The sequence below is a fragment of the Schistocerca piceifrons genome, chromosome 7, assembly GCF_021461385.2.
Source record: "Schistocerca piceifrons isolate TAMUIC-IGC-003096 chromosome 7, iqSchPice1.1, whole genome shotgun sequence".
NCBI lineage: Eukaryota > Metazoa > Arthropoda > Insecta > Orthoptera > Acrididae > Schistocerca > Schistocerca piceifrons.
In genome coordinates this window covers 48,100,038-49,253,470 of record NC_060144.1, presented here as the reverse complement: position 1 = coordinate 49,253,470, position 1,153,433 = coordinate 48,100,038, and the positions used below count along the sequence as shown (strand labels likewise).

At 40.1% G+C, this 1,153,433-nt stretch overlaps 1 non-coding gene and 1 pseudogene across 1 annotated transcript; one reads left to right on the top strand and one right to left on the bottom strand.

The window, feature by feature from the left end:
- The first annotated feature begins 1,023,968 nt into the window (after window positions 1-1,023,968).
- On the top strand, window positions 1,023,969-1,024,086 carry LOC124709456 (annotated as a pseudogene).
- A 23,277-nt stretch (window positions 1,024,087-1,047,363) lies between these two features.
- Window positions 1,047,364-1,047,438, bottom strand: Trnas-cga. Its single transcript has one exon. It is a non-coding gene; the product is annotated as a tRNA-Ser (tRNA).
- Window positions 1,047,439-1,153,433: the final 105,995 nt, after the last annotated feature.

Sequence of the window (1,153,433 nt, the reverse complement as noted above, 5' to 3'; positions counted from 1 at the left end):
CCCCAACAGCAGAAAGGGCAGCAAAAAGCTTGGCGACCTGTTCCAATAGGCTGTTGCGCGACGCTGTCCTTTAATGGACTCAAGAGAGCGGAGCGCAAAAGCCTTTGCCAGTTCTTGGTGTAGGAACCGGGTGTCCTTGAGTGTAAGTCCTGCCTCAGAGTGGGCCAGGCGTAGATGCTCTTCACCAGATCACCTGGCCTTCGTCATCTCAGTGGTCACCTTTGCGTTGGCTGCGACAGGATGTGGCTTGACCCGGGCTGGCGGCGTCGGATGCTGACCCAAAAACTGGCGCGGCGCCTCCTGTGGGAGTACCGCTACATGGTTCCTTCTTTTTGTTGGGGCCAGCTGAATCAGGGGCAGGAGGGGCGTCAACCCCCAAGCACCGAAAGGTTCACCCCACTCTGTCGGTCGAGGAACATTGGAAGAGCTAAACTCAGTCATAACCTTCCTAAGAATCTCTTATGACCCCTGCCACAAGAAGGGCAGAGCTAGGATTTCCCACCGAGAGGCTAAGCGAACCATCATCCACTAGACATCACTAGGATGCTGAGGAGCCGATTCAGAGGATCCATATATGATGCATCATGTGAGCATTAAGAGAGTCATTAAGGGAGTCATACTTACACCTGCCATTTGCTCCCCCTTTTTGTCCAACTTCAGATTCTGAATCCTTAACTTCCCAATCTGCCAGACGCGATACGCAACTATATGCCTAGAATCTTAGTTACTCCCTCCAGTTGCACCTCGCTTTTCCTTGAATTTCTAGTCTGGTGATGAGGCATTTGGCTACCTTAAAGGAGTTAGGGTTACTCCTTATAAATGCTTTCCCTTCTTGGCCATCTTAACTCTTTTATTCTTACTGTTGCCAATCTGTTAAAAGCCATATGCAACTATATGCCTAGAGTCTTAGTTACTCCCACCAGCTGCTCTTCACGTTTGCTGAGATTTTTTTCGGGTGACGAGACATTTGGCTACCTTAAGAAAGTCATAGTAACTCCAGGCAGATGTCCTCCCCCTACCGCTATTCCGCCACCGTTGATTTCTCTTTGTTACTGTTGACAGTATGCCATACGCGATACGCAAGTATATGCATATATTGCTAGTTACTCCCTCAAGTTGAACATTGTGTTTGCTGATTTCTTGGTCGGGTGACTAGGAATTTGGCTACCTGCAGAGTCCCATAGTTAGTCCTATCAGTTGCTCCTACTTTTATGGCACCTTTACATTCGCTTTCTTACTGTTACCAGACAGCCATAACCGAACGCAACTAAATGCTTGGAGTCTTAGTTACTTATTCCAGTTGCTCGTCAGATTTTGCAGAAACTCGTGGCAGGTGATGAGGCATTTGGCTACCTTAATTGTGTCATAGTTACACATGCCATTTGCCCAAATTTAGATTCTCATTCCTTAACTTACCAGTCTGCCAGAAGCGATATGCAACTATATGCCAAGAATCTTAGTAACTCCCTCTAGTTGCACCTCACTTTTGCTGAAATTTCTAGTCGGATGATAAGGCATTTGGCTACCTTAAGAGAATCATAGTTACTCAAGGCAGATGCCTCCCCCCCACCGCTATTCCGCCACCATTGATTTCTCTTTGTTACTGTTGCCAATATGCCATGTGCAATATGCAACTATATGCATAGATTGTTAGTTACCCCCTCCAGTTGCTCGCTGCGTTTGCTGATATTTTTGGTCGGGTGACTAGGAATTTGGCTACCTTAAGAGACACATAGTTAGTCCTATCCGCTGCTCCCCCTTTTATGCCACCTTTACATTCTCTTTCTTACTGTTACCAGTCTGCCAGAAGCGATACGCAACTATATGCCCAGAATCTTAGTTACTCCCTCCAGCTGCACCTTGCTTTTCCTTGAATTTCTGGTCTGGTGATGAGGCATTTGGCTACCTTAAAAGAGTCAAGGATTTTCCTTCCTGTTGCTTTCCCTTTTTGGCCAACTTCACCCTTCCATTTTTACTGTTGCCAATCCGCTAAAAGCCATATGTAACTATATGCCTAGAGTCTTAGTTACTCCCACCAGTTGCTCTTTGCGTGTGCTGAAATTTTTTACGGGTGACGAGGAATTTGATTACCTTCAGAGATGACAGATGGTCCCCCTATTCCGCCAACATTGATTTCTCTTTCTTACTGTTGCCAGTACGCCATAAGTGATACGCAAGTAAATGCATAGATTTTAGTTATTCCCTCAAGTTGCTAGTCGTGTTTGCTGATATTTTTGGTCGGGTGACTAGGAATTTGACTACTTCAAGAGATGCATAGCTAGTCCTTTCAGTTGCTCCTCCTATTTGCCACCTTTACATTCTCTTTCTTACTGTTACCAGTCAGCCATAAGCGATACGCAACTAAATGCTTGGAGCCTTAGTTACGCCCTCCAGTTGCCCGTCGGGTTTGTTGCTATTTTTGGTTGGACAGGAGGCATTTGACTACCTTAAGGGAGTCATAGTTACACCTGCCATTTGCTCCCCCTTTTTGCCCAACTTTAGATTCCCATTCCTTAACTTTCCACTTTGCAAGAAGCGATACGTGACTATAAGCCTGGAATCAGAGTTACTCCCTCCACTTGCTACTCGCTTTTGCTGAAATTTCTAGATAGATGATGAGGCATTTGGTTACCTTATGAGTGTCATAGTTACTCCTTCTTGTTGATAACCCTTTTTTGCCACCTTTTCATTCTCATCCTTAGTCTTGCCTGTCCGACAGCTGCGATACACAACTGTGTGCCTAGAGGCTTACTTACTCCCTCCAGGAGCTCCTCGCATTTGCTGAAACTTTTGTACGGGTTACGAGGCATTTGGCTTCCTTAAGGGAGTCATAGTTAGACCTGCGATATGTTCCCCCTTTTTGTCCAACTTTAGATTCTCATTCCTGAACTTACCAGTCTGAAAGAAGCGATACGCGACTATATGCCTAGAATCTTATTTACTCCATCTAGTGGCACCTCCATGTTGGTTGAATTTCTAGTCTGGTGATGAGGCATTTGGCTACCTTAAAGGAGTCAGGGTTACTATTTCCAGTCGCTTTCCCCTTTTGGCCTACTTCACACTTTCACTCTTACTGTTGCCAATCTGTTAAAAGCCATATGCAACTAAATGCCTAGAGTCTTTGTTCCTGCCACCAGCTGCTCTTCATGTTTGCTGAATTTTTTTTCTGGAAGACGAGGCATTTGACTACCTTAAGAGAGTTATAGTTATTCCGGTAAATGGCCCCCTATTCCGCCTCCATTGATTTCTCTTTCTTTCTGTCGCCAGTACGCCATAAGCGATACCCAATTAATGCCTAGGTTTGGTGTTTCGCTCTCCAGTTGCATGTTGGGTTTCCTGATGTATTTGGTCAGGTGACTAAGCATTTGGGTACCTTAAGAAACCCATAGTTAGTCCTATCAGTTGCTGCTCCTTTTTGCCACCTTAACATTCTCTTTCTTACTGTTACCAGTCAGCAATAAGCGATACGCAACTAAATGATCAGAGTCTTAGTTACTTCCTTCAGTTGCTCGTCGGGTTTGCTGATAATTTTGGTCGGTTGACGAGGCATTTGGCTGCCTTAAGAGAGTCATAGTTACACCTGCCATTAGCTCCCCCTTTTTGCCCAACTTTAGATTCTCATTCCTGAAATTACCAGTCTGCCAGAAGCGATACGCAACTGTATGGCTAGAATTTTAAATACCCCCTCCAGTTGCACCTCGCTTTTCCTTGAATTTCTAGTCTGGTGATGGGGCATTTGGCTACCTTAAAGGAGTTAGGTTTACTCCTTCCAGATGCTTGCCCTTTTTGGCCATCTTCACACTTTCGTTCTTACTGTCGCCAATCTGTTAAAAGAAATATGCAACTATATGCCCAGAGTCTTAGTTACTCCCACCAGTTGCTCTTCGCATTTGCTGAAATTTTTTTCGGTTGACGAGGCATTTGGCTACCTTAAGAGAGTCATAGTTACCCTAGGTAGATGCTTCCCCCCCCCTCCCCCGCTATTCCGTCACCATTGATTTCTCTTTGTTACTGTTGCCAGTATGCCATACGCGATACGCAACTATATGCGTAGATTGTTAGTTACTTCCTGAAGTTGCTCGTCGCGTTTGCAGTTATTTTTGGTCGGGTGACTACGAATTTGGCTACCTTATGAGACACATAGTTAGTCCTATCCGCTGTTCCCCCTTTTATGCCACCTTTACATTCTCTTTTTTACTGTCACCAGTCAGCCATAAGCGATACGCAACTAAATGCTTGGAGTCTTAGTTACTTATTCCAGTTTCTCGTCGGATTTTGCTGAAACTCTTGGTTGAGTGACGAGGCATTTGGCTACCTTAATTGTGTCATAGTTACACCTGCCATTTTCACAACTTTAGATTCTCATTCCTTAACGTACCAGTCTGCCAGAAGCGATACTCAACTATATGCCTAGAATCTTAGTTACTCCCCCCCAGTTGCACCTCACTTTTGCTGAAATTTCTAGTCGGATGATGAGGCATTTCTCTACCTTAAGGGAGTCATAGTTACACCTTCCATTTGCTCCCCCTTTTTTCCCAACTTTAGATTCTCATTCCTGAATTTACCAGTCTGCCGGACGCGATACGCAACTATATGCCTAGAATCTTAGTTACTCCCTCCAGTTGCACCTTGCTTTTCCTTGAATTTCTGGTCTGGTGATGAGGCATTTGGCTACCTTAAAGGAGTCAAGAATTTTCCTTCCAGTTGCTTTCCCTTTTTGGCCAACTTCACACTTCCATTTTTACTGTTGCCAATCCGCTAGAAGCCACATGTAACTACATGCCTAGAGTCTTAGTTACTGCCACCAGTTGCTCTTCGCGTTTGCTGTAATTTTTTTCGCGTGACGAGGCATTTAGATAGCTTATGAGAGTCATAGTTACTCCAGTAGATGCCCCCCCCCCCCCCCTATTCTGCCACCATTGAATTCTCTTTCTTACTGTTGCCAGTACGCCATAAGCGATACTCAAAGGAATGCATAGATTGTTGGTTACTCTTTCAAGTTGCTAGTCGTGTTTGCAGTTATTTTTGGTCGAGTGACCCATAGTTAGTCCTATCACTTGCTCCTCCTATTTGCCACCTTTACAATCTCTTTCATACTGTTGCCAGCCCGCCAGTAGCGATACACAACTAAATGCCTCGAGTCTTAGTTACTTATTCGAGTTGCTCATCGGATTTTACTGAAACTCTTGGTTGCGTAACGAAGCATTTCGCTACCTTAACTGTATCATAGTTATACCTCCCATTTGGTCCCCCTTTTTGCCCATCTTCAGATTCTCATTCCTTAACTTACCAGTCTGCCAGAGGCGATACGCAACTATATGCCTAGTATCTTAATTACTCCCTCCAGATGCACCTCACTTTTGTTGAAATTTCTAGTCGGATGACGAGGCATTTGCCTATTTCAGCCGTCTTTATTCATAAGATATGAATAACACATACATATTACATAAGCATGGCTTAATGTTAAGCAGGTGTTAGTAACTCGCCAATGTCCACCACTGGAGTGGGGACTTACAGGGCGACACCATGTGAAACATATGTATATATAAGAAAGGAAAAGAAGGAAACACAAATGAAAAGACAAGAAAAGACAAGAACAAAGACGGTTATTCCTCCTGTTGACAGGCCCCAGGAGTCAAGGCGAAGAGATAACCAGCAGCCTATCCGACGCCGGCTCGTTCCATCAGCCTTGGCGCCGGCATATGTTCGAAGATGTGATAGCTCGTGCAGCAGCTCTGCAGAACCCTCGTGCTTAGTACCGCCAGTTCTCGGGGTCGAAATCCATGTGCAGAAAGGTCCCTCGCCGACGCTGGAGACCATACACACCTCCAATTCAATGTTGCGGTGGACACAGTAACCTCCTCGACGTCTCGGTGCAGGTTGGAGATGGCACGCCGAATGGACGGCGTGTCGTAGTAGGCCGCCTTCTGGGAGTGACACCAGTCGAGCCGGAGATGGTCTCCGACTACCTGGGCGTCGATCACGCGGGCGATGCCGTCTTTAACCGCCACCACGTCAGGCTTGCGGATTCCCTCAGGTGTTCGGAGGTGGGGCTCCACGGAGAGATTGAAGCCCCTCTGCATGAGTCCGCGAGTGACATAACGCACGATCGCGTCGTGTCGTTTAACTCGGGACCCGTGCGTCCTGAAGCAAGCCTGTAGTACGTGGTTGGTGGTCTCCATGGCTTGGCAGCCGCGCGACATCTAGTGTCCACCTCACGCCCCCGGCTGCGCCGTGCCCTCGTCGGGAAGGCGTTGATACGGGCGCGGAGGGCGTCGATGTAGTTACGCCCAGATAGCAGGCGACTGGTGTCGGCGACCCATTGGTGTTGCCCCTTGACGGCAGCGGAAGATGACAGCACCGCACCGTCAATGGCAACATGCAGGCGCGCGGCCCACATCTCTCCAACCTGCGTCGACGATTTGAGGAGGTGGCCCTCCCACGTACGGTGCCGCTCCAGCACCTCAATCTCACGCTGCACCTCGTCCAGGCCTGCACTGTCGAAGGCTGGCCCTATCTTCTTTAACGCCAGGAGACGGGACCGGCGAAGGGTTGGCCCCATCCATCGGCATGATGGGATGCTGAGGCCCCCCTGGGCAACAGGAGCATGGAAGTAGCCCAGGGGAGTGTCCGCCGGAAGGCAGAACCATCTCCTGACGGCGGCCCTGATGGTCACGTCCGCAGCTTTCAGGGCACCCACTCGGGTGCAGCTGAGGGCCAGCCCATAGTACAGGCCAGGCAGAAGTACATTGGTGAGAGCGTGGAGGCGCTGTTGCGGCTTGAGTGGAGCTCAGGAGATGACGTCAAGCTGCTCCCCCAGGGGCGTCGGGGGTTGAAGACGCAGCGACCCGCGGTGGAAAATTGCAGCCCCAGGTACCGGAAGGTTTCACTCACACTTAGAGCATGCACGGTGGTGTTGCCTGCATTGAAGGTAACGTCTCCGTCTACCTTCATCTTCTTGTCACGTCCAGACGCGACCAAGGCGAGGGTGAAACACTTCCGGGCGTTGATCTGCAGCCCCAGGCGACAGCTGCGTCGATGAGGGACTGCAAGCCCCTCGCGGTCGATGCGAACAGCAAGATGTCATCTGCAAAGGCCGCAGCGTTGACTCTGCGACCAAGTATCCGAGCTCCGATGTGAGAGGGAAGTTGGCCTAAAACATAGTCCACCGCAAAATTGAAAAGGAGGGGGGAGAGGGGATCGCCCTGGCGGACGCCCCTTGATGGCTGCACAGACACACCCACGCCAGCGCTGCCCGCTATCACTGTCGTGCTGCTCTCGTAGCACCTCTCGACGTACTCGATAAAGCAATCCGGTAGGCGACGGGCCCTCAGCACAGGGCGAAGGGCCGCATGATCCACCGAATTGAATGCTTTAGAGATGTCGATCGATGCCACAAAGACAGAGCGGCAGGAGCAGACTGCATCAGTGAGAGCTGTGTCAAGTATGAAAGTGTTCTCCAACGTCACATCACGGAGGATGAATGCCCGCTGACGTTCGTCCACAGCACAGGCACGCATCAGGCGTGACGCGAGTACCTTACGGAAGGTCTGCGCCAGCACCGAGCAGACCGTAATGGGGCGAAAGTCAGCGGGGGATGTTGGTGCAGCCGTTTTGGGGAGAAGAGAGTCATAGTTACTCCAGTAGATGGCCCCCCTATTCCGCCACCGTTGATGTCTCTTTCTTACTTTTGCCAGTACGCCATAAGCATTACGCAATTAATGCCTAGATTTATTGTTTCGCTCTCCAGTTGCTCGTACTGTTTGCTGATATTTTTGGTCGGGTGACTAGGAATTTGGCTACCTTAAGAGACCGATAGTTAGTCCTATCAGTTGCTCCTCCTTTTTGCCACCTTTACATTCTCTTTCTTACTGTTACCAGTCAGCAATAAGCGATACGCAACTAAATGCTCGGAGTCTTAGTTACTCCCTCCAGTTTCTCGTCGGGTTTGCTGATATTTCTGGTCTGACGACGGGGCATTTGGCTACCTTAAGAGAGTCATAGTTACACCTGCCATTTGCTCCCCCTTTTTGCCCAACTTTAGATTATCATTCCTGAACTTACCAGTCTGCCAGAAGTGATACGCGTCTATATGCCTAGAATCTTATTTTCTCCCTCCAGTTGCACCTCCATTTCGCTTCAAATTCTAGTCATGTGAAGAGTCATTTGGCTACCTTAAAGGAGTCAGGCTTACTCTTTCTGTGGTGTCACCGCCAGACACCACACTTGCATGGTGGTAGCCTTTAAATCGGCCGCGGTCCGTTAGTATACGTCGGACCCATGTGTCGCCACTATCAGTGACTGCAGACAGAGCGCCGCCAAACCGCAGGTCTAGAGAGACTTCCTAGCACTCGCCCCAGTTGTACAGCCGACTTTGCTAGCGATGGTTCACTGACAAAATACGCTCATTTGCCGAGATGATAGTTTAAGATAGCCTTCAGCCACGTCATTTGCTACGACCTAGCAAGGCACCATAACCAGTTACTATTGATACTGCAAATCATGTACCGTCAAGAGCGACGTTCACCATTAAGGGATTAAAGTTAAGTATTCCACCAGCTACGTCCGTTTTTTTCTAAATTCTAATTTCCTTGTCCTGTTCCAGACCTCACGCCAGCCTGCGTGAGCTAAAACGCGTGCCTTTCGGCTCCTCTAATAACACGGTGTTGGCTCTCCTGCCAACCACAACATTGGCGACTAGGCAATACCGCGTTCTTAACTATACTGCCCTGATTTACTTTTGTAATGGCTTCGCCACAGTCTCCAGATGTACTGTCCGAATTTTATCGCTTACAGAATCGGCAGACGCAGGCCTTATTGGATGCCCTTGGACAGCTCATCCAGTGTCAACGGCCAATGCTCCACCGCTAACGCAGCCACAGCACGCTGTTGCTGCGACTTTTCGACCTTTTGATGCTGCACTGGAAAGCTGGACGGAGTGGTCACGCCAATTTGGATTCCATCTCGCCGCCTACAGAATTCAAGGTAACGAGCGGCAGCCGTTTTTGTTGTCTTTTGTCGGCGTACAAACGTACCGTGTGATAGTCAAATTGTTTCCCCGACGCGACGTAGCAACTGTGTCCTACGACGAAATTTTGTCTGCATTAGATGCATATTTCAAAGACTCAGTCAATGTAGTTGCCAAACGGTATAGCTTCTTTCGTACAAAACGTATGGCAGGTCAGACTAATCGGGAGTGGGTTGCAACCTTGCAAGGCCTTACTAGGGATTGTGCTTTTGAGTGTCAATGTGGACTCCCTTATTCAGATACTATGGTACGTGATGCAATTCCACAGTACGTTTCTGATGTACGTATAAGGGAACAGATTTTGAAACTAGTCAATCCCTCCTTTCAACAAGTGATGGACATATTGGATCGGCAGGACACACTTGACTTTGCTCAGGAATCATTTGCAACTTCGCCACCCGTGTGTCAGGTTAACCGGCCCATCAGCGAGCTGCACGGAACAGTAAACAGTCCTCGCGCCCGCCAGGCTCTCAGCCATGTGTACCGCGCCAGCTAGCAAATGCCCGCGGTGTGCTACTAGACATTCACGTGAGAATTGCCCGTCATGCCAGGCTATTTGCTTTTTCTGTAATAAAAAAGGACATGTTCAGAGTGTTTGCCAGGAAAAGCTCACATCAGACACTCACAACCATTCCAGGCCCTTTGCTTCGCGCCGAATACTCAGGCTCGTGAAACTTTGCCCATGGAAATTCATGTAGTTCATTCTGTTGTGGCTTGGCAAGACAGCCAAGCCACTAGGAGGAAGCCGAAAGTCACGCGTTTAAGCTCACGCAGGCTGGCGTGAGGTCTGGAACAGTTAAACGAGTTGAGTCTAGTAAAAAAAGTACGGAGCTTCTGGAATACTTAACTTAAATTCATAACTGGTGAACATCGCTCATGACGGTACATGTTTTACAGCATCAATAGTGACTGGTAATGGCGCCTTGCTAGGTCGTAGCAAATGACTTAGCTGAAGGCTATGCTAACTATCGTCTCGGCAAATGAGAGCGTAATTTGTCAGTGAACCATCACTAGCAAAGTCGGCTGAACAACTGGGGCGAGTGCTAGGAAGTCTCTCTAGACCTGCCGTGTAGCTGGGCTCGGTCTGCAATCACTGACAGTGGTGACACGCGGGTCCGACGTATACTAACAGACCGCGGCCGATTTAAAGGCTACAACCTAGCAAGTGTGGTGTCTGGCGGTGACACCACACATTCCACTCCGCCCAGTGCCACTCTCTCTAACAGTGACTGTGTTCGTCCCACAAATAGTGTGCGTCGACATCGCCGGAAATCCCGTCAAGTCGCAAGTGATTTTGTACCAGTGTCAGTTCACGTTGCACGAGACAGTCGCTCTTGTCGTCAGCAGGGCAATAAACTTTTTGTAGACTTGGACATTAACGGCAAAGTGATACCATTCCAGCTAGATACCGGAGCTGCAGTTTCACTGATCAATCAAGACACGTACAAACAGCTGGGCACACCTCCGTTGCGTGCCGCAAATGTTAATTTAACTAGTTATTCAGGTCAAAATATCCCTGTGTTAGGACAGTGCAGCCTTCTTGCAACATACAAAGGACAAACAAAACTTGTGTCATTTTACGTCCTTCATTCTTCTTCTGCAGTGAACTTGTTTGGTTTCGATTTATTTCAGTTGTTTAACTTGTCTATAGTAAATCAGGTCCTATCAGTGAACCAGACTGTGCCTTCAGACAGTGTTTCTCGTCTATGTGAAGAGTTTGCAGACTTTTTGTACCGGGCCTTGGTTGTGCTAAGAACTATAAAGCACATTTGGAACTGAAAGCAAACGCGCAACTGAAATTTTTCAGAGCGCACAATGTTCCCCACGCATTGCGTGGGTTCCAATTTCTCTGAGCACTATGTGACTTAACTTCTAAGGTCATCAGTCGCCTAGAACTTAGAACTAATTAAACCTAACTAACCTAAGGACATCACACACATCCATGCCCGAGGCAGGATTCGAATCTGCGACCGTAGCAGTCGCTCGGTTCCAGACTGCAGCGCCTAGAACCGCACGGCCACTCCTATCAGCTACGCATTGCGTGGTGAGGTCGCAAAAACATTACACGATTTGGAATCACAAGGTGTAATTGAACGTGCGCAGGCTTCTCTCTGGGCATCACCCTTAGTAATTTTGCCAAAACCTTCCGGAAAATTGAGACTTTGTGCGGACTTCAAGGCAACAGTGAATCCACAACTAGTGACTGCAACTTTTCCTTTACCCCGCCCAGAAGATCTTTTTGACAAACTGTGCCCGGGTAAATATTTTTCGAAGTTGGACCTAGCGGATGCGTACTTGCAAATACCAGTGGACGAAGAATCCCAGCGCGTTTTGGTGGTTAACACGCATCTTGGTTTGTATCGATTCAAATGACTGCCATTCGGGTGTGCATCTGCCCCTGCATTGTTTCAGCAATATCTCCAAACTGTTTGTGCGTCGGTCCATATTGCAGCAAACTATCTGGACGATATTGTGATCTCTGGAAAGACGGAAGAAGAACATTTAGCCAATCTCAGAACATTATTTCAGGTCTTGCGACAAAATGGTCTTCGCTTGCAGAAGGACAAATGTGTGTTTTTTGCTCGTGACTTGCCCTACCTGGGACATGTCCTCAATGCCCAAGGCATACATACTAGTCCCGAGCACCTCCGTGCCATACAAGACTTGCCTTCACCGCAGAATGTGAAGCAGCTACAGAGTGTGCTGGGAAAAAGAAATTACTATCATAAATATATCCCACACGCCTCTTCCATTTCAGCTCCGCTTCATTGCTTACGCCATAAAGGTGTTCCGTTCGTCTGGGCAATGGAATGCGAACGCGCCTTTCGCCAGTTGAAATCGGCGTTGCTTTCCAATACTTGCCTTACGCCATTCGATCCTCGGAAGCCCCTTTTGTTGATGGTAGATGCATCGGATTTCGTGATCGGTGCTGTGCTTGCGCACAAAGATGGGTCGCACGATTGCCCTATTGCCTTTGCGTCCAAATTGCTCTCGTCTGCGCAAAGAAATTATTCACAGATCCAGAAAGAAGCATTGGCTCTCGTATTTGGTGTTACAAAGTTTCGTAATTTCTTGTATTGTCGTCACTTTACCATCATCACAGACCACAAACCTTTGACATCGCTTTTTCATCCGAACAAACCTGTACCTCCACGTACAGCACAGAAATTCATTCGCTGGTCTATTTTCCTCTCGCAGTACCGCTACGATATCTTGTATCGGTCCACTGCTAAGCATGGAAACGCCGATGCGTTGTCCCGTTTGCCTGTTGCTGAGGATAGAGCATTCGATTCCTCCGAACTTGCTTGCATGTTCATTGATTCAGAAACCGATGATGTGGTCGAATCGTTTCCGATTGATTTTCGTCGTGTAGCTACAGCCACAGCTGCCGACCCTGTCCTTGCTACCGTTCTGCGTTTTGTTGCTATGCAATGGCCCTTGCCAAAGTCACAGATCGGGGACCCGTTGGTTCGCCGATTTTTTGCTCACAAGGAGAGACTTTTTGTTCGACGTGGTGTTTTGCTGTTGCTTTCCGATAATGATCAGTCCAGGGTCGTGGTCCTACGTTCGTTACAGTCCTCTGTCTTACAGCTTCTCCACCAAGGACATTGGGGTATAGTGAGAACGAAACAACTTGCTTGTCAGCACTGTACTTGGTTTGGAATCGATGCCGCGATTACAAATATGTGCTCTTCTTGCCTGGTGTGTGCCAAACAACAATCAGCCCCACCGCGGAAATTCTTTGCATGGCCAAAAGCCACTTCCCCTTGGCAACGTTTACACATTGATTTTGCTGGTCCATTCTGGAATGCTGGATGGTTGGTTGTGGTAGATTCATTCAGTAATTTTCCTTTTGTTATGCGAATGTCTTCCACGACGTCATCTGCCGCCATCCAAGTTTTATCTGCTATCTTTTGCATTGAAGGTCTTCCACAGACTATTGTTTCCGACAATGGCCCACAATTCATGTCCGCAGAATTTCAGTCATTCTGCAAGGCCAATGGTATTCAACATCAGACGTCCGCGCCGTTTTCGCCACAGTCAAACGGTGCTGCTGAACGATTGGTCAGGACTTTCAAGTCACAGATGTTGAAGTTAATAGAGTCGCATTCTCGGGAGGACGCGTTATTGCTCTTTTTGTCCTCGTATCGCTCTCAGCCCCGAGATGGTCGCTCGCCGGCTGAGTTGCTTCACGGTCGTCATCATCGAACCTTGATGTCTTTGCTAGATCTGCCGCATCAGGTTCCTGTGCAGCGGCAGACACGTGCTTTTGCTCCAGGCGACGTTGTCTACTATCGTCACTACCGAGGGTCACGGCGTTGGCTCGAAGGGCGCATTCTTCGCTGCCTCGGACGCGCTATGTATCTGGTTTTGGGGCCCTCTGGTGAGGTGCGCCGGCATCTCAACCAGCTGCGCCTCTGTCGTCGCACGGGATCTGCCGCTCGCCGTCTGCTTTCAGCGACGGTGCCGTCCGGTCAGTGCCCTGGGGTGCCCATCTACTGGCTCGCCTCAGCTCCAGGTGTTAACGATGTTGCCTTCCATTTTGACCCATGGCGACGCGCCGCCGCCACCGCCGCCGCCGCCTGTTCTCCCGCCGGCGACGCCCGCAGTGGACGCGTCGCTGCAACCGCCAGGCGCCTCTCTGGGTCACGCGCCGCCGATCGCTTCCCGTGACCAGTTTTCCTCCGATGTGGAACTCTTGCCCAGTCCGGACCATATGTCGTCTTCGCCCGTCAGGTGCCCCGAGCCGATGGAGGTCGACCCTTCGGCCCCTCCTGTCTCTCTGCGGGCGCATACACCACATGTTGGCGTGCCCCCTGGAGCAGGTTTTCAGGCGTGTCCTAGCTCACCGCGGTCCGACTGGCAGGGTGCGGGTGGCACAGCCTCGCCTGTTGTTAGGCTCCCCACCTCGTCGCATACGTCAACATGGGGTCCTCCCCATGGCGGGCGGAAGCCTTATGCCACAACCGTACGCCGATTTGCGGGGGAGGAATGTGGTGTCACCGCCAGACACCACACTTGCATGGTGGTAGCCTTTAAATCGGCCGCGGTCCGTTAGTATACGTCGGACCCGCGTGTCGCCACTGTCAGTGATTGCAGACCGAGCGCCGCGAAACCGCAGGTCTAGAGAGACTTCCTAGCACTCGGCCCAGTTGTACAACCGACTTTGCTAGCGATGGTTCACTGACAAAATACGCTCATTTGCCGAGACGATAGTTTAACATAGCCTTCAGCTACGTCATTTGCTACGACCTAGCAAGGCGCCATAACCAGTTACTATTGATACTGTAAATCATGTACCGTCAAGAGCGACGTTCACCATTAAGGGATTAAAGTTAAGTATTCCACCAGCTACGTCCGTTTTTTCTAAATTCTAATTTCCTTGTCCTGTTCCAGACCTCACGCCAGCCTGCGTGAGCTAAAACGCGTGCCTTTCGGCTCCTCCAGTAACACGGTGTTGGCTCTCCTGCCAACCAAAACACTTTCCAGTTGATTTCCCTTTTTGGCTAAATTCACACTTTCATTCTTACTGTTGCCAATTCGCTAAAAGCCATATGCAATTATATGCCTTGAGGCTTAGTTACTCCCTCCAGTTGCTCTTCGCGTTTGCTGTAGCTTTTTTTTGGGTGACGAGGAATTTGGCTACCTTAAGAGAATCATAGTCACTCCAAGCACATGGCCCCCCTATTCCGCAACCTGATTCCTCTTTCTTTCTGTTGCCAGTACGCCATAAGCGATACGCAACTAATTACATAGATTGTTAGTTACTCCCTCAAGCTGCTAGTCGTATTTGCTGATATTTTTTGTCGGACGACGAGGCATTTGGCTACGTTAAGAGAGTCATAGTTACACCTGCCATTTTCTCCCCCTTTTTGCCCAACTTTAGATTCCTATTCATGAACTTACCAGTCTGCCAGAAGCGATACGCATCTATATGCCTAGAATCTTATATACTCCCTCCAGTTGCACCTCCATTTTGCTTGAATTTCTAGTCGGGTGAAGAGGCATTTGGCTACCTTAAAGGAGTCAGGGTTACTACTTCCAGTTGCTTTCCCTTTTTGGCCAACTTCAGACTTTCATTCTTACTATTGCCAATCCGCTAAAGGCCATATGCAACTATATGCCTAGAGTCTTAGGTACTCCCACCAGTTGCTCTTCGCGTTAGTTGAAATTTTTTTCTGGTGACGAGTCATTTGGCTACCTTATGAATATCATAGTTACTCCAGGCAGATGGCCCCCTTATACCGGCACCATTGATTTCTCTTTCTTACTGTTGCCAATACGCCATAAGCGATACGCAATTAATGCCTAGACTTATAGTTTCGCTCTACAGTTTCTTGTCGCTTTTCCTGATGTTTTTGATCGGGTGACTAGGCATTTGTGTACCTTAAGAGACCCATAGTTAGCCTATCAGTTTCTCCTCCTTTTTGCCACCTTTACATTTTCTTTCTTACTGTTACAAGTCGGCCATAAGCGATACGCGACTAAAAGCTTGGAGTCTTAGTTACTTCTTTCTGTTGTGTGGTGTCACCGCCAGACACCACACTTGCTAGGTGGTAGCCTTTAAATCGGCCGCGGTCCGTTAGTATACGTCGGACCCGCGTGTCGCCACTATGTGATTGCAGACCGAGCGCCGCCACACGGCAGGTCTAGAAAGACTTCATAGCACTCGCCCCAGTTGTACAGCCGGCTTTGCTAGCGATGGTTCACTGCCTACTAACGTTCTTATTTGCCGAGACGATAGCTTAGCATAGCCTTCAGCTACATCATTTGCTATGACCTAGCAAGGCGCCTTTATCAGTTACTATTGATATTGTGAATCATGTGTCAAAACCGATGTTCATCATTAATGGATTAAATTTAAGTATTCCCCCAGCTACGCCAGTTTTTCTAAATTGTAATTTCCTTGTCATGTTCCAGACCTCATGCCAGATTGCGTGAGCTAAAACGCTTGCATTTCGGCCTCCTTTAGTAAAATGGTGTTGGCTCTCTTGCCAACCACAACAAGTTGCTTATCGGGTTTGCCGATAGTTTTGGTCAGGTGACTAGGAATTTGGCTACCTTAAGTGACCCATAGTTAGTCCTATCAGCTGCTCATCCTTTTTGCCGCCTTTACATTCTCATACTTAGTCTTGCCTGTCCGACAGAACCGATACACAACTATATGCATAGAGTCTTACTTACTTCCTCCAGGATTTGCTGAAATTTTTTTCGGGTGACGAGGAATTTGACTACCTTAAGAGAATCATAGTTACTCCAGGCAGATGGCCCCCCTATTCCGCAACCATTGATTTCTGTTTCTTACTGTTGCCAGTACGCCATAAGCGATACGCAACTAATTGTATGGATTGTTAGTTCCTCCCTCAAGTTGCTAGTCATGTTTGATGATATTTTTGGTTGGGTGAATAGGAATTTAGCTACCTTAAGAGATCCATAGTTAGTCGTATCAGTTGCTCCTCCTTTTTGCTACCTTTTTTATTCTCTTTCTTACGGTTACCAGTCAGCCATAAGCGATATGCAACTAAATGATTGGAGTCTTAGTTACTCCCTCCAGTTGCTCGTCGGGTTTGCTGATATTTTTGGTGGGACAACGAGGCGTTTGGCTACCTTCAGAGAGTCATAGTTACACCTGCCATTTGCTCCCCGTTTTTGCCCAACTTTAGATTCTCACAGCTGAACTTACCAGTCTGCCAGAAGCGATACGCATCTATATGCCTAGAAACTTATTTACTCCCTCTAGTTGCACCTCTATTTTGCTTGAATTTCTAGTCGGGTGATGAGGCATTTGGCTGCCTTAAAGGAGTCAGGGTTACTACTTCCAGTTGCTTTCCCTTTTTGACCAAATTCACACTTTCATTCTTACTGTTGCCAATCCGCTAAAAGCCATATGCAACTATATGCCTAGAGTTTTAGTTACTCCCACCAGTTGCTCGTCGCGTGTGTTGAAATTTTTTCGGGTGACAAGGCGTTTGGCTACTTTAACAGAGTCATAGTTACTAAAGGGAAGGTGCTCCACCTATTTCGCACCATTGACTTCTCTTTCTTACTGTTGCCAGTACGCCATAAGCGATACGCAATTAATACCTAGATTTTTAGTTTCGGTCTCCAGATGCTCGTCGCGTTTCCTGATAGTTTTGGTCGGGTGCTAGGCATTTCGGTACCTTAAGAGACCCAAAGTAAGTCCTATCAACTGCTCCTCCATTTTGCCACCTTTTCATTCTCTTTCTTACTGTTACAAGTCAGCCATAAGCGATACGCAACTAAATGCTTGGAGTCTTAGTTACTCTCTAAAGTTTCTCGTCGGGTTTGCTGATATTTATGGTCGGACGACGAGGAATTTGGCTACAATAAGAGAGTTATAGTTACTATTGCCAGTTGCTCCCCGTTTTACCACATTCACATCTTCAAGCTTCCTCTGGCCAGTTCACCAGGAGCGATACGCCATGATTTGTCGACCTTAAGACTTTCACAGTTACTCCTGCCAGGTGCTCCCCGAGTATGCCAAAGTATTACGCCTGTTGACGAGGCATTTCGCTACCTTAAGATAGTCATAGTTACTCCTGCCAGTTGCTCCCCGTTTTACCACAGTCACATCTTCAAGCTTCCTCTGGCCAGTCCACGAGATGTGTTACGCCATTATTTGTCGACCTTAAGACTGACACAGTTACTCCCGCCAGGTGCTCCTCGAGTTTGCCGATGTATTTCGTCTGGTGACGGGCCATTTGCCGACCTTGAGAGAGTCAAAGTTACTCCTTCCATTTGCTCACCATTATACCACAGTCATATCTGCAAGCTTCTGCTGGACAGTTCGCCAGAAGCTAAACGCCATGATTTGTCGACCTTAAGATTTTCACAGTTACTCTTGTCAAGTGCTCCTCTAGTTTGTCGATGTAGTTCGCCTGTTGACGAGGCATTTGACTACCTTCAGAGAGTCATAGTTACTCTTGCCAGTTGCTCCCCGTTTTACCACATACACGTCCTCAAGCTTCCTCTGGAGTGTCCACGAGAAGTGATATGCCATTATTTGTCTACCTTAAGACTTTCACAGATACTCCTGCCAGGAGCTCCTCGAGTGTGTCGATGTATTTCGCCTGTTGACGAGGCATTTCGCTACCTTCAAAGAGTCATAGTTACTCCTGCCAGTTGCTCCCCGTTTTACGACAGTCACATCTTCAAGCTTCCTCTGGAGTGTCCACGAGAAGTGACACGCCATTATTTGTCTACCTAAAGACGTTCACAGTTACTCCTACCAGGTACTCCCCGAGTTTGATGATGTATTTCGCCTGTTGACGATGCATTTGGCTACCTTAAGAGTGTCATAATAACCCCTGCCAGTTGCTGCCCATTTTACAACAGTCACATTTTCAAGCCTCCTCCGGTCACTGCACAAGAATCGATACGCCTTAATTTATCGACCTAAAGGCAATTACAGTACTCCTGCCAAGAGCTCCTCGAGTTTTCCGATGTATTACGCCTGTTGACGAGGCATTTGGTTACCTTAAGAGAGTCATAGCTACTCCTACCAGTTGCTCCCCGTTTTACCACAGACACATCTTCAAGCTTCTTTTCACAAGAAGCGATACGCCATTATATGTCGACCTAAAGACTTTCACATTACTCTTTGAGTTTGCCGATGTATTTCGTCTGTTGAAGAGGAATTTCGTTACCTTAAGAAAGTCATAGTTACTCCTGCCAGTTGTTAACCTTTTACCACAGTCACATCTTCAAGCTTCCTCTAGTGTGTCAACGAGAAGTGATACGCCATTTTTTGTCTACCTTAAAACTTTCACAGTTACTCCTGCCAGGTGCTCCCCGAGTTTGCCGATGTATTTCGCCCGTTGACGAGGCATTTCGCTACCTTAAGAGAGTCATAGTTACTACTGCCAGTTGCTCCCCGTTTTACTACCTTCACACCTTTAAGCTTCCTCTGGCCAGTTAACGAGAAGTCTTACGCCATTATTTGTCGACCATATGACTTTCACAGTTACTCCCGCCAGGTGCTCCCCGAGTGACGGGGCATTTGGCGACGTTAAGAGAGTCATAGTTACTCCTGCCATTTGCTCACCATTACATCACAGTCACATCATGAAGCTTTTACTGGACAGTTCACCAAAAGCGATACGCCATGATTTGTCGACCTTAAGAATTTTACAGTTACTCTTGCCAAGTGCTCCTCCAGTTTGCCGATGTATTTCGTTTGTTCACGAGGCATTTGGCTACCTTAAGAGAGTCATAATAACTCCTGCCAGTTGCTCCCCATTTTACAATAGTCACAATTTCAACCTTCCTCTGGCCATTTCACAAGAATCGATACGCCATTATTTGTCGACCTCAAGACTTTCACAGTACTCCTGCAAGGAACCCCTCGAGTTTGCCGTTGTATTTCGCCTTTTGACGAAGCATTTGACTACCTTAAGAGAGTCATAGTTACTCGTGCCAGTTGCTCCCCGTTTTACCACAGTTATATCTTCAAGCTTCATCTGGCCAGTCCACGAGAAGTGTTACGCCATTATTTCTCGACCTTAAGGCTTTCACAGTTACTCCTGCCAAGTGCTCCTCGAGTTTGCCGATGTATTTAGTTTGGTGACGGGGCATTTAACGACCTTAAGCGAGTCATAGTTAATCCTGCCAGTTGCTCACCATTTTACCAGTCACACTTGAGGCGTATTCTGGACAGCTTACCATAATCGATACGTCATGATTTGTCGACTTTAAAACTTTCACACTTTCTCTTGGCAAGTGCTCCACTAGTTTGCCTCTTAACGAGGCATTTGGCTACCTAAGGGAATATAATAACTCCCGCTAGTTGCTCCCCATTTTACAACAGTCACATACAAGCTTCCTCTGGCCATATCACTAGAATCCATACGCCATTATTGGTCGACCTAAAGACTTTCACAGTACTCTTGCCAGGAGCTCCTCGAGTTTGCCGATGTATTTCGCCTTTTGACGAGGCATTTGATAACCTTAAGAGAGTCATAGTTACTCCTGCCAGCTGCTCACCATTTTACCACAGTCACACCTTCAAGCTTTTTCTGGACAGTTCACCAGAAGCGATACGCCATTATTAGTCGACTTTAAGACTTTGACAGTACTCCTGCCAGGAGCTCCTCGAGGTTGCCGATGTATATCGCCTGTTGACGAGGCATTTGGCTATAAAGCCGTCTTTATTCACAAATACAGTGAATAACACAAGGTAATAACACACTCTTAAACTATTGCGCCTTGCTCCCCGAGAGGAGCTCACAAGGGCGCCGGTTACCGATGTTGTGTAACCGCTTATACCTTAATATTAAACACAGTATAAACAATTAAACATACAAGAAATGAATAAAGAACGGAATTGCTCCCGATATTGAAGCCCCGGGAGTCGGGGCAAACTAACCTAAATCTAACCGACTAACTAGCCTACGCCCTCCCTGTACTTCGGCCTGTTCGACGTCATATTTTCGAACAGGCCGAAGATCCATGTCGTTCCACAGAGCACCCGTGTGCTGATGGTGCTTAACTCCCGCCTGCGGAAGCCAAGTTGTAGGAGCTGGCGGGCTGATGTAGGTGCCCAAGTCCCCCTCCAGTTCAGGGTCACTGTTCTAAACTGTATGCTGCTGGCTGCAGGTCGGAGAGCGCCGACGGCTTGCCGCACCGACGGGACGTCGTATTTCGCCGCCTTCTGCCGGTGACACCAGTCGGTGTCAAGATGGTCGCCGACGATTTGTGCGTCGATGACATGCACCACGCCGTCCTTAGACGCCACAACGTCGGGCTTGCGGACTCCCTCTGGTGTTCGAAGGTGTGGCTCGACAGACACGTCGAACCCTCGTTGAGCCAGCCCGCGCGCGACGTATTTCACAACCGCGTCGTGTCGTCGCACCCGGGCTCGGCTGGTCAGCCCGCAGCCCTGGACGACGTGGTTCGCGGTCTCGACGGCGTTGCATTTATTAAGAGAGTCATAGTTACTCCTTCCAGTTCCTCGCCGTTTTACAACAGTCACAACATCAAGCTTCCTCTGGAGTGTCCACAAGAAGTGATACGCCACTACTTGTCTACCTTAAGGGTTTCAGTTACTCGTGCCAGGTGCTCCTTGTGTTTGTCGATGTAATTCACCTGTTGGCGAGACATTTCTCTACCTTAAGGGAACATTGTTACTCCTGCCAGTAGCTCCCCGCTTTACCACAGTCACATCTTCAAGCTTTCTCTTGGCAGTCCACGAAGAGTTATACGCCATTATTTGTCGACCTTAAGGCTTTCACAATTACTCCCGCCAACTGCTCCTCGAGTTTGCAGATGTATTTCGTCTGGTGACGGGGCATTAGGCTGCCTTAAGAGGATCATAGTTACTCCGGCCATTTGCTCTCCGTTTTACCACAGTCACATCTTCAAGCTTCCTCTGGACAGTTCACCAGAAGCGATCATCCACGATTTGTCGATCTTAAGACCATCACAGTTCCTCTTGCCAAGTGCTCGTATAGTTTGCCGATTTATTTCGCCCTGTGTCGAGTCATTTGGCTACCTTGAGTGAGTAATAATAACTCCAGCCAGTTGCTTGACATTTTAGAACAGTCACCATTTCAAGCTTCCTCTGGCCAGTTCACCAGAAGTGATACTCAATTATTTGTCGACCTTAAGACTTTCACAGTACTCCTGCCAGGAGCTCCTCGAGTTTGCGGATGTATTTCGCCTGTTGACGAGGCATTTGGTTACCTTAAGAGAGTCATAGTTACTCCTGCCAGTTGGTCCCCGTTTTACAACAGTCACACCTACAAGTTTACTCTGGCCTGTTCACCAGAAGCGATACGCCGTTATTTGACGACATAAAGACTTACACAGTACTCCTGCCAGGACCTCCTCGAATTTGCCGATGTATTTCGCCTGTTGACGAGGCATTTGGCTACCTTAAGAACGTCATAGTTACTCTTGGCACTTGCTCCCCATTTTATCACAGTCACATCTTCAAGCATTCTCTGCCCAGTTCACCAGAAGCCATACGCCATTATTTGTCGACCGTAAGTCTTTAACATTAATCCTGCCAGGAGCTCCTTGAGTTTGCAGATGTATTTCGCCTGTAGACGAGGCATTTGTCTACCTTAAGAGAGTCATATTTACTCCTGCCAGCTGCTCCCCGTTTTACCACAGTCATATCTTCAAGCATCCACTGGTCAGTTCACCAGAAGCAATACGCCATTATTTGCGGGCCTAGAGACTTTCACAGTACGCCTGCCGGGAGCTCCTCGAGTTTGCGGATGAATTTCGCCTGTTGACGAGGCATTTAAAGGGACATCTGTTGCACCACAGGGCAGGGAGGAGGGTGCAGAGCACGATACATTTTCTTTCTTTGGTAAGAATTTTTCTCTGTTTTATACTTTTGGAATTTTGGTTTTTCATGTTGATTTTAAAATGACCTTTTATATGTTTTAAATGTACTAACTCGTTTTTTCCTTACAGCAGGTCAATTTGTGTGTGTGGTTGCAACATTATGATCCCGATGAGTACATTTTTGGAGAAAGGGACATCTGTTGCACCACAGGGCACGGAGGAGGGTGCGGAGCATGATACATTTTTTTTCTTTGGTAAGCATTTTTTGTGTTTAATACGTTTGGAATTTTGGTTTTTCATGTTGATTTTAAAATGATCTTTTTCATGTTTGAAATGTATTAACTCGTTTTTTCCTCACAGCAGGTCAACTTGGGTATGTGGTTGCAACTTTACGCTCCTATTGAGTACATTTTTGGAGAAAGTTACATCTGTTTCACCACAGGTTAGTGAGGCAGCTGTGAAGCATGATACATTTTCTTTCTTTGGTAAGCATTATTTTGTTTTATACTTTTGGAATTTTGGTTTTTATGTAGATTTTAAAATGACTTTTTCAGGTTTGAAACGTACTAACTCAATTTTTCATCACAGCAGATCAACATGTGTGTGTGTGGTTGCAACATTACACTCCCATAGAGTACATTTTTGGAGAAAGGGACATCTGTTGCACCACAGGTCAGAGAGGCAGTTGCGGAGCATGATACATTTTCTTTCTTTGTTAGGCATTTTTGTGTTTTATACTTTTGGATTTTGGTTTTTCATGTTGCGTTTAAAATGACCTTTTTTATGTTAGAAATGTACTAACTTGTTTTTTCCTCAGAGTAGGTCAACTTGTGTGTGTGGTTGCAACATTACGTTCACATTGAGTACATTTTATGAGAATGGGACATCTCTTGCAGCACAGCGTAGTGAGGCAGCTGCAGAGCACGATACATATAGCTTCTTTGGTAAGCATTTTTTGTTTTTCATACTTTTGGAATTTTGGTTTTTCATGTTGATTTTAAAAAGATCTTTTTCATGTTTCAAATGTACTAACTCTTTTTTCCTCACAGCAGGACAACTTGTGTGTGTGGTTGCAGCATTACCCTCACATTGAGTAAATTGTTGGAGAAAGGGACATCTGTTGCACCACAGGGCAGGGAGGAGGGTGCGGAGCACGATACATTTACTTTCTTTGGTAAGCATTTTTTGTGTTTTATACATTTGGAATTTCAGTTTTTCATGTTGATTTTAAAATTACCTTTTTCATGTTTGAAATGTACTAACTCGTTTTGTCCTCACAGCAGGTCAACTTGTGTGTGTGGTTGCAACATTACGCTCCCATTGAGTACATATTTGGCGAAAGGGACATCTGTTGCACCACAGGGCAGTGAGGCATCTGTGGAGCATGATACATTTTCTTTCTCTGGTAAGCATTTTTTGTGTTTTATTGTTTTGTAATTTTGGTTTTTTATGTTGATTTAAAAATTATCGTTATCATGTTTGATATGTACTAACTCGTTTTTTCCTCACAGCAGTTCAACTTGTGTGTGTGGTTGCAACATTACGCTGAGTGATATTAAATGTGTTCTATCTCGGAAACCATTTGGAATAGGCATACATACACACAGCTTTTGTTCAGAATCACTAATATTATCACCCCTCAAAGCATGTACCTTTCCTCCTGACTCACCCTATATTTGCTCAGCAAGGGTGACAGGATACAAATTTCAGAATATCTCAGCAGTTAACATCAAATGTTTGGTGATGAGGACAAAGATGTGAGGAACAAGTGGAAAAAATTCAAAGGCATCGTTCAATATGTCCGAGACAAGTATGTTCCGAGTAAGGTTTTAAGGGATGGGAAAGATCCACCATGGGTTTTAATAGCCGTGTTACAAAGGTGCTACATAAACAAAGAGCATTTCATTTCAGATTCAAGAGGAGTAAAAACCTAGCTGACAAACAAAAGCTGAATGAAGCAAAAATGAGCCTAAGGAGAGCAATGAGAGAAGCGTTCAATGATTTTGAAAGTAAGATGTTGTCAACTGACCTGAATAAAAACCCTACGAGATTTTGTTCATATGTGAAATCAGTGAGTGGGTCAAAATCATCTATTGATTCTCTCAGTGACCACACTGGCACCAAAATCGTAACACTGTCCCTCCTTTCAATCATTGTACGAATGTTGAAATGGCAGATATTGAGATAACCAATTGCAGAATTGAAAAGCAGCTACAATTGCTTAGTAGCGGAATGGTGTCAGGACCAGATGAAATACCTATAAGATTCTATAAAGATTATGTGAAAGAACTCGCTCCCCTTCTAATGGTAACTTATCGTAGATAAAGCAAGGAAAGGTACCTAACAATTACAGAAAAGTGCAGGACATATTGTTTTTAATAAATGCCGTAAGGCAAATCCACCCAATGATAGATCTATATTGTTGACATCAATCTGTTGTAGAATTATGGAACATGTTTTATGCTCAAAAATTATGACGTTTTTGGAACATGAACGTCTTCTGTACAAAAATCAACATGGATTCCACAAACAGAGATCCTGTGAAACTCCACTTGCTCTGTTGCTCCATGAGATCCATAGCGCAGTGGACAATGGTGCTCAGGCTGATACAGTGTTCCCTGATTTCAGTAAGGCATTCGAAACCGCCCCACATTGCCGTTTAATGAAAAAAATACAAACTTATGGAGTATCAGAGCAGACATTTGACTGGATTCGAGACTTTCTTGCAGATAGCACTTAGCACGTCGGTCTTAATGGAACAAAATTGACAGATATAAAGCTAATATCTGGAGTATCACAGGCAAGTGCAAAAGGACCATTGCTGTTTACCAAATATATAAATGATCTAGTGGAAAGTGTTGGTTGCTTTTTAAGGCTATTCGCAGATGACGCAATTGTCTATAGCAAAGTAACAATGCCACAAGATAATAAGAATTTTCAGAACGACCTGCAGAGAACTGGTGAATTGTGCAGGCTCTGGCAGTTGATCCTGAACATAAATAAATATAACATATTGTGCATACATGGGAAAAAACCCGCTACTGTACAGCTAAACTATTGATGACAAACAGCTGCAGACAGCGACTGCCATAAAATATCCGTGCGTAACTATCCAGAGTGATCTTAAGTGGATTGGCCACATAAAACAGATAGTGGGAGAAACAGAGACCAGGCTCAGATTCATCAGAAGAATCTTAAGGAAATGTAACTCATTCATGAAAAAAGTGGCTTATAAGGCACTTGTTTGCTCGATTCTTGAATATTGTTCATCTATCCGTGATTCCTATCATATTGGACTGGTAGAGGAGATAGAGAAGATCAAACGAGGAGAGGTGCGTTTCATCACGGGATTGTTTAGCTGGTGAGAAAACTAAACAAACTCCACTGGCAGATATTAAAAGAGAGGCATTGTGCATCATGGAGAGATTTACAATAGAAATTTCAGGACAGCACTTTTCAGGAGGAGTCAGGCAACAAATTACTTGCCTCGCCCCCCCCCCCCCCCCCCCCCCCCCTCCCCACCCATACATCTCACGTATTGACCACAAGGAGAAAATTCAAGAAATTGTACTCGGCTACACACAAATTTTCTTACTTACTGTATATAACTTATTATTCTGAACCATGGCCCATATCACAATGCTTCATGTGCTGTTGGTGTGTTTAACATCTGCTACTGCATGTTGAGCTACTGGTTAACATCCATCCCCACTGTAATGTTACACATTCAGTGACACTATTCATCTGTCTAGGGTTGGCAATGAGGAGATGTGAGTAAGCTTATTTGGCTGAGTGCAAGTCAGCAGTGTGAGGAGGCCACTCAGCTGCTCCAGGTGAGCTCAGGTAAAAAGGCAGTCAGTGAGTGCTCAGATATGGAAAATTTGGACAGTGATTGCTCGTATTGCCGGAGTGCAGGAGATGTACCAGTAACGGTAGTGTTTAAGGCAGTCAGAAATATGGCTACTTACAACTCACAGAAATTCAATAATAAATCACAGTTCCATAGTCAGGCACATCTGAATACACATGCAGTCTCAGAAAAGTGAAGCACATCCAATGAAACAATAACATATTTTAAAACCTACAAAAGTGAATAATTTAAAGTTACCAAATATCTACACAATGAAACTCAAAACTAACCACGTTTAAATGATTTGTGTGATTTCAACAGTGTCTCTGATCGTAGCATAGCACTTTAGCTATTGTGGTGTGCGTACTGTAAAACCTTCGGTACACACACCATCAGATTATTTGACTTGTCGCTCTATGCGAGTGTCAGCAATATATCTCGTGGTCTTATCGTGGCGTGTTTATCTTCTGCCGTTAGGTCAGATGATAGAAATGCCACTTGCACGCTTAGAGTAGCAGACTGACGGTGACCAACTTTAAACAGAACTTGATTAATTTTCACACACATTTATTAAAATAATAAAAAGCATAGATATTATGTAACTTGATTCTGGATGCTGTTTGCAATTGACAATCTGAAGTTCCTTTGGTCTTGGTACGTTAATCTTATTCTCACATATCTCTGATACTTGACAAAGTGTCTATTCATTTATCTTCATGGCTATGTACAGGAATATGATAATCTTATTAGGCACAGACTGAAACTTGATTATAGACTAATGCAAACTGACTAATCAGAGGTCTGTACACTCGTTATAATACCTCGAGCGTTCAGGTATCACTGCACGAGTGTGATCCGCGAGGAGAAAAGGTTCTACGTTAGCAGCAATCTCATTGGCTGCGTTACGTGTTAATATGCAGATCGGCGGAAGCAGAATTTGGTCTGTCTCTAAGACAGTGCCATCTCATGGTGTGGAGATGGACAAGTGCTGCATATTACATATTAATACGCGGATTGGTGGAAGCAGAATTTGGTCCGTCTCGAAGACAGTGCCATCTCATAGTGTCGAGATGGACGAGCGCTGCGCCTGCGTTGTTGTGCTTAGCGGGGCGCACTCTATTGGGAAAATTCTGTGTGCGCTGACTACACTGAACTATGTGCACAACAGCTATCATCCCTGAAAGCTTAACATTTGTATCTATTTTATTTATTGATGTATTATGTTTTTATATCTTTTTCATTGTGAAAACGTCTGTCAGAACATTGTGTTCTGCACAATAACACAGCAATTGAATGCAGCATGAATGGCAAATGTTTTGTCATATTTGTGTAGTTATTTAATAAGTATTTTACTACTTTTGCCAGTAACTTAATTTAAATTTTGATGATAGTTGATACTAAAAACCACTGTAACTTAAAAGTGATCACTTGCATGTATTGGCTGACACCATACTTGAAAAGAGTGCCAGAAGATGCTTCTGTCAAATTGGCCTAAGGAACTGTTTAATGTGAACACACATGTGCAAGAATTCCACCTTGTTCATTTATGAATGAACTATTATTTGTACTTATTTTAAATGGTCAGATTGTGGCCAAATATTTGTGACATTCTTGTTATTAAAAATTGTTACAATTTATTATTTTAAAGCTGAAAGTAGTCAAGTTTGGTCACGCCTAGAGAACACAAGAATAATGTATTTTTGGTGAATGTGGCTTTCAGCCAATGAGAATTAGCTAGTGGCGGTACAGTACTGGAATCAAGTGAAGATGGGCACTTTTGGAGTGGTGCTCTCAAGGGAGTGATTAAGAACTTTTACATTGAGATGTGGAAGAAGGCTCACCTGCCTCAGGTACCATAAGATACTTTTGTGTAGTTGATAAATTCTGGGCTATAAATGTCTGCTACACTGCTTTAACTTGCAATGGGACTTTAACTTTCATAAAGTCAGAAGAGGCCCCAGTTCAGAACTCTGACTTTTTCTCCCTGCAGTAACACGATTCACATTTTCCGTCACACTTCACATAGTGTAGACCGGGAACTGTCTGCTAGGCATGCCCGTGTGAACTGACTGGGCACGGCTGGTGCTGCCTGAGTTGTTGTTGTTCCGCCGGCAGAGGGCGCGGCCGAATTCTCGCGTGCCCTCTGGTGAAATGGGAGATAAGATACTGCGTGAAGAGTTTGATAGAGCAATGAAAGATCTGAGTCGAAACAAGGCCCCGGGAGTAGACAATATTCCATTAGAACTACTGATGGCCTTGGGAGAGCCAGTCATGACAAAACTCTACCATCTGGTGAGCAAGATGTATGAGACAGGCGAAATACCCTCAGACTTAAAGAAGAATATAATAATTCCAATCCCAAAGAAAGCAGGTGTTGACAGATGTGAAAATTACCGAACTATCAGTTTAATAAGTCACAGCTGCAAAATACTAACGCGAATTCTTTATAGACGAATGGAAAAACTGGTAGAAGCGGACCTCGGGGAAGATCAGTTTGGATTCCGTAGAAATGTTGGAACACGTGAGGCAATACTAACCTTACGACTTATCTTAGAAGAAAGATTAAGAAAAGGCAAACCTACGTTTCTAGCATTTGTGGACTTAGAGAAAGCTTTTGACAATGTTAACTGGAATACTCTCTTTCAAATTCTGAAGGTGGCAGGGGTAAAATACAGGGAGTGAAAGGCTATTTACAATTTGTACAGAAACCAGATGGCAGTTATAAGAGTCGAGGGGCATGAAAGGGAAGCAGTGGTTGGGAAAGGAGTGAGACAGGGTTGCAGCCTCTCCCCGATGTTATTCAATCTGTATATTGAGCAAACAGTAAAGGAAACAAAAGAAAAATTCGGAGTAGGTATTAAAATTCATGGAGAAGAAGTAAAAACTTTGAGGTTCGCCGATGACATTGTAATTCTGTCAGAGACAGCAAAGGACTTGGAAGAGCAGTTGAACGGAATGGATGGTGTCTTGAAAGGAGGATATAAGAAGAACATCTACAAACGCAAAACGAGGATAATGGAATGTAGTCAAATTAAGTCGGGTGATGCTGAGGGAATTAGATTAGGAAATGAGACACTTAAAGTAGTAGTTTTGCTATTTGGGGAGTAAAATAACTGATGATGGTCGAAGTAGAGAGGATATAAAATGTAGACTGGCAATGGCAAGGAAATCGTTTCTGAACAAGAGAAATTTGTTAACATCGAGTATAGATTTAAGTGTCAGGAAGTCATTTCTGAAAGTATTTGTATGGAGTGTAGCCATGTATGGAAGTGAAACATGGACAATAACTAGTTTGGACAAGAAGAGAATAGAAGCTTTCGAAATGTGGTGCTACAGAAGAATGCTGAAGATAAGGTGGGTAGATCACGTAACTAATGAGGAGGTATTGAATAGGATTGGGGAGAAGAGAAGTTTGTGGCACATCTCGACTAGAAGAAGGGATCGGTTGGTAGGACATTTTTTGAGGCATCAAGGGATCACAAATTTAGCACTGGAGGGCAGCGTGGAGGGTAAAAATCGTAGAGGGAGACCAAGAGATGAATACACTAAGCAGATTCAGAAGGATGTAGGTTGCAGTAGGCACTGGGAGATGAAGAAGCTTGCACAGGATAGAGTAGCATGGAGAGCTGCATCAAATCAGTCTCAGGACTGAAGACCACAACAACAACAACTCTGGTGGACGGGACTTTACTTGCAGCAACTACTGTCCGTGATGCGCCGTGCCGATGTGCACCTCCCGCAATCTTTCTGGGGACTACTGCACTCCTCCGACGCCACTGTGATGGAAAGTGGAGCGTCGTGCAGTAGCGATGACCTTCACGTCCATCGGAAGGCTGGAGTCGGTGGGATCTGCCAACCCTCGAGCGGAACCTTCGAATATGGTTGGAAGTGACCCACACGAAGAGGCCCCCGTCATCCCACCGCCAGAGCCCGGGACAGAACGGGCGATAAGCTATCGAACTCCAGATCCCGGACCACCTCGGGAGGGGCGAGACCCAGTGGCGGGGACGATGGTGAAGGACAATCACAGGTGAACCAGCCTCCTGACAAACCGGGCCTGCGAGGGGGGCCGGCTCTCGCCGGGGCATCTCTAACGCTGGCGATGGCCTTGCTGGAGCTACTGGAGGCCACCGAGACTGAGAACCACTGAAGTGTGGGAGTCACAGGGGGGAGGTGCGGTAGCATACCCTGAGAAAACAACACAGTGCCGGCAAAGGGGAAGCCGGCGCCTGAGGGATCGGAGGGTGGGTGCCCAAACGTGGACGTAGCTGATTTTGGTGACGATGCACCTCCCGGTCCCCTGCCTGCAAGGTATAGAGCCGGCGGTCATTGCGGCGCAGGACCATCACCAGTATCCGGCGTGGATTGCGACCAAACCCACGTGCCTGGACTGACATACCCGGTGGAAAGCCAGGTACCCCATTTTGCGAAGACTATTGAAGACCGGGCAGGAGGGGGTGCGGCAGAGTCCTAGTTTGGTGCCCGTGGAGGAGCTCTGCGGGGCTGTGTTCTCCCATCGGTGTGGTCCACTATGCCATCAGGAAAAATGTCAACGCCTCCTCTGCAGGAAATTCATGCACATACTTTTTCATCTGTGTCTTAAATGTGTGCACTATGAGCTCGGCTTCCCCATTCGATTGTGGATGAAAGGGGGGAAAGCAAACGTGCCGAATACCGAAGCACCTACAAAAATCCTGGAAGGTCTGCGAAATAAACTGAGGTCCATTGTCCGATACCAGGGTGACTGGCAGACCTTCCACAGAAAAGATTTTTGCTTGTGCCTGGATTGCAACTTCTGAAGTGGTTGAGGAGCAGCGAACCACATATGGGACTGGGGAATAAGCATCAATGACAATGAGCCAAAAGCCATTGAGAAATGGGTCCGCAAAATCTATGTGAACACGTTCCCATGCCTGGGTTACAGGTGGCCATGACGAGAACACTGACCTGGGAGACGCCTGTTGGCTCACACACTGGGAACAGGCGGCCACCAAGTGCTCAATTTCTCTGTCAATACCAGGCCAGTACACATGTATGCCAGCCAAGGTTTTAGTATGGGAAACACCCCAGTGCCCCTCATGTAATAACGTGAGGACCTCCCTTCGCAAACTTGCAGGAACAACCATATGAGGAGCTGTATCATTGGTAGCCAGAAGGAGAACTCCTTCCAAGACTGAGGCGGTCTCGTAGAACAAAATAATTACGAAAAGGGTCCGAGTCCTGGCCTGGAGGTCGGTACGACCACCCCTGCTGAATGAGGCGAACTACTTGCCGGAGCGGGTCAGCTGCCATTTCCCTGGCGACTCTAGAACTAGTGATCAGGAAGCCATCAACCACTTGGCGGGATGCCACATCCAAAAGAAAACACATAATCTCCTCCCGATCGAACTTAGGATCTGGGTCCACCCGAAGATGGGAAAGAGCATCGATGTTGGCATGCTGTCCGGTAGGGCGAAAATGAATGTCATAATGGTACTTAGAGAGGAACAAGGCCCAGCGCTGCAGTCTGTGAGCCGCTCTATCTGGAATCTGAGAGGCAGGGCCAAATAACGATATTAATGGCTTAGGGTCGGTGATTAACTGAAACTTCGTGCCATACAAGAAAGGGTGAAACTTGGTAACAGTGTAGACAATTGCCGAAGCCTCTTTTCCACCTGGGAGTAATGGACCTGCACGGGACTAAGAGTTTTAGACGCAAACGCCAGTGGTTGCTCAGAGCCATCCGCATTGCGATGGGCCAGGACCGCCCCCACCCCATACTGCGAAGCATCTGTAGCCAGGACCAACAGCTTATTGGGGTCAAAAGTAGCCAAACAAGGTGCTGACGTGAGGAGGCCCTTCAATGAGGTGAACGCTCACTAGCATGCAGGCGACCAATCAAAAGGAACAGAAGGCAGTAAAGGGGGCGGGCTATGGTGGAAGCCCTGGGAATAAACCGGTGGTAATAAGCAATCTTGCCTAAAAAAGCTTGTAACTCCTTCAGCGAATCGGGCCGCAGAAGGCTGATGATACCTTGGATCAAACTTCCTAGCGGCTGGACACTGTGCCGAGAGATGGTGTAGCCCACATACTCAATGGACAGTTGGAAGAAATTCGATTTACGCAGTTTGCAACGCAGGCCCACGGACCTGAATTTGAGAAAGAGGGTTCGAAGGCTGTGCAAGTGTTCCTTGTGCTGCGGCCTGTGACAATTATGTCGTCCAGGTAATTAATACAATGAGGGATTGTCGACGTGACGTGCTCAAGATAATGCTGGAATATCGCCGGGGCACTGGATATTCTGAAGGCCAAATGCTGGTATTGGTAAAGGCCAAACGGGGTGTTGACGACCACCAGCCATTTGGAGTCCTCAAGTGGTATCTGATGATAAGCCTCTGAAAGATCGATTTTAGAAAAATATTGGCCTCCCGCCACGGTGGAGAACAATTCATCAGAACGAGGCAAGGGACAGGTGTCCACCACCAATTGGGAATTAATGGTGGCCTTGAAATTGACACAAATACGTAATTTTCCCGAGGGTTTCCTGACAATAACGAGGGGCGAAGCCCACTCACGATCCCCAGGGCTGTCAACCTGTCTAGCTCTGCTTTTACCTGAGGGCGGAGTGCCAAGGGGATCTGCCTCACGCGTAGAAAACGCGCGCGAGCCGACGCCTTCAACTTTAAGTGAGCTTCAAAATCTGAAACACGCCCCAGGCCCTCCTCAAAGATATCCTTAAAGTCAGAGATCAAAAATTTCAATGATTGATAGGGAACGTCTTCGGAGACCCACTGTATGGTGTCTGTGATAGAAAAACCGAAAACTTGAAAGGCATCCAATCCAAAAAGGTTAGCGGAGCTCACATCACTGACAACAATAAAAGTAAGAGGCTGAGTGACTGATTTGTAAGTAACGTCAGTAGTGAATTGCCCCAGTAGGAGAATGAACTGTTTACCATTACCGTGTAGACACCGGTAAACTGGCGCCAACGGGGGCGACCCAAGGTCAGAGTAAGTTTTTCTTGCTAGTCTTCCCGCCAGCTGCGAACACAAGACGGGCATTGTTTACACACTAGCATCCCGTTTTCCTAGCACTGACACCTTCTTCACGCCTGTATCTACTTGCAGTTGTAATCGGCGCAACCGAACCGACACCTCGATAAAAAGTTTGTGTGCCAATGCGTCGGGATCCCGGCCCGAAGAAACTTCCTGAAAGTCAACGTCCATGTCCTCTGTACCTGCTTCCTTCCATTCTTTTGAGGCTGAGGGGCAAACTTTAGCAATGTGTCCCTTTTTATTACATTTGCGACAAACGGCCCAATGCTGGGGGCACTCTGACCGATCATGATGTATATAGCACGACGCACAGGAAGGTAACAGGGGCCGGTGGCCGGAACTCTGTTAACGCGCCGTTCGGGAGCGGCTGTAATGGCCGGATTGTACCGCTCGCACGTCGTCCACCCAGACGTAGTGGACACGGCCACGCTTCCCTCAACTGCTCCGACGTCGCACCACGCTTCCAACTGTTGACCTGCGGTGAGAGAGACTTCATACAATTGAGCAATGGGCATGAGTTCCTCAAGGGAAGGGTCTTCCAACTGCAGGGCCCAATGCCGGACCTCCCTATCAGGGGCCAAACGAACAATGGCATCGCGCACCATAACGTGGGCATATGACTCTTGCGACTGCTCCGTGACAAAATGACACTTGCAACTAAGACCGTGCAGGGTAGCGGCCCATGCCCGGTAAGACTGATGGGGCTGTTTCTTGCATTGATAGAACTCGAGCCTAGCCACCACAACATGCGTGCGGCAGTGATAATATGAAGACAGCAAGGAACAGAATGCGTCAAAAGACAAGGCCGAGGGTTCCTGCAACGGCACTAGCTACTGAAAACTTGAGATATCCAAGACAAGAAAAGAGCACGACATACCTCCGCATCGGCAACATGAAACGCCTGGAAATGCTGCCGAAGGTGATGGTCATACACATCCCAATCCTCCGCCGTCTCATCATACGGGGGAAAGGGAGGAGGTAACGGCACTGGTGCAGACTGCGTGGAGAGCAACGCCGGAAGCACTTGTTTCATGGTTGCCAAGAGCTCCGTCTGCTGCTCAACCAAAACCCGCACTAAAACCTCCATGCCGTGGATAAGCTGTGAAACTGGAACAATGACGCAACATGTGAAAGAACTACCCTATTCATTGCCAATTGTGTAGTAACCCGATTCACGTTTTCCGTCACACTTCACATAGCGTAGACCGGGAACTGTTGCTAGGCATGCCCGTGTGAATTGACTGGGCATGGCCCCTGCTGCCTGAGTTGTTGTTGTTCTGCCAGCAGAGGGCGCGGCCAAATTCTCACGTGCCCTCTGGTGGACGGGACTTTACTTGCAGCAACTACTGTCCGTGACGCGCCATGCCGATGTGCACCTCCCGCAATCTTTCTGGTGTCTACTGCACTCCCTGTATTATGGAATTAAAACTAGACACAGTATGAGTATCTATTCCTTACCTCTTGTGTGTTTATGCATAAACCGTCATGCAGAATCATGAATTATTTTGAGCTAATGACTATTTCATTTACTGCGATTACAAAACGAACTGAAGTTTTATTCATTTCTTGGATGACTATTTACCTTGAGGATTCTGATACCATTCTTGTAACACAATTACCTTCATTGCATTTTAATAAGGTTATCTTTCTGACTGTTGTATAACTTGTAATTGTAGGACCACTTACCGTTTATTTGAGATTAGTTACTGGAATAAACATTATTTAATGTAATTCTCTGGTGTCATCTTCAAAAATTTCAGACATTAGAATAAAACCATTTTACTAATTATTTATTATCTTTTATTTAATATTTATGATTATTTTATTAGTTCATACTTCTAACTGATGCATTCACAATTTGACAGCAAGATCACAGGTACATGTTATTATTTGTAGCGAGTTTAGGTGCAGGGCATGACAGAAGGTCTAAACGGTCGCCCCCGCAAATTTATTGAGCCATTCTTTTTAAACAGAGCTATGCATAGCCCAGTTTTCTAAATATCTCATTACCGATCCTTTTTTTTTTGTTTTTCAAAATTAAAAAAAAAAATTTCATGTGACAATGTCAGTACTGTAAGTGTTGCAAGTAGCAGTTACGGCTGAAGAATAGCAGGTGTTGGGGTATGCCTATACCTGCACATGTCAACAGCTTGTGCTTCACAAACAATAAAGTCACTTCTAAATACTCACAGTCATGCTGGAGGATTGTTGTTTGGCCTCTTTGTACTCCAAACCCACTAACCGACCATGCTGAAGGATATATCAAGTTATCTGATGCACATATTCTACTTCTTTTTTCTTCACTTTTCAAATAAGTGTGTCATGTTGCAGAGATTAACAATTGAGGGCAGTTTATAAGAGATGTGAGCACACTTGATCCCTCATGAGAGATGTAAATGTTATAAAAAGTGTATGCCAAATGATACTTTTTCACGGGTGGGCAAACATTCGTTTCTTATTATGTCATGATGAAAGTATTCGTCAATGAGTGTCCACTGTTTGCCAAGTGGACAGGAATTATGTGGGCTACCCATATCAAGACATGACATTTGCATACTGCAAAACTATTCATCAGGCAAGGTGATTAGAAGATTTCAATTTAGTGCATTCCAAGTTTACTAATGTTTTCTCTTGTCTCAACAAATGAACAATTTTATCAAAGCTTACTTAGTGTGAGCTATTTTAAAGTGTGCCTTCTCCCCAACTTTGTGGAAAAGAAATATTAATTCTATTGAAGCTGGAAAATGTTGTCATATCATAAACTTTGTACAGCTGGGGTACAAACGGAAAGAAAAATAAATGTAGACATTACTCAATTGCAGGAATGCTTGCTGTTGGTTGAATAGGAGCCTATGGCTGAGTGTGTCACAGCAGAAAAGCACGTGGAAATCACAAATACTGAACAACAGTATTCATCAAATCGTGTGCATATGTGCGTATTGCCATATTTTCAGCTGTGCTGTTTATAATGTTAAGCTGCAAACACAGTACACAAAATCAAAAATTTACGATACAAAAAAACTGTACAATACCTTTCTGCTGCACTGTGATTATGTGTCAACTTAGCTTCATCCTTGAGCTCCTGAAAGAAGGATAACATCTGTAATAATAATAAATAATAATAATAACATGGACCTTGCCGTTGGTGGGGAGGCTTGCGTGCCTCAGCGATACAGTTAGCCGTACCGTAGGTACAACCACAAGGAGGGGTATCTGTTGAGAGGCCAGACAAACGTGTGGTTCCTGAATAGGGGCAGCAGCCTTTTCAGTAGTTGCAAGGGCAACAGTCTGGATGATTGACTGATCTGGCCTTGTAACAATAACCAAAACGGCCTTGCTGTGCTGGTACTGCGAACGGCTGAAAGCAAGGGGAAACTACGGACGTAATTTTTCCCGAGGGCATGCAGCTTTACTGTATAATTAAATGATGATGGCGTCCTCTTGGGTAAAATATTCCGGAGGTAAAATAGTCCCCCATTCGGATCTCCGGGCGGGGACTACTCAAGAGGATGTCGTTATCAGGAGAATGAAAACTGACGTTCTACGGATCGGAGCGTGGAATGTCAGATCCCTTAATCGGGCAGGTAGGTTAGAAAATTTGAAAAGGGAAATGGGTAGGTTAAAGTTAGATATAGTGGGAATTAGTGAAGTTCGGTGGCAGGAGGAACAAGACTTCTGGTCAGGTGAATACAGGGTTATAAACACAAAGTCAAATAGGGGTAATGCAGGAGTAGGTTTAATAATGAATAGGAAAATAGGAACGCGGGTAAGCTACCACAAACAGCATAGTGAACGCATTATTGTGGCCAAGATAGATACGAAGCCCACACCTACCACAGTAGTACAAGTTTATATGCCAACTAGCTCCACAGATGACGAAGAAATTGAAGAAATGTATGATGAAATAAAAGAAATTATTCAGATAGTGAAGGGAGACGAAAATTTAATAGTCATGGGTGACTGGAATTCGAGTGTAGGAAAAGGGAGAGAAGAAAACGTAGTAGGTGAATATGGATTAGGGCTAAGAAATGAAAGAGGAAGCCGCCTGGTAGAGTTTTGCACAGAGCACAACTTAATCATAGCTAACACTTGGTTTAAGAATCATGATAGAAGGTTGTATACATGGAAGAACCCAGGAGATACTAAAAGGTATCAGATAGATTATATAATAGTAAGACAGAGATTTAGGAACCAGGTTTTAAATTGTAAGACATTTCCAGGGGCAGATGTGGACTCTGATCACAATCTGTTGGCTATGACCTGTAGATTAAAACTGAAGAAACTGCAAAAAGGTGGGAATTTAAGGAGATGGGACCTGGATAAACTGAAAGAACCAGAGGTTCTACAGAGTTTCAGGGAGAGCATCAGGGAACAATTGACAAGAATGGGGGAAAGAAATACAGTAGAAGAAGAATGGGTAGCTTTGAGGGATGAAGTAGTGAAGGCAGCAGAGGATCAAGTAGGTAAAAAGAAGAGGGCTATTAGAAATCCTTGGGTAACAGAAGAAATATTGAATTTAATTGATGAAAGGAGAAAATATAAAAATGCAGTAAATGTAGCAGGCAAAAAGGAATACAAACGTCTCAAAAATGAGATCGACAGGAAGTGCAAAATGGCTAAGTAGGGATGGCTCGAGGACAAATGTAAGGATGTAGAGGCTTATCTCACTAGGGGTAAGATAGATACCGCCTACAGGAAAATTAAAGACACCTTTGGAGAAAAGAGAACCACTTGCATGAACATCAAGAGCTCAGATGGAAACCCAGTTCTAAGCAAAGAAGGGAAAGCAGAAAGGTGGAAGGAGTATATAGAGGGTCTATACAAGGGCGATGTACTTGAGGACAATATTATGGAAATGGAAGAGGATGTAGAGGAAGATGAAATGGGAGATGCGATACTGCGTGAAGAGTTTGACAGAGCACTGAAAGACCTGAGTCGAAACAAGGCCCCCGGAGTAGACAACATTCCATTGGAACTACTGACGGCCTTGGGAGAGCCAGTCCTGACAAAACTCTACCATCTGGTGAGCAAGATGTATGAAACAGGCGAAATACCCTCAGACTTCAAGAAGAATATAATAATTCCAATCCCAAAGAAAGCAGGTGTTGACAGATGTGAGAATTACCGAACAATCAGTTTAATAAGCCAGAGCTGCAAAATACTAACACGAATTCTTTACAGACGAATGGAAAAACTAGTAGAAGCCGACCTCGGGGAAGATCAGTTTGGATTCCGTAGAAATACTGGAACACGTGAGGCAATACTGACCTTACGACTTATCTTAGAAGAAAGATTAAGGAAAAGCAAACCTACGTTTCTAGCATTTGTAGACTTAGAGAAAGCTTTTGACAATGTTGACTGGAATACTCTCTTTCAAATTCTAAAGGTGGCAGGGGTAAAATACAGGGAGCGAAAGGCTATTTACAATTTGTACAGAAACCAGATGGCAGTTATAAGAGTCGAGGGACATGAAAGGGAAGCAGTGGTTGGGAAGGGAGTAAGACAGGGTTGTAGCCTCTCCCCGATGTTATTCAATCTGTATATTGAGCAAGCAGTAAAGGAAACAAAAGATAAATTCGGAGTAGGTATTAAAATCCATGGCGAAGAAATAAAAACTTTGAGGTTCGCCGATGACATTGTAATTCTGTCGGAGACAGCAAAGGACTTGGAAGAGCAGTTGAATGGAATGGATGGTGTCTTGAAGGGAGGATATAAGATGAACATCAACAAAAGCAAAACGAGGATAATGGATTGTAGTCGAATTAAGTCGGGTGATGCTGAGGGAATTAGATTAGGAAATGAGACACTTAAATTAGTAAAGGAGTTTTGCTATTTGGAGAGCAAAATAACTGATGATGGTCGAAGTAGAGAGGATATAAAATGTAGACTGGCAATGGCAAGGAAAGCGTTTCTGAAGAAGAGAAATTTGTTAACATCGAATATAGATTTAAGTGTCAGGAAGTCATTTCTGAAAGTATTTGTATGGAGTGTAGCTATGTATGGAAGTGAAACATGGACGGTAAATAGTTTGGACAAGAAGAGAATAGAAGCTTTCGAAATGTGGTGCTACAGAAGAATGCTGAAGATTAGATGGGTAGATCACATAACTAATGAGGAGGTACTGAATAGGATTGGGGAGAAGAGGAGTTTGTGGCACAACTTGACCAGAAGAAGGGATCGGTTGGTAGGACATATTCTGAGGCATCAAGGGATCACCAATTTAGTATTGGAGGGCAGCGTGGAGGGTAAAAATCATAGGGGGAGACCAAGAGATGAATACACTAAGCAGATTCAGAAGGATGTAGGTTGCAGTAGGTACTGGGAGATGATGAAGCTTGCACAGGATAGAGTAGCATGGAGAGCTGCATCAAACCAGTCTCAGGACTGAAGACCACAACAACAACAATAATAATAACAATAATCACAACAACACCTGTGTGGAGTTGCCATTCTGCCATCAGGAACGTCCCCAGATATAAGATGGAGAAATATTGATCAGGTATGGAGGGTATCAGAGAAAAAAAAATATCTTGGGTGGACCAAAACTGCCATCCATAGATCACGTCTCTATGAAATGTTGGTGTCAGTGTTCAGCAGCACCTGCACCAAGTTATAGATGCAGCTGAGTAGTCAACTTCGGAGCCCACAACCTAAGAAGTTATTTCAGTATCATCACAGCAAAGTGTTCCTAAAGCAATTAAGCATGCTGACAAAATTAAAACCCAAAATAAGCTATCGGCTTGGAACATTAAGAGCTGACTGTACAAAGCAGTTGATTCTAGACATGCACAAAAAAGAACTTTGATCTAGCTTGCCTTGGAAACCTGCATCGCATAAACATTACTCTGTGATTGCTTCACTGCAAACTAGGATCAACAGTAACTAGCAACATTTTGCAAACTGAATCAAGTTCAGTTGCAGTAATTATGTAACAATCTAGTGAAGCTATAAAAGAATAGATTTTGTTTAACTCAAGTACAAGCTGAAGGTAAATATAAAATAAAGTGCTGTTAACACTCCCACACTGATGATGTAAGAAATGATTTTTTGGATTTATAAAGTTATGTCCAAGAGAATAATGGTGATGTAGATAATGACTACAGTTAATTGATCCAATAACAATTCTTAATGGAAAGCATGACTGGGAAATTCGAACTATTTGCAGCAAACAGTTAAGTTTATGGAGATCGACTACATTCAATAATGACTCAACATCTGTAACAAAAATTACTCTAGGCTTGAACAGCAGTAACTACACATGTCGTATTAACTTTTAACCTATCGAACAAGTGCTTAATCTGCTGTGGCAACTGCACATCAATTAATGAACATAAATAGTATGAACGTGTAAGACAATTATTAAGGTCATGTTTAGAGGCCAATTACGGAATGAAGCTGTCTTGGAAGTTTAGTGATTACATGCTGAACTAAAGTGCCAATGGTACAGCAGTGAGTGAATGTAGGGCAGACCAAGGATCCCCCCCCCCACACACACACACCTCTGACAATGCTGGTTAATCTGCAAAACAGCAAGCTGCAATGCACTGCATCATTGTACATATTAAACTGTTGGTCCCCAAATAGCTGGATATCAGATGTCTGAGAAAGGCAATTATCATATCAATGAACCACTGTAGTTGTAAGACCAACCTTTTAGTAGGCAGCAAACAACATAAATGTGCTCTCTGTGTTAATTATTTCTTTAGCAATGAGTAATAATGGCTTTAATACCTCCTAAGTATTAAAAAGCACATTCAGCAAATGCTGAAAGTATAACACGATGCCACAGTCATCTACAGTTTGTGTTCACAGTGCAGCTGGATGTGCCTCCTAATGGAAAATGGTAGGCGGCCAAAAGTTATCAACTGTGAAACGATATATTCTCTAGAATATTGGTTACAAAGATAACAATGACAACTCTATGTTTTGAAACCATACCACCGGATAATGAAACATGCTTTTTCCTAGCATTAAGGGCCACTGTGATGGACAGCACTCTATGTCCAAGAACCTTAGTGCTGAGAATTATACAGTTTCTGCAGTATTGATTGGCATCTTCATTGACCACACCTGGTGTACGATGAGCTGCTCTCAGCTATGCAAGAGAGAGAGAGCACTTTTAAACCTGCCGTCAGTGCAAGCTCACTATCCGTCACTTGCTGTTCTCCATTGGGTGGCGCCAAGCGTACTGCCACCAGAGCTGATGTGATCTAACTGCATGCAACAGTGATTGGCCATCTTTTTAAGCAACCACGCTCAGTGTTTCACATTGAGGTTTAGTGCACTGACAGACTTATCAACATTAGTACAAAAGACTGCAGTGAGGACAATATGTCAACTTAGCATGACACTACTAAACATTACTGTGTGTCAGAGACTTAAGTAAGTGTATCAGCATTCAAGAATATTTGTTACAATCAAGAACTTTATTCTCTCTGTATGTAGCTCAGCACCACAGAAGAACCTACAACAATTCAAGTTACATATATCTCAACTCCTAATGTACACAGTGAAAATGAACATATTACAGAGTTATCTTCTTGTACACGCCTAACTGTGTTTGTTGGCTGCCTCCTTTACCAGTACAACTGTTTCTTTTCATTCGTTTTGCAGATATCTACTTCTACATTATTTAGCTGTGGAGAAGTTTCTTTAAGAAGCTTGAAAGGCTTCATCTACTTAATTTACTCCATCTTTACAAAATGAAACATACAATAATAAATATTCTGTATCTATGATGTAAGATTAATTCCTGCAGTCAAAAAGCAATAATCATGTCAATGGTTGATTTAGAGGTGTTGCCAAGCATGTCTCATTCAGTTGGTCTATGTCCAGTGTTACACAACATCATTCATGAGCTGCATTCATTTTCTGAATACAAAGGGGAACTCACATGCTGGACCTCAACAGTTTCCTTCATACTTACAGGTTCTGGAGATCAGTGGCCAGACACCAGTTCACAATAGCAGTATGACACAATTCTCAAAAATATTTGAAAAAATTGACTTTGGAGATTTACTCGTGCTGTTAAGTACAAAACATTTCATGTAATGTAACAGAACTGGTAGTAAATGAGTGCACAGCACCGAAATCTAGTAATTGCAAAGTTACTGGTTTCAATCCCGCTTAAAGGAATTCTCTTTTTTTATTTTTATTTTTTTATTTATTTATTAATTCAATATTTATTAGCAAATGGTAATTTTAATTAATAAATACAGGATTAAAAAATAACATTTCACCATTTTTTATTACAAATGACATGAAATGCAAGTATTCACAACAAAGTAAAACTCTGCACAAAAATGCAAAACATCACATTTATTTCTAATCACTGAACAATATTATTGACATACAGGTTCAATCTAAAAGTTGCATACAGACTTAAGGAGCTGACTGACAAGTCAAAATACAACAACTTTAGAATAGGAGCTTATGGTCTTGGAAGTAATCCTCAACCAGTGAAAGCTTACGAATGTCAAGAACGCCAAGGATAATCAATGCACATACACCGCAACTTCAGCACAGATAATGTACCGTTCATGCATACATACAACTTCTTGTCATTCAAACAAATTCCATCTGTTGTCACGCTGTTAAGGTCTCATGTATAAGTTGATGTGTACATATATTTGATTACCATTTGTCATTGGAAATAATTTATTTCTGAAAGTAAATGTAACTGTATATCTAAAAACAAAGAAGCTGTAACTTACCAAACGAAACATTGGTATGCTGATAGAGACAATAACAAACACAAACACACACACAAATTTCAAGCTTTCGCAACCCATGGTTGCTTCATCAGGAAAGAGGGAAGGAAAGAGAAAGACGAAAGGATGTGGGTTTTAAGGGAGAGGGTAAGGAGTCATTTCAATCCCAGGAGCGGAAAGTTACAGCATCTTTGTTTTTAGATATATTTTTCCCACGTGGAATGTTTCCCTCTGTTATATTCAGATCAGTAAATGTAACTGGATAGATGAAAAATCTATTCACCAAGAGGTAGCAGGAGACCACACACATAAAAATGCACTGAAATTTACATGCTTTCGGAGCCAGTGCCTCCTTCTGGCAGAAGGGTTGAAGGGAAATGAAGAGGGGTGCAGCAAAAGGACTACTGAAATTTAGGAAATGGTGAGAGTTCAGAACAGTTGCCCAGAACCCCAGGTCACGAGAGACTTCCTAGATGGGATGAGAAGGAATCTGTGCTCTTTGAGACAAGTGGGTTGTTATTGCAGTACTTCTATGGACTGGTAATGTGCACTGCAGCATTCCCAAAGACAAATGCAATGTTTGGGGCATGTACAGTACTTTGCAAAATGTAATAGTACACTTACAGTGTCTGACGATGTTTGTGGTTGCCTTATATGCTTGGTAGTGTGTGTCAGAATTCTGTGTGATGTCGTTACGGGTGTATTGAACATGGTGGTCACAGCTGAGTAAACAGAACATCATCTTTTCTAAACTTAAGGTAAATGCGCACCGTTTGTCCTTGTTGTTCCAACATTCCAAAGCATTCACAGAACTACTTCCAATATCATAAATTCCTACTCCAATATTGTTGTATGTTAAATCCTTCAATTTGTGCATGACCTTCTGAATACTGACTTACATACTTTTAACAGTAACACATTTCACATTTCTTTATCAAATTTTTATTACTTTCTTATGGCTGGTAACGAAAAATAAATGTATATTATTCACAAAAATCATAATTCAGTATTTGCTTGTGTGGTAATTAATATATCCATTTGATAAAAAAAATTGAAATAATTTTTTTTTAAAAGGTTGCTAAAATCAGATTCGTACCACCAACTTTGCTATTACAAGACTTTTACACTATACTCTCAGCTACCGATGACTCTTTTACGGTTTTTGAAATGTTTTGTACTCATCAGTTCTTGGAAATCATCAAATCTTGAGCAACTTGTACTGTCTCCCTGTAAGATCAACATTGATCTCCAGAGAGTGCCATTTATACAGTAGCCTCTAAATATTCTAGCACTAATAAAAGATAATAAACCCAAAGAACTGGCAAATATGCTCAATTCACTACAAAGTAAAATATCATCATTACAACAAACCAGATTTACACATGAAGAAACACCAGATTCAGATAATTATAGTATGTGCAAAGAGAAACCATAATTATAGTATGTGCAAAGAGAAACCAGAAAAAACCTCACTAGGTACGACATTCATAATTAACAAATCATTAACAGATTCAGTGCTAAATTTTTCACTACCTTCAGGAAGATTCTCTCTTCTCACAGTACAGTATGGGAATAAGAGGTACACATCAATTAATGCATATGCATCAACCAATAATGACAAGAAAAAAATAACCCAGAGAAACTACAGGAGTTCTGGGAACAATGGTACAAAGTTAGATAAAGTGCCATGTAAAAATGTAAACATTTTATTAGGAGATTTTAATGCTCAGACTGGTTAAGAAAATGTATTTGGAAAAATTATTTGCAATGATTCTGTTTGCACATAAATGAATATAAATAGAAAAGACTCATACATCTGTGTGAAAATTTTCACATGAAAATAGCACTAACAAAATTCATAAAGTTACCTAAAAACATGATCAACCAATAACATGATTAGAGAATTTCAGGTAGATCATGTTGCAAAAACTGAGTGGAATTCCAAAGGGATAATGAAAGTGAAAAATAAAAAAAAAAGATTCAATACAGAAACTGATCATTTTTTGCAACAAAAGTAAGCAAACACTCCTATAATTAGGGTATCTACAGCTAAAATAATTATGCATAATGAAAGGAACACTCAAACAAATTAAAATATATTGAGATGTTGAAATGCTGCTTAAAACTGACTGAGAGTCAAATTTGCTGCATTAGTTGTTTTATTGCAGTTGCTCAGAGACTGGCACCATGCACTTACATCCTCAGGTGTTCTTAAGGTCTAATTGTCCCGTATTATTTAAAATGCATTAAAAAATTTAGTTGACATGGGACATTAAAGTGTTCCTTTCAATATATACAGGGTGATTCATGGAGATATGTTATTCTACAAGCAAAACTAAAGACAAAAGTTCATATAGACATAGGTCCGCAAATGTTTAGTTATGGCTGATAAGAGATTTTGCCTGAAATTCAGCAACTTTGCTGATATAAAACACTCACAAAACTGTACAAGGATAAAGTATAGCACGATTTCCATTTATTTTATTGTTATTAATCTGGTGAATCTAATAAAACATGTCCCAGGCATGTACCTGCAGTAGTTTTCCAGAATATCCACAGAAAGAAAGAAGTAATTTTGTAAAATTTTTAATTTATTAACTACTTGGCCCAAGTTGTTTTTTTAAATTCTAGACATCTGCACAAAGTTTTCAACAGAAGTTGTAGAGAATTTAATTTTGGAAAAATTCCTCTGCAGTAAATTTGAAAGGTATCCCTATTTCATAAATAATCTGCAAACTACAGCAGTTACTATGTGGTTTCACTTAAATACACTGTTATGTTATGTTCTTTCTCTGAAAAATACAGAAAACTCACTCGTTTCAAGGTTTGGAAATGACCGAAACAACTCACTATCGGTTACCAACAATGACATAAAAGTTCCTACATTCTTAACGGAAAGTAAACAAATTTATTTGTATAATAATCTCTCTTCCTCTGGATGTTCTGTAAAACTGCTGCAGATACATGTCTGAGACATGTTTTAGTAGATTCACTAGTCCAGTAACAACAAACAAATGTAAATCAAGCTTTACTTTAACCCTGTACATGTTTGCAATGGCTTCATATTAGTGAAGTCACTAAATTTCAGGCAAAATCTTTTACTAGCCATAACTAAACATTTGCACACCTATGTTTATATGAACTTTTTGCTTTAGTTTTACTTGTAGAATAACATATTAAAATATTTACATATCTCCATGAATCACCCGCATAACAAAAGTAAGACTTCTGGTCCACAATATGCAATAATCAAATTCTCAAAAGATTTTTAAATTTACAAATTAAAACTTAAAGAAGATAATATATAGTCAAACAGAAGCATGAGAAAATTAGATTCGGGGAAGGGGGAAGAAGTAGAAGAGAAATTACATCATGAAGCAAAACAAAAAATCCCAGAGAAAAGAACACAAAACACCTGTGGTGGACAATGGAGTGTGACAAGGGAATAACAGAAAAACTAAAGGCCTGAAAAATATGGCATGCTAATAAAAATGAAGAAGAATTGAAGAATACAACAGCATAAAAAGAAAATAAAATTATTAGGAACATTGAGACAATGTACAAGGAAGAGCAATTACATTTGACAGATCACAACTTCATGAAAAACCATAGCACAGGCTTTTATAAACCATTTTAGAAGAAATTAAAGAAATTTCAGCCATGTTTAGGGCTATGAACAATAGAGACAGGTGCAAAAACTCAGCCAAGTATAAAACTGTTGAGGCTTTTATGGCCACATGTTGGTTTATTGCCTGTTGGCTTTTGTCTCAGAAATAACAAAAGAAAAAGGCATCACAAGCTTCAGAAACAGATAAGCAATGTGGGAGCAAGTTAGGAAACCATTCTAATACACACAGCTCAATCCATACAAACAGTGCATGCTGATTTGCACCATGGTGCACCACATTACGATGTTAATTATGATTACAGTCTTCATCTGAGTACGTTTTTTGGAAAATGGGTACATTATTTGTGTATTCCAGTGCCCCAATATTTAATAATGATACACCAAGAATGTGCTGCGCAGGTGGAAAGCAAAATTTGCCAGAATTATGCTAATTATCTGAACCATTATCAACACTGGTGTCAGGTGACATGAGCCAATCAAAATATTTCTTGGCAAATATAATGCAACTACAGTTCATGATTCCTTATAAGACTGTTCAGTGCAGTAAATATCATACGCAAGAATTAAATGATAGCAGTCAAAACACAAGAACAAATTTATAATCATGCAGGGTCACTACCACCACTACCAAACACACTCACAATTTTTTTTTAAATTTATTTCATGGGAAAAATTGATAAACAAATCAATTGTCACTGTGTTACAAACTGTAGTCAATCAACATTATCATCAGATCATCATGATATTTCTGTGCCTACATTCAAACAAAAACTAAAATCTTTAAAGGATTTCAAAGACCCGTGGTCAAGGGGTAGCGTCTTTGATTCATAATCAAAAACGTCTTTGGTCCCGGGTTCGATCCCCGCCACTGCCTAAATTTTGATAAATAATCAGCATTGGCGGCTGAAGACTTCCGGCATAAGAAGTCAGCCTCATTCTGCCAACGGCCTTGTCAAAGAGTGCGGAGGAGCGAATAGAGGTTCAGGGCACTCTCTTGTCCTAGGGGTGGGAAATTGCCCCTAAAGGCGGAAGAATCAGCAATGATCAATGACATGAGGATGCAGAAGGCAATGGAAACCACTGCATTAAAGTAACGTAATGTGTATCCACAGGACAAGTGGCCCGTAATTGAAGAAGTGTCATGATGATCTCTCCATTGGCAAAAGATTCCGGAATAGTCCCCCATTCGGATCTCCGGGAGGGGACTGCCAAGGGGGAGGTTACCATGAAAAAAAGATTGAATAATCAACGAAAGGATAACATTCTATGAGTCGGGGTGTGGAATGTCAGAAGCTTGAACGTGGTAGGGAAACTAGAAAATCTGAAAAGGGAAATGCAAAGGCTCAATCTAGATACAGTAGGGGTCAGTGAAGTGAAGTGGAAGAAGACAAGGATTTCTGGTCAGATGAGTATTGGGTAATATCAACAGCAGCAGAAAATGGTGTAACAGGTGTAAGATTCGTTATGAATAGGAAGGTAGGGCAGAGGGTGTGTTACTTTGAACAGTTCAGTGACCGGGTTGTTCTAATCAGAATCGACAGCAGACCAACACCGACAACGATAGTTCAGGTATACATGCCGATGTTGCAAGCTGAAGATGAACAGATAGAGAAAGTGTATGAGGATATTGAAAGGGTAATGCAGTATGTAAAGGGGGACGAAAATCTAATAGTCATGGGCGACTGGAATGCAGTTGTAGGGGAAGGAGTAGAAGAAAAGATTACAGGAGAATATGGGCTTGGGACGAAGAATGAAAGAGGAGAGACTAATTGAGTTCTGTAACAAGTTTCAGCTAGTAATAGCGAATACCCTGTTCAAGAATCACAAGAGGAGGAGGTATACTTGGAAAAGGCCGGGAGATACGGGAAGATTTCAATTAGATTACATCATGATCAGACAGAGATTCCGAAATCAGATACTGGATTGTAAGGCGTACCCAGGAGCAGATATAGACTCTGATCACAATATAGTAGTGATGAAGAGTAGGCTTAAGTTCAAGACATTAGTCAGGAAGAATCAATATGCAAAGAAGTGGGATACGGAAGTACTAAGGAATGACAAAATATGTTTGAAGTTCTCTAACACTATAGATACAACAATAAGGAATAGCGCAGTAGGCAGTACAGTTGAAGAGGAATGGACATCTCTAAAAAGGGCCATCACAGAAGTTGGGAAGGAAAACATAGGTACAAAGAAGGTAACTGTTAAGAAACCATGGGTAACAGAAGAAATACTTCAGCTGATTGATGAAAGGAGGAAGTACAAACATGTTCAGGAATACAGAAATACAAGTCGCTGAGGAATGAAATAAATAGGAAGTGCAGGGAAGCTAAGACAAAATGGCTGCAGGAAAAATGTGAAAACATCAAAAAAGATATGATTGTTGGAAGGACAGACTCAGCATACAGGAAAGTCAAAACAACCTTTGGTGACATTAAAAGCAACGGTGGTAACATTAAGAGTGCAATGGGAATTCCACTGTTAAATGCAGAGGAGAGAGCAGATAGGTGGAAAGAATACATTGAAAGCCTCTATGATGGTGAAGATTTGTCTGATGTGATAGAAGAAGAAACAGGGGTCGATTTAGAAGAGATAGGGGATCCAGTATTAGAATCGGAATTTAAAAGAGCTTCGGAGGACTTATGGTCATATAAGGCAGAAGGGATAGATAACATACCACCAGAATTTCTAAAATCATTGGGAGAAGTGGCAACAAAACGACTATTCACGTTGGTGTGTAGAACATATGAGTCTGGCGACATACCATCTGACTTTCGGAAAAGCATCATCCACACAATTCGGAAGACGGCAAGAGCTGACAAGTGCGAGAATTATCGCACAATCAGCTTAACAGCTCATGCATCGAAGCTGCTTACAAGAATAATATACAGAAGAATAGAAAAGAAAATTGAGAATGCGCTAGGTGACGATCAGTTTGGCTTTAGGAAAAGTAAAGGGACGAGAGAGGCAATAATGACGTTACGGCTAATAATGGAAACAAGGCTAAAGAAAAATCAAGACACTTTCATAGGATTTGTCAACCTGGAAAAAGCGTTCGACAATATAAAATGGTGCAAGCTGTTCGAGATTCTGAAAAAAGTAGGGGTAAGCTATAGGGAGAGACGTGTCATATACAATATGTACAGCAACCAAGAGGGAATAATAAGAGTGGACGATCAAGAACGAAGCGCTCGTATTAAGAAGGGTGTAAGACAAGGCTGTAGCCTTTCGCCCCTACTCTTCAATCTGTACATTGAGGAAGCAATGATGGAAATAAAAGAAAAGTTCAGGAGTGGAATTAAAATACAAGGTGAAAGGATATCAATGATACGATTCGCTGATGACATTGCTATCCTGAGTGAAAGTGAAGAAGAATTAAATGATCTGCTGAACAGAATGAACAGTCTAATGAGTACACAGTATGGTTTGAGAGTAAATCGGAGAAAGACGAAGGTAATGAGAAGTAGTAGAAATGAGAACAGCGAGAAACTTAACATCAGGATTGATGGTCACGAAGCCAATGAAGTTAAGGAATTCTGCTACCTAGGCAGTAAAATAACCAATGACGGATGGAGCAAGGAGGACATCAAAAGCAGACTCGCTATGGGGAAAAAAGGCATTTCTGGCCAAGAGAAGTCTACTAATATCAAATACCAGCCTTAATTTGAGGAAGAAATTTCTGAGGATGTACGTCTGGAGTACAGCATTGTATGGTAGTGAAACATGGACTGTGGGAAAACCGGAACAGAAGAGAATCGAAGCATTTGAGATGTGGTGCTATAGACGAATGTTGAAAATTAGGTGTACTGATAAGGTAAGGAATGAGGAGGTTCTACGCAGAATCGGAGAGGAAAGGAATATGTGGAAAACACTGATAATGAGAAGGGACAGGATGATAGGACATCTGCTAAGACATGAGGGAATGACTTCCATGGTACTAGAGGGAGCTGTAGAAGGCAAAAACTGTAGAGGAAGACAGAGATTGGAATACGTCAAGCAAATAATTGAAGACGTAGGTTGCAAGTGCTACTCTGAGATGAAGAGGTTAGCACAGGAAAGGAGTTCGTGGCGGGCCGCATCAAACCAGTCAGTAGACTGATGACCAAAAGAAAAAAAAAAAAAAAAAAATCAAGCAACATGTTTTTGAACAGACACACTATTGGATGTATTCCACTGAATGGCAAAATAGAGAACTGCACATGCACACATTTTTATTTGGTTGATCAAAAACGTCACATCACATCAAATTGATCAAGTCATCTTAGCAGAAATACCAGATGCTGATACCATTTTGCACTTATTTGAAGTCATCACCAAAAACACGGTCCGCAGCTCGTGGTCATGCGGTAGCGTTCTCGCTTCCCACACCCGGGTTCCCGGGTTCGATTCCCGACGGGGTCAGGGATTTTCTCTGCCTCATGATGACTGGGTGTTGTGTGCTGTCCTTAGGTTAGTTAGGTTTAAGTAGTTCTAAGTTCTAGGGGACTGATGACCATAGATGTTAAGTCCCATAGTGCTCAGAGCCATTTGAACCAAAAACACGATTCATAGTCCATGTGATTTACTAAACAATAATCTGCCATGCACGTTCGGTATGAAATACACGGAACAATACACAAGAGACTTCTTTATTGAGACTATTGCTGGACATCCACTCTACTGTCAATGATCAACCAAAGACAACAGCAAATTCATCAGATAAAAAAAAAAAAAAAAAAAAAAAAAAAAAAAAAAAAAAAAAAAAAAAAAAAGTGAAACAATGGCACTGAAGTCGATACTTGTTGGGTTGTATCATATTCACCATTACTCTAAAAAAATATACAAAGAACACATCAAAATTCAGTATTACCAGTTTGATGAAATTGATCAAGTACATTAACTGCAATTTTCTCATTGTGCACAGATGATATGCTTACTAGGGAGTTACTTCATTCTGAAGTGCCAACATACTAAGCATGGAATGCAACAGCTGACAATTTCCAATATCGTAAGTGAGGTAAAATAGCTGCAGAATATCCCAATTTATATTTGACCAATGTGTTAGTCCATGTGTACACTATTCACTCAAACAATGAATAATGTTTTAACTTGCATTTACTATTAATTAATGTACATGGACCAATATCCCTCCAAGAACTGAGAACAGCAGACAGTCAAGAATGTGGCACTTATCGTGAAGCCTGCAAGAGTTAAATCTTGAGACTGATGCACATTTGGACAGTTCGCATGCTGATGCATCAAATACTGCTCAACCACAGCAAATACATATGTTATTTGCAATTGTATCAACAATATGCTTCTGAGCCAATCCAAAGGGTCTTTGGGAATAACACAAGCTACAAATCAAAATATAGATATTCAATTTATACTGATTGTTTATGATGAGGCATTTCCTTCAATTGAAGACATGTTTGGCACTGGTAAAATTGGGAATGGCTGTGCCTCCTCGCATGTGATTTGCAAAGACAAACACACTCTGATGTCGACAGATTAGGCACGTTTGTTCAAAAGAATCTTCCAAAATTGGTTCCAAAAGAACACTTAGCTTATGACAGAATTATGAATGCAATTACAAGCAAAGGAGTGAACTGAATTTACTTGATGCACTCAGAGGCACAGGCATAACTTTTCTTGAATGAGATTTTCACTCTGCAGTGGAGTGTGCACTGATATGAAGCTTCCTGGCAGATTAAAACTGTGTGCTGGACCGAGACTTGAACTCGGGACCTTTGCCTTTCGCGGGCAAGTACTCTACCAACTGAGCTACCCAAGCACAACGGGCTTTAATAAAACTAATTGGTTACACATGTATCATTCAAAATATTTTCCATCGCTGGCCATTACTTTCTCCCACCTTTCGGGCAGTGTACAAATCCTGCATCGAAAAAATTGTTCATCTTTTGAAGCGATCCATGAATTGATCCAATTTGTGACTTCTTCATGAGATTGGAAGTGTTGGTCAGCCAGGCCATGTGCTATTGATCTAAACAGGTGATAGTCAGAGGGAGCAATCTCCACATGTAGGAGGTAGGGTGGGGTAAGACTTCCCATTTTAACATTTCCAAGTATGTTTTGACCTCTTTTGCAACGTGGGGTCGAACATTGTCATGCTGCAAAATCACTTTATGGTGTCTCTTGCTGTACTGCGGACATTTGTCTTTTAATGCTCTGCTCAAATGCATTAATTGCTTTCAATAATGAGCACCTGTGATTGTGTCACTTGGTTTTAACACCTCATAGTACACAACACCAAGCTGGTCCCACCAAATGCAGAGCATGACCTTGGAGCCATGAATATTCGGTTTGGCCGTCGATGTGGAAGCACGGCCGGGATATCCCCATGATTTTTTTGCATATAGGGTTATTGCAATGAACCCTTTTTTTGACCCCGGTCACAATACGATGCATAAATCCCTTCCGTTTTTGCCTCTGAAGCAACTGTACACAAACACACAAACGCCATTCAACATCTCTTGGTTTCAGCTCACGTGGAGCCCAAGTTTCTTCTTTCTGAATCATGCTCATAGCCTTGAGACATTTTGAAATGGCTTGCTGTGTCACTCCCACTAATGATGCCAATTCTTCTTGAGTTTGACGCAATGTCTCCAATTCTGCATCTTTGAAAACATTCTCTCTTCCACCACTATGCCGGTCTACGACGTTAAAACCACTATTCTTGAAGTGTTGAAACCACTTATGATGCAGACACAAATCGACTAATGTTTGAATGAGGTTATGTTGACTGAGGTCCAAGCTAACTGCCTGATGTCTGCGATCTATTTCATTCGACCGCTATTTACCTTTGTCACCACCTATCGGCAAACAGTGGAAGCAAAGTTGTACACCTTGTACATTTTCACTTTTCATTCAGTAAAACAGCAACATGAGGCACAACATTTTAATTTATTACTTCTTTACTTCAAAATGTATTGGTGACACACTTTGCAGACAGTATTAACATATACCACTGATTGTACTCGCAAAATTATATCATTCTATGACAGATAATTCAAGTGATATTAGGTCATAAACACTGAAATGTGTGAAAAACTGTTGCATTTATTTCTTTTTGCAACTAATGCTATTCACAGCACATTTCACAGACAGTATTGAATTACATTACTGAAAGTACCTACAAAATTATGTCGACGTATGACACACAGTTCAGGGAATATGACACTGGGCTGCATGGAAATGAAGCTGCAGAGCAAAGTCTGCTAGAGATACAGGTAAAATATGTGTACAGATATGTGTGAAATATGTTAGACATATGTGCAATATATGTGATATAGGTTTGTGGGGAAAGTCATGAGTAAAAATCTACTCCCAAAACCTCTGGACTGATTTCAATCAAACTTGGTACACACCTCCTATGCAGGGGAGGATGGGAGGGAGAAGGAATAGGGTTGATACATGGACAGAGAATGAGGGGAGGAAGAGATTGACAGACGGAGAGGGCATGGACAATGCGGATACAGATTTGGGGGAGGGAGGAGATGGATACAGAGAGGGTGGAGGATGAGATGGAGAGGGAGCTGGGGAGAGGAATTGGACAGAGAAAAGAGATAGAAAATGGGCTGTGAGAGGGGGAGGGGGAGATGGGTAAGAGTGTGAGGGTGAAAGAGGGGAATAGAGAGGAGGAGAAAGGGATGGAAGGAAAGGGGTGGAGGAGACAGGCAGAGAGATGGGAAAGGAGGAGATGGACTAACAGAATTAGAATAAATGCATATCTGGGCACTACCAGGTATGCAGCTAATTATTTAATAAACAGGAGAGTGCAACTGCTGTGCACAATTTTTTATGTGTATTTGTACGTGGCAAGTAATCTGGAGTGGTGACGCATGTCTTCAAGCTGGAACAACAATGGCATTAACTATGCAAGTAGCAGTATCTGCAGGGGCACCTGTGCCCACTTGATGTATCATTAACTATGCAAGTGGCAGTGCCAATGGGGACATTTGCGCACAATCCATTTATCACCACCCCATGTTGTACTAGTGCGTAAGCACTGGCCACAGATGACAATAGGAAAATATCTATACACGCAAACAAAAGGTCAATTTTGAAATATGTATTAATTCTATTGTAAATTTTCAAGTTGCCAAAACGACAGACACAGTCTTATTATCTACATTGTAAAGTTGTTGATAAAAGAAGTGTCTGTATTTTGTGAAACAATGTAAGAAATCATTGCTGAAGGATTCTTCATGTCTATTTCTGAGAGCTGAAACATTTAATTTCTAGCACACTTAAGAGTGCAATGGTGACAAAGTTTGAAGACCAGCAGCATAATTGTCTCACATAAACATATTTCAGGTGCATAGATTGATAACTGCGAGTCAACAAACTCAAAAATCGTTCTCACATACATACGGGAACATTGGATTCTGACACCCTGGTGAAAGTCCCCATAAAAATTAATGCTGTAACTGGATCAAACTGATAAAGAATGTTAATACTAACTAAAACATGGGAATTAATCAAGAAGAAATAAAAATTTTAATCGTACAATATTATGATAAGGAAAGCAGCTACTCACCATATAGCGGAGATGCTGAGTCACAAATGAGCACAACGAAAAGACCCTCACAATTTAAGCTTTCCGTCATTGGTTTTCATCAACAATAGACACACACACACACACACACACACACACACACACACACACACACACACACACACACATACGACTGCAGTCATGTGTTTGAGTTGTGTTTGCATGAGAGTGTGTGACTGCAGTCGTATGCTTGAGTTGTGTGTGTGTGTGTGTGTGTGTGTGTGTGTGTGTGTGTGTGTGTGTGGGTGGGTGGGTGCACGCGTGCATGTGCGTGTTGACAAAAGCCAATGGCCAAAAGCTTTAATTGTGAGAGTATTTTTGTTGTGGCTATCTGCAACTCAACATCTGCGCTATATGGTGAGTAGCAAGTTAGCTTCTCATAATATTGTTACATTCTATCCTGGATTTTCCATTGTTTAAATTTTAATCTGAGATCAAGTGGAAAGTTATTGCTGTTGTCCTTGACAACTGACAAAATTCAAGGAGAAATGCATAGCTAACAACATGTTCACTGAACATTAAACATTAAAAAGGAATAATTTTGCCAGTAAGTAATGGTCACAGTAACCGGCAAAAGTCACATCGTGAGATGGAAGAGTGGTAATCAACAACTATTGAGTGCAACAACAGTATTCATCGACTATGCAGTAGCCACTTAACAGCTGAACATATTCTCAGTTCAGATTACTAAATTTTCTTGAGACTGAGAAGCTTATGTCTACAAATCAGCATGGTTTTAGAAAGCATCATTCATGTGAAACTCAGCTCGCCATTTTCTCACAACATACTGTGAACTTTAGATTAAGGGCAACAGGCAGATTCCATATTTCTAGATTGCCACAAAGCGTCTGACACAGTGCTCCACTGCAAGCACAAGCATATGGAATAGGTTCACAGATACATGAGTGGCTCAAACACTTCTTATGTTATAGAACCCAGTATGTTGTCATTGACGGCGAATGTTCATCAGAGGCAAGGGTATCATCGTGAGTGCCTTAGGGAAATGTGATAGGACCACTAATACTCTTTATATACATAAATGATTTGGCAGAAAGGGCGGGAAGCAATCTGTGGTTGTTTGCTGACGGCACTGTGATGTACGGTAAGGTGTCAAAGTTGTGTGATGGTAGGAGGACACAAGATGACTTAGACAAAATTTTTAGTTGGTGTAGTGAATAGCAGTTGGCCCTAAATGAATGTATGTTAATAGAGATGAATAGGAAAAACCAAACCCACAATGTTTGGATATAGCATTAGTAGTGTACTGCTTGACACGGTCACATCATTTAAATATCTGGATGTAACACTGCAAAGTGATATGAAATAGAATGAGCATGTGAATATTGCGACAGGAAAGGTGAGTGGTTGACTTCAGTTTATTAGGAGAGTTCTAGGAGAGTGTGGTTCATCTGTAAAGAAGACTGCATAATGGACATTGGTGTGAGCTACTTTTGAATACTGCTCAAGTGTTTGGAATCCGTACCAGGCTGGATTAAAAGAACACATCAAGGAAATTCAGATGTGGGCTGCTAGATATGTTACTGGTAGGTTCAATCAACACACAAGTGTTACGGAGATGCCTTGGGAATTCAAATAGAAATCCCTGGACAGAAGGCGACATTCTTTTCATGGGTCACTAGTGAGAAAATTTATAGAACCAGTGTTTGAAGCTGATTGCCGAACCATTCCATTGCCTCCACCATACACTGTGCATAAGAACTACGTAAACAAGCTACAAGAAACTAGGGCTCATACGAAGGCATATAGACAGTCATTTTTCCCTCACTCTATTTGCAAGCAGAATAGGAAAGGAAATTACTAGTATTGGTACAGGGTAGCCTCTGGTATTTGCCATAAGGTAGACTGGGGAGTAGCGCTGTACATATAGACAACCTATGAACATTTCATTTTGTGATGGTGTGTGTTTTGCACAGATGAAATTGATTTTGTTATTCAAAAAAGTCTGTAACAAAGTCACCCACTCTTTAAACAGTTACTGGCGGGAGAAGATTACTTATAAACATATCATGTTAAATACTGTACACCAGTGGTCACTCAACAAAAAGCACAAAGGAGAAATTAAAGGATTTGTTTGCTTCCTTAGTGTGTAAATAACTGCAGACTTAAAGGTGGGTATGAAGGTTCATGGTGAGAAGTTAAATTCTGAATGAAAAGCAGATTTACAGGCAGATTTAAAGGCTCTGTGTGACGAATTAAAAACTTATCTTAAGGTTCAATTTGACAGCAGTAATGCTAACCTATTAGAACAATTAAAGGCTCAATGTGATGGCTTAGGGACATTTGTCTTCAACAGTTTGCAGTTTCCATTAAGACTCATTTGTAATGACTGTCAACAAAGCACAGGGACAACTGCTAGAAGTGTGTGGACCAAATCTGGCAAATGCATGTTTCTCATATGGACAGCTGAATGTGACCTGCCGACACATTGGTAAAAATTTTGATTTATTTGTGTATGCAACAGATGGAAAAACAAAGAATACCATGTCCCCAAAAGCACTAGAATAGCAGAATTTAGGCACAAACACTTTCTTCCTGTGAGTGGCACTGGAACATATACTGGATGCTTGCTATTAATCAAATAAAATATTATTTCTACTTGTACTGAGTTCAGACTCACATAATACATTTTTTAGGGCAACACTTTTGTCTCTGAATGTCTGCTTAATGTGAATCTCTCCATGAATATTTATAAATGTGATGTTGCTGTTGTGGTCTTCAGTCCAGAGACTGGTTTGATGCAGCTCTCCATGCTACTCTATCCTGTGCAAGCTTCTTCATCTCCCAGTACATACTGCAACCTACATCCTTCTGAATCTGTTTAGTGTATTCATCTCTTGGTCTCCCTCTACGATTTTTACCCTCCACTCTGCCCTCCAATACTAAATTGGCGATCCCTTGATGCCTCAGAATATGTCCTACCAACCAATCTCTTCTTCTAATCAAGTTGTGCCACAAATTTCTCTTCTCCCCAATTCTATTCACTACCTCTTCATTAGTTATGTGGTCTACCCATCTAATCTTCAGCATTCCTCTGTAGCATCACATTTCGAAAGCTTCTATTCTCTTCTTGTCTAAACTATTTATCGTCCATGTTTCACTTCCATACATGGCTACACTCCATACAAATACTTTCAGAAATGACTTCTTGACACTTAAGTATATACTCGATGTTAACAAATTCCTCTTCTTCAGAAACGCTTTCCTTGCCATTGCCAGTCTACATTTTATATCCTCTCTACATTGATCGTCGTAGCAAAACTCAGTTACTACTTTAAGTGTCTTATTTCTAAATCTAATTCTCTCAGCATCACCCAATTTAATTCGACTACATTCCATTATCCTCATTTTGCTTTTGTTGATGTTCATCTTATATCCTCCTATCAAGACACTGTCCATTCCATTCAGCTGCTCTGCCAGGTCCTTTGCTGTCTCAAAGTTTTTATTTCTTCTCCATGGATTTTAATTCCTACTCCAAATTTTTCTTTTGTTTCCTTTACTGCTTGCTCAATATACAGATTGAATAACATCAGGGAGAGGCTACAACCCTGTCTCACTCCCTTCCCAACCACTGCTTCCCTTTCATGCCCCTCGACTATTATAACTGCCATTTGGTTTCTGTACAAATTGTAAATAGCCTTTCGCTCCCTTATTTACCCTTGCCACCTTCAGAATTGAAAGAGATTATTGCAGTCAACACTGTCAAAAGCTTTCTCTAAGTCTACAAATGCTAGAAACGTAGGTTTGTCTTTCCCCAATATATCTTCTAAGATACGTCGTAGGGTCAGTATTGCCTCATGTGTTCCAATATTTCTACGGAATCCAAACTGATCTTCCCCAAGGTCGGCTTCTACCAGTTTTTCCATTTGTCTGTACAGAATTCGTGTTAGTATTTTGCAGCGGTGACTTATTAAACTGATAGTTCGGTAATTTTCACACCTGCTTTCTTTGGGATTGGAATTATTACATTCTTCTTGAAGTCTGAGGGTATTTCACCAGTCTCATAAATCTTGTTCACCAGATGGTAGAGTTGCGTAAGGGCTGACTCCCAAGGCTGTCAGTAGTTCTAATGGAATGTTGTCTACTCCCGGGGCCTTGTTTCGATTTAGGTCTTTCAGTGCTCTGTCAAACTCTTTACGCAGTTCCATATCTCCCATTCCATCTTCATCTACATCCTCTTCCATTTACATAATATTGTCCTCAAGAACATCTCTCTTGTGTAGACCCTCTATATACTCCTTCCACCTTTCTGCTTTCTCTTCTTTGCCTAGAACTGGGTTTCCATCTGAGCTCTTGATGTTCATGGAAGTGGTTCTCTTTTCTCCAAAAGTCTCTCTAATTTCCTTGTAGGCAAAATCTATCTTACCCCTAGTGATATATGCCTCTATATCATTACATTTGTCCTCTAGCCATCCCTGCTTAGCCATTTTGCACTTCCTGTCGATCTCATTTTTTAGACGTTTGTATTCCTTTTTGCCTGCTTCATTTACTGCATTTTTGTATTTTCTCCTTTCATCACTGAAATTCAATGTCTCTTCTGTTACTCAAGGATTTCTATTAGCCCTCGTCTTTTTTACCTACTTAATCCTCTGCTGCCTTCACTATTTCTTCTCACAAAGCTATCCATTCTTCTTCTACTGTATTTCTTTCCCCCATTCTTGTCAATTGTTCCCTAATGCTCTCCCTGAAACTCTCTACAACCTCTGGTTCTGTCAGTTTATCCAGGTCCCATCTCCTTAAATTCCCACCTTTTTGCAGTTTCTTCAGTTTTAATCTACAGTTCATAACCAATAGATTGTCATCAGAGTCCACATCTGCTCCTGGAAATGTCTTACAATTTAAAACCTGGTTCCTAAATCTCTGCCTTACCATTATATAATCGATCTGAGACCTTCCAGTATCTCCAGGCTTCTTCCATGTATACAACCTTCTTTCATGATTCTTGAACCAAGTGTTAGCTATGATTAAGTTATGCTCTGTGCAAAATTCTACCAGGCAGCTTCCTCTTTCATTTCTTACCCCCATTCCATATTCACCTACTACGTTTCCTTCTCCTCCTTTTCCTACTATCAAATTCCAGGCACCCATGACTATTAAATTTTTGTCTCCCTTCACTATCTGAATAATTTCTCTTATCTCATCATACATTTGATCAATCTCTTCATCATCTTGTGGAGCTAGTTGGCATATAAACTTGTACTACTGTGGTAGGTGTGGGTTTTGTATCTATCTTGGCCACAATAATGCATTCATGTTTGTAGTAGCTCACCCGCATTCCTATTTTTTTATTCATTATTAAACCTATTCCTGCATTACCCCTATTTGATATTGTATTTATAACCCTGTATTCACCTGACCAGATGTATTGTTCCACCTGCCACCAAACTTCACTAATTCCCACTATATCTAACTTTGACCCATCCATTTCCCTTTTTAAATGTTCTAACCTACCTACCTGATTAAGGGATCTGACATTCCACGCTACGACCCGTAGAACATCAGTTTTCTTTCTCCTGATAACAACGTCCTCCTGAGTAGTCCCTCCCCAGAGATCTGAATGGGGGACTATTTTATCTCCGGAATATTTTACCCAAGAGGAAGCCATCATCATTTAACCATACAGTAAAGCTGCATGCCCTCAGGAAAAATTACAACTGTAGTATCCCCTTGATTTCAGCCATTCGCAGTACCAGCACAGCAAGGCCGTTTTGGTTAGTGTTACAAGGCCAGATCAGTCAATCATCCAGACTGATGACCCTGCAATTACTGAAAAGGCTGCTGCCCCGCTTCAGGAACTACACGTTTGTCTGACCTCTCAACAGATACCCCTCCATTGTGGTTGCACCTACGGTACAGCTATCAGTATCACTGAGGCACCCAAGCCTCCCCACCAACAGTAAGGTCCATGGTTCATATATGTGATAGAATGGTTAATTTTTTTGGCACATAGTTACACAAAAATCTTCCATTTTGAAATAACCCTGTCATTGTTGGTACAGTCATAGTGAGTGATTGGAAATAAAGCTAACAGTGAATGCTGAAAACTACGACCTTCAAATGAAATATATTTCATCATAATTAGAAATTCTGAAATAAAAACATTAATCAAACAACATAAATTTATGTTGTCATCAGGAAGCATCTGAACTGTCACTTGTATGTCGAGTGTAAATTTCAGCAGGCAATTTTTCAATAACAGAAAGAGAAACAAATAGATGTCAAACACAAGGGAATAAAAAATCAAATTTTGGGCACAAATCTTGGGCATTATTAGTGTTCAGGAATACTATATTGCCAGCAACAGTTCGATATAGACATTTCCACTGCTTTTCCAGTCTTTGGAAATATTATTTTGCTTGTACAAAACTAGCAAAGTAAGTCTATTTGTTTGCTATCAAGAACTAAATTGTATACATCCTTCAATTTCACACATTATAAAATATCTGGTATTAACATTACAGTTAAATGACATGAATACAACAATGGAGGAAATTATTTATTAGATAAAAGAAGCATTATCAGATTGTGAAATAAAATAATCCCAGATGGCACAACTCATCATCCATTATCTATATTACTACAATTAATTTACTGTTCTGCATACACCAGGAAGAGAAAAGAAGGAACATCACTGAATACATACCACATAAGAGTCCTTACCACAAGTTCATTCAAATGCAATGAGTTTGCTGACTGTGCAAGTCAGTGGGAAGATTTAATACTATATTCTCCCATGTTCCATGAAATTGTGAAATTTTAAACAGAGCAATAGCCTGTTGCTGTGGGTGCTTGTTGACTTGCCATCCATCGTATATACTCATTCAGTAAGTCAAATTTCATGTTACTGCTCACGCTGTGCTCAATACCATATTGAGGCCTGTGGTGTGCAGGTGCTGTTAAACCACAGGTATTTTATGCCTATCTGTAGCTGCAGCAGCAAGGTTAAATGCAGTCAACAGCACAGTTGTGAAATGCAATTGCTTTAAAACTTATCAATCAGATGCAAGTCAAGAAGTTCTAATACAACAGCAAATGGATGAAGATAATAGGAGAGACAAAAGTAGGCAATAAATTGTGTTAAATAAGTACCGCTTTTATATGTTTGTAAATCACTGAAAGTGCCTGCTACAACTAGGTGACGTGTTTGGTTGGAAAAATAATCAAAACTCAGTCATAAAAGAGAAATAGTTATTCTTATCTACAGGATAAATAACATTCTCCAATAGTATGGGTATTTGGCACACACAAATTGGTGATAGACAGCACCTGTTAATTTGTAATATGTCTGGTAAAGTTTATGGTGCTATGAATCTGTCACCTACAATTCCTGACAACATATTGACACTAAAGTGAACTTGATCCCTTGCTTCCACGATTGCTTGATAATTTTCTTCTATTCACATGTGGTTATTGTGCTTATTTATTATCTCAGTGTGAATCTTGTCTCAACCTTAAATAAAGTGCAAGTTGCACTTGCACAGCACTGACTACGTGAAAGTGTGATTTATGTGTTCAGTAGCGCCAATTTTTGCATACTTATCCTACAAAAATCAGCCATTGCAATTCTCCATAAAGGGTATGCAAACTGCATGAGGTCTACTACAGTCCCTCATTCTTATTGTGAATGCACCCATTTCTGGAAGTCTGCTGAACATTTTCTAAACAGAATAGGGCACCAAGTATGATGTTCACTCTATGTAACAATTGCTTGTCAATTAATGCCACTGGTTAAACTGCAGCAGAATATCATGTCTGCCATGCAATAATATCTTTATCTTGTTCACACTTCACAGGATCAGTAATACTGTTCTGATGCCAGCATAACATCAAACTGACTAATATAGAACAGATTGTCTGACAACAGCATTATGTATAGAGACAAACACAACCAATACAGAATGAGCACTGTACGTCAACTGGACGATTTCCTACACCACTAAGTACTGGCTTTCTCAGCAGGAGTGAGATGGCCCATACCTACACAAGTTTCTGCTTTTTCACACCTGTTAAGAGAACTGTTTTTATAGTTATGCCCAGCACTACCTCCTGTGAGAAAAGTTGTCCTTTCTAGACACTCTGTACACATCAATATAAGAACTAAACAGCATTGGCTGTAAAATCTTTTCCTCCCCATCAAATCACTTTTGTCCATAACATTCACAAGCAAATCCAACATTCCACAGGCAGCAATTTGACCTTACTGGTCTCACATGGCTGCCACCAACACACCAACAGTGGACAGGTCACACGGAACATAACTCACCTTACCATCACCCTCGCTCATTGCATCCTCCATATCCTCCTCACATTCCTCATCCTCCATTTTCCCACTATCCTGAGTGCTAGGCCCTGGAAAATCATCTGAAGGTGAATATTCCTGAAACAATCAGAAAATGCTACATAAGCCGAGGGACAGGAAATAACAAACTTTCCAGCAAAAGCACAAAGAAATGATCAGCTCACTTCCTTTTGTTTTCTTTTAATAAATGTGTTTGTGGAAGTGATCATAGCTATGAATGTGGTACCACACAATTATCACGCACAAAATTTATACTGTGTCGTAAGTACAATACAATCTGATAACACAGCTGTTCAAACACATTAAAGATAAGCCATTAACATTGGATTATCACCAAATCGCATGGATGTCAATGGCAAATCGCCTGGACGTCAATGGAATGTCAAATGGTGGTATACCCACACTAGAAAGAATGTGAATGTGCACCCCATCATTCAGCATGACACTCAACAGGGAAACTGAGTATACAATGGGTAGCCTGTCTTATAAATAGTTGGAACGTAGTATCAACATTTAGGAACTGGCAATGCTGACACAGTTTAATGGTCAAGGAAAACTGTTTTGAGAATAAACTCGTTTAGATCGCTTATCATATTTCATTATTTTAATTTCATTTTGGTTACTGCTCTCATCAGGTCAAAACTTTGAAATTTGAAAAACAATGTTCAATGCCACATTCAATAACATCCCACTTATGCAGATGTTTAACTGGAATGGATACTGGACATTGTTTTACAATTTCCAAGTTTTGACCATATCATGGCATCAGTCAATACAGCATTATAAGTAAAGAAATACGTTAAACAATCTAGATGGCTTTTTCACAAAGTCCCCACAGTAACACAGTTTTCTTACAGCTGTGCCAGTATCATTATAGTCTGATTTAAAGTAGTTGTCACTTGACAGGCAACGGGATGCAGGGCTCCCGCCACTAATAAACCAATGGCAGCCGGCGTTGTCGGCAGCCACTGCGTTGCCACTTCGCTCTGCTGAGCTGACTAAGGCAAGGCATTGTGCCAGCCAGCCAGTCCTCAGTGAGCCGTTGTATATGTGCGGTAGAGAGATTTGAGTGACTTGTAGCTTCGCATGTTTACGATGTCTGATGGAAGCAGTCGCAAGAGGGGGAGACTGAGGCTGCACACTCCTCGGAAACCTCCAAAAAGTGGCGGACATGGCGTCGTTATACGCAGTCAGGTGCGTGAATACGTGTGTTCCTTAAGGGAGTATCTTGAGAGAGAGAGAGAGAGGGATACAGGACGGCCTCTCATTCCTTTGGATAAGGTGGTGGAGCGAACTGCAGCTGCTCTGCAAGTTAGTGAACGATCAGTAGTAAGAATCTGCAAGGAGAAATTCATGAAAGAAGGCTCAAGTGAATCATCTAAATTGGAGACACCTGAAAAAAGAGGCGACTAGAGAAGAGGGTCACAAAATTTGACTCTTTTCAGGAAGATGCCATTCGTCATCAAATATACGCATTTTATTCGAGGAAGGAGTATCCAACACTCAAAAAACTACATGCTACCCTTACAGCGGCTGATCTGTTTCAGGGTAGTAAATCGTCTTTGTTACGAGTTGTGAAAATGTTAGGATTCCGATATAAATCCATCTCTGGCAGAAAGTTATTAATGGAATGCAAAGATATTGCAGCCTGGCGATGCCGCTTTCTTAGAAAATTAGTGGGGACAAATTTTGGTGATATCGTTTGGCTTGATGAAACATGGGTGAATGCAGGACACAGTTTAAAAACAGACGGTACCATCAGCGGTAGTATGGCAGCTCCGATCGGCAGAGGAAAAAGGATAATTGTAGCACATGCCGGAAATTCAAAAGGTTTCATTCCAAATTGTCTGCTGCTATTCAGTTCAAATAAGACCTCCGACTTCCACGAAGAGATGAACCACAATACTTTTGTGAAATGGTTTGAAGACTGTGTCTTCCAGAACTTAACCAAAAACCTCTATCATTATTATGGATACCGCTCCTTATCACTCAGTAATACAAAATAAATCGCCCACAATGGCAACGAAGAAAAACGACATTGTTAGCTGGTTACAGAAACATAAGGTACAGTTCGACAGTAATTTGACAAGGGCAGAATTATTAGAACTTGTATCCCAACCCAAGCCAAAGAACCCGACTTACGTTGTGGATGAAGTAGCAAAAAAATACGGGCATAAAGTGCTCAGATTGCCTCCTTACCATTGCCATTTCAACGCAATAGAGCTGATTTGGGCTCAGGTTAAACGGCGTATTGCTGCAGAAAATAAGAAATTCACATTAACAGCAGTGGAACGCGAAATTGTGACATTGGAAGACTGGCATCACGTGAAAGGAGTGATACAGGACGCATGGAACAATGAAGGTATCTTACAACAAAGTGTCGAAGACTTGATTATATCTGTCAATACGAGCAGTGATACGGATAGTTCCACTGACTCTGACTCTGAATTAAGCGTGTTTTTGCATTGTCTGATTAGTGTGTAGTGTACTTACTGCCATCAAATATTGTGTTTGTGAATTTATTTCGATTAATTCTTATTCTTGTTGTGAGAATAAGAAATACTGTTTGGCCAGCTATCGTCATCTCGTTACAGTAAGTTAGACTGAATTTTAATTCTATTTCATTTTGTATACACACCAAGATGTTATTCAGTGTGTTATTATCCACAGCTATGTAGAGAAGCCATTGAAATACATAAACATTGGCAAAATTGTAATAGGAAAGCAGAGACCATGAAACTTGGCGACATTTGGACAGTAACTCTGCACAATCGCCAAACAGTTTTTGTCTTTGACAAAATGACAATTCCAGAATGAGATTTTCACTCTGCAGCAGAGCATGCGCTGATATGAAACTGCCTGGCAGGTTAAACTGTGTGCCAGATCGAGACTCGAACTCGGGACCTTTGCCTTTCGCAGGCAAGTGCCCTACCCAACTGAGCAACCCAAGCATGACTCACGCCTGCCCTCACAGCTTTACTTCTGCCAGTACCTCATCTCCTACCTTCCAAACTTTGCAGAAGCTCTCCTGCGAACCTTGCAGAACTAGCACTCCTGAAAGAAAGGATATTGTGGAGACATGGCTTAGCCACAGCCTGGGGGATGTTTCCAGAAAGAGATTTTCACTCTGCAGTGGAGTGTGCACTGCCTGGCAGATTAAAACTGTGTGCCGGACCGAGACTCAAACTCGGGACCTTTGCCTTTCGCGGGCAAGTGCTCTACCAACTGTCTTCGAAATATCCATTCTTTCAGGAGTGCTGGTTCTGCAAGGTTTGCAGGAGAGCTTCTGCAAAGTTTGGAAGGTAGGAGACGAGGTACTGGCAGAAGTAAAGCTGTGAGGACGGGTGTGAGTCGTGCTGGGGTAGCCCAGTTGGTAGAGCACTTGCCCGCGAAAGGCAAAGATCCCGAATTCGAGTCTCGGTCCAGCACATTGTTTTACTCTGCCAGGCAGTTTCAAGATGACAATTAATAAATAAGTTTTATCTTTGACAAGGGCCATCAGTGATTATCACATGTAACTCCAGCCACATCCCTTATTCTGCAGTATATATCGAGACAAGACAGCAGACTGATGGTGCCTTAATTTTTTTGGTAATTTACCTAATTTTTCAATTGGGTTGTTACAAGTGTAGAAAATTGTCAGTCAACACTTTAGGCCAAATTCAGCACCTATTGTGGTCGCTAGATGAGTTACAGGAACAAGATGAAAACTGTGGATTGACAGGACAACACTTTTATAAGTTGCTATATCCAAAGCATGCAGGGCAGTTAATGTTTTCTGATAATACAGCTAGAATAGCACAGAGTAGCCTTAGTGAATTTTGGGACCATTTGTGTATGAAACTGATACCTTCTCTGTAGATGCTGTAGGAATTAGTGCAAAGGGACTACTGGTGGGTAAAAGAAAACAGGGAGCTGTTAGCACGGTACATGTGGGATATTAGGCACGTAGTAAAGGCATTATATTTACCACAGAGTGAAGCAGAGGTTGAAGGGGTAAGTCCAGAGGATAGGAGTAGGTTATTGTTTGTGGAAAGGCCAACTCATTCGTGGATTTACAACACAGACACGTGTGTTCCCGATCCATTACACAGATATGAATCTGAAAGATATCATGTGAGACAAAAAGGAAACTCCATCTGATACGTAGGGACACCTTTGATACTAGCATTACAGCTCATTACAAAAATTACTGCAAAATACTGAAGAAGGTTATCCGGAAATCTAAACACCTACATTATGAGAAGAAGTTAAATACATCCAGCAATAAAATAAAAACAATATGGGATATAGTTAAGTCAGAGACAGGTAGGACCAGAAATAAGGAGGAACAAATAGCTCTAAAAATAAATGAAACCCTGTTAACAAACGCATGTTGTGTTGCAAACCATTTAAACAAGTATTTTGTCTCCGTTACTGATAGCATGGGGTTGTCAGGTTCAGTAAATAATGCAATGGAATATCTGAGACCATTGCACACAAGCAATCTCAGTAAAATGGAATTGACACTTACTTCACCCAAAGAAATAGAATCCATCATAAAGTCCTTGAAATCAAATCATTCTAGTGGTTATGATAACATATCAACAAGGTTAATAAAAGAGTGTTCATGTGAGCTTAGTCATATCTTAAGTTATTTGTGTAATCAATCACTTGTCACAGGAACATTCCCGGACTGGCTTAAATATGCTGAAGTTATACCTCTCCACAAGAAAGGGGACAAAGAAATGATGTCAAATTACCAACCGATCTCACTTTTGCCAACTTTTTCAAAAACCTTTGAAAAGGTTATTTTCAAGCATCTACTTAAGCACCTTAGTGAAAATAACATACTGTCAAAGTCACAATTTGGGTTTCTTAAGGGTTCTGATATTGAGAAAGCTATTTACACTTACAGCGAAAATGTCCTTAATTCATTGGATGAAAAATTAGAGGCAACTGGCATATTCAGTGACCTGTCAAAGGCATTTTGACTGTGTGAATCACAGCATTCTTTTAAGTAAATTAAAATATTATGTCATCACTGGTAGTAATGCAAAGTGGTTTCAGCCATATCTTACTAATAGAAAACAAAAGGTGTCATTACGTAACACTTCAGCAGTAGAAAATCAGACATCAACTGACTGGGAAGAAATTACATGTGGTGTTCCCCAAGGTCCCGTACAAGGTCCACTACTGTTTATTGTGTATATTAATGACCTGTCATCTATTACATTATCAGATGCCAAGTTTGCCATATTTGCAGATGATACAAACATTGCAATAAATAGTAAATCAAATATAAATTTAGAAAGGGCAGCTAATCAAATTTTTACTGACATTAATAAGTGGTTCATAGCCAATTCACTGTCATTAAACTTTGAAAAGACCCACTATATGCAGTTCAGAACTTCCAACAGATTTCCTTCTGGTGTGTGTATAAAATATGATGACATGGAAATAGGAGAAGTTGAGAGTGTAAAATTCTTGGGATTACAACTTGATAAAAAATTCAGTTGGGAGCAACATACTAACGAACTGCTAAAGTGCCTAAACAAGTCTGTGTTTGCAATGTGAATGATTTCAGACATAGGAGATATAAATATAAAAAAGAACTGGCATATTTTGCTTATTTTCGCTCCATTATGTCATATGGTATCATATTTTGGAGTAACTCCACAAACAGAGAAAAAATTTTTAGAGTACAGAAGCGTATAGTAAGAGTAATGAGTAGTGTAAATCCAAGAACATCATGTCGAAACCTATTCAAAGAATTGGGCATATTAACCACAGCTTCTCAGTATATTTATTCCTTAATGAAGTTTTTTGTAAATAATACATCTCTTTTTTCAACTAACTGCTTAGTACACAGTATCAATACTAGGAATAAGAACAATATACATAAATATTTAAAGTCATATATAAAAACAAAGATGAGGTGACTTATCGAACGAAAGCGCTGGCAGGTCGATAGACACACAAACAAACACAAACATACACACAAAATTCAAGCTTTTGCAACAAACTGTTGCCTCATCAGGAAAGAGGGAAGGAGAGGGGAAGACGAAAGGAGTGGGTTTTAAGGGAGAGGGTAAGGAGTCATTCCAATCCCGGGAGCGGAAAGACTTACCTTAGGGGGAAAAAAGGACAGGTATACACTCGCACACACGCACATATCCATCCACACATACAGACACAAGCTTGTGTCTGTATGTCCTGTTTACCTTGTTTGGTACCCTTGGGCAATTTCAATATGTAGTCTCTGATAATGCTGCATCATTCAAGACAAGACTGTTTCAGGGTTCCTGTTTCGAAAGGTGGACTGCACGTACTGCTACAATGCCTTACTGTCCTATCCCATCATTTGAGGAATGAGTCAACCGCAATTTGTGTTCTGCCCACATAGCACACCAATATCAAGACCTTTCCTGATGGGTCTATTCACTTCAATGGTTAGCTTTTGCTTTCAACATGATGGTACATGAGTCTCAGAAACAGATCCCGCTAGCCTTATGTTCACATGTAAGCCCAACATGCCACTAGAAAATTTGTGATAAATCAACCCACTGTTAACTGAGAAAAGTGATACAATGCAGATCTGAGACTACTGGAAGAGGACAAGAGCTAATTTGAAGAGCAAGAAGCCCAGAATTATAACAAGGGGAGATGTCCTACTCACCTCAAACAGGGTGACAGAGTCTGAGTGCAGAGCTTTCAGGCAGTCAGTAAAGCGAAAGATAAAATAATGATGAAGTTGTTGCCCAGATTGAAGGTGATGGTACAACTCTTCCTGGTTGCAACTCCAGTCACCCTTCGCATCAAAAACCTACATTGTAATTGAATTTTTTTTTGGGTATATTTATCTGAAGTTAAACTGAATACTAATGATGTAAGAAAGTGTAATAAGTGATGTGTATGAATTTAAGCCTGTATAAAGAAGGGGAGCAACTGTTTTGATAACCAATGTTCAGTAATAGTGTTCAATGAACTGGTGCAACTGTGAGCAAATCATCATCTCCTATGTATATTAAGTATGTACATTACAAACTGTACTTTTAAGCAAGGCATGGGTAAATCTTCACTACCTCTACTCCTGCTATCTTCCAATTTATCCTTAATTGGAGATGTAACAACACTAAAGGAAAGGACCTTTAGTAATTTAATTTAACTGTAGTATCCCGTGCAGTGGTGGCACTAATATTGTCTTCTCGAGTTCCCTCACTAGGAAGCTCCTATCTCATCTAGACATTTTGGGGATGGGAGTATGTGCTGTGATGGACACAAGAACCATTCTGTAGCTGCCAGCTGCGCAAGTTTTTAATTTTGCAGTGGCCACACGGAGTGACATCCGGCCATGAGAGTACTTGACTGGCAGACAGAATGATTGCTGTGGCTGAACTGATGGGACACTGACACTGGACAAGCAACCAAGCTGCTGATATAGAGCAAGAGCTTTATCCTGGATGATTTTGGAAGTCTTGCCGAATGTGATGGGACCAATCTATGTGGCCATGTCAACAGTCATCCTAATGTAACTCAAGACGATATCTGAAGAGTTTCTGTGGAATAAGGTGGTGAAGGCAATCTCTCAATTTGCATATCTGTAAAATGACTGATCAAATTTGAATGTTAAATCATTTCTCTGTTTTATATTGTTGCTGACGGCAGTTTTAATGTAAGTTTTTAATTTCAGGATTGTTGTGCCAAATTCTTAAAGATTCTTGTTATAATTTTGGTAGTTGGGGACAACTGCTATTTTTCCTGTTTTCTTAAGAAGCCATAGCTCCTAAACTATCTTCAATGTGTTTTTTAATTGAACCCATGGGGATGATTAAGTTTAGTTCTAATTTATTTGTTTTAATAAAGGTTGTTAAGTATAAACCACTTAATCAACTAGCCCTTCCACTCTCCTGTCACAGTCTTACTCACATTCTTTATTATTTCAACTGCACTGTCCACTGCATTATAATGTCAAACATGTGATACTACACTAGGGTGCAGATGTACACCAAATCAGTCAGCACTGAGCCACAGTGGTTGGTAAACTGAAAGGGTCACAGCTCCCGAACATTCTCCAAAGACCGGAAAATACATTCCACCTCAACATAATAGATGAGATAATTTTATAAATGAAACATTTGCAGTCGTGAAAACTTATTGATTAATCCCTGTTGGGTCCTACATAAAATCCACAAGTGAATTACTAATAACCATTATTTGTTGAACATAGTTCACACCAATTTTAATAAATGAATAAATAAATAAATAAACAGTAGAAATCCACAGAATTACTACAAGTGACCTTCTCTACAGCAATGAGTTTGGGTTCCCTAAACAGTGAGTGATGTGAAACCTATCCTGTACTCTTAATACGTGATACTCCTACAATGGAACCACAGTAGCTTGAATGACTAACACTGAATAAAAATTAGTTTAAAATAAGGAGATATGTATGGTCTACCACCCATCAAGGTTATTTATCCATAAACCTTAATATTTTAACACTACCAATGTTCAAAGGTTAACGAATCAATGACTACACAAGCATACGTTTCATAAATTAGATATCATATCAAAAAAGCTAAATGTTTGCTTGAAAAAACATACAGTACTTGAATACTCATATTCCCCAAAATAGATGCAGCTGGGTTTCTGTACAATCTTCCCCTATTAGTAACTGAAATGTGACTGTGGAGATTCAAGGTGGTGATTGAAATACCCCAAAATGGAAGTTCTATTTTGAGAAATATAATACTAAATATTGCATGTGTTAATTTTTTTGCCAAATCACTTATGATTCTTATGAACCTTCTGTGACTGTTGCTTCTGCAGTATTCAAATTTGTTAACCTTTGATCATTGATTGTGCACAAATGCACAGTTTCACAGATAAATGACGCTGATGAGTGGCAGAGAAGACATTTCTCCAAACTTAAAAACTATTTTTATTTGGGTTAAGCCACGTCAGCTGGATTACTTTCCTTGTGAGAGTTATGGATATGACTTGGATTTGGTATTACAACACTTTTCAAAAGTTTTTGACTCAGTATGTTTTTTTGGAGACCTAGTCATGAATGTGACAGTCATAATATGTCATGAATGGATAAAGAAGCATCTACAGTTACTGAATTTCACACCTGGTATCCTCATGGATGTGTAATAGGATCATTACTGTTCATGTTATACATTAATTGCTTAGCAGATAGTATTAGTTGCAGGCTCAGCTTTTAGCAAATGATGTATCTATGACAAACAGTCATTCAATAAAGAATTGTAGAAATGTCCAGCTGGTTTTCAACAAAATATCAGTCTCATACAAACAAATGCAGTAATGTTGCACTACGGGGTTAATAAGTCACAGCAAAAGTCAGACCTGTCCTACCAGTGTCTGAGCATAAACAAATTGTAGAGATATGAAGTTGAACTACTAAATAATCTTAGTCTCAGGTAAAACAAATGGCAAGATTTAATCCATCGATTGGCCACCAGGAATTTTCAGTTTGGCTGTGAAGGAGACTTCTTATGCCATACATTAGAGTACTGCTTAATTGTGTGGGATCCAAAACTGGTTGGACTAACAGGGACCATTAAACTTGTGCAAAAGAAAGGGATAGCAGAAATGGTTGCAAACCTGGCTGTTCTGTGAAAGATAATAATGGAAATTACGGGTAAAGTATACTGATAAGATAACAAAATCCCATGAAATATATTTACAAAAATATAAGTCTCAGTTATCAGGACAAAATCTTCACACACCTTTTGAACACCATATATATCTGCTGAAGAGACTGCAGAAATAAAAACTTACAGCAGGGCATGGAGAAAGGCATGCAAGTAATCATTCTTGTCAAGCTTAATCTATGAGTGGAACTGTTAAAGAACTGCCTACAAAATACCTTGCCATCTTAGTATATAGATATACAAGGGACATTCCAAAAGCAACTTTTGTCATTGTTTTTGAAAGAGAACGTAGTACACCAGGTGACACAACAAGTGCCATACGAGTCGACATCCATTGCTAGTTTAGAAAGAGAAGGGGTGCCAGTGGAGGAAGAATGATGTATGCACAGAGCACCACAAAAGAGATAATAGCAGTAAACTGGCGTAACTGAGGTTATTAGAGCACCTATCACGATGGCAGACAGATGTGCACAGACAATGTGGTCACCAATGGAAACGTGTGCTGTTATCTGGTGCGAATAGAATATGGAACTAGTGTGTGAATGCCTACAGACTATCCCCATCTAGTCTCGGGATGTTACTTCCAAACCAATGCTGGAGTGCAGCAGGCTGTGCAAAATTTTCTTGCATCCTGAGGTGCCAAGTTTTATCAGAGTGGTTTCTTCAAACTGATTGCACGCTATGACAAATGTCTTAATATTGGTGGTGACTATGTCGAAAAATAATGCAAGATGTATAGTTTTTGATGCCATGGTGTATTTGATTTTGGCAGTCAAGTTTCATCATTGTTTTTCAAACAGAAACGTGTTTTCAGAACATCTTTTGTAGTTTACTTTACTTTTTGCGTGTTCACAACAACTCAACTGTGATCTGGAACACATCAATAGTTTCCAAATAAGATACATTTTCTCTGTTGAAACACTGCTACATTATGACCATTTATGTAACCAGATTTTTTATCTTAATATACAACAAAATTTGACAAATGTAACCCAAGCACATTCAGAAATTCATAGTTGTCAAATAGAAAGGCTTTCAATTGGTTTTTAAAACTTACACTATTTACCGGCAACTTTAATTCATAAAGGTGATCAAATATTTTTGTTGTAGCATACTTTGCAACTTTCTGTGCAAGAGTTAAGGTAATATTGGAGATAGTGGAGTACATTTTTGTGCCTATTTAAGGGTGCTGCTATTTTCAAATAATGTGACTAACTCTTCACAACAAAAGGTCATAATACCAAACATACGTGAGGCTGTTGTTACAATGCATAATTTTTTAAACATCTGTGTACATGAAGTTTGAGGGTGGGCACCAGATTTACTCTCACAGTTCTTTTCTGTATGATGGATACTTTATGTGTACATCCAGAAATGACCCAGAATGTCAGTCCATTTGACATCAATGGGTGGAAGCATATAAAGTAAGCTAATTTTGCAATGCTTTCCAGTACCAAATGTCATGTACAGTGGACAACACTGAACCCAAGGGTTTGAGAAGATATATGATATTCAATAAAAATTCTGATGCACATTGCTACCCAGGAACACTGAACAGTCAGTTTTCATCTTTCCTTTCTCCTGTGATGTACTTATATTGATAGCAACCTATTTGCCTTGCACTGTACAGGATGAACTGTGATTCATAAAGAGTACATCAAGCAATATACCATTTACTGACAAATCAATCAATAATCAATCATACATCTGAATATTTGATTTATAGTTCCTTTTATGTTAGCATGACAGACTGAAGGAGATCGAGGGAAGGAAGCGAGACAGATTAGGGCTCAACATCTCGCAGGTGTCAAGATCTTTACAGGGAAAGGATGGGAAAGAAAATCAGATGCAACCTTTTCAAAGGAACTGTCCTGCATTTGGCCTATCCAAATCAGGGAAACTCCACAAAATTTAAATATGGGTGGTCATACAGGACTCTCAACTCCTGTCCTCCAGTGTCTTAACCAGTGTTCTACATCACTCAATCCAGTTCAGAAACCAGCAGTTCAGATAGACTGAAACCCAATTCCTGTATCTCTATCACACAAGGCACACCAGAAGCTTGCAAATAAGGTACAAGGCTAGGATGCTTGTGGGGGCCGGTAACATTCCTTGCGGATCACCTATGAGTGAAATAACAAGACGAGGAGTTAATATCCACACAAGTCACCTTCCGTCATGCTGTGCACATTGGTTTGCAGACAATGTAAAGACAGATGAATTTTGATACTTACCAGAGTTTCTTCCTTAATAAATATGTCTTCAATCTCATGATTTGGAGATGTGGATGGGTCAGTTTCAACTTGAATGAAAATAAATGAGAGGTACAGGTGCAACACAGGCTACAAAAATACAGAAAAAATGGGTCTAAACAACATAAATGAATATGTCATGACAACTGAAAGTCTGTGACAGACTGGGACTTGAACCTAGACAAAATTGCCACAATAGTCAGATTGTCTGACAAACCACCCTAGCCTGATTCAAACTTTCATTTGTCACTGATGTTCCATCATACAATTTCACAATCCTGTATCCTGAGGTTCTGCAACCATGACATGTGTGGTACAGAACACAACAGCAGCTCTAGGGAAACAGAGTCAGTGAACCACTGTGGCTTAGCCTTACACAAAGGATGTACATGAAGTTAGTTAAATGCTGCGATATTAAATAACTGGGTCATTACGGATGAAATCAATGCATCATATTTCAAACACTCCTACTTTGAGGGAATCAATGAGATTGTATATACGCTGAATTTAGCTGTACATGCAGTTTACTCAACAAAAACTTTACAACAAATTTAAAATTATTCAAGAGCAGAAAGCATATCCTTTGCTTTACTCATCTTTATGAATCAATGTTCTCATCTATTGTTGATTGTAGTCATTCCATTATATACTTAAAGAACTGGAATTTGCTATTTTGTATGCATCAAATGTGGAATTGGTGATTTCTGAGTTAAAGCCAATATGCAATTTTACTCATTCTTGGGTTTGTTTATATTTTCTTGAAGACATACCATTCAGAATGTGTTTCCACTCTACTCAAGTTACCACTTCACATACTGCTGGCCATACTATTACCATCATGCCTGCTACCCAATGAACAACAACCATAATGTAACAACATCTCATTCCAAAACACAGAGTAAAAACCATATGTAACAGTATAAATTCTTACGTAAGTTAACAAGTAGTCATTGTGCTAATCTTGACAATAATTTAAGGCTCTGAAAGCTAATTCTGTGAAGTGAAACTATTATTTTGGAATTTTTTTTGATTCTATACTGTAATTAGAAAAGGCAAATATAATTTTGCTATAACTGCTTTTTGGATGTGATGCGATCACCCACATAGCTATTATTTCCATAATGCATACAATAAAAGTAAATCTGTAATGGTTTTGTCTGAATTTTTTAGTACAAAAATGACAAATTAAACTTATCAATACCGTACAGTGACATAAACTGAAGAGACTGTTACCCATCAAAACAAACTCACATACCTTCAACATATTTCACATTGTAGGTTCAGCATATCCTGAAAGTTTTCACTGGCATAATTCATGTTACTCTGTCTACACCAATTTCATCCATACTGATCTCTCCACTCATTTCCGCTCTTTTAACTCATTTCAGTTACATAAAATACACACAGGTCCTGCAACACAAGCATGAGAAGTGTTCAGTACCCGCTGTATTAGGCACCTCACTGTGCAGCTGCAGGTTGAATGTCTGGAATCAGGTTGTACGCAGGTTGCAGGGAGTTGGCTTACAGAGATACTGTACGGCTCTACAACAAAAGAAGAGTAGACCATTCACACCGGGGCACCACTGGGGTCTGTCTCCCATTTACTCAAACCATACTGAGGCGACCTTTGTGACTAGGAGAATACTTGTGCTCAATCTGGAGCCAATCCCAGACTTTGCGTGTCTGAACACAACACCCAACTTCAACTTGGCAGTTGCTTCCAGTTTTCCAAGACTGTGTACAGGTTCTCCTCTAACCCTCTATTGAGTTAGCACTCCTAGGTGAAACAATATTACGGGGATTAGCTCATCCATCTCAGTGCCTTATAGGTGTACAAGTTTCACCACAAAGGACCACAGTTTTATAGCATTAATGGAGGGAACTTGTCTCAACTAAAACATATGAAACCATATGTAACAGTACTTTACAGTACAACTATATTATTTTTAAAGTCCAATAATACCCATTGAAAATATTCAAACTAATAATTCCATCCTTTTATTATCACCATTGCCAATCACAAGATGGGCAATTATTTTCTGGGGACTACACTCACTACGGATGTAATGGAGTTGGTTTTCTCAGAACTCAAGTTGAAGGTGGTATTCACTTCATTATCATTTCTGAAATGGCCTAAGACTGTTAATTTACTCATTTACCTGGTAAAATTGGTTTTATTGTAAATTACTTATGTAATTAATGATGGCAATTTGTATACCGCAGTATTCCTCTGTGGAGGGCCAAGCCCACAATGACGCTCAACCATCCACAGTACAGAGCTGATAATATGCAAGCTCCATTACATCCTGGTTCAGGAATTAATGTGTGAATATCAGAAAGGTTTTATGTACAGGACTATTTTTCCACCTTATCACATTCTGGACACTGAGGTACCTGTCTTAACAGTGTACATGCTTTGGGGATGTCCATTTACTAGCTGAACTCAAAACCTCAGCAAATCTCATTTAATGGTGGAGGGGAGGGCAATGAAAACCTCACATCAGTTTGTTAATGGAAAGAATATACATTATTATAGTGGATAACATTTTCATTTACAAAATTACTGTCCTGTATAACAATATTAAAGTGTCCATCAACCTTTACGGCCCATCTGAACTCAATGCTATCATGCCAGCAAGACGTTAAGCATTCATGGGCGGATGCTAAGATTAAGTGCACCAACGTGACCTCTCTAGTGGTCATACAAATGAAGAGAGAGAAAAGCTAAGTAATCGCACAGTTCAAAGGAAAGTAAAAACAATGTCGTCTTTCATTCGCAAAGTAAGTAAAGGTTCAACGAGATTTAATGTGTTGTATAAAATAAAGCAATACAAGACTAGCTTTTTACCTATCCATCAAAACTATGAATATTATATTTGCAGAGCCTTTTCATCTGTCTGACTCTTGTCTGTCCATCTGTATACTCCTCAGAGCTGTAATGTTTAAAATAAGTGTTTTAAAATGTTTTTAATCAGGAGTTAAAAATACTATTTAATACACTTTCTAAATGTATGTACTACATTTTTTCTGCAAAATTAGCTGTCAAATGACAGCTACATTTACAATGGAAAACAACAATTTTAATTGATTTAACTTTCTTGAAAGCTGTCAAATGGTGGAGAATATTCAGAGAATATCTGTTATAATACATGACATTAAGTTTTATAAAAATAATTCTGAACATTGCATTAGGTATTTTTAGTGGTATAAAGCAAAAACATGAACATATCAAATAAATTTAATTATTTAAAAATTATAGGGTAAACTTCAAGTGAGGGGAAGGGAGGGGGTTTCACCACATCTCATCTAGGGAGGAAGGTGGGTTCAAATTTTCTTAAAAAACCCTCACACAATTAATGGACGTACCCTTTCCTATATCATCCACAGACAGGCCTTTTTATCGAGATGCCACTCTCTACATCCACATTCCTGTTCCTTGTTTCCTTATTTTACATACTTCTTATGATAATACTGCATCATCTCCACTGATAGTCATGTGTGACAACATTTATTTCAATCAAAGGACATAAATGAAGAATGAAGTTGTAGATACCACACCTTGTCAAGTTTATAACTAATATTTCTGGTATGATTGCTGTACCTTTTGGCATTTGTATCCTGTGTATTGATGTTTACAGTTTATTACAAACGAAGTGCCAAATAGATTAAGAAGTGGTGTTAGTCATCAAAACAAGTCCAATTAACATGTGCCAAGAGAGGCATACTTTCTGAAATCTGCATGAGGGGCTGAAAGATTATTGGTTGTTGATGTGAGCACAGTCACCACTTGGTGCTTCATAAAGTGTGTCAACAGTACGCATCACTCTGATGTGGTCAGTAATCGGTTATGGGACTAGAGTTGTGTTGTAGCATAGCTTGTTTTGTTAGTCTATGTAATTGTACAGTAAATTACTCAAAACCCTTGGTGTTTATTGTGGCATCTTATCTACTTATACAGATTACTTTCATACTGTTTTTAAGTATAATTGGTCCAGTGCATTTTCTTTTCTCTCCAACAATGGAAACCTACTACTCCACAAATGATATGGCAAATACGATTTTATGTTGCAGTTTAGCAAATGTAAATAACTTTCAAGTATGTGAACTTCATGCTGAAAACTATCTGCACCTCAGAGTAGCACCTAATAAACTGTTTGCCAAACATTTCCACAGTCCTAGTTACACAGGTTCTTTGGCAACCCAAAGGGTAAACAGTCGATACCCTTGTCCACTCCATACACCTGATATGGATGGAACATGCCATCCTTAACAGACAAAAATTCTATAAAATGTGTGACGATTAGTGGGCTGTGTGGTTCCTACCATTTTATAGACAGTACTTCATACACAATTTCTGTATCCATACCAGCACAACCAGACATCAAGGCAACAAGATCACAACTGGCAACTTGCAGTTCTATCAATGGTGCAAGTAAGTGTGTAGTGCAGATCCTTTGTTTTTATCTAATATTTCACTTACAGATAAGGTGCGCAGCTTACATCAATTTGTGTCATAAACTTCCAATATGAGCATGTGTGGGCTGATGAAAACCTCATCCACCTGCACTAAGACAGGATAAGCACTGTTTCTCAAACAACAAAAAGGCAGGTGTTTTTGGGCAAAGATTAATAGGGCCACAGAGATTAAATGGTGCTCATTATCAGTATTTTCTCATTAATACTGATCAAGGACGAGTCGTGTCAGTGAAGACTACAGATAAGGTTGATGCACAATGGCACACCAGCACATTCTTGCTGCAGTGTGGTAGAACATCTAGCACTGACATTTCAGGACCACCACCGGTTTGATTGGGAAGGCCCCACTCTCCTGGTACCCCACAACTCAATCATAAATACTTTCACTTATGGCAGCAACTGAAGAAATAATGGATTTAATTTCAAAGGAGTGTGATTCCTAATCCTGGAGAACAAAGGGACACACTGTTGTGGTTAGTAATAACACTAAGCCCCACCTGTAAACAAGAATTGAGATCTAAGAAAGTATGTGATTCCAAAAGCTCCTTTATAGGATCTGTTTTCTTGTTTTGATGATCACTACCACTTCTTAAATTATTATGCACCTTAAAAAAGAAAAAACCTGTTTATTTTGTGTAATTTTGTGTACTGTCTTGTTCTAGATGTAACCAGAACATCTGAGTAACATCAACAGCTCTGACACTTCTACGTGTCAAAGATTTCTGGGTGTGTGAAATAATAAAAAAAAGAAACGTGTTGACTGGGAGAACCAGTCTGCTGATTTGTTGTTGCAATCATACAAAATAAGATTGCAGGGATGCTGCAAAAAATAAAGTAAATACATTCTCTAAATAAGAAGACATCATAAGGCAAAAAATATTACAAGCTGACAGCCCATAAATGTACAATGTGCCAAATAGTTGAATCTGAGTCATAAGTAATGCGATATCACTTCAAAGATTGATGCACTTATTACGGTTTTAGAGATAAAAATAACAATACAGAAAACCTGCCAAACTTGTACTAAATTTCCAGAAAAGCAAGACCCACAGAAGGATGCTCACAGCTGTGAAAACAATTGGGTAACAAAAGATCTGAACTTAGTCAATGATTGCAGAAACCAGTAATTTCCCTTTGAAATATTGTGTGATTGTGCTGGACAATAACCCATTTTAAAAAGGCTTATTTGTTTCCCTATCTTTGGTTTTATTTTTGAGATACTGCTACAATCTTAAAAAACAAAAAACAAACACATAATTGCTCATATTAACATTACTTACTGACTCTTGTTTGATGGTAGTCACACCACAAACAAAGCTTTGATGTTCTGCTTCCATCTTCTGGGAGAAAAAAATTTAAAAAAAAGTAACACAAAACAAACAACAAATAACTAACAGCAGGTAAACCATGCACTACAAAAAAGTGGGTGACTAGTTCCAAATATTTTATTTTGTTTGACTGGAGCTTCAAAACATGCACAGCTATTGCATGGGAGTTGACAATTAAACCAATTGTTGAAACCTTGTTTCACATACACATACAGATTCAATCCGTACTTGACGAAGTTTAAGTTTATTCAAATCATTTTTCTGGTTACATATTTTTTTATAATATGTAGATTTTTTATAAGTTACCCTTATATGTAGAGCTAGATAATCAGAGCTCAAAGTGGTGTTAAGATTGGCAACTTGTTTTCAGTGTTTGGAACTGTAAAATTGTGCATTTCACTAAACAAACCACAAAAGGGATATTCTATGACCACAACATCAGTGACTCAGAGTTGGAAGCAGAGATCTTAGGCAAACACCAGGGTGTAAGAATTTCTAAGGGTATGAAATTGAATGATCACATGGGTTCTGTCATAGGTAAAGCATTTGGCAGACATCTGTTCACTGGTAGAATATTGGTGAAAGATGCAACATGTGTATAAATGAGATTTCTCACAAAACTCTAACATGACCCATCCCGGAATATCGCTCAAGTACAAAATAAGGCTAAAAGGGGATCCTGAATGTATACAGATAAGGGCAGCATAAAATGTCACAGGTTTTTGTCTCAAAGTAGCATGCCACAAAAATGTTAAAAAATCTGAATTGGCAGACTCTTGAAGATAGATGCCATATTTACTGAGAAACTGAGCTGTGATGTTTCCAGAAACAGTATTATGTGAAGAATCTATAGAGACAATGTTCAGCTCTCTGTGTATCACTCCCACAGAAACCGTGAAGACAAGATTAAACTAAGTACAGAAGGCTCAGAGATATTTAAACAGTAATTTTTCTCATGCCCCAGGTGTAATTGGAACACCCCCCCTTGAACCATGGATCTAACAATTGGTGAGGAGGCTTGTGTGCCTCAGCGAAACAGATAGCCGTACCGTAGGTGCAACCACAATGGAGGGGTATCTGTTGAGAGGTCAGACAAATGTGTGGTTCCTGAAGAGGGGAGGCAACTTTTCAGTAGTTGCAGGGGCAACAGTCTGGATGATTGACTAATCTGGCCTTGTAACATTAACCAAAATGGCCTTGCTATGCTGCTACTGCGAGTGGCTGGAAGCAAGGGGAACTACAGCCGTAATTATTCCCGAGGGCATGCAGCTTTACTGTGTGATTAAATCATGATTGTGTCCTCTTGGGTAAAATATTCCAGAAGTAAAATAGTCCCCCACTCGGCTCTCTGGATGGGGGACTACCCAGGAGAAACAAAAGTGGCATTCTACGGATCAGAGCATGGAATGTCAGATCCCTTAATAGGGCAGGTAGGTTAGAAAATTTTAAAAGGGAAATGGATAGGTTAAAGTTAGATATAGTAGTGGGAATTAGTGAAGTTCGGTGGCAGGTGGAACAAGACTTCTGGTCACGTGAATACAGGGTTATAAATACAAAGTTGTAGGGGTAATGCAGAAGTAGGTTTAATAATGAGTAAAAAGATAGGAGCACGGTTAAGCTACTACGAACAGCATAGTGAATGCATTATTGTAGCCAAAATAGACACAAAGCCCATGCCTGCCACATTAGTACAAGTTTATATGCCAACTAGCCCAACAAGATGACGAAGAGATTGATGAAATGTATGATGAGATAAGAGAAATTATTCAAATAGTGAATGGAGATGAAAATTTAATAGTCATGGGTGCCTGGAATTCGATACTAGCAAAAGGAAGAGAAGGGAATGTAGTAGGTGAATATGGAATGAGGGTAAGAAATGAAAGAGGAAGCCGCCTGGTAGAATTTTGCACAGAGCATAACTTAATCATAGCTAACACTTGGTTCAAGAATCATAAAAGAAGATTGTATACATGGAAGAATCCTGGAGATACTAGAAGGTATCAGATAGATTATATAATGGTAAGACAGAGATTTAGGAACCAGGTTTTAAATTGTAAGACATTTCCAGGAGCAGATGTGGACTCTGACCACAATCTATTGGTTATGAACTGTAGATTAAAACTGAAGAAACTGCAAAATGGTGGGAATTTAAGGAGATGGGACCTGGATAAACTGACAGAACCAGAGGTTGTAGAGAGTTTCAGGGAGAGCATTAGGGAACAACTGACAAGAATGGGAGAAAGAAATACAGTAGAAGAAGAATGGGTAGCTTTGTGAGATGAAATAGTGAAGGCAGCAGAGGATCAAGTAGGGAAAAAGACGAGGGCTAATAGAAATCCTTGAGTAACAGAAGAGAAACTGAATTTAATCGATGAAAGGAGAAAATACAAAAATGCAGCAAGTGAAGCAGGCAAAAAGGAATACAAACATCTTAAAAATGAGATCGACAGGAAGTGCAAAACGGCTAAGCAGGGATGGCTAGAGGACAAATGTAACAATGTAGAGGCGTATATCACTATTGGTAAGATAGATACTGCCTACAGGAAAATTAGAGAGACCTTTGGAGAAAAGAGAACCACTTCCATGAATATCAAGAGCTCAGATGAAAACCCAGTTCTAACCAAAGAAGGGAAAGCAGAAAGGTGGAAGGAGTATGTACAGGATCTATACAAGGGCAATGTTCTTGAGGATAATATTATGGAAGTGGAAGAGGATGTAGATGAAGATGGAATGGGAGATATGATACTGCGTGAAGAGTTTGACAGAGCACTGAAAGACCTGAGTCGAAACAAGGTCCCGGGAGTAGACAACATTCCATTAGAACTACTGATAGCCTTGGGAGAGCCAGCTCTTAAACAGCTCTACCATCTGGTGATCAAGATGTATGAGACAGGCGAAATACCCTCAGACTTCAAGAATAATGTAATAATTCAAATCCCAAAGAAAGCAGGTGTTGACATATATGAAAATTACCGAACTACCAGTTTAATAACCCACGGCTACAAAATACTAACACAAATTCTTTACAGATGAATGGAAAAACTGGTAGAAGCCAACCTCGGGGAAGATCGGTTTGGATTCCATAGAAATGTTGGAACACGTGAGGCAATACTGACCCTACGACTTATCTTAGAAGATATATTTGGGAAAGGCAAACCTACGTTTCTAGCATTTGTAGACATTGAAAAAGCTTTTGACAATGTTGACCGTAATACTCTCTTTCAAATTCTGAAGGTGGCAGGGGTAAAATACAGGGAGAGAAAGGCTATTTACAAGTTGTACAGAAACCAGATGACAGTTATAAGAGTCGAGGGGCATGAAAGGGAAGCAGTGGTTGGGAAGGGAGTGAGAAAAGTAAAATAAGAGCCCTGTTCCTTTAAATGGCTGTCGGTTCATCAAATAAAATAAATTTTTTTAATATAAGTGAGTTTACTGGCGACAGTATTTTCGTTTACCATGACTTCCGTCTACGTCATTTCACAGCGTAAACCGGCTCTGCCCAATTGGTAATGAAGGAACGTGATGTTTAATGCGGATTCTGAATTATAACGTCTTTTTCTTGAGGTTACCAGAGGTAAAGTAAATCTGTTTGTGCCTTTTAAAAGTAAATGCCTGAACCCACGCATTTCACCTGTGATAGTGCGTTCCACCAGACCATTGTGGTCACATTTCCCAGCCCCAGGAGTGTGCTGTAACGGATCATATGCTTAGCTTACAACATTAAGTGACGGTGGAAAATATGCGAGAATATTAAATGGTTAAGTAGAAGCAAGCTTCTGACAAGGAGATTATGCTATTCTCATGTCAGCAGGATGTGAAGACTCTTCTAGGCATCACAGCCTCGATGGGAAGCATTTTGAAATTTTAACTAATTCGGCAAATTTTTTAGTTAGAGAAAATCCACTTTGAAGTGTGAAGTTACCGGATAATTCGATTATTACCATCATTATTATTATCATTTTCTTCATAACGCTGCTGGAACACATGTGTTTGAACATCATTTAATGCTTTTTGGTCATTATAGAAGTAGTTGCCCAAGAACAGTTTCTTTCCCTGTCTACGGAATTCCTTTCATGTTAATATCAAACATCAGCAATAACACGTAGATTACATTAAAACTGAAGTACCTGATGAAGACATCACTTGATAACAAAAACGCGCTGTCTTTCTTAATTTACTTGCGCCTAGAAATGGCTGTCGAATACTGCCAAACCAAAAGTCAGTGGATCTTACTGCCTTCCGATATGTGTCACTGTCATTTCTTCCATATGATTTGGTCGACGTGGCCGGTTTCAAGTTGTGTATGACAGAGAGTGTTTTAGAAAATAAATTGTTTTCCTTTGCAATAAACAGAAAGATTTTCATTCTAAGCTATCCAAGTTCAAAATTTTCGCAACATCAGTTCAAATTTAATATTCGCTACTGTAATGTGGGAAAGTATTTCACAGTTGCAAAACCCGCATCCGACCCATTGACCTTACATTTAATCGCTGACCATAAATTCTAGCTCACAGTGACATCGGTTTAAGTAACCTAATGTAGCGAAGACTATTTGCCAGTGCTCTTTCTCACCGGAAAATACGCAATTAACCCACTGGGCTCCATAAGTAAACTGTAACAGTAATTTCTGTGTGTATGCAATGCATACGGATTGTAGAATTTAGTAGTGCTCTCTCTTCCAATTCTGTCTACAATACGCCTGATCAAACGGGCCCTATATCATTACAGGCAACATCATAGTGACAACAGTAATGTGCTTTTACTGACAACCTCACTGTTCGTTTTACCTGATTTTGTAATCATTTAAATAAACAACATGAGCTTCCAGTGTACGTTTTTTCTCATAAGACGCATAATGGCAATGAAAGTTGAGGCATCAAAGAGAGACCATTTATGTTGTTTAATTTTTCTCCTTTTCTGTTTATGCCAACTTGAAGGCACTACATTCAATTCAGTTCTCTTTATTTTGGTGCAGGGACGCGCAAGTGCCAACGCAGACACAAACAAGAGATCCTTAATTTTAATGCCAAGCAGAAGCTACAGAGGTGGCTACATGGCGGAAAAGTGATAAATAGCAAGACTACGATTATGAAGGACTCGGTTTCGATCCCTGGTCAGTCCCACGAATTTTGTCTCCCGTTTTACACTTATTTCCCTTTGGGCAGTGTTTGTTGATGTGAAAAATGCCGAGTTGCACTGTGGTCCGAAAGCCACGTTAAACTGTAGGTTCCCCTATTAACTGCCTAGGCACGTCAACTCAAAGGGCGGAGGAAAGCAACGACATAGCACCTCCAACAGGACCGTGCCTATTAAAGCACTATGGTGTTCAAACCAATCTTGTGACTGATGACTGCTTTACTTTACTATGGGTTCCCAAGTTAATGATCTTCAGGTTATTAACATTTTTGTGTTTTCATGGTGTAGCTTTGATATCAGTAAACGTAAGTAACCGGCCGAGCACTGTCACCGTTCGAGTTGTCAAGGTGGGAGACGACGATGCTGTCGACCCCAGCTACAATCTTGTTCGTGGCTATGTTTCAGTCGACTACCACTTTGTGCCTTTTCTGTGTATTTCAAGATATACTTTTATACACTTGGTATGCATCCACATTGACATCTGATAGAGCTGTATTTAGCAACACGAATCAGATACGTTTTCCGAGCAATATATCAGAAAATATGTCAGTGCAGCGAGGTTTCGTTTGTGTGTTGCGCGTGGTGCAAGAAATATTTGTGTTTTGCTTGCTTCTGTGATAGGTTTCGCCCTACTGAATGTGCGCAAGCTCACGAATAGACTATCAACAATTGGAATTACGCAATAATACACTTAAAAGGTGTATTTTTGCATTATATAACCCGATGAAAATAACAGTAAATAGATTATATGCCTACTTGCTTATTACTCGCGCTTCTTGATACTTTTCTCAAAAAATTGAAAGAAAAATAAAAAGAGAGAAAACAGAAATGTATTTCAAATATCAGCTCGGCGATGCCATGTTCGTCTCGTGATGTAAAGCAAGGATAGTTGATAGGTAATATCTCGTTGTACAAGCCATACGTATGGCTACAGGGTTCTTTCTTTTCCCTCTGCAAACAACCAGAACACAATTCAGTAACAAACTGGTAAGAACACATATGCACGGTGCCAATTAAACACTCAGCCTTTCTTGGTTATTTTGTTAATCTTTAACACTTGTCTGTAATGCAGTAAACATCCTTGATTACTGATTTGTTACTACTACCTTTGTTATTGTTATTCGTCACCTCACAACACCTTTCCTATCACTCATTGCTGCCGATGCACGTAACGAATGGATAAGGATGAAAGGAATGTGGGATGTTTCGTCACGGAGAATATACACATTTTTCTCGGCGTCTTGTGTTCAGGGTAATATGAAAATCTCAGTAAGAGAAGACAACAATAGGATGCTGGTGATGCAACTATTTCTGTCGACTTCACACCATGACGACAGACAAATTGGCGTCTCAATGTATCTTGATAATACTTCGTTAGCCTTGTTGCGACCTCGTTCTAATACCTCGTGGAAGCAGGCATAGCATTTTGGTTTTGAACACCGAGCAATAACACAGAAAGATAGTAGATGGAAGGATACAAAGAAACAATCAGACTCATGGGTGTGGATGCAGTTCATCATTAGAAAACTAAAAAAGATCAATGTATACGCTGGTTAGTATACATTATTCGTATAGATCTGAAGATGCAAAAGCGCAGATCTGCACAGTGCCCGCATCTGCACTTTAGTTACTGTCTTAATGTGCATAATTTTTAGTTCCTTCTCTTCTGAATTTTCAAATGTGTTGATTATTACGTTGCACAGAATAATTAGTTAACTGTGTTTCTTATAGCTTCCATTCCCACCAACATTTTTCTACATTCTCGTGCAATTCATGAAATGGTACTAGTATGATCACAAGACTGCACATACATGCAACCGACTTCAAGGTGCAAAGTGTTTATCTTACTTTTCGTGATAGGTGGAAAAAGTTGATTTCCAAAGACTTTTTATTGTACTGAAATAATCTTTTGTCACAAAGTAACAGGGTAAGTGTTTTATTCGTATATATTTTGTGGGAAACTGTAATCGTGATGGAAGTTTATACACCTGAATGTTTAACACAACAGGTAGGAGAAAACGCGCCTCTTCTCCATATCCTCCAATGATACGAGCACGGGACTCTCCTCGCATTCCGCTACAGAGCTGTTCCTAGCACAACTGAGAATTAGCAACACAGTCGACAGTGCAGTCACTTCCACGTATGGTACTGAATTGACTCGCTAAATTCACTTGATATTCCCTTTCCATCTGAATGCCACTTGCTATATAACCCCTAGACACTGACACAGAAGATTCAATTTTTGGCTAAAGAAATACTATTCTTCACGTAAGTGACAACTTCTATAATCGTTCACGATTCGTTATAAGGCTGAGCGACTAATACCATGATGAGAGTGGCGTGCTGGCAGCAGTGTGTCCGTAGCCCTGTGCCCCAGCCCGTATCTCGTGTCGCAACGGCTAAATGAGTCGTCAATTCTGACCATGGCAGGGATCAGCTTGTGCAAGCTTTTTTTCTGATTTATTTTATGGAGCTGCGAATTTCCAGAAAAAAATCAGTAAAGAAATTGGAAGAAAACTTTTACACATCAAGTCCTCTTGGTAGCTCGACACAGCAAGTTGTGTTATTATTCATAGATCTCGATTTCTGACCGCCAAACTGCTTCACAATACAAGCGACTCTGAAGAAATTCGAGTCGAGCGTCAATGATACGAGTTTCAGTATTGTTCTTCACTTAAGACTCACATGCCAGGGTGATAAGTATAAAGGAAATGAACCTCTTGATTACTATAGGGCATCTATGATAAATTTCCACAGTAGCAATTAGGAACTCTCTGCAGACATTTGCTAACAGTGGCTCTAGCAACTTACTTTTTCTCTGGGTAGCTTCAAATATGGGCAATTTTGCCGGCTTCAATCCAATTGAATATTTTAAATATCACTTTTGAACAGCGTTCACTTCTCCATTAATTAATGTATGGACCTCAAAACAAGCAAATGTTGTGCTCGACTATCGCCCAGGCACGAAAACGTCCATGAATGAGTTTCTTAGTTTTGAGTACACTTACGATAGAAATATAAAAACAACCATGAGAGTTACTGATTTATGATGCTTAGTTAACAATCATTTCTGAGTATTATTAGTAGCTACGCTCCAGTCCCTAAACTTAGTTACAGAAATGTGAATCAGACGCATTACGTATTCCAGGCCGTGCCAGCCGCGTCTTTGAGATGCCGGCTATGGTCACTTCCCAGCCCTCTGTAGGAACACATCGGTTCGTCTTCTTCCTGCTGGTTCTGTAACTGAGATTTGGCAACAAGGCAACGTATATTTGGCAACTCTGTGATCGACGAGTTACTTCCTGGTGTGCATGGAATTAAGCCTCAAAGTTCACTTGATTTTTCCTGTCAATTCCATTGAATAATCTGAGTTGTTATCGCTTGAGGTGTAACAAAAGATTGTAAATTTACCGTTTTCAGCCCAGGAAAGTCGTTGCACGTGGAAATCGCAACTAATCTTGTCCTTTAAATAGCGATTCACGAGTTCAAGTCACTATTGGCCTCGTAATAGGAATCGTGGATACATACTTATTCGCTAGCTGTGTGGTAATATGCAGACATGTAAAAAGCGCCTGTTCTGGTTCGCGGTTCCAGTCTCGCTAGATCTGACGTTTTTATCCCTTCTGTGAAAGAGCTACAAGCAATCAGATCAAACATCGATAAAGAAAACGCAAGAAAATACTTTCGGTTCATAGTGCAATGGTGAAAATCTTAAATGATGCACAACAGGTAATGCCTCTTTCCGTTGCTGAGAAGCAAATTTTGGGTTTCTAGGAATACATAACTTTATTTATGAAATGCTACATTTGCATACCTCTTGAGTATGACACAGCGTACCAATTAAACACAGACCCAATCTAAATCTAAGTGAGTAGTATTTTACTAATTCGGTTTGATAGAGGCACGCTTGTGTACAGATACTCACCTTTATTAAAACAGACTTTCGTTGTAACGTTATCGTGGGTAGTTTTGTTTCATTTCTTATAATACAGTGTACAATTTTCGTAGGGTTTCTTTTAGTGTTGTTTGAAAAATAGTAAACATGAAAGAGAAATTAATCATCAACGATAAATGCGAATTCTCTAATGTTATCTATAACAGTCTGACAATGCACATGCAGTTTGTTGATTACATGCATGTTGAAAACTTGTTCTGAGTTAATGCTGTCAAACAAGGTTTGAAGAAGAATAATATGCCACTACCACACGACAGCTAATTCAGAAAATACTTTTCTGACGTATTTTGGCACGATGTCCTCTCCCCATACATAATACAAAAGTTTCGAGGTGCATCTGCTGCCTGGCCGTCTATTAAACCTGAAAAGAACAAAATGTCGCAGTAGCTGGCCCTTTTTCCACATGCGACTATTTTGGGTTGAGAAGTGAAGGGAATTATGTTCAAAGTTCCATTAGATTGATAACTTCAGCAGACAGCACAATTGCGTTTTAAAAAAGGTATTTGAACTCGCGACGTTTCGTCTACAGTGCATTACACTTACCGTTACAATACCAGCTGAACTGTAGCTACAGCACCTCAAGAACTTCCGCATTCCACAGTGTTGTGAGACAATGCATATGGCCGGATGTAGACTTCTGAGAGACAGACAGTTACAGCTTTTCTTTTGCAAATGGCTCAAATGGCTCTGAGCACTATGGGACTCAACTGCTGAGGTCATTAGTCCCCTAGAACTTAGAACTAGTTAAACCTAACGACATCACAAACATCCATGCCCGAGGCAGGATTCGAACCTGCGACCGTAGCGGTCTCGCGGTTCCAGACTGCAGCGCCTTTAACCGCACGGCCACTTCGGCCGGCTTTCTTTTGCACTGCATGACGTTTTCAACAAACAGATAGCGCAATAGATTAGCTCAAGTGCAAAGGAACACTTCCTATTTAAATTTCTGCATCCTACACTGTTGGCAGTTCCGTGTAGGTGGCAGTTACGTGATTTTATTTCGGTGATTACAAAACAGAGTCGAATGTTTGCACTGGGTAGCCGAGGCAGCTAGTTCATGGCGATTCGGTCAACCAAGTAAATGAATGTACTGAACATGCTGCAAACCACTACAGGGAGCCTGTGTTCAGGATTCTCATCCAGTGTGGCGCATCGACGTTACAATAGAAAAATGAGTAACAGAGAAGAGGATTTGGTGGTCTGTTGGATTGCTGATAGATTCATATACGTGTTGTTGGCGCTCGATTCCAACTTCTGCCAATGATTTTTGATAGGGAGATACAGATTCTATTCTCTTCTGGCTACGCCAGGTGAAGAAGGTATAACGACATTGTGGTCTGAAATTCACATTAAAAATGATATTCCTTCGCTACCAAGTAGACATTAGGTTGAATCACAATAAAGTCAGGAGTGGCGACATGTAGAAACTCTATCACTAGTAACCTTCCTTATAGTAGTTATTTATTTCTAGTGACGAAACAAACGCTATGTAGGGTAACAGGACACTTATTCCATCTTTTATTTGAGCTTCAGTATGTCGATAAAATTGGTTCTGAACTGGGAATGCAACTCAGACCGCCCTTAACGCGGAATTTGATCCCTTCGAGACAATACAGCTCGACTACAATTTGTTGTTCGTTCAAAACTGCAGATTCCTCAACATCTCCACATATTGGGCGTGAATGGGTTCCAATCCCGGCCCGGCACTAAAGTTTTCATTATGTGTTATCGAGCTCTAGCGTGAGAACACCTATCTGCTGGTGGAGAATAATTTTTATTTTTAATGTATTTTCATTCGTTGTCAACACTAACGATACCTGACGTTTTTGACTCCCAGTGAGACACAGAACTATTTGCGAGATCACTGTAAGTTCAAGGATGTTATTCCGAGCTGCTAGTGGAGAAAAATTCGGTAGCTGACGTCTCTTTGTGTGTAGTCAACAACGATATGTGTGCGGTTCGATTACCAGTCAGCACTGAACTCTTCGTCATATTATTTCTAGTTCAAACATGCTGGCATGTCGCTGCTGGTGTAACAAACCCATATTTAACGTTAGTTTTCTCTAGAATATAACAACGATAGGTGCCAGGTTGGAGTTCTGGGAAGGAAAACGCTAATGTTTCGTCTCTACATTTCAGTTAAAACATCTTGCTACTGCCGAGAAAATGCGATATGTCACAGTTGATTGTGCTTCGGTAACAATCCGATTAGGTTCTGGGTTCGAATCCCTGTCCAACACAAAGCTTTACCTCACGGCATTTCAAGTAAGTTACTTGTGAAGAAGCAATATTTAATATGTCTCGTAGTTCGTTGACAGGGACAATAGATGCTGGGTAGGAATTCGCGTCCGTTAAAAATGTTTACGTTATGTAAATGTTATGTTCCTAACTGATACTACCTAAAATCGAGGTATATCACTCTCTGTATGCCTAGTCAGGAATGACTGCTAGTTTCCGTCAGTCACGAAATCCTTGCTTAGTCTGCATGACCTGGGTTTTAATCCATATGCATAACGAGACAGTTCGTCTTGTCATTTGAACTTCATACGTATTCTCAACTAGCAGCTCAAGAAAAACGTTAAATTTTAATGTCATTTTGTGTTAAATAATAAGTACAGTATGTTTCTTTTAAGAGGAAATCATGAATACGACGAACTTACTACGTGCATTACCTATCTGACGTAATAATGAGAGTGGTAACATTTCAGGTATGTCATTTATTGTAATAAATGTCAACTTACAAGCCTTAAGGACAGTCTCACCTGTGATAAGGTGTTCCCTGATATTTGTAATATCGTGGTATTACTTTACATCTTGAGTTATTGCGATACAGAGCAGTGTTTTCTAGTGGTGATTTGTTGGAACCATTTTCAATAGTCAAACGACTGCATCGAGGAGCGATTAGAGGACCTGCTAGACAGCTGCGTTATGAGGGTTGTATGCGAATCAGGCGGAATGCAATTCAGGTCGTTCGGATACTTTTGAGCACGACTGTACATCGTGTCTACCGATTTCCGTCCCATTCAGATAATTCCTTTGTGGTGCGTCTTTTGTCTTTTGCCGTAGAACGTATTCTCTACAGACTTCTCTTTCCAATCCACAAGTCTGCGCAATTGCAACATGCCAATGGAAAAGTCTCTGCTAAATGCAACCAATGTAATTTTTTTTAAGAACACAACTATCCCCCCGCATAGCAAAAGGTTTTACAATGTAAACCAATCGTTTCAGTATCAATTGCTCAGTTCTTACACAATTCCAACTCTTCACCTAAGTTTTCCACCTCAGCCGATACGCTAGTGTCCACGTTCACATTTCGCGGAAATTGGCGTCCTGATTTCCCCTTCTCTACTGTTTTGTTAAGATTAACCAGAGAGGAGCTCTCTTAAAACTTTATAGACAGGAGTGTGCTCACATGTTAACCGGCGCCGAAAATTTGGCCTAACAGTTCCCAAAGGAAAAAGAATTCCTGAACACAATGCAGCTAAGTCGCTTTTCAAGGAACACAGAAATCTCCGACTGTTACTGACTTCGCCCTGCGCAGCATTATCAGAAGGTGAACCGTCGGCAGAAATCACAGTTCTTTTGAAATGTGTTTTGCCCGGATGGCACTGCTTGTAAAATCAAGACTGCACGAACAAAGGAGCTCATCACGCTGCTATATACGACTCTTGTGAATCTAGGCCTGGTCCCCATAGTGTGCAGTGTATGTTATGTGTATCAATGCCAGAAAGCAATGCGCAGGCACCTGGACCGAACAAGGCTTGGGCTGTGGTGTTTACCTGTGATGAGCACATACTCTGCCCATCACACTTGTTTTCTTCTCTGAAAACTAAATTTTGAAGTGTTTATATGACCAGCCTGAAATGGAATTGTGAAATTGGTCTACGAAATCCGGATTTGAGAGCCTCATGTAAACATAGTGAGTGAGCTGCTTATAAATGTTGATTCAGACATTGTTGGTATATCAGGGCACTACAATTGGCTCTGAGCTCTATGGGACTTGACATCTGAAGTCATCAGTCCCCTAGACTTAGAACTACTTAAACCTGACTAACCTAAGGACAGCACACTCATCCATGCCCGAGGCAGGATTCGAACCTGCGACCGTAGCAGCAGCGCGGTTCCGGACAGCTCTTTTCGGAGTAGGGGGTGGCTATGTACATGAAAAACGATATTCCATTTTAATCTACTGACGTAGCAAAGCACTGCACTGTATAGGTCTTCGACTGTTGTGCAGGAGTCGCTGAATTTATTGAAACTTAACGTTAAACTTTAATTATTTATAGGTCCCCTAATTCGGATTTCAGGAAATTTCCGTTCAAGCTCACTTTATAGAAAGTACCAAAAATTAGTTTATGTGGTGACTTTAAATTAATTTTACGTCACTGTGCAATAAAAACAACGTTGAAAGATCTGCTAAATTCATGTCATCTGACGGTGATTATGTTCTTTCTGACCAGAGTGCAGGGTACGGTAGCACAACCACAGATCATATTTGTGCATACACAAATGTTAAATATAATCGCTAAGCATTTAGATAAGTTAATCAAGCGGCAACAGAGACTTTTTCTAACTTCATTAAAGAACAAAAGTGGCAGGACGTTTATAGAGCTGATAACATCGGCAACAAGTAAATATAATACTTTCCTCAACATATTTCTCATGGTGTTTGAAAGTTGCTTTCCATTAGAGCACTCTATACTGGATACTAACACTAACAGGCATTCGAGGTAGCTGATTAGTGAGATAAGGATAGATATCTTGTAGAACACAGTGGGAATTATATAATGTTAGAAATAGTCACAATAGAATTGCAGTAGCCCATTACAAACAGTACTGTAAAGTACTTAAAAATGTTATTGGGAAGGCAAAAAGCATGTGATATGCTAATAGAATAGTTAATTTCCGGGATAAAATTAAAACCGTACGGTCTGTATTGAAGGTAGTGTCTGGTCGGCAGCACAATGCCAAGGACATAAAATCAGTATTTAATACAGATTCCGTTACTGATAAGTCAGATTTAGCTACAATATTTCACAATCACTTTCCCAATATAGAAGGCGAGCTAAATAATACCTTAGTTTCCAAGGAGACTCACATAACTCTCTTAGAAAATGACTTTCCAAGACTATTCTCTGAAATATGCTTCCGTGATACTGACAAGGGGGAGGCTGAGTCAATAATTAAATCGTTGGAGACTTAGGGCTCTCAGGGATATGATGGGTTACGTGGAGAATACTAAAGCACTGTGCTGCATATATTAACTCAGTACTTAGCCACATTTAGAACTTTTCCTTTAAGAATGGTCAGTTTCTTGAACGATTAAAGTACTCAGTAGTGAGACCGGTATATAAAATGGAGAAAGGGATAACGTAGACAGTTTCAGACGTAATCCTATACCATTGGTGTTAGCTAAAGTTATGGAAAAAGCTGTATACATAACGATAATTAATCATTTCAGTTCACATAATTTGCTGTCAAAAGATCAGCTTGGGTTTAGAAGTGGTTTAATAACGGAAAATAATGTATTCTTTTTTTCTCTGTGAGTCACTTGGATTAAACAAAAACTCGTGGACACTAGGTGTTTTCTTTGATTCAACTAAGGTGTTCGATTGTGTTGGTCACAAAATATTACTGGAGAAGTTGGAATAAGACCAGTAACACGCAATTGGTTCCACTCATACTTTCAGAATATACAGCGGAAGGTCATACATCCACAGTAATGAGAACGGCTAAGACGTGGAGCCCGACTGAGAGACGGTTATGGAGGGAGTCTCAGGTTTCGGTGACGGGACCGTTCCCGCTTCTTATATGTATAAATGTTATACTTTTTAATGTGTCAGGTGATTCTGAAACATTTCTGTTAACTCGGTAGTGAAGGGTATCGAGTGCAGCATAGGCAAAGTACCAAACAGTACAGTTCGTGGCTTGTAGAAAGAAAATTGTTGCTAAGTCACAATAAGACCCAGATTTCACTGTTTCCAACGCAGAATTCAACTAAAATTGCTATTTTGATTATACAGGATGAGCATATGATTTATGAATTTGAACAGTCCAAATTCCTAGATATTCGTATAGTTGGTAAACTGTCATGGAATTCTTTTCAAGATCTTGTTCAAAAACTTAATGCTGCTATATTTACCACCATTAGAACAGTATCTGAGCTAAGTGATAGACCAACACAGGAATTAGTCTACTTTGTTTAGTTTCATTCGCTTATGCATATCGTATTATACTCTTGGATAACTCTTTCCATTCTCAAAGTGTATTTTTGGTTCAGAAATGGGGAGTTCGAGCAAAATGTGATATACCTTCGCGAACCTCTTCTCGGCCCCCGTTCAAGAGTCTTGGAATTCTGACACAGGCCTCTCAGTATACGTTTTCTTTAATTTCGTTCGCTGTTAACAACATGAGCTTATTCTCTAGAAGTAGCAGCTTTCCCTCAGTTAATACTAGGCAGAAATCCAGCCTGCATTTTACTCACACCTCCTTTCCTCTTTGTGAAGAAAGGCGTGCAGTATTATAGTGCATTCATTTTCAATAAGCTACCATGAAGAATTTTGTCATAGCTCACTCCTTCTAGTGTGACGGGAATTCATGTGTTATATTGTTGATTATGCCAGTTTTTACTCATCAGTTTGTCAGTTGCATACGCTTCGTGTAAACGTTAACTGTTATTTACGTTTCTGATGTTAATTTCATGTACTGGCACGTTCCATAACCACGGAGATTTGCTCCTCAGTTTTGTCCTGATGAACCAAAAGTGTAAAATAACATAAAAATAAATAAATCACTTTCCAGAACGAAATTTTCACTTTGCGGCGGAGCGTGCATGGGTATGAAACTTCCTGGCAGACTAAAACTGCGTGGCAGACCGAGAATCAAACTCGGGACCTTTACCTTCTGCGGGCATTTTTTTTTTTTTTTTCACCAACGATATCATAGAGCTTGACCATTAAGAAGGGGAGTTAGAACGGAAAACAATTTTTTCGCATTGTCGGATTTTTATCTCATTATAAAATTTGCAATTTTCCGAATAAAATTATAAACTCACATGGGAAGTCTTTTATTTTATTTTTTGAAATATAATCTACACTGGTTGAAAATGTTAAAATTTTTACATGCATTACTTCAAGATTTAATAAAATCGCTAATTTTTTATATACAAGGCTTCAATGTGTTGGTCATGTCCAGAACAGGATGGGTTGAGGAAGTTGGAACAAAGTTTGAGAGACAAGAACCTTTCTGATCGTAAAACCATAAGAAACAGGCTAACAGACAAAATGATTGACGAACTACAGCAATATTATGGGATGACCATTAGAAATAATACTGAGGATTTGTTGAAAATGAATCAGGCAGTATGGGCTACCGTCTTCCACAGACTGTCAACTGATGAAAAACCCTTCAGGACCTAATTCATGTTGCTATTACCGCAATTCCCAGTACATAAAAAGGTCATAGAGCCGTAAACATTCCATCCCAACAGCAGTCATGGATATCATAAAAGCTATTTACAGAGAGCTAGCAAATCCTGAATTGCTGAAGAAGTGTCTGCATTGTCAGACTCAAAATCCCAATGAGTCGTTCAATAATCTTACATGGACTCGCTTACCAAAATATGTTTTTGTTGGAATGAAGACACTAACGTTGGGGTCACAGATGCTGTTATTGCTTTTAACGATGGCAACATTGGTAGGGTGAAAGTGCTATAGCATATGGGAATTAATCCTGGAGCAAACTGTATCAGAGAACTTGAACGGATGGACAAGGCTCGCATTGATAAAGCAGAGTATGCAGCACAGTTGGCCACTGAGGAGCCCAGAAAGAAGAAAAAACTTGGAAAAAGATCAATATGATGATATACAGTATGGTGTAGGGTGCTTCTGAGTGACTAAAAATAAAAATTAAGCATATATTAAGTGAGTTACAGTCTTTTGAAACTTTAGAAGCCGTTCGTGAAAATTTACATTTTCTGTTGCATTTTCCCTAAATATCAGATACCACTTCGAGTAGAGTATTCAAATTTTCAGGGAGTAATAAGATACATATCCTGAGTCCACTGAACTAAAAGAAGAACATAATGTTATGTATAATTAAAATTATTTAGGATAACGTACAAAAAAGAACACAAAATTCTAACCATGTAATTAAAAAATTGTATTTCCGAAAGCAGTTGCTGAAATGCAATTATTGTAGATCAGTAGACACAGAACATACAGTTTAATGCCCTGTAAAAGCTTCATGTCAATGGCTACAGTATTTCCTTAAATACAGGGAAACCAAGTCAATAAATTTAACATTATCGGGATAGGGCGTTCCAACTCCCCTGGAAGTGAAAGTCGTTCAAGAGTGGCCAACAGCAGACTGACTACACTTTTAAAGACGTACATGACATTCAGTATTCATTTCATTATTTCATTGTAAGATCGCAATCGCTGCAGGAGACGTACAGCTTCAGGCTTCTTCTTACCAAGGACAGCCGTCGACCAGGTGGGTGTTAAATAAATGTCGTGTGACTAGGGTCTCCCGTCTTTCGAGTTGACGCCACTTCGGTGGCTTGCGCGTCGATGAGGATGAAATTATTATAATTGGGACAACATAACACCCAGTCCCTGACCGGAGAAAATCACCGACCCACCCGGGAATCGAACTCGGGCCCTTAGGATTGACATTGTGTCGCGCTGACCACTTTTTTTTCCTTTGTTGATCCCATTTCGTTCTGTTTTGTTCGTTGTATACGTTCGGGGCGGACTTCTCGTGACACCCGTTCAGGTTGTTCGTTGATCCGTTCACTCAGTTTTTTTTAGTTTTTTATTACAGAGGGTAGCTACCCCTCTGACCGAACACGCTGAGCCACCGTGCCGGTGTACCACTCAGCTACCGGTGGCGGACAGGTGAATGTTGTATCCGCGTGAAGTGTAGCCGCAGCCGTCTACGCCCGCCTCCGCTGCACGAGAAATCCCAGCTCAGTGAGTGCTCCAAGTTGGTCTTCTCGAAGGGTAGTTTCTTGGTTTTCCATTTCGTGGCACGTATGTATCCACACTCTGGTTTCCCGAGTTTGGATTTCTCTGTTTATATTCTCTGAACTCTCAGCGTCACACTCTAAAAGATCCTTTCACCCAGCTTGGGCGCATCAGAATATGAGGAGGGTATCACGTTCATGTAATGGGTTTCTTCTCTTAATATCCAAATGAATGTTGTGGATGAATGCTATTCACAACAAATAAACTTAAAGAAACGGAAGGAAAGTTGCTTCTCCTGTGGTGGTAGCTTCTCACCATTTGGAAATGAAATTTACTTTGCAGCAATATATAAGCGTCAGTATAAAATAAAGAAAAAAAAAGCAAAAAAAAAAAAAATTTCTCCAACAAATTACATAACATTTCTCGTTTGAGTATTTACAGTTTTCTCGACTGGCGTATGTACATGTGACTTTGTTGTGCTTGCACTCGTCAGCTATGTGTAAGATGCTTTTCCGAACATGAAGTAATACAGGGTGTCCGAAAAGACATTCCCTGATTGCATAAATTGATAACTCAGGCTAGAAGTAAGATACAAATATGAAACGTGTGTCGGATTGTTTACAACTATCAAAGTTTTTTTTCTGTTTTAGGTTCGCAGTACGTAAGTAGTGGATGAGGTGCAGTGCCCAAGAAGCCATGTTAACCAATCAGGAGAAGGCACAGTGTGTCCTGTGGCACCAAGAGACACGATCACCAACCACAGTGCAGAGACACTTCCAGACAACATTTGGAAGGAATCCACCTGATGTCAAGAGCATTAAAGCCTGGTATGAGAAGTTCAAGAACACAGGGTCGGTTGCTGACCTTCCGAGGTGTGGTCGACCAAGAACCTCAGCAGACAGGGTGGAAGCTGTAAGGCAGTCTTTTCTGCCAAGTCCGAAGAAATCGGTACGCTGGGCCTCACGTGAATTACAGATGCCAGAAAGCTCTCTCCATGACATTTTACACAAACGTTTATTGTTTCGTGCATTGTTGTTGTTGTGGTCTTCAGTCCTGAGACTGGTTTGATGCAGCTCTCCATGCTACTCTATCCTGTGCAAGCTTTTTCATCTCCCAGTACCTACTGCATCCTACATCCTTCTGAATCTGCTTAGTGTATTCATCTCTTGGTCTCCCTCTACGATTTTTACCCTCCACGCTGCCCTCCAATACTAAATTGGTGATCCCTTGATGCCTCAGAACATGTCCTACCAACCGATCCCTTCTTCTGGTCAAGTTGTGCCACAAACTTCTCTTCTCCCCAACCCTATTCAATACTTCCTCATTAGTTATGTGATCTACCCATCTAATCTTCAGCATTCTTCTATAGCACCACATTTCGAAAGCTTCTATTCTCTTCTTGTCCAAACTATTTATCGTCCATGTTTCACTTCCATACATGGCTACACTCCATACGAATACTTTCAGAAATGACTTCCTGACACTTAAATCAATACTGGATGTTAACAAATTTCTCTTCTTCAGGAACGCTTTCCTTGCCATTGCCAGCCTACATTTTATATCCTCTCTACTTCGACCATCATCAGTTATTTTGCTCCCCAAATAGCAAAACTCCTTTACTACTTTAAGTGCCTCATTTCCTAATCTAATTCCCTCAGCATCACCCGACTTAATTAGACTACATTCCATTATCCTTGTTTTGCTTTTGTTGACGTTCATCTTATATCCTCCTTTCAAGACACTGTCCATTCCATTCAACTGCTCTTCCAAGTCCTTTGCTGTCTCTGACAGAATTACAATGTCATCGGCGAACCTCAAAGTTTTTATTTCTTCTCCATGAATTTTAATACCTACTCCGAATTTTTCTTTTGTTTCCTTTACTGCTTGCTCAATATACAGATTGAACAACATCGGGGAGAGGCTACAACCCTGTCTCACTCCCTTCCCAACCACTGCTTCTCTTTCATGTCCCTCGACTCTTATAACTGCCATCTGGTTTCTGTACAAATTGTAAATAGCCTTTCGCTCCCTGTATTTTACCCCTGCCACCTTTAGAATTTGAAAGAGAGTATTCCAGTCAACATTGTCAAAAGCTTTCTCTAAGTCTACAAATGCTAGAAACGTAGGTTTGCCTTTCCTTAATCTTTCTTCTAAGATAAGTCGTAAGGTCAGTATTGCCTCACGTGTTCCAGTGTTTCTACGGAATCCAAACTGATCTTCCCCGAGGTTAGCTTCTACTAGTTTTTCCATTCGTCTGTAAAGAATTCGTGTTAGTATTTTGCAGCTGTGACTTATTAAGCTGATAGTTCGGTAATTTTCACATCTGTCAACACCTGCTTTCTTTGGGATTGGAAATATTATATTCTTCTTGAAGTCTGAGGGTATTTCGCCTGTTTCATACATCTTGCTCACCAGCTGGTAGAGTTTTGTCAGGACTGGCTCTCCCACGGCCGTCAGTAGTTCCAATGGAATATTGTCTACTCCGGGGGCCTTGTTTCGACTCAGGTCTTTCAGTGCTCTGTCAAACTCTTCACGCAGTATCGTATCTCCCATTTCATCTTCATCTACATCCTCTTCCATTTCCATAATATTGTCCTCAAGTACATCGCCCTTGTATAGACCCTCTATATACTCCTTCCACCTTTCTGCTTTCCCTTCTTTGCTTAGAACTGGGTTTCCATCTGAGCTCTTGATATTCATACAAGTCGTTCTCTTATCTCCAAAGGTCTCTTTAATTTTCCTGTAGGCAGTATCTATCTTACCCCTAGTGAGACAAGCCTCTACATCCTTACATTTGTCCTCTAGCCATCCCTGCTTAGCCATTTTGCACTTCCTGTCGATCTCATTTTTGAGACGTTTGTATTCCTTTTTGCCTGTTTCACTTACTGCATTTTTATATTTTCTCCTTTCATCAATTAAATTCAATATTTCTTCTGTTACCCAAGGATTTCTACTAGCCCTCGTCTTTTTACCTACTTGATCCTCTGCTGCCTTCACTACTTCATCCCTCAAAGCTACCCATCCTTCTTCTACTGTATTTATTTCCCCCATTCCTGTCAATTGCTCCCTTATGCTCTCCCTGAATCTCTGTACAACCTCTGGTTCTTTTAGTTTATCCGGGTCCCATCTCCTTAAATTCCCACCTTTTTGCAGTTTCTTCAGTTTTAATCTACAGGTCATAACCAATAGATTGTGGTCAGAGTCCACATCTGCCCCTGGAAATGTCTTACAATTTAAAACCTGGTTCCTAAATCTCTGTCTTACCATTATATAATCTATCTGATACCTTTTAGTATCTCCAGGGTTCTTCCATGTATACAACCTTCTTTCATGATTCTTAAACCAAGTGTTAGTTATGATTATGTTGTGCTCTGTGCAAAATTCTACCAGGCGGCTTCCTCTTTCATTTCTGTCCCCCAATCCATATTCACCTACTATGTTTCCTTCTCTCCCTTTTCCTACACTCGAATTCCAGTCACCCATGACTATTAAATTTTCGTCTCCCTTCACAATCTGAATAATTTCTTTTATTTCATCATACATTTCTTCAATTTCTTCGTCATCTGCAGAGCTAGTTGGCATATAAACTTGTACTACTGTAGTAGGTGTGGGCTTCGTATCTATCTTGGCCACAATAATGCGTTCACTATGCTGTTTGTAGTAGCTTACCCGCATTCCTATTTTCCTATTCATTATTAAACCTACTCCTGCATTACCCCTATTTGATTTTGTGTTTATAACCCTGTAGTCACCTGACCAGAAGTCTTGTTCCTCCTGCCACCGAACTTCACTAATTCCCACTATATCTAACTTCAACCTATCCATTTCCCTTTTTAAATTTTCTAACCTACCTGCCCGATTAAGGGATCTGACATTCCACGCTCCGATCCGTAGAACGCCAGTTTTCTTTCTCCTGATAACGACATCCTCTTGAGTAGTCCCCGCCCGGAGATCCGAATGGGGGACTATTTTACCTCCGGAATATTTTACCCAAGAGGACGCCATCATCATGTAATCATACAGTAAAGCTGCATGCCCTCGGGAAAAATTACGGCTGTAGTTTCCCCTTGCTTTCAGCCGTTCGCAGTACCAGCACAGCAAGGCCGTTTTGGTTATTGTTACAAGGCCAGATCAGTCAATCATCCAGACTGTTGCCCTTGCAACTACTGAAAAGGCTGCTGCCCCTCTTCAGGAACCACACGTTTGTCTGGCCTCTCAACAGATACCCCTCCGTTGTGGTTGCACCTACAGTACGGCTATCTGTATCGCTGAGGCACGCAAGCCTCCCCACCAACGGCAAGGTCCATGGTTCATGGGGGGGGTTTCGTGCATACAAAGTGCAAATCGTTCAGGCCTTGTTGCCCATTGACAGTACACGTCGATATGACTTTGCAGTCGAAATGCTATTACATATTGAGGACGATGATGGTTATCTCAGACGAATTGCCTTTTCTGACGAAGCAACGTTTTTTGTCAGTGGAGTAGTGAATCGCCAGAATGTGCGCATTTGGGGTTCACAACCCCCTGGCGACGTCATGGAGTGCACCAGAGGCAGTGCAAAGGTGAATGTTTGGTGCGCGCTATTGCACGATCGAATTATCGTGCCATTCTTCTTCTCTGGGGCTACCATCACATCTGCAGTGTATCTGGACATGTTGCAACTGTATGCTGTTCCTCAGCTGCTTCAGTATCACCCCGATGTCTTGTTTGAGCAAGACGGTGCATCGCCTCATCGAGGTTTGGACGTCCGTGCCTATCTCGATATGACCTTTCCTGGGCGATGGATTGGTCATGATGGGCCAACGGTTTGGCCTCCACGCTCTCCTGACATAACACCATTAGACTTCTGTTTATGGGGTTATGTCAAGGACGAGGTCTACCGAACACGTGTACCAGATCTTGAAACCCTGCGGCAACGGATAACCACAGTCGTTGAATCGATCCCTCCAGTGATGTTGGCTAATGTGTGGACGGAAATTAAATATCGCCTAGATGTGCTACGTGCTACCAAGGGTGCTCATGTGGAAGTTTACTGATGTGTGAAAAAACTTTGATAGTTTGTAAACAATTAGACACAAGTTTCATATGTGTATCTTACTTCTAGCCTGAGTTACCAATTTTTGTAATCAGGGAAAGAGTTTTCGGACACCCTGTACGATGTGCAATGACTCTCAGTTTTGAGGTAAAACGCAAATAAAAAAGTTTTGGAACAACTGTTTATACTTAGGATGTTTTTTCAAATTACGGTGTTGCTCCTGAACATACAAAATGAATGCTTTGAGGCGTGCATGCTGTTGGGTGACAATGTAGTACGCACGTTGTCCGAGGGCCAGGTATAACTATTGTTCTTCGCGGCAGGGAACAAGTGCTAGTCCGGGTGTAACACATCGTCCACAGTGATCGCATTCTCTGTCGTCCTGTTAACAATCGATAACTTTTTCCTCGTCCATTTCCATATCACGATGTTCTCTCCACAACGAAGGTGTGAGCCATTGTGTCTATAAAGTGACATTGGTTACAGTATGGTGTAGGGCGTAGTTTAATTTTATGCATCTTTCCGCCTGTAGAGATCTTTTTATTTACCATACAGCAGCTATGACCGACATAAGAACGGGGTTGGTGATGTTCGCCTATATACGTTTCCGTGTTTTACCCGGGTTTTTCTTTTCGATCGGATTTCGTTGTTGTCTCTTTGTCAGTTCAAAGTAAAGTGTAGAGGTACTAAAATGAAGAGGTGACAGGTGCAGGCAGTTGGTTTTCGTGAAGTAGACGCTGACGTATCCGAGCCTTTGGTTGGTGTGCCCAACGTTGATTGGCGGCGTCACATCCAGAGGTATTAAGGAAGTGAATAGTCTCTCGTATATCCCAGTCTGGTTGCTGCCGATTATTTTGGATGTTCTATGTATTAAGACAGCAAGACGCTGAGTGCGTACATCCTTATACACTACTGGCCATTAAAATTGCTATACCACGAAGACGACGTGCTACAGACGCGAAATTTAACCGACAGGAAGAAGATGCTGTGATATGCAAATGATTAGCTTTTCAGAGCATTCACACAAGGTTGGCGCCGGTGGCGACACCTACAACGTGCTGACATGAGGAAAGTTTCCAACAGATTTCTCATACACAAACAGCAGTTGACCGGCGTTGCCTGGTGAAACGTGGTAGTGATGCCTCGTCTAAGGAGGAGAAATGCGTTTCCCACTTTGATAAAGAACGGATTGTAGCCTATCACGATTGCGTTTTATCGTATCGCGACATTGCTGCTCGCGTTGGTCGAGATCCAATGACTGTTAGCAGAATATAAATTCGGTGGGTTCGGGAGGGTAATACGGAACGCCGTGCTGTATCCCAACGGCCTTGTATCACTAGCATTCCAGATGACAGGCATCTTATCCGCATGACTGTAACGGATCGTGCAGCCACGTCTCGATCCCTGAGTCAACAGATGGGGACATTTGCAAGACAACAACCATCTGCACGAACAGTGCGACGACGTTTGCAGCAGCATGGACTATCAGTTCGGAGACCATGGCTGTGGTTACCCCTGACGCTGCATCATAGACAGGAGCGCCTGCGATGGTGTACTCAACGACGAACCTGAGTGCACAAGTGGCAAAACGTCATTTTTTCGAATGAATCCAGGTTCTGTTTACAGCATCATGATGGTCGCATCAGTGTTTGGCGACATCGCGGTGAACACGCATTGGAAGCGTGTTTTCGTCATCGCCATACTGGCGTATCACCCGGTGTGATGGTATAGGGTGCCATTGGTTACACGTCTTGGTCACCTCTTGTTCGCATTGTCGGCACTTTGAACAGTGGACGTTACATTTCAGAAGTGTTACGACCCGTGGCTCTACCCTTCATTCGATCCCTGCGAAACCCTATATTTCAGCAGGATAATGCATGACCGCATGTTGCAGGTCCTGTACGGGCCTTTCTGGATACAGAAAATGTTCGACTGCTGTCCTGGCCAGCACATTCTCCAGATCTCTCACCAATTGCAAACGTCTGGTCAATGGTGGCCGAGCAACTGGCTCGTCACAATACGCCAGTCACTACTCTTGATGAACTGTGGTATCGTGTTGAAACTGCATGGGCAGCTGCACCTGTACACGCCATCCAAGCTCTGTTTGACTCAATGCCCAGGCGTAGCAAGGCCGTTATTACGGCCAGAGGTGGTTGTTCTGGGTACTGATTTCTCAGGATCTATGCACCCAAATTGCGTAAAAATGGAATCACATGTCAGTTCTAGTATAATATATTTGTCCAATGAATACCCGTTTATCATCTGCATTTCTTCTTGGTGTAGCAATTGTAATGGCCAGTAGTGTACCTAACCTGCCTGCATGGCGAGCCAGTGTTATCTGAACTGGAGTTTTGAAGATATTTTTTCTCCAAAAAAAAAAAAAAAAAAAAAGATATATATATATAGCAACAAGAAGGTTGTGAGCAGTGTCAGTGGGTTTCGGTAACACTTTCTACTAAGAATATACATATTTATAAACGGCGCTCTTTGGAAGCAGTTGAGGGATCTAGTCTTGTTTTCTTGGAGTTGAGCTACCCAAGCACGACTCACGACCCCTTCTCACAGCTTTGCTTGCGGAGATACCTCATTTCCTACTTTCCAAAGTTCATAGAAGATCTGCTGCGAAACATGAATGACTAGCATCGTGGAAAAAAGAATACTGCGGAGTTATGGCTTAACCACAGCGTGTAGGATGTTTCCAAGATGAAATTTTCATACAGCATCGGAGTGTACCCTGATATGAAACTTCTTGGCAGGTTAAAACTGTATGCCAGACTGATAATCGAATCTGAACCGTGGCCTTTTGCAGGCATGCGCTCTACCGACTTTTGTCTCCTTTGGATTCAGAGTGCTAACCATTATACCATACTTTATACGCACACACAAGCACACACAGACTCACACACACACACACACACACACACACACACACACACACCTGGCTTCAATGACCTTGTTTTCAAGTACAATTAATTGACATGCGTGAAGGACTATTCTTTCTTTGTTTACTAATTCCACTTCTCATATCTTGGAGCGCGCCACTCGCCAGGAGGTGCACATTTCCATCTTCGTTGGCGCTGATAATGACGAACGTCTCTGCTAGAACTTTTTTCTTTTTTATCATATGTCGTCTTCAACAGAGAAATAAACTCAGATGATACTACACCAATCAAACAGAAATGGTGGTTTCAGGTATCTCTGTTGCCTGAGAGCTGAAATGGATTCTTACATTCCTCGAAAAATAAAACACTGTCTAAGTACACTTACAGTGAGTTATGCACCCATAAATGAACAGACTTCCTGAAAATTTAAACATATTCCTTGTTGTTGTTGTGGTCTTCAGTCCTGAGACTGGTTTGATGCAGCTCTCCATGCTACTCTATCCTGTGCAAGCTTCTTCATCTCCCAGTACCTACTGCAACCTACATCCTTCTGAATCTGCCTGGTGTATTCATCTCTTGGTCTCCCTCTACGATTTTTACCCTCCACGCTGCCCTCTAATGCTAAATTGGTGATCCCTTGATGCCTCAGAACATGTCCTACCAATCGATCCCTTCTTCTAGTCAAGTTGTGCCACAAACGTCTCTTCTCCCCAATCCTATTCAATACCTCCTCATTAGTTATGTGATCTACCCATATTCCTTATGTGTATATAAAAGAATGCTGAGGATGCCCGCCCAGTTAGCCGTGCATCGTTAGACCTCACGGCTTTCCAGACTGGGAAGGAGTGCCTGGTCCCCGGCACAAATCCGCCCGGCAGACTTGTGTCGAGGTCCGGTGAGCCGACCAGTCTGTGGATGGTTTTTAGGCGGATTCCCATCTGCCTCGGCGAATGCAGGCTGGTTCCCCTTATTCCACCTGAGCTACACTATGTCTGCGATCGCTGTGGAAACAAGTTCTCCACATACGCATACTCCACCACTATTCTACCACGCAAACACAGGGGTTACACACTCGTCTGATGTAAGACATTCAATGAGGGGAGGGGGGGTCCACTGGGGGCCGAATCGCACAGTAACCCTGAAAGAGTGGTTCGGTGTGTGGCGGCGGAGGGGTGAAGTGGACTGCGGTGGTCGTTGTGGGGTTGTGGACCACTGCGGCTGCGGCGTGGACGGAGCCCCTCCGTCGTTTCTAGACCCCCAGTTAACATACAATACAATATTAAGGATACATATCTTTCTTTTAAGATAAGAATGCTCGTATTAAATCAATTTTCTTCTGCAGTGCTAGAGGGAGATACAACTGGGAATAGTTTTTGTATTAACCTGAACAATGGGGACCCCTCAATCAGAAGAAAGCATTGTAGCTATACAGTACCTTCTACACTATGAACTTGATAATGTGCTGGGAACTCTATCAGGTATTCGAGCCATTCCTCTTCCGTGTCGTTAAATTTCCGGAACGCTGGTATGCTGGTCAGCGGCACTTGTTGAGCTAGTCAATCGGTCGGTTGCTGTTGTGTGGCCGACGTGGCTTGTGCAGCCACAAGTTGTTGTGCTGTCGTCATCAAAGCAGCAATTTGTTGGTTCTGAAACTGAAAAGCTTGTGTTAGATCCATCAAATTGGCCGTCTGCGGCTGAGGTGCTGGGGCCGGGGTAGAAGGGGTGGGGTAGCCATGGCTTACACAAATATGTTATACCAAAAAAGCAATCAAAGCCTCTGAAAAGAGAAATTTGATTAGTTCTGCGGCTCCCCTCCTGGAATACATGTAAGAATACAATAAGAGATTAGCAACACTTGAATACGAGCACCCCTACGAGTAAAAACACAAGAAAACCAAGTAAATCTGCACTGAATTGTACTCGTCGCCAGTTTTTGTGTCGTCTCGTTGTCACTGTAGGCTTGTACCCTGGGAAGCAAGGAGACAATGTTGTTTGGTGGCCGGCATCTTCTTCTATAACACAAACTGCACGCTCGTATTAACAAGGTTCTTTATTCATGAGAACAAGAAGTTACTTAAGACAGTCCAGGTGTTGTGGTACCAGTTCTTCTGTAATAGTCCACGTTAGCCTCACTGCTAGTGAAGTACACGTCCCGCTATGCACACTACCCTGGTCGCAAGGTACTGACTGACTCCGAGTTAGAGGCTGAGCTAACTGCGACTGAAATTCCTTTTGGGGCTGAAACTGATGACTCGACTCGTTGACTCACTGGATGACTGCCCAGGATCGACCAGGCCCTCTGGTCTACAGCGGCTATCTAAATACTGGCGGCCGAGAGGTCATTGGCGGCGCGTCCCCTGCGAGTTTGTTTTTGGCCTCTCTCTTCATAGGTGCATTGCTTGTGCCTACTATCGATCTTCTCGCAACCTCTTTGCCACTTGGTGCGCTAGCGACAGCTTAAGCCAGCACATATATTATTGTCAGTCGTACAGATCATGATGGCAAGTTTATGTCATGTCCATTTCCATATCTCGTTCGCAGCGTTGCAAATAAAACGGTGGAGGAGTGTATCAGTGTTCTGACAGTCCAGTATTGGACAAGCCGATCCTGAATAGACGCTCATTTGTGCTTGTGGTGTCGTATAAAGCGCAATACCATGTAGCTGCCGGCCACTGTGGTCGAGCGGTTCTGGGCACTTCAGCCTGGAACCACACTGCTGCTATGCTTGTAGGTTCGAATCATGCCTCGGGCATGGATGTGTGTGATGGTTTAAGTAGTTCTAAGTCTATGGGACTGATGACTTCAGATGTTAAGTCCCATAGTGCTTAGAACCATTTGAATCACGTAGCTCATACATGCGACAGTAAGGTTGTAACATGAATATTTTGCCAAACTTTACTCCAAGTGATTGTGGGGAAGTTCTTTGCTAATTTGCTTACACACTTATCTTCTGCCAGCAGGTTATAGACTTCCTTGCTTGTTCAGTTCCTTACCCTTTATCTGACGTACCTATTGTCTATAATATGTGTTTTAATATGCAACAACCTATAACTAATATGGCCGACCATGGCTGGAAACCTGCTATCTGGAGGAGACGCAACATTCACAACGTCTGCTGTGGGATTTCCGTCACCTGTTGCTAGGACATTTGCTGTCCTAAATATCAACAGAGCTCTGCATTTATCTCTAACGTTGGTTAGCCTTAAGCCACCATTTGTTTCAGGTAGATTCATGGTTTGGTAATTAACCATAAGGACACACCATGTCCATATGAAACACGCTGGAACAGATTCATTGCGTTTCTGTATTGTTGGAGGCAAGGGGAAAATACTTGCGAGGGAGTACACCCTAGGTAGCATAGCATGATTTATCAGCGTGATTTTTTTCTGTTATTACTAGAAGACGAGTGGAATTCTTTCTTAATATCGCTCAGCTGTTACTGAGCTTCATTTTAAAATTCAAGGCTGTTGTCTTGGTAGGAAATTGGAAATTTGTGGTAAGGTCTTATGGGACCAAATTGCTGAGGTCATCGGTCCCTAAGCTTACGCACTACTTAATCTAACTTACACTAAGGACGACACACACACCCATGCCTGAGGGAGGACTCGAACCTCCGACGGGGAGAGCCTCGCAGACCGTGACAAGACGCCGTAGATCGTGCGCCTACTGGATGCGGATATTGGTAGGGCATTCGCTGAACCACATCCCTAGAAGTTTGATGCTATCTGCTTTTCTACTGGTCCAGTTTCAATGAATCATATCCCTCGACCTAACTGCAAAATGCTGGATTTCCTTACATTGACTTTAGCTCCAGAATAGTAACTACATATTTGAATCACGTCTTGTATCTTCATAACATCGGTTGGATCAGACATGTACACGGCCAGGTCATCACGGCAACATCTACAAACATATTTCTTGCCTCCAGTTTCATTTCCATTAAGCTTCCCAGATAGTGGTCGTAGAGCTTGCTCGATTGATATTGAGAACAGTAGCATCGAGAGGCGGCAGCCTTGTCGTATCGACGCTAGAATGGGAATTCTTTATGTTAATTGTCCATTTACAAGAATTCTTGAAGTTAAATGAATGTATAATCTCCTGATGATATTTACAAAAAATGGCTTCAATCTCATTTTCGACATGACACGTAGCAGGTAGTTGTGATGGACCCTGTCAAACGCTTTGTCTATGTCTAACAACACGATGGTCACTCTGCAGTTGGATGCCGAAGCGACAGCCGTTAGATCACGGTATTCCTACAGCGCTTGCTGTATTGTCCTCCTAGGGACGGCACGCGTCTGATACTGACCTATGAGGAGACCAACAATGGTGTTCAGTCGATGAAGCAATACGATAACAGCTAGTTTAGTAGTCAGCGTTTAGAATCGATTTAGGGCGAGTGTTTTGCAAATCATTAGCGCAGTTCTCTTTAGGGATCAACATTATGAGCTCTTCTAAAAGCTCACAAGGAATTGTGGCAGACGTACAAAATGGCTCTGAGTACTATGGGACTTAACTTCTGAGGTCATCAGTCTCCTAGAACTTAGAACTAATTAAACCCAACTAACTTAAGGACATCACACACATACATGCCCGAGGCAGGATTCGAACCTGCGACCGTAGCGGTCGCGCGGTTCCAGACTGTAGCGCCTAGAACCGCTCGGCCACCCCGGCCGGCGGCAGACGTACATATTTCGTTGAGCACTGCGGTCAACATACTGCCGATCAAAATCCAGTACTTTAAGTAAAACCCTACCTGTAACGCATCAGGTTCAGCGTGTTTGTTTCCTGGGGTACCTTTCAACGGTTCGTACAGTTCTCTTCAGTAATCTGAGAGTCCAGATCTGCATTTTCTGCTTCCGTCATAGTCGGTTCATAACAGTTTGAAAAACCCTCAAAATTGTCGTTGTCGTCAGTGTCTTCTGGAGAATGTAGTCTCGTTGGACAAAATTTTTCGTGTACTGTAGGTGGATAAGTTGTCATCAATCACCATTTCATGCTCGACGCCGCATTTGTCTCTCGATCTTATTTTAACTCCCTATATTTGTTGACGTTTCACAGCGTTATTTTGGCTTTGATCCGTTTTATTTTCATGATGTGATGTGGCATATTTGCAGTATCTCCATGTAATTCTCTTAGCCACCGGAAGTAGAATTCCATTGTGTGTGTTTCCCACCATTTCTTTTAAAAAGCATAACTTTTTAGTAAATTTCGTATATTCCAGCTTAGTTCTGCAGCGCCGTATGTTCCTTAAGCACATTTACCAACCTCAATTTAACTCGTGCTCAAATTGTGCCCATCAGGTGTGAGATATTGAATTTCCACACACTCCTACCGCTAAATGTCCTCTGCCTTGGCATGTTAATATTAGACACAACTGCCAAAAGAGCAGAAAAACTGACAGGACAAGTTTCTGCGATGAATACGCTTTCAGGGTGCTAGAGGCGTAGATTTGGTCTATTCTGCTCATAGAGTGGCTAGCAATATAGGTGAACCCTGGGTTCCCTCTTGGCTAGCTGTGCAAGATGTCAGCGAGGTGCAATCCCTTCACTAAGCCCCCCAGATCTGATCCTATGTTGGGATCGGGTGATTGGTCGGTGGCGGAAAGAACACGGTTGAAATCACCAGCAAGGTTGGAGTTTTGTTTCGCGGGATTGATTAATTCAACTATGCTTTCCTGAAAGAAGATAGTTTTAGCCAGTATGGCTTTCGAACCGAGCTGTGTCTGTTTCGGCAGAAATTACTCGTCCACTTCCTAACTTTTTAACACGTCTAGGTACAGTTCCATCCTTGAATAAGGTGGGGGTACCGCTTTTAGGTCCTCTATTGAGGATAGCATTGTATATCGCGATATGTTCCACCCTGTTTACGCACACTTCGTGCAACATGACTGTCGTACCGAAAGTATATATAAAATCTCGTATGCACTCTATTTTAGTCAGATTAGAGATTCTGTTAATGTTAACGGTAGCTGTTCTATATTTCAAATAACTTCCGGGAATTCAACCAGGTAACACTTTCAGCGACCACCGATATTTCGGCGGGAGAACACCGCGCCATTTTCAAGGCAAACTGCAACGGACAGGCGACGTACATGCAAATTAACCTCGGTTCTCGCACTGATGCAGGAAAGATAACACACACACTGAACACTGGTGCCACCAAAGATGATCAAAGTCAGAGCTGTCGATAGTGAGACTACGAACTCGCATGTGAGGTAGGATTGACTCTGTCCCTCTGTTTTTTGACAAGGGAGCCGGATTCCAAACAGAGTTTAAACAAAAACCTCCATCCCTGTTACCGAGGTTGCTCGCTAATTTAATCTCAACTGCCTCCTTAATAACACTGTCGCAATAGCTGGACGTGCATATCAATATCTCTGTGTTATTATATAACATAATTTACATGTACGTCGCCTGTCCGTTGCAGTTTGCCTTGAAAATGGCGGGGTGTTCTCCCGCCGAAATATCGGCGGTCGCTGAAAGTGTTACCTGCATAAATTCCCGGAAGTTATTTGAAAGTTGTATACGCCAGGAGAAAAAATGGTTCAAATGGCTCTGAGCACTATGGGACTTAACTTCTGAGGTCATCAGTCCCCTAGAACTTAGAACTACTTAAACCTAACTAACCTAAGGACATCACACACATCCGTGCCCGAGGCAGGATTCGAACCTGCGACCGTAACGGTCGCGCGGCTCCAGACTGTAGCGCCTAGAAGCGCTCGGCCACCTCGGCCGGCGCCAGGAGAAACTCAGGTCTCACAAGCTGTTCTATATGATTGTAAATCAGTGCCAGTACTCATTTCGGTCAGTCCTCGATTCACAGCTGAGCGTTAATAGAAGTTGTCTTCCATGTCTACACCCATGCCGCCGAGCGTCCCTGTATCGCGTCCGCCACCGTGTGTTGCTGGCAGATTACACTCTTCCATTTCTTCATGCCTAGGTGTGTTTTCGTGTAATGTTGCAGACACGTCCTTGCTGTACGGAGTGAGATTTTCAATACGTCCCTGCGTTCTACGCCAGCCATCTGGCATTCTTTGCTTTGGGATTTCTTACGAATCGTTTCTCCAGAAATTTTTTCCGATTCTTCGAGCGTCGTCTTCTAGAGTCGCCGCCATTGCTTAGTTTTGAACACCTTCTTCCTTATCGTCTTCCGATGCCTGTGGATGGTTGGCTTTCCGTGTTCCTTTTTTCTCATTTCGTGTCTCCGTAGGTTGGTTGTTCATATTTGCTGATCGTTTTTTTTTAAATTATTATGGTGTTTTTTTATTCCTCTAATTTTCCTATTTCACGGTCTGACAGTTCTGCCACCCATGATTTCTTCGCCATTTATTGGTGATCTTATTGGCTTTCCGATGGTGTGTCATGTAGTTTCTGTAATGCTTGCTTCGCTTTTCCTCTCAGGTGGGCACACTTTTTTCAATTCCGTGATGGGTAGTCCTCCATTTTTTGTTTTCGTTATCTGTGATACAGTCTCATGTGCGGACTTCAGTTGAGTATTTGGAGCTGCAGTCATGTCATCGTCGTTTGCGCTGTTGTGCGCAATATCTGCACCACTACCTCGTTGATTGTCATGGGGCCGCATCTCTGCATTTTCTGCTTTGGTCTTTTCCATTCGTGCTTCCTCTTCGACTTGGCCCGTAGGGTCATCAGTAACATCCTCTGACGTCTTAGCTAGGGTTCCACGAACTGCTGGGACGTACGTTATCAGTAGTCGGTAGTTGTGACATGGTGGGTGGGACAGCTGCTTCCCTCGCCCGTAGTTGTGTCACTCCCGGCGCTGCGGACACTGAGAGAGTACACACCCCGTGGAACCACATCCCTCGTACGTTCTAGACTGACCCTCATAAATAACAATAGCCCTATATCCACAGATGATTATATGTGAGCGAACATTCCAAGTCCTGTTTTCATAACACTAACATCACCGACATTGACGTCAGAATGTTTGAACTTTAAGTTGTTTCAATATAATTCCACAATTAGGTCACATTTTTCGGGATTCTTTAACTTAAAATAGACGGACTACTACTGGTCGACGGACGAATTTCAGCTACACTATGTGATCAAAAGTATCCTGACACCCCAGAAAACATACGTTTTTCATGTTAGATGCATTGTGCTCCCACCAACTGCCAGGTACTCCATATCAGTGACCTCAGTAGTCATTAGACATCGTGAGAGACGAGAATGGGCCGCTCCGCTCAACTCACAGACTTCGAACGTGGTCGGGTGATTGGCTGTCACTTACGTCATACGCCTGTACGCGAGATTTCCACACTCCTAAACATCCCTAGGTCCACTGTTTCCAATGTGATAGCAATATGGAAACGTGAAGGGGCACGCACAGCACAAAAGCGTACAGGCCGACCTCGTCTGTTGACTGACAGAGACCACCGACAGTTGAAGAGGGTCGTAATGTGTAATAGGCAGACATCTATCCACAGTAATCCCAAACTGCATCAGGATCCACTGCAAGCACTATAACAGTTAGGCGGGAGGTGAGAAAACATGAATTTCATGGTCGAGCGGCTGCTCATAAGACACACATCACGCCAGTAAATGCCAAACGACGCCTCCCTTGGTCTAAGGAGCGTAAACATTGGACGATTGAACAGTGGAAAAACGTTGTGTGGAGTGCTGTATCAGAGTAAACAATGTGGCGATCCGATGGCAGGCTGTGGTTATGGCGAATGCCCGGTGACCGTCATCTGCCAACGTGTGTAGTGCCATCAGTAAAATTCAGAGGCGGTAGTGTTATGGTATGGTCGTATTTTTCATGGAGAGGTCTAGTACCTCTTGTTGTTTTGCGTGGCTCTATCACAGTACAGGCCTACATTGTTGTTTTAAGCAACTTCTTGCTTCTCACTATTGAAGAGCAATTCGGGGATGGCGATTGCATCTTTCAACACGATCGAGCACCTGTTCATAATGCACGGCCTGTGGCGGAGTGGTTACACGACAATAATACCCCTGTAATGGACTGGCCTGCACAGAGTCCTCACCTGAAACCTATAGAACACCTTTGGGATGTTTTGGAACACCGACTTCGTGCCAAGCCTCACCGACCGACGTCGATACCTCTCCTCAGTGCAGCACTCTGTGAAGAATGGGCTGCCATTCCTCAAGAAACCTTTCAGCACTTGACTGAACGTATACCTGCGAGAGTGGAAGCTGTCATCAGGGCTAAGGGTGAGCCATCACCATACTAAATTCCAGCATTACCGATGATGGGCGCCACGAACGTGTAGGTCATTTTCAGCCAGGTGTCCGGATACTTTTGATCACTTGGTGTATAATTCCACAATTAGGTCACATTATTCGGTCGACGGAAGAATTCCAGTTGTATCCTCAGCTGTTAACTGCTTCTTCCATAAAGTCCTCTACCACAAACGCCTTAGGTCGTGCATACTTACTGTCAAACATAAACTTCAAAGTGTCCTTCCTTACAGGTTCTGCCATCAAAAATGCAGTCTGATCTGTGGAAATAAGTTACGAAAGTTCAACGGCGTTAAACTCACCGACAATACCACACGGCCGGCCAGTGTGGCCGAGCGGTTCTAGGCGCTTCAGTCTGGAACCGCGCGACCGCTACGGTCGCAGGTTCGAATCCTGCCTCCGGCATGGATATGTGTGATGTCCTTAGGTTAGTTAGGTTTAAGTAGTTCTAAGTTCTAGGGGAGTGATGACCTCAGATGTTAAGTCCCATAGAGCTCAGAGCCATTTGAACCGTTTTTGAACACCACACGGCTACCAGCAGCGGAGACGTAAGCACAACCCGCTTCTCTCGCCACAGCCGCCGGGGCCAAACGCGCTAGTCAGCTATCCCAAGCACGTCCTCGCAGCTTCACTCCCTTCAGTGCCTCATTAGGCAAGATTAGCACTCCTGGGATAAAGGATATTGCGGTGGCACGGATTAGCCATAGCCTGGGGCTAAGCTGTGTCTCCGCAATATTCTTGCTTCCAGGCGTGTGAGTGTTGTATGTTTCGCAGGAGAGCTTCTGTGAAAGGGAAGTATTAGGTGAGACACTGGCAGCCGGCCGTAGTGGCTGAGCGGTTCTAGGAGCTACAGTCTGGCACTGCGCGACCGCTACGGTCGCAGGTTCCAATCGTGCCTCGGGCATGGATGTGTGTGATGTCCTTAGTTAGGTTTAAGTAGTTCTAAGTTCTAGAGGACTGATGATCTCAGAAGTTAAGTCCCATAGTGCCCAGAGCCATTTTTTTTAGATACTCGCGGAAGTACAGCTGTGAGAAGCGGCTAAGTCGCGCTTGGGTAGCTCTGGTGGTAGTGCACTTGTCAGTGAAATGCAAAGGCTCCGATTTCGGTTTTCGATCCCGACAACAATTTTTAATCTGCTGAGAAGTTTCAATAAATTATTTTGATTACGTTAACGTAGCGAAAAATTTGTTTTGGCTGATTCGTTTTACCATTTTTATCCATCTTTCCCTCCTGTTTTAATGTTTCATTATATGTTGTCTTTCTTTCCTTCGTTCGGGCACCAGGCAGACCTCATTCTCGGCGGCATTGCCCCAGACGCCACAACTATTCGTGCCCCTGTCATTATCGCTTGCAGTTTCTTTAATTGTACGGTGATAACTGTCCGCATACCCTCTTAGAGTAAACAACACAAATAGCGATGTGACGCAGTTTTCAACAATACTGCGGTCTCTTCAACGCCCCGTGCCGTATCTTAGCAACAGTCTGAGACGATTCGAATGGCGAGCAACACGAGTGTTCCTGCCCGCATTCAGCAAAACCTTCAAAATTCGTGAAATGCAGTAGGGGCACGGGCAACAATGGCGGTGTATGGTAAGTCATGAACCAAAACTTACTTCTGCGAATCCTTAGCAGCCAAAACTAGACGCGTCGAATCAATTGTACCTTTCTGCGGACGCCTAGCACAAATTCTCACGTCATATACGTTTAATGAATATGGAGACCTTCGACACAGCAATTATATTCAGGGTGATTTAATTCTGCAAACCAATCGTCCAGACTGTTTATCGCGGTTCGTCTAAAGCAGTTTGCATTGGAGACAAATTAATTTTATAAATCTTGTAATTAGAGTGAGATCGGAATACTACAAATTATAAATGCTCATATGGAGCTGCCCGTGCCAAGTGCTTGTCGTACTCGCTCGTTTAAATAACGTTCGACAAATTTGGTACATTGCCAAGCTGTCTTGAAACACACGTTTTCTAGGGTCCTATCGTAAGAAATAATATACTTTTAAAAGAATTTATAACGGGTTGTAGGTGAATTTCAGGTATTAAGTGATATTTGTGATTCCAACTGTCAGCTTTTACCTGTCACATCCTGTGTGACGCCGTGAGTTCACGATGTGAAGAATGTACTGCATGATGCACTGCCGTTGTTATTAAATGTTATCTGTGGTTCTCTTAGTAACTGACGTAAAATATACTGTTTTTTGCAAATATGTCGTTATTTTGGAGGGTGTGGCTAGGCAGGAACCCAAGTGAACAGCTCGAATTGCTGTGAGTGAATCAAGTAGCAATCGTATTTATAATCTTGGTTCTCCTAAATATATATGGCTACTTTTTTCCGAATATGGCAAGATTTCCGAAGGTGACTAAGTAAGAACCTAAGAGCAAAGCTTAAATTGCTACATGTGAAACGATTTGGAGCTATATTTATAATCTTGGTTCTCACAAAAATTTGTCTGTTTTTCTTTTATTTAGAATGTCGCACGATCGCAGAGCGTGTGGTTAGGCAGCAACCTAAGAAATGGCTCTGAGCACTATGGGACTCAACTGCTGAGGTCATTAGTCCCCTAGAACTTAGAACTACTTAAACCTAACTAACCTAAGGACATCACAAACATCCATGCCCGAGGCAGGATTCGAACCTGCGACCGGAGCGGCCTTGCGGTTCTAGACTGCAGCGCCTTTAACCGCACGGCCACTTCGGCCGGCAGCAACCTAAGACTGCTACATAGCTTAATTTCAGTTCTCCATTTCACGGTTCCTTATTTTTCGTGATTTTTCATAGTGTTTATGTTTATTTCTGCTACGTCATTTTTTGTGTCTCTATACGAGTCAAGTCGCGATTTTTCATAGAGTGTTTGTGTTTATTTACGCTGCGACTTTTTTTGTGTCTCTATACGAGTCTAGTCGTCGATTCCAACATTTGTTATTTTTAGCGTTTTACCAGTAGCTTAGTGAGCGATATGAACAAGTCAAATCCTTAACGAAATAATTAACAGCCAGTAAAAATGAAGAATAACGGAATGTGGAATCAACAATTAGAGTGATAGCATGGATGACAATTCTCAAAGAATGCACAATACACGCCTACTGTAACAACAGCAGTACAGAAAGCAACACCAAGATAGCACAATCTACAGTGCATTCTTTTAGAGTTTTCGTATGTGGTACCGCTCTAATGGCCGATTCTACGTTCCTTTATTATGTCATTTTCTTTACGTGAGGTTTGCTAATTCCTTTAGGATTCAACTTATGATATTGCTTCCTGTACTACTACAAAAACGCTACAAATAGCAAACCATAGAATCGACGACTGGAACTGACCTGTGTAGGTCAAATATAGTTACTGGTTCCTGGATATTTTATTTATCACGGTAGTACAGAAAGCGACACCAGAAACAGAAATCCTTTAGCAAAGAAATGCACACACCTACTACGAAAACAACGCTGAAAATAATGAATGTTGGAATCGATAAGTAGAACTGTCCTATATAGTTCCATTCTAGTTATCGATTCCAAGATTTGTTTGTGTATCTTCGTTACCTGTGTAGTGACCTTACTCTGTGGAATTCAGTATTTTTTCTCCTTATTTCCTGCTTATGTCCTTGTTACGTTTTCTGTATATTTTCTGTTGCAAGTGTTGTGTTAGATGTTAGTTGCCCCCGCCCAAAACCCCCACCTTCCCACGTTAATCCCGTTAGATTCAATACCTATTACTGAGAAGTACCAGTATTCCATAACATTACGTGTTTACTATGCGTAATATTGTAGTGAACTGTAAATATCGTATATGGTTATTTCACGACTACTCACGTAAACTCGGACCATAATTGAGGCATTGAGAACCATAAGGGCCCAAATAACATACACAAAGTTTTGAGAAAAGTAGATGTTTGTGAAAATCAAATTTATAGGGAAACCACCAGTTTCATAGCTTTGACTTTCCGGTTGGAAACCGTAACACATCAACTAAGATAGTGTTCAGATTTAAATTATCTGATCCTCTTCTTCTTTTTCCTAACCTGTATCCCGTATCTTCACGGGGCCAGTATGTTAATTTGTCAGTGGTACAGGGAGCACGATGCCCCCTCCTGTTGCCAACTCTTCCCCCCCTCCCCCCCACCCCACCTCCTGCAACCTGTTTTGGGCACAGTTCTGGCAGATCTATCAAGGGCGCAGGATTACCTCGGTACTGCTTATATCAACTTTTATGCTGTGCTACATTTTTGTCAGTTAATCTTTCTCAAAATTGCCCTGGGAACGAAGTACTCAAGACAAATCCAACGTATTAGTGCAAAATACGTGTTTTGGCAAACTCATACGCATTTTTAAGTCGTGATATCTAGAAACACGCAAGGAATAAAAGAATTGTACACACAACTTTGTCGTAAGTTTTATCATCTACAAAATTTATTCAGGTTATTTTAAACGAAATTCCATTGGACGGAAGATATGTGGGGGAAAAGGATTTCGCCATGATTTCGGCTGGTTTGCTCAAACATGGCCGAATGCACACATGCGCTCCAATGACGAGATTTGGATTTTATAACAGGAGGCCAGTGCATGCAACACACTAAAAAACTGGAACTACAGGGATGATTACGATCACGGATCATTAATTTCACTCGACTGCACACCTGTGTATGTCAGATATATTCTGGTGTAAAGTTCTAACGTAAACAACAGCCTGACGGAATCAGTTCACGCTGTGGAAATACTGTACGGTATTATTGCACCAAGTGGGCGTCACCAACACGACTTTCAAAGTAGTTATTTTGTTTACCATAGCGTTTTCGAATCCAGATCATTAACATGTCACACAATGTACCATAAGATGAACATAAAATTGTCGTCTTTGTCAAAATAGACGTCATAAGATTCGTGCCGTGTATTTCCTGATTCTCACATCGGAAGAACGGAAAGGACAAGAAATATTCGAAATGACTGTAACGGAATGCTGTTAAGTCATTAATAACAACACATCTAACTTTCTTAGCTGTTCCGACGCACGATAAATAAATATAAAAGCAATTTCACTTACTGTATAGGTTTTGCCCATGAGTTAACGTGATGGATAACGACTGCCGTGAAAGAGCGAGAACTCTTGAAATGTCAGCATTTCGAATATATGTGTGACGCATACATGTTGCACAGACTACATGTGAACATTTCATCACATATCGTAGCTCATCTGAATGGAAGTAACACACATCTCAAAGACCTGCAGTTCTTACTGGGCACAATCACAGCTGTCCACACTCTCTTACTGGTAATACGAGGGCTATCCACAAAGTACATTACGTTTTGGAATTAAAAATAAATAAAGTATTGGAAACTTTTTTTATTATATACAGATGAAAGCCACACTTAAATACTACTTTTCTACATAGTTGCCATTTAAATTAAGGCACTTATCGTAGCGATGGACGAGCTTGGAAATCCCTTCGTCGTAAAATTCGCCCGCCTGCGCCTTCAACCACGTGGTTAATCAGTAACCCGGTAGAAATACGACTTTGTGGATTTCCTGGAAAGAGGCACTACAACAAACTCTCAAAGGTATTGCCAGACTCTGCACAACCTCAGAAGAGCAATACAAAACAAGTGCAGGGGAAAGTTGGGCTCAAAGATCTTGCTGATTCACGACAACGCCCGGGCTCACACGGCAAATGCCACTTGTGAAGTTCTCGAATCTTTTAAGTGGGAGTTGTTTCCTCATCTGCCGTACAGTCCCGACCTGGCACCGAGCGACTTCCACTTATTCCCAGCAATGAAGAAGTGGTTGGCTATGCAGCGTTTTGATGACGACGCACAGCTTCAAGAAGAGGTAACCATGTGGTTGAAGGCGCAAGCGGCCGAATTTTACGACGAAGGAATTTCCAAGCTCGTCCATCGCTACGATAAGTGCCTTAATTTAAATGGCAACTATGTAGAAAAGTAGTACTGAAGTGTGGCTTTCGTCTGTATATAATTAAAAAATTTCCAATTCTTTATTTATTTTTAATTCCAAAACGTAATGTACTTTGTGGATAGCCCTGGTATATTCTAACCTTTGTGCCAAGGAAACTTCCTCGTCCAGACTGAAATACGAAATTCAAATTTTGTGTTGCTGATCTCCTTACAACAAAACTAGTTACTTGCGATTCGGCTTTTCTATTGCTGTCAACTGGTGCATCGTAGGATAGATCATTTACAATTCTCTTGTAACACTCACTTAGCAGCTTGTGAGTAGTGGAACAAAGCAGCCACCAGCGCATTTTGCTAGTGCCAGTTGCCTACGTAAGGGGCAAGTATGCACTCGGAGGCAAATTTACTGTTCCCCTTTGATTGACAGGTCATTAACCTCTTGTTCTCCTTTGATTGACAGACCCTTAACTTATTGTTCTGCTAAAAGGATCCTTCCTTTTTATTGACAGGTCCTTAACTTATTGTTCCTCGCCTCCTTCCCCTCCCCCCCCCCCACCTCTCAGGAAAGCTCCCCCCTCGCTGCTACAGGTATACTTTCAGGTCTGAGTTATTGTAATAGCCCCTCTCACTCTTATCAATTCGATTAACTACTTAATTAAATTGATCAATTAATTAACCTCTCCCCCTCTTGTAAACCCCCCCCCCCCATCCCACCCTCAGACTCAGTTGGTCTGTCATTTGGGAGGAATTGGATTGTAGTGGATGGAATATTGTTTAAGCAATTTAAACTCTCTATAGAATATTGTTTAGTTATTTATAGCAGTGTATGGAATATAGTTTATTTATTCAGTTAAAGAATTTGTCTGGAAATAGATTGCTGTGTATGGAATATTGTTTAAACAAACTAGACAGTGTGTGGAATATTTTTATTTAAACGATTTAGGGGATTCAAGGCAATGTATGGAATATAGTTTATTTATTTATTTAAAGAATTTTTCAGGAAAATGATCACCACCACTGCCACCCCATCCTGACCTCATTCGGCCCCTCCCCTCTCCCCTTCCCCTCCTCTACCTGGAAACTGGCGGCTCTGCAGTAGAGAGGAAGGATCTCACGAAGGGAAATTCAAGGGTACATTGTTCTTTTTATAAAAAAATCAGTTTGCCGGGCTTGGATTTCACTTTCTCATCATTCTCTGCTGTTTGAAAAGGTGCAGGTCTTGTGAGAAGTAATTACATCGATCACATTTCTTTTTTTATTCCGATTGCGTGAGGAATACCGCCATGAAACACATATCACACTGAATTACACATCGTTAAAAATCTTTCTATCCTGAAGCGTGCACCGCCCACCATGTCCTGTCCACTGGACTGCACAGGACGCTACCGCACATGCTCCCCGGAGTTGGGATGCATCGGTGGCCTCCACAAAGTGACAACATGGCCGTCAGCAGCCAAACCGAGTGCAGGTGTCAGTTCAGATCCTGCAAGGATGAGGTGGTAGCATCCCTGTGATACATGACACCTGAGAAATACGTGTCAAAATACATGTTCACCTAGGCACCGTTGCTGGCGCGATGATGCAAAGCTGCAGGTCTAGTGCTTTAGAAATCTGTTCCAATGCTTACCAGAATTGCTCAGGGTGCAGTGTTCCTAGTGATCCTAATGGGAAATGCAAGCTGTGTCTAGCTGTGCAAGCGTGTTTACCTGCCCAACGTGGCTGATGCATCGCTGCAAAATGTTAGCATAGTGACTCACCATCTAAAAGTTCTCAATGTTGTACTGACATCACATGGCTATGTAAATAACCTCTCGGAAATTGTAAAGTGTTGCAGAAATAATTAATGGTCGCTTTTGTAGGAGCTTTCGTGATTTCTCAGCTTGTGCGCATGGAAGTTCCTGTCCTGACAGAACCTGTTTATGACAATAGCCTGGAATAACGCTGAATATATTCCTCCTGACGCTCCTAACGTGGCACCCTTCCTGGAAAACGTTAAGTCATGTTTTCAACAAACATCTCTGAAACACAAATGTTCTCACTGCTATACAGGGTGGTCCATTGATCGTGACCGGGCCAAATATCTCACGAAATAAGCGTCAAACGAAAAAACTACAAAGAACGAAATTCGTCTAGCTTGAAGGAGGAAACCAGATGGCGCTATGGTTGGCCCGCTAGATGACGCTGCCATAGGTCAAATGGACATCAACAGCAATAATCCATTAAATTTCGGGCATGCAGCCGCGCAAATAAAATTTCTTCTACTGATATTTCGGCCGCGTATCGTCCGGCCATCTTCAGAGCGAGTTCCAAGACTGACGGCAAGGTGCCAAGCGCGGCCTTATATGCTCCACCGCGGCGGTACTGCGCATGCGGGTCACAGATGCTGCGCCGCCTGTGGCGAAGGCGTACGGACATTCGATGTGCTTATCGATATTTGATCGGCGGCGGTGACACGGTGACGACTTCTCTGCAATTTAATAACTCCAAGAGCCGCATTCCATGCTTTGTCCAAATTAAAACCATTGTCTCTGTTTATTAAATTGTTGGCTAATCGAATTTCTATGGCTTCTTTGAATACAGATTCCCAAAAAGAAGAGATGGATGTTAAAATCTTCACATCACTGTAATTCACGGAATGACCCGTATCAATGCAATGTTCCGCCACAGCTGACTTGTCTGGTTGTAATAAGCGTGTGTATCTTCGGTGCTCAACACACCTCTCATGAACGGTGCGTGTTGTTTGACCTATGTATGACTGCTCACAATTTCCGCAAGGAATCTGGTACACACCCGCCTTACGAAGCAGTAAATCGTCCTTCACAGAGCCGAGTAAAGCCGCAATCTTCATGGGGGGCTGGAAGATCACCTTAACACAGTGTTTCTCAAGAATACGGCCTATCTTTGAAGGAAGAGCACCCACATAAGGCAGAAACGCCCTCGATCTGAAGAAATTATTATCTTCTTCCCCATCGCATACCTTCTTTTTAGGTTTTGCATCGAATGCTCTACGAATTTGTTGCGGAGAATATCCATTCGATTTAAAAATACTCTTGAGGTATGTTAGCTCTCCTTGTAAATTGTCTTCATCGGATATACAGTGTGCCCGATGCACTAAGGTCTTAAGGACACCCATGCTCTGAGAAGGGTGATGGCAGCTACTGGCATGAAGGTATAAATTTGTGTGCGTTGGTTTCCGATATACGGCATGGCCTAATGTACCATCACTTTTACGGTGAACGACAACATCCAGAAAGGGGAGGCAGCCGTCTTTTTCTATTTCCATAGTAAATTTAATGTTAGCATGGACGGAATTCAAATGCTCAAGAAATCGATGTAATTCATCCATACCATGGGGCCATACCACGAATGTGTCGTCCACGTACCTCCAGAAGACCGTAGGTTTAAAACATGCTGAGTCCAATGCCTTGTCCTCGAAGTCTTCCATGAATAAATTAGCTACCAGAGGGGAGAGGGGGCTTCCCATGGCAACACCGTCAATTTGCTCATAAAATTCACCATCAAACTGAAAATAAGATGATAAAAGCACATGTTCAAATAAGGCCGTAATGCTCTTATCAAAATGTTGGCTGATAAGAGCTAAAGAGTCCTTTAGAGGTACCTTGGTGTATAATGATACTACGTCAAAACTAACAAGAACATCCATACTATTTAGCCTGACATTGCTAAGTCTCTGAATAAAATCCATAGAATTACGAATGTGGTGACTACATTTTCCTACCAATGGTTTTAATAAGGAAGCTAAATATTTGGCAGAAAAATATGTTGGTGAACCAATAGTGCTCGTTATAGGTCTCATAGACAAGTCCTCTAGACGCTCATCCTTACCCATCTTGTGAACTTTAGGAAGACCATAAAATCTTGGTGGTACTGCACCTCGTACTTTTAAACTTCTTATGACTTCCTTCGGTAGTGATGAAGCGTTCAGCAAGGCAGCAGTCTTTATTGTCACCTTGTTAGTAGGATCTTTGTTAATCTTCTGGTATGCACCAGAACTAAGTAGACCACATATTTTTTCCTTGTAGACATCCTGAGGCAAAAGGACGGTAGCATTACCTTTATCAGCACGCAGGACGACTGTATCAGTATCCTCACGCAGCTTTCGTATCGCACATCTTTCTTCCTTGGAAACATTGCTTCTTTGTGGACGATGCTTCGTGATTGCTTTAAAAAAACGCAGTTGATATCCGTTTGACCTATGGCAGCACCATCTAGCGGGCCAACCATAGCGCCATCTGGTTTCCCCCTTCAAGCTAGATGAGTTTCGTTCTTTGTAATTTTTTCGTTTGATGCTTATTTCGTGATATAGTTAGCCCGGTCACTATCAATGGACCACCCTGTATAGAGGCTCCTATGTACTGGTGCACAGAATGTCTTGTGAATGAATGGAGCATTATGATCAGCACTTACTGAATTTACTGAATTTACCTGCCAAATTACTGATGCTGTCAGTATAGAAGCACTGTCTGCCTTTTTCTTTCTGCAGACAAGGGTTTGAGTCCCAAAACTATTTTGTACAGATCGATATATTGCACTGATAGTTCAACCCTGCAAAAGTGACCTACAGATCGTTAAATACAGAAAGACTCTTACTCAATTACACTGCTCTATCAGTGAGGACGGAAGCTTCAACATGAGAACATAAAACCGATCTCCAATCCAAAAATATGTCACCGCGTACTGTGTCGATGTAGTAAAAATACAATTCGTACCCTGCGCCATACAAAATCGCCCCTTTCGCATCATTCATACAGGTATCAACCACCAGACACTCGTACATATACCATGAAGAATCGTTGTACAAAGGCCGTGTTGGTTCCCCTTGGCACAAAGGCGTCACTGTTCATGGTCCCGACCTGCTTGCTTTGCTTGTTTTCTACACCAGTCTCCAGACTCTGGGATTACAAGATCATATGTAATTTCACATGGCTTGCCAGAATATCATACCATTTTCGTGATTCTTCTCGATATATAGTACATAGCAATAATGTGTGCTTAGCAGTATTGCTTGTGCAGTATAATTTCGAAGATATAGGCCGGAAATTATTCCTCTAGAAACTCGAAACCTTAATGAGGTTGAGCTTGCTGTAAACCACCGAGTAACTAGAAAATGATCTCGCAGATAGATCATTGGAACAGATTTCTAAAGCACTAGACCCACAGCTCTGCATCATTGCGGCAGCAATGGTGCCTAGGTGAGCACATATTGTGACAAGTATTTCTCAGCTATCATGCATCAAAGGGATGCCACCATCTCATCCTTACGGGACCCGAACTGACACCTGCGTGTGGTACAGCAGCTGATGGCCGCATCGACACTTTGCGGTGCATCCCGACTCCTAGGAGCATGTGCAGTAGCGTCCTGTGCGGTCCAGTGGATAGGGTACGGTGGGCGGTGTGTGCTTTGCGATTGAAGGATTTTTAACTGTGTATAATCACGTGTGATGGGTGTTTCATGACGGTATTCCTCGCGCAATCGGAAGAAAAAAAGAAATGAAATCGATATAATTACTTCTCACAAGACATGCATCTTTCCAAACAGCAGAGAATGATGAGCAAGTGAAATCCAGGCCCCAAAAACTCTTTTATTTTATGAAAAACAATATACCCTTGAATTTCCCTTCGTGAGATCCTTCCTCTCCACTGCAGAGCTGCTAATTTCCAGGTCGCAGATGGAAGGGAGAGAGTGAAGGGGGCGAGGGGGCCAGTGATGGGGTGGCAGGGGTGGTGATCGATTTCCTGAAAAACTCTTTAAATAAATAAATAAACTTTTTAATAATAATAAAAAATAAATTAACTTGAGGACACTATTGGCAAGATCCCAGAGAGGAATACAGTCATATTATTGCATGATTTTAACGCCCAGTTAGGCAAAGAGCGGAAGTATAAGTGTATAGTGAGGGAATACCCAGCTCACATGTGCACTAACAGAAATGGAGAATGGCTTGTGGGACTCTGTAAACCATTTAACCTAGTAATGAAATCAACAGCCCTTAAGCATGTACCAAGAAAGCAGAAGACATGGACTTCACCCAATAAAATTCTAGGAGAGTTCCAAATAGATCATGTGGCCTTTCAAGAAAGTCCTGTAGAGAAGTCCAGAATGTGGGAGTGTTGAGAAAGGCTAACTTGGACTCACACCACTACCTCTCGGAGTTCTATCTAGGAATACAAGAAAGTCTCAAACTCCCAAACTCACCAAGTTTGACTTTGAAAAACTGAAAATCTGCAATATGGTTACAGAGAGAATGCAAACGCTAGATAATGAATGCAACAACTGGGACCAATTAAGGGACCAATTACCTACTACCAAGCGATCGCAAAGAGATAAGCAGCTTGGCTAAGATGGAGCTCACAGAAGTCCGAAACAAATAAGGAGAAGTTCATAGAACAGCCCTGGCTAGCTGCCAAAACCATCAGGCAGGTTAAACATCAGTACACTCAGGACCAATTCACACAATTAGGTGAAGATATCAAAGAGAATAACACTAGAAACATTTACCAAACTTTCAAGCGAAACATCAGAAGCTATGCCTCACCCAGATTACACTTCAGAGGACCAGATGGAAACGTAGCCTATAATGACAAAGACAACTGCCACATATTGGTCAAATATTTTGTCAAATATTTTGAGAATCTCCTCAGCTGTGAGTCCCCTAAAACCTCCTTTATCTATTGAGACAGTCCCAGACCACCAAACTCTCGCCCTCCAACAGAAGAAGAAGCGAAAAACGTCATTCAGTCCCTGAAGAATAACGAAGCACCAGGAGAAGACGCTATAGTTGACAAAGCAATTAGCAAGTTGACCAAGATTCTATGGAACATAGAGTGGCAAAAAGAAGTGGAAGAACAAAATATAGCGAGCGGTATTTACCTGGACACGAACGAAAGGGACTGGTAGTAGAATTTTAGCTTTCGCAGATGATCTGGGACTTATAGCAAGCTGAGTGGAAGTAGCAGTAAAGCAGATCAATATGCCCAAACTCCAAGCTGCCAAGGTAGGACTTCAATTGTCACTAGAAAAGAAAAAATTCCTCACCAACATCAATGATACTCCCAGTGTTCTACAGTTGGAACAAGGTCAAATTGAGAAAGTTGACAGATTCAGGCATCTAGGAGAATGGTTGGAACATGATCTATCAGAAGGAACAGTTCTAACAACTCGGATTAATAAGTTACATTTAGCATATCGATTAACCAAGAACATCTATAATAAGAAATGCCTATCTTACAATAACTCAGACCTGAAAGTGTACCGGTAGCAGCAAGTGGGGAGGTTTCCTGAGGGGGAGGGAGGGGAGGGGGGAGGGGGGAAACAATAAGTTAAGGACCTGTCAATCAAAAGACAGGGTCCTTTTAGCAGAACAGTAGGTTAAGGACCTGTCAATCAAAGGAGAATACCAGCTTAATGACCTTTCAATCACAGGAGAACAATAGGTTTGCCCCTGAGTGCATACCTGCCCCTGCTGTAGGCAACCAGCACTAACAAAATGCACTGGTGGTGGCTTTGGTCCACTACTCTCGTGGTCTTGTGATGTTCCCTAAGGACACATATCGCATCCTTGAAGTGAGAAGAAATTCCATCAAATGGTTCAAATGGTTCTGAGCACTATGGGACTTAACATCTGAGGTCATCAGTCCCCTAGAACTCAGAACTACTTAAACCTAACTAACCTAAGGACATCACACACATCCATACCCGAGGCAGGATTCGAACCTTGGACTGTAGCAGTTGCGCGGTTCCAGACTGCAGCACCTAGAAACGCTCGGCCACCGCGACCGGCAAAAATTCCCTCACAAAACTTTTTCACTTTGCACTGTGTTTCATCCCAACATGATTCAGTTGTTTCTTTAAGGGGATTGGCCACTGGTTCTTTTAGAAACGTTTTCTTTTCAGTGTCTTCAGGACTAATTTGACATAATGTCTCTTATTCCCATAATGAAATTACTTAATTTTCCTAGAGCAGATTTGTTTATTTTTCTTTCAATGAAGAGGTTATTTTATTCATGTACATGAAGAAGTTATTTCGAAGTTCTTCGTGAAGAAGCTCATCTTCTACTACGATGAGTAACTTAAAAGAGTCTGGAAGACACCTCAGGACAATTTCTCCGCTCGGGACTGGTCGTGTGTGTTGTCCTCATCATCATTTCGTCATCATCAGTGCGCAAGTCACCGAAGTGGCGTCAACTAAGAAGATCTGCAACAGGCAGCGGAAAATCCACAATCCCAGCCAGTACTTCCTTACGCACTTTAATTTTTTTTTTTTTTTTGTAACTTGCAAATATTTGCTGAAGAATGTCGCTTTCCTTTAAGAACAAAAAGTGACTAGTAAACAGCAAGAGACCTGACCTTTTGCAGAAGGATCTCGTGAAACTACCCAACAACGTGAAGTTTTATTAGTCACACTTCCAGCCATATAAGTGAACGCAGAACATAGGAAAGTTATATGGAATGCAATATCTGCCCTATTTAAAGTACCAAACAAGCCAACACAGACGTGATAATAAAACGTCAAAAGCTATAAAACAGTTTCCTGACACAGAAGAAACGAATGCTGCAGTTTTTGCTAAAAAAAAAAGCAATAATCTTCAGCACACTCGTCTTTTGAAGAAAAATTAATTACATTTACGTAATGTCCGTGTATTAGAAAGTCGAGTGACCTGTACGAAAGTGCTAATCATTAGACATGTCAAGAAAAGTGGCAATCATAATAAGAACAGGCAGCAGCATAAGTATCTACATGCGTCTTATGCATGAAACACTGTTTACGTTATACTGCTTTCAGCGGAGTAAGCTACAGTTATACCGTATACGAAAGTATTTCTTCACTGAATAAGCTGTTCACTGGGTCAGCGAGATTTGTGATATTTGGCTCTTTTTACATTTATTTCACGATCATTCATGTCTTAGTTAAGCAGAAATACAACCAAAAGCAAACATTAATTTCTCGAAGTTAGGGGGTGTTCATATTGTTCAGACTGTGGAGCTAATGTGTTGCAACAAAACAATCAGAGAATAGTAAATAACTCGTGGCGGAAAAAATAATCATGCAGCGAAGGCCATTAAATGTTTGCTGTCAGTCGTCTACATCGATTATATATATTTTTTAAATTCTTATGATTATATCATAATCAGAAATAAGACAGACAATAAATAAGTGGACTACCGATTTGAAAACAACTATTCTTTATCCAGTATATTTAGAGAAATGGTCCTCCAGTTTTATCCAGTTACTGTCGTTTCGCCACTTATGTGGAAAAAAGTTCGATAATCGAAACTGAATTTTTAACATGGCTTCATTCTTACAAACACAAAGTTATGTACACGTATGTTATCATGTTTTCTTAGTTTGCTGTGGGTGACGTTAATGAGATTTATATGAAGTTTCTCACCTTCATCAGTCTTTCACCCTGCATTCAACACGAAACATTTTCTCGGAGACAGTTACTGTCGTTCCGCCACTTATGAAGAAAAAAGTTCGATAATCGAAACTGTATTTGAACATGGTTTCATTCTTACTAACACATAGTTACGTATGCGTATGTTACCATGTTTTGTTAGTTTGCTATGGGTGACGTTAACCCGATTTATATGAAATTTCTCACCCTCGTCAATCTTTCACCCTGCATTCAGCACGAAACATTTTCTCGGAGACGTACTGATATTGCGTTGTACTTATCGTTCCACGCCCTGCGCGTCTCTACATATTTGGAATAGCCACAACTGAGACAAAGTATCCCATGTTTCGGAATAACGTATTCTTTATGCATAAATAGAAATGCCGACGAGGTGGATTACGAATGGAACTCTATATCAAATGCGCAGTAGTGAATCAACAGCTATTTCGACGGTGTTTGCTTATACGACGTAGGTCCCACAACTCTCTTGCCTGACTACATTCAATGGTACTATTTTTCAACGTAACCACTCTTTATGTCAATATACTTTTCACACCGCTATGCCTTTCAAAAAATAATCTTATACTGTGTCGGCAAAATGTCCCATTACAGCAGCTTTCACTTTATCATCATCAAATTTCTTCTTCGAAGAAATGGCTCTGAGCACTATGGGACTTAATATCTGAGGCCATCAGTCCGCTAGAACGTAGAACTACTTAAACCTAACTAACGTAAAGACATCACACACATCCATGCCAGAGACAGGATTTTAACCTACGACCGTAGCGGTCGCGCGATTCCAGACTGAAGAGCCTAGAACCGCTCGGCCACAACAGATGGCCTTCTTCGAAAAACTTTCTTTAGTTTGGAGAAGAGGAGTAGTTATTGTTGGCTAGATCTGGACTACAGGTGGGTGGTCAGTCTCGTAGAAGCCACATTCCTTTACTGCAGCCTTCGCAACTGCCCCTGTGCGCACTGGCGCAGTGCCGTGGAGAAGACGAATACCATGTCACGACCATCATCACCCCTGTAGTATGACGGACTCGCGTTATTTGTGCAGAAGTGAAGCATAGTACTGTGCGTTCACAGCGGTATCCCTTTCTTTGAAATGAACTAAAAGAATTCCTGTGGAATCACAGAAGATTGTTCCTTGACCTTCTTTGTGGACTGAGTAGCCTTCACCTTTCTTTGAGGAGCATCATCAGGTTTATGCCATTCAAGAGATTCTCTTTTGGACAGAGGATCGTAATAAAGAACCACAGATTCATCCCCTGTAACATACATTCCAGAACTTCTTTCTGGTTACCACGGCACAGCTCCAAAAACTCGGTGCACGAGTCACGCACTGTTCCTTCTGCACTGCAGATAGTAGTCTGGGCACCTGTCTTGCACTAACCTTTTTCATGTGCAAATGACCATGCACGACCCGGGAAACGCTTGTTTTAGATAACTCTAACCTTGCTGCAATTTTCTTAACTTTCAACCGCCTGTCGCTCAGAACTTCACTTTCAGAAATAGCTATAGTTTTCTCAGTCACCATCTCAGCTGGCCGACCAACAGGTGGTCATCAGCAACCTTTTTTTTTTTAATTATATGTCGACTCCCCCCCCCCCCCCCCCATGGCAGCAGTGTAATACGCCTCTCTGCAGCCTACAGATAGAGTTAAAAACATAATGAGGAGACATAACAATAAAAAGAGGTGATAAAACGGTGACTGTTTAAAACTGGTACCATACATGGTGAAAAAGTTGTGAAGAAAACAAAAAACAAAGAGGTCAGTGATGCTGATTAAAAACACTTAGGAAATAAACTGCCTATTGGCTTCTGTCTCGGGTTCTTCGGCCGACGTTCATCTAATGATTTTTCTGACGTTTCCCCAGCACGAGTGGCTGGCATTGTCAAAGCTTCACCCTCCATTGCCGGGGGTGAACTGGAGCCGAGCTCGCGGGCGCAGGCTATATGTACCTGGCGCGCCAACGTCCGAGGGCTTCTCCGCGGTCATTTCCGGTGCGGTTCTCCTCTTGCTACGTGCGACGGTCGTTCGCTGCAGTACGGGAAGCCAGGATCTGTTTACCTTAAGGCTTTCCTCTTTCTTGTTCAAGCGTGTTTTTGTATTTCTACAGCTTCTCTGAACAAGCGCGTGTGATAGTGCTTCTCTACAGCAAAGAACTTCCGTGTCGGCGAGTTTTATTACATGGTCGGTCTCATTCAGTGCGTGCTCTGCCACGGCCGATTTCTCCACCTGCCCCAACCTGCAATGTCGCTTATGCTCTTTGATCCTGGTGTTAATGGATCGTCCAGTCATTCCGACATAAACTTTTCCGCATGTGCATGGTATGCGGTATATTCCCGACATTGCAAGTGGGTCTCTTTTCTCCTTCGCCGATCTAAGACACTCTTTGATCTTCCTTGTCGGTTTGAAAATCGTCTTTACGCCATGTTTGCGCAATATACGGCCGATTCTGTCCGTCACTCTGGGAATGTATGGCAGAAAGGCCGTACCCGACAAGACCCACTTGCAATGTCGGGAATATACCGCATACCATGCACATGCGGAAAAGTTTATGTCGGAATGACTGGACGATCCATTAACACCAGGATCAAAGAGCATAAGCGACATTGCAGGTTGGGGCAGGTGGAGAAATCGGCCGTGGCAGAGCACGCACTGAATGAGACCGACCATGTAATAAAACTCGCCGACACGGAAGTTCTGGCTGTAGAGAAGCACTATCACACGCGCTTGTTCAGAGAAGCTGTAGAAATACAAAAACACGCTTGAACAAGAAAGAGGAAAGCCTTAAGGTAAACGGATCCTGGCTTCCCGTACTGCAGCGAACGACCGTCGCAGGTAGCAAGAGGAGAACCGCACCGGAAATGACCGCGGAGAAGCCCTCGGACGTTGGCGCGCCAGGTACATATAGCCTGCGCCCGCGAGCTCGGCTCCAGTTCACCCCCGGCAATGGAGGGTGAAGCTTTGACAATGCCAGCCACTCGTGCTGGCGAAACGTCAGAAAAATCATTAGATGAACGTCGGCCGAAGAACCCGAGACAGAAGCCAATAGGCAGTTTGTCAACAAGTGGCCACGAAAGCCTCAACAATTTTGTACTTAGGAAATAGACAGGCACAATTAAAAAACACGGCGACGGTCTGGTTCTGTTCGCAGCACTTTCAAAACGGTACGCACAACACTGAACACTCACGAAAAACACTATAGAGTACAAAGGCATATGTGCATGGGAGGGGGGGGGGGGGAGGGGCGGACCTGGACAGATGGGGTCAGCAACGCTCTCTCTGCCTAGACGAAACTGTTTAGACCATTCCTTCACTGTGAAGTATGAAGGGGAAGCATCGCCGTAACACCATCCAAGTGGACTCTGATTTCAGCCAGTGGAAACTCGAGGAACTTTATCCCTGCACGGTACTCGCTTTTATCCATTGCACCACCGCAGCAAGCAACGCCTTACTGAAAGGAGTGTCACCATACGACTGAGGCTAGCAGTGGGCTTAAGTTTTGTGCGAGCATCTACTGGCAGATGTCGCTAGGTCCCCTTCGCGCTCGTATTCAAGGCCAGGCCGGAAACTAATGGAACCTAATTCTAGGTGGCCTTCGATACTTGTATTATCTCTAACTGCCAACGGAGTACACTATTACATACACGTAAGACGGTTCTTCTTTAAAATACTTTGAGCAGCACATGAGCCCATTATAACCCTGAAAATTAATTTTAAATGTGCATGGCAAATACAAGGTGTACAACTTTGCTTCCGCCATTTTTCCCCAATATTTGAGGCTTTAATGAAACAAATTGGTTACACATGTACCATTCAAAGTATTTTCCATCGATGACCACTACTTTCTCCCATCTTTTGCGCAGTGTACGAATCCCGCATCGAAAAAATTGTGCATATTTTGAAGCGATCCACGAATCGATCCAACTTGTGATTTCTTCATGAGATCGGAAGTGTTGGTCAGCCAGGCCATGCACCATTGATCTAAACAGGTGATAGTCAGAGAGAGCAATGTCTGACGAACACGGCAGGTGGGGTAGGACTTCCCATTTTAACGTTTCCAAGTACGTTTTGACCTCTTTTGCAACGTGGGGTCGATCGGTGTCGTGCTGCAAAATCACTTTATCGTGCCTCTCGCTGTATTGCGGCCGTCTGTCTTTTAATGCTCTGCTCAAACGCATTAACTGCGTTTGATAACGAGCACCTGTGATTGTTTCACTTGGTTCTAACACCTCATAGTACACGACGCCGAGCTGGTACCACCAAATGCAGAGCATGGTCTTCGAGCCGTGAATATTCGGTTTGGCCGTTGACGTGGAAGCATTGCCGGGATATCCCATTGATTTGCGTTTAGGGTTATCATAATGAACCCATTTTTCGTCTCCGGTCACAATACGATGCAGAAATTCCTTCCGTTTTTGCCTCTGAAGCAACTGTTCACAGACACACAAACGCCATTCAACGTCTCTCGGTTTCAGCTCACACGGGACCCACGTTCCTTCTTTCTGAATCATACTCATAGCCTTGAGACGTTTTGAAATGGCTTACTGTGTTACTCCCACTAATCGTGCCAATTCTTCTTGAGTTTGACGCGAGTCTTCACTCAGCAATGTCTCCAATTCTGCATCCTCGAAAACATTCTCTCTTCCACCACTATGCCGGTCTACGACATTAAAACCCACCGTTCTTGAAGCGTTGAAACCACTCACAACACGTTCTTTCGCTAATACCGTCCTTACCATAAGTACTCGAGAGCATTCGATGATACTCAACCGCTGTTTTCTTCATACTGAAACAAAACAGTAACACCTCCGCAAATGACGAGAATTAGGCTCGTAAACTGACATTTTCAATCAAGAACGACTTTATGATGCAGACACAAATCGACTAATGTTTGAATGAGGTTATGTTGACCGTGGTCCAAGCCAACTGCCTGGCGTCTGCGATCGCTAAGCTTAGCAGACGTTACTCAGTCCAACTCTGCATAAAACCGTAGGAGTGACAGGTCTGACTCAGACGCCGTCTTTCAGTTTCCCAGTTCCGAACGCATCGAGACTGGGATGACAGGGACGCTGTTGCATGGACCCGGATGGTGAAGGAAATGGTGGAGCAAGAGCGGTTGATCTTGACCATCCAAAGTAGACGGTGATGACATTAAAAAGAAAGGAAACAGAAATAAATACTGAAACACTATCTAATTCAACACGCATAAATGATTTTGGTGATTGGCCGAGTGTTGGGCATTTAAAAGGTATTAAATGATCCTTGCCCGACTTGGTCCTGACGATAGCCCACAGATATTCACACGTGTAAGGCAGGCATGACCCCAGGGAGAAACAAGCACTTTCCTTCTCGTGGTGTATACGTTCATCACAAATAGTGCTGCCCTGTTTGGGTTAAAATTGTACACTTTGATTTGAAACTTTGAGTCGGATAATGTAATAATTACTTAAACGGAATATTGGATGTCCATTATTTTCTGCCAACCACTGCGAAAACTTTCCGAGGCAAATTATCTCATTCAAAGTGCTTTATCAGTATTACTGGATATTACAAAATCGATATCTCATCCGCACGGTTTGTCATATGAGCGATTCGATATATTGTATTATCAGTGAACGACGCCAGTATTCGGTGTCATTTTCTGGATTGCTTCTGAATTTTTGCTTGCATCCAGAATATAGAACATTAATTTCTGTTTTCAATTCCTCTACAGTATTCACTTAAAACTTCCGGGCTGATAGGCCGTGGTCGAAGTATAAAACTCTCCCCTGACGTTTCGTTTTCGACTGCGGGAGACATCCTCCGAGATACAGCGGCGAACTGCTAAGAGAACTCGAGAAAGCGCTGATTATATAGGCAGTACAGAGGGCGCCACTGTCGATCACGTGGCGTCGGCTATGAGATTGTCTCTGGTAATGCCAACATTCTCGATTGAAAGTAATCGATCGTCACGCTTGCGGTGCAACGCTGACATCCAAGCTGTACCTCCGAGGATGTCTCCCGTAGTCGGAGACGAAACGTCAGGGGAGAGTTTTATACTTCCACCACGACCTATCAGCCCGGAAGTTTTAAGTGAAGACAATACTGGCCGTGAAAGCTTACATTGTATGATCCCCTACAGTAGTTCGTGTTTTTCCAAGTAATTATGTAATTATTCTATCTGCTTCCTTCCGGTCGTTACTGAGAACGTCAAGGATTCCTGTGATGTTTTCCCTCGCCAAGGTCATATCTATAGACTTGTTAGATAGTTGGACACGAACTACTGGTTCCAAAACTGCTGAGCACTTGGTTATTGTTTGTAAAGCTAAGATGAACACTGGTTTGGCTGAATGTAATTGATACACAGATACTCTCGTTGCATAATATCCGTCTGCAGAAATTTTTTTTCCAGCTTCCAGGATGTTGAGAAAATAGTCTGGTGGTTTCATATTTCTCAGGCCATCTCATCTTATACATTCGTGATAAATTCGAAGCATATATCCAGCGTGTAGCTGATTCTCTAAAAATATTTATAGTGTCTTTTACAATGGCAACAATATTCCTAATTTTCGGCACTGTGTTTGTATCGTAACCCATTTTGTAAACCCTCGTCGCCAATTTTGTAAAGGCCTCGTCGCTACTGCTGTGGAGGTCGAGCTTGTGAGTTGGTAAAACGGCTTCTGGTGCAGTACACCGCTAAGACAATTTTTCCCTGCCACTATTACACAGCTATGTGCCAGGGTCAGGTAGCAGGATACGTTCTAAAACACCCTAACAAATTAGTAACGAAGTGACACAAATAAGTTGAAAAGGTTGATTTATCTTTGTGACTTGTTGAACAATGAAGACTGCAACACTGCTTGTAAATATAACACAAAAAAGACTCCTAATGGCTAAATGCAGATAATTGTAGGTAAACTTCACAGTACATAGCAAATCCAATTACAACAACGGTCTTGGTTCAAATGGCTCTGAGCACTATGGGACTTAACATCTGAGGTCATCAGTCCCCTAGAACTTAGAACTACTTAAACCTAAGGATTCGAACCTGCGACCATAGCAGTCGCGCGGTTCCGGACTGAAGCGCCTAGAACCGCATGGCCACCGCGGCCGGCAACAACACTCTGTTCGCTAAGAGTTCACTAAACGACGTTCCCTGACTAAGTCAGCACTGGACGATCATCTATAACCAACTGGGCGAGAGCTGCTCGGCTCGCATCTTTGCGCCTGTGGTGATTTTGCCCTGACTGTGTCTTGTTCAGACGACACAGCAAGCCACAGGATTGAGTTTGTGGCTTGACCGAAGAAAGTGTGAGGATCGATAATGTTCTGTCTTAAAATGGCTTGTACACCGCTCTCTCTGCCCGCCATTGTAGAACATCCATCGAAGCAAAATCCTACACAGTCTCCAGCGCCACAGGTTCCTTGAAATGAGGCTGGATTCCCAGTTCGAAGTGTGCCTCGTGTCGAATCGCGACCAGCACAAAAAGTCTTGCACCATTCCACAACGGCACATTCTCCGTTCTCTGGTGGATGTCTACTGGTGTTCGTCCTTCAGCAGTCACGAACAGAATAACAAAAGGTTGGTTCTTTTGGACACATTTGGTAATAACGTCGTCGTATTTCAGGTTTCCTCATTTACAACACGAGTGTCGGGAAGACACGAATGTCACAACATGTTGGTGCTTGTATACTCTCATCCGAGTCGCGCGATGTTGCATATACGCTGCAGCAGCTCCTCAAACGGAAACTTTTTAAGCGACCCTTACACTACATGACTATCCGGACATCTGGCTGCAAATGACTTACAAGTTTGTGGCGCCCTCCATCGGTAATGCTGGAATTCAGTATGGTGTTGGCTCACCCTTAGCCTTGATGACAGCTTCCACTCTCACAGGCATACGTTCAATCAGGTGCTGGAAGGCTTCTTGGGGAATGGCAACCCATTTTTCACGGAGTGCTGCACTGAGGAAAGGTATCGATGTTGGTCGGTAAGACCTGGTACGAAGTTGGCGTTCCAAAACATCCCAAAGCTGTTCTATAGAATTCAGGTGAGGATTCTGTGCAGGCCGGTCCATTACAGGGATGTTATTGTCGTGTAACCACTCCGCCACATGCCATGCATTATGAACAGGTGCTCGATGGTGTTGAAAGATGCAATCGCCATTCCCAAATTGCTCTTCAACAGTGGGAAGCAAGAAGCTGCTTAAAACATCAATGTAGGCCTGTGCTGTGGTAGTGCCACGTAAAACAACAAAGGGTGTTAGCCCCCTCCATGAAACACACGACCATACCATAACACCACCACATTCAAATTTTAACGTTGCACTACACACGCTGCCAGATCAAGTTCACTGGGCATTCGCCATACCCACACCCTGTCTTCGGATCGCCACATTGTGTAGTGTGATTCGTCACTCCACACAACGTTTTTCCACTGTTCAATCGTCCAATGTTTACGCTCCTTACACCAAGCGAGACTACGTTTGGCATTTACCGGCGTGATGTGTGACTTATGAGCAGCCGCTCGACCACGAAATGCAAGTTTTCTCACCTCTCACCTAACTGTCATAGTACTTGCAGTGAATCCTGATGCAGTTTAAAATTTCTGTGTAACGGTCTGGATAGATGTCTGCCTATAACACATTACGACCCTCTTCAACTGTCGGCGGTCTCTGTTAGTCAACAGACGAGGTCGGCCTGTACGATTGTGCTATACTTGTCCCTCCACGTTTCCACTTCACTATCACATCGGAAACAGTGGATCTGTGGATGATTAGTATTGTGGAAATCTCACATACAGACGTATGACACATGTTACACCCATACATCTGACTGCAATCAAAGTCCGTGAGTTCCGCTTTTTGTTCTCTCACAGTGTCTAATGACTACTGAGGTCGCTGATGTGGAGTACCTGGCAGTAGGTGGCAGCACAATGCCCCTAACATGAAAAAGTATGTTTTTGGGGGTGTCAGGATACTATTAAAAACATTCGTGGTAAGGTCTTATCGCACCAAACTACTTAGGTCATCGGTCCCTAAGCCTACATACTACTTAAACTAACTTACGCTATGGACAACACACATACCAATGCCCGAGTGCGGACTCGAACCACCGACGGGGGTAGCCGCACGGACCGTGACAATGCGCGCAGACAACGCGCAGGATTCTTTTGATCACATAGCGTGTATAATAATTTTCCGCGCAATAACAATGGCTGTGCCACTGATGACAGTGCCTCTAAATCAGAGTTATTAAACACGGTTTTCAGAAACTCGTTCACCAAATGGGGCGAAGTAAATCTTCGAGAATTCGAATCCAGAACACCTACCAACTTGAGTTTCTTAGAAGTAGATATCATCAGTGTAGTGAAGCATCTTAAATCACTTAATAAGGGCAAGGTATCCGGTCCAAATTGCATACCAGTCGGATTCCTTTCAGCAACAGTTCCGCATCTAACAATGATACACAAACGCTCGCTCATTGAAAAATCTGTACCTAAAGACAGGAAAGTCGTACAATTCGCATCGAGAAAGGAAACATGAGTAATTCGTTGAATAACAGACCCCTATCACTAACGTCCATTTGCAGTAGGTTTTTGGAACGTACTCTGTATTCAAACATAATGAATTATGTCGAAGAAAACGATTTACTGACTAATAGCACGGATTCAGGAAACATCGTTCTTGTGAAACACAACTAGCTCTCTGTTCTCATGAAGTAATGAGTGCTGTCTACAGCGGTTGTTAAACTGATTCCGTACTTTTATATTTCCAGAAGGCTTTCGGCACCGTTCCTCACAAGTGTCTTCTAATCAACTCGCGTGCCTATGAAGTATCGTGTCAGTTGTGCGGCTGGATTCGTGTGTTCCTGTTGGGCAAGTCACAGTTCATAGTAACTGATGTAAAATCATCTAGTAAAATAGAAGTAATGTATGGTGTTTCCCAAGGAAGTGTTTAGGCCCTCCTAGATTGTTTGCAGAAAATACTGACATTTACCGTCTTGTAAGCCAAAAGATGACCAAAAGGAATTCGATAAAATATCTGTATGGTGCAAAAAGTGGCAGATGACCCTGAATAAAGAGAAGTGTGAAGTTATTCACATGAGTACTAAAAGAAATCCGCTAAATTTCGGTAACACTATGAATCACACGAATCTAAAGGCTGTAAACTCAACTAAATTCTTGGGGATTACAGTTACGAATAACTTCAGTTGGACTGGTCATATAGATAATGCTGTGGGTAAAGCAAACTGAAGACTGCGATTTATTGGTAGAGAATGTAGAAAATGCAACTGATCGACTAAAGAGACTGCGTATACCTTGCTTGTGCGCCCTCTTCTGGAGTATTGATGTGCGGTGTGTGATCCGCATCAGGTGGGACTGACGCAGGACATCGAAAACGTTCAAAGAAGGGCAGCTCGTTTTTTATTGTTGCGAAATAGGGGAGAGAGTGCAGCGCTAATGATGGCCGAATTAGGGTGACAGTCATTAAAAGGCGCTTTCCGTTGCGGTAGAATCTTCTCATGAAATTTCGATCACCAACATTCTCCTCCGAATGCGAAAATATTTTGTTGGCACCCACCCACATAGCGAGAAATCATAATCATGATCAGAGCTCGCACAGTGCTCGTTTTTCCTGTGCGCTGTTAGAGAGTGGAACCGTACAGAAATAGCCCGAAGGTGGTTTGATAAACCCTCTGCCACGAACTTAATTGTGAAGTGCGGAGTAATCATGTAGATGTAGATGTAGACAAGTGGGATGTTTATCGTTCTTGTTGATGTCGGCTAACCACAATAGAGCACATACTCTGAGACAAGAAATCAATGTGAGCTCGTAGCAGACCGTTCACTATGTTATCATTAAAACTTGTTGAGGTACGACTGGGCAAACAAATGTCGGTTATGAATAATGTGGTATGCTGAGTTTTCTATTTTGTCTTTGACACATATCCTAGTTCCTGGTAACACCTCTTTCCGTGAGACTACTTTTAAAATCCACATACTCAATAGGAATAAATCATTAATAATCCAGAACCACATGAATCATGTGTAAAGGTTGCTTTTTATGAAAATAAACAAAGGGTTTTGCAAAAGTTTATTTCTTTACTACACAAGTCTGTAACAAACAAAGGAAAAGTAAAATTTGACAGCTCTTTTGCGTACATGTTTAGCTATCGGTGTAACGAACTGTCAGCTAAAAATTTAAAGTTACGGCACTGAGTCAAGCAAAAACGAATTTCGAATCTTTGGTCTTTATAAATGGATGGAAGAATTTGGCCATAATTTCTGTAAACATATAGGTCGACAGTGGGCTACTGCAATCGATGTTGCTATTGACAAAACAGTACATTACTCGAATTCATATATTATATTTTGAGCTCATGTCAAAAATCTGTACGACTGATACGTAGCTATTAGTCATGTTCACTACGAGATTGTTTTTCCCGCCACATATATTTACTCTTTGATTGTTTTCCCGCCACGTATTAATTACTCTCTGTTTTCCCGCAAGGAATAACTGCTCTTTGAATGATGTATGTATACAAGTAGCTGCACTTCGCAAGACTTGTCTTTTTGCTCCGCCTTCGACAGTTACATACAAGGCGAATTCGAAACTTCCAGTATTCTATTAAGGACATCTGTAACAGAAGATTTTATTTTCTGTTTTCACCGTCCAGCAGAAATCTACTCGGCATGAAGGTAAGAGATACTCGTCTTTTGTAGCCCAGGATGAGACTGACGTATTATCATTAGCGGCTGTGCTTACAGGTACTTGCAAAAATTTGTCATGTTTCTGTTCTTCGAGGGTGTTAAGTTTGATAGATTTGTATTACACATTTTTTACATGAAAAAATTATGCGGGCGCATTCTATGCATTGTCGATTGAAAGTAATCGATCGTCACGCTTGCGGTCCAACGCTGACATCCAAACTGTACCTCCGAGGATGTCTCCTGTAGTCGGAGACGAAACGTCAGCGGAGAGTTTTATACTTCGACCACTGTTTCACCACAGGCCAGGGAGGAGGGTGCAGAGCACGATACATTGTCTTTCTTTGGTAAGCAATATCGTGTTTTTAACTTTTGGAATTTTGGTTTTTCATGTTGATTTTAAAATGACCTTTTTCATGTTTGAACTGTACAAACTCGTTTCCTCCTCACAGCAGGTCAATTTGTGTGTGGCTGCAACATTACGATCCCATTGAGTACATTTTTAGAGAAAGGGGCATCTGTTGCACCACAGGGCGGAAGGAGGGAGCGTAGCACGATACATTTTCTTCCTTGGTAAGGATTTTTTTGTTTTTTATGCTTTTGGAATTATGGTTCATCATGTTGATTTTAAAATGACCTTTTTCATGTTTGAAACGATCTAACTCGTTTCCTCCCCACAGCAGGTCAACTTGTGTGTGGCTGCAACATTACGATCCCATTGAGTACATTTTTGGAGAAAGGGACATCTGTTGCACCAAAGTCCGGAAAAGGGAACCTAGCACGATACTTTTTCTTTCTTTGGTAAGGATTTTTTTGTGTTTACCCTTTTGGAATTATGGTTTTTCATGTTGATTTTAAAATGACCTTTTTCATGTTTGAAACGTACTAACCCGTTTCTTCCTCACAGCAGGTCAGCTTGTGTGTGGCTGCAACATTACGATCCCATTGAGTACATTTTTGGAGAAAGGGACATCTGTTGCACCACAGGGCAGAAGGAGGGAGCGTAGCACGATACATTTTCTTACTTTGGTATGGATTTTTTAGTGTTTTATACTTTTGGAATTATGGTTTTTCATGTTGCTTATAGAATGACCTTTTTCATGTATGAAACATACTAAATCGTTTACTCCTCACAGCAGAACAACTTGTGAGTGGCTGCAACATTACGATCCCATTGAGTACATTTTTAGAGAAAGGGACATCTGTTGCACCACAGTGCGGGAGGAGGGAGCGTAGCACGATACATTTTCTTCCTTGGTAAGGATTTTTTTGTGTATTATACTTTTGGAATTATGGTTCATCATGTTGATTTTAAAATGACCTTTTTCATGTTTGAAACGTACTAACTCGTTTCCTCCTCACAGCAGGTCAACTTCTGTGTGGTTGCAACATTACGACCCCATTGAGTACATTTTTGGAGAAAAAGGGACATCTGTTACACCACAGGGCGGGAGGAGGGCGCGAGCACGTTACATTTTCTTTCTTTGGAAAGCATTTTTGTGTTTTATACTTTTGGAATTTTGGATTTTCATGTTGATTTTAAAATGACCTTTTTCATGTTTGAAATGTACTAACTCGTTTTTTCCTCACAGCAGGTCAACTTGTGTGTGTGGTTGCAAAATTACGATCCCATTGAGTACATTTTTGGAGAATGAACATCTGCTGCACAACAGGGCGGGAGGAGGGCGCGGAGCACGATACATTTTTTTCTTTGGTAAGGATTTTTTTGTGTTTTATACTTTTGGAATTTTTGTTTTTCATTTTGATTTTAAAATGACTTTTTTCATGTTTGAAATGAACCAACTCGTTTTTTCCTCACAGCAGGTCAACTTGTGTGTGGTTGCAACATTAGGATCCCATTGAGTACATTTTTGGAGAAACGGACATCTGTTGCACCACAGGGTGGGAGGAGGGTGCGGAGCAGGATACATTTTCTTTGTTTGGTAAGCATATTTTTGTGTTTTATACTTTTGGAATTTTGGTTTTTCATGTTGATTTTAAAATGACCTTTTTCATGTTTGAAATGTACCAACTCCTTTTTTTCCTCACAGCAGGTCAACTTGTGTGTGGTTGCAACGTTACGATCCCATTGAGTACATTTTTAGAGAAAGGGACATCTGTTGCACCACAGGGCGGGAGGAGGGAGCGTAGCACGATACATTTTCTTCCTTGGTAAGGATTTTTTTGTGTTTCATACTTTTGGAATTATGGTTTTCCATGTTGATTCAAAAAGACCTTTATCATGTTTGAAACGTACCAACTCGTTTCCTCCTCACAGCAGGTCAACTTGTGTGTGGCTGCAACATTAAGATCCCATTGAGTACATTTTTGGAGAAAGGGACATCTGTTGCACCACAGGGCGGAAGGAGGGAGTGTAGCACGATACATTTTCTATCTTTGGTAAGCATTTTTTTGTGTTTTATACTTTTGGAGTTATGGTTTTTCATGTTGATTTTAAAATGACCTTTTTCATGTTTGAAACGTACTAACTCGTTTCTTCCTCTCAGCAGGTCAACTTGTGTGTGGCTGCAACATTACGATCCCATTGAGTACATTTTTAGAGAAAGGGGCATCTGTTGCATCACAGGGCGGAAGGAGGGAGCGTAGCACGATACATTTTCTTCCTTGGTAAGGATTTTTTTGTGTTTTATACTTTTGGAATTATGGTTCATCATGTTGATTTTAAAATGACCTTTTTCATGTTTGAAACGTACTAACTCGTTTCCTCCTCACAGCAGGTCAACTTGTGTGTGGATGCAACATTACGATCCCATTGAGTACATTTTTAGAGAAAGGGACATCTGTTGCACCACAGTGCGGGAGGAGGGAGCGTAGCACGATACATTTTCTATCTTTGGTAAGCATTTTTTTGTGTTTTATACTTTTGGAGTTATGGTTTTTCATGTTGATTTTAAAATGACCTTTTTCATGTTTGAAACGTACTAACTCGTTTCTTCCTCTCAGCAGGTCAACTTGTGTGTGGCTGCAACATTACGATCCCATTGAGTACATTTTTGGAGAAAGGGACATCTGTTGCACCACAGGGCGGAAGGAGGGAGCGTAGCACGATACATTTTCTTCCTTGGTAAGAATTTTTTGTGTTTTATACTTTTGGAATTATGGTTCATCATGTTGATTTTAAAATGACCTTTTTCATGTTTGAAACGTACTAACTCGTTTCCTCCCCACAGCAAGGCAACTTGTGTGTGGATGCAACATTACGATCCCATTGAGTACATTTTTGGAGAAAGGGACATCTGTTGCACCACAGGGCGGAAGGAGGGAGTGTAGCACGATACATTTTCTTCCTTGGTGTGGATTTTTTAGTGTTTTATACTTTTGGAATTTTTGTTTTTCATTTTGATTTTAAAATGTCTTTTTTCATGTTTGAAATGTACCAACTCGTTTCCTCCTCACAGCAGGTCAACTTGTGTGTGGCTGCAGCATTACGATCCCGTTGAGTACATTTTTAGAGAAAGGGACATCTGTTGCACCACAGTGCGGGAGGAGGGAGCGTAGCACGATACATTTTCTATCTTTGGTAAGCATTTTTTTGTGTTTCATACTTTTGGAATTATGGTTTTTCATGTTGATTATAAAATGACCTTTTTCATGTTTGAAACATACTAACTCGGTTCCTCCTCACAGCAAGTCAACTTGTGTGTGGCTGCGACATTACGATCCCATTGAGTACATTTTTAGAGAAAGGGGCATCTGTTGCACCACAGGGCGGAAGGAGGGAGCGTAGCACGATACATTTTCTTCCTTGGTAAGGATTTTTTTGTGTTTTATACTTTTGGAATTATGGTTCATCATGTTGATTTTAAAATGACCTTTTTCATGTTTGAAACGTACTAACTCGTTTCCTCCTCACAGCAGGTCAACTTGTGTGTGGATGCAACATTACGATCCCATTGAGTACATTTTTGGAGAAAGGGACATCTGTTGCACCACAGGGCGGATGGAGGGAGCGTAGCACGATACATTTTCTTACTTTGGTATGGATTTTTTAGTGTTTTATACTTTTGGAATTTTTGTTTTTCATTTTGATTTTAAAATGTCTTTTTTCATGTTTGAAATGTACCAACTCGTTTCCTCCTCACAGCAGGTCAACTTGTGTGTGGCTGCAGCATTACGATCCCATTGAGTACATTTTTAGAGAATGGGACATCTGTTGCACCACAGTGCGGGAGGAGGGAGCGTAGCACGATACATTTTCTATCATTGGTAAGCATTTTTTTGTGTTTTATACTTATGGAGTTATGGTTTTTCATGTTGATTTTAAAATGACCTTTTTCATGTTTGAAACATACTAACTCGTTTCTTCCTCTCAGCAGGTCAACTTGTGTGTGGCTGCAACATACGATCCCATTGAGTACATTTTTGGAGAAAGGGACATCTGTTGCACCACAGGGCGGAAGGAGGGAGCGTAGCACGATACATTTTCTTACTTTGGTATGAATTTTTTGTGTTTTATACTTTTGGAATTATGGTTTTTCATGTTGATTATAAAATGACCTTTTTCATGTTTGAAACATACTAACTCGTTTCCTCCTCACAGCAGGTCAACTTGTGTGTGGCTCCAACATTACGATCCCATTGAGTACATTTTTAGAGAAAGGGGCATCTGTTGCACCACAGGGCGGAAGGAGGGAGCGTAGCACAATACATTTTCTTCCTTGGTAAGGATTTTTTTGTGTTTTATACTTTTGGAATTATGGTTCATCATGTTGATTTTAAAATGACCTTTTTCATGTTTGAAACGTACTAACTCGTTTCCTCCTCACAGCAGGTCAACTTGTGTGTGGATGCAACATTACGATCCCATTGAGTACATTTTTGGAGAAAGGGACATCTGTTGCACCACAGGGCGGAAGGAGGGAGCGTAGCACGATACATTTTCTTACTTTGGTATGGATTTTTTAGTGTTTTATACTTTTGGAATTTTTGTTTTTCATTTTGATTTTAAAATGTCTTTTTTCATGTTTGAAATGTACCAACTCGTTTCCTCCTCACAGCAGGTCAACTTGTGTGTGGCTGCAACATTACGATCCCATTGAGTACATTTTTGGAGAAAGGGACATCTGTTGCACCACAGGGCGGAAGGAGGGAGCGTAGCACGATACATTTTCTTACTTTGGTATGGATTTTTTAGTGTTTTATACTTTTGGAATTATGGTTTTTCATGTTGCTTATAGAATGACCTTTTTCATGTATGAAACATACTAAATCGTTTACTCCTCACAGCAGAACAACTTGTGAGTGGCTGCAACATTACGATCCCATTGAGTACATTTTTAGAGAAAGGGACATCTGTTGCACCACAGTGCGGGAGGAGGGAGCGTAGCACGATACATTTTCTTCCTTGGTAAGGATTTTTTTGTGTATTATACTTTTGGAATTATGGTTCATCATGTTGATTTTAAAATGACCTTTTTCATGTTTGAAACGTACTAACTCGTTTCCTCCTCACAGCAGGTCAACTTCTGTGTGGTTGCAACATTACGACCCCATTGAGTACATTTTTGGAGAAAAAGGGACATCTGTTACACCACAGGGCGGGAGGAGGGCGCGAGCACGTTACATTTTCTTTCTTTGGAAAGCATTTTTGTGTTTTATACTTTTGGAATTTTGGATTTTCATGTTGATTTTAAAATGACCTTTTTCATGTTTGAAATGTACTAACTCGTTTTTTCCTCACAGCAGGTCAACTTGTGTGTGTGGTTGCAAAATTACGATCCCATTGAGTACATTTTTGGAGAATGAACATCTGCTGCACAACAGGGCGGGAGGAGGGCGCGGAGCACGATACATTTTTTTCTTTGGTAAGGATTTTTTTGTGTTTTATACTTTTGGAATTTTTGTTTTTCATTTTGATTTTAAAATGACTTTTTTCATGTTTGAAATGAACCAACTCGTTTTTTCCTCACAGCAGGTCAACTTGTGTGTGGTTGCAACATTAGGATCCCATTGAGTACATTTTTGGAGAAACGGACATCTGTTGCACCACAGGGTGGGAGGAGGGTGCGGAGCAGGATACATTTTCTTTGTTTGGTAAGCATATTTTTGTGTTTTATACTTTTGGAATTTTGGTTTTTCATGTTGATTTTAAAATGACCTTTTTCATGTTTGAAATGTACCAACTCCTTTTTTTCCTCACAGCAGGTCAACTTGTGTGTGGTTGCAACGTTACGATCCCATTGAGTACATTTTTAGAGAAAGGGACATCTGTTGCACCACAGGGCGGGAGGAGGGAGCGTAGCACGATACATTTTCTTCCTTGGTAAGGATTTTTTTGTGTTTCATACTTTTGGAATTATGGTTTTCCATGTTGATTCAAAAAGACCTTTATCATGTTTGAAACGTACCAACTCGTTTCCTCCTCACAGCAGGTCAACTTGTGTGTGGCTGCAACATTAAGATCCCATTGAGTACATTTTTGGAGAAAGGGACATCTGTTGCACCACAGGGCGGAAGGAGGGAGTGTAGCACGATACATTTTCTATCTTTGGTAAGCATTTTTTTGTGTTTTATACTTTTGGAGTTATGGTTTTTCATGTTGATTTTAAAATGACCTTTTTCATGTTTGAAACGTACTAACTCGTTTCTTCCTCTCAGCAGGTCAACTTGTGTGTGGCTGCAACATTACGATCCCATTGAGTACATTTTTAGAGAAAGGGGCATCTGTTGCATCACAGGGCGGAAGGAGGGAGCGTAGCACGATACATTTTCTTCCTTGGTAAGGATTTTTTTGTGTTTTATACTTTTGGAATTATGGTTCATCATGTTGATTTTAAAATGACCTTTTTCATGTTTGAAACGTACTAACTCGTTTCCTCCTCACAGCAGGTCAACTTGTGTGTGGATGCAACATTACGATCCCATTGAGTACATTTTTAGAGAAAGGGACATCTGTTGCACCACAGTGCGGGAGGAGGGAGCGTAGCACGATACATTTTCTATCTTTGGTAAGCATTTTTTTGTGTTTTATACTTTTGGAGTTATGGTTTTTCATGTTGATTTTAAAATGACCTTTTTCATGTTTGAAACGTACTAACTCGTTTCTTCCTCTCAGCAGGTCAACTTGTGTGTGGCTGCAACATTACGATCCCATTGAGTACATTTTTGGAGAAAGGGACATCTGTTGCACCACAGGGCGGAAGGAGGGAGCGTAGCACGATACATTTTCTTCCTTGGTAAGAATTTTTTGTGTTTTATACTTTTGGAATTATGGTTCATCATGTTGATTTTAAAATGACCTTTTTCATGTTTGAAACGTACTAACTCGTTTCCTCCCCACAGCAAGTCAACTTGTGTGTGGATGCAACATTACGATCCCATTGAGTACATTTTTGGAGAAAGGGACATCTGTTGCACCACAGGGCGGAAGGAGGGAGTGTAGCACGATACATTTTCTTCCTTGGTGTGGATTTTTTAGTGTTTTATACTTTTGGAATTTTTGTTTTTCATTTTGATTTTAAAATGTCTTTTTTCATGTTTGAAATGTACCAACTCGTTTCCTCCTCACAGCAGGTCAACTTGTGTGTGGCTGCAGCATTACGATCCCGTTGAGTACATTTTTATAGAAAGGGACATCTGTTGCACCACAGTGCGGGAGGAGGGAGCGTAGCACGATACATTTTCTATCTTTGGTAAGCATTTTTTTGTGTTTCATACTTTTGGAATTATGGTTTTTCATGTTGATTATAAAATGACCTTTTTCATGTTTGAAACATACTAACTCGGTTCCTCCTCACAGCAAGTCAACTTGTGTGTGGCTGCGACATTACGATCCCATTGAGTACATTTTTAGAGAAAGGGGCATCTGTTGCACCACAGGGCGGAAGGAGGGAGCGTAGCACGATACATTTTCTTCCTTGGTAAGGATTTTTTTGTGTTTTATACTTTTGGAATTATGGTTCATCATGTTGATTTTAAAATGACCTTTTTCATGTTTGAAACGTACTAACTCGTTTCCTCCTCACAGCAGGTCAACTTGTGTGTGGATGCAACATTACGATCCCATTGAGTACATTTTTGGAGAAAGGGACATCTGTTGCACCACAGGGCGGATGGAGGGAGCGTAGCACGATACATTTTCTTACTTTGGTATGGATTTTTTAGTGTTTTATACTTTTGGAATTTTTGTTTTTCATTTTGATTTTAAAATGTCTTTTTTCATGTTTGAAATGTACCAACTCGTTTCCTCCTCACAGCAGGTCAACTTGTGTGTGGCTGCAGCATTACGATCCCATTGAGTACATTTTTAGAGAATGGGACATTTGTTGCACCACAGTGCGGGAGGAGGGAGCGTAGCACGATACATTTTCTATCATTGGTAAGCATTTTTTTGTGTTTTATACTTATGGAGTTATGGTTTTTCATGTTGATTTTAAAATGACCTTTTTCATGTTTGAAACATACTAACTAGTTTCTTCCTCTCAGCAGGTCAACTTGTGTGTGGCTGCAACATACGATCCCATTGAGTACATTTTTGGAGAAAGGGACATCTGTTGCACCACAGGGCGGAAGGAGGGAGCGTAGCACGATACATTTTCTTACTTTGGTATGAATTTTTTAGTGTTTTATACTTTTGGAATTATGGTTTTTCATGTTGATTATAAAATGACCTTTTTCATGTTTGAAACATACTAACTCGTTTCCTCCTCACAGCAGGTCAACTTGTGTGTGGCTCCAACATTACGATCCCATTGAGTACATTTTTAGAGAAAGGGGCATCTGTTGCACCACAGGGCGGAAGGAGGGAGCGTAGCACGATACATTTTCTTCCTTGGTAAGGATTTTTTTGTGTTTTATACTTTTGGAATTATGGTTCATCATGTTGATTTTAAAATGACCTTTTTCATGTTTGAAACGTACTAACTCGTTTCCTCCTCACAGCAGGTCAACTTGTGTGTGGATGCAACATTACGATCCCATTGAGTACATTTTTGGAGAAAGGGACATCTGTTGCACCACAGGGCGGAAGGAGGGAGCGTAGCACGATACATTTTCTTACTTTGGTATGGATTTTTTAGTGTTTTATACTTTTGGAATTTTTGTTTTTCATTTTGATTTTAAAATGTCTTTTTTCATGTTTGAAATGTACCAACTCGTTTCCTCCTCACAGCAGGTCAACTTGTGTGTGGCTGCAGCATTACGATCCCATTGAGTACATTTTTAGAGAAAGGGACATCTGTTGCACCACAGTGCGGGAGGAGGGAGCGTAGCACGATACATTTTCTATCTTTGGTAAGCATTTTTTTGTGTTTTATACTTATGGAGTTATGGTTTTTCATGTTGATTTTAAAATGACCTTTTTCATGTTTGAAACATACTAACTCGTTTCTTCCTCTCAGCAGGTCAACTTGTGTGTGGCTGCAACATACGATCCCATTGAGTACATTTTTGGAGAAAGGGACATCTGTTGCACCACAGGGCGGAAGGAGGGAGCGTAGCACGATACACTTTCTGTCTTTGGTAAGAATTTTTTTGTGTTTTATACTTTTGGAGTTATGGTTTTTCATGTTGATTTTAAAATGACCTTTTTCATGATTGAAACGTACTAACTCGTTTCCTCCTCACAGCAGGTCAGTTTGTGTGTGGCTGCAACATTACGATCCCATTGAGTACATTTTTAGAGAAAGGGGCATCTGTTGCACCACAGGGCGGAAGGAGGGAGCGTAGCACGATACATTTTCTTCCTTGGTAAGGATTTTTTTGTTTTTTATGCTTTTGGAATTATGGTTTTTCATGTTGATTTTAAAATGACCTTTTTCATGTTTGAAACGTACTAACCCGTTTCTTCCTCACAGCAGGTCAGCTTGTGTGTGGCTGCAACATTACGATCCCATTGAGTACATTTTTGGAGAAAGGGACATCTGTTGCACCACAGGGCGGAAGGAGGGAGCGTAGCACGATACATTTTCTTTCTTTGGTAAGGATTTTTTTGTGTTTACCCTTTTGGAATTATGGTTTTTCATGTTGATTTTAAAATGAACTTTTTCATGTTTGAAACGTACTAACCCGTTTCTTCCTCACAGCAGGTCAGCTTGTGTGTGGCTGCAACATTATGATCCCATTGAGTACATTTTTGGAGAAAGGGACATCTGTTGCAGCACAGGGCGGGAGGAGGGAGCGTAGCACGAGCCAATTTCTTTCTTTGGTAAGGATTTTTTTGTGTTTTATACTTTTGGAATTATGGTTTTTCATGTTGATTTTAAAATGACCTTTTTCATGTTTGATTCGTACTAACTCGTTTCCTCCTCACAGCAGGTAAACTTGTGTGTGGCTGCAACATTACGATCCCACTGATTACATTTTTGGAGAAAGGGACATCTGTTGCACCACAGGGCGGGAAAAGGGAACCTAGCACGATACATTTTGTTTCTTTGGTAAGGATTTTTTTGTGTTTTATACTTTTGGAATTATGGTTTTTCATGTTGATTTTAAAATGACCTTTTTCGTGTTTGAAACATACTAACTCGTTTCTTCCTCACTGCAGGTCAACTTGTGAGTGGTTGCAACATTATGATCCCATTGAGTTCATTTTTCGAGAAAGGGACATCTGTTGCAGCACAGGGCGGGAAAAGGGAACCTAGCACGATACATTTTTTTTCTTTGGTAAGGATTTTTTTGTGTTTTATACTTTTGGAATTATGGTATTTCATGATGATATTAAAATGACCTTTTTCATGTTTGAAATGTACTAACTCGTTTCTTCCTCACAGCAGGTCAACTTGTGTGTGGTTGCAACATTACGATCCCATTGAATACAATTTTGGACAAAGGGAAATCTGTTGCAGCACAGGGCGGGAGGAGGGAACGTAGCATGAGCCAATTTCTTTCTTTGGTAAGGATTTCTTTGTGTTTTATACGTTTGGAATATTGTTTTTTCATGTTGATTTTAAAATGACCTTTTTCGTGTTTGAAACATACTAACTCGTTTCTTCCTCACAGGAGGTCAACTTGTGAGTGGTTGCAACATTATGATCCCATTGAGTACATTTTTGGAGAAAGGGACATCTGTTGCACCACAGGGCGGGAGGAGGGAGCGTAGCACGATACGTTTTCTTCCTTGCTAAGGATTTTATTGTGTTTTATACTTTTGGAATTATGGTTTTTCATGTTGATTTTAAAATGACGTTTTTCGTGTTTGAACCGTACTAACTCATTTCTTCTTCACAGCAGGTCAACTTGTGAGTGGTTGCAACGTTACGATCCCATTGAGTACATTTTTGGATAAAGGGACATCTGTTGCACCACAGGGGGGAGGAGGGAGCGTAGCACGATACATTTTCTTCCTTGGTAAGGATTTTTTTGTGATTTATACTTTTGGAATTATGGTTTTTCATGTTGATTTTAAAACGACCTTTTTCGTGTTTGAAATGTACTAACTCGTTTCTTCCTCACAGCAGGTCAACTTGTAAGTGGTTGCAACATTATGATCCCATTGAGTACATTTTTGGAGAAAGGGACATCTGTTGCACCACAGGGCGGGAAAAGGGAACTTAGCACGATACATTTTGTTTCTGTGGTAAGGATTTTTTTGTGTTTTATACTTTTGGAATTATGGTTCTTCATGTTGATTTTAAAATGACCTATTTCATGTTTGAAACGTACTAACTCGTTTCTTCCTCACAGCAGGTCAACTTGTGTGTGGTTGCAACATTGCGATCCCATTGAGTACAATTTTGGACAAAGGGACATCTGTTGCACCACAGGGCGGGAGGAGGGAGCGTAGCACAAGCCAATTTCTTTCTTTGGTAAGGATTTTTTTGTGTTTTATGCTTTTGGAATTATGGTTTTTCATGTTGATTTTAAAATGACGTATTTCATGTTTGATTCATACTAACTCGTTTCCTCCTCACAGCAGGTAAACTTGTGTGTGGCTGCAACATTACGATCCCATTGAGTACATTTTTGGAGAAAGGGACATCTGTTGCACCACAGGGCGGGAGGAGGGAGCGTAGCACGTTACATTTTCTTCCTTGGTAAGGATTTTTTTGTGTTTTATACTTTTGGAATTATGGTTTTTCATGTTGATTTTAAAATGACCTTTTTCGTGTTTGAAACGTACTGTCTCGTTTCTTCCTCACAGCAGGTCAACTTGTGTGTGGCTGCAGCATTACGATCCCATTGAGTACATTTTTGGAGAAAGGGACATCTGTTGCACCACAGGGCGGGAAAAGGGAACCTAGCACGATACATTTTGTTTCTTTGGTAAGGATTTTTTTTTGTTTTTTACTTTTGGAAATATTGTTTTTCATGTTGATTTTAAAATGACCTATTTCATGTTTGAAACGTACTAACTCGTTTCTTCCTCACACCAGGTCAACATGTGTGTGGCTGCAACATTACGATCCCATTGAGTACATTTTTGGAGAAAGGGACATCTGTTGCACCACAGGGCGGGAAAAGTGAACCTAGCACGATACATTTTGTTTCTTTGGTAAGGATTTTTTTGTGTTTTATACTTTTGGAATTATGGTTTTTCATGTTGATTTTAAAATGACCTTTTCATGTTTGAAACGTACTAACTCGTTTCTTCCTCACAGCAGGTCAACTTGTGAGTGGTTGCAACATTATGATCCCATTGAGTACATTTTCGGAGAAAGGGACATCTTTTGCACCACAGGGCGGGAGGAGGGAGCATAGCACGATACATTTTCTTCCTTGGTAAGGATTTTTTTGTGTTTTATACTTTTGGAATTATGGTTTTTCATGTTGATTTTAAAATGACCTTTTTCGTGTTTGAAATGTACTAACTCGTTTCTTCCTCACAGCAGGTCAACTTGTGAGTGGTTGCAACATTACGATCCCATTGAGTACTTTTTTGGAGAAAGGGACATCTGTTGCACCACAGGGGGGGGGGGGGAGGAGGGATCGTAGCACGATACATTTTCTTCCTTGGTAAGAATTTTTTTGTGTTTTTTACTTTTGGAATTATGGTTTTTCATGTTGATTTTAAAATGACCTTTTTCGTGTTTGAAACGTACTAACTCGTTTCTTCCTCACAGCAGGTCAACTTGTGTGTGGCTGCAGCATTACGATCCCATTGAGTACATTTTTGGAGAAAGGGACATCTGTTGCACCACAGGGCGGGAAAAGGGAACCTAGCACGATACATTTTGTTTCTTTGGCAAGGATTTTTTTGTGTTTTATACTTTTGGAATTATGGTTTTTCATGGTGATTTTAAAATGACCTATTTCATGTTTGAAACGTACTAACTCGTTTCTTCCTCACAGCAGGTCAACTTGTGTGTGGCTGCAACATTACGATCCCATTGAGTACATTTTTGGAGAAAGGGACATCTGTTGCACCACAGGGCGGGAAAAGGGAACCTAGCACAATACATTTTGTTTCTTTGGTAAGGATTTTTTTGTGTTTTATACTTTTGGAATTATGGTTTTTCATGTTGATTTTAAAATGACCTTTTCATGTTTGAAACGTACTAACCCGTTTCTTCCTCACAGCAGGTCAACTTGTGAGTGGTTGCAACATTACGATCCCATTGAGTACTTTTTTGGAGAAAGGGACATCTGTTGCACCACAGGGGGGGGGGGGGGGGGGAGGAGGGATCGTAGCACGATACATTTTCTTCCTTGGTAAGAATTATTTTGTGTTTTATACTTTTGGAATTATGGTTTTTCATGTTCATTTTAAAATGACCTTTTTCGTGTTTGAAACGTACTAACTCGTTTCTTCCTCACAGGAGGTCAACTTGTGAGTGGTTGCAACATTACGATCCCATTGAGTACAATTTTGGACAAAGGGACATCTGTTGCAGCACAGGGCGGGAGGAGGGAACGTAGCACGAGCCAATTTCTTTCTTTGGTAAGGATTTTTTTGTGTTTTATACGTTTGGAATATTGTTTTATCATGTTGATTTTAAAATGACCTTTTTCGTGTTTGAAACATACTAACTCGTTTCTTCCACACAGGAGGTCAACTTGTGAGTGGTGGCAACATTACGATCCCATTGAGTACTTTTTTGGAGAAATGGACATCTGTTGCACCACAGGGGGGGGAGGAGGAATCGTAGCACGATACATTTTCTTCCTTGGTAAGGATTTTTTTGTGTTTTATACTTTTGGAATTATGGTTTTTCATGTTGATTTTAAAATGACCTTTTTCGTGTTTGAAACGTACTAACTCGTTTCTTCCTCACAGCAGGTCAACTTGTGAGTGGTTGGAACATTATGAGCCCATTGAGTACATTTTTGGAGAAAGGGACATCTGTTGCACCACAGGGCGGGAAAAGGGAACCTAGCACGATACATTTTGTTTCTTTGGTAAGGATTTTTTTGTGTTTTATACTTTTGGAATTATGGTTTCTCATGTTGATTTTAAAATGACCTATTTCATGTTTGAAACGTACTAACTCGTTTCTTCCTCACAGCAGGTCAACTTGTCTGTGGCTGCAACATTATGATCCCATTGAGTACATTTTTGGAGAAAGGGACATCTGTTGCACCACAGGGCGGGAAAAGGGAACCTAGCACGATACATTTTGTTTCTTTGGTAACGATTTTTTTGTGTTTTATACTTTTGGAATTATGGTTTTTCATGTTGATTTTAAAATGACCTTTCATGTTTGAATCGTAGTAACTCGTTTCTTCCTCACAGCAGGTCAACTTGTGAGTGGTTGCAACATTACAATCCCATTGAAAACACTTTTGGAGAAAGGGACATCTGTTGCACAAAAGGGCGGGAGGAGGGTGCGTAGCATGATATATTTTCTACCTTGGTAAGAATTTTTTTGTGTTTTATACTTTTGGTATTATGGTTTTTCATGTTGATTTTAAAGTGACCTTTTTCGTATTTGAATCGTACTAACTCGTTTCTTCCACACAGCAGCTCAACTTGTGAGTGGTTGCAACATTACGCTCCCATTGAGTACATTTTTGGAGAAAGGGACATCTGTTGCACCACAGAGCGGGAGGAGGAAGCATAGCACGATACATTTTCTTCCTTGGTAAGAATTTTTTTGTGTTTTATACTTTTGGAATTATGGTTTTTCATGTTGATTTTAAAATTACCTTTTTCGTGTTTGAAACGTACTAACTCGTTTCTTCCTCACAGCAGGTCAACTTGTGAGTGGTTGCAACATTATGATCCCATTGAGTACATTTTCGGAGAAAGGGACATCTTTTGCACCACAGTGCGGGAGGAGGGAGCGTAGCACGATACATTTTCTTCCTTGGTAAGGATTTTGTTGTGTTTTATACTTTTGGAATTATGGTTTTTCATGTTGATTTTAAAATGACTTTTTTCGTGTTTGAAACGTACTAACTCGTTTCTTCCTCACAGCAGGTCAACTTGTGAGTGGTTGCAACATTACGATCCCAATGAGTACTTTTTTGGAGAAAGGGACATCTGTTGCACCACAGGGGGGGAGGAGGGATCGTAGCACGATACATTTTCTTCCTTGGTAAGAATTTTTTTGTGTTTTATACTTTTGGAATTATGGTTTTTCATGTTGATTTTAAAATGACCTTTTTCGTGTTTGAAACGTACTAACTCGTTTCCTCCTCTCAGCAGGTCAACTTGTGAGTGGTTGCAATATTATGATCCCATTGAGTTCATTTTTGGAGAAAGGGACATCTGTTGCACCACAAGGCGGGAAAAGGGAACCTAGCACGATACATTTTTTTTCTTTGGTAAGGATTTTTTTGTGTTTTATACTTTTGGAATTATGGTATTTCGTGATGATATTAAAATGACGTTTTTCATGTTTGAAATGTACTAACTCGTTTCTTCCTCACAGCAGGTCAACTTGTGTGTGGTTGCAACATTACGATTCCATTGAGTACAATTTTGGACAAAGGGACATCTGTTGCAGCACAGGGCGGGAGGAGGGAACGTAGCATGAGCCAATTTCTTTCTTTGGTAAGGATTTCTTTGTGTTTTATACGTTTGGAATATTGTTTTTTCATGTTGAGTTTAAAATGACCTTTTTCGTGTTTGAAACATACTAACTCGTTTCTTCCTCACAGGAGGTCAACTTGTGAGTGGTTGCAACATTATGATCCCATTGAGTACATTTTTGGAGAAATGGACATCTGTTGCACCACAGGGCGGGAGGAGGGAGCGTAGCACGATGCGTTTTCTTCCTTGCTAAGGATTTTTTTGTGTTTTATACTTTTGGAATTATGGTTTTTCATGTTGATTTTAAAATGACCTTTTTCGTGTTTGAAACGTACTAACTCGTTTCTTCTTCACAGCAGGTCAACTTGTGAGTGGTTGCAACGTTACGATCCCATTGAGTACATTTTTGGATAAAGGGACATCTGTTGCACCACAGGGGGGGAGGAGGGAGCGTAGCACGATACATGTTCTTCCTTGGTAAGGATTTTTTTGTGTTTTATACTTTTGGAATTATGGTTTTTCATGTTGATTTTAAAATGACCTTTTTCGTGTTTGAAATATACTAACTCGTTTCTTCCTCACAGCAGGTCAACTTGTAAGTGGTTGCAACATTATGATCCCATTGAGTACATTTTTGGAGAAAGGGACATCTGTTGCACCACAGGGCGGGAAAAGGGAACCTAGCACGATACATTTTCTTTCTGTGGTAAGGATTTTTTTGTGTTTTATACTTTTGGAATTATGGTTTTTCATGTTGATTTTAAAATGACCTATTTCATGTTTAAAACGTACTAACTCGTTTCTTCCTCACAGCAGGTCAACTTGTGTGTGGTTGCAACATTGCGATCCCATTGAGTACAATTTTGGACAAAGGGACATCTGTTGCAGCACAGGGCGGGAGGAGGGAGCGTAGCACAAGCCAATTTCTTTCTTTGGTAAGGATTTTTTTGTGTTTTATGCTTTTGGAATTATGGCTTTTCATGTTGATTTTAAAATGACGTATTTCATGTTTGATTCGTACTAACTCGTTTCCTCCTCACAGCAGGTAAACTTGTGTGTGGCTGCAACATTACGATCCCATTGAGTACATTTTTGGAGAAAGGGACGTCTGTTGCACCACAGTTCGGGAGGAGGGAGCGTAGCATGTTACATTTTCTTCTTGGTAAGGATTTTTTTGTGTTTTATACTTTTGGAATTATGGTTTTTCATGTTGATATTAAAATCACCTTTTTCGTGTTTGAAACGTACTAACTCGTTTCTTCCTCACAGCAGGTCAACTTGTGTGTGGCTGCAGCATTACGATCCCATTGAGTACATTTTTGGAGAAAGGGACATCTGTTGCACCACAGGGCGGGAAAAGGGAACCTAGCATGATACATTTTGTTTCTTTGGTAAGGATTTTCTTGTGTTTTTTACTTTTGGAATTATGGTTTTTTATGTTGATTTTAAAATGTCCTATTTCATGTTTGAAACGTACTAACTCGTTTCTTCCTCACAGCAGGTCAACTTGTGTGTGGCTGCAACATTACGATCCCGTTGAGTACATTTTTGGAGAAAGGGACATCTGTTGCACCACAGGGCGGGAGGAGGGAGCGTAGCACGATACATTTTCTTCCTTGGTAAGGATTTTTTTGTGTTTTATACTTTTGGAATTATGGTTTTTCATGTTGATTTTAAAATGACCTTTTTCGTGTTTGAAACGTACTAACTCGTTTCTTCCTCACAGCAGGTCAACTTGTGAGTGGTTGCAACATTACGATCCCATTGAGTACTTTTTTGGAGAAAGGGACATCTGTTGCACCACAGGGGGGGGAGGAGGGATCGTAGCACGATACATTATCTTCCTTGGTAAGAATTTTTTTGTGTTTTATACTTTTGGAATTATGGTTTTTCATGTTGATTTTAAAATGACCTTTTTCGTGTTTGAAACGTACTAACTCGTTTCTTCCTCACAGGAGGTCAACTTGTGAGTGGTTGCAACATTACGATCCCATTGAGTACAATTTTGGACAAAGGGACATCTGTTGCAGCACAGGGCGGGAGGAGGGAACGTAGCACGAGCCAATTTCTTTCTTTGGTAAGGATTTTTTTGTGTTTTATACGTGTGGAATATTGTTTTATCATGTTGATTTTAAAATGACCTTTTTCGTGTTTGAAACATACTAACTCGTATCTTCCTCACACGAGGTCAACTTGTGAGTCGTTGCAACATTACAATCCCATTGAGTACATTTTTGGAGAAAGGGTCATCTGTTGCACCACAGGGCGGGAGGAGGGAGCGTAGCACGATACATTTTCTTCCTTGGCAAGGATTTTTTTGTGTTTTATACTTTTGGAATTATGGTTTTTCATGTTGATTTTAAAATGACCTTTTTCGTGTTTGAAACACACTAACACGTTTCTTCTTCACAGCAGGTCAACTTGTGAGTGGTTGCAACATTACGATCCCATTGAGTACTTTTATGGAGAAAGGGACATCTGTTGCACCACAGGGGGGGGAGGAGGGATCGTAGCATGATACATTTTCTTCCTTGGTAAGAATTTTTTTGTTTTTTATACTTTTGGAATTATGGTATTTCATGTTGATATTAAAATGACCTTTTTCATGTTTGAAATGTACTAAATCGTTTCTTCCTCACAGCAGGACAACTTGTGTGTGGTTGCAACATTACGATCCCATTGAGTACAATTTTGTACAAAGGGACATCTGTTGCAGCACAGGGCGGGAGGAGGGAACGTAGCACGAGCCAATTTCTTTCTTTGGTAAGGATTTTTTTGTGTTTTATACGTTTGGAATATTGTTTTTTAATGTTGATTTTAAAATGACCTTTTTTGTGTTTGAAACGTACTAACTCGTTTCTTCCTCACAGGAAGCCAACTTGTGAGTGGTTGCAACATTATGATCCCATTGTGTACATTTTTGGAGAAAGGGACATCTGTTGCACCACAGGGCGGGAGGAGGGAGCGTAGCGCGATACATTTTCTTCCTTGGTAAGAATTTTTTTGTGTTTTATAGTTTTGGAATTATGGTTTTTCATGTTGATTTTAAAATTACCTTTTTCGTGTTTGAAACGTACTAACTCGTTTCTTCCTCACAGCAGGTCAACTTGTGAGTGGTTGCAACATTATTATCCCATTGAGTACATTTTCGGAGAAAGGGACATCTTTTGCACCACAGGGCGGGAGGAGGGAGCATAGCACGATACATTTTCTTCCTTGGTAAGGATTTTTTTGTGTTTTATACTTTTGGAATTATGGTTTTTCATGTTGATTTTAAAATGACCTTTTTCGTGTTTGAAACGTACTAACTCGTTTCTTCCTCACAGGAGGTCAACTTGTGAGTGGTTGCAACATTACGATCCCATTGAGTACAATTTTGGACAAAGGGACATCTGTTGCAGCACAGGGCGGGAGGAGGGAACGTAGCACGAGCCAATTTCTTTCTTTGGTAAGGATTTTTTTGTGTTTTATACGTTTGGAATATTGTTTTATCATGTTGATTTTAAAATGACCTTTTTCGTGTTTGAAACATACTAACTCGTTTCTTCCACACAGGAGGTCAACTTGTGAGTGGTGGCAACATTACGATCCCATTGAGTACTTTTTTGGAGAAATGGACATCTGTTGCACCACAGGGGGGGGAGGAGGAATCGTAGCACGATACATTTTCTTCCTTGGTAAGGATTTTTTTGTGTTTTATACTTTTGGAATTATGGTTTTTCATGTTGATTTTAAAATGACCTTTTTCGTGTTTGAAACGTACTAACTCGTTTCTTCCTCACAGCAGGTCAACTTGTGAGTGGTTGGAACATTATGAGCCCATTGAGTACATTTTTGGAGAAAGGGACATCTGTTGCACCACAGGGCGGGAAAAGGGAACCTAGCACGATACATTTTGTTTCTTTGGTAAGGATTTTTTTGTGTTTTATACTTTTGGAATTATGGTTTCTCATGTTGATTTTAAAATGACCTATTTCATGTTTGAAACGTACTAACTCGTTTCTTCCTCACAGCAGGTCAACTTGTCTGTGGCTGCAACATTACAATCCCATTGAAAACACTTTTGGAGAAAGGGACATCTGTTGCACAAAAGGGCGGGAGGAGGGTGCGTAGCATGATATATTTTCTACCTTGGTAAGAATTTTTTTGTGTTTTATACTTTTGGTATTATGGTTTTTCATGTTGATTTTAAAGTGACCTTTTTCGTATTTGAATCGTACTAACTCGTTTCTTCCACACAGCAGCTCAACTTGTGAGTGGTTGCAACATTACGCTCCCATTGAGTACATTTTTGGAGAAAGGGACATCTGTTGCACCACAGAGCGGGAGGAGGAAGCATAGCACGATACATTTTCTTCCTTGGTAAGAATTTTTTTGTGTTTTATACTTTTGGAATTATGGTTTTTCATGTTGATTTTAAAATTACCTTTTTCGTGTTTGAAACGTACTAACTCGTTTCTTCCTCACAGCAGGTCAACTTGTGAGTGGTTGCAACATTATGATCCCATTGAGTACATTTTCGGAGAAAGGGACATCTTTTGCACCACAGTGCGGGAGGAGGGAGCGTAGCACGATACATTTTCTTCCTTGGTAAGGATTTTGTTGTGTTTTATACTTTTGGAATTATGGTTTTTCATGTTGATTTTAAAATGACTTTTTTCGTGTTTGAAACGTACTAACTCGTTTCTTCCTCACAGCAGGTCAACTTGTGAGTGGTTGCAACATTACGATCCCAATGAGTACTTTTTTGGAGAAAGGGACATCTGTTGCACCACAGGGGGGGGAGGAGGGATCGTAGCACGATACATTTTCTTCCTTGGTAAGAATTTTTTTGTGTTTTATACTTTTGGAATTATGGTTTTTCATGTTTATTTTAAAATGACCTTTTTCGTGTTTGAAACGTACTAACTCGTTTCCTCCTCTCAGCAGGTCAACTTGTGAGTGGTTGCAATATTATGATCCCATTGAGTTCATTTTTGGAGAAAGGGACATCTGTTGCACCACAAGGCGGGAAAAGGGAACCTAGCACGATACATTTTTTTTCTTTGGTAAGGATTTTTTTGTGTTTTATACTTTTGGAATTATGGTATTTCGTGATGATATTAAAATGACATTTTTCATGTTTGAAATGTACTAACTCGTTTCTTCCTCACAGCAGGTCAACTTGTGTGTGGTTGCAACATTACGATCCCATTGAGTACAATTTTGGACAAAGGGACATCTGTTGCAGCACAGGGCGGGAGGAGGGAACGTAGCATGAGCCAATTTCTTTCTTTGGTAAGGATTTCTTTGTGTTTTATACGTTTGGAATATTGTTTTTTCATGTTGAGTTTAAAATGACCTTTTTCGTGTTTGAAACATACTAACTCGTTTCTTCCTCACAGGAGGTCAACTTGTGAGTGGTTGCAACATTATGATCCCATTGAGTACATTTTTGGAGAAATGGACATCTGTTGCACCACAGGGCGGGAGGAGGGAGCGTAGCACGATGCGTTTTCTTCCTTGCTAAGGATTTTTTTGTGTTTTATACTTTTGGAATTATGGTTTTTCATGTTGATTTTAAAATGACCTTTTTCGTGTTTGAAACGTACTAACTCGTTTCTTCTTCACAGCAGGTCAACTTGTGAGTGGTTGCAACGTTACGATCCCATTGAGTACATTTTTGGATAAAGGGACATCTGTTGCACCACAGGGGGGGAGGAGGGAGCGTAGCACGATACATGTTCTTCCTTGGTAAGGATTTTTTTGTGTTTTATACTTTTGGAATTATGGTTTTTCATGTTGATTTTAAAATGACCTTTTTCGTGTTTGAAATATACTAACTCGTTTCTTCCTCACAGCAGGTCAACTTGTAAGTGGTTGCAACATTATGATCCCATTGAGTACATTTTTGGAGAAAGGGACATCTGTTGCACCACAGGGCGGGAAAAGGGAACCTAGCACGATACATTTTCTTTCTGTGGTAAGGATTTTTTTGTGTTTTATACTTTTGGAATTATGGTTTTTCATGTTGATTTTAAAATGACCTATTTCATGTTTAAAACGTACTAACTCGTTTCTTCCTCACAGCAGGTCAACTTGTGTGTGGTTGCAACATTGCGATCCCATTGAGTACAATTTTGGACAAAGGGACATCTGTTGCAGCACAGGGCGGGAGGAGGGAGCGTAGCACAAGCCAATTTCTTTCTTTGGTAAGGATTTTTTTGTGTTTTATGCTTTTGGAATTATGGCTTTTCATGTTGATTTTAAAATGACGTATTTCATGTTTGATTCGTACTAACTCGTTTCCTCCTCACAGCAGGTAAACTTGTGTGTGGCTGCAACATTACGATCCCATTGAGTACATTTTTGGAGAAAGGGACGTCTGTTGCACCACAGTTCGGGAGGAGGGAGGGTAGCACGTTACATTTTCTTCTTGGTAAGGATTTTTTTGTGTTTTATACTTTTGGAATTATGGTTTTTCATGTTGATATTAAAATCACCTTTTTCGTGTTTGAAACGTACTAACTCGTTTCTTCCTCACAGCAGGTCAACTTGTGTGTGGCTGCAGCATTACGATCCCATTGAGTACATTTTTGGAGAAAGGGACATCTGTTGCACCACAGGGCGGGAAAAGGGAACCTAGCATGATACATTTTGTTTCTTTGGTAAGGATTTTCTTGTGTTTTTTACTTTTGGAATTATGGTTTTTTATGTTGATTTTAAAATGTCCTATTTCATGTTTGAAACGTACTAACTCGTTTCTTCCTCACAGCAGGTCAACTTGTGTGTGGCTGCAACATTACGATCCCGTTGAGTACATTTTTGGAGAAAGGGACATCTGTTGCACCACAGGGCGGGAGGAGGGAGCGTAGCACGATACATTTTCTTCCTTGGTAAGGATTTTTTTGTGTTTTATACTTTTGGAATTATGGTTTTTCATGTTGATTTTAAAATGACCTTTTTCGTTTTTGAAACGTACTAACTCGTTTCTTCCTCACAGCAGGTCAACTTGTGAGTGGTTGCAACATTACGATCCCATTGAGTACTTTTTTGGAGAAAGGGACATCTGTTGCACCACAGGGGGGGGAGGAGGGATCGTAGCACGATACATTATCTTCCTTGGTAAGAATTTTTTTGTGTTTTATACTTTTGGAATTATGGTTTTTCATGTTGATTTTAAAATGACCTTTTTCGTGTTTGAAACGTACTAACTCGTTTCTTCCTCACAGGAGGTCAAATTGTGAGTGGTTGCAACATTACGATCCCATTGAGTACAATTTTGGACAAAGGGACATCTGTTGCAGCACAGGGCGGGAGGAGGGAACGTAGCACGAGCCAATTTCTTTCTTTGGTAAGGATTTTTTTGTGTTTTATACGTGTGGAATATTGTTTTATCATGTTGATTTTAAAATGACCTTTTTCGTGTTTGAAACATACTAACTCGTATCTTCCTCACACGAGGTCAACTTGTGAGTCGTTGCAACATTACAATCCCATTGAGTACAATTTTGTACAAAGGGACATCTGTTGCAGCACAGGGCGGGAGGAGGGAACGTAGCACGAGCCAATTTCTTTCTTTGGTAAGGATTTTTTTGTGTTTTATACGTTTGGAATATTGTTTTTTAATGTTGATTTTAAAATGACCTTTTTTGTGTTTGAAATGTACTAACTCGTTTCTTCCTCACAGGAAGCCAACTTGTGAGTGGTTGCAACATTATGATCCCATTGTGTACATTTTTGGAGAAAGGGACATCTGTTGCACCACAGGGCGGGAGGAGGGAGCGTAGCGCGATACATTTTCTTCCTTGGTAAGAATTTTTTTGTGTTTTATAGTTTTGGAATTATGGTTTTTCATGTTGATTTTAAAATTACCTTTTTCGTGTTTGAAACGTACTAACTCGTTTCTTCCTCACAGCAGGTCAACTTGTGAGTGGTTGCAACATTATTATCCCATTGAGTACATTTTCGGAGAAAGGGACATCTTTTGCACCACAGGGCGGGAGGAGGGAGCATAGCACGATACATTTTCTTCCTTGGTAAGGATTTTTTTGTGTTTTATACTTTTGGAATTATGGTTTTTCATGTTGATTTTAAAATGACCTTTTTCGTGTTTGAAACGTACTAACTCGTTTCTTCCTCACAGCAGGTCAACTTGTGAGTGGTTGCAACATTACGATCCCATTGAGTACTTTTTTGGAGAAAGGGACATCTGTTGCACCACAGGGGGGGAGGAGGAATCGTAGCACGATACATTTTCTTCCTTGGTAAGAATTATTTAGTGTTTTATACTTTTGGAATTATGGTATTTCATGTCGATATTAAAATGACCTTTTTCATGTTTGAAATGTACTAACTCGTTTCTTTCTCACAGCAGGTCAACTTGTGTGTGGTTGCAACATTACGATCCCATTGAGTACAATTTTGGACAAAGGGACATCTGTTGCAGCACAGGGCGGGAGGAGGGAACGTAGCACGAGCCAATTTCTTTCTTTGGTAATGATTTATTTGTGTTTTATACGTTTGGAAAATTGTTTTTTCATGTTGATTTTAAAATGACCTTTTTCGTGTTTGAAACATACTAACTCGTTTCTTCCTCACAGGAGGTCAACTTGTGAGTGGTTGCAACATTATGATCCCATTGAGTACATTTTTGGAGAAAGGGACATCTGATGCACCACAGCGTGGGAGGAGGGAGTGTAGCACGATACATTTTCTTCCTTGGTAAGGATTTTTTTGTGTTTTATACTTTTGGAATTATGGTTTTTCAAGTTGATTTTAAAATGACCTTTTTCATGTTTGAAACGTACTAACTCGTTTCTTCTACACAGCAGGTCAACTTGTGAGTGGTTGCAACGTTACGATCCCATTGAGTACATTTTTGGATAAAGGGACATCTGTTGCACCACAGGGGGGGGGGGAGGGAGCGTAGCACGATATATTTTCTTCCTTGGTAAGAATGTTTTTGTGTTTTATACTTTTGGTATTATGGTTTTTCATGTTGATTTTAAAATGACCTTTTTTGTATTTGAAATGTACTAACTCGTTTCTTCCACACAGGAGGTCAACTTGTGAGTGGTTGCAACATTATGATCCCATTGAGTACATTTTCGGAGAAAGGGACATCTTTTGCACCACAGGGCGGGAGGAGGGAGCGTAGCACGATACATTTTCTTCCTTGGTAAGGATTTTTTTGTGTTTTATACTTTTGGAATTATGGTTTTCATGTTGATTTTAAAATGACCTTTTTCGTGTTTGCAACGTACTAACTCGTTTCTTCCTCACAGCAGGTCAACTTGTGAGTGGTTGCAACATTACGATCCCATTGAGTACAATTTTGGACAAAGGGTCATCTGTTGCACCACAGGGCGGGAGGAGGGAACGTAGCACGAGCCAATTTCTTTCTTTGGTAAGGATTTTTTTGTGTTTTATACGTTTGGAATATTGTTTTATCATGTTGATTTTTAAATGACCTTTTTCGTGTTTGAAACATACTAACTCGTTTCTTCCTCACAGGAGGTCAACTTGTGAGTGGTTGCAACTTTACGATCCCATTGAGTACATTTTTGGAGAAAGGGTCATCTGTTGCACCACAGGGCGGGAGGAGGGAGCGTAGCACGATACATTTTCTTCCTTGGTAAGGATTTTTTTGTGTTTTATACTTTTGGAATTATGGTTTTTCATGTTGATTTTAAAATGACCTTTTTCGTGTTTGAAACGTACTAACTCGTTTCTTCTTCACAGCAGGTCAACTTGTGAGTGGTTGCAACATTACAATCCCATTGAGTACTTTTTTGGATAAAGGGACATCTGTTGCACCACAGGGGGGGGGGGAGGAGGGATCGTAGCACGATACATTTTCTTCCTTGGTAAGAATTTTTTTGTGTTTCATACTTTTGGAATTATGGTATTTCATGTTGATATTAAAATGAGCTTTTACATGTTTGAAATGTACTAACTCGTTTCTTCCTCACAGCAGGACAACTTGTGTGTGGTTGCAACATTACGATCCCATTGAGTACAATTTTGGACAAAGGGACATCTGTTGCAGCACAGGGCGGGAGGAGGGAACGTAGCACGAGCCAATTTCTTTCTTTGGTAAGGATTTTTTTGTGTTTTATACGTTTGGAATATTGTTTTTTCATGTTGATTTTAAAATGACCTTTTTCGTGTTTGAAACGTACTAACTCGTTTCTTCCTCACAGGAAGCCAACTTGTGAGTGGTTGCAACATTACGATCCCATTGAGTACATTTTTGGAGAAAGGGACATCTGTTGCACCACAGGGCGGGAGGAGGGAGCGTAGCACGATACATTTTCTTCCTTGGTAAGGATTTTTTTGTGTTTTATAGTTTTGGAATTATGGTTTTTCATGTTGATTTTAAAATTACCTTTTTCGTGTTTGAAACGTACTAACTCGTTTCTTCCTCACAGCAGGTCAACTTGTGAGTGGTTGCAACATTATGATCCCATTGAGTACATTTTCGGAGAAAGGGACATCTTTTGCACCACAGGGCGGGAGGAGGGAGCGTAGCACGATACATTTTCTTCCTTGGTAAGGATTTTTTTGTGTTTTATACTTTTGGAATTATGGTTTTTCATGTTGATTTTAAAATGACCTTTTTCGTGTTTGAAACGTACTAACTCGTTTCTTCCTCACAGCAGGTCAACTTGTGAGTGGTTGCAACATTACGATCCCATTGAGTACTTTTTTGGAGAAATGGACATCTGTTGCACCACGGGGGGGGGAGGAGGAATCGTAGCACAATACATTTTCTTCCTTGGTAAGAATTTTTTAGTGTTTTATACTTTTGGAATTATGGTATTTCATGTTGATATTAAAATGACCTTTTTCATGTTTGAAATGTACTAACTCGTTTCTTCCTCACAGCAGGTCAACTTGTGTGTGGTTGCAACATTACGATCCCATTGAGTACAATTTTGGACAAAGGGACATCTGTTGCAGCACAGGGCGGGAGGAGGGAACGTAGCACGAGCCAATTTCTTTCTTTGGTAAGGATTTTTTTGTGTTTTATACGTTTGGAATATTGTTTTTTCATGTTGATTTTAAAATGACCTTTTTCGTGTTTGAAACATACTAACTCGTTTCTTCCTCACAGGAGGTCAACTTGTGAGTGGTTGCAACATTATGATCCCATTGAGTACATTTTTGGAGAAAGGGACATCTGTTGCACCACAGGGTGGGAGGAGGGAGTGTAGCACGATACATTTTCTCCCTTGGTAAGGATTTTTTTGTGTTTTATACTTTTGGAATTATGGTTTTTCATGTTGATTTTAAAATGCCCTTTTTCATGTTTGAAACGTACTAACTCGTTTCTTCTACACAGCAGGACAACTTGTGAGTGGTTGCAACGTTACGATCCCATTGAGTACATTTTTGGATAAAGGGACATCTGTTGCACCACAGGGGGGGAGGAGGGAGCGTAGCACGATACATTTTCTTCCTTGGTAAGGCTTTTTTTGTGTGTTATACTTTTGGAATCATGGTTTTTCATGTTGATTTTAAAATGAACTTTTTCGTGTTTGAAACGTACTAACTCGTTTCTTCCTCACAGCAGGTCAACTTGTGAGTGGTTGCAACATTACAATCCCATTGAGTACATTTTTGGATAAAGGGACATCTGTTGCACCACAGGGGGGGAGGAGGGAGCGTAGCACGATACATTTTCTTCCTTGGTAAGGATTTTTTTGTGTTTTATACTTTTGGAATTATGGTTTCTCATGTTGATTTTAAAATGACCTTTTTCGTGTTTGAAATGTACTAACTCGTTTCTTCCTCACAGCAGGTCAACTTGTGAGTGGTTGCAACATTATGATCCCATTGAGTACATTTTTGGAGAAAGGGACATCTGTTGCACCACAGGGCGGGAAAAGGGAACCAAGCACGATACATTTTGTTTCTTTGGTAAGGATTTTTTTGTGTTTTATACTTTTGGAATTATGGTTTTTCATGTTGATTTTAAAATGACCTTCTCATGTTTGAAACGTACTAACCCGTTTCTTCCTCACAGCAGGTCAGCTTGTGTGTGGCTGCAACATTACGATCCCATTGAGTACAATTTTGGAGAAAGGGACATCTGTTGCACCACAGGGCGGGAGGAGGGAGCGTAGCACGATACATTTTCTTCCTTGGTAAGACTTTTTTGTGTTTTATACTTTTGGAATTATGGTTTTTCATGTTGATTTTAAAATGACCTTTTTCGTGTTTGCAACGTACTAACTCGTTTCTTCCTCACAGCAGGTCAACTTGTGAGTGGTTGCAACATTACGATCCCTTTGAGTACTTTTTTGGAGAAAGGGACATCTGTTGCACCACAGGGGGGGGGGGGGGGGGAGGAGGGATCCTAGCACGATACATTTTCTTCCTTGGTAAGAATTTTTTTGTGTTTTATACTTTTGGAATTATGGTATTTCATGTTGATATTAAAATGACCTTTTTCATGTTTGAAATGTACTAACTCGTTTCTTCCTCACAGCAGGACAACTTGTGTGTGGTTGCAACATTACGATCCCATTGAGTACAATTTTGGACAAAGGGACATCTGTTGCAGCACAGGGCAGGAGGAGGGAACGTAGCACGAGCCAATTTCTTTCTTTGGTAAGGATTTTTTTGTGTTTTATACGTTTGGAATATTGTTTTTTCATGTTGATTTTAAAATGACCTTTTTCGTGTTTGAAACGTACTAACTCGTTTCTTCCTCACAGGAAGCCAACTTGTGAGTGGTTGCAACATTACGATCCCATTGAGTACATTTTTGGAGAAAGGGACATCTGTTGCACCACAGGGCGGGAGGAGGGAGCGTAGCACGATACATTTTCTTCCTTGGTAAGGATTTTTTTGTGTTTTATACTTTTGGAATTATGGTTTTTCATGTTGATTTTAAAATGACCTTTTTCGTGTTTGAAACGTACTAACTCGTTTCTTCCTCACAGCAGGTCAACTTGTGAGTGGTTGCAACATTATGATCCCATTGAGTACATTTTCGGAGAAAGGGACATCTTTTGCAGCACAGGGCGGGAGGAGGGAGCGTAGCACGATACATTTTCTTCCTTGGTAAGGATTTTTTTGTGTTTTATACTTTTGGAATTATGGTTTTTCATGTTGATTTTAAAATGACCTTTTTCGTGTTTGAAACGTACTAACTCGTTTCTTCCTCTCAGCAGGTCAACTTGTGAGTGGTTGCAACATTACGATCCCATTGAGTACTTTTTTGGAGAAATGGACATCTGTTGCACCACAGGGGGGGGAGGAGGAATCGTAGCACGATACATTTTCTTCCTTGGTAAGAATTTTTTAGTGTTTTATACTTTTGGAATTATGGTATTTCATGTTGATATTAAAATGACCTTTTTCATGTTTGAAATGTACTAACTCGTTTCTTCCTCACAGCAGGTCAACTTGTGTGTGGTTGCAACATTACGATCCCATTGAGTACAATTTTGGACAAAGGGACATCTGTTGCAGCACAGGGCGGGAGGAGGGAACGTAGCACGAGCCAATTTCTTTCTTTGATAAGGATTTTTTTGTGTTTTATATGTTTGGAATATTGTTTTTTCATGTTGATTTTAAAATGACCTTTTTCGTGTTTGAAACATACTAATTCGTTTCTTCCTCACAGGAGGACAACTTGTGAGTGGTTGCAACATTATGATCCCATTGAGTACATTTTTGGAGAAAGGGACATCTGTTGCACCACAGGGCGGGAGGAGGGAGCGTAGCACGATACATTTTCCTCCTTGGTAAGGATTTTTTTGTGTTTTATACTTTTGGAATTATGGTTTTTCAAGTTGATTTTAAAATGACCTTTTTCGTGTTTGAAACGTACTAACTCGTTTCTTCCTCACAGCAGGTCAACTTGTGAGTGGTTGCAACATTATGATCCCATTGAGTACATTTTTGGAGAAAGGGACATCTGTTGCACCACAGGGCGGGAGAAGGGAACCTAGCACGATACATTTTGTTTCTTTGGTAAGGATTTTTTTGTGATTTATACTTTTGGAATTATGGTTTTTCATGTTGATTTTAAAATGACCTTTTCATGTTTGAAACGTACTAACTCGTTTCTTCCTCACAGCAGGTCAACTTGTGAGTGGTTGCAACATTACGATCCCATTGAAAACACTTTTCGAGAAAGGGACATCTGTTGCACAAAAGGGCGGGAGGAGGGAGCGTAGCACGATATATTTTCTTCCTTGGTAAGAATTTTTTTGTGTTTTATACTTTTGGTATTATGGTTTTTCATGTTGATTTTAAAATGACCTTTTTCGTATTTGAATCGTACTAACTCGTTTCTTCCACACAGCAGGTCAACTTGTGAGTGGTTGCAACATTACGATCCCATTGAGTACATTTTTGGAGAAAGGGACATCTGTTGCACCACAGAGCGGGAGGAGGAAGCGTAGCACGATACATTTTCTTCCTTGGTAAGAATTTTTTTGTGTTTTATACTTTTGGAATTAAGGTTTTTCATGTTGATTTTAAAATTACCTTTTTCGTGTTTGAAACGTACTAACTCGTTTCTTCCTCACAGCAGGTCAACTTGTGAGTGGTTTCAACATTATGATCCCATTGAGTACATTTTTGGAGAAAGGGACATCTTTTGCACCACAGTGCGGGAGGAGGGAGCGTAGCACGATACATTTTCTTCCTTGGTAAGGATTTTTTTGTGTTTTATACTTTTGGATTATGGTTTTTCATGTTGATTTTAAAATGACCTTTTTCGTGTTTGAAACGTACTAACTCGTTTCTTCCTCACAGCAGGTCAACTTGTGAGTGGTTGCAACATTACGATCCCATTGAGTACTTTTTTGGAGAAAGGGACATCTGTTGCACCACAGGGGGGGGAGGAGGGATCGTAGCACGATACATTTTCTTCCTTGGTAAGAATTTTTTTGTGTTTTATACTTTTGGAATTATGGTTTTTCATGTTGATTTTGAAATGACCTTTTTCGTGTTTGAAACGTACTAACTCGTTTCTTCCTCACAGCAGGTCAACTTGTGTGTGGTTGCAACATTACGATCCCATTGAGTACAATTTTGGACAAAGGGACATCTGTTGCAGCACAGGGCAGGAGGAGGGAACGTAGCACGAGCCAATTTCTTTCTTTGGTAAGGATTTTTTTGTGTTTTATACGTTTGGAATATTGTTTTTTCATGTTGATTTTAAAATGACCTTTTTCGTGTTTGAAACATACTAACTCGTTTCTTCCTCACAGGAGGTCAACTTGTGAGTGGTTGCAACATTATGATCCCATTGAGTACATTTTTGGAGAAAGGGACATCTGTTGCACCACAGGGTGGTAGGAGGGAGTGTAGCACGATACATTTTCTCCCTTGGTAAGGATTTTTTTGTGTTTTATACTTTTGGAATTATGGTTTTTCATGTTGATTTTAAAATGCCCTTTTTCATGTTTGAAACGTACTAACTCGTTTCTTCTACACAGCAGGACAACTTGTGAGTGGTTGCAACGTTACGATCCCATTGAGTACATTTTTGGATAAAGGGACATCTGTTGCACCACAGGGGGGGAGGAGGGAGCGTAGCACGATACATTTTCTTCCTTGGTAAGGCTTTTTTTGTGTGTTATACTTTTGGAATCATGGTTTTTCATGTTGATTTTAAAATGAACTTTTTCGTGTTTGAAACGTACTAACTCGTTTCTTCCTCACAGCAGGTCAACTTGTGAGTGGTTGCAACATTACAATCCCATTGAGTACATATTTGGATAAAGGGACATCTGTTGCACCACAGGGGGGGAGGAGGGAGCGTAGCACGATACATTTTCTTCCTTGGTAAGGATTTTTTTGTGTTTTATACTTTTGGAATTATGGTTTCTCATGTTGATTTTAAAATGACCTTTTTCGTGTTTGAAATGTACTAACTCGTTTCTTCCTCACAGCAGGTCAACTTGTGAGTGGTTGCAACATTATGATCCCATTGAGTACATTTTTGGAGAAAGGGACATCTGTTGCACCACAGGGCGGGAAAAGGGAACCAAGCACGATACATTTTGTTTCTTTGGTAAGGATTTTTTTGTGTTTTATACTTTTGGAATTATGGTTTTTCATGTTGATTTTAAAATGACCTTCTCATGTTTGAAACGTACTAACCCGTTTCTTCCTCACAGCAGGTCAGCTTGTGTGTGGCTGCAACATTACGATCCCATTGAGTACAATTTTGGAGAAAGGGACATCTGTTGCACCACAGGGCGGGAGGAGGGAGCGTGGCACGATACATTTTCTTCCTTGGTAAGACTTTTTTGTGTTTTATACTTTTGGAATTATGGTTTTTCATGTTGATTTTAAAATGACCTTTTTCGTGTTTGCAACGTACTAACTCGTTTCTTCCTCACAGCAGGTCAACTTGTGAGTGGTTGCAACATTACGATCCCTTTGAGTACAATTTTGGACAAAGGGACATCTGTTGCAGCACAGGGCGGGAGGAGGGAACGTAGCACGAGCCAATTTCTTTCTTTGATAAGGATTTTTTTGTGTTTTATATGTTTGGAATATTGTTTTTTCATGTTGATTTTAAAATGACCTTTTTCGTGTTTGAAACATACTAACTCGTTTCTTCCTCACAGGAGGACAACTTGTGAGTGGTTGCAACATTATGATCCCATTGAGTACATTTTTGGAGAAAGGGACATCTGTTGCACCACAGGGCGGGAGGAGGGAGCGTAGCACGATACATTTTCCTCCTTGGTAAGGATTTTTTTGTGTTTTATACTTTTGGAATTATGGTTTTTCAAGTTGATTTTAAAATGACCTTTTTCGTGTTTGAAACGTACTAACTCGTTTCTTCCTCACAGCAGGTCAACTTGTGAGTGGTTGCAACATTATGATCCCATTGAGTACATTTTTGGAGAAAGGGACATCTGTTGCACCACAGGGCGGGAGAAGGGAACCTAGCACGATACATTTTGTTTCTTTGGTAAGGATTTTTTTGTGATTTATACTTTTGGAATTATGGTTTTTCATGTTGATTTTAAAATGACCTTTTCATGTTTGAAACGTACTAACTCGTTTCTTCCTCACAGCAGGTCAACTTGTGAGTGGTTGCAACATTACGATCCCATTGAAAACACTTTTGGAGAAAGGGACATCTGTCGCACAAAAGGGCGGGAGGAGGGAGCGTAGCACGATATATTTTCTTCCTTGGTAAGAATTTTTTTGTGTTTTATACTTTTGGTATTATGGTTTTTCATGTTGATTTTAAAATGACCTTTTTCGTATTTGAATCGTACTAACTCGTTTCTTCCACACAGCAGGTCAACTTGTGAGTGGTTGCAACATTACGATCCCATTGAGTACATTTTTGGAGAAAGGGACATCTGTTGCACCACAGAGCGGGAGGAGGAAGCGTAGCACGATACATTTTCTTCCTTGGTAAGAATTTTTTTGTGTTTTATACTTTTGGAATTAAGGTTTTTCATGTTGATTTTAAAATTACCTTTTTCGTGTTTGAAACGTACTAACTCGTTTCTTCCTCACAGCAGGTCAACTTGTGAGTGGTTTCAACATTATGATCCCATTGAGTACATTTTTGGAGAAAGGGACATCTTTTGCACCACAGTGCGGGAGGAGGGAGCGTAGCACGATACATTTTCTTCCTTGGTAAGGATTTTTTTGTGTTTTATACTTTTGGATTATGGTTTTTCATGTTGATTTTAAAATGACCTTTTTCGTGTTTGAAACGTACTAACTCGTTTCTTCCTCACAGCAGGTCAACTTGTGAGTGGTTGCAACATTACGATCCCATTGAGTACTTTTTTGGAGAAAGGGACATCTGTTGCACCACAGGGGGGGGAGGAGGGTTCGTAGCACGATACATTTTCTTCCTTGGTAAGAATTTTTTTGTGTTTTATACTTTTGGAATTATGGTTTTTCATGTTGATTTTGAAATGACCTTTTTCGTGTTTGAAACGTACTAACTCGTTTCCTCCTCTCAGCAGGTCAACTTGTGATTGGTTGCAACATTACGATCCCATTGAGTACATTTTTGGAGAAAGGGACATCTGTTGCACCACAGGGCGGGAAAAGGGAACCTAGCACGATACAGTTTGTTTCTTTATTAAGGATTTTTTTGTGTTTTATACTTTTGGAATTATGGTATTTCATGTTGATATTAAAATGACCTTTTTCATGTTTGAAATGTACTAACTCGTTTCTTCCTCACAGCAGGTCAACTTGTGTGTGGTTGCAACATTACGATCCCATTGAGTACAATTTTGGACAAAGGGACATCTGTTGCTGCACAGGGCGGGAGGAGGGAACGTAGCACGAGCGTATTTCTTTCTTTGGTTAGGATTTTTTTGTGTTTTATACTTTTGGAATTATGGTTTTTCATGTTGATTTTAAAATGACCTTTTTCGTGTTTGAAACATACTAACTCGTTTCTTCCTCACAGGAGGTCAACTTGTGAGTGGTTTCAACATTATGATCCCATTGAGTACATTTTTGGAGAAAGGGACATCTGTTGCACCACAGGGCGGGAGGAGGGAGTGTAGCACGATACATTTTCTTCCTTGGTAAGGATTTTTTCGTGTTTTATACTTTTGGAATTATGGTTTTTCATGTTGATTTTAAAATGACCTTTTTCGTGTTTGAAACGTACTAACTCGTTTCTTCTTCACAGCAGGTCAACTTGTGAGTGGTTGCAACATTACGATCCCATTGATTACATTTTTGGATAAAGGGACATCTGTTGCACCACAGGGGGGGAGTAGGGAGCGTAGCACGATACATTTTCTTCCTTGGTAAGGATTTTTTTGTGTTTTATACTTTTGGAATTATGGTTTTTCATGTTGATTTTAAAATGACCATTTTCGTGTTTGAAACGTACTAACTCGTTTCTTCCTCACAGCAAGTCAACTTGTGAGTGGTTGCAACATTATGATCCCATTGAGTACATTTTTGGAGAAAGGGACATCGGTTGCACCACAGGGCGGGAAAAGGGAACCTAGCACGATACATTTTGTTTCTTTGGTAAGGATTTTTTTGTGTTTTATACTTTTGGAATTATGGTTTTTCATGTTGATTTTAAAATGACCTTTTTCATGTTTGAAACGTACTAACTCGTTTCTTCCTCACAGCAGGTCAACTTGAGTGTGGTTGCAACATTACGATCCCATTGAGTACAATTTTGGACAAAGGGACATCTGTTGCAGCACAGGGCGGGAGGAGGGAGCGTAGCACAAGCCAATTTCTTTCTTCGGTAAGGATTTTTTTGTGTTTTATACTTTTGGAATTATCGTTTATCATGTTGATTTTAAAATGACCTTTTTCGTGTTTGAAACGTACTAACTCGTTTCTTCTACACAGCAGGTCAACTTGTGAGCGGTTGCAACGTTACGATCCCATTGAAAACATTTTTGGAGAAAGGGACATCTGTTGCACCACAGGGCGGGAAAAGGGAACCTAGGACGATACATTTTGTTTCTTTGGTAAGGATATTTTTGTGTTTTATACTTTTGGAATTATGGTATTTCATGTTGATATTAAAATAACCTTTTTCATGTTTGAAACGTACTAACTCGTTTCTTGCACACAGCAGGTCAACTTGTGTGTGGTTGCAACATTACGATCCCATTGAGTACAATTTTGGACAAAGGGACATCTGTTGCTGTACAGGGCGGGAGGAGGGAACGTAGCACGAGCCAATTTCTTTCTTTGGTAAGGATTTTTTTGTGTTTTATACGTTTGGAATATTGTTTTTTCATGTTGATTTTAAAATGACCTTTTTCGTGTTTGAAACATACTAACTCGTTTCTTCCTCACAGGAGGTCAACTTGTGAGTGGTTGCAACATTATGATCCCAATGAGTACATTTTTGGAGAAAGGGACATCTGTTGCACCACAGGGCGGGAGGAGGGAGCGTAGCACGATACATTTTCCTCCTTGGTAAGGATTTTTTTGTGTTTTATACTTTTGGAATTATAGTTTTTCATGTTGATTTTAAAATGACCTTTTTCGTGCTTGAAACGTACTAATTCGTTTCTTCCTCACAGCAGGTCAACTAGTGAGTGGTTGCAACATTATGATCCCATTGAGTACATTTTTGGAGAAAGGGACATCTGTTGCACCAGAGGGCGGGAAAAGGGAACCTAGCACGATACATTTTGTTTCTTTGGTAAGGATTTCTTTGTGTTTTATACTTTTGGAATTATGGTTTTTCATGTTGATTTTAAAATTACCTTTTTTGTATTTGAAATGTACTAACTCGTTTCTTCCACACAGCAGGTCAACTTGTGAGTGGTTGCAACGTTACGATCCCATTGAGTACATTTTTGGAGAAATTGACATCTGTTGCACCACAGAGCGGGAGGAGGAAGCGTAGCACGATACATATTCTTCCTTGGTAAGAATTTTTTTGTGTTTTATACTTTTGGAATTATGGTTTTTCATGTTGATTTTAAAATTACCTTTTTCGTGTTTGAAACGTACTAACTCGTTTCTTCCTCACAGCAGGTCAACTTGTGAGTGGTTGCAACATTATGATCCCATTGAGTACATTTTCGGAGAAAGGGACACCTTTTCACCACAGGGCGGGAAGAGGGAGCGTAGCACGATACATTTTCTTCCTTGGTAAGGATTTTTTGTGTTTTATACTTTTGGAATTATGGTTTTTCATGTTGATTTTAAAATGACCTTTTTCGTGTTAGAAACGTACTAACTGGTTTCTTCCTCACAGCAGGTCAACTTGTGAGTGTTTGCAACATTATGATCCCATTGAGTACTTTTTTGGAGAAAGGGACATTTGTTGCACCACAGGGGGGGGGGAGGAGGGATCGTAGCACGATACATTTTCTTCCTTGGTAAGAATTTTTTTGTGTTTTATACTTTTGGAATTATGGTTTTTCATGTTGATTTTAAAATGACCTTTTTCGTGTTTGAAACGTACTAACTGATTTCTTCCTCACAGCAGGTCAACTTGTGAGTGGTTGCAACATTATGATCCCATTGAGTACATTTTTGGAGAAAGGGACATCTGTTGCACCACAGGGCGGGAAAAGGGAACCTAGCACGATGCATTTTGTTTCTTTGGTAAGGATTTTTTGTGTTTTATACTTTTGGAATTATGGTATTTCATGTTGATATTAAAATGACCTTTTTCATGTTTGAAACGTACTAACTCTTTTCTTGCTCACAGCAGGTCAACTTGTGTGTGGTTGCAACATTACGATCCCATTGAGTACAATTTTGGACAAAGGGACATCTGTTGCTGCACAGGGCGGGAGGAGGGAACGTAGCACGAGCCAGTTTCTTTCTTTGGTAAGGATTTTTTTGTGTTTTATACGTTTGGAATATTGTTTTTTCATGTTGATTTTAAAATGACCTTTTTCGTTTTTGAAACATACTAACTCGTTTCTTCCTCACAGGAGGTCAACTTGTGAGTGGTTGCAACATTATGATCCCATTGAGTACATTTTTGGAGAAAGGGACATCTGTTGCACCACAGGGCGGGAAGAGGGAGCGTATCACGATACATTTTCCTCCTTGGTAAGGATTTTTTTGTGTTTTATACTTTTGGAATTATGGTTTTTCATGTTGATTTTAAAATGACCTTTTTCGTGTTTGAAACATACTAACTCGTTTCTTCCTCACAGCAGGTCAACTTGTGAGTGGTTGCAACATTATGATCCCATTGAGTACATTTTTGGAGAAAGGGACATCTGTTGCACCACAGGGCGGGAAAAGGAAACCTAGCACGATACATTTTGTTTCTTTGGTAAGGATTTTTTTGTGTTTTATACTTTTGGAATTATGGTTTTTCATGTTGATTTTAAAATGACCTATTTCATGTTTGAAACGTACTAACTCGTTTCTTCCTCACAGCAGGTCAACTTGTGTGTGGCTGCAACATTACGATCCCATTGAGTACATTTTTGGAGAAAGGGACATCTGTTGCACCACAGGGCGGGAAAAGGGAACCTAGCACGATACATTTTGTTTCTTTGGTAAGGATTTTTTTGTGTTTTATACTTTTGGAATTATGGTTTTTCATGTTGATTTTAAAATGACCTTTTTCGTGTTTGAAACGTACTAACTCGTTTCTTCTACGCAGCAGGTCAACTTGTGAGTGGTTGCAACATTACGATCCCATTGAGTACATTTTTGGATAAAGGGACATCTGTTGCACCACAGGGGGGGAGGAGGGAGCGTAGCACGATACATTTTCTTCCTTGGTAAGGATTTTTGTGTGTTTTATACTTTTGGAATTATGGTTTTTCATGTTGATTTTAAAATGACCTTTTTCGTGTTTGAAACGTACTAACTCGTTTCTTCCTCACAGCAAGTCAACTTGTGAGTGGTTGCAACATTATGATCCCATTGAGTACATTTTTGGAGAAAGGGACATCTGTTGCACCACAGGGCGGGAAAAGGGAACCTAGCACGATACATTTTGTTTCTTTGGTAAGGATTTTTTTGTGTTTTATACTTTTGGAATTATGGTTTTTCATGTTGATTTTAAAATGACATTTTCGTGTTTGAAACGTACTAACTCGTTTCTTCCTCACAGCAGGTCAACTTGTGAGTGGTTTCAACATTATGATCCCATTGAGTACATTTTTGGAGAAAGGGACATCTTTTGCACCACAGTGCGGGAGGAGGGAGCGTAGCACGATACATTTTCTTCCTTGGTAAGGATTTTTTTGTGTTTTATACTTTTGGATTATGGTTTTTCATGTTGATTTTAAAATGACCTTTTTCGTGTTTGAAACGTACTAACTCGTTTCTTCCTCACAGCAGGTCAACTTGTGAGTGGTTGCAACATTACGATCCCATTGAGTACTTTTTTGGAGAAAGGGACATCTGTTGCACCACAGGGGGGGGAGGAGGGTTCGTAGCACGATACATTTTCTTCCTTGGTAAGAATTTTTTTGTGTTTTATACTTTTGGAATTATGGTTTTTCATGTTGATTTTGAAATGACCTTTTTCGTGTTTGAAACGTACTAACTCGTTTCCTCCTCTCAGCAGGTCAACTTGTGATTGGTTGCAACATTACGATCCCATTGAGTACATTTTTGGAGAAAGGGACATCTGTTGCACCACAGGGCGGGAAAAGGGAACCTAGCACGATACAGTTTGTTTCTTTATTAAGGATTTTTTTGTGTTTTATACTTTTGGAATTATGGTATTTCATGTTGATATTAAAATGACCTTTTTCATGTTTGAAATGTACTAACTCGTTTCTTCCTCACAGCAGGTCAACTTGTGTGTGGTTGCAACATTACGATCCCATTGAGTACAATTTTGGACAAAGGGACATCTGTTGCTGCACAGGGCGGGAGGAGGGAACGTAGCACGAGCGTATTTCTTTCTTTGGTTAGGATTTTTTTGTGTTTTATACTTTTGGAATTATGGTTTTTCATGTTGATTTTAAAATGACCTTTTTCGTGTTTGAAACATACTAACTCGTTTCTTCCTCACAGGAGGTCAACTTGTGAGTGGTTTCAACATTATGATCCCATTGAGTACATTTTTGGAGAAAGGGACATCTGTTGCACCACAGGGCGGGAGGAGGGAGTGTAGCACGATACATTTTCTTCCTTGGTAAGGATTTTTTCGTGTTTTATACTTTTGGAATTATGGTTTTTCATGTTGATTTTAAAATGACCTTTTTCGTGTTTGAAACGTACTAACTCGTTTCTTCTTCACAGCAGGTCAACTTGTGAGTGGTTGCAACATTACGATCCCATTGATTACATTTTTGGATAAAGGGACATCTGTTGCACCACAGGGGGGGAGTAGGGAGCGTAGCACGATACATTTTCTTCCTTGGTAAGGATTTTTTTGTGTTTTATACTTTTGGAATTATGGTTTTTCATGTTGATTTTAAAATGACCATTTTCGTGTTTGAAACGTACTAACTCGTTTCTTCCTCACAGCAAGTCAACTTGTGAGTGGTTGCAACATTATGATCCCATTGAGTACATTTTTGGAGAAAGGGACATCGGTTGCACCACAGGGCGGGAAAAGGGAACCTAGCACGATACATTTTGTTTCTTTGGTAAGGATTTTTTTGTGTTTTATACTTTTGGAATTATGGTTTTTCATGTTGATTTTAAAATGACCTTTTTCATGTTTGAAACGTACTAACTCGTTTCTTCCTCACAGCAGGTCAACTTGAGTGTGGTTGCAACATTACGATCCCATTGAGTACAATTTTGGACAAAGGGACATCTGTTGCAGCACAGGGCGGGAGGAGGGAGCGTAGCACAAGCCAATTTCTTTCTTCGGTAAGGATTTTTTTGTGTTTTATACTTTTGGAATTATCGTTTATCATGTTGATTTTAAAATGACCTTTTTCGTGTTTGAAACGTACTAACTCGTTTCTTCTACACAGCAGGTCAACTTGTGAGCGGTTGCAACGTTACGATCCCATTGAAAACATTTTTGGAGAAAGGGACATCTGTTGCACCACAGGGCGGGAAAAGGGAACCTAGGACGATACATTTTGTTTCTTTGGTAAGGATATTTTTGTGTTTTATACTTTTGGAATTATGGTATTTCATGTTGATATTAAAATAACCTTTTTCATGTTTGAAACGTACTAACTCGTTTCTTGCACACAGCAGGTCAACTTGTGTGTGGTTGCAACATTACGATCCCATTGAGTACAATTTTGGACAAAGGGACATCTGTTGCTGTACAGGGCGGGAGGAGGGAACGTAGCACGAGCCAATTTCTTTCTTTGGTAAGGATTTTTTTGTGTTTTATACGTTTGGAATATTGTTTTTTCATGTTGATTTTAAAATGACCTTTTTCGTGTTTGAAACATACTAACTCGTTTCTTCCTCACAGGAGGTCAACTTGTGAGTGGTTGCAACATTATGATCCCAATGAGTACATTTTTGGAGAAAGGGACATCTGTTGCACCACAGGGCGGGAGGAGGGAGCGTAGCACGATACATTTTCCTCCTTGGTAAGGATTTTTTTGTGTTTTATACTTTTGGAATTATAGTTTTTCATGTTGATTTTAAAATGACCTTTTTCGTGCTTGAAACGTACTAATTCGTTTCTTCCTCACAGCAGGTCAACTAGTGAGTGGTTGCAACATTATGATCCCATTGAGTACATTTTTGGAGAAAGGGACATCTGTTGCACCAGAGGGCGGGAAAAGGGAACCTAGCACGATACATTTTGTTTCTTTGGTAAGGATTTCTTTGTGTTTTATACTTTTGGAATTATGGTTTTTCATGTTGATTTTAAAATTACCTTTTTTGTATTTGAAATGTACTAACTCGTTTCTTCCACACAGCAGGTCAACTTGTGAGTGGTTGCAAAGTTACGATCCCATTGAGTACATTTTTGGAGAAATTGACATCTGTTGCACCACAGAGCGGGAGGAGGAAGCGTAGCACGATACATATTCTTCCTTGGTAAGAATTTTTTTGTGTTTTATACTTTTGGAATTATGGTTTTTCATGTTGATTTTAAAATTACCTTTTTCGTGTTTGAAACGTACTAACTCGTTTCTTCCTCACAGCAGGTCAACTTGTGAGTGGTTGCAACATTATGATCCCATTGAGTACATTTTCGGAGAAAGGGACACCTTTTCACCACAGGGCGGGAAGAGGGAGCGTAGCACGATACATTTTCTTCCTTGGTAAGGATTTTTTTGTGTTTTATACTTTTGGAATTATGGTTTTTCATGTTGATTTTAAAATGACCTTTTTCGTGTTTGAAACGTACTAACTGGTTTCTTCCTCACAGCAGGTCAACTTGTGAGTGTTTGCAACATTATGATCCCATTGAGTACTTTTTTGGAGAAAGGGACATTTGTTGCACCACAGGGGGGGGGGAGGAGGGATCGTAGCACGATACATTTTCTTCCTTGGTAAGAATTTTTTTGTGTTTTATACTTTTGGAATTATGGTTTTTCATGTTGATTTTAAAATGACCTTTTTCGTGTTTGAAACGTACTAACTGATTTCTTCCTCACAGCAGGTCAACTTGTGAGTGGTTGCAACATTATGATCCCATTGAGTACATTTTTGGAGAAAGGGACATCTGTTGCACCACAGGGCGGGAAAAGGGAACCTAGCACGATGCATTTTGTTTCTTTGGTAAGGATTTTTTGTGTTTTATACTTTTGGAATTATGGTATTTCATGTTGATATTAAAATGACCTTTTTCATGTTTGAAACGTACTAACTCTTTTCTTGCTCACAGCAGGTCAACTTGTGTGTGGTTGCAACATTACGATCCCATTGAGTACAATTTTGGACAAAGGGACATCTGTTGCTGCACAGGGCGGGAGGAGGGAACGTAGCACGAGCCAGTTTCTTTCTTTGGTAAGGATTTTTTTGTGTTTTATACGTTTGGAATATTGTTTTTTCATGTTGATATTAAAATGACCTTTTTCGTTTTTGAAACATACTAACTCGTTTCTTCCTCACAGGAGGTCAACTTGTGAGTGGTTGCAACATTATGATCCCATTGAGTACATTTTTGGAGAAAGGGACATCTGTTGCACCACAGGGCGGGAAGAGGGAGCGTATCACGATACATTTTCCTCCTTGGTAAGGATTTTTTTGTGTTTTATACTTTTGGAATTATGGTTTTTCATGTTGATTTTGAAATGACCTTTTTCGTGTTTGAAACATACTAACTCGTTTCTTCCTCACTGCAGGTCAACTTGTGAGTGGTTGCAACATTATGATCCCATTGAGTACATTTTTGGAGAAAGGGACATCTGTTGCACCACAGGGCGGGAAAAGGGAACCTAGCACGATACATTTTGTTTCTTTGGTAAGGATTTTTTTGTGTTTTATACTTTTGGAATTATGGTTTTTCATGTTGATTTTAAAATGACCTATTTCATGTTTGAAACGTACTAACTCGTTTCTTCCTCACAGCAGGTCAACTTGTGTGTGGCTGCAACATTACGATCCCATTGAGTACATTTTTGGAGAAAGGGACATCTGTTGCACCACAGGGCGGGAAAAGGGAACCTAGCACGATACATTTTGTTTCTTTGGTAAGGATTTTTTTGTGTTTTATACTTTTGGAATTATGGTTTTTCATGTTGATTTTAAAATGACCTTTTTCGTGTTTGAAACGTACTAACTCGTTTCTTCTTCGCAGCAGGTCAACTTGTGAGTGGTTGCAACATTACGATCCCATTGAGTACATTTTTGGATAAAGGGACATCTGTTGCACCACAGGGGGGGAGGAGGGAGCGTAGCACGATACATTTTCTTCCTTGGTAAGGATTTTTTTGTGTTTTATACTTTTGGAATTATGGTTTTTCATGTTGATTTTAAAATGACCTTTTTCGTGTTTGAAACGTACTAACTCGTTTCTTCCTCACAGCAAGTCAACTTGTGAGTGGTTGCAACATTATGATCCCATTGAGTACATTTTTGGAGAAAGGGACATCTGTTGCACCACAGGGCGGGAAAAGGGAACCTAGCACGATGCATTTTGTTTCTTTGGTAAGGATTTTTTGTGTTTTATACTTTTGGAATTATGGTATTTCATGTTGATATTAAAATGACCTTTTTCATGTTTGAAACGTACTAACTCTTTTCTTGCTCACAGCAGGTCAACTTGTGTGTGGTTGCAACATTACGATCCCATTGAGTACAATTTTGGACAAAGGGACATCTGTTGCTGCACAGGGCGGGAGGAGGGAACGTAGCACGAGCCAGTTTCTTTCTTTGGTAAGGATTTTTTTGTGTTTTATACGTTTGGAATATTGTTTTTTCATGTTGATTTTAAAATGACCTTTTTCGTTTTTGAAACATACTAACTCGTTTCTTCCTCACAGGAGGTCAACTTGTGAGTGGTTGCAACATTATGATCCCATTGAGTACATTTTTGGAGAAAGGGACATCTGTTGCACCACAGGGCGGGAAGAGGGAGCGTATCACGATACATTTTCCTCCTTGGTAAGGATTTTTATGTGTTTTATACTTTTGGAATTATGGTTTTTCATGTTGATTTTAAAATGACCTTTTTCGTGTTTGAAACATACTAACTCGTTTCTTCCTCACAGCAGGTCAACTTGTGAGTGGTTGCAACATTATGATCCCATTGAGTACATTTTTGGAGAAAGGGACATCTGTTGCACCACAGGGCGGGAAAAGGAAACCTAGCACGATACATTTTGTTTCTTTGGTAAGGATTTTTTTGTGTTTTATACTTTTGGAATTATGGTTTTTCATGTTGATTTTAAAATGACCTATTTCATGTTTGAAACGTACTAACTCGTTTCTTCCTCACAGCAGGTCAACTTGTGTGTGGCTGCAACATTACGATCCCATTGAGTACATTTTTGGAGAAAGGGACATCTGTTGCACCACAGGGCGGGAAAAGGGAACCTAGCACGATACATTTTGTTTCTTTGGTAAGGATTTTTTTGTGTTTTATACTTTTGGAATTATGGTTTTTCATGTTGATTTTAAAATGACCTTTTTCGTGTTTGAAACGTACTAACTCGTTTCTTCTACGCAGCAGGTCAACTTGTGAGTGGTTGCAACATTACGATCCCATTGAGTACATTTTTGGATAAAGGGACATCTGTTGCACCACAGGGGGGGAGGAGGGAGCGTAGCACGATACATTTTCTTCCTTGGTAAGGATTTTTGTGTGTTTTATACTTTTGGAATTATGGTTTTTCATGTTGATTTTAAAATGACCTTTTTCGTGTTTGAAACGTACTAACTCGTTTCTTCCTCACAGCAAGTCAACTTGTGAGTGGTTGCAACATTATGATCCCATTGAGTACATTTTTGGAGAAAGGGACATCTGTTGCACCACAGGGCGGGAAAAGGGAACCTAGCACGATACATTTTGTTTCTTTGGTAAGGATTTTTTTGTGTTTTATACTTTTGGAATTATGGTTTTTCATGTTGATTTTAAAATGACATTTTCGTGTTTGAAACGTACTAACTCGTTTCTTCCTCACAGCAGGTCAACTTGTGAGTGGTTGCAACATTACGATCCCATTGAGTACATTTTTGGAGAAAGGGACATCTGTTGCACCACAGGGCGGGAAAAGGGAACCTAGCACGATACAGTTTGTTTCTTTGGTAAGGATTTTTTTGTGTTTTATACTTTTGGAATTATGGTATTTCATGTTGATATTAAAATGACCTTTTTCATGTTTGAAACGTACTAACTCGTTTCTTCCTCACAGCAGGTCAACTTGTGTGTGGTTGCAACATTACGATCCCATTGAGTACAATTTTGGACAAAGGGACATCTGTTGCTGCACAGGGCGGGAGGAGGGAACGTAGCACGAGCCAATTTTTTTCTTTGGTAAGGATTTTTTTGTGTTTTATACGTTTGGAATTATGGTTTTTCATGTTGATTTTAAAATGACCTTTTTCGTGTTTGAAACATACTAACTCGTTTCTTCCTCAGAGGAGGTCAACTTGTGAGTGGTTTCAACATTATGATCCCATTGAGTACATTTTTGGAGAAAGGGACATCTGTTGCACCACAGGGCGGGAGGAGGGAGCGTAGCACGATTCATTTTCTTCCTTGGTAAGGATTTTTTTGTGTTTTATACTTTTGGAATTATGGTTTTTCATGTTGATTTTAAAATGACCTTTTTCGTGTTCGAAACGTACTAACTCGTTTCTTCTTCACAGCAGGTCAACTTGTGAGTGGTTGCAACATTACGATCCCATTGAGTACATTTTTGGATAAAGGGACATCTGTTGCATCACAGGGGGGGAGGAGGGAGCGTAGCACGATACATTTTCTTCCTTAGTAAGGATTTTTTTGTGTTTTATACTTTTGGAATTATGGTTTTTCATGTTGATTTTAAAATGACCTTTTTCGTGTTTGAAACGTACTAACTCGTTTCTTCCTCACAGCAAGTCAACTTGTGAGTGGTTGCAACATTATGATCCCATTGAGTACATTTTTGGAGAAAGGGACATCTGTTGCACCACAGGGCGGGAAAAGGGAACCTAGCACGATACATTTTGTTTCTTTGGTAAGTATTTTTTTGTGTTTTATACTTTTGGAATTATGGTTTTTCATGTTAATTTTAAAATGACCTTTTTCATGTTTGAAACGTACTAACTCGTTTCTTCCTCACAGCAGGTCAACTTGTGTGTGGTTGCAACATTACGATCCCATTGAGTACAATTTTGGACAAAGGGACATCTGTTGCAGCACAGGGCGGGAGGAGGGAGCGTAGCACAAACCAATTTCTTTCTTCGGTAAGGATTTTTTTGTGTTTTATACTTTTGGAATTATGGTTTTTCACGTTGATTTTAAAATGACCTTTTTCGTGTTTGAAACGTACTAACTCGTTTCTTCTACACAGCAGGTCAACTTGTGAGCGGTTGCAACGTTACGATCCCATTGAGTACATTTTTGGATAAAGGGACATCTGTTGCACCACAGGGGGGGGAGGCGGGAGCGTAGCACGATACATTTTCTTCCTTGGTAAGGATTTTTTTGTGTTTTATACTTTTGGAATTATGGTTTTTCATGTTGATTTTAAAATGACCTTTTTCGTGTTTGAAACGTACTAACTCGTTTCTTCCTCACAGAAGGTCAACTTGTGAGTGGTTGCAACATTATGATCCCATTGAGTACATTTTTGGATAAAGGGACATCTGTTGCACCACAGGGGGGGGAGGAGGGAGCGTAGCACAATACATTTTCTTCCTTGGTAAGGAGTCTTTTGTGTTTTAAACTTTTGGAATTATGGTTTTTCATGTTGATTTTAAAATGACCTTTTCGTGTTTGAAACGTACTAACTCGTTTCTTCCTCACAGCAGCTCAACTTGTGAGTGGTTGCAACATTACGATCCCATTGAGTACATTTTTGGAGAAAGGGACATCTGTTGCACCACAGGGCGGGAAAAGGGAACCTAGCACGATACATTTTGTTTCTTTGGTAAGGATTTTTTTGTGTTTTATACTTTTGGAATTATGGTTTTTCATGTTGATTGTAAAATGACCTTCTCATGTTTGAAACGTACTAACTCGTTTCTTCCTCACAGCGGGTCAACTTGTGAGTGGTTGCAACATTACGATCCCATTGAAAACATTTTTGGAGAAAGGGGCATCTGTTGCACCACAGGGCAGGAGGAGGGAGCGTAGCAAGATATATTTTCTTCCTTGGTAAGAATTTTTTTTTGTTTTATGCTTTTGGTATTATGGTTTTTCATGTTGAATTTAAAATGACCTTTTTTGTATTTGAAATGTACTAACTCGTTTCTTCCACACAGCAGGTCAACTTGTGAGTGGTTGCAACATTACGATCCCATTGAGTACATTTTTGGAGAAAGGGACATCTGTTGCACCACAGGGCGGGAAAAGGGAACCTAGCACGATACATTTTGTTTCTTTGGTAAGGATTTTTTTGTGTTTTATACTTTTGGAATTATGGTTTTTCATGTTGATTTTAAAATGACCTTTTCGTGTTTGAAACGTACTAACTCGTTTCTTCCTCACAGCAGGTCAACTTGTGAGTGGTTGCAACATTACGATCCCATTGAGTACATTTTTGGAGAAAGGGACATCTGTTGCACCACAGGGGGGGGGAGGAGGGATCGTAGCACGATACTTTTTCTTCCTTGGTAAGAATTTTTTTGTGTTTTATACTTTTGGAATTATGGTTTTTCTTGTTGATTTTAAAATGACCTATTTCGTGTTTGAAACGTACTAACTCGTTTCTTCCTCACAGCAGGTCAACTTGTGAGTGGTTGCAACATTACGATCCCATTGAGTACAATTTTGGACAAAGGGACATCTGTTGCTGCACAGGGCGGGAGGAGGGAACGTAGCACGAGCCAATTTCTTTCTTTGGTAAGGATTTTTTTGTGTTTTATACGTTTGGAATATTGTTTTTTCATGTTGATTTTAAAATGACCTTTTTCGTGTTTGAAACATACTAACTCGTTTCTTCCTCACAGGAGGTCAACTTGTGAGTGGTTGCAACATTGTGATCCCATTGAGTACATTTTTGGAGAAAGGGACATCTTTTGCACCACAGTGCGGGAGGAGGGAGCGTAGCACGATACATTTTCTTCCTTGGTAAGAATTTTTTTGTGTTTTATACTTTTGGAATTATGGTTTTTCATGTTGATTTTAAAATGACCTTTTTCGTGTTTGAAACGTACTAACTCGTTTCCTCCTCACAGCAGGTCAACTTGTGAGTGGTTGCAACATTACGATCCCATTGAGTACATTTTTGGAGAAAGGCACATCTGTTGCACCACAGGGCGGGAAAAGGGAACCTAGCACGATACATTTTGTTTCTTTGGTAAGGATTTTTTTGTGTTTTATACTTTTGGAATTATGGTATTTCATGTTGATATTAAAATGACCTTTTTCATGTTTGAAACGTACTAACTCCTTTCTTCCTCACAGCAGGTCAACTTGTGTGTGGTTGCAACATTACGATCCCCTTGAGTACAATTTTGGACAAAGGGACATCTGTTGCTGCACAGGGCGGGATGAGGGAACGTAGCACGAGCCAATTTCTTTCTTTGGTAAGGATTTTTTTGTGTTTTATACGTTTGGATTTATGGTTTTTCATGTTGATTTTAAAATGACCTTTTTCGTGTTTGAAACATACTAACTCGTTTCTTCCTCACAGGAGGTCAACTTGTGAGTGGTTGCAACATTATTTTCCCATTGAGTACATTTTTGGAGAAAGGGACATCTTTTGCACCACAGTGCGGGAGGAGGGAGCGTAGCACGATACATTTTCTTCCTTGGTAAGGATTTTTTTGTGTTTTATACTTTTGGAATTATGGTTTTTCATGTTGATTTTAAAATGACCTTTTTTGTGTTTGAAACGTACTAACTCGTTTCTTCCTCACAGCAGGTCAACTTGTGAGTGGTTGCAACATTACAATCCCATTGAGTACTTTTTTGGAGAAAGGGACATCTGTTGCACCACAGGGGCGGGAGGAGGGATCGTAGCACGATACATTTTCTTCCTTGGTAAGAATTTTTTTGTGTTTTATACTTTTGGAATTATGGTTTTTCATGTTGATTTTAAAATGACCTTTTTCGTGTTTGAAACGTACTAACTCGTTTCCTCCTCACAGCAGGTCAACTTGTGAGTGGTTGCAACATTACGATCCCATTGAGTACATTTTTGGAGAAAGGCACATCTGTTGCACCACAGGGCGGGAAAAGGGAACCTAGCACGGTACGTTTTGTTTCTTTGGTAAGGATTTTTTTGTGTTTTATACTTTTGGAATTATGGTATTTCATGTTGATATTAAAATGACCTTTTTCATGTTTGAAACGTACTAACTCGTTTCTTCCTCACAGCAGGTCAACTTGTGTATGGTTGCAACATTACGATCCCATTGAGTACAATTTTGGACAAAGGGACATCTGTTGCTGCACAGGGCGGGAGGAGGGAACGTAGCACGAGCCAATTTCTTTCTTTGGTAAGGATTTTTTTGTGTTTTATTCGTTTGGATTTATGGTTTTTCATGTTGATTTTAAAATGACCTTTTTCGTGTTTGAAACATACTAACTCGTTTCTTCCTCACAGGAGGTCAACTTGTGAGTGGTTGCAACATTATTTTCCCATTGAGTACATTTTTGGAGAAAGGGACATCTGTTGCACCACGGGGCGGGAGGAGGGAGCGTAGCACGATACATTTTCTTCGTTGGTAAGGATTTTTTTGTGTTTTATACTTTTGGAATTATGGTTTTTCATGTTGATTTTAAAATTACCTTTTTCGTGTTTGAATCGTACTAACTCGTTTCTTCCTCACAGCAGGTCAACTTGTGAGTGGTTGCAACATTACGATCCCATTGAGTACTTTTTTGGAGAAAGGGACATCTGTTGCACCACAGGGGGGGGAGGAGGGATCGTAGCACGATACTTTTTCTTCCTGGTAAGAATTTTTTTGTGTTTTATACTTTTGGAATTATGGTTTTTCATGTTGATTTTAAAATGACCTTTTTCGTGTTTGAAACGTACTAACTCGTTTCTTCCTCACAGCAGCTCAACTTGTGAGTGGTTGCAACATTACGATCCCATTGAGTACATTTTTGGAGAAAGGGACATCTGTTGCACCACAGGGCGGGAAAAGGGAACCTAGCACGATACATTTTGTTTCTTTGGTAAGGATTTTTTTGTGTTTTATACTTTTGGAATTATGGTTTTTCATGTTGATTGTAAAATGACCTTCTCATGTTTGAAACGTACTAACTCGTTTCTTCCTCACAGCGGGTCAACTTGTGAGTGGTTGCAACATTACGATCCCATTGAAAACATTTTTGGAGAAAGGGGCATCTGTTGCACCACAGGGCAGGAGGAGGGAGCGTAGCAAGATATATTTTCTTCCTTGGTAAGAATTTTTTTTTGTTTTATGCTTTTGGTATTATGGTTTTTCATGTTGAATTTAAAATGACCTTTTTTGTATTTGAAATGTACTAACTCGTTTCTTCCACACAGCAGGTCAACTTGTGAGTGGTTGCAACATTACGATCCCATTGAGTACATTTTTGGAGAAAGGGACATCTGTTGCACCACAGGGCGGGAAAAGGGAACCTAGCACGATACAGTTTGTTTCTTTGGTAAGGATTTTTTTGTGTTTTATACTTTTGGAATTATGGTATTTCATGTTGATATTAAAATGACCTTTTTCATGTTTGAAACGTACTAACTCGTTTCTTCCTCACAGCAGGTCAACTTGTGTGTGGTTGCAACATTACGATCCCATTGAGTACAATTTTGGACAAAGGGACATCTGTTGCTGCACAGGGCGGGAGGAGGGAACGTAGCACGAGCCAATTTTTTTCTTTGGTAAGGATTTTTTTGTGTTTTATACGTTTGGAATTATGGTTTTTCATGTTGATTTTAAAATGACCTTTTTCGTGTTTGAAACATACTAACTCGTTTCTTCCTCAGAGGAGGTCAACTTGTGAGTGGTTTCAACATTATGATCCCATTGAGTACATTTTTGGAGAAAGGGACATCTGTTGCACCACAGGGCGGGAGGAGGGAGCGTAGCACGATTCATTTTCTTCCTTGGTAAGGATTTTTTTGTGTTTTATACTTTTGGAATTATGGTTTTTCATGTTGATTTTAAAATGACCTTTTTCGTGTTCGAAACGTACTAACTCGTTTCTTCTTCACAGCAGGTCAACTTGTGAGTGGTTGCAACATTACGATCCCATTGAGTACATTTTTGGATAAAGGGACATCTGTTGCATCACAGGGGGGGAGAAGGGAGCGTAGCACGATACATTTTCTTCCTTAGTAAGGATTTTTTTGTGTTTTATACTTTTGGAATTATGGTTTTTCATGTTGATTTTAAAATGACCTTTTTCGTGTTTGAAACGTACTAACTCGTTTCTTCCTCACAGCAAGTCAACTTGTGAGTGGTTGCAACATTATGATCCCATTGAGTACATTTTTGGAGAAAGGGACATCTGTTGCACCACAGGGCGGGAAAAGGGAACCTAGCACGATACATTTTGTTTCTTTGGTAAGTATTTTTTTGTGTTTTATACTTTTGGAATTATGGTTTTTCATGTTAATTTTAAAATGACCTTTTTCATGTTTGAAACGTACTAACTCGTTTCTTCCTCACAGCAGGTCAACTTGTGTGTGGTTGCAACATTACGATCCCATTGAGTACAATTTTGGACAAAGGGACATCTGTTGCAGCACAGGGCGGGAGGAGGGAGCGTAGCACAAACCAATTTCTTTCTTCGGTAAGGATTTTTTTGTGTTTTATACTTTTGGAATTATGGTTTTTCACGTTGATTTTAAAATGACCTTTTTCGTGTTTGAAACGTACTAACTCGTTTCTTCTACACAGCAGGTCAACTTGTGAGCGGTTGCAACGTTACGATCCCATTGAGTACATTTTTGGATAAAGGGACATCTGTTGCACCACAGGGGGGGGGGCGGGAGCGTAGCACGATACATTTTCTTCCTTGGTAAGGATTTTTTTGTGTTTTATACTTTTGGAATTATGGTTTTTCATGTTGATTTTAAAATGACCTTTTTCGTGTTTGAAACGTACTAACTCGTTTCTTCCTCACAGAAGGTCAACTTGTGAGTGGTTGCAACATTATGATCCCATTGAGTACACTTTTGGATAAAGGGACATCTGTTGCACCACAGGGGGGGGAGGAGGGAGCGTAGCACAATACATTTTCTTCCTTGGTAAGGAGTCTTTTGTGTTTTAAACTTTTGGAATTATGGTTTTTCATGTTGATTTTAAAATGACCTTTTCGTGTTTGAAACGTACTAACTCGTTTCTTCCTCACAGCAGCTCAACTTGTGAGTGGTTGCAACATTACGATCCCATTGAGTACATTTTTGGAGAAAGGGACATCTGTTGCACCACAGGGCGGGAAAAGGGAACCTAGCACGATACATTTTGTTTCTTTGGTAAGGATTGTTTTGTGTTTTATACTTTTGGAATTATGGTTTTTCATGTTGATTGTAAAATGACCTTCTCATGTTTGAAACGTACTAACTCGTTTCTTCCTCACAGCGGGTCAACTTGTGAGTGGTTGCAACATTACGATCCCATTGAAAACATTTTTGGAGAAAGGGGCATCTGTTGCACCACAGGGCAGGAGGAGGGAGCGTAGCAAGATATATTTTCTTCCTTGGTAAGAATTTTTTTTTGTTTTATGCTTTTGGTATTATGGTTTTTCATGTTGAATTTAAAATGACCTTTTTTGTATTTGAAATGTACTAACTCGTTTCTTCCACACAGCAGGTCAACTTGTGAGTGGTTGCAACATTACGATCTCATTGAGTACATTTTTGGAGAAAGGGACATCTGTTGCACCACAGGGCGGGAAAAGGGAACCTAGCACGATACATTTTGTTTCTTTGGTAAGGATTTTTTTGTGTTTTATACTTTTGGAATTATGGTTTTTCATGTTGATTTTAAAATGACCTTTTCGTGTTTGAAACGTACTAACTCGTTTCTTCCTCACAGCAGGTCAACTTGTGAGTGGTTGCAACATTACGATCCCATTGAGTACATTTTTGGAGAAAGGGACATCTGTTGCACCACAGGGGGGGGAGGAGGGATCGTAGCACGATACTTTTTCTTCCTTGGTAAGAATTTTTTTGTGTTTTATACTTTTGGAATTATGGTTTTTCTTGTTGATTTTAAAATGACCTTTTTTGTGTTTGAAACGTACTAACTCGTTTCTTCCTCACAGCAGGTCAACTTGTGAGTGGTTGCAACATTACGATCCCATTGAGTACAATTTTGGACAAAGGGACATCTGTTGCTGCACAGGGCGGGAGGAGGTAACGTAGCACGAGCCAATTTCTTTCTTTGGTAAGGATTTTTTTGTGTTTTATACGTTTGGAATATTGTTTTTTCATGTTGATTTTAAAATGACCTTTTTCGTGTTTGAAACATACTAACTCGTTTCTTCCTCACAGGAGGTCAACTTGTGAGTGGTTGCAACATTGTGATCCCATTGAGTACATTTTTGGAGAAAGGGACATCTGTTGCACCACAGGGCGGGAGGAGGGAGCGTAGCACGATACATTTTCCTCCTTGGTAAGGATTTTTTTGTGTTTTATACTTTTGGAATTATGGTTTTTCATGTTGATTTTAAAATGACCTTTTTCGTGTTTGAAACGTACTAATTCGTTTCTTCCTCACAGCAGGTCAACTAGTGAGTGGTTGCAACATTATGATCCCATTGAGTACATTTTTGGAGAAAGTGACATCTGTTGCACCACAGGGCGGGAAAAGGTAACCTAGCACGATACATTTTGTTTCTTTGGTAAGGATTTCTTTGTGTTTTATACTTTTGGAATTATGGTTTTTCATGTTGATTTTAAAATTACCTTTTTCGTGTTAGAAACGTACTAACTCGTTTCTTCCCCACAGCAGGTCAACTTGTGAGTGGTTGCAACATTATGATCCCATTGAGTACGTTTTCGGAGAAAGGGACATCTTTTGCACCACAGTGCGGGAGGAGGGAGCGTAGCACGATACATTTTCTTCCTTGGTAAGAATTTTTTTGTGTTTTATTCTTTTGGAATTATGGTTTTTCATGTTGATTTTAAAATGACCTTTTTCGTGTTTGAAACGTACTAACTCGTTTCCTCCTCACAGCAGGTCAACTTGTGAGTGGTTGCAACATTACGATCCCATTGAGTACATTTTTGGAGAAAGGCACATCTGTTGCACCACAGGGCGGGAAAAGGGAACCTAGCACGATACATTTTGTTTCTTTGGTAAGGATTTTTTTGTGTTTTATACTTTTGGAATTATGGTATTTCATGTTGATATTAAAATGACCTTTTTCATGTTTGAAACGTACTAACTCCTTTCTTCCTCACAGCAGGTCAACTTGTGTGTGGTTGCAACATTACGATCCCCTTGAGTACAATTTTGGACAAAGGGACATCTGTTGCTGCACAGGGCGGGATGAGGGAACGTAGCACGAGCCAATTTCTTTCTTTGGTAAGGATTTTTTTGTGTTTTATACGTTTGGATTTATGGTTTTTCATGTTGATTTTAAAATGACCTTTTTCGTGTTTGAAACATACTAACTCGTTTCTTCCTCACAGGAGGTCAACTTGTGAGTGGTTGCAACATTATTTTCCCATTGAGTACATTTTTGGAGAAAGGGACATCTTTTGCACCACAGTGCGGGAGGAGGGAGCGTAGCACGATACATTTTCTTCCTTGGTAAGGATTTTTTTGTGTTTTATACTTTTGGAATTATGGTTTTTCATGTTGATTTTAAAATGACCTTTTTTGTGTTTGAAACGTACTAACTCGTTTCTTCCTCACAGCAGGTCAACTTGTGAGTGGTTGCAACATTACAATCCCATTGAGTACTTTTTTGGAGAAAGGGACATCTGTTGCACCACAGGGGCGGGAGGAGGGATCGTAGCACGATACATTTTCTTCCTTGGTAAGAATTTTTTTGTGTTTTATACTTTTGGAATTATGGTTTTTCATGTTGATTTTAAAATGACCTTTTTCGTGTTTGAAACGTACTAACTCGTTTCCTCCTCACAGCAGGTCAACTTGTGAGTGGTTGCAACATTACGATCCCATTGAGTACATTTTTGGAGAAAGGCACATCTGTTGCACCACAGGGCGGGAAAAGGGAACCTAGCACGGTACGTTTTGTTTCTTTGGTAAGGATTTTTTTGTGTTTTATACTTTTGGAATTATGGTATTTCATGTTGATATTAAAATGACCTTTTTCATGTTTGAAACGTACTAACTCGTTTCTTCCTCACAGCAGGTCAACTTGTGTATGGTTGCAACATTACGATCCCATTGAGTACAATTTTGGACAAAGGGACATCTGTTGCTGCACAGGGCGGGAGGAGGGAACGTAGCACGAGCCAATTTCTTTCTTTGGTAAGGATTTTTTTGTGTTTTATTCGTTTGGATTTATGGTTTTTCATGTTGATTTTAAAATTACCTTTTTCGTGTTAGAAACATACTAACTCGTTTCTTCCCCACAGCAGGTCAACTTGTGAGTGGTTGCAACATTATGATCCCATTGAGTACGTTTTCGGAGAAAGGGACATCTTTTGCACCACAGTGCGGGAGGAGGGAGCGTAGCACGATACATTTTCTTCCTTGGTAAGAATTTTTTTGTGTTTTATACTTTTGGAATTATGGTCAACTTGTGAGTGGTTGCAACATTGTGATCCCATTGAGTACATTTTTGGAGAAAGGGACATCTGTTGCACCACAGGGCGGGAGGAGGGAGCGTAGCACGATACATTTTCCTCCTTGGTAAGGATTTTTTTGTGTTTTATACTTTTGGAATTATGGTTTTTCATGTTGATTTTAAAATGACCTTTTTCGTGTTTGAAACGTACTAATTCGTTTCTTCCTCACAGCAGGTCAACTAGTGAGTGGTTGCAACATTATGATCCCATTGAGTACATTTTTGGAGAAAGTGACATCTGTTGCACCACAGGGCGGGAAAAGGGAACCTAGCACGATACATTTTGTTTCTTTAGTAAGGATTTCTTTGTGTTTTATACTTTTGGAATTATGGTTTTTCATGTTGATTTTAAAATTACCTTTTTCGTGTTAGAAACATACTAACTCGTTTCTTCCCCACAGCAGGTCAACTTGTGAGTGGTTGCAACATTATGATCCCATTGAGTACGTTTTCGGAGAAAGGGACATCTTTTGCACCACAGTGCGGGAGGAGGGAGCGTAGCACGATACATTTTCTTCCTTGGTAAGAATTTTTTTGTGTTTTATACTTTTGGAATTATGGTTTTTCATGTTGATTTTAAAATGACCTTTTTCGTGTTTGAAACGTACTAACTCGTTTCCTCCTCACAGCAGGTCAACTTGTGAGTGGTTGCAACATTACGATCCCATTGAGTACATTTTTGGAGAAAGGCACATCTGTTGCACCACAGGGCGGGAAAAGGGAACCTAGCACGATACATTTTGTTTCTTTGGTAAGGATTTTTTTGTGTTTTATACTTTTGGAATTATGGTATTTCATGTTGATATTAAAATGACCTTTTTCATGTTTGAAACGTACTAACTCCTTTCTTCCTCACAGCAGGTCAACTTGTGTGTGGTTGCAACATTACTATCCCATTGAGTACAATTTTGGACAAAGGGACATCTGTTGCTGCACAGGGCGGGAGGAGGGAACGTAGCGCGAGCCAATTTCTTTCTTTGGTAAGGATTTTTTTGTGTTTTATTCGTTTGGATTTATGGTTTTTCATGTTGATTTTAAAATGACCTTTTTCGTGTTTGAAACATACTAACTCGTTTCTTCCTCACAGGAGGTCAACTTGTGAGTGGTTGCAACATTATTTTCCCATTGAGTATATTTTTGGAGAAAGGGACATCTGTTGCACCACGGGGCGGGAGGAGGGAGCGTAGCACGATACATTTTCTTCGTTGGTAAGGATTTTTTTGTGTTTTATACTTTTGGAATTATGGTTTTTCATGTTGATTTTAAAATGACCTTTTTCGTGTTTGAAACGTACTAACTCGTTTCTTCTTCACAGCAGGTAGGCTTGTGAGTGGTTGCAACATTACTATCCCATTGAGTACATTTTTGGATAAAGGGACATCTGTTGCACCAGAGGGGGGGGAGGAGGGAGCGTAGCACGATACATTTTCTTCCTTGGTAAGGATTTTTTTGTGTTTTATATTTTTGGAATTATGGTTTTTCATGTTGATTTTAAAATGACCTTTTTCGTGTTTGAAACCTACTAACTCGTTTCCTCCTCACAGCAGGTCAACTTGTGAGTGGTTGCAACGTTATGATCCCATTGAGTACATTTTTGGAGTAAGGGACATCTGTTGCCCCACAGGGCGGGAAAAGGGAACCTAGCACGATACATTTTGTTTCTTTGGTAAGGATTTTTTTTGTGTTTTATACTTTTGGAATTATGGTTTTTCATGTTGATTTTAAATTGACCTTTTTCATGTTTGAAACGTACTAACTCGTTTCTTCCTCACAGCAGGTCAACTTGTGTGTGGTTGCAACGTTACGATCCCATTGAGTACAATTTTGGACAAAAGGACATCTGTTGCAGCACAGGGCGGGAGGAGGGAGCGTAGCAGAAGCCAATTTCTTTCTTCGGTAAGGATTTTTTTGTGTTTTATACTTTTGGATTTTGGTTTTTCATGTTGATTTTAAAATGACCTATTTCATGTTTGATTCGTACTAACTCGTTTCCTCCTCACAGCAGGCAAACTAGTGTGTTGCTGCAACATTACGATCCCATTGAGTACATTTTTGGAGAAAGGGACATCTGTTGCACCACAGGGCGGGAAAAGGGAACCTAGCACGATACATTTTGATTCTTTGGTAAGGATTTTTTTGTGTTTTATACTTTTGGAATTTCGGTTTTTCATGTTAATTTTAAAATGACCCTTTCATGTTTGGAAAGTACTAACTCGTTTCTTCCTCACAGCAGGTCAACTTGTGAGTGGTTGCAACATTACGATCCCATTGAGTACATTTTTGGAGAAAGGGACATCTGTTGCACCACAGGGCGCGAAAAGGGAACCTAACACAATACATTTTGTTTCTTTGGTAAGGATTTTTTTGTGTTTTATACTTTTGGAATTATGGTATTTCATGTTGATATTGAAATGACCTTTTTCATATTTGAAACGTACTAACACGTTTCTTCCTCACAGCAGGTCAACTTGTGTGTGGTTGCAACATTACGATCCCATTGAGTACAATTTTGGACAAAGGGACATCTGTCGCAGCACAGGGCGGGAGGAGAGAACGTAGCACGAGCCAATTTCTTTCTTTGGTAAGGATTTTTTTGTGTTTTATACGTTTGGAATTATGGCTTTTCATGTTGATTTTAAAATGACCTTTTTCGTGTTTGAAACGTACTAACTCGTTTCTTCTTCACAGCAGGTCAACTTGTGAGTGGTTGCAACGTTACGATTCCATTGAGTACATTTTTGGATAAAGGGACATCTGTTGCACCACAGGGGGGGAGGAGGGAGCGTAGCATGATACATTTTCTTCCTTGGTAATGATTTTTTTGTGTTTTATACTTTTGGAATTATGGTTTTTCATGTTGATTTTAAAATGACCTTTTTCGTGTTTGAAACGTACTAACTCGTTTCTTCTTCACAGCAGATCAACTTGTGAGTGGTTGCAACATTACGATCCCATTGAGTAGAATTTTGGACAAAGGGACATCTGTTGCAGCACGGGGCGGGAGGAGGGAGCGTAGCACAAGCCAATTTCTTTCTTTGGAAAGGATTTTTTTGTGTTTTATACTTTTGGAATTATGGTTTTTCATGTTGATTTTAAAATGACCTATTTCATGTTTGATTCGTACTAACTCGTTTCCTCCTCACAGCAGGTCAACTTGTGAGTGGTTGCAACATTACGAACCCATTGAGTACATTTTTGGAGAAAGGCACATCTGTTGCACCACAGGGCGGGAAAAGGGAACCTAGCACGGTACGTTTTGTTTCTTTGGTAAGGATTTTTTTGTGTTTTATACTTTTGGAATTATGGTATTTCATGTTGATATTAAAATGACCTTTTTCATGTTTGAAACGTACTAACTCGTTTCTTCCTCACAGCAGGTCAACTTGTGTATGGTTGCAACATTACGATCCCATTGAGTACAATTTTGGACAAAGGGACATCTGTTGCTGCACAGGGCGGGAGGAGGGAACGTAGCACGAGCCAATTTCTTTCTTTGGTAAGGATTTTTTTGTGTTTTATTCGTTTGGATTTATGGTTTTTCATGTTGATTTTAAAATTACCTTTTTCGTGTTAGAAACATACTAACTCGTTTCTTCCCCACAGCAGGTCAACTTGTGAGTGGTTGCAACATTATGATCCCATTGAGTACGTTTTCGGAGAAAGGGACATCTTTTGCACCACAGTGCGGGAGGAGGGAGCGTAGCACGATACATTTTCTTCCTTGGTAAGAATTTTTTTGTGTTTTATACTTTTGGAATTATGGTCAACTTGTGAGTGGTTGCAACATTGTGATCCCATTGAGTACATTTTTGGAGAAAGGGACATCTGTTGCACCACAGGGCGGGAGGAGGGAGCGTAGCACGATACATTTTCCTCCTTGGTAAGGATTTTTTTGTGTTTTATACTTTTGGAATTATGGTTTTTCATGTTGATTTTAAAATGACCTTTTTCGTGTTTGAAACGTACTAATTCGTTTCTTCCTCACAGCAGGTCAACTAGTGAGTGGTTGCAACATTATGATCCCATTGAGTACATTTTTGGAGAAAGTGACATCTGTTGCACCACAGGGCGGGAAAAGGGAACCTAGCACGATACATTTTGTTTCTTTAGTAAGGATTTCTTTGTGTTTTATACTTTTGGAATTATGGTTTTTCATGTTGATTTTAAAATTACCTTTTTCGTGTTAGAAACATACTAACTCGTTTCTTCCCCACAGCAGGTCAACTTGTGAGTGGTTGCAACATTATGATCCCATTGAGTACGTTTTCGGAGAAAGGGACATCTTTTGCACCACAGTGCGGGAGGAGGGAGCGTAGCACGATACATTTTCTTCCTTGGTAAGAATTTTTTTGTGTTTTATACTTTTGGAATTATGGTTTTTCATGTTGATTTTAAAATGACCTTTTTCGTGTTTGAAACGTACTAACTCGTTTCCTCCTCACAGCAGGTCAACTTGTGAGTGGTTGCAACATTACGATCCCATTGAGTACATTTTTGGAGAAAGGCACATCTGTTGCACCACAGGGCGGGAAAAGGGAACCTAGCACGATACATTTTGTTTCTTTGGTAAGGATTTTTTTGTGTTTTATACTTTTGGAATTATGGTATTTCATGTTGATATTAAAATGACCTTTTTCATGTTTGAAACGTACTAACTCCTTTCTTCCTCACAGCAGGTCAACTTGTGTGTGGTTGCAACATTACTATCCCATTGAGTACAATTTTGGACAAAGGGACATCTGTTGCTGCACAGGGCGGGAGGAGGGAACGTAGCGCGAGCCAATTTCTTTCTTTGGTAAGGATTTTTTTGTGTTTTATTCGTTTGGATTTATGGTTTTTCATGTTGATTTTAAAATGACCTTTTTCGTGTTTGAAACATACTAACTCGTTTCTTCCTCACAGGAGGTCAACTTGTGAGTGGTTGCAACATTATTTTCCCATTGAGTATATTTTTGGAGAAAGGGACATCTGTTGCACCACGGGGCGGGAGGAGGGAGCGTAGCACGATACATTTTCTTCGTTGGTAAGGATTTTTTTGTGTTTTATACTTTTGGAATTATGGTTTTTCATGTTGATTTTAAAATGACCTTTTTCGTGTTTGAAACGTACTAACTCGTTTCTTCTTCACAGCAGGTAGGCTTGTGAGTGGTTGCAACATTACTATCCCATTGAGTACATTTTTGGATAAAGGGACATCTGTTGCACCAGAGGGGGGGGAGGAGGGAGCGTAGCACGATACATTTTCTTCCTTGGTAAGGATTTTTTTGTGTTTTATATTTTTGGAATTATGGTTTTTCATGTTGATTTTAAAATGACCTTTTTCGTGTTTGAAACCTACTAACTCGTTTCCTCCTCACAGCAGGTCAACTTGTGAGTGGTTGCAACGTTATGATCCCATTGAGTACATTTTTGGAGTAAGGGACATCTGTTGCCCCACAGGGCGGGAAAAGGGAACCTAGCACGATACATTTTGTTTCTTTGGTAAGGATTTTTTTTGTGTTTTATACTTTTGGAATTATGGTTTTTCATGTTGATTTTAAATTGACCTTTTTCATGTTTGAAACGTACTAACTCGTTTCTTCCTCACAGCAGGTCAACTTGTGTGTGGTTGCAACGTTACGATCCCATTGAGTACAATTTTGGACAAAAGGACATCTGTTGCAGCACAGGGCGGGAGGAGGGAGCGTAGCAGAAGCCAATTTCTTTCTTCGGTAAGGATTTTTTTGTGTTTTATACTTTTGGATTTTGGTTTTTCATGTTGATTTTAAAATGACCTATTTCATGTTTGATTCGTACTAACTCGTTTCCTCCTCACAGCAGGCAAACTAGTGTGTTGCTGCAACATTACGATCCCATTGAGTACATTTTTGGAGAAAGGGACATCTGTTGCACCACAGGGCGGGAAAAGGGAACCTAGCACGATACATTTTGATTCTTTGGTAAGGATTTTTTTGTGTTTTATACTTTTGGAATTTCGGTTTTTCATGTTAATTTTAAAATGACCCTTTCATGTTTGGAAAGTACTAACTCGTTTCTTCCTCACAGCAGGTCAACTTGTGAGTGGTTGCAACATTACGATCCCATTGAGTACATTTTTGGAGAAAGGGACATCTGTTGCACCACAGGGCGCGAAAAGGGAACCTAACACAATACATTTTGTTTCTTTGGTAAGGATTTTTTTGTGTTTTATACTTTTGGAATTATGGTATTTCATGTTGATATTGAAATGACCTTTTTCATATTTGAAACGTACTAACACGTTTCTTCCTCACAGCAGGTCAACTTGTGTGTGGTTGCAACATTACGATCCCATTGAGTACAATTTTGGACAAAGGGACATCTGTCGCAGCACAGGGCGGGAGGAGAGAACGTAGCACGAGCCAATTTCTTTCTTTGGTAAGGATTTTTTTGTGTTTTATACGTTTGGAATTATGGCTTTTCATGTTGATTTTAAAATGACCTTTTTCGTGTTTGAAACGTACTAACTCGTTTCTTCTTCACAGCAGGTCAACTTGTGAGTGGTTGCAACGTTACGATTCCATTGAGTACATTTTTGGATAAAGGGACATCTGTTGCACCACAGGGGGGGAGGAGGGAGCGTAGCATGATACATTTTCTTCCTTGGTAATGATTTTTTTGTGTTTTATACTTTTGGAATTATGGTTTTTCATGTTGATTTTAAAATGACCTTTTTCGTGTTTGAAACGTACTAACTCGTTTCTTCTTCACAGCAGATCAACTTGTGAGTGGTTGCAACATTACGATCCCATTGAGTAGAATTTTGGACAAAGGGACATCTGTTGCAGCACGGGGCGGGAGGAGGGAGCGTAGCACAAGCCAATTTCTTTCTTTGGAAAGGATTTTTTTGTGTTTTATACTTTTGGAATTATGGTTTTTCATGTTGATTTTAAAATGACCTATTTCATGTTTGATTCGTACTAACTCGTTTCCTCCTCACAGCAGGTCAACTTGTGAGTGGTTGCAACATTACGAACCCATTGAGTACATTTTTGGAGAAAGGCACATCTGTTGCACCACAGGGCGGGAAAAGGGAACCTAGCACGGTACGTTTTGTTTCTTTGGTAAGGATTTTTTTGTGTTTTATACTTTTGGAATTATGGTATTTCATGTTGATATTAAAATGACCTTTTTCATGTTTGAAACGTACTAACTCGTTTCTTCCTCACAGCAGGTCAACTTGTGTATGGTTGCAACATTACGATCCCATTGAGTACAATTTTGGACAAAGGGACATCTGTTGCTGCACAGGGCGGGAGGAGGGAACGTAGCACGAGCCAATTTCTTTCTTTGGTAAGGATTTTTTTGTGTTTTATTCGTTTGGATTTATGGTTTTTCATGTTGATTTTAAAATTACCTTTTTCGTGTTAGAAACATACTAACTCGTTTCTTCCCCACAGCAGGTCAACTTGTGAGTGGTTGCAACATTATGATCCCATTGAGTACGTTTTCGGAGAAAGGGACATCTTTTGCACCACAGTGCGGGAGGAGGGAGCGTAGCACGATACATTTTCTTCCTTGGTAAGAATTTTTTTGTGTTTTATACTTTTGGAATTATGGTCAACTTGTGAGTGGTTGCAACATTGTGATCCCATTGAGTACATTTTTGGAGAAAGGGACATCTGTTGCACCACAGGGCGGGAGGAGGGAGCGTAGCACGATACATTTTCCTCCTTGGTAAGGATTTTTTTGTGTTTTATACTTTTGGAATTATGGTTTTTCATGTTGATTTTAAAATGACCTTTTTCGTGTTTGAAACGTACTAATTCGTTTCTTCCTCACAGCAGGTCATCTAGTGAGTGGTTGCAACATTATGATCCCATTGAGTACATTTTTGGAGAAAGTGACATCTGTTGCACCACAGGGCGGGAAAAGGGAACCTAGCACGATACATTTTGTTTCTTTAGTAAGGATTTCTTTGTGTTTTATACTTTTGGAATTATGGTTTTTCATGTTGATTTTAAAATTACCTTTTTCGTGTTAGAAACATACTAACTCGTTTCTTCCCCACAGCAGGTCAACTTGTGAGTGGTTGCAACATTATGATCCCATTGAGTACGTTTTCGGAGAAAGGGACATCTTTTGCACCACAGTGCGGGAGGAGGGAGCGTAGCACGATACATTTTCTTCCTTGGTAAGAATTTTTTTGTGTTTTATACTTTTGGAATTATGGTTTTTCATGTTGATTTTAAAATGACCTTTTTCGTGTTTGAAACGTACTAACTCGTTTCCTCCTCACAGCAGGTCAACTTGTGAGTGGTTGCAACATTACGATCCCATTGAGTACATTTTTGGAGAAAGGCACATCTGTTGCACCACAGGGCGGGAAAAGGGAACCTAGCACGATACATTTTGTTTCTTTGGTAAGGATTTTTTTGTGTTTTATACTTTTGGAATTATGGTATTTCATGTTGATATTAAAATGACCTTTTTCATGTTTGAAACGTACTAACTCCTTTCTTCCTCACAGCAGGTCAACTTGTGTGTGGTTGCAACATTACTATCCCATTGAGTACAATTTTGGACAAAGGGACATCTGTTGCTGCACAGGGCGGGAGGAGGGAACGTAGCGCGAGCCAATTTCTTTCTTTGGTAAGGATTTTTTTGTGTTTTATTCGTTTGGATTTATGGTTTTTCATGTTGATTTTAAAATGACCTTTTTCGTGTTTGAAACATACTAACTCGTTTCTTCCTCACAGGAGGTCAACTTGTGAGTGGTTGCAACATTATTTTCCCATTGAGTATATTTTTGGAGAAAGGGACATCTGTTGCACCACGGGGCGGGAGGAGGGAGCGTAGCACGATACATTTTCTTCGTTGGTAAGGATTTTTTTGTGTTTTATACTTTTGGAATTATGGTTTTTCATGTTGATTTTAAAATGACCTTTTTCGTGTTTGAAACGTACTAACTCGTTTCTTCTTCACAGCAGGTAGGCTTGTGAGTGGTTGCAACATTACTATCCCATTGAGTACATTTTTGGATAAAGGGACATCTGTTGCACCAGAGGGGGGGGAGGAGGGAGCGTAGCACGATACATTTTCTTCCTTGGTAAGGATTTTTTTGTGTTTTATATTTTTGGAATTATGGTTTTTCATGTTGATTTTAAAATGACCTTTTTCGTGTTTGAAACCTACTAACTCGTTTCCTCCTCACAGCAGGTCAACTTGTGAGTGGTTGCAACGTTATGATCCCATTGAGTACATTTTTGGAGTAAGGGACATCTGTTGCCCCACAGGGCGGGAAAAGGGAACCTAGCACGATACATTTTGTTTCTTTGGTAAGGATTTTTTTTGTGTTTTATACTTTTGGAATTATGGTTTTTCATGTTGATTTTAAATTGACCTTTTTCATGTTTGAAACGTACTAACTCGTTTCTTCCTCACAGCAGGTCAACTTGTGTGTGGTTGCAACGTTACGATCCCATTGAGTACAATTTTGGACAAAAGGACATCTGTTGCAGCACAGGGCGGGAGGAGGGAGCGTAGCAGAAGCCAATTTCTTTCTTCGGTAAGGATTTTTTTGTGTTTTATACTTTTGGATTTTGGTTTTTCATGTTGATTTTAAAATGACCTATTTCATGTTTGATTCGTACTAACTCGTTTCCTCCTCACAGCAGGCAAACTAGTGTGTTGCTGCAACATTACGATCCCATTGAGTACATTTTTGGAGAAAGGGACATCTGTTGCACCACAGGGCGGGAAAAGGGAACCTAGCACGATACATTTTGATTCTTTGGTAAGGATTTTTTTGTGTTTTATACTTTTGGAATTTCGGTTTTTCATGTTAATTTTAAAATGACCCTTTCATGTTTGGAAAGTACTAACTCGTTTCTTCCTCACAGCAGGTCAACTTGTGAGTGGTTGCAACATTACGATCCCATTGAGTACATTTTTGGAGAAAGGGACATCTGTTGCACCACAGGGCGCGAAAAGGGAACCTAACACAATACATTTTGTTTCTTTGGTAAGGATTTTTTTGTGTTTTATACTTTTGGAATTATGGTATTTCATGTTGATATTGAAATGACCTTTTTCATATTTGAAACGTACTAACACGTTTCTTCCTCACAGCAGGTCAACTTGTGTGTGGTTGCAACATTACGATCCCATTGAGTACAATTTTGGACAAAGGGACATCTGTCGCAGCACAGGGCGGGAGGAGAGAACGTAGCACGAGCCAATTTCTTTCTTTGGTAAGGATTTTTTTGTGTTTTATACGTTTGGAATTATGGCTTTTCATGTTGATTTTAAAATGACCTTTTTCGTGTTTGAAACGTACTAACTCGTTTCTTCTTCACAGCAGGTCAACTTGTGAGTGGTTGCAACGTTACGATTCCATTGAGTACATTTTTGGATAAAGGGACATCTGTTGCACCACAGGGGGGGAGGAGGGAGCGTAGCATGATACATTTTCTTCCTTGGTAATGATTTTTTTGTGTTTTATACTTTTGGAATTATGGTTTTTCATGTTGATTTTAAAATGACCTTTTTCGTGTTTGAAACGTACTAACTCGTTTCTTCTTCACAGCAGATCAACTTGTGAGTGGTTGCAACATTACGATCCCATTGAGTAGAATTTTGGACAAAGGGACATCTGTTGCAGCACGGGGCGGGAGGAGGGAGCGTAGCACAAGCCAATTTCTTTCTTTGGAAAGGATTTTTTTGTGTTTTATACTTTTGGAATTATGGTTTTTCATGTTGATTTTAAAATGACCTATTTCATGTTTGATTCGTACTAACTCGTTTCCTCCTCACAGCAGGTAAACTTGTGTGTGGCTGCAACATTACGATCCCATTGAGTAAATTTTTGGAGAAAGGGGCATCTGTTTCACCACAGGGCGGGAAAAGGGAACCTAGCACGATACATTTTGTTTCTTTGGTAAGGATTTTTTTGTGTTTTATACTTTTGGAATTGTGGTTTTTTATGTTAATTTTAAAATGACCTTTTCATGCTTGAAACGTACTAACTCGTTTCTTCCTCACAGCAGGTCAACTTGTGAGTGGTTGCAACATTACGATCCCATTGAAAACATTTTTGGAGAAAGGGACATCTGTTGCACAAAAGGGCGGGAGGAGGGAGCGTAGCACGATACATTTTCTTCCTTGGTAAGAATTTTTTTGGTGTTTTATACTTTTTGAATTATGGTATTTCATGTTGATATTAAAATGACCTTTTTCATGTTTGAAATGTACTAACTCGTTTCTTCCTCACAGCAAGTCAACTTGTGTTTGGTTGCAACATTACGATCCCATTGAGTACAATTTTGGACAAAGGGACATCTGTTGCAGCACAGGGCGGGAGGAGGGAACGTAGCACGAGCCAATTTCTGTCTTTGGTAAGGTTTTTTTTGTGTTTTATACGTTTGGAATATTGTTTTTTCATGTTGATTTTAAAATGACCTTTTTCGTGTTTGAAACATACTAACTCGTTTCTTCCTCACAGGAGGTCGACTTGTGAGTGGTTGCAACATTATGATCCCTTTGAGAACAGTTTTGGAGAAAGGGACATCTGTTGCACCACAGGGCGGGAGGAGGGAGCGTAGCACGATACCTTTTCTTCCTTGGTAAGAATTTTTTTGTGTTTTATACCTTTGGAATTATGGTTTCTCATGTTGATTTTAAAATGACCTTTTTCGTGTTTGAAACGTACTAACTCGTTTCTTCTTCACAGCAGGTCAACTTGTGTGTGGTTGCAACATTACGATCCCATTGAGTACAATTTTGGACAAAGGGACGTCTGTTGCAGCACAGGGCGGGAGGAGGGAACGTAGCACGAGCCAATTTCTTTCATTGGTAAGGATTTTTTTGTGTTTCATACGTTTGGAATTATGGTTTTTCATGTTGATTTTAAAATGACCTTTTTCGTGTTTGAAACGTACTAACTCGTTTCTTCTTCACAGCAGGTCAACTTGTGAGTGGTTGCAACGTTACGATTCCATTGAGTACATTTTTGGATAAAGGGACATCTGTTGCACCACAGGGGGGGAGGAGGGAGCGTAGCACGATACATTTTCTTCCTTCATAAGGATTTTTTTGTGTTTTATACTTTTGGAATTATGGTTTTTCATGTTGATTTTAAAATGACCTTTTTCGTGTTTGAAACGTACTAACTCGTTTCTTCCTCACAGCAGGTCAACTTGTGAGTGGTTGCAACATTATGATCCTATTGAGTACATTTTCGGAGAAAGGGACATCTTTTGCACCACAGGGCGGGAGGAGGGAGCGTAGCACGATACATTTTCTTCCTTTGTAAGGATTTTTTTGTGTTTTATACTTTTGGAATTATGGTTTTTCATGTTGATTTTAAAATGACCCTTTTCGTGTTTGAAACGTACTAACTCGTTTCTTCCTCACAGGAGGTCAACTTGTGAGTGGTTGCCACATTACGATCCCATTGAGTACTTTTTTGGAGAAAGGGACATCTGTTGCACCACAGGGGGGGGGGGAGGAGGGATCGTAGCACGATACATTTTCTTCTTTGGTAAGAATTTTTTTGTGTTTTATACTTTTGGAATTATGGTTTTTCATGTTGATTTTAAAATGACCTTTTTCGTGTTTGAAACGTACTAACTCGTTTCTTCCTCACAGCAGGTCAACTTGTGAGTGGTTGCAACATTACGGTCCCATTGAGTACATTTTTGGAGAAAGTTACATCTGTTGCACCACAGGGGGGGGAGGAGGGATCTTAGCACGATACATTTTCTTCCTTGGTAAGAATTTTTTTGTGTTTTATACTTTTGGAATTATGGTTTCTCATGTTGATTTTAAAATGACCTTTTTCGTGTTTGAAACGTACTAACTCGTTTCTTCTTCACAGCAGGTCAACTTGTGTGTGGTTGCAACATTACGATCCCATTGAGTACAATTTTGCACAAAGGGACGTCTGTTGCAGCACAGGGCGGGAGGAGGGATCGTAGCAAGAGCCAATTTCTTTCTTTGGTAAGGATTTTTTTGTGTTTTATACGTTTGGAATTATGGTTTTTCATGTTGATTTTAAAATGACCTTTTTCGTGTTTGAAACGTACTAACTCGTTTCTTCTTCACAGCAGGTCAACTTGTGAGTGGTTGCAACGTTACGATTCCATTGAGTACATTTTTGGATAAAGGGACATCTGTTGCACCACAGGGGGGGAGGAGAGAGCGTAGCACGATACATTTTCTTCCTTCATAAGGATTTTTTTGTGTTTTATACTTTTGGAATTATGGTTTTTCATGTTGATTTTAAAATGACCTTTTTCGTGTTTGAAACGTACTAACTCATTTCTTCCTCACAGCAGGTCAACTTGTAAATGGTTGCAACATTATGATCCCATTGAGTTCATTTTTGGAGAAAGGGACATCTGTTGCACCACAGGGCGGGAAAAGGGAACCTAGCACGATACAATTTGTTTCTTTGGTAAGGATTTTTTTGTGTTTTATACTTTTGGAATTATGGTTATTCATGTTGATTTTAAAATGACCTATTTCATGTTTGAAACGTACTAACTCAATTCTTCCTCACAGCAGGTCAACTTGTGTGTAGTTGCAACATTACGATCCCATTGAGTACAATTTTGGACAAAGGGACATCTGTTGCAGCACAGGGCGGGAGGAGGGAACGTAGCACAAGCCAATTTCTTTCTTTGGTAAGGATTTTTTTGTGTTTTATACTTTCGGAATTATGGTTTTTCATGTTGATTTTAAAATGACCTATTTCATGTTTGATTCGTACTAACTCGTTTCCTCCTCACAGCAGGTAAACTTGTGTGTAGCTGCACCATTACGATCCCATTGAGTACATTTTTGGATAAAGGGACATCTGTTGCACCACAGGGGGGGGGGGGGGGGGGGGAGGAGGGAGCATAGCACGATATATTTTCTTCCTTGGTAAGAATTTTTTTGTGTTTTATACTTTTGGTATTATGGGTTTTCATGTTGATTTTAAAATGACCTTATTCGTATTTGAAACGTACTAACTCGTTTCTTCCACACAGCAGGTCAACTTGTGAGTGGTTGCAACATTACGATCCCATTGAGTACATTTTTGGAGAAAGGAACATCTGTTGCACCACAGAGCGGGAGGAGGAAGCGTAGCACGATACATTTTCTTCCTTGGTAAGAATTTTTTTGTGTTTTATTCTTTTGGAATTATGGTTTTTCATGTTGATTTTAAAATGACCTTTTTCGTGTTTGAAACGTACTAACTCGTTTCTTCCTCACATCAGGTCAACTTGTGAATGGTTGCGACATTATGATCCCATTGAGCACATTTTTGGAGAAAGGGACATCTGTTGCACCACAGGGGGGGGAGGAGGGATCGTAGCACGATACATTTTCTTCCTTGGTAAGAATGTTTTTGTGTTTTATACTTTTGGAATTATGGTTTTTTATGTTGATTTTAAAATTACCTTTTTCATGTTTGAAACGTACTAACTCGTTTCTTCCTCACAGCAGGTCAACTTGTGAGTGGTTGCAACATTATAATCCCATTGAGTACATTTTTGGAGAAAGGGACATCTGTTGCACCACAGGGCGGGAAAAGGGAACCTAGCACGATACATTTTGTTTCTTTGGTAAGGATTTTTTTGTGTTTTATACTTTTGGGATTATGGTATTTCATGTTAATATTAAAATGACCTTTTTCATGTTTGAAGCGTACTAACTCGTTTCTTCCTCGCAGCAGGTCAACTTGTGTGTGGTTGCAACATTACGATCCGATTGAGTACAATTTCGGACAAAGGGACATCTGTTGCAGCACACGGCGGGAGGAGGGAACGTAGCACGAGCCAATTTCTTTCTTTGGTAAGTATTTTTTTGTGTTTTATACGTTTGGTATTATGGTTTTTCATGTTGATTTTAAAATGAACTTTTTCGTGTTTGAAACATACTAACTCGTTTCTTCCTCACAGCAGGTCACCTTGTGAGTGGTTGCAACATTATGATCCCATTGAGTACATTTTTGGAGAAAGGGACATCTGTTGCACCACAGGGCGGGAGGAGGGAGCGTAGCACGATACATTTTCTTCCTTGTTAAGGATTTTTTTGTGTTTTATACTTTTGGAATTATGGTTTTTCATGTTGATTTTAAAATGACCTTTTTCGTGTTTGAAACGTACTAACTCGTTTCTTCCTCACAGCAGGTCAACTTGTGAGTGGTTGACACATTATGATCCCATTGAGTACATTTTTGGAGAAAGGGACTTCTGTTGCACCACAGGGCGGGAAAAGGGAACCTAGCACGATACATTTTGTTTCTTTGGTAAGGATTTTTTTGTGTTTTATACTTTTGGAATTATGGTTTTTCATGTTGATTTTAAAATGACCTATTTCATGTTTGAAACGTACTAACTCGTTTCTTCCTCACAGCAGGTCAACTTGTGTGTGGTTGCAACATTACGATCCCATTGAGTACAATTTTGGACAAAGGGACATCTGTTGCACCACAGGGCGGGAGGAGGGAGTGTAGCACGATACATTTTCTTCCTTGGTAAGGATTTTTTTGTGTTTTATACTTTTGGAATTATGGTTTTTCATGTTGATTTTAAAATGACCTTTTTCGTGTTTGAAACGTACTAACTCGTTTCTTCCTCACAGCAGGTCAATTTGTGAGTGGTTGACACATTATGATCCCATTGAGTACATTTTTGGAGAAAGGGACACCTGTTGCACCACAGGGCGGGAGGAAAATGCGGAGCACGATACATTTTCTTTCCTTGGTAAGCATTTTTTGGTGTTTTATACTTTTGGAATTTTGGTTTTTCATGTTGATTTTAAAATGACCTTTTTCGTGTTTGAAACGTACTAACTCGTTTCTTCCTCACAGCAGGTCAACTTGTGAGTGGTTGCAACATTACGATCCCATTGAGTACATTTACGGAGAAAGAACATCTTTTGCACTACAGGGCAGGAGGAGGGTGTGGAGCACGATACATTATTTTCTTTGGAAAGGATTTTTTTGTGTTTTATACTTTTGGAAATTTTGTTTTTCATTTTGATTTTAAAATGACTTTTTTCATGTTGAAATGTACCAACTCGTTTTTTCCTCACAGCAGGTCAACTTGTGTGTGGTTGCAACATTACGATCCCATTGAGTACATTTTTGGAGAAAGGGACACCTGTTGCACCACAGGGCGGGAGGAAAATGCGGAGCACGATACATTTTCTTTCCTTGGTAAGCATTTTATTGGTGTTTTATACTTTTGGAATTTTGGTTTTTCATGTTGATTTTAAAATGACCTTTTTCGTGTTTGAAACGTACTAACTCGTTTCTTCCTACAAGCAGGTCAACTTGTGTGTGGCTGCAACATTACGATCCCATTGAGTACATTTTTGGAGAAAGGGACATCTGTTGCACCACAGGGCGGGAAAAGGCAACCTAGCACGATACATTTTGTTTCTTTGGTAAGGATTTTTTTGTGTTTTATACTTTTGGAATTATGGTTTTTCATGTTGATTTTAAAATGACCTTTTCATGTTTGAAACGTACTAACTCGTTTCTTCCTCACAGCAGGTCAACTTGTGAGTGGTTGCAACATTACGATCCCATTGAAAACATTTTTGGAGAAAGGGACATCTGTTGCACAAAAGGGCGGGAAGAGGGAGCGTAGCACGATATATTTTCTTCCTTGGTAAGAATTTTTTTGTGTTTTATACTTTTGGTATTATGGTTTTTCATGTTGATTTTAAAATGACCTTTTTCGTATTTGAAACGTACTAACCCGTTTCTTCCACACAGCAGGTCAACTTGTGAGTGGTTGCAACATTACAATCCCATTGAGTACATTTATGGAGAAAGGGACCTCTGTTGCACCACAGAGCGGGAGGAGGAAGCGTAGCACGATACATTTTCTTCCTCGGTAAGAATTTTTTTGTGTTTTATACATTTGGAATTATGGTTTTTCATGTTGATTTTAAAATGACCTTTTTCGTGTTTGAAACGTACCAACTCGTTTCTTCCTCACAGCAGGTCAACTTGTGAGTGGTTGCAACATTATGATCCCATTGAGTACATTTTCGGAGAAAGGGACATCTTTTGCACCACAGTGCAGGAGGAGGAAGCGTAGCACGATACATTTTCTTCCTTGGTAAGGATTTTTTTGTGTTTTATAGTTTTGGAATTATGGTTTTTCATGTTGATTTTAAAATGACCTTTTTCGTGTTTGAAACGTACTAACTCGTTTCTTCCTCACAGCAGGTCAACTTGTGAGTGGTTGCAACATTATGATCCCATTGAGTACTTTTTTGGAGAAAGGGACATCTGTTGCACCACAGGGGGGGGAGGAGGGATCGTAGCACGATACATTTTCTTCCTTGGTAAGAATTTTTTTGTGTTTTATACTTTTGGAATTATGGTTTTTCATGTTGATTTTAAAATGACCTTTTTCGTGTTTGAAACGTACTAACTCGTTTCCTCCTCACAGCAGGTCAACTTGTGAGTGGTTGCAATATTACGATCCCATTGAGTACATTTTTGGAGAAAGGGACATCTGTTGCACCACAGGGCAGGAAAGGGAACCTAGCACGATACATTTTGTTTCTTTGGTATGGATTTTTTTGTGTTTTATACTTTTGGAATTATGGTACTTCATGTTGATATTAAAATGACCTTTTTCATGTTTGAAACGTACTAACTCGTTTCTACCTCACAGCAGGTAAACTTGTGTGTGGTTGCAACATTACGATCCCATTGAGTACAATTTTGGACAAAGGGACATCTGTTGCTGCACAGGGCGGGAGGAGGGAACGTAGCACGAGCCAATTTCTTTCTTTGGTAAGGATTTTTTTGTGTTTTATACGTTTGGATTTATGGTTTTTCATGTTGATTTTAAAATGACCTTTTTCATGTTTGAAACATACTAACTCATTTCTTCCTCACAGGAGGTCAACTTGTGAGTGGTTGGAACATTCTGATCCCATTCAGTACATTTTTGGAGAAAGGAACATCTGTTGCACCACAGGGCGGGAGGAGGGAGCGTAGTACGATACATTTTCTTCCTTGGTAAGGATTTTTTTGTGTTTTATACTTTTGGAATTATGGTTTTTCATGTTGATTTTAAAATGACCTTTTTCGTGTTTGAAACGTACTAACTCGTTTCTTCTTCACAGCAGGTCAACTTGTGAGTGGTTGCAACATTACGATCCCATTGAGTACATTTTTGGATAAAGGGACATCTGTTGCACCACAGGGGGGGAGGAGGGAGCGTAGCACGATCCATTTTCTTCCTTGGTAAGAATTTTTTTGTGTTTTATACTTTTGGAATTATGGTTTTTCATGTTGATTTTAAAATGACCTTTTTCGTGTTTGAAACGTACTAACTCGTTTCTTCCTCACAGCAGGTCAACTTGTGTGTGGTTGCAACATTATGATCCCATTGAGTACATTTTTGGAGAAAGGGACATCTGTTGCATCACAGGGCGGGAAAAGGGAACCCAGCACGATACATTTTGTTTATTTGGTAAGGATTTTTTTGTGTTTTATACTTTTGGAATTATGGTTTTTCATGTTGATTTTAAAATGACCTGTTTCATGTTTGAAACGTACTAACTCGTTTCTTCCTCACAGCAGGTCAACTTGTGTGTGGTTGCAACATTACGATCCCATTGAGTACAATTTTGGACAAAGGGACATCTGTTGCTGCACAGGGCGGGAGGAGGGAGCATAGCACGAGCCAATTTCTTCCTTGGTAAGAATTTTTTTGTGTTTTATACTTTTGGAATTATGGTTTTTCATGTTGATTTTAAAATGACCTTTTTCGTGTTTGAAACGTACTAACTCGTTTCCTCCTCACAGCAGGTCAACTTGTGAGTGGTTGCAATATTACGATCCCATTGAGTACATTTTTGGAGAAAGGGACATCTGTTGCACCACAGGGCAGGAAAGGGAACCTAGCACGATACAATTTGTTTCTTTGGTATGGATTTTTTTGTGTTTTATACTTTTGGAATTATGGTTTTTCATGTTGATTTTAAAATGACCTTTTTCGTGTTTGAAACATACTAACTCATTTCTTCCTCACAGGAGGTCAACTTGTGAGTGGTTGGAACATTCTGATCCCATTCAGTACATTTTTGGAGAAAGGGACATCTGTTGCACCACAGGGCGGGAGGAGGGAGCGTAGCACGATACATTTTCTTCCTTGGTAAGGATTTTTTTGTGTTTTATACTTTTGGAATTATGGTTTTTCATGTTGATTTTAAAATGACCTTTTTCGTGTTTGAAACGTACTAACTCGTTTCTTCTTCACAGCAGGTCAACTTGTGAGTGGTTGCAACATTACGATCCCATTGAGTACATTTTTGGATAAAGGGACATCTGTTGCTCCACAGGGGGGGAGGAGGGAGCGTAGCACGATCCATTTTCTTCCTTGGTAAGAATTTTTTTGTGTTTTTTACTTTTGGAATTATGGTTTTTCATGTTGATTTTAAAATGACCTTTTTCGTGTTTGAAACGTACTAACTCGTTTCTTCCTCACAGCAGGTCAACTTGTGTGTGGTTGCAACATTATGATCCCATTGAGTACATTTTTGGAGAAAGGGACATCTGTTGCATCACAGGGCGGGAAAAGGGAACCCAGCACGATACATTTTGTTTATTTGGTAAGGATTTTTTTGTGTTTTATACTTTTGGAATTATGGTTTTTCATGTTGATTTTAAAATGACCTATTTCATGTTTGAAACGTACTAACTCGTTTCTTCCTCACAGCAGGTCAACTTGTGTGTGGTTGCTACATTACGATCCCATTGAGTACAATTTTGGACAAAGGGACATCTGTTGCTGCACAGGGCGGGAGGAGGGAGCATAGCACGAGCCAATTTCTTTCTTTGGTAAGGATTTTTTTGTGTTTTATACGTTTGGATTTATGATTTTTGATGTTGATTTTAAAATGACCTTTTTCGTGTTTGAAACATACTAACTCGTTTCTTCCTCACAGGAGGTCAACTTGTGAGTGGTTGCAACATTACGATCCCATTGAGTACATTTTTGGAGAAAGGGACATCTGTTGCACCACAGGGCGGGAAGAGAGAACCTAGCACGATACATTTTGTTTCTTTGGTAAGGATTTTTTTGTGTTTTATACTTTTGGAATTATGGTTTTTCATGTTGATTTTAAAATGACCTATTTCATGTTTGAAACGTACTAACTCGTTTCTTCCTCACAGCAGGTCAACTTGTGAGTGGTTGCAACATTACGATCCCATTGAAAACATTTTTGGAGAAAGGGACATCTGTTGCACAAAAGGGCGGGAGGAGGGAGCGTAGCACGATATATTTTCTTCCTTGGTAAGGATTTTTTTGTGTTTTATACTTTTGGAATTATGGTTTTTCATGTTGATTTTAAAATGACCTTTTTCGTGTTTGGAACGTACTAACTCGTTTCCTCCTCACAGCAGGTCAACTTGTGAGTGGTTGCAACATTACGATCCCATTGAGTACATTTTTGGAGAAAGGGACATCTGTTGCACCACAGGGCGGGAAAGGGAACCTAGGACGATACATTTTGTTTCTTTGGTAAGGATTTTTTTGTGTTTTATAGTTTTGGAATTATGGTATTTCATGTTGATATTAAAATGACCTTTTTCATGTTTGAAAGGAACTAACTTGATTCTTCCTCACAGCAGGTCAACTTGTGTGTGGTTGCAACATTACGATCCCATTGAGTACAATTTTGGACAAAGGGACATCTGTTGCTGCACAGGGCGGGAGGAGGGAACGTAGCACGAGCCAATTTCTTTCTTTGGTAAGGATTTTTTTGTGTTTTATACATTTCAATTTATGGTTTTTCATGTTGATTTTAAAATGACCTTTTTCGTGTTTGAAACGTACTAACTCGTTTCTTCTTCACAGCAGGTCAACTTGTGAGTGGTTGCAACATTATGATCCCATTGAGTACATTTTTGGATAAAGGGATATGTTGCACCAACGGGGGGGGGGGGGGGGGGGGGGGGGGGGGGGGGGGGGAGGAGAGAGCGTAGCACGATACATTTTCTTCCTTGGTAAGAATTTTTTTGTGTTTTATACTTTTGGAATTATGGTTTTTCATGTTGATTTTAATATGACCTTTTTCATGTTTGAAACGTACTAACTCGTTTCTTCCTCACAGCAGGTCAACTAGTGAGTGGTTGCAACATATGATCCCATTGAGTACATTTTTGGAGAAAGGGACATCTGTTGCACCACAGGGCGGGAAAAGGGAACCCAGCACGATACATTTTGTTTCTTTGGTAAGGATTTTTTTGTGTTTTATACTTTTGGAATTATGGTTTTTCATGTTGATTTTAAAATGACCTATTTCATGTTTGAAACGTACTAACTCGTTTCTTCCTCACAGCAGGTCAACTTGTGTGTCGTTGCAACATTACGATCCCATTGAGTAGAATTTTGGACAAAGGGACATTTGTTGCAGCACAGGGCGGGAGGAGGGAGCGTAGCACAAGCCAATTTCTTTCTTTGGTAAGGATTTTTTTGTGCTTTATACTTTTGGAATTATGGTTTTTCATGTTGATTTTAAAATGACCTATTTCATGTTTGATTTGTACTAACTCGTTTCCTCCTCACGGCAGGTAAACTTGTGTGTGGCTGCAACATTACGATCCCATTGAGTACATTTTTGGAGAAAGGGACATCTGTTGCACCACCGGGCGGGAAAAGGGAACATAGCACGATACATTTTGTTTCTTTGGTAAGGATTTTTTTGTGTTTTATACTTTTGGAATTATGGTATTTCATGTTAATTTTAAAATGACCTTTTCATGTTTGAAACGTACTAACTCGTTTCTTCCTTACAGCAGGTCAACTTGTGAGTGGTTGCAACATTACGATCCCATTGAAAACATTTTTGGTGAAAGGGACATCTGTTGCACAAAAGGGCAGGAGGAGGGAGCGTAGCACGATATATTTTCTTCCTTGGTAAGAATTTTTTTGTGTTTTATACTTTTGGTATTATGGTTTTTCATGTTGATTTTAAAATGACCTTTTTCGTATTTGAAACGTACTAACTCGTTTCTTCCACACAGCAGGTCAACTTGTGAGTGGTTGCAACATTACGATCCCATTGAGTACATTTTTGGAGAAAGGGACATCTGTTGCACCACAGAGCGGGAGGAGGAAGCGTAGCACGATACATTTTCTTCCTTGGTAAGAATTTTTTTGTGTTTTATACTTTTAGAATTATGGTATTTCATGTTGATATTAAAATGACCTACTTCATGTTTGAAACGTACTAACTCGTTTCTTCCTCACAGCAGGTCAACTTGTGAGTGGTTGCAACATTATTATCCCATTGAGTACATTTTTGGAGAAAGGGACATCTGTTGCACCACAGGGCGGGAGGAGGGAGCGTAGCACGATACATTTTCTTCCTTGGTAAGGATTTTTTTGTGTTTTATACTTTTGGAATTATGGTTTTTCATGTTGATTTTAAAATGACCTTTTTCGTGTTTGAAACGTATTAACTCGTTTCTTCCTCACAGCAGGTCAGCTTGTGAGTGGTTGCAACATTATGATCCCATTGAGTACATTTTTGGAGAAAGGGACATCTGTTGCACCACAGGGCGGGAAAAGGGAACTTAGCACGATACATTTTGTTTCTTTGGTAAGGATTTTTTTGTGTTTTATTCTTTTGGAATTATGGTTTTTCATGTTGATTTTAAAATGACCTATTTCATGTTTGAAACGTACTAACTCGTTTCTTCCTCACAGCAGGTCAACTTGTGTGTGGTTGCAACATTACGATCCCATTGAGTACAATTTTGGACAAAGGGACATCTGTTGCAGCACAGGGCGGGAGGAGGGAGCGTAGCACGTTACATTTCCTTTCTTTGGAAAGCATTTTTGTGTTTTATACTTTTGGAATTTTGGATTTTCATGTTGATATTAAAAAGACCTTTTTCATGTTTGAAATGTACTAACTCGTTTTTTCCTCACAGCAGGTCAACTTGTGTGTGTGGTTGAAAAATTACGCTCCCATTGAGTACATTTTTGGAGAAAGAACATCTGTTGCACTACAGGGCAGGAGGAGGGTGCAGAGCACGATACATTATTTTCTTTGGTAAGGATTGTTTTGTGTTTTATACTTTTGGAAATTTTGTTTTTCATTTTGATTTTAAAATGACTTTTTTCATGTTTGAAATGTACCAACTCGTTTTTTCCTCACAGCAGGTCAACTTGTGTGTGGTTGCAACATTACGATCCCATTGAGTACATTTTTGGAGAAAGGGACACCTGTTGCACCACAGGGTGGGAGGAAAATGCGGAGCACGATACATTTTCTTTCTTTGGTAAGCATTTTTTGGTGTTTTATACTTTTGGAATTTTGGTTTTTCGTGTTGACTTTAAAATGAACTTTTTCGTGTTTGAAATTTACTAACTCGTTTCTTCCTCACAGCAAGTCAACTTGTGAGTGGTTGCAACATTATGATCCCATTGAGTACATTTTTGGAGAAAGGGACACCTGTTGCACCACAGGGCGGGAGGAAAATGCGGAGCACAATACATTTTCTTTCTTTTATAAGCATTTTTTGGTGTTTTATACTTTTGGAATTTTGGTTTTTCATGTTGATTTTAAAATGACCTTTTTCGTGTTTGAAAGGTACTAACTCGTTTCTTCCTCACAGCAAGTCAACTTGTGAGTGGTTGCAACATTATGATCCCATTGAGTACATTTTTGGAGAAAGGGACATCTGTTGCACCACAGGGGGGGGAAGAGGGATCATAGCACGATACATTTTCTTTCTTGGTAAGAATTTTTTTGTGTGTTATACTTTTGGAATTATGGTTTTTTATGTTGATTTTAAAATGACCTCTTTCGTGTTTGAAACGTACTAACTCGTTTCTTCCTCACAGCACTTCAACTTGTGAGTGGTTGCAACATTATGATCCTATTGAGTACATTTTTGGAGAAAGGGACATCTGTTGCACCACAGGGCGGGAAAAGGGAACCTAGCACGATACATTTTGTTTCTTTGGTAAGGATTTTTTTGTGTTTTATACTTTTGGAATTATGGTTTTTCATGTTGATTTTAAAATGACCTATTTCATGTTTGAAACATACTAACTCGTTTCCTCCTCACAGCAGGTCAACTTGTGTGTGGTTGTAACATTACGATCCCATTGAGTACAATTTTGGACAAAGGGACATCTGTTGCAGCACAGGGCGGGAGGAGGGAGCGTAGCACGTTACATTTCCTTTCTTTGGAAAGCATTTTTGTGTTTTATATTTTTGGAATTTTGGATTTTCATGTTGATTTTAAAATGACCTTTTTCATGTTTGAAATGTACTAACTCGTTTTTTCCTCACAGCAGGTCAACTTGTGTGTGTGGTTGAAAAATTACGCTCGCATTGAGTACATTTTTGGAGAAAGAACATCTGTTGCACTACAGGGCAGGAGGAGGGTGCGGAGCACGATAGATTATTTTCTTTGGTAAGGATTTTTTTGTGTTTTATACTTTTGGAAATTTTGTTTTTCATTATGATTTTAAGATGACTTTTTTCATGTTTGAAATGTACCAACTCGTTTTTTCCTCACAGCAGGTCAACTTGTGGGTGGTTGCAACATTACGATCCCATTGAGTACATTTTTGGAGAAAGGGACACCTGTTGCACCACAGCGCGGGAGGAAAATGCGGAGCACGATACATTTTCTTTCTTTTGTAAGCATTTTTTGGTGTTTTATACTTTTGGAATTTTGGTTTTTCATGTTGATTTTAAAATGACCTTTTTCGTGTTTGAAGCGTATTAACTCGTTTCTTCCTCACAGCAAGTCAACTTTTGAGTGGTTGCAACATTATGATCCCATTGAGTACATTTTTGGAGAAAGGGACATCTGTTCCACCACAGGGCGGGAAAAGGGAACCTAGGACGATACATTTTTTTTCTTCGGTAAGGATTTTTTTGTGTTTTATACTTTTGGAATTATGGTTTTTCATGTTGATTTTAAAATGACCTATTTCATGTTTGAAACGTACTAACTCGTTTCTTCCTCACAGCAGGTCAACTTGTGTGTGGTTGCAACATTACGATCCCATTGAGTACAATTTTGGACAAAGGGACATCTGTTGCAGCACAGGGCGGGAGGAGGGAGCGTAGCACGAGCCAATTTCTTTCTTTGGTAAGGATTTTTTTGTGTTTTATACTTTTGGAATTATGGTTTTTCATGTTGATTTTAAAATGACCTTTTTCGTGTTTGAATCATACCAATTCGTTTCTTCCTCACAGCAGGTCAACTTGTGAGTGGTTGCAACATTACGATCCCATTGAGTACAATTTTGGAGAAAGGGACATCTGTTGCACCACAGGGAGGGAAAAGGGAACCTAGCACGATACATTTTGTTTCTTTGGTAAGGATCTTTTAGTGTTTTATACTTTTGGAATTATGGTTTTTCATGTTGATTTTAAAATGACATTTTTCATGTTTGAAACATACTAACTCGTTTCTTCCTCACAGCATTTCAACTTGTGTGTGGTTGCAACATTACGATACCATTGAGTACAATTTTGGACAAAGGGACATCTGTTGCAGCACAGGGCGGGGGGAGGGAGCGTAGCACGAGCCAATTTCTTTCTTTTTAAGGATTTTTTTGTGTTTTATACGTTTGGAATTATGGTTTTTCATGTTGATTTTAAAATGACCTTTCTCATGTTTGATTCGTACTAACTCGTTTGCTCCTCACAGCAGGTAAACTTATGTGTGGCTCCAACATTACGATCCCATTGAGTGCATTTTTGGAGAAAGGGACATCTGTTGCACCACAGGGCGGGAAAAGGGAACCTAGCACGATACATTTTGTTTCTTTGGTAAGGATTTTTTTGTGTTTTATACTTTTGGAATTATGGTTTTTCATGTTGATTTTAAAATGACCTTTTCATGATTGGAACGTACTAACTTGTTTCTTCCTCACAGCAGGTCAACTTGTGAGTGGTTGCAACATTACGATCCCATTGAAAACATTTTTGGAGAAATGGACATCTGTTGCACCACAGGGCGGGAAATGGGAACCTAGCACGATACATTTTGTTTCTTTGGTAAGGATTTTTTGTGTTTTACACTTTTGGAATTATGGTTTTTCATGTTGATTTTAAAATGACCTTTTTCATGTTTGAAACATACTAACTCGTTTCTACCTCACAGCAGGTCAACTTGTGTGTGGTTGCAACATTACGATCCCATTGAGTACAATTTTGGACAAAGGGACATCTGTTGGAGCACAGGGCGGGGGGAGGGAACATAGCACGAGCCAATTACTTTCTTTGGTAAGGATTTTTTTGTGTTTTATACTTTTGGAATTATGGTATTTCATGTTGATTTTAAAATGACCTTTTTCATGTTTGATTCGTACTAACTCGTATCCTCCTCACAGCAGGTCAACTTGTGTGTGGCTGCAACATTATGATCCCATTGAGTGCATTTTTGGAGAAAGTGACATCTGTTGCACCACAGGGCAGGAAAAGGGAACCTAGCACGATACACTTTGTTTCTTTGGTAAGGATCATTTTGTGTTTTATACTTTTGGAATTATGGTTTCTCATGTTGATTTTAAAATGACCTTTTTCATGTTTGAAACATATTAACTCGTTTCTTCCTGACAGCAGGTCAACTTGTGTGTGGTTGCAACATTACGATCCCATTGAGTACAATTTTGGACAAAGGGACATCTGTTGCAGCACAGGGCGGGAGGAGGGAGCGTGGCACGAGCCAATTTCATTTTTTTGGTAAGGATTTTTTTGTGTTTTATACTTTTGGAATTATGGTTTTTCATGTTGATTTTAAAAGGACCTTTTTCGTGTTTGAAACATACTAACTCGTTTCTTCCTCACAGCATTTCAACTTGTGAGTGGTTGCAACATTACGATCCCATTGAGTACAATTTTGGAGAAAGGGACATCTGTTGCATCACAGGGCGGGAAAAGGGAACCTAGCACGATACATTTTGTTTCTTTGGTAAGGATCTTTTTGTGTTTTATACTTTTGGAATTATGGTTTATCATGTTGATTTTAAAATGACCTTTTTCATGTTTGAAACATACTAACTCGTTTCTTCCTCACAGCAGGTCAACTTGTGTGTGGTTGCAACATTACAATCCCATTGAGTACAATTGTGGACAAAGGGACATCTGTTGCAGCAGAGGGCGGGGGGAGGGAGCGTAGCACGAGCCAATTACATTCTTTGGTAAGGATTTTTTTGTGTTTTATACTTTTTGAATTATGGTTTTTCATGTTGATTTTACAATGACCTTTTTCATTTTTGATTCGTACTAACTCGTTTCCTCCTCACAGCAGGTGAACTTGTGTGTGGCTGCGACATTACGATCCCATTGAGTGCATTTTTGGAGAAAGGGACATCTGTTGCACCACAGGGCGGGAAAAGGGAACCTAGCACGATACATTTTGTTTCTTTGGTAAGGATTTTTTTGTGTTTTATACGTTTGGAATTATGGTTTTTCATGTTGATTTTAAAATGACCTTTTCATGTTTGAAACGTACTAACTTGTTTCTTCCTCACAGCAGGTCAACTTGTGAGTGGTTGCAACATTACGATCCCATTGAAAACATTTTTGGAGAAAGGGACATCTGTTGCACAAAAGGGCGGGAGGAGGGAGCATAGCACGATATATTTGTATCCTTCGTAAGAATTTTTTTTGTTTTATACTTTTGGTATTATGGTTTTTCATGTTGATTTTAAAATGACCTTTTTCGTATTTGAAACGTACTAACTCGTTTCTTCCACACAGCAGGTCAACTTGTGAGTGGTTGCAACATTATGATCCCATTGAGTACATTTTCGGAGAAAGGGATATCTTTTGCACCACAGGGCGGGAGGAGGGAGCGTAGCACGATACATTTTCTTCCTTGGTAAGGATTTTTTTGTGTTTTATACTTTTGGAATTATGGTTTTTCATGTTGTTTTTAAAATGACCTTTTTCGTGTTTGAAACGTACTAACTCGTTTCTTCCTCACAGCAGGTCAACTTGTGTGTGGTTGCAACATTACGATCCCATTGAGTACAATATTGGACAAAGGGACATCTGTTGCAGCACAGGGCGGGAGGAGGGAACGTAGCACGAGCCAATTTCTTTCTTTGGTAAGGATTTTTTTGTGTTTTATACGTTTGGAATTATGGTTTTTCATGTTGATTTTAAAATGACCTCTTTCGTGTTTGAAACATACTAACTCGTTCCTTCCTGACAGGAGGACAACTTGTGAGTGGTTGCAACATTATGATCCCATTGAGTACATTTTTGGAGAAAGGGATATCTGTTGCACCACAGGGCGGGAGGAGGGAGCGTAGCACGATACTTTTTCTTCCTTGGTGTGGATTTTTTTGTGTTTTATACTTTTGGAATTCTGGTTTTTCATGTTGATTTTAAAACGACCTTTTTCGTGTTTGAAACGTACTAACTCGTTTCTTCCTCACAGCAGGTCAACTTGTGAGTGGTTGCAACATTATGATCCCATTGAGTACATTTTTGGAGAAAGGGACATCTGTTGCACCACAGGGCGGGAGTAGGGTACGGAGCACGATACATTTTCTTTGTTTGGTAAGCATATTTTTGTGTTTTATACTTTTGGAATTTTGGTATTTCATGTTGATTTTAAAATGACCTTTTTCATGTTTGAAATGTAGCAACTCCTTTTTTTCCTCACAGCAGGTCAACTTGTGTGTGGTTGCAACATTACGATCCCATTGAGTACATTTTTAGAGAAAGAGACATCTGTTGTACCACAGGGCGGGAGGAGGGTGCGGAGAACGATACATTTTCTTTGTTTGGTAAGCATATTTTTGTGTTTTATACTTTTGGAATTTTGGTTATTGATGTTGATTTCAAAATGACCTTTTTCATGTTTGAAATGTACCAACTCGTTTTTTCCTCACAGCATTTCAACTTGTGTGTGGTTGCAACATTACGAACCCATTGAGTACATTTTTGGAGAAAGGGACATCTGCTGCCCCACAGGGTGGGAGGAGGGAGCGTAGCATGATACATTTTCTTCCTTGGTAAGGATTTTTTTTTGTTTCATACTTTTGGAATTATGGTTTTCCATGTTGATTTAAAATGACCTTATTCATGTTTGAAACGTACTAACTCGTTTCTTCCTCTCAGCAGGTCAACTTGTGTGTGGCTGCAACATTACGAACCCCTTGAGTACATTTTTGGAGAAAGGGACATCTGTTGCACCACAGGGCGGAACGAGGGAGCGTAGTACGGTACATTTTCTTATTTTGGTAAGGATTTTTTAGTGCTTTATACTTTTGGAATTATGATTTTTCATGTTGATTTTAAAATGACTTTTTCATGTTTGAAACTTACTAACTCGTTTCCTCCTCACAGCAGGTCAACTTGTATGTGGCTGCAACATTACGATACCATTGAGTACATTTTTGGAGAAAGGGACATCTGTTGCACCACAGGGCGGAAGGAGGGAGCGTAGCACGATACATTTTGTTCCTTGGTAAGAATTTTTTTGGTTTTACCCTACTGGAATTATGGTTTTTCATGTTGATTTTAAAATGATCTTTTTCATGTTTGAAACGTACTAACTAGTTTCTTCCTCACAGCAGGTCAACTTGTGTGTGGTTGCAACATTACGAACCCATTGAGTACATTTTTGGAGAAAGGGACATCTGCTGCCCCACAGGGTGGGAGGAGGGAGCGTAGCATGATACATTTTCTTCCTTGGTGAGGATTTTTTTGTGTTTCGTACTTTTGGAATTATGGTTTTCCATGTTGATTTAAAATGACCTTTTTCATGTTTGAAACGTACTAACTCGTTTCTTCCTCTCAGCAGGTCAACTTGTGTGTGGCTGCAACATTACGAACCCCTTGAGTACATTTTTGGAGAGAGGGACATCTGTTGCACCACAGGGCGGAACGAGGGAGCGTAGTACGGTACATTTTCTTATTTTGGTAAGGATTTTTTAGTGTTTTATAGTTTTGGAATTATGGTTTTTCATGTTGATTTTAAAATGACCGTTTTCATGTTTGAAACTTACTAACCCGTTTCCTCCTCACAGCAGGTCAACTTGTGTGTGGCTCCAACATTACGATCCCATTGAGTACATTTTTGGAGAAAGGGACATATGTTGCACCACAGGGCGGAAGGAGGGAGCGTAGCACGATACATTTTCTTCCTTGGTAAGAATGTTTTTGGTTTTACCCCTCTGGAATTATGGTTTTTCATGTTGATTTTAAATGATCTTTTTCATGTTTGAAACGTACTAACCCGTTTCTTCCTCACAGCAGGTCAACTTGTGTGCGATTGCAACATTACGATCCCATTGAGTGCATTTTTGGAGAAAGTGACATCTGTTGCACCACAGGGCAGGAAAAGGGAACCTAGCACGATACATTTTGTTTCTTTGGTAAGGATCATTTTGTGTTTTATACTTTTGGAATTATTGTTTTTCATGTTGATTTTAAAATGACCTTTTTCATGTTTGAAACATACTAACTCGTTTCTTCCTGACAGCAGGTCAACTTGTGTGTGGTTGCAACATTACGATCCCATTGAGTACAATTTTGGACAAAGGGACATCTGTTGCAGCACAGGGCGGGAGGAGGGAGCGTGGCACGAACCAATTTCATTTTTTTGGTAAGGATTTTTTTGTGTTTTATACTTTTGGAATTATGGTTTTTCATGTTGATTTTAAAATGACTTTTTTCGTGTTTGAAACATACTAACTCGTTTCTTCCTCACAGCAGGTCAACTTGTGAGTGGTTGCAACATTACGATCCCATTGAGTACAATTTTGGAGAAAGGGACATCTGTTGCATCACAGGGCGGGAAAAGGGAACCTAGCACGATACATTTTGTTTCTTTGGTAAGGATCTTTATGTGTTTTATACTTTTGGAATTATGGTTTATCATGTTGATTTTAAAATGACCTTTTTCATGTTTGAAACATACTAACTCGTTTCTTCCTCACAGCAGGTCAACTTGTGTGTGGTTGCAACATTACGATCCCATTGAGTACAATTGTGGACAAAGGGACATCTGTTGCAGCAGAGGGCGGGGGGAGGGAGCGTAGCACGAGCCAATTACTTTCTTTGGTAAGGATTTTTTTGTGTTTTATACTTATGGAATTATGGTTTTTCATGTTGATTTTAAAATGACCTTTTTTTTCATTTTTGATTCGTACTAACTCGTTTCCTCCTCACAGCAGGTGAACTTGTGTGTGGCTGCAACATTACGATCCCATTGAGTGCATTTTTGGAGAAAGGGACATCTGTTGCACCACAGGGCGGGAAAAGGGAACCTAGCACGATACATTTTGTTTATTTGGTAAGGATTTTTTTGTGTTTTATACTTTTGGAATTATGGTTTTTCATGTTGATTTTAAAATGACATTTTCATGTTTGAAACGTACTAACTTGTTTCTTCCTCACAGCAGGTCAACTTGTGAGTGGTTGCAACATTACGATCCCATTGAAAACATTTTTGGAGAAAGGGACATCTGTTGCACAAAAGTGCGGGAGGAGGGAGCATAGCACGATATATTTATATCCTTCGTAAGAATTTTTTTGTGTTTTATACTTTTGGTATTATTGTTTTTCATGTTGATTTTAAAATGACCTTTTTTGTATTTGAAACGTACTAACTCGTTTCTTCCACACTTCAGGTCAACTTGTGAGTGGTTGCAACATTACGATCCCATTGAGTACATTTTTGGAGAAAGGGACATCTGTTGCACCACAGAGCGGGAGGAGGAAGCGTAGCACGATACATTTTCTTCCTTGGTAAGAATTTTTTTGTGTTTTATACTTTTGGAATTATGGTTATTCATGTTGATTTTAAAATGACCTTTTTCGTGTTTGAAACGTACTAACTCGTTTCTTCCTCACAGCAGGTCAACTTGTGAGTGGTTGCAACATTATGATCCCATTGAGTACATTTTCGGAGAAAGGGATATCTTTTGCACCACAGGGCGGGAGGAGGGAGCGTAGCACGATACATTTTCTTCCTTGGTAAGGATTTTTTTGTGTTTTATACTTTTGGAGTTATGGTTTTTCATGTTGATTTTAAAATGACCTTTTTCGTGTTTGAAACGTACTAACTCGTTTCTTCCTCACAGCAGGTCAACTTGTGTGTGGTTGCAACATTACGATCCCATTGAGTACAATTTTGGACAAAGGGACATCTGTTGCAGCACATGGCGGGAGGAGGGAACGTAGCACGAGCCAATTTCTTTCTTTGGTAAGGATTTTTTTGTGTTTTATACGTTTGGAATTATGGTTTTTCATGTTGATTTTAAAATGACCCTTTTCGTGTTTGAAACATACTAACTCGTTCCTTCCTGACAGGAGGTCAACTTTTGTGTGGTTGCAACATTACGAACCCATTGAGTACATTTTTGGAGAAAGGGACATCTGCTGCCCCACAGGGTGGGAGGAGGGAGCGTAGCATGATACATTTTCTTCTTTGGTAAGGATTTTTTTGTGTTTCGTACTTTTGGAATTATGGTTTTCCATGTTGATTTAAAATGACCTTTTTCATGTTTGAAACGTACTAACTCGTTTCTTCCTCTCAGCAGGTCAACATGTGTGTGGCTGCAACATTACGAACCCCTTGAGTACATTTTTGGAGAGAGGGACATCTGTTGCACCACAGGGCGGAACGAGGGAGCGTAGTACGGTACATTTTCTTATTTTGGTAAGGATTTTTTAGTGTTTTATACTTTTATAATTATGATTTTTCATGTTGATTTTAAAATGACCTTTTTCATGTTTGAAACTTACTAACTCGTTTTCTCCTCACAGCAGGTCAACTTGTGTGTGGCTGCAACATTAAGATACCATTGAGTATATTTTTGGAGAAAGGGACATCTGTTGCACCACAGGGCGGAAGGAGGGAGCGTAGCACGATACACTTTCTGTCTTTGGTAAGAATTTTTTTGTGTTTTATACTTTTGGAGTTATGGTTTTTCATGTTGATTTTAAAATGACCTTTTACATGTTTGAAAAGTACTAACTCGTTTCGTCCTCTCAGCAGGTCAACTTGTGTGTGGTTGCAACATTACGATCCCATTGAGTACATTTTTGGAGGAAGGGACATCTGTTGCACCACAGGGTTTAAGGAGGGAGCGTAGCACGATACATATTCTTCCTTGGTAAGAATTTTTTTGGTTTTACCCCTCTGGAATTATGGTTTTTCATGTTGATTTTAAAATGATCTTTTTCATGTTTGAAACGTACTAACCCGTTTCTTCCTCACAGCAGGTCAACTTGTGTGTGATTGCAACATTACGATCCCATTGAGTACATTTTTGGAGAAAGGGACATCTGTTGCACCACAGGGCGGGAGGAGGGTGCGTAGCACGATACATTTTCTTCCTTGGTATGAATTTTTTTGGTTTTACCCTTCTGGAATTTTGGTATTTCATGTTGATTTTAAAATGACCTTTTTCATGTTTGAAATGTACCAACTCCTTTTTTTCCTCACAGCAGGTCAACTTGTGTGTGGTTGCAACATTACGAACCCATTGAGTACATTTTTGGAGAAAGGGACATCAGCTGCCCCACAGGGTGGGAGGAGGGAGCGTAGCATGATACATTTTCTTCCTTGGTAAGGATTTTTTTGTGTTTCATACTTTTGGAATTATGGTTTTCCATGTTGATTTAAAATGACCTTTTTCATGTTTGAAACGTGCTAACTCGTTTCTTCCTCTCAGCAGGTCAACTTGTGTGTGGCTGCAACATTACAAATCCCTTGAGTACATTTTTGGAGAAAGGGACATTTGTTGCACCACAGGGTGGAACGAGGGAGCGTAGTACAGTACATTTTCTTATTTTGTTAAGGATATTTTAGTGTTTTATACTTTTGGAATTATGGTTTTTCATGTTGATTTAAAATGACCTTTTTCATGTTTGAAACGTACTAACTCGTTTCTTCCTCTCAGCAGGTCAACTTGTGTGTGGTTGCAACATTACGATCCCATTGAGTACATTTGTGGAGAAAGGGACATCTGTTGCACCACAGGGCGGGAGGAGGGAGCGTAGCACGATACATTTTCTTCCTTGGTAAGAATTTTTTTGGTTTTACACTTCTGAAATTATGGTCTTTCATGTTGATTTTAAAATGATCTTTTTCATGTTTGAAACGTACTAACTCGTTTCTTCCTCACAGCAGGTCAACTTGTGTGTGGCTGCAGCATTACGATCCCATTGAGTACATTTTTGGAGAAAGGGACATCTGTTGCACTACAGGGCGGAAGGAGGGAGCGTAGCACGACATATTTTCTATCTTTGGTAAGGATTTTTTTGTGTTTTATACTTTTGGAGTTATGGTTTTTCATGTTGATTTTAAAATGACCTTTTTCATGTTTGAAACGTACTAACTCTTTTTTTCCTCTCAGCAGGTCAACTTGTGTGTGGATGCAACATTACGATCCCATTGAGTACATTTTTGGAGAAAGGGACATCTGTTGCACCACAGGGCGGAAGGAGGGAGCTTAGCACGATACATTTTCTATCTTTGGTAAGGATTTTTTTGTGTTTTATACTTTTGGAGTTATGGTTTTTCATGTTGATTTTAAAATGATCTTTTTCATGTTTGCAACGTACTAATTTGTTTCTTCCTCACAGCAGGTCAACTTGTGTGTGGCTGCAACATTACGATCCCATTGAGTACATTTTTGGAGAAAGGGACATCCGTGGCACCACAGGGCGGAAGGAGGGAGCGTAGCACGATACATTTTCTTCCTTGGTAAAATTTTTTTGGGTTTACCCTTCTGGAATTATGGATTTTCATGTAGATTTTAAAATGATCTTTTTCATGTTTGAAACGTACTAACTCGTTTCTTTCTCAGAGCAGGTCAACTTGTGTGTGGTTGCAACATTACGATCCCATTGAGTACAATTTTGGAGAAAGGGACATCTGTTGCACCACAGGGCGGAAGGAGGGAGCTTAGCACGATACATTTTCTATCTTTGGTAAGGATTTTTTTGTGTTTTATACTTTTATAATTATGATTTTTCATGTTGATTTTAAAATGGCCTTTTTCATGTTTGAAACTTACTAACTCGTTTCCTCCTCACAGCAGGTCAACTTGTGTGTGGCTGCAACATTAAGATACCATTGAGTATATTTTTGGAGAAAGGGACATCTGTTGCACCACAGGGCCGAAGGAGGGAGCTTAGCACGATACACTTTCTGTCTTTCGTAAGAATTTTTTTGTGTTTGATACTTTTGGAGTTATGGTTTTTCATGTTGATTTTAAAATGACCTTTTTCATGTTTGAAAGGTACTAACTCGTTTTGTCCTCTCAGCAGGTCAACTTGTGTGTGGTTGCAACATTACGATCCCATTGAGTACATTTTTGGAGAAAGGGACATCTGTTGCACCACAGGGTGGAAGGAGGGAGCGTAGCACGATACATTTTCTTCCTTGGTAAGAATTTTTTTGGTTTTACCCTTCTGGAATTATGGTTTTTCATGTTGATTTTAAAATGATCTTTTTCATGTTTGAAACGTACTAACTAGTTTCTTCCTCACAGCAGGTCAACTTGTGTGTGGCTGCAACATTACGAACCCCTTGAGTTCATTTTTGGAGAAAGGGACATCTGTTGCACCACAGGGCGGAACGAGGGAGCGTAGTACGGTACATTTTCTTATTTTGGTAAGGATTTTTTAGTGTTGTATACTTTTGGAATTCTGGTTTTTCATGTTGATTTTAAAATGACCTTTTTCATGTTTGAAACTTACTAACCCGTTTCCTCCTCACAGCAGGTCAACTTGTGTGTGGCTGCAACATTACGATCCCATTGAGTAAATTTTTGGAGAAATGGACATCTGTTGCACCACAGGGCGGAAGGAGGGAGCGTAGCACGATACATATTCTTTCTTGGTAAGAATTTTTTTGGTTTTACCCCTCTGGAATTATGGTTTTTCATGTTGATTTTAAAATGATCTTTTTCATGTTTGAAACGTACTAACCCGTTTCTTCCTCACAGCAGGTCAACTTGTGTGTGATTGCAACATTACGATCCCATTGAGTACATTTTTGGAGAAAGGGACATCTGTTGCACCACAGGGCGGGAGGAGGGAGCGTAGCACGATACATTTTCTTCCTTGGTATGAATTTTTTTGGTTTTACCCTTCTGGAATTTTGGTATTTCATGTTGATTTTAAAATGACCTTTTTCATGTTTGAAATGTACCAACTCCTTTTTTTCCTCACAGCAGGTCAACTTGTGTGTGGTTGCAACATTACGAACCCATTGAGTACATTTTTGGAGAAAGGGACATCTGCTGCCCCACAGGGTGGGAGGAGGGAGCGTAGCATGATACATTTTCTTCCATGGTAAGGATTTTTTTGTGTTTCATACTTTTGGAATTATGGTTTTCCATGTTGATTTAAAATGACCTTTTTCATGTTTGAAACGTGCTAACTCGTTTCTTCCTCTCAGCAGGTCAACTTGTGTGTGGCTGCAACATTACGAACCCCTTGAGTACATTTTTGGAGAAAGGGACATTTGTTGCACCACAGGGCGGAACGAGGGAGCGTAGTACAGTATATTTTCTTATTTTGTTAAGGATATTTTAGTGTTTTATACTTTTGGAATTATGGTTTTTCATGCTGATTTAAAATGACCTTTTTCATGTTTGAAACGTACTAACTCGTTTCTTCCTCTCAGCAGGTCAACTTGTGTGTGGTTGCAACATTACGATCCCATTGAGTACATTTTTGGAGAAAGGGACATCTGTTGCACCACAGGGCGGGAGGAGGGAGCGTAGCACGATACATTTTCTTCCTTGGTAAGAATTTTTTTGGTTTTACCCTTCTGAAATTATGGTTTTTCATGTTGATTTTAAAATGATCTTTTTCATGTTTGAAACGTACTAACTCGTTTCTTCCTCACAGCAGGTCAACTTGTGTGTGGCTGCAGCATTACGATCCCATTGAGTACATTTTTGGAGAAAGGGACATCTGTTGCACTACAGGGCGGAAGGAGGGAGCGTAGCACGACATATTTTCTATCTTTGGTAAGGATTTTTTTGTGTTTTATACTTTTGGAGTTATGGTTTTTCATGTTGATTTTAAAATGACCTTTTTCATGTTTGAAACGTACTAACTCTTTTTTTCCTCTCAGCAGGTCAACTTGTGTGTGGATGCAACATTACGATCCCATTGAGTACATTTTTGGAGAAAGGGACATCTGTTGCACCACAGGGCGGAAGGAGGGAGCTCAGCACGATACATTTTCTATCTTTGGTAAGGATTTTTTTGTGTTTTATACTTTTGGAGTTATGGTTTTTCATGTTGATTTTAAAATGATCTTTTTCATGTTTGCAACGTACTAACTTGTTTCTTCCTCACAGCAGGTCAACTTGTGTGTGGCTGCAACATTACGATCCCATTGAGTACATTTTTGGAGAAAGGGACATCCGTGGCACCACAGGGCGGAAGGAGGGAGCGTAGCACGATACATTTTCTTCCTTGGTAAAATTTTTTTGGGTTTACCCTTCTGGAATTATGGATTTTTATGTAGATTTTAATATGATCTTTTTCATGTTGAAACGTACTAACTCGTTTCTTCCTCAGAGCAGGTCAACTTGTGTGTGGTTCCAACATTACGATCCCATTGAGTACATTTTTGGAGAAAGGGACATCTGTTGCACCACAGGGCGGAAGGAGGGAGCTTAGCACGATACATTTTCTATCTTTGGTAAGGATTTTTTTGTGTTTTATACTTTTGGAGTTATGGTTTTTCATGTTGATTTTAAAATGATCTTTTTCATGTTTGCAACGTACTAACTTGTTTCTTCCTCACAGCAGGTCAACTTGTGTGTGGCTGCAACATTACGATCCCATTGAGTACATTTTTGGAGAAAGGGACATCCGTGGCACCACAGGGCGGAAGGAGGGAGCGTAGCACGATACATTTTCTTCCTTGGTAAAATTTTTTTGGGTTTACCCTTCTGGAATTATGGATTTTCATGTAGATTTTAAAATGATCTTTTTCATGTTTGAAACGTACTAACTCGTTTCTTCCTCAGAGCAGGTCAACTTGTGTGTGGTTGCAACATTACGATCCCATTGAGTACATTTTTGGAGAAATGGACATCTGTTGCACCACAGGGCGGAAGGAGGGAGCTTAGCACGATACATTTTCTGTCTTTGGTAAGGATTTTTTTGTGTTTTATACTTTTATAATTATGATTTTTCATGTTGATTTTAGAATGACCTTTTTCATGTTTGAAACTTACTAACTCGTTTCCTCCTCACAGCAGGTCAACTTGTGTGTGGCTGCAACATTAAGATACCATTGAGTACATTTTTGGAGAAAGGGACATTTGTTGCACCACAGGGCGGGAGGAAGGAGCGTAGCACGATACATTTTCTTCCTTGGTATGAATTTTTTTGGTTTTACCCTTCTGGAATTTTGGTATTTCATGTTGATTTTAAAATGGCCTTTTTCATGTTTGAAATGTACCAACTCCTTTTTTTCCTCACAGCAGGTCAACTTGTGTGTGGTTGCAACATTACGAACCCATTGAGTACATTTTTGGAGAAAGGGACATCTGCTGCCCCACAGGGTGGGAGGAGGGAGCGTAGCATGATACATTTTCTTCCTTGGTAAGGATTTTTTTGTGTTTCATACTTTTGGAATTATGGTTTTCCATGTTGATTTAAAATGACCTTTTTCATGTTTGAAACGTGCTAACTCGTTTCTTCCTCTCAGCAGGTGAACTTGTGTGTGGCTGCAACATTACGAACCCCTTGAGTACATTTTTGGAGAAAGGGACATTTGTTGCACCACAGGGCGGAACGAGGGAGCGTAGTACAGTACATTTTCTTATTTTGTTAAGGATATTTTAGTGTTTTATACTTTTGGAATTATGGTTTTTCATGTTGATTTAAAATGACCTTTTTCATGTTTGAAACGTACTAACTCGTTTCTTCCTCTCAGCAGGTCAACTTGTGTGTGGTTGCAACATTACGATCCCATTGAGTACATTTTTGGAGAAAGGGACATCTGTTGCACCACAGGGCGGGAGGAGGGAGCGTAGCACGATACATTTTCTTCCTTGGTAAGAATTTTTTTGGTTTTACCCTTCTGAAATTATGGTTTTTCATGTTGATTTTAAAATGATCTTTTTCATGTTTGAAACGTACTAACTCGTTTCTTCCTCACAGCAGGTCAACTTGTGTGTGGCTGCAGCATTACGATCCCATTGAGTACATTTCTGGAGAAAGGGACATCTGTTGCACTACAGGGCGGAAGGAGGGAGCGTAGCACGACATATTTTCTATCTTCGGTAAGGATTTTTTTGTGTTTTATACTTTTGGAGTTATGGTTTTTCATGTTGATTTTAAAATGACCTTTTTCATGTTTGAAACGTACTAACTCTTTTTTTCCTCTCAGCAGGTCAACTTGTGTGTGGATGCAACATTACGATCCCATTGAGTACATTTTTGGAGAAAGGGACATCTGTTGCACCACAGGGCGGAAGGAGGGAGCATAGCACGATACATTTTCTATCTTTGGTAAGGATTTTTTTGTGTTTTATACTTTTGGAGTTATGGTTTTTCATGTTGATTTTAAAATGATCTTTTTCATGTTTGCAACGTACTAACTTGTTTCTTCCTCACAGCAGGTCAACTTGTGTGTGGCTGCAACATTACGATCCCATTGAGTACATTTTTGGAGAAAGGGACATCTGTGGCACCACAGGGCGGAAGGAGGGAGCGTAGCACGATACATTTTCTTCCTTGGTAAAATTTTTTTGGGTTTACCCTTCTGGAATTATGGATTTTCATGTAGATTTTAAAATGATCTTTTTCATGTTTGAAACGTACTAACTCGTTTCTTCCTCAGAGCAGGTCAACTTGTGTGTGGTTGCAACATTACGATCCCATTGAGTACATTTTTGGAGAAACGGACATCTGTTGCACCACAGGGCGGAAGGAGGGAGCTTAGCACGATACATTTTCTATCTTTGGTAAGGATTTTTTTGTGTTTTATACTTTTATAATTATGATTTTTCATGTTGATTTTAAAATGACCTTTTTCATGTTTGAAACTTACTAACTCATTTCCTCCTCACAGCAGGTCAACTTGTGTGTGGCTGCAACATTAAGATACCATTGAGTACATTTTTGGAGAAAGGGACATCTGTTGCACCACAGGGTGGAAGGATGGAGCGTAGCACGATACATTTTCTTCCTTGGTAAGAATTTTTTTGGTTTTACCCCTCTGGAATTATGGTTTTTCATGTTGATTTTAAAATGATCTTTTTCATGTTTGAAACGTACTAACTCGTTTCTTCCTCAGAGCAGGTCAACTTCTGTGTGGTTGCAACATTACGATCCCATTGAGTACATTTCTGGAGAAAGGGACATCTGTTGCACCACAGGGCGGAAGGAGGGAGCTTAGCACGATACACTTTCTGTCTTTGGTAAGAATTTTTTTGTGTTTTATACTTTTGGAGTTATGGTTTATCATGTTGATTTTAAAATGACCTTCTTCATGTTTGAAAGGTACTAACTCGTTTTGTCCTCTCAGCAGGTCAACTTGTGTGTGGTTGCAACATTACGATCCCATTGAGTACATTTTTGGAGAAAGGGACATCTGTTGCACCACAGGGTGGAAGGATGGAGCGTAGCACGATACATTTTCTTCCTTGGTAAGAATTTTTTTGGTTTTACCCTTCTGGAATTATGGTTTTTCATGTTGATTTTAAAATGATCTTTTTCATGTTTGAAACGTACTAACTAGTTTCTTCCTCACAGCAGGTCAACTTGTGTGTGGCTGCAACATTACGAACCCCTTGAGTACATTTTTGGAGAAAGGGACATCTGTTGCACCACAGGGCGGAACGAGGGAGCGTAGTACGGTACATTTTCTTATTTTGGTAAGGATTTTTTAGTGTTGATTTTAAAATGACCTTTTTCATGTTTGAAACTTACTAACCCGTTTCCTCCTCACAGCAGGTCAACTTGTGTGTGGCTGCAACATTACGATCCCATTGAGTAAATTTTTGGAGAAATGGACATCTGTTGCACCACAGGGCGGAAGGAGGGAGCGTAGCACGATACATTTTCTTCCTTGGTAAGAATTTTTTTGGTTTTACCCCTCTGGAATTATGGTTTTTCATGTTGATTTTAAAATGATCTTTTTCATGTTTGAAACGTACTAACCCGTTTCTTCCTCACAGCAGGTCAACTTGTGTGTGATTGCAACATTACGATCCCATTGAGTACATTTTTGGAGAAAGGGACATCTGTTGCACCACAGGGCGGGAGGAGGGAGCGTAGCACGATACATTTTCTTCCTTGGTATGAATTTTTTTGGTTTTACCCTTCTGGAATTTTGGTATTTCATGTTGATTTTAAAATGACCTTTTTCATGTTTGAAATGTACCAACTCCTTTTTTTCCTCACAGCAGGTCAACTTGTGTGTGGTTGCAACATTACGAACCCATTGAGTACATTTTTGGAGAAAGGGACATCTGCTGCCCCACAGGGTGGGAGGAGGGAGCGTAGCATGATACATTTTCTTCCTTGGTAAGGATTTTTTTGTGTTTCATACTTTTGGAATTATGGTTTTCCATGTTGATTTAAAATGACCTTTTTCATGTTTGAAACGTGCTAACTCGTTTCTTCCTCTCAGCAGGTCAACTTGTGTGTGGCTGCAACATTACGAACCCCTTGAGTACATTTTTGGAGAAAGGGACATTTGTTGCACCACAGGGCGGAACGAGGGAGCGTAGTACAGTACATTTTCTTATTTTGTTAAGGATATTTTAGTGTTTTATACTTTTGGAATTATGGTTTTTCATGTTGATTTAAAATGACCTTTTTCATGTTTGAAACGTACTAACTCGTTTCTTCCTCTCAGCAGGTCAACTTGTGTGTGGTTGCAACATTACGATCCCATTGAGTACATTTTTGGAGAAAGGGACATCTGTTGCACCACAGGGCGGGAGGAGGGAGCGTAGCACGATACATTTTCTTCCTTGGTAAGAATTTTTTTGGTTTTACCCTTCTGAAATTATGGTTTTTCATGTTGATTTTAAAATGATATTTTTCATGTTTGAAACGTACTAACTCGTTTCTTCCTCACAGCAGGTCAACTAGTGTGTGGCTGCAGCATTACGATCCCATTGAGTACATTTTTGGAGAAAGGGACATCTGTTGCACTACAGGGCGGAAGGAGGGAGCGTAGCACGACATATTTTCTATCTTTGGTAAGGATTTTTTTGTGTTTTATACTTTTGGAGTTATGGTTTTTCATGTTGATTTTAAAATGATCTTTTTCATGTTTGCAACGTACTAACTTGTTTCTTCCTCACTGCAGGTCAACTTGTGTGTGGCTGCAACATTACGATCCCATTGAGTACATTTTTGGAGAAAGGGACATCTGTTGCACCACAGGGCGGAAGGAGGGAGCGTAGCACGATACATTTTCTTCCTTGGTAAAATTTTTTTGGGTTTACCCTTCTGGAATTATGAATTTTCATGTAGATTTTAAAATGATCTTTTTCATGTTTGAAACGTACTAACTCGTTTCTTCCTCAGAGCAGGTCAACTTCTGTGTGGTTGCAACATTACGATCCCATTGAGTACATTTTTGGAGAAAGGGACATCTGTTGCACCACAGGGCGGAAGGAGGGGGCTTAGCACGATACATTTTCTATCTTTGGTAAGGATTTTTTTGTGTTTTATACTTTTATAATTATGATTTTTCATGTTGATTTTAAAATGACCTTTTTCATGTTTGAAACTTACTAACTCGTTTCCTCCTCACAGCAGGTCAACTTGTGTGTGGCTGCAACATTAAGATACCATTGAGTATACTTTTGGAGAAAGGGACATCTGTTGCACCACAGGGCGGTAGGAGGGAGCGTAGCACGATACACTTTCTGTCTTTGGTAAGAATTTTTTTGTGTTTTATACTTTTGGAGTTATGGTTTTTCATGTTGATTTTAAAATGACCTTTTTCATGTTTGAAAAGTACTAACTCGTTTCGTCCTCTCAGCAGGTCAACTTGTGTATGGTTGCAACATTACGATCCCATTGAGTACATTTTTGGAGAAAGGGACATCTGTTGCACCACAGGGTGGAAGGAGGGAGCGTAGCACGATACATTTTCTTCCTTTTAAGAATCTTTTTGGTTTTACCCTTCTGGAATTATGGTTTTTCATGTTGATTTTAAAATGATCTTTTTCATGTTTGAAACGTACTAACTAGTTTCTTCCTCACAGCAGGTCAACTTGTGTGTGGCTGCAACATTACGAACCCCTTGAGTACATTTTTGGAGAAAGGGACATCTGTTGCACCACAGGGCGGAACGAGGGAGCGTAGTACGGTACATTTTCTTATTTTGGTAAGGATTTTTTAGTGTTGTATACTTTTGGAATTATGGTTTTTCATGTTGATTTTAAAATGACCTTTTTCATGTTTGAAACTTACTAACCCGTTTCCTCCTCACAGCAGGTCAACTTGTGTGTGGCTGCAACATTACGATCCCATTGAGTACATTTTTGGAGAAAGGGACATCTGTTGCACCACAGGGCGGAAGGAGGGAGCGTAGCACGATACATTTTCTTCCTTGGTAAGAATTTTTTTGGTTTTACCCCTCTGGAATTATGGTTTTTCATGTTGATTTTAAAATGATCTTTTTCATGTTTGAAACGTACTAACCCGTTTCTTCCTCACAGCAGGTCAACTTGTGTGTGATTGCAACATTACGATCCCATTGAGTACATTTTTGGAGAAAGGGACATCTGTTGCACCACAGGGCGGGAGGAGGGAGCGTAGCACGATACATTTTCTTCCTTGGTATGAATATTTTTGGTTTTACCCTTCTGGAATTTTGGTATTTCATGTTGATTTTAAAATGACCTTTTTCATGTTTGAAATGTACCAACTCCTTTTTTTCCTCACAGCAGGTCAACTTGTGTGTGGTTGCAACATTACGAACCCATTGAGTACATTTTTGGAGAAAGGGACATCTGCTGCCCCACAGGGTGAGAGGAGGGAGCGTAGCATGACACATTTTCTTCCTTGGTAAGGATTTTTTTGTGTTTCATACTTTTGGAATTATGGTTTTCCATGTTGATTTAAAATGACCTTTTTCATGTTTGAAACGTGCTAACTCGTTTCTTCCTCTCAGCAGGTCAACTTGTGTGTGGCTGCAACATTACGAACCCCTTGAGTACATTTTTGGAGAAAGGGACATTTGTTGCACCACAGGGCGGAACGAGGGAGCGTAGTACAGTACATTTTCTTATTTTGTTAAGGATATTTTAGGGTTTTATACTTTTGGAATTATGGTTTTTCATGTTGATTTAAAATGACCTTTTTCATGTTTGAAACGTACTAACTCGTTTCTTCCTCTCAGCAGGTCAACTTGTGTGTGGTTGCAACATTACGATCCCATTGAGTACATTTTTGGAGAAAGGGACATCTGTTGCACCACAGGGCGGGAGGAGGGAGCGTAGCACGATACATTTTCTTCCTTGGTAAGAATTTTTTTGGTTTTACCCTTCTGAAATTATGGTTTTTCATGTTGATTTTAAAATGATCTTTTTCATGTTTGAAACGTACTAACTCGTTTCTTCCTCACAGCAGGTCAACTTGTGTGTGGCTGCAGCATTACAATCCCATTGAGTACATTTTTGGAGAAAGGGACATCTGTTGCACTACAGGGCGGTAGGAGGGAGCGTAGCACGACACATTTTCTATCTTTGGTAAGGATTTTTTTGTGTTTTATACTTTTGGAGTTATGGTTTTTCATGTTGATTTTAAAATGACCTTTTTCATGTTTGAAACGTACTAACTCTTTTTTTCCTCTCAGCAGGTCAACTTGTGTGTGGATGCAACATTACGATCCCATTGAGTACATTTTTGGAGAAAGGGACATCTGTTGCACCACAGGGCGGAAGGAGGGAGCGTAGCACGATACATTTTCTTCCTTGGTAAGAATTTTTTTGGTTTTACCCTTCTGGAATTTTGGTTTTTCATGTTGATTTTAAAATGATCTTTTTCATGTTTGAAACGTACTAACTCGTTTCTTCCTCACAGCAGGTCAACTTGTGTGTGGTTGCAACATTACGATCCCATTGAGTACATTTTTGGAGAAAGGGACATCTGTTGCACCACAGGGCGGAAGGAGGGAGCGTAGCACGATACATTTTCTATCTTTGGTAAGGATTTTTATGTGTTTTATACTTTTGGAGTTATGGTTTTTCATGTTGATTTTAAAATGATCTTTTTCATGTTTGAAACGTACTAACCCGTTTCTTCCTCACAGCAGGTCAACTTGTGTGTGGTTGCAACATTACAATCCCATTGAGTACATTTTTGGAGAAAGGGACATCTGTTGCACCACAGGGCGGGAGGAGGGAGCGTAGCACGATACATTTTCTTCCTTGGTAAGAATTTTTTTGGTTTTACCCTTCTGAAATTATGGTTTTTCATGTTGATTTTAAAATGATCTTTTTCTTGTTTGAAACGTACTAACTCGTTTCTTCCTCACAGCAGGTCAACTTGTGTGTGGCTGCAGCATTACGATCCCATTGAGTACATTTTTGGAGAAAGGGACATCTGTTGCACCACAGGGCGGAAGGAGGGAGCGTAGCACGATACATTTTCTATCTTTGGTAAGGATTTTTATGTGTTTTATACTTTTGGAGTGATGGTTTTTCATGTTGATTTTAAAATGATCTTTTTCATGTTTGAAACGTACTAACCCATTTCTTCCTCACAGCAGGTCAACTTGTGTGTGGTTGCAACATTACGATCCCATTGAGTACATTTTTGGAGAAAGGGACATCTGTTGCACCACAGGGCGGAAGGAGGGAGCGTAGCACGATACATTTTCTATCTTTGGTAAGGATTTTTATGTGTTTTATACTTTTGGAGTTATGGTTTTTCATGTTGATTTTAAAATGATCTTTTTCATGTTTGAAACGTACTAACCCGTTTCTTCCTCACAGCAGGTCAACTTGTGTGTGGTTGCAACATTACGATCCCATTGAGTACATTTTTGGAGAAAGGGACATCTGTTGCACCACAGGGCGGAAGGAGGGAGCGTAGCACGACATATTTTCTATCTTTGGTAAGGATTTTTTTGTGTTTTATACTTTTGGAGTTATGGTTTTTCATGTTGATTTTAAAATGACCTTTTTCATGTTTGAAACGTACTAACTCTTTTTTTCCTCTCAGCAGGTCAACTTGTGTGTGGATGCAACATTATGATCCAATTGAGTACATTTTTGGAGAAAGGGACATCTGTTGCACCACAGGGCAGAAGGAGGGAGCTTAGCACGATACATTTTCTATCTTTGGTAAGGATTTTTTTGTGTTTTATACTTTTGGAGTTATGGTTTTTCATGTTGATTTTAAAATGATCTTTTTCATGTTTGCAACGTACTAACTTGTTTCTTCCTCACAGCAGGTCAACTTGTGTGTGGCTGCAACATTACGATCCCATTGAGTACATTTTTGGAGAAAGGGACATCCGTGGCACCACAGGGCGGAAGGAGGGAGCGTAGCACGATACATTTTCTTCCTTGGTAAAATTTTTTTGGGTTTACCCTTCTGGAATTATGGATTTTCATGTAGATTTTAAAATGATCTTTTTCATGTTTGAAACGTACTAACTCGTTTCTTCCTCAGAGCAGGTCAACTTGTGTGTGGTTGCAACATTACGATCCCATTGAGTACATTTTTGGAGAAATGGACATCTGTTGCACCACAGGGCGGAAGGAGGGAGCTTAGCACGATACATTTTCTATCTTTGGTAAGGATTTTTTTGTGTTTTATAGTTTTGGAGTTATGGTTTTTCATGTTGATTTTAAAATGACCTTTTTCATGTTTGAAACGTACTAACTCTTTTTTTCCTCTCAGCAGGTCAACTTGTGTGTGGATGCAACATTACGATCCCATTGAGTACATTTTTGGAGAAAGGGACATCTGTTGCACCACAGGGCGGAAGGAGGGAGCTTAGCACGATACATTTTCTATCTTTGGTAAGGATTTTTTTGTGTTTTATACTTTTGGAGTTATGGTTTTTCATGTTGATTTTAAAATGATCTTTTTCATGTTTGCAACGTACTAACTTGTTTCTTCCTCACAGCAGGTCAACTTGTGTGTGGCTGCAACATTACGATCCCATTGAGTACATTTTTGGAGAAAGGGACATCCGTGGCACCACAGGGCGGAAGGAGGGAGCGTAGCACGATACATTTTCTTCCTTGGTAAAATTTTTTTGGGTTTACCCTTCTGGAATTATGGATTTTCATGTAGATTTTAAAATGATCTTTTTCATGTTTGAAACGTACTAACTCGTTTCTTCCTCAGAGCAGGTCAACTTGTGTGTGGTTGCAACATTACGATCCCATTGAGTACATTTTTGGAGAAATGGACATCTGTTGCACCACAGGGCGTAAGGAGGGAGCTTAGCACGATACATTTTCTATCTTTGGTAAGGATTTTTTTGTGTAATATACTTTTATAATTATGATTTTTCATGTTGATTTTAAAATGACCTTTTTCATGTTTGAAACTTACTAACTCGTTTCCTCCTCACAGCAGGTCAACTTGTGTGTGGCTGCAACATTAAGATACCATTGAGTACATTTTTGGAGAAAGGGACATCTGTTGCACCACAGGGCGGGAGGAGGGAGCGTAGCACGATACATTTTCTTCCTTGGTATGAATTTTTTTGGTTTTACCCTTCTGGAATTTTGGTATTTCATGTTGATTTTAAAATGACCTTTTTCATGTTTGAAATGTACCAACTCCTTTTTTTCCTCACAGCAGGTCAACTTGTGTGTGGTTGCAACATTACGAACCCATTGAGTACATTTTTGGAGAAAGGGACATCTGCTGCCCCACAGGGTGGGAGGAGGGAGCGTAGCATGATACATTTTCTTCCTTGGTAAGGATTTTTTTGTGTTTCATACTTTTGGAATTATGGTTTTCCATGTTGATTTAAAATGACCTTTTTCATGTTTGAAACGTGCTAACTCGTTTCTTCCTCTCAGCAGGTCAACTTGTGTGTGGCTGCAACATTACGAACCCCTTGAGTACATTTTTGGAGAAAGGGACATTTGTTGCACCACAGGGCGGAACGAGGGAGCGTAGTACAGTACATTTTCTTATTTTGTTAAGGATATTTTAGTGTTTTATACTTTTGGAATTATGGTTTTTCATGTTGATTTAAAATGACCTTTTTCATGTTTGAAACGTACTAACTCGTTTCTTCCTCTCAGCAGGTCAACTTGTGTGTGGTTGCAACATTACGATCCCATTGAGTACATTTTTGGAGAAAGGGACATCTGTTGCACCACAGGGCGGGAGGAGGGAGCGTAGCACGATACATTTTCTTCCTTGGTAAGAATTTTTTTGGTTTTACCCTTCTGAAATTATGGTTTTTCATGTTGATTTTAAAATGATCTTTTTCATGTTTGAAACGTACTAACTCGTTTCTTCCTCACAGCAGGTCAACTTGTGTGTGGCTGCAGCATTACGATCCCATTGAGTACATTTTTGGAGAAAGGGACATCTGTTGCACCACAGGGCGGAAGGAGGGAGCGTAGCACGACATATTTTCTATCTTTGGTAAGGATTTTTTTGTGTTTTATACTTTTGGAGTTATGGTTTTTCATGTTGATTTTAAAATGACCTTTTTCATGTTTGAAACGTACTAACTCTTTTTTTCCTCTCAGCAGGTCAACTTGTGTGTGGATGCAACATTACGATCCCATTGAGTACATTTTTGGAGAAAGGGACATCTGTTGCACCACAGGGCGGAAGGAGGGAGCATAGCACGACACATTTTCTATCTTTGGTAAGGATTTTTTTGTGTTTTATACTTTTGGAGTTATGGTTTTTCATGTTGATTTTAAAATGATCCTTTTCATGTTTGCAACGTACTAACTTGTTTCTTCCTCACAGCAGGTCAACTTGTGTGTGGCTGCAACATTACGATCCCATTGAGTACATTTTTGGAGAAAGGGACATCCGTGGCACCACAGGGCGGAAGGAGGGAGCGTAGCACGATACATTTTCTTCCTTGGTAAAATTTTTTTGGGTTTACCCTTCTGGAATTATGGATTTTCATGTAGATTTTAAAATGATCTTTTTCATGTTTGAAACGTACTAACTCGTTTCTTCCTCAGAGCAGGTCAACTTGTGTGTGGTTGCAACATTACGATCCCATTGAGTACATTTTTGGAGAAACGGACATCTGTTGCACCACAGGGCGGAAGGAGGGAGCTTAGCACGATACATTTTCTATCTTTGGTAAGGATTTTTTTGTGTTTTATACTTTTATAATTATGATTTTTCATGTTGATTTTAAAATGACCTTTTTCATGTTTGAAACTTACTAACTCGTTTCCTCCTCACAGCAGGTCAACTTGTGTGTGGCTGCAACATTAAGATACCATTGAGTATATTTTTGGAGAAAGGGACATCTGTTGCACCACAGGGCGGAAGGAGGGAGCTTAGCACGATACACTTTCTGTCTTTGGTAAGAATTTTTTTGTGTTTTATACTTTTGGAGTTATGGTTTTTCATGTTGATTTTAAAATGACCTTTTTCATGTTTGAAAGGTACTAACTCGTTTTGTCCTCTCAGCAGGTCAACTTGTGTGTGGTTGCAACATTACGATCCCATTGAGTACATTTTTGGAGAAAGGGACATCTGTTGCACCACAGGGTGGAAGGAGGGAGCGTAGCACGATACATTTTCTTCCTTGGTAAGAATTTTTTTGGTTTTACCCTTCTGGAATTATGGTTTTTCATGTTGATTTTAAAATGATCTTTTTCATGTTTGAAACGTACTAACTAGTTTCTTCCTCACAGCAGGTCAACTTGTGGGTGGCTGCAACATTACGAACCCCTTGAGTACATTTTTGGAGAAAGGGACATCTGTTGCACCACAGGGCGGAACGAGGGAGCGTAGTACGGTACATTTTCTTATTTTGGTAAGGATTTTTTAGTGTTGTATACTTTTGGAATTATGGTTTTTCATGTTGATTTTAAAATGACCTTTTTCATGTTTGAAACTTACTAACCCGTTTCCTCCTCACAGCAGGTCAACTTGTGTGTGGCTGCAACATTACGATCCCATTGAGTAAATTTTTGGAGAAATGGACATCTGTTGCACCACAGGGCGGAAGGAGGGAGCGTAGCACGATACACTTTCTGTCTTTGGTAAGAATTTTTTTGTGTTTTATACTTTTGGAGTTATGGTTTTTCATGTTGATTTTAAAATGACCTTTTTCATGTTTGAAAAGTACTAACTCGTTTCGTCCTCTCAGCAGGTCAACTTGTGTATGGTTGCAACATTACGATCCCATTGAGTACATTTTTGGAGAAAGGGACATCTGTTGCACCACAGGGTGGAAGGAGGGAGCGTAGCACGATACATTTTCTTCCTTTTAAGAATCTTTTTGGTTTTACCCTTCTGGAATTATGGTTTTTCATGTTGATTTTAAAATGATCTTTTTCATGTTTGAAACGTACTAACTAGTTTCTTCCTCACAGCAGGTCAACTTGTGTGTGGCTGCAACATTACGAACCCCTTGAGTACATTTTTGGAGAAAGGGACATCTGTTGCACCACAGGGCGGAACGAGGGAGCGTAGTACGGTACATTTTCTTATTTTGGTAAGGATTTTTTAGTGTTGTATACTTTTGGAATTATGGTTTTTCATGTTGATTTTAAAATGACCTTTTTCATGTTTGAAACTTACTAACCCGTTTCCTCCTCACAGCAGGTCAACTTGTGTGTGGCTGCAACATTACGATCCCATTGAGTACATTTTTGGAGAAAGGGACATCTGTTGCACCACAGGGCGGAAGGAGGGAGCGTAGCACGATACATTTTCTTCCTTGGTAAGAATTTTTTTGGTTTTACCCCTCTGGAATTATGGTTTTTCATGTTGATTTTAAAATGATCTTTTTCATGTTTGAAACGTACTAACCCGTTTCTTCCTCACAGCAGGTCAACTTGTGTGTGATTGCAACATTACGATCCCATTGAGTACATTTTTGGAGAAAGGGACATCAGTTGCACCACAGGGCGGGAGGAGGGAGCGTAGCACGATACATTTTCTTCCTTGGTATGAATTTTTTTGGTTTTACCCTTCTGGAATTTTGGTATTTCATGTTGATTTTAAAATGACCTTTTTCATGTTTGAAATGTACCAACTCCTTTTTTTCCTCACAGCAGGTCAACTTGTGTGTGGTTGCAACATTACGAACCCATTGAGTACATTTTTGGAGAAAGGGACATCTGCTGCCCCACAGGGTGAGAGGAGGGAGCGTAGCATGACACATTTTCTTCCTTGGTAAGGATTATTTTGTGTTTCATACTTTTGGAACTATGGTTTTCCATGTTGATTTATAATGACCTTTTTCATGTTTGAAACGTGCTAACTCGTTTCTTCCTCTCAGCAGGTCAACTTGTGTGTGGTTGCAACATTACGATCCCATTGAGTACATTTTTGGAGAAAGGGACATCTGTTGCACCACAGGGTGGAAGGAGGGAGCGTAGCACGATACATTTTCTTCCTTGGTAAGAATTTTTTTGGTTTTACCCTTCTGGAATTATGGTTTTTCATGTTGATTTTAAAATGATCTTTTTCATGTTTGAAACGTACTAACTAGTTTCTTCCTCACAGCAGGTCAACTTGTGGGTGGCTGCAACATTACGAACCCCTTGAGTACATTTTTGGAGAAAGGGACATCTGTTGCACCACAGGGCGGAACGAGGGAGCGTAGTACGGTACATTTTCTTATTTTGGTAAGGATTTTTTAGTGTTGTATACTTTTGGAATTATGGTTTTTCATGTTGATTTTAAAATGACCTTTTTCATGTTTGAAACTTACTAACCCGTTTCCTCCTCACAGCAGGTCAACTTGTGTGTGGCTGCAACATTACGATCCCATTGAGTAAATTTTTGGAGAAATGGACATCTGTTGCACCACAGGGCGGAAGGAGGGAGCGTAGCACGATACACTTTCTGTCTTTGGTAAGAATTTTTTTGTGTTTTATACTTTTGGAGTTATGGTTTTTCATGTTGATTTTAAAATGACCTTTTTCATGTTTGAAAAGTACTAACTCGTTTCGTCCTCTCAGCAGGTCAACTTGTGTATGGTTGCAACATTACGATCCCATTGAGTACATTTTTGGAGAAAGGGACATCTGTTGCACCACAGGGTGGAAGGAGGGAGCGTAGCACGATACATTTTCTTCCTTTTAAGAATCTTTTTGGTTTTACCCTTCTGGAATTATGGTTTTTCATGTTGATTTTAAAATGATCTTTTTCATGTTTGAAACGTACTAACTAGTTTCTTCCTCACAGCAGGTCAACTTGTGTGTGGCTGCAACATTACGAACCCCTTGAGTACATTTTTGGAGAAAGGGACATCTGTTGCACCACAGGGCGGAACGAGGGAGCGTAGTACGGTACATTTTCTTATTTTGGTAAGGATTTTTTAGTGTTGTATACTTTTGGAATTATGGTTTTTCATGTTGATTTTAAAATGACCTTTTTCATGTTTGAAACTTACTAACCCGTTTCCTCCTCACAGCAGGTCAACTTGTGTGTGGCTGCAACATTACGATCCCATTGAGTACATTTTTGGAGAAAGGGACATCTGTTGCACCACAGGGCGGAAGGAGGGAGCGTAGCACGATACATTTTCTTCCTTGGTAAGAATTTTTTTGGTTTTACCCCTCTGGAATTATGGTTTTTCATGTTGATTTTAAAATGATCTTTTTCATGTTTGAAACGTACTAACCCGTTTCTTCCTCACAGCAGGTCAACTTGTGTGTGATTGCAACATTACGATCCCATTGAGTACATTTTTGGAGAAAGGGACATCAGTTGCACCACAGGGCGGGAGGAGGGAGCGTAGCACGATACATTTTCTTCCTTGGTATGAATTTTTTTGGTTTTACCCTTCTGGAATTTTGGTATTTCATGTTGATTTTAAAATGACCTTTTTCATGTTTGAAATGTACCAACTCCTTTTTTTCCTCACAGCAGGTCAACTTGTGTGTGGTTGCAACATTACGAACCCATTGAGTACATTTTTGGAGAAAGGGACATCTGCTGCCCCACAGGGTGAGAGGAGGGAGCGTAGCATGACACATTTTCTTCCTTGGTAAGGATTTTTTTGTGTTTCATACTTTTGGAACTATGGTTTTCCATGTTGATTTATAATGACCTTTTTCATGTTTGAAACGTGCTAACTCGTTTCTTCCTCTCAGCAGGTCAACTTGTGTGTGGTTGCAACATTACGATCCCATTGAGTACATTTTTGGAGAAAGGGACATCTGTTGCACCACAGGGCGGGAGGAGGGAGCGTAGCACGATAGATTTTCTTCCTTGGTAAGAATTTTTTTGGTTTTACCCTTCTGAAATTATGGTTTTTCATGTTGATTTTAAAATGATCTTTTTCATGTTTGAAACGTACTAACTCGTTTCTTCCTCACAGCAGGTCAAATTGTGTGTTTCTGCAGCATTACGATCCCATTGAGTACATTTTTGGAGAAAGGGACATCTGTTGCACTACAGGGCGGTAGGAGGGAGCGTAGCACGACACATTTTCTATCTTTGGTAAGGATTTTTTTGTGTTTTATACTTTTGGAGTTATGGTTTTTCATGTTGATTTTAAAATGACCTTTTTCATGTTTGAAACGTACTAACTCTTTTTTTCCTCTCAGCAGGTCAACTTGTGTGTGGATGCAACATTACGATCCCATTGAGTACATTTTTGGAGAAAGGGACATCTGTTGCACCACAGGGCGGAAGGAGGGAGCTTAGCACGATACATTTTCTATCTTTGGTAAGGATTTTTTTGTGTTTTATACTTTTGGAGTTATGGTTTTTCATGTTGATTTTAAAATGATCTTTTTCATGTTTGCAACGTACTAACTTGTTTCTTCCTCACAGCAGGTCAACTTGTGTGTGGCTGCAACATTACGATCCCATTGAGTACATTTTTGGAGAAAGGGACATCTGTTGCACCACAGGTCGGGAGGAGGGAGTGTAGCACGATACATTTTCTTCCTTGGTAAGAATTTTTTTGGTTTTACCCTTCCGGAATTATGGTTTTTCATGTTGATTTTAAAATGATCTTTTTCATGTTTGAAACGTACTAACTCGTTTCTTCCTCACAGCAGGTCAACTTGTGTGTGGTTGCAACATTACGATCCCATTGAGTACATTTTTGGAGAAAGGGACATCTGTTGCACCACAGGGCGGAAGGAGGGAGCGTAGCACGATACATTTTCTATCTTTGGTAAGGATTTGTATGTGTTTTATACTTTTGGAGTTATGGTTTTTCATGTTGATTTTAAAATGATCTTTTTCATGTTTGAAACGTACTAACCCGTTTCTTCCTCACAGCAGGTCAACTTGTGTGTGGTTGCAACATTACGATCCCATTGAGTACATTTTTGGAGAAAGGGACATCTGTTGCACCACAGGGCGGGAGGAGGGAGCGTAGCACGATACATTTTCTTCCTTGGTAAGAATTTTTTTGGTTTTACCCTTCTGAAATTATGGTTTTTCATGTTGATTTTAAAATGATCTTTTTCATGTTTGAAACGTACTAACTCGTTTCTTCCTCACAGCAGGTCAACTTGTGTGTGGCTGCAGCATTACGATCCCATTGAGTACATTTTTGGAGAAAGGGACATCTGTTGCACTACAGGGCGGAAGGAGGGAGCGTAGCACGACATATTTTCTATCTTTGGTAAGGATTTTTTTGTGTTTTATACTTTTGGAGTTATGGTTTTTCATGTTGATTTTAAAATGACCTTTTTCATGTTTGAAACGTACTAACTCTTTTTTTCCTCTCAGCAGGTCAACTTGTGTGTGGATGCAACATTACGATCCCATTGAGTACATTTTTGGAGAAAGGGACATCTGTTGCACCACAGGGCGGAAGGAGGGAGCTTAGCACGATACATTTTCTATCTTTGGTAAGGATTTTTTTGTGTTTTATACTTTTGGAGTTATGGTTTTTCATGTTGATTTTAAAATGATCTTTTTCATGTTTGCAACGTACTAACTTGTTTCTTCCTCACAGCAGGTCAACTTGTGTGTGGCTGCAACATTACGATCCCATTGAGTACATTTTTGGAGAAAGGGACATCCGTGGCACCACAGGGAGGAAGGAGGGAGCGTAGCACGATACATTTTCTTCCTTGGTAAAATTTTTTTGGGTTTACCCTTCTGGAATTATGGATTTTCATGTAGATTTTAAAATGATCTTTTTCATGTTTGAAACGTACTAACTCGTTTCTTCCTCAGAGCAGGTCAACTTGTGTGTGGTTGCAACATTACGATCCCATTGAGTACATTTTTGGAGAAATGGACATCTGTTGCACCACAGGGCGGAAGGAGGGAGCTTAGCACGATACATTTTCTATCTTTGGTAAGGATTTTTTTGTGTTTTATACTTTTATAATTATGATTTTTCATGTTGATTTTAAAATGACCTTTTTCATGTTTGAAACTTACTAACTCGTTTCCTCCTCACAGCAGGTCAACTTGTGTGTGGCTGCAACATTAAGATACCATTGAGTACATTTTTGGAGAAAGGGACATCTGTTGCACCACAGGGCGGGAGGAGGGAGCGTAGCACGATACATTTTCTTCCTTGGTATGAATTTTTTTGGTTTTACCCTTCTGGAATTTTGGTATTTCATGTTGATTTTAAAATGACCTTTTTCATGTTTGAAATGTACCAACTCCTTTTTTTCCTCACAGCAGGTCAACTTGTGTGTGGTTGCAACATTACGAACCCATTGAGTACATTTTTGGAGAAAGGGACATCTGCTGCCCCACAGGGTGGGAGGAGGGAGCGTAGCATGATACATTTTCTTCCTTGGTAAGGATTTTTTTGTGTTTCATACTTTTGGAATTATGGTTTTCCATGTTGATTTAAAATGACCTTTTTCATGTTTGAAACGTGCTAACTCGTTTCTTCCTCTCAGCAGGTCAACTTGTGTGTGGCTGCAACATTACGAACCCCTTGAGTACATTTTTGGAGAAAGGGACATTTGTTGCACCACAGGGCGGAACGAGGGAGCGTAGTACAGTACATTTTCTTATTTTGTTAAGGATATTTTAGTGTTTTATACTTTTGGAATTATGGTTTTTCATGTTGATTTAAAATGACCTTTTTCATGTTTGAAACGTACTAACTCATTTCTTCCTCTCAGCAGGTCAACTTGTGTGTGGTTGCAACATTACGATCCCATTGAGTACATTTTTGGAGAAAGGGACATCTGTTGCACCACAGGGCGGGAGGAGGGAGCGTAGCACGATACATTTTCTTCCTTGGTAAAATTTTTTTGGGTTTACCCTTCTGGAATTATGGATTTTCATGTAGATTTTAAAATGATCTTTTTCATGTTTGAAACGTACTAACACGTTTCTTCCTCAGAGCAGGTCAACTTGTGTGTGGTTGCAACATTACGATCCCATTGAGTACATTTTTGGAGAAACGGACATCTGTTGCACCACAGGGCGGAAGGAGGGAGCTTAGCACGATACATTTTCTATCTTTGATAAGGATTTTTTTGTGTTTTATACTTTTATAATTATGATTTTTCATGTTGATTTTAAAATGACCTTTTTCATGTTTGAAACTTACTAACTCGTTTCCTCCTCACAGCAGGTCAACTTGTGTGTGGCTGCAACATTAAGATACCATTGAGTATATTTTTGGAGAAAGGGACATCTGTTGCACCACAGGGCGGAAGGAGGGAGCTTAGCACGATACACTTTCTGTCTTTGGTAAGAATTTTTTTGTGTTTTATACTTTTGGAGTTATGGTTTTTCATGTTGATTTTAAAATGACCTTTTTCATGTTTGAAAGGTACTAACTCGTTTTGTACTCTCAGCAGGTCAACTTGTGTGTGGTTGCAACATTACGATCCCATTGAGTACATTTTTGGAGAAAGGGACATCTGTTGCACCACAGGGTGGAAGGAGGGAGCGTAGCACGATACATTTACTTCCTTGGTAAGAATTTTTTTGGTTTTACCCTTCTGGAATTATGGTTTTTCATGTTGATTTTAAAATGATCTTTTTCATGTTTGAAACGTACTAACTAGTTTCTTCCTCACAGCAGGTCAACCTGTGTGTGGCTGCAACATTACGAACCCCTTGAGTACATTTTTGGAGAAAGGGACATCTGTTGCACCACAGGGCGGAACGAGGGAGCGTAGTACGGTACATTTTCTTATTTTGGTAAGGATTTTTTAGTGTTGTATACTTTTGGAATTATGGTTTTTCATGTTGATTTTAAAATGACCTTTTTCATGTTTGAAACTTACTAACCCGTTTCCTCCTCACAGCAGGTCAACTTGTGTGTGGCTGCAACATTACGATCCCATTGAGTAAATTTTTGGAGAAATGGACATCTGTTGCACCACAGGGCGGAAGGAGGGAGCGTAGCACGATACATTTTCTTCCTTGGTAAGAATTTTTTTGGTTTTACCCCTCTGGAATTATGGTTTTTCATGTTGATTTTAAAATGATCTTTTTCATGTTTGAAACGTACTAACCCGTTTCTTCCTCACAGCAGGTCAACTTGTGTGTGATTGCAACATTACGATCCCATTGAGTACATTTTTGGAGAAAGGGACATCTGTTGCACCACAGGGCGGGAGGAGGGAGCGTAGCACGATACATTTTCTTCCTTGGTATGAATTTTTTTGGTTTTACCCTTCTGGAATTTTGGTATTTCATGTTGATTTTAAAATGACCTTTTTCATGTTTGAAATGTACCAACTCCTTTTTTTCCTCACAGCAGGTCAACTTGTGTGTGGTTGCAACATTACGAACCCATTGAGTACATTTTTGGAGAAAGGGACATCTGCTGCCCCACAGGGTGGGAGGAGGGAGCGTAGCATGATACATTTTCTTCCTTGGTAAGGATTTTTTTGTGTTTCATACTTTTGGAATTATGGTTTTCCATGTTGATTTAAAATGACCTTTTTCATGTTTGAAACGTGCTAACTCGTTTCTTCCTCTCAGCAGGTGAACTTGTGTGTGGCTGCAACATTACGAACCCCTTGAGTACATTTTTGGAGAAAGGGACATTTGTTGCACCACAGGGCGGAACGAGGGAGCGTAGTACAGTACATTTTCGTATTTTGTTAAGGATATTTTAGTGTTTTATACTTTTGGAATTATGGTTTTTCATGTTGATTTAAAATGACCTTTTTCATGTTTGAAACGTACTAACTCGTTTCTTCCTCTCAGCAGGTCAACTTGTGTGTGGTTGCAACATTACGATCCCATTGAGTACATTTTTGGAGAAAGGGACATCTGTTGCACCACAGGGCGGGAGGAGGGAGCGTAGCACGATACATTTTCTTCCTTGGTAAGAATTTTTTTGGTTTTACCCTTCTGAAATTATGGTTTTTCATGTTGATTTTAAAATGATCTTTTTCATGTTTGAAACGTACTAACTCGTTTCTTCCTCACAGCAGGTCAACTTGCGTGTGGCTGCAGCATTACGATCCCATTGAGTACATTTTTGGAGAAAGGGACATCTGTTGCACTACAGGGCGGAAGGAGGGAGCGTGGCACGACATATTTTCTATCTTTGGTAAGGATTTTTTTGTGTTTTATACTTTTGGAGTTATGGTTTTTCATGTTGATTTTAAAATGACCTTTTTCATGTTTGAAATGTACTAACTCTTTTTTTCCTCTCAGCAGGTCAACTTGTGTGTGGATGCAACATTACGATACCATTGAGTACATTTTTGGAGAAAGGGACATCTGTTGCACCACAGGGCGGAAGGAGGGAGCTTAGCACGATACATTTTCTATCTTTGGTAAGGATTTTTTTGTGTTTTATACTTTTGGAGTTATGGTTTTTCATGTTGATTTTAAAATGATCTTTTTCATGTTTGCAACGTACTAACTTGTTTCTTCCTCACAGCAGGTCAACTTGTGTGTGGCTGCAACATTACGATCCCATTGAGTACATTTTTGGAGAAAGGGACATCCGTGGCACCACAGGGCGGAAGGAGGGAGCGTAGCACGATACATTTTCTTCCTTGGTAAAATTTTTTTGGGTTTACCCTTCTGGAATTATGGATTTTCATGTAGATTTTAAAATGATCTTTTTCATGTTTGAAACGTACTAACTCGTTTCTTCCTCAGAGCAGGTCAACTTGTGTGTGGTTGCAACATTACGATCCCATTGAGTACATTTTTGGAGAAAGGGACATCTGTTGCACCACAGGGTGGAAGGAGGGAGCGTAGCACGATACATTTTCTTCCTTGGTAAGAATTTTTTTGGTTTTACCCTTCTGGAATTATGGTTTTTCATGTTGATTTTAAAATGATCTTTTTCATGTTTGAAACGTACTAACTAGTGTCTTCCTCACAGCAGGTCAACTTGTGTGTGGCTGCAACATTACGAACCTCTTGAGTACATTTTTGGAGAAAGGGACATCTGTTGCACCACAGGGCGGAACGAGGGAGCGTAGTACGGTACATTTTCTTATTTTGGTAAGGATTTTTTAGTGTTGTATCCTTTTGGAATTATGGTTTTTCATGTTGATTTTAAAATGACCTTTTTCATGTTTGAAACTTACTAACCCGTTTCCTTCTCACAGCAGGTCAACTTGTGTGTGGCTGCAACATTACGATCCCATTGAGTAAATTTTTGGAGAAATGGACATCTGTTGCACCACAGGGCGGAAGGAGGGAGCGTAGCACGATACATTTTCTTCCTTGGTAAGAATTTTTTTGGTTTTACCCCTCTGGAATTATGGTTTTTCATGTTGATTTTAAAATGATCTTTTTCATGTTTGAAACGTACTAACCCGTTTCTTCCTCACAGCAGGTCAACTTGTGTGTGATTGCAACATTACGATCCCATTGAGTACATTTTTGGAGAAAGGGACATCTGTTGCACCACAGGGCGGGAGGAGGGAGCGTAGCACGATACATTTTCTTCCTTGGTATGAATTTTTTTGGTTTTACCCTTCTGGAATTTTGGTATTTCATGTTGATTTTAAAATGACCTTTTTCATGTTTGAAATGTACCAACTCCTTTTTTTCCTCACAGCAGGTCAACTTGTGTGTGCTTGCAACATTACGAACCCATTGAGTACATTTTTGGAGAAAGGGACATCTGCTGCCCCACAGGGTGGGAGGAGGGAGCGTAGCATGATACATTTTCTTCCTTGGTAAGGATTTTTTTGTGTTTCATACTTTTGGAATTATGGTTTTCCAAGTTGATTTAAAATGACCTTTTTCATGTTTCAAACGTGCTAACTCGTTTCTTCCTCTCAGCAGGTCAACTTGTGTGTGGCTGCAACATTACGAACCCCTTGAGTACATTTTTGGAGAAAGGGACATTTGTTGCACCACAGGGCGGAACGAGGGAGCGTAGTACAGTACATTTTCTTATTTTGTTAAGGATATTTTAGTGTTTTATACTTTTGGAATTATGGTTTTTCATGTTGATTTAAAATGACCTTCTTCATGTTTGAAACGTACTAACTCGTTTCTTCCTCTCAGCAGGTCAACTTGTGTGTGGTTGCAACATTACGATCCCATTGAGTACATTTTTGGAGAAAGGGACATCTGTTGCACCACAGGGCGGGAGGAGGAAGCGTAGCACGATACATTTTCTTCCTTGGTAAGAATTTTTTTGGTTTTACCCTTCTGAAATTATGGTTTTTCATGTTGATTTTAAAATGATATTTTTCATGTTTGAAACGTACTAACTCGTTTCTTCCTCACAGCAGGTCAACTAGTGTGTGGCTGCAGCATTACGATCCCATTGAGTACATTTTTGGACAAAGGGACATCTGTTGCACTACAGGGCGGAAGGAGGGAGCGTAGCACGACATATTTTCTATCTTTGGTAAGGATTTTTTTGTGTTTTATACTTTTATAATTATGATTTTTCATGTTGGTTTTAAAATGACCTTTTACATGTTTGAAACTTACTAACTCGTTTCCTCCTCACAGCAGGTCAACTTGTGTGTGGCTGCAACATTAAGATACCATTGAGTATATTTTTGGAGAAAGGGACATCTGTTGCACCACAGGGCGGAAGGAGGGAGCGTAGCACGATACACTTTCTGTCTTTGGTAAGAATTTTTTTGTGTTTTATACTTTTGGAGTTATGGTTTTTCATGTTGATTTTAAAATGACCTTTTTCATGTTTGAAAAGTACTAACTCGTTTCGTCCTCTCCGCAGGTCAACTTGTGTATGGTTGCAACATTACGATCCCATTGAGTACATTTTTGGAGAAAGGGACATCTGTTGCACCACAGGGTGGAAGGAGGGAGCGTAGCACGATACATTTTCTTCCTTTTAAGAATCTTTTTGGTTTTACCCTTCTGGAATTATGGTTTTTCATGTTGATTTTAAAATGATCTTTTTCATGTTTGAAACGTACTAACTAGTTTCTTCCTCACAGCAGGTCAACTTGTGTGTGGCTGCAACATTACGAACCCCTTGAGTACATTTTTGGAGAAAGGGACATCTGTTGCACCACAGGGCGGAACGAGGGAGCGTAGTACGGTACATTTTCTTATTTTGGTATGGATTTTTTAGTGTTGTATACTTTTGGAATTATGGTTTTTCATGTTGATTTTAAAATGACCTTTTTCATGTTTGAAACTTACTAACCCGTTTCCTCCTCACAGCAGGTCAACTTGTGTGTGGCTGCAACATTACGATCCCATTGAGTACATTTTTGGAGAAAGGGACATCTGTTGCACCACAGGGCGGAAGGAGGGAGCGTAGCACGATACATTTTCTTCCTTGGTAAGAATTTTTTTGGTTTTACCCCTCTGGAATTATGGTTTTTCATGTTGATTTTAAAATAATCTTTTTCATGTTTGAAACGTACTAACCCGTTTCTTCCTCACAGCAGGTCAACTCGTGTGTGATTGCAACATTACGATCCCATTGAGTACATTTTTGGAGAAAGGGACATCTGTTGCACCACAGGGCGGGAGGAGGGAGCGTAGCACGATACATTTTCTTCCTTGGTATGAATTTTTTTGGTTTTACCCTTCTGGAATTTTGGTATTTCATGTTGATTTTAAAATGACCTTTTTCATGTTTGAAATGTACCAACTCCTTTTTTTCCTCACAGCAGGTCAACTTGTGTGTGGTTGCAACATTACGAACCCATTGAGTACATTTTTGGAGAAAGGGACATCTGCTGCACCACAGGGTGAGAGGAGGGAGCGTAGCACGATACATTTTCTTCCTTGGTAAGAATTTTTTTGGTTTTACCCTTCTGAAATTATGGTTTTTCATGTTGATTTTAAAATGATCTTTTTCATGTTTGAAACGTACTAACTCGTTTCTTCCTCACAGCAGGTCAACTTGTGTGTGGCTGCAGCATTACGATCCCATTGAGTACATTTTTGGAGAAAGGGACATCTGTTGCACTACAGGGCAGTAGGAGGGAGCGTAGCACGACATATTTTCTATCTTTGATAAGGATTTTTTTGTGTTTTATACTTTTGGAGTTATGGTTTTTCATGTTGATTTTAAAATGACCTTTTTCATGTTTGAAACGTACTAACTCTTTTTTTCCTCTCAGCAGGTCAACTTGTGTGTGGATGCAACATTACGATCCCATTGAGTACATTTTTGGAGAAAGGGACATCTGTTGCACCACAGGGCGGAAGGAGGGAGCGTAGCACGATACATTTTCTTCCTTGGTAAGAATTTTTTTGGTTTTACCCTTCTGGAATTATGGTTTTTCATGTTGATTTTAAAATGATCTTTTTCATGTTTGAAACGTACTAAGCCGTTTCTTCCTCACAGCAGGTCAACTTGTGTGTGGTTGCAACATTACGATCCCATTGAGTACATTTTTGGAGAAAGGGACATCTGTTGCACCACAGGTCGGGAGGAGGGAGTGTAGCACGATACATTTTCTTCCTTGGTAAGAATTTTTTTGGTTTTACCCTTCCCGAATTATGGTTTTTCATGTTGATTTTAAATGATCTTTTTCATGTTTGAAACGTACTAACTCGTTTCTTCCTCACAGCAGGTCAACTTGTGTGTGGTTGCAACATTACGATCCCATTGAGTACATTTTTGGAGAAAGGGACATCTGTTGCACCACAGGGCGGAAGGAGGGAGCGTAGCACGATACATTTCCTATCTTTGGTAAGGATTTTTATGTGTTTTATACTTTTCTAGTTATGGTTTTTCATGTTGATTTTAAAATGATCTTTTTCATGTTTGAAACGTACTAACTCGTTTCTTCCTCTCAGCAGGTCAACTTGTGTGTGGATGCAACATTACGATCCCATTGAGTACATTTTTGGTGAAAGGAACATCTGTTGCACCACAGGGCGGGAGGAGGGAGCGTAGCACGATACATTTTCTTCCTTGGTAAGAATTTTTTTGGTTTTACCCTTCTGGAATTATGGTTTTTCATGTTGACTTTAAAATGATCTTTTTCATGTTTGAAACGTACTAACTCGTTTCTTCCTCACAGCAGGTCAACTTGTGTGTGGTTGGAACATTACGATCCCATTGAGTACATTTTTGGAGAAAGGGACATCTGTTGCACCACAGGGCGGAAGGAGGGAGCGTAGCACGATACATTTTCTATCTTTGGTAAGGATTTTTATGTGTTTTATACTTTTGGAGTTATGGTTTTTCATGTTGATTTTAAAATGATCTTTTTCATGTTCGAAACGTACTAACCCGTTTCTTCCTCACAGCAGGTCAACTTGTGTGTGGTTGCAACATTACGATCCCATTGAGTACATTTTTGGAGAAAGGGACATCTGTTGCACCACAGGGCGGGAGGAGGGAGCGTAGCACGATACATTTTCTTCCTTGGTAAGAATTTTTTTGGTTTTACCCTTCTGGAATTATGGTTCTTCATGTTGATTTTAAAATGATCTTTTTCATGTTTGAAACATACTAACTCGTTTCTTCCTCACAGCAGGTCAACTTGTGTGTGGTTGCAACATTACGATCCCATTGAGTACATTTTTGGAGAATGGGACATCTGTTGCACCACAGGGCGGGAGGAGGGAGTGTAGCACGATACATTTTCTTCCTTGGTAAGATTTTTTTTGGTTTTACCCTTCTGGAATTATGGTTTTTCATGTTGATTTTAAAATGACCTTTTTCATGTTTGAAACGTACTAACTCGTTTCTTCCTCACAGCAGGTCAACTTCTGTGTTGTTGCAACATTACGATCCCATTGAGTACATTTTTGGAGAATGGGATATCTGTTGGACCACAGGGCGGGAGGAGGGATCATAGCACGGTACATTTTCTTCCTTTGTAAGAATGTTTTTGTGTTTTATACTTTTGGAATTATGGTTTTTCATGTTGATTTTAAAATGACTTTTTTCATGTTTGAAACGTACTAAATCGTTTCTTCCTCACAGCAGGTCAACTTGTGTGTGGCGGCAACATTACGATCTCATTGAGTACATTTTTGGAGAAAGGGACATCTGTTGTACCACAGGGCGGGAGGAGAGAGCGTAGCACGATACATTTTCTTCCTTGGTAAGAGTTTTTTTGTGTTTTATATTTTTTGAATTATGGTTTTTCATGTTGATTTTAAAATGACCTTTTTCATGTTTGAAACGTACTAATTCGTTTCCTCCTCACAGCAGGTAAACTTGTGTGTGGCTGCAACATTACGATCCCATTGAGTACAGTTTTGGAAAAAGGGACGTCTGTTGCAGCACAGGGCGGGAGGAGTGAGCGTAGCACGAGCCAATTTCTTTCTTTGGTAAGGATTTTTTTGTGTTTTATACTTTTGGAATTATGGTTTTTAATGTTGATTTTAAAATGACCTTTTTCATCGTTGAAACGTACTAACTCGTTTCTTCCACACGGCAGGTCACCTTGTGTGTGGTTGCAAGATTACGATCCCATTGAGTACATTTTTGGAGTAAGGGACATCTGTTGCACCACAAGGCGGGAGGAGGGATCGTAGCACGATATATTTTCTTCCTTGGTAAGTATTTTTTTGTGATTTATACTTTTGGAGTTATGGTTTTTCATGTTGATTTTAAAATGACCTTTTTCGTGTTTGAAACATACTAACTCATTTCTTCCTCACAGGTGGTCTACTTGTGAGTGGTTGCAACATTATAATCCCATTGAGTACATTTTTGGAGAAAGGGACATCTGTTGCACCACAGGGCGGGAGGAGGGAGCGTAGCACGATACATTTTCTTCCTTGGTAAGGATTTTTTGTGTTTTATACTTTTGGAATTATAATTTTTCATGTTGATTTTAAAATGATCTTTTTCGTGTTTGAAACGTACTAACTCGTTTCTTCTTCACACCAGGTCAACTTGTGAGTGGTTGCAACTTTACGATCCCATTGAGTACATTTTGGGATAAAGGGACATCTGTTGCACCACAGGGGGGGAGGAGGGTGCGTAACACGATACATTTTCTTCCTTGGTAAGGATTTTTTTGTGTTTTATACTTTTGGAATTATGGTTTTTCATGTTGATTTTAAAATGACCTTTTTCATGTTAGAAACGTACTAACTCGTTTCCTCCTCACAGCAGGTAAACTTGTATGTGGCTGCAACATTACGATCCCATTGAGTACATTTTTGGACAAAGGGACATCTGTTGCACCACAGGGCGGGAAAAGGGAACCGAGCACGATACTTTTTGTTTCTTTAGTAAGGATTTTTTTGTGTTTTATACTTTTGGAATTATGGTTTTTGATGTTGATTTTAAAATGACCTTTTTCATGTTTGAAACATACTAACTCATTTCCTCCTCACAGCAGGTCAACTTGTGTGTGGCTGCAACATTACGATCCCATTGAGTACAATTTTGGAAAAAGGGACATCTGTTGCAGCACAGGGCGGGAGGAGTGTGCGTAGCACGAGCCAATTTCTTTCTTTGTTAAGGATTTTTTTGTGTTTTATACTTTTGGAATTATGGTTTTTAATGTTGATTTTAAAATGACCTTTTTCATGGTTGAAACGTACTAACTCGTTTCTTTTTCACAGCAGGTCAACTTGTGTGTGGTTGCAACATTACGATCCCATTGAGTACATTATTGGAGAAAGGGACATCTGTTGCACCACAGGGCGGGAGGAGGGATCGTAGCACGATATATTTTCTTCCTTGGTAAGGATTTTTTTGTGTTTTATACTTTTGGAATTATGGTTTTTCATGTTGATTTTAAAATGACCTTTTTCGTGTTTGAAACATACTAACTCATTTTACCCTCACAGGAGGTCTACTTGTGAGTGGTTGCAACATTATGATCCCATTGAGTACATTTATGGAGAGAGGGACATCTGTTGCACCACAGGGCGGGAGGAGGGAGCGTAGCACGATACATTTTCTTCCCTGGTAAGGATTTTTTTGTGTTTTATACTTTTGGAATTATGGTTTTTCATGTTGATTTTAAAATGACCTTATTCGTGTTTGAAACGTACTAACTCGTTTCTTCTTCACACCAGGTCAACTTGTGAGTGGTTGCAACTTTACGATCCCAATGAGTACATTTTTGGATAAAGGGACATCTGTTGCACCACAGGGTGGGAAAAGGGAACCTAGCACGATACATTTTGTTTGTTTGGTAAGGATTTTTTTGTGTTTTATACTTTTGGAATTATAGTTTTTCATGTTGATTTTAAAATGACCTTTTCATGTTTGGAACGTACTAACTCGTTTCTTCCTCACAGCAGGTCAACTTGTGAGTGGTTGCAACATAACGTTCCCATTGAAAACATTTTTGGAGAAAGGGACATCTGTTGCACCACAGGGCGGGAGGAGGGATCGTTGCACGATATATTTTCTTCCTTGGTAAGGATTTTTTTGTGTTTTATACTTTTGGAATTATGCTTTTTCATGTTGATTTTAAAATGACCTTTTTCGTGTTTGAAACATACTAACTCATTTCTTGCTCACAGGAGGTCAACTTGTGAGTGGTTGCAACATTATGATCCCATTGAGTACATTTTTGGAGAAAGGGACATCTGTTGCACCACAGGGCGGGAGGAGGGAGCGTAGCACGATACATTTTCTTCCTTGGTAAGGATTTTTTTGTTTTTTATACTTTTGGAATTATGGTTGTTCATGTTGATTTTAAAATGACCATTTTCGTATTTGAGACGTACTAACTTGTTTCTTCTTCACACCAGGTCATCTTGTGAGTGGTTGCAACTTTACGATCCCATTGAGTACATTTTTGGATAAAGGGACATTTGTTGCACCACACGGGGGGAGGAGGGAGCGTAGCACGATACATTTTCTTCCTTGGTAAGGATTTTTTTGTGTTTTATACTTTTGGAATTATGGTTTTTCTTGTCGATTTTAAAATGATCTTTTTCGTGTTTCAAACGTACTAACTCGTTTCTTCCTCACAGCAGGTCAACTTGTGAGTGGTTGCAACATTATGATCCCACTGAGTACATTTTTGGAGAAAGGGAGATCTGTTGCACCACAGGGCGGGAAAAGGGAAACTAGCACGATACATTTTGTTCTTTTGGTAAGGATTTTTTTGTGTTTTATACTTTTGGAATTATGGTTTTTCATGTTGATTTTAAAATAACCTTTTTCATGTTTGAAACGTACTAACTCTCTTCTTCCTCACAGCAGGTCAACTTGTGTGTGGTTGGAACATTACGATCCCATTGAGTACAATTTTGGACAAAGGGACATCTGTTGCAGCACAGGGCGGGAGGAGGGAGCATAGCATGATACATTTTCTTCCTGGGTAGGGATTTTTTTGTGTTTTATTCTTTTGGAATTATGGTTTTCCATGTTGATTTAAAATGACCTTTTTCATGTTTGAAACGTACTAACTCTTTCTTCCCCACAGCAGGTCAACTTGTGTGTGGTTGCAACATTACGATCCCATTGAGTACATTTTTGGAGAAAGGGACATCTGTTGCAGCACAGGGCGGGAGGAGGGAGCATAGGACGAGCCAATTTCTTTCTTTGGTAAGGATTTTTTAGTGTTTTATACTTTTGGAATTATGATTTTTCATGTCGATTTTAAAATGACCTTTTTCATGTTTGAAACATACTAACTCGTTTCCTCCTCACAGCAGGTCAACTTGTGTGTGGCTGCAACATTACGATCCCATTGAGTACATTTTTGGAGAAAGGGACATCTGTTGCACCACAGGGCGGAAGGAGGGAGCGTAGCACAATAATTTTCTATCTTTGGTAAGGATTTTTTTGTGTTTTATACTTTTGGAGTTATGGTTCTTCATGTTGACTTTAAAATGACCTTTTTCATGTTTGAAACGTACTAACTCGTTTCTTCCTCTCAGCAGGTCAACTTGTGTGTGGATGCAACATTACGATCCCATTGAGTACATATATGGAGAAAGGGACATCTGTTGCACCAAAGTGCGGGAAAAGGGAAACTAGCACGACACATTTTGTTTCTTTGGTAAGGATTTTTTTGTGTTTTATACTTTTGGAATTATGGTTTTTAATGTTGATTTTAAAATGACCTTTTTCATGTTTCAAACGTACTAACTCGTTTTTTCCTCACAGCAGGTCAACTTGTGTGTGGTTGCAACATTACGATCCCATTGAGTACATTTTTGGAGAAAGGGACATCTGTTGCACCACAGGGAGGGAGGAGGGAGCGTAGCACTATACATTTTCTTCCTTGGTAAGGATTTTTTTGTGTTTTATTCTTTTGGAATTATGGTTCTTCATGTTGATTTTAAAATGATTTTTTTTGTGTTTGAGACGTACTAACTCGTTTCCTCCTCACAGCAGGTAACTTGTGTGTGGCTGCAACATTACGATCCCATTGAGTACATTTTTGGATAAAGGGACATCTGTTGCACCACAGGGCGGGAGGAGGGAGCGTAGCACGATTCATTTTCTTCCTTGGTAAGGATTTTTTTGTGTTTTATACTTTTGGAATTATGATTTTTCATGTTGATTTTAAAATGACCTTTTTCGTGTTTGAAACGTACTAACTCGTTTCCTCCTCACAGCAGGTAAACTTGTGTGTGGCTGCAACATTACGATCCCATTGAGTACATTTTTGGAGAAAGGGACATCTGTTGCACCACAGTGCGGGAAAAGGGCACCTAGCACGATACATTTTGTTTCTTTGGTAAGGATTTTTTTGTGTTTTATACTTTTGGAATTATGGTTTTTCATGTTGATTTTAAAATGACATTTTCATGTTTGAAACATACTAACTCGTTTCTTCCTCACAGCAGGTCAACTTGTGAGTGGTTGCAACATTACGATCCCATTGAAAACATTTTTGGAGAAAGGGACATGTGTTGCACAAAAGGGCGGGAGGAGGGAGCGTAGCACGATATATTTTCTTCCTTGGTCAGAATTTTTTTGTGTTTTATACTTTTGGTATTATGGTTATTCATGTTGATTTTAAAATGACCTATTTCATGTTTGAAACGTACTAACTCGTTTCTTCCTCACAGCAAGTCAACTTGTGAGTGGTTGCAACATTACGATCCCATTGAGTACAATTTTGGACAAAAGGACATCTGTTGCAGCACAGGGCGGGAGGAAAGAGCGTAGCACGAGCCAATTTCTTTCTTTGGTATCGATTTTTTTGTGTTTTATAATTTTGGAATTATGGTTTTTCATGTTGATTTTAAAATGACCTTTTTCATGTTTGAAACGTACTAACTCGTTTCCTCCTCACAGCAGGTAAACTTGTGTGTGGCTGCAACATTACGATCCCATTCAGTACATTTTTGGAGAAATGGACATATGTTGCACCACAGGGCGGGAAAAGGCAACCTAGCACGATACATTTTGTTTCTTTGGTAAGGATTTTTTTTGTGTTTTATACTTTTGGTATTATGATATTTCGTGTTGATTTTAAAATGACCTTTTTTCGCGTTTGAAACACACTAACCCGTTTCTTCCTCACAACAGGTCAACTTGTGAGTGGTTGCAACATTATGATCCCATTGAGTACATTTTTGGAGAAAGGGACATCTGTTGCCCCACAGGGCGGGAGGAGGGAGCGTAGCACGATACATTTTCTTCCTTTGCAAGGAATATTTTCTGGTTTATACTTTTGGAATTATGGTTCTTCATGTTGATTTTAAAATGACCTTTTTCGTGTTTCAAACGTACTATCTCGTTTCTTCCTCACAGCAGGTCAACTTGTGAGTGGTTGCAACATTACGATCCCATTGAGTACATTTTTGGAGAAAGGGAGATCTGTTGCACCACGGGGCGGGAAAAGGGAACCTAGCACGATACATTTTGTTTTTTTGGTAAGGATTTTTTTGTGTTTTATACTTTTGGAATTATGGTTTTTCATGTTGATTTTAAAATGACCTTTAGCATGTTTGAAACGTACTAACTAGTTTCTTCCTCACAGCAGGTCAACTTGTGTGTGGTTGCAACATTACGATCCCATTGAGTACAATTTTGGACAAAGGGACATCTGTTGCAGCACAGGGCGGGAGGAGGGAGCGTAGCACGAGCCAATTTCTTTCTTTGGTAAGGATTTCTTTGTTTTTTATACTTTTGGAAGTATGGTTTTTCATGTTGATTTTAAAATAACCTTTTTCATGTTTGAAACGTACTAACTCTTTTCTTCCTCACAGCAGGTCAACTTGTGTGTGGTTGCAACATTACGATCCCATTGAGTACAATTTTGGACAAACGGGACATCTGTTGCAGCACACTGCGGGAGGAGGGAGCGAAACACGATATATTTTCTTCCTTGGTCAGAATTTTTGTGTGTTTTATACTTTTGGTATTATGGTTTATCATGTTGATTTTAAAATGACCTTTTTCATGTTTGAAACGTACTAACTCGTTTCTTTCTCACAGCAGGTCAACTTGTGTGTCGTTGCAACATTACGATCCCATTGAGTACATTTTTGGAGAAATGGACATCTGTTGCACAACAGGGCGGGAAAAGGGAACCTAGCACGATACATTTTGTTTCTTTGGTAAAGATTTTTTTGTGTTATATACTTTTGGAATTACAGTTTTTCATGTTGATTTTAAAATGTCCTTTTCATGTTTGGAACGTACTAACTCGTTTCCTCCTCACAGCAGGTAAACTTGTGTGTGGCTGCAACATTACGATCCCATTGAGTACATTTTTGGAGAAAGGGACTTCTTTTGCAGCACAGGGCGGGACGATTGAGCGTAGCACGATATATTTTCTTCCTTGGTCAGAATTTTTTTGTGTTTTATACTTTTGGTATTATGGTTTTTCATGTTGATTTTAAAATGACTTTTTTCATGTTTGAAACGTACTAACTCGTTTCTTCCTCACAGCAGATAAACTTGTGTGTCGTTGCAACATTATGATCCCATTGAGTACATTTTTGGAGAAAGGGACATCTGTTGCACCACAGGGAGGGAGGAGGGAGCGTAGCACGATACATTTTCTTCCTTGGTAAGGATTTCTTTGTGTTTTATACTTTTGGAATTATGGTTCTTCATGTTGATTTTAAAATGACCTTTTTTGTGTTTGAAACGTACCTACTCGTTTCCTCCTCACAGCAGGTAAACTTGTGTGTGGCTGCAACATTACGATCCCATTGAGTACATTTTTGGAGAAAGGGACATCTGTTGCACCACAGGGCGGGAGGAGGGACCGTAGCACGATACATTTTCTTCCTTGGTAAGGATTTTTTTGTGTTTTATACTTTTGGAATTATGGTTTTTCATGTTGATTTTAAAATGACCTTTTTCGTGTTTGAAACGTACTAACTCGTTTCCTCCTCACAGCAGGTAAACTTGTGTGTGGCTGCAACATTACGATCCCATTGAGTACATTTTTGGAGAAAGGGACATCTTTTGCACCACAGGGCGGGAAAAGGGAACCTAGCACGATACATTTTGTTTCTTTGGTAAGGATTTTTTTGTGTTTTATACTTTTGGAATTATGGTTTTTCATGTTGATTTTAAAATGACCTTTTCATGTTTGAAACGTACTAACTTGTTTCTTCCTCACAGCAGGTCAACTTGTGAGTGGTTGCAACATTACGATCCCATTGAGTACTTTTTTGGAGAAAGGGACATCTGTTGCACCACAGGGCGGGAGGAGGGAGTGTAGCACGATATATTTTCTTCCTTGGTAACAATTTTTATGTGTTTTATACTTTTGGAATTATGGTTTTTCATGTTGATTTTAGAATGACCTTTTTCGTGTTTGAAACGTACTAACTCGCTTTTTTCTCACAGCATGTCAACTTGTGAGAGGTTGCAACACTACGATCCCATTGAGTACATTTTTGGAGAAAGGGACATCTGTTGCACCACAGGGCGGGAAAAGGGAACCTAGCACGATACATTTTGTTTCTTTGGTAAGGATTTTTTTGTGTTTTACCCTTTTGGAATTATGGTTTTTCATGTTGATTTTAAAATGATCTTTTTCATGTTTGGAACGTACTAACTCGTTTCTTCCTCACAGCAAGTCAACTTGTGTGTGGTTACAACATTACGATACCATTGAGTACAATTTTGGAAAACGGGACATCTGTTGCAACACAGGGCGGGAGGAGGGAGCGTAGCAAGAGCCAATTTCTTTCTTTGGTAAGGATTTTTTTGTGTTTTTTACTTTTGGAATTATGGTTTTTCATGTTGATTTTAAAATGACATTTTTCATGTTTGAAACGTACTAATTCGTTTCTTCCTCACTACTTGTCAACTTGTGTGTGGTTGCAACATTACGATTTCATTGAGTTCAATTTTGGACAAAGGGACATCTGTTGCAGCACAGGGCGGGAGGAGGGGGCGTAGCACGAGCCAATTTCTTTCTTTGGCAACGATTTTTTTGTGTTTTATACTTTTGGAAGTATGGATTTTCATGTTGATTTTAAAATGACCTTTTTTATGTTTGAAACGTACTAACACCTTTCTTCCGCACAACAGGTCAACTTGTGTGTAGTTGCAACATTACGATGCCACTGAGTACATTTGTGGAGAATGGGACATCTGTTGCACCACAGGGCGGGAGGAGGGTTCATACCATGATACATTTTCTTCCTTGGTAAGAATGTTTTTGTGTTTTATACTTTTGGAATTATGGTTTTTCATGTTCATTTTAAAATGACTTTTTTCATGTTTGAAAGGTAGTAAATCATTTCTTCCTCACAGCAGGTCAACTTGCGTGTTGCGGCAACATTACGATCCCATTGAGTACATTTTTGGAGAAAGGGACATCTGTTGCACCACAGGGCGGGAGGAGAGAGCGTAGCACGATACATTTTCTTCCTTGGTAAAGATTTTTTTGTGTTTTATACTTTTCGAATTATGGTTTTTCATGTTGATTTTAAAATGACCTTTTTCATGTTTGAAACGTACTAATTCGTTTCTTCCACACAGCAGGTCAACTTGTGTGTGGCTGCAACATTACGATCCCATTGAGTTCATTTATGGAGAAAGGGACATCTGTTGCACCAATGGGCGGGAAAAGGGAACCTAGCACGATTCATTTTGTTTCTTTGGTAAGGATTTTTTTGTGTTTTATACTTTTGGAATTATGGTTTTTGATGTTGATTTTAAAATGTCCTTTTTCATGTTTGAAACATACTAACTCGTTTCTTCCTCACAGCAGGTCAACTTGTGTGTGGCTGCAACATTACGATCCCATTGAGTACAATTTTGGAAAAAGGGACATCTGTTGCAGCACAGGGCGGGAGGAGTGAGCGAAGCACGAGCCAATTTCTTTCTTTGGTAAGGATTTTTTTGTGTTTTATACTTTTAGAATTATGGTTTTTAATGTTGATTTTAAAATGACCTTTTTCATGTTTCAAACGTACTAACTCGTTTCTTCCTCACAGCAGGTCAACTTGTGTGTGGTTGCAACATTACGATCCCATTGAGTACATTTTTGGAGAAAAGGACATCTGTTGCACCACAGGGCGGGAGGAGGGATCGTAGCACGATATATTTTCTTCCTAGGTAAGGATTTTTTTGTGTTTTATACTTTTGGAATTATGGTTTTTCATGTTGATTTTAAGGTGACCTTTTTCGTGTTTGAAACATACTAACTCGTTTCTTCTTCACACCAGGTCAACTTGTGAGTGGTTGCAACTTCACGATCCCATTGAGTACATTTTTGGATAAAGGGACATCTGTTGCACCACAGGGGGGGAGGAGGGAGCGTAGCACGATTCATTTTCTTCCTTTTTAAGGATTTTTTTGTGTTTTATACTTTTGGAATTATGGGTTTTCATGTTGATTTTAAAATGACCTTTTTCATCTTAGAAACGTACTAACTCGTTTCCTCCTCACAGCAGGTAAACTTGTGTGTGGCTGCAACATTACGATCCCATTGAGTACATTTTTGAAGATAGGGACATCTGTTGCACAACAGGGCGGGAAAAGGGAACCTAGCACGATACATTTTGTTTCTTTGTTAAAGATTTTTTTGTGTTTTATACTTTTGGAATTACAGTTTTTCATGTTGATTTTAAAATGACCTTTTCATGTTTGGAACGTACTAACTCGTTTCCTCCTCACAGCAGGTAAACTTGTGTGTGGCTGCAACATTACGATCCCATTGAGTACATTTTTGGAGAAAGGGACATCTTTTGCACCACAGGGCGGGAGGAGGGAGCGTAGCACGATATTTTTTTTTTCCTTGGTCAGAATTTTTTTGTGTTTTATACTTTTGGTATTATGGTTTTTCATGTTGATTTTAAAATGGCCTTTTTCGTGTTCGAAACGTACTAGCTCGTTTCTTCCTCACAGCAGGTCTACTTGTGAGTGGTTACAACATTACAATCCCATGGAGTACATTTTTGGAGAAAGGGACATCTGTTGCACCACAGGGCGGGAGGAGGGAGAGTAGAACGATACATTTTCTTCCTTGGTAAGGTTTTTTTTTATGTTTTATACTTTTGGAATTATGGTTTTTCATGTTGATTTTAAAATGACCTTTTTCGTGTTTGAAATGTACTAACTCGTTTCTTCCTCACAGCAGGTCAACTTGTGAGTGGTTGCAAATTGCAATCCCATTGAGTACATTTTTGGAGAAAGGGACATCTGTTGCACCACAGGGCGGGAGGAGGGAGCGTATCACTATACATTTTCTTCCTTGGTAAGAATTTTTTTGTGTTTTATACTTTTGGAATTATGTTTTTTCATGTTGATTTAAATATGACCTTTTTCGTGTTTGGAACGTTCTAACTCGTTTACTCCTCACAGCAGGTCAACTTGTGAGTGGTTGCAACATTACGATCCCATTGAGTACATTTTTGGAGAAAGGGACATCTGTTGCACCACAGGGCGTGAGGAGGGAACGTAGCACGATATATTCTCTTCCTTGGTGAGGTTTTTTTTGTGTTTTATACTTTTGGAATTATTGTGTTTCATGTTGATTCTAAAATGACCTTTTTCGTGTTTGAAATGTACTAACTCGTTTCTTCCTCACAGCAGGTCAACTTGTGAGTGGTTGCAACATTACGATCCCATTGAGTACATTTTTGGAGAAAGGGACATCTGTTGCACCACAGGGCGGGAGGAGGGAGCGTAGCACGATACATTTTCTTCCTTGGTAAGGATTTTTTTGTGTTTTATACTTTTGGAATGATGGTTCTTCATGTTGATTTTAAAATGACCTTTTTCGTGTTTGAAATGTACTAACTCGTTTCTTCCTCACAGCAGGTCAAATTGTGAGTGGTTGCAGCATTATGATACAGATGAGTACGTTTTTGGAGTAAGGGACATCTGTTGCACCACAGTGCGGGAGGAGGGAGCGTAGCACGATACATTTTCTTCCTTGGTAAGGTTTTTTTTGTGTTTTATAGTTTTGGAATTATGGTTTTTCATGTTGTTTTTAAAATGACCTTTTTCGTGTTTGAAACGTACTAACTCGTTTCCTCCTCACAGCAGGTAAACTTGTATGTGGCTGCAACATTACGATCCCATTGAGTACATTTTTGGAGAAACGGACATCTTTTGCACCACAGGGCGGGAAAAGGGAACCTAGCACGATACATTTTGTTTCTTTGGTAAGGATTTTTTTGTGTTTTATACTTTTGGAATTATGGTTTTTCATGTTGATTTTAAAATGACCTTTTCATGTTTGAAACGTACTAACACGTTTCTTCCTCACAGCAGGTCAACTTGTGAGTGGTTGCAACATTTCGATCCCATTGAAAACATTTTTGTAGAAAGGGACATCTGTTGCACAAAAGGGCGGGAGGAGGGAGCGTAGCACGATATATTTTCTTCCTTGGTCAGAATTTTTTTGTGTTTTATACTTTAGGTATTATGGTTTTTCATGTTGATTTTAAAATGACCTTTTTCATGTTTGAAACGTACTAACTCGTTTCTTCCTCACAGCAGGTCTACTTGTGTGTGGCTGCAACATTACGATCCCATTGAGTACAATTTTGGAAAAAGGGACATCTGTTGCAGCACAGGGCGGGAGGAGTGAGCGTAGCACGAGCCAATTTCTTTCTTTGGTAAGAATTTTTTTGTGTTTTATACTTTTAGAATTATGGTTTTTAATGTTGATTTTAAAATGACCTTTTTCATGTTTCAAACGTACTAACTCGTTTCTTCCTCACAGCAGGTAAACTTGTGTGTGGCTGCAACTTTACGATCCCATTGAGTACATTTTTGGAGAAAGGGACATCTGTTGCACCACAGGGCGGGAGGAGGGATCGTAGCACGATATATTTTCTTCCTTGGTAAGGATTTTTTTGTGTTTTATACTTTTGGAATTATGGTTTTTCATGTTGATTTTAAGATGACCTTTTTCGTGTTTGAAACATACTAACTCGTTTCTTCTTCACACCAGGTCAACTTGTGATTGGTTGCAACTTTACGATCCCATTGAGGACATTTTTGGATAAAGGGACATCTGTTGCACCACAGGGGGTTAGGAGGGAGCGTAGCACGATACATTTTCTTCCTTGGTAAGGATTTTTTTGTGTTTTATACTTTTGGAATTATGGGTTTTCATGTTGATTTTAAAATGACGTTTTTCATGTTAGAAACGTACTAACTCATGTCCTCCTCACAGCAGGTAAACTTGGGTGTGGCTGCATCATTACGATCCCATTGAGTACATTTTTGGAGATAGGGACATCTGTTGCACAAGAGGGCGGGAAAAGGGAGCCTAGCACGATACATTTTGTTTCTTTGGTAAAGATTTTTTTGTGTTTTATACTTTTGGAATTACAGTTTTTCATGTTGATTTTAAAATGACCTTTTCATGTTTGGAACGTACTAACTCGTTTCCTCCTCACAGCAGGTAAACTTGTGTGTGGCTGCAACATTACGATCCCATTGAGTACATTTTTGGAGAAAGGGACATCTTTTGCACCACAGGGTGGGAGGAGGGAGCGTAGCACGATATTTTTTTTTTCCTTGGTCAGAATTTTTTTGTGTTTTATACTTTTGGTATTATGGTTTTTCATGTTGATTTTAAAATGACCTTTTTCGTGTTCAAAATGTACTAGTTCGTTTCTTCCTCACAGCAGGTCAACTTCGGAGTGGTTACAACATTACAATCCCATGGAGTACATTTTTGGAGAAAGGGACATCTGTTGCACCACAGGGCGGGAGGAGGGAGAGTAGCACGATACATTTTCTTCCTTGGTAAGGTTTTCTTTTGTGTTTTATACTTTTGGAATTATGGTTTTTCATGTTGATTTTAAAATGACCTTTTTCGTGTTTGAAATGTACTAACTCGTTTCTTCCTCACAGCAGGTCAACTTGTGAGTGGTTGCAGCATTACAATCCCATTGAGTACATTTTTGGAGAAAGGGACATCTGTTGCACCACAGGGCGGGAGGAGGGAGCGTAGCATGATATATTTTCTTCCATGGTCAGAATTTTTTTGTGGTTTTACGTTAGGTATTATGGTTTTTCATGTTGATTTTAAAATGACCTTTTTCATGTTTGAAACGTACTAACTCGTTTCTTCCTCACAGCAGGTCAACTTGTGTGTCGTTGCAACATTACGATCCCATTGAGTACAATTTTGGACAAAGGGACATCTGTTGCAGCACAGGGCGGGAGGAAAGAGCGTAGCACGAGCCAATTTCTTTCTTTGGTAAGGATTTTTTTGTGTTTTATACTTTTGGAATTATTGTTTTTCATGTTGATTTTAAAATGACCTTTTTCATGTTTGAAACGTACTAACTCGTTTCCTCCTCACAGCAGGTAAACTTGTGTGTGGCTGCAACATTACGATCCCATTGAGTACATTTTTGGAGAAATGGACATCTGTTGTACCACAGGGCGGGAAAAGGGAACCTAGCACGATACATTTTGTTTCTTTGATAAGGATTTTTTTGTGTTTTATACTTTTGGTATTATGGTTTTTCATGTTGGTTTTAAAATGACCTTTTTCGCGTTTGAAACACACTAACCCGTTTCTTCCTCACAACAAGTCAACTTGTGAGTGGTTGCAGCATTATGATCAAATTGAGTACATTTTTGGAGAAAGGGACATCTGTTGCACCACAGGGCGGGAGGAGGGAGCGAAGCACGATACATTTTCTTCCTTTGTAAGGAATATTTTCTGGTTTATACTTTTGGAATTATGGTTCTTCATGTTGATTTTAAAATGACCTTCTTCGTGTTTGAAACGTACTAACTCGTTTCTTCTTCACAGCAGGTCAACTAGTGAGTGGTTGCAACATTACGATCCCATTGAGTACATTTTTGGAGAAAGGGACATCTGTTGCACCGCAGGGCGGGAGGAGGGAGTGTAGCACGATATATTTTCTTCCTTGGTAAGAATTTTTATGTGTTTTATACTTTTGGAATTATGGTTTTTCATGTTGATTTTAAAATGACCTTTTTCGTGTTTGAAACATACTATCTCGTTTATTCCACACAGCAGGTCAACTTGTGAGTGGTTGCAACATTACGATTCCTTTGAGTACATTTTTGGAGAAAGGGACATCTGTTGCACCACAGGGCGGGAGGAGGGAGCGTAGCACGATACATTTTCTTCCTTGGTAAGAATTTTTTTGTGTTTTATACTTTTGGAATTATGGTTTTTCATGTTGATTTTGGAATGACCTTTTTCGTGTTTGAAATGTAGTAACTTGTTTCTTCCTCACAGCAGGTCAACTTGTGAGTGGTTGCAACATTACGATCCCATTGAGTACATTTTTGGAGAAAGGGACATCAGTTGCATCACAGGGCGACAGGAGGGAGCGTAGCACAATACATTTTCTTCCTTGTTAAGGATTTTATTGTGTTTTATACTTTTGGAATTATGGTTTTTCATGTTGATTTTAAAATGACCTTTTTCGTGTTTGAAACATACTAACTCGTTTATTCCTCACAGCAGGACAACTTGTGAGTGGTTGCAACATTATGATCCCATTGAGTACATTTTTAGAGAAAGGGACATCTGTTGCACCACAGGGCGGGAGGAGGGAGCGTAGCAGGTTACATTTTCTTCCTTGGTAAGAATTTTTTTGTGTTTTATACTTTTGCAATTATGGTTTTTCATGTTGATTTTAAAATGAACTTTTTCATGTTTGAAACGAACTAACTCGTTTATTCCTCACAGCAGGTCAACTTGTGAGTGGTTGCAACATTACGATCCAATTGAGTACATTTTTGGAGAAAGGGACATCTGTTGCACCACAGGGCGGGAGGAGGGAGCGTAGCACGATACATTTTCTTCCTTGGTAAGAATTTTTTTGTGTTTTATACTTTTGGAATTATGGTTTTTCATGTCGATTTTAAAATGACCTTTTTCGTGTTTGAACCGTACTACCTCGTATATTCCTCACAGCAGGTCAACTTGTGAGTAGTTGCAACATTACGATCCCTTTGAGGACATTTTTAGAGAAAGGGAGATCTGTTGCACCACAGGGCGGGAGGAGGGAGAGTAGCACGATACATTTTCTTCCTTGGTAAGGTTTTTTTTTGTGTTTTATACTTTTGGAATTATGGTTTTTCATGTCGATTTTAAAATTACCTTTTTCGTGTTTGAAATGTACTAACTCGTCTATTCCTCACAGCAGGTCAACTTGTGAGTGGTTGCAACATTATGATCCCATTGAGTACATTTTTAGAGAAAGGGACATCTGTTGCACTACAGGGCGGGATTAGGGAGCGTAGCATGATACATTTTCTTCCTTGGTAAGAATTTTTTTGTGTTTTATACTTTTGGAATTTTGGTTTTTCATGCCGATTTTAAAATGACCTTTTCCTTGTTTGAACCGTACTACCTCGTATATTCCTCACAGCAGGTCAACTTGTGAGTGGTTGCAACATTACGATCCCTTTGAGGACATTTTTAGAGAGAGGGACATCTGTTGCACCACAGGGCGGGAGGAGGGAGCGTAGCACGATATATTTTCTTCCTTGGTAAGAATTTTTTTGTGTTTTATACTTTTGGACTTATGTTTTTTCTTGTTGATTTCCAAATGACCTTTTTCGTGTTTGAAACGTACTAACTCGTTTCTTCCTCACAGCAGTTCAACTTGTGAGTGGTTGCAACATTACGATCCCGCTGAGTACATTTTTGGAGAAAGGGACATCTGGTGCACCACGGGGCGGGAGGAGGGAGTGTAGCACGATATATTTTCTTCCTTGGTAAAAATTTTTTTGTGTTTTATACTTTTGGAATTATGGTTTATCATGTTGATTTTGAAATGACCTTTTTCGTGTTCGAAACGTACTAGTTCGTTTATTCCTCACAGCAGGTCAACTTGTGAGTGGTTGCAACATTACAATCCCATTGAGTACATTTTTGGAGAAAGGGACATCTGTTGCACCACAGGGCGGGAGGAGGGAGCGTAGCACGATACATTTTCTTCCTTGTTAAGAATTTTTTTGTGTTTTATACTTTTGGAATTATGTTTTTTCATGTTGATTTAAATATGACCTTTTTCGCGTTTGAAACGTACTAACTCTTTTACTCCTCACAGCAGGTCAACTTGTGAGTGGTTGCAACATTACGATCCCATTGAGTACATTTTTGGAGAAAGGGACATCTGTTGCAACACAGGGCGTGAGCAGGGAACGTAGCACGATACATTTTCTTCCTTGGTGAGGTTTTTTTTGTGTTTTATACTTTTGGAATTATGGTGTTTCATGTTGTTTTTAAAATGACCTTTTTCGTGTTTGAAATGTACTAACTCGTTTCTTCCTCACAGCAGGTCAACTTGTGAGTGGTTGCAACATTACGATCCCATTGAGTACATTTTTGGAGAAAGGGACATCTGTTGCACCACAGGGCGGGAGGAGGGAGCGTAGCACGATACATTTTCTTCCTTGGTAAGAATTTTTTTGTGTTTTATACTTTTGGAATTATGTTTTTTCATGTTGATTTAAATATGACCTTTTTCGTGTTTGAAACGTACTAACTCGTTTACTCCTCACAGCAGGTCAACTTGTGAGTGGTTGCAACATTACGATCCCATTGAGTACATTTTTGGAGAAAGGGACATCTGTTGCACCACAGGGCGGGAGGAGGGAGCGTAGCACGATACATTTTCTTCCTTGGTAAGAATTTTTTTGTGTTTTATACTTTTGGAATTATGTTTTTTCATGTTGATTTAAATATGACCTTTTTCGTGTTTGAAACGTACTAACTCGTTTACTCCTCACAGCAGGTCAACTTGTGAGTGGTTGCAACATTACGATCCCATTGAGTACATTTTTGGATAAAGAGACATCTGTTGCACCACAGGGCGGGAGGAGGGAGCGTAGCACGATACATTTTCTTCCTTGGTAAGAATTTATTTGTGTTTTATACTTTTGGAATTATGTTTTTTCAAGTTGATTTAAATATGACCTTTTTCGTGTTTGAAACGTACTAACTCGTTTATTCCTCACAGCAGGTCAACTTGTGAGTGGTTCCAACATTACGCTCCCATTGAGTACATTTTTGGTGAAAGGGACATCTGTTGCACCACAGGGCGGGAGGAGGGAGCGTAGCACGATACATTTTCTTCCTTGGTAAGAATTTTTTTGTGTTTTATACTTTTGGAATTATGTTCTTTCATGTTGATTTAAATATGACCTTTTTCGTGTTTGAAACGTACTAACTCGTTTACTCCTCACAGCAGGTCAAATTGTGAGTGGTTGCAACATTACGATCCCATTGAGTACATTTTTGGAGAAAAGGACATCTGTTGCACCACAGGGCGGGAGGAGGGAGCGTAGCACGATACATTTTCTTCTTTGGTAAAAATTTTTTTGTGTTTTATACTTTTGGAATTATGTTTTTTCATGTTGATTTAAATATGACCTTTTTCGTGTTTGAAACGTACTAACTCGTTTACTCCTCACAGCAGGTCAACTTGTGAGTGGTTGCAACGTTACGATCCCATTGAGTACATTTTTGGAGAAAGGGACATCTGTTGCACCACAGGGCGTGAGGAGGGAACGTAGCACGATACATTTTCTTCCTTGGTGAGGTTTTTTTTGTGTTTTATACTTTTGGAATTATGGTTTTTCATGTTGATTTTAAAATGACCTTTTTCGTGTTTGAAATGTACTAACTCGTTTCTTCCTCACAGCAGGTCAACTTGTGAGTGGTTGCAGCATAATGATACAGATGAGTACGTTTTTGGAGTAAGGGACATCTGTTGCACCACAGTGCGGGAGGAGGGAGCGTAGCACGATACATTTTCTTCCTTGGTAAGGTTTTTTTTGTGTTTTATAGTTTTGGAATTATGGTGTTTCATGTTGATTTTAAAATGACCTTTTTCGTGTTTGAAATGTACTAACTCGTTTCTTCATCACAGCAGGTTAACTTGTGAGTGGTTGCAACTATACGATCCCATTGAGTACATTTTTGGAGAAAGGGATATCAGTTGCACCACAGGGCGGGAGGAGGGAGCGTAGCACGATACATTTTCTTCCTTGGTAAGAATTTTTTTGTGTTTTATACTTTTGGATTTATGGTTTTTCATGTTGATTTTAAAATGACCTTTTTCGTGTTTGAAACGTACTAACTCATTTATCCTCAAAGCAGGTCAACTTGTGAGTGGTTGCAACATTACGATTCCATTGAGTACACTTTTAGAGAAAGGGACACCTGTTGCACCACAGGGCGGGAGGAGGGAGCGTAGCACGATACATTTTCTTCCCTGGTAAGAATTTTTTTGTGTTTTATACTTTTGGAATTATGTTTTTTCATGTTGATTAACAAATGGCCTTTTTCGTGTTTGAAACGTACTAACTCGTTTCTTCGTCACAGCAGGTCAACTTGTGAGTGGTTGCAACATTACGATCCCATTGAGTACATTTGTGGAGAAAGGGACATCTGTTGCACCACAGGGCGGGAGGAGGGAGCGTAGCACGATATATTTTCTTCCTTGGTATGAATTTTTTAGTGTTTTATACTTTTGGAATTGTGGTTTTTCATGTTGATTTTAAAATGACCTTTTTCGTGTTTGAAACGTACTAGCTCGTTTATTCCTCACAGCAGGTCAACTTGTGAGTGGTTGCAACATTACGATCCCTTTGAGGACATTTTTAGAAAAAGGGACATCTGTTGCACCGCAGTGCGGGAGGAGGGAGCGTAGCACGATATATTTTCTTCCTTGGTAAAATTTTTTTGTGTTTTATACTTTTGGACTTATGTTTTTTCATGTTGATTTCCAAATGACCTTTTTCGTGTTTGAAACGTACTAACTCGTTTCTTCCTCACAGCAGGTCAACTTGTGAGTGGTTGCAACATTACGATCCCGTTGAGTACATTTTTGGAGAAAGGGACATCTGTTGCACCACAGTGCGGGAGGAGGGAGTGTAGCACGATATATTTTCTTCCTTGGTAAAAATTTTTTTGTGTTTTATACTTTTGGAATTATGGTTTATCATGTTGATTTTAAAATGACCTTTTTCGTGTTTGAAACGTACTTGCTCGTTTATTCCTCACAGCAGGTCAACTTGTGTGTAGTTGCAACATTACGATCCCATTGAGTACATTTTTGGAGAATGGGACATCTGTTGCACCACAGGGCGGGAGGAGGGTTCATACCATGATACATTTTCTTCCTTGGTAAGAATGTTTTTGTGTTTTATACTTTTGGAATTATGGTTTTTCATGTTGATTTTAAAATGACTTTTTTCATGTTTGAAACGTACTAAATCGTTTCTTCCTCACAGCAGGTCAACTTGTGTGTGGCGGCAACATTACCATCCCATTGAGTACATTTTTGGAGAAAGGGACATCTGTTGCACCACAGGGCGGGAGGAGAGAGCGTAGCACGATACATTTTCTTCCTTGGTAAAGATTTTTTTGTGTTTTATACTTTTGGAATTATGATTTTTCATGTTGATTTTAAAATGACCTTTTTCGTGTTTAAAATGTACTAACTCGTTTCTTCCTCAAAGCAGGTCAACTTGTGAGTGGTTGCTACATTACGATCCCATTGAGTACATTTTTGGAGAAAGGGACATCTGTTGCATCACAGGGCGGGAGGAGGGAGCGTAGCACGATACATTTTCTTCCTTGGTAAGAATTTTTTTGTGTTATATACTTTTGGAATTATGTTTTTTCATGTTGATTTAAATATGACCTTTTTCGTGTTTGAAACGTACTAACTCGTTTACTCCTCACAGCAGGTCAACTTGTGAGTGGTTGCAACGTTACGATCCCATTGAGTACATTTTTGGAGAAAGGGACATCTGTTGCACCACAGGGCGTGAGGATGGAACGTAGCACGATACATTTTCTTCCTTGGTGAGGTTTTTTTTGTGTTTTATACTTTTGGAATTATGGTTTTTCATGTTGATTTTAAAATGACTTTTTTCATGTTTGAAACGTACTAAATCGTTTCTTCCTCACAGCAGGTCAACTTGTGTGTGGCGGCAACATTACGACCCCCTTGAGTACATTTTTGGAGAAAGGGACATCTGTTGCACCACAGGGCGGGAGGAGAGAGCGTAGCACGATACATTTTCTTCCTTGGTAAAGATTTTTTTGTGTTTTATACTTTTGGAATTATGGTTTTTCATGTTGATTTTAAAATGACCTTTTTCGTGTTTGAAATGTACTAACTCGTTTCTTCCTCACAGCAGGTCAACCTGTGAGTGGTTGCAACATTACGATCCCATTGGGTACATTTTTGGAGAAAGGGACATCTGTTGCACCACAGGGCGTGAGGAGGGAGCGTAGTACGATACATTTTCTTCCTTGGTGAGGTTTTTTTTGTGTTTTATACTTTTGGAATAATGGTGTTTCATGTTGATTTTAAAATGACCTTATTCGTGTTTGAAATGTACTAATTCATTTCTTCGTCACAGCAGGTCAACTTGTGAGTGGTTGCAACATTACGATACAATTGAGTACATTTTTGAAGAAAGGGACATCAGTTGCACCACAGGGCGGGAGGAGGGAGCGTAGCACGATACATTTTCTTCCTTGGTGAGGTTTTTTTTGTGTTTTATACTTTTGGGTTATGGTGTTTCATGTTGATTTTAAAATGACCTTTTTCGTGTTTGAAATGTACTAACTCGTTTATTCCTCACAGGAGGTCAACTTGTGAGTGGTTGCAACATTACGATCCCATTGAGTACATTTTTGGACAAAGGGACATCTGTTGCAGCACAGGGCGGGAGGAGGGAGTGTAGCACGAGCCAATTTCTTTCTTTGGTAAGGATTTTTTTGTGTTTTATACGTTCGGAATTATGGTTTTTCATGTTGATTTTAAAATGTCCTTTTTCATGTTTGAAACGTACTAACTCATTTCCTTCTCACAGCAGGTAAACTTGTGTGTGGCTGCAACATTACGATCCCATTGAGTACATTTTTGGAGAAAGGGACATCTGTTGCACCACAGGGCGGGAAAATGGAACCTAGCACGATACATTTTGTTTCTTTGGTGAGGATTTTTTTGTGTTTTATACTTTTGGAATTATGGTTCTTCATGTTGATTTTAAAATGACCTTTTTCGTGTTTGAAACGTACTAACTCGTTTCATCTTCACAGCAGGTCAACTTGTGAGTGGTTGCAACATTACGATCCCATTGAGTACATTTTTGGAGAAAGGGACATCTGTTGCACTACAGAGGGGGAGGAGGGAGCGTAGCACGATACATTTTCTTCCTTGGTAAGAATTTTTTTGTTTTTTAAACTTTTGGAATTATGGTTTTTCATGTTGATTTTAAAATGACCTTTTTCGTGTTTGAAACGTACTAACTCGTTTATTCCTCACAGGAGGTCAACTTGTGAGTGGTTGCAACATTACGATCCCATTGAGTACATTTTTGGAGAAAGGGACATCTGTTGCAGCACAGGGCGGGAGGAGGGAGCATAGGACGAGCCAATTTCTTTCTTTGGTAAGGATTTTTTAGTGTTTTATACTTTTGGAATTATGATTTTTCATGTCGATTTTAAAATGACCTTTTTCATGTTTGAAACATACTAACTCGTTTCCTCCTCACAGCAGGTCAACTTGTGTGTGGCTGCAACATTACGATCCGATTGAGTACATTTTTGGAGAAAGGGACATCTGTTGCACCACAGGGCGGAAGGAGGGAGCGTAGCACAATAATTTTCTATCTTTGGTAAGGATTTTTTTGTGTTTTATACTTTTGGGGTTATGGTTTTTCATGTTGACTTTAAAATGACCTTTTTCATGTTTGAAACGTACTAACTCGTTTCTTCCTCTGAGCAGGTCAACTTGTGTGTGGATGCAACATTACAATCCCATTGAGTACATTTTTGGGGAAAGGGACATCTGTTGCACCAAAGTGCGGGAAAAGGGAAACTAGCACGATACATTTTGTTTCTTTGGTAAGGATTTTTTTGTGTTTTATACTTTTGGAATTATGGTTTTTGATGTTGATTTTAAAATGACCTTTTTCATGTTTGAAACATACTAACTCGTTTCTTCCTCACAGCAGGTCAACTTGTGTGTGGCTGCAACATTACGATCCCATTGTGTACAATTTTGGAAAAAGGGACATCTGTTGCAGCACAGGGCGGGAGGAGTGAGCGTAGCACGAGCCAATTTCTTTCTTTGGTAAGGATTTTTTTGTGTTTTATACTTTTGGAATTATGGTTTTTCATGTTGATTTTAAAATGACCTTTTTCGTGTTTGAAACGTACTAACTCGTTTCCTCCTCACAGCAGGTAAACTTGTGTGTGGCTGCAACATTACGATCCCATTGAGTACATTTTTGGATAAAGGGACATCTGTTGCACCACAGGGCGGGAGGAGGGAGCGTAGAACGATACATTTTCTTCCTTGGTAATGATTTTTTTGTGTTTTATACTTTTGGAATTATGGTTTTTCATGTTGATTTTAAAATGACCTTTTTCGTGTTTGAAATGTACTAACTTGTTTCTTCCTCACAGCAAGTCAACTTGTGTGTCGTTGCAACATTACGATCCCATTGAGTACAAATTTGGACAAAGGGACATCTGTTGCAGCACAGGGCGGGAGGAAAGAGAGTAGCACGAGCCAATTTCTTTCTTTGGTAACGATTTTTTTGTGTTTTATACTTTTGGAATTATGGTTTTTCATGTTGATTTTAAAATGACCTTTTTCGCGTTTGAAACACACTAACCCGTTTCTTCCTCACAACAGGTGAACTTGTGTGTGGTTGCAACATTATGATCCCATTGAGTACATTTTTGGAGGAAGGGACATCTGTTGCCCCACAGGGCGGGAGGAGGGAGCGTAGCACGATACATTTTCTTCCTTTGCAAGGAATATTTTCTGGTTTATACTTTTGGAATTATGGTTCTTCATGTTGATTTTAAAATGACCTTTTTCGTGTTTCAAACGTACTATCTCGTTTCTTCCTCACAGCACGTCAACTTGTGAGTGGTTGCAACATTACGATCCCATTGAGTACTTTTTTGGAGAAAGGGAGGTCTGTTGCACCACAGGGCGGGAAAAGGGAACCTAGCACGATACATTTTGTTTTTTTGGTAAGGATTTTTTTGTGTTTTATACTTTTGGAATTATGGTTTTTCATGTTGATTTTAAAATGACCTTTAGCATGTTTGAAACGTACTAACTAGTTTCTTCCTCACAGCAGGTCAACTTGTGTGTGGTTGCAACATTACGATCCCATTGAGTACAATTTTGGACAAAGGGACATCTGTTGCAGCACAGGGCGGGAGGAGGGAGCGTAGCAGGAGCCAATTTCTTTCTTTGGTAAGGATTTCTTTGTTTTTTATACTTTGGGAATTATGGTTTTTCATGTTGATTTTAAAATAACCTTTTTCATGTTTGAAACGTACTAACTCTTTTCTCCCTCACAGCAGGTCAACTTGTGTGTGGTTGCAACATTACGATCCCATTGAGTACAATTTTGGACAAAGGGACATCTGTTGCAGCACAGTGCGGGTGGAGGGAGCGTAGCACGATATATTTTCTTCCTTGGTCAGAATTTTTTTGTGTTTTATACTTTTGGTATTTTGGTTTTTCATGTTGATTTTAAAATGACCTTTTTCATGTTTGAAACATACTAACTCGTTTCTTCCTCACAGCAGGTCAACTTGTGTGTCGTTGCAACATTACGATCCCATTGAGTACAATTTTGGACAAAGGGACATCAGTTGCAGCACAGGGCGGGAGGAGGGAGCGTAGCACGAGCCAATTTCTTTCTTTGGTAAGGATTTCTTTGTGTTTTATTCTTTTGGAATTATGGTTTTTCATGTTGATTTTAAAATGACCTTTGTACTGTTAGAAACGTACTAACTCGTTTCCTCCTCACAGCAGGTAACTTGTGTGTGGCTGCAACATTACGATCCCATTGAGTACATTTTTGGAGAAAGGGACATCTGTTGCACAACAGGGCGGGAAAAGGGAACCTAGCACGATACATTTTGTTTCTTTGGTAAAGATTTTTTTGTGTTATATACTTTTGGAATTACAGTTTTTCATGTTGATTTTAAAATGACCTTTTCATGTTTGGAACGTACTAACTCGTTTCCTCCTCACAGCAGGTAAACTTGTGTGTGGCTGCAACATTACGATCCCATTGAGTACATTTTTGGAGAAAGGGACATCTTTTGCACCACAGGGCGGGAGGATTGAGCGTAGCTCGATATATTTTCTTCCTTGGTCAGAATTTTTTTGTCTTTTATACTTTTGGTATTATGGTTTTTCATGTTGATTTTAAAATGACTTTTTTCATGTTTGAAACGTACCAACTCGTTTCTTCCTCACAGCAGGTCAACTTGTGTGTCGTTGCAACATTATGATCCCATTGAGTACATTTTTGGAGAAAGGGACATCTGTTGCACCACAGGGAGGGAGGAGGGAGCGTAGCAAGATACATTTTCTTCCTTGGTAAGGATTTCTTTGTGTTTTATACTTTTGGAATTATGGTTCTTCATGTTGATTTTAAAATGACCTTTTTTGTGTTTGAAACGTACTAACTCGTTTCCTCCTCACAGCAGGTAAACTTGTGTGTGGCTGCAACATTACGATCCCATTGAGTACATTTTTGGAGAAAGGGACATCTGTTGCACCACAGGGCGGGAGGAGGGACCGTAGCACGATACATTTTCTTCCTTGGTAAGGATTTTTTTGTGTTTTATACTTTTGGAATTATGGTTTTTCATGTTGATTTTAAAATGAGCTTTTCATGTTTGAAACGTACTAACTTGTTTCTTCCTCACAGCAGGTCAACTTGTGAGTGGTTGCAACATTACGATCCCATTGAAAACATTTTTGGAGAAAGGGATATCTGTTGCACAAAAGGGCGGGAGGAGGGAGCGTAGCACGATATATTTTCTTCCTTGGTCAGAATTTTTTTGTGTTTTATTCTTTAGGTATTATGGTTTTTCATGTTGATTTTAAAATGACCTTTTTCATGTTTGAAACATACTAACTCGTTTCTTCCTCACAGCAGGTCAACTTGTGTGTCGTTGCAACATTACGATCCCATTGAGTACAATTTTGGACAAAGGGACATCTGTTGCAGCACAGGGCGGGAGGAAAGAGCGTAGCACGAGCCAATTTCTTTCTTTGGTAAAGATTTTTTTGTGTTATATACTTTTGGAATTACAGTTTTTCATGTTGATTTTAAAATGACCTTTTCATGTTTGGAACGTACTAACTCGTTTCCTCCTCACAGCAGGTAAACTTGTGTGTGGCTGCAACATTACGATCCCATTGAGTACATTTTTGGAGAAAGGGACATCTTTTGCACCACAGGGCGGGAGGATTGAGCGTAGCACGATATATTTTCTTCCTTGGTCAGAATTTTTTTGTGTTTTATACTTTTGGTATTATGGTTTTTCATGTTGATTTTAAAATGACTTTTTTCATGTTTGAAACGTACTAACTCGTTTCTTCCTCACAGCAGGTCAACTTGTGTGTCGTTGCAACATTATGATCCCATTGAGTACATTTTTGGAGAAAGGGACATCTGTTGCACCACAGGGAGGGAGAAGGGAGCGTAGCACGATACATTTTCTTCCGTGTTAAGGATTTCTTTGTGTTTTATACTTTTGGAATTATGGTTCTTCATGTTGATTTTAAAATGACCTTTTTTGTGTTTGAAACGTACTAACTCGTTTCCTCCTCACAGCAGGTAAACTTGTGTGTGGCTGCAACATTACGATCCCATTGAGTACATTTTTGGAGAAAGGGACATCTATTGCACAACAGGGCGGGAGGAGGGACCGTAGCACGATACATTTTCTCCTTGGTAAGGATTTTTTTGTGTTTTATACTTTTGGTATTATGGTTTTTCCTGTTGATTTTAAAATGACCTTTTTCATGTTTGAAACGTACTAGCTCGTTTCCTCCTCACAGCAGGTAAACTTGTGTGTGGCTGCAACATTACGATCCCATTGAGTACATTTTTGGAAAAATGGACATCTGTTGCACTACAGGGCGGGAAAGGGAACCTAGCACGATACATTTTGTTTCTTTGGTAAGGATTTTTTTGTGTTTTATACTTTTGGAATTATGGTTTTTCATGTTGATTTTAGAATGACCTTTTTCGTGTTTGAAACGTACTAACTCACTTTTTTCTCACAGCAGGTCAACTTGTGAGTGGTTGCAACATTACGATCCCATTGAGTACATTTTTGGAGAAAGGGACATCTGTTGCACCACAGGGGGGGAGGAGGGAGCGTAGCACGATACATTTTCTTCCTTTTTAAGGATTTTTTTGTGTTTTATACTTTTGGAATTATGGGTTTTCATGTTGAATTTGAAATGACCTTTTTCATGTTAGAAACGTACTAACTCGTTTCCTCCTCACAGCAGGTAAACTTGTGTGTGGCTGCAACATTACGATCCCATTGAGTACATTTTTGGAGATAGGGACAACTGTTGCACAACAGGGCGGGAAAAGGGAACCTAGCACGATACATTTTGTTTCTTTGGTAAAGATTTTTTTGTGTTTTATACTTTTGGAATTACAGTTTTTCATGTTGATTTTAAAATGACCTTTTAATGTTTGGAACGTACCAACTCGTTTCCTCCTCACAGCAGGTAAACTTGTGTGTGGCTGCAACATTACGATCCCATTGAGTACAATTTTGGAAAACGGGACATCTGTTGCAACACAAGGCGGGAGGAGGGAGCGTAGCAAGAGCCAATTTCTTTCTTTGGTAAGGATTTTTTTGTGTTTTTTAGTTTTGGAATTATGGTTTTTCATGTTGATTTTAAAATGACATTTTTCATGTTTGAAACGTACTAATTCGTTTCTTCCTCACTGCTTGTCAACTTGTGTGTGTTTGCAACATTACGATCCCATTGAGTTCAATTTTGGACAAAGGGACATCTGTTGCAGCACAGGGCAGCAGGAGGGAGCGTAGCACGAGCCAATTTCTTTCTTTAGTAACGATTTTTTTGTGTTTTATACTTTTGGAAGTATGGTTTTTCATGTTGATTTTAAAATGACCTTTTTTATGTTTGAAATGTACTAACTCGTTTCCTCCTCACAACAGGTCAACTTGTGTGTAGTTGCAACAATACGATGCCATTGAGTACATTTTTGGAGAATGGGACATCTGTTGCACCACAGGGCGGGAGGAGGATTCATACCATGATACATTTTCTTCCTTGGTAAGAATGTTTTTGTGTTTTATACTTTTGGAATTATGGTTTTTCATGTTGATTTTAGAATGACTTTTTTCATGTTTGAAACGTACTAAATCGTTTCTTCCTCACAGCAGGTCAACTTGTGTGTGGCGGCAACATTACGATCCCATTGAGTACATTTTTGGAGAAAGGGACATATGTTGCACCACAGGGCGGGAGGAGAGAGCGTAGCACGATACATTTTCTTCCTTGGTAAAGATTTCTTTGTGTTTTATACTTTTCGAATTATGGTTTTTCATGTTGATTTTAAAATGACCTTTTTCATGTTTGAAACGTACTAATTCGGTTCTTCCACACAGCAGGTCAACTTGTGTGTGGCTTCAACATTACGATCCCATTGAGTTCATTTATGGGGAAAGGGACATCTGTTGCATCAATGGGCGGGAAAAGGGAACCTAGCACGATTCATTTTGTTTCTTTGGTAAGGATTTTTTTGTGTTTTATACTTTTGGAATTATGGTTTTTGATGTTGATTTTAAAATGACCTTTTCCATGTTTGAAACATACTAACTCGTTTCTTCCTCACAGCAGGTCAACTTGTGTGTGGCTGCAACATTACGATCCCATTGAGTACAATTTTGGAAAAAGGGACATCTGTTGCAGCACAGGGCGGGAGGAGGGAGCGTAACACGAGCCAATTTCTTTCTTTGGTAAGGATTTTTTTGTGTTTTATACTTTTAGAATTATGGTTTTTAATGTTGATTTTAAAATGACCTTCTTCATGTTTCAAACGTACTAACTCGTTTCTTCCTCACAGCATGTCAACTTGTGTGTGGTTGCAACATTACGATCCCATTGAGTACATTTTTGGAGAAAGGGACATCTGTTGCACCACAGGGCGGGAGGAGGGATCGTAGCACGATATATTTTCTTCCTTGGTAAGGATTTTTTTGTGTTTTATACTTTTGGAATTATGGTTTTTCATGTTGATTTTAAGATGACCTTTTTCGTGTTTGAAACATACTAACTCGTTTCTTCTTCACACCAGGTCAACTTGTGAGTGGTTGCAACTTTACGATCCCATTGAGTACATTTTTGGATAAAGGGACATCTGTTGCACCACAGGGGGGGAGGAGGGAGCGTAGCACGATACATTTTCTTCCTTTTTAAGGATTTTTTTGTGTTTTATACCTTTGGAATTATGGTTTTTCATGTTGATTTTAAAATGACCTTTTTTATGTTTGAAACGTACTAACTCGTTTCCTCCTCACAACAGGTCAACTTGTGTGTAGTTGCAACATTACGATGCCATTGAGTACATTTTTGGAGAATGGGACATCTGTTGCACCACAGGGCGGGAGGAGGGTTCATACCATGATACATTTTCTTCCTTGGTAAGAATGTTTTTGTGTTTTATACTTTTGGAATTATGGTTTTTCATGTTGATTTTAAAATGACTTTTTTCATGTTTGAAACGTACTAAATCGTTTCCTCCTCACAGCAGGTAAACTTGTGTGTGGCTGCAACATTACGATCCCATTGAGTACATTTTTGGAGATAGGGACATCTGTTGCACAACAGGGTGGGAAAAGGGAACCTAGCACGATACATTTTGTTTCTTTGGTAAAGATTTTTTTGTGTTTTATACTTTTGGAATTACAGTTTTTCATGTTGATTTTAAAATGACCTTTTCATGTTTGGAACGTACTAACTCGTTTCCTCCTCACAGCAGGTAAACTTGTGTGTGGCTGCAACATTACGATCCCATTGAGTACATTTTTGGAGAAAGGGACATCTTTTGCACCACAGGGCGGGAGGAGGGAGCGTAGCACGATTTTTTTTTTTTCCTTGGTCAGAATTTTTTTGTGTTTTATACTTTTGGTATTATTGTTTTTCATGTTGATTTTTAGATGACCTTTTTCGTGTTCGAAACGTACTAGCTCGTTTCTTCCTCACAGCAGGTCAACTTGTGAGTGGTTACAACATTACAATCCCATGGAGTACATTTTTGGAGAAAGGGACATCTGTTGCACCACAGGGCGGGAGGAGGGAGAGTAGCACGATACATTTTCTTCCTTGGTAAGGTTTTTTTTGTGTTTTATACTTTTGGAATTATGGTTTTTCATGTTGATTTTAAAATGACCTTTTTCGTGTTTGAAATGTACTAACTCGTTTCTTCCTCACAGCAGGTCAACTTGTGAGTGGTTGCAACATTACAATCCCATTGAGTACATTTTTGGAGAAAGGGACATCTGTTGCACGACAGGGCGGGAGGAGGGAGAGTAGCACGAAACATTTTCTTCCTTGGTAAGGTTTTTTTTGTGTTTTATACTTTTGGAATTATGGTTTTTCATGTTGATTTTAAAATGACCTTTTTCGTGTTTGAAATGTACTAACTCGTTTCTTCCTCACAGCAGGTCAACTTGTGAGTGGTTGCAACATTACGATCCCATTGAGTACATTTTTGGAGAAAGGGACATCTGTTGCACCACAGGGCAGGAGGAGGGAGCGTAGCACGATACATTTTCTTCCTTGGTAAGGATTTTTTTGTGTTTTATACTTTTGGAATGATGGTTCTTCATGTTGATTTTAAAATGACCTTTTTTGTGTTTGAAACGTACTAACTCGTTTCCTCCTCACAGCGGGTAAACTTGTGTGTGGCTGCAACATTACGATCCCATTGAGTACATTTTTGGATAAAGGGACATCTGTTGCACCACAGGGCGGGAGGAGGGAGCGTAGCATGATACTTTTTCTTCCTTGGTATGGATTTTTTTGTGTTTTATACTTTTGGAATTATGGTTTTTCATGTTGTTTTTAAAATGTCCTTTTTCGTGTTTGAAACGTACTAACTCGTTTCCTCCTCACAGCAGGTAAACTTGTATGTGGCTGCAACATTACGATCCCATTGAGTACATTTTTGGAGAAAGGGACATCTTTTGCACCACAGGGCGGGAAAAGGGAACCTAGCACGATACATTTTGTTTCTTTGGTAAGGATTTTATTGTGTTTTATACTTTTGGAATTATGGTTTTTCATGTTGATTTTAAAATGACCTTTTCATGTTTGAAACGTACTAACTCGTTTCTTCCTCACAGCAGGTCAACTTGTGAGTGGTTGCAACATTACGATCCCATTGAAAACATTTTTGGAGAAAGGGACATCTGTTGCACAAAAGGGCGGGAGGAGGGAGCGTAGCACGATATATTTTCTTCCTTGGTCAGAATTTTTTTGTGTTTTATACTTTAGGTATTATGGTTTTTCATGTTGATTTTAAAATGACCTTTTTCATGTTTGAAACGTACTAACTCGTTTCTTCCTCACAGCAGGTCAACTTGTGTGTGGCTGCAACATTACGATCCCATTGAGTACAATTTTGGAAAAAGGGACATCTGTTGCAGCACAGGGCGGGAGGAGTGAGCGTAGCACGAGCCAATTTCTTTCTTTGGTAAGGATTTTTTTGTGTTTTATACTTTTAGAATTATGGTTTTTAATGTTGATTTTAAAATGACCTTTTTCATGTTTCAAACGTACTAACTCGTTTCTTCCTCACAGCAGGTAAACTTGTGTGTGGCTGCAACATTACGATCCCATTGAGTACATTTTTGGAGAAAGGGACATCTGTTGCACCACAGGGCGGGAGGAGGGATCGTAGCACGATATATTTTCTTCCTTGGTAAGGATTTTTTTGTGTTTTATACTTTTCGAATTATGGTTTTTCATGTTGATTTTAAGATGACCTTTTTCGTGTTTGAAACATACTAACTCGTTTCTTCTTCACACCAGGTCGACTTGTGATTGGTTGCAACTTTACGATCCCATTGAGGACATTTTTGGATAAAGGGACATCTGTTGCACCACAGGGGGTTAGGAGGGAGCGTAGCACGATACATTTTCTTCCTTGGTAAGGATTTTTTTGTGTTTTATACTTTTGGAATTATGGGTTTTCATGTTGATTTTAAAATGACCTTTTTCATGTTAGAAACGTACTAACTCGTTTCCTTCTCACAGCAGGTAAACTTGTGTGTGGCTGCAACATTACGATCCCATTGAGTACATTTTTGGAGATAGGGACATCTGTTGCACAACAGGGCGGGAAAAGGGAACCTAGCACGATACATTTTGTTTCTTTGGTAAAGATTTTTTTGTGTTTTATACTTTTGGAATTACAGTTTTTCATGTTGATTTTAAAATGACCTTTTCATGTTTGGAACGTACTAACTCGTTTCCTCCTCACAGCAGGTAAACTTGTGTGTGGCTGCAACATTACGATCCCATTGAGTACATTTTTGGATAAAGGGACATCTGTTGCACCACAGGGCGGGAGGAGGGAGCGTAGCATGATACTTTTTCTTCCTTGGTAAGGATTTTTTGTGTTTTATACTTTTGGAATTATGGTTTTTCATGTTGTTTTTAAAATGACCTTTTTCGTGTTTGAAACGTACTAAATCGTTTCCTCCTCACAGCAGGTAAACTTGTGTGTGGCTGCAACATTACGATCCCATTGAGTGCATTTTTGGAGAAAGGGACGTCTTTTGCACCACAGGGCGGGAAAAGGGTACCTAGCACGATACATTTTGCTTCTTTGGTAAGGATTTTTTTGTGTTTTATACTTTTGGAATTATGGTTTTTCATGTTGATTTTAAAATGACCTTTTCATGTTTGAAACGTACTAACTCGTTTCTTCCTCACAGCAGGTCAACTTGTGAGTGGTTGCAACATTACGATCCCATTGAAAACATTTTTGGAGAAAGGGACATCTGTTGCACAAAAGGGCGGGTGGAGGGAGCGTAGCACGATATATTTTCTTCCTTGGTCAGAATTTTTTTGTGTTTTATACTTTAGGTATTATGGTTTTTCATGTTGATTTTAAAATGACCTTTTTCATGTTTGAAACGTACTAACTCGTTTCTTCCTCACAGCAGTTCAACTTGTGTGTCGTTGCAACATTACGATCCCATTGAGTACAATTTTGGACACAGGGACATCTGTTGCAGCACAGGGCGGGAGGAAAGAGCGTAGCACGAGCCAATTTCTTTCTTTGGTAAGGATTTTTTTGTGTTTTATACTTTTGGAATTATGGTTTTTCATGTTGATTTTAAAATGAACTTTTTCATGTTTGAAACGTACTAGCTCGTTTCCTCCTCACAGCAGGTAAACTTGTGTGTGGCTGCAACATTACGATCCCATTGAGTACATTTTTGATGAAATGGACATCTGTTGCACCACAGGGCGGGAAAAGGGAACCTAGCACGATACATTTTGTTTCTTTGTTAAGGATTTTTTTGTGTTTTATACTTTTGGTATTATGGTTTTTCATGTTGATTTTAAAATGACCTTTTTCGCGTTTGAAACACACTAACCCGTTTCTTCCTCACAACAAGTCAACTTGTGAGTGGTTGCAACATTATGATCCCATTGAGTACATTTTTGGAGAAAGGGACATCTGTTGCACCACAGGGCGGGAGGAGGGAGCGAAGCACGATACATTTTCTTCCTTTGTAAGGAATATTTTCTGGTTTATACTTTTGGAATTATGGTTCTTCATGTTGATTTTAAAATGACCTTCTTCGTGTTTGAAACGTACTAACTCGTTTCTTCTTCACAGCAGGTCAACTTGTGAGTGGTTGCAACATTACGATCCCATTGAGTACATTTTTGGAGAAAGGGACATCTGTTGCACCGAAGTGCGGGAGGAGGGAGTGTAGCACGATATATTTTCTTCCTTGGTAAGAATTTTTATGTGTTTTATACTTTTGGAATTATGGTTTTTCATGTTGATTTTAAAATGACCTTTTTCGTGTTTGAAACGTACTAACTCGCTTTTTTCTCACAGCAGGTCAACTTGTGAGTGCTTGCAACATTACGATCCCATTGAGTACATTTTTGGAGAAAGGGACATCTGTTGCACCACAGGGCACGAGGAGGGAGCGTAGCACGATATATTTTCTTCCTTGGTGAGAATTTTTTTGTGTTTTATACTTTTGGAATTATGGTTTTTCATGTTGATTTTAAAATGACCTTTTTCGTGTTTGAAACATACTATCTCGTTTATTCCACACAGCAGGTCAACTTGTGAGTGGTTGCAACATTACGATTCCTTTGAGTACATTTTTGGAGAAAGGGACATCTGTTGCACCACAGGGCGGGAGGAGGGAGCGTAGCACGATACATTTTCTTCCTTGGTAAGAATTTTTTTGTGTTTTATACTTTTGGAAATATGGTTTTTCATGTTGATTTTGGAATGACCTTTTTCGTGTTTGAAACGTAGTAACCTGTTTCTACCTCACAGCAGGTCAACTTGTGAGTGGTTGCAACATTACGATCCCATTGAGTACATTTTGGGAGAAAGGGACATCAGTTGCATCACAGGGCGGGAGGAGATTGCGTAGCACGATACATTTTCTTCCTTGTTAAGGATTTTATTGTGTTTTATACTTTTGGAATTATGGTTTTTCATGTTGATTTTAAAATGACCTTTTTCGTGTTTGAAACGTACTAACTCGTTTATTCCTCACAGCAGGACAACTTGTGAGTGGTTGCAACATTATGATCCCACTGAGTACATTTTTAGAGAAAGGGACATCTGTTGCACCACAGGGCGGGAGGAGGGAGCGTAGCAGGTTACATTTTCTTCCTTGGTAAGAATTTTTTTGTGTTTTATACTTTTGCAATTATGGTTTTTCATGTTGATTTTAAAATGAACTTTTTCATGTTTGAAACGAACTAACTCGTTTATTCCTCACAGCAGGTCAACTTGTGAGTGGTTGCAACATTACGATCCCATTGAGTACATTTTTGTAGAAAGGGACATCTGTTGCACCACAGGGCGGGAAGAGGGAGCGTAGCACGATACATTTTCTTCCTTGGTAAGAATTTTTTTGTGTTTTATACGTTTGGAATTATGGTTTTTCATGTCGATTTTAAAATGACCTTTTTCGTGTTTGAACCGTACTACCTCGTATATTCCTCACAGCAGGTCAACTTGTGAGTAGTTGCAACATTACGATCCCTTTGAGGACATTTTTAGAGAAAGGGATATCTGTTGCACCAGAGGGCGGGAGGAGGGAGCGTAGCATGATATATTTTCTTCCTTGGTAAGAATTTTTTTGTGTTTTATACTTTTGGACTTATGTTTTTTCATGTTGATTTCTAAATGGCCTTTTTCGTGTTTGAAACGTACTAACTCATTCTTCCTCACAGCAGGTCAACTTGTGAGTGGTTACAACATTACAATCCCATTGAGTACATTTTTGGAGAAAGGGACATCTGTTGCACCACTGGGCGGGAGGAGGGAGAGTAGCACGATACATTTTCTTCCTTGGTAAGGTTTTTTTTGTGTTTTATACTTTTGGAATTATGGTTTTTCATGTTGATTTTAAAATGACCTTTTTCGTGTTTGAAATGTACTAACTCGTTTCTTCCTCACAGCAGGTCAACTTGTGAGTGGTTGCAACATTACGATCCCATTGAGTACATTTTTGGAGAAAGGGACATCTGTTGCACCACAGGGCGGGAGGAGGGAGCGTAGCACGATACATTTTCTTCCTTGGTAAGAATTTTTTTGTGTTTTATACTTTTGGAATTATGGTTTTTCATGTCGATTTTAAAATTACCTTTTTCGTGTTTGAAATGTACTAACTCGTTTATTCCTCACAGCAGGTCAACTTGTGAGTGGTTGCAACATTATGATCCCATTGAGTACATTTTTAGAGAAAGGGACATCTGTTGCACTACAGGGCGGGATTAGGGAGCGTAGCATGATACATTTTCTTCCTTGGTAAGAATTTTTTTGTGTTTTATACTTTTGGAATTATGGTTTTTCATGTCGATTTTAAATTGACCTTTTCGGTGTTTGAACCGTACTACCTCGTATATTCCTCACAGCAGGTCAACTTGTGAGTGGTTGCAACATTACGATCCCTTTGAGGACATTTTTAGAGAGAGGGACATCTGTTGCACCACAGGGCGGGAGGCGGGAGCGTAGCACGATATATTTTCTTCCTTGGTAAGAATTTTTTTGTGTTTTATACTTTTGGACTTATGTTTTTTCTTGTTGATTTCCAAATGACCTTTTTCGTGTTTGAAACGTACTAACTCGTTTCTTCCTCACAGCAGTTCAACTTGTGAGTGGTTGCAACATTACGAACCCACTGAGTACATTTTTGGAGAAAGGGACATCTGTTGCACCACAGGGCTGGAGGAGGGAGTGTAGCACGATATATTTTCTTCCTTGGTAAAAATTTTTTTGTGTTTTATACTTTTGGAAATCCCCCCCATGAACCATGGACCTTGCCGTTGGTGGGGAGGCTTGCGTGCCTCAGCGATACAGATAGCCGTACCGTAGGTGCAACCACAACGGAGGGGTATCTGTTGAGAGGCCAGACAAACGTGTGGTTCCTGAAGAGGGGCAGCAGCCTTTTCAGTAGTTGCAAGGGCAACAGTCTGGATGATTGACTGATCTGGCCTTGTAACAATAATCAAAACGGCCTTGCTGTGCTGGTACTGCGAACGGCTGAAAGCAAGGGGAAACTACAGCCGTAATTTTTCCCGAGGGCATGCAGCTTTACTGTATGATTACATGATGATGGCGTCCTCTTGGGTAAAATATTCCGGAGGTAAAATAGTCCCCCATTCGCATCTCCGGGCGGGGACTACTCAGGAGGATGTCGTTACCAGGAGAAAGAAAACTGGCGTTCTACGGATCGGAGCGTGGAATGTCAGATCCCTTAATCGGGCAGGTAGGTTAGAAAATTTAAAAAGGGAAATGGATTGGTTGAAGTTAGATATAGTGGGAATTAGTGAAGTTCGGTGGCAGGAGGAACAAGACTTCTGGTCAGGTGACTACAGGGTTATAGACACAAAATCAAATAGGGGTAATGCCGGAGTAGGTTTAATAATGAATAGGAAAATAGGAATGCGGGTAAGCTACTACAAACAGCATAGTGAATGCATTATTGTGGCCAAGATAGATACGAAGCCCACACCTACTACAGTAGTACAAGTTTATATGCCAACTAGCTCTGCAGATGACGAAGAAATTGAAGAAATGTATGATCAAATAAAAGAAATTATTCAGATTGTGAAGGGAGACGAAAATTTAATAGTCATGGGTGACTGGAATTCGAGTGTAGGAAAAGGGAGAGAAGGAAACATAGTAGGTGAATATGGATTGGGGGACAGAAATGAAAGAGGAAGCCGCCTGGTAGAATTTTGCACAGAGCACAACATAATCATAACTAACACTTGGTTTAAGAATCATGAAAGAAGGTTGTATACATGGAAGAACCCTGGAGATACTAAAAGGTATCAGATAGATTATATAGCCCGCATCTCGTGGTCGTGCGGTAGCATTCTCGCTTCCCACGCACGGGTTCCCGGGTTCGATTCCCGGCGGGGTCAGGGGTTTTCTCTGCCTCGTGATGGCTGGGTGTTGTGTGCTGTCCTTAGGTTACTTAGGTTTAATTAGTTCTAAGTTCTAGGGGACTGATGACCATAGATGTTAAGTCCCATAGTGCTCAGAGCCACATAGATTATATAATGGTAAGACAGAGATTTAGGAACCAGGTTTTAAATTGTAAGACATTTCCAGGGGCAGATGTGGACTCTGACCACAATCTATTGGTTATGACCTGTAGATTAAAACTGAAGAAACTGCAAAAAGGTGGGAATTTAAGGAGATGGGACCTGGATAAACTAAAAGAACCAGAGGTTGTACAGAGATTCAGGGAGAGCATAAGGGAGCAATTGACAGGAATGCGGGAAATAAATACAGTAGAAGAAGAATGGGTAGCTTTGAGGGATGAAGTAGTGAAGGCAGCAGAGGATCAGGTAGGTATAAAGACGAGGGCTAGTAGAAATCCTTGGGTAACAGAAGAAATATTGAATTTAATTGATGAAAGGAGAAAATATAAAAATGCAGTAAGTGAAACAGGCAAAAAGGAATACAAACGTCTCAGAAATGAGATCGACAGGAAGTGCAAAATGGCTAAGCAGGAATGGCTAGAGGACAAATGTAAGGATGTAGAGGCCTATCTCACTAGGGGTAAGATAGATACCGCCTACAGGAAAATTAAAGAGACTTTTGGAGATAAGAGAACGACTTGTATGAATATCAAGAGTTCAGATGGAAACCCAGTTCTAAGCAAAGAAGGGAAAGCAGAAAGGTGGAAGGAGTATATAGAGGGTCTATACAAGGGCGATGTACTTGAGGACAATATTATGGAAATGGAAAAGGATGTAGATGAAGATGAAATTGGAGATACGATACTGCGTGAAGAGTTTGACAGAGCACTGAAAGACCTGAGTCGAAACAAGGCCCCCGGAGTAGACAATATTCCATTGGAACTACTGACGTCCGTGGGAGAGCCAGTCCTGACAAAACTCTACCATCTGGTGAGCAAGATGTATGAAACAGGCGAAATACCCTCAGACTTCAAGAAGAATATAATAATTCCAATCCCAAAGAAAGCAGGTGTTGACAGATGTGAAAATTACCGAACTATCAGCTTAATAAGTCACAGCTGCAAAATACTAACACGAATTCTTTACAGACGAATGGAAAAACTAGTAGAAGCCAACCTCGGGGAAGATCAGTTTGGATTCCGTAGAAACACTGGAACACGTGAGGCAATACTGACCTTACGACTTATCTTAGAAGAAAGATTAAGGAAAGGCAAACCTACGTTTCTAGCATTTGTAGACTTAGAGAAAGCTTTTGACAATGTTGACTGGAATACTCTCTTTCAAATTCTAAAGGTGGCAGGGGTAAAATACAGGGAGCGAAAAGCTATTTACAATTTGTACAGAAACCAGATGGCAGTTATAAGAGTCGAAGGACATGAAAGGGAAGCAGTGGTTGGGAAGGGAGTAAGACAGGGTTGTAGCCTGTCCCTGATGTTGTTCAATCTGTATATTGAGCAAGCAGTAAAGGAAACAAAAGAAAAATTCGGAGTAGGTATTAAAATTCATGGAGAAGAAATAAAAACTTTGAGGTTCGCCGATGACATTGTAATTCTGTCAGAGACAGCAAAGGACTTGGAAGAGCAGTTGAATGGAATGGACAGTGTCTTGAAAGGAGGATATAAGATGAACATCAACAAAAGCAAAACAAGGATAATGGAATGTAGTCTAATTAAGTTGGGTGATGCTGAGGGAATTAGATTCGGAAATGAGGCACTTAAAGTAGTAAAGGAGTTTTGCTATTTGGGGAGCAAAATAACTGATGATGGTCGAAGTAGAGAGGATATAAAATGTAGGCTGGCAATGGCAAGGAAAGCGTTTCTGAAGAAGAGAAATTTGTTAACATCCAGTATTGATTTAAGTGTCAGGAAGTCATTTCCGAAAGTATTCGTATGGAGTGTAGCCATGTATGGAAGTGAAACATGGACGATAAATAGTTTGGACAAGAAGAGAATAGAAGCTTTCGAAATGTGGTGCTACAGAAGAATGCTGAAGATTAGATGGGTAGATCACATAACTAATGAGGAAGCAATGAGTAGGATAGGGGAGAAGAGAAGTTTGTGGCACAACTTGACCAGAAGAAGGGATCGGTTGGTAGGACATGTTCTGAGGCATCAAGGGATCACCAATTTAGTATTGGAGGGCAGCGTGGAGGGTAAAAATCGTAGAGGGAGACCAAGAGATGAATACACTAAGCAGATTCAGAAGGATGTAGGTTGCAGTAGGTACTGGGAGATGAAAAAGCTTGCACAGGATAGAGTAGCATGGAGAGCTGCATCAAACCAGTCTCAGGACTGAAGACCACAACAACAACAACAACAACAACAACTTTTGGAATTATGGTTTATCATGTTGATTTTGAAATGACCTTTTTCGTGTTCGAAACGTACTAGCTCGTTTATTCCTCACAGCAGGTCAACTTGTGAGTGGTTACAACATTACAATCCTATGGAGTACATTTTTGGAGAAAGGGACATCTGTTGCACCACAGGGCGGGAGGAGGGAGAGTAGCACGATACATTTTCTTCCTTGGTAATGTTTTTTTTTGTGTTTTATACTTTTGGAATTATGGTTTTTCATGTTGATTTTAAAATGACCTTTTTCGTGTTTGAAATGTACTAACTCGTTTCTTCCACACAGCAGGTCAACTTGTGAGTGGTTGCAACATTACAATCCCATTGAATACATTTTTGGAGAAAGGGACATCTGTTGCACCACAGGGCGGGAGGAGGGAGCGTAGCACGATACATTTTCTTCCTTGGTAAGAATTTTTTTGTGTTTTATACTTTTGGAATTATGTTTTTTCATGTTGATTTAAATATGACCTTTTTCGTATTTGAAACGTACTAACTCGTTTACTCCTCACAGCAGGTCAACTTATGAGTGGTTGCAACATTACGATCCCATTGAGTACATTTTTGGAGAAAGGGACAACTGTTGCAACACAGGGCGTGAGGAGGGAACGTAGCACGATACATTTTCTTCCTTGGTGAGGTTTTTTTTGTGTTTTATACTTTTGGAATTATGGTGTTTCATGTTGATTTTAAAATGACCTTTTTCGTGTTTGAAATGTACTAACTCGTTTCTTCCTCACAGCAAGTCAACTTGTGAGTGGTTGCAACATTACGATCCCATTGAGTACATTTTTGGAGAAAGGGACATCTGTTGCACCACAGGGCGGGAGGAGGGAGCGTAGCACGATACATTTTCTTCCTTAGTAAGAATTTTTTTGTGTTTTATACTTTTGGAATTATGTTTTTTCATGTTGATTTAAATATGACCTTTTTCGTGTTTGAAACGTACTAACTCGTTTACTCCTCACAGCAGGTAAACTTGTGAGTGGTTGCAACATTACGATCCCATTGAGTACATTTTTGGAGAAAGGGACATCAGTTGCACCACAGGGCGGGAGGAGGGAGCGTAGCACGATACATTTTCTTCCTTGGTAAGAATTTTTTTGTGTTTTATACTTTTGGAATTATGTTTTTTCATGTTGATTTAAATATGACCTTTTTCGTGTTTGAAACGTACTAACTCGTTTACTCCTCACAGCAGGTCAACTTGTGAGTGGTTGCAACATTACGATCCCATTGAGTACATTTTTGGAGAAAGGGACATCTGTTGCACCACAGGGCGGGAGGAGGGAGCGTAGCATGATACATTTTCTTCCTTGGTAAGAATTTTTTTGTGTTTTATACTTTTGGAATTATGTTTTTTCATGTTGATTAACAAATGGCCTTTTTCGTGTTTGAAACGTACTAACTCGTTTCTTCGTCACAGCAGGTCAACTTGTGAGTGGTTGCAACATTACGATCCCGTTGAGTACATTTGTGGAGAAAGGGACATCTGTTGCACCACAGGGCGGGAGGAGGGAGCGTAGCACGATATATTTTCTTCCGTGGTATGAATTTTTTAGTGTTTTATACTTTTGGAATTATGGTTTTTCATGTTGATTTTAAAATGACCTTTTTCGTGTTTGAAACGTACTAGCTCGTTTATTCCTCACAGCAGGTCAACTTGTGAGTGGTTGCAACATTACGATCCCTTTGAGGACATTTTTAGAGAAAGGGACATCTGTTGCACCGCAGGGCGGGAGGAGGGAGCGTAGCACGATATATTTTCTTCCTTGGTAAAATTTTTTTGTGTTTTATACTTTTGGACTTATGTTTTTTCATGTTGATTTCCAAATGACCATTTTCGTGTTTGAAACGTACTAACTCGTTTCTTCCTCACAGCAGGTCAACTTGTGAGTGGTTGCAACATTACGATCCCGTTGAGTACATTTTTGGAGAAAGGGACATCTGTTGCACCACAGTGCGGGAGGAGGGAGTGTAACACGATATATTTTCTTCCTTGGTAAAAATTTTTTTGTGTTTTATACTTTTGGAATTATGGTTTATCATGTTGATTTTAAAATGACCTTTTTCGTGTTTGAAACGTACTAGCTCGTTTATTCCTCACAGCAGGTCAACTTGTGTGTAGTTGCAACATTACGATCCCATTGAGTACATTTTTGGAGAATTGGACATCTGTTGCACCACAGGGCGGGAGGAGGGTTCATACCATGATACATTTTCTTCCTTGGTAAGAATGTTTTTGTGTTTTATACTTTTGGAATTATGGTTTTTCATGTTGATTTTAAAATGACTTTTTTCATGTTTGAAACGTACTAAATCGTTTCTTCCTCACAGCAGGTCAACTTGTGTGTGGCGGCAACATTACGATCCCATTGAGTACATTTTTGGAGAAAGGGACATCTGTTGCACCACAGGGCGGGAGGAGAGAGCGTAGCACGATATATTTTCTTCCTTGGTAAAGATTTTTTTGTGTTTTATACTTTTGGAATTATGATTTTTCATGTTGATTTTAAAATGACCTTTTTCGTGTTTGAAATGTACTAACTCGTTTCTTCCTCACAGCAGGTCAACTTGTGAGTGGTTGCAACATTACGATCCCATTGAGTACATTTTTGGAGAAAGGGACATCCGTTGCACCACAGGGCGGGAGGAGGGAGCGTAGCACGATACATTTTCTTCCTTGGTAAGAATTTTTTTGTGTTTTATACTTTTGGAATTATGTTTTTTCATGTTGATTTAAATATGACCTTTCGCAACAAATTGTTGCCTCATCAGGAAAGAGGGAAGGAGAGGGGAAGACGAAAGGAAGTGGGTTTTAAAGGAGAGGGTAAGGAGTCATTCCAATCCCGGGAGCGGAAAGACTTACCTTAGGGGGCTCGTGCTACACTCCCTCCTCCCGCCCTGTGCTGCAACAGATGTCCCTTTGTCCAAAAATGTACTCAATGGGATCGTAATGTTGCAACCACTCACAAGTTGACCTCCTGTGAGGAATAAACGAGTTAGTACATTTCAAACACGAAAAAGGTCATTTTAAAATCAACATGAAACACCATAATCCAAAAGTATAAAACACAAAAAGAACCTCACCAAGGAAGAAAATGTATCGTGCTACGCTCCCTCCTCCCACCCTGTGGTGCAACTGATGTCCCTTTCTTCAAAAATGTACTCAATTGTATCGTAATGTTGCAACCACTCACAAGTTGACCTGCTGTGACGAAGAAATGAGTTAGTACATATCAAACACGAAAAAGGTCATTTTAAAATCAACATGAAACACCATTATTCCAAAAGTATAAAACACAAAAAAAACCTCACCAAGGAAGAAAATGTATCGTGCTACGCTCCCTCCTCACGCCCTGTGGTGCAACAGATGTCCCTTTCTCCAAAAATGTACTCAATGGGATCGTAATGTTGCAACCACTCACAAGTTGACCTGCTGTGAGGAAGAAACGAGTTAGTACATTTCAAACGCGAAAAAGGTTATTTTAAAATCAACATGAAAACCATAATTCCAAAAGTATAAAACACAAAAAAATCTTTACCAAGGAAGAAAATGTATCGTGCTACGCTCTCTCCTCCCGCCCTGTGGTGCAACAGATGTCCCTTTCTCCAAAAATGTACTCAATGGGATCGTAATGTTGCCGCCACACACAAGTTGAACTGCTGTGAGGAAGAAACGATTTAGTACGTTTCAAACATGAAAAAAGTCATTTTAAAATCAACATGAAAAACCATAATTCCAAAAGTATAAAACACAAAAACATTCTCACCAAGGAAGAAAATGTATCATGGTATGAACCCTCCTCCCGCCCTGTGGTGCAACAGATGTCCCTTTCTCCAAAAATGTACTCAATGGGATCGTAATGTTGCAACCACTCACAAGTTGACCTGCTGTGAGGAGTAAACGAGTTAGTACGTTTCAAACACGAAAAAGGTCATATTTATATAATGGAAGGAAACATTCCACGTGGGAAAAATTATATATAAATACAAAGATGAGGTGACTTACCGAACAAAAACGCTGGCAGGTCGATAGACACACAAACAAACACAAACATACACACAAAATTCAAGCTTTCGCAACAAATTGTTGCCTCATCAGGAAAGAGGGAAGGAGAGGGGAAGACGAAAGGAAGTGGGTTTTAAAGGAGAGGGTAAGGAGTCATTCCAATCCCGGGAGCGGAAAGACTTACCTTAGGGGGAAAAAAGGACAGGTATACACTCGCACACACGCACATATCCATCCACACATACAGACACAAGCAGACATATTTAAAGACAAAGAGTTTGGGCAGAGATGTCAGTCGAGGCAGAAGTGTAGAGGCAAAGAAGTTGTTGAAAGACAGGTGAGGTATGAGTGGCGGCAACTTGAAATTAGCGGAGATTGAGGCCTGGCGGATGACGAGAAGAGAGGATATACTGAAGGGCAAGTTCCCATCTCCGGAGTTCGGATAGGTTGGTGTTGGTGGGAAGTATCCAGATAACCCGGACGGTGTAACACTGTGCCAAGATGTGCTGGCCGTGCACCAAGGCATGTTGAGCCACAGGGTGATCCTCATTACCAACAAACACTGTCTGCCTGTGTCCATTCATGCGAATGGACAGTTTGTTGCTGGTCATTCCCACATAGAATGCGTCACAGTGTAGACAGGTCAGTTGGTAAATCACGTGGGTGCTTTCACACGTGGCTCTGCCTTTGATCGTGTACACCTTCCGGGTTACAGGACTGGAGTAGGTAGTGGTGGGAGGGTGCATGGGACAGGTTTTGCATCGGGGGCGGTTACAAGGATAGGAGCCAGAGGGTAGGGAAGGTGGTTTGGGGATTTCATAGGGATGAACTAACAGGTTACGAAGGTTAGGTGGACGGCGGAAAGACACTCTTGGCGGAGTGGGGAGGATTTCATGAAGGATGGATCTCATTTCAGGGCAGGATTTGAGGAAGTCGTATCCCTGCTGGAGAGCCACATTCAGAGTCTGGTCCAGTCCCGGAAAGTATCCTGTCACAAGTGGGGCACTTTTGTGGTTCTTCTGTTTGGGATTCTGGGTTTGAGGGGACGAGGAAGTGGCTCTGGTTATTTGCTTCTGTACCAGGTCGGGAGGGTAGTTGCGGGATGCGAAAGCTGTTTTCAGGTTGTTGGTGTAATGATTCAGGGATTCCGGACTGGAGCAGATTCGTTTGCCACGAAGACCTAGGCTGTAGGGAAGGGACCGTTTGATGTGGAATGGGTGGCAGCTGTCATAATGGAGGTACTGTTGCTTGTTGGTGGGTTTGATGTGGACAGACGTGTGAAGTTGGCCATTGGACAGGTGGAGGTCAACGTCAAGGAAAGTGGCATGGGATTTGGAGTAGGACCAGGTGAAACTGATGGAACCAAAGGAGTTGAGGTTGGAGAGGAAATTCTGGAGTTCTTCTTCACTGTGAGTCCAGATCATGAAGATGTCATCAATAAATCTGTACCAAACTTTGGGTTGGCAGACTTGGGTAACCAAGAAGGCTTCCTCTAAGCGACCCATGAATAGGTTGGCGTACGAGGGGGCCATCCTGGTACCCATGGCTGTTCCCTTTAATTGTTGGTACGTCTGGCCTTCAAAAGTGAAGAAGTTGTGGGTCAGGATGAAGCTGGCTAAGGTGATGAGGAAAGAGGTTTTAGGTAGGGTGGCAGGTGATCGGCGTGAAAGGAAATGCTCCATCGCAGCGAGGCCCTGGACGTGCGGAATATTTGTGTATAAGGACGTGGCATCAATGGTTACAAGGATGGTTTCCGGGGGTAACAGATTGGGTAAGGATTCCAGGCGTTCAAGGAAGTGGTTGGTGTCCTTGATGAAGGATGGGAGACTGCATGAAATGGGTTGAAGGTGTTGATCAACACCTTCAACCCATTTCATGCAGTCTCCCATCCTTCATCAAGGACACCAACCACTTCCTTGAACGCCTGGAATCCTTACCCAATCTGTTACCCCCGGAAACCATCCTTGTAACCATTGATGCCACGTCCTTATACACAAATATTCCGCACGTCCAGGGCCTCGCTGTGATGGAGCATTTCCTTTCACGCCGATCACCTGCCACCCTACCTAAAACCTCTTTCCTCATCACCTTAGCCAGCTTCATCCTGACCCACAACTTCTTCACTTTTGAAGGCCAGACGTACCAACAATTAAAGGGAACAGCCATGGGTACCAGGATGGCCCCCTCGTACGCCAACCTATTCATGGGTCGCTTAGAGGAAGCCTTCTTGGTTACCCAAGTCTGCCAACCCAAAGTTTGGTACAGATTTATTGATGACATCTTCATGATCTGGACTCACAGTGAAGAAGAACTCCAGAATTTCCTCTCCAACCTCAACTCCTTTGGTTCCATCAGTTTCACCTGGTCCTACTCCAAATCCCATGCCACTTTCCTTGACGTTGACCTCCACCTGTCCAATGGCCAACTTCACACGTCTGTCCACATCAAACCCACCAACAAGCAACAGTACCTCCATTATGACAGCTGCCACCCATTCCACATCAAACGGTCCCTTCCCTACAGCCTAGGTCTTCGTGGCAAACGAATCTGCTCCAGTCCGGAATCCCTGAATCATTACACCAACAACCTGAAAACAGCTTTCGCATCCCGCAACTACCCTCCCGACCTGGTACAGAAGCAAATAACCAGAGCCACTTCCTCGTCCCCTCAAACCCAGAATCCCCCACAGAAGAACCACAAAAGTGCCCCACTTGTGACAGGATACTTTCCGGGACTGGACCAGACTCTGAATGTGGCTCTCCAGCAGGGATACGACTTCCTCAAATCCTGCCCTGAAATGAGATCCATCCTTCATGAAATCCTCCCCACTCCGCCAAGAGTGTCTTTCCGCCGTCCACCTAACCTTCGTAACCTGTTAGTTCATCCCTATGAAATCCCCAAACCACCTTCCCTACCCTCTGGCTCCTATCCTTGTAACCGCCCCCGATGCAAAACCTGTCCCATGCACCCTCCCACCACTACCTACTCCAGTCCTGTAACCCGGAAGGTGTACACGATCAAAGGCAGAGCCACGTGTGAAAGCACCCACGTGATTTACCAACTGACCTGTCTACACTGTGACGCATTCTATGTGGGAATGACCAGCAACAAACTGTCCATTCGCATGAATGGACACAGGCAGACAGTGTTTGTTGGTAATGAGGATCACCCTGTGGCTCAACATGCCTTGGTGCACGGCCAGCACATCTTGGCACAGTGTTACACCGTCCGGGTTATCTGGATACTTCCCACCAACACCAACCTATCCGAACTCCGGAGATGGGAACTTGCCCTTCAGTATATCCTCTCTTCTCGTCATCCGCCAGGCCTCAATCTCCGCTAATTTCAAGTTGCCGCCACTCATACCTCACCTGTCTTTCAACAACTTCTTTGCCTCTACACTTCTGCCTCGACTGACATCTCTGCCCAAACTCTTTGTCTTTAAATATGTCTGCTTGTGTCTGTATGTGTGGATGGATATGTGCGTGTGTGCGAGTGTATACCTGTCCTTTTTTCCCCCTAAGGTAAGTCTTTCCGCTCCCGGGATTGGAATGACTCCTTACCCTCTCCTTTAAAATCCACTTCCTTTCGTCTTCCCCTCTCCTTCCCTCTTTCCTGATGAGGCAACAATTTGTTGCGAAAGCTTGAATTTTGTGTGTATGTTTGTGTTTGTTTGTGTGTCTATCGACCTGCCAGCGTTTTTGTTCGGTAAGTCACCTCATCTTTGTATTTATATATAATTTTTCCCACGTGGAATGTTTCCTTCCATTATATAAATATGACCTTTTTCGTGTTTGAAACGTACTAACTCGTTTACTCCTCACAGCAGGTCAACTTGTGAGTGGTTGCAACATTATGATCCCATTGAGTACATTTTTGGAGAAAGGGACATCTGTTGCACCACAGGGCGGGAGGAGGGTTCATACCATGATACATTTTCTTCCTTGGTGAGAATGTTTTTGTGTTTTATACTTTTGGAATTATGGTTTTTCATGTTGATTTTAAAATGACTTTTTTCATGTTTGAAACGTACTAAATCGTTTCTTCCTCACAGCAGTTCAACTTGTGTGTGGCGGCAACATTACGATCCCATTGAGTACATTTTTGGAGAAAGGGACATCTGTTGCACCACAGGGCGGGAGGAGAGAGCGTAGAACGATACATTTTCTTCCTTGGTAAAGATTTTTTTGTGTTTTATACTTTTGGAATTATGGTTTTTCATGTTGATTTTAAAATGACCTTTTTCGTGTTTGAAATGTACTAACTCGTTTCTTCCTCACAGCAGGTCAACTTGTGAGTGGTTGCAACATTACGATCCCATTGAGTACATTTTTGGAGAAAGGGACATCTGTTGCACCACAGGGCGTGAGGAGGGAGCGTAGCACGATACATTTTCTTCCTTGGTGAGGTTTTTTTTGTGTTTTATACTTTTGGAATAATGGTGTTTCATGTTGATTTTAAAATGACCTTTTTCGTGTTTGATATGTACTAACTCATTTCTTCGTCACAGCAGGTCAACTTGTGAGTGGTTGCAACATTACGATACAATTGAGTACATTTTTGAAGAAAGGGACATCAGTTGCACCACAGGGTGGGAGGAGGGAGCGTAGCACGATACATTTTCTTCCTTGGTGAGGTTCTTTTTGTGTTTTATACTTTTGGATTATGGTGTTTCATGTTGATTTTAAAATGACCTTTTTCGTGTTTGAAATGTACTAACTCGTTTATTCCTCACAGGAGGTCAACTTGTGAGTGGTTGCAACATTACGATCCCATTGAGTACATTTTTGGACAAAGGGACATCTGTTGCAGCACAGGGCGGGAGGAGGGAGTGTAGCACGAGCCAATTTCTTTCTTTGGTAAGGATTTTTTTGTGTTTTATACGTTTGGAATTATGGTTTTTCATGTTGATTTTAAAATGTCCTTTTTCATGTTTGAAACGTACTAACTCATTTCCTTCTCACAGCAGGTAAACTTGTGTGTGGCTGCAACATTACGATCCCATTGAGTACATTTTTGGAGAAAGGGACATCTGTTGCACCACAGGGCAGGAAAAGGGAACCTAGCACGATACATTTTGTTTCTTTGGTGAGGATTTTTTTGTGTTTTATACTTTTGGAATTATGGTTTTTCATGTTGATTTTAAAATGATCTTTTCATGTTTGAAACGTACTAACTTGTTTCTTCCTCACAGCAGGTCAACTTGTGAGTGGTTGCAACATTACGACCCCATTGAAAACATTTTTGGAGAAAGGGACATCTGTTGCACAAAAGGGCGGGGGGAGGGAGCGTAGCACGATATATTTTCTTCCTTGGTAAGAATTTTTTTGTGTTTTATACTTTTGGTATTATGGTTTTCCGTGTTGATTTTAAAACGACCTTTTTCGCGTTTGAAACACACTAACTCGTTTCTTCCTTACAACAGGTCAACTTGTGAGTGGTTGCAAGATTATGATCCCATTGAGTACATTTTTGGAGAAAGGGACATCTGTTGCACCACAGGGCGGGAGGAGGGAGCGTAGCACGATATATTTTCTTCCTTGGTAAGAATTTTTATGTGTTTTATACTTTTGGAATTATGGTTTTTCATGGTGATTTTAAAATGACCTTTTTCGTGTTTGAAATGTACTAACTCGTTTCTTCCTCACAGCAGGTCAACTTGTGAGTGTTTGCAACATTACGATCCCATTGAGTACATTTTTAGAGAAAGGGAAATTTGTTGCACCACAGGGCGGGAGGAGGGAGCGTAGCACGACATATTTTCTTCCTTGGTAAGAATTGTTTTGTGTTTTATACTTTTGGAATTATGTTTTTTCATGTTGATTTACAAATGACCTTTTTCGTGTTTGAAACGTACTAACTCGTTTCTTACTCACAGCAGGTCAACTTGTGAGTGGTTGCAACATTATGATACCGTTGAGTACATTTTTGGAGAAAGGGACATCTGTTGCACCACCGTGCGGGAGGAGAGGGCGTAGCCCGATACGTTTTCTTCCTTGGTAAGGTTTTTTTTGTGTTTTATACTTTTATAATTATGGTTTTTCATGTTGATTTTAAAATGACCATTTTCGTGTTTGAAACGTACTAACTCGTTTATTCCTCACAGCAGGTCAACTTGTGAGTGGTTGCATCATTACGATCCCATTGAGTACATTTTTGGAGAAAGGGACATCAGTTGCACCACAGGGCGGGAGAAGCGAGCGTAGCACGATACATTTTCTTCCTTGGTAAGGTTTTTTTTGTGTTTTATACTTTTGGAATTATGGTTTTTCATGTTGATTTTAAAATGACCTTTTTCGTGTTTGAAACGTACTAGCTCGTTTATTCCTCACAGCAGGTCAACTTGTGAGTGGTTACAACATTACAATCCTATTGAGTACATTTTTGGAGAAAGGGACATCTGTTGCACCACAGGGCGGGAGGAGGGAGCGGAGCACGATACATTTTCTTCCTTGGTAAGAATTTTTTTGTGTTTTATACTTTTGGAATTATGGTTTTTCATGTTGATTTTAAAATGACCTTTTTCGTGTTTGAAATGTACTAACTCGTTTCTTCCTCACAGCAGGTCAACTTGTGAGTGGTTGCAACATTACGATCCCATTAAGTACATTTTTGGAGAAAGGGACATCTGTTGCACCACAGGGCGGGAGGAGGGAGCGTAGCACGATACATTTTCTTCCTTGGTAAGAGTCTTTTTGTGTTTTATACTTTTGGAATTATGTTTTTTCATGTTGATTTAAAAATGACCTTTTTCATGTTTGAAACGAACTAACTCGTTTCTTCCTCACAGCAGGTCAACTTGTGATTAGTTGCAACATTACTATCCCATTGAGTACATTTTTGGAGAAAGGGACATCTGTTGCACCACAGGGCAGGAAAAGGGAACCTAGCACGATACATTTTGTTTCTTTGGTGAGGATTTTTTTGTGTTTTATACTTTTGGAATTATGGTTTTTCATGTTGATTTTAAAATGATCTTTTCATGTTTGAAACGTACTAACTTGTTTCTTCCTCACAGCAGGTCAACTTGTGAGTGGTTGCAACATTACGACCCCATTGAAAACATTTTTGGAGAAAGGGACATCTGTTGCACAAAAGGGCGGGGTGAGGGAGCGTAGCACGATATATTTTCTTCCTTGGTAAGAATTTTTTTGTGTTTTATACTTTTGGTATTATGGTTTTCCGTGTTGATTTTAAAATGACCTTTTTCGCGTTTGAAACACACTAACTCGTTTCTTCCTTACAACAGGTCAACTTGTGAGTGGTTGCAACATTATGATCCCATTGAGTACATTTTTGGAGAAAGGGACATCTGTTGCACCACAGGGCTGGAGGAGGGAGCGTAGCACGATACGTTTTCTTCCTTTGTAAGGATTATTTTGTGGTTTATACTTTTGGAATTATGGTGCTTCATGTTGATTTTAAAATGACCTTTTTCGTGTTTGAAACGTACTAACTCGTTTCATCTTCACAGCAGGTCAACTTGTGAGTGGTTGCAACATTACGATCCCATTGAGTACATTTTTGGAGAAAGGGACATCTGTTGCACTACAGAGGGGGAGGAGGGAGCGTAGCACGATACATTTTCTTCCTTGGTAAGGATTTTTTTGTTTTTTATACTTTTGGAATTATGGTTTTTCATGTTGATTTTAATATGACCTTTTTCGTGTGTGACACGTACTAACTCGTTTATTCCTCACAGCAGGTCAACTTGTGAGTGGTTGCAACATTACGATCCCATTGAGTACATTTTTGGAGAAAGGGACATCTGTTGCACCACAGGGCAGGAGGAGGGAGCGTAGCACGATATATTTTCTTCCTTGGTAAGAATTTTTATGTGTTTTATACTTTTGGAATTATGGTTTTTCATGGTGATTTTAAAATGACCTTTTTCGTGTTTGAAATGTACTAACTCGTTTATTCCTCACAGCAGGTCAACTTGTGAGTGTTTGCAACATTACGATCCCATTGAGTACATTTTTAGAGAAAGGGAAATTTGTTGCACCACAGGGCGGGAGGAGGGAGCGTAGCATGACATATTTTCTTCCTTGGTAAGAATTGTTTTGTGTTTTATACTTTTGGAATTATGTTTTTTCATGTTGATTTACAAATGACCTTTTTGGTGTTTGAAACGTACTAACTCGTTTCTTACTCACAGCAGGTCAACTTGTGAGTGGTTGCAACATTATGATACCGTTGAGTACATTTTTGGAGAAAGGGACATCTGTTGCACCACCGTGCGGGAGGAGAGGGCGTAGCCCGATACATTTTCTTCTTGGTAAGGTTTTTTTTGTGTTTTATACTTTTGGAATTATGGTTTTTCATGTTGATTTTAAAATGACCATTTTCGTGTTTGAAACGTACTAACTCGTTTATTCCTCACAGCAGGTCAACTTGTGAGTGGTTACAACATTACAATCCTATCGAGTACATTTTTGGAGAAAGGGACATCTGTTGCACCACAGGGCGGGAGGAGGGAGCGTAGCACGATACATTTTCTTCCTTGGTAAGAATTTTTTTGTGTTTTATACTTTTGGAATTATGGTTTTTCATGTTGATTTTAAAATGGCCTTTTTCGTGTTTGAAATGTACTAACTCATTTCTTCCTCACAGCAGGTCAACTTGTGAGTGGTTGCAACATTATGATCCCATTAAGTACATTTTTGGAGAAAGGGACATCTGTTGCACCACAGGGCGGGAGGAGGGAGCGTAGCACGATACATTTTCTTCCTTGGTAAGAGTCTTTTTGTGTTTTATACTTTTGGAATTATGTTTTTTCATGTTGATTTAAAAATGACCTTTTTCATGTTTGAAACGAACTAACTCGTTTCTTCCTCACAGCAGGTCAACTTGTGATTAGTTGCAACATTACGATCCCATTGAGTACATTTTTGGAGAAAGGGACATCTGTTGCACCACAGGGCGGGAGGAGGGATCGTAGCACGATACATTTTCTTCCTTGGTAAGGATGTTTTTGTGTTTTATACTTTTGGAATTATGGTTTTTCATGTTGATTATAAAATGACTTTTTTCATGTTTAAAACATAGTAAATCGTTTCTTCCTCACAGCAGGTCAACTTGTGTGTGGCGGAAACTTTACGATCCCATTGAGTACATTTTTGGAGAAAGGGACATCTCCTGCACCACAGGGCGCGAGGAGAGAGCGTAGCACGATACATTTTCTTCCTTGGTAAGGATTTTTTTGTGTTTTATACTTTTGGAATTATGGTTTTTCATGTTGATTTTAAAATGACCTTTTTCATGTTTGAAACGTACTAACTCGTTTCTTCTTCACACCAGGTCAACTTGTGATTGGTTGCAACTTTACGATGCCAATGAGTACATTTTTGGATAAAGGGACATCTGTTGCACCACAGGGGGGGAGGAGGGAGCGTAGCACGATACATTTTCCTCCTTGGTAAGGATTTTTTTGTGTTTTATACTTTTGGAATTATGGTTTTTCATGTTGATTTTAAAATGACCTTTTTCGTGTTTGAAACGTACTAACTCGTTGCTTCCTCACAGCAGGTCAAATAGTGAGTGGTTGCAACATTATGATCCCATTGAGTACATTTTTGGAGAAAGGTACATCTGTTGCACCACAGGGCGGGAAAAGGGAACCTAGCTCGATACATTTTGTTTCTTTGGTAAGGATTTTTTTGTGTTTTATACTTTTGGAATTATGGTTTTTCATGTTGATTTTAAGATGACCTTTTGATGTTTGAAACGTACTAACTCGTTTCTTCCTCACAGCAGGTCAACTTGTGAGTGGTTGCAACATTTCAATCCCATTGAAAACATTTTTGGAGAAAGGGGCATCTGTTGCACAAAAGGGCGGGAGGAGGGAACTTAGCACGATACATTTTCTTCCTTGGTAAGAATTTTTTTGTGTTTTATACTTTTGGAATTATGGTTTTTCATGTTGATTTTAAAATGACCTTTTTCGTGTTTGAAATGTACTAACTCGTTTCTTCCTCACAGCAGGTCAACTTGTAAGTGGTTGCAACATTACGATCCCATTAAGTACATTTTCGGAGAAAGGGACACCTATTGCACCACAGGGCGGGAGGAGGGAGCGTAGCACGATACATTTTCTTCCTTGGTAAGAGTTTTTTTGTGTTTTATACTTTTGGAAATATGTTTTTTCATGCTGATTTAAAAATGACCTTTTTCGTGTTTGAAACGTACTAACTCGTTTCTTCCTCACAGCAGGTCAACTTGTGAGTGGTTGCAACATTACGATCCCATTGTGTACATTTTTGGAGAAAGGGACATCTGTTGCACCACAGGGCGGGTGGAGGGAGCGTAGCACGATACATTTTCTTCCTTGGTAAGAATTTTTTTGTGTTTTATACTTTTGGAATTATGTTTTTTCACGTTGATTTAAAAAAGACCTTTTTTGTGTTTGAAACGTACTAACTCGTTTCTTCCCCACAGCAGGTCAACTTGTGAGTGGTTGCAACATTACGATCCCATTGAGTACATTTTTGGAGAAAGGGACATCTGTTGCACCACAGGGCAGGAGCAGGGAGCGTAACACGATACATTTTCTTCCTTGGTAAGGATTATATTGTGTTTTATACATTTGGAATTATGTTTTTTCATGTTGATTTAAAAATGACCTTTTTTGTGTTTGAAACGTACTAACTCGTTTCTTCCTCACAGCAGGTCAACTTGTGAGTGGTTGCAACATTACGATCCCATTGAGTACATTTTTGGAGAAAGGGACATCTGTTGCACCACAGGGCGGGAGGAGGGAGCGTAGCACGATACATTTTCTTCCTTGGTAAGAATTTTTTTGTGTTTTATACTTTTGGGATTATGGTTTTTCATGCTGATTAAAAAAATGACCTTTTTCGTGTTTGAAATGTACTACCTCGTTTATTCCTCACAGCAGGTCAACTTGTGAGTGGTTGCAACATTACGATCCCATTGAAGACATTTTTGGAGAAAGGGATATCTGTTGAACCACAGGGCGGGAGGAAGGAGCGTAGCACGATACATTTTCATCCTTGGTAAGAATTTTTTTGCGGTTTTTACTTTTGGAATTATGTTCTTTCATGTTGATTTTAAATTGACCTTTTTCGTGTTTGAAACGTACTAACTCGTTTATTCCTCACAGCAGGTCAACTTGTGAGTTGTTGCAACATTACGATCCCATTGAGTACATTTTTAGAGAAAGGGACATCTGTTGCACCACAGGGCGGGAGGAGGGAGCGTAGCACGATATATTTTCTTCCTTGGTAAGAATTTTTTTCTGTTTTATACTTTTGGAATTATGTTTTTTCATGTTGATTTTCAAATGACCTTTTTCGTGTTTGAAACGTACTAACTCGTTTCTTCGTCACAGCAGGTCAACTTGTGTGTAGTTGCAACATTATGATCCCATTGAGTACATTTTTAGAGAAAGGGACATCTGTTGCACCACAGGGCGGGAAAAGGGAACCCAGCACGATACATTTTCTTTCTTTGGTAAGGATTTTTTTGGTTTTACCCTTTTGGAATTATGGTTTTTCATGTTGATTTTAAAATGATCATTTTCATGTTTGAAACGTACTTACTCGTTTCTTCCTCACAGCAGGTCAACTTGTGTGTGGTTGCAACATTACGATCCCATTGAGTACAATTTTGGACAAAGGGACATCAGTTGCAGCACAGGGCGGGAGGAGGGAGCGTAGCACGAGCCAATTTCTTTGTTTGGTAAGTTTTTTTCGTGTTTTATACTTTTGGAATTATGGTTCTCCATGTTGATTTTAGAATGACCTTTTTCATGTTTGAAACGTTCTAATTCGTTTCTTCCTCACAGCAGGTCAACTTGTGTGTGATTGCAACATTACGATCCCATTGAGTTCAATTTTGGACAAAGGGACATGTGTTGCAGCACAGGGCGGGAGGAGGGAGCGTAGCACAATATATTTTCTTCCTTGGTAAGAATTTTTTTGTGTTCTATACTTTTGGAATTATGGTTCTTCATGTTGATTTTAAAATGACCTTTTTCATGTTTGAAACGAACTAACTCGTTTCTTCCTCACAGCAGGTCAACTTGTGAGTAGTTGCAACATTACGATCCCATTGAGTAAATTTTTGGAGAAACGGACATCTGTTGCACCACAGGGCGGGAGGAGGGATCGTAGCACGATACATTTTCTTCCTTGGTAAGGATGTTTTTGTGTTTTATACTTTTGGAATTATGGTTTTTCATGTTGATTATAAAATGACTTTTTTCATGTTTAAAACATAGTAAATCGTTTCTTCCTCACAGCAGGTCAACTTGTGTGTGGCGGAAACTTTACTATCCCATTGAGTACATTTTTGGAGAAAGGGACATCTCTTGCACCACAGGACGCGAGGAGAGAGCGTAGCACGATACATTTTCTTCCTTGGTAAGGATTTTTTTGTGTTTTATACTTTTGGAATTATGGTTTTTCATGTTGATTTTAAAATGACCTTTTTCATGTTTGAAACGTACTAACTCGTTTCTTCTTCACACCAGGTCAACTTGTGATTGGTTGCAACTTTACGATCCCATTGAGTACATTTTTGGATAAAGGGACATCTGTTGCACCACAGGGGGGGGGAGGAGGGAGCGTAGCACGATACATTTTCCTCCTTGGTAAGGATTTTTTTGTGTTTTATACTTTTGGAATTATGGTTTTTCATGTTGATTTTAAAATGACCTTTTTCGTGTTTGAAACGTACTAACTCGTTGCTTCCTCACAGCAAGTCAACTTGTGAGTGGTTGCAACTTTATGATACCATTGAGTACATTTTTGGAGAAAGGGACATCTGTTGCACCACAGGGCGGGAAAAGGGAACTTAGCTCGATACATTTTGTTTCTTTGGTAAGGATTTTTTTGTGTTTTATACTTTTGGAATTATGGTTTTTCATGTTGATTTTAAAATGACCTTTTCATGTTTGAAACGTACTAACTCGTTTCTTCCTCACAGGCAGGTCAACTTGTGTGTGGTTGCAACATTATGATCCCATTGAGTACATTTTTAGAGAAAGGGACATCTGTTGCACCACAGGGCGGGAAAAGGGAACCCAGCATGACACATTTTCTTTCTTTGGTAAGGATTTTTTTGGTTTTACCCTTATGGAATTATGGTTTTTCATGTTGATTTTAAAATGATCATTTTCATGTTTGAAACGTACTAACTCGTTTCTTCCTCGCAGCAGGTCAACTTGTGTGTGGTTGCAATATTACGATCCCATTGAGTACAATTTTGGACAATGGGACATCTGTTGCAGCACAGGGCGGGAGGAGGGAGCGTAGCACGAGCCAATTTCTTTCTTTGGTAAGGATTTTTTTGTGTTTTATACTTTTGGAATTATGGTTTTCCATAATGATTTTGAAGTGACCTTTTTCATGTTTGAAACGTACTAATTCGTTTCTTCCTCACAGCAGGTCAACTTGTGTGTGGTTGCAACATTACGATCCCATTGAGTACATTTTTGGAGAAAGGGACATCTGTTGCACCACAGGGCGGGAGGAGGGATTGTAGCACGATACATTTTCTTCCTTGGTGAGAATGTTTTTGTGTTTTATACTTTTGGAATTATGGTTTTTCATGTTGATTTTAAAATGACTTTTTTCATGTTTGAAACGTACTAAATCGTTTCTTCCTCACAGCAGGTCAACTTGTGTGTGGCGGCAACATTACGATCCCATTGAGTACATTTTTGGATAAAGGGACATCTGTTGCACCACAGGGGGGGTGGAGGGAGCGTAGCACGATACATTTTCTTCCTTGGTAAGGATTTTTTTGTGTTTTATACTTTTGGAATTATGGTTTTTCATGTTGATTCTAAAATGACCTTTTTCGTGTTTGAAACGTACTAACTCGTTGCTTCCTCACAGCAGGTCAACTTGTGAGTGGTTGGAACATTATGATCCCATTGAGTACATTTTTGGAGAAAGGGACATCTGTTGCACCACAGGGCGGGAAAAGGGAACCTAGCTCGATTCCTTTTTTTTTCTTTGGTAAGGATTTTTTTGTGTTTTATATTTTGGAATTGTGGTTTTTCATGTTGATTTTAAAATGACCTTTTATTGTTTGAAACGTACTAACTTGTTTCTTCCTCGCAGCAGGTCAACTTGTGTGTGGTTGCAACATTACGATCCCATTGAGTTTAATTTTGGACAAAGGGACATCTGTTGCAGCACAGGGCGGGAGGAGGGAGCATAGCACGAGCTAATTTCTTTCTTTGGTAAGGATTTTTTTGTGTTTTATACTTTTGGAATTATGGTTTTTCATGTTGATTTTGAAATGACCCTTTTCATGTTTGATTCGTACTAACTCATTTCCTCCTGACAGGAGGTAAACTTGTGTGTGGCTGCAACATTAAGATCCCATTGAGTACATTTTGGAGAAAGGGACATCTGTTGCACCACAGGGCGGGAAAAGGGAACCTAGCACGATACATTTTGTTTCTTTGGTAAGGAATTTTTTGTGTTTTATACTTTCGGAATTATGGTTTTTCATGTTGATTTTAAAATGACCTTTTCATGTTTGAAACGTACTAACTCATTTCTTCCTCACAGCAGGTCAACTTGTGAGTGGTTGCAACATTACGTCCCATTGAAAACATTTTTGGAGAAAGGGGCATCTGTTGCACAAAAGGGCGGGAGGAGGGAGCGTAGCACGATATATTTTCTTTCTTGGTAAGAATTTTTTTGTGTTTTATACTTTTGGTATTATGGTTTTTCATGTTGATTTTAAAATGACCTTTTTCGTATTTGAAACGTACTAACTCGTTTCTTCCTCACAGCAGCTCAACTTGTAAGTTGTTGCAACATTACGATCCCATTGAGTACATGTTTGGAGAAAGGGACATCTGTTGCACCACAGAGCGGTAGGAGGAAGCATAGCACGATACATTTTCTTCCTTGGTAAGAATTTTTTTGTGTTTTATACTTTTGGAATTATGGTTTTTCATGTTGAGTTTAAAATGACCTTTTTCGTGTTTGAAGCGTACTTACTCGTTTCTTCCTCACAGCAGGTCAACTTGTAAGTGGTTGCAATATTATGATCCCATTGAGCACATTTTCGGAGAAAGGGAGATCTGTTGCAACACAGGGCGGGAGGAGGGAGCGTAGCACGATACATTTTCTTCCTTGGTAAGGATATTTTTGTGTTTTATACTTTTGGAATTTTGGTTTTTGATGTTGATTTCAAAATGACCTTTTTCATGTTTGAAATGTACCAACTCGTTTTTTTCTCACAGCAGGTCAACTTGTGAGTGGTTGCAACATTACGATCCCATTGAGTACTTTTTTGGAGAAAGGTACATCTGTTGCACCACAGGGGGGGGGGGGGGGGGGGGAGGAGAGATCGTAGCACGATACATTTTCTTCCTTGGTAAGAATTTTTTTGTGTTTTATACTTTTGGAATTATGGTTTTTCATGTTGATTTTAAAATGACCCTTTTCGTGTTTGAAACGTACTAACTCGTTTCTTCCTCACTGCAGGTCAACTTGTGTGTGGTTGCAACATTACGATCCCATTGAGTACAATTTTGGACAAAGGGACATCTGTTGCAGCACAGGGCGGGAGGAGGGAACGTAGCACGAGCCAATTTCTTTCTTTGGTAAGGATTTTTTTGTGTTTTATACGTTTGGAATTATGGTTTTTCATGTTGACTTTAAAATGACCTATTTCATGTTTGAAATGTACTAACTCGTTTCTTCCTCACAGCAGGTCAACTTCTGTGTTGTTGTAACATTACGACCCCATTGAGTACATTTTTGGAGAAAAAGGGACATCTGTTACACCACAGGGCGGGAGGAGGGGGGCGTGCACGTTACATTTTCCTTCTTTGGTAAGCATTTTTTGGTGTTTTATACTTTTGGAATTTTGGTTTTTCATGTTGATTCTAAAATGACCTTTTTCGTGTTTGAAATGTACTAACTCGTTTTTTCCTCACAGGAGGTCAACTTCTGTGTGGTTGCAACATTACGACCCCATTGAGTACATTTTTGGAGAAAAAGCGACATCTGATACACCACAGGGCGGGAGGAGGGGGGCGTGCACGTTACATTTTCTTTCTTTGGAAAGCATTTTAGTGTTTTATACTTTTGGAATTTTGGATTTTCATGTTGATTTTAAAATGACCTTTTTCATGTTTGAAATGTACTAACTCGTTTTTGCCTCACAGCAGGTCAACTTGTGTGTGTGGTTGCAAAATTACACTCCCATTGAGTACATTTTTGGAGAAAGAACATCTGTTGCACTACAGGACGGGAGGAGGGTGCGGAGCACGATATATTTTCTTCCTTGGAAAGGATTTTTTTGTGTTTTATACTTTTGGAATTTTTGTTTTTCATTTTGATTTTAAAATGACTTTTTTCATGTTTGAAATGAACCAACTCGTTATTTCCTCACAGCATGTCAACTTGTGTGTGGTTGCAACATTACGATCCCATTGAGTACATTTTTGGAGAAAGGGACATCTGTTGCACCACAGGACGGGAGGAGGGTTCGGAGCACGATACATTTTCTTCCTTGGTAAGAATTTTTTTGTGTTTTATACTTTTGGAATTTTGGTTTTTCATGTTGATTTTAAAATGACCTTTTTCATGTTTGAAATGTACCAACTCCTTTTTTTCGTCACAGCAGGTCAACTTGTGTGTGGTTGCAACATTACGATCCCATTGAGTACATTTTTGGAGAAAGGGACATCTGTTGCACCACAGGGCGGAAGAAGGGAGCGTAGAACGATACATTTTCTTACTTTGGTAAGGATTTTTTAGTGTTTTATACTTTTGGAATTATGGTTTTTCATGTTGATTTTAAAATGACCTTTTTCGTGTTTGAAACGTACTAACTCGATTATCCTCACAGCAGGTCAACTTGTGAGTGGTTGCAACATTACGATTCCATTGAGTACATTTTTAGAGAAAGGGACACCTGTTGCACCACTTGGCGGGAGGAGGGAGCGTAGCACGATATATTTTCTTCCCTGGTAAGAATTTTTTTGTGTTTTATACTTTTGGAATTATGTTTTTTCATGTTGATTAACAAATGGCCTTTTTCGTGTTTGAAACGTACTAACTCGTTTCTTCGTCACAGCAGGTCAACTTGTGAGTGGTTGCAACATTACGATCCCGTTGAGTACATTTGTGGAGAAAGGGACATCTGTTGCACCACAGGGCGGGAGGAGGGAGCGTAGCACGATATATTTTCTTCCTTGGTATGAATTTTTTAGTGTTTTATACTTTTGGAATTACGGTTTTTCATGTTGATTTTAAAATGACCTTTTTCGTGTTTGAAACGTACTAGCTCGTTTGTTCCTCACAGCAGGTCAACTTGTGAGTGGTTGGAACATTACGATCCCTTTGAGGACATTTTTGGAGAAAGGGACATCTGTTGCACCACAGGGCGGGAGGAGGGAGCGTAGCACGATACATTTTCTTCCTTGGTAAGAATTTTTTTGTGTTTTATACTTTTGGGATTATGGTTTTTCATGCTGATTAAAAAAATGACCTTTTTCGTGTTTGAAATGTACTACCTCGTTTATTCCTCACAGCAGGTCAACTTGTGAGTGGTTGCAACATTACGATCCCATTGAAGACATTTTTGGAGAAAGGGATATCTGTTGAACCACAGGGCGGGAGGAAGGAGCGTAGCACGATACATTTTCATCCTTGGTAAGAATTTTTTTGCGGTTTTTACTTTTGGAATTATGTTCTTTCATGTTGATTTTAAATTGACCTTTTTCGTGTTTGAAACGTACTAACTCGTTTATTCCTCACAGCAGGTCAACTTGTGAGTTGTTGCAACATTACGATCCCATTGAGTACATTTTTAGAGAAAGGGACATCTGTTGCACCACAGGGCGGGAGGAGGGAGCGTAGCACGATATATTTTCTTCCTTGGTAAGAATTTTTTTCTGTTTTATACTTTTGGAATTATGTTTTTTCATGTTGATTTTCAAATGACCTTTTTCGTGTTTGAAACGTACTAACTCGTTTCTTCGTCACAGCAGGTCAACTTGTGTGTAGTTGCAACATTATGATCCCATTGAGTACATTTTTAGAGAAAGGGACATCTGTTGCACCACAGGGCGGGAAAAGGGAACCCAGCACGATACATTTTCTTTCTTTGGTAAGGATTTTTTTGGTTTTACCCTTTTGGAATTATGGTTTTTCATGTTGATTTTAAAATGATCATTTTCATGTTTGAAACGTACTTACTCGTTTCTTCCTCACAGCAGGTCAACTTGTGTGTGGTTGCAACATTACGATCCCATTGAGTACAATTTTGGACAAAGGGACATCAGTTGCAGCACAGGGCGGGAGGAGGGAGCGTAGCACGAGCCAATTTCTTTGTTTGGTAAGTTTTTTTCGTGTTTTATACTTTTGGAATTATGGTTCTCCATGTTGATTTTAGAATGACCTTTTTCATGTTTGAAACGTTCTAATTCGTTTCTTCCTCACAGCAGGTCAACTTGTGTGTGATTGCAACATTACGATCCCATTGAGTTCAATTTTGGACAAAGGGACATGTGTTGCAGCACAGGGCGGGAGGAGGGAGCGTAGCACAATATATTTTCTTCCTTGGTAAGAATTTTTTTGTGTTCTATACTTTTGGAATTATGGTTCTTCATGTTGATTTTAAAATGACCTTTTTCATGTTTGAAACGAACTAACTCGTTTCTTCCTCACAGCAGGTCAACTTGTGAGTAGTTGCAACATTACGATCCCATTGAGTAAATTTTTGGAGAAACGGACATCTGTTGCACCACAGGGCGGGAGGAGGGATCGTAGCACGATACATTTTCTTCCTTGGTAAGGATGTTTTTGTGTTTTATACTTTTGGAATTATGGTTTTTCATGTTGATTATAAAATGACTTTTTTCATGTTTAAAACATAGTAAATCGTTTCTTCCTCACAGCAGGTCAACTTGTGTGTGGCGGAAACTTTACTGTCCCATTGAGTACATTTTTGGAGAAAGGGACATCTCTTGCACCACAGGACGCGAGGAGAGAGCGTAGCACGATACATTTTCTTCCTTGGTAAGGATTTTTTTGTGTTTTATACTTTTGGAATTATGGTTTTTCATGTTGATTTTAAAATGACCTTTTTCATGTTTGAAACGTACTAACTCGTTTCTTCTTCACACCAGGTCAACTTGTGATTGGTTGCAACTTTACGATCCCATTGAGTACATTTTTGGATAAAGGGACATCTGTTGCACCACAGGGGGGGGGGAGGAGGGAGCGTAGCACGATACATTTTCCTCCTTGGTAAGGATTTTTTTGTGTTTTATACTTTTGGAATTATGGTTTTTCATGTTGATTTTAAAATGACCTTTTTCGTGTTTGAAACGTACTAACTCGTTGCTTCCTCACAGCAAGTCAACTTGTGAGTGGTTGCAACTTTATGATACCATTGAGTACATTTTTGGAGAAAGGGACATCTGTTGCACCACAGGGCGGGAAAAGGGAACTTAGCTCGATACATTTTGTTTCTTTGGTAAGGATTTTTTTGTGTTTTATACTTTTGGAATTATGGTTTTTCATGTTGATTTTAAAATGACCTTTTCATGTTTGAAACGTACTAACTCGTTTCTTCCTCACAGGCAGGTCAACTTGTGTGTGGTTGCAACATTATGATCCCATTGAGTACATTTTTAGAGAAAGGGACATCTGTTGCACCACAGGGCGGGAAAAGGGAACCCAGCATGACACATTTTCTTTCTTTGGTAAGGATTTTTTTGGTTTTACCCTTATGGAATTATGGTTTTTCATGTTGATTTTAAAATGATCATTTTCATGTTTGAAACGTACTAACTCGTTTCTTCCTCGCAGCAGGTCAACTTGTGTGTGGTTGCAATATTACGATCCCATTGAGTACAATTTTGGACAATGGGACATCTGTTGCAGCACAGGGCGGGAGGAGGGAGCGTAGCACGAGCCAATTTCTTTCTTTGGTAAGGATTTTTTTGTGTTTTATACTTTTGGAATTATGGTTTTCCATAATGATTTTGAAGTGACCTTTTTCATGTTTGAAACGTACTAATTCGTTTCTTCCTCACAGCAGGTCAACTTGTGTGTGGTTGCAACATTACGATCCCATTGAGTACATTTTTGGAGAAAGGGACATCTGTTGCACCACAGGGCGGGAGGAGGGATTGTAGCACGATACATTTTCTTCCTTGGTGAGAATGTTTTTGTGTTTTATACTTTTGGAATTATGGTTTTTCATGTTGATTTTAAAATGACTTTTTTCATGTTTGAAACGTACTAAATCGTTTCTTCCTCACAGCAGGTCAACTTGTGTGTGGCGGCAACATTACGATCCCATTGAGTACATTTTTGGATAAAGGGACATCTGTTGCACCACAGGGGGGGTGGAGGGAGCGTAGCACGATACATTTTCTTCCTTGGTAAGGATTTTTTTGTGTTTTATACTTTTGGAATTATGGTTTTTCATGTTGATTCTAAAATGACCTTTTTCGTGTTTGAAACGTACTAACTCGTTGCTTCCTCACAGCAGGTCAACTTGTGAGTGGTTGGAACATTATGATCCCATTGAGTACATTTTTGGAGAAAGGGACATCTGTTGCACCACAGGGCGGGAAAAGGGAACCTAGCTCGATACATTTTGTTTCTTTGGTAAGGATTTTTTTGTGTTTTATATTTTGGAATTGTGGTTTTTCATGTTGATTTTAAAATGACCTTTTATTGTTTGAAACGTACTAACTTGTTTCTTCCTCGCAGCAGGTCAACTTGTGTGTGGTTGCAACATTACGATCCCATTGAGTTTAATTTTGGACAAAGGGACATCTGTTGCAGCACAGGGCGGGAGGAGGGAGCATAGCACGAGCTAATTTCTTTCTTTGGTAAGGATTTTTTTGTGTTTTATACTTTTGGAATTATGGTTTTTCATGTTGATTTTGAAATGACCCTTTTCATGTTTGATTCGTACTAACTCATTTCCTCCTGACAGGAGGTAAACTTGTGTGTGGCTGCAACATTAAGATCCCATTGAGTACATTTTGGAGAAAGGGACATCTGTTGCACCACAGGGCGGGAAAAGGGAACCTAGCACGATACATTTTGTTTCTTTGGTAAGGAATTTTTTGTGTTTTATACTTTCGGAATTATGGTTTTTCATGTTGATTTTAAAATGACCTTTTCATGTTTGAAACGTACTAACTCATTTCTTCCTCACAGCAGGTCAACTTGTGAGTGGTTGCAACATTACGTCCCATTGAAAACATTTTTGGAGAAAGGGGCATCTGTTGCACAAAAGGGCGGGAGGAGGGAGCGTAGCACGATATATTTTCTTTCTTGGTAAGAATTTTTTTGTGTTTTATACTTTTGGTATTATGGTTTTTCATGTTGATTTTAAAATGACCTTTTTCGTATTTGAAACGTACTAACTCGTTTCTTCCTCACAGCAGCTCAACTTGTAAGTTGTTGCAACATTACGATCCCATTGAGTACATGTTTGGAGAAAGGGACATCTGTTGCACCACAGAGCGGTAGGAGGAAGCATAGCACGATACATTTTCTTCCTTGGTAAGAATTTTTTTGTGTTTTATACTTTTGGAATTATGGTTTTTCATGTTGAGTTTAAAATGACCTTTTTCGTGTTTGAAGCGTACTTACTCGTTTCTTCCTCACAGCAGGTCAACTTGTAAGTGGTTGCAATATTATGATCCCATTGAGCACATTTTCGGAGAAAGGGAGATCTGTTGCAACACAGGGCGGGAGGAGGGAGCGTAGCACGATACATTTTCTTCCTTGGTAAGGATATTTTTGTGTTTTATACTTTTGGAATTTTGGTTTTTGATGTTGATTTCAAAATGACCTTTTTCATGTTTGAAATGTACCAACTCGTTTTTTTCTCACAGCAGGTCAACTTGTGAGTGGTTGCAACATTACGATCCCATTGAGTACTTTTTTGGAGAAAGGTACATCTGTTGCACCACAGGGGGGGGGGGGGGGGGGGGGGAGGAGAGATCGTAGCACGATACATTTTCTTCCTTGGTAAGAATTTTTTTGTGTTTTATACTTTTGGAATTATGGTTTTTCATGTTGATTTTAAAATGACCCTTTTCGTGTTTGAAACGTACTAACTCGTTTCTTCCTCACTGCAGGTCAACTTGTGTGTGGTTGCAACATTACGATCCCATTGAGTACAATTTTGGACAAAGGGACATCTGTTGCAGCACAGGGCGGGAGGAGGGAACGTAGCACGAGCCAATTTCTTTCTTTGGTAAGGATTTTTTTGTGTTTTATACGTTTGGAATTATGGTTTTTCATGTTGACTTTAAAATGACCTATTTCATGTTTGAAATGTACTAACTCGTTTCTTCCTCACAGCAGGTCAACTTCTGTGTTGTTGTAACATTACGACCCCATTGAGTACATTTTTGGAGAAAAAGGGACATCTGTTACACCACAGGGCGGGAGGAGGGGGGCGTGCACGTTACATTTTCCTTCTTTGGTAAGCATTTTTTGGTGTTTTATACTTTTGGAATTTTGGTTTTTCATGTTGATTCTAAAATGACCTTTTTCGTGTTTGAAATGTACTAACTCGTTTTTTCCTCACAGGAGGTCAACTTCTGTGTGGTTGCAACATTACGACCCCATTGAGTACATTTTTGGAGAAAAAGCGACATCTGATACACCACAGGGCGGGAGGAGGGGGGCGTGCACGTTACATTTTCTTTCTTTGGAAAGCATTTTAGTGTTTTATACTTTTGGAATTTTGGATTTTCATGTTGATTTTAAAATGACCTTTTTCATGTTTGAAATGTACTAACTCGTTTTTGCCTCACAGCAGGTCAACTTGTGTGTGTGGTTGCAAAATTACGCTCCCATTGAGTACATTTTTGGAGAAAGAACATCTGTTGCACTACAGGACGGGAGGAGGGTGCGGAGCACGATATATTTTCTTCCTTGGAAAGGATTTTTTTGTGTTTTATACTTTTGGAATTTTTGTTTTTCATTTTGATTTTAAAATGACTTTTTTCATGTTTGAAATGAACCAACTCGTTATTTCCTCACAGCATGTCAACTTGTGTGTGGTTGCAACATTACGATCCCATTGAGTACATTTTTGGAGAAAGGGACATCTGTTGCACCACAGGACGGGAGGAGGGTTCGGAGCACGATACATTTTCTTCCTTGGTAAGAATTTTTTTGTGTTTTATACTTTTGGAATTTTGGTTTTTCATGTTGATTTTAAAATGACCTTTTTCATGTTTGAAATGTACCAACTCCTTTTTTTCGTCACAGCAGGTCAACTTGTGTGTGGTTGCAACATTACGATCCCATTGAGTACATTTTTGGAGAAAGGGACATCTGTTGCACCACAGGGCGGAAGAAGGGAGCGTAGAACGATACATTTTCTTACTTTGGTAAGGATTTTTTAGTGTTTTATACTTTTGGAATTATGGTTTTTCATGTTGATTTTAAAATGACCTTTTTCGTGTTTGAAACGTACTAACTCGATTATCCTCACAGCAGGTCAACTTGTGAGTGGTTGCAACATTACGATTCCATTGAGTACATTTTTAGAGAAAGGGACACCTGTTGCACCACTTGGCGGGAGGAGGGAGCGTAGCACGATATATTTTCTTCCCTGGTAAGAATTTTTTTGTGTTTTATACTTTTGGAATTATGTTTTTTCATGTTGATTAACAAATGGCCTTTTTCGTGTTTGAAACGTACTAACTCGTTTCTTCGTCACAGCAGGTCAACTTGTGAGTGGTTGCAACATTACGATCCCGTTGAGTACATTTGTGGAGAAAGGGACATCTGTTGCACCACAGGGCGGGAGGAGGGAGCGTAGCACGATATATTTTCTTCCTTGGTATGAATTTTTTAGTGTTTTATACTTTTGGAATTATGGTTTTTCATGTTGATTTTAAAATGACCTTTTTCGTGTTTGAAACGTACTAGCTCGTTTGTTCCTCACAGCAGGTCAACTTGTGAGTGGTTGGAACATTACGATCCCTTTGAGGACATTTTTAGAGAAAGGGACATCTGTTGCACCGCAGGGCGGGAGGAGGGAGCATAGCACGATATATTTTCTTCCTTGGTAAGAATGTTTTTGTGTTTTATACTTTTGGAATTATGGTTTTTCATGTTGATTTTAAAATGACTTTTTTCATGTTTGAAACGTACTAAATCGTTGCTTCCTCACAGCAGGTCAACTTGTGTGTGGCGGCAACATTACGATCCCATTGAGTACATTTTTGGAGAAAGGGACATCTGTTGCACCACAGGGCGGGAGGAGAGAGCGTAGCACGATACATTTTCTTCCTTGGTAAAGATTTTTTTGTGTTTTATACTTTTGGAATTATGGTTTTTCATGTTGATTTTAAAATGACCTTTTTCGTGTTTGAAATGTACTAACTCGTTTCTTCCTCACAGCAGGTCGACTTGTGAGTGGTTGCAACATTACGATCCCATTGAGTACATTTTTGGAGAAAGGGACATCTGTTGCACCACAGGGCGGGAGGAGGGAGCGTAGCACGATACATTTTCTTCCTTGGTAAGAATTTTTTTGTGTTTTATACTTTTGGAATTATGTTTTTTCATGTTGATTTAAATATGACCTTTTTCGTGTTTGAAACGTACTTACACGTTTACTCCTCACAGCAGGTCAACTTGTGAGTGGTTGCAACATTACAATCCCATTGAGTACATTTTTGGAGAGAGGGATATCTGTTGCACCACAGGGCGTGAGGAGGGAGCGTAGCACGATACATTTTCTTCCTTGGTGAGGTTTTTTTTGTGTTTTATACTTTTGGAATAATGGTGTTTCATGTTGATTTTAAAATGACCTTTTTCGTGTTTGAAATGTACTAACTCATTTCTTCGTCACAGCAGGTCAACTTGTGAGTGGTTGCCACATTACGATACAATTGAGTACATTTTTGAAGAAAGGGACATCAGTTGCACCACAGGGCGGGAGGAGGGAGCATAGCACGATACATTTTCTTCCTTGGTGAGGTTTTTTTTGTGTTTTATACTTTTGGATTATGGTGTTTCATGTTTATTTTAAAATGACCTTTTTCGTGTTTGAAATGTACTAACTCGTTTATTCCTCACAGCAGGTCAACTTGTGAGTGGTTGCAACATTACGATCCCATTGAGTACATTTTTGGACAAAGGGACATCTGTTGCAGCACAGGGCGGGAGGAGGGAGTGTAGCACGAGCCAATTTCTTTCTTTGGTAAGGATTTTTTTGTGTTTTATACGTTTGGAATTATGGTTTTTCATGTTGATTTTAAAATGTCCTTTTTCATGTTTGAAACGTACTAACTCGTTTCCTTCTCACAGCAGGTAAACTTGTGTGTGGCTGCAACATTACGATCCCATTGAGTACATTTTTGGAGAAAGGGACATCTGTTGCACCACAGGGCGGGAAAAGGGAACCTAGCACGATACATTTTGTTTCTTTGGTGAGGATTTTTTTGTGTTTTATACTTTTGGAATTATGGTTTTTCATGTTGATTTTAAAATGATCTTTTCATGTTTAAACGTACTAACTTGTTTCTTCCTCACAGCAGGTCAACTTGTGAGTGGTGGCAACATTACGACCCCATTGAAAACATTTTTGGAGAAAGGGACATCTGTTGCACAAAAGGGCGGGGGGAGGGAGCGTAGCACGATATATTTTCTTCCTTGGTAAGAATTTTTTTGTGTTTTATACTTTTGGTATTATGGTTTTCCGTGTTGATTTTAAAATGACCTTTTTCGCGTTTGAAACACACTAACTCGTTTCTTCCTTACAACAGGTCAACTTGTGAGTGGTTGCAACATTATGATTCCATTGAGTACATTTTGGGAGAAAGGGACATCTGTTGCACCACAGGGCTGGAGGAGGGAGCGTAGCACGATACATTTTCTTCTTTTGTAAGGATTATTTTGTGGTTTATACATTTGGAATTATGGTTCTTCATGTTGATTTTAAAATGACCTTTTTCGTGTTTGAAACGTACTAACTCGTTTATTCCTCACAGCAGGTCAACTTGTGAGTGGTTGCAACATTACGATCCCATTGAGTACATTTTTGGAGAAAGGGACATCTGTTGCACCACAGGGCGGGAGGAGGGAGCGTAGCACGATATATTTTCTTCCTTGGTAAGAATTTTTATGTGTTTTATACTTTTGGAATTATGTTTTTTCATGTTGATTTACAAATGACCTTTTTCGTGTTTGAAACGTACTAACTCGTTTCTTACTCACAGCAGGTCAACTTGTGAGTGATTGCAACATTATGATACCGTTGAGTACATTTTTGGAGAAAGGGACATCTGTTGCACCACCGTGCGGGAGGATAGGGCGTAGCCCGATACATTTTCTTCCTTGGTAAGGTTTTTTTTGTGATTTATACTTTTGGAATTATGGTTTTTCATGTTGATTTTAAAATGACCATTTTCGTGTTTGAAACGTACTAACTCATTTATTCCTCACAGCATGTCAACTTGTGAGTGGTTGCATCATTACGATCCCATTGAGTACATTTTTGGAGAAAGGGACATCTGTTGCACCACAGGGCGGGAGGAGGGAGCGTAGCACGATACATTTTCTTCCTTGGTAAGAATTTTTTTGTGTTTTATACTTTTGGAATTATGGTTTTTCATGTTGATTAAAGAAATGACCTTTTTCGTGTTTGAAATGTACTACCTCGTTTATTCCTCACAGCAGGTCAACTTGTGAGTGGTTGCAACATTACGATCCCATTGAAGACATTTTTGGAGAAAGGGATATCTGTTGAACCACAGGGCGGGAGGAAGGAGCGTAGCACGATACATTTTCATCCTTGGTAAGAATTTTTTTGCGGTTTTTACTTTTGGAATTATGTTTTTTCATGTTGATTTTAAAATGACCTTTTTCGTGTTTGAAACGTACTAACTCGTTTATTCTTCACAGCAGGTCAACTTGTGAGTTGTTGCAACATTACGATCCCATTGAGTACATTTTTAGAGAAAGGGACTTCTGTTGCACCACAGGGCGGGAGGAAGGAGCGTAGCACGATATATTTTCTTCCTTGGTAAGAATTTTTTTGTGTTTTATAGTTTTGGAATTATGTTTTTTCATGTTGATTTTCAAATGACCTTTTTCGTGTTTGAAACGTACTAACTCGTTTCTTCGTCACAGCAGGTCAACTTGTGTGTAGTTGCAACATTATGATCCCATTGAGTACATTTTTAGAGAAAAGGACATCTGTTGCACCACAGGGCGGGAAAAGGGAACCCAGCACGATACATTTTCTTTCTTTGGTAAGGATTTTTTTGGTTTTACCCTTTTGGAATTATGGTTTTTCATGTTGATTTTAAAATGATCATTTTCATGTTTGAAACGTACTGACTCGTTTCTTCCTCACAGCGGGTCAACTTGTGTGTGGTTGCAACATTACGATCCCATTGAGTACAATTTTGGACAAAGGGACATCTGTTGCACCACAGGGCGCGAGGAGGGAGCGTAGCACGATATATTTTCTTCCTTGGTAAGAATTGTTTTGTTTTTTATACTTTTGGAATTATGTTTTTTCATGTTGATTTACAAAAGACCTTTTTCGTGTTTGAAACGTACTAACTCGTTTCTTACTCACAGCAGGTCAACTTGTGAGTGGTTGCAACATTATGATACCGTTGAGTACATTTTTGGAGAAAGGGACATCTGTTGCACCACAGGGCGGTAGGAGGGATCGTAGCACGATACATTTTCTTCCTTGGTAAGGATGTTTTTGTGTTTTATATTTTTGGAATTATGGTTTTTCATGTTGATTATAAAATGACTTTTTTCATGTTTAAAACATAGTAAATCGTTTCTTCCTCACAGCAGGTCAACTTGTGTGTGGCGGAAACTTTACGATCCCATTGAGTACATTTTTGGAGAAAGGGACATCTCTTGCACCACAGGGCGCGAGGAGAGAGCGTAGCACGATACATTTTCTTCCTTGGTAAGAATTTTTTTGCGGTTTTTACTTTTGGAATTATGTTTTTTCATGTTGATTTTAAAATGACCTTTTTCATGTCTGAGACGTACTAACTCGTTTGTTCCTCACAGCAGGTCAACTTGTGTGTGGCTGCAACATTACGATCCCATTGAGTACATATTTGGAGAAAGGGACATCTGCTGAACCACAGGGCGGGAGGAGGGAGCATAGCACGATACATTTTCTTCCTTGGTAAGACTTTTTTGTGTTTTATACTTTTGGAATTATGGTTTTTCATGTTGATTTTAAAATGACCTTACTCATGTTTGAAACGTACTAACTCGTTTATTCCTCACAGGCAGGTCAACTTGTGTGTGGTTGCAACATTACGATCCCATTGAGTACAGTTTTGGACAATGGGACATCTGTTGCAGCACAGGGCGGGAGGAGGGAGCGTAGCACGAGCCAATTTCTTTCTTTGGTAAGGATTTTTTTGTGTTTTATACTTTTGGAATTATGGTTTTTCATGTTGATTTTAAAATGACTTTTTTCATGTTTGAAACGTACTAAACCGTTTCTTCCTCACAGCAGGTCAACTTGTGTGTGGCGGCCACATTACGATCCCATTGAGTACATTTTTGGAGAAAGGCACATCTGTTGCACCACAGGGTGGGAGGAGAGAGCGTAGCACGATACATTTTCTTCCTTGGTAAGGATTTTTTTGTGTTTTATACTTTTGGAATTATGGTTTTTCATGTTGATTTTAAAATGACCTTTTTCATGTTTGAAACGTACTAACTCGTTTCTTCTTCACACCAGATCAACTTGTGATTGGTGCAACTTTACGATCCCATTGAGTACATTTTTGGATAAAGGGACATCTGTTGCACCACAGGGGGGGAGGAGGGAGCGTAGCACGATACATTTTGTTTGTTTGGTAAGGAATTTTTTGTGTTTTATACTTTCGGAATTATGGTTTTTCATGTTGATTTTAAAATGACCTTATTCATGTTTGAAACGTACTAACTTCTTTCTTCCTCGCAGCAGGTCAACTTGTGTGTGGTTGCAACATTACGATCCCATTGAGTTTAATTTTGGACAAAGGGACATCTGTTGCAGCACGGGGCGGGAGGAGGGAGCGTAGCACGAGCCAATTTCTTTCTTTGGTAAGGATTTTTTTGTGTTTTATACTTTTGGAATTATGGTTTTTCATGTTGATTTTAAAATGACCTTTTTCATGTTTGATTCGTACTAACTCATTTCCTCCTGACAGGAGGTAAACTTGTGTGTGGCTGCAACATTAAGATCCCATTGAGTACATTTTGGAGAAAGGGACATCTGTTGCACCACAGGGCGGGAAAAGGGAACCTAGCACGATACATTTTGTTTGTTTGGTAAGGAATTTTTTGTGTTTTATACTTTCGGAATTATGGTTTTTCATGTTGATTTTAAAATGACCTTTTTATGTTTGAAACGTACTAACTCGTTTATTCCTCACAGCAGGTCAACTTGTGAGTGGTTGCAACATTACGCCCCATTGAAAACATTTTTGGAGAAAGGGGCATCTGTTGCACAAAAGGGCGGGAGGAGGGAGCGTAGCACGATATATTTTCTTTCTTGGTAAGAATTTTTTTGTGTTTTATACTTTTGGTATTATGGGTTTTCATGTTGATTTTAAAATGACCTTTTTCGTATTTGAAACATACTAACTCGTTTCTTCCTCACAGCAGCTCAACTTGTAAGTGGTTGTAACATTACGATCCCATTGAGTACATGTTTGGAGAAAGGGACATCTGTTGCACCACAGAGCGGTAGGAGGAAGCATAGCACGATACATTTTCTAACTTGGTAAGAATTTTTTTGTGTTTTATACTTTTGGAATTATGGTTTTTCATGTTGAGTTTAAAATGACCTTTTTCGTGTTTGAAACGTACTTACTCGTTTCTTCCTCACAGCAGGTCAACTTGTAAGTGGTTGCAATATTATGATCCCATTGAGTACATTTTCGGAGAAAGGGACATCTGTTGCAACACAGGGCGGGAGGAGGGAGCGTAGCACGATACATTTTCTTCCTTGGTAAGGATATTTTTGTGTTTTATACTTTTGAAATTATGGTTTTTCATGTTGACGTTAAAATGCCCTTTTTCGTGTTTGAAACGTACTAACTCGTTTCTTCCTCACAGCAGGTCAACTTGTGAGTGGTTGCAACATTACGATCCCATTGAGTGCTTTTTTGGAGAAAGGTACATCTGTTGCACCACAGGGGGGGGGAGGAGGGATCGTAGCACGATACATTTTCTTCCTTGGTAAGAATTTTTTTGTGTTTTATACTTTTGGAATTATGGTTTTTCATGTTGATTTTAAAATGACCCTTTTCGTGTTTGAAACGTACTAACTCGTTTCTTCCTCACTGCAGGTCAACTTGTGTGTGGTTGCAACATTACGATCCCATTGAGTACAATTTTGGACAAAGGGACATCTGTTGCAGCACAGGGCGGGAGGAGGGAACGTAGCACGAGCCAATTTCTTTCTTTGGTAAGGATTTTTTTGTGTTTTATACGTTTGGAATTATGGTTTTTCATGTTGATTTTAAAATGACCTATTTCATGTTTGAAATGTACTAACTCGTTTCTTCCTCACAGCAGGTCAACTTCTGTGTTGTTGTAACATTACGACCCCATTGAGTACATTTTTGGAGAAAAAGGGACATCTGTTACATCACAGGGCGGGAGGAGGGGGGCGTGCACGTTACATTTTCCTTCTTTGGTAAGCATTTTTTTGTGTTTTATACTTTTGGAATTTTGGTTTTTCATGTTGATTCTAAAATGACCTTTTTCGTGTTTGAAATGTACTAACTCGTTATTTCCTCACAGCAGGTCAACTACTGTGTGGTTGCAACATTACGACCCCATTGAGTACATTTTTGGAGAAAAAGCGACATCTGTTACTCCATAGGTCGGGAGTAGGGGGGCGTGCACGTTACATTTTCTTTCTTTGGAAAGCATTTTTGTGTTTTATACTTTTGTAATTTTGGATTTTCATGTTGATTTTAAAATGACCTTTTTCATGTTTGAAATGTACTAACTCGTTTTTTCCTCACAGCAGGTCAACTTGTGTGTGTGGTTGCAAAATTACGCTCCCATTGAGTACATTTTTGGAGAAAGAACATCTGTTGCACTGCAGGACGGGAGGAGGGTGCGGAGCACGATATATTCTCTTCCTTGGAAAGGATTTTTTTGTGTTTTATACTTTTGGAATTTTTGTTTTTCATTTTGATTTTAAAATGACTTATTTCATGTTTGAAATGAACCAACTCGTTATTTCCTCACAGCATGTCAACTTGTGTGTGGTTGCAACATTACGATCCCATTGAGTACATTTTTGGAGAAAGGGACATCTGTTGCACCACAGGACGGGAGGAGGGTTCGGAGCACGATACATTTTCTTCCTTGGTAAGAATTTTTTTGTGTTTTATACTTTTGGAATTTTGGTTTTTCATGTTGATTTTAAAATGACCTTTTTCATGTTTGAAATGTACCAACTCCTTTTTTTCGTCACAGCAGGTCAACTTGTGTGTGGTTGCAACATTACGATCCCATTGAGTACATTTTTAGAGAAAGGGATATCTGTTGCACCACAGGGCGGGAGGAGGGTGCGGAGCACGATACATTTTCTTTGTTTGGTAAGCATATTTTTGTGTTTTATACTTTTGGAATTTTGGTTTTTGATGTTGATTTCAAAATGACCTTTTTCATGTTTGAAATGTACCAACACGTTTTTTTCTCACAGCATTTCAACTTGTGTGTGGTTGCAACATTACGATCCCATTGAGTACATTTTTGGAGAAAGGGACATCTGTTGCACCACAGGGCGGAAGAAGGGAGCGTAGAACGATACATTTTCTTACTTTGGTAAGGATTTTTTAGTGTTTTATACTTTTGGAATTATGGTTTTTCAAGTTGATTTCAAAATGACCTTTTTCGTGTTTGAAACGTACTAACTCGATTATCCTCACAGCAGGTCAACTTGTGAGTGGTTGCAACATTACGATTCCATTGAGTACATTTTTAGAGAAAGGGACACCTGTTGCACCACAGGGCGGGAGGAGGGAGCGTAGCACGATATATTTTCTTCCCTGGTAAGAATTTTTTTGTGTTTTATACTTTTGGAATTATGTTTTTTCATGTTGATTAACAAATGGCCTTTTTCGTGTTTGAAACGTACTAACTCGTTTCTTCCTCACAGCAGGTCAACTTGTGAGTGGTTGCAACATTACGATCCCGTTGAGTACATTTTTGGAGAAAGGGACATCTGCTGCACCACAGTGCGGGAGGAGGGAGTGTAGCACGATATATTTTCTTCCTTGGTAAAAATTTTTTTGTGTTTTATACTTTTGGAATTATGGTTTACCATGTTGATTTTAAAATGACCTTTTTCGTGTTTGAAACGTACTAGCTCGTTTATTCCTCACAGCAGGTCAACTTGTGTGTAGTTGCAACATTGCGATCCCATTGAGTACATTTTTGGAGAATGGGACATCTGTTGCACCACAGGGCGGGAGGAGGGTTCATACCATGATACATTTTCTTCCTTGGTAAGAATGTTTTTGAGTTTTATACTTTTGGAATTATGGCTTTTCATGTTGATTTTAAAATGACTTTTTTCATGTTTGAAACGTACTAAATCGTTTCTTCCTCACAGCAGGTCAACTTGTGTGTGGCGGCAACATTACGATCCCATTGAGTACATTTTTGGAGAAAGGGACATCTGTTGCACCACAGGGCGGGAGGAGAGAGCGTAGCACGATACATTTTCTTCCTTGGTGAAGATTTTTTTGTGTTTTATACTTTTGGAATTATGGTTTTTCATGTTGATTTTAAAATGACCTTTTTCGTGTTTGAAATGTACTAACTCGTTTCTTCCTCACAGCAGGTCAATTTGTGAGTGGTTGCAACATTACGATCCCATTGAGTACATTTTTGGAGAAAGGGACATCTGTTGCACCACAGGGCGGGAGGAGGGAGCGTAGCACGATACATTTTCTTCCTTGGTAAGAATTTTTTTGTGTTTTATACTTTTGGAATTATGTTTTTTCATGTTGATTTAAAAATGACCTTTTTCGTGTTTGAAACATACTAACTCGTTTACTCCTCACAGCAGGTCAACTTGTGATTGGTTGCAACATTACGATCCCATTGAGTACATTTTTGGAGAAAGGGACATCTGTTGCACCACAGATTAGATTAGATTAGATGTACTTTCATTCCAATTGATCCGTAGTGAGGAGGTCCTCCTGGATGTGGAACATGTCAGAAAAACAACAATACATGACAAATATTTACAACTAAAACAAATAAACTAATGTACCATTCCACAGGTCCCAAGTGGAATGATCGTCATTTTTAATGAACACTTAAAGTCATTTTACAAATACTAATGCACTGAATTTAAAATAAAAAACGTTTTTTATTTATTTATAAGGTAATAAACATGTAATACAACTACTGTAATACTTATTTACAATGAACACATTACTGCACTGAAATGGTGCAGAAGTTAGATTATACTTACACACACACACACACACACACACACACACACACACACACACACACACAAATTTTCAGTGAACACATTACTGCACTGAAATTGTGCAGAAGTTATGTTGTACTTATATACAAATCAGTTGGTTTTACTAAGAAATTCATCAATGGAGTAGAAGGAGTTGGCCACCAATAAATCTTTTAGGCTTCTCTTAAACTGAATTTCATTGGTTGTTAAGCTTTTTATGGCTGCTGGCAAGTTATTGAAAATGTGTGTTCCTGAATAATGCACACCTTTTTGTACAAGACTAAGTGACTTTAAATTCTTGTGAAGATTATTCTTATTTCTAGTATTGATTCCATGAATTGAGCTGTTGGTTTGAAAAAGTGATATATTTTTAATGACAAATTTCATTAAGGAATAAATATACTGGGAAGCTGTAGTTAGTATCCCTAGTTCCCTAAACAGGCTTCTGCAGGATGTTCTTGAGTTCACACCACATATAATTCTTACTGCACGTTTTTGTGCCCGGAAAACTTTAGCTTGGCTTGATGAATTACCCCAAAAAATAATCCCATGTGACATTATGGAATGAAAGTAAGCATAGTATGCCAGCTTTTTCATTTTTATATCCCCTACGCCTGACAAAATTCGCATTGCAAACAGAGATTTGTTAAGACGCTTCAGCAGTTCTGTGGTGTGCTCCTCCCAATTGAATTTATTATCAAGCTGTAATCCCAAGAATTTAACACTGTCCACTTCTTCTATCTTCTTGTCATCATATGTTAGACATATACTCTTGGGACACCCCTTACAAGTTCTGAACTGCATGTAGTGTGTTTTTTCAAAGTTTAGTGACAAAGAATTGGCTAGGAACCAGTGATTAATGTCCACAAATATGTTATTGGCTGATCTTTCTTAGCCTACACTTGATTTGCTATTTATTGCAATGTTTGTATCATCGGCAAACAAAACAAACTTGGCATCTGGTAATGTTACGGATGAAAGGTCATTGATATACACAAGAAAAAGTAAGGGCCCCAAAATGGAACCTTGTGGGACCCCACATGTAATTAGTTCCCAGTTGGATGATGCCTGATAGACATGTATCAAGCTCTTTCCTAATAACAACCTTTGTTTCCTGCCAGAGATATAAGATTTGAACCATTTTGCAGCATTTCCTGTTACACTATAATATTCTAGGTTACTTAAAAGGATATTGTGATTTACACAGTCAAATGCCTTTGATAGATCACAAAATATACCAGTTGCCTGCAATTTTTTGTCTAATGAATTAAGCACATTTTCACTGTAAGTGAAGATAGCCTTCTCAATATCAGAACCTTTTAGAAATCCAAACTGTGACTTTGACAGTATGTTATTTGAGATAAGATGGTTATAAAGACGACAGTACATTACTTTTTCGAAAATTTTTGAGAATGCTGGTAACAGTGAAATTGGACGGAAATTTGATGCTATTTCTTTATCTCCCTTCTTAAACAGTGGCTTAACTTCAGCATATTTCAGCCATTCAGGAAATATTCCACTGATAAACGACTGGTTACACAGATAGCTTAATATGTTACTTAGCTCAGAATCACATTCTTTAATTAACTTTGTTGATATTTCATCATACCCACTAGATGTTTTTGATTTTAAAGATTTTATGATGGACATTATTTCTGTTGGGGTAGTGAGGGTCAAATTCATATTATGGAAATTACTTGAAATGTCTGGTCTAAGGTAATCCATAGCAGCATCTACCGAACCTGACAACCCCATCTTTTCAGTAACAGTTATAAAATGTTTGTTAAAAAGTTCTGCAACACTATACACATCTGTCACCAATGTATCATTTACTCTTAATGCTATTTGTTCCTCTTCAGGTCTGGTCCTACCGGTCTCCTCCTTCACTATATCCCATATTGTCTTTATTTTGTTATCTGATATGACTATCTTTTCCTTGTAATATATTTGCTTTGACATCCATATTACAGTCTTTAATATTTGGCAGTATTTCTTATAATGTGCTATAGCATCAACATTGGAAATGTTTCGGATTGACAGATACAGTTTTCTTTTTGTTTTACAAGATACCCTTATTCCTCGAGTAATCCATGGCTTCTTTGTAGATTTTCCTCTAACCTTGGTAAGTTTTGGGGGAAAGCAGTGTTCAAATAAGGTAAGCACTTTATTAGCAAAAATGTTATATTTTTCATTCATGCCATGAGCACTGTAAACATCAGTCCAGTGAATGTCTCTGAGGAGTGTCCTAAAATAATCAATTTTTGGCTTACTGAGCTCAGATTTAACAGATTTTATATCCTGTTCAGTATTAACATTTAACAGAAGGAACTGCATGTCATGGTCTGAGAGGCCATTGGCTATTGGTTTTGTAATATAATTTTGTTCATTGGACTTTTCTATAAAGATATTATCAATGGCTGTTTGTGAGCAAGTGGCTATCCTAGTGGGGAACTTTACTGTGGGAATTAAGTTGAATGATAGTGTTACTAACTCAAATAAGTTCTTATTCGGAGAGTCTTTAAGGAAATCTACATTGAAATCACCAGCAACCACTATTTCTTTGTTTTTGGTTATTAAATGGGCCAGTACAGCTTCAAGGTGGTTTACAAACAGATTAAAGTTACCTGCAGGTGCTCGATATACACTTAATATTATGAAAGATTTTTTGTGAAAATCTAATTCTGTTGCACATGCTTCCATATGCTGTTCTAGGCAAAATTTATGAATGTCTATGTTCTTAAATTTATAACAGTTCCTGATGAATGTGGCAACTCCTCCTTTCTCCATTTCTGATCTACAAAAGTGAGATGCTAACCTAAACCCTGTAACACTTAAAAGTGTGAGCGTGAGGAGGGAGCGTAGCACGATACATTTTCTTCCTTGGTGAGGTTTTTTTTGTGTTTTATACTTTTGGAATAATGGTGTTTCATGTTGATTTTAAAATGACCTTTTTCGTGTTTGAAATGTACTAACTCATTTCTTCGTCACAGCAGGTCAACTTGTGAGTGGTTGCAACATTACGATACAATTGAGTACATTTTTGAAGAAAGGGACATCAGTTGCACCACAGGGCGGGAGGAGGGAGCATAGCACGATTCATTTTCTTCCTTGGTGAGGTTTTTTTTGTGTTTTATACTTTTGGATTATGGTGTTTCATGTTGATTTTAAAATGACCTTTTTCGTGTTTGAAATGTACTAACTCGTTTATTCCTCACAGCAGGTCAACTTGTGAGTGGTTGCAACATTACGATCCCATTGAGTACATTTTTGGACAAAGGGACATCTGTTGCAGCACAGGGCGGGAGGAGGGAGTGTAGCACGAGCCAATTTCTTTCTTTGTAAGGATTTTTTTGTGTTTTTTACGTTTGGAATTATGGTTTTTCATGTTGATTTTAAAATGTCCTTTTTCATGTTTGAAACGTACTAACTCGTTTCCTTCTCACAGCAGGTAAACTTGTGTGTGGCTGCAACATTACGATCCCATTGAGTACATTCTTGGAGAAAGGGACATCTGTTGCACCACAGGGCGGGAAAAGGGAACCTAGCACGATACATTTTGTTTCTTTGGTGAGGATTTTTTTGTGTTTTATACTTTTGGAATTATGGTTTTTCATGTTGATTTTAAAATGATCTTTTCATGTTTGAAACGTACTAACTTGTTTCTTCCTCACAGCAGGTCAACTTGTGAGTGGTTGCAACATTACGACCCCATTGAAAACATTTTTGGAGAAAGGGACATCTGTTGCACAAAAGGGCGGGGGGAGGGAGCGTAGCACGATATATTTTCTTCCTTGGTAAGAATTCTTTGGGTTTTATACTTTTGGTATTATGGTTTTCCGTGTTGATTTTAAAATGACCTTTTTCGCGTTTGAAACACACTAACTCGTTTCTTCCTTACAACAGGTCAACTTGTGAGTGGTTGCAACATTATGATCCCATTGAGTACATTTTTGGAGAAAGGGACATCTGTTGCACCACAGGGCTGGAGGAGGGAGCGTAGCACGATACATTTTCTTCCTTTGTAAGGATTATTTTGTGGTTTATACTTTTGGAATTATGGTTCTTCATGTTGATTTTAAAATGACCTTTTTCGTGTTTGAAACGTACTAACTCGTTTCATCTTCACAGCAGGTCAACTTGTGAGTGGTTGCAACATTACGATCCCATTGAGTACATTTTTCGAGAAAGGGACATCTGTTGCACTACAGAGGGGGAGGAGGGAGCGTAGCACGATACATTTTCTTCCTTGGTAAGGATTTTTTTGTTTTTTATACTTTTGGAATTATGGTTTTTCATGTTGATTTTAAAATGACCTTTTTCGTGTTTGAAACGTACTAACTCGTTTATTCCTCACAGCAGGTCAACTTGTGAGTGGTTGCAACATTACGATCCCATTGAGTACATTTTTGGAGAAAGGGACATCTGTTGCACCACAGGGCGGGAGGAGGGAGCGTAGCACGATATATTTTCTTCCTTGGTAAGAATTTTTATGTGTTTTATACTTTTGGAATTATGGTTTTTCATGGTGATTTTAAAATGACCTTTTTCGTGTTTGAAATGTACTAACTCGTTTATTCCTCACAGCAGGTCAACTTGTGAGTGGTTGCAACATTACGATCCCATTGAGTACATTTTTAGAGAAAGGGAAATTTGTTGCACCACAGGGCGGGAGGAGGGAGCGTAGCACGATATATTTTCTTCCTTGGAAAGAATTGTTCTGTGTTTTATACTTTTGGAATTATGTTTTTTCATGTTGATTTACAAATGACCTTTTTCGTGTTTGAAACGTACTAACTCGTTTCTTACTCACAGCAGGTCAACTTGTGAGTGGTTGCAACATTATGATACCGTTGAGTACATTTTTGGAGAAAGGGACATCTGTTGCACCACCGTGCGGGAGGAGAGGGCATAGCCCGATACATTTTCTTCCTTGGTAAGGTTTTTTTTGTGTTTTATACTTTTGGAATTATGGTTTTTCACGTTGATTTTAAAATGACCATTTTCGTGTTTGAAACGTACTAACTCGTTTATTCCTCACAGCAGGTCAACTTGTGAGTGGTTGCATCATTACGATCCCATTGAGTACATTTTTGGAGAAAGGGACATCTGTTGCACCACAGGGCGGGAGGAGGGAGCGTAGCACGATACATTTTCTTCCTTGGTAAGAATTTTTTGTGTTTTATACTTTTGGAATTATGGTTTTTCATGTTGATTAAAAAAATGACCTTTTTCGTGTTTGAAATGTACTACCTCGTTTATTCCTCACAGCAGGTCAACTTGTGAGTGGTTGCAACATTACGATCCCATTGAAGACATTTTTGGAGAAAGGGATATCTGTTGAACCACAGGGCGGGAGGAAGGAGCGTAGCACGATATATTTTCTTCCTTGGTAAGAACTTTTTTGTGTTTTATACTTTTGGAATTATGTTTTTTCATGTTGATTTTCAAATGACCTTTTTCGTGTTTGAAACGTACTAACTCGTTTCTTCGTCACAGCAGGTCAACTTGTGTGTAGTTGCAACATTATGATCCCATTGAGTACATTTTTAGAGAAAGGGACATCTGTTGCACCACAGGGCGGGAAAAGGGAACCCAGCACGATACATTTTCTTTCTTTGGTAAGGATTTTTTGGTTTTACCCTTTTGGAATTATGGTTTTTCATGTTGATTTTAAAATGATCATTTTCATGTTTGAAATGTACTAACTCGTTTCTTCCTCACAGCAGGTCAACTTGTGTGTGGTTGCAACATTACGATCCCATTGAGTACATTTTTGGAGAAAGGGACATCTGTTGCACCACAGGGCGCGAGGAGGGAGCGTAGCACGATATATTTTCTTCCTTGGTAAGAATTGTTTTGTGTTTTATACTTTTGGAATTATGTTTTTTCATGTTGATTTACAAATGACCTTTTTCATCTCTGAAACGTACTAACTCGTTTCTTACTCACAGGAGGTCAACTTGTGAGTGGTTGCAACATTATGATACCGTTGAGTACATTTTTGGAGAAAGGGACATCTGTTGCACCACAGGGCGGTAGGAGGGATCGTAGCACGATACATTTTCTTCCTTGGTAAGGATGTTTTTGTGTTTTATATTTTTGGTATTATGGTTTTTCATGTTGATTATAAAATGACTTTTTTCATGTTTAAAACATAGTAAATCGTTTCTTCCTCACAGCAGGTCAACTTGTGTGTGGCGGAAACTTTACGATCCCATTGAGTACATTTTTGGAGAAAGGGACATCTCTTGCACCACAGGGCGCGAGGAGAGAGCGTAGCACGATACATTTTCTTCCTTGGTAAGAATTTTTTTGCGGTTTTTACTTTTGGAATTATGTTTTTTCATGTTGATTTTAAAATGACCTTTTTCATCTCTGAAACGTACTAACTCGTTTGTTCCTCACAGCAGGTCAACTTGTGTGTGGCTGCAACATTACGATCCCATTGAGTACATATTTGGAGAAAAGGACATCTGCTGCACCACAGAGCGGGAGGAGGGAGCGTAGCACCATACATTTTCTTCCTTGGTAAGACTTTTTTGTGTTTTATACTTTTGGAATTATGGTTTTTCATGTTGATTTTAAAATGACCTTTTTCATGTTTGAAACGTACTAACGCGTTTCTTCCTCACAGGCAGGTCAACTTGCGTGTGGTTGCAACATTATGATCCCATTGAGTACATTTTTAGAGAAAGGGACATCTGTTGCACCACAGGGCGGGAAAAGGGAACCCAGCATGATACATTTTCTTTCTTTGGTAAGGATTTTTTTGGTTTTACCCTTATGGAATTATGGTTTTTCATGTTGATTTTAAAATGATCATTTTCATGATTGAAACGTACTAACTCGTTTCTTCCTCACAGCAGGTCAACTTGTGTGTGGTTGCAACATTACGATCCCATTGAGTACAATTTTGGACAATGGGACATCTGTTGCAGCACAGGGCGGGAGGAGGGAGCGTAGCACGAGCCAATTTCTTTCTTTGGTAAGGATTTTTTTGTGTTTTATACTTTTGGAATTATGGTTTTCCATAATGATTTTGAAGTGACCTTTTTCATGTTTGAAACGTACTAATTCGTTTCTTCCTCACAGGAGGTCAACTTGTGTGTGGTTGCAACATTACGATCCCATTGAGTACATTTTTGGAGAAAGGGACACCTGTTGCACCACAGGGCGGGAGGAGGGATTGTAGCACGATAGATTTTCTTCCTTGGTAAGAATGTTTTTGTGTTTTATACTTTTGGAATTATGGTTTTTCATGTTGATTTTAAAATGACTTTTTTCATGTTTGAAACGTACTAAATCGTTTCTTCCTCACAGCAGGTCAACTTGTGTGTGGCGGCCACATTACGATCCCATTGAGTACATTTTTGGAGAAAGGGACATCTGTTGCACCACAGGGTGGGAGGAGAGAGCGTAGCACGATACATTTTCTTCCTTGGTAAGGATTTTTTTGTGTTTTATACTTTTGGAATTATGGTTTTTCATGTTGATTTTAAAATGACCTTTTTCATGTTTGAAACGTACTAACTCGTTTCTTCTTCACACCAGGTCAACTTGTGATTGGTGCAACTTTACGATCCCATTGAGTACATTTTTGGATAAAGGGACATCTGTTGCACCACAGGGGGGGAGGAGGGAGCGTAGCACGATACATTTTCTTCCTTGGTAAGGATTTTTTTGTGTTTTATACTTTTGGAATTATGGTTTTTCATGTTGATTCTAAAATGACCTTTTTCGTGTTTGAAACGTACTAACTCGTTGCTTCCTCACAGCAGGTCAACTTGTGAGTGGTTGCAACATTATGATCCCATTGAGTACATTTTTGGAGAAAGGGACATCTGTTGCACCACAGGGCGGGAAAAGGGAACCTAGCTCGATACATTTTGTTTCTTTGGTAAGGATTTTTTTGTGTTTTATATTTTGGAATTGTGGTTTTTCATGTTGACTTTAAAATGACCTTTTTCATGTTTGAAACGTACTAACTTGTTTCTTCCTCGCAGCAGGTCAACTTGTGTGTGGTTGCAACATTACGATCCCATTGAGTTTAATTTTGGACAAAGGGACATCTGTTGCAGCACAGGGCGGGAGGAGGGAGCGTAGCACGAGCCAATTTCTTTCTTTGGTAAGGATTTTTTTTTGTTGTATACTTTTGGAATTATGGTTTTTCATGTTGATTTTAAAATGACCCTTTTCATGTTTGATTCGTACTAACTCATTTCCTCCTGACAGGAGGTAAACTTGTGTGTGGCTGCAACATTAAGATCCCATTGAGTACATTTTGGAGAAAGGGACATCTGTTGCACCACAGGGCAGGAAAAGGGAACCTCGCACGATACATTTTGTTTCTTTGGTAAGGAATTTTTTGTGTTTTATACTTTCAGAATTATGGTTTTTCATGTTGATTTTAAAATGACCTTTTCATGTTTGAAACGTACTAACTCGTTTCTTCCTCACAGCAGGTCAACTTGTGAGTGGTTGCAACATTACGTCCCATTGAAAACATTTTTGGAGAAAGGGGCATCTGTTGCACAAAAGGGGGGGGGGGGGGGGAGGGAGCGTAGCACGATATATTTTCTTTCTTGGTAAGAATTTTTTTGTGTTTTATACGTTTGGTATTATGGTTTTTCATGTTGATTTTAAAATGACCTTTTTCGTATTTGAAACGTACTAACTCATTTCTTCCTCACAGCAGCTCAACTTGTAACTGGTTGCAACATTACGATCCCATTGAGTACATGTTTGGAGAAAGGGACATCTGTTGCACCACAGAGCGGTAGGAGGAAGCATAGCACGATACATTTTCTTCCTTGGTTAGAATTTTTTTGTGTTTTATACTTTTGGAATTATGGTTTTTCATGTTGAGTTTAAAATGACCTTTTTCGTGTTTGAAACGTACTAACTCGTTTCTTCCTCACAGCAGGTCAACTTGTAAGTGGTTGCAATATTATGATCCCATTGAGTACATTTTCGGAGAAAGGGACATCTGTTGCAACACAGGGCGGGAGGAGGGAGCGTAGCACGATACATTTTCTTCCTTGGTAAGGATATTTTTGTGTTTCACACTTTTGGAATTATGGTTTTTCATGTTGACGTTAAAATGCCCTTTTTCGTGTTTGAAACGTACTAACTCGTTTATTCCTCACAGCAGGTCAACTTGTGAGTGGTTGCAACATTACGATCCCATTGAGTACTTTTTTGGAGAAAGGTACATCTGTTGCACCACAGGGGGGGGGGGGGGGGGGGGGAGGAGGGATCGTAGCACGATACATTTTCTTCCTTGGTAAGAATTTTTTTGTGTTTTATACTTTTGGAATTATGGTTTTTCATGTTGATTTTAAAATGACCCTTTTCGTGTTTGAAACGTACTAACTCGTTTCTTTTTCACTGCAGGTCAACTTGTGTGTGGTTGCAACATTACGATCCCATTGAGTACAATTTTGGACAAAGGGACATCTGTTGCAGCACAGGGCGGGAGGAGGGAACGTAGCACGAGCCAATTTCTTTCTTTGGTAAGGATTTTTTTGTGTTTTATACGTTTGGAATTATGGTTTTTCATGTTGAATTTAAAATGACCTATTTCATGTTTGAAACGTACTAACTCGTTTCTTCCTCACAGCAGGTCAACTTCTGTGTGGTTGTAACATTACGACCCCATTGAGTACATTTTTGGAGAAAAAGGGACATCTGTTACACCACAGGGCGGGAGGAGGGGGGCGTGCACGTTACATTTTCTTTCTTTGGTAAGCATTTTTTGGTGTTTTATACTTTTGGAATTTTGGTTTTTCATGTTGATTTTAAAATGACCTTTTTCATGTTTGAAACTTACTAACTCGTTTCTTCCTCACAGCAGCTCAACTTGTAAGTGGTTGCAACATTACGATCCCATTCAGTACATGTTTGGAGAAAGGGACATCTGTTGCACCACAGAGCGGTAGGAGGAAGCATAGCACGATACATTTTCTTCCTTGGTAAGAATTTTTTTGTGTTTTATACTTTTGGAAATATGGTTTTTCATGTTGAGTTTAAAATGACCTTTTTCGTGTTTCAAAGGTACTAACTCGTTTCTTCCTCACAGCAGGTCAACTTGTAAGTGGTTGCAATATTATGATCCCATTGAGTACATTTTCGGAGAAAGGGACATCTGTTGCAACACAGGGCGGGAGGAGGGAGCGTAGCACGATACATTTTCTTCCTTGGTAAGGATATTTTTGTGTTTTATACTTTTGGAATTATGGTTTTTCATGTTGACGTTAAAATGCCCTTTTTCGTGTTTGAAACGTACTAACTCGTTTATTCCTCACAGCAGGTCAACTTGTGAGTGGTTGCAACATTACGATCCCATTGAGTACTTTTTTGGAGAAAGGTACATCTGTTGCACCACAGGGGGGGGGGGGGGGGGGGGGGAGGAGGGATCGTAGCACGATACATTTTCTTCCTTGGTAAGAATTTTTTTGTGTTTTATACTTTTGGAATTATGGTTTTTCATGTTGATTATAAAATGACCCTTTTCGTGTTTGAAACGTACTAACTCGTTTCTTTTTCACTGCAGGTCAACTTGTGTGTGGTTGCAACATTACAATCCCATTGAGTACAATTTTGGACAAAGGGACATCTGTTGCAGCACAGGGCGGGAGGAGGGAACGTAGCACGAGCCAATTTCTTTCTTTGGTAAGGATTTTTTTGTGTTTTATACGTTTGGAATTATGGTTTTTCATGTTGATTTTAAAATGACCTATTTCATGTTTGAAACATACTAACTCGTTTCTTCCTCACAGCAGGTCAACTTCTGTGTGGTTGTAACATTACGACCCCATTGAGTACATTTTTGGAGAAAAAGGGACATCTGTTACACCACAGGGCGGGAGGAGGTGGGCGTGCACAATACATTTTCTTTCTTTGGTAAGCATTTTTTGGTGTTTTATACTTTTGGAATTTTGGTTTTTCATGTTGATTCTAAAATGACCTTTTTCGTGTTTGAAATGTACTAACTCGTTTTTTCCTCACAGCAGGTCAACTTCTGTGTGGTTGCAACATTACGACCCCATTGAGTACATTTTTGGAGAAAAAGCGACATCTGTTACACCACAGGGCGGGAGGAGGGGGGCGTGCACGTTACATTTTCTTTCTTTGGAAAGCATTTTTGTGTTTTATACTTTTAGAATTTTGGATTTTCATGTTGATTTTAAATTGACCTTTTTCATGTTTGAAATGTACTAACTCGTTTTTTCGTCACAGCAGGTCAACTTGTGTGTGGTTGCAACATTACGATCCCATTGAGTACATTTTTAGAGAAAGGGATATCTGTTGCACCACAGGGCGGGAGGAGGGTGCGGAGCACGATACATTTTCTTTGTTTGGTAAGCATATTTTTGTGTTTTATACTTTTGGAATTTTGGTTTTTGATGTTGATTTCAAAATGACCTTTTTCATGTTTGAAATGTACCAACTCCTTTTTTTCGTCACAGCAGGTCAACTTGTGTGTGGTTGCAACATTACGATCCCATTGAGTACATTTTTAGAGAAAGGGATATCTGTTGCACCACAGGGCGGGAGGAGGGTGCGGAGCACGATACATTTTCTTTGTTTGGTAAGCATATTTTTGTGTTTTATACTTTTGGAATTTTGGTTTTTGATGTTGATTTCAAAATGACCTTTTTCATGTTTGAAATGTACCAACTCGTTTTTTTCTCACAGCATTTCAACTTGTGTGTGGTTGCAACATTACGATCCCATTGAGTACATTTTTGGAGAAAGGGACATCTGTTGCACCACAGGGCGGGAGGAAAGTGCGGAACACGATACATTTTGTTTCCTTGGTAAACATTTTTTGGTGTTTTATACATTTGGAAATTTTTGTTTTTTGTGTTGACTTTAAAATGACCTGTTTCGAGTTTATACGTAGCAACTCGTTTCTTCCTCACAGCAGGTCAACTTGTGAGTGGTTGCAAAATTACGATCCCATTGAGTACATTTTTGGAGGAAGGGACATCTGTTGCACCACAGGGCGGAAGAAGGGAGCGTAGAACGATACATTTTCTTACTTTGGTAAGGATTTTTTAGTGTTTTATACTTTTGGAATTATGGTTTTTCATGTTGATTTTAAAATGACCTTTTTCATGTTTGAAACTTACTAACTCGTTTCCTCCTCACAGCAGGTCAACTTGTGTGTGGCTGGAACATTACGATCCCATTGAGTACAATTTTGGAGAAAGGGACATCTGTTGCACCACAGGGCGGAAGGAAGGAGCGTAGCACGATACATTTTCCATCTTTGGTAAGGATTTTTTTGTGTTTTATACTTTTGGAGTTATGGTTTTTCATGTTGATTTTAAAATGACCTTTTTCGTGTTTGAAACGTACTAGCTCGTTTCTTCCTCTCAGCAGGTCAACTTGTGTGTGGATGCAACATTACGGTCCCATTGAGTACATTTTTGGAGAAAGGGACATCTGTTGCACCAAAGTGCGGGAAAAGGGAAACTAGCACGATACATTTCCTTTCTTTGGTAAGGATTTTTTTGTGTTTACCCTTTTGGAATTATGGTTTTTCATGTTGATTTTAAAATGACCTTTTTCGTGTTTGAAACGTACTAACTCGTTTCTTCCTCACAGCAGGTCAACTTGTGTGTAGTTGCAACATTACGATCCCATTGAGTACATTTTTGGAGAATGGGACATCTGTTGCACCACAGGGCGGGAGGAGGTATCGTAGCACGATACATTTTCTTCCTTGGTAAGGATTTTTTTGTGTTTTATACTTTTGGAATTATGGTTTTTCATGTTGATTTTAAAATCACCGTTTTCATGTTTGAAATGTACTAACTCGTTTTTTCCTCACAGCAGGTCAACTTGTGTGTGTGGTTGCAAAATTACGCTCCCATTGAGTACATTTTTGGAGAAAGAACATCTGTTGCACTAAAGGACGGGAGGAGGGTGCGGAGCACGATACATTTTTTTGTTTGGTAAGGATTTTTTTGTGTTTTATACTTTTGGAATTTTTGTTTTTCATTTTGATTTTAAAATGACTTTTTTCATGTTTCAAATGAACCAACTCGTTATTTCCTCATGCAGGTCAACTTGTGTGTGGTTGCAACATTACGATCCCATTGAGTACATTTTTGGAGAAAGGGACATCTGTTGCACCACAGGGCGGGAGGAGGGTTCAGAGCACGATACATTTTCTTTGTTTGGTAAGCATATTTTTGTTTTTTATACTTTTGGAATTTTGGTTTTTCATGTTGACTTTAAAATGACCTTTTTCATGTTTGAAATGTACCAACTCGTTTTTTTCTCACAGCATTCCAACTTGTGTGTGGTTGTAATATTACGATCCCATTGAGTACATTTTTGAAGAAAGTGACATCTGTTGCACCACAGGGCGGAAGAAGGGAGCGTAGTACGATACATTTTCTTACTTTGGTAAGGATTTTTTAGTGTTTTATACTTTTGGAATTATGGTTTTTCATGTTGATTTTAAAATGACCTTTTTCATGTTTAAAACATACTAACTTGTTTCCTCCTCACAGCAGGTCAACTTGTGTGTGGCTGCAACATTACGATCCCATTGAGTACATTTTTGAAGAAAGGGACGTCTGTTGCACCACAGGGCGGAAGAAGGGAGCGTAGTACGATACATTTTCTTACTTTGGTAATGATTTTTTAGTGTTTTATACTTTTGGAATTATGGTTTTTCATGTTGATTTTAAAATGACCTTTTTCATGTTTGTAACATACTATCTCATTTCCTCCTCACAGCAGGTCAACTTGTGTGTGGCTGCAACATTACGATCACATTGAGTACATTTTTGGAGAAAGGGACATCTGTTGCACCACAGGGCGGAAGGAGGGAGCGTAGCATGATACATTTTCTGTCTTTGGTAAGGATTTTTTTGTGTTTTATACTTTTGGAGTTATGGTTTTTCATGTTGATTTTAAAATGACCTTTTTCGTGTTTGAAACGTACTAGCTCGTTTCTTCCTCTCAGCAGGTCAACTTGTGTGTGGATGCAACATTACGATCCCAATGAGTACATTTTTGGAGAAAGGGACATCTGTTGCACCAACCTGCGGGAAAAGGGAAACTAGCACGATACATTTTCTTTCTTTGGTAAGGATTTTTTTGTGTTTACCCTTTTGGAATTATGGTTTTTCATGTTGATTTTAAAATGACCCTTTTCATGTTTGAAATGTACTAACTCGTTTCTTCCTCACAGCAGGACAACTTGTGAGTGGCTGCAACATTACGATCCCGTTGAGTACATTTTTGGAGTAAGGGACATCTGTTGCACCACAGGGCGGGAGGAGGGAGCGTAGCACGATATATTTTCTTTCTTGGTAAAAATTTTTTTGTGTTTTATACATTTGGAATTATGGTTTTTCATGTTGATTTAAAAATGACCTTTTTCGTGTTTGAAACGTACTAACTCGTTTATTCCTCACAGCAGGTCAACTTGTGAGTGGTTGCAACATTACGATCCCAGTGAGTACATTTTTGGAGAAAGGGACATTTGTTGCACCACAGGGCGGGAGGAGGGAGCGTAGCAAGGTACAATTTTTTTCTTGGTAAGAATTTTTTTGTGTTTTATACTTTTGGAATTATGGTTTTTCTTGATGATTTTAAAATGACCTTTTTCGTGTTTGAAACGTACTAACTCGTTTATTCCTCACAGCAGGTCAACTTGTGAGTGGTTGCAACATTACGATCCCATTGAGTACATTTTTGGAGAAAGGGACATCTGTTGCACCACAGGGCGGGAGGAGGGAGCGTAGCACGATACATTTTCTTCCTTGGTAAGAATTTTTTTGTGTTTTATACTTTAGGAATTATGGTTTTTCATGTTGATTTTAAAAGAACCTTTTTCCTGTTTGAAACGTACTAACTCGTTTATTCCTCACAGCAGGTCAACTTGTGAGTGGTTGCAACCGTACGATCCCATTGAGTACATTTTTGGAAAAAGGGACATCAGTTGCACCACAGGGCGGGAGGAGGGATCGTAGCACGATACATTTTCTTCCGTGGTAAGGTTTTTTTTGTGTTTTATACTTTTGGAATTATGGTTTTTCATGTTGATTTTAAAATTATCTTTTTCGTGTTTGAAATGTACTAACTCGTTTCTTCGTCACAGCAGGTCAACTTGTGAGTGGTTGCAACATTACGATCCCATTGAGTACATTTTTGGAGAAAGGGACATCTGTTGCACCACAGGGCGGGAGGAGGGAGCGTAGCACGATACATTTTTTCCTTGGTAAGAATTTTTTTGTGTTTTTTACTTTTGGAATTATTGTTTTTCATGTTGATTTTAAAAATGACCTTTTTCGTATTTGAAACGTACTACCTTGTTTATTCCTCACAGCAGGTCAACTTGTGAGTGGTTGTAACATTACGATCCCATTGAGTACATTTTTAGAGAAAGGGACATCTGTTGCACCACAGTGCGGGAGGAGGGACCGTAGCACGATATATTTTCTTCCTTGAAAAGAATTTTTTTGTGTTTTATACTTTTGGAATTATGGTTTTTCATGTTGATTTTAAAATGACCTTTTTCATGTTTGAAACGTACTAACTCTTTTCTTCCTCTCAGCAGGTGAATTTGTGTGTGGCTGCAGCATTACGATCACATTGAGTACATTTTTGGAGAAAGGGACATATGTTGCACCACAGGGCGGAAGGAGGGAGCGTAGCATGATACATTTTCTGTCTTTGGTAAGGATTTTTTTGTGTTGTATACTTTTGGAGTTATGGTTTTTCATGTTGATTTTAAAATGACCTTTTTAATGTTTGGAACGTACTAGCTCGTTTCTTCCTCTCAGCAGGTCAACTTGTGTGTGGATGCAACATTACGATCCCAATGAGTACATTTTTGGAGAAAGGGACATCTGTTGCACCAAAGTGTGGGAAAAGGGAAACTAGCACGATACATTTTCTTTCTTTGGTAAGGATTTTTTTGTGTTTACCCTTGTGGAATTATGGTTTTTCATGTTGATTTTAAACTGACCTTTTTCATGTTTGAAACGTACTAACTCGTTTCTGCCTCACAGCAGGACAACTTGTGAGTGGTTGCAACATTACGATCCCGTTGAGTACATTTTTGGAGTAAGGGACATCTGTTGCACCACAGTGCGGGAGGAGGGAGCGTAGCACGATATATTTTCTTTCTTGGTAAAAATTTTTTTGTGTTTTATACATTTGGAATTATGATTTTTCATGTTGATTTAAAAATGACCTTTTTCGTGTTTGAAACGTACTAACTCGTTTATTCCTCACAGCAGGTCAAGTTGTGAGTGGTTGCAACATTACGATCCCAGTGAGTACATTTTTGGAGAAAGGGACATTTGTTGCACCACAGGGCGGGAGGAGGGAGCGTAGCACGGTACATTTTCTTCCTTGGTAAGAATTTTTTTGTGTTTTATACTTTTGGAATTATGGTTTTTCTTGATGATTTTAAAATGACCTTTTTCGTGTTTGAAACGTACTAACTCGTTTATTCCTCACAGCAGGTCAACTTGTGAGTGGTTGCAACATTACGATCCCATTGAGTACATTTTTGGAGAAAGGGACATCTGTTGCACCACAGGGCGGGAGGAGGGAGCGTAGCACGATACATTTTCTTCCTTGGTAAGAATTTTTTTGTGTTTTATATTTTAGGAATTATGGTTTTTCATAATGATTTTAAAAGAACCTTTTTCGTGCTTGAAACATACTAACTCGTTTATTCCTCACAGCAGGTCAACTTGTGAGTGGTTGCAACCTTACGATCCCATTGAGTACATTTTTGGAAAAAGGGACATCAGTTGCACCACAGGGCGGGAGGAGGGAGCGTAGCACGATACATTTTCTTCCTTGGTAAGGTTTTTTTTGTGTTTTATACTTTTGGAATTATGGTTCTTCATGATGATTTTAAAATGACCTTTTTTGTGTTTGAAATGTACTAACTCGTTTCTTCGTCACAGCAGGTCAACTTGTGAGTGGTTGGAACATTTCGATCCCATTGAGTACATTTTTGGAGAAAGGGACATCTGTTGCACCACAGGGCGGGAGGAGGGAGCGTAGCACGATACATTTTCATCCTTGGTAAGAATTTTATTGTGTTTTATACTTTTGTAATTATGGTTTTTCATGTTGATTTTAAAATGACCTTTTTCGTGTTTGAAACGTACTAGCTCGTTTATTCCACACAGCAGGTCAACTTGTGAGTGGTTACAACATTACAATCCCATTGACTACATTTTTGGAGAAAGGGACATCTGTTGTACCACAGGGTGGGAGGAGGGGGCGTAGCCCGATACATTTTCTTCCTTGGTAAGGTTTTTTTTGTGTTTTATACTTTTGGAATTATGGTTTTTCATGTTGATTTTAAAATGACCTTTTTCGTGTTTGAAGTGTACTAACTCGTTTCTTTCTCACAGCAGGTCAACTTGTGAGTGGCTGCAACATTACGATCCCAGTGAGTACATTTTTGGAGAAAGGGACATCTGTTGCACCACAGGGCGGGAGGAGGGAGCGTAGCACGATACATTTTCTTCCTTGGTAAGAATTCTTTTGTGTTTTATACTTTTGGAATTATGTTTTTTCATGTTGATTTAAATATGACCTTTTTCATGTTTGAAACGTACTAACTCGTTTATTCCTCACAGCAGGTCAACTTGTGAGTGGTTGCAACATTACGATCCCAGTGAGTACATTTTTGGAGAAAGGGACGTTTGTTGCACCACAGGGCGGGAGGAGGGAGCGTAGCACGATACATTTTCTTCCTTGGTAAGAATTTTTTTGTGTTTTATACTTTTGGAATTATGGTTTTTCATGTTGATTTTAAAATGACCTTTTTCGTGTTTGAAACGTACTAACTCGTTTATTCCTCACAGCAGGTCAATTTGTGAGTGGTTGCAACATTACGATCCCATTGAGTACATTTTTGGAGAAAGGGACATCTGTTGCACCACAGGGCGAGAGGAGGGAGCATAGCACGATACATTTTCTTCCTTGGTAAGAATTTTTTTGTGTTTTATACTTTTGGAATTATGTTTTTTCATGTTGATTTAAATATGACCTTTTTCATGTTTGAAACGTACTAACTCGTTTATTCCTCACAGCAGGTCAACTTGTGAGTGGTTGCAACATTACGATCCCAGTGAGTACATTTTTGGAGAAAGGGACGTTTGTTGCACCACAGGGCGGGAGGAGGGAGCGTAGCACGATACATTTTCTTCCTTGGTAAGAATTTTTTTGTGTTTTATACTTTTGGAATTATGGTTTTTCATGTTGATTTCAAAATGACCTTCTTCATATTTGAAGCGTATTAACTCGTTTATTCCTGACAGCAGGTCAACTTGTAAGTGGTTGCAACATTACGATCCCATTGACTACAGTTTTGGAGAAAGGGACATCTGTTGCACCAGAGGGCGGGAGGAGGGAAGGTAGCACGATATATTTTCTTCCATGGTAAGAATTTTTTTGTGTTTTATACTTTTGGAATTATGGTTTATCATGTTGATTTTAAAATGACCTTTTTCGTGTTTGGAATGTACTAACTCGTTTATTCCTCACAGCAGGTCAACTTGTGAGTGGTTGCAACATTACGATCCCATACAGTACAGTTTTGGAGAAAGGGACGTCTGTTGCACCACAGGGCGGGAGGAGGGAGCGTAGCACGATATATTTTCTTCCTTGGTAAGAATTTTTTTGTGTTTTATACTTTTGGAATTATGTTTTTTCATGTTGATTTAAAAATGACCTTTTTCGTGTTTGAAACGTTCTAACTCGTTTCTTCCTCACAGCAGGTCAACTTGTGAGTGGTTGCAACATTACGATCCCATTGAGTACATTTTTGGAGAAAGGGACATCTGTTGCACCACAGGGCGGGAGGAGGGAGCGTAGCACGATACATTTTCTTCCTTGGTAAGAATTTTTTTGTGTTTTTTACTTTTGGTATTATTGTTTATCATGTTGATTTTAAAAATGACCCTTTTTGTATTTGAAACGTACAACCTCGTTTATTCCTCACAGCAGGTCAACTTGTGAGTGGTTGCAACATTACGATCTCATTGAGTACATTTTTGGAGAAAGGGACATCTGTTGCACCAAAGGGCGGGAGGAGGGAGCGTAGCACGATACATTTTCTTCCTTGGTAAGAATTTTTTTGTGTTTTTTACTTTTGGAATTATTGTTTTTCATGTTGATTTTAAAAATGACCTTTTTTGTATTTGAAACGTACAACCTCGTTTATTCCTCACAGCAGGTCAACTTGTGAGTGGTTGCAACATTACGATCTCATTGAGAACATTTTTGGAGAAAGGGACATCTGTTGCACCACAGGGCGGGAGGAAGGAGCGTAGCACGATACATTTTCTTCCTTGGTAAGAATTTTTTTGCGGTTTATACTTTTGGAATTATGGTTTCTCATGTTGATTTTAAAATGACCTTTTTCGTGTTTGAAACGTACTAACTCGTTTATTCCTCACAGCAGGTCAACTTGTGAGTGGTTGTAACATTACGATCCCATTGAGTACATTTTTAGAGAAAGGGACATCTGTTGCACCACAGTGCGGGAGGAGGGACCGTAGCACGATATATTTTCTTCCTTGGAAAGAATTTTTTTGTGTTTTATACTTTTGGAATTATGTTTGTTCATGTTGATTTAGAAATGACCTTTATTGTGTTTGAAACGTACTAACTCGTTTATTCCTCACAGCAGGTCAACTTGTGAGTGGTTGTAACATTACGATCCCATTGAGTACATTTTTAGAGAAAGGGACATCTGTTGCACCACAGTGCGGGAGGAGGGACCGTAGCACGATATATATTCTTCCTTGGTAAGAATTTTTTTGTGTTTTATACTTTTGGAACTATGTTTTTTCATGTTGATTTACAAATGACCTTTTTCGTGTTTGAAACGTACTCACTCGTTTCTTCCTCACAGCAGGTCAACTTGTGAGTTGTTGCAACATTACGATCTCGTTGAGTACATTTTAGGAGTAAGGGACATCTGTTGCACCACAGGGCGGGTGGAGGGAGCGTAGCACGATATGTTTTCTTCCTTGGTAAGAATTTTTTTGTGTTTTATACTTTTGGAATTATGCTTTTTCATGTTGATTTTAAAATGACCTTTTTCGTGTTTGAAACGTACTAGCTCGTTTATTCCTCACAGCAGGTCAACTTGTGAGTGGTTACAACATTACAATCCCATGGAGTACAATTTTGGAGAAAGGGACATCTGTTGCACCACAGGGCGGGAGGAGGGAGCATAGCACGATAAATTTTCTTCCTTGGTAAGAATTTTTTTGTGTTTTATACTTTTGGAATTATGGTTTTTCATGTTGATTTCAAAATGACCTTCTTCATGTTTGAAGCGTATTAACTCGTTTATTCCTGACAGCAGGTCAACTTGTGAGTGGTTGCAACATTACGATCCCATTGACTACAGTTTTGGAGAAAGGGACATCTGTTGCACCAGAGGGCGGGAGGAGGGAAAGTAGCTCGATATATTTTCTTCCTTGGTAAGAATTTTTTTGTGTTTTATACTTTTGGAATTATGGTTTATCATGTTGATTTTAAAATGACCTTTTTCGTGTTTGGAATGTACTAACTCGTTTATTCCTCACAGCAGGTCAACTTGTGAGTGGTTGCAACATTACGATCCCATACAGTACAGTTTTGGAGAAAGGGACATCTGTTGCACCACAGTGCGGGAGGAGGGAGCGTAGCACGATATATTTTCTTCCTTGGTAAGAATTTTTTTGTGTTTTATACTTTTGGAATTATATTTTTTCATGTTGATTTAAAAATGACCTTTTTCGTGTTTGAAACGTACTAACTCGTTTCTTCCTCACAGCAGGTCAACTTGTGAGTGGTTGCAACATTACGATCCCATTGAGTAAATTTTTTGAGAAAGGGACATCTGTTGCACCACTGGGCGGGTGGAGGGAGCATAGCACGATAGATTTTCTTCCTTGGTAAGAATTTTTTTGTGTTTTTTACTTTTGGAACTATTGTTTTTCATGTTGATTTTAAAAATGACCTTTTTTTGTATTTGAAACGTACTACCTCGTTTATTCCTCACAGCAGGTCAACCTGTGAGTGGTTGCAACATTACGATCTCATTGAGAACATTTTTGGAGAAAGGGACATCTGTTGCACCACAGGGCGGGAGGAGGGAGCGTAGCACAATACACTTTCTTCCTTGGTAAGGTTTTTTTTGTGTTTTATACTTTTGGAATTATGGTTTTTCATGTTGATTTTAAAATGACGTTTTTCGTGTTTGAAATGTACTAACTCGTTTCTTCGTCACAGCAGGTCAACATGTAAGTGGTTGCAACATTACGATCCCATTGAGTACATTTTTGGAGAAAGGGACATCTGTTGCACCACAGGGCGGGGGGAGGGAGCGTAGCACAATACATTTTCTTCCTTGGTAAGAATTTTTTTGTGTTTTATACTTTTGGAATTATGGTTTTTCATGTTGATTTTCAAATGATCTTTTTCGTGTTTGAAACGTACTACCTCGTTTCTTCCTCACAGCAGGTCAACTTGTGAGTGGTTGCAACATTACGATCCCATTGAGGACATTTTTGGAGAAAGGGACATCTGTTGCACCACAGGGAGGGAGGAAGGAGCGTAGCACGATACATTTTCTTCCTTGGTAAGAATTTTTTTGTGGTTTATACTTTTGGAATTATGGTTTTTCATGATGATTTTAAAATGACCTTTTTCGTGTCTGAAACGTACTAGCTAGTTTATTCCTCACAGTAGGTCAACTTGTGAGTGGTTACAACATTACAATCCCATTGAGTACATTTTTGGAGAAAGGGACATCTGTTGCACCACAGGGCGGGAGGAGGGAGCGTAGCACGATACATTTTCTTCCTTGGTATGGTTTTTTTTGTGTTTTATACCTTTGGAATTATGGTTTTTCATGTTGATTTTAAAATGACCTTTTTCGTGTTTGAAGTGTACTAACTCGTTTCTTCCTCACAGCAGGTCAACTTGTGAGTGGTTGCAACATTACGATCCCAGTGAGTACATTTTTGGAGAAAGGGACATCTGTTGCACCACAGGGCAGGAGGAGGGAGCGTAGCACGATACATTTTCTTCCTTGGTAAGAATTTTTTTGTGTTTTATACTTTTGGAATTATGTTTTTTCATGTTGATTTAAAAATGACCTTTTTCATGTTTGAAACGTACTAACTCGTTTATTCCTCACAGCAGGTCAACTTGTGAGTGGTTGCAACATTACGATCCCATTGAGTACATTTTTGGAGAAAGGGACATCTGTTGCACCACAGGGCGGGAGGAGGGATCGTAGCACGATACATTTTCTTCCGTGGTAAGGTTTTTTTTGTGTTTTATACTTTTGGAATTATGGTTTTTCATGTTGATTTTAAAATTACCTTTTTCGTGTTTGAAATGTACTAACTCGTTTCTTCGTCACAGCAGGTCAACTTGTGAGTGGTTGCAACATTACGATCCCATTGAGTACATTTTTGGAGAAAGGGACATCTGTTGCAGCACAGGGCGGGAGGAGGGAGCGTAGCACGATACATTTTCTTCCTTGGTAAGAATTTTTTTGTGTTTTTTACTTTTGGAATTATTGTTTTTCATGTTGATTTTAAAAATGACCTTTTTCGTATTTGAAACGTACTACCTTGTTTATTCCTCACAGCAGGTCAACTTGTGAGTGGTTGTAACATTACGATCCCATTGAGTACATTTTTAGAGAAAGGGACATCTGTTGCACCACAGTGCGGGAGGAGGGACCGTAGCACGATATATTTTCTTCCTTGAAAAGAATTTTTTTGTGTTTTATACTTTTGGAATTATGGTTTTTCATGTTGATTTTAAAATGACCTTTTTCATGTTTGAAACGTACTAACTCTTTTCTTCCTCTCAGCAGGTGAATTTGTGTGTGGCTGCAACATTACGATCACATTGAGTACATTTTTGGAGAAGGGGACATCTGTTGCACCACAGGGCGGAAGGAGGGAGCGTAGCATGATACATTTTCTGTCTTTGGTAAGGATTTTTTTGTGTTGTATACTTTTGGAGTTATGGTTTTTCATGTTGATTTTAAAATGACCTTTTTCATGTTTGAAACGTACTAGCTCGTTTCTTCCTCTCAGCAGGTCAACTTGTGTGTGGATGCAACATTACGATCCCAATGAGTACATTTTTGGAGAAAGGGACATCTGTTGCACCAAAGTGCGGGAAAAGGGAAACTAGCACGATACATTTTCTTTCTTTGGTAAGGATTTTTTTGTGTTTACCCTTTTGGAATTATGGTTTTTCATGTTGATTTTAAACTGACCTTTTTCATGTTTGAAACGTACTAACTCGTTTCTGCCTCACAGCAGGACAACTTGTGAGTGGTTGCAACATTACGATCCAGTTGAGTACATTTTTGGAGTAAGGGACATCTGTTGGACCACAGTGCGGGAGGAGGGAGCGTAGCACGATATATTTTCTTTCTTGGTAAAAATTTATTGTGTTTTATACATTTGGAATTATGGTTTTTCATGTTGATTTGAAAATGACCTTTTTCGTGTTTGAAACGTACTAACTCGTTTATTCCTCACAGCAGGTCAACTTGTGAGTGGTTGCAACATTACGATCCCAGTGAGTACATTTTTGGAGAAAGGGACATTTGTTGCACCACAGGGCGGGAGGAGGGAGCGTAGCACGGTACATTTTCTTCCTTGGTAAGAATTTTTTTGTGTTTTATACTTTTGGAATTATGGTTTTTCTTGATGATTTTAAAATGACCTTTTTCGTGTTTGAAACGTACTAACTCGTTTATTCCTCACAGCAGGTCAACTTGTGAGTGGTTGCAACATTACGATCCCATTGAGTACATTTTTGGAGAAAGGGACATCTGTTGCACCACAGGGCGGGAGGAGGGAGCGTAGCACGATACATTTTCTTCCTTGGTAAAAATTTTTTTGTGTTTTATACTTTAGGAATTATGGCTTTTCATAATGGTTTTAAAAGAACCTTTTTCGTGTTTGAAACGTACTAACTCGTTTATTCCTCACAGCAGGTCAACTTGTGAGTGGTTGCAACCTTACGATCCCATTGAGTACATTTTTGGAAAAAGGGACATCAGTTGCACCACAGGGCGGGAGGAGGGAGCGTAGCACGATACATTTTCTTCCTTGGTAAGGTTTTTTTTGTGTTTTATACTTTTGGAATTATGGTTCTTCATGATGATTTTAAAATGACCTTTTTTGTGTTTGAAATGTACTAACTCGTTTCTTCGTCACAGCAGGTCAACTTGTGAGTGGTTGGAACATTTCGATCCCATTGAGTACATTTTTGGAGAAAGGGACATCTGTTGCACCACAGGGCGGGAGGAGGGAGCGTAGCACGATACATTTTCATCCTTGGTAAGAATTTTTTTGTGTTTTATACTTTTGTAATTATGGTTTTTCATGTTGATTTTAAAATGACCTTTTTCGTGTTTGAAACTTACTAGCTCGTTTATTCCACACAGCAGGTCAACTTGTGAGTGGTTACAACATTACAATCCCATTGAGTACATTTTTGGAGAAAGGGACATCTGTTGTACCACAGGGTGGGAGGAGGGGGCGTAGCCCGATACATTTTCTTCCTTGGTAAGGTTTTTTTTGTGTTTTATACTTTTGGAATTATGGTTTTTCATGTTGATTTTAAAATGACCTTTTTCGTGTTTGAAGTGTACTAACTCGTTTCTTCCTCACAGCAGGTCAACTTGTGAGTGGTTGCAACATTACGATCCCAGTGAGTACATTTTTGGAGAAAGGGACATCTGTTGCACCACAGGGCAGGAGGAGGGAGCGTAGCACGATACATTTTCTTCCTTGGTAAGAATTTTTTTGTGTTTTATACTTTTGGAATTATGTTTTTTCATGTTGATTTAAAAATGACCTTTTTCATGTTTGAAACGTACTAACTCGTTTATTCCTCACAGCAGGTCAACTTGTGAGTGGTTGCAACATTACGATCCCAGTGAGTACATTTTTGGAGAAAGGGACGTTTGTTGCACCACAGGGCGGGAGGAGGGAGCGTAGCACGATACATTTTCTTCCTTGGTAAGAATTTTTTTGTGTTTTATACTTTTGGAATTATGGTTTTTCATGTTGATTTACAAATGACCTTTTTCGTGTTTGAAACGTACTAACTCGTTTATTCCTCACAGCAGGTCAACTTGTGAGTGGTTGCAACATTACGATCCCATTGAGTACATTTTTGGAGAAAGGGACATCTGTTGCACCACAAGGCGGGAGGAGGGAGCATAGCACGATAAATTTTCTTCCTTGGTAAGAATTTTTTTGTGTTTTATACTTTTGGAATTATGGTTTTTCATGTTGATTTCAAAATGACCTTCTTCATGTTTGAAGCGTATTAACTCCTTTATTCCTGACAGCAGGTCAACTTGTGAGTGGTTGCAACATTACGATCCCATTGACTACAGTTTTGGAGAAAGGGACATCTGTTGCACCAGAGGGCGGGAGGAGGGAAAGTAGCACGATATATTTTCTTCCTTGCTAAGAATTTTTTTGTGTTTTATACTTTTGGAATTATGGTTGATCATGTTGATTTTAAAATGACCTTTTTCGTGTTTGGAATGTACTAACTCGTTTATTCCTCACAGCAGGTCAACTTGTGAGTGGTTGCAACATTACGATCCCATACAGTACAGTTTTGGAGAAAGGGACGTCTGTTGCACCACAGGGCGGGAGGAGGGAGCGTAGCACGATATATTTTCTTCCTTGGTAAGAATTTTTTTGTGTTTTATACTTTTGGAATTATGTTTTTTCATGTTGATTTAAAAATGACCTTTTTCGTGTTTGAAACGTACTAACTCGTTTCTTCCTCACAGCAGGTCAACTTGTGAGTGGTTGCAACATTACGATCCCATTGAGTACATTTTTGGAGAAAGGGACATCTGTTGCACCACAGGGCGGGAGGAGGGAGCGTAGCACGATACATTTTCTTCCTTGGTAAGAATTTTTTTGTGTTTTTTACTTTTGGAATTATTGTTTATCATGTTGATTTTAAAAATGACCTTTTTTGTATTTGAAACGTACAACCTCGTTTATTCCTCACAGCAGGTCAACTTGTGAGTGGTTGCAACATTACGATCCCATTGAGTACATTTTTGGAGAAAGGGACATCTGTTGCACCACAGGGCGGGAGGAGGGAGCATAGCACGATACATTTTCTTCCTTGGTAAGAATTTTTTTGTGTTTTTTACTTTTGGAATTATTGTTTTTCATGTTGATTTTAAAAATGACCTTTTTTGTATTTGAAACGTACAACCTCGTTTATTCCTCACAGCAGGTCAACTTGTGAGTGGTTGCAACATTACGATCTCATTGAGAACATTTTTGGAGAAAGGGACATCTGTTGCACCACAGGGCGGGAGGAAGGAGCGTAGCACGATACATTTTCTTCCTTGGTAAGAATTTTTTTGCGGTTTATACTTTTGGAATTATGGTTTCTCATGTTGATTTTAAAATGACCTTTTTCGTGTTTGAAACGTACTAACTCGTTTATTCCTCACAGCGGGTCAACTTGTGAGTGGTTGTAACATTACGATCCCATTGAGTACATTTTTAGAGAAAGGGACATCTGTTGCACCACAGTGCGGGAGGAGGGACCGTAGCACGATATATCTTCTTCCTTGGAAAGAATTTTTTTGTGTTTTATACTTTTGGAATTATGTTTGTTCATGTTGATTTAGAAATGACCTTTTTTGTGTTTGAAACGTACTAACTCGTTTCTTCCTCACAGCAGGTCAACTTGTGAGTGGTTGCAACATTACGATCCCGTTGAGTACATTTTTGGAGTAAGGGACATCTGTTGCACCACAGGGCGTGAGGAGGGAGCGTAGCACGATATATTTTCTTCCTTGGTAAGAATTTTTTTGTGTTTTATACTTTTGGAATTATGGTTTTTCATGTTGATTTAAAAATGACCTTTTTCGTGTTTGAAACGTACTAACTCGTATCTTCCTCACAGCAGGTCAGCTTGTGAGTGGTTGCAACATTGCAATCCCATTGAGTACATTTTTGGAGAAAGGGACATCTGTTGCACCACAGGGCGGGAGGAGGGAGCGTAGTACGATACATTTTCTTCCTTGGTAAGAATTTTTTTGTGTTTTATACTTTTGGAACTATGTTTTTTCATGTTGATTTACAAATGACCTTTTTCGTGTTTGAAACGTACTCACTCATTTCTTCCTCACAGCAGGTCAATTTGTGAGTTGTTGCAACATTACGATCTCGTTGAGTACATTTTAGGAGTAAGGGACATCTGTTGCACCACAGGGCGGGTGGAGGGAGCGTAGCACGATATGATTTCTTCCTTGGTAAGAATTTTTTTGTGTTTTACACTTTTGGAATTATGCTTTTTCATGTTGATTTTAAAATGACCTTTTTCGTGTTTGAAACGTACTAGCTCGTTTATTCCTCACAGCAGGTCAACTTGTGAGTGGTTACAACATTACAATCCCATGGAGTACATTTTTGGAGAAAGGGACATCTGTTGCACCACAGGGCGGGAGGAGGGAGCATAGCACGATAAATTTTCTTCCTTGGTAAGAATTTTTTTGTGTTTTATACTTTTGGAATTATGGTTTTTCATGTTGATTTCAAAATGACCTTCTTCATGTTTGAAGCGTATTAACTCGTTTATTCCTGACAGCAGGTCATCTTGTGAGTGGTTGCAACATTACGATCCCATTGAGTACATTTTTGGAGAAAGGGACATCTGTTTTACCACAGGGTGGGAGGAGGGAGCGTAGCACGATACATTTTCTTCCTTGGTAAGAATTTGTTTGTGTTTTATACTTTTGGAATTATGGTTTTTCATGATGATTTTAAAATGACTTTTTTTGTGTTTGAAACGTACTACCTCGTTTATTCCTCACAGCAGGTCAACTTGTGAGTGGTTGCAACATTACGATCCCATTGAGGACATTTTTGGAGATAGGGATATCTGTTGCACCACAGGGCGGGAGGAGGGAGCGTAGCACGATACATTTTCTACCTTGGTAAGAATTTTTTTGTGTTTTATACTTTTGGAATTATGATTTTTCATGTTGATTTTAAAATGACCTTTTTTGTGTTTGAAACGTACTAACTCGTTTATTCCTCACAGCAGGTCAACTTGTGAGTGGTTGCAACATTACGATCCCATTGAGTACATTTTTGGAGAGAGGGACATCTGTTGCACCACAGGGCGGGAGGAGGGAGCGTAGCACGATATATTTTCTTCCTTGGTAAGAATTTTTTTGTGTTTTATACTTTTGGAATTATGTTTTTTCATGTTGATTTAAAAATGACATTTTTCGTGTTTGAAACGTACTAACTCGTTTCTTCCTCACAGCAAGTCAACTTGTGAGTGGTTGCAACATTACGATCCCATTGAGTACATTTTTGGAGAAAGGGACATCTGTTGCACCACAGGGCGGGAGGAGGGAGCGTAGCATGATATATTTTCTTCGTTGGTGAGAATTTTTTTGTGTTTTATACTTTTGGAATTATGGTTTTTCATGTTGATTTTAAAATGACCTTTTTCGTGTTTGAAATGTACTTGCTCGTTTATTCCTCACAGCAGGTCAACCAGTGAGTGGTTGCAACATTACGATCCCATTGAGTACATTTTTAGAGAAAGGGACATCTGTTGCACCACAGTGCGGGAGGAGGGACCGTAGCACGATATATTTTCTTCCTTGAAAAGAATTTTTTTGTGTTTTATACTTTTGGAATTATGGTTTTTCATGTTGATTTTAAAATGACCTTTTTCATGTTTGAAACGTACTAACTCTTTTCTTCCTCTCAGCAGGTGAATTTGTGTGTGGCTGCAACATTACGATCACATTGAGTACATTTTTGGAGAAGGGGACATCTGTTGCACCACAGGGCGGAAGGAGGGAGCGTAGCATGATACATTTTCTGTCTTTGGTAAGGATTTTTTTGTGTTGTATACTTTTGGAGTTATGGTTTTTCATGTTGATTTTAAAATGACCTTTTTCATGTTTGAAACGTACTAGCTCGTTTCTTCCTCTCAGCAGGTCAACTTGTGTGTGGATGCAACATTACGATCCCAATGAGTACATTTTTGGAGAAAGGGACATCTGTTGCACCAAAGTGCGGGAAAAGGGAAACTAGCACGATACATTTTCTTTCTTTGGTAAGGATTTTTTTGTGTTTACCCTTTTGGAATTATGGTTTTTCATGTTGATTTTAAACTGACCTTTTTCATGTGTGAAACGTACTAACTCGTTTCTGCCTCACAGCAGGACAACTTGTGAGTGGTTGCAACATTACGATCCAGTTGAGTACATTTTTGGAGTAAGGGACATCTGTTGGACCACAGTGCGGGAGGAGGGAGCGTAGCACGATATATTTTCTTTCTTGGTAAAAATTTTTTTGTGTTTTATACATTTGGAATTATGGTTTTTCATGTTGATTTAAAAATGACCTTTTTCGTGTTTGAAACGTACTAACTCGTTTATTCCTCACAGCAGGTCAACTTGTGAGTGGTTGCAACATTACGATCCCAGTGAGTACATTTTTGGAGAAAGGGACATTTGTTGCACCACAGGGCGGGAGGAGGGAGCGTAGCACGGTACATTTTCTTCCTTGGTAAGAATTTTTTTGTGTTTTATACTTTTGGAATTATGGTTTTTCTTGATGATTTTAAAATGACCTTTTTCGTGTTTGAAACGTACTAACTCGTTTATTCCTCACAGCAGGTCAACTTGTGAGTGGTTGCAACATTACGATCCCATTGAGTACATTTTTGGAGAAAGGGACATCTGTTGCACCACAGGGCGGGAGGAGGGAGCGTAGCACGATACATTTTCTTCCTTGGTAAGAATTTTTTTGTGTTTTATACTTTAGGAATTATGGCTTTTCATAATGGTTTTAAAAGAACCTTTTTCGTGTTTGAAACGTACTAACTCGTTTATTCCTCACAGCAGGTCAACTTGTGAGTGGTTGCAACCTTACGATCCCATTGAGTACATTTTTGGAAAAAGGGACATCAGTTGCACCACAGAGCGGGAGGAGGGAGCGTAGCACGATACATTTTCTTCCTTGATAAGGTTTTTTTTGTGTTTTATACTTTTGGAATTATGGTTCTTCATGATGATTTTAAAATGACCTTTTTTGTGTTTGAAATGTACTAACTCGTTTCTTCGTCACAGCAGGTCAACTTGTGAGTGGTTGGAACATTTCGATCCCATTGAGTACATTTTTGGAGAAAGGGACATCTGTTGCACCACAGGGCGGGAGGAGGGAGCGTAGCACGATACATTTTCATCCTTGGTAAGAATTTTTTTGTGTTTTATACTTTTGTAATTATGGTTTTTCATGTTGATTTTAAAATGACCTTTTTCGTGTTTGAAACGTACTAGCTCGTTTATTCCACACAGCAGGTCAACTTGTGTGTGGTTACAACATTACAATCCCATTGAGTACATTTTTGGAGAAAGGGACATCTGTTGTACCACAGGGTGGGAGGAGGGGGCGTAGCCCGATACATTTTCTTCCTTGGTAAGGTTTTTTTTGTGTTTTATACTTTTGGAATTATGGTTTTTCATGTTGATTTTAAAATGACCTTTTTCGTGTTTGAAGTGTACTAACTCGTTTCTTCCTCACAGCAGGTCAACTTGTGAGTGGTTGCAACATTACGATCCCAGTGAGTACATTTTTGGAGAAAGGGACATCTGTTGCACCACAGGGCAGGAGGAGGGAGCGTAGCACGATACATTTTCTTCCTTGGTAAGAATTTTTTTGTGTTTTATACTTTTGGAATTATGTTTTTTCATGTTGATTTAAAAATGACCTTTTTCATGTTTGAAACGTACTAACTCGTTTATTCCTCACAGCAGGTCAACTTGTGAGTGGTTGCAACATTACGATCCCAGTGAGTACATTTTTGGAGAAAGGGACGTTTGTTGCACCACAGGGCGGGAGGAGGGAGCGTAGCACGATACATTTTCTTCCTTGGTAAGAATTTTTTTGTGTTTTATACTTTTGGAATTATGGTTTTTCATGTTGATTTTAAAATGACCTTTTTCGTGTTTGAAACGTACTAACTCGTTTATTCCTCACAGCAGGTCAACTTGTGAGTGGTTGCAACATTACGATCCCATTGAGTACATTTTTGGAGAAAGGGACATCTGTTGCACCACAAGGCGGGAGGAGGGAGCATAGCACGATAAATTTTCTTCCTTGGTAAGAATTTTTTTGTGTTTTATACTTTTGGAATTATGGTTTTTCATGTTGATTTCAAAATGACCTTCTTCATGTTTGAAGCGTATTAACTCCTTTATTCCTGACAGCAGGTCAACTTGTGAGTGGTTGCAACATTACGATCCCATTGACTACAGTTTTGGAGAAAGGGACATCTGTTGCACCAGAGGGCGGGAGGAGGGAAAGTAGCACGATATATTTTCTTCCTTGGTAAGAATTTTTTTGTGTTTTATACTTTTGGAATTATGGTTTATCATGTTGATTTTAAAATGACCTTTTTCGTGTTTGGAATGTACTAACTCGTTTATTCCTCACAGCAGGTCAACTTGTGAGTGGTTGCAACATTACGATCCCATACAGTACAGTTTTGGAGAAAGGGACGTCTGTTGCACCACAGGGCGGGAGGAGGGAGCGTAGCACGATATATTTTCTTCCTTGGTAAGAATTTTTTTGTGTTTTATACTTTTGGAATTATGTTTTTTCATGTTGATTTAAAAATGACCTTTTTCGTGTTTGAAACGTACTAACTCGTTTCTTCCTCACAGCAGGTCAACTTGTGAGTGGTTGCAACATTACGATCCCATTGAGTACATTTTTGGAGAAAGGGACAAATGTTGCACCACAGGGCGGGAGGAGGGAGCGTAGCACGATACATTTTCTTCCTTGGTAAGAATTTTTTTGTGTTTTTTACTTTTGGAATTATTGTTTATCATGTTGATTTTAAAAATGACCTTTTTTGTATTTGAAACGTACAACCTCGTTTATTCCTCACAGCAGGTCAACTTGTGAGTGGTTGCAACATTACGATCCCATTGAGTACATTTTTGGAGAAAGGGACATCTGTTGCACCACAGGGCGGGAGGAGGGAGCATAGCACGATACATTTTCTTCGTTGGTAAGAATTTTTTTGTGTTTTTTACTTTTGGAATTATTGTCTTTCATGTTGATTTTAAAAATGACCTTTTTTGTATTTGAAACGTACAACCTCGTTTATTCCTCACAGCAGGTCAACTTGTGAGTGGTTGCAACATTACGATCTCATTGAGAACATTTTTGGAGAAAGGGACATCTGTTGCACCACAGGGCGGGAGGAAGGAGCGTAGCACGATACATTTTCTTCCTTGGTAAGAATTTTTTTGCGGTTTATACTTTTGGAATTATGGTTTCTCATGTTGATTTTAAAATGACCTTTTTCGTGTTTGAAACATACTAACTCGTTTATTCCTCACAGCAGGTCAACTTGTGAGTGGTTGTAACATTACGATCCCATTGAGTACATTTTTAGAGAAAGGTACATCTGTTGCACCACAGTGCGGGAGGAGGGACCGTAGCACGATATATCTTCTTCCTTGGAAAGAATTTTTTTGTGTTTTATACTTTTGGAATTATGTTTGTTCATGTTGATTTAGAAATGACCTTTTTTGTGTTTGATACGTACTAACTCGTTTCTTCCTCACAGCAGGTCAACTTGTGAGTGGTTGCAACATTACGATCCCGTTGAGTACATTTTTGGAGTAAGGGACATCTGTTGCACCACAGGGCGTGAGGAGGGAGCGTAGCACGATATATTTTCTTCCTTGGTAAGAATTTTTTTGTGTTTTATACTTTTGGAATTATGGTTTTTCATGTTGATTTAAAAATGACCTTTTTCGTGTTTGAAACGTACTAACTCGTATCTTCCTCACAGCAGGTCAGCTTGTGAGTGGTTGCAACATTGCAATCCCATTGAGTACATTTTTGGAGAAAGGGACATCTGTTGCACCACAGGGCGGGAGGAGGGAGCGTAGTACGATACATTTTCTTCCTTGGTAAGAATTTTTTTGTGTTTTATACTTTTGGAACTATGTTTTTTCATGTTGATTTACAAATGACCTTTTTCGTGTTTGAAACGTACTCACTCGTTTCTTCCTCACAGCAGGTCAACTTGTGAGTTGTTGCAACATTACGATCTCGTTGAGTACATTTTAGGAGTAAGGGACATCTGTTGCACCACAGGGCGGGTGGAGGGAGCGTAGCACGATATGATTTCTTCCTTGGTAAGAATTTTTTTGTGTTTTACACTTTTGGAATTATGCTTTTTCATGTTGATTTTAAAATGACCTTTTTCGTGTTTGAAACGTACTAGCTCGTTTATTCCTCACAGCAGGTCAACTTGTGAGTGGTTACAACATTACAATCCCATGGAGTACATTTTTGGAGAAAGGGACATCTGTTGCACCACAGGGCGGGAGGAGGGAGCATAGCACGATAAATTTTCTTCCTTGGTAAGAATTTTTTTGTGTTTTATACTTTTGGAATTATGGTTTTTCATGTTGATTTCAAAATGACCTTCTTCATGTTTGAAGCATATTAACTCGTTTATTCCTGACAGCAGGTCAACTTGTGAGTGGTTGCAACATTACGATCCCATTGAGTACATTTTTGGAGAAAGGGACATCTGTTTTACCACAGGGTGGGAGGAGGGAGCGTAGCACGATACATTTTCTTCCTTGGTAAGAATTTGTTTGTGTTTTATACTTTTGGAATTATGGTTTTTCATGATGATTTTAAAATGACTTTTTTTGTGTTTGAAACGTACTACCTCGTTTATTCCTCACAGCAGGTCAACTTGTGAGTGGTTGCAACATTACGATCCCATTGAGGACATTTTTGGAGATAGGGACATCTGTTGCACCACAGGGCGGGAGGAGGGAGCGTAGCACGATACATTTTCTACCTTGGTAAGAATTTTTTTGTGTTTTATACTTTTGGAATTATGGTTTTTCATGTTGATTTTAAAATGACCTTTTTTGTGTTTGAAACGTACTAACTCGTTTATTCCTCACAGCAGGTCAACTTGTGAGTGGTTGCAACATTACGATCCCATTGAGTACATTTTTGGAGAGAGGGACGTCTGTTGCACCACAGGGCGGGAGGAGGGAGCGTAGCACGATATATTTTCTTCCTTGGTAAGAATTTTTTTGTGTTTTATACTTTTGGAATTATGTTTTTTCATGTTGATTTAAAAATGACATTTTTCGTGTTTGAAACGTACTAACTCGTTTCTTCCTCACAGCAAGTCAACTTGTGAGTGGTTGCAACATTACGATCCCATTGAGTACATTTTTGGAGAAAGGGACATCTGTTGCACCACAGGGCGGGAGGAGGGAGCGTAGCATGATATATTTTCTTCGTTGGTGAGAATTTTTTTGTGTTTTATACTTTTGGAATTATGGTTTTTCATGTTGATTTTAAAATGACCTTTTTCGTGTTTGAAATGTACTTGCTCGTTTATTCCTCACAGCAGGTCAACTTGTGAGTGGTTGCAACATTACGATCCTATTGAGTACATTTTTGGAGAAAGGGACATCTGTTGTACCACAGGGCGGAAGGAGGGAGCGTAGCGCGATGTATTTTCATCCTTGGTAAGAATTTTTTTGTGTTTTATACTTTTGGAATTATAGTTTTCCATGTTGATTTTAAAATGACCTTTTTCGTGTTTGAAACGTACTTACTCGTTTGTTCCTCACAGCAGGTCAACTTGTGAGTGGTTGCAACATTACGATCCCATTGAGTACATTTTTGTAGAAAGGGACATCTGTTGCACCACAGGGCGGGAGGAGGGAGCGTAGCACGATACATTTTCTTCCTTGTTAAGGATTTTATTGTGTTTTATATTTTTGGAATTATGGTTTTTGATGTTGATTTTAAAATGACCTGTTTCGTGTTTGAAACGTACTAACTCGTTAATTCCTCACAGCAGGGCAACTTGTGAGTGGTTTCAACATTACGATCCCATTGAGTACATTTTTGGAGAAAGGGACATCTGTTGCACCACAGGGCGGGAGGAGGGAGCGTAGCACGATATATTTTCTTCCTTGGTAAGAATTTTTTTGTGTTTTATACTTTTGGAATTATGGTTTTTCATGTTGATTTTAAAATGACCTTTTTCGTGTTTGAAACGTACTAACTCGCTTCTTCCTCACAGCAGGTCAACTTGTGTGTGGCTGCAACATCACGCTCCCATTGAGTACATTTTTAGAGAAAGGGACATCTGTTGCACCACAGGGCGGGAGGAGGGAGCGTAGCACGATTTATTTTCTTCCTTGGTAAGAATTTTTTTGTGTTTTATACTTTTGGAATTATGTTTTTTCATGTTGATTTACAAATGACCTTTTTCGTGTTTGAAACGTACTCACTCGTTTGTTCCTCACAGCAGGTCAACTTGTGAGTGGTTGCAACATTACGATCTCGTTGAGTACATTTTTGGAGTAAGGGACATCTGTTGCACCACAAGGCGGGAGGAGGGAGCGTAGCACGATATGTTTTCTTCCTTGGTAAGAATTTTTTTGTGTTTTATACTTTTGGAATTATGGTTTTTCATGTTGATTTTAAAATGAACTTTTTCGTGTTTTAAACGTACTAGCTCGTTTATTCCTCACAGCAGGTCAACTTGTGACTGGTTACAACATTACAATCCTATGGAGTACATTTTTGGAGAAAGGGACATCTGTTGCACCGCAGGGCGGGAGGAGGGAGCATAGCACGATATATTTTCTTCCTTGGTAAGAATTTTTTTGTGTTTTGTACTTTTGGAATTATGGTTTTTCATGTTGATTTCAAAATGACCTTCTTCGTGTTTGAAGCATATTAACTCGTTTATTCCTGACAGCAGGTCAACTTGTGAGTGGTTGCAACAATACGATCCCATTGATTACAGTTTTGGAGAAAGGGACATCTGTTGCACCACAGGGCGGGAGGAGGGAGCGTAGCACGATATATTTTCTTCCTTGGTAGGAATTTTTTTTGTGTTTTATACTTTTGGAATTATGTTTTTTCATGTTGATTTAAAAATAACCTTTTTGTTGTTTGAAACGTACTAACTCGTTTCTTCCTCACAGCAGGTCAACTTGTGAGTGGTTGCAAAATTACGATCCCATTGAGTACATTTTTTGAGAAAGGGACATCTGTTGCACCACAGGGCGGGAGGAGGGAGCGTAGCACGATATATATTCTTCCTTGGTAAGAATTTTTTTGTGTTTTATACTTTTGGAACTATGTTTTTTCATGTTGATTTACAAATGACCTTTTTCGTGTTTGAAACGTACTCACTCGTTTCTTCCTCACAGCAGGTCAACTTGTGAGTGGTTGCAACATTACGATCCCATACAGTACAGTTTTGGAGAAAGGGACATCTGTTGCACCACAGTGCGGGAGGAGGGAGCGTAGCACGATATATTTTCTTCCTTGGTAAGAATTTTTTTGTGTTTTATACTTTTGGAATTATGTTTTTTCATGTTTATTTAAAAATGACCTTTTTCGTGTTTGAAACGTACTAACAGCAGGTCAACTTGTGAGTGGTTGCAACATTACGATCCCATTGAGTAAATTTTTTGAGAAAGGGACATCTGTTGCACCACTGGGCGGGAGGAGGGAGCGTAGCACGATACATTTTCCAACTTGGTAAGAATTTTTTTGTGTTTTATACTTTTGGAATTATGGTTTTTCATGTTGATTTCAAAATGACCTTTTTCGTGTTTGAAACGTACTAACTCGTTTATTCCTCACAGCAGGTCAACTTGTGAGTTTTTGCAACATTACGATCCCATTGAGTACATTTTTGGAGAAAGGGACATCTGTTTTACCACAGGGTGGGAGGAGGGAGCGTAGCACGATACATTTTCTTCCTTGGTAAGAATTTGTTTGTGTTTTATACTTTTGGAATTATGGTTTTTCATGATGATTTTAAAATGACTTTTTTTGTGTTTGAAACGTACTACCTCGTTTATTCCTCACAGCAGGTCAACTTGTGAGTGGTTGCAACATTACGATCCAATTGAGGACATTTTTGGAGATAGGGACATCTGTTGCACCACAGGGCGGGAGGAGGGAGCGTAGCACGATACATTTTCTACCTTGGTAAGAATTTTTTTGTGTTTTATACTTTTGGAATTATGGTTTTTCATGTTGATTTTAAAATGACCTTTTTTGTGTTTGAAACGTACTAACTCGTTTATTCCTCACAGCAGGTCAACTTGTGAGTGGTTGCAACATTACGATCCCATTGAGTACATTTTTGGAGAGAGGGACATCTGTTGCACCACAGGGCGGGAGGAGGGAGCGTAGCACAATATATTTTCTTCCTTGGTAAGAATTTTTTTGTGTTTTATACTTTTGGAATTATGTTTTTTCATGTTGATTTAAAAATGACATTTTTCGTGTTTGAAACGTACTAACTCGTTTCTTCCTCACAGCAAGTCAACTTGTGAGTGGTTGCAACATTACGATCCCATTGAGTACATTTTTGGAGAAAGGGACATCTGTTGCACCACAGGGCGGGAGGAGGGAGCGTAGCATGATATATTTTCTTCGTTGGTGAGAATTTTTTTGTGTTTTATACTTTTGGAATTATGGTTTTTCATGTTGATTTTAAAATGACCTTTTTCGTGTTTGAAATGTACTTGCTCGTTTATTCCTCACAGCAGGTCAACTTGTGAGTGGTTGCAACATTACGATCCTATTGAGTACATTTTTGGAGAAAGGGACATCTGTTGTACCACAGGGCGGAAGGAGGGAGCGTAGCGCGATGTATTTTCATCCTTGGTAAGAATTTTTTTGTGTTTTATACTTTTGGAATTATGGTTTTCCATGTTGATTTTAAAATGACCTTTTTCGTGTTTGAAACGTACTTACTCGTTTGTTCCTCACAGCAGGTCAACTTGTGAGTGGTTGCAACATTACGATCCCATTGAGTACATTTTTGTAGAAAGGGACATCTGTTGCACCACAGGGCGGGAGGAGGGAGCGTAGCACGATACATTTTCTTCCTTGTTAAGGATTTTATTGTGTTTTATATTTTTGGAATTATGGTTTTTGATGTTGATTTTAAAATGACCTGTTTCGTGTTTGAAACGTACTAACTCGTTAATTCCTCACAGCAGGGCAACTTGTGAGTGGTTTCAACATTACGATCCCATTGAGTACATTTTTGGAGAAAGGGACATCTGTTGCACCACAGGGCGGGAGGAGGGAGCGTAGCACGATATATTTTCTTCCTTGGTAAGAATTTTTTTGTGTTTTATACTTTTGGAATTATGGTTTTTCATGTTGATTTTAAAATGACCTTTTTCGTGTTTGAAACGTACTAGCTCGTTTATTCCTCACAGCAGGTCAACTTGTGAGTGGTTGCAACATTACGATCCCATTGAGTACATTTTTGGAGAGGGGGACATCTGTTGCACCACAGCGCGGGAGGAGCGAGCGTAGCACGATATATTTTCTTCCTTGGTAAGAATTTTTTTGTGTTTTATACTTTTGGAATTATGGATTTTCATGTTGATTTTAAAATGACTTTTTCGTGTTTGAAATGTATTAACTCGTTTGTTCCTCACAGCAGGGCTACTTGTGAGTGGTTGCAACATTACGATCCCATTGAGTACATTTTTGGAGAAAGGGACATCTGTTGCACCACAGGGCGGGAGGAGGGAGCGTAGCACGATACATTTTCTTCCTTGGTAAGGATTTTATTGTGTTTTGTACTTTTGGAATAATGGTTATTCATGTTGATTTTAAAATGGCCTTTTTCGTGTTTGAAACGTACTAACTCGCTTCTTCCTCACAGCAGGTCAACTTGTGTGTGGCTGCAACATTACGCTCCCATTGAGTACATTTTTAGAGAAAGGGACATCTGTTGCACCACAGGGCGGGAGGAGGGAGCGTAGCACGATATATTTTCTTCCTTGGTAAGAATTTTTTTGTGTTTTATACTTTTGAAATTATGTTTTTTCATGTTGATTTAAAAATGACCTTTTTCGTGTTTGAAACGTACTAACAGCAGGTCAACTTGTGAGTGGTTGCAACATTACGATCCCATTGAGTAAATTTTTTGAGAAAGGGACATCTGTTGCACCACTGGGCGGGAGGAGGGAGCGTAGCACGATACATTTTCCAACTTGGTAAGAATTTTTTTGTGTTTTATACTTTTGGAATTATGGTTTTTCATGTTGACTTTAAAATGATCTTTTTCGTGTTTGAAACGTACTAACTCGTTTATTCCTCACAGCAGGTCAACTTGTGAGTTTTTGCAACATTACGATCCCATTGAGTACGTTTTTGGAGAAAGGGACATCTGTTTTACCACAGGGTGGGAGGAGGGAGCGTAGCACGATACATTTTCTTCCTTGGTAAGAATTTGTTTGTGTTTTATACTTTTGGAATTATGGTTTTTCATGATGATTTTAAAATGACTTTTTTTGTGTTTGAAACGTACTACCTCGTTTATTCCTCACAGCAGGTCAACTTGTGAGTGGTTGCAACATTACGATCCCATTGAGGACATTTTTGGAGATAGGGACATCTGTTGCACCACAGGGCGGGAGGAGGGAGCGTAGCACGATACATTTTCTACCTTGGTAAGAATTTTTTTGTGTTTTATACTTTTGGAATTATGGTTTTTCATGTTGATTTTAAAATGACCTTTTTTGTGTTTGAAACGTACTAACTCGTTTATTCCTCACAGCAGGTCAACTTGTGAGTGGTTGCAACATTACGATCCCATTGAGTACATTTTTGGAGAGAGGGACATCTGTTGCACCACAGGGCGGGAGGAGGGAGCGTAGCACGATATATTTTCTTCCTTGGTAAGAATTTTTTTGTGTTTTATACTTTTGGAATTATGTTTTTTCATGTTGATTTAAAAATGACATTTTTCGTGTTTGAAACGTACTAACTCGTTTCTTCCTCACAGCAAGTCAACTTGTGAGTGGTTGCAACATTACGATCCCATTGAGTACATTTTTGGAGAAAGGGACATCTGTTGCACCACAGGGCGGGAGGAGGGAGCGTAGCATGATATATTTTCTTCGTTGGTGAGAATTTTTTTGTGTTTTATAATTTTGGAATTATGGTTTTTCATGTTGATTTTAAAATGACCTTTTTCGTGTTTGAAATGTACTTGCTCGTTTATTCCTCACAGCAGGTCAACTTGTGAGTGGTTGCAACATTACGATCCTATTGAGTACATTTTTGGAGAAAGGGACATCTGTTGTACCACAGGGCGGAAGGAGGGAGCGTAGCGCAATGTATTTTCATCCTTGGTAAGAATTTTTTTGTGTTTTATACTTTTGGAATTATGGTTTTCCATGTTGATTTTAAAATGACCTTTTTCGTGTTTGAAACGTACTTACTCGTTTGTTCCTCACAGCAGGTCAACTTGTGAGTGGTTGCAACATTACGATCCCATTGAGTACATTTTTGTAGAAAGGGACATCTGTTGCACCACAGGGCGGGAGGAGGGAGCGTAGCACGATACATTTTCTACCTTGGTAAGTGTTGTGTCGGTAGCTGGGCCGACACCGTGAAGTTGAGATGGCTGAAAAAGGCACGCTAGACTAATGCAGACGGGCGTGAAGTACTGGAACAGGATACGTAATTAATGTTAGGAAGAAAAGTACGGAGCAGGTTTAATACTTAACTTTAATTAATCCTTGTGGTACATCGATCTTGACGATACACAGAAGACTTTAAGTACAATCACTGTATGGCTATTCTGTCTCTCGGCTAATGAGAGAGAAAGGCTTCGTACAACTGGGCGGTAGCTAGGTTCTCGTACAACTGGGCGGTAGCTAGGTTCTCGTACAACTGGGGCGAGTGCTCTCTCGTATCACGAGACCTGCCTTGGTGGTGGCGCTTGGTCTGCGATTACACAGTGGCGACACGCGGGTCCGACATGTACTAAATGGACCGCGGCCGATTTAAGCTACCACCTAGCAAGTGTGGTGTCTGGCGGTGACACCACATTCCTCCCCCGCAAATCGGCGAACGGTCGTGTGATAAGGCTTCCGCCCGCCGTGGGGAGGACCACATGCTGACGTATGCGATGAGGTGGGGAGCCTAACAACAGGCGAGGCTGTGCCACCCGCACCCGGCCATCCGGTCCGAGGGGAGCTAGGAAACGCCTGAAAAACTAGTCCAGGGTGCACGTCAACATGCGGTGTATGCGCCCGTAAAGAGACAGGAGGTACCGAAGGGTCGACCTCCATTGCGTCGGGGTAGCCGACGCGCGATGACGTCATGTGGTCCGGAGTGGGCGGGAGTTCCATGGCGGAGGACAGCTGGTCACGGGAAGCGATCGGCGGCGCGTGACCCCGGGAGGCGCTTGGCGGCTGCAGCGAAGCGTCTAATGCGGGCGACGCCGGCGGGAGAACAGGCGGCGGCGGCGGCGGCTGCTGCTGCTGCGGCGGCGGCGGCGGCTGCTGCTGCTGCGGCGGCGCGTCGCCATGGGGCAAAATGGAAGGCATCGTCGGTAACACCTGGGGATGAGGCGAGCCAGTAGATGGGTCCCCAGGGCGCTGACCGGATGGCACCGTCGCTGAAAGCAGACGGGGAGCGGCAGAACCCGAGCGACGACAGAGGCGCAGCTGATTGAGATGCCGACGCACCTCACCAGAGGCCCCCAAAACCAAATACATCGCGCGGCCGAGGCAGCGAAGAATGCGCCCTGCGAGCCAACGCCGTGAACCTCGATAGTTGCGATAAAATACAACGTCGCCTGGAGCAAAAGCAGGAGTCTGCCGCTGCACAGGAACCTGATGCGGCGGATGCAGCAAAGACATCAAGGTGCGATGAGGACGACCGTGGAGCAACTCAGCCGGCGAGCGACCATCTCGGGGCTGAGAGCGATACGAAGACAAAAAGAGCAACAATGCGTCCTCCCGAGAATGCGACTCTTTCAATTTCAACATCTGTGACTTGAAAGTCCGAACCAATCTTTCAGCTGCACCGTTGGACTGAGGCGAAAATGGCGCGGATGTCAGATGTTGAATACCATTGGCCTGGCAGAATGACTGAAATTCTGCGGACATGAATTGTGGGCCATTGTCGGAAACAATAGTCTGCGGAAGACCTTCAATGCAAAAGATAGCAGACAACGCTTGGATGGTGGCGGAGGACGTCGTGGAAGACATCCGGACAACAAAAGGAAAATTACTGAAGGCGTCGACCAGAACCAACCATCGAGCATTCCAGAATGGACCAGCAAAATCAATGTGCAAGCGTTGCCAAGGGGAAGTGGCTTTTGGCCACGCAAAGACTTTCCGCGGCGGTGCGGATTGTTGTTCGGCACACGCCGGGCACGAAGAACACATATTCGTAATCGCAGCATCGATTCCGAACCAAGCACAGTGCTGACGAGCAAGTTGTTTCGTTCGCACTATACCCCAATGTCCTTGGTGAAGAAGCCGTAAAACAGAGGACTGTAACGAACGTGGGACCACGACTCTGGACTGATCATTATCAGAACGCAACAACAAAACACCACGTCGAACAAAAAGTCTCTCCTTGTGAGCAAAAAATCGGCGAACCAACGGATTCTCGATCCGAGACTTTGACAAAGGCCATTGCGTAGCAACAAAACGTAAAACAGTAGCAAGGACAGGGTCAGCAGCTGTGGCTGTAGCGACACGACGAAAATCAATCGGAAACGATTCGACCACTTCATCGGTTTCCGAATCAATGAACATGCAAGCAAGTTCGGAAGAATCGAATGCTTTATCCTCAGCAACAGGCAAACGGGACAACGCATCGGCGTTTCCGTGCTTAGCAGTGGACCGATACAAGATATCGTAGTGGTACTGCGAGAGGAAAATAGACCAGCGAATGAATTTCTGCGCTGTACGTGGAGGTACAGGCTTGGTCGGATGAAAAAGCGATGTCAAAGGTTTGTGGTCTGTGATGATGGTAAAGTGACGACCATACAAGAAATCATGGAACTTAGTAACACCAAACACGAGAGCCAAAGCTTCTTTCTCTATCTGTGAATAATTTCTTTGCGCAGACGAGAGCAATTTGGACGCAAAGGCAATAGGGCGATCATGGGAGCCAACTTTGTGCGCAAGCACAGCACCGATCCCGAAATCCGATGCATCTACCATCAACAAAAGGGGTTTCTGGGGATCGAATGGCGTAAGGCAAGTATTAGAAAGCAACGCCGATTTCAACTGGCGAAAGGCGCGTTCACATTCCGTCGTCCAGACGAACGGAACACCTTTACGGCGTAAGCGATGAAGCGGAGCTGAAATGGAAGAGGCATTGCGCACATATTTATGGTAATAATTAATTTTACCCAACACACTCTGTAGCTGTTTCACATTGTGAGGGGAAGGCAATTCTTGTATGGCACGGAGGTGCTCTGGACTCGGATGTATGCCTTGGGCATTAATGACATGTCCCAGGTATGGTAAGTCACGAGCAAAAAACACACATTTGTCCTTCCTCAAGCGAAGACCATTTTGCCGCAAGACCTGAAATAATGTTCGTAAATTCGCAAGATGATCTTCTTCTGTCTGTCCGGAGATCACTATATCGTCCAGATAGTTTGCTGCAGTAGGGACCGACGCACAAATAGTTTGTAAATATTGCTGAAACAAGGCAGGGGCGGATGCACAGCCGAATGGCAGTCTTTTGAAGCGGTACAATCCAAGATGCGTGTTAACCACCAATACGCGCTGGGATTCGTCGTCCACCGGTATTTGCAAGTACGCATCGGCTAGGTCCAACTTTGAAAAATATTTTCCCGGGCACAGTTTAGCAAAAAGATCTTCCGGGCGGGGCAAAGGAAAAGTAGCAGTCACTAGCTGTGGATTCACTGTGGCCTTGAAGTCCACGCAAAGTCTCAATTTTCCGGAAGGTTTTGGCAAAATTACTAAGGGTGAGGCCCAGAGAGAAGCTTGCACACGTTCAATTACACCCTGTGATTCGAGACCGTGTAACGTTCTTGCGACCTCATCACGCAATGCGTGGGGAACATTGCGCGCCCTGAAAAATTTCGGTTGCGCGTTTACCTTCAGTTCTAAATGTGCTTCATAGTTTTTAGCGCAACCTAAGCCCGGTGCAAAAATGTCTGCAAATTCGTCACACAGCCGAGAAACACTGTCTGTAGGCACAGTCTGATTCACTGATAGGACCTGATTTACAATAGACATGTTAAACAACTGAAATAAATCTAGACCAAACAAGTTCACTGCCGTAGAAGAACGAAGAACGTAAAATGACACCAGTTTTGTTTGTCCCTGGTATGTTGCAAGAAGGCTGCACTGTCCTAACACAGGAATTGTCTGTCCGGAATATGTAGTTAGCTTAACATTTACGGAACGCAACGGAGGTTTGCCCAGTTGTTTGTACGTGTCATGATTGAGCAATGAAACTGCAGCTCCGGTATCGAGCTGGAATGGTATCACTTTGCCTTCAAAGTCTAAGTCCACAAAAAGTTTATTGTTCTGCTGACGACAAGAGCGACTGTTTTGTGCAAGTGGAACAGACACTGCTACAGAATCACTTGCTAATTGACGTGATTTCCGGCGACGTCGACGCACAGTTTTTGTGGGACGATCACAGTCACTGTTAGAGAAAGTGTCACTGGACGAAGTGGAATTAACGACATGAATGTCCATAGGCGAAGGTCCACGAGCCTGAGTGTCCTTGGTTCGATTCCGGCGCGAAGCAAAGGGCCTGGAATGGTTGTGATTGTCTGATCTGAGCTTTTTCTGGCAAACACTTTGAACATGTCCTTTCTTATTGCAGAAAAAGCAAATAGCTCGGCGTGACGGGCAATGTTCACGCGAATGACTAGTAGCACACCGCGGGCATGATTTCACTGCATTTGTGTGCCGGCGCGGCACACCTGGCGTAGCACGCGGCGGTCGCTGTGCCGCCGTGCGCAAGGCCCGATTACAGGGCCGCGCAGCGCGTCCAGCGGGCCGGTTAATGTTACACACGGCTGGCGAAGTTTCAAAAGATTCCTGAGCACAGTCAAGTGCGTCCTGTCTATCCAATATGTCTATCACTTGTTGAAGGGAGGGATTAACTAGTTTCAAAATTTGCTCCCGTATGCGAACATCAGAAACGTTCTGTGCAATTGCATCACGCACCATTGTATCTGAATAAGAAAGACCACAGTCACATTCAAAGGCACAGTCCCTAGTAAGTCCTTGCAATGTTGCTACCCACTCCCTATTAGTTTGACCGGCCGTACGTTTTGTACGAAAGAACGTATACCGTTTTGCAACCACATTAACTGTTTCTTTGAAATAGGCATCTAATGCAGACAAAATTTCCTCGTAGGACAGAGTTGCTACGTCGCGTCGGGTAAACAATTTCACTATCACACGGTATGTGGACACACCGACACAAGAAAGCAAAAACGGCTGCCGCTCATTACCTTGAATTCTGTAGGCTGCTAGATGAAAGTTGAACTGGCGAGACCACTCGTGCCAGGTCTCATCGGCTGCCACGTATGGTCGAAAGGGAGGTGCAACAGCGTTTAGTGGCAGCGGTAGCGAAGAAGCGGCGGCGGCCGCATCGGTGTGCAGCGCACGTTGACCCTGGACGAGCTGTCCAAGGGCATCCAGTAACGCCTGCGTCTGCTGATTCTGCAAGCGATAAAATTCGGACAGTACATCTGGAGAATGTGGCGAAGCCATGACACAATTAAATGTAAGCAATCAGAAAGAACACTTTAAATCGTCGCCAATGTTGTGTCGGTAGCTGGGCCGACACCGTGAAGTTGAGATGGCTGAAAAAGGCACGCTAGACTAATGCAGACGGGCGTGAAGTACTGGAACAGGATACGTAATTAATGTTAGGAAGAAAAGTACGGAGCAGGTTTAATAGTTAACTTTAATTAATCCTTGTGGTACATCGATCTTGACGATACACAGAAGACTTTAAGTACAATCACTGTATGGCTATTCTGTCTCTTGGCTAATGAGAGAGAAAGGCTTCGTACAACTGGGCGGTAGCTAGGTTCTCGTACAACTGGGCGGTAGCTAGGTTCTCGTACAACTGGGGCGAGTGCTCTCTCGTATCACGAGACCTGCCTTGGTGGTGGCGCTAGGTCTGCGATTACACAGTGGCGACACGCGGGTCCGACATGTACTAAATGGACCGCGGCCGATTTAAGCTACCACCTAGCAAGTGTGGTGTCTGGCGGTGACAGCACAGTAAGAATTTTTTTGTGTTTTATACTTTTGGAATTATGGTTTTTCATGTTGATTTTAAAATGACCTTTTTCATGTTTGAAACGTACTAACTCGTTTATTCCTCACAGCAGGTCAACTTGTGAGTGGTTGCAACATTACGATCCCATTGAGTACATTTTTGGAGAGAGGGACATCTGTTGCACCACAGGGCGGGAGGAGGGAGCGTAGCACGATATATTTTCTTCCTTGGTAAGAATTTTTTTGTGTTTTATACTTTTGGAATTATGTTTTTTCATGTTGATTTAAAAATGACATTTTTCGTGTTTGAAACGTACTAACTCGTTTCTTCCTCACAGCAAGTCAACTTGTGAGTGGTTGCAACATTACGATCCCATTGAGTACATTTTTGGAGAAAGGGACATCTGTTGCACCACAGGGCGGGAGAAGGGAGCGTAGCACGATATATTTTCTTCGTTGGTGAGAATTTTTTTGTGTTTTATACTTTTGGAATTATGGTTTTTCATGTTGATTTTAAAATGACCTTTTTCGTGTTTGAAATGTACTAGCTCGTTTATTCCTCACAACAGGTCAACTTGTGAGTGGTTGCAACATTACGATCCCATTGAGTACATTTTTGGAGAAAGGGACATCTGTCGTACCACAGGGCGGAAGGAGGGAGCGTAGCACGATGTATTTTCATCCTTGGTAAGAATTTTTTTGTGTTTTATACTTTTGGAATTATGGTTTTCCATGTTGATTTTAAAATGACCTTTTTCGTGTTTGAAACGTACTTACTCGTTTGTTCCTCACAGCAGGTCAACTTGTGAGTGGTTGCAACATTACGATCCCATTGAGTACATTTTTGGAGAAAGGGACATCTGTTGCACCACAGGGCGGGAGGAGGGAGCGTAGCACGATACATTTTCTTCCTTGGTAAGGATTTTATTGTGTTTTAAACTTTTGGAATTATGGTTTTTCATGTTGACTTTAAAATGACCTTTTTTGTGTTTGAAACGTACTAACTCGCTTCTTCCTCACAGCAGGTCAACATGTGTGTGGCTGCAACATTACGATCCCATTGAGTACATTTTTGGAGAAAGGGACATCTGTTGCACCACAGGGCGCGAGGAGGGAGCGTAGCACGATACATTTTCTTCCTTGGTAAGAATTTTTTTGTGTTTCATACTTTTGGAATTATGGTTTTTCATGTTAATTTTAAAATGACCTTTTTCGTGTTTGAAACGTACTAACACGTTTATTCCTCACAGCAGGTCAACTTGTGAGTGGTTGCAACATTACGATCCCATTGAGTACGTTTTTGGAGAAAGGGACATCTGTTGCACCACAGGGCGGGAGGAGGGAGCGTAGCACGATACATTTTCTTCCTTGTTAAGGATTTTATTGTGTTTTATACTTTTGGAATTATGGTTTTTCATGTTGATTTTAAAATGACCTGTTTCGTGTTTGAAACGTACTAACTCGTTAATTCCTCACAGCAGGGCAACTTGTGAGTGGTTTCAACATTACGATCCCATTGAGTACATTTTTGGAGAAAGGGACATCTGTTGCACCACAGGGCGGGAGGAGGGAGCGTAGCACGATACATTTTCTTCCTTGGTAAGGATTTTATTGTGTTTTGTACTTTTGGAATTATGGTTATTCATGTTGATTTTAAAATGACCTTTTTCGTGTTTGAAACGTACTAACTCGCTTCTTCCTCACAGCAGGTCAACTTGTGTGTGGCTGCAACATTACGCTCCCATTGAGTACATTTTTGGAGAAAGGGACATCTGTTGCACCACAGGGCGGGAGGAGGGAGCGTAGCACGTGATATTTTCTTCCTTGGTAAGAATTTTTTTGTGTTTTATACTTTTGGAATTATGTTTTTTCATGTTGATTTAAAAATGACCTTTTTCTTGTTTGAAACGTACTAACTCGTTTCTTCCTCACAGCAGGTCAACTTGTGAGTGGTTGCAACATTACGATCCCATTGAGTACATTTTTTGAGAAAGGGACATCTGTTGCACCACAGGGCGGGAGGAGGGAGCGTAGCACGATACATTTTCCAACTTGGTAAGAATATTTTTGTGTTTTATACTTTTGGAATTATGGTTTTTCATGTTGACTTTAAAATGACCTTTTTCGTGTTTGAAACGTACTAACTCGTTTATTCCTCACAGCAGGTCAACTTGTGAGTTTTTGCAACATTACGATCCCATTGAGTACATTTTTGGAGAAAGGGACATCTGTTGTACCACAGGGCAGGAGGAGGGAGCGTAGCACGATACATTTTCTTCCTTGATAAGAATTTTTTTGTTTTTTATACATTTGGAATTATGGTTTTTAATGTTAATTTTAAAATGACCTTTTTCTTGTTTGAAACGTACTAACTCGTTTCTTCCTCACAGCAGGTCAACTTGTGAGTGGTTGCAACATTACGATCCCATTGAGTACATTTTTTGAGAAAGGGACATCTGTTGCACCACAGGGCGGGAGGAGGGAGCGTAGCACGATACATTTTCCAACTTGGTAAGAATTTTTTTGTGTTTTATACTTTTGGAATTATGGTTTTTCATGTTGACTTTAACATGACCTTTTTCGTGTTTGAAACGTACTAACTCGTTTATTCCTCACAGCAGGTCAACTTGTGAGTTTTTGCAACATTACGATCCCATTGAGTACATTTTTGGAGAAAGGGACATCTGTTGTACCACAGGGCAGGAGGAGGGAGCGTAGCACGATACATTTTCTTCCTTGATAAGAATTTTTTTGTTTTTTATACTTTTGGAATTATGGTTTTTAATGTTAATTTTAAAATGACCTTTTTCGTGTTTGAAACGTACTAGCTCGTTTATTCCTCACAGCAGGTCAACTTGTGAATGGTTACAACATTACAATCCCATGGAGTACATTTTTGGAGAAAGGGACATCTGTTGCACCGCAGGGCGGGAGGAGGGAGCATAGCACGATATATTTTCTTCCTTGGTAAGAATTATTTTGTGTTTTATACTTTTGGAATTATGGTTTTTCATGTTGATTTCAAAATGACCTTCTTCGTGTTTGAAGCATATTAACTCATTTATTCCTGACAGCAGGTCAAATTGTGAGTGGTTGCAACATTACGATCCCATTGATTACAGTTTTGGAGAAAGGGACATCTGTTGCACCACAGGGCGGGAGGAGGGAGCGTAGCACGATATATTTTCTTCCTTGGTAAGAATTTTTTTGTGTTTTATACTTTTGGAATTATGTTTTTTCATGTTGATTTAAAAATGACCTTTTTCTTGTTTGAAACGTACTAACTCGTTTCTTCCTCACAGCAGGTCAACTTGTGAGTGGTTGCAACATTACGATCCCATTGAGTACATTTTTTGAGAAAGGGACATCTGTTGCACCACAGGGCGGGAGGAGGGAGCGTAGCACGATACATTTTCCAACTTGGTAAGAATTTTTTTGTGTTTTATACTTTTGGAATTATGGTTTTTCATGTTGAATTTAAAATGACCTTTTTCGTATTTGAAACGTACTAACTCGTTTATTCCACACAGCAGGTCAACTTGTGAGTTTTTGCAACATTACGATCCCATTGAGTACATTTTTGGAGATAGGGACATCTGTTGCACCACAGGGCGGGAGGAGGGAGCATAGCACGATATATTTTCTTCCTTGGTAAGAATTTTTTTGTGTTTTATACTTTTGGAATTATGTTTTTTCATGTAGATTTAAAAATGACCTTTTTCGTGTTTGAAACGTACTAACTCGTTTGTTCCTCACAGCAGATCAACTTGTGAGTGGTTGCAACATTCCGATCCCATTGAGTTCATTTTTGGAGAAAGGGACATCTGTTGCACCACAGGGCGGGAGGAGGGAGCGTAGCACGATATATCTTCTTCCTTGGTGAGAATTTTTTTGTGTTTTATACTTTTGGAATTATGGTTTTTCATGTTGATTTTAAAATGACCTTTTTCGTGTTTGAAATGTACTAGCTCGTTTATTCCTCACAGCAGGTCAACTTGTGAGTGGTTGCAACATTACGATCCCATTGAGTACATTTTTGGAGAAAGGGACATCTGTTGCACCACAGGGCGGATGGAGGGAGCGTAGCACGATAAATTTTCATCCTTGGTAAGAATTTTTTTGTGTATTATACTTTTGGGATTATGGTTTTCCATGTTGATTGTAAATTGACCTTTTTCGTGTTTGAAACGTACTAACTCGTTCGTTCCTCACAGCAGGTCAACTTGTGAGTGGTTGCAACATTACGATCCCATTGAGTACATTTTTGGAGAAAGGGACATCTGTTGCACCAAAGGGCGGGAGGAGGGAGCGTAGTACGATACATTTTCTTCCTTGGTAAGGATTTTATTGTGTTTTAAACTTTTGGAATTACGGTTTTTCATGTTGACTTTAAAATGACCTTTTTTGTGTTTGAAACGTACTAACTCGCTTCTTCCTTACAGCAGGTCAACATGTGTGTGGCTGCAACATTACGATCACATTGAGTACATTTTTGGAGAAAGCGACATCTGTTGCACCACAGGGCGCGAGGAGGGAGCGTAGCACGATACATTTTCTTCCTTGGTAAGAATTTTTTTGTGTTTCGTACCTTTGGAATTATGGTTTTTCATGTTAATTTTAAAATGACCTTTTTCGTGTTTGAAACGTACTGATACGTTTATTCCAAACAGCAGGTCAACTTGTGAGTGGTTGCAATATTACGATCCCATTGAGTACATTTTTGGAGAAAGGGACATCTGTTGCACCACAGGGCGGGAGGAGGGAGCGTAGCACGATACATTTTCTTCCTTGGTAAGGATTTTATTGTGTTTTAAACTTTTGGAATTATGGTTTCTCATGTTGATTTTAAAATGACCTTTTTCGTGTTTGAAACGTACTAACTCGCTTCTTCCTCACAGCAGGTCAACATGTGTGAGGCTGCAACATTACGATCCCATTGAGTACATTTTTGGAGAAAGGGACATCTGTTGCACCACAGGGCGCGAGGAGGGAGCGTAGCACGTTATATTTTCTTACTTGGTAAGAATTTTTTTGTGATTTATACTTTTGGAACTATGTTTTTTGATGTTGATTTTAAAATGACCTTTTTCGTGATTGAAACGTACTAACTCGTCTCTTCCACACAGCAGGTCAACTTGTGAGTGGTTGCAAAATTACGATCCCATTGAGTACATTTTTGGAGAAAGGGACATCTGTTGCACCACAGGGCGCGAGGAGGGAGCGTAGCACGTTATATTTTCTTACTTGGTAAGAATTTTTTTGTGATTTATACTTTTGGAACTATGTTTTTTCATGTTGATTTTAAAATGACCTTTTTCGTGTTTGAAACGTACTAACTCGTTTCTTCCTCACAGGAGGTCAACTTGTGAGTGGTTGCAAAATTACGATCCCATTGAGTACATTATTGGAGAAAGGGACATCTGTTGCACCACAGGGCGGGAGGAGGGAGTGTAGCACGATATATTTTCTTCCTTGGTAGAATTTTTTTGTGTTTTATACTTTTGGAATTATGGTTTTTCATGTTGATTTTAAAATGACCTTTTTCATGTTTGAAACGTACTAACTCGTTTATTCCTCACAGCAGGTCAACTTGTGAGTGGTTGCAACATTACGATCCCATTGAGTACATTTTTGGAGAAAGGGACATCTGTTGCACCACAGGGCGGAAGGAGGGAGCGTAGCATGATACATTTTCATCCTTGCTAAGGATTTTATTGTGTTTTATACTTTTGGAATTATGGTTTTTCATGTTGATTTTAAAATGACCTTTTTCGTGTTTGAAACGTACTAACTCGTTTATTCCTCACGGCAGGTCAACTTGCGAGTGGTTGCAACATTACGATCCCATTAAGTACATTTTTGGAGAGAGGGACATCTGTTGCACCACAGGGCGGGAGGAGGGAGCATAGCACGATATATTTTCTTCCTTGTTAAGGATTTTATTGTGTTTTATAATTTTGGAATTATGTTTTTTCATGTTGACTTAAAAATGACCTTTTTCGTGTTTGAAACGTACTAACTCGTTTATTCCTCACAGCAGGTCAACTTGTGAGTGGTTGCAACATTACGATCCCATTGAGTATATTTTTGGAGAAAGGGACATCTGTTGCACCACAGGGCGGGAGGAGGGAGTGTAGCACGTTATATTTTCTTCCTTGGTAAGAATTTTTTTGTGTTTTATACTTTTGGAATTATGTTTTTTCACGTTGATTTTAAAATGACCTTTTTCGTGTTTGAAACGTACTAACTCGTCTCTTCCTCACAGCAGGTCAACTTGTGAGTGGTTGCAACATTACGATCCCATCGAGTACATTATTGGAGAAAGGGACTTCTGTTGCACCACAGGACGGGAGGAGGGAGCGTAGCACGATATATTTTCTTCCTTTGTAAGAATTTTTTTGTGTTTTATACTTTTGGAATTATGGTTTTTCATGTTGATTTTAAAATGACCTTTTTCGTGTTTGAAACGTACTAGCTCGTTTATTCCTCACAGCAGGTCAACTTGTGAGTGGTTGCAACATTACGATCCCATTGAGTACATTATTGGAGAAAGGTACATCTGTTGCACCACAGGGCGGGAGGAGGGAGTGTAGCACGATATATTTTCTTCCTTGGTAAGAATTTTTTTGTGTTTTATACTTTTGGAATTATGGTTTTTCATGTTGATTTTAAAATGACCTTTTTCATATTTGAAACGTACTAACTCGTTTATTCCTCACAGCAGGTCAACTTGTGAGTGGTTGCAACATTCCGATCCCATTGAGTACATTTTTGGAGAAAGGGACATCTGTTGCACCACAAGGCGGGAGGAGGGAGCGTAGCATGATACATTTTCATCCTTGCTAAGGATTTTATTGTGTTTTATACTTTTGGAATTATGGTTTTTCATGTTGATTTTAAAATGACCTTTCTCATCTTTGAAACGTACTAACTCGTTTCTTCCTCACAGCAGGTCAACTTGCGAGTGGTTGCAACATTACGATCCCATTGAGTACGTTTTTGGAGAAAGGGACATCTGTTGCACCACAGGGCGGGAGGAGGGAGCGTAGCACGATATATTTTCTTCCTTGGTAATAATTTTTTTGTGTTTTATACTTTTGGAATTATGGTTTTTCATGTTGATTTTAATATGACCTTTTTCGTGTTTGAAACATACTAACTCGTTTCTTCCTCACAGCGGGTCAACTTGTGAGTGGTTGCAACATTACGATCCCATTGAGTACATTTTTGGAGAAAGGGACATCTGTTGCACCACAGGGCGGGAGGAGGGAGCATAGTACAATATATTTTCTTCCTTGGTAAGAATTTTTTTGTGTTTCATACTTTTGGAATTATGGTTTTTCATGTTAATTTTAAAATGACCTTTTTCGTGTTTGAAACCTACTAACACGTTTATTCCGCACAGCAGGTCAACTTGTGAGTGGTTGCAACATTACAATCCCATTGAGTACATTTTTGGAGAAAGGGACATCTGTTGCACCACTGGGCGGGAGGAGGGAGCATAGCACGATATATTTTCTTCCTTGTTAAGGATTTTATTGTGTTTTACAATTTTGGAATTATGTTTTTTCATGTTGATTTAAAAATGACCTTTTTCGTGTTTGAAACGTACTAACTCGTTTATTCCTCACAGCAGGTCAACTTGTGAGTGGTTGCAACATTACGATCCCATTGAGTACATTTTTGGAGAAAGGGACATCTGTTGCACCACAGGGCGGGAGGAGGGAGTGTAGCACGTTATATTTTCTTCCTTGGTAAGAATTTTTTTGTGTTTTATACTTTTGGAATTATGTATTTTCATGTTGATTTTAAAATGACCTTTTTCGTGTTTGAAACGTACTAACTCTTCTCTTCCTCACAGCAGGTCAACTTGTGAGTGGTTGCAACATTACGATCCCATCGAGTACATTATCGGAGAAAGGGACTTCTGTTGCACCACAGGACGGGAGGAGGGAGCGTAGCACGATATATTTTCTTCCTTGGTAAGAATTTTTTTGTGTTTTATACTTTTGGAATTATGGTTTTTCATGTTGATTTTAAAATGACCTTTTTCGTGTTTGAAACGTACTAACTCATTTGTTCCTCACAGCAGGTCTACTTGTGAGTGGTTGCAACATTACGATCCCATTGAGTACATTTTTGGAGAAAGGGACATCTGTTGCACCACAGGGCGGGAGGAGGGAGCGTAGCATGATACATTTTCTTCCTTGGTAAGGATTTTATTGTGTTTTGTACTTTTGGAATAATGGTTTTTCATGTTGATTCTAAAATGACCTTTTTCTTGTTTGAAACGTACTAACACGTTTATTCCTCACAGCAGGTCAACTTGTGAGTGGTTGCAACATTACGATCCCATTGAGTACATTTTTGGAGAAAGGGACATCTGTTGCACCACAGGGCGGGAGGAGGGAGCGTAGCATGATACATTTTCATCCTTGCTAAGGATTTTATTGTGTTTTATACTTTTGGAATTATGGTTTTTCATGTTGATTTTAAAATGACCTTTTTCGTGTTTGAAACGTACTAACTCGATTATTCCTCACAGCAGGTCAACTTGCGAGTGGTTGCAACATTACGATCCCATTAAGTACATTTTTGGAGAAAGGGACATCTGTTGCACCACAGGGCGGGAGGAGGGAGCGTAGCACTTTATATTTTCTTCGTTGGTAAGAATTTTTATGTGATTTATACTTTTGGAATTATGATTTTTCATGTTGATTGTAAAATGACCTTTTTCGTGTTTGAAACGTACTAACTCGTTTCTGCCTCACAGCAGGTCAACTTGTGAGTGGTTGCAACATTACGATCCCATTGAGTACGTTTTTGGAGAAAGGGACATCTGTTGCACCACAGGGCGGGAGGAGCGAGCGTAGCACGATATATTTTCTTCCTTGGTAAGAATTTTTTGTGTTTTATACTTTTGGAATTATGGTTTTTCATGTTGATTCTAAAATGACCTTTTTCGTGTTTGAAACGTACTAACTCGTTTATTCCTCACAGCGGGTCAACTTGTGAGTGGTTGCAACATTACGATCCCATTGAGTACATTTTTGGAGAAAGGGACATCTGTTGCACCACAGGGCGGGAGGAGGGAGCGTAGAACAATATATTCTCTTCCTTGGTAAGAATTTTTTTGTGTTTTATACTTTTGGAATTATGGTTTTTCATGTTGATTCTAAAATGACCTTTTTCGTGTTTGAAACGTACTAACTCGTTTCTTCCTCACAGCGGGTCAACTTGTGAGTGGTTGCAACATTACGATCGCATTGAGTACATTTTTGGAGAAAGGGACATCTGTTGCACCACAGGTCGGGAGGAGGGAGCGTAGCACGATATATTTTCTTCCTTGGTAAGAATTTTTTTGTGTTTTATACTTTTGGAATTATGGTTTTCAATGTTGATTTTAAAATGACCTTTTTCGTGTTTGAAATGTACTAACTCGTTTATTCCTCACAGCAGGTCAACTTGTGAGTGGTTGCACCATTACGATCCCATTGTGTACATTTTTGGAGAAAGGGACATCTTTTGCACCACAGGGCGGGAGTAGGGAGCGTAGCACGATATATTTTCTACCTTGGTAAGAATTTTTTTGTGTTTTATACTTTTGGAATTATGGTTTTTCATGTTGATTTTGAAATGACCTTTTTCGTGTTTGAAACGTACTAACTCAATTGTTCCTCACAGCAGGTCAACTTGTGAGTGGTTGCAACTTTATGATCCCATTGAGTACATTTTTGGAGAAAGGGACATCTGTTGCACCACAGGGCGGGAGGAGGGAGCGTAGCACGATACATTTTCTTCCTTGGTAAGGATTTTATTGTGTTTTAAACTTTTGGAATTATGGTTTCTCATGTTGATTTTAAAATGACCTTTTTCGTGTTTGAAACGTACTAACTCGCTTCTTCCTCACAGCAGGTCAACATGTATGAGGCTGCAACATTACGATCCCATTGAGTACATTTTTGGAGAAAGGGACATCTGTTGCACCACAGGGCGCGAGGAGGGAGCGTGGCACCTTATATTTTCTTACTTGGTAAGAATTTTTTTGTGATTTATACTTTTGGAATTATGTTTTTTCATGTTGATTTTAAAATGACCTTTTTCGTGTTTGAAACGTACTAACTCGTCTCTTCCACACAGCAGGTCAACTTTTGAGTGGTTGCAAAATTACGATCCCATTGAGTACATTTTTGGAGAAAGGGACATCTGTTGCACCACAGGGCGCGAGGAGGGAGCGTAGCACGTTATATTTTCTTACTTGGTAAGAATTTTTTTGTGATTTATACTATTGGAACTATGTTTTTTCATGTTGATTTTAAAATGACCTTTTTCGTGTTTGAAACATACTAACTCGTTTCTTCCTCACAGCAGGTCAACTTGTAAGTGGTTGCAAAATTACGATCCCATTGAGTACATTATTGGAGAAAGGGACATCTGTTGCACCACAGGGCGGGAGGAGGGAGTGTAGCACGATATATTTTCTTCCTTGGTAAGAATTTTTTTGTGTTTTATACTTTTGGAATTATGGTTTTTCATGTTGATTTTAAAATGACCTTTTTCATGTTTGAAACGTACTAACTCGTTTATTCCTCACAGCTGGTCAACTTGTGAGTGGTTGCAACATTACGATCCCATTGAGTACATTTTTGGAGATAGGGACATCTGTTGCACCACAGGGCGGGAGGAGGGAGCGTAGCATGATACATTTTTCATCCTTGCTAAGGATTTTATTGTGATTTATACTTTTGGAATTATGTTTTTTCATGTTGATTTTAAAATGACCTTTTTCGTGTTTGAAACGTACTAACTCGTTTATTCCTCACAGCAGGTCAGCTTGTGAGTGGTTGCAACATTACGATCCAATTGAGTACGTTTTTGGAGAAAGGGACATCTGTTGCACCACAGGGCGGGAGGAGGGAGCGTAGCACGATATATTTTCTTCCTTGGTAAGAATTTTTTTGTGTTTTATACTTTTGGAATTATGGTTTTTCATGTTGATTTTAAAATGACCTTTCTCGTGGTTGAAACGTACTAACTCGTTTATTCCTCACAGCAGGTCAACTTGTGAGTGGTTGCAACATTACGATCCCATTGAGTACATTTTTGGAGAAAGGGACATCTGTTGCACCACAGGGCGGGAGGGGGGAGCGTAGCACGATATATTTTCTTCCTTGGTAAGAATTTTTTTGTGTTTTATACTTTTGGAATTTTGGTTTTTCATGTTAATTTTAAAATGACCTTTTTTGTGTTTGAAACATACTAACACGTTTATTCCTCACAGCAGGTCAACTTGTGAGTGGTTGCAACATTACGATCCCATTGAGTACATTTTTGGAGAAAGGGACATCTGTTGCACCACAGGGCGGGAGGAGGGAGCATAGCACGATATATTTTCTTTCTTGTTAAGGATTTTATTGTGTTTTATAATTTTGGAATTATGTTTTTTCATGTTGATTTAAAAATGACCTTTTTCGTGTTTGAAACGTACTAACTCGTTTATTCCTCACAGCAGGTCAACTTGTGAGTGGTTGCAACATTACGATCCCATTGAGTACATTTTTGGAGAAAGGGACATCTGTTGCACCACAGGGCGGGAGGAGGGAGCGTAGCACGATATATTTTCTTCCTTGGTAAGAATTTTTTTGTGTTTTATACTTTTGGAATTATGGTTTTCAATGTTGATTTTAAAATGACCTTTTTCATGTTTGAAATGTACTAACTCGTTTATTCCTCACAGCAGGTCAACTTGTGAGTGGTTGCACCATTACGATCCCATTGTGTACATTTTTGGAGAAAGGGACATCTGTTGCACCACAGGGCGGGAGTAGGGAGCGTAGCACGATATATTTTCTTCCTTGGTAAGAATTTTTTTGTGTTTTATACTTTTGGAATTATGGTTTTTCATGTTGATTTTGAAATGACCTTTTTCGTGTTTGAAACGTACTAACTCAATTGTTCCTCACAGCAGGTCAACTTGTGAGTGGTTGCAACATTACGATCCCATTGAGTACATTTTTGGAGAAAGGGACATCTGTTGCACCACAGGGCGGGAGGAGGGAGCGTAGCACGATACATTTTCTTCCTTGGTAAGGATTTTATTGTGTTTTAAACTTTTGGAATTATGGTTTCTCATGTTGATTTTAAAATGACCTTTTTCGTGTTTGAAACGTACTAACTCGCTTCTTCCTCACAGCAGGTCAACATGTGTGAGGCTGCAACAATACGATCCCATTGAGTACATTTTTGGAGAAAGGGACATCTGTTGCACCACAGGGCGCGAGGAGGGAGCGTGGCACGTTATATTTTCTTACTTGGTAAGAATTTTTTTGTGATTTATACTTTTGGAATTATGTTTTTTCATGTTGATTTTAAAATGACCTTTTTCGTGTTTGAAACGTACTAACTCGTTTATTCCTCACAGCAGGTCAACTTGTGAGTGGTTGCAACATTACGATCCCATTGAGTACGTTTTTGGAGAAAGGGACATCTGTTGCACCACAGGGCGGGAGGAGGGAGCGTAGCACGATATATTTTCTTCCTTGGTAAGAATTTTTTTGTGTTTTATACTTTTGGAATTATGGTTTTTCATGTTGATTTTAAAATGACCTTTCTCGTGGTTGAAACGTACTAACTCGTTTATTCCTCACAGCAGGTCAACTTGTGAGTGGTTGCAACATTACGATCCCATTGAGTACATTTTTGGAGAAAGGGACATCTGTTGCACCACAGGGCGGGAGGAGGGAGCGTAGCACGATATATTTTCTTCCTTGGTAAGAATTTTTTTGTGTTTTATACTTTTGGAATTATGGTTTTCAATGTTGATTTTAAAATGACCTTTTTCGTGTTTGAAATGTACTAACTCGTTTATTCCTCACAGCAGGTCAACTTGTGAGTGGTTGCACCATTACGATCCCATTGTGTACATTTTTGGAGAAAGGGACATCTGTTGCACCACAGGGCGGGAGTAGGGAGCGTAGCACGATATATTTTCTTCCTTGGTAAGAATTTTTTTGTGTTTTATACTTTTGGAATTATGGTTTTTCATGTTGATTTTGAAATGACCTTTTTCGTGTTTGAAACGTACTAACTCAATTGTTCCTCACAGCAGGTCAACTTGTGAGTGGTTGCAACTTTACGATCCCATTGAGTACATTTTTGGAGAAAGGGACATCTGTTGCACCACAGGGCGGGAGGAGGGAGTGTAGCACGATACATTTTCTTCCTTGGTAAGGATTTTATTGTGTTTTAAACTTTTGGAATTATGGTTTCTCATGTTGATTTTAAAATGACCTTTTTCGTGTTTGAAACGTACTAACTCGCTTCTTCCTCACAGCAGGTCAACATGTGTGAGGCTGCGACATTACGATCCCATTGAGTACATTTTTGGAGAAAGGGACATCTCTTGCACCACAGGGCGCGAGGAGGGAGCGTGGCACGTTATATTTTCTTACTTGGTAAGAATTTTTTTGTGATTTATACTTTTGGAATTATGTTTCTTCATGTTGATTTTAAAATGACCTTTTTCGTGTTTGAAACGTACTAACTCGTCTCTTCCACACAGCAGGTCAACTTGTGAGTGGTTGCAAAATTACGATGCCCTGAGTACATTTTTGGAGAAAGGGACATCTGTTGCACCACAGGGCGCGAGGAGGGAGCGTAGCACGTTATATTTTCTTACTTGGTAAGAATTTTTTTGTGATTTATACATTTGGAACTATGTTTTTTCATGTTGATTTTAAAATGACCTTTTTCGTGTTTGAAACATACTAACTCGTTTCTTCCTCACAGCAGGTCAACTTGTAAGTGGTTGCAAAATTACGATCCCATTGAGTACATTATTGGAGAAAGGGACATCTGTTGCACCACAGGGCGGGAGGAGGGAGTGTAGCACGATATATTTTCTTCCTTGGTAAGAATTTTTTTGTGTTTTATACTTTTGGAATTATGGTCTTTCATGTTGATTTTAAAATGACCTTTTTCATGTTTGAAACGTACTAACTCGTTTATTCCTCACAGCAGGTCAACTTGTGAGTGGTTGCAACATTACGATCCCATTGAGTACATTTTTGGAGAAAGGGACATCTGTTGCACCACAGGGCGGGAGGAGGGAGCGTAGCATGATACATTTTTCATCCTTGCTAAGGATTTTATTGTGATTTATACTTTTGGAATTATGTTTTTTCATGTTGATTTTAAAATGACCTTTTTCGTGTTTGAAACGTACTAACTCGTTTATTCCTCACAGCAGGTCAACTTGTGAGTGGTTGCAACATTACGATCCCATTGAGTACGTTTTTGGAGAAAGGGACATCTGTTGCACCACAGGGCGGGAGGAGGGAGCGTAGCACGATATATTTTCTTCCTTGGTAAGAATTTTTTTGTGTTTTATAATTTTGGAATTATGGTTTTTCATGTTGATTTTAAAATGACCTTTCTCGTGGTTGAAACGTACTAACTCGTTTATTCCTCACCGCAGGTCAACTTGTGAGTGGTTGCAACATTACGATCCCATTGAGTACATTTTTGGAGAAAGGGACATCTGTTGCACCACAGGGCGGGAGGAGGGAGCGTAGCACGATATATTTTCTTCCTTGGTAAGAATTTTTTTGTGTTTTATACTTTTGGAATTTTGGTTTTTCATGTTAATTTTAAAATGACCTTTTTTGTGTTTGAAACGTACTAACACGTTTATTCCTCACAGCAGGTCAACTTGTGAGTGGTTGCAACATTACGATCCCATTGAGTACATTTTTGGAGAAAGGGACATCTGTTGCACCACAGGGCGGGAGGAGGGAGCGTAGCACGATATATTTTCTTCCTTGGTAAGAATTTTTTTGTGTTTTATACTTTTGGAAATATGGTTTTTCATGTTGATTTTAATATGACCTTTCTCGTGGTTGAAACGTACTAACTCGTTTATTCCTCACAGCAGGTCAACTTGTGAGTGGTTGCAACAATTCGATCCCATTGAGTACATTTTTGGAGAAAGGGACATCTGTTGCACCACAGGGCGGGAGGAGGGAGCCTAGCACGATATATTTTCTTCCTTGGTAAGAATTTTTTTGTGTTTTATACTTTTGGAATTATGGTTTTCAATGTTGATTTTAAAATGACCTTTTTCATGTTTGAAATGTACTAACTCGTTTATTCCTCACAGCAGGTCAACTTGTGAGTGGTTGCACCATTACGATCCCATTGTGTACATTTTTGGAGAAAGGGACATCTGTTGCACCACAGGGCGGGAGTAGGGAGCGTAGCACGATATATTTTCTTCCTTGGTAAGAATTTTTTTGTGTTTTATACTTTTGGAATTATGGTTTTTCATGTTGATTTTGAAATGACCTTTTTCATGTTTGAAATGTACTAACTCAATTGTTCCTCACAGCAGGTCAACTTGTGAGTGGTTGCAACATTACGATCCCATTGAGTACATTTTTGGAGAAAGGGACATCTGTTGCACCACAGGGCGGGAGGAGGGAGCGTAGCACGATATATTTTCTTCCTTGGTAAGAATTTTTTTGTGTTTTATAATTTTGGAATTATGGTTTTTCATGTTGATTTTAAAATGACCTTTCTCGTGGTTGAAACGTACTAACTCGTTTATTCCTCACAGCAGGTCAACTTGTGAGTGGTTGCAACATTACGATCCCATTGAGTACATTTTTGGAGAAAGGGACATCTGTTGCACCACAGGGCGGGAGGAGGGAGCGTAGCACGATATATTTTCTTCCTTGGTAAGAATTTTTTTGTGTTTTATACTTTTGGAATTTTGGTTTTTCATGTTAATTTTAAAATGACCTTTTTTGTGTTTGAAACGTACTAACACGTTTATTCCTCACAGCAGGTCAACTTGTGAGTGGTTGCAACATTACGATCCCATTGAGTACATTTTTGGAGAAAGGGACATCTGTTGCACCACAGGGCGGGAGGAGGGAGCGTAGCACGATATATTTTCTTCCTTGGTAAGAATTTTTTTGTGCTTTATACTTTTGGAAATATGGTTTTTCATGTTGATTTTAATATGACCTTTCTCGTGGTTGAAACGTACTAACTCGTTTATTCCTCACAGCAGGTCAACTTGTGAGTGGTTGCAACATTACGATCCCATTGAGTACATTTTTGGAGAAAGGGACATCTGTTGCACCACAGGGCGGGAGGAGGGAGCCTAGCACGATATATTTTCTTCCTTGGTAAGAATTTTTTTGTGTTTTATACTTTTGGAATTATGGTTTTCAATGTTGATTTTAAAATGACCTTTTTCATGTTTGAAATGTACTAACTCGTTTATTCCTCACAGCAGGTCAACTTGTGAGTGGTTGCACCATTACGATCCCATTGTGTACATTTTTGGAGAAAGGGACATCTGTTGCACCACAGGGCGGGAGTAGGGAGCGTAGCACGATATATTTTCTTCCTTGGTAAGAATTTTTTTGTGTTTTATACTTTTGGAATTATGGTTTTTCATGTTGATTTTGAAATGACCTTTTTCATGTTTGAAACGTACTAACTCAATTGTTCCTCACAGCAGGTCAACTTGTGAGTGGTTGCAACATTACGATCCCACTGAGTACATTTTTGGAGAAAGGGACATCTGTTGCACCACAGGGCGGGAGGAGGGAGCGTAGCATGATACATTTTCTTCCTTGGTAAGGATTTTATTGTGTTTTAAACTTTTGGAATTATGGTTTCTCATGTTGATTTTAAAATGACCTTTTTCGTGTTTGAAACATACTAACTCGCTTCTTCCTCACAGCAGGTCAACATGTGTGAGGCTGCAACATTACGATCCCATTGAGTACATTTTTGGAGAAAGGGACATCTGTTGCACCACAGGGCGCGAGGAGGGAGCGTAGCACGATATATTTTCTTCCTTGGTAAGAATTTTTTTGTGTTTTATAATTTTGGAATTATGGTTTTTCATGTTGATTTTAAAATGACCTTTCTCGTGGTTGAAACGTACTAACTCGTTTATTCCTCACAGCAGGTCAACTTGTGAGTGGTTGCAACATTACGATCCCATTGAGTACATTTTTGGAGAAAGGGACATCTGTTGCACCACAGGGCGGGAGGAGGGAGCGTAGCACGATATATTTTCTTCCTTGGTAAGAATTTTTTTGTGTTTTATACTTTTGGAATTTTGGTATTTCATGTTAATTTTAAAATGACCTTTTTTGTGTTTGAAACGTACTAACACGTTTATTCCTCACAGCAGGTCAACTTGTGAGTGGTTGCAACATTACGATCCCATTGAGTACATTTTTGGAGAAAGGGACATCTGTTGCACCACAGGGCGGGGGGAGGGAGCGTAGCACGATATATTTTCTTCCTTGGTAAGAATTTTTTTGTGCTTTATACTTTTGGAAATATGGTTTTTCATGTTGATTTTAATATGACCTTTCTCGTGGTTGAAACGTACTAACTCGTTTATTCCTCACAGCAGGTCAACTTGTGAGTGGTTGCAACATTACGATCCCATTGAGTACATTTTTGGAGAAAGGGACATCTGTTGCACCACAGGGCGGGAGGAGGGAGCCTAGCACGATATATTTTCTTCCTTGGTAAGAATTTTTTTGTGTTTTATACTTTTGGAATTATGGTTTTCAATGTTGATTTTAAAATGACCTTTTTCATGTTTGAAATGTACTAACTCGTTTATTCCTCACAGCAGGTCAACTTGTGAGTGGTTGCACCATTACGATCCCATTGTGTACATTTTTGGAGAAAGGGACATCTGTTGCACCACAGGGCGGGAGTAGGGAGCGTAGCACGATATATTTTCTTCCTTGGTAAGAATTTTTTTGTGTTTTATACTTTTGGAATTATGGTTTTTCATGTTGATTTTGAAATGACCTTTTTCATGTTTGAAACGTACTAACTCAATTGTTCCTCACAGCAGGTCAACTTGTGAGTGGTTGCAACATTACGATCCCACTGAGTACATTTTTGGAGAAAGGGACATCTGTTGCACCACAGGGCGGGAGGAGGGAGCGTAGCATGATACATTTTCTTCCTTGGTAAGGATTTTATTGTGTTTTAAACTTTTGGAATTATGGTTTCTCATGTTGATTTTAAAATGACCTTTTTCGTGTTTGAAACATACTAACTCGCTTCTTCCTCACAGCAGGTCAACATGTGTGAGGCTGCAACATTACGATCCCATTGAGTACATTTTTGGAGAAAGGGACATCTGTTGCACCACAGGGCGCGAGGAGGGAGCGTGGCACGTTATATTTTCTTACTTGGTAAGAATTTTTTTGTGATTTATACTTTTGGAATTATGTTTTTTCATGTTGATTTTAAAATGACCTTTTTCGTGTTTGAAACGTACTAACTCGTTTCTTCCTCACAGCAGGTCAACTTGTGAGTGGTTGCAAATTACGATCCCATTGAGTACATTTTTGGAGAAAGGGACATCTGTTGCACCACAGGGCGGGAGGAGGGAGCGTAGCACGATATATTTTCTTCTTTGTTAAGGATTATATTGTGTTTTATACTTTTGGAATTATGGTTTTCCATGTTGATTTTAAAATGACCTTTTTCGTGTTTGAAACGTACTAACTCGTCTCTTCCTCACAGCAGGTCAACTTGTGAGTGGTTGCAAATTACGATCCCATTGAGTACATTTTTGGAGAAAGGGACATCTGTTGCACCACAGGGCGGGAGGAGGGAGCGTAGCACGATACATTTTCTTCCTTGGTAAGGATTTTATTGTGTTTTAAACTTTTGGAATTATGGTTTCTCATGTTGATTTTAAAATGACCTTTTTCGTGTTTGAAACATACTAACTCGCTTCTTCCTCACAGCAGGTCAACATGTGTGAGGCTGCAACATTACGATCCCATTGAGTACATTTTTGGAGAAAGGGATATCTTTTGCACCACAGGGCGGGAGGAGGGAGTGTAGCACGATATATTCTCTTCCTTGGTAAGAATTTTTTTGTGTTTTATACTTTTGTAATTATGGTTTTTCATGTTGATTTTAAAATGACCTTTTTCATGTTTGAAACGTACTAACTCGTTTATTCCTCACAGCAGGTCAACTTGTGAGTGGTTGCAACATTACGATCCCATTGAGTACATTTTTGGAGAAAGGGACATCTGTTGCACCACAGGGCGGGAGGAGGGAGCGTAGCACGATACATTTTCTTCTTTGTTAAGGATTTTATTGTGTTTTATACTTTTGGAATTATGGTTTTCCATGTTGATTTTAAAATCACCATTTTCGTGTTTGAAACGTACTAACTCGTTAAATTCCCCACAGCAGGACAACTTGTGAGTGGTTGCAACATTACGATCCCATTGAGTACATTCTTGGAGAAAGGGACATCTGTTGCACCACAGGGCGGGAGGAGGGAGCGTAGCACGTTATATTTTCTTCCTTGGTAAGAATTTTTTTGTGTTTTATACTTTTGGAATTATGTTTTTTCATGTTGATTTTAAAATGACCTTTTTCGTGTTTGAAACGTACTAACTCGTCTCTTCCTCACAGCAGGTCAACTTGTGAGTGGTTGCAACATTACGATCCCATTGAGTACATTATTGGAGAAAGGGACTTCTGTTGCACCACAGGACGGGAGGAGGGAGCGTAGCATGATATATTTTCTTCCTTGGTAAGAATTTTTTTGTGTTTTATACTTTTGGAATTATGGTTTTTCATGTTGATTTTAAAATGACCTTTACGTGTTTGAAACGTACTAGCTCGTTTATTCCTCACAGCAGGTCAACTTGTGAGTGGTTGCAACATTATGATCCCATTGAGTACATTTTTGGAGAGGGGGACATCTGTTGCACCACAGCGCGGGAGGAGGGAGCGTAGCACGATATATTTTCTTCCTTGGTAAGAATTTTTTTGTGTTTTATACTATTGGAATTATGGTTTTTCATGTTGATTTGAAAATGACCTTTTTCGTGATTGAAACGTACTAACTCGTTTGTTCCTCACAGCAGGTCTACTTGTGAGTGGTTGCAAAATTACGATCCCATTGAGTACATTATTGGAGAAAGGGACATCTGTTGCACCACAGGGCGGGAGGAGGGAGCGTAGCATGATACATTTTCTTCCTTGGTAAGGATTTTATTGTGTTTTGTACTTTTGGAATTATGGTTTTTCATGTTGATTTTAAATGACCTTTTTCGTGTTTGAAACATACTAACTTGCTTCTTCCTCACAGCAGGTCAACTTGTGAGTGGTTGCAACATTACGATCCCATTGAGTACATTTTTGGAGAAAGGGACATCTGTTGCACCACAGGGCGGGAGGAGGGAGCGTAGCACGATATATTTTCTTCCTTGGTAAGAATTTTTTTGTGTTTTATACTTTTGGAATTATGGTTTTTCATCTTGATTTTAAAATGACCTTTCTCGTGGTTGAAACGTACTAACTCGTTTATTCCTCACAGCAGGTCAACTTGTGAGTGGTTGCAACATTACGATCCCATTGAGTACATTTTTGGAGAAAGGGACATCTGTTGCACCACAGGGCGGGATGAGGGAGCGTAGCACGATATATTTTCTTCCTTGTTAAATATTTTATTGTGTTTTATAATTTTGGAATTATGGTTTTTCATGTTGATTTTAAAATGACCTTTTTCGTGTTTGAAACGTAATAACTCGTTTATTCCTCACAGCAGGTCAACTTGTGAGTGGTTGCAACATTACGATCCCATTGAGTACGTTTTTGGAGAAAGGGACATCTGTTGCACCACAGGGCGGGAGGAGGGAGCGTAGCACGATATATTTTCTTCCTTGGTAAGAATTTTTTTGTGTTTTATACTTTTGGAATTATGGTTTAACATGTTGATTTTAAAATGACCTTTCTCGTGGTTGAAACGTACTAACTCGTTTATTTCTCACAGCAAGTCAACTTGTGAGTGGTTGTAACAATACGATCCCATTGAGTACATTTTTGGAGAAAGGGACATCTGTTGCACCACAGGGCGAGAGGAGGGAGCGTAGCACGATATATTCTCTTCCTTGGTAAGAATTTTTATGTGATTTATACTTTTGGAATTATGGTTTTCAATGTTGATTTTAAAATGACCTTTTTCGTGTTTGAAATGTACTAACTCATTTATTCCTCACAGCAGGTCAACTTGTGAGTGGTTGCACCATTACGATCCCATTGTGTACAATTTTGGAGAAAGGGACATCTGTTGCACCACAGGGCGGGAGTAGGGAGCGTAGCACGATATATTTTCTTCCTTGGTAAGAATTTTTTTGTGTTTTATACTTTTCGAATTATGGTTTTTCATGTTGATTTTAAAATGACCTTTTTCGTGTTTGAAACGTACTAACTCAATTGTTCCTCACAGCAGGTCAACTTGTGAGTGGTTGCAACTTTACGTTCCCATTGAGTACATTTTTGGAGAAAGGGACATCTGTTGCACCACAGGGCGGGAGGAGGGAGCGTAGCACGATACATTTTCTTCCTTGGTAAGGATTTTATTGTGTTTTAAACTTTTGGAATTATGGTTTCTCAAGTTGATTTTAAAATGACCTTTTTCGTGTTTGAAACGTACTAACTCGCTTCTTCCTCACAGCAGGTCAAGATGTGTGTGGCTGCAACATTACGATCCCATGGAGTACATTTTTGGAGAAAGGGACATCTGTTGCACCACAGGGCGTGAGGAGGGAGCGTAGCACGTTATATTTTCTTACTTGGTAAGAATTTTTTTGTGATTTATACTTTCGGAATTATGTTTTTTCATGTTGATTGTAAAATGACCTTCTTCGTGTTTGAAACGTACTAACTCGTCTCTTCCACACAGCAGGTCAACTCGTGAGTGGTTGCAAAATTACGATCCCATTGAGTACATTTTTGGAGAAAGGGACTTCTGTTGCACCACAGGTCGCGAGGAGGGAGCGTAGCACGTTATATTTTCTTACTTGGTAAGAATTTTTTTGTGATTTATACATTTGGAATTATGTTTTTTCTTGTTTATTTGAAAATGACCTTTTTCGTGTTTGAAACATACTAACTCGTTTCTTCCTCACAGCATGTCAACTTGTGAGTGTTTGCAAAATTACGATACCATTGAGTACATTATTGGAGAAAGGGACATCTGTTGCACCACAGGGCGGGAGGAGGGAGTGTAGCACGATATATTTTCTTCCTTGGTAAGAATTTTTTTGTGTTTTATACTTTTGGAATTATGGTTTTTTATGTTGATTTTAAAATGACCTTTTTCATGTTTGAAACGTACTAACTCGTATATTCCTCACATCAGGTCAACTTGTGAGTGGTTGCAACATTACGATCCCATTGAGTACATTTTTGGAGATAGGGACATCTGTTGCACCACAAGGGGGAAGGAGGGAGCGTGGCACGATATATTTTCTTCATTGGTAAGAATTATTTTGTGTTTTATACTTTTGGAATTATGGTTTTTCATGTTGATTTTATAATGGCCTTTGTCGTGATTGAAACGTACTAACTCGTTTATTCCTCACAGCAGGTCAACTTGTGAGTGGTTGCAACATTACGATCCCATTGAGTACATTTTTGGAGAAATTGACATCTGTTGCACCACAGGGCTTGAGGGGGGAGCGTAGCACGATATATTTTCTTCATTGGTAAGAATTTTTTTGTGTTTTATACTTTTGGAATTATGGATATTCATGTTGATTTTAAAATGACGTTTTTCGTGTTTGAAATGTACTAACTCGTTTATTCCTCACAGCAGGTAAACTTGTGAGTGGTTGCAACATTACGATCCCATTGAGTACATTTTTGGAGAAAGAGACATCTGTTGCACCACAGGGCGGGAGGAGGGAGCGTAGCACGATACATTTTCTTCCTTGTTAAGGATTTTATTGTGTTTTATACTTTTGGAATTATGGTTTTTCATGTTGATTTTAAAATGACCTTTTTCATGTTTGAAACGTACTAACTCGTTTATTCCTCACAGCAGGTCAACTTGTGAGTGGTTGCAACATTACGATCCCATTGAGTACAGTTTTGGAGAAAGGGACATCTGTTGCACCACAGGGCGGGAGAAGGGAGCGTAGCACGATATATTTTCTTCCTTGGTAAGAATTTTTTTGTGTTTTATGCTTTTGGAATTATGGTTTTTCATGTTGATTTTAAAATGACCTTTCTCGTGGTTGAAACGTACTAACTCGTTTATTCCTCACAGCAGGTCAACTTGTGAGTGGTTGCAACATTACGATCCCATTGAGTACATTTTTGTAGAAAGGGACATCTGTTGCACCACAGGGCGGGAGGAGGGAACGCAGCACGATATATTTTCTTCCTTGGTAAGAATTTTTTTGTGTTTTGTACTTTTGGAATTATGGTTTTTCATGTTGATTTTAAAATGACCTTTTTCGTGTTTGAAATTTACTAACTCGTTTATTCCTCACAGCAGGTCAACTTGTGAGTGGTTGCACCATTACGATCCCATTGTGTACATTTTTGGAGAAAGGGACATCTGTTGCACCACATGGCGGGAGGAGGGAGCGTAGCACGATACATTTTCTTACTTGGTAAGAATTTTTTTGTGTTTTATACTTTTGGAATTATATTTTTCCTTGTTGATTTTAAAATGACCTTTTTACGTGTTTGAAACGTACTAACTCGTTTGTTCCTCACAGCAGGTCAACTTGGGAGTGGTTGCAACTTTACGATCCCATTGAGTACAATTTTGGAGAAAGGGACATCTGTTGCACCACAGGGCGGGAGGAGGGAGCGTAGCACGATACATTTTCTTCCTTGGTAAGGATTTTATTGTGTTTTAAACTTTTGGAATTATGGTTTTTCATGTTGATTTTAAAATGACCTTTTTCGTGTTTGAAACGTACTAACTCGCTTCTTCCTCACAGCAGGTCAACATGTGTGTGGCTGCAACATTACGATCCCATTGAGTACATTTTTGGAGAAAGGGACATCTGTTGCACCACAGGGCGCGAGGAGGGAGCGTAGCACGTTATATTTTCTTACTTGGTAAGAATTTTTTTGTGATTTATACTTTTGGAATTATGTTTTTTAAGTTGATTTTAAAATGACGTTTTTCGTGTTTGGAACGTACTGACTTGTTTCTTCATCACAGCAGGTCAACTTGTGAGTGGTTGCAAAATTACGATCCCATTGAGTACATTATTGGAGAAAGGGACATCTGTTGCTCCACAGGGCGGGAGGAGGGAGTGTAGCACGATATATTTTCTTCCTTGGTAAGAATTTTTTTGTGTTTTATACTTTTGGAATTATGGTTTTTCATGTTGATTTTAAAATGACCTTTTTCATGTTTGAAATGTACTAACTCGTTTATTCCTCACAGCAGGTCAACTTGTGAGTGGTTACAACATTACGATCCCATTGAGTACATTTTTGGAGAAAGGGACATCTGTTGTACCACAGGGTGGGAGGAGGGAGCGTAGCACGATATATTTTCTTCCTTGGTAAGAATTTTTTTGTGTTTTGTACTTTTGGAATTATGGTTTTTCATGTTGATTTTAAAATGACCTTTTTCGTGTTTGAAATGTACTAACTCGTTTATTCCTCACAGCAGGTCAACTTGTGAGTGGTTGCACCATTACGATCCCATTGTGTACGTTTTTGGAGAAAGGGACATCTGTTGCACCACAGGGCGCGAGGAGGGAGCGTAGCACGTTATATTTTCTTCCTTGGTAAGAATTTTTTTGTGATTTATAGTTTTGGAATTATGTTTTTTCATGTTGATTTTAAAATGACCTTTTTCGTGTTTGAAACGTACTGACTCGTTTCTTCATCACAGCAGGTCAACTTGTGAGTGGTTGCAAAATTACGATCCCATTGAGTACATTATTGGAGAAAGGGACATCTGTTGCACCACAGGGCGGGAGGAGGGAGTGTAGCACGATATATTTTCTTCCTTGGTAAGAATTTTTTTGTGTTTTATACTTTTGGAATTATGGTTTTTCATGTTGATTTTAAAATGACCTTTTTCATGTTTGAAATGTACTAACTCGTTTATTCCTCACAGCAGGTCAACTTGTGAGTGGTTGCAACATTACGATCCCATTGAGTACATTTTTGGAGAAAGGGACATCTGTTGCACCACAGGGCGGGAGGAGTGAGCGTAGCACGATATATTTTCTTCATTGGTAAGAATTTTTTTGTGTTTTATACTTTTGGAATTATGGATATTCATGTTGATTTTAAAATGACCTTTTTCGTGTTTGAAACGTACTAACTCGTTTATTCCTCCCAGCAGGTCAACTTGTGAGTGGTTGCAACATTACGATCCCATTGAGTACATTTTTGGAGAAGGGGACATCGGTTGCACCACAGGGCGGGAGGAGGGAGCGTAGCACGATACATTTTCTTCCATGGTAAGGATTTTATTGTGTTTTATACTTTTGGAATTATGTTTTTTCATGTTGATTTAAAAATGACCTTTTTCGTGTTTGAAACGTACTAACTCGTTTGTTCCTCACAGCAGGTCAACTTGTGAGTGGTTGCAACATTACGATCCCATTGAGTTCATTTTTGGAGAAAGGGACATCTGTTGCACCACAGGGCGGGAGGAGGGAGCGAAGCACGATATATTTTCTTCCTTGGTGAGAATTTTTTTGTGTTTTATACTTTTGGAATTATGGTTTTTCATGTTGATTTTATAATGGCCTTTGTCGTGATTGAAACGTACTAACTCGTTTATTCCTTACAGCAGGTCAACTTGTGAGTGGTTGCAACATTACGATCCCATTGAGTACATTTTTGGAGAAAGGGACATCTGTTGCACCACAGGGCTTGAGGGGGGAGCGTAGCACGATATATTTTCTTCATTGGTAAGAATTTTTTTGTGTTTTATACTTTTGGAATTATGGATATTCATGTTGATTTTAAAATGACGTTTTTCGTGTTTGAAATGTACTAACTCGTTTATTCCTCACAGCAGGTAAACTTGTGAGTGGTTGCAACATTACGATCCCATTGAGTACATTTTTGGAGAAAGGGACATCTGTTGCACCACAGGGCGGGAGGAGGGAGCGTAGCACGATACATTTTCTTCCTTGTTAAGGATTTTATTGTGTTTTATACTTTTGGAATTATGGTTTTTCATGTTGATTTTAAAATGACCTTTTTCATGTTTGAAACGTACTAACTCGTTTATTCCTCACAGCAGGTCAACTTGTGAGTGGTTGCAACATTACGATCCCATTGAGTACATTTTTGGAGAAAGGGACATCTGTTGCACCACAGGGCGGGAGAAGGGAGCGTAGCACGATATATTTTCTTCCTTGGTAAGAATTTTTTTGTGTTTTATGCTTTTGGAATTATGGTTTTTCATGTTGATTTTAAAATGACCTTTCTCGTGGTTGAAACGTACTAACTCGTTTATTCCTCACAGCAGGTCAACTTGTGAGTGGTTGCAACATTACGATCCCATTGAGTACATTTTTGTAGAAAGGGACATCTGTTGCACCACAGGGCGGGAGGAGGGAACGCAGCACGATATATTTTCTTCCTTGGTAAGAATTTTTTTGTGTTTTGTACTTTTGGAATTATGGTTTTTCATGTTGATTTTAAAATGACCTTTTTCGTGTTTGAAATTTACTAACTCGTTTATTCCTAACAGCAGGTCAACTTGGGAGTGGTTGCACCATTACGATCCCATTGTGTACATTTTTGGAGAAAGGGACACCTGTTGCACCACATGGCGGGAGGAGGGAGCGTAGCACGATACATTTTCTTACTTGGTAAGAATTTTTTTGTGTTTTATACTTTTGGAATTATATTTTTCCTTGTTGATTTTAAAATGACCTCTTTACGTGTTTGAAACGTACTAACTCGTTTGTTCCTCACAGCAGGTCAACTTGGGGGTGGTTGCAACTTTACGATCCCATTGAGTACAATTTTGGAGAAAGGGACATCTGTTGCACCATAGGGCGGGAGGAGGGAGCGTAGCACGATACATTTTCTTCCTTGGTAAGGATTTTATTGTGTTTTAAACTTTTGGAATTATGGTTTTTCATGTTGATTTTAAAATGACCTTTTTCGTGTTTGAAACGTACTAACTCGCTTCTTCCTCACAGCAGGTCAACATGTGTGTGGCTGCAACATTACGATCCCATTGAGTACATTTTTGGAGAAAGGGACATCTGTTGCACCACAGGGCGCGAGGAGGGAGCGTAGCACGTTATATTTTCTTACTTGGTAAGAATTTTTTTGTGATTTATACTTTTGGAATTATGTTTTTCATGTTGATTTTAAAATGACGTTTTTCGTGTTTGAAACGTACTGACTTGTTTCTTCATCACAGCAGGTCAACTTGTGAGTGGTTGCAAAATTACGATCCCATTGAGTACATTATTGGAGAAAGGGACATCTGTTGCTCCACAGGGCGGGAGGAGGGAGTGTAGCACGATATATTTTCTTCCTTGGTAAGAATTTTTTTGTGTTTTATACTTTTGGAATTATGGTTTTTCATGTTGATTTTAAAATGACCTTTTTCATGTTTGAAATGTACTAACTCGTTTATTCCTCACAGCAGGTCAACTTGTGAGTGGTTACAACATTACGATCCCATTGAGTACATTTTTGGAGAAAGGGACATCTGTTGTACCACAGGGTGGGAGGAGGGAGCGTAGCACGATATATTTTCTTCCTTGGTAAGAATTTTTTTGTGTTTTGTACTTTTGGAATTATGGTTTTTCATGTTGATTTTAAAATGACCTTTTTCGTGTTTGAAATGTACTAACTCGTTTATTCCTCACAGCAGGTCAACTTGTGAGTGGTTGCACCATTACGAACCCATTGTGTACATTTTTGGAGAAAGGGACATCTGTTGCACCACAGGGCGCGAGGAGGGAGCGTAGCACGTTATATTTTCTTCCTTGGTAAGAATTTTTTTGTGATTTATAGTTTTGGAATTATGTTTTTTCATGTTGATTTTAAAATGACCTTTTTCGTGTTTGAAACGTACTGACTCGTTTCTTCATCACAGCAGGTCAACTTGTGAGTGGTTGCAAAATTACGATCCCATTGAGTACATTATTGGAGAAAGGGACATCTGTTGCACCACAGGGCGGGAGGAGGGAGTGTAGCACGATATATTTTCTTCCTTGGTAAGAATTTTTTTGTGTTTTATACTTTTGGAATTATGGTTTTTCATGTTGATTTTAAAATGACCTTTTTCATGTTTGAAATGTACTAACTCGTTTATTCCTCACAGCAGGTCAACTTGTGAGTGGTTGCAACATTACGATCCCATTGAGTACATTTTTGGAGAAAGGGACATCTGTTGCACCACAGGGCGGGAGGAGTGAGCGTAGCACGATATATTTTCTTCATTGGTAAGAATTTTTTTGTGTTTTATACTTTTGGAATTATGGATATTCATGTTGATTTTAAAATGACCTTTTTCGTGTTTGAAACGTACTAACTCGTTTATTCCTCACAGCAGGTCAACTTGTGAGTGGTTGCAACATTACGATCCCATTGAGTACATTTTTGGAGAAGGGGACATCGGTTGCACCACAGGGTGGGAGGAGGGAGCGTAGCACGATACATTTTCTTCCATGGTAAGGATTTTATTGTGTTTTATACTTTTGGAATTATGTTTTTTCATGTTGATTTAAAAATGACCTTTTTCGTGTTTGAAACGTACTAACTCGTTTGTTCCTCACAGCAGGTCAACTTGTGAGTGGTTGCAACATTACGATCCCATTGAGTTCATTTTTGGAGAAAGGGACATCTGTTGCACCACAGGGCGGGAGGAGGGAGCGAAGCACGATATATTTTCTTCCTTGGTGAGAATTTTTTTGTGTTTTATACTTTTGGAATTATGGTTTTTCATGTTGATTTTAAAATGACCTTTTTCGTGTTTGAAATGTACTAGCTCGTTTATTCCTCACAGCAGGTCAACTTGTGAGAGTTTGCAACATTGCGATCCCATTTAGTACATTTTTGGAGAAAGGGACATCTGTTGCATCACAGGGCGGGAGGAGGGAGCGTAGCACGATATATTTTCTTCATTGGTAAGAATTTTTTTGTGTTTTATACTTTTGGAATTACGGATATTCATGTTGATTTTAAAATGACCTTTTTCGTGTTTGAAACGTACTAACTCGTTTATTCCTCACAGCAGGTCAACTTGTGAGTGGTTGCAACATTACGATCCCATTGAGTACATTTTTGGAGAAAGGGACATCTGTTGCACCACAGGGTGGGAGGAGGGAGCGCAGCACGATATATTTTCTTCCTTGGTAAGAATTTTTTTGTGTTTTGTACTTTTGGAATTATGGTTTTTCATGTTGATTTTAAAATGACCTTTTTCGTGTTTGAAATGTACTAACTCGTTTATTCCTCACAGCAGGTCAACTTGTGAGTGGTTGCACCATTACGATCCCATTGTGTACATTTTTGGAGAAAGGGACATCTGTTGCACCACATGGCGGGAGCAGGGAGCGTAGCACGATACATTTTCTTCCTTGGTAAGAATGTTTTTGTGTTTTATACTTTTGGAATTATATTTTTCCTTGTTGATTTTAAAATGACCTTTTTACATGTTTGAAACGTACTAACTCGTTTGTTCCTCTCAGCAGGTCAACTTGGGAGTGGTTGCAACTTTACGATCCCATTGAGTACAATTTTGGAGAAAGGGACATCTGTTGCACCACAGGGCGGGAGGAGGGAGCGTAGCACGATACATTTTCTTCCTTGGTAAGGATTTTATTGTGTTTTAAACTTTTGGAATTATGGTTTTTCATGTTGATTTTAAAATGACCTTTTTCGTGTTTGAAACGTACTAACTCGCTTCTTCCTCACAGCAGGTCAACATGTGTGTGGCTGCAACATTACGATCCCATTGAGTACATTTTTGGAGAAAGGGACATCTGTTGCACCACAGGGCGCGAGGAGGGAGCGTAGCACGTTATATTTTCTTACTTGGTAAGAATTTTTTTGTGATTTATACTTTTGGAATTATGTTTTTTCATGTTGATTTTAAAATGACCTTTTTCGTGTTTGAAACGTATTGACTCGTTTCTTCATCACAGCAGGTCAACTTGTGAGTGGTTGCAAAATTACGATCCCATTGAGTACATTATTGGAGAAAGGGACATCTGTTGCACCACAGGGCGGGAGGAGGGAGTGTAGCACGATATATTTTCTTCCTTGGTAAGAATGTTTTTGTGTTTTATACTTTTGGAATTATGGTTTTTCATGTTGATTTTAAAATGACCTTTTTCATGTTTGAAATGTACTAACTCGTTTATTCCTCACAGCAGGTCAACTTGTGAGTGGTTGCAACATTACGATCCCATTGAGTACATTTTTGGAGAAAGGGACATCTGTTGCACCACAGGGCGGGAGGGGTGAGCGTAGCACGATATATTTTCTTCATTGGTAAGAATTTTTTTGTGTTTTATACTTTTGGAATTATGGATATTCATGTTGATTTTAAAATGACCTTTTTCTTGTTTGAAACGTACTAACTCGTTTATTCCTCACAGCAGGTCAACTTGTGAGTGGTTGCAACATTACGATCCCATTGAGTACATTTTTGGAGAAAGGGACATCGGTTGCACCACAGGGCAGGAGGAGGGAGCGTAGCACGATACATTTTCTTCCATGGTAAGGATTTTATTGTGTTTTATACTTTTGGAATTATGTTTTTTCATGTTGATTTAAAAATGACCTTTTTCGTGTTTGAAACGTACTAACTCGTTTCTTCCTCACAGCAGGTCAACTTGTGAGTGGTTGCAAAATTACGATCCCATTGAGTACATTTTTGGAGAAAGGGACATCTGTTGCACCACAGGGCGGGAGGAGGGAGCGTAGCACGATATATTTTCTTCCTTGGAAAGAATTTTTTTGTGTTTTATACTTTTGGAATTATGGTTTTTCATGTTGATTTTAAAATGACCTTTCTTGTGGTTGAAACGTAGTAACTCGTTTATTCCTCACAGCAGGTCAACTTGTGAGTGGTTGCAACATTACGATCCCATTGAGTACATTTTTGGAGAAAGGGACATCTGTAGCACCACAGGGCGATACGAGGGAGCATAGCACGATATATTTTCTTCCTTGGTAAGAATTTTTTTGTGATTTATACTTTTGGAATTATGGTTTTCCATGTTGATTTTGAAATAACCTTTTTCGTGTTTGAAACGTACTAACTCGTTTATTCCTTACAGCAGTTCAACTTGTGAGTGGTTGCTACATTACGATCCCATTGAGTACATTTTTGGAGAAAGGGACATCTGTTGCACCACAGGGCGGGAGGAGGGAGCGTAGCACGATATACACTCCTGGAAATGGAAAAAAGAACACACTGACACCGGTGTGTCAGACCCACCATACTTGCTCCGGACACTGCGAGAGGGCTGTACAAGCAATGATCACACGCACAGCATAGTGGACACACCAGGAACCGCGGTGTTGGCCGTCGAATGGCGCTAGCTGCGCAGCATTTGTGCACCGCCGCTGTCAGTGTCAGCCAGTTTGCCGTGGCATACGGAGCTCCATCGCAGTCTTTAACACTGGTAGCATGCCGCGACAGCATGGACGTGAACCGTATGTGCAGTTGACGGACTTTGAGCGAGGGCGTATAGTGGGCATGCGGGAGGCCGGGTGGACGTACCGCCGAATTGCTCAACACGTGGGGCGTGAGGTCTCCACAGTACATCGATGTTGTCGCCAGTGGTCGGCGGAAGGTGCACGTGCCCGTCGACCTGGGACCGGACCGCAGCGACGCACGGATGCACGCCAAGACCGTAGGATCCTACGCAGTGCCGTAGGGGACCGCACCGCCACTTCCCAGCAAATTAGGGACACTGTTGCTCCTGGGGTATCAGCGAGGACCATTCGCAACCGTCTCCATGAAGCTGGGCTACGGTCCCGCACACCATTAGGCCGTCTTCCGCTCACGCCCCAACATCGTGCAGCCCGCCTCCAGTGGTGTCGTGACAGGCGTGAATGGAGGGACGAATGGAGACGTGTCGTCTTCAGCGATGAGAGTCGCTTCTGCCTTGGTGCCAATGATGGTCGTATGCGTGTTTGGCGCCGTGCAGTTGAGCGCCACAATCAGGACTGCATACGACCGAGGCACACAGGGCCAACACCCGGCATCATGGTGTGGGGAGCGATCTCCTACACTGGCCGTACACCACTGGTGATCGTCGAGGGGACACTGAATAGTGCACGGTACATCCAAACCGTCATCGAACCCATCGTTCTACCATTCCTAGACCGGCAAGGGAACTTGCTGTTCCAACAGGACAATGCACGTCCGCATGTATCCCGTGCCACCCAACGTGCTCTGGAAGGTGTAAGTCAACTACCTTGGCCAGCAAGATCTCCGGATCTGTCCCCCATTGAGCATGTTTTGGACTGGATGAAGCGTCGTCTCACGCGGTCTGCACGTCCAGCACGAACGCTGGTCCAACTGAGGCGCCAGGTGGAAATGGCATGTCAAGCCGTTCCACAGGACTGCATCCAGCATCTCTACGATCGTCTCCATGGGAGAATAGCAGCCTGCATTGCTGCGAAAGGTGGATATACACTGTACTAGTGCCGACATTGTGCATGCTCTGTTGCCTGTGTCTATGTGCCTGTGGGTCTGTCAGTGTGATCATGTGATGTATCTGACCCCAGGAATGTGTCAATAAAGTTTCCCCTTCCTGGGACAATGAATTCACGGTGTTCTTATTTCAATATCCAGGAGTGTAGTTTCTTCCTTGGTAAGAATTTTTTTGTGATTTATACTTTTGGAATTATGGTTTTTCATGTTGATTTTAAAATGACCTTTCTCGTGGTTGAAACGTACTAACTCGTTTATTCCTCACAGCAGGTTAACTTGTGAGTGGTTGCAACATTACGATCCCATTGAGTACATTTTTGGAGAAAGGGACATCTGTAGCACCACAGGGCAGGACGAGGGAGCATAGCACGATATATTTTCTTCATTGGTAAGAATTTTTTTGTGTTTTATACTTTTGGAATTATGGATATTCATGTTGATTTTAAAATGACCTTTTTCGTGTTTGAAACGTACTAACTTGTTTATTCCTCACAGCAGGTCAACTTGTGAGTGGTTGCAACATTACGATCCCATTGAGTACATTTTTGGAGAAAGGGACATCTGTTGCACCACAGGGCAGGAGGAGGGAGTGTAGCATGATACATTTGCTTCCATGGTAAGGATTTTATTGTGTTTTATACTTTAGGAATTATGGTTTTTCATGCTGATTTTAAAATGACCTTTTTTGTGTTTGAAACGAACTAACTCGTTTATTCTTCACAGCAGGTCAACTTGTGAGTGGTTGCAACATTACGATCCCACTGAGTACATTTTTGGAGAAAGGGACATATGTAGCACGACAGGGCGGGAGGAGGGAGCGTAGCATGATACATTTTCTTCCTTGGTAAGGATTTTATTGTGTTTTAAACTTTTGGAATTATATTTTTCCTTGTTGATTTTAAAATGACCTTTTTACGTGTTTGAAACGTACTAACTCGTTTGTTCCTCACAGCAGGTCAACTTGGGAGTGGTTGCAACTTTACGATCCCATTGAGTACAATTTTGGAGAAAGGGACATCTGTTGCACCACAGGGCGGGAGGAGGGAGTGTAGCACGATATATTTTCTTCCTTGGTAAGAATTTTTTTGTGTTTTATACTTTTGGAATTATGGTTTTTCATGTTGATTTTAAAATGACCTTTTTCATGTTTGAAATGTACTAACTCGTTTATTCCTCACAGCAGGTCAACTTGTGAGTGGTTGCAACATTACGATCCCATTGAGTACATTTTTGGAGAAAGGGCCATCTGTTGCACCACAGGGCGGGAGGAGTGAGCGTAGCACGATATATTTTCTTCATTGGTAAGAATTTTTTTGTGTTTTATACTTTTGGAATTATGGATATTCATGTTGATTTTAAAATGACCTTTTTCGTGTTTGAAACGTACTAACTCGTTTATTCCTCACAGCAGGTCAACTTTTGAGTGGTTGCAACATTACGATCCCATTGAGTACATTTTTGGAGAAAGGGACATCGGTTGCACCACAGGGCGGGAGGAGGGAGCGTAGCACGATATATTTTCTTCCTTGGAAAGAATTTTTTTGTGTTTTATACTTTTGGAATTATGGTTTTTCATGTTGATTTTAAAATGACCTTTTTTGTGGTTGAAACGTACTAACTCGTTTATTCCTCACAGCAGGTCAACTTGTGAGTGGTTGCAACATTACGATCCCATTGAGTACATTTTTGGAGAAAGGGACATCTGTAGCACCACAGGGCGGGACGAGGGAGCATAGCACGATATATTTTCTTCCTTGGTAAGAATTTTTTTGTGATTTATACTTTTGGAATTATGGTTTTTCATGTTGATTTTGAAATAACCTTATTCGTGTTTGAAATGTACTAACTCGTTTATTCCTTACAGCAGGTCAACTTGTGAGTGGTTGCAACATTACGATCCCTTTGAGTACATTTTTGGAGAAAGGGACATCTGTTGCACCACAGGGCGGGAGGAGGGAGCGTAGCACGATATACACTCCTGGAAATGGAAAAAAGAACACATTGACACCGGTGTGTCAGACCCACCATACTTGCTCCGGACACTGCGAGAGGGCTGTACAAGCAATGATCACACGCACGGCACAGTGGACACACCAGGAACCGCGGTGTTGGCCATCGAATGGCGCTAGCTGCGCAGCATTTGTGCACCGCCGCCGTCAGTGTCAGCCAGTTTGCCGTGGCATACGGAGCTCCATCGCAGTCTTTAACACTGGTAGCATGCCGCGACAGCATGGACGTGAACCGTATGTGCAGTTGACGGACTTTGAGCGAGGGCGTATAGTGGGCATGCGGGAGGCCGGGTGGATGTACCGCCGAATTGCTCAACACGTGGGGCGTGAGGTCTCCACAGTACATCGATGTTGTCACCAGTGGTCGGCGGAAGGTGCACGTGCCCGTCGACCTGGGACCGGACCGCAGCGACGCATGGATGCACGCCAAGACCGTAGGATCCTACGCAGTGCCGTAGGGGACTGCACCGCCACTTCCCAGCAAATTAGGGACACTGTTGCTCCTGGGGTATCAGCGAGGACCATTCGCAACCGTCTCCATGAAGCTGGGCTACGGTCCCGCACACCATTAGGCCGTCTTCCGCTCACGCCCCAACATCGTGCAGCCCGCCTCCAGTGGTGTCGTGACAGGCGTGAATGGAGGGACGAATGGAGACGTGTCGTCTTCAGCGATGAGAGTCGCTTCTGCCTTGGTGCCAATGATGGTCGTATGCGTGTTTGGCGCCGTGCAGGTGAGCGCCACAATCAGGACTGCATACGACCGAGGCACACAGGGCCAACACCCGGCATCATGGTGTGGGGAGCGATCTCCTACACTGGCCGTACACCACTGGTGATCGTCGAGGGGACACTGAATAGTGCACGGTACATCCAAACCGTCATCGAACCCATCGTTCTACCATTCCTAGACCGGCAAGGGAACTTGCTGTTCCAACAGGACAATGCACGTCCGCATGTATCCCGTGCCACCCAACGTGCTCTAGAAGGTGTAAGTCAACTACCTTGGCCAGCAAGATCTCCGGATCTGTCCCCCATTGAGCATGTTAGGGACTGGATGAAGCGTCCTCTCACGCGGTCTGCACGTCCAGCACGAACGCTGGTCCAACTGAGGCGCCAGGTGGAAATGGCATGTCAAGCCGTTCCACAGGACTGCATCCAGCATCTCTACGATCGTCTCCATGGGAGAATAGCAGCCTGCATTGCTGCGAAAGGTGGATATACACTGTACTAGTGCCGACATTGTGCATGCTCTGTTGCCTGTGTCTATGTGCCTGTGGGTCTGTCAGTGTGATCATGTGATGTATCTGACCCCAGGAATGTGTCAATAATGTTTCCCCTTCCTGGGACAATGAATTCACGGTGTTCTTATTTCAATTTCCAGGAGTGTAGTTTCTTCCTTGGTAAGAATTTTTTTGTGATTTATACTTTTGGAATTATGGTTTTTCATGTTGATTTTAAAATGACCTTTCTCGTGGTTGAAACGTACTAACTCGTTTATTCCTCACAGCAGGTCAACTTGTGAGTGGTTGCAACATTACGATCCCATTGAGTACATTTTAGGAGAAAGGGACATCTGTAGCACCACAGGGCAGGACGAGGGAGCATAGCACGATATATTTTCTTCATTGGTAAGAATTGTTTTGTGTTTTATACTTTTGGAATTATGGATATTCATGTTGATTTTAAAATGACCTTTTTCGTGTTTGAAACGTACTACCTCATTTATTCCCCACAGCAGGTCAACTTGTGAGTGGTTGCAACATTACGATCCCATTGAGTACATTTTTGGAGAAAGGGACATCTGTTGCACCACAGGGCAGGAGGAGGGAGTGTAGCACGATACATTTTCTTCCATGGTAAGGATTTTATTGTGTTTTATACTTTAGGAATTATGGTTTTTCATGCTGATTTTAAAATGACCTTTTTTGTGTTTGAAACGAACTAACTCGTTTATTCTTCACAGCAGGTCAACTTGTGAGTGGTTGCAACATTACGATCCCATTGAGTACATTTTTGGAGAAAGGGACATATGTAGCACGACAGGGCGGGAGGAGGGAGCGTAGCATGATACATTTTCTTCCTTGGTAAGAATTTTTTTGTGTTTTACACTTTTGGAATTATGTTCTTTCATGTTGATATAAAAATGACCTTTTTCGTGTTTGAAACTTACTAATTCGTTTCTTTTTCACAGCAGGTCAACTTGTGAGTGGTTGCAACATTACGATCCCATTGAGTACATTTTTGGGGAAAGGGACATCTGTTGCACCACAGGGCGGGAGGAGGGAGCGTAGCACGATATATTTTCTTCCTTGGTAAGAATTTTTTTGTGTTTTATACTTTTGGAATTATGGTTTTTCATGTTGATTTTAAAATGACCTTTCTCGTGGTTGGAACGTACTAACTCGTTTATTCCACACAGCAGGTCAAGTTGTGAGTGGTTGCAACATTACGATCCCATTGAGTACATTTTTGGAGAAAGGGACATCTGTCGCACCACAGGGCGGGACGAGGGAGCATAGCACGATATATTTTCTTCCTTGGTAAGAATTTTTTTGTATTTTATAGTTTTGGAATTATGGTTTTTCATGTTGATTTTAATATGACCTTTTTCGTGTTTGAAACATACTAACTCGTTTACTCCTCACAGCAGGTCAACTTGTGAGTGGTTGCAACATTACGATCCCATTGAATACATTTTTGGAGAAAGGGACATCTGCTGCACCACAGGGCGGGAGGAGGGAGCGTAGCACTATACATTTTCTTTCTTTGGTAAGGTTTTTGGTGTTTTATACTTTTGGAATTATGGTTTTTCATGTTGATTTTAAAATGACCTTTTTCGTGTTTGAAACGAACTAACTCGTTTATTCCTCACAGCAAGTCAACTTGTGAGTGGTTGCAACATTACGATCCCATTGAGTACATTTTTGGAGAAAGGGACATCTGTTGCACCACAGGGCGGGAGGAGGGAGCGTAGCACGATATATTTTCTTCCTTGGTAAGAATTTTTTTGTGCTTTATACTTTTGGAATTCTAGTTTTTCATGTTGATTTTAAAATGACCTTTTTCGTGTTTGAAACGTATTAACTCGTTTATTCCTCACAGCAGGTCAACTAGTAAGTGGTTGCAACATTACGATCCCATTGAGTACATTTTTGGAGAAAGGGACATCTGTTGCACCACAGGGCGGGAGGATGGAGCGTAGCACGAGGCAATTTCTTTTAATGGTAAGGATTTTTTTGTGTTTTTTTATTTTTGGTATTATGGTTTTTCATGTTGATTTTAAAAAGACCTTTTTCATGTTTGAAACGTACTAACTCCTATCTTCCTCACAGCAGGTCAACTTGTGTGTGGCAGCAATATTACGATCCCATTGAGTACATCTTTGGAGAAAGGGACATCTGTTGCACCACAGGACGGGAGGAGGGAGCGTAGCACGATATATTTTCTTCCTTGGTAAGGATTTTTTTGTGTTTTATACTTTCGGAATTATGGTTTTTCATGTTGATTTTAAAATGACCTTTTTCATGTTTGAAACGTACTAACTCATTTATTCCTCACAGCAGGTCAACTTGTGAGTGGTCTGCAACTTTACGATCCCATTGAGTACATTTTTGGAGAAAGGGACATCTGTCACACCACAGGGCGGGAGGAGGGAGCGTAGCACGAGGCAATTTCTATCCACGGTAAGAATTTTTTTGTGTTTTATACTTTTGGTATTATGGTTTTTCATGTTGATTTTAAAATGACCTTTTTCATGTTTGAAACGTATTAACTCGTTTCTGCCTCACAGCAGGTCAGCTTGTGTGTGGTTGCAATATTACGATACCATTGAGTACATTTTTGGAGAAAGGGACATCTGTTGCACCACAGGGCGGGAGGAGGGAGCGTAGCACGATACATTTTCTTCCTTGGTAAGGTTTTTATTGTGCTTTATACTTTTGGAATTAAGGTTTTTCATGTTGATTTTTAAATGGCCATTTTCGTGTTTGAAACGTACTAACTCATTTGTTCCTCACAGCAGGTCAACTTGTGTGTGGCTGCAATATTATGATCCCATTGAGTACATTTTTGGAGAAAGGGACATCTGTTGCACCACAGGGCGGGAGGAGGGAGCGTAGCACTATACATTTTCTTCCTTGGTAAGGATGTTTTTGTGTTTTTTACTTTAGGAATTATGGTTTTTCGTGTCGATTTTAAAATGACCTTTTTCGTGTTTGAAACGTACTAACTCGTTTATTCCTCACAGCAGGTCAACTTGTGAGTGGTAGCAACATTACGATCCCATTGAGTACATTTTTGGAAAAAGGGACATCTGTTGCACCACAGGGCGGGAGGAGGGAGCGTAGCACGATACATTTTCTTTCTTGGTAAGGATTTTTTTGTGCTTTATACTTTTGGAATTATGGTTTTTCATGTAGATTTTAAAATGACCTTTTTCACGTTTGAAACGTACTAACTCGGATGTTCCTCACAGTAGGTCAACTTGTGTGTGGCTGCAACAATACGATCCCATTGAGTACATATTTGGAGAAAGGGACATCTGTTGCACCACAGGGTGGGAGGGGGGAGCGTAGCACGAGGCAATTTCTTTCCATGGTAAGGATTTCTTTGTGTTTTATACTTTTGGTATTACGGTTTTTCATGTTGATTTTAAAATGACCTTTTTCGTGTTTGAAACGTACTAACTCGTTTCTTCCTCACAGCAGGTCAACTTGTGAGTGGTTGCAACATTACGATCCCATTGAGTACATTTTTGGAGAAAGGGACATCTGTTGCACCACAGGGTGGGAGGAGGGAGCGTAGCACGATATATTTTCTTCCTTGGTAAGATTTTTTTTTGTGTATTATACTTTTGGAATTATGGTTTTTCATGTTGATTTTAAATGACCTTTAACGTGTTTGAAACATACTAACTCGTTTACTCCCCACAGCAGTTCAAGTTGTGAGTGGTTGCAACAATACGATCCCATTGAGTACATTTTTGGAGAAAGGGACATCTGTTGCACCACAGGGCGGGAGGAGGGAGCGTAGCACTATACATTTTTTTTATTTGGTAAGGATCTTTTTGTGTTTTATACTTTTGGAATTATGGTTTTTTATGTTGATTTTAAAATGACCTTTTTCGTGTTTGAAACGTACTAACTCGTTTATTCCTCACAGCAGGTCAACTTGTGAGTGGTTGCAACATTACGTTCCCATTGAGTACATTTTTGGAGAAAGGGACATCTGTTGCACCACAGGGCGGGAGGAGGGAGCGTAGCACGATATATTTTCTTCCTTGGTAAGAATTTTTTTGTGCTTTATACTTTTGGAATTATGGTTTTTCATGTTGATTTTAAAATGACCTTTTTCGTGTTTGAAACGTACTAACTCGTTTCTTCCTCACAGCAGGTCAACTTGTGTGTGGCTGCAATATTACGATCCCATTGAGTACATTTTTGGAGAAAGGGACATCTGTTGCACAACAGGGCGGGAGGATGGAGCGTAGCACGATACTATTTCTTCCTTGGTAAGGATGTTTTTATGTTTTTTACTTTTAAAATTATGGTTTTTCGTGTCGATTTTAAAATGACCTTTTTCGTGTTTGAAACGTAATAATTCGTTTATTCCTCACAGCAGGTCAACTTGTGAGTGGTAGCAACATTATGATCCCATTGAGTACATTTTTGGAAAAAGGGAAATCTGTTGCACCACAGGGCGGGAGGAGGGAGCGTAGCACGGTACATTTTCTTTCTTGGTAAGGATTTTTTTGTGTTTTATACTTTTGGAATTATGGTTTTTCATGTAGATTTTAAAATGATCTTTCTCATGTTTGAAACGTACTAACTCGTTTGTTCCTCACAGCAGGTCAACTTGTGTGTGGCTGCAACATTACGATCCCATTGAGTGCATATATGGAGAAAGGGTCATCTGTTGCACCACAGGGCAGGACGATGGAGCGTAGCACGAGGCAATTTCTTTCCATGGTAAGGATTTTTTTGTGTTTTATATTTTTGGTATTATGGTTTTCATGTTGATTTTAAAATGACCTTTTTCATGTTTGAAACGTACTAACTCGTTTATTCCTCACAGCAGGTCAACTTGTGAGTGTTTGCAACTTTACGATCCCATTGAGTACATTTTTGGAGAAAGGGACATCTGTCGCACCACAGGGCGGGAGGAGGGAGCGTAGCACGAGGCAATTTCTTTCCATGGTAAGAATTTTTTTGTGTTTTATACTTTTGGTATTATGGTTTTTCATGTTGATTTTAAAATGACCTTTTTCATGTTTGAAACGTACTAACTCGTGTCTGCCTCACAGCCGGACAACTTGTGTGTGGTTGCAATATTACGATACCATTGAGTACATTTTTGGAGAAAGGGACATCTGTTGCACCACAGGGCGGGAGGAGGGAGCGTAGCACGATAGATTTTCTTCCTTGGTAAGGTTTTTATTGTGTTTTATACTTTTGGAATTATGGTTTTTCATGTTGATTTTTAAATGGCCTTTTTCGTGTTTGAAACGTACTAACTCGTTTGTTCCTCACAGCAGGTCAACTTGTGTGTGACTGCAATATTACGATCCCATTGAGTACATTTTTGGAGAAAGGGACATCTGTTGCACCACAGGGCGGGAGGAGGGAGCGTAGCACTATACATTTTCTTCCTTGGTAAGGATGTTTTTGTGTTTTTTACTTTTGGAATTATGGTTTTTCGTGTCGATTTTAAAATGACCTTTTTCGTGTTTGAAACGTACTAACTCGTTTATTCCTCACAGCAGGTCAACTTGTGAGTGTTTGCAACTTTACGATCCCATTGAGTACATTTTTGGAGAAAGGGACATCTGTCGCACCACAGGGCGGGAGGAGGGAGCGTAGCACGAGGCAATTTCTTTCCATGCTAAGAATTTTTTTGTGTTTTATACTTTTGGTATTATGGTTTTTCATGTTGATTTTAAAATGACCTTTTTCATGTTTGAAACGTACTAACTCGTGTCTGCCTCACAGCAGGACAACTTGTGTGTGGTTTCAATATTACGATACCATTGAGTACATTCTTGGAGAAAGGGACATCTGTTGCACCACAGGGCGGGAGGAGGGAGCGTAGCACGATACATTTTCTTCCTTGGTAAGGTTTTTATTGTGTTTTATACTTTTGGAATTATGGTTTTTCATGTTGATTTTTAAATGGCCTTTTTCGTGTTTGAAACGTACTAACTCGTTTGTTCCTCACAGCAGGTCAACTTGTGTGTGGCTGCAATATTACGATCCCATTGAGTACATTTTTGGAGAAAGGGACATCTGTTGCACCACAGGGCGGGAGGAGGGAGCGTAGCACTATACATTTTCTTCCTTGGTAAGGATGTTTTTGTGTTTTTTACTTTTGGAATTATGGTTTTTCGTGTCGATTTTAAAATGACCTTTTTCGTGTTTGAAACGTACTAACTCGTTTATTCCTCACAGCAGGTCAACTTGTGAGTGGTAGCAACATTACGATCCCATTGAGTACATTTTTGGAGAAAGGGACATCTGTTGCACCTTAGGGCGGGAAAAGGGAGCGTAGCACAATACATTTTCTTCCTCTGTAAGGATTTTTTTGTGGTTTATACTTTTGGAATTATGGTTTTTCATGTTGATTTTAAAATGACCTTGTTCATGTTTGACACGTACCAACTCGTTTCTTCCTCACAGCAGGTCAACTTGTGAGTGGTTGCAACATTACGTTCCCTTTGAGTACATCTTTGGAGAATGGGACATCAGTTGCACCACAGGGCAGGAGGAGGGAGCGTAGCACGATACATTTTCTTCCTTGGTAAGGATTTTTTGTGGTTTATACTTTTGGAATTATGGTTTTTCATGTTGATTTTAAAATGACCTTTTTCGTGTTTGAAGCGTAGTAACTCGCATCCTCCTCACAGCAGGTCAACTTGTGAGTGGTTGCAACATTACGATCCCATTGAGTACATTTTTGGAGAAAGGGACATCTGTTGCACCACAGGGCGGGAGAAGGGAGCCTAGCACGATACATTTTCTTCCTTGGTAAGGAATTTTTTCTGTTTTATAGTTTCGGAATTATGGTTTTTCATGTTGATTTTAAAATGACCTTTTTCATGTCTGAAACGTACTAACTCCTTTGTTCCTCTCAGAAGGTCAACTTGTGTGTGGCTACAACTTTACGATCCCATTGAGTACATTTTTGGAGAAAGGGACTCTGTTGCAGCACAGGGCGGGAGGAGGGTGCGTAGCACAAAACATTTTCTTCCTTGGTAAGAATTTTTTTGTGTTTTATACTTTTGGAATTATGGTTTTTCATGTTGATTTTAGAATGACCTTTTTCATGTTTGAAACGTACTAACTCGTTTCCTCCTCACAGCAGGTCAACTTGTGAGTGGTTGCAACATTATGATCCCATTGAGTACATTTTTGGAGAAAGGGACATCTGTTGCACCACAGGGCGGAAGGACGGAGCGTATCACGATACATTTTCTTCCTTGGTAAGGATTTTTTTGTGTTTTCTACTTTTGGAATTATGGTTTTTCATGTTGATTTGAAAATGACCTTTTTCGTGTTTGAAAAGTACTAACTCATTTCTTCCTCACAGCAGGTCAATTTGTGAGTGGTTGCAACATTACGATCCCATTGAGTACATTGTTGGAGAAAGGGACATCTGTTGCACCACAGGGCGGTAGGAGGGAGCGTAGCACTATACATTTTCTTCCTTGGTACGGATTTTTTTATGTTTTATACTTTCGGAATTATGGTTTTTCATGTTGATTTTAAAATGACCTTTTTCATGTTTGAAATGTACTAACTCGTTTCTTCCTCACAGCTGGTCAATTAGTGAGTGGTTGCAACATTACGATCCCATTGAGTACATTTTTGGGGAAAGGGACATCTGTTGCACCACAGGGCGGGAGGAGGGTGCGTAGCACGATACATTTTCTTCTTTGGTAAGCATATTATTGTGTTTTATACTTTTGGAATTATGGTATTTCATGTTGATTTTAAATTGACCTTTTTAGTGTTTGAAATGTACTAACTCGTTTCTTCTTCACTGCAGGACAACTTGTGAGTGGTTGCAACATTACGATCCCATTGAGTACATTTTTGGAGAAAGGGACATATGTTGCACCACAGGGCGGGAGGAGGGAGCGTGGCACGATACATTTTCTTCCTTGGTAAGGATTTTTTTGTGTTTTATACTTTTGGAATTATGGTTTTCCATGTTGATTTTTAAATGACCTTTTTCGTGTTTGAAATGTACTAACTCGTTTCTTCCTCACAGCAGGTCAACTTGTGAGTGGTTGCAACATTACGATCACATTGAGTACAATTTTGGAAAAAGGGACATTTGTTGCACCAAAGGGCGGGAGGAGGGATCGTAGCACGATACATTTTCTTCCTTGGTAAGAATTTTTTGTGTTTTATACTTTTGGAATTATGGTTTTTCATGTTGATTTTAAAATGACCTTTTTCGTGTTTGAAATGTACTAACTCATTTCTTCCTCACAGCAGGTCAATTTGTGAGTGGTTGCAACATTACGATCCCATTGAGTACATTGTTGGAGAAAGGGACATCTGTTGCACCACAGGGCGGGAGGAGGGAGCGTAGCATGATACATTTTCTCCTTGGTAAGGATTTTTTTGTGTTTGATACTTTTGTAATTATGGATTTTCATGTTGATTTTAAAGTGACGTTTTTCATGTGTGAAATGTACTAACACGTTTCCTCCTCACAGCAGGTCAACTTCTGAGTGGTTGCAACATTACGATTCTATTGAGTACAGATTTGGGCAAAGGGACATCTGTTGCACCACAGGGCGGGAGGAGGGAGCATAGCACGATACATTTTCTTCCTAGGTAAGGATTTTTTTGTGTTTTATACTTTTGGAATTATTGTTTTTCATGTTGATTTGAAAATGACCTTTTTCGTGTTTGAAATGTACTAACTCATTTCTTCCTCACAGCAGGTCAATTAGTGAGTGGTTGCAACATTACGATCCCATTGAGTTCATTGTTGGGGAAAGGGATATCTGTTGCACCACAGGGCTTGAGGAGGGAGCGTAGCACGATACATTTTCTTCCTTGGTGAGCATTTTTTTGTGTTTTATACTTTTGATATTATGATTTTCATGTTGATTTTAAAATGACCTTTTTCATCTTTGAAACGTACTAACTCGTTTCCTCCTCACAGTAGGTCCACTTGTGAGTGGTTGCAACATTACGATCGCATTGAGTACATTTTTGGGGAAAGGGATATCTGTTGTACCACAGGGCGGGAGGAGGGAGCGTAGCATGATACATTTTCTTCCTAGGTAAGGATTTTTTTGTGTTTTATACTTTTGGAATTATGGTTTTTCATGTTGATTGTAAAATGACCTTTTTCATGTTTGAAACGTACTAATTCGTTTCCTCCTCACAGCAGGTCAACTTGTGAGTGGTTGCAACATTACGATCCCATTGAGTACATTTTTGGAGAAAGGGACATTTGTTGCACCACAGGGCGGAAGGAGGGAGCATAGCACGATACATTTTCTTCCTTGGAAAGGATTTTTTTGTGTTTTGTACTTTTGGAATTATGGTTTTTCATGTTGATTTTAAAATGACCTTTTTCGTGTTTGAAAGGTACTAACTCATTTCTTCCTCACAGCAGGTCAATTTGTGAGTGGTTGCAACATTACGATCCCATTGAGTACATTGTTGGAGAAAGGGACATCTGTTGCACCACAGGGCGGGAGGAGGGAGCGTAGCACGATACATTTTCTTCCTTGGTAAGGATTTTTTTGTGTTTTATACTTTTGGAGTTATGGTTTTTCATGTTGATTTTAAATTGACCTTTTTAGTGCTTGAAATGTACTAACTCGTTTCTTCCTCACTGCAGTTCAACTTGTGAGTGGTTGCAACATTACGATCCCATTGAGCACATTTTTGGAGAAAGGGACATCTGTTGCACCACAGGGCGGGAGAAGGGAGCCTAGCACGATACATTTTCTTCCTTGGTAAGGATTTTTTTCTGTTTTATACTTTCGGAATTATGGTTTTTCATGTTGATTTTAAAATGACCTTTTTCATGTCTGAAACGTACTAACTCCTTTGTTCCTCTCAGCAGGTCAACTTGTGTGTGGCTACAACATTACGATCCCATTGAGTACATTTTTGGAGAAAGGGACTCTGTTGCACCACAGGGCGGGAGGAGGGTGCGTAGCACAAAACATTTTCTTCCTTGGTAAGAATTTTTTTGTGTTTTATACTTTTGGAATTATGGTTTTTCATGTTGATTTTAGAATGACCTTTTTCATGTTTGAAACGTGTTAACTCGTTTCCTCCTCACAGCAGGTCAACTTGTGAGTGGTTGCAACATTACGATCCCATTGAGTACATTTTTGGAGAAAGGGACATCTGTTGCGCCACAGGGCGGAAGGACGGAGCGTAGCACGATACATTTTCTTCCTTGGTAAGGATTTTTTTGTGTTTTGTACTTTTGGAATTATGGTTTTTCATGTTGATTTTAAAATGACCTTTTTCGTGTTTGAAAAGTACTAACTCATTTCTTCCTCACAGCAGGTCAATTTGTGAGTGGTTGCAACATTACGATCCCATTGAGTACATTGTTGGAGAAAGGGACGTCTGTTGCACCACAGGGCGGGAGGAGGGAGCGTAGCACGATACATTTTCTTCCTTGGTAAGGATTTTTTTATGTTTTATACTTTCGGAATTATGGTTTTTCATGTTGATTTTAAAATGACCTTTTTCATGTTTGAAATGTACTAACTCGTTTCTTCCTCACAGCTGGTCAATTAGTGAGTGGTTGCAACATTACGATCCCATTGAGTACATTTTTGGGGAAAGGGACATCTGTTGCACCACAGGGCGGGAGGAGGGTGCGTCGCACGATACTTTTTCTTCCTTGGTAAGCATATTATTGTGTTTTATACTTTTGGAATTATGGTATTTCATGTTGATTTTAAATTGACCTTTTTAGTGTTTGAAATGTACTAACTCGTTTCTTCCTCGCTGCAGGACAACTTGTGAGTGGTTGCAACATTACGATCCCATTGAGTTCATTGTTGGGGAAAGGGATATCTGTTGCACCACAGGGCGGGAGGAGGGAGCGTAGCACGATACATTTTCTTCCTTGGTGAGCATTTTTTTGTGTTTTATACTTTTGGTATTATGATTTTCAAGTTGATTTTAAAATGACCTTTTTCATCTTTGAAACGTACTAACTCGTTTCCTCCTCACAGTAGGTCAACTTGTGAGTGGTTGCAACATTACGATCGCATTGAGTACATTTTTGGGGAAAGGGATATCTGTTGTACCACAGGGCGGGAGAAGGGAGCGTAGCATGATACATTTTCTTCCTTGGTAAGGATTTTTTTGTGTTTTATACTTTTGGAATTATGGTTTTCCATGTTGATTTTTAAATGACCTTTTTCGTGTTTGAAATGTACTAACTCGTTTCTTCCTCACATCAGGTCCACTTGTGAGTGGTTGCAACATTACGATCCCATTGAGTACATTTTTGGAGAAAGGGACATCTGTTGCACCACAGGGCGGGAGGAGGGAGCGTATCACGAGGCAATTTCTTTCCATGGTAAGGATTTTTTTGTGTTTTATACTTTTGGTATTGTGGTTTTCATGTTGATTTTAAAATGACCTTTTTCATCTTTGAAACGTACTAACTCGTTTCCTCCTCACAGCAGGTCAATTAGTGAGTGGTTGCAACATTACGATCCCATTGAGTACATTTTTGGAGAAAGGGACATCTGTTGCACCACAGGGCGGGAGGAGGGAGCGTATCACGAGGCAATTTCTTTCCATGGTAAGGATTTTTTTGTGTTTTATACTTTTGGTATTATGGTTTTCATGTTGATTTTAAAATGACCTTTCTCATCTTTGAAACGTACTAACTCGTTTCCTCCTCACAGCAGGTCAATTAGTGAGTGGTTGCAACATTACGATCCCATTGAGTACATTTTTGGAGAAAGGGACATATGTTGCACCACAGGGCGGGAGAAGGGAGCGTAGCATGATACATTTTCTTCCTTGGTGAGCATTTTTTTGTGTTTTATACTTTTGATATTATGATTTTCAAGTTGATTTTAAAATGACCTTTTTCATCTTTGAAACGTACTAACTCGTTTCCTCCTCACAGTAGGTCAACTTGTGAGTGGTTGCAACATTACGATCGCATTGAGTACATTTTTGGGGAAAGGGATATCTGTTGTACCACAGGGCGGGAGAAGGGAGCATAGCATGATACATTTTCTTCCTTGGTAAGGATTTTTTTGTGTTTTATACTTTTGGAATTATGGTTTTTCATGTTGATTTTAAATTGACCTTTTTAGTGCTTGAAATGTACTAACTCGTTTCTTCCTCACTGCAGTTCAACTTGTGAGTGGTTGCAACATTACGATCCCATTGAGTACATTTTTGGAGAAAGGGACATCTGTCACACCACAGGGCGGGAGGAGAGAGCGTATCACGAGGCAATTTCTTTCCATGGTAAGGATTTTTTTGTGTTTTATACTTTTGGAATTATGGTTTTTCATGTTGATTTGAAAATGACCTTATTCATGTTTGAAATGTACTAACTCATTTCTTCCTCACAGCAGGTCAATTAGTGAGTGGTTGCAACATTACGATACCATTGAGTTCATTGTTGGGGAAAGGGATATCTGTTGCACCACAGGGCAGGAGAAGGGAGCATAGCATGATACATTTTCTTCCTTGGTGAGCATTTTTTTGTGTTTTATACTTTTGATATTATGATTTTCAAGTTGATTTTAAAATGACCTTTTTCATCTTTGAAACGTACTAACTCGTTTCCTCCTCACAGTAGGTCAACTTGTGAGTGGTTGCAACATTACGATCGCATTGAGTACATTTTTGGGGAAAGGGATATCTGTTGTACCACAGGGCGGGAGAAGGGAGCGTAGCATGATACATTTTCTTCCTTGGTAAGGATTTTTTTGTGTTTTATACTTTTGGAATTATGGTTTTCCATGTTGATTTTTAAATGACCTTTTTCGTGTTTGAAATGTACTAACTCGTTTCTTCCTCACATCAGTTCAACTTGTGAGTGGTTGCAACATTACGATCCCATTGAGTACATTTTTGGAGAAAGGGACATCTGTTGCACCACAGGGCGGGAGGAGGGAGCGTATCACGAGGCAATTTCTTTCCATGGTAAGGATTTTTTTGTGTTTTATACTTTTGGTATTATGGTTTTCATGTTGATTTTAAAATGACCTTTTTCATCTTTGAAACGTACTAACTCGTTTCCTCCTCACAGCAGGTCAACTTGTGAGTGGTTGCAACATTACGATCCCATTGAGTACATTTTTGGAGAAAGGGACATCTGTTGCACCACAGGGCGGGAGGAGAGAGCGTATCACGAGGCAATTTCTTTCCATGGTAAGGATTTTTTTGTGTTTTATACTTTTGGAATTATGGTTTTTCATGTTGATTTGAAAATGACCTTATTCATGTTTGAAATGTACTAACTCATTTCTTCCTCACAGCAGGTCAATTAGTGAGTGGTTGCAACATTACGATCCCATTGAGTTCATTGTTGGGGAAAGGGATATCTGTTGCACCACAGGGCGGGAGGAGGGAGCGTAGCACGATACATTTTCTTCCTTGGTGAGCATTTTTTTGTGTTTTATACTTTTGATATTATGATTTTCAAGTTGATTTTAAAATGACCTTTTTCATCTTTGAAACGTACTAACTCGTTTCCTCCTCACAGTAGGTCAACTTGTGAGTGGTTGCAACATTACGATCCCATTGAGTACATTTTTGGAGAAAGGGACATCTGTTGCACCACAGGGCGGGAGGAGGGAGCGTATCACGAGGCAATTTCTATCCATGGTAAGGATTTTTTTGTGTTTTATACTTTTGGTATTATGGTTTTCATGTTGATTTTAAAATGACCTTTTTCATCTTTGAAACGTACTAACTCGTTTCCTCCTCACAGCAGGTCAACTTGTGAGTGGTTGCAACATTACGAACCCATTGAGTACATTTTTGGAAAAAGGGGCATCTGTTGCACCAAAATGCGGAGGGAGGGAGCGTAGCACGATACATTTTCTTCCTTTCTAAGGATTTTTTTGTGTTTTATACTTTTGGATTTATTGTTTTTCATGTTGATTTTATAATGACCGTTTTCGTGTTTGAAATGTACTAACTCATTTCTTCCTCACAGCAGGTCAACTTGTGAGTAGTTGCAACATTACGATCCCATTCAGTAAAATTTTGGAAAAAGGGACATCTGTTGCATCAAAGGGCGGGAGGAGGGAGAGTAGCAGGATACATTTTCTTCCTTGGTAAGGATTTTTTTGTGTTTTATACTTTTGGCGTTATGGTTTTTCAAGTTGTTTTTAAAATGACCTTTTTCGTGTTTGAAACGTACTAACTCGTTTATTCCTCACAGCAGGTCAACTTGTGAGTGGTTGCAAAATTACGATCCCATTGAGTACATTTTTGGAGAAAGGGACATGTGTTGCACCACTGGGCGGGAGGAGGGAGCGTAGCACGATACATTTTCTTCCTTGGTAAGAATTTTTTTGTGTTTTATACTTCTGGAATTATGGTTTTTCATGTTGATTTTAAAATGACATTTTTCATGTTTGAAACGTACTAACTCGTTTCCTCCTCACAGCAGGTCAACTTGTGAGTGGTTGCAACATTACGATCCCATTGAGTACGTTTTTGGAGAAAGGGACATCTGTTGCACCACAGGGCGGGAGGAGGGAGCATAGCACGATACATTTTCTTCCTAGGTAAGGATTTTTTGTGTTTTATACTTTTGGAATTATGGTTTTTCATGTTGATTTTAAAATGACCTTTTTCGTGTTTGAAATTTACTAACTCATTTCTTCCTCACAGCAGGTCAATTTGTGAGTGGTTGCAACATTACGATCCAATTGAGTTCATTGTTGGAGAAAGGGACATCTGTTGCACCACAGGACGGGAGGAGGGAGTGTAGCATGATACATTTTCTTCCTTGGTAAGTTTTTTTTTTGTGTTAGATACTTTTGTAATTATGGTTTTTCATGTTGATTTTAATGTGACGTTTTTCATGTTTGAAATGTACTAACTCGTTTCCTCCTCACAGCAGGTCAACTTCTGAGTGGTTGCAACATTACGATCCCATTGAGGACAATTTTGGGCAAAGGGACATCTGTTACACCACAGGGCGGGAGGAGGGAGCGTAGCACGATACATTTTCTTCCTTGGTAAGCATTTTTTTGTGTTTTATACTTTTGGAATTATGGTTTTTCATGTTGATTTTAAAATGACCTTTTTCGTGTTTGAAATGTACTAACTCGTTTGTTCCTCACAGCAGGTCAACTGGTGAGTGATTGCAACATTACGATCCCATAGAGTACAATTTTGGGGAAAGGGACATCTGTTGCACCACAGGGCGGGAGGAGGGAGCGTAGCACGATACATTTTTTTCCTTGGTAAGGATTTTTATGTGTTTTTTACTTTTGGAATTATGTGTTTTCATGTTGATTTTAAAATGACCTTCTTCATAATTGAAACATACTAACTCGTTTCCTCCTCACAGCAGGTCAACTTGTGAGTGGTTGCAACATTACGATCCCATTGAGTACATTTTGGGAGAAAGGGACATCTCTTTCACCACAGGGCGGGAGGAGGGAGCGTAACACGATACATTTTCTTCCTTGGTAATGATTTTTTTGTGTTTTATACTTTTGGAATTATGGTTTCTCATGTTGATCTTAAAATGACCTTTTATGTGTTTGAAATGTAGTAACTCGTTTCTTCCTCACAGCAGGTCAACTTGTGTGTGGTTGCTACATTACGATCCCATTGAGTACATTTTTGGAGAAAGGGACATCTGTTGCACCACAGGGCAGGAGGAGGGAGCGTAGCACGATCCATTTCCTTCCTTGGTAAGGATTTTTATGTGTTTTTTACTTTTGGAATTATGTTTTTTCATGTTGATTTTAAAATGACCTTATTCATAATTGAAACATACTAACTCGTTTCCTCCTCACAGCAGGTCAACTTGTGAGTGGTTGCAACATTACGATCCCATTGAGTACATTTTGGGAGAAAGGGACATCTCTTTCACCACAGGGCGGGAGGAGGGAGCGTAACACGATACATTTTCTTCCTTGGTAAGGATTTTTTTGTGTTTTATACTTTTGGAATTATGTTTTTTCATGTTGATTTTAAAATGACCTTTTTCGTGTTTGAAATGTACTAACTCGTTTGTTCCTCACAGCAGGTCAACTGGTGAGTGATTGCAACATTACGATCCCATAGAGTACAATTTTGGGGAAAGGGACATCTGTTGCACCACAGGGCGGGAGGAGGGAGCGTAGCACGATACATTTTTTTCCTTGGTAAGAATTTTTATGTGTTTTTTACTTTTGGAATTATGTTTTTTCATGTTGATTTTAAAATGACCTTCTTCATAATTGAAACATACTAACTCGTTTCCTCCTCACAGCAGGTCAACTTGTGAGTGGTTGCAACATTACGATCCCATTGAGTACATTTTGGGAGAAAGGGACATCTCTTTCACCACAGGGCGGGAGGAGGGAGCGTAACACGATACATTTTCTTCCTTGGTAAGGATTTTTCTGTGTTTTATACTTTTGGAATTATGGTTTCTCATGTTGATCTTAAAATGAACTTTTATGTGTTTGAAATGTAGTAACTCGTTTCTTCCTCACAGCAGGTCAACTTGTGTGTGGTTGCTACATTACGATCCCATTGAGTACATTTTTGGAGAAAGGGATATACGTTGCACTACAGGGCACGAAGAGGGAGCGTAACACGAGGCAATTTCTTTCCATGGTAAGGATTTTTTTGTGTTTTATACTTTTGGTATTATGGTTTTCATGTTGATTTTAAAATGACCTTTTTCGTGTTTGAAACGTACTAACTCGTTTCCTCTTCACAGCAGGTCAACTTGTGAGTGGTTGCAACATTACGATCCCAATGAGTACATTTTTGGAGAAAGGGACATCTGTTGCACCACAGGGCGGGAGGAGGGAGCGTAACACGATACATTTTCTTCCTTGGTAAGGATTTTTTTGTGTTTTATACTTTTGGAATTATGTTTTTTCATGTTGATTTTAAAATGACCTTTTTCGTGTTTGAAATGTACTAACTCGTTTGTTCCTCACAGCAGGTCAACTGGTGAGTGGTTGCAACATTATGATCCCATTGAGTACATTTTGGGAGAAAGGGACATCTCTTTCACCACAGGGCGGGAGGAGGGAGCGTAACACGATACATTTTCTTCCTTGGTAAGGATTTTTTTGTGTTTTATACTTTTGGAATTATGGTTTCTCATGTTGATCTTAAAATGACCTTTTATGTGTTTGAAATGTAGTAACTCGTTTCTTCCTCACAGCAGGTCAACTTGTGTGTGGTTGCTACATTACGATCCCATTGAGTACATTTTTGGAGAAAGGGATATACGTTGCACCACAGGGCACGAAGAGGGAGCGTAACACGAGGCAATTTCTTTCCATGGTAAGGATTTTTTTGTGTTTTATACTTTTGGTATTATGGTTTTCATGTTGATTTTAAAATGACCTTTTTCGTGTTTGAAACGTACTAACTCGTTTCCTCTTCACAGCAGGTCAACTTGTGAGTGGTTGCAAAATTACGATCCCATTGAGTACATTTTTGGAGAAAGGGACATCTGTTGCACCACAGGGCGGGAGGAGGGAGCGTAACACGATACATTTTCTTCCATGGTAAGGATTTTTTTGTGTTTTATACTTTTGGAATTATGTTTTTTCATGTTGATTTTAAAATGACCTTTTTCGTGTTTGAAATGTACTAACTCGTTTGTTCCTCACAGCAGGTCAACTGGTGAGTGGTTGCAACATTACGATCCCATTGAGTACATTTTGGGAGAAAGGGACATCTCTTTCACCACAGGGCGGGAGGAGGGAGCGTAACACGATACATTTTCTTCCTTGGTAAGGATTTTTTTGTGTTTTATACTTTTGGAATTATGGTTTCTCATGTTGATCTTAAAATGACCTTTTATGTGTTTGAAATGTAGTAACTCGTTTCTTCCTCACAGCAGGTCAACTTGTGTGTGGTTGCTACATTACGATCCCATTGAGTACATTTTTGGAGAAAGGGATATACGTTGCACCACAGGGCACGAAGAGGGAGCGTAACACGAGGCAATTTCTTTCCATGGTAAGGATTTTTTTGTGTTTTATACTTTTGGTATTATGGTTTTCATGTTGATTTTAAAATGACCTTTTTCGTGTTTGAAACGTACTAACTCGTTTCCTCTTCACAGCAGGTCAACTTGTGAGTGGTTGCAAAATTACGATCCCATTGAGTACATTTTTGGGGAAAGGGACATCTGTTGCACCACAGGGCGGGAGGAGGGAGCGTAACACGATACATTTTCTTCCATGGTAAGGATTTTTTTGTGTTTTATACTTTTGGAATTATGTTTTTTCATGTTGATTTTAAAATGACCTTTTTCGTGTTTGAAATGTACTAACTCGTTTGTTCCTCACAGCAGGTCAACTGGTGAGTGGTTGCAACATTACGATCCCATTGAGTACATTTTTGGAGAAAGGGACATATGTTGCACCACAGGGCGGGAGAAGGGAGCGTAGCATGATACATTTTCTTCCTTGGTGAGCATTTTTTTGTGTTTTATACTTTTGATATTATGATTTTCAAGTTGATTTTAAAATGACCTTTTTCATCTTTGAAACGTACTAACTCGTTTCCTCCTCACAGTAGGTCAACTTGTGAGTGGTTGCAACATTACGATCGCATTGAGTACATTTTTGGGGAAAGGGATATCTGTTGTACCACAGGGCGGGAGAAGGGAGCATAGCATGATACATTTTCTTCCTTGGTAAGGATTTTTTTGTGTTTTATACTTTTGGAATTATGGTTTTTCATGTTGATTTTAAATTGACCTTTTTAGTGCTTGAAATGTACTAACTCGTTTCTTCCTCACTGCAGTTCAACTTGTGAGTGGTTGCAACATTACGATCCCATTGAGTACATTTTTGGAGAAAGGGACATCTGTCACACCACAGGGCGGGAGGAGAGAGCGTATCACGAGGCAATTTCTTTCCATGGTAAGGATTTTTTTGTGTTTTATACTTTTGGAATTATGGTTTTTCATGTTGATTTGAAAATGACCTTATTCATGTTTGAAATGTACTAACTCATTTCTTCCTCACAGCAGGTCAATTAGTGAGTGGTTGCAACATTACGATACCATTGAGTTCATTGTTGGGGAAAGGGATATCTGTTGCACCACAGGGCAGGAGAAGGGAGCATAGCATGATACATTTTCTTCCTTGGTGAGCATTTTTTTGTGTTTTATACTTTTGATATTATGATTTTCAAGTTGATTTTAAAATGACCTTTTTCATCTTTGAAACGTACTAACTCGTTTCCTCCTCACAGTAGGTCAACTTGTGAGTGGTTGCAACATTACGATCGCATTGAGTACATTTTTGGGGAAAGGGATATCTGTTGTACCACAGGGCGGGAGAAGGGAGCGTAGCATGATACATTTTCTTCCTTGGTAAGGATTTTTTTGTGTTTTATACTTTTGGAATTATGGTTTTCCATGTTGATTTTTAAATGACCTTTTTCGTGTTTGAAATGTACTAACTCGTTTCTTCCTCACATCAGTTCAACTTGTGAGTGGTTGCAACATTACGATCCCATTGAGTACATTTTTGGAGAAAGGGACATCTGTTGCACCACAGGGCGGGAGGAGGGAGCGTATCACGAGGCAATTTCTTTCCATGGTAAGGATTTTTTTGTGTTTTATACTTTTGGTATTATGGTTTTCATGTTGATTTTAAAATGACCTTTTTCATCTTTGAAACGTACTAACTCGTTTCCTCCTCACAGCAGGTCAACTTGTGAGTGGTTGCAACATTACGATCCCATTGAGTACATTTTTGGAGAAAGGGACATCTGTTGCACCACAGGGCGGGAGGAGAGAGCGTATCACGAGGCAATTTCTTTCCATGGTAAGGATTTTTTTGTGTTTTATACTTTTGGAATTATGGTTTTTCATGTTGATTTGAAAATGACCTTATTCATGTTTGAAATGTACTAACTCATTTCTTCCTCACAGCAGGTCAATTAGTGAGTGGTTGCAACATTACGATCCCATTGAGTTCATTGTTGGGGAAAGGGATATCTGTTGCACCACAGGGCGGGAGGAGGGAGCGTAGCACGATACATTTTCTTCCTTGGTGAGCATTTTTTTGTGTTTTATACTTTTGATATTATGATTTTCAAGTTGATTTTAAAATGACCTTTTTCATCTTTGAAACGTACTAACTCGTTTCCTCCTCACAGTAGGTCAACTTGTGAGTGGTTGCAACATTACGATCCCATTGAGTACATTTTTGGAGAAAGGGACATCTGTTGCACCACAGGGCGGGAGGAGGGAGCGTATCACGAGGCAATTTCTATCCATGGTAAGGATTTTTTTGTGTTTTATACTTTTGGTATTATGGTTTTCATGTTGATTTTAAAATGACCTTTTTCATCTTTGAAACGTACTAACTCGTTTCCTCCTCACAGCAGGTCAACTTGTGAGTGGTTGCAACATTACGAACCCATTGAGTACATTTTTGGAAAAAGGGGCATCTGTTGCACCAAAATGCGGAGGGAGGGAGCGTAGCACGATACATTTTCTTCCTTTCTAAGGATTTTTTTGTGTTTTATACTTTTGGATTTATTGTTTTTCATGTTGATTTTATAATGACCGTTTTCGTGTTTGAAATGTACTAACTCATTTCTTCCTCACAGCAGGTCAACTTGTGAGTAGTTGCAACATTACGATCCCATTCAGTAAAATTTTGGAAAAAGGGACATCTGTTGCATCAAAGGGCGGGAGGAGGGAGCGTAGCAGGATACATTTTCTTCCTTGGTAAGGATTTTTTTGTGTTTTATACTTTTGGCGTTATGGTTTTTCAAGTTGTTTTTAAAATGACCTTTTTCGTGTTTGAAACGTACTAACTCGTTTATTCCTCACAGCAGGTCAACTTGTGAGTGGTTGCAAAATTACGATCCCATTGAGTACATTTTTGGAGAAAGGGACATGTGTTGCACCACTGGGCGGGAGGAGGGAGCGTAGCACGATACATTTTCTTCCTTGGTAAGAATTTTTTTGTGTTTTATACTTCTGGAATTATGGTTTTTCATGTTGATTTTAAAATGACATTTTTCATGTTTGAAACGTACTAACTCGTTTCCTCCTCACAGCAGGTCAACTTGTGAGTGGTTGCAACATTACGATCCCATTGAGTACGTTTTTGGAGAAAGGGACATCTGTTGCACCACAGGGCGGGAGGAGGGAGCATAGCACGATACATTTTCTTCCTAGGTAAGGATTTTTTGTGTTTTATACTTTTGGAATTATGGTTTTTCATGTTGATTTTAAAATGACCTTTTTCGTGTTTGAAATTTACTAACTCATTTCTTCCTCACAGCAGGTCAATTTGTGAGTGGTTGCAACATTACGATCCAATTGAGTTCATTGTTGGAGAAAGGGACATCTGTTGCACCACAGGACGGGAGGAGGGAGTGTAGCATGATACATTTTCTTCCTTGGTAAGTTTTTTTTTTGTGTTAGATACTTTTGTAATTATGGTTTTTCATGTTGATTTTAATGTGACGTTTTTCATGTTTGAAATGTACTAACTCGTTTCCTCCTCACAGCAGGTCAACTTCTGAGTGGTTGCAACATTACGATCCCATTGAGGACAATTTTGGGCAAAGGGACATCTGTTACACCACAGGGCGGGAGGAGGGAGCGTAGCACGATACATTTTCTTCCTTGGTAAGCATTTTTTTGTGTTTTATACTTTTGGAATTATGGTTTTTCATGTTGATTTTAAAATGACCTTTTTCGTGTTTGAAATGTACTAACTCGTTTGTTCCTCACAGCAGGTCAACTGGTGAGTGATTGCAACATTACGATCCCATAGAGTACAATTTTGGGGAAAGGGACATCTGTTGCACCACAGGGCGGGAGGAGGGAGCGTAGCACGATACATTTTTTTCCTTGGTAAGGATTTTTATGTGTTTTTTACTTTTGGAATTATGTTTTTTCATGTTGATTTTAAAATGACCTTCTTCATAATTGAAACATACTAACTCGTTTCCTCCTCACAGCAGGTCAACTTGTGAGTGGTTGCAACATTACGATCCCATTGAGTACATTTTGGGAGAAAGGGACATCTCTTTCACCACAGGGCGGGAGGAGGGAGCGTAACACGATACATTTTCTTCCTTGGTAAGGATTTTTTTGTGTTTTATACTTTTGGAATTATGGTTTCTCATGTTGATCTTAAAATGACCTTTTATGTGTTTGAAATGTAGTAACTCGTTTCTTCCTCACAGCAGGTCAACTTGTGTGTGGTTGCTACATTACGATCCCATTGAGTACATTTTTGGAGAAAGGGACATCTGTTGCACCACAGGGCAGGAGGAGGGAGCGTAGCACGATCCATTTCCTTCCTTGGTAAGGATTTTTATGTGTTTTTTACTTTTGGAATTATGTTTTTTCATGTTGATTTTAAAATGACCTTCTTCATAATTGAAACATACTAACTCGTTTCCTCCTCACAGCAGGTCAACTTGTGAGTGGTTGCAACATTACGATCCCATTGAGTACATTTTGGGAGAAAGGGACATCTCTTTCACCACAGGGCGGGAGGAGGGAGCGTAACACGATACATTTTCTTCCTTGGTAAGGATTTTTTTGTGTTTTATACTTTTGGAATTATGTTTTTTCATGTTGATTTTAAAATGACCTTTTTCGTGTTTGAAATGTACTAACTCGTTTGTTCCTCACAGCAGGTCAACTGGTGAGTGATTGCAACATTACGATCCCATAGAGTACAATTTTGGGGAAAGGGACATCTGTTGCACCACAGGGCGGGAGGAGGGAGCGTAGCACGATACATTTTTTTCCTTGGTAAGAATTTTTATGTGTTTTTTACTTTTGGAATTATGTTTTTTCATGTTGATTTTAAAATGACCTTCTTCATAATTGAAACATACTAACTCGTTTCCTCCTCACAGCAGGTCAACTTGTGAGTGGTTGCAACATTACGATCCCATTGAGTACATTTTGGGAGAAAGGGACATCTCTTTCACCACAGGGCGGGAGGAGGGAGCGTAACACGATACATTTTCTTCCTTGGTAAGGATTTTTCTGTGTTTTATACTTTTGGAATTATGGTTTCTCATGTTGATCTTAAAATGAACTTTTATGTGTTTGAAATGTAGTAACTCGTTTCTTCCTCACAGCAGGTCAACTTGTGTGTGGTTGCTACATTACGATCCCATTGAGTACATTTTTGGAGAAAGGGATATACGTTGCACTACAGGGCACGAAGAGGGAGCGTAACACGAGGCAATTTCTTTCCATGGTAAGGATTTTTTTGTGTTTTATACTTTTGGTATTATGGTTTTCATGTTGATTTTAAAATGACCTTTTTCGTGTTTGAAACGTACTAACTCGTTTCCTCTTCACAGCAGGTCAACTTGTGAGTGGTTGCAACATTACGATCCCAATGAGTACATTTTTGGAGAAAGGGACATCTGTTGCACCACAGGGCGGGAGGAGGGAGCGTAACACGATACATTTTCTTCCTTGGTAAGGATTTTTTTGTGTTTTATACTTTTGGAATTATGTTTTTTCATGTTGATTTTAAAATGACCTTTTTCGTGTTTGAAATGTACTAACTCGTTTGTTCCTCACAGCAGGTCAACTGGTGAGTGGTTGCAACATTACGATCCCATTGAGTACATTTTGGGAGAAAGGGACATCTCTTTCACCACAGGGCGGGAGGAGGGAGCGTAACACGATACATTTTCTTCCTTGGTAAGGATTTTTTTGTGTTTTATACTTTTGGAATTATGGTTTCTCATGTTGATCTTAAAATGACCTTTTATGTGTTTGAAATGTAGTAACTCGTTTCTTCCTCACAGCAGGTCAACTTGTGTGTGGTTGCTACATTACGATCCCATTGAGTACATTTTTGGAGAAAGGGATATACGTTGCACCACAGGGCACGAAGAGGGAGCGTAACACGAGGCAATTTCTTTCCATGGTAAGGATTTTTTTGTGTTTTATACTTTTGGTATTATGGTTTTCATGTTGATTTTAAAATGACCTTTTTCGTGTTTGAAACGTACTAACTCGTTTCCTCTTCACAGCAGGTCAACTTGTGAGTGGTTGCAAAATTACGATCCCATTGAGTACATTTTTGGAGAAAGGGACATCTGTTGCACCACAGGGCGGGAGGAGGGAGCGTAACACGATACATTTTCTTCCATGGTAAGGATTTTTTTGTGTTTTATACTTTTGGAATTATGTTTTTTCATGTTGATTTTAAAATGACCTTTTTCGTGTTTGAAATGTACTAACTCGTTTGTTCCTCACAGCAGGTCAACTGGTGAGTGGTTGCAACATTACGATCCCATTGAGTACATTTTGGGAGAAAGGGACATCTCTTTCACCACAGGGCGGGAGGAGGGAGCGTAACACGATACATTTTCTTCCTTGGTAAGGATTTTTTTGTGTTTTATACTTTTGGAATTATGGTTTCTCATGTTGATCTTAAAATGACCTTTTATGTGTTTGAAATGTAGTAACTCGTTTCTTCCTCACAGCAGGTCAACTTGTGTGTGGTTGCTACATTACGATCCCATTGAGTACATTTTTGGAGAAAGGGATATACGTTGCACCACAGGGCACGAAGAGGGAGCGTAACACGAGGCAATTTCTTTCCATGGTAAGGATTTTTTTGTGTTTTATACTTTTGGTATTATGGTTTTCATGTTGATTTTAAAATGACCTTTTTCGTGTTTGAAACGTACTAACTCGTTTCCTCTTCACAGCAGGTCAACTTGTGAGTGGTTGCAAAATTACGATCCCATTGAGTACATTTTTGGGGAAAGGGACATCTGTTGCACCACAGGGCGGGAGGAGGGAGCGTAACACGATACATTTTCTTCCATGGTAAGGATTTTTTTGTGTTTTATACTTTTGGAATTATGTTTTTTCATGTTGATTTTAAAATGACCTTTTTCGTGTTTGAAATGTACTAACTCGTTTGTTCCTCACAGCAGGTCAACTGGTGAGTGGTTGCAACATTACGATCCCATTGAGTACATTTTGGGAGAAAGGGGCATCTCTTTCACCACAGGGCGGGAGGAGGGAGCGTAACACGATACATTTTCTTCCTTGGTAAGGATTTTTTTGTGTTTTATACTTTTGGAATTATGGTTTCTCATGTTGATCTTAAAATGACCTTTTATGTGTTTGAAATGTAGTAACTCGTTTCTACCTCACAGCAGGTCAACTTGTGTGTGGTTGCTACATTACGATCCCATTGAGTACATTTTTGGAGAAAGGGATATACGTTGCACCACAGGGCACGAAGAGGGAGCGTAACACGAGGCAATTTCTTTCCATGGTAAGGATTTTTTTGTGTTTTATACTTTTGGTATTATGGTTTTCATGTTGATTTTAAAATGACCTTTTTCGTGTTTGAAACGTACTAACTCGTTTCCTCTTCACAGCAGGTCAACTTGTGAGTGGTTGCAAAATTACGATCCCATTGAGTACATTTTTGGAGAAAGCGACATCTGTTGCACCACAGGGCGGAGGGAGGGAGCGTAGCACGATACATTTTCTTCCTTGGTAAGGATTTTTTTGTGTTTTATACTTTTGGAATTATGTTTTTTCATGTTGATTTTAAAATGACCTTTTTCGTGTTTGAGATGTACTAACTCGTTTCTTCCTCACAGCAGGTCAACTTGTGAGTGGTTGCAACATTACGATCCCATTGAGTACATTTTTGGAGAAAGGGACAATTGTTGCACCACAGGGCAGGAGGAGGGAGCGTAGCACGATACATTTTCTTCCTTGGTAAGGATTTTTATGTGTTTTTTACTTTTGGAATTATGTTTTTTCATGTTGATTTTAAAATGACCTTCTTCATAATTGAAACATACTAACTCGTTTCCTCCTCACAGCAGGTCAACTTGTGAGTGGTTGCAACATTACGATCCCATTGAGTACATTTTGGGAGAAAGGGACATCTCTTTCACCACAGGGCGGGAGGAGGGAGCGTAACACGATACATTTTCTTCCTTGGTAAGGATTTTTTTGTGTTTTATACTTTTGGAATTATGGTTTCTCATGTTGATCTTAAAATGACCTTTTTTGTGTTTGAAATGTACTAACTCGTTTCTTCCTCACAGCAGGTCAACTTGTGTGTGGTTGCTACATTACGATCCCATTGAGTACATTTTTGGAGAAAGGGATATACGTTGCACCACAGGGCACGAAGAGGGAGCGTAACACGAGGCAATTTCTTTCCATGGTAAGGATTTTTTTGTGTTTTGTACTTTTGGTATTATGGTTTTCATGTTGATTTTAAAATGACCTTTTTCGTGTTTGAAACGTACTAACTCGTTTCCTCTTCACAGCAGGTCAACTTGTGAGTGGTTGCAACATTACGATCCCATTGAGTACATTTTTGGAGAAAGGGACATCTGTTGCACCACAGGGCGGAGGGAGGGAGCGTAGCACGATACATTTTCTTCCTTGGTAAGGATTTTTTTGTGTTTTATACTTTTGGAATTATGGTTTTTCATGTTGATTTTAAAATGACCTTTTTCGTGTTTGAAATGTACTAACTCGTTTCTTCCTCACAGCAGGTCAACTTGTGAGTGGTTGCAACATTACGATCCCATTGAGTACATTTTTGGAGAAAGGGACATCTGTTGCACCACAGGGCGGGAGGAGAGAGCGTATCACGAGGCAATTTCTTTCCATGGCAAGGATTTTTTTGTGTTTTATACTTTTGGAATTATGGTTTTTCATGTTGATTTGAAAATGACCTTATTCGTGTTTGAAATGTACTAACTCATTTCTTCCTCACAGCAGGTCAATTAGTGAGTGGTTGCAACATTACGATCCCATTGAGTTCATTGTTGGGGAAAGGGGTATCTGTTGCACCACAGGGCGGGAGGAGGGAGCGTAGCACGATACATTTTCTTCCTTGGTGAGCATTTTTATGTGTTTTATACTTTTGATATTATGATTTTCAAGTTGATTTTAAAATGACCTTTTTCATCTTTGAAACGTACTAACTCGTTTCCTCCTCACAGTAGGTCAACTTGTGAGTGGTTGCAACATTACGATCGCATTGAGTACATTTTTGGGGAAAGGGATATCTGTTGTACCACAGGGCGGGAGAAGGGAGCGTAGCATGATACATTTTCTTCCTTGGTAAGGATTTTTTTGTGTTTTATACTTTTGGAATTATGTTTTTTCATGTTGATTTTAAAATGACCTTTTTCGTGTTTGAGATGTACTAACTCGTTTCTTCCTCACAGCAGGTCAACTTGTGAGTGGTTGCAACATTACGATCCCATTGAGTACATTTTTGGAGAAAGGGACAACTGTTGCACCACAGGGCAGGAGGAGGGAGCGTAGCACGATACATTTTCTTCCTTGGTAAGGATTTTTATGTGTTTTTTACTTTTGGAATTATGTTTTTTCATGTTGATTTTAAAATGACCTTCTTCATAATTGAAACATACTAACTCGTTTCCTCCTCACAGCAGGTCAACTTGTGAGTGGTTGCAACATTACGATCCCATTGAGTACATTTTGGGAGAAAGGGACATCTCTTTCACCACAGGGCGGGAGGAGGGAGCGTAACACGATACATTTTCTTCCTTGGTAAGGATTTTTTTGTGTTTTATACTTTTGGAATTATGGTTTCTCATGTTGATCTTAAAATGACCTTTTTTGTGTTTGAAATGTACTAACTCGTTTCTTCCTCACAGCAGGTCAACTTGTGTGTGGTTGCTACCTTACGATCCCATTGAGTACATTTTTGGAGAAAGGGATATACGTTGCACCACAGGGCACGAAGAGGGAGCGTAACACGAGGCAATTTCTTTCCATGGTAAGGATTTTTTTGTGTTTTGTACTTTTGGTATTATGGTTTTCATGTTGATTTTAAAATGACCTTTTTCGTGTTTGAAACGTACTAACTCGTTTCCTCTTCACAGCAGGTCAACTTGTGAGTGGTTGCAACATTACGATCCCATTGAGTACATTTTTGGAGAAAGGGACATCTGTTGCACCACAGGGCGGAGGGAGGGAGCGTAGCACGATACATTTTCTTCCTTGGTAAGGATTTTTTTGTGTTTTATACTTTTGCAATTATGGTTTTTCATGTTGATTTTAAATTGACCTTTTTAGTGCTTGAAATGGACTAACTCGTTTCTTCCTCACTGCAGTTCAACTTGTGAGTGGTTGCAACATTACGATCCCATTGAGTACATTTTTGGAGAAAGGGACATCTGTTGCACCACAGGGCGGGAGGAGAGAGCGTATCACGAGGCAGTTTCTTTCCATGGTAAGGATTTTTTTGTGTTTTATACTTTTGGAATTATGGTTTTTCATGTTGATTTGAAAATGACCTTATTCGTGTTTGAAATGTACTAACTCATTTCTTCCTCACAGCAGGTCAATTAGTGAGTGGTTGCAACATTACGATCCCATTGAGTTCATTGTTGGGGAAAGGGATATCTGTTGCACCACAGGGCGGGAGGAGGGAGCGTAGCACGATACATTTTCTTCCTTGGTGAGCATTTTTTTGTGTTTTATACTTTTGATATTATGATTTTCAAGTTGATTTTAAAATGACCTTTTTCATCTTTGAAACGTACTAACTCGTTTCCTCCTCACAGTAGGTCAACTTGTGAGTGGTTGCAACATTACGATCCCATTGAGTTCATTGTTGGGGAAAGGGATATCTGTTGCACCACAGGGCGGGAGGAGGGAGCGTAGCACGATACATTTTCTTCCTTGGTGAGCATTTTTTTGTGTTTTATACTTTTGATATTATGATTTTCAAGTTGATTTTAAAATGACCTTATCATCTTTGAAACGTACTAACTCGTTTCCTCCTCACAGTAGGTCAACTTGTGAGTGGTTGCAACATTACGATCGCATTGAGTACATTTTTGGGGAAAGGGATATCTGTTGTACCACAGGGCGGGAGAAGGGAGCGTAGCATGATACATTTTCTTCCTTGGTAAGGATTTTTTTGTGTTTTATACTTTTGGAATTATGGTTTTCCATGTTGATTTTTAAATGACCTTTTTCGTGTTTGAAATGTACCAACTCGTTTCTTCCTCACATCAGGTCAACTTGTGAGTGGTTGCAACATTAAGATCCCATTGAGTACATTTTTGGAGAAAGGGACATCTGTTGCACCACAGGGCGGGAGGAGGGAGCGTATCACGAGGCAATTTCTTTCCATGGTAATGATTTTTTTGTGTTTTATACTTTTGGTATTATGGTTTTCATGTTGACTTTAAAATGACCTTTTTCATCTTTGAAACGTACTAACTCGTTTCCTCCTCACAGCAGGTCAACTTGTGAGTGGTTGCAACATTACGATCCCATTGAGTACATTTTTGGAAAAAGGGGCATCTGTTGCACCAAAAGGCGGAGGGAGGGAGCGTAGCACGATACATTTTCTTCCTTTGTAAGGATTTTTTTGTGTTTTATACTTTTGGATTTATTGTTTTTCATGTTGATTTTATAATGACCGTTTTCGTGTTTGAAATGTACTAACTCATTTCTTCCTCACAGCAGGTCAACTTGTGAGTAGTTGCAACATTACGATCCCATTCAGTAAAATTTTGGAAAAAGGGACATCTGTTGCATCAAAGGGCGGGAGGAGGGAGCGTAGCAGGATACATTTTCTTCCTTGGTAAGGATTTTTTTGTGTTTTATACTTTTGGCGTTATGGTTTTTCAAGTTGTTTTTAAAATGACCTTTTTCGTGTTTGAAACGTACTAACTCGTTTATTCCTCACAGCAGGTCAACTTGTGAGTGGTTGCAAAATTACGATCCCATTGAGTACATTTTTGGAGAAAGGGACATGTGTTGCACCACTGGGCGGGAGGAGGGAGTGTAGCACGATACATCTTCTTCCTTGGTAAGAATTTTTTTGTGTTTTATACTTCTGGAATTATGGTTTTTCATGTTGATTTTAAAATGACATTTTTCATGTTTGAAACGTACTAACTCGTTTCCTCCTCACAGCAGGTCAACTTGTGAGTGGTTGCAACATTACGATCCCATTGAGTACGTTTTTGGAGAAAGGGACATCTGTTGCACCACAGGGCGGGAGGAGGGAGCATAGCACGATACATTTTCTTCCTAGGTAAGGATTTTTTGTGTTTTATACTTTTGGAATTATGGTTTTTCATGTTGATTTTAAAATGACCTTTTTCGTGTTTGAAATTTACTAACTCATTTCTTCCTCACAGCAGGTCAATTTGTGAGTGGTTGCAACATTACGATCCCATTGAGTTCATTGTTGGAGAAAGGGACATCTGTTGCACCACAGGACGGGAGGAGGGAGTGTAGCATGATACATTTTCTTCCTTGATAAGGTTTTTTTTTGTGTTAGATACTTTTGTAATTATGGTTTTTCATGTTGATTTTAAAGTGACGTTTTTCATGTTTGAAATGTACTAACTCGTTTCCTCCTCACAGCAGGTCAACTTCTGAGTGGTTGCAACATTACGATACCATTGAGGACAATTTTGGGCAAAGGGACATCTGTCACACCACAGGGCGGGAGGAGGGAGCGTAGCATGATACATTTTCTTCCTTGGTAAGGATTTTTTTGTGTTTTATACTTTCGGAATTATGGTTTTTCATGTTGATTTCAAAATGACCTTTTTAGTGTTTGAAATGTACTAACTCGTTTCTTCCTGACTGCAGGTCAACTTGTGAGTGGTTGCAACATTACGATCCCATTGAGTACATTTTTGGGGAAAGGGATATCTGTTGCACCACAGGGCGGGAGGAGGGAGCGTAGCACGATACATTTTCTTCCTTGGTAAGCATTTTTTTGTGTTTTATACTTTTGGAATTATGGTTTTTCATGTTGATTTTAAAATGACCTTTTTCGTGTTTGAAATGTACTAACTCGTTTCTTCCTCACAGCAGGTCAACTTGTGAGTGGTTGCAACATTACGATCCCATTGAGTACATTGTTGGAGAAAGGGACATCTGTTGCACCACAGGGCGGGAGGAGGGAGCGTAGCATGATACTTTCTCTTCCTTGGTAACGATTTTTTTGTGTTTGAATCTTTTGGAATTATGGTTTTCCGTGTTGATTTTTAAATGACCTTTTTCGTGTTTGAAATGTACTAACTCGTTTCTTCCTCACAGCAGGTCAACTTGTGAGTGGTTGCAACATTACGATCCCATTGAGTACATTCTTGGGGAAAGGGACATCTGTTGCACCACAGGGCGGGAGGAGAGAGCGTAGCACGATACATTTTCTTCCTTGGTAGGGATTTATTTGTGTTTTATACCTTTGGAATTATGGTTTTTCATGTTGATTTTAAAATGACCTTTTTCGTGTTTGAGATGTACTAACTCGTTTCTTCCTCACAGCAGGTCAACTTGTGAGTGGTTGCAACATTACGATCCCATTGAGTACATTTTTGGAGAAAGGGACATCTGTTGCACCACAGGGCAGGAGGAGGGAGCGTAGCATGATACATTTTCTTCCTTGGTAAGGATTTTTATGTGTTTTTTACTTTTGGAATTATGTTTTTTCATGTTGATTTTAAAATGACCTTCTTCATAATTGAAACATACTAACTCGTTTCCTCCTCACAGCAGGTCAACTTGTGAGTGGTTGCAACATTACGATCCCATTGAGTACATTTTGGGAGAAAGGGACATCTCTTTCACCACAGGGCGGGAGGAGGGAGCGTAACACGATACATTTTCTTCCTTGGTAAGGATTTTTTTGTGTTTTATACTTGTGGAATTATGGTTTCTCATGTTGATCTTAAAATGACCTTTTTTGTGTTTGAAATGTACTAACTCGTTTCTTCCTCACAGCAGGTCAACTTGTGAGTGGTTGCAACATTACGATCCCATTGAGTACATTTTTGGAGAAAGGGACATCTGTTGCACCACAGGGCAGGAGGAGGGAGCGTAGCACGATACATTTTCTTCCTTGGTAAGGATTTTTATGTGTTTTTTACTTTTGGAATTATGTTTTTTCATGTTGATTTTAAAATGACCTTCTTCATAATTGAAACATACTAACTCGTTTCCTCCTCACAGCAGGTCAACTTGTGAGTGGTTGCAACATTACGATCCCATTGAGTACATTTTGGGAGAAAGGGACATCTCTTTCACCACAGGGCGGGAGGAGGGAGCGTAACACGATACATTTTCTTCCTTGGTAAGGATTTTTTTGTGTTTTATACTTTTGGAATTATGGTTTCTCATGTTGATCTTAAAATGACCTTTTTTGTGTTTGAAATGTACTAACTCGTTTCTTCCTCACAGCAGGTCAACTTGTGAGTGGTTGCAACATTACGATCCCATTGAGTACATTTTTGGAGAAAGGGACATCTGTTGCACCACAGGGCAGGAGGAGGGAGCGTAGCACGATACATTTTCTTCCTTGGTAAGGATTTTTATGTGTTTTTTACTTTTGGAATTATGTTTTTTCATGTTGATTTTAAAATGACCTTCTTCATAATTGAAACATACTAACTCGTTTCCTCCTCACAGCAGGTTAACTTGTGAGTGGTTGCAACATTACGATCCCATTGAGTACATTTTGGGAGAAAGGGACATCTCTTTCACCACAGGGCGGGAGGAGGGAGCGTAACACGATACATTTTCTTCCTTGGTAAGGATTTTTTTGTGTTTTATACTTTTGGAATTATGGTTTCTCATGTTGATCTTAAAATGACCTTTTTTGTGTTTGAAATGTACTAACTCGTTTCTTCCTCACAGCAGGTCAACTTGTGAGTGGTTGCAACATTACGATCCCATTGAGTACATTTTTGGAGAAAGGGACATCTGTTGCACCACAGGGCAGGAGGAGGGAGCGTAGCACGATACATTTTCTTCCTTGGTAAGGATTTTTATGTGTTTTTTACTTTTGGAATTATGTTTTTTCATGTTGATTTTAAAATGACCTTCTTCATAATTGAAACATACTAACTCGTTTCCTCCTCACAGCAGGTCAACTTGTGAGTGGTTGCAACATTACGATCCCATTGAGTACATTTTGGGAGAAAGGGACATCTCTTTCACCACAGGGCGGGAGGAGGGAGCGTAACACGATACATTTTCTTCCTTGGTAAGGATTTTTTTGTGTTTTATACTTTTGGAATTATGGTTTCTCATGTTGATCTTAAAATGACCTTTTTTGTGTTTGAAATGTACTAACTCGTTTCTTCCTCACAGCAGGTCAACTTGTGAGTGGTTGCAACATTACGATCCCATTGAGTACATTTTTGGAGAAAGGGACATCTGTTGCACCACAGGGCAGGAGGAGGGAGCGTAGCACGATACATTTTCTTCCTTGGTAAGGATTTTTATGTGTTTTTTACTTTTGGAATTATGTTTTTTCATGTTGATTTTAAAATGACCTTCTTCATAATTGAAACATACTAACTCGTTCCTCCTCACAGCAGGTCAACTTGTGAGTGGTTGCAACATTACGATCCCATTGAGTACATTTTGGGAGAAAGGGACATCTCTTTCACCACAGGGCGGGAGGAGGGAGCGTAACACGATACATTTTCTTCCTTGGTAAGGATTTTTTTGTGTTTTATACTTTTGGAATTATGGTTTCTCATGTTGATCTTAAAATGACCTTTTTTGTGTTTGAAATGTACTAACTCGTTTCTTCCTCACAGCAGGTCAACTTGTGAGTGGTTGCAACATTACGATCCCATTGAGTACATTTTGGGAGAAAGGGACATCTCTTTCACCACAGGGCGGGAGGAGGGAGCGTAGCACGATACATTTTCTTCCTTGGTAAGGATTAATTTGTGTTTTATACCTTTGGAATTATGGTTTTTCATGTTGATTTTAAAATGACCTTTTTCGTGTTTGAGATGTACTAACTCGTTTCTTCCTCACAGCAGGTCAACTTGTGAGTGGTTGCAACATTACGATCCCATTGAGTACATTTTTGGAGAAAGGGACATCTGTTGCACCACAGGGCAGGAGGAGGGAGCGTAGCACGATACATTTTCTTCCTTGGTAAGAATTTTTATGTGTTTTTTACTTTTGGAATTATGTTTTTTCATGTTGATTTTAAAATGACCTTCTTCATAATTGAAACATACTAACTCGTTTCCTCCTCACAGCAGGTCAACTTGTGAGTGGTTGCAACATTACGATCCCATTGAGTACATTTTGGGAGAAAGGGACATCTCTTTCACCACAGGGCGGGAGGAGGGAGCGTAACACGATACATTTTCTTCCTTGGTAAGGATTTTTTTGTGTTTTATACTTTTGGAATTATGGTTTCTCATGTTGATCTTAAAATGACCTTTTTTGTGTTTGAAATGTACTAACTCGTTTCTTCCTCACAGCAGGTCAACTTGTGAGTGGTTGCAACATTACGATCCCATTGAGTACATTTTTGGAGAAAGGGACATCTGTTGCACCACAGGGCAGGAGGAGGGAGCGTAGCACGATACATTTTCTTCCTTGGTAAGGATTTTTATGTGTTTTTTACTTTTGGAATTATGTTTTTTCATGTTGATTTTAAAATGACCTTCTTCATAATTGAAACATACTAACTCGTTTCCTCCTCACAGCAGGTCAACTTGTGAGTGGTTGCAACATTACGATCCCATTGAGTACATTTTGGGAGAAAGGGACAGCTCTTTCACCACAGGGCGGGAGGAGGGAGCGTAACACGATACATTTTCTTCCTTGGTAAGGATTTTTTTGTGTTTTATACTTTTGGAATTATGGTTTCTCATGTTGATCTTAAAATGACCTTTTTTGTGTTTGAAATGTACTAACTCGTTTCTTCCTCACAGCAGGTCAACTTGTGAGTGGTTGCAACATTACGATCCCATTGAGTACATTTTTGGAGAAAGGGACATGTGTTGCACCACTGGGCGGGAGGAGGGAGCGTAGCACGATACATCTTCTTCCTTGGTAAGAATTTTTTTGTGTTTTATACTTCTGGAATTATGGTTTTTCATGTTGATTTTAAAATGACATTTTTCATGTTTGAAACGTACTAACTCGTTTCCTCCTCACAGCAGGTCAACTTGTGAGTGGTTGCAACATTACGATCCCATTGAGTACGTTTTTGGAGAAAGGGACATCTGTTGCACCACAGGGCGGGAGGAGGGAGCATAGCACGATACATTTTCTTCCTAGGTAAGGATTTTTTGTGTTTTATACTTTTGGAATTATGGTTTTTCATGTTGATTTTAAAATGACCTTTTTCGTGTTTGAAATTTACTAACTCATTTCTTCCTCACAGCAGGTCAATTTGTGAGTGGTTGCAACATTACGATCCCATTGAGTTCATTGTTGGAGAAAGGGACATCTGTTGCACCACAGGACGGGAGGAGGGAGTGTAGCATGATACATTTTCTTCCTTGATAAGGTTTTTTTTTGTGTTAGATACTTTTGTAATTATGGTTTTTCATGTTGATTTTAAAGTGACCTTTTTCATGTTTGAAATGTACTAACTCGTTTCCTCCTCACAGCAGGTCAACTTCTGAGTGGTTGCAACATTACGATACCATTGAGGACAATTTTGGGCAAAGGGACATCTGTTACACCACAGGGCGGGAGGAGGGAGCGTAGCATGATACATTTTCTTCCTTGGTAAGGATTTTTTTGTGTTTTATACTTTCGGAATTATGGTTTTTCATGTTGATTTCAAAATGACCTTTTTAGTGTTTGAAATGTACTAACTCGTTTCTTCCTGACTGCAGGTCAACTTGTGAGTGGTTGCAACATTACGATCCCATTGAGTACATTTTTGGGGAAAGGGATATCTGTTGCACCACAGGGCGGGAGGAGGGAGCGTAGCACGATACATTTTCTTCCTTGGTAAGCATTTTTTTGTGTTTTATACTTTTGGAATTATGGTTTTTCATGTTGATTTTAAAATGACCTTTTTCGTGTTTGAAATGTACTAACTCGTTTCTTCCTCACAGCAGGTCAACTTGTGAGTGGTTGCAACATTACGATCCCATTGAGTACATTGTTGGAGAAAGGGACATCTGTTGCACCACAGGGCGGGAGGAGGGAGCGTAGCATGATACTTTCTCTTCCTTGGTAACGATTTTTTTGTGTTTGAATCTTTTGGAATTATGGTTTTCCATGTTGATTTTTAAATGACCTTTTTCGTGTTTGAAATGTACTAACTCGTTTCTTCCTCACAGCAGGTCAACTTGTGAGTGGTTGCAACATTACGATCCCATTGAGTACATTCTTGGGGAAAGGGACATCTGTTGCACCACAGGGCGGGAGGAGGGAGCATAGCACGATACATTTTCTTCCTTGGTAAGGATTTATTTGTGTTTTATACCTTTGGAATTATGGTTTTTCATGTTGATTTTAAAATGACCTTTTTCGTGTTTGAGATGTACTAACTCGTTTCTTCCTCACAGCAGGTCAACTTGTGAGTGGTTGCAACATTACGATCCCATTGAGTACATTTTTGGAGAAAGGGACATCTGTTGCACCACAGGGCAGGAGGAGGGAGCATAGCACGATACATTTTCTTCCTTGGTAAGGATTTTTATGCGTTTTTTACTTTTGGAATTATGTTTTTTCATGTTGATTTTAAAATGACCTTCTTCATAATTGAAACATACTAACTCGTTTCCTCCTCACAGCAGGTTAACTTGTGAGTGGTTGCAACATTACGATCCCATTGAGTACATTTTGGGAGAAAGGGACATCTCTTTCACCACAGGGCGGGAGGAGGGAGCGTAACACGATACATTTTCTTCCTTGGTAAGGATTTTTTTGTGTTTTATACTTTTGGAATTATGGTTTCTCATGTTGATCTTAAAATGACCTTTTTTGTGTTTGAAATGTACTAACTCGTTTCTTCCTCACAGCAGGTCAACTTGTGAGTGGTTGCAACATTACGATCCCATTGAGTACATTTTTGGAGAAAGGGACATCTGTTGCACCACAGGGCAGGAGGAGGGAGCGTAGCACGATACATTTTCTTCCTTGGTAAGGATTTTTATGTGTTTTTTACTTTTGGAATTATGTTTTTTCATGTTGATTTTAAAATGACCTTCTTCATAATTGAAACATACTAACTCGTTTCCTCCTCACAGCAGGTTAACTTGTGAGTGGTTGCAACATTACGATCCCATTGAGTACATTTTGGGAGAAAGGGACATCTCTTTCACCACAGGGCGGGAGGAGGGAGCGTAACACGATACATTTTCTTCCTTGGTAAGAATTTTTTTGTGTTTTATACTTTTGGAATTATGGTTTCTCATGTTGATCTTAAAATGACCTTTTTTGTGTTTGAAATGTACTAACTCGTTTCTTCCTCACAGCAGGTCAACTTGTGAGTGGTTGCAACATTACGATCCCATTGAGTACATTTTTGGAGAAAGGGACATCTGTTGCACCACAGGGCAGGAGGAGGGAGCGTAGCACGATACATTTTCTTCCTTGGTAAGGATTTTTATGTGTTTTTTACTTTTGGAATTATGTTTTTTCATGTTGATTTTAAAATGACCTTCTTCATAATTGAAACATACTAACTCGTTTCCTCCTCACAGCAGGTCAACTTGTGAGTGGTTGCAACATTACGATCCCATTGAGTACATTTTGGGAGAAAGGGACATCTCTTTCACCACAGGGCGGGAGGAGGGAGCGTAACACGATACATTTTCTTCCTTGGTAAGGATTTTTTTGTGTTTTATACTTTTGGAATTATGGTTTCTCATGTTGATCTTAAAATGACCTTTTTTGTGTTTGAAATGTACTAACTCGTTTCTTCCTCACAGCAGGTCAACTTGTGAGTGGTTGCAACATTACGATCCCATTGAGTACATTTTTGGAGAAAGGGACATCTGTTGCACCACAGGGCAGGAGGAGGGAGCGTAGCACGATACATTTTCTTCCTTGGTAAGGATTTTTATGTGTTTTTTACTTTTGGAATTATGTTTTTTCATGTTGATTTTAAAATGACCTTCTTCATAATTGAAACATACTAACTCGTTTCCTCCTCACAGCAGGTCAACTTGTGAGTGGTTGCAACATTACGATCCCATTGAGTACATTTTGGGAGAAAGGGACATCTCTTTCACCACAGGGCGGGAGGAGGGAGCGTAACACGATACATTTTCTTCCTTGGTAAGGATTTTTTTGTGTTTTATACTTTTGGAATTATGGTTTCTCATGTTGATCTTAAAATGACCTTTTTTGTGTTTGAAATGTACTAACTCGTTTCTTCCTCACAGCAGGTCAACTTGTGAGTGGTTGCAACATTACGATCCCATTGAGTACATTTTGGGAGAAAGGGACATCTCTTTCACCACAGGGCGGGAGGAGGGAGCGTAGCACGATACATTTTCTTCCTTGGTAAGGATTTATTTGTGTTTTATACCTTTGGAATTATGGTTTTTCATGTTGATTTTAAAATGACCTTTTTCGTGTTTGAGATGTACTAACTCGTTTCTTCCTCACAGCAGGTCAACTTGTGAGTGGTTGCAACATTACGATCCCATTGAGTACATTTTTGGAGAAAGGGACATCTGTTGCACCACAGGGCAGGAGGAGGGAGCGTAGCACGATACATTTTCTTCCTTGGTAAGAATTTTTATGTGTTTTTTAATTTTGGAATTATGTTTTTTCATGTTGATTTTAAAATGACCTTCTTCATAATTGAAACATACTAACTCGTTTCCTCCTCACAGCAGGTCAACTTGTGAGTGGTTGCAACATTACGATCCCATTGAGTACATTTTGGGAGAAAGGGACATCTCTTTCACCACAGGGCGGGAGGAGGGAGCGTAACACGATACATTTTCTTCCTTGGTAAGGATTTTTTTGTGTTTTATACTTTTGGAATTATGGTTTCTCATGTTGATCTTAAAATGACCTTTTTTGTGTTTGAAATGTACTAACTCGTTTCTTCCTCACAGCAGGTCAACTTGTGAGTGGTTGCAACATTACGATCCCATTGAGTACATTTTTGGAGAAAGGGACATCTGTTGCACCACAGGGCAGGAGGAGGGAGCGTAGCACGATACATTTTCTTCCTTGGTAAGGATTTTTATGTGTTTTTTACTTTTGGAATTATGTTTTTTCATGTTGATTTTAAAATGACCTTCTTCATAATTGAAACATACTAACTCGTTTCCTCCTCACAGCAGGTCAACTTGTGAGTGGTTGCAACATTACGATCCCATTGAGTACATTTTTGGAGAAAGGGACATCTGTTGCACCACAGGGCAGGAGGAGGGAGCGTAGCATGATACATTTTCTTCCTTGGTAAGGATTTTTATGTGTTTTTTACTTTTGGAATTATGTTTTTTCATGTTGATTTTAAAATGACCTTCTTCATAATTGAAACATACTAACTCGTTTCCTCCTCACAGCAGGTCAACTTGTGAGTGGTTGCAACATTACGATCCCATTGAGTACATTTTGGGAGAAAGGGACATCTCTTTCACCACAGGGCGGGAGGAGGGAGCGTAACACGATACATTTTCTTCCTTGGTAAGGATTTTTTTGTGTTTTATACTTGTGGAATTATGGTTTCTCATGTTGATCTTAAAATGACCTTTTTTGTGTTTGAAATGTACTAACTCGTTTCTTCCTCACAGCAGGTCAACTTGTGAGTGGTTGCAACATTACGATCCCATTGAGTACATTTTTGGAGAAAGGGACATCTGTTGCACCACAGGGCAGGAGGAGGGAGCGTAGCACGATACATTTTCTTCCTTGGTAAGGATTTTTATGTGTTTTTTACTTTTGGAATTATGTTTTTTCATGTTGATTTTAAAATGAGCTTCTTCATAATTGAAACATACTAACTCGTTTCCTCCTCACAGCAGGTCAACTTGTGAGTGGTTGCAACATTACGATCCCATTGAGTACATTTTGGGAGAAAGGGACATCTCTTTCACCACAGGGCGGGAGGAGGGAGCGTAACACGATACATTTTCTTCCTTGGTAAGGATTTTTTTGTGTTTTATACTTTTGGAATTATGGTTTCTCATGTTGATCTTAAAATGACCTTTTTTGTGTTTGAAATGTACTAACTCGTTTCTTCCTCACAGCAGGTCAACTTGTGAGTGGTTGCAACATTACGATCCCATTGAGTACATTTTTGGAGAATGGGACATCTGTTGCACCACAGGGCAGGAGGAGGGAGCGTAGCACGATACATTTTCTTCCTTGGTAAGGATTTTTATGTGTTTTTTACTTTTGGAATTATGTTTTTTCATGTTGATTTTAAAATGACCTTCTTCATAATTGAAACATACTAACTCGTTTCCTCCTCACAGCAGGTCAACTTGTGAGTGGTTGCAACATTACGATCCCATTGAGTACATTTTGGGAGAAAGGGACATCTCTTTCACCACAGGGCGGGAGGAGGGAGCATAACACGATACATTTTCTTCCTTGGTAAGGATTTTTTTGTGTTTTATACTTTTGGAATTATGGTTTCTCATGTTGATCTTAAAATGACCTTTTTTGTGTTTGAAATGTACTAACTCGTTTCTTCCTCACAGCAGGTCAACTTGTGTGTGGTTGCTACATTACGATCCCATTGAGTACATTTTAGGAGAAAGGGATATACGTTGCACCACAGGGCTCGAAGAGGGAGCGTAACACGAGGCAATTTCTTTCCATGGTAAGGATTTTTTTGTGTTTTATACTTTTGGTATTATGGTTTTCATGTTGATTTTAAAATGACCTTTTTCGTGTTTGAAACGTACTAACTCGTTTCCTCTTCACAGCAGGTCAACTTGTGAGTGGTTGCAACATTACGATCCCATTGAGTACATTTTTGGAGAAAGGGACATCTGTTGCGCCACAGGGCGGAGGGAGGGAGCGTAGCACGATACATTTTCTTCCTTGGTAAGGATTTTTTTGTGTTTTATACTTTTGGAATTATGTTTTTTCATGTTGATTTTAAAATGACCTTTTTCGTGTTTGAGATGTACTAACTCGTTTCTTCCTCACAGCAGGTCAACTTGTGAGTGGTTGCAACATTACGATCCCATTGAGTACATTTTTGGAGAAAGGGACATCTGTTGCACCACAGGGCAGGAGGAGGGAGCGTAGCACGATACATTTTCTTCCTTGGTAAGGATTTTTATGTGTTTTTTACTTTTGGAATTATGTTTTTTCATGTTGATTTTAAAATGACCTTCTTCATAATTGAAACATACTAACTCGTTTCCTCCTCACAGCAGGTCAACTTGTGAGTGGTTGCAACATTACGATCCCATTGAGTACATTTTGGGAGAAAGGGACATCTCTTTCACCTCAGGGCGGGAGGTGGGAGCGTAACACGATACATTTTCTTCCTTGGTAAGGATTTTTTTGTGTTTTATACTTTTGGAATTATGGTTTCTCATGTTGATCTTAAAATGACCTTTTTTGTGTTTGAAATGTACTAACTCGTTTCTTCCTCACAGCAGGTCAACTTGTGTGTGGTTGCTACATTACGATCCCATTGAGTACATTTTTGGAGAAAGGGATATACGTTGCACCACAGGGCACGAAGAGGGAGCGTAACACGAGGCAATTTCTTTCCATGGTAAGGATTTTTTTGTGTTTTATACTTTTGGTATTATGGTTTTCATGTTGATTTTAAAATGACCTTTTTCGTGTTTGAAACGTACTAACTCGTTTCCTCTTCACAGCAGGTCAAATTGTGAGTGGTTGCAACATTACGATCCCATTGAGTACATTTTTAGAGAAAGGGACATCTGTTGCACCACAGGGCGGAGGGAGGGAGCGTAGCACGATACATTTTCTTCCTTGGTAAGGATTTTTTTGTGTTTTATACTTTTGGAATTATGGTTTTTCATGTTGATTTTAAAATGACCTTTTTCGTGTTTGAAATGTACTAACTCGTTTCTTCCTCACAGCAGGTCAACTTGTGAGTGGTTGCAACATTACGATCCCATTGAGTACATTTTTGGAGAAAGGGACATATATTGCACCACATGACGGGAGGAGGGAGCGTAGCACGATACATTTTCTTCCTTGGTAAGGATCTTTTTGTGTTTTATACTTTTTTTTATTTATTTATTTATTTATTTATTGTTCCGTGGGACCACATTTAGGAGAAGTCTCCATGGTCATGGAACGAGTCAATACATGAAATTATAACACGATTGTAGAAACAGATAAAATGAAACAAGTCGTTAGTTTAAATAAAGAAAATCAAGAATGTAACACTGGAATTTGCTTAATTTTTTATCTCTTCCAGGAGCTCCTCGACAGAATAGAAGGAGTGAGCCATGAGGAAACTCTTCAGTTTAGACTTAAAAGTGTTTGGGCTACTGCTAAGATTTTTGAGTTCTTGTGGTAGCTTATTGAAAATGGATGCGGCAGAACACTGCACTCCTTTCTGCACAAGAGTCAAGGAAGTGCATTCCACATGCAGATTTGATTTCTGCCTAGTATTAACTGAGTGAAAGCTGCTAACTCTTGGGAATAAGCTAATATTGCTAACAACAAACGACATTAAAGAAAATACATACTGTGAGGGCAATGTCAAAATTCCCAGACTATTGAATAGGGGTCGACAAGAGGTTTTCGAACTTACACCATACATAGCTCGAACAGCCCGTTTTTGAGCCAAAAATACCCTTTTTGAATCAGAAGAATTACCCCAAAAAATAATACCATATGACATAAGCGTATGAAAATATGCGAAGTATACTACTTTTCGTGTTGAAATGTCACTTATTTCAGATACTGTTCTAATGGTAAATAAAGCGGCATTTAGTTTCTGAACAAGATCCTGAACATGGGCTTTCCACAACAGCTTACTATCTATCCGTACGCCTAGGAACTTGAACTGTTCCGTCTCGCTTATAACATGCCCATTCTGTCTGATTAAAATGTCAGTTCTTGTTGAATTGTGGGTTAGAAACTGTAAAAACTGAGTCTTACTGTGATTTAGCATCAAATTATTTTCCACAAGCCATGAACTTACTTCATGAACTACATTATTTGATAATGTTTCAATATTACACACAAGACCCTTCACTACCAAGGTGGTGTCATCAGCAAACAGAAATATTTTTGAATCACCTGTAATACTAGAAGGCATATCATTTACATAAATAAGGAACAGCAGTGGCCCCAGCACCGACCCTTGGGGAACGCCCCATTTAACAGTGCCCCATTGGGACTGAACATCATTACCACTCTCAATATTGCGGAGGATTACCTTCTGCTTTCTGTTCTTAAAGTAGGAGGCGAACCAATTGTAAGCTACTCCCCTTACTCCATAATGGTCCAGCTTCTGCAGTAATATTTTGTGGTCAACACAGTCAAAAGCCTTCGTTAAATCAAAGAAAACACCTAACGTTCTCAACCTTTTATTTAATCCGTCCAAAACCTCACAGAGAAAAGAGAATATAGCATTTTCAGTTGTTAAGCCATTTCTAAAACCAAACTGTACATTTGACAGCAAATTATGTGAATTTAAATGCTGCAGTAACCTTGTATATACAAGCCTCTCAATAACCTTAGCAAACACCGATGGCATAGAAATAGGTCTATAATTGTCAACATTATCCCTGTCTCCCTTTTTATAAAGTGGCTTCACTACCGAGTACTTTAATCGGTCAGGAAACCGACCACTGCTAAAGGAAAAGTTACAGATATGGCTAAGTACTGAGCTAATATACGTGGAACAATACTTCAGTATTCTGCTAGATACCCCGTCATATCCATGAGAGTTCTTGGTCTTTAGTGATTTAATTATTAACTCAATCTCCCTCTTGTCAGTATCATGGAGGAGCATTTCAGGTAACAGTCTCGGAACACTTTTTTCTAAGAGCGCTATATGATTTCCTGTTGGGACTAGGTTTCTATTTAGTTCACCTGCTATATTCAGAAAGTGATTATTAAGTACTGTACATATATGCGACTTATCAGCAACACGGACATCCCCACTACGCACTGATTCTATATCCTCGACCTGTCTCTGCAGACCAGCCACTTCCTTTACGAGTGACCATATGGTTTTAATTTTATCCTGAGACTTAGCTATTCTATCTGCATACCACATACTTTTTGCCTTCCTAATAACTTTTTTAAGCACCTTACAATACTGTTTGTAATGGGCTGCTGCATTTAGATTTTGACTGTTTCTAACGTTTTGATATAATTGCCACTTTGTTCTACAAGATATTCTTATCCCTTTAGTCAGCCACCCAGGCTGCCTGTTTGTGCTAGTACCCTGTTTTAAACGTTCTAACGGAAAGCAACTTTCAAAGAGCACGAGAAAAGTCTTGAGGAAAGCATTATATTTATCGTCTACTGTATCAGCACTATAAACATCTTGCCAATCTTGTTCCTTGATAAGGTTTACAAAAGTCTGTACAGCAACTGGATCAGCTTTCCTAAAAAGTTGGTAACTATATTTAACATGTGTTGAAGCACAAAAATCTTTTAGACTTAAAATTTGTGCATCATGATCTGAAAGGCCATTCACCTTTTTGCTAACAGAATGCCCTTCTAATAATGACGAATGAACAAAAATATTGTCTATTGTTGTTCTACTGTTCCCTTGCACTCTCGTTGGAAAGAATACGGTTTGCATAAGATTATATGAATTAAGGAGGTCTACCAGCATCCTTTTCCTTGCACAATCACTTATACAATTAATATTGAAGTCACCACATATAACTAACTTTTTGTATTTCCTATAAAGTGAACCAAGAACCTCCTCTAGCTTTAGCAAAAATGTTGTGAAATCGGAGTCTGGGGATCTATAAATAACAACAGTAAGAAGTTTAGCTCCACTAAATTTAACCACACCTGCACAACATTCAAACACCTTTTCAGTGCAGTACTTTGAAACATCGATTGACTCAAATGGGATACCGTTTTTCACATACATGGCTACTCCCCCACACCGCAAAGAGCTCCTAGAAAAGCTGCCAGCCAACCTGTATCCTGGTAAAGGAAGCCTCTGAATTATCTCCTTATTTAAGAAGTGTTCAGATATACCAATAATTTCAGAGTCAACATCTATAAGCAGTTCACTAACTTTATCTCGAATACCTTGTATATTTTGATGAAATATACTAATTCCCTCATTAATCGGATACCCAAGCTTTGTAGAAAGTGGTTTCTTTGTTAGAGAGACTTCCCTTAAGCAGGAATACCTATCAGCTGACTTCAATCTAAAAAAGGTACAGCTCCAACACCCACAACTACCGGAATTTTCCCATGAGTGATCCCACCACCCCCACCTATGCTGTCACCTATAAGTTTTGCCAACCTCCCCTTCCCATACCTGTTGAGGTGCAGGCCATGTCTAGTGAAACCCGTCCTACTGATAGACTCCACCGACACCACTGAAATGTGACTCATGCCTTCTGTCACCAGCGCACCCCCAAGTCTCATGTTATTACGCCTGACGGCTATATTAAGATGAGGCCGATCGTGACGCTGAAACAGTTCCACGAAATGCACATTCGTGTTGCCAGTCTGAGTGGCTATCTTTTCCAGGTCACCATCTATGTCATACTTCCCATCCCTATCAATACTATTACCAGCCCCACCCACAATCACTACCTGATCCTCTTTAGTAAAATCCCTACATAACCCCCCTATGTTAAAAGTCACCTGAGCCAATCCTGCATTAGGCTTCACAATGCTGGTGACCTGGTACTCACTCCCCAAAACTTCCTGCAACTGCTGGCCTACACCTCTACCATGAGAACTACCTAACAGCAGAACCTTCTTCTTTCTCTTAGACTTTGCAACTGTCCTAGCCACCGTAACTGCTGAGGTCTGCTGCATACTTCCTACATCTACAGCTACTAGAGATTCCTCTCCACTAGACTCTGACAGTTGGTCATATCTATTACAAACACCAATAGTAAAACTATCTGAAAATCTCCTTCTCCTAGCAGATCTCTTGCCAACAGCCAGCTCCCATTCCCCAACCCCCTTCTCCCTCCTCATCCTATCTAGCTCCTCCTGTGCGTTTTTCAACTGCACCTGAAGGGCACAGATCTTACGCTCCTGCTCCTCTATCAACTTACTCTTGCTACATAACCGGCAGTTCCAGGAGAGGATCTCACCAGAATGCCCACTGGCTTCCCCACTGCATTCCCCCCAGTGAAAATACTTCGAACAAGTCTCACACCGCAATCCACTACTCACGAACCTACGGCAAAGCCCACACTTCTCACTCATGGTATTATGTTTTTTCATGTTGACTTTAAAATGACCTTTTTCATGTTTGAAACATACTAACTCGTTTCCTCCTCACAGCAGGTCAACTTGTGAGTGGTTGCAACATTACGATCCCATTGAGTACATTTTTGGTGAAAGGGACATCTGTTTCACCACAGGGCGGGTGGAGGGAGCGTAGCACGATACATTTTCTTCCTTGGGAAGGATTTTTTTGTGTTTTATACTTTTGGAATTATGGTTTTTCATGTTGATTTTAAAATGACCTTTTTTGTGTTTGAAATGTACTAACTGGTTTCTTCCACACAGCAGGTCACCTTGTGAGTGGTTGCGACATTACGATCCCATTGAGTACATTTTTGGAGAAAGGGACATCTGGTGCACCACAGGGCGGGAAGAGGGAGCGTAGCACGATACATTTTCTTCCTTGGTAAGTATTCTTTTGTGTTTTATACTTTTGGAATTATGGTCTTTCATGTTGATTTTAAAATGAACTTTTTCGTGTTTGATATGTACTAACTCGTTTCTTCCTCACAGCAGGTCAACTTGTGAGTGGTTGCAACATTACGATCCCATTGAGTACATTTTTGGAGAAAGGGACATCTGTTGCACCACAGGGTGGGAGGAGGGAGCGTAGCACGATACATTTTCTTCCTTGGTAAGCATTTTTTTGTGTTTTATACTTTTGGAATAATGGTTTTTCATGTTGATTTTAAAATGACATTTTTCGTGTTTGAAATGTACTAAATCATTTCTTCCTCACAGCAGGTCAATTAGTGAGTGGTTGCAACATTACGATCCCACTGAGTACATTGATGGAGAAAGGGACATCTGTTGCACCACAGGGCGGGAGGAGGGTGCGTAGCATGATACATTTTCTTCCTTGTTAAGGATTTTTTTGTGTTTGATACTTTTGGAATCATGGTTTTTCATGTTGATTTTAAAATGACGTTTGTCATGTTTGAAATGTACTAACTCGTATCCTCCTCACAGCAGGTCAACTTGTGAGTGGTTGCAACATTAAGATCCCATTCAGTACATTTTTGGAGAAAGGGACATCTGTTGCACCACAGGGCGGGAAGAGGGAACGTAGCACGATACATTTTCTTCCTTGGTAAGGATTTTTTTGTGTTTTATACTTTTGGAATTATGGTTTTTCATGTTGATTTTAAAATGACCTTTTTCGTGTTTGAAGTGTACTAACTCGTTTCTTCCTCACAGCAGGCCAACTTGTGAGTGGTTGCAACATTACGATCCCACTGAGTACATTTTTGGAGAAAGGGACATCTGTTGCACCACTGGGCGGGAGGAAGGAGCATAGCACGATACATTTTCTTCCTTGGTAAGAATTTTTTTGTGTTTTATACTTTTGGAATTATGGTTTTTCATGTTGATTTTAAAATGACCTTTTTCATGTTTGATACGTACTAACTCGTATCCTCCTCACAGCAGGTCAACTTGTGAGTGGTTGCAACATTACGATCCCATTCAGTACATTTTTGGAGAAAGGGACATCTGTTGCACCACAGGGCGGGAAGAGGGAGCGTAGCACGATACATTTTCTTCCTTGGTAAGGATTTTTTTGTGTTTTATACTTTTGGAATTATGGTTTTTCATGTTGATTTTGAAAAGACCTTTTTCGTGTTTGAAATGTACTAACTCATTTCATGTTGATTTTAAAATGACCTTTTTCGTGTTTGAAATGTACTAACTCATTTCTTCTTCACAGCAGGTCAATTTGTGAGTGGTTGCAACATTACGATCCTATTGAGTTCATTGTTGGAGAAAGGGACATCTGTTGCACCACAGGGCGGAGGAGGGAGCGTAGCATGATACATTTTCTTCCTTGGTAAGGATTTTTTTGTGTTTTATACTTTCGGAATTATGGTTTTTCATGTTGATTTTAAAATGACCTTTTTCATGTTTGAAACATACTAACTCGTTTCCTCCTCACAGCAGGTCAACTTGTGAGTGGTTGCAACATTACGATCCCATTGAGTACATTTTTGGTGAAAGGGACATCTGTTTCACCACAGGGCGGGAGGAGGGAACGTAGCACGATACATTTTCTTCCTTGGGAAGGATTTTTTTGTGTTTTATACTTTTGGAATTATGGTTTCTCATGTTGATTTTAAAATGACCTTTTTCGTGTTGGAAATGTACTAACTCGTTTCTTCCACACAGCAGGTCACCTTGTGAGTGGTTGCGACATTACGATCCCATTGAGTACATTTTTGGAGAAAGGGACATCTGTTGCACCACAGGGCGGGAAGAGGGAGCGTAGCACGATACATTTTCTTCCTTGGTAAGTATTCTTTTGTGTTTTATACTTTTGGAATTATGGTCTTTCATGTTGATTTTAAAATGAACTTTTTCGTGTTTGAAATGTACTAACTCGTTTCTTCCTCACAGCAGGTCAACTTGTGAGTGGTTGCAACATTACGGTCCCATTGAGTACATTTTTGGAGAAAGGGACATCTGTTGCACCACAGGGTGGGAGGAGGGAGCGTAGCACGATACATTTTCTTCCTTGGTAAGCATTTTTTTGTGTTTTATACTTTTGGAATAATGGTTTTTCATGTTGATTTTAAAATGACATTTTTCGTGTTTGAAATATACTAAATCATTTCTTCGTCACAGCAGACCAATTAGTGAGTGGTTGCAACATTACGATCCTATTGAGTACATTGATGGAGGAAGGGACATCTGTTGCACCACAGGGCGGGAGGAAGGTGCGTAGCATGATACATTTTCTTCCTTGTTAAGGATTTTTTTGTGTTTGATACTTTTGGAATCATGGTTTTTCATGTTGATTTTAAAATGACCTTTTTCATGTTTGAAACATAGTAACTCGTTTCCTCCTCACAGCAGGTCAACTTGTGAGTGGTTGCAACATTACGATCCCATTGAGTACATTTTTGGTGAAAGGGACATCTGTTTCACCACAGGGCGGGAGGAGGGAGCGTAGCACGATACATTTTCTTCCTTGGGAAGGATTTTTTTGTGTTTTATACTTTTGGAATTATGGTTTCTCATGTTGATTTTAAAATGACCGTTTTCGTGTTTGAAATGTACTAACTCGTTTCTTCCACACAGCAGGTCACCTTGTGAGTGGTTGCGACATTACGATCCCATTGAGTACATTTTTGGAGAAAGGGACATCTGTTGCACCACAGGGCGGGAAGAGGGAGCGTAGCACGATACATTTTCTTCCTTGGTAAGTATTCTTTTGTGTTTTATACTTTTGGAATTATGGTCTTTCATGTTGATTTTAAAATGAACTTTTTCGTGTTTGAATTGTACTAACTCGTTTCTTCCTCACAGCAGGTCAACTTGTGAGTGGTTGCAACATTACGATCCCATTGAGTACATTTTTGGAGAAAGGGACATCTGTTGCACCACAGGGTGGGAGGAGGGAGCGTAGCGCGATACATTTTCTTCCTTGGTAAGCATTTTTTTGTGTTTTATACTTTTGGAATAATGGTTTTTCATGTTGATTTTAAAATGACATTTTTCGTGTTTGAAATGTACTAAATCATTTCTTCCTCACAGCAGGTCAATTAGTGAGTGGTTGCAACATTACGAACCCATTGATTACATTGATGGAGGAAGGGACATCTGTTGCACCACAGGGCGGGAGGAGGGTGCGTAGCATGATACATTTTCTTCCTTGTTAAGGATTTTTTTGTGTTTTATACTTTTGGAATTATGGTTTTTCATGTTGATTTTAAAATGACCTTTTTCATGTTTGATACGTACTAACTCGTATCCTCCTCACAGCAGGTCAACTTGTGAGTGGTTGCAACATTACGATCCCATTCAGTACATTTTTGGAGAAAGGGACATCTGTTTTACCACAGGCCGGGAGGAAAGAGCGTAGCACGATACATTTTATTCCTTGGTAAGGATTTTTTTGTGTTTTATACTTTTGGAATTTTTGGTTTTTCATGTTGATTTTAAAATGACCTTTTTCGTGTTTGAAGTGTACTAACTCGTTTCTTCCTCACAGCAGGCCAACTTGTGAGTGGTTGCAACATTACGATCCCACTGAGTACATTTTTGGAGAAAGGGACATCTGTTGCACCACTGGGCGGGAGGACGGAGCATAGCACGATACATTTTCTTCCTTGGTAAGAATTCTTTTGTGTTTTATACTTTTGGAATTATGGTTTTTCATGTTGATTTTAAAATGACCTTTTTCATGTTTGATACGTACTAACTCGTATCCTCTTCACAGCAGGTCAACTTGTGAGTGGTTGCAACATTACGATCCCATTCAGTACATTTTTGGAGAAAGGGACATCTGTTGTACCACAGGCCGGGAGGAAAGAGCGTAGCACGATACATTTTATTCCTTGGTAAGGATTTTTTTGTGTTTTATACTTTTGGAATTATGGTTTTTCATGTTGATTTTAAAATGACCTTTTTCGTGTTTGAAATGTACTAACTCATTTCATGTTGATTTTAAAATGACCTTTTTCGTGTTTGAAATGTACTAACTCATTTCTTCCTCACAGCAGGTCAATTTGTGAGTGGTTGCAACATTACGATCCCATTGAGTTCATTGTTGGAGAAAGGGACATCTGTTGCACCACAGTGCGGAGGTGGGAGCGTAGCATGATACATTTTCTTCCTTGGTAAGGATTTTTTTGTGTTTTATACTTTCGGAATTATGGTTTTTCATGTTGATTTTAAAATGACCTTTTTCATGTTTGATACGTACTAACTCGTATCCTCCTCACAGCAGGTCAACTTGTGAGTGGTTGCAACATTACGATCCCATTCAGTACATTTTTGGAGAAAGGGACATCTGTTGTACCACAGGCCGGGAGGAAAGAGCGTAGCACGATACATTTTATTCCTTTTAAGGATTTTTTTGTGTTTTATACTTTTGAAATTATGGTTTCTCATGTTGATTTTAAAATGACCTTTTTCGTGTTTGAAGTGTACTAACTCGTTTCTTCCTCACAGCAGGCCAACTTGTGAGTGGTTGCAACATTACGATCCCACTGAGTACATTTTTGGAGGAAGGGACATCTGTTGCACCACTGGGCGGGAGGAAGGAGCATAGCACGATACATTTTCTTCCTTGGTAAGAATTTTTTTGTGTTTTATACTTTTGGAATTATGGTTTTTCATGTTGATTTTAAAATGACCTTTTTCATGTTTGATACGTACTAACTCGTATCCTCCTCACAGCAGGTCAACTTGTGAGTGGTTGCAACATTACGATCCCATTCAGTACATTTTTGGAGAAAGGGACATCTGTTGTACCACAGGCCGGGAGGAAAGAGCGTAGCACGATACATTTTATTCCTTGGTAAGGATTTTTTTGTGTTTTATACTTTTGGAATTATGGTTTTTCATGTTGATTTTAAAATGACCTTTTTCGTGTTTGAAATGTACTAACTCATTTCATGTTGATTTTAAAATGACCTTTTTCGTGTTTGAAATGTACTAACTCATTTCTTCCTCACAGCAGGTCAATTTGTGAGTGGTCGCAACATTACGATCCCATTGAGTTCATTGTTGGAGAAAGGGACATCTGTTGCCCCACAGGTCGGAGGAGGGAGCCTAGCATGATACATTTTCTTCCTTGGTAAGGATTTTTTTGTGTTTTATACTTTCGGAATTATGGTTTTTCATGTTGATTTTAAAATGACCTTTTTCATGTTTGAAATGTACTAACTCGTTTCTTCCTCACAGCAGGTCAATTTGTGAGTGGTTGCAACATTACGATCCCATTGAGTAAATACTTGGAAAAAGGGACATCTGTTGCACCACAGGGCGGGAGGAGGGAGCGTAGCACGATACATTTTCTTCCTTGGTAAGGATATTATTGTGTTTTATACTTTTGGAATTATGGTATTTCATGTTGATTTTAAAATGACCTTTTTAGTGTTTGAAATGTACTAACTCGTTTCTTCCTCACAGCAGGTCAACTTGTGAGTGGTTGCAACATTACGAACCCATTGAGTACATTTTTGGGGAAAGGGACATCTGTTGCACCACAGGGTGGGAGGAGGGAGCGTAGCACGATACATTTTCTTCCTTGGTAAGCATTTTTTTGTGTTTTATACTTTTGGAATTATGGTTTTTCATGTTGATTTTAAAATGACCTTCTTCGTGCTTAAAATGTACTAACTCATTTCTTCCTCACAGCAGGTCAATTAGTGAGTGGTTGCACATTACGATCCCATTGAGTACATTGATGGAGAAAGGGACATCTGTTGCACCACTGGGCGGGAGGATGGTGCGTAGCATGATACATTTTCTTCCTTGGTAAGGATTTTTTTGTGTTTGATACTTTTGGAATTATGGTTCTTCATGTTGATTTTAAAATGACGTTTTTCATGTTTGAAATGTACTAACTCGTTTCCTCCTCACAGCAGGTCAACTTCTGAGTGGTTGCAACATTACGATCCCATTGAGTACAATTTTTTACAAAGGGACTTCTGTTGCACCATAGGGCGGGAGTAGGGAGCGTAGCATGATACTTTTTCTTCCTTGGTAAGGATTTTTTTGTGTTTTATATCTTTGGAATTATGGTTTTTCACGTTGATTTTAAAATGACCTTTTTCGTGTTTGAAGTGTACTAACTCGTTTCTTCCTCACAGCAGGTCAACTTGTGAGTGGTTGCAACATTACGATCCCATTGAGTACATTTTTGGGGAAAGGGACATCTGTTGCAACACAGGGCGGGAAGAGGGAGCGTAGCACGATACATTTTCTTCCTTGGTGAGGATTTTTTTGTGTTTTACACTTTTGGAATTATGTTTTTTCATGTTGATTTTTAAATGACCTTTTTCAGGTTTGAAACGTACTAACTCCTTTCCTCCTCACAGCAGGTCAACTTGTGAGTGGTTGCAACACTACGATCCCATTGAGTACATTTATGGAGAAAGGGACATCTGTTGCACCACTGGCGGGAGGAAGGAGCATAGCATGATACATTTTCTTCCTTGGTAAGTATTCTTTTGTGTTTTATACTTTGGAATTATGGTCTTTCATGTTGATTTTAAAATGAACTTTTTCGTGTTTGAAGTGTACTAACTCGTTTCTTCCTCACAGCAGGTCAACTTGTGAGTGGTTGCAACATTACGATCCCATTGAGTACATTGATGGAGAAATGGACGTCTGTTGCACCACAGGGCGGCAGGAGGGTGCGTAGCATGATACATTTTCTTCCTTGGTAAGGATTTTTTTGTGTTTGATACTTTTGGAATTATGGTTTTTCATGTTGATTTTAAAATGACGTTTTTAATGTTTGAAATGTACTAACTCGTTTCTTCCTCACAGCAGGTCAACTTGTGAGAGGTTGCAACATTACGATCCCATTTAGTACATTTTTGGAGAAAGGGACATCTGTTGCAACACAGGGCGAGAGGAGGGAGCGTAGCACGATACATTTTCTTCCTTGGTAAGATTTTTTTTGTGTTTTTTACTTTTGAAATTATGGTTTTCTATGTTGATTTTAAAAAGGCCTTTTTCGTGTTTGAAATGTACTAACTCGTTTCTTCCTCACAGCAGGTCAACTTGTGAGTGGTTGCAACATTACGATCCCATTGAGTACATTTTTGGAGAAAGGGACATCTGTTGCACCAATGTGCGGGAGGAGGGAGCGTAGCACGGTACATTTTCTTCCTTGGTAAGGGTTTTTTTGTGTTTTTTACTTTTGAAATTATGGTTTTTCATGTTGATTTTAAAATGACCTTTTTCGTGTTTGAAGTGTATTAACTCGTTTCTTCCTCACAGCAGGTCAACTTGTGAGTGGTTGCAACACTACGATCCCATTGAGTACATTTTTGGAGAAAGGGACATCTGTTGCACCACAGGGTGGGAGGTGGGAGCGTAGCACGATACATTTTCTTCCTTAGTAAGCATTTTTTTGTGTTTGATACTTTTGGAATTATGGTTTTTCACGTTGATTTTAAAATGACCTTTTTCGTGTTTGAAATGTACTAAATCATTTCTTCTTCACAGCACGTCAATTAGTAAGTGGTTGCAACATTACGATCCCATTGAGTACATTGATGGAGAAATGGACGTCTGTTGCACCACAGGGCGGCAGGAGGGTGCGTAGCATGATACATTTTCTTCCTTGGTAAGGATTTTTTTGTGTTTGATACTTTTGGAATTATGGTTTTTCATGTTGATTTTAAAATGACGTTTTTAATGTTTGAAATGTACTAACTCGTTTCTTCCTCACAGCAGGTCAACTTGTGAGAGGTTGCAACATTACGATCCCATTTAGTACATTTTTGGAGAAAGGGACATCTGTTGCACCACAGGGCGAGGGGAGGGAGCGTAGCACGATACATTTTCTTCCTTGGTAAGATTTTTTTTGTGTTTTTTACTTTTGAAATTATGGTTTTCTATGTTGATTTTAAAAAGGCCTTTTTCGTGTTTGAAATGTACTAACTCGTTTCTTCCTCACAGCAGGTCAACTTGTGAGTGGTTGCAACATTACGATCCCATTGAGTACATTTTTGGAGAAAGGGACATCTGTTGCACCACTGTGCGGGAGGAGGGAGCGTAGCACGGTACATTTTCTTTCTTGGTAAGATTTTTTTTGTGTTTTTTACTTTTGAAATTATGGTTTTCTATGTTGATTTTAAAAAGGCCTTTTTCGTGTTTGAAATGTACTAACTCGTTTCTTCCTCACAGCAGGTCAACTTGTGAGTGGTTGGAACATTACGATCCCATTGAGTACATTTTTGGAGAAAGGGACATCTGTTGCACCACTGTGCGGGAGGAGGGAGCGTAGCACGGTGCATTTTCTTCCTTGGTAAGGGTTTTTTTGTGTTTTTTACTTTTGAAATTATGGTTTTTCATGTTGATTTTAAAATGACCTTTTTCGTGTTTGAAGTGTACTAACTCGTTTCTTCCTCACAGCAGGTCAACTTGTGAGTGGTTGCAACATTACGATCCCATTGAGTACATTGATGGAGAAATGGACGTCTGTTGCACCACAGGGCGGCAGGAGGGTGCGTAGCATGATACATTTTCTTCCTTGGTAAGGATTTTTTTGTGTTTGATACTTTTGGAATTATGGTTTTTCATGTTGATTTTAAAATGACGTTTTTAAAGTTTGAAATGTACTAACTCGTTTCTTCCTCACAGCAGGTCAACTTGTGAGAGGTTGCAACATTACGATCCCATTTAGTACATTTTTGGAGAAAGGGACATCTGTTGCACCACAGGGCGAGAGGAGGGAGCGTAGCACGATACATTTTCTTTCTTGGTAAGATTTTTTTTGTGTTTTTTACTTTTGAAATTGTGGTTTTTCATGTTGATTTTAAAATGACCTTTTTCGTGTTTGAAGTGTACTAACTCGTTTCTTCCTCACAGCAGGTCAACTTGTGAGTGGTTGCAACATTACGATCCCATTGAGTACATTTATGGAGAAAGGGACATCTGTTGCACCACAGTGCGGGAGGAGGGAGCGTAGCACGGTACATTTTCTTCTTTGGTAAGGGTTTTTTTGTGTTTTTTACTTTTGAAATTATGGTTTTTCATGTTGATTTTAAAATGACCTTTTTCGTGTTTGAAGTGTACTAACTCGTTTCTTCCTCACAGCAGGTCAACTTGTGAGAGGTTGCAACATTACGATCCCATTTAGTACATTTTTGGAGAAAGGGACATCTGTTGCACCACAGGGCGAGAGGAGGGAGCGTAGCACGATACATTTTCTTTCTTGGTAAGATTTTTTTTGTGTTTTTTACTTTTGAAATTATGGTTTTCTATGTTGATTTTAAAAAGGCCTTTTTCGTGTTTGAAATGTACTAACTCGTTTCTTCCTCACAGCAGGTCAACTTGTGAGTGGTTGCAACATTACGATCCCATTGAGTACATTTTTGGAGAAAGGGACATCTGTTGCACCACAGTGCGGGAGGAGGGAGCGTAGCACGGTACATTTTTTTCCTTGGTAAGGGTTTTTTTGTGTTTTTTACTTTTGAAATTATGGTTTTTCATGTTGATTTTAAAATGACCTTTTTCATGTTTGAAGTGTACTAACTTGTTTCTTCCTCACAGCAGGTCAACTTGTGAGTGGTTGCAACATTACGATCCCATTGAGTACATTTATGGAGAAAGGGACATCTGTTGCACCACTGGCGGGAGGAAGGAGCATAGCACGATACATTTTCTTCCTTGGTAAGTATTCTTTTGTGTTTTATACTTTGGAATTATGGTCTTTCATGTTGATTTTAAAATGAACTTTTTTGTGTTTGAAGTGTACTAACTCGTTTCTTCCTCACAGCAGGTCAACTTGTGAGTGGTTGCAACATTACGATCCCATTGAGTACATTGATGGAGAAATGGACGTCTGTTGCACCACAGGGCGGCAGGAGGGTGCGTAGCATGATACATTTTCTTCCTTGGTAAGGATTTTTTTGTGTTTGATACTTTTGGAATTATGGTTTATCATGTTGATTTTAAAATGACGTTTTTAATGTTTGAAATGTATTAACTCGTTTCTTCCTCACAGCAGGTCAACTTGTGAGAGGTTGCAACATTACGATCCCATTTAGTACATTTTTGGAGAAAGGGACATCTGTTGCACCACAGGGCGAGAGGAGGGAGCGTAGCATGATACATTTTCTTTCTTGGTAAGATTTTTTTTGTGTTTTTTACTTTTGAAATTATGGTTTTCTATGTTGATTTTAAAAAGGCCTTTTTCGTGTTTGAAATGTACTAACTCGTTTCTTCCTCACAGCAGGTCAACTTGTGAGTGGTTGCAACATTACGATCCCATTGAGTACATTTTTGGAGAAAGGGACATCTGTTGCACCACTGTGCGGGAGGAGGGAGCGTAGCACGGTACATTTTCTTCCTTGGTAAGGGTTTTTTTGTGTTTTTTACTTTTGAAATTATGGTTTTTCATGTTGATTTTAAAATGACCTTTTTCGTGTTTGAAGTGTACTAACTCGTTTCTTCCTCACAGCAGGTCAACTTGTGAGTGGTTGCAACATTACGATCCCATTGAGTACATTGATGGAGAAATGGACGTCTGTTGCACCACAGGGCAGCAGGAGGGTGCGTAGCATGATACATTTTCTTCCTTGGTAAGGATTTTTTTGTGTTTGATACTTTTGGAATTATGGTTTTTCATGTTGATTTTAAAATGACGTTTTTAATGTTTGAAATGTACTAACTCGTTTCTTCCTCACAGCAGGTCAACTTGTGAGAGGTTGCAACATTACGATCCCATTGAGTACATTGATGGAGAAATGGACGTCTGTTGCACCACAGGGCGGCAGGAGGGTGCGTAGCATGATACATTTTCTTCCTTGGTAAGGATTTTTTTGTGTTTGATACTTTTGGAATTATGGTTTTTCATGTTGATTTTAAAATGACGTTTTTAATGTTTGAAATGTACTAACTCGTTTCTTCCTCACAGCAGGTCAACTTGTGAGAGGTTGCAACATTACGATCCCATTTAGTACATTTTTGGAGAAAGGGACATCTGTTGCACCACAGGGCGAGAGGAGGGAGCGTAGCACGATACATTTTCTTTCTTGGTAAGATTTTTTTTGTGTTTTTTACTTTTGAAATTATGGTTTTCTATGTTGATTTTAAAAAGGCCTTTTTCGTGTTTGAAATGTACTAACTCGTTTCTTCCTCACAGCAGGTCAACTTGTGAGTGGTTGCAACATTACGATCCCATTGAGTACATTTTTGGAGAAAGGGACATCTGTTGCACCACTGTGCGGGAGGAGGGAGCGTAGCACGGTACATTTTCTTCCTTGGTAAGGGTTTTTTTGTGTTTTTTACTTTTGAAATTATGGTTTTTCATGTTGATTTTAAAATGACCTTTTTCGTGTTTGAAGTGTACTAACTCGTTTCTTCCTCACAGCAGGTCAACTTGTGAGTGGTTGCAACATTACGATCCCATTGAGTACATTGATGGAGAAATGGACGTCTGTTGCACCACAGGGCGGCAGGAGGGTGCGTAGCATGATACATTTTCTTCCTTGGTAAGGATTTTTTTGTGTTTGATACTTTTGGAATTATGGTTTTTCATGTTGATTTTAAAATGACGTTTTTAATGTTTGAAATGTACTAACTCGTTTCTTCCTCACAGCAGGTCAACTTGTGAGAGGTTGCAACATTACGATCCCATTTAGTACATTTTTGGAGAAAGGGACATCTGTTCCACCACAGGGCGAGAGGAGGGAGCGTAGCACGATACATTTTCTTTCTTGGTAAGATTTTTTTTGTGTTTTTTACTTTTGAAATTATGGTTTTCTATGTTGATTTTAAAAAGGCCTTTTTCGTGTTTGAAATGTACTAACTCGTTTCTTCCTCACAGCAGGTCAACTTGTGAGTGGTTGCAACATTACGATCCCATTGAGTACATTTTTGGAGAAAGGGACATCTGTTGCACCACTGTGCGGGAGGAGGGAGCGTAGCACGGTACATTTTCTTCCTTGGTAAGGGTTTTTTTGTGTTTTTTACTTTTGAAATTATGGTTTTTCATGTTGATTTTAAAATGACCTTTTTCGTGTTTGAAGTGTACTAACTCGTTTCTTCCTCACAGCAGGTCAACTTGTGAGTGGTTGCAACATTACGATCCCATTGAGTACATTGATGGAGAAATGGACGTCTGTTGCACCACAGGGCGGCAGGAGGGTGCGTAGCATGATACATTTTCTTCCTTGGTAAGGATTTTTTTGTGTTTGATACTTTTGGAATTATGGTTTTTCATGTTGATTTTAAAATGACGTTTTTAATGTTTGAAATGTACTAACTCGTTTCTTCCTCACAGCAGGTCAACTTGTGAGAGGTTGCAACATTACGATCCCATTTAGTACATTTTTGGAGAAAGGGACATCTGTTGCACCACAGGGCGAGAGGAGGGAGCGTAGCACGATACATTTTCTTTCTTGGTAAGATTTTTTTTGTGTTTTTTACTTTTGAAATTATGGTTTTCTATGTTGATTTTAAAAAGGCCTTTTTCGTGTTTGAAATGTACTAACTCGTTTCTTCCTCACAGCAGGTCAACTTGTGAGTGGTTGCAACATTACGATCCCATTGAGTACATTTTTGGAGAAAGGGACATCTGTTGCACCACTGTGCGGGAGGAGGGAGCGTAGCACGGTACATTTTCTTCCTTGGTAAGGGTTTTTTTGTGTTTTTTACTTTTGAAATTATGGTTTTTCATGTTGATTTTAAAATGACCTTTTTCGTGTTTGAAGTGTACTAACTCGTTTCTTCCTCACAGCAGGTCAACTTGTGAGTGGTTGCAACATTACGATCCCATTGAGTACATTGATGGAGAAATGGACGTCTGTTGCACCACAGGGCGGCAGGAGGGTGCGTAGCATGATACATTTTCTTCCTTGGTAAGGATTTTTTTGTGTTTGATACTTTTGAAATTATGGTTTTTCATGTTGATTTTAAAATGACGTTTTTAATGTTTGAAATGTACTAACTCGTTTCTTCCTCACAGCAGGTCAACTTGTGAGAGGTTGCAACATTACGATCCCATTTAGTACATTTTTGGAGAAAGGGACATCTGTTCCACCACAGGGCGAGAGGAGGGAGCGTAGCACGATACATTTTCTTTCTTGGTAAGATTTTTTTTGTGTTTTTTACTTTTGAAATTATGGTTTTCTATGTTGATTTTAAAAAGGCCTTTTTCGTGTTTGAAATGTACTAACTCGTTTCTTCCTCACAGCAGGTCAACTTGTGAGTGGTTGCAACATTACGATCCCATTGAGTACATTTTTGGAGAAAGGGACATCTGTTGCACCACTGTGCGGGAGGAGGGAGCGTAGCACGGTACATTTTCTTCCTTGGTAAGGGTTTTTTTGTGTTTTTTACTTTTGAAATTATGGTTTTTCATGTTGATTTTAAAATGACCTTTTTCGTGTTTGAAGTGTACTAACTCGTTTCTTCCTCACAGCAGGTCAACTTGTGAGTGGTTGCAACATTACGATCCCATTGAGTACATTGATGGAGAAATGGACGTCTGTTGCACCACAGGGCGGCAGGAGGGTGCGTAGCATGATACATTTTCTTCCTTGGTAAGGATTTTTTTGTGTTTGATACTTTTGGAATTATGGTTTTTCATGTTGATTTTAAAATGACGTTTTTAATGTTTGAAATGTACTAACTCGTTTCTTCCTCACAGCAGGTCAACTTGTGAGAGGTTGCAACATTACGATCCCATTTAGTACATTTTTGGAGAAAGGGACATCTGTTGCACCACAGGGCGAGAGGAGGGAGCGTAGCACGATACATTTTCTTTCTTGGTAAGATTTTTTTTGTGTTTTTTACTTTTGAAATTATGGTTTTCTATGTTGATTTTAAAAAGGCCTTTTTCGTGTTTGAAATGTACTAACTCGTTTCTTCCTCACAGCAGGTCAACTTGTGAGTGGTTGCAACATTACGATCCCATTGAGTACATTTTTGGAGAAAGGGACATCTGTTGCACCACTGTGCGGGAGGAGGGAGCGTAGCACGGTACGTTTTCTTCCTTGGTAAGGGTTTTTTTGTGTTTTTTACTTTTGAAATTATGGTTTTTCATGTTGATTTTAAAATGACCTTTTTCGTGTTTGAAGTGTACTAACTCGTTTCTTCCTCACAGCAGGTCAACTAGTGAGTGGTTGCAACATTACGATCCCATTGAGTACATTGATGGAGAAATGGACGTCTGTTGCACCACAGGGCGGCAGGAGGGTGCGTAGCATGATACATTTTCTTCCTTGGTAAGGATTTTTTTGTGTTTGATACTTTTGGAATTATGGTTTTTCATGTTGATTTTAAAATGACGTTTTTAATGTTTGAAATGTACTAACTCGTTTCTTCCTCACAGCAGGTCAACTTGTGAGAGGTTGCAACATTACGATCCCATTTAGTACATTTTTGGAGAAAGGGACATCTGTTGCACCACAGGGCGAGAGGAGGGAGCGTAGCACGATACATTTTCTTTCTTGGTAAGATTTTTTTTGTGTTTTTTACTTTTGAAATTATGGTTTTCTATGTTGATTTTAAAAAGGCCTTTTTCGTGTTTGAAATGTACTAACTCGTTTCTTCCTCACAGCAGGTCAACTTGTGAGTGGTTGCAACATTACGATCCCATTGAGTACATTTTTGGAGAAAGGGACATCTGTTGCACCACAGTGCGGGAGGAGGGAGCGTAGCACGGTACATTTTCTTCCTTCTTAAGGGTTTTTTTGTGTTTTTTACTTTTGAAATTATGGTTTTTCATGTTGATTTTAAAATGACCTTTTTCGTGTTTGAAGTGTACTAACTTGTTTCTTCCTCACAGCAGGTCAACTTGTGAGTGGTTGCAACATTACGATCCCATTGAGTACATTTATGGAGAAAGGGACATCTGTTGCACCACTGGCGGGAGGAAGGAGCATAGCACGATACATTTTCTTCCTTGGTAAGTATTCTTTTGTGTTTTATACTTTGGAATTATGGTCTTTCATGTTGATTTTAAAATGAACTTTTTCGTGTTTGAAGTGTACTAACTCGTTTCTTCCTCACAGCAGGTCAACTTGTGAGTGGTTGCAACATTACGATCCCATTGAGTACATTGATGGAGAAATGGACGTCTGTTGCACCACAGGGCGGCAGGAGGGTGCGTAGCATGATACATTTTCTTCCTTGGTAAGGATTTTTTTGTGTTTGATACTTTTGGAATTATGGTTTTTCATGTTGATTTTAAAATGACGTTTTTAATGTTTGAAATGTACTAACTCGTTTCTTCTTCACAGCAGGTCAACTTGTGAGAGGTTGCAACATTACGATCCCATTTAGTACATTTTTGGAGAAAGGGACATCTGTTGCACCACAGGGCGAGAGGAGGGAGCGTAGCACGATACATTTTCTTTCTTGGTAAGATTTTTTTTGTGTTTTTTACTTTTGAAATTATGGTTTTCTATGTTGATTTTAAAAAGGCCTTTTTCGTGTTTGAAATGTACTAACTCGATTCTTCCTCACAGCAGGTCAACTTGTGAGTGGTTGCAACATTACGATCACATTGAGTACATTTTTGGAGAAAGGGACATCTGTTGCACCACTGTGCGGGAGGAGGGAGCGTAGCACGGTACATTTTCTTCCTTGGTAAGGGTTTTTTTGTGTTTTTTACTTTTGAAATTATGGTTTTTCATGTTGATTTTAAAATGACCTTTTTCGTGTTTGAAGTGTACTAACTCGTTTCTTCCTCACAGCAGGTCAACTTGTGAGTGGTTGCAACATTACGATCCCATTGAGTACATTGATGGAGAAATGGACGTCTGTTGCACCACAGGGCGGCAGGAGGGTGCGTAGCATGATACATTTTCTTCCTTGGTAAGGATTTTTTTGTGTTTGATACTTTTGGAATTATGGTTTTTCATGTTGATTTTAAAATGACGTTTTTAATGTTTGAAATGTACTAACTCGTTTCTTCCTCACAGCAGGTCAACTTGTGAGAGGTTGCAACATTACGATCCCATTTAGTACATTTTTGGAGAAAGGGACATCTGTTGCACCACAGGGCGAGAGGAGGGAGCGTAGCACGATACATTTTCTTCCTTGGTAAGATTTTTTTTGTGTTTTTTACTTTTGAAATTATGGTTTTCTGTGTTGATTTTAAAAAGGCCTTTTTCGTGTTTGAAATGTACTAACTCGTTTCTTCCTCACAGCAGGTCAACTTGTGAGTGGTTGCAACATTACGATCCCATTGAGTACATTTTTGGAGAAAGGGACATCTGTTGCACCACTGTGTGGGAGGAGGGAGCGTAGCACGGTACATTTTCTTCCTTGGTAAGGGTTTTTTTGTGTTTTTTACTTTTGAAATTATGGTTTTTCATGTTGATTTTAAAATGACCTTTTTCGTGTTTGAAGTGTACTAACTCGTTTCTTCCTCACAGCAGGTCAACTTGTGAGTGGTTGCAACATTACGATCCCATTGAGTACATTGATGGAGAAATGGACGTCTGTTGCACCACAGGGCGGAAGGAGGGTGCGTAGCATGATACATTTTCTTCCTTGGTAAGGATTTTTTTGTGTTTGATACTTTTGGAATTATGGTTTTTCATGTTGATTTTAAAATGACGTTTTTAATGTTTGAAATGTACTAACTCGTTTCTTCCTCACAGCAGGTCAACTTGTGAGAGGTTGCAACATTACGATCCCATTTAGTACATTTTTGGAGAAAGGGACATCTGTTGCACCACAGGGCGAGAGGAGGGAGCGTAGCACGATACATTTTCTTCCTTGGTAAGATTTTTTTTGTGTTTTTTACTTTTGAAATTATGGTTTTCTGTGTTGATTTTAAAAAGGCCTTTTTCGTGTTTGAAATGTACTAACTCGTTTCTTCCTCACAGCAGGTCAACTTGTGAGTGGTTGCAACATTACGATCCCATTGAGTACATTTTTGGAGAAAGGGACATCTGTTGCACCACTGGCGGGAGGAAGGAGCATAGCACGATACATTTTCTTCCTTGGTAAGTATTCTTTTGTGTTTTATACTTTGAAATTATGGTTTTTCATGTTGATTTTAAAATGACCTTTTTCGTGTTTGAAGTGTACTAACTTGTTTCTTCCTCACAGCAGGTCAACTTGTGAGTGGTTGCAACATTACGATCCCATTTAGTACATTTTTGGGGAAAGGGACATCTGTTGCACCACAGGGCGAGAGGAGGGAGCGTAGCACGATACATTTTCTTCCTTGGTAAGATTTTTTTTGTGTTTTTTACTTTTGAAATTATGGTTTTCTATGTTGATTTTAAAAAGGCCTTTTTCGTGTTTGAAATGTACTAACTCGTTTCTTCCTCACAGCAGGTCAACTTGTGAGTGGTTGCAACATTACGATCCCATTGAGTACATTTTTGGAGAAAGGGACATCTGTTGCACCACTGTGCGGGAGGAGGGAGCGTAGCACGGTACATTTTCTTCCTTGGTAAGGGTTTTTTTGTGTTTTTTACTTTTGAAATTATGGTTTTTCGTGTTGATTTTAAAATGACCTTTTTCGTGTTTGAAGTGTACTAACTCGTTTCTTCCTCACAGCAGGTCAACTTGTGAGTGGTTGCAACACTACGATCCCATTGAGTACATTTATGGAGAAAGGGACATCTGTTGCACCACTGGCGGGAGGAAGGAGCATAGCACGATACATTTTCTTCCTTGGTAAGATTTTTTTTGTGTTTTTTACTTTTGAAATTATGGTTTTCTATGTTGATTTTAAAAAGGCCTTTTTCGTGTTTGAAATGTACTAACTCGTTTCTTCCGCACAGCAGGTCAACTTGTGAGTGGTTGCAACATTACGATCCCATTGAGTACATTTTTGGAGAAAGGGACATCTGTTGCACCACTGTGCGGGAGGAGGGAGCGTAGCACGGTACATTTTCTTCCTTGGTAAGGGTTTTTTTGTGTTTTTTACTTTTGAAATTATGGTTTTTCATGTTGATTTTAAAATGACCTTTTTCGTGTTTGAAGTGTACTAACTCGTTTCTTCCTCACAGCAGGTCAACTTGTGAGTGGTTGCAACACTACGATCCCATTGAGTACATTTATGGAGAAAGGGACATCTGTTGCACCACTGGCGGGAGGAAGGAGCATAGCACGATACATTTTCTTCTTTGGTAAGATTTTTTTTGTGTTTTTTACTTTTGAAATTATGGTTTTCTATGTTGATTTTAAAAAGGCCTTTTTCGTGTTTGAAATGTACTAACTCGTTTCTTCCTCACAGCAGGTCAACTTGTGAGTGGTTGCAACATTACGATCCCATTGAGTACATTTTTGGAGAAAGGGACATCTGTTGCACCACTGTGCGGGAGGAGGGAGCGTAGCACGGTACATTTTCTTCCTTGGTAAGGGTTTTTTTGTGTTTTTTACTTTTGAAATTATGGTTTTTCATGTTGATTTTAAATTGACCTTTTTCGTGTTTGAAGTGTACTAACTCGTTTCTTCCTCACAGCAGGTCAACTTGTGAGTGGTTGCAACACTACGATCCCATTGAGTACATTTATGGAGAAAGGGACATCTGTTGCACCACTGGCGGGAGGAAGGAGCATAGCACGATACATTTTCTTCCTTGGTAAGATTTTTTTTGTGTTTTTTACTTTTGAAATTATGGTTTTCTATGTTGATTTTAAAAAGGCCTTTTTCGTGTTTGAAATGTACTAACTCGTTTCTTCCTCACAGCAGGTCAACTTGTGAGTGGTTGCAACATTACGATCCCATTGAGTACATTTTTGGAGAAAGGGACATCTGTTGCACCACTGTGCGGGAGGAGGGAGCGTAGCACGGTACATTTTCTTCCTTGGTAAGGTTTTTTTTGTGTTTTTTACTTTTGAAATTATGGTTTTTCATGTTGATTTTAAAATGACCTTTTTCGTGTTTGAAGTGTACTAACTCGTTTCTTCCTCACAGCAGGTCAACTTGTGAGTGGTTGCAACACTACAATCCCATTGAGTACATTTATGGAGAAAGTACATCTGTTGCACCACTGGCGGGAGGAAGGAGCATAGCACGATACATTTTCTTCCTTGGTAAGATTTTTTTTGTGTTTTTTACTTTTGAAATTATCGTTTTCTATGTTGATTTTAAAAAGGCCTTTTTCGTGTTTGAAATGTACTAACTCGTTTCTTCCTCACAGCAGGTCAACTTGTGAGTGGTTGCAACATTACGATCCCATTGAGTACATTTTTGGAGAAAGGGACATCTGTTGCACCACTGTGCGGGAGGAGGGAGCGTAGCACGGTACATTTTCTTCCTTGGTAAGGGTTTTTTTGTGTTTTTTACTTTTGAAATTATGGTTTTTCATGTTGATTTTAAAATGACGTTTTTAATGTTTGAAATGTACTAACTCGTTTCTTCCTCACAGCAGGTCAACTTGTGAGAGGTTGCAACATTACGATCCCATTTAGTACATTTTTGGAGAAAGGGACATCTGTTGCACCACAGGGCGAGACGAGGGAGCGTAGCACGATACATTTTCTTCCTTGGTAAGATTTTTTTTGTGTTTTTTACTTTTGAAATTATGGTTTTCTATGTTGATTTTAAAAAGGCCTTTTTCGTGTTTGAAATGTACTAACTCGTTTCTTCCTCACAGCAGGTCAACTTGTGAGTGGTTGCAACATTACGATCCCATTGAGTACATTTTTGGAGAAAGGGACATCTGTTGCACCACTGTGCGGGAGGAGGGAGCGTAGCACGGTACATTTTCTTCCTTGGTAAGGATTTTTTTGTGTTTTTTACTTTTGAAATTATGGTTTTTTATGTTGATTTTAAAATGACCTTTTTCGTGTTTGAAGTGTACTAACTCGTTTCTTCCTCACAGCAGGTCAACTTGTGAGTGGTTGCAACACTACGATCCCATTGAGTACATTTTTGGAGAAAGGGACATCTGTTGCACCACAGGGTGGGAGGTGGGAGCGTAGCACGATACATTTTCTTCCTTAGTAAGCATTTTTTTGTGTTTGATACTTTTGGAATTATGGTTTTTCACGTTGATTTTAAAATGACCTTTTTCGTGTTTGAAATGTAGTAAATCATTTCTTCTTCACAGCACGTCAATTAGTAAGTGGTTGCATCATTACGATCCCATTGAGTACATTGATGGAGAAATGGACGTCTGTTGCACCACAGGGCAGCAGGAGGGTGCGTAGCATGATACATTTTCTTCCTTGGTAAGGATTTTTTTGTGTTTGATACTTTTGGAATTATGGTTTTTCATGTTGATTTTAAAATGACGTTTTTAATGTTTGAAATGTACTAACTCGTTTCTTCCTCACAGCAGGTCAACTTGTGAGAGGTTGCAACATTACGATCCCATTTAGTACATTTTTGGAGAAAGGGACATCTGTTGCACCACAGGGCGAGAGGAGGGAGCGTAGCACGATACATTTTCTTCCTTGGTAAAATTTTTTTTGTGTTTTTTACTTTTGAAATTATGGTTTTCTATGTTGATTTTAAAAAGGCCTTTTTCGTGTTTGAAATGTACTAACTCGTTTCTTCCTCACAGCAGGTCAACTTGTGAGTGGTTGCAACATTACGATCCCATTGAGTACATTTTTGGAGAAAGGGACATCTGTTGCACCACTGTGCGGGAGGAGGGAGCGTAGCACGGTACATTTTCTTCCTTGGTAAGGGTTTTTTTGTGTTTTTTACTTTTGAAATTATGGTTTTTCATGTTGATTTTAAAATGACCTTTTTCGTGTTTGAAGTGTACTAACTCGTTTCTTCCTCACAGCAGGTCAACTTGTGAGTGGTTGCAACATTACGATCCCATTGAGTACATTGATGGAGAAATGGACGTCTGTTGCACCACAGGGCGGCAGGAGGGTGCGTAGCATGATACATTTTCTTCCTTGGTAAGGATTTTTTTGTGTTTGATACTTTTGGAATTATGGTTTTTCATGTTGATTTTAAAATGACGTTTTTAATGTTTGAAATGTACTAACTCGTTTCTTCCTCACAGCAGGTCAACTTGTGAGAGGTTGCAACATTACGATCCCATTTAGTACATTTTTGGAGAAAGGGACATCTGTTGCACCACAGGGCGAGAGGAGGGAGCGTAGCACGATACATTTTCTTTCTTGGTAAGATTTTTTTTGTGTTTTTTACTTTTGAAATTATGGTTTTCTATGTTGATTTTAAAAAGGCCTTTTTCGTGTTTGAAATGTACTAACTCGTTTCTTCCTCACAGCAGGTCAACTAGTGAGTGGTTGCAACATTACGATCCCATTGAGTACATTTTTGGAGAAAGGGACATCTGTTGCACCACAGTGCGGGAGGAGGGAGCGTAGCACGGTACATTTTCTTCCTTGGTAAGGGTTTTTTTGTGTTTCTTACTTTTGAAATTATGGTTTTTCATGTTGATTTTAAAATGACCTTTTTCGTGTTTGAAGTGTACTAACTTGTTTCTTCCTCACAGCAGGTCAACTTGTGAGTGGTTGCAACATTACGATCCCATTGAGTACATTTATGGAGAAAGGGACATCTGTTGCACCACTGGCGGGAGGAAGGAGCATAGCACGATACATTTTCTTCCTTGGTAAGTATTCTTTTGTGTTTTATACTTTGGAATTATGGTCTTTCATGTTGATTTTAAAATGAACTTTTTCGTGTTTGAAGTGTACTAACTCGTTTCTTCCTCACAGCAGGTCAACTTGTGAGGGGTTGCAACATTACGATCCCATTGAGTACATTGATGGAGAAATGGACGTCTGTTGCACCACAGGGCGGCAGGAGGGTGCGTAGCATGATACATTCTCTTCCTTGGTAAGGATTTTTTTGTGTTTGATACTTTTGGAATTATGGTTTTTCATGTTGATTTTAAAATGACGTTTTTAATGTTTGAAATGTACTAACTCGTTTCTTCCTCACAGCAGGTCAACTTGTGAGAGGTTGCAACATTACGATCCCATTTAGTACATTTTTGGAGAAAGGGACATCTGTTGCACCACTGTGCGGGAGGAGGGAGCGTAGCACGGTACATTTTCTTCCTTGGTAAGGGTTTTTTTGTGTTTTTTACTTTTGAAATTATGGTTTTTCATGTTGATTTTAAATTGACCTTTTTCGTGTTTGAAGTGTACTAACTCGTTTCTTCCTCACAGCAGGTCAACTTGTGAGTGGTTGCAACACTACGATCCCATTGAGTACATTTATGGAGAAAGGGACATCTGTTGCACCACTGGCGGGAGGAAGGAGCATAGCACGATACATTTTCTTCCTTGGTAAGATTTTTTTTGTGTTTTTTACTTTTGAAATTATGGTTTTCTATGTTGATTTTAAAAAGGCCTTTTTCGTGTTTGAAATGTACTAACTCGTTTCTTCCTCACAGCAGGTCAACTTGTGAGTGGTTGCAACATTACGATCCCATTGAGTACATTTTTGGAGAAAGGGACATCTGTTGCACCACTGTGCGGGAGGAGGGAGCATAGCACGGTACATTTTCTTCCTTGGTAAGGTTTTTTTTGTGTTTTTTACTTTTGAAATTATGGTTTTTCATGTTGATTTTAAAATGACCTTTTTCGTGTTTGAAGTGTACTAACTCGTTTCTTCCTCACAGCAGGTCAACTTGTGAGTGGTTGCAACACTACAATCCCATTGAGTACATTTATGGAGAAAGTACATCTGTTGCACCACTGGCGGGAGGAAGGAGCATAGCACGATACATTTTCTTCCTTGGTAAGATTTTTTTTGTGTTTTTTACTTTTGAAATTATCGTTTTCTATGTTGATTTTAAAAAGGCCTTTTTCGTGTTTGAAATATACTAACTCGTTTCTTCCTCACAGCAGGTCAACTTGTGAGTGGTTGCAACATTACGATCCCATTGAGTACATTTTTGGAGAAAGGGACATCTGTTGCACCACTGTGCGGGAGGAGGGAGCGTAGCACGGTACATTTTCTTCCTTGGTAAGGGTTTTTTTGTGTTTTTTACTTTTGAAATTATGGTTTTTCATGTTGATTTTAAAATGACGTTTTTAATGTTTGAAATGTACTAACTCGTTTCTTCCTCACAGCAGGTCAACTTGTGAGAGGTTGCAACATTACGATCCCATTTAGTACATTTTTGGAGAAAGGGACATCTGTTGCACCACAGGGCGCGACGAGGGAGCGTAGCACGATACATTTTCTTCCTTGGTAAGATTTTTTTTGTGTTTTTTACTTTTGAAATTATGGTTTTCTATGTTGATTTTAAAAAGGCCTTTTTCGTGTTTGAAATGTACTAACTCGTTTCTTCCTCACAGCAGGTCAACATGTGAGTGGTTGCAACATTACGATCCCATTGAGTACATTTTTGGAGAAAGGGACATCTGTTGCACCACTGTGCGGGAGGAGGGAGCGTAGCACGGTACATTTTCTTCCTTGGTAAGGATTTTTTTGTGTTTTTTACTTTTGAAATTATGGTTTTTCATGTTGATTTTAAAATGACCTTTTTCGTGTTTGAAGTGTACTAACTCGTTTCTTCCTCACAGCAGGTCAACTTGTGAGTGGTTGCAACACTACGATCCCATTGAGTACATTTTTGGAGAAAGGGACATCTGTTGCACCACAGGGTGGGAGGTGGGAGCGTAGCACGATACATTTTCTTCCTTAGTAAGCATTTTTTTGTGTTTGATACTTTTGGAATTATGGTTTTTCACGTTGATTTTAAAATGACCTTTTTCGTGTTTGAAATGTAGTAAATCATTTCTTCTTCACAGCACGTCAATTAGTAAGTGGTTGCATCATTACGATCCCATTGAGTACATTGATGGAGAAATGGACGTCTGTTGCACCACAGGGCAGCAGGAGGGTGCGTAGCATGATACATTTTCTTCCTTGGTAAGGATTTTTTTGTGTTTGATACTTTTGTAATTATGGTTTTTCATGTTGATTTTAAAATGACGTTTTTAATGTTTGAAATGTACTAACTCGTTTCTTCCTCACAGCAGGTCAACTTGTGAGAGGTTGCAACATTACGATCCCATTTAGTACATTTTTGGAGAAAGGGACATCTGTTGCACCACAGGGCGAGAGGAGGGAGCGTAGCACGATACATTTTCTTCCTTGGTAAGATTTTTTTTGTGTTTTTTACTTTTGAAATTATGGTTTTCTATGTTGATTTTAAAAAGGCCTTTTTCGTGTTTGAAATGTACTAACTCGTTTCTTCCTCACAGCAGGTCAACTTGTGAGTGGTTGCAGCATTACGATCCCATTGAGTACATTTTTGGAGAAAGGGACATCTGTTGCACCACTGTGCGGGAGGAGGGAGCGTAGCACGGTACATTTTCTTCCTTGGTAAGGGTTTTTTTGTGTTTTTTACTTTTGAAATTATGGTTTTTCATGTTGATTTTAAAATGACCTTTTTCGTGTTTGAAGTGTACTAACTCGTTTCTTCCTCACAGCAGGTCAACTTGTGAGTGGTTGCAACATTACGATCCCATTGAGTACATTGATGGAGAAATGGACGTCTGTTGCACCACAGGGCGGCAGGAGGGTGCGTAGCATGATACATTTTCTTCCTTGGTAAGGATTTTTTTGTGTTTGATACTTTTGGAATTATGGTTTTTCATGTTGATTTTAAAATGACGTTTTTAATGTTTGAAATGTACTAACTCGTTTCTTCCTCACAGCAGGTCAACTTGTGAGAGGTTGCAACATTACGATCCCATTTAGTACATTTTTGGAGAAAGGGACATCTGTTGCACCACAGGGCGAGAGGAGGGAGCGTAGCACGATACATTTTCTTTCTTGGTAAGATTTTTTTTGTGTTTTTTACTTTTGAAATTATGGTTTTCTATGTTGATTTTAAAAAGGCCTTTTTCGTGTTTGAAATGTACTAACTCGTTTCTTCCTCACAGCAGGTCAACTAGTGAGTGGTTGCAACATTACGATCCCATTGAGTACATTTTTGGAGAAAGGGACATCTGTTGCACCACAGTGCGGGAGGAGGGAGCGTAGCACGGTACATTTTCTTCCTTGGTAAGGGTTTTTTTGTGTTTCTTACTTTTGAAATTATGGTTTTTCATGTTGATTTTAAAATGACCTTTTTCGTGTTTGAAGTGTACTAACTTGTTTCTTCCTCACAGCAGGTCAACTTGTGAGTGGTTGCAACATTACGATCCAATTGAGTACATTTATGGAGAAAGGGACATCTGTTGCACCACTGGCGGGAGGAAGGAGCATAGCACGATACATTTTCTTCCTTGGTAAGTATTCTTTTGTGTTTTATACTTTGGAATTATGGTCTTTCATGTTGATTTTAAAATGAACTTTTTCGTGTTTGAAGTGTACTAACTCGTTTCTTCCTCACAGCAGGTCAACTTGTGAGGGGTTGCAACATTACGATCCCATTGAGTACATTGATGGAGAAATGGACGTCTGTTGCACCACAGGGCGGCAGGAGGGTGCGTAGCATGATACATTCTCTTCCTTGGTAAGGATTTTTTTGTGTTTGATACTTTTGGAATTATGGTTTTTCATGTTGATTTTAAAATGACGTTTTTAATGTTTGAAATGTACTAACTCGTTTCTTCCTCACAGCAGGTCAACTTGTGAGAGGTTGCAACATTACGATCCCATTTAGTACATTTTTGGAGAAAGGGACATCTGTTGCACCACTGTGCGGGAGGAGGGAGCGTAGCACGGTACATTTTCTTTCTTGGTAAGATTTTTTTTGTGTTTTTTACTTTTGAAATTATGGTTTTCTATGTTGATTTTAAAAAGGCCTTTTTCGTGTTTGAAATGTACTAACTCGTTTCTTCCTCACAGCTGGTCAACTTGTGAGAGGTTGCAACATTACGATCCCATTGAGTACATTTTTGGAGAAAGGGACATCTGTTGCACCACTGTGCGGGAGGAGGGAGCGTAGCACGGTACATTTTCTTCCTTGGTAAGGGTTTTTTTGTGTTTTTTACTTTTGAAATTATGGTTTTTCATGTTGATTTTAAAATGACCTTTTTCGTGTTTGAAGTGTACTAACTCGTTTCTTCCTCACAGCAGGTCAACTTGTGAGAGGTTGCAACATTACGATCCCATTTAGTACATTTTTGGAGAAAGGGACATCTGTTGCACCACAGGGCGAGAGGAGGGAGCGTAGCACGATACATTTTCTTTCTTGGTAAGATTTTTTTTGTGTTTTTTACTTTTGAAATTATGGTTTTCTATGTTGATTTTAAAAAGGCCTTTTTCGTGTTTGAAATGTACTAACTCGTTTCTTCCTCACAGCTGGTCAACTTGTGAGTGGTTGCAACATTACGATCCCATTGAGTACATTTTTGGAGAAAGGGACATCTGTTGCACCACTGTGCGGGAGGAGGGAGCGTAGCACGGTACATTTTCTTCCTTGGTAAGGGTTTTTTTGTGTTTTTTACTTTTGAAATTATGGTTTTTCATGTTGATTTTAAAATGACCTTTTTCGTGTTTGAAGTGTACTAACTCGTTTCTTCCTCACAGCAGGTCAACTTGTGAGTGGTTGCAACATTACGATCCCATTGAGTACATTGATGGAGAAATGGACGTCTGTTGCACCACTGGCGGGAGGAAGGAGCATAGCACGATACATTTTCTTCCTTGGTAAGTATTCTTTTGTGTTTTATACTTTGGAATTATGGTCTTTCATGTTGATTTTAAAATGAACTTTTTCGTGTTTGAAGTGTACTAACTCGTTTCTTCCTCACAGCAGGTCAACTTGTGAGGGGTTGCAACATTACGATCCCATTGAGTACATTGATGGAGAAATGGACGTCTGTTGCACCACAGGGCGGCAGGAGGGTGCGTAGCATGATACATTCTCTTCCTTGGTAAGGATTTTTTTGTGTTTGATACTTTTGGAATTATGGTTTTTCATGTTGATTTTAAAATGACGTTTTTAATGTTTGAAATGTACTAACTCGTTTCTTCCTCACAGCAGGTCAACTTGTGAGAGGTTGCAACATTACGATCCCATTTAGTACATTTTTGGAGAAAGGGACATCTGTTGCACCACTGTGCGGGAGGAGGGAGCGTAGCACGGTACATTTTCTTTCTTGGTAAGATTTTTTTTGTGTTTTTTACTTTTGAAATTATGGTTTTCTATGTTGATTTTAAAAAGGCCTTTTTCGTGTTTGAAATGTACTAACTCGTTTCTTCCTCACAGCTGGTCAACTTGTGAGAGGTTGCAACATTACGATCCCATTGAGTACATTTTTGGAGAAAGGGACATCTGTTGCACCACTGTGCGGGAGGAGGGAGCGTAGCACGGTACATTTTCTTCCTTGGTAAGGGTTTCTTTGTGTTTTTTACTTTTGAAATTATGGTTTTTCATGTTGATTTTAAAATGACCTTTTTCGTGTTTGAAGTGTACTAACTCGTTTCTTCCTCACAGCAGGTCAACTTGTGAGAGGTTGCAACATTACGATCCCATTTAGTACATTTTTGGAGAAAGGGACATCTGTTGCACCACAGGGCGAGAGGAGGGAGCGTAGCACGATACATTTTCTTTCTTGGTAAGATTTTTTTTGTGTTTTTTACTTTTGAAATTATGGTTTTCTATGTTGATTTTAAAAAGGCCTTTTTCGTGTTTGAAATGTACTAACTCGTTTCTTCCTCACAGCTGGTCAACTTGTGAGTGGTTGCAACATTACGATCCCATTGAGTACATTTTTGGAGAAAGGGACATCTGTTGCACCACTGTGCGGGAGGAGGGAGCGTAGCACGGTACATTTTCTTCCTTGGTAAGGGTTTTTTTGTGTTTTTTACTTTTGAAATTATGGTTTTTCATGTTGATTTTAAAATGACCTTTTTCGTGTTTGAAGTGTACTAACTCGTTTCTTCCTCACAGCAGGTCAACTTGTGAGTGGTTGCAACATTACGATCCCATTGAGTACATTGATGGAGAAATGGACGTCTGTTGCACCACAGGGCGGCAGGAGGGTGCGTAGCATGATACATTTTCTTCCTTGGTAAGGATTTTTTTGTGTTTGATACTTTTGGAATTATGGTTTTTCATGTTGATTTTAAAATGACGTTTTTAATGTTTGAAATGTACTAACTCGTTTCTTCCTCACAGCAGGTCAACTTGTGAGAGGTTGCAACATTACGATCCCATTTAGTACATTTTTGGAGAAAGGGACATCTGTTGCACCACAGGGCGAGAGGAGGGAGCGTAGCACGATACATTTTCTTTCTTGGTAAGATTTTTTTTGTGTTTTTTACTTTTGAAATTATGGTTTTCTATGTTGATTTTAAAAAGGCCTTTTTCGTGTTTGAAATGTACTAACTCGTTTCTTCCTCACAGCTGGTCAACTTGTGAGTGGTTGCAACATTACGATCCCATTGAGTACATTTTTGGAGAAAGGGACATCTGTTGCACCACTGTGCGGGAGGAGGGAGCGTAGCACGGTACATTTTCTTCCTTGGTAAGGGTTTTTTTGTGTTTTTTACTTTTGAAATTATGGTTTTTCATGTTGATTTTAAAATGACCTTTTTCGTGTTTGAAGTGTACTAACTCGTTTCTTCCTCACAGCAGGTCAACTTGTGAGTGGTTGCAACATTACGATCCCATTGAGTACATTGATGGAGAAATGGACGTCTGTTGCACCACAGGGCGGCAGGAGGGTGCGTAGCATGATACATTTTCTTCCTTGGTAAGGATTTTTTTGTGTTTGATACTTTTGGAATTATGGTTTTTCATGTTGATTTTAAAATGACGTTTTTAATGTTTGAAATGTACTAACTCGTTTCTTCCTCACAGCAGGTCAACTTGTGAGAGGTTGCAACATTACGATCCCATTTAGTACATTTTTGGAGAAAGGGACATCTGTTGCACCACAGGGCGAGAGGAGGGAGCGTAGCACGATACATTTTCTTTCTTGGTAAGATTTTTTTTGTGTTGTTTACTTTTGAAATTATGGTTTTCTATGTTGATTTTAAAAAGGCCTTTTTCGTGTTTGAAATGTACTAACTCGTTTCTTCCTCACAGCTGGTCAACTTGTGAGTGGTTGCAACATTACGATCCCATTGAGTACATTTTTGGAGAAAGGGACATCTGTTGCACCACTGTGCGGGAGGAGGGAGCGTAGCACGGTACATTTTCTTCCTTGGTAAGGGTTTTTTTGTGTTTTTTACTTTTGAAATTATGGTTTTTCATGTTGATTTTAAAATGACCTTTTTCGTGTTTGAAGTGTACTAACTCGTTTCTTCCTCACAGCAGGTCAACTTGAGAGTGGTTGCAACATTACGATCCCATTGAGTACATTGATGGAGAAATGGACGTCTGTTGCACCACAGGGCGGCAGGAGGGTGCGTAGCATGATACATTTTCTTCCTTGGTAAGGATTTTTTTGTGTTTGATACTTTTGGAATTATGGTTTTTCATGTTGATTTTAAAATGACGTTTTTAATGTTTGAAATGTACTAACTCGTTTCTTCCTCACAGCAGGTCAACTTGTGAGAGGTTGCAACATTACGATCCCATTTAGTACATTTTTGGAGAAAGGGACATCTGTTGCACCACAGGGCGAGAGGAGGGAGCGTAGCACGATACATTTTCTTTCTTGGTAAGATTTTTTTTGTGTTTTTTACTTTTGAAATTATGGTTTTCTATGTTGATTTTAAAAAGGCCTTTTTCGTGTTTGAAATGTACTAACTCGTTTCTTCCTCACAGCTGGTCAACTTGTGAGTGGTTGCAACATTACGATCCCATTGAGTACATTTTTGGAGAAAGGGACATCTGTTGCACCACTGTGCGGGAGGAGGGAGCGTAGCACGGTACATTTTCTTCCTTGGTAAGGGTTTTTTTGTGTTTTTTACTTTTGAAATTATGGTTTTTCATGTTGATTTTAAAATGAACTTTTTCGTGTTTGAAGTGTACTAATTCGTTTCTTCCTCACAGCAGGTCAACTTGTGAGTGGTTGCAACATTACGATCCCATTGAGTACATTGATGGAGAAATGGACGTCTGTTGCACCACAGGGCGGCAGGAGGGTGCGTAGCATGATACATTTTCTTCCTTGGTAAGGATTTTTTTGTGTTTGATACTTTTGGAATTATGGTTTTTCATGTTGATTTTAAAATGACGTTTTTAATGTTTGAAATGTACTAACTCGTTTCTTCCTCACAGCAGGTCAACTTGTGAGAGGTTGCAACATTACGATCCCATTTAGTACATTTTTGGAGAAAGGGACATCTGTTGCACCACAGGGCGAGAGGAGGGAGCGTAGCACGATACATTTTCTTTCTTGGTAAGATTTTTTTTGTGTTTTTTACTTTTGAAATTATGGTTTTCTATGTTGATTTTAAAAAGGCCTTTTTCGTGTTTGAAATGTACTAACTCGTTTCTTCCTCACAGCTGGTCAACTTGTGAGTGGTTGCAACATTACGATCCCATTGAGTACATTTTTGGAGAAAGGGACATCTGTTGCACCACTGTGCGGGAGGAGGGAGCGTAGCACGGTACATTTTCTTCCTTGGTAAGGGTTTTTTTGTGTTTTTTACTTTTGAAATTATGGTTTTTCATGTTGATTTTAAAATGACCTTTTTCGTGTTTGAAGTGTACTAACTCGTTTCTTCCTCACAGCAGGTCAACTTGTGAGTGGTTGCAACATTACGATCCCATTGAGTACATTGATGGAGAAATGGACGTCTGTTGCACCACAGGGCGGCAGGAGGGTGCGTAGCATGATACATTTTCTTCCTTGGTAAGGATTTTTTTGTGTTTGATACTTTTGGAATTATGGTTTTTCATGTTGATTTTAAAATGACGTTTTTCATGTTTGAAATGTACTAACTCGTTTCTTCCTCACAGCAGGTCAACTTGTGAGAGGTTGCAACATTACGATCCCATTTAGTACATTTTTGGAGAAAGGGACATCTGTTGCACCACAGGGCGAGAGGAGGGAGCATAGCACGATACATTTTCTTCCTTGTTAAGATTTTTTTTGTGTTTTTTACTTTTGAAATTATGGTTTTCTATGTTGATTTTAAAAAGGCCTTTTTCGTGTTTGAAATGTACTAACTCGTTTCTTCCTCACAGCAGGTCAACTTGTGAGTGGTTGCAACATTACGATCCCATTGAGTACATTTTTGGAGAAAGGGACATCTGTTGCACCACAGTGCGGGAGGAGGGAGCGTAGCACGGTACATTTTCTTCCTTGGTAAGGGTTTTTTTGTGTTTTTTACTTTTGAAATTATGGTTTTTCATGTTGATTTTAAAATGACCTTTTTCGTGTTTGAAGTGTACTAACTTGTTTCTTCCTCACAGCAGGTCAACTTGTGAGTGGTTGCAACATTACGATCCCATTGAGTACATTTATGGAGAAAGGGACATCTGTTGCACCACTGGCGGGAGGAAGGAGCATAGCACGATACATTTTCTTCCTTGGTAAGTATTCTTTTGTGTTTTATACTTTGGAATTATGGTCTTTCATGTTGATTTTAAAATGAACTTCTTCGTGTTTGAAATGTACTAACTCGTTTCTTCCTCACAGCAGGTCAACTTGTGAGTGGTTGCAACACTACGATCCCATTGAGTACATTGATGGAGAAATGGACGTCTGTTGCACCACAGGGCGGCAGGAGGGTGCGTAGCATGATACATTTTCTTCCTTGGTAAGGATTTTTTTGTGTTTGATACTTTTGGAATTATGGTTTTTCATGTTGATTTTAAAATGACGTTTTTAATGTTTGAAATGTACTAACTCGTTTCTTCCTCACAGCAGGTCAACTTGTGAGAGGTGGCAACATTACGATCCCATTTAGTACATTTTTGGAGAAAGGGACATCTGTTGCACCACAGGGCGGGAGGAGGGAGCGTAGCACGGTACATTTTCTTCCTTGGTAAGGGTTTTTTTGTGTTTTTTACTTTTGAAATTATGGTTTTTCATGTTGATTTTAAAATGACCTTTCTCGTGTTTGAAGTGTACTAACTTGTTTCTTCCTCACAGCAGGTCAACTTGTGAGTGGTTGCAACATTACGATCCCATTGAGTACATTTTTGGAGAAAGGGACATCTGTTGCACCACAGGGCGGGAGGAGGGAGCGTAGCACGGTACATTTTCTTCCTTGGTAAGGGTTTTTTTGTGTTTTTTACTTTTGGAATTATGGTTTCTCATGTTGATTATAAAATGACCTTTTTCGTGTTTGAAATGTACTAACTCGTTTCTTCCTCACAGCAGGTCAACTTGTGAGAGGTTGCAACATTACGATCCCATTGAGTACATTTTTGGAGAAAGGGACATCTGTTGCACCACAGGGCGGGAGGAGGGAGCGTAGCACGGTACATTTTCTTGCTTGGTAAGATTTTTTTTGTGTTTTTTACTTTTGAAATTATGGTTTTCTATGTTGATTTTAAAAAGGCCTTTTTCGTGTTTGAAATGTACTAACTCGTTTCTTCCTCACAGCAGGTCAACTTGTGAGTGGTTGCAACATTACGATCCCATTGAGTACATTTTTGGAGAAAGGGACATCTGTTGCACCACTGTGCGGGAGGAGGGAGCGTAGCACGGTACATTTTCTTCCTTGGTAAGGGTTTTTTTGTGTTTTTTACTTTTGAAATTATGGTTTTTCATGTTGATTTTAAAATGACCTTTTTCGTGTTTGAAGTGTACTAACTCGTTTCTTCCTCACAGCAGGTCAACTTGTGAGTGGTTGCAACATTACGATCCCATTGAGTACATTGATGGAGAAATGGACATCTGTTGCACCACAGGGCGGCAGGAGGGTGCGTAGCATGATACATTTTCTTCCTTGGTAAGGATTTTTTTGTGTTTGATACTTTTGGAATTATGGTTTTTCATGTTGATTTTAAAATGACGTTTTTCATGTTTGAAATGTACTAACTCGTTTCTTCCTCACAGCAGGTCAACTTGTGAGAGGTTGCAACATTACGATCCCATTTAGTACATTTTTGGAGAAAGGGACATCTGTTGCACCACAGGGCGGGAGGAGGGAGCGTAGCACGGTACATTTTCTTCCTTGGTAAGGGTTTTTTTGTGTTTTTTACTTTTGAAATTATGGTTTTTCATGTTGATTTTAAAATGACCTTTTTCGTGTTTGAAGTGTACTAACTTGTTTCTTCCTCACAGCAGATCAACTTGTGAGTGGTTGCAACATTACGATCCCATTGAGTACATTTATGGAGAAAGAGACATCTGTTGCACCACTGGCGGGAGGAAGGAGCATAGCACGATACATTTTCTTCCTTGGTAAGATTTTTTTTGTGTTTTATACTTTTGGAATTATGGTTTCTCATGTTGATTATAAAATGACCTTTTTCATGTTTGAAATGTACTAACTCGTTTCCTCCTCACAGCAGGTCAACTTGTGAGTGGTTGCAACATTACGATCCCATTCAGTACATTTTTGGAGAAAGGGACATCTGTTGCACCACAGGGCGGGAGGAGGGAGCGTAGCACGATACATTTTCTTCCTTGTTAAGATTTTTTTTGTGTTTTTTACTTTTGAAATTATGGCTTTCTATGTTGATTTTAAAAAGGCCTATTTCGTGTTTGAAATGTACTAACTCGTTTCTTCCTCACAGCAGGTCAACTTGTGAGTGGTTGCAACATTACGATCCCATTGAGTACATTTTTGGAGAAAGAGACATCTGTTGCACCACAGGGCGGGAGGAGGGAGCGTAGCACGGTACATTTTCTTCCTTGGTAAGGGTTTTTTTGTGTTTTTTACTTTTGAAATTATGGTTTTTCATGTTGATTTTAAAATGACCTTTTTCGTGTTTGAAGTGTACTAACTTGTTTCTTCCTCACAGCAGGTCAACTTGTGAGTGGTTGCAACATTACGATCCCATTGAGTACATTTATGGAGAAAGAGACATCTGTTGCACCACTGGCGGGAGGAAGGAGCATAGCACGATACATTTTCTTCCTTGGTAAGATTTTTTTTGTGTTTTATACTTTTGGAATTATGGTTTCTCATGTTGATTATAAAATGACCTTTTTCATGTTTGAAATGTACTAACTCGTTTCCTCCTCACAGCAGGTCAACTTGTGAGTGGTTGCAACATTACGATCCCATTCAGTACATTTTTGGAGAAAGGGACATCTGTTGCACCACTGTGCGGGAGGAGGGAGCGTAGCACGGTACATTTTCTTCCTTGGTAAGGGTTTTTTTGTGTTTTTTACTTTTGAAATTATGGTTTTTCATGTTGATTTTAAAATGACCTTTTTCGTGTTTGAAGTGTACTAACTCGTTTCTTCCTCACAGCAGGTCAACTTGTGAGTGGTTGCAACATTACGATCCCATTGAGTACATTGATGGAGAAATGGACGTCTGTTGCACCACAGGGCGGCAGGAGGGTGCGTAGCATGATACATTTTCTTCCTTGGTAAGGATTTTTTTGTGTTTGATACTTTTGGAATTATGGTTTTTCATGTTGATTTTAAAATGACGTTTTTCATGTTTGAAATGTACTAACTCGTTTCTTCCTCACAGCAGGTCAACTTGTGAGAGGTTGCAACATTACGATCCCATTTAGTACATTTTTGGAGAAAGGGACATCTGTTGCACCACAGGGCGAGAGGAGGGAGCATAGCACGATACATTTTCTTCCTTGTTAAGATTTTTTTTGTGTTTTTTACTTTTGAAATTATGGTTTTCTATGTTGATTTTAAAAAGGCCTTTTTCGTGTTTGAAATGTACTAACTCGTTTCTTCCTCACAGCAGGTCAACTTGTGAGTGGTTGCAACATTACGATCCCATTGAGTACATTTTTGGAGAAAGGGACATCTGTTGCACCACAGTGCGGGAGGAGGGAGCGTAGCACGGTACATTTTCTTCCTTGGTAAGGGTTTTTTTGTGTTTTTTACTTTTGAAATTATGGTTTTTCATGTTGATTTTAAAATGACCTTTTTCGTGTTTGAAGTGTACTAACTTGTTTCTTCCTCACAGCAGGTCAACTTGTGAGTGGTTGCAACATTACGATCCCATTGAGTACATTTATGGAGAAAGGGACATCTGTTGCACCACTGGCGGGAGGAAGGAGCATAGCACGATACATTTTCTTCCTTGGTAAGTATTCTTTTGTGTTTTATACTTTGGAATTATGGTCTTTCATGTTGATTTTAAAATGAACTTCTTCGTGTTTGAAATGTACTAACTCGTTTCTTCCTCACAGCAGGTCAACTTGTGAGTGGTTGCAACACTACGATCCCATTGAGTACATTGATGGAGAAATGGACGTCTGTTGCACCACAGGGCGGCAGGAGGGTGCGTAGCATGATACATTTTCTTCCTTGGTAAGGATTTTTTTGTGTTTGATACTTTTGGAATTATGGTTTTTCATGTTGATTTTAAAATGACGTTTTTAATGTTTGAAATGTACTAACTCGTTTCTTCCTCACAGCAGGTCAACTTGTGAGAGGTGGCAACATTACGATCCCATTTAGTACATTTTTGGAGAAAGGGACATCTGTTGCACCACAGGGCGGGAGGAGGGAGCGTAGCACGGTACATTTTCTTCCTTGGTAAGGGTTTTTTTGTGTTTTTTACTTTTGAAATTATGGTTTTTCATGTTGATTTTAAAATGACCTTTCTCGTGTTTGAAGTGTACTAACTTGTTTCTTCCTCACAGCAGGTCAACTTGTGAGTGGTTGCAACATTACGATCCCATTGAGTACATTTTTGGAGAAAGGGACATCTGTTGCACCACAGGGCGGGAGGAGGGAGCGTAGCACGGTACATTTTCTTCCTTGGTAAGGGTTTTTTTGTGTTTTTTACTTTTGGAATTATGGTTTCTCATGTTGATTATAAAATGACCTTTTTCGTGTTTGAAATGTACTAACTCGTTTCTTCCTCACAGCAGGTCAACTTGTGAGAGGTTGCAACATTACGATCCCATTGAGTACATTTTTGGAGAAAGGGACATCTGTTGCACCACAGGGCGGGAGGAGGGAGCGTAGCACGGTACATTTTCTTGCTTGGTAAGATTTTTTTTGTGTTTTTTACTTTTGAAATTATGGTTTTCTATGTTGATTTTAAAAAGGCCTTTTTCGTGTTTGAAATGTACTAACTCGTTTCTTCCTCACAGCAGGTCAACTTGTGAGTGGTTGCAACATTACGATCCCATTGAGTACATTTTTGGAGAAAGGGACATCTGTTGCACCACTGTGCGGGAGGAGGGAGCGTAGCACGGTACATTTTCTTCCTTGGTAAGGGTTTTTTTGTGTTTTTTACTTTTGAAATTATGGTTTTTCATGTTGATTTTAAAATGACCTTTTTCGTGTTTGAAGTGTACTAACTCGTTTCTTCCTCACAGCAGGTCAACTTGTGAGTGGTTGCAACATTACGATCCCATTGAGTACATTGATGGAGAAATGGACATCTGTTGCACCACAGGGCGGCAGGAGGGTGCGTAGCATAATACATTTTCTTCCTTGGTAAGGATTTTTTTGTGTTTGATACTTTTGGAATTATGGTTTTTCATGTTGATTTTAAAATGACGTTTTTCATGTTTGAAATGTACTAACTCGTTTCTTCCTCACAGCAGGTCAACTTGTGAGAGGTTGCAACATTACGATCCCATTTAGTACATTTTTGGAGAAAGGGACATCTGTTGCACCACAGGGCGGGAGGAGGGAGCGTAGCACGGTACATTTTCTTCCTTGGTAAGGGTTTTTTTGTGTTTTTTACTTTTGAAATTATGGTTTTTCATGTTGATTTTAAAATGACCTTTTTCGTGTTTGAAGTGTACTAACTTGTTTCTTCCTCACAGCAGGTCAACTTGTGAGTGGTTGCAACATTACGATCCCATTGAGTACATTTATGGAGAAAGAGACATCTGTTGCACCACTGGCGGGAGGAAGGAGCATAGCACGATACATTTTCTTCCTTGGTAAGATTTTTTTTGTGTTTTATACTTTTGGAATTATGGTTTCTCATGTTGATTATAAAATGACCTTTTTCATGTTTGAAATGTACTAACTCGTTTCCTCCTCACAGCAGGTCAACTTGTGAGTGGTTGCAACATTACGATCCCATTCAGTACATTTTTGGAGAAAGGGACATCTGTTGCACCACAGGGCGGGAGGAGGGAGCGTAGCACGATACATTTTCTTCCTTGTTAAGATTTTTTTTGTGTTTTTTACTTTTGAAATTATGGTTTTCTATGTTGATTTTAAAAAGGCCTATTTCGTGTTTGAAATGTACTAACTCGTTTCTTCCTCACAGCCGGTCAACTTGTGAGTGGTTGCAACATTACGATCCCATTGAGTACATTTTTGGAGAAAGGGACATCTGTTGCACCACAGTGCGGGAGGAGGGAGCGTAGCACGGTACATTTTCTTCCTTGGTAAGGGTTTTTTTGTGTTTTTTACTTTTGAAATTATGGTTTTTCATGTTGATTTTAAAATGACCTTTTTCGTGTTTGAAGTGTACTAACTTGTTTCTTCCTCACAGCAGGTCAACTTGTGAGTGGTTGCAACATTACGATCCCATTGAGTACATTTATGGAGAAAGGGACATCTGTTGCACCACTGGCGGGAGGAAGGAGCATAGCACGATACATTTTCTTCCTTGGTAAGATTTTTTTTGTGTTTTATACTTTTGGAATTATGGTTTCTCATGTTGATTATAAAATGACCTTTATCATGTTTGAAATGTACTAACTCGTTTCCTCCTCACAGCAGGTCAACTTGTGAGTGGTTGCAACATTACGATCCCATTGAGTACATTTTTGGAGAAAGGGACATCTGTTGCACCACAGGGCGGGAGGAGGGAGCGTAGCACGATACATTATTCCTTGGTAAGGATTTTTTTGTGTTTTATACTTTTGGAATTATGGTTTTTCATGTTGATTTTAAAATGACCTTTTTCGTGTTTGAAGTGTACTAACTCATTTATTCCTCACATCAGGTCAATTTGTGAGTGGTTGCAACATTACGATCCCATTGAGTTCATTGTTGGAGAAAGGGACATCTGTTGCACCACAGGGTGGGAGGAGGGAGCTTAGCATGATACATTTTCTTCCTTGGTAAGCATTTTTTGTGATTTATACTCTCGGAATTATGGTTTTTCATGTTGATTTTAAAATGACCTTTTTCATGTTTGAAATGTACTAACTCGTTTCTTCCTCACAGCAGGTCAATTTGTGAGTGGTTGCAACATTACGATCCCATTGAGTAAATACTTGGAAAAAGGGACATCTGTTGCACCACAGGGCGGGAGGAGGGAACGTAGCACGATACATTTTCTTCCTTGGTAAGGATATTATTGTGTTCTATACTTTTGGAATTATGGTATTTCATGTTGAATTTAAAATGACCTTTTTAGTGTTTGAAATGTACTAACTCATTTCTTCCTGACTGCAGGTCAACTTGTGAGTGGTTGCAACATTACGATCCCATTGAGTACATTTTTGGAGAAAGGGACACATGTTGCACCACAGGCCGGAGGAGGGAGCGTAGCGCGATACATTTTCTTCCTTGGTAAGGATTTTTTTGTGTTTTATACTTTCGGAATTATGGTTTTTCATGTTGATTTTAAAATGACCTTTTTCGTGTTTGAAATGTACTAACTCGTTTCTTCCTGACAGCAGGTCAACTTGTGAGTGGTTGCAACATTACGATCCCATTGAGTACATTTTTGGAGAAAGGGACATCTGTTGCACCACAGGGCGGGAGGAGGGAGCGTAGCACGATACATTATCTTCCTTGGTAAGGATTTTTTTGTGTTTTATACTTTTGGAATGATGTTTTTTCATGTTGATTTTAAAATGACCTTTTTCATGCTTCAAACATACTAACTCGTTTCCTCCTCACAGGAGGTCAACTTGTGAGTTTTTGCAACATTACGATCCCATTGAGTACATTTTTGGAGAAAGGGACATCTGTTTCACCACAGGACGGGAGGAGGGAGCGTACCACGATACATTTTCTTCCTTGGTAAGCTTTTTTTTGTGTTTTATACTTTTGGAATAATGGTTTTACATGTTGATTTTAAAATGACCTTTTTCGTGTTTCAAATGTACTAACTCATTTCTTCCTCACAGCAGGTCAATTTGTGAGTGGTTGCATCATTACGATCCCATTGAGTTCATTGTTGGAGAAAGGGACATCTGTTGCACCACAGGGCGGGAGGAAGGAGCGTAGCATGATACATTTTCTTCCTTGGTAAGGATTTTTTTGTATTTTATACTTTTGGAATTATGGTTTTTCATGTTGATTTTAAAATGACCTTTTTCATGTTTGAAATGTACTAACTCGTTCCTTCCTCACAGCAGGTCAATTTATGAGCGGTTGCAACATTATGATCCCATTGAGTACATACTTGGAATAAGGGACATCTGTTGCAACACAGGGCGGGAGGAGGGAGCGTAGCATGGTACATTTTCTTCCTTGGTAAGGATATTATTGTGTTTTATACTTTTGGAATTATGGTTTTTCATGTTGATTTTAAAATGACCTTTTTAGTGTTTGAAATGTACTAACTCGTTTCTTCCTGACTGCAGGTCAACTTGTGAGTGGTTGCAACATTACGATCCCATTGAGTACATTTTTGGGGAAAGGGATTACTGTTGCACCACACGACGGGAGGAGGAAGCGTAGCATGATACATTTTCTTCCTTGGTAAGTATTTTTTTGTGTTTGATACTTTTGGAATTATGGTTTTTCATGTTGATTTTAACGTGACGTTTATCATGTTTGAAATGTACTAACTCGTTTCCTTCTCACAGCAGGTCAACTTCTGAGTGATTGCAACATTACGATCCCCTTGAGTACAATTTTGGGCAAAGGGACATATGTTGCACCACAGGGCTGGGGGAGGGAGCGTAGCACGATACATTTTCTTCCTTGGTAAGGATTTTTTTGTGTTTTATACTTTTGGAATTATGGTTTTCCATGTTGATTTTTAAATGACCTTTTTCATGTTTGAAATGTATTAACTCGTTTCTTCCTCACAGCAGGTCGACTTGTGAGTGGTTGCAACATTACGATCCCATTGAGTACGTTTTTGTGGAAAGGGACATCTGTTGCACCACAGGGCGGGAGGAGGGTGCGTAGCACGATACATTTTCTTCCTTGGTAAGGATTTTTTTGTGTTTTATACTTTTGGAATTATGGTTTTCCATGTTGATTTTTAAATGACGTTTTTCATGTTTGAAACGTACTAACTCGTTTCTTCCTCACAGCAGGTCAACTTGTGAGTGGTTGCAACATTACGATCCCATTGAGTACATTTTTGGAGAAAGGGACATCTGTTGCACCACTGGGCGGGAGGCGGGAGCGTAGCACGATACATTTTCTTCCTTGGTAAGGGTTTTTTTGGGTTTTTTACTTTTGAATTTATGGTTTTTTATGTTGATTTTAAAATGACCTTTTTCGTGTTTGAAGTGTACTAACTCGTTTCTTCCTCACAGCAGGTCAACTTGTGAGTGGTTGCAACATTACGATCCCATTGAGTACATTTATGGAGAAAGGGACATCTGTTGCACCACTGGCGGGAGGAAGGAGCATAGCACGATACATTTTCTTCCTTGGTAAGATTTTTTTTGTGTTTTATACTTTTGGAATTATGGTTTTTCATGTTGATTATAAAATGACCTTTTTCATGTTTGACAAGTACTAACTCGTTTCCTCCTCACAGCAGGTCAGCTTGTGAGTGGTTGCAACATTACGATCCCATTCAGTACATTTTTGGAGAAAGGGACATCTGTTGTACCACAGGGCGGGAGGAGGGAGCGTAGCACGATACATTATTCCTTGGTAAGGATTTTTTTGTGTTTTATACTTTTGGAATTATGGTTTTTCCTGTTGATTTTAAAATGACCTTTTTCGTGTTTGAAGTGTACTAACTCATTTATTCCTCACATCAGGTCAATTTGTGAGTGGTTGCAACATTACGATCCCATTGAGTTCATTGTTGGAGAAAGGGACATATTTTGCACCACAGGGTGGGAGGAGGGAGCTTAGCATGATACATTTTCTTCCTTGGTAAGCATTTTTTGTGATTTATACTTCCGGAATTATGGTTTTTCATGTTGATTTTAAAATGACCTTTTTCATGTTTGAAATGTACTAACTCGTTTCTTCCTCACAGCAGGTCAATTTGTGAGTGGTTGCAACATTACGATCCCATTGAGTACATTTTTGGGGAAAGGGATTACTGTTGCACCACACGGCGGGAGGAGGGAGCGTAGCATGATACATTTTCTTCCTTGGTAAGTATTTTTTTGTGTTTGATACTTTTGGAATTATGGTTTTTCATGTTGATTTTAACGTGACGTTTATCATGTTTGAAATGTACTAACTCGGTTCCTCCTCACAGCAGGTCAACTTCTGAGTGATTGCAACATTACGATCCCATTGAGTACAATTTTGGACAAAGGGACATATGTTGCACCACAGGGCTGGGGGAGGGAGCGTAACACGATACATTTTCTTCCTTGTTAAGGATTTTTTTGTGTTTTATACTTTTGGAATTATGGTTTTCCATGTTGATTTTTAAATGACCTTTTTCATGTTTGAAATGTATTAACTCGTTTCTTCCTCACAGCAGGTCGACTTGTGAGTGGTTGCAACATTACGATCCCACTGAGTACATTTTTGTGGAAAGGGACATCTGTTGCACCACAGGGCGGGAGGAGGGAGCGTAGCACGATACATTTTCTTCCTTGGTAAGGATTTTTTTGTGTTTTATACTTTTGGAATTATGGTTTTTCATGTTGATTTTAAAATGACCTTTTTCGTGTTTGAAATGTACTAACTCATTTCTTCCTCACAGCAGGTCAATTAGTGAGTGGTTGCAACATTACGATCCCATTGTGTACATTGATGGAGAAAGGGACATCTGTTGCACCACAGGGCGGGAGGATGGTGCGTAGCATGCTACATTTTCTTCCTTGGTAAGGATTTTTTTGTGATTGATACTTTTGGAATTATGGTTTTTCATGTTGATTTTAAAATGACGTTTTTCATGTTTGAAATGTACCAACTCGTTTCTTCCTCACAGCAGGTCAACTTGTGAGAGGTTGCAACATTACGAACCCATTGAGTACATTTTTGTGGAAAGGGACATCTGTTGCACCACTGGGCGGGAGGAGGGAGCGTAGCACGATACATTTTCTTGCTTGGTAAGGATTTTTTTGTGATTTATACTTTTGGAATTATGGTTTTCTATGTTGATTTTAAGAAGGCCTTTATCGTGTTTGAAATGTACTAACTCGTTTCTTCCACACAGCAGGTCAACTTGTGAGTGGCTGTAACATTACGATCCCATTGAGTACATTTTTGGAGAAAGGGGCATCTGTTGCACCACTGGGCGGGAGGAGGGAGCGTAGCACGATACATTTTCTTCCTTGTTAAGGGTTTTTTTGTGTTTTTTACTTTTGAAATTATGGTTATTCATGTTGATTTTAAAATGACCTTTTTCGTGTTTGAAGTGTACTAACTCGTTTCTTCCTCACAGCAGGTCAACTTGTGAGTGGTTGCAACATTACGATCCCATTGAGTACATTTATGGAGAAAGGGTCATCTGTTGCACCACTGGCGGGAGGAAGGAGCATAGCACGATACATTTTCTTCCTTGGTAAGATTTTTTTTGTGTTTTATACTTTTGGAATTATGGTTTTTCATGTTGATTATAAAATGACCTTTTTCATGTTTGAAAAGTACTAACTCGTTTCCTCCTCACAGCAGGTCAACTTGTGAGTGGTTGCAACATTACGATCCCATTCAGTACATTTTTGGAGAAAGGGACATCTGTTGTACCACAGGGCGGGAGGAGGGAGCATAGCACGATACATTATTCCTTGGTAAGGATTTTTTTGTGTTTTATACTTTTGGAATTATGGTTTTTCATGTTGATTTTAAAATGACCTTTTTCGTGTTTGAAGTGAACTAACTCATTTATTCCTCACATCAGGTCAATTTGTGAGTGGTTGCAACATTACGATCCCATTGAGTTCTTTGTTGGAGAAAGGGACATCTGTTGCACCACAGGGTGGGAGGAGGGAGCTTAGCATGATACATTTTCTTCCTTGGTAAGCATTTTTTGTGATTTATACTTTCGAAATTATGGTTTTTCATGTTGATTTTAAAATGACCTCTTTCATGTTTGAAATGTACTAACTCGTTTCTTCCTCACAGCAGGTCAACTTGTGAGAGGTTGCAACATTACGATCACATTTAGTACATTTTTGGAGAAAGGGACATCTGTTGCACCACTGGGCGGGAGGAGGGAGCGTAGCACGATACATTTTCTTCCTTGGTAAGGGTTTTTTTGTGTTTTTTACTTTTGAAATTATGGTTTTTCATGTTGATTTTAAAATGACCTTTTTCGTGTTTGAAGTGTACTAACTCGTTTCTTCCTCACAGCAGGTCAACTTGTGAGTGGTTGCAACATTACGATCCCATTGAGTACATTTTTGGAGAAAGGGACATCTGTTGCACCACAGGGCGGGAGGAGGTAGCGTAGCACGATACATTTTCTTCCTTGGTAAGGATTTTTTTTGTTTTATACTTTTGGAATGATGTTTTTTCATGTTGATTTTAAAATGACCTTTTTCATGTTTGAAACATAATAACTCGTTTCCTCCTCACGGGAGGTCAACTTGTGAGTTTTTGCAACATTACGATCCCATTGAGTACATTTTTGGAGAAAGGGACATCTGTTACACCACAGGACGGGAGGAGGGAGCGTAGCACGATACATTTTCTTCCTTGGTAAGGATTTTTTTGTGTTTTATACTTTTGGAATTATGGTTTTTCATGTTGATTTTAAAATGACCTTTTTAGTGTTTGAAATGTACTAACTCGTTCCTTCCTAACAGCAGGTCAATTTATGAGTGATTGCAACATTATGATCCCATTGAGTACATACTTGGAATAAGGGACATCTGTTGCACCACAGGGCGGGAGGAGGGAGCGTAGCATGGTACATTTTCTTCCTTGGTAAGGATATTATTGTGTTTTATACTTTTGGAATTATGGTTTTTCATGTTGATTTTAAAATGTCCTTTTTAGTGTTTGAAATGTACTAACTCGTTTCTTCCTGACTGCAGGTAACTTGTGAGAGGTTGCAACATTACGATCCCATTGAGTACATTTTTGGGGAAAGGGATTACTGTTGCACCACACGGCGGGAGGAGGGAGCGTAGCATGATACATTTTCTTCCTTGGTAAGTATTTTTTTGTGTTTGATACTTTTGGAATTATGGTTTTTCATGTTGATTTTAACGTGACGTTTATCATGTTTGAAATGTACTAACTCGTTTCCTCCTCACAGCAGGTCAACTTCTGAGTGATTGCAACATTACGATCCCATTGAGTACAATTTTGGACAAAGGGACATATGTTGCACCACAGGGCTGGGGGAGGGAGCGTAGCACGATACATTTTCTTCCTTGGTAAGGATTTTTTTGTGTTTTATACTATTGGAATTATGGTTTTCCATATTGATTTTTAAATGACCTTTTTCATGTTTGAAATGTATTAACTCGTTTCTTCCTCACAGCAGGTCGACTTGTGAGTGGTTGCAACATTACGATCCCATTGAGTACATTTTTGTGGAAAGGGACATCTGTTGCACCACAGGGCGGGCGGAGGGAGCGTAGCACGATACATTTTCTTCCTTGGTAAGGATTTTTTTGTGTTTTATACTTTTGGAATTATTGTTTGTTCATGTTGATTTTAAAATGACCTTTTTCGTGTTTGAAGTGTACTAACTCGTATCTTCCTCACAGCAGGTCAACTTGTGAGTGGTTGCAACATTATGATCCCATTGAGTACATTTTTGGAGAAAGAGACATCTGTTGCACCACAGGGCGGGAAGAGGGAGCGTAGCACGATACATTTTCTTCCTTGGTAAGGATTCTTTTGTGTTTTATACTTATGGAATTATGGTTTTTCATGTTGATTTTAAAATGACCTTTTTCGTGTTTGAAATGTACTAACTCATTTCTTCCTCACAGCAGGTCAATTAGTGAGTGGTTGCAACATTACGATCCCATTGTGTACATTGATGGAGAGAGGGACATCTGTTGCACCACAGGGCGGGAGGAGGGTGCGTAGCATGCTACATTTTCTTCCTTGGTAAGGATTTTTTTGTGTTTCATACTTTTGGAATTATGGTTTTTCATGTTGATTTTAAAATGACGTTTTTCATGTTTGAAATGTACTAACTCGTTTCTTCCTCACAGCAGGTCAACTTGTGAGAGGTTGCAACATTACGATCCCATTGAGTACATTTTTGGAGAAAGGGACATCTGTTGTACCACAGGGCGGGAGGAGGGAGCGTAGCACGATACATTTTCTTCCTTGGTAAGATTTTTTTTGTGTTTTATACTTTTGGAATTATGGTTTTTCATGTTGATTATAAAATGACCTTTTTCATGTTTGAAATGTACTAACTCGTTTCCTCTTCACAGCAGGTCAACTTGTGAGTGGTTGCAACATTACGATCCCATTCAGTACATTTTTGGAGAAAGGGACATCTGTTGTACCACAGGGCGGGAGGAGGGAGCGTAGCACGATACATTTTCTTCCTTGGTAAGATTTTTTTTGTGTTTTATACTTTTGGAATTATGGTTTTTCATGTTGATTATAAAAAGGCCTTTTTCGTATTTGAAATGTACTAACTCGTTTCTTCCTCACAGCAGGTCAACTTGTGAGTGGTTGCAACATTACGATCCCATTGAGTACATTTATGGAGAAAGGGACATCTGTTGCACCACTGGCGGGAGGAAGGAGCATACCACGATACATTTTCTTCCTTGGTAAGATTTTTTTTGTGTTTTATACTTTTGGAATTACGGTTTTTCATGTTGATTATAAAAAGGCCTTTTTCGTGTTTGAAATGTACTAACTCGTTTCTTCCTCACAGCAGGTCAACTTGTGAGTGGTTGCAACATTACGATCCCATTGAGTACATTTATGGAGAAAGGGACATCTGTTGCACCACTGGCGGGAGGAGGGAGCGTAGCACGATACATTTTCTTCCTTGGTAAGATTTTTTTTGTGTTTTTTACTTTTGGAATTATGGTTTTTCATGTTGATTATAAAAAGGCCTTTTTCATGTTTGAAATGTACTAACTCATTTCTTCCTCACAGCAGGTCAACTTGTGAGTGTTTGCAACATTACGATCCCATTGAGTACATTTATGGAGAAAGGGACATCTGTTGTACCACAGATCGGGAGGAGGGAGCGTAGCACGTTACATTTTCTTCCTTGGTAAGATTTTTTTTGTGTTTTATACTTTTGGAATTATGGTTTTTCATGTTGATTATAAAATGACCTTTTTCATGTTTGAAATGTACTAACTCGTTTCCTCTTCACAGCAGGTCAACTTGTGAGTGGTTGCAACATTACGATCCCATTCAGTACATTTTTGGAGAAAGGGACATCTGTTGTACCACAGGGCGGGAGGAGGGAGCGTAGCACGATACATTTTCTTCCTTGGTAAGATTTTTTTTGTGTTTTATACTTTTGGAATTATGGTTTTTCATGTTGATTATAAAAAGGCCTTTTTCGTATTTGAAATGTACTAACTCGTTTCTTCCTCACAGCAGGTCGACTTGTGGGTGGTTGCAACATTACGATCCCATTGAGTACATTTATGGAGAAAGGGACATCTGTTGCACCACTGGCGGGAGGAAGGAGCATAGCACGATACATTTTCTTCCTTGGTAAGATTTTTTTTGTGTTTTATACTTTTGGAATTATGGTTTTTAATGTTGATTATAAAAAGGCATTTTTCGTGTTTGAAATGTACTAACTCGTTTCTTCCTCACAGCAGGTCAACTTGTGAGTGGTTGCAACATTACGATCCCATTGAGTACATTTATGGAGAAAGGGACATCTGTTGCACCACTGGCGGGAGGAGGGAGCGTAGCACGATACATTTTCTTCCTTGGTAAGATTTTTTTTGTGTTTTATACTTTTGGAATTATGGTTTTTCATGTTGATTATAAAATGACCTTTTTCATGTTTGAAATGTACTAACTCGTATCCTCCACACAGCAGGTCAACTTGTGAGTGGTTGCAACATTACGATCCCATTCAGTACATTTTTGGAGAAAGGGACATCTGTTGTACCACAGGGCGGGAGGAGGGAGCGTAGCACGATACATTTTCTTGCTTGGTAAGGATTTATTTGTGTTTTATACTTTTGGAATTATGGTTTTCTATGTTGATTTTAAAAAGGCCTTTTTCGTGTTTGAAATGTACTAACTCGTTTCTTCCTCACAGCAGGTCAACTTGTAAGTGGTTGCAACATTACGATCCCATTGAGTACATTTATGGAGAAAGGGACATCTGTTGCACCACTGGCGGGAGGAAGGAGCATAGCACGATACATTTTCTTCCTTGGTAAGATTTTTTTTGTGTTTTATACTTTTGGAATTATGGTTTTTCATGTTGATTATAAAATGACCTTTTTCATGTTTGAAATGTACTAACTCGTTTCCTCCTCACAGCAGGTCAACTTGTGAGTGGTTGCAACATTACGATCCCATTCAGTACATTTTTGGAGAAAGGGACATCTGTTGTACCACAGGGCGGGAGGAGGGAGCGTAGCACGATACATTTTCTTGCTTGGTAAGGATTTTTTTGTGTTTTATACTTTTGGAATTATGGTTTTCTATGTTGATTTTAAAAAGGGCTTTTTCGTGTTTGAAATGTACTAACTCGTTTCCTCCTCACAGCAGGTCAACTTGTGAGTGGTTGCAACATTACGATCCCATTCAGTACATTTTTGGAGAAAGGGACATCTGTTGTACCACAGGGCGGGAGGAGGGAGCGTAGCACGATACATTTTCTTGCTTGGTAAGATGTTTTTGTGTTTTATACTTTTGGAATTATGGTTTTTCATGTTGATTATAAAATGACCTTTTTCATGTTTGAAATGTACTAACTCGTTTCCTCCTCACAGCAGGTCAACTTGTGAGTAGTTGCAACATTACGATCCCATTGAGTACATTTATGGAGAAAGGGACATCTGTTGCACCACTGGCGGGAGGAAGGAGCATAGCACGATACATTTTCTTCCTTGGTAAGATTTTTTTTGTGTTTTATACTTTTGGAATTATGGTTTTTCATGTTGATTATGAAAAGGCCTTTTTCGTGTTTGAAATGTACTAACTCGTTTCTTCCTCACAGCAGGTCAACTTGTGAGTGGTTGCAACATTACGATCCCATTGAGTACATTTATGGAGAAAGGGACATCTGTTGCACCACTGGCGGGAGGAAGGAGCACAGCACGATACATTTTCTTCCTTGGTAAGATTTTTTTTGTGTTTTATACTTTTGGAATTATGGTTTTTCATGTTGATTATAAAATGACCTTTTTCATGTTTGAAATGTACTAACTCGTTTCTTCCTCACAGCAGGTCAACTTGTGAGTGGTTGCAACATTACGATCCCATTCAGTACATTTTTGGAGAAAGGGACATCTGTTGCACCACTGGCGGGAGGAAGGAGCATAGCACGATACATTTTCTTCCTTGGTAAGATTTTTTTTGTGTTTTATACTTTTGGAATTATGGTTTTTCATGTTGATTATAAAATGACCTTTTTCATGTTTGAAATGTACTAACTCGTTTCTTCCTCACAGCAGGTCAATTAGTGAGTGGTTGCAACATTACGATCCCATTGAGTACATTTTTGGAGAAAGGGACATCTGTTGCACCACTGGCGGGAGGAAGGAGCATAGCACGATACATTTTCTTCCTTGGTAAGATTTTTTTTGTGTTTTATACTTTTGGAATTATGGTTTTTCATGTTGATTTTAAAAAGGCCTTTTTCGTGTTTGAAATGTACTAACTCGTTTCTTCCTCACAGCAGGTCAACTTGTGAGTGGTTGCAACATTACGATCCCATTGAGTACATTTATGGAGAAAGGGACATCTGTTGCACCACTGGCGGGAGGAAGGAGCATAGCACGATACATTTTCTTCCTTGGTAAGATTTTTTTTGTGTTTTATACTTTTGGAATTATGGTTTTTCATGTTGATTATAAAAAGGCCTTTTTCGTGTTTGAAATGTACTAACTCGTTTCTTCCTCACAGCAGGTCAACTTGTGAGTGGTTGCAACATTACGATCCCATTCAGTACATTTTTGGAGAAAGGGACATCTGTTGCACAACTGGCGGGAGGAAGGAGCATAGCACGATACATTTTCTTCCTTGGTAAGATTTTTTTTGTGTTTTATACTTTTGGAATTATGGTTTTTCATGTTGATTATAAAAAGGCCTTTTTCGTGTTTGAAATGTACTAACTCGTTTCTTCCTCACAGCAGGTCAACTTGTGAGTGGTTGCAACATTACGATCCCATTCAGTACATTTTTGGAGAAAGGGACATCTGTTGCACCACAGGGCGGGAGGAGGGAGCGTAGCACGATACATTTTCTTCCTTGGTAAGATTTTTTTTGTGTTTTATACTTTTGGAATTATGGTTTTTCATGTTGATTATAAAATGACCTTTTTCATGTTTGAAATGTACTAACTCATTTCTTCCTCACAGCAGGTCAATTAGTGAGTGGTTGCAACATTACGATCCCATTGAGTACATTTTTGGAGAAAGGGACATCTGTTGCACCACTGGCGGGAGGAAGGAGCATAGCACGATACATTTTCTTCCTTGGTAAGATTTTTTTTGTGTTTTATACTTTTGGAATTATGGTTTTTCATGTTGATTATAAAAAGGCCTTTTTCATGTTTGAAATGTACTAACTCATTTCTTCCTCACAGCAGGTCAACTTGTGAGTGGTTGCATCATTACGATCCCATTGAGTACATTTTTGGAGAAAGGGACATCTGTTGCACCACTGGCGGGAGGAGGGAGCGTAGCACGATACATTTTCTTCCTTGGTAAGATTTTTTTTGTGTTTTATACTTTTGGAATTATGGTTTTTCATGTTGATTATAAAATGACCTTTTTCATGTTTGAAATGTACTAACTCATTTCTTCCTCACAGCAGGTCAATTAGTGAGTGGTTGCAACATTACGATCCCATTGAGTACATTTATGGAGAAAGGGACATCTGTTGCACCACTGGCGGGAGGAAGGAGCATAGCATGATACATTTTCTTCCTTGGTAAGATTTTTTTTGTGTTTTATACTTTTGGAATTATGGTTTTTCATGTTATTATAAAAAGGCCTTTTTCATGTTTGAAATGTACTAACTCATTTCTTCCTCACAGCAGGTCAACTTGTGAGTGGTTGCAACATTACGATCCCATTGAGTACATTTTTGGAGAAAGGGACATCTGTTGCACCACTGGCGGGAGGAGGGAGCGTAGCTCGATACATTTTCTTCCTTGGTAAGATTTTTCTTGTGTTTTATACTTTTGGAATTATGGTTTTTCATGTTGATTATAAAATGACCTTTTTCATGTTTGAAATGTACTAACTCATTTCTTCCTCACAGCAGGTCAATTAGTGAGTGGTTGCAACATTACGATCCCATTGAGTACATTTATGGAGAAAGGGACATCTGTTGCACCACTGGCGGGAGGAAGGAGCATAGCACGATACATTTTCTTCCTTGGTAAGATTTTTTTTGTGTTTTATACTTTTGGAATTATGGTTTTTCATGTTGATTATAAAAAGGCCTTTTTCATGTTTGAAATGTACTAACTCGTTTCTTCCTCACAGCAGGTCAACTTGTGAGTGGTTGCAACATTACGATCCCATTCAGTACATTTTTGGAGAAATGGACATCTGTTGCACCACTGGCGGGAGGAGGGAGCGTAGCACGATACATTTTCTTCCTTGGTAAGATTTTATTTTGTGTTTTATACTTTTGGAATTATGGTTTTTCATGTTGATTATAAAATGACCTTTTTCATGTTTGAAATGTACTAACTCATTTCTTCCTCACAGCAGGTCAATTAGTGAGTGGTTGCAACATTACGATCCCATTGAGTACATTTTTGGAGAAAGGGACATCTGTTGCACCACTGGCGGGAGGAGGGAGCGTAGCACGATACATTTTCTTCCTTGGTAAGATTTTTTTTGTGTTTTATACTTTTGGAATTATGGTTTTTCATGTTGATTATAAAAAGGCCTTTTTCATGTTTGAAATGTACTAACTCATTTCTTCCTCACAGCAGGTCAACTTGTGAGTGGTTGCAACATTACGATCCCATTGAGTACATTTTTGGAGAAAGGGACATCTGTTGCACCACTGGCGGGAGGAGGGAGCGTAGCACGATACATTTTCTTCCTTGGTAAGATTTTTTTTGTGTTTTATACTTTTGGAATTATGGTTTTTCATGTTGATTATAAAATGACCTTTTTCATGTTTGAAATGTACTAACTCATTTCTTCCTCACAGCAGGTCAATTAGTGAGTGGTTGCAACATTACGATCCCATTGAGTACATTTTTGGAGAAAGGGACATCTGTTGCACCACTGGCGGGAGGAAGGAGCATAGCACGATACATTTTCTTCCTTGGTAAGATTTTTTTTGTGTTTTATACTTTTGGAATTATGGTTTTTCATGTTGATTATAAAAAGGCCTTTTTGTGTTTGAAATGTACTAACTCGTTTCTTCCTCACAGCAGGTCAACTTGTGAGTGGTTGCAACATTACGATCCCATTCAGTACATTTTTGGAGAAAGGGACATCTGTTGCACCACAGGGCGAGAGGAGGGAGCGTAGCACTATACATTTTCTTCCTTGGTAAGATTTTTTTTGTGTTTTATACTTTTGGAATTATGGTTTTTCATGTTGATTATAAAAAGGCCTTTTTCATGTTTGAAATGTACTAACTCATTTCTTCCTCACAGCAGGTCAACTTGTGAGTGGTTGCAACATTACGATCCCATTGAGTACATTTTTGGAGAAAGGGACATCTGTTGCACCACAGGGCGAGAGGAGGGAGCGTAGCACGATACATTTTCTTCCTTGGTAAGATTTTTTTTGTGTTTTATACTTTTGGAATTATGGTTTTTCATGTTGATTATAAAAAGGCCTTTTTCATGTTTGAAATGTACTAACTCATTTCTTCCTCACAGCAGGTCAACTTGTGAGTGGTTGCAACATTACGATCCCATTGAGTACATTTTTGGAGAAAGGGACATCTGTTGCACCACTGGCGGGAGGAGGGAGCGTAGCACGATACATTTTCTTCCTTGGTAAGATTTTTTTTGTGTTTTATACTTTTGGAATTATGGTTTTTCATGTTGATTATAAAAAGGCCTTTTTCATGTTTGAAATGTACTAACTCATTTCTTCCTCACAGCAGGTCAACTTGTGAGTGGTTGCAACATTACGATCCCATTGAGTACATTTTTGGAGAAAGGGACATCTGTTGCACCACAGGGCGAGAGGAGGGAGCGTAGCACGATACATTTTCTTCCTTGGTAAGATTTTTTTTGTGTTTTATACTTTTGGAATTATGGTTTTTCATGTTGATTATAAAATGACCTTTTTCATGTTTGAAATGTACTAACTCATTTCTTCCTCACAGCAGGTCAATTAGTGAGTGGTTGCAACATTACGATCCCATTGAGTACATTTTTGGAGAAAGGGACATCTGTTGCACCACTGGCGGGAGGAAGGAGCATAGCACGATACATTTTCTTCCTTGGTAAGATTTTTTTTGTGTTTTATACTTTTGGAATTATGGTTTTTCATGTTGATTATAAAAAGGCCTTTTTCATGTTTGAAATGTACTAACTCATTTCTTCCTCACAGCAGGTCAACTTGTGAGTGGTTGCAACATTACGATCCCATTGAGTACATTTTTGGAGAAAGGGACATCTGTTGCACCACAGGGCGAGAGGAGGGAGCGTAGCACGATACATTTTCTTCCTTGGTAAGATTTTTTTTGTGTTTTATACTTTTGGAATTATGGTTTTTCATGTTGATTATAAAAAGGCCTTTTTCATGTTTGAAATGTACTAACTCATTTCTTCCTCACAGCAGGTCAACTTGTGAGTGGTTGCAACATTACGATCACATTGAGTACATTTTTGGAGAAAGGGACATCTGTTGCACCACTGGCGGGTGGAGGGAGCGTAGCACGATACATTTTCTTCCTTGGTAAGATTTTTTTTGTGTTTTATACTTTTGGAATTATGGTTTTTCATGTTGATTATAAAAAGGCCTTTTTCATGTTTGAAATGTACTAACTCATTTCTTCCTCACAGCAGGTCAACTTGTGAGTGGTTGCAACATTACGATCCCATTGAGTACATTTTTGGAGAAAGGGACATCTGTTGCACCACAGGGCGAGAGGAGGGAGCGTAGCACGATACATTTTCTTCCTTGGTAAGATTTTTTTTGTGTTTTATACTTTTGGAATTATGGTTTTTCATGTTGATTATAAAATGACCTTTTTCATGTTTGAAATGTACTAACTCATTTCTTCCTCACAGCAGGTCAATTAGTGAGTGGTTGCAACATTACGATCCCATTGAGTACATTTTTGGAGAAAGGGACATCTGTTGCACCACTGGCGGGAGGAAGGAGCATAGCACGATACATTTTCTTCCTTGGTAAGATTTTTTTTGTGTTTTATACTTTTGGAATTATGGTTTTTCATGTTGATTATAAAAAGGCCTTTTTCATGTTTGAAATGTACTAACTCATTTCTTCCTCACAGCAGGTCAACTTGTGAGTGGTTGCAACATTACGATCCCATTGAGTACATTTTTGGAGAAAGGGACATCTGTTGCACCACAGGGCGAGAGGAGGGAGCGTAGCACGATACATTTTCTTCCTTGGTAAGATTTTTTTTGTGTTTTATACTTTTGGAATTATGGTTTTTCATGTTGATTATAAAATGACCTTTTTTATGTTTGAAATGTACTAACTCATTTCTTCCTCACAGCAGGTCAATTAGTGAGTGGTTGCAACATTACGATCCCATTGAGTACATTTTTGGAGAAAGGGACATCTGTTGCACCACTGGCGGGAGGAAGGAGCATAGCACGATACATTTTCTTCCTTGGTAAGATTTTTTTTGTGTTTTATACTTTTGGAATTATGGTTTTTCATGTTGATTATAAAAAGGCCTTTTTCATGTTTGAAATGTACTAACTCATTTCTTCCTCACAGCAGGTCAACTTGTGAGTGGTTGCAACATTACGATCCCATTGAGTACATTTTTGGAGAAAGGGACATCTGTTGCACCACAGGGCGAGAGGAGGGAGCGTAGCACGATACATTTTCTTCCTTGGTAAGATTTTTTTTGTGTTTTATACTTTTGGAATTATGGTTTTTCATGTTGATTATAAAAAGGCTTTTTTCATGTTTGAAATGTACTAACTCATTTCTTCCTCACAGCAGGTCAACTTGTGAGTGGTTGCAACATTACGATCCCATTGAGTACATTTTTGGAGAAAGGGACATCTGTTGCACCACTGGCGGGAGGAGGGAGCGTAGCACGATACATTTTCTTCCTTGGTAAGATTTTTTTTGTGTTTTATACTTTTGGAATTATGGTTTTTCATGTTGATTATAAAAAGGCCTTTTTCATGTTTGAAATGTACTAACTCATTTCTTCCTCACAGCAGGTCAACTTGTGAGTGGTTGCAACATTACGATCCCATTGAGTACATTTTTGGAGAAAGGGACATCTGTTGCACCACAGGGCGAGAGGAGGGAGCGTAGCACGATACATTTTCTTCCTTGGTAAGATTTTTTTTGTGTTTTATACTTTTGGAATTATGGTTTTTCATGTTGATTATAAAATGACCTTTTTCATGTTTGAAATGTACTAACTCATTTCTTCCTCACAGCAGGTCAATTAGTGAGTGGTTGCAACATTACGATCCCATTGAGTACATTTTTGGAGAAAGGGACATCTGTTGCACCACTGGCGGGAGGAAGGAGCATAGCACGATACATTTTCTTCCTTGGTAAGATTTTTTTTGTGTTTTATACTTTTGGAATTATGGTTTTTCATGTTGATTATAAAAAGGCCTTTTTCATGTTTGAAATGTACTAACTCATTTCTTCCTCACAGCAGGTCAACTTGTGAGTGGTTGCAACATTACGATCCCATTGAGTACATTTTTGGAGAAAGGGACATCTGTTGCACCACAGGGCGAGAGGAGGGAGCGTAGCACGATACATTTTCTTCCTTGGTAAGATTTTTTTTGTGTTTTATACTTTTGGAATTATGGTTTTTCATGTTGATTATAAAAAGGCCTTTTTCATGTTTGAAATGTACTAACTCATTTCTTCCTCACAGCAGGTCAACTTGTGAGTGGTTGCAACATTACGATCCCATTGAGTACATTTTTGGAGAAAGGGACATCTGTTGCACCACAGGGCGAGAGGAGGGAGCGTAGCACGATACATTTTCTTCCTTGGTAAAATTTTTTTTGTGTTTTATACTTTTGGAATTATGGTTTTTCATGTTGATTATAAAAAGGCCTTTTTCATGTTTGAAATGTACTAACTCATTTCTTCCTCACAGCAGGTCAACTTGTGAGTGGTTGCAACATTACGATCCCATTGAGTACATTTTTGGAGAAAGGGACATCTGTTGCACCACTGGCGGGAGGAGGGAGCGTAGCACGATACATTTTCTTCCTTGGTAAGATTTTTTTTGTGTTTTATACTTTTGGAATTATGGTTTTTCATGTTGATTATAAAAAGGCCTTTTTCATGTTTGAAATGTACTAACTCATTTCTTCCTCACAGCAGGTCAACTTGTGAGTGGTTGCAACATTACGATCCCATTGAGTACATTTTTGGAGAAAGGGACATCTGTTGCACCACAGGGCGAGAGGAGGGAGCGTAGCACGATACATTTTCTTCCTTGGTAAGATTTTTTTTGTGTTTTATACTTTTGGAATTATGGTTTTTCATGTTGATTATAAAAAGGCCTTTTTCATGTTTGAAATGTACTAACTCATTTCTTCCTCACAGCAGGTCAACTTGTGAGTGGTTGCAACATTACGATCCCATTGAGTACATTTTTGGAGAAAGGGACATCTGTTGCACCACTGGCGGGAGGAGGGAGCGTAGCACGATACATTTTCTTCCTTGGTAAGATTTTTTTTGTGTTTTATACTTTTGGAATTATGGTTTTTCATGTTGATTATAAAAAGGCCTTTTTCATGTTTGAAATGTACTAACTCATTTCTTCCTCACAGCAGGTCAACTTGTGAGTGGTTGCAACATTACGATCCCATTGAGTACATTTTTGGAGAAAGGGACATCTGTTGCACCACAGGGCGAGAGGAGGGAGCGTAGCACGATACATTTTCTTCCTTGGTAAGATTTTTTTTGTGTTTTATACTTTTGGAATTATGGTTTTTCATGTTGATTATAAAAAGGCCTTTTTCATGTTTGAAATGTACTAACTCATTTCTTCCTCACAGCAGGTCAACTTGTGAGTGGTTGCAACATTACGATCCCATTGAGTACATTTTTGGAGAAAGGGACATCTGTTGCACCACTGGCGGGAGGAGGGAGCGTAGCACGATACATTTTCTTCCTTGGTAAGATTTTTTTTGTGTTTTATACTTTTGGAATTATGGTTTTTCATGTTGATTATAAAAAGGCCTTTTTCATGTTTGAAATGTACTAACTCATTTCTTCCTCACAGCAGGTCAACTTGTGAGTGGTTGCAACATTACGATCCCATTGAGTACATTTTTGGAGAAAGGGACATCTGTTGCACCACTGGCGGGAGGAGGGAGCGTAGCACGATACATTTTCTTCCTTGGTAAGATTTTTTTTGTGTTTTATACTTTTGGAATTATGGTTTTTCATGTTGATTATAAAAAGGCCTTTTTCATGTTTGAAATGTACTAACTCATTTCTTCCTCACAGCAGGTCAACTTGTGAGTGGTTGCAACATTACGATCCCATTGAGTACATTTTTGGAGAAAGGGACATCTGTTGCACCACTGGCGGGAGGAGGGAGCGTAGCACGATACATTTTCTTCCTTGGTAAGATTTTTTTTGTGTTTTACACTTTTGGAATTATGGTTTTTCATGTTGATTATAAAAAGGCCTTTTTCATGTTTGAAATGTACTAACTCATTTCTTCCTCACAGCAGGTCAACTTGTGAGTGGTTGCAACATTACGATCCCATTGAGTACATTTTTGGAGAAAGGGACATCTGTTGCACCACTGGCGGGAGGAGGGAGCGTAGCACGATACATTTTCTTCCTTGGTAAGATTTTTTTTGTGTTTTATACTTTTGGAATTATGGTTTTTCATGTTGATTATAAAAAGGCCTTTTTCATGTTTGAAATGTACTAACTCATTTCTTCCTCACAGCAGGTCAACTTGTGAGTGGTTGCAACATTACGATCCCATTGAGTACATTTTTGGAGAAAGGGACATCTGTTGCACCACAGGGCGAGAGGAGGGAGCGTAGCACGATACATTTTCTTCCTTGGTAAGATTTTTTTTGTGTTTTATACCTTTGGAATTATGGTTTTTCATGTTGATTATAAAAAGGCCTTTTTCATGTTTGAAATGTACTAACTCATTTCTTCCTCACAGCAGGTCAACTTGTGAGTGGTTGCAACATTACGATCCCATTGAGTACATTTTTGGAGAAAGGGACATCTGTTGCACCACAGGGCGAGAGGAGGGAACGTAGCACGATACATTTTCTTCCTTGGTAAGATTTTTTTTGTGTTTTATACTTTTGGAATTATGGTTTTTCATGTTGATTATAAAAAGGCCTTTTTCATGTTTGAAATGTACTAACTCATTTCTTCCTCACAGCAGGTCAACTTGTGAGTGGTTGCAACATTACGATCCCATTGAGTACATTTTTGGAGAAAGGGACATCTGTTGCACCACTGGCGGGAGGAGGGAGCGTAGCACGATACATTTTCTTCCTTGGTAAGATTTTTTTTGTGTTTTATACTTTTGGAATTATGGTTTTTCATGTTGATTATAAAAAGGCCTTTTTCATGTTTGAAATGTACTAACTCATTTCTTCCTCACAGCAGGTCAACTTGTGAGTGGTTGCAACATTACGATCCCACTGAGTACATTTTTGGAGAAAGGGACATCTGTTGCACCACAGGGCGAGAGTAGGGAGCGTAGCACGATACATTTTCTTCCTTGGTAAGATTTTTTTTGTGTTTTATACTTTTGGAATTATGGTTTTTCATGTTGATTATAAAAAGGCCTTTTTCATGTTTGAAATGTACTAACTCATTTCTTCCTCACAGCAGGTCAACTTGTGAGTGGTTGCAACATTACGATCCCATTGAGTACATTTTTGGAGAAAGGGACATCTGTTGCACCACAGGGCGAGAGGAGGGAGCGTAGCACGATACATTTTCTTCCTTGGTAAGATTTTTTTTGTGTTTTATACTTTTGGAATTATGGTTTTTCATGTTGATTATAAAAAGGCCTTTTTCATGTTTGAAATGTACTAACTCATTTCTTCCTCACAGCAGGTCAACTTGTGAGTGGTTGCAACATTACGATCCCATTGAGTACATTTTTGGAGAAAGGGACATCTGTTGCACCACTGGCGGGAGGAGGGAGCGTAGCACGATACATTTTCTTCCTTGGTAAGATTTTTTTTGTGTTTTATACTTTTGGAATTATGGTTTTTCATGTTGATTATAAAAAGGCCTTTTTCATGTTTGAAATGTACTAACTCATTTCTTCCTCACAGCAGGTCAACTTGTGAGTGGTTGCAACATTACGATCCCATTGAGTACATTTTTGGAGAAAGGGACATCTGTTGCACCACAGGGCGAGAGGAGGGAGCGTAGCACGATACATTTTCTTCCTTGGTAAGATTTTTTTTGTGTTTTATACTTTTGGAATTATGGTTTTTCATGTTGATTATAAAAAGGCCTTTTTCATGTTTGAAATGTACTAACTCATTTCTTCCTCACAGCAGGTCAACTTGTGAGTGGTTGCAACATTACAATCCCATTGAGTACATTTTTGGAGAAAGGGACATCTGTTGCACCACTGGCGGGAGGAGGGAGCGTAGCACGATACATTTTCTTCCTTGGTAAGATTTTTTTTGTGTTTTATACTTTTGGAATTATGGTTTTTCATGTTGATTATAAAAAGGCCTTTTTCATGTTTGAAATGTACTAACTCATTTCTTCCTCACAGCAGGTCAACTTGTGAGTGGTTGCAACATTACGATCCCATTGAGTACATTTTTGGAGAAAGGGACATCTGTTGCACCACAGGGCGAGAGGAGGGAGCGTAGCACGATACATTTTCTTCCTTGGTAAGATTTTTTTTGTGTTTTATACTTTTGGAATTATGGTTTTTCATGTTGATTATAAAAAGGCCTTTTTCATGTTTGAAATGTACTAACTCATTTCTTCCTCACAGCAGGTCAACTTGTGAGTGGTTGCAACATTACGATCCCATTGAGTACATTTTTGGAGAAAGGGACATCTGTTGCACCACAGGGCGAGAGGAGGGAGCGTAGCACGATACATTTTCTTCCTTGGTAAGATTTTTTTTGTGTTTTATACTTTTGGAATTATGGTTTTTCATGTTGATTATAAAAAGGCCTTTTTCATGTTTGAAATGTACTAACTCATTTCTTCCTCACAGCAGGTCAACTTGTGAGTGGTTGCAACATTACGATCCCATTGAGTACATTTTTGGAGAAAGGGACATCTGTTGCACCACAGGGCGAGAGGAGGGAGCGTAGCACGATACATTTTCTTCCTTGGTAAGATTTTTTTTGTGTTTTATACTTTTGGAATTATGGTTTTTCATGTTGATTATAAAAAGGCCTTTTTCATGTTTGAAATGTACTAACTCATTTCTTCCTCACAGCAGGTCAACTTGTGAGTGGTTGCAACATTACGATCCCATTGAGTACATTTTTGGAGAAAGGGACATCTGTTGCACCACTGGCGGGAGGAGGGAGCGTAGCACGATACATTTTCTTCCTTGGTAAGATTTTTTTTGTGTTTTATACTTTTGGAATTATGGTTTTTCATGTTGATTATAAAATGACCTTTTTCATGTTTGAAATGTACTAACTCATTTCTTCCTCACAGCAGGTCAATTAGTGAGTGGTTGCAACATTACGATCCCATTGAGTACATTTTTGGAGAAAGGGACATCTGTTGCACCACTGGCGGGAGGAAGGAGCATAGCACGATACATTTTCTTCCTTGGTAAGATTTTTTTTGTGTTTTATACTTTTGGAATTATGGTTTTTCATGTTGATTATAAAAAGGCCTTTTTCGTGTTTGAAATGTACTAACTCGTTTCTTCCTCACAGCAGGTCAACTTGTGAGTGGTTGCAACATTACGATCCCATTCAGTACATTTTTGGAGAAAGGGACATCTGTTGCACCACTGGCGGGAGGAGGGAGCGTAGCACGATACATTTTCTTCCTTGGTAAGATTTTTTTTGTGTTTTATACTTTTGGAATTATGGTTTTTCATGTTGATTATAAAATGACCTTTTTCATGTTTGAAATGTACTAACTCATTTCTTCCTCACAGCAGGTCAATTAGTGAGTGGTTGCAACATTACGATCCCATTGAGTACATTTTTGGAGAAAGGGACATCTGTTGCGCCACTGGCGGGAGGAAGGAGCATAGCACGATACATTTTCTTCCTTGGTAAGATTTTTTTTGTTTTTTATACTTTTGGAATTATGGTTTTTCATGTTGATTATAAAAAGGCCTTTTTCGTGTTTGAAATGTACTAACTCGTTTCTTCCTCACAGCAGGTCAACTTGTGAGTGGTTGCAACATTACGATCCCATTGAGTACATTTTTGGAGAAAGGGACATCTGTTGCACCACTGGCGGGAGGAGGGAGCGTAGCACGATACATTTTCTTCCTTGGTAAGATTTTTTTTGTGTTTTATACTTTTGGAATTATGGTTTTTCATGTTGATTATAAAATGACCTTTTTCATGTTTGAAATGTACTAACTCATTTCTTCCTCACAGCAGGTCAATTAGTGAGTGGTTGCAACATTACGATCCCATTGAGTACATTTTTGGAGAAAGGGACATCTGTTGCACCACAGGGCGGGAGGAAGGAGCATAGCACGTTACATTTTCTTCCTTGGTAAGATTTTTTTTGTGTTTTATACTTTTGGAATTATGGTGTTTCATGTTGATTATAAAAAGGCCTTTTTCGTGTTTGAAATGTACTAACTCGTTTCTTCCTCACAGCAGGTCAACTTGTGAGTGGTTGCAACATTACGATCCCATTGAGTACATTTTTGGAGAAAGGGACATCTGTTGCACCACTGGCGGGAGGAGGGAGCGTAGCACGATACATTTTCTTCCTTGGTAAGATTTTTTTTGTGTTTTATACTTTTGGAATTATGGTTTTTCATGTTGATTATAAAATGACCTTTTTCATGTTTGAAATGTACTAACTCATTTCTTCCTCACAGCAGGTCAATTAGTGAGTGGTTGCAACATTACGATCCCATTGAGTACATTTTTGGAGAAAGGGACATCTGTTGCACCACTGGCGGGAGGAAGGAGCATAGCACGATACATTTTCTTCGTTGGTAAGATTTTTTTTGTGTTTTATACTTTTGGAATTATGGTTTTTCATGTTGATTATAAAAAGGCCTTTTTCGTGTTTGAAATGTACTAACTCGTTTCTTCCTCACAGCAGGTCAACTTGTGAGTGGTTGCAACATTATGATCCCATTGAGTACATTTTTGGAGAAAGGGACATCTGTTGCACCACTGGCGGGAGGAGGGAGCGTAGCACGATACATTTTCTTCCTTGGTAAGATTTTTTTTGTGTTTTATACTTTTGGAATTATGGTTTTTCATGTTGATTATAAAAAGGCCTTTTTCGTGTTTGAAATGTACTAACTCGTTTCTTCCTCACACCAGGTCAACTTGTGAGTGGTTGCAACATTACGATCCCATTCAGTACATTTTTGGAGAAAGGGACATCTGTTGCACCACTGGCGGGAGGAAGGAGCATAGCACGATACATTTTCTTCCTTGGTAAGATTTTTTTTGTGTTTTATACATTTGGAATTATGGTTTTTCATGTTGATTATAAAAAGCCCTTTTTCGTGTTTGAAATGTACTAACTCGTTTCTTCCTCACAGCAGGTCAACTTGTGAGTGGTTGCAACATTACGATCCCATTGAGTACATTTTTGGAGAAAGGGACATCTGTTGCACCACTGGCGGGAGGAAGGAGCATAGCACGATACATTTTCTTCCTTGGTAAGATTTTTTTTGTGTTTTATACTTTTGGAATTATGGTTTTTCATGTTGATTATAAAAAGGCCTTTTTCGTGTTTGAAATGTACTAACTCGTTTCTTCCTCACAGCAGGTCAACTTGTGAGTGGTTGCAACATTACGATCCCATTCAGTACATTTTTGGAGAAAGGGACATCTGTTGCACCACTGGGCGGGAGGCGGGAGCGTAGCACGATACATTTTCTTCCTTGGTAAGATTTTTTTTGTGTTTTATACTTTTGGAATTATGGTTTTTCATGTTGATTATAAAAAGGCCTTTTTCGTGTTTGAAATGTACTAACTCGTTTCTTCCTCACAGCAGGTCAACTTGTGAGTGGTTGCAACATTACGATCCCATTCAGTACATTTTTGGAGAAAGGGACATCTGTTGCACCACTGGGCGGGAGGCGGGAGCGTAGCACGATACATTTTCTTCCTTGGTAAGATTTTTTTTGTGTTTTATACTTTTGGAATTATGGTTTTTCATGTTGATTATAAAAAGGCCTTTTTCGTGTTTGAAATGTACTAACTCGTTTCTTCCTCACAGCAGGTCAACTTGTGAGTGGTTGCAACATTACGATCCCATTCAGTACATTTTTGGAGAAAGGGACATCTGTTGCACCACTGGGCGGGAGGCGGGAGCGTAGCACGATACATTTTCTTCCTTGGTAAGATTTTTTTTGTGTTTTATACTTTTGGAATTATGGTTTTTCATGTTGATTATAAAAAGGCCTTTTTCGTGTTTGAAATGTACTAACTCGTTTCTTCCTCACAGCAGGTCAACTTGTGAGTGGTTGCAACATTACGATCCCATTCAGTACATTTTTGGAGAAAGGGACATCTGTTGCACCACTGGGCGGGAGGCGGGAGCGAAGCACGATACATTTTCTTCCTTGGTAAGATTTTTTTTGTGTTTTATACTTTTGGAATTATGGTTTTTCATGTTGATTATAAAAAGGCCTTTTTCGTGTTTGAAATGTACTAACTCGTTTCTTCCTCACAGCAGGTCAACTTGTGAGTGGTTGCAACATTACGATCCCATTCAGTACATTTTTGGAGAAAGGGACATCTGTTGCACCACTGGGCGGGAGGCGGGAGCGTAGCACGATACATTTTCTTCCTTGGTAAGATTTTTTTTGTGTTTTATACTTTTGGAATTATGGTTTTTCATGTTGATTATAAAAAGGCCTTTTTCGTGTTTGAAATGTACTAACTCGTTTCTTCCTCACAGCAGGTCAACTTGTGAGTGGTTGCAACATTACGATCCCATTCAGTACATTTTTGGAGAAAGGGACATCTGTTGCACCACTGGGCGGGAGGCGGGAGCGTAGCATGATACATTTTCTTCCTTGGTAAGATTTTTTTTGTGTTTTATACTTTTGGAATTATGGTTTTTCATGTTGATTATAAAAAGGCCTTTTTCGTGTTTGAAATGTACTAACTCGTTTCTTCCTCACAGCAGGTCAACTTGTGAGTGGTTGCAACATTACGATCCCATTCAGTACATTTTTGGAAAAGGGACATCTGTTGCACCACTGGGCGGGAGGCGGGAGCGTAGCACGATACATTTTCTTCCTTGGTAAGATTTTTTTTGTGTTTTATACATTTGGAATTATGGTTTTTCATGTTGATTATAAAAAGCCCTTTTTCGTGTTTGAAATGTACTAACTCGTTTCTTCCTCACAGCAGGTCAACTTGTGAGTGGTTGCAACATTACGATCCCATTGAGTACATTTTTGGAGAAAGGGACATCTGTTGCACCACTGGCGGGAGGAAGGAGCATAGCACGATACATTTTCTTCCTTGGTAAGATTTTTTTTGTGTTTTATACTTTTGGAATTATGGTTTTTCATGTTGATTATAAAAAGGCCTTTTTCGTGTTTGAAATGTACTAACTCGTTTCTTCCTCACAGCAGGTCAACTTGTGAGTGGTTGCAGCATTACGATCCCATTCAGTACATTTTTGGAGAAAGGGACATCTGTTGCACCACTGGGCGGGAGGCGGGAGCGTAGCACGATACATTTTCTTCCTTGGTAAGATTTTTTTTGTGTTTTATACTTTTGGAATTATGGTTTTTCATGTTGATTATAAAAAGGCCTTTTTCGTGTTTGAAATGTACTAACTCGTTTCTTCCTCACAGCAGGTCAACTTGTGAGTGGTTGCAACATTACGATCCTATTCAGTACATTTTTGGAGAAAGGGACATCTGTTGCACCACTGGGCGGGAGGCGGGAGCATAGCACGATACATTTTCTTCCTTGGTAAGATTTTTTTTGTGTTTTATACTTTTGGAATTATGGTTTTTCATGTTGATTATAAAAAGGCCTTTTTCGTGTTTGAAATGTACTAACTCGTTTCTTCCTCACAGCAGGTCAACTTGTGAGTGGTTGCAACATTACGATCCCATTCAGTACATTTTTGGAGAAAGGGACATCTGTTGCACCACTGGGCGGGAGGCGGGAGCGTAGCACGATACATTTTCTTCCTTGGTAAGACTTTTTTTGTGTTTTATACTTTTGGAATTATGGTTTTTCATGTGGATTATAAAAAGGCCTTTTTCGTGTTTGAAATGTACTAACTCGTTTCTTCCTCACAGCAGGTCAACTTGTGAGTGGTTGCAACATTACGATCCCATTCAGTACATTTTTGGAGAAAGGGACATCTGTTGCACCACTGGGCGGGAGGCGGGAGCGTAGCACGATACATTTTCTTCCTTGGTAAGATTTTTTTTGTGTTTTATACTTTTGGAATTATGGTTTTTCATGTTGATTATAAAAAGGCCTTTTTCGTGTTTGAAATGTACTAACTCGTTTCTTCCTCACAGCAGGTCAACTTGTGAGTGGTTGCAACATTACGATCCCATTCAGTACATTTTTGGAGAAAGGGACATCTGTTGCACCACAGGGCGAGAGGAGGGAGCGTAGCACGATACATTTTCTTCCTTGGTAAGATTTTTTTTGTGTTTTATACTTTTGGAATTATGGTTTTTCATGTTGATTATAAAATGACCTTTTTCATGTTTGAAATGTACTAACTCATTTCTTCCTCACAGCAGGTCAATTAGTGAGTGGTTGCAACATTACGATCCCATTGAGTACATTTTTGGAGAAAGGGACATCTGTTGCACCACTGGCGGGAGGAAGGAGCATAGCACGATACATTTTCTTCCTTGGTAAGATTTTTTTTGTGTTTTATACTTTTGGAATTATGGTTTTTCATGTTGATTATAAAAAGGCCTTTTTCGTGTTTGAAATGTACTAACTCGTTTCTTCCTCACAGCAGGTCAACTTGTGAGTGGTTGCAACATTACGATCCCATTCAGTACATTTTTGGAGAAAGGGACATCTGTTGCACCACAGGGCGGAAGGAGGGAGCATAGCACGATACATTTTCTTGCTTGGTAAGATTTTTTTTGTGTTTGATACTTTTGGAATTATGGTTTTTCATGTTGATTATAAAATGACCTTTTTCATGTTTGAAATGTACTAACTCGTTTCTTCCTCACAGCAGGTCAATTAGTGAGTGGTTGCAACATTACGATCCCATTGAGTACATTTTTGGAGAAAGGGACATCTGTTGCACCACTGGCGGGAGGAAGGAGCATAGCACGATACATTTTCTTCCTTGGTAAGATTTTTTTTGTGTTTTATACTTTTGGAATTATGGTTTTTCATGTTGATTGTAAAAAGGCCTTTTTCGTGTTTGAAATGTACTAACTCGTTTCTTCTTCACAGCAGGTCAACTTGTGAGTGGTTGCAACATTACGATCCCATTGAGTACATTTATGGAGAAAGGGACATCTGTTGCACCACTGGCGGGAGGAAGGAGCATAGCACGATACATTTTCTTGCTTGGTAAGATTTTTTTTGTGTTTTATACTTTTGGAATTATGGTTTTTCATGTTGATTATAAAAAGGCCTTTTTCGTGTTTGAAATGTACTAACTCGTTTCTTCCTCACAGCAGGTCAACTTGTGAGTGGTTGCAACATTACGATCCCATTCAGTACATTTTTGGAGAAAGGGACATCTGTTGCACCACAGGGCGGGAGGAGGGAGCGTAGCACGATACATTTTCTTCCTTGGTAAGATTTTTTTTGTGTTTTATACTTTTGGAATTATGGTTTTTCATGTTGATTATAAAATGACCTTTTTCATGTTTGAAATGTACTAACTCGTTTCTTCCTCACAGCAGGTCAATTAGTGAGTGGTTGCAACATTACGATCCCATTGAGTACATTTTTGGAGAAAGGGACATCTGTTGCACCACTGGCGGGAGGAAGGAGCATAGCACGATACATTTTCTTCCTTGGTAAGATTTTTTTTGTGTTTTATACTTTTGGAATTATGGTTTTTCATGTTGATTATAAAAAGGCCTTTTTCGTGTTTGAAATGTACTAACTCGTTTCTTCCTCACAGCAGGTCAATTAGTGAGTGGTTGCAACATTACGATCCCATTGAGTACATTTTTGGAGAAAGGGACATCTGTTGCACCACTGGCGGGAGGAAGGAGCATAGCACGATACATTTTCTTCCTTGGTAAGATTTTTTTTGTGTTTTATACTTTTGGAATTATGGTTTTTCATGTTGATTATAAAAAGGCCTTTTTCGTGTTTGAAATGTACTAACTCGTTTCTTCCTCACAGCAGGTCAACTTGTGAGTGGTTGCAACATTACGATCTCATTCAGTACATTTTTGGAGAAAGGGACATCTGTTGCACCACTGGGCGGGAGGCGGGAGCGAAGCACGATACATTTTCTTCCTTGGTAAGATTTTTTTTGTGTTTTATACTTTTGGAATTATGGTTTTTCATGTTGATTATAAAAAGGCCTTTTTCGTGTTTGAAATGTACTAACTCGTTTCTTCCTCACAGCAGGTCAACTTGTGAGTGGTTGCAACATTACGATCCCATTCAGTACATTTTTGGATAAAGGGACATCTGTTGCACCACTGGGCGGGAGGCGGGAGCGTAGCACGATACATTTTCTTCCTTGGTAAGATTTTTTTTGTGTTTTATACTTTTGGAATTATGGTTTTTCATGTTGATTATAAAAAGGCCTTTTTCGTGTTTGAAATGTACTAACTCGTTTCTTCCTCACAGCAGGTCAACTTGTGAGTGGTTGCAACATTACGATCCCATTCAGTACATTTTTGGAGAAAGGGACATCTGTTGCACCACTGGGCGGGAGGCGGGAGCGTAGCATGATACATTTTCTTCCTTGGTAAGATTTTTTTTGTGTTTTATACTTTTGGAATTATGGTTTTTCATGTTGATTATAAAAAGGCCTTTTTCGTGTTTGAAATGTACTAACTCGTTTCTTCCTCACAGCAGGTCAACTTGTGAGTGGTTGCAACATTACGATCCCATTCAGTACATTTTTGGAGAAAGGGACATCTGTTGCACCACTGGGCGGGAGGCGGGAGCGTAGCACGATACATTTTCTTCCTTGGTAAGATTTTTTTTGTGTTTTATACTTTTGGAATTATGGTTTTTCATGTTGATTATAAAAAGGCCTTTTTCGTGTATGAAATGTACTAACTTGTTTCTTCCTCACAGCAGGTCAACTTGTGAGTGGTTGCAACATTACGATCCCATTCAGTACATTTTTGGAGAAAGGGACATCTGTTGCACCACTGGGCGGGAGGCGGGAGCATAGCACGATACATTTTCTTCCTTGGTAAGATTTTTTTTGTGTTTTATACTTTTGGAATTATGGTTTTTCATGTTGATTATAAAAAGGCCTTTTTCGTGTTTGAAATGTACTAACTCGTTTCTTCCTCACAGCAGGTCAACTTGTGAGTGGTTGCAGCATTACGATCCCATTCAGTACATTTTTGGAGAAAGGGACATCTGTTGCACCACTGGGCGGGAGGCGGGAGCGTAGCACGATACATTTTCTTCCTTGGTAAGATTTTTTTTGTGTTTTATACTTTTGGAATTATGGTTTTTCATGTTGATTATAAAAAGGCCTTTTTCGTGTTTGAAATGTACTAACTCGTTTCTTCCTCACAGCAGGTCAACTTGTGAGTGGTTGCAACATTACGATCCCATTCAGTACATTTTTGGAGAAAGGGACATCTGTTGCACCACTGGGCGGGAGGCGGGAGCATAGCACGATACATTTTCTTCCTTGGTAAGATTTTTTTTGTGTTTTATACTTTTGGAATTATGGTTTTTCATGTTGATTATAAAAAGGCCTTTTTCGTGTTTGAAATGTACTAACTCGTTTCTTCCTCACAGCAGGTCAACTTGTGAGTGGTTGCAACATTACGATCCCATTCAGTACATTTTTGGAGAAAGGGACATCTGTTGCACCACTGGGCGGGAGGCGGGAGCGTAGCACGATACATTTTCTTCCTTGGTAAGACTTTTTTTGTGTTTTATACTTTTGGAATTATGGTTTTTCATGTGGATTATAAAAAGGCCTTTTTCGTGTTTGAAATGTACTAACTCGTTTCTTCCTCACAGCAGGTCAACTTGTGAGTGGTTGCAACATTACGATCCCATTCAGTACATTTTTGGAGAAAGGGACATCTGTTGCACCACTGGGCGGGAGGCGGGAGCGTAGCACGATACATTTTCTTCCTTGGTAAGATTTTTTTTGTGTTTTATACTTTTGGAATTATGGTTTTTCATGTTGATTATAAAAAGGCCTTTTTCGTGTTTGAAATGTACTAACTCGTTTCTTCCTCACAGCAGGTCAACTTGTGAGTGGTTGCAACATTACGATCCCATTCAGTACATTTTTGGAGAAAGGGACATCTGTTGCACCACAGGGCGAGAGGAGGGAGCGTAGCACGATACATTTTCTTCCTTGGTAAGATTTTTTTTGTGTTTTATACTTTTGGAATTATGGTTTTTCATGTTGATTATAAAATGACCTTTTTCATGTTTGAAATGTACTAACTCATTTCTTCCTCACAGCAGGTCAATTAGTGAGTGGTTGCAACATTACGATCCCATTGAGTACGTTTTTGGAGAAAGGGACATCTGTTGCACCACTGGCGGGAGGAAGGAGCATAGCACGATACATTTTCTTCCTTGGTAAGATTTTTTTTGTGTTTTATACTTTTGGAATTATGGTTTTTCATGTTGATTATAAAAAGGCCTTTTTCGTGTTTGAAATGTACTAACTCGTTTCTTCCTCACAGCAGGTCAACTTGTGAGTGGTTGCAACATTACGATCCCATTCAGTACATTTTTGGAGAAAGGGACATCTGTTGCACCACAGGGCGGAAGGAGGGAGCATAGCACGATACATTTTCTTGCTTGGTAAGATTTTTTTTGTGTTTGATACTTTTGGAATTATGGTTTTTCATGTTGATTATAAAATGACCTTTTTCATGTTTGAAATGTACTAACTCGTTTCTTCCTCACAGCAGGTCAATTAGTGAGTGGTTGCAACATTACGATCCCATTGAGTACATTTTTGGAGAAAGGGACATCTGTTGCACCACTGGCGGGAGGAAGGAGCATAGCACGATACATTTTCTTCCTTGGTAAGATTTTTTTTGTGTTTTATACTTTTGGAATTATGGTTTTTCATGTTGATTGTAAAAAGGCCTTTTTCGTGTTTGAAATGTACTAACTCGTTTCTTCTTCACAGCAGGTCAACTTGTGAGTGGTTGCAACATTACGATCCCATTGAGTACATTTATGGAGAAAGGGACATCTGTTGCACCACTGGCGGGAGGAAGGAGCATAGCACGATACATTTTCTTGCTTGGTAAGATTTTTTTTGTGTTTTATACTTTTGGAATTATGGTTTTTCATGTTGATTATAAAAAGGCCTTTTTCGTGTTTGAAATGTACTAACTCGTTTCTTCCTCACAGCAGGTCAACTTGTGAGTGGTTGCAACATTACGATCCCATTCAGTACATTTTTGGAGAAAGGGACATCTGTTGCACCACAGGGCGGGAGGAGGGAGCGTAGCACGATACATTTTCTTCCTTGGTAAGATTTTTTTTGTGTTTTATACTTTTGGAATTATGGTTTTTCATGTTGATTATAAAATGACCTTTTTCATGTTTGAAATGTACTAACTCGTTTCTTCCTCACAGCAGGTCAATTAGTGAGTGGTTGCAACATTACGATCCCATTGAGTACATTTTTGGAGAAAGGGACATCTGTTGCACCACTGGCGGGAGGAAGGAGCATAGCACGATACATTTTCTTCCTTGGTAAGATTTTTTTTGTGTTTTATACTTTTGGAATTATGGTTTTTCATGTTGATTATAAAAAGGCCTTTTTCGTGTTTGAAATGTACTAACTCGTTTCTTCCTCACAGCAGGTCAATTAGTGAGTGGTTGCAACATTACGATCCCATTGAGTACATTTTTGGAGAAAGGGACATCTGTTGCACCACTGGCGGGAGGAAGGAGCATAGCACGATACATTTTCTTCCTTGGTAAGATTTTTTTTGTGTTTTATACTTTTGGAATTATGGTTTTTCATGTTGATTATAAAAAGGCCTTTTTCGTGTTTGAAATGTACTAACTCGTTTCTTCCTCACAGCAGGTCAAGTTGTGAGTGGTTGCAACATTACGATCCCATTGAGTACATTTATGGAGAAAGGGACATCTGTTGCACCACTGGCGGGAGGAAGGAGCATAGCACGATACATTTTCTTCCTTGGTAAGATTTTTTTTGTGTTTTATACTTTTGGAATTATGGTTTTTCATGTTGATTATAAAAAGGCCTTTTTCGTGTTTGAAATGTACTAACTCGTTTCTTCCTCACAGCAGGTCAACTTGTGAGTGGTTGCAACATTACGATCCCATTCAGTACATTTTTGGAGAAAGGGACATCTGTTGCACCACATTGCGGGAGGAGGGAGCGTAGCACGATACATTTTCTTCCTTGGTAAGATTTTTTTTGTGTTTTATACTTTTGGAATTATGGTTTTTCATGTTGATTATAAAATGACCTTTTTCATGTTTGAAATGTACTAACTCATTTCTTCTTCACAGCAGGTCAATTAGTGAGTGGTTGCAACATTACGATCCCATTGAGTACATTTTTGGAGAAAGGGACATCTGTTGCACCACTGGCGGGAGGAAGGAGCATAGCACGATACATTTTCTTCCTTGGTAAGATTTTTTTTGTGTTTTATACTTTTGGAATTATGGTTTTTCATGTTGATTATAAAAAGGCCTTTTTCGTGTTTGAAATGTACTAACTCGTTTCTTCCTCACAGCAGGTCAACTTGTGAGTGGTTGCAACATTACGATCCCATTCAGTACATTTTTGGAGAAAGGGACATCTGTTGCACCACAGGGCGGAAGGAGGGAGCATAGCACGATACATTTTCTTGCTTGGTAAGATTTTTTTTGTGTTTTATACTTTTGGAATTATGGTTTTTCATGTTGATTATAAAATGACCTTTTTCATGTTTGAAATGTACTAACTCGTTTCTTCCTCACAGCAGGTCAATTAGTGAGTGGTTGCAACATTACGATCCCATTGAGTACATTTTTGGAGAAAGGGACATCTGTTGCACCACTGGCGGGAGGAAGGAGCATAGCACGATACATTTTCTTCCTTGGTAAGATTTTTTTTGTGTTTTATACTTTTGGAATTATGGTTTTTCATGTTGATTATAAAAAGGCCTTTTTCGTGTTTGAAATGTACTAACTCGTTTCTTCCTCACAGCAGGTCAACTTGTGAGTGGTTGCAACATTACGATCCCATTGAGTACATTTATGGAGAAAGGGACATCTGTTGCACCACTGGCGGGAGGAAGGAGCATAGCACGATACATTTTCTTCCTTGGTAAGATTTTTTTTGTGTTTTATACTTTTGGAATTATGGTTTTTCATGTTGATTATAAAAAGGCCTTTTTCGTGTTTGAAATGTACTAACTCGTTTCTTCCTCACAGCAGGTCAACTTGTGAGTGGTTGCAACATTACGATCCCATTCAGTACATTTTTGGAGAAAGGGACATCTGTTGCACCACAGGGCGGGAGGAGGGAGCGTAGCACGATACATTTTCTTCCTTGGTAAGATTTTTTTTGTGTTTTATACTTTTGGAATTATGGTTTTTCATGTTGATTATAAAATGACCTTTTTCATGTTTGAAATGTACTAACTCATTTCTTCCTCACAGCAGGTCAATTAGTGAGTGGTTGCAACATTACGATCCCATTGAGTACATTTTTGGAGAAAGGGACATCTGTTGCACCACTGGCGGGAGGAAGGAGCATAGCACGATACATTTTCTTCCTTGGTAAGATTTTTTTTGTGTTTTATACTTTTGGAATTATGGTTTTTCATGTTGATTATAAAAAGGCCTTTTTCGTGTTTGAAATGTACTAACTCGTTTCTTCCTCACAGCAGGTCAACTTGTGAGTGGTTGCAACATTACGATCCCATTCAGTACATTTTTGGAGAAAGGGACATCTGTTGCACCACTGGCGGGAGGAAGGAGCATAGCACGATACATTTTCTTCCTTGGTATGATTTTTTTTGTGTTTTATACTTTTGGAATTATGGTTTTTCATGTTGATTATAAAATGACCTTTTTCATGTTTGAAATGTACTAACTCATTTCTTCCTCACAGCAGGTCAATTAGTGAGTGGTTGCAACATTACGATCCCATTGAGTACATTTTTGGAGAAAGGGACATCTGTTGCACCACTGGCGGGAGGAAGGAGCATAGCACGATACATTTTCTTCCTTGGTAAGATTTTTTTTGTGTTTTATACTTTTGGAATTATGGTTTTTCATGTTGATTATAAAAAGGCCTTTTTCGTGTTTGAAATGTACTAACTCGTTTCTTCCTCACAGCAGGTCAACTTGTGAGTGGTTGCAACATTACGATCCCATTCAGTACATTTTTGGAGAAAGGGACATCTGTTGCACCACAGGGCGGGAGGAGGGAGCGTAGCACGATACATTTTCTTCCTTGGTAAGATTTTTTTTGTGTTTTATACTTTTGGAATTATGGTTTTTCATGTTGATTATAAAATGACCTTTTTCATGTTTGAAATGTACTAACTCATTTCTTCCTCACAGCAGGTCAATTAGTGAGTGGTTGCAACATTACGATCCCATTGAGTACATTTTTGGAGAAAGGGACATCTGTTGCACCACTGGCGGGAGGAAGGAGCATAGCACGATACATTTTCTTCCTTGGTAAGATTTTTTTTGTGTTTTATACTTTTGGAATTATGGTTTTTCATGTTGATTATAAAAAGGCCTTTTTCGTGTTTGAAATGTACTAACTCGTTTCTTCCTCACAGCAGGTCAACTTGTGAGTGGTTGCAACATTACGATCCCATTCTGTACATTTTTGGAGAAAGGGACATCTGTTGCACCACAGGGCGGGAGGAGGGAGCGTAGCACGATACATTTTCTTCCTTGGTAAGATTTTTTTTGTGTTTTATACTTTTGGAATTATGGTTTTTCATGTTGATTATAAAATGACCTTTTTCATGTTTGAAATGTACTAACTCATTTCTTCCTCACAGCAGGTCAATTAGTGAGTGGTTGCAACATTACGATCCCATTGAGTACATTTTTGGAGAAAGGGACATCTGTTGCACCACTGGCGGGAGGAAGGAGCATAGCACGATACATTTTCTTCCTTGGTAAGATTTTTTTTGTGTTTTATACTTTTGGAATTATGGTTTTTCATGTTGATTATAAAAAGGCCTTTTTCGTGTTTGAAATGTACTAACTCGTTTCTTCCTCACAGCAGGTCAACTTGTGAGTGGTTGCAACATTACGATCCCATTCAGTACACTTATGGAGAAAGGGACATCTGTTGCACCACTGGCGGGAGGAAGGAGCATAGCACGATACATTTTCTTCCTTGGTAAGATTTTTTTTGTGTTTTATACTTTTGGAATTATGGTTTTTCATGTTGATTATAAAAAGGCCTTTTTTGTGTTTGAAATGTACTAACTCGTTTCTTCCTCACAGCAGGTCAACTTGTGAGTGGTTGCAACATTACGATCCCATTGAGTACATTTATGGAGAAAGGGACATCTGTTGCACCACTGGCGGGAGGAAGGAGCATAGCACGATACATTTTCTTCCTTGGTAAGATTTTTTTTGTGTTTTGTACTTTTGGAATTATGGTTTTTCATGTTGATTATAAAAAGGCCTTTTTCGTGTTTGAAATGTACTAACTCGTTTCTTCCTCACAGCAGGTCAATTAGTGAGTGGTTGCAACATTACGATCCCATTGAGTACATTTTTGGAGAAAGGGACATCTGTTGCACCACTGGCGGGAGGAAGGAGCATAGCACGATACATTTTCTTCCTTGGTAAGATTTTTTTTGTGTTTTATACTTTTGGAATTATGGTTTTTCATGTTGATTATAAAAAGGCCTTTTTCGTGTTTGAAATGTACTAACTCGTTTCTTCCTCACAGCAGGTCAATTAGTGAGTGGTTGCAACATTACGATCCCATTGAGTACATTTATGGAGAAAGGGACATCTGTTGCACCACTGGCGGGAGGAAGGAGCATAGCACGATACATTTTCTTCCTTGGTAAGATTTTTTTTGTGTTTTATACTTTTGGAATTATGGTTTTTCATGTTGATTATAAAATGACCTTTTTCATGTTTGAAATGTACTAACCCGTTTCTTCCTCACAGCAGGTCAACTTGTGAGTGGTTGCAACATTACGATCCCATTGAGTACATTTATGGAGAAAGGGACATCTGTTGCACCACTGGCGGGAGGAAGGAGCATAGCACGATACATTTTCTTCCTTGGTAAGATTTTTTTTGTTTTTTATACTTTTGGAATTATGGTTTTTCATGTTGATTATAAAATGACCTTTTTCATGTTTGAAATGTACTAACTCGTTTCTTCCTCACAGCAGGTCAACTTGTGAGTGGTTGCAACATTACGATCCCATTGAGTACATTTATGGAGAAAGGGACATCTGTTGCACCACTGGCGGGAGGAAGGAGCATAGCACGATACATTTTCTTCCTTGGTAAGATTTTTTTTGTGTTTTATACTTTTGGAATTATGGTTTTTCATGTTGATTATAAAAAGGCCTTTTTCGTGTTTGAAATGTACTAACTCGTTTCTTCCTCACAGCAGGTCAATTAGTGAGTGGTTGCAACATTACGATCCCATTGAGTACATTTATGGAGAAAGGGACATCTGTTGCACCACTGGCGGGAGGAAGGAGCATAGCACGATACATTTTCTTCCTTGGTAAGATTTTTTTTGTGTTTTATACTTTTGGAATTATGGTTTTTCATGTTGATTATAAAATGACCTATTTCATGTTTGAAATGTACTAACTCGTTTCCTCCTCACAGCAGGTCAACTTGTGAGTGGTTGCAACATTACGATCCCATTGAGTACATTTATGGAGAAAGGGACATCTGTTGCACCACTGGCGGGAGGAAGGAGCATAGCACGATACATTTTCTTCCTTGGTAAGATTTTTTTTGTGTTTTATACTTTTGGAATTATGGTTTTTCATGTTGATTATAAAAAGGCCTTTTTCGTGTTTGAAATGTACTAACTCGTTTCTTCCTCACAGCAGGTCAACTTGTGAGTGGTTGCAACATTACGATCCCATTGAGTACATTTTTGGAGAAAGGGACATCTGTTGCACCACTGGCGGGAGGAGGGAGCATAGCACGATACATTTTCTTCCTTGGTAAGATTTTTCTTGTGTTTTATACTTTTGGAATTATGGTTTTTCATGTTGATTAAAAAAAGGCTTTTTCGTGTTTGAAATGTACTAACTCGTTTCTTCCTCACAGCAGGTCAACTTGTGAGTGGTTGCAACATTACGATCCCATTGAGTACATTTATGGAGAAAGGGACATCTGTTGCACCACTGGCGGGAGGAGGGAGCGTAGCACGATACATTTTCTTCCTTGGTAAGATTTTTTTTGTGTTTTATACTTTTGGAATTATGGTTTTTCATGTTGATTATAAAATGACCTTTTTCATGTTTGAAATGTACTAACTCATTTCTTCCTCACAGCAGGTCAATTAGTGAGTGGTTGCAACATTACGATCCCATTGAGTACATTTTTGGAGAAAGGGACATCTGTTGCACCACTGGCGGGAGGAAGGAGCATAGCACGATACATTTTTTTCGTTGGTAAGATTTTTTTTGTGTTTTATACTTTTGGAATTATGGTTTTTCATGTTGATTATAAAAAGGCCTTTTTCGTGTTTGAAATGTACTAACTCGTTTCTTCCTCACACCAGGTCAACTTGTGAGTGGTTGCAACATTACGATCCCATTGAGTACATTTATGGAGAAAGGGACATCTGTTGCACCACTGGCGGGAGGAAGGAGCATAGCACGATACATTTTCTTCCTTGGTAAGATTTTTTTTGTGTTTTATACTTTTGGAATTATGGTTTTTCATGTTGATTATAAAATGACCTTTTTCGTGTTTGAAATGTACTAACTCGTTTCTTCCTCACAGCAGGTCAACTTGTGAGTGGTTGCAACATTACGATCCCATTGAGTACATTTATGGAGAAAGGGACATCTGTTGCACCACTGGCGGGAGGAAGGAGCATAGCACGATACATTTTCTTCCTTGGTAAGATTTTTTTTGTGTTTTATACTTTTGGAATTATGGTTTTTCATGTTGATTATAAAATGACCTTTTTCGTGTTTGAAATGTACTAACTCGTTTCTTCCTCACAGCGGGCCAACTTGTGAGTGGTTGCTACATTACGATCCCATTGAGTACATTTATGGAGAAAGGGACATCTGTTGCACCACTGGCGGGAGGAGGGAGCGTAGCACGATACATTTTCTTCCTTGGTAAGATTGTTTTTGTGTTTTATACTTTTGGAATTATGGTTTTTCATGTTGATTATAAAATGACCTTTTTCATGTTTGAAATGTACTAACTCATTTCTTCCTCACAGCAGGTCAATTAGTGAGTGGTTGCAACATTACGATCCCATTGAGTACATTTATGGAGAAAGGGACATCTGTTGCACCACTGGCGGGAGGAAGGAGCATAGCACGATACATTTTCTTCCTTGGTAAGATTTTTTTTGTGTTTTATACTTTTGGAATTATGGTTTTTCATGTTGATTATAAAAAGGCCTTTTTCGTGTTTGAAATGTACTAACTCGTTTCTTCCTCACACCAGGTCAACTTGTGAGTGGTTGCAACATTACGATCCCATTGAGTACATTTATGGAGAAAGGGACATCTGTTGCACAACTGGCGGGAGGAAGGAGCATAGCACGATACATTTTCTTCCTTGGTAAGATTTTTTTTGTGTTTTATACTTTTGGAATTATGGTTTTTCATGTTGATTATAAAATGACCTTTTTCGTGTTTGAAATGTACTAACTCGTTTCTTCCTCACAGCAGGTCAACTTGTGAGTGGTTGCAACATTACGATCCCATTGAGTACATTTATGGAGAAAGGGACATCTGTTGCACCACTGGCGGGAGGAAGGAGCATAGCACGATACATTTTCTTCCTTGGTAAGATTTCTTTTGTGTTTTATACTTTTGGAATTATGGTTTTTCATGTTGATTATAAAATGACCTTTTTCGTGTTTGAAATGTACTAACTCGTTTCTTCCTCACAGCAGGCCAACTTGTGAGTGGTTGCAACATTACGATCCCATTGAGTACATTTATGGAGAAAGGGACATCTGTTGCACCACTGGCGTTAGGAAGGAGCATAGCACGATACATTTTCTTCCTTGGTAAGATTTTTTTGTGTTTTATACTTTTGGAATTATGGTTTTTCATGTTGATTATAAAAAGGCCTTTTTCGTGTTTGAAATGTACTAACTCATTTCTTCCTCACAGCAGGTCAACTTGTGAGTGGTTGCAACATTACGATCCCATTGAGTACATTTTTGGAGAAAGGGACATCTGTTGCACCACTGGCGGGAGGAAGGAGCATAGCACGATACATTTTCTTCCTTGGTAAGATTTTTTTTGTGTTTTATACTTTTGGAATTATGGTTTTTCATGTTGATTATAAAAAGGCTTTTTTAGTGTTTGAAATGTACTAACTCGTTTCTTCCTCACAGCAGGTCAACTTGTGAGTGGTTGCAACATTACGATCCCATTCAGTACATTTTTGGAGAAAGGGACATCTGTTGCACCACTGGCCGGAGGAAGGAGCATAGCACGATACATTTTCTTCCTTGGTAAGATTTTTTTTGTGTTTTATACTTTTGGAATTATGGTTTTTCATGTTGATTATAAAAAGGCCTTTTTCGTGTTTGAAATGTACTAACTCATTTCTTCCTCACAGCATGTCAACTTGTGAGTGGTTGCAACATTACGATCCCATTGAGTACATTTTTGGAGAAAGGGACATCTGTTGCACCACTGGCGGGAGGAAGGAGCATAGCACGATACATTTTCTTCCTTGGTAAGATTTTTTTTGTGTTTTATACTTTTGGAATTATGGTTTTTCATGTTGATTATAAAAAGGCCTTTTTCGTGTTTGAAATGTACTAACTCGTTTCTTCCTCACAGCAGGTCAACTTGTGAGTGGTTGCAACATTACGATCCCATTCAGTACATTTTTGGAGAAAGGGACATCTGTTGCACCACTGGCGAGAGGAAGGAGCATAGCACGATACATTTTCTTCCTTGGTAAGATTTTTTTTGTGTTTTATACTTTTGGAATTATGGTTTTTCATGTTGATTATAAAAAGGCCTTTTTCGTGTTTGAAATGTACTAACTCGTTTCCTCCGCACAGCAGGTCAACTTGTGAGTGGTTGCAACATTACGATCCCATTGAGTACATTTTTGGAGAAAGGGACATCTGTTGCACCACTGGCGGGAGGAAGGAGCATAGCACGATACATTTTCTTCCTTGGTAAGATTTTTTTTGTGTTTTATACTTTTGGAATTATGGTTTTTCATGTTGATTATAAAATGACCTTTTTCATGTTTGAAATGTACTAACTCGTTTCCTCCTCACAGCAGGTCATCTTGTGAGTGGTTGCAACATTACGATCCCATTCAGTACATTTTTGGAGAAAGGGACATCTGTTGCACCACTGGCGGGAGGAAGGAGCATAGCACGATACATTTTCTTCCTTGGTAAGATTTTTTTTGTGTTTTATACTTTTGGAATTATGGTTTTTCATGTTGATTATAAAATGACCTTTTTCATGTTTGAAATGTACTAACTCGTTTCCTCCTCACAGCAGGTCAACTTGTGAGTGGTTGCAACATTACGATCCCATTGAGTACATTTTTGGAGAAAGGGTCATCTGTTGCACCACTGGCGGGAGGAAGGAGCATAGCACGATACATTTTCTTCCTTGGTAAGATTTTTTTTGTGTTTTATACTTTTGGAATTATGGTTTTTCATGTTGATTATAAAATGACCTTTTTCAAGTTTGAAATGTACTAACTCATTTCTTCCTCACAGCAGGTCAATTAGTGAGTGGTTGCAACATTACGATCCCATTGAGTACATTTTTGGAGAAAGGGATATCTGTTGCACCACTGGCGGGAGGAAGGAGCATAGCACGATACATTTTCTTCCTTGGTAAGATTTTTTTTGTGTTTTATACTTTTGGAATTATGGTTTTTCATGTTGATTATAAAAAGGCCTTTTTCGTGTTTGAAATGTACTAACTCGTTTCTTCCTCACAGCAGGTCAACTTGTGAGTGGTTGCAACATTACGATCCCATTGAGTACATTTTTGGAGAAAGGGACATCTGTTGCACCACTGGCGGGAGGAAGGAGCATAGCACGATACATTTTCTTCCTTGGTAAGATTTTTTTTGTGTTTTATACTTTTGGAATTATGGTTTTTCATGTTGATTATAAAATGACCTTTTTCATGTTTGAAATGTACTAACTCGTTTCTTCCTCACAGCAGGTCAACTTGTGAGTGGTTGCAACATTACGATCCCATGCAGTACATTTTTGGAGAAAGGGACATCTGTTGCACCACTGGCGGGAGGAAGGAGCATAGCACGATACATTTTCTTCCTTGGTAAGATTTTTTTTGTGTTTTATACTTTTGGAATTATGGTTTTTCATGTTGATTATAAAATGACCTTTTTCATGTTTGAAATGTACTAACTCGTTTCCTCCTCACAGCAGGTCAACTTGTGAGTGGTTGCAACATTACGATCCCATTGAGTACATTTTTGGAGAAAGGGACATCTGTTGCACCACTGGCGGGAGGAAGGAGCATAGCACGATACATTTTCTTCCTTGGTAAGATTTTTTTTGTGTTTTATACTTTTGGAATTATGGTTTTTCATGTTGATTATAAAAAGGCCTTTTTCGTGTTTGAAATGTACTAACTCGTTTCCTCCTCACAGCAGGTCAACTTGTGAGTGGTTGCAACATTACGATCCCATTCAGTACATTTTTGGAGAAAGGGACATCTGTTGCACCACTGGCGGGAGGAAGGAGCATAGCACGATACATTTTCTTCCTTGGTAAGATTTTTTTTGTGTTTTATACTTTTGGAATTATGGTTTTTCATGTTGATTATAAAATGACCTTTTTCATGTTTGAAATGTACTAACTCATTTCTTCCTCACAGCAGGTCAATTAGTGAGTGGTTGCAACATTACGATCCCATTGAGTACATTTTTGGAGAAAGGGACATCTGTTGCACCACTGGCGGGAGGAAGGAGCATAGCACGATACATTTTCTTCCTTGGTAAGATTTTTTTTGTGTTTTATACTTTTGGAATTATGGTTTTTCATGTTGATTATAAAATGACCTTTTTCATGTTTGAAATGTACTAACTCGTTTCCTCCTCACAGCAGGTCAACTTGTGAGTGGTTGCAACATTACGATCCCATTCAGTACATTTTTGGAGAAAGGGACATCTGTTGCACCACAGGGCGAGAGGAGGGAGCGTAGCACGATACATTTTCTTCCTTGGTAAGATTTTTTTTGTGTTTTATACTTTTGGAATTATGGTTTTTCATGTTGATTATAAAATGACCTTTTTCATGTTTGAAATGTACTAACTCATTTCTTCCTCACAGCAGGTCAATTAGTGAGTGGTTGCAACATTACGATCCCATTGAGTACATTTTTGGAGAAAGGGACATCTGTTGCACCACTGGCGGGAGGAAGGAGCATAGCACGATACATTTTCTTCCTTGGTAAGATTTTTTTTGTGTTTTATACTTTTGGAATTATGGTTTTTCATGTTGATTATAAAAAGGCCTTTTTCGTGTTTGAAATGTACTAACTCGTTTCTTCCTCACAGCAGGTCAACTTGTGAGTGGTTGCAACATTACGATCCCATTGAGTACATTTATGGAGAAAGGGACATCTGTTGCACCACTGGCGGGAGGAAGGAGCATAGCACGATACATTTTCTTCCTTGGTAAGATTTTTTTTGTGTTTTATACTTTTGGAATTATGGTTTTTCATGTTGATTATAAAATGACCTTTTTCATGTTTGAAATGTACTAACTCGTTTCCTCCTCACAGCAGGTCAACTTGTGAGTGGTTGCAACATTACGATCCCATTGAGTACATTTATGGAGAAAGGGACATCTGTTGCACCACTGGCGGGAGGAAGGAGCATAGCACGATACATTTTCTTCCTTGGTAAGATTTTTTTTGTGTTTTATACTTTTGGAATTATGGTTTTTCATGTTGATTATAAAAAGGCCTTTTTCGTGTTTGAAATGTACTAACTCGTTTCCTCCTCACAGCAGGTCAACTTGTGAGTGGTTGCAACATTACGATCCCATTCAGTACATTTTTGGAGAAAGGGACATCTGTTGCACCACTGGCGGGAGGAAGGAGCATAGCACGATACATTTTCTTCCTTGGTAAGATTTTTTTTGTGTTTTATACTTTTGGAATTATGGTTTTTCATGTTGATTATAAAATGACCTTTTTCATGTTTGAAATGTACTAACTCGTTTCCTCCTCACAGCAGGTCAACTTGTGAGTGGTTGCAACATTACGATCCCATTCAGTACATTTTTGGAGAAAGGGACATCTGTTGCACCACTGGCGGGAGGAAGGAGCATAGCACGATACATTTTCTTCCTTGGTAAGATTTTTTTTGTGTTTTATACTTTTGGAATTATGGTTTTTCATGTTGATTATAAAATGACCTTTTTCATGTTTGAAATGTACTAACTCGTTTCTTCCTCACAGCAGGTCAACTTGTGAGTGGTTGCAACATTACGATCCCATTGAGTACATTTATGGAGAAAGGGACATCTGTTGCACCACTGGCGGGAGGAAGGAGCATAGCACGATACATTTTCTTCCTTGGTAAGATTTTTTTTGTGTTTTATACTTTTGGAATTATGGTTTTTCATGTTGATTATAAAATGACCTTTTTCATGTTTGAAATGTACTAACTCGTTTCCTCCTCACAGCAGGTCAACTTGTGAGTGGTTGCAACATTACGATCCCATTGAGTACATTTATGGAGAAAGGGACATCTGTTGCACCACTGGCGGGAGGAAGGAGCATAGCACGATACATTTTCTTCCTTGGTAAGATTTTTTTTGTGTTTTATACTTTTGGAATTATGGTTTTTCATGTTGATTATAAAATGACCTTTATAATGGAAGGAAACATTCCACGTGGGAAAAATTATATATAAAAACAAAGATGAGGTGACTTACCGAACAAAAGCGCTGGCAGGTCGATAGACACACAAACAAACACAAACACACACACAAAATTCAAGCTTTCGCAACAAACTGTTGCCTCATCAGGAAAGAGGGAAGGAGAGGGGAAGACGAAAGGAAGTGGGTTTTAAGGGAGAGGGTAAGGAGTCATTCCAATCCCGGGAGCGGAAAGACTTACCTTAGGGGGAAAAAAGGACAGGTATACACTCGCACACACACACATATCCATCCACACATACACAGACACAAGCAGACATTTGTAAAGGCAAAGAGTTTGGCATTTGCCTTTACAAATGTCTGCTTGTGTCTGTGTATGTGTGGATGGATATGTGTGTGTGTGCGAGTGTATACCTGTCCTTTTTTCCCCCTAAGGTAAGTCTTTCCGCTCCCGGGATTGGAATGACTCCTTACCCTCTCCCTTAAAACCCACTTCCTTTCGTCTTCCCCTCTCCTTCCCTCTTTCCTGATGAGGCAACAGTTTGTTGCGAAAGCTTGAATTTTGTGTGTGTGTTTGTGTTTGTTTGTGTGTCTATCGACCTGCCAGCGCTTTTGTTCGGTAAGTCACCTCATCTTTGTTTTTATATATAAAATGACCTTTTTCATGTTTGAAATGTACTAACTCGTTTCCTCCTCACAGCAGGTCAACTTGTGAGTGGTTGCAACATTACGATCCCATTGAGTACATTTATGGAGAAAGGGACATCTGTTGCACCACTGGCGGGAGGAAGGAGCATAGCACGATACATTTTCTTCCTTGGTAAGATTTTTTTTGTGTTTTATACTTTTGGAATTATGGTTTTTCATGTTGATTATAAAATGACCTTTTTCATGTTTGAAATGTACTAACTCGTTTCTTCCTCACAGCAGGTCAACTTGTGAGTGGTTGCAACATTACGATCCCATGCAGTACATTTTTGGAGAAAGGGACATCTGTTGCACCACTGGCGAGAGGAGGGAGCATAGCACGATATATTTTCTTCCTTGGTAAGATTTTTTTTGTGTTTTATACTTTTGGAATTATGGTTTTTCATGTTGATTATAAAATGACCTTTTTCATGTTTGAAATGTACTAACTCATTTCTTCCTCACAGCAGGTCAATTAGTGAGTGGTTGCAACATTACGATCCCATTGAGTACATTTATGGAGAAAGGGACATCTGTTGCACCACTGGCGGGAGGAAGGAGCATAGCACGATACATTTTCTTCCTTGGTAAGATTTTTTTTGTGTTTTATACTTTTGGAATTATGGTTTTTCATGTTGATTATAAAAAGGCCTTTTTCGTGTTTGAAATGTACTAACTCGTTTCCTCCTCACAGCAGGTCAACTTGTGAGTGGTTGCAACATTACGATCCCATTCAGTACATTTTTGGAGAAAGGGACATCTGTTGCACCACTGGCGGGAGGAAGGAGCATAGCACGATACATTTTCTTCCTTGGTAAGATTTTTTTTGTGTTTTATACTTTTGGAATTATGGTTTTTCATGTTGATTATAAAATGACCTTTTTCATGTTTGAAATGTACTAACTCATTTCTTCCTCACAGCAGGTCAATTAGTGAGTGGTTGCAACATTACGATCCCATTGAGTACATTTTTGGAGAAAGGGACATCTGTTGCACCACTGGCGGGAGGAAGGAGCATAGCACGATACATTTTCTTCCTTGGTAAGATTTTTTTTGTGTTTTATACTTTTGGAATTATGGTTTTTCATGTTGATTATAAAATGACCTTTTTCATGTTTGAAATGTACTAACTCGTTTCCTCCTCACAGCAGGTCAACTTGTGAGTGGTTGCAACATTACGATCCCATTCAGTACATTTTTGGAGAAAGGGACATCTGTTGCACCACAGGGCGAGAGGAGGGAGCGTAGCACGATACATTTTCTTCCTTGGTAAGATTTTTTTTGTGTTTTATACTTTTGGAATTATGGTTTTTCATGTTGATTATAAAATGACCTTTTTCATGTTTGAAATGTACTAACTCATTTCTTCCTCACAGCAGGTCAATTAGTGAGTGGTTGCAACATTACGATCCCATTGAGTACATTTTTGGAGAAAGGGACATCTGTTGCACCACTGGCGGGAGGAAGGAGCATAGCACGATACATTTTCTTCCTTGGTAAGATTTTTTTTGTGTTTTATACTTTTGGAATTATGGTTTTTCATGTTGATTATAAAATGACCTTTTTCATGTTTGAAATGTACTAACTCGTTTCCTCCTCACAGCAGGTCAACTTGTGAGTGGTTGCAACATTACGATCCCATTGAGTACATTTATGGAGAAAGGGACATCTGTTGCACCACTGGCGGGAGGAAGGAGCATAGCACGATACATTTTCTTCCTTGGTAAGATTTTTTTTGTGTTTTATACTTTTGGAATTATGGTTTTTCATGTTGATTATAAAAAGGCCTTTTTCGTGTTTGAAATGTACTAACTCGTTTCCTCCTCACAGCAGGTCAACTTGTGAGTGGTTGCAACATTACGATCCCATTCAGTACATTTTTGGAGAAAGGGACATCTGTTGCACCACTGGCGGGAGGAAGGAGCATAGCACGATACATTTTCTTCCTTGGTAAGATTTTTTTTGTGTTTTATACTTTTGGAATTATGGTTTTTCATGTTGATTATAAAATGACCTTTTTCATGTTTGAAATGTACTAACTCGTTTCCTCCTCACAGCAGGTCAACTTGTGAGTGGTTGCAACATTACGATCCCATTCAGTACATTTTTGGAGAAAGGGACATCTGTTGCACCACTGGCGGGAGGAAGGAGCATAGCACGATACATTTTCTTCCTTGGTAAGATTTTTTTTGTGTTTTATACTTTTGGAATTATGGTTTTTCATGTTGATTATAAAATGACCTTTTTCATGTTTGAAATGTACTAACTCGTTTCTTCCTCACAGCAGGTCAACTTGTGAGTGGTTGCAACATTACGATCCCATTGAGTACATTTATGGAGAAAGGGACATCTGTTGCACCACTGGCGGGAGGAAGGAGCATAGCACGATACATTTTCTTCCTTGGTAAGATTTTTTTTGTGTTTTATACTTTTGGAATTATGGTTTTTCATGTTGATTATAAAATGACCTTTTTCATGTTTGAAATGTACTAACTCGTTTCCTCCTCACAGCAGGTCAACTTGTGAGTGGTTGCAACATTACGATCCCATTGAGAACATTTATGGAGAAAGGGACATCTGTTGCACCACTGGCGGGAGGAAGGAGCATAGCACGATACATTTTCTTCCTTGGTAAGATTTTTTTTGTGTTTTATACCTTTGGAATTATGGTTTTTCATGTTGATTATAAAATGACCTTTTTCATGTTTGAAATGTACTAACTCGTTTCCTCCTCACAGCAGGTCAACTTGTGAGTGGTTGCAACATTACGATCCCATTGAGTACATTTATGGAGAAAGGGACATCTGTTGCACCACTGGCAGGAGGAAGGAGCATAGCACGATACATTTTCTTCCTTGGTAAGATTTTTTTTGTGTTTTATACTTTTGGAATTATGGTTTTTCATGTTGATTATAAAATGACCTTTTTCATGTTTGAAATGTACTAACTCGTTTCCTCCTCACAGCAGGTCAACTTGTGAGTGGTTGCAACATTACGATCCCATTGAGTACATTTATGGAGAAAGGGACATCTGTTGCACCACTGGCGGGAGGAAGGAGCATAGCACGATACATTTTCTTCCTTGGTAAGATTTTTTTTGTGTTTTATACTTTTGGAATTATGGTTTTTCATGTTGATTATAAAATGACCTTTTTCATGTTAGAAATGTACTAACTCGTTTCCTCCTCACAGCAGGTCAACTTGTGAGTGGTTGCAACATTACGATCCCATTCAGTACATTTTTGGAGAAAGGGACATCTGTTGCACCACTGGCGGGAGGAAGGAGCATAGCACGATACATTTTCTTCCTTGGTAAGATTTTTTTTGTGTTTTATACTTTTGGAATTATGGTTTTTCATGTTGATTATAAAATGACCTTTTTCATGTTTGAAATGTACTAACTCGTTTCTTCCTCACAGCAGGTCAACTTGTGAGTGGTTGCAACATTACGATCCCATTGAGTACATTTATGGAGAAAGGGACATCTGTTGCACCACTGGCGGGAGGAAGGAGCATAGCACGATACATTTTCTTCCTTGGTAAGATTTTTTTTGTGTTTTATACTTTTGGAATTATGGTTTTTCATGTTGATTATAAAATGACCTTTTTCATGTTTGAAATGTACTAACTCGTTTCCTCCTCACAGCAGGTCAACTTGTGAGTGGTTGCAACATTACGATCCCATTGAGTACATTTATGGAGAAAGGGACATCTGTTGCACCACTGGCGGGAGGAAGGAGCATAGCACGATACATTTTCTTCCTTGGTAAGATTTTTTTTGTGTTTTATACTTTTGGAATTATGGTTTTTCATGTTGATTATAAAATGACCTTTTTCATGTTTGAAATGTACTAACTCGTTTCCTCCTCACAACAGGTCAACTTGTGTGTGGTTGCAACATTACGATCCCATTGAGTACATTTATGGAGAAAGGGACATCTGTTGCACCACTGGCGGGTGGAAGGAGCATAGCACGATACATTTTCTTCCTTGGTAAGATTTTTTTTGTGTTTTATACTTTTGGAATTATGGTTTTTCATGTTGATTATAAAATGACCTTTTTCATGTTTGAAATGTACTAACTCGTTTCCTCCTCACAGCAGGTCAACTTGTGAGTGGTTGCAACATTACGATCCCATTCAGTACATTTTTGGAGAAAGGGACATCTGTTGCACCACTGGTGGGAGGAAGGAGCATAGCACGATACATTTTCTTCCTTGGTAAGATTTTTTTTGTGTTTTATACTTTTGGAATTATGGTTTTTCATGTTGATTATAAAATGACCTTTTTCATGTTTGAAATGTACTAACTCGTTTCCTCCTCACAGCAGGTCAACTTGTGAGTGGTTGCAACATTACGATCCCATTCAGTACATTTTTGGAGAAAGGGACATCTGTTGCACCACTGGCGGGAGGAAGGAGCATAGCACGATACATTTTCTTCCTAGGTAAGATTTTTTTTGTGTTTTGTACTTTTGGAATTATGGTTTTTCATGTTGATTATAAAATGACCTTTTTCATGTTTGAAATGTACTAACTCGTTTCTTCCTCACAGCAGGTCAACTTGTGAGTGGTTGCAACATTACGATCCCATTGAGTACATTTATGGAGAAAGGGACATCTGTTGCACCACTGGCGGGAGGAAGGAGCATAGCACAATACATTTTCTTCCTTGGTAAGATTTTTTTTGTGTTTTATACTTTTGGAATTATGGTTTTTCATGTTGATTATAAAATGACCTTTTTCATGTTTGAAATGTACTAACTCGTTTCCTCCTCACAGCAGGTCAACTTGTGAGTGGTTGCAACATTACGATCCCGTTCAGTACATTTTTGGAGAAAGGGACATCTGTTGCACCACTGGCGGGAGGAAGGAGCATAGCACGATACATTTTCTTCCTTGGTAAGATTTTTTTTGTGTTTTATACTTTTGGAATTATGGTTTTTCATGTTGATTATAAAATGACCTTTTTCATGTTTGAAATGTACTAACTCGTTTCTTCCTCACAGCAGGTCAACTTGTGAGTGGTTGCAACATTACGATCCCATTCAGTACATTTTTGGAGAAAGGGACATCTGTTGCACCACTGGCGGGAGGAAGGAGCATAGCACGATACATTTTCTTCCTTGGTAAGATTTTTTTTGTGTTTTATACTTTTGGAATTATGGTTTTTCATGTTGATTATAAAATGACCTTTTTCATGTTTGAAATGTACTAACTCGTTTCTTCCTCACAGCAGGTCAATTAGTGAGTGGTTGCAACATTACGATCCCATTGAGTACATTTTTGGAGAAAGGGACATCTGTTGCACCACTGGCGGGAGGAAGGAGCATAGCACGATACATTTTCTTCCTTGGTAAGATTTTTTTTGTGTTTTATACTTTTGGAATTATGGTTTTTCATGTTGATTATAAAATGACCTTTTTCATGTTTGAAATGTACTAACTCGTTTCTTCCTCACAGCAGGTCAATTAGTGAGTGGTTGCAACATTACGATCCCATTGAGTACATTTTTGGAGAAAGGGACATCTGTTGCACCACTGGCGGGAGGAAGGAGCATAGCACGATACATTTTCTTCCTTGGTAAGATTTTTTTTGTGTTTTATACTTTTGGAATTATGGTTTTTCGTGTTGATTATAAAATGACCTTTTTCATGTTTGAAATGTACTAACTCGTTTCTTCCTTACAACAGGTCAACTTGTGAGTGGTTGCAACATTACGATCCCTTTGAGTACATTTATGGAGAAAGGGACATCTGTTGCACCACTGGCGGGAGGAAGGAGCATAGCACGATACATTTTCTTCCTTGGTAAGATTTTTTTTGTGTTTTATACTTTTGGAATTATGGTTTTTCATGTTGATTATAAAATGACCTTTTTCATGTTTGAAATGTACTAACTCGTTTCTTCCTTACAACAGGTCAACTTGTGAGTGGTTGCAACATTACGATCCCATTCAGTACATTTTTGGAGAAAGGGACATCAGTTGCACCACAGGGCGAGAGGAGGGAGCGTAGCACGATACATTTTCTTCCTTGGTAAGATTTTTTTTGTGTTTTATACTTTTGGAATTGTGGTTTTTCATGTTGATTATAAAATGACCTTTTTCATGTTTGAAATGTACTAACTCGTTTCCTCCTCACAGCAGGTCAACTTGTGAGTGGTTGCAACATTACGATCCCATTGAGTACATTTATGGAGAAAGGGACATCTGTTGCACCACTGGCGGGAGGAAGGAGCATAGCACGATACATTTTCTTCCTTGGTAAGATTTTTTTTGTGTTTTATACTTTTGGAATTATGGTTTTTCATGTTGATTATAAAATGACCTTTTTCATGTTTGAAATGTACTATCTCGTTTCTTCCTTACAACAGGTCAACTTGTGAGTGGTTGCAACATTACGATCCCATTGAGTACATTTATGGAGAAAGGGACATCTGTTGCACCACTGGCGGGAGGAAGGAGCATAGCACGATACATTTTCTTCCTTGGTAAGATTTTTTTTGTGTTTTATACTTTTGGAATTATGGTTTTTCATGTTGATTATAAAATGACCTTTTTCATGTTTGAAATGTACTAACTCCTTTCTTCCTTACAACAGGTCAACTTGTGAGTGGTTGCAACATTACGATCCCATTCAGTACATTTTTGGAGAAAGGGACATCAGTTGCACCACAGGGCGAGAGGAGGGAGCGTAGCACGATACATTTTCTTCCTTGGTAAGATTTTTTTTGTGTTTTATACTTTTGGAATTATGGTTTTTCATGTTGATTATAAAATGACCTTTTTCATGTTTGAAATGTACTAACTCGTTTCTTCCTTACAACAGGTCAACTTGTGAGTGGTTGCAACATTACGATCCCATTGAGTACATTTATGGAGAAAGGGACATCTGTTGCACCACTGGCGGGAGGAAGGAGCATAGCACGATACATTTTCTTCCTTGGTAAGATTTTTTTTGTGTTTTATACTTTTGGAATTATGGTTTTTCATGTTGATTATAAAAAGACCTTTTTCATGTTTGAAATGTACTAACTCGTTTCTTCCTTACAACAGGTCAACTTGTGAGTGGTTGCAACATTACGATACCATTGAGTACATTTATGGAGAAAGGGACATCTGTTGCACCACTGGCGGGAGGAAGGAGCATAGCACGATACATTTTCTTCCTTGGTAAGATTTTTTTTGTGTTTTATACTTTTGGAATTATGGTTTTTCATGTTGATTATAAAATGACCTTTTTCATGTTTGAAATGTACTAACTCGTTTCTTCCTTACAACAGGTCAACTTGTGAGTGGTTGCAACATTACGATCCCATTCAGTACATTTTTGGAGAAAGGGACATCTGTTGCACCACTGGCGGGAGGAAGGAGCATAGCACGATACATTTTCTTCCTTGGTAAGATTTTTTTTGTGTTTTATACTTTTGGAATTATGGTTTTTCATGTTGATTATAAAATGACCTTTTTCATGTTTGAAATGTACTAACTCATTTCTTCCTCACAGCAGGTCAATTAGTGAGTGGTTGCAACATTACGATCCCATTGAGTACATTTTTGGAGAAAGGGACATCTGTTGCACCACTGGCGGGAGGAAGGAGCATAGCACGATACATTTTCTTCCTTGGTAAGATTTTTTTTGTGTTTTATACTTTTGGAATTATGGTTTTTCATGTTGATTATAAAATGACCTTTTTCATGTTTGAAATGTACTAACTCGTTTCCTCCTCACAGCAGGTCAACTTGTGAGTGGTTGCAACATTACGATCCCATTCAGTACATTTTTGGAGAAAGGGACATCTGTTGCACCACTGGCGGGAGGAAGGAGCATAGCACGATACATTTTCTTCCTTGGTAAGATTTTTTTTGTGTTTTATACTTTTGGAATTATGGTTTTTCATGTTGATTATAAAATGACCTTTTTCATGTTTGAAATGTACTAACTCGTTTCTTCCTCACAGCAGGTCAACTTGTGAGTGGTTGCAACATTACGATCCCATTGAGTACATTTATGGAGAAAGGGACATCTGTTGCACCACTGGCGGGAGGAAGGAGCATAGCACGATACATTTTCTTCCTTGGTAAGATTTTTTTTGTGTTTTATACTTTTGGAATTATGGTTTTTCATGTTGATTATAAAATGACCTTTTTCATGTTTGAAATGTACTAACTCGTTTCCTCCTCACAGCAGGTCAACTTGTGAGTGGTTGCAACATTACGATCCCATTGAGTACATTTATGGAGAAAGGGACATCTGTTGCACCACTGGCGGGAGGAAGGAGCATAGCACGATACATTTTCTTCCTTGGTAAGATTTTTTTTGTGTTTTATACTTTTGGAATTATGGTTTTTCATGTTGATTATAAAATGACCTTTTTCATGTTTGAAATGTACTAACTCGTTTCCTCCTCACAACAGGTCAACTTGTGAGTGGTTGCAACATTACGATCCCATTGAGTACATTTATGGAGAAAGGGACATCTGTTGCACCACTGGCGGGTGGAAGGAGCATAGCACGATACATTTTCTTCCTTGGTAAGATTTTTTTTGTGTTTTATACTTTTGGAATTATGGTTTTTCATGTTGATTATAAAATGACCTTTTTCATGTTTGAAATGTACTAACTCGTTTCCTCCTCACAGCAGGTCAACTTGTGAGTGGTTGCAACATTACGATCCCATTCAGTACATTTTTGGAGAAAGGGACATCTGTTGCACCACTGGTGGGAGGAAGGAGCATAGCACGATACATTTTCTTCCTTGGTAAGATTTTTTTTGTGTTTTATACTTTTGGAATTATGGTTTTTCATGTTGATTATAAAATGACCTTTTTCATGTTTGAAATGTACTAACTCGTTTCCTCCTCACAGCAGGTCAACTTGTGAGTGGTTGCAACATTACGATCCCATTCAGTACATTTTTGGAGAAAGGGACATCTGTTGCACCACTGGCGGGAGGAAGGAGCATAGCACGATACATTTTCTTCCTAGGTAAGATTTTTTTTGTGTTTTGTACTTTTGGAATTATGGTTTTTCATGTTGATTATAAAATGACCTTTTTCATGTTTGAAATGTACTAACTCGTTTCTTCCTCACAGCAGGTCAACTTGTGAGTGGTTGCAACATTACGATCCCATTGAGTACATTTATGGAGAAAGGGACATCTGTTGCACCACTGGCGGGAGGAAGGAGCATAGCACAATACATTTTCTTCCTTGGTAAGATTTTTTTTGTGTTTTATACTTTTGGAATTATGGTTTTTCATGTTGATTATAAAATGACCTTTTTCATGTTTGAAATGTACTAACTCGTTTCCTCCTCACAGCAGGTCAACTTGTGAGTGGTTGCAACATTACGATCCCGTTCAGTACATTTTTGGAGAAAGGGACATCTGTTGCACCACTGGCGGGAGGAAGGAGCATAGCACGATACATTTTCTTCCTTGGTAAGATTTTTTTTGTGTTTTATACTTTTGGAATTATGGTTTTTCATGTTGATTATAAAATGACCTTTTTCATGTTTGAAATGTACTAACTCGTTTCTTCCTCACAGCAGGTCAACTTGTGAGTGGTTGCAACATTACGATCCCATTCAGTACATTTTTGGAGAAAGGGACATCTGTTGCACCACTGGCGGGAGGAAGGAGCATAGCACGATACATTTTCTTCCTTGGTAAGATTTTTTTTGTGTTTTATACTTTTGGAATTATGGTTTTTCATGTTGATTATAAAATGACCTTTTTCATGTTTGAAATGTACTAACTCGTTTCTTCCTCACAGCAGGTCAATTAGTGAGTGGTTGCAACATTACGATCCCATTGAGTACATTTTTGGAGAAAGGGACATCTGTTGCACCACTGGCGGGAGGAAGGAGCATAGCACGATACATTTTCTTCCTTGGTAAGATTTTTTTTGTGTTTTATACTTTTGGAATTATGGTTTTTCATGTTGATTATAAAATGACCTTTTTCATGTTTGAAATGTACTAACTCGTTTCTTCCTCACAGCAGGTCAATTAGTGAGTGGTTGCAACATTACGATCCCATTGAGTACATTTTTGGAGAAAGGGACATCTGTTGCACCACTGGCGGGAGGAAGGAGCATAGCACGATACATTTTCTTCCTTGGTAAGATTTTTTTTGTGTTTTATACTTTTGGAATTATGGTTTTTAGTGTTGATTATAAAATGACCTTTTTCATGTTTGAAATGTACTAACTCGTTTCTTCCTTACAACAGGTCAACTTGTGAGTGGTTGCAACATTACGATCCCTTTGAGTACATTTATGGAGAAAGGGACATCTGTTGCACCACTGGCGGGAGGAAGGAGCATAGCACGATACATTTTCTTCCTTGGTAAGATTTTTTTTGTGTTTTATACTTTTGGAATTATGGTTTTTCATGTTGATTATAAAATGACCTTTTTCATGTTTGAAATGTACTAACTCGTTTCTTCCTTACAACAGGTCAACTTGTGAGTGGTTGCAACATTACGATCCCATTCAGTACATTTTTGGAGAAAGGGACATCAGTTGCACCACAGGGCGAGAGGAGGGAGCGTAGCACGATACATTTTCTTCCTTGGTAAGATTTTTTTTGTGTTTTATACTTTTGGAATTGTGGTTTTTCATGTTGATTATAAAATGACCTTTTTCATGTTTGAAATGTACTAACTCGTTTCCTCCTCACAGCAGGTCAACTTGTGAGTGGTTGCAACATTACGATCCCATTGAGTACATTTATGGAGAAAGGGACATCTGTTGCACCACTGGCGGGAGGAAGGAGCATAGCACGATACATTTTCTTCCTTGGTAAGATTTTTTTTGTGTTTTATACTTTTGGAATTATGGTTTTTCATGTTGATTATAAAATGACCTTTTTCATGTTTGAAATGTACTATCTCGTTTCTTCCTTACAACAGGTCAACTTGTGAGTGGTTGCAACATTACGATCCCATTGAGTACATTTATGGAGAAAGGGACATCTGTTGCACCACTGGCGGGAGGAAGGAGCATAGCACGATACATTTTCTTCCTTGGTAAGATTTTTTTTGTGTTTTATACTTTTGGAATTATGGTTTTTCATGTTGATTATAAAATGACCTTTTTCATGTTTGAAATGTACTAACTCGTTTCTTCCTTACAACAGGTCAACTTGTGAGTGGTTGCAACATTACGATCCCATTGAGTACATTTATGGAGAAAGGGACATCTGTTGCACCACTGGCGGGAGGAAGGAGCATAGCACGATACATTTTCTTCCTTGGTAAGATTTTTTCTGTGTTTTATACTTTTGGAATTATGGTTTTTCATGTTGATTATAAAAAGACCTTTTTCATGTTTGAAATGTACTAACTCGTTTCTTCCTTACAACAGGTCAACTTGTGAGTGGTTGCAACATTACGATCCCATTGAGTACATTTATGGAGAAAGGGACATCTGTTGCACCACTGGCGGGAGGAAGGAGCATAGCACGATACATTTTCTTCCTTGGTAAGATTTTTTTTGTGTTTTATACTTTTGGAATTATGGTTTTTCATGTTGATTATAAAATGACCTTTTTCATGTTTGAAATGTACTAACTCGTTTCTTCCTTACAACAGGTCAACTTGTGAGTGGTTGCAACATTACGATCCCATTCAGTACATTTTTGGAGAAAGGGACATCTGTTGCACCACTGGCGGGAGGAAGGAGCATAGCACGATACATTTTCTTCCTTGGTAAGATTTTTTTTGTGTTTTATACTTTTGGAATTATGGTTTTTCATGTTGATTATAAAATGACCTTTTTCATGTTTGAAATGTACTAACTCATTTCTTCCTCACAGCAGGTCAATTAGTGAGTGGTTGCAACATTACGATCCCATTGAGTACATTTTTGGAGAAAGGGACATCTGTTGCACCACTGGCGGGAGGAAGGAGCATAGCACGATACATTTTCTTCCTTGGTAAGATTTTTTTTGTGTTTTATACTTTTGGAATTATGGTTTTTCATGTTGATTATAAAATGACCTTTTTCATGTTTGAAATGTACTAACTCGTTTCCTCCTCACAGCAGGTCAACTTGTGAGTGGTTGCAACATTACGATCCCATTCAGTACATTTTTGGAGAAAGGGACATCTGTTGCACCACAGGGCGAGAGGAGGGAGCGTAGCACGATACATTTTCTTCCTTGGTAGGATTTTTTTTGTGTTTTATACTTTTGGAATTATGGTTTTTCATGTTGATTATAAAATGACCTTTTTCATGTTTGAAATGTACTAACTCATTTCTTCCTCACAGCAGGTCAATTAGTGAGTGGTTGCAACATTACGATCCCATTGAGTACATTTTTGGAGAAAGGGACATCTGTTGCACCACAGGGCGAGAGGAGGGAGCGTAGCACGATACATTTTCTTCCTTGGTAAGATTTTTTTTGTGTTTTATACTTTTGGAATTATGGTTTTTCATGTTGATTTTAAAATGATCTTTTTCATGTTTGAAACGTACTAACTCGTTTCTTCCTTACAACAGGTCAACTTGTGAGTGGTTGCAACATTACGATCCCATTCAGTACATTTTTGGAGAAAGGGACATCTGTTGCACCACAGGGCGAGAGGAGGGAGCGTAGCACGATACATTTTCTTCCTTGGTAAGATTTTTTTTGTGTTTTATACTTTTGGAATTATGGTTTTTCATGTTGATTATAAAATGACCTTTTTCATGTTTGAAATGTACTAACTCGTTTCTTCCTTACAACAGGTCAACTTGTGAGTGGTTGCAACATTACGATCCCATTCAGTACATTTTTGGAGAAAGGGACATCTGTTGCACCACAGGGCGAGAGGAGGGAGCGTAGCACGATACATTTTCTTCCTTGGTAAGATTTTTTTGTGTTTTATACTTTTGGAATTATGGTTTTTCATGTTGATTATAAAATGACCTTTTTCATGTTTGAAATGTACTAACTCGTTTCTTCCTTACAACAGGTCAACTTGTGAGTGGTTGCAACATTACGATCCCATTCAGTACATTTTTGGAGAAAGGGACATCAGTTGCACCACAGGGCGAGAGGAGGGAGCGTAGCACGATACATTTTCTTCCTTGGTAAGATTTTTTTTGTGTTTTATACTTTTGGAATTATGGTTTTTCATGTTGATTATAAAATGACCTTTTTCATGTTTGAAATGTACTAACTCGTTTCTTCCTTACAACAGGTCAACTTGTGAGTGGTTGCAACATTACGATCCCATTGAGTACATTTATGGAGAAAGGGACATCTGTTGCACCACTGGCGGGAGGAAGGAGCATAGCACGATACATTTTCTTCCTTGGTAAGATTTTTTCTGTGTTTTATACTTTTGGAATTATGGTTTTTCATGTTGATTATAAAAAGACCTTTTTCATGTTTGAAATGTACTAACTCGTTTCTTCCTTACAACAGGTCAACTTGTGAGTGGTTGCAACATTACGATCCCATTGAGTACATTTATGGAGAAAGGGACATCTGTTGCACCACTGGCGGGAGGAAGGAGCATAGCACGATACATTTTCTTCCTTGGTAAGATTTTTTTTGTGTTTTATACTTTTGGAATTATGGTTTTTCATGTTGATTATAAAATGACCTTTTTCATGTTTGAAATGTACTAACTCGTTTCTTCCTTACAACAGGTCAACTTGTGAGTGGTTGCAACATTACGATCCCATTCAGTACATTTTTGGAGAAAGGGACATCTGTTGCACCACTGGCGGGAGGAAGGAGCATAGCACGATACATTTTCTTCCTTGGTAAGATTTTTTTTGTGTTTTATACTTTTGGAATTATGGTTTTTCATGTTGATTATAAAATGACCTTTTTCATGTTTGAAATGTACTAACTCATTTCTTCCTCACAGCAGGTCAATTAGTGAGTGGTTGCAACATTACGATCCCATTGAGTACATTTTTGGAGAAAGGGACATCTGTTGCACCACTGGCGGGAGGAAGGAGCATAGCACGATACATTTTCTTCCTTGGTAAGATTTTTTTTGTGTTTTATACTTTTGGAATTATGGTTTTTCATGTTGATTATAAAATGACCTTTTTCATGTTTGAAATGTACTAACTCGTTTCCTCCTCACAGCAGGTCAACTTGTGAGTGGTTGCAACATTACGATCCCATTGAGTACATTTTTGGAGAAAGGGACATCTGTTGCACCACAGGGCGAGAGGAGGGAGCGTAGCACGATACATTTTCTTCCTTGGTAAGATTTTTTTTGTGTTTTATACTTTTGGAATTATGGTTTTTCATGTTGATTATAAAATGACCTTTTTCATGTTTGAAATGTACTAACTCATTTCTTCCTCACAGCAGGTCAATTAGTGAGTGGTTGCAACATTACGATCCCATTGAGTACATTTTTGGAGAAAGGGACATCTGTTGCACCACAGGGCGAGAGGAGGGAGCGTAGCACGATACATTTTCTTCCTTGGTAAGATTTTTTTTGTGTTTTATACTTTTGGAATTATGGTTTTTCATGTTGATTTTAAAATGATCTTTTTCATGTTTGAAACGTACTAACTCGTTTCTTCCTTACAACAGGTCAACTTGTGAGTGGTTGCAACATTACGATCCCATTCAGTACATTTTTGGAGAAAGGGACATCTGTTGCACCACAGGGCGAGAGGAGGGAGCGTAGCACGATACATTTTCTTCCTTGGTAAGATTTTTTTTGTGTTTTATACTTTTGGAATTATGGTTTTTCATGTTGATTATAAAATGACCTTTTTCATGTTTGAAATGTACTAACTCGTTTCTTCCTTACAACAGGTCAACTTGTGAGTGGTTGCAACATTACGATCCCATTCAGTACATTTTTGGAGAAAGGGACATCTGTTGCACCACAGGGCGAGAGGAGGGAGCGTAGCACGATACATTTTCTTCCTTGGTAAGATTTTTTTTGTGTTTTATACTTTTGGAATTATGGTTTTTCATGTTGAGTATAAAATGACCTTTTTCATGTTTGAAATGTACTAACTCGTTTCCTCCTCACAGCAGGTCAACTTGTGAGTGGTTGCAACATTACGATCCCATTGAGTACATTTTTGGAGAAAGGGACATCTGTTGCACCACAGGGCGAGAGGAGGGAGCGTAGCACGATACATTTTCTTCCTTGGTAAGATTTTTTCTGTGTTTTACACTTTTGGAATTATGGTTTTTCATGTTGATTATAAAATGACCTTTTTCATGTTTGAAATGTACTAACTCATTTCTTCCTCACAGCAGGTCAATTAGTGAGTGGTTGCAACATTACGATCCCATTGAGTACATTTTTGGAGAAAGGGACATCTGTTGCACCACAGGGCGAGAGGGGGGAGCGTAGCACGATACATTTTCTTCCTTGGTAAGATTTTTTTTGTGTTTTATACTTTTGGAATTATGGTTTTTCATGTTGATTATAAAATGACCTTTTTCATGTTTGAAATGTACTAACTCGTTTCCTCCTCACAGCAGGTCAACTTGTGAGTGGTTGCAACATTACGATCCCATTCAGTACATTTTTGGAGAAAGGGACATCTGTTGCACCACAGGGCGAGAGGAGGGAGCGTAGCACGATACATTTTCTTCCTTGGTAAGATTTTTTTTGTGTTTTATACTTTTGGAATTATGGTTTTTCATGTTGATTATAAAATGACCTTTTTCATGTTTGAAATGTACTAACTCGTTTCCTCCTCACAGCAGGTCAACTTGTGAGTGGTTGCAACATTACGATCCCATTCAGTACATTTTTGGAGAAAGGGACATCTGTTGCACCACAGGGCGAGAGGAGGGAGCGTAATACGATACATTTTCTTCCTTGGTAAGATTTTTTTTGTGCTTTATACTTTTGGAATTATGGTTTTTCATGTTGATTATAAAATGACCTTTTTCATGTTTGAAATGTACTAACTCGTTTCCTCCTCACAGCAGGTCAACTTGTGAGTGGTTGCAACATTACGATCCCATTCTGTACATTTTTGGAGAAAGGGACATCTGTTGCACCACAGGGCGAGAGGAGGGAGCGTAGCACGATACATTTTCTTCCTTGGTAAGATTTTTTTTGTGTTTTATACTTTTGGAATTATGGTTTTTCATGTTGATTATAAAATGACCTTTTTCATGTTTGAAATGTACTAACTCGTTTCCTCCTCACAGCAGGTCAACTTGTGAGTGGTTGCAACATTACGATCCCATTCAGTACATTTTTGGAGAAAGGGACATCTGTTGCACCACAGGGCGAGAGGAGGGAGCGTAGCACGATACATTTTCTTCCTTGGTAAGATTTTTTTTGTGTTTTATACTTTTGGAATTATGGTTTTTCATGTTGATTATAAAATGACCTTTTTCATGTTTGAAATGTACTAACTCGTTTCCTCCTCACAGCAGGTCAATTAGTGAGTGGTTGCAACATTACGATCCCATTGAGTACATTTTTGGAGAAAGGGACATCTGTTGCACCACAGGGCGAGAGGAGGGAGCGTAGCACGATACATTTTCTTCCTTGGTAAGATTTTTTTTGTGTTTTATACTTTTGGAATTATGGTTTTTCATGTTGATTATAAAATGACCTTTTTCATGTTTGAAATGTACTAACTCGTTTCCTCCTCACAGCAGGTCAACTTGTGAGTGGTTGCAACATTACGATCCCATTCAGTACATTTTTGGAGAAAGGGACATCTGTTGCACCACAGGGCGAGAGGAGGGAGCGTAGCACGATACATTTTCTTCCTTGGTAAGATTTTTTTTGTGTTTTATACTTTTGGAATTATGGTTTTTCATGTTGATTATAAAATGACCTTTTTCATGTTTGAAATGTACTAACTCATTTCTTCCTCACAGCAGGTCAATTAGTGAGTGGTTGCAACATTACGATCCCATTGAGTACATTTTTGGAGAAAGGGACATCTGTTGCACCACAGGGCGAGAGGAGGGAGCGTAGCACGATACATTTTCTTCCTTGGTAAGATTTTTTTTGTGTTTTATACTTTTGGAATTATGGTTTTTCATGTTGATTATAAAATGACCTTTTTCATGTTTGAAATGTACTAACTCGTTTCCTCCTCACAGCAGGTCAACTTGTGAGTGGTTGCAACATTACGATCCCATTCAGTACATTTTTGGAGAAAGGGACATCTGTTGCACCACAGGGCGAGAGGAGGGAGCGTAGCACGATACATTTTCTTCCTTGGTAAGATTTTTTTTGTGTTTTATACTTTTGGAATTATGGTTTTTCATGTTGATTATAAAATGACCTTTTTCATGTTTGAAATGTACTAACTCGTTTCCTCCTCACAGCAGGTCAACTTGTGAGTGGTTGCAACATTACGATCCCATTCAGTACATTTTTGGAGAAAGGGACATCTGTTGCACCACTGGCGGGAGGAAGGAGCATAGCACGATACATTTTCTTCCTTGGTAAGATTTTTTTTGTGTTTTATACATTTGGAATTATGGTTTTTCATGTTGATTATAAAATGACCTTTTTCATGTTTGAAATGTACTAACTCATTTCTTCCTCACAGCAGGTCAATTAGTGAGTGGTTGCAACATTACGATCCCATTGAGTACATTTTTGGAGAAAGGGACATCTGTTGCACCACTGGCGGGAGGAAGGAGCATAGCACGATACATTTTCTTCCTTGGTAAGATTTTTTTTGTGTTTTATACTTTTGGAATTATGGTTTTTCATGTTGATTATAAAATGACCTTTTTCATGTTTGAAATGTACTAACTCGTTTCTTCCTTACAACAGGTCAACTTGTGAGTGGTTGCAACATTACGATCCCATTGAGTACATTTATGGAGAAAGGGACATCTGTTGCACCACTGGCGGGAGGAAGGAGCATAGCACGATACATTTTCTTCCTTGGTAAGATTTTTTTTGTGTTTTATACTTTTGGAATTATGGTTTTTCATGTTGATTATAAAATGACCTTTTTCATGTTTGAAATGTACTAACTCGTTTCCTCCTCACAGCAGGTCAACTTGTGAGTGGTTGCAACATTACGATCCCATTCAGTACATTTTTGGAGAAAGGGACATCCGTTGCACCACAGGGCGAGAGGAGGGAGCGTAGCACGATACATTTTCTTCCTTGGTAAGATTTTTTTTGTGTTTTATACTTTTGGAATTATGGTTTTTCATGTTGATTATAAAATGACCTTTTTCATGTTTGAAATGTACTAACTCATTTCTTCCTCACAGCAGGTCAATTAGTGAGTGGTTGCAACATTACGATCCCATTCAGTACATTTTTGGAGAAAGGGACATCTGTTGCACCACAGGGCAAGAGGAGGGAGCGTAGCACGATACATTTTCTTCCTTCGTAAGATTTTTTTTGTGTTTTATACTTTTGGAATTATGGTTTTTCATGTTGATTATAAAATGACCTTTTTCATGTTTGAAATGTACTAACTCGTTTCCTCCTCACAGCAGGTCAACTTGTGAGTGGTTGCAACATTACGATCCCATTCAGTACATTTTTGGAGAAAGGGACATCTGTTGCACCACTGGCGGGAGGAAGGAGCATAGCACGATACATTTTCTTCCTTGGTAAGATTTTTTTTGTGTTTTATACTTTTGGAATTATGGTTTTTCATGTTGATTATAAAATGACCTTTTTCATGTTTGAAATGTACTAACTCATTTCTTCCTCACAGCAGGTCAATTAGTGAGTGGTTGCAACATTACGATCCCATTGAGTACATTTTTGGAGAAAGGGACATCTGTTGCACCACTGGCGGGAGGAAGGAGCATAGCACGATACATTTTCTTCCTTGGTAAGATTTTTTTTGTGTTTTATACTTTTGGAATTATGGTTTTTCATGTCGATTATAAAATGACCTTTTTCATGTTTGAAATGTACTAACTCATTTCTTCCTTACAACAGGTCAACTTGTGAGTGGTTGCAACATTACGATCCCATTGAGTACATTTATGGAGAAAGGGACATCTGTTGCACCACTGGCGGGAGGAAGGAGCATAGCACGATACATTTTCTTCCTTGGTAAGATTTTTTTTGTGTTTTATACTTTTGGAATTATGGTTTTTCATGTTGATTATAAAATGACCTTTTTCATGTTTGAAATGTACTAACTCGTTTCTTCCTCACAGCAGGTCAACTTGTGAGTGGTTGCAACATTACGATCCCATTGAGTACATTTATGGAGAAAGGGACATCTGTTGCACCACTGGCGGGAGGAAGGAGCATAGCACGATACATTTTCTTCCTTGGTAAGATTTTTTTTGTGTTTTATACTTTTGGAATTATGGTTTTTCATGTTGATTATAAAATGACCTTTTTCATGTTTGAAATGTACTAACTCGTTTCCACCTCACAGCAGGTCAACTTGTGAGTGGTTGCAACATTACGATCCCATTGAGTACATTTATGGAGAAAGGGACATCTGTTGCACCACTGGCGGGAGGAAGGAGCATAGCACGATACATTTTCTTCCTTGGTAAGATTTTTTTTGTGTTTTATACTTTTGGAATTATGGTTTTTCATGTTGATTATAAAATGACCTTTTTCATGTTTGAAATGTACTAACTCGTTTCCTCCTCACAGCAGGTCAACTTGTGAGTGGTTGCAACATTACGATCCCATTGAGTACATTTATGGAGAAAGGGACATCTGTTGCACCACTGGCGGGAGGAAGGAGCATAGCACGATACATTTTCTTCCTTGGTAAGATTTTTTTTGTGTTTTATACTTTTGGAATTATGGTTTTTCATGTTGATTATAAAATGACCTTTTTCATGTTTGAAATGTACTAACTCGTTTCCTCCTCACAGCAGGTCAACTTGTGAGTAGTTGCAACATTACGATCCCATTGAGTACATTTATGGAGAAAGGGACATCTGTTGCACCACTGGCGGGAGGAAGGAGCATAGCACGATACATTTTCTTCCTTGGTAAGATTTTTTTTGTGTTTTATACTTTTGGAATTATGGTTTTTCATGTTGATTATAAAATGACCTTTTTCATGTTTGAAATGTACTAACTCGTTTCCTCCTCACAGCAGGTCAACTTGTGAGTGGTTGCAACATTACGATCCCATTGAGTACATTTTTGGAGAAAGGGACATCTGTTGCACCACAGGGCGAGAGGAGGGAGCGTAGCACGATACATTTTCTTCCTTGGTAAGATTTTTTCTGTGTTTTACACTTTTGGAATTATGGTTTTTCATGTTGATTATAAAATGACCTTTTTCATGTTTGAAATGTACTAACTCATTTCTTCCTCACAGCAGGTCAATTAGTGAGTGGTTGCAACATTACGATCCCATTGAGTACATTTTTGGAGAAAGGGACATCTGTTGCACCACAGGGCGAGAGGGGGGAGCGTAGCACGATACATTTTCTTCCTTGGTAAGATTTTTTTTGTGTTTTATACTTTTGGAATTATGGTTTTTCATGTTGATTATAAAATGACCTTTTTCATGTTTGAAATGTACTAACTCGTTTCCTCCTCACAGCAGGTCAACTTGTGAGTGGTTGCAACATTACGATCCCATTCAGTACATTTTTGGAGAAAGGGACATCTGTTGCACCACAGGGCGAGAGGAGGGAGCGTAGCACGATACATTTTCTTCCTTGGTAAGATTTTTTTTGTGTTTTATACTTTTGGAATTATGGTTTTTCATGTTGATTATAAAATGACCTTTTTCATGTTTGAAATGTACTAACTCGTTTCCTCCTCACAGCAGGTCAACTTGTGAGTGGTTGCAACATTACGATCCCATTCAGTACATTTTTGGAGAAAGGGACATCTGTTGCACCACAGGGCGAGAGGAGGGAGCGTAATACGATACATTTTCTTCCTTGGTAAGATTTTTTTTGTGTTTTATACTTTTGGAATTATGGTTTTTCATGTTGATTATAAAATGACCTTTTTCATGTTTGAAATGTACTAACTCGTTTCCTCCTCACAGCAGGTCAACTTGTGAGTGGTTGCAACATTACGATCCCATTCTGTACATTTTTGGAGAAAGGGACATCTGTTGCACCACAGGGCGAGAGGAGGGAGCGTAGCACGATACATTTTCTTCCTTGGTAAGATTTTTTTTGTGTTTTATACTTTTGGAATTATGGTTTTTCATGTTGATTATAAAATGACCTTTTTCATGTTTGAAATGTACTAACTCGTTTCCTCCTCACAGCAGGTCAACTTGTGAGTGGTTGCAACATTACGATCCCATTCAGTACATTTTTGGAGAAAGGGACATCTGTTGCACCACAGGGCGAGAGGAGGGAGCGTAGCACGATACATTTTCTTCCTTGGTAAGATTTTTTTTGTGTTTTATACTTTTGGAATTATGGTTTTTCATGTTGATTATAAAATGACCTTTTTCATGTTTGAAATGTACTAACTCGTTTCCTCCTCACAGCAGGTCAATTAGTGAGTGGTTGCAACATTACGATCCCATTGAGTACATTTTTGGAGAAAGGGACATCTGTTGCACCACAGGGCGAGAGGAGGGAGCGTAGCACGATACATTTTCTTCCTTGGTAAGATTTTTTTTGTGTTTTATACTTTTGGAATTATGGTTTTTCATGTTGATTATAAAATGACCTTTTTCATGTTTGAAATGAACTAACTCGTTTCCTCCTCACAGCAGGTCAACTTGTGAGTGGTTGCAACATTACGATCCCATTCAGTACATTTTTGGAGAAAGGGACATCTGTTGCACCACAGGGCGAGAGGAGGGAGCGTAGCACGATACATTTTCTTCCTTGGTAAGATTTTTTTTGTGTTTTATACTTTTGGAATTATGGTTTTTCATGTTGATTATAAAATGACCTTTTTCATGTTTGAAATGTACTAACTCATTTCTTCCTCACAGCAGGTCAATTAGTGAGTGGTTGCAACATTACGATCCCATTGAGTACATTTTTGGAGAAAGGGACATCTGTTGCACCACAGGGCGAGAGGAGGGAGCGTAGCACGATACATTTTCTTCCTTGGTAAGATTTTTTTTGTGTTTTATACTTTTGGAATTATGGTTTTTCATGTTGATTATAAAATGACCTTTTTCATGTTTGAAATGTACTAACTCGTTTCCTCCTCACAGCAGGTCAACTTGTGAGTGGTTGCAACATTACGATCCCATTCAGTACATTTTTGGAGAAAGGGACATCTGTTGCACCACAGGGCGAGAGGAGGGAGCGTAGCACGATACATTTTCTTCCTTGGTAAGATTTTTTTTGTGTTTTATACTTTTGGAATTATGGTTTTTCATGTTGATTATAAAATGACCTTTTTCATGTTTGAAATGTACTAACTCGTTTCCTCCTCACAGCAGGTCAACTTGTGAGTGGTTGCAACATTACGATCCCATTCAGTACATTTTTGGAGAAAGGGACATCTGTTGCACCACTGGCGGGAGGAAGGAGCATAGCACGATACATTTTCTTCCTTGGTAAGATTTTTTTTGTGTTTTATACATTTGGAATTATGGTTTTTCATGTTGATTATAAAATGACCTTTTTCATGTTTGAAATGTACTAACTCATTTCTTCCTCACAGCAGGGCAATTAGTGAGTGGTTGCAACATTACGATCCCATTGAGTACATTTTTGGAGAAAGGGACATCTGTTGCACCACTGGCGGGAGGAAGGAGCATAGCACGATACATTTTCTTCCTTGGTAAGATTTTTTTTGTGTTTTATACTTTTGGAATTATGGTTTTTCATGTTGATTATAAAATGACCTTTTTCATGTTTGAAATGTACTAACTCGTTTCTTCCTTACAACAGGTCAACTTGTGAGTGGTTGCAACATTACGATCCCATTGAGTACATTTATGGAGAAAGGGACATCTGTTGCACCACTGGCGGGAGGAAGGAGCATAGCACGATACATTTTCTTCCTTGGTAAGATTTTTTTTGTGTTTTATACTTTTGGAATTATGGTTTTTCATGTTGATTATAAAATGACCTTTTTCATGTTTGAAATGTACTAACTCGTTTCCTCCTCACAGCAGGTCAACTTGTGAGTGGTTGCAACATTACGATCCCATTCAGTACATTTTTGGAGAAAGGGACATCTGTTGCACCACAGGGCGAGAGGAGGGAGCGTAGCACGATACATTATCTTCCTTGGTAAGATTTTTTTTGTGTTTTATACTTTTGGAATTATGGTTTTTCATGTTGATTATAAAATGACCTTTTTCATGTTTGAAATGTACTAACTCATTTCTTCCTCACAGCAGGTCAATTAGTGAGTGGTTGCAACATTACGATCCCATTCAGTACATTTTTGGAGAAAGGGACATCTGTTGCACCACAGGGCAAGAGGAGGGAGCGTAGCACGATACATTTTCTTCCTTGGTAAGATTTTTTTTGTGTTTTATACTTTTGGAATTATGGTTTTTCATGTTGATTATAAAATGACCTTTTTCATGTTTGAAATGTACTAACTCGTTTCCTCCTCACAGCAGGTCAACTTGTGAGTGGTTGCAACATTACGATCCCATTCAGTACATTTTTGGAGAAAGGGACATCTGTTGCACCACTGGCGGGAGGAAGGAGCATAGCACGATACATTTTCTTCCTTGGTAAGATTTTTTTTGTGTTTTATACTTTTGGAATTATGGTTTTTCATGTTGATTATAAAATGACCTTTTTCATGTTTGAAATGTACTAACTCATTTCTTCCTCACAGCAGGTCAATTAGTGAGTGGTTGCAACATTACGATCCCATTGAGTACATTTTTGGAGAAAGGGACATCTGTTGCACCACTGGCGGGAGGAAGGAGCATAGCACGATACATTTTCTTCCTTGGTAAGATTTTTTTTGTGTTTTATACTTTTGGAATTATGGTTTTTCATGTCGATTATAAAATGACCTTTTTCATGTTTGAAATGTACTAACTCATTTCTTCCTTACAACAGGTCAACTTGTGAGTGGTTGCAACATTACGATCCCATTGAGTACATTTATGGAGAAAGGGACATCTGTTGCACCACTGGCGGGAGGAAGGAGCATAGCACGATACATTTTCTTCCTTGGTAAGATTTTTTTTGTGTTTTATACTTTTGGAATTATGGTTTTTCATGTTGATTATAAAATGACCTTTTTCATGTTTGAAATGTACTAACTCGTTTCTTCCTCACAGCAGGTCAACTTGTGAGTGGTTGCAACATTACGATCCCATTGAGTACATTTATGGAGAAAGGGACATCTGTTGCACCACTGGCGGGAGGAAGGAGCATAGCACGATACATTTTCTTCCTTGGTAAGATTTTTTTTGTGTTTTATACTTTTGGAATTATGGTTTTTCATGTTGATTATAAAATGACCTTTTTCATGTTTGAAATGTACTAACTCGTTTCCACCTCACAGCAGGTCAACTTGTGAGTGGTTGCAACATTACGATCCCATTGAGTACATTTATGGAGAAAGGGACATCTGTTGCACCACTGGCGGGAGGAAGGAGCATAGCACGATACATTTTCTTCCTTGGTAAGATTTTTTTTGTGTTTTATACTTTTGGAATTATGGTTTTTCATGTTGATTATAAAATGACCTTTTTCATGTTTGAAATGTACTAACTCGTTTCCTCCTCACAGCAGGTCAACTTGTGAGTGGTTGCAACATTACGATCCCATTGAGTACATTTATGGAGAAAGGGACATCTGTTGCACCACTGGCGGGAGGAAGGAGCATAGCACGATACATTTTCTTCCTTGGTAAGATTTTTTTTGTGTTTTATACTTTTGGAATTATGGTTTTTCATGTTGATTATAAAATGACCTTTTTCATGTTTGAAATGTACTAACTCGTTTCCTCCTCACAGCAGGTCAACTTGTGAGTAGTTGCAACATTACGATCCCATTGAGTACATTTATGGAGAAAGGGACATCTGTTGCACCACTGGCGGGAGGAAGGAGCATAGCACGATACATTTTCTTCCTTGGTAAGATTTTTTTTGTGTTTTATACTTTTGGAATTATGGTTTTTCATGTTGATTATAAAATGACCTTTTTCATGTTTGAAATGTACTAACTCGTTTCCTCCTTACAACAGGTCAACTTGTGAGTGGTTGCAACATTACGATCCCATTCAGTACATTTTTGGAGAAAGGGACATCTGTTGCACCACTGGCGGGAGGAAGGAGCATAGCACGATACATTTTCTTCCTTTGTAAGATTTTTTTTGTGTTTTATACTTTTGGAATTATGGTTTTTCATGTTGATTATAAAATGACCTTTTTCATGTTTGAAATGTACTAACTCGTTTCCTCCTCACAGCAGGTCAACTTGTGAGTGGTTGCAACATTACGATCCCATTGAGTACATTTATGGAGAAAGGGACATCTGTTGCACCACTGGCGGGAGGAAGGAGCATAGCACGATACATTTTCTTCCTTGGTAAGATTTTTTTTGTGTTTTATACTTTTGGAATTATGGTTTTTCATGTTGATTATAAAATGACCTTTTTCATGTTTGAAATGTACTAACTCGTTTCCTCCTCACAGCAGGTCAACTTGTGAGTGGTTGCAACATTACGATCCCATTGAGTACATTTATGGAGAAAGGGACATCTGTTGCACCACAGGGCGAGAGGAGGGAGCATAGCACGATAGATTTTCTTCCTTGGTAAGATTTTTTTTGTGTTTTATACTTTTGGAATTATGGTTTTTCATGTTGATTATAAAATGACCTTTTTCATGTTTGAAATGTACTAACTCGTTTCCTCCTCACAGCAGGTCAACTTGTGAGTGGTTGCAACATTACGATCCCATTGAGTACATTTATGGAGAAAGGGACATCTGTTGCACCACTGGCGGGAGGAAGGAGCATAGCACGATACATTTTCTTCCTTGGTAAGATTTTTTTTGTGTTTTATACTTTTGGAATTATGGTTTTTCATGTTGATTATAAAATGACCTTTTTCATGTTTGAAATGTACTAACTCGTTTCTTCCTTACAACAGGTCAACTTGTGAGTGGTTGCAACATTACGATCCCATTCAGTACATTTTTGGAGAAAGGGACATCTGTTGCACCACTGGCGGGAGGAAGGAGCATAGCACGATACATTTTCTTCCTTGGTAAGATTTTTTTTGTGTTTTATACTTTTGGAATTATGGTTTTTCATGTTGATTATAAAATGACCTTTTTCATGTTTGAAATGTACTAACTCGTTTCTTCCTCACAGCAGGTCAACTTGTGAGTGGTTGCAACATTACGATCCCATTGAGTACATTTATGGAGTAAGGGACATCTGTTGCACCACTGGCGGGAGGAAGGAGCATAGCACGATACATTTTCTTCCTTGGTAAGATTTTTTTTGTGTTTTATACTTTTGGAATTATGGTTTTTCATGTTGATTATAAAATGACCTTTTTCATGTTTGAAATGTACTAACTCATTTCTTCCTCACAGCAGGTCAATTAGTGAGTGGTTGCAACATTACGATCCCATTGAGTACATTTATGGAGAAAGGGACATCTGTTGCACCACTGGCGGGAGGAAGGAGCATAGCACGATACATTTTCTTCCTTGGTAAGATTTTTTTTGTGTTTTATACTTTTGGAATTATGGTTTTTCATGTTGATTATAAAATGACCTTTTTCATGTTTGAAATGTACTAACTCGTTTCTTCCTCACAGCAGGTCAACTTGTGAGTGGTTGCAACATTACGATCCCATTGAGTACATTTATGGAGAAAGGGACATCTGTTGCACCACTGGCGGGAGGAAGGAGCATAGCACGATACATTTTCTTCCTTGGTAAGATTTTTTTTGTGTTTTATACTTTTGGAATTATGGTTTTTCATGTTGATTATAAAATGACCTTTTTCATGTTTGAAATGTACTAACTCGTTTCCTCCTCACAGCAGGTCAACTTGTGAGTGGTTGCAACATTACGATCCCATTGAGTACATTTCTGGAGAAAGGGACATCTGTTGCACCACTGGCGGGAGGAAGGAGCATAGCACGATACATTTTCTTCCTTGGTAAGATTTTTTTTGTGTTTTATACTTTTGGAATTATGGTTTTTCATGTTGATTATAAAATGACCTTTTTCATGTTTGAAATGTACTAACTCGTTTCTTCCTTACAACAGGTCAACTTGTGAGTGGTTGCAACATTACGATCCCATTCAGTACATTTTTGGAGAAAGGGACATCTGTTGCACCACAGGGCGAGAGGAGGGAGCGTAGCACGATACATTTTCTTCCTTGGTAAGATTTTTTTTGTGTTTTATACTTTTGGAATTATGGTTTTTCATGTTGATTATAAAATGACCTTTTTCATGTTTGAAATGTACTAACTCGTTTCTTCCTCACAGCAGGTCAACTTGTGAGTGGTTGCAACATTACGATCCCATTGAGTACATTTATGGAGAAAGGGACATCTGTTGCACCACTGGCGGGAGGAAGGAGCATAGCACGATACATTTTCTTCCTTGGTAAGATTTTTTTTGTGTTTTATACTTTTGGAATTATGGTTTTTCATGTTGATTATAAAATGACCTTTTTCATGTTTGAAATGTACTAACTCATTTCTTCCTCACAGCAGGTCAATTAGTGAGTGGTTGCAACATTACGATCCCATTGAGTACATTTTTGGAGAAAGGGACATCTGTTGCACCACTGGCGGGAGGAAGGAGCATAGCACGATACATTTTCTTCCTTGGTAAGATTTTTTTTGTGTTTTATACTTTTGGAATTATGGTTTTTCATGTTGATTATAAAATGACCTTTTTCATGTTTGAAATGTACTAACTCGTTTCTTCCTCACAGCAGGTCGACTTGTGAGTGGTTGCAACATTACGATCCCATTGAGTACATTTATGGAGAAAGGGACATCTGTTGCACCATTGGCGGGAGGAAGGAGCATAGCACGATACATTTTCTTCCTTGGTAAGATTTTTTTTGTGTTTTATACTTTTGGAATTATGGTTTTTCATGTTGATTATAAAATGACCTTTTTCATGTTTGAAATGTACTAACTCGTTTCCTCCTCACAGCAGGTCAACTTGTGAGTGGTTGCAACATTACGATCCCATTGAGTACATTTATGGAGAAAGGGACATCTGTTGCACCACTGGCGGGAGGAAGGAGCATAGCACGATACATTTTCTTCCTTGGTAAGATTTTTTTTGTGTTTTATACTTTTGGAATTATGGTTTTTCATGTTGATTATAAAATGACCTTTTTCATGTTTGAAATGTACTAACTCGTTTCCTCCTTACAACAGGTCAACTTGTGAGTGGTTGCAACATTACGATCCCATTCAGTACATTTTTGGAGAAAGGGACATCTGTTGCACCACTGGCGGGAGGAAGGAGCATAGCACGATACATTTTCTTCCTTGGTAAGATTTTTTTTGTGTTTTATACTTTTGGAATTATGGTTTTTCATGTTGATTATAAAATGACCTTTTTCATGTTTGAAATGTACTAACTCGTTTCTTCCTTACAACAGGTCAACTTGTGAGTGGTTGCAACATTACGATCCCATTCAGTACATTTTTGGAGAAAGGGACATCTGTTGCAACACTGGCGGGAGGAAGGAGCATAGCACGATACATTTTCTTCCTTGGTAAGATTTTTTTTGTGTTTTATACTTTTGGAATTATGGTTTTTCATGTTGATTATAAAATGACCTTTTTCATGTTTGAAATGTACTAACTCGTTTCTTCCTTACAACAGGTCAACTTGTGAGTGGTTGCAACATTACGATCCCATTGAGTACATTTATGGAGAAAGGGACATCTGTTGCACCACAGGGCGAGAGGAGGGAGCATAGCACGATAGATTTTCTTCCTTGGTAAGATTTTTTTTGTGTTTTATACTTTTGGAATTATGGTTTTTCATGTTGATTATAAAATGACCTTTTTCATGTTTGAAATGTACTAACTCGTTTCCTCCTCACAGCAGGTCAACTTGTGAGTGGTTGCAACATTACGATCCCATTGAGTACATTTATGGAGAAAGGGACATCTGTTGCACCACTGGCGGGAGGAAGGAGCATAGCACGATACATTTTCTTCCTTGGTAAGATTTTTTTTGTGTTTTATACTTTTGGAATTATGGTTTTTCATGTTGATTATAAAATGACCTTTTTCACGTTTGAAATGTACTAACTCATTTCTTCCTTACAACAGGTCAACTTGTGAGTGGTTGCAACATTACGATCCCATTCAGTACATTTTTGGAGAAAGGGACATCTGTTGCACCACTGGCGGGAGGAAGGAGCATAGCACGATACATTTTCTTCCTTGGTAAGATTTTTTTTGTGTTTTATACTTTTGGAATTATGGTTTTTCATGTTGATTATAAAATGACCTTTTTCATGTTTGAAATGTAGTAACTCGTTTCTTCCTCACAGCAGGTCAACTTGTGAGTGGTTGCAACATTACGATCCCATTGAGTACATTTATGGAGTAAGGGACATCTGTTGCACCACTGGCGGGAGGAAGGAGCATAGCACGATACATTTTCTTCCTTGGTAAGATTTTTTTTGTGTTTTATACTTTTGGAATTATGGTTTTTCATGTTGATTATAAAATGACCTTTTTCATGTTTGAAATGTACTAACTCATTTCTTCCTCACAGCAGGTCAATTAGTGAGTGGTTGCAACATTACGATCCCATTGAGTACATTTATGGAGAAAGGGACATCTGTTGCACCACTGGCGGGAGGAAGGAGCATAGCACGATACATTTTCTTCCTTGGTAAGATTTTTTTTGTGTTTTATACTTTTGGAATTATGGTTTTTCATGTTGATTATAAAATGACCTTTTTCATGTTAGAAATGTACTAACTCGTTTCTTCCTAACAGCAGGTCAACTTGTGAGTGGTTGCAACATTACGATCCCATTGAGTACATTTATGGAGAAAGGGACATCTGTTGCACCACTGGCGGGAGGAAGGAGCATAGCACGATACATTTTCTTCCTTGGTAAGATTTTTTTTGTGTTTTATACTTTTGGAATTATGGTTTTTCATGTTGATTATAAAATGACCTTTTTCATGTTTGAAATGTACTAACTCGTTTCCTCCTCACAGCAGGTCAACTTGTGAGTGGTTGCAACATTACGATCCCATTGAGTACATTTCTGGAGAAAGGGACATCTGTTGCACCACTGGCGGGAGGAAGGAGCATAGCACGATACATTTTCTTCCTTGGTAAGATTTTTTTTGTGTTTTATACTTTTGGAATTATGGTTTTTCATGTTGATTATAAAATGACCTTTTTCATGTTTGAAATGTACTAACTCGTTTCTTCCTTACAACAGGTCAACTTGTAAGTGGTTGCAACATTACGATCCCATTCAGTACATTTTTGGAGAAAGGGACATCTGTTGCACCACAGGGCGAGAGGAGGGAGCGTAGCACGATACATTTTCTTCCTTGGTAAGATTTTTTTTGTGTTTTATACTTTTGGAATTATGGTTTTTCATGTTGATTATAAAATGACCTTTTTCATGTTTGAAATGTACTAACTCGTTTCTTCCTCACAGCAGGTCAACTTGTGAGTGGTTGCAACATTACGATCCCATTGAGTACATTTATGGAGAAAGGGACATCTGTTGCACCACTGGCGGGAGGAAGGAGCATAGCACGATACATTTTCTTCCTTGGTAAGATTTTTTTTGTGTTTTATACTTTTGGAATTATGGTTTTTCATGTTGATTATAAAATGACCTTTTTCATGTTTGAAATGTACTAACTCATTTCTTCCTCACAGCAGGTCAATTAGTGAGTGGTTGCAACATTACGATCCCATTGAGTACATTTTTGGAGAAAGGGACATCTGTTGCACCACTGGCGGGAGGAAGGAGCATAGCACGATACATTTTCTTCCTTGGTAAGATTTTTTTTGTGTTTTATACTTTTGGAATTATGGTTTTTCATGTTGATTATAAAATGACCTTTTTCATGTTTGAAATGTACTAACTCGTTTCTTCCTCACAGCAGGTCAACTTGTGAGTGGTTGCAACATTACGATCCCATTGAGTACATTTATGGAGAAAGGGACATCTGTTGCACCACTGGCGGGAGGAAGGAGCATAGCACGATACATTTTCTTCCTTGGTAAGATTTTTTTTGTGTTTTATACTTTTGGAATTATGGTTTTTCATGTTGATTATAAAATGACCTTTTTCATGTTTGAAATGTACTAACTCGTTTCCTCCTCACAGCAGGTCAACTTGTGAGTGGTTGCAACATTACGATCCCATTGAGTACATTTATGGACAAAGGGACATCTGTTGCACCACTGGCGGGAGGAAGGAGCATAGCACGATACATTTTCTTCCTTGGTAAGATTTTTTTTGTGTTTTATACTTTTGGAATTATGGTTTTTCATGTTGATTATAAAATGACCTTTTTCATGTTTGAAATGTACTAACTCGTTTCTTCCTCACAGCAGGTCAACTTGTGAGTGGTTGCAACATTACGATCCCATTGAGTACATTTATGGAGAAAGGGACATCTGTTGCACCACTGGCGGGAGGAAGGAGCATAGCACGATACATTTTCTTCCTTGGTAAGATTTTTTTTGTGTTTTATACTTTTGGAATTATGGTTTTTCATGTTGATTATAAAATGACCTTTTTCATGTTTGAAATGTACTAACTCGTTTCTTCCTCACAGCAGGTCAACTTGTGAGTGGTTGCAACATTACGATCCCATTGAGTACATTTATGGAGAAAGGGACATCTGTTGCACCACTGGCGGGAGGAAGGAGCATAGCACGATACATTTTCTTCCTTGGTAAGATTTTTTTTGTGTTTTATACTTTTGGAATTATGGTTTTTCATGTTGATTATAAAATGACCTTTTTCATGTTTGAAATGTACTAACTCGTTTCCTCCTCACAGCAGGTCAACTTGTGAGTGGTTGCAACATTACGATCCCATTGAGTACATTTATGGAGAAAGGGACATCTGTTGCACCACTGGCGGGAGGAAGGAGCATAGCACGATACATTTTCTTCCTTGGTAAGATTTTTTTTGTGTTTTATACTTTTGGAATTATGGTTTTTCATGTTGATTATAAAATGACCTTTTTCATGTTTGAAATGTACTAACTCGTTTCTTCCTCACAGCAGGTCAACTTGTGAGTGGTTGCAACATTACGATCCCATTGAGTACATTTATGGAGAAAGGGACATCTGTTGCACCACTGGCGGGAGGAAGGAGCATAGCACGATACATTTTCTTCCTTGGTAAGATTTTTTTTGTGTTTTATACTTTTGGAATTATGGTTTTTCATGTTGATTATAAAATGACCTTTTCCATGTTTGAAATGTACTAACTCGTTTCCTCCTCACAGCAGGTCAACTTGTGAGTGGTTGCAACATTACGATCCCATTGAGTACATTTATGGAGAAAGGGACATCTGTTGCACCACTGGCGGGAGGAAGGAGCATAGCACGATACATTTTCTTCCTTGGTAAGATTTTTTTTGTGTTTTATACTTTTGGAATTATGGTTTTTCATGTTGATTATAAAATGACCTTTTTCGTGTATGAAATGTACTAACTCGTTTCTTCCTCACAGCAGGTCAACTTGTGAGTGGTTGCAACATTACGATCCCATTGAGTACATTTATGGAGAAAGGGACATCTGTTGCACCACTGGCGGGAGGAAGGAGCATAGCACGATACATTTTCTTCCTTGGTAAGATTTTTTTTGTGTTTTATACTTTTGGAATTATGGTTTTTCATGTTGATTATAAAATGACCTTTTTCATGTTTGAAATGTACTAACTCGTTTCCTCCTCACAGCAGGTCAACTTGTGAGTGGTTGCAACATTACGATCCCATTCAGTACATTTTTGGAGAAAGGGACATCTGTTGCACCACTGGCGGGAGGAAGGAGCATAGCACGATACATTTTCTTCCTTGGAAAGATTTTTTTTGTGTTTTATACTTTTGGAATTATGGTTTTTCATGTTGATTATAAAATGACCTTTTTCATGTTTGAAATGTACTAACTCGTTTCTTCCTCACAGCAGGTCAACTTGTGAGTGGTTGCAACATTACGATCCCATTGAGTACATTTATGGAGAAAGGGACATCTGTTGCACCACTGGCGGGAGGAAGGAGCATAGCACGATACATTTTCTTCCTTGGTAAGATTTTTTTTGTGTTTTATACTTTTGGAATTATGGTTTTTCATGTTGATTATAAAATGACCTTTTTCATGTATGAAATGTACTAACTCGTTTCTTCCTCACAGCAGGTCAACTTGTGAGTGGTTGCAACATTACGATCCCATTGAGTACATTTATGGAGAAAGGGACATCTGTTGCACCACTGGCGGGAGGAAGGAGCATAGCACGATACATTTTCTTCCTTGGTAAGATTTTTTTTGTGTTTTATACTTTTGGAATTATGGTTTTTCATGTTGATTATAAAATGACCTTTTTCATGTTTGAAATGTACTAACTCGTTTCCTCCTCACAGCAGGTCAACTTGTGAGTGTTTGCAACATTACGATCCCATTCAGTACATTTTTGGAGAAAGGGACATCTGTTGCACCACTGGCGGGAGGAAGGAGCATAGCACGATACATTTTCTTCCTTGGAAAGATTTTTTTTGTGTTTTATACTTTTGGAATTATGGTTTTTCATGTTGATTATAAAATGACCTTTTTCATGTTTGAAATGTACTAACTCGTTTCTTCCTCACAGCAGGTCAACTTGTGAGTGGTTGCAACATTACGATCCCATTGAGTACATTTATGGAGAAAGGGACATCTGTTGCACCACTGGCGGGAGGAAGGAGCATAGCACGATACATTTTCTTCCTTGGTAAGATTTTTTTTGTGTTTTATACTTTTGGAATTATGGTTTTTCATGTTGATTATAAAATGACCTTTTTCATGTTTGAAATGTACTAACTCGTTTCCTCCTCACAGCAGGTCAACTTGTGAGTGGTTGCAACATTACGATCCCATTGAGTACATTTATGGAGAAAGGGACATCTGTTGCACCACTGGCGGGAGGAAGGAGCATAGCACGATACATTTTCTTCCTAGGTAAGATTTTTTTTGTGTTTTATACTTTTGGAATTATGGTTTTTCATGTTGATTATAAAATGACCTTTTTCATGTTTGAAATGTACTAACTCGTTTCTTCCTCACAGCAGGTCAACTTGTGAGTGGTTTCAACATTACGATCCCATTGAGTACATTTATGGAGAAAGGGACATCTGTTGCACCACTGGCGGGAGGAAGGAGCATAGCACGATACATTTTCTTCCTTGGTAAGATTTTTTTTGTGTTTTATACTTTTGGAATTATGGTTTTTCATGTTGATTATAAAATGACCTTTTTCATGTTTGAAATGTACTAACTCGTTTCCTCCTCACAGCAGGTCAACTTGTGAGTGGTTGCAACATTACGATCCCATTGAGTACATTTTTGGAAAAGGGACATCTGTTGTACCACAGGGCGAGAGGAGGGAGCGTAGCACGATACATTTTCTTCCTTGGTAAGATTTTTTTTGTGTTTTATACTTTTGGAATTATGGTTTTTCATGTTGATTATAAAATGACCTTTTTCATGTTTGAAATGTACTAACTCGTTTCCTCCTCACAGCAGGTCAACTTGTGAGTGGTTGCAACATTACGATCCCATTCAGTACATTTTTGGAGAAAGGGACATCTGTTGCACCACTGGCGGGAGGAAGGAGCATAGCACGATACATTTTCTTCCTTGGTAAGATTTTTTTTGTGTTTTATACTTTTGGAATTATGGTTTTTCATGTTGATTATAAAATGACCTTTTTCATGTTTGAAATGTACTAACTCGTTTCTTCCTCACAGCAGGTCAACTTGTGAGTGGTTGCAACATTACGATCCCATTGAGTACATTTTTGGAGAAAGGGACATCTGTTGCACCACAGGGCGAGAGGAGGGAGCGTAGCACGATACATTTTCTTCCTTGGTAAGATTTTTTTTGTGTTTTATACTTTTGGAATTATGGTTTTTCATGTTGATTATAAAATGACCTTTTTCATGTTTGAAATGTACTAACTCGTTTCCTCCTCACAGCAGGTCAACTTGTGAGTGGTTGCAACATTACGATCCCATTCAGTACATTTTTGGAGAAAGGGACATCTGTTGCACCACTGGCGGGAGGAAGGAGCATAGCACGATACATTTTCTTCCTTGGTAAGATTTTTTTTGTGTTTTATACTTTTGGAATTATGGTTTTTCATGTTGATTCTAAAATGACCTTTTTCATGTTTGAAATGTACTAACTCGTTTCCTCCTCACAGCAGGTCAACTTGTGAGTGGTTGCAACATTACGATCCCATTCAGTACATTTTTGGAGAAAGGGACATCTGTTGCACCACTGGCGGGAGGAAGGAGCATAGCACGATACATTTTCTTCCTTGGTAAGATTTTTTTTGTGTTTTATACTTTTGGAATTATGGTTTTTCATGTTGATTATAAAATGACCTTTTTCATGTTTGAAATGTACTAACTCGTTTCTTCCTCACAGCAGGTCAACTTGTGAGTGGTTGCAACATTACGATCCCATTGAGTACATTTTTGGAGAAAGGGACATCTGTTGCACCACTGGCGGGAGGAAGGAGCATAGCATGATACATTTTCTTCCTTGGTAAGATTTTTTTTGTGTTTTATACTTTTGGAATTATGGTTTTTCATGTTGATTATAAAATGACCTTTTTCATGTTTGAAATGTACTAACTCGTTTCTTCCTCACAGCAGGTCAACTTGTGAGTGGTTGCAACATTACGATCCCATTGAGTACATTTATGGAGAAAGGGACATCTGTTGCACCACTGGCGGGAGGAAGGAGCATAGCACGATACATTTTCTTCCTTGGTAAGATTTTTTTTGTGTTTTATACTTTTGGAATTATGGTTTTTCATGTTGATTATAAAATGACCTTTTTCATGTTTGAAATGTACTAACTCGTTTCTTCCTCACAGCAGGTCAACTTGTGAGTGGTTGCAACATTACGATCCCATTGAGTACATTTTTGGAGAAAGGGACATCTGTTGCACCACAGGGCGAGAGGAGGGAGCGTAGCACGATACATTTTCTTCCTTGGTAAGATTTTTTTTGTGTTTTATACTTTTGGAATTATGGTTTTTCATGTTGATTATAAAATGACCTTTTTCATGTTTGAAATGTACTAACTCGTTTCTTCCTCACAGCAGGTCAACTTGTGAGTGGTTGCAACATTACGATCCCATTGAGTACATTTTTGGAGAAAGGGACATCTGTTGCACCACTGGCGGGAGGAAGGAGCATAGCACGATACATTTTCTTCCTTGGTAAGATTTTTTTTGTGTTTTATACTTTTGGAATTATGGTTTTTCATGTTGATTATAAAATGACCTTTTTCATGTTTGAAATGTACTAACTCGTTTCTTCCTCACAGCAGGTCAACTTGTGAGTGGTTGCAACATTACGATCCCATTGAGTACATTTTTGGAGAAAGGGACATCTGTTGCACCACAGGGCGAGAGGAGGGAGCGTAGCACGATACATTTTCTTCCTTGGTAAGATTTTTTTTGTGTTTTATACTTTTGGAATTATGGTTTTTCATGTTGATTATAAAATGACCTTTTTCATGTTTGAAATGTACTAACTCGTTTCTTCCTCACAGCAGGTCAACTTGTGAGTGGTTGCAACATTACGATCCCATTGAGTACATTTATGGAGAAAGGGACATCTGTTGCACCACTGGCGGGAGGAAGGAGCATAGCACGATACATTTTCTTCCTTGGTAAGATTTTTTTTGTGTTTTATACTTTTGGAATTATGGTTTTTCATGTTGATTATAAAATGACCTTTTTCATGTTTGAAATGTACTAACTCGTTTCTTCCTCACAGCAGGTCAACTTGTGAGTGGTTGCAACATTACGATCCCATTCAGTACATTTTTGGAGAAAGGGACATCTGTTGCACCACTGGCGGGAGGAAGGAGCATAGCACGATACATTTTCTTCCTTGGTAAGATTTTTTTTGTGTTTTATACTTTTGGAATTATGGTTTTTCATGTTGATTATAAAATGACCTTTTTCATGTTTGAAATGTACTAACTCATTTCTTCCTCACAGCAGGTCAACTTGTGAGTGGTTGCAACATTACGATCCCATTGAGTACATTTTTGGAGAAAGGGACATCTGTTGCACCACTGGCGGGAGGAAGGAGCATAGCACGATACATTTTCTTCCTTGGTAAGATTTTTTTTGTGTTTTATACTTTTGGAATTATGGTTTTTCATGTTGATTATAAAATGACCTTTTTCATGTTTGAAATGTACTAACTCGTTTCTTCCTCACAGCAGGTCAACTTGTGAGTGGTTGCAACATTACGATCCCATTGAGTACATTTATGGAGAAAGGGACATCTGTTGCACCACTGGCGGGAGGAAGGAGCATAGCACGATACATTTTCTTCCTTGGTAAGATTTTTTTTGTGTTTTATACTTTTGGAATTATGGTTTTTCATGTTGATTATAAAATGACCTTTTTCATGTTTGAAATGTACTAACTCGTTTCCTCCTCACAGCAGGTCAACTTGTGAGTGGTTGCAACATTACGATCCCATTGAGTACATTTTTGGAGAAAGGGACATCTGTTGCACCACTGGCGGGAGGAAGGAGCATAGCACGATACATTTTCTTCCTTGGTAAGATTTTTTTTGTGTTTTATACTTTTGGAATTATGGTTTTTCATGTTGATTATAAAATGACCTTTTTCATGTTTGAAATGTACTAACTCGTTTCCTCCTCACAGCAGGTCAACTTGTGAGTGGTTGCAACATTACGATCCCATTCAGTACATTTTTGGAGAAAGGGACATCTGTTGCACCACTGGCGGGAGGAAGGAGCATAGCACGATACATTTTCTTCCTTGGTAAGATTTTTTTTGTGTTTTATACTTTTGGAATTATGGTTTTTCATGTTGATTATAAAATGACCTTTTTCATGTTTGAAATGTACTAACTCGTTTCTTCCTCACAGCAGGTCAACTTGTGAGTGGTTGCAACATTACGATCCCATTGAGTACATTTTTGGAGAAAGGGACATCTGTTGCACCACAGGGCGAGAGGAGGGAGCGTAGCACGATACATTTTCTTCCTTGGTAAGATTTTTTTTGTGTTTTATACTTTTGGAATTATGGTTTTTCATGTTGATTATAAAATGACCTTTTTCATGTTTGAAATGTACTAACTCGTTTCTTCCTCACAGCAGGTCAACTTGTGAGTGGTTGCAACATTACGATCCCATTGAGTACATTTATGGAGAAAGGGACATCTGTTGCACCACTGGCGGGAGGAAGGAGCATAGCACGATACATTTTCTTCCTTGGTAAGATTTTTTTTGTGTTTTATACTTTTGGAATTATGGTTTTTCATGTTGATTATAAAATGACCTTTTTCATGTTTGAAATGTACTAACTCGTTTCCTCCTCACAGCAGGTCAACTTGTGAGTGGTTGCAACATTACGATCCCATTCAGTACATTTTTGGAGAAAGGGACATCTGTTGCACCACTGGCGGGAGGAAGGAGCATAGCACGATACATTTTCTTCCTTGGTAAGATTTTTTTTGTGTTTTATACTTTTGGAATTATGGTTTTTCATGTTGATTATAAAATGACCTTTTTCATGTTTGAAATGTACTAACTCGTTTCCTCCTCACAGCAGGTCAACTTGTGAGTGGTTGCAACATTACGATCCCATTGAGTACATTTATGGAGAAAGGGTCATCTGTTGCACCACTGGCGGGAGGAAGGAGCATAGCACGATACATTTTCTTCCTTGGTAAGATTTTTTTTGTGTTTTATACTTTTGGAATTATGGTTTTTCATGTTGATTATAAAATGACCTTTTTCATGTTTGAAATGTACTAACTCATTTCTTCCTCACAGCAGGTCAATTAGTGAGTGGTTGCAACATTACGATCCCATTGAGTACATTTATGGAGAAAGGGACATCTGTTGCACCACTGGCGGGAGGAAGGAGCATAGCACGATACATTTTCTTCCTTGGTAAGATTTTTTTTGTGTTTTATACTTTTGGAATTATGGTTTTTCATGTTGATTATAAAATGACCTTTTTCATGTTTGAAATGTACTAACTCGTTTCTTCCTCACAGCAGGTCAACTTGTGAGTGGTTGCAACATTACGATCCCATTGAGTACATTTATGGAGAAAGGGACATCTGTTGCACCACTGGCGGGAGGAAGGAGCATAGCACGATACATTTTCTTCCTTGGAAGATTTTTTTTGTGTTTTATACTTTTGGAATTATGGTTTTTCATGTTGATTATAAAATGACCTTTTTCATGTTTGAAATGTACTAACTTGTTTCCTCCTCACAGCAGGTCAACTTGTGAGTGGTTGCAACATTACGATCCCATTCAGTACATTTTTGGAGAAAGGGACATCTGTTGCAACACTGGCGGGAGGAGGGAGCATAGCACGATACATTTTCTTCCTTGGTAAGATTTTTTTTGTGTTTTATACTTTTGGAATTATGGTTTTTCATGTTGATTATAAAATGACCTTTTTCATGTTTGAAATGTACTAACTCGTTTCTTCCTCACAGCAGGTCAACTTGTGAGTGGTTGCAACATTACGATCCCATTGAGTACATTTATGGAGAAAGGGACATCTGTTGCACCACTGGCGGGAGGAAGGAGCATAGCACGATACATTTTCTTCCTTGGTAAGATTTTTTTTGTGTTTTATACTTTTGGAATTATGGTTTTTCATGTTGATTATAAAATGACCTTTTTCATGTTTGAAATGTACTAACTCGTTTCCTCCTCACAGCAGGTCAACTTGTGAGTGGTTGCAACATTACGATCCCATTCAGTACATTTTTGGAGAAAGGGACATCTGTTGCACCACTGGCGGGAGGAGGGAGCATAGCACGATACATTTTCTTCCTTGGTAAGATTTTTTTTGTGTTTTATACTTTTGGAATTATGGTTTTTCATGTTGATTATAAAATGACCTTTTTTATGTTTGAAATGTACTAACTCGTTTCCTCCTCACAGCAGGTCAACTTGTGAGTGGTTGCAACATTACGATCCCATTGAGTACATTTTTGGAGAAAGGGAAATCTGTTGCACCACAGGGCGAGAGGAGGGAGCGTAGCACGATACATTTTCTTCCTTGGTAAGATTTTTTTTGTGTTTTATACTTTTGGAATTATGGTTTTTCATGTTGATTATAAAATGACCTTTTTCATGTTTGAAATGTACTAACTCGTTTCTTCCTCACAGCAGGTCAACTTGTGAGTGGTTGCAACATTACGATCCCATTGAGTACATTTTTGGAGAAAGGGACATCTGTTGCACCACTGGCGGGAGGAAGGAGCATAACACGATACATTTTCTTCCTTGGTAAGATTTTTTTTGTGTTTTATACTTTTGGAATTATGGTTTTTCATGTTGATTATAAAATGACCTTTTTCATGTTTGAAATGTACTAACTCGTTTCCTCCTCACAGCAGGTCAACTTGTGAGTGGTTGCAACATTACGATCCCATTCAGTACATTTTTGGAGAAAGGGACATCTGTTGCACCACTGGCGGGAGGAGGGAGCATAGCACGATACATTTTCTTCCTTGGTAAGATTTTTTTTGTGTTTTATACTTTTGGAATTATGGTTTTTCATGTTGATTATAAAATGACCTTTTTCATGTTTGAAATGTACTAACTCATTTCTTCCTCACAGCAGGTCAATTAGTGAGTGGTTGCAACATTACGATCCCATTGAGTACATTTTTGGAGAAAGGGACATCTGTTGCACTACTGGCGGGAGGAAGGAGCATAGCACGATACATTTTCTTCCTTGGTAAGATTTTTTTTGTGTTTTATACTTTTGGAATTATGGTTTTTCATGTTGATTATAAAATGACCTTTTTCATGTTTGAAATGTACTAACTCGTTTCCTCCTCACAGCAGGTCAACTTGTGAGTGGTTGCAACATTACGATCCCATTGAGTACATTTTTGGAGAAAGGGACATCTGTTGCACCACAGGGCGAGAGGAGGGAGCGTAGCACGATACATTTTCTTCCTTGGTAAGATTTTTTTTGTGTTTTATACTTTTGGAATTATGGTTTTTCATGTTGATTATAAAATGACCTTTTTCATGTTTGAAATGTACTAACTCGTTTCCTCCTCACAGCAGGTCAACTTGTGAGTGGTTGCAACATTACGATCCCATTCAGTACATTTTTGGAGAAAGGGACATCTGTTGCACCACAGGGCGAGAGGAGGGAGCGTAGCACGATACATTTTCTTCCTTGGTAAGATTTTTTTTGTGTTTTATACTTTTGGAATTATGGTTTTTCATGTTGATTATAAAATGACCTTTTTCATGTTTGAAATGTACTAACTCGTTTCTTCCTCACAGCAGGTCAACTTGTGAGTGGTTGCAACATTACGATCCCATTGAGTACATTTATGGAGAAAGGGACATCTGTTGCACCACTGGCGGGAGGAAGGAGCATAGCACGATACATTTTCTTCCTTGGTAAGATTTTTTTTGTGTTTTATACTTTTGGAATTATGGTTTTTCATGTTGATTATAAAATGACCTTTTTCATGTTTGAAATGTACTAACTCGTTTCTTCCTCACAGCAGGTCAACTTGTGAGTGGTTGCAACATTACGATCCCATTGAGTACATTTTTGGAGAAAGGGAAATCTGTTGCACCACTGGCGGGAGGAAGGAGCATAGCACGATACATTTTCTTCCTTGGTAAGATTTTTTTTGTGTTTCATACTTTTGGAATTATGGTTTTTCATGTTGATTATAAAATGACCTTTTTCATGTTTGAAATGTACTAACTCGTTTCCTCCTCACAGCAGGTCAACTTGTGAGTGGTTGCAACATTACGATCCCATTGAGTACATTTTTGGAGAAAGGGACATCTGTTGCACCACAGGGCGAGAGGAAGGAGCATAGCACGATACATTTTCTTCCTTGGTAAGATTTTTTTTGTGTTTTATACTTTTGGAATTATGGTTTTTCATGTTGATTATAAAATGACCTTTTTCATGTTTGAAATGTACTAACTCGTTTCTTCCTCACAGCAGGTCAACTTGTGAGTGGTTGCAACATTACGATCCCATTGAGTACATTTATGGAGAAAGGGACATCTGTTGCACCACTGGCGGGAGGAAGGAGCATAGCACGATACATTTTCTTCCTTGGTAAGATTTTTTTTGTGTTTTATACTTTTGGAATTATGGTTTTTCATGTTGATTATAAAATGACCTTTTTCATGTTTGAAATGTACTAACTCGTTTCCTCCTCACAGCAGGTCAACTTGTGAGTGGTTGCAACATTACGATCCCATTGAGTACATTTTTGGAGAAAGGGACATCTGTTGCACCACTGGCGGGAGGAAGGAGCATAGCACGATACATTTTCTTCCTTGGTAAGATTTTTTTTGTGTTTTATACTTTTGGAATTATGGTTTTTCATGTTGATTATAAAATGACCTTTTTCATGTTTGAAATGTACTAACTCGTTTCCTCCTCACAGCAGGTCAACTTGTGAGTGGTTGCAACATTACGATCCCATTCAGTACATTTTTGGAGAAAGGGACATCTGTTGCACCACTGGCGGGAGGAAGGAGCATAGCACGATACATTTTCTTCCTTGGTAAGATTTTTTTTGTGTTTTATACTTTTGGAATTATGGTTTTTCATGTTGATTATAAAATGACCTTTTTCATGTTTGAAATGTACTAACTCGTTTCTTCCTCACAGCAGGTCAACTTGTGAGTGGTTGCAACATTACGATCCCATTGAGTACATTTTTGGAGAAAGGGACATCTGTTGCACCACAGGGCGAGAGGAGGGAGCGTAGCACGATACATTTTCTTCCTTGGTAAGATTTTTTTTGTGTTTTATACTTTTGGAATTATGGTTTTTCATGTTGATTATAAAATGACCTTTTTCATGTTTGAAATGTACTAACTCGTTTCTTCCTCACAGCAGGTCAACTTGTGAGTGGTTGCAACATTACGATCCCATTGAGTACATTTATGGAGAAAGGGACATCTGTTGCACCACTGGCGGGAGGAAGGAGCATAGCACGATACATTTTCTTCCTTGGTAAGATTTTTTTTGTGTTTTATACTTTTGGAATTATGGTTTTTCATGTTGATTATAAAATGACCTTTTTCATGTTTGAAATGTACTAACTCGTTTCCTCCTCACAGCAGGTCAACTTGTGAGTGGTTGCAACATTACGATCCCATTCAGTACATTTTTGGAGAAAGGGACATCTGTTGCACCACTGGCGGGAGGAAGGAGCATAGCACGATACATTTTCTTCCTTGGTAAGATTTTTTTTGTGTTTTATACTTTTGGAATTATGGTTTTTCATGTTGATTATAAAATGACCTTTTTCATGTTTGAAATGTACTAACTCGTTTCCTCCTCACAGCAGGTCAACTTGTGAGTGGTTGCAACATTACGATCCCATTGAGTACATTTATGGAGAAAGGGTCATCTGTTGCACCACTGGCGGGAGGAAGGAGCATAGCACGATACATTTTCTTCCTTGGTAAGATTTTTTTTGTGTTTTATACTTTTGGAATTATGGTTTTTCATGTTGATTATAAAATGACCTTTTTCATGTTTGAAATGTACTAACTCATTTCTTCCTCACAGCAGGTCAATTAGTGAGTGGTTGCAACATTACGATCCCATTGAGTACATTTATGGAGAAAGGGACATCTGTTGCACCACTGGCGGGAGGAAGGAGCATAGCACGATACATTTTCTTCCTTGGTAAGATTTTTTTTGTGTTTTATACTTTTGGAATTATGGTTTTTCATGTTGATTATAAAATGACCTTTTTCATGTTTGAAATGTACTAACTCGTTTCTTCCTCACAGCAGGTCAACTTGTGAGTGGTTGCAACATTACGATCCCACTGAGTACATTTATGGAGGAAGGGACATCTGTTGCACCACTGGCGGGAGGAAGGAGCATAGCACGATACATTTTCTTCCTTGGTAAGATTTTTTTTGTGTTTTATACTTTTGGAATTATGGTTTTTCATGTTGATTATAAAATGACCTTTTTCATGTTTGAAATGTACTAACTCGTTTCCTCCTCACAGCAGGTCAACTTGTGAGTGGTTGCAACATTACGATCCCATTCAGTACATTTTTGGAGAAAGGGACATCTGTTGCACCACTGGCGGGAGGAGGGAGCATAGCACGATACATTTTCTTCCTTGGTAAGATTTTTTTTGTGTTTTATACTTTTGGAATTATGGTTTTTCATGTTGATTATAAAATGACCTTTTTCATGTTTGAAATGTACTAACTCGTTTCCTCCTCACAGCAGGACAACTTGTGAGTGGTTGCAACATTACGATCCCATTGAGTACATTTTTGGAGAAAGGGAAATCTGTTGCACCACAGGGCGAGAGGAAGGAGCATAGCACGATACATTTTCTTCCTTGGTAAGATTTTTTTTGTGTTTTATACTTTTGGAATTATGGTTTTTCATGTTGATTATAAAATGACCTTTTTCATGTTTGAAATGTACTAACTCATTTCTTCCTCACAGCAGGTCAATTAGTGAGTGGTTGCAACATTACGATCCCATTGAGTACATTTATGGAGAAAGGGACATCTGTTGCACCACTGGCGGGAGGAAGGAGCATAGCACGATACATTTTCTTCCTTGGTAAGATTTTTTTTGTGTTTTATACTTTTGGAATTATGGTTTTTCATGTTGATTATAAAATGACCTTTTTCATGTTTGAAATGTACTAACTCGTTTCTTCCTCACAGCAGGTCAACTTGTGAGTGGTTGCAACATTACGATCCCACTGAGTACATTTATGGAGGAAGGGACATCTGTTGCACCACTGGCGGGAGGAAGGAGCATAGCACGATACATTTTCTTCCTTGGTAAGATTTTTTTTGTGTTTTATACTTTTGGAATTATGGTTTTTCATGTTGATTATAAAATGACCTTTTTCATGTTTGAAATGTACTAACTCGTTTCCTCCTCACAGCAGGTCAACTTGTGAGTGGTTGCAACATTACGATCCCATTCAGTACATTTTTGGAGAAAGGGACATCTGTTGCACCACTGGCGGGAGGAGGGAGCATAGCACGATACATTTTCTTCCTTGGTAAGATTTTTTTTGTGTTTTATACTTTTGGAATTATGGTTTTTCATGTTGATTATAAAATGACCTTTTTCATGTTTGAAATGTACTAACTCGTTTCCTCCTCACAGCAGGACAACTTGTGAGTGGTTGCAACATTACGATCCCATTGAGTACATTTTTGGAGAAAGGGAAATCTGTTGCACCACAGGGCGAGAGGAGGGAGCGTAGCACGATACATTTTCTTCCTTGGTAAGATTTTTTTTGTGTTTTATACTTTTGGAATTATGGTTTTTCATGTTGATTATAAAATGACCTTTTTCATGTTTGAAATGTACTAACTCGTTTCTTCCTCACAGCAGGTCAACTTGTGAGTGGTTGCAACATTACGATCCCATTCAGTACATTTTTGGAGAAAGGGACATCTGTTGCACCACTGGCGGGAGGAAGGAGCATAGCACGACACATTTTCTTCCTTGGTAAGATTTTTTTTGTGTTTTATACTTTTGGAATTATGGTTTTTCATGTTGATTATAAAATGACCTTTTTCATGTTTGAAATGTACTAACTCGTTTCCTCCTCACAGCAGGTCAACTTGTGAGTGGTTGCAACATTACGATCCCATTCAGTACATTTTTGGAGAAAGGGACATCTGTTGCACCACTGGCGGGAGGAGGGAGCATAGCACGATACATTTTCTTCCTTGGTAAGATTTTTTTTGTGTTTTATACTTTTGGAATTATGGTTTTTCATGTTGATTATAAAATGACCTTTTTCATGTTTGAAATGTACTAACTCATTTCTTCCTCACAGCAGGTCAATTAGTGAGTGGTTGCAACATTACGATCCCATTGAGTACATTTATGGAGAAAGGGACATCTGTTGCACCACTGGCGGGAGGAAGGAGCATAGCACGATACATTTTCTTCCTTGGTAAGATTTTTTTTGTGTTTTATACTTTTGGAATTATGGTTTTTCATGTTGATTATAAAATGACCTTTTTCATGTTTGAAATGTACTAACTCGTTTCCTCCTCACAGCAGGTCAACTTGTGAGTGGTTGCAACATTACGATCCCATTGAGTACATTTTTGGAGAAAGGGACATCTGTTGCACCACAGGGCGAGAGGAGGGAGCGTAGCACGATACATTTTCTTCCTTGGTAAGATTTTTTTTGTGTTTTATACTTTTGGAATTATGGTTTTTCATGTTGATTATAAAATGACCTTTTTCATGTTTGAAATGTACTAACTCGTTTCCTCCTCACAGCAGGTCAACTTGTGAGCGGTTGCAACATTACGATCCCATTCAGTACATTTTTGGAGAAAGGGACATCTGTTGCACCACAGGGCGAGAGGAGGGAGCGTAGCACGATACATTTTCTTCCTTGGTAAGATTTTTTTTGTGTTTTATACTTTTGGAATTATGGTTTTTCATGTTGATTATAAAATGACCTTTTTCATGTTTGAAATGTACTAACTCGTTTCTTCCTCACAGCAGGTCAACTTGTGAGTGGTTGCAACATTACGATCCCATTGAGTACATTTATGGAGAAAGGGACATCTGTTGCACCACTGGCGGGAGGAAGGAGCATAGCACGATACATTTTCTTCCTTGGTAAGATTTTTTTTGTGTTTTATACTTTTGGAATTATGGTTTTTCATGTTGATTATAAAATGACCTTTTTCATGTTTGAAATGTACTAACTCGTTTCTTCCTCACAGCAGGTCAACTTGTGAGTGGTTGCAACATTACGATCCCATTGAGTACATTTTTGGAGAAAGGGAAATCTGTTGCACCACTGGCGGGAGGAAGGAGCATAGCACGATACATTTTCTTCCTTGGTAAGATTTTTTTTGTGTTTCATACTTTTGGAATTATGGTTTTTCAAGTTGATTATAAAATGACCTTTTTCATGTTTGAAATGTACTAACTCGTTTCCTCCTCACAGCAGGTCAACTTGTGAGTGGTTGCAACATTACGATCCCATTGAGTACATTTTTGGAGAAAGGGACATCTGTTGTACCACAGGGCGAGAGGAAGGAGCATAGCACGATACATTTTCTTCCTTGGTAAGATTTTTTTTGTGTTTTATACTTTTGGAATTATGGTTTTTCATGTTGATTATAAAATGACCTTTTTCATGTTTGAAATGTACTAACTCGTTTCCTCCTCACAGCAGGTCAACTTGTGAGTGGTTGCAACATTACGATCCCATTCAGTACATTTTTGGAGAAAGGGACATCTGTTGCACCACAGGGCGAGAGGAGGGAGCGTAGCACGATACATTTTCTTCCTTGGTAAGATTTTTTTTGTGTTTTATACTTTTGGAATTATGGTTTTTCATGTTGATTATAAAATGACCTTTTTCATGTTTGAAATGTACTAACTCGTTTCTTCCTCACAGCAGGTCAACTTGTGAGTGGTTGCAACATTACGATCCCATTGAGTACATTTATGGAGAAAGGGACATCTGTTGCACCACTGGCGGGAGGAAGGAGCATAGCACGATACATTTTCTTCCTTGGTAAGATTTTTTTTGTGTTTTATACTTTTGGAATTATGGTTTTTCATGTTGATTATAAAATGACCTTTTTCATGTTTGAAATGTACTAACTCGTTTCTTCCTCACAGCAGGTCAACTTGTGAGTGGTTGCAACATTACGATCCCATTGAGTACATTTTTGGAGAAAGGGAAATCTGTTGCACCACTGGCGGGAGGAAGGAGCATAGCACGATACATTTTCTTCCTTGGTAAGATTTTTTTTGTGTTTTATACTTTTGGAATTATGGTTTTTCATGTTGATTATAAAATGACCTTTTTCATGTTTGAAATGTACTAACTCGTTTCCTCCTCACAGCAGGTCAACTTGTGAGTGGTTGCAACATTACGATCCCATTCAGTACATTTTTGGAGAAAGGGACATCTTTTGCACCACAGGGCGAGAGGAGGGAGCGTAGCACGATACATTTTCTTCCTTGGTAAGATTTTTTTTGTGTTTTACACTTTTGGAATTATGGTTTTTCATGTTGATTATAAAATGACCTTTTTCATGTTTGAAATGTACTAACTCGTTTCTTCCTCACAGCAGGTCAACTTGTGAGTGGTTGCAACATTACGATCCCATTGAGTACATTTATGGAGAAAGGGACATCTGTTGCACCACTGGCGGGAGGAAGGAGCATAGCACGACACATTTTCTTCCTTGGTAAGATTTTTTTTGTGTTTTATACTTTTGGAATTATGGTTTTTCATGTTGATTATAAAATGACCTTTTTCATGTTTGAAATGTACTAACTCGTTTCCTCCTCACAGCAGGTCAACTTGTGAGTGGTTGCAACATTACGATCCCATTGAGTACATTTTTGGAGAAAGGGAAATCTGTTGCACCACTGGCGGGAGGAAGGAGCATAGCACGATACATTTTCTTCCTTGGTAAGATTTTTTTTGTGTTTTATACTTTTGGAATTATGGTTTTTCATGTTGATTATAAAAAGGCCTTTTTCGTGTTTGAAATGTACTAACTCGTTTCTTCCTCACAGCAGGTCAACTTGTGAGTGGTTGCAACATTACGATCCCATTGAGTACATTTATGGAGAAAGGGACATCTGTTGCACCACAGGGCGAGAGGAGGGAGCGTAGCACGATACATTTTCTTCCTTGGTAAGATTTTTTTTGTGTTTTATACTTTTGGAATTATAGTTTTTCATGTTGATTATAAAAAGGCCTTTTTCGTGTTTGAAATGTACTAACTCGTTTCTTCCTCACAGCAGGTCAACTTGTGAGTGGTTGCAACATTACGATCCCATTCAGTACATTTTTGGAGAAAGGGACATCTGTTGCACCACAGGGCGGGAGGAGGGAGCGTAGCACGATACATTTTCTTCCTTGGTAAGATTTTTTTTGTGTTTTATACTTTTGGAATTATGGTTTTTCATGTTGATTATAAAATGACCTTTTTCATGTTTGAAATGTACTAACTCGTTTCTTCCTCACAGCAGGTCAACTTGTGAGTGGTTGCAACATTACGATCCCATTGAGTACATTTATGGAGAAAGGGACATCTGTTGCACCACTGGCGGGAGGAAGGAGCATAGCACGATACATTTTCTTCCTTGGTAAGATTTTTTTTGTGTTTTATACTTTTGGAATTATGGTTTTTCATGTTGATTATAAAATGACCTTTTTCATGTTTGAAATGTACTAACTCGTTTCTTCCTCACAGCAGGTCAACTTGTGAGTGGTTGCAACATTACGATCCCATTGAGTACATTTATGGAGAAAGGGACATCTGTTGCACCACTGGCGGGAAGAAGGAGCATAGCACGATACATTTTCTTCCTTGGTAAGATTTTTTTTGTGTTTTATACTTTTGGAATTATGGTTTTTCATGTTGATTATAAAATGACCTTTTTCATGTTTGAAATGTACTAACTCGTTTCTTCCTCACAGCAGGTCAACTTGTGAGTGGTTGCAACATTACGATCCCATTGAGTACATTTTTGGAGAAAGGGAAATCTGTTGCACCACTGGCGGGAGGAAGGAGCATAGCACGATACATTTTCTTCCTTGGTAAGATTTTTTTTGTGTTTTATACTTTTGGAATTATGGTTTTTCATGTTGATTATAAAATGACCTTTTTCATGTTTGAAATGTACTAACTCGTTTCCTCCTCACAGCAGGTCAACTTGTGAGTGGTTGCAACATTACGATCCCATTCAGTACATTTTTGGAGAAAGGGACATCTGTTGCACCACAGGGCGAGAGGAGGGAGCGTAGCACGATACATTTTCTTCCTTGGTAAGATTTTTTTTGTGTTTTATACTTTTGGAATTATGGTTTTTCATGTTGATTATAAAATGACCTTTTTCATGTTTGAAATGTACTAACTCGTTTCTTCCTCACAGCAGGTCAACTTGTGAGTGGTTGCAACATTACGATCCCATTGAGTACATTTATGGAGAAAGGGACATCTGTTGCACCACTGGCGGGAGGAAGGAGTATAGCACGACACATTTTCTTCCTTGGTAAGATTTTTTTTGTGTTTTATACTTTTGGAATTATGGTTTTTCATGTTGATTATAAAATGACCTTTTTCATGTTTGAAATGTACTAACTCGTTTCCTCCTCACAGCAGGTCAACTTGTGAGTGGTTGCAACATTACGATCCCATTGAGTACATTTTTGGAGAAAGGGAAATCTGTTGCACCACTGGCGGGAGGAAGGAGCATAGCACGATACATTTTCTTCCTTGGTAAGATTTTTTTTGTGTTTTATACTTTTGGAATTATGGTTTTTCATGTTGATTATAAAAAGGCCTTTTTCGTGTTTGAAATGTACTAACTCGTTTCTTCCTCACAGCAGGTCAACTTGTGAGTGGTTGCAACATTACGATCCCATTCAGTACATTTTTGGAGAAAGGGACATCTGTTGCACCACAGGGCGGGAGGAGGGAGCGTAGCACGATACATTTTCTTCCTTGGTAAGATTTTTTTTGTGTTTTATACTTTTGGAATTATGGTTTTTCATGTTGATTATAAAATGACCTTTTTCATGTTTGAAATGTACTAACTCGTTTCTTCCTCACAGCAGGTCAACTTGTGAGTGGTTGCAACATTACGATCCCATTGAGTACATTTATGGAGAAAGGGACATCTGTTGCACCACTGGCGGGAGGAAGGAGCATAGAACGACACATTTTCTTCCTTGGTAAGATTTTTTTTGTGTTTTATACTTTTGGAATTATGGTTTTTCATGTTGATTATAAAATGACCTTTTTCATGTTTGAAATGTACTAACTCGTTTCCTCCTCACAGCAGGTCAACTTGTGAGTGGTTGCAACATTACGATCCCATTGAGTACATTTTTGGAGAAAGGGACATCTGTTGCACCACAGGGCGGGAGGAGGGAGCGTAGCACGATACATTTTCTTCCTTGGTAAGATTTTTTTTGTGTTTTATACTTTTGGAATTATGGTTTTTCATGTTGATTATAAAATGACCTTTTTCATGTTTGAAATGCACTAACTCGTTTCTTCCTCACAGCAGGTCAACTTGTGAGTGGTTGCAACATTACGATCCCATTGAGTACATTTTTGGAGAAAGGGAAATCTGTTGTACCACTGGCGGGAGGAAGGAGCATAGCACGATACATTTTCTTCCTTGGTAAGATTTTTTTTGTGTTTTATACTTTTGGAATTATGGTTTTTCATGTTGATTATAAAAAGGCCTTTTTCGTGTTTGAAATGTACTAACTCGTTTCTTCCTCACAGCAGGTCAACTTGTGAGTGGTTGCAACATTACGATCCCATTGAGTACATTTATGGAGAAAGGGACATCTGTTGCACCACTGGCGGGAGGAAGGAGCATAGCACGATACATTTTCTTCCTTGGTAAGATTTTTTTTGTGTTTTATACTTTTGGAATTATGGTTTTTCATGTTGATTATAAAAAGGCCTTTTTCGTGTTTGAAATGTACTAACTCGTTTCTTCCTCACAGCAGGTCAACTTGTGAGTGGTTGCAACATTACGATCCCATTCAGTACATTTTTGGAGAAAGGGACATCTGTTGCACCACAGGGCGGGAGGAGGGAGCGTAGCACGATACATTTTCTTCCTTGGTAAGATTTTTTTTGTGTTTTATACTTTTGGAATTATGGTATTTCATGTTGATTATAAAATGACCTTTTTCATGTTTGAAATGTACTAACTCGTTTCTTCCTCACAGCAGGTCAATTAGTGAGTGGTTGCAACATTACGATCCCATTGAGTACATTTTTGGAGAAAGGGACATCTGTTGCACCACTGGCGGGAGGAAGGAGCATAGCACGATACATTTTCTTCCTTGGTAAGATTTTTTTTGTGTTTTATACTTTTGGAATTATGGTTTTTCATGTTGATTATAAAAAGGCCTTTTTCGTGTTTGAAATGTACTAACTCGTTTCTTCCTCACAGCAGGTCAACTTGTGAGTGGTTGCAACATTACGATCCCATTGAGTACATTTATGGAGAAAGGGACATCTGTTGCACCACTGGCGGGAGGAGGGAGCATAGCACGATACATTTTCTTCCTTGGTAAGATTTTTTTTGTGTTTTATACTTTTGGAATTATGGTTTTTCATGTTGATTATAAAAAGGCCTTTTTCGTGTTTGAAATGTACTAACTCGTTTCTTCCTCACAGCAGGTCAACTTGTGAGTGGTTGCAACATTACGATCCCATTCAGTACATTTTTGGAGAAAGGGACATCTGTTGCACCACAGGGCGGGAGGAGGGAGCGTAGCACGATACATTTTCTTCCTTGGTAAGATTTTTTTTGTGTTTTATACTTTTGGAATTATGGTTTTTCATGTTGATTATAAAATGACCTTTTTCATGTTTGAAATGTACTAACTCATTTCTTCCTCACAGCAGGTCAATTAGTGAGTGGTTGCAACATTACGATCCCATTGAGTACATTTTTGGAGAAAGGGACATCTGTTGCACCACTGGCGGGAGGAAGGAGCATAGCACGATACATTTTCTTCCTTGGTAAGATTTTTTTTGTGTTTTATACTTTTGGAATTATGGTTTTTCATGTTGATTATAAAAAGGCCTTTTTCGTGTTTGAAATGTACTAACTCGTTTCTTCCTCACAGCAGGTCAACTTGTGAGTGGTTGCAACATTACGATCCCATTCAGTACATTTTTGGAGAAAGGGACATCTGTTGCACCACTGGCGGGAGGAAGGAGCATAGCACGATACATTTTCTTCCTTGGTAAGATTTTTTTTGTGTTTTATACTTTTGGAATTATGGTTTTTCATGTTGATTATAAAATGACCTTTTTCATGTTTGAAATGTACTAACTCATTTCTTCCTCACAGCAGGTCAATTAGTGAGTGGTTGCAACATTACGATCCCATTGAGTACATTTTTGGAGAAAGGGACATCTGTTGCACCACTGGCGGGAGGAAGGAGCATAGCACGATACATTTTCTTCCTTGGTAAGATTTTTTTTGTGTTTTATACTTTTGGAATTATGGTTTTTCATGTTGATTATAAAAAGGCCTTTTTCGTGTTTGAAATGTACTAACTCGTTTCTTCCTCACAGCAGGTCAACTTGTGAGTGGTTGCAACATTACGATCCCATTCAGTACATTTTTGGAGAAAGGGACATCTGTTGCACCACAGGGCGGGAGGAGGGAGCGTAGCACGATACATTTTCTTCCTTGGTAAGATTTTTTTTGTGTTTTATACTTTTGGAATTATGGTTTTTCATGTTGATTATAAAATGACCTTTTTCATGTTTGAAATGTACTAACTCATTTCTTCCTTACAGCAGGTCAATTAGTGAGTGGTTGCAACATTACGATCCCATTGAGTACATTTTTGGAGAAAGGGACATCTGTTGCACCACTGGCGGGAGGAAGGAGCATAGCACGATACATTTTCTTCCTTGGTAAGATTTTTTTTGTGTTTTATACTTTTGGAATTATGGTTTTTCATGTTGATTATAAAAAGGCCTTTTTCGTGTTTGAAATGTACTAACTCGTTTCTTCCTCACAGCAGGTCAACTTGTGAGTGGTTGCAACATTACGATCCCATTCAGTACATTTTTGGAGAAAGGGACATCTGTTGCACCACAGGGCGGGAGGAGGGAGCGTAGCACGATACATTTTCTTCCTTGGTAAGATTTTTTTTGTGTTTTATACTTTTGGAATTATGGTTTTTCATGTTGATTATAAAATGACCTTTTTCATGTTTGAAATGTACTAACTCATTTCTTCCTCACAGCAGGTCAATTAGTGAGTGGTTGCAACATTACGATCCCATTGAGTACATTTTTGGAGAAAGGGACATCTGTTGCACCACTGGCGGGAGGAAGGAGCATAGCACGATACATTTTCTTCCTTGGTAAGATTTTTTTTGTGTTTTATACTTTTGGAATTATGGTTTTTCATGTTGATTATAAAAAGGCCTTTTTCGTGTTTGAAATGTACTAACTCGTTTCTTCCTCACAGCAGGTCAACTTGTGAGTGGTTGCAACATTACGATCCCATTGAGTACATTTATGGAGAAAGGGACATCTGTTGCACCACTGGCGGGAGGAAGGAGCATAGCACGATACATTTTCTTCCTTGGTAAGATTTTTTTTGTGTTTTATACTTTTGGAATTATGGTTTTTCATGTTGATTATAAAAAGGCCTTTTTCGTGTTTGAAATGTACTAACTCGTTTCTTCCTCACAGCAGGTCAATTAGTGAGTGGTTGCAACATTACGATCCCATTGAGTACATTTATGGAGAAAGGGACATCTGTTGCACCACTGGCGGGAGGAAGGAGCATAGCACGATACATTTTCTTCCTTGGTAAGATTTTTTTTGTGTTTTATAGTTTTTGAATTATGGTTTTTCATGTTGATTATAAAAAGGCCTTTTTCGTGTTTGAAATGTACTAACTCGTTTCTTCCTCACAGCAGGTCAATTAGTGAGTGGTTGCAACATTACGATCCCATTGAGTACATTTATGGAGAAAGGGACATCTGTTGCACCACTGGCGGGAGGAAGGAGCATAGCACGATACATTTTCTTCCTTGGTAAGATTTTTTTTGTGTTTTATACTTTTGGAATTATGGTTTTTCATGTTGATTATAAAATGACCTTTTTCATGTTTGAAATGTACTAACTCGTTTCTTCCTCACAGCAGGTCATCTTGTGAGTGGTTGCAACATTACGATCCCATTGAGTACATTTATGGAGAAAGGGACATCTGTTGCACCACTGGCGGGAGGAAGGAGCATAGCACGATACATTTTCTTCCTTGGTAAGATTTTTTTTGTGTTTTATACTTTTGGAATTATGGTTTTTCATGTTGATTATAAAATGACCTTTTTCATGTTTGAAATGTACTAACTCGTTTCTTCCTCACAGCAGGTCAACTTGTGAGTGGTTGCAACATTACGATCCCATTGAGTACATTTATGGAGAAAGGGACATCTGTTGCACCACTGGCGGGAGGAAGGAGCATAGCACGATACATTTTCTTCCTTGGTAAGATTTTTTTTGTGTTTTATACTTTTGGAATTATGGTTTTTCATGTTGATTATAAAAAGGCCTTTTTCGTGTTTGAAATGTACTAACTCGTTTCTTCCTCACAGCAGGTCAATTAGTGAGTGGTTGCAACATTACGATCCCATTGAGTACATTTATGGAGAAAGGGACATCTGTTGCACCACTGGCGGGAGGAAGGAGCATAGCACGATACATTTTCTTCCTTGGTAAGATTTTTTTTGTGTTTTATACTTTTGGAATTATGGTTTTTCATGTTGATTATAAAATGACCTTTTTCATGTTTGAAATGTACTAACTCGTTTCCTCCTCACAGCAGGTCAACTTGTGAGTGGTTGCAACATTACGATCCCATTGAGTACATTTATGGAGAAAGGGACATCTGTTGCACCACTGGCGGGAGGAAGGAGCATAGCACGATACATTTTCTTCCTTGGTAAGATTTTTTTTGTGTTTTATACTTTTGGAATTATGGTTTTTCATGTTGATTATAAAAAGGCCTTTTTCGTGTTTGAAATGTACTAACTCGTTTCTTCCTCACAGCAGGTCAACTTGTGAGTGGTTGCAACATTACGATCCCATTGAGTACATTTTTGGAGAAAGGGAAATCTGTTGCACCACTGGCGGGAGGAGGGAGCATAGCACGATACATTTTCTTCCTTGGTAAGATTTTTTTTGTGTTTTATACTTTTGGAATTATGGTTTTTCATGTTGATTATAAAAAGGCCTTTTTCGTGTTTGAAATGTACTAACTCGTTTCTTCCTCACAGCAGGTCAACTTGTGAGTGGTTGCAACATTACGATCCCATTGAGTACATTTTGGGAGAAAGGGAAATCTGTTGCACCACTGGCGGGAGGAAGGAGCATAGCACGATACATTTTCTTCTTTGGTAAGATTTTTTTTGTGTTTTATACTTTTGGAATTATGGTTTTTCATGTTGATTATAAAATGACCTTTTTCATGTTTGAAATGTACTAACTCGTTTCTTCCTCACAGCAGGTCAACTTGTGAGTGGTTGCAACATTACGATTCCATTGAGTACATTTATGGAGAAAGGGACATCTGTTGCACCACTGGCAGGAGGAAGGAGCATAGCACGACACATTTTCTTCCTTGGTAAGATTTTTTTTGTATTTTATACTTTTGGAATTATGGTTTTTCATGTTGATTATAAAATGACATTTTTCATGTTTGAAATGTACTAACTCGTTTCCTCCTCACGGCAGGTCAACTTGTGAGTGGTTGCAACATTACGATCCCATTGAGTACATTTTTGGAGAAAGGGAAATCTGTTGCACCACTGGCGGGAGGAAGGAGCATAGCACGATACATTTTCTTCCTTGGTAAGATTTTTTTTGTGTTTTATACTTTTGGAATTATGGTTTTTCATGTTGATTATAAAATGACCTTTTTCATGTTTGAAATGTACTAACTCGTTTCTTCCTCACAGCAGGTCAACTTGTGAGTGGTTGCAACATTACGATCCCATTGAGTACATTTATGGAGAAAGGGACATCTGTTGCACCACTGGTGGGAGGAAGGAGCATAGCACGATACATTTTCTTCCTTGGTAAGATTTTTTTTGTGTTTTATACTTTTGGAATTATGGTTTTTCATGTTGATTATAAAATGACCTTTTTCATGTTTGAAATGTACTAACTCGTTTCCTCCTCACAGCAGGTCAACTTGTGAGTGGTTGCAACATTACGATCCCATTGAGTACATTTATGGAGAAAGGGACATCTGTTGCACCACTGGCGGGAGGAAGGAGCATAGCACGATACATTTTCTTCCTTGGTAAGATTTTTTTTGTGTTTTATACTTTTGGAATTATGGTTTTTCATGTTGATTATAAAATGACCTTTTTCATGTTTGAAATGTACTAACTCGTTTCCTCCTCACAGCAGGTCAACTTGTGAGTGGTTGCAACATTACGATCCCATTCAGTACATTTATGGAGAAAGGGACATCTGTTGCACCACTGGCGGGAGGAAGGAGCATAGCACGATACATTTTCTTCCTTGGTAAGATTTTTTTTGTGTTTTATACTTTTGGAATTATGGTTTTTCATGTTGATTATAAAATGACCTTTTTCATGTTTGAAATGTACTAACTCGTTTCTTCCTCACAGCAGGTCAACTTGTGAGTGGTTGCAACATTATGATCCCATTGAGTACATTTATGGAGAAAGGGACATCTGTTGCACCACTGGCGGGAGGAAGGAGCATAGCACGATACATTTTCTTCCTTGGTAAGATTTTTTTTGTGTTTTATACTTTTGGAATTATGGTTTTTCATGTTGATTATAAAATGACCTTTTTCATGTTTGAAATGTACTAACTCGTTTCCTCCTCACAGCAGGTCAACTTGTGAGGGGTTGCAACATTACGATCCCATTCAGTACATTTATGGAGAAAGGGACATCTGTTGCACCACTGGCGGGAGGAAGGAGCATAGCACGATACATTTTCTTCCTTGGTAAGATTTTTTTTGTGTTTTATACTTTTGGAATTATGGTTTTTCATGTTGATTATAAAATGACCTTTTTCATGTTTGAAATGTACTAACTCGTTTCTTCCTCACAGCAGGTCAACTTGTGAGTGGTTGCAACATTACGATCCCATTGAGTACATTTATGGAGAAAGGGACATCTGTTGCACCACTGGCGGGAGGAAGGAGCATAGCACGATACATTTTCTTCCTTGGTAAGATTTTTTTTGTGTTTTATACTTTTGGAATTATGGTTTTTCATGTTGATTATAAAATGACCTTTTTCATGTTTGAAATGTACTAACTCGTTTCTTCCTCACAGCAGGTCAACTTGTGAGTGGTTGCAACATTACGATCCCATTGAGTACATTTATGGAGAAAGGGACATCTGTTGCACCACTGGCGGGAGGAAGGAGCATAGCACGATACATTTTCTTCCTTGGTAAGATTTTTTTTGTGTTTTATACTTTTGGAATTATGGTTTTTCATGTTGATTATAAAATGACCTTTTTCATGTTTGAAATGTACTAACTCGTTTCCTCCTCACAGCAGGTCAACTTGTGAGTGGTTGCAACATTACGATCCCATTCAGTACATTTATGGAGAAAGGGACATCTGTTGCACCACTGGCGGGAGGAAGGAGCATAGCACGATACATTTTCTTCCTTGGTAAGATTTTTTTTGTGTTTTATACTTTTGGAATTATGGTTTTTCATGTTGATTATAAAATGACCTTTTTCATGTTTGAAATGTACTAACTCATTTCTTCCTTACAGCAGGTCAATTAGTGAGTGGTTGCAACATTACGATCCCATTGAGTACATTTTTGGAGAAAGGGACATCTGTTGCACCACTGGCGGGAGGAAGGAGCATAGCACGATACATTTTCTTCCTTGGTAAGATTTTTTTTGTGTTTTATACTTTTGGAATTATGGTTTTTCATGTTGATTATAAAAAGGCCTTTTTCGTGTTTGAAATGTACTAACTCGTTTCTTCCTCACAGCAGGTCAACTTGTGAGTGGTTGCAACATTACGATCCCATTCAGTACATTTTTGGAGAAAGGGACATCTGTTGCACCACAGGGCGGGAGGAGGGAGCGTAGCACGATACATTTTCTTCCTTGGTAAGATTTTTTTTGTGTTTTATACTTTTGGAATTATGGTTTTTCATGTTGATTATAAAATGACCTTTTTCATGTTTGAAATGTACTAACTCATTTCTTCCTCACAGCAGGTCAATTAGTGAGTGGTTGCAACATTACGATCCCATTGAGTACATTTTTGGAGAAAGGGACATCTGTTGCACCACTGGCGGGAGGAAGGAGCATAGCACGATACATTTTCTTCCTTGGTAAGATTTTTTTTGTGTTTTATACTTTTGGAATTATGGTTTTTCATGTTGATTATAAAAAGGCCTTTTTCGTGTTTGAAATGTACTAACTCGTTTCTTCCTCACAGCAGGTCAACTTGTGAGTGGTTGCAACATTACGATCCCATTGAGTACATTTATGGAGAAAGGGACATCTGTTGCACCACTGGCGGGAGGAAGGAGCATAGCACGATACATTTTCTTCCTTGGTAAGATTTTTTTTGTGTTTTATACTTTTGGAATTATGGTTTTTCATGTTGATTATAAAAAGGCCTTTTTCGTGTTTGAAATGTACTAACTCGTTTCTTCCTCACAGCAGGTCAATTAGTGAGTGGTTGCAACATTACGATCCCATTGAGTACATTTATGGAGAAAGGGACATCTGTTGCACCACTGGCGGGAGGAAGGAGCATAGCACGATACATTTTCTTCCTTGGTAAGATTTTTTTTGTGTTTTATAGTTTTTGAATTATGGTTTTTCATGTTGATTATAAAAAGGCCTTTTTCGTGTTTGAAATGTACTAACTCGTTTCTTCCTCACAGCAGGTCAATTAGTGAGTGGTTGCAACATTACGATCCCATTGAGTACATTTATGGAGAAAGGGACATCTGTTGCACCACTGGCGGGAGGAAGGAGCATAGCACGATACATTTTCTTCCTTGGTAAGATTTTTTTTGTGTTTTATACTTTTGGAATTATGGTTTTTCATGTTGATTATAAAATGACCTTTTTCATGTTTGAAATGTACTAACTCGTTTCTTCCTCACAGCAGGTCATCTTGTGAGTGGTTGCAACATTACGATCCCATTGAGTACATTTATGGAGAAAGGGACATCTGTTGCACCACTGGCGGGAGGAAGGAGCATAGCACGATACATTTTCTTCCTTGGTAAGATTTTTTTTGTGTTTTATACTTTTGGAATTATGGTTTTTCATGTTGATTATAAAATGACCTTTTTCATGTTTGAAATGTACTAACTCGTTTCTTCCTCACAGCAGGTCAACTTGTGAGTGGTTGCAACATTACGATCCCATTGAGTACATTTATGGAGAAAGGGACATCTGTTGCACCACTGGCGGGAGGAAGGAGCATAGCACGATACATTTTCTTCCTTGGTAAGATTTTTTTTGTGTTTTATACTTTTGGAATTATGGTTTTTCATGTTGATTATAAAAAGGCCTTTTTCGTGTTTGAAATGTACTAACTCGTTTCTTCCTCACAGCAGGTCAATTAGTGAGTGGTTGCAACATTACGATCCCATTGAGTACATTTATGGAGAAAGGGACATCTGTTGCACCACTGGCGGGAGGAAGGAGCATAGCACGATACATTTTCTTCCTTGGTAAGATTTTTTTTGTGTTTTATACTTTTGGAATTATGGTTTTTCATGTTGATTATAAAATGACCTTTTTCATGTTTGAAATGTACTAACTCGTTTCCTCCTCACAGCAGGTCAACTTGTGAGTGGTTGCAACATTACGATCCCATTGAGTACATTTATGGAGAAAGGGACATCTGTTGCACCACTGGCGGGAGGAAGGAGCATAGCACGATACATTTTCTTCCTTGGTAAGATTTTTTTTGTGTTTTATACTTTTGGAATTATGGTTTTTCATGTTGATTATAAAAAGGCCTTTTTCGTGTTTGAAATGTACTAACTCGTTTCTTCCTCACAGCAGGTCAACTTGTGAGTGGTTGCAACATTACGATCCCATTGAGTACATTTTTGGAGAAAGGGAAATCTGTTGCACCACTGGCGGGAGGAGGGAGCATAGCACGATACATTTTCTTCCTTGGTAAGATTTTTTTTGTGTTTTATACTTTTGGAATTATGGTTTTTCATGTTGATTATAAAAAGGCCTTTTTCGTGTTTGAAATGTACTAACTCGTTTCTTCCTCACAGCAGGTCAACTTGTGAGTGGTTGCAACATTACGATCCCATTGAGTACATTTTGGGAGAAAGGGAAATCTGTTGCACCACTGGCGGGAGGAAGGAGCATAGCACGATACATTTTCTTCTTTGGTAAGATTTTTTTTGTGTTTTATACTTTTGGAATTATGGTTTTTCATGTTGATTATAAAATGACCTTTTTCATGTTTGAAATGTACTAACTCGTTTCTTCCTCACAGCAGGTCAACTTGTGAGTGGTTGCAACATTACGATTCCATTGAGTACATTTATGGAGAAAGGGACATCTGTTGCACCACTGGCAGGAGGAAGGAGCATAGCACGACACATTTTCTTCCTTGGTAAGATTTTTTTTGTATTTTATACTTTTGGAATTATGGTTTTTCATGTTGATTATAAAATGACATTTTTCATGTTTGAAATGTACTAACTCGTTTCCTCCTCACGGCAGGTCAACTTGTGAGTGGTTGCAACATTACGATCCCATTGAGTACATTTTTGGAGAAAGGGAAATCTGTTGCACCACTGGCGGGAGGAAGGAGCATAGCACGATACATTTTCTTCCTTGGTAAGATTTTTTTTGTGTTTTATACTTTTGGAATTATGGTTTTTCATGTTGATTATAAAATGACCTTTTTCATGTTTGAAATGTACTAACTCGTTTCTTCCTCACAGCAGGTCAACTTGTGAGTGGTTGCAACATTACGATCCCATTGAGTACATTTATGGAGAAAGGGACATCTGTTGCACCACTGGTGGGAGGAAGGAGCATAGCACGATACATTTTCTTCCTTGGTAAGATTTTTTTTGTGTTTTATACTTTTGGAATTATGGTTTTTCATGTTGATTATAAAATGACCTTTTTCATGTTTGAAATGTACTAACTCGTTTCCTCCTCACAGCAGGTCAACTTGTGAGTGGTTGCAACATTACGATCCCATTGAGTACATTTATGGAGAAAGGGACATCTGTTGCACCACTGGCGGGAGGAAGGAGCATAGCACGATACATTTTCTTCCTTGGTAAGATTTTTTTTGTGTTTTATACTTTTGGAATTATGGTTTTTCATGTTGATTATAAAATGACCTTTTTCATGTTTGAAATGTACTAACTCGTTTCCTCCTCACAGCAGGTCAACTTGTGAGTGGTTGCAACATTACGATCCCATTCAGTACATTTATGGAGAAAGGGACATCTGTTGCACCACTGGCGGGAGGAAGGAGCATAGCACGATACATTTTCTTCCTTGGTAAGATTTTTTTTGTGTTTTATACTTTTGGAATTATGGTTTTTCATGTTGATTATAAAATGACCTTTTTCATGTTTGAAATGTACTAACTCGTTTCTTCCTCACAGCAGGTCAACTTGTGAGTGGTTGCAACATTATGATCCCATTGAGTACATTTATGGAGAAAGGGACATCTGTTGCACCACTGGCGGGAGGAAGGAGCATAGCACGATACATTTTCTTCCTTGGTAAGATTTTTTTTGTGTTTTATACTTTTGGAATTATGGTTTTTCATGTTGATTATAAAATGACCTTTTTCATGTTTGAAATGTACTAACTCGTTTCCTCCTCACAGCAGGTCAACTTGTGAGGGGTTGCAACATTACGATCCCATTCAGTACATTTATGGAGAAAGGGACATCTGTTGCACCACTGGCGGGAGGAAGGAGCATAGCACGATACATTTTCTTCCTTGGTAAGATTTTTTTTGTGTTTTATACTTTTGGAATTATGGTTTTTCATGTTGATTATAAAATGACCTTTTTCATGTTTGAAATGTACTAACTCGTTTCTTCCTCACAGCAGGTCAACTTGTGAGTGGTTGCAACATTACGATCCCATTGAGTACATTTATGGAGAAAGGGACATCTGTTGCACCACTGGCGGGAGGAAGGAGCATAGCACGATACATTTTCTTCCTTGGTAAGATTTTTTTTGTGTTTTATACTTTTGGAATTATGGTTTTTCATGTTGATTATAAAATGACCTTTTTCATGTTTGAAATGTACTAACTCGTTTCTTCCTCACAGCAGGTCAACTTGTGAGTGGTTGCAACATTACGATCCCATTGAGTACATTTATGGAGAAAGGGACATCTGTTGCACCACTGGCGGGAGGAAGGAGCATAGCACGATACATTTTCTTCCTTGGTAAGATTTTTTTTGTGTTTTATACTTTTGGAATTATGGTTTTTCATGTTGATTATAAAATGACCTTTTTCATGTTTGAAATGTACTAACTCGTTTCTTCCTCACAGCAGGTCAACTTGTGAGTGGTTGCAACATTACGATCCCATTGAGTACATTTATGGAGAAAGGGACATCTGTTGCACCACTGGCGGGAGGAAGGAGCATAGCACGATACATTTTCTTCCTTGGTAAGATTTTTTTTGTGTTTTATACTTTTGGAATTATGGTTTTTCATGTTGATTATAAAATGACCTTTTTCATGTTTGAAATGTACTAACTCGTTTCCTCCTCACAGCAGGTCAACTTGTGAGTGGTTGCAACATTACGATCCCATTCAGTACATTTATGGAGAAAGGGACATCTGTTGCACCACTGGCGGGAGGAAGGAGCATAGCACGATACATTTTCTTCCTTGGTAAGATTTTTTTTGTGTTTTATACTTTTGGAATTATGGTTTTTCATGTTGATTATAAAATGACCTTTTTCATGTTTGAAATGTACTAACTCGTTTCCTCCTCACAGCAGGTCAACTTGTGAGTGGTTGCAACATTACGATCCCATTCAGTACATTTATGGAGAAAGGGACATCTGTTGCACCACTGGCGGGAGGAAGGAGCATAGCACGATACATTTTCTTCCTTGGTAAGATTTTTTTTGTGTTTTATACTTTTGGAATTATGGTTTTTCATGTTGATTATAAAATGACCTTTTTCATGTTTGAAATGTACTAACTCGTTTCTTCCTCACAGCAGGTCAACTTGTGAGTGGTTGCAACATTACGATCCCATTGAGTACATTTATGGAGAAAGGGACATCTGTTGCACCACTGGCGGGAGGAAGGAGCATAGCACGATACATTTTCTTCCTTGGTAAGATTTTTTTTGTGTTTTATACTTTTGGAATTATGGTTTTTCATGTTGATTATAAAATGACCTTTTTCATGTTTGAAATGTACTAACTCGTTTCCTCCTCACAGCAGGTCAACTTGTGAGTGGTTGCAACATTACGATCCCATTCAGTACATTTTTGGAGAAAGGGACATCTGTTGTACCACAGGGCGGGAGGAGGGAGCGTAGCACGATACATTTTCTTGCTTGGTAAGGATTTTTTTGTGTTTTATACTTTTGGAATTATGGTTTTCTATGTTGATTTTAAAAAGGCCTTTTTCGTGTTTGAAATGTACTAACTCGTTTCCTCCTCACAGCAGGTCAACTTGTGAGTGGTTGCAACATTACGATCCCATTGAGTACATTTTTGGAGAAAGGGACATCTGTTGCACCACAGGGCGAGAGGAGGGAGCGTAGCACGATACATTTTCTTCCTTGGTAAGATTTTTTTTGTGTTTTATACTTTTGGAATTATGGTTTTTCATGTTGATTATAAAATGACCTTTTTCATGTTTGAAATGTACTACCTCATTTCTTCCTCACAGCAGGTCAATTAGTGAGTGGTTGCAACATTACGATCCCATTGAGTACATTTTTGGAGAAAGGGACATCTGTTGCACCACTGGCGGGAGGAAGGAGCATAGCACGATACATTTTCTTCCTTGGTAAGATTTTTTTTGTGTTTTATACTTTTGGAATTATGGTTTTTCATGTTGATTATAAAAAGGCCTTTTTCGTGTTTGAAATGTACTAACTCATTTCTTCCTCACAGCAGGTCAATTAGTGAGTGGTTGCAACATTACGATCCCATTGAGTACATTTTTGGAGAAAGGGACATCTGTTGCACCACAGGGCGAGAGGAGTGAGCATAGCACGATACATTTTCTTCCTTGGTAAGATTTTTTTTGTGTTTTATACTTTTGGAATTATGGTTTTTCATGTTGATTATAAAAAGGCCTTTTTTCATGTTTGAAATGTACTAACTCATTTCTTCCTCACAGCAGGTCAACTTGTGAGTGGTTGCAACATTACGATCCCATTGAGTACATTTATGGAGAAAGGGACATCTGTTGCACCACTGGCGGGAGGAAGGAGCATAGCACGATACATTTCCTTCCTTGGTAAGATTTTTTTTGTGTTTTATACTTTTGGAATTATGGTTTTTCATGTTGATTATAAAAAGGCCTTTTTCGTGTTTGAAATGTACTAACTCATTTCTTCCTCACAGCAGGTCAATTAGTGAGTGGTTGCAACATTACGATCCCATTGAGTACATTTTTGGAGAAAGGGACATCTGTTGCACCACAGGGCGAGAGGAAGGAGCATAGCACGATACATTTTCTTCCTTGGTAAGATTTTTTTTGTGTTTTATACTTTTGGAATTATGGTTTTTCATGTTGATTATAAAAAGGCCTTTTTCGTGTTTGAAATGTACTAACTCGTTTCTTCCTCACAGCAGGTCAACTTGTGAGTGGTTGCAACATTACGATCCCATTGAGTACATTTTTGGAGAAAGGGACATCTGTTGCACCACTGGCGGGAGGAAGGAGCATATCACGATACATTTTCTTCCTTGGTAAGATTTTTTTTGTGTTTTATACTTTTGGAATTATGGTTTTTCATGTTGATTATAAAAAGGCCTTTTTCGTGTTTGAAATGTACTAACTCGTTTCTTCCTCACAGCAGGTCAACTTGTGAGTGGTTGCAACATTACGATCCCATTGAGTACATTTATGGAGAAAGGGACATCTGTTGCACCACTGGCGGGAGGAAAGAGCATAGCACGATACATTTTCTTCCTTGGTAAGATTTTTTTTGTGTTTTATACTTTTGGAATTATGGTTTTTCATGTTGATTATAAAAAGGCCTTTTTCGAGTTTGAAATGTACTAACTCGTTTCTTCCTCACAGCAGGTCAACTTGTGAGTGGTTGCAACATTACGATCCCATTGAGTACATTTATGGAGAAAGGGACATCTGTTGCACCACTGGCGGGAGGAAGGAGCATAGCACGATACATTTTCTTCCTTGGTAAGATTTTTTTTGTGTTTTATACTTTTGGAATTATGGTTTTTCATGTTGATTATAAAAAGGCCTTTTTCGTGTTTGAAATGTACTAACTCGTTTCTTCCTCACAGCAGGTCAACTTGTGAGTGGTTGCAACATTACGATCCCATTGAGTAAATTTATGGAGAAAGGGACATCTGTTGCACCACTGGCGGGAGGAAGGAGCATAGCACGATACATTTTCTTCCTTGGTAAGATTTTTTTTGTGTTTTATACTTTTGGAATTATGGTTTTTCATGTTGATTATAAAAAGGCCTTTTTCGTGTTTGAAATGTACTAACTCGTTTCTTCCTCACAGCAGGTCAACTTGTGAGTGGTTGCAACATTACGATCCCATTGAGTACATGTTTGGAGAAAGGGACATCTGTTGCACCACTGGCGGGAGGAAGGAGCATAGCACGATACATTTACTTCCTTGGTAAGATTTTTTTGTGTTTTATACTTTTGGAATTATGGTTTTTCATGTTGATTATAAAATGACCTTTTTCATGTTTGAAATGTACTAACTCATTTCTTCCTCACAGCAGGTCAATTAGTGAGTGGTTGCAACATTACGATCCCATTGAGTACATTTTTGGAGAAAGGGACATCTGTTGCACCACTGGCGGGAGGAAGGAGCATAGCACGATACATTTTCTTCCTTGGTAAGATTTTTTTTGTGTTTTATACTTTTGGAATTATGGTTTTTCATGTTGATTATAAAAAGGCCTTTTTCGTGTTTGAAATGTACTAACTCGTTTCTTCCTCACATCAGGTCAACTTGTGAGTGGTTGCAACATTACGATCCCATTGAGTACATTTATGGAGAAAGGGACATCTGTTGCACCACTGGCGGGAGGAAGGAGCATAGCACGATACATTTTCTTCCTTGGTAAGATTTTTTTTGTGTTTTATACTTTTGGAATTATGGTTTTTCATGTTGATTATAAAAAGGCCTTTTTCGTGTTTGAAATGTACTAACTCGTTTCCTCCTCACAGCAGGTCAACTTGTGAGTGGTTGCAACATTACGATCCCATTGAGTACATTTATGGAGAAAGGGACATCTGTTGCACCACTGGCGGGAGGAAGGAGCATAGCACGATACATTTTCTTCCTTGGTAAGATTTTTTTTGTGTTTTATTCTTTTGGAATTATGGTTTTTCATGTTGATTATAAAAAGGCCTTTTTCGTGTTTGAAATGTACTAACTCATTTCTTCCTCACAGCAGGTCAATTAGTGAGTGGTTGCAACATTACGATCCCATTGAGTACATTTTTGGAGAAAGGGACATCTGTTGCACCACAGGGCGAGAGGAGGGAGCATAGCACGATACATTTTCTTCCTTGGTAAGATTTTTTTTGTGTTTTATACTTTTGGAATTATGGTTTTTCATGTTGATTATAAAAAGGCCTTTTTCGTGTTTGAAATGTACTAACTCGTTTCTTCCTCACAGCAGGTCAACTTGTGAGTGGTTGCAACATTACGATCCCATTGAGTACATTTTTGGGGAAGGGACATCTGTTGCACCACTGGCGGGAGGAAGGAGCATAGCACGATACATTTTCTTCCTTGGTAAGATTTTTTTTGTGTTTTATACTTTTGGAATTATGGTTTTTCATGTTGATTATAAAAAGGCCTTTTTCGTGTTTGAAATGTACTAACTCGTTTCTTCCTCACAGCAGGTCAACTTGTGAGTGGTTGCAACATTACGATCCCATTGAGTACATTTTTGGAGAAAGGGACATCTGTTGCACCACTGGCGGGAGGAAGGAGCATATCACGATACATTTTCTTCCTTGGTAAGATTTTTTTTGTGTTTTATACTTTTGGAATTATGGTTTTTCATGTTGATTATAAAAAGGCCTTTTTCGTGTTTGAAATGTACTAACTCGTTTCTTCCTCACAGCAGGTCAACTTGTGAGTGGTTGCAACATTACGATCCCATTGAGTACATTTATGGAGAAAGGGACATCTGTTGCACCACTGGCGGGAGGAAAGAGCATAGCACGATACATTTTCTTCCTTGGTAAGATTTTTTTTGTGTTTTATACTTTTGGAATTATGGTTTTTCATGTTGATTATAAAAAGGCCTTTTTCGAGTTTGAAATGTACTAACTCGTTTCTTCCTCACAGCAGGTCAACTTGTGAGTGGTTGCAACATTACGATCCCATTGAGTACATTTATGGAGAAAGGGACATCTGTTGCACCACTGGCGGGAGGAAGGAGCATAGCACGATACATTTTCTTCCTTGGTAAGATTTTTTTTGTGTTTTATACTTTTGGAATTATGGTTTTTCATGTTGATTATAAAAAGGCCTTTTTCGTGTTTGAAATGTACTAACTCGTTTCTTCCTCACAGCAGGTCAACTTGTGAGTGGTTGCAACATTACGATCCCATTGAGTAAATTTATGGAGAAAGGGACATCTGTTGCACCACTGGCGGGAGGAAGGAGCATAGCACGATACATTTTCTTCCTTGGTAAGATTTTTTTTGTGTTTTATACTTTTGGAATTATGGTTTTTCATGTTGATTATAAAAAGGCCTTTTTCGTGTTTGAAATGTACTAACTCGTTTCTTCCTCACAGCAGGTCAACTTGTGAGTGGTTGCAACATTACGATCCCATTGAGTACATGTTTGGAGAAAGGGACATCTGTTGCACCACTGGCGGGAGGAAGGAGCATAGCACGATACATTTACTTCCTTGGTAAGATTTTTTTGTGTTTTATACTTTTGGAATTATGGTTTTTCATGTTGATTATAAAATGACCTTTTTCATGTTTGAAATGTACTAACTCATTTCTTCCTCACAGCAGGTCAATTAGTGAGTGGTTGCAACATTACGATCCCATTGAGTACATTTTTGGAGAAAGGGACATCTGTTGCACCACTGGCGGGAGGAAGGAGCATAGCACGATACATTTTCTTCCTTGGTAAGATTTTTTTTGTGTTTTATACTTTTGGAATTATGGTTTTTCATGTTGATTATAAAAAGGCCTTTTTCGTGTTTGAAATGTACTAACTCGTTTCTTCCTCACATCAGGTCAACTTGTGAGTGGTTGCAACATTACGATCCCATTGAGTACATTTATGGAGAAAGGGACATCTGTTGCACCACTGGCGGGAGGAAGGAGCATAGCACGATACATTTTCTTCCTTGGTAAGATTTTTTTTGTGTTTTATACTTTTGGAATTATGGTTTTTCATGTTGATTATAAAAAGGCCTTTTTCGTGTTTGAAATGTACTAACTCGTTTCCTCCTCACAGCAGGTCAACTTGTGAGTGGTTGCAACATTACGATCCCATTGAGTACATTTATGGAGAAAGGGACATCTGTTGCACCACTGGCGGGAGGAAGGAGCATAGCACGATACATTTTCTTCCTTGGTAAGATTTTTTTTGTGTTTTATTCTTTTGGAATTATGGTTTTTCATGTTGATTATAAAAAGGCCTTTTTCGTGTTTGAAATGTACTAACTCATTTCTTCCTCACAGCAGGTCAATTAGTGAGTGGTTGCAACATTACGATCCCATTGAGTACATTTTTGGAGAAAGGGACATCTGTTGCACCACAGGGCGAGAGGAGGGAGCATAGCACGATACATTTTCTTCCTTGGTAAGATTTTTTTTGTGTTTTATACTTTTGGAATTATGGTTTTTCATGTTGATTATAAAAAGGCCTTTTTCGTGTTTGAAATGTACTAACTCGTTTCTTCCTCACAGCAGGTCAACTTGTGAGTGGTTGCAACATTACGATCCCATTGAGTACATTTTTGGGGAAGGGACATCTGTTGCACCACTGGCGGGAGGAAGGAGCATAGCACGATACATTTTCTTCCTTGGTAAGATTTTTTTTGTGTTTTATACTTTTGGAATTATGGTTTTTCATGTTGATTATAAAAAGGCCTTTTTCGTGTTTGAAATGTACTAACTCATTTCTTCCTCACAGCAGGTCAATTAGTGAGTGGTTGCAACATTACGATCCCATTGAGTACATTTTTGGAGAAAGGGACATCTGTTGCACCACAGGGCGAAAGGAAGGAGCATAGCACGATACATTTTCTTCCTTGGTAAGATTTTTTTTGTGTTTTATACTTTTGGAATTATGGTTTTTCATGTTGATTATAAAAAGGCCTTTTTCGTGTTTGAAATGTACTAACTCGTTTCTTCCTCACAGCAGGTCAACTTGTGAGTGGTTGCAACATTACGATCCCATTGAGTACATTTTTGGAGAAAGGGACATCTGTTGCACCACTGGCGGGAGGAAGGAGCATAGCACGATACATTTTCTTCCTTGGTAAGATTTTTTTTGTGTTTTATACTTTTGGAATTATGGTTTTTCATGTTGATTATAAAATGACCTTTTTCATGTTTGAAATGTACTAACTCATTTCTTCCTCACAGCAGGTCAATTAGTGAGTGGTTGCAACATTACGATCCCATTGAGTACATTTTTGGAGAAAGGGACATCTGTTGCACCACTGGCGGGAGGAAGGAGCATAGCACGATACATTTTCTTCCTTGGTAAGATTTTTTTTGTGTTTTATACTTTTGGAATTATGGTTTTTCATGTTGATTATAAAAAGGCCTTTTTCGTGTTTGAAATGTACTAACTCGTTTCTTCCTCACAGCAGGTCAACTTGTGAGTGGTTGCAACATTACGATCCCATTGAGTACAATTATGGAGAAAGGGACATCTGTTGCACCACTGGCGGGAGGAAGGAGCATAGCACGATAGATTTTCTTCCTTGGTAAGATTTTTTTTGTGTTTTATACTTTTGGAATTATGGTTTTTCATGTTGATTATAAAAAGGCCTTTTTCGTGTTTGAAATGTACTAACTCGTTTCTTCCTCACAGCAGGTCAACTTGTGAGTGGTTGCAACATTACGATCCCATTGAGTACATTTATGGAGAAAGGGACATCTGTTGCACCACTGGCGGGAGGAAGGAGCATAGCACGATACATTTTCTTCCTTGGTAAGATTTTTTTTGTGTTTTATACTTTTGGAATTATGGTTTTTCATGTTGATTATAAAATGACCTTTTTCATGTTTGAAATGTACTAACTCGTTTCCTCCTCACAGCAGGTCAACTTGTGAGTGGTTGCAACATTACGATCCCATTCAGTACATTTTTGGAGAAAGGGACATCTGTTGTACCACAGGGCGGGAGGAGGGAGCGTAGCACGATACATTTTCTTGCTTGGTAAGGATTTTTTTGTGTTTTATACTTTTGGAATTATGGTTTTCTATGTTGATTTTAAAAAGGCCTTTTTCGTGTTTGAAATGTACTAACTCGTTTCCTCCTCACAGCAGGTCAACTTGTGAGTGGTTGCAACATTACGATCCCATTGAGTACATTTTTGGAGAAAGGGACATCTGTTGCACCACAGGGCGAGAGGAGGGAGCGTAGCACGATACATTTTCTTCCTTGGTAAGATTTTTTTTGTGTTTTATACTTTTGGAATTATGGTTTTTCATGTTGATTATAAAATGACCTTTTTCATGTTTGAAATGTACTAACTCATTTCTTCCTCACAGCAGGTCAATTAGTGAGTGGTTGCAACATTACGATCCCATTGAGTACATTTTTGGAGAAAGGGACATCTGTTGCACCACTGGCGGGAGGAAGGAGCATAGCACGATACATTTTCTTCCTTGGTAAGATTTTTTTTGTGTTTTATACTTTTGGAATTATGGTTTTTCATGTTGATTATAAAAAGGCCTTTTTCGTGTTTGAAATGTACTAACTCATTTCTTCCTCACAGCAGGTCAATTAGTGAGTGGTTGCAACATTACGATCCCATTGAGTACATTTTTGGAGAAAGGGACATCTGTTGCACCACAGGGCGAGAGGAGTGAGCATAGCACGATACATTTTCTTCCTTGGTAAGATTTTTTTTGTGTTTTATACTTTTGGAATTATGGTTTTTCATGTTGATTATAAAAAGGCCTTTTTCATGTTTGAAATGTACTAACTCATTTCTTCCTCACAGCAGGTCAACTTGTGAGTGGTTGCAACATTACGATCCCATTGAGTACATTTATGGAGAAAGGGACATCTGTTGCACCACTGGCGGGAGGAAGGAGCATAGCACGATACATTTCCTTCCTTGGTAAGATTTTTTTTGTGTTTTATACTTTTGGAATTATGGTTTTTCATGTTGATTATAAAAAGGCCTTTTTCGTGTTTGAAATGTACTAACTCATTTCTTCCTCACAGCAGGTCAATTAGTGAGTGGTTGCAACATTACGATCCCATTGAGTACATTTTTGGAGAAAGGGACATCTGTTGCACCACAGGGCGAGAGGAAGGAGCATAGCACGATACATTTTCTTCCTTGGTAAGATTTTTTTTGTGTTTTATACTTTTGGAATTATGGTTTTTCATGTTGATTATAAAAAGGCCTTTTTCGTGTTTGAAATGTACTAACTCGTTTCTTCCTCACAGCAGGTCAACTTGTGAGTGGTTGCAACATTACGATCCCATTGAGTACATTTTTGGAGAAAGGGACATCTGTTGCACCACTGGCGGGAGGAAGGAGCATATCACGATACATTTTCTTCCTTGGTAAGATTTTTTTTGTGTTTTATACTTTTGGAATTATGGTTTTTCATGTTGATTATAAAAAGGCCTTTTTCGTGTTTGAAATGTACTAACTCGTTTCTTCCTCACAGCAGGTCAACTTGTGAGTGGTTGCAACATTACGATCCCATTGAGTACATTTATGGAGAAAGGGACATCTGTTGCACCACTGGCGGGAGGAAAGAGCATAGCACGATACATTTTCTTCCTTGGTAAGATTTTTTTTGTGTTTTATACTTTTGGAATTATGGTTTTTCATGTTGATTATAAAAAGGCCTTTTTCGAGTTTGAAATGTACTAACTCGTTTCTTCCTCACAGCAGGTCAACTTGTGAGTGGTTGCAACATTACGATCCCATTGAGTACATTTATGGAGAAAGGGACATCTGTTGCACCACTGGCGGGAGGAAGGAGCATAGCACGATACATTTTCTTCCTTGGTAAGATTTTTTTTGTGTTTTATACTTTTGGAATTATGGTTTTTCATGTTGATTATAAAAAGGCCTTTTTCGTGTTTGAAATGTACTAACTCGTTTCTTCCTCACAGCAGGTCAACTTGTGAGTGGTTGCAACATTACGATCCCATTGAGTAAATTTATGGAGAAAGGGACATCTGTTGCACCACTGGCGGGAGGAAGGAGCATAGCACGATACATTTTCTTCCTTGGTAAGATTTTTTTTGTGTTTTATACTTTTGGAATTATGGTTTTTCATGTTGATTATAAAAAGGCCTTTTTCGTGTTTGAAATGTACTAACTCGTTTCTTCCTCACAGCAGGTCAACTTGTGAGTGGTTGCAACATTACGATCCCATTGAGTACATGTTTGGAGAAAGGGACATCTGTTGCACCACTGGCGGGAGGAAGGAGCATAGCACGATACATTTACTTCCTTGGTAAGATTTTTTTGTGTTTTATACTTTTGGAATTATGGTTTTTCATGTTGATTATAAAATGACCTTTTTCATGTTTGAAATGTACTAACTCATTTCTTCCTCACAGCAGGTCAATTAGTGAGTGGTTGCAACATTACGATCCCATTGAGTACATTTTTGGAGAAAGGGACATCTGTTGCACCACTGGCGGGAGGAAGGAGCATAGCACGATACATTTTCTTCCTTGGTAAGATTTTTTTTGTGTTTTATACTTTTGGAATTATGGTTTTTCATGTTGATTATAAAAAGGCCTTTTTCGTGTTTGAAATGTACTAACTCGTTTCTTCCTCACATCAGGTCAACTTGTGAGTGGTTGCAACATTACGATCCCATTGAGTACATTTATGGAGAAAGGGACATCTGTTGCACCACTGGCGGGAGGAAGGAGCATAGCACGATACATTTTCTTCCTTGGTAAGATTTTTTTTGTGTTTTATACTTTTGGAATTATGGTTTTTCATGTTGATTATAAAAAGGCCTTTTTCGTGTTTGAAATGTACTAACTCGTTTCCTCCTCACAGCAGGTCAACTTGTGAGTGGTTGCAACATTACGATCCCATTGAGTACATTTATGGAGAAAGGGACATCTGTTGCACCACTGGCGGGAGGAAGGAGCATAGCACGATACATTTTCTTCCTTGGTAAGATTTTTTTTGTGTTTTATTCTTTTGGAATTATGGTTTTTCATGTTGATTATAAAAAGGCCTTTTTCGTGTTTGAAATGTACTAACTCATTTCTTCCTCACAGCAGGTCAATTAGTGAGTGGTTGCAACATTACGATCCCATTGAGTACATTTTTGGAGAAAGGGACATCTGTTGCACCACAGGGCGAGAGGAGGGAGCATAGCACGATACATTTTCTTCCTTGGTAAGATTTTTTTTGTGTTTTATACTTTTGGAATTATGGTTTTTCATGTTGATTATAAAAAGGCCTTTTTCGTGTTTGAAATGTACTAACTCGTTTCTTCCTCACAGCAGGTCAACTTGTGAGTGGTTGCAACATTACGATCCCATTGAGTACATTTTTGGGGAAGGGACATCTGTTGCACCACTGGCGGGAGGAAGGAGCATAGCACGATACATTTTCTTCCTTGGTAAGATTTTTTTTGTGTTTTATACTTTTGGAATTATGGTTTTTCATGTTGATTATAAAAAGGCCTTTTTCGTGTTTGAAATGTACTAACTCATTTCTTCCTCACAGCAGGTCAATTAGTGAGTGGTTGCAACATTACGATCCCATTGAGTACATTTTTGGAGAAAGGGACATCTGTTGCACCACAGGGCGAAAGGAAGGAGCATAGCACGATACATTTTCTTCCTTGGTAAGATTTTTTTTGTGTTTTATACTTTTGGAATTATGGTTTTTCATGTTGATTATAAAAAGGCCTTTTTCGTGTTTGAAATGTACTAACTCGTTTCTTCCTCACAGCAGGTCAACTTGTGAGTGGTTGCAACATTACGATCCCATTGAGTACATTTTTGGAGAAAGGGACATCTGTTGCACCACTGGCGGGAGGAAGGAGCATAGCACGATACATTTTCTTCCTTGGTAAGATTTTTTTTGTGTTTTATACTTTTGGAATTATGGTTTTTCATGTTGATTATAAAATGACCTTTTTCATGTTTGAAATGTACTAACTCATTTCTTCCTCACAGCAGGTCAATTAGTGAGTGGTTGCAACATTACGATCCCATTGAGTACATTTTTGGAGAAAGGGACATCTGTTGCACCACTGGCGGGAGGAAGGAGCATAGCACGATACATTTTCTTCCTTGGTAAGATTTTTTTTGTGTTTTATACTTTTGGAATTATGGTTTTTCATGTTGATTATAAAAAGGCCTTTTTCGTGTTTGAAATGTACTAACTCGTTTCTTCCTCACAGCAGGTCAACTTGTGAGTGGTTGCAACATTACGATCCCATTGAGTACAATTATGGAGAAAGGGACATCTGTTGCACCACTGGCGGGAGGAAGGAGCATAGCACGATAGATTTTCTTCCTTGGTAAGATTTTTTTTGTGTTTTATACTTTTGGAATTATGGTTTTTCATGTTGATTATAAAAAGGCCTTTTTCGTGTTTGAAATGTACTAACTCGTTTCTTCCTCACAGCAGGTCAACTTGTGAGTGGTTGCAACATTACGATCCCATTGAGTACATTTATGGAGAAAGGGACATCTGTTGCACCACTGGCGGGAGGAAGGAGCATAGCACGATACATTTTCTTCCTTGGTAAGATTTTTTTTGTGTTTTATACTTTTGGAATTATGGTTTTTCATGTTGATTATAAAAAGGCCTTTTTCGTGTTTGAAATGTACTAACTCATTTCTTCCTCACAGCAGGTCAATTAGTGAGTGGTTGCAACATTACGATCCCATTGAGTACATTTTTGGAGAAAGGGACATCTGTTGCACCACAGGGCGAGAGGAGGGAGCATAGCACGATACATTTTCTTCCTTGGTAAGATTTTTTTTGTGTTTTATACTTTTGGAATTATGGTTTTTCATGTTGATTATAAAAAGGCCTTTTTCGTGTTTGAAATGTACTAACTCGTTTCTTCCTCACAGCAGGTCAACTTGTGAGTGGTTGCAACATTACGATCCCATTGAGTACATTTATGGAGAAAGGGACATCTGTTGCACCACTGGCGGGAGGAAGGAGCATAGCACGATACATTTTCTTCCTTGGTAAGATTTTTTTTGTGTTTTATACTTTTGGAATTATGGTTTTTCATGTTGATTATAAAAAGGCCTTTTTCGTGTTTGAAATTTACTAACTCGTTTCTTCCTCACAGCAGGTCAACTTGTGAGTGGTTGCAACATTACGATCCCATTGAGTACATTTATGGAGAAAGGGACATCTGTTGCACCACTGGCGGGAGGAAGGAGCATAGCACGATACATTTTCTTCCTTGGTAAGATTTTTTTTGTGTTTTATACTTTTGGAATTATGGTTTTTCATGTTGATTATAAAAAGGCCTTTTTCGTGTTTGAAATGTACTAACTCGTTTCCTCCTCACAGCAGGTCAACTTGTGAGTGGTTGCAACATTACGATCCCATTGAGTACATTTTTGGAGAAAGAGACATCTGTTGCACCACAGGGCGAGAGGAGGGAGCGTAGCACGATACATTTTCTTCCTTGGTAAGATTTGTTTTGTGTTTTATACTTTTGGAATTATGGTTTTTCATGTTGATTATAAAATGACCTTTTTCATGTTTGAAATGTACTAACTCATTTCTTCCTCACAGCAGGTCAATTAGTGAGTGGTTGCAACATTACGATCCCATTGAGTACATTTTTGGAGAAAGGGACATCTGTTGCACCACTGGCGGGAGGAAGGAGCATAGCACGATACATTTTCTTCCTTGGTAAGATTTTTTTTGTGTTTTATACTTTTGGAATTATGGTTTTTCATGTTGATTATAAAAAGGCCTTTTTCGTGTTTGAAATGTACTAACTCGTTTCTTCCTCACAGCAGGTCAACTTGTGAGTGGTTGCAACATTACGATCCCATTGAGTACATTTATGGAGAAAGGGACATCTATTGCACCACTGGCGGGAGGAAGGAGCATAGCACGATACATTTTCTTCCTTGGTAAGATTTTTTTTGTCTTTTATACTTTTGGAATTATGGTTTTTCATGTTGATTATAAAATGACCTTTTTCATGTTTGAAATGTACTAACTCATTTCTTCCTCACAGCAGGTCAATTAGTGAGTGGTTGCAACATTACGATCCCATTGAGTACATTTTTGGAGAAAGGGACATCTGTTGCACCACTGGCGGGAGGAAGGAGCATAGCACGATACATTTTCTTCCTTGGTAAGATTTTTTTTGTGTTTTATACTTTTGGAATTATGGTTTTTCATGTTGATTATAAAAAGGCCTTTTTCGTGTTTGAAATGTACTAACTCATTTCTTCCTCACTGCAGGTCAATTAGTGAGTGGTTGCAACATTACGATCCCATTGAGTACATTTATGGAGAAAGGGACATCTGTTGCACCACTGGCGGGAGGAAGGAGCATAGCACGATACATTTTCTTCCTTGGTAAGATTTTTTTTGTGTTTTATACTTTTGGAATTATGGTTTTTCATGTTGATTATAAAATGACCTTTTTCATGTTTGAAATGTACTAACTCATTTCTTCCTCACAGCAGGTCAATTAGTGAGTGGTTGCAACATTACGATCCCATTGAGTACATTTTTGGAGAAAGGGACATCTGTTGCACCACTGGCGGGAGGAAGGAGCATAGCACGATACATTTTCTTCCTTGGTAAGATTTTTTTTGTGTTTTATACTTTTGGAATTATGGTTTTTCATGTTGATTATAAAAAGGCCTTTTTCGTGTTTGAAATGTACTAACTCATTTTTTCCTCACAGCAGGTCAATTAGTGAGTGGTTGCAACATTACGATCCCATTGAGTACATTTATGGAGAAAGGGACATCTGTTGCACCACTGGCGGGAGGAAGGAGCATAGCACGATACATTTTCTTCCTTGGTAAGATTTTTTTTGTGTTTTATACTTTTGGAATTATGGTTTTTCATGTTGATTATAAAAAGGCCTTTTTCGTGTTTGAAATGTACTAACTCGTTTCCTCCTCACAGCAGGTCAACTTGTGAGTGGTTGCGACATTACGATCCCATTGAGTACATTTATGGAGAAAGGGACATCTGTTGCACCACTGGCGGGAGGAAGGAGCATAGCACGATACATTTTCTTCCTTGGTAAGATTTTTTTTGTGTTTTATACTTTTGGAATTATGGTTTTTCATGTTGATTATAAAAAGGCCTTTTTCGTGTTTGAAATGTACTAACTCATTTCTTCCTCACAGCAGGTCAATTAGTGAGTGGTTGCAACATTACGATCCCATTGAGTACATTTATGGAGAAAGGGACATCTGTTGCACCACTGGCGGGAGGAAGGAGCATAGCACGATACATTTTCTTCCTTGGTAAGATTTTTTTTGTGTTTTATACTTTTGGAATTATGGTTTTTCATGTTATTATAAAAAGGCCTTTTTCGTGTTTGAAATGTACTAACTCGTTTCCTCCTCACAGCAGGTCAACTTGTGAGTGGTTGCAACATTACGATCCCATTCAGTACATTTTTGGAGAAAGGGACATCTGTTGCACCACAGGGCGAGAGGAGGGAGCGTAGCACGATACATTTTCTTCCTTGGTAAGATTTTTTTTGTGTTTTATACTTTTGGAATTATGGTTTTTCATGTTGATTATAAAATGACCTTTTTCATGTTTGAAATGTACTAACTCGTTTCTTCCTCACAGCAGGTCAACTTGTGAGTGGTTGCAACATTACGATCCCATTGAGTACATTTATGGAGAAAGGGACATCTGTTGCACCACTGGCGGGAGGAAGGAGCATAGCACGATACATTTTCTTCCTTGGTAAGATTTTTTTTGTGTTTTATACTTTTGGAATTATGGTTTTTCATGTTGATTATAAAAAGGCCTTTTTCGTGTTTGAAATGTACTAACTCGTTTCTTCCTCACAGCAGGTCAACTTGTGAGTGGTTGCAACATTACGATCCCATTGAGTACATTTATGGAGAAAGGGACATCTGTTGCACCACAGGGCGAGAGGAGGGAGCGTAGCACGATACATTTTCTTCCTTGGTAAGATTTTTTTTGTGTTTTATACTTTTGGAATTATGTTTTTTCATGTTGATTATAAAAAGGCCTTTTTCGTGTTTGAAATGTACTAACTCATTTCTTCCTCACAGCAGGTCAATTAGTGAGTGGTTGCAACATTACGATCCCATTGAGTACATTTATGGAGAAAGGGACATCTGTTGCACCACTGGCGGGAGGAAGGAGCATAGCACGATACATTTTCTTCCTTGGTAAGATTTTTTTTGTGTTTTATACTTTTGGAATTATGGTTTTTCATGTTGATTATAAAAAGGCCTTTTTCGTGTTTGAAATGTACTAACTCATTTCTTCCTCACAGCAGGTCAATTAGTGAGTGGTTGCAACATTACGATCCCATTGAGTACATTTATGGAGAAAGGGACATCTGTTGCACCACTGGCGGGAGGAAGGAGCATAGCACGATACATTTTCTTCCTTGGTAAGATTTTTTTTGTGTTTTATACTTTTGGAATTATGGTTTTTCATGTTGATTATAAAAAGGCCTTTTTTGTGTTTGAAATGTACTAACTCGTTTCCTCCTCACAGCAGGTCAACTTGTGAGTGGTTGCGACATTACGATCTCATTGAGTACATTTTTGGAGAAAGGGACATCTGTTGCACCACTGGCGGGAGGAAGGAGCATAGGACGATACATTTTCTTCCTTGGTAAGATTTTTTTTGTGTTTTATACTTTTGGAATTATGGTTTTTCATGTTGATTATAAAAAGGCCTTTTTCGTGTTTGAAATGTACTAACTCATTTCTTCCTCACAGCAGGTCAATTAGTGAGTGGTTGCAACATTACGATCCCATTGAGTACATTTTTGGAGAAAGGGACATCTGTTGCACCACAGGGCGAGAGGAGGGAGTGTAGCACGATACATTTTCTTCCTTGGTAAGATTTTTTTTGTGTTTTATACTTTTGGAATTATGGTTTTTCATGTTGATTATAAAATGACCTTTTTCATGTTTGAAATGTACTAACTCATTTCTTCCTCACAGCAGGTCAATTAGTGAGTGGTTGCAACATTACGATCCCATTGAGTACATTTTTGGAGAAAGGGACATCTGTTGCACCACTGGCGGGAGGAAGGAGCATAGCACGATACATTTTCTTCCTTGGTAAGATTTTTTTTGTGTTTTATACTTTTGGAATTATGGTTTTTCTTGTTGATTATAAAAAGGCCTTTTTCATGTTTGAAATGTACTAACTCGTTTCTTCCTCACAGCAGGTCAACTTGTGAGTGGTTGCAACATTACGATCCCATTGAGTACATTTTTGGAGAAAGGGACATCTGTTGCACCACTGGCGGGAGGAAGGAGCATAGCACGATACATTTTCTTCCTTGGTAAGATTTTTTTTGTGTTTTATACTTTTGGAATTATGGTTTTTCATGTTGATTTTAAAAAGGCCTTTTTCGTGTTTGAAATGTACTAACTCGTTTCTTCCTCACAGCAGGTCAACTTGTGAGTGGTTGCAACATTACGATCCCATTGAGTACATTTTTGGAGAAAGGGACATCTGTTGCACCACTGGCGGGAGGAAGGAGCATAGCACGATACATTTTCTTCCTTGGTAAGATTTTTTTTGTGTTTTATACTTTTGGAATTATGGTTTTTCATGTTGATTATAAAAAGGCCTTTTTCGTGTTTGAAATGTACTAACTCGTTTCTTCCTCACAGCAGGTCAACTTGTGAGTGGTTGCAACATTACGATCCCATTGAGTACATTTATGGAGAAAGGGACATCTGTTGCACCACAGGGCGAGAGGAGGGAGCGTAGCACGATACATTTTCTTCCTTGGTAAGATTTTTTTTGTGTTTTATACTTTTGGAATTATGGTTTTTCATGTTGATTATAAAATGACCTTTTTCATGTTTGAAATGTACTAACTCATTTCTTCCTCACAGCAGGTCAATTAGTGAGTGGTTGCAACATTACGATCCCATTGAGTACATTTTTGGAGAAAGGGACATCTGTTGCACCACTGGCGGGAGGAAGGAGCATAGCACGATACATTTTCTTCCTTGGTAAGATTTTTTTTGTGTTTTATACTTTTGGAATTATGGTTTTTCATGTTGATTATAAAAAGGCCATTTTCGTGTTTGAAATGTACTAACTCATTTCTTCCTCACAGCAGGTCAATTAGTGAGTGGTTGCAACATTACGATCCCATTGAGTACATTTATGGAGAAAGGGACATCTGTTGCACCACTGGCGGGAGGAAGGAGCATAGCACGATACATTTTCTTCCTTGGTAAGATTTTTTTTGTGTTTTATACTTTTGGAATTATGGTTTTTCATGTTGATTATAAAAAGGCCTTTTTCGTGTTTGAAATGTACTAACTCGTTTCCTCCTCACAGCAGGTCAACTTGTGAGTGGTTGCGACATAACGATCTCATTGAGTACATTTTTGGAGAAAGGGACATCTGTTGCACCACAGGGCGAGAGGAGGGAGCGTAGCACGATACATTTTCTTCCTTGGTAAGATTTTTTTTGTGTTTCATACTTTTGGAATTATGGTTTTTCATGTTGATTATAAAATGACCTTTTTCATGTTTGAAATGTACTAACTCATTTCTTCCTCACAGCAGGTCAATTAGTGAGTGGTTGCAACATTACGATCCCATTGAGTACATTTTTGGAGAAAGGGACATCTGTTGCACCACTGGCGGGAGGAAGGAGCATAGCACGATACATTTTCTTCCTTGGTAAGATTTTTTTTGTGTTTTATACTTTTGGAATTATGGTTTTTCATGTTGATTATAAAAAGGCCTTTTTCGTGTTTGAAATGTACTAACTCGTGTCTTCCTCACAGCAGGTCAACTTGTGAGTGGTTGCAACATTACGATCCCATTGAGTACATTTTTGGAGAAAGGGACATCTGTTGCACCACTGGCGGGAAGAAGGAGCATAGCACGATACATTTTCTTCCTTGGTAAGATTTTTTTTGTGTTTTATACTTTTGGAATTATGGTTTTTCATGTTGATTATAAAAAGACCTTTTTCGTGTTTGAAATGTACTAACTCGTTTCTTCCTCACAGCAGGTCAACTTGTGAGTGGTTGCAACATTACGATCCCATTGAGTACATTTATGGAGAAAGGGACATCTGTTGCACCACTGGCGGGAGGAAGGAGCATAGCACGATACATTTTCTTCCTTGGTAAGATTTTTTTTGTGTTTTATACTTTTGGAATTATGGTTTTTCATGTTGATTATAAAAAGGCCTTTTTCGTGTTTGAAATGTACTAACTCATTTCTTCCTCACAGCAGGTCAATTAGTGAGTGGTTGCAACATTACGATCCCATTGAGTACATTTATGGAGAAAGGGACATCTGTTGCACCACTGGCGGGAGGAAGGAGCATAGCACGATACATTTTCTTCCTTGGTAAGATTTTTTTTGTGTTTTATACTTTTGGAATTATGGTTTTTCATGTTGATTATAAAAAGGCCTTTTTCGTGTTTGAAATGCACTAACTCATTTCTTCCTCACAGCAGGTCAATTAGTGAGTGGTTGCAACATTACGATCCCATTGAGTACATTTTTGGAGAAAGGGACATCTGTTGCACCACTGGCGGGAGGAAGGAGCATAGCACGATACATTTTCTTCCTTGGTAAGATTTTTTTTGTGTTTTATACTTTTGGAATTATGGTTTTTCATGTTGATTATAAAAAGGCCTTTTTCGTGTTTGAAATGTACTAACTCATTTCTTCCTCACAGCAGGTCAATTAGTGAGTGGTTGCAACATTACGATCCCATTGAGTACATTTATGGAGAAAGGGACATCTGTTGCACCACTGGCGGGAGGAAGGAGCATAGCACGATACATTTTCTTCCTTGGTAAGATTTTTTTTGTGTTTTATACTTTTGGAATTATGGTTTTTCATGTTGATTATAAAAAGGCCTTTTTCGTGTTTGAAATGTACTAACTCGTTTCTTCCTCACAGCAGGTCAACTTGTGAGTGGTTGCAACATTACGATCCCATTGAGTACATTTATGGAGAAAGGGACATCTGTTGCACCACAGGGCGAGAGGAGGGAGCGTAGCACGATACATTTTCTTCCTTGGTAAGATTTTTTTTGTGTTTTATACTTTTGGAATTATGGTTTTTCATGTTGATTATAAAATGACGTTTTTCATGTTTGAAATGTACTAACTCATTTCTTCCTCACAGCAGGTCAATTAGTGAGTGGTTGCAACATTACGATCCCATTGAGTACATTTTTGGAGAAAGGGACATCTGTTGCACCACTGGCGGGAGGAAGGAGCATAGCACGATACATTTTCTTCCTTGGTAAGATTTTTTTTGTGTTTTATACTTTTGGAATTATGGTTTTTCATGTTGATTATAAAAAGGCCTTTTTCGTGTTTGAAATGTACTAACTCATTTCTTCCTCACAGCAGGTCAATTAGTGAGTGGTTGCAACATTACGATCCCATTGAGTACATTTATGGAGAAAGGGACATCTGTTGCACCACTGGCGGGAGGAAGGAGCATAGCACGATACATTTTCTTCCTTGGTAAGATTTTTTTTGTGTTTTATACTTTTGGAATTATGGTTTTTCATGTTGATTATTAAAAGGCCTTTTTCGTGTTTGAAATGTACTAACTCGTTTCTTCCTCACAGCAGGTCAACTTGTGAGTGGTTGCAACATTACGATCCCATTGAGTACATTTATGGAGAAAGGGACATCTGTTGCACCACAGGGCGAGAGGAGGGAGCGTAGCACGATACATTTTCTTCCTTGGTAAGATTTTTTTTGTGTTTTATACTTTTGCTATTATGGTTTTTCATGTTGATTATAAAATGACCTTTTTCATGTTTGAAATGTACTAACTCATTTCTTCCTCACAGCAGGTCAATTAGTGAGTGGTTGCAACATTACGATCCCATTGAGTACATTTTTGGAGAAAGGGACATCTGTTGCACCACAGGGCGAGAGGAGGGAGCGTAGCACGATACATTTTCTTCCTTGGTAAGATTTTTTTTGTGTTTTATACTTTTGGAATTATGGTTTTTCATGTTGATTATAAAATGACCTTTTTCATGTTTGAAATGTACTAACTCATTTCTTCCTCACAGCAGGTCAATTAGTGAGTGGTTGCAACATTACGATCCCATTGAGTACATTTTTGGAGAAAGGGACATCTGTTGCACCACAGGGCGAGAGGAGGGAGCGTAGCACGATACATTTTCTTCCTTGGTAAGATTTTTTTTGTGTTTTATACTTTTGGAATTATGGTTTTTCATGTTGATTATAAAATGACCTTTTTCATGTTTGAAATGTACTAACTCATTTCTTCCTCACAGCAGGTCAATTAGTGAGTGGTAGCAACATTACGATCCCATTGAGTACATTTTTGGAGAAAGGGACATCTGTTGCACCACAGGGCGAGAGGAGGGAGCGTAGCACGATACATTTTCTTCCTTGGTAAGATTTTTTTTGTGTTTTATACTTTTGGAATTATGGTTTTTCATGTTGATTATAAAATGACCTTTTTCATGTTTGAAATGTACTAACTCATTTTTTCCTCACAGCAGGTCAATTAGTGAGTGGTTGCAACATTACGATCCCATTGAGTACATTTTTGGAGAAAGGGACATCTGTTGCACCACAGGCGGGAGGAAGGAGCATAGCACGATACATTTTCTTCCTTGGTAAGATTTTTTTTGTGTTTTATACTTTTGGAATTATGGTTTTTCATGTTGATTATAAAAAGGCCTTTTTCGTGTTTGAAATGTACTAACTCATTTCTTCCTCACAGCAGGTCAATTAGTGAGTGGTTGCAACATTATGATCCCATTGAGTACATTTATGGAGAAAGGGACATCTGTTGCACCACTGGCGGGAGGAAGGAGCATAGCACGATACATTTTCTTCCTTGGTAAGATTTTTTTTGTGTTTTATACTTTTGGAATTATGGTTTTTCATGTTGATTATAAAAAGGCCTTTTTCGTGTTTGAAATGTACTAACTCGTTTCTTCCTCACAGCAGGTCAACTTGTGAGTGGTTGCAACATTACGATCCCATTGAGTACATTTATGGAGAAAGGGACATCTGTTGCACCACAGGGCGAGAGGAGGGAGCGTAGCACGATACATTTTCTTCCTTGGTAAGATTTTTTTTGTGTTTTATACTTTTGGAATTATGGTTTTTCATGTTGATTATAAAATGACCTTTTTCATGTTTGAAATGTACTAACTCATTTCTTCCTCACAGCAGGACAATTAGTGAGTGGTTGCAACATTACGATCCCATTGAGTACATTTTTGGAGAAAGGGACATCTGTTGCACCACAGGGCGAGAGGAGGGAGCGTAGCACGATACATTTTCTTCCTTGGTAAGATTTTTTTTGTGTTTTATACTTTTGGAATTATGGTTTTTCATGTTGATTATAAAATGACCTTTTTCATGTTTGAAATGTACTAACTCATTTCTTCCTCACAGCAGGTCAATTAGTGAGTGGTTGCAACATTACGATCCCATTGAGTACATTTATGGAGAAAGGGACATCTGTTGCACCACAGGGCGAGAGGAGGGAGCGTAGCACGATACATTTTCTTCCTTGGTAAGATTTTTTTTGTGTTTTATACTTTTGGAATTATGGTTTTTCATGTTGATTATAAAATGACCTTTTTCATGTTTGAAATGTACTAACTCATTTCTTCCTCACAGCAGGTCAATTAGTGAGTGGTTGCAACATTACGATCCCATTGAGTACATTTTTGGAGAAAGGGACATCTGTTGCACCACAGGGCGAGAGGAGGGAGCGTAGCACGATACATTTTCTTCCTTGGTAAGATTTTTTTTGTGTTTTATACTTTTGGAATTATGGTTTTTCATGTTGATTATAAAATGACCTTTTTCATGTTTGAAATGTAATAACTCATTTCTTCCTCACAGCAGGTCAATTAGTGAGTGGTTGCAACATTACGATCCCATTGAGTACATTTTTGGAGAAAGGGACATCTGTTGCACCACTGGCGGGAGGAAGGAGCATAGCACGATACATTTTCTTCCTTGGTAAGATTTTTTTTGTGTTTTATACTTTTGGAATTATGGTTTTTCATGTTGATTATAAAAAGGCCTTTTTCGTGTTTGAAATGTACTAACTCATTTCTTCCTCACAGCAGGTCAATTAGTGAGTGGTTGCAACATTACGATCCCATTGAGTACATTTATGGAGAAAGGGACATCTGTTGCACCACTGGCGGGAGGAAGGAGCATAGCACGATACATTTTCTTCCTTGGTAAGATTTTTTTTGTGTTTTATACTTTTGGACATATGGTTTTTCATGTTGATTATAAAAAGGCCTTTTTCGTGTTTGAAATGTACTAACTCGTTTCTTCCTCACAGCAGGTCAACTTGTGAGTGGTTGCAACATTACGATCCCATTGAGTACATTTATGGAGAAAGGGACATCTGTTGCACCACAGGGCGAGAGGAGGGAGCGTAGCACGATACATTTTCTTCCTTGGTAAGATTTTTTTTGTGTTTTATACTTTTGGAATTATGGTTTTTCATGTTGATTATAAAATGACCTTTTTCATGTTTGAAATGTACTAACTCATTTCTTCCTCACAGCAGGTCAATTAGTGAGTGGTTGCAACATTACGATCCCACTGAGTACATTTTTGGAGAAAGGGACATCTGTTGCACCACTGGCGGGAGGAAGGAGCATAGCACGATACATTTTCTTCCTTGGTAAGATTTTTTTTGTGTTTTATACTTTTGGAATTATGGTTTTTCATGTTGATTATAAAAAGGCCTTTTTCGTGTTTGAAATGTACTAACTCATTTCTTCCTCACAGCAGGTCAATTAGTGAGTGGTTGCAACATTACGATCCCATTGAGTACATTTTTGGAGAAAGGGACATCTGTTGCACCACTGGCGGGAGGAAGGAGCATAGCACGATACATTTTCTTCCTTGGTAAGATTTTTTTTGTGTTTTATACTTTTGGAATTATGGTTTTTCATGTTGATTATAAAAAGGCCTTTTTCGTGTTTGAAATGTACTAACTCATTTCTTGCTCACAGCAGGTCAATTAGTGAGTGGTTGCAACATTACGATCCCATTGAGTACATTTTTGGAGAAAGGGACATCTGTTGCACCACTGGCGGGAGGAAGGAGCATAGCACGATACATTTTCTTCCTTGGTAAGATTTTTTTTGTGTTTTATACTTTTGGAATTATGGTTTTTCATGTTGATTATAAAAAGGCCTTTTTCGTGTTTGAAATGTACTAACTCATTTCTTCCTCACAGCAGGTCAATTAGTGAGTGGTTGCAACATTACGATCCCATTGAGTACATTTTTGGAGAAAGGGACATCTGTTGCACCACTGGCGGGAGGAAGGAGCATAGCACGATACATTTTCTTCCTTGGTAAGATTTTTTTTGTGTTTTATACTTTTGGAATTATGGTTTTTCATGTTGATTATAAAAAGGCCTTTTTCGTGTTTGAAATGTACTAACTCGTTTCTTCCTCACAGCAGGTCAACTTGTGAGTGGTTGCAACATTACGATCCCATTGAGTACATTTATGGAGAAAGGGACATCTGTTGCACCACTGGCGGGAGGAGGGAGCGTAGCACGATACATTTTCTTCCTTGGTAAGATTTTTTTTGTGTTTTATACTTTTGGAATTATGGTTTTTCATGTTGATTATAAAATGACCTTTTTCATGTTTGAAATGTACTAACTCATTTCTTCCTCACAGCAGGTCAATTAGTGAGTGGTTTCAACATTACGATCCCATTGAGTACATTTTTGGAGAAAGGGACATCTGTTGCACCACTGGCGGGAGGAAGGAGCATAGCACGATACATTTTCTTCCTTGGTAAGATTTTTTTTGTGTTTTATACTTTTGGAATTATGGTTTTTCATGTTGATTATAAAAAGGCCTTTTTCGTGTTTGAAATGTACTAACTCGTTTCTTCCTCACAGCAGGTCAACTTGTGAGTGGTTGCAACATTACGATCCCATTGAGTACATTTATGGAGAAAGGGACATCTGTTGCACCACTGGCGGGAGGAGGGAGCATAGCACGATACATTTTCTTCCTTGGTAAGATTTTTTTTGTGTTTTATACTTTTGGAATTATGGTTTTTCATGTTGATTATAAAATGACCTTTTTCGTGTTTGAAATGTACTAACTCATTTCTTCCTCACAGCAGGTCAATTAGTGAGTGGTTGCAACATTACGATCCCATTGAGTACATTTTTGGAGAAAGGGACATCTGTTGCACCACTGGCGGGAGGAGGGAGCATAGCACGATACATTTTCTTCCTTGGTAAGATTTTTTTTGTGTTTTATACTTTTGGAATTATGGTTTTTCATGTTGATTATAAAAAGGCCTTTTTCGTGTTTGAAATGTACTAACTCGTTTCTTCCTCACAGCAGGTCAACTTGTGAGTTGTTGCAACATTACGATCCCATTGAGTACATTTATGGAGAAAGGGACATCTGTTGCACCACTGGCGGGAGGAGGGAGCATAGCACGATACATTTTCTTCCTTGGTAAGATTTTTTTTGTGTTTTATACTTTTGGAATTATGGTTTTTCATGTTGATTATAAAAAGGCCTTTTTCGTGTTTGAAATGTACTAACTCATTTCTTCCTCACAGCAGGTCAATTAGTGAGTGGTTGCAACATTACGATCCCATTGAGTACATTTTTGGAGAAAGGGACATCTGTTGCACCACTGGCGGGAGGAAGGAGCATAGCACGATACATTTTCTTCCTTGGTAAGATTTTTTTTGTGTTTTATACTTTTGGAATTATGGTTTTTCATGTTGATTATAAAAAGGCCTTTTTCGTGTTTGAAATGTACTAACTCATTTCTTCCTCACAGCAGGTCAATTAGTGAGTGGTTGCAACATTACAATCCCATTGAGTACATTTTTGGAGAAAGGGACATCTGTTGCACCACTGGCGGGAGGAAGGAACATAGCACGATACATTTTCTTCCTTGGTAAGATTTTTTTTGTGTTTTATACTTTTGGAATTATGGTTTTTCATGTTGATTATAAAAAGGCCTTTTTCGTGTTTGAAATGTACTAACTCATTTCTTCCTCACAGCAGGTCAATTAGTGAGTGGTTGCAACATTACGATCCCATTGAGTACATTTATGGAGAAAGGGACATCTGTTGCACCACTGGCGGGAGGAAGGAGCATAGCACGATACATTTTCTTCCTTGGTAAGATTTTTTTTGTGTTTTATACTTTTGGAATTATGGTTTTTCATGTTGATTATAAGAAGGCCTATTTCGTGTTTGAAATGTACTAACTCATTTCTTCCTCACAGCAGGTCAATTAGTGAGTGGTTGCAACATTACGATCCCATTGAGTACATTTATGGAGAAAGGGACATCTGTTGCACCACTGGCGGGAGGAAGGAGCATAGCACGATACATTTTCTTCCTTGGTAAGATTTTTTTTGTGTTTTATACTTTTGGAATTATGGTTTTTCATGTTGATTATAAAAAGGCCTTTTTCGTGTTTGAAATGTACTAACTCATTTCTTCCTCACAGCAGGTCAATTAGTGAGTGGTTGCAACATTACGATCCCATTGAGTACATTTATGGAGAAAGGGACATCTGTTGCACCACTGGCGGGAGGAAGGAGCATAGCACGATACATTTTCTTCCTTGGTAAGATTTTTTTTGTGTTTTATACTTTTGGAATTATGGTTTTTCATGTTGATTATAAAAAGGCCTTTTTCGTGTTTGAAATGTACTAACTCGTTTCTTCCTCACAGCAGGTCAACTTGTGAGTGGTTGCAACATTACGATCCCATTGAGTACATTTATGGAGAAAGGGACATCTGTTGCACCACAGGGCGAGAGGAGGGAGCGTAGCACGATACATTTTCTTCCTTGGTAAGATTTTTTTTGTGTTTTATACTTTTGGAATTATGGTTTTTCATGTTGATTATAAAATGACCTTTTTAGTGTTTGAAATGTACTAACTCATTTCTTCCTCACAGCAGGTCAATTAGTGAGTGGTTGCAACATTACGATCCCATTGAGTACATTTTTGGAGAAAGGGACATCTGTTGCACCACTGGCGGGAGGAAGGAGCATAGCACGATACATTTTCTTCCTTGGTAAGATTTTTTTTGTGTTTTATACTTTTGGAATTATGGTTTTTCATGTTGATTATAAAAAGGCCTTTTTCGTGTTTGAAATGTACTAACTCATTTCTTCCTCACAGCAGGTCAATTAGTGAGTGGTTGCAACATTACGATCCCATTGAGTACATTTTTGGAGAAAGGGACATCTGTTGCACCACTGGCGGGAGGAAGGAGCATAGCACGATACATTTTCTTCCTTGGTAAGATTTTTTTTGTGTTTTATACTTTTGGAATTATGGTTTTTCATGTTGATTATAAAAAGGCCTTTTTCGTGTTTGAAATGTACTAACTCATTTCTTCCTCACAGCAGGTTAATTAGTGAGTGGTTGCAACATTACGATCCCATTGAGTACATTTTTGGAGAAAGGGACATCTGTTGCACCACTGGCGGGAGGAAGGAGCATAGCACGATACATTTTCTTCCTTGGTAAGATTTTTTTTGTGTTTTATACTTTTGGAATTATGGTTTTTCATGTTGATTATAAAAAGGCCTTTTTCGTGTTTGAAATGTACTAACTCATTTCTTCCTCACAGCAGGTCAATTAGTGAGTGGTTGCAACATTACGATCCCATTGAGTACATTTTTGGAGAAAGGGACATCTGTTGCACCACTGGCGGGAGGAGGGAGCGTAGCACGATACATTTTCTTCCTTGGTAAGATTTTTTTTGTGTTTTATACTTTTGGAATTATGGTTTTTCATGTTGATTATAAAATGACCTTTTTCATGTTTGAAATGTACTAACTCATTTCTTCCTCACAGCAGGTCAATTAGTGAGTGGTTGCAACATTACGATCCCATTGAGTACATTTTTGGAGAAAGGGACATCTGTTGCACCACTGGCGGGAGGAAGGAGCATAGCACGATACATTTTCTTCCTTGCTAAGATTTTTTTTGTGTTTTATACTTTTGGAATTATGGTTTTTCATGTTGATTATAAAAAGGCCTTTTTCGTGTTTGAAATGTACTAACTCGTTTCTTCCTCACAGCAGGTCAACTTGTGAGTGGTTGCAACATTACGATCCCATTGAGTACATTTATGGAGAAAGGGACATCTGTTGCACCACTGGCGGGAGGAGGGAGCATAGCACGATACATTTTCTTCCTTGGTAAGATTTTTTTTGTGTTTTATACTTTTGGAATTATGGTTTTTCATGTTGATTATAAAATGACCTTTTTCGTGTTTGAAATGTACTAACTCATTTCTTCCTCACAGCAGGTCAATTAGTGAGTGGTTGCAACATTACGATCCCATTGAGTACATTTTTGGAGAAAGGGACATCTGTTGCACCACTGGCGGGAGGAGGGAGCATAGCACGATACATTTTCTTCCTTGGTAAGATTTTTTTTGTGTTTTATACTTTTGGAATTGTGGTTTTTCATGTTGATTATAAAAAGGCCTTTTTCGTGTTTGAAATGTACTAACTCGTTTCTTCCTCACAGCAGGTCAACTTGTGAGTGGTTGCAACATTACGATCCCATTGAGTACATTTATGGAGAAAGGGACATCTGTTGCACCACTGGCGGGAGGAGGGAGCATAGCACGATACATTTTCTTCCTTGGTAAGATTTTTTTTGTGTTTTATACTTTTGGAATTATGGTTTTTCATGTTGATTATAAAAAGGCCTTTTTCGTGTTTGAAATGTACTAACTCATTTCTTCCTCACAGCAGGTCAATTAGTGAGTGGTTGCAACATTACGATCCCATTGAGTACATTTTTGGAGAAAGGGACATCTGTTGCACCACTGGCGGGAGGAAGGAGCATAGCACGATACATTTTCTTCCTTGGTAAGATTTTTTTTGTGTTTTATACTTTTGGAATTATGGTTTTTCATATTGATTATAAAAAGGCCTTTTTCGTGTTTGAAATGTACTAACTCATTTCTTCCTCACAGCAGGTCAATTAGTGAGTGGTTGCAACATTACGATCCCATTGAGTACATTTTTGGAGAAAGGGACATCTGTTGCACCACTGGCGGGAGGAAGGAGCATAGCACGATACATTTTCTTCCTTGGTAAGATTTTTTTTGTGTTTTATACTTTTGGAATTATGGTTTTTCATGTTGATTATAAAAAGGCCTTTTTCGTGTTTGAAATGTACTAACTCGTTTCTTCCTCACAGCAGGTCAACTTGTGAGTGGTTGCAACAATATGATCCCATTGAGTACATTTATGGAGAAAGGGACATCTGTTGCACCACTGGCGGGAGGAGGGAGCGTAGCACGATACATTTTCTTCCTTGGTAAGATTTTATTTGTGTTTTATACTTTTGGAATTATGGTTTTTCATGTTGATTATAAAATGACCTTTTTCATGTTTGAAATGTACTAACTCATTTCTTCCTCACAGCAGGTCAATTTGTGAGTGGTTGCAACATTACGATCCCATTGAGTACATTTTTGGAGAAAGGGACATCTGTTGCACCACTGGCGGGAGGAAGGAGCATAGCACGATACATTTTCTTCCTTGGTAAGATTTTTTTTGTGTTTTATACTTTTGGAATTATGGTTTTTCATGTTGATTATAAAAAGACCTTTTTCGTGTTTGAAATGTACTAACTCGTTTCTTCCTCACAGCAGGTCAACTTGCGAGTGGTTGCAACATTACGATCCCATTGAGTACATTTTTGGAGAAAGGGACATCTGTTGCACCACAGGGCGAGAGGAGGGAGCGTAGCACGATACATTTTCTTCCTTGGTAAGATTTTTTTTGTGTTTTATACTTTTGGAATTATGGTTTTTCATGTTGATTATAAAATGACCTTTTTCATGTTTGAAATGTACTAACTCATTTCTTCCTCACAGCAGGACAATTAGTGAGTGGTTGCAACATTACGATCCCATTGAGTACATTTTTGGAGAAAGGGACATCTGTTGCACCACTGGCGGGAGGAAGGAGCATAGCACGATACATTTTCTTCCTTGGTAAGATTTTTTTTGTGTTTTATACTTTTGGAATTATGGTTTTTCATGTTGATTATAAAAAGGCCTTTTTCGTGTTTGAAATGTACTAACTCATTTCTTCCTCACAGCAGGTCAATTAGTGAGTGGTTGCAACATTACGATCCCATTGAGTACATTTTTGGAGAAAGGGACATCTGTTGCACCACAGGGCGAGAGGAGGGAGCGTAGCACGATACATTTTCTTCCTTGGTAAGATTTTTTTTGTGTTTTATACTTTTGGAATTATGGTTTTTCATGTTGAATATAAAATGACCTTTTTCATGTTTGAAATGTACTAACTCATTTCTTCCTCACAGCAGGTCAACTTGTGAGTGGTTGCAACATTACGATCCCATTCAGTACATTTTTGGAGAAAGGGACATCTGTTGCACCACAGGGCGAGAGGAGGGAGCGTAGCACGATACATTTTCTTCCTTGGTAAGATTTTTTTTGTGTTTTATACTTTTGGAATTATGGTTTTTCATGTTGATTATAAAATGACCTTTTTCATGTTTGAAATGTACTAACTCATTTCTTCCTCACAGCAGGTCAATTAGTGAGTGGTTGCAACATTACGATCCCATTGAGTACATTTTTGGAGAAAGGGACATCTGTTGCACCACTGGCGGGAGGAAGGAGCATAGCACGATACATTTTCTTCCTTGGTAAGATTTTTTTTGTGTTTTATACTTTTGGAATTATGGTTTTTCATGTTGATTATAAAAAGGCCTTTTTCGTGTTTGAAATGTACTAACTCATTTCTTCATCACACCAGGTCAATTAGTGAGTGGTTGCAACATTACGATCCCATTGAGTACATTTTTGGAGAAAGGGACATCTGTTGCACCACAGGGAGAGAGGAGGGAGCGTAGCACGATACATTTTCTTCCTTGGTAAGATTTTTTTTGTGTTTTATACTTTTGGAATTATGGTTTTTCATGTTGATTATAAAATGACCTTTTTCATGTTTGAAATGTACTAACTCATTTCTTCCTCACAGCAGGTCAACTTGTGAGTGGTTGCAACATTACGATCCCATTGAGTACATTTTTGGAGAAAGGGACATCTGTTGCACCACAGGGCGAGAGGAGGGAGCGTAGCACGATACATTTTCTTCCTTGGTAAGATTTTTTTTGTGTTTTATACTTTTGGAATTATGGTTTTTCATGTTGATTATAAAATGACCTTTTTCATGTTTGAAATGTACTAACTCATTTCTTCCTCACAGCAGGTCAATTAGTGAGTGGTTGCAACATTACGATCCCATTGAGTACATTTTTGGAGAAAGGGACATCTGTTGCACCACTGGTGGGAGGAAGGAGCATAGCACGATACATTTTCTTCCTTGGTAAGATTTTTTTTGTGTTTTATAATTTTGGAATTATGGTTTTTCATGTTGATTATAAAAAGGCCTTTTTCGTGTTTGAAATGTACTAACTCATTTCTTCCTCACAGCAGGTCAATTAGTGAGTGGTTGCAACATTACGATCCCATTGAGTACATTTTTGGAGAAAGGGACATCTGTTGCACCACAGGGCGAGAGGAGGGAGCGTAGCACGATACATTTTCTTCCTTGGTAAGATTTTTTTTGTGTTTTATACTTTTGGAATTATGGTTTTTCATGTTGATTATAAAATGACCTTTTTCATGTTTGAAATGTACTAACTCATTTCTTCCTCACAGCAGGTCAACTTGTGAGTGGTTGAAACATTACGATCCCATTCAGTACATTTTTGGAGAAAGGGACATCTGTTGCACCACAGGGCGAGAGGAGGGAGCGTAGCACGATACATTTTCTTCCTTGGTAAGATTTTTTTTGTGTTTTATACTTTTGGAATTATGGTTTTTCATGTTGATTATAAAATGACCTTTTTCATGTTTGAAATGTACTAACTCATTTCTTCCTCACTGCAGGTCAATTAGTGAGTGGTTGCAACATTACGATCCCATTGAGTACATTTTTGGAGAAAGGGACATCTGTTGCACCACTGGCGGGAGGAAGGAGCATAGCACGATACATTTTCTTCCTTGGTAAGATTTTTTTTGTGTTTTATACTTTTGGAATTATGGTTTTTCATGTTGATTATAAAAAGGCCTTTTTCGTGTTTGAAATGTACTAACTCATTTCTTCCTCACAGCAGGTCAATTAGTGAGTGGTTGCAATATTACGATCCCATTGAGTACATTTTTGGAGAAAGGGACATCTGTTGCACCACAGGGCGAGAGGAGGGAGCGTAGCACGATACATTTTCTTCCTTGGTAAGATTTTTTTTGTGTTTTATACTTTTGGAATTATGGTTTTTCATGTTGATTATAAAATGACCTTTTTCATGTTTGAAATGTACTAACTCATTCCTTCCTCACAGCAGGTCAACTTGTGAGTGGTTGCAACATTACGATCCCATTCAGTACATTTTTGGAGAAAGGGACATCTGTTGCACCACAGGGCGAGAGGAGGGAGCGTAGCACGATATATTTTCTTCCTTGGTAAGATTTTTTTTGTGTTTTATACTTTTGGAATTATGGTTTTTCATGTTGATTATAAAATGACCTTTTTCATGTTTGAAATGTACTAACTCGTTTCCTCCTCACAGCAGGTCAACTTGTGAGTGGTTGCAACATTACGATCCCATTCAGTACATTTTTGGAGAAAGGGACATCTGTTGCACCACAGGGCGAGAGGAGGGAGCGTAGCACGATACATTTTCTTCCTTGGTAAGATTTTTTTTGTGTTTTATACTTTTGGAATTATGGTTTTTCATGTTGATTATAAAATGACCTTTTTCATGTTTGAAATGTACTAACTCGTTTCCTCCTCACAGCAGGTCAACTTGTGAGTGGTTGCAACATTACGATCCCATTCAGTACATTTTTGGAGAAAGGGACATCTGTTGCACCACAGGGCGAGAGGAGGGAGCGTAGCACGATACATTTTCTTCCTTGGTAAGATTTTTTTTGTGTTTTATACTTTTGGAATTATGGTTTTTCATGTTGATTATAAAATGACCTTTTTCATGTTTGAAATGTACTAACTCATTTCTTCCTCACAGCAGGTCAACTTGTGAGTGGTTGCAACATTACGATCCCATTCAGTACATTTTTGGAGAAAGGGACATCTGTTGCACCACAGGGCGAGAGGAGGGAGCGTAGCACGATATATTTTCTTCCTTGGTAAGATTTTTTTTGTGTTTTATACTTTTGGAATTATGGTTTTTCATGTTGATTATAAAATGACCTTTTTCATGTTTGAAATGTACTAACTCGTTTCCTCCTCACAGCAGGTCAACTTGTGAGTGGTTGCAACATTACGATCCCATTGAGTACATTTTTGGAGAAAGGGACATCTGTTGCACCACAGGGCGAGAGGAGGGAGCGTAGCACGATACATTTTCTTCCTTGGTAAGATTTTTTTTGTGTTTTATACTTTTGGAATTATGGTTTTTCATGTTGATTATAAAATGACCTTTTTCATGTTTGAAATGTACTAACTCGTTTCCTCCTCACAGCAGGTCAACTTGTGAGTGGTTGCAACATTACGATCCCATTCAGTACATTTTTGGAGAAAGGGACATCTGTTGCACCACTGGCGGGAGGAAGGAGCATAGCACGATATATTTTCTTCCTTGGTAAGATTTTTTTTGTGTTTTATACTTTTGGAATTATGGTTTTTCATGTTGATTATAAAATGACCTTTTTCATGTTTGAAATGTACTAACTCGTTTCCTCCACACAGCAGGTCAACTTGTGAGTGGTTGCAACATTACGATCCCATTCAGTACATTTTTGGAGAAAGGGACATCTGTTGCACCACTGGCGGGTGGAAGGAGCATAGCACGATACATTTTCTTCCTTGGTAAGATTTTTTTTGTGTTTTATACTTTTGGAATTATGGTTTTTCATGTTGATTATAAAATGACCTTTTTCATGTTTGAAATGTACTAACTCGTTTCCTCCTCACAGCAGGTCAACTTGTGAGTGGTTGCAACATTACGATCCCATTCAGTACATTTTTGGAGAAAGGGACATCTGTTGCACCACAGGGCGAGAGGAGGGAGCGTAGCACGATACATTTTCTTCCTTGGTAAGATTTTTTTTGTGTTTTATACTTTTGGAATTATGGTTTTTCATGTTGATTATAAAATGACCTTTTTCATGTTTGAAATGTACTAACTCATTTCTTCCTCACAGCAGGTCAACTTGTGAGTGGTTGCAACATTACGATCCCATTCAGTACATTTTTGGAGAAAGGGACATCTGTTGCACCACAGGGCGAGAGGAGGGAGCATAGCACGATATATTTTCTTCCTTGGTAAGATTTTTTTTGTGTTTTATACTTTTGGAATTATGGTTTTTCATGTTGATTATAAAATGACCTTTTTCATGTTTGAAATGTACTAACTCGTTTCCTCCTCACAGCAGGTCAACTTGTGAGTGGTTGCAACATTACGATCCCATTCAGTACATTTTTGGAGAAAGGGACATCTGTTGCACCACTGGCGGGAGGAAGGAGCATAGCACGATACATTTTCTTCCTTGGTAAGATTTTTTTTGTGTTTTATACTTTTGGAATTATGGTTTTTCATGTTGATTATAAAATGACCTTTTTCATGTTTGAAATGTACTAACTCGTTTCCTCCTCACAGCAGGTCAACTTGTGAGTGGTTGCAACATTACGATCCCATTCAGTACATTTTTGGAGAAAGGGACATCTGTTGCACCACAGGGCGAGAGGAGGGAGCGTAGCACGATACATTTTCTTCCTTGGTAAGATTTTTTTTGTGTTTTATACTTTTGGAATTATGGTTTTTCATGTTGATTATAAAATGACCTTTTTCATGTTTGAAATGTACTAACTCATTTCTTCCTCACAGCAGGTCAACTTGTGAGTGGTTGCAACATTACGATCCCATTCAGTACATTTTTGGAGAAAGGGACATCTGTTGCACCACAGGGCGAGAGGAGGGAGCGTAGCACGATATATTTTCTTCCTTGGTAAGATTTTTTTTGTGTTTTATACTTTTGGAATTATGGTTTTTCATGTTGATTATAAAATGACCTTTTTCATGTTTGAAATGTACTAACTCGTTTCCTCCTCACAGCAGGTCAACTTGTGAGTGGTTGCAACATTACGATCCCATTCAGTACATTTTTGGAGAAAGGGACATCTGTTGCACCACTGGCGGGAGGAAGGAGCATAGCACGATACATTTTCTTCCTTGGTAAGATTTTTTTTGTGTTTTATACTTTTGGAATTATGGTTTTTCATGTTGATTATAAAAAGGCCTTTTTCGTGTTTGAAATGTACTAACTCATTTCTTCCTCACAGCAGGTCAACTTGTGAGTGGTTACAACATTACGATCCCATTCAGTACATTTTTGGAGAAAGGGACATCTGTTGCACCACAGGGCGAGAGGAGGGAGCGTAGCACGATACATTTTCTTCCTTGGTAAGATTTTTTTTGTGTTTTATACTTTTGGAATTATGGTTTTTCATGTTGATTATAAAATGACCTTTTTCATGTTTGAAATGTACTAACTCATTTCTTCCTCACAGCAGGTCAATTAGTGAGTGGTTGCAACATTACGATCCCATTGAGTACATTTTTGGAGAAAGGGACATCTGTTGCACCACTAGCGGGAGGAAGGAGCATAGCACGATACATTTTCTTCCTTGGTAAGATTTTTTTTGTGTTTTATACTTTTGGAATTATGGTTTTTCATGTTGATTATAAAAAGGCCTTTTTCGTGTTTGAAATGTACTAACTCATTTCTTCCTCACAGCAGGTCAACTTGTGAGTGGTTGCAACATTACGATCCCATTGAGTACATTTTTGGAGAAAGGGACATCTGTTGCACCACAGGGCGAGAGGAGGGAGCGTAGCACGATACATTTTCTTCCTTGGTAAGATTTTTTTTGTGTTTTATACTTTTGGAATTATGGTTTTTCATGTTGATTATAAAATGACCTTTTTCATGTTTGAAATGTACTAACTCATTTCTTCCTCACAGCAGGTCAATTAGTGGGTGGTTGCAACATTACGATCCCATTGAGTACATTTTTGGAGAAAGGGACATCTGTTGCACCACAGGGCGAGGGGAGGGAGCGTAGCACGATACATTTTCTTCCTTGGTAAGATTTTTTTTGTGTTTTATACTTTTGGAATTATGGTTTTTCATGTTGATTATAAAAAGGCCTTTTTCGTGTTTGAAATGTACTAACTCATTTCTTCCTCACAGCAGGTCAATTAGTGAGTGGTTGCAACATTACGATCCCATTGAGTACATTTTTGGAGAAAGGGACATCTGTTGCACCACAGGGCGAGAGGAGGGAGCGTAGCACGATACATTTTCTTCATTGGTAAGATTTTTTTTGTGTTTTATACTTTTGGAATTATGGTTTTTCATGTTGATTATAAAATGACCTTTTTCATGTTTGAAATGTACTAACTCGTTTCCTCCTCACAGCAGGTCAACTTGTGAGTGGTTGCAACATTATGATCCCATTCAGTACATTTTTGGAGAAAGGGACATCTGTTGCACCACTGGCGGGAGGAAGGAGCATAGCACGATACATTTTCTTCCTTGGTAAGATTTTTTTTGTGTTTTATACTTTTGGAATTATGGTTTTTCATGTTGATTATAAAAAGGCCTTTTTCGTGTTTGAAATGTACTAACTCATTTCTTCCTCACAGCAGGTCAACTTGTGAGTGGTTGCAACATTACGATCCCATTCAGTACATTTTTGGAGAAAGGGACATCTGTTGCACCACAGGGCGAGAGGAGGGAGCGTAGCACGATATATTTTCTTCCTTGGTAAGATTTTTTTTGTGTTTTATACTTTTGGAATTATGGTTTTTCATGTTGATTATAAAATGACCTTTTTCATGTTTGAAATGTACTAACTCATTTCTTCCTCACAGCAGGTCAATTAGTGAGTGGTTGCAACATTACGATCCCATTGAGTACATTTTTGGAGAAAGGGACATCTGTTGCACCACTAGCGGGAGGAAGGAGCATAGCACGATACATTTTCTTCCTTGGTAAGATTTTTTTTGTGTTTTATACTTTTGGAATTATGGTTTTTCATGTTGATTATAAAAAGGCCTTTTTCGTGTTTGAAATGTACTAACTCATTTCTTCCTCACAGCAGGTCAATTAGTGAGTGGTTGCAACATTACGATCCCATTGAGTACATTTTTGGAGAAAGGGACATCTGTTGCACCACAGGGCGAGAGGAGGGAGCGTAGCACGATACATTTTCTTCCTTGGTAAGATTTTTTTTGTGTTTTATACTTTTGGAATTATGGTTTTTCATGTTGATTATAAAATGACCTTTTTCATGTTTGAAATGTACTAACTCATTTCTTCCTCACAGCAGGTCAACTTGTGAGTGGTTGCAACATTACGATCCCATTCAGTACATTTTTGGAGAAAGGGACATCTGTTGCACCACAGGGCGAGAGGAGGGAGCGTAGCACGATACATTTTCTTCCTTGGTAAGATTTTTTTTGTGTTTTATACTTTTGGAATTATGGTTTTTCATGTTGATTATAAAAAGGCCTTTTTCGTGTTTGAAATGTACTAACTCATTTCTTCCTCACAGCAGGTCAATTAGTGAGTGGTTGCAACATTACGATCCCATTGAGTACATTTTTGGAGAAAGGGACATCTGTTGCACCACAGGGCGAGAGGAGGGAGCGTAGCACGATACATTTTCTTCCTTGGTAAGATTTTTTTTGTGTTTTATACTTTTGGAATTATGGTTTTTCATGTTGATTATAAAATGACCTTTTTCATGTTTGAAATGTACTAACTCGTTTCCTCCTCACAGCAGGTCAACTTGTGAGTGGTTGCAACATTACGATCCCATTCAGTACATTTTTGGAGAAAGGGACATCTGTTGCACCACTGGCGGGAGGATGGAGCATAGCACGATACATTTTCTTCCTTGGTAAGATTTTTTTTGTGTTTTATACTTTTGGAATTATGGTTTTTCATGTTGATTATAAAAAGGCCTTTTTCGTGTTTGAAATGTACTAACTCATTTCTTCCTCACAGCAGGTCAATTAGTGAGTGGTTGCAACATTACGATCCCATTGAGTACATTTTTGGAGAAAGGGACATCTGTTGCACCACAGGGCGAGAGGAGGGAGCGTAGCACGATACATTTTCTTCCTTGGTAAGATTTTTTTTGTGTTTTATACTTTTGGAATTATGGTTTTTCATGTTGATTATAAAATGACCTTTTTCATGTTTGAAATGTACTAACTCATTTCTTCCTCACAGCAGGTCACCTTGTGAGTGGTTGCAACATTACGATCCCATTCAGTACATTTTTGGAGAAAGGGACATCTGTTGCACCACAGGGCGAGAGGAGGGAGCGTAGCACGATACATTTTCTTCCTTGGTAAGATTTTTTTTGTGTTTTATACTTTTGGAATTATGGTTTTTCATATTGATTATAAAAAGGCCTTTATCGTGTTTGAAATGTACTAACTCATTTCTTCCTCACAGCAGGTCAATTAGTGAGTGGTTGCAACATTACGATCCCATTGAGTACATTTTTGGAGAAAGGGACATCTGTTGCACCACTGGCGGGAGGAAGGAGCATAGCACGATACATTTTCTTCCTTGGTAAGATTTTTTTTGTGTTTTATACTTTTGGAATTATGGTTTTTCATGTTGATTATAAAATGACCTTTTTCATGTTTGAAATGTACTAACTCATTTCTTCCTCACAGCAGGTCAACTTGTGAGTGGTTGCAACATTACGATCCCATTCAGTACATTTTTGGAGAAAGGGACATCTGTTGCACCACAGGGCGAGAGGAGGGAGCGTAGCACGATACATTTTCTTCCTTGGTAAGATTTTTTTTGTGTTTTATACTTTTGGAATTATGGTTTTTCATGTTGATTATAAAATGACCTTTTTCATGTTTGAAATGTACTAACTCATTTCTTCCTCACAGCAGGTCAATTAGTGAGTGGTTGCAACATTACGATCCCATTGAGTACATTTTTGGAGAAAGGGACATCTGTTGCACCACTAGCGGGAGGAAGGAGCATAGCACGATACATTTTCTTCCTTGGTAAGATTTTTTTTGTGTTTTATACTTTTGGAATTATGGTTTTTCATGTTGATTATAAAAAGGCCTTTTTCGTGTTTGAAATGTACTAACTCATTTCTTCCTCACAGCAGGTCAATTAGTGAGTGGTTGCAACATTACGATCCCATTGAGTACATTTTTGGAGAAAGGGACATCTGTTGCACCACAGGGCGAGAGGAGGGAGCGTAGCACGATACATTTTCTTCCTTGGTAAGATTTTTTTTGTGTTTTATACTTTTGGAATTATGGTTTTTCATGTTGATTATAAAATGACCTTTTTCATGTTTGAAATGTACTAACTCATTTCTTCCTCACAGCAGGTCAACTTGTGAGTGGTTGCAACATTACGATCCCATTCAGTACATTTTTGGAGAAAGGGACATCTGTTGCACCACAGGGCGAGAGGAGGGAGCGTAGCACGATACATTTTCTTCCTTGGTAAGATTTTTTTTGTGTTTTATACTTTTGGAATTATGGTTTTTCATGTTGATTATAAAATGACCTTTTTCATGTTTGAAATGTACTAACTCGTTTCCTCCTCACAGCAGGTCAACTTGTGAGTGGTTGCAACATTACGATCCCATTCAGTACATTTTTGGAGAAAGGGACATCTGTTGCACCACTGGCGGGAGGAAGGAGCATAGCACGATACATTTTCTTCCTTGGTAAGATTTTTTTTGTGTTTTATACTTTTGGAATTATGGTTTTTCATGTTGATTATAAAAAGGCCTTTTTCGTGTTTGAAATGTACTAACTCATTTCTTCCTCACAGCAGGTCAATTAGTGAGTGGTTGCAACATTACGATCCCATTCAGTACATTTTTGGAGAAAGGGACATCTGTTGCACCACTGGCGGGAGGAAGGAGCATAGCACGATACATTTTCTTCCTTGGTAAGATTTTTCTGTGTTTTATACTTTTGGAATTATGGTTTTTCATGTTGATTATAAAAAGGCCTTTTTCGTGTTTGAAATGTACTAACTCATTTCCTCCTCACAGCAGGTCAATTAGTGAGTGGTTGCAACATTACGATCCCATTGAGTACATTTTTGGAGAAAGGGACATCTGTTGCACCACTGGCGGGAGGAAGGAGCATAGCACGATACATTTTCTTCCTTGGTAAGATTTTTTTTGTGTTTTATACTTTTGGAATTATGGTTTTTCATGTTGATTATAAAATGACCTTTTTCATGTTTGAAATGTACTAACTCATTTCTTCCTCACAGCAGGTCAATTAGTGAGTGGTTGCAACATTACGATCCCATTGAGTACATTTTTGGAGAAAGGGACCTCTGTTGCACCACTGGCGGGAGGAAGGAGCATAGCACGATACATTTTCTTCCTTGGTAAGATTTTTTTTGTGTTTTATACTTTTGGAATTATGGTTTTTCATGTTGATTATAAAAAGGCCTTTTTCGTGTTTGAAATGTACTAACTCATTTCTTCCTCACAGCAGGTCAATTAGTGAGTGGTTGCAACATTACGATCCCATTGAGTACATTTTTGGAGAAAGGGACATCTGTTGCACCACTGGCGGGAGGAAGGAGCATAGCACGATACATTTTCTTCCTTGGTAAGATTTTTTTTGTGTTTTATACTTTTGGAATTATGGTTTTTCATGTTGATTTTAAAATGACTTTTTTCATGTTTGAAATGTACTAACTCGTTTCCTCCTCACAGCAGGTCAACTTGTGAGTGGTTGCAACATTACGATCCCATTGAGTACATTTTTGGAGAAAGGGACATCTGTTGTACCACAGGGCGGGAGGAGGGAGCGTAGCACGATACATTTTCTTGCTTGGTAAGGATTTTTTTGTGTTTTATACTTTTGGAATTATGGTTTTCTATGTTGATTTTAAAAAGGCCTTTTTCGTGTTTGAAATGTACTAACTCGTTTCTTCCTCACAGCAGGTCAACTTGTGAGTGGTTGCAACATTACGATCCCATTGAGTACATTTATGGAGAAAGGGACATCTGTTGCACCACTGGCGGGAGGAAGGAGCATAGCACGATACATTTTCTTCCTTGGTAAGATTTTTTTTGTGTTTTATACTTTTGGAATCATGGTTTTTCATGTTGATTATAAAATGACCTTTTTCATGTTTGAAATGTACTAACTCGTTTCCTCCTCACAGCAGGTCAACTTGTGAGTGGTTGCAACATTACGATCCCATTCAGTACATTTTTGGAGAAAGGGACATCTGTTGCACCACTGGCGGGAGGAAAGAGCATAGCACGATACATTTTCTTCCTTGGTAAGATTTTGTTTGTGTTTTATACTTTTGGAATTATGGTTTTTCATGTTGATTATAAAATGACCTTTTTCATGTTTGAAATGTACTAACTCATTTCTTCCTCACAGCAGGTCAATTAGTGAGTGGTTGCAACATTACGATCCCATTGAGTACATTTTTGGAGAAAGGGACATCTGTTGCACCACTGGCGGGAGGAAGGAGCATAGCACGATACATTTTCTTCCTTGGTAAGATTTTTTTTGTGTTTTATACTTTTGGAATTATGGTTTTTCATGTTGATTATAAAATGACCTTTTTCATGTTTGAAATGTACTAACTCATTTCTTCCTCACAGCAGGTCAATTAGTGAGTGCTTGCAACATTACGATCCCATTGAGTACATTTTTGGAGAAAGGGACATCTGTTGTACCACAGGGCGGGAGGAGGGAGCGTAGCACGATACATTTTCTTGCTTGGTAAGGATTTTTTGTGTTTTATACTTTTGGAATTATGGTTTTCTATGTTGATTTTAAAAAGGCCTTTTTCGTGTTTGAAATGTACTAACTCATTTCTTCCTCACAGCAGGTCAATTAGTGAGTGGTTGCAACATTACGATCCCATTGAGTACATTTTTGGAGAAAGGGACATCTGTTGCACCACTGGCGGGAGGAAGGAGCATAGCACGATACATTTTCTTCCTTGGTAAGATTTTTTTTGTGTTTTATACTTTTGGAATTATGGTTTTTCATGTTGATTATAAAATGACCTTTTTCATGTTTGAAATGTACTAACTCGTTTCCTCCTCACAGCAGGTCAACTTGTGAGTGGTTGCAACATTACGATCCCATTCAGTACATTTTTGGAGAAAGGGACATCTGTTGCACCACTGGCGGGAGGAAGGAGCATAGCACGATACATTTTCTTCCTTGGTAAGATTTTTTCTGTGTTTTATACTTTTGGAATTATGGTTTTTCATGTTGATTATAAAAAGGCCTTTTTCGTGTTTGAAATGTACTAACTCATTTCTTCCTCACAGCAGGTCAATTAGTGAGTGGTTGCAACATTACGATCCCATTGAGTACATTTTTGGAGAAAGGGACATCTGTTGCACCACTGGCGGGGGGAAGGAGCATAGCACGATACATTTTCTTCCTTGGTAAGATTTTTTTTGTGTTTTATACTTTTGGAATTATGGTTTTTCATGTTGATTATAAAATGACCTTTTTCATGTTTGAAATGTACTAACTCATTTCTTCCTCACAGCAGGTCAATTAGTGAGTGGTTGCAACATTACGATCCCATTGAGTACATTTTTGGAGAAAGGGACATCTGTTGCACCACTGGCGGGAGGAAGGAGCATAGCACGATACATTTTCTTCCTTGGTAAGATTTTTTTTGTGTTTTATACTTTTGGAATTATGGTTTTTCATGTTGATTATAAAAAGGCCTTTTTCGTGTTTGTAATGTACTAACTCATTTCTTCCTCACAGCAGGTCAATTAGTGAGTGGTTGCAACATTACGATCCCATTGAGTACATTTTTGGAGAAAGGGACATCTGTTGCACCACTGGCGGGAGGAAGGAGCATAGCACGATACATTTTCTTCCTTGGTAAGATTTTTTTTGTGTTTTATACTTTTGGAATTATGGTTTTTCGTGTTGATTATAAAATGACCTTTTTCATGTTTGAAATGTACTAACTCGTTTCCTCCTCACAGCAGGTCAACTTGTGAGTGGTTGCAACATTACGATCCCATTCAGTACATTTTTGGAGAAAGGGACATCTGTTGTACCACAGGGCGGGAGGAGGGAGCGTAGCACGATACATTTTCTTGCTTGGTAAGGATTTTTTTGTGTTTTATACTTTTGGAATTATGTTTTTCTATGTTGATTTTAAAAAGGCCTTTTTCGTGTTTGAAATGTACTAACTCGTTTCTTCCTCACAGCAGGTCAACTTGTGAGTGGTTGCAACATTACGATCCCATTGAGTACATTTATGGAGAAAGGGACATCTGTTGCACCACTGGCGGGAGGAAGGAGCATAGCACGATACATTTTCTTCCTTGGTAAGATTTTTTTTGTGTTTTATACTTTTGGAATTATGGTTTTTCATGTTGATTATAAAATGACCTTTTTCATGTTTGAAATGTACTAACTCGTTTCCTCCTCACAGCAGGTCAACTTGTGAGTGGTTGCAACATTACGATCCCATTCAGTACATTTTTGGAGAAAGGGACATCTGTTGCACCACTGGCGGGAGGAAAGAGCATAGCACGATACATTTTCTTCCTTGGAAAGATTTTTTTTGTGTTTTATACTTTTGGAATTATGGTTTTTCATGTTGATTATAAAATGACCTTTTTCATGTTTGAAATGTACTAACTCATTTCTTCCTCACAGCAGGTCAATTAGTGAGTGGTTGCAACATTACGATCCCATTGAGTACATTTTTGGAGAAAGGGACATCTGTTGCACCACTGGCGGGAGGAAGGAGCATAGCACGATACATTTTCTTCCTTGGTAAGATTTTTTTTGTGTTTTATACTTTTGGAATTATGGTTTTTCATGTTGATTATAAAATGACCTTTTTCATGTTTGAAATGTACTATCTCGTTTCCTCCTCACAGCAGGTCAACTTGTGAGTGGTTGCAACATTACGATCCCATTCAGTACATTTTTGGAGAAAGGGACATCTGTTGTACCACAGGGCGGGAGGAGGGAGCGTAGCACGATACATTTTCTTGCTTGGTAAGGATTTTTTTGTGTTTTATACTTTTGGAATTATGGTTTTCTATGTTGATTTTAAAAAGGCCTTTTTCGTGTTTGAAATGTACTAACTCGTTTCTTCCTCACAGCAGGTCAACTTGTGAGTGGTTGCAACATTACGATCCCATTGAGTACATTTTTGGAGAAAGGGACATCTGTTGCACCACTGGCGGGAGGAAGGAGCATAGCACGATACATTTTCTTCCTTGGTAAGATGTTTTTTGTGTTTTATACTTTTGGAATTATGGTTTTTCATGTTGATTATAAAAAGGCCTTTTTCGTGTTTGAAATGTACTAACTCATTTCTTCCTCACAGCAGGTCAATTAGTGAGTGGTTGCAACATTACGATCCCATTGAGTACATTTTTGGAGAAAGGGACATCTGTTGCACCAGTGGCGGGAGGAAGGAGCATAGCACGATACATTTTCTTCCTTGGTAAGATTTTTTTTGTGTTTTATACTTTTGGAATTATGGTTTTTCATGTTGATTATAAAAAGGCCTTTTTCGTGTTTGAAATGTACTAACTCGTTTCTTCCTCACAGCAGGTCAATTAGTGAGTGGTTGCAACATTACGATCCCATTGTGTACATTTTTGGAGAGAGGGACCGCTGTTGCACCACAGGGCGGGAGGCGGTAGCGTAGTACGATATATTTTCTTGTTTGGTAAGGATTTTTTTGTGTTTTATACTTTTGGAATTATGGTTTTCCATGTTGATTTTAAAATGACCTTTTTCATGTTTGAAATGTACTAACTCATTTCTTCCTCACAGCAGGGCAACTTGTGAGTGATTGCAACATTACGATCCCATTGAGTACATTTTTGGGGAAAGGGACATCTGTTGCACCACAGGGCGGGAGGAGGGAGCGTAGCACGATATATTTTCTTGTTTGGTAAGGATTTTTTTGTGTTTTATACTTTTGGAATTATGGTTTTCCATGTTGATTTTAAAATGACCTTTTTCATGTTTGAAATATACTATCTCATTTCTTCCTCACAGCAGGGCAACTTGTGAGTGGTTGCAACATTACGATCCCATTGAGTACATTTTTGGGGAAAGGGACATCTGTTGCACCACAGGGCGGGAGGAGGGAGCGTAGCACGATATATTTTCTTGTTTGGTAAGGATTTTTTTGTGTTTTATACTTTTGGAATTATGGTTTTCCATGTTGATTTTAAAATGACCTTTTTCATGTTTGAAATGTACTAACTCGTTTCTTCCTCACAGCAGGTCAACTTGTGGGTGGTTGCAACATTACGATCCCATTGAGTACATTTTTGGAGAAAGGGACATCTGTTGCACCACAGGGCGGGAGGAGGGAGCGTAGCACGATATATTTTCTTGTTTGGTTAGGATTTTTTTGTGTTTTATACTTTTGGATTTATGGTTTTCCATGTTGATTTTAAAATGACCTTTTTCATTTTTGAAATGTACTAACTCATTTCTTCCTCACAGCAGGGCAACTTGTGAGTGGTTGCAACATTACGATCCCATTGAGTACATTTTTGGAGAAAGGGACCTCTGTTGCACCACAGGGCGGGAGGCGGTAGCGTAGTACGATATATTTTCTTGTTTGGTAAGGATTTTTTTGTGTTTTATACTTTTGGAATTATGGTTTTCCATGTTGATTTTAAAATGACCTCTTTCATGTTTGAAATGTACTAACTCGTTTCTTCCTCACAGCAGGTCAACTTGTGGGTGGTTGCAACATTACGATCCCATTGAGTACATTTTTGGAGAAAGGGACATCTGTTGCACCACAGGGCGGGAGGAGGGAGCGTAGCACGATATATTTTCTTGTTTGGTAAGGATTTTTTTGTGTTTTATACTTTTGGAATTATGGTTTTCCATGTTGATTTTAAAATGACCTTTTTCATGTTTGAAATGTACTAACTCGTTTCTTCCTCACAGCAGGTCAACTTGTGGGTGGTTGCAACATTACGATCCCATTGAGTACATTTTTGGAGAAAGGGACATCTGTTGCACCACAGGGCGGGAGGAGGGAGCGTAGCACGATATATTTTCTTGTTTGGTTAGGATTTTTTTGTGTTTTATACTTTTGGATTTATGGTTTTCCATGTTGATTTTAAAATGACCTTTTTCATTTTTGAAATGTACTAACTCATTTCTTCCTCACAGCAGGGCAACTTGTGAGTGGTTGCAACATTACGATCCCATTGAGTACATTTTTGGAGAAAGGGACCTCTGTTGCACCACAGGGCGGGAGGCGGTAGCGTAGTACGATATATTTTCTTGTTTGGTAAGGATTTTTTTGTGTTTTATACTTTTGGAATTATGGTTTTCCATGTTGATTTTAAAATGACCTCTTTCATGTTTGAAATGTACTAACTCATTTCTTCCTCACAGCAGGGCAACTTGTGAGTGGTTGCAACATTACGATCCCATTGAGTACATTTTTGGGGAAAGGGACATCTGTTGCACCACAGGGCGGGAGGAGGGAGCGTAGCACGATATATTTTCTTGTTTGGTAAGGATTTTTTTGTGTTTTATACTTTTGGAATTATGGTTTTCCATGTTGATTTTAAAATGACCTTTTTCATGTTTGAAATGTACTAACTCGTTTCTTCCTCACAGCAGGTCAACTTGTGAGTGGTTGCAACATTACGATCCCATTGAGTACATTTTTGGAGAAAGGGACATCTGTTGCACCACAGGGCGGGAGGAGGGAGCGTAGCACGATATATTTTCTTGTTTGGTAAGGATTTTTTTGTGTTTTATACTTTTGGAATTATGGTTTTCCATGTTGATTTTAAAATGACCTTTTTCATGTTTGAAATGTACTAACTCGTTTCTTCCTCACAGCAGGTCAACTTGTGAGTGGTTGCAACATTACGATCCCATTGAGTACATTTTTGGAGAAAGGGAACTCTGTTGCACCACAGGGCGATAGGCGGTAGCGTAGTACGATATATTTTCTTGTTTGGTAAGGATTTTTTTGTGTTTTATACTTTTGGAATTATGGTTTTTCATGTTGATTATAAAAAGGCCTTTTTCGTGTTTGAAATGTACTAACTCATTTCTTCCTCACAGCAGGTCAATTAGTGAGTGGTTGCAACATTACGATCCCATTGAGTACATTTTTGGAGAAAGGGACATCTGTTGCACCAGTGGCGGGAGGAAGGAGCATAGCACGATACATTTTCTTCCTTGGTAAGATTTTTTTTGTGTTTTATACTTTTGGAATTATGGTTTTTCATGTTGATTATAAAAAGGCCTTTTTCGTGTTTGAAATGTACTAACTCGTTTCTTCCTCACAGCAGGTCAATTAGTGAGTGGTTGCAACATTACGATCCCATTGTGTACATTTTTGGAGAGAGGGACCGCTGTTGCACCACAGGGCGGGAGGCGGTAGCGTAGTACGATATATTTTCTTGTTTGGTAAGGATTTTTTTGTGTTTTATACTTTTGGAATTATGGTTTTCCATGTTGATTTTAAAATGACCTTTTTCATGTTTGAAATGTACTAACTCATTTCTTCCTCACAGCAGGGCAACTTGTGAGTGGTTGCAACATTACGATCCCATTGAGTACATTTTTGGGGAAAGGGACATCTGTTGCACCACAGGGCGGGAGGAGGGAGCGTAGCACGATATATTTTCTTGTTTGGTAAGGATTTTTTTGTGTTTTATACTTTTGGAATTATGGTTTTCCATGTTGATTTTAAAATGACCTTTTTCATGTTTGAAATATACTATCTCATTTCTTCCTCACAGCAGGGCAACTTGTGAGTGGTTGCAACATTACGATCCCATTGAGTACATTTTTGGGGAAAGGGACATCTGTTGCACCACAGGGCGGGAGGAGGGAGCGTAGCACGATATATTTTCTTGTTTGGTAAGGATTTTTTTGTGTTTTATACTTTTGGAATTATGGTTTTCCATGTTGATTTTAAAATGACCTTTTTCATGTTTGAAATGTACTAACTCGTTTCTTCCTCACAGCAGGTCAACTTGTGGGTGGTTGCAACATTACGATCCCATTGAGTACATTTTTGGAGAAAGGGACATCTGTTGCACCACAGGGCGGGAGGAGGGAGCGTAGCACGATATATTTTCTTGTTTGGTTAGGATTTTTTTGTGTTTTATACTTTTGGATTTATGGTTTTCCATGTTGATTTTAAAATGACCTTTTTCATTTTTGAAATGTACTAACTCATTTCTTCCTCACAGCAGGGCAACTTGTGAGTGGTTGCAACATTACGATCCCATTGAGTACATTTTTGGAGAAAGGGACCTCTGTTGCACCACAGGGCGGGAGGCGGTAGCGTAGTACGATATATTTTCTTGTTTGGTAAGGATTTTTTTGTGTTTTATACTTTTGGAATTATGGTTTTCCATGTTGATTTTAAAATGACCTCTTTCATGTTTGAAATGTACTAACTCGTTTCTTCCTCACAGCAGGTCAACTTGTGGGTGGTTGCAACATTACGATCCCATTGAGTACATTTTTGGAGAAAGGGACATCTGTTGCACCACAGGGCGGGAGGAGGGAGCGTAGCACGATATATTTTCTTGTTTGGTAAGGATTTTTTTGTGTTTTATACTTTTGGAATTATGGTTTTCCATGTTGATTTTAAAATGACCTTTTTCATGTTTGAAATGTACTAACTCGTTTCTTCCTCACAGCAGGTCAACTTGTGGGTGGTTGCAACATTACGATCCCATTGAGTACATTTTTGGAGAAAGGGACATCTGTTGCACCACAGGGCGGGAGGAGGGAGCGTAGCACGATATATTTTCTTGTTTGGTTAGGATTTTTTTGTGTTTTATACTTTTGGATTTATGGTTTTCCATGTTGATTTTAAAATGACCTTTTTCATTTTTGAAATGTACTAACTCATTTCTTCCTCACAGCAGGGCAACTTGTGAGTGGTTGCAACATTACGATCCCATTGAGTACATTTTTGGAGAAAGGGATCTCTGTTGCACCACAGGGCGGGAGGCGGTAGCGTAGTACGATATATTTTCTTGTTTGGTAAGGATTTTTTTGTGTTTTATACTTTTGGAATTATGGTTTTCCATGTTGATTTTAAAATGACCTCTTTCATGTTTGAAATGTACTAACTCATTTCTTCCTCACAGCAGGGCAACTTGTGAGTGGTTGCAACATTACGATCCCATTGAGTACATTTTTGGGGAAAGGGACATCTGTTGCACCACAGGGCGGGAGGAGGGAGCGTAGCACGATATATTTTCTTGTTTGGTAAGGATTTTTTTGTGTTTTATACTTTTGGAATTATGGTTTTCCATGTTGATTTTAAAATGACCTTTTTCATGTTTGAAATGTACTAACTCGTTTCTTCCTCACAGCAGGTCAACTTGTGAGTGGTTGCAACATTACGATCCCATTGAGTACATTTTTGGAGAAAGGGACATCTGTTGCACCACAGGGCGGGAGGAGGGAGCGTAGCACGATATATTTTCTTGTTTGGTAAGGATTTTTTTGTGTTTTATACTTTTGGAATTATGGTTTTCCATGTTGATTTTAAAATGACCTTTTTCATGTTTGAAATGTACTAACTCGTTTCTTCCTCACAGCAGGTCAACTTGTGAGTGGTTGCAACATTACGATCCCATTGAGTACATTTTTGGAGAAAGGGAACTCTGTTGCACCACAGGGCGATAGGCGGTAGCGTAGTACGATATATTTTCTTGTTTGGTAAGGATTTTTTTGTGTTTTATACTTTTGGAATTATGGTTTTCCATGTTGATTTTAAAATGACCTTTTTCATGTTTGAAATGTACTAACTCATTTCTTCCTCACAGCAGGGCAACTTGTGAGTGGTTGCAACATTACGATCCCATTGAGTGCATTTTTGGAGAAAGGGACATCTGTTGCACCACAGGGCGGGAGGAGGGAGCGTAGCACGATACATTTTCTTCCTTGGTAACGATTTTTTTGTGTTTTATACTTTTGGAATTATGGTTTTTCATGTTGATTTTAAAATGACCTTTTTCATGTTTGAAATGTACTAACTCATTTCTTCCTCACAGCAGGGCAACTTGTGAGTGGTTGCAACATTACGATCCCATTGAGTGCATTTTTGGAGAAAGGGACATCTGTTGCACCACAGGGCGGGAGGAGGGAGCGTAGCACGATACATTTTCTTCCTTGGTAACGATTTTTTTGTGTTTTATACTTTTGGAATTATGGTTTTCCATGTTGATTTTAAAATGACCTTTTTCATGTTTGAAATGTACTAACTCATTTCTTTCTCACAGCAGGGCAACTTGTGAGTGGTTGCAACATTACGATCCCATTGAGTGCATTTTTGGAGAAAGGGACATCTGTTGCACCACAGGGCGGGAGGAGGGAGCATAGCACGATACATTTTCTTCCTTGGTAAGGATTTTTTTGTGTTTTATACTTTTGGAATTATGGTTTTCCATGTTGATTTTAAAATGACCTTTTTCGTGTTTGAAATGTACTAACTCGTTTCTTCCTCACAGCAGGTCAACTTGTGAGTGGTTGCAACATTACGATCCCATTGAGTACATTTTTGGGGAAAGGGACATCTGTTGCACCACAGGGCGGGAGGAGGGAGCGTAGCACGATACATTTTCTTCCTTGGTAAGGATTTTTTTGTGTTTTATACTTTTGAAATTATGGTTTTTCATGTTGATTTTAAAATGACCTTTTTCGTGTTTGAAATGTACTAACTCGTTTCTTCCTCACAGCAGGGCAGCTTGTGAGTGGTTGCAACATTACGATCCCATTGAGTGCATTTTTGGAGAAAGGGACATCTGTTGCACCACAGGGCGGGAGGAGGGAGCGTAGCACGATACATATTCTTCCTTGGTAAGGATTTTTTTGTGTTTTATACTTTTGGAAATATGTTTTTTCATGTTGATTTTTAAATGTCCTTTTTCATGTTTCAAACGTACTAACTCGTTTCCTCCTCACAGCAGGTCAACTTGTGAGTGGTTGCAACATTAGGATCCCATTGAGTACATTTTTGGAGAAAGGGACATCTGTTGCACCACAGGGCGGGAGGAGGGAGCGTAGCACGATACATTTTCTTCCTTGGTAAGGATTTTTTTGTGTTTTATACTTTTGAAATTATGGTTTTTCATGTTGATTTTAAAATGACCTTTTTCGTGTTTGAAATGTACTAACTCGTTTCTTCCTCACAGCAGGTCAACTTGTGAGTGGTTGCAACATTACGATCCCATTGAGTACATTTTTGGGGAAAGGGACATCTGTTGCACCACAGGGCGGGAGGAGGGAGCGTAGCACGATACATTTTCTTCCTTGGTAAGGATTTTTTTGTGTTTTATACTTTTGAAATTATGGTTTTTCATGTTGATTTTAAAATGACCTTTTTCGTGTTTGAAATGTACTATCTCGTTTCTTCCTCACAGCAGGGCAACTTGTGAGTGGTTGCAACATTACGATCCCATTGAGTGCATTTTTGGAGAAAGGGACATCTGTTGCACCACAGGGCGGGAGGAGGGAGCGTAGCACGATACATTTTCTTCCTTGGTAAGGAATTTTTTGTGTTTTATACTTTTGGAAATATGTTTTTTCATGTTGATTTTTAAATGTCCTTTTTCATGTTTCAAACGTACTAACTCGTTTCCTCCTCACAGCAGGTCAACTTGTGAGTGGTTGCAACATTAGGATCCCATTGAGTACATTTTTGGAGAAAGGGACATCTGTTGCACCACAGGGCGGGAGGAGGGAGCGTAGCACGATACATTTTCTTCCTTGGTAAGGATTTTTTTGTGTTTTATACTTTTGGAATTATGGTTTTTCATGTTGATTTTAAAATGACCTTTTTCATGTTTGAAATGTACTAAGTCATTTCTTCCTCACAGCTGGGCAACTTGTGAGTGGTTGTAACATTACGATCCCATTGAGTGCATTTTTGGAGAAAGGGACATCTGTTGCACCACAGGGCGGGAGGAGGGAGCGTAGCACGATACATTTTCTTCCTTGGTAAGGATTTTTTTGTGTTTTATACTTTTGAAATTATGGTTTTTCATGTTGATTTTAAAATGACGTTTTTCATGTTTGAAATGTACTAACTCATTTCTTCCTCACAGCAGGGCAACTTGTGAGTGGTTGCAACATTACGATCCCATTGAGTGCATTTTTGGAGAAAGGGACATCTGTTGCACCACAGGGCGGGAGGAGGGAGCGTAGCACGATACATTTTCTTCCTTGGTAAGGATTTTTTTGTGTTTTATACTTTTGGAATTATGGTTTTTCATGTTGATTTTAAAATGACCTTTTTCATGTTTGAAATGTACTAACTCATTTCTTCCTCACAGCAGGGCAACTTGTGAGTGGTTGCAACATTACGATCCCATTGAGTGCATTTTTGGAGAAAGGGACATCTGTTGCACAACAGGGCGGGAGGAGGGAGCGTAGCACGATACATTTTCTTCCTTGGTAAGGATTTTTTTGTGTTTTATACTTTTGAAATTATGGTTTTTCATGTTGATTTTAAAATGACCTTTTTCATGTTTGAAATGTACTAACTCATTTCTTCCTCACAGCAGGGCAACTTGTGAGTGGTTGCAACATTACGATCCCATTGAGTGCATTTTTGGAGAAAGGGACATCTGTTGCACCACAGGGCGGGACGAGGGAGCGTAGCACGATACATTTTCTTCCTTGGTAAGGATTTTTTTGTGTTTTATACTTTTGAAATTATGGTTTTTCATGTTGATTTTAAAATGACCTTTTTCGTGTTTGAAATGTACTAACTCGTTTCTTCCTCACAGCAGGGCAACTTGTGAGTGGTTGCAACATTACGATCCCATTGAGTGCATTTTTGGAGAATGGGACATCTGTTGCACCACAGGGCGGGAGGAGGGAGCGTTGCACGATACATTTTCTTCCTTGGTAAGGATTTTTTTGTGTTTTATACTTTTGGAAATATGTTTTTTCATGTTGATTTTTAAATGTCCTTTTTCATGTTTCAAACGTACTAACTCGTTTCCTCCTCACAGCAGGTCAACTTGTGAGTGGTTGCAACATTAGGATCCCATTGAGTACATTTTTGGAGAAAGGGACATCTGTTGCACCACAGGGCGGGAGGAGGGAGCGTAGCACGATACATTTTCTTCCTTGGTAAGGATTTTTTTGTGTTTTATACTTTTGGAATTATGGTTTTTCATGTTGATTTTAAAATGACATTTTTCATGTTTGAAACATACTAACTCGTTTCTTCGTCACAGCAGGTCAACTTATGAGTGGCTGCAACATTACGATCCCATTGAGTACATTTTTGGAGAAAGGGACATCTGTTGCACCACAGGGCGGGAGGAGGGAGCGTAGCACGATACATTTTCTTCCTTGGTAAAGATTTTTTTGTGTTTTATACTTTTGGAAATATGTTTTTTCATGTTGATTTTTAAATGTCCTTTTTCCTGTTTGAAATGTACTAACTCATTTCTTCCTCACAGCAGGGCAACTTGTGAGTGGTTGCAACATTACGATCCCATTGAGTGCATTTTTGGAGAAAGGGACATCTGTTCCACCACAGGGCGGGAGGAGGGAGCGTAGCACGATACATTTTCTTCCTTGGTAAAGATTTTTTTGTGTTTTATACTTTTGGAATTATGGTTTTTCATGTTGATTTTAAAATGACCTTTTTCGTGTTTGAAATGTACTAACTCGTTTCTTCCTCACAGCAGGTCAACTTATGAGTGGTTGCAACATTACGATCCCATTGAGTACATTTTTGGAGAAAGGGACATATGTTGCACCACAGGGCGAGAATAGGGAGCGTAGCACGTTACATTTTCTTCCTTGGTAAAGATTTTTTTGTGTTTAATACTTTTGGAAATATGTTTTTTCATGTTGATTTTTAAATGTCCTTTTTCATGTTTGAAATGTACTAACTCATTTCTTCCTCACAGCAGGGCAACTTGTGAGTGGTTGCAACATTACGATCCCATTGAGTGCATTTTTGGAGAAAGGGACGTCTGTTGCACCACTGGGCGGGAGGAGGGAGCGTAGCACGATACATTTTCTTCCTTGGTAAGGATTTTTTTGTGTTTTATACTTTTGAAATTATGGTTTTTCATGTTGATTTTCAAATGACCTTTTTCGTGTTTGAAATGTACTAACTCGTTTCTTCCACACAGCAGGTCAACTTATGAGTGGTTGCAACATTACGATCCCATTGAGTGCATTTTTGGGGAAAGGGACATCTGTTGCACCACAGGGCGGGAGGAGGGAGTGTAGCACGATACATTTTCTTCCTTGGTAAGGATTTTTTTGTGTTTTATACTTTTGGAATTATGGTTTTTCATGTTGATTTTAAAATGACCTTTTTCATGTTTGAAACGTACTAACTCGTTTCTTCGTCACAGCAGGTCAACTTATGAGTGGTTGCAACATTACGATCCCATTGAGTACATTTTTGGAGAAAGGGACATATGTTGCACCACAGGGCGGGAGGAGGGAGCGTAGCACGATACATTTTCTTCCTTGGTAAGGATTTTTTTGTGTTTTATACTTTTGGAAATATGTTTTTTCATGTTGATTTTTAAATGTCCTTTCTCATGTTTGAAATGTACTAACTCATTTCTTCCTCACAGCAGGGCAACTTGTGAGTGGTTGCAACATTACGATCCCATTGAGTGCATTTTTGGAGAAAGGGACATCTGTTGCACCACAGGGCGGGAGGAGGGAGCGTAGCACGATACATTTTCTTCCTTGGTAAGGATTTTTTTGTGTTTTATACTTTTGAAATTATGGTTTTTCATGTTGATTTTAAAATGACCTTTTTCGTGTTTGAAATGTACTAACTCGTTTCTTCCTCACAGCAGGTCAACGTGTGTGTGGTTGCAACATTACGATCCCATTGAGTACATTTTTGGAGAAAGGGACATCTGATGCACCACAGGGCGGGAGGAGGGAGCGTAGCACGATACATTTTCTTCCTTGGTAAGGATTTTTTTGTGTTTTATGTTTTTGAAATTATGGTTTTTCATGTTGATTTTAAAATGACCTTTTTCGTGTTTGAAATGTACTAACTCATTTCTTCCTCACAGCAGGGCAACTTGTGAGTGGTTGCAACATTACGATCCCATTGAGTGCATTTTTGGAGAAAGGGACATCTGTTGCACCACAGGGCGGGAGGAGGGAGCGTAGCACGATACATTTTCTTCCTTGGTAAGGATTTTTTTGTGTTTTATACTTTTGAAATTATGGTTTTTCATGTTGATTTTAAAATGACCTTTTTCGTGTTTGAAATGTACTAACTCGTTTCTTCCTCACAGCAGGTCCACTTGTGAGTGGTTGCAACATTACGATCCCATTGAGTACATTTTTGGGGAAAGGGAATTCTGTTGCACCACAGAGCGGGAGGAGGGAGCGTAGCACGATACATTTTCTTCCTTGGTAAGGATTCTTTTGTGTTTTATACTTTTGGAAATAGGTTTTTTCATGTTGATTTTTAAATGTCCTTTTTCATGTTTGAAATGTACTAACTCGTTTCCTCCTCACAGCAGGTCAACTTGTGAGTGGTTGCAACATTAGGAACCCATTGAGTACATTTTTGGAGAAAGGGACATCTGTTGCACCACAGGGCGGGAAGAGGGAGCGTAGCACGGTACATTTTCTTCCTTGGTAAGGATTTTTTTGTGTTTATACTTTTGGAATTATAGTTTTTCATGTTGATTTTAAAATGACATTGTTTGTGTTTGAAATGTACTAACTCGTTTCTTCCTCACAGCAGGTCAACTTGTGAGTGGTTGCGACATTACGATCTCATTGAGTACATTTTTGGAGAAAGGGACATCTGTTGCACCACAGGGCGGGAAGAGGGAGCGTAGCACGATACATTTTCTTCCTTGGTAAGGATTTTTTTGTGTTTTATACTTTTTGAATTATGATTTTTCATGTTGATTTTAAAATGACATTGTTTGTGTTTGAAATGTACTAACTCATTTCTCCCTCACAGCAGGTCAACTTGTGAGAGGTTGCAACATTACGATCCCATTGAGTACATTGTTGGAGACAGGGACATCTGTTGCACCACAGGGCGGGAGGAGGGAGCGTAGCACGTTACATTTTCTTCCTTGGTAAGGATTTTTTTGTGTTTTATACTTTTGGAATTATGGTTTTTCATGTTGATTTTAAAATGACATTGTTTGTGTTTGAAATGTACTAACTCGTTTCTTCCTCACAGCAGGTCAACTTGTGAGTGGTTGCGACATTACGATCTCATTGAGTACATTTTTGGAGAAAGGGACATCTGTTGCACCACAGGGCGGGAAGAGGGAGCGTAGCACGATACATTTTCTTCCTTGGTAAGGATTTTTTTGTGCTTTATACTTTTGGAATTATGGTTTTTCATGTTGATTTTAAAATGACATTGTTTGTGTTTGAAATGTACTAACTCATTTCTCCCTCACAGCAGGTCAACGTGTGTGTGGTTGCAACATTACGATCCCATTGAGTACATTTTTGGAGAAAGGGACATCTGATGCACCACAGGGCGGGAGGAGGGAGCGTAGCACGATACATTTTCTTCCTTGGTAAGGATTTTTTTGTGTTTTATGTTTTTGAAATTATGGTTTTTCATGTTGATTTTAAAATGACCTTTTTCGTGTTTGAAATGTACTAACTCATTTCTTCCTCACAGCAGGGCAACTTGTGAGTGGTTGCAACATTACGATCCCATTGAGTGCATTTTTGGAGAAAGGGACATCTGTTGCACCACAGGGCGGGAGGAGGGAGCGTAGCACGATACATTTTCTTCCTTGGTAAGGATTTTTTTGTGTTTTATACTTTTGAAATTATGGTTTTTCATGTTGATTTTAAAATGACCTTTTTCGTGTTTGAAATGTACTAACTCGTTTCTTCCTCACAGCAGGTCCACTTGTGAGTGGTTGCAACATTACGATCCCATTGAGTACATTTTTGGGGAAAGGGAATTCTGTTGCACCACAGAGCGGGAGGAGGGAGCGTAGCACGATACATTTTCTTCCTTGGTAAGGATTCTTTTGTGTTTTATACTTTTGGAAATAAGTTTTTTCATGTTGATTTTTAAATGTCCTTTTTCATGTTTGAAATGTACTAACTCGTTTCCTCCTCACAGCAGGTCAACTTGTGAGTGGTTGCAACATTAGGAACCCATTGAGTACATTTTTGGAGAAAGGGACATCTGTTGCACCACAGGGCGGGAAGAGGGAGCGTAGCACGGTACATTTTCTTCCTTGGTAAGGATTTTTTTGTGTTTATACTTTTGGAATTATAGTTTTTCATGTTGATTTTAAAATGACATTGTTTGTGTTTGAAATGTACTAACTCGTTTCTTCCTCACAGCAGGTCAACTTGTGAGTGGTTGCGACATTACGATCTCATTGAGTACATTTTTGGAGAAAGGGACATCTGTTGCACCACAGGGCGGGAAGAGGGAGCGTAGCACGATACATTTTCTTCCTTGGTAAGGATTTTTTTGTGTTTTATACTTTTTGAATTATGATTTTTCATGTTGATTTTAAAATGACATTGTTTGTGTTTGAAATGTACTAACTCATTTCTCCCTCACAGCAGGTCAACTTGTGAGAGGTTGCAACATTACGATCCCATTGAGTACATTGTTGGAGACAGGGACATCTGTTGCACCACAGGGCGGGAGGAGGGAGCGTAGCACGTTACATTTTCTTCCTTGGTAAGGATTTTTTTGTGTTTTATACTTTTGGAATTATGGTTTTTCATGTTGATTTTAAAATGACATTGTTTGTGTTTGAAATGTACTAACTCGTTTCTTCCTCACAGCAGGTCAACTTGTGAGTGGTTGCGACATTACGATCTCATTGAGTACATTTTTGGAGAAAGGGACATCTGTTGCACCACAGGGCGGGAAGAGGGAGCGTAGCACGATACATTTTCTTCCTTGGTAAGGATTTTTTTGTGCTTTATACTTTTGGAATTATGGTTTTTCATGTTGATTTTAAAATGACATTGTTTGTGTTTGAAATGTACTAACTCATTTCTCCCTCACAGCAGGTCAACTTGTGAGATGTTGCAACATTACGATCCCATTGAGTACATTGTTGGAGACAGGGACATCTGTTGCACCACAGGGCGGGAGGAGGGAGCGTAGCACGTTACATTTTCTTCCTTGGTAAGGATTTTTTTGTGTTTTATACTTTTGGAATTATGGTTTTTCATGTTGATTTTAAAATGACATTGTTTGTGTTTGAAATGTACTAACTCGTTTCTTCCTCACAGCAGGTCAACTTGTGAGAGGTTGCAACATTACGATCTCATTGAGTACATTGTTGGAGACAGGGACATCTGTTGCACCACAGGGCAGGAGGAGGGAGCGTAGCACGTTACATTTTCTTCCTTGGTAAGGATTTTTTTGTGTTTTATACTTTTGGAATTATGGTTTTTCATGTTGATTTTAAAATGACATTGTTTGTGTTTGAAATGTACTAACTCATTTCTCCCTCACAGCAGGTCAACTTGTGAGAGGTTGCAACATTACGATCCCATTGAGTACATTGTTGGAGACAAGGACATCTGTTGCACCACAGGGCGGGAGGAGGGAGCGTAGCACGTTACATTTTCTTCCTTGGTAAGGATTTTTTTGTGTTTTATACTTTTGGAATTATGGTTTTTCATGTTGATTTTAAAATGACATTGTTTGTGTTTGAAATGTACTAACTCGTTTCTTCCTCACAGCAGGTCAACTTGTGAGTGGTTGCGACATTACGATCTCATTGAGTACATTTTTGGAGAAAGGGACATCTGTTGCACCACAGGGAGGGAGGAGGGAGCGTAGCACGATACATTTTCTTCCTTGGTAAGAATTTTTTTGTGTTTTATACTTTTAGAATTATGATTTTTCATGTTGATTTTAAAATGACATTGTTTGTGTTTGAAATGTACTAACTCATTTCTCCCTCACAGCAGGTCAACTTGTGAGAGGTTGCAACATTACGATCCCATTGAGTACATTGTTGGAGACAGGGACATCTGTTGCACCACAGGGCGGGAGGAGGGAGCGTAGCACGTTACATTTTCTTCCTTGGTAAGGATTTTTTTGTGTTTTATACTTTTGGAATTATGGTTTTTCATGTTGATTTTAAAATGACATTGTTTGTGTTTGAAATGTACTAACTCGTTTCTTCCTCAGAGCAGGTCAACTTGTGAGTGGTTGCGACATTACGATCTCATTGAGTACATTTTTGGAGAAAGGGACATCTGTTGCACCACAGGGCGGGAGGAGGGAGCGTAGCACGATACATTTTCTTCCTTGGTAACGATTTTTTTGTGTTTTATACTTTTGGAATTATGGTTTTTCATGTTGATTTTAAAATGACATTGCTTGTGTTTGAAATGTACTAACTCATGTCTCCCTCACAGCAGGTCAACTTGTGAGAGGTTGCAACATTACGATCCCATTGAGTTCACTGTTGGAGACAGGGACATCTGTTGCACCACAGGGCGGGAGGAGGGAGCGTAGCACGTTACATTTTCTTCCTTGGTAAGGATTTTTTTGTGTTTTATACTTTTGGAATTATGGTTTTTCATGTTGATTTTAAAATGACATTGTTTGTGTTTGAAATGTACTAACTCATTTCTCCCACACAGCAGGTCAACTTGTGAGAGGTTGCAACATTACGATCCCATTGAGTACATTGGTGGAGACAGGGACATCTGTTGCACCACAGGGCCGGAGGAGGGAGCGTAGCACGTTACATTTTCTTCCTTGGTAAGGATTTTTTTGTGTTTTATACTTTTGGAATTATGGTTTTTCATGTTGATTTTAAAATGACATTGTTTGTGTTTGAAATGTACTAACTCATTTCTCCCTCACAGCAGGTCAACTTGTGAGAGGTTGCAACATTACGATCCCATTGAGTACATTGTTGGAGACAGGGACATCTGTTGCACCACAGGGCGGGAGGAGGGAGCGTAGCACGTTACATTTTCTTCCTTGGTAAGGATTTTTTTGTGTTTTATACTTTTGGAATTATGGTTTTTCATGTTGATTTTAAAATGACATTGTTTGTGTTTGAAATGTACTAACTCGTTTCTTCCTCACAGCAGGTCAACTTGTGAGAGGTTGCAACATTTCGATCTCATTGAGTACATTGTTGGAGACAGGGACATCTGTTGCACCACAGGGCGGGAGGAGGGAGCGTAGCACGTTACATTTTCTTCCTTGGTAAGGATTTTTTTGTGTTTTATACTTTTGGAATTATGGTTTTTCATGTTGATTTTAAAATGACATTGTTTGTGTTTGAAATGTACTAACTCATTTCTCCCTCACAGCAGGTCAACTTGTGAGAGGTTGCAACATTACGATCCCATTGAGTACATTGTTGGAGACAGGGACATCTGTTGCACCACAGGGCGGGAGGAGGGAGCGTAGCACGTTACATTTTCTTCCTTGGTAAGGATTTTTTTGTGTTTTATACTTTTGGAATTATGGTTTTTCATGTTGATTTTAAAATGACATTGTTTGTGTTTGAAATGTACTGACTCGTTTCTTCCTCACAGCAGGTCAACTTGTGAGTGGTTGCGACATTACGATCTCATTGAGTACATTTTTGGAGAAAGGGACATCTGTTGCACCACAGGGTGGGAAGAGGGAGCGTAGCACGATACATTTTCTTCCTTGGTAAGGATTTTTTTGTGTTTTATACTTTTGGAATTATGGTTTTTCATGTTGATTTTAAAATGACATTGTTTGTGTTTGAAATGTACTAACTCATTTCTCCCTCACAGCAGGTCAACTTGTGAGAGGTTGCAACATTACGATCCCATTGAGTACATTGTTGGAGACAGGGACATCAGTTGCACCACAGGGCGGGAGGAGGGAGCGTAGCACGTTACATTTTCTTCCTTGGTAAGGATTTTTTTGTGTTTTATACTTTTGGAATTATGGTTTTTCATGTTGATTTTAAAATGACATTGTTCGTGTTTGAAATGTACTAACTCATTTCTCCCTCACAGCAGGTCAACTTGTGAGAGGTTGCAACATTACGATCCCATTGAGTACATTGTTGGAGACAGGGACATCTGTTGCACCACAGGGCGGGAGGAGGGAGCGTAGCACGTTACATTTTCTTCCTTGGTAAGGATTTTTTTGTGTTTTATACTTTTGGAATTATGGCTTTTCATGTTGATTTTAAAATGACATTGTTTGTGTTTGAAATGTACTAACTCGTTTCTTCCTCACAGCAGGTCAACTTGTGAGAGGTTGCAACATTACGATCTCATTGAGTACATTGTTGGAGACAGGGACATCTGTTGCACCACAGGGCGGGAGGAGGGAGCGTAGCACGTTACATTTTCTTCCTTGGTAAGGATTTTTTTGTGTTTTATACTTTTGGAATTATGGTTTTTCATGTTGATTTTAAAATGACATTGTTTGTGTTTGAAATGTACTAACTCGTTTCTTCCTCACAGCAGGTCAACTTGTGAGTGGTTGCGACATTACGATCTCATTGAGTACATTTTTGGAGAAAGGGACATCTGTTGCACCACAGGGCGGGGGAGGGAGCGTAGCACGTTACATTTTCTTCCTTGGTAAGGATTTTTTTGTGTTTTATACTTTTGGAATTATGGTTTTTCATGTTGATTTTAAAATGACATTGTTTGTGTTTGAAATGTACTAACTCATTTCTCCCTCACAGCAGGTCAACTTGTGAGAGGTTGCAACATTACGATCCCATTGAGTACATTGTTGGAGACAGGGACATCTGTTGCACCACAGGGCGGGAGGAGGGAGCGTAGCACGTTACATTTTCTTCCTTGGTAAGGATTTTTTTGTGTTTTATACTTTTGGAATTATGGTTTTTCATGTTGATTTTAAAATGACATTGTTTGTGTTTGAAATGTACTAACTCGTTTCTCCCTCACAGCAGGTCAAGTTGTGAGAGGTTGCGACATTACGATCTCATTGAGTACATTTTTGGAGAAAGGGACATCTGTTGCACCACAGGGCGGGAGGAGGGAGCGTAGCACATTACATTTTCTTCCTTGGTAAGGATATTTTTGTGTTTTATACTTTTGGAATTATGGTTTTTCATGTTGATTTTAAAATGACATTGTTTGTGTTTGAAATGTACTAACTCATTTCTCCCTCACAGCAGGTCAACTTGTGAGAGGTTGCGACATTACGATCCCATTGAGTACATTGTTGGAGACAGGGACATCTGCTACACCACAGGGCGAGAGGAGGGAGCGTAGCACGATACATTTTCTTCCTTGGTAAGGATTTTTTTGTGTTTTATACTTTTGGAATTATGGTTTTTCATGTTGATTTTAAAATGACATTGTTTGTGTTTGAAATGTACTAACTCATTTCTCCCTCACAGCAGGTCAACTTGTGAGAGGTTGCAACATTACGATCCCATTGAGTACATTGTTGGAGACAGGGACATCTGTTGCACCACAGGGCGGGAGGAGGGAGCGTAGCACGTTACATTTTCTTCCTTGGTAAGGACTTTTTTGTGTTTTATACTTTTGGAATTATGGTTTTTCATGTTGATTTTAAAATGACATTGTTTGTGTTTGAAATGTACTAACTCATTTCTCCCTCACAGCAGGTCAACTTGTGAGAGGTTGCGACATTACGATCTCATTGAGTACATTTTTGGAGAAAGGGACATCTGTTGCACCACAGGGCGAGGGGAGGGAGCGTAGCACGATACATTTTCTTCCTTGGTAAGGATTTTTTTGTGTTTTATACTTTTGGAATTATGGTTTTTCATGTTGATTTTAAAATGACATTGTTTGTGTTTGAAATGTACTAACTCATTTCTCCCTCACAGCAGGTCAACTTGTGAGAGGTTGCAACATTACGATCCCATTGAGTACATTGTTGGAGACAGGGACATCTGTTGCACCACAGGGCGGGAGGAGGGTGCGTAGCACGTTACATTTTCTTCCTTGGTAAGGACTTTTTTGTGTTTTATACTTTTGGAATTATGGTTTTTCATGTTGATTTTAAAATGACATTGTTTGTGTTTGAAATGTACTAACTCGTTTCTTCCTCACAGCAGGTCAACTTGTGAGTGGTTGCGACATTACGATCCCATTGAGTACATTGTTGGAGACAGGGACATCTGTTGCACCACAGGGCGGGAGGAGGGAGCGTAGCACGTTACATTTTCTTCCTTGGTAAGGACTTTTTTGTGTTTTATACTTTTGGAATTATGGTTTTTCATGTTGATTTTAAAATGACATTGTTTGTGTTTGAAATGTACTAACTCATTTCTCCCTCACAGCAGGTCAACTTGTGAGAGGTTGCGACATTACGATCTCATTGAGTACATTGTTGGAGACAGGGACATCTGTTGCACCACAGGGCGGGAGGAGGGAGCGTAGCACGATACATTTTCTTCCTTGGTAAGGATTTTTTTGTGTTTTATACTTTTGGAATTATGGTTTTTCATGTTGATTTTAAAATGACATTGTTTGTGTTTGAAATGTACTAACTCGTTTCTTCCTCACAGCAGGTCAACTTGTGAGTGGTTACGACATTACGATCCCATTGAGTACATTGTTGGAGACAGGGACATCTGTTGCACCACAGGGCGGGAGGAGGGAGCGTAGCACGTTACATTTTCTTCCTTGGTAAGGATTTTTTTGTGTTTTATACTTTTGGAATTATGGTTTTTCATGTTGATTTTAAAATGACATTGTTTGTGTTTGAAATGTACTAACTCATTTCTCCCTCACAGCAGGTCAACTTGTGAGAGGTTGCAACATTACGATCCCATTGAGTACATTGTTGGAGACAGGGACATCTGTTGCACCACAGGGCGGGAGGAGGGAGCGTAGCACGTTACATTTTCTTCCTTGGTAAGGATTTTTTTGTGTTTTATACTTTTGGAATTATGGTTTTTCATGTTGATTTTAAAATGACATTGTTTGTGTTTGAAATGTACTAACTCATTTCTCCCTCACAGCAGGTCAACTTGTGAGAGGTTGCAACATTACGATCCCATTGAGTACATTGTTGGAGACAGGGACATCTGTTGCACCACAGGGCGGGAGGAGGGAGCGTAGCACGTTACATTTTCTTCCTTGGTAAGGATTTTTTTGTGTTTTATACTTTTGGAATTATGGTTTTTCATGTTGATTTTAAAATGACATTGTTTGTGTTTGAAATGTACTAACTCATTTCTCCCTCACAGCAGGTCAACTTGTGAGAGGTTGCGACATTACGATCTCATTGAGTACATTGTTGGAGACAGGGACATCTGTTGCACCACAGGGCGGGAGGAGGGAGCGCAGCACGTTACATTTTCTTCCTTGGTAAGGATTTTTTTGTGTTTTATACTTTTGGAATTATGGTTTTTCATGTTGATTTTAAAATGACATTGTTTGTGTTTGAAATGTACTAACTCGTTTCTTCCTCACAGCAGGTCAACTTGTGAGTGGTTGCGACATTACGATCTCATTGAGTACATTTTTGGAGAAAGGGACATCTGTTGCACCACAGGGAGGGAGGAGGGAGCGTAGCACGATACATTTTCTTCCTTGGTAAGAATTTTTTTGTGTTTTATACTTTTAGAATTATGATTTTTCATGTTGATTTTAAAATGACATTGTTTGTGTTTGAAATGTACTAACTCATTTCTCCCTCACAGCAGGTCAACTTGTGAGAGGTTGCAACATTACGATCCCATTGAGTACATTGTTGGAGACAGGGACATCTGTTGCACCACAGGGCGGGAGGAGGGAGCGTAGCACGTTACATTTTCTTCCTTGGTAAGGATTTTTTTGTGTTTTATACTTTTGGAATTATGGTTTTTCATGTTGATTTTAAAATGACATTGTTTGTGTTTGAAATGTACTAACTCGTTTCTTCCTCAGAGCAGGTCAACTTGTGAGTGGTTGCGACATTACGATCTCATTGAGTACATTTTTGGAGAAAGGGACATCTGTTGCACCACAGGGCGGGAGGAGGGAGCGTAGCACGATACATTTTCTTCCTTGGTAACGATTTTTTTGTGTTTTATACTTTTGGAATTATGGTTTTTCATGTTGATTTTAAAATGACATTGCTTGTGTTTGAAATGTACTAACTCATGTCTCCCTCACAGCAGGTCAACTTGTGAGAGGTTGCAACATTACGATCCCATTGAGTTCACTGTTGGAGACAGGGACATCTGTTGCACCACAGGGCGGGAGGAGGGAGCGTAGCACGTTACATTTTCTTCCTTGGTAAGGATTTTTTTGTGTTTTATACATTTGGAATTATGGTTTTTCATGTTGATTTTAAAATGACATTGTTTGTGTTTGAAATGTACTAACTCATTTCTCCCACACAGCAGGTCAACTTGTGAGAGGTTGCAACATTACGATCCCATTGAGTACATTGTTGGAGACAGGGACATCTGTTGCACCACATTGCCGGAGGAGGGAGCGTAGCACGTTACATTTTCTTCCTTGGTAAGGATTTTTTTGTGTTTTATACTTTTGGAATTATGGTTTTTCATGTTGATTTTAAAATGACATTGTTTGTGTTTGAAATGTACTAACTCATTTCTCCCTCACAGCAGGTCAACTTGTGAGAGGTTGCGACATTACGATCCCATTGAGTACATTGTTGGAGACAGGGACATCTGCTACACCACAGGGCGAGAGGAGGGAGCGTAGCACGATACATTTTCTTCCTTGGTAAGGATTTTTTTGTGTTTTATACTTTTGGAATTATGGTTTTTCATGTTGATTTTAAAATGACATTGTTTGTGTTTGAAATGTACTAACTCATTTCTCCCTCACAGCAGGTCAACTTGTGAGAGGTTGCAACATTACGATCCCATTGAGTACATTGTTGGAGACAGGGACATCTGTTGCACCACAGGGCGGGAGGAGGGAGCGTAGCACGTTACATTTTCTTCCTTGGTAAGGACTTTTTTGTGTTTTATACTTTTGGAATTATGGTTTTTCATGTTGATTTTAAAATGACATTGTTTGTGTTTGAAATGTACTAACTCATTTCTCCCTCACAGCAGGTCAACTTGTGAGAGGTTGCGACATTACGATCTCATTGAGTACATTTTTGGAGAAAGGGACATCTGTTGCACCACAGGGCGAGGGGAGGGAGCGTAGCACGATACATTTTCTTCCTTGGTAAGGATTTTTTTGTGTTTTATACTTTTGGAATTATGGTTTTTCATGTTGATTTTAAAATGACATTGTTTGTGTTTGAAATGTACTAACTCATTTCTCCCTCACAGCAGGTCAACTTGTGAGAGGTTGCAACATTACGATCCCATTGAGTACATTGTTGGAGACAGGGACATCTGTTGCACCACAGGGCGGGAGGAGGGTGCGTAGCACGTTACATTTTCTTCCTTGGTAAGGACTTTTTTGTGTTTTATACTTTTGGAATTATGGTTTTTCATGTTGATTTTAAAATGACATTGTTTGTGTTTGAAATGTACTAACTCGTTTCTTCCTCACAGCAGGTCAACTTGTGAGTGGTTGCGACATTACGATCCCATTGAGTACATTGTTGGAGACAGGGACATCTGTTGCACCACAGGGCGGGAGGAGGGAGCATAGCACGTTACATTTTCTTCCTTGGTAAGGACTTTTTTGTGTTTTATACTTTTGGAATTATGGTTTTTCATGTTGATTTTAAAATGACATTGTTTGTGTTTGAAATGTACTAACTCATTTCTCCCTCACAGCAGGTCAACTTGTGAGAGGTTGCGACATTACGATCTCATTGAGTACATTGTTGGAGACAGGGACATCTGTTGCACCACAGGGCGGGAGGAGGGAGCGTAGCACGATACATTTTCTTCCTTGGTAAGGATTTTTTTGTGTTTTATACTTTTGGAATTATGGTTTTTCATGTTGATTTTAAAATGACATTGTTTGTGTTTGAAATGTACTAACTCGTTTCTTCCTCACAGCAGGTCAACTTGTGAGTGGTTACGACATTACGATCCCATTGAGTACATTGTTGGAGACAGGGACATCTGTTGCACCACAGGGCGGGAGGAGGGAGCGTAGCACGTTACATTTTCTTCCTTGGTAAGGATTTTTTTGTGTTTTATACTTTTGGAATTATGGTTTTTCATGTTGATTTTAAAATGACATTGTTTGTGTTTGAAATGTACTAACTCATTTCTCCCTCACAGCAGGTCAACTTGTGAGAGGTTGCAACATTACGATCCCATTGAGTACATTGTTGGAGACAGGGACATCTGTTGCACCACAGGGCGGGAGGAGGGAGCGTAGCACGTTACATTTTCTTCCTTGGTAAGGATTTTTTTGTGTTTTATACTTTTGGAATTATGGTTTTTCATGTTGATTTTAAAATGACATTGTTTGTGTTTGAAATGTACTAACTCATTTCTCCCTCACAGCAGGTCAACTTGTGAGAGGTTGCAACATTACGATCCCATTGAGTACATTGTTGGAGACAGGGACATCTGTTGCACCACAGGGCGGGAGGAGGGAGCGTAGCACGTTACATTTTCTTCCTTGGTAAGGATTTTTTTGTGTTTTATACTTTTGGAATTATGGTTTTTCATGTTGATTTTAAAATGACATTGTTTGTGTTTGAAATGTACTAACTCATTTCTCCCTCACAGCAGGTCAACTTGTGAGAGGTTGCGACATTACGATCTCATTGAGTACATTGTTGGAGACAGGGACATCTGTTGCACCACAGGGCGGGAGGAGGGAGCGCAGCACGTTACATTTTCTTCCTTGGTAAGGATTTTTTTGTGTTTTATACTTTTGGAATTATGGTTTTTCATGTTGATTTTAAAATGACATTGTTTGTGTTTGAAATGTACTAACTCGTTTCTTCCTCACAGCAGGTCAACTTGTGAGTGGTTGCGACATTACGATCTCATTGAGTACATTTTTGGAGAAAGGGACATCTGTTGCACCACAGGGAGGGAGGAGGGAGCGTAGCACGATACATTTTCTTCCTTGGTAAGAATTTTTTTGTGTTTTATACTTTTAGAATTATGATTTTTCATGTTGATTTTAAAATGACATTGTTTGTGTTTGAAATGTACTAACTCATTTCTCCCTCACAGCAGGTCAACTTGTGAGAGGTTGCAACATTACGATCCCATTGAGTACATTGTTGGAGACAGGGACATCTGTTGCACCACAGGGCGGGAGGAGGGAGCGTAGCACGTTACATTTTCTTCCTTGGTAAGGATTTTTTTGTGTTTTATACTTTTGGAATTATGGTTTTTCATGTTGATTTTAAAATGACATTGTTTGTGTTTGAAATGTACTAACTCGTTTCTTCCTCAGAGCAGGTCAACTTGTGAGTGGTTGCGACATTACGATCTCATTGAGTACATTTTTGGAGAAAGGGACATCTGTTGCACCACAGTGCGGGAGGAGGGAGCGTAGCACGATACATTTTCTTCCTTGGTAACGATTTTTTTGTGTTTTATACTTTTGGAATTATGGTTTTTCATGTTGATTTTAAAATGACATTGCTTGTGTTTGAAATGTACTAACTCATGTCTCCCTCACAGCAGGTCAACTTGTGAGAGGTTGCAACATTACGATCCCATTGAGTTCACTGTTGGAGACAGGGACATCTGTTGCACCACAGGGCGGGAGGAGGGAGCGTAGCACGTTACATTTTCTTCCTTGGTAAGGATTTTTTTGTGTTTTATACATTTGGAATTATGGTTTTTCATGTTGATTTTAAAATGACATTGTTTGTGTTTGAAATGTACTAACTCATTTCTCCCACACAGCAGGTCAACTTGTGAGAGGTTGCAACATTACGATCCCATTGAGTACATTGTTGGAGACAGGGACATCTGTTGCACCACAGGGCCGGAGGAGGGAGCGTAGCACGTTACATTTTCTTCCTTGGTAAGGATTTTTTTGTGTTTTATACTTTTGGAATTATGGTTTTTCATGTTGATTTTAAAATGACATTGTTTGTGTTTGAAATGTACTAACTCATTTCTCCCTCACAGCAGGTCAACTTGTGAGAGGTTGCAACATTACGATCCCATTGAGTACATTGTTGGAGACAGGGACATCTGTTGCACCACAGGGCGGGAGGAGGGAGCGTAGCACGTTACATTTTCTTCCTTGGTAAGGATTTTTTTGTGTTTTATACTTTTGGAATTATGGTTTTTCATGTTGATTTTAAAATGACATTGTTTGTGTTTGAAATGTACTAACTCGTTTCTTCCTCACAGCAGGTCAACTTGTGAGAGGTTGCAACATTTCGATCTCATTGAGTACATTGTTGGAGACAGGGACATCTGTTGCACCACAGGGCGGGATGAGGGAGCGTAGCACGTTACATTTTCTTCCTTGGTAAGGATTTTTTTGTGTTTTATACTTTTGGAATTATGGTTTTTCATGTTGATTTTAAAATGACATTGTTTGTGTTTGAAATGTACTAACTCATTTCTCCCTCACAGCAGGTCAACTTGTGAGAGGTTGCAACATTACGATCCCATTGAGTACATTGTTGGAGACAGGGACATCTGTTGCACCACAGGGCGGGAGGAGGGAGCGTAGCACGTTACATTTTCTTCCTTGGTAAGGATTTTTTTGTGTTTTATACTTTTGGAATTATGGTTTTTCATGTTGATTTTAAAATGACATTGTTTGTGTTTGAAATGTACTAACTCATTTCTCCCTCACAGCAGGTCAACTTGTGAGAGGTTGCAACATTACGATCCCATTGAGTACATTGTTGGAGACAGGGACATCTGTTGCACCACAGGGCGGGAGGAGGGAGCGTAGCACGTTACATTTTCTTCCTTGGTAAGGATTTTTTTGTGTTTTATACTTTTGGAATTATGGTTTTTCATGTTGATTTTAAAATGACATTGTTTGTGTTTGAAATGTACTAACTCATTTCTCCCTCACAGCAGGTCAACTTGTGAGAGGTTGCGACATTACGATCTCATTGAGTACATTGTTGGAGACAGGGACATCTGTTGCACCACAGGGCGGGAGGAGGGAGCGCAGCACGTTACATTTTCTTCCTTGGTAAGGATTTTTTTGTGTTTTATACTTTTGGAATTATGGTTTTTCATGTTGATTTTAAAATGACATTGTTTGTGTTTGAAATGTACTAACTCGTTTCTTCCTCACAGCAGGTCAACTTGTGAGTGGTTGCGACATTACGATCTCATTGAGTACATTTTTGGAGAAAGGGACATCTGTTGCACCACAGGGAGGGAGGAGGGAGCGTAGCACGATACATTTTCTTCCTTGGTAAGAATTTTTTTGTGTTTTATACTTTTAGAATTATGATTTTTCATGTTGATTTTAAAATGACATTGTTTGTGTTTGAAATGTACTAACTCATTTCTCCCTCACAGCAGGTCAACTTGTGAGAGGTTGCAACATTACGATCCCATTGAGTACATTGTTGGAGACAGGGACATCTGTTGCACCACAGGGCGGGAGGAGGGAGCGTAGCACGTTACATTTTCTTCCTTGGTAAGGATTTTTTTGTGTTTTATACTTTTGGAATTATGGTTTTTCATGTTGATTTTAAAATGACATTGTTTGTGTTTGAAATGTACTAACTCGTTTCTTCCTCAGAGCAGGTCAACTTGTGAGTGGTTGCGACATTACGATCTCATTGAGTACATTTTTGGAGAAAGGGACATCTGTTGCACCACAGGGCGGGAGGAGGGAGCGTAGCACGATACATTTTCTTCCTTGGTAACGATTTTTTTGTGTTTTATACTTTTGGAATTATGGTTTTTCATGTTGATTTTAAAATGACATTGCTTGTGTTTGAAATGTACTAACTCATGTCTCCCTCACAGCAGGTCAACTTGTGAGAGGTTGCAACATTACGATCCCATTGAGATCACTGTTGGAGACAGGGACATCTGTTGCACCACAGGGCGGGAGGAGGGAGCGTAGCACGTTACATTTTCTTCCTTGGTAAGGATTTTTTTGTGTTTTATACATTTGGAATTATGGTTTTTCATGTTGATTTTAAAATGACATTGTTTGTGTTTGAAATGTACTAACTCATTTCTCCCACACAGCAGGTCAACTTGTGAGAGGTTGCAACATTACGATCCCATTGAGTACATTGTTGGAGACAGGGACATCTGTTGCACCACAGGGCCGGAGGAGGGAGCGTAGCACGTTACATTTTCTTCCTTGGTAAGGATTTTTTTGTGTTTTATACTTTTGGAATTATGGTTTTTCATGTTGATTTTAAAATGACATTGTTTGTGTTTGAAATGTACTAACTCATTTCTCCCTCACAGCAGGTCAACTTGTGAGAGGTTGCAACATTACGATCCCATTGAGTACATTGTTGGAGACAGGGACATCTGTTGCACCACAGGGCGGGAGGAGGGAGCGTAGCACGTTACATTTTCTTCCTTGGTAAGGATTTTTTTGTGTTTTATACTTTTGGAATTATGGTTTTTCATGTTGATTTTAAAATGACATTGTTTGTGTTTGAAATGTACTAACTCGTTTCTTCCTCACAGCAGGTCAACTTGTGAGAGGTTGCAACATTTCGATCTCATTGAGTACATTGTTGGAGACAGGGACATCAGTTGCACCACAGGGCGGGAGGAGGGAGCGTAGCACGTTACATTTTCTTCCTTGGTAAGGATTTTTTTGTGTTTTATACTTTTGGAATTATGGTTTTTCATGTTGATTTTAAAATGACATTGTTTGTGTTTGAAATGTACTAACTCATTTCTCCCTCACAGCAGGTCAACTTGTGAGAGGTTGCAACATTACGATCCCATTGAGTACATTGTTGGAGACAGGGACATCTGTTGCACCACAGGGCGGGAGGAGGGAGCGTAGCACGTTACATTTTCTTCCTTGGTAAGGATTTTTTTGTGTTTTATACTTTTGGAATTATGGTTTTTCATGTTGATTTTAAAATGACATTGTTTGTGTTTGAAATGTACTGACTCGTTTCTTCCTCACAGCAGGTCAACTTGTGAGTGGTTGCGACATTACGATCTCATTGAGTACATTTTTGGAGAAAGGGACATCTGTTGCACCACAGGGTGGGAAGAGGGAGCGTAGCACGATACATTTTCTTCCTTGGTAAGGATTTTTTTGTGTTTTATACTTTTGGAATTATGGTTTTTCATGTTGATTTTAAAATGACATTGTTTGTGTTTGAAATGTACTAACTCATTTCTCCCTCACAGCAGGTCAACTTGTGAGAGGTTGCAACATTACGATCCCATTGAGTACATTGTTGGAGACAGGGACATCAGTTGCACCACAGGGCGGGAGGAGGGAGCGTAGCACGTTACATTTTCTTCCTTGGTAAGGATTTTTTTGTGTTTTATACTTTTGGAATTATGGTTTTTCATGTTGATTTTAAAATGACATTGTTCGTGTTTGAAATGTACTAACTCATTTCTCCCTCACAGCAGGTCAACTTGTAGGAGGTTGCAACATTACGATCCCATTGAGTACATTGTTGGAGACAGGGACATCTGTTGCACCACAGGGCGGGAGGAGGGAGCGTAGCACGTTACATTTTCTTCCTTGGTAAGGATTTTTTTGTGTTTTATACTTTTGGAATTATGGTTTTTCATGTTGATTTTAAAATGACATTGTTTGTGTTTGAAATGTACTAACTCGTTTCTTCCTCACAGCAGGTCAACTTGTGAGAGGTTGCAACATTACGATCTCATTGAGTACATTGTTGGAGACAGGGACATCTGTTGCACCACAGGGCGGGAGGAGGGAGCGTAGCACGTTACATTTTCTTCCTTGGTAAGGATTTTTTTGTGTTTTATACTTTTGGAATTATGGTTTTTCATGTTGATTTTAAAATGACATTGTTTGTATTTGAAATGTACTAACTCGTTTCTTCCTCACAGCAGGTCAACTTGTGAGTGGTTGCGACATTACGATCTCATTGAGTACATTTTTGGAGAAAGGGACATCTGTTGCACCACAGGGCGGGGGAGGGAGCGTAGCACGTTACATTTTCTTCCTTGGTAAGGATTTTTTTGTGTTTTATACTTTTGGAATTATGGTTTTTCATGTTGATTTAAAATGACATTGTTTGTGTTTGAAATGTACTAACTCATTTCTCCCTCACAGCAGGTCAACTTGTGAGAGGTTGCAACATTACGATCCCATTGAGTACATTGTTGGAGACAGGGACATCTGTTGCACCACAGGGCGGGAGGAGGGAGCGTAGCACGTTACATTTTCTTCCTTGGTAAGGATTTTTTTGTGTTTTATACTTTTGGAATTATGGTTTTTCATGTTGATTTTAAAATGACATTGTTTGTGTTTGAAATGTACTAACTCGTTTCTCCCTCACAGCAGGTCAAGTTGTGAGAGGTTGCGACATTACGATCTCATTGAGTACATTTTTGGAGAAAGGGACATCTGTTGCACCACAGGGCGGGAGGAGGGAGCGTAGCACATTACATTTTCTTCCTTGGTAAGGATATTTTTGTGTTTTATACTTTTGGAATTATGGTTTTTCATGTTGATTTTAAAATGATATTGTTTGTGTTTGAAATGTACTAACTCATTTCTCCCTCACAGCAGGTCAACTTGTGAGAGGTTGCGACATTACGATCCCATTGAGTACATTGTTGGAGACAGGGACATCTGTTACACCACAGGGCGAGAGGAGGGAGCGTAGCACGATACATTTTCTTCCTTGGTAAGGATTTTTTTGTGTTTTATACTTTTGGAATTATGGTTTTTCATGTTGATTTTAAAATGACATTGTTTGTGTTTGAAATGTACTAACTCATTTCTCCCTCACAGCAGGTCAACTTGTGAGAGGTTGCAACATTACGATCCCATTGAGTACATTGTTGGAGACAGGGACATCTGTTGCACCACAGGGCGGGAGGAGGGAGCGTAGCACGTTACATTTTCTTCCTTGGTAAGGACTTTTTTGTGTTTTATACTTTTGGAATTATGGTTTTTCATGTTGATTTTAAAATGACATTGTTTGTGTTTGAAATGTACTAACTCATTTCTCCCTCACAGCAGGTCAACTTGTGAGAGGTTGCGACATTACGATCTCATTGAGTACATTTTTGGAGAAAGGGACATCTGTTGCACCACAGGGCGAGGGGAGGGAGCGTAGCACGATACATTTTCTTCCTTGGTAAGGATTTTTTTGTGTTTTATACTTTTGGAATTATGGTTTTTCATGTTGATTTTAAAATGACATTGTTTGTGTTTGAAATGTACTAACTCATTTCTCCCTCACAGCAGGTCAACTTGTGAGAGGTTGCAACATTACGATCCCATTGAGTACATTGTTGGAGACAGGGACATCTGTTGCACCACAGGGCGGGAGGAGGGAGCGTAGCACGTTACATTTTCTTCCTTGGTAAGGACTTTTTTGTGTTTTATACTTTTGGAATTATGGTTTTTCATGTTGATTTTAAAATGACATTGTTTGTGTTTGAAATGTACTAACTCGTTTCTTCCTCACAGCAGGTCAACTTGTGAGTGGTTGCGACATTACGATCCCATTGAGTACATTGTTGGAGACAGGGACATCTGTTGCACCACAGGGCGGGAGGAGGGAGCGTAGCACGTTACATTTTCTTCCTTGGTAAGGACTTTTTTGTGTTTTATACTTTTGGAATTATGGTTTTTCATGTTGATTTTAAAATGACATTGTTTGTGTTTGAAATGTACTAACTCATTTCTCCCTCACAGCAGGTCAACTTGTGAGAGGTTGCGACATTACGATCTCATTGAGTACATTGTTGGAGACAGGGACATCTGTTGCACCACAGGGCGGGAGGAGGGAGCGTAGCACGATACATTTTCTTCCTTGGTAAGGATTTTTTTGTGTTTTATACTTTTGGAATTATGGTTTTTCATGTTGATTTTAAAATGACATTGTTTGTGTTTGAAATGTACTAACTCGTTTCTTCCTCACAGCAGGTCAACTTGTGAGTGGTTGCGACATTACGATCCCATTGAGTACATTGTTGGAGACAGGGACATCTGTTGCACCACAGGGCGGGAGGAGGGAGCGTAGCACGTTACATTTTCTTCCTTGGTAAGGATTTTTTTGTGTTTTATACTTTTGGAATTATGGTTTTTCATGTTGATTTTAAAATGACATTGTTTGTGTTTGAAATGTACTAACTCATTTCTCCCTCACAGCAGGTCAACTTGTGAGAGGTTGCAACATTACGATCCCATTGAGTACATTGTTGGAGACAGGGACATCTGTTGCACCACAGGGCGGGAGGAGGGAGCGTAGCACGTTACATTTTCTTCCTTGGTAAGGATTTTTTTGTGTTTTATACTTTTGGAATTATGGTTTTTCATGTTGATTTTAAAATGACATTGTTTGTGTTTGAAATGTACTAACTCATTTCTCCCTCACAGCAGGTCAACTTGTGAGAGGTTGCAACATTACGATCCCATTGAGTACATTGTTGGAGACAGGGACATCTGTTGCACCACAGGGCGGGAGGAGGGAGCGTAGCACGTTACATTTTCTTCCTTGGTAAGGATTTTTTTGTGTTTTATACTTTTGGAATTATGGTTTTTCATGTTAATTTTAAAATGACATTGTTTGTGTTTGAAATGTACTAACTCATTTCTCCCTCACAGCAGGTCAACTTGTGAGAGGTTGCGACATTACGATCTCATTGAGTACATTGTTGGAGACAGGGACATCTGTTGCACCACAGGGCGGGAGGAGGGAGCGCAGCACGTTACATTTTCTTCCTTGGTAAGGATTTTTTTGTGTTTTATACTTTTGGAATTATGGTTTTTCATGTTGATTTTAAAATGACATTGTTTGTGTTTGAAATGTACTAACTCATTTCTCCCTCACAGCAGGTCAACTTGTGAGAGGTTGCAACATTACGATCCCATTGAGTACATTGTTGGAGACAGGGACATCTGTTGCACCACAGAGCGGGAGGAGGGAGCGTAGCACGTTACATTTTCTTCCTTGGTAAGGATTTTTTTGTGTTTTATACTTTTGGAATTATGGTTTTTCATGTTGATTTTAAAATGACATTGTTTGTGTTTGAAATGTACTAACTCGTTTCTTCCTCACAGCAGGTCAACTTGTGAGTGGTTGCGACATTACGATCTCATTGAGTACATTTTTGGAGAAAGGGACATCTGTTGCACCACAGGGCGGGAAGACGGAGCGTAGCACGATACATTTTCTTCCTTGGTAAGGATCTTTTTGTGTTTTATACTTTTGGAATTTTGATTTTTCATGTTGATTTTTAAATGACCTTTTTTGTGTTTGAAATGTACTAACTCATTTCTCCCTCACAGCAGGTCAACTTGTGAGAGGTTGCAACATTACGATCCCATTGAGTACATTGTTGGAGACAGGGACATCTGTTGCACCACAGGGCGGGAGGAGGGAGCGTAGCACGTTACATTTTCTTCCTTGGTAGGGATTTTTTTGTGTTTTATACTTTTGGAATTATGGTTTTTCATGTTGATTTTAAAATGACATTGTTTGTGTTTGAAATGTACTAACTCGTTTCTTCCTCACAGCAGGTCAACTTGTGAGAGGTTGCAACATTACGATCCCATTGAGTACATTGTTGGAGACAGGGACATCTGTTGCACCACAGGGCGGGAGGAGGGAGCGTAGCACGTTACATTTTCTTCCTTGGTAAGGATTTTTTTGTGTTTTATACTTTTGGAATTATGGTTTTTCATGTTGATTTTAAAATGACATTGTTTGTGTTTGAAATGTACTAACTCGTTTCTTCCTCACAGCAGGTCAACTTGTGAGTGGTTGCGACATTACGATCTCATTGAGTACATTTTTGGAGAAAGGGACATCTGTTCCACCACAGGGCGGGAAGAGGGAACGTAGCACGATACATTTTCTTCCTTGGTAAGGATTTTTTTGTGTTTTATACGTTTGGAATTATGATTTTTCATGTTGATTTTTAAATGACCTTTTTTGTGTTTGAAATGTACTAACTCATTTCTCCCTCACAGCAGGTCAACTTGTGAGAGGTTGCAACATTACGATCCCATTGAGTACATTGTTGGAAACAGGGACGTCTGTTGCACCACAGGGCGGGAGGAGGGAGCGTAGCACGTTACATTTTCTTCCTTGGTAAGGATTTTTTTGTGTTTTATACTTTTGGAATTATGGTTTTTCATGTTGATTATAAAATGACATTGTTTGTGTTTGAAATGTACTAACTCGTTTCTTCCTCACAGCAGGTCAACTTGTGAGTGGTTGCGATATTACGATCTCATTGAGTACATTTTTGGAGAAAGGGACATCTGTTGCACCACAGGGCGGGAAGAGGGAGCGTAGCACGATACATTTTCTTCCTTGGTAAGGATTTTTCTGTGTTTTATACTTTTGGAATTACGGTTTTTCATGTTGATTTCAAAATGACCTCTTTCGTGTTTGAAACGTACTAATTCGTTTCTTCTTCACAGCAGGTCAACTTGTGAGTGGTTGCAACATTACGATCCCATTGATTACATTTTTGGAGAGAGGGACATCTTTTGCTCCACAGGGCGGGAGGTGGGAGCGTAGCACGATACATTTTCTTCCTTGGTAAGGATTTTTTTTGTGTTTTATACTTTTGGAATTATGTTTTTTCATGTTGATTTTAAAATGACCTTTTTCATGTTTGAAACGTACTAACTCATTTCTTCATCACAGCAGGTCAAGTTGTGAGTGGTTGCAACATTACGATCCCATTGAGTACAATTTTGGAGAAAGGGACATCTGTTGCACCAGAGGGCGGGAAGAGGGAGCGTAGCACGATACATTTTCTTCCTTGGTAAGAATTTTTTTGTGTTTTATACTTTTGGAATTATGGTTTTTCATGTTGATTTTAAAATGACCTTTTTCATGTTTGAAACGTACTAACTCGTTTCATCGTCACAGCAGGTCAACTTATGAGTGGTTGCAACATTACGATCCCATTGAGTACATTTTTGGAGAAAGGGACATCTGTTGCACCACAGGGCGGGAGGAGGGAGCGTAGCACGATACATTTTCTTCCTTGGTAAGGATTTTTTTGTGTTTTATACTTTTGGAATTATGGTTTTTCATGTTGATTTTAAAATGACATTGTTTGTGTTTGAAATGTACTAACTCATTTCTCCCTCACAGCAGGTCAACTTGTGAGAGGTTGCAACATTACGATCCCATTGAGTACATTGTTGGAGACAGGGACATCTGTTGCACCACAGGGCGGGAGGAGGGAGCGTAGCACGTTACATTTTCTTCCTTGGTAAGGATTTTTTTGTGTTTTATACTTTTGGAATTATGGTTTTTCATGTTGATTTTAAAATGACATTGTTTGTGTTTGAAATGTACTAACTCATTTCTCCCTCACAGCAGGTCAACTTGTGAGAGGTTGCAACATTACGATCCCATTGAGTACATTGTTGGAGACAGGGACATCTGTTGCACCACAGGGCGGGAGGAGGGAGCGTAGCACGTTACATTTTGTTCCTTGGTAAGGATTTTTTTGTGTTTTATACTTTTGGAATTATGGTTTTTCATGTTGATTTTAAAATGACATTGTTTGTGTTTGAAATGTACTAACTCGTTTCTTCCTCACAGCAGGTCAACTTGTGAGTGGTTGCGACATTACGATCTCATTGAGTACATTTTTGGAGAAAGGGACATCTGTTGCACCACAGGGTGGGAAGAGGGAGCGTAGCACGATACATTTTCTTCCTTGGTAAGGATTTTTTTGTGTTTTATACTTTTGGAATTATGGTTTTTCACGTTGATTTTAAAATGACATTGTTTGTGTTTGAAATGTACTAACTCATTTCTCCCTCACAGCAGGTCAACTTGTGAGAGGTTGCAACATTACGATCCCATTGAGTACATTGTTGGAGACAGGGACATCTGTTGCACCACAGGGCGGGAGGAGGGAGCGTAGCACGTTACATTTTCTTCCTTGGTAGGGATTTTTTTGTGTTTTATACTTTTGGAATTATGGTTTTTCATGTTGATTTTAAAATGACATTGTTTGTGTTTGAAATGTACTAACTCATTTCTCCCTCACAGCAGGTCAACTTGTGAGAGGTTGCAACATTACGATCCCATTGAGTACATTGTTGGAGACAGGGACATCTGTTGCACCACAGGGCGGGAGGAGGGAGCGTAGCACGTTACATTTTCTTCCTTGGTAAGGATTTTTTTGTGTTTTATAGTTTTGGAATTATGGTTTTTCATGTTGATTTTAAAATGACATTGTTTGTGTTTGAAATGTACTAACTCGTTTCTTCCTCACAGCAGGTCAACTTGTGAGAGGTTGCAACATTACGATCTCATTGAGTACATTGTTGGAGACAGGGACATCTGTTGCACCACAGGGCGGGAGGAGGGAGCGTAGCACGTTACATTTTCTTCCTTGGTAAGGATTTTTTTGTGTTTTATACTTTTGGAATTATGGTTTTTCATGTTGATTTTAAAATGACATTGTTTGTGTTTGAAATGTACTAACTCGTTTCTCCCTCACAGCAGGTCAACTTGTGAGAGGTTGCGACATTACGATCTCATTGAGTACATTTTTGGAGAAAGGGACATCTGTTGCACCACTGGCGGGAGGAAGGAGCATAGCACGTTACATTTTCTTCCTTGGTAAGGATTTTTTTGTGTTTTATACGTTTGGAATTATGATTTTTCATGTTGATTTTTAAATGACCTTTTTTGTGTTTGAAATGTACTAACTCATTTCTCCCTCACAGCAGGTCAACTTGTGAGAGGTTGCAACATTACGATCCCATTGAGTACATTGTTGGAAACAGGGACGTCTGTTGCACCACAGGGCGGGAGGAGGGAGCGTAGCACGTTACATTTTCTTCCTTGGTAAGGATTTTTTTGTGTTTTATACTTTTGGAATTATGGTTTTTCATGTTGATTATAAAATGACATTGTTTGTGTTTGAAATGTACTAACTCGTTTCTTCCTCACAGCAGGTCAACTTGTGAGTGGTTGCGATATTACGATCTCATTGAGTACATTTTTGGAGAAAGGGACATCTGTTGCACCACAGGGCGGGAAGAGGGAGCGTAGCACGATACATTTTCTTCCTTGGTAAGTATTTTTCTGTGTTTTATACTTTTGGAATTACGGTTTTTCATGTTGATTTCAAAATGACCTCTTTCGTGTTTGATACGTACTAATTCGTTTCTTCTTCACAGCAGGTCAACTTGTGAGTGGTTGCAACATTACGATCCCATTGATTACATTTTTGGAGAGAGGGACATCTTTTGCTCCACAGGGCGGGAGGTGGGAGCGTAGCACGATACATTTTCTTCCTTGGTAAGGATTTTTTTTGTGTTTTATACTTTTGGAATTATGTTTTTTCATGTTGATTTTAAAATGACCTTTTTCATGTTTGAAACGTACTAACTCATTTCTTCATCACAGCAGGTCAAGTTGTGAGTGGTTGCAACATTACGATCCCATTGAGTACAATTTTGGAGAAAGGGACATCTGTTGCACCAGAGGGCGGGAAGAGGGAGCGTAGCACGATACATTTTCTTCCTTGGTAAGAATTTTTTTGTGTTTTATACTTTTGGAATTATGGTTTTTCATGTTGATTTTAAAATGACCTTTTTCATGTTTGAAACGTACTAACTCGTTTCATCGTCACAGCAGGTCAACTTATGAGTGGTTGCAACATTACGATCCCATTGAGTACATTTTTGGAGAAAGGGACATCTGTTGCACCACAGGGCGGGAGGAGGGAGCGTAGCACGATACATTTTCTTCCTTGGTAAGGATTTTTTTGTGTTTTATACTTTTGGAATTATGGTTTTTCATGTTGATTTTAAAATGACATTGTTTGTGTTTGAAATGTACTAACTCATTTCTCCCTCACAGCAGGTCAACTTGTGAGAGGTTGCAACATTACGATCCCATTGAGTACATTGTTGGAGACAGGGACATCTGTTGCACCACAGGGCGGGAGGAGGGAGCGTAGCACGTTACATTTTCTTCCTTGGTAAGGATTTTTTTGTGTTTTATACTTTTGGAATTATGGTTTTTCATGTTGATTTTAAAATGACATTGTTTGTGTTTGAAATGTACTAACTCATTTCTCCCTCACAGCAGGTCAACTTGTGAGAGGTTGCAACATTACGATCCCATTGAGTACATTGTTGGAGACAGGGACATCTGTTGCACCACAGGGCGGGAGGAGGGAGCGTAGCACGTTACATTTTCTTCCTTGGTAAGGATTTTTTTGTGTTTTATACTTTTGGAATTATGGTTTTTCATGTTGATTTTAAAATGACATTGTTTGTGTTTGAAATGTACTAACTCGTTTCTTCCTCACAGCAGGTCAACTTGTGAGTGGTTGCGACATTACGATCTCATTGAGTACATTTTTGGAGAAAGGGACATCTGTTGCACCACAGGGTGGGAAGAGGGAGCGTAGCACGATACATTTTCTTCCTTGGTAAGGATTTTTTCGTGTTTTATACTTTTGGAATTATGGTTTTTCACGTTGATTTTAAAATGACATTGTTTGTGTTTGAAATGTACTAACTCATTTCTCCCTCACAGCAGGTCAACTTGTGAGAGGTTGCAACATTACGATCCCATTGTGTACATTGTTGGAGACAGGGACATCTGTTGCACCACAGGGCGGGAGGAGGGAGCGTAGCACGTTACATTTTCTTCCTTGGTAGGGATTTTTTTGTGTTTTATACTTTTGGAATTATGGTTTTTCATGTTGATTTTAAAATGACATTGTTTGTGTTTGAAATGTACTAACTCATTTCTCCCTCACAGCAGGTCAACTTGTGAGAGGTTGCAACATTACGATCCCATTGAGTACATTGTTGGAGACAGGGACATCTGTTGCACCACAGGGCGGGAGGAGGGAGCGTAGCACGTTACATTTTCTTCCTTGGTAAGGATTTTTTTGTGTTTTATAGTTTTGGAATTATGGTTTTTCATGTTGATTTTAAAATGACATTGTTTGTGTTTGAAATGTACTAACTCGTTTCTTCCTCACAGCAGGTCAACTTGTGAGAGGTTGCAACATTACGATCTCATTGAGTACATTGTTGGAGACAGGGACATCTGTTGCACCACAGGGCGGGAGGAGGGAGCGTAGCACGTTACATTTTCTTCCTTGGTAAGGATTTTTTTGTGTTTTATACTTTCGGAATTATGGTTTTTCATGTTGATTTTAAAATGACATTGTTTGTGTTTGAAATGTACTAACTCGTTTCTCCCTCACAGCAGGTCAACTTGTGAGAGGTTGCGACATTACGATCTCATTGAGTACATTTTTGGAGAAAGGGACATCTGTTGCACCACTGGCGGGAGGAAGGAGCATAGCACGTTACATTTTCTTATTTGGTAAGGATTTTTTTGTGTTTTATACTTTTGGAATTATGGTTTTTCATGTTGATTTTAAAATGACATTGTTTGTGTTTGAAATGTACTAACTCATTTCTCCCTCACAGCAGGTCAACTTGTGAGAGGTTGCGACATTACGATCTCATTGAGTACATTTTTGGAGAAAGGGACATCTGTTGCACCACAGGGCGAGAGGAGGGAGCGTAGCACGATACATTTTCTTCCTTGGTAAGGATTTTTTTTGTTTTATACTTTTGGAATTATGGTTTTTCATGTTGATTTTAAAATGACATTGTTTGTGTTTGAAATGTACTAACTCATTTCTCCCTCACAGCAGGTCAACTTGTGAGAGGTTGCGACATTACGATCTCATTGAGTACATTTTTGGAGAAAGGGACATCTGTTGCACCACAGGGCGAGAGGAGGGAGCGTAGCACGATACATTTTCTTCCTTGGTAAGGATTTTTTTTGTTTTATACTTTTGGAATTATGGTTTTTCATGTTGATTTTAAAATGACATTGTTTGTGTTTGAAATGTACTAACTCATTTCTCCCTCACAGCAGGTCAACTTGTGAGAGGTTGCAACATTACGATCCCATTGAGTACATTGTTGGAGACAGGGACATCTGTTGCACCACAGGGCGGGAAGAGGGAGCGTAGCACGTTACATTTTCTTCCTTGGTAAGGATTTTTTTGTGTTTTATACTTTTGGAATTATGGTTTTTCATGTTGATTTTAAAATGACATTGTTTGTGTTTGAAATGTACTAACTCATTTCTCCCTCACAGCAGGTCAACTTGTGAGAGGTTGCGACATTACGATCTCATTGAGTACATTTTTGGAGAAAGGGACATCTGTTGCACCACAGGGCGAGAGGAGGGAGCGTAGCATGATACATTTTCTTCCTTGGTAAGGATTTTTTTGTGTTTTATACTTTTGGAATTATGGTTTTTCATGTTGATTTTAAAATGACATTGTTTGTGTTTGAAATGTACTAACTCATTTCTCCCTCACAGCAGGTCAACTTGTGAGAGGTTGCAACATTACGATCCCATTGAGTACATTATTGGAGACAGGGACATCTGTTGCACCACAGGGCGGGAGGAGGGAGCGTAGCACGTTACATTTTCTTCCTTGGTAAGGATTTTTTTGTGTTTTATACTTTTGGAATTATGGTTTTTCATGTTGATTTTAAAATGACATTGTTTGTGTTTGAAATGTACTAACTCGTTTCTCCCTCACAGCAGGTCAACTTGTGAGAGGTTGCGACATTACTATCTCATTGAGTACATTTTTGGAGAAATGGACATCTGTTGCACCACAGGGCGAGAGGAGGGAGCGTAGCACGATACATTTTCTTCCTTGGTAAGGATTTTTTTGTGTTTTATACTTTTGGAACTATGGTTTTTCATGTTGATTTTAAAATGACATTGTTTGTGTTTGAAATGTACTAACTCGTTTCTCCCTCACAGCAGGTCAACTTGTGAGAGGTTGTGACATTACGATCTCATTGAGTACATTTTTGGAGAAAGGGACATCTGTTGCACCACAGGGCGAGAGGAGGGAGCGTAGCACGATACATTTTCTTCCTTGGTAAGGATTTTTTTGTGTTTTATACTTTTGGAATTATGGTTTTTCATGTTGATTTTAAAATGTCATTGTTTGTGTTTGAAATGTACTAACTCGTTTCTTCCTCACAGCAGGTCAACTTGTGAGTGGTTGCGACATTACGATCTCATTGAGTACATTGTTGGAGACAGGGACATCTGTTGCACCACAGGGCGGGAGGAGGGAGCGTAGCACGTTACATTTTCTTCCTTGGTAAGGATTTTTTTGTGTTTTATACTTTTGGAATTATGGTTTTTCATGTTGATTTTAAAATGACATTGTTTGTGTTTGAAATGTACTAACTCATTTCTCCCTCACAGCAGGTCAACTTGTGAGAGGTTGCAACATTACGATCCCATTGAGTACATTGTTGGAGACAGGGACATCTGTTGCACCACAGGGCGGGAGGAGGGAGCGTAGCACGTTACATTTTCTTCCTTGGTAAGGATTTTTTTGTGTTTTATAGTTTTGGAATTATGGTTTTTCATGTTGATTTTAAAATGACATTGTTTGTGTTTGAAATGTACTAACTCGTTTCTTCCTCACAGCAGGTCAACTTGTGAGAGGTTGCAACATTACGATCTCATTGAGTACATTGTTGGAGACAGGGACATCTGTTGCACCACAGGGCGGGAGGAGGGAGCGTAGCACGTTACATTTTCTTCCTTGGTAAGGATTTTTTTGTGTTTTATACTTTTGGAATTATGGTTTTTCATGTTGATTTTAAAATGACATTGTTTGTGTTTGAAATGTACTAACTCGTTTCTTCCTCACAGCAGGTCAACTTGTGAGTGGTTGCGACATTACGATCTCATTGAGTACATTTTTGGAGAAAGGGACATCTGTTGCACCACAGGGCGGGGGAGGGAGCGTAGCACGTTACATTTTCTTCCTTGGTAAGGATTTTTTTGTGTTTTATACTTTTGGAATTATGGTTTTTCATGTTGATTTTAAAATGACATTGTTTGTGTTTGAAATGTACTAACTCATTTCTCCCTCACAGCAGGTCAACTTGTGAGAGGTTGCAACATTATGATCCCATTGAGTACATTGTTGGAGACAGGGACATCTGTTGCACCACAGGGCGGGAGGAGGGAGCGTAGCACGTTACATTTTCTTCCTTGGTAAGGATTTTTTTGTGTTTTATACTTTTGGAATTATGGTTTTTCATGTTGATTTTAAAATGACATTGTTTGTGTTTGAAATGTACTAACTCATTTCTCCCTCACAGCAGGTCAACTTGTGAGAGGTTGCAACATTACGATCCCATTGAGTACATTGTTGGAGACAGGGACATCTGTTGCACCACAGGGCGGGAGGAGGGAGCGTAGCACGTTACATTTTCTTCCTTGGTAAGGATTTTTTTGTGTTTTATACTTTTGGAATTATAGTTTTTCATGTTGATTTTAAAATGACATTGTTGGTGTTTGAAATGTACTAACTCGTTTCTCCCTCACAGCAGGTCAACTTGTGAGAGGTTGCGACATTACGATCTCATTGAGTACATTTTTGGAGAAAGGGACATCTGTTGCACCACAGGGCGAGAGGAGGGAGCGTAGCACGATACATTTTCTTCCTTGGTAAGGATTTTTTTGTGTTTTATACTTTTGGAATTATGGTTTTTCATGTTGATTTTAAAATGACATTGTTTGTGTTTGAAATGTACTAACTCGTTTCTTCCTCACAGCAGGTCAACTTGTGAGTGGTTGCGACATTACGATCTCATTGAGTACATTTTTGGAGAAAGGGACATCTGTTGCACCACAGGGCGAGAGGAGGGAGCGTAGCACGATACATTTTCTTCCTTGGTAAGGATTTTTTTGTGTTTTATACTTTTGGAATTATGGTTTTTCATGTTGATTTTAAAATGACATTGTTTGTGTTTGAAATGTACTAACTCGTATCTTCCTCACAGCAGGTCAACTTGTGAGTGGTTGCGACATTACGATCTCATTGAGTACATTTTTGGAGAAAGGGACATCTGTTGCACCACAGGGTGGGAAGAGGGAGCGTAGCACGATACATTTTCTTCCTTGGTAAGGATTTTTTTGTGTTTTATACTTTTGGAATTATGGTTTTTCATGTTGGTTTTAAAATGACATTGTTTGTGTTTGAAATGTACTAACTCATTTCTCCCTCACAGCAGGTCAACTTGTGAGAGGTTGCAACATTACGATCCCATTGAGTACATTGTTGGAGACAGGGACATCTGTTGCACCACAGGGCGGGAGGAGGGAGCGTAGCACGTTACATTTTCTTCCTTGGTAAGGATTTTTTTGTGTTTTATACTTTTGGAATTATGGTTTTTCATGTTGATTTTAAAATGACATTGTTTGTGTTTGAAATGTACTAACTCATTTCTGCCTCACAGCAGGTCAACTTGTGAGAGGTTGCAACATTACGATCCCATTGAGTACATTGTTGGAGACAGGGACATCTGTTGCACCACAGGGCGGGAGGAGGGAGCGTAGCACGTTACATTTTCTTCCTTGGTAAGGATTTTTTTGTGTTTTATACTTATGGAATTATGGTTTTTCATGTTGATTTTAAAATGACATTGTTTGTGTTTGAAATGTACTAACTCGTTTCTCCCTCACAGCAGGTCAACTTGTGAGAGGTTGCGACATTACGATCTCATTGAGTACATTTTTGGAGAAAGGGACATCTGTTGCACCACAGGGCGAGAGGAGGGAGCGTAGCACGATACATTTTCTTCCTTGGTAAGGATTTTTTTGTGTTTTATACTTTTGGAATTATGGTTTTTCATGTTGATTTTAAAATGACATTGTTTGTGTTTGAAATGTACTAACTCGTTTCTCCCTCACAGCAGGTCAACTTGTGAGAGGTTGCGACATTACGATCTCATTGAGTACATTTTTGGAGAAAGGGACATCTGTTGCACCACAGGGCGAGAGGAGGGAGCGTAGCACGATACATTTTCTTCCTTGGTAAGGATTTTTTTGTGTTTTATACTTTTGGAATTATGGTTTTTCATGTTGATTTTAAAATGACATTGTTTGTGTTTGAAATGTACTAACTCATTTCTCCCTCACAGCAGGTCAACTTGTGAGAGGTTGCAACATTATGATCCCATTGAGTACATTGTTGGAGACAGGGACATCTGTTGCACCACAGGGCGGGAGGAGGGAGCGTAGCACGATACATTTTCTTCCTTGGTAAGGATTTTTTTGTGTTTTATACTTTTGGAATTATGGTTTTTCATGTTGATTTTAAAATGACATTGTTTGTGTTTGAAATGTACTAACTCGTTTCTCCCTCACAGCAGGTCAACTTGTGAGAGGTTGCGACATTACGATCTCATTGAGTACATTTTTGGAGAAAGGGACATCTGTTGCACCACAGGGCGAGAGGAGGGAGCGTAGCACGATACATTTTCTTCCTTGGTAAGGATTTTTTTGTGTTTTATACTTTTGGAATTATGGTTTTTCATGTTGATTTTAAAATGACATTGTTTGTGTTTGAAATGTACTAACTCATTTCTCCCTCACAGCAAGTCAACTTGTGAGAGGTTGCAACATTACGATCCCATTGAGTACGTTGTTGGAGACAGGGACATCTGTTGCACCACAGGGCGGGAGGAGGGAGCGTAGCACGATACAATTTCTTCCTTGGTAAGGATTTTTTTGTGTTTTATACTTTTGGAATTATGGTTTTTCATGTTGATTTTAAAATGACATTGTTTGTGTTTGAAATGTACTAACTCGTTTCTCCCTCACAGCAGGTCAACTTGTGAGAGGTTGCGACATTACGATCTCATTGAGTACATTTTTGGAGAAAGGGACATCTGTTGCACCACAGGGCGAGAGGAGGGAGCGTAGCACGATACATTTTCTTCCTTGGTAAGGATTTTTTTGTGTTTTATACTTTTGGAATTATGGTTTTTCATGTTGATTTTAAAATGACATTGTTTGTGTTTGAAATGTACTAACTCATTTCTCCCTCACAGCAGGTCAACTTGTGAGAGGTTGCAACATTACGATCCCATTGAGTACATTGTTGGAGACAGGGACATCTGTTGCACCACAGGGCGGGAGGAGGGAGCGTAGCACGATACATTTTCTTCCTTGGTAAGGATTTTTTTGTGTTTTATACTTTTGGAATTATGGTTTTTCATGTTGATTTTAAAATGACATTGTTTGTGTTTGAAATGTACTAACTCGTTTCTCCCTCACAGCAGGTCAACTTGTGAGAGGTTGCGACATTACGATCTCATTGAGTACATTTTTGGAGAAAGGGACATCTGTTGCACCACAGGGCGAGAGGAGGGAGCGTAGCACGATACATTTTCTTCCTTGGTAAGGATTTTTTTGTGTTTAATACTTTTGGAATTATGGTTTTTCATGTTGATTTTAAAATGACATTGTTTGTGTTTGAAATGTACTAACTCGTTTCTTCCTCACAGCAGGTCAACTTGTGAGTGGTTGCGACATTACGATCTCATTGAGTACATTTTTGGAGAAAGGGACATCTGTTGCACCACAGGGTGGGAAGAGGGACCGTAGCACGATACATTTTCTTCCTTGGTAAGGATTTTTTTGTGTTTTATACTTTTGGAATTATGGTTTTTCATGTTGATTTTAAAATGACATTGTTTGTGTTTGAAATGTACTAACTCATTTCTCCGTCACAGCAGGTCAACTTGTGAGAGGTTGCAACATTACGATCCCATTGAGTACATTTTTGGAGACAGGGACATCTGTTGCACCACAGGGCGGGAGGAGGGAGCGTAGCACGTTACATTTTCTTCCTTGGTAAAGATTTTTTTGTGTTTTATACTTTTGGAATTATGGTTTTTCATGTTGATTTTAAAATGACATTGTTTGTGTTTGAAATGTACTAACTCATTTCTCCCTCACAGCAGGTCAACTTGTGAGAGGTTGCAACATTATGATCCCATTGAGTACATTGTTGGAGACAGGGACATCTGTTGCACCACAGGGCGGGAGGAGGGAGCGTAGCACGTTACATTTTCTTCCTTGGTAAGGATTTTTTGTGTTTTATACTTTTGGAATTATGGTTTTTCATGTTGATTTTAAAATGACATTGTTTGTGTTTGAAATGTACTAACTCGTTTCTTCCTCACAGCAGGTCAACTTGTGAGAGGTTGCAACATTATGATCTCATTGAGTACATTGTTGGAGACAGGGACATCTGTTGCACCACAGGGCGGGAGGAGGGAGCGTAGCACGTTACATTTTCTTCCTTGGTAAGGATTTTTTTGTGTTTTATACTTTTGGAATTATGGTTTTTCATGTTGATTTTAAAATGACATTGTTTGTGTTTGAAATGTACTAACTCGTTTCTTCCTCACAGCAGGTCAACTTGTGAGTGGTTGCGACATTACGATCTCATTGAGTACATTTTTGGAGAAAGGGACATCTGTTGCACCACAGGGCGGGGGAGGGAGCGTAGCACGTTACATTTTCTTCCTTGGTAAGGATTTTTTTGTGTTTTATACTTTTGGAATTATGGTTTTTCATGTTGATTTTAAAATGACATTGTTTGTGTTTGAAATGTACTAACTCATTTCTCCCTCACAGCAGGTCAACTTGTGAGAGGTTGCAACATTACGATCCCATTGAGTACATTGTTGGAGACAGGGACATCTGTTGCACCACAGGGCGGGAGGAGGGAGCGTAGCACGTTACATTTTCTTCCTTGGTAAGGATTTTTTTGTGTTTTATACTTTTGGAATTATGGTTTTTCATGTTGATTTTAAAATGACATTGTTTGTGTTTGAAATGTACTAACTCGTTTCTCCCTCACAGCAGGTCAACTTGTGAGAGGTTGCGACATTACGATCTCATTGAGTACATTTTTGGAGAAAGGGACATCTGTTGCACCACAGGGCGAGAGGAGGGAGCGTAGCACGAACATTTTCTTCCTTGGTAAGGATTTTTTTGTGTTTTATACTTTTGGAATTATGGTTTTTCATGTTGATTTTAAAATGACATTGTTTGTGTTTGAAATGTACTAACTCATTTCTCCCTCACAGCAGGTCAACTTGTGAGAGGTTGCAACATTACGATCCCATTGAGTACATTGTTGGAGACAGGGACATCTGTTGCACCACAGGGCGGGAGGAGGGAGTGTAGCACGTTACATTTTCTTCCTTGGTAAGGATTTTTTTGTGTTTTATACTTTTGGAATTATGGTTTTTCATGTTGATTTTAAAATGACATTGTTTGTGTTTGAAATGTACTAACTCGTTTCTCCCTCACAGCAGGTCAACTTGTGAGAGGTTGCGACATTACGATCTCATTGAGTACATTTTTGGAGAAAGGGACATCTGTTGCACCACAGGGCGAGAGGAGGGAGCGTAGCACGATACATTTTCTTCCTTGGTAAGGATTTTTTTGTGTTTTATACTTTTGGAATTATGGTTTTTCATGTTGATTTTAAAATGACATTGTTTGTGTTTGAAATGTACTAACTCATTTCTCCCTCACAGCAGGTCAACTTGTGAGAGGTTGCAACATTACGATCCCATTGAGTACATTGTTGGAGACAGGGACATCTGTTGCACCACAGGGCGGGAGGAGGGAGCGTAGCACGTTACATTTTCTTCCTTGGTAAGGATTTTTTTGTGTTTTATACTTTTGGAATTATGGTTTTTCATGTTGATTTTAAAATGACATTGTTTGTGTTTGAAATGTACTAACTCATTTCTCCCTCACAGCAGGTCAACTTGTGAGAGGTTGCGACATTACGATCTCATTGAGTACATTTTTGGAGAAAGGGACATCTGTTGCACCACAGGGCGAGAGGAGGGAGCGTAGCACGTTACATTTTCTTACTTGGTAAGGATTTTTTTGTGTTTTATACTTTTGGAATTATGGTTTTTCATGTTGATTTTAAAATGACATTGTATGTGTTTGAAATGTACTAACTCATTTCTCCCTCACAGCAGGTCAACTTGTGAGAGGTTGCAACATTACGATCCCATTGAGTACATTGTTGGAGACAGGGACATCTGTTGCACCACAGGGCGGGAGGAGGGAGCGTAGCACGTTACATTTTCTTCATTGGTAAGGATATTTTTGTGTTTTATACTTTTGGAATTATGGTTTTTCATGTTGATTTTAAAATGACATTGTTTGTGTTTGAAATGTACTGACTCATTTCTCCCTCACAGCAGGTCAACTTGTGAGAGGTTGCGACATTACGATCCCATTGAGTACATTTTTGGAGAAAGGGACATCTGTTGCACCACAGGGCGAGTGGAGGGAGCGTAGCATGATACATTTTCTTCCTTGGCAAGGATTTTTTTGTGTTTTATACTTTTGGAATTATGGTTTTTCATGTTGATTTTAAAATGACATTGTTTGTGTTTGAAATGTACTAACTCATTTCTCCCTCACAGCAGGTCAACTTGTGAGAGGTTGCAACATTACGATCCCATTGAGTACATTGTTGGAGACAGGGACATCTGTTGCACCACAGGGCGGGAGGAGGGAGCGTAGCACGATACATTTTCTTCCTTGGTAAGGATTTTTTTGTGTTTTATACTTTTGGAATTATGGTTTTTCATGTTGATTTTAAAATGACATTGTTTGTGTTTGAAATGTACTAACTCGTTTCTCCCTCACAGCAGGTCAACTTGTGAGAGGTTGCGACATTACGATCTCATTGAGTACATTTTTGGAGAAAGGGACATCTGTTGCACCACAGGGCGAGAGGAGGGAGCGTAGCACGATACATTTTCTTCCTTGGTAAGGATTTTTTTGTGTTTTATACTTTTGGAATTATGGTTTTTCATGTTGATTTTAAAATGACATTGTTTGTGTTTGAAATGTACTAACTCATTTCTCCCTCACAGCAGGTCAACTTGTGAGAGGTTGCGACATTACGATCTCATTGAGTACATTTTTGGAGAAAGGGACATCTGTTGCACCACAGGGCGAGAGGAGGGAGCGTAGCACGATACATTTTCTTCCTTGGTAAGGATTTTTTTGTGTTTTATACTTTTGGAATTATGGTTTTTCATGTTGATTTTAAAATGACATTGTTTGTGTTTGAAATGTACTAACTCATTTCTCCCTCACAGCAGGTCAACTTGTGAGAGGTTGCAACATTACGATCCCATTGAGTACATTGTTGGAGACAGGGACATCTGTTGCACCACAGGGCGGGAGGAGGGAGCGTAGCACGTTACATTTTCTTCCTTGGTAAGGATTTTTTTGTGTTTTATACTTTTGGAATTATGGTTTTTCATGTTGATTTTAAAATGACATTGTTTGTGTTTGAAATGTACTAACTCATTTCTCCCTCACAGCAGGTCAACTTGTGAGAGGTTGCGACATTACGATCTCATTGAGTACATTTTTGGAGAAAGGGACATCTGTTGCACCACAGGGCGAGAGGAGGGAGCGTAGCATGATACATTTTCTTCCTTGGTAAGGATTTTTTTGTGTTTTATACTTTTGGAATTATGGTTTTTCATGTTGATTTTAAAATGACATTGTTTGTGTTTGAAATGTACTAACTCATTTCTCCCTCACAGCAGGTCAACTTGTGAGAGGTTGCAACATTACGATCCCATTGAGTACATTGTTGGAGACAGGGACATCTGTTGCACCACAGGGCGGGAGGAGGGAGCGTAGCACGTTACATTTTCTTCCTTGGTAAGGATTTTTTTGTGTTTTATACTTTTGGAATTATGGTTTTTCATGTTGATTTTAAAATGACATTGTTTGTGTTTGAAATGTACTAACTCTTTTCTTCCTCACAGCAGGTCAACTTGTGAGTGGTTGCGACATTACGATCTCATTGAGTACATTTTTGGAGAAAGGGACATCTGTTGCACCACAGGGCGGGGGAGGGAGCGTAGCACGTTACATTTTCTTCCTTGGTAAGGATTTTTTTGTGTTTTATACTTTTGGAATTATGGTTTTTCATGTTGATTTTAAAATGACATTGTTTGTGTTTGAAATGTACTAACTCATTTCTCCCTCACAGCAGGTCAACTTGTGAGAGGTTGCAACATTATGATCCCATTGAGTACATTGTTGGAGACAGGGACATCTGTTGCACCACAGGGCGGGAGGAGGGAGCGTAGCACGTTACATTTTCTTCCTTGGTAAGGATTTTTTTGTGTTTTATACTTTTGGAATTATGGTTTTTCATGTTGATTTTAAAATGACATTGTTTGTGTTTGAAATGTACTAACTCGTTTCTCCCTCACAGCAGGTCAACTTGTGAGAGGTTGCGACATTACGATCTCATTGAGTACATTTTTGGAGAAAGGGACATCTGTTGCACCACAGGGCGAGAGGAGGGAGCGTAGCACGAACATTTTCTTCCTTGGTAAGGATTTTTTTGTGTTTTATACTTTTGGAATTATGGTTTTTCATGTTGATTTTAAAATGACATTGTTTGTGTTTGAAATGTACTAACTCATTTCTCCCTCACAGCAGGTCAACTTGTGAGAGGTTGCAACATTACGATCCCATTGAGTACATTGTTGGAGACAGGGACATCTGTTGCACCACAGGGCGGGAGGTGGGAGTGTAGCACGTTACATTTTCTTCCTTGGTAAGGATTTTTTTGTGTTTTATACTTTTGGAATTATGGTTTTTCATGTTGATTTTAAAATGACATTGTTTGTGTTTGAAATGTACTAACTCGTTTCTCCCTCACAGCAGGTCAACTTGTGAGAGGTTGCGACATTACGATCTCATTGAGTACATTTTTGGAGAAAGGGACATCTGTTGCACCACAGGGCGAGAGGAGGGAGCGTAGCACGATACATTTTCTTCCTTGGTAAGGATTTTTTTGTTTTTTATACTTTTGGAATTATGGTTTTTCATGTTGATTTTAAAATGACATTGTTTGTGTTTGAAATGTACTAACTCATTTCTCCCTCACAGCAGGTCAACTTGTGAGAGGTTGCAACATTACGATCCCATTGAGTACATTGTTGGAGACAGGGACATCTGTTGCACCACAGGGCGGGAGGAGGGAGCGTAGCACGTTACATTTTCTTCCTTGGTAAGGATTTTTTTGTGTTTTATACTTTTGGAATTATGGTTTTTCATGTTGATTTTAAAATGACATTGTTTGTGTTTGAAATGTACTGACTCATTTCTCCGTCACAGCAGGTCAACTTGTGAGAGGTTGCGACATTACGATCCCATTGAGTACATTTTTGGAGAAAGGGACATCAGTTGCACCACAGGGCGAGTGGAGGGAGCGTAGCACGATACATTTTCTTCCTTGGTAAGGATTTTTTTGTGTTTTATACTTTTGGAATTATGGTTTTTCATGTTGATTTTAAAATGACATTGTTTGTGTTTGAAATGTACTAACTCATTTCTCCCTCACAGCAGGTCAACTTGTGAGAGGTTGCAACATTACGATCCCATTGAGTACATTGTTGGAGACAGGGACATCTGTTGCACCACAGGGCGGGAGGAGGGAGCGTAGCACGTTACATTTTCTTCCTTGGTAAGGATTTTTTTGTGTTTTATACTTTTGGAATTATGGTTTTTCATGTTGATTTTAAAATGACATTGTTTGTGTTTGAAATGTACTAACTCGTTTCTCCCTCACAGCAGGTCAACTTGTGAGAGGTTGCGACATTACGATCTCATTGAGTACATTTTTGGAGAAAGGGACATCTGTTGCACCACAGGGCGAGAGGAGGGAGCGTAGCACGATACATTTTCTTCCTTGGTAAGGATTTTTTTGTGTTTTATACTTTTGGAATTATGGTTTTTCATGTTGATTTTAAAATGACATTGTTTGTGTTTGAAATGTACTAACTCATTTCTCCCTCACAGCAGGTCAACTTGTGAGAGGTTGCGACATTACGATCTCATTGAGTACATTTTTGGAGAAAGGGACATCTGTTGCACCACAGGGCGAGAGGAGGGAGCGTAGCACGATACATTTTCTTCCTTGGTAAGGATTTTTTTGTGTTTTATACTTTTGGAATTATGGTTTTTCATGTTGATTTTAAAATGACATTGTTTGTGTTTGAAATGTACTACCTCATTTCTCCCTCACAGCAGGTCAACTTGTGAGAGGTTGCAACATTATGATCCCATTGAGTACATTGTTGGAGACAGGGACATCTGTTGCACCACAGGGCGGGAGGAGGGAGCGTAGCACGTTACATTTTCTTCCTTGGTAAGGATTTTTTTGTGTTTTATACTTTTGGAATTATGGTTTTTCATGTTGATTTTAAAATGACATTGTTTGTGTTTGAAATGTACTAACTCATTTCTCCCTCACAGCAGGTCAACTTGTGAGAGGTTGCGACATTACGATCTCATTGAGTACATTTTTGGAGAAAGGGACATCTGTTGCACCACAGGGCGAGAGGAGGGAGCATAGCATGATACATTTTCTTCCTTGGTAAGGATTTTTTTGTGTTTTATACTTTTGGAATTATGGTTTTTCATGTTGATTTTAAAATGACATTGTTTGTGTTTGAAATGTACTAACTCATTTCTCCCTCACAGCAGGTCAACTTGTGAGAGGTTGCAACATTACGATCCCATTGAGTACATTGTTGGAGACAGGGACATCTGTTGCACCACAGGGCGGGAGGAGGGAGCGTAGCACGTTACATTTTCTTCCTTGGTAAGGATTTTTTTGTGTTTTATACTTTTGGAATTATGGTTTTTCATGTTGATTTTAAAATGACATTGTTTGTGTTTGAAATGTACTAACTCGTTTCTCCCTCACAGCAGGTCAAGTTGTGAGAGGTTGCGACATTACGATCTCATTGAGTACATTTTTGGAGAAAGGGACATCTGTTGCACCACAGGGCGAGAGGAGGGAGCGTAGCACAATACATTTTCTTCCTTGGTAAGGATTTTTTTGTGTTTTATACTTTTGGAATTATGGTTTTTCATGTTGATTTTAAAATGACATTGTTTGTGTTTGAAATGTACTAACTCGTTTCTTCCTCACAGCAGGTCAACTTGTGAGTGGTTGCGACATTACGATCTCATTGAGTACATTTTTGGAGAAAGGGACATCTGTTGCACCACAGGGTGGGAAGAGGGACCGTAGCACGATACATTTTCTTCCTTGGTAAGGATTTTTTTGTGTTTTATACTTTTGGAATTATGGTTTTTCATGTTGATTTTAAAATGACATTGTTTGTGTTTGAAATGTACTAACTCATTTCTCCCTCACAGCAGGTCAACTTGTGAGAGGTTGCAACATTACGATCCCATTTAGTACATTTTTGGAGACAGGGACATCTGTTGCACCACAGGGCGGGAGGAGGGAGCGTAGCACGTTACATTTTCTTCCTTGGTAAGGATTTTTTTGTGTTTTATACTTTTGGAATTATGGTTTTTCATGTTGATTTTAAAATGACATTGTTTGTGTTTGAAATGTACTAACTCATTTCTCCCTCACAGCAGGTCAACTTGTGAGAGGTTGCAACATTACGATCCCATTGAGTACATTGTTGGAGACAGGGACATCTGTTGCACCACAGGGCGGGAGGAGGGAGCGTAGCACGTTACATTTTCTTCCTTGGTAAGGATTTTTTTGTGTTTTATAGTTTTGGAATTATGGTTTTTCATGTTGATTTTAAAATGACATTGTTTGTGTTTGAAATGTACTAACTCGTTTCTTCCTCACAGCAGGTCAACTTGTGAGAGGTTGCAACATTACGATCTCATTGAGTACATTGTTGGAGACAGGGACATCTGTTGCACCACAGGGCGGGAGGAGGGAGCGTAGCACGTTACATTTTCTTCCTTGGTAAGGATTTTTTTGTGTTTTATACTTTTGGAATTATGGTTTTTCATGTTGATTTTAAAATGACATTGTTTGTGTTTGAAATGTACTAACTCGTTTCTTCCTCACAGCAGGTCAACTTGTGAGTGGTTGCGACATTACGATCTCATTGAGTACATTTTTGGAGAAAGGGACATCTGTTGCACCACAGGGCGGGGGAGGGAGCGTAGCACGTTACATTTTCTTCCTTGGTAAGGATTTTTTTGTGTTTTATACTTTTGGAATTATGGTTTTTCATGTTGATTTTAAAATGACATTGTTTGTGTTTGAAATGTACTAACTCATTTCTCCCTCACAGCAGGTCAACTTGTGAGAGGTTGCAACATTATGATCCCATTGAGTACATTGTTGGAGACAGGGACATCTGTTGCACCACAGGGCGGGAGGAGGGAGCGTAGCACGTTACATTTTCTTCCTTGGTAAGGATTTTTTTGTGTTTTATACTTTTGGAATTATGGTTTTTCATGTTGATTTTAAAATGACATTGTTTGTGTTTGAAATGTACTAACTCGTTTCTCCCTCACAGCAGGTCAACTTGTGAGAGGTTGCGACATTACGATCTCATTGAGTACATTTTTGGAGAAAGGGACATCTGTTGCACCACAGGGCGAGAGGAGGGAGCGTCGCACGAACATTTTCTTCCTTGGTAAGGATTTTTTTGTGTTTTATACTTTTGGAATTATGGTTTTTCATGTTGATTTTAAAATGACATTGTTTGTGTTTGAAATGTACTAACTCATTTCTCCCTCACAGCAGGTCAACTTGTGAGAGGTTGCAACATTACGATCCCATTGAGTACATTGTTGGAGACAGGGACATCTGTTGCACCACAGGGCGGGAGGAGGGAGTGTAGCACGTTACATTTTCTTCCTTGGTAAGGATTTTTTTGTGTTTTATACTTTTGGAATTATGGTTTTTCATGTTGATTTTAAAATGACATTGTTTGTGTTTGAAATGTACTAACTCGTTTCTCCCTCACAGCAGGTCAACTTGTGAGAGGTTGCGACATTACGATCTCATTGAGTACATTTTTGGAGAAAGGGACATCTGTTGCACCACAGGGCGAGAGGAGGGAGCGTAGCACGATACATTTTCTTCCTTGGTAAGGATTTTTTTGTGTTTTATACTTTTGGAATTATGGTTTGTCATGTTGATTTTAAAATGACATTGTTTGTGTTTGAAATGTACTAACTCATTTCTCCCTCACAGCAGGTCAACTTGTGAGAGGTTGCGACATTACGATCCCATTGAGTACATTGTTGGAGACAGGGACATCTGTTGCACCACAGGGCGGGAGGAGGGAGCGTAGCACGTTACATTTTCTTCCTTGGTAAGGATTTTTTTGTGTTTTATACTTTTGGAATTATGGTTTTTCATGTTGATTTTAAAATGACATTGTTTGTGTTTGAAATGTACTAACTCATTTCTCCCTCACAGCAGGTCAACTTGTGAGAGGTTGCAACATTATGATCCCATTGAGTACATTGTTGGAGACAGGGACATCTGTTGCACCACAGGGCGGGAGGAGGGAGCGTAGCACGTTACATTTTCTTCCTTGGTAAGGATTTTTTTGTGTTTTATACTTTTGGAATTATGGGTTTTCATGTTGATTTTAAAATGACATTGTTTGTGTTTGAAATGTACTAACTCGTTTCTCCCTCACAGCAGGTCAACTTGTGAGAGGTTGCGACATTACGATCTCATTGAGTACATTTTTGGAGAAAGGGACATCTGTTGCACCACAGGGCGAGAGGAGGGAGCGTAGCACGAACATTTTCTTCCTTGGTAAGGATTTTTTTGTGTTTTATACTTTTGGAATTATGGTTTTTCATGTTGATTTTAAAATGACATTGTTTGTGTTTGAAATGTACTAACTCATTTCTCCCTCACAGCAGGTCAACTTGTGAGAGGTTGCAACATTACGATCCCATTGAGTACATTGTTGGAGACAGGGACATCTGTTGCACCACAGGGCGGGAGGAGGGAGTGTAGCATGTTACATTTTCTTCCTTGGTAAGGATTTTTTTGTGTTTTATACTTTTGGAATTATGGTTTTTCATGTTGATTTTAAAATGACATTGTTTGTGTTTGAAATGTACTAACTCGTTTCTCCCACACAGCAGGTCAACTTGTGAGAGGTTGCGACATTACGATCTCATTGAGTACATTTTTGGAGAAAGGGACATCTGTTGCACCACAGGGCGAGAGGAGGGAGCGTAGCACGATACATTTTCTTCCTTGGTAAGGATTTTTTTGTGTTTTATACTTTTGGAATTATGGTTTGTCATGTTGTTTTTAAAATGACATTGTTTGTGTTTGAAATGTACTAACTCATTTCTCCCTCACAGCAGGTCAACTTGTGAGAGGTTGCAACATTACGATCCCATTGAGTACATTGTTGGAGACAGGGACATCTGTTGCACCACAGGGCGGGAGGAGGGAGCGTAGCACGTTACATTTTCTTCCTTGGTAAGGATTTTTTTGTGTTTTATACTTTTGGAATTATGGTTTTTCATGTTGATTTTAAAATGACATTGTTTGTGTTTGAAATGTTCTAACTCATTTCTCCCTCACAGCAGGTCAACTTGTGAGAGGTTGCGACATTACGATCTCATTGAGTACATTTTTGGAGAAAGGGACATCTGTTGCACCACAGGGCGAGAGGAGGGAGCGTAGCACGTTACATTTTCTTACTTGGTAAGGATTTTTTTGTGTTTTATACTTTTGGAATTATGGTTTTTCATGTTGATTTTAAAATGACATTGTATGTGTTTGAAATGTACTAACTCATTTCTCCCTCACAGCAGGTCAACTTGTGAGAGGTTGCAACATTACGATCCCATTGAGTACATTGTTGGAGACAGGGACATCTGTTGCACCACAGGGCGGGAGGAGGGAGCGTAGCACGTTACATTTTCTTCCTTGGTAAGGATATTTTTGTGTTTTATACTTTTGGAATTATGGTTTTTCATGTTGATTTTAAAATGACATTGTTTGTGTTTGAAATGTACTAACTCATTTCTCCCTCACAGCAGGTCAACTTGTGAGAGGTTGCAACATTACGATCCCATTGAGTACATTGTTGGAGACAGGGACATCTGTTGCACCACAGGGCGGGAGGAGGGAGCGTAGCACGTTACATTTTCTTCCTTGGTAAGGATATTTTTGTGTTTTATACTTTTGGAATTATGGTTTTTCATGTTGATTTTAAAATGACATTGTTTGTGTTTGAAATGTACTGACTCATTTCTCCCTCACAGCAGGTCAACTTGTGAGAGGTTGCGACATTACGATCCCATTGAGTACATTTTTGGAGAAAGGGACATCTGTTGCACCACAGGGCGAGTGGAGGGAGCGTAACACGATACATTTTCTTCCTTGGTAAGGATTTTTTTGTGTTTTATACTTTTGGAATTATGGTTTTTCATGTTGATTTTAATATGACATTGTTTGTGTTTGAAATGTACTAACTCATTTCTCCCTCACAGCAGGTCAACTTGTGAGAGGTTGCAACATTACGATCCCATTGAGTACATTGTTGGAGACAGGGACATCTGTTGCACCACAGGGCGGGAGGAGGGAGCGTAGCACGTTACATTTTCTTCCTTGGTAAGGATTTTTTTGTGTTTTATACTTTTGGAATTATGGTTTTTCATGTTGATTTTAAAATTACATTGTTTGTGTTTGAAATGTACTAACTCGTTTCTCCCTCACAGCAGGTCAACTTGTGAGAGGTTGCGACATTACGATCTCATTGAGTACATTTTTGGAGAAAGGGACATCTGTTGCACCACAGGGCGAGAGGAGGGAGCGTAGCACGATACATTTTCTTCCTTGGTAAGGATTTTTTTGTGTTTTATACTTTTGGAATTATGGTTTTTCATGTTGATTTTAAAATGACATTGTTTGTGTTTGAAATGTACTAACTCATTTCTCCCTCACAGCAGGTCAACTTGTGAGAGGTTGCGACATTACGATCTCATTGAGTACATTTTTGGAGAAAGGGACATCTGTTGCACCACAGGGCGAGAGGAGGGAGCGTAGCACGATACATTTTCTTCCTTGGTAAGGATTTTTTTGTGTTTTATACTTTTGGAATTATGGTTTTTCATGTTGATTTTAAAATGACATTGTTTGTGTTTGAAATGTACTAACTCATTTCTCCCTCACAGCAGGTCAACTTGTGAGAGGTTGCAACATTACGATCCCATTGAGTACATTGTTGGAGACAGGGACATCTGTTGCACCACAGGGCGGGAGGAGGGAGCGTAGCACGTTACATTTTCTTCCTTGGTAAGGATTTTTTTGTGTTTTATACTTTTGGAATTATGGTTTTTCATGTTGATTTTAAAATGACATTGTTTGTATTTGAAATGTACTAACTCATTTCTCCCTCACAGCAGGTCAACTTGTGAGAGGTTGCGACATTACGATCTCATTGAGTACATTTTTGGAGAAAGGGACATCTGTTGCACCACAGGGCGAGAGGAGGGAGCGTAGCATGATACATTTTCTTCCTTGGTAAGGATTTTTTTGTGTTTTATACTTTTGGAATTATGGTTTTTCATGTTGATTTTAAAATGACATTGTTTGTGTTTGAAATGTACTAACTCATTTCTCCCTCACAGCAGGTCAACTTGTGAGAGGTTGCAACATTACGATCCCATTGAGTACATTGTTGGAGACAGGGACATCTGTTGCACCACAGGGCGGGAGGAGGGAGCGTAGCACGTTACATTTTCTTCCTTGGTAAGGATTTTTTTGTGTTTTATACTTTTGGAATTATGGTTTTTCATGTTGATTTTAAAATGACATTGTTTGTGTTTGAAATGTACTAACTCGTTTCTCCCTCACAGCAGGTCAACTTGTGAGAGGTTGCGACATTACGATCTCATTGAGTACATTTTTGGAGAAAGGGACATCTGTTGCACCACAGGGCGAGAGGAGGGAGCGTAGCACGATACATTTTCTTCCTTGGTAAGGATTTTTTGTGTTTTATACTTTTGGAATTATGGTTTTTCATGTTGATTTTAAAATGACATTGTTTGTGTTTGAAATGTACTAACTCGTTTCTCCCTCACAGCAGGTCAACTTGTGAGAGGTTGCGACATTACGATCTCATTGAGTACATTTTTGGAGAAAGGGACATCTGTTGCACCACAGGGCGAGAGGAGGGAGCGTAGCACGATACATTTTCTTCCTTGGTAAGGATTTTTTTGTGTTTTATACTTTTGGAATTATGGTTTTTCATGTTGATTTTAAAATGACATTGTTTGTGTTTGAAATGTACTAACTCATTTCTCCCTCACAGCAGGTCAACTTGTGAGAGGTTGCAACATTACGATCCCATTGAGTACATTGTTGGAGACAGGGACATCTGTTGCACCACAGGGCGGGAGGAGGGAGCGTAGCACGTTACATTTTCTTCCCTGGTAAGGATTTTTTTGTGTTTTATACTTTTGGAATTATGGTTTTTCATGTTGATTTTAAAATGACATTGTTTGTGTTTGAAATGTACTAACTCATTTCTCCCTCACAGCAGGTCAACTTGTGAGAGGTTGCGACATTACGATCTCATTGAGTACATTTTTGGAGAAAGGGACATCTGTTGCACCACAGGGCGAGAGGAGGGAGCGTAGCACGATACATTTTCTTCCTTGGTAAGGATTTTTTTGTGTTTTATACTTTTGGAATTATGGTTTTTCATGTTGATTTTAAAATGACATTGTTTGTGTTTGAAATGTACTAACTCGTTTCTCCCTCACAGCAGGTCAACTTGTGAGAGGTTGCGACATTACGATCTCATTGAGTACCTTTTTGGAGAAAGGGACATCTGTTGCACCACAGGGCGAGAGGAGGGAGCGTAGCACGATACATTTTCTTCCTTGGTAAGGATTTTTTTGTGTTTTATACTTTTGGAATTATGGTTTTTCATGTTGATTTTAAAATGACATTGTTTGTGTTTGAAATGTACTAACTCATTTCTCCCTCACAGCAGGTCAACTTGTGAGAGGTTGCAACATTACGATCCCATTGAGTACATTGTTGGAGACAGGGACATCTGTTGCACCACAGGGCGGGAGGAGGGAGCGTAGCACGATACATTTTCTTCCTTGGTAAGGATTTTTTTGTGTTTTATACTTTTGGAATTATGGTTTTTCATGTTGATTTTAAAATGACATTGTTTGTGTTTGAAATGTACTAACTCGTTTCTCCCTCACAGCAGGTCAACTTGTGAGAGGTTGCGACATTACGATCTCATTGAGTACATTTTTGGAAAAAGGGACATCTGTTGCACCACAGGGCGAGAGGAGGGAGCGTAGCACGATACATTTTCTTCCTTGGTAAGGATTTTTTTGTGTTTTATACTTTTGGAATTATGGTTTTTCATGTTGATTTTAAAATGACATTGTTTGTGTTTGAAATGTACTAACTCATTTCTCCCTCACAGCAGGTCAACTTGTGAGAGGTTGCGACATTACGATCTCATTGAGTACATTTTTGGAGAAAGGGACATCTGTTGCACCACAGGGCGAGAGGAGGGAGCGTAGCACGATACATTTTCTTCCTTGGTAAGGATTTTTTTGTGTTTTATACTATTGGAATTATGGTTTTTCATGTTGATTTTAAAATGACATTGTTTGTGTTTGAAATGTACTAACTCATTTCTCCCTCACAGCAGGTCAACTTGTGAGAGGTTGCGACATTACGATCCCATTGACTACATTGTTGGAGACAGGGACATCTGTTGCACCACAGGGCGGGAGGAGGGAGCGTAGCACGATACATTTTCTTCCTTGGTAAGGATTTTTTTGTGTTTTATACTTTTGGAATTATGGTTTTTCATGTTGATTTTAAAATGACATTGTTTGTGTTTGAAATGTACTAACTCGTTTCTCCCTCACAGCAGGTCAACTTGTGAGAGGTTGCGACATTACGATCTCATTGAGTACATTTTTGGAGAAAGGGACATCTGTTGCACCACAGGGCGAGAGGAGGGAGCGTGGCACGATACATTTTCTTCCTTGGTAAGGATTTTTTTGTGTTTTATACTTTTGGAATTATGGTTTTTCATGTTGATTTTAAAATGACATTGTTTGTGTTTGAAATGTACTAACTCATTTCTCCCTCACAGCAGGTCAACTTGTGAGAGGTTGCGACATTACGATCTCATTGAGTACATTTTTGGAGAAAGGGTCATCTGTTGCACCACAGGGCGAGAGGAGGGAGCGTAGCACGATACATTTTCTTCCTTGGTAAGGATTTTTTTGTGTTTTATACTTTTGGAATTATGGTTTTTCATGTTGATTTTAAAATGACATTGTTTGTGTTTGAAATGTACTAACTCGTTTCTCCCTCACAGCAGGTCAACTTGTGAGAGGTTGCAACATTACGATCTCATTGAGTACATTTTTGGAGAAAGGGACATCTGTTGCACCACAGGGCGAGAGGAGGGAGCGTAGCACGATACATTTTCTTCCTTGGTAAGGATTTTTTTGTGTTTTATACTTTTGGAATTATGGTTTTTCATGTTGATTTTAAAATGACATTGTTTGTGTTTGAAATGTACTAACTCATTTCTCCCTCACAGCAGGTCAACTAATGGGAGGTTGCGACATTACGATCTCATTGAGTACATTTTTGGAGAAAGGGACATCTGTTGCACCACAGGGCGAGAGGAGGGAGCGTAGCACGATACATTTTCTTCCTTGGTAAGGATTTTTTTGTGTTTTATACTTTTGGAATTATGGTTTTTCATGTTGATTTTAAAATGACATTGTTTGTGTTTGAAATGTACTAACTCATTTCTCCCTCACAGCAGGTCAACTTGTGAGAGGTTGCAACATTACGATCCCATTGAGTACATTGTTGGAGACAGGGACATCTGTTGCACCACAGGGCGGGAGGAGGGAGCGTAGCACGTTACATTTTCTTCCTTGGTAAGGATTTTTTTGTGTTTTATACTTTTGGAATTATGGTTTTTCATGTTGATTTTAAAATGACATTGTTTGTGTTTGAAATGTACTAACTCATTTCTCCCTCACAGCAGGTCAACTTGTGAGAGGTTGCGACATTACGATCTCATTGAGTACATTTTTGGAGAAAGGGACATCTGTTGCACCACAGGGCGAGAGGAGGGAGCGTAGCACGATACATTTTCTTCCTTGGTAAGGATTTTTTTGTGTTATATACTTTTGGAATTATGGTTTTTCATGTTGATTTTAAAATGACATTGTTTGTGTTTGAAATGTACTAACTCGTTTCTCCCTCACAGCAGGTCAACTTGTGAGAGGTTGCGACATTACGATCTCATTGAGTACATTTTTGGAGAAAGGGACATCTGTTGCACCACAGGGCGAGAGGAGGGAGCGTAGCATGATACATTTTCTTCCTTGGTAAGGATTTTTTTGTGTTTTATAGTTTTGGAATTATGGTTTTTCATGTTGATTTTAAAATGACATTGTTTGTGTTTGAAATGTACTAACTCATTTCTCCCTCACAGCAGGTCAACTTGTGAGAGGTTGCAACATTACCATCTCATTGAGTACATTGTTGGAGAAAGGGACATCTGTTGCACCACAGGGCGAGAGGAGGGAGCGTAGCACGATACATGTTCTTCCTTGGTAAGGATTTTTTTGTGTTTTATACTTTTGGAATTATGGTTTTTCATGTTGATTTTAAAATGACATTGTTTGTGTTTGAAATGTACTAACTCATTTCTCCCTCACAGCAGGTCAACTTGTGAGAGGTTGCGACATTACGATCTCATTGAGTACATTTTTGGAGACAGGGACATCTGTTGCACCACAGGGCGAGAGGAGGGAGCGTAGCACGATACATTTTCTTCCTTGGTAAGGATTTTTTTGTGTTTTATACTTTTGGAATTATGGTTTTTCATGTTGATTTTAAAATGACATTGTTTGTGTTTGAAATGTACTAACTCGTTTCTCCCTCACAGCAGGTCAACTTGTGAGAGGTTGCGACATTACGATCTCATTGAGTACATTTTTGGAGAAAGGGACATCTGTTGCACCACAGGGCGAGAGGAGGGAGCGTAGCATGATACATTTTCTTCCTTGGTAAGGATTTTTTTGTGTTTTATACTTTTGGAATTATGGTTTTTCATGTTGATTTTAAAATGACATTGTTTGTGTTTGAAATATACTAACTCATTTCTCCCTCACAGCAGGTCAACTTGTGAGAGGTTGCAACATTACGATAACATTGAGTACATTGTTGGAGACAGGGACATCTGTTGCACCACAGGGCGGGAGGAGGGAGCGTAGCACGTTACATTTTCTTCCTTGGTAAGGATTTTTTTGTGTTTTATACTTTTGGAATTATGGTTTTTCATGTTGATTTTAAAATGACATTGTTTGTGTTTGAAATGTACTAACTCGTTTCTCCCTCACAGCAGGTCAACTTGTGTGAGGTTGCGACATTACGATCTCATTGAGTACATTTTTGGAGAAAGGGACATCTGTTGCACCACAGGGCGAGAGGAGGGAGCGTAGCACGATACATTTTCTTCCTTGGTAAGGATTTTTTTGTGTTTTATACTTTTGGAATTATGGTTTTCCACGTTGATTTTAAAATGACATTGTTTGTGTTTGAAATGTACTAACTCGTTTCTCCCTCACAGCAGGTCAACTTGTGAGAGGTTGCGACATTACGATCTCATTGAGTACATTTTTGGAGAAAGGGACATCTGTTGCACCACAGGGCGATAGGAGGGAGCGTAGCACGATACATTTTCTTCCTTGGTAAGGATTTTTTTGTGTTTTATACTTTTGGAATTATGGTTTTTCATGTTGATTTTAAAATGACATTGTTTGTGTTTGAAATGTACTAACTCATTTCTCCCTCACAGCAGGTCAACTTGTGAGAGGTTGCAACATTACGATCCCATTGAGTACATTGTTGGAGACAGGGACATCTGTTGCACCACAGGGCGGGAGGAGGGAGCGTAGCACGATACATTTTCTTCCTTGGTAAGGATTTTTTTGTGTTTTATACTTTTGGAATTATGGTTTTTCATGTTGATTTTAAAATGACATTGTTTGTGTTTGAAATGTACTAACTCGTTTCTCCCTCACAGCAGGTCAACTTGTGAGAGGTTGCGACATTACGATCTCATTGAGTACATTTTTGGAGAAAGGGACATCTGTTGCACCACAGGGCGAGAGGAGGGAGCGTAGCACGATACATTTTCTTCCTTGGTAAGGATTTCTTTGTGTTTTATACTTTTGGAATTATGGTTTTTCATGTTGATTTTAAAATGACATTGTTTGTGTTTGAAATGTACTAACTCGTTTCTCCCTCACAGCAGGTCAACTTGTGAGAGGTTGCGACATTACGATCTCATTGAGTACCTTTTTGGAGAAAGGGACATCTGTTGCACCACAGGGCGAGAGGAGGGAGCGTAGCACGATACATTTTCTTCCTTGGTAAGGATTTTTTTGTGTTTTATACTTTTGGAATTATGGTTTTTCATGTTGATTTTAAAATGACATTGTTTGTGTTTGAAATGTACTAACTCATTTCTCCCTCACAGCAGGTCAACTTGTGAGAGGTTGCAACATTACGATCCCATTGAGTACATTGTTGGAGACAGGGACATCTGTTGCACCACAGGGCGGGAGGAGGGAGCGTAGCACGTTACATTTTCTTCCTTGGTAAGGATTTTTTTGTGTTTTATACTTTTGGAATTATGGTTTCTCATGTTGATTTTAAAATGACATTGTTTGTGTTTGAAATGTACTAACTCATTTCTCCCTCACAGCAGGTCAACTTGTGAGAGGTTGCGACATTACGATCTCATTGAGTACATTTTTGGAGAAAGGGACATCTGTTGCACCACAGGGCGAGAGGAGGGAGCATAGCACGATACATTTTCTTCCTTGGTAAGGATTTTTTTGTGTTTTATACTTTTGGAATTATGGTTTTTCATGTTGATTTTAAAATGACATTGTTTGTGTTTGAAATGTACTAACTCATTTCTCCCTCACAGCAGGTCAACTTGTGAGAGGTTGCAACATTACGATCTCATTGAGTACATTTTTGGAGAAAGGGACATCTGTTGCACCACAGGGCGAGAGGAGGGAGCGTAGCACGATACATTTTCTTCCTTGGTAAGGACTTTTTTTGTGTTTTATACTTTTGGAATTATGGTTTTTCATGTTGATTTTAAAATGACATTGTTTGTGTTTGAAATGTACTAACACATTTCTCCCTCACAGCAGGTCAACTTGTGAGAGGTTGCGACATTACGATCTCATTGAGTACATTTTTGGAGAAAGGGACATCTGTTGCACCACAGGGCGAGAGGAGGGAGCGTAGCACGATACATTTTCTTCCTTGGTAAGGATTTTTTTGTGTTTTATACTTTTGGAATTATGGTTTTTCATGTTGATTTTAAAATGACATTGTTTGTGTTTGAAATGTACTAACTCATTTCTCCCTCACAGCAGGTCAACTTGTGAGAGGTTGCGACATTACGATCTCATTGAGTACATTTTTGGAGAAAGGGACATCTGTTGCACCACAGGGCGAGAGGAGGGAGCGTAGCACGATACATTTTCTTCCTTGGTAAGGATTTTTTTGTGTTTTATACTTTTGGAATTATGGTTTTTCATGTTGATTTTAAAATGACATTGTTTGTGTTTGAAATGTACTAACTCATTTCTCCCTCACAGCAGGTCAACTTGTGAGTGGTTGCAACATTACGATCCCATTGAGTACATTTTTGGAGAGAGGGACATCTTTTGCTCCACAGGGCGGGAGGTGGGAGCGTAGCACGATACATTTTCTTCCTTGGGAAGGATTTTTTTTGTGTTTTATACTTTTGGAATTATGTTTTTTCATGTTGATTCTAAAATGACCTTTTTCATGTTTGAAACGTACTAACTCATTTCTTCGTCACAGCAGGTCAAATTGTGAGTGGTTGCAACATTACGATCCCATTGAGTACAATTTTGGAGAAAGGGACATCTGTTGCACCAGAGGGCGGGAAGAGGGAGCATAGCACGATACATTTTCTTCCTTGGTAAGAATTTTTTTGTGTTTTATACTTTTGGAATTATGGTTTTTCATGTTGATTTTAAAATGACCTTTTTCATGTTTGAAACGTACTAACTCGTTTCATCGTCACAGCAGGTCAACTTATGAGTGGTTGCAACATTACGATCCCATTGAGTACATTTTTGGAGAAAGGGACATCTGTTGCACCACAGGGCGGGAGGAGGGAGCGTAGCACGATACATGTTCTTCCTTGGTAAGAATTTTTTTGTGTTTTATACTTTTGGAATTATGGTTTTTCATGTTGATTTTAAAATGAGCTTTTCATGTTTGAAACGTACTAACTTACGTTTCTTCGTCACAGCAGGTCAACTTATGAGTGGTTGCAACATTACGATCCCATTGAGTACATTTTTGGAGAAAGGGACATCTGTTGCACCACAGGGCGGGAAGAGGGAGCGTAGCACGATACATTTTCTTCCTTGGTAAGAATTTTTTTGTGTTTTATACTTTTGGAATTATGGTTTTTCATGTTGATTTTAAAATGACATTGTTTGTATTTGAAATGTACTAACTCGTTTCTTCCTCACAGCAGGTCAACTTGTGAGTGGTTGCGACATTACGATCTCATTGAGTACATTTTTGGAGAAAGGGACATCTGTTGCACCACAGGGCGAGAGGAGAGAGCGTAGCATGATACATTTTCTTTCTTTAGTAAGGATTTTTTTGTGTTTTATACTTTTGGAATTATGGTTTTTCATGTTGATTTTAAAATGACATTGTTTGTGTTTGAAATGTACTAACTCATTTCTCCCTCACAGCAGGTCAACTTGTGAGAGGTTGCAACATTACGATCCCATTGAGTACATTGTTGGAGACAGGGACATCTGTTGCACCACAGGGCGGGAGGAGGGAGCGTAGCACGTTACATTTTCTTCCTTGGTAAGGATTTTTTTGTGTTTTATACTTTTGGAATTATGGTTCTTCATGTTGATTTTAAAATGACATTGTTTGTGTTTGAAACGTAGTAACTCGTTTCTTCCTCACAGCAGGTCAACTAGTGTGTGGTTGCAACATTACGATCCCATTGAGTACATTTTTGGAGAAAGGGACATCTGTTGCACCTCAGGGCGAGAGGAGCGAGCGTAGCATGATACATTTTCTTTCTCTGGTAAGGACTTTTATTTTGTGTTTTATACTTTTGGAATTATCGTTTCTCATGTTGATTTTAAAATGACCTTTTTCGTGCTTGAAACGTACTAACTCGTTTCTTCCTCACAGCAGGTCAACTTGTGAGTGGTTGCAACATTACGATACCATTGAGAACATTTTTGGAGAAAGGGACATCTGTCACACCACAGGGCGGGAGGAGGGAGCGTAGCACGATACATTTTCTTCCTTTGGTAAGGACTTTTATTTTGTGTTTTATACTTTTGGAATTATCGTTTCTCATGTTGATTTTCAAATGACCTTTTTCATGTTTGAAACGTAGTAACTCGTTTCTTCCTCACAGCAGGTCAACTAGTGTGTGGTTGCAACATTACGATCCCATTGAGTACATTTTTGGAGAAAGGGACATCTGTTGCACCTCAGGGCGAGAGGAGAGAGCGTAGCATGATACATTTTCTTTCTTTGGTAAGGACTTTTATTTTGTGTTTTATACTTTTGGAATTATCGTTTCTCATGTTGATTTTCAAATGACATTGTTTGTGTTTGAAATATACTAACTCATTTCTCCCTCACAGCAGGTCAACTTGTGAGAGGTTGCAACATTACGATAACATTGAGTACATTGTTGGAGACAGGGACATCTGTTGCACCACAGGGCGGGAGGAGGGAGCGTAGCACGTTACATTTTCTTCCTTGGTAAGGATTTTTTTGTGTTTTATACTTTTGGAATTATGGTTTTTCATGTTGATTTTAAAATGACATTGTTTGTGTTTGAAATGTACTAACTCGTTTCTCCCTCACAGCAGGTCAACTTGTGTGAGGTTGCGACATTACGATCTCATTGAGTACATTTTTGGAGAAAGGGACATCTGTTGCACCACAGGGCGAGAGGAGGGAGCGTAGCACGATACATTTTCTTCCTTGGTAAGGATTTTTTTGTGTTTTATACTTTTGGAATTATGGTTTTCCACGTTGATTTTAAAATGACATTGTTTGTGTTTGAAATGTACTAACTCGTTTCTCCCTCACAGCAGGTCAACTTGTGAGAGGTTGCGACATTACGATCTCATTGAGTACATTTTTGGAGAAAGGGACATCTGTTGCACCACAGGGCGATAGGAGGGAGCGTAGCACGATACATTTTCTTCCTTGGTAAGGATTTTTTTGTGTTTTATACTTTTGGAATTATGGTTTTTCATGTTGATTTTAAAATGACATTGTTTGTGTTTGAAATGTACTAACTCATTTCTCCCTCACAGCAGGTCAACTTGTGAGAGGTTGCAACATTACGATCCCATTGAGTACATTGTTGGAGACAGGGACATCTGTTGAACCACAGGGCGGGAGGAGGGAGCGTAGCACGATACATTTTCTTCCTTGGTAAGGATTTTTTTGTGTTTTATACTTTTGGAATTATGGTTTTTCATGTTGATTTTAAAATGACATTGTTTGTGTTTGAAATGTACTAACTCGTTTCTCCCTCACAGCAGGTCAACTTGTGAGAGGTTGCGACATTACGATCTCATTGAGTACATTTTTGGAGAAAGGGACATCTGTTGCACCACAGGGCGAGAGGAGGGAGCGTAGCACGATACATTTTCTTCCTTGGTAAGGATTTTTTTGTGTTTTATACTTTTGGAATTATGGTTTTTCATGTTGATTTTAAAATGACATTGTTTGTGTTTGAAATGTACTAACTCGTTTCTCCCTCACAGCAGGTCAACTTGTGAGAGGTTGCGACATTACGATCTCATTGAGTACCTTTTTGGAGAAAGGGACATCTGTTGCACCACAGGGCGAGAGGAGGGAGCGTAGCACGATACATTTTCTTCCTTGGTAAGGATTTTTTTGTGTTTTATACTTTTGGAATTATGGTTTTTCATGTTGATTTTAAAATGACATTGTTTGTGTTTGAAATGTACTAACTCATTTCTCCCTCACAGCAGGTCAACTTGTGAGAGGTTGCAACATTACGATCCCATTGAGTACATTGTTGGAGACAGGGACATCTGTTGCACCACAGGGCGGGAGGAGGGAGCGTAGCACGTTACATTTTCTTCCTTGGTAAGGATTTTTTTGTGTTTTATACTTTTGGAATTATGGTTTCTCATGTTGATTTTAAAATGACATTGTTTGTGTTTGAAATGTACTAACTCATTTCTCCCTCACAGCAGGTCAACTTGTGAGAGGTTGCGACATTACGATCTCATTGAGTACATTTTTGGAGAAAGGGACATCTGTTGCACCACAGGGCGAGAGGAGGGAGCATAGCACGATACATTTTCTTCCTTGGTAAGGATTTTTTTGTGTTTTATACTTTTGGAATTATGGTTTTTCATGTTGATTTTAAAATGACATTGTTTGTGTTTGAAATGTACTAACTCATTTCTCCCTCACAGCAGGTCAACTTGTGAGAGGTTGCAACATTACGATCTCATTGAGTACATTTTTGGAGAAAGGGACATCTGTTGCACCACAGGGCGAGAGGAGGGAGCGTAGCACGATACATTTTCTTCCTTGGTAAGGACTTTTTTTGTGTTTTATACTTTTGGAATTATGGTTTTTCATGTTGATTTTAAAATGACATTGTTTGTGTTTGAAATGTACTAACTCATTTCTCCCTCACAGCAGGTCAACTTGTGAGAGGTTGCGACATTACGATCTCATTGAGTACATTTTTGGAGAAAGGGACATCTGTTGCACCACAAGGCGAGAGGAGGGAGCGTAGCACGATACATTTTCTTCCTTGGTAAGGATTTTTTTGTGTTTTATACTTTTGGAATTATGGTTTTTCATGTTGATTTTAAAATGACATTGTTTGTGTTTGAAATGTACTAACTCATTTCTCCCTCACAGCAGGTCAACTTGTGAGAGGTTGCGACATTACGATCTCATTGAGTACATTTTTGGAGAAAGGGACATCTGTTGCACCACAGGGCGAGAGGAGGGAGCGTAGCACGATACATTTTCTTCCTTGGTAAGGATTTTTTTGTGTTTTATACTTTTGGAATTATGGTTTTTCATGTTGATTTTAAAATGACATTGTTTGTGTTTGAAATGTACTAACTCATTTCTCCCTCACAGCAGGTCAACTTGTGAGTGGTTGCAACATTACGATCCCATTGAGTACATTTTTGGAGAGAGGGACATCTTTTGCTCCACAGGGCGGGAGGTGGGAGCGTAGCACGATACATTTTCTTCCTTGGGAAGGATTTTTTTTGTGTTTTATACTTTTGGAATTATGTTTTTTCATGTTGATTCTAAAATGACCTTTTTCATGTTTGAAACGTACTAACTCATTTCTTCGTCACAGCAGGTCAAATTGTGAGTGGTTGCAACATTACGATCCCATTGAGTACAATTTTGGAGAAAGGGACATCTGTTGCACCAGAGGGCGGGAAGAGGGAGCATAGCACGATACATTTTCTTCCTTGGTAAGAATTTTTTTGTGTTTTATACTTTTGGAATTATGGTTTTTCATGTTGATTTTAAAATGACCTTTTTCATGTTTGAAACGTACTAACTCGTTTCATCGTCACAGCAGGTCAACTTATGAGTGGTTGCAACATTACGATCCCATTGAGTACATTTTTGGAGAAAGGGACATCTGTTGCACCACAGGGCGGGAGGAGGGAGCGTAGCACGATACATGTTCTTCCTTGGTAAGAATTTTTTTGTGTTTTATACTTTTGGAATTATGGTTTTTCATGTTGATTTTAAAATGAGCTTTTCATGTTTGAAACGTACTAACTTACGTTTCTTCGTCACAGCAGGTCAACTTATGAGTGGTTGCAACATTACGATCCCATTGAGTACATTTTTGGAGAAAGGGACATCTGTTGCACCACAGGGCGGGAAGAGGGAGCGTAGCACGATACATTTTCTTCCTTGGTAAGAATTTTTTTGTGTTTTATACTTTTGGAATTATGGTTTTTCATGTTGATTTTAAAATGACATTGTTTGTATTTGAAATGTACTAACTCGTTTCTTCCTCACAGCAGGTCAACTTGTGAGTGGTTGCGACATTACGATCTCATTGAGTACATTTTTGGAGAAAGGGACATCTGTTGCACCACAGGGCGAGAGGAGAGAGCGTAGCATGATACATTTTCTTTCTTTAGTAAGGATTTTTTTGTGTTTTATACCTTTGGAATTATGGTTTTTCATGTTGATTTTAAAATGACATTGTTTGTGTTTGAAATGTACTAACTCATTTCTCCCTCACAGCAGGTCAACTTGTGAGAGGTTGCAACATTACGATCCCATTGAGTACATTGTTGGAGACAGGGACATCTGTTGCACCACAGGGCGGGAGGAGGGAGCGTAGCACGTTACATTTTCTTCCTTGGTAAGGATTTTTTTGTGTTTTATACTTTTGGAATTATGGTTCTTCATGTTGATTTTAAAATGACATTGTTTGTGTTTGAAACGTAGTAACTCGTTTCTTCCTCACAGCAGGTCAACTAGTGTGTGGTTGCAACATTACGATCCCATTGAGTACATTTTTGGAGAAAGGGACATCTGTTGCACCTCAGGGCGAGAGGAGCGAGCGTAGCATGATACATTTTCTTTCTCTGGTAAGGACTTTTATTTTGTGTTTTATACTTTTGGAATTATCGTTTCTCATGTTGATTTTAAAATGACCTTTTTCGTGCTTGAAACGTACTAACTCGTTTCTTCCTCACAGCAGGTCAACTTGTGAGTGGTTGCAACATTACGATACCATTGAGAACATTTTTGGAGAAAGGGACATCTGTCACACCACAGGGCGGGAGGAGGGAGCGTAGCACGATACATTTTCTTCCTTTGGTAAGGACTTTTATTTTGTGTTTTATACTTTTGGAATTATCGTTTCTCATGTTGATTTTCAAATGACCTTTTTCATGTTTGAAACGTAGTAACTCGTTTCTTCCTCACAGCAGGTCAACTAGTGTGTGGTTGCAACATTACGATCCCATTGAGTACATTTTTGGAGAAAGGGACATCTGTTGCACCTCAGGGCGAGAGGAGAGAGCGTAGCATGATACATTTTCTTTCTTTGGTAAGGACTTTTATTTTGTGTTTTATACTTTTGGAATTATCGTTTCTCATGTTGATTTTCAAATGACCTTTTTCATGTTTGAAACGTAGTAACTCTTTTCTTCCTCACAGCAGGTCAACTAGTGTGTGGTTGCAACATTACGATCCCATTGAGTACATTTTTGGAGAAAGGGACATCTGTTGCACCTCAGGGCGAGAGGAGAGAGCGTAGCATGATACATTTTCTTTCTTTGGTAAGGACTTTTATTTTGTGTTTTATACTTTTGGAATTATCGTTTCTCATGTTGATTTTCAAATGACCTTTTTCATGTTTGAAACGTAGTAACTCGTTTCTTCCTCACAGCAGGTCAACTAGTGTGTGGTTGCAACATTACGATCCCATTGAGTACATTTTTGGAGAAAGGGACATCTGTTGCACCTCAGGGCGAGAGGAGAGAGCGTAGCATGATACATTTTTTTTCTTTGGTAAGGACTTTTATTTTGTGTTTTATACTTTTGGAATTATCGTTTCTCATGTTGATTTTCAAATGACCTTTTTCATGTTTGAAACGTAGTAACTCGTTTCTTCCTCACAGCAGGTCAACTAGTGTGTGGTTGCAACATTACGATCCCATTGAGTACATTTTTGGAGAAAGGGACATCTGTTGCACCTCAGGGCGAGAGGAGAGAGCGTAGCATGATACATTTTCTTCCTTTGGTAAGGACTTTTATTTTGTGTTTTATACTTTTGGAATTATCGTTTCTCATGTTGATTTTCAAATGACCTTTTTCATGTTTGAAACGTAGTAACTCGTTTCTTCCTCACAGCAGGTCAACTTGTGAGTGGTTGCAACATTACGATCCCATTGAGTACATTCTTGGAGAAAGGGACATCTGTCACACCACAGGGCGGGAGGAGGGAGCGTAGCACGATACATTTTCTTCCTTTGGTAAGGACTTTTTTTTGAGTTTTATACTTTTGGAATTATCGTTTTTTATGTTAATTTTAAAATGACCTTTTTCATGTTTGAAACGTACTAACTCGTTTCTTCCTCACAGCAGGTCAACTTGTGCGTGGTTGCAACATTACGATACCATTGAGAACATTTTTGTAGAAAGGGACATCTGTTGCACCTCAGGGCGAGAGGAGAGAGCGTAGCATGATACATTTTCTTCCTTTGGTAATGACTTTTATTTTGTGTTTTATACTTTTGGAATTATCGTTTCTCATGTTGATTTTCAAATGACCTTTTTCATGTTTGAAACGTAGTAACTCGTTTCTTCCTCACAGCAGGTCAACTAGTGTGTGGTTGCAACATTACGATCCCATTGAGTACATTTTTGGAGAAAGGGACATCTGTTGCACCTCAGGGCGAGAGGAGAGAGCGTAGCATGATACATTTTCTTTCTTTGGTAAGGACTTTTATGTTGTGTTTTATACTTTTATAATTATCGTTTCTCATGTTGATTTTCAAATGACCTTTTTCATGTTTGAAACGTAGTAACACGTTTCTTCCTCACAGCAGGTCAACTTGTGAGTGGCTGCAACATTACGATCCCATTGAGTACATTCTTGGAGAAAGGGACATCTGTCACACCACAGGGCGGGAGGAGGGAGCGTAGCACGATACATTTCCTTCCTTTGGTAAGGACTTTTTTTTGAGTTTTATACTTTTGGAATTATCGTTTTTCATGTTAATTTTAAAATGACCTTTTTCATGTTTGAAACGTACTAACTCGTTTCTTCCCCACAGCAGGTCAACTTGTAAGTGGTTCCAACATTACGATACCATTGAGAACATTTTTGGAGAAAGGGACATCTGTTGCACCTCAGGGCGAGAGGAGAGAGCGTAGCATGATACATTTTCTTCCTTTGGTAAGGACTTTTATTTTGTGTTTTATACTTTTGGAATTATCGTTTCTCATGTTGATTTTCAAATGACCTTTTTCATGTTTGAAACGTAGTAACTCGTTTCTTCCTCACAGCAGGTCAACTAGTGTGTGGTTGCAACATTACGATCCCATTGAGTACATTCTTGGAGAAAGGGACATCTGTCACACCACAGGGCGGGAGGAGGGAGCGTAGCACGATACATTTTCTTCCTTTGGTAAGGACTTTTATTTTGTGTTTTATACTTTTGGAATTATCGTTTCTCATGTTGATTTTCAAATGACCTTTTTCATGTTTGAAACGTAGTAACTCGTTTCTTCCTCACAGCAGGTCAACTAGTGTGTGGTGGAACATTACGATCCCATTGAGTACATTTTTGGAGAAAGGGACATCTGTTGCACCTCAGGGCGAGAGGAGAGAGCGTAGCATGATACATTTTCTTTCTTTGGTAAGGACTTTTATTTTGTGTTTTATACTTTTGGAATTATCGTTTCTCATGTTGATTTTCAAATGACCTTTTTCATGTTTGAAACGTAGTAACTCGTTTCTTCCTCACAGCAGGTCAACTAGTGTGTGGTTGCAACATTACGATCCCATTGAGTACATTTTTGGAGAAAGGGACATCTGTTGCACCTCAGGGCGAGAGGAGAGAGCGTAGCATGATACATTTTCTTCCTTTGGTAAGGACTTTTATTTTGTGTTTTATACTTTTGGAATTATCGTTTCTCATGTTGATTTTCAAATGACCTTTTTCATGTTTGAAACATAGTTAATCGTTTCTTCCTCACAGCAGGTCAACTTGTGAGTGGTTGCAACATTACGATCCCATTGAGTACATTCTTGGAGAAAGGGACATCTGTCACACCACAGGGCGGGAGGAGGGAGCGTAGCACGATACATTTTCTTCCTTTGGTAAGGACTTTTTTTTGAGTTTTATACTTTTGGAATTATCGTTTTTCATGTTAATTTTAAAATGACCTTTTTCATGTTTGAAACGTACTAACTCGTTTCTTCCCCACAGCAGGTCAACTTGTAAGTGGTTGCAACATTACGATCCCATTGAGTAAATTTTTATAGAAAGGGACATCTGTTGCACCACAGGGCGGGAGGAGGGAGCGTAGCATGATACATTTTCTACCTTTGGTAAGGACTTTTATTTTGTGTTTTACACTTTTGGAATTATCGTTTCTCATGTTGATTTTCAAATGACCTTTTTCATGTTTGAAACGTAGTAACTCGTTTCTTCCTCACAGCAGGTCAACTAGTGTGTGGTTGCAACATTACGATCCCATTGAGTACATTTTTGGAGAAAGGGACATGTGTTGCACCTCAGGGCGAGAGGAGAGAGCGTAGCATGATACATTTTCTTCCTTTGGTAAGGACTTTTATTTTGTGTTTTATACTTTTGGAATTATCGTTTCTCATGTTGATTTTCAAATGACCTTTTTCATGTTTGAAACGTAGTAACTCGTTTCTTCCTCACAGCAGGTCGACTTGTGAGTGGTTGCAACATTACGATCCCATTGAGTACATTCTTGGAGAAAGGGACATCTGTCACACCACAGGGCGGGAGGAGGGAGCGTAGCACGATACATTTTCTTCCTTTGGTAAGGACTTTTATTTTGTGTTTTATACCTTTGGAATAATCGTTTCTCATGTTGATTTTCAAATGACCTTTTTCATGTTTGAAACGTAGTAACTCGTTTCTTCCTCACAGCAGGTCAACTAGTGTGTGGTTGCAACATTACGATCCCATTGAGTACATTTTTGGAGAAAGGGACATGTGTTGCACCTCAGGGCGAGAGGAGAGAGCGTAGCATGATACATTTTCTTCCTTTGGTAAGGACTTTTATTTTGTGTTTTATACTTTTGGAATTATCGTTTCTCATGTTGATTTTCAAATGACCTTTTTCATGTTTGAAACGTAGTAACTCGTTTCTTCCTCACAGCAGGTCTACTAGTGTGTGGTTGCAACATTACGATCCCATTGAGTACATTTTTGGAGAAAGGGACATCTGTTGCACCTCAGGGCGAGAGGAGAGAGCGTAGCATGATACATTTTCTTCCTTTGGTAAGGACTTTTATTTTGTGTTTTATACTTTTGGAATTATCGTTTCTCATGTTGATTTTCAAATGACCTTTTTCATGTTTGAAACGTAGTAACTCGTTTCTTCCTCACAGCAGGTCAACTAGTGTGTGGTTGCAACATTGCGATCCCATTGAGTACATTTTTGGAGAAAGGGACATCTGTTGCACCTCAGGGCGAGAGGAGAGAGCGTAGCATGATACATTTTCTTCCTTTGGTAAGGACTTTTATTTTGTGTTTTATACTTTTGGAATTATCGTTTCTCATGTTGATTTTCAAATGACCTTTTTCATGTTTGAAACGTAGTAACTCGTTTCTTCCTCACAGCAGGTGAACTAGTGTGTGGTTGCAACATTACGATCCCATTGAGTACATTTTTGGAGAAAGGGACATCTGTTGCACCTCAGGGCGAGAGGAGAGAGCGTAGCATGATACATTTTCTTCCTTTGGTAAGGACTTTTATTTTGTGTTTTATACTTTTGGAATTATCGTTTCTCATGTTGATTTTCAAATGACCTTTTTCATGTTTGAAACGTAGTAACTCGTTTCTTCCTCACAGCAGGTCAACTAGTGTGTGGTTGCAACATTACGATCCCATTGAGTACATTTTTGGAGAAAGGGACATCTGTTGCACCTCAGGGCGAGAGGAGAGAGCGTAGCATGATACATTTTCTTCCTTTGGTAAGGACTTTTATTTTGTGTTTTATACTTTTGGAATTATCGTTTCTCATGTTGATTTTCAAATGACCTTTTTCATGTTTGAAACGTAGTAACTCGTTTCTTCCTCACAGCAGGTCAACTAGTGTGTGGTTGCAACATTACGATCCCATTGAGTACATTTTTGGAGAAAGGGACATCTGTTGCACCTCAGGGCGAGAGGAGAGAGCGTAGCATGATACATTTTCTTTCTTTGGTAAGGACTTTTATTTTGTGTTTTATACTTTTGGAATTATCGTTTCTCATGTTGATTTTCAAATGACCTTTTTCATGTTTGAAACGTAGTAACACGTTTCTTCCTCACAGCAGGTCAACTTGTGAGTGGCTGCAACATTACGATCCCATTGAGTACATTCTTGGAGAAAGGGACATCTGTCACACCACAGGGCGGGAGGAGGGAGCGTAGCACGATACATTTTCTTCCTTTGGTAAGGACTTTTTTTTGAGTTTTATACTTTTGGAATTATCGTTTTTCATGTTAATTTTAAAATGACCTTTTTCATGTTTGAAACGTACTAACTCGTTTCTTCCCCACAGCAGGTCAACTTGTAAGTGGTTGCAACATTACGATACCATTGAGAACATTTTTGGAGAAAGGGACATCTGTTGCACCTCAGGGCGAGAGGAGAGAGCGTAGCATGATACATTTTCTTCCTTTGGTAAGGACTTTTATTTTGTGTTTTATACTTTTGGAATTATCGTTTCTCATGTTGATTTTCAAATGACCTTTTTCATGTTTGAAACGTAGTAACTCGTTTCTTCCTCACAGCAGGTCAACTAGTGTGTGGTTGCAACATTACGATCCCATTGAGTACATTCTTGGAGAAAGGGACATCTGTCACACCACAGGGCGGGAGGAGGGAGCGTAGCACGATACATTTTCTTCCTTTGGTAAGGACTTTTATTTTGTGTTTTATACTTTTGGAATTATCGTTTTTCATGTTGATTTTAAAATGACCTTTTTCGTGCTTGAAACGTACTAACTCGTTTCTTCCTCACAGCAGGTCAACTTGTGAGTGGTTGCAACATTACGATACCATTGAGAACATTTTTGGAGAAAGGGACATCTGTTGCACCTCAGGGCGAGAGGAGAGAGCGTAGCATGATACATTTTCTTCCTTTGGTAAGGACTTTTATTTTGTGTTTTATACTTTTGGAATTATCGTTTCTCATGTTGATTTTCAAATGACCTTTTTCATGTTTGAAACGTAGTAACTCGTTTCTTCCTCACAGCAGGTCAACTAGTGTGTGGTTGCAACATTACGATCCCATTGAGTACATTTTTGGAGAAAGGGACATCTGTTGCACCTCAGGGCGAGAGGAGAGAGCGTAGCATGATACATTTTCTTCCTTTGGTAAGGACTTTTATTTTGTGTTTTATACTTTTGGAATTATCGTTTCTCATGTTGATTTTCAAATGACCTTTTTCATGTTTGAAACGTAGTAACTCGTTTCTTCCTCACAGCAGGTCAACTAGTGTGTGGTGGAACATTACGATCCCATTGAGTACATTTTTGGAGAAAGGGACATCTGTTGCACCTCAGGGCGAGAGGAGAGAGCGTAGCATGATACATTTTCTTCCTTTGGTAAGGACTTTTATTTTGTGTTTTATACTTTTGGAATTATCGTTTCTCATGTTGATTTTCAAATGACCTTTTTCATGTTTGAAACGTAGTAACTCGTTTCTTCCTCACAGCAGGTCAACTAGTGTGTGGTGGAACATTACGATCCCATTGAGTACATTTCTGGAGAAAGGGACATCTGTTGCACCTCAGGGCGAGAGGAGAGAGCGTAGCATGATACATTTTCTTTCTTTGGTAAGGACTTTTATTTTGTGTTTTATACTTTTGGAATTATCGTTTCTCATGTTGATTTTAAAATGACCTTTTTCATGTTTGAAACGTAGTAACTCGTTTCTTCCTCACAGCAGGTCAACTAGTGTGTGGTTGCAACATTACGATCCCATTGAGTACATTTTTGGAGAAAGGGACATCTGTTGCACCTCAGGGCGAGAGGAGAGAGCGTAGCATGATACATTTTCTTCCTTTGGTAAGGACTTTTATTTTGTGTTTTATACTTTTGGAATTATCGTTTCTCATGTTGATTTTCAAATGACCTTTTTCATGTTTGAAACATAGTAACTCGTTTCTTCCTCACAGCAGGTCAACTTGTGAGTGGTTGCAACATTACGATCCCATTGAGTACATTCTTGGAGAAAGGGACATCTGTCACACCACAGGGCGGGAGGAGGGAGCGTAGCACGATACATTTTCTTCCTTTGGTAAGGACTTTTTTTTGAGTTTTATACTTTTGGAATTATCGTTTTTCATGTTAATTTTAAAATGACCTTTTTCATGTTTGAAACGTACTAACTCGTTTCTTCCCCACAGCAGGTCAACTTGTAAGTGGTTGCAACATTACGATCCCATTGAGTAAATTTTTATAGAAAGGGACATCTGTTGCACCACAGGGCGGGAGGAGGGAGCGTAGCATGATACATTTTCTACCTTTGGTAAGGACTTTTATTTTGTGTTTTACACTTTTGGAATTATCGTTTCTCATGTTGATTTTCAAATGACCTTTTTCATGTTTGAAACGTAGTAACTCGTTTCTTCCTCACAGCAGGTCAACTAGTGTGTGGTTGCAACATTACGATCCCATTGAGTACATTCTTGGAGAAAGGGACATCTGTCACACCACAGGGCGGGAGGAGGGAGCGTAGCACGATACATTTTCTTCCTTTGGTAAGGACTTTTTTTTGAGTTTTATACTTTTGGAATTATCGTTTTTCATGTTAATTTTAAAATGACCTTTTTCATGTTTGAAACGTACTAACTCGTTTCTTCCCCACAGCAGGTCAACTTGTAAGTGGTTGCAACATTACGATCCCATTGAGTAAATTTTTATAGAAAGGGACATCTGTTGCACCACAGGGCGGGAGGAGGGAGCGTAGCATGATACATTTTCTACCTTTGGTAAGGACTTTTATTTTGTGTTTTACACTTTTGGAATTATCGTTTCTCATGTTGATTTTCAAATGACCTTTTTCATGTTTGAAACGTAGTAACTCGTTTCTTCCTCACAGCAGGTCAACTAGTGGGTGGTTGCAACATTACGATCCCATTGAGTACATTTTTGGAGAAAGGGACATGTGTTGCACCTCAGGGCGAGAGGAGAGAGCGTAGCATGATACATTTTCTTCCTTTGGTAAGGACTTTTATTTTGTGTTTTATACTTTTGGAATTATCGTTTCTCATGTTGATTTTCAAATGACCTTTTTCATGTTTGAAACGTAGTAACTCGTTTCTTCCTCACAGCAGGTCGACTTGTGAGTGGTTGCAACATTACGATCCCATTGAGTACATTCTTGGAGAAAGGGACATCTGTCACACCACAGGGCGGGAGGAGGGAGCGTAGCACGATACATTTTCTTCCTTTGGTAAGGACTTTTATTTTGTGTTTTATACTTTTGGAATAATCGTTTCTCATGTTGATTTTCAAATGACCTTTTTCATGTTTGAAACGTAGTAACTCGTTTCTTCCTCACAGCAGGTCAACTAGTGTGTGGTTGCAACATTACGATCCCATTGAGTACATTTTTGGAGAAAGGGACATGTGTTGCACCTCAGGGCGAGAGGAGAGAGCGTAGCATGATACATTTTCTTCCTTTGGTAAGGACTTTTATTTTGTGTTTTATACTTTTGGAATTATCGTTTCTCATGTTGATTTTCAAATGACCTTTTTCATGTTTGAAACGTAGTAACTCGTTCCTTCCTCACAGCAGGTCTACTAGTGTGTGGTTGCAACATTACGATCCCATTGAGTACATTTTTGGAGAAAGGGACATCTGTTGCACCTCAGGGCGAGAGGAGAGAGCGTAGCATGATACATTTTCTTCCTTTGGTAAGGACTTTTATTTTGTGTTTTATACTTTTGGAATTATCGTTTCTCATGTTGATTTTCAAATGACCTTTTTCATGTTTGAAACGTAGTAACTCGTTTCTTCCTCACAGCAGGTCAACTAGTGTGTGGTTGCAACATTGCGATCCCATTGAGTACATTTTTGGAGAAAGGGACATCTGTTGCACCTCAGGGCGAGAGGAGAGAGCGTAGCATGATACATTTTCTTCCTTTGGTAAGGACTTTTATTTTGTGTTTTATACTTTTGGAATTATCGTTTCTCATGTTGATTTTCAAATGACCTTTTTCATGTTTGAAACGTAGTAACTCGTTTCTTCCTCACAGCAGGTGAACTAGTGTGTGGTTGCAACATTACGATCCCATTGAGTACATTTTTGGAGAAAGGGACATCTGTTGCACCTCAGGGCGAGAGGAGAGAGCGTAGCATGATACATTTTCTTCCTTTGGTAAGGACTTTTATTTTGTGTTTTATACTTTTGGAATTATCGTTTCTCATGTTGATTTTCAAATGACCTTTTTCATGTTTGAAACGTAGTAACTCGTTTCTTCCTCACAGCAGGTCAACTAGTGTGTGGTTGCAACATTACGATCCCATTGAGTACATTTTTGGAGAAAGGGACATCTGTTGCACCTCAGGGCGAGAGGAGAGAGCGTAGCATGATACATTTTCTTCCTTTGGTAAGGACTTTTATTTTGTGTTTTATACTTTTGGAATTATCGTTTCTCATGTTGATTTTCAAATGACCTTTTTCATGTTTGAAACGTAGTAACTCGTTTCTTCCTCACAGCAGGTCAACTAGTGTGTGGTTGCAACATTACGATCCCATTGAGTACATTTTTGGAGAAAGGGACATCTGTTGCACCTCAGGGCGAGAGGAGAGAGCGTAGCATGATACATTTTCTTTCTTTGGTAAGGACTTTTATTTTGTGTTTTATACTTTTGGAATTATCGTTTCTCATGTTGATTTTCAAATGACCTTTTTCATGTTTGAAACGTAGTAACACGTTTCTTCCTCACAGCAGGTCAACTTGTGAGTGGCTGCAACATTACGATCCCATTGAGTACATTCTTGGAGAAAGGGACATCTGTCACACCACAGGGCGGGAGGAGGGAGCGTAGCACGATACATTTTCTTCCTTTGGTAAGGACTTTTTTTTGAGTTTTATACTTTTGGAATTATCGTTTTTCATGTTAATTTTAAAATGACCTTTTTCATGTTTGAAACGTACTAACTCGTTTCTTCCCCACAGCAGGTCAACTTGTAAGTGGTTGCAACATTACGATACCATTGAGAACATTTTTGGAGAAAGGGACATCTGTTGCACCTCAGGGCGAGAGGAGAGAGCGTAGCATGATACATTTTCTTCCTTTGGTAAGGACTTTTATTTTGTGTTTTATACTTTTGGAATTATCGTTTCTCATGTTGATTTTCAAATGACCTTTTTCATGTTTGAAATGTAGTAACTCGTTTCTTCCTCACAGCAGGTCAACTAGTGTGTGGTTGCAACATTACGATCCCATTGAGTACATTCTTGGAGAAAGGGACATCTGTCACACCACAGGGCGGGAGGAGGGAGCGTAGCACGATACATTTTCTTCCTTTGGTAAGGACTTTTATTTTGTGTTTTATACTTTTGGAATTATCGTTTTTCATGTTGATTTTAAAATGACCTTTTTCGTGCTTGAAACGTACTAACTCGTTTCTTCCTCACAGCAGGTCAACTTGTGAGTGGTTGCAACATTACGATACCATTGAGAACATTTTTGGAGAAAGGGACATCTGTTGCACCTCAGGGCGAGAGGAGAGAGCGTAGCATGATACATTTTCTTCCTTTGGTAAGGACTTTTATTTTGTGTTTTATACTTTTGGAATTATCGTTTCTCATGTTGATTTTCAAATGACTTTTTTCATGTTTGAAACGTAGTAACTCGTTTCTTCCTCACAGCAGGTCAACTAGTGTGTGGTTGCAACATTACGATCCCATTGAGTACATTTTTGGAGAAAGGGACATCTGTTGCACCTCAGGGCGAGAGGAGAGAGCGTAGCATGATACATTTTCTTCCTTTGGTAAGGACTTTTATTTTGTGTTTTATACTTTTGGAATTATCGTTTCTCATGTTGATTTTCAAATGACCTTTTTCATGTTTGAAACGTAGTAACTCGTTTCTTCCTCACAGCAGGTCAACTAGTGTGTGGTGGAACATTACGATCCCATTGAGTACATTTCTGGAGAAAGGGACATCTGTTGCACCTCAGGGCGAGAGGAGAGAGCGTAGCATGATACATTTTCTTTCTTTGGTAAGGACTTTTATTTTGTGTTTTATACTTTTGAAATTATCGTTTCTCATGTTGATTTTAAAATGACCTTTATCATGTTTGAAACGTAGTAACTCGTTTCTTCCTCACAGCAGGTCAACTAGTGTGTGGTTGCAACATTACGATCCCATTGAGTACATTTTTGGAGAAAGGGACATCTGTTGCACCTCAGGGCGAGAGGAGAGAGCGTAGCATGATACATTTTCTTCCTTTGGTAAGGACTTTTATTTTGTGTTTTATACTTTTGGAATTATCGTTTCTCATGTTGATTTTCAAATGACCTTTTTCATGTTTGAAACATAGTAACTCGTTTCTTCCTCACAGCAGGTCAACTTGTGAGTGGTTGCAACATTACGATCCCATTGAGTACATTCTTGGAGAAAGGGACATCTGTCACACCACAGGGCGGGAGGAGGGAGCGTAGCACGATACATTTTCTTCCTTTGGTAAGGACTTTTTTTTGAGTTTTATACTTTTGGAATTATCGTTTTTCATGTTAATTTTAAAATGACCTTTTTCATGTTTGAAACGTACTAACTCGTTTCTTCCCCACAGCAGGTCAACTTGTAAGTGGTTGCAACATTACGATCCCATTGAGTAAATTTTTATAGAAAGGGACATCTGTTGCACCACAGGGCGGGAGGAGGGAGCGTAGCATGATACATTTTCTACCTTTGGTAAGGACTTTTATTTTGTGTTTTACACTTTTGGAATTATCGTTTCTCATGTTGATTTTCAAATGACCTTTTTCATGTTTGAAACGTAGTAACTCGTTTCTTCCTCACAGCAGGTCAACTAGTGTGTGGTTGCAACATTACGATCCCATTGAGTACATTCTTGGAGAAAGGGACATCTGTCACACCACAGGGCGGGAGGAGGGAGCGTAGCACGATACATTTTCTTCCTTTGGTAAGGACTTTTTTTTGAGTTTTATACTTTTGGAATTATCGTTTTTCATGTTAATTTTAAAATGACCTTTTTCATGTTTGAAACGTACTAACTCGTTTCTTCCCCACAGCAGGTCAACTTGTAAGTGGTTGCAACATTACGATCCCATTGAGTAAATTTTTATAGAAAGGGACATCTGTTGCACCACAGGGCGGGAGGAGGGAGCGTAGCATGATACATTTTCTACCTTTGGTAAGGACTTTTATTTTGTGTTTTACACTTTTGGAATTATCGTTTCTCATGTTGATTTTCAAATGACCTTTTTCATGTTTGAAACGTAGTAACTCGTTTCTTCCTCACAGCAGGTCAACTAGTGGGTGGTTGCAACATTACGATCCCATTGAGTACATTTTTGGAGAAAGGGACATGTGTTGCACCTCAGGGCGAGAGGAGAGAGCGTAGCATGATACATTTTCTTCCTTTGGTAAGGACTTTTATTTTGTGTTTTATACTTTTGGAATTATCGTTTCTCATGTTGATTTTCAAATGACCTTTTTCATGTTTGAAACGTAGTAACTCGTTTCTTCCTCACAGCAGGTCGACTTGTGAGTGGTTGCAACATTACGATCCCATTGAGTACATTCTTGGAGAAAGGGACATCTGTCACACCACAGGGCGGGAGGAGGGAGCGTAGCACGATACATTTTCTTCCTTTGGTAAGGACTTTTATTTTGTGTTTTATACTTTTGGAATAATCGTTTCTCATGTTGATTTTCAAATGACCTTTTTCATGTTTGAAACGTAGTAACTCGTTTCTTCCTCACAGCAGGTCAACTAGTGTGTGGTTGCAACATTACGATCCCATTGAGTACATTTTTGGAGAAAGGGACATGTGTTGCACCTCAGGGCGAGAGGAGAGAGCGTAGCATGATACATTTTCTTCCTTTGGTAAGGACTTTTATTTTGTGTTTTATACTTTTGGAATTATCGTTTCTCATGTTGATTTTCAAATGACCTTTTTCATGTTTGAAACGTAGTAACTCGTTTCTTCCTCACAGCAGGTCTACTAGTGTGTGGTTGCAACATTACGATCCCATTGAGTACATTTTTGGAGAAAGGGACATCTGTTGCACCTCAGGGCGAGAGGAGAGAGCGTAGCATGATACATTTTCTTCCTTTGGTGAGGACTTTTATTTTGTGTTTTATACTTTTGGAATTATCGTTTCTCATGTTGATTTTCAAATGACCTTTTTCATGTTTGAAACGTAGTAACTCGTTTCTTCCTCACAGCAGGTCAACTAGTGTGTGGTTGCAACATTGCGATCCCATTGAGTACATTTTTGGAGAAAGGGACATCTGTTGCACCTCAGGGCGAGAGGAGAGAGCGTAGCATGATACATTTTCTTCCTTTGGTAAGGACTTTTATTTTGTGTTTTATACTTTTGGAATTATCGTTTCTCATGTTGATTTTCAAATGACCTTTTTCATGTTTGAAACGTAGTAACTCGTTTCTTCCTCACAGCAGGTGAACTAGTGTGTGGTTGCAACATTACGATCCCATTGAGTACATTTTTGGAGAAAGGGACATCTGTTGCACCTCAGGGCGAGAGGAGAGAGCGTAGCATGATACATTTTCTTCCTTTGGTAAGGACTTTTATTTTGTGTTTTATACTTTTGGAATTATCGTTTCTCATGTTGATTTTCAAATGACCTTTTTCATGTTTGAAACGTAGTAACTCGTTTCTTCCTCACAGCAGGTCAACTAGTGTGTGGTTGCAACATTACGATCCCATTGAGTACATTTTTGGAGAAAGGGACATCTGTTGCACCTCAGGGCGAGAGGAGAGAGCGTAGCATGATACATTTTCTTCCTTTGGTAAGGACTTTTATTTTGTGTTTTATACTTTTGGAATTATCGTTTCTCATGTTGATTTTCAAATGACCTTTTTCATGTTTGAAACGTAGTAACTCGTTTCTTCCTCACAGCAGGTCAACTAGTGTGTGGTTGCAACATTACGATCCCATTGAGTACATTTTTGGAGAAAGGGACATCTGTTGCACCTCAGGGCGAGAGGAGAGAGCGTAGCATGATACATTTTCTTTCTTTGGTAAGGACTTTTATTTTGTGTTTTATACTTTTGGAATTATCGTTTCTCATGTTGATTTTCAAATGACCTTTTTCATGTTTGAAACGTAGTAACACGTTTCCTCCTCACAGCAGGTCAACTTGTGAGTGGCTGCAACATTACGATCCCATTGAGTACATTCTTGGAGAAAGGGACATCTGTCACACCACAGGGCGGGAGGAGGGAGCGTAGCACGATACATTTTCTTCCTTTGGTAAGGACTTTTTTTTGAGTTTTATACTTTTGGAATTATCGTTTTTCATGTTAATTTTAAAATGACCTTTTTCATGTTTGAAACGTACTAACTCGTTTCTTCCCCACAGCAGGTCAACTTGTAAGTGGTTGCAACATTACGATACCATTGAGAACATTTTTGGAGAAAGGGACATCTGTTGCACCTCAGGGCGAGAGGAGAGAGCGTAGCATGATACATTTTCTTCCTTTGGTAAGGACTTTTATTTTGTGTTTTATACTTTTGGAATTATCGTTTCTCATGTTGATTTTCAAATGACCTTTTTCATGTTTGAAACGTAGTAACTCGTTTCTTCCTCACAGCAGGTCAACTAGTGTGTGGTTGCAACATTACGATCCCATTGAGTACATTCTTGGAGAAAGGGACATCTGTCACACCACAGGGCGGGAGGAGGGAGCGTAGCACGATACATTTTCTTCCTTTGGTAAGGACTTTTATTTTGTGTTTTATACTTTTGGAATTATCGTTTTTCATGTTGATTTTAAAATGACCTTTTTCGTGCTTGAAACGTACTAACTCGTTTCTTCCTCACAGCAGGTCAACTTGTGAGTGGTTGCAACATTACGATACCATTGAGAACATTTTTGGAGAAAGGGACATCTGTTGCACCTCAGGGCGAGAGGAGAGAGCGTAGCATGATACATTTTCTTCCTTTGGTAAGGACTTTTATTTTGTGTTTTATACTTTTGGAATTATCGTTTCTCATGTTGATTTTCAAATGACCTTTTTCATGTTTGAAACGTAGTAACTCGTTTCTTCCTCACAGCAGGTCAACTAGTGTGTGGTTGCAACATTACGATCCCATTGAGTACATTTTTGGAGAAAGGGACATCTGTTGCACCTCAGGGCGAGAGGAGAGAGCGTAGCATGATACATTTTCTTCCTTTGGTAAGGACTTTTATTTTGTGTTTTATACTTTTGGAATTATCGTTTCTCATGTTGATTTTCAAATGACCTTTTTCATGTTTGAAACGTAGTAACTCGTTTCTTCCTCACAGCAGGTCAACTAGTGTGTGGTGGAACATTACGATCCCATTGAGTACATTTCTGGAGAAAGGGACATCTGTTGCACCTCAGGGCGAGAGGAGAGAGCGTAGCATGATACATTTTCTTTCTTTGGTAAGGACTTTTATTTTGTGTTTTATACTTTTGGAATTATCGTTTCTCATGTTGATTTTAAAATGACCTTTTTCATGTTTGAAACGTAGTAACTCGTTTCTTCCTCACAGCAGGTCAACTAGTGTGTGGTTGCAACATTACGATCCCATTGAGTACATTTTTGGAGAAAGGGACATCTGTTGCACCTCAGGGCGAGAGGAGAGAGCGTAGCATGATACATTTTCTTCCTTTGGTAAGGACTTTTATTTTGTGTTTTATACTTTTGGAATTATCGTTTCTCATGTTGATTTTCAAATGACCTTTTTCATGTTTGAAACATAGTAACTCGTTTCTTCCTCACAGCAGGTCAACTTGTGAGTGGTTGCAACATTACGATCCCATTGAGTACATTCTTGGAGAAAGGGACATCTGTCACACCACAGGGCGGGAGGAGGGAGCGTAGCACGATACATTTTCTTCCTTTGGTAAGGACTTTTTTTTGAGTTTTATACTTTTGGAATTATCGTTTTTCATGTTAATTTTAAAATGACCTTTTTCATGTTTGAAACGTACTAACTCGTTTCTTCCCCACAGCAGGTCAACTTGTAAGTGGTTGCAACATTACGATCCCATTGAGTAAATTTTTATAGAAAGGGACATCTGTTGCACCACAGGGCGGGAGGAGGGAGCGTAGCATGATACATTTTCTACCTTTGGTAAGGACTTTTATTTTGTGTTTTACACTTTTGGAATTATCGTTTCTCATGTTGATTTTCAAATGACCTTTTTCATGTTTGAAACGTAGTAACTCGTTTCTTCCTCACAGCAGGTCAACTAGTGTGTGGTTGCAACATTACGATCCCATTGAGTACATTTTTGGAGAAAGGGACATCTGTTGCACCTCAGGGCGAGAGGAGAGAGCGTAGCATGATACATTTTCTTCCTTTGGTAAGGACTTTTATTTTGTGTTTTATACTTTTGGAATTATCGTTTCTCATGTTGATTTTCAAATGACCTTTTTCATGTTTGAAACGTAGTAACTCGTTTCTTCCTCACAGCAGGTCGACTTGTGAGTGGTTGCAACATTACGATCCCATTGAGTACATTCTTGGAGAAAGGGACATCTGTCACACCACAGGGCGGGAGGAGGGAGCGTAGCACGATACATTTTCTTCCTTTGGTAAGGACTTTTATTTTGTGTTTTATACTTTTGGAATAATCGTTTCTCATGTTGATTTTCAAATGACCTTTTTCATGTTTGAAACGTAGTAACTCGTTTCTTCCTCACAGCAGGTCAACTAGTGTGTGGTTGCAACATTACGATCCCATTGAGTACATTTTTGGAGAAAGGGACATGTGTTGCACCTCAGGGCGAGAGGAGAGAGCGTAGCATGATACATTTTCTTCCTTTGGTAAGGACTTTTATTTTGTGTTTTATACTTTTGGAATTATCGTTTCTCATGTTGATTTTCAAATGACCTTTTTCATGTTTGAAACGTAGTAACTCGTTTCTTCCTCACAGCAGGTCAACTAGTGTGTGGTTGCAACATTACGATCCCATTGAGTACATTTTTGGAGAAAGGGACATCTGTTGCACCTCAGGGCGAGAGGAGAGAGCGTAGCATGATACATTTTCTTCCTTTGGTAAGGACTTTTATTTTGTGTTTTATACTTTTGGAATTATCGTTTCTCATGTTGATTTTCAAATGACCTTTTTCATGTTTGAAACGTAGTAACTCGTTTCTTCCTCACAGCAGGTCAACTAGTGTGTGGTTGCAACATTGCGATCCCATTGAGTACATTTTTGGAGAAAGGGACATCTGTTGCACCTCAGGGCGAGAGGAGAGAGCGTAGCATGATACATTTTCTTCCTTTGGTAAGGACTTTTATTTTGTGTTTTATACTTTTGGAATTATCGTTTCTCATGTTGATTTTCAAATGACCTTTTTCATGTTTGAAACGTAGTAACTCGTTTCTTCCTCACAGCAGGTGAACTAGTGTGTGGTTGCAACATTACGATCCCATTGAGTACATTTTTGGAGAAAGGGACATCTGTTGCACCTCAGGGCGAGAGGAGAGAGCGTAGCATGATACATTTTCTTCCTTTGGTAAGGACTTTTATTTTGTGTTTTATACTTTTGGAATTATCGTTTCTCATGTTGATTTTCAAATGACCTTTTTCATGTTTGAAACGTAGTAACTCGTTTCTTCCTCACAGCAGGTCAACTAGTGTGTGGTTGCAACATTACGATCCCATTGAGTACATTTTTGGAGAAAGGGACATCTGTTGCACCTCAGGGCGAGAGGAGAGAGCGTAGCATGATACATTTTCTTCCTTTGGTAAGGACTTTTATTTTGTGTTTTATACTTTTGGAATTAAAGTTTCTCATGTTGATTTTCAAATGACCTTTTTCATGTTTGAAACGTAGTAACTCGTTTCTCCCTCACAGCAGGTCAACTAGTGTCTGGTTGCAACATTACGATCCCATTGAGTACATTTTTGGAGAAAGGGACATCTGTTGCACCTCAGGGCGAGAGGAGAGAGCGTAGCATGATACATTTTCTTTCTTTGGTAAGGACTTTTATTTTGTGTTTTATACTTTTGGAATTATCGTTTCTCATGTTGATTTTCAAATGACCTTTTTCATGTTTGAAACGTAGTAACTCGTTTCTTCCTCACAGCAGGTCAACTTGTGAGTGGTTGCAACATTACGATCCCATTGAGTACATTCTTGGAGAAAGGGACATCTGTCACACCACAGGGCGGGAGGAGGGAGCGGAGCACGATACATTTTCTTCCTTTGGTAAGGACTTTTTTTTGAGTTTTATACTTTTGGAATTATCGTTTTTCATGTTAATTTTAAAATGACCTTTTTCATGTTTGAAACGTACTAACTCGTTTCTTCCCCACAGCAGGTCAACTTGTAAGTGGTTGCAACATTACGATCCCATTGAGTAAATTTTTATAGAAAGGGACATCTGTTGCACCACAGGGCGGGAGGAGGGAGCGTAGCATGATACATTTTCTTTCTTTGGTAACGATTTTTTTGTGTTTTATACCTTTGGAATTATGGTTTTTCATGTTGATTTTAAAATGACCTTTTTCGTGCTTGAAACGTACTAACTCGTTTCTTCCTCACAGCTGGTCAACTTGTGAGTGGTTGCAACATTACGATACCATTGAGAACATTTTTGGAGAAAGGGACATCTGTCACACCACAGGGCGGGAGGAGGGAGCGTAGCACGATACATTTTCTTCCTTTGGTAAGGACTTTTATTTTGTGTTTTACACTTTTGGAATTATCGTTTCTCATGTTGATTTTCAAATGACCTTTTTCATGTTTGAAACGTAGTAACTCGTTTCTTCCTCACAGCAGGTCAACTAGTGTGTGGTTGCAACATTACGATCCCATTGAGTACATTTTTGGAGAAAGGGACATGTGTTGCACCTCAGGGCGAGAGGAGAGAGCGTAGCATGATACATTTTCTTGCTTTGGTAAGGACTTTTATTTTGTGTTTTATACTTTTGGAATTATCGTTTCTCATGTTGATTTTCAAATGACCTTTTTCATGTTTGAAACGTAGTAACTCGTTTCTTCCTCACAGCAGGTCAACTAGTGTGTGGTTGCAACATTACGATCCCATTGAGTACATTTTTGGAGAAAGGGACATGTGTTGCACCTCAGGGCGAGAGGAGAGAGCGTAGCATGATACATTTTCTTCCTTTGGTAAGGACTTTTATTTTGTGTTTTATACTTTTGGAATTATCGTTTCTCATGTTGATTTTCAAATGACCTTTTTCATGTTTGAAACGTAGTAACTCGTTTCTTCCTCACAGCAGGTCAACTAGTGTGTGGTTGCAACATTACGATCCCATTGAGTACATTTTTGGAGAAAGGGACATCTGTTGCATCTCAGGGCGAGAGGAGAGAGCGTAGCATGATACATTTTCTTCCTATGGTAAGGACTTTTATTTTGTGTTTTATACTTTTGGAATTATCGTTTCTCATGTTGATTTTCAAATGACCTTTTTCATGTTTGAGACGTAGTAACTCGTTTCTTCCTCACAGCAGGTCAACTAGTGTGTGGTTGCAACATTACGATCCCATTGAGTACATTTTTGGAGAAAGGGATATGTGTTGCACCTCAGGGCGAGAGGAGAGAGCGTAGCACGATACATTTTCTTCCTTTGGTAAGGACTTTTATTTTGTGTTTTATACTTTTGGAATTATCGTTTCTCATGTTGATTTTCAAATGACCTTTTTCATGTTTGAAACGTAGTAACTCGTTTCTTCCTCACAGCAGGTCAACTAGTGTGTGGTTGCAACATTACGATCCCATTGAGTACATTTTTGGAGAAAGGGACATGTGTTGCACCTCAGGGCGAGAGGAGAGAGCGTAGCATGATACATTTTCTTCCTTTGGTAAGGACTTTTATTTTGTGTTTTATACTTTTGGAATTATCGTTTCTCATGTTGATTTTCAAATGACCTTTTTCATGTTTGAAACGTAGTAACTCGTTTCTTCCTCACAGCAGGTCAACTAGTGTGTGGTTGCAACATTACGATCCCATTGAGTACATTTTTGGAGAAAGGGACATGTGTTGCACCTCAGGGCGAGAGGAGAGAGCGTAGCATGATACATTTTCTTCCTTTGGTAAGGACTTTTATTTTGTGTTTTTTACTTTTGGAATTATCGTTTCTCATGTTGATTTTCAAATGACCTTTTTCATGTTTGAAACGTAGTAACTCGTTTCTTCCTCACAGCAGGTCAACTAGTGTGTGGTTGCAACATTACGATCCCATTGAGTACATTTTTGGAGAAAGGGACATGTGTTGCACCTCAGGGCGAGAGGAGAGAGCGTAGCACGATACATTTTCTTCCTTTGGTAAGGACTTTTATTTTGTGTTTTATACTTTTGGAATTATCGTTTCTCATGTCGATTTTCAAATGACCTTTTTCATGTTTGAAACGTAGTAACTCGTTTCTTCCTCACAGCAGGTCAACTAGTGTGTGGTTGCAACATTACGATCCCATTGAGTACATTTTTGGAGAAAGGGACATGTGTTGCACCTCAGGGCGAGAGGAGAGAGCGTAGCATGATACATTTTCTTCCTTTGGTAAGGACTTTTATTTTGTGTTTTATACTTTTGGAATTATCGTTTCTCATGTTGATTTTCAAATGACCTTTTTCATGTTTGAAACGTAGTAACTCGTTTCTTCCTCACAGCAGGTCAACTAGTGTGTGGTTGCAACATTACGATCCCATTGAGTACATTTTTGGAGAAAGGGACATGTGTTGCACCTCAGGGCGAGAGGAGGGAGCGTAGCATGATACATTTTCTTCCTTTGGTAAGGACTTTTATTTTGTGTTTTATACTTTTGGAATTATCGTTTCTCATGTTGATTTTCAAATGACCTTTTTCATGTTTGAAACGTAGTAACTCGTTTCTTCCTCACAGCAGGTCAACTAGTGTGTGGTTGCAACATTACGATCCCATTGAGTACATTTTTGGAGAAAGGGACATGTGTTGCACCTCAGGGCGAGAGGAGAGAGCGTAGCATGATACATTTTCTTCCTTTGGTAAGGACTTTTATTTTGTGTTTTATACTTTTGGAATTATCGTTTCTCATGTTGATTTTCAAATGACCTTTTTCATGTTTGAAACGTAGTAACTCGTTTCTTCCTCACAGCAGGTCAACTAGTGTGTGGTTGCAACATTACGATCCCATTGAGTACATTTTTGGAGAAAGGGACATGTGTTGCACCTCAGGGCGAGAGGAGAGAGCGTAGCATGATACATTTTCTTCCTTTGGTAAGGACTTTTATTTTGTGTTTTATACTTTTGGAATTATCGTTTCTCATGTTGATTTTCAAATGACCTTTTTCATGTTTGAAACGTAGTAACTCGTTTCTTCCTCACAGCAGGTCAACTAGTGTGTGGTTGCAACATTACGATCCCATTGAGTACATTTTTGGAGAAAGGGACATCTGTTGCACCTCAGGGCGAGAGGAGAGAGCGTAGCATGATACACTTTCTTCCTTTGGTAAGGACTTTTATTTTGTGTTTTATACTTTTGGAATTATCGTTTCTCATGTTGATTTTCAAATGACCTTTTTCATGTTTGAAACGTAGTAACTCGTTTCTTCCTCACAGCAGGTCAACTAGTGTGTGGTTGCAACATTACGATCCCATTGAGTACATTTTTGGAGAAAGGGACATGTGATGCACCTCAGGGCGAGAGGAGAGAGCGTAGCATGATACATTTTCTTCCTTTGGTAAGGACTTTTATTTTGTGTTTTATACTTTTGGAATTATCGTTTCTCATGTTGATTTTCAAATGACCTTTTTCATGTTTGAAACGTAGTAACTCGTTTCTTCCTCACAGCAGGTCAACTAGTGTGTGGTTGCAACATTACGATCCCATTGAGTACATTTTTGGAGAAAGGGACATGTGTTGCACCTCAGGGCGAGAGGAGAGAGCGTAGCATGATACATTTTCTTTCTTTGGTAAGGATTTTTTTGTGTTTTATACTTTTGGAATTATGGTTTTTCATGTTGATTTTAAAATGACCTTTTTCGTGTTTGAAACGTTCTAACTCGTTTCCTCCCCACAGCAGGTCAACTTGTGAGTGGTTGCAACATTACGATCCCATTGAGTACATTTTTATAGAAAGGGACATGTGTTGCACCTCAGGGCGAGAGGAGAGAGCGTAGCACGATACATTTTCTTTCTTTGGTAAGGATTTTTTTGTGTTTTATACTTTTGGAATTATGGTTTTTCATGTTGATTTTAAAATGACCTTTTTCGTGTTTGAAACGTTCTAACTCGTTTCCTCCCCACAGGAGGTCAACTTGTGAGTGGTTGCAACATTACGATCCCATTGAGTACATTTTTGGAGAAAGGGACATCTGTTGCACCTCAGGGCGAGAGGAGAGAGCGTAGCATGATACATTTTCTTCCTTTGGTAAGGACTTTTATTTTGTGTTTTATACTTTTGGAATTATCGTTTCTCATGTTGATTTTCAAATGACCTTTTTCATGTTTGAAACGTAGTAACTCGTTTCTTCCTCACAGCAGGTCAACTAGTGTGTGGTTGCAACATTACGATCCCATTGAGTACATTTTTATAGAAAGGGACATGTGTTGCACCTCAGGGCGAGAGGAGAGAGCGTAGCATGATACATTTTCTTTCTTTGGTAAGGATTTTTTTGTGTTTTATACTTTTGGAATTATGGTTTTTCATGTTGATTTTAAAATGACCTTTTTCGTGTTTGAAACGTTCTAACTCGTTTCCTCCCCACAGGAGGTCAACTTGTGAGTGGTTGCAACATTACGATCCCATTGAGTACATTTTTGGAGAAAGGGACATCTGTTGCACCTCAGGGCGAGAGGAGAGAGCGTAGCATGATACATTTTCTTCCTTTGGTAAGGACTTTTATTTTGTGTTTTATACTTTTGGAATTATCGTTTCTCATGTTGATTTTCAAATGACCTTTTTCATGTTTGAAACGTAGTAACTCGTTTCTTCCTCACAGCAGGTCAACTAGTGTGTGGTTGCAACATTACGATCCCATTGAGTACATTTTTATAGAAAGGGACATGTGTTGCACCTCAGGGCGAGAGGAGAGAGCGTAGCATGATACATTTTCTTTCTTTGGTAAGGATTTTTTTGTGTTTTATACTTTTGGAATTATGGTTTTTCATGTTGATTTTAAAATGACCTTTTTCGTGTTTGAAACGTTCTAACTCGGTTCCTCCCCACAGGAGGTCAACTTGTGAGTGGTTGCAACATTACGATCCCATTGAGTACATTTTTGGAGAAAGGGACATCTGTTGCACCTCAGGGCGAGAGGAGAGAGCGTAGCATGATACATTTTCTTCCTTTGGTAAGGACTTTTATTTTGTGTTTTATACTTTTGGAATTATCGTTTCTCATGTTGATTTTCAAATGACCTTTTTCATGTTTGAAACGTAGTAACTCGTTTCTTCCTCACAGCAGGTCAACTAGTGTGTGGTTGCAACATTACGATCCCATTGAGTACATTTTTATAGAAAGGGACATGTGTTGCACCTCAGGGCGAGAGGAGAGAGCGTAGCATGATACATTTTCTTTCTTTGGTAAGGATTTTTTTGTGTTTTATACTTTTGGAATTATGGTTTTTCATGTTGATTTTAAAATGACCTTTTTCGTTTTTGAAACGTTCTAACTCGTTTCCTCCCCACAGGAGGTCAACTTGTGAGTGGTTGCAACATTACGATCCCATTGAGTACATTTTTGGAGAAAGGGACATGTGTTGCACCTCAGGGCGAGAGGAGAGAGCGTAGCATGATACATTTTCTTTCTTTGGTAAGGATTTTTTTGTGTTTTATACTTTTGGAATTATGGTTTTTCATGTTGATTTTAAAATGACCTTTTTCGTGTTTGAAACGTTCTAACTCGTTTCCTCCCCACAGGAGGTCAACTTGTGAGTGGTTGCAACATTACGATCCCATTGAGTACATTTTTGGAGAAAGGGACATCTGTTGCACCTCAGGGCGAGAGGAGAGAGCGTAGCATGATACATTTTCTTCCTTTGGTAAGGACTTTTATTTTGTGTTTTATACTTTTGGAATTATCGTTTCTCATGTTGATTTTCAAATGACCTTTTTCATGTTTGAAACGTAGTAACTCGTTTCTTCCTCACAGCAGGTCAACTAGTGTGTGGTTGCAACATTACGATCCCATTGAGTACATTTTTATAGAAAGGGACATGTGTTGCACCTCAGGGCGAGAGGAGAGAGCGTAGCATGATACATTTTCTTTCTTTGGTAAGGATTTTTTTGTGTTTTATACTTTTGGAATTATGGTTTTTCATGTTGATTTTAAAATGACCTTTTTCGTGTTTGAAACGTTCTAACTCGTTTCCTCCCCACAGGAGGTCAACTTGTGAGTGGTTGCAACATTACGATCCCATTGAGTACATTTTTGGAGAAAGGGACATCTGTTGCACCTCAGGGCGAGAGGAGAGAGCGTAGCATGATACATTTTCTTCCTTTGGTAAGGACTTTTATTTTGTGTTTTATACTTTTGGAATTATCGTTTCTCATGTTGATTTTCAAATGACCTTTTTCATGTTTGAAACGTAGTAACTCGTTTCTTCCTCACAGCAGGTCAACTAGTGTGTGGTTGCAACATTACGATCCCATTGAGTACATTTTTATAGAAAGGGACATGTGTTGCACCTCAGGGCGAGAGGAGAGAGCGTAGCATGATACATTTTCTTTCTTTGGTAAGGATTTTTTTGTGTTTTATACTTTTGGAATTATGGTTTTTCATGTTGATTTTAAAATGACCTTTTTCGTGTTTGAAACGTTCTAACTCGTTTCCTCCCCACAGGAGGTCAACTTGTGAGTGGTTGCAACATTACGATCCCATTGAGTACATTTTTGGAGAAAGGGACATCTGTTGCACCTCAGGGCGAGAGGAGAGAGCGTAGCATGATACATTTTCTTCCTTTGGTAAGGACTTTTATTTTGTGTTTTATACTTTTGGAATTATCGTTTCTCATGTTGATTTTCAAATGACCTTTTTCATGTTTGAAACGTAGTAACTCGTTTCTTCCTCACAGCAGGTCAACTAGTGTGTGGTTGCAACATTACGATCCCATTGAGTACATTTTTATAGAAAGGGACATGTGTTGCACCTCAGGGCGAGAGGAGAGAGCGTAGCATGATACATTTTCTTTCTTTGGTAAGGATTTTTTTGTGTTTTATACTTTTGGAATTATGGTTTTTCATGTTGATTTTAAAATGACCTTTTTCGTGTTTGAAACGTTCTAACTCGTTTCCTCCCCACAGGAGGTCAACTTGTGAGTGGTTGCAACATTACGATCCCATTGAGTACATTTTTGGAGAAAGGGACATCTGTTGCACCTCAGGGCGAGAGGAGAGAGCGTAGCATGATACATTTTCTTCCTTTGGTAAGGACTTTTATTTTGTGTTTTATACTTTTGGAATTATCGTTTCTCATGTTGATTTTCAAATGACCTTTTTCATGTTTGAAACGTAGTAACTCGTTTCTTCCTCACAGCAGGTCAACTAGTGTGTGGTTGCAACATTACGATCCCATTGAGTACATTTTTATAGAAAGGGACATGTGTTGCACCTCAGGGCGAGAGGAGAGAGCGTAGCATGATACATTTTCTTTCTTTGGTAAGGATTTTTTTGTGTTTTATACTTTTGGAATTATGGTTTTTCATGTTGATTTTAAAATGACCTTTTTCGTTTTTGAAACGTTCTAACTCGTTTCCTCCCCACAGGAGGTCAACTTGTGAGTGGTTGCAACATTACGATCCCATTGAGTACATTTTTGGAGAAAGGGACATGTGTTGCACCTCAGGGCGAGAGGAGAGAGCGTAGCATGATACATTTTCTTTCTTTGGTAAGGATTTTTTTGTGTTTTATACTTTTGGAATTATGGTTTTTCATGTTGATTTTAAAATGACCTTTTTCGTGTTTGAAACGTTCTAACTTGTTTCCTCCCCACAGGAGGTCAACTTGTGAGTGGTTGCAACATTACGATCCCATTGAGTACATTTTTGGAGAAAGGGACATCTGTTGCACCTCAGGGCGAGAGGAGAGAGCGTAGCATGGTACATTTTCTTCCTTTGGTAAGGACTTTTATTTTGTGTTTTATACTTTTGGAATTATCGTTTCTCATGTTGATTTTCAAATGACCTTTTTCATGTTTGAAACGTAGTAACTCGTTTCTTCCTCACAGCAGGTCAACTAGTGTGTGGTTGCAACATTACGATCCCATTGAGTACATTTTTATAGAAAGGGACATGTGTTGCACCTCAGGGCGAGAGGAGAGAGCGTAGCATGATACATTTTCTTTCTTTGGTAAGGATTTTTTTGTGTTTTATACTTTTGGAATTATGGTTTTTCATGTTGATTTTAAAATGACCTTTTTCGTGTTTGAAACGTTCTAACTCGTTTCCTCCCCACAGGAGGTCAACTTGTGAGTGGTTGCAACATTACGATCCCATTGAGTACATTTTTGGAGAAAGGGACATGTGTTGCACCTCAGGGCGAGAGGAGAGAGCGTAGCATGATACATTTTCTTTCTTTGGTAAGGATTTTTTAGTGTTTTATACTTTTGGAATTATGGTTTTTCATGTTGATTTTAAAATGACCTTTTTCGTGTTTGAAACGTTCTAACTCGTTTCCTCCCCACAGGAGGTCAACTTGTGAGTGGTTGCAACATTACGATCCCATTGAGTACATTTTTGGAGAAAGGGACATCTGTTGCACCTCAGGGCGAGAGGAGAGAGCGTAGCATGATACATTTTCTTCCTTTGGTAAGGACTTTTATTTTGTGTTTTATACTTTTGGAATTATCGTTTCTCATGTTGATTTTCAAATGACCTTTTTCATGTTTGAAACGTAGTAACTCGTTTCTTCCTCACAGCAGGTCAACTAGTGTGTGGTTGCAACATTACGATCCCATTGAGTACATTTTTACAGAAAGGGACATGTGTTGCACCTCAGGGCGAGAGGAGAGAGCGTAGCATGATACATTTTCTTACTTTGGTAAGGATTTTTTTGTGTTTTATACTTTTGGAATTATGGTTTTTCATGTTGATTTTAAAATGACCTTTTTCGTGTTTGAAACGTTCTAACTCGTTTCCTCCCCACAGGAGGTCAACTAGTGTGTGGTTGCAACATTACGATCCCATTGAGTACATTTTTATAGAAAGGGACATGTGTTGCACCTCAGGGCGAGAGGAGAGAGCGTAGCATGATACATTTTCTTTCTTTGGTAAGGATTTTTTTGTGTTTTATACTTTTGGAATTATGGTTTTTCATGTTGATTTTAAAATGACCTTTTTCGTGTTTGAAACGTTCTAACTCGTTTCCTCCCCACAGGAGGTCAACTTGTGAGTGGTTGCAACATTACGATCCCATTGAGTACATTTTTGGAGAAAGGGACATCTGTTGCACCTCAGGGCGAGAGGAGAGAGCGTAGCATGATACATTTTCTTCCTTTGGTAAGGACTTTTATTTTGTGTTTTATACTTTTGGAATTATCGTTTCTCATGTTGATTTTCAAATGACCTTTTTCATGTTTGAAACGTAGTAACTCGTTTCTTCCTCACAGCAGGTCAACTAGTGTGTGGTTGCAACATTACGATCCCATTGAGTACATTTTTGGAGAAAGGGATATGTGTTGCACCTCAGGGCGAGAGGAGAGAGCGTAGCATGATACATTTTCTTTCTTTGGTAAGGATTTTTTTGTGTTTTATACTTTTGGAATTATGGTTTTTCATGTTGATTTTAAAATGACCTTTTTCGTGTTTGAAACGTTCTAACTCGTTTCCTCCCCACAGGAGGTCAACTTGTGAGTGGTTGCAACATTACGATCCCATTGAGTACATTTTTATAGAAAGGGACATGTGTTGCACCTCAGGGCGAGAGGAGAGAGCGTAGCACGATACATTTTCTTTCTTTGGTAAGGATTATTTTGTGTTTTATACTTTTGGAATTATGGTTTTTCATGTTGATTTTAAAATGACCTTTTTCGTGTTTGAAACGTTCTAACTCGTTTCCTCCCCACAGGAGGTCAACTTGTGAGTGGTTGCAACATTACGGTCCCATTGAGTACATTTTTGGAGAAAGGGACATCTGTTGCACCTCAGGGCGAGAGGAGAGAGCGTAGCATGATACATTTTCTTCCTTTGGTAAGGACTTTTATTTTGTGTTTTATACTTTTGGAATTATCGTTTCTCATGTTGATTTTCAAATGACCTTTTTCATGTTTGAAACGTAGTAACTCGTTTCTTCCTCACAGCAGGTCAACTAGTGTGTGGTTGCAACATTACGATCCCATTGAGTACATTTTTGGAGAAAGGGACATGTGTTGCACCTCAGGGCGAGAGGAGAGAGCGTAGCATGATACATTTTCTTCCTTTGGTAAGGACTTTTATTTTGTGTTTTATACTTTTGGAATTATCGTTTCTCATGTTGATTTTCAAATGACCTTTTTCATGTTTGAAACGTAGTAACTCGTTTCTTCCTCACAGCAGGTCAACTAGTGTGTGGTTGCAACATTACGATCCCATTGAGTACATTTTTTGAGAAAGGGACATCTGTTGCACCTCAGGGCGAGAGGAGAGACCGTAGCATGATACATTTTCTTTCTTTGGTAAGGACTTTTATTTTGTGTTTTATACTTTTGGAATTATCGTTTTTCATGTTGATTTTCAAATGACCTTTTTCATGTTTGAAACGTAGTAACTCGTTTCTTCCTCACAGCAGGTCAACTAGTGTGTGGTTGCAACATTACGATCCCATTGAGTACATTTTTGGAGAAAGGGACATCTGTTGCACCTCAGGGCGAGAGGAGAGAGCGTAGCATGATACATTTTCTTCCTTTGGTAAGGAATTTTATTTTGTGTTTTATACTTTTGGAATTATCGTTTCTCATGTTGATTTTCAAATGACCTTTTTCATGTTTGAAACGTAGTAACTCGTTTCTTCCTCACAGCAGGTCAACTAGTGTGTGGTTGCAACATTACGATCCCATTGAGTACATTTTTGGAGAAAGGGACATCTGTTGCACCTCAGGGCGAGAGGAGAGAGCGTAGCATGATACATTTTCTTCCTTTGGTAAGGACTTTTATTTTGTGTTTTATACTTTTGGAATTATCGTTTCTCATGTTGATTTTCAAATGACCTTTTTCATGTTTGAAACGTAGTAACTCGTTTCTTCCTCACAGCAGGTCAACTAGTGTGTGGTTGCAACATTACGATCCCATTGAGTACATTTTTGGAGAAAGGGACATGTGTTGCACCTCAGGGCGAGAGGAGAGAGCGTAGCATGATACATTTTCTTCCTTTGGTAAGGACTTTTATTTTGTGTTTTATACTTTTGGAATTATCGTTTCTCATGTTGATTTTCAAATGACCTTTTTCATGTTTGAAACGTAGTAACTCGTTTCTTCCTCACAGCAGGTCAACTAGTGTGTGGTTGCAACATTACGATCCCATTGAGTACATTTTTGGAGAAAGGGACATGTGTTGCACCTCAGGGCGAGAGGAGAGAGCGTAGCATGATACATTTTCTTCCTTTGGTAAGGACTTTTATTTTGTGTTTTATACTTTTGGAATTATCGTTTCTCATGTTGATTTTCAAATGACCTTTTTCATGTTTGAAACGTAGTAACTCGTTTCTTCCTCACAGCAGGTCAACTAGTGTGTGGTTGCAACATTACGATCCCATTGAGTACATTTTTGGAGAAAGGGACATCTGTTGCACCTCAGGGCGAGAGGAGAGAGCGTAGCATGATACATTTTCTTTCTTTTGTAAGGACTTTTATTTTGTGTTTTATACTTTTGGAATTATCGTTTCTCATGTTGATTTTCAAATGACCTTTTTCATGTTTGAAACGTAGTAACTCGTTTCTTCCTCACAGCAGGTCAACTAGTGTGTGGTTGCAACATTACGATCCCATTGAGTACATTTTTGGAGAAAGGGACATCTGTTGCACCTCAGGGCGAGAGGAGAGAGCGTAGCATGATACATTTTCTTTCTTTGGTAAGGACTTTTATTTTGTGTTTTATACTTTTGGAATTATCGTTTTTCATGTTATTTTTAAAATGACCTTTTTCATGTTTGAAACGTACTAACTCGTTTCTTCCTCACAGCAGGTCAACTTGTAAGTGGTTGCAACATTACGATCCCATTGAGTACATTTTTGGAGAAAGGGACATCTGTTGCACCTCAGGGCGAGAGGAGAGAGCGTAGCATGATACATTTTCTTCCTTTGGTAAGGACTTTTATTTTGTGTTTTATACTTTTGGAATTATCGTTTCTCATGTTGATTTTCAAATGACCTTTTTCATGTTTGAAACGTAGTAACTCGTTTCTTCCTCACAGCAGGTCAACTAGTGTGTGGTTGCAACATTACGATCCCATTGAGTACATTTTTGGAGAAAGGGACATGTGTTGCACCTCAGGGCGAGAGGAGAGAGCGTAGCATGATACATTTTCTTCCTTTGGTAAGGACTTTTATTTTGTGTTTTATACTTTTGGAATTATCGTTTCTCATGTTGATTTTCAAATGACCTTTTTCATGTTTGAAACGTAGTAACTCGTTTCTTCCTCACAGCAGGTCAACTAGTGTGTGGTTGCAACATTACGATCCCATTGAGTACATTTTTGGAGAAAGGGACATCTGTTGCACCTCAGGGCGAGAGGAGAGAGCGTAGCATGATACATTTTCTTTCTTTGGTAAGGACTTTTATTTTGTGTTTTATACTTTTGGAATTATCGTATCTCATGTTGATTTTCAAATGACCTTTTTCATGTTTGAAACGTAGTAACTCGTTTCTTCCTCACAGCAGGTCAACTAGTGTGTGGTTGCAACATTACGATCCCATTGAGTACATTTTTGGAGAAAGGGACATGTGTTGCACCTCAGGGCGAGAGGAGAGAGCGTAGCATGATACATTTTCTTCCTTTGGTAAGGACTTTTATTTTGTGTTTTATACTTTTGGAATTATCGTTTCTCATGTTGATTTTCAAATGACCTTTTTCATGTTTGAAACGTAGTAACTCGTGTCTTCCTCACAGCAGGTCAACTAGTGTGTGGTTGCAACATTACGATCCCATTGAGTACATTTTTATAGAAAGGGACATGTGTTGCACCTCAGGGCGAGAGGAGAGAGCGTAGCACGATACATTTTCTTTCTTTGGTAAGGATTTTTTTGTGTTTTATACTTTTGGAATTATGGTTTTTCATGTTGATTTTAAAATGACCTTTTTCGTGTTTTAAACGTTCTAACTCGTTTCCTCCCCACAGGAGGTCAACTTGTGAATGGTTGCAACATTACGATCCCATTGAGTACATTTTTGGAGAAAGGGACATGTGTTGCACCTCAGGGCGAGAGGAGAGAGCGTAGCATGATACATTTTCTTCCTTTGGTAAGGACTTTTATTTTGTGTTTTATACTTTTGGAATTATCGTTTCTCATGTTGATTTTCAAATGACCTTTTTCATGTTTGAAACGTAGTAACTCGTTTCTTCCTCACAGCAGGTCAACTAGTGTGTGGTTGCAACATTACGATCCCATTGAGTACATTTTTGGAGAAAGGGACATCTGTTGCACCTCAGGGCGAGAGGAGAGAGCGTAGCATGATACATTTTCTTTCTTTGGTAAGGACTTTTATTTTGTGTTTTATACTTTTGGAATTATCGTTTTTCATGTTGATTTTCAAATGACCTTTTTCATGTTTGAAACGTAGTAACTCGTTTCTTCCTCACAGCAGGTCAACTAGTGTGTGGTTGCAACATTACGATCCCATTGAGTACATTTTTGGAGAAAGGGACATCTGTTGCACCTCAGGGCGAGAGGAGAGAGCGTAGCATGATACATTTTCTTCCTTTGGTAAGGACTTTTATTTTGTGTTTTATACTTTTGGAATTATCGTTTCTCATGTTGATTTTCAAATGACCTTTTTCATGTTTGAAACGTAGTAACTCGTTTCTTCTTCACAGCAGGTCAACTAGTGTGTGGTTGCAACATTACGATCCCATTGAGTACATTTTTGGAGAAAGGGACATCTGTTGCACCTCAGGGCGAGAGGAGAGAGCGTAGCATGATACATTTTCTTTCTTTGGTAAGGATTTTTTTGTGTTTTATACTTTTGGAATTATGGTTTTTCATGTTGATTTTAAAATGACCTTTTTCGTGTTTGAAACGTTCTAACTCGTTTCCTCCCCACAGGAGGTCAACTTGTGAGTGGTTGCAACATTACGATCCCATTGAGTACATTTTTATAGAAAGGGACATGTGTTGCACCTCAGGGCGAGAGGAGAGAGCGTAGCACGATACATTTTCTTTCTTTGGTAAGGATTGATTTGTGTTTTATACTTTTGGAATTATGGTTTTTCATGTTGATTTTAAAATGACCTTTTTCGTGTTTGAAACGTTCTAACTCGTTTCCTCCCCACAGGAGGTCAACTTGTGAGTGGTTGCAACATTACGATCCCATTGAGTACATTTTTGGAGAAAGGGACATCTGTTGCACCTCAGGGCGAGAGGAGAGAGCGTAGCATGATACATTTTCTTTCTTTGGTAAGGACTTTTATTTTGTGTTTTATACTTTTGGAATTATCGTTTCTCATGTTGATTTTCAAATGACCTTTTTCATGTTTGAAACGTAGTAACTCGTTTCTCCCTCACAGCAGGTCAACTAGTGTGTGGTTGCAACATTACGATCCCATTGAGTACATTTTTGGAGAAAGGGACATGTGTTGCACCTCAGGGCGAGAGGAGAGAGCGTAGCATGATACATTTTCTTCCTTTGGTAAGGACTTTTATTTTGTGTTTTATACTTTTGGAATTATCGTTTCTCATGTTGATTTTCAAATGACCTTTTTCATGTTTGAAACGTAGTAACTCGTTTCTTCCTCACAGCAGGTCAACTAGTGTGTGGTTGCAACATTACGATCCCATTGAGTACATTTTTGGAGAAAGGGACATCTGTTGCACCTCAGGGCGAGAGGAGAGAGCGTAGCATGATACATTTTCTTTCTTTGGTAAGGACTTTTATTTTGTGTTTTATACTTTTGGAATTATCGTTTTTCATGTTGATTTTCAAATGACCTTTTTCATGTTTGAAACGTAGTAACTCGTTTCTTCCTCACAGCAGGTCAACTAGTGTGTGGTTGCAACATTACGATCCCATTGAGTACATTTTTGGAGAAAGGGACATGTGTTGCACCTCAGGGCGAGAGGAGAGAGCGTAGCATGATACATTTTCTTCCTTTGGTAAGGACTTTTATTTTGTGTTTTATACTTTTGGAATTATCGTTTCTCATGTTGATTTTCAAATGACCTTTTTCATGTTTGAAACGTAGTAACTCGTTTCTTCTTCACAGCAGGTCAACTAGTGTGTGGTTGCAACATTACGATCCCATTGAGTACATTTTTGGAGAAAGGGACATCTGTTGCACCTCAGGGCGAGAGGAGAGAGCGTAGCATGATACATCTTCTTTCTTTGGTAAGGACTTTTATTTTGTGTTTTATACTTTTGGAATTATCGTTTCTCATGTTGATTTTCAAATGACCTTTTTCATGTTTGAAACGTAGTAACTCGTTTCTTCCTCACAGCAGGTCAACTAGTGTGTGGTTGCAACATTACGATCCCATTGAGTACATTTTTGGAGAAAGGGACATCTGTTGCACCTCAGGGCGAGAGGAGAGAGCGTAGCATGATACATTTTCTTTCTTTGGTAAGGACTTTTATTTTGTGTTTTATACTTTTGGAATTATCGTTTCTCATGTTGATTTTCAAATGACCTTTTTCATGTTTGAAACGTAGTAACTCGTTTCTTCCTCACAGCAGGTCAACTAGTGTGTGGTTGCAACATTACGATCCCATTGAGTACATTTTTGGAGAAAGGGACATCTGTTGCACCTCAGGGCGAGAGGAGAGAGCGTAGCATGATACATTTTCTTTCTTTGGTAAGGACTTTTATTTTGTGTTTTATACTTTTGGAATTATCGTTTTTCATTTTATTTTTAAAATGACCTTTTTCATGTTTGAAACGTACTAACTCGTTTCTTCCTCACAGCAGGTCAACTTGTAAGTGGTTGCAACATTACGATCCCATTGAGTAAATTTTTATAGAAAGGGACATCTGTTGCACCACAGGGCGGGAGGAGGGAGCGTAGCATGATACATTTTCTTTCTTTGGTAACGATTTTTTTGTGTTTTATACCTTTGGAATTATGGTTTTTCATGTTGATTTTAAATTGACCTTTTTCGTGCTTGAAACGTACTAACTCGTTTCTTCCTCACAGCAGGTCAACTTGTGAGTGGTTGCAACATTACGATACCATTGAGAACATTTTTGGAGAAAGGGACATCTGTCACACCACAGGGCGGGAGGAGGGAGCGTAGCACGATACATTTTCTTCCTTTGGTAAGGACTTTTATTTTGTGTTTTATACTTTTGGAATTATCGTTTCTCATGTTGATTTTCAAATGACCGTTTTCATGTTTGAAACGTAGTAACTCGTTTCTTCCTCACAGCAGGTCAACTAGTGTGTGGTTGCAACATTACGATCCCATTGAGTACATTTTTGGAGAAAGGGACATCTGTTGCACCTCAGGGCGAGAGGAGAGAGCGTAGCATGATACATTTTCTTTCTTTGGTAAGGACTTTTATTTTGTGTTTTATACTTTTGGAATTATCGTTTCTCATGTTGATTTTCAAATGACCTTTTTCATGTTTGAAACGTACTAACTCGTTTCTTCCTCACAGCAGGTCAACTTGTGAGTGGTTGCAACATTACGATACCATTGAGAACATTTTTGGAGAAAGGGACATCTGTCACACCACAGGGCGGGAGGAGGGAGCGTAGCACGATACATTTTCTTCTTTTGGTAAGGACTTTTATTTTGTGTTTTATACTTTTGGAATTATCGTTTCTCATGTTGATTTTCAAATGACCTTATTCATGTTTGAAACGTAGTAACTCGTTTCTTCCTCACAGCAGGTCAACTAGTGTGTGGTTGCAACATTACGATCCCATTGAGTACATTTTTGGAGAAAGGGACATCTGTTGCACCTCAGGGCGAGAGGAGAGAGCGTAGCACGATACATTTTCTTCCTTTGGTAAGGACTTTTATTTTGTGTTTTATACTTTTGGAATTATCGTTTCTCATGTTGATTTTCAAAGGACCTTTTTCATGTTTGAAACGTAGTAACTCGTTTCTTCCTCACAGCAGGTCAACTTGTGAGTGGTTGCAACATTACGATCCCATTGAGTACATTCTTGGAGAAAGGGACATCTGTCACACCACAGGGCGGGAGGAGTGAGCGTAGCACGATACATTTTCTTCCTTTGCTAAGGACTTTTTTTTGAGTTTTATACTTTTGGAATTATCGTTTTTCATGTTAATTTTAAAATGACCTTTTTCATGTTTGAAACGTACTAACTCGTTTCTTCCCCACAGCAGGTCAACTTGTAAGTGGTTGCAACATTACGATCCCATTGAGTAAATTTTTATAGAAAGGGACATCTGTTGCACCACAGGGCGGGAGGAGGGAGCGTAGCATGATACATTTTCTTTCTTTGGTAACGATTTTTTTGTGTTTTATAACTTTGGAATTATGGTTTTTCATGTTGATTTTAAAATGACCCTTTTCGTGCTTGAAACGTACTAACTCGTTTCTTCCTCACAGCAGGTCAACTTGTGAGTGGTTGCAACATTACGATACCATTGAGTACATTCTTGGAGAAAGGGACATCTGTCACACCACAGGGCGGGAGGAGGGAGCGTAGCACGATACATTTTCTTCCTTTGCTAAGGACTTTTTTTTGAGTTTTATACTTTTGGAATTATCGTTTTTCATGTTAATTTTAAAATGACATTTTTCATGTTTGAAACGTACTAACTCGTTTCTTCCCCACAGCAGGTCAACTTGTAAGTGGTTGCAACATTACGATCCCATTGAGTAAATTTTTATAGAAAGGGACATCTGTTGCACCACAGGGCGGGAGGAGGGAGCGTAGCATGATACATTTTCTTTCTTTGGTAACGATTTTTTTGTGTTTTATACCTTTGGAATTATGGTTTTTCATGTTGATTTTAAAATGACCTTTTTCGTGCTTGAAACGTACTAACTCGTTTCTTCCTCACAGCAGGTCAACTTGTGAGTGGTTGCAACATTACGATACCATTGAGAACATTTTTGGAGAAAGGGACATCTGTCACACCACAGGGCCGGAGGAGGGAGCGTAGCACGATACATTTTCTTCCTTTGGTAAGGACTTTTATTTTGTGTTTTATACTTTTGGAATTATCGTTTCTCATGTTGATTTTCAAATGACCTTTTTCATGTTTGAAACGTAGTAACTCGTTTCTTCCTCACAGCAGGTCAACTAGTGTGTGGTTGCAACATTACGATCCCATTGAGTACATTTTTGGAGAAAGGGACATCTGTTGCACCTCAGGGCGAGAGGAGAGAGCGTAGCATGATACATTTTCTTCCTTTGGTAAGGACTTTTATTTTGTGTTTTATACTTTTGGAATTATCGTTTCTCATGTTGATTTTCAAATGACCTTTTTCATATTTGAAACGTAGTAACTCGTTTCTTCCTCACAGCAGGTCAACTTGTGAGTGGTTGCAACATTACGATCCCATTGAATACATTCTTGGAGAAAGGGACATCTGTCACACCACAGGGCGGGAGGAGGGAGCGTAGCACGATACATTTTCTTCCTTTGGTAAGGACTTTTTTTGTGTTTTATACCTTTGGAATTATGGTTTTTCATGTTGATTTTAAAATGACCTTTTTCGTGCTTGAAACGTACTAACTCGTTTCTTCCTCACAGCAGGTCAACTTGTGAGTGGTTGCAACATTACGATACCATTGAGAACATTTTTGGAGAAAGGGACATCTGTCACACCACAGAGCGGGAGGAGGGAGCGTAGCACGATACATTTTCTTCCTTTGGTAAGGACTTTTATTTTGTGTTTTATACTTTTGGAATTATCGTTTCTCATGTTGATTTTCAAATGACCTTTTTCATGTTCGAAACGTAGTAACTCGTTTCTTCCTCACAGCAGGTCAACTAGTGTGTGGTTGCAACATTACGATCCCATTGAGTACATTTTTGGAGAAAGGGACATCTGTTGCACCTCAGGGCGAGAGGAGAGAGCGTAGCATGATACATTTTCTTTCTTTGGTAAGGACTTTTATTTTGTGTTTTATACTTTTGGAATTATCGTTTTTCATTTTATTTTTAAAATGACCTTTTTCATGTTTGAAACGTACTAACTCGTTTCTTCCTCACAGCAGGTCAACTTGTAAGTGGTTGCAACATTACGATCCCATTGAGTAAATTTTTATAGAAAGGGACATCTGTTGCTCCACAGGGCGGGAGGAGGGAGCGTAGCATGATACATTTTCTTTCTTTGGTAACGATTTTTTTGTGTTTTATACCTTTGGAATTATGGTTTTTCATGTTGATTTTAAAATGACCTTTTTCGTGCTTGAAACGTACTAACTCGTTTCTTCCTCACAGCAGGTCAACTTGTGAGTGGTTGCAACATTACGATACCATTGAGAACATTTTTGGAGAAAGGGACATCTGTCACACCACAGGGCGGGAGGAGGGAGCGTAGCACGATACATTTTCTTCCTTTGGTAAGGACTTTTATTTTGTGTTTTATACTTTTGGAATTATCGTTTCTCATGTTGATTTTCAAATGACCTTTTTCATGTTTGAAACGTAGTAACTCGTTTCTTCCTCACAGCAGGTCAACTAGTGTGTGGTTGCAACATTACGATCCCATTGAGTACATTTTTGGAGAAAGGGACATCTGTTGCACCTCAGGGCGAGAGGAGAGAGCGTAGCATGATACATTTTCTTTCTTTGGTAAGGACTTTTATTTTGTGTTTTATACTTTTGGAATTATCGTTTCTCATGTTGATTTTCAAATGACCTTTTTCATGTTTGAAACGTAGTAACTCGTTTCTTCCTCACAGCAGGTCAACTAGTGTGTGGTTGCAACATTACGATCCCATTGAGTACATTTTTGGAGAAAGGGACATCTGTTGCACCTCAGGGCGAGAGGAGAGAGCGTAGCATGATACATTTTCTTCCTTTGGTAAGGACTTTTATTTTGTGTTTTATACTTTTGGAATTATCGTTTCTCATGTTGATTTTCAAATGACCTTTTTCATGTTTGAAACGTAGTAACTCGTGTCTTCCTCACAGCAGGTCAACTAGTGTGTGGTTGCAACATTACGATCCCATTGAGTACATTTTTATAGAAAGGGACATGTGTTGCACCTCAGGGCGAGAGGAGAGAGCGTAGCACGATACATTTTCTTTCTTTGGTAAGGATTTTTTTGTGTTTTATACTTTTGGAATTATGGTTTTTCATGTTGATTTTAAAATGACCTTTTTCGTGTTTTAAACGTTCTAACTCGTTTCCTCCCCACAGGAGGTCAACTTGTGAGTGGTTGCAACATTACGATCCCATTGAGTACATTTTTGGAGAAAGGGACATGTGTTGCACCTCAGGGCGAGAGGAGAGAGCGTAGCATGATACATTTTCTTTCTTTGGTAAGGATTTTTTTGTGTTTTATACTTTTGGAATTATGGTTTTTCATGTTGATTTTAAAATGACCTTTTTCGTGTTTGAAACGTTCTAACTCGTTGCCTCCCCACAGGAGGTCAACTTGTGAGTGGTTGCAACATTACGATCCCATTGAGTACATTTTTATAGAAAGGGACATGTGTTGCACCTCAGGGCGAGAGGAGAGAGCGTAGCACGATACATTATCTTTCTTTGGTAAGGATTGATTTGTGTTTTATACTTTTGGAATTATGGTTTTTCATGTTGATTTTAAAATTACCTTTTTCGTGTTTGAAACGTTCTAACTCGTTTCCTCCCCACAGGAGGTCAACTTGTGAGTGGTTGCAACATTACGATCCCATTGAGTACATTTTTGGAGAAAGGGACATCTGTTGCACCTCAGGGCGAGAGGAGAGAGCGTAGCATGATACATTTTCTTCCTTTGGTAAGGACTTTTATTTTGTGTTTTATACTTTTGGAATTATCGTTTCTCATGTTGATTTTCAAATGACCTTTTTCATGTTTGAAACGTAGTAACTCGTTTCTTCCTCACAGCATGTCAACTAGTGTGTGGTTGCAACATTACGATCCCATTGAGTACATTTTTGGAGAAAGGGACATGTGTTGCACCTCAGGGCGAGAGGAGAGAGCGTAGCATGATACATTTTCTTCCTTTGGTAAGGACTTTTATTTTGTGTTTTATACTTTTGGAATTATCGTTTCTCATGTTGATTTTCAAATGACCTTTTTCATGTTTGAAACGTAGTAACTCGTTTCTTCCTCACAGCAGGTCAACTAGTGTGTGGTTGCAACATTACGATCCCATTGAGTACATTTTTGGAGAAAGGGACATCTGTTGCACCTCAGGGCGAGAGGAGAGAGCGTAGCATGATACATTTTCTTTCTTTGGTAAGGACTTTTATTTTGTGTTTTATACTTTTGGAATTATCGTTTTTCATGTTGATTTTCAAATGACCTTTTTCATGTTTGAAACGTAGTAACTCGTTTCTTCCTCACAGCAGGTCAACTAGTGTGTGGTTGCAACATTACGATCCCATTGAGTACATTTTTGGAGAAAGGGACATCTGTTGCACCTCAGGGCGAGAGGAGAGAGCGTAGCATGATACATTTTCTTCCTTTGGTAAGGACTTTTATTTTGTGTTTTATACTTTTGGAATTATCGTTTCTCATGTTGATTTTCAAATGACCTTTTTCATGTTTGAAACGTAGTAACTCGTTTCTTCTTCACAGCAGGTCAACTAGTGTGTGGTTGCAACATTACGATCCCATTGAGTACATTTTTGGAGAAAGGGACATCTGTTGCACCTCAGGGCGAGAGGAGAGAGCGTAGCATGATACATTTTCTTTCTTTGGTAAGGATTTTTTTGTGTTTTATACTTTTGGAATTATGGTTTTTCATGTTGATTTTAAAATGACCTTTTTCGTGTTTGAAACGTTCTAACTCGTTTCCTCCCCACAGGAGGTCAACTTGTGAGTGGTTGCAACATTACGATCCCATTGAGTACATTTTTATAGAAAGGGACATGTGTTGCACCTCAGGGCGAGAGGAGAGAGCGTAGCACGATACATTTTCTTTCTTTGGTAAGGATTGATTTGTGTTTTATACTTTTGGAATTATGGTTTTTCATGTTGATTTTAAAATGACCTTTTTCGTGTTTGAAACGTTCTAACTCGTTTCCTCCCCACAGGAGGTCAACTTGTGAGTGGTTGCAACATTACGATCCCATTGAGTACATTTTTGGAGAAAGGGACATCTGTTGCACCTCAGGGCGAGAGGAGAGAGCGTAGCATGATACATTTTCTTTCTTTGGTAAGGACTTTTATTTTGTGTTTTATACTTTTGGAATTATCGTTTCTCATGTTGATTTTCAAATGACCTTTTTCATGTTTGAAACGTAGTAACTCGTTTCTTCCTCACAGCAGGTCAACTAGTGTGTGGTTGCAACATTACGATCCCATTGAGTACATTTTTGGAGAAAGGGACATGTGTTGCACCTCAGGGCGAGAGGAGAGAGCGTAGCATGATACATTTTCTTCCTTTGGTAAGGACTTTTATTTTGTGTTTTATACTTTTGGAATTATCGTTTCTCATGTTGATTTTCAAATGACCTTTTTCATGTTTGAAACGTAGTAACTCGTTTCTTCCTCACAGCAGGTCAACTAGTGTGTGGTTGCAACATTACGATCCCATTGAGTACATTTTTGGAGAAAGGGACATCTGTTGCACCTCAGGGCGAGAGGAGAGAGCGTAGCATGATACATTTTCTTTCTTTGGTAAGGACTTTTATTTTGTGTTTTATACTTTTGGAATTATCGTTTTTCATGTTGATTTTCAAATGACCTTTTTCATGTTTGAAACGTAGTAACTCGTTTCTTCCTCACAGCAGGTCAACTAGTGTGTGGTTGCAACATTACGATCCCATTGAGTACATTTTTGGAGAAAGGGACATCTGTTGCACCTCAGGGCGAGAGGAGAGAGCGTAGCATGATACATTTTCTTCCTTTGGTAAGGACTTTTATTTTGTGTTTTATACTTTTGGAATTATCGTTTCTCATGTTGATTTTCAAATGACCTTTTTCATGTTTGAAACGTAGTAACTCGTTTCTTCTTCACAGCAGGTCAACTAGTGTGTGGTTGCAACATTACGATCCCATTGAGTACATTTTTGGAGAAAGGGACATCTGTTGCACCTCAGGGCGAGAGGAGCGAGCGTAGCATGATACATCTTCTTTCTTTGGTAAGGACTTTTATTTTGTGTTTTATACTTTTGGAATTATCGTTTCTCATGTTGATTTTCAAATGACCTTTTTCATGTTTGAAACGTAGTAACTCGTTTCTTCCTCACAGCAGGTCAACTAGTGTGTGGTTGCAACATTACGATCCCATTGAGTACATTTTTGGAGAAAGGGACATCTGTTGCACCTCAGGGCGAGAGGAGAGAGCGTAGCATGATACATTTTCTTTCTTTGGTAAGGACTTTTATTTTGTGTTTTATACTTTTGGAATTATCGTTTCTCATGTTGATTTTCAAATGACCTTTTTCATGTTTGAAACGTAGTAACTCGTTTCTTCCTCACAGCAGGTCAACTAGTGTGTGGTTGCAACATTACGATCCCATTGAGTACATTTTTGGAGAAAGGGACATCTGTTGCACCTCAGGGCGAGAGGAGAGAGCGTAGCATGATACATTTTCTTTCTTTGGTAAGGACTTTTATTTTGTGTTTTATACTTTTGGAATTATCGTTTTTCATTTTATTTTTAAAATGACCTTTTTCATGTTTGAAACGTACTAACTCGTTTCTTCCTCACAGCAGGTCAACTTGTAAGTGGTTGCAACATTACGATCCCATTGAGTAAATTTTTATAGAAAGGGACATCTGTTGCACCACAGGGCGGGAGGAGGGAGCGTAGCATGATACATTTTCTTTCTTTGGTAACGATTTTTTTGTGTTTTATACCTTTGGAATTATGGTTTTTCATGTTGATTTTAAAATGACCTTTTTCGTGCTTGAAACGTACTAACTCGTTTCTTCCTCACAGCAGGTCAACTTGTGAGTGGTTGCAACATTACGATACCATTGAGAACATTTTTGGAGAAAGGGACATCTGTCACACCACAGGGCGGGAGGAGGGAGCGTAGCACGATACATTTTCTTCCTTTGGTAAGGACTTTTATTTTGTGTTTTATACTTTTGGAATTATCGTTTCTCATGTTGATTTTCAAATGACCTTTTTCATGTTTGAAACGTAGTAACTCGTTTCTTCCTCACAGCAGGTCAACTAGTGTGTGGTTGCAACATTACGATCCCATTGAGTACATTTTTGGAGAAAGGGACATCTGTTGCACCTCAGGGCGAGAGGAGAGAGCGTAGCATGATACATTTTCTTTCTTTGGTAAGGACTTTTATTTTGTGTTTTATACTTTTGGAATTATCGTTTCTCATGTTGATTTTCAAATGACCTTTTTCATGTTTGAAACGTACTAACTCGTTTCATCCTCACAGCAGGTCAACTTGTGAGTGGTTGCAACATTACGATACCATTGAGAACATTTTTGGAGAAAGGGACATCTGTCACACCACAGGGCGGGAGGAGGGAGCGTAGCACGATACATTTTCTTCTTTTGGTAAGGACTTTTATTTTGTGTTTTATACTTTTGGAATTATCGTTTCTCATGTTGATTTTCAAATGACCTTATTCATGTTTGAAACGTAGTAACTCGTTTCTTCCTCACAGCAGGTCAACTAGTGTGTGGTTGCAACATTACGATCCCATTGAGTACATTTTTGGAGAAAGGGACATCTGTTGCACCTCAGGGCGAGAGGAGAGAGCGTAGCACGATACATTTTCTTCCTTTGGTAAGGACTTTTATTTTGTGTTTTATACTTTTGGAATTATCGTTTCTCATGTTGATTTTCAAAGGACCTTTTTCATGTTTGAAACGTAGTAACTCGTTTCTTCCTCACAGCAGGTCAACTTGTGAGTGGTTGCAACATTACGATCCCATTGAGTACATTCTTGGAGAAAGGGACATCTGTCACACCACAGGGCGGGAGGAGTGAGCGTAGCACGATACATTTTCTTCCTTTGCTAAGGACTTTTTTTTGAGTTTTATACTTTTGGAATTATCGTTTTTCATGTTAATTTTAAAATGACCTTTTTCATGTTTGAAACGTACTAACTCGTTTCTTCCCCACAGCAGGTCAACTTGTAAGTGGTTGCAACATTACGATCCCATTGAGTAAATTTTTATAGAAAGGGACATCTGTTGCACCACAGGGCGGGAGGAGGGAGCGTAGCATGATACATTTTCTTTCTTTGGTAACGATTTTTTTGTGTTTTATAACTTTGGAATTATGGTTTTTCATGTTGATTTTAAAATGACCCTTTTCGTGCTTGAAACGTACTAACTCGTTTCTTCCTCACAGCAGGTCAACTTGTGAGTGGTTGCAACATTACGATACCATTGAGTACATTCTTGGAGAAAGGGACATCTGTCACACCACAGGGCGGGAGGAGGGAGCGTAGCACGATACATTTTCTTCCTTTGCTAAGGACTTTTTTTTGAGTTTTATACTTTTGGAATTATCGTTTTTCATGTTAATTTTAAAATGACATTTTTCATGTTTGAAACGTACTAACTCGTTTCTTCCCCACAGCAGGTCAACTTGTAAGTGGTTGCAACATTACGATCCCATTGAGTAAATTTTTATAGAAAGGGACATCTGTTGCACCACAGGGCGGGAGGAGGGAGCGTAGCATGATACATTTTCTTTCTTTGGTAACGATTTTTTTGTGTTTTATACCTTTGGAATTATGGTTTTTCATGTTGATTTTAAAATGACCTTTTTCGTGCTTGAAACGTACTAACTCGTTTCTTCCTCACAGCAGGTCAACTTGTGAGTGGTTGCAACATTACGATACCATTGAGAACATTTTTGGAGAAAGGGACATCTGTCACACCACAGGGCGGGAGGAGGGAGCGTAGCACGATACATTTTCTTCCTTTGGTAAGGACTTTTATTTTGTGTTTTATACTTTTGGAATTATCGTTTCTCATGTTGATTTTCAAATGACCTTTTTCATGTTTGAAACGTAGTAACTCGTTTCTTCCTCACAGCAGGTCAACTAGTGTGTGGTTGCAACATTACGATCCCATTGAGTACATTTTTGGAGAAAGGGACATCTGTTGCACCTCAGGGCGAGAGGAGAGAGCGTAGCATGATACATTTTCTTCCTTTGGTAAGGACTTTTATTTTGTGTTTTATACTTTTGGAATTATCGTTTCTCATGTTGATTTTCAAATGACCTTTTTCATATTTGAAACGTAGTAACTCGTTTCTTCCTCACAGCAGGTCAACTTGTGAGTGGTTGCAACATTACGATCCCATTGAATACATTCTTGGGGAAAGGGACATCTGTCACACCACAGGGCGGGAGGAGGGAGCGTAGCACGATACATTTTCTTCCTTTGGTAAGGACTTTTTTTGTGTTTTATACCTTTGGAATTATGGTTTTTCATGTTGATTTTAAAATGACCTTTTTCGTGCTTGAAACGTACTAACTCGTTTCTTCCTCACAGCAGGTCAACTTGTGAGTGGTTGCAACATTACGATACCATTGAGAACATTTTTGGAGAAAGGGACATCTGTCACACCACAGAGCGGGAGGAGGGAGCGTAGCACGATACATTTTCTTCCTTTGGTAAGGACTTTTATTTTGTGTTTTATACTTTTGGAATTTTCGTTTCTCATGTTGATTTTCAAATGACCTTTTTCATGTTCGAAACGTAGTAACTCGTTTCTTCCTCACAGCAGGTCAACTAGTGTGTGGTTGCAACATTACGATCCCATTGAGTACATTTTTGGAGAAAGGGACATCTGTTGCACCTCAGGGCGAGAGGAGAGAGCGTAGCATGATACATTTTCTTCCTTTGGTAAGGACTTTTATTTTGTGTTTTATACTTTTGGAATTATCGTTTCTCATGTTGATTTTCAAATGACCTTTTTCATGTTTGAAACGTAGTAACTCGTTTCTTCCTCACAGCAGGTCAACTAGTGTGTGGTTGCAACATTACGATCCCATTGAGTACATTTTTGGAGAAAGGGACATCTGTTGCACCTCAGGGCGAGAGGAGAGAGCGTAGCATGATACATTTTCTTTCTTTGGTAAGGACTTTTATTTTGTGTTTTATACTTTTGGAATTATCGTTTCTCATGTTGATTTTCAAATGACCTTTTTCATGTTTGAAACGTAGTAACTCGTTTCTTCCTCACAGCAGGTCAACTTGTGAGTGGTTGCAACATTACGATCCCATTGAGTACATTCTTGGAGAAAGGGACATCTGTCACACCACAGGGCGGGAGGAGGGAGCGTAGCACGATACATTTTCTTCCTTTGGTAAGGACTTTTTTTGTGTTTTATACCTTTGGAATTATGGTTTTTCATGTTGATTTTAAAATGACCTTTCTCGTGCTTGAAACGTACTAACTCGTTTCTTCCTCACAGCAGGTCAACTTGTGAGTGGTTGCAACATTACGATACCATTGAGAACATTTTTGGAGAAAGGGACACCTGTCACACCACAGAGCGGGAGGAGGGAGCGTAGCACGATACATTTTCTTTCTTTGGTAAGGACTTTTATTTTGTGTTTTATACTTTTGGAATTATCGTTTCTCATGTTGATTTTCAAATGACCTTTTTCATGTTTGAAACGTAGTAACTCGTTTCTTCCTCACAGCAGGTCAACTAGTGTGTGGTTGCAACATTACGATCCCATTGAGTACATTTTTGGAGAAAGGGACATCTGTTGCACCTCAGGGCGAGAGGAGAGAGCGTAGCATGATACATTTTCTTCCTTTGGTAAGGACTTTTATTTTGTGTTTTATACTTTTGGAATTATCGTTTCTCATGTTGATTTTCAAATGACCTTTTTCATATTTGAAACGTAGTAACTCGTTTCTTCCTCACAGCAGGTCAACTTGTGAGTGGTTGCAACATTACGATCCCATTGAATACATTCTTGGGGAAAGGGACATCTGTCACACCACAGGGCGGGAGGAGGGAGCGTAGCACGATACATTTTCTTCCTTTGGTAAGGACTTTTTTTGTGTTTTATACCTTTGGAATTATGGTTTTTCATGTTGATTTTAAAATGACCTTTTTCGTGCTTGAAACGTACTAACTCGTTTCTTCCTCACAGCAGGTCAACTTGTGAGTGGTTGCAACATTACGATACCATTGAGAACATTTTTGGAGAAAGGGACATCTGTCACACCACAGAGCGGGAGGAGGGAGCGTAGCACGATACATTTTCTTCCTTTGGTAAGGACTTTTATTTTGTGTTTTATACTTTTGGAATTTTCGTTTCTCATGTTGATTTTCAAATGACCTTTTTCATGTTCGAAACGTAGTAACTCGTTTCTTCCTCACAGCAGGTCAACTAGTGTGTGGTTGCAACATTACGATCCCATTGAGTACATTTTTGGAGAAAGGGACATCTGTTGCACCTCAGGGCGAGAGGAGAGAGCGTAGCATGATACATTTTCTTCCTTTGGTAAGGACTTTTATTTTGTGTTTTATACTTTTGGAATTATCGTTTCTCATGTTGATTTTCAAATGACCTTTTTCATGTTTGAAACGTAGTAACTCGTTTCTTCCTCACAGCAGGTCAACTAGTGTGTGGTTGCAACATTACGATCCCATTGAGTACATTTTTGGAGAAAGGGACATCTGTTGCACCTCAGGGCGAGAGGAGAGAGCGTAGCATGATACATTTTCTTTCTTTGGTAAGGACTTTTATTTTGTGTTTTATACTTTTGGAATTATCGTTTCTCATGTTGATTTTCAAATGACCTTTTTCATGTTTGAAACGTAGTAACTCGTTTCTTCCTCACAGCAGGTCAACTTGTGAGTGGTTGCAACATTACGATCCCATTGAGTACATTCTTGGAGAAAGGGACATCTGTCACACCACAGGGCGGGAGGAGGGAGCGTAGCACGATACATTTTCTTCCTTTGGTAAGGACTTTTTTTGTGTTTTATACCTTTGGAATTATGGTTTTTCATGTTGATTTTAAAATGACCTTTCTCGTGCTTGAAACGTACTAACTCGTTTCTTCCTCACAGCAGGTCAACTTGTGAGTGGTTGCAACATTACGATACCATTGAGAACATTTTTGGAGAAAGGGACACCTGTCACACCACAGAGCGGGAGGAGGGAGCGTAGCACGATACATTTTCTTTCTTTGGTAAGGACTTTTATTTTGTGTTTTATACTTTTGGAATTATCGTTTCTCATGTTGATTTTCAAATGACCTTTTTCATGTTTGAAACGTAGTAACTCGTTTCTTCCTCACAGCAGGTCAACTAGTGTGTGGTTGCAACATTACGATCCCATTGAGTACATTTTTGGAGAAAGGGACATCTGTTGCACCTCAGGGCGAGAGGAGAGAGCGTAGCACGATACATTTTCTTTCTTTGGTAAGGACTTTTTTTTGAGTTTTATACTTTCGGAATTATCGTTTTTCATGTTAATTTTAAAATGACCTTTTTCATGTTTGAAACGTACTAACTCGTTTCTTCCCCACAGCAGGTCAACTTGTAAGTGGTTGCAACATTACGATCCCATTGAGTAAATTTTTATAGAAAGGGACATCTGTTGCACCACAGGGCGGGAGGAGGGAGCGTAGCATGATACATTTTCTTTCTTTGGTAACGATTTTTTTGTGTTTTATACCTTTGGAATTATGGTTTTTCATGTTGATTATAAAATGACCTTTTTCGTGCTTGAAACGTGCTAACTCGTTTCTTCCTCACAGCAGGTCAACTTGTGAGTGGTTGCAACATTACGATACCATTGAGAACATTTTTGGAGAAAGGGACATCTGTCACACCACAGGGCGGGAGGAGGGAGCGTAGCACGATACATTTTCTTCCTTTGGTAAGGACTTTTATTTTGTGTTTTATACTTTCGGAATTATCGTTTCTCATGTTGATTTTCAAATGACCTTTTTCATGTTTGAAACGTAGTAACTCGTTTCTTCCTCACAGCAGGTCAACTAGTGTGTGGTTGCAACATTACGATCCCATTGAGTACATTTTTGGAGAAAGGGACATCTGTCACACCACAGGGCGGGAGGAGGGAGCGTAGCACGATACATTTTCTTTCTTTGGTAAGGATTTTTTTGTGTTTTATACTTTTGGAATTATGGTTTTTCATGTTGATTTTAAAATGACCTTTTTCGTGTTTGAAACGTACTAACTCGTTTCTTCCCCACAGCAGGTCAACTTGTAAGTGGTTGCAACATTACGATCCCATTGAGTAAATTTTTATAGAAAGGGACATCTGTTGCACCTCAGGGCGAGAGGAGGGAGCGTAGCACGATACATTTTCTTCCTTTGGTAAGGACTTTTATTTTGTGTTTTATACTTTTGGAATTATCGTTTCTCATGTTGATTTTCAAATGACCTTTTTCATGTTTGAAACGTAGTAACTCGTTTCTTCCTCACAGCAGGTCAACTAGTGTGTGGTTGCAACATTACGATCCCATTGAGTACATTTTTGGAGAAAGGGACATCTGTTGCACCTCAGGGCGAGAGGAGAGAGCGTAGCATGATACATTTTCTTTCTTTGGTAAGGATTTTTTTGTGTTTTATACTTTTGGAATTATGGTTTTTCATGTTGATTTTAAAATGACCTTTTTCGTGTTTGAAACGTACTAACTCGTTTCTTCCCCACAGCAGGTGAACTTGTAAGTGGTTGCAACATTACGATCCCCTTGAGTAAATTTTTATAGAAAGGGACATCTGTTGCACCTCAGGGCGAGAGGAGGGAGCGTAGCACGATACATTTTCTTCCTTTGGTAAGGACTTTTATTTTGTGTTTTATACTTTTGGAATTATCGTTTCTCATGTTGATTTTCAAATGACCTTTTTCATGTTTGAAACGTAGTAACTCGTTTCTTCCTCACAGCAGGTCAACTAGTGTGTGGTTGCAACATTACGATCCCATTGAGTACATTTTTGGAGAAAGGGACATCTGTTGCACCTCAGGGCGAGAGGAGAGAGCGTAGCATGATACATTTTCTTTCTTTGGTAAGGATTTTCTAGTGTTTTATACTTTTGGAATTATGGTTTTTCATGTTGATTTTAAAATGACCTTTTTCGTGTTTGAAACGTAGTAACTCGTTTCTTCCCCACAGCAGGTCAACTTGTAAGTGGTTGCAACATTACGATCCCATTGGGTAAATTTTTATAGAAAGGGACATCTGTTGCACCTCAGGGCGAGAGGAGGGAGCGTAGCACGATACATTTTCTTCCTTTGGTAAGGACTTTTATTTTGTGTTTTATACTTTTGGAATTATCGTTTCTCATGTTGATTTTCAAATGACCTTTTTCATGTTTGAAACGTAGTAACTCGTTTCTTCCTCACAGCAGGTCAACTAGTGTGTGGTTGCAACATTACGATCCCATTGAGCACATTTTTGGAGAAAGGGACATGTGTTGCACCTCAGGGCGAGAGGAGAGAGCGTAGCATGATACATTTTCTTTCTTTGGTAAGGATTTTTTTGTGTTTTATACTTTTGGAATTATGGTTTTTCATGTTGATTTTAAAATGACCTTTTTCGTGTTTGAAACGTACTAACTCGTTTCTTCCCCACAGCAGGTCAACTTGTAAGTGGTTGCAACATTACGATCCCATTGAGTAAATTTTTATAGAAAGGGACATCTGGTGCACCTCAGGGCGAGAGGAGGGAGCGTAGCACGATACATTTTCTTCCTTTGGTATGGACTTTTATTTTGTGTTTTATACTTTTGGAATTATCGTTTCTCATGTTGATTTTCAAATGACCTTTTTCATGTTTGAAACCTAGTAACTCGTTTCTTCCTCACAGCAGGTCAACTAGTGTGTGGTTGCAACATTACGATCCCATTGAGTACATTTTTGGAGAAAGGGACATCTGTTGCACCACAGGGCGGGAGGAGGACGCGTAGCATGATACATTTTCTTTCTTTGGTAAGGATTTTTTTGTGTTTTATACTTTTGGAATTATGGTTTTTCATGTTGATTTTAAAATGACCTTTTTCGTGTTTGAAACGTACTAACTCGTTTCTTCCCCACAGCAGGTCAACTTGTAAGTGGTTGCAACATTACGATCCCATTGAGTAAATTTTTATAGAAAGGGACATCTGTTGCACCTCAGGGCGAGAGGAGGGAGCGTAGCACGATACATTTTCTTCCTTTGGTAAGGACTTTTATTTTGTGTTTTATACTTTTGGAATTATCGTTTCTCATGTTGATTTTCAAATGACCTTTTAAATGTTTCAAACGTACTAACTCGTTTCTTCCTCACAGCAGGTCAACTTGTGTGTGGTTGCAACATTACGATACCATTGAGAACATTTTTGGAGAAAGGGACATCTGTCACACCACAGGGCGGGAGGAGGGAGCGTAGCACGATACATTTTCTTCCTTTGGTAAGGACTTTTATTTTGTGTTTTATACTTTCGGAATTATCGTTTCTCATGTTGATTTTCAAATGACCTTTTTCATGTTTGAAACGTAGTAACTCGTTTCTTCCTCACAGCAGGTCAACTTGTGAGTGGTTGCAACATTACGATACCATTGAGAACATTTTTGGAGAAAGGGACATCTGTCACACCACAGGGCGGGAGGAGGGAGCGTAGCACGATACATTTTCTTCCTTTGGTAAGGACTTTTATTTTGTGTTTTATACTTTTGGAATTATCGTTTCTCATGTTGATTTTCAAATGACCTTTTTCATGTTTGAAACGTAGTAACTCGTTTCTTCCTCACAGCAGGTCAACTAGTGTGTGGTTGCAACATTACGATCCCATTGAGTACATTTTTGGAGAAAGGGACATCTGTTGCACCTCAGGGCGAGAGGAGAGAGCGTAGCATGATACATTTTCTTTCTTTGGTAAGGATTTTTTTGTGTTTTATACTTTTGGAATTATGGTTTTTCATGTTGATTTTAAAATGACCTTTTTCGTGTTTGAAACGTAGTAACTCGTTTCTTCCCCACAGCAGGTCAACTTGTAAGTGGTTGCAACATTACGATCCCATTGAGTAAATTTTTATAGAAAGGGACATCTGTTGCACCTCAGGGCGAGAGGAGGGAGCGTAGCACGATACATTTTCTTCCTTTGGTAAGGACTTTTATTTTGTGTTTTATACTTTTGGAATTATCGTTTCTCATGTTGATTTTCAAATGACCTTTTTCATGTTTGAAACGTAGTAACTCGTTTCTTCCTCACAGCAGGTCAACTAGTGTGTGGTTGCAACATTACGATCCCATTGAGTACATTTTTGGAGAAAGGGACATCTGTTGCACCTCAGGGCGAGAGGAGAGAGCGTAGCATGATACATTTTCTTTCTTTGGTAAGGATTTTTTTGTGTTTTATGCTTTTGGAATTATGGTTTTTCATGTTGATTTTAAAATGACCTTTTTCGTGTTTGAAACGTACTAACTCGTTTCTTCCCCACAGCAGGTCAACTTGTAAGTGGTTGCAACATTACGATCCCATTGAGTAAATTTTTATAGAAAGGGACATCTGTTGCACCTCAGGGCGAGAGGAGGGAGCGTAGCACGATACATTTTCTTCCTTTGGTAAGGACTTTTATTTTGTGTTTTATACTTTTGGAATTATCGTTTCTCATGTTGATTTTCAAATGACCTTTTTCATGTTTGAAACGTAGTAACTCGTTTCTTCCTCACAGCAGGTCAACTAGTGTGTGGTTGCAACATTACGATCCCATTGAGTACATTTTTGGAGAAAGGGACATCTGTTGCACCTCAGGGCGAGAGGAGAGAGCGTAGCATGATACATTTTCTTTCTTTGGTAAGGATTTTTTTGTGTTTTATACTTTTGGAATTATGGTTTTCATGTTGATTTTAAAATGACCTTTTTCGTGTTTGAAACGTAGTAACTCGTTTCTTCCCCACAGCAGGTCAACTTGTAAGTGGTTGCAACATTACGATCCCATTGAGTAAATTTTTATAGAAAGGGACATCTGTTGCACCTCAGGGCGAGAGGAGGGAGCGTAGCACGATAAATTTGCTTCCTTTGGTAAGGACTTTTATTTTGTGTTTTATACTTTTGGAATTATCGTTTCTCATGTTGATTTTCAAATGACCTTTTTCATGTTTGAAACGTAGTAACTCGTTTCTTCCTCACAGCAGGTCAACTAGTGTGTGGTTGCAACATTACGATCCCATTGAGTACATTTTTGGAGAAAGGGACATCTGTTGCACCTCAGGGCGAGAGGAGAGAGCGTAGCATGATACATTTTCTTTCTTTGGTAGGGATTTTCTAGTGTTTTATACTTTTGGAATTATGGTTTTTCATGTTGATTTTAAAATGACCTTTTTCGTGTTTGAAACGTACTAACTCGTTTCTTCCCCACAGCAGGTCAACTTGTAAGTGGTTGCAACATTACGATCCCATTGAGTAAATTTTTATAGAAAGGGACATCTGTTGCACCTCAGGGCGAGAGGAGGGAGCGTAGCACGATACATTTTCTTCCTTTGGTAAGGACTTTTATTTTGTGTTTTATACTTTTGGAATTATCGTTTCTCATGTTGATTTTCAAATGACCTTTTTCATGTTTGAAACGTAGTAACTCGTTTCTTCCTCACAGCAGGTCAACTAGTGTGTGGTTGCAACATTACGATCCCATTGAGTACATTTTTGGAGAAAGGGACATCTGTTGCACCTCAGGGCGAGAGGAGAGAGCGTAGCATGATACATTTTCTTTCTTTGGTAAGGATTTTTTTGTGTTTTATACTTTTGGAATTATGGTTTTTCATGTTGATTTTAAAATGACCTTTTTCGTGTTTGAAACGTACTAACTCGTTTCTTCCCCACAGCAGGTGAACTTGTAAGTGGTTGCAACATTACGATCCCCTTGAGTAAATTTTTATAGAAAGGGACATCTGTTGCACCTCAGGGCGAGAGGAGGGAGCGTAGCACGATACATTTTCTTCCTTTGGTAAGGACTTTTATTTTGTGTTTTATACTTTTGGAATTATCGTTTCTCATGTTGATTTTCAAATGACCTTTTTCATGTTTGAAACGTAGTAACTCGTTTCTTCCTCACAGCAGGTCAACTAATGTGTGGTTGCAACATTACGATCCCATTGAGTACATTTTTGGAGAAAGGGACATCTGTTGCACCTCAGGGCGAGAGGAGAGAGCGTAGCATGATACATTTTCTTTCTTTGGTAAGGAATTTCTAGTGTTTTATACTTTTGGAATTATGGTTTTTCATGTTGATTTTAAAATGACCTTTTTCGTGTTTGAAACGTAGTAACTCGTTTCTTCCCCACAGCAGGTCAACTTGTAAGTGGTTGCAACATTACGATCCCATTGGGTAAATTTTTATAGAAAGGGACATCTGTTGCACCTCAGGGCGAGAGGAGGGAGCGTAGCACGATACATTTTCTTCCTTTGGTAAGGACTTTTATTTTGTGTTTTATACTTTTGGAATTATCGTTTCTCATGTTGATTTTCAAATGACCTTTTTCATGTTTGAAACGTAGTAACTCGTTTCTTCCTCACAGCAGGTCAACTAGTGTGTGGTTGCAACATTACGATCCCATTGAGTACTTTTTTGGAGAAAGGGACATTTGTTGCACCTCAGGGCGAGAGGAGAGAGCGTAGCATGATACATTTTCTTTCTTTGGTAAGGATTTTTTTGTGTTTTATACTTTTGGAATTATGGTTTTTCATGTTGATTTTAAAATGACCTTTTTCGTGTTTGAAACGTACTAACTCGTTTCTTCCTCACAGCAGGTCAACTAGTGTGTGGTTGCAACAGTACGATACCATTGAGAACATTTTTGGATAAAGGGACATCTGTCACACCACAGGGCGGGAGGAGGGAGCGTAGCACGATACATTTTCTTCCTTTGGTAAGGACTTTTATTTTGAGTTTTATACTTTTGGAATTATCGTTTCTCATGTTGATTTTGAAATGACCTTTTTCATGTTTGAAACGTAGTAACTCGTTTCTTCCTCACAGCAGGTCAACTTGTGAGTGGTTGCAACATTACGATACCATTGAGAACATTTTTGGAGAAAGGGACATCTGTCACACCACAGGGCGGGAGGAGGGAGCGTAGCACGATACATTATCTTCCTTTGGTAAGGACTTAGATTTTGTGTTTTATACTTTTGGAATTATCGTTTCTCATGTTGATTTTCAAATGACCTTTTTCATGTTTGAAACGTAGTAACTCGTTTCTTCCTCACAGCAGGTCAACTTGTGAGTGGTTGCAACATTACGATACCATTGAGAACATTTTTGGAGAAAGGGACATCTGTCACACCACAGGGCGGGAGGAGGGAGCGTAGCACGATACATTTTCTTCCTTTGGTAAGGACTTTTATTTTGTGTTTTATACTTTTGGAATTATCGTTTCTCATGTTGATTTTCAAATGACCTTTTTCATGTTTGAAACGTAGTAACTCGTTTCTTCCTCACAGCAGGTCAACTAGTGAGTGGTTGCAACATTACGATCCCATTGAGTACATTTTTGGAGAAAGGGACATCTGTTGCACCTCAGGGCGAGAGGAGAGAGCGTAGCATGATACATTTTCTTTCTTTGGTAAGGATTTTCTAGTGTTTTATACTTTTGGAATTATGGTTTTTCATGTTGATTTTAAAATGACCTTTTTCGTGTTTGAAACGTACTAACTCGTTTCTTCCCCACAGCAGGTCAACTTGTAAGTGGTTGCAACATTACGATCCCATTGAGTAAATTTTTATAGAAAGGGACATCTGTTGCACCTCAGGGCGAGAGGAGGGAGTGTAGCACGATACATTTTCTTCCTTTGGTAAGGACTTTTATTTTGTGTTTTATACTTTTGGAATTATCGTTTCTCATGTTGATTTTCAAATGACCTTTTTCATGTTTGAAACGTAGTAACTCGTTTCTTCCTCACAGCAGGTCAACTAGTTTGTGGTTGCAACATTACGATCCCATTGAGTACATTTTTGGAGAAAGGGACATCTGTTGCACCACAGGGCGGGAGGAGGACGCGTAGCATTATACATTTTCTTTCTTTGGTAAGGATTTTTTTGTGTTTTATACTTTTGGAATTATGGTTTTTCATGTTGATTTTAAAATGACCTTTTTCGTGTTTGAAACGTACTAACTCGTTTCTTCCTCACAGCAGGTCAACTTGTGAGTGGTTGCAACATTACGATACCATTGAGAACATTTTTGGAGAAAGGGACATCTGTCACACCACAGGGCGGGAGGAGGGAGCGTAGCACGATACATTATCTTCCTTTGGTAAGGACTTTGATTTTGTGTTTTATACTTTTGGAATTATCGTTTTTCATGTTGATTTTCAAATGACCTTTTTCATGTTTGAAACGTAGTAACTCGTTTCTTCCTCACAGCAGGTCAACTTGTGAGTGGTTGCAACATTACGATACCATTGAGAACATTTTTGGAGAAAGGGACATCTGTCACACCACAGGGCGGGAGGAGGGAGCGTAGCACGATACATTTTCTTCCTTTGGTAAGGACTTTTATTTTGTGTTTTATACTTTTGGAATTATCGTTTCTCATGTTGATTTTCAAATGACCTTTTTCATGTTTGAAACGTAGTAACTCGTTTCTTCCTCACAGCAGGCCAACTAGTGTGTGGTTGCAACATTACGATCCCATTGAGTACATTTTTGGAGAAAGGGACATCTGTTGCACCTCAGGGCGAGAGGAGAGAGAGTAGCATGATACATTTTCTTTCTTTGGTAAGGATTTTTTTGTGTTTTATACTTTTGGAATTATGGTTTTTCATGTTGATTTTAAAATGACCTTTTTCGTGTTTGAAACGTACTAACTCGTTTCTTCCCCACAGCAGGTCAACTTGTAAGTGGTTGCAACATTACGATCCCATTGAGTAAATTTTTATAGAAAGGGACATCTGTTGCACCTCAGGGCGAGAGGAGGGAGCGTAGCACGATACATTTTCTTCCTTTGGTAAGGACTTTTATTTTGTGTTTTATACTTTTGGAATTATCGTTTCTCATGTTGATTTTCAAATGACCTTTTTCATGTTTGAAACGTAGTAACTCGTTTCTTCCTCACAGCAGGTCAACTAGTGTGTGGTTGCAACATTACGATCCCATTGAGTACATTTTTGGAGAAAGGGACATCTGTTGCACCACAGGGCGGGAGGAGGACGCGTAGCATGATACATTTTCTTTCTTTGGTAAGGATTTTTTTGTGTTTTATACTTTTGGAATTATGGTTTTTCATGTTGATTTTAAAGTGACCTTTTTCGTGTTTGAAACGTATTAACTCGTTTCTTCCCCACAGCAGGTCAACTTGTAAGTGGTTGCAACATTACGATCCCATTGAGTAAATTTTTATAGAAAGGGACATCTGTTGCACCTCAGGGCGAGAGGAGGGAGCGTAGCACGATACATTTTCTTCCTTTGGTAAGGACTTTTATTTTGTGTTTTATACTTTTGGAATTATCGTTTCTCATGTTGATTTTCAAATGACCTTTTAAATGTTTCAAACGTACTAACTCGTTTCTTCCTCACAGCAGGTCAACTTGTGTGTGGTTGCAACATTACGATACCATTGAGAACATTTTTGGAGAAAGGGACATCTGTCACACCACAGGGCGGGAGGAGGGAGCGTAGCACGATACATTTTCTTCCTTTGGTAAGGACTTTTATTTTGTGATTTATACATTCGGAATAATCGTTTCTCATGTTGATTTTCAAATGACCTTTTTCATGTTTGAAACGTAGTAACTCGTTTCTTCCTCACAGCAGGTCAACTTGTGAGTGGTTGCAACATTACGATACCATTGAGAACATTTTTGGAGAAAGGGACATCTGTCACACCACAGGGCGGGAGGAGGGAGCGTAGCACGATACATTATCTTCCTTTGGTAAGGACTTTTATTTTGTGTTTTATACTTTTGGAATTATCGTTTCTCATGTTGATTTTCAAATGACCTTTTTCATGTTTGGGACGTAGTAACTCGTTTCTTCCTCACAGCAGGTCAACTAGTGTGTGGTTGCAACATTGCGATCTCATTGAGTACATTTTTGGAGAAAGGGACATCTGTTGCACCTCAGGGCGAGAGGAGAGAGCGTAGCATGATACATTTTCTTTCTTTGGTAAGGATTTTTTTGTGTTTTATACTTTTGGAATTATGGTTTTTCATGTTGATTTTAAAATGACCTTTTTCGTGTTTGAAACGTACTAACTCGTTTGTTCCCCACAGCAGGTCAACTTGTAAGTGGTTGCAACATTACGATCCCATTGAGTAAATTTTTATAGAAAGGGACATCTGTTGCACCTCAGGGCGAGAGGAGGGAGCGTAGCACGATACATTTTCTTCCTTTGGTAAGGACTTTCATTTAGTGTTTTATACTTTCGGAATTATCGTTTCTCATGTTGATTTTCAAATGACCTTTTTCATGTTTGACACGTAGTAACTCGTTTCTTCCTCACATCAGGTCAACTAGTGTGTGGTTGCAACATTACGATCCCATTGAGTACATTTTTGGAGAAAGGGACATCTGTTGCACCTCAGGGCGAGAGGAGAGAGCGTAGCATGATACATTTTCTTTCTTTGGTAAGGATTTTTTTGTGTTTTATACTTTTGGAATTATGGTTTTTCATGTTGATTTTAAAATGACCTTTTTCGTGTTTGAAACGTACTAACTCGTTTCTTCCTCACAGCAGGTCAACTAGTGTGTGGTTGCAACATTACGATACCATTGAGAACATTTTTGGAGAAAGGGACATCTGTCACACCACTGGGCGGGAGGAGGGAGCGTAGCACGATACATTTTCTTCCTTTGGTAAGGACTTTTATTTTGTGTTTTATACTTTTGGAATTATCGTTTCTCATGTTGATTTTGAAATGACCTTTTTCATGTTTGAAACGTAGTAACTCGTTTCTTCCTCACAGCAGGTCAACTTGTGAGTGGTTGCAACATTACGATACCATTGAGAACATTTTTGGAGAAAGGGACATCTGTCACACCACAGGGCGGGAGGAGGGAGCGTAGCACGATACATTATCTTCCTTTGGTAAGGACTTTGATTTTGTGTTTTATACTTTTGGAATTATCGTTTCTCATGTTGATTTTCAAATGACCTTTTTCATGTTTGAAACGTAGTAACTCGTTTCTTCCTCACAGCAGGTCAACTTGTGAGTGGTTGCAACATTACGATACCATTGAGAACATTTTTGGAGAAAGGGACATCTGTCACACCACAGGGCGGGAGGAGGGAGTGTAGCACGATACATTTTCTTCCTTTGGTAAGGACTTTTATTTTGTGTTTTATACTTTTGGAATTATCGTTTCTCATGTTGATTTTCAAATGACCTTTTTCATGTTTGAAACGTAGTAACTCGTTTCTTCCTCACAGCAGGTCAACTAGTGTGTGGTTGCAACATTACGATCCCATTGAGTACATTTTTGGAGAAAGGGACATCTGTTGCACCTCAGGGCGAGAGGAGAGAGCGTAGCATGATACATTTTCTTTCTTTGGTAAGGATTTTCTAGTGTTTTATACTTTTGGAATTATGGTTTTTCATGTTGATTTTAAAATGACCTTTTTCGTGTTTGAAACGTACTAACTCGTTTCTTCCCCACAGCAGGTCAACTTGTAAGTGGTTGCAACATTACGATCCCATTGAGTAAATTTTTATAGAAAGGGACATCTGTTGCACCTCAGGGCGAGAGGAAGGAGCGTAGCACGATACATTTTCTTCCTTTGGTAAGGACTTTTATTTTGTGTTTTATACTTTTGGAATTATCGTTTCTCATGTTGATTTTCAAATGACCTTTTTCATGTTTGAAACGTAGTAACTCGTTTCTTCCTCACAGCAGGTCAACTAGTGTGTGGTTGCAACATTACGATCCCATTGAGTACATTTTTGGAGAAAGGGACATCTGTTGCACCTCAGGGCGAGAGGAGAGAGCGTAGCATGATACATTTTCTTTCTTTGGTAAGGATTTTTTTGTGTTTTATACTTTTGGAATTATGGTTTTTCATGTTGATTTTAAAATGACCTTTTTCGTGTTTGAAACGTACTAACTCGTTTCTTCCCCACAGCAGGTCAACTTGTAAGTGGTTGCAACATTACGATCCCATTGAGTAAATTTTTATAGAAAGGGACATCTGTTGCACCTCAGGGCGAGAGGAGGGAGCGTAGCACGATACATTTTCTTCCTTTGGTAAGGACTTTTATTTTGTGTTTTATACTTTTGGAATTATCGTTTCTCATGTTGATTTTCAAATGACCTTTTTCATGTTTGAAACGTAGTAACTCGTTTCTTCCTCACAGCAGGTCAACTAGTGTGTGGTTGCAACATTACGACCCCATTGAGTACATTTTTGGAGAAAGGGACATCTGTTGCACCACAGGGCGGGAGGAGGACGCGTAGCATGATACATTTTCTTTCTTTGGTAAGGATTTTTTTGTGTTTTATACTTTTGGAATTATGGTTTTTCATGTTGATTTTAAAATGACCTTTTTCGTGTTTGAAACGTACTAACTCGTTTCTTCCCCACAGCAGGTCAACTTGTAAGTGGTTGCAACATTACGATCCCATTGAGTAAATTTTTATAGAAAGGGGCATCTGTTGCACCTCAGGGCGAGAGGAGGGAGCGTAGCACGATACATTTTCTTCCTTTGGTAAGGACTTTTATTTTGTGTTTTATACTTTTGGAATTATCGTTTCTCATGTTGATTTTCAAATGACCTTTTGAATGTTTCAAACGTACTAACTCGTTTCTTCCTCACAGCAGGTCAACTTGTGTGTGGTTGCAACATTACGATACCATTGAGAACATTTTTGGAGAAAGGGACATCTGTCACACCACAGGGCGGGAGGAGGGAGCGTAGCACGATACATTTTCTTCCTTTGGTAAGGACTTTTATTTTGTGTTTTATACTTTTGGAATTATCGTTTCTCATGTTGATTTTCAAATGACCTTTTTCATGTTTGAAACGTAGTAACTCGTTTCTTCCTCACAGCAGGTCAACTTGTGAGTGGTTGCAACATTACGATACCATTGAGAACATTTTTGGAGAAAGGGACATCTGTCACACCACAGGGCGGGAGGAGGGAGCGTGGCACGATACATTTTCTTCCTTTGGTAAGGACTTTTATTTTGTGTTTTATACTTTTGGAATTATCGTTTCTCATGTTGATTTTCAAATGACCTTTTTCATGTTTGAAACGTAGTAACTCGTTTCTTCCTCACAGCAGGTCAACTAGTGTGTGGTTGCAACATTACGATCCCATTGAGTACATTTTTGGAGAAAGGGACATCTGTTGCACCTCAGGGCGAGAGGAGAGAGCGTAGCATGATACATTTTCTTTCTTTGGTAGGGATTTTCTAGTGTTTTATACTTTTGGAATTATGGTTTTTCATGTTGATTTTAAAATGACCTTTTTCGTGTTTGAAACGTACTAACTCGTTTCTTCCCCACAGCAGGTCAACTTGTAAGTGGTTGCAACATTACGATCCCATTGAGTAAATTTTTATAGAAAGGGACATCTGTTGCACCTCAGGGCGAGAGGAGGGAGCGTAGCACGATACATTTTCTTCCTTTGGTAAGGACTTTTATTTTGTGTTTTATACTTTTGGAATTATAGTTTCTCATGTTGATTTTCAAATGACCTTTTTCATGTTTGAAACGTAGTAACTCGTTTCTTCCTCACAGCAGGTCAACTAGTGTGTGGTTGCAACATTACGATCCCATTGAGTACATTTTTGGAGAAAGGGACATCTGTTGCACCTCAGGGCGAGAGGAGAGAGCGTAGCATGATACATTTTCTTTCTTTGGTAAGGATTTTTTTGTGTTTTATACTTTTGGAATTATGGTTTTTCATGTTGATTTTAAAATGACCTTTTTCGTGTTTGAAACGTACTAACTCGTTTCTTCCCCACAGCAGGTCAACTTGTAAGTGGTTGCAACATTACGATCCCATTGAGTAAATTTTTATAGAAAGGGACATCTGGTGCACCTCAGGGCGAGAGGAGGGAGCGTAGCACGATACATTTTCTTCCTTTGGTAAGGACTTTTATTTTGTGTTTTATACTTTTGGAATTATCGTTTCTCATGTTGATTTTCAAATGACCTTTTTCATGTTTGAAACCTAGTAACTCGTTTCTTCCTCACAGCAGGTCAACTAGTGTGTGGTTGCAACATTACGATCCCATTGAGTACATTTTTGGAGAAAGGGACATCTGTTGCACCACAGGGCGGGAGGAGGACGCGTAGCATGATACATTTTCTTTCTTTGGTAAGGATTTTTTTGTGTTTTATACTTTTGGAATTATGGTTTTTCATGTTGATTTTAAAATGACCTTTTTCGTGTTTGAAACGTACTAACTCGTTTCTTCCCCACAGCAGGTCAACTTGTAAGTGGTTGCAACATTACGATCCCATTGAGTAAATTTTTATAGAAAGGGACATCTGTTGCACCTCAGGGCGAGAGGAGGGAGCGTAGCACGATACATTTTCTTCCTTTGGTAAGGACTTTTATTTTGTGTTTTATACTTTTGGAATTATCGTTTCTCATGTTGATTTTCAAATGACCTTTTAAATGTTTCAAACGTACTAACTCGTTTCTTCCTCACAGCAGGTCAACTTGTGTGTGGTTGCAACATTACGATACCATTGAGAACATTTTTGGAGAAAGGGACATCTGTCACACCACAGGGCGGGAGGAGGGAGCGTAGCACGATACATTTTCTTCCTTTGGTAAGGACTTTTATTTTGTGTTTTATACTTTCGGAATTATCGTTTCTCATGTTGATTTTCAAATGACCTTTTTCATGTTTGAAACGTAGTAACTCGTTTCTTCCTCACAGCAGGTCAACTTGTGAGTGGTTGCAACATTACGATACCATTGAGAACATTTTTGGAGAAAGGGACATCTGTCACACCACAGGGCGGGAGGAGGGAGCGTAGCACGATACATTTTCTTCCTTTGGTAAGGACTTTTATTTTGTGTTTTATACTTTTGGAATTATCGTTTCTCATGTTGATTTTCAAATGACCTTTTTCATGTTTGAAACGTAGTAACTCGTTTCTTCCTCACAGCAGGTCAACTAGTGTGTGGTTGCAACATTACGATCCCATTGAGTACATTTTTGGAGAAAGGGACATCTGTTGCACCTCAGGGCGAGAGGAGAGAGCGTAGCATGATACATTTTCTTTCTTTGGTAAGGATTTTTTTGTGTTTTATACTTTTGGAATTATGGTTTTTCATGTTGATTTTAAAATGACCTTTTTCGTGTTTGAAACGTACTAACTCGTTTCGTCCCCACAGCAGGTCAACTTGTAAGTGGTTGCAACATTACGATCCCATTGAGTAAATTTTTATAGAAAGGGACATCTGTTGCACCTCAGGGCGAGAGGAGGGAGCGTAGCACGATACATTTTCTTCCTTTGGTAAGGACTTTCATTTAGTGTTTTATACTTTCGGAATTATCGTTTCTCATGTTGATTTTCAAATGACCTTTTTCATGTTTGACACGTAGTAACTCGTTTCTTCCTCACAGCAGGTCAACTAGTGTGTGGTTGCAACATTACGATCCCATTGAGTACATTTTTGGAGAAAGGGACATCTGTTGCACCTCAGGGCGAGAAGAGAGAGCGTAGCATGATACATTTTCTTTCTTTGGTAAGGATTTTTTTGTGTTTTATACTTTTGGAATTATGGTTTTTCATGTTGATTTTAAAATGACCTTTTTCGTGTTAGAAACGTACTAACTCGTTTCTTCCTCACAGCAGGTCAACTAGAGTGTGGTTGCAACATACGATACCATTGAGAACATTTTTGGAGAAAGGGACATCTGTCACACCACAGGGCGGGAGGAGGGAGCGTAGCACGATACATTTTCTTCCTTTGGTAAGGACTTTTATTTTGTGTTTTATACTTTTGGAATTATCGTTTCTCATGTTGATTTTGAAATGACCTTTTTCATGTTTGAAACGTAGTAACTCGTTTCTTCCTCACAGCAGGTCAACTTGTGAGTGGTTGCAACATTACGATACCATTGAGAACATTTTTGGAGAAAGGGACATCTGTCACACCACAGGGCGGGAGGAGGGAGCGTAGCACGATACATTATCTTCCTTTGGTAAGGACTTTGATTTTGTGTTTTATACTTTTGGAATTATCGTTTCTCATGTTGATTTTCAAATGACCTTTTTCATGTTTGAAACGTAGTAACTCGTTTCTTCCTCACAGCAGGTCAACTTGTGAGTGGTTGCAACATTACGATACCATTGAGAACATTTTTGGAGAAAGGGACATCTGTCACACCACAGGGCGGGAGGAGGGAGCGTAGCACGATACATTTTCTTCCTTTGGTAAGGACTTTTATTTTGTGTTTTATACTTTTGGAATTATCGTTTCTCATGTTGATTTTCAAATGACCTTTTTCATGTTTGAAACGTAGTAACTCGTTTCTTCCTCACAGCAGGTCAACTAGTGTGTGGTTGCAACATTACGATCCCATTGAGTACATTTTTGGAGAAAGGGACATCTGTTGCACCTCAGGGCGAGAGGAGAGAGCGTAGCATGATACATTTTCTTTCTTTGGTAAGGATTTTCTAGTGTTTTATACTTTTGGAATTATGGTTTTTCATGTTGATTTTAAAATGACCTTTTTCGTGTTTGAAACGTACTAACTCGTTTCTTCCCCACAGCAGGTCAACTTGTAAGTGGTTGCAACATTACGATCCCATTGAGTAAATTTTTATAGAAAGGGACATCTGTTGCACCTCAGGGCGAGAGGAGGGAGCGTAGCACGATACATTTTCTTCCTTTGGTAAGGACTTTTATTTTGTGTTTTATACTTTTGGAATTATCGTTTCTCATGTTGATTTTCAAATGACCTTTTTCATGTTTGAAACGTAGTAACTCGTTTCTTCCTCACAGCAGGTCAACTAGTGTGTGGTTGCAACATTACGATCCCATTGAGTACATTTTTGGAGAAAGGGACATCTGTTGCACCTCAGGGCGAGAGGAGAGAGCGTAGCATGATACATTTTCTTTCTTTGGTAAGGATTTTCTAGTGTTTTATACTTTTGGAATTATGTTTTTTCATGTTGATTTTAAAATGACCTTTTTCGTGTTTGAAACGTACTAACTCGTTTCTTCCCCACAGCAGTTCAACTTGTAAGTGGTTGCAACATTACGATCCCATTGAGTAAATTTTTATAGAAAGGGACATCTGTTGCACCTCAGGGCGAGAGGAGGGAGCGTAGCACGATACATTTTCTTCCTTTGGTAAGGACTTTTATTTTGTGTTTTATACTTTTGGAATTATCGTTTCTTATGTTGATTTTCAAATGACCTTTTTCATGTTTGAAACGTAGTAACTCGTTTCTTCCTCACAGCAGGTCAACTAGTGTGTGGTTGCAACATTACGATCCCATTGAGTACATTTTTGGAGAAAGGGACATGTGTTGCACCTCAGGGCGAGAGAAGAGAGCGTAGCATGATACATTTTCTTACTTTGGTAAGGATTTTTTTGTGTTTTATACTTTTGGAATTATGGTTTTTCATGTTGATTTTAAAATGACCTTTTTCGTGTTTGAAACGTACTAACTCGTTTCTTCCCCACAGCAGGTCAACTTGTAAGTGGTTGCAACATTACGATCCCATTGCGTAAATTTTTATAGAAAGGGACATCTGTTGCACCTCAGGGCGAGAGGAGGGAGCGTAGCACGATACATTTTCTTCCTTTGGTAAGGACTTTTATTTTGTGTTTTATACTTTTGGAATTATCGTTTCTCATGTTGATTTTCAAATGACCTTTTTCATGTTTGAAACGTAGTAACTCGTTTCTTCCTCACAGCAGGTCAACTAGTGTGTGGTTGCAACATTACGATCCCATTGAGTACATTTTTGGAGAAAGGGACATCTGTTGCACCTCAGGGCGAGAGGAGAGAGCGTAGCATGATACATTTTCTTTCTTTGGCAAGGATTTTTTTGTGTTTTATACTTTTGGAATTATGGTTTTTCATGTTGATTTTAAAATGACCTTTTTCGTGTTTGAAACGTACTAACTCGTTTCTTCCCCACAGCAGGTCAACTTGTAAGTGGTTGCAACATTACGATCCCATTGAGTAAGTTTTTATAGAAAGGGACATCTGTTGCACCTCAGGGCGAGAGGAGGGAGCGTAGCACGATACAGTTTCTTCCTTTGGTAAGGACTTTCATTTAGTGTTTTATACTTTCGGAATTATCGTTTCTCATGTTGATTTTCAAATGACCTTTTTCATGTTTGACACGTAGTAACTCGTTTCTTCCTCACAGCAGGTCAACTAGTGTTGGTTGCAACATTACGATCCCATTGAGTACATTTTTGGAGAAAGGGACATCTGTTGCACCTCAGGGCGAGAGGAGAGAGCGTAGCATGATACATTTTCTTTCTTTGGTAAGGATTTTTTTGTGTTTTATACTTTTGGAATTATGGTTTTTCATGTTGATTTTAAAATGACCTTTTTCGTGTTTGAAACGTACTAACTCGTTTCTTCCTCACAGCAGGTCAACTAGTGTGTGGTTGCAACATTACGATACCATTGAGAACATTTTTGCAGAAAGGGACATCTGTCACACCACAGGGTGGGAGGAGGGAGCGTAGCACGATACATTTTCTTCCTTTGGTAAGGACTTTTATTTTGTGTTCTATACTTTTGGAATTATCGTTTCTCATGTTGATTTTGAAATGACCTTTTTCATGTTTGAAACGTAGTAACTCGTTTCTTCCTCACAGCAGGTCAACTTGTGAGTGGTTGCAACATTACGATACCATTGAGAACATTTTTGGAGAAAGGGACATCTGTCACACCACAGGGCGGGAGGAGGGAGCGTAGCACGATACATTATCTTCCTTTGGTAAGGACTTTGATTTTGTGTTTTATACTTTTGGAATTATCGTTTCTCATGTTGATTTTCAAATGACCTTTTTCATGTTTGAAACGTAGTAACTCGTTTCTTCCTCACAGCAGGTCAACTAGTGTGTGGTTGCAACATTACGATCCCATTGAGTACATTTTTGGAGAAAGGGACATCTGTTGCACCTCAGGGCGAGAGGAGAGAGCGTAGCATGATACATTTTCTTTCTTTGGTAGGGATTTTCTAGTGTTTTATACTTTTGGAATTATGGTTTTTCATGTTGATTTTAAAATGACCTTTTTCGTGTTTGAAACGTACTAACTCGTTTCTTCCCCACAGCAGGTCAACTTGTAAGTGGTTGCAACATTACGATCCCATTGAGTAAATTTTTATAGAAAGGGACATCTGTTGCACCTCAGGGCGAGAGGAGGGAGCGTAGCACGATACATTTTCTTCCTTTGGTAAGGACTTTTATTTTGTGTTTTATACTTTTGGAATTATCGTTTCTCATGTTGATTTTCAAATGACCTTTTTCATGTTTGAAACGTAGTAACTCGTTTCTTCCTCACAGCAGGTCAACTAGTGTGTGGTTGCAACATTACGATCCCATTGAGTACATTTTTGGAGAAAGGGACATCTGTTGCACCTCAGGGCGAGAGGAGAGAGCGTAGCATGATACATTTTCTTTCTTTGGTAAGGATTTTCTAGTGTTTTATACTTTTGGAATTATGGTTTTTCATGTTGATTTTAAAATGACCTTTTTCGTGTTTGAAACGTACTAACTCGTTTCTTCCCCACATCAGGTCAACTTGTAAGTGGTTGCAACATTACGATCCCATTGAGTAAATTTTTATAGAAAGGGACATCTGTTGCACCTCAGGGCGAGAGGAGGGAGCGTAGCACGATACATTTTCTTCCTTTGGTAAGGACTTTTATTTTGTGTTTTATACTTTTGGAATTATCGTTTCTTATGTTGATTTTCAAATGACCTTTTTCATGTTTGAAACGTAGTAACTCGTTTCTTCCTCACAGCGGGTCAACTAGTGTGTGGTTGCAACATTACGATCCCATTGAGTACATTTTTGGAGAAAGGGACATGTGTTGCACCTCAGGGCGAGAGGAGAGAGCGTAGCATGATACATTTTCTTTCTTTGGTAAGGATTTTTTTGTGTTTTATACTTTTGGAATTATGGTTTTTCATGTTGATTTTAAAATGACCTTTTTCGTGTTTGAAACGTACTAACTCGTTTCTTCCCCACAGCAGGTCAACTTGTAAGTGGTTGCAACATTACGATCCCATTGCGTAAATTTTTATAGAAAGGGACATCTGTTGCACCTCAGGGCGAGAGGAGGGAGCGTAGCACGATACATTTTCTTCCTTTGGTAAGGACTTTTATTTTGTGTTTTATACTTTTGGAATTATCGTTTCTCATGTTGATTTTCAAATGACCTTTTTCATGTTTGAAACGTAGTAACTCGTTTCTTCCTCACAGCAGGTCAACTAGTGTGTGGTTGCAACATTACGATCCCATTGAGTACATTTTTGGAGAAAGGGACATCTGTTGCACCTCAGGGCGAGAGGAGAGAGCGTAGCATGATACATTTTCTTTCTTTGGTAAGGATTTTCTAGTGTTTTATACTTTTGGAATTATGGTTTATCATGTTGATTTTAAAATGACCTTTTTCGTGTTTGAAACGTACTAACTCGTTTCTTCCCCACAGCAGGTCAACTTGTAAGTGGTTGCAACATTACGATCCCATTGAGTAAATTTTTATAGAAAGGGACATCTGTTGCACCTCAGGGCGAGAGGAGGGAGCGTAGCACGATACATTTTCTTCCTTTGGTAAGGACTTTTATTTTGTGTTTCATACTTTTGGAATTATCGTTTCTCATGTTGATTTTCAAATGACCTTTTTCATGTTTGAAACGTAGTAACTCGTTTCTTCCTCACAGCAGGTCAACTAGTGTGTGGTTGCAACATTACGATCCCATTGAGTACATTTTTGGAGAAAGGGACATCTGTTGCACCTCGGGGCGAGAGGAGAGAGCGTAGCATGATACATTTTCTTTCCTTGGTAAGGATTTTTTTGTGTTTTATACTTTTGGAAATATGGTTTTTCATGTTGATTTTAAAATGACCTTTTTCGTGTTTGAAACGTACTAACTCGTTTCTTCCCCACAGCAGGTCAACTTGTAAGTGGTTGCAACATTACTATCCCATTGAGTACATTTTTATAGAAAGGGACATCTGTTGCACCTCAGGGCGAGAGGAGGGAGCGTAGCACGATACATTTTCTTCCTTTGGTAAGGACTTTTATTTTGTGTTTTATACTTTTGGAATTATCGTTTCTCATGTTGATTTTCAAATGACCTTTTAAATGTTTCAAACGTACTAACTCGTTTCTTCCTCACAGCGGGTCAACTTGTGTGTGGTTGCAACATTACGATACCATTGAGAACATTTTTGGAGAAAGGGACATCTGTCACACCACAGGGCGGGAGGAGGGAGCGTAGCACGATACATTTTCTTCCTTTGGTAAGGACTTTTATTTTGTGTTTTATACTTTTGGAATTATCGTTTCTCATGTTGATTTTCAAATGACCTTTTTCATGTTTGAAACGTAGTAACTCGTTTCTTCCTCACAGCAGGTCAACTAGTGTGTGGTTGCAACATTACGATCCCATTGAGTACATTTTTGGAGAAAGGGACATCTGTTGCACCTCAGGGCGAGAGGAGAGAGCGTAGCATGATACATTTTCTTCCTTTGGTAAGGATTTTTTTGTGTTTTATACTTTTATAATTTTGGTTTTTCATGTTAATTTTAAAATGACCTTTTACATGTTTCAAACGTACTAACTCGTTTCTTCCTCACAGCAGGTCAACTTGTGTGTGGTTGCAACATTACGATACCATTGAGAACATTTTTGGAGAAAGGGACATCTGTCACACCACAGGGCGGGAGGAGGGAGCGTAGCATGATACATTTTCTTTCTTTGGTAAGAATTTTTTTGTGTTTTATACTTTTGGAATTTTGGTTTTTCATGTTAATTTTAAAATGACCTTTTACATGTTTCAAACGTACTAACTCGTTTCTTCCTCACAGCAGGTCAACTTGTGTGTGGTTGCAACATTACGATACCATTGAGAACATTTTTGGAGAAAGGGACATCTGTCACACCACAGGGCGGGAGGAGGGAGCGTAGCACGATACATTTTCTTCCTTTGGTAAGGACTTTTATTTTGTGTTTTATACTTTTGGAATTATCGTTTCTCATGTTGATTTTCAAATGACCTTTTTCATGTTTGAAACGTAGTAACTCGTTTCTTCCTCACAGCAGGTCAACTAGTGTGTGGTTGCAACAGTACGATCCCATTGAGTACATTTTTGGAGAAAGGGACATCTGTTGCACCACAGGGCCGGAGGAAGGAGCGTAGCATGATACATTTTCTTTCTTTGGTAAGGTTTTTTTTGTGTTTTATACTTTTGGAAATATTGTTTATTCATGTTGATTTTAAAATGACCTTTTTCATGTTTGCAACGTACTAACTCATTTCTACCACACATCAGGTCAAGTATTGGGTGGTTGCAACATTACGATCCCACTGAGTACATTCTTGGAGAAAGGGACATCTGTCACACCACAGGGCGGGAGGAGGGAGCGTAGCACGATACATTTTCTTCCTTTGGTAAGGACTTTTTTTTGAGTTTTATACTTTTGGAATTATCGTTTTTCATGTTAATTTTAAAATGACCTTTTTCATGTTTGAAACGTACTAACTCGTTTCTTCCCCACAGCAGGTCGACTTGTAAGTGGTTGCAACATTACGATCCCATTGAGTAAATTTTTATAGAAAGGGACATCTGTTGCACCACAGGGCGGGAGGAGGGAGCGTAGCATGATACATTTTCTTTCTTTGGTAACGATTTTTTTGTGTTTTATACCTTTGGAATTATGGTTTTTCATGTTGATTTTAAAATGACCTTTTTCGTGCTTGAAACGTACTAACTCGTTTCTTCCTCACAGCAGGTCAACTTGTGAGTGGTTGCAACATTACGATACCATTGAGAACATTTTTGGAGAAAGGGACATCTGTCACACCACAGGGCGGGAGGAGGGAGCGTAGCATGATACATTTTCTTTCTTTGGTAAGGATTTTTTTGTGTTTTATACTTTTGGAATTATGGTTTTTCATGTTGATTTTAAAATGACCTTTTTCGTGTTTGAAACGTACTAACTCGTTTCCTCCCCACAGGAGGTCAACTTGTGAGTGGTTGCAACATTACGATCTCATTGAGTACATTTTTGGAGAAAGGGACATCTGTTGCACCACAGGGCGGGAGGAGGACGCGTAGCATGATACATTTTCTTTCTTTGGTAAGGATTTTTTAGTGTTTTATACTTTTGGAATTATGGTTTTTCATGTTGATTTTAAAATGACCTCTTACATGTTTCAAACGTACTAACTCGTTTCTTCCTCACAGCAGGTCAACTTGTGTGTGGTTGCAACATTACGATACCATTGAGAACATTTTTGGAGAAAGGGACATCTGTCACACCACAGGGCGGGAGGAGGGAGCGTAGCACGATACATTTTCTTCCTTTGGTAAGGACTTTTATTTTGTGTTTTATACTTTTGGAATTATCGTTTCTCATGTTGACTTTCAAATGACCTTTTTCATGTTTGAAACGTAGTAACTCGTTTCTTCCTCACAGCAGGTCAACTAGTGTGTGGTTGCAACATTACGATCCCATTGAGTACATTTTTGGAGAAAGGGACATCTGTTGCACCACAGGGCCGGAGGAAGGAGCGTAGCATGATACATTTTCTTTCTTTGGTAAGGTTTTTTTTGTGTTTTATACTTTTGGAATTATGGTTTTTCATGTTGATTTTAAAATGACCTTTTACATGTTTCAAACGTACTAACTCGTTTCTTCCTCACAGCAGGTCAACTTGTGTGTGGTTGCAATTTTACGATACCATTGAGAACATTTTTGGAGAAAGGGACATCTGTTGCACCACAGGGCGGGAGGAGGACGCGTAGCATGATACATTTTCTTTCTTTGGTAAGGATTTTTTAGTGTTTTATACTTTTGGAATTATGGTTTTTCATGTTGATTTTAAAATGACCTTTTACATGTTTCAAACGTACTAACTCCTTTCTTCCTCACAGCAGGTCAACTTGTGTGTGGTTGCAACATTACGATACCATTGAGAACATTTTTGGAGAAAGGGACATCTGTCACACCACAGGGCGGGAGGAGGGAGCGTAGCACGATACATTTTCTTCCTTTGGTAAGGACTTTTATTTTCTGTTTTATACTTTTGGAATTATCGTTTCTCATGTTGATTTTCAAATGACCTTTTTCATGTTTGAATCGTAGTAACTCGTTTCTTCCTCACAGCAGGTCAACTAGTGTGTGGTTGCAACATTACGATCCCATTGAGTACATTTTTGGAGAAAGGGACATCTGTTGCACCTCAGGGCGAGAGGAGAGAGCGTAGCATGATACATTTTCTTTCTTTGGTAAGGATTTTTTAGTGTTTTATACTTTTGGAATTATGGTTTTTCATGTTGATTTTAAAATGACCTTTTACATGTTTCAAACGTACTAACACGTTTCTTCCCCACAGCAGCTCAACTTGTGAGTGGTTGCAACATTACGATCACAGGGAGTACACTTTTGGGGAAAGGGACATCTGTTGCACTCCAGAGCGGGAGGAGGGAGCGTAGCATGATACTTTTTCTTTCTTTGGTAAACATTTTTTTGTGTTTTATACTTTTGGAATTATGGTTTTTCATGTTGATTTTAAAATGAACTTTTTTATGTTTGCAACGTACTAACTCGTTTCTTCCTCACAGCAGGTCAACTTGTGTGTGGTTGCAACATTACGATACCATTGAGAACATTTTTGGAGAAAGGGACATCTGTCACACCACAGGGCGGGAGGAGGGAGCATAGCACGATACATTTTCTTCCTTTGGTAAGGACTTTTATTTTGTGTTTTATACTTTTGGAATTATCGTTTCTCATGTTGATTTTCAAATGACCTTTTTCATGTTTGAAACGTAGTAACTCGTTTCTTCCTCACAGCAGGTCAACTAGTGTGTGGTTGCAACATTACGATCCCATTGAGTACATTCTTGGAGAAAGGGACATCTGTTGCACCACAGGGCCGGAGGAAGGAGCGTAGCATGACACATTTTCTTTCTTTGGTAAGGTTTTTTTTGTGGTTTATACTTTTGGAATTATGGTTTTTCATGTTGATTTTAAAATGACCTTTTACATGTTTCAAACGTACTAACTCGTTTCTTCCTCACAGCAGGTCAACTTGTGTGTGGTTGCAACTTTACGATACCATTGAGAACATTTTTGGAGAAAGGGACATCTGTTGCACCACAGGGCGGGAGGAGGACGCGTAGCATGATACATTTTCTTTCTTTGGTAAGGATTTTTTAGTGTTTTATACTTTTGGAATTATGGTTTTTCATGTTGATTTTAAAATGATCTTTTACATGTTTCAAACGTACTAACTCGTCTTCCTCACAGCAGGTCAACTAGTGTGTGGTTGCAACATTACGATACCATTGAGAACATTTTTGGAGAAAGGGACATCTGTTGCACCACAGGGCGGGGGGAGGACGCGTAGCATGATATATTTTCTTTTTTTTGGTAAGGATTTTTTAGTGTTTTATACTTTTGGAATTATGGTTTTTCATGTTGATTTTAAAATGACCTTTTACATGTTTCAAACGTACTAACTCGTTTCTTCCTCACAGCAGGTCAACTTGTGTGTGGTTGCAACATTACGATACCATTGAGAACATTTTTGGAGAAAGGGACATCTGTCACACCACAGGGCGGGAGGAGGGAGCGTAGCATGATACATTTTCTTCCTTTGGTAAGGACTTTTATTTTGTGTTTTATACTTTTGGAATTATCGTTTCTCATGTTGATTTTCAAATGACCTTTTTCATGTTTGAATCGTAGTAACTCGTTTCTTCCTCACAGCAGGTCAACTAGTGTGTGGTTGCAACATTACGATCCCATTGAGTACATTTTTGGAGAAAGGGACATCTGTTGCACCACAGGGCCGGAGAAAGGAGCGTAGCATGATACATTTCTTTCTTTGGTAAGGTTTTTTTTGTGTTTTATACTTTTGGAAATATTGTTTATTCATGTTGATTTTAAAATGACCTTTTTCGTGTTTGAAACGTACTAACTCGTTTCTTCCCCACAGCAGGTCAACTTGTGAGTGGTTGCAACATTACGATACCATTGAGAACGTTTTTGGAGAAAGGGACATCTGTCACACCACAGGGCGGGAGGAGGGAGCGTAGCACGATACATTTTCTTCCTTTGGTAAGGACTTTTATTTTGTGTTTTATACTTTTGGAATTATCGTTTCTCATGTTGATTTTCAAATGACCTTTTTCATGTTTGAAACGTAGTAACTCGTTTCTTCCTCACAGCAGGTCAACTAGTGTGTGGTTGCAACATTACGATCCCATTGAGTACATTTTTGGAGAAAGGGACATCTGTTGCACCACAGGGCCGGAGAAAGGAGCGTAGCATGATACATTTCTTTCTTTGGTAAGGTTTTTTTTGTGTTTTATACTTTTGGAAATATTGTTTACTCATGTTGATTTTAAAATGACCTTTTTCATGTTTGCAACGTACTAACTCATTTCTACCACACAGCAGGTCAAGTATTGGGTGGTTGCAACATTACGATCCCATTGAGTAGATTCTTGGAGAAAGGGACATCTGTCACACCACAGGGCGGGAGGAGGGAGCGTAGCACGATACATTTTCTTCCTTTGGTAAGGACTTTTTTTTGAGTTTTTTACTTTTGGAATTATCGTTTTTCATGTTAATTTTAAAATGACCTTTTTCATGTTTGAAACGTACTAACTCGTTTCTTCCCCACAGCAGGTCAACTTGTAAGTGGTTGCAACATTACGATCCCATTGAGTAAATTTTTATAGAAAGGGACATCTGTTGCACCACAGGGCGGTAGGAGGGAGCGTAGCATGATACATTTTCTTTCTTTGGTAAGGATTTTCTAGTGTTTTATACTTTTGGAATTATGGTTTTTCATGTTGATTTTAAAATGACCTTTTTCGTGTTTGAAACGTACTAACTCGTTTCTTCCCCACAGCAGGTCAACTTGTGAGTGGCTGCAACATTACGATACCATTGAGAACATTTTTGGAGAAAGGGACATCTGTCACACCACAGGGCGGGAGGAGGGAGCGTAGCACGATACATTTTCTTCCTTTGGTAAGGACTTTTATTTTGTGTTTTATACTTTTGGAATTATCGTTTCTCATGTTGATTTTCAAATGACCTTTTTCATGTTTGAAACGTAGTAACTCGTTTCTTCCTCACAGCAGGTCAACTAGTGTGTGGTTGCAACATTACGATCCCATTGAGTACATTTTTGGAGAAAGGGACATCTGTTGCACCACAGGGCCGGAGGAAGGAGCGTAGCATGATACATTTTCTTTCTTTGGTAAGGTTTTTTTTGTGTTTTATACTTTTGGAAATATTGTTTATTCATGTTGATTTTAAAATGACCTTTTTCATGTTTGCAACGTACTAACTCATTTCTACCACACAGCAGGTCAAGTATTGGGTGGTTGCAACATTACGATCCCATTGAGTAGATTCTTGGAGAAAGGGACATCTGTCACACCACAGGGCGGGAGGAGGGAGCGTAGCACGATACATTTTCTTCCTTTGGTAAGGACTTTTTTTTGAGTTTTTTACTTTTGGAATTATCGTTTTTCATGTTAATTTTAAAATGACCTTTTTCATGTTTGAAACGTACTAACTCGTTTCTTCCCCACAGCAGGTCAACTTGTAAGTGGTTGCAACATTACGATCCCATTGAGTAAATTTTTATAGAAAGGGACATCTGTTGCACCACAGGGCGGTAGGAGGGAGCGTAGCATGATACATTTTCTTTCTTTGGTAAGGATTTTCTAGTGTTTTATACTTTTGGAATTATGGTTTTTCATGTTGATTTTAAAATGACCTTTTTCGTGTTTGAAACGTACTAACTCGTTTCTTCCCCACAGCAGGTCAACTTGTGGGTGGTTGCAACATTACGATACCATTGAGAACATTTTTGGAGAAAGGGACATCTGTCACACCACAGGGCGGGAGGAGGGAGCGTAGCACGATACATTTTCTTCCTTTGGTAAGGACTTTTATTTTGTGTTTTATACTTTTGGAATTATCGTTTCTCATGTTGATTTTCAAATGACCTTTTTCATGTTTGAAACGTAGTAACTCGTTTCTTCCTCACAGCAGGTCAACTAGTGTGTGGTTGCAACATTACGATCCCATTGAGTACATTTTTGGAGAAAGGGACATCTGTTGCACCACAGGGCCGGAGAAAGGAGCGTAGCATGATACATTTCTTTCTTTGGTAAGGTTTTTTTTGTGTTTTATACTTTTGGAAATATTGTTTATTCATGTTGATTTTAAAATGACCTTTTTCATGTTTGCAACGTACTAACTCATTTCTACCACACAGCAGGTCAAGTATTGGGTGGTTGCAACATTACGATCCCATTGAGTAGATTCTTGGAGAAAGGGACATCTGTCACACCACAGGGCGGGAGGAGGGAGCGTAGCACGATACATTTTCTTCCTTTGGTAAGGACTTTTTTTTGAGTTTTTAACTTTTGGAATTATCGTTTTTCATGTTAATTTTAAAACGACCTTTTTCATGTTTGAAACGTACTAACTCGTTTCTTCCCCACAGCAGGTCAACTTGTAAGTGGTTGCAACATTACGATCCCATTGAGTAAATTTTTATAGAAAGGGACATCTGTTGCACCACAGGGCGGGAGGAGGGAGCGTAGCATGATACATTTTCTTTCTTTGGTAAGGATTTTCTAGTGTTTTATACTTTTGGAATTATGGTTTTTCATGTTGATTTTAAAATGACCTTTTTCGTGTTTGAAACGTACTAACTCGTTTCTTCCCCACAGCAGGTCAACTTGTGAGTGGTTGCAACATTACGATACCATTGAGAACATTTTTGGAGAAAGGGACATCTGTCACACCACAGGGCGGGAGGAGGGAGCGTAGCACGATACATTTTCTTCCTTTGGTAAGGACTTTTATTTTGTGTTTTATACTTTTGGAATTATCGTTTCTCATGTTGATTTTCAAATGACCTTTTTCATGTTTGAAACGTAGTAACTCGTTTCTTCCTCACAGCAGGTCAACTACTGTGTGGTTGCAACATTACGATCCCATTGAGTACATTTTTGGAGAAAGGGACATCTGTTGCACCACAGGGCCGGAGGAAGGAGCATAGCATGATACATTTTCTTTCTTTGGTAAGGTTTTCTTTGTGTTTTATACTTTTGGAAATATTGTTTATTCATGTTGATTTTAAAATGACCTTTTTCATGTTTGCAACGTACTAACTCATTTCTACCACACAGCAGGTCAAGTATTGGGTGGTTGCAACATTACGATCCCATTGAGTACATTCTTGGAGAAAGGGACATCTGTCACACCACAGGGCGGGAGGAGGGAGCGTAGCACGATACATTTTCTTCCTTTGGTAAGGACTTTTTTTTGAGATTTATACTTTTGGAATTATCGTTTTTCATGTTAATTTTAAAATGACCTTTTTCATGTTTGAAACGTACTAACTCGTTTCTTCCCCACAGCAGGTCAACTTGTAAGTGGTTGCAACATTACGATCCCATTGAGTAAATTTTTATAGAAAGGGACATCTGTTGCACCACAGGGCGGGAGGAGGGAGCGTAGCATGATACATTTTCTTTCTTTGGTAACGATTTTTTTGTGTTTTATACCTTTGGAATTATGGTTTTTCATGTTGATTTTAAAATGACCTTTTTCGTGCTTGAAACGTACTAACTCGTTTCTTCCTCACAGCAGGTCAACTTGTGAGTGGTTGCAACATTACGATACCATTGAGAACATTTTTGGAGAAAGGGACATCTGTCACACCACAGGGCGGGAGGAGGGAGCGTAGCACGATACATTTTCTTCCTTTGGTAAGGATTTTCTAGTGTTTTATACTTTTGGAATTATGGTTTTTCATGTTAATTTTAAAATGACCTTTTTCATGTTTGAAACGTACTAACTCGTTTCTTCCCCACAGCAGGTCAACTTGTAAGTGGTTGCAACATTACGATCCCATTGAGTAAATTTTCATAGAAAGGGACATCTGTTGCACCACAGGGCGGGAGGAGGGAGCGTAGCATGATACATTTTCTTTCTTTGGTAAGGATTTTCTAGTGTTTTATACTTTTGGAATTATGGTTTTTCATGTTGATTTTAAAATGACCTTTTTCGTGTTTGAAACGTACTAACTCGTTTCTTCCCCACAGCAGGTCAACTTGTGAGTGGTTGCAACATTACGATACCATTGAGAACATTTTTGGAGAAAGGGACATCTGTCACACCACAGGGCGGGAGGAGGGAACGTAGCACGATACATTTTCTTCCTTTGGTAAGGACTTTTATTTTGTGTTTTATACTTTTGGAATTATCGTTTCTCATGTTGATTTTCAAATGACCTTTTTCATGTTTGAAACGTAGTAACTCGTTTCTTCCTCACTGCAGGTCAACTAGTGTGTGGTTGCAACATTACGATCCCATTGAGTAAATTTTTATAGAAAGGGACATCTGTTGCACCACAGGGCGGGAGGAGGGAGCGTAGCATGATACATTTTCTTTCTTTGGTAAGGATTTTCTAGTGTTTTATACTTTTGGAATTATGGTTTTTCATGTTGATTTTAAAATGACCTTTCTCGTGTTTGAAACGTACTAACTCGTTTCTTCCCCACAACAGGTCAACTTGCGAGTGGTTGCAACATTACGATACCATTGAGAACATTTTTGGAGAAAGGGACATCTGTCACACCACAGGGCGGGAGGAGGGAGCGTAGCACGATACATTTTCTTCCTTTGGTAAGGACTTTTATTTTGTGTTTTATACTTTTGGAATTATCGTTTCTCATGTTGATTTTCAAATGACCTTTTTCATGTTTGAAACGTAGTAACTCGTTTCTTCCTCACTGCAGGTCAACTAGTGTGTGGTTGCAACATTACGATCCCATTGAGTAAATTTTTATAGAAAGGGACATCTGTCGCACCTCAGGGCGAGAGGAGAGAGCGTAGCATGATACATTTTCCTTCTTTGGTAAGGATTTTCTAGTGTTTTATACTTTTGGAATTATGGTTTTTCATGTTGATTTTAAAATGACCTTTTTCGTGTTTGAAACGTACTAACTCGTTTCTTCCCCACAACAGGTCAACTTGCGAGTGGTTGCAACATTACGATACCATTGAGAACATTTTTGGAGAAAGGGACATCTGTCACACCACAGGGCGGGAGGAGGGAGCGTAGCACGATACATTTTCTTCCTTTGGTAAGGACTTTTATTTTGTGTTTTATACTTTTGGAATTATCGTTTCTCATGTTGATTTTCAAATGACCTTTTTCATGTTTGAAACGTAGTAACTCGTTTCTTCCTCACAGCAGGTCAACTAGTGTGTGGTTGCAACATTACGATCCCATTGAGTAAATTTTTATAGAAAGGGACATCTGTTGCACCTCAGGGCGAGAGGAGAGAGCGTAGCAAGATACATTTTCTTCCTTTGGTAAGGATTTTCTAGTGTTTTATACTTTTGGAATTATGGTTTTTCATGTTGATTTTAAAATGACCTTTTTCGTGTTTGAAACGTACTAACTCGTTTCTTCCCCACAACAGGTCAACTTGTGAGTGGTTGCAACATTACGATCCCATTGAGTAAATTTTTATAGAAAGGGACATCTGTTGCACCTCAGGGCGAGAGGAGAGAGCGTAGCATGATACATTTTCTTCCTTTGGTAAGGATTTTCTAGTGTTTTATACTTTTGGAATTATGGTTTTTCATGTTGACTTTAAAATGACCTTTCTCGTGTTTGAAACGTACTAACTCGTTTCTTCCCCACAGCAGGTCAACTTGTGAGTGGTTGCAACATTACGATACCATTGAGAACATTTTTGGAGAAAGGGACATCTGTCACACCACAGGGCGGGAGGAGGGAGCGTAGCACGATACATTTTCTTCCTTTGGTAAGGACTTTTATTTTGTGTTTTATACTTTTGGAATTATCGTTTCTCATGTTGATTTTCAAATGACCTTTTTCATGTTTGAAACGTAGTAACTCGTTTCTTCCTCACAGCAGGTCAACTAGTGTGTGGTTGCAACATTACGATCCCATTGAGTACATTTTTGGAGAAAGGGACATCTGTTGCACCACAGGGCCGGAGAAAGGAGCGTAGCATGATACATTTCTTTCTTTGGTAAGGTTTTTTTTGTGTTTTATACTTTTGGAAATATTGTTTATTCATGTTGATTTTAAAATGACCTTTTTCATGTTTGCAACGTACTAACTCATTTCTACCACACAGCAGGTCAAGTATTGGGTGGTTGCAACATTACGATCCCATTGAGTAGATTCTTGGAGAAAGGGACATCTGTCACACCACAGGGCGGGAGGAGGGAGCGTAGCACGATACATTTTCTTCCTTTGGTAAGGACTTTTTTTTGAGTTTTTAACTTTTGGAATTATCGTTTTTCATGTTAATTTTAAAACGACCTTTTTCATGTTTGAAACGTACTAACTCGTTTCTTCCCCACAGCAGGTCAACTTGTAAGTGGTTGCAACATTACGATCCCATTGAGTAAATTTTTATAGAAAGGGACATCTGTTGCACCACAGGGCGGGAGGAGGGAGCGTAGCATGATACATTTTCTTTCTTTGGTAAGGATTTTCTAGTGTTTTATACTTTTGGAATTATGGTTTTTCATGTTGATTTTAAAATGACCTTTTTCGTGTTTGAAACGTACTAACTCGTTTCTTCCCCACAGCAGGTCAACTTGTGAGTGGTTGCAACATTACGATACCATTGAGAACATTTTTGGAGAAAGGGACATCTGTCACACCACAGGGCGGGAGGAGGGAGCGTAGCACGATACATTTTCTTCCTTTGGTAAGGACTTTTATTTTGTGTTTTATACTTTTGGAATTATCGTTTCTCATGTTGATTTTCAAATGACCTTTTTCATGTTTGAAACGTAGTAACTCGTTTCTTCCTCACAGCAGGTCAACTACTGTGTGGTTGCAACATTACGATCCCATTGAGTACATTTTTGGAGAAAGGGACATCTGTTGCACCACAGGGCCGGAGGAAGGAGCATAGCATGATACATTTTCTTTCTTTGGTAAGGTTTTCTTTGTGTTTTATACTTTTGGAAATATTGTTTATTCATGTTGATTTTAAAATGACCTTTTTCATGTTTGCAACGTACTAACTCATTTCTACCACACAGCAGGTCAAGTATTGGGTGGTTGCAACATTACGATCCCATTGAGTACATTCTTGGAGAAAGGGACATCTGTCACACCACAGGGCGGGAGGAGGGAGCGTAGCACGATACATTTTCTTCCTTTGGTAAGGACTTTTTTTTGAGATTTATACTTTTGGAATTATCGTTTTTCATGTTAATTTTAAAATGACCTTTTTCATGTTTGAAACGTACTAACTCGTTTCTTCCCCACAGCAGGTCAACTTGTAAGTGGTTGCAACATTACGATCCCATTGAGTAAATTTTTATAGAAAGGGACATCTGTTGCACCACAGGGCGGGAGGAGGGAGCGTAGCATGATACATTTTCTTTCTTTGGTAACGATTTTTTTGTGTTTTATACCTTTGGAATTATGGTTTTTCATGTTGATTTTAAAATGACCTTTTTCGTGCTTGAAACGTACTAACTCGTTTCTTCCTCACAGCAGGTCAACTTGTGAGTGGTTGCAACATTACGATACCATTGAGAACATTTTTGGAGAAAGGGACATCTGTCACACCACAGGGCGGGAGGAGGGAGCGTAGCACGATACATTTTCTTCCTTTGGTAAGGATTTTCTAGTGTTTTATACTTTTGGAATTATGGTTTTTCATGTTAATTTTAAAATGACCTTTTTCATGTTTGAAACGTACTAACTCGTTTCTTCCCCACAGCAGGTCAACTTGTAAGTGGTTGCAACATTACGATCCCATTGAGTAAATTTTCATAGAAAGGGACATCTGTTGCACCACAGGGCGGGAGGAGGGAGCGTAGCATGATACATTTTCTTTCTTTGGTAAGGATTTTCTAGTGTTTTATACTTTTGGAATTATGGTTTTTCATGTTGATTTTAAAATGACCTTTTTCGTGTTTGAAACGTACTAACTCGTTTCTTCCCCACAGCAGGTCAACTTGTGAGTGGTTGCAACATTACGATACCATTGAGAACATTTTTGGAGAAAGGGACATCTGTCACACCACAGGGCGGGAGGAGGGAACGTAGCACGATACATTTTCTTCCTTTGGTAAGGACTTTTATTTTGTGTTTTATACTTTTGGAATTATCGTTTCTCATGTTGATTTTCAAATGACCTTTTTCATGTTTGAAACGTAGTAACTCGTTTCTTCCTCACTGCAGGTCAACTAGTGTGTGGTTGCAACATTACGATCCCATTGAGTAAATTTTTATAGAAAGGGACATCTGTTGCACCACAGGGCGGGAGGAGGGAGCGTAGCATGATACATTTTCTTTCTTTGGTAAGGATTTTCTAGTGTTTTATACTTTTGGAATTATGGTTTTTCATGTTGATTTTAAAATGACCTTTCTCGTGTTTGAAACGTACTAACTCGTTTCTTCCCCACAACAGGTCAACTTGCGAGTGGTTGCAACATTACGATACCATTGAGAACATTTTTGGAGAAAGGGACATCTGTCACACCACAGGGCGGGAGGAGGGAGCGTAGCACGATACATTTTCTTCCTTTGGTAAGGACTTTTATTTTGTGTTTTATACTTTTGGAATTATCGTTTCTCATGTTGATTTTCAAATGACCTTTTTCATGTTTGAAACGTAGTAACTCGTTTCTTCCTCACTGCAGGTCAACTAGTGTGTGGTTGCAACATTACGATCCCATTGAGTAAATTTTTATAGAAAGGGACATCTGTCGCACCTCAGGGCGAGAGGAGAGAGCGTAGCATGATACATTTTCCTTCTTTGGTAAGGATTTTCTAGTGTTTTATACTTTTGGAATTATGGTTTTTCATGTTGATTTTAAAATGACCTTTTTCGTGTTTGAAACGTACTAACTCGTTTCTTCCCCACAACAGGTCAACTTGCGAGTGGTTGCAACATTACGATACCATTGAGAACATTTTTGGAGAAAGGGACATCTGTCACACCACAGGGCGGGAGGAGGGAGCGTAGCACGATACATTTTCTTCCTTTGGTAAGGACTTTTATTTTGTGTTTTATACTTTTGGAATTATCGTTTCTCATGTTGATTTTCAAATGACCTTTTTCATGTTTGAAACGTAGTAACTCGTTTCTTCCTCACAGCAGGTCAACTAGTGTGTGGTTGCAACATTACGATCCCATTGAGTAAATTTTTATAGAAAGGGACATCTGTTGCACCTCAGGGCGAGAGGAGAGAGCGTAGCAAGATACATTTTCTTCCTTTGGTAAGGATTTTCTAGTGTTTTATACTTTTGGAATTATGGTTTTTCATGTTGATTTTAAAATGACCTTTTTCGTGTTTGAAACGTACTAACTCGTTTCTTCCCCACAACAGGTCAACTTGTGAGTGGTTGCAACATTACGATCCCATTGAGTAAATTTTTATAGAAAGGGACATCTGTTGCACCTCAGGGCGAGAGGAGAGAGCGTAGCATGATACATTTTCTTCCTTTGGTAAGGATTTTCTAGTGTTTTATACTTTTGGAATTATGGTTTTTCATGTTGACTTTAAAATGACCTTTCTCGTGTTTGAAACGTACTAACTCGTTTCTTCCCCACAGCAGGTCAACTTGTGAGTGGTTGCAACATTACGATACCATTGAGAACATTTTTGGAGAAAGGGACATCTGTCACACCACAGGGCGGGAGGAGGGAGCGTAGCACGATACATTTTCTTCCTTTGGTAAGGACTTTTATTTTGTGTTTTATACTTTTGGAATTATCGTTTCTCATGTTGATTTTCAAATGACCTTTTTCATGTTTGAAACGTAGTAACTCGTTTCTTCCTCACTGCAGGTCAACTAGTGTGTGGTTGCAACATTACGATCCCATTGAGTAAATTTTTATAGAAAGGGACATCTGTTGCACCTCAGGGCGAGAGGAGAGAGCGTAGCATGATACATTTTCTTTCTTTGGTAAGGATTTTCTAGTGTTTTATACTTTTGGAATTATGGTTTTTCATGTTGATTTTAAAATGACCTTTTTCGTGTTTAAAACGTACTAACTCGTTTCTTCCCCACAACAGGTCAACTTGCGAGTGGTTGCAACATTACGATACCATTGAGAACATTTTTGGAGAAAGGGAAATCTGTCACACCACAGGGCGGGAGGAGGGAGCGTAGCACGATACATTTTCTTCCTTTGGTAAGGACTTTTATTTTGTGTTTTATACTTTTGGAATTATCGTTTCACATGTTGATTTTCAAATGACCTTTTTCATGTTTGAAACGTAGTAACTCGTTTCTTCCTCACAGCAGGTCAACTAGTGTGTGGTTGCAACATTACGATCCCATTGAGTACATTTTTATAGAAAGGGACATCTGTTGCACCTCAGGGCGAGAGGAGAGAGCGTAGCAAGATACATTTTCTTCCTTTGGTAAGGATTTTCTAGTGTTTTATACTTTTGGAGTTATGGTTTTTCATGTTGATTTTAAAATGACCTTTTTCGTGTTTGAAACGTACTAACTCGTTTCTTCCCCACAACAGGTCAACTTGTGAGTGGTTGCAACATTACGATCCCATTGAGTAAATTTTTATAGAAAGGGACATCTGTGTCACCTCAGGGCGAGAGGAGAGAGCGTAGCATGATACATTTTCTTCCTTTGGTAAGGATTTTCTAGTGTTTTATACTTTTGTAATTATGGTTTTTCATGTTGATTTTAAAATGACCTTTCTCGTGTTTGAAACGTACTAACTCGTTTCTTCCCCACAGCAGGTCAACTTGTGAGTGGTTGCAACATTACGATACCATTGAGAACATTTTTGGAGAAAGGGACATCTGTCACACCACAGGGCGGGAGGAGGGAGCGTAGCACGATACATTTTCTGCCTTTGGTAAGGACTTTTATTTTGTGTTTTATACTTTTGGAATTATCGTTTCTCATGTTGATTTTCAAATGACCTTTTTCATGTTTGAAACGTAGTAACTCGTTTCTTCCTCACAGCAGGTCAACTAGTGTGTGGTTGCAACATTACGATCCCATTGAGTAAATTTTTATAGAAAGGGACATCTGTTGCACCTCAGGGCGAGAGGAGAGAGCGTAGCATGATACATTTTCTTTCTTTGGTAAGGATTTTCTAGTGTTTTATACTTTTGGAATTATGGTTTTTCATGTTGATTTTAAAATGACCTTTTTCGTGTTTGAAACGTACTAACTCGTTTCTTCCCCACAACAGGTCAACTTGTGAGTGGTTGCAACATTACGATACCATTGAGAACATTTTTGGAGAAAGGGACATCTGTCACACCACAGGGCGGGAGGAGGGAGCGTAGCACGATACATTTTCTTCCTTTGGTAAGGACTTTTATTTTGTGTTTTATACTTTTGGAATTATCGTTTCTCATGTTGATTTTCAAATGACCTTTTTCATGTTTGAAACGTAGTAACTCGTTTCTTCCTCACAGCAGGTCAACTAGTGTGTGGTTGCAACATTACGATCCCATTGAGTAAATTTTTATAGAAAGGGACATCTGTTGCACCTCAGGGCGAGAGGAGAGAGCGTAGCAAGATACATTTTCCTTCTTTGGTAAGGATTTTCTAGTGTTTTATACTTTTGGAATTATGGTTTTTCATGTTGATTTTAAAATGACCTTTTTCGTGTTTGAAACGTACTAACTCGTTTCTTCCCCACAACAGGTCAACTTGCGAGTGGTTGCAACATTACGATACCATTGAGAACATTTTTGGAGAAAGGGACATCTGTCACACCACAGGGCGGGAGGAGGGAGCGTAGCACGATACATTTTCTTCCTTTGGTAAGGACTTTTATTTTGTGTTTTATACTTTTGGAATTATCGTTTCTCATGTTGATTTTCAAATGACCTTTTTCATGTTTGAAACGTAGTAACTCGTTTCTTCCTCACAGCAGGTCAACTAGTGTGTGGTTGCAACATTACGATCCCATTGAGTAAATTTTTATAGAAAGGGACATCTGTTGCACCTCAGGGCGAGAGGAGAGAGCGTAGCAAGATACATTTTCTTCCTTTGGTAAGGATTTTCTAGTGTTTTATACTTTTGGAATTATGGTTTTTCATGTTGATTTTAAAATGACCTTTTTCGTGTTTGAAACGTACTAACTCGTTTCTTCCCCACAACAGGTCAACTTGTGAGTGGTTGCAACATTACGATCCCATTGAGTAAATTTTTATAGAAAGGGACATCTGTTGCACCTCAGGGCGAGAGGAGAGAGCGTAGCATGATACATTTTCTTCCTTTGGTAAGGATTTTCTAGTGTTTTATACTTTTGGAATTATGGTTTTTCATGTTGACTTTAAAATGACCTTTCTCGTGTTTGAAACGTACTAACTCGTTTCTTCCCCACAGCAGGTCAACTTGTGAGTGGTTGCAACATTACGATACCATTGAGAACATTTTTGGAGAAAGGGACATCTGTCACACCACAGGGCGGGAGGAGGGAGCGTAGCACGATACATTTTCTTCCTTTGGTAAGGACTTTTATTTTGTGTTTTATACTTTTGGAATTATCGTTTCTCATGTTGATTTTCAAATGACCTTTTTCATGTTTGAAACGTAGTAACTCGTTTCTTCCTCACTGCAGGTCAACTAGTGTGTGGTTGCAACATTACGATCCCATTGAGTAAATTTTTATAGAAAGGGACATCTGTTGCACCTCAGGGCGAGAGGAGAGAGCGTAGCATGATACATTTTCTTTCTTTGGTAAGGATTTTCTAGTGTTTTATACTTTTGGAATTATGGTTTTTCATGTTGATTTTAAAATGACCTTTTTCGTGTTTAGAACGTACTAACTCGTTTCTTCCCCACAACAGGTCAACTTGCGAGTGGTTGCAACATTACGATACCATTGAGAACATTTTTGGAGAAAGGGAAATCTGTCACACCACAGGGCGGGAGGAGGGAGCGTAGCACGATACATTTTCTTCCTTTGGTAAGGACTTTTATTTTGTGTTTTATACTTTTGGAATTATCGTTTCACATGTTGATTTTCAAATGACCTTTTTCATGTTTGAAACGTAGTAACTCGTTTCTTCCTCACAGCAGGTCAACTAGTGTGTGGTTGCAACATTACGATCCCATTGAGTACATTTTTATAGAAAGGGACATCTGTTGCACCTCAGGGCGAGAGGAGAGAGCGTAGCAAGATACATTTTCTTCCTTTGGTAAGGATTTTCTAGTGTTTTATACTTTTGGAGTTATGGTTTTTCATGTTGATTTTAAAATGACCTTTTTCGTGTTTGAAACGTACTAACTCGTTTCTTCCCCACAACAGGTCAACTTGTGAGTGGTTGCAACATTACGATCCCATTGAGTAAATTTTTATAGAAAGGGACATCTGTTGCACCTCAGGGCGAGAGGAGAGAGCGTAGCATGATACATTTTCTTCCTTTGGTAAGGATTTTCTAGTGTTTTATACTTTTGGAATTATGGTTTTTCATGTTGATTTTAAAATGACCTTTCTCGTGTTTGAAACGTACTAACTCGTTTCTGCCCCACAGCAGGTCAACTTGTGAGTGGTTGCAACATTACGATACCATTGAGAACATTTTTGGAGAAAGGGACATCTGTCACACCACAGGGCGGGAGGAGGGAGCGTAGCACGATACATTTTCTTCCTTTGGTAAGGACTTTTATTTTGTGTTTTATACTTTTGGAATTATCGTTTCTCATGTTGATTTTCAAATGACCTTTTTCATGTTTGAAACGTAGTAACTCGTTTCTTCCTCACTGCAGGTCAACTAGTGTGTGGTTGCAACATTACGATCCCATTGAGTAAATTTTTATAGAAAGGGACATCTGTTGCACCTCAGGGCGAGAGGAGAGAGCGTAGCATGATACATTTTCTTTCTTTGGTAAGGATTTTCTAGTGTTTTATACTTTTGGAATTATGGTTTTTCATGTTGATTTTAAAATGACCTTTTTCGTGTTTGAAACGTACTAACTCGTTTCTTCCCCACAACAGGTCAACTTGCGAGTGGTTGCAACATTACGATACCATTGAGAACATTTTTGGAGAAAGGGACATCTGTCACACCACAGGGCGGGAGGAGGGAGCGTAGCACGATACATTTTCTTCCTTTGGTAAGGACTTTTATTTTGTGTTTTATACTTTTGGAATTATCGTTTCTCATGTTGATTTTCAAATGACCTTTTTCATGTTTGAAACGTAGTAACTCGTTTCTTCCTCACAGCAGGTCAACTAGTGTGTGGTTGCAACATTACGATCCCATTGAGTAAATTTTTATAGAAAGGGACATCTGTTGCACCTCAGGGCGAGAGGAGAGAGCGTAGCATGATACATTTTCTTTCTTTGGTAAGGATTTTCTAGTGTTTTATACTTTTGGAATTATGGTTTTTCATGTTGATTTTAAAATGAAATTTCTCGTGTTTGAAACGTACTAACTCGTTTCTTCCCCACAGCAGGTCAACTTGTGAGTGGTTGCAACATTACGATACCATTGAGAACATTTTTGGAGAAAGGGACATCTGTCACACCACAGGGCGGGAGGAGGGAGCGTAGCACGATACATTTTCTTCCTTTGGTAAGGACTTTTATTTTGTGTTTTATACTTTTGGAATTATCGTTTCTCATGTTGATTTTCAAATGACCTTTTTCATGTTTGAAACGTAGTAACTCGTTTCTTCCTCACTGCAGGTCAACTAGTGTGTGGTTGCAACATTACGATCCCATTGAGTAAATTTTTATAGAAAGGGACATCTGTTGCACCTCAGGGCGAGAGGAGAGAGCGTAGCATGATACATTTTCTTTCTTTGGTAAGGATTTTCTAGTGTTTTATACTTTTGGAATTATGGTTTTTCATGTTGATTTTAAAATGACCTTTTTCGTGTTTGAAACGTACTAACTCGTTTCTTCCCCACAACAGGTCAACTTGCGAGTGGTTGCAACATTACGATACCATTGAGAACATTTTTGGAGGAAGGGACATCTGTCACACCACAGGGCGGGAGGAGGGAGCGTAGCACGATACATTTTCTTCCTTTGGTAAGGACTTTTATTTTGTGTTTTATACTTTTGGAATTATCGTTTCTCATGTTGATTTTCAAATGACCTTTTTCATGTTTGAAACGTAGTAACTCGTTTCTTCCTCACAGCAGGTCAACTAGTGTGTGGTTGCAACATTACGATCCCATTGAGTAAATTTTTATAGAAAGGGACATCTGTTGCACCTCAGGACGAGAGGAGAGAGCGTAGCATGATACATTTTCTTTCTTTGGTAAGGATTTTCTAGTGTTTTATACTTTTGGAATTATGGTTTTTCATGTTGATTTTAAAATGACCTTTCTCGTGTTTGAAACGTACTAACTCGTTTCTTCCCCACAGCAGGTCAACTTGTGAGTGGTTGCAACATTACGATACCATTGAGAACATTTTTGGAGAAAGGGACATCTGTCACACCACAGGGCGGGAGGAGGGAGCGTAGCACGATACATTTTCTTCCTTTGGTAAGGACTTTTATTTTGTGTTTTATACTTTTGGAATTATCGTTTCTCATGTTGATTTTCAAATGACCTTTTTCATGTTTGAAACGTAGTAACTCGTTTCTTCCTCACTGCAGGTCAACTAGTGTGTGGTTGCAACATTACGATCCCATTGAGTACATTTTTGGAGAAAGGGACATGTGTTGCACCTCAGGGCGAGAGGAGAGAGCGTAGCATGATACATTTTCTTTCTTTGGTAAGGATTTTCTAGTGTTTTATACTTTTGGAATTATGGTTTTTCATGTTGATTTTAAAATGACCTTTCTCGTGTTTGAAACGTACTAACTCGTTTCTTCCCCACAGCAGGTCAACTTGTGAGTGGTTGCAACATTACGATACCATTGAGAACATTTTTGGAGAAAGGGACATCTGTCACGCCACAGGGCGGGAGGAGGGAGCGTAGCACGATACATTTTCTTCCTTTGGTAAGGACTTTTATTTTGTGTTTTATACTTTTGGAATTATCGTTCCTCATGTTGATTTTCAAATGACCTTTTTCATGTTTGAAACGTAGTAACTCGTTTCTTCCTCACAGCAGGTCAACTAGTGTGTGGTTGCAACATTACGATCCCATTGATTAAATTTTTATAGAAAGGGACATCTGTTGCACCTCAGGGCGAGAGGAGAGAGCGTAGCATGATACATTTTCTTTCTTTGGTAAGGATTTTCTAGTGTTTTATACTTTTGGAATTATGGTTTTTCATGTTGATTTTAAAATGACCTTTCTCGTGTTTGAAACGTACTAACTCGTTTCTTCCCCACAGCAGGTCAACTTGTGAGTGGTTGCAACATTACGATACCATTGAGAACATTTTTGGAGAAAGGGACATCTGTCACACCACAGGGCGGGAGGAGGGAGCGTAGCACGATACATTTTCTTTCTTTGGTAAGGTTTTTTTTGTGTTTTATACTTTTGGAAATATTGTTTATTCATGTTGATTTTAAAATGAGCCTTTTTCATGTTTGCAACGTACTAACTCATTTCTACCACACAGCAGGTCAAGTATTGGGTGGTTGCAACATTACGGTCCCATTGAGTACATTCTTGGAGAAAGGGACATCTGTCACACCAGAGGGCGGGAGGAGGGAGCGTAGCACGATACATTTTCTTCCTTTGGTAAGGACTTTTTTTTGAGTTTTATACTTTTGGAATTATCGTTTTTCATGTTAATTTTAAAATGACCTTTTTCATGTTTGAAACGTAGTAACTCGTTTCTTCCTCACTGCAGGTCAACTAGTGTGTGGTTGCAACATTACGATCCCATTGAGTAAATTTTTATAGAAAGGGACATCTGTTGCACCTCAGGGCGAGAGGAGAGAGCGTAGCATGATACATTTTCTTTCTTTGGTAAGGATTTTCTAGTGTTTTATACTTTTGGAATTATGGTTTTTCATGTTGATTTTAAAATGACCTTTCTCGTGTTTGAAACGTACTAACTCGTTTCTTCCCCACAGCAGGTCAACTTGTGAGTGGTTGCAACATTACGATACCATTGAGAATATTTTTGGAGAAAGGGACATCTGTCACACCACAGGGCGGGAGGAGGGAGCGTAGCACGATACATTTTCTTCCTTTGGTAAGGACTTTTATTTTGTGTTTTATACTTTTGGAATTATCGTTTCTCATGTTGATTTTCAAATGACCTTTTTCATGTTTGAAACGTACTAACTCGTTTCTTCCTCACAGCAGGTCAACTTGTGAGTGGTTGCAACATTACGATCCCATTGAGTAAATTTTTATAGAAAGGGACATCTGTTGCACCTCAGGGCGAGAGGAGAGAGCGTAGCATGATACATTTTCTTTCTTTGGTAAGGATTTTTTAGTGTTTTATACTTTTGGAATTATGGTTTTTCAAGTTGATTTTAAAATGACCTTTCTCGTGTTTGAAACGTACTAACTCGTTTCTTCCCCACAGCAGGTCAACTTGTGAGTGGTTGCAACATTACGATACCATTGAGAATATTTTTGGAGAAAGGGACATCTGTCACACCACAGGGCGGGAGGAGGGAGCGTAGCACGATACATTTTCTTCCTTTGGTAAGGACTTTTATTTTGTGTTTTATACTTTTGGAATTACCGTTTCTCATGTTGATTTTCAAATGACCTTTTTCATGTTTGAAACGTAGTAACTCGTTTCTTCCTCACAGCAGGTCAACTTGTGAGTGGTTGCAACATTACGATCCCATTGAGTAAATTTTTATAGAAAGGGACATCTGTTGCACCTCAGGGCGAGAGGAGAGAGCGTAGCATGATACATTTTCTTTCTTTGGTAAGGATTTTCTAGTGTTTTATACTTTTGGAATTATGGTTTTTCATGTTGATTTTAAAATGACCTTTCTCGTGTTTGAAACGTACTAACTCGTTTCTTCCCCACAGCAGGTCAACTTGTGAGTGGTTGCAACATTACGATACCATTGAGAATATTTTTGGAGAAAGGGACATCTGTCACACCACAGGGCGGGAGGAGGGAGCGTAGCACGATACATTTTCTTCCTTTGGTAAGGACTTTTATTTCGTGTTTTATACTTTTGGAATTATCGTTTCTCATGTTGATTTTCAAATGACCTTTTTCATGTTTGAAACGTAGTAACTCGTTTCTTCCTCACAGCAGGTCAACTTGTGAGTGGTTGCAACATTACGATCCCATTGAGTATATTTTTATAGAAAGGGACATCTGTTGCACCTCAGGGCGAGAGGAGAGAGCGTAGCATGATACATTTTCTTTCTTTGGTAAGGATTTTCTAGTGTTTTATACTTTTGGAATTATGGTTTTTCATGTTGATTTTAAAATGACCTTTCTCGTGTTTGAAACGTACTAACTCGTGTCTTCCCCACAGCAGGTCAACTTGTGAGTGGTTGCAACATTACGATACCATTGAGAATATTTTTGGAGAAAGGGACATCTGTCACACCACAGGGCGGGAGGAGGGAGCGTAGCACGATACATTTTCTTCCTTTGGTAAGGACTTTTATTTTGTGTTTTATACTTTTGGAATTATCGTTTCTCATGTTGATTTTCAAATGACCTTTTTCATGTTTGAAACGTAGTAACTCGTTTCTTCCTCACTGCAGGTCAACTAGTGTGTGGTTGCAACATTACGATCCCATTGAGTAAATTTTTATAGAAAGGGACATCTGTTGCACCTCAGGGCGAGAGGAGAGAGCGTAGCATGATACATTTTCTTTCTTTGGTAAGGATTTTTTAGTGTTTTATACTTTTGGAATTATGGTTTTTCATGTTGATTTTAAAATGACCTTTCTCGTGTTTGAAACGTACTAACTCGTTTCTTCCCCACAGCAGGTCAACTTGTGAGTGGTTGCAACATTACGATACCATTGAGAACATTTTTGGAGAAAGGGACATCTGTCACACCACAGGGCGGGAGGAGGGAGCGTAGCACGATACATTTTCTTTCTTTGGTATGGTTTTTTTTGTGTTTTATACTTTTGGAAATATTGTTTATTCATGTTGATTTTAAAATGAGCCTTTTTCATGTTTGCAACGTACTAACTCATTTCTACCACACAGCAGGTCAAGTATTGGGTGGTTGCAACATTACGGTCCCATTGAGTACATTCTTGGAGAAAGGGACATCTGTCACACCAGAGGGCGGGAGGAGGGAGCGTAGCACGATACATTTTCTTGATTTGGTAAGGACTTTTTTTTGAGTTTTATACTTTTGGAATTATCGTTTTTCATGTTAATTTTAAAATGACCTTTTTCATGTTTGAAACGTAGTAACTCGTTTCTTCCTCACTGCAGGTCAACTAGTGTGTGGTTGCAACATTATGATCCCATTGAGTAAATTTTTATAGAAAGGGACATCTGTTGCACCTCAGGGCGAGAGGAGAGAGCGTAGCATGATACATTTTCTTTCTTTGGTAAGGATTTTCTAGTGTTTTATACTTTTGGAATTATGGTTTTTCATGTTGATTTTAAAATGACCTTTCTCGTGTTTGAAACGTACTAACTCGTTTCTTCCCCACAGCAGGTCAACTTGTGAGTGGTTGCAACATTACGATACCATTGAGAATATTTTTGGAGAAAGGGACATCTGTCACACCACAGGGCGGGAGGAGGGAGCGTAGCACGATACATTTTCTTCCTTTGGTAAGGACTTTTATTTCGTGTTTTATACTTTTGGAATTATCGTTTCTCATGTTGATTTTCAAATGACCTTTTTCATGTTTGAAACGTAGTAACTCGTTTCTTCCTCACAGCAGGTCAACTTGTGAGTGGTTGCAACATTACGATCCCATTGAGTATATTTTTATAGAAAGGGACATCTGTTGCACCTCAGGGCGAGAGGAGAGAGCGTAGCATGATACATTTTCTTTCTTTGGTAAGGATTTTCTAGTGTTTTATACTTTTGGAATTATGGTTTTTCATGTTGATTTTAAAATGACCTTTCTCGTGTTTGAAACGTACTAACTCGTGTCTTCCCCACAGCAGGTCAACTTGTGAGTGGTTGCAACATTACGATACCATTGAGAATATTTTTGGAGAAAGGGACATCTGTCACACCACAGGGCGGGAGGAGGGAGCGTAGCACGATACATTTTCTTCCTTTGGTAAGGACTTTTATTTTGTGTTTTATACTTTTGGAATTATCGTTTCTCATGTTGATTTTCAAATGACCTTTTTCATGTTTGAAACGTAGTAACTCGTTTCTTCCTCACTGCAGGTCAACTAGTGTGTGGTTGCAACATTACGATCCCATTGAGTAAATTTTTATAGAAAGGGACATCTGTTGCACCTCAGGGCGAGAGGAGAGAGCGTAGCATGATACATTTTCTTTCTTTGGTAAGGATTTTTTAGTGTTTTATACTTTTGGAATTATGGTTTTTCATGTTGATTTTAAAATGACCTTTCTCGTGTTTGAAACGTACTAACTCGTTTCTTCCCCACAGCAGGTCAACTTGTGAGTGGTTGCAACATTACGATACCATTGAGAACATTTTTGGAGAAAGGGACATCTGTCACAAAACAGGGCGGGAGGAGGGAGCGTAGCACGATACATTTTCTTTCTTTGGTATGGTTTTTTTTGTGTTTTATACTTTTGGAAATATTGTTTATTCATGTTGATTTTAAAATGAGCCTTTTTCATGTTTGCAACGTACTAACTGATTTCTACCACACAGCAGGTCAAGTATTGGGTGGTTGCAACATTACGGTCCCATTGAGTACATTCTTGGAGAAAGGGACATCTGTCACACCAGAGGGCGGGAGGAGGGAGCGTAGCACGATACATTTTCTTCCTTTGGTAAGGACTTTTTTTTGAGTTTTATACTTTTGGAATTATCGTTTTTCATGTTAATTTTAAAATGACCTTTTTCATGTTTGAAACGTAGTAACTCGTTTCTTCCTCACTGCAGGTCAACTAGTGTGTGGTTGCAACATTACGATCCCATTGAGTAAATTTTTATAGAAAGGGACATCTGTTGCACCTCAGGGCGAGAGGAGAGAGCGTAGCATGATACATTTTCTTTCTTTGGTAAGGATTTTCTAGTGTTTTATACTTTTGGAATTATGGTTTTTCATGTTGATTTTAAAATGACCTTTCTCGTGTTTGAAACGTACTAACTCGTTTCTTCCCCACAGCAGGTCAACTTGTGAGTGGTTGCAACATTACGATACCATTGAGAATAATTTTGGAGAAAGGGACATCTGTCACACCACAGGGCGGGAGGAGGGAGCGTAGCACGATACATTTTCTTCCTTTGGTAAGGACTTTTATTTTGTGTTTTATACTTTTGGAATTATCGTTTCTCATGTTGATTTTCAAATGACCTTTTTCATGTTTGAAACGTACTAACTCGTTTCTTCCTCACAGCAGGTCAACTTGTGAGTGGTTGCAACATTACGATCCCATTGAGTAAATTTTTATAGAAAGGGACATCTGTTGCACCTCAGGGCGAGAGGAGAGAGCGTAGCATGATACATTTTCTTTCTTTGGTAAGGATTTTTTAGTGTTTTATATTTTTGGAATTATGGTTTTTCAAGTTGATTTTAAAATGACCTTTCTCGTGTTTGAAACGTACTAACTCGTTTCTTCCCCACAGCAGGTCAACTTGTGAGTGGTTGCAACATTACGATACCATTGAGAATATTTTTGGAGAAAGGGACATCTGTCACACCACAGGGCGGGAGGAGGGAACGTAGCACGATACATTTTCTTCCTTTGGTAAGGACTTTTATTTTGTGTTTTATACTTTTGGAATTACCGTTTCTCATGTTGATTTTCAAATGACCTTTTTCATGTTTGAAACGTAGTAACTCGTTTCTTCCTCACAGCAGGTCAACTTGTGAGTGGTTGCAACATTACGATCCCATTGAGTAAATTTTTATAGAAAGGGACATCTGTTGCACCTCAGGGCGAGAGGAGAGAGCGTAGCATGATACATTTTCTTTCTTTGGTAAGGATTTTCTAGTGTTTTATACTTTTGGAATTATGGTTTTTCATGTTGATTTTAAAATGACCTTTCTCGTGTTTGAAACGTACTAACTCGTTTCTTCCCCACAGCAGGTCAACTTGTGAGTGGCTGCAACATTACGATACCATTGAGAATATTTTCGGAGAAAGGGACATCTGTCACACCACAGGGCGGGAGGAGGGAGCGTAGCACCATACATTTTCTTCCTTTGGTAAGGACTTTTATTTCGTGTTTTATACTTTTGGAATTATCGTTTCTCATGTTGATTTTCAAATGACCTTTTTCATGTTTGAAACGTAGTAACTCGTTTCTTCCTCACAGCAGGTCAACTTGTGAGTGGTTGCAACATTACGATCCCATTGAGTATATTTTTATAGAAAGGGACATCTGTTGCACCTCAGGGCGAGAGGAGAGAGCGTAGCATGATACATTTTCTTTCTTTGGTAAGGATTTTCTAGTGTTTTATACTTTTGGAATTATGGTTTTTCATGTTGATTTTAAAATGACCTTTCTCGTGTTTGAAACGTACTAACTCGTGTCTTCCCCACAGCAGGTCAACTTGTGAGTGGTTGCAACATTACGATACCATTGAGAATATTTTTGGAGAAAGGGACATCTGTCACACCACAGGGCGGGAGGAGGGAGCGTAGCACGATACATTTTCTTCCTTTGGTAAGGACTTTTATTTTGTGTTTTATACTTTTGGAATTATCGTTTCTCATGTTGATTTTCAAATGACCTTTTTCATGTTTGAAACGTAGTAACTCGTTTCTTCCTCACTGCAGGTCAACTAGTGTGTGGTTGCAACATTACGATCCCATTGAGTAAATTTTTATAGAAAGGGACATCTGTTGCACCTCAGGGCGAGAGGAGAGAGCGTAGCATGATACATTTTCTTTCTTTGGTAAGGATTTTTTAGTGTTTTATACTTTTGGAATTATGGTTTTTCATGTTGATTTTAAAATGACCTTTCTCGTGTTTGAAACGTACTAACTCGTTTCTTCCCCACAGCAGGTCAACTTGTGAGTGGTTGCAACATTACGATACCATTGAGAACATTTTTGGAGAAAGGGACATCTGTCACACCACAGGGCGGGAGGAGGGAGCGTAGCACGATACATTTTCTTCCTTTGGTAAGGACTTTTATTTTGTGTTTTATACTTTTGGAATTATCGTTTCTCATGTTGATTTTCAAATGACCTTTTTCATGTTTGAAACGTAGTAACTCGTTTCTTCCTCACTGCAGGTCAACTAGTGTGTGGTTGCAACATTACGATCCCAATGAGTAAATTTTTATAGAAAGGGACATCTGTTGCACCTCAGGGCGAGAGGAGAGAGCGTAGCATGATACATTTTCTTTCTTTGGTAAGGATTTTCTAGTGTTTTATACTTTTGGAATTATGGTTTTTCATGTTGATTTTAAAATGACCTTTCTCGTGTTTGAAACGTACTAACTCGTTTCTTCCCCACAGCAGGTCAACTTGTGAGTGGTTGCAACATTACGATACCATTGAGAACATTTTTGGAGAAAGGGACATCTGTCACACCACAGGGCGGGAGGAGGGAGCGTAGCACGATACATTTTCTTCCTTTGGTAAGGACTTTTATTTTGTGTTTTATACTTTTGGAATTATCGTTTCTCACGTTGATTTTCAAATGACCTTTTTCATGTTTGAAACGTAGTAACTCGTTTCTTCCTCACTGCAGGTCAACTAGTGTGTGGTTGCAACATTACGATCCCAATGAGTAAATTTTTATAGAAAGGGACATCTGTTGCACCTCAGGGCGAGAGGAGAGAGCGTAGCATGATACATTTTCTTTCTTTGGTAAGGATTTTTTAGTGTTTTATACTTTTGGAATTATGGTTTTTCATGTTGATTTTAAAATGACCTTTCTCGTGTTTGAAACGTACTAACTCGTTTCTTCCCCACAGCAGGTCAACTTGTGAGTGGTTGCAACATTACGATACCATTGAGAACATTTTTGGAGAAAGGGACATCTGTCACACCACAGGGCGGGAGGAGGGAGCGTAGCACGATACATTTTCTTCCTTTGGTAAGGACTTTTATTTTGTGTTTTATACTTTTGGAATTATCGTTTCTCATGTTGATTTTCAAATGACCTTTTTCATGTTTGAAACGTAGTAACTCGTTTCTTCCTCACTGCAGGTCAACTAGTGTGTGGTTGCAACATTACGATCCCAATGAGTAAATTTTTATAGAAAGGGACATCTGTTGCACCTCAGGGCGAGAGGAGAGAGCGTAGCATGATACATTTTCTTTCTTTGGTAAGGATTTTCTAGTGTTTTATACTTTTGGAATTATGGTTTTTCATGTTGATTTTAAAATGACCTTTCTCGTGTTTGAAACGTACTAACTCGTTTCTTCCCCACAGCAGGTCAACTTGTGAGTGGTTGCAACATTACGATACCATTGAGAACATTTTTGGAGAAAGGGACATCTGTCACACCACAGGGCGGGAGGAGGGAGCGTAGCACGATACATTTTCTTCCTTTGGTAAGGACTTTTATTTTGTGTTTTATACTTTTGGAATTATCGTTTCTCATGTTGATTTTCAAATGACCTTTTTCATGTTTGAAACGTAGTAACTCGTTTCTTCCTCACAGCAGGTCAACTAGTGTGTGGTTGCAACATTACGATCCCATTGAGTAAATTTTTATAGAAAGGGACATCTGTTGCACCTCAGGGCGAGAGGAGAGAGCGTAGCATGATACATTTTCTTTCTTTGGTAAGGATTTTCTAGTGTTTTATACTTTTGGAATTATGGTTTTTCATGTTGATTTTAAAATGACCTTTCTCGTGTTTGAAACGTACTAACTCGTTTCTTCCCCACAGCAGGTCAACTTGTGAGTGGTTGCAACATTACGATACCATTGAGAACATTTTTGGAGAAAGGGACATCTGTCACGCCACAGGGCGGGAGGAGGGAGCGTAGCACGATACATTTTCTTCCTTTGGTAAGGACTTTTATTTTGTGTTTTATACTTTTGGAATTATCGTTTCTCATGTTGATTTTCAAATGACCTTTTTCATGTTTGAAACGTAGTAACTCGTTTCTTCCTCACAGCAGGTCAACTAGTGTGTGGTTGCAACATTACGATCCCATTGAGTACATTTTTGGAGAAAGGGACATCTGTTGCACCACAGGGCCGGAGGAAGGAGCGTACCATGATACATTTTCTTTCTTTGGTAAGGATTTTCTAGTGTTTTATACTTTTGGAATTATGGTTTTTCATGTTGATTTTAAAATGACCTTTCTCGTGTTTGAAACGTACTAACTCGTTTCTTCCCCACAGCAGGTCAACTTGTGAGTGGTTGCAACATTACGATACCATTGAGAACATTTTTGGAGAAAGGGACATCTGTCACACCACAGGGCGGGAGGAGGGAGCGTAGCACGATACATTTTCTGCCTTTGGTAAGGACTTTTATTTTGTGTTTTATACTTTTGGAATTATCGTTTCTCATGTAGATTTTCAAATGACCTTTTTCATGTTTGAAACGTAGTAACTCGTTTCTTCCTCACAGCAGGTCAACTAGTGTGTGGTTGCAACATTACGATCCCATTGAGTAAATTTTTATAGAAAGGGACATCTGTTGCACCTCAGGGCGAGAGGAGAGAGCGTAGCATGATACATTTTCTTTCTTTGGTAAGGATTTTCTAGTGTTTTATACTTTTGGAATTATGGTTTTTCATGTTGATTTTAAAATGACCTTTCTCGTGTTTGAAACGTACTAACTCGTTTCTTCCCCACAGCAGGTCAAGTTGTGAGTGGTTGCAACATTACGATACCATTGAGAACATTTTTGGAGAAAGGGACATCTGTCACACCACAGGGCGGGAGGAGGGAGCGTAGCACGATACATTTTCTTCCTTTGGTAAGGACTTTTATTTTGTGTTTTATACTTTTGGAATTATCGTTTCTCATGTTGATTTTCAAATGACCTTTTTCATGTTTGAAACGTAGTAACTCGTTTCTTCCTCACAGCAGGTCAACTAGTGTGTGGTTGCAACATTACGATCCCATTGAGTACATTTTTGGAGAAAGGGACATCTGTTGCACCACAGGGCCGGAGGAAGGAGCGTACCATGATACATTTTCTTTCTTTGGTAAGGATTTTCTAGTGTTTTATACTTTTGGAATTATGGTTTTTCATGTTGATTTTAAAATGACCTTTCTCGTGTTTGAAACGTACTAACTCGTTTCTTCCCCACAGCAGGTCAACTTGTGAGTGGTTGCAACATTACGATACCATTGAGAACATTTTTGGAGAAAGGGACATCTGTCACACCACAGGGCGGGAGGAGGGAGCGTAGCACGATACATTTTCTTCCTTTGGTAAGGACTTTTATTTTGTGTTTTATACTTTTGGAATTATCGTTTCTCATGTTGATTTTCAAATGACCTTTTTCATGTTTGAAACGTAGTAACTCGTTTCTTCCTCACAGCAGGTCAACTAGTGTGTGGTTGCAACATTACGATCCCATTGAGTAAATTTTTATAGAAAGGGACATCTGTTGCACCTCAGGGCGAGAGGAGAGAGCGTAGCATGATACATTTTCTTTCTTTGGTAAGGATTTTCTAGTGTTTTATACTTTTGGAATTATGGTTTTTCATGTTGATTTTAAAATGACCTTTCTCGTGTTTGAAACGTACTAACTCGTTTCTTCCCCACAGCAGGTCAACTTGTGAGTGGTTGCAACATTGCGATACCATTGAGAACATTTTTGGAGAAAGGGACATCTGTCACACCACAGGGCGGGAGGAGGGAGCGTAGCACGATACATTTTCTTCCTTTGGTAAGGACTTTTATTTTGTGTTTTATACTTTTGGAATTATCGTTTCTCATGTTGATTTTCAAATGACCTTTTTCATGTTTGAAACGTAGTAACTCGTTTCTTCCTCACAGCAGGTCAACTAGTGAGTGGTTGCAACATTACGATCCCATTGAGTAAATTTTTATAGAAAGGGACATCTGTTGCACCTCAGGGCGAGAGGAGAGAGCGTAGCATGATACATTTTCTTTCTTTGGTAAGGATTTTCTAGTGTTTTATACTTTTGGAATTATGGTTTTTCATGTTGATTTTAAAATGACCTTTCTCGTGTTTGAAACGTACTAACTCGTTTCTTCCCCACAGCAGGTCAACTTGTGAGTGGTTGCAACATTACGATACCATTGAGAACATTTTTGGAGAAAGGGACATCTGTCACACCACAGGGCGGGAGGAGGGAGCGTAGCACGATACATTTTCTTCCTTTGGTAAGGACTTTTATTTTGTGTTTTATACTTTCGGAATTATCGTTTCTCATGTTGATTTTCAAATGACCTTTTTCATGTTTGAAACGTAGTAACTCGTTTCTTCCTCACAGCAGGTCAACTAGTGTGTGGTTGCAACATTACGATCCCATTGAGTAAATTTTTATAGAAAGGGACATCTGTTGCACCTCAGGGCGAGAGGAGAGAGCGTAGCATGATACATTTTCTTTCTTTGGTAAGGATTTTCTAGTGTTTTATACTTTTGGAATTATGGTTTTTCATGTTGATTTTAAAATGACCTTTCTCGTTTTTGAAACGTACTAACTCGTTTCTTCCCCACAGCAGGTCAACTTGTGAGTGGTTGCAACATTACGATACCATTGAGAACATTTTTGGAGAAAGGGACATCTGTCACACCACAGGGCGGGAGGAGGGAGCGTAGCACGATACATTTTCTTCCTTTGGTAAGGACTTTTATTTTGTGTTTTATACTTTTGGAATTATCGTTTCTCATGTTGATTTTCAAATGACCTTTTTCATGTTTGAAACGTAGTAACTCGTTTCTTCCTCACAGCAGGTCAACTAGTGTGTGGTTGCAACATTACGATCCCATTGAGTAAATTTTTATAGAAAGGGACATCTGTTGCACCTCAGGGCGAGAGGAGAGAGCGTAGCATGATACATTTTCTTTCTTTGGTAAGGATTTTCTAGTGTTTTATACTTTTGGAATTATGGTTTTTCATGTTGATTTTAAAATGACCTTTCTCGTGTTTGAAACGTACTAACTCGTTTCTTCCCCACAGCAGGTCAACTTGTGAGTGGTTGCAACATTACGATACCATTGAGATTATTTTTGGAGAAAGGGACATCTGTCACACCACAGGGCGGGAGGAGGGAGCGTAGCACGATACATTTTCTTCCTTTGGTAAGGACTTTTATTTTGTGTTTTATACTTTCGGAATTATCGTTTCTCATGTTGATTTTCAAATGACCTTTTTCATGTTTGAAACGTAGTAACTCGTTTCTTCCTCACAGCAGGTCAACTAGTGTGTGGTTGCAACATTACGATCCCATTGAGTAAATTTTTATAGAAAGGGACATCTGTTGCACCTCAGGGCGAGAGGAGAGAGCGTAGCATGATACATTTTCTTTCTTTGGTAAGGATTTTCTAGTGTTTTATACTTTTGGAATTATGGTTTTTCATGTTGATTTTAAAATGACCTTTCTCGTGTTTGAAACGTACTAACTCGTTTCTTCCCCACAGCAGGTCAACTTGTGAGTGGTTGCAACATTACGATACCATTGAGAACATTTTTGGAGAAAGGGACATCTGTCACACCACAGGGCGGGAGGAGGGAGCGTAGCACGATACATTTTCTTCCTTTGGTAAGGACTTTTATTTTGTGTTTTATACTTTTGGAATTATCGTTTCTCATGTTGATTTTCAAATGACCTTTTTCATGTTTGAAACGTAGTAACTCGTTTCTTCCTCACAGCAGGTCAACTAGTGTGTGGTTGCAACATTACGATCCCATTGAGTAAATTTTTATAGAAAGGGACATCTGTTGCACCTCAGGGCGAGAGGAGAGAGCGTAGCATGATACATTTTCTTTCTTTGGTAAGGATTTTCTAGTGTTTTATACTTTTGGAATTATGGTTTTTCATGTTGATTTTAAAATGACCTTTCTCGTGTTTGAAACGTACTAACTCGTTTCTTCCCCACAGCAGGTCAACTTGTGAGTGGTTGCAACATTACGATACCATTGAGATTATTTTTGGAGAAAGGGACATCTGTCACACCACAGGGCGGGAGGAGGGAGCGTAGCACGATACATTTTCTTCCTTTGGTAAGGACTTTTATTTTGTGTTTTATACTTTTGGAATTATCGTTTCTCATGTTGATTTTCAAATGACCTTTTTCATGTTTGAAACGTAGTAACTCGTTTCTTCCTCACTGCAGGTCAACTAGTGTGTGGTTGCAACATTACGATCCCAATGAGTAAATTTTTATAGAAAGGGACATCTGTTGCACCTCAGGGCGAGAGGAGAGAGCGTAGCATGATACATTTTCTTTCTTTGGTAAGGATTTTCTAGTGTTTTATACTTTTGGAATTATGGTTTTTCATGTTGATTTTAAAATGACCTTTCTCGTGTTTGAAACGTACTAACTCGTTTCTTCCCCACAGCAGGTCAACTTGTGAGTGGTTGCAACATTACGATACCATTGAGAACATTTTTGGAGAAAGGGACATCTGTCACACCACAGGGCGGGAGGAGGGAGCGTAGCACGATACATTTTCTTCCTTTGGTAAGGACTTTTATTTTGTGTTTTATACTTTTGGAATTATCGTTTCTCATGTTGATTTTCAAATGACCTTTTTCATGTTTGAAACGTAGTAACTCGTTTCTTCCTCACAGCAGGTCAACTAGTGTGTGGTTGCAACATTACGATCCCATTGAGTAAATTTTTATAGAAAGGGACATCTGTTGCACCTCAGGGCGAGAGGAGAGAGCGTAGCATGATACATTTTCTTTCTTTGGTAAGGATTTTCTAGTGTTTTATACTTTTGGAATTATGGTTTTTCATGTTGATTTTAAAATGACCTTTCTCGTGTTTGAAACGTACTAACTCGTTTCTTCCCCACAGCAGGTCAACTTGTGAGTGGTTGCAACATTACGATACCATTGAGAACATTTTTGGAGAAAGGGACATCTGTCACGCCACAGGGCGGGAGGAGGGAGCGTAGCACGATACATTTTCTTCCTTTGGTAAGGACTTTTATTTTGTGTTTTATACTTTTGGAATTATCGTTTCTCATGTTGATTTTCAAATGACCTTTTTCATGTTTGAAACGTAGTAACTCGTTTCTTCCTCACAGCAGGTCAACTAGTGTGTGGTTGCAACATTACGATCCCATTGAGTACATTTTTGGAGAAAGGGACATCTGTTGCACCACAGGGCCGGAGGAAGGAGCGTACCATGATACATTTTCTTTCTTTGGTAAGGATTTTCTAGTGTTTTATACTTTTGGAATTATGGTTTTTCATGTTGATTTTAAAATGACCTTTCTCGTGTTTGAAACGTACTAACTCGTTTCTTCCCCACAGCAGGTCAACTTGTGAGTGGTTGCAACATTACGATACCATTGAGAACATTTTTGGAGAAAGGGACATCTGTCACACCACAGGGCGGGAGGAGGGAGCGTAGCACGATACATTTTCTGCCTTTGGTAAGGACTTTTATTTTGTGTTTTATACTTTTGGAATTATCGTTTCTCATGTTGATTTTCAAATGACCTTTTTCATGTTTGAAACGTAGTAACTCGTTTCTTCCTCACAGCAGGTCAACTAGTGTGTGGTTGCAACATTACGATCCCATTGAGTAAATTTTTATAGAAAGGGACATCTGTTGCACCTCAGGGCGAGAGGAGAGAGCGTAGCATGATACATTTTCTTTCTTTGGTAAGGATTTTCTAGTGTTTTATACTTTTGGAATTATGGTTTTTCATGTTGATTTTAAAATGACCTTTCTCGTGTTTGAAACGTACTAACTCGTTTCTTCCCCACAGCAGGTCAACTTGTGAGTGGTTGCAACATTACGATACCATTGAGAACATTTTTGGAGAAAGGGACATCTGTCACACCACAGGGCGGGAGGAGGGAGCGTAGCACGATACATTTTCTTCCTTTGGTAAGGACTTTTATTTTGTGTTTTATACTTTTGGAATTATCGTTTCTCATGTTGATTTTCAAATGACCTTTTTCATGTTTGAAACGTAGTAACTCGTTTCTTCCTCACAGCAGGTCAACTAGTGTGTGGTTGCAACATTACGATCCCATTGAGTACATTTTTGGAGAAAGGGACATCTGTTGCACCACAGGGCCGGAGGAAGGAGCGTACCATGATACATTTTCTTTCTTTGGTAAGGATTTTCTAGTGTTTTATACTTTTGGAATTATGGTTTATCATGTTGATTTTAAAATGACCTTTCTCGTGTTTGAAACGTACTAACTCGTTTCTTCCCCACAGCAGGTCAACTTGTGAGTGGTTGCAACATTACGATACCATTGAGAACATTTTTGGAGAAAGGGACATCTGTCACACCACAGGGCGGGAGGAGGGAGCGTAGCACGATACATTTTCTTCCTTTGGTAAGGACTTTTATTTTGTGTTTTATACTTTTGGAATTATCGTTTCTCATGTTGATTTTCAAATGACCTTTTTCATGTTTGAAACGTAGTAACTCGTTTCTTCCTCACAGCAGGTCAACTAGTGTGTGGTTGCAACATTACGATCCCATTGAGTAAATTTTTATAGAAAGGGACATCTGTTGCACCTCAGGGCGAGAGGAGAGAGCGTAGCATGATACATTTTCTTTCTTTGGTAAGGATTTTCTAGTGTTTTATACTTTTGGAATTATGGTTTTTCATGTTGATTTTAAAATGACCTTTCTCGTGTTTGAAACGTACTAACTCGTTTCTTCCCCACAGCAGGTCAACTTGTGAGTGGTTGCAACATTACGATACCATTGAGAACATTTTTGGAGAAAGGGACATCTGTCACACCACAGGGCGGGAGGAGGGAGCGTAGCACGATACATTTTCTTCCTTTGGTAAGGACTTTTATTTTGTGTTTTATACTTTTGGAATTATCGTTTCTCATGTTGATTTTCAAATGACCTTTTTCATGTTTGAAACGTAGTAACTCGTTTCTTCCTCACAGCAGGTCAACTAGTGAGTGGTTGCAACATTACGATCCCATTGAGTAAATTTTTATAGAAAGGGACATCTGTTGCACCTCAGGGCGAGAGGAGAGAGCGTAGCATGATACATTTTCTTTCTTTGGTAAGGATTTTCTAGTGTTTTATACTTTTGGAATTATGGTTTTTCATGTTGATTTTAAAATGACCTTTCTCGTGTTTGAAACGTACTAACTCGTTTCTTCCCCACAGCAGGTCAACTTGTGAGTGGTTGCAACATTACGATACCATTGAGAACATTTTTGGAGAAAGGGACATCTGTCACACCACAGGGCGGGAGGAGGGAGCGTAGCACGATACATTTTCTTCCTTTGGTAAGGACTTTTATTTTGTGTTTTATACTTTCGGAATTATCGTTTCTCATGTTGATTTTCAAATGACCTTTTTCATGTTTGAAACGTAGTAACTCGTTTCTTCCTCACAGCAGGTCAACTAGTGTGTGGTTGCAACATTACGATCCCATTGAGTAAATTTTTATAGAAAGGGACATCTGTTGCACCTCAGGGCGAGAGGAGAGAGCGTAGCATGATACATTTTCTTTCTTTGGTAAGGATTTTCTAGTGTTTTATACTTTTGGAATTATGGTTTTTCGTGTTGATTTTAAAATGACCTTTCTCGTGTTTGAAACGTACTAACTCGTTTCTTCCCCACAGCAGGTCAACTTGTGAGTGGTTGCAACATTACGATACCATTGAGAACATTTTTGGAGAAAGGGACATCTGTCACACCACAGGGCGGGAGGAGGGAGCGTAGCACGATACATTTTCTTCCTTTGGTAAGGACTTTTATTTTGTGTTTTATACTTTTGGAATTATCGTTTCTCATGTTGATTTTCAAATGACCTTTTTCATGTTTGAAACGTAGTAACTCGTTTCTTCCTCACAGCAGGTCAACTAGTGTGTGGTTGCAACATTACGATCCCATTGAGTAAATTTTTATAGAAAGGGACATCTGTTGCACCTCAGGGCGAGAGGAGAGAGCGTAGCATGATACATTTTCTTTCTTTGGTAAGGATTTTCTAGTGTTTTATACTTTTGGAATTATGGTTTTTCATGTTGATTTTAAAATGACCTTTCTCGTGTTTGAAACGCACTAACTCGTTTCTTCCCCAAAGCAGGTCAACTTGTGAGTGGTTGCAACATTACGATACCATTGAGAACATTTTTGGAGAAAGGGACATCTGTCACACCACAGGGCGGGAGGAGGGAGCGTAGCACGATACATTTTCTTCCTTTGGTAAGGACTTTTATTTTGTGTTTTATACTTTCGGAATTATCGTTTCTCATGTTGATTTTCAAATGACCTTTTAAATGTTTCAAACGTACTAACTCGTTTCTTCCTCACAGCAGGTCAACTTGTGTGTGGTTGCAACATTACGATACCATTGAGAACATTTTTGGAGAAAGGGACATCTGTCACACCACAGGGCGGGAGGAGGGAGCGTAGCACGATACATTTTCTTCCTTTGGTAAGGACTTTTATTTTGTGTTTTATACTTTTGGAATTATCGTTTCTCATGTTGATTTTCAAATGACCTTTTTCATGTTTGAAACGTAGTAACTCGTTTCTTCCTCACAGCAGGTCAACTTGTGAGTGGTTGCAACATTACGATACCATTGAGAACATTTTTGGAGAAAGGGACATCTGTCACACCACAGGGCGGGAGGAGGGAGCGTAGCACGATACATTTTCTTCCTTTGGTAAGGACTTTTATTTTGTGTTTTATACTTTTGGAATTATCGTTTCTCATGTTGATTTTCAAATGACCTTTTTCATGTTTGAAACGTAGTAACTCGTTTCTTCCTCACAGCAGGTCAACTAGTGTGTGGTTGCAACATTACGATCCCATTGAGTAAATTTTTATAGAAAGGGACATCTGTTGCACCTCAGGGCGAGAGGAGAGAGCGTAGCATGATACATTTTCTTTCTTTGGTAAGGATTTTCTAGTGTTTTATACTTTTGGAATTATGGTTTTTCATGTTGATTTTAAAATGACCTTTCTCGTGTTTGAAACGTACTAACTCGTTTCTTCCCCACAGCAGGTCAACTTGTGAGTGGTTGCAACATTACGATACCATTGAGAACATTTTTGGAGAAAGGGACATCTGTCACACCACAGGGCGGGAGGAGGGAGCGTAGCACGATACATTTTCTTCCTTTGGTAAGGACTTTTATTTTGTGTTTTATACTTTTGGAATTATCGTTTCTTATGTTGATTTTCAAATGACCTTTTTCATGTTTGAAACGTAGTAACTCGTTTCTTCCTCACAGCAGGTCAACTAGTGTGTGGTTGCAACATTACGATCCCATTGAGTAAATTTTTATAGAAAGGGACATCTGTTGCACCTCAGGGCGAGAGGAGAGAGCGTAGCATGATACATTTTCTTTCTTTGGTAAGGATTTTCTAGTGTTTTATACTTTTGGAATTATGGTTTTTCATGTTGATTTTAAAATGACCTTTCTCGTGTTTGAAACGTACTAACTCGTTACTTCCCCACAGCAGGTCAACTTGTGAGTGGTTGCAACATTACGATACCATTGAGAACATTTTTGGAGAAAGGGACATCTGTCACACCACAGGGCGGGAGGAGTTAGCTTAGCACGATACATTTTCTTCCTTTGGTAAGGACTTTTATTTTGTGTTTTATACTTTTGGAATTATCGTTTCTCATGTTGATTTTCAAATGACCTTTTTCATGTTTGAAACGTAGTAACTCGTTTCTTCCTCACAGCAGGTCAACTAGTGTGTGGTTGCAACATTACGATCCCATTGAGTAAATTTTTATAGAAAGGGACATCTGTTGCACCTCAGGGCGAGAGGAGAGAGCGTAGCATGATACATTTTCTTTCTTTGGTAAGGATTTTCTAGTGTTTTATACTTTTGGAATTATGGTTTTTCATGTTGATTTTAAAATGACCTTTCTCGTGTTTGAAACGTACTAACTCGTTTCTTCCCCACAGCAGGTCAACTTGTGAGTGGTTGCAACATTACGATACCATTGAGAACATTTTTGGAGAAAGGGACATCTGTCACACCACAGGGCGGGAGGAGGGAGCGTAGCACGATACATTTTCTTCCTTTGGTAAGGACTTTTATTTTGTGTTTTATACTTTTGGAATTATCGTTTCTCATGTTGATTTTCAAATGACCTTTTTCATGTTTGAAACGTAGTAACTCGTTTCTTCCTCACAGCAGGTCAACTAGTGTGTGGTTGCAACATTACGATCCCATTGAGTAAATTTTTATAGAAAGGGACATCTGTTGCACCTCAGGGCGAGAGGAGAGAGCGTAGCATGATACATTTTCTTTCTTTGGTAAGGATTTTCTAGTGTTTTATACTTTTGGAATTATGGTTTTTCATGTTGATTTTAAAATGACCTTTCTCGTGTTTGAAACGTACTAACTCGTTTCTTCCCCACAGCAGGTCAACTTGTGAGTGGTTGCAACATTACGATACCATTGAGAACATTTTTGGAGAAAGGGACATCTGTCACACCACAGGGCGGGAGGAGGGAGCGTAGCACGATACATTTTCTTCCTTTGGTAAGGACTTTTATTTTGTGTTTTATACTTTTGGAATTATCGTTTCTCATGTTGATTTTCAAATGACCTTTTTCATGTTTGAAACGTAGTAACTCGTTTCTTCCTCACAGCAGGTCAACTAGTGAGTGGTTGCAACATTACGATCCCATTGAGTAAATTTTTATAGAAAGGGACATCTGTTGCACCTCAGGGCGAGAGGAGAGAGCGTAGCATGATACATTTTCTTTCTTTGGTAAGGATTTTCTAGTGTTTTATACTTTTGGAATTATGGTTTTTCATGTTGATTTTAAAATGACCTTTCTCGTGTTTGAAACGTACTAACTCGTTTCTTCCCCACAGCAGGTCAACTTGTGAGTGGTTGCAACATTACGATACCATTGAGATTATTTTTGGAGAAAGGGACATCTGTCACACCACAGGGCGGGAGGAGGGAGCGTAGCACGATACATTTTCTTCCTTTGGTAAGGACTTTTATTTTGTGTTTTATACTTTTGGAATTATCGTTTCTCATGTTGATTTTCAAATGACCTTTTTCATGTTTGAAACGTAGTAACTCGTTTCTTCCTCACTGCAGGTCAACTAGTGTGTGGTTGCAACATTACGATCCCAATGAGTAAATTTTTATAGAAAGGGACATCTGTTGCACCTCAGGGCGAGAGGAGAGAGCGTAGCATGATACATTTTCTTTCTTTGGTAAGGATTTTCTAGTGTTTTATACTTTTGGAATTATGGTTTTTCATGTTGATTTTAAAATGACCTTTCTCGTGTTTGAAACGTACTAACTCGTTTCTTCCCCACAGCAGGTCAACTTGTGAGTGGTTGCAACATTACGATACCATTGAGAACATTTTTGGAGAAAGGGACATCTGTCACACCACAGGGCGGGAGGAGGGAGCGTAGCACGATACATTTTCTTCCTTTGGTAAGGACTTTTATTTTGTGTTTTATACTTTTGGAATTATCGTTTCTCATGTTGATTTTCAAATGACCTTTTTCATGTTTGAAACGTAGTAACTCGTTTCTTCCTCACAGCAGGTCAACTAGTGTGTGGTTGCAACATTACGATCCCATTGAGTAAATTTTTATAGAAAGGGACATCTGTTGCACCTCAGGGCGAGAGGAGAGAGCGTAGCATGATACATTTTCTTTCTTTGGTAAGGATTTTCTAGTGTTTTATACTTTTGGAATTATGGTTTTTCATGTTGATTTTAAAATGACCTTTCTCGTGTTTGAAACGTACTAACTCGTTTCTTCCCCACAGCAGGTCAACTTGTGAGTGGTTGCAACATTACGATACCATTGAGAACATTTTTGGAGAAAGGGACATCTGTCACGCCACAGGGCGGGAGGAGGGAGCGTAGCACGATACATTTTCTTCCTTTGGTAAGGACTTTTATTTTGTGTTTTATACTTTTGGAATTATCGTTTCTCATGTTGATTTTCAAATGACCTTTTTCATGTTTGAAACGTAGTAACTCGTTTCTTCCTCACAGCAGGTCAACTAGTGTGTGGTTGCAACATTACGATCCCATTGAGTACATTTTTGGAGAAAGGGACATCTGTTGCACCACAGGGCCGGAGGAAGGAGCGTACCATGATACATTTTCTTTCTTTGGTAAGGATTTTCTAGTGTTTTATACTTTTGGAATTATGGTTTTTCATGTTGATTTTAAAATGACCTTTCTCGTGTTTGAAACGTACTAACTCGTTTCTTCCCCACAGCAGGTCAACTTGTGAGTGGTTGCAACATTACGATACCATTGAGAACATTTTTGGAGAAAGGGACATCTGTCACACCACAGGGCGGGAGGAGGGAGCGTAGCACGATACATTTTCTGCCTTTGGTAAGGACTTTTATTTTGTGTTTTATACTTTTGGAATTATCGTTTCTCATGTTGATTTTCAAATGACCTTTTTCATGTTTGAAACGTAGTAACTCGTTTCTTCCTCACAGCAGGTCAACTAGTGTGTGGTTGCAACATTACGATCCCATTGAGTAAATTTTTATAGAAAGGGACATCTGTTGCACCTCAGGGCGAGAGGAGAGAGCGTAGCATGATACATTTTCTTTCTTTGGTAAGGATTTTCTAGTGTTTTATACTTTTGGAATTATGGTTTTTCATGTTGATTTTAAAATGACCTTTCTCGTGTTTGAAACGTACTAACTCGTTTCTTCCCCACAGCAGGTCAACTTGTGAGTGGTTGCAACATTACGATACCATTGAGAACATTTTTGGAGAAAGGGACATCTGTCACACCACAGGGCGGGAGGAGGGAGCGTAGCACGATACATTTTCTTCCTTTGGTAAGGACTTTTATTTTGTGTTTTATACTTTTGGAATTATCGTTTCTCATGTTGATTTTCAAATGACCTTTTTCATGTTTGAAACGTAGTAACTCGTTTCTTCCTCACAGCAGGTCAACTAGTGTGTGGTTGCAACATTACGATCCCATTGAGTACATTTTTGGAGAAAGGGACATCTGTTGCACCACAGGGCCGGAGGAAGGAGCGTACCATGATACATTTTCTTTCTTTGGTAAGGATTTTCTAGTGTTTTATACTTTTGGAATTATGGTTTATCATGTTGATTTTAAAATGACCTTTCTCGTGTTTGAAACGTACTAACTCGTTTCTTCCCCACAGCAGGTCAACTTGTGAGTGGTTGCAACATTACGATACCATTGAGAACATTTTTGGAGAAAGGGACATCTGTCACACCACAGGGCGGGAGGAGGGAGCGTAGCACGATACATTTTCTTCCTTTGGTAAGGACTTTTATTTTGTGTTTTATACTTTTGGAATTATCGTTTCTCATGTTGATTTTCAAATGACCTTTTTCATGTTTGAAACGTAGTAACTCGTTTCTTCCTCACAGCAGGTCAACTAGTGTGTGGTTGCAACATTACGATCCCATTGAGTAAATTTTTATAGAAAGGGACATCTGTTGCACCTCAGGGCGAGAGGAGAGAGCGTAGCATGATACATTTTCTTTCTTTGGTAAGGATTTTCTAGTGTTTTATACTTTTGGAATTATGGTTTTTCATGTTGATTTTAAAATGACCTTTCTCGTGTTTGAAACGTACTAACTCGTTTCTTCCCCACAGCAGGTCAACTTGTGAGTGGTTGCAACATTACGATACCATTGAGAACATTTTTGGAGAAAGGGACATCTGTCACACCACAGGGCGGGAGGAGGGAGCGTAGCACGATACATTTTCTTCCTTTGGTAAGGACTTTTATTTTGTGTTTTATACTTTTGGAATTATCGTTTCTCATGTTGATTTTCAAATGACCTTTTTCATGTTTGAAACGTAGTAACTCGTTTCTTCCTCACAGCAGGTCAACTAGTGAGTGGTTGCAACATTACGATCCCATTGAGTAAATTTTTATAGAAAGGGACATCTGTTGCACCTCAGGGCGAGAGGAGAGAGCGTAGCATGATACATTTTCTTTCTTTGGTAAGGATTTTCTAGTGTTTTATACTTTTGGAATTATGGTTTTTCATGTTGATTTTAAAATGACCTTTCTCGTGTTTGAAACGTACTAACTCGTTTCTTCCCCACAGCAGGTCAACTTGTGAGTGGTTGCAACATTACGATACCATTGAGAACATTTTTGGAGAAAGGGACATCTGTCACACCACAGGGCGGGAGGAGGGAGCGTAGCACGATACATTTTCTTCCTTTGGTAAGGACTTTTATTTTGTGTTTTATACTTTCGGAATTATCGTTTCTCATGTTGATTTTCAAATGACCTTTTTCATGTTTGAAACGTAGTAACTCGTTTCTTCCTCACAGCAGGTCAACTAGTGTGTGGTTGCAACATTACGATCCCATTGAGTAAATTTTTATAGAAAGGGACATCTGTTGCACCTCAGGGCGAGAGGAGAGAGCGTAGCATGATACATTTTCTTTCTTTGGTAAGGATTTTCTAGTGTTTTATACTTTTGGAATTATGGTTTTTCGTGTTGATTTTAAAATGACCTTTCTCGTGTTTGAAACGTACTAACTCGTTTCTTCCCCACAGCAGGTCAACTTGTGAGTGGTTGCAACATTACGATACCATTGAGAACATTTTTGGAGAAAGGGACATCTGTCACACCACAGGGCGGGAGGAGGGAGCGTAGCACGATACATTTTCTTCCTTTGGTAAGGACTTTTATTTTGTGTTTTATACTTTTGGAATTATCGTTTCTCATGTTGATTTTCAAATGACCTTTTTCATGTTTGAAACGTAGTAACTCGTTTCTTCCTCACAGCAGGTCAACTAGTGTGTGGTTGCAACATTACGATCCCATTGAGTAAATTTTTATAGAAAGGGACATCTGTTGCACCTCAGGGCGAGAGGAGAGAGCGTAGCATGATACATTTTCTTTCTTTGGTAAGGATTTTCTAGTGTTTTATACTTTTGGAATTATGGTTTTTCATGTTGATTTTAAAATGACCTTTCTCGTGTTTGAAACGCACTAACTCGTTTCTTCCCCAAAGCAGGTCAACTTGTGAGTGGTTGCAACATTACGATACCATTGAGAACATTTTTGGAGAAAGGGACATCTGTCACACCACAGGGCGGGAGGAGGGAGCGTAGCACGATACATTTTCTTCCTTTGGTAAGGACTTTTATTTTGTGTTTTATACTTTCGGAATTATCGTTTCTCATGTTGATTTTCAAATGACCTTTTAAATGTTTCAAACGTACTAACTCGTTTCTTCCTCACAGCAGGTCAACTTGTGTGTGGTTGCAACATTACGATACCATTGAGAACATTTTTGGAGAAAGGGACATCTGTCACACCACAGGGCGGGAGGAGGGAGCGTAGCACGATACATTTTCTTCCTTTGGTAAGGACTTTTATTTTGTGTTTTATACTTTTGGAATTATCGTTTCTCATGTTGATTTTCAAATGACCTTTTTCATGTTTGAAACGTAGTAACTCGTTTCTTCCTCACAGCAGGTCAACTTGTGAGTGGTTGCAACATTACGATACCATTGAGAACATTTTTGGAGAAAGGGACATCTGTCACACCACAGGGCGGGAGGAGGGAGCGTAGCACGATACATTTTCTTCCTTTGGTAAGGACTTTTATTTTGTGTTTTATACTTTTGGAATTATCGTTTCTCATGTTGATTTTCAAATGACCTTTTTCATGTTTGAAACGTAGTAACTCGTTTCTTCCTCACAGCAGGTCAACTAGTGTGTGGTTGCAACATTACGATCCCATTGAGTAAATTTTTATAGAAAGGGACATCTGTTGCACCTCAGGGCGAGAGGAGAGAGCGTAGCATGATACATTTTCTTTCTTTGGTAAGGATTTTCTAGTGTTTTATACTTTTGGAATTATGGTTTTTCATGTTGATTTTAAAATGACCTTTCTCGTGTTTGAAACGTACTAACTCGTTTCTTCCCCACAGCAGGTCAACTTGTGAGTGGTTGCAACATTACGATACCATTGAGAACATTTTTGGAGAAAGGGACATCTGTCACACCACAGGGCGGGAGGAGGGAGCGTAGCACGATACATTTTCTTCCTTTGGTAAGGACTTTTATTTTGTGTTTTATACTTTTGGAATTATCGTTTCTTATGTTGATTTTCAAATGACCTTTTTCATGTTTGAAACGTAGTAACTCGTTTCTTCCTCACAGCAGGTCAACTAGTGTGTGGTTGCAACATTACGATCCCATTGAGTAAATTTTTATAGAAAGGGACATCTGTTGCACCTCAGGGCGAGAGGAGAGAGCGTAGCATGATACATTTTCTTTCTTTGGTAAGGATTTTCTAGTGTTTTATACTTTTGGAATTATGGTTTTTCATGTTGATTTTAAAATGACCTTTCTCGTGTTTGAAACGTACTAACTCGTTACTTCCCCACAGCAGGTCAACTTGTGAGTGGTTGCAACATTACGATACCATTGAGAACATTTTTGGAGAAAGGGACATCTGTCACACCACAGGGCGGGAGGAGTTAGCTTAGCACGATACATTTTCTTCCTTTGGTAAGGACTTTTATTTTGTGTTTTATACTTTTGGAATTATCGTTTCTCATGTTGATTTTCAAATGACCTTTTTCATGTTTGAAACGTAGTAACTCGTTTCTTCCTCACAGCAGGTCAACTAGTGTGTGGTTGCAACATTACGATCCCATTGAGTAAATTTTTATAGAAAGGGACATCTGTTGCACCTCAGGGCGAGAGGAGAGAGCGTAGCATGATACATTTTCTTTCTTTGGTAAGGATTTTCTAGTGTTTTATACTTTTGGAATTATGGTTTTTCATGTTGATTTTAAAATGACCTTTCTCGTGTTTGAAACGTACTAACTCGTTTCTTCCCCACAGCAGGTCAACTTGTGAGTGGTTGCAACATTACGATACCATTGAGAACATTTTTGGAGAAAGGGACATCTGTCACACCACAGGGCGGGAGGAGGGAGCGTAGCACGATACATTTTCTTCCTTTGGTAAGGACTTTTATTTTGTGTTTTATACTTTTGGAATTATCGTTTCTCATGTTGATTTTCAAATGACCTTTTTCATGTTTGAAACGTAGTAACTCGTTTCTTCCTCACAGCAGGTCAACTAGTGTGTGGTTGCAACATTACGATCCCATTGAGTAAATTTTTATAGAAAGGGACATCTGTTGCACCTCAGGGCGAGAGGAGAGAGCGTAGCATGATACATTTTCTTTCTTTGGTAAGGATTTTCTAGTGTTTTATACTTTTGGAATTATGGTTTTTCATGTTGATTTTAAAATGACCTTTCTCGTGTTTGAAACGTACTAACTCGTTTCTTCCCCACAGCAGGTCAACTTGTGAGTGGTTGCAACATTACGATACCATTGAGAACATTTTTGGAGAAAGGGACATCTGTCACACCACAGGGCGGGAGGAGGGAGCGTAGCACGATACATTTTCTTCCTTTGGTAAGGACTTTTATTTTGTGTTTTATACTTTTGGAATTATCGTTTCTCATGTTGATTTTCAAATGACCTTTTTCATGTTTGAAACGTAGTAACTCGTTTCTTCCTCACAGCAGGTCAACTAGTGAGTGGTTGCAACATTACGATCCCATTGAGTAAATTTTTATAGAAAGGGACATCTGTTGCACCTCAGGGCGAGAGGAGAGAGCGTAGCATGATACATTTTCTTTCTTTGGTAAGGATTTTCTAGTGTTTTATACTTTTGGAATTATGGTTTTTCATGTTGATTTTAAAATGACCTTTCTCGTGTTTGAAACGTACTAACTCGTTTCTTCCCCACAGCAGGTCAACTTGTGAGTGGTTGCAACATTACGATACCATTGAGAACATTTTTGGAGAAAGGGACATCTGTCACACCACAGGGCGGGAGGAGGGAGCGTAGCACGATACATTTTCTTCCTTTGGTAAGGACTTTTATTTTGTGTTTTATACTTTCGGAATTATCGTTTCTCATGTTGATTTTCAAATGACCTTTTAAATGTTTCAAACGTACTAACTCGTTTCTTCCTCACAGCAGGTCAACTTGTGTGTGGTTGCAACATTACGATACCATTGAGAACATTTTTGGAGAAAGGGACATCTGTCACACCACAGGGTGGGAGGAGGGAGCGTAGCACGATACATTTTCTTCCTTTGGTAAGGACTTTTATTTTGTGTTTTATACTTTTGGAATTATCGTTTCTCATGTCGATTTTCAAATGACCTTTTTCATGTTTGAAACGTAGTAACTCGTTTCTTCCTCACAGCAGGTCAACTTGTGAGTGGTTGCAACATTACGATACTATTGAGAACATTTTTGGAGAAAGGGACATCTGTCACACCACAGGGCGGGAGGAGGGAGCGTAGCACGATACATTTTCTTCCTTTGGTAAGGACTTTTATTTTGTGTTTTATACTTTCGGAATTATCGTTTCTCATGTTGATTTTCAAATGACCTTTTTCATGTTTGAAACGTAGTAACTCGTTTCTTCCTCACAGCAGGTCAACTAGTGTGTGGTTGCAACATTACGATCCCATTGAGTAAATTTTTATAGAAAGGGACATCTGTTGCACCTCAGGGCGAGAGGAGAGAGCGTAGCATGATACATTTTCTTTCTTTGGTAAGGATTTTCTAGTGTTTTATACTTTTGGAATTATGGTTTTTCATGTTGATTTTAAAATGACCTTTCTCGTGTTTGAAACGTACTAACTCGTTTCTTCCCCACAGCAGGTCAACTTGTGAGTGGTTGCAACATTACGATACCATTGAGAACATTTTTGGAGAAAGGGACATCTGTCACACCACAGGGCGGGAGGAGGGAGCGTAGCACGATACATTTTCTTCCTTTGGTAAGGACTTTTATTTTGTGTTTTATACTTTTGGAATTATCGTTTCTCATGTTGATTTTCAAATGACCTTTTTCATGTTTGAAACGTAGTAACTCGTTTCTTCCTCACAGCAGGTCAACTAGTGTGTGGTTGCAACATTACGATCCCATTGAGAACATTTTTGGAGAAAGGGACATCTGTCACACCACAGGGCGGGAGGAGGGAGCGTAGCACGATACATTTTCTTCCTTTGGTAAGGACTTTTATTTTGTGTTTTATACTTTCGGAATTATCGTTTCTCATGTTGATTTTCAAATGACCTTTTTCATGTTTGAAACGTAGTAACTCGTTTCTTCCTCACAGCAGGTCAACTAGTGTGTGGTTGCAACATTACGATCCCATTGAGTAAATTTTTATAGAAAGGGACATCTGTTGCACCTCAGGGCGAGAGGAGAGAGCGTAGCATGATACATTTTCTTTCTTTGGTAAGGATTTTCTAGTGTTTTATACTTTTGGAATTATGGTTTTTCATGTTGATTTTAAAATGACCTTTCTCATGTTTGAAACGTACTAACTCGTTTCTTCCCCACAGCAGGTCAACTTGTGAGTGGTTGCAACATTACGATACCATTGAGAACATTTTTGGAGAAAGGGACATCTGTCACACCACAGGGCGGGAGGAGGGAGCGTAGCACGATACATTTTCTTCCTTTGGTAAGGACTTTTATTTTGTGTTTTATACTTTCGGAATTATCGTTTCTCATGTTGATTTTCAAATGACCTTTTTCATGTTTGAAACGTAGTAACTCGTTTCTTCCTCACAGCAGGTCAACTAGTGTGTGGTTGCAACATTACGATCCCATTGAGAACATTTTTGGAGAAAGGGACATCTGTCACACCACAGGGCGGGAGGAGGGAGCGTAGCACGATACATTTTCTTCCTTTGGTAAGGACTTTTTTTTTGTGTTTTATACTTTCGGAATTATCGTTTCTCATGTTGATTTTCAAATGACCTTTTTCATGTTTGAAACGTAGTAACTCGTTTCTTCCTCACAGCAGGTCAACTAGTGTGTGGTTGCAACATTACGATCCCATTGAGTAAATTTTTATAGAAAGGGACATCTGTTGCACCTCAGGGCGAGAGGAGAGAGCGTAGCATGATACATTTTCTTTCTTTGGTAAGGATTTTCTAGTGTTTTATACTTTTGGAATTATGGTTTTTCATGTTGATTTTAAAATGACCTTTCTCATGTTTGAAACGTACTAACTCGTTTCTTCCCCACAGCAGGTCAACTTGTGAGTGGTTGCAACATTACGATACCATTGAGAACATTTTTGGAGAAAGGGACATCTGTCACACCACAGGGCGGGAGGAGGGAGCGTAGCACGATACATTTTCTTCCTTTGGTAAGGACTTTTATTTTGTGTTTTATACTTTCGGAATTATCGTTTCTCATGTTGATTTTCAAATGACCTTTTTCATGTTTGAAACGTAGTAACTCGTTTCTTCCTCACAGCAGGTCAACTAGTGTGTGGTTGCAACATTACGATCCCATTGAGAACATTTTTGGAGAAAGGGACATCTGTCACACCACAGGGCGGGAGGAGGGAGCGTAGCACGATACATTTTCTTCCTTTGGTAAGGACTTTTATTTTGTGTTTTATACTTTCGGAATTATCGTTTCTCATGTTGATTTTCAAATGACCTTTTTCATGTTTGAAACGTAGTAACTCGTTTCTTCCTCACAGCAGGTCAACTAGTGTGTGGTTGCAACATTACGATCCCATTGAGTAAATTTTTATAGAAAGGGACATCTGTTGCACCTCAGGGCGAGAGGAGAGAGCGTAGCATGATACATTTTCTTTCTTTGGTAAGGATTTTCTAGTGTTTTATACTTTTGGAATTATGGTTTTTCATGTTGATTTTAAAATGACCTTTCTCATGTTTGAAACGTACTAACTCGTTTCTTCCCCACAGCAGGTCAACTTGTGAGTGGTTGCAACATTACGATACCATTGAGAACATTTTTGGAGAAAGGGACATCTGTCACACCACAGGGCGGGAGGAGGGAGCGTAGCACGATACATTTTCTTCCTTTGGTAAGGACTTTTATTTTGTGTTTTATACTTTCGGAATTATCGTTTCTCATGTTGATTTTCAAATGACCTTTTTCATGTTTGAAACGTAGTAACTCGTTTCTTCCTCACAGCAGGTCAACTAGTGTGTGGTTGCAACATTACGATCCCATTGAGAACATTTTTGGAGAAAGGGACATCTGTCACACCACAGGGCGGGAGGAGGGAGCGTAGCACGATACATTTTCTTCCTTTGGTAAGGACTTTTATTTTGTGTTTTATACTTTCGGAATTATCGTTTCTCATGTTGATTTTCAAATGACCTTTTTCATGTTTGAAACGTAGTAACTCGTTTCTTCCTCACAGCAGGTCAACTAGTGTGTGGTTGCAACATTACGATCCCATTGAGTAAATTTTTATAGAAAGGGACATCTGTTGCACCTCAGGGCGAGAGGAGAGAGCGTAGCATGATACATTTTCTTTCTTTGGTAAGGATTTTCTAGTGTTTTATACTTTTGGAATTATGGTTTTTCATGTTGATTTTAAAATGACCTTTCTCGTGTTTGAAACGTACTAACTCGTTTCTTCCCCACAGCAGGTCAACTTGTGAGTGGTTGCAACATTACGATACCATTGAGAACATTTTTGGAGAAAGGGACATCTGTCACACCACAGGGCGGGAGGAGGGAGCGTAGCACGATACATTTTCTTCCTTTGGTAAGGACTTTTATTTTGTGTTTTATACTTTTGGAATTATCGTTTCTCATGTTGATTTTCAAATGACCTTTTTCATGTTTGAAACGTAGTAACTCGTTTCTTCCTCACAGCAGGTCAACTAGTGTGTGGTTGCAACATTACGATCCCATTGAGTAAATTTTTATAGAAAGGGACATCTGTTGCACCTCAGGGCGAGAGGAGAGAGCGTAGCATGATACATTTTCTTTCTTTGGTAAGGATTTTCTAGTGTTTTATACTTTTGGAATTATGGTTTTTCATGTTGATTTTAAAATGACCTTTCTCGTGTTTGAAACGTACTAACTCGTTTCTTCCCCACAGCAGGTCAACTTGTGAGTGGTTGCAACATTACGATACCATTGAGAACATTTTTGGAGAAAGGGACATCTGTCACACCACAGGGCGGGAGGAGGGAGCGTAGCACGATACATTTTCTTCCTTTGGTAAGGACTTTTATTTTGTGTTTTATACTTTTGGAATTATCTTTTCTCATGTTGATTTTCAAATGACCTTTTTCATGTTTGAAACGTAGTAACTCGTTTCTTCCTCACAGCAGGTCAACTAGTGTGTGGTTGCAACATTACGATCCCATTGAGTAAATTTTTATAGAAAGGGACATCTGTTGCACCTCAGGGCGAGAGGAGAGAGCGTAGCATGATACATTTTCTTTCTTTGGTAAGGATTTTCTAGTGTTTTATACTTTTGGAATTATGGTTTTTCATGTTGATTTTAAAATGACCTTTCTCGTGTTTGAAACGTACTAACTCGTTTCTTCCCCACAGCAGGTCAACTTGTGAGTGGTTGCAACATTACGATACCATTGAGAACATTTTTGGAGAAAGGGACATCTGTCACACCACAGGGCGGGAGGAGGGAGCGTAGCACGATACATTTTCTTCCTTTGGTAAGGACTTTTATTTTGTGTTTTATACTTTTGGAATTATCGTTTCTCATGTTGATTTTCAAATGACCTTTTTCATGTTTGAAACGTAGTAACTCGTTTCTTCCTCACTGCAGGTCAACTAGTGTGTGGTTGCAACATTACGATCCCATTGAGTAAATTTTTATAGAAAGGGACATCTGTTGCACCTCAGGGCGAGAGGAGAGAGCGTAGCATGATACATTTTCTTTCTTTGGTAAGGATTTTTTAGTGTTTTATACTTTTGGAATTATGGTTTTTCATGTTGATTTTAAAATGACCTTTCTCGTGTTTGAAACGTACTAACTCGTTTCTTCCCCACAGCAGGTCAACTTGTGAGTGGTTGCAACAATACGATACCATTAAGAACATTTTTGGAGAAAGGGACATCTGTCACACCACAGGGCGGGAGGAGGGAGCGTAGCACGATACATTTTCTTCCTTTGGTAAGGACTTTTATTTTGTGTTTTATACTGTTGGAATTATCGTTTCTCATGTTGATTTTCAAATGACCTTTTTCATGTTTGAAACGTAGTAACTCGTTTCTTCCTCACTGCAGGTCAACTAGTGTGTTGTTGCAACATTACGATCCCATTGAGTAAATTTTTATAGAAAGGGACATCTGTTGCACCACAGGGCGAGAGGAGAGAGCGGAGCATGATACATTTTCTTTCTTTGGTAAGGATTTTTTAGTGTTTTATACTTTTGGAATTATGGTTTTTCATGTTGATTTTAAAATGACCTTTCTCGTGTTTGAAACGTACTAACTCGTTTCTTCCCCACAGCAGGTCAACTTGTGAGTGGTTGCAACATTACGATCCCATTGAGTAAATTTTTATAGAAAGGGACATCTGTTGCACCACAGGGCGGGAGGAGGGAGCGTAGCACGATACATTTTCTTCCTTTGGTAAGGACTTTTATTTTGTGTTTTATACTTTTGGAATTATCGTTTCTCATGTTGATTTTCAAATGACCTTTTTCATGTTTGAAACGTAGTAACTCGTTTCCTCCTCACAGCAGGTCAACTAGTGTGTGGTTGCAACATTACGATACCATTGAGAACATTTTTGGAGAAAGGGACATCTGTCACACCACAGGGCGGGAGGAGGGAGCGTAGTACGATACATTTTCTTCCTTTGGTAAGGACTTTTATTTTGTGTTTTATACTTTTGGAATTATCGTTTCTCATGTTGATTTTCAAATGACCTTTTTCGTGTTTGAAACGTACTAACTCGTTTCCTCCCCACAGGAGGTCAACTTGTGAGTGGTTGCAACATTACGATCCCATTGAGTACATTTTTGGAGAAAGGGACATCTGTTGCACCACAGGGCGTGAGGAGGACGCGTAGCATGATACATTTTCTTTCTTTGGTAAGGATTTTTTAGTGTTTTATACTTTTGGAATTATGGTTTTTCATGTTGATTTTAAAATGACCTTTTACATGTTTCAAACGTACTAACTCGTTTCGTCCTCACAGCAGGTCAACTTGTGTGTGGTTGCAACATTAGGATCCCATTGAGTACATCTTTGGAGAAAGGGACATCTGTTGCACCACAGGGCGGGAGGAGGGAGCGTAGCATGATACATTTCCTTTCTTTGGTAAGGATTTTTTGTGTTTTATACTTTTGGAATTATGGTTTTTCATGTTGATTGTAAAGTGACCTTTTTCGTGTTTGAAACGTACTAACTCGTTTCTTCCCCACAGCAGGTCAACTTGTGAACGGTTGCAACATACAGTCCCATTGAGTAGATCCTTGGAGAAAGGGACATCTGTTGCACCACAGGGCGGGAGGAGGGAGCGTAGCATGATACATTTTCTTTCTTTGGTAGGATTTTTTTGTGTTTTATACTTTTGGAATTATGGTTTTTCATGTTGGTTTTTAAATGACCTTTTTCGTGTTTGAAACGAACTAACTCGTTTCTTCCCCACAGCAGGTCAACTTGTGAGAGGTTGCAACATTACGATCCCATTGAGTACATCTTTGGAGAAAGGGACATCTGTTGCACCACAGGGCCGGAGGAAGGAGCGTAGCATGATACATTTTCTTTCTTTGGTAAGGTTTTTTTTGTGTTTTATATTTTTGGAAATATTGTTTTTTCATGTTGATTTTAAAATGACCTTTTTCATGTTTGCAACGTACTAACTCATTTCTACCACACAGCAGGTCAAGTATTGGGTGGTTGCAACATTACGATCCCATTGAGTACATTTTTGGAGAAAGGGACATCTGTCAAACCACAGGGCGGGAGGAGGGAGCGTAGCACGATACATTTTCTTCCTTTGGTAAGGACTTTTTTTTGTGTTTTATACTTTTGGAATTATCGTTTTTCATGTTGATTTTAAAATGACCTTTTTCATGTTTGAAACGTACTAACTCGTTTCTCCCCCACAGCAGGTCAACTTGTAAGTGGTTGCAACATTACGATCCCATTGAGTAAATTTTTATAGAAAGGGACATCTGTTGCACCACAGGGCGGGAGGAGGGAGCGTAGCATGATACATTTTCTTTCTTTGGTAACGATTTTTTTGTGTTTTATACCTTTGGAATTATGGTTTTTCATGTTGATTTTAAAATGACCTTTTTCGTGTTTGAAACGTACTAACTCGTTTCTTCCTCACAGCAGGTCAACTTGTGAGTGGTTGCAACATTACGATCCCATTGAGAACATTTTTGGAGAAAGGGACATCTGTCACACCACAGGGCGGGAGGAGGGAGCGTAGCACGATACATTTTCTTCCTTTGGTAAGGACTTTTATTTTGTGTTTTATACTTTTGGAATTATCGTTTCTCATATTGATTTTAAAATGACCTTTTTCATGTTTGAAACGTAGTAACTCGTTTCTTCCTAACAGCAGGTCAACTAGTGTGTGGTTGCAACATTACGATCCCATTGAGTACATTTTTGGAGAAAGGGACATCTGTCACACCACAGGGCGGGAGGAGGACGCGTAGCATGATACATTTTCTTTCTTTGGTAAGGATTTTTTTGTGTTCTATACTTTTATAATTATGGTTTTTCATGTTGATTTTAAAATGACCTTTTGAGTGTTTGAAACGTACTAACACATTTCTTCCCCACAGCAGGTCAACTTGTGAGTGGTTGCATCATTACGATCCCATTGAGTACATTTTTGGAGAAAGGGACATCTGTTGCACCACAGGGCGGGAGGAGGGAGCGTAGCATGATACATTTTCTTCCTTTGGTAAATATTCTTTTGTGTTCTTACTTTTGGAATTATGGTTTTTCATGTTAATTTCAAAATGACCTTTTTCGTGTTCGAAACGTACTAACACGTTTCTTCCCCATAGCAGGTCAACTTTTGAGTGGTTGCAACATTACGATCCCATTGAGTACATTTTTGGAGAAAGTGACATCTATTGCACCACAGAGCGGGAGGAGGGACCGTAGCATGATACATTTTCTTTCTTTGGTAAGGATTTTTTTGTGTTTTATACTTTTGGAATTATGGTTTTTCATGTTAATATTAAAATGACCTTTTTCGTGTTTGAAACGTACTAACACGTTTCTTCCCCATAGCAGGTCAAGTTTTGAGTGGTTGCAACATTACGATCCCATTGAGTTCATTTTTGGAGAAAGTGACATCTGTTGCACCACAGGGCGGGAGGAGGGAGCGTAGCATGATACATTCTCTTTCTTTGGTAACGATTTTTTTGTGTTTTTACTTTTGGAATTATGGTTTTTCATGTTGATTTTAAAATGACCTTTCTCGTGTTTCAAATGTACTAACACGTTTCTTCCCCACAGCAGGTCAACTTGTGTGTGGTTGCAACATTAGGATCCCATTGAGTACATTTTTGGAGAAAGTGACATCTGTTGCACCACAGGGTGGGAGGAGGGAGCGTAGCACGATACATTTTCTTCCTTTGGTAGTGAATTTTTTTTTGTGTTTTATACTTTTGGAATTATCGTTTTTCATGTTGATTTTAAAATACCCTTTTTCATGTTTGAAATGTACTAACTCGTTTGTTCCCCACAGCAGGTCAACTTGTGTGTGGTTGAATTATAACGATCCCATTGAGTACATTTTTGGAGAAAGGGGCATCTGTTGCACCACAGGGCGGGAGGAGGGAGAGTAGCATGAATCATTTTCTTTCTTTGGTAAGGATTTTTTTGTGTTTTGTACTTTTGGAATTATGGTTATTCATGTTGATTTTAGAATGACGTTTTTCGTGTTTGAAACGTACAAACTCGTTTCTTCCCCACAGCGGATCACCTTGTGAGAGGTTGCAACATTACGATCCCATTGAGTAAATTTTTATAGAAAGGGACATCTGTTGCACCACAGGGCGGAAGGAGGGAGCGTGGCATGATACATTTTCTTTCTTTGGTAAGGATTTTTTGTGTTTTATACTTTTGGAATTATGGTTTTTCATGTTGATTTTAAAATGACCTTTTTCATGTTTGAAACATAGTAACTCGTTTCTTCCTCACAGCAGGTCAACTAGTGTGTGGTTGTACATTACGATCCCATTGAGTACATTTTTGGAGAAAGGGACATCTGTTGCAACTCAGAGCGGGAGGAGGGAGCGTAGCATGATACATTTTCTTTCTTTGGTAAGGATTTTTTTGTGTTTTATACTTTTGGAATTATGGTTATTCATGTTGATTTTAAAATGACGTTTTTCGTGTTTGAAACGTACTAACTCGTTTCTTCCCCACAGCGGATCCCCTTGTGAGAGGTTGCAACATTACGATCCCATTGAGTACATCTTTGGAGAAAGGGACATCTGTTGCACCACAGGGCGGGAGGAGGGAGCGTAGCATGATACATTTTCTTTCTTTGGTAAGGATTTTTTTGTGTTTTATACTTTTGGAATTATGGTTTTTCATGTTGATTTTAAAATGACCTTTTTCACGTTTGCAACGTACTAACTCGTTTCTTCCACACAGCAGGTCAAGTATTGTGTGGTTGCAACATTACGATCCCATTGAGTACATTTTTGGAGAAAGAGACATCTGTCACACCACAGGGCGGGAGAAGGGAGCGTAGCACGATACATTTTCTTCCTTTGGTAAGGACTTTTTTTTGTGTTTTATATTTTTGGAATTATCGTTTTTCATGTTGATTTTAAAATACCCTTTTACGTGTTTGAAACGTACTAACTCGTTTCTTCCCCACAGCAGGTCAACTAGTGTGTGCTTGCAACATTACGATCTCATTGAGTACATTTCTGCAGAAAGGGACATCTGTTGCACCACAGGGCGGGAGGAGGGAGCGTAGCATGATACATTTTCTTTCTTTGGTAAGGATATTTTTGTGTTTTATACTTTTGGAATTATGGTTTTTCATGTTGATTTCAAAATGACCTTTTTCGTGTTTGAAACGTACTAACTCGTTTCCGCCCCACAGCAGGTCAACTTGTGTGTGGTTGCAACTTTACGATCTCATTGAGTACATCTTTGGAGAAAGGGACATCTGTCAAACCATAGGGCGTGATGAGGGAGCGTAGCACGATACATTTTCTTCCTTTGGTAGGGACATTTTTTTTTGGTTTTTGTACTTTTGGAATTATCGTTTTTCATGTTGATTTTAAAATGACCTTTTTCATGTTAGAAACGTAATAACTCGTTTTTTCCCCACAGCAGGTGACTTTTATGTGGTTGCAACATTACGATCCCATTGAGTACATTTTTGGAGAAAGGGACATCAGTTGCACCATAGGGCGGGAGGAGGGAGCGTAGCATGAATCATTATCTTTCTTTGGTAAGGATTTTTTTGTGTTTTATACTTTTAAAATTATGGTTTTTCAGGTTGATTTTAAAATGACCTTTTTCATGTTTGAAACGTACTAATTCGTTTCTTCCTCACAGCAGGTCAACTTGTGTGTGGTTGCAACATTACGATCCCATTGAGTACTTCTTTGGAAAAAGGGACATCTGTTGCACCACATGGCTGGAGGAGGGAGCATAGCATGATACATTTTCTTTCTTTGGTAAGGATTTTTTTGTGTTTTATACTTTTGGAATTATGGTTATTCATGTTGATTTTAAAATGACCTATTTCGTGTTTGAAACTTACTAACTCGTTTCTTCCCCCACAGCAGGTCAACTAGTGTGTGGTTGCAACATTACGATCCCATTGAGTACATTTTTGGAGAAAGGGACATCTGTTGCACCTCAGGGCGGGAGGAGGGAGGGTAGCATGATACATTTTCTTTCCTTGGTAAGGATTTTTTTGTGTTTTATACTTTTGGAATTATTGTTATTCATGTTGATTTTAAAATGACGTTTTTCGTGTTTGAAAGGTACTAACTCGTTTCTTCCCCACAGCGGATCACCTTGTGAGAGGTTGCAACATTACGATCCCATTGAGTACATCTTTGGAGAAAGGGACATCTGTTGCACCACAGGGCGGGAGGAGGGAGCGTAGCATGATACATTTTCTTTCTTTGGTAAGGATTTTTTTGTGTTTTATACTTTTGGAATTATGGTTTTTCATGTTGATTTAAAAATGACCTTTTTCACGTTTGCAACGTACTAACTCGTTTCTTCCACACAGCAGGTCAAGTATTGTGTGGTTGCAACATTACGATCCCATTGAGTACATTTTTGGAGAAAGGGACATCTGTCACACCACAGGGCGGGAGAAGGGAGCGTAGCACGATACATTTTCCTCCTTTGGTAAAGACTTTTTTTTCGAGTTTTATACTTTTGGAATTATCGTTTTTCATGTTGATTTTAAAATACCCTTTTACGTGTTTGAAACGTACTAACTCGTTTCTTCCCCACAGCAGGTCAACTTGTGTGTGCTTGCAACATTACGATCTCATTGAGTACATTTCTGCAGAAAGGGACATCTGTTGCACCACAGGGCGGGAGGAGGGAGCGTAGCATGATACATTTTCTTTCTTTGGTAAGGATTTTTTTGTGTTTTATACTTTTGGAATTATGGTTTTTCATGTTGATTTCAAAATGACCTTTTTCGTGTTTGAAACGTACTAACTCGTTTCTTCCCCACAGCAGGTCAACTTGTGAGTGGTTGCAACATTACGATCTCATTGAGTACATTTCTGGAGAAAGGGACATCTGTTGCACCACAGGGCGGGAGGAGGGAGGGTAGCATGATACATTTTCTTTCTTTGGTAAGGATTTTTTTGTGTTTATACTTTTGGAATTATGGTTTTTCATGTTGATTTTAAAATGTCCTTTTTCATGTTTGCAACGTACTAACTCGTTTCTTCCACACAGCAGGTCAAGTATTGTGTGGTTGCAACATTACGATCCCATTGAGTACATCTTTGGAGAAAGGGACATCTGTCACACCATAGGGCGTGATGAGGGAGCGTAGCACGATACATTTTCTTCCTTTGGTAAGGACTTTTTTTTATGTTTTATACTTTTGGTATTATCGTTTTTCATGTTGATTTTAAAATACCCTTTTACGTGTTTGATACGTACTAACTCGTTTCTTCCCCACAGCAGGTCAACTTGTGTGTCGTTGAAACATTACGATCTCGTTGAGTACATTTCTGGAGAAAGGGACATCTGTTGCACCACAGGGCGGGAGGAGGGAGCGTAGCATGATACATTTTCTTTCTTTTTGGTAAGGATTTTTTTGTGTTTTATACTTTTGGAATGGTGGTTTTACATGTTGATTTTAAAATGACCTTTTTCATGTTTGCAACGTACTAACTCGTTTCGTCCACACAGCAGGTCAAGTATTGTGTGGTTGCAACATTACGATCCCATTGAGTACATCTTTGGAGAAAGGTACATCTGCCACACCATAGGGCGGGATGAGGGAGCGCAGCACGATACATTTTCTTCCTTTGGTAAGGACTTTTTTTTTGTGTTTTATACTTTTGGAATTATCGTTTTTCATGTTGATTTTAAAATACCCTTTTACGTGTTTGAAACGTACTAACTCCTTTCTTCCCCACAGCAGGTCAACTTGTGAGTGGTTGCAACATTACGATCCCATTGAGTACATCTTTGGAGAAAGGGACATCTGTTGCACCACACAGCAGGAGGAGGGAGCGTAGCATGATACATTCTCTTTCTTTGATAAGGATTTTTTGTGTTTTTACTTTTGGAATTATGGTTTTTCATGATGATTTTAAAATGACCTTTTTCGAATTTGAAACGTACTAACTCGTTTCTTCCCCACAGCAGGTCAACTTGTGAGCGGATGCAACATTACGGTCCCATTGAGTAGATCCTTGGAGAAAGGGACATCTGTTGCACCGCAGGGCGGGAGGAGGGAGCGTAGCACGATACATTTTCTTCCTTTGGTAAGGACTTTTTTTTTGTGTTTTATACTTTTGGAATTATCGTTTTTCATGTTGATTTTAAAATACCCTTTTACGTGTTTGAAACGTACTAACTCCTTTCTTCCCCACAGCAGGTCAACTTGTGTGTGGTTGAAATATTACGATCCCATTGAGTACATTTTTGGAGAAAGGGACATCTGTTGCACCACAGGGCGGGATGAGGGAGCGTAGCATGAATCATTTTCTTTCTTTGGTAAGGATTTTTTTGTGTTTTATACTTTTGAAATTATGGTTTTTCATGTTGATTTTAAAATGACCTTTTTCATGTTTGAAACGTACTAATTCGTTTCTTCCTCACAGCAGGTCAACTTGTGTGTGGCAGCAACATTACGATCCCATTGAGTACTTCTTTGGAGAAAGGGACATGTGTTGCACCACATGGCTGGAGGAGGGAGCGTAGCATGATACATTTTCTTTATTTGTTAAGGATTTTTTTTTGTTTTATACTTTTGGAATTATGGTTTTTCATGTTGATTTTAAAATGACCTTTTTCATGTTTGAAACTTACTAACTCGTTTCTTCCTCACAGCAGGTCAACTAGTGTGTGGTTGCAACATCACGATCCCATTGAGTACATTTTTGGAGAAAGGGACATCTGTTGCACCTCAGGGCGGGAGGAGGGAGCATAGCATGATACATTTTCTTTCATTGGTAAGGATTTTTTTGTGTTTTATACTTTTGGAATTATGGTTTTTCATGTTGATTTTAAAATGACCTTTTTCACGTTTGCAACGTACTAACTCGTTTCTTCCACACAGCAGGTCAATTATTGTGTGGTTGCAACATTACGATCCCATTGAGTACATTTTTGGAGAAAGGGACATCTGTCACACCACAGGGCGGGAGGAGGGAACGTAGCACGATACATTCTCTTTCTTTGGTAAGGACTTTTATTTTGTGTTTTATACTTTTATAATTATGGTTTTTCATGTTGATTTTAAAATGACCTTTTTCGTGTTTGAAACGTACTAACTCGTTTCTTCCTCACAGCAGGTCAACTTGTGAGAGGTTGCAACATTACGATCTCATTGAGTACATTTCTGCAGAGAGGGACATCTGTTGCACCACACAGCAGGAGGAGGGAGCGTAGCATGATACATTCTCTTTCTTTGGTAAGGATTTTTTGTGTTTTTACTTTTGGAATTATGGTTTTTCATGATGATTTTAAAATGACCTTTTTCGAATTTGAAACGTACTAACTCGTTTCTTCCCCACAGCAGGTCAACTTGTGAGCGGATGCAACATTACGGTCCCATTGAGTAGATCCTTGGAGAAAGGGACATCTGTTGCACCGCAGGGCGGGAGGAGGGAGCGTACCACGATACATTTTCTTCCTTTGGTAGGGAATTTTTTTTTGTATTTTATACTTTTGGAATTATCGTTTTTCATGTTGATTTTAAAACACCCTTTTTCGTGTTTGAAACGTACTAACTCGTTTGTTCCCCACAGCAGGTCAACTTGTGTGTGGTTGAAATATTACGATCCCATTGAGTACATTTTTGGAGAAAGGGACATCTGTTGCACCACAGGGCGGGATGAGGGAGCGTAGCATGAATCATATTCTTTCTTTGGTAAGGATTTTTTTGTGTTTTATACTTTTGGAATTATGGTTTTTCATGTTGATTTTAAAATGACCTTTTTCACGTTTGCAACGTACTAACTCGTTTCTTCCACACAGCAGGTCAATTATCGTGTGGTTGCAACATTACGATCCCATTGAGAACATTTTTGGAGAAAGGTACATCTAACACACCACAGGGCGGGAGGTGTGATCGTAGCACGATACATTTTCTTCCTTTGGTAAGGACTTTTATTTTGTGTTTTATACTTTTATAATTATGGTTATTCATGTTGATTTTAAAATGACCTTTTTCGTGTTTGAAACGTACTAACTCGTTTCTTCCTCACAGCAGGTCAACTTGTGAGAGGTTGCAACATTACGATCTCATTGAGTACATTTCTGCAGAAAGGGACATCTGTTGCACCACACAGCAGGAGGAGGGAGCGTAGCATGATACATTCTCTTTCTTTGGTAAGGATTTTTTTGTGTTTTATACTTTTGGAATTGTGGTTTTTCATGTTGATTTTAAAATGACCTTTTTCATGTTTGCAACGTACTAACTCGTTTCTTCCACACAGCAGGTCAAGTATTGTGTGGTTGCGACATTACGATCCCATTGAGTACATCTTTGGAGAAAGGGACATCTGCCACACCATAGGGCGGGATGAGGGAGCGTAGCACGATACATTTTCTTCCTTTGGTAAGGACTTTTTTTTGTGTTTTATACTTTTAGAATTATCGTTTTTCATGTTGATTTTAAAATGTCCTTTTACGTGTTTGAAACGTACTAACTCCTTTCTTCCCCACAGCAGGTCAACTTGTGAGTGGTTGCAACATTACGATCCCATTGAGTACATCTTTGGAGAAAGGGACATCTGTTGCACCACACAGCAGGAGGAGGGAGCGTAGCATGATACATTCTCTTTCTTTGATAAGGATTTTTTGTGTTTTTTTTTTGGAATTATGGTTTTTCATGATGATTTTAAAATGACCTTTTTCGAATTTGAAACGTACTAACTCGTTTCTTCCCCACAGCAGGTCAACTTGTGAGCGGATGCAACATTACGGTCCCATTGAGTAGATCCTTGGAGAAAGGGACATCTGTTGCACCGCAGGGCGGGAGGAGGGAGCGTAGCACGATACATTTTCTTCCTTTGGTAAGGACTTTTTTTTTGTGTTTTATACTTTTGGAATTATCGTTTTTCATGTTGATTTTAAAATACCCTTTTACGTGTTTGAAACGTACTAACTCCTTTCTTCCCCACAGCAGGTCAACTTGTGTGTGGTTGAAATATTACGATCCCATTGAGTACATTTTTGCAGAAAGGGACATCTGTTGCACCACAGGGCGGGATGAGGGAGCGTAGCATGAATCATTTTCTTTCTTTGGTAAGGATTTTTTTGTGTTTTATACTTTTGAAATTATGGTTTTTCATGTTGATTTTAAAATGACCTTTTTCATGTTTGAAACGTACTAATTCGTTTCTTCCTCACAGCAGGTCAACTTGTGTGTGGCAGCAACATTACGATCCCATTGAGTACTTCTTTGGAGAAAGGGACATGTGTTGCACCACATGGCTGGAGGAGGGAGCGTAGCATGATACATTTTCTTTATTTGTTAAGGATTTTTTTTTGTTTTATACTTTTGGAATTATGGTTTTTCATGTTGATTTTAAAATGACCTTTTTCATGTTTGAAACTTACTAACTCGTTTCTTCCTCACAGCAGGTCAACTAGTGTGTGGTTGCAACATCACGATCCCATTGAGTACATTTTTGGAGAAAGGGACATCTGTTGCACCTCAGGGCGGGAGGAGGGAGCGTAGCATGATACATTTTCTATCTTTGGTAAGGATTTTTTTGTGTTTTATACTTTTGAAATTATGGTTTTTCATGTTGATTTTAAAATGACGTTTTTCGTGTTTGAAACATACCAACTCGTTTCTTCCCCACAGCGGATCACCTTGTGAGAGGTTGCAACATTACGATCCCATTGAGTACATCTTTGGAGAAAGGGACAGCTGTTGCACCACAGGGCGGGAGGAGGGAGCGTAGCATGATACATTTTCTTTCATTGGTAAGGATTTTTTTGTGTTTTATACTTTTGGAATTATGGTTTTTCATGTTGATTTTAAAATGACCTTTTTCACGTTTGCAACGTACTAACTCGTTTCTTCCACACAGCAGGTCAATTATTGTGTGGTTGCAACATTACGATCCCATTGAGTACATTTTTGGAGAAAGGGACATCTGTCACACCACAGGGCGGGAGGAGGGAACGTAGCACGATACATTCTCTTTCTTTGGTAAGGACTTTTATTTTGTGTTTTATACTTTTATAATTATGGTTTTTCATGTTGATTTTAAAATGACCTTTTTCGTGTTTGAAACGTACTAACTCGTTTCTTCCTCACAGCAGGTCAACTTGTGAGAGGTTGCAACATTACGATCTCATTGAGTACATTTCTGCAGAGAGGGACATCTGTTGCACCACACAGCAGGAGGAGGGAGCGTAGCATGATACATTCTCTTTCTTTGGTAAGGATTTTTTGTGTTTTTACTTTTGGAATTATGGTTTTTCATGATGATTTTAAAATGACCTTTTTCGAATTTGAAACGTACTAACTCGTTTCTTCCCCACAGCAGGTCAACTTGTGAGCGGATGCAACATTACGGTCCCATTGAGTAGATCCTTGGAGAAAGGGACATTGTTGCACCGCAGGGCGGGAGGAGGGAGCGTACCACGATACATTTTCTTCCTTTGGTAGGGAATTTTTTTTTGTATTTTATACTTTTGGAATTATCGTTTTTCATGTTGATTTTAAAACACCCTTTTTCGTGTTTGAAACGTACTAACTCGTTTGTTCCCCACAGCAGGTCAACTTGTGTGTGGTTGAAATATTACGATCCCATTGAGTACATTTTTGGAGAAAGGGACATCTGTTGCACCACAGGGCGGGATGAGGGAGCGTAGCATGAATCATTTTCTTTCTTTGGTAAGGATTTTTTTGTGTTTTATACTTTTGGAATTATGGTTTTTCATGTTGATTTTAAAATGACCTTTTTCACGTTTGCAACGTACTAACTCGTTTCTTCCACACAGCAGGTCAATTATTGTGTGGTTGCAACATTACGATCCCATTGAGAACATTTTTGGAGAAAGGTACATCTAACACATCACAGGGCGGGAGGTGTGATCGTAGCACGATACATTTTCTTCCTTTGGTAAGGACTTTTATTTTGTGTTTTATACTTTTATAATTATGGTTTTTCATGTTGATTTTAAAATGACCTTTTTCGTGTTTGAAACGTACTAGCTCGTTTCTTCCTCACAGCAGGTCAACTTGTGAGAGGTTGCAACATTACGATCTCATTGAGTACATTTCTGCAGAAAGGGACATCTGTTGCACCACACAGCAGGAGGAGGGAGCGTAGCATGATACATTCTCTTTCTTTGGTAAGGATTTTTTTGTGTTTTATACTTTTGGAATTGTGGTTTTTCATGTTGATTTTAAAATGACCTTTTTCATGTTTGCAACGTACTAACTCGTTTCTTCCACACAGCAGGTCAAGTATTGTGTGGTTGCGACATTACGATCCCATTGAGTACATCTTTGGAGAAAGGGACATCTGCCACACCATAGGGCGGGATGAGGGAGCGTAGCACGATACATTTTCTTCCTTTGGTAAGGACTTTTTTTTGTGTTTTATACTTTTAGAATTATCGTTTTTCATGTTGATTTTAAAATGTCCTTTTTCATGTTTGCAACGTACTAACTCGTTTCTTCCACACAGCAGGTCAAGTATTGTGTGGTTGCAACATTATGATCCCATTGAGTACATCTTTGGAGAAAGGGACATCTGTCACACCATAGGGCGTGATGAGGGAGCGTAGCACGATACATTTTCTTCCTTTGGTAAGGACTTTATTTTGTGTTTTATACTTTTGGAATTTTCGTTTTTCATGTTGATTTTAAAATACCCTTTTAAGTGTTTGAAACATACTAACTCGTTTCTTCCCCACAGCAGGTCAACTTGTGTGTCGTTGCAACATTACGATCTCGTTGAGTACATTTCTGGAGAAAGGGACATCTGTTGCACCACAGGGCGGGAGGAGGGGGCGTAGCATGATACATTTTCTTTCTTTGGTAAGGATTTTTTTGTGTTTTATACTTTTGGAATTGTGGTTTTTCATGTTGATTTTAAAATGACCTTTTTCATGTTTGCAACGTACTAACTCGTTTCTTCCACACAGCAGGTCAAGTATTGTGTGGTTGCGACATTACGATCCCATTGAGTACATCTTTGGAGAAAGGGACATCTGCCACACCATAGGGCGGGATGAGGGAGCGTAGCACGATACATTTTCTTCCTTTGGTAAGGACTTTTTTTTGTGTTTTATACTTTTAGAATTATCGTTTTTCATGTTGATTTTAAAATGACGTTTTTCATGTTAGAAACGTACTAACTCGTTTTTTCCCCACAGCAGGTCAACTTGTGAGTGGTTGTAACATTACGATCCCATTGAGTACATTTTTGGAGAAAGGGACATCTGTTGCACCTCAGGGTGGGAGGAGGGAGCGTAGCATGATACATTTTCTTTCTTTGGTAAGGATTTTTTTGTGTTTTATACTTTTGGAATTATGGTTATTCATGTTGATTTCAAAATGACCTTTTTCGTGTTTGAAACGTACTAACTCGTTTCTTCCTCACAGCAGGTCAACTAGTGTGTGGTTGCAACATCACGATCCCATTGAGTACATTTTTGGAGAAAGGGACATCTGTTGCACCTCAGGGCGGGGGGAGGGAGCGTAGCATGATACATTTTCTTTCTTTGGTAAGGATTTTTTAGTGTTTTATACTTTTGGAATTATGGTTTTTCATGTTGATTTTAAAATGACCTTTTCACGTTTGCAACGTACTAACTCGTTTCTTCCACACAGCAGGTCAAGTATTGTGTGGTTGCAACATTACGATCCCATTGAGTACATCTTTGGAGAAAGGGACATCTGTTGCACCACACGGCGGGAGGAGGGAGCGTGGCATGATACATTTTCTTTTTTTGGTAGGGAATTTTTTTTTGTATTTTATACTTTCGGAATTATCGTTTTTCATGTAGATTTTAAAATACCCTTTTTCGATTTGGAATGTACTAACTCGTTTGTTCCCCACAGCAGGTCAACTTGTGTGTGGTTGCAACATTACGGTCCCATTGAGTACATTTTTGGAGAAAGGGACATCTGTTGCACCACAGGGCGGGAGGAGGGAGCGTAGCATGATACATTTTCTTCCTTTGGTAAGGACTTTTTTGTGTTTTATACTTTTGGAATTATGGTTTTTCATGTTGATTTTAAAATGACCTTTTTCATGTTTGAAACGTACTAACTCGTTTCTTCCTCACAGCAGGTCAACTAGTGTGTGGTTGCAACATTACGATCCCATTGAGTACATTTTTGGAGAAAGGGACATCTGTTGCACCTCAGGGCGGGGGGAGGGAGCGTAGCATGATACATTTTCTTTCTTTGGTAAGGATTTTTTAGTGTTTTATACTTTTGGAATTATGGTTTTTCATGTTGATTTTAAAATGACCTTTTCACGTTTGCAACGTACTAACTCGTTTCTTCCACACAGCAGGTCAAGTATTGTGTGGTTGCAACATTACGATCCCATTGAGTACATCTTTGGAGAAAGGGACATCTGTTGCACCACACGGCGGGAGGAGGGAGCGTGGCATGATACATTTTCTTCCTTTGGTAAGGATTTTTTTGTGTTTTATACTTTTGGAATTATGGTTATTCATGTTGATTTCAAAATGACCTTTTTCGTGTTTGAAACGTACTAACTCGTTTCTTCCCCACAGCGGATCACCTTGTGAGAGGTTGCAACATTACGATCCCATTGAGTACATTTTTGGAGAAAGGGACATCTGTTGCACCTCAGGGCGGGAGGAGGGAGCGTAGCATGATACATTTTCTTCCTTTGGTAAGGACTTTTTTGTGTTTTATACTTTTGGAATTATGGTTTTTCATGTTGATTTTAAAATGACCTTTTTCATGTTTGAAACGTACTAACTCGTTTCTTCCTCACAGCAGGTCAACTAGTGTGTGGTTGCAACATCACGATCCCATTGAGTACATTTTTGGAGAAAGGGACATCTGTTGCACCTCAGGGCGGGGGGAGGGAGCGTAGCATGATACATTTTCTTTCTTTGGTAAGGATTTTTTAGTGTTTTATACTTTTGGAATTATGGTTTTTCATGTTGATTTTAAAATGACCTTTTCACGTTTGCAACGTACTAACTCGTTTCTTCCACACAGCAGGTCAAGTATTGTGTGGTTGCAACATTACGATCCCATTGAGTACATCTTTGGAGAAAGGGACATCTGTTGCACCACACGGCGGGAGGAGGGAGCGTGGCATGATACATTTTCTTTTTTTGGTAGGGAATTTTTTTTTGTATTTTATACTTTCGGAATTAACCTTTTTTCATGTAGATTTTAAAATACCCTTTTTCGATTTGGAACGTACTAACTCGTTTGTTCCCCACAGCAGGTCAACTTGTGTGTGGTTGCAACATTACGATCCCATTGAGTACATTTTTGGAGAAAGGGACATCTGTTGCACCACAGGGCGGGAGGAGGGAGCGTAGCATGATACATTTTCTTCCTTTGGTAAGGACTTTTTTGTGTTTTATACTTTTGGAATTATGGTTTTTCATGTTGATTTTAAAATGACCTTTTTCATGTTTGAAACGTAGTAACTCGTTTCTTCCTCACAGCAGGTCAACTAGTGTGTGGTTGCAACATTACGATCCCATTGAGTACATTTTTGGAGAAAGGGACATCTGTTGCACCTCAGGGCGGGAGGAGGGAGCGTAGCATGATACATTTTCTTTCTTTGGTAAGGATTTTTTAGTGTTTTATACTTTTGGAATTATGGTTTTTCATGTTGATTTTAAAATGACCTTTTCACGTTTGCAACGTACTAACTCGTTTCTTCCACACAGCAGGTCAAGTATTGTGTGGTTGCAACATTACGATCCCATTGAGTACATCTTTGGAGAAAGGGACATCTGTTGCACCACACGGCGGGAGGAGGGAGCGTGGCATGATACATTTTCTTTTTTTGGTAGGGAATTTTTTTTTTGTATTTTATACTTTCGGAATTATCGTTTTTCATGTTGATTTTAAAATACCCTTTTTCGATTTGGAACGTACTAACTCGTTTGTTCCCCACAGCAGGTCAACTTGTGTGTGGTTGCAACATTACGATCCCATTGAGTACATTTTTGGAGAAAGGGACATCTGTTGCACCTCAGGGCGGGAGGAGGGAGCGTAGCATGATACATTTTCTTTCTTTGGTAAGGATTTTTTTGTGTTTTATACTTTTGGAATTATGGTTTTTCATGTTGATTTTAAAATGACCTTTTTCATGTTTGAAACGTAGTAACTCGTTTCTTCCCCACAGCGGATCACCTTGTGAGCGGTTGCAACATTACGATCCCATTGAGTACATTTTTGGAGAAAGGGACATCTGTTGCACCTCAGGGCGGGAGGAGGGAGCGTAGCATGATACATTTTCTTCCTTTGGTAAGGACTTTTTTGTGTTTTATACTTTTGGAATTATGGTTTTTCATGTTGATTTTAAAATGACCTTTTTCATGTTTGAAACGTAGTAACTCGTTTCTTCCTCACAGCAGGTCAACTAGTGTGTGGTTGCAACATTACGATCCCATTGAGTACATTTTTGGAGAAAGGGACATCTGTTGCACCTCAGGGCAGGAGGAGGGAGCGTAGCATGATACATTTTCTTTCTTTGGTAAGGATTTTTTAGTGTTTTATACTTTTGGAATTATGGTTTTTCATGTTGATTTTAAAATGACCTTTTCACGTTTGCAACGTACTAACTCGTTTCTTCCACACAGCAGGTCAAGTATTGTGTGGTTGCAACATTACGATCCCATTGAGTACATCTTTGGAGAAAGGGACATCTGTTGCACCACACGGCGGGAGGAGAGAGCGTGGCATGATACATTTTCTTTTTTTGGCAGGGAATTTTTTTTTTTGTATTTTATACTTTCGGAATTATCGTTTTTCATGTTGATTTTAAAATACCCTTTATCGATTTGGAACGTACTAACTCGTTTGTTCCCCACAGCAGGTCAACTTGTGTGTGGTTGCAACATTACGATCCCATTGAGTACATTTTTGGAGAAAGGGACATCTGTTGCACCTCAGGGCGGGAGGAGGGAGCGTAGCATGATACATTTTCTTTCTTTGGTAAGGATTTTTTTGTGTTTTATACTTTTGGAATTATGGTTTTTCATGTTGATTTTAAAATGACCTTTTTCATGTTTGAAACGTAGTAACTCGTTTCTTCCTCACAGCAGGTCAACTAGTGTGTGGTTGCAACATTACGATCCCATTGAGTACATTTTTGGAGAAAGGGACATCTGTTGCACCTCAGGGCGGGAGGAGGGAGCGTAGCATGATACATTGTCTTTCTTTGGTAAGGATTTTTTTGTGTTTTATACTTTTGGAATTATGGTTATTCATGTTGATTTCAAAATGACCTTTTTCGTGTTTGAAACGTACTAACTCGTTTCTTCCCCACAGCGGATCACCTTGTGAGAGGTTGCAACATTACGATCCCATTGAGTACATTTTTGGAGAAAGGGACATCTGTTGCACCACAGGGCGGGAGGAGGGAGCGTAGCATGATACATTTTCTTCCTTTGGTAAGGACTTTTTTTTTGTGTTTTATACTTTTGGAATTATCGTATTTCGTGTTGATTTTAAAATACTCTTTTACGTGTTTAAACGTACTAACTCGTTTCTTCCCCACAGCAGGTCAACTTGTGTGTGGTTGCAACATTACGATCTCATTGAGTACATTTCTGCAGAAAGGGACATATGTTGCACCACACGGGCGGGAGGAGGGAGCGTGGCATGATACATTTTCTTTCTTTGGTAAGGATTTTTTGTGTTTTATACTTTTGGAATTATGGTTTTTCATGTTGATTTTAAAATGACCTTTTTCATGTTTGAAACGTAGTAACTCGTTTCTTCCTCACAGCAGGTCAACTAGTGTGTGGTTGCAACATTACGATCCCATTGAGTACATTTCTGGAGAAAGGGACATCTGTTGCACCTCAGGGCGGGAGGAGGGAGCGTAGCATGATACATTTTCTTTCTTTGGTAAGGATTTTTTTGTGTTTTATACTTTTGGAATTATGGTTTTTCATGTTGATTTAAAAATGACCTTTTTCACGTTTGCAACGTACTAACTCGTTTCTTCCACACAGCAGGTCAAGTATTGTGTGGTTGCAACATTACGATCCCATTGAGTACATTTTTGGAGAAAGGGACATCTGTCACACCACAGGGCGGGAGAAGGGAGCGTAGCACGATACATTTTCCTCCTTTGGTAAAGACTTTTTTTTCGAGTTTTATACTTTTGGAATTATCGTTTTTCATGTTGATTTTAAAATACCCTTTTACGTGTTTGAAACGTACTAACTCGTTTCTTCCCCACAGCAGGTCAACCTGTGTGTGCTTGCAACATTACGATCTCATTGAGTACATTTCTGCAGAAAGGGACATCTGTTGCACCACAGGGCGGGAGGAGGGAGCGTAGCATGATACATTTTCTTTCTTTGGTAAGGATTTTTTTGTGTTTTATACTTTTGGAATTATGGTTTTTCATGTTGATTTCAAAAAGACCTTTTTCGTGTTTGAAACGTACTAACTCGTTTCTTCCCCACAGCAGGTCAACTTGTGAGTGGTTGCAACATTACGATCTCATTGAGTACATTTCTGGAGAAAGGGACATCTGTTGCACCACAGGGCGGGAGGAGGGAGCGTAGCATGATACATTTTCTTTCTTTGGTAAGGATTTTTTTGTGTTTTATACTTTTGGAATTATGGTTTTTCATGTTGATTTTAAAATGTCCTTTTTCATGTTTGCAACGTACTAACTCGTTTCTTCCACACAGCAGGTCAAGTATTGTGTGGTTGCAACATTACGATCCCATTGAGTACATCTTTGGAGAAAGGGACATCTGTCACACCATAGGGCGTGATGAGGGAGCGTAGCACGATACATTTTCTTCCTTTGGTAAGGACTTTTTTTTATGTTTTATACTTTTGGTATTATCGTTTTTCATGTTGATTTTAAAATACCCTTTTACGTGTTTGATACGTACTAACTCGTTTCTTCCCCACAGCTGGTCAACTTGTGTGTCGTTGCAACATTACGATCTCGTTGAGTACATTTCTGGAGAAAGGGACATCTGTTGCACCACAGGGCGGGAGGAGGGAGCGTAGCATGATACATTTTCTTTCTTTTTGGTAAGGATTTTTTTGTGTTTTATACTTTTGGAATTGTGGTTTTAGATGTTGATTTTAAAATGACCTTTTTCATGTTTGCAACGTACTAACTCGTTTCGTCCACACAGCAGGTCAAGTATTGTGTGGTTGCAACATTACGATCCCATTGAGTACATCTTTGGAGAAAGGGACATCTGCCACACCATAGGGCGGGATGAGGGAGCGTAGCACGATACATTTTCTTCCTTTGGTAAGGACTTTTTTTTGTGTTTTATACTTTTGGAATTATGGTTTTTCATGTTGATTTCAAAATGACCTTTTTCGTGTTTGAAACGTACTAACTCGTTTCTTCCCCACAGCAGGTCAACTTGTGAGTGGTTGCAACATTACGATCTCATTGAGTACATTTCTGGAGAAAGGGACATCTGTTGCACCACACAGCAGGAGGAGGGAGCGTAGCATGATACATTCTCTTTCTTTGGTAAGGATTTTTTGTGTTTTTACTTTTGGAATTATCGTTTTTCATGATGATTTTAAAATGACCTTTTTCGAATTTGAAACGTACTAACTCGTTTCTTCCCCACAGCAGGTCAACTTGTGAGCGGATGCAACATTACGGTCCCATTGAGTAGATCCTTGGAGAATGGGACATCTGTTGCACCGCAGGGTGGGAGGAGGGAGCGTACCACGATACATTTTCTTCCTTTGGTAGGGAATTATTTTTTGTATTTTATACTTTTGGAATTATCGTTTTTCATGTTGATTTTAAAACACCCTTTTTCGTGTTTGTAACGTACTAACTCGTTTGTTCCCCACAGCAGGTCAACTTGTGTGTGGTTGAAATTTTACGATCCCATTGAGTACATTTTTGGAGAAAGGGACATCTGTTGCACCTCAGGGCGGGAGGAGGGAGCGTAGCATGATACATTTTCTTTCTTTGGTAAGGATTTTTTTGTGTTTTATACTTTTGGAATTATGGTTTTTCATGTTGATTTTAAAATGACCTTTTCACGTTTGAAACGTACTAACTCGTTTCTTCCTCACAGCAGGTCAACTAGTGTGTGGTTGCAACATCAGGATCCCATTGAGTACATTTTTGGAGAAAGAGGCATCTGTTGCACCTCAGGGCGGGAGGAGGGAGCGTAGCATGATACATTTTCTATCTTTGGTAAGGATTTTTTTGTGTTTTATACTTTTGAAATTATGGTTTTTCATGTTGATTTTAAAATGACGTTTTTCGTGTTTGAAACGTACTAACTCGTTTCTTCCCCACAGCGGATCACCTTGTGAGATGTTGCAACATTACGATCCCATTGAGTACATCTTTGGAGAAAGGGACAGCTGTTGCACCACAGGGCGGGAGGAGGGAGCGTAGCATGATACATTTTCTTTCATTGGTAAGGATTTTTTTGTGTTTTATACTTTTGGAATTATGGTTTTTCATGTTGATTTTAAAATGACCTTTTTCACGTTTGCAACGTACTAACTCGTTTCTTCCACACAGCAGGCCAAGTATTGTGTGGTTGCAACATTACGATCCCATTGAGAACATTTTTGGAGAAAGGTACATCTAACACACCACAGGGCGGGAGGAGTGATCGTAGCACGATACATTTTCTTCCTTTGGTAAGGACTTTTATTTTGTGTTTTATACTTTTATAATTATGGTTTTTCATGTTGATTTTAAAATGACCTTTTTCGTGTTTGAAACGTACTAACTCGTTTCTTCCTCACAGCAGGTCAACTTGTGAGTGGTTGCAACATTACGATCTCATTGAGTACATTTCTGCAGAAAGGGACATCTGTTGCACCACAGGGCGGGAGGAGGGAACGTAGCATGATACATTTTCTTTCATGGTAAGGATTTTTTTGTGTTTTATACTTTTGGAATTTTCGTTTTTCATGTTGATTTTAAAATACCCTTTTAAGTGTTTGAAACATACTAACTCGTTTCTTCCCCACAGCAGGTCAACTAGTGTGTGGTTGCAACATTACGATCCCATTGAGTACATTTTTGGAGAAAGGGACATCTGTTGCACCTCAGGGCGGGAGGAGGGAGCGTAGCATGATACATTTTCTTTCTTTGGTAAGGATTTTTTTGTGTTTTATACTTTTGGAATTATGGTTTTTCATGTTGATTTTAAAATGACCTTTTCACGTTTGCAACGTACTAACTCGTTTCTTCCACACAGCAGGTCAAGTATTGTGTGGTTGCAACATTACGATCCCATTGAGTACATCTTTGGAGAAAGGGACATCTGTTGCACCACACGGCGGGAGGAGGGAGCGTGGCATGATACATTTTCTTCCTTTGGTAGGGAATTTTTTTTTGTATTTTATACTTTCGGAATTATCGTTTTTCATGTTGGTTTTAAAATACCCTTTTTCGATTTGGAACGTACTAACTCGTTTGTTCCCCACAGCAGGTCAACTTGTGTGTGGTTGCAACATTACGATCCCATTGAGTACATTTTTGGAGAAAGGGACATCTGCTGCACCTCAGGGCGGGAGGAGGGAGCGTAGCATGATACATTTTCTTTCTTTGGTAAGGATTTTTTTGTGTTTTATACTTTTGGAATTATGGTTTTTCATGTTGATTTTAAAATGACCTTTTCACGTTTGCAACGTACTAACTCGTTTCTTCCACACAGCAGGTCAAGTATTGTGTGGTTGCAACATTACGATCCCATTGAGTACATCTTTGGAGAAAGGGACATCTGTTGCACCACACGGCGGGAGGAGGGAGCGTGGCATGATACATTTTCTTCCTTTGGTAGGGAATTTTTTTTTGTATTTTATACTTTCGGAATTATCGTTTTTCATGTTGGTTTTAAAATACCCTTTTTCGATTTGGAACGTACTAACTCGTTTGTTCCCCACAGCAGGTCAACTTGTGAGTGGTTGCAACATTACGATCCCATTGAGTACATTTTTGGAGAAAGGGACATCTGTTGCACCTCAGGGCGGGAGGAGGGAGCGTAGCATGATACATTTTCTTTCTTTGGTAAGGATTTTTTTGTGTTTTATACTTTTGGAATTATGGTTTTTCATGTTGATTTTAAAATGACCTTTTCACGTTTGCAACGTACTAACTCGTTTCTTCCACACAGCAGGTCAAGTATTGTGTGGTTGCAACATTACGATCCCATTGAGTACATCTTTGGAGAAAGGGACATCTGTTGCACCACACGGCGGGAGGAGGGAGCGTGGCATGATACATTTTCTTCCTTTGGTAGGGAAGTTTTTTTTGTATTTTATACTTTCGGAATTATCGTTTTTCATGTTGGTTTTAAAATACCCTTTTTCGATTTGGAACGTACTAACTCGTTTGTTCCCCACAGCAGGTCAACTTGTGAGTGGTTGCAACATTACGATCCCATTGAGTACATTTTTGGAGAAAGGGACATCTGTTGCACCTCAGGGCGGGAGGAGGGAGCGTAGCATGATACATTTTCTTTCTTTGGTAAGGATTTATTTGTGTTTTATACTTTTGGAATTATGGTTTTTCATGTTGATTTTAAAATGACCTTTTCACGTTTGCAACGTACTAACTCGTTTCTTCCACACAGCAGGTCAAGTATTGTGTGGTTGCAACATTACGATCCCATTGAGTACATCTTTGGAGAAAGGGACATCTGTTGCACCACACGGCGGGAGGAGGGAGCGTGGCATGATACATTTTCTTCCTTTGGTAGGGAATTTTTTTTTGTATTTTATACTTTCGGAATTATCGTTTTTCATGTTGGTTATAAAATACCCTTTTTCGATTTGGAACGTACTAACTCGTTTGTTCCCCACAGCAGGTCAACTTGTGTGTGGTTGCAACATTACGATCCCATTGAGTACATTTTTGGAGAAAGGGACATCTGTTGCACCTCAGGGCGGGAGGAGGGAGCGTAGCATGATACATTTTCTTTCTTTGGTAAGGATTTTTTTGTGTTTTATACTTTTGGAATTATGGTTTTTCATGTTGATTTTAAAATGACCTTTTTCATGTTTGCAACGTACTAACTCGTTTCGTCCACACAGCAGGTCAAGTATTGTGTGGTTGCGACATTACGATCCCATTGAGTACATCTTTGGAGAAAGGGACATCTGCCACACCATAGGGCGGGATGAGGGAGCGTAGCACGATACATTTTCTCCCTTTGGTAAGGACTTTTTTTTGTGTTTCATACTTTTAGAATTATCGTTTTTCATGTTGATTTTAAAATGACGTTTTTCATGTTAGAAACGTACTAACTCGTTTTTTCCCCACAGCAGGTCAACTTGTGAGTGGTTGCAACATTACGATCCCATTGAGTACATTTTTGGAGAAAGGGACATCTGTTGCACCTCAGGGCGGGAGGAGGGAGCGTAGCATGATACATTTTCTTTCTTTGGTAAGGTTTTTTTTGTGTTTTATACTTTTGGAATTATGGTTTTTCATGTTGATTTTAAAATGACCTTTTTCATGTTTGAAACGTAGTAACTCGTTTCTTCCTCACAGCAGGTCAACTAGTGTGTGGTTGCAACATTACGATCCCATTGAGTACATTTTTGGAGAAAGGGACATCTGTTGCACCTCAGGGCGGGAGGAGGGAGCGTAGCATGATACATTTTCTTTCTTTGGTAAGGATTTTTTTGTGTATTATACTTTTGGAATTATGGTTTTTCATGGTGATTTTAAAATGACCTTTTCACGTTTGCAACGTACTAACTCGTTTCTTCCACACAGCAGGTCAAGTATTGTGTGGTTGCAACATTACGATCCCATTGAGTACATCTTTGGAGAAAGGGACATCTGTTGCACCACACGGCGGGAGGAGGGAGCGTGGCATGATACATTTTCTTCCTTTGGTAGGGAATTTTTTTTTGTATTTTATACTTTCGGAATTATCGTTTTTCATGTTGGTTTTAAAATACCCTTTTTCGATTTGGAACGTACTAACTCGTTTGTTCCCCACAGCAGGTCAACTTGTGTGTGGTTGCAACATTACGATCCCATTGAGTACATTTTTGGAGAAAGGGACATCTGTTGCACCTCAGGGCGGGAGGAGGGAGCGTAGCATGATACATTTTCTTTCTTTGGTAAGGATTTTTTTGTGTTTTATACTTTTGGAATTATGGTTTTTCATGTTGATTTTAAAATGACCTTTTCACGTTTGCAACGTACTAACTCGTTTCTTCCACACAGCAGGTCAAGTATTGTGTGGTTGCAACATTACGATCCCATTGAGTACATCTTTGGAGAAAGGGACATCTGTTGCACCACACGGCGGGAGGAGGGAGCGTGGCATGATACATTTTCTTCCTTTGGTAGGGAATTTTTTTTTGTATTTTATACTTTCGGAATTATCGTTTTTCATGTTGGTTTTAAAATACCCTTTTTCGATTTGGAACGTACTAACTCGTTTGTTCCCCACAGCAGGTCAACTTGTGTGTGGTTGCAACATTACGATCCCATTGAGTACATTTTTGGAGAAAGGGACATCTGTTGCACCTCAGGGCGGGAGGAGGGAGCGTAGCATGATACATTTTCTTTCTTTGGTAAGGATTTTTTTGTGTTTTATACTTTTGGAATTATGGTTTTTCATGTTGATTTTAAAATGACCTTTTCACGTTTGCAACGTACTAACTCGTTTCTTCCACACAGCAGGTCAAGTATTGTGTGGTTGCAACATTACGATCCCATTGAGTACATCTTTGGAGAAAGGGACATCTGTTGCACCACACGGCGGGAGGAGGGAGCGTGGCATGATACATTTTCTTCCTTTGGTAGGGAATTTTTTTTTGTATTTTATACTTTCGGAATTATCGTTTTTCATGTTGGTTTTAAAATACCCTTTTTCGATTTGGAACGTACTAACTCGTTTGTTCCCCACAGCAGGTCAACTTGTGAGTGGTTGCAACATTACGATCCCATTGAGTACATTTTTGGAGAAAGGGACATCTGTTGCACCTCAGGGCGGGAGGAGGGAGCGTAGCATGATACATTTTCTTTCTTTGGTAAGGATTTTTTTGTGTTTTATACTTTTGGAATTACAGTTTTTCATGTTGATTTTAAAATGACCTTTTCACGTTTGCAACGTACTAACTCGTTTCTTCCACACAGCAGGTCAAGTATTGTGTGGTTGCAACATTACGATCCCATTGAGTACATCTTTGGAGAAAGGGACATCTGTTGCACCACACGGCGGGACGAGGGAGTGTGGCATGATACATTTTCTTCCTTTGGTAGGGAATTTTTTTTTGTATTTTATACTTTCGGAATTATCGTTTTTCATGTTGGTTTTAAAATACCCTTTTTCGATTTGGAACGTACTAACTCGTTTGTTCCCCACAGCAGGTCAACTTGTGAGTGGTTGCAACATTACGATCCCATTGAGTACATTTTTGGAGAAAGGGACATCTGTTGCACCACAGGGCGAGATGAGGGAGCGTAGCATGATACATTTTCTTTCTTTGGTAAGGATTTTTAGTGTTTTATACTTTTGGAATTATGGTTTTTCATGTTGATTTTAAAATGACCTTTTTCATGTTTGAAACGTAGTAACTCGTTTCTTCCTCACAGCAGGTCAACTAGTGTGTGGTTGCAACATTACGATCCCATTGAGTACATTTTTGGAGAAAGGGACATCTGTTGCACCTCAGGGCGGGAGGAGGGAGCGTAGCATGATACATTTTCTTTCTTTGGTAAGGATTTTTTTGTGTTTTATACTTTTGGAATTATGGTTATTCATGTTGATTTCAAAATGACGTTTTTCGTGTTTGAAACGTACTAACTCGTTTCTTCCCCACAGCGGATCACCTTGTGCGAGGTTGCAACATTACGATCCCATTGAGTACATTTTTGGAGAAAGGGACATCTGTTGCACCACAGGGCGGGAGGAGGGAGCGTAGCATGATACATTTTCTTCCTTAGGTAAGGACTTTTTTTTTGTGTTTTATACTTTTGGAATTATCGTATTTCATGTTGATTTTAAAATACTCTTTTACGTGTTTAAACGTACTAACTCGTTTCTTCCCCACAGCAGGTCAACTTGTGTGTGGTTGCAACATTACGATCTCATTGAGTACATTTCTGCAGAAAGGGACATCTGTTGCACCACACGGGCGGGAGGAGGGAGCGTGGCATGATACATTTCCTTTCTTTGGTAAGGATTTTTTGTGTTTTATACTTTTGGAATTATGGTTTTTCATGTTGATTTTAAAATGACCTTTTCACGTTTGCAACGTACTAACTCGTTTCTTCCACACAGCAGGTCAAGTATTGTGTGGTTGCGATATTACGATCCCATTGAGTACATTTTTGGAGAAAGGGACATCTGTCACACCACAGGGCGGGAGAAGGGAGCGTAGCACGATACATTTTCTTCCTTTGGTAAGGACTTTTTTTTTGTGTTTTATACTTTTGGAATTATCGTTTTTCATGTTGATTTTAAAATACCCTTTTACGTGTTTGAAACGTACTAACTCGTTTCTTCCCCACAGCAGGTCAACTAGTGTGTGGTTGCAACATTACGATCTCATTGAGTAGATTTCTGCAGAAAGCGACATCTGTTGCACCACAGGGCGGGAGGAGGGAGCGTAGCATGATACATTTTCTTTCTTTGGTAAGGATTTTTTTGTGTTTTATACTTTTGGAATTATGGTTTTTCATGTTGATTTTAAAATGACCTTTTTCACGTTTGCAACGTACTAACTCGTTTCTTCCACACAGCAGGTCAAGTATTGTGTGGTTGCAACATTACGATCCCATTGAGTACATTTTTGGAGAAAGGGACATCTGTCACACCACAGGGCGGGAGAAGGGAGCGTAGCACGATACATTTTCTTCCTTTGGTAAGGACTTTTTTTTTGTGTTTTATACTTTTGGAATTATCGTTTTTCATGTTGATTTTAAAATTCCCTTTTACGTGTTTGAAACGTACCAACTCGTTTCTTCCCCACAGCAGGTCAACTTGTGTGTGCTTGCAACATTACGATCTCATTGAGTACATTTCTGGAGAAAGGGACATCTGTTGCACCACAGGGCGGGAGGAGGGAGCGTAGCATGATACATTTTCTTTCTTTGGTAAGGATTTTTTTGTGTTTTATACTTTTGGAATTATGGTTTTTCATGTTGATTTTAAAATGTCCTTTTTCATGCTTGCAACGTACTAACTCGTTTCTTCCGCACAGCAGGTCAAGTATTGTGTGGTTGCAACATTACGATCCCATTGAGTACATTTTTGGAGAAAGGGACATCTGTTGCAACTCAGGGCGGGAGGAGGGATCGTAGCATGATACATTTTCTTTCTTTGGTAAGGATTTTTTTGTGTTTTATACTTTTGGAATTATGGTTTTTCATGTTGATTTTAAAATGACCTTTTTTTTACGTTTGCAACGTACTTACTCGTTTCTTCCACACAGCAGGTCAAGTATTGTGTGGTTGCAACATTACGATCCCATTGAGTACATTTTTGGAGAAAGGGACATCTGTTGCACCTCAGGGCGCGAGGAGGGAGCGTAGCATGATACATTTTCTTTCTTTGGTAAGGATTTTTTTGTGTTTTATACTTTTGGAATTATGGTTATTCATGTTGATTTTAAAATGATGTTTTTCGTGTTTGAAACGTACTAAGTCGTTTCTTCCCCACAGCGGATCACCTTGTGAGAGGTTGCAACATTACGATCCCATTGAGTACATCTTTGGAGAAAGGGACATCTGTTGCACCACAGGGCGGGAGGAGGGAGCGTAGCATGATACATTTTCTTTCTTTGGTAAGGATTTTTTTGTGTTTTATACTTTTAGAATTATGGTTTTTCATGTTGATTTTAAAATGATGTTTTTCACGTTTGCAATGTACTAACTCGTTTCTTCCACACAGCAGGTCAAGTATTGTGTGGTTGCAACATTACGATCCCATTGAGTACATTTTTGGAGAAAGGGACATCTGTCACACCACAGGGCGGGAGAAGGGAGCGTAGCATGATACATTTTCTTTCTTTGGTAAGGACTTTTTTTTGTGTTTTATACTTTTGGAATTATCGTTTTTCATGTTGATTTTAAAATACCCTTTTACGTGTTTCAAACGTACTAACTCGTTTCTTCCCCACAGCAGGTCAACTTGTGTGTGCTTGCAACATTACGATGTCATTGAGTACATTTCTGCAGAAAGGGACATCTGTTGCACCACAGGGCGGGAGGAGGGAGCGTAGCATGATGCATTTTCTTTCTTTGGTAAGGATTTTTTTGTGTTTTATACTTTCGGAATTATGGTTTTCATGTTGATTTCAAAATGACCTTTTTCGTGTTTGAAACGTACTAACTCGTTTCTTCCCCACAGCAGGTCAACTTGTGAGTGGTTGTAACATTACGATCTCATTGAGTACATTTCTGGAGAAAGGGACATCTGTTGCACCACAGGGCGGGAGGAGGGAGCGTAGCATGATACATTTTCTTTCTTTGGTAAGGATTTATTTGTGTTTTATACTTTTGGAATTATGGTTTTTCATGTTGATTTTAAAATGTCCTTTTTCATGCTTGCAATGTACTAACTCGTTTCTTCCACACAGCAGGTCAAGTATTGTGTGGTTGCAACATTACGATCCCATTGAGTACATCTTTGGAGAAAGGGACATCTGTCACACCATAGGGCGTGATGAGGGAGCATAGCACGAGACATTTTCTTCCTTTGGTAAGGACTTTTTTTTGTGTTTTATGCTTTTGGAATTATCGTTTTTCATGTTGATTTTAAAATGACCTTTTTCATGTTAGAAACGTACTAACTCGTTTTTTCCCCACAGCAGGTGACTTTTATGTGGTTGCAACATTACGATCCCATTGAGTACTTCTTTGGAGAAAGGGACATCTGTTGCACCACAGGGCGGGAGGAGGGAGCGTAGCATGATACATTTTCTTTCTTTGGTAAGGATTTTTTTGTGTTTTATACTTTCGGAATTATGGTTTTTCATGTTGATTTCAAAATGACCTTTTTCGTGTTTGAAACGTACTAACTCGTTTCTTCCCCACAGCAGGTCAACTTGTGAGTGGTTGCAACATTACGATCTCGTTGAGTACATTTCTGGAGAAAGGGACATCTGTTGCACCATAGGGCGTGATGAGGGAACGTAGCACGATACATTTTCTTCCTTTGGTAAGGCCTTTTTTTTTGTGTTTTATACTTTTGGAATTATCGTTTTTCATGTTGATTTTAAAATGACCTTTTTCATGTTAGAAACGTACTAACTCGTTTCTTCCCCACAGCAGGTCAACTTGTGTGTGCTTGCAACATTACGATCTCATTGAGTACATTTCTGCAGAAAGGGACATCTGTTGAACCACACGGCGGGAGGAGGGAGCGTAGCATGATACATTTTCTTTCTTTGGTAAGGATTTTTTTGTGTTTTATACTTTCGGAATTATGGTTTTTCATGTTGATTTCAAAATGACCTTTTTCGTGTTTGAAACGTACTAACTCGTTTCTTCCCCACAGCAGGTCAACTTGTGAGTGGTTGCAACATTACGATCTCGTTGAGTACATTTCTGGAGAAAGAGACATCTGTTGCACCACAGGGCGAGATGAGGTAGCGTGGCATGATACATTTTCTTTCTTTGGTAAGGATTTTTTTGTGTTTTATACTTTTGGAATTATGGTTTTTCATGTTGATTTTAAAATGACCTTTTTCATGTTTGAAACGTAGCAAACTCGTTTCTTCCTCACAGCAGGTCAACTAGTGTGTGGTTGCAACATTACGATCCCATTGAGTACATTTTTGGAGAAAGGGACATCTGTTGCACCTCAGGGCGGGAGGAGGGAGCGTAGCATGATACATTTTCTTTCTTTGGTAAGGATTTTTTTGTGTTTTATACTTTTGGAATTATGGTTTTTCATGTTGATTTTAAATTGTCCTTTTTCATGTTTGCAACGTACTAACTCGTTTCTTCCACACAGCAGGTCAAGTATTGTGTGGTTGCAACATTATGATCCCATTGAGTACATCTTTGGAGAAAGGGACATCTGTCACACCATAGGGCGTGATGAGGGAGCGTAGCACGATACATTTTCTTCCTTTGGTATGGACTTTTTTTTTGTGTTTTATACTTTTGGAATTTTCGTTTTTCATGTTGATTTTAAAATACCCTTTTAAGTGTTTGAAACATACTAACCCGTTTCTTCCCCACAGCAGGTCAACTTGTGTGTCGTTGCAACATTACGATCTCGTTGAGTACATTTCTGGAGAAAGGGACATCTGTTGCACCACAGGGCGGGAGGAGGGGGCGTAGCATGATACATTTTCTTTCTTTGGTAAGGATTTTTTTGTGTTTTATACTTTTGGAATTGTGGTTTTTCATGTTGATTTTAAAATGACCTTTTTCATGTTTGCAACGTACTAACCCGTTTCTTCCACACAGCAGGTCAAGTATTGTGTGGTTGCGACATTACGATCCCATTGAGTACATCTTTGGAGAAAGGGACATGTGCCACACCATAGGGCGGGATGAGGGAGCGTAGCGCGATACATTTTCTTCCTTTGGTAAGGACTTTTTTTTTGTGTTTTATACTTTTAGAATTATCTTTTTTCATGTTGATTTTAAAATGACGTTTTTCATGTTAGAAACGTACTAACTCGTTTTTTCCCCACAGCAGGTAACTTGTGAGTGGTTGCAACATTACGATCCCATTGAGTACATTTTTGGAGAAAGGGACATCTGTTGCACCACAGGGCGAGATGAGGGAGCGAGGCATGATACATTTTGTATCTTTGGTAAGGATTTTTTTGTGTTTTATACTTTTGGAATTATGGTTATTCATGTTGATTTTAAAATGACCTTTTCACGTTTGCAACGTACTAACTCGTTTCTTCCACACAGCAGGTCAAGTATTGTGTGGTTGCAACATTACGATCCCATTGAGTACATCTTTGGAGAAGGGGACATCTGTTGCACCACACGGCGGGAGGAGGGAGCGTGGCATGATACATTTTCTTCCTTTGGTAGGGAATTTTTTTTTGTATTTTATACTTTCGGAATTATCGTTTTTCATGTTGATTTTAAAATACCCTTTTTCGATTTGGAACGTACTAACTCGTTTGTTCCCCACAGCAGGTCAACTCGTATGTGGTTGCAACATTACGATCCCATTGAGTACATTTTTGGAGAAAGGGACATCTGTTGCACCACAGGGCGGGAGGAGGGAGCGTAGCATGATACATTTTCTTTCTTTGGTAAGGATTTTTTTGTGTTTTATACTTTTGGAATTATGGTTATTCATGTTGATTTCAAAATGACGTTTTTCGTGTTTGAAACGTACTAACTCGTTTCTTCCCCACAGCGGATCACCTTGTGAGACGTTGCAACATTACGATCCCATTGAGTACATTTTTGGAGAAAGGGACATCTGTTGCACCACAGGGCGAGATGAGGGAGCGTGGCATGATACATTTTCTTTCTTTGGTAAGGATTTTTTTGTGTTTTATACTTTTGGAATTATGGTTATTCATGTTGATTTCAAAATGACGTTTTTCGTGTTTGAAACGTACTAACTCGTTTCTTCCCCACAGCGGATCACCTTGTGAGAGGTTGCAACATTACGATCCCATTGAGTACATTTTTGGAGAAAGGGACATCTGTTGCACCACAGGGCGGAAGGAGGGAGCGTAGCACGATAAATTTTCTTTATTTGGTAAGGACTTTTTTTTTGTGTTTTATACTTTTGGTATTATGGTTTTTCATGTTGATTTTAAAATGACCTTTTCACGTTTGCAACGTACTAACTCGTTTCTTCCACACAGCAGGTCAAGTATTGTGTGGTTGCAACATTACGATCCCATTGAGTACATCTTTGGAGAAGGGGACATCTGTTGCACCACACGGCGGGAGGAGGGAGCGTGGCATGATACATTTTCTTCCTTTGGTAGGGAATTTTTTTTTGTATTTTATACTTTCGGAATTATCGTTTTTCATGTTGATTTTAAAATACCCTTTTTCGATTTGGAACGTACTAACTCGTTTGTTCCCCACAGCAGGTCAACTTGTATGTGGTTGCAACATTACGATCCCATTGAGTACATTTTTGGAGTAAGGGACATCTGTTGCACCACAGGGCGGGAGGAGGGAGCGTAGCATGATACATTTTCTTTCTTTGGTAAGGATTTTTTTGTGTTTTATACTTTTGGAATTATGGTTATTCATGTTGATTTCAAAATGACGTTTTTCGTGTTTGAAACGTACTAACTCGTTTCTTCCCCACAGCGGATCACCTTGTGAGAGGTTGCAACATTACGACCCATTGAGTACATTTTTGGAGAAAGGGACATCTGTTGCACCACAGGGCGGGAGGAGGGAGCGTAGCACGATAAATTTTCTTCCTTTGGTAAGGACTTTTTTTTTGTGTTTTATACTTTTGGAATTATGGTTTTTCATGTTGATTTTAAAATGACCTTTTTCACGTTTGCAACGTACTAACTCGTTTCTTCCACACAGCAGGTCAACTAGTGTGTGGTTGCAACATTACGATCCCATTGAGTACATTTTTGGAGAAAGGGACATCTGTTGCACCTCAGGGCGGGAGGAGGGAGCGTAGCATGATACATTTTCTTTCTTTGGTAAGGATTTTTTTGTGTTTTATACTTTTGGAATTATGGTTAATCATGTTGATTTCAAAATGACGTTTTTCGTGTTTGAAACGTACTAACTCGTTTCTTCCCCACAGCGGATCACCTTGTGAGAGGTTGCAACATTACGATCCCATTGAGTACATTTTTGGAGAAAGGGACATCTGTTGCACCACAGGGCGGGAGGAGGGAGCGTAGCATGATAAATTTTCTTCCTTTGGTAAGGACTTTTTTTTTGTGTTTTATACTTTTGGAATTATCGTATTTCATGTTGATTTTAAAATACTCTTTTACGTGTTTAAACGTACTAACTCGTTTCTTCCCCACAGCAGGTCAACTTGTGTGTGGTTGCAACATTACGATCTCATTGAGTACATTTCTGCAGAAAGGGACATCTGTTGCACCACACGGGCGGGAGGAGGGAGCGTGATATGATACATTTTCTTTCTTTGGTAAGGATTTTTTGTGTTTTATACTTTTGGAATTATGGTTTTTCATGTTGATTTTAAAATGACCTTTTTCATGTTTGAAACGTAGTAACTCGTTTCTCCCTCACAGCAGGTCAACTAGTGTGTGGTTGCAACATTACGATCCCATTGAGTACATTTCTGGAGAAAGGGACATCTGTTGCACCTCAGGGCGGGAGGAGGGAGCGTAGCATGATACATTTTCTTTCTTTGGTAAGGATTTTTTTGTGTTTTATATTTTTGGAATTATGGTTTTTCATGTTGGTTTTAAAATGACCTTTTCACGTTTGCAACGTACTAACTCGTTTCTTCCACACAGCAGGTCAAGTATTGTGTGGTTGCAATATTACGATCCCATTGAGTACATTTTTGGAGAAAGGGACATCTGTCACACCACAGGGCGCGAGAAGGGAGCGTAGCACGATACATTTTCTTCCTTTGGTAAGGACTTTTTTTTTGTGTTTTATACTTTTGGAATTATCGTTTTTCATGTTGATTTTAAAATACCCTTTTACGTGTTTGAAACGTACTAACTCGTTTCTTCCCCACAGCAGGTCAACTAGTGTGTGGTTGCAACATTACGATCTCATTGAGTACATTTCTGCAGAAAGCGACATCTGTTGCACCACAGGGCGGGAGGAGGGAGCGTGGCATGATACATTTCCTTTCTTTGGTAAGGATTTTTTGTGTTTTATACTTTTGGAATTATGGTTTTTCATGTTGATTTTAAAATGACCTTTTTCATGTTTGAAACGTAGTAACTCGTTTCTTCCTCACAGCAGGTCAACTAGTGTGTGGTTGCAACATTACGGTCCCATTGAGTACATTTTTGGAGAAAGGGACATCTGTTGCACCTCAGGGCGGGAGGAGGGAGCGTAGCATGATACATTTTCTTTCTTTGGTAAGGATTTTTTTGTGTTTTATACTTTTGGAATTATGGTTTTTCATGTTGATTTTAAAATGACGTTTTTCACGTTTGCAACGTACTAACTCGTTTCTTCCACACAGCAGGTCAAGTATTGTGTGGTTGCAACATTACGATCCCATTGAGTACATTTTTGGAGAAAGGGACATCTGTCACACCACAGGGTGGGAGAAGGGAGCGTAGCACGATACATTTTCTTCCTTTGGTAAGGACTTTTTTTTTGTGTTTTATACTTTTGGAATTATCGTTTTTCATGTTGATTTTAAAATACCCTTTTACGTGTTTGAAACGTACTAACTCGTTTCTTCCCCACAGCAGGTCAACTTGTGTGTGCTTGCAACATTACGATCTCATTGAGTACATTTCTGGAGAAAGGGACATCTGTTGCACCACAGGGCGGGAGGAGGGAGCGTAGCATGATACATTTTCTTTCTTTGGTAAGGATTTTTTTGTGTTTTATACTTTTGGAATTATGGTTTTTCATGTTGATTTTAAAATGTCCTTTTTCATGCTTGCAACGTACTAACTCGTTTCTTCCACACAGCAGGTCAAGTATTGTGTGGTTGCAACATTACGATCCCATTGAGTACATTTTTGGAGAAAGGGACATCTGTTGCACCTCAGGGCGGGAGGAGGGATCGTAGCATGATACATTTTCTTTCTTTGGTAAGGATTTTTTTGTGTTTTATACTTTTGGAATTATGGTTTTTCATGTTGATTTTAAAATGACCTTTTTTTTACGTTTGCAACGTACTTACTCGTTTCTTCCACACAGCAGGTCAAGTATTGTGTGGTTGCAACATTACGATCCCATTGAGTACATTTTTGGAGAAAGGGACATCTGTTGCACCTCAGGGCGGGAGGAGGGAGCGTAGCATGATACATTTTCTTTCTTTGGTAAGGATTTTTTTGTGGTTTATACTTTTGGAATTATGGTTATTCATGTTGATTTTAAAATGACGTTTTTCGTGTTTGAAACGTACTAAGTCGTTTCTTCCCCACAGCGGATCACCTTGTGAGAGGTTGCAACATTACGATCCCATTGAGTACATCTTTGGAGAAAGGGACATCTGTTGCACCACAGGGCGGGAGGAGGGAGCGTAGCATGATACATTTTCTTTCTTTGGTAAGGATTTTTTTGTGTTTTATACTTTTAGAATTATGGTTTTTCATGTTGATTTTAAAATGACCTTTTTCACGTTTGCAATGTACTAACTCGTTTCTTCCACACAGCAGGTCAAGTATTGTGTGGTTGCAACATTACGATCCCATTGAGTACATTTTTGGAGAAAGGGACATCTGTCACACCACAGGGCGGGAGAAGGGAGCGTAGCATGATAGATTTTCTTCCTTTGGTAAGGACTTTTTTTTGTGTTTTATACTTTTGGAATTATCGTTTTTCATGTTGATTTTAAAATACCCTTTTACGTGTTTCTAACGTACTAACTCGTTTCTTCCCCACAGCAGGTCAACTTGTGTGTGCTTGCAACATTACGATCTCATTGAGTACATTTCTGCAGAAAGGGACATCTGTTGCACCACAGGGCGGGAGGAGGGAGCGTAGCATGATACATTTTCTTTCTTTGGTAAGGATTTTTTTGTGTTTTATACTTTCGGAATTATGGTTTTTCATGTTGATTTCAAAATGACCTTTTTCGTGTTTGAAACGTACTAACTCGTTTCTTCCCCACAGCAGGTCAACTTGTCAGTGGTTGCAACATTACGATCTCATTGAGTACATTTCTGGAGAAAGGGACATCTGTTGCACCACAGGGCGGGAGGAGGGAGCGTAGCATGATACATTTTTATTCTTTGGTAAGGATTTTTTTGTGTTTTATACTTTTGGAATTATGGTTTTTCATGTTGATTTTAAAATGTCCTTTTTCATGCTTGCAATGTACTAACTCGTTTCTTCCACACAGCAGGTCGAGTATTGTGTGGTTGCAACATTACGATCCCATTGAGTACATCTTTGGAGAAAAGGACATCTGTCACACCATAGGGCGTGATGAGGGAGCGTAGCACGATACATTTTCTTCCTTTGGTAAGGACTTTTTTTTTGTGTTTTATACTTTTGGAATTATCGTTTTTCATGTAGATTTTAAAATGACCTTTTTCATGTTAGAAACGTACTAACTCGTTTTTTCCCCACAGCAGGTGACTTTTATGCTGTTGCAACATTACGATCCCATTGAGTACATTTTTGGAGAAAGGGACATCTGTTGCACCACAGGGCGGGAGGAGGGAGCGTAGCATGAATCATTTTCTTTCTTTGGTAGGGATTTTTTTGTGTTTTATACTTTCGAAATTATGGTTTTTCAGGTTGATTTTAAAATGACCTTTTTCATGTTTGAAACGTACTAATTCGTTTCTTCCTCACAGCAGGTCAACTTGTGTGTGGTTGCAACATTACGATCCCATTGAGTACTTCTTTGGAGAAAGGGACATCTGTTGCACCACAGGGCGGGAGGAGGGAGCGTAGCATGATACATTTTCTTTCTTTGGTAAGGATTTTTTTTTGTTTTATACTTTCGGAATTATGGTTTTTCATGTTGATTTCAAAATGACCTTTTTCGTGTTTGAAACGTACTAACTCGTTTCTTCCCCACAGCAGGTCAACTTGTGAGTGGTTGCAACATTACGATCTCGTTGAGTACATTTCTGGAGAAAGGGACATCTGTTGCACTACAGGGCGGGAGGAGGGAGCGTAGCATGATACATTTTCTTTCTTTTGTAAGGATTTTTTTGTGTTTTATACTTTTGGAATTATGGTTTTTCATGTTGATTTTAAAATGTCCTTTTTCATGCTTGCAACGTACTAACTCGTTTCTTCCTCACAGCAGGTCAAGTATTATGTGGTTGCAACATTACGATCCCATTGAGTACATCTTTGGAGAAAGGGACATCTGTCACACCATAGGGCGTGATGAGGGAACGTAGCACGATACATTTTCTTCCTTTGGTAAGGACTTTTTTTTTGTGTTTTATACTTTTGGAATTATCGTTTTTCATGTTGATTTTAAAATGCCCTTTTTCATGTTAGAAACGTACTAACTCGTTTTTTCCCCACAGCAGGTGACTTTTATGTGGTTGCAACATTACGATCCCATTGAGTACATTTTTGGAGAAAGGGACATCTGTTGCACCACAGGGCGGGAGGAGGGAGCGTAGCATGAATCATTTTCTTTCTTTGGTAGGGATTTTTTTGTGTTTTATACTTTTAAAATTATGGTTTTTAAGGTTGATTTTAAAATGACCTTTTTCATGTTTGAAACGTACTAATTCGTTTCTTCCCACAGCAGGTCAACTTGTGTGTGGTTGCAACATTACGACCCCATTGAGTACTTCTTTGGAGAAAGGGACATCTGTTGCACCACATGGCTGGAGGAGGGAGCGTAGCATGATACATTTTCTTTCTTTGGTAAGGATTTTTTTGTGTTTTATACTTTTGGAATTATGGTTATTCATGTTGATTTTAAAATGACCTATTTCGTGTTTGAAACGTACTAACTCGTTTCTTCCCCACAGCAGGTCAACTTGTGTGTCGTTGCAACATTATGATCTCGTTGAGTACATATCTGGAGAAAGGGACATCTGTTGCACCACAGGGCGGGAGGAGGGAGCGTAGCATAATACATTTTCTTTCTTTGGTAAGGATTTTTTTGTGTTTTATACTTTTGGAATTGTGGTTTTTCATGTTGATTTTAAAATGACCTTTTTCATGTTTGCAACGTACTAACTCGTTTCTTCCACACAGCAGGTCAAGTATTGTGTGGTTGCAACATTACGATCCCATTGAGTACATCTTTGGAGAAAGGGACATCTGCCACACCATAGGGCGGGATGAGTGAGCGTAGCACGATACATTTTCTTCCTTTGGTAAGGACTTTTTTTTTGTGTTTTGTACTTTTGGAATTATCGTTTTTCATGTTGATTTTAAAATGACCTTTTTCATGTTAGAAACGAACTAACTCGTTTTTTCCCTACAGCAGGTCAACTTGTAAGTGGTTGCAACATTACGATCCCATTAAGTACATTTTTGGAGAAAGGGACATCTGTTGCACCACAGGGCGGAAGGAGGGAGCGTAGCATGAATCATTTTCTTTCTTTGGTAAGGATTTTTTTGTGTTTTATACTTTTGAAATTATGGTTTGTCATGTTGATTTTAAAATGACCTCTTTCATGTTTGAAACGTACTAATTCGTTTCTTCCTCACAGCAGGTCAACTTATGTGTGGTTGCAACATTACGATCCCATTGAGTACTTCTTTGGAGAAAGGGACATCTGTTGCACCACAGGGCTGGAGGAGGGAGCGTAGCATGATACATTTTCTTTCTTTGGTAAGGATTTTTTTGTGTTTTATACTTTTGGATTTATGGTTATTCATGTTGATTTTAAAATGTCCTATTTCGTGTTTGAAACGTACTAACTCGTTTCTTCCCCACAGCAGGTCAACTAGTGTGTGGTTGCAACATTACGATCCCATTGAGTACATTTTTGGAGAAAGGGACATCTGTTGCACCACAGGGCGGGAGGAGGGAGCGTGGCGTGATACATTTTCTTTCTTTGGTAAGGATTTTTTGTGTTTTATACTTTTGGATTTATGGTTTTTCATGTTGATTTTAAAATGACCTTTTTCATGTTTGAAACGTTGTAACTCGTTTCTTCCCCACAGCAGGTCAACTAGTGTGTGGTTGCAACATTACGATCCCATTGAGTACATTTTTGGAGAAAGGGACATCTGTTGCACCGCAGGGCTGGAGGAGGGAGCGTAGCACGATACATTTTCTTCCTTTGGTTGGGAATTTTTTTTTGTATTTTATACTTTTGGAATTATCGTTTTTCATGTTGATTTTAAAATGACCTTTTTCATGTTTGAAACGTTGTAACTCGTTACTTCCTCACAGCAGGTCAACTAGTGTGTGGTTGCAACATTACGATCCCATTGAGTACATTTTTGGAGAAAGGGACATCAGTTGCACCTCAGGGCGGGAGGAGGGAGCGTAGCATGATACATTTTCTTTTTTTGGTAAGGAGTTTTTTGTGTTTTATACTTTTGGAATTATGGTTATTCATGTTGATTTTAAAATGACGTTTCTCGTGTTTGAAACGTACTAACTCGTTTCTTCCCCACAGCGGATCACCTTGTGAGAAGCTGCAACATTACGATCCCATTGAGTACATCTTTGGAGAAAGGGACATCTGTTGCACCACTGGGCGGGAGGAGGGAGCGTAACATGATACATTTTCTTTCTTTGGTAAGGATTTTTTTGTGTTTTATACTTTTGGAATTATGGTTTTTGATGTTGATTTTAAAATGACCTTTTTCACGTTTGCAACGTACTAATTCGTTTCTTGCACACAGCAGGTCAAGTATTGAGTGGTTGCAACATTACGATCCCATTGAGTACATTTTTGGAGAAAGGGACATCTGTTGCACCACAGGGCGGGAGGAGGGAGCGTAGCATGATACATTTTCTTTCTTTGGTAAGGATTTTTTTGTGTTTTATACTTTTGGAATTATGGTTTTTCATGTTGATTTCAAAATGACCTTTTTCTTGTTTGAAACGTACTAACTCGTTTCTTCCCCACAGCAGGTCAGCTTGTGAGTGGTTGCAACATTACGATCTCATTGAGTGCATTTCTGGAGAAAGGGACATCTGTTTCACCACAGGGCGGGAGGATGGAGTGTAGCATGATACATTTTCTTTCTGTGGTAAGGATTTTTTTGTGTTTTATACTTTTGGAATTATGGTTTTTCATGTTGATTTTAAAATGTCCTTTTTCATGTTTGCAACGTACTAACTCGTTTCTTCCACACAACAGGTCAAGTATTGTGTGGTTGCAACGTTACGATCCCACTGAGTACATCTTTGGAGAAAGGGACATCTGTCACACCATAGGGCAGGATGAGGGAGCGTAGCACGATACATTTTCCTCCTTTGGTAAGGACATTTTTTTTGTGTTTTATACTTTTGGAATTATCGTTTTTCATGTTGATTTTAAAATGACCTTTTTCATGTTGGAAACGTACTAACTCGTTTTTTCCCCACAGCAGGTGACTTTTATGCGGTTGCAACATTACGATCCCATTGAGTACATTTTTGGAGAAAGGGACATCTGTTGCACCACAGGGCGGGAGGAGGGAGCGTAGCGTGAATTATTTTCTTTCTTTGGTAAGGATTTTTTGTGTTTTATACTTTTGAAATTATGGTATTTCAGGTTGATTTTAAAATGACCTTTTTCATGTTTGAAACGTACTATTTCGTTTCTTCCCCACAGCAGGTCAACTTGTGAGTGGTTGCAACATTACGATCTCATTGAGTACATTTCTGGAGGAAGGGACATCTGTTGCACCACAGGGCGGTAGGAGGGAGCGTAGCATGATACATTTTCTTTCTTTGGTAAGGATTTTTTTGTGTTTTATACTTTTGGAATTACGGTTTTTCATGTTGATTTTAAAATGTCCTTTTTCATGCTTGCAACGTACTAACTCGTTTCTTCCACACAGCAGGTCAAGTATTGTGTGGTTGCAACATTACGATCCCATTGAGTACATCTTTGGAGAAAGGGACATCTGTCACACCATAGGGCGTGGTGAGGGAGCGTAGCACGATAAATTTTCTTCCTTTGGTAAGGACTTTTTTTTTACGTTTCATACTTTTGGAATTATCGTTTTTCATGTTGATTTTAAAATGACCTTTTTCATGTTAGAAACGTACTAACTCGTTTTTTCCCCACAGCAGGTGACTTTTATGTGGTTGCAACATTACGATCCCATTGAGTACATTTTTGGAGAAAGGGACATCTGTTGCACCACAGGGCGGGAGGAGGGAGCGTAGCATGAATCATTTTCTTTCTTTGGAAGGGATTTTTTTGTGTTTTATACTTTTGAAATTATGGTTTTTCAGGTTGATTTTAAAATGACCTTTTTCATGTTTGAAACGTACTAATTCGTTTCTACCCACAGCAGGTCAACTTGTGTGTGGTTGCAACATTACGACCCCATTGAGTACTTCTTTGGAGAAAGGGACATCTGTTGCACCACATGGCTGGAGGAGGGAGCCTAGCATGATACATTTTCTTTCTTTAGTAAGGATTTTTTTGTGTTTTATACTTTTGGGATTATGGCTATTCATGTTGATTTTAAAATGACGTATTTCGTGTTTGAAACGTACTAACTCGTTTCTTCCCCACAGCAGGTCAACTTGTGTGTCGTAGCAACATTACGATCTCGTTGAGTACATATCTGGAGAAAGGGACATCTGTTGCACCACAGGGCGGGAGGAGGGAGCGTAGCATGATACATTTTCTTTCTTTGGTAAGGATTTTTTTGTGTTTTATACTTTTGGAATTGTGGTTTTTCATGTTGATTTTAAAATGACCTTTTTCATGTTTGCAACGTACTAACTCGTTTCTTCCACACAGCAGGTCAAGTATTGTGTGGTTGCAACATTACGATCCCATTGAGTACATCTTTGGAGAAAGGGACATCTGCCACAACATAGGGCGGGATGAGGGAGCGTAGCACGATACATTTTCTTCCTTTGGTAAGGACTTTTTTTTTGTGTTTTATACTTTTGGAATTATCGTTTTTCATGTTGATTTTAAAATGACATTTTTCATGTTAGAAACGTACTAACTCGTTTTTTCCCCACAGCAGGTCAACTTGTAAGTGGTTGCAACATTACGATCCCATTAAGTACATTTTTGGAGAAAGGGACATCTGTTGCACCACAGGGCGGAAGGAGGGAGCGTAGCATGAATCATTTTCTTTCTTTGGTAAGGAATTTATTGTGTTTTATACTTTTGAAATTATGGTTTGTCATGTTGATTTTAAAATGACCTCTTTCATGTTTGAAACGTACTAATTCGTTTCTTCCTCACAGCGGGTCAACTTGTGTGTGGTTGCAACATTACGATCCCATTGAGTACTTCTTTGGAGAAAGGGACATCTGTTGCACCACATGGCTGGAGGAGGGAGCGTAGCATGATACATTTTCTTTCTTTGGTAAGGATTTTTTTGTGTTTTATACTTTTGGAATTAAGGTTATTCATGTTGATTTTAAAATGACCTATTTCGTGTTTGAAACATACTAACTCGTTTCTTCCCCACAGCAGGTCAACTAGTGTGTGGCTGCAAAATTACGATCCCATTGAGTACATTTTTGGAGAAAGGGACATCTGTTGCACCACAGGGCGGGAGGAGGGAGCGTAGCACGATACATTTTCTTCCTTTGGTTGGGAATTTTTTTTTGTATTTTATACTTTTGGAATTATCGTTTTTCATGTTGATTTTAAAATGACCTTTTTCATGTTTGAAACGTTGTAACTCGTTTCTTCCTCACAGCAGGTCAACTAGTGTGTGGTTGAACATTACTATCCCATTGAGTACATTTTTGGAGAAAGGGACATCAGTTGCACCTCAGGGCGGGAGGAGGGAGCGTAGCATGATACATTTTCTTTCTTTGGTAAGGATTTTTTTGTGTTTTATATTTTTGGAATTATGGTTATTCATGTTGATTTTAAAATGACGTTTTTCGTGTTTGAAACGTACTAACTCGTTTTTTTCCCCACAGCAGGTGACTTTTATGTGGTTGCAACATTACGATCCCATTGAGTACATTTTTGGAGAAAGGGACATCTGTTGCACCACAGGGCGGGAGGAGGGAGCGCAGCATGAATCATTTTCTTTCTTTGGTAGGGATTTTTTTGTGTTTTATACTTTTGAAATTATGGTTTTTCAGGTTGATTTTAAAATGACCTTTTTCATGTTTGAAACGTACTATTTCGTTTCTTCCCCACAGCAGGTCAACTTGTGAGTGGTTGCAACATTACGATCTCATTGAGTACATTTCTGGAGAAAGGCACATCTGTTGCACCACAGGGCGGGAGGAGGGAGCGTAGCATGATACATTTTCTTTCTTTGGTAAGGATTTTTTTGTGTTTTATACTTTTGGAATTATGGTTTTTCATGTTGATTTTAAAATGTCCTTTTTCATGCTTGCAACGTACTAACTCGTTTCTTCCACACAGCAGGTCAAGTATTGTGTGGTTGCAACATTACGATCCCATTGAGTACATCTTTGGAGAAAGGGACATCTGCCACAACATAGGGCGGGATGAGGGAGCGTAGCACGATACATTTTCTTCCTTTGGTAAGGACTTTTTTTTGTGTTTTATACTTTTGGAATTATCGTTTTTCATGTTGATTTTAAAATGACATTTTTCATGTTAGAAACGTACTAACTCGTTTTTTCCCCACAGCAGGTCAACTTGTAAGTGGTTGCAACATTACGATCCCATTAAGTACATTTTTGGAGAAAGGGTCATCTGTTGCACCACAGGGCGGAAGGAGGGAGCGTAGCATGAATCATTTTCTTTCTTTGGTAAGGAATTTATTGTGTTTTATACTTTTGAAATTATGGTTTGTCATGTTGATTTTAAAATGACCTCTTTCATGTTTGTAACGTACTAATTCGTTTCTTCCTCACAGCGGGTCAACTTGTGTGTGGTTGCAACATTACGATCCCATTGACTACTTCTTTGGAGAAAGGGACATCTGTTGCACCACATGGCTGGAGGAAGGAGCGTAGCATGATACATTTTCTTTCTTTGGTAAGGATTTTTTAGTGTTTTATACTTTTGGAATTAAGGTTATTCATGTTGATTTTAAAATGACCTATTTCGTGTTTGAAACGTACTAACTCGTTTCTTCCCCACAGCAGGTCAACTAGTGTGTGGCTGCAAAATTACGATCCCATTGAGTACATTTTTGGAGAAAGGGACATCTGTTGCACCACAGGGCGGGAGGAGGGAGCGTAGCACGATACATTTTCTTCCTTTGGTTGGGAATTTTTTTTTGTATTTTATACTTTTGGAATTATCGTTTTTCATGTTGATTTTAAAATGACCTTTTTCATGTTTGAAACGTTGTAACTCGTTTCTTCCTCACAGCAGGTCAACTAGTGTGTGGTTGAACATTACTATCCCATTGAGTACATTTTTGGAGAAAGGGACATCAGTTGCACCTCAGGGCGGGAGGAGGGAGCGTAGCATGATACATTTTCTTTCTTTGGTAAGGATTTTTTTGTGTTTTATATTTTTGGAATTATGGTTATTCATGTTGATTTTAAAATGACGTTTTTCGTGTTTGAAACGTACTAACTCGTTTTTTTCCCCACAGCAGGTGACTTTTATGTGGTTGCAACATTACGATCCCATTGAGTACATTTTTGGAGAAAGGGACATCTGTTGCACCACAGGGCGGGAGGAGGGAGCGCAGCATGAATCATTTTCTTTCTTTGGTAGGGATTTTTTTGTGTTTTCTACTTTTGAAATTATGGTTTTTCAGGTTGATTTTAAAATGACCTTTTTCATGTTTGAAACGTACTAATTCGTTTCTTCCCACAGCAGGTCAACTTGTGTGTGGTTGCAACATTACGACCCCATTGCGTACTTCTTTGGAGAAAGGGACATCTGTTGCACCACAGGGCGGGAGGAGGGAGCGTAGCATGATACATTTTCCTTCTTTGGTAAGGATTTTTTTGTGTTTTATACTTTTGGAATTATGGTTATTCATGTTGATTTTAAAATGACCTATTTCGTGTTTGAAACGGACTAACTCGTTTCTTCACCACAGCAGGTCAACTTGTGTGTCGTTGCAACATTACGATCTCGTTGGGTACATATCTGGAGAAAGGGACATCTGTTGCACCACAGGGCGGGAGGAGGGAGCGTAGCATGATACATTTTCTTTCTTTGGTAAGGATTTTTTTGTGTTTTATACTTTTGGAATTGTGGTTTTTCATGTTGATTTTAAAATGACCTTTTTCATGTTTGCAACGTACTAACTCGTTTCTTCCACACAGCAGGTCAAGTATTGTGTGGTTGCAACATTACGATCCCATTGAGTACATCTTTGGAGAAAGGGACATCTGCCACACCATAGGGCGGGATGAGGGAGCGTAGCACGATACATTTTCTTCCTTTGGTAAGGACTCTTTTTTTTGTGTTTCATACTTTTGGAATTATCGTTTTTATGTTGATTTTAAAATGACCTTTTTCATGTTAGAAACGTACTAACTCGTTTTTTCCCCACAGCAGGTCAACTTGCAAGTGGTTGCAACATTACGATCCCATTAAGTACATTTTTGGAGAAAGGGCCATCTGTTGCACCACAGGGCGGGAGGAGGTAGCGTAGCATGATACATTTTCTTTCTTTGGTAAGGAGTTTTTAGTGTTTTATACTTTTGGAATTATGGTTATTCATGTTGATTTTAAAATGACGTTTTTCGTGTTTGAAACGTACTAACTCGTTTCTTCCCCACAGCGGATCACCTTGTGAGAGGTTGCAACATTACGATCCCATTGAGTACATCTTTGGAGAAAGGGACATCTGTTGCACCACAGGGCGGGAGGAGGGAGCGTAACATGATACATTTTCTTTCTTTGGTAAGGATTTTTTTGTGTTTTATACTTTTGGAATTATGGTTCTTGATGTTGATTTTAAAATGACCTTTTTCACGTTTGCAACGTACTAATTCGTTTCTTGCACACAGCAGGTCAAGTATTGAGTGGTTGCAACATTACGATCCCATTGAGTACATTTTTGGAGAAAGGGACATCTGTTGCACCACAGGGCGGGAGGAGGGAGCGTAGCATGACACATTTTCTTTCTTTGGTAAGGATTTTTTTGTGTTTTATACTTTTTTAATTATGGTTTTTCATGTTGATTTCAAAATGACCTTTTTCGTGTTCGAAACGTACTAACTCGTTTCTTCCCCACAGCAGGTCAACTTGTGAGTGGTTGCAACATTACGATCTCATTGAGTACATTTCTGGAGATAGGGACATCTGTTGCACCACAGGGCGGGAGGAGGGAGCGTAGCATGATACATTTTCTTTCTGTGGTAAGGATTTTTTTGTGTTTTATACTTTTGGAATTATGGTTTTTCATGTTGATTTTAAAATGTCCTTTTTCATGTTTGCAACGTACTAACTCGTTTCTTCCACACAGCAGGTCAGGTATCGTGTGGTTGCAACATTACGATCCCACTGAGTACATCTTTGGAGAAAGGGACATCTGTCACACCATAGGGCGGGATGAGGGAGCGTAGCACGATACATTTTCCTCCTTTGGTAAGGACATTTTTTTTTGTGTTTTATACTTTTGGAATTATCGTTTTTCATGTTGATTTTAAAATGACATTTTTCATGTTAGAAACGTACTAACTCGTTTTTTCCCCACAGCAGGTGACTTTTATGCGGTTGCAACATTACGATCCCATTGAGTACATTTTTGGAGAAAGGGACATCTGTTGCACCACAGGGCGGGAGGAGGGAGCGTAGCGTGAATTATTTTCTTTCTTTGGTAAGGATTTTTTTGTGTTTTATACTTTTGAAATTATGGTTTTTCAGGTTGATTTTAAAATGACCTTTTTCATGTTTGAAACGTACTATTTCGTTTCTTTCTCACAGCAGGTCAACTTGTGTGTGGTTGCAACATTACGATCCCATTGAGTACTTCTTTGGATAAAGGGACATCTGTTGCACCACAGGGCGGGAGGAGGGCGCGTAGCACGATACATTTTCTTCCTTTGGTAAGGACTTTTTTTTGTGTTTTATACTTTTGGAATTATCGTTTTTCATGTTGATTTTAAAATACCCTTTTACATGTTTGAAACGTACTAACCCGTTTCTTCCCCACAGCAGGTCAACTTGCGTGTGGTTGCAACATTACGATCTCATTGAGTACATTTCTGGAGAAAGGGACATCTGTTGCACAACAGGGCGGGAGGAGGGAGCGTAGCATGATACATTTTCTTTCTTTGGTAAGGATTTTTTTGTGTTTTATACTTTTGGAATGATGGTTTTTCATGTTGGTTTCAAAATGACCTTTTTCGTGTTTGAAACGTACTAACTCGTTTCTTCCCCACAGCAGGTCAACTTGTGAGTGGTTGCAACATTACGATCCCTTTGAGTACATCTTTGGAGAAAGGGACATCTGTTGCACCACAGGGCGGGAGGAGGGAGCGTAGCATGATACATTTTCTTTCTTTGGTAAGGATTTTTTTGTGTTTTATACTTTTGGAATTATGGTTTTTCATGTTGATTTTAAAATGACCTTTTTCATGTTTGCAACGTACTAACTCGTTTCTTCCACACAGCAGGTCAAGTATTGTGTGGTTGCAACATTACGATCCCATTGAGTACATCTTTGGAGAAAGGGACATCTGTCACACCATAGGGCGGGATGAGGGAGCGTAGCACGATACATTTTCTTCCTTTGGTAAGGACTTTTTTTTTGTGTTTTATTCTTTTGGAATTATCGTTTTTCATGTTGATTTTAAAATGACCTTTTTCATGTTAGAAACGTACTAACTCGTTTTTTCCCCACAGCAGGTCAACTTCTAAGTGGTTGCAACATTACGATCCCATTGAGTACATTTTTATAGAAAGGGACATCTGTTGCACCACAGGGCGGGATGAGGGAGCGTAGCACGATACATTTTCTTCCTTTGGTAGGGACTTTTTCTTGTGTTTTATACTTTTGAAATTATCGTTTCTCATGTTGATTTTAAAATGACCTGTTTCATGTTTGAAACGTAGTAACTCGTTTCTTCCTCACAGCAGGTCTACTAGTGTGTGGTTGCAACATTACTATCCCATTGAGTACATTTTTGGAGAAAGGGACATCTGTTGCACCTCAGGGCGGGGGGCGGGAACGTAGCACGACACATTTTCTTTCTTTGGTAAGGAATTTTTGTGTTTTATACTTTTGGAATTATGGTTTTTCATGTTGATTTTAAAATGACCTTTTTCGTGTTTGAAACGTACTAACTCGTTTCTTCCCCACAGCAGGTCAACTCGTGAGCGGTTTCAACATTACGGTCCTATTGAGTAGATCCTTGGAGAAAGGGACATCTGTTGCACCACAGGGCGGGAGCAGGGAGCGTGGCATGATACATTTTCTTTCTTTGGTAAGGATTTTTTTGTGGTTTATACTTTTGGAGTTATGGTTTTTCATGTTGATTTTAAAATGACCTTTTTCACGTTTGCAACGTTCTAACTCGTTTCTTCCACACAGCAGGTCATGTATTGTGTGGTTGCAACATTACGATCCCATTGAGAACATTTTTGGAGAAAGGGACATCTGTTACACCACAGGGCGGGAGGATGGAGCGTAGCACGATACATTTTCTTCCTTTGGTAAGGACTTTTTTTTGTGTTTTATACTTTTGGAATTATCGTTTTTCATGTTGATTTTAAAATACCCTTTTTCGTGTTTGAAACGTACTAACTCGTTTCTTCCCCACAGCAGGTCAACTTGTGTGTGGTTGCAAATTTACCATCCCATTGAGTACATTTTTGGAGAAAGGGACATCTGTTGCACCACAGGGCGGGAGGAGGGAGCGTAGCATGATACATTTTCTTTCTTTGGTAAGGTTTTTTTTGTGTTTTATGCTTTTGGAATTATGGTTTTTCATGTTGATTTTAAAATGACCTCTTTCGTGTTTGAAACGTACTAACTCGTTTCTTCCTCACAGCAGGTCAACTTGTGAGTGGTTGCAACATTACGATCCCATTGAGTACATTTTTGGAGAAAGTGACATCTGTTGCACCACAGGGCGGGAGGAGGGAGCGTAGCATGATACATTTTCTTTCTTTGGTAAGGATTTTTTTGTGTTTTATTCTCTTGGAATTATGGTTTTTCATGTTGATTTTAAAATGACCTTTTTCATGTTTGCAAAGTACTAACTCGTTTCTTCCACACATGAGGTCAAGTATTGTGTGGTTGCATTATTATGATCCCTTGGAGAACATTTTTGGAGAAAGGGACATCTGTCACACCACAGGGCGGGAGGAGGGAACGTAGCACGATGCAATTTCTTCCTTTGGTGAGGACTTTTTTTTGTGTTTTATCCTTTTGAAATTATCGTTTCTCATGTTGATTTTAAAATGACCTTTTTCATGTTTGAAAAGTAGTAACTCGTTTCTTCCTCACCGCAGGTCAACTAGTGTGTGGTTGCAACATTACGATCCCATTGAGTACATTTTTGGAGAAAGTGACATCTGTTGCACCTCAGGGCGGGAGGAGGGAGTTTAGCATGATACATTTTCTTTGTATGGTGAGGATTTTTTTTGTGTTTTTTACTTTTGGAATTATGGTTTTTCATGTTGATTTTAAAATGACCTATTTCGTGTTTGAAATGTACTAACTCGTTTCTTCCCGACAGCAGGTCAACTTGTGAGTGGTTGCAACATTACGAACCCATTGAGTACATTTTTGGAGAAAGTGACATCTGCTGCACCACAGGGCGGGAGGAGGGAGCGTAGCATGATACATTTCCTTTCTTCGGTAAGGATTTTTTGTGTTTTATTCTTTTGGAATTATGGTTCTTCATGTTGATTTTAAAATGACCTTTTTCGTGTTTGAAACGTAGTAACACGTTTCTTCCCCAGAGCAGCTCAACTTATGAGTGGTTGCAACATTACGATCCCATTGAGTACATTTTTGGAGAACGTGACATCTGTTGCACCACAGGGCGGGAGGAGGGAGCGCAGCATGATACATTTCCTTTCTTTGGTAACGATTTTTTTGTGTTTTGTCCTTTTGGAATTATGGCTTTTCATGTTGATTTTAAAATGACCTTTTTCATGTTTGAAACGTACTAACACGTTTCTTCCACACAGCAGGTCAAGTATTGTGTGGCTGCAAAATTACGATCCCATTGAGTACATTTTTGGAGAAAGGGACATCTGTCACACCACAGATCGGGAGGAGGGAGCGTAGCATGACACATTTTCTTTCGTTGGTAAGGATTTTTTTGTGTTTTATACTTTTGGAATTATCGTTTTTCATGTTGATTTCAAAATGACCTTCTTCATGTTTGAAATGTAGTAACTTGTTTCTTCCTCACAGCAGGTCAACTAGTGTGTGGTTGCAACATTACGATCCCATTGAGTACATTTGTGGAGAAACGGACATCTGTTGCACCTCAGGGCGGGAGGAGGGAGCGTAGCATGATACATTTTCTTTCATTGGTAAGGATTTTTTTGTGTTTTATACTTTTGGAATTATGGTTTTTCATGTTGATTTGAAAATGACCTTTTTCGTGTTTGAAATGTACTAACTCGTTTTTTCCCCACAGCAGGTCAACTTGTGAGTGGTTGCAACATTACGATCCCATTGAGTACATATTTGGAGTAAGGGACATCTGTTGCACCGCAGGGCGGGAGGAGGGAACGTAGCATGATACATTTTCTTTCTTTGGTAACGATTTTTTTGTGTTTTATACCTTTGGAATTACGGTTATTCATGTTGATTTTAAAATGACCTTTTTCGTGTTTGAAACGAACTAACTCGTTTCTTCCTCACAACAGGTCAACATGTGAGTGGTTGCAACATTACGATCCCATTGAGTACATTTTTGGAGAACGTGACATCTGTTTCACCACAGGGCGGGAGGAGGGAGCGTAGCATGATACATTTTTTTTCTTTGGTAAGGATTTATTTGCGTTTTATACCTTTGGAATTATGGTTTTTCATGTTGAATTTAAAATCACCTTTTTTGTGATTGCAACGTACTAACTCGTTTCTTCCACACAGCAGGTCAAGTATTGTGTGGCTGCAAAATTACGATCCCATTGAGTTCATCTTTGGAGAAAGGGACATCTGTTGCACCACAGGGCGGGAGGAGGGAGCGTAGCATGATACATTTCTTTTCTTTGGTAAGGATTTATTTGTGTTTTATACTTTTGGAATTATGGTTTTTCATGTTGATTTTAAAATGATCTCTTTCGTGTTTGAAACGTACTAACACGTTTCTTCCCCACAGCAGGTCAACTTGTGAGTGGTTGCAACATTACGATCCCATTGAGTACATTTTTGGAGAAAGGGACATCTGTTGCACCACAGGGCGGGAGGAGGGAGCGTAGCATGAAACATTTTTTTTCTTTGGTACGGATTTATTTGTGATTTATACTTTTGGAATTATGGTTTTTCATGTTGATTTTAAAATGACCTTTTTCGTGTTTGAAACGTACTAACTCGTTTCTTCCACATAGCAGGTCAACTTGTGAGTGGTTGGAACATTACGATCCCATTGAGTACATTTTTGGAGAAAGTGACATCTGTTGCACCACAGGGCGGGAGGAGGGAGCGTAGCATGATACATTTTTTTTCTTTGGTAAGGATTTATTTGTGTTTTATACTTTTGGAATTATGGTTTTTCATGTTGATTTTAAAATGATCTCTGTCGTGTTTAAACGTACTAACACGTTTCTTCCCCACAGCAGGTCAACTTGTGAGTGGTTGCAACATTACGATCACATTGAGTACATTTTTGGAGAAAGGGACATCTGTTGCACCACAGTGCGGGAGGAGCGAGCATAGCATGATACATTTTCTTTCTTTGGTAAGGATTTCTTTTTGTGTTTTATACTTTTAGAATTATGGTTTTTCATGTTGATTTTAAAATGACCTTTTTCGTGTTTGAAACGTACTAACACGTTTCTTCCCCACAGCAGGTCGACCTGTGAGTGATTGCAACATTACAATCCCATTGAGTACATCTCTGGAGAAAGGGACATGTGTTGCACCACAGGGCGGGAGGAGGGAGCGTAGCATGATACATTTTCTATCTTTAGTAAGGATTTTTTTGTGTTTCATACTTTTGAAATTATCGTTTCTCATGTTGATTTTAAAATGACCTTTTTCATGTTTGAAACGTAGTAACTCGTTTCTTCCTCACAGCAGGTCTACTAGTGTGTGGTTGCAACATTACAATCCCATTGAGTACATCTTTGGGGAAAGGCACATCTGTTGCACCACAGGGCGGGAGGAGGGAGCGTAGCATGATACATTTTCTTTCTTTGGTAAGTATTTTTTTGTGTTTTATACTTTTGGAATTATGGTTTTTCATGTTGATTTTAAAATGACATTTTTAATGTTTGAAACGTACTAATTCGTTTCTTCCTCACAGCAGGTCAACTTGTGTGTGGTTGCAACACTACGGTCCCATTGAGTAGGTCCTTGGAGAAAGGGACATCTGTTGCACCACAGGGCGGGAGGAGGGAGCGTAGCATGATACATTTTCTTTCATTGGTAAGGATTTTTTTGTGTTTTATACTTTTGGAATTATGGTTTTTCATGTTGATTTCAAAATGACCTTTTTCGTGTTTGAAACGTACTAACTCGTTTCTTCCCCACAGCAGGTCAACTTGTGAGTGGTTGCAATATTACGATCCCATTGAGTACATCTTTGGAGAAAGGGACATCTGTTGAACCACAGGGCGGGAGGAGGGAGCGTAGCATGATACATTTTCTTTCTTTGGTAAGGATTTTTTTGTGTTTTTTACTTTTGGAATTATGGTTTTTCATGTTGATTTTAAAATGACCTATTTCGTGTTTGAAATGTACTAACTCGTTTCATCCCCACAGCAGGTCAACTTGTGAGTGGTTGCAACATTATGAACCCATTGAGTACATTTTTGGAGAAAGTGACATCTGTTGCACCACAGGGCGGGAGGAGGGAGCGTAACATGATACATTTCCTTTCTTTGGTAAGGATTTTTTTGTGTTTTATACTTTTGGAATTATGGTTCTTCATGTTGATTTTAAAATCACCTTTTTCGTGTTTGAAACGTAGTAACACGTTTCTTCCCCAGAGCAGCTCAACTTATGAGTGGTTGCAACATTACGATCCCATTGAGTACATTTTTGGAGAAAGTGACATCTGTTGCACCACAGGGCGGGAGGAATGGGCGTAGCATGATACATTTTCTTTCTTTGGTAACGATTTTTTTGTGTTTTGTCCTTTTGGAATTATGGCTTTTCATGTTGATTTTAAAATGTCCTTTTTCATGTTTGAAACGTACTAACACGTTTCTTCCACACAGCAGGTCAAGTATTGTGTGGCTGCAAAATTACGATCCCATTGAGTACATTTTTGGAGAAAGGGACATCTGTCACAACACAGGGCGGGAGGAGGGAGCGTAGCATGACACATTTTCTTTCTTTGGTAAGGATTTTTTTGTGTTTTATACTTTTGGAATTATCGTTTTTCATGTTGATTTCAAAATGACCCTCTTCATGTTTGAAATGTAGTAACTCGTTTCTTCCTCACAGCAGGTCAACTAGTGTGTGGTTGCAACATTACGATCCCATTGAGTACATTTTTGGAGAAACAGACATCTGTTTTTTTCTTTGGTAAGGATTTATTTGTGTTTTATACTTTTGGAATTATGGTTTTTCATGTTGCTTTTAAAATGATCTTTTTCGTGTTTGAAACGTACTAACACGTTTCTTCCCCACAGCAGGTCAACTTCTGAGTGGTTGCAACGTTTCGATCACATTGAGTACATTTTTAGAGAAAGGGACATCTGTTGCACCACAGGCCGGGAGGAGCGAGCATAGCATGATACATTTTCTTTCTTTGGTAAGGGTTTCTTTTTGTGTTTTATACTTTTAGAATTATGGTTTTTCATGTTGATTTTAAAATGACCTTTTTCGTGTTTGAAACGTACTAACTCGTTTCTTCCTCACAGCAGGTCAACATGTGAGTGGTTGCAACGTTATGAACCCATTGAGTACATTTTTGGAGAAAGTGACATCTGTTGCACCACAGGGCGGGAGGAGGGAGCGTAACATGATACATTTCCTTTCTTTGGTAAGGATTTTTTTGTGTTTTATACTTTTGGAATTATGGTTCTTCATGTTGATTTTAAAATGACCTTTTTCGTGTTTGAAACGTAGTAACACGTTTCTTCCCCAGAGCAGCTCAACTTATGAGTGGTTGCAACATTACGATCCCATTGAGTAAATTTTTGGAGAAAGTGACATCTGTTGCACCACAGGGCGGGAGGAGGGGGCGTAGCATGATACATTTTCTTTCTTTGGTAACGATTTTTTTGTGTTTTGTCCTTTTGGAATTATGGCTTTTCATGTTGATTTTAAAATGACCTTTTTCATGTTTGAAACGTACTAACACGTTTCTTCCACACAGCAGGTCAAGTATTGTGTGGCTGCAAAATTACGATCCCATTGAGTACAATTTTGGAGAAAGGGACATCTGTCACACCACAGGGCGGGAGGAGGGAGCGTAGCATGACACATTTTCTTTCTTTGGTAAGGATTTTTTTGTGTTTTATACTTTTGGAATTATCGTTTTTCATGTTGATTTCAAAATGACCTTCTTCATGTTTGAAATGTAGTAACTCGTTTCTTCCTCACAGCAGGTCAACTAGTGTGTGGTTGCAACATTACGATCCCATTGAGTACATTTTTGGAGAAATGGACATCTGTTGCACCACAGGGCGGGAGGAGGGAGCGTAGCATGAAACATTTTTTTTTCTTTGGTAAGGATTTATTTGTGTTTTATACTTTTGGAATTATGGTTTTTCATGTTGATTTTAAAATGACCTTTTTCGTGTTTGAAACGTACTAACTCGTTTCTTCCTCACAACAGGTCAACATGTGAGTGGTTGCAACATTACGATCCCATTGAGTACATTTTTGGAGAACGTGACATCTGTTTCACCACAGGGCGGGAGGAGGGAGCGTAGCATGATACATTTTTTTTCTTTGGTAAGGATTTATTTGCGTTTTATACCTTTGGAATTATGGTTTTTCATGTTGAATTTAAAATCACCTTTTTTGTGTTTGCAACGTACTAACTCGTTTCTTCCACACAGCAGGTCAAGTATTGTGTGGCTGCAAAATTACGATCCCATTGAGTTCATCTTTGGAGAAAGGGACATCTGTTGCACCACAGGGCGGGAGGAGGGAGCGTAGCATGATACATTTCTTTTCTTTGGTAAGGATTTATTTGTGTTTTATACTTTTGGAATTATGGTTTTTCATGTTGATTTTAAAATGATCTCTTTCGTGTTTGAAACGTACTAACACGTTTCTTCCCCACAGCAGGTCAACTTGTGAGTGGTTGCAACATTACGATCCCATTGAGTACATTTTTGGAGAAAGGGACATCTGTTGCACCACAGGGCGGGAGGTGGGAGCGTAGCATGAAACATTTTTTTTCTTTGGTAAGGATTTATTTGTGTTTTATACTTTTGGAATTATGGTTTTTCATGTTGATTTTAAAATGACCTTTTTCGTGTTTGAAACGTACTAACTCGTTTCTTCCACATAGCAGGTCAACTTGTGAGTGGTTGGAACATTACGATCCCATTGAGTACATTTTTGGAGAAAGTGACATCTGTTGCACCACAGGGCGGGAGAAGGGAGCGTAGCATGATACATTTTTTTTCTTTGGTAAGGATTTATTTGTGTTTTATACTTTTGGAATTATGGTTTTTCATGTTGATTTTAAAATGATCTCTTTCGTGTTTAAACGTACTAACACGTTTCTTCCCCACAGCAGGTCAACTTGTGAGTGGTTGCAACATTACGATCACATTGAGTACATATTTGGAGAATGGGACATCTGTTGCACCACAGTGCGGGAGGAGCGAGCATAGCATGATACATTTTCTTTCTTTGGTAAGGATTTCTTTTTGTGTTTTATACTTTTAGAATTATGGTTTTTCATGTTGATTTTAAAATGACCTTTTTCGTGTTTGAAACGTACTAACACGTTTTTTCCCCACAGCAGGTCGACCTGTGAGTGATTGCAACATTACAATCCCATTGAGTACATCTCTGGAGAAAGGGACATCTGTTACACCACAGGGCGGGAGGAGGGAGCGTAGCATGATACATTTTCTATCTTTAGTAAGGATTTTTTTGTGTTTCATACTTTTGAAATTATCGTTTCTCATGTTGATTTTAAAATGACCTTTTTCTTGTTTGAAACGTAGTAACTCGTTTCTTCCTCACAGCAGGTCTACTAGTGTGTGGTTGCAACATTACAATCCCATTGAGTACATCTTTGGAGAAAGGCACATCTGTTGCACCACAGGGCGGGAGGAGGGAGCGTAGCATGATACATTTTCTTTCATTGGTAAGGATTTTTTTGTGTTTTATACTTTTGGAATTATGGTTTTTCATGTTGATTTCAAAATGACCTTTTTCGTGTTTGAAACGTACTAACTCGTTTCTTCCCCACAGCAGGTCAACTTGTGAGTGGTTGCAATATTACGATCCCATTGAGTACATCTTTGGAGAAAGGGACATCTGTTGAACCACAGGGCGGGAGGAGGGAGCGTAGCATGATACATTTTCTTTCTTTGGTAAGGATTTTTTTGTGTTTTATACTTTTGGAATTATGGTTTTTCATGTTGATTTTAAAATGACCTTTTTCATGTTTGCAACGTTCTAACTCGTTTCTTCCACACAGCAGGTCAAGTATTGTGTGGTTGCAACATTATGATCCCTTGGAGAACATTTTTGGAGAAAGGGACATCTGTCACACCACAGGGCGGGAGGAGGGAATGTAGCACGATGTAATTTCTTCCTTTGGTAAGGTTTTTTTTGTGTTTTATACATTTGGAATTATGGTTTTTCATGCTGATTTTAAAATGACCTTTTTCATGTTTGAAAAGTAGTAACTCGTTTCTTCCTCACCGCAGGTCAACTAGTGTGTGGTTGCAACATTACGATCCCATTGAGTACATTTTGGAGAAAGTGACATCTGTTGCACCTCAGCGCGGGAGGAGGGAGTGTAGCATGATACATTTTCTTTGTATGGTAAGGATTTTTTGTGTTTTTTACTTTTGGAATTATGGTTTTTCATGTTGATTTTAAAATGACCTATTTCGTGTTTGAAATGTACTAACTTGTTTCTTCCCCACAGCAGGTCAACTTGTGAGTGGTTGCAACATTATGAACCCATTGAGTACATTTTTGGAGAAAGTGACATCTGTTGCACCACAGGGCGGGAGGAGGGAGCGTAACATGATACATTTCCTTTCTTTGGTAAGGATTTTTTTGTGTTTTATACTTTTGGAATTATGGTTCTTCATGTTGATTTTAAAATGACCTTTTTCGTGTTTGAAACGTAGTAACACGTTTCTTCCCCAGAGCAGCTCAACTTATGAGTGGTTGCAACATTACGATCACATTGAGTACATTTTTGGAGAAAGGGACATCTGTTGCACCACAGGCCGGGAGGAGCGAGCATAGCATGATACATTTTCTTTCTTTGGTAAGGATTTCTTTTTGTGTTTTATACTTTTAGAATTATGGTTTTTCATGTTGATTTTAAAATGACCTTTTTCGTGTTTGAAACGTACTAACTCGTTTCTTCCTCACAGCAGGTCAACATGTGAGTGGTTGCAACGTTATGAACCCATTGAGTACATTTTTGGAGAAAGTGACATCTGTTGCACCACAGGGCGGGAGGAGGGAGCGTAACATGATACATTTCCTTTCTTTGGTAAGGATTTTTTTGTGTTTTATACTTTTGGAATTATGGTTCTTCATGTTGATTTTAAAATGACCTTTTTCGTGTTTGAAACGTAGTTACACGTTTCTTCCCCAGAGCAGCTCAACTTATGAGTGGTTGCAACATTACGATCCCATTGAGTACATTTTTGGAGAAAGTGACATCTGTTGCACCACAGGGCGGGAGGAGGGGGCGTAGCATGATACATTTTCTTTCTTTGGTAACGATTTTTTTGTGTTTTGTCCTTTTGGAATTATGGCTTTTCATATTGATTTTAAAATGACGTTTTTCATGTTTGAAACGTACTAACACGTTTCTTCCACACAGCAGGTCAAGTATTGTGTGGCTGTAAAATTACGATCCCATTGAGTACATTTTTGGAGAAAGGGACATCTGTCACACCACAGGCCGGGAGGAGGGAGCGTAGCATGACACATTTTCTTTCTTTGGTAAGGATTTTTTTGTGTTTTATACTTTTGGAATTATCGTTTTTCATGTTGATTTCAAAATGACCTTCTTCATGTTTGAAATGTAGTAACTCGTTTCTTCCTCACAGCAGGTCAACTAGTGTGTGGTTGCAACATTACGATCCCATTGAGTACATTTTTGGAGAAACGGACATCTGTTGCACCTCAGGGCGGGAGGAGGGAGCGTAGCATGATACATTTTCTTTCTTTGGTAAGGATTTTTTTGTGTTTTATACTTTTGGAATTATGGTTTTTCATGTCGGTTTAAAAATGACCTTTTTCGTGTTTGAAATGTACTAACTCGTTTCTTCCACATAGCAGGTCAACTTGTGAGTGGTTGCAACATTACTATCCCATTGAGTACATTTTTGGAGAAAGTGACATCTGTTGCACCACAGGGCGGGAGGAGGGAGCGTAGCATGATACATTTTTTTTCTTTGGTAAGGATTTATTTGTGTTTTATACTTTTGGAATTATGGTTTTTCATGTTGATTTTAAAATGATCTCTTTCGTGTTTAAACGTACTAAAACGTTTCTTCCCCACAGCAGGTCAACTTGTGAGTGGTTGCAACATTACGATCACATTGAGTACATTTTTGGAGAAAGGGACATCTGTTGCACCACAGTGCGGGAGGAGCGAGCATAGCATGATACATTTTCTTTCTTTGGTAAGGATTTCTTTTTGTGTTTTATACTTTTAGAATTATGGTTTTTCATGTTGATTTTAAAATGACCTTTTTCGTGTTTGAAACGTACTAACACGTTTCTTCCCCACAGCAGGTCGACTTGTGAGTGATTGCAACATTACAATCCCATTGAGTACATCTTTGGAGAAAGGCACATCTGTTGCACCACAGGGCGGGAGGAGGGAGCGTAGCATGATACATTTTCTTTCTTTGGTAAGGATTTTTTTGTGTTTTATACTTTTGGAATTATGGTTTTTCATGTTGATTTTAAAATGACCTTTTTAATGTTTGAAACGTACTAATTCGTTTCTTCCTCACAGCAGGTCAACTTGTGTGTGGTTGCAACACTACGGTCCCATTGAGTAGGTCCTTGGAGAAAGGGACATCTGTTGCACCACAGGGCGGGAGGAGGGAGCGTAGCAAGACACATTTTCTTTCTTTGGTAAGGATTTTTTTGTGTTTTATACTTTTGGAATTATCGTTTTTCATGTTGATTTTAAAATGACCTTTTTCGTGTTTGAAACATACTAACTCGTTTCTTCCACATAGCAGGTCAAGTTGTGGGTGGTTGCAACATTACGACCCCATTGAGTACATCTTTGGAGAAAGGGACATCTGTTGCACCACAGGGCGGGAGGAGGGACCGTAGCATGATACATTTTTTTTCTTTGGTGCAGATTTATTTGTGTTTGATACCTTTGGAATTATGGTTTTTCATGTTGAATTTAAAATCACCTTTTTTGTGTTTGCAACGTACTAACTCGTTTCTTCCACACAGCAGGTCAAGTATTGTGTGGCTGCAAAATTACGATCCCATTGAGTACATTTTTGGAGAAAGGGACATCTGTCACACCACAGGGCGGGAGGAGGGAGCGTAGCAAGACACATTTTCTTTCTTTGGTAAGGATTTTTTTGTGTTTTATACTTTTGGAATTATCGTTTTTCATGTTGATTTTAAAATGACCTTTTTCGTGTTTGAAACATACTAACTCGTTTCTTCCACATAGCAGGTCAAGTTGTGGGTGGTTGCAACATTACGACCCCATTGAGTACATCTTTGGAGAAAGTGACATCTGTTGCACCACAGGGCGGGAGGAGGGAGCGTAGCATTATACATTTTCTTTCTTTGGTAAGGATTTTTTTGGGTTTTATACTTTTGGAATTATGGTTTTTCATGTTGATTTTAAAATGACCTTTTTCGTGTTTGGAACGTACTAACTCGTTTCATCCACATAGCAGGTCAACTTGTGAGTGGTTGCAACATTACGATCCCATTGAGTACATTTGTGGAGAATGTGACACCTGTTGCACCACAGGGCGGGAGGAGGGACCGTAGCATGATACATTTTCTTTCTTTGGTAAGGATTTTTTTGTTTTTTATACTTTTGGAATTATGGTTTTTCATGTTGATTTTAAAATGACCATTCTCGTGTTTGAAATGTGCTAACACGTTTCTTCCCCACAGCAGGTCAACTTGTGAGTGGTTGCAACATTACGATCCCATTAAGTACATCTTTGGAGAAAGGGACATCTGTTGCACCACAGGGCGGGAGGAGGGAGCGTAGCATGATACATTTTCTTTCTTTGGTAAGGATTTTTTTGTGTTTTATACTTTTGGAATTATGGTATTTCATGTTGATTTTAAAATGACCTTTTTCGTGTATGAAACGTACTAACTCGTTTCTTCCCACAGCAGGACAACTTGTGAGTGGTTGCAAGATTACGATCCCATTGAGCACATTTTTGGAGAATGTGACACCTGTTGCACCACAGGGCGGGAGGAGGGACCGTAGCATGACACATTTTCTTTCTTTGGTAAGGATTTTTTTGTGTTTTATACTTTTGGAATTATGGTTTTTCATGTTGATTTTGATATGACCTTTCTCGTGTTTGAAATGTACTAACACGTTTCTTCCCCAAAGCAGGTCAACTTGTGAGTGGTTGCAACATTACGATCCCATTGAGTACATCTTTGGAGAAAGGGACATCTGTTGCACCACAGGGCGGGAGGAGGGAGCGTAGCATGATACATTTTCTTTCTTTGGTAAGGATTTTTTTGAGTTTAATACTTTTGGAATTATGGTTTCTCATGTTGATTTTAAAATGACCTTTTTCGTGTTTGAAACGTACAAACTCGTTTCTTCCACATAGCAGGTCAACTTGTGAGTGGTTGCAACATTACGATCCCATTGAGTACATTTATGGAGAAAGTCACATCTGTTGCACCACAGGGCGGGAGAAGGGAGCGTAGCATGATACATTTTTTTTCTTTGGTAAGGATTTATTTGTGTTTTATACTTTTGGAATTATGGTTTTTCATGTTGATTTTAAAATGATCTTTTTCGTGTTTGAAACGTACTAACACGTTTCTTCCCCACAGCAGGTTAACTTGTGAGTGGTTGCAACATTACGATCACATTGAGTACATCTTTGGAGAAAGGGACATCTGTTGCACCACAGGGCGGGAGGAGGGAGCGTAGCATGATACATTTTCGTTCTTTGGTAAGGATTTTTTTGTGTTTTATACTTTTGGAATTATGGTTTTTCATGTTGATTTTAAAATGACCTTTTTCTTGTTTGAAACGTACTAACTCGTTTCTTCCACATAGCAGGTCAACTTGTGAGTGGTTGCAACATTACGATCCCATTGAGTACATTTTTGGAGAAAGTCACATCTGTTGCACCACAGGGCGGGAATAGGGAGCGTAGGATGATACATTTTTTTTCTTTGGTAAGGATTTATTTGTGTTTTATACTTTTGGAATTATGGTTTTTCATGTTGATTTTAAAATAATCTTTTTCGTGTTTAAAACGTACTAACACGTTTCTTCCCCACAGCAGGTCAACTTGTGAGTGGTTGCAACATTACGATCACATTGAGTACATTTTTGGAGAAAGGGACATCTGTTGCACCACAGTGCGGGAGGAACGAGCATAGCATGAAACATTTTCTTTCTTTGGTAAGGATTTCTTTTTGTGTTTTATACTTTTAGAATTATGGTTTTTCATGTTGATTTTAAAATGACCTTTTTCGTGTTTGAAACGTACTAACACGTTTCTTCCCCACAGCCATTCGACTTGTGAGTGATTGCAACATTACAATCCCATTGAGTACATCTCTGGAGAAAGGGACATCTGTTGCACCACAGGGCGGGAGGAGGGAGCATTGCATGATACATTTTCTTTCTTTGGTAAGGATTTCTTTTTGTGTTTTATACTTTTAGAATTATGGTTTTTCATGTTGATTTTAAAATGATCTTTTTCGTGTTTGAAACGTACTAACACGTTTCTTACCCACAGCAGGTAACTTGTGAGTGGTTGCAACATTACGATCCCATTGAGTACACCTTTGGAGAAAGGCACATCTGTTGCACCACAGGGGGGGAGGAGGGAGCGTAGCATGATACATTTTCTTTCTTTGGTAAGGATTTTTTTGTGTTTTATACTTTTGGAATTATGGTTTTTCATGTTGATTTTAAAATGACCTTTTTCATGTTTGAAACGTACTAATTCGTTTCTTCCTCACAGCAGGTCAACTTGTGTGTGGTTGCAACACTACGGTCCCATTGAGTAGGTCCTTGGAGAAATGGACATCTGTTGCACCACAGGGCGGGAGGAGGGAGCGTAGCATGATAATTTTCTTTCATTGGTAAGGATTTTTTTGTGTTTTATACTTTTGGAATTATGGATTTTCATGTTGATTATAAAATGACCTTTTTCATGTTTGCAAAGTACTATCTCGTTTCTTCCACACAGCAGGTCAACTTGTGAGTGGTTGCAACATTACGATCCCATTGAGTACATTTTTGGAGAAAGGGACATCTGTCACACCACAGGGCGGGAGGAGGGAGTGTAGCATGACACATTTTCTTTCGTTGGTAAGGATTCTTTTGTGTATTATACTTTTGGAATTATCGTTTTTCATGTTGATTTCAAAATGACCTTTTTATGTTTGAAACGTAGTAACTCGTTTGTTCCTCACAGCAGGTCAACTATTGTGTGGTTGCAACATTACGATCCCATTGAGTACATTTTTGGAGAAAGGGACATCTGTTGCACCTCAGGGCGGGAGGAGGGAGCGTAGCATGATACATTTTCTTTCTTTGGTAAGGATTTTTTTGTGTTTTATACTTTTGGAATTATGGTTTTTCATGTTGATTTGAAAATGACCTTTTTCGTGTTTGAAATGTACTAACTTGTTTCTTCCACACAGCAGGTCAACTTGTGAGTGGTTGCAACATTACGATCCCATTGAGTACATATTTGGAGAAAGGGACATCTGTTGCACCACAGGGCGGGACGAGGGAGCGTAGCATGATACATTTTCTTTCTTTGGTAACGATTTTTTTGTGTTTTATACCTTTGGAATTATGGTTAGTCATGTTGAACTTAAAATGGCCTTTTTCGTGTTTGAAACGTACTAACTCGTTTCTTCCACACAGCAGGTCAACTTGTGAGTGGTTGCAACATTACGATCCCATTGAGTACATTTTTGGAGAAAGTGACATCTGTTTCACCACAGGGCGGGAGGAGGCAGCGTAGCATGATACATTTTTTTTCTTTGGTAAGGATTAATTTGTGTTTTATACTTTTGGAATTATGGTTCTTCATGTTGATTTTAAAATCACTTTTTTTGTGTTTGCAACGTACTAACTCGTTACATCCATACAGCAGGTCAAGTACTGTGTGGCAGCAAAATTACGATCCCATTGAGTACATTTTTGGAGAAAGGGACATCTGTCACACCATAGGGCGGGAGGAGGGAGCGTAGCATGATACATTTTCTTTCTTTGGTAAGGAGTTTTTTGTGTTTTATACTTTTGAAATTATGGTTTTTCATGTTGATTTTAAAATGACCTTTTTCGTGTTTGAAACGTACTAACACGTTTCTTCCCCGCAGCAGGACAACTTGTGAGTGGTTGCAACATTACGATCCCATTTAGTACATCTTTGGAGAAAGGGACATCTGTTGCACCACAGGGCGGGAGGAGGGAGCGTAGCATGATACATTTTCTTTCTTTGGTAAAGAGTTTTTTGTGTTATATACTTTTTGAATTATGGTTTTTCATGTTGATTTTAAAATGACTTTTTTCGTGTTTGAAACGTACTAACTCGTTTCTTCCCCACAGCAGGTCAACTTGTGAGTGGTTGCAATATTACGATCCCATTGAGTACATCTTTGGAGAAAGGGACATCTGTTGAACCACAGGGCGGGAGGAGGGAGCGTAGCATGATACATTTTCTTTCTTTGGTAAGGATTTTTTTGTGTTTTATACTTTTGGAATTATGGTTTTTCATGTTGATTTTAAAATGACCTTTTTCATGTTTGCAACGTTCTAACTCGTTTCTTCCACACAGCAGGTCAAGTATTGTGTGGTTGCAACATTATGATCCCTTGGAGAACATTTTTGGAGAAAGGGACATCTGTCACACCACAGGGCGGGAGGAGGGAATGTAGCACGATGTAATTTCTTCCTTTGGTAAGGTTTTTTTTGTGTTTTATACTTTTGGAATTATGGTTTTTCATGCTGATTTTAAAATGACCTTTTTCATGTTTGAAAAGTAGTAACTCGTTTCTTCCTCACTGCGGGTCAACTAGTGTGTGGTAGCAACATTACGATCCCATTGAGTACATTTTGGAGAAAGTGACATCTGTTGCACCTCAGCGCGGGAGGAGGGAGTGTAGCATGATACATTTTCTTTGTATGGTAAGGATTTTTTGTGTTTTTTACTTTTGGAATTATGGTTTTTCATGTTGATTTTAAAATGACCTATTTCGTGTTTGAAATGTACTAACTCGTTTCTTCCCCACAGCAGGTCAACTTGTGAGTGGTTGCAACATTATGAACCCATTGAGTACATTTTTGGAGAAAGTGACATCTGTTGCACCACAGGGCGGGAGGAGGGAGCGTAACATGATACATTTCCTTTCTTTGGTAAGGATTTTTTTGTGTTTTATACTTTTGGAATTATGGTTCTTCATGTTGATTTTAAAATGACCTTTTTCGTGTTTGAAACGTAGTAACACGTTTCTTCCCCAGAGCAGCTCAACTTATGAGTGGTTGCAACATTACGATCACATTGAGTACATTTTTGGAGAAAGGGACATCTGTTGCACCACAGGCCGGGAGGAGCGAGCATAGCATGATACATTTTCTTTCTTTGGTAAGGATTTCTTTTTGTGTTTTATACTTTTAGAATTATGGTTTTTCATGTTGATTTTAAAATGACCTTTTTCGTGTTTGAAATGTACTAACTCGTTTCTTCCTCACAGCAGGTCAACATGTGAGTGGTTGCAACGTTATGAACCCATTGAGTACATTTTTGGAGAAAGTGACATCTGTTGCACCACAGGGCGGGAGGAGGGAGCGTAACATGATACATTTCCTTTCTTTGGTAAGGATTTTTTTGTGTTTTATACTTTTGGAATTATGGTTCTTCATGTTGATTTTAAAATGACCTTTTTCGTGTTTGAAACGTAGTAACACGTTTCTTCCCCAGAGCAGCTCAACTTATGAGTGGTTGCAACATTACGATCCCATTGAGTACATTTTTGGAGAAAGTGACATCTGTTGCACCACAGGGCGGGAGGAGGGGGCGTAGCATGATACATTTTCTTTCTTTGGTAACGATTTTTTTGTGTTTTGTCCTTTTGGAATTATGGCTTTTCATATTGATTTTAAAATGTCGTTTTTCATGTTTGAAACGTACTAACACGTTTCTTCCACAAAGCAGGACAAGTATTGTGTGGCTGCAAAATTACGATCCCATTGAGTACATTTTTGGAGAAAGGGACATCTGTCACACCACAGGGCGGGAGGAGGGAGCGTAGCATGACACATTTTCTTTCTTTGGTAAGGATTTTTTTGTGTTTTATACTTTTGGAATTATCGTTTTTCATGTTGATTTCAAAATGACCTTCTTCATGTTTGAAATTTAGTAACTCGTTTCTTCCTCACAGCAGGTCAACTAGTGTGTGGTTGCAACATTACGATCCCATTGAGTACATTTTTGGAGAAACGGACATCTGTTGCACCTCAGGGCGGGAGGATGGAGCGTAGCATGATACATTTTTTTTCTTTGGTAAGGATTTTTTTGTGTTTTATACTTTTGGAATTATGGTTTTTCATGTTGATTTTAAAATGATCTTTTTCGTGTTTGAAACGTACTAACACGTTTCTTCCCCACAGCAGGTCAACTTCTGAGTGGTTGCAACGTTACGATCACATTGAGTACATTTTTGGAGAAAGGGACATCTGTTGCACCACAGGCCGGGAGGAGTGAGCATAGCATGATACATTTTCTTTCTTTGGTAAGGATTTCTTTTTGTGTTTTATACCTTTAGAATTATGGTTTTTCATGTTGATTTTAAAATGACCTTTTTCGTGTTTGAAACGTACTAACTCGTTTCTTCCTCACAGCAAGTCAACATGTGAGTGGTTGCAACGTTATGAACCCATTGAGTACATTTTTGGAGAAAGTGACATCTGTTGCACCACAGGGCGGGAGACGGGAGCGTAACATGATACATTTCCTTTCTTTGGTAAGGATTTTTTTGTGTTTTATACTTTTGGAATTATGGTTCTTCATGTTGATTTTAAAATGAGCTTTTTCGTGTTTGAAACGTAGTAACACGTTTCTTCCCCAGAGCAGCTCAACTTATGAGTGGTTGCAACATTACGATCCCATTGAGTACATTTTTGGAGAAAGTGACATCTGTTGCACCACAGGGCGGGAGGAGGGGGCGTAGCATGATACATTTTCTTTCTTTGGTAACGATTTTTTTGTGTTTTGTCCTTTTGGAATTATGGCTTTTCATGTTGATTTTAAAATGACCTTTTTCATGTTTGAAACGTACTAACACGTTTCTTCCACACAGCAGGTCAAGTATTGTGTGGCTGCAAAATTACGATCCCATTGAGTACATTTTTGGAGAAAGGGACATCTGTCACACCACAGGGCGGGAGGAGGGAGCGTAGCATGACACATTTTCTTTCTTTGGTAAGGATTTTTTTGTGTTTTATACTTTTGGAATTATCGTTTTTCATGTTGATTTTAAAATGACCTTCTTCATGTTTGAAATGTAGTAACTCGTTTCTTCCTCACAGCAGGTCAACTAGTGTGTGGTTGCAACATTACGATCCCATTGAGTACATTTTTGGAGAAACGGACATCTGTTGCACCTCAGGGCGGGAGGAGGGAGCGTAGCATGATACATTTTCTTTCTTTGGTAAGGATTTTTTTGTGTTTTATACTTTTGGAATTATGGTTTTTCATGTCGGTTTAAAAATGACCTTTTTCGTGTTTGAAATGTACTAACTCGTTTCTTCCACATAGCAGGTCAACTTGTGAGTGGTTGCAACATTACTATCCCATTGAGTACATTTTTGGAGAAAGTGACATCTGTTGCACCACAGGGCGGGAGGAGGGAGCGTAGCATGATACATTTTTTTTCTTTGGTAAGGATTTATTTGTGTTTTATACTTTTGGAATTATGGTTTTTCATGTTGATTTTAAAATGATCTCTTTCGTGTTTAAACGTACTAAAACGTTTCTTCCCCACAGCAGGTCAACTTGTGAGTGGTTGCAACATTACGATCACATTGAGTACATTTTTGGAGAAAGGGACATCTGTTGCACCACAGTGCGGGAGGAGCGAGCATAGCATGATACATTTTCTTTCTTTGGTAAGTATTTCTTTTTGTGTTTTATACTTTTAGAATTATGGTTTTTCATGTTGATTTTAAAATGACCTTTTTCGTGTTTGAAACGTACTAACACGTTTCTTCCCCACAGCAGGTCGACTTGTGAGTGATTGCAACATTACAATCCCATTGAGTACATCTCTGGAGAAAGGGACATCTGTTGCACCACAGGGCAGGAGGAGGGAGCGTAGCATGATACATTTTCTATCTTTAGTAAGGATTTTTTTGTGTTTCATACATTTGAAATTATCGTTTCTCATGTTGATTTTAAATTGACCTTTTTCATGTTTGAAACGTAGTAACTTGTTTCTTCCTCACAGCAGGTCTACTAGTGTGTGGTTGCAACATTACAATCCCATTGAGTACATCTTTGGAGAAAGGCACATCTGTTGCACCACAGGGCGGGAGGAGGGAGCGTAGCATGATACATTTTCTTTCTTTGGTAAGGATTTTTTTGTGTTTTATACTTTTGGAATTATGGTTTTTCATGTTGATTTTAAAATGACCTTTTTAATGTTTGAAACGTACTAATTCGTTTCTTCCTCACAGCAGGTCAACTTGTGTGTGGTTGCAACACTACGGTCCCATTGAGTAGGTCCTTGGAGAAAGGGACATCTGTTGCACCACAGGGCGGGAGGAGGGAGCGTAGCATGATACATTTTCTTTCATTGGTAAGGATATTTTTTTTTTGTTTTATACTTTTGGAATTATCATTTTTCATGTTGATTTTAAAATGACCTTTTTCATGTTAGAAACGTACTAACTCGTTTTTTCCCCACAGCAGGTGACTTTTATGCGGTTGCAACATTACGATCCCATTGAGTACATTTTTGGAGAAAGGGACAATTGTTGCACCCCAGGGCGGGAGGAGGGACCGTAGCATGATACATTTTTTTTCTTTGGTGCAGATTTATTTGTGTTTTATACCTTTGGAATTATGGTTTTTCATGTTGAATTTAAAATCACCTTTTTTGTGTTTGCAACGTACTAACTCGTTTCTTACACACAGCAGGTCAAGTATTGTGTGGCTGCAAAATTACGATCCCATTGAGTACATTTTTGGAGAAAGGGACATCTGTCACACCACAGGGCGGGAGGAGGGAGCGTAGCAAGACACATTTTCTTTCTTTGGTAAGGATTTTTTTGTGTTTTATACTTTTGGAATTATCGTTTTTCATGTTGATTTTAAAATGACCTTTTTCGTGTTTGAAACATACTAACTCGTTTCTTCCACATAGCAGGTCAAGTTGTGGGTGGTTGCAACATTACGACCCCATTGAGTACATCTTTGGAGAAAGGGACATCTGTTGCACCACAGGGCGGGAGGAGGGAGCGTAGCATTATACATTTTCTTTCTTTGGTAAGGATTTTTTTGTGTTTTATACTTTTGGAATTATGGTTTTTCATGTTGATTTTAAAATGACCTTTTTCGTGTTTGGAACGTACTAACTCGTTTCATCCACATAGCAGGTCAACTTGTGAGTGGTTGCAACATTACGATCCCATTGAGTACATTTTTGGAGAATGTGACACCTGTTGCACCACAGGGCGGGAGGAGGGACCGTAGCATGATACATTTTCTTTCTTTGGTAAGGATTTTTTTGTTTTTTATACTTTTGGAATTATGGTTTTTCATGTTGATTTTAAAATGACCTTCCTCGTGTTTGAAATGTGCTAACACGTTTCTTCCCCACAGCAGGTCAACTTGTGAGTGGTTGCAACATTACGATCCCATTAAGTACATCTTTGGAGAAAGGGACATCTGTTGCACCACAGGGCGGGAGGAGGGAGCGTAGCATGATACATTTTCTTTCTTTGGTAAGGATTTTTTTGTGTTTTATACTTTTGGAATTATGGTATTTCATGTTGATTTTAAAATGACCTTTTTCGTGTATGAAACGTACTAACTCGTTTCATCCCACAGCAGGACAACTTGTGAGTGGTTGCAAGATTACGATCCCATTGAGCACATTTTTGGAGAATGTGACACCTGTTGCACCACAGGGCGGGAGGAGGGACCGTAGCATGACACATTTTCTTTCTTTGGTAAGGATTTTTTTGTGTTTTATACTTTTGGAATTATGGTTTTTCATGTTGATTTTGATATGACCTTTCTCGTGTTTGAAATGTACTAACACGTTTCTTCCCCAAAGCAGGTCAACTTGTGAGTGGTTGCAACATTACGATCCCATTGAGTACATCTTTGGAGAAAGGGACATCTGTTGCACCACAGGGCGGGAGGAGGGAGCGTAGCATGATACATTTTCTTTCTTTGGTAAGGATTTTTTTGAGTTTAATACTTTTGGAATTATGGTTTCTCATGTTGATTTTAAAATGACCTTTTTCGTGTTTGAAACGTACAAACTCGTTTCTTCCACATAGCAGGTCAACTTGTGAGTGGTTGCAACATTACGATCCCATTGAGTACATTTATGGAGAAAGTCACATCTGTTGCACCACAGGGCGGGAGAAGGGAGCGTAGCATGATACATTTTTTTTCTTTGGTAAGGATTTATTTGTGTTTTATACTTTTGGAATTATGGTTTTTCATGTTGATTTTAAAATGATCTTTTTCGTGTTTGAAACGTACTAACACGTTTCTTCCCCACAGCAGGTTAACTTGTGAGTGGTTGCAACATTACGATCCCATTGAGTACATCTTTGGAGAAAGGGACATCTGTTGCACCACAGGGCGGGAGGAGGGAGCGTAGCATGATACATTTTCTTTCTTTGGTAAGGATTTTTTTGTGTTTTATACTTTTGGAATTATGGTTTTTCATGTTGATTTTAAAATGACCTTTTTCTTGTTTGAAACGTACTAACTCGTTTCTTCCACATAGCAGGTCAACTTGTGAGTGGTTGCAACATTACGATCCCATTGAGTACATTTTTGGAGAAAGTCACATCTGTTGCACCACAGGGCGGGAATAGGGAGCGTAGGATGATACATTTTTTTTCTTTGGTAAGGATTTATTTGTGTTTTATACTTTTGGAATTATGGTTTTTCATGTTGATTTTAAAATAATCTTTTTCGTGTTTAAAACGTACTAACACGTTTCTTCCCCACAGCAGGTCAACTTGTGAGTGGTTGCAACATTACGATCACATTGAGTACATCTCTGGAGAAAGGGACATCTGTTGCACCACAGGGCGGGAGGAGGGAGCATAGCATGATACATTTTCTTTCTTTGATAAGGATTTCTTTTTGTGTTTTATACTTTTAGAATTATGGTTTTTCATGTTGATTTTAAAATGATCTTTTTCGTGTTTGAAACTTACTAACACGTTTCTTACCCACAGCAGGTAACTTGTGAGTGGTTGCAACATTACGATCCCATTGAGTACACCTTTGGAGAAAGGCACATCTGTTGCACCACAGGGGGGGAGGAGGGAGCGTAGCATGATACATTTTCTTTCTTTGGTAAGGATTTTTTTGTGTTTTATACTTTTGGAATTATGGTTTTTCATGTTGATTTTAAAATGACCTTTTTCATGTTTGAAACGTACTAATTCGTTTCTTCCTCACAGCAGGTCAACTTGTGTGTGGTTGCAACACTACGGTCCCATTGAGTAGGTCCTTGGAGAAATGGACATCTGTTGCACCACAGGGCGGGAGGAGGGAGCGTAGCATGATAATTTTCTTTCATTGGTAAGGATTTTTTTGTGTTTTATACTTTTGGAATTATGGTTTTTCATGTTGATTTTAAAATGACCTTTTTCATGTTTGCAAAGTACTATCTCGTTTCTTCCACACAGCAGGTCAACTTGTGAGTGGTTGCAACATTACTATCCCATTGAGTACATCTTTGGAGAAAGGGACATCTGACACACCACAGGGCGGGAGGAGGGAGTGTAGCATGACACATTTTCTTTCGTTGGTAAGGATTCTTTTGTGTATTATACTTTTGGAATTATCGTTTTTCATGTTGATTTCAAAATGACCTTTTTATGTTTGAAACGTAGTAACTCGTTTGTTCCTCACAGCAGGTCTACTATTGTGTGGTTGCAACATTACGATCCCATTGAGTACATTTTTGGAGAAAGGGACATCTGTTGCACCTCAGGGCGGGAGGAGGGAGCGTAGCATGATACATTTTCTTTCTTTGGTAAGGATTTTTTTGTGTTTTATACTTTTGGAATTATGGTTTTTCATGTTGATTTGAAAATGACCTTTTTCGTGTTTGAAATGTACTAACTTGTTTCTTCCACACAGCAGGTCAACTTGTGAGTGGTTGCAACATTACGATCCCATTGAGTACATATTTGGAGAAAGGGACATCTGTTGCACCACAGGGCGGGACGAGGGAGCGTAGCATGATACATTTTCTTTCTTTGGTAACGATTTTTTTGTGTTTTATACCTTTGGAATTATGGTTAGTCATGTTGAACTTAAAATGACCTTTTTCGTGTTTGAAACGTACTAACTCGTTTCTTCCACACAGCAGGTCAACTTGTGAGTGGTTGCAACATTATGATCCCATTGAGTACATTTTTGGAGAAATTGACATCTGTTTCACCACAGGGCGGGAGGAGGCAGCGTAGCATGATACATTTTTTTTCTTTGGTAAGGATTAATTTGTGTTTTATACTTTTGGAATTATGGTTCTTCATGTTGATTTTAAAATCACATTTTTTGTTTTTGCAACGTACTAACTCGTTACATCCATACAGCAGGTCAAGTACTGTGTGGCAGCAAAATTACGATCCCATTGAGTACATTTTTGGAGAAAGGGACATCTGTCACACCATAGGGCGGGAGGAGGGAGCGTAGCATGATACATTTTCTTTCTTTGGCAAGGAGTTTTTTGTGTTTTATACTTTTGGAATTATGGTTTTTCATGTTGATTTTAAAATGACCTTTTTCGTGTTTGAAACGTACTAACACGTTTCTTCCCCGCAGCAGGACAACTTGTGAGTGGTTTCAACATTACGATCCCATTGAGTACATCTTTGTAGAAAGGGACATCTGTTGCACCACAGGGCGGGAGGAGGGAGCGTAGCATGATACATTTTCTTTCTTTGGTAAAGAGTTTTTTGTGTTATATACTTTTTGAATTATGGTTTTTCATGTTGATTTTAAAATGACTTTTTTCGTGTTTGAAACGTACTAACTCGTTTCTTCCACATAGCAGGTCAACTTGTGAGTGGTTGCTTCATTACAATCCCATTGAGTACATCTCTGGAGAAAGGGACATCTGTTGCACCACAGGGCGGGAGGAGGGAGCGTAGCATGATACATTTTCTTTATTTAGTAAGGATTTTTTTGTGTTTTATACCTTTGGAGTTATGGTCTTTCATGTTGATTTTAAAATGACCTTTTTCGTGTTTGAAACGTACTAACACGTTTCTTCCCCACTGCAGGTCAACTTGTGAGTGGTTGCAACATCACGATCCCAATGAGTACATTTTTGGAGAAAGGGACATCAGTTGCACCACAGGGCGGGAGGAAAGTGCGGAGCACGATACATTTACTTTCTTTGGTAAGGATTTTTTGTGTTTTATACATTTGGAATTATGGTTTTTTCATGTTGATTTTAAAATGACCTTCATCATGTGTGAAACTTACTAACTCGTTTCTTCCTCACAGCAGGTCAACTTGTGTGTGGTTGCAACATTACGATCCCATTGAGTACATTTTTGGAGAAACCGACATCTGTTGCAACACAGGGTGGGAGAAGGGAACCGGGCACGATACATTTTCCTTCTTTGGTAAGGATTTTTATTTGTGTTTTATGCTTTTGGAATTATGGTTTTTCATGTTGATTTTAAAATGACCTTTTTCATGTTTGAAACATAGTAACTCGTTTCTTCCTCACAGCAGGTCAACTAGTGTGTAGTTGCAACATTATGATCCCATTGAGTACATTTTTGGAGAAAGGGACATCTGTTGCTCCACAGGGCGCGAGGAGGGTGCACAGCATGATAAATTGTCTTTCTTTGGTAAGGAGTTTTTTGTGTTTATTCTTTTGGTATTATGGTTTTTTCATGTTGGTTTTTAAATTATCTTTTTCAAATCTGAAACGAACTAACTCGTTTCTTCCACACAGCAGGTCAACTTCTGTGTGGTTGCAACATTACGATCCCATTGGGTACAATTTTGGAGAAAGGGACATCTCGTGCACCACAGGGCGGGAGGAGGGTGCATAGCACGATACAGTTTCTTTCATTGGTAGGGATTTCTTTGTGTTTTATTCTTTTGGAATTATGGTTTTTCATGTTGATTATAATATGACCTTTTTCATGTTTGAAACGTACTAACTCGTTTTTTCCTCACAGCAGGTCTATTTGGGTGTGGTTGCAACATTACGATCCCATTGACTACATTTTTGGAGAAAGCGACATCTGTTGCAACACAGGGTGGGAGAAGGGAACCAAGCACGATACATTTTCTTTCTTTGGTAAGCATTATTTGGTGTTTTATACTTTTGGAATTTTGGATTTTCAAGATGATTTTTAATTGACCTTTTCCATGTTTGAAATGCACCAACTCGTTTTTTCCTCACAGCAGGTCAAGTTGTGTGTGGCTGCAACATTACGATCCCATTGAGTACATTTTTGGAGAAAGGGACATCTGCTGCACCACAGGGCGGGAGGAGGGAGCGTAGCACGATACGTTTTCTTCCTTGGTAAGGATTCTTTTGTGTTTGATGCTTTTGGAATTATGGTTTTTCATGTTGAATTTAAATGACCTTTTTCATGTTTGCAATGTACTAACTGGTTCTTCTTCACAGCAGGTCAACTTTTGTGTGGTTGCAACATTACGATCCCATTGAGTACATTTTTGGAGAAAGGGACATCTGTTGCATCACAGGGGGGGAGGAGGGAGCGTAGCAAGATACATTTTCTTTCTTTGCTATGGAATTTTTTTGTGTTTTATACTTTTGGAATTATGGTCTTTCATGTTGATTTTAAAATGACCTTTTTCATGTTTGTAAAGTAGTAACTCGTTTCTTCCTCATAGCAGGTCAACTTGTGAGTGGTTGCAACTTTACGATCCCATTGAGTACATTTTTGGAGAAAGGGACATCTGTTGCACCACAGGGCGGGAGGAGGGAGCATAACATGATACATTTTCTTTGTTTGGTAGAGATCTTTTGTGTTTTTTACTTTTGGAATTATGGTTTTTCATTGTTGATTTTAAAATGACCTTTTTCATGTTTGAAACGTACTAACTTGTTTCTTCCTCACAGCTGGTCAACTTGTGTGTGGTTGCAACATTACGATCCTATTGAGTACATCTTTGAAAAAAAAGACATCTGTTGCACCACAGGCCAGGAGGAGGCAGCGTAGCACGATACATTTTCTTTCTTTGGTAAAGATTTTTTTGTGTTTTATACTTTTGGAATAATGGTTTTTCATGTTGACTTTAAATTACCTTTTTCATGTTTGCAACGTACTAACTCGTTTGTTCCACACAGCAGGTCAAGCAGTGTGTGGTTGCAACATTACGATCCCATTGAGTACATTTTTGGAGAAAGGGACATCAGTTGCACCACAGGGCGGGAGGAGGGAGCGTAGCACGATACATTTTCTTCCTTGGTAAGGATCCTTTTGTGTTTGATCCTTTTGTGTTTGATACTTTTGGAATTATGGTCCTTCATGTTGATTTTAAAATGATCTTTTTCGTGTTTGAAACGTACTAACACGTTTCTTACCCACAGTAGGTCAACTTGTGAGTGGTTGCAACATTACGATTCCATTGAGTACACCTTTGGAGAAAGGCACATCTGTTGCACCACAGGGCTGGGGAGGGAGTGTAGCATGATTCATTTTCTTTCTTTGGTAAGGATTTTTTTGTGTTTTATACTTTTTGAATTATGGTTGTTCATGTTGATTTTAAAATGACCTTTTTCATGTTTGAAACGTACTAATTCGTTTCTTCCACACAGCAGGTCAACTTGTGAGAAGTTGCAACATTACGATCCCATTGAGTACATCTTTGGAGAAAGGGATATCTGTTGCACCACAGGGCGGGAGGAGGGAGCGTAGCATGATACATTTTCTTTCTTTGGTAAGGATTTTTATGTGTTTTATACTTTTGGAATTATGGTTTTTCATGTTGATTTTAAAATAACCTTATTCATGTTTGCAAAGTACTATCTCGTTTCTTCCACACAGCAGGTCAAGTATTTTGTGGTTGCAACATTACGATCCCTTAGAGAACATTTTTGGAGAAAGGGACATCTGTCACACCAGAGGGTTGGAGGAGGGAACGTAGCACGATACAATTTCTTCCTTTGGTAAGGACTTTTTTTTTGTGTTTTACACTTTTGAAATTATCGTTTCTCATGTTGATTTTAAAATGACCTTTTTCATGTTTGAAAAATAGTAACTCGTTTCTTCCTCACCGCAGGTCAGGTATTGTGTGGCTGCAAAATTACGATCCCATTGAGTACATTTTTGGAGTAAGGGACATCTGTCACACCACAGCTCGGGAGGAGGGAGCGTAGCATGATAATTCTCTTTCATTGGTAAGGATTTTTTTGTGTTTTATACTTTTGGAATTATGGTTATTCATGTTGATTTTAAAATGGCCTTTTTCGTGTTTGAAACGTACTAACTCATTTCTTCCACACAGCAGGTCAACTTGTGAGAAGTTGCAACATTACGATCCCATTGAGTACATCTTTGGAGAAAGGGATATCTGTTGCACCACAGGGCGGGAGGAGGGAGCGTAGCATGATACATTTTCTTTCTTTGGTAAAGATTTTTTTGTGTTTTATACTTTTGGAATTATGGTTTTTCATGTTGATTTTAAAATGACCTTTTTCATGTTTGCAAAGTACTATCTCGTTTCTTCCACACAGCAGGTCAAGTATTTTGTGGTTGCAACATTACGATCCCTTAGAGAACATTTTTCGAGAAAGGGACATCTGTCACACCACAGGGGGGGAGGAGGGAGCGTGGCATGATACATTTTCTTTCTTTGGTAAGGATTTTTTTGTGTTTTATACTTTTGGAATTATCGTTTTTCATGTTGATTTCAAATTGACCTTTTTATGTTTGAAACGTAGTAACTCGTTTGTTCCTCACAGCAGGTCAACTAGTGTGTGGTTGCAACATTACGATCCCATTGGGTACATTTTTGGAGAAAGGGACATCTGTTGCACCTCAGGGCGGGAGGAGGGAGCGTAGCATGATACATTTTCTTCCTTTGGTAAGGATTTTTTTGTGTTTTATACTTTTGGAATTATGGTTTTTAATGTTGATTTGAAAATGACCTTTTTCGTGTTTGAAATGTACTAACTCGTTTCTTCCACACAGCAGGTCAACTTGTGAGTGGTTGCAACATTACGATCCCATTGAGTACATATTTGGAGAAAGGGACATCTGTTGCACCACAGGGCGGGAGGAGGGAGCGTAGCATGATACATTTTCTTTCTTTGGTAACGATTTTTTTGTGTTTTATACCTTTGGAATTATGGTTATTCATGTTGATTTTAAAATGACCTTTTTCGTGTTTGAAACGTACTAACTCGTTTCTTCCTCACAGCAGGTCAACATGTGAGTGGTTGCAACATTACGATCCCATTGAGTATATTTTTGGAGAAAGTGACATCTGTTTCACCACAGGGCAGGAGGAGGCAGCGTAGCATGATACATTTTTTTTCTTTGGTAAGGATTTATTTGTGTTTTTATACTTTTGGAATTATGGTTCTTCATGTTGATTTTAAAATCACTTTTTTTGTGTTTGCAACGTACTAACTCGTTTCTTCCACACAGCAGGTCAAGTACTGTGTGGCTGCAAAATTACGATCCCATTGAGTACATTTTTGGAGAAAGGGACATCTGTCACACCATAGGGCGGGAGGAGGGAGCGTAGCATGATACATTTTCTTTCTTTGGTAAGGAGTTTTTTGTGTTTTATACTTTTGGAATTATGGTTTTTCATGTTGATTTTAAAATGACCTTTTTCGTGTTTGAAACGTACTAACACGTTTCTTCACCGCAGCAGGACAACTTGTGAGTGGTTGCAACATTACGATCCCATTGAGTACATCTTTGGAGAAAGGGACATCTGTTGCACCACAGGGCGGGAGGAGGGAGCGTAGCATGATACATTTTCTATCTTTGGTAAAGAGTTTTTTGTGTTTTATACTTTTGGAATTATGGTTTTTCATGTTGATTTTAAAATGACCTTTTTCGTGTTTGAAACGTACTAACTCCTTTCTTCCACATAGCAGGTCAACTTGTCGGTGGTTGCAACATTACGATCCCATTGAGTACATTTTTGGAGAAAGTGACATCTGTTGCACCACAGGGCGGGAGGAGGGAACGTAGCATGATACATTTTTTTTCTTTGGTAAGGATTTATTTGTGTTTTATACTTTTGGAATTATGGTTTTTCATGTTGATTTTAAAATGATCTTTTTCGTATTTGAAACGTACTAACACGTTTCTTCCCCACAGCAGGTCAACTTGTTAGTTGTTGCAACATTACGATCCCATTGAGTACATTTTTGGAGAAAGGGACATCTGTTGCACCACAGTGCGGGAGGAGGGAGCACAGCATGATACATTTTCTTTCTTTGGTAAGGATTTCTTTTTGTGTTTTATACTTTTAGTATTATGGTTTTTCATGTTGATTTTAAAATAACCTTTTTCGTGTTTGAAACGTACTAACACGTTTCCTCCCCACAGCAGAACAACTTGTGAGTGGTTGCTACATTACAATCCCATTGAGTACATCTCTGGAGAAAGGGACATCTGTTGCACCACAGGGCGGGAGGAGGGAGCGTAGCATGATACATTTTCTTTCTTTAGTAAGGATTTTTTTGTGTTTTATACTTTTGGAGTTATGGTTTTACATGTTGATTTTAAAATGACCTTTATCGTGTTTGAAACGTACTAACACGTTTCTTCCCCACTGCAGGTCAACTTGTGAATGGTTGCAACATTACGATCCCAATGAGTACATTTTTGGAGAAAGGGACATCAGTTGCACCACAGGGTGGGAGGAAAGTGCGGAGCACGATACATTTACTTTCTTTGGTAAGGATTTTTTTGTGTTTTATACATTTGGAATTATGGTTTTTCATGTTGATTTTAAAATGACCTTCAACATGTGTGAAACTTACTAACTCGTTTCTTCCTCACAGCAAGTCAACTTGTGTGTGGTTGCAACATTACGATCCCATTGAGTACATTTTTGGAGAAACCGACATCTGTTGCAACACAGGGTGGGAGAAGGGAACCTGGCACGATACATTTTCCTTCTTTGGTAAGGATTTTTGTTTGTGTTTTATGCTTTTGGAATTATGGTTTTTCATGATGATATTAAAATGCCTTTTTCATGTTTGCAACGTACTAACTCGGTTCTTCCACACAGCAGGTCAAGTGTTGTGTAGTTGCAACATTACGATCCCATTGAGTAAGTTTTTGGAAAAAGGGAAATCTGTTGCACCACAGGCTGGGAGGAGGGAGCATAGCACGATACATTTTCTTCCTTTGGTAAGAACTTTTTTTTTGTGTTTTATACTTTTGGAATTATCGTTTTTCATGTTGATTTTAAAATGACCTTTTTCATGTTTGAAACATAGTAACTCGTTTCTTCTTCACAGCAGGTCAACTAGTGTGTAGTTGCAACATTATGAACCCATTGAGTACATTTTTGGAGAAAGGGACATCTGTTGCTCCACAGGGTGCGAGGAGGGTGCATAGCATGATAAATTGTCTTTCTTTGGTAAGGAGTTTTTTGTGTTTATTCTTTTGGTATTATGGTTTTTTCATGTTGGTTTTTAAATTATCTTTTTCAAATCTGAAACGAACTAACTCGTTTCTTCCACACAGCAGGTCAACTTGTGTGTGGTTGGTAACATTACGATCCCATTGAGTACAATTTTGGAGAAAGGGACATCTGTTGCACCACAGGGCGGGAGGAGGGAGCGTAGCACGATACATTTTCTTTCTTTGGTAAGCATTTTTTGGTGTTTTATACTTTTGGAATTTTGGATTTTCAAGATGATTTTTAATTGACCTTTTCCATGTTTGAAATGCACCAACTCGTTTTTTCCTCACAGCAGGTCAAGTTGTGTGTGGTTGCAACATTACGATCCCATTGAGTACATTTTTGGAGAAAGGGACATCTGTTGCACCACAGGGCGGGAGGAGGGAGCGTAGCACGATACGTTTTCTTCCTTGGTAAGGATTCTTTTGTGTTTGATGCTTTTGGAATTATGGTTTTTCATGTTGAATTTAAATGACCTTTTTCATGTTTACAATGTACTAACTCGTTTCTTCCTCACAGCAGGACAACTTTTGTGTGGTTGCAACATTACGATCCCATTGATTACATTTTTGGAGAAAGGGACATCTGTTGCATCACAGGGGGGGAGGAGGGAGCGTAGCAAGATACACTTTCTTTCTTTGCTATGGATTTTTTTTGTGTTTTATACTTTTGGAATTATGGTCTTTCATGTTGATTTTAAAATGACTTTTTTCATGTTTGTAACGTAGTAACTCGTTTCTTCCTCATAGCAGGTCAACTTGTGAGTGGTTGCAACTTTACGATCCCATTGAGTACATTTTTGGAGAAAGGGACATCTGTTGCACCACAGGGCGGGAGGAGGGAGCATAACATGATACATTTTCTTTGTTTGGTAAGGATCTTTTTGTGTTTATACTTTTGGAATTATGGTTTTTCATTGTTGATTTTAAAATGACCTTTTTCATGTTCGAAACGTACTAACTTGTTTCTTCCTCACAGCTGGTCAACTTGTTTGTGGTTGCAACATTACGATCCCATTGAGTACATCTTTGAAAAAAAAGACATCTGTTGCACCACAGGCCAGGAGGAGGCAGCGTAGCACGATACATTTTCTTTCTTTGGTAAGGATTTTTTTGTGTTTTATACTTTTGGAATTATCGTTTTTCATGTTGATTTTAAAATGACGTTTTTCATGTTTGAAACGTAGTAAGTCGTTTCTTCCTCACAGCAGGTCAACTAGTGTGTAGTTGCAACATTATGATCCCATTGAGTACATTTTTGGAGAATGGGACATCTGTTGCACCACAGGGCGCGAGGAGGGGGCGTAGCATGATGCATTTTCTTTCATTGGTAAGGTGTTCTTTGTGTTTGCACTTTTGGTATTATGGTTTTTCATGTTGGTTTTAAAATTATCTTTTTCAAGCTTGAAACGAATTAGCTCATTCCTTCCACACGGCAGGTCAACTTGTGTGGTTGCAACATTACGATCACATTGAGTACATTTTTGGAGAAAGTGACAACTGTTGCACCACAGGGCAGGAGGAGGGAACGTAGCATGATACATTTTTTTTCTTTGGTAAGGATTTATTTGTGTTTTATACTTTTGGAATTATGGTTTTTCATGTTGATTTTAAAATGATCTTTTTCGTGTTTGAAACGTACTAACACGTTTCTTCCCCACTGCAGGTCAACTTGTTAGTGGTTGCAACATTACGATCACATTGAGTACATTTTTGGAGAAAGCGACATCTGTTGCACCACAGTGCGGGTGGAAGGAGCATAGCATGATACATTTTCTTTCTTTGGTAAGGATTTCTTTTTGTGTTTTATACTTTTAGTATTATGGTTTTTCATGTTGATTTTAAAATGACCTTTTTCGTGTTTGAAACGTACTAACACGTTTCCTCCCCACAGCAGGACAACTTGTGAGTGGTTGCTACATTACAATCCCATTGAGTACATCTCTGGAGAAAGGGACATCTGTTGCGCCACAGGGCGGGAGGAGGGAGCGTAGCATGATACATTTTCTTTCTTTAGTAAGGAATTTTTTGTGTTTTATACTTTTGGAGTTATGGTTTTTCATGTTGATTTTAAAATGACCTTTATCGTTTTTGAAGCGTACTAACACGGTTTCTTCCCCACTGCAGGTCAACTTGTGAGTGGTTGCAACATTACGATCCCAATGAGTACATTTTTGGAGAAAGGGACATCAGTTGTACCACAGGGCGGGAGGAAAGTGCGGAGCACGATACATTTACTTTCTTTGGTAAGGATTTTTTTGTGTTTTATACATTTGGAATTATGGTTTTTCATGTTGATTTTAAAATGACCTTCATCATGTGTGAAACTTACTAACTCGTTTCTTCCTCACAGCAGGTCAACTTGTGTGTGGTTGCAACATTACGATCCCATTGAGTACATTTTTGGAGAAACCGACATCTGTTGCAACACAGGGTGGGAGAAGGGAACCTGGCACGATACATTTTCCTTCTTTGGTAAGGATTTTTGTTTGTGTTTTATGATTTTGGAATTATGGTTTTTCATGTTGATATTAAAATGACCTTTTTCATGTTTGCAACGTACTAACTCGGTTCTTCCACACAGCAGGTCAAGTATTGTGTGGTTGCAACATTACGATCCCATTGAGTAAGTTTTTGGAAAAAGGGACATCTGTTGCACCAAAGGCCGGGAGGAGGGAGCATAGCACGATACATTTTCTTTCTTTGGTAAGGATTTTTTTGCGTTTTATACTTTTGGAATTTTGGTTTTTCATGTTGATTTTAAAATGACCTTTATCATGTTTGAAAGGTACTAACTCGTTTCTTCTTCACAGCTGGTCAACATGTGTGTGGTTGCAACATTACGATCCCATTGAGTGCATTCTTGTCGAAAGGGACATCTCTTGCACCACAGGGCGGGAGTAGGGAGCATAGCACGATACAGTTTCCTTTATTGGTAGGGATTTCTTTGTGTTTTATTCTTTTGGAATTATGGTTTTTCATGTTGATTATAATATGACCTTTTTCATGTTTGAAACGTACTAACTCGTTTTTTCCTCACAGCAGGTCTACTTGGGTGTGGTTGCAACATTACGATTACATTGACTACATTTTTGGAGAAAGCGACATCTGTTGCAACACAGGGCGGGTGGAGGGAGCGTAGCACGATACGTTTTCTTCCTTGGTAAGGATTCTTTTGTGTTTGATGCTTTTGGAATTATGGTTTTTCATCTTGAATTTAAATGACCCTTTTCATGTTTACGATGTACTAACTCGTTTCTTCCTCACAGCAGGACAAATTTTGTGTGGTTGCAACATTACGATCCCATTGAGTACATTTTTGGAGAAAGGGACATCTGTTGCATCACAGGGGGGGAGGATGGAGCGTAGCAAGATACATTTTCTTTCTTTGCTATGGATTTTTTTGTGTTTTATACTTTTGGAATTATGATCTTTCATGTTGATTTTAAAATGACTTTTTTCATGTTTGTAACGTAGTAACTCGTTTCTTCCTCATAGCAGGTCAACTTGTGAGTGGTTGCAACATTACGATCCATTGAGTACATTTTTGGAGAAAGGGACATCTGTTGCACCACAGGGCGGGAGGAGGGAGCATAACATGATACATTTTCTTTGTTTGGTAAGGATCTTTTTGTGTTTTATACTTTTGGAATTATGGTTCTTCATTGTTGATTTTAAAATGACCTTTTTCATGTTTGAATCGTACTAACTTGTTTCTTCCTCACATCTGGTCAACTTGTGTGTGGTTGCAACATTACGATCCCATTGAGTACATCTTTGAAAAGAAAGACATCTGTTGCACCACAGGCCAGGAGGAGGCAGCGTAGCACGATACATTTTCTTTCTTTGGTAAGGATTTTTTTGTGTTTTATACTTTTGGAATTATCGTTTTTCATGTTCATTTTAAAATGACGTTTTTCATGTTTGAAACGTAGTAAGTCGTTTCTTCCCCACTGCAGGTCAACTTGTGAGTGGTTGCAACATTATGATCCCATTGAGTACAATTTTGAGGAATGGGACATCTGTTGCACCACAGGGCGCGAGGAGGGGGCGTAGCATGATACATTTTCTTTCATTGGTAAGGTGTTCTTTGTGTTTGCACTTTGGTATTATGGTTTTTCATGTTGGTTTTAAAATTATCTTTTTCAAGCTTGAAACGAACTAGCTCGTTCCATCCACACAGCAGGTCAACGTGTGTGGTTGCAACATTACGATCCCATTGAGTACATTTTTGGCGAAAGGGACATCAGTTGCACCACAGGGCGGGAGGAAAGTGTGGAGCACGATACATTTTCTTTCATTGGTAAGCACTTTTTGGTGTTTTATACTTTTGGAATTTTGGTTTTTCATGATGATTTTAAAATGACCTTTTCCATGTATGAAATGTACCAACTCGTTTTTTCCTCACAGCAGGTCAACTTGTGTGTGGTTGCAACATTACGATCCCATTGAGTACATTTTTGGAGAAAGGGACATCTGTTGCACCACAGGGCGGGAGGAGGGAGCATAGCACGATACATTTTCTTTCTTTGCTATGGATTTTTTTTTTGTTTTATACTTTTGGAATTATGGTCTTTCATGTTGATTTTAAAATGACCTTTTTCATGTTTGAAACGTACTAACTCGTTTCTTCCTCACAGCAGGTCAACTTGTGTGTGGTTGCAACATTGCAATCCCATTGAGTACTTTTTGGGAGAAAGGGACATCTGTTGCACCACAGGGCGGGAGGAGGGAGCGAAGCACGATACATTTTCTTCCTTGGTAAGGATTCTTTTGTGTTTGATACTTTTGGAATTATAGTTTTTCATGTTGATTTTAAGATGACCTTATTCATGTTTACAATGTACTAACTCGTTTCTTCCACACAGCAGGTCAACTTTTGTGTGGTTGCAACATTACGATCCCATTGAGTAAATTTTTGAAGAAAGGGATATCTGTTGCACCACAGGGCGGGAGGAGGGAGCGTAGCACGATACATTTTCTTTGATTGGAAAGGATTTTTTTTGTGTTTCATACTTTTGGAATTATGGTTTTTCGTGTTGATTTTAGAATGACCTTATTCGTGTTTGAAACGTACTAACTCGTTTCATCCACACAGCAGGTCAACTTGTGTGTGGTTGCAACATTACGATCCCATTGAGTACATTTTTGGAGAAAGGGACATCAGTTGCACTAGAGGGCGGGAGGAAAGTGCGGAGCACGATACATTTACTTTCTTTGGTAAGGATTTTTTTGTGTTTTATACATTTGGAAATATGGATTTTCATGTTGATTTTAAAATGACCTTTATCATGTTTGAGACGTACTAACTCGTTTCTTCCTCACAGCAGTTCAACTTGTGTGTGGTTGCAACATTACGATCCCATTGAGTACATTTTTGTCGAAAGGGACATCTCTCGCACCACAGGGCGGGTGGAGGGAGTGTAGCACGATACAGTTTGTATCATTGGTAAGGATTTTTTTGTGTTTTATAGTTTTGGAATTATGGTTTTTCATGTTGATTTTAAAAGGACCTTATTCATGTTTGAAACTTACTAACTCGTTTCTTCCTCACAGCAGGTCAACTTGAGTGTGGTTGCAACATTACGATCCCATTGAGTACATTTTTGGAGAAAAGGACATCTGTTGCACCACAGGGCGGGAGGACGGAGCATAGCATGTTACATTTTCTTTCTTTAGTAAGGAATTTTTTGTGTTTTATACTTTTGGAATTATGGTTTTTCATGTTGATTTTAAAATGACCTTTATCATGTTTGAAACGTACTAAGTCGTTTCTTCCTCAAAGCTGGTCAACTTGTGTGTGGTTGCAACATTACGATCCGATTGAGTACATTTTTGTCGAAAGGGACATCTCTTGCACAACAGGGCGGGAGGAGGGAGTGTAGCACGATACAGTTTCTTTCATTGGTAAGGATTTTTTTGTGTTTTATACTTTTGTAATTATGGTTTTTTATGTTGATTTTAAAATGACCTTTTTCATGTTTGAAACGTAGTAACTCGTTTCTTCCTCACAGCAGGTCAACTAGTGTGTGGTTGCAACATTATGATCCCATTGGGTACATTTTTGGCGAAAGGGACATCTGTTGCACCACAGGGCGGGAGGAGGGAGCTTAGCACGATACATTTTCTTCCTTTTGTAAGGACTTTTTTTTTTTGTGTTTTATACTTTTGGTATTATCGTTTTTCATGTTGGTTTTAAAATGACCTTTCTCATGTTTGAAATGTAGTAACTCGTTTCTTCCTCACAGCAGGTCAACTGGTGTGTGGTTGCAACATTACGATCCCATTGAGTACAATTTTGGAGAAAGGGACATCTGTTGCTCCACTGGGCGGGAGGAGGGAGCGTAGCACGATACATCTTCTTTCTTTGGTAAGGATTTTTTTGTGTTTTATACTTTTGGAATTTTGGTTTTTCATGTTGATTTAAAAATGACCTTTATCATGTTTGCAACGTACTAACACGTTTCTTCCCCACTGCAGGTCAACTTGTTAGTGGTTGCAACGTTACGATCACATTGAGTACATTTTTGGAGAAAGGGACATCTGTTGCACCACAGTGCGGGAGGAAGGAGCATAGCATGATACATTTTCTTTATTTGGTAAGGATTTCTTTTTGTGTTTTATACTTTTAGTATTATGGTTTTTCATGTTGATTTTAAAATGACCTTTTTCGTGTTTGAAACGTACTAACACATTTCCTCCCCACAGCAGGACAACTTGTGAGTGGTTGCTACATTACAATCCCATTGAGTACATCTCTGGAGAAAGGGACATCTGTTGCACCACAGGGCGGGTGGAGGGAGCGTAGCATGATACATTTTCTTTCTTTAGTATGGATTTTTTTGTGTTTTATACTTTTGGAGTTATGGTTTTTCATGTTGATTTTAAAATGACCTTTATCGTGTTTGAACCGTACTAACACGTTTCTTCCCCACTGCAGGTCAACTTGTGAGTGGTTGCAACATTACGATCCCAATGAGTACATTTTTGGAGAAAGGGACATCAGTTGTACCACAGGGCGGGAGGAAAGTGCGGAGCACGATACATTTACTTTCTTTGGTAAGGATTTTTTTGTGTTTTATACATTTGGAATTATAGTTTTTCATGTTGATTTTAAAATGACCTTCATCATGTGTGAAACTTACTAACTCGTTTCTTCCTCACAGCAGGTCAACTTGTGTGTGGTTGCAACATTACGATCCCATTGAGTACATTTTTGGAGAAACCGACATCTGTTGCAACACAGGGTGGGAGAAGGGAAACTGGCACGATACATTTTCCTTCTTTGGTAAGGATTTTTGTTTGTGTTTTATGCTTTTGGAATTATGGTTTTTCATGTTGATATTAAAATGACCTTTTTCATGTTTGCAACGTACTAACTCGGTTCTTCCACACAGCAGGTCAAGTATTGTGTGGTTGCAACATTACGATCCCATTGAGTAAGTTTTTGGAAAAAGGGACATCTGTTGCACCACAGGCCGGGAGGAGGGAGCATAGCACGATACATTTTCTTCCTTTGGTAAGGACTTTTTTTTTGTGTTTTATACTTTTGGAATTATCGTTTTTCATGTTGATTTTAAAATGACCTTTTTCATGTTTGAAACATAGTAACTCGTTTCTTCCTCACAGCAGGTCAACTAGTGTGTAGTTGCAACATTATGATCCCATTGAGTACATTTTTGGAGAAAGGGACATCTGTTGCTCCACAGGGTGTGAGGAGGGTGCATAGCATGATAAATTGTCTTTCTTTGGTAAGGAGTTTTTTGTGTTTATTCTTTTGGTATTATGGTTTTTTCATGTTGGTTTTTAAATTATCTTTTTCAAATCTGAAACGAACTAACTCGTTTCTTCCACACAGCAGGTCAACTTGTGTGTGGTTGCAACATTACGATCCCATTGAGTACAATTTTGGAGAAAGGGACATCTGTCGCACCACAGGGCGGGAGGAGGGAGCGTAGCACGATACATTTACTTTCTTTGGTAAGGATTTTTTTGCGTTTTATACTTTTGGAATTTTGGTTTTTCATGTTGATTTTAAAATGACCTTTATCATGTTTGAAAGGTACTAACTCGTTTCTTCTTCACAGCTGGTCAACATGTGTGTGGTTGCAACATTACGATCCCTTGAGTGCATTCTTGTCGAAAGGGACATCTCTTGCACCACGGGGCGGGAGGAGGGAGCATAGCACGATACAGTTTCCTTTATTGGTAGGGATTTCTTTGTGTTTTATTCTTTTGGAATTATGGTTTTTCATGTTGATTATAATATGACCTTTTTCATGTTTGAAACGTACTAACTCATTTTTTCCTCACAGCAGGTCTACTTGGGTGTCGTTGCAACATTACGATCCCATTGACTACATTTTTGGAGAAAGCGACATCTGTTGCAACACAGGGTGGGAGAAGGGAACCTAGCGCGATACCTTCTCCTTCTTTGGTAAGGATTTTTTTTTGTGTTTTACACTTATTGAATTATGGTTTTTCATGTTGATTTTAAAAGGACCTTTTTCATGTTTGAAAGATACTAACTCGTTTTTTCCTCACAGCAGGTCAAGAATTGTGTGTTTGCAACATTAGGATCCCATTGAGTAGATTTTTGGAGAAAGGGACATCTGTTGCAACACAGGGCGGGAGGAGGGAGCGTAGCAAGATACATTTTCTTTCTTTGCTATGGATTTTTTTGTGTTTTATACTTTTGGAATTATGGTCTTTCATGTTGATTTTAAAATGACTTTTTTCATGTTTGTAACGTAGTAACTCGTTTCTTCCTCATAGCAGGTCAACTTGTGAGTGGTTGCAACTTTACGATCCCATTGAGTACATTTTTGGAGAAAGGGACATCTGTTGCACCACAGGGCGGGAGGAGGGAGCATAACATGATACATTTTCTTTGTTTGGTAAGGATCTTTTTGTGTTTTATACTTTTGGAATTATGGTTTTTCATTGTTGATTTTAAAATGACCTTTTTCATGTTTGAAACGTACTAACTTGTTTCTTCCTCACAGCTGGTCAACTTGTGTGTGGTTGCAACATTACGATCCCACTGAGTACATCTTTGAAAAAAAAGACATCTGTTGCACCACAGGCCAGGAGGAGGCAGCGTAGCACGATACATTTTCTTTCTTTGGTAAGGATTTTTTTGTGTTTTATACGTTTGGAATTATCGTTTTTCAGGTTGATTTTAAAATGACGTTTTTCATGTTTGAAACGTAGTAAGTCGTTTCTTCCCCACTGCAGGTCAACTTGTGAGTGGTTGCAACATTATGATCCCATTGAGTACAATTTTGGAGAAAGGGACATCTGTTGCACCACAGGGCGCGAGGAGGGGGCGTAGCATGATACATTTTCTTTCATTGGTAAGGTGTTCTTTGTGTTTGCACTTTTGGTATTATGGTTTTTCATGTTGGTTTTAAAATTATCTTTTTCAAGCTTGAAGCGAACTAGCTCGTTCCATCCACACAGCAGGTCAACGTGTGTGGTTGCAACATTAGGATCCCATTGAGTACATTTTTGGAGAAAGGGACATCAGTTGCACCACAGGGCGGGAGGAAAGTGTGGAGCACGATACATTTTCTTTCATTGGTAAGCATTTTTTGGTGTTTTATACTTTTGGAATTTTGGTTTTTCATGATGATTTTAAAATGACCTTTTCCATGTATGAAATGTACCAACTCGTTTTTTCCTCACAGCAGGTCAACTTGTGTGTGGTTGCAACATTACGATCCCATTGAGTACATTTTTGGAGAAAGGGACATCTGTTGCACCACAGGGCGGGAGGAGGGAGCATAGCACGATACATTTTCTTTCTTTGCTATGGATTTTTTTTGTGTTTTATACTTTTGGAAGTATGGTCTTTCATGTTGATTTTAAAATGACCTTTTTCATGTTTGAAACGTACTAACTCGTTTCTTCCTCACAGCAGGTCAACTTGTGTGTGGTTGCAACATTGCAATCCCATTGAGTACTTTTTGGGAGAAAGGGACATCTGTTGCACCACAGGGCGGGAGGAGGGAGCGAAGCACGATACATTTTCTTCCTTGGTAAGGATTCTTTTGTTTTTGATACTTTTGGAATTATGGTTTTTCATGTTGATTTTAAGATGACCTTATTCATGTTTACAATGTACTAACTCGTTTCTTCCACACAGCAGGTCAACTTTTGTGTGGTTGCAACATTACGATCCCATTGAGTAAATTTTTGAAGAAAGGGATATCTGTTGCACCACAGGGCGGGAGGAGGGAGCGTAGCACGATACATTTTCTTCCTTTGGTAAGGACGTGTTTTTTGTGTTTTATACTTTTGGAATTATCGTTTTTCATGTTGATTTTAAAATGACCTTTTTCATGTTTGAAACGTAGTAACTCGTTTCTTCCTCACAGCAGGTCAACTAGTGTGTGGTTGCAACATTACGATCCCATTGAGTACATTTTTGTCGAAAGGGACATCTCTCGCACCACAGGGCGGGTGGAGGGAGTGTAGCACGATACAGTTTCTTTCAGTGGTAAGGATTTTTTTGTGTTTTATACTTTTGGATTTATGGTTTTTCATGTTCATTATAAAATGACCTTTCTCATGTTTGAAACGTACTAACTCGTTATTTCCTCACAGCAGGTCTACTTGGGTGTGGTTGCAACATTACGATACCATTGACTACATTTTTGGAGAAAGCGACATCTGTTGCAACACAGGGTGGGAGAAGGGAACCTAGCGCGATACCTTCTCCTTCTTTGGTAAGGATTTTTTTTTGTGTTTTACACTTATTGAATTATGGTTTTTCATGTTGATTTTAAAAGGACCTTTTTCATGTTTGAAAGATACTAACTCGTTTTTTCCTCACAGCAGGTCAAGAATTGTGTGTTTGCAACATTAGGATCCCATTGAGTAGATTTTTGGAGAAAGGGACATCTGTTGGAACACAGGGCGGGAGGAGGGAGCGTAGCACGATACGTTTTCTTCCTTGGTAAGGATTCTTTTGTGTTTGATGCTTTTGGAATTATGGTTTTTCATCTTGAATTTAAATGACCCTTTTCATGTTTACAATGTACTAACTCGTTTCTTCCTCACAGCAGGACAACTTTTGTGTGGTTGCAACATTACGATCCCATTGAGTACATTTTTGGAGAAAGGGACATCTGTTGCATCACAGGGGGGGAGGAGGGAGCGTAGCAAGATACATTTTCTTTCTTTGCTATGGATTTTTTTGTGTTTTATACTTTTGGAATTATGGTCTTTCATGTTGATTTTAAAATGACTTTTTTCATGTTTGTAACGTAGTAACTCGTTTCTTCCTCATAGGAGGTCAACTTGTGAGTGGTTGCAACTTTACGATCCCATTGAGTACATTTTTGGAGAAAGGGACATCTGTTGCACCACAGGGCGGGAGGAGGGAGCATAACATGATACATTTTTTTGTTTGGTAAGGATCTTTTGTGTTTTATACTTTTGGAATTATGGTTTTTCATTGTTGATTTTAAAATGACCTTTTTTATGTTTGAAACGTACTAACTTGTTTCTTCCTCACAGCTGGTCAACTTGTGTGTGGTTGCAACATTACGATCCCATTGAGTACATCTTTGAAAAAAAAGACATCTGTTGCACCACAGGCCAGGAGGAGGCAGCGTAGCACGATACATTTTCTTTCTTTGGTAAGGATTTTTTTGTGTTTTATACTTTTGGAATTATCGTTTTTCATGTTGATTTTAAAATGAAGTTTTTCATGTTTGAAACGTAGTAAGTCGTTTCTTCCCCACTGCAGGTCAACTTGTGAGTGGTTGCAACATTATGATCCCATTGAGTACAATTTTGGAGAAAGGGACATCTGTTGCACCACAGGGCGCGAGGAGGGGGCGTAGCATGATACATTTTCTTTCATTGGTAAGGTGTTCTTTGTGTTTGCACTTTTGGTATTATGGTTTTTCATGTTGGTTTTAAAATTATCTTTTTCAAGCTTGAAACGAACTAGCTCGTTCCATCCACATAGCAGGTCAACGTGTGTGGTTGCAACATTAGGATCCCATTGAGTACATTTTTGGAGAAAGGGACATCAGTTGCACCACAGGGCGGGAGGAAAGTGTGGAGCACGATACATTTTCTTTCATTGGTAAGCATTTTTTGGTGTTTTATACTTTTGGAATTTTGGTTTTTCATGATGTTTTTAAAATGACCTTTTCCATGTATGAAATGTACCAACTCGTTTTTTCCTCACAGCAGGTCAACTTGTGTGTGGTTGCAACATTACGATCCCATTGAGTACATTTTTGGAGAAAGGGACATCTGTTGCACCACAGGGCGGGAGGAGGGAGCATAGCACGATACATTTTCTTTCTTTGCTATGGATTTTTTTTGTGTTTTATACTTTTGGAATTATGGTCTTTCATGTTGATTTTAAAATGACCTTTTTCATGTTTGAAACGTACTAACTCGTTTCTTCCTCACAGCAGGTCAACTTGTGTGTGGTTGCAACATTGCAATCCCATTGAGTACTTTTTGGGAGAAAGCGACATCTGTTGCACCACAGGGCGGGAGGAGGGAGCGAAGCACGATACATTTTCTTCCTTGGTAAGGATTCTTTTGTGTTTGATACTTTTGGAATTATGGTTTTTCATGTTGATTTTAAGATGACCTTATTCATGTTTACAATGTACTAACTCGTTTCTTCCACACAGCAGGTTAACTTTTGTGTGGCTGCAACATTACGATCCCATTGAGTAAATTTTTGAAGAAAGGGATATCTGTTGCACCACAGGGCGGGAGGAGGGAGCGTAGCACGATACATTTTCTTCCTTTGGTAAGGACGTTTTTTTTGTGTTTTATACTTTTGGAATTATCGTTTTTCATGTTGATTTTAAAATGACCTTTTTCATGTTTGAAACGTAGTAACTCGTTTCTTCCTCACAGCAGGTCAACTAGTGTGTGGTTGCAACATTATGATCCCATTGAGTACATTTTTGGCGAAAGGGACATCTGTTGCACCACAGGGCGGGAGGAGGGAGCGTAGCAAGATACATTTTCTTTGATTGGTAAGGATTTTTTTTGTGTTTCATACTTTTGGAATTATGGTTTTTCGTGTTGATTTTAGAATGACCTTATTCGTGTTTGAAACGTACTAACTCGTTTCTTCCTCACAGCAGGTCAACTTGTGTGTGGTTGCAACATTACGATCCCATTGAGTACATTTTTGGAGAAAGGGACATCAGTTGCACTAGAGGGCGGGAGGAAAGTGCGGAGCACGATACATTTACTTTCTTTGGTAAGGATCTTTTTGTGTTTTATACATTTGGAAATATGGATTTTCATGTTGATTTTAAAATGACCTTTATCATGTTTGAGACGTACTAACTCGTTTCTTCCTCACAGCAGTTCAACTTGTGTGTGGTTGCAACATTACGATCCCATTGAGTACATTTTTGTCGAAAGGGACATCTCTCGCACCACAGGGCGGGTGGAGGGAGTGTAGCACGATACAGTTTCTTTCAGTGGTAAGGATTTTTTTGTGTTTTATACTTTTGGATTTATGGTTTTTCATGTTCATTATAAAATGACCTTTCTCATGTTTGAAACGTACTAACTCGTTATTTCCTCACAGCAGGTCTACTTGGGTGTGGTTGCAACATTACGATACCATTGACTACATTTTTGGAGAAAGCGACATCTGTTGCAACACAGGGAGGGAGAAGGGAACCTATCGCGATACCTTCTCCTTTATTGGTAAGGATTTTTTTTGTGTTTTACACTTATTGAATTATGGTTTTTCATGTTGATTTTAAAAGGACCTTTTTCATGTTTGAAAGATACTAACTCGTTTTTTCCTCACAGCAGGTCAAGAATTGTGTGTTCGCAACATTAGGATCCCATTGAGTAGATTTTTGGAGAAAGATACATCAGTTGCACCACAGGGCGGGAGGAGGGAATGTAGCACAATACAGTTTGTTTCATTGGTAAGGATTTTTTTGTGTTTTATAGTTTTGGAATTATGGTTTTTCATGTTGATTTTAGAATGACCTTATTCATGTTTGAAACTTACTAACTCGTTTCTTCCTCACAGCGGGTCAACTTGAGTGTGGTTGCAACATTACGATCCCATTGAGTACATTTTTGGAGAAAGGGACATCTGTTGCACCACAGGGCGGGAGGACGGAGCATAGCACGTTACATTTTCTTTCTTTAGTAAGGATTTTTTTGTGTTTTATACTTTTGGAATTATGGTTTTTCATGTTGATTTTAAAATGACCTTTATCATGTTTGAAACGTACTAACTCGTTTCTTCCTCAAAGCTGGTCAACTTGTGTGTGGTTGCAACATTACGATCCGATTGAGTACATTTTTGTCGAGAGGGACATCTCTTGCACAACAGGGCGGGAGGAGGGAGTGTAGCACGATACAGTTTCTTTCATTGGTAAGGATTTTTTTGTGTTTTATACTTTTGTAATTATGGTTTTTTATGTTGATTTTAAAATGACCTTTTTCATGTTTGAAACGTAGTAACTCGTTTCTTCCTCACAGCAGGTCAACTAGTGTGTGGTTGCAACATTATGATCCCATTGGGTACATTTTTGGCGAAAGGGTCATCTGTTGCACCACAGGACGGGAGGAGGGAGCTTAGCACGATACATTTTCTTCCTTTTGTAAGGACTTTTTTTTTGTGTTTTATACTTTTGGACTTATCGTTTTTCATGTTGGTTTTAAAATGACCTTTTTCATGTTTGAAATGTAGTAACTCGTTTCTTCCTCACAGCAGGTCAACTGGTGTGTAGCTGCAACGTTACGATCCCATTGAGTACATTTTTGGTTAAAGGGACATCTGTTGCAGCACAGGGTGGGAGGAGGGAGCGTAGCACGATACAGTTTCTTTGATTGGTAAGGATTTTTTTGTGTTTTATACTTTTGGAATTATGGTTTTTCATGATGATTTTAAAATGACCTTTATCATGTTTGAAAGGTACTAACTCGTTTCTTCCTCACAGCTGGTCAACATGTGTGTGGGTGCAACATTACGATCCCATTGAGTACATTTTTGTCGAAAGGGACATCTCTTGCACCACAGGGCGGGAGGAGGGAGCGTAGCACGATACAGTTTCTTTCATTGGTAGGGATTTCTTTGTGTTTTATTCTTTTGGAATTATGGTTTTTCATGTTGATTATAATATGACCTTTTTCATGTTTGAAACGTACTAACTCGTTTTTTCCTCACAGCAGGTCTACTTGGGTGTGGTTGCAACATTACGATCCCATTGACTACATTTTTGGAGAAAGCGACATCTGTTGCAACACAGGGTGGGAGAAGGGAACCTAGCACGATACATTTTCCTTCTTTGGTAAGGATTTTTTTTTGTGTTTTATTCTTTTGGAATTATCGTTTTTCATGTTGATTTTAAAATGACCTTTTTCATGTTTGCAACGTACTAACTCGTTTCTTCCACACAGCAGGTCAAGTATTGCGTGGTTGCAACATTACGATCGCATTGAGTACATTTTAGGAGAAAGGGACATCAGTTGGACGACAGGGCGGGAGGAAAGTGCGGAGCACGATACATTTTCTTTCTTTGGTGAGCATTTTTTGGTGTTTTATACTTTTGGAATTTTGGATTTTCAAGATGATTTTTAATTGACCTTTTCCATGTTTGAAATGTACCAACTCGTTTTTTCCTCACAGCAGGTCAACTTGTGTGTGGTTGCAACATTACAATCCCATTGAGTACATTTTTGGAGAAAGGGACATCTGTTGCACCACAGGGCGGGAGGAGGGAGCGTAGCAGGATACATTTTCTTCCTTGGTAAGGATTCTTTTGTGTTTGATACTTTTGGAATTATGGTTTTACATGTTGATTTTAGAATGACCTTATTCATGTTTGAAAAGTACTAACTCGTTTCTTCCTCACAGCAGGTCAACTTGTGTGTGGTTGGAACATTACGATCCCATTGAGTACATTTTTGGAGAAAGGGACATCAGTTGCACGACAGGGCGCGAGGAAAGTGCGGAGCACGATACATTTTCATTCTTTGGTAAGGATTTTTTTGTGTTTTATACATTTGGAATTATGGTTTTTCATGTTGATTATAAATGACCTTTTTCATGTTTACAATGTACTAACTCGTTTCTTCCTCACAGCAGGTCAACTTTTGTGTGGTTGCAACATTACGATCCCATTGAGTACATGTTTGGAGAAAGGGACATCTGTTGCACCACAGGGCGGGAGGAGGGAGCATAGCATGATACATTTTCTTTGTTTGGTAAGGATCTTTTTGTGTTTTATACTTTTGGAATTATGGTTTTTCATTGTTGATTTTAAAATGACCTTTTTCATGTTTGAAACGTACTAACTCGTTTCTTCCTCACAGCTGGTCAACTTGTGTGTGGTTGCAACATTACGATCCCATTGAGTACATCTTTGAAAAAAAAGACATCTGTTGCACCACAGGCCAGGAGGAGGGAGTGTAGCACGATACATTTTCTTTCTTTGGTAAGGATCTTTTTGTGTTTTATACTTTTGGAATTATGGTTTTTCATGTTGATTTTAAAATGACCTTTTTCATGTTTGCAACGTACTAACTCGTTTCTTCCTAACAGCAGTTCAAGCAGTGTGTGGTTGCAACATTACGATCCCATTGAGTACATTTTTGGAGAAAGGGACATCTGTTGCACCACAGGGCGGGAGGAGGGAGCGTAGCACGATACATTTTCTTCCTTTGGTAAGGACTTTTTTTTGTGTTTTACACTTTTGGAATTATCGTTTTTCATGTTGATTTTAAAATGACGTTTTTCATGTTTGAATCGTAGTAAGTCGTTTCTTCCTCACAGCAGGTCAACTAGTGTGTAGTTGCAACGTTATGATCCCATTGAGTACATTTTTGGAGAAAGGGACATCTGTTGCACCACAGGGCGCGAGGAGGGGGCGTAGCACGATACATTTTCTTTCATTGGTAAGGTGTTCTTTGTGTTTACACTTTTGGTATTATGGTTTTTCATGTTGGTTTTAAAATTATCTTTTTCAAGCTTGAAACGAACTAGCTCGTTTCTTCCACACAGCAGGTCAACTTGTGTGTGGTTGCAACATTACAATCCCATTGAGTACATTTTTGGAGAAAGGGACATCTGTTGCACCACAGGGCGGGAGGAGGGAATCTAGCACGATACATTCTCCTTCCTTGGGAAGGATTTTTTTTTGTGTTTTATACTTTTGGAATTGTGGTTTTTCATGTTGATTTTAAAATGACCTTTTTCATGTTTGCAACGTACTAACTCGTTTCTTCCTCACAGCAGGTCAAGTATTGTCTGGTTGCAACATTACGATCCCATTGAGTACATTTTTGGTGAGTGGGACATCAGTTGCACCACAGGGCGGGAGGAGGGAGCGTAGCACGATACAGTTTCTTTGATTGGTAAGGATATTTTTGTGTTTTATACTTTTGGAATTATGGTTTTTCATGTTGATTTTAGAATGACCTTTATCGTTGGTTATCCAGGTTCTGTTTGTTTGAAAATGATGGCCGCATTTTGATTCGCCGCAGACAGGGGGAGCGGCATCACATTGACTGCTTTGGTGTAAGCCCTACAGCGCCATTAGAAGGCTTTATGGTATGGGATGCTATTGCGTACAACCAGAAATGACAGTTATTGCGTGTCCACGTCACTGTGACCAATATGAACCACGTAAATGACATCCTGCGACCCGTAGCCATACCCTTTCTGCACAACACCTCAAACGCCATTTTTCAGCAGGACTATGCACGACCACATGTTGCTGCACGAACCCATGCCTTCTCGGTGACCCTGGATGTCAACCTTTTGCTCTGGCCCGCCAGATCACCAGACTTGTGGCCAATTGAAATTGTGGGGGTATCGTGAAACGACTGGTCCAGCAGGATCCAATGCCAACTACCACAGATGAGCTTTGCTTTGGAACCAGGTGAATGCAGGAGAGGACGCAATTCGCACCTTATACGCATCGACGCCACAACGCATGGAATAAGTTATCAGGGCCCATGGCGGGCCCTGTGCCTGCTAGGCAACGGGACACATGCTGAACCGAGGTGACCAAACTGCTAATCGTTTCTGCAGAACATACTAATGTATACGTCCTGTGGAAATGAATGTCCTATTTGTAGTCGTTCAAGGTGTTCTATTTTTTCTGGACATAAGCATACTAAAGCTGATAACCTTCCATTGCACTTGTCTACTGCTTAAGTTTTGGGTTTCGGTCTCTGCTCTGTATGCTGGCTGCATGAGCGATTTTGGTTATAGTACATCTGAAAACGCATCAATATGAATTTTATGCCTGAGTATTCGGTGGAAGGAAGTGTTATGGAAATGATACCTAAGCTGTGTGGCGCAATTGACTGTCCACCTTGGATCACCGTGGAGAGGGCTTGTGAGGTAACTGATGCACTTCGCGTGTGTACCGCGGTGTTTGCCAGAAAACAGAGTAACAATGTTGCTTTAGTGGAGCGCCCATCACACTCTCAATGTATTGAATTCAGTCGCATCTTAATCAACTCTATAATAGTTTTGACGTATATGAAATGTGAATACTTGACCTGATTGGAAGTTAGTATTGACCAGTTATCGGAAAAAACATTTCCTTTCAATAAAAGATAAATGTGTTTCAGTGGATTTAAATGGCTCCAAGCACTATATCGTACAACACCCCCATCGGCATCGTAGCGAGAAGGAAGTGCTTCTCTGGGCAGTATCACTAACCTACTTCAGTTAAGTTCCTCGTCGCAAGGTTCCATGTAGGTGGTGATCCTGCTGAAGCAGAATGTTTAGGGATGCCAATTGTTAATTATCAACAACGTTTGTACTACACTTGTTTTAATACAGAAATTGCTTTGTCACACTCGTCACAGAATCAGCATTTGCAATATGGCGGCTCTGGACTACGTCTTTATATTCGACCATTTACACATATTAACACCGTTTTCTGATGATAGACACTGCCCACGACATGTGGCGTTCTTCTAACTACTAACTTCACTTTATATCTTGTTTAACATCTGACTTATGCACTCGCGACCGTTCTTTTAGAGCTGCCCTCGTTACTTACTCGAACGTGCGTTTTGAGTGGCTCCTCGCGACTGACTCGCCCTGTCTTCCAGAAGGACATCAGAGACCACCCCACCTTTCTCCCTCAGCCAATAAGGACACTTCGCTCGTTTCCTACATATCCATACCTTCAGCCAATGGGCGTTCAGATCGCTGTTGCTAGGCGGATCTGACGTCACGTGTGCGGACATTGTGACGGAAGTTTGTCTCGGAACACTGTCTCAGATTGTAAGATCCTGCTTCCGAATAGTCGGATATTGTCCTTACTATGGTTGCACAACATTGCCTCCTATGATTTCATGTCTAATGCTCCTAGCTGACGCTTAATTGTACATGTAGCCTGGCCGCTACTGAGCATTCCCGAATGCATAAATATGCATAGTACTTGGCTTAAACACGTGAAGGGAATGCACATTTGCAAAACAATGGGACTTACCATCTTAGGTCATCAGTCCCCTAAAACTTAGAACTACTTAAACCTAACTGACCTAAGGACAGCACATACATCCGTGCCCGAGGCAGGATTCGAATCTGCGACCGTACCAGTAGCGCGGTTCTGGACTGAAGCACCTAGAACCGCTCGGCCATAGAGGCCAGCGTTTTAGTGGGAAGAGAGTGCGGATGAGAAAGCAAGGTCGTCAGAAGACGGCAGCCAGGGTGTCATGTCACTGATGCGTAGACGGACTGAGGTCTGGTAATCGTTTAGCAAAACGCTGAATCTGATGTTACTTATTTTTTAGGGTGAGGCGCGGGTGAAAACTAAAAAAACTAGTTGTTGTTTGTAGATTAATGATTCGTGCCAATGTTTTCCATGTTGCTCTTGTTATTTTAGAAATGATTTATCCATTGTCGAATCACAGCTACCTCAGATGATTAGTAGCATTTTTCAGGAGGCTGAATCATTGCAGTATTTCCACGATAAATTATTAAAAAGATACTTTCTGAGGAAGCGAGAAATGAGCTAAGTAAGAAATATTATTTTCGTGTCCAGGCAGCGACAGAGACCTTTGCTGAATATATTGAGTATTAGAATAGCAAAAGTTGCTTTACGCTTCAAATTCAGTGAAGAACAGGACGTTGGTAATATCTCGACGAGCATGTGGATTGAGTGTCGTTTGAGAGTGTCTTTCTGTAAGAAATTTTTTACTTTCACTCATCTCAGCCACATTGGTAGTACTATTGAGAGAATTTGTTTTAGTGACGAGAAGAGGGGTGGATAAAATGGTGTTTCTAAAGTTTAAACTTCGTCTTTTTTTACCCAGTGTTCTTTGAGCAACGAATTCCCATCAATCAAGGTAATTGTTTTCGTTGTAACGGGCCAGGCCGTTTTGTCCGAAGCTATTCGATGCTTTGGAAGGCTACCAATACTATTCAACACCATCAGTGGCTGGCTCTTCTAGGTGCCACATGCGATGTGTCAGCAAGATGTAAAAACTTTAGTGCCATGGACCGAGCGTCAGTTCCACGCGTGTAGACCTTAATTAACCGAGAGCCAGTTTGTGCAACACGGAATTCGGGCAGTAATTTATGTGTAACATACTTGCAGCGGTTTTTGTGATATAAAGGCATTTGTAAGTTTTCGCCATTACACCTAGTTCAGCAAAAGTGCTGTTCAGTCAATGTCCAATCTGTTCCTGTTCTTGATCAGTTTAGTGCTCATATTAAAATTCCTGATTTTTCATGGACCTTTAAGGATATGTATATATATAGGATATTTTGGTTTAAGGTCATTATCATTCTAGTTTTGGGGCTGATTATGTGCAAGCTACTGAAACAATTTAATGTTTCTCAGTTGCTCGTTGTAGTTACTTGAGGAATTTTCCAATGTTCTTAACTAACGTTTAGGTGTTACTAATAGTCTTGAATATCAGATGCTGTTTTTGCAGGAATGAGTCATCAGACCGCCGAAGTCTCTGAAAACGGCACCCGTGTTTGTTGTTCCCAAACACAGGGGCGAAGGTTGCAGACCTGTTCTCGACTGTGGTGTACTAAAGAAAGATCAAGGTAGTTCCGCAGCCATCGCCTCTTCCCAGTCTGTGTGACTACTATACGTGGTTTCCTACGGCACGTTTTTGCACTGTGTTACACCTAAACCAAGTGTGCCACGAGATCACCCTTACTGAAGATTCCAATCCGCTGACGGCATTTTCTACTGACTGTAACTTGCTCGAACTGAACCAAGTACCACACGGTTTGTCCACTGGTGTGGCGGCTGTTCTCTCCAGATTTTTGTATTCTGTGTTAGGTGAGTTTAAGTTACACTTTGTGTTATATCCTAGCCAGTAATGCCACCCGAGCCCGCTGCCAAAAGGTTGGCAGCATCAAAGTCCGGACGCCGTCCGCATAAGCAGCGCCAGCGAGACAGGAAATCGCCGCAAGTCTGCGCGCGCCACCGCTGGCTTGTGGGATCTTAAGCGCTGGAGTCGCGAGCGCTAGGACAGTTCTGTATTCGCCGCTCAGTTGTTTACTCGCCACCGAATTGTGTACTTGCTAGTCAGTTGTGTGTTCATCGCAGCAGAGTTGTTGTTTGTCGTCAGCCGACGCTGACCTAGTCGCTCCGACTCGAACTAGACAGATTTCTGTTGACACGGAGTTCCCTACTGTGTTTCTGTATCTTCGTTAATAAAGATAAGTACCGACTTTTATTTAATCAGAGTGTTTGGGTTTTCATCTTTCTGTTCACTGTTCCAGCGGACCGGTCGGCCCGCTATTAAAAGTGTGGCGGTGACTTCGTAAGCCGTTTCTACAGCGAATTGTTTGTCGCTACGAACGCCGCCACAAAACTGGCGACGAGGACTGCCGAACTTGTGTGCAGGGCTGGTTCAACTTGTTTCTGGTTATACTAATTAAAGCGATAAAATTTTGGGGGCTGGTTTAATTTGTGTTCACTATGTCTGCCGAATTACAACAGTTGATCTTGTTACAGAGTCAGCAAATACAAAGTCTGGTGGAAGCAATCGCCAAACAAGCGGCTAATCCTCCAACACAAAAGGAACAAGCACAGGCAGCACCACCTTTCCGTGCTTTTGATGCATCAAGAGAAGAATGGCGAGAATATTTCGCGCAGTTGCAGGCGCACATGACAGTCTACAAAATCACAGGTACTGAGCGGCAGCTTTATTTAATTTCCACTGCAGGCGTGGAAGTCTATCGACTACTTTGTAAGTTGTTCCCGGAATCCCAGCCAGAAGCTTTAGACTATGACGTTGTTGTTAAAAAGCTTGCTGAGTATTTCGAGTCGCGAGTTCATGTGGCAGCAGCCAGATTCAAGTTCTTCAGATTAAAGAAACTGCCACATCAATCTAATAAACAGTGGTTAACAGATTTACGGGGCCTCACCCGTCAGTGCCGATTTAATTGTGTGTGTGGAGCTTCCTACAGTGATGTCATGCTACGAGACGCTATTACTCAAAACATTGCAGATTCTCGTATTCGTGCTGCTATCTTAAAGTTGCCTGACCCGTCATTAGAGACTGTGATGAACATCATTGAAGCCCAAGATACTTTTGACTATGCTGAGTGTGAGTTAGATCAGCCATGTATTTCTCAAATTGCCTGTGCTAAGCAAGTTATGTCACGCCGGCGGCCCCACCGGCAGAGTCAGACTGTAAACACTAGCCGGCCGCATAATGTTAAACACATTCGTCAGCCGCGTGTGCAAAATGATAGAGTTAAGTCTTGCCCTAAGTGTGTTCTTGCTCATCCTCGTGAACGTTGCCCGTTGAGAAACGCGGTTTGTCACTTTTGTCAAAGGAAAGGACACATCCAGACTGTTTGTTTGCGTAAACGCAAGAACAATTCTAGTGCTGCCCAGCCCATGGATATTCATGTTCTTCACAGCCAGCCCGCCCAGAAGGTCGCGTTTAAAGACTCTTCCACGGTTCGTGTGGGTAATAAACTTGTTCGCGATAAGCCACCCACCCAGCCCTCTGCTGTGCGACCCAAGCGTAATTCAAACGCTGTGAAAAGTGATGTACAGACTGCAAGTGACGCGGGAGTTGTTGTTCCACCCGCCCAACCCACGAGTTGTCGTAAGCAGCGAACGCGCGCTAAACACGCTGATTTTGTGTCTTCCGCCTCCACTGCACCGATCCAGAGACAGTGTAATAAACTATTTGTGAAGCTACGCATCCAGGATAAGACCTTCAATTTTCAATTAGACACTGGTGCGTCTGTGACTCTCATAAATAGTGCTACGTATGCGGCTATCGGCCGCCCTAAACTTTCAGCGGCAAAACATTCTTTGGCTACTTATAGTGGAGAACAAATTCCTGTGTTAGGTGTATGTAGCGTGCCAGCCACATTCCGTGGCAATACAAAAACAGTTTCATTCACAGTGCTCCGCGCTACAGACAGTGTAAACATTTTCGGATTGGACTGTTTTGACTTGTTTGGCCTGTCTATCCAAGACAATGTGTTGCAAATTAATTCTGTTGTTGTTCCTCAAGACAGCATAACCGATTTGTGTAAACAATACAGTGACATATTTAAAGACGAACTAGGTTGTGCTGCGAACTTTGCCGCTCATATTACGTTAAAAGATAATGCTCAGCCTCGATTTTGTCGTGCTCGTCCAGTGCCTCACGCCCTCCGGGCACCTGTAGAAGATGAACTTCGTCGTTGGCAAAACAACGGTGTTATTCAACCCGTTTCAGCGAGCCAGTGAGCTTCTCCCTTAGTTATTATAAAGAAACCGTCTGGCAAGTTACGTTTGTGTGCTGATTTTAAGTCGACAGTTAATCCTCAGACTGTCATTGCTTCTTTTCCTTTGCCTAGACCGGACGAGCTGATGGATAAGTTAGGGGAAGCTCGTTTCTTTTCCAAAATTGATCTCCGTGAAGCATATTTGCAATTGCCCCTCGACGAGCAATCACAACAGTATTTTGTCATAAACACGTCGTTGGGGTTGTTCCGTTTTCTGCGTTTGCCTTTTGGTTGTGCGTCAGCTCCAGCTGTTTTTCAGCGTTTTTTGTCACAACTTCTGGCTAATGTGCCATCGTGTTGCAACTATTTAGACGATATTGTTGTGTCCGGTCGGACGCCTGCTGAACATTTCCGTAATTTGGAGTGTTTGTTTAAAGTGTTGTCTCAGGCAGGCCTACGTTGCAACATCGATAAATGTTCATTTTTCCTTACGCAGATGGAGTATCTGGGACATGTTATTAATGCTCAAGGCATTCATCCCTCCCAGTCACATTTAGCAGCTATTCGTGATTTGCCCGCCCCTCGCAATCTGCATGAATTGCAAGCAGTTCTTGGCAAATTGACGTATTATATTAGGTTTATACCTAATGCATCACAGATTGCTGCACCGTTGCATCGTCTCCGCCGTAAGAATGTTCCGTTTGTGTGGTCAGCTGATTGCCAATCAGCCTTTCAGCAGCTTAAAGAGGCTTTATTGAATGATCGTTGTCTGGTCCATTACGACCCTAACAAGCCTCTGGTGTTAGCTTGTGATGCCTCTTCTTTCGGCCTCGGTGCTGTGTTGTCTCACCGAGTCAGTAACACCGAACGTCCTATTGCGTTCGCATCTAAATTGCTAAACAAAGCTCAGTGTAATTATAGCCAATTGGACAAGGAAGCGTTGGCTATTGTGTTCGGTGTCACAAAATTCCATCACTACCTCTATGGTAGACCATTCTATTTAGTAACAGATCACAAGCCCCTGACGTCACTGTTTCATCCGTCTAAACCAGTTCCTCAGCGGACAGCTCAGAGACTACAACGTTGGGCTCTTTTGTTATCACAATACCAGTATGAGATACTGTATCGCCCTACAGCTCAGCATGCAAACGCTGACGCGCTTTCTAGATTGCCGATTGCTGCGGATGATGTCTTCGATTCCTCTGACGACTCTTGCCATCAGATTGACGCCGTTGAGCATCAATCCCTCCGGGATTTTCCGATTGATTATCGTCAGGTGGCACGTGAGACAGCTACGGATCCTCATCTGAGTTTACTATTACGTTTTGTTCAACGTGGTTGGCCGTCCAAGGCAAAGGACATATCGGATCCTGTGGTTCGTCGCTATTATCCGCAACGTCATCTGTTGTCTGTTTCGCACGGAGTTTTGCTGTTACGCACCGAGAATGACCAGCTTCGTGTAGTGGTTCCCCAAGTGCTCCAATCCAAGGTCCTCGACTTGTTGCATCAAGGTCATTGGGGAGTGGTCCGCACCAAGCAGCTTGCCCGCCGTCATTGTACATGGATCGACATTGATAAGCAGATTACGCAGATGTCTACAGATTGTTCGACGTGTGCCGAACACCAAGCTGCTCCGCCTCAACGCTATTTTGAGTGGGCACGCCCTGCCGGTCCCTGGCAGCGAGTACATATTGATTTCGCTGGTCCATATTGGAATTCTCGTTGGCTCATCGTGATAGATGCATTTAGTAATTTTCCGTTTGTTGTGCCCATGCAGTCTACAACGTCTGCACAAACTATACAGGCGTTGACTTCAATTTTTTGTATTGAGGGTCTTCCAGAAGTTTTAGTGTCTGACAATGGTCCACAATTTACCTCTGCTGAATTTGAAAGTTTTTGTTCTGCCAATGGCATTCGCCATGTTCTTACTCCGCCGTTCCACCCTCAATCGAATGGTGCAGCGGAACGTTTTGTACGTACATTCAAGGATCATATGGACCGCCTTCGTGCTACGCACTCTCGTCAGCAGGCCCTCATCACGTTCCTGTCGTCGTACCGGACCACGCCACGCGACGGCCCTTCGCCTGCGGAGCTTCTCCATGGCCGTCGTCATCGCACCCTACTACGGTTGTTGCACCCCCCGGATCGACCCGCCGCTTCTGAGCATCGCACGCGTTTTCAGCGCAACGACGCCGTTTTTTTCAGAGTTTATCACGGTCGCCGTCGTTGGGAACGTGGTATCGTGATAAGTGTCCAGGGTCGCGGTTTTTATACTGTTCAAGGTGCTACTGGGGTGCACAGGAGGCATCAGAACCAGTTGCGCCGCGCTGGCCGCCCGGATTCTGCCGCTCGTTCTTTGTCCACAGATTTGGTCCGCGGCGGGTTCCAGCCGCGCCTTCCGACTTCGCTGCCGCCCCCAGGGCAGCAGCAGCAGCCGCGCCGCTACCACGCCGACAGCCCGTCCCGTTGATGCCTCCCGCGCAGCTTCATCCGGGAGCGCCCCAGGTGGTCGCTCCGGCGCCTGCGGTCCCTCTTCAGTCGCCACCGCCTTCGGAGCTGATGGACGTCGACCCCTCAGCCGGGCCGCCATCCCAGGCGGTGGCTGTGCAGCCTGTCCTGCAGCCGCTTTCCTTGGTCACCCCCAAGGAGTCTGACACCGCAGCGCCTTGTCCGGCGCCCACTCAGCAGCCGTCGACGCAGCGTCAGGAGACGCTGCCTCTCTTCGTGGGTCCCGACGCCCCGTCGCGTCCAGTATCAGAAGCTGCGCCCGTGGTCACAGGCGTGCACCCTGACCTCGGTTTTCAGTCGGTGTTTCCCGAGGCCCCGCGCAGCCAATGCTGGGGTGCGGACCGGGGACTGCCACCGACAACAGTCTCCGGCCCGGTCTCTTCTGCTACGCCTGCGGCCAGACACCTCCCCCGCCGTCGACGCTCGCCACGTCATTATTCAACGACGGTGCGGCGATTTGGGGGGGAGGAGTGTTATATCCTAGCCAGTAATGCCACCCGAGCCCGCTGCCAAAAGGTTGGCAGCATCAAAGTCCGGACGCCGTCCGCATAAGCAGCGCCAGCGAGACAGGAAATCGCCGCAAGTCTGCGCGCGCCACCGCTGGCTTCTGGTCTCTTAAGCGCTGGAGTCGCGAGCGCTAGGACAGTTCTGTATTCGCCGCTCAGTTGTATACTCGCCACCGAATTGTGTACTTGCTAGTCAGTTGTGTGTTCATCGCAGCAGAGTTGTTGTTCGTCGTCAGCCGACGCTGACCTAGCCGCTCTGACTCGAACTAGACAGATTTCTGTTGACACGGAGTTCACTACTGTGTTTCTGTATCTTCGTTAATAAAGATAAGTACCGACTTTTATTTAATCAGAGTGTTTGGGTTTTCATCTTTCTGTTCACTGTTCCAGCGGACCGGTCGGCCCGCTATTAAAAGTGTGGCGGTGACTTCGTAAACCGTTTCTACAGCGAATTGTTTGTCGCTACGAACGCCGCCACAAAACTTTGTTTATAACTATTTTGATGATGTTGTTGTATAGACATCTCAGGAGCATTCTGAGGACTTGCATCACATTTTGGGCAGGTGGAGAGAAACTGGTTCTAGTCAGTGATAGTATGATTGACCTTACTTCTTGGAAGTTAAGACAACTCTGTTTTCAAAATGCGATTAACCATGTCACCACAGTTACTTACTATCTATTCCAACCAAGAGGCCGTTATAGGAAATCCCACGCAAGTCTGCATATCATATTCTGACGACATCACCATCAGACCTTCCCCACCTCCAAGGCGATTCCAGGAATGATGACATCTTGCCACACGTATAGGAGCGGAGGAGAAGCCCCCCCTCCCCCCCTCATACACACTCTTCGTGCTGCTGCAGCTCCCCAGCTCTAATGAATTGACAGCATAGATGCTGCATTCGCACTATCGTGACAAGAATCAATTGTAGTTCACACACGTGCTATGATGTTCCAGAGATAATAACATCAGAAGCCCCCTCACGCCCACATCCCCACTAATGCACGGCCAATGGTGTACAACTTAAAATGTGTGTGTGTGTGTGTGTGTGAGCATGAAGTTCCCCCCCCCCCCCCCTCTTTTCCCCCTTTTTTGCCCCCAAACGAACGTGCTATATTTCGCGAGTGCCTTCGTATCACACACCGAGAACACAGACACCGGGCACGAGATATATTTCGCATCAGCGCTTTCTAATCATTCCAGGAACACAGAGGCAGCGCGCCTGCTCTGTCTCCTGTCCCCCCTCCCTCGGCCCCCCCTCCCCCCCCCCCCCCAGCAAGTACCATCGCTCCTCGTCGCCCGTTGACTTCAACGCCAATGGCGGAGTTCCCAAATGCTTCGAGCAATATGTCCAGTGCTTGGGTATTTGTTATGAGAGGAAATTAAAGCACTGAACGATATGGCGTCGTGACACATGGATCACGTCTGTGTAACGTAGGCGTCTCAAGACTCACCAGAATAACGAATATAATTGCTCAGTGATCAGATATCCCGTACAACAAATTATTGTTGTCCAGAACGATCGGACGACGTTACACACCAGCAACACAGTGCTGAAAAGTAAATGAAGTATTTATCGACTAATGGCAATATGACTGATGACAGCGCCACTGAAGCGAATTTATTAAACAAAACTTTTCGAAATTTCTTCACGAAAGAAAACTAAGTAAATATTTTAGAATTCGAATTGAGAACAGCTGCCAACATACGTAACTTAGAAACAGATATACGCAAATCTTTCGGTCCAGATAGCATACCAATAGGGTTCCTTTCAGAGTGTACTTATACAATAGCCCTATAATTAGTAATCACCACAGAACCGCTCGCTTGACGAAAGATCCATACCAAGAGACTGGAAAACTACACAGGTTACTCCAATGCTCTTGAAAAAAAAATACATGTAATCTTCTGAATTACATACCCATACTGCTAACGTTGATTTGCAATAGAATTTTGGAACATTTACTGTGTTCGAATGTTATAAATTGCCTCGAAGCTAACTGTCCATTGACACGCAGTCAGTACAGATTCAGAAAATGTCGTTCTTGTGTAACACAACTGGCTCTTTATTTATGAGTGCCATCAACAGGGGATCTCAAATTGATTCTAGGTCACTAGTTTCCGAGAAGGCTTTTGACACCGTTCCTCACAAAAGACTTCTAACCAAATTGCGTACCTATGCCGTATCGCTTCAGTTGTGCCCTCTGCTGCTCCTAATCTACATAAAAGATTTAAGAGAAACTCTTAACACTTCTCTTAGAGTGTTTACAAATGCTGCTGTCATTTACCGTTTAGTAAAGTCAGCAGAAGATCGAAACCGACTGCAAAAATACTCAAATGCGATATCTGAATGGTGCGAAAAGTGACAAAATCCGTTAAATTTCTATTACAGGTTAAATCACACAAATTTATAGGTTGTCAATTCGGCTAAATACCTAAGAGTTACAATCCCGAGCCACTTAAGTCGGAACGATTGGGTATATAATGCTACGGGGAAGGTAAACCAAAGACTAAGTTTTATTGGCAGAACACTTAGGAGATGCAACAGGTCTACTAAAGAGATTGCCTACAATACGTTTATTCGCCCTCCGCTAGAGGACTGATATAGCGTATGGGGTTCTTATCAGATAGGATTGACGTAGGAAATCGGAAAATGTTCAAAGAAGAGCAGTTCGTCTTGTATTATCGCGAAATAGGAGAGAGAGTGTAACGGATGTGACAAAGGGGTTGGGATGGCAATCACTGAAATGTTTTTTCGTCCTTGGGAGATTTTTTTGTCACCAACTTTCTCCTCTGAATGTGAAAATATTTTACTGTCGCCAACACAGAAGGGGTCAAACGATCATGATAATGAAATATGGGAAATCAGAAGACTGAAGTGTTAATTTTTCTCACGCGCTTTTAGGAGTGGAACGGTAGACAAACAGTCTGAAGGTGGTTCGAAGAACCCTCAGCAAGGCACTTAACAGTGAACTGCAGAGTATTCGTGTACATGTAGAAAAGGCCTGTGCTTCGTAGTAAGTAAGATACTTTGACAGTATGGAAAAATGACGTCAAGACATAGTCCGCCAAGAAATGCTAGTCGAGTGGAACCGACAACGGGCTGTAACTGATTACACTGCAATTATGTCAGCTGGATGTACTTTGAACAGTATGCTATCCAATCTAGCTTAGGGGTCGGTATTTGTTATTACAACAACGAAGGAATTTTTTGTCCATTAAAAATGTACCTGGGCATTCCGACAACGTCTCACACAAATGGGTACTACGTCAAGTACCTGTAGTATTTATGAATCACTCGAGGCCCGTGTGCTGTAGTGAGAAGCAAAGTAAGATCTTCTGACAGTATAAATGACGTCATATAGGTAAGAAACAAACTCTGCCGTACTGCCACCAAAATCATATAGGAAACAACCCTCTCTCACAACTAATATTTAGACGTTTCGGTCAGGCAAGAACCACAAGCCTACGGCGCATCTGGAACGAGTCGTATGTTGCAGCCAGCATGCTCCTATATCAGCACGATCATATCTGCACGTCGAGCCACCAATGTACGGTAGAATCGGCAGTCAACGGAAATTCAAAGTATGGTAGAGAGCGTGTCGGCTTCTTATAGTAATACAGAACAAATAGTAGAGTATAACCCCTGAACCGTGATTTATTTTCAAAGAATATTCTTAAGAATTTATTTTATTTACTAGCGATTCATCAAGCACATTAACACATTTAATCACACTACTTAAGCATGGAAGTAGTTGCCAGGGAGTAACTGGTGAAATCATAACCAAATTCCCTTTAACAAATGGGAATTTTATTCACTTTAATAGGGCCTAAAAACATTTTTTAAAAGAAACAGATTTAAAATTATAATCAGAAAGTACCCTCTAAATATCAAAGTTACAATTTATTCAGAGGCAGAAAGAAACAAATTTCAGCTGTATGAGCTTTAGGGCAGAGAATCTTGCCACTCCCTTTTGACATGGTCGTAGTTATGACCGCTCACAACAGCCTATGAAAGACTACACTGGTGCAAATCTGCAACACACCAGATAACTTTAAACTAAGAGTTTTAACAATTTAGACAAACACACAAACTATGCAACCCCCCCATCCCCATAGGAGGGATGGAAATGGTACAAAACACTAACAATTAAAATATTAACCTTGACACCGAATGTGCAACTTGATTTTAACTTCTAAGAAAAGTCTTATGGTGAAAGGGTGGCAAATTTATATACTAAAATGGTCATTTAAATAAAAGGCCATGAAATGCAATCTTATATAAAATTCTACAAGTTTGGCCAAACAATAGTTAAGATGCTCTACAGTACACAGATACTGCCTCTCAAGATCATAGGTAATAATATCAAAGTCCCCAAAGTTCAAAACATATTTCAGGTATTGGGCCGTTACACACCAAGCAATAAGTTGGTTAACACACCAAATATGACGAACATGATAGAGGCAGCTACTAACGTAAGGTAGATTGATAGGGAGATTACCGAACAACCCGAACCGCACGTTGCTCTAACCCGCTCCTACTCAACAAGGGAAAAACGGACCACCCAATTTATAAACAACCACCTTCCCGCCGGTGCGCAAACGGAGAAGAATGGCGAGACGACCCCAAAGCAAAAAGGCTGGTGAGCTCACCAATTAACAAGTAGAATTTAACAGGAGTAACTCGTACAACGTATCACCAATCACTTAACTTCTAATAAACTGCGATTTCTCGAGCAGGCCCTGGCGCAGCACCACCAAATCGCTCTCCCGAACCGTCCGCTGCCAGCCGCTTCAACGGACGCAGGAAGGCGCGCCGATCTCCCGTCTCACGGCGTCGCAGCTCGCACCGGCCAGACTGATGTCGTGGGTTGACTCCTGTTGCTCTCGTGTCAACCGCGAAGCCACTACCCCTCGCTATACGGCGCGGTCCACAGGACTCACGTGGCGACCTCACATGCGCCGACGCTCAAGGCGGATAAGTCATCTCCTATCTCAGTGCGTGACCGACCAACCGATCGATCCAACCGCCAATGACCATTGCCTGAGCAACTCGAGCAGACTGGCGGCCTAACGCGCAGACTCAGATGCAGGAACGAAGCCCCGACCGGGCGACCACACGCTGAGTTCTCTTACTGGCGGAGTGGAAGGACTCTCATTTTTCCGGCTTTAAAGATTGATCCAAACGAAAGACATACTAGCACTTCGGACGACAGACAGACACTAACTGCCTAACAAATGCGGACGAGAGACAGACTAGCAAGCTGGGAACGAGAGACTGACCCAGACTGACCAACTGGCGAGTTTTTTTTTCTTTATTGTGATTTCATTCCCCTGCCCCATATGGGCAGGGGAGGGCTGTCAGCGGCACAATCCGCCTCTCTTCAGCCGAGTGACACAACAACTAAAACAAGAATAAAATGATACATACATAAGGAGATAAAAAAGGGGAACATAAAACAGAGTAAGGGGACAAAATGGAGGTAAAAATACATGGACATGGAGACATTCATGGGGGACAGTTAAAAAAAAATCGCCAGAAAGTTAAAAAACACAGTTGGCGATTCTTAAAACACAGAGAAGACACTGAATGGGCATGCACAGGTTAAAGGTCGGTCACAGTATTAAAAACACTTCGGAACAACACACTTAAAACCCACTTGGAGCACACACGACGAAGAATAAAACTGCCAGGTGGGACCTGCCGAGGGAAAGGTCAGAGAGGATGGAAAAGGAGGGGAGAGCATGGGGCAGCTGGGGAAGCGGCGGAATGAAGAGAGGAGGGGCATCAGTGGGTTCACAAAGAGGCAGGAGACACGTGGGGTGGGAGACGAAGAGGGAAGACAGGGCAGGAGGGAGTGCAGAGACACTGAAAGGAGGCACAAGAGATGGAGGGGGAAGCCATTCAGGAGGAGGGGGGGGAGAGGGAGCCCTGAGGAGGAGGCAGGAAGAGGGGGTTAGAGTTGGTAGGTAGGGTAGATGTCAGGGCGAAGCCCATCATCCAGGAGGAGTAGACGGTGGAAGTTGTGTTGGGAAAGGAGATGGAGCGTGTGGAGACGGAGAGAGGGAGGGACACAACGGTAAAGGTGCGGCAACTGGTTGGGGGTGGAGAGGAAGGGAGACACCAGGGGGTGAGGGGGGTCAAGGCGGCGGACAATATATAGTGTGTGGATGTGTTCAAGGAAAAGGAGAAGGTGGGGGAAGGGGATGAGGTCATAGAGGATGCGCGTGGGGGACGGAAGGTGGATACGGAAGGTGAGGTGGAGCGCATGGCGTTTAGGGATTTGGAGGGCTTTATAAAACTGGGGAGTGGCGGAAATCCAAGCGACACTGGCATAACAAAGGATGGGGCGGATCAAGGATTTGTAGGTGTGAAGGATGGTGGAAGGATGTAGTTCCCACGTCCGACCGGAGTTTCAGGAGGCGGAGGCGGTTGTGGGGTTTGTTTTGGATGGTAAGGAGATGGGGAGTCCAGTTGAGGTGGCGGTCGAGTGTGAGGCCAAGGTATTTGAGGGTAGGAGTGAGGTGGATAGGACGGCCATAAATGGTGAGGTGACTGGCGAGCTCATAGCGCCCCTTAAATGCACGTGGACAGGCAACCTTTCCCCTTTCCCACCAGAGGGAGACGCCAAAGCTGCGATTGCCACAGCGGCGCCACTGCCAGAAACGGAGGGCGACTGCTTCACACTTCGCACTGCGGCGCGCTCTTCAAAACAGCAATTTTTACCATGGCTCAACCCCCATTGAGAGACAGAATCGTTGAAATAAGTTCCAGTAAAAAGCTTTATTGCCCAGTCTGCATAGCAGCAGGGCGAAGTGTGGGGACCGCATCAGGTCGCCTCCCTCCATGCCCCCCCTCCCCCCCAGAACCCCCCACCACACATACCCACACAGAGAGAAGGTACGGACGCCACGCTCCCGCCAAGCGGCCAGCGTTCAGCGGCTCTTAAATGTTACTGGAATAATAGACGTGCAGAACGAGCTGTTATTTTTGAAATTGTAATTGCATTGACGTACACCGCTCCCTTTAGCATAACCAATAAGAATGATTAACAACCACGTATTTGGAGTGTTTCGAAACGAATGAAAAATTTGATTTAATAAACTTCTACACGGAAATTCACCATTAATACGGACATCGTTATGCAGGCGATGTCGACACTGTAAATGTGGCACATCTTCGTTTTGCTCTACACAATGCAGTATTGTATTTCTGTAGAATTATTGTTCTGCTTATCTGACAGAATCCGATGAAGAACGACAATTATATTGACTAGTGATAATGATCGCGGACACGTACCATGATTTTTTATGCAACTTGTAGAAGAAACCAAAGTAACATCGGATGTGACCCCTAGGACACACATAATTGGAGCACTTATAATTTAGCTACATTACGAAAAATAGTTCTTACCCTCGTATTCTGTTTAGTAGTTGAGAGTGTGGTGTCAATATACAGAGTGACAGTTTTCCATCCACGTGAAAAATAAAATAAACGTAAACTAGTTGCAAATACGGTGCGCACACACTTTATTCGAGATGTAAACGTCACTAGATATATTAGGATTTACGTTATGACATGTGTGATATGCCTGCCATCATTGGCAATGATATGGCACAGACAAATAGCGAAATTCTATATGACCCGCAGAAGTACCGGACAGCTCCATGACCTCCTGAATGGCTGTTTTCAGGTCAGCAATTCTTTTGGGGTTGTTGCTGTACGCCTTGTCTTTAATATAGCCCCACAAAACTGAGCCATATGTTCAGTTCCGGAGAATATGGCTACCAATCGAGGCTCATGCCAGTAGCCTCTGGGTACCCCAGAACTAGAATGCGTTCTCCAAAATCCTCCCCCAGGACATCGAACACTCTCCGGTTGGTGGAGCTCCGTCTTGCATGAACCACATCTTGTCGAAATAAGGGTCACTTTCGATAATGGGGATGAAATCACCTTCCAATAACTTCACGTACCGTTCGGTAGCCACGGTGCCATCAAAGAATATCTCACCGATTCTTCCGTTACCGGACGACATAGCACACCACCCAGTCACCCGTTGAGGGTGAAGAGACTTCTCGATCGCGAAATGCGGATTCTCAGACTCCCAAATGGACTAATTTCGCTTATTGACGAAGTCATCCACATGAAAGTGGGCTTCCTGGCTAAACCAAACCATGCAGCGCGTACTAATTCCCATCATGCAACGCGGCCATCCGAGAAGTTTGAACTTCCTAACACAAACCGTTCAGAAGTTATGACGATTTTGTTTCATATAGTTCAATAATTGCAGCCCTGTACGCAAACAATTTCCTAGATAGGATCAGCATCTCAGTGAGATTGTGTTTACAGGAAGATTCGTCGGACGGTCGTGAAAAAAACGCTGAAATTTCCTCATGGTTCGATGAAAAGCAATTCTTTGTAGATCCGGGTAAGACTAAAATAAAGCCCAACACGATGGTATTCGATACAGACTGTCGCTTAACTGAAACTATCAGAGATACACTACATGACTCAGCTTGGTTAAGCAAGCACATACTAGCCGCCGTGAAGCCAAAGTTCGGTGATAAAGTTTCGTGGGTTGATCAGGGGCCTGCGCTGTGTCACAGTAATAACGTAATTATTGTTTACATGGGGTGATGCAGCAGCCCTGGACGTAAAACGTGCACTCTTATCACAGCTCGTTCATTCTGTTCTACATGTGTACTCCGCTTGCCAACCTCCGATATATGGCGGAGGGTACTTTGTGATCCACGATCGCTCCCCACCTCTCCTGTTACAGTCGCGAATGGTTCGCCGGAAGAACTATTCTCGTTGTGTCTCTGTGTGGACTGTTATCTCTCTAATTTTCGTGAAAATAGCGTAGGGAAAAGCAACAGATTGGGTGACTTTTCTAGGAATGTACGCCCTCACAAGTTTAACAAGCGATACCGCGACGCAGAAAGTATCCCTCGCATCACCATTATCACGATATCAACATAGAAGCTATTATTACTTCCCAGCAGAGAAAGCTGCAGAACGAATTTAGGAGTATATATATGAAAACATTTAATAGGTTATGCCCTAAGTCTGCTCGGCACACACTGACTCCTTTACGTATCAAGATACCGTGAATTGTTCGATACTCTTGCCGGCAGACATAGTTAGAAATCGTAGCTGTAGTAATCGAATTGCCACCATTCTCTACAAATCACCAGAGGCAGCTTGTATTACGTAAGTGTTGAACGCATACGAGCTGAATTTGCGATAAATTGGGCAATTTTTGCTAGTGTCAGCCTGTTCTGAGAAACGCACACCTGCGCAACTTTTTAGCACTTGTCGTGATGGTGATGTGTGAAAATACTTACAGGATAACAACAGTTCCGTAATTTCCGTACCAAGTACGCTAAACATCCTCCAAGTAGGCCTACAATTTGATGAGTGGCATAAATGTTTTGTAGTAACAATATGCTCGATAATACATGGGAAATCATCAGGTCGTCAGTGAGAACCATCACATAGTGCACCCGGTTATGCTACAGCAATTTTTCGTACCACAGATCGATGAAGATGACGAAGAACGTAATTACTTCATGCATGATGGTGACTTCATGCATGATGGTGCAACACCCCACTACCTGGCTGACGTCCGGGATTTTTCAGGTCAATGGATTTGCCGTGTTGCAGCAATTGCATGGTCCCCATATTCCCCAGACCATACCGTAATTCTCTTTTATGGGGATTCATCAAGGACATCGTGTTTGTATGTTCTGTGGCGGCTTTTGCACCCGAACGTAGAGCAGGAATTTACGCCGCCACTGAGCAATGCTACAGCGAGTTTATATCTGATGGGATATGTGCAGGATAACCAACGGAAGCCACATACAACATCTTTAAGGTAAAAAACGTGATGTGTTTCCCTACAGAATGACACTAAACCCAGTTCTATATCTTCTTTCAATAAATTTGTAAGAATTTTTAAAGTTGTGACGTTCTGTATTGTTTGACGGGATGGCTTAGCTGTGCACGAGTAGACAAATTGCAGAGCTCTGTGAAACAAGGTGGCAGCGGTTCTGTAAGATATTTGTTAGCCGACGCCACATAGAAGCAAGCAGCAAAACATTGTTTATTAGTAATTAAAACACTTATCGTGCAACCATAGACTTAAACACGTGCTTATCGATTACTTCGTTCATTTCTATGTTTGATATTATAAATATACTACATATTTTGTGCTCTACAATTAGTCATCCACTTTTGTCACCTCCAAAGGAACGTTACGGTTCATCTATGAACGCAAATTGTTTACGCCAGATGTAACCTTAGAATGCACTTGCTAAAACTTAGGGAGTCGTAATGTAATTTTGGAAATGGTTTCAGTTGTATCACAGTCCAAAGAGATTTAATGTAGCGCTTCTGCGTCATATCTGTTGTAGGCTGTGTTGTCTATTAAAGCTGTATGCGTAGCGTGCCGGACACGATGTGCTGTTTGACTGCGCTTGTGGCCTATTCCAAGCTTCAGGACTGAGTTCGGCAGGAAGACGTGGAGGTGCCTCGTCCCTCGCCAGCCATTCACTTTACAAATACGGAATATGCATCAATGTGTTCTGGAAGAACTGCAATATGTTTTTTAGTTTTATCTGAGGCAACAAATTATACAGGGTGTTACGAAAAGGTACGGCCAAACTTTCAGGAAACATTAATCACACACAAAGAAAGAAAATAAGTTATGTGGACATGTGTCTGTAAACGCTTACTTTCGATGTTAGAGCTCATTTTATTACTTCAAATCACATTAATCATAGAATGGAAACACACAGCAACGGAACGTACCAGCGTGACTTCAAACACTTTGCTACAGGAAATGTTCAAAATTTCCTCCGTTAGCGAGGATACATGCATCCACCGTCCGTCGCATGGAATCCCTGATGCGCTGATGCAGCCCTGGAGAATGGTGTATTGTATCACAGCTGTCCACAGTACGAGCACGAAGAGTCTCTACATTTGGTACCGGGGTTGTGTAGACAAGAGCTTTCAAATGCCCCCATAAATGAAAGTCAAGAGGGTTGAGGTCAGGAGAGCGTGGAGGCCATGGAATTGGTCCGCCTCTACCAATCCATCGGTCACCGAATCTGTTGTTGAGAAGCGTAAGAAATGTGCAGGAGCTCCATGGCACATGAACCACATGTTGTGTCGTACTTGTAAAGGCACATGTTCTAGCAGCACAGGTAGAGAATCCCGTATGAAAACATGCTCCATTGAGCGTAGGTGAACGAAACTAAAATGAGCTCTAACATGGAAATTAAGCGTTTCCGGACACGTGTCCACAGAACATCTTTTCTTTATTTGTGTGTGAGGAATGTCTCCTGAAAGTTTGGCCGTACCTTTTTGTAACACCCTGTATACGGGCAGCTTCCAAAAACGCTTTTTTTCTGACTACTGTCCGAAGTTTCGATATTGAGGAAACATTTTTGTTATTGGAGTTATGTGAAAACGTTACGGGAATGTACTCTCAGAAACATATTAAATTTTCATCTACTCCAAACCGCAATTCTGTCTGACTTTTCTAATATGATCTAATTTCAGCTAAATTCGAAGCACAACGTGGGTCGAACAGTAAGAAATCGCACGTATGGTTTCGTTCCGAGAAAGGGATAGCTAGGTTATTATTAACCTGTTATTAACTTTTATGATCTACTGGCTTATTTCTAACATAATACAAATTTACGATGTTTTATCGCGGTGAGAAAACGTCTCTCTAAGTAGTTGAGATACTACTCGGGAAATTGGTATGGCTATTACAATGCGGCAAACAAAGCCATTACTGTACGTTAAAGGAGAGAATATGAATGTAATAGTACCCGTACTAATATGGATAATGTATTTTGCCCACTCGTCATATATGGGGTGCCTAGGAAACCTGATTTCTTGGATCACTGGACAATAATTCAAGCAAATCGAATTAATGAATTTTATTTACGAAAAATAAACGGCAATACTTTGAGAAATCCAGATGTGTCGCGAGCAAAGGGCGACAGACAAATCTCTTCAGTATATCCTACTCATAATACAAGGGAAGTAATACAGTGGATGCTTATGGTCAGGTCCCCGATCCTGAAGCTTCTCCTAGGACTCGTAGAACTGCCCGCGGCCACGTGGGGCGACGCTGATGTCCTCTTCGTGTAGAGGGCGCAGCTGCCGCGTTGTCGTACTGGAGAGGGCTCGGTCAGAGCGCTGTTGGCCGACGTCGTCTCACAGCCCTCTCTGCTCTGACACTCCCGTCTTGCTTGGCGGCGCTTGACTTTACTCCGGAGCAGTTATGATCAGGAGAATGAATCAGTCCCACCACAGCCTTGACCAGCAACATACCTGTCCGCCAGACAGGCGCCGACATGAATGAAAGGCAAATTCTATCCCAATTAACGCACGGTTCTTGTCTCTGAAGAACGTCACTAGAAAATAGTTCTTCATCTTACCCATAGACGTTAACCTCTCACAAATAAAAGTAAGCATCTGATATGTTCATTCACCTACAGAGTGTCAAGGCACTGACATAAAAATTCGTTGATGTTTCTCTTACGATTTGCGGAGACTTTCAGTTTGTAACACAAAAACGACATCAAACACAGCGTACAATACATTACGATGACAGTACTCACTGGCTTCAGTATGCTACCAAGACTTTCATTGTTCAACTGATGTACAGAGGTTTGAAAAACGTCATACAGAAATACTGCAAGAAACTCATGTTTCAATATAAATGCAGAATCTAGCTGTTCTGCAGGTTGTGCTGTTGTATTTGACAACGAACGGTTCCTGTGCAGTTTTCATGTGTTGGTGGCGGCCAGAATGGTGAATTACGTCAGAGTTCAGTGTGTTCGATCGCGTTCACATTATTGGCGTTTTCCGTCATCAAAATAACCGAATTGTTTGGTATTTCAAGAGCCACCATGTCAAAGACCTGTACCGCACACAGGGAAAAGTGAAAAAAAAAAAAAAACATCATTCGCCTAGACCAACGTGGACGCAAGTGAGTGTTTACACCAAGATCGTTCGGCACAACTAGGTGCTATGTTGTGTGATGCCTATGGATTGATATGTCCAACTTTTTTTATCAATGAAAAGTTTATTGCTTCTGAGGTATTCTCTCGAAGAATATTGACCGTGAAAAGATGCAGGCTCGCACCATCATTCCACACTGCACCTCCGATCGATCTACGTCACGTGATATGTGAAGAATATTTGTCAAATCTTTTATAAATTGATAAATACACACCTCGAATGCGTATTACTTCGTTGAATTTGTTTATTGTGCCATCGACTAACTAAACATTCACAACGGGGCTTAATAGCGTAGCACAACAATAAAAATCTCTATCCGACATAAAACACGTCCGATCTTTGTAATCGCTTCACACAGAGTCACCTAATATACAGCCTTGGTTACTTATTCCAGGGAGATGCGTCCGTAACACGAAACATCCAATTCTCGCAGGCAGTTTGTACTACTCTCGGCCGGCCTGATTGGCCGAGCGGTTCTAGGCGCTACAGTCTGGAACCGCGCGACCGCTACGGTCGCAGGTTCGAATCTTGCCTCGGGCATGGATGTGTGTGATGTCCTTAGGTTAGTTAGGTTTAAGTAGTTCTAAGTTTTAGGGGACTGATGACCTCAGAAGTTAAGTCCCATAGTGCTCAGAGCCATTTGAACCATTTTTTTTACTACTCTCAATTGCCCTTCTTGGGTGCGGATTTTCTTTGTAAGACAATACAGGGCCAAAACTGTAACAAAATTGACTCTACTGTTTCCTGTATTATCATTGAGTGGAATATGCTGGCGGCTGATGACAACTTTTTTTGCTTATGATCTTGTGTAGCTTTCATAATCACTCGCTACTTCTCATAGGGTTAAATATTTTGACATTAGCCGTTTAAGTAACTCTGTAAACGGCTCATGTGGTCATGGACTTTCGATCAGAAGAGCCTTCCCATTCGGGCAAGGGTTCCTAAGGGGAACCATGGAAAACCTGTAACAAGGCTAATTTAACCTTATGTTCCTCCCAGTAATTTACATAATTTAATTAAAAGTTTAAATAACAGATCTGACATTGTCTTTATATAGTGTGTTTTTCCATTGGTGGAATCGGGTAAACATGAAGATGTCTTGGTAGCGACGTCAGCACGACGTCGGATGTAGGTTGCGGGACAGGTGTGTGTAGAGATGGAGGATGACCCTGTTGCTAGTGTTTGTGGGATTGTAGGGATGGTCAGTAACAGGGTTGATCCTCAGGTAGCAGAACGGTTGGATTATACCCCCATAGGCCCATTCACAGGGCAGTGATGTGCGAACATGTAACATACCCCGGAACAAGTATCAATGCTAATCATTACAGATGGGAAAGCGGTGTGAGAGAACGGGTTGGTACAAATACTCACGCTACTGGTCTGAATTTAGTGATTCGGAAGAAATAATATACCTTTTATCACTCAATATCCGGCTTCTCCTTTATACATTTATTTATTAATATCAGAGTACCATGTATACTCCTTCGTGAACTTTGGTGATAATTCGCTATCGTGACTTCACCTTTTTCTTCAATTAAGTAAAAATTGTTTTCGAATCTGACGCACATGAATATATCCTTGCTTATTAGCATACAGATAACTACTCTCGTGTCTCATTACTAGTTTCTTTTTATGACACTGCACCAACACGGGTTCATAATTTATTTTGTACCCGGAAACACATAGCACTTCAACGTGAAGTTCGTTACTGTTCACAGACTCCATCAGTACTCCGCACTTCTATCAGTCTTCGAAATTAGTTTTAACCTTTACAAAATTTAATTACGAATTTATCTACTTCCCCCAAATCTACACAAATTCAGTCCAGTCGTTTCTCCTCGCCATTTATCATACTTCAAATAATTACAATTTAATACCAAACAGCCCACAACGGTCACACATATCCCTCTCAATCTGGTCCAGCATTGTCCTTCCAAATACTTTCGTTGGTAATCTGTCTCAATAAAATTTCCCGAAACTCCACCCAGTCAACTGACTTTATTCTTTAAAATAATTAATCAGCTATATTGCTGTGTCATTATATATATATATATATATATATATATATATATATATATATATATTCCTTTAACATGAATATTCCCATGTACCTATTACTAAGACAGATATGCAATATATCTATAATTACTGTTCCTTAAGAATATACAAAATCACGTTGGTGAAAGAAAACATATATATTTACATAACCATTATAATTCATCTCTTATGGATCCCTATCGACCCATCAAAATATTATCTGACATAATGAAAAAATTAATTACATTACTATTAGAAAAATTATCTTCCTTTTCTTATATTTCTTCATTCCCTCAGGAATGAAACTTTTAAATCGTGATGTTATAATCGCTTTATATTTCTGGTCTCTGGATGTCCTAAGACACATGCTCCTCCATTTGGTATCCTAATCACTTCAAATGGTTCGTCGTGCATCAATTGCCATTTTTTGTCTTGTTTAGCAGCGATGCAGGAGGATGTGTACCTAACAATATTCTTTCGCCAATGCCAAAGGATTGTCTGCGTAATATACTTTTGTCAGAATCTACCTTCCTCTTTCTAGCACTTTCGGTCAGATTTATTAAAACTGTTCTTATCTTATCTTGCCATTGGGTTTCTCCTTCTAATATCTTCGGAATCTTATCTATCCATTTATTTATTTCTTTTCTCTCGAACACTAGTTCAGCAGGTGTAAAATTTGTGGTCATATGAGGCAAACTGTTCATAATTTCCTCAAATGTATAGAGATATTCAATCCATTTTGTCTGCTTCCCATGGCAATATGTTCCCATAAATCTATTTAATTCGCGAAAAGCTCTCTCGATCGTGTTCGCGCCTGGGTTATATCTCGATGTTAATATTCCTGTGATGTTGGCTCGAGCTAATACATGCCTCCACCTATATCCAGTGAAATTTGTAGCACTGTCAGATAATACTGCGTCCGGCTGTCCAACGCTTGGTATGTAGTCACTGAATAAAGGGTTCAGAATTGGCGTTGCTGTAGCAGTTTTCATTGGATAGAATTTTACATATTTTGTAAATATGTCCAAAAACCCGCAATATATTTACAGCCTCCTCTAGACCTTGGTAATGGTCCACATACATCCACTGATAAAATAGCTAGCAGCTTTTCTGGAGTATTGGAATGTAGAAGACCTTTACTGCCTCTGTTATTTGGTTCTGTTTTCTGACATATAATACAGTTTCTCAGTAGTCTCCATACTTTTATACGTAAATCTTGTAAGTAACAGTACATTCTTAGTTCGTTCGCACATTTTGCAGTGTCCCCAAGTGTTGTGAGTATACGTTATTAACATCTCATATTCCTCGGGTATACATACACACCAATTCTGTCTCATATTACTTTGACGATGAAACAGTACATCATTCACTACCTTATAATGCTGGTTTATTTTATCTTCTTGTGGGTTTTGTAATTTCTGTAGAATCTTCATCCATCTTGGATCACTTTGTTGGAGTCTCGTCATACCACCACATGACTCTAAATAGTATCTTCAGTTTACTTGATCTCTAATCAATAATACTGGAAATTCATCTTCATTTTCATCTGAGATGATGCCTTCTTCTAATCATTCTGGAAGACGGGATAAAGCATCTGCTATTATATTCTCCTTCCCTTGTATGTACACAATACGAAATTGTTACTCTTGCAGAGCCATCGTCCATCTTCCTAATCTTGCAAGTAATAGCTTACAAGTCTGTAAAAAGCTAAGAGCTTGGTAGTCACAATACACAGTGTTTCTTGCTCCACATAAATAATAATTAAACTTTTTTAATGCCCACACTACTGCAAGAGTCTCTTGTTCTGTGGTAGTATACGATGTCTCACAACTTGACAGTGTTCTACTAGCGAAAGATATTGGGCAAAAGATGGACTTGCCATCTATTTTTCGAATTTGGAACAAACAAACACCCAAACCAACAAATGAAGCATCCACCATTAATCCAAATTCCAATGATATCAGGATGATAGAGAATCTTTGCACTAGACAAAGCTTGCTTGATTGCTTCGAATGCTCTTGTCGGCGACGGATGTGGTCATTTCCACGTCTTCAATTGTTTTATATATTGTCTGTCTTGCACGGCGACGGTATCTTCTGTAAGGCATCTTGGCAGCGTTCAATGCAGTTGCCTGTGCAGCAGCAGCAGCGCGAATGATCCGCTCCGCGGACAGCGCTCGCTTTTGTAGCCGCGCAGAAGATACCGTCGCCGTGCAAGACAGACAATATATAAAACAATTGAAGACGTTGAAATGATCACATCCGTCGCCGACAAGAAAAAGAATACCATCAAATCTGTCGCTGCACACTCTCTATTGGACGGACCTGCAATGTTTTGTGGTTGTAGACTGAACTTCAGCATCGACATCAATGATTCGTTTACTCATGGTAACGGATGGTTAACAGTCGCTGTTGTACGTGGTGGTACAGGCGTACCCAATGTATCCGGACTTGAAAGCTTCGTTGATCGTGACATCATAGCCTATCGAACATATCATGTCACCGAAAATGCAAATAAAGACTTTGGAAAATCAACATATATGTCACCCTCACCCTTTTCCTCTGTCCAATGGCAATGCACATTGTTCCTTAATAAATTTAGTAACGGCACAGAATTCATCGACTGATCCTCTATGAACCGACGAAAAAACGATGCGAGACCTAAAAATCCTTTTAACTGCCTTTTCGTTCTAGGAACAGGAAATTTTTTTATGATGATAGCCATTTGAAAGTATTAGTAGGACCAAGAGGTATCATAAATTAGATGGTTATATCTTGCAGCTCATGATAGACACTTATTATCTGTCCCCTGTCATACGCACAAGAAATGAAGTAGCTCACCACGAAGTCTTCTAATCTATACTGTGGTCTCTGCATTTCACACACAGCAACAGGCTGCATTTCGTGGATAACCGTTCTTGCAATGTATGTGCCACTCTGAAAAGCAACCCAGTATTGCCTTCATTGAATTTCTATCACAGGCGTCATACAAGACCACTTTTCTTTGTTTTTTTAAACGGAAATCCCTTAATGTATTTTCATTTAGAATTATGAGTTTCATGTTTGTTACTTATGTTGATACAGTGTATACAGGCGCAGTAGCATCTCTTGTGGCATCAACAACTTCATGCTGGAGATTAAATCTTGTTGCGAGATGTTTACAGAGACCACCTACCACATCACATGCATTTCATTGATGACATGTTGCTGAAAATATCAATTTTTTGTCTTAATTCCTGTTCTACATAGTCGACAGGGCTCATAAAGCTGAAAGCGGTGTTTAAAATGAGATTGTTCACCATCAGTCACATACACGTATTTAGGAAAAGAGTGGTCTCTAGATACTACGTCATCAATTAGCATGCTGACAGCGTAACATTGATGTGTGCTGTTATGAATGAGTTCGTCACTGACAATAGTAAAACAGTGCGATGTTCCAAGGAAGTGAGCAACACATGTTAATATTGATACCTGGCATGTGTGCCACTGGTAACTTTGAATTTCGTTCTGCGAAGCAACTGACCACTTCTCAGCAAAGTAGAAATGAAGAACTAAAGTGTCAGTATTCTGGGATGTGGCTGATTTTACTTCTGCTATAAACTGTCTCTGATTCCTCCAGTTATGAAGGTGACCTATTCCTTTCATTATCCAATGCCTAACCGCTGTGACAAACTTCTCTGGCTCTACTGCTCTACTGTCTTCTTTACCAACTCCCCTCCCTGCCACTATGCATAGGTTACGTCATTGTCAGTGACGTGAAGATGTAATGCTTCAACAATCGTCACTTCAGCACCAGGACACATTGCACACTCCTGCAACCGGCTCTTGACATATGCACAAAAGCATCAGGCCCACCTCTGTGTACTTCTTTCCTGTGACACTGCTTAAGGAGAAACAAACAAGTTTCAAATTAGTGCAGTAAATACATGTGCATACTCCCTTCACTGGCTGGCACTTTACCCATTTTGGTCGTAAGGAGTAGAATTTGGTGAGACCAGTTTTTAAACTCGAGTTCTCCTTTTTCATTAGGAGATATGCTCCTCTTATTAATCTTGTCATATATATTTCTACATTTTTAACTTTTTCACTATTGTTGCTAACAGAGAAAACATCAACCTTGTTACCTCCTTGCCTGCTGCAATCTTTCTCATCACTTAGCTAATATCCCAGAACAGTAGTAAGCGTATCATCTTGCAACGGATGCGAACAGTACGAATCTGAGCATGCCCAAATATACACTCCTGGAAATGGAAAAAAGAACACATTGACACCGGTGTGTCAGACCCACCATACTTGCTCCGGACACTGCGAGAGGGCTGTACAAGCAATGATCACACGCACGGCACAGCGGACACACCAGGAACCGCGGTGTTGGCCGTCGAATGGCGCTAGCTGCGCAGCATTTGTGCACCGCCGCCGTCAGTGTTAGCCAGTTTGCCGTGGCATACGGAGCTCCATCGCAGTCTTTAACACTGGTAGCATGCCGCGACAGCGTGGACGTGAACCGTATGTGCAGTTGACGGACTTTGAGCGAGGGCGTATAGTGGGCATGCGGGAGGCCGGGTGGACGTACCGCCGAATTGCTCAACACGTGGGGCGTGAGGTCTCCACAGTACATCGATGTTGTCGCCAGTGGTCGGCGGAAGGTGCACGTGCCCGTCGACCTGGGACCGGATCGCAGCGACGCACGGATGCACGCCAAGACCGTAGGATCCTACGCAGTGCCGTAGGGGACCGCACCGCCACTTCCCAGCAAATTAGGGACACTGTTGCTCCTGGGGTTTCGGCGAGGACCATTCGCAACCGTCTCCATGAAGCTGGGCTACGGTCCCGCACACCGTTAGGCCGTCTTCCGCTCACGCCCCAACATCGTGCAGCCCGCCTCCAGTGGTGTCGCGACAGGCGTGAATGGAGGGACGAATGGAGACGTGTCGTCTTCAGCGATGAGAGTCGCTTCTGCCTTGGTGCCAATGATGGTCGTATGCGTGTTTGGCGCCGTGCAGGTGAGCGCCACAATCAGGACTGCATACGACCGAGGCACACAGGGCCAACACCCGGCATCATGGTGTGGGGAGCGATCTCCTACACTGGCCGTACACCACTGGTGATCGTCGAGGGGACACTGAATAGTGCACGGTACATCCAAACCGTCATCGAACCCATCGTTCTACCATTCCTAGACCGGCAAGTGAACTTGCTGTTCCAACAGGACAATGCACGTCCGCATGTATCCCGTGCCACCCAACGTGCTCTAGAAGGTGTAAGTCAACTACCCTGGCCAGCAAGATCTCCGGATCTGTCCCCCATTGAGCATGTTTGGGACTGGATGAAGCGTCGTCTCACGCGGTCTGCACGTCCAGCACGAACGCTGGTCCAACTGAGGCGCCAGGTGGAAATGGCATGGCAAGCCGTTCCACAGGACTACACCCAGCATCTCTACGATCGTCTCCATGGGAGAATAGCAGCCTGCATTGCTGCGAAAGGTTGATATAGACTGTACTAGTGCCGACATTGTGCATGCTCTGTTGCCTGTGTCTATGTGCCTGTGGTTCTGTCAGTGTGATCATGTGATGTATCTGACCCCAGGAATGTGTCAATAAAGTTTCCCCTTCCTGGGACAATGAATTCACGGTGTTCTTATTTCAATTTCCAGGAGTGTATTTTACGAGCTTCTGAAATCAAATGATGTGAGGAAGTGGCTATGTATTTCTGTATCTGCTGCTTGGAGTAGCTACCTGGTATCAGTATCAGTAGCTGCAGCTTCTCAGTGCAGGTGGCTGCTGAGATAGCAGTGTCTAGGTTTCGAAACCACGCATCACATTTCGTGCACTTATCACTGTCTTCAGGTTCTGCACACTTCGCAAAGTTTTGAAGATGTTGCTTGTGTAAAACCTGTTTCAATTTCTTCCACTTTTATTTTTACACACTGTTTTCTTCTTGTGCTGCTTATCTTTCCTTGACGTTTAAGGAGTGATATGGTAGGTTCTAGAGCAGAAATGCTAACATTCAACGCATCAACAACTCCACACCCAGGAATACAAACATCTGCATTGTCTTCTTCAGTTTCGCATACTGGCGATGGTGGTCGTTCAGGTGGGTTGCCACTTCTTGTAGTGAGTGTAGCAATTCCTGCGCAGTGGATGTCATGCAAATACTGTTACTTGAGGACCAATACCTTTCTGCAATAAGTCGGACAGATTTCCAATAATTGTACGGTGTTTTTCACTTTTCTTAAACACCACCTTCTTGTGTCGTTTTTCAAAGTTCACACTACTTACTCTTTGACCACTGTATTTCCTCAGTGACATTGTATCTAACAAAAAGTTCAAACCAAACACAAAACTCGACGCATATGGTTTATATGCAAGTTCTCACTCGTTTGTTATGAACAGAAGAGCGCTGGAAAAAAATGTTGTTAGCCAACATGCACATATTACTCTAGAAATTCAGTGACGCAAAATATGCAGAGCGTTCAAAAATTTTTAACGCTTTACACAGAAAAATATTGCCCACAGTGTTTGCACTGACTATTAACATATTAACCACACAATATTTAGTGTAATTCTCAGAAGTTTTAGGATGAGGATTCTCGAGTAAATAATTAGTAAAAACTCTTGAAAATGCTGTTTTTTACATTTTTAGTAACAAATAGTTGCATAATACAGACAGCTGTAGGAGAGAAGACACTGTTCACAATTACATCAGTAGTGTCTGGTAATATGACATAAAAGATAGCGTCCTCTGACTTTCCAAATAAGAAAAACAAAATTTAAGAGGAAAAATTAACTTAAATTTCGTATTTCCGTCTTAAATTTGTAAGTTAAAGGAAGTCCATAAGTGTGCGGGTGTCAGCTAAATTAAACTAAATTAAAGCACACTCAGAGGGAGCCTTAACGCAAAACATTTGCCAGGTCTCTAATAATTTTGGTTTATTAGTTATATTTTTTTATTCTATAATATTTTAAGAGTCACGTACAAGATACACATTTTTCAAATGGCCATATCATTTACAGAAAGTGAGATAAAACAATAATGCATTTACGATATAGAGGTCTAATAAATATTTTTCCACAGAAATTCATGACCACGAGTTGACGAGACCCGTATTATCTGAGATGAAGTCACCCTTTGGAAGTATCCCAGAACAACACAGCAGTCACAGTCCAGCAGCTTTCAGGCGCACTGCTGGACAAATGGGACACCGTCCAACAAAAACTCCCTGGCAGCCTCGTGGGCTACACGGGAGCACGTTGCCACCCACAGGAATCACACGCCCTATTAGGAACCACGTCCCGTCTTTGTGATGTGCAGGGGACTATCACAAACCACGGTGATTTCCGTGTAGTTATAGTCTTAGATCAAAAGTGTGATTTTCTTTCGTCTCTGTTTCTTGCACTTTTGGCCTGTACTTCAGCGTCGAAAGTGGACGTTTCGCTGGTAGCACACACTCTGTGGTTCCAGTTTGTGTAAAGGGCACTAACATTGTAGATACTGTGCGTCGAACGAAAAAAAAAGAGGAATGCGAGCGTTTTGTCGAATATTAAACTTGAGGCAGCTATTGTGAACATAGCGCGAGCATCTAGAGTCAGGCTCACAAATTAATACGTACCTGTCGTAAAGCACAATGAATGTCTTTTTTGTAAGAAGGTTCACCAGAAAACTGAACGATGTGTTGTACATCCGTTAAGTAGTACTACTAGTGTCTGAATCAACGTTGACGTTCGGACTACGGCGTGCAGACCTGATTTGGAAGTTCATATTAGCATTGCTAGGTAAACCGGTCAGCTCTCTCGCGAAGCTTTATAAAGGCGGCCTGATGCGGTGTGCTTGGCGCGAGCGGAAAATTCGAGTGGCGTCGTGCACGCAGGCACTAGGCAGACGCGGCCGAGCAGGTGCTCGCGCGTGCCGACAGGACTGGCGCCGAGTCGGGCGGTTGGCGAGTTGTCGACCTCGGTTGGCATTACGCTGGTCATAACGTTCCGCCATCTCTGGACGCACCGCGCAGTATCGAACACCGGACCGCGAGGCGTCGTGAGGGCGGCTCAAGGGAGCATCTTGCGTCATCCGTGCTGCGTCACGCAACTTACGTCACTCGTCTCGAGCCATGCGCCAGCTGTCGCGTGTCTTTGTGCGATAATATTTAATTTGGAACCTCATTGTGTTTGCGGGGCATTTCAAAAGCAATATACAGAAGTAAGGCCGGTATTACACTATCAAATTTCTATGTCAAAGATTTGATCAAAGATGTGATCAAATATTCCGTCAAATATATTTGACAAAGATCTTTGACGTAGCGCTAGAATGGGTTGTACACTGTCATCATATTTTTCGTCAAAGTTCAAAATGGCTGACAACAACAACTTGTTATTAACCGCAGCAGTTGCATGTACTACAATTGCACTGTGTGCACATATGGAAGAGAAGCTGGGGAAAAAAAGGAAACATACCTGGGTGAAGCCGTGGATTTTACAACGACACGATAAAAGCATTCAACAAAACTTGTTACGTGAGCTTATAGTGGTGAACGTCAAGTCGTACATCAATTACTTATGAATGGATGAGCATACATTTCTGTATGTGCTCAATGAAGTGTATCCTCATATCACAAAGAACAATATTCACTTAAGAACTGCTACATCTGCAGAAGACAGGCTCACTGTAATACATTACAGGAGAGGGTTAGGTTAGGTTAGATTAGGTCTGGTCTCCAATCTTCGTAATCTATTTTTGTATTCAGCGTGCCTCACATTGTAAACCGCCTCATCAGCTTCATACATCTCTATTAATTTTGTAGTTGTCGGCACACACCAATTGTATTTACCGGTAATGCTTATAAAAACACTACAGACGACAGAATGCAGCGATGCTTGCGCTCCATGTGGTAACATGTCACATTGCAGTGATCAAATCTACAGCGAGGCCCTAGATTTGATCAAATATTGGACGACATTTGACAAAGTTCCCTATTACACCATCAAATATCTTTGACAAAGATATTGGACAGAGATATTTGACAAAGAAATTTGGTAGTGTAATACCGGCCTAAGACGTGATGGGAGCGGCAGTAAGGAGATCCCCTCTTATCTAGGATGTGGTATTCACTAGTAGGCCAGGTACTTCGATATCCTAAACAAAGTTTCTCATTCTTGGGAAGACGGGCGGTCGCGAAGGCCTCCGGGTAACTAATCCCTCAGGTTTATTTAACAGTGGTCTACTTCATTCCCCATAAGAATAAACCCGATATACGAAAACAAACACAAACGCAGTGATTGGTTAGCTGTTGCGGCACACGTACACTGCCGTTGTTGTGGTCTTGGAGGCAGGTCCTATTTATGTATTAGATATTTTGTTGGTATGTTATGGCAAATGAAACTGTAAGATACTATAATGTGTTGACGGCCGTCAGCGTTTTCCTTGCTCATACTTTAGCTATAAAGTTTTTATTTAATAAATAAAGTTGAGATGTGCATACTGTAAGACCTTCGGTACACACACCATCAGATTATTTGACATGTCGCTCTAACGAAGTAGGCGAGTGTCAGCAATATGACTCGTGGTCTTATCGTGGCGTGTTTATCTTCTGCTGTTAGGTCAGACGATAGAAATGTCACTTGCACGCTTAGAGTAGCAGATTGATGGTGACCAACTTTAAACAGAACTTGATTAATTTTCACACACATTTATTAAAATAATAACAAGCATTAAAATAACTTAACTTGGTTCTGGATGCTATTTACAATTGACAATCTGAAGTTCCTTTGGGCTTGGTACGTTAATCTTATTTTCACATATCTCTGATACTTGACAAAGTGTCTATACATTTCTCTTCATGGCTATGCACAGGAATATGATAATCTTATTAGGCGCAGACTGAAAGTTGACTACAGACTAATGCAGACTGGTGCAGGCTAATGCAGATTAATGCAGACTGACTAATCGGAGGTCTGTACACTCGTTATAATACCTCGAGCGTTCAGGTATCACTGCGCAAGTGTGATCCGCGAGGAGAAAAGGTTCTACGTTAGTAGCAATCTCATTGGCTGCGTTACATATTAATACGCGGATCGGCGGAAGCAGAATTTGGTCCGTCTCTATGGCAGCACCATCTCGTAGTGCGGAGACGGACGAGCGCTGCGCCTGCGCTGTTGTGTTTAGCGGGGCGCGCTGTAGTGGGGAAGTTGTGTACGCACTGACTTCGCAGAACTATGTACACAACAAAAGTGCAGTCAAAGTGTGTGTGCTGTTGTGCTCTGATTGTCACGCTGTTGATACGTAGCGTGAAAATGGCTGACATTGCATCCTGATCCGTAGTGAAACACGTGTGGAACGTCGTTGAAAAGTGACGAGAAACAGATTGTTCTCAATAATTTTCACATGTTTACAGGGGGGGACCAACTTTGGAGTTTCACCATGACTTTATTTACTAAATTCAAGGTGGTATTGTTCATGGAATGCATAGTTGAATCGATAGCGTATTACAATCATACTGGTAAAGTAGTCCATAGACCACAAGGTCAAATCCCACTTCGGTTTTCTTAGTTTTTTTTCTTCAATTTGGAATACCTCCATCTTTTAAAGATAAAATTCATCAAATGCTAATTTATACAAATCTGATCATGATTTTCATGAAAAATCGATGTATTCTTGTTTCTAATCAAGTACTGCACTCAGAATTCCAGTTTTCATTACTAATATAACACTGTTTAAATTAACAAGTAACAAATTAAATTTTAGCACAATAATTAAATATCGGATACTCTTTATTTGCACTTTTTTCATTGGCTTATACCACACGCGTCGTCTCACATGAGCCAGTGTGGTAAGCGTCGTAGAAACCCGGAAAGCAATGTTTTTTACTGCATCGAGCATGCAGCACAAATGCTGAATTTTGCAATTGCCACCGTACCACTGCAATATGAGTTGTCGCTGTTGCATCTTTAGGCTGTTCAACATGGCGGTCATCAGCGCCTGTACGTTGACTGCACTACAGGAACGGGCTAGAGTACAGAGAATGAGGATAGCCTAAAATACAACAGAACGCCACATACGCTACCGTCTGCTCTTTTTTATATGAACGCACACGACTCCTCTGAATGGTGCAACGGAGCATGTGAGTCAAGGCAGACGATTACAACAATATCAGATCTGGATGGCCACTAAGAGGCAAGTCCAAAAAAGAAGATTGGGCGATCACGAAAATACTAACTGGATGAGCCAGTTGACCTCTAACAAACAAAAACCTCAGATAGAAGGGAAGACAAAACACAAAATCCTAAACAGGTGCTACATTCAGCTCATTATCACCTAAACTTGAGGGTAGATCTATCAGTAAGCCCGAGCCGTGGCGACTGGCGCTAGTTAGGCTCCACTTGAGCGTCGCTGATATCGACACTCGCCTGCTCTTGTATCTCTGACTGTTCCGCCTTTGGTTTTCCCGCCCGGTCGGCGTTCAACGAGGCAACATGTTTTGAAGGCAGGCCCTCGTCTCTGTCAGCTATGCCTGCGTCTCGCTGTCTTCGCCGTTTTGCCGCGCGCCGGGTGTGCGGTGCTGGTAAGTCGACGCGTTTGCGTGCGAAACGGTGGCGAGTCCTTCATCTCATACTCGACATCTTCTCATCGCGTAACTGGAAGCATTAAGTTACACATAATTCGTATTCTGCTGTTAACCTGTGAAGATTTGTGAAACTTGTGGTGGCATGTTGTATCTGCCGGAGATCAGTTAAGCATGGTTCTGAGTAAGAGAATGTTGTATTGAACTTCCGAAGTCTAAGGCTTCGAAGTGTTGTTTCCGAGGAGTGGAGTTTAATTATTTCGGCAAGTGAAAAGGGAATAGAGTTTTACTGCTTGTTTTAAAGGTTCCTTGCAGTGTTAATTTGATGTAGTATGTTAATTAGTGTGCTCTTAGCCCAGTTTTGGTTTTAGACTTCTTTTAATACGAAGGCCAGAGCTTTTGTTAAATCAGTGTAATCTTAGTTGTTCTTTTATTCGGTAAATGTCTGAGTTTAGTTTCCAGTTATGTTAAAGATAATCACGTAGTTAGTAAGAGTTGCATGGTCTAGAAAAAGGCGAATCACGGGTTGAGTTTGTCTGCCGCGTGAATTATTTGCTGTTACAGAAATGGTCTGGTATGTGGGGCAGATGGGATTTGTCGCCTTGGCGGGCAGGTTGAGATCATGTGTGTGTTCGGCGTGTTTTCTGCCCTGGCTTGCAACCTTATCATCTTCGAAATTACTTGGCGGTTGCTTTCTGCTCGTTTGTTCCGAGTACCACCGTGTATAAGCCACGCTTCCATCTTTTAGCCAAGTATCCGGCCTGTCCGCTGGGACGGACGAGATCTTTTCTTAAGCAACTCGAGGTGAATCATTACTGTTGTGAAAATTCTGATTACGTAAGCAATGAACTTATTAGTGTGCTTATGGTGGTGACCGTCTGTGATCCTTTTGCATTCAGATCTAATTATTATTTTTCAAATACTGTCTATTATATTAATTCATGATCCAATCACATAGTTTTCTGGTTAAAGTCAGCTGTATATTTTCTTAAGACAACAAAGGTCCGAATTAAATTTTCATATTGTTATTGTAAACCTTGTAATTCTGTAGTAATGAAATTTGTCCTATAGTTGAAATTAAAATTGTGTACCAACTACGAGTTTGTCCGTCAGCAAGGATCCCTAGATTCCTTTCTCCTTTGAGTAGCTGTGGTTGAACTGCAATTTTGGTTTCTCTAGCACGTAATTTGAGCAGTAACACGCCTCAAACCAGCTCGTTCCTTCTCGTCATTATAGAAAATGTGGCGAACCGTAATCAACACGCCACATGCTTCACAAATCGGCGGTTCTTCACGTCCAGGTCGGGGGCTGTGCCCCATCCGAAATCGCGTTATACAGACTTCATCAATTGTAACTGGCCAGAAAGAGGTGCGCCGTGGCCTCACAGCCTCTTTTACTGATCGCAACTTATTTTCCGTCACGCCCAGCCAGTCTTTCCCCAAAGACATACGACAGACCTTCGCAAGGGCATAGGTCGGTCGGTTTCGTTGGACAGGGTACATGCCACCTTGGCCGCAGTAGGGGCTGACTCATTCCCACTGAGTCTCACGAGTCCCGGTACCCAGCAGAATAAGACCTCCTTTCTTTGTCTGTGCAAGAACAGTATGGTGTCGTGGCTGTTCTGAACTGTTTTGTCTGCTGGGTACATAGACTGGGTTGTCTGCACTGCACTAACCGAGTCAGAGTAGATGAGGAATTTTGATCCAAGTTCACGTATCACCAGGTCCACAGTCTTAAGTTCGGCATCAAAGAGAGTGAACTCACTGGGCTGACGGAACCTGAAGACACGGGCAGGATAAATGACAGAATAACCGACAGTATCCACCTGTTTTAAACCGTCTGTATATACTACATTAGAGTTCTGGTACTCAGTTAAAATGGTAGTAAATTTATTCTTAAAAACGTAGTCTGGAGGTAACAATTTGTTGCACTCATATCTATAATTATTCTACCCTGAAGTGCCAAAAACTGGTATAGTCTGGCGTATTGAAATACAGAAATTTGTAAACAGGTAGAATACGGTGCTGCGGTCGACAACGCCTATATAAGGCAACAAGCGTCTGGCGCAGTTGTTAGATCGGTTACTACTGCTACAATGACAGTTATCAAGATTTAACTCAGTGTGAACGTGGTGTTACAGTCGGCGCACGAGCGATGGGTCACGACATCTCCGAGGTAGCAATGAAAAGTGGATTTTCCCGTGCGACCATTTTACGAGTGTAGCGTGAATATCAGGTATCCGGCAAAACATCAAATCCTCGACATCGCTGTGGCCAGAAAAGATCCTGCAAGAATGGGACCAACGAGGGCTGAAGAGAATCGTCCAACGTGACTGGAGTGCAACCCTTCCACAAATTGGTGCAGATTTCAATGCCGGGCCGTCAACAAGTGTCAGCGTGCAAACGATTCAACAAAACATGATCGATATGGGCTTTCAGAGCCGGAGGCCCACTCGTGTACTCTTGATGACTGAACGACACAAAGCTTTACGCCTCACCTGGGCCCGTCAACACCGACATTGGGCTATTGATGACTGGAAACATGTTGCCTGGTCGGACGAGTCTCGTTTCAAACCGCATGGAGCAGATGGACGTGTTCGGTTATGGAGATAACCTCATGAATCGATGGACCCTGCATATCAGGAGGGGACTGTTCAAGCTGGTGGAGGCTCTGTAATGGTTTTCGGCGTGTGCAGTTGGAGTGGTATGAGACCCCTGATACGTCTACATATGACGCTGACGGGTCTGATCATCTGCATCCATTCATGTCCATTGTGCATTCTGACGGACTTGCGCAATTCCAGCAGGACAATGCGACACCCCACACGTCAAGAATTTCTACAAAGTGACACCAGTAAAACTCTTCTGAGTTTAAACACCTCCCCTGGCCAACAAACTCCCCAGACATGAACGTTATTGAGCATATCTGGGATGCCTTGCAGCGTGCTGTTCAGAAGAAATCTCCACCGCCTCGTACTCTTACGGATTTATAGACGGCCGTGCATTATTCATGGCGTCAGTTCCCTCCAGCACTACTTCAGACATTAGTCGAGTCCATGCCACGTCGTGTTGCGGCACTTCTACGTGCTCGCCGGAACCATGCACGATATTAGACGGGTGTACCAGTTGCTTTGGCTCTAGAGTGTAAGTTTAAATAAGAACCAGGGTGAGCTTTGAACCAAACCTCCCTCACTAGGTTTGTCAGATACAGTCCTATCCAATAAATGATGCTTTGCCCGTATACCGAATGACAGAGTCGTTCCAAGGATTCGCAGATATTAATAGGCACAGGGAAACGGCAGTTTGGAGCCAACAGAACTGACTTGAAACCAAGAGAGATTTGTCGAGAGAAATAACAAGACATTTTAGCTGCCAGACGTAGTGGAACTAATGCAAGATGCCTTCTCACACACCAATGCCGAATGCTGGACGGACACAGAACGGCACGTCATGAAAGAAGAGCAGAAAATGCGGCGCTTGGATGGCTTCGGGGATTCTGTTGTTGATCGGCTCGTTATTAACGTAGCAGCTAACAGTTCCAGTACTGAAATGTTTTTGTCGGATTCGGATATGGAAGGAGTTCTGAATTACCAGACGTTGACGGTAAGTGACACCTTCAATGGCTTCAGTATTTAACTGTACGACTAAATCCCTGAAATACGCCTTTGAGTCACACATAGCCTACGCAGGAAAAATACCCTGTGTTTAACTTAGGATTTTTCATTACTCTTGTCGTTGATTACAATACTACGTTAGCCAAGAACCAGAGCATGTTATGACTTCCATCTGTTGCCCTAAGAAGTGGTGCGGCATTACTAGAATTTTGTTGAATATTATTGCATTCTGTTTAAACATTATATGACATTCGAAACTATAGGACCTACTGTTTCTCTACGCGACCCATTTTACGTCTTAACTCCAACTGCTCACATCACTGCAGGGTAGTTTGACCAGCTCGCTGGCCTGTCCTCTCCAAGTTAAATGTGCCGGTAAAGCTGTTGTCTCGCACCATTGCTCAGTCGATGTGCGCGTAACGTACAGCGTAAAACATATCCATTTTATCGTAATTGACAGTACTCGAGACACCTTGGCTTCCGTTCAACGTGAAGCGAAATCCAATGGGATTCCAGCAAAAGGTTTATTCTTATAACGAACACAGAATAGAATATTCGACTAATGAATAGTTCACAGTGCGGAAGTTTGTAATCAATTATTCCAACGGCGTTTCGATTTCAAATCAGTCGCAGGAAAAGTTCGGAAATCTCGTTTTATGTAATCACAGATTGATTAGCAAATGAATATTCAATACGACGGACAGTAAACTGGTTAACAACATTACACGAAAATTTCACATCGACTCCAGTGAACCACAAGCTGGGGCAGGGATGGTACGTAGCCTGGCTGCCGAACGTCAGCGCTGTTGATATGTTCGTCCGACAAAAATATTCTTGTGGATTCCTGCAAATTTCCCGGAAATTCTCCAGTTAATTTTATGCTATTGTTTCATCAAGTGTTACGCAAAGTTTGTAACTTGCTTCATCAAATCAGTTATGCAAAAACACTGCACTAATCACCATGAGCCGTGGCTGGCCCGTGTTATGCTTTGCATGGATTATGCTATTATCCTCTCTCTTCGCGAGTGGAAGTAGCAGCGTCTGATAGTTTACGTGTGTGCCGTGTGCACATAACCAACTTCACTTGCTTGTCGTATTTCTGGAAACAATAGAAAGTGTATTGGAAACATTGTTTTATTTGTAGGGGTTAGTATGTGACACTGCAACAGGTATATTTTCACACTCATGTATTCTTTTTCATCTAACTCTTTTAACTGAGTAATAACTGTCCTCTATGAAAACCTCAACGAGTAACGAGTCATTGCTCTTGTCACTTTTCCAAATGCTACACTACACCGTAATTTATAATACGGCATAAATGCAACTTATTGACACTCCTTACCCTACAAGACTAGCATTCTAGTACTATTCTCACCGAAAATCTGCTACTCCTTTATTATAACAACAGTACAACGAAATCAATAACTAGGGAAAAATGATCCACAGTCAAATAACCTGCATATCGAATATCATGCTGCTTGGCTGATAAATGCCTCAGATCCAGAGGCGGCACACAGTCCGTTTTAAAGTTGAAATTATAACTCTTTCTTTTTTGCAGAATTTATTTATTTACAGTATTCTTCTGGGACATGTTGCATATGTAAAAAAAGAAACATAGTATTTTCATTTTTCAATATAATTTATTCTCAAGTCAGAAACATACAAATTTACAGTAGCCATACACATCAATATACATATATATATATATATATATATATATATATATATATATATATATATATATATATATTTCATGTGCCCAATACTTTGCAACCTCCAAGGCGCTTGGAGTGGTGTGCATCAGATCAATTTTCGTGCACGATGTAGGGCACAAAAGGCACTGGAGCATGTGGCTTGTGGTTTGTTCTTGTCCTCAATCACAGGACGTATCTTCCGTTATGAAGCCCCAGCTCTTCAGGTTATCTCTGGATCGTGCAACTCCTAATGGTAATCGGTTTAAAGATTTCCACCACAGCCAGCTCTCGTTGTATCCAGGTGGCAGTTCTTCAGCTTCTGGCGTCTGCAGGTGAGGCGTCGACTTCGTCCATAACTCCAGCCTCGCCTTCTATGGTGAAATGGTGAGCCTCTCGGATGTTCTCAGGAAGCTCTTTCGCGATATCAGCCGTGGCTGTGGTGGATTATGTCCGTGCAGTGGGTGGGCACTGTCCTGTTCCACTTTCAGTCTCTCCTTGTTGGCAGCCAGTGTTCTGCGTACCCATGGTGGCGCTATTCCAGCCAGGCAGTAGAGCTTATCAGTTGGGGTAGGTCTTAAGCAAACTGTGATCAACCTGCGGGTTTCGTTGAGAGCAATGTTTACTTGTCTGGCATGAGATGACCTGTACCAGACTGGGGAAGCATATTCAGCAGTAGAAAAGCACAGTGCCATTGCAGAACAACGAATAGTTTGTGGATGTGATTCCCACTGTGTCCCCACTAGTTTGCGAGTTAGATTGTTTCGAGCGGAGATTTTCATTTTGGTGTTCTTGCAGTGAGTTTTGACTGTCAGAGATCTATCGAGAGTGAGTCCCAAGTATTTAGGTGCGTGATGATGCTGGAGTTGGATGCCTGACTATGCAATATGTAGCTCACGATTAGCTTCCCTGTTCCTTAAATGAAAGGCACACACTTGTGTCTTCGAAGAGTTTGGTCTGAGTTGGTTCCGACTGTAGTAGCTTGACAGTGTTCTACACTCCTGGAAATTGAAATAAGAACACCGTGAATTCATTGTCCCAGGAAGGGCAAACTTTATTGACACATTCCTGGGGTCAGATACATCACATGATCACACTGACAGAACCACAGGCACATAGACACAGGCAACAGAGCATGCACAATGTCGGCACTACTACAGTGTATATCCACCTTTCGCAGCAATGCAGGCTGCTATTCTCCCATGGAGACGATCGTAGAGATGCTGGATGTAGTCCTGTGGAACGGCTTGCCATGCCATTTCCACCTGGCGCCTCAGTTGGACCAGCGTTCGTGCTGGACGTGCAGACCGCGTGAGACGACGCTTCATCCAGTCCCAAACATGCTCAATGGGGGACAGATCCGGAGATCTTGCTGGCCAGGGTAGTTGACTTACACCTTCTAGAGCACGTTGGGTGGCACGGGATACATGCGGACGTGCATTGTCCTGTTGGAACAGCAAGTTCCCTTGCCGGTCTAGGGATGGTAGAACGATGGGTTCGATGACGGTTTGGATGTACCGTGCACTATTCAGTGTCCCCTCGACGATCACCAGTGGTGTACGGCCAGTGTAGGAGATCGCTCCCCACACCATGATGCCGGGTGTTGGCCCTGTGTGCCTCGGTCGTATGCAGTCCTGATTGTGGCGCTCACCTGCACGGCGACAAACACGCATACGACCATCATTGGCACCAAGGCAGAAGCGACTCTCATCGCTGAAGACGGCACGTCTCCATTCGTCCCTTCATTCACGCCTGTCGCGACACCACTGGAGGCGGGCTGCACGATGTTGGGGCGTGAGCGGAAGACGGCCTAACGGTGTGCGGGACCGTAGCCCAGCTTCATGGAGACGGTTGCGAATGGTCCTCGCCGATACCCCAGGAGCAACAGTGTCCCTAATTTGCTGGGAAGTGGCGGTGCGGTCCCCTACGGCACTGCGTAGGATCCTACGGTCTTTGCGTGCATCCGTGCGTCGCTGCGGTCCGGTCCCAGGTCGACAGGCACGTGCACCTTCCGCCGACCACTGGCGACAACATCGATGTACTGTGGAGACCTCACGCCCCACGTGTTGAGCAATTCGGCGGTACGTCCACCCGGCCTCCCGCATGCCCACTATACGCCCTCGCTCAAAGTCCGTCAACTGCACATACGGTTCACGTCCACGCTGTCGCGGCATGCTACCAGTGTTAAAGACTGCGATGGAGCTCCGTATGCCACGGCAAACTGGCTGACACTGACGGCGGCGGTGCACAAATGCTGCGCAGCTAGCGCCATTCGACGGCCAACACCGCGGTTCCTGGTGTGTCCGCTGTGCCGTGCGTGTGATCATTGCTTGTACAGCCCTCTCGCAGTGTCCGGAGCAAGTATGGTGGGTCTGACACACCGGTGTCAATGTGTTCTTTTTTCCATTTCCAGGAGTGTATGTGCTGTTGTCAAGTTTCTTTTCACTCTTTCAAAGCATGAGCTCTGCGTAGCAATGGCTAGGTCATCTGCATATAAGAATCTCCTTGTGCCTGAGGTCAATGGCTGGTCGTTGGTATAAATGTTGAAGAGAATTGGAGCCATGATGCTTCCCTGGGGTAGACCATTTTTCTGCGCTCTCCAGCGACTGCGTTGTCCTTGAAATTCAACAAAAAACATGCGGTTTTGGAGGAGGGTGTCGAGTAGTCTAACGAGGTGGGCATTCTTGATCATATTGTACAATTTTGCATGGAGTAACCGATGATGGACAGTATCATACGCTGCTGTGAGATCCACGAAGACCACGCCCGTTACTTGACTAGTTTCAAAGCCATCCTCTATAAACTGAGTGAGATTCAAAAGTTACCCTGTGCAGCTTCTGTTTGGTCGAAATCCTGCTTGTTCGTGTCTGAGAAGAGGGTCTATTACTGGTAGGATTCTATTCAGAATCATACGTTCGACCAGTTTATAAAGGTGACTCAAAAGGCTAACTGGTCTGATATTGTTGGGATGATTTGCTTCCTTTCCAGATTTCAGAAGAGCTATCACCCCGCTCTTTCGCCAGATCTTTGGTATTTGGTACTGGTTCATGCAGCTTTTGAAAAGCTCCAGGATCTACTTTCTTGTTTCTGGGCCGAAATTCTTGATTTGCTCCATACGGATGTCATCTAGACCGAATGCTTTACCAGTGTTGCTCTCCTTAATAGCCTTGTTTAATTCAGATATCTCGAATGGGAGAGTCAGATCCCTCGTTTGTTCTTGGGCCACTTGCTGTACTTTCGGAACTTTGATTCTATGGCTTCCTTTCCCATTCATGAGAAGTTGGTGTGCTATCTGATCTGCGGTGATGTTGCAGTGTGCTGTGGATCTGGTCGGGTCATTATTGAGGCGTCTCAATAATCTCCATGCTTTATGACTGTTTATGATGAGATCAAGTTCTTCCATAGTTTTAACCCAAGAATTCTTTTTGAATTCTTTCAGAGATGCAATAAGTTTATTCCCAGCCGATAGCGTTGTCTCGCCGAATGGACCAGCTTCGAATAGTATCATATACTCTGTAAATTGAGCACTGAGTTCTGAAGTTAGACCAGGAATGTATGATGTTCGACAACCCCGAGGAACTGCAGTTCTGGAGCACCTCTTTACAGCCCTCACAAAAGTATCATACGAGTCAGGTGAAGGTTCAATATTGGGAACTGCAGCGTCCAGCGTTTCTGTAAACTTCGGCCAGTTGGTTTTCCCGAACTTAAACCTCCTTCTGAACGGAACTGTCTGTGGTCTAACTGCTGAGTACATTTCGCACATGATCGGTCTGTGCTTTGTATTTGGGATAGGGTTGCAGACAGTTTTTATGCACTGTTGTGAGATGTTCTCACTGAAAAATGTCAAATCGGGGTTGTATCCGCGTGTCCATCTGCCACTGTTGAAAGATGCAGGTTGCTTAGGGTCATGTATAAAGCTCAGATGATTGCCTTCCGCCCGTTCTTGTAATGCTGTACCATTCTCATCATCATGCTGATAGCCTCACGTGGTGCTGTGACAGTTGAAGTCACCAGTCACTATTTGTGTGTGTTGACTATAAAAGTTATCAGGTAGATTTATTTTGAGATCAACGTCCGATGGTTTGTATACGGATGTGACTGTACAGCCTTTTATTTTCAAAGTTAAGATCTCAATATCAATTTTTTCAGTAAAAGCTGATGATGTTATCTGTATATCTGATTGGACAAATATAGCACTTCCGTATTTTGGGTGGGGTCTTTCCGTAGCCAGTCGCATTCCATTTATTTTTGGTCTGCGCATTTCACAGCTTCAGTGGGTCTCCTGTATGCAGAGGACATCGCACTTGGTTTGTCTGCACAGCTCTTGTAATAGTTCTTCTTTCAGTGATAATATACCTTCTATATTCATCGATATGATGGTCAACGGTGGTCCTGAAAAGGGCGAGGATGATGTTTCTGGTGTGAAAGGTTCAGCCGCCAGAGAAACCTGACGCCCAGGGTACGCCCAACTGCAAGTCTAATCTTGTTCGGAAATCTATGCAATCTTCGTGGAGGCTCCTTCCATGTGCCCCTTCAATATAATGAATCATTAGATTTCTACCATATACGATCGACTACCAACGCCACCAATGTTCCAACAATTTCACATTAAATTCAGCAGTCACTGCTTCATTTCTGTAGACAGATATTTTCCGTCGGAACGCAGGAATGAGGGGCACCTCTCGACCTCAGTGTTAGACACATCATATTTTGGCAAAATGTCTGTAACCCATTTCACTTTCTCAAAGTCCTTCACAAAGACACACCACTCTGCTGGAGTAACTGAGTGTTTAGAACCAATACCATCTCCAATGGCGTGCCAGCCGAGTCCATACTGTGCCTGTGGTGACCAACCACTAGTCATATTGCAGAACCTACATCCGGCTTATGGTAGAGCTCTGTCAGATGCAACATAGAGGCACCAGATGCAGTCATGCTACTTCGATCATCATGCAGCATCTGTAATGCTATTAGTTTTGCAACAAATAGATTGGTTATAATGGTTCAAATGGATCTGAGCACTATGCGACTTAACTTCTGAGGTCATAAGTCCCCTAGAACTTAGAACTATTTAAACCTAACTAACCTAAGGACATCACACATCCATGCCCGAGTCAGGATTCGAACCTGCGACCGTAACGGTCACGCGGTTCTAGACTGAAGCGCCTAGAACCGCACGGCCACACCGGCCGGCTAACAAACAGATTGTCTGTAGTGCGAAATCACTGACAATCGGACTAATACTAATGATACTGCTGCAGCTACACATGAGCTGCTATAGCTGGATAGCTGATTACGTCTGCGGGAGAGCGCTAAACACTGCTTGCTCCCTAGCAGCTCATAAAACATGTGGACGTGGGGGGGGGGGAGGGGGGGAAGGGGGAGTTAGAGTGGCGTATCCCCTCAGCCACACAGATTCAGCTTGTGTGTGCGTTATGATTTTGTAGGTCGTCCAATACGATTACTGCAGTGTCGACAGCAAGAGCATTCGCAATATGTTCACTGTACTCTGTATCAGTTACCTGTATGTGGCGGTGTAATATTGATTGGGAAGAGCTGACGGCCTACAGCACTTTCTTGGGAAACGCCAGATATCACTTACCTTTTACACGATGATTTTCCGTCGATTATTACGTACTGTGACCATTCTGAGAGGAAGTGACCAATCCAGTCGCACAGCTGAAGCGATGCTAAATACGTACGCAGTTTTATTAGAAGTTCCTTATAGGAACGGTGTCAAATGCCTTCTGGAAATGCACGCTGTCTCTGTGTCCCTGAAATGATAAGGAGGCACTGATGCTATATATAAAAAAATGACATCTCTGTGTTCTCAGTGTGATATAACAGCGTCCGCAAAATATAGCATAGGCTCACGTGGGGGCATATCGGTTGGTAGGTGCTCTATGCTGACAACCCACACATATATAAATTTAAACTTGCACACCATCGGTCATGCATCAGAGTCGGGATATGGGGGTGCAGGCGGTGTTGACGTCATGAACTGTGGAATATCGCGGTAAACATCTGAACTGCAGTTGACTCTAGCTCCCAGGAAAGCAATGGGAGGGCTCTGCATGCAAAAATTTGCAGGACCATGGGGGCCCTATCCTATCCTTCCCTCCTTGCCTTGGATGAATTGTAAAGTGAAGGGTGCGACGTTGGATATTTTGGAAGAAATGCAAATTTTTAAACACTTACTATATGACAAAAATAACCTTCTTAACGAGCAGCTGCAGCTGCTAAATGAAAACTTTATGGAAGATTTTCAGCTGTTATTCCATCCGCCATAATTTTAGGGAGTAATCATTATACCCTTGTCAACACGTTTTTAGCACTCCCGTTTGTTGAATAGCTCGGATTATCTGGTAGTTCAAACCCGTAGTTATCCTCATGCGTTCAAGTTCCATGATTAGCCCGAATATGCTATGTCGGCTTAAAATAGTAAACGCATTGCTCCCTTCACTTTTGACTTTTGACGTCCAACAAATTCTTACAAACGTAAAGTCAATCGATATATCATTGTTCCTTACACTAGCCACACCTAGTTATTCATAAAAAAATTATACACTATCGCGCATGGGCTCTCGAGGCTACAGACAGTTCCAGTACAACATCCGTTGCTGCCGCACTGCGGTCGTGAAGTGGGGCCGAGGCTGTTTCCCAGATAAATTATTGCAATATGACGATGTATTACTATATTATAGTTTCTAGTTTTTGACGTTGTCCATTATGGACAAATCGTTGTTCCTTTTATGCTGAAGAAGGCTGGGTTATCCCAACTGAAATCTAGGTAAACAGTGCAACTGAGGCTGTTGTTGATTTAATCATAATATTGATACAGTTGCTGACAGGGCAGCGAAATGTTGAAAATATTATGATTCTTTTGTATAATCTTTGTAGCAGAGTAGATGATACAGTAACACACCGGTAAGATGCCAGTCATATCATCATTATCGCTTGCTTACACAAACAGCCCCTACAATACTGACTAGGTCAATGTTTCAATTCACACAGAGGCCGTTGTTTACAGTTTTTATACAGCAGACTGCGGTGTATGCCATAATTATGTACAGAACCCTCCATACATAAATAGTTTAGATTACAGACTTTACTGGTCATCTTCATACAGTGTTGGCTAATATTTGGCAAACATCAAACAATGAATAAAAACATTGTGAAAGGCAGTTGCAAACCCACTTGCCGTGTGAATTGTGTGATGATTGCGTGCCAACTAACAGCGTTTTGTACATACCGCTGTTTAAAAACGCAAAAATAGTTAAAAAATACACAATTATTCTTGTTTACAGGAAAAAAATATAAGATAAACCTTTCGTTCTAACGCCGTTTCCAAATAAAAATAAACGCCACAAACTTACGTACCAGCGAAGGTGTGTTATAAGAAACAAGAAACATTGCACTTCGGAGATTGCATTCGTACCCAGATTGTTAGATGTTCACATTTTCGGGCCTTACAAAAGCTGTATAATGACGATACCGAATAAAATCCCTAGCAAATAACGATATTGTTGACAACAAGAAATAAGTAGAACCATCCCATGTGCAGAATAACAAACGATTTACCCTTTTAACGACAGGGGCATGAGTAATATAACAAAGTGAACGCAACTTGGAGACGGACAGGACAGGTGGCTAATGACATTGGAACTACAGTCTCTCTGTCTCTGTGTCTTAATTGAGTTCTCAAAGTGCTTTTGCATGACGTCATCACCCCCACCTTGATTCTACTACGTCACATGTCTGGCTTCAGCCGACCGCTCCCACGTTAAAGGTAAATTATTATTTTTCTTGCCCGGGTGTCCACTCGTTAACGTACTCTGGCCACTTACTTGCGTCTAGGCCGTGTTTATTCTGATAGGTACTACACTGATTTTCGCTTATTTCTTTCTGCAATGCACCTAGGCTTTCTTTTGTTACAGCTAATTAAGTAAGCCCCGGTGCACTGCAGAAAGAAATAAGGGAAAATCAGTATACTACCTACCAGAATAAACACGGCTCAGACGCAAGTAAGTGGCCAGATAACATTAACGAGTGGAGACCCGGGCAAGAAAAATAAGAATTTACCTTTAACGTGGGAGCGGTCGGCTGGAGCCAGACGTGTGACGTAGTAGAATCAAGGTGAGGGTGATGACGTCATATAAAAACACTTTCAGAACTCAGTTAAGACACAGAGACAGAGAGAGTGGGTGCTCACGTCTAGCGGCCGGCCACACACCTGCGTGTGGTAAAGGCGCGACTCTGACTCTACTTTACGTTTGCGAAGTGAGGGCGATACGCTTCACGTATCGTGGCGACAAACGTAAAGCGATAGTTAAATATTCCTGCGGGAATCTTTTCTGGCTGAATTTTGCGCATGTCGCTTCAACCCAAAGCGAGTGTGCAATTGCCATTAATTTCGACCAGGGAAATTTGAACGTTCCACAGAACGCATAGCGTTTGAGACTGATTACTTTCAGTCAAGGCCAGAGTTAGGGAATTAGCGATTTCACATCCAGCACGGAGACAATGCCGCAGCAGTTGCCATTTGGTAATGAGTGAAGCGCTTTTGGCGAAATTAAATGGTGAGTCCAATTTTTCGAGAGCTCCATATTCTAACATGTATACGCTTTCAATAGAGAAATTCAAGAGCTAGTTTCTAACCTAACCTCCAATGAGTACATGAGAATAGATAAGGTAAAGTCATCCTCCCCCAACTTAGTCCAGTGTACAGCTATGTCGTAGGTGTAATTTTCACTGCTAAAGATTTACTTGTTTCAGTTGATAACATTTTCACATATAGAGATATAGTTTCATTAATTACATACTAAGTGTTGAAATATTAATTGATTTATTGAGAGAAGCAGTAATTAAACTTGCTCATTGATTGTAACTTGATTCTTGAGGGCTTTGGTAAATTAAATGTAATATGGAAAAGGGAGAGACTGTGTTATCATTTTAGGTTAAATCCCAAACTAGTCATTACTATCAATTTATGTATTCTTGAAATTTCACAGTATCATTTTTGATTACTTTGAGATAGGGCCAGAATTAATAGCTATGTGGAATGTCTGTTTACCACCTTGGGCTCGAGAAGACAGTCAGAACGTTATCCTTTGACGCATTCAAAATTAACAAATCCAATGACACGTTACAAGATTTCTTGCAGGACCACATAAACTATGGTTTAGTTTGGCGCTAAATTCATTTAGCCTTAGAGCGGGCTGGCTACTGATGTAGAAAAGATTTTGTGTTCCATATTAATGAACATGTTGTCATAGATGGGCCTGGAGGAGTACTATTATCAATAAGCTAATGTCGGTGGGCCGACGCCCACCAAGATTGCCTTCCATGCCACCAAAACCACGGCAGTCTACTTCACTAAACGGCGCCCCATCCTCCGCCATAACATCACTATTGCAGACGTCCAGGTCCTGTTGTCCCCTGATACCAATTACCTAGGTGTCCAGATGGATGAAAAACTGCTCTTATATCGCCATGCTGAATATGTAACCCAAAAAGGACTCAAGCTGATAAAAGCGTTGTACCCAATATTCACCAGAAGGGAACTGCACCTCGACACCAAGCGCCGGCTGTACTGGTTGGATGTCCATGCTTCCATCACCTACGGGTCCACAGCGTGGGCTACGATTAGTGCCTCATGGATGCAGACCCTCCAGCGACTGCAGAATAAGGTGCTTCGGTGGAGCCTGCATGCCCGTCCCCTCAAGAGAGAAGGCAAGGCGTCTCTATGCCAAAGTAGACGCCCTACGAGACACGGTCGCTGGCTTACGAAACATTGGCACAACGCCTCTTCCGCACTGGCACGGACACCCAGTTTCTCTCGCCATCCTTGAGGACTCCAATTCTGAACATGGCTAACGATAGCACTGTTACAGCTACTAAACAAGCGTTAGTGTTGACTTGTCCACTCAATGGGTATAGACCATCACCACCAATGTTGATCTGTAATGTCGTTCGTACTTGGTTAATATTTGCCTGCGGCCTGATCTTCCACCGCTGGAGGGTGGTATGGGACATCAAGTCCCACCACCACACCTTCAATGTGCACTCCTGTGATGTCTTTGGCATGACATCGTTGTCAAATGGAACAGGTTTACTATCCACCAAGACATTAAGGCCGTGAGACACTGGTGAAGCTTTATTTAAACCTCCCACAAAAGAGGGCATCTGCTGTCACCACTCTAATGAGAACATCTACCAGTGTGTGACACATATCGTGCAAAACATTAATAAATATTTCACTAATAATGTAACACACAATAATGGAACAGGAGCCAGTTTGGGCTCACATTTACTAAGGAAAAACAAACAAACTGGAAACAGCATTTCCTATCGGAGAATATTATAGTACAATAAAATGCCGAAGGACATGGAAATGATTATTGGAAACATCTGTTTCAGAAGGCAGCCAAAACAATGATCATAAGTAATATATACTACACACTTGAAATTATTTATAGGGCTTAGAGCAGTGGCAAGTAATGATAGGGGTATACACAATACCGCGTCACATTTCTATAAGTATAGAGCTTAGAGCAGTGGCAAGTAATGATAGGGGTATACACAATACCGCGTCACATTTCTATAAGTATAGGGCTTAGAGCAGTGGCAAGTAATGATAGGGGTATACACAATACCGCGTCACATTTCTGTAAGTATAGGGCTTAGAGCAGTGGCAAGTAATGATAGGGGTATACACAATACCGCGTCACATTTCTATAAGTAATCACAGTTTACTGCTTTCACAAGAAAATCACAAGTCAAGATGTAAAGTTCATGACAGAAATGTCTTCTCCCTCTCCTGAGCTAAACATGTCACTCATCATGAGACGACGCTGACTGAGTTTCTCAGGTTGACTGGGGGAAGAACATGAAGATATCCGTGAAACATACTCGAATGTTCAAGGGCATTGACTCCGAAGAGGCTGCAGTTAGTGCAACGAGCATAGCTGTGTGTCAACGGTCCAGGAGTCGTAACTGGTTATCCTTAGTGTGTGAGACAGGGAAGAACAAAACCTTGTTCCATATTTCAAGTCATTTGACACAAACTGTGTGTAAATCAAAGACTGTGGTACATTAAGGACCAACCAAATGAGGCAGTACAGCAGTACATTCACCTCATATTCTATAGGGTGGAGATGCTCTATCCAACCATACTGATTTGGGTTTTCCGTAGTTTCCCTGAATCACTTCAGGCAATTGCAGGGATGGTTCCTTCATCAAGGCCACGGCCGACCACCTGTTCTGTCACCATAAACCATACGAAGTATTGTGTATGTACGTATATTTTGAGCGATTAGTCATCTTTGTTTACAATGACAACTCCTGTATCATTTTGAAATGGACCTTGGATGAAGGAAGTAAATAAATAAACAAAAAAGCAAGATCAGATAGAAGCAGTGGTAAGGGACGGTTAATTACCATGATTAAAAGAGAAGTTATAGTCAAGATTGGAAGTTCCATTAACAATACGTTTGTAAAACAAAATGTAAATCTCATGACTTGGCTGAACAAAGTAAAACATTCAGAAAATAAGGCAAAAACTATTCAAACATACTGATTCAAATGAAATCAAGTCTCCAGAAAATAGTTCTGGCAGAAATTGTGATACTTTCAAAGTACTGGCCATCAAATTCAATGATTACTTCCTCACAGCAGCAGTATAAGTTGCTTGCGCTAATGAAAAATCTAATACAGATACATTACATTTAATTGTAACGTCAGGCGTAGCCAGGGAAACATGTACAATGATGGCAACTTAATTTAAACGTTCATAAATGTAAAAATGTGCTTTTCAAAAACCACTGGACAGTAATATCGTGAGACCTTTACGTAAATGAATCACAGTTGCAATCAGTCAACTCATAGAAATACCTAGGTGTCACAGCTCGTAAGGATGTGAAATGGGATATCACATGGGATCAACCGGAGGTAAAGTCCGTAACAGGTTTTGGCTCTTTGGAGGGATACTGTTTAAATGCAGTCAGTCTTCAAACGAGAGTGCTAGCAGATCATTTGCGCGACCCGCCTTAGAATACTGATTAAGTGGGAGAGACGCATAGTAGATACGACTAACAAATGGCATTGGACACACTGGAAGAAAGGTACCAACAATGCTCGCAGACTTGTTTGACTGCCGAGAGAGTGAGTCATGGAAACAACAGACTGTTGATGACGGAAGCCAACATTATCTCGTGAAAATCTAGTTCGAAGAAGGAGTGTTAAGTGAAGAATCTCGAAATAGTTTTCAGCCAACTACGTATCACCCCCGCAAGGACCATAGGGATAACATCAGACTGCTCACAGCGGCGCTTCAGCAATCATTCTTGCCCCGCTCCACAAGAGATGAGATGGGTAGTTCTGACATGTGGTACCATCCTCAGTGACGTCTGCCATCCAGTTCATAGTGGTTTCTAGAGCAAAGATGTCGGTATGCAACGAGTGTCTGAAGGAGATACTCGATTCTACTAGAAAGGAAATGTTGCAAGAGGTACGCACCACACTTCGTTTCACGAAAGTGAAAAATTTTCCAAGATCGATATCACAGATTGACGCTGCATTACCCTCGATATATCTATCTAATCAGAACTATAAGACGTAATTGATAACAACTAGGTACTGTATGGAAGCACACAAACAGTTATTTCCCTTGTTGCAACATTCGACAATAGAAGTGAAAGTAAGGAGAATAATAAACGATCCAGTAACTATCTCGCTGTTACTGAACAGAGATCCATATTTAGAGAGACACATCGAGAAATAACGATCGCATCAACTTGTGTTCGAAATAATTCTGACATTAGCAATATGCGTCTCACATCTTCTCAGGTGTTCATCCTGAACTACGTAAGCCAAGTATCTGAAAATGCAACAGTTTCCAGAGTCTGTGAACGTTTGTTTAGCTCAGTGTCACAGCAAAGTAGTCGTTACAAAATTGTTAAGGCTTTCGTGGCCACTTGTTGACAAACTGCCTATTGACTTCTGTCTCAGGTTCTTCGGCCGACGTTCGTCTAATGATTTTACTGACGTTTCGCCAGCACGAGTGACTGACACTGTCAAAGCTTCACTCTCCATTGTCGGTGGTGAACTGGAGCCGAGCTCACGGCCGCAGACTATATGTACCTAGCGCGCCAACGTCCAAGGGCTTCTCCGCGGTCATTTCCGGTGCGGTTCTCCTCTTGCTACCTGCGACGGTCGTTCGCTGCAGTACGGGAAGCCAGGATCCGTTTACCTTAAGGATTTCCTCTTTCTTTTTGAAACTGTTCGCGTGTTTTTGTATTTCTACAGCTACTCTGAACAAGCGCGTGTGACTATGCTTCTCTACAGCCAGAACTTCCGTGTCGGCGAATTTTATTACGTGGTCGGTCTCAGTGCGTGCTCTGCCACGGCCGATTTCTCCACCTGCCCCAAACTGCATTGTCGGTTATGTTCTTCGATCCTGGTGTTAATTGATCGTCCAGTCATTCCGACATAGACTTTTTCGCATGTGCATGGTACACGGTATATTCCCGACATTGAAAGTGGGTCCCTTTTCTCCTTTGCAGATCTAAGACACTCTTTGATCTTCCTTGTCGGTTTGAAAATCGTCTTTACGCGATGTTAGCGCAATATACGGCCGGTTCTGTCCGTCCCTTTGGGAATGTATGGCATTAAGGCCGTACCCGACATTTCAAAATATTTATTCTACATAAAAATTTAAGAATATGCTGCTCGTGATTGGTATGAGATTTTTCCTTTCTTATATAATTGTAAGAAATGTTAGTTTCTCCATATTGTTGATGGACTAGGTGTTGAGCTAGAATCCAAGTCACCAAACACTGTAGGTAATATGTTACATGTGTGAAGATCTATGAATTCGCTGCTGATAAGTTTAATATCAAAGGGATGGATTTTCTACAATTTATTTTTTGATGAGAACATAAACAGCATTAACCATAGTACCCTGTGGTCAACTTAAAAGAATTGATAACTTGAGTGTGTATGTTTGAATAAACAGATTCCTCACATATGTGACCTTAAATCTTTCAATAATGTAAATGTTAGTTCAATTTTTAATATTATATCACATCTGAATATCCACTTTCATGTTTATTAGTCATTTATTGTTTGTCATTACCAATGTCCTAAACAATTTCTGTTAACAGCGTCTCTAATAAAATGAAGTTTTTACAGTTGTCAATTGTAGCTCTGCATGTTTTTAGATCAATATAATTTCAAAATCCAAACTTCTCTCTAGATTTTCATAAACTAAGAAAAATGAATTAAAGGTCTGAAATATTTATTACCTCCAATGGTCCTTTGACATGCCAAAACAGTTTGGAACGCCTGAACTTATTCAGATACATTTCACATGTATCTAGCGTAAAACAAAATCTCCTTCTTTGTTGTTGGCTTTTGGTTTATTATGGTACTTTTCAATGATTTCCTCTTACGCTGCTTTAAATAATGGTTCTTCATTAATTTCCTTACCTTCATGTTGTTGACTACAATCCCATTCCATTCGTAAACGTCAGTTTTCCCACATTTGCATTAATTTCAAGGGCCCAATTCTTAGGATATTTTTTGACATTATGCTATAGAATTTTATACACAATGTATTCCCCCACCCCATATTTTACTTTTAAGAACTATTCACTGTTAATTTTTTATTTAAATATGAACATAAATCTTGTCTAGATTTATATTAATGAATTCATCAATCCTGCACATTCGCAAATCTCTCCTTCGATTCGATTACTATAGAACTGTTTTCCTTTTTCTTTATAAACATCTACTTCAGCACTCTACCTCATTACTCATAGCTTGTATATGTCCAATGGCATTCTGTTATGGTTCAAAACATTAGGCGTTGAATCCCATCTTACATCCACAGTACTCTGATCATCCTTGAAATAGAAAAAAATGTATAAATTTTATTGTCCTGCTTGGTTCCTAACACTTTGGTCCTGTTTGTAAATCCTTTTGTCTTCTTTTTATTTTGCTTTATATATTGCTCTGTTTTGTCATGAAGAGACTGCACATAGAGCTAATCTGATCTATCAAACACTCGATGTCTTTTTATATTTCTACCATTGTTTCAGATGTGACCTTTTTGTTGCAAGATTTCGTTTATACTTAAAATTAACGTAATTTTTTACCATTGTCATGAGCCTCGTTTGTGCCATCTACAGCTGCATATATACACCTTAAGTCAATATACAGCACATGGCAAAGGACATGTATAAGTTACCCTCTCTGTCACTGCATCTGAAAGGAAAAAATGTCTATGTCTATATACATGCACAAATGCTTTTTGCCTCATTTCTTAGCCATCTGAGCAAGATACAGGCCGAGTCCGCAGAATTGTTGTGCAGCCTTCCTTGAACACTGATACTGTAAATCTACCCACCACCTTTAGCGAGAAGTATACTCAAACATTCTGGTCTAGTGGTTACACGGTTAATGATTGTTCTATCTTGTGGTTAAAATAGTTACAACAGAATTACTATGTTAAAAGTAAAACTAAACTTAATTAAATAACTCTTAATGAACTTTCCTAAAACACCAGTTGTTAAAGAGTTATTAACATGATAACTGACATGTAAATTACGTCCTGAGCGTTGGAAATAGAATTGATATTGTGATCACAGACTGGAATAAAAAACATTGGAAATAGGAAAGACACTGCTTCAAATACACATTGTAAGAATTTATAAGGTATTTACTTAGCTTGCCATATGGTTGTTGTTGTAGTTCCCAAATCAGTGTGTGTGATTTGCTGCTTAATAGAAGTGATAGCAAGTAATAACTGGATACTTTTCTTTACGCACGTCATCTTTTGGGAACCGGTTTGTATGGTTTCAAATGAAAAAGATGTTCTTATCTTGTTGCACAACGGTCGTAAAATGTAGTTTCTATATTTGGCAGAAAACGAAATGCGTGACTTTCTGTATAACACGTAAGGGTTTACTCACAGAGATTTTTTAAGGCTAATGAAAGATTTCTTTTAGTTTTTATCAATGTCTGTTAAATAAATAACGGTTTTACAACATTACCTTGTAACGTAATGGTTCCTTTTCATTTTTTGTTACCCAGACTTTTTTATTTCTATGAACATGTTATACACATTTGCTTAGTGTATTTATTTGTATGCTAATAATTCGTATGTATGAGAATCGTTTTGAGATGAAAAGCGTCACTCATTTTTCTGGACCTAAAATACTGACGCGCGCTCACATGATGTTGCGTCATTTGTCTTGAATTTAATAGGCTTTCGCTCAGTCATGCAGTTTATGACTAATAGAACGTCTTCTGCAAATCAACGTGACTTAGTGCATTTCTTTGTTCGAAAATTTGTTATTTCCTTAAAAATTTACTTACATCAACAGTAGCAGTTGTCATATATTAAAACGTAAATACGTAGTGTGTTTTTTTAAAGTGGTTGCAAAATAAATTCTGAGATTTTCAACATTTGTAGACACTTTATTTGTCATATGTACTGTATTTGTTTCTCAGTTAAGTTATTGATCTTGAGTTCCTTGTGTCATTTTCCAGCTTTTGCGTCATCTTCTCATTTCATCGTACATCATCGGCTGCGAGGAAACAAAAAGAATTCGTGTTCTCCGTGTTTCGGGTAACACCAGAGTCCCATTATCCTGAGGTGTATGTCGCTCAGCGGTGAGTCCACATCATGTATTGATCCTCGATACTGAAAGAAAGAAGTAGTATTAACTGAACAAGAAACAAACGTCCTTGTGATAAATTTTTGACAGTCTTACAGAGACAAGTGATCGACAAGTGTAAGGGCACAAGTTCAGAGGCTAAGAAACTGAAATACAACAGCAGACAACGAAAATGAGGGCCCATCGAAGGCGATCAAGATCACGCGTACCCCAGTGATATACTGTGATGTACGTTTAGATCGAAACCGTGTCCAGTCCTTGACAATTTTTAAGCGCATTCACATAATTCCACTATTTTTCTGTTTGTTTCCTATTACCTGTTTAAGAAAAGCTGACTACTTCTTTTTGTAAGACTCAAATGCGCAAAATGACCAGATTGTGGGTTACGCATGTTTCAGCCCTCATTACAAAATTTTTTCTTCCTTCATCTTGGCACGGAAACACTTGGGCTCTAAGTACCGATTATGGTAAGATGCATCCTGGAATTACTCACACGTCGCGACACTGTGTGTCACCCGGTCCAGCAGCAACTGCAGGAAATTTTTTTGTCACCTACGAGTGCCAGGCAGTGTAAACAATGGCAACACATGAGAGGTTAAGTCAAGCGTCAGCAGAGAGACGCTGACGACATTAGTTTCTCTGAGTATGAGATATTAAAGTGGAGGGATGTAGATTTGGTAATTAATTCAAACTATTCGTAACGTGTTCTCTGGATAGTGCACCACAGTTTCACACGACACAAACGAGCGAAAACATTATGACCACCTGCTTGATAGTTTCTTTGTTTGTCTTTATAACGAAATACACCACTGACTCTGCGTATCAGGGATCCGACGTTTCTTGGTAGTTTTGTGGAGGTATGGGATGACCACGCACAGGCCATGTGATTCGCGTAAATAACGGGCCGGTGATTTGCGTATGTGGTGATGGTGGCCGATAGCGACCCAGATGGGTTTCATAGGATTTACGGATTTACACCAGGCGAATTTGGTTGCCGAGAAATCAGTATGAGTTCACTATAACGCTCCTCAAACGACTGCAGAACGGTTCTGGCGCCGAGACACAGACAATTATACTGCTGAAAGATGACAGCGCCGTCGAGGAGGCATGAGGCATGAAGCAATGCAGGTGGTTCGCAGCTGTCAGCAGGTCTTAGATTACTACCACAGGACCCATGCAAGCGCAGGAGAGTGTCTCCCACAGCGTGATACTGCTCCCACCGGCCTGCGTCCGTGGCGCGCTGCACGTCTGGAGCTGCCATTCACCTCGATGACGGCGTTCGTGGCGACGAGCATCGACCTAGTGTAGCAGAAGTGTCGTTCACCCGAAAAGACGACACGCTTCCATTGATCGACGTTGGAACTCCGATGGTCCCGGGCCTACTGCAACCTCAACTGAAGATTTCGTTGGGTCAACATGGGAACACGTAGGGGTGATCTGTTGCGGAGCTCCATGTTCAATGAAACTTCCTGGCAGATTAAAACTGTGTGCCGGACCGAGACTAGAACTCGGACCTTTGCCTTTCGCGGGCAAGTGATCTACCAACTGAGCTACCCAAGCACGACCCACGCCCCGTCCTCACAGCTTTACTTCTGCCAGTACCTCGTCTCCTACCTTCCAAACTTTACAGAAGCTCTCCTGCGAACCATGCAGAACTAGCACTCCTGAAAGAAAGGATATTGCGGAGACATGGCTTAGCCACAGCCCGGAGGATGTTTCTAGATTGAGATTTTCACTCTGCAGCGGAGTGTGCGCTGATATACTGGTAGAAGTAAAGCTGTGTGGAGGGGGCCTGAGTCGTGCTTGGGTTGCTCAGTTGGTAGAGCACTTGCCCGCGAAAGGCAAAGGTCCCGAGTTCGAGTCTCGGTCCGGCACACAGTTTTAATCTGCCAGGAAGTTTCTTATCAGCGCACACACCGCTGCAGAGTGAAAATCTCATTCTGGCTCCATGTTCAATATTGTACAATGAACGGTGTGCTCCGAAACACTTGTGCGTGCACCAGCAATACGCTCTTTCGGCAGAGATGCCACCGATCAACATCTATCCTACTTTCCAGAGCACACAAGCCTCAGAACCCCACGTTCTGTGAAGAGTCGTCGACATGCAGCTATTTAGCGCCTAGTGGTAGTTTCGCTGTCCTTCTACCTTTTTCCGTGGATGCTCACGACAGTAGCACGTGAACATTCGACCAGCTTCGCCGTTTTCGGGATACTCGTTCACAGACTTTGTGTAATAATATTCTGTACTTAGTCAAAGTCGATATCTCAGTGGTTTCCCCTTTTGAAGCCCATATGTTGGCTAGGGTGATCCGCCGTCCGTGTCTGCTCCGCTTACACTCTTTTGTTACCGCGTCACGTGACCGCAGCGTCGCGGTGGGCAGTGGTCATAATGTCTCGGCTGATCGGTGTATACCGGCCAGCTGGCAGTCACTTGATACTTGACTCGGCAGCTTGCTCGGTCAAGAAGCACTCGTGTGGGCCCACGTTGAGTACCGCCTCCTGGGTACAGAGGTCACGCCTATGCTAGCGGCCCACGATACGAGAGCGAAATTAGATGCGACATGGAAGCCTTACCAACTGTAGAAGCGAACTATATTATTCATCTTTTTAGCAAGAATTTTAAATAAACAATAGATTTCTTCATTTTCATCTATTACTAACACAACCTAATGATTTTGTATTTTATCAGACTGTCTCATATCAAACATCTTTTAGAGTAAAACGTAGCATGCACGTTTTCTTTCTTCTCCGGATGTTTCGTATTTATAAGAGGCAAAAATGCTCTCACTAAAATGAACGTCTTTCGTAATGTGCACGGCTTTTTGTACTGCTATTTTCAGTGTATGGCTAGGCCGGCGGCGAGTGCTGCTACAGACGTCCGCGGATGATCGAACAGGGTTATTTGTCTGTAGAAAAACCAAGAGTTTGGCTTGCACTGCTGTTGCAATTAACAGGGCCAGCTACACGAAGCGAACTGTGAAATACTTGTCGGTTTTTACTTCAAGGTCCAGAATTTTCACTAGCAGTCTGATAGGACAAAGTTAGTAGATTGTGAAGTCGAGAAAACAGCCTGTAGCGCATCTGTGTATGTACGGGTACGCGCCCAAGCGTACAAAGCAAATTGTTTGCTACAAATGGCTTCATTTAATTCAGAATGTATGATGACTTGACTCAGAATTGCCTCTAAACGTTTATTGATAACAGATCTAGGTTAGTACGTAGAAATGAAAAAAAAGTACTTACGTCTGCCGAAAAAGGTGTCGATGCGTTGGTATCATTTTATCAACCTACTTCATACACTTAGGCCTGCTGCCTTTACTCCATGAATGTCACTTTGTTTCGATACTTCGCGACAAATCTCTGCCGAGTCCTCGAAAGACAGGCTGCTGCTAATTTCTTTCTTTCTTTTTTTGGTTATCTGCTTGTTTTGTCTTTTTCGTAAGAGTATGGTTCTCATTCTCTCTGATTGGCATCGAGGAGTGGTGGGTATATTTCCAAAATGTCTGTTCCGTATACATTCGATAAGAAAGAGAAATTTTCATAACTGATTAAATTTTAAAACGTTAGTTCCGTCGGGTCCTACACGAATAAGCTTATCCTTTACAGGTTGTCTAGAATACGTGACTATGCACTGAATATGAACGTAGCAATGTATAAAGCTTTTCAGGCTCATCTTTGGATGATAACATGTGAGATACATGTCGGAACCTGAAAAGGTTCGAATACTGTTTTATGAGAATAAATGAAAATTTAAAAAAGAAGCTGGGTATAGTTTACCGGATTAGTAGTTAAACTGGTTTCAAAAATTAATAATATCATGAAAATTTCGAGTTGTAACTAGTTTAAAGATCCTGAAGAACGATGATTTAATTGTGCAACCGCTTCCTTTCTCTACTTTCATTCCCTCCTCCTTAGAGTTCTGCGGGCTGTTCTAGAAATTTACTGTTTTTAGTCAAGTACTACAGTAGTTTGGGAGTGGGGTGGGGAATAGTTAACAGGTGACATCCAGTCCAGCATTAGCCTGATGATCTAGAGAAACCTCCAGAGCACCTTGGTAGGAACCGCGGGATTCGAATTATTTTTATTTCCGGAACAATAGTGAAGCATTATAAAACTCAAATAATTATGACGATAGATATAACAGCAATGGTTGCAAATGATGGTAGAATACCAGACGCAGCATTTGCAGTGTAATAGTTTTCCTTGTTCTCGACTGCTGAATCTGCTTCATTGGATTCATTGTGTGATGTTTCTGAAGTGCTTTCTTCACCGCCAGTGGTATCTGATTTGTTGAGCGATTCTTCTGGAGTGGCTTTATGGTCATCAGGAAAGATAGAGGAAGGGAGATCCGAAGCAGAATCTTCGCAGTCGACCCGGAGACCGGGCCGAGCCACGTTAAACTGAGTTTTCACGGACGGGCAGTGGAGACGTCGATTACCAATCAGAGAGAGAACCTTGAGGGAGGGCATCCCTTCGACGATCCCAACGTCGATGCTCGCAAGGTTACAGTTGTCCAGGTGCAGTTCTTCCACTGAAGAGCTGACCATTCGCGGAAACTGCTGGAGGTTGGGATTATCCACCAGGACTACAGTTCTTAAAAATTTGTTGCAACTGACGCTCAGACTGTCCAGCAATTTCAACCTGAAACAAGAAACACGAGAAAAATTAGTTGATCCTTGCGGTGATACGTTTCAAAGCATTTGGAAGGCGAATAAAACATAGTCGAATCCTGCACAACGATGTAGCTACTAAGAACAACTGAACAGGTTCAAATAGGAGGTGAAGATAGAGGATTAACAGCACCGTCTATGTTATTTCTGACCTCTTTCTCCCTCCTCTGAGTAGGGGAACTCGGGGCAGAACTGGATAGCGGGACACAATGGGAAATTGCTCTTTTCTAGACTGGACAGTGTTGCAACCTGTTGTATGGGCATGTAACTATTTCTCCGAATGGAAGGGAAGTGAGGGCAGCCATTCTGATTTAGTTTGAAGTGCGAGATCTAAGTGAATTGTTGTCCTTCACGTTACCGCTTGAGTTGTCCTAACGTTTGGTGAATTTCAACGCTAGGTAAGCTGTTAACTGTTAATTGTATATCCTAAAATGACACATTCCCTTAACTTGCGTGGCATTTGTTATACTTTGGTTATTTAATGCGTTTAAATACGTCAGTTATTACACTCCATAAAAGTTGTTAACTTCAAAAGTGCTCTTGGGGCGGAACGGGACGGAGCAGAATGGGATAGTGTCCCGTTCTGCCCCGTCATATTTTGATGCAAGTAGAAAGCAAACCCAGCCTCGATGTTCATGGATGCCAGACTCTCCCAACCAGCTATGTTCGCCGGACAACTCAGCTTTCCAGATATTGCCAGAAGCTGTCATTCCAATCCCACTAATCTGTCTAAATACTCGGCGGATTACAACACGAAAAGGAAAAACCGTCGTATTAACAGATTATTCTTATAAGAAGGAACTGCAGAATGCCGTCGCACGTAAAATAGGCCTACAGAAAGGAGGAGGGTGCACAAATATGGATAGTGTCAGGACAGAGACATCAGGTGCAATGCAACTTAAGGCAAAAATATCTAACTGTACACCCAAAAAAACCAAAACAGAGGATATCAGAGACCTTAAGAAAAATGAAGATGATGGAGAAGAGAGAATCAGAGAGAGAGAGAGAGAGAGAGAGAGAGAGAGAGAGAGAGAGAGGATGCTGCGTGTCTCTGCTGTGGGGACTTCTACTCCGTTTCTAATGAGGGCTGCGTCGCATGCCAGAGTGGGCACACAATTCATGTGCTGGCATAGACAGTGAAGATGAAGAGGAAATACTGATTTGTGACTATTGTCGAAAGGGCTAGTGGTTAGTGGTTTGGTGGTTATTAAGCACTGTAAGTTTTTCAGAATGACATTAAAACATTTTCTTATTTTGAAGAATGACTTTTTAATTGTTTAAATTACACATTCCTTAGTCTGAATTGCCTGTTACACAGCATTTTGTCATAGTTTAATACATTCGTAATTCAAATTCAACGTTTATGCAATAACTTAACAAAAAATACCCTTATCCCATTCTGCCCCGTGGGTGGGGCTGAACGGGAAATATGCAAGACTTTCTTTGAAAAATTGTAAGAAATGCAAAATGTATTGTTTTAAGTGATTTTAAAATAAGGTACATTAGGTTACACTACAAGGAGTTTTTTAATCACTTTAAGAAGTGTTTCCTTGTGTTCCCTTATTTTAAAGAAATTGTTAAACATTAAGTATCCCGTTCCGCCCCGAGCTCTCCTATTTGTTACACCAAGTGTCTTGCAGGCAGTATGTCAAGTTTCGTTTACGTCTCTGCCTACGGTTTTTAACTGCAACTGTCCCTTCTGCGGTCTAATCAAACTACGTCTTAGAATATATCATACGGAACTATCCCGTTTTCTCAGTGGTATTTTCCCAGGGCCTTTTTCCACGCCTGTAATTTGATCATGCAATTCATCTCTTTGGCTTGCCAGTTTGCGCTTTGATTTTCATGCTAAATAAGTAACGATTAGTGCTGAATACGCCATCAACATCGGGGTATCTAGAGACTGAACACGGACGCGGCATGGAAAGGATGGAGCAGGAAATTGACCGGGACTATGCTTAAGAAACCATCTTAGCACATGCCTCATGTAATTGAGGGAAACTATAAGAAACTTGAAACACAATGAACGGACACGTGTTTGAACCTCAGCTCTCCAAAACAGAATTCTCGAGTATTTGAAACGTAGACTTGTTCATTAAATGCCCATCCAATCGAGTTCAAAATTAGCCCATGGCCTACCATAACAAGAAATGCAATACACCCTAGGCACATTACACGTAACAAGTTACTCTGCACTCTTGGGTGTTTAAGGAGGCCTTCCACGTGTTTCTCTACCATTTGGATGCAGCAGTGCACCCGTCTCTACAGTAACGTATGAATTATTTCAAAGACCTCAGTAACGTTAGACAAATTTTGGCAAGGTGTACAATTCTCTGCTTCAGTTGCTCAACACTATCAATGGGCCTGCTGTACACTCCACTTCTGGGATCACCTACGACAGAGAAAAGCAGTGGAGCGAGGCCAGGTGACCTTGGATGGCAAGGTACAGGTAGGCAGTGCATCAGTGCTGGTTTCGGAAACAGAGGATCCTTTATTCTAGGATACCATGGTCACTCATGAGACCCGTCTCCGTCCTCAACGCATGGCGAGGTCACCAAAGTACTGTGCCGTCCTGGAACAGATAATAAGGCAGCGCTCCCACGGGCCAAAAAGACATGGTAAGGCACGCCCCCTAACGCAAATATTGTTATGCAGAAGTTATGCCAACTCAAGTTGGGGACACTCGAACACCGGCCCTATAGTCCTCATCCCTCCTCTCTTCATGGAAAAGGATATGAAGCTGGCAGTTACGGACTTCTCCACGCAGCACGACACTGTGTTTTACCAAACGGGTCTCCTCAACCTGGTGCATCAGTGGGATGATTGCCAAAAGCTAACGGCGAGTTTGCCTGATAGCCATACCAGTTTTGAAGTGTACGGTCTTCGAACGGAAACTTTTTGATCGACCGCTATACCGTAATTACTGAGGTAAGGCTCTTTGACGTTACAGAGTCTGAATGAAATACTAGAAGAAAATGACACCAAGAAATTTACTGTAAGCACTCGCACCACCTGTAGCTATTTGCCACAATCGTACCGATTTTCTTAAAATACCCATGCCCAAGTTCAACAGTTGTGTGTAAAAGAAAAAAAAACTGACTTTCAACGTTTAACCATTCCAGAGTGCATTACTTTTAAAAAAATACACCGGTAAATTATTAACTCAGTATATTGACAAATACGCCTACAACTGAGTAAAACAATTCCGCAATGCAACAAAAATGTACCGTGCACTAACAATTTGTGATGCCAGTGTAAGGCTCCTAGAGTAGACTCGTAAAAAAAATTCACTCATAACACAAAGAAAAAACTACGCTTTAAAGCAATTTCTCCCCTCATATCTTTCCAGAGGAAACACTTTTGTTTAAGAAAATGATCCAAGAACCGCTGCGTGAATGCCCAGAACACGGAGACCAACACACCGCCAGCCAGACGGTCGAGTGATGGTCGTGTGGATTCGTTAGAGCATAGTTTTTAGTATGTTTTTAAATAAAGTGCGTTTATCCACTATTTCCTACCCTATGCACTATAGTCCAGTCAAATGTTGCCCAGAAAGGCGAAATAGCGGCAAGTTTCGTAGAGGTCTTTTTGACAAGCTTTCTATACGTTTTCGTAGGTGATGAATTTGAATTTTGAAAGTCCCACTAAAGTTCGGCCAAGAAATGGGTCAAAATGTAAAGAAGATTTGGAGCTTTTTAATTTTTTTTTTTTTTTTTTTTTGAGTTTTCGCTTATAACTAGAAAACGCCGCAATTTTCGCCAAAGCTGACTATTTATGAAAATAAGGAGCGTTAAATTTCGCACTAAAAAGGTCTGCGAGACGTTTTTCGTCAGGCCAACTGTACGAGCGTGGTGCGTGTTGAACTTCGAGCGATTTCAAAGCTCAGGAAACAGGTCGTTCGTCGCAGCGTTTTATTGCGCTTCCGTTGCCGAATTTCATCCTCCAGTACTGTCACGATGTTATTGGAATGGTTGGTAGTTGATGCCTGCGGTGGTGGAGGAGTGAGATGTTTGTGAGATGGCAGTGATCTCCCACTCCCAATGGAGGATGCCCATCTCGTCGAACTGTTTAACACAGTGAGCAGTCATTTTCAGATATCTGAGACAGCTACACTGCTATCATTCAGTCAACGTACAGTTCAAGATCTGTTGTAGTGTCTGTTAGTTGTCTTGAGAAGTTGAGCACCAGCACCAAGGAGAACGAGTGAGCGAGAAGGTCCTCCGGACCAGGCTATATAGAAATAATCTTTAACGAAACGATGGTACCCAGTGTCACTCTGGAAAAATTCCTCTCTGATTCGAAGAACACGTGTTAATGTACAAATTGGCCAAATCAGGCATAGCTTCCAAGCAAGCAGCGGAAGCTGCCAACAGCCTACCTTGATTATCAACACCGCCATATATTCAATATTCAGCCGCTCCCCCCCCCCCCCCCCCCCCTCACCCCCACACTCCTCCACTACATTCAATCGTCATAGTTTTGGGGGGAAACGAGGACCTTCTCATCATTCTAACAGGCTTCAATCAAGAAAGCCTTGTAGTATTGGTGAAGCCAAGGAGAAGGAAAATCCCACATCAGGTTCACTCTCCTCAGGGAATTCGTCACCCTGTTCGCGAGAATACCCTATTCTCGCATGCAGTCAGAGGCGGTGACATGCAAACATTTAAGTATTCTAATGTGGAAAGGCAGACCATAGTAGAGAGTGCTGAAGGATTCCTCATCAAGTTGCATGGTCATGTAACCGAAAAAGTCTCCGAACCACTTCAGATACAGAAGCTGCATCAGACTGGCAACAGAACAACTACCAACATCGCTTCCCTGCAAGAAACTGAGGATACTGCTTGTCAGCATATTCTCCGAGTATACCACAAGATACAGCACTGGCTGAGAAAAAATGAGAATCCCGAGTACTGGGTTTTGGCGATGTTAAAGGATCGCCTGGCGGCTGGTTGGAACCACTATGCTTCAGTCACCAGTACCCAATGTTACTCTGACCTATATCGCATGAAAATACAGAAGTGGGTGTCTTGCCTACTCCTCAAAACGACTGAAAAATAGACCTGCACTGCTCGAAGCTCTGCTGCAACTGCGATACAGTTTGCGAGAATGTCTGCCACATCTAACAGCAAGACAGAAAAGCAAGGACTGCTACAGATAAAGATAAGCTATATTCCACATTGTTGTTATTATAGTTTGCTGTTGTCAAATCTCATGACCTCATTACTGTAAGAAACACTGTACATTGGTTTCAACTCTTCTTATTTACCTACTATCTGGTATGAACAGAAACTAGTATTATCTTACTTACTGTCAGCTGTAACATACCCCTATATATTCTCATTCTACAGACGATTCAAGTGAACACGAGGTTAGAGGAGCGCGAATCGAGAAGAGGGTGAGACTTCTTTGGCATGGCTTTAAAATTATTACATTAATAACGTACCTGTAATATTACAATATTATTATTACTACCAAATAAGAAATCATAACTATCGTCATTTACATACGTCGTTTGATAGCATTTTAATTGTGGATGTGATGAAAGCTTTCATTTTGTAGCTCGAACGAAAGTCATAGCATATCGAGGGATGATGTTGGGTTTTGGCGTTAAACCCAAAATTACGCCAACCGCAGCACCGTAAGTTACAGGCATACGCTTGGTCTGACGAAAACCGCCACTCAGACATGTTTTACAGGAAATCTGATCCTCTCCATGTGTTTACTTCAACATACTTCTTATTTCAAGACCAATATTTTGAACAAGTGGACGGTGTCGCCATGGGGAGCCCATTTTCTCCTGTGGTGGCCAATTATTTTATGGAGGACTTTGAAGATAAAGCAGAACAGTCAGCCACTCTCAAACCCTCTTGTTTTCTGCGGTATTTTGACGATGCGTTTGTGGTGTGACCACACGTACTGGATGCTCTACCTACGCTTCTTCAACATTTCAATTCGCTCCATCCGAATATTAACTTCACTACGGAAGTGGTAAAAGATGGCACTTTACCTTTTCTTCATGTTTTGGTACGAAGAAAAGCAGATGGAACCTTGGGACACAGCGTATACCGCAAACCAACGCATACAGATCTATATTTGCAGGCCACAAGCTGCCATCATCAAGCACAGTGTGGTAGTGCATTAGGTACGCTAGATCATAGAGCGCGTGTGGTATCTGACTCTGAAAGCCTGCCGAGTGAGATGCAACATTTGAAGTCAGTCTTCCGTCAAAACGGTTATTCTGAGAAACAGATACGTAATGCATTCAGGCCCAAGCGAGTTCAATCTATGGAGCAGAATGAAGATACGAAGAAACCCACCACCTTGGCCTTCTTGCCGAACTTTGGTGCCATGTCGTCAAGAATCGGAAGAGTCCTCGAAAGATATGACATCAAGTGTGTTTTGCAACCATCTGCAAAATTGAGGAACCTGTTAGGTTCGGTTAAGGATGAGCTCGGTCTTAGGAAACGTGGTGTGTACTAGATTACTTGTCAGTGTGGGGCGGCATATATAGGTCAGACATGTCGCACAGTACAAGAACGCTGCGACGAACATCAGCGTCATACACGCCTACGCCAACCGGAGAAGTCGGCAATTGCAGAACACTGTCTGAACACAGGACATCACATGATTTACGAAAAGACGGAAGTTTTATCCCCAGCATCCTCTTTCTGCGATTGAGTTATTAAGGAAGCAATAAATATCCGTACAGCTGATAACCTTATCAACAGGGATGCGGGATTTCAGTTGAGTACAGCCTGGAACCTAGCATTGGCTGCTGTTAAATCACGACGAGAAAGCAAAGAGCTTTAGATAAAAGACCCGTCATAACTTTGGCAGCATGTCAGTAAACACAGGGTCAGCGCACGCGCAGAACGGCCGCTCTGCGTTTCCCGGCAGAGGGCGTTTGAGTCTGGCGCCATCTATCTGCAAATTTTTGCGCATGCGTGGTTCCCGCGCCTGCGCAATCTTCACGCGCGTGCCCTATATACAGCGGCGTCGACATGCGGATCTTGTCAGTCGTACCTAGCCACCAGCGACGTTCAACCACCTGATGATGTCGGACAGTTGCTCCGAGGAAATATTGTGGGATTTGCACAACGTCATCCGGCGGCACACCCATCAAGACTATTTACAATCACCATCTGGTTGGACCACTAGTAGCTGGGCTGATTACCAGCAGCACGAAGGCTACGGTGCGAAGCGGCGCCCGAAACCGCTTTGAGACAGGTCACAAAAGCAGCGGCGGCTGGACGGCAGAATGTTGGGCACCGAGTCCTATACAGTCAGGCAGCAGTTCTTGGATTGCGTTTTTAAACGAAAGTGCATTCCTCTCCTATGGTTGTGAGAGAGGAAGTTGTATTGAAGCACAGGTTTATATAAGTGGCTTCACAATTACTCAGTTGCTTCGCGGGATTTTTTTAGTTGGGATGCGGGCGTATTTCTTAAAATATCATACTGTGCTTTTATCAGTATATTTTGAAATACAAAAGATCCTCAGAAATAATGATTAAAAGATTAAAATAACGCTTTCAGTCTTAGAACGCAGGTGTGGGAGTTCAGAGAAAATCGGTTAAAATTATAGAAAATAGCAACCGGAGGTTAAGATGCTTACAGTAAATGTCGTGGTGTCATTTTTTTTATGGTTTCTCAGTCACACATGTTAATCCCAAACTATTTTACATCAGTAATTATGGTAGCATTTACAACTACTTAGTATGTTGCATAGCTCTGCTTCCTCTCACAACGGAGAATGGAACAAAATGACGAGGCTCTAGTTATAAAAGGACGAGGGGGGCGTTTGAGGCAAATTACCGCCAATAATAAACAAACCGGTGGAGGACAGGGGCAGCCCGTTCCCTGTCGGCCCAGAGGAGGTGTGACCTCGTTACCTGTTCCAGAACCGGCCCAGTGGTTCGCTGGCCTCGCCATAGGTTAGCGGGAGGGGGGTCTCAAGTTATCAGTGAGCTTAGCATCCTAGAACAATGGACTCTTTGTACCAGAGCCCGCGCTGATGCAGGATACCTGGGGTTTATAACATCCCTGTTGAATGCAAAACCAGTTACGTCGGTCAGTCCACCCGCACCGTTTCCGGCCGCTGTGCAGAACATCGACGGCGTATTAAAACTCGAGAAGTGGAGAAATCTGCAGTTGCCGAGCACAGCCTCACAAACAGAAGATACGGTTCGACGAAACAAAAGCTTTGTCACAGGCTCCTACATACAGGGATTCTGTAATTATAAAAGTGGCAGGAACGACAATGTGCGAAAAGAACTTCAACCGTGACATAGGATGTAATCTTAGCGGTGCATGGAAGCGAGCTCGCGATGCAAAGAGGAGGCAGAGATATTCGTCGCAATGTTTACGATACTACTGGGGCTGTGACGCCGCCAGCGTAGACAGTCCCACCACGTGCGATAGTATTACGTAATTACCGACCAATCAGAAGCTGTCTATGGGCTACGTAAGGACACCACAGCAGCATTTTGACAGTCAGTTGCTCCTGACGAAGGCGATGGAGATAATCTTCGAAAACTTGAGTTTTTACTCTGAACTGACGTGGCTATAAAAAAAAAAAAAAGACGTTACTCTGCAACACCGTAATGCAAGACCTCACTGCGCAAGACGAACCCACGAGAAAATTACCTGGTAGCTATTACTTCACCCACCATACTAGCCCGATATTGCGCTATCGGGTTTCCATTTATTCCGATCGCTACAGCATTTGCTAAGAGGCAAAATAATGTGAAAATGTGTATGATGTCCAAAATGCCACCTCCAGGTACTTTGCTCAAAAACCAATTGATTTTTTTCGATCTGGCATTAAACTTTGCACATTAGATACAAAAGAGGTTTGGTAATGAACGTGTTTACATCACTAATTAATTATTTGAATCACTAATTATTTGTTTGAATTGAATGTAAAGAAACGACATTACATTCGGTTTTCCCATTCACACACGAACATACACACATACACGCAAACTGACAGATATGTGCATGTATATAATGTGTACATTTATTTCATTAGATGTTGAATAATGTAAGTGATTCACAAAATGGTAAGACTTCCTTCACTGCTCGTGATTGCGAACGTACAACAGTCCCAAAATCATTGGTTCTGAACCATCATCTACACGTCTTCCATGAGGTGTATACGAGTAGCAGCTAGTTTCTGGGTGGCAAGATTTAACGAGAAAACGTCAAAAGTGCCACAAGAAATCTTACTTTATGTCATCTCTGACTGACAGTGGGCTTCAGGTGTATATTTCACCGATATAGTATACAGCGTGAGTCACGAGGTTTTCCCCAGGTTTCTGGAGGGTATTCCTTAGGTTATTTGGAACAAAAAATGTAAATCAAGTAATGGGATCAGATCCGTAACTAAGGAGCTGCAGTAACTGAAAAACTCAGGAAAATGACAGAAGAAGCTTTTATTGTAGGATTTCACTATAAAAATGCACATAATAATTAATTTAAACAATTTGTAGCAGTCTCTTGCATTCAGAGTGGATTAAAAGCAAATGTTCAAAATTTCCTCCCTGGATCTGAAGGAAAGACTCGCACGGGAGTGAGCCGAGCGAGCAGCATTTCGTAATTTCACATGCTCGTTCCTTATTGACGCTGCGGCATCGAAAATGGGTTATATCAATTCTTCTCGTGTTTCCACCTTCACTTCGTAGACGAGGTCTGCCATCCACCTCCAGATCCGGGGATCTGGCAGGCCAGTTGACAGGGCCCCCGCGACCTATCCATCGGTGTAGGAATTGCTGATTAAGATAGGCTCTTACTACATGGTGCAAGTGTGCAAGTGTCCCGTCATGTTGAACGTACATGTCGCATCTTGTTTCCAGAAGAACATCTTCAAGAAGTTGTGATAAGTGTTCTTGTAAAAAGTTACCGTGCATCTGACCTTTTAAAATTGCCGGGAGAATAAACGCTCCCAGTAACTGGTCACAAACAACACCACACGAGACACTGACACTGTATCTGCGTTGAAACTGAGATACTACCGAGGCATGGGGATTTTCGTCTGCCCACACATGCATGTTATGCATGTTGTCGATGCCATCTCTTGTAAATGTTGCTTCATCACTGAACATTAGGAAGCGACAGACCTGCCGATTTCCATTTAACCAGTTACGAAAGTGCAAACGTTTGGCACAATCATGTGGCTCTAAATGGTGAACTTTCTGCACATGAAAAGGATACAGTCAATTCTCATGAAGAATCCTACATAGCTCAAATTGTGAAACGTTCAGTCGCGTAGCTAGGCGTCTTGTACTTGAACGAGGACTACGCTCTACCGAATTAAGAATGTTTTCCTCTTCTTGAACGTCACGATGTCTTTCAGACTGAATACGAATACTGGGAGGAGTACCAACTTCTGGCAATGTTCGATATGTTCCACTAAATGTTTTGGTACTCGGAATCCTACGATTATACGCAGTATACCGATGGCGATATTCAGCTACAGCAGCTTTCGCATTACCATCACAGAAGCCCAAAATGTACGCAATCTCTCCGTACTCCTGTGATGAAAACTTGTACGGGATTGCAAAGTTTACTGTACACACGAGACAATAACAGTAAACAATGACTGCAGTACCAACAACGTGGTTGTTATGGAAACGTACCAGTCGCTGCACTTGTCTACCTGACTGATCGTGTGTCCTGCGAACACAAGCGTAGCGATCCATACACCTTGGCAAGTTTCGGAACTCTGTTGTAGCTCCTTAATTATGGATCTGATCACAGTACTGTATTTACATTTTTTGTTCCAAATAACCTAAGCACAACCTCCAGCAACAGGGGGAAAACCTCGTGATTCACCCTCTATAATGCATTACTACATGCTGCCAGGTGTATTCAGTTTTACAGACAACTTGAATATTGTAAAAAATCGCATTTTTCAGGAATGTCATTACTGCACAAAATAGCACCTCTTGGTATATAAATTAATTTAATATTTGGTAACTCTTTAGATTTTCAAATCAAATTTCTGTTGATTTCAATACACAAGTAGAGAGGAGAGGTAACTTCTTTAGTTTCGTACTTACTGGACTAATTTAGTTTAATATCCGATCTGGGGAAGAAAACAATTTCATTAAGATAGCGAAGATCGTCTGTAGTTTTCGAGTCTGACTTCTTGCATCAATTTGGTGGTTGTACATATCAGTATGTGGCAACTCGGAGTTTCTTTCCACTATAAGCTAAGTTACCTCCCTTGGTATTTGCATCCCTGTAATATAGGTTCTCAATTTAACTTCTCAGGTGTCATGACTACGTGTGAAATCCTATCGACTCTAAATGGACAACAGTGTTAAACGGTGAATAAATTTACAAATGGAAGAGGAAGCTCACTTCGGGATGCGTAGAACACAAAAGTCTTTCGTACTGTCCTGGGCTGAGTATCGAAATGTTAGTCCGTTTTGAGTGGTTTTGTCTTTGCCTTCTTGTAAAATTAACTCCAGAGACAATGCAGATACAGTAAATAACGAACTCACTCATTAATTCAGCAAAACTAAGCAGCAAAAATACTACGCAAACAAGGTAAGATTCAATTCATGGTCTCCTCCCCACACATTTATTGCTTAATGATATTTTTCGTTATCGCTAAGAATCTGTTAGACGTGAATTGCCACTTAACCTGATGTGTCGACAGAAGTGTCGACACAGTGTGGTTTGAGGAGACCGAAATACACCCTATAAGCTCACGCAGGATGGCGTGAGGTCTGAAACAGGATACGTAATGAATGCTATAAAGAAAAGTACGTAGCTTCTGGAATACTTAACTTTAATCCATTCTTGGTACATGGCTATTGACGATACAAGTGAGACTCTATAGTTTCAGACAATATACTGCTAATGGCGCCTTGCTAGGTCGTAGCCATTGACTTAGCTGAAGGCTATTCTATCTGCTCTGCAAATGAGCGAGGCTTCGTCAGTGTGCATCGCTAGCTACGTCGTCCGTACAACTGGGGCGAGTGCTAGTACGTCTCTCTAGACCTGCCGTGTGGTGGCGCTCGGTCTGCGATTACTGACAGTGGCGACACGTGGGTCCGACATGTACTAATGGACCGCGGCCGATTTAAAGCTACCACCTAGCAAGTGTGGTGTCTGGCGGTGACACCACATAACCTCACCATGTAATTTCTGTATGTTCTTTGTTTCTATAAAAATAAAAATCTATTCCATAATGCACTGTTTCTTGAATTATTTTTCTATTGACATTCAAGGATAGAGGACTTCTGTTACCTGCATGAGAAGTTACAAAGTATATTGTGTGGATACCTAAATTCTCATGAGCATGTAGGAAATTATTCTGCTATGATAAATGTTAAAGCCTTCATATCGACATAAATATCAGGCTTTTCTATAGTAGCAGATTCTTCAAAGTAATATGTTTCTTGCTGACTTTTCTATGTTTGTTTTAGTGTAAGTAAGCCCAAACGTTTATTGCTTTTACTAAAAGTTAACTATTAATGCAGTTTATAGCAAATACAACATGCAACAGCTTTTGAGTGTTAGACTGGCATGCATTCGCGAGTAAATTGCACTGAGAGTTAACAGCAACTGTCAGACGGTCCATAAGTAAAAATTATCAATATACTGTTTAAATTCTTTGTGCTGCAACCGCTTTATAAATATATTTTGAGTAAAAAGATAGAAGATAGTATGTGAGGTATAAATGCTGTGGAAAAATATCAAAGTTCAGCGAACTTAAGAGACGTTTTCTTAAAAAACAGTACTGGTCGAATTTTCAGAATATTTCTACTCCAAGTCAGTAGTGACCGGAAATAAGCAGAATAAATTAGTTCCCTCATTTATAAATCAGCCGTTACTCTGCAAGGACCTAAGTGCGTCAACGCACTAGCAACGATTTTGGTGACACCGGTTCTGTCGGCTACAGATACTGCATAGTGAATATACGTAAAATATTGTTGCACGTATTACAGTATCGTTGTGCACAATTATTTGTATCAGTGATGTCGGGTATTTAATGTGATATCTTTACTTTCTTACGCAACGGCCGTGCCGCAGTGGATACACCTGTTCCCGTCGGATCACCGAAGTTAAGCGCTGTCGGACGTGGTCGGCACTTGAATGGGTGACCATCCGGGTCGCCATGTGCTGTTGCCATTTTTCGGGGTGCACTCAGCCTCGTGATGCCAACTGAGGAGCTACTCGACCGAATACAGGCGGCTCCGGTCAAAGAAAACCATCACAACGACCGGGAGAGCGGTGTGCTGACCACACGCCCCTCCTATCCGCATCCTCACTTTCAGGATGACACGGCGGTCGGATGGTCCCGATGGGCCACTTGTGGCCTGAAGACGGAGCGCTTTTTTTTTTACTTTCTCACCTCATTACATCTACATCTACATCCATACTCCGCAAGCCACCTGACGGTGTGTGGCAGAGGGTACCTTGAGTACCTCTATCGGTTCTCCCTTCTATTCCAGTCTCGTATTGTTCGTAGAAAGAAGGATTGTCGGTATGCTTCTGTGTGGGCTCTAATCTCTCTGATTTTATCCTCATCGTCTCTTCGCGAGATATACGTAGAAGGGAGCAATATACTGCTTGACTCTTTGGTGAAGGTATGTTATCGAAACTACAACAAAAGCCCGTACCGAGCTACTGAGCGTCTCTCCTGCAGAGTCTTCCACTGGAGTTTATCTATCATCTCCATAACGCTTTCGCGATTACTAAATGATCCTGTAACGAAGCGCGCTGCTCTCCGTTGGATCTTCTCTTTCTATCAACCCTATCTGGTACGGATCCCACACTGGTGAGCAATATTCAAGCAGTGGGCGAACAAGTGTACTGTAAACTACTTCCTTTGTTTTCGGATTGCATTTCCTTAGGATTCTTCCAATGAATCTCAGTCTAGCATCTGCCTTACCGACGATTAACTTTATATGATCATTCGATTTTAAATCACTCCTAATGCGTACTCCCAGATAATTTATGGAATTAACTGCTTCCAGTTTCTGACCTGCTATTTTGTAGCTAAATGATAAGGGATCTATCTTTCTATGTATTCGCAGCACATTAGACTTGTCTACATTGAGATTCAATTGCCATTCTCTGCACCATGCGTCAATTCGCTGCAGATCCTCCTGCATTTCAGTACAATTTTCCATTGTTACAACCTCTCGATACACCACAGCATCATCTGCAAAAAGCCTCAGTGAACTTCCGATGTCATCCAAAGGTCATTTATGTATATTGTGAATAGCAACGGTCCTATGACACTCCCCTGCGCCACACCTGAAATCACTCTTACTTCGGAAGACTTCTCTCCATTGTGAATGACATGCTGCGTTCTGTTATCTAGGAACTCTTCAATCCAATAACACAATTGGTCTGATAGTCCATATGCTCTTACTTTGTTCATTAAACGACTGTGAGGAACTGTATCGAACGTATTGCGGAAGTCAAGAAACACGGCATCTACCTGGGAACCCGTGTCTATGGCCCTCTGAGTCTCGTGGACGTGTTCAACAGCATTACGTTTAGCTACTGAACAAAACTGTCACGACCTAAACTCTTCGTTACTTTCAGTTTAAGTAAGGTTAGAAAGAAAATTTTTAAAACTATTTGAATAAATATGGCAGGTTGGAAACCGAAGGCTTCTACCGCGTTTGAGGAGTACTGGGAGTGGATTCACGGAAGTCAAGCAAACGGTGCAGTGACGGAAGTGCTCACGGGCGGAAGTACTCACTGGTTGCGTGACAAGTCGAGGAGGGTGAGCGCCGGCAGGGCGCAAAAGGCGTGCGCGCCGACGCTGGTCAGCGCGCCCCCGGTCACCTTCAGGGTCGTCACCTTGGGCAGGGTGCGGCCCCGGAAGCTGGAGCTGTCCAGAGCCGAGACTGCCGTGTTGGTGAGGAGCAGCAGCTGGAGGTCGCCGGGCAGCATCCGCGGCACCTCAGTCACCGCCGTCCCGGAGCACTGCTGTCCCACGTGCTGGTAGTCCGCCGAAGGGTACCACCCGCACGCCATCTCCGCTGTCGTGCAAGCCGGTACGCACAGAGACAGTACGGCTAGCTTCCCGATCATCTTTGTTTCGTTCTGTGAACAAATGAGAGTGGCAGAGAAGTACCGTGATTTTCATGGGATGCATGGTCTACAAATTCCCCAATAACAGTGGAATATACCGGGTGATCAAAAACTCACAAGGGGAGGCCGCCAATTGCGAAATTCAGATTCGATTCATACTGCGCATAATAAAAGCTCATGGCCAGAGGTGTAATGTGGCAAAGCACCAAGATGCACTTCTCAGCCGTTGTCGAGAAAATCGACAGTTAAAAGAAGCCGTTCCAGTGAAATACTCTCGACGATTAATAATTTTCTACAGCGTCGTGGCGCAGCGGTAAGCGCTCTAGTTCGTAATCCGAAGGTCGCCGGATCGAATCCCGCGCTCTGCAACTTTTTTTTTTTTAGTATTTGTTTTTTATAATTCAAATATATATATATATATATATATATATATATATATATATATATATATATATATATATATATATCCCGGCAATCAGTTGCAACAATTATGCATATAATAAGTTGTTGAAAGTCGTTTGTCGTGGAAAAACTGGCGACTTCGAACATCATTATGTTTTCCGCAAACAAAGTTGTATTTCACAAATGTTATTAATTGTCTTCATAATGTTAACCACGCATAGTTAACGGAAGACGTAGAAACGATATTCCGAAACGAATACGTATAGTGTAAGTCAAACGTTCGAATTAGAATAGAGACCCCACGAACACAAATTTGCTGTGGCAGGTATGAAATATAAACTCCGTTACTCGCTCGTTACACTTGAATGACAGATGTTGAATGGGCCGAAACGAGCCGCCGCATAACAGCGTAGTTGCCTGCTAACTTCGAAAGAAGGTAGATGCGGTGTCTAGCGCAACTTATAACATTGTCGAAAATCAGTGCGGACGGGAGAGCTTTGATATACCCTGTTAAAAAAAACGGAAAAATGGAGGCGGTACAATTGGAGAGCGATCCGCCTTCACCAACATGCATAAGCAATTCATTAATACTTTATATATATATTACAAAAAACTAATAATAAAAAAAATTGCATGGCGCGAGATTCGATCCGGTGACCTTCGGATTACGAACCAGAGCGCTTACCGCTGCGCCACGACGCTGTAGAAAATTACTAATCGCCGAGAGTTTTTCACCGCAACGGTTTCTTTTAACTGTCGATTTTCTCGACAACGGCTGAGAAGTGCATCTTGGTGTTTTGCCACATTACACGTCTGGCCATGAGCTTTTATTATGCCCAGTATAAATCGAATCTGAATTTCACAATTGGCGGCCTCCCCTTGTCAGTATAAATTTGAAAACTGACTAAATCACGGAATAATGTAGATAGAGAAATGCAAATTGGCACACATGCTTGGAATGACAAAAAAAAAAAAAAAAAAAAAAGATACAAACGTTCAAAAAATGTCCGACAGGTGGCGCTTCATCTGATCAGAATAGCAATAATTAGCATAACATAGAAAGACAAATCAAACATGATGTTCTTTACAGGAAATGCTCAATATGTCCACCGTCATTCCTCAACAATAGCTGTAGTCGAGAAATAATGTTGTGAACAGCACTGTAAAGCATGTCCGGAGTTATGGTGAGACATTGGCGTCGGATGTTGTCTTTCAGCATCCCTAGAGACGTCGCTCGATCACGATACACTTGAGACTTCAGGTAACCCCAAAGCCAATAACTGCACAGACATAGGTCTGGGGACCTGGGAGTCCAAGCATGACGAAAGTGGATCTTTCACGTGTCTAGCAATATGAGGAGTTTTTTTTTTTGTTCTAATAAAACCGAATGTCATTCCAAGCATGTGTGTCAATTTACACCTCTCTATCTACATTATTCCGTGGTATATTAAGTTTTCAAATTTATACTGTCTTTTTGATCACCCAGTACATAATATAATTAATTTTTTTTTTAAATTCTGATTTATATCTGCATAATGGTCTAAAGTATTACATCTACAAAATATTGCATATACACCTGCGCACTCTGACCATAACTAAATGGTTATGAACTGCTTATTAAAACTGAACACACTGTAAAACTGCAGGTAATTAAGGAGACGGTATCTGGCTAAGCTGAAAGTAACAGAGGAGGTTGAGGTTTCAAAGGGAGCGTTAGGCAACTATTGGCTGAAACGGTGGACATGAGCACAATAGAAAACGAGTAGTTAGTTCTGAGAGATGAAACACTGAAGGCAGCTGGGAATCAAATTGGCAAATCCCGCAAATCACAGCACAAACCCGTGGATAACGCACGAAATATTGAAAATAATTGACGAAAGGAAAAAATGTGAAGATGCGGAAACTAAAGCAAGGAACAGCAACTAAGGAAGTTTAGAATTGAGAGTGACAGGAAATGCAAAATGGCAATGCAGCAATGGATAAACGAGAAAAGCAAGGAATGTGAAATATGCATAACTGGTTCATAGACAAATGTCGCCTATAGGAAAATTAAAGAGCCCCTTTCTACAAAAGAGATTCAACTGTATGAATATCACGAGCTCTGACAATTAACCGCTACTAAGCAATGAAGGTAAGCTTGAATAAGCAACTAATATGTAGAAGGGAAAGAAAGGCAACATTACAGGCAAAGATGAGGAAGGAGATGAAGGTGAGCTACGAGAATGATACTACGAGAAGAATCTGTATTGCAGTGAACGATATCAGTCGAAAAACACCCCAGGAGTAGACGACATCACCTAGACATTACTAAAATCCTCGGGAGATCCACCCATCACACAGATCCTCCAGCTGAAGTTGTATGAGGCAGCAGAAATACACACAGAGTTTAAAAAAATGTAATAAATCCAATTACAAAGAAGGAAATTGCTGACAGATGTGAGCTACAATTGAACTATCACTTTAGTTAGTAATGCTAGCAGAATTCTAACATGAATTACACAGCCTGACCAAAAAAAAAAAAAAAAAAAAACAGAAGCACCGCGAGGGAAGTACACGATGCCACTGTAACTTCGCAAAAGCACATGTCACTGGCGGCGATGAAGTGATCGGAGTTGCAATTCCTGCGACAGGTAGAACGCCCACCAGAGTGCATTAGTCTTGGTCCTGTTTAGTGTTTGTTGCCGGGACTGGTAGCGTAGGTAGGGGGGTGGGGGGTGAACAGCGTCAGATGTTGCGAGTTCGCTGTCAAGGACACGGAGATTCCTCGTACTCGTGTGAGACAGCCTTATCAGCACCTGACAGAGTTTCAAAGAAGCATCATTTTGGGTCCCCCTTTGCCTGGCTAGTCGAATCATGCAATATCCAGATTTGTGGGGCTTTCGGATGTGACAATGGCCCGATGTTGGACAGTACGGAAATGTGACGACAGGTATACTCGTCCTCAAGGTTCCGGCAGACCACGTCTGGCCACCACAATGAAGGTTCACCGTACTGTCCACCCACCCACATTTGCGCTTGTCATCTGCGAACAAGTAATGGACTCCCTCCAACGCACAATGACCTCCCCATGTGTAGGCTGTAGTTAACACCACGACACAGACGGCTGTGTTTCGTGTGGTGCCGCATCAGGGAAGCATGGATTGCATATTTCCCACCTAACGAATGAAAATAAAAAGATCGAAAAGGGACTATACAAATTACGTGATGAGTTAGACAATAATATTTTGAGGTCACGCGTCCGCCATTTTGTGATGAGACTATCTGATGATGAGAGCCGTAAAATTTCTGCGTAAAAATGATAACACGTACCACAGTGAGTCATTCGTTTGATCGACGTCAGTAAAACGAATATCCGGAATATCTAAAATATAACATCTCGCTCATAGCGACAACATCATTGCAATAATAAACTAGCCCGAGAGGCTAACTCAGGTCAATATGTGTGTGAGCTCACCCCACGTCATCAACAGACGTTGTCCGCCGTAGGGAAACAAACTGCGCCACAGCCCATATGTAACACTTTTTTTAATAAATTTCTATCATTCTTTCCGAAATTAACTTTCTTTTTAGGGAGAGTGAGACAGGCCAAGGCAAATTTTGAAAACGTTCTGAAAGAAAATATGAGAATAGGAGAAGAGTGCGAGAAACAGTTTTGCTGAACAGTTTTAATGTGAAACATTGGACAGAACAGATGGCTTTCGAAGGTATGCAAGTTGTGTCTGATTCACTGACTATGCACGCGAAAGTAAAAGAAAACTATGAGTATTAAGTTTACATGTTTTAAGTATGTGACCTAAGACACTACGCTATAACGTCAGGAACGAGATAACATCAGCAAAAAGATAAGAACGTCACTCCATGGAGGAGTGCCTCAGAAAAGTATTTTCAGCATTCAAGGTTCCCTGTGATTGTAGTAATTCACTTAGCAGGACAAAAATAGATACAGTTTTTGTCATTTGACAGTAGCTTGGTTAATTAATTTAGTATCTGAGACATTTCGTACTGGCTGGAAGATTGTTCATCCGAATAGACGTTGTTCCAGCTGACACATGCCAGGTAATTTTTGCGTTTTTGTTTTTCATTTACATGCAAAACAATGAAAGAGAACCATCGAAACGGATGACAAGTGTATCATGAGGAGCTTCTTGAGACGAACCTATTACGGTAAGTAATTTGTTCCTGCAAAACTTTTAAAATCGAAAACTGACATGATCCTGAAGCATCAACATAATGAAATACTAAAGGGCAAAAAAATTACTTACCCAAATTCTCCAAAACTTCTGACTCTTAGCAGCAGCGGTCTTTGAAGACTCAGCAGCACGTATCGCGAAGTATCGGAGCAGAGGATAAGAACCCCACCTTGGGTACGGTTTTATAGGTCGTTCCTCCTCAGATAGTACTATCAGTCGTACGACAACGAACTGAGTCGAAGATCACCGAAATCCGCTCGTTCGTAGAAGATAAAAGAGAAAACAAAATGGCAGAAACTTTTTGAAGTATCTCGCCTGTTGATAACGTGTTACCATCAGACGACGCATCGGAATAAGAGTGATAGCGAGATCGGCAGCAGCTTAACGACCATCCCGGTTCCCTTTTGAAGGGCCTCCATGCTGTCCTTAGCGAAGCCTTTCGATCGCCAAAGTGGCTTTCTGCGCCTAGGTTATTATCTAGCTCTCCAGGCCTTCACAAACCTACTCCCTGTGTTAAGTTGGACGATGTCTTTGTTATTGTAATGGTGTGGCATCCTAAACGGGGGGAAAAACAGACAATGTTATGCCCAGTTGTGCCTCAAAATGAAATTAACGACTTTCTGAATGAATGTAAACTTCTTACTGACACTGACCCTCTTGGAAATTAAAAGGATTGGTTTATTATGCAAAACTATAAGATTTAATTCTGTTAAAGCTTAAAAATCTGTTCGAGGCCAAGAGCTCATGAAATAAATACTTTTCAATAAAGCCCAATTACGAAAGTCCCCTCCCCCGAATAAACCAATAAAGCCCAATTTCGAAGACTTAGTCCTCTCGATTATCCCAAACCTTTCGTCAGCTTACTCTCTCCTTTGAGGCTAAAATGTCCTCAAAACAAAATAATACTTCTTGAAAATAGAACTCCTCTTGACTGAAACTCATCTTAGGGACCTGTTGTCCAGAAATGCTGGGGAGATCCTCTGCTTTAGGCCCATTTCATCAAGTGCAGACGGCCTGGAAACATCGCTTCCACTCCAGTGAGTGTTCGCGTGCTACTGAGACTTTGTACTACTACGACGGGAATACGGCTTCGCACCTACGTGTTCATCATCGGAAAGTTATGTAACCATTTAGTAACTTGTTTTTGCCTACAGAAAACATCGTTAATTTTAAACGCAGTACCGATGTGCTTTACCTCTCCTGCTCCTACTCGCTTCCTTCATTCGGCCTAGTTTGCAGAACACAGGAGCAGACCCACGGGCCGCCATCAAGGCGGGGTACAAAAATATCAGTCTCAGCCAAAGAATTTTCTTAAAAACGTCACCTAAGTTGGGTGATTAATCTCCAACTTTGTCTTGAGGCGACTGTAATATTTCTGGCTGTGGTGCATTTTGCTAGAAGCTCGCCTTGATGCAGTTTGATACACGCGAAGTAGCATACGGGAGAAAAGTAGAGTGAGGTACAAGCAGCAGATGGTACAGTATGTACCAGTCCGTGGGTGTGTCGGCCAATTGCACTGAACTTGCCTCTGATTGGTAGGCACATTCGGGTGCTGCGGGCCAAAAGCCTACCTTCTCTTATTAATTATTTATATACTTTTCACTGTATTGAACTCAGTTTCTAGTATGACAATCTCTCATGGTTACCCTACAAGTCTACTGTTCTTGCCGGCCGCGGTGGTCTAGCGGTTCTAGGCACTCAGTCCGGAACCGCGCGACTGCTACGGTCGCAGGTTCGAATCCTGCCTCGGGCATGGATGTGTGTGATGTCCTTAGGTTAGTTAGGTTTAAGTAGTTCTAAGTTCTAGGGGACTGATGACCACAGATGTTAAGTCCCATAGTGCTCAGAGCCATTTGAACCATTTTCTACTGTTCTTGTTTATTAAATTTCACTAGTTTTGAGAAACAAGAGAGTAATGATATTGAAACCGAAGACGTTCGGATCGCTTGGGCGCGCCTGGGAGACGAAGTACTTTGCCTGCGCTACTCACTCTGTCACGGGCGTTCTGGAGGGACGGACATGTCGTACTCTATCTCGGAAGTTGGATAGAAAAGTTACCGTTCAATTTAAAAAGCTACACTATGTGATCGAAAGTATCCGGACACCCTCAAAAACATACGTTTTTCATATTAGGTGCATTGTGGTGCACCCTACTACCAAGTACTCGATATCAGCGACCTCAGTAGTCATTAGACATCGTGAGAGAGAAGAATAGGGCGCTCCGCGTAACTCACGGATTTCGAACGTGGTCAGGTGATTGGGTGTCACTTGTGTCATACGTCTAAACATCCCTAGCTCCACTCTTTCCGATGTGATAATGGAAACGTGAAGGGACACGTACAGCACAAAAGCGCACAGGCCGACTTCGACTGACACAGACCGCCGACAGTTGAAGAGGCTCATAATGTGTAATAGGCAGTTTAGACCATCACACAGGGATTCCAAACTGCATCAGAATCCACTGCAAGTACTATGACAGTTAAGCGGGAGGTAATAAAACTTGGATTTCATGGTCGATTGGCTCCTCATAAGTCACACATCATGCCGGTAAATGCCAAACAACGCATCGCTTGGTGTAAGGAGCGTAAACACTGGACGATTGAACAGTGGAAAAACGTTGTGTGGAGTGACGAATCACGGTACACAGTGTGGCGATCCGATGGCAGGATGTGGGTATGGCGAATGCCCGACGAACTTCATCTGCCAGCGTGTGTAGTGGTAACAGTTAAATTCGGAGGTGGTGGTGTTATGGTGTGGTCGTGTTTTCATGGAATTCAGTATGGTGTTTTGCGTGGTGTTACCATAGTACAGGCCTATATTGATGTTTTAAGCACCCTCTTGCTCCCCACTGTTGAAGAGCAATCCGGGGATGGCGACTGCATCTTTCAACACGATCGAGCACCTGTTCATAATGCACGGCCTGTGGCGGACTGGTTACACGACAATAACATCCCTGTAATGGACTGGCCTGCACATTGTTCTGACCTGAAGCCTACAGAACACCTTTGGGATGTTTTGGAACGCCAACTTCGTGCTAGGCCTCAGCGACCAACATTGATACCTCTCCTCAGTGCAGCACTCCGTGAAGAATGGGCAGCCATTTCCCAAAAAACCTTCCAGCACCTGACTGAATGTATGCGTGCGAGAGTGGAAGCTGTCACCACGGCTACGGTTGGGCCAACACCATACTGAATTCCACCATGAAATTGTAAGTCGTTGTCATCCAGATGTCCGGATATTTTTGATCACATAGTGTATGTCAAGCGTTTTGAAGGACAGTGTAAAATGTGTGAATATTTAAATAACAACCAAACAGGATACATTAATGAGAAGTTCGCGTGCCGTCATTGTTAATACTTCAGATCTTACACTCTGTAGATAGAGAGACTAACCTGGACAGGTGACATCCCATAAAAAGCACAATCACAGGTTCGAGATGAGAGCATAGCAGCCTCCGCCGAATAAGATCCCACGACCGTCAAGCTGTCTTCTGCGCTGGTGACACAACATTAGAAGACTACAGGTTGGTGGAAAGGACGGTCAGAGACTCTTATTTAAGTTCTCTAGATCTCTTGAGCCCTTAGATCTGACTTCCAAAGGACGCATAATTTTTACGGCGGAGTGGATCTTGGAACGATACGTAGGAATGGCGGCACCTGCCGTTTATTATCTGATCGGCTAAGGCGAATTTTCTGTTGTTGTTGTTGTGGTCTTCAGTCCTGAGACTGGTTTGATGCAGCTCTCCATGCTAGTCTATCCTGTGCAAGCTTTTTCATCTCCCAGTACCTACTGCAACCTACATCCTTCTGAATCTGCTTAGTGTATTCATCCCTTGGTCTCCCTCTACGATTTTTACCCTCCACGCTGCCCTCCAATACTAAATTTGCGATCCCTTGATGCCTCAGAACATGTCCTACCAACCGATCCCTTCTTCTGGTCAAGTTGTGCCACAAACTTCTCTTCTCCCCAATCCTATTCAATACTTCCTCATTAGTTATGTGATCTACCCATCTAATCTTCAGCATTCTTCTGTAGCACCACATTTCGAAAGCTTCTATTCTCTTCTTGTCCAAACTATTTATCGTCCATGTTTCACTTCCATACATGGCTACACTCCATACGAATACTTTCAGAAATGACTTCCTGACACTTAAATCAATACTGGATGTTAACAAATTTCTCTTCTTCAGAAACGCTTTCCTTGCCATTGCCAGCCTACATTTTATATCCTCTCTACTTCGACCATCATCAGTTATTTTGCTCCCCAAATAGCAAAACTCCTTTACTACTTTAAGTGTCTCATTTCCTAATCTAATTCCCTCAGCATCACCCGACTTAATTAGACTACATTCCATTATCCTTGTTTTGCTTTTGTTGATGTTCATCTTATATCCTCCTTTCCAGACACTGTCCATTCCATTCAACAGCTCTTCCAAGTCCTTAGCTGTCTCTGACAGAATAACAATGTCATCGGCGAACCTCAAAATTTTTATTTCTTCTCCATGGATTTTAATACCTACTCCGAATTTTTCTTTTGTTTCTTTTACTGCTTGCTCAATATGCAGATTGAATAGCATCGGGGAGAGGCTACAACCCTGTCTCACTCACTTCCCAACCACTGCTTCCCTTTCATGTCCTTCGACCCTTGTATCTTCCATCTGGTTTCTGTACAAATTATAAATAGCCTTTCTCTCCCTGTATTTTACACCTGAACCCTTTAGAATTTGAAAGAGAGTATTCCAGTCAACATTGTCAAAAGCTTTCTCTAAGTCTACAAATGCTAGAAACGTAGGTTTGCCTTTCCTTAATCTTTCTTCTAAGATAAGTCGTAAGGTCAGTATTGCCTCACGTGTTCCAGTGTTTCTACGGAATCCAAACTGATCTTCCCCGAGGTTGGCTTCTACTAGTTTTTCCATTCGTCTGTAAAGAATTCGTGTTAGTATTTTGCAGCTGTGACTTATTAAGCTGATTGTTCGGTAATTTTCACATCTGTCAACACCTGCTTTCTTTGGGATTGGAATTATTATATTCTTCTTGAAGTCTGAGGGTATTTCGCCTGTCTCATACATCTTGCTCACCAGATGGTAGAGTTTTGTCAGGACTGGCTCTCCCACGGCCGTCAGTAGTTCCAATGGAATATTGTCTACTCCGGGGGCCTTGTTTCGACTCAGGTCTTTCAGTGCTCTGTCAAACTCTTCACGCAGTATCATATCTCCCATTTCATCTTCATCCCCTTCCATTTCCATAATATTGTCCTCAAGTACATCGCCCTTGTATAGACCCTCTATATACTCCTTCCACCCTTCTGCTTTCCCTTCTTTGCTTAGAACTGGGTTTCCATCTGAGTTCTTGATATTCGTACAAGTGGTTCTCTTATCTACAAAGGTCTCTTTAATTTTCCTGTAGGCGGTATCTATCTTACCCCTAGTGAGATAGGCCTCTACATCCTTACATTTGTCCTCTAGCCATCCCTGCTTAGCCATTTTGCACTTCCTGTCGATCTCATTTTTGAGACGTTTGTATTCCTTTTTGCCTGTTTCACTTACTGCATTTTTATATTTTCTCCTTTCATCAATTAAATTCAATATTTCTTCTGTTACCCAAGGATTTCTACTAGCCCTCGTCTTTTTACCTACTTGATCCTCTGCTGCCTTCACTACTTCATCCCTCAGAGCTACCCATTCTTCTTCTACTTTTTCTATATTTGTATAATTTGAAGCTATATTCCCGTTTGTTAGATATGAATAAATTTAGTGACGCTAAATAATAGCATGAGCCTTCTAACGTCGTGTTTTGAGTGTCTAGATGCGAAGAACCCTGTTAAACCAAGCGGAAATGCCTTTGTTGTACTGTTCATAAACCCTCGAATCCGGAGCGATACTCTATCCAAGGAGCGATGTCCAGTGGATAAGAATTAGTTTTTCTTTAAGTCAGTTCAAATTTTGACTGATTTAGGTACGAATCGTAGAAGGGTTGGAGAAAAATATTCAAAGACCGCTAGAAACGCATGCCTCAACACAAATGCCGATGCTAGTAAAGCCTGCAGGTGGTACTGTTGTATTTGACTACGATCGCACCTGTGCAATGCCCACAATACGTTCAATGTTCTATTTAGTTGTGAGTACATCTTGTCGGAGCTAAGTGGATCCGAACGTAGGTAAATAGTTGGTGCTTGTATGGTGAATGCTTCTGTAATCGAGGTAGCCGAAGTATTTGGCGGTTCATGAGGCGCCGTACCGAAGCTTTACATCGCGTAAGGTGAAAATGGGAAACCATCACCAGTAAGTCACAACTCGCCAAAAGTGTTGAATGATCGTCTCGGACCGTCATGGGAGGTAATCTTGATGAAAAATAAGAGGACAACGGCTGCAGAAGTCACTGCATGGCCATCACGAACCCTGTCAATATAAAGAGAAAAAAAGGTTGGAGCTCCATAACCTGGCAAATACAGAACGGACTGGAACTCCAAAGCCACAGATCAGTGATGTAAATGCCCGTAACAGGAAAATGTGATCCCTAAGCCATAAGACTGGACTGTGGAGTAATGGAAGAAAGTCGTTTGGTAGAATGAGTCTTGTGTCACACTGTTTCCAACTCCTGGGTGAGTTTAAGTCTGTCGTACGCCGGCCCAATCCAACGACGTGGAGTGCTTGCTGCCGAGAGTGAAACATCGCTGCGGGTCAGTGGTGATTTGGGCAGACTCATCGTGGTGTTCCCCGGGCTCCATGGTTACACTGAAAGGTCACTTCACTGCTAAGAATTATGTGACCATTTTGGCTCATTAGGTCAACCCTGTGGTATAATATTTGTTTCCTATTGGCGATGCCAGGTTCCAAGACAACTCCCATCGTACAGGACAGGTTTTGTCACTGTGGGGATGAATTGTCGCATCCCTCCTGGCCACTACAATCACCAGATGTCAGTCTTACTCAGCCTTTGTGCTCTACTTTGGATATAAAGATGAGTAATCGCTATCCACCTCCATCACTGTTGCCGTAACTTTCCACTATTTTGCAGGAAGAACGGTATGACATTCTCTTGAAAACGATACGGGACCCATTCCGAGGCTGCTGGAAGCTGTTTTGAATGCCAATGTTTTTCCTACACCTGGTGGCACGGTAATGTGTTGTGCCACAGAAGCCGTTACTTGGCGTTTGATAGGCATGCGAAGTGGGATGTACAAGAAATGTATTTTAAACATCTTTTTTGTGTCGACCGAGGTGGATGGTATGTCGTACTAATTTATTGTAGGCAGCTGTTTAGGGTGTATATTTGTCCAGACGTTCGAACAGTTACTGTAGCATATTTTCTAATTCTGGGGTGCTCTGGGGAGCTATTTATTAAGTCCTAATGAATATAAGAGTCGAGGGGCTTGAAAGGGAAGCAGTGGTTGGGAAGGGAGTGAGACAGGGTTGTAGACTCTCCCCGACGTTATTCAATCTGTATATTGAGCAAGCAGTGAAGGAAACAAAAGAAAAATTCGAAGTAGGAATTAAAATCCATGGAGAAGAAATAAAAACTTTGAGGTTCGCCAATGACATTGTAATTCTGTCAGAGACAGCAAAGGACTTGGAAGAGCAGTTGAACGGAATGGACAGTGTCTTGAAAGGAGGATATAAGATGAACATCAACAAAAGCAAAACGAGGATAATGGAATGTAGTCGAATTAAGTTGGGTGATGCTGATGGAATTAGATTAGGAAATGAGACACTTAAAGTAGTAAAGGAGTTTTGTTATTTGGGGAGAAAAATAACTGATGATGGTCGAAGTAGAGAGGATTTAAAATGTAGACTGGCAACGACAAGGAAAGCGTTTCTGAAGAAGAGAAATTGGTTAACATCGAGTATAGATTTAAGTGTCAGGAAGTCGTTTCTGAAAGTATTTGTATGGAGTGTAGCCATGTATGGAAGTGAAACAGGGACGATAAATAGTTTAGACAAGAAGAGAATAGAAGCTTTCGAAATGTGATGCTACAAAAGAATGCTGAATATTAGATGGGTAGATGACATAACTAATGTTGAGGTATTGAATAGAATTGGGGAGAAGAGAAGTTCGTGGCACAACTTGACTACAAGAAGGGATCGGTTGGTAAGATGTTCTGAGGCATCAAGGGATCAACTATTTAGTATTGGAGGGCAGCGTGGAGGCTAAAAATCGTAGAGGGAGACCAAGGGATGAATACACCAAGCAGATTCAGAAGGATGTAGGTTGCAGTAGGTACTGGGAGATGAAGAAGCTTGTACAGGATGGAGTAGCATGGAGAGCTGCATCAAACCAGTCTCAGGACTGAAGACCACAACAACAATAATAAATATGTCGTGCAACTCCGCAAAATTTACTCTCCTATTTAACTTTTTCCCTAAAATTAACTGGCTACGTAATCAAACAGCCATATTTATTGCTACACTTCTATTGGACACAAGAAGCTTTGGTGCTTCATAAATTGAAACACTGTCTTTATAACGGAATCGTCGCGGGCTGTAAGCATTTTGAAAGACCTCCGAAGGACATGGCATTACAGTGTCTCTCTAGCTGGCAAGACATTCTAAAGGTGTAGCCGCTGTAGACGTACCACGCTGCTGTGGCCAATATCTTTCTATTCAGCTCAGCAAGTACGGGACCGCATATATGGCCGTTACATGTAACAGTTTTGAGCAAACAGAAACACTGATGTAAAACGACCCGTGAACTCCTTCCCTTTCTCTTACATCGTTTTGGCTGATTGTAATACGCGTTAACATTTTTCTCTCTGTCCGGTTGCTCATTAGCATTGCGCGTGTATCGGTGTATAGTCTGTCCTAAATGTGTAAGATTCTCGACTTTTTCATCCATGTTGGCAGAAGTGCCAACACCGTGTTACTAGTGGAGGCCGAAATGCACGCGTTTTAGCTCACGCAGGTTGGCGTGAGGAGGAAAGAACTATACTGACGTTAGGTCTGGAACATGACAAAGAATTAGAATTCAGAAAGAGGACGTAATTAGTTTGATACTTAACTTTAATCCATTAATGATGAACATCGCTCTTGACTGTACATGATTCACAATATTATCTGTTCTGAATACATTCTTGAAGAATATGGCACCTTGCTAGGTCGTAGCAAATGACGTAGCTGAAGGCTATGCTAAACTATCGTCTCTGCAAATGAGAGCGTATGTAGACAGTGAACCATCCCTAGCAAAGTCCGCTGTACAACTGCGGCGAGTTCTAGGGAGTCTCTAGACTAGACCTGCCGCGTGGCGGCGCTCGGTCTGCAATCACTGATAGTGGCGACACGCGGGTCCGACGTATACTAACGGACCGCGGCCGATTTAAAGGCTACCACCTAGCAAGTGTGGTGTCTGGCGGTGACACTACAATCCAAGTAACTGTTCTGACTCGTGATCCTTATTTGTTTATTTTTGCGCCACGATTTTCAGGCGACCTTTTGAATGTTCTCTAACTCGAAGTCACTATTTGAAATTGTGGACACGTCGTCCACTTAAGCTTGTACGAATAAACATTCGTAATTCACGAAAGAGGAACCTGCTAAGCTCGAAAGGTGACAGCATGTATGACGATAAACTTCTATCACCGTGATATTATCATTTCACCAGACGAACTGAGCCGAGACAAAGAAATCTTCTGTGATATCGATACATCTACTGCGGGAAAGTTCAAAAATGGTTCAAATGGCTCTGAGCACTATGGGACTCAACTTCTGAGGTCATTAGTCCCCTAGAACTTAGAACTAGTTAAACCTAACTAACCTAAGGACATCACAAACATCCATGCCCGAGGCATGATCCGAACCTGCGACGGTAGCGGTCTTGCGGTTCCAGACTGCAGCGCCTTTAACCGCACGGCCACTTCGGCCGGCGGCAGGAAAGTCCTTGGGGTCATTCCACGCATGTTTCTGACTTCCTGTTTTCCTCTCCGCACTTTGTCAGGAAGCGTGGCGTCAACTACAGTTAACACTCGCTCTCTTGGTGTCCACCCTGGAGCTGGAGCTGTTCCGAGAGCGTTAGGCGGAATGCTCTGCGATCTGCGTAGCGAGTAACGAAAACCTTATTAATTTTGTACGTCGTGAGCAGCCTTCAGCCTACCTTGCATTCAATAGGAGGATTCGAAAGTTATTTTATTCCGTTACATACACTCACTCACTAAAGACATAGTTGACATACCTCACGGCAAACTGTGCAGTCATACCGCAGAACTAATAAAAGTTTTATGTGTTCAGTATCTTTCGTAACTACCCTTCGTCCTTGTGTTAATTATTGATAAAAACTAAAGTCATCATTTCGCTGTATTGTGGTTGTGGAACTACAGGTTGTTTTCGTTCACGAGTCCTGTATTTCAATCTTACTGGCCTATTGGCCAACTAGTACGATGGGCGTTCAATAAGTATTCCAACACATTTTTTTTTCTGAAAGTAGATTGACTTTATTCAAGATTCCCATACATCATACTATTTACCACTCTTCTGGCTACAAAACCCCATTTCTCAACACGAGTTCAGTACCACCTTTTGGCGGTGGGGGGGCTTTATGTCCTCATGGTACCTCTCTTGTGGTCGACGTCGGAGGCATTGTCTTGCTGTCTCAACCTCCCCATCATTCACGTACCGCTTCCCAGGAGCGCATCCTTCATTGGGCCAAACAGATGGATGTCATCTGTTTTGGTGGCTTCGTACGCACCTTTGCGTACGCCATCTGGTGGACGACTGTATCAGCACTACCAACAGAGACGTCCGGCCGAGCAGGGAGGTGTCTGATCGTGATGCGTCGATCGCCTCGAAAGAGAGTGTTCGCACGTGCCAACATTGCAGGAGTTAAGCTTCGCGCGACCTTGTTGCGATGATGACAGACGCTTCGCCCAACGACAACCCGTGCTTTTTGTTCACTGCCAGGTGTCCGCAGACATTCTGCAAGCGTCTGTGAGTACCTGCGAGGCTCTAGTTTTTGGCCAAAAGAAAGTCGATAACAGCTCTCTGCTTAGAACATACCTCCACTACAGACGCCACCTTGAAGGATACTTATAGCACAGCCATGTATCTCAAATTCATGAAACTGTCGGGAATATTGCACGATGTCCGACACATTCTGCACTTTTCCACCCGAAATTGGTCGAAAAAAATGTTGCATTACTTATTAAACGCCTCTCGTAATTCAATGCGGGTCCTTCCTTTATGGACATTCTTGTTTCTCGTGTTTTTTTTTTTGACATTTTATACTTCGTACGCATTTCTTTCCACGACTTCTCATGCAAGCCCATTTCAAAGTGAGAATTGGTGATCAGGGCAAATCATGGGCCCCTCGCATGGTGTGGAAGCAGTGCGTCGACAAGTTACAGATATTGACGAAGGGAACGTGTGACAAACTTCCATTTCGTATACCCATGATTTCGCGAGTTCACAGAGAAACGGTTCAAATGGCTCTGAGCACTATGCGACTTAACTTCTGAGGTCATCAGTCGCCTAGAACTTAGAACTAATTAAACCTAACTAACCTAAGGACATCACACACATCCATGCCCGAGGCAGGATTCGAACCAACGACCGTTGTGGTCGCTCGGTTCCAGACAGTAGCGCCTAGAACCGCACGGGCTCTCCAGCCGGCAGTTCACAGAGAAATGATTGTTCCTTTTGTATAGTGAATCGTCAACGAACAACAAGGAAAACATGTGTATAATAGAGCATCCTAGTTCACCATCCGCTATTACGCCCAGTGTCTCATTCAGCTGAATTCCCAGTGTCAGTATTCAAAAAATTACCTTCCCTGGAAATAGAGAAATACGTCTGTGGTGAAGACCGAAATCACCCCAACGACGAAGACTTTGATACTGAAAATGAATCCGTTCGTACCTGATTTGAGCGTCATTAATAGAATGATTGGCTGCGAGATTCGGAGCTATCCGAAAATGCTTCAGAACTGTGTAAAAAAAAAATTCTTGAAAAAGAAGCTAAGCTAGCCTTCTTTCAGTGAAGATAAAGTGGGTTTCTGCAACACTTTCGAAGTGAAGAGGGATTTTTATGTTGCCATAACATACATTGTTTAGTTGCGCATTTCAGCATATAACGAAACGGAATGGCGACTGTTCACTGAAAGCTCAAAGCAGAACATCAAGTGTGTCTTCCTTCGCAATGGAAATTTATTTGGCTTGTTTTCGTGACGACCATTCCACGTGTGGTGTGACTGTGAGGGGTGATGCATCAATCATAACCTATAAGTGATCACTCCAATCTGTTGAACATTGCTTGGGTGCGAGATGCGTCATCCAGGTATTCTAACATCGGTCAAAAAGTGACACAACCTATGAGACGGGCATTCTCAGTAATGTGTCTGACGTCATCAGCAACTGCGTAGTTGTGGTTGCAGCCCAAACTGTTCCCAACATGCCTAATATTCACTACATGATCTTCTTTACCACGATCTTTCTCCTGGAAACCTAAAATATAGGTGACGTCACCGAGTCCTGACCCTGGCTTTAATGTACTGGTTACCTGGTATTCACTACCTGAATTAGTTCAGACATACCTCTGCCACAGCTATTCCTTAAGAATAGGATTTTCTTGGTCTTTTAACACCCTGCTGGGTTGTCCGCACACTTTTTTCTACAGTTTTGAGAGCAGTGAAGCTGTTGGATATATCTAGACTGAAACTAGCAGATTTTCAGAATCTTGTAACACTGCTTACGTGATTGATGATTGATGCTTCTCAGTAGCACATTAATCTTGATGCCCCTTGGTGGAGACTGTTTGGGTTTATAACTAAGTTGAACAATAACAGACACAACACCACTGGGTTCAATTAGATTTACGTTTTGTGATGACCAGCTTCTCCTATCACTTCTGTTTATATTTTACAAATACCAGGCTAGCTGGTAGACTTTGAAATCCTTACGGGGGCAACATGTTTTGTAAATAATTTAGTAATAAACTCAGTACTGCGTCTGTATTCAAATTAACCCTCTACATATCACAAGATTTTAACATGGCTGAAACAGCAACTGTTCAAATTCTTCACGGTAAATGATGACAGCCAAAACAGTTGCAGGATAAAGATTTATTAAAATCCTTGACCACGGTTTCGGTATATCTAAATATACCTTCATAAGAAATAAAATACCTAAAATTACATCCTGCAATGGAGATTAATAAAACAATTGTTCCAAAGGCGTCATCAGTAGTTTTAACATCATCTCCATTTATACAACAGATCACAATTTTAAGACAACAGTCTCCCAATCACTACAGTGGAAACACTTTTTCGCCACCAACCCTACCACTCAGACTCAACCAAAGATATATTGAACGCTTCCTGACTCAGTTCACTCCTCCATCCAACCATGATACACCTCCACTGCCCCCAAATCACCCTTTGTTAACCTTACCATCATCCCCATAATCCATCAGCATGCAAGCGAACCTTACCTCTGCAGAAAGAACCGCAATCCACCACCTAAAATCCGATCCTGACCTTATAATCCTACCTGCTGACAAAGGCTCCACCACTGTTGATTTGAACCGCAAGGGTTACCTGGGAGAAGGACTCTGCCAGCTGTCAGATTCGTCCATCTTCAAACCCTGCCACAATGGCCCCATTTCATAAATCCACGAGGATCTCCTGTCTCTCTTCAAATTCTTAGGCTGCTCTCAGAATTTATCTGCAGAGTCTCTCTCTCTCCTCACCCCTAACACTTACCACACTCTTACCATCTACATGCTTCCTAAACTCCACCAAACCAACCACCCAGGACGCCCCATTGTGGCCACTTACTGTGCCCCTACTGAGAGAATCTCTGTTCTTGTAGACCAGCACCTTCAGCTTATTACACAAAATGTACCATCCTATATAAAGGATACCAACTATTTTCTCCACCGCCTCCCTGTTCTATTACCACATGGCACACTGCTCATCACTGATGATGCCACCTCCCTTTGCACTAACATCTCTAGGCCCATGGCCTAGGTGCTACTGAACACTACCTATCACAATGCTCAACAGATTACAAACCTAGAACCTCCTTCCTGGTTACCATGGCCATCAACATCCTCACCCACAATTACTCCTCCTTTGAAGGGATCACCTACAAACAAATCTGGGTTATTGCAATGGTCACCTGCATGGCACCATCCTATGCCAACCTCTTCATCTATAGGAACCCTTCCTAACCACCCAGAAGGCCAAACTTTTCACCTGGTTCAGATTGATTGATGACATCCTTGCGATCTCGATTGAGTGTGGGGACACCCTATTCACATTCCTCCAGTACCTCAACACCTTCTCCTCCATTTGCTTCACCTGGTCCTCCTCAGCCCAACAACCCACCTTCTTTGATGTTGACCTCCACCTCAAAGGTGGCTACATAAGTGCCTCCGTGTGTATCGAACCAACCAACCACCAGAAACACTTACACTTCGAGACATGCCACCCACATGATAACTGGGTCCCTTCCATACAACCTGCCCACCCATGGTAATCGCATCTTTAATGACAAGCAGGTTTTCTCGAAATAAAGCAAAGGCCTCACTGAGGCCTTCACAGACCAACCATGTACAGAAACAGATCTCCTGGGCAGTATCTCTCCAGTGTCCCAGCGCCTCCAAAAGGCCCACCGTCTTGCCTCAGAGGCACATTCTCCCTATGATTCAGGATCGTCCAGGACTTGATCAACTGAGTCACATTTTCCGCCAGGGTTTGGAGTACCTCTCATTGTACCTTAAAATGAAAAATGTCCTACACGCTATCCTTCCTATCCCTCACACAGTAGTATTCCACTGCACAGAAAACGTACACAGTATTCTCACCCATCCCTACACAACCCCTGCTCCCAACCCCTTGTCTCATGGCTCATATCCCTGTGATAGACCTAGATGCAAGACGTGACCCATACATCCTCCCGCCACCACCTACTTCAGTCCAGTCACAAGCAGCACCTGTCCATTAAAGGCAGCGCTACCTCTGAAACCTACAAACAAATCTGGGGTATTGCAATGGTCACCTGCTTGGCACCATCCTATGCCAACCTCTTCATCTATAGGAACCCTTCCTAACCACCCAGAAGGTCAAACTTTTCACCTGGTTCAGATTGATTGATGACATCCTTGCGATCTCGATTGAGTGTGGGGACACCCTATTCACATTCCTCCAGTACCTCAACACCTTCTCCTCCATTTGCTTCACCTGGTCCTCCTCAACCTAACAACCCACCTTCTTTGATGTTGATCTCCACCCAGAATGCCAAACTTCTCACCTGGTTCAGGTAAGATGCAACCACTGTGCTGCATTCTACATGGGCATGACAACCCACAAGCTGTCTGCCACATGAACGGCCACTGACAAACTGTGACCAAGAAACAGCTGGATCATCGAGTTGCTGAGCACACTGACCAACAACATTTTCTTCATTTTAATAACTGCTTCACAGCCTGTCCCATCTGGATCCTTCCTACCATCACTAGCTTTTCTGAAATGCGGAGGTCGGAACTCAAACTGCAATATATCGTACATTCCTGTGATCATTCTGGCCTTAACCTTCGTTAATCATTGTCCTTCACCCAACTACCCCTTTCCCTAATCCCACTCCAGCACGACACAGCCTGCAATTCCACAAGCACACCTGCTGGCCGCTGCGGCCGAGCGGTTCTAGGCGCTTCAATCCGGAACCGCGTGACTGCAATGGTCGCAGTTTCAATCCTGCCTCGGGCATGGATGTGTGTGATGTCCTTAGGTTAGTTAGATTTAAGTAGTTCTAAGATCTAGAGGACTGATGAACTCAGATGTCAAGTCCCATAGTGCTCAGAGCCCTATGAACCATTTCCACAAGCACACCCGCAGTCCTTTTACTTCTGTCCTTTTTCGAAGCTCCCCCACTGCCCTCCGTACAATGTCCTGCCTGCACCTAGTTGCCTTCCTCTCTCTACATCTGATCCCCGTGCGTTCCCATGTGCAGCACTTTACCTGTCCCACCAATAGCCTGATATCCCTCCCTGTCCACACCCCAGGCTCCTCCTCAACCCTACCGCTATGTTTAATTCTCTCATCATGTGCTGATGATTGCAGTGTGGCCTTGGCAGCCAGAGACAGCGGTCATGTGTGTGTGTAAGCTGCGTTTGTGTGAATGTGTGCGTGCATGTTGTCTGAATCGGAAGAAGGCCTGTCTTTTTGTTGTGCCTGTCTGCGACTCTGCATTTCCGCTATATAGCGACTAGCAGTCTATCCTTTCTAGAATTTTGCCAACAGCCAATTATGCAGAGCCCTTAGAGTGGTCACAAAAACATTCAATATAGTAAACGTTAAAACACGAACACCAGACACAGACTGGCAGAAACAGTACATATGCATAAGTAATAATCAAAGAAGTTTGCAGAAAGACCTATTCGGATCGACAAGAGGATGTGGACTTTGACACAAATTATGATGGTAGATTTACATAGATGTTATTGTATTGAATGCTAGCTCTGAACTCATTTTCTCAAAGGAATTCACAAAAGACACAGCAAAGCGAAATATTTTTAACACGTAGATGTTTTGATGCTCATAGCTAATCCTGGATTGACTGGACCCTTGTCTGATGGTCCTGTAAATAGACAGGCATATGGATAATTCATGAGCTCAGTAATTATATATATTTATAGTAATATATGGCTCAAATTTAGTAGTGGTGTCAACCTGTTTAGCCAAACAATAATTTTGTTGAACTGTATGCTAGATGATTCCAGAATGAGATTTTCACTATGCAGAGGAGTGTGCGCTGATATGAAACTTCCTGGCCGATAAAAACTGTGTGCCCGACCGAGACTCGAACTCGGGACCTTTGCCTTTCGGGGGCAACTGCTCTACCATCTGAGCCACCGAAGCACGACTCACAGCCGGTCCTCACAGCTTTTCTTCTGCCAGTATCTCGTCTCCTGTCTTCCAAACTTTACAGAAGCTCTCCTGCGAACCTTGCAGAACTAGCACTCCTGAAAGAAAGGATATTGCAGAGACATGGCTTAGCCACAGCCTGGGGGATGTTTCCAGAATGAGATTTTCACTCTGCAGCGGAGTGTGAGAATTTGTTCAGTTAAGCTTGTACACTAAGAAGGACTTGCACTCTTGCCTGTATGTAGCTCTGGACTGTGGGTAGTGGGTCTATCATGGCTTACTTGCACCTATGACTGTCATACACAGCGTGACGATTGTTCGATTTGAACAATAAATAATTGCCTCCTTTTCGTGATTAGAGTCAAAATGGCAAATTGTGCTAATAATTCGTGTATATATTATTCGTCATCTATGTTCTACGCTCGTTGAAAGCATGACTCTGTGCCTACGGTCTTCAGCATGCTCGTGTAAACTCGGTAAGCAGCAATATGATCAGACCTAAGCACCAATCCAGAAGCTCGTTTCTTCACTTCTACCTTCCTGACCTTATACCCAAGTCTTTCTGTACAGTCTGGAGCCACAGCGACTAGATGAACCTCAGCTAGACCCTGTCGCGGACTTATTCCCTTGCACGAAGCCACTCACGTGCCAAGGAGAAGGTAGATCTGAAAACTCCCAGATGGCTTCCTATTCGACGCAGGGATTCACGTAGGTATGTTGCGATCCACGTCGCGTTAAGACAGTGCGTTTGACAGCGGCTGCAGTAAACGCCGTGGCGTCGTCGACCAAGAACTCTCATGGATATGACGGGGTATCTAGCAGAATACTGAAGTATTGTTCTTTGTATGTTAGCCCAGTACGTAGCCATATCTGTAACTTTTCCTTTAGGAGTGGTCGGTTTCCTGACCGATTAAAGTACTCGGTAGTGAACCCACTTTATAAAAAGAGAGACAGGGATAATGTTGACAATTTTAGACCTATTTCTATGCCAGCGGTGTTTGCTAAAGGTATCGAGAAGGCTGTATATACAAGGTTATTGGAGCATTTAAATTCACATAATTTGCTGGCAAATGTACAGTTTGGTTTTAGAAATGGTTTAACAACTGAAAATTCTATATTCTCTTTTCTCTGTGAGGTTTTGGATGGATTAAATAAAAGGTTGCGAACGCTAGGTGTTTTCTTTGATTTAACGAAGGCTTTTGAATGTGTTGACCACAAAATATTACTGCAGAAGTTGGACCATTATGGAGTAAGGGGAGTAGCTTACAATTGGTTGGCCTCTTACTTTAAGAACAGAAAGCAGAAGGTAATTCTCCGCAATATTGAGAGTGATAGTGATGTTCAGTCCCGATGGGGCACTGTTAAGTGGGGCGTTCCCCAAGGTTCGTTGCTGGGGCCACTGCTGTTTCTTATTTATATAAATGATATGCCTTCTAGTATTACAGGTGATTCAAAAATATTTCTGTTTGCTGATGGCATCAGCTTGGTAGTGAAGGATCTTGTGTGTAATATCGAAACAGTATCAAGTAATGTAGTTCATGAAATAAGTTCGTGGCTTGTGGGAAATAATTTGATGCTAAATCACAGTAAGACTCATTTTTTTTACCGTTTGCAACTCACAATTCAACAAGAATCGATATTTTTATCAGACAGAATGGGTATATTATAAGCGAGGTGGAACAGTTCAAGTTCCTAGGCGTTCGGATAGATAGTAAGCTGTTGTAGAAAGCCCATGTTCAGGATCTTGTTCAGATATTAAATGCTGCTTTATTTACCATTAGAACAGTATCTGAAATAAGTGACAGTTCAACACGTAAAGTAGTCTACTTCGCATATTGTCGTACGCTTATGTCGTATGGTATTATTTTTTGGGGTAATTCTTCTGATTCAAAAAGGATATTTTTGGCTCAAAAACGGGGTGATCGAGCTATATGTGGTGTAAGTTCGAGAAACTCTTGTCGACCCCTATTCAATAGTCTGGGAATTCTGACATTGCCCTCACAGAATATATATTTTCTTTAATGTCGTTTCTTGTTAGCAATATTAGCTTATTCCCAAGAGTTAGCAGCTTTTACTCAGTTAATACTAGGCAAAAACCAAATCTGCATGTGGAATGCACTTCCTTGACCCTTGTGCAGAAAGGAGTGCAGTATTCTGCTGTATCCATTTTCAATAAGCTACCACAAGAACTCAAAAATCTTAGCAGTAACCCAACCACTTTTAAGTCTAAGCTGAGAAGTTTCCTCATGACTCACTCCTATTATGTCGAGGAGCTCCTGGAAGAGCTGAAAAATTAAGCAAATTCCAGTGTTACATAGTTGATTTTCTTTATTTAAACTTACGACATGTCGCCTGAATATCTTTCTTATATTTCATTTTATCTGTTTCTACTATCGTGTTATGATTTCATGTATTGACTCGTTCCATGACCATGGAGACTGCTCCTTAATTTGGTCCCACGGAACAGTAAATAAATAAATAAACAAAATAAAAAAGTATCCTTGTGGCCGCTGCTGAAAGTTGCGTCTTTGGTCGCCGCGGGTTCGGTAGATTGTCATCAGGGGGCGTGAAGACTGCGCGTTGAAAAAGCTATCTCTGCGCGACGCACACAACCCGACCTGTTCTCGGCATCTGAATCTGGGAGAAGCCTGCGTCGGCTGTGGTGCCGCTTGGGTTCCTGTCTTCCAGTTTCAAGAACGGGGTGCGGGGGCATCTGGTGAATAGCATCTGCTGGTTCCTGATTCTTAGCAAACTCGTCATAACACCCACTCGATGACAGCCCTCGGTCGAACGGGAGTCAGCTTACGCTTCAGTCTCCAAGAAGTTATGGTGAGTGTCCGATTACCGTATCCATGGGTATGTGGTGTCGTACAGTGGCTATTCTAACTCGCCATCCTGGCTATCCATCGTGACATGTAAAGATCTCAATTCACGAAAACTTTAATCCGGCGTGAATGAGGTGAGGAAATTGTTACACCAGCTATGAGGTGGGTATGAGATACCCGAAACTCTGATCTCGAATTTTTGATATGATAATCGTATGTTAAGTACCTTTTTTTATTTTCGATATTAATAATCGTGTCTGTTAAACAAGATAAGTAAGTAAAATACTATGTTTAAGATATAAAACCTTTTTTTGGGTGAAGTAAGGAAGTGTCTATATTTTCTCAGAAACCGTACAAATTTCAGAAGTTTAACATTTTTTCTTGAAAAATTAGAACAAAATTACAGTTTCTTTGATTAATTAACATAATGATATTACCCTCTAATTATACAACAGAAAAATAAAAGGTTTTCTAAGATCAATTGCTCAGCACCAACATTACACCTACAAATCAGTACGCTCTCCGCGCATAAAAATCGGGTGCTCCATACATATTGGCTTCTCACACTTCGAACAACAATGTTTTGCTTCCCTGTCTTTTTCTAAGCACAGTCACCACACCTGACACATCTACCTGTCTCTTTTGTTTTTTTTTGTTTTAACTGGCGATGAAATTCCTCCCAGCTGATCAGCAACTCCCTTTAGAATTTCCCTTGGAAGACGTACGATTTCTTGTCTATCTGGAAGACTGTCACTTATCAGATTGAAACCTAAATTACGAATGAAATCTAGGCGCTTCATGCGTGTTTTGTCACCTTTGTTATTTTCTCTGTACACTGTGATGGCACTTATAGCAGCCATATTGAGTACCCCTTAAAAATTGTCATAGGCCAACAGTTGCTGTTGCAAGCAACATCTTAAATGGCACGCACTTCATGTGCGACTTCGACACCGGCTTTATTTGCATTGCAATAAGTAATCACTTCCGATTTTCTTTCGTCATCTGTCGATTGATCTATGTTTTTGTCATGGTGTGAAGTTGACATAACCAGCGCAACTTAATTTTTTTCAGGTACGTAGGACAACAATCCAACGTCATTCTGGAACCCAAATTGAGAACCATATACACTCCTGGAAATGGAAAAAAGAACACATTGACACCGGTGTGTCAGACCCACCATACTTGCTCCGGACACTGCGAGAGGGCTGTACAAGCAATGATCACACGCACGGTACAGCGGACACACCAGGAACCGCGGTGTTGGCCGTCGAATGGCGCTAGCTGCGCAGCATTTGTGCACCGCCGCCGTCAGTGTCAGCCAGTTTGCCGTGGCATACGGAGCTCCATCGCAGTCTTTAACACTGGTAGCATGCCGCGACAGCGTGGACGTGAACCGTATGAGCAGTTGACGGACTTTGAGCGAGGGCGTATAGAGGGCATGCGGGAGGCCGGCTGGACGTACCGCCGAATTGCTCAACACGTGGGGCGTGAGGTCTCCACAGTACATCGATGTTGTCGCCAGTGGTCGGCGGAAGGTGCACGTGCCCGTCGACCTGGGACCGGACCGCAGCGACGCACGGATGCACGCCAAGACCGAAGGATCCTACGCAGTGCCGTAGGGGACCGCACCGCCACTTCCCAGCAAATTAGGGACACTGTTGCTCCTGGGGTATCGGCGAGGACCATTCGCAACCGTCTCCATGAAGCTGGGCTACGGTCCCGCACACCGTTAGGCCGTCGTCCGCTCACGCCCCAACATCGTGCAGCCCGCCTCCAGTGGTGTCGCGACAGGCGTGAATGGAGGGACGAATGGAGACGTGTCGTCTTCAGCGATGAGAGTCGCTTCTGCCTTGGTGCCAATGATGGTCGTATGCGTGTTTGGCGCCGTGCAGGTGAGCGCCACAATCAGGACTGCATACGACCGAGGCACACAGGGCCAACACCCGGCATCATGGTGTGGGGAGCGATCTCCTACACTGGCTGTACACCACTGGTGATCGTCGAGGGGACACTGAATAGTGCGCGGTACATCCAAACCGTCATCGAACCCATCATTCTACCATTCCTAGACCGGCAAGGGAACTTGCTGTTCCAACAGGACAATGCACGTCCGCATGTATCCCGTGCCACCCAACGTGCTCTAGAAGTTGTAAGTCAACTACCCTGGCCAGCAAGATCTCCGGATCTGTCCCCCATTGAGCATGTTTGGGACTGGATGAAACGTCGTCTCACGCGGTCTGCACGTCCAGCACGAACGCTGGTCCAACTGAGGCGCCAGGTGGAAATGGCATGGCAAGCCGTTCCACAGGACTACATCCAGCATCTCTACGATCGTCTCCATGGGAGAATAGCAGCCTGCATTGCTGCGAAAGGTGGATATACACTGTACTAGTGCCGACATTGTGCATGCTCTGTTGCCTGTGTCTATGTGCCTGTGGTTCTGTCAGTGTGATCATGTGATGTATCTGACCCCAGGAACGTGTCAATAAAGTTTCCCCTTCCTGGGACAATGAATTCACGGTGTTCTTAATTCAATTTCCAGGAGTGTACTTCTGTTCCTTTTTTGAAAATCTCAGAAACACTTGTCTTGTTTTTACGGACTGTGCCGACAGAAGTCAATGAATGTTCGCTCAAGAGATGGCTATACTAAATAGTTTACAATATCATATGCTTTATTACTAAGCTAGTAAGGTCCTGCTGGTTGCTTTCCCGAGGAGAAGAACATATTTTTATGCCGTAGTTGGCTGGTTTGTTTCGCATGTATACACGGAAAGAACATCTCCCTCAGAAAGATAACAACATCTCATCAACAGTAAGGTTCTCAATGCTGTTGAATATTTTCAACAAAATTATAAAAATTATCTCATGTAGCAGCTAGATTGTCAGTCTTTCTCCTTTCGTCCCGGATGTTCTTATCATCGAATCTCAAACACTTTTGTAGAACGTAAAACCTTTGGAGTGACATTTTAGCCCGAAAGATTGCAACTCCCGTACCGTCTGTATGCCACAAATCGTTCAAATTTTGTCTACTTGAGCGGTTTAGGTCCACTATAAACAAAAGTCCCATGAATGCCTTCAAATCCTCCAAAGTTGCATAAATCATGTGGTACTGCTCTTTATTTTCTGGTTATTTTCCCCTGATATTCTTTATTTGATTATTTGAATGTGTGCCGGCCGGGATGGCCGAGCGGTTCTAGGTGCTACAGTCTGGAACAGCGCGACCACTACGGTCGCAAGTTCGACTTCTGCCTCGGGCTTGGATGTGTGTGACGTCCTTAGGTTAATTAGGTTTAAATAGTTCTAAGTTCTATGGGACTGATGACCTCAGAAGTTAAGTCCAGTAGCGCTCAGAGCCATATTTTTTATCTGAATGTGAAAGTATAGTATTCAATACACCGTTTGTTATAAAAAGACTCTAACATTCACTCCCTGTTTTGGCATGTACTGTAGCGTCTTTTACGCCTGGAGAATTAGTAATAATATTCTCAGAACGAATATGAACACTTTGCCTAGGACAATCCTTCATCCATTTTGTGCCATCTTTGGACGTACAAAAAATCCCACTCACCTCAGGTGACTAACTAGGAGCCGCTAACGCAGATTTTGGCTCTTCCGAATCATCCAAAATACGCTCTTGCTTCGAATCACTTTCTTCACCTCTTCGAGAAACTTTGTCAGTCTCTTCTTCGCTCTCGGAATCACAAGAACTAGCGTATGAACAGTTTTCTAAAACTACTTCTTGTAGTTCTTGTAGCCGACGTTCATTTTCTTCATAAGACATTTTGAGAAATATAGAATGTAAAAATAAATCGAAGAATACTATGAATAATTATACAGGGTGTTACAAAAAGGTACGGCGAAACTTTCAGGAATCATTCCTCACACACAAATAAAGAAAAGATGTTATGTGGACATGTGTCCGGAAACGCATAATTTCCATGTTAGAGCTCATTTTAGTTTCGTCAGTATGTACTGTACTTCCTCGATTCACCGCCAGTTGGCTCAATTGAAGGAAGGTAATGTTGACTTCGGTGCTTGTGTTGACATGCGACTCATTGCTCTACAGTACTAGCATAAAGCACATCAGTACGTAGCATCAACAGGTTAGTGTTCATCACGAACTTGGTTTTGCAGTCAGTGCAATGTTTACAAATGCGAAGTTGGCAGATGCCCATTTGATGTATGGATTAGCACGGGGCAATAGCCGTGGCGCGGTACGTTTGTATCGTGACAGATTTCCAGAACGAAGGTGTCCCGACAAGAAACCGTTCGAAGCAATTGATCGGCGTCTTAGGGAGCACGGAACATTCCAGCCTATGACTCGCGACTGGGGAAGACGTAGAACGACGAGGACACCTGCAATGGACGAGGCATTTCTTCGTGCAGTTGACGATAACCCTAATGTCTGCGTCAGAGAAGTTGCTGCTGTACAAGGTAACGTTGACCACGTCACTGTATGAAGAGTGCTACGGGAGAATCAGTTGTTTCCGTACCATGTACAGCGTGTGCAGTCACTATCAGCTGCTGATTGGCCTCCAATTGTAAATTTTCACAATCAACATGTGTGGGCTGACAAGAATCCGCACGCAATTGTGCAATCACATCATCAACACAGATTTTCTGTGAACGTTTGGGCAGGCATTGTTGGTGACGTCTTGATTGGGCCCCATGTTCTTCCACCTACGCTCTATGTAGCACGTTATCATGATTTCATACGGGATACTTTACCTGTGCTGCTAGAACATGTGCCTTTACAAGTACGACACATGAGGTTCATGCACGTTGGAGCTCCTGCACATTTCAGTCGAAGTGTTCGTACGCTTCTCAACAACAGATTCTGTGACCGATGGATTAGTAGAGGCGGACCAATTTCATGGCCTCCACGCTCTCCTGACCTCAACCCTCTTGACTTTCAGTTATGGGGGCATTTGAAAACTTTTGTCTACGCAACCCCGGTACCAAATGTGGAGATTCTTCGTGCTCGTATTGTGGACGGCTGTGATACAATACGCCATTCTCCAGGGCTGCATCAGCGCATCAGGGATTCCATGCGAGGGAGAGTGGATGCATGTTTCCTCGCTAACGGAGGACATTTTGAACATTTCCTGTAACAGTGTTTGAAGTCACGCTGGTACGTTCTGTTGCTGTGTGTTTCCATTCCATGATTAATGTGATTTGGAGAGAAGTAATAAAATGAGCTCTAACATGGAAAGTAAGCGTTTCCGGACACATGTCCACATAACATATTTTCTTTCTTTGTGTGTGAGGAATGTTTCCCGAAAGTTTGGCCGTATCTTTTTGTAACACCCTGTATATCTCATAAACATGCTGACAGCTCAAAAATGTAACACCGACAACGCGGTCGGGTCTGACTTACCCTAGCAACCTTTGCACACGTGTATAAATAAACTCAACACTGCATCTTCCCCCTCTCCACTACCTACAGCTACTGCGACAGCAAGATTTGAGTGGCAACGATGAATTCAATAATCAGCGCTTCAAAACACCTCGGGTATGACATACCCGACCTCACTCACGCCGGGTTAAATAATCTCTCTCAAGTTAGGTTTCTGTCAGAGTGTGTGACTAAGCTAGTGACGCTCGAGCTGTTTGACTTAGTCTGGCCGCACCTAAAATTAAAATTTGTTGTTTGTTTTGGATTCAGATGCTTAATGCTTAACGTTCGCTTTTTTCAAGTGTATTTACAGTGTCTATTTTTCTTGCGAATGCTAATTGTTAATTAGTGGATCGTCTGTTACAGGATAGCTTGATGTATCGGTTGTTTATATTGTGAGATCAGATTAAGAGGCCTGGGGAAGATAAATGCCCTTACTCAGAGTGTCTGTCTCGCTAGTGGCGATCGCCATCCGCACTCAAAAGCAGAAAGAGGAACTGTTTAGCTCTGCAACTCTCACTTGTATTGTACTTTGAACTAAATGTTGTAATGTATTTCACTTGCATGGAACCAGTGGTCTCCCTTCTAATTATCTGCAAACAGTCATGTGATAGAGGATACCTGACGTTAACGACCTGTTAACTATTTTCAATGTGTTTTTCAAACTTGTAATGTAGAGTATACAGGTTAATTTTACAGATTTATGATCTGATTTGATCTTATGAGCGTGTGGGGTTGCTATTCTGTCATTCTGCGCAACGGATTGATCTGAGATGTACCCTTTACCCTGTAGCTCCTGCAAGATGCAATTTCCACCCCCACACTACCACAGAAGGCAGACAGACGCTCCTAACGTTCTAAAGAGAAATGCCTGAAAAAGTTTCAGCAATAAATATCTTCTGGAGTTGTCCACTAAGGAAATGACACAAAAATTCACAAAATTTCTTATGTAACTAGTGGGATACTTAGGTGCTGGAGTAGTGCTAGTTAGTGTAAGAAAAACATGACACTAACGAAAATTATTATTTATTTTGCTAAAATTCTGAGAAATCACAATGGCACCTTTAGTTATGAACTGAACAATTTCTGGGTCCTTTTCGGAATGCGAAGTTACCTCTCAAAGATAGGATTTGCTAATGAAATTTCTATACAAAGTTTAAGATCGTTATTGACTTGGCAGAATGGCTGAGAGCCGCACCTACACAACTTGAATAATTATCCATTAGAATGTTGCTAGGTATGGTCGAGGCTGTCACATGTGAAATGCAGTGAAGTGTACTGTTGTGGAGGAAATATGGGGCTCGCAAAACCTGTAGCGCACAATACCGTAAGCTGCGATGACTGCTGCCTGTGCTGCTCACTGCTGACAAATAAGATAACTCTCGTTCTATCTGGATTGACCTTCACCAATCAAACTCTCCCTATGCCTTGTTGAAGTCAAGGACTCCTATTCGCCCCTAGTCTATTGGCGTGGTACACCAGTCAGATAACCAGTCCACCGCGATGCCACTCAAAAATTCGCTCGCAGGCATTTAACTGTATCACTGTCTGTTCACACCGCACAGTAAGTGTGGTGGCCAACACAGTGAACAACACTTAATCGCAAGGACTCAATATAGAGTAGCACTTCGATTCGCTCTCGACAGAGGTGCTCTCCCAGTGAAGTACTGAGGAGAGACTTGTTCCTCGCTCTCTCGAGTACACGTACGAGCGCGCACGCTCTCGTTATGTGTTTTCGCTCCAAGAGCGACAACAGAACGGCACCTCTCCACGCCAGACGTGAAGGGGTATATCTCTCGGTCTCTTCCATTATTCCTTAAGCTCAAGGCGTCAGAAATATCGTCTGCCAATCAGCATTGCTCTTCTAAAACGGGAGAATGACGTTTCATTTAAGGCGACCAATCCGGAAATCTGTAGCATCGGCGTTTGGCATTTGCTGTCTCCCTGTGAAAATCTCTGAAACTGCATGCTATATTTGTAAAGAATGTGTAGGCTGGGCGCTCCCACACAATGTAGCGGAATTTGCTTTTAAGCGGAACACGGGGTCGTTCCCTCCTTTCACTCGGGCAAACGCTGTCCGCTCTACGGGCGGCCGGCAGCCGACGTAGATAGCTCCCTGTGAAAACCTCTGAAGGGACCGGCGTCCTGCCGTGTGGTGTTTTCCTCTCCCGAACTAAAAGCTTTTGTGACCATCATGTCTTGAATGTGTGTGTGTACTCCAGCTTCGAGTACTTCAACCACGGTGTGCTTACTTGTTATCTGCATATTGTTTACATGAATTCATACAACATTGACTTTATCTTATCGAGTTTGGGTTCGAACGAAGCGTCTTGATGGGCGGAATATGTAGGCAGTGAAGGTCAGGAGGTCACGACGTCTTACAACCTCTACGCTAAGCATTTGTCAAATCTCCTTTTTAACTCAAACAATAATGTTTTTAAACTGCATTCAGTTATTTCTGAAACTTGTGTAGTATCTACCACCAGTTATCTTGTTGTAAATTAATTTAATTAATTCTGAGGGTAGCTGCACAGATTGTCCATCGTTTTCTTGTGTTTTAATAAACAGGTTTGTGTTTTTCATACATATGTTAATAAGTTTGTGGAACAGTATCCTTTCACTCAACACCAACTCCCTACCACGTGGCAATGATAGCAGAGCGCGGTTGTGATCGAGGGGCAGGGTTCTGATCCTGTCTAGTGGTAGGGCTAGATTTTAGAATTAAGATTGTGTGGAACAGATTGCTGAGTTAGACAGTTTGTTACAGGTGTATACGTTATCGAAGGTGGATTATGGAACCGAGACCGGTGGTCGGAACTTTATGCTTGGCACGGGAACAGGTGAAATATGAGTTGGCCATCTGTGGGCAATACCAGGAAGGCGGCGCGTCTGAGTGGGCCCAGCGTCTGCGCGGCGACACGTTGTTGTCAACGCAAACGCCTGAGGCAAGGTATGTGGCACTTGCTCTGTCGGCGGCGGCCTTATCTGCAGCTTGCAGGCCAACCTCCAGTTATTGCAGGGCAAGCGTTTCGCATACCAGCACAAATAAATCATCTTGTTAATTGTGGCCTGCCGGAGTGGCCGTGTGGTTCTAGGCGCTACAGTCTGGAGCCGAGCGACCGCTACGGTCGCAGGTTCGAATCCTGCCTCGGGCATGGATGTGTGTGATGTCCTTAGGTTAGCTAGGTTTAATTAGTTCTAAGTTCTAGGCGACTGATGACCTCCGAAGTTAAGTCGCATAGTTCTCAGAGCCATTTGAACCATTTGTTAATTGTGATGGAGACTTCAGTATTTTTAATTCGGACCCTAATATTAAACCAGTGATTGAAGTGTTAAAGGATGAAGTAATTAAGCTTCAACTTGAAGGAAGTCCCTGGAACTGGCAAATAAATGCAGACAAGGGAGAGAGTTCTGATCCCAAGGAAAGTCATGGTTCTAAGGTAAACGGTACTGTGGAGGGGAATGGATTACATAATTGGAATTTGTTTAGTAAATTACGTAATCCTCTTCTGAGTGTACTGAGCCATGGCTGGCGGCTCATGCTATGAATTGGATTAAACATCGGATGCTATTCTGTGTTTAGTCTCCTGCGGTTTTCGCGATTATGCTGTTATTCGCGCTTTCCACAGGTGAAAGCAGTGGTGTGCATCGATATCCACACCTTGGACTATCTTTGGCGTGGCGCTTATACTTTCCGGCTGGGCTGTGTGCGGACAGTTGGTCTGTTGGCATGGAGCAGCGAGGAATTCTCCGCGAGGCGCAGTTTGGCCAGGGAGCAATTACATGACTATCTTGCAATTCTTTCAATGGACTAGCTACTTTTTCTGTTAAAGCAAGTGGAACGGGGTAGGCCCGAAAGAACTTCGTCTGAGCATTGTCTTTCAATGTAACATGCGCTACAAAGTTATTAGCTTTTCCTATTCGTTTGGAAAATAGTTCAGGAAATTCTTTAAGCAAGCTATCTACCCTGTCTTGTGGTACAAATGTAGAGACCGACAGTACATTGTCGTGGACGCTAAGGCTAAACAAATCAAAGGCATCTAAACCAAAAATATTCTCACTGTCTTTGGATTTCAACACAGTAAAATTCACTGTTCTAGTGTGAGATTTGTAAGTGGCATGCAAACTACACTGTTCAAGCACTGGAATTTTCTGTCTGCCGTAAGCACAGAGGAGCTTGCCAGATTTGGAAAGGTGTGGTGACCTTAATTGTTCGTATGTGACACTATTGAGAAAAATGACTGATGCGTCTAACTGGAAGTTCACACGACGGCCAGCAATGCGTAATGAGACAGTTTGTCAGAACGTCGTTACACAGCACTAGGGCGAGAACGAGGGTACAAACTTGTGCCAGAGACTGTTTTATTTTCTGGGGGTGTGCAAAATTGGTGTTTTTGTGACGTTGCAAACAAGCTGCTTGGACTTGGCCTTTTTCTCCACATGTGTCGCACGTTGCGTTACGTGATGGGCAGTCTTATCTTTCATGGCGACAGAAAAACATCTAGGCAAGACTTCACCAAACCGAGTGAGGTGGCGCAGTGGTTGGCACACTGGACTCGGATTCGGGAGGACGACGGTTCAATCTCGCGTCCGGCCATCCTGATTTAGGTTTTCCGTGATTTCCCTAAATCGCTCCAGGCAAATGCCGGGATGGTTCCTTTGAAAGGGCACGGCCGACTTCGTTCCCTGATCCGACGAGACCGATGACCTCGCAGCTTGGTCTCTTCCCACAAACAACCCAACCCAACCCCAAAACCTCACTAAGTTGACAGGCCTGTTTACATGCTTACGTGTCCGCCGGCGCGGCTGTGTATGCGTCCGTTGTTGTGGCTGCTTGAGTTCAAAATGGTTCTGAGCACTATGGGACATATGTGGTCATCAGTCCCCTAGAACTTAGAACTACTTAAACCTAACTAACCTAAGGACATCACACACATCCATGCCCGAGGCAGGATTCGAACCTGCGACCGTAGCAGTCGTGTGGTTCCAGATTGAAGCGCCTAGAACCACTCGGTTACCCCGGCCGGCTAGGATTCCTTGTAGCCACTGTTTTTTTACAGTACAGTATTGAAACTTGGTACACCTGTATTATTGGATGAATGTAATCGAGTGGTGTAATTAGAACTTTCTATTACAAATACAAATGATACGTAATCCACCATGAACAAGGACGTTTTCCTTCGAAATCTGAAAACTAATAGAGATTGCTTATAAGTGTCACATATTTAATGTTTTTACATGAAACTGAGGCTACATACGAATTTTCAGCTTTCTGTGCCTAATATTTGCCGACTGCAATTTTTCCTAAAATTCCGATTTAAACCCCAATATTGCTTTGATCAAGTTGACACTTGTAATTTTTAATTTTGACATAAATTTGCATACTCTGAATAATTTTTAGCTTCTAATTTTTATTATTCAGCTCCTTCAATTTTTTCTTATATTGTATATTCTGCCTAATACATACATCAAAAAAAGTTTTGCATTACCCTAGTTCCCAGAACTCCCGAAAATAGACGTTGACTGGATATTGTATCACAGACAGTCCATTTGCTGCTCAGAGATACCACTAAATCCGCCCAAAGATGTAAACAACCATGAATGCGCAGCGCCTATTAGACGGAGGGGGTCCGACAGCCGATGAGTTCCAGTCATTCCACCAGGAAGGAGGTACACGGCTCGTGTTGTCTGTAGTTCAACCATGCCTAGACGGTCAATACCGCTGTTCGATCACGTCCGCATGGTTACTTTGTGCCAGGAAGGGCTCTCAACAAGAAAATGTCCAGGCAACTCGGGGTGAACCAAAGCGATGTTGTTCGGACATGGAGGAGATACAGGGAGACAGGAAATGTCGATAAGATGCCTCGCTCAGGCCGCTCAAGGGCTACTACTGCAGTGCATGACCTCTATCTACGGATTATGTCTCGGAGGAATCCTGACAGCATGTTGAATAATGCTTTTCGTGCAGCCACAGGACCACGTGTTACGGTTTAAACTGTACGCAATAGGCTGCATGATGCGCAACCTCACTACCGACGCCCATGACTAGGTCCATCTTTGCAACCACGACACCATGCAGCGCGGTACAGACAGGCCCAACAACATGGCGAATGGATTCGCATCACGTTCTTTTTACTGATGAGTGTCGCATATGCCTTCAACCATACTATCGTGGGGGACGTGTTTGGAGGCAACCCGGTCGGGCTGAACGCCTTAGACACTCTGTCCAGCGAGTGCAGCAAGGTGGGGTTTCCCTGTTTTGGGGTGGCATTATGTGGGGAAGACGTAAGCCGCTGGTGGTTATGGAAGGCGGCGTAACGGCTGTGCGATAGGTGATTGCCATCCTCCGATCGATAGTGCAACCATATCGGCAACATATTGGCGAGACATTGGTCTGCATGGACGACAATTCGCGCCCCCATCGTGCACATCTTGTGAACGACTTCCTTCAGGATAACGACATCGCTCGACTAGAATGGTTCAAATGGCTCTGAGTACTATGGGACTTAACATCTGAGGTCATCAGTCCCTCAGAACTGAGATCTAGTTAAACCTACCTAACTAAGGACATCACACACATCCATGCTCGAGGCAGGATTCGAACCTGCGACGTAGCGTTCGCACGCTTCCAGACTGAAGCACCTAGAACCGCTCGACCACTGCGACCGGTGCTCGCCTAGAGTGGCCAGCATGTTCTGCATACATGAACCCTATCGAACGTGCTTGGGATAGACTGAAAAGGGATGTTTATGGACGACTTGAACCCTCAGGGATCTACGCCGAATTGCCGTTGAGAAGTGGGACAATCTTGACCAACAATGCTTTGATGAACTTGTTTATAGTATGCCACGACGAGTACAGGCATACAGCAATGCAAGAGGGCGTGCTGCTGGTATTAGAGGTACCGGTGTGTACAGCAGTCTGGACCACCACCTCTGAAGGTCTCGCTGTATGGTGATACAACATGCGATGTGTGGTTTTCATGAGCAATAGAAAGGGCGCAGGTTCGAATCCTGCCTCGGGCATGGATGTGTGTGATGTCCTTAGGTTGGTTAGGCTTAAGTAGTTCTAAGTTCTAGGGGACTGATGACCTCAGAAGTTAAGTCCCATAGTGTTCAGAGCCATTTGAGCCATTTTGTTGATATCTACTCCAGTTTTCCGTACAGGTTCCTCAACTCTCGGAATCGAGGTGATGCAAAACTTTTTTTGGTGTGTGTATATTCCATTGATCATTCTGAAAATTTACAATGTTAATGTTAATATACACTTATGAAGTTTAGAAAAGGTATTTTAATTTTTAATTTCACTCTTAGATTATGGCGCAGTCCTTTGTATGTTAAGCACAGGCACGTTGTGATGATGTGGCGCTGACAGTAAATTGTGGTAAGCCCTGGCACTCCCCCGCCTGTGAACCTCTTACGATGATACCGCCCTTATTTCGCCTCACACCCTTAGCATTACTGAAACGCTACCTCTGGCGCTAGTAGACAAGGCCAAAGCGGCTGATCTTGTTTTACGTTATACCATGAAAGTAGTTGCTACTCCTCTCTGTGAGGTAGCTTCGTCAGCCGCCTGAGGAACTGGAGTCGTGCCCCGTTGCCTACTCTGACACAGGGGGACCGTGGCTGCTCTTGTTCCGTGTTCTGGCCTGCCTCCTTCCCTTCCCAACATTTTAATTCTTCTTATTCTTTTATATCTTTCGTTAGTTACTGTCTCATCATCGTTGTTCTCTCTCCCGTTGTTCTCTTTCATGCGATTTTATCCACTTGTCCCTGTTGCTAGTTTTTCTTTGGTAATGGAGGGTGTGGAAACATCGGTTGGATGCAGAACTTACAGCTCCCATTGCATAACGTGCCATGCGCGCTTCCAGTTGCATTCTGGGCAGGGATACACTCCCACATTCACTCTTTTACCCATCTCTCACTTCCACTTGATTCTGTCTGTTGGTGTTCTTGATTCTCGAATACAATCAGGTTCATCAGGTGATATGGATGCTTTATTTCTGCCATTTGGACATAATGGTCAGGTACACTATTTATTATGGGTCTGACGCATGTTTTATGAAATACAGTTGTATTTAAGAAAAAATTATCAATCGCTGTTGCCCTATTATTTTATTTATTTATACTTTGCTGATAACGGCCTTCAGTACAACACTTACAATGAACCAGGGTTTTACGCATACAGTATGTATTACATCATAGTTACCTAAGATAATAACAATGTTAGTATGACAACTAGTACTAAAATGATTTCAGTGTCTGCAGTGGCGGTGCGCCTAAAGTATACTGTCAGCTAACTAATTTAACGCTGGCATACAAGTGGTTCTCTTTTCTCTACTGTGTAAGTAGGCTGTTTAGGTGTAAGTAGGCTGTTTAGGTTTTTTTATGTTGGTAACGCCATGTAGCGCTCTGTATGAAAATCACTGACTGTGCTGTGTGCACTCTGTGGCTGGTTAGCATTGTTAGAATATTCGCTATCGTAGTGTTGGGCAGTTGGATGTGAACAGCCCGTAGCGTTGCGTAGTTGGAGGTGAGCCGCCAGCAGTGGTGGATGTGGGGAGAGAGATGGCGGAGTTTTGAGAGCGGATGATCTGAACGTGTGTCCATCAGAGACAGTAAATTTGTAGGAGTGGATGTCATGAACTGATATATATATATATAGACTTTTGAACACTATTAAGGTAAATACATTGATTGTTCTCTATCATAATGTTTCATTTGCTAACTATGCCTATCAGTAGTTAGTGACTTCAGTAGTTTGAATCTTTTATTTAGCTGGCAGTATTGGCGCTCGCTGTATTGCAGTAGTTCGAGTAACGAAGATTTTTTGAGGTAAGTGATTCATGAAAGGTATAGGTTATTGTTAGTCAGGACCATTCTTTTGTAGGGATAACTGAAAGTCAGATTGCGTTGCGCTAAAAATATTGTGTATCAGTTTAGTGATGATCAGAATAAGTAAAGACAAAAATGTCTGAGTACGTTCAGTTTTGCTCAGCTGTTTGAAAATAAAATACGTAAGGTGTTCATCAGCACAATCATTCATAAATTTTTCTGAGGGGAGGTTTCAACTGCAGCTGCAGCCGCTAATAGTAACAATAATAATGACAATAACAATAACAATAACAATAATACTGACAAGAACTGTGACGTTAATAACTATAATGATAGTGGCAGTTAAGAGAAGACTTTAAAGGCCTACAAAATAGACGTTTTCTGATATAGCCAGTTCTGACAAAAGATCATTTAAGGAGAACACGTCGCCAAGAAACTGGGAAATGAGGAAAATAAGATTGGAAAGTAGGCAGAATTTTCCGCGGCCCAACAAGTGGGTACAGGGAGAAAGATAATCTTATCGCTCCTTTAGTCGATATGTCATTATCTGCTTTCTGAAGCTGGAGATGTTATCAGTGAAAGGTTGTTCAAGAGTCGGGTCCCTGCTACTGCGAAGGACTGCGAGAAGGTGGGTGAACGATAGAGTAGTACAGAAAGAATTTTGCTCTGATGGGAGCAAGTGTTTCTGCCGCGTTGTTCCGAGAAGAGTGTTAAGGTCGAGGAGAGATGTGAGGGACAGTGTACACTGATAAGACAGTAGAGACGACGGAGGATACGAAAGTCTCCGCGTTTGTCTGCACACAGCCAGGATAGCTGTGCATGTAATGGCGCAATATGATCAAAGAGTCAAAAATGACAGATATAACCAACACAGGCATTCATAACCAGTTCCAGGAGCCGTGAGCTTTCCCGAGAAAGGCCTTGTACGATAACATCGTTATTATCAATAATTGGAAATATAAATGTTTGTACAAGTATGTTCTTCAGGTCAAGAGGGAAGAGCTTTTCATAATTTTGTAGAGTATGGGGAGATGCTGACGCCTTCTGTCGCATTATAGTTATGTGCTCAGTCCAGATTTTCCTCTATTATACCTTCTACACTCTTTACTGATGGAGAGAAATTTATATTTGTCCTATTTAGTATATACGTGGTACCTGTTCTTTGGTGCCTGTTCTTTCGGACATGTCCAAAAGAGCAGACACCATCTTTAGATCGAGCAGCCACTATGACTTAACACAAAGGAAGTAAAGATATTGACTGCGAGTGAGCATTGATTTAAATCAATGTGGAAACTTGAAAATTTGTGCCAGAGTGGGGATTCTAACCGGGGTTTCCTGCTTGCTAGGTAGATGGTCTGGCAACTAAGCCATGCAGATGCAGTGGACTGAACGGCCTACCTTAGCACGCCTCTCGTCAGATCCAAATACTCAACTTATCCACACTCTACCGATGTAGTGCCCCTTGCTCATTATCCCCGTTACTCGCGGCATTTCGCAGATTCCTATAAGTGTTCGAGCTTCGTGTGCGTCTGCACTGAAGAGATCGTTGGCCGTTCTCGCCGTAACTGTATGTATGTAGTGGTTGCACTTTTGGACATGTACGAAAGAATAGACACCATATTTGATCCACTATGAATTAAGACGCAGTGGAACTGCAGACATTGGCTGCGAGTGGGCTTTTATTTAAATGGAGGAGATTCCTGATATTTTGGACTAATGAGCCTGGAATGACCAATCAGTGCCGCTTGGGCTTTGGGTGAGTTGAGCTTTAAGCCTTCATCCTACTCCCTATATCCTGCTTCCTATATCCGGAACACAGGTCAGTATTGAGGTTGTTGACAGTTGTCTTAAGATTTACAAGCTTTGCACTTAGATACAAATGGAAGCATCAGCGTACATGTGGTATTTGCAGTAGGATAAGACTGACGACACATCAGTTATGTTCAATGAAAAGTGTATAGGGCCTAATACCGAATCCTGGGGACTAATGACATTACCTGCGTCCACTTTGACTTTTTGGTTCCGGATATGACGCATCGCTGGCGAGATGTCAGATATGAGCGAAACCATTGCACTCCACTTCTCAAGAAATTACCCTGGAACTACGGCAATCCACAGTATCAGAGGCTTTGCTGAACTTTAAGAAGCTCATGATAGTTGCCTCTTGTGCATCTATGTCAAGTTTCAAGTCATCTGTTACCTTTATGAAGGCACATGTTGTGCTGTGATGATTATGAAAACCTGATTGGTATTCGTCTAGTAGTTAATTTGTAGTTGGGGTGTTTATTAGCTCGTCGTGTCTTATTTACTCTAAAACCTTGTTTAGCACAGAAGGAATGCAAGTAGGTCGGTAACCAGAGGATGCTGTGGCAGCATCCTTTTAAGGTAATAGCTTAACAAGTCCCTGTTTCTTGCCCTAAGGTAAAACACTTGCGGTTGTGGAGTGGTTGGAGGTATCTGTTATAGAGAGCAGTAGTGGTTCAGTAACGTGCTTCATCATTTAGACTGTGCTTCCATTGTGTCCAGCAGATGATGATCCGTTACGCATGATGCCTCTTTGTCGATGTTACAATTAACATACTTTAGGCAGAATTTTCCGCGGCCCAACAAGTAGTAAATCAGTCTGTTTCTTTTGTGGTTTAGTTGTCGTTGTAGGTTGTCAGTTGTTGTTGGTAATGTGAAGTACCGGTTCAGTTCATTGTCTGGGACATGGGATCGGCTGTAGCGTTTACTTTACCTATAGCAGGAACATGCCAGTTTTTCCGTAGGACAGGTGGTGTATTTCTATTGTAAGTTAATGTATGAGCCTACCTGAGATTTGCATTTCTCGCAGCTTAACTGAATCTGCTTCACCTCTGCTTTTAAGTAATATGATTTTGAGGAGTGGGGCACTATTCGTACGCCTGTAGTGCAGCGTCTCAGATCCATGAGCTGTTTTAGTTCTTCGGTTAGCCAAGATGCGGGTTTCATTCTTATTTTTCCAGTCTTTAAGGGGGCATATTGGTCGTGTAGTTGAGTGTGTTCGTTAGTAAACCCATGAAGTATGTCTTTCTGTTGGTTTTTGGAATTATACTGTCGAGGTCAAACCAAAGCGGGACACCACTATCTCTAGACGCCCTCAGTCATAAGTATCCGAGATGAAATTTATATTGAATTGTGCACATTCTCAGTTTCAACTAAGTCTCACTAGAAGATACTTTTCCAAGTCCGTTACTGAAGTAGAGCACTTTAAAATCAGTTCAGTATTCAATTAGATATATGTCCTATGGCTCTATTTCGCTTTTTATATATCCAGTGAAAAATGATTATCACAAAGAATTCCACAAAAACATGCGGGCAAAAAGAAAAAAAGGAACACTATGGTATTTTAGACCGTGGCAAGTATCCTTCACATGAAATACAGAATAATATATTCTGAGGCACTTAAAATTAAATGTTTTGATATGGCAGACATGGATTAGTACGTTACTGCTTCGCTTGAAATACACTGTAAACTCATTAGTGCTCATAGTTTCGGATCAGTAACTACTCATCCATATCAATTAGCAGAAAGGTACGACAGAAGTTGTATGTTCAATTTATTTCAAGATATTAAACTTTCAATGGATGCAATCTTGATTACAATATGATGATTGCATTAGCATAAATGTTTAACAATGAATACTAAATAAAACATAATTTGCAATCAAGACAAAATTCTGTGTCTAAGTGCTGAAAATATTGATCGACTTCTTCAGAAATTTTCTAGCCTACATTGTGGAAAACAGTGTAACAGTTTCTTAATCTTCCAAATTTTGTATATCATTTACTACTGGGAACTGATAATAATTAATCAATTGCTCTGTGTAACAACATCTGATTTTTGAAAGTTTTTTTTTTAAAACGGTTTATTGTCCAACACCATCACATAAAATTACAAATGGGAATTAACAGTTTTGATCACTTTCAGATATATTTCTTGCAGCCTTGGCCAGTTACACCGCCGACTGCTCTAATCATCTGTTATGTACATATACAGTCCTCAAGTCACTGCATCGTACGTGGCAGAGGGTACCACGTGCCACCGCTAGTCATTTCCTTTCCTGTTTAAGTCGCAAATAGAGCGAACGGTAATCGACAGTCTATAAGCCTCCGTACAAGCCCTAATTTCTCTTATCCAGTCTTTGTGGACTTTGCTCGAAATGTGATCGGATGCCACCAGAATCCTTGTCCAGTCGCCTCAAATGCCGGTTCTCTAAATTTTCTCAATCATGTTTTTCGAAAAGAACATCGCCTTCCCTCCAGGGACTTCTATTTGAGTTCACGAAGCATCTCTGTAATATCTGCATGCCGATCGAACCTATCGGTAACAAATCTATCAGCACAGCTCTGAACTGCTTCCATGCCGTCCTTGAATCGAACCTAGTGGGGATACCAAACACTCGAGCAGTACTCAAGATTGGGTCACTGTAGTGCCTACATGCCTTCTCCGTTATATACCAGCTACACTTTCCCATCTAAACGAAGTGGACCATTCACTTTCCCTACTACCAACCTGACGTGCTCGATCCATTTCATATGCCTTAGACCTAGATTATCAATCGATTTGACTCTCAAGCAGCATACTACTAATGCTGTAGTCACAGGAATATTTTTCCTGTTCATCCATATTAACTTACATTTTTCTACATTTAGAGCAAGCTGCTTTTCATCACACCAGGTAGAAAATCGGTCTGTATGTTCCTTCTGCGATACTGCAGGAATGTGGCCACTCTAAATGATTGCTGGCAGCGTACGGTTGCATGAAGACCGGAATCCGGACGTCCATGTGGCGCTGCCGAGAGGGAAGTCCATCGTTGTGTTAAGCGAGAGCTGATCGGAGGGCAGGATGGAGGTCTGTTGTGTTTTCTAATGAAGACTTGTTCTGCCTGAGCGCCAGTGGCGGCCGTGAGTTGGTTAGGAGCAGGCCAGTTGAGGACCTGCAGTACGACCAGCCTGCCCGCTGGACACACTGATCCTGCATCATATATCTAATTGAATACTGAACTGATTTTAAAGTGCTCTACTTCAGTAACGGACTTGGAAAAGTCTAAGGCGCTGCAGTCATAGACTGTGCGGCTGAACCCGGCGGAGGTTCGAATCCTCCCTCGGGCATTGGTGTGTGTGTTTGTTCTTACGATAATAAGTAGTGTGTAAGCTAAGGAACTGCTGACCTTTGCAGTTAAGTCCCATAAGATTTCACACACATTTGAACATTTTTGAATACGGTTATCTGGTCATCTCTGTGACGCTGCATTGTACGGATACAACCAGAACCGTACAAGACGATCTCAGACAGGCAGTGGTCTGAGTGTAATGAATATGTAACAAGGAAGGACGCTACGACCCAGATGCCTTGTCAGAGTACCCCAGTTTGACATGACAACATCTTGCAGCTAGCCTTTATTTCAGCCATTCCCATGTCAACTGGCAACCTCTTCGCTGGGGAAAATTCTTGTTCATAGACGAGACCATATATCCTCTGACGCGAGGTGATAGCATGACCGTGTGTGGAGACCCATTTCCAAGTTTGACTCTGAGCACTATGGGACTTAACATCTGTGGTCATCAGTCCCCTAGAACTTAGAACTACTAAAACCTAACTAACCTAAGGACATCACACACATCCATGCCTGAGCGCCAGTGGCGGCCGTGAGTTGGTTAGGAGCAGGCCAGTTGAGGACCTGCAGTACGACCAGCCTGCCCGCTGGACACACTGATCCTGCATCTGGAGTTATGGTCTGGAGTGCGATTTCATACGACAGCAGGAGCACTCGTGGTTATCCCATGCACCCTACCTGAAAATTTGTACGTCGGTCTGGTGATTCGACCTGTTATGCTGCCATTCATGAACAGTGTACAAGGGGATGTTTCTCAACAGAACGATGCTCGCCCTGTAACTCAACATGTTCTGTAGAGCGTCGACATGTTGCCTTGGCCTACTCGATTACCAAATCTGTCGCCAATCGAGCACATATCGAACACCGTCCGACCACAACCCCAGTGTCATCCACAAACACCATTAACTATCCCTGTATTAACTGACCATGTGCGACACGCATGGAACTCCATCCCACGGACCGACATCCGGCACCCGTACAACACAATACCTGCACATTTGCATGCATGGATTCAACATTCTGGCGGTTACACCAGTTTTCAGTGTACAAGCATTCGACATTTGCAAAGGCTTATCTCGCGCTTACGTGAACCTGTGATCTCACAATGTTAATCACTTAAATATGTTGCCTAGACAAATGAACTACCAAAATTTCATTACTCTACATTAATTGTTTTTTGGTGTTGCGATTTTTCCTGTCAGTGTATATAGAGAATAAGAAAGTCCTATCACAGGATTCGAACCTGCGGCCGTAGCGGTGACGCGGTTCCAGACTGAAGCACCTAGAACCGCACGGCCACACCGGCCGGCATTTTGTTGTAAATTGTCTATTTCCAAGTTTCTGTGATGTTGTGCGGAGGCTTTAGTGGCGCCAACCGTATGGGTCTTGCCGTGGTTCACGGTCGCCTTTTCTAGGCGCTTCAGTCTGGAACTGCGCGACCGCTACGGTCGCAGGTTCGAATCCTCCCTCGGGCATGGATGTGTGTGATGTCCTGAGGTTAGTTAGGTTTAAGTAGTTCTAAGTTCTGGGGGACTGATGACCTCAGATGTTAAATCCCATGGTGCTCAGAGCCATTATTGAACGGTCACCTTAAGCCGAGGCAGTAGATCGGACAGATTCTGTTGGACCGTGTGGTGCTTGCTACATACGTTGTGGTGGTCCTGAAATCCTAATGCTAGGGCTTATGTGGTGAGGGTCAGCGTTGGGAGAGCCAGCCATGACAAAACTCTTTCATCTGGTGTTCAAGATGTATGAGACTCATGAAACACCTTCAGACTTCAAAAAGAATGTAATAAATCCAATTCCAATGAAAGCAAGTTCTGACACATGGGAATATTACTGAACTATCAGTTTACAAAGTCATGGTTGCAAAATGCTAAGATGAATTCTTTATAGAAGAAACAGAAAAGCTGGTAGAGGCCGACCTCGGAAAAGATCTCTTTGGATTCCAGAGAAATGTAGGAACTCTTGAGGCAATACTAGCTCTACGACTTGTCTTAGAAGATACGCTAAGGAGAGGCAACCCAATTTTTATAGCATTTGTAGACTTAGAGAAGGCTTTTAACAATAGTGACTAGAACACACTCTTTGAAATTCTGAAGGTAGGTGGGGTAAAATACAAGGTGTGAAAGGCTATTTACAACTTGTGCAGAAACCAGATGGCAGTTACAAGAGTCGAGGGCTATAAAAAGGAAACAGTGGTTGTGAAGGGACTGAGACACGGTTTTAGCCTATCACCGATGTTATTCAATCTGTACATTGAGCAAACAATAAAGGAAAGAAAAAATCTAGGGCAGGAACTGAAGATCAGGGAGAAGTAGAAATTTCGAGGTTTTCTGTGACACTGTAATACTCTCAGGAACAGAAAAGAAGTTCGAAGAGCAGTTGAACGGAATGGACAGCATCTTTTAAGGAGGATACAAGATGAACATACACAAAAGCAAAACAAGGATAATGAAATGTAGTCAAATCAAATCAGGTGATGCAGAGGGAATTCGGTTATGAAACGAAACGCCAAAGGTACTAGATGAGTTTTCCTACTTTGGCAGCAAAGCAACTGATGGTAGGCAAACTAGAGAGAACATAAAATGTAAACTGTAAATAGCAATAAAATAGATTTAAGTGTTAGGAAGTCTTTTCTGTGAAACATGGACGATAAACTGTCCCGACAAAAAGAGAATAGGATCTTTTGAAATGTAGTACTACAAAAGAATGTTTAAGACTGTGTGGTATATCACGTACCTAATGAGAAGATACTGATTATAACAGCGAAGAAATGAAATTTGTGGCACAATCTGACTATCAGAGAACATCGATTCATAGACATCAATGGATTCTGAGACATCAATGGATCACCATTTCAGTATTGGAGGGAAACATGCGGGGGGTAAAAACCGTAGAGGGAGGCCAAGTGATGTATATAGCAAGCAGATTCAGAGGGATGTAAGTTGCAGTAGTTATTCGTAGATGACGAGGCTTGCACACGACAGAGTAGATGGAAAGCTGTATCAAACTGGCCTTTGGACCGACGACCACAACAGCAGCAACAATAAAAATGAATGAATCCTATAACACTGTGCTCTTACAAACTTGCTATTCACCACGCACGCACCACGCACGCACGCGACGCGACTCCGCTGCTCGACTCGCTGCGGCTCGCACCGTTTACACCGTCGCTCGCTCGCCACTAGCCCATCGCCATGTCCGGACGCGGAAAGGGAGGCAAACTTGCTGCTGTGGCAAAGCTTCTGCTCACGCTGGCAGGAGACGGCCGCGGCAGCAACAAGAAGAAGAAGCGCAGCCGACCGCAGCACAAGAGGCAGTGCTACCGCTGCCAGAAGATGGGACACGTCGCCAGGATGTGCAGGGACGCATTCGCGTGTCTGAAATGTGCAAAGGCACATGATACACGCGACTGCGCAGCTGCGCATATCTGAAGCAGCGGACACCAACAACCGCGAAGAAAGCGGTCCATGTAGAAGAGGCAGCCGTCCCGCCACCCCCGCACAAGGGGGAAAACGGGGCGGCCGCAATCCCGCCCAGCGCCGCCACCGACGACGCCGTGGCCGCCCTCAAAGCCGCGATGGCGGCAGAGAGAGCGGCAATGCAGAAGGAGGTCGTCGGTCTCCATCGGCAGCTGCAAGAGTTGCGGGAAGAAATCCGTCTGATGCAAAAGAAGACACCCGCCCCCGCTGCCACCCCCACGGTGGTACGACAAGTTGGGGTGGACGTGTCCACGCAAACGGATTTGTCCACGCAGACGGATGTGTCCGTGCAAACGGACGTCGCCCCGGAACCTGTAGCAATACAGGAGACCGGGGAGACGCCCATGGACGTGGTACAGTCCGTCTCGCCGCCGCCGCCGCCGGAAGTGGTGAAGCAGCCGCTGCAGGACATACAAGAGGCGGGAGGGATGTACTCCACAACCATCCCCTTCCCGGACGCCACCAACCTCCCAACGGTCGTGAAGAAGATCGCGACCATGGTGCGAGATGGGCGGTACGACGTCCGAAGAAAGCCGTACCTTTTCGCGGAAGCGGAAGGGAAACGGAAACCCCGCTTCCACACCGGCCGATTGGGATACGTGGCGGACATCGGGCAATCCTGCTCGAGTTAGTCACAAAGAAAGATCTCAACACCATCAATGCGAACCCGGTCTTCACGCCGAGCGACTGGGGATACATCTTCGACGACGCAGTCGTACGGCTGAAGAACGAGGTTCGCGACGGCACGAGGAAGCTGTCTGCAGATCTACAGACAGCGCTGCAGAACATCTCTCGCGAGACGAAGAAGACGTAAAACACCGAAGTCCACTAGTATGCCTGCATACTAGTAGCCAGGACAGGATAGACAGCGGACAACGAGAGGACACACCACACAGTGAGGCCACATCACCATCGCATCGCCAGGAACAGGAGGAATGACTGTAATAAGTCTAGACTCCTACACCTCGGGCCAAGGAGGCCCGTCTTAAAGCGTCAGCGTCAGCGTCAACTTGCTGTTCACCAACAGCACTCTATTCTTTGCTGAGGAATGATAGTTTCTACAGAAACTAATTGATGTTATTCGAAACTCTGGACTGTGTAGAGTGGATCTTGTCTTTTCTCAGTCAGGACCACATGAAACTGAAAATGAGGTATAGGGCACAGAAAATGAAGTGGTACACCTTCCCTTCAAACAAGTACTGAATTCGCTACTTAGCACGGTATTCTTTCTCACAAACAGATTAAGATTTTGTAAAAAATAACGTCAGCGATAATGGAGATGTATGCGATTGAATAATTATTTATGAAATGATTTATTACGCAGCACAAAGATGTAAAAATTCCAGTGGATATTATGAGTTTTGGGCATCGCTGGCCTTCTTCAAATAAATTTGTAGCAGCCATGTTCATGTACAGGTTCACTGTCCATTAGTAAGGCTATCTTTTTTCCAGTTATTAGCATTCCGTTTAGGAAACGAATGGACATCATTTACTTCCACATCTACATACACACTCCGCAATGCACCATACGGTGCGTGGCGGAGGGTACCTCGTACCACAACTAGCATGTTCTCTCCCTGTTCCACTCCCAAACAGAACGAGGGAAAAATGACTGCCTATATGCCTCTGTACGAACCCTAGTATCTGTTATCTTATCTTTGTGGTCCTTCTGCGAAATGTAAGTTGGCGGAAGATTTAGCTACCATATGTCAAACGTAGAGGAATTACAGAAGTTTAAGCTGAATGCAATTCACACTCCTGAGACGTATGTACGAAGTAAGTGGATTAAGGGTGGAAAACACCCACCGTCGTTTAATAATAAAATTTCGACTAATGCTGAAGAGGCAGACTGTTGCACTCTCAATTCAATGGAGAGTGTCCAAAAGCTGACAAACTAAATTTTGTGGAAATTCGTGCATCTGTGAGAAGATCAACGCGTGAATCTTACAACTTCCACTTAGCAAAAGATCTTGGCTAGAACTAAGGTAACTCGGATAACGCGTATAATTACTAAACGGATCACTCATCTACCCGTCTGCGGTGGCAGTAGAAGGTAGCAAAAGCAAAGCTCAAGTTTTAAATTTCACGTTCAATAAATGCAGGAAGATTTCTCACATGATATACTGCGAACTATGGATGAAGGGCCACAGGTAGATTACATATTTCTAGGTATCCGGAAAGCATCTGAGACTGTGTCCCATTGTAGGTTGTTAACAAAAGTATGGGGTTAAGGAATAAGTTCACAGATGTGTGAGTAGGCTGAAGACTTCTTAACTTATAGAGCACAGTATGTTGTCTCGACGACGAGTGTTCATCGGAGACAAGGGTGTCGTAAGTAGTGTCCCAGGGAAGTGTGATAGGACTTTCTTATTCTCTATATACACTGACAGGAAAAATCGCAACACCAAAAAACAATTAATGTAGAGTAATGAAATTTTGGTAATTCATTTGTCTAGGCAACATATTTAAGTGATTAACATTGTGAGATCACAGGTTCACGTAAGCGCGAGATAAGCCTTTGCAAATGTCGAATGCTTGTACACTGAAAACTGGTGTAACCGCCAGAATGTTGAGTCCATGCATGCAAATGTGCGGGTATTGTGTTGTACGGGTGCCGGATGTCGGTCCGTGGGATGGAGTTCCATGCGTGTCGCACATGGTCAGTTAATACAGGGATAGTTAATGGTGTTTGTGGATGACACTGGGGTTGTGGTCGGACGGTGTTCGATATGTGCTCGGTTGGAGACAGATTTGGTAATCGAGTAGGCCAAGGCAACATGTCGACGCTCTACAGAACATGTTGAGTTACAGGGCGAGCATCGTTCTGTTGAGAAACATCCCCTTGTACACTGTTCATGAATGGCAGCATAACAGGTCGAATCACCAGACCGACGTACAAATTTTCAGGTAGGGTGCATGGGATAACCACGAGTGCTCCTGCTGTCGTATGAAATCGCACTCCAGACCATAACTCCAGATGCAGGATCAGTGTGTCCAGCGGGCAGGCTGGTCGTACTGCAGGTCCTCAACTGGCCTGCTCCTAACCAACTCACGGCCGCCACTGGCGCTCAGGCATGGATGTGTGTGATGTCCTTAGGTTAGTTAGGTTTTAGTAGTTCTAAGTTCTAGGGGACTGATGACCACAGATGTTAAGTCCCATAGTGCTCAGAGTCAAACTTGGAAATGGGTCTCCACACACGGTCATGCTATCACCTCGCATCAGAGGATATATGGTCTCGTCTATGAACAAGAATTTTCCCCAGCGAAGAAGTTGCCAGTTGACATGGGAATGGCTGAAATAAAGGCTAGCTGCAAGATGTTGTCATGTCAAACTGGGGTACTCTGACAAGGCATCTGGGTCGTAGCGTCCTTGTTACATATTCATTACAGTCAGACCACTGCCTGTCTGAGATCGTCTTGTACGGTTCTGGTTGTATCCGTACAATGCAGCGTCACAGAGATGACCAGATAACCGTATTCAAAAATGTTCAAATGTGTGTGAAATCTTATGGGACTTAACTGCAAAGGTCAGCAGTTCCTTAGCTTACACACTACTTATTATCGTAAGAACAAACACACACACCAATGCCCGAGGGAGGATTCGAACCTCCGCCGGGTTCAGCCGCACAGTCTATGACTGCAGCGCCTTAGACCGCTCGGTTAATCCCGCGCGGCTAACCGTCTTCAAGTAGAATAGTAATGCGTCGGCGAACTTGTCCAACTTGCCTTGTGTACTGACCCTTCTCCCTGTGACATGTCCACAACCTACAGATGACACATGGAGACGCATTGGCATCTGCAGCAATATCACTGAAAGTCCATCCTCTTTTCATGAAACAGTCTGCCCTGGCAACTTCCACTGCATTAAGATGTCACATTGCATGTGATTGGTTGAATACAACATCCGCGCGGGGTAGCCGCGTGGTCTTGGGCAACTTGCCACTGTTCGCGCGGCTCCACCCGTCGGAGGTTCAAGTCCTGCCTCGGGCGTGGGTGTGTGTTTTGTCCTTAGCGTAAGTTGGTTTAAGTTAGATTAAGTAGTGCGTGAGCCTAGGGACCGATGGCCTCAGCAATTTTCCCATAGGAACTCACCACCACCATCCACAAGTTACAACTTCCATCTGCGTACTTCACTAGAAAAAAAATGGGACACTGGTACTCAGTTTCTTCTGATGGGTCACCTGACGCTGTTATGCATAACACAACTAATAGAGGGCGAGTGATTTTAATTGTTACCTACACTGAAAGCGAAGATCTCAAGCCATGCTATGAGATAATATGCACAGCCCGTATCAAAGTAAATTTAGCTCCGGCCGTTAACACAAATGTTCCCCTAACATAACTGCTTTGAAAAATGTAGAAATCTTGAGTAACATATGAAGGCGAAGTCGGCGGAGGATCTAGTCGTGTAGCCGACATTTTGGTAGAGACTGGGAGCAAGAACAGGAAAAAGTAGAACATAAATTGAAGAAGAGGATACCAGTGTATAATGGGGTTAGGAAAGCGATACATGGAAAAAATATAAACCTGTTTTGTTACATTTTGTAAGCTGCCTACTTTTCTTTCATTTGGATGTTGCGCCGAAAATTAGGTAGAAAAATAGTCAGGTATTACAGATTTCCTCTGCTTTTCTTGACTAAGCGTAATGGAGAAAGTGACATACATAGTCATTACGCACATGAAGGTTAAGATTGGTGGGGAGGGGGGGGGGGCGGGGAGGGGCAAGATAGCCCTTTAATTTCTCTATCAAATTTGATGTTTGCTGTGTCAGTTCACAGGTTCTTATTCAACAGTATGAATTATTTCAGTGATCGCTAGACATAATTTTCCATCATACAGTTGTTTAAAACAGTCCAGTGCCTCGGGATTTTATGCCACCACCTCTTGCTCCCTTTGCTATCCAAATAATGATGTTGACAGTTTCTTCCACACTGATGTACGGATCAGTCCTGTGTGGGTTTTGCGATAGCTCCTTTTTATTCAAGATTTAGTTTAATTACCAACATTTGAGAGAATCTCATGCTTTCAGAAAAAGGCGACATAAATTTTGTTATGACATTATCGTAATTAACATTTATAATTAATCAACAAAAGGGAATTAGAAATATGCATAACAGAAGACATGATAAAGGATTAAATTCTAAATTCTGATTGACAAGCGCCGACATATGAAATCATCAAGCACCAGGCCTAGCAGAATGAATACAGACAAACACAGTTAATATTAATGTGAGAATATTAATAGCTTGTTGCTGAACAACAGAGGAAGTATTCTACTAATGAAGTTTATTCACATTTATCAGATGACATGACAATGTGAAACGTTATTATTCCCTAAAGCAATACTTACGCAAACATTCGTAGACATAAAACATGTATCCTCATTACCAGTGTTATAGTAATCTCTTTGTAGAAATTTTGTTTTAATTCATTCCTTTACAACAGCTATTTAAATTAAAATGTACGCAAGACGTATAATGAAATCATCTCACTCGACAGAAATGTCGTGTGTCGAGGAACATCTTCAAACACTCAGCTCTCAGCAGGAGTGTGTGCATAGGAGCGCTCAGATGAACGCCTGACAGATATGCACCTTGAGGGTACATAATGACAGGAGCGACCATTCAGGGCATACAGTCTCTGTAAAGAAACTTCAGAAAATTAGAGGGCGAGAGATGCTAAATGAAATGGGTGTAGCTCCCAAAAGTGGAATGTGTGAAGCTTTCAATGACATCTATAACAGAATCGTTCCGAAAGAACCTTGACAAAAAAGCTGCTCGTGGGACCAAAGCTAGTGCTCAGGCACTCACACACGATACGTGGATTGAAATCGAAGGCAGCAAACTGAAATCATAAATACTGGACTCGACTGTCAAATGTTCCTCAGCAAAAGAGTACCCATAAGTGCTGCCTTTATTTCACTCTTGCTAGATAACTGCAAAGATAAATGATTAGGTGTTAGTGTACGTATGCGGTGTTAAGATAGAGCTTAAACTCATAAAAACAGACAAGGTGTGACGGAATTACTGCAAGACAAATTTTTTAGGTGAGTTAGCCCCTTCCAGAACAGTAATACACTGTAGACTTTTCGAAAAACTAAAATTGTCCCACTAGTTGCGATAAAGCACAGTCCTTGTGCATTTGCAATAAAGGTAAGAGAAGTGATCTAGGTAGACCTTTCGAAAAACAAAAATTGTCCCACTAGTTTTAATAAAGCTCAGTCCTTCTGCATTTGCAATAAAGATAACAGAAGTGATCTAGGAAACTAGGAAGGGTAACAGAAGTGATCCACGAAACTACCATCCACTATTGTTGACATTCGTCTGTTGTAGAGTCTCAGAACATATTCTGAGCTTATATGAAACAGGAAGACTACCTCTGTATAAAACAGCACGGACTCTGAAAACATCGGTCACGCAAAAGTCGACTCGTCCTTTTATCAGCCGCCATTCTGAAAATGAGGGATCGAGGCAGTTAAGTAAAGGCAACATTTATTGACTTCCAAAAACTATTTGTGTCTGTGCTACGTCAATGCTTATTAAACCATGTTCAGTACGGAGTATCTGTCAAAGTTTCTGACTGAAATGAGGATATCTTAATAGGGAGGATGCAATATGTCGTCTAGGATGGATAGTCATTGACAGTTGTAGAAGTAACTTCACGTAGCCCCCAGGGAAGTGTTTCTTGGCACAGCTGTTCATACTCTACACTAATGGCAATGGCGTGCCACTCAAGATTATTCATTTTTTTTTCAGTTGATGCAGGTATCTATAATGAAGTAGTATGTAAGAAAACTGCACGGTTGTGCAGCTTTGAAAGTAGTGCAAAGATTAATACCTTGCTTTAAATGTTCAGAAGATGTGCACTTCGAGAACAAAATAAATGTAATATAGTATAAGGGTAGGGTAGTGTTTTTTAACGTCCCGTCGACAACGAGGTCATTAGAGACGGAGCGCAAGCTCGGGGTTAGGGAAGGATGGGGAAGGAAATCGGCCGTGCCCTTTCAAAGGAACCATCCCGGCATTTGCCTGAAACGATTTAGGGAAATCACGGAAAACCTAAATCAAGATGGCTGGAGACGGGATTGAACCGTCGTCCTCCCGAATGCGAGTCCAGTGTGCTAACCACTGCGCCACCTCGCTCGGTGTAATATAGTATAACTTTGAACACAGCTGCTAAGGTTCAGTGACCGTGTCAGAATTATATTAGGACAAATAAGCCCTCGGTCTCAAATGTTAAGTCAAAATTGACCAGGTTAATACGCTACTATGAGCGTCGTCTTCAGAATTAAACTAACTGTTCTAAAACATAACAGGTATATAACACATTAATAAACTAAAGTGTGTACTGACTGAAAAGAGACTGATTGTCACATTCTAAAAAACTCTAAGCCGGAAAGGCGACGTCATGAAACGTTTTAAATAAGATAAGATGGCGAGCCGCTAAGGGCTGCTCGTACCTGCGTGAACACGGGTTGCAACATAACTGAGGTGGCCACGTTAGTAAGTGTGGGCAAGTAAACATGGTGTTGCTACGAGCGCCATCTAGTAGCCGTAGAAACAAGTAGGCTACTGTACATTCAAAATTAGACACATGAAATTGTAATGAAGCTGATTCAGGCCTATGTAAGCACTAATAATAATAAGATGAAGTTACATATTTATCTTCTTTAAACAGAGATACAGTTTGCAACGTAATAAAACGTCAGTTATGACATACAAGAAAACAGCAAAGACGTAACAGGAAAACAACATTTCGGCAAACTGCATGAGGTAATCTGAATCAAAGATCAAGCGACGGCTTTATACGGTCGAAAAAGTTTTTATTTCGCAGCTGCAGCTGTTCGTTGAGAATGAGGTCATCATGACGAGATAGATGTTTAGAAATCTCCAATTCCTCTAACACATCTAACCTACGCCCCTTCATTTCGGCACGCAGAATATTGCTATCACCAATGGCTTTAGGCACGTGTCCAGTAATTAAGAGATGATCGGTAAAGGATGAATTTAGGGGACGTGTGCCGTCAATATTCAGAATGAAAAAGTCCTGTTAGGAAAAGGACTAAAATACAACGTCAGGCCTAACCTGTCAGACAGAAATGTGAAAGAAAATATGATTGTTGATTTAAAAATCGGTCTTGATTATAATAAGATAGATAATGCTTCTCAAGCCAGAATTGCGTCTGATGTAACCCGCATGCTAGAGAAAAATACAGCTACTTTGCCTAATGCTACCCATAACGACAGAATTTTAGTAACTTCCATTAATAATAAACTTAAAACAGCAAATGCTTTAATAACTAAATCCGATAAAGGTTGTTCTCTAGTGATTGCTTATATTTCTGAGTATATTTCGAAAACTGTAAATTTTTTCAATGAAAACAACATATCGGAGCTGCATGTGTATCCAACTCCTAAATTACAGAAAGAAGTGAGCTCAGCCATTAACAATACTTAATTTCTTATAAAACCTTTCCAAAAGAAACTACTCATTGATATGAACCCTCAGACCCCTAAACTTCGTCCCCGTTCAAAATTCATAAACCTAATCATCCAATACGTCCAATTTCCAATAGCATGAATAGCGCATATCACAATTTTGCCCAATTTCTACACGAAACTTTGAAAAAATCTTTCGATTTCGAAAATAATTATTCCGTTCCCAACAGCTACGTTTTGGTCCAAAATATTAAAAACTTAGTATGCAGTTCATACACCAAGCTCTTTTCCTTAGATATTAAAACTCTTTATAGCAATGCCCCGGTACATGAGACACTCATCATTGTGGAAGAAATTTTACATCAGTTTAAAAAAGATCTACCAGATGAACAGATTACCGATTTTATGAATCTCATTAATGTCGTTGTCAAGTACAACTACTTTGAATTCAACGGACAACTGTACCAACAATCTGATGGGCTCGCTATGGGGCAACCCTTTAGCCGGCATCCTTGCCGACACCTTTATCAATTCCTTGGAAAAAAATCTGTTTAACCGTATCTCAGCCGCTGTACTAGGTATCCTTTCTTACACAAGATACGTTGATGATATTCTAGTCATCTATAACAGACCCGCCGATAGCACTGATCATATATTTAAACATTTTAACGACCTCCATGAAAAAATTTCTTTCACCATTGAACTCGAAAACGAAAACTGCCAATTACATTATTTAGACTTGACGCTTACAATAGAAGACAATAACATCACTTTCAATATTTTTTGAAAAGAAACATATACTGACCTCTTTTCATTCACAATCTCAAAAAATGGCCTTTTTTCACTCTGCCGTCCACCGAGCCACCTCCATACTACTTTCAACACAAAAGTTTAATGAGGAGATTAATTTACTTAAAACCATAGCAGTCAATAGTGAATATACGCATAACATAGTGGACGATATCCTAAAAAAGAAAACTGCAAGAACTACCACGCTCAACACCGCATGCACTGAAATTAACCCCAAAAAAACGTTTTTCTATTCCTTTCGTAAGACCCATTTCCTATCAGATTCAGCGCATCCTTCGCAACAAATACAACTGCAATGTTGCCTTCTCTACTAATAACAATCTGAAGAGGAACTTCATTCCTAATTTGAAATCCATTCGCTCCCCTACAGAAAGTTCTGGCGTTTATAAGATCATCTGTGATACCTGCTCCTCCTATTATATAGGGCAAACTGGACGTGCTTTCACCATCAGATATAAATAACATCTTTTGAGAAAAAACGGTACCAGTCCCCTAAATTCATCCTTTATCGATCATCTCTTAATTACTGGACACGTGCCTAAAGCCATTGGCGATAGCAATATTCTGCGTGCTGAAATGAAGGGGCGTAGGTTAGATGTTTTAAAGGAATTGGAGATTTTCAAACATCTATCTCGTCATGATGGCCTCATTCTCAACGAACAGCTACAGATGCGAAATAAAAACTTTTTCGACTGTATAAAGCCGTCGCTTGATCTTTGATTCAGATTACCTCATGCAGTTTGCCGAAATGTTGTTTTCCTGTTACGTCTTTGCTGTTTTCTTGTATGTCATAACTGACGTTTTTTTACGTTACAAAATGTATCTCTGTTTAAAGCAGATAAATATGTAACTTCATCTTATTATTATTAGTGCTTACATTATGCCTGAATCAGCTTCATTACAGTTTCATGTGTCTAATTTTGAATGTACAGTAGCCTAATTGTTTCTGCGGCTACTAGATGGCACTCGTAGCAACACCATGTTTACTTGCTCACACTTCCTAACGTGGGCACCTCAGTTATGTTGCAACCCGTGTTCACTCAGGTACGAGCAGCCCTTAGAGGCTCGCCATCTTATCTTATTTACAACGTTTCATGACGTCGCCTTTCCGGTTTAGAGTTTTTTAGAATGTGACCTGTAAGTACTGCATCGCTTTCCAGTCAGTACCCACTTTAGTTTATTAATGTCTTATATACCTATCATGTGTTTGAACAGTTAGTTTAATTCTGAAGACGACGCTCATAGTAGCGTCGAAACCTGGTCAGTTTTGACTTAATATTTGTGACCGAGGGCTTATTTGTTCTAATGTAATATAGTATGGCTGCAGTATCTGTGAGTCACAATTGACAAACGTTTGGGTGTAGGAACTGGTAAAGATATTAATCGGAATGATCGTTTACACATAGTTAAAAGAAGTGGCAGACTTGATTTATGGAAAGGATACTGGAAAATGCAACCAGTGTACAAAAGGGAGTGCTCACGAAACACTCATTTGACCCATTTCTGCAATTGTTAGAGTGTGTGGTACCCATAAAAAGTATGACCGAAATTTGATATTGAACTTATGCCCTGGTGACAGGTTTGTTTGACCTGTGAGAGAGGAAAGACGCAGACTCTCCTGAGAAAGTCGAGATCCAGCATCAAGTTACGAATCTAGGGATACACCCCAACTCTATATGCGACGGGAATGGGAAGAAGCCCTAGCACGTGGTAGACCGAAACGTACCCTCTGCCATTCACTTTTCAATGAGTTGGATAATACTGTTTTATGTGTAGAAATACAGAACCTGATGCGCAGTCTAATTAACTATCCGCAGCTCTTTCCCAGAGTGGTGGCGGGGAGAGGGGGATGGTGGGAGGTGGGGGCAATTAAAGAAATACTCGAGCTGCAATAGCAAATCAAGCATCACTTTTATCTCATTGGCTAAGGTTCATGCGGTGACAAGTGGTGATCAGAACAGGTTACTTTTCATTTACTCCTAAACACGTTGCTGCTCATAGAGAGAGATTAAGTATTAATATATGGCCATGGCCTCGGTGCAGTGCCCTGACGGGTGAAAATGTGATGGGCGCTTCCCACCCAGGGAGACAGCAACCACGTGACACAGCGAGGGAAGTACAGGAGCAGAGGCAAATAAGGAGCCATTCTGACGACGATATGGCCTGCAAAGGGGGATATATTCCTGGGAACGAGCGTGTGAAAAGTCGCAAATTTGGTCAGCCGTTTGCGTGCTGTTGTCGTGAATATCTGTGGAAAGCGTTTGCCGGCCGGTGAAACTACAAGTAGGCGACGAGGTGTGGGATGTGCGCGCTTTCTCGCAGAATGTACAGTATAGGTCAGACGAAAATTCAATAGTCATGGGTGACTGGAATTCGGTAGTAGGAAAGGGGAGAGAAGGAAACGTAGTAGGTGAATATGGATTGGGGGTAAGAAATGAAAGACGAAGCCGCCTGGTAGAATTTTGCACAGAGCACAACTTAATCAGAGCTAGCACTTGGTTCAAGAATCATAAAAGAAGGTTGCATACATGGAAGAAGCCCGGAGATAGTGACAGCTTTCAGATAGATTATATAATGGTAAGACAATTTAGGAACCAGGTTTTAAATTGTAAGACGTTCCCAGGGGCAGATGTGGACTCTGACCACAATCTATCGGTTATGAACGGCAGATTAAAACTGAAGAAACTGCAAAAAGGTGGGAATTTAAGGAGATGGGACCTAGACAAACTGACTAAACCAGAGGTTGTACAGAGTTTCAGGGAGGGTATGAGGGAAGAATTGACAGGAATGGGGGAAAGAAATACAATAGAAGAAGGGTAGCTTTGAGGCCTGAAGTAGTGAAGGCAGCAGAGAGTCAAGTAGGTAACAAGACGAGGGCTAGTAGAAATCCTTGGGTAACAAAAGAAATATTGAATTTAGTTGATGAAAGGAGAAAATATACAAATGCAGTAAATGAAGCAGGCAAAAAGGAATACAAATGCCTCAAAAATGAGCTCGATAATAAGTGCAAAATGGCTAAGCAGGGACGGCTAGAGGACAAATGTAAGGATGTAGAGGCTTATCTCACAAGGGATAAGATAGATACTGCCTACAGGAAAATTAGAGAGACCTTTCGAGAAAAGAGAACCACTTGTATGAATATCAAGAGCTCAGATGGAAACCCAGTTCTAAGCAAAGAGGGGAAGGCAGAAAGGTGGAAAGAGTATATAGAGGGTCTTTACAAGGGCGATGTACTCGATGACAATATTATGGAAATGGAAGAGGATGTAGATGAAGATGAAATGGGAGATACTATTCTGCGTGAAGAGTTTGACAGAGCACTGAAAGACCTCAGTCGAAACAAGGTCCCGGGAGTAGACAACATTCCATTAGAACTACTGACGGCCTTGTGAGAGCCAGTCCAGACAAAACTTTACCACCTGGTGAGCAAGACGTATGAGACAGGCGAAATACCCTCAGACTTCAAGAAGAATATAATAATTCCAATCCCAAAGAAAGCAGGTGTTGACAGATGTGAAAATTTCCGAACTGTCAGTTTAATAAGTCACGGCTGCAAAATACTAACGCGAATTCTTTACAGACGAATGGAAAAAGTAGTAGAAGCCGACCTCGGAGAAGATCAGTTTGGATTCTATAGAAATATTGGAACACGTGAGGCAATACTGACCCTACGACTTATCTTAGGAAATAGATGCAGGAAAGGCAAACCTACATTTCTAGCATTTGTAGATTTTTAGAAAGCTTTTGACAATGTTGACTGCAATACTCTCTTTCAAATTCTAAAGGTGGCAGGTGTAAAATACAGGGAGCGAAAGGCTATTTACAATTTGTACAGAAACCAGATGGAAGTTATAAGGGTCGAGGGACATGAAAGGGAAGGGAGTGAGACAGGGTTGTAGCCTATCCCCGATGTTATTCAATCTGTATATTGAGCAAGCAGTATAAGAAACAAAAGAAAAATTCGGAGTAGGTATTAAAATCCATGGAGAAGAAATAAAAACTTTGAAGTTCGCCGATGACATTGTAATTCTGTCAGAGACAGCAAAGGACTTGGAAGAGCTATTGAACGGGATGGACAGTGTCTTGAAAGGAGGATGTAAGATGAACACCAACAAAAGCAAAACGAGGATAATGGAATGAAGTCCAATTAAGTCGGGTGATGCTGAGGGAATTAGATTAGGAAATGAGAGACTTAAAGTAGTAAAGGAGTTTTGCTATTTGGGGAGCAGGGGAGCAAAATAACTGAGGGATGAACACCAACAAAAGCAAAACGAGGATAATGGAATGTAGTCTAATTAAGTCGGGTGATGCTGAGGGAATTAGATTAGGAAATGAGAGACTTAAAGCCGGCCGAAGTGGCCGTGCGGTTAAAGGCGCTGCAGTCTAGAACCGCAAGACCGCTACGGTCGCAGGTTCGAATCCTGCCTCGGGCATGGATGTTTGTGATGTCCTTAGGTTAGTTAGGTTTAACTAGTTCTAAGTTCTAGGGGACTAATGACCTCAGCAGTTGAGTCCCATAGTGCTCAGAGCCATTTGAACCATTTAGAGACCTAAAGTAGTAAAGGAGTTTTGCTATTTGGGGAGCAGGGGAGCAAAATAACTCATGATGGTCGTAGTAGGTAGGATATAAAATGTATACTGGCAATGACAAGGAAAGCATTTCTGAAGAAGAGAAATTTATTAACATCGAGTATGGATTTAAGTGTCAGGATGTCGTTTTTGAAAGCATTTGTATGGAGTGTAGCCATGTATGGAAGTGAAACATGGACGATAAATAGTTTGGACAAGAAGAGAATAGGAGCTTTTGAAATGTGGTGCTACAGAAGAATGCTGAAGATTAGGTGGGTAGAGCCCTGATGTGGAGTGGGATGGGTGGGGAAAAGTTAAAGTTGCTAGGAGGTACAAATATCTGGATGGGTCTCACTGTAAGGGAGAGGCAGTTGCGTTGGGATAGGACATGATGTGTGTTGTGGAGACGGAGGGATGTGTCTGTGAAGGCGTGGCAGCATACCAGGGTTCGTAATCAGAGGGGAGATAATGGTGTGCTTGGAATCTAGCTTGCAGGCAGTATAGGAGATGTGGAGGTGTTCGATGTTGGTGAGGAGGGGTGGGAATCTGAAAATATGGTAGAGGATCCGGGTGGAGAAAGGTAAACGGATGCGGAATACAAGACGCAGTGCATGACGTTCGAGGATTTGGAGGGACTTACAGAACTTTGATGAGGTGAATATCTATGCAATGTTGCATAGCATAGGATGGGTCGGATCAGGGTTCTGCAGGCGCGGAGAATATTGGGTGGGGGGGGGGTCGAGGGTAAGTCCAATATATTTTAGTGTGTTAGTTACTGGATAGGACGGTTGTAAATGGTTAGGTAGAAGTGATGGAGGTGGAAGGTGCCGTGGTTCGTTCTACACTTGTTGCTTGGATTTTGGAGGTAAGCCGATTGATGTGGATTTGGAGGGATCTTTGTGATTTCTGAAGTGGAGGGCAGAGGGCGAGGAAAAGCAGTCTCTTCAGCTTACTGAAGGAGGTGGAATTCCCTTGCCTACATGTCGGCGCTTATATACCCCCATTGGAGTCGCGCTACGTTGCATGTACGTTGCAGCAACCCCCGCAAATGGAAACTTCTTGATGGGCCTTTATGACTGCACGTGTTCAGCGGGCCAGACAGCACAGAAACAGAGCAGCAGCTGATTGCACACGTGTAGTCTGGTCTGGCTAGTAGCGATTCAAAGCGGCGAGTTCAAAAAATGGCTCTGAGCACTATGGGACTCAACTGCTGAGGTCATTAGTCCCCTAGAACTTAGAACTAGTTAAACCTAACTAACCTAAGGACATCACAAACATCCATGCCCGAGGCAGGATTCGAACCTGCGACCGTAGCGGTCTTGCGGTTCCAGACTGCAGCGCCTTTAACCGCACGGCCACTTCGGCCGGCAAAGCGGCGAGTTCATCGACGGCTCATGAGGCGGTCATTCCGCAACGTGTAGAGAATGTAGTTTATGGGGGGAGTGGTTATCTAATATTGGGAGTGTTTTTCCACATGACTTGGGAAAAATCATGAAGGTTAAGGCGAACATGAGCCGGGATGTTTATTTAAACATCCTCGGTGACTAAATGTTACCCTTCCTTCTACATCTTCATGATGATTATTCTAAGGACACACTCATTTTCTCAGACGATAACAGCCAAATTTACAAGTGTGAGCGCATACGTTCCTGGTTCGGCAAAAACTCAGGCGCCTCGACTACACGGCTGAATCACCCGATTCTAATACCACAGAAGGTGTGGAACGTGGCAGCCAACATTTCCGCACTTTGGTAGCTCTCAGGTGGGTCTCTTTCTTTACGTCCCAGGGAAACCTGTGCCCTCTCTGCGTCGCCGCTCTGAGGCAGTTATCGAGGCCAGAAGTGCCGCTACAGGGCGTCAGCGTGGTGACTCCTGGTGGTGGCAAACTTCTTGTGCGCTGTCGTTCTCAGTCATTCCTGCGAATGGAGATTTGTGGTACTGCCTCGAGACTCTGGGAAATCGAGTTTTTAGTCTGGCGTTAACCAATGCTGGAGACAGTTGGCCGAATATTACTGGCATTAACACCGTTACAGCAACCACGAATTTCGAAGTTGGTACGTTGCCTCACGGGATTCCATTCCAGATTTTGTCTAGCATTTACCCTAGCAAATGCTAGAGGTACTTTAAAATTCTACCGGCATGTTCATGCATTGTAACATTCCGGAGAGTCGTAAACCATCACTCGTAGTTACAAGGAAGGGGCCTCCAAGAGAGGATTCTCCAAGTGGGAAAGCAGATAACAGACCAGAGAATGCCGGCGCCCCCCTCTGCGTACGTTGTCTGCAAAGATAGTGGCCGATCCTTCCACCATCGGAAACCTATCTTCAAGACAAATCAGGAGCAAACTAGGCACTTCTCATAGTCATCTCTGGCGATTGTAAGCCTAAATATCGAGGAAAAAACGAGGAAAAAAGAAGACCTCTCATCAGCACTCTGCCAAACACACAAATGGGACGTATTATTCCTTCAAGAAACTCACTGAGGCCCAGAGGGTAAAATATCCGATACATAAGGAATGGAAGCAGCTGTGAAAGCACAATGTATTAGACACGGCACTGCCATACTCACTAGACCAGATATAGTTGTGAACTCAGTCGATAAAGCCACAAAGAAGATATTGAAATAAAAACAGTCGAAAGTGGAAACTTGACAGCATCAACTGGGGCTGCAGCGCAACAGATGAGAAGAGACTCCTGCTGTACGAGTGGACAGACACAAGTGGTCTGTCCACGCTTCATCATGCAAAACATTCCCAATACGTTAGTAGTAAAATATGTAAGTGTAGCTGCAACCTCGATATGTGTATCATCGGCTTTGCTCTAGTATACAAACCTGCTGCTTTACAATAGTAAATCAGCCCATTATTCAAACGCAACAAGTGTGTGCCGCATTTAAGACCACTATGGTGCTATTTTGCAGGACTCAACTTCAGGAATACCAGATGGACAGCTTTTCAGGAGGAATATGAGTAAGCCATTGTGGCTCTGACCCCTACATCTCAGTTATCAGCAGACATTTGTAAAAATATTACGAAGAATCTAGAGACAATATATGCCACGAGGCTGCCGTCAGCAATTCATCCCTGGTCTCTCACACATATCTAAGCAACTACTCGCTACATATGAGAGTCTGTATCAGAAAGAATATTTTGATGAATATACCGTAACATGCAGTACATCACTGATGGTACGCGAAGTGAGGCGAGGCAAAATGGATGGGTCGAGACCTTGCAGAGGACGGAGATTATACACAGCCACAAAATAGCCTTGAACCTTACAGCGTGCTGAAGTGACGCCCAACGAAGTTGCCCATCAAATCCTCTTGAACGGAAAATCCAGTGCAAAATGCCATAAAGTAAAAATCAACAGGGTGCTACAATCGGAAACCCATACGTTCTCAGCGGCTTTCACAATGAAAGAACTCGACCAGGGCGTCGCGTCAGTAGTATGAAAAAGGGTAAAGTGAAGGGGGTGGATGATATTTGCCCGGTGCAGATCAAATATTTTGGCCTGGACGCCAAAATGTGGATCCAGTGGCTCTTCACTATTTCTGCGAAACTTACAAGATCCCCCAGAACGTGGAGAAAGGCAGGAACAGTGGAGCTGCAGAATCCTGGGGAGGAACCAGACCCGCCAAAAACCTACTGGCCTATATCACTTCTTTGTCACATGTACGAATTGTATGACACACTCATTTTCAACCGCATGGCAGACTCTATCGATCTGAAACTTTTGCCTCAAAAAGCTGGTTTTAGCCTGGCAAATCATGTAGCAGTCAAATTCCGTACTGGACAGAACATATAGAAGGAGGGTGCGAAAATAAGAACTTTATAGAGCTAGCATTGCTCGACCTCAGATCTGCATCGACACGTTCAACCATAGGCTGCTCTTCAAAAACAACTACAAAGAACTCGGAGATATCATTCTGTCAAGTCGTTGAGTCTCTCTCACAAAACAGACAAATTTGCGTTGTTCTAGAAGGAAAGAAGAGTCGATGGAGAAACCTAAGAAATGGACTGGCTCAAGGAAGCCTTTTAGCCCCTCCCGTTTTAACCATACACTAACGACGAGTCAACACCAAGTCATACGAAGCATTTCCTATCTGCAGGTGACCTGGCAATCACATCTACGAGGAGGATTTTCGAGGACGCGGAGCAGAAACTGTAGAAAGCACTCAGAGGTTGTGAGAATATTATCAAACTATCTCCCTTAAGCCGAATATTTCCAAGACTCAAGTAAGCGCTTTCTACCTATGATCACGGCCAGCAAACCGAAAGCTCAATGTTTCCTGGAACAATATCTCATTGTAACACTCAGATAAGCCAACTTATGTGGGTGTGACGTTGGATAGATCTCTGGCGTATAGACGCCACTGTGAAAGGGTCTGTCAGTAGGTGGTCTCCAGAAATAATACTTTGCAGAAACTCGTCAACAGCAAGTGGGGAGCAAAACCTACTATCCTGAGGACCACCGCACAGGCACTATACTTCTGCAAAGCCGAATATACTTGCCCAGCATGGACCAGATCAACTCACGCAAAAAAGTCAACACGAGCCTTAACGAAACTTGTCGAATAACGATGGCGTGTATAAAACCCACGCCCCTACAAAAGCTTTACACAGCTGCCGGTCTTGCGAGTCCCAGATCCCGAAGAACATCTCACGAATTCACAGCGAGGCTCAGACAAACAACCGATGATCGACATCCCTTCTTTGGTGCTGGACGCCTGGACGACTGAGATCCCGTAAAAGGTTCTTACACATGGCCATTGAAGTAGCATCTCGACTGTCCACCATTACAGACATTACAGACTGATGGCTCCACAACAAACCACAGAACGGGGAGGACACTGAACTGCATAACAACAGGGATGACTCCAGTGAAAACATACACGATCACGTGAGACCATGGTAATGTGGACAGCGCGATTGTGGTGCTGTGCGTGGAACACTTTTGGCCTGTCAAAACTGCCTCTATACTATAGATGCAAACTCGACGATTTGTGGCTGGTCAAGAAAGAAACCCACAACGTGGCCCTACACTGGGCTGAAAGACTACGGTTTCAGGACACGAAACAGTAAAGTAAGGGGAGCCGACAGTTTCATGTCTTTAATAATCTGAGACACTGCTCGACCGTTGTGTAACCACTCTCCAATAAGAGTGTGTGCTACTCTACTGGAGAATAACATGGAGCGTCGCTGTAGCCCTTTTGATGCTCTGTCGTGAGTCAGCGGAAATACATCCATCCTCCGTCCGAAAACTGTCTGCAAGATACTTGTGCTGTGATTTGACCTCTATGTCGTGGTGTCTAATATGGCAACCGTGCCTCAATTACACCCCTGGCTGTCATATGATAATGTGCCGTGTGAGTCTTTATCAAAGTCTTACTGACGGCCATTATGTATTTTATCGTGACACTGGGCGTGCTTCATATAACTATCGCAACATTAGGAAACAATATTCTCTAGTTAATTTTTATCTGGTAACGTTTTCTTGAGCGCTGCTGACCTAATCCGAGCTTTATTTTCACCGAACCACCAATGAATACTGGATATGTTTTGCTCTCGCCATTTTGTCAATCGAAGTCCGGTACAGTTTTTACGCTAATTCCGGGTCGTAAAGTAAGCCACAATTAAGCTGCCAAATTCCTCCACCGTCAGTGAATCTTTTCTAGTTCTTAATAATTGTGTTATGCAGGCTGATGTTAAATAGCTACGGATCAAAGTTTTATTTATCCGTTACTATGATACAACGTGACTCCCGACATTAGCTCTATCGACATTTTAACCTACAAGTATCGGACAATAGTTAGATATCAATCAAACTTTGAAGATAGCCGCTACAGTAGTCGTGTCCTAAGATAGGATAGAAGGAAGACAGGGTATTTGAGGTTAGCCTGCAATAACCTGTGTAAACCTAATGACGTTGCAGTTATCGGGAGTAAGTATCAAGCGTGCTGCCTCTGCTGAGACGTGCCTTTTCGTGGCCATCTTCTACAGTGACGCCATACGACAGCGATGAAGTTATCAGTTACTTCTCTGAAGTGTAACTTCTACCCTGGTACAGCTTGTAATGGTATTTGAATTACGTAACCATTACGGCACTTCACCTCAACCTCTCGATACCAGCAATATTCCACTGTGTTTATGTAAAATAGTTAACATATTTCTGTGACAATATTCAGGTTTGATTTCATTAATGTAGAGATACATCGATATGTATATATTGCAATTATATTATTCTTATGTGTATTCTTTCTTTTGTCACTATGATCTTTGACGTACTTGTAACTCTGATTTTTGGGCGCGTAAGCGGTTATTAGAGAGTCAAGCTTTGGTCGTCATGTTAAAAAGACGCAAATGGGTCAGTTTATGAAATGTGAGCTTTAACAGTGAGGAACAAATTTTCAAGTATGTTTTATATTGTGAAGTGATGTTTTGGAACGAGTTACGTGATATTGCAACAAAAGTAATAAAAAAGAAATGCAACTTAAATTCGGAGTGATGATTACTTTTTTACATCACCATTGCCCTAACTTGCAACAGTTTAATCTTCAAGAATGGTTTATGAAACACATCTATAAAACTTTTGAATATAGCAGAATAACACCTAGGCCTCTGCATCCGAGCTTGAAATCATCACTACCTAGATTTTCGACGATTGAGCCATGAGTTCACAACGAGACCAGCGTGGGAAACACGAAAAGATGAGTGCCTAGTTTATCCATTATCTCAAGAAATAACTTTATTAACTGTGCTCTAATGACATCAGCCACATAATATAACTTTGTTGTTGCCTGAAAGTGCAATATTTAGCAGCGTGAGAAACACTACAATCATAATTAATTTTTGACTTTTGTTGTGGTAGGGTTGTTAGAAGCTGCACAGAGCGTCTGAAATTTTCAGGGCTCTAATGTTACTGTTTAGCTCCTGTAACCTAAATGCTACGAATTTTGCCTGCTCTCTGCACTGTGTCTCTGATTTCCTGTCTTGGAGAGTGCCGTTGATGGCTCCAAATAGCCTTAAGCGTAACGACGTACAAGTCATTAAGTCTTCAGTATATGACATAATTCATGTATGTGCTTCTTATATAGTTGAGTACATAAGCATATATTCCCAATGACGATCGTAAGAGCACAGGTGCTTTTTGTTTGGAAGGTGGAAAATTTCTTTCGTTGTTGCACGGCTTTTCTCATTGAAGGCACACTAACATTAACAGTTCGAGTGCCTAGAAAGCCAACTGCGAAGCAACAACTTGCTCAGAATAACCATGGGCTCACGTTATCACCCGTCTCGAAGTTCCACTGCTCAGACCCAGTATCTCATCATACACTCGTGTAGCCATTAGTTCACAGGAATTTCATTTTACACGGCACGGGGGTATTGCTGGAACCTCGTATTTTAGTCTATGGTTCCATTCAGTTTACTTTAATGGTCACAATAGTGTAACTTTGTTGCATCCCTGCAACGGAACTTCCTTTACAACATGGGTTGTGAACAGGCGTGTCGTCGTCCCTGCTCTCTCGCCAATAGAGGACGATCCTGTATTTACCAATTTTGCGGCACGACCCGGCTTACCGGGTAATCTACTAGACCAACGTGTCCATTGCCGTTTCCATATTCGCTCTGTATCTTGATGTCAGAATGCATTTCTTGGAGCGCTGGCTGTCAGTGTCGGTCACCCTGTGTGAGACCCAGTCTGCGCCGTTTCTCGTCCTTACCCATGCTCGCCTAGTTCTTCTGCCATTTCAGAACACAGTCCTGTGATGCAGCGTGCATATTTCGGGGCCCCTTCTTCGTCATGTTCATCTTTTGGATAGAAGTGTGTTTCCACTCTTGAAGTATCTTCTAGTGGAATATCGTGATCCTCCGGAACACGAGTCTTCGCCACACATCCCGCACATTGTCCATCGGTCTGCGCCCGCTTGGTTTTCCACCCGCATCACTCTCACATAAAAAAAAAAAAAACTATTCCCTTCCCATTTCCAATTATAAACCTGTATGACTGGCGAGAATTGCTCTAATAGCTTTCGTAGGATTTAGTTTGTGGCTTAAAATGGCGTATAACAGATTCGAAAGATACAGATACCATTACAAGTTTCGGTAGAATCGTTCCCAATCCAAAGAGTTCCACTGAATTCTGACACTACGCCATCCCACCTCCCATCCGCTGACTATTTAGTCACAAAAGCTTTTTGTTTGTAAACCTATTTCTTCATCTTCTATTACTCGCATCTTCTCAGCCAACGGTATATCCTATTGTGGAAGAGTGTGGACACAGCTGCCTGCTTGGCAACCCGAGACACAGCGCCACACGACAGCCGCAGCCGGGTCCTCGCAGCACTAGCAAGCTGTACTTCGTGCTCCTCCTCTTTGCGTACAGCTCGTTAAAGCGAAGCGAACAGTCGGTCTCACCCGTTGATGCCAGCCACGTCTTGTTTGCGTCCGACAAACGGGCGACGGTGGTGGTAGTAGCGTCTAATCCAGCATCTCTACAAGTCGAGTGCTATGACACGCTAGCCGACCGGAGTGACCAAGTGGTTCTAGGCGCTTCAGTCCGGAAACGCGCGACTGCTACGGTCGCAGGTTCGAATCCTGCCTCGGGCATGGATGTGTGTGATGTCCTTAGGTTAGTTAGGTTTAATTAGTTCTAAGTTCTAGGCGACTGGTGACCTCAGACGTTAAGTCGCATAGTGCTCAGAGCCATTTGAACCATTTGAACCTAAGCAGTTTGGTCCCTTAGGAATTCACACACATTTGAACATTTTATACATTGTATATGTTCTACAACTACCAATTGTACAGGGTGTCAGGAAAATCTTGCCGGCCGCGGTGGCCGTGCGGTTCTGGCGCTGCAGTCCGGAACCGCGGGACTGCTACGGTCGCAGGTTCGAATCCTGCCTCGGGCATGGGTATGTGTGATGTCCTTAGGTTAGTTAGGTTTAAGTAGTTCTAAGTTCTAGGGGACTTATGACCTAAGATGTTGAGTCCCATAGTGCTCAGAGCCATTTGAACCATTTTGAACCGGAAAATCTTTCCCTGATTACATAAATTGATAACTCAGGCTAGAAGTAAGATATAAATATAAAACTGGTGTCTAATTGTTTACAAACTATCAAAGTTTTTTTCACACATCAGTAAACTTCCACATAAGCACCCTTGGTAGCACATAGCACATCTAGTCGATATTCAAGTTCCGTCCACACATTAGCCAACATCACTGGCGGGATCGATTCAACGACTGTGGTTATCCGTTGCTGCAGGGTTTCAAGATCTGGTAAACGTGTTCGGTAGCCCGTGTCCTTGACATAATCCCTTAAAAAGGAGTCTAATGGGGTTATGTCAGGAGAGCGCGGAGGCCAAACCGTTGGCCCATCACGACCAATCCATCGCCGAGGAAAGGTCATATCGAGAGAGGCACGGACGTCGAAATCCCAATGAGGCGGTGCACCGTCTTGCTGAAACAAGACATCAGGGTGATACTGAAGCAGCTGAGGAACAACATACAGCTGCAACATGTCCAGACACACGGCACAAGTGGTGATAGCCTCAGCGAAGAAGAATGGCCCGATAATTCGATCGTGCACTAGCGCGTACCAAACATTCACCTTTGGAAAATGGTTCAAATGGCTCTGAGCACTATGGGACTCAACATCTGTGGTCATCAGTCCCCTAGAACTTAAAACTACTTAAACCTAACTAATCTAAGGACATCACAAACATCCATGCCCCAGGCAGGATTCGAACCTGCGACCGTAGCGGTCACGCGGTGCCAGACTGAAGCGCCCATAACCGCACGGCCACACCGGCCGGCTCATCTTTGGACTGCCTCTGGTGCACTCCATAACCTCGCCAGGGGATTGTGAACCCCAAATGCGCACATTATGGCGATTCACTACTCCACTGACAAAAAAGGTCGCTTCGTCGGAATAGGCATCCTCAATTTCCACCGCAAAGTCATATCGACCTGTACTGTCATTGGGCAACAAGGCCTGAACGATTTGCACTTTGTATGCACGAAACAATAAACGTTAGTGTAAAATGTCATGGAGAGAGCTTTTTGGCATCTGTAATTGACGTGAGGCCCTGCGCACCGATTTCTTCGGACTTCGCAGAAAAGACTGCCTTACAGCTTCCACCCTGTCTGCTGAGATTCATGGTCGACTAGACCTCGGAAGGTCAGAAACCGATCCTGTGTTCTTGAACTTCTGATACCAGGCTTTAATGATCTTGACATCAGGTGGATTCCTTCCAAATGTTGTCTGGAAGTGTCTCTTTTGTGGCGGTGTTCGTAGCGACAAACCATTCGCGGTAGAAACGGCTTACGAAGTCACCGCCACACTTTTAATAGCGGGCCGACCGGTCCGCTGGAACAGTGAACAGAAAGATGAAAACCCAAACACTCTGATTAAATAAAAGTCGGTACTTATCTTTATTGACGAAGATACAGAAACACAATAGTGAACTCCGTGTCTACAGAAATCTGTCTAGTTCGAGTCGGAGCGGCTAGGTCAGCGTCGGCTGACGACAAACAACAACTCTGCTGCGATGAACACACAACTGACTAGCAAGTACACAATTCGGTGGCGAGTATGCAACTGAGCGGCGAATACAGAACTATCCTAGCGCTCGCGACTCCAGCGCTTAAGAAGCCAGAAGCCAGCGGTGGCGCGCGCAGACTTGCGGCGATTTCCTGTATCGCTGGCGCTGCTTATGAGGACGGCGTCCGGACTTTGATGCTGCCAACCTTTTGGCAGCGGGCTCGGTTGGCATTACTGGCTAGGATATAACAGTCTCTGCACTGTGGTTGGTGATCGTGTCTCATGGTACCACAGGACACATTGTGCCTTCTCCTGACTGGTTAACATGGCTTCTTGGGCACTGCATCTCATCCACTACTTACGTACTGCGAACCTAAAACAGAAAAAAACTTTGATAGTTGTAAACAATTCGGCACAAGTTTCATATTTGTATCTTACTGCTAGCCTGAGTTATCAATTTACGTAATCAAGGAAAGTCTTCAGAATGAGATTTTCACTCTGCAGTGGAGTGTGCGCTGATATGAAACTTCCTGGCAGATTAAAACTGTGTGCCTGACCGAGACTCGAACTCGAGACCTTTGCCTTTCGCGGGCAAGTGCTCTACCATCTGAGCTACCGAAGCACGACTCACGGCCGGTCCTCACAGCTTTACTTCTGGCAGTATCTCGTCTCCCACCTTCCAGACTTTACAGAAGCTCTCCTGCGAACCTTGTAGAGTAAAAATCTCATTCTGGAAACATCCCCCAGGCTGTGGCTAAGCCATGTCTCCGCAATATCCTTTCTTTCAGGAGTGCCAGTTCTGCAAGGTTCGCAGGAGAGCTTCTGTAAAGTTTGGAAGGTGGGAGACGAGATACCGGCAGAAGTAAAGCTGTGAGGGCCGGCCGTGAGTCGTGCTTCGGTAGCTCAGATGGTAGAGTACTTGCCCGCGAAAGGCAAAGGTCCTGAGTTCGAGTCTCGGTCGGGCACACAGTTTTAATCTGCCAGGAAGTTTCAGGGAAAGTCTTTTCGGACACCCTGTATATGCGCATGTTGCTATCCTGTGACTTTTGTAACCTCAGTGTAGAGTCGTTGGATGTCCTCCTGAGGGATGTCGTACCAAATTCTGTCCAAGTGTCGCGTTACTTGTAGATCGTCAAAATCCCGTACTGGCTGGGGAGCCCTCCACATAGTGCTCCAAATGTTCTCAACTGGGAGAGACCCGGCGACCTTCCTCGCAAAGATAGTGTTTGGCAAGCACGAAGACAATTAACAGAAACTCTCGCCGTGTGCGGGAGGGCATTACTTTGCTGAAATCTAAGTCCGGGATGGCTTTCCGAGAAGGGCAGCAAAACGGGGCGTGGAATGATGTCGACGTACCGCTCTGCTGTAAGGGCGCCGCACACAGTAACCAAAGAGGTCCTGCTTTGAAAAGATATGGCACCCTAGACCGTCTCCCTGCTTCTCAGGAGGATTCCTTCCAAATGTTGTCTGGAAGTGTCTCTTTTGTGGCGGTGTTCGTAGCGACAAACAATTCGCGGTAGACACGGCTTACGAAGTCACCGCCACACTTTTAATTCATATTCGTGTATGCCTCCGCCGTGTGGAGCGTCTGCAGAATCGTCTCAGCTGCTCATCGGGGCTCAATTCGAAACGGGAATCAGGGCAATTCTACTGCAGTCAATGAGATTGCAGCACGAAGACATGTCTGAAGACGCCCCGAATAGTGGTGGAATACCTACGGTGCGCGACGCACCGTATGGCCTGACAACGAGGTATTATGGCCTGGGATACCATATCTTTTCACAGCAGGACCCCTTTTGGTTGTCATCCGCAGCAGCCTTACAGCACAACGGTACTCCGACGACATTCTGCGCCCAGTTGTGTTTCCATTCAGAAAAAATCCATCTTGGGCTGACATTTCAGCAAGATGATGCCCACTCATACACGGTGCGAGTTTCTACTACTTGTCTTCGCGTTTCTCAAAAATCCCAGCAAGATCACCGGATTTCTCCCCAATTGAAAAATTTAGGAGTATTCTGGGAAGGGCTCAACATTCATCTCGTGATTTTGACGATCTAAAGCGCCAATTAGACAGAATTTGGCACGATATCCCTCACAACAAACACTGTCTCAGTCAATGCTAATACTGCCGCCAACTTATATTTCGCGGAAAGACCACAAAGATAAGATAAGAGAGATTAGGGCTCGTACAGAGGCATATAGGCAGTCACTTTTCCCTCGTTCTGTTTGGGAATGGGACAGGGAGAGAAGATGCTAGTTGTGGTACGAAGTACCCTCCGCCACGCACCGTATGATGGCTTGCGGAGTATGTATGTAGATATGTAGATGTAGATGTAGATGTAATACCTGCTTGCACTAGGGCCAGAGGTTAACCCACGCATTATTAACTTGTTCTCTTTGTGAAGCTCATACTTTTTCTACATCATCCCATTTTTCCCAAACTGTACACATTTGTTTGTCTGTACACGCGTACAATTACATCACAACTAACGATTTTCTTCCCATTTCGATAATTCATTCATTTATGGGACGTCGATTTTCTTTTGTTGAGGTATATGTGAACATGAGGAATAAAGATGCAGAATTTGAATAACGTTTGTTTTATTTAAAGATTTTTCACGTGAGGAATTCTGAGGCATCGTTTCCCTGTACGCCCACGTTCATTGGACTCAGCCTTCCCGTGAACACATTGTCACTCTGGGACGCCTCCTGCAGGTGCAACTATCTGCTAAGGTCTTCGCGTGCCGAGAGGGACTGTAGGAAATACGGTGAGAGGGCGTTGATGGGGCCGTTCGAACACGTACTCGAAATTCTTGAAGCCCCAGTGGAGATCGAGTATTTTATACGGTTCTTTCATGTGATTACCATAGATTTCATGTTCTTCTGCGATGTTCAAGACATACTTCAGGAAATGTGTGTATGGATTGAATAAAAGTCTCCACTGTATTTCATTTATATGATCTCGAAAGGCTATAATTATTTCGTAGTGAAGTGTGTTTTTCAATTCGGATACGGAAAGTTCTACCTGTCTGACACATACGCTTTCTTCATTGTCTTTGCATTTACTCTTGCACACACCTGAAGCACTAAATTTAAAACTTTATTATTTGCACGCTGTTTTAGTTTGAAACGAAGAACTTCCCTACTATGGAAATCCATAATTACCGTAGTCTTATGAAACTGCAGCCATATTGTATCTGTTATCTATAGGCATGCACTGGGTGATCAGAAAGTCACTATAAACTTAAAACTGAATAAATACGGAATAATGTAAATAGAGAGGTACAAATTGACACACATGCTTAGAATGACATGGGGTTTTATTAGAACCAAAAACATTCAAAAGTTCAAAAAATGTCTGACAGATGGCGCTTCATCTGATCAGAATAGCAATAATTTGCAAAACAAAGTAAGACAAAGCAAAGATGATGTTCTTTACAGGAAATGCTCAATATGTCCACAATCATTCCTCAATAGCTATAGTCGAGCAATAATGTTGCGAACAGCACTGTAAAGTATGTCCGGAGTTATGGTGAGGCATTGGCGTCGGATGTTGCCTTTCAGCATCCCTAGAGATGTCGGTCGATTACGATACACTTGCGACTTCAGGTAACCCCAAAGCCAATAATCGCACGGTCTGAGGTCTAGGGACCTGGGAGGCCAAGCAGGACGAAAGTGGCGGCTGAGTATACGATCATCACCAAACGACACGCGCAAGAGATCTTTCACGCGTCTAGCAATACTTCTTTTTGTTCTAATAAAACCCCATGTCATTCCAAGCATGTGTGTCAGTTTTTACCTATCTATATTATTCCGTGGTTTATTAAGTTTTCAAATTTATACTGACTTTTTGACCACCCGGTACATAATTTTTTTCACTTGCTGTCCCTCTTTTTAGGCACCATGGACCTTGCCGTTGGTGGGGAGGCTTGCGTGCCTCAGCGATACAGATGGCCGTACCGTAGGTGCAACCACAACAGAGATACTCCCACATTCAGTATTATTAATATAATGGCGACTCTCTTTCAAATTCTGAAGGTGGCAGGGGTAAAATACAGGGAGCGAAAGGCTATTTACAATTTGTACAGAAACCAGATAGCAGTTATAAGAGTCGAGAGACATGAAAGCGAAGCAGTGGTTGGGAAGGGAGTGAGACAGGGTTGTAGCCTGTCCCCAGTGCTATTCAATCTGTATATTGACCAAGCAGTAAAGGAAACAAAAGAAAAATTCGGAGTAGGTATTAAAATCCAAGGAGAAGAAATAAAAACTTTGAGGTTCGCCGATGACATTGTAATTCTGTCAGAAACAGCAAAGGACTTGAAAGAGCAGTTGAACGGAATGGACAGTGTATTGAAAGGAGGGTATAAGATGGACATCAACAAAAGCAAAAGAAGGATAATGGAATGTAGTCGAATTAAGTCGGGTGATGCTGAGGGAATTAGATTTGGAAATGAGACACTTAAAGTAGTAAAGGAGTTTTGCTATTTGGGGAGCAAAATGACTGACGATGGTCGAAGTAGAGAGGATATAAAATGTAGACTGGCAATGGCAAGGAAAGCACTTCTGAAGAAGAGAAATTTGTTAACATCGAGTATTGATTTAAGTGTTGGCTGGCTCTGAGCACTATGAGACTTAACTTCTGAGGTCATCAGTCGCCTAGAACTTAGAACTAATTAAACCTAACTAACCTAAGGACAACACACACATCCATGCCCGAGGCAGGATTCGAACCTGCGACCGTAGCGGTCACGCGGTTCCAGACTGAAGCGCCTTTAACCGCACGGCCACACCGGCCGGCATTTAAGTGTTAGGAAGTCGTTTCTGAAAGTATTTGTATGGAGTGTAGCCATGTATGGAAGTGAAACGTGGGCGATAAGTAGTTTAGACAAGAAGAGAATAGAAGCTTTCGAAATGTGGTGCTACAGAAGAATGCTGAAGATTAGATGGGTAGATCACATAACTAATAAGGAGGTATTGAATAGAATTGGGGAGGAGTTTGTGGCACAACTTGACTAGAAGAAGGGATCGGTTGGTAGGACATGTTCTGAGGCATGAAGGGATCACCAATTTAGTACTGGAGGGCAGCGTGCAGTGTAAAAATCGTAGAGGGAGATGAGTACACTAAGCAGATTGAGAAGGATGTAGGTTGCATTAGGTATTGGGAGATGAAGAAGCTTGCACAGGATAGAGTAGCATGGAGAGCTGCATCAAACCAGTCTCAGGACTGAAGACCGCAACAACAACAATGGCGACGCAATTCCCGAGGGTGACATTAGTCTCTTGGAGCGATGTCAGCATAGCGAATTTAGTATGCAGTCACGAAGTACAGAATCATTCTGCTAGTGAACATCTAAGATACTGGCGCGGCTACAGTCCCCACATGGAATCTCTCCTCGGAGTCCAGCAGTTTGTAACCAATACGTCACGTTGTCGATGGGATTCAGAAATTGCTTCACCACTGCATATTACAGGCTCTCTGCAGATGTCTCTCCTAGGCTCTATGGCGTGGCAATTCTCTTGGAGAGACGTCTGCCTAGAGCCTTTAGTATGCAATCACGAAGCATGGAGTCATTCTACTAGTGTATATCTACGGTACTGGCGCAGCTACCGTCACCGCATGGAACCGCTCCTGAGTGTCCACCAACCTGTAACCGATGCACCATTGCCGGTTTATTGTACCCCTCGCATCCTCAAATTGACGATGGCACACTGTTTCGCGACTGGATACTACAGGCTCCCTAGCGACGTCTCTCCAAGAGTCTAATGACGCCTACAGGAACTGACGTCGGCAGAAGCCTATGGTATGCAATGGCAAAGCAGTTTCTGTATCCCATCGTCAATGGGAAGTGGTGCGTATCACAGATGTACACTTGTAGAATGACTCCGACAATGTCCTTGTGACTTATGCAATAGTCCAGCACCCGCATACTGGCGAGCCAGTTTCTGAGGGTGGCATTAGACTCTTAGAGAGACGTTGACAGAGAGCCAGTAGAATGCCATGGCGAAGCAATTTCTGTGTGCCATCGTCAATGTGAGGGGGCGAGGGTTCCAGAAAACCAGCAGTGGTGGGTTTGTTACAAGCTGCTGGTGTCACAGGCGATGCTCCGTGTGGTGACCGTAGCTCCATGTGCATACTACATGCTCTCCGCAGACGTCTCTAAAAGAGATTAATGCCGCACTCAGGAATTGGCACTATGGCAGGGCAATACCTTAGTGTGGCATTAGAGAGACGTTGTCAGAAACCCTTTAGTATGCAATCATGAAGCACGGTGTCATTCTTCTAGTGTATATCTACTCACGCGGCTACAGTCACCGCATGGAACGTCTGCTGTGAGACCAGCAGATTGTAACAGATGCACCACTGCTGGTTTCCTGTAACCCTCGCACCATCACTTTGATGATGGGACACAGAAATTGCTTCGCGATTCCATACTAGAGGCTCCCTGCCGACGTTTCTCCAAAAGACTAATGCCGCCCCCAGAAATTGCCCCACCGTTCGGCTTGTGCTGCGCTATTGCATACAACTCGAGGATGTCCTCAGGGTCTTACGCAATAGCGCAGCCCACGCCTCATGGGGAGACAATCGCAGAGGACGGCATTTGTCTCTTTGAAAATACGTCGGCAGGGAGCCTATACTATGCCATAATGAAGCACGGAGTCATTCTGCAAGTGTACATCTATGATACTGGCGCGGCTAAGGTCACCACATGGAACCTTTCCTGGGAGTCATGTAGTTTGTAACAGATTTACCGCAGCCCATTTACTGTAACACTCGCACCCTCATATTGATGATGTGACAAAGAAATTGCCTTGCGTTTGTCTACTGCAGGCTCTCCAAGAGAATAACGCCGCCTTCAGGAGTTGCCTTGCAATTAGCGGATCCTGTACTTTTGCATAAGCCTCGAGACCATTGTCGGAGTCATACTGCTAGAGTACATCTATGATACTCGCACGGCTTTGGTCACCGCATGGAATATCTCCTGGGAGTCCAGCAGGTTTTAACTGATAAACTGCTGGCTGTTTTGTGGGACTTCCGTATCCTCACATTGACGATGGGACACAGAAATTGCTTACTGATTGCGTACTATAGGCTATCTGCCGACGTCTCTCCAACAGACTATTGCCAGTCTCAGGAGTTGCCTTGCAATTAGCGCGTGCTGCGCTATTGCATAAGCCTCCAGTACATTATCGGAGTCATTCTGCTAGTGTCCACCTATGATACTGTCCTGGCTAGGGTCGGCAAATGGAACCTCTCCTGGGTACAAGAAGCTTGTAAACAATGCACCGCTGCCAGTTTTCTGCAACCCTAGCACCCTCAATTTTACGACGGGGCACAGAAATTGCTTCGCGATTCCATACTACGAGCTCTCTGTCGACGTCTCCAAGGCACTAATGCCGCTCTCAGCAATTGCAAAGCCGTTAGTGGAGGGTGCTGCGCTATTGCATAAGACTCGAGGACTTTGTGAGAGTCATTTTGCTAGATTACATCAATACTGGCTCGGCTACGGTCACTGAATGGAACTTCACATGAAGCTTCTAACCGATGCTCCGCTGCCCTCTTTCTAGAACCCTTGCACCGTCACATTGGCGATGGTTTACAGAAGTTTCTCGGGCATTGAGTACTACACTCTCTCTGCCGACGTTCCTCCTAGAGATTAACGCTACCCTCATTAATTGCCTCACCATTAAGCGTGTGCTGGGCTATTGCCTAAGCCTCGAGGACATTGTCGGAGTCATTCTGCTAGTGTGCATCTATGATACTCGCGTGGCTACAGTAAGCGCTTGGAACTTCTCCTGGGAGTCCAGTAGCTTGCAACCGATGCACTGTAGCCCCTCTACTATAACCCTCTCACCAACACTGTGACGATAGGACACAGAAAAACTTTCGCAATTGCATACTACAGGCACTATGCCGACGTCTCTCCAAGAGACTAACGCCGGGCTCAGAAATAGCCTCGCCATTATGTGGGTGCTGGACTGTTGCATAAGCCTCAAGGACATTGCCGGAGTCATACCGCTAGTGTTCATCTGTGATACTGGCGCAGCTAAGGTCAGTGCATTGAACTGCTGCTGGGAGTGCACCCTAACTTTGACGATGGGACGCAGGAATTACTTCGCGATTGTGTACTACAGGCTCTGCCGACTTCTCTCCAAGAGATTAATGCCGCCCTCAGGAATTGTTTCGCCACTAGGCGGTTTGTTGACTATTGCATAAGATTCAAGGATATTGCCGGATATTGCTAGTGTACATGTATGATACTGACGCGTCTACTGTCACCACATGGAACCTCCCCTGGGAGTCCAGTAGCTTGTAACTGAAGCACCGCTTCCGGTTTTCTGTAAGCCTAGTACCCTCACATTGACGATGAGACACAGAAATTGCTTCTCGATTGCATACTACAGTCCCCCTGCAGACGTCTCTCCAAGAGGATAATGGTGCCCTCAGTTGTTGCCACGCCCTTAGGCTTGTGTGGGCCTATTGCATAAGCTTCGAGGATATGGTTTGAGCTATTCAGCTAGTGCATATATATGATTCCTGCGCGGCTATGGTTATCGTGTGGAACCGCTCCTGGGTGTCCAGGAGCTTGTAAACGATGCACCGTCGCCTGTTGATTGTAACCCTCGCAGGCTCGCATTGACGATTGGACACCGGACTTGCTTCGCGACTGCATACTGCAGTTTGTCTGCCGACGTCTGTTCGCGGCACTAATGGCATCCTCAGGAATTGGGTCGCCATTGGGCAGGTGATGGGCTATTGAATAAGCCTCGAATACATTAACCGAGACATTCTGCTAGTGTTCAACTATTATACTGACGCGACTATGGTCAGCTCATGGAACCTGTTCTCTGAGTCCATTAGTTAGTAACCGATGCACCGCTGACCGTTTACTTAACCTTGGCACACTCACATTGATTATGCGTTATTGAATTGTTTTGCAAATTTGTTCTACGGGATCCCTGTCGACGTCTCTCTAGGAGACCAATGCCACCATTAGGGTACACCTCGCCTATAGGCGAGTGCTGGGCTATTGCTTAAACTTAGAGAACATTGTCGCAGTCATTCTGTTAGTGTACATCTATGATACTGGCTACGGTCACTGCATTCAACCTCTCCTGAACAACCTTTAACTTGTAACCGATGAACCACTGCCGGTTTTCTGCAACACTCGCACCCTCACATTCACCATGGTACACATAAATTGCTTCGCCATTGCATACTACAGGCTCTCTACTGACGTCTCTCCAACAGACAAACGCCGCCCTCAGGAGTTATTTTACCATTACGCCGGTGCTGCACTATTGCATAAGCCTCGAGGACAATGTCAGAGTCATTCGGCTAGAGTACATCTATGATAACTGTGCGGCTACAGTAATTGTACGCAACCTCTCCTGGGAGTCCATTAGCTCTTAATAGATGCACTGCTATTGGTTTCCTGTAACGCTCGCACCCTCTCAATGACACTGGGACGTCTAGTCACTGCACTAATACCGTCATCAGGAACTGCTCTGCCAATTCGCTGGTGCTGGGCAATTGCTTAAGCCTAGACGACATTGCCAGATTCAATCTTCTAGTGTACGTCAATGATGCTCTGGCAGCTACAGTCACTGCATGGAACCCCTCCTAGGTGTCCAGTAAGTTCTAACAGATGCACCGCTGCCGGTTTCCTGTAACCCACGAGCACTCACTTGGACGACGGGACACAGAAGTGCCTTCGCCATTGCATATTACAGGCTCCCTGCCAAAGTGTCCTGAAGGGACTAATGCACACCAAAGGACTTGTCTCGCCATTAGGCGGGTACTGGGTTATTCCATAAGCCTCAAGGACAATGTTTCAGTCATTCCGCCATTGTGCATCTGTGCTCATGGCGCATCTACGGTCACTGCATGGAACCTCTCCTGAGTGTCCACTAACTTGTAACAGATGCACCACTGGTTGTTTCCTGTAACCCACGCACCATCACATTGAAGATGCTACACAGAAATTGCATCGTGATTGAAAACTTCAGGCTCAATGCCGACTTCTTTAAAAGATACTAATACGGCTACGGTCGCCACATGGAACATCTCCAGGGAGTCCAGGAGCTTGAATCCGATGCACCACTCCTCTTTACTGAAACCCTCGCACACTCACATTCAGGATGCGACACAGAAATTGCATGGCGATTGAACACTACAGACCCCGTGACGACTTCTCTCCAAGACACTATCGCGGCTATGGTCACCACATGGAAGCTCTCCTGTGAGTCCATTAGCTTATACCCAATGCACTGCCCGTTTACTGTAAGCATCGAAAAATCAAGTTGTTAATGAGACACAGATATTGCATTCTGATTGAAAGTTACAGGCTGCACGCTGACTTCTCTGCAAGAGACTAACGTCGCAACGGTCACAGCATGGAACCTCTCCTGGGTAGAGAGCTTGTATCGAATGTACCTTTGAACGTTTACTGTAACCCCCACGCCCTCACACTGATGATGCGACACAGAAATTGCATCGTGATTGAAAACTACAGGCTCCATGCTGACTTCTCTCCAAGAGAGAAACGCTGCTACAGCCACCACATGGAACCTCTCCTGGGTTTATAGCTAATACCCGATGGACCACTGGCCATTCGCTGTAACCCTCACAATCTCACACTGACGATGCAACACAGAAATTGCATTGTGGCTGAATACCACAGTCTCCATGCCGACTGCCCTCCAAGAGTCTAACGTGGCTACGGTCATGGTATGGAACCTCTCCTGGGAGTCCAATAGGTTTTATCTGATGGACCACTGCCCATTTACTGTAACCATCCTCACATTGACGATGCGACTCGGAAATTGCATCGCGAATGAAAGCTACAGGATCCATGCCGAATTCACTTGAAGAGTCTAAGGTGGTTATGGTCACTGAATGGAAATTTCCTGGGAGTCCAAAAGCTTGCATCGGATCCACCACTGCCCATTTACTCTAACCCTCGCACCCTCACATAGACGATGCGACACAGAAATGGCATTGCCATTGAAAACTTTAAGCTGAATGCTGACTTCTCTCCAAGAGACTAACTCAGCTACGGTCACCATATGGAAACTCTCCTGGGAGTCCAGAAGCTTGTATCCAATGCACCACTGCCCATTTACTGTTACTCTCGCACCCTCAAATTGAAATCTAGAGTCACCATGCTGTCTTCTCTCCAAGAGACAAACGCAGCTACGGTCACCACATGGAACTTCTCCTTGGAGTCCAGTAGCTCATACCCGATTTACCACTGCCCGTTTACTGTAACCCTGGCACCCTCATATAGACGATGCGAAACTGAAATTGGGTCGTCATTGGAATCTATAGACTCCATGCTAACGTTTCTCCAAGAGACTAATGTAGCTGTGGTCACCGCATGGAATCTCTCCTTTGAGTCTAATAACGTGTACCATATGCACCACTGCCCGTTTACTGTAACCCTAACACCATCACACTAACGATGCGACAAAAAAATTGCTTCCCAATTGAATAGTGCAAGCCCATGATGACTTGTCTCCAAGATAGTAACGTTGATTCGGTCGCTGAATTGAAGCACTCCCCAGAGTCCAGTAGCTTACACCCGATGCATCACTGCCCATTTATTGTATCCCTCGCACCATGACGTTGATGATGTGCCACAGAAATAGAATAGCGATTAGAAACTACAGGCTTCATGCCACCCTTGCTCCAATAGGCTAATTTGGCTGCGGTCAACGCATGGAACCTCTCCTGTGGTTCCCATATCTTTTACCCGATGCACCACTGCCCATTTACTATAACCCTTGAACACTCACATTGATGATGGAAATTGCACCGTGATTCAATAGTGCAAGCTCCAAGACGACTTCTCTCCAAACGTCTAACGTGGCTATGGTCACCGCATGGAACCTCACCTGGGAGTCCTCTAGGTTATACCGATTGCACCAATGCACGTTTACAGTAACCCTTGTACCCTCAAATTGATGATGTGACATAGAACTTGCATCGTGATTGAATATTGCAGGCTTCATGATGACTTCTCTCCAAGAGACTATTGAGGCTGCCGTCACCGCAGGTAGCTCTACTGGCAGTCCAGTAGCTTATACCCCATGCACCAATGCCCCTTAACTGTAACACCCCTACCCACTCTTTGTCGATGCGATGCAGTAATTGCACCATCAAAACTACAGGCTAGATGATGACTTCTCTCCAAGAGACCAACACAGCTGTGATCACTGCATGGAACCTCTCCTAGGAGTCCAGTAGCTGATACATGATGCACCACTGCCCATTTGCTGCAACCCTCACACCCTCACATTGACGATGGGACACTGAAATTGCGTCGCGATTGAGTACTACAGGCTCCATACCGAGACTAACGTGGCTACAGTGACCGATTCGAACCTCTCCCTAGGGTTCAGCAGATTATACACGATGCACCATTGTCTGTTTACCATATTGGCACACTCGGATTCACGATGCGAATCATAATTTGAATCACGATTGAAAGCTACAGGCACCATGCTGACTTCTCTCCAAGAGATTAAAGCAACTACAGTCCACGCATGGAATCCCTTGTGGGAGGTCAGTAGCTTGGATCCAAAGCACCACTGCCCGTTTATTGTAACCCTCACACTCTGATATTGACGATGTGACACAGAAATAAATTGCATCTGGATTGAAAACTATAGGCTCGTTGCCGGCTTCTCTTCAAGAGACTAACGCAGCTATTGTAACCTCTTAGAAGCTTTCCTGGGAGTCCAGTAGCTTATACCTGATTAATCACTACACTTTTACTGTAACCCTCACACCCTCACATCGACGAAGCGACACAATAATTGCATCATAACTGAAAACTACAGTCATTATGCGGACTTCTCTCCAGGAGATGAACACGTCTACGGTCACTGCATGGAACACCTCCTGGGAGTCCTGTAGCTTATACCCGAGGCATCACTGCCCATTTACTGTGACCCTCGCACCCTCACATTCACGATGCGATACAGAAATTGCATAGCGATATAATACTACAGGCTGCATGACGAATTCTCACTAAGAGACTAACACCGCTACAGTCACCTCATGGAACCGCACCTTGGAGTCCTCTAGGTTATACCGATTGCACAAATGCACGTTTACAGTAACCCTTGTACCCTCAAATGGATGATGTGACATAGAACTTGCATCGCGATTTAATAGTGCAGGCTTCATGATGACTTCTCTCCAAGAGACTATCGAGGCTAGACTGGAAGTCTAGTAGCCTATACCCCCCGCACCAATGCCCCTTAACTGTAACACCCCTACCCACACATTGTCGATGCGGTGCAGCAACTGCATCACCAAGAAAACTACAGGCTAGATGATCACTTCTCTCCAAGGGACCAACACAGCTGCGGTCACTGCACGGAACCTCGATGCACGATGCACGATGCACGACTGCCCATTTGCTGTAGCCCTCACACCCTCAGATTGACGATGAGACACTGAAATTGTGCCGCGATTGAGTACTACAGGCTCCATACCGAATTCACACCAAGAGACTTACGTGGCTACAGTGACCGATTCGAACCTCCACCTGGAATTCAGTAGCTTATACCCGAGGCACCATTGTCTGATTACTGTAGTGGCACACTCGGATTCATGATGCGAATCGGAAATTGCATAGCGATTGAAAATTACAGGCACCATGCTGACTTCTCATGAAGAGACCAACGCGGCTACGGTCACCGCGTGGAACCTCCCCTGCGAGTCCAGTAGCTTGTATACGAAGCACAACAGCTCATTTACTGTAACCTTCACACACTCACATCGACGGTGCGACACAGTAATTGCATCAGAACTGTAAACTAGTCTTTATGCCGACTTCTCTCTAGGAGATGAACACAGCTACGGTCACTGCATGGAACACCTCCTGGGAGTCCTGTAGCTTATACCCGAGGCATCACTGCCCATTTACTGTGACCCTCAGACCCTCACATTCACGGTGTGAATGTGAAATTGCATCACGATATAACACTACAGGCTCCATGACGAATTCTCTCTAAGAGTCTACGGTCACCACATGGAACCTCTTCTGGGATTCGAGTACTTTGTATTCGATGCACCACTGCTCGTTTACTGTAACCCTCGCACACTCACATTGACGATGGAAGACGGAAATAATATAATAGTGCTGGCTCCATGACGACTTCTCTCCAAGAGTATAACGTGGCTATGGTCATCGCATGGAGCCTCTCATTGGAGTCCTCTAGCTTAAACCTGATGCACCAATGCCCGTATACTGTAACCCTCTCACCCTCACATTGACGACGCGGCACAGAAATTGGATTGTGGTTGAATAGTGCAGGCTTCATAACGATTTCTCTCCAAAAGACTAACGAGGCTGCCGTCACCTCAAGGAGCTCTCTTGGAACTCCAGAGGCTTATACCCCATGCACCAATTCCACGTAAATGTAACCCTCACACCTTCACATTGTCGATGAGATGCAATAATCACATCACATCACCAAAAGACTAACATGTCTACGGTCACCGCATGGAACCTCTATTCAGAGTCCAGTAGGTTGTATCTGTGCCATAACAGCTCATTTACTGAACCCTCACACCCTGACATAGATGATGCGAGTAGCACTCACGGCTCAAGGTCTTATTTACCAGAAATTCAAATTATTTGTCAACTTAAGGCCCCAGTAGTAATAACTCAAAAAACAATTTGACAGCTGTGGCGTGGATAGCAAATTCTTAAGAACCTGTTAAAGTACGGCAAGAGATACTAAAAAACTAAAAAAAAAGACTGTCCTCAAAATTTCACTATTAAGTGACAGTATCTAATTAAAAATTCTTAAGACCAATTGCATTCAGGGCTGAAGGCCTTATTGACAAGAAATTCAAATTACTTATCGACTGAAGGCCCCTATAATAATAACTCAAAAAACAATATGATGGCTGAAGGCCTGGATAGCAAATTTTTGAAAAGCAATTAAACTTCTTGGAGAGATATTTTGTCCTATTAAAATTCCTTAAGACAAATTACACTGATGGCTGAAGACCTTATTAACAAGAAATTCAACCTCTTTGTCGGCTGAAGGTAAAAACAGTAATAATTCGAAAGCAAAATACATTTTAAGAAAAACAATCATCACAATCCAACCAAATCAAGAGGGAAGTTGGCCTCAGACAGTGCTCCGAAGATCGACCTGGAAAAGTCGCTCAGCTTCGTAAACGATGAGAGAGGAAGCCAAGAGTTGTATCACTTAACCGGATGGCAACTCAAACTGGTGACAATTTCAACGCAGCTCAACACTCTTGCAAAATCTACCTAACGTCTGATAACCAATACAACGACGGAATGACCCAGGCAAGGCGGAAACGGCAGGCAGCACTACGCCGGCCGATGTGGCCGGTTCTAGGCGCTTCAGTCTGGAACCACGTGACCGCTACGGTGACGGTTCGAATCTTGCCTCGGGCATGGATATGTGTGACGTCCTTAGGTTAGTTAGGTTTAAGTAGTCCTAAGTTCTAGGGGACTGATGATCTCAGATGTTAAGTCCCATAGTGCTCAGAGCCATCTGAACCATTTGGACAGCACTGCGTCTTCAGAATCCGGTGTTTAAGACATCCAGAAGCAAAAGGAACCACAACGATCAATGTAGTGAAAAAGAAAATAATATCCGAACCACAGTCAAGGAAGCTGTCGAACTACACATCTTACCGGATGCAGCGGCAAAGCGAGGAAAGGTACACTGCAACGAAAATACGCTAAACTCCAGGGCTGGTAACTGGGGCTTTAGCAGCCAGTAGGCAGAAAAATACCGCTGGTTGAACTTCACCAATAATAACATAAGGAATTTAATGATTAATAATGAGAAGTTTAGGATGGATAATTAATTTCGCCAACTCCAAACACTCCACTCGTTTCTCTTCATCTCAGTGACCCTGCAAGCAGCAACGCGCGAACGAACGGCTTGATCCCAAATAGTGAAGGTTTCGCTACTAGGTTAATGTTCACTCAACTCAAACGTCCTGGGTCCGGTGGACAACGAGGTTGTGGCCCTTGCAGCTACAGCCCCTCGATCCGACAGTGCCTGCATGCCGCCAGCAGTTCCGGCGTATCCTCGCGCTGCCGGAACTCACTGCTGATCAGTCCCAACCGAACCCCCCCCCCCCCCACCCCGACACACCCGACACAGAAAACAACTGACATACTTCCAAAGAGAGTACCACCGTACTAGAAATCGATACCCGCTGCTGCTGACACTTGCGGACAGACAACGCTAGGAAATGTAGTGGCGCCAGTAAACACAAGAAGAAAACAAAACGCCACTAGCCCTATTACACGATGCCAACCTACCAACTGCACCAACGCGAGCTGCAACACGGCTCAGCTACGGTCACCACATGGAACCTCCCCTGGGAGTCCAGTAGCATGTATCCGAAGCACAAAAGCCCGTACACTGTAGCCCTTGCACCCCCACATTGACGATGCGGCACAGAAATTCTTAGCACTTGAAAACTACGGGTTCCATGCTGACATCCCTCCAAGAGACTACCATGGCTACGGTCACCACATGGAAACCCTCCTGTTATACCCAATGCACCACTGCCCATATACGGTAACCCTCGCACCTTCTTATTGACAATGGTACACAGAAATTTCATCCTGATATAAAACTACAGACTTCATGCCGACTTCTCTGCAAGAGAGTAACGTGGCTACAGTCAATGCATGGAACCTCTCCCTGGTGTCCAGTATCTTATATGCGATGCACCATGGCCCAGTCACTGCAACCATCGCATTCTCTCATTGACGATGCGATAAAAGCATCGCGATTGAATAATGCAGGCTCCATGACGACTCGTGTCCGAGAGACTAACGCAGCTACGATCAACACATGTTACCTTTCGTGGGAGTTCACTAGCTTATACCTGATGCACCACCGCCCGCTTACTGTAAACCTCGCACCATTACGTTGATGGCGCGACACAGAAATTGAATAGCGAATTGGCAACTAGAGCCTTCATGCCGACATCTCTCCAAGAGACAAACACAGCTATGGTCACAGCATTGAACCTCTCCTAGGATTCCAATACCTTGTATGCGATGCACCACTGAGCATTTACTGTAACTTTGGCACCGTGACATAGACGATGTGACACAGAAATTGCATCGTGATTGAACACTACAACTCCCGCGCCTGCAGTTCTCCAAGAGACAAATGAGGCTACAGTCACTACACGCAACCTGCACTGGGATCCCGGTAGCTTGTATGCAATTCAACACTACCCATTTTCTGTTTCCCTTGCAGCCTAACATCGACGACAGAGAAATTGCATCGCAAATTAAAACTATAGGCTCCATGACGACTTTTATCTATGGTCACCACATACATCATCTCCTGGGAGCCCATTACCTTGTACCCAATACACGATTGCCCACTTATGTAACCCTTACACCATGACACAGAAATTTCATCGCGATTGAATACTACAGGCTCTATGACGACTTCTCTCAAGGAGACTAACTCGGCTACGGTCACCACCTGGAACCGCTACTCCTGCGATGCATTATTGCCTATTTATTGTAACCCTAGCATCCTCAACTTGCCTATACGACACAGAAATTGCTTCGCGACTGAAAAGTGTAGTCTCAATACCAACTTCTCTCCAAGAGACTAATGTGTCTACGGTCGCCACATTGAATCACTCCTGGGAGCCTAGTAGCTTGTATATGATGCACCACTGACCGTTTATTGTAACCCTTGCAGACTCACATAGACGATGCGACACAGAAACTGCATCTCCAATGAATATTACAGAGTATATGTCGACTTCTCTCCAAGAGACTAACGTGGCTATAGCCATGGCATGAAATCTCACTCGGGAGACCAGGAGATTATAGACGGTGCACCACTGCCCGTTTACTGTAATCATTGCACCCTCAGATTAACGATGCGACATAGAAACTACGTCGCGATTGTATACCACTGGCTACATGCCAACTTCTCTAGAAGTGACGAACGCGGCTTTGGGCACCGCATGAAACCACTCCCGGGAGTCCAGTAGCTTATACTCACTGCAACACAGCCCGTTTACTGTAACCCTCGCACCTCCACGTTAATGATGCGACACAGACTTTGCATCGAGATTGAAAACTAATGTTTCCATGCGTCTATATTTCCTCGAGATTAACCCAGCTACGGTTACCGCATTGAAAATCTCCCGGGAGTCCAGAAACTTATACCTGATGCACCACTGCTCGTTTAATGTAACCCTCGCACACTTACATTGACGATGCGACACAGAAATTGCTCCGCGATTTGAAACTACAGGCTTCATGGCACAATCTCTCCAAGAGACTAACGCAGCTATGGTCACGACAAGAAACCTCTCATGGGAGATCAGTAGCATATACCCGATGCACCACTAACCATTAACTATAATGCTTGCAGCCTTACAGTAATGATGCGACACAGAAATTGCATCACAATTGTATATTACAGGTTCCATGCAGACTACTCTGCAAGACACAAACTCCGCTGCGGCCAACGCGTGAAACCTATCCTGGGAGTCCACTAGCTTGTATCCGATGTATCACTGCGTGCTTATTGTCGCCCTCACACCCTCACATGTCCGATGTGGCATGGAAATTGCAACGTGATTGATAACAGTAGTCTCCATGATTTCTCTCCAAGACACAAACGTGGCTACAATCATCACAGGGAGCCTCTCCTGGGAGCCAAGCAGCTTGAATCCGATGCACCACTGCCTGTTTACTGTAACCCTTGCAGCCTCACAATAGCGGTGCAACACGGAAACTGTGTCGCGATTGAATACTGCAGGCTACATACCAACTTCTCTCCAAGAGACTAACTCGGCTTGTAGCACCGCATGGAACCTCTCCTTGAAGTCCAGAAACTTACACAAAAAGCACCACTGCCCGTTTATTGTAAATTTCGCACCCTCACATTGACGACGTGACACACAAACTGCCTCACGATTGAATACTACAGGCTCCATGCCGACATCTCTCCAACGGGACTAACGCGGCTGCGGTCACTGTATGTAACTTCTCCTGGCAGTCCAGTACCTTGTACCCGATGCGCCACTGCCTGTTTACTGTAACCCTCATACTGCATCATTGACGATGCGACACAGAAGTTGCACCGCGACTGAAAACTACAGATTGCATACCAACTACTATCCAAGAGACTAACGCGGCAACGTTCACCACATTGAACCTATCCTGGAATTCCAGTACCTTATACCAGATGCACCACCGTCCGTTTAATGTAACCATGGCATCCACTCACTGACGATGCAGCACATAAATTGCGTAGCAATTAAAACCTACAGGCTCCAAGCCGCATTCACTCCATAATACAGGGTTATTACAAATGATTGAAGCGATTTCACAGCTCTACAATAACTTTATTATTTGAGATATTTTCACAATGCTTTGCACACACATACAAAACTTCAAAAAGTTTTTTTAGGCATTCACAAATGTTCGATATGTGCCCGTTTAGTGATTCGGCAGACATCAAGCCGATAATCAAGTTCCTCCCACACTCAGCGCAGCATGTCCCCATCAATGAGTTCGAAAGCATTGTTGATGCGAGCTAAGTTCTGGCACGTTTCGTGGTAGAGGAGGTTTAAACACTGAATCTTTCACATCACTATGCGTGAAACTTGCCCGCATGCGTGCAACCGTTTCTTCGCTCACTGCAGGCCGACCCGTTGATTTCCCCTTACAGAGGCATCCAGAAGCTTTAAACTGCGCATACCATCGCCGAGTTAGCAGTTGGTGGATCTTTGTTGAACTTCGTCCTGAAGTGTCGTTGCACTGTTATGACTGACTGATGTGAGTGCATTTCAAGCACGACATACGCTTTCTCGGCTCCTGTCGCCATTTTGTCTCACTGCACTCTCGAGCGCTCTGGCGGCAGAAACCTGAAGTGCGGCTTCAGCTGAACAAAACTTTATGAGTTTTTCTACGTATCTGTAGTGTGTCGTGACCATATGTCAATGAATGGAGCTACAGTGAATTTATGAAATCGCTTCAATCATTTGTAATAGCCCTGTGCTATCACGACTATGGTCGCTACATGGGACTTCTCCTGGGCGTCCAGTAGCTTATACCAGATTCACCACTGTACATTTGTTATAAACCTAAACCCTCCCATTGACGCTGCGTCACAGAAATTGCATCGCGATTGAACACTACGGGCTGCATGGCAACGTTTGTTCACGAGACTAAAGCCTCTACAGGCACTGCACGGAGCGTCTCCTCGGAATCCAGTAGCTTATATCCGATGCACCAATGCTTGTTTACTGAAACCCTCGCACCCTCACATTGACGATGCATAGCAACAGAAAACTACAGGCTTCATGTCGCCTTCTCTCCATTAGACTATCGCGTCTATTGTCACCGCATGGAACCTCCCCTGGGAGTCCAGTAACCTATACCCGATTCACCACTGTGCATTTACTATATCCTCACACCCTGACATTGACGTTGCCACACAGAAATTGTTTCGTGACTGAAAACTACAGCGTCTATGCAGACTTCTCTCCAAGAAACTAAAGCACCTACGCTCATCGCATCGAACCTCTCCTGAGAGTCCAGTAACTTACACCCGATGCGCCACTACCCGTTTACCGTAAACCTCGCGCCCTGACATTGAAGATGCGGCACAGAAGTTGCATCGCTACTGAATACTGCAGGTTCATGCTGTCTTCTCTCCAAGAGAGTAATGCGCCCTCGCTCTCTTTCATGGTCCACGCTGGAAGTCGAGTAGCTTGTATCCGATGCACCACTGCTTGTTTACTCTAACTCCTTTATTGTCACAGGTGACGATGCTACACAGAAGTATCATCGCGACTGAAAAGTAAAGGCTCCAGGCCTATTTCTCTAATGCGGCTACGGTCATCGCATGGAACCTCTCCAGGGAGTCCATTGGGTTTTATCTGATGCACCAGTGCCTATTTACTGTTACTCTAGCATCCTCACATTGACGAAACGACACAGAAACTGCATCGCAATTGAAAACTACATGTGCCGTGCTGACTTCTCGCCAATTGACTAACAAGGCTAAAGGCAACGCATGGAACCTCTGCTGGGAGACCTTTAGGTTATACATGATGCACCACCGCCCATTTATTGTAACCTGCACATCCTCACATTGTCGGTGCGACACATAAATTGCATTGATATTGCAAACTACAGGCTCCGTGCCGACGTCTCTCCAAGGAACTAAAGCGATTACAATCACTGTATAAACCTCTACTGGGGGCCCAGTGCCTTATCCTGATGCACTACTGCGTGTTTCCTGTAACCCTCGCACCCTCACATGACGAAGAAACACATAAATTTCATCGCAACAGAAAACTTCTGGCTCCATGCCTCCTTTTCTCGCAGAGGGTAATGCGTCGTCGGTCACCACATGGAAAAGATTCTGGTTGTGCCTTAGCTTATACCCGATGTACCACTGCCCATTTACTGTAACCCTCACAGCCTCACATAGAAAATGCAACACAGGAATTGCATCATGATTGAATACTACAGTCTCCATGCCGACTTCTCTCCAAGAGACTAACGCAGTTACAGACATCTTATGTAACCTCTCCTGGGTGATCATTAGGTTATACCCGATTAAGCACATCCCGTTTACAAGAACCTTCACACCTCCGAATTGACGATGCGACACAGAAGTTGCACCACGATTGAAGAATAAGGGCTCTCCAAGAGACTAATGCGGCTATGGTCACCGCAGGTCACCTCTCCTGGCAGTCCATTTGCTTCTATCTGATAACCACTGACCGTTTACTGTAACCAACACACCCTCACATTTACGATGCGCCTCATAAATTGCCTCGCAACTGAAAACTGAGGGCTCCATGTGGACGTCAATCGAAGGCGCTAACGCGGCTACGGGCACCGCATGGAACCTCTTTTGCGTGTCCAGTAGCTTTTACCCGATGGACCACTGCCAGTATACTGTAACTCTCGTACCATCATGTTGTTGATGCGAGACAGAAATTTCATCGCGATGGAAAACTACATGCTCCATGCCAACTTGTGTCCAAAAGACTAACCCAGTTTCAGTCTGCGCATGGAATCTCTTCCTTAAGACCAGTGGGATATACACGATGCACCACTGCCCGTTTGCTGCAACCCTCATACCCTCACATTGACTATACGACACAGAAATTGCATCTTGATTGAAAACTACAGGCTCCATGGCAACTTCTCTCCAAGAGACTAATGAGGCAACGGTCACCGCATGTAAGCTTTCCTGGGAGTCCACTAGCTTTCACCCAATGCATCGCTGCCCATTTACTGTAAACTTCGCATCTTTACATTGACAATGCGACACTGCAATTGCACCGTGATTGAAAGATACAGGCTTGACGGCGACCTCTCTTCAAGAGGCTAATGCAGCTATGGTTACAGCATGAATCCTTTCTAGGGAGTCCAGCAACTTATACCCAGTGCATCACGACCCATTCAGCATAACCCTCGCACCCTTACATTGACGATGCAACACAGAAATTTCATCTCGATCGAATACTACACGTTCCATGCTGACTTTTCTCTAGTTGATTAACGCGGCTATGGCTGCCACATCAAATCTCTGCTGCGAGTCCACTAGCTTGTATTCGATGCACCACTGCTCGTTTATTGTAACCCTCTCACCTTCACATTGATGATGCGAGACATAAATTGCATCGTGATTGTAAACTACAGGCTTCATGCCTCCTTCTCTCTAAGAAACTAACGTATCTAGAGTCACCACATGGAACCTGTCCTTGGAGTCCAGTAGCTCACACCCAATGCACCACTCCTCCTTTACTGTAACCTTCTCACCCTCACATTAACTATGTGAGACAGAAGTTGCATCGTACTGAAAAGTACAGGCTTCATGCCTCCTCTGCTCTATGAAACTAACGTGTCTAGAGTCACCACATGGAATATCTGCTGGGAGTCCAATAGCTCACACATGAAGCACCACTACTCATTTACTGTAACCACACAACCTCACATTGACGATGCACTACAGATATTGCTTTCTGATTGCTTAATACAGGCTCAATGCCGTCTTCTCACCAAGTGACTAACGTTGCTACGGTAATGGCACGAAACCTCTCCTGGAAGTCCAGTAGCTTGTACCCGATGCACCATTGCCTGTTTACGTACCACTCGCACGCTCACATTGACGATGTGACACAAAAGTTGCATCGAGATTGAAAACAATAGGGTCCCTTCCGAATTTTCTCCAAGGGACTAAGACAAGTACATTCACCACATAGAACATCTCCTATGTGTAAAGTAGATTATATCCGATGAACTACTGCTCATTTACCGTATCCCTTGCAGCCTCACATTGACGATGCAACACAGAAATTGCATCGCGATTTAATACAACGGCATCCGTGCCAACTTCTCTCCAAGAGACTAACGCGGGTACGGGCTCCGGATGGATCCTCTCCTTGGAGTCCAGTACCTTGTACCCGATGCACCACTACGCGTTTAGTGTAACCCCTGCACCCTCACATTCACGACGCGACACAGAAGTTGCGCCGCGATTAAAAATTGCAGGCTCAATGCTCACTTATCTCCAGGAGATTAACGTGGCTTCCGTCACCACATGGTAAATCTCCTGGGAGTCCAGTAGCTCCTGTCGACTGCACAGCTGCTCGTTTATTATACCCCACACACGCTCACGTTGCCGTTGCAACAAAGAAATTCCATCGCGACTGGGAACCACTATGCATTAAAGGAATAGGCACAATGTACACAACCATAACAACACGCACGTAGCAGGTTGAATGGCAAAAAACAAATTTCAGTGTGGGAACTTTTCAAAATATGATATCTCGTAAACGAGTAACACTAGAACCCTACAACTGACACTATAATTTGCCCTACTGTTGGTCTGTTAATGTCAATAGGCATTACCGCATTAAAAAGTGTATATCTGCATAAAACATACACTTAAGTATTATTACAATCTGTTGATTGGCTAAAAATACGTGCCCCTGGCTACCGATTCATTCTTTCAAAATCGCGCATCGATAGTACTTTCCATTTCTGCAATGTTTGCGATGCAAATTTTAGGTGATTCACATTGTATATATGTGTTGATTGTAGTATTTTGTGCATGTCAGCATGAAATAATTTTAAATAAGTTTTCAGTCAGTGAATAAACATTGTTTTGCACTATTTCATCAACTCTATTCGAAAACAAATCCTGTTGTTCTGTACTACAATTACTTTGATCGATTAGTATCAACTGTCATGCTTATCAATCTCATGTACATTACTTTTCTTTAGCACATTACATCTCTGGTAAGGCATGCAACTAGTCCACTGAACCGACGAAAAGAAACCAATATATTCAGAAACAAAAAGATGGACTCCACCAACCAAGGACCAGTCGTTCTTACAACCGATCCGCTACATTTCTGGAGTCAGAAGTGGGATGGACTGGTTGCAAAGAATAATGTACGCTTCATTCCGATTATTGAAGACTGTAACTGGTGATTCAGTTTTGACAGCAACCCATGTAAGTGGCAGCTTGGACTTTTGCTTTTCAGTAGTGTAACCTCCCCACCGTAATTTAAAAGAAAAAAAAGGACAATACTTAATACAAATGGGAGCCGAGTGTAACCTCCCCATAAAAATTTGAAAGAAAGAAATATGACGATATTTAATTATGAATGCTAATGGACACTGCTCTAAGCGTAACCTGCCCACAATGAAATGTACTGACAATGGCAACAAAATGTGAAATTCGCAATCTGACTCAAATATAAATTCTTCACCAAAAATTAAAGTCCATTCAGTGATAAGAAAATACAATTAAACCGAAATATCGGTCTTTGGCCCTGTGCAAAACAATCAGAATTAAAGTCTTACCTCAGAATAAATGGATGTCACATTTCTGCTCTTGTTGTTGCGCACCGCTTGGAGGAACTGCATTGCAAATAATAATATTCTCTTTTTTTGTGATTTTAGTGAAATTTTTCTTCAAAAGAAGTGGAATGAAATGGGAAGTGCAACGAAATCTTTAGTTCAATAAAAATTAAATTTTTGAAAAAAAATGCTTTTGAAATAAAAATTATTATTGGGGAACTTGTTGGACAATAATTACAATAAATAAAATTTTTCATTATCTAATGATTATATTAATTAACAGTATACCTTATTCACCATCTTGACCAGTGTTGCCGACCGCCTACATCACCCGCACTGGACTGCTATCACTGACCGACCGCTCTGCATGACGGCTACTAGCGTACCGCACGCGACGACTACTACTAGAGTACTGCTCTCAACTAGACACTACTGACAGACTCGCAACGACTACTGACAGACTCGCAACGACTACTGACAGACTGAGAACCGCTCGCAACACTCGCGCGGTCAAGCGCATACTCTCTGGTCACAGATGCTACAATGCCTCGCCATCGCTGCTATGTTACATACGTGTTTCATAACCCTCCACTGGGGGGGCAAAAATTTGGCAGCGATGGTGAGTCATTTGGACTTGCCAATCGCGGCAAAATTTTTAATTAACTAATAAACTTCTACAATTTACAGAATAATTAGATGTAGTACATAAAGTAAATGTTGTGCACACGCACTAAGTACAAGATATATCAGACAAAGACAAAATGTGAGTACAAAACATAGTAACAAATCAGAAAAATGTATATACAAATTATTTGACAGATAACAAAGTGCACAGGCACTGAAAAAATTCTTTAGCATATTCAGAACAAATAAACACAGGCAAAAAATATTATGTTGACAAGTGACATGAGTGCACATGCACTGCAGTTGAGAACATATCAGTAATTGATGAAATGTATGTACAATTAGTAACAAATGGCATAAGTGCATACGCATTGAAGTATTGAATATACAGAATAGTACAAATCATATTGAAAAATGAGAAAAGTGCACAGGCACTGAAGTTCAGTAGGAAACATATTAACACCTAACATAAGTGCACATGCACTGTAGTTCAGAACATATCATTACAATAAAAATGTATATACAATATAAAAGACAAGAGTGTACATATACTGTACTTCAGAACAAATCAAAAAAATATCTTTAGTATTTTCGCAATAAATAAGCATAATGGCAAAAAAAAATCATGTCCAAAGTGCACACGCACTGAAAAAAGTCTTTAGCATTTTCACAACAAATAAACATAATGGCAAACATCATGTCGACCAGTGACACAAGTGTACTCGCACTGCAGTTCAACAAATCGAAAAATGTGTAACCTAACATAAATGATGTTACCAAAAAAATTTTTTTTTTTTTTATGTGACAAGAATCAGGATAGGAAAGGGAAGGATTGCATCATGGCTGTAGCACTTTAGATTGCACACAGCTGTTCTGAAAGTCCATATCTTTCCACAGTAGTACAACACCAAGTGACACAACTTGAAGTTCTTTTCCCATCAGAATTTATCAGCGTAGCCAAGACACTGAATTGTCGTAGTAATATTCCATGTTTTCATTTTGGCAGTACATTAGGTACACCAAACAGTGGGACGATAATAATGTCTTCATCGCTCACGGTGGTGGACAGCATGTCGTGTCAACACCACGCTCTTACAAGGCACACCCACGTAGAATTAGTGCAAAACCAAATATAGTGCTCCATGATCACTAGGATAAACAGGACAAAATGGACATTGCAGTAATTCAGGGTAGTTAACTCATGAGGTGAAGGACATTAAGTCACATAATATTGACAATTACAGACTTAATTAGTAGTTTGTGGCATTCATAGCCCAGTTATTGAACATTTCTGTACCAAGTATGTAGTATTACAGAAAAATGTTCATTAATTGTTTTACATAGAATCAGTAGTCTTCTTTTCCTAGTTACAAAGCATTATGAAATAATCGCATTCTTTTCAGTTACAGAGTATAATTAAGAATCATTAACCTTCTCCTAATTACAGTTAATTAATAATTTGTCATTCCAATAATAATCATTAGCCTTTTCCTAATTACAGTTAATTAATCATTTGTCGTTAATTAATCAATTGTCTAATTACAGTTAATTAATCATTTGTCGTTAATTAATCATTTGTCATTCCAATAGTAAGAATTATTAGTCTTCTCCTAATTACAAAGCATTATTAAACAGTACCATAGTTAATTAATTATGTGTCATTCCAATCTATTAAGAATCACTAGCTGGCATCATGGGTAATCGTATTACAATAGACAGTGGCGGTCCTTGGCCAGTTACAAAGTATATTTAGTATGACAGAATAATGTTCATCAGAAGTCTTAGTTGAAAAGGAGAGTCAATTATTGGCCTAGCATTAACATAATACATTGAGTGATACAAATTATTGGCACTCATTGGCCATTAACCAAAACATGAAAACTCAACATGGGAAAAAAGGGCTAATTAATGGCATAATTAATAACAATTCTTCAAGTGACATTAATTATTGGCACTCAGTGGCCAGCAAGTATTGAATAGAATCATCATTCAGTATTATTCAGATTATTACGAAGTCATTATTAAAAATCAGTTAATTACAGTCATAGCATTAATAATCACAGGCATTATAAGTAGTCTCATTACAATAAACAGTGTTTCTCCTTCAGTAGTATTCAGATCATTACAAAGTCATTATTAAAATCAGTTAATTAGTCATAGCATTAGTAATCATAGGCATTATAAGTAGTCTCATTACAATAAACAGTGTTTCTCCTTCAGTAGTATTCAGATCATTACAAAGTCATTATTAAAATCAGTTAATTACAGTCATAGCATTAATAATCATGCGCATTATAAATAGTCTCATTACAATAAACAGTGGCAGTTATTAGCTAGTGACAAAGCATTATTTTATATATATATATTTTTTTTTTGTCTCATTAGGAAGTCATTACTCAAGTGACATACTATTCAGAGTTGATCAGTATTACTCAGAGTTATCATAAACTAGTGACATTATGTGGGACTGGTAATACATTTTTTTTTTTGTTAGCAATGCATTGCGTTGGGATCGATAATTAATTGCTGAGGCATAACACTATTTGTTTTTGACCTATTGCTGCAAATGAGGATAGGTAACGTCATTCGTCATGAGTCAGCTGTAGCAAGGTTATGTAACAAGGCAGTATATGTGATCACATTTATAAGTGATACTAAACCAGTTACTTATTATACCTGTTCTAGTACTTGCATTAGTATTTTTTACCCATTTGTGTTTATCACTTCTCCTGGAAAAAATACAAAATGGATTATTGACCTGAAAGAAGAAACGCACACTATGCTGAAAAGTAGTGAACTTCGAATTAACAGGTAGTGAAATGTGTATAAAAATGTGTTCCATAGCTGTCCTTTCCAAAACTTTCCGTCATCCTACTATGCAATGTAACACCTGCTGTCAATACAAACTGCAACAAATACTTAAATAACTACATAGCATAAATACATAACTTCAACATTATCCTCACCTGTAAAGAAAAAACTTCATTATTCATTATCCATATTATCATAACTTCATTATTATCATCACCTGTAAAGAAAAACTTCATTATTCATAATACCATATCCTTCATCATTATTCATCAGTATTCATTATCATCTGCAAAAAATCACTTCATTACTCATTATACAACTATTCCTTATCTCTAGCATATTTCATCACTAAAACTAAGATGTGTAGTTCAGTCTGACAGCCTGCATCAATCACCTTGTATTCTGAAAGAAAAAATTAGTTAAGACTGCTATTCTACGATGAGTATAATATATTCTTGTTAATCCTGATCCATTTACTCTTCCCCATAAAGCTATTGCATCTTCTTTCGTTTATTCCGTAGGTGAAATTCCCATTTCTGTTGAATTTATTTCTTACATGCATCATTTCTTTCTGAAATTGATAACAGAGATTAATGTCCTGCATTTAAATCATATACCCACTAAATAATGACTGGTTTATGGTGACATAATTAACCATACAGCATAACATGACAGAAAACGTAATATGTCAAAAACATTGACAGTGTTCAAATGCAAAAATGTACACAGAATAATACGATGCAGCAGCAAAAAATGTAAAACAGTCACGATCTTGAGATGTCATAAAGCAAAAAATGTCAAAGTCAACTGGTGTGTGTTATATCCTAACTATTTCACAGTGCATACTAACAAAACTGGAATACAATCGTACATAAAAAGACAAAATGTGACGTTCGTTGTGTTCAGCTTGTATGTAGTGTAGTTAATCGAGGCGAGAATTAAAGACTTTAATGGAGAGAGAATTTGATAAAATTAATACGTCATTACATAGAATTGCATAATTATTCATAAAATACGTGAGTTCATTTGGAAAAATATGCACGGTCTGATGTGTAACGACAAGAAAAGCGACCTGCTAACCTTACCTTGCCGGGCACTTGCCAAGAAAAAATACGATAATCATCAGTAATTAGTCACGTGAAATAATTGCATTAGTAAATGGCATCATAGTGTGTTGAATCATACAGTGGTTTCACTCAATAAACGGTTTAATGTTTGAGATATGGTGGTTGCCTTTCGATTTTCTAGTTCTCAAAGTTTCGACGTGTACAACATTGGGGTGAGGAATGCTGCGAATCCGATATGGACCTGCGTATAGAAGTTCAAATTTACTGCACTTACCTTTTAATTTGCTGGATAAATAGTGTGTACGTACTAGTATCTTCTGTCCAACGTGAAAGTCTCGGCGTCTACAAACCTGTTTTTGCTGTCTTCTCCGGCGCTCTGCGGCACGTTTGATGTTGTTCAGCGCAATGTTAATTATTTCGTGGTGTCGTAATCGACGACTTTTGGGAAATTCTATTAATTCTTTAATTTTGTTCGGTGGTTCAACGTTTTTCAGTATAACAGTCGGAGATAGCATAGTGGATTCATTTGGAATGGAATTAATTACATCTTGGAATGAGAGTATATGTGTATCCCAATCAATATGTCTTTTGTGGCAGTATATTCTACACAGTTTACCAATTTCCTTCATTAATCTTTCACAGGGGTTCGAAGAAGCGTGGTACTTGGATATATAGATCGGAGAAATGTTTCTGGCTCGTAACATGCGTGTCCATACGCTACTACGAAATTGAGATCCATTGTCAGAAATTACTTTCATTACATGCCCTACATGAGATAGAAAATGTTTTACAAATGCTTTCGAAACAGTTTTAGCAGTAGCTTTGCGTAACGGAGTGAAAGTAACAAATTTTGAAGTGAGTTCAACAGCGACAAAAATGTAGCAAAAACCTCTGTTAGTTCTGGGAATCGGACCAAAAATATCTACAGCGGCCATATGTCTTAATTTAACAGGTATAATGGGATATAAAGGAGGAATATGTGAAGTGGTGTCTGATTTAGCTTTCTGGCAAATTTTACAAGACGCTAAAACTCGTCGTATACGTTTCTCCATGTTGGTAAAATAACAGTTCTGTCTCAGTATAAGAAAACATTTTCTTGCTCCGTAATGTGCGTAGCTTAAATGAGTGTACCAAATTAATTTATTAACCAGTTCGTCAGGTATGCATAATAACCAATTGTTGCTGTCAGGATGAGAGCGGCGAAACAAAATGTCATTTCGTACAGTGTAGTGGTTCCTAATCGTAACATTATTCTTATCTTGCCAAAGGTGTTTAATTTCTTTCCACACGTTGTCTTTATTTTGCTCTTTTGCTATGTCCTGTAATGACGACGAAATAAAATTTTCAAATGCTACTTGTTGAATGTACATGACACTGAAATTTGTTTTGCAGAAGTTGGTTGCTACGTCTTGCTGATTGTTGCCGAGAGAACGCGATAGTGCGTCTGCTATAACATTTTGTGTACCGGGAATGTGAACTATTGTAAAATTAAATTCTTGTAAATAAAGTTTCCATCTGCTTAATCTGTCGTGAGTGAATTTAGCCGAAAGTAAAAATTGTATAGCTCTATGGTCTGTGTAAACGGTGGTATGTCTGCCATAAAGAAAGTGCCTAAATCTCGTAAAAGCCCATACAACACATAATGTTTCTAATTCTGTAACGGAATAATTTCGTTCAGCGGGTGACAAAATGCGACTTGCAAATGCGATGTTTTTAATTACTGTTGAACTATCTTCTTCGATTTCCTGGAAAATGTGTACGCCTAAAGCGGTGTTGGAACTGTCAGTGGCAATGGAAAAATTTCTACTAAGATCCGGGTGCGATAAAAGTGGAGCATTCAACAAAGCATGTTTCAGGTTCATGAATTCAGAGTGTGCTTGCTTATCCCATGACCAAATAGTGTTTTTACCTGTTAATTGGCATAGTCTAGGCGTGTCTAAAGCAGAATGATGAATAAATTTACGAAAAAAGTTAATTAAGCCCAAAAAACTGCGTAATTGTTTCTTCGTCGTAGGAACGGTAATGTCACGTAGAGCTTGAAGTTTTTCCGGATCAGGTGCAATGCCTTCTGCTGAAATTACGTGTCCAAGAAATTTTATAGAAGTTTTGCCAAAGTGCGATTTACTAAGATTAACTGTAAGTCCTTGTGCATGAAAAGTTTGTAACAGTTGTTCAAGAATCAGATTGTGTTCAGACCAGTTAGCTTCTGCGATAAGAATGTCGTCTACATACGTCGTAATTCTGTCCTTAAGTTCTGTCGGAAGTATGGTGTTCAAACCGCGAATAAAAGCTGCAGAAGAAATAGTTAAGCCGAACGGTAATTTGCAAAATTGATAACAGTCGCCGAAACAGAGAAAAGCTGTGTATTTTCTGCAGTTCGGATGAAGTTGAATTTGCCAAAATCCCGATTTCAAATCTAGTGTAGAATAAATAGCTGTACCATGAAATTTCTGTAAAAGTTCCTCTAGTGTCTGTGGTCGATCTGTTTCAGTAATAATAATGTCATTAATGTGACGTGAATCAAGTACAAGGCGAAGTGAGCCATCTTTTTTCTTAACAATATGTAGCGGGTTTATGTACGGACTAACTGCTGGTTCTATAATTCCTTGATCAAGCATATCCTGCAATTCCTTTTTAACCTGTTCTCTGTGAATATATGGAATGGGATAATGCTTTGCTTTAAATGTGTCGTGCGGTTTGACTTGAAATTCATACATAAATCCGGACATAGTACCAGGAATGTTGTCAAAAACTGGAGCTTGCTGTAAAAGAATTTTGTGTAACTGCGTTAGTTCGTCGTCTGTAGTTGCACTGCTCTCTTTAACCTTATCAGAAATTAATTGCATTACATCGTAGTCGGCTTCGTCTGGAGTATTATAGTTGTGTACGTACGTATCCGTGAACAATGTGGGATTACAGTCTATGTTACGTGTTGCGGAAATGACCTCTGTGCGGTTAATTGTTTGTTCTTCCGCAGATAAAGAGTGCTGAAATTCTAAAGCCAATTGTACATTTTCATCCTTTAACATTAAATAAGAATTTTGAAAATCGATAACTGCGTCGTGTTGTACCAGAAAATTCGTACCTAAAATTACGTCTGTCGTCAACAAAGGAACAATCCAAAAATTTGAGTGGAAAGTATGACCTCCAATACAAAATGATAAATGCGTCTGTAATTTAACGTCTACACCTTTACTCGGTACTGCTCCTTTCACTTTTGTTTTACCTAATGGTAATGTCGGATACGTATTCTCTTTGTTGCACTCGTTGAAAGTCTCCTCATTTATTACTGATATAGGTGATCCGGAATCAATTACTGCTGAGAATTTCGATGAACCAATATTAATTTCGATGACAGGATGTGAAATGGTTTTCTGAATAACTGGTCTTTCCTGTAAAAGAGTGTCTCTGATGTCGTCAAAAGTAATTACATTTTCGTGAACAACATTTTGCGTGTCTAAGGTAGTGCTTGTATTATTGGAAGATGCGTCCTGTACATTATCTAGTCAGATTCTATCTGACGTGTTATTATTATTAAGAGGATTCTGTGGCATTTCGACTATTTGAACTGTCCTATTACTTCTTCCAGACGTGTTACGCTCTGGATGGTACCTACTGTCGGGTTCATTCATGCGAATATGTTCTTGCGTATGATTTTGCTGTTGGTGAGACCGACTGTTATTATATGTACGCTGGTAATTGTGTTCATCGTTTTTACGTCTGTCGTAATAGTCATTCCTATACGGTGCATTGCGATGGGAATTGAAATACTGTCTTCTTTGTACGTAGTTGTTTCCTTGCTGCCGTCCATTACTATTTGTTGGACCAGGGACTATACGTGCACGCGGCGGAACATTAAAGCCTGGTTGACCTTGTACATTACATTGTTGGTTACGTATTCCAACCGTCTGACTTTCATGCTGTTGCGGTGGAAAACTTCTATTATTACCAAAATGTGGTTCCTGTTGCTGATGATTTTGACGATATTGATAAACAGAATTCTGTCTGTGATTTAAGTCCTGATAGTTGTCGTTCCTAAAGCGTCTGTTACTTTTCCTACTGAAATTACGTGTCTGATCATAATTGCTGTACTTTTGTTGACCTTGGTTATTATAAGAAAAGTTTTTGTTTACAAAAGAATAATCGGATTGCTGTACTTCCAAGAGCTGTAAAAGATCTCTGAATGCTGAAATGTTTTCTTTTTGCTGGCCCGTTAGAAGTGACACTCGTAATGACCGTGGTAATTTAGAGATGCATAGTTGTATAAGTGCGGATTCACTGTACGGTTCACTTAGGTACTGGTTTTGTTGTACCATGTGCTCAAAAAATTGCGTTACACTGGGAAAATTTGAGTTTTCATAGTTTGGCAAACTAATTATTTGGTCTTTAATTCCGCGCTGTGTCGTCTTCGACCAGTACGCTGACAGAAAAGCATTCTGAAATTCCTCTACTGAATAGCATTGCCTCGCGATCGGTCTCATACGAGTTGCCGGTTCGCCTTCCAAAAAACTGCAAATAAATTCAAGTTTGTGTGTTACAGGCCAAGTCGGTGGAAGAGCAAAGCTAAATTGTTGAATCCAACCCAATGGGTGAATCTGCGTTCTATCGTTTTTAAAAACTTTAAACTTTCTCACTGACAGAAAATGTTTGTAATCGAAATTATCATCTCTGTGTGATGGAACAGGTTCAGGATCGTAAGAGAACCTATTGAACTGTGATTGTTCGCAATCTAAGTCCCGTACTCTCTGTAGATTACCCAAATTATACGCGCTGCGTGTATCTGACAAATGTTCATAAACTGGTGTCTGTTGTATGTTATTAACTGAAGTGTTTTTCATTTCTGTTACTTCTTGTTGTAAACTTGACAACTTCCTACGTAACGTGTTGTTAGAAGAATCGATCTCATTAATTGTCTGTTGTAAGTTTTGAAATTCAGGTGTTTGGTTAAATGAAATCGGTGCAGTATCGTCTGATTTATTATCATTAGCACTTTCGATAGCATCAATACGACTGGCCAATTCATCATATTTTTCAGTCAGTATTTTTGCCTGATCGTCAGTTTTAGTGTCAGTAGCATTAATCTGTTTTTGCAATTTACGCGTAGTTTCATTCAGTTTTTTAACGTCAGATTTGACGACATCAGAATCCTGTGCTAGTTCTAATTGTTCTAGTCTGTCGGTCACTGTTTGAAAATCGGTTGTGTATGTGTCTGTATTCGCCTTAAGATTGGAAATTTCGTCACGTAATTCTGTGTTCGACTGTTTGATGGAATTAATTTCGTCGGACACTGTAGCAATATTATTGTCTACATACGTTTTTGCCTTCGCAAACATTTTACGTTTGTCTTCTTGTCTCTGAGCCGTGATTGTTTCCATGACTTGTCGTTTTACTTTGTTTTGATCCTGAATAAATTTGCGGAAACGCGTATCACTGTTTTGTATGTGAAGATTAAAGCGTTCGTCAATCTGAGTGTTCTGTTGGTCGAATTTCGCGTCGATCTTTTGATCCATTGTGCGCGAAAGTTCTATCGTCATTGCTTTAAACTCGTCCCGTAATTGTGTAGCTTTTTCAGAGCATTGTTTAGCGACTTCGCTAATTTCGTCTCTGAGTGTTTCTGTTGCGGCTGTTTGCATTTCCCTTAATTCTTGCGCAACAGACTTAATTTCTTCGCTATTTTTTCGTGAACAAGCCTCAATTTCGGTGCGCAACTGTTCCTTAGTGTCATGACACTGCGCGGCAACGGCTCTAATTTGTTCACTAAGCTGTCTGGAATTGTCGTCTAATTTATCATTTAACTGTCTGGAATTGTCGTCTAATTTTTCATTTAAGTGTTGTTTGAGATTTTCATTATCTTGTTTGTTCTGTTCCCTAAGTTGTTTAAAATTTTCATCAACTTTATTAAATTTTTTGTCCTGTTCACTAAATTGTTGTTTGAGATTTTCGTTATTATTGTCAAGTTTTTCATTTAAGTGTTTGTTATCTTCCCTGAGTTGTAGCAGTATTGCCATAATTGGATCCGAGCCAAAATTACCATTTCTATTATCTGTACTGTTTACTGGCGTATCTGCAATTGTCTCGCTTTCTGTAACCATTTGGTTATTCTGAGATTTACAAAAAGGTCTGCTTATCGAATCTCCACTGTGCGTCCCTATTCCGGAATTAAATGTATCCTTCGTACTTTCAGTAGACTGTCCATTTTCACTAGAAAAATTTGTCTGTACATTACTTGGATTCTCTAAATCGGGTGTGTTAAGCTCGGCAGCGCTCATTACTATAGACCGCTCCGCGTCATCAATTGTCGTCAAATTAACAGACGAGACAATTGAGTTCGTTTGTTCATCATTAAGGTAAAAGTCATCACTAGTGGTTGGAATGCATTGATTGTCAGTGAACGCAGGATTGTCATCATTACACTGCGTGTCACAATTACTATCGGTCACGCTGTTAAAGTCGGTAATTTCATTCAAAATACCTCGCGATACACTATTCACAGTCTTTCGCGGCATTTTTACAATAGTCACAATTTTTCACAAAATAAATAAGCACACTGCAAAAACAACACACAAATACAACAGAGCAAATAATTGCCGTTGACCTGTAGAAAGAAAGTCACAAAATTAGTAAAAGCGTAGCGCCAAATCCTAATTATATCTAAGCAAACAAGAGCAGATATCTGACTGTTGTTCAAAAGACTCTCAACGAAATTCGATCCTGGACTGGGTGTCGCCAAGTGTAACCTCCCCACCGTAATTTAAAAGAAAAAAAAAAGGACAATACTTAATACAAATGGGAGCCGAGTGTAACCTCCCCATAAAAATTTGAAAGAAAGAAATATGACGATATTTAATTATGAATGCTAATGGACACTGCTCTAAGCGTAACCTGCCCACAATGAAATGTACTGACAATGGCAACAAAATGTGAAATTCGCAATCTGACTCAAATATAAATTCTTCACCAAAAATTAAAGTCCATTCAGTGATAAGAAAATACAATTAAACCGAAATATCGGTCCTTGGCCCTGTGCAAAACAATCAGAATTAAAGTCTTACCTCAGAATAAATGGATGTCACATTTCTGCTCTTGTTGTTGCGCACCGCTTGGAGGAACTGCATTGCAAATAATAATATTCTCTTTTTTTGTGATTTTAGTGAAATTTTTCTTCAAAAGAAGTGGAATGAAATGGGAAGTGCAACGAAATCTTTAGTTCAATAAAAATTAAATTTTTGAAAAAAAATGCTTTTGAAATAAAAATTATTATTGGGGAACTTGTTGGACAATAATTACAATAAATAAAATTTTTCATTATCTAATGATTATATTAATTAACAGTATACCTTATTCACCATCTTGACCAGTGTTGCCGACCGCCTACATCACCCGCACTGGACTGCTATCACTGACCGACCGCTCTGCATGACGGCTACTAGCGTACCGCACGCGACGACTACTACTAGAGTACTGCTCTCAACTAGACACTACTGACAGACTCGCAACGACTACTGACAGACTGAGAACCGCTCGCAACACTCGCGCGGTCAAGCGCATACTCTCTGGTCACAGATGCTACAATGCCTCGCCATCGCTGCTATGTTACATACGTGTTTCAGTAGTGCGATCCTTGTATCCCGGTATCTTTGCATCTTTGTGCCATGTAGGATTGTATCTTTGTATTTTAGTTGCTCACTGTCTTTGTTTCCCACTCAGCCCGAGCCATTAACATCTGTTTACGCACAGAACGTAATTTACCAGAGCTCGCAGCATTGTGCACCAAATCTCAGGTATTTTGTTGGGCTTACCATCGAAAAGGCATTACCCAAGCCAGTGCCGAAAATGTGCCTATCTTAGACATCAGAACAGTGAACTGTAAAATAACATAACTACTCTAAAAAGGGAAGTACAGGAAACACATTGGAGGACCATTTACATTTGACTGATGTACGTGGAATATGTGAGTATTTGGATCTTCGCGCTTTTAATAAGAAGAGAGATGAAACTGGATCAGATTTACTTTCTCTATAGAATGTTACAGTGTTCTTAAGCAACAATATGCTCAGGCATTACACGTCTGCGAGACGTTCACAGTTGAAACGCTCCGGGTCTGCCGGCACACACTGCACATGACAGCACAGACTCAGTCAGCGTTATGTAATCACCACTGCTAAGAGTGATTTTCCGTAATTCCGTCAAACCTCTCGTTTAGTCAAGTGCAGTGTTACGTGGCTGATTGCAGTCCGACGATACTATAGCTTTAGCATTTGTTGTGGTAATTACCCTACTGGCCATTAAAATTGCTACACCAAGAAGAAATGTAGATGATAAACGGGTATTCAGTGGACAAATATATTATACTAGAACTGACATGTGATTACATTTTCACGCAATTTGAGTGCATAGATCCTGAGAAATCAGTATCCAGAACAACCACCTCTGGCCATAATAACGGCCTTGATACGCCTGGCCATTGAGTCAAACAGAGCATGGATGGCGTGTACAGGTACAGCTGCCCATGCAACTTCAACACGATAACGCAGTTCATCAAGAGTAGTGACTGGCGTATTGTTAAGAGCCAGTTGCTCGGCCACCATTGACCAGACGTTTTCAGTTGGTGAGAGATCTGGAGAATGTTCTGGCCAGGGCAGCAGTCGAACATTTTCTGTATCCAGAAAGGACCTGCAACATGCAGTCGTGTATTATCCTCCTGAAATGTAGGGTTCCGCAGGGTAGAGGCACGGGTAGTAACACATCTGAAATCTAACGTTCACTGTTCAAAGTGCTGTCAATGCGAACAAGAGGTGACCGAGACTTCTAACCAATGGCACCCCATACCATCACGCCGGGTGATACGCCAGTATGGCTATGACGAATACACGCTTCCAATGTGCGTTCAACGCGATGTCGTCATTGCTGCAAATAGAACCTGGATTCACCCGAAAAAATGACGTTTTGCCATTCGTGCACCCAGGTTCGTCGTTGAGTACACCATCGTAGGCGTTCCTGTCTGTGATGCAGCGTCAAGGGTAACCGCAGCCATCGTCTCCGAGCTGACAGTCCATGCTGCTGCAAACGTCGTCGAACTGTTCGTGCAGATACTTGTTGTCTTGCAAACGTCCCCATCTGTTGACTCAGGGATCGAGACGTAGCTGCACTATCCGTTACAGCCATGCGGATACGATGCCTGTCATCTCGTGCTAGTGATACGAGGTCGTTGGGATCCAGCACGGCGTTCCGTATTACCCTCCTGAACCCACCGATTCCATATTCTGCTAACAGCCATTCGATCTCGACCAACGCGAGCAGCAGTGTCGCGATACGATAAATCGCAATCGCGATAGGCTACAGTCCGACCTTTATCAAAGTCGGAAACGTGATGGTATGCATTTCTCCTCCTTACACGAGGCATCACAACAACGTTTCACCAGGCAACGCCGGTCAACTGCTGTTTGTGTGTGAGAAATCGGTTGGACAGTTTCGTCATGTCAACACGTTGTAGGTGTCGCCACCGGCGCCAACCTTGTGTGAATGCTCTGAAAAGCCAATCTATTGCATATCACAGCATCTTCTTCCTGTCGGATAAATTTCGCGTCTGTAGCACGTCATTTTCGTGGTGTAGTAATTTTAATGACCAGTAGTGTATGTTTGGTCGGTTGCCACAGTGCCTGTGGTAAATTACGTCATTTCTTCGGCGCAGCTGTGCTTTTGTGGTGACCTAAACTCGTATCACATGCAGGCCATTTTATTGATTAATTGTCATATTTAAACATAGAAGGATTTAATTTTGGGTCGTCAATTTTAAAAATACGTTACTCATGGATAATCAGTTTAACAGTACTGTAAGGGGTACTCTGAATGTAACTAAGAAACTGTGCTTACCTTTTAAGTGACAAAGTAATTAAACTATCACAAATATTAGATGGATAATCATCAGTTTTCTGGAATATGATAGTTTTTTGTGTGACCTACAACATTTACTTTTCGTGGCGTGAGACGACTCGAAACTGGTTGACTTATTTACTACAAAAATGACAACTTTACGGTTTCGTCACCATCCCAATGAATAAATTTCTTGTTACGCTTAATGACACGATCCACGTACAACATTGAGTATTAGTCATTTATCAGTAGAATGAATAACAACAATTAATAATAATTAATGACGCCACCTTTACAACTATTGTCAGCCAGAAGCATGATGGTATATCTGCTTGGTCATTGTTTTGGCGCATAGTTTTACTGTTTCCTTCAGTGGTGCGGTGGCGCAATGAGGTGGTGTTGTTCTGTTCCGTCTTTAGTCAACTGTGGTATTTTTCATGTCTTCAAGGCAGTACAACAGTTGTGAGAGCCATGCGGGTGACCTGGGTTCGATTCCTTGTAATGCCCGGCATTTATCCTCGGCAGGTGGACTGGAACAGTGTGCACTCAGCCTCGCGAGACCAACGCAGGGGTTACTTGACGGAGTGGTGGCGTTTCCGAGGTCTGGAATCCCGACAGCGACCGGAGAGCGGTTTCCTTTCCTAAGATCTTACCCAGCGGTTAGATAGAAACGCAGTACCAATAATAATTTGCTTAACCTAGGACTACTCAGTTCCAAGTTCATTTAGTGGTTTTAAAATGCCTACTAATGGTCGCCAGCCTATCCAGGCAATAAAACTGTAAAGTATTGGAAAAGCAAAGTATGTATTTTGGCTACTTTCTTGCTACTGTTTAACTTGGTACTTCAAATAAATATTACTCCACTTAAACAATGTTGGACTACACCCTTATACAATACGTTTTTAAAAGAGAAAAACCCAGTAGAAAACGTGAAGTAAACTAAAAAATTTGGCCAGGGGAGACCTTTAGAAAAGCACTTTCTATAATCAACAAACTTAAACACTAAAATACTTAGATACTAAAGCACACACTTGTTATACCGAACATTTCACTTCAAGAAAACGTATTCCTTACTGGAATTTACTTTCAAAAATTATTAACACTGTGAACTAATTCTGTATAGTCATTTAACAGATTCTAGTAACTTGGCTTCACTCTGATTGGATTTTTACGTAAGCAAACTTTTACTATAACACTTTGCAATAGTTAAGAAATCTTTTTTTATTATATACACATAATTAATTTGAATGGTGCCTCTTTATATTAACCTGATACTTCATAAGAATGTAAAACATCACATCCAGCGACGCACTGACAAAGGACGCCACGTCGGGCTTTGGGTCTGATTGGCTCGTGTAGGGCCAGAACGCGGGACTTTTCTAAGTTTAGTGTCCCAACTGCCATGTTAACACACCGGACAAAATGTTAATGAACACCCAGGAGACGTCACGGTGACACTGTGCAACACTCCGTCTACGCTTGAGAATAGCCTCAGACGGACAAGGACCAGAGCCCAGATGTTTCTTCTGGCACCATACCCGGCTGAAGTCACTCATTCTGCATCTACATACACCGCGAAGCACCATACGGAGCGTAGCGGAGTGTACTTTGTGCCATAGCCGGCCATTCTCTTTCCTGTTAGTTCCGTAAGTGGAGCGACGGAAAAACGTCTGTCCAAATGCATCCATACGAGCCGTAATTTCTCCTCTTCCCTGTCATTACGCAGTGGGTACATTGCTGCCTGCAGAGTCATTCTTTAGCAGTGGGACCGTAGCAACTGATGTTGGATGGTGTGTCGTCGACAGATGTAGAAGTAGCTTTGGGTGTGCCTCATGGAAGCGTGTTGCGACTCTTGCTATTAATGGTGTGTATTAATGACTTTGCAGGCAATAATAATAATAACCTCAGAATTTCTGCAGATGTAGCAGTTATCTATTTTGTACTGTCTGAAAGAAACTGCTTAAATATTCAGTCAAGACTTGTTAAGATTTCAAAGTGGTGCAAAGACTGGCAACTTGGTTTCAGTGTACAGAAATGTAAAATTCTGCATTTCTCAAAACGAAGAAACCTACTGTTCTATGACCATAATATCAGTGGGTCACAGTTGGAATCGGTTAATTCACACAAATACATGTCTGTAACATTTTGTAGGGACGTGAAATGGGTCGATCACTTGGACTCAATCGTATATAAAACAGGTGGTAGGCTCCGACTTAATAGCAGAATAATGCAGAAATGTAACCAGTCTACAAAGGTAACTGGTTAAAAATCACTTGCGCGAGGTATCATAGGACACTGGTCAAGTCTGTGGGATCCGCACAATATAGTATGACCCTACCACTACTTGTACCGGTATTTAGTGTGGTTTAACCTAAATAACAGAAACCCTTCCTCTATGTTGCCACGTATAGCCCTCTTACTAAAATTTAGTTTACTTTCCAAACAAATTACACAATAGAAGGATAGTCCTGTTTATAGGAAAAACTAGTCAAGCGAGTTAGCGTTTTTGTGTGTGTGTGTGGTTTGAGGTTTTCGGGCGCTAAACAGCGTGGTCATCAGCGCCCAAACGCATAGAAACGGGAACACAGTTAGCGTTTTTACACAACGTGACCGTGTCTTTTATCGAATGTATAAGTAAATCAGACTATTAACTTCCGTTCCTAAGATCTTACCCAGCGGTTAGATAGAAACGCAGTATGAATAATAATTTACTTAACCTAGGACAACTCAGTTCCAAGTTCATTTAGTGGTTTAAAATGCCTACTAATGGTCGCCAGCCCATCCAGGCAATGAAACTGTGAAGTATTGGAAAAGCAGAAGTATGAGTTTACCCACTTTCTTGCTACTGTTTAACTTGGTACTTCAAATAAATATTACTGCACTTAAACAATGTTGGACTACACCCTTATACAATACGTTTTTAAAAGAGAAAAACCCAGTAGAAAACTTGAAGCAAACAAAAAAAAATTTGGCCAGGGGAGACCTTTAGAAAAGCACTTTCCATAATCAACAAACTTAAACACTAAAATACTTAGACACTAAAGCACACACTTGTTATACCGAACATTTCACCTCAAGAAAACGTATTTCTTACTGGAATTTACTTTCAAAAACTATTAACACTGTGAACTAATTCTGTATAGTCATTTAACAGATTCTAGTAACTTGGCTTCACTCTGAATTTTTACGTAAGCAATATTAACCTGACACTTCATAAGAATGTAAAACAGGATACTCGGATTAATCAAACACCAGGAAGGAACCCTATATAGCTTTATGATTAGGATGAAATAAGAGGGCGAACCAGTTTCTTTAAAGTTAAAGAATGATTATTGAAAACACAGTTTAAATTAGTGGTTCACGCTGTACAAAAGTAAAAATACAAAAATCTTACCTGGTGGCTGTAGACTTGGGCGCAGCGAACAATTATGACGGCTACACTACCCACAGTACGACCTGCAAGTATCTCGCGGGTATGGGCCCAATTTCTCTTCTTGGCGTCGTTCAATTTTACATACAGTAGCCCAACAACGCGTAGCTACGCCGTAAGCCGTTTGCAGTCTTCATCCGAGGAATTTTAATACAAATTTGCAGGCAAAACTTCTATTGCTCCACAAAGGTGTTGCCTCAATCACTGCTGCCTACAGACTGTGTGACTTACTTCTCGCGCTTGCTCTAGGTAGCGCGCCAATTCGCCCTTGCCACCTTTTCCACTTCCCAGAGCTACTTTCGTTTCAATCAAAAGGACACTGGCTTTTACATTACACCTATTTCTTACATTGTTCCTAAGCGTGACCATTTACTAAATTGTCAGATTGTCAGATGAACATGAACAATGTATACACACAAATATTTTAAATACGAAATATCATCAGAACGCTATTTAACGTAATAAACAATGTACATAGTATTTTACATGCTTTACTCATATACAATGCGAAGAACATCAAACTCCAGTGTAACTTACTTTACTTTACATCTACAGGTAATGTATTACCAATATGCGAAAATTTTAAAGCAAAAGAATGCCCCTGTTTCAATAATGTGTCCCTACCGGTGAGCAAAATTGAAATACCCAAAAATATTAGGTTTCATTGCTTCGTTTACGTTAAAGCATTGTCCTCCTGAACAAACACTATACACTTAAGTCTGTTACAAGTTACACCATAAAAACACATTTTACACATCAACGTTTTAATATTAATAATACAAAATTACTACACTTTAATAGAAAAATTTGATGCCTCCAGTATGGGTATTATGGCAGTCCTTCTTGGCTCCTATGAACCAACAGGATACACTACCTCTTTATGAGATCAAAAGCAGTACATTTTACATATACTTTAAGATCACTTTGTGCATTCTTCCTTTTAGGCTGCCCCTTTTATTCTGACATAATTTTTGGCAACCTTTTTCATCAAAACCATAGGTTTGTTGTACCCTGCATTATTTCACTTAACTGTCCTCTAAGTGACACAGTTGCTTCAATTTTCCATCATAGCACATTTATACAAAAGTATCTCAGAAACTGAAACTCGACAGACATTTATACATAATACAGACATTGGATAATAATAATAGTTACAAATCTTTAGACATTTATGGCTATATACTTCTTTAGGTCAATGATGTTTCTAGTTCCTAGAGGCTTTCTGGACTTAGGATAAATCAGAAAGTACGCATCAGGGTGTAGTATTCCTTGAATTTCAAAAGAACCATAGTAAACGTATTTAAATTTTGAAATCTCGTGATTTACCTGACTAGATTGTTCGTGAGCTTTAACAAGTACTAGTTCACCAATGTTAAATTTTGAAAATTTTATCTTTTCATCGTCCCGCTTGGCTTTGCTTCTGATTTTCGTCTACTTAATTCTCTCAATGTTACCTTTCCCTTTACCATTTCTATTTCTTTACTGGGTGGGTATTCTAACACTTCTTCTATGAAACTTTTAGTCTTATGGCCTAACATAATTCTTCAGGTGTGAAACCAGTGGTTTCCTGTCGTAATGAATTCATGATTACTTCAAATTTTAGAATAAACTTGCCCCAGTTTCTATGGTCTAGGTGACAGTATGTCCTGCGTAGTCTTCCTAGTTCTTGCATATACCGTGCTACTGGATTACTAGATTGATGGTAGGCTGAAATGAATGTTACTTGTATTCCTTTTTGCTCCATTCCCTCTAACCATAATTTTGCAATACATTGCGAGCCATTGTCAGATAGTACTCTCTTGATATTTCTATTTCATTAAAATATTCCATCAGTTTTTGGAAAACTGCTTGAGATGTGGCTTTTCTGATTGGATACAGCTTAATAAATTCTGAAAATACATCCATAATAACTAGAATGTAGGTGAAATTTCCAGCTGCTTTAGGTAGGGGCCCATATAGGTCCACAGATAGTAGCTCTAAGTTATCTAGTAGTTTTAGACTCTGCATAGCACCTCTGTTGGTACTATTAGCCACTTTCTGACTTTGCCAAACACTGCATGACTTTAAATGTTCTGCAATCTTTTTCAAAACCTTACTCCCAATTTTGACAATACTTGCAATTTTCTGATGGCACTTTTTCGCTCCACAATGTCCATGTGCCAAATGAAAGTAATCAATTAATTCTCTTTCAAACTGTGATGACCAACAGACTTGCCATTCTTCACTATTTTTCCCTTTTCTAATAAGCAGTACCCCTTCAAACATTTTGTAAAATTTTGGTATCTGTTGACAATAATTACTGTCAAACTTACTTTCACTGATTTCGACACTTCATTTTCGCTTTGGAATCTCCTAATATTTTTACATATAAAATTTTGAAAAACACACCCCTCAGTCGTGAACACAATTAATTCGTAACCTAGGTTTCGGTGTCACAGGGGACACCTTCTTCGGACAAAATTAAAACTAAATGTTACAGCATAACGTACCAAAAAATACGAAAGCTGCGGTCATACCTGACAGCGTCAGATAGTCAGAATTAAAATAAAATGCAACAGTGGTGGAAGCCACTAGGGGCTGCCGTGTGTCCTCTGCTACAGTCAACACAAAACTGAAACATCATGTGACTTGTGCGCCACGACAACTTCAAGACAATACCGCCATCTGGTGGCTAACTGCTGAAACAAGCTATTTTGTAAACATCTCTCGTAACTGCAGAGAAGAAAATAAACAAACACCTGAACGGTGTACATGAGGTAATTCAAAAAATGGCTCTGAGCACTAAGGGACTTAACATCTGAGGTCACCAGTCCCCTAGAACTTAGAATGACTTAAACCTAACTAACCTAAGGACATCACACACATCCATGCCCGAGGCAGGATTCGAACCTGTGACCGTAGCAGTCGCGCGGTTCCGGACTACAGCGCCTAGAACCGCATGGCCACCACGGCCAACTACATGAGGTAATTACAATAGTGGGATACTGCATGAAAATAAAATACAACTAATGAATGACTGACTGTATTTTAGTTGGTCAGGTGGTGTTTTTCTTCCCTTACGATCTTTAATTGTTGCTGTTTACTAATCATTTCCTCTGGTGGTTCCTTTTTCTTAGGATCTGCTATGTCTTCCGTATCCTGTATTGACATCACTGCATCTCCAGAAGTCTCATCATTTACAGATTTTATTTCCCCTTGACTAACTTCCTTTTCCTGTTTACTCTCCAGTTTCCGCAACTTTTCACACGAAATAATCTCATTCTCTGGTATTCTCATTTCTATCAGACAAAGTTTCTCAGTAAGCTTCTGTTCCTCCGATTCTAAATCACTAGATCGATTGATTTCTTCATTTTCATTTAAGTCGGCATCTGCGCTGTCACTGTCAGCTTCTAACATGAAAGCCCTTCTCAATTTCTTTGAGAAGTCTAGATCGTCACTAGCCTCGTAACTCAAGCATTTCTGAATCAGTTCTATAGTGACGAGTTCCTCTTGTTTAACTTTGTAGCAGGCAGTTTCTCTACCTCTCTTGGTGTTCATCAGAACTGTCTTCCTTATCTTCCCTGACGTCATCAGCTTGCATTTCATAAAATTTATAATCTTTGTGGATTTCTATCAATCGCACAAATTCGTTTTCCTTCAAACCAGGTTTATAAATGACAGAAATGTTACCCGTAGATTCGTTGTCACGGAATGATTCTTCAGCAAAGTGTAAATCTGCATCTCTTACTTGACGTCTACTTACGACTCTTCATTTTCCCTAACATTAGAGGCAAGTGTCCTCTGCGCGGTGCTTTTTGATTTAATTGTATTGGCAGCGCGCATGCTCTGCATGGCTCCAGACAATAAACCTTTCTCCTTTACCTCCTTTCCTGTCGTAGTAATGTTATCTTCGTTTTTGTTACACTGCTTTATACCGCCATACAGGCTACTCATCAGTATATGCCAATCATAAATTCTGTACAAACTCTTCTCCATCTCAGTTATTGCACGTTGTCTGTCTGTAGCCTCTGATCTGATTATAGGGGGTGATGCCCCGTCTACTGGCGTACTCACTGCCTCAGCTGATTGTCCTTTGACGTCACTCTCCGTCTGCACTGCTATAGAATTAATTCTCGCCACAACGGTTCGCTGAAGTGGCTTGTTAGCACAAGAAATACGTCCGTAACTGGCCTACTGCGATTCATGGGCAGTATCATCTGCTGCGGCAGGCCTAGTGCCCGATCTCTCATGAGCACCGATCTGCAGCGTATTGAAGCTTCTCTGTCTACGTCGAGAATATTTCTTGCGTTTGGGCCTGTTGTATCTTGTTCCCATGTCCGTCCATCTGGTCAAGATTTACATTATTGAGTTTAACTCCTCTCTATGGGAATTATTTCGCGGCGCACGTCCTCTGCTGCGATGGTTAGAGAAAAATCTTCCTCTGCCTCTTCCTCTTTGAACAGTATTAACATGATACTGGTTATTGTTCTGCTCATCATTGCTGTTATTTCTATAATGGCTTTCATTCCACCGGTTATTATTCTGACAGAAGGTGTTTTCTCGCCAGTGGTCTTCGTCAATCACTTTTTCTAAAAATGCAGAAAAAGTACGGTGACTACTGCCTACATATCTTTTGGAGTCTTTTGCTAATTTCTTCCAGAGTTCCCATCACTCAGAGATTCCTTAAGTGAGCCAGTCTCCTATACCATGACACAAAATTCTTTCGTGGTCATTTGGCCTTTACGTTGGAACATTCTTACTATTGTAAACTCTTGCCAGAGGCTGTTTTGTATCTTCTCATACCAATGTTCGTAGAACAATTTCTGTCTAAATTCACTGAAGGTCATTGCTGCAGTACTTTTAATCTCCCATCGTTTAGTATCTTCTGATCTGTGATATTTTTAGGAAACAGTCTTTCGCAGTTCTTAATAAAATCCACAAGGGATAATCCACTGTGTTTTCTGTAAGGGTTGAAGTTTTCTTCTCCCTCTAATATCTTGTAAATTAGTGTTCTATCTACCACATAAGGGCTATTACACGTAATCTTCCTTTCTAGGTCACTAACTTTTCCCTGTATACTGGAAGTGTTATTGCAACACTTCTCTTCACAATGCTCTACTTTCGTTTCTAGGTTTTTCTCAGTCTCTTGAACAGTCATTCTCAGTTTGAAGAATCTGTTCTTCATTCGCTTTCGTTATTGCTTTCTTAACATGGGAAATTTTCCTCAACCTTTAACTCTACCATAGCCTCGACCTGTTCCTGTATTTTTCTCTACTTCAGTTTCAAACTTGTCATTTACGTCCCAAATTTCTGCCTGTATATTACTAACAGTTTCACCTAAATCTTTCAAATAATTCGTCATGTTAATAAGTTCCTCACTCGAAAAATCTATTTTATTATTAATTTTTTCTAGCTTATGGTTACTCCTCCTCATTTGTTCACTCCGTTTCTAAAGTTTTTCATTTATACTGGCAGTGTTTTTAGACTGTTTTTCCATTTTCTCAGATAGACTTTTAGTAACCTTAGCCTGTTGATGACTAATTTTATTCTGGCTATCAAGCATTTCATTTTGAGCCTGCAAGTTCTTGTTTTGTGCTAGCATTTATTACTTTAGGATTGAAGTGTTATTGTTCTGTGCTATCAGCTGTGCATTTGTACTGTGTAGTAAGGCATACAAATCAATCTGTTGTTGTTCATTTTGTTGATTATTGTCTACCCCCTAGTCTTCCTCCTCTGAATCTGCTTCTTTCTTAATCTGAGATGGGCTTAATAGCATAGAAGTCTCATTCACCAGCTCAATAATTTCTACCTATTTTTCCATCAATAAAATCGATTCCTCTCTGTCCTGCTCCTGATCACTGTTTACAGAAATGTCATCACTTTTACCCTCCTGCTTTATCGCTTAACCCAAGAGGAGACAAGTTACTCTCGCACCTATTCTTCGCATGTGGAACATTATTAAAGATTTTGTTACAATCCGACAGACCTTGAGCGGGACTCTACAAAGTTAATGGCCTGAGCAGACATTGATGAAGTCTGGTAGGGCGCTAAAGGCATGAGGTATTTTTATGATTCTTAGCTCGTAGCAATGGCTTGTTGGGAGCTGAACCAATTGGCGGCAAGCCCATCCCTTAGTAAATATTTCCGGTCAGGCCCACAGCCATACATGGCAGACAGGACAGCCCCTCATCGAGACAGGTTGAAACGTCCCCTTAGAAAAATTAAGAATGACAATTCTGGTAAACCTCTTACGTTATTTTATTTTCAACCACCTGAGCAAAATTGAACGTACTCAGACATTTCTCTATTTACTTCTTCTGATCGACAGTAAACTGACACACAATATATATATATATTTTTTTAGCGCGACGCAATCTGACTTCCAATAATCCCTGCAAACGAATGGCCCTGACTAACAATAACCTATACCTTTCATAAATCACTTACCTCACAAAAATCTTCGTTACAGAAACTACTGCAATACATCGTGTGCCAATACTGACAGATAAATAAAAGATTCTAACTACTGAAGGCACTAACTACTGATAGGCATAGTTAACAAATGGAAGATTTTGATGGAGAACAATGTACTTACCTTAATAGTGTTCAAAAGTCATTATATATATATATATATATATATATATATATATATATATATATATATATATATATATTAAGGAAGAAGTAGATTCGGAGGAGGAAGACTAGGGGGTAGACAATAATCAACAAAATGAACAAGCTCCAAGGTACAAGCGATTTAGATAAAGATAAGCTAGATTGTATCTGTTCGCTTGGTGCTGTCAGAAGCGACACGATTTCAGATTAAAATTATCGCATCTCCTTCTGCCAAAACTTAAAAAAGCCAAAAATTGAAAGTTTCCTTTTTTTAGAGATGCAGGTTTCCTAACTCTTGCTCTGGTTCGACATGAGTTTGGGCTGTCGTGTGGGAGGGGAGACTTAGCTCCCCTAGAGCCTTGAGATTGGCTCAAGACAGGGTGGAGGCGGTGTCGTTCATGCATTTTGTGGGAAAACGGAATTTTTTTCTGGAGAGATGCGAAGCACTTGGGTGCAGGACTTTGGTCTGGTAAGGCACTTATAGTCGAGGCTCCGGCATGTGTGTCCTGACACTGACTTGACTTGAGAGTAGACTGGGGGCATGTGGTGAATTTCTTACTGTACTGACAGTGCGACTTAAAACAAGTCGGACTACTCATTTGCCGAGGGTACACTTATTCGTTTTTGGTTTACCAGTCTTGACGTTTGGTATCGTCGTGCACTCTGTCATATAAGTGAACCCCATTGGTCCTTGGTATGTTCAGCGAACGGGTGTGTCACACACTGAAATTACTGTGGTGTCACCGCCAGACACCACACTTGCTAGGTGGTAGATTAAATCGGCCGCGGTCCATTTAGTACATGTCGGACCCGCGTGTCGCCACTGTGTGACCGCAGACCTAGCGCCACCACAAGGCAGGTCTCGTGATACGAACAAGCACTCGCCCCAGTTGTACGGACGACCTAGCTAGCGACTAGATGTACGAAGCCTTTCTCTCTCATTAGCCGAGAGACAGAATAGCCTTCAGCTAAGTTAATGGCTATGAACTAGCAAGGCGCCATTAGCCTTACAGTGATTGTAATTAAAGTCTCCTGTGTATCGTCAAGAGCGATGTACCACAATGATTGATTAAAGATGAGTATTAATCCAGCTACGTACTTTTCTTCATAGCATTAATTACGTAGCCTGTTCCAGTACTTCACGCCCGTCTGCGTTAGTCTAGCGTGCATTTTCAGCCATCTCGATCTACAAGGTGTTGGCCCAGCTGCCGACACATCAATTACCATGATTTCAGGGCTCTGGTATAAATTGCGATCCGTCTTCATGGTCGTTAGACTGTGAGATTTTTACATTTCTTTCGTGGCCTCGATCGATTCACAGGTGGCGCCCCAACTTCTCACCTCCTCCAACGCACACATCTCGCCAGCTGCAAGTCACATTGCTGCATGGAGTACGCAGGTAAAATTAGTGCCACTCCGGCATTGTCAAGGCATACAGATCTCAATCGCCTCTTGTTCTCAACTGTACCTATCTAGAGAAACTTCAGTACATTGTATCCATCAGAGTCCGATCAGCGTCAGATCAATTCAGCTTGCGTTATCCACATCGTTAGGGCCATACCCATTGATCACCGACTTAAACTGTCTTTGCCAACCAGGATCCACTCAGGGAAGTATTAAAGTATCTGTTAGTTGTTTAGGGAATTCCACCTACAACTTGTTTAGCATAATATATGTCTGGTTTAGAAAAAGTAAATGTTGTTAGTTCACTAAATTTTGCCAACATTCTCAATCAATTAAATACTACAAACGAGTTAACCTTTAGTTCATTTTTAATACTTGCTTAAACCACATATAAGTAATTTATACTGCTGTACCTTTCTCTTAACTGCTTTAACAAATTCGTGCCCCTGAGACCTTTATACTTCTTCCAAAAGAATCCTACTTATCTGTAAAATGAATAACTGTGCTTAACTACATATGGACTTTAACTGGTGTAAAAGGGCCTGTTATCAGGTGCCACGTATACTATACCCCTACAGAAGAAATAGTCCTGTCACGGGAAAGCCACGTATAACCCTACCACTACTATAGTAATTTATTATGCTTTTGCCTCAATAATAGAAACCCTGTCTTTATGTTGCCACGTATAACCCTCTTAATAAAATTTATTTTACATTCCAAACGAAGTACACTATGGGAGGATAGTCCTGTTTATGAGAAAGCTAATCAATAGAGTTAGCCTTTTTACATGATTTGATCATGTGTTGTGTCTAATGGATAAGTAAATCAGAATACTCACTTCTTTTCCTAAGATCTTACCCAGTTGTTAGATAGAAACGTAGTATGAATAATAATTTACTTAACCTAGGACAACTCAGTTCCAAGTTCATTTAGTGTTTTAAAATGCCTACTAATGGTCGTCAGCCTATCCAGGCAATGAAACTGTGAAGTATAGGAAAAGCAGAAGTATGATTTTACCCACTTTCTTGCTACTGTTTAATTTGGTTCTTCAAATAAATATTACTCCATTTAAGCAATGTTGGACTACAGCCTTATACATTACGTTTCTAAAAGAGAGAAACCCAGTAGAAAACATCAAGTAAGCTAAAAAAAACTTGGCCAGTGGAGACCTTTAGAAAAGCACTTTCCATAATCAACAAACTTAAACACTAAAATACTTATATGCTAAAGCACACACTTTTTGTACTGAACATTTCACTTCAAGAAAACCTCTTTCTTACTGGAATTTACTTTCAGAAGCTATTACGCTGTCAACTAATTCTGTGGAGTCATTTAACAGATTCAAGTAACTTGGCTTCACTCTGAATTTTTACGTAAGCAAACTTTTACTATAACACTTTGCAATAATTAAGAAAACTTTTTTTATTATATACACATAAACAATTTAAATGGTGCCTCTTTATATTAACTTGGCACTTCATAAGACTGTAAAGCTGGATACTCGGATTAATCAAACACCAGGAAGGAACTCTATATGGCTTTATGATTAGGATGAAATAAGAGTGCGAACCAGTTTCTTTAAAGTTAAAGAATGATTATTGAAAACACAGTTTAAATTAATGGTTCACGCTGTACAAAAGTAAAAATACAAAAAATCCTATCTGGTGGCTGTAGACTTGGGCGCAGCGAACAATTATGACGGCTACACTACCCACAGTACGACCTGCAAGTATCTCGCGGGTATGGGCTCAATTTCTCTTCCTGGCGTCGTTCAATTTTACATACAGTAGCCCAACAACTCGTAGCTACGCCGTAAGCCGTTTGCAGTCTCCATCCGAGGAAATTTTGTGCAAATTTGCAGGCAAAGCTTCTGCTGCTTCACAAAGGTGTTGCCTCAATCACTGCTGCCTACAGACTGAGGTAGCGCACCAATTCACCCTTGCCACCTTTTCCACGTAGTGCACCAATTCACCCTTGCCACCTTTTCCACGTAGCGCACCAATTCACCCTTGCCACCTTTTCCACTCCCCAGAGCCACTTTCGTTTCAAACATAAGCACATTTTTACATAACGCTGTTTCTTACATTGTTCCTAAGCGTGACCATTTCTTAAATTGTCAAATTTATATGAACATCAACAATTTATACACACAAATATTTTAAATACAAAATGTCATCATAAAGTTATAAGGTAGTAAACAATGTACATAGTATTTTCATGCATTACTTACATACAATGCAAAGATCTTCAAACTCCTGTACAGCACACTTTACTTTACATCTACAGATAATATAGTACCAATATGTGAAAATTTTAAAGCAAAAAAATTATAAAAATTTAAATGAACCATAAATAAATAATGTTATTATAAGAGTAATATGGGATATAGAATGTATACAGAGAAGGGCATCTGAAATGTTTACATATTTGATTGACCCATCTGAGAGTGTTAGAAGGATGCTGAAAATTGAAGTTAGATATAAAGTGTCTCGACAAAGCAAACTTAGAAAGTTTGAAGAACAATTTTTAAGTGACTATTCAAGGAACATACAGCAAAACTCTACATATCGCTGTCATAGGGATCATGAAGACAGGATTATATAACTAGACAACCCATGGACGCACTTAAAGAAAAATTCTTCTTGCACTCCATACGTGACTGCAACAGGAAGAAACCCTAATAATGGGTACAATGGGACGTAGCCTCCACCGTGTACTTCACAGCCGTTTGTGTAGATGCAGTATGCTGGATCTCTAAGCTTTCTCAATAATGTTTTGTGATAAGTGTGTCGTCTCCCTTCCAGGGAACTGACATTCGAGATCATGGAGCATTTTCTACACGTTTGTTAATCAAAACTACGAGAAGCTTGAGCCGGCCTGACCCCGGCTTATGCGTTGCTATAAAACTTGGCTGCTTCTCTGTGTTTGGTTTCCCGTGGTTACTGCGGTCATGCCGTGGTTCTTCTCTTTCTACGTGTGGCAGCAGTGGTGTGTATCGATATTTGCACCGTATACCACCTTTGGTATGGTGCTTATAGGTCTGGCTTGGCGGTGTGCAGCCAGTCAGTCGGTTGGAGCCGGTCAGCAAGCAGGTCTCCGTGTGGTGCAGTCGGCCGGGCCCACTGGCGGTCTCTACGTAGTGTCGGAGCATGTGGTGGCTGTTCTGAGTGCTATTCATGTTGTCCCCTTGGTTGGTGGTTCGCTGTTGGCGGTATTCCTGGGAGCAACAGCGAGTGTTCGTGAAGATTTAGCCGCCGTGTGGTGGAATTAACTGTATTTGTCGGTTTGAAATTCAAGTGCACCTGCGGGATTTTCTACCTTGTGGCCGTTAGAGTTCCGGTTACCTGCCCTGATCGCTGACATAAATTCAGACAGTGTCCTTTCCTCACCTGTTGTCGCTGTCCAGCCTGGTGTGTAGTTTTTGACACCTTAATGTATATTTGGTTGTGGGCAGTTGTGCCTGTAACGTTTTGGCTTTGGAATCCTCATATACTGGTCGGTGGTTAGCAAGTCGTCTTGTTGGTGGGTCTCTGACTGTCTGTTGGTTGTGTTGCCGGCAGATCGAGTATAGTTGGGCCGACTTCTTGTCTCACCTAAACGAACGTTAAGATTTCAAAGGCAGACTGATCCCCCTGGAAACTTCTGAGCGCCGTTGCGTATACTGCCTTTCTTATTGGCATTTAATTGTGTGTTTTAAATAGCTCATAGCCGAAGGTTTGAATTTGTATACTTGTAACTGCGTTTTTAAAATCGAAGGCTTTCTGCCTGTTGAAAATTTATTCTGTTGTTTTCTACAAGCATCAGCCATCAGCCGCTGTAAGTTTTAAGAATCTTACTTATCAAGTATTACATTCTTTCAAGATAAGCTGTGGGTCTTCTGCTTGTTGAAAATTTATTATAGTTGTGTTGTTCTTAAAATGATGGGACTTCAGCCACTTTAAAATTTTGGATTCATACTTATCAAGTCTTACATCACTTGGGCTTAAATACTACTTAAGGTTAAAACCTTTGGGCCTTCTGGCTTGGAAAACTGGTTGCATCTTTTTTTTAAAAAAAATTAAAGACCTTCAGCCGTTTTGAAGTAATGTTTCTTATTGGTCATAAAGGTTGGGCTTTCTGCAAGTTATTGTATTTATGTCGTTTTAAATTTATGGCCCTTCAGCCGCTTTTAAAAACTTAATCTAGCTGAGTAGTCATTCTTACATCGCTTGGGCTTAAATACTATTTTAGGTTAAAGCCTAGAGCCTTTTGCCTCAAATAAAAGTAAAATCAGTTGTATTTCATTCATGGGCTTTCAGCTGCTTTAGAATTAAAGATTTCTGTCGACGATAGTCGAGCTTAGAAGCTGCACTGTAATGTTTGGACAACTAAATAAAGTGTTATGTTTGGAGTGTAACTGACAGCCGCTCATTCTGGCCCCCCTTCCACAATTCCTACTACTTGTCCTGCTCTGCGGGTTTAGCAGGCTGCACGGTTCTAAATTGCTTCGTCATCTTCCAATAATGTGACCTGTTGGTGCTCCCAAACACTCGAACTGTACTCAAGAATTCGTCGCACAACTGTTCTACACGCGATTTCCTTTGTGCGTGACCTACACTTTCCTACAGTTCTAATAAACTGAAGTCCGCCATTCGTTGTCTCTACAAGCGAATTTATGTGCTAAATCCATTTCACATCGATGTGAAAAGTTACTCCTGGATAATTCGTGCAGAGATTCTGCTTCGTTACCAAACTACAGGCGTGTTGATTAGTACCTTTCAATTGGTGCTCAAAACAGTCCAAGACGTTTTCTGTTTTTCTTAGCAAAAATGGTAGGATACAAACCGCAGAGCGTCTGAGGACAATGATATGGAGTGCAAAAGGCAAAAACTCAACAGCAGCGTTCAATAAGCCTCAGAAAAGTACGTTTCGAGCAAAGCCTCAAGGGATGTGGAAGATCCAATGTCGTTTAATTGCCATGGTAGAAAACTGTTCTGCAAACAAAGAGAGCATCTTCGGACGGTTCAGCGGTCAGTCGACGTGAAATTATAGGGAAATTAGTGCTTAAATTATCGAGGTACAGTCCTATTAGACGTTACCTCCCAATTTCATACAGGAGTATAACATTCTGTATTAATGAAAAGTGTCTATGTCGCTGAACATCAATGCTACAGGCATATGCGACCTTAAACCTCCCATGGGCCAAGGGTACATATTGCATAGTGCTGCGTATGGATAAGCTTGTGGATGCAGGTGCATTAACTGAACTTGATTTCAGT